Below are 1,153,433 nucleotides of genomic sequence, written 5' to 3'. Positions count from 1 at the left end.
GGAACGCTCACTGACATTTCCCCTAACTGAAAGTCTGATAAACGCCGGAAAAATGACAGTCCAAAAAAAAATTTTTTTCAACTTTTTTCAATTTTACCACCGTGGGATATATATTCTACCCACACACATTTGGAACTCTCCTGGGGAACCCTCACACATATTATTCCCTCATTTAGTGGATATTTTCACAAAAAAGTGAAATTTTCAAAAATTCAGAAAATTGGCTGAAAATGACTAAATATGAACGACTCATCGGGCGAATCGCTCTGGAACTTAAATCGGAATGATCACTGACATTTCCCCTATCTGAAAGTCTGATAAACGCCAGAAAAATGACTAAGTCCAAAAAAAAAATTTTTTTCAACTTTTTTCAATTTTACCCCCATGGGATATATCTTCTACCCACACACATTTGGAACTCTTCTGGGGTACCCTCACACATATTATTCCCTCATTTAGTGGATATTTTCACAAGAAAGTGAAATTTTCAAAAATTCTGAAAATTGGCTGAAAATGACAAAATATGAAGGACTCATCGGGCGAATCACTCTGGAACTGAAATCGGAACGATCACTGACATTTCCCCTATCTGAAAGTCTGATAAACGCTGGACAAATGACTAAGACCAAAAAAATTTTTTTATCAACTTTGTTCAATTTTACCCCCGTGGGATATATCTTCTACCCACACACATTTGGAACTCTTCTGGGGTACCCTCACACATATTATTCCCTCATTTAATGGATATTTTCACAAAAAAGTGAAATTTTCAAAAATTCAGAAAATTGGCTGAAAATGACTAAATATGAACGACTCATCGGGCGAATCGTTTTGGAACTGAAATCGGAGCGCTCACTGACATTTCCCAGAACTGAAAGTCTGATAAACGCTGGAAAAATGACAGTTCAAAAAAATTTTTTTTTAAACTTTTTTCAATTTTACCCCCGTGGGATATATCTTCTACCCACACACATTTGGAACTCTTCTGGGGTACCCTCACACATATTATTCCCTCATTTAGTGGATATTTTCACAAGAAAGTGAAATTTTCAAAAATTCTGAAAATTGGCTGAAAATGACTAAATATGAAGGACTCATCGGGCGAATCGTTTTGGAACTGAAATCGGAGCGCTCACTGACATTTCCCTTAACTGAAAGTCTGATAAACGCTGGAAAAATGACTAAGACCAAAAAAAAATTTTTATCAACTTTTTTCAATTTTACCCCCGTGGGATATATCTTCTACCCACACACATTTGGAACTCTCCTGGGGTACCCTCACACATATTATTCCCTCATTTAGTGGATATTTTCACAAAAAAAGTGAAATTGTCAAAAATTCAGAAAATTGGCTGAAAATGACTAAATATAAACGACTCATCGAGCGAATCGCACTGGAACTTAAATGGGAATGCTCACTGACATTTCCCCTATCTGAAAGTCTGATAAACGCCGGAAAAATGACTAAGTCTAAAAAAAAAATTTTTTCAACTTTTTTCAATTTTACCCCCGTGGGATATATATACTACCCACACACATTTGGAACTCTCCTGGGGTACCCTCACACATATTATTCCCTCATTTAGTGGATATTTTCACAAAAGAGTGAAATTTTCAAAAATTCAGAAAATTGGCTGAAAATGACTAAATATGAACGACTCATCGGGCAAATCGCTCTGGAACTGAAATCGGAACGCTCACTGACATTTCTCCTAACTGAAAGTCTGATAAACGCCGGAAAAATGACAGTCCAAAAAAAATTTTTTTTCAACTTTTTTCAATTTTACCCCCGTGGGATATATATACTACCCACACACATTTGGAACTCTCCTGGGGTACCCTCACACATATTATTCCCTCATTTAGTGGATATTTTCACAAAAACGTGAAATTTTCAAAAGTTCTGAAAATTGGCTGAAAACGACTAAATATGAAGGACTCACCGGGCGAATGGCTCTGGAACTGAAATCGGAATGCTCACTGACATTTCCCCTATCTGAAAGTCTGATAAACGCCGGAAAAATGACAGTCCAAAAAAAATTTTTTTTCAACTTTTTTCAATTTTACCACCGTGGGATATATATTCTACCCACACACATTTGGAACTCTCCTGGGGAACCCTCACACATATTATTCCCTCATTTAGTGGATATTTTCACAAAAAAGTGAAATTTTCAAAAATTCAGAAAATTGGCTGAAAATGACTAAATATGAACGACTCATCGGGCGAATCGTTCTGGAACTGAAATCGGAACGCTCACTGACATTTCCCCTAACTGAAAGTCTGATAAACGCCGGAAAAATGACAGTCCAAAAAAAATTTTTTTTCAACTTTTTTCAATTTTACCACCGTGGGATATATATTCTACCCACACACATTTGGAACTCTCCTGGGGAACCCTCACACATATTATTCCCTCATTTAGTGGATATTTTCACAAAAAAGTGAAATTTTCAAAAATTCAGAAAATTGGCTGAAAATGACTAAATATGAACGACTCATCGGGCGAATCGTTCTGGAACTGAAATCGGAACGCTCACTGACATTTCCCCTAACTGAAAGTCTGATAAACGCCGGAAAAATGACAGTCCAAAAAAAATTTTTTTTCAACTTTTTTCAATTTTACCACCGTGGGATATATATTCTACCCACACACATTTGGAACTCTCCTGGGGAACCCTCACACATATTATTCCCTCATTTAGTGGATATTTTCACAAAAAAGTGAAATTTTCAAAAATTCAGAAAATTGGCTGAAAATGACTAAATATGAACGACTCATCGGGCGAATCGTTCTGGAACTGAAATCGGAACGCTCACTGACATTTCCCCTAACTGAAAGTCTGATAAACGCCGGAAAAATGACAGTCCAAAAAAAATTTTTTTTCAACTTTTTTCAATTTTACCACCGTGGGATATATATTCTACCCACACACATTTGGAACTCTCCTGGGGAACCCTCACACATATTATTCCCTCATTTAGTGGATATTTTCACAAAAAAGTGAAATTTTCAAAAATTCAGAAAATTGGCTGAAAATGACTAAATATGAACGACTCATCGGGCGAATCGCTCTGGAACTTAAATCGGAATGATCACTGACATTTCCCCTATCTGAAAGTCTGATAAACGCCAGAAAAATGACTAAGTCTAAAAAAAAAATTTTTTCAACTTTTTTCAATTTTACCCCCGTGGGATATATATACTACCCACACACATTTGGAACTCTCCTGGGGTACCCTCACACATATTATTCGCTCATTTAGTGGATATTTTCACAAAAACGTGAAATTTTCAAAAGTTCAGAAAATTGGCTGAAAACAACTAAATATGAAGGACTCACCGGGCGAATCGCTCTGGAACTGAAATCGGAACGCTCACTGACATTTTCCCTATCTGAAAGTCTGATAAATGCCGGAAAAATGACTAAGTCGAAAAAAAAATTTTTACAACTTTTTTCAATTTTACCCCCGTGGGATATATCTTCTACCCACACACATTTGGAACTCTCCTGGGATACCCTCACACATATTATTCCCTCATTTAGTGGATATTTTCACAAAAAAGTGAAATTTTCAAAAATTCAGAAAATTGGCTGAAAATGACTAAATATGAACGACTCATCGGGCGTATCACTCTGGAACTGAAATCGGAACGCTCACTGACATTTCCCCTATCTGAAAGTCTGATAAACGCTGAACAAATGACTAAGTCCAAAAAAAATAATTTTTTCACCTTTTTTCAATTTTACCCCCGTGGCATATATATTCTACCGACACACATTTGGAACTCTCCTGGGGAACCCTCACACATATTATTCCCTCATTTAGTGGATATTTTCGCAAAAAAGTGACATTTTCAAAAATTCTGAAAATTGGCTGAAAACGACTAAATATGAAGGACTCACCGGGCGAATGGCTCTGGAACTGAAATCGGAATGCTCACTGACATTTCCCCTATCCAAAAAAAAAAATTTTTTCAACTTTTTTCAATTTTACCCCCGTGGGATATATATTCTACCCATATACGTTTGGAACTCTCCTGGGGTACCCTCACACATATTATTCCCTCATTTAGTGGATATTTTCACAAAAAAGTGAAATTTTCAAAAATTCTGAAAATTGGCTGAAAACGACTAAATATGAAGGACTCACCGGGCGAATCGCTCTGGAACTGAAATCGGAATGCTCACTGACATTTCCCCTATCTGAAAGTCTGATAAACGCCGGAAAAATGACTAAGTCGAGAAAAAAAATGTTTCAACTTTTTTCAATTTTACCCCCGTGGGATATATATTCTACCCACACACATTTGGAACTCTCCTGGGGTACCCTCACACATAGTATTCCCTCATTTAGTGGATATTTTTGCAAAAAAGTGAAATTTTCAAAAAATTCAGAAAATTGGCTGAAAACTACTAAATATGAAGGACTCATCGGGCGAATCGCTCTGGAACTGAAATCGGAACGCTCACTGACATTTCCCCTATCTGAAAGTCTGATAAACGCCGGAAAAATGACTAAGTCCCAAAAAAAAATTTTAGCAACTTTTTTCAATTTTACCCCCGTGGGATATATCTTCTACCCACACACATTTGGAACTCTCCTGGGGTACCCTCACACATAGTATTCCCTCATTTAGTGGATATTTTCAAAAAAAAGTGAAATTTTCAAAAATTCTGAAAATTGGCTGAAAATGACTAAATATGAACGACTTATTGGGGAAATCGCTCTGGAACTGAAATTGGAACGCTCACTGACATTTCCCCTAACTGAAAGTCTGATAAATGCCAGAAAAATGACTAAGTCCAAAAAAAATTTTTTTTCAACTTTTTTCAATTTTACCCCCGTGGGATACATATTCAACCCACACACACTTGATACTCTCCTGGGGTACCCTCACACATATTATTCCCTCATTTAGTGGATATTTTCACAAAAAAGTGAAATTTTCAAAAATTCTGAAAATTGGCTGAAAACGACTAAATATGAAGGACTCATCGGGCGAATCGTTCTGGAACTGAAATCGGAACGCTCACTGACATTTCCCCTAACTGAAAGTCTGATAAACGCCGGAAAAATGACAGTCCAAAAAAAATTTTTTTTCAACTTTTTTCAATTTTACCACCGTGGGATATATATTCTACCCACACACATTTGGAACTCTCCTGGGGAACCCTCACACATATTATTCCCTCATTTAGTGGATATTTTCACAAAAAAGTGAAATTTTCAAAAATTCAGAAAATTGGCTGAAAATGACTAAATATGAACGACTCATCGGGCGAATCGTTCTGGAACTGAAATCGGAACGCTCACTGACATTTCCCCTAACTGAAAGTCTGATAAACGCCGGAAAAATGACAGTCCAAAAAAAATTTTTTTTCAACTTTTTTCAATTTTACCACCGTGGGATATATATTCTACCCACACACATTTGGAACTCTCCTGGGGAACCCTCACACATATTATTCCCTCATTTAGTGGATATTTTCACAAAAAAGTGAAATTTTCAAAAATTCAGAAAATTGGCTGAAAATGACTAAATATGAACGACTCATCGGGCGAATCGTTCTGGAACTGAAATCGGAACGCTCACTGACATTTCCCCTAACTGAAAGTCTGATAAACGCCGGAAAAATGACAGTCCAAAAAAAAATTTTTTTCAACTTTTTTCAATTTTACCACCGTGGGATATATATTCTACCCACACACATTTGGAACTCTCCTGGGGAACCCTCACACATATTATTCCCTCATTTAGTGGATATTTTCACAAAAAAGTGAAATTTTCAAAAATTCAGAAAATTGGCTGAAAATGACTAAATATGAACGACTCATCGGGCGAATCGCTCTGGAACTTAAATCGGAATGATCACTGACATTTCCCCTATCTGAAAGTCTGATAAACGCCAGAAAAATGACTAAGTCCAAGAAAAAAATTTTTTTCAACTTTTTTCAATTTTACCCCCATGGGATATATCTTCTACCCACACACATTTGGAACTCTTCTGGGGTACCCTCACACATATTATTCCCTCATTTAGTGGATATTTTCACAAGAAAGTGAAATTTTCAAAAATTCTGAAAATTGGCTGAAAATGACAAAATATGAAGGACTCATCGGGCGAATCACTCTGGAACTGAAATCGGAACGATCACTGACATTTCCCCTATCTGAAAGTCTGATAAACGCTGGACAAATGACTAAGACCAAAAAAATTTTTTTATCAACTTTGTTCAATTTTACCCCCGTGGGATATATCTTCTACCCACACACATTTGGAACTCTTCTGGGGTACCCTCACACATATTATTCCCTCATTTAATGGATATTTTCACAAAAAAGTGAAATTTTCAAAAATTCAGAAAATTGGCTGAAAATGACTAAATATGAACGACTCATCGGGCGAATCGTTTTGGAACTGAAATCGGAGCGCTCACTGACATTTCCCAGAACTGAAAGTCTGATAAACGCTGGAAAAATGACAGTTCAAAAAAATTTTTTTTTAAACTTTTTTCAATTTTACCCCCGTGGGATATATCTTCTACCCACACACATTTGGAACTCTTCTGGGGTACCCTCACACATATTATTCCCTCATTTAGTGGATATTTTCACAAGAAAGTGAAATTTTCAAAAATTCTGAAAATTGGCTGAAAATGACTAAATATGAAGGACTCATCGGGCGAATCGTTTTGGAACTGAAATCGGAGCGCTCACTGACATTTCCCTTAACTGAAAGTCTGATAAACGCTGGAAAAATGACTAAGACCAAAAAAAAATTTTTATCAACTTTTTTCAATTTTACCCCCGTGGGATATATCTTCTACCCACACACATTTGGAACTCTCCTGGGGTACCCTCACACATATTATTCCCTCATTTAGTGGATATTTTCACAAAAAAAGTGAAATTGTCAAAAATTCAGAAAATTGGCTGAAAATGACTAAATATAAACGACTCATCGAGCGAATCGCACTGGAACTTAAATGGGAATGCTCACTGACATTTCCCCTATCTGAAAGTCTGATAAACGCCGGAAAAATGACTAAGTCTAAAAAAAAAATTTTTTCAACTTTTTTCAATTTTACCCCCGTGGGATATATATACTACCCACACACATTTGGAACTCTCCTGGGGTACCCTCACACATATTATTCCCTCATTTAGTGGATATTTTCACAAAAGAGTGAAATTTTCAAAAATTCAGAAAATTGGCTGAAAATGACTAAATATGAACGACTCATCGGGCAAATCGCTCTGGAACTGAAATCGGAACGCTCACTGACATTTCTCCTAACTGAAAGTCTGATAAACGCCGGAAAAATGACAGTCCAAAAAAAATTTTTTTTCAACTTTTTTCAATTTTACCCCCGTGGGATATATATACTACCCACACACATTTGGAACTCTCCTGGGGTACCCTCACACATATTATTCCCTCATTTAGTGGATATTTTCACAAAAACGTGAAATTTTCAAAAGTTCTGAAAATTGGCTGAAAACGACTAAATATGAAGGACTCACCGGGCGAATGGCTCTGGAACTGAAATCGGAATGCTCACTGACATTTCCCCTATCTGAAAGTCTGATAAACGCCGGAAAAATGACAGTCCAAAAAAAATTTTTTTTCAACTTTTTTCAATTTTACCACCGTGGGATATATATTCTACCCACACACATTTGGAACTCTCCTGGGGAACCCTCACACATATTATTCCCTCATTTAGTGGATATTTTCACAAAAAAGTGAAATTTTCAAAAATTCAGAAAATTGGCTGAAAATGACTAAATATGAACGACTCATCGGGCGAATCGTTCTGGAACTGAAATCGGAACGCTCACTGACATTTCCCCTAACTGAAAGTCTGATAAACGCCGGAAAAATGACAGTCCAAAAAAAATTTTTTTTCAACTTTTTTCAATTTTACCACCGTGGGATATATATTCTACCCACACACATTTGGAACTCTCCTGGGGAACCCTCACACATATTATTCCCTCATTTAGTGGATATTTTCACAAAAAAGTGAAATTTTCAAAAATTCAGAAAATTGCCTGAAAATGACTAAATATGAACGACTCATCGGGCGAATCGTTCTGGAACTGAAATCGGAACGCTCACTGACATTTCCCCTAACTGAAAGTCTGATAAACGCCGGAAAAATGACAGTCCAAAAAAAATTTTTTTTCAACTTTTTTCAATTTTACCACCGTGGGATATATATTCTACCCACACACATTTGGAACTCTCCTGGGGAACCCTCACACATATTATTCCCTCATTTAGTGGATATTTTCACAAAAAAGTGAAATTTTCAAAAATTCAGAAAATTGGCTGAAAATGACTAAATATGAACGACTCATCGGGCGAATCGTTCTGGAACTGAAATCGGAACGCTCACTGACATTTCCCCTAACTGAAAGTCTGATAAACGCCGGAAAAATGACAGTCCAAAAAAAATTTTTTTTCAACTTTTTTCAATTTTACCACCGTGGGATATATATTCTACCCACACACATTTGGAACTCTCCTGGGGAACCCTCACACATATTATTCCCTCATTTAGTGGATATTTTCACAAAAAAGTGAAATTTTCAAAAATTCAGAAAATTGGCTGAAAATGACTAAATATGAACGACTCATCGGGCGAATCGCTCTGGAACTTAAATCGGAATGATCACTGACATTTCCCCTATCTGAAAGTCTGATAAACGCCAGAAAAATGACTAAGTCTAAAAAAAAAATGTTTTCAACTTTTTTCAATTTTACCCCCGTGGGATATATATACTACCCACACACATTTGGAACTCTCCTGGGGTACCCTCACACATATTATTCGCTCATTTAGTGGATATTTTCACAAAAACGTGAAATTTTCAAAAGTTCAGAAAATTGGCTGAAAACAACTAAATATGAAGGATTCACCGGGCGAATCGCTCTGGAACTGAAATCGGAACGCTCACTGACATTTTCCCTATCTGAAAGTCTGATAAATGCCGGAAAAATGACTAAGTCGAAAAAAAAATTTTTACAACTTTTTTCAATTTTACCCCCGTGGGATATATCTTCTACCCACACACATTTGGAACTCTCCTGGGATACCCTCACACATATTATTCCCTCATTTAGTGGATATTTTCACAAAAAAGTGAAATTTTCAAAAATTCAGAAAATTGGCTGAAAATGACTAAATATGAACGACTCATCGGGCGTATCACTCTGGAACTGAAATCGGAACGCTCACTGACATTTCCCCTATCTGAAAGTCTGATAAACGCTGAACAAATGACTAAGTCCAAAAAAAATAATTTTTTCACCTTTTTTCAATTTTACCCCCGTGGCATATATATTCTACCGACACACATTTGGAACTCTCCTGGGGAACCCTCACACATATTATTCCCTCATTTAGTGGATATTTTCGCAAAAAAGTGACATTTTCAAAAATTCTGAAAATTGGCTGAAAACGACTAAATATGAAGGACTCACCGGGCGAATGGCTCTGGAACTGAAATCGGAATGCTCACTGACATTTCCCCTATCCAAAAAAAAAAATTTTTTCAACTTTTTTCAATTTTACCCCCGTGGGATATATATTCTACCCATATACGTTTGGAACTCTCCTGGGGTACCCTCACACATATTATTCCCTCATTTAGTGGATATTTTCACAAAAAAGTGAAATTTTCAAAAATTCTGAAAATTGGCTGAAAACGACTAAATATGAAGGACTCACCGGGCGAATCGCTCTGGAACTGAAATCGGAATGCTCACTGACATTTCCCCTATCTGAAAGTCTGATAAACGCCGGAAAAATGACTAAGTCGAGAAAAAAAATGTTTCAACTTTTTTCAATTTTACCCCCGTGGGATATATATTCTACCCACACACATTTGGAACTCTCCTGGGGTACCCTCACACATAGTATTCCCTCATTTAGTGGATATTTTTGCAAAAAAGTGAAATTTTCAAAAAATTCAGAAAATTGGCTGAAAACTACTAAATATGAAGGACTCATCGGGCGAATCGCTCTGGAACTGAAATCGGAACGCTCACTGACATTTCCCCTATCTGAAAGTCTGATAAACGCCGGAAAAATGACTAAGTCCCAAAAAAAAATTTTAGCAACTTTTTTCAATTTTACCCCCGTGGGATATATCTTCTACCCACACACATTTGGAACTCTCCTGGGGTACCCTCACACATAGTATTCCCTCATTTAGTGGATATTTTCAAAAAAAAGTGAAATTTTCAAAAATTCTGAAAATTGGCTGAAAATGACTAAATATGAACGACTTATTGGGGAAATCGCTCTGGAACTGAAATTGGAACGCTCACTGACATTTCCCCTAACTGAAAGTCTGATAAATGCCAGAAAAATGACTAAGTCCAAAAAAAATTTTTTTTCAACTTTTTTCAATTTTACCCCCGTGGGATACATATTCAACCCACACACACTTGATACTCTCCTGGGGTACCCTCACACATATTATTCCCTCATTTAGTGGATATTTTCACAAAAAAGTGAAATTTTCAAAAATTCTGAAAATTGGCTGAAAACGACTAAATATGAAGGACTCAATGGGCGAATCACTCTGGAACTGAAATCGGAATGCTCACTGACATTTCCCCTATCTGAAAGTCTGATAAACGCCGGAAAAATGACTAAGTCGAAAAAAAAAAAATTTTCACCTTTTTTCAATTTTACCCCCGTGGGATATATATTCTACCCACACACATTTGGAACTCTCCTGGGGAACCCTCACACATATTATTCCCTCATTTAGTGGATATTTTCACAAAAAAGTGAAATTTTCAAAAATTCAGAAAATTGGCTGAAAACGACTAATTATGAAGGACTCATTGGGCGAATCGCTCTGGAACTGAAATCGGAACTCTCACTGACATTTCCCCTATCTGAAAGTCTGATAAACGCCGGAAAAATGACTAAGTCCAAAAAAAATAATTTTTTCACCTTTTTTCAATTTTACCCCCGTGGGATATATATTCTACCCACACACATTTGGAACTCTCCTGGTGAACCCTCACACATATTATTCCCTCATTTAGTGGATATTTTCACAAAAACGTGAAATTTTCAAAAATTCTGAAAATTGGCTGAAATTGACTAAATATGAAGGACTCACCGGGCGAATGGCTCTGGAACTGAAATCGGAACGCTCACTGACATTTCCCCTATCTGAAAGTCTGATAAACGCCGGAAAAATGACTAAGTCCAAAAAAAATTTTTTTCAACTTTTTTCAATTTTACCCCCGTGGGATATATATTCTACCCACACACATTTGGAACTCTCCTGGGGTACCCTCACACATATTATTCCCTCATTTAGTGGATATTTTCACAAAAAAGTGAAATTTACAAAAATTCAGAAAATTGGCTGAAAATGACTAAATATGAACGACTCATCGGGCGAATCGTTCTGGAACTGAAATCGGAACGCTCACTGACATTTCCCCTAACTGAAAGTCTGATAAACGCCGGAAAAATGACAGTCCAAAAAAAATTTTTTTTCAACTTTTTTCAATTTTACCACCGTGGGATATATATTCTACCCACACACATTTGGAACTCTCCTGGGGAACCCTCACACATATTATTCCCTCATTTAGTGGATATTTTCACAAAAAAGTGAAATTTTCAAAAATTCAGAAAATTGGCTGAAAATGACTAAATATGAACGACTCATCGGGCGAATCGTTCTGGAACTGAAATCGGAACGCTCACTGACATTTCCCCTAACTGAAAGTCTGATAAACGCCGGAAAAATGACAGTCCAAAAAAAATTTTTTTTCAACTTTTTTCAATTTTACCACCGTGGGATATATATTCTACCCACACACATTTGGAACTCTCCTGGGGAACCCTCACACATATTATTCCCTCATTTAGTGGATATTTTCACAAAAAAGTGAAATTTTCAAAAATTCAGAAAATTGGCTGAAAATGACTAAATATGAACGACTCATCGGGCGAATCGCTCTGGAACTTAAATCGGAATGATCACTGACATTTCCCCTATCTGAAAGTCTGATAAACGCCAGAAAAATGACTAAGTCCAAAAAAAAAATTTTTTTCAACTTTTTTCAATTTTACCCCCATGGGATATATCTTCTACCCACACACATTTGGAACTCTTCTGGGGTACCCTCACACATATTATTCCCTCATTTAGTGGATATTTTCACAAGAAAGTGAAATTTTCAAAAATTCTGAAAATTGGCTGAAAATGACAAAATATGAAGGACTCATCGGGCGAATCACTCTGGAACTGAAATCGGAACGATCACTGACATTTCCCCTATCTGAAAGTCTGATAAACGCTGGACAAATGACTAAGACCAAAAAAATTTTTTTATCAACTTTGTTCAATTTTACCCCCGTGGGATATATCTTCTACCCACACACATTTGGAACTCTTCTGGGGTACCCTCACACATATTATTCCCTCATTTAATGGATATTTTCACAAAAAAGTGAAATTTTCAAAAATTCAGAAAATTGGCTGAAAATGACTAAATATGAACGACTCATCGGGCGAATCGTTTTGGAACTGAAATCGGAGCGCTCACTGACATTTCCCAGAACTGAAAGTCTGATAAACGCTGGAAAAATGACAGTTCAAAAAAATTTTTTTTTAAACTTTTTTCAATTTTACCCCCGTGGGATATATCTTCTACCCACACACATTTGGAACTCTTCTGGGGTACCCTCACACATATTATTCCCTCATTTAGTGGATATTTTCACAAGAAAGTGAAATTTTCAAAAATTCTGAAAATTGGCTGAAAATGACTAAATATGAAGGACTCATCGGGCGAATCGTTTTGGAACTGAAATCGGAGCGCTCACTGACATTTCCCTTAACTGAAAGTCTGATAAACGCTGGAAAAATGACTAAGACCAAAAAAAAATTTTTATCAACTTTTTTCAATTTTACCCCCGTGGGATATATCTTCTACCCACACACATTTGGAACTCTCCTGGGGTACCCTCACACATATTATTCCCTCATTTAGTGGATATTTTCACAAAAAAAGTGAAATTGTCAAAAATTCAGAAAATTGGCTGAAAATGACTAAATATAAACGACTCATCGAGCGAATCGCACTGAAACTTAAATGGGAATGCTCACTGACATTTCCCCTATCTGAAAGTCTGATAAACGCCGGAAAAATGACTAAGTCTAAAAAAAAAATTTTTTCAACTTTTTTCAATTTTACCCCCGTGGGATATATATACTACCCACACACATTTGGAACTCTCCTGGGGTACCCTCACACATATTATTCCCTCATTTAGTGGATATTTTCACAAAAGAGTGAAATTTTCAAAAATTCAGAAAATTGGCTGAAAATGACTAAATATGAACGACTCATCGGGCAAATCGCTCTGGAACTGAAATCGGAACGCTCACTGACATTTCTCCTAACTGAAAGTCTGATAAACGCCGGAAAAATGACAGTCCAAAAAAAATTTTTTTTCAACTTTTTTCAATTTTACCCCCGTGGGATATATATACTACCCACACACATTTGGAACTCTCCTGGGGTACCCTCACACATATTATTCCCTCATTTAGTGGATATTTTCACAAAAATGTGAAATTTTCAAAAGTTCTGAAAATTGGCTGAAAACGACTAAATATGAAGGACTCACCGGGCGAATGGCTCTGGAACTGAAATCGGAATGCTCACTGACATTTCCCCTATCTGAAAGTCTGATAAACGCCGGAAAAATGACAGTCCAAAAAAAATTTTTTTTCAACTTTTTTCAATTTTACCACCGTGGGATATATATTCTACCCACACACATTTGGAACTCTCCTGGGGAACCCTCACACACATTATTCCCTCATTTAGTGGATATTTTCACAAAAAAGTGAAATTTTCAAAAATTCAGAAAATTGGCTGAAAATGACTAAATATGAACGACTCATCGGGCGAATCGTTCTGGAACTGAAATCGGAACGCTCACTGACATTTCCCCTAACTGAAAGTCTGATAAACGCCGGAAAAATGACAGTCCAAAAAAAATTTTTTTTCAACTTTTTTCAATTTTACCACCGTAGGATATATATTCTACCCACACACATTTGGAACTCTCCTGGGGAACCCTCACACATATTATTCCCTCATTTAGTGGATATTTTCACAAAAAAGTGAAATTTTCAAAAATTCAGAAAATTGGCTGAAAATGACTAAATATGAACGACTCATCGGGCGAATCGTTCTGGAACTGAAATCGGAACGCTCACTGACATTTCCCCTAACTGAAAGTCTGATAAACGCCGGAAAAATGACAGTCCAAAAAAAATTTTTTTTCAACTTTTTTCAATTTTACCACCGTGGGATATATATTCTACCCACACACATTTGGAACTCTCCTGGGGAACCCTCACACATATTATTCCCTCATTTAGTGGATATTTTCACAAAAAAGTGAAATTTTCAAAAATTCAGAAAATTGGCTGAAAATGACTAAATATGAACGACTCATCGGGCAAATCGCTCTGGAACTGAAATCGGAACGCTCACTGACATTTCTCCTAACTGAAAGTCTGATAAACGCCGGAAAAATGACAGTCCAAAAAAAATTTTTTTTCAACTTTTTTCAATTTTACCACCGTGGGATATATATTCTACCCACACACATTTGGAACTCTCCTGGGGTACCCTCACACATATTATTCCCTCATTTAGTGGATATTTTCACAAAAAAAGTGAAATTGTCAAAAATTCAGAAAATTGGCTGAAAATGACTAAATATAAACGACTCATCGAGCGAATCGCACTGAAACTTAAATGGGAATGCTCACTGACATTTCCCCTAACTGAAAGTCTGATAAACGCCGGAAAAATGACTAAGTCCAAAAAAAATTTTTTTTCAACTTTTTTCAATTTTACCACCGTGGGATATATATTCTACCCACACACATTTGGAACTCTCCTGGGGAACCCTCACACATATTATTCCCTCATTTAGTGGATATTTTCACAAAAAAGTGAAATTTTCAAAAATTCAGAAAATTGGCTGAAAATGACTAAATATGAACGACTCATCGGGCGAATCGTTCTGGAACTGAAATCGGAACGCTCACTGACATTTCCCCTAACTGAAAGTCTGATAAACGCCGGAAAAATGACAGTCCAAAAAAAATTTTTTTTCAACTTTTTTCAATTTTACCACCGTGGGATATATATTCTACCCACACACATTTGGAACTCTCCTGGGGAACCCTCACACATATTATTCCCTCATTTAGTGGATATTTTCACAAAAAAGTGAAATTTTCAAAAATTCAGAAAATTGGCTGAAAATGACTAAATATGAACGACTCATCGGGCGAATCGCTCTGGAACTTAAATCGGAATGATCACTGACATTTCCCCTATCTGAAAGTCTGATAAACGCCAGAAAAATGACTAAGTCTAAAAAAAAAATTTTTTCAACTTTTTTCAATTTTACCCCCGTGGGATATATATACTACCCACACACATTTGGAACTCTCCTGGGGTACCCTCACACATATTATTCGCTCATTTAGTGGATATTTTCACAAAAACGTGAAATTTTCAAAAGTTCAGAAAATTGGCTGAAAACAACTAAATATGAAGGACTCACCGGGCGAATCGCTCTGGAACTGAAATCGGAACGCTCACTGACATTTTCCCTATCTGAAAGTCTGATAAATGCCGGAAAAATGACTAAGTCGAAAAAAAAATTTTTACAACTTTTTTCAATTTTACCCCCGTGGGATATATCTTCTACCCACACACATTTGGAACTCTCCTGGGATACCCTCACACATATTATTCCCTCATTTAGTGGATATTTTCACAAAAAAGTGAAATTTTCAAAAATTCAGAAAATTGGCTGAAAATGACTAAATATGAACGACTCATCGGGCGAATCACTCTGGAACTGAAATCGGAACGCTCACTGACATTTCCCCTATCTGAAAGTCTGATAAACGCTGAACAAATGACTAAGTCCAAAAAAAATAATTTTTTCACCTTTTTTCAATTTTACCCCCGTGGCATATATATTCTACCGACACACATTTGGAACTCTCCTGGGGAACCCTCACACATATTATTCCCTCATTTAGTGGATATTTTCGCAAAAAAGTGACATTTTCAAAAATTCTGAAAATTGGCTGAAAACGACTAAATATGAAGGACTCACCGGGCGAATGGCTCTGGAACTGAAATCGGAATGCTCACTGACATTTCCCCTATCCAAAAAAAAAAATTTTTTCAACTTTTTTCAATTTTACCCCCGTGGGATATATATTCTACCCATATACGTTTGGAACTCTCCTGGGGTACCCTCACACATATTATTCCCTCATTTAGTGGATATTTTCACAAAAAAGTGAAATTTTCAAAAATTCTGAAAATTGGCTGAAAACGACTAAATATGAAGGACTCACCGGGCGAATCGCTCTGGAACTGAAATCGGAACGCTCACTGACATTTCCCCTATCTGAAAGTCTGATAAATGCCGGAAAAATGACTAAGTCGAAAAAAAAATTTTTACAACTTTTTTCAATTTTACCCCCGTGGGATATATCTTCTACCCACACACATTTGGAACTCTCCTGGGATACCCTCACACATATTATTCCCTCATTTAGTGGATATTTTCACAAAAAAGTGAAATTGTCAAAAATTCTATAAATTGGCTGAAAACGACTAAATATGAAGGACTCATTGGGCGAATCACTCTGGAACTGAAATCGGAATGCTCACTGACATTTCCCCTATCTGAAAGTCTGATAAACGCCGGAAAAATGACTAAGTCGAGAAAAAAAATGTTTCAACTTTTTTCAATTTTACCCCCGTGGGATATATATTCTACCCACACACATTTGGAACTCTCCTGGGGTACCCTCACACATAGTATTCCCTCATTTAGTGGATATTTTTGCAAAAAAGTGAAATTTTCAAAAAATTCAGAAAATTGGCTGAAAACTACTAAATATGAAGGACTCATCGGGCGAATCGCTCTGGAACTGAAATCGGAACGCTCACTGACATTTCCCCTATCTGAAAGTCTGATAAACGCCGGAAAAATGACTAAGTCCCAAAAAAAAATTTTAGCAACTTTTTTCAATTTTACCCCCGTGGGATATATCTTCTACCCACACACATTTGGAACTCTCCTGGGGTACCCTCACACATAGTATTCCCTCATTTAGTGGATATTTTCAAAAAAAAGTGAAATTTTCAAAAATTCTGAAAATTGGCTGAAAATAACTAAATATGAACGACTTATTGGGGAAATCGCTCTGGAACTGAAATTGGAACGCTCACTGACATTTCCCCTAACTGAAAGTCTGATAAATGCCAGAAAAATGACTAAGTCCAAAAAAAATTTTTTTTCAACTTTTTTCAATTTTACCCCCGTGGGATACATATTCAACCCACACACACTTGATACTCTCCTGGGGTACCCTCACACATATTATTCCCTCATTTAGTGGATATTTTCACAAAAAAGTGAAATTTTCAAAAATTCTGAAAATTGGCTGAAAACGACTAAATATGAAGGACTCAATGGGCGAATCACTCTGGAACTGAAATCGGAATGCTCACTGACATTTCCCCTATCTGAAAGTCTGATAAACGCCGGAAAAATGACTAAGTCGAAAAAAAAAAAATTTTCACCTTTTTTCAATTTTACCCCCGTGGGATATATATTCTACCCACACACATTTGGAACTCTCCTGGGGAACCCTCACACATATTATTCCCTCATTTAGTGGATATTTTCACAAAAAAGTGAAATTTTCAAAAATTCAGAAAATTGGCTGAAAACGACTAATTATGAAGGACTCATTGGGCGAATCGCTCTGGAACTGAAATCGGAACTCTCACTGACATTTCCCCTATCTGAAAGTCTGATAAACGCCGGAAAAATGACTAAGTCCAAAAAAAATAATTTTTTCACCTTTTTTCAATTTTACCCCCGTGGGATATATATTCTACCCACACACATTTGGAACTCTCCTGGTGAACCCTCACACATATTATTCCCTCATTTAGTGGATATTTTCACAAAAACGTGAAATTTTCAAAAATTCTGAAAATTGGCTGAAATTGACTAAATATGAAGGACTCACCGGGCGAATGGCTCTGGAACTGAAATCGGAACGCTCACTGACATTTCCCCTATCTGAAAGTCTGATAAACGCCGGAAAAATGACTAAGTCCAAAAAAAATTTTTTTCAACTTTTTTCAATTTTACCCCCGTGGGATATATATTCTACCCACACACATTTGGAACTCTCCTGGGGTACCCTCACACATATTATTCCCTCATTTAGTGGATATTTTCACAAAAAAGTGAAATTTACAAAAATTCAGAAAATTGGCTGAAAATGACTAAATATGAACGACTCATCGGGTGAATCGCTCTGGAACTTAAATCGGAATGCTCACTGACATTTCCCCTATCTGAAAGTATGATAAACGCCGGAAAAATGACTAAGTCCAAAAAAAAAATTTTTTTCACCTTTTTTCAATTTTACCCCCGTGGGATACATATTCAACCCACACACACTTGGTACTCTCCTGGGGTACCCTCACACATATTATTCCCTCATTTAGTTGATATTTTCACAAAAAAGTGAAATTTTCAAAAATTCTGAAAATTGGCTGAAAACTACTAAATATGAAGGACTCATCGGGCGAATCGCTCTGGAACTGAAATCGGAACGCTCACTGACATTTCCCCTATCTGAAAGTCTGATAAACGCTGAAAAAATGACTAAGTCCAAAAAAAAATTATTTTTCACCTTTTTTCAATTTTACCCCGTGGGATATATATTCTACCCACACACATTTGAAACTCTCCTGGGGAACCCTCACACATATTATTCCCTCATTTAGTGGATATTTTCACAAAAAAGTGAAATTTTCAAAAATTCAGAAAATTGGCTGAAAACTACTAAATATGAAGGACTCATCGGGCGAATCGCTCTGGAACTTAAATCGGAATGCTCACTGACATTTCCCCTATCTGAAAGTCTGATAAACGCCGGAAAAATGACTAAGTCCAAAAAAATTTTTTTTTCAACTTTTTTAAATTTTACCCCCGTAGGATATATATTCTACCCACACCCATTTGGAACTCTCTTGGGGTACCCTCACACATATTATTCCCTCATTTAGTGGATATTTTTGCAAAAAAGTAAAATTTTCAAAAAATTCAGAAAATTGGCTGAAAACTACTAAATATGAAGGACTCATCGGGCGAATCGCTCTGGAACTGAAATCGGAACGCTCACTGACATTTCCCCTATCTGAAAGTCTGATAAATGCCAGAAAAATGACTAAGTCCAAAAAAAATTTTTTTTCAACTTTTTTCAATTTTACCCCCGTGGGATACATATTCAACCCACACACACTTGATACTCTCCTGGGGTACCCTCACACATATTATTCCCTCATTTAGTGGATATTTTCACAAAAAAGTGAAATTTTCAAAAATTCTGAAAATTGGCTTTAAACGACTAAATATGAAGGACTCATCGGGCTAATCGCTCTGGAACTGAAATCGGAACACTCACTGAGATTTCCCCTATCTGAAAGTCTGATAAAAGGCAGAAAAATGACTAAGTCCAAAAAAAAATTTTTTTCAACTTTTTTCAATTTTACCCCCGTGGGATATATCTTCTACCCACACACATTTGGAACTCTCCTGGGGTACCCTCACACATATTATTCCCTCATTTAGTGGATATTTTCACAAAAAAGTGAAATTTTCAAAAATTCTGAAAATTGGCTGAAAACTACTAAATATGAAGGACTCATCGGGTGAATCGCTCTGGAACTGAAATCGGAACGCTCACTGACATTTCCCCTATCTGAAAGTATGATAAACGCTGAAAAAATGACTAAGTCCAAAAAAAAATAATTTTTCACCTTTTTTCAATTTTACCCCGTGGGATATATATTCTACCCACACACATTTGAAACTCTCCTGGGGAACCCTCACACATATTATTCCCTCATTTAGTGGATATTTTCACAAAAAAGTGAAATTTTCAAAAAATGAGAAAATTGGCTGAAAATGACTAAATATGAACGACTCATCGGGCTAATAGCTCTGGAACTGAAATCGGAATGCTCACTGACATTTCCCCTAACTGAAAGTCTGATAAACGCCAGAAAAATTAATAAGTCCCAAAAAAAATTTTAAGCAACTTTTTTCAATTTTACCCCCGTGGGATATATCTTCTACCCACACACATTTGGAACTCTCCTGGGATACCCTCACACATATTATTCCCTCATTTAGTGGATATTTTCACAAAAAAGTGAAATTTTCAAAAATTCTGAAAATTGGCTGAAAATGACTAAATATGAACGACTCATCGGGCTAATAGCTCTGGAACTGAAATCGGAACGCTCACTGACATTTCCCCTAACTGAAAGTCTGATAAATGCCGGAAAAATGACTGTCGAAAAAAAAAAAATTTTCACCTTTTTTCAATTTTACCCCCGTGGGATATATATTCTACCCACACACATTTGGAACTCTCCTGGGGTACCCTCACACATATTATTCCCTCATTTAGTGGATATTTTCACAAAAAAGTGAAATTTACAAAAATTCAGAAAATTGGCTGAAAATGACTAAATATGAACGACTCATCGGGTGAATCGCTCTGGAACTTAAATCGGAATGCTCACTGACATTTCCCCTATCTGAAAGTATGATAAACGCCGGAAAAATGACTAAGTCCAAAAAAAAAATTTTTTTCACCTTTTTTCAATTTTACCCCCGTGGGATATATATTCTGCCCATATATGTTTGGAACTCTCTTGGGGTACCCTCACACATATTATTCCCTCATTTAGTGGATATTTTTGCAAAAAAGTGAAATTTTCAAAAAATTCAGAAAATTGGCTGAAAACTACTAAATATGAAGGACTCATCGGGCGAATCGCTCTGGAACTGAAATCGGAACGCTCACTGACATTTCCCCTATCTGAAAGTCTGATAAACGCCGGAAAAATGACTAAGTCCCAAAAAAAAATTTTAGCAACTTTTTTCAATTTTACCCCCGTGGGATATATCTTCTACCCACACACATTTGGAACTCTCCTGGGGTACCCTCACACATATTATTCCCTCATTTAGTGGATATTTTAAAAAAAAAGTGAAATTTTCAAAAATTCTGAAAATTGGCTGAAAACTACTAAATATGAAGGACTCATCGGGCGAATCGCTCTGGAACTGAAATCGGAACGCTCACTGACATTTCCCCTAACTGAAAGTCTGATAAATGCCAGGAAAATGACTAAGTCCAAAAAAAATTTTTTTTCAACTTTTTTCAATTTTACCCCCGTGGGATACATATTCAACCCACACACACTTGGTACTCTCCTGGGGTACCCTCACACATATTATTCCCTCATTTAGTTGATATTTTCACAAAAAAGTGAAATTTTCAAAAATTCTGAAAATTGGCTGAAAACTACTAAATATGAAGGACTCATCGGGCGAATCGCTCTGGAACTGAAATCGGAACGCTCACTGACATTTCCCCTATCTGAAAGTCTGATAAACGCTGAAAAAATGACTAAGTCCAAAAAAAAATTATTTTTCACCTTTTTTCAATTTTACCCCGTGGGATATATATTCTACCCACACACATTTGAAACTCTCCTGGGGAACCCTCACACATATTATTCCCTCATTTAGTGGATATTTTCACAAAAAAGTGAAATTTTCAAAAAATGAGAAAATTGGCTGAAAATGACTAAATATGAACGACTCATCGGGCTAATAGCTCTGGAACTGAAATCGGAATGCTCACTGACAGTTCCCCTAACTGAAAGTCTGATAAACGCCAGAAAAATTAATAAGTCCCCAAAAAAATTTTTAGCAACTTTTTTCAATTTTACCCCCGTGGGATATATCTTCTACCCACACACATTTGGAACTCTCCTGGGATACCCTCACACATATTATTCCCTCATTTAGTGGATATTTTCACAAAAAAGTGAAATTTTCAAAAATTCTGAAAATTGGCTGAAAACGACTAAATATGAAGGACTCACCGGGCGAATCGCTCTGGAACTGAAATCGGAACGCTCACTGACATTTCCCTTATCTGAAAGTCTGATAAATGCCGGAAAAATGACTGTCGAAAAAAAAAAAATTTTCACCTTTTTTCAATTTTACCCCCGTGGGATATATATTCTACCCACACACATTTGGAACTCTCCTGGGGAACCCTCACACAAATTATTCCCTCATTTAGTGGATATTTTCACAAAAAAGTGAAATTTTCAAAAATTCAGAAAATTGGCTGAAAATGACTAAATATGAAGGACTCATCGGGCGAATCGTTCTGGAACTGAAATCGGAACGCTCACTGACATTTCCCCTATCTGAAAGTCTGATAAACGCTGGAAAAATGACTAAGTAGAAAAAAAAAAAAATTTCAATTTTTTTCAATTTTACCCCCGTGGGACATATATTCTACAGACACACATTTGGAACTCTCCTGGGGGACCCTCACACATATTATTCCCTCATTTAGTGGATATTTCCACAAAAAAGTGAAATTTTCAAAAATTCTGAAAATTGGCTGAAAATGACTAAATATGAACGACTCATCGGGCGAATCGCTCTGGAACTTAAATCGGAATGCTCACTGACATTTCCCCTATCTGAAAGTCTGATAAACGCCGGAAAAATGACTAAGTCCAAAAAAATTTTTTTTTCAACTTTTTTAAATTTTACCCCCGTAGGATATATATTCTACCCACACCCATTTGGAACTCTCTTGGGGTACCCTCACACATATTATTCCCTCATTTAGTGGATATTTTTGCTAAAAAGTAAAATTTTCAAAAAATTCAGAAAATTGGCTGAAAACTACTAAATATGAAGGACTCATCGGGCGAATCGCTCTGGAACTGAAATCGGAACGCTCACTGACATTTCCCCTATCTGAAAGTCTGATAAACGCCGGAAAAATGACTAAGTCCAAAAAAAATTTTTTTTCAACTTTTTTCAATTTTACCCCCGTGGGATACATATTCAACCCACACACACTTGATACTCTCCTGGGGTACCCTCACACATATTATTCCCTCATTTAGTGGATATTTTCACAAAAAAGTGAAATTTTCAAAAAATGAGAAAATTGGCTGAAAATGACTAAATATGAACGACTCATCGGGCTAATAGCTCTGGAACTGAAATCGGAATGCTCACTGACATTTCCCCTAACTGAAAGTCTGATAAACGCCAGAAAAATTAATAAGTCCCAAAAAAAATTTTTAGCAACTTTTTTCAATTTTACCCCCGTGGGATATATCTTCTACCCACACACATTTGGAACTCTCCTGGGATACCCTCACACATATTATTCCCTCATTTAGTGGATATTTTCACAAAAAAGTGAAATTTTCAAAAATTCTGAAAATTGGCTGAAAATGACTAAATATGAACGACTCATCGGGCTAATAGCTCTGGAACTGAAGTCGGAACGCTCACTGACATTTCCCCTAACTGAAAGTCTGATAAATGCCGGAAAAATGACTGTCGAAAAAAAAAAAATTTTCACCTTTTTTCAATTTTACCCCCGTGGGATATATATTCTACCCACACACATTTGGAACTCTCCTGGGGTACCCTCACACATATTATTCCCTCATTTAGTGGATATTTTCACAAAAAAGTGAAATTTACAAAAATTCAGAAAATTGGCTGAAAATGACTAAATATGAACGACTCATCGGGTGAATCGCTCTGGAACTTAAATCGGAATGCTCACTGACATTTCCCCATCTGAAAGTATGATAAATGCCGGAAAAATGACTAAGTCCAAAAAAAAAATTTTTTTCAACTTTTTTCAATTTTACCCCCGTGGGATATATATTCTGCCCATATACGTTTGGAACTCTCTTGGGGTACCCTCACACATATTATTCCCTCATTTAGTGGATATTTTTGCAAAAAAGTGAAATTTTCAAAAAATTCAGAAAATTGGCTGAAAACTACTAAATATGAAGGACTCATCGGGCGAATCGCTCTGGAACTGAAATCGGAACGCTCACTGACATTTCCCCTATCTGAAAGTCTGATAAACGCCGGAAAAATGACTAAGTCCCAAAAAAAAATTTTAGCAACTTTTTTCAATTTTACCCCCGTGGGATATATCTTCTACCCACACACATTTGGAACTCTCCTGGGGTACCCTCACACATAGTATTCCCTCATTTAGTGGATATTTTCAAAAAAAAGTGAAATTTTCAAAAATTCTGAAAATTGGCTGAAAACGACTAAATATGAAGGACTCATCGGGCTAATCGCTCTGGAACTGAAATCGGAACACTCACTGAGATTTCCCCTATCTGAAAGTCTGATAAAAGGCAGAAAAATGACTAAGTCCAAAAAAAAATTTTTTTCAACTTTTTTCAATTTTACCCCCGTGGGATACATATTCAACCCACACACACTTGATACTCTCCTGGGGTACCCTCACACATATTATTCCCTCATTTAGTGGATATTTTCACAAAAAAGTGAAATTTTCAAAAATTCTGAAAATTGGCTGAAAACGACTAAATATGAAGGACTCATTGGGCGAATCACTCTGGAACTGAAATCGGAATGCTCACTGACATTTCCCCTATCTGAAAGTCTGATAAACGCCGGAAAAATGACTAAGTCGAAAAAAAAAAAATTTTCACCTTTTTTCAATTTTACCCCCGTGGGATATATATTCTACCCACACACATTTGGAACTCTCCTGGGGAACCCTCACACATATTATTCCCTCATTTAGTGGATATTTTCACAAAAAAGTGAAATTTTCAAAAATTCAGAAAATTGGCTGAAAACGACTAATTATGAAGGACTCATTGGGTGAATCGCTCTGGAACTGAAATCGGAACTCTCACTGACATTTCCCCTATCTGAAAGTCTGATAAACGCCGGAAAAATGACTAAGTCCAAAAAAAATAATTTTTTCACCTTTTTTCAATTTTACCCCCGTGGGATATATATTCTACCCACACACATTTGGAACTCTCCTGGTGAACCCTCACACATATTATTCCCTCATTTAGTGGATATTTTCACAAAAACGTGAAATTTTCAAAAATTCTGAAAATTGGCTGAAATTGACTAAATATGAAGGACTCACCGGGCGAATGGCTCTGGAACTGAAATCGGAACGCTCACTGACATTTCCCCTATCTGAAAGTCTGATAAACGCCGGAAAAATGACTAAGTCTAAAAAAAAATTTTTTTAAACTTTTTTCAATTTTACCCCCGTGGGATATATATACTACCCACACACATTTGGAACTCTCCTGGGGTACCCTCACACATATTATTCCCTCATTTAGTGGATATTTTCGCAAAAACGTGAAATTTTCAAAAATTCTGAAAATTGGCTGAAAACGACTAAATATGAAGGACTCATCGGGCGAATCGCTCTGGAACTGAAATCGGAACGCTCACTGACATTTCCCCTATCTGAAAGTATGATAAACGCCGGAAAAATGACTAAGTCCAAAAAAAAAATTTTTTTCACCTTTTTTCAATTTTACCCCCGTGGGATATATATTCTGCCCATATATGTTTGGAACTCTCTTGGGGTACCCTCACACATATTATTCCCTCATTTAGTGGATATTTTTGCAAAAAAGTGAAATTTTCAAAAAATTCAGAAAATTGGCTGAAAACTACTAAATATGAAGGACTCATCGGGCGAATCGCTCTGGAACTGAAATCGGAACGCTCACTGACATTTCCCCTATCTGAAAGTCTGATAAACGCCGGAAAAATGACTAAGTCCCAAAAAAAAATTTTAGCAACTTTTTTCAATTTTACCCCCGTGGGATATATCTTCTACCCACACACATTTGGAACTCTCCTGGGGTACCCTCACACATATTATTCCCTCATTTAGTGGATATTTAAAAAAAAAGTGAAATTTTCAAAAATTCTGAAAATTGGCTGAAAATGACTAAATATGAACGACTTATTGGGCAAATCGCTCTGGAACTGAAATTGGAACGCTCACTGACATTTCCCCTAACTGAAAGTCTGATAAATGCCAGGAAAATGACTAAGTCCAAAAAAAATTTTTTTTCAACTTTTTTCAATTTTACCCCCGTGGGATACATATTCAACCCACACACACTTGGTACTCTCCTGGGGTACCCTCACACATATTATTCCCTCATTTAGTTGATATTTTCACAAAAAAGTGAAATTTTCAAAAATTCTGAAAATTGGCTGAAAACTACTAAATATGAAGGACTCATCGGGCGAATCGCTCTGGAACTGAAATCGGAACGCTCACTGACATTTCCCCTATCTGAAAGTCTGATAAACGCTGAAAAAATGACTAAGTCCAAAAAAAAATAATTTTTCACCTTTTTTCAATTTTACCCCGTGGGATATATATTCTACCCACACACATTTGAAACTCTCCTGGGGAACCCTCACACATATTATTCCCTCATTTAGTGGATATTTTCACAAAAAAGTGAAATTTTCAAAAAATGAGAAAATTGGCTGAAAATGACTAAATATGAACGACTCATCGGGCTAATAGCTCTGGAACTGAAATCGGAATGCTCACTGACATTTCCCCTAACTGAAAGTCTGATAAACGCCAGAAAAATTAATAAGTCCCAAAAAAAATTTTTAGCAACTTTTTTCAATTTTACCCCCGTGGGATATATCTTCTACCCACACACATTTGGAACTCTCCTGGGATACCCTCACACATATTATTCCCTCATTTAGTGGATATTTTCACAAAAAAGTGAAATTTTCAAAAATTCTGAAAATTGGCTGAAAACGACTAAATATGAAGGACTCACCGGGCGAATCGCTCTGGAACTGAAATCGGAACGCTCACTGACATTTCCCTTATCTGAAAGTCTGATAAATGCCGGAAAAATGACTGTCGAAAAAAAAAAAATTTTCACCTTTTTTCAATTTTACCCCCGTGGGATATATATTCTACCCACACACATTTGGAACTCTCCTGGGGAACCCTCACACAAATTATTCCCTCATTTAGTGGATATTTTCACAAAAAAGTGAAATTTTCAAAAATTCAGAAAATTGGCTGAAAATGACTAAATATGAAGGACTCATCGGGCGAATCGTTCTGGAACTGAAATCGGAACGCTCACTGACATTTCCCCTATCTGAAAGTCTGATAAACGCTGGAAAAATGACTAAGTAGAAAAAAAAAAAAATTTCAATTTTTTTCAATTTTACCCCCGTGGGACATATATTCTACAGACACACATTTGGAACTCTCCTGGGGGACCCTCACACATATTATTCCCTCATTTAGTGGATATTTCCACAAAAAAGTGAAATTTTCAAAAATTCTGAAAATTGGCTGAAAATGACTAAATATGAACGACTCATCGGGCGAATCGCTCTGGAACTTAAATCGGAATGCTCACTGACATTTCCCCTATCTGAAAGTCTGATAAACGCCGGAAAAATGACTAAGTCCAAAAAAATTTTTTTTTCAACTTTTTTAAATTTTACCCCCGTAGGATATATATTCTACCCACACCCATTTGGAACTCTCTTGGGGTACCCTCACACATATTATTCCCTCATTTAGTGGATATTTTTGCAAAAAAGTAAAATTTTCAAAAAATTCAGAAAATTGGCTGAAAACTACTAAATATGAAGGACTCATCGGGCGAATCGCTCTGGAACTGAAATCGGAACGCTCACTGACATTTCCCCTATCTGAAAGTCTGATAAACGCCGGAAAAATGACTAAGTCCAAAAAAAATTTTTTTTCAACTTTTTTCAATTTTACCCCCGTGGGATACATATTCAACCCACACACACTTGATACTCTCCTGGGGTACCCTCACACATATTATTCCCTCATTTAGTGGATATTTTCACAAAAAAGTGAAATTTTCAAAAAATGAGAAAATTGGCTGAAAATGACTAAATATGAACGACTCATCGGGCTAATAGCTCTGGAACTGAAATCGGAATGCTCACTGACATTTCCCCTAACTGAAAGTCTGATAAACGCCAGAAAAATTAATAAGTCCCAAAAAAAATTTTTAGCAACTTTTTTCAATTTTACCCCCGTGGGATATATCTTCTACCCACACACATTTGGAACTCTCCTGGGATACCCTCACACATATTATTCCCTCATTTAGTGGATATTTTCACAAAAAAGTGAAATTTTCAAAAATTCTGAAAATTGGCTGAAAATGACTAAATATGAACGACTCATCGGGCTAATAGCTCTGGAACTGAAGTCGGAACGCTCACTGACATTTCCCCTAACTGAAAGTCTGATAAATGCCGGAAAAATGACTGTCGAAAAAAAAAAAATTTTCACCTTTTTTCAATTTTACCCCCGTGGGATATATATTCTACCCACACACATTTGGAACTCTCCTGGGGTACCCTCACACATATTATTCCCTCATTTAGTGGATATTTTCACAAAAAAGTGAAATTTACAAAAATTCAGAAAATTGGCTGAAAATGACTAAATATGAACGACTCATCGGGTGAATCGCTCTGGAACTTAAATCGGAATGCTCACTGACATTTCCCCATCTGAAAGTATGATAAATGCCGGAAAAATGACTAAGTCCAAAAAAAAAATTTTTTTCAACTTTTTTCAATTTTACCCCCGTGGGATATATATTCTGCCCATATACGTTTGGAACTCTCTTGGGGTACCCTCACACATATTATTCCCTCATTTAGTGGATATTTTTGCAAAAAAGTGAAATTTTCAAAAAATTCAGAAAATTGGCTGAAAACTACTAAATATGAAGGACTCATCGGGCGAATCGCTCTGGAACTGAAATCGGAACGCTCACTGACATTTCCCCTATCTGAAAGTCTGATAAACGCCGGAAAAATGACTAAGTCCCAAAAAAAAATTTTAGCAACTTTTTTCAATTTTACCCCCGTGGGATATATCTTCTACCCACACACATTTGGAACTCTCCTGGGGTACCCTCACACATAGTATTCCCTCATTTAGTGGATATTTTCAAAAAAAAGTGAAATTTTCAAAAATTCTGAAAATTGGCTGAAAACGACTAAATATGAAGGACTCATCGGGCTAATCGCTCTGGAACTGAAATCGGAACACTCACTGAGATTTCCCCTATCTGAAAGTCTGATAAAAGGCAGAAAAATGACTAAGTCCAAAAAAAAATTTTTTTCAACTTTTTTCAATTTTACCCCCGTGGGATACATATTCAACCCACACACACTTGATACTCTCCTGGGGTACCCTCACACATATTATTCCCTCATTTAGTGGATATTTTCACAAAAAAGTGAAATTTTCAAAAATTCTGAAAATTGGCTGAAAACGACTAAATATGAAGGACTCATTGGGCGAATCACTCTGGAACTGAAATCGGAATGCTCACTGACATTTCCCCTATCTGAAAGTCTGATAAACGCCGGAAAAATGACTAAGTCGAAAAAAAAAAAATTTTCACCTTTTTTCAATTTTACCCCCGTGGGATATATATTCTACCCACACACATTTGGAACTCTCCTGGGGAACCCTCACACATATTATTCCCTCATTTAGTGGATATTTTCACAAAAAAGTGAAATTTTCAAAAATTCAGAAAATTGGCTGAAAACGACTAATTATGAAGGACTCATTGGGTGAATCGCTCTGGAACTGAAATCGGAACTCTCACTGACATTTCCCCTATCTGAAAGTCTGATAAACGCCGGAAAAATGACTAAGTCCAAAAAAAATAATTTTTTCACCTTTTTTCAATTTTACCCCCGTGGGATATATATTCTACCCACACACATTTGGAACTCTCCTGGTGAACCCTCACACATATTATTCCCTTATTTAGTGGATATTTTCACAAAAACGTGAAATTTTCAAAAATTCTGAAAATTGGCTGAAATTGACTAAATATGAAGGACTCACCGGGCGAATGGCTCTGGAACTGAAATCGGAACGCTCACTGACATTTCCCCTATCTGAAAGTCTGATAAACGCCGGAAAAATGACTAAGTCTAAAAAAAAATTTTTTTAAACTTTTTTCAATTTTACCCCCGTGGGATATATATACTACCCACACACATTTGGAACTCTCCTGGGGTACCCTCACACATATTATTCCCTCATTTAGTGGATATTTTCGCAAAAACGTGAAATTTTCAAAAATTCTGAAAATTGGCTGAAAACGACTAAATATGAAGGACTCATCGGGCGAATCGCTCTGGAACTGAAATCGGAACGCTCACTGACATTTCCCCTATCTGAAAGTATGATAAACGCCGGAAAAATGACTAAGTCCAAAAAAAAAATTTTTTTCACCTTTTTTCAATTTTACCCCCGTGGGATATATATTCTGCCCATATATGTTTGGAACTCTCTTGGGGTACCCTCACACATATTATTCCCTCATTTAGTGGATATTTTTGCAAAAAAGTGAAATTTTCAAAAAATTCAGAAAATTGGCTGAAAACTACTAAATATGAAGGACTCATCGGGCGAATCGCTCTGGAACTGAAATCGGAACGCTCACTGACATTTCCCCTATCTGAAAGTCTGATAAACGCCGGAAAAATGACTAAGTCCCAAAAAAAAATTTTAGCAACTTTTTTCAATTTTACCCCCGTGGGATATATCTTCTACCCACACACATTTGGAACTCTCCTGGGGTACCCTCACACATATTATTCCCTCATTTAGTGGATATTTAAAAAAAAAGTGAAATTTTCAAAAATTCTGAAAATTGGCTGAAAATGACTAAATATGAACGACTTATTGGGCAAATCGCTCTGGAACTGAAATTGGAACGCTCACTGACATTTCCCCTAACTGAAAGTCTGATAAATGCCAGGAAAATGACTAAGTCCAAAAAAAATTTTTTTTCAACTTTTTTCAATTTTACCCCCGTGGGATACATATTCAACCCACACACACTTGGTACTCTCCTGGGGTACCCTCACACATATTATTCCCTCATTTAGTTGATATTTTCACAAAAAAGTGAAATTTTCAAAAATTCTGAAAATTGGCTGAAAACTACTAAATATGAAGGACTCATCGGGCGAATCGCTCTGGAACTGAAATCGGAACGCTCACTGACATTTCCCCTATCTGAAAGTCTGATAAACGCTGAAAAAATGACTAAGTCCAAAAAAAAATAATTTTTCACCTTTTTTCAATTTTACCCCGTGGGATATATATTCTACCCACACACATTTGAAACTCTCCTGGGGAACCCTCACACATATTATTCCCTCATTTAGTGGATATTTTCACAAAAAAGTGAAATTTTCAAAAAATGAGAAAATTGGCTGAAAATGACTAAATATGAACGACTCATCGGGCTAATAGCTCTGGAACTGAAATCGGAATGCTCACTGACATTTCCCCTAACTGAAAGTCTGATAAACGCCAGAAAAATTAATAAGTCCCAAAAAAAATTTTTAGCAACTTTTTTCAATTTTACCCCCGTGGGATATATCTTCTACCCACACACATTTGGAACTCTCCTGGGATACCCTCACACATATTATTCCCTCATTTAGTGGATATTTTCACAAAAAAGTGAAATTTTCAAAAATTCTGAAAATTGGCTGAAAACGACTAAATATGAAGGACTCACCGGGCGAATCGCTCTGGAACTGAAATCGGAACGCTCACTGACATTTCCCTTATCTGAAAGTCTGATAAATGCCGGAAAAATGACTGTCGAAAAAAAAAAAATTTTCACCTTTTTTCAATTTTACCCCCGTGGGATATATATTCTACCCACACACATTTGGAACTCTCCTGGGGAACCCTCACACAAATTATTCCCTCATTTAGTGGATATTTTCACAAAAAAGTGAAATTTTCAAAAATTCAGAAAATTGGCTGAAAATGACTAAATATGAAGGACTCATCGGGCAAATCGCTCTGGAACTGAAATCGGAATGCTCACTGACATCTCCCCTATCTGAAAGTCTGATAAATGCCGGAAAAATGACTGTCGAAAAAAAAAAAAAATTCACCTTTTTTCAATTTTACCCCCGTGGGATATATATTCTACCCACACACATTTGGAACTCTCCTGGGGAACCCTCACACAAATTATTCCCTCATTTACTGGATATTTTCACAAAAAAGTGAAATTTGCAAAAATTCTGAAAATTGGCTGCAAATGACTAAATATGAAGGACTCATCGGGCGAATCGTTGTGGAACTGAAATCGGAACGGTCACTGACATTTCCCCTATCTGAAAGTCTGATAAACGCTGGAAAAATGACTGTCGAAAAAAAAAAAATTTCACCTTTTTTCAATTTTACCCCCGTGGGATATATATTCTACCCACACACATTTGGAACTCTCCTGGGGTACCCTCACACATATTATTCCCTCATTTAGTGGATATTTTCACAAAAAAGTGAAATTTTCAAAAATTCTGAAAATTGGCTGAAAACTACTAAATATGAAGGACTCATCGGGCGAATCGCTCTGGAACGGAAATCGGAACGCTCACTGACATTTCCCCTATCTGAAAGTCTGATAAACGCCGGAAAAATGACTAAGTCTAAAAAAAATTTTTTTTCAACTTTTTTAAATTTTACCCCCGTAGGATATATATTCTACCCACACCCATTTGGAACTCTCTTGGGGTACCCTCACACATATTATTCCCTCATTTAGTAGATATTTTTGCAAAAAAGTAAAATTTTCAAAAAATTCAGAAAATTGGCTGAAAACTACTAAATATGAAGGACTCATCGGGCGAATCGCTCTGGAACTGAAATCGGAACGCTCACTGACATCTCCCCTATCTGAAAGTCTGATAAATGCCGGAAAAATGACTGTGAAAAAAAAAAAAAATTCACCTTTTTTCAATTTTACCCCCGTGGGATATATATTCTACCCACACACATTTGGAACTCTCCTGGGGAACCCTCACACAAATTATTCCCTCATTTACTGGATATTTTCACAAAAAAGTGAAATTTGCAAAAATTCAGAAAATTAGCTGCAAATGACTAAATATGAAGGACTCATCGGGCGAATCGTTCTGGAACTGAAATCGGAACGGTCACTGACTTTTCCCCTATCTGAAAGTCTGATAAACGCTGGAAAAATGACTGTCGAAAAAAAAAAAATTTCACCTTTTTTCAATTTTACCCCCGTGGGATATATATTCTACCCACACACATTTGGAACTCTCCTGGGGTACCCTCACACATATTATTCCCTCATTTAGTGGATATTTTCACAAAAAAGTGAAATTTTCAAAAATTCTGAAAATTGGCTGAAAACTACTAAATATGAAGGACTCATTGGGCGAATCGCTCTGGAACTGAAATCGGAACGCTCACTGACATTTCCCCTATCTGAAAGTCTGATAAACGCTGAAAAAATGACTAAGTCCAAAAAAAAATAATTTTTCACCTTTTTTCAATTTTACCCCGTGGGATATATATTCTACCCACACACATTTAAAACTCTCCTGGGGAACCCTCACAAATATTATTCCCTCATTTAGTGGATATTTTCACAAAAAAGTGAAATTTTCAAAAAATGAGAAAATTTGCTGAAAATGACTAAATATGAACGACTCATCGGGCTAATAGCTCTGGAACTGAAATCGGAATGCTCACTGACATTTCCCCTAACTGAAAGTCTGATAAACGCCAGAAAAATTAATAAGTCCCAAAAAAAATTTTTAGCAACTTTTTTCAATTTTACCCCCGTGGGATATATCTTCTACCCACACACATTTGGAACTCTCCTGGGATACCCTCACACATATTATTCCCTCATTTAGTGGATATTTTCACAAAAAAGTGAAATTTTCAAAAATTCTGAAAATTGGCTGAAAACGACTAAATATGAAGGACTCACCGGGCGAATCGCTCTGGAACTGAAATCGGAATGCTCACTGACATTTCCCTTATCTGAAAGTCTGATAAATGACGGAAAAATGACTAAGTCGAAAAAAAAAATTTTTCAACTTTTTTCAATTTTACCCCCGTGGGATATATATTCTACCCACACACATTTGGAACTCTCCTGGGGTGCCCTCACACATATTATTCCCTCATTTAGTGGATATTTTCACAAAAAGTGAAATTTTCAAAAATTTTGAAAATTGGCTGAAAACTATTAAATATGAAGGACTCATCGGGCGAATCGCTCTGGAACTGAAATCGGAATGCTCACTGACATTTCCCCTATCTGAAAGTGTGATAAACGCAGGAAAAATTACTAAGTCCCAAAAAAAATTTTTAGCAACTTTTTTCAATTTTACCCCCGTGGGATATATCTTCTACCCACACACATTTGGAACTCTCCTGGGATACTCTCACACATATTATTCCCTTATTTAGTGGATATTTTCACAAATAAGTGAAATTTTCAAAAATTCTGAAAATTGGCTTAAAATGACTAAATATGAACGACTCATCGGGCTAATAGCTCTGGAACTGAAATCGGAACGCTCACTGACATTTCCCCTAACTGAAAGTCTGATAAATGCCGGAAAAATGACTAAGTTTAAAAAAAAATTTTTTCAACTTTTTTCAATTTTACCCCCGTGGGATATATCTTCTACCCACACACATTTGGAACTCTCCTGGGGTACCCTCACACATATTATTCCCTCATTTAGTGGATATTTTCACAAAAAAGTGAAATTTTCAAAAATTCTGAAAATTGGCTGAAAACTACTAAATATGAAGGACTCATTGGGCGAATCGCTCTGGAACTGAAATCGGAACGCTCACTGACATTTCCCCTATCTGAAAGTCTGATAAACGCTGAAAAAATGACTAAGTCCAAAAAAAAATAATTTTTCACCTTTTTTCAATTTTACCCCGTGGGATATATATTCTACCCACACACATTTAAAACTCTCCTGGGGAACCCTCACAAATATTATTCCCTCATTTAGTGGATATTTTCACAAAAAAGTGAAATTTTCAAAAAATGAGAAAATTTGCTGAAAATGACTAAATATGAACGACTCATCGGGCTAATAGCTCTGGAACTGAAATCGGAATGCTCACTGACATTTCCCCTAACTGAAAGTCTGATAAACGCCAGAAAAATTAATAAGTCCCAAAAAAAATTTTTAGCAACTTTTTTCAATTTTACCCCCGTGGGATATATCTTCTACCCACACACATTTGGAACTCTCCTGGGATACCCTCACACATATTATTCCCTCATTTAGTGGATATTTTCACAAAAAAGTGAAATTTTCAAAAATTCTGAAAATTGGCTGAAAACGACTAAATATGAAGGACTCACCGGGCGAATCGCTCTGGAACTGAAATCGGAATGCTCACTGACATTTCCCTTATCTGAAAGTCTGATAAATGACGGAAAAATGACTAAGTCGAAAAAAAAAATTTTTCAACTTTTTTCAATTTTACCCCCGTGGGATATATATTCTACCCACACACATTTGGAACTCTCCTGGGGTGCCCTCACACATATTATTCCCTCATTTAGTGGATATTTTCACAAAAAGTGAAATTTTCAAAAATTTTGAAAATTGGCTGAAAACTATTAAATATGAAGGACTCATCGGGCGAATCGCTCTGGAACTGAAATCGGAATGCTCACTGACATTTCCCCTATCTGAAAGTGTGATAAACGCAGGAAAAATTACTAAGTCCCAAAAAAAATTTTTAGCAACTTTTTTCAATTTTACCCCCGTGGGATATATCTTCTACCCACACACATTTGGAACTCTCCTGGGATACTCTCACACATATTATTCCCTTATTTAGTGGATATTTTCACAAATAAGTGAAATTTTCAAAAATTCTGAAAATTGGCTTAAAATGACTAAATATGAACGACTCATCGGGCTAATAGCTCTGGAACTGAAATCGGAACGCTCACTGACATTTCCCCTAACTGAAAGTCTGATAAATGCCGGAAAAATGACTAAGTTTAAAAAAAAATTTTTTCAACTTTTTTCAATTTTACCCCCGTGGGATATATCTTCTACCCACACACATTTGGAACTCTCCTGGGGTACCCTCACACATATTATTCCCTCATTTAGTGGATATTTTCACAAAAAAGTGAAATTTTCAAAAATTCAGAAAATTGGCTGAAAATTACTAAATATGAAGGACTCATCGGGCGAATCGCTCTGGAACTGAAATCGGAATGCTCACTGAGATTTCCCCTATCTGAAAGTCTGATAAACGCCGGAAAAATGACTAAGTCCAAAAAAAATTTTTTTTCAACTTTTTTCAATTTTACCCCCGTAGGATATATATTCTACCCACACACATTTGGAACTCTCTTGGGGTACCCTCACACATATTATTCCCTCATTTAGTGGATATTTTCGCAAAAAAGTGAAATTTTCAAAAATTCTGAAAATTGGCTGAAAACGACTAAATATGAAGGACTCATCGGGCAAATCGCTCTGGAACTGAAATCGGAATGCTCACTGACATCTCCCCTATCTGAAAGTCTGATAAATGCCGGAAAAATGACTGTGAAAAAAAAAAAAAATTCACCTTTTTTCAATTTTACCCCCGTGGGATATATATTCTACCCACACACATTTGGAACTCTCCTGGGGAACCCTCAAACAAATTATTCCCTCATTTACTGGATATTTTCACAAAAAAGTGAAATTTGCAAAAATTCAGAAAATTGGCTGCAAATGACTAAATATGAAGGACTCATCGGGCGAATCGTTCTGGAACTGAAATCGGAACGGTCACTGACATTTCCCCTATCTGAAAGTCTGATAAACGCTGGAAAAATGACTGTCGAAAAAAAAAAAATTTCACCTTTTTTCAATTTTACCCCCGTGGGATATATATTCTACCCACACACATTTGGAACTCTCCTGGAGTACCCTCACACATATTATTCCCTCATTTAGTGGATATTTTCACAAAAAAGTGAAATTTTCAAAAATTCTGAAAATTGGCTGAAAACTACTAAATATGAAGGACTCATCCGGCGAATCGCTCTGGAACGGAAATCGGAACGCTCACTGACATTTCCCCTATCTGAAAGTCTGATAAACCCCGGAAAAATGACTAAGTCCAAAAAAAATTTTTTTTCAACTTTTTTCAATTTTACCCCCGTAGGATATATATTCTACCCACACCCATTTGGAACTCTCTTGGGGTACCCTCACACATATTATTCCCTAATTTAGTGGATATTTTTGCAAAAAAGTAAAATTTTCAAAAAATTCAGAAAATTGGCTGAAAACTACTAAATATGAAGGACTCATCAGGCGAATCGCTCTGGAACTGAAATCGGAACGCTCACTGACATTTCCCATATCTGAAAGTCTGATAAACGCCGGAAAAATGACTAAGTCCCAAAAAAAAATTTTAGCAACTTTTTTCAATTTTACCCCCGTGGGATATATCTTCTACCCACAAACATTTGGAACTCTCCTGGGGTACCCTCACACATATTATTCCCTCATTTAGTGGATATTTTCACAAAAAAGTGAAATTTTCAAAAATTATGAAAATTGGCTGAAAATGACTAAATATGAACGACTTATTGGGCAAATCGCTCTGGAACTGAAATCGGAACACTCACTGAGATTTCCCCTATCTGAAAGTCTGATAAAAGGCAGAAAAATGACTAAGTCCAAAAAAAAATTTTTTTCAACTTTTTTCAATTTTACCCCCGTGGGATATATCTTCTACCCACACACATTTGGAACTCTCCTGGGGTACCCTCACACATATTATTCCCTCATTTAGTGGATATTTTCACAAAAAAGTGAAATTTTCAAAAATTCTGAAAATTGGCTGAAAACTACTAAATATGAAGGACTCATTGGGCGTATCGCTCTGGAACTGAAATCGGAACGCTCACTGACATTTCCCCTATCTGAAAGTCTGATAAACGCTGAAAAAATGACTAAGTCCAAAAAAAAATAATTTTTCACCTTTTTTCAATTTTACCCCGTGGGATATATATTCTACCCACATACATTTAAAACTCTCCTGGGGAACCCTCACAAATATTATTCCCTCATTTAGTGGATATTTTCACAAAAAAGTGAAATTTTCAAAAAATGAGAAAATTGGCTGAAAATGACTAAATATGAACGACTCATCGGGCTAATAGCTCTGGAACTGAAATCGGAATGCTCACTGACATTTCCCCTAACTGAAAGTCTGATAAACGCCAGAAAAATTAATAAGTCCCAAAAAAAATTTTTAGCAACTTTTTTCAATTTTACCCCCGTGGGATATATCTTCTACCCACACACATTTGGAACTCTCCTGGGATACCCTCACACATATTATTCCCTCATTTAGTGGATATTTTCACAAAAAAGTGAAATTTTCAAAAATTCTGAAAATTGGCTGAAAACGACTAAATATGAAGGACTCACCGGGCGAATCGCTCTGGAACTGAAATCGGAACGCTCACTGACATTTCCCTTATCTGAAAGTCTGATAAATGACGGAAAAATGACTAAGTCGAAAAAAAAAATTTTTCAACTTTTTTCAATTTTACCCCCGTGGGATATATATTCTACCCACACACATTTGGAACTCTCCTGGGGTACCCTCACACATATTATTCCCTCATTTAGTGGATATTTTCACAAAAAGTGAAATTTTCAAAAATTTTGAAAATTGTCTGAAAACTACTAAATATGAAGGACTCATCGGGCGAATCGCTCTGGAACTAAAATCGGAATGCTCACTGACATTTCCACTATCTGAAAGTGTGATAAACGCAGGAAAAATTACTAAGTCCCAAAAAAAATTTTTAGCAACTTTTTTCAATTTTACCCCCGTGGGATATATCTTCTACCCACACACATTTGGAACTCTCCTGGGATACTCTCACACATATTATTCCCTCATTTAGTGGATATTTTCACAAATAAGTGAAATTTTCAAAAATTCTGAAAATTGGCTTAAAATGACTAAATATGAACGACTCATCGGGCTAATAGCTCTGGAACTGAAATCGGAACGCTCACTGACATTTCCCCTAACTGAAAGTCTGATAAATGCCGGAAAAATGACTAAGTTTAAAAAAAAATTTTTTCAACTTTTTTCAATTTTACCCCCGTGGGATATATCTTCTACCCACACACATTTGGAACTCTCCTGGGGTACCCTCACACATATTATTCCCTCATTTAGTGGATATTTTCACAAAAAAGTGAAATTTTCAAAAATTCAGAAAATTGGCTGAAAATGACTAAATATGAAGGACTCATCGGGCGAATCGCTCTGGAACTGAAATCGGAACGCTCACTGAGATTTCCCCTATCTGAAAGTCTGATAAACGCCGGAAAAATGACTAAGTCCAAAAAAAATTTTTTTTCAACTTTTTTCAATTTTACCCCCGTAGGATATATATTCTACCCACACACATTTGGAACTCTCTTGGGGTACCCTCACACATATTATTCCCTCATTTAGTGGATATTTTCGCAAAAAAGTGAAATTTTCAAAAATTCTGAAAATTGGCTGAAAACGACTAAATATGAAGGACTCATCGGGCGAATCGCTCTTGAACTGAAATCGGAATGCTCACTGACATTTCCCCTATCTGAAAGTCTGATAAATGCCGGAAAAATGACTGTCGAAAAAAAAAAATTTTTCACCTTTTTTCAATTTTACCCCCGTGGGATATATCTTCTACCCACACACATTTGGAACTCTCCTGGGGTACCCTCACACATATTATTCCCTCATTTAGTGGATATTTTCACAAAAAAGTGACATTTTCAAAAATTCAGAAAATTGGCTGAAAATGACTAAATATGAACGACTCATCGGGCAAATCACTCTGGAACTTAAATCGGAATGCTCACTGACATTTCCCCTATCTGAAAGTCTGATAAACGCCGGAAAACTGACTAAGTCTAAAAAAAAATTTTTTTCAACTTTTTTCAATTTTACCCCCCGTGGGACATATATTCTACCCACACACATTTGGAACTCTCCTGGGGTACCCTCACACATATTATTCCCTCATTTAGTGGATATTTTCACAAAAAAGTGAAATTTTCAAAAATTCAGAAAATTGGCTGAAAATGATTAAATATGAAGGACTCATTGGGAGAATCACTCTGGAACTGAAATCGGAACGCTCACTGACATTTCCCCTATCTGAAAGTGTGATAAACGCTGAATAAATGACTAAGTCCAAAAAAAAAAATTTTTTTCACCTTTTTTCAATTTTACCCCGGTGGGATATATATTCTACCCAAACACATTTGGAACTCTCCTGGGGTACCCTCACACATATTATTCCCTCATTTAGTGGATATTTCCACAAAAAAGTGAAATTTTCAAAAATTCAGAAAATTGGCTGAAAATGACTAAATATGAACGACTCATCGGGCGAATCGCTCTGGAACTTAAATCGGAATGCTCACTGACATTTCCCCTATCTGAAAGTCTGATAAACACCGGAAAAATGACTAAGTCTAAAAAAAAAATTTTTTCACCTTTTTTCAATTTTACCCCCGTGGGATATATATTCTACCCACACACATTTGGAACTCTCTTGGGGTACCCTCACACATATTATTCCCTCATTTAGTGGATATTTTCACAAAAAAGTGAAATTTTCAAAAATTCAGAAAATTGGCTGAAAACGACTAAATATGAAGGACTCATCAGGCGAATCGCTCTGGAACTGAAATCGGAATGCTCACTGACATTTCCCCTAACTGAAAGTCTCATAAACGCCGGAAAAATGACTGTCGAAAAAAAAAAATTTTCACCTTTTTTAAATTTTACCCCCTTGAGATATATATTCTACCCACACACATTTGGAACTCTCCTGGGGAACCCTCACAGAAATTATTCCCTCATTTACTGGATATTTTCACAAAAAAGTGAAATTTTCAAAAATTCTGAAAATTGGCTGAAAACGACTAAATATGAAGGACTCATCGGGCGAATCGCTCTGGAACTGAAATCGGAATGCTCACTGACATTTCTCCTATCTGAAAGTCTGATAAATGCCGGAAAAATGAATGTCGAAAAAAAAAAAATTTTCACCTTTTTTCAATTTTACCCCCGTGGTATATATATTCTACCCACACACATTTGGAACTCTCCAGGGGAACCCTCACACATATTATTCCCTCATTTAGTGGATATTTTCACAAAAAATTGAAATTTTCAAAAATTCAGAAAATTGGCTGAAAATGACTAAATATGAACGACTCATCGGGCTAATAGCTCTGGAACTGAAATCGGAACGCTCACTGACATTTCCCCACTCTGAAAGTCTGATAAACGCTGGAAAAATGACTAAGTCTAAAAAAAAAAATTTTTTCACCTTTTTTCAATTTTACCCCCGTGGGATATATATTCTACCCACACACATTTGGAACTCTCTGGGGGTACCCTCACACATATTATTCCCTCATTTAGTGGATATTTCCACAAAAAAGTGAAATTTTCAAAAATTCTGAAAATTGGCTGAAAATGGCAAAATATGAAGGACTCATCGGGCGAATCGCTCTGGAACTGAAATCGGAATGCTCACTGACATTTCCCCTATCTGAAAGTCTGATAAACGCCGGAAAAATGACTAAGTCTAAAAAAAAAATTTTCACCTTTTTTCAATTTTACCCCCGGGGTATATATATTCTACCCACACACATTTGGAACTCTCCTGGGGAACCCTCACACATATTATTCCCTCATTTAGTGGATATTTTCACAAAAAAGTGAAATTTTCAAAAATTCTGAAAATTGGATGAAAATGTCTAAATATGAAGGACTCATCGGGCGAATCGCTCTGGAACTTAAATCGGAATGATCACTGACATTTCCCCTATCTGAAAGTCTGATAAACGCCGGAAAAATGACTAAGTCGAAAAAAAAAAATTTTTCAACTTTTTTCAATTTTACCCCCGTGGGATATATCTTCTACCCACACACATTTGGAACTCTCCTGGGGTAACCTCACACATATTATTCCCTTATTTAGTGGATATTTTCACAAAAAAGTGAAATTTTCAAAAATTCTGAAAATTGGCTGAAAACGACTAAATATGAAGGACTCATTGGGCGAATCGCTCTGGAACTGAAATCGGAACGCTCACTGACATTTCCCCTATCTGAAAGTCTGATAAATGCCGGAAAAATGACTAAGTCGAAAAAACATTTTTTTTCAACTTTTTTCAATTTTACCCCCGTGGGATATATATTCTACCCACACACATTTGGAACTCTCCTGGGGTACCCTCACACATATTATTCCCTCATTTTGTGGATATTTTCACAAAAAAGTGTAATTTTCAAAAATTCTGAAAATTGGCTGAAAATGACTAAATATGAAGGACTCATCGGGCGAATTGCTCTGGAACTGAAATCGGAACGCTCACTGACATTTCCCCTATCTGAAAGTCTGATAAACGCCGGAAAAATGACTAAGTAAAAAAAAAAAATATTTTTCAACTTGTTTCAATTTTACCCCCGTGGGATATATATTCTACCCACACACATTTGGAACTCTCCTGGGGTACCCTCACTCATATTATTCCCTCATTTAGTTTATATTTTCACTAAAAAGTGAAATTTTCAAAAATTCTGAAAATTGGCTGAAAACGACTAAATATGATGGACTCATCGGGCGAATCGCTCTGGAACTGAAATCGCAATGCTCACTGACATTTCCTCTATCTGAAAGTCTGATAAATGCCGGAAAAATGACTAAGTCGATAAAAAAATTTTTAGCAACTTTTTTCAGTTTTACCCCCGTGGGATATATCTTCTACCCACACACATTTGGAACTCTCCTGGGGTACCCTCACACATATTATTCCCTCATTTTGTGGATATTTTCACAAAAAAGTGAAATTTTCAAAAATTCAGAAAATTGGCTGAAAATGACTAAATATGAAGGACTCATCGGGCGAATCGCTCTGGAACTGAAATCGGAATGCTCACTGACATTTCCCCTATCTGAAATTCTGATAAACGCTGGAAAAATGACTATGTCTAAAAAAAAAAATTTTTTCACCTTTTTTCAATTTTACCCCCGTGGGATATATATTCTACCCACAAACATTTGGAACTCTCTTGGGGTACCCTCACACATATTATTCCCTCATTTAGTGGATATTTTCGCAAAAAAGTGAAATTTTCAAAAATTCTGAAAATTGGCTGAAAACGACTAAATATGAAGGACTCATCGGGCGAATCGCTCTGGAACTGAAATCGGAATGCTCACTGACATCTCCCCTATCTGAAAGTCTGATAAATGCCGGAAAAATGACTGTCGAAAAAAAAAAAAAATTCACCTTTTTTCAATTTTACCCCCGTGGGATATATATTCTACCCACACACATTTGGAACTCTCCTGGGGAACCCTCACACAAATTATTCCCTCATTTACTGGATATTTTCACAAAAAAGTGAAATTTGCAAAAATTCTGAAAATTGGCTGCAAATGACTAAATATGAAGGACTCATCGGGCGAATCGCTCTGGAACTTAAATCGGAATGATCACTGACATTTCCCCTATCTGAAAGTCTGATAAATGCCGGAAAAATGACTGTCGAAAAAAAAAATTTTTTCACCTTTTTTCAATTTTACCCCCGTGGGATATATATTCTACCCACACACATTTGAAACTCTCCTGGGGTACCCTCACACATATTATTCCCTCATTTAGTGGATATTTTCACAAAAAAGTGAAATTTTCAAAATTTCAGAAAATTGGCTGAAAATGACTAAATATGAACGACTCATCGGGCGAATTGCTCTGGAACTTAAATCGGAATGCTCACTGACATTTCCTCTATCTGAAAGTCTGATAAACGCCGGAAAAATGACTAAGTCCAAAAAAATTTTTTTAGCAACTTTTTTCAATTTTACCCCCGTGGGATATATCTTCTACCCACACACATTTGGAACTCTCCTGGGGTACCCTCACACATATTATTCCCTCATTTAGTGGATATTTTCACAAAAAAGTGACATTTTCAAAAATTCAGAAAATTGGCTGAAAATGACTAAATATGAACGACTCATCGGGCAAATCACTCTGGAACTTAAATCGGAATGCTCACTGACATTTCCCCTATCTGAAAGTCTGATAAACGCCGGAAAACTGACTAAGTCTAAAAAAAAATTTTTTTCAACTTTTTTCAATTTTACCCCCCGTGGGACATATATTCTACCCACACACATTTGGAACTCTCCTGGGGTACCCTCACACATATTATTCCCTCATTTAGTGGATATTTTCACAAAAAAGTGAAATTTTCAAAAATTCAGAAAATTGGCTGAAAATGATTAAATATGAAGGACTCATTGGGAGAATCACTCTGGAACTGAAATCGGAACGCTCACTGACATTTCCCCTATCTGAAAGTGTGATAAACGCTGAATAAATGACTAAGTCCAAAAAAAAAAATTTTTTTCACCTTTTTTCAATTTTACCCCGGTGGGATATATATTCTACCCACACACATTTGGAACTCTCCTGGGGTACCCTCACACATATTATTCCCTCATTTAGTGGATATTTCCACAAAAAAGTGAAATTTTCAAAAATTCAGAAAATTGGCTGAAAACGACTAAATATGAAGGACTCATCAGGCGAATCGCTCTGGAACTGAAATCGGAATGCTCACTGACATTTCCCCTAACTGAAAGTCTCATAAACGCCGGAAAAATGACTGTCGAAAAAAAAAAATTTTCACCTTTTTTAAATTTTACCCCCTTGAGATATATATTCTACCCACACACATTTGGAACTCTCCTGGGGAACCCTCACAGAAATTATTCCCTCATTTACTGGATATTTTCACAAAAAAGTGAAATTTTCAAAAATTCTGAAAATTGGCTGAAAACGACTAAATATGAAGGACTCATCGGGCAAATCGCTCTGGAACTGAAATCGGAATGCTCACTGACATTTCTCCTATCTGAAAGTCTGATAAATGCCGGAAAAATGAATGTCGAAAAAAAAAAAATTTTCACCTTTTTTCAATTTTACCCCCGTGGTATATATATTCTACCCACACACATTTGGAACTCTCCAGGGGAACCCTCACACATATTATTCCCTCATTTAGTGGATATTTTCACAAAAAATTGAAATTTTCAAAAATTCAGAAAATTGGCTGAAAATGACTAAATATGAACGACTCATCGGGCTAATAGCTCTGGAACTGAAATCGGAACGCTCACTGACATTTCCCCACTCTGAAAGTCTGATAAACGCTGGAAAAATGAGTAAGTCTAAAAAAAAAAATTTTTTCACCTTTTTTCAATTTTACCCCCGTGGGATATATATTCTACCCACACACATTTGGAACTCTCTGGGGGTACCCTCACACATATTATTCCCTCATTTAGTGGATATTTCCACAAAAAAGTGAAATTTTCAAAAATTCTGAAAATTGGCTGAAAATGGCAAAATATGAAGGACTCATCGGGCGAATCGCTCTGGAACTGAAATCGGAATGCTCACTGACATTTCCCCTATCTGAAAGTCTGATAAACGCCGGAAAAATGACTAAGTCTAAAAAAAAAATTTTCACCTTTTTTCAATTTTACCCCCGGGGTATATATATTCTACCCACACACATTTGGAACTCTCCTGGGGAACCCTCACACATATTATTCCCTCATTTAGTGGATATTTTCACAAAAAAGTGAAATTTTCAAAAATTCTGAAAATTGGATGAAAATGACTAAATATGAAGGACTCATCGGGCGAATCGCTCTGGAACTTAAATCGGAATGATCACTGACATTTCCCCTATCTGAAAGTCTGATAAACGCCGGAAAAATGACTAAGTCGAAAAAAAAAAATTTTTCAACTTTTTTCAATTTTACCCCCGTGGGATATATCTTCTACCCACACACATTTGGAACTCTCCTGGGGTAACCTCACACATATTATTCCCTTATTTAGTGGATATTTTCACAAAAAAGTGAAATTTTCAAAAATTCTGAAAATTGGCTGAAAACGACTAAATATGAAGGACTCATTGGGCGAATCGCTCTGGAACTGAAATCGGAACGCTCACTGACATTTCCCCTATCTGAAAGTCTGATAAATGCCGGAAAAATGACTAAGTCGAAAAAACATTTTTTTTCAACTTTTTTCAATTTTACCCCCGTGGGATATATATTCTACCCACACACATTTGGAACTCTCCTGGGGTACCCTCACACATATTATTCCCTCATTTTGTGGATATTTTCACAAAAAAGTGTAATTTTCAAAAATTCTGAAAATTGGCTGAAAATGACTAAATATGAAGGACTCATCGGGCGAATTGCTCTGGAACTGAAATCGGAACGCTCACTGACATTTCCCCTATCTGAAAGTCTGATAAACGCCGGAAAAATGACTAAGTAAAAAAAAAAAATTTTTTTCAACTTGTTTCAATTTTACCCCCGTGGGATATATATTCTACCCACGCACATTTGGAACTCTCCTGGGGTACCCTCACACATATTATTCCCTCATTTAGTGGATATTTTCACAAAAAAGTGAAATTGTCAAAAATTCAGAAAATTGGCTGAAAATGACTAAATATAAACGACTCATCGAGCGAATCGCACTGGAACTTAAATCGGAATGCTCACTGACATTTCCCCTATCTGAAAGTCTGATAAACGCCGGAAAAATGACTAACTCTAAAAAAAAAATTTTTTCAACTTTTTTCAATTTTACCCCCGTGGGATATATATTCTACCCACACACATTTGGAACTCTCCTGGGGTACCCTCACTCATATTATTCCCTCATTTAGTTTATATTTTCACTAAAAAGTGAAATTTTCAAAAATTCTGAAAATTGGCTGAAAACGACTAAATATGATGGACTCATCGGGCGAATCGCTCTGGAACTGAAATCGCAATGCTCACTGACATTTCCTCTATCTGAAAGTCTGATAAATGCCGGAAAAATGACTAAGTCGATAAAAAAATTTTTAGCAACTTTTTTCAGTTTTACCCCCGTGGGATATATCTTCTACCCACACACATTTGGAACTCTCCTGGGGTACCCTCACACATATTATTCCCTCATTTTGTGGATATTTTCACAAAAAAGTGAAATTTTCAAAAATTCAGAAAATTGGCTGAAAATGACTAAATATGAAGGACTCATCGGGCGAATCGCTCTGGAACTGAAATCGGAATGCTCACTGACATTTCCCCTATCTGAAATTCTGATAAACGCTGGAAAAATGACTAAGTCTAAAAAAAAAAATTTTTTCACCTTTTTTCAATTTTACCCCCGTGGGATATATATTCTACCCACAAACATTTGGAACTCTCTTGGGGTACCCTCACACATATTATTCCCTCATTTAGTGGATATTTTCGCAAAAAAGTGAAATTTTCAAAAATTCTGAAAATTGGCTGAAAACGACTAAATATGAAGGACTCATCGGGCGAACCGCTCTGGAACTGAAATCGGAATGCTCACTGACATCTCCCCTATCTGAAAGTCTGATAAATGCCGGAAAAATGACTGTCGAAAAAAAAAAAAAATTCACCTTTTTTCAATTTTACCCCCGTGGGATATATATTCTACCCACACACATTTGGAACTCTCCTGGGGAACCCTCACACAAATTATTCCCTCATTTACTGGATATTTTCACAAAAAAGTGAAATTTGCAAAAATTCTGAAAATTGGCTGCAAATGACTAAATATGAAGGACTCATCGGGCGAATCGCTCTGGAACTTAAATCGGAATGATCACTGACATTTCCCCTATCTGAAAGTCTGATAAACGCCGGAAAAATGACTAAGTCGAAAAAAAAAAATTTTTCAACTTTTTTCAATTTTACCCCCGTGGGATATATCTTCTACCCACACACATTTGGAACTCTCCTGGGGTAACCTCACACATATTATTCCCTTATTTAGTGGATATTTTCACAAAAAAGTGAAATTTTCAAAAATTCTGAAAATTGGCTGAAAACGACTAAATATGAAGGACTCATTGGGCGAATCGCTCTGGAACTGAAATCGGAACGCTCACTGACATTTCCCCTATCTGAAAGTCTGATAAACGCCGGAAAAATGACTAAGTAAAAAAAAAAAATTTTTTTCAACTTGTTTCAATTTTACCCCCGTGGGATATATATTCTACCCACACACATTTGGAACTCTCCTGGGGTACCCTCACACATATTATTCCCTCATTTAGTGGATATTTTCACAAAAAAGTGAAATTGTCAAAAATTCAGAAAATTGGCTGAAAATGACTAAATATAAACGACTCATCGAGCGAATCGCACTGGAACTTAAATCGGAATGCTCACTGACATTTCCCCTATCTGAAAGTCTGATAAACGCCGGAAAAATGACTAACTCTAAAAAAAAAATTTTTTCAACTTTTTTCAATTTTACCCCCGTGGGATATATATTCTACCCACACACATTTGGAACTCTCCTGGGGTACTCTCACTCATATTATTCCCTCATTTAGTTTATATTTTCACTAAAAAGTGAAATTTTCAAAAATTCTGAAAATTGGCTGAAAACGACTAAATATGATGGACTCATCGGGCGAATCGCTCTGGAACTGAAATCGCAATGCTCACTGACATTTCCTCTATCTGAAAGTCTGATAAATGCCGGAAAAATGACTAAGTCGATAAAAAAAATTTTAGCAACTTTTTTCAGTTTTACCCCCGTGGGATATATCTTCTACTCACACACATTTGGAACTCTCCTGGGGTACCCTCACACATATTATTCCCTCATTTAGTGGATATTTTCACAAAAAAGTGAAATTTTCAAAAATTCAGAAAATTGGCTGAAAATGACTAAATATGAAGGACTCATCGGGCGAATCGCTCTGGAACTGAAATCGGAATGCTCACTGACATTTCCCCTATCTGAAAGTCTGATAAACGTCGGAAAAATGACTAAGTCGAAAAAAAAAAATTTTTCAACTTTTTTCAATTTTATCCCCGTGGGATATATATTCTACGCACACACATTTGGAACTCTTCTGGGGTACCTTCACACATATTTTTCCCTCATTTTGTGGATATTTTCACAAAAAAGTGAAATTTTCAAAAATTCTGAAAATTGGCTGAAAATGACTAAATATGAAGGACTCATCGGGCGAATTGCTCTGGAACTGAAATCGGAACGCTCACTGACATTTCCCCTATCTGAAAGTCTGATAAAAGCCGGAAAAATGACTAAGTCCAAAAAAAAATTTTTAGCAACTTTTTTCAATTTTACCCCCGTGGGATATATCTTCTACCCACACACATTTGGAACTCTCCTGGGGTACCCTCACACATATTATTCCCTCATTTAGTGGATATTTTCACAAAAAAGTGCAATTTTCAAAAATCCTGAAAATTGTCTGAAAACGACTTAATATCAAGGACTCATTGGACAAATCGCTCTGGAACTGAAATCGGAACGCTCACTGACATTTGCCCTATCTGAAAGTCTGATAAAAGCCGGAAAAATGACTAAATAAAAAAAAATTTTTTTTTTCAACTTTTTTCAATTTTACCTCCGTGGGATATATATTCTACCCACACACATTTGGACCTCTCCTGGGGTACCCTCACACATATTATTCCCTTATTTAGTGGATATTTTCACAAAAAAGTGAAATTTTCAAAAATCCAAAATATTGGCTGAAAACAACTATATATCAAGGACTCATTTGGCGAATCGCTCTAGAACTGAAATCGGAGCACTCACTGACATTTCCCCTATCTGAAAGTCTGATAAACGTCGGAAAAATGACTAAGTCGAAAAAAAAAAATTTTCACCTTTTTTCAATTTTACCCCGTGGGATATTTTTTCTACCCACACACATTTGGAACTCTCCTGGGGTACCATCACACATATTATTCCCTCATTTAGTGGATATTTTCACAAAAAAGTGAAATTTTCAAAAATCCAGAAAATTGACTGAAAACGACTAAATATCAAGGACTCGTTGGGCGAATCACTCTGGAACTGAAATCGGAACGCTCACTGAAATTTGCCCTATCTGAAAGTCTGATAAACGCCGGAAAAATGACTAAATCCAGCAAAAAAAATTTTTCAACTTTTTTCAATTTTACCCCCGTGGGATATATATTCTACCCACACACATTTGGAACTCTCCTGGGGTACCCTCACACATATTATTCCCTCATTTAGTGGATATTTTCACAAAAAAGTGAAATTTTCAAAAATCTAGAAAATTGGCTGAAAACGACTAAATATCAAGGGATCATTGGTCGAATTGCTCTGGAACTGAAATCGGAACGCTCACTGAAATTTGCCCTATCTGAAAGTCTGATAAACGCCGGAAAAATGACTAAGTCCAAAAAAAAAATTTTTTTCAACTTTTTTCAATTTTACCCCCATGGGATATATCTTCTACCCACACACATTTGGAACTCTTCTGGGGTACCCTCACACATATTATTCCCTCATTTTGTGGATATTTTCACAAGAAAGTGAAATTTTCAAAAATTCTGAAAATTGGCTGAAAATGACAAAATATGAAGGACTCATCGGGCGAATCACTCTGGAACTGAAATCGGAACGATCACTGACATTTCCCCTATCTGAAAGTCTGATAAACGCTGGACAAATGACTAAGACCAAAAAATTTTTTTTATCAACTTTGTTCAATTTTACCCCCGTGGGATATATCTTCTACCCACACACATTTGGAACTCTTCTGGGGTACCCTCACACATATTATTCCCTCATTTAATGGATATTTTCACAAAAAAGTGAAATTTTCAAAAATTCAGAAAATTGGCTGAAAATGACTAAATATGAACGACTCATCGGGCGAATCGTTTTGGAACTGAAATCGGAGCGCTCATTGACATTTCCCAGAACTGAAAGTCTGATAAACGCCGGAAAAATGACTAAGTCTAAAAAAAAAATTTTTTCAACTTTTTTCAATTTTACCCCCGTGGGATATATATACTACCCACACACATTTGGAACTCTCCTGGGGTACCCTCACACATATTATTCCCTCATTTAGTGGATATTTTCACAAAAGAGTGAAATTTTCAAAAATTCAGAAAATTGGCTGAAAATGACTAAATATGAACGACTCATCGGGCAAATCGCTCTGGAACTGAAATCGGAACGCTCACTGACATTTCTCCTAACTGAAAGTCTGATAAACGCCGGAAAAATGACAGTCCAAAAAAAATTTTTTTTCAACTTTTTTCAATTTTACCACCGTGGGATATATATTCTACCCACACACATTTGGAACTCTCCTGGGGAACCCTCACACATATTATTCCCTCATTTAGTGGATATTTTCACAAAAAAGTGAAATTTTCAAAAATTCAGAAAATTGGCTGAAAATGACTAAATATGAACGACTCATCGGGCGAATCGTTCTGGAACTGAAATCGGAACGCTCACTGACATTTCCCCTAACTGAAAGTCTGATAAACGCCGGAAAAATGACAGTCCAAAAAAAATTTTTTTTCAACTTTTTTCAATTTTACCACCGTGGGATATATATTCTACCCACACACATTTGGAACTCTCCTGGGGAACCCTCACACATATTATTCCCTCATTTAGTGGATATTTTCACAAAAAAGTGAAATTTTCAAAAATTCAGAAAATTGGCTGAAAATGACTAAATATGAACGACTCATCGGGCGAATCGTTCTGGAACTGAAATCGGAACGCTCACTGACATTTCCCCTAACTGAAAGTCTGATAAACGCCGGAAAAATGACAGTCCAAAAAAAATTTTTTTTCAACTTTTTTCAATTTTACCACCGTGGGATATATATTCTACCCACACACATTTGGAACTCTCCTGGGGAACCCTCACACATATTATTCCCTCATTTAGTGGATATTTTCACAAAAAAGTGAAATTTTCAAAAATTCAGAAAATTGGCTGAAAATGACTAAATATGAACGACTCATCGGGCGAATCGTTCTGGAACTGAAATCGGAACGCTCACTGACATTTCCCCTAACTGAAAGTCTGATAAACGCCGGAAAAATGACAGTCCAAAAAAAATTTTTTTTCAACTTTTTTCAATTTTACCACCGTGGGATATATATTCTACCCACACACATTTGGAACTCTCCTGGGGAACCCTCACACATATTATTCCCTCATTTAGTGGATATTTTCACAAAAACGTCAAATTTTCAAAAGTTCAGAAAATTGGCTGAAAACAACTAAATATGAAGGACTCACCGGGCGAATCGCTCTGGAACTGAAATCGGAACGCTCACTGACATTTTCCCTATCTGAAAGTCTGATAAATGCCGGAAAAATGACTAAGTCGAAAAAAAAATTTTTACAACTTTTTTCAATTTTACCCCCGTGGGATATATCTTCTACCCACACACATTTGGAACTCTCCTGGGATACCCTCACACATATTATTCCCTCATTTAGTGGATATTTTCACAAAAAAGTGAAATTTTCAAAAATTCAGAAAATTGGCTGAAAATGACTAAATATGAACGACTCATCGGGCGAATCACTCTGGAACTGAAATCGGAACGCTCACTGACATTTCCCCTATCTGAAAGTCTGATAAACGCTGAACAAATGACAAAGTCCAAAAAAAATAATTTTTTCACCTTTTTTCAATTTTACCCCCGTGGCATATATATTCTACCGACACACATTTGGAACTCTCCTGGGGAACCCTCACACATATTATTCCCTCATTTAGTGGATATTTTCGCAAAAAAGTGACATTTTCAAAAATTCTGAAAATTGGCTGAAAACGACTAAATATGAAGGACTCACCAGGCGAATGGCTCTGGAACTCAAATCGGAATGCTCACTGACATTTCCCCTATCCAAAAAAAAAAATTTTTTCAACTTTTTTCAATTTTACCCCCGTGGGATATATATTCTACCCATATACGTTTGGAACTCTCCTGGGGTACCCTCACACATATTATTCCCTCATTTAGTGGATATTTTCACAAAAAAGTGAAATTTTCAAAAATTCTGAAAATTGGCTGAAAACGACTAAATATGAAGGACTCACCGGGCGAATCGCTCTGGAACTGAAATCGGAACGCTCACTGACATTTCCCCTATCTGAAAGTCTGATAAATGCCGGAAAAATGACTAAGTCGAAAAAAAAATTTTTACAACTTTTTTCAATTTTACCCCCGTGGGATATATCTTCTACCCACACACATTTGGAACTCTCCTGGGATACCCTCACACATATTATTCCCTCATTTAGTGGATATTTTCACAAAAACGTGAAATTTTCAAAAATTCTGAAAATTGGCTGAAAACGACTAAATATGAAGGACTCATCGGGCGAATCGCTCTGGAACTAAAATCGGAATGCTCACTGACATTTCCCCTATCTGAAAGTCTGATAAACGCCGGAAAAATGACTAAGACCAAAAAAAAATTTTTATCAACTTTTTTCAATTTTACCCCCGTGGGATATATCTTCTACCCACACACATTTGGAACTCTCCTGGGGTACCCTCACACATATTATTCCCTCATTTAGTGGATATTTTCACAAAAAAGTGAAATTGTCAAAAATTCTATAAATTGGCTGAAAACGACTAAATATGAAGGACTCATTGGGCGAATCACTCTGGAACTGAAATCGGAATGCTCACTGACATTTCCCCTATCTGAAAGTCTGATAAACGCCGGAAAAATGACTAAGTCGAGAAAAAAAATGTTTCAACTTTTTTCAATTTTACCCCCGTGGGATATATCTTCTACCCACACACATTTGGAACTCTCCTGGGGTACCCTCACACATATTATTCCCTCATTTAGTGGATATTTTCACAAAAAAGTGAAATTTTCAAAAATTCTGAAAATTGGCTGAAAACTACTAAATATGAAGGACTCATCGGGTGAATCGCTCTGGAACTGAAATCGGAACGCTCACTGACATTTCCCCTATCTGAAAGTCTGATAAACGCTGAAAAAATGACTAAGTCCAAAAAAAAATAATTTTTCACCTTTTTTCAATTTTACCCCGTGGGATATATATTCTACCCACACACATTTGAAACTCTCCTGGGGAACCCTCACACATATTATTCCCTCATTTAGTGGATATTTTCACAAAAAAGTGAAATTTTCAAAAAATGAGAAAATTGGCTGAAAATGACTAAATATGAACGACTCATCGGGCTAATAGCTCTGGAACTGAAATCGGAATGCTCACTGACATTTCCCCTATCTGAAAGTCTGATAAACGCCGGAAAAATGACTAAGTCGAGAAAAAAAATGTTTCAACTTTTTTCAATTTTACCCCCGTGGGATATATATTCTACCCACACACATTTGGAACTCTCCTGGGGTACCCTCACACATAGTATTCCCTCATTTAGTGGATATTTTTGCAAAAAAGTGAAATTTTAAAAAAATTCAGAAAATTGGCTGAAAACTACTAAATATGAAGGACTCATCGGGCGAATCGCTCTGGAACTGAAATCGGAACGCTCACTGACATTTCCCCTATCTGAAAGTCTGATAAACGCCGGAAAAATGACTAAGTCCCAAAAAAAAATTTTAGCAACTTTTTTCAATTTTACCCCCGTGGGATATATCTTCTACCCACACACATTTGGAACTCTCCTGGGGTACCCTCACACATAGTATTCCCTCATTTAGTGGATATTTTCAAAAAAAAGTGAAATTTTCAAAAATTCTGAAAATTGGCTGAAAATGACTAAATATGAACGACTTATTGGGGAAATCGCTCTGGAACTGAAATTGGAACGCTCACTGACATTTCCCCTAACTGAAAGTCTGATAAATGCCAGAAAAATGACTAAGTCCAAAAAAAATTTTTTTTCAACTTTTTTCAATTTTACCCCCGTGGGATACATATTCAACCCACACACACTTGATACTCTCCTGGGGTACCCTCACACATATTATTCCCTCATTTAGTGGATATTTTCACAAAAAAGTGAAATTTTCAAAAATTCTGAAAATTGGCTTTAAACGACTAAATATGAAGGACTCATCGGGCTAATAGCTCTGGAACTGAAATCGGAACGCTCACTGACATTTCCCCTAACTGAAAGTCTGATAAATGCCGGAAAAATGACTGTCGAAAAAAAAAAAATTTTCACCTTTTTTCAATTTTACCCCCGTGGGATATATATTCTACCCACACACATTTGGAACTCTCCTGGGGTACCCTCACACATATTATTCCCTCATTTAGTGGATATTTTCACAAAAAAGTGAAATTTACAAAAATTCAGAAAATTGGCTGAAAATGACTAAATATGAACGACTCATCGGGTGAATCGCTCTGGAACTTAAATCGGAATGCTCACTGACATTTCCCCATCTGAAAGTATGATAAATGCCGGAAAAATGACTAAGTCCAAAAAAAAAATTTTTTTCAACTTTTTTCAATTTTACCCCCGTGGGATATATATTCTGCCCATATACATTTGGAACTCTCTTGGGGTACCCTCACACATATTATTCCCTCATTTAGTGGATATTTTTGCAAAAAAGTGAAATTTTCAAAAAATTCAGAAAATTGGCTGAAAACTACTAAATATGAAGGACTCATCGGGCGAATCGCTCTGGAACTGAAATCGGAACGCTCACTGACATTTCCCCTATCTGAAAGTCTGATAAACGCCGGAAAAATGACTAAGTCCCAAAAAAAAATTTTAGCAACTTTTTTCAATTTTACCACCGTGGGATATATCTTCTACCCACACACATTTGGAACTCTCCTGGGGTACCCTCACACATAGTATTCCCTCATTTAGTGGATATTTTCAAAAAAAAGTGAAATTTTCAAAAATTCTGAAAATTGGCTGAAAACGACTAATTATGAAGGACTCATTGGGCGAATCGCTCTGGAACTGAAATCGGAACTCTCACTGACATTTCCCCTATCTGAAAGTCTGATAAACGCCGGAAAAATGACTAAGTCCAAAAAAAATAATTTTTTCACCTTTTTTCAATTTTACCCCCGTGGGATATATATTCTACCCACACACATTTGGAACTCTCCTGGGGTACCCTCACACATATTATTCCCTCATTTAGTGGATATTTTCGCAAAAACGTGAAATTTTCAAAAATTCTGAAAATTGGCTGAAAACGACTAAATATGAAGGACTCATCGGGCGAATCGCTCTGGAACTGAAATCGGAACGCTCACTGACATTTCCCCTATCTGAAAGTCTGATAAACGCCGGAAAAATGACTAAGTCCAAAAAAAATAATTTTTTCACCTTTTTTCAATTTTACCCCCGTGGGATATATATTCTACCCACACACATTTGGAACTCTCCTGGGGTACCCTCACACATATTATTCCCTCATTTAGTGGATATTTTCACAAAAAAGTGAAATTTACAAAAATTCAGAAAATTGGCTGAAAATGACTAAATATGAACGACTCATCGGGTGAATCGCTCTGGAACTTAAATCGGAATGCTCACTGACATTTCCCCTATCTGAAAGTCTGATAAACGCCGGAAAAATGACTAAGTCCAAAAAAAAAATTTTTTTCACCTTTTTTCAATTTTACCCCCGTGGGATATATATTCTGCCCATATATGTTTGGAACTCTCTTGGGGTACCCTCACACATATTATTCCCTCATTTAGTGGATATTTTTGCAAAAAAGTGAAATTTTCAAAAAATTCAGAAAATTGGCTGAAAACTACTAAATATGAAGGACTCATCGGGCGAATCGCTCTGGAACTGAAATCGGAACGCTCACTGACATTTCCCCTATCTGAAAGTCTGATAAACGCCGGAAAAATGACTAAGTCCCAAAAAAAAATTTTAGCAACTTTTTTCAATTTTACCCCCGTGGGATATATCTTCTACCCACACACATTTGGAACTCTCCTGGGGTACCCTCACACATATTATTCCCTCATTTAGTGGATATTTTAAAAAAAAAGTGAAATTTTCAAAAATTCTGAAAATTGGCTGAAAATGACTAAATATGAACGACTTATTGGGCAAATCGCTCTGGAACTGAAATTGGAACGCTCACTGACATTTCCCCTAACTGAAAGTCTGATAAATGCCAGGAAAATGACTAAGTCCAAAAAAAATTTTTTTTCAACTTTTTTCAATTTTACCCCCGTGGGATACATATTCAACCCACACACACTTGGTACTCTCCTGGGGTACCCTCACACATATTATTCCCTCATTTAGTTGATATTTTCACAAAAAAGTGAAATTTTCAAAAATTCTGAAAATTGGCTGAAAACTACTAAATATGAAGGACTCATCGGGCGAATCGCTCTGGAACTGAAATCGGAACGCTCACTGACATTTCCCCTATCTGAAAGTCTGATAAACGCTGAAAAAATGACTAAGTCCAAAAAAAAATTATTTTTCACCTTTTTTCAATTTTACCCCGTGGGATATATATTCTACCCACACACATTTGAAACTCTCCTGGGGAACCCTCACACATATTATTCCCTCATTTAGTGGATATTTTCACAAAAAAGTGAAATTTTCAAAAAATGAGAAAATTGGCTGAAAATGACTAAATATGAACGACTCATCGGGCTAATAGCTCTGGAACTGAAATCGGAATGCTCACTGACATTTCCCCTAACTGAAAGTCTGATAAACGCCAGAAAAATTAATAAGTCCCAAAAAAAATTTTTAGCAACTTTTTTCAATTTTACCCCCGTGGGATATATCTTCTACCCACACACATTTGGAACTCTCCTGGGATACCCTCACACATATTATTCCCTCATTTAGTGGATATTTTCACAAAAAAGTGAAATTTTCAAAAATTCTGAAAATTGGCTGAAAACGACTAAATATGAAGGACTCACCGGGCGAATCGCTCTGGAACTGAAATCGGAACGCTCACTGACATTTCCCTTATCTGAAAGTCTGATAAATGCCGGAAAAATGACTGTCGAAAAAAAAAAAATTTTCACCTTTTTTCAATTTTACCCCCGTGGGATATATATTCTACCCACACACATTTGGAACTCTCCTGGGGAACCCTCACACAAATTATTCCCTCATTTAGTGGATATTTTCACAAAAAAGTGAAATTTTCAAAAATTCAGAAAATTGGCTGAAAATGACTAAATATGAAGGACTCATCGGGCGAATCGTTCTGGAACTGAAATCGGAACGCTCACTGACATTTCCCCTATCTGAAAGTCTGATAAACGCTGGAAAAATGACTAAGTAGAAAAAAAAAAAATTTCAATTTTTTTCAATTTTACCCCCGTGGGACATATATTCTACAGACACACATTTGGAACTCTCCTGGGGGACCCTCACACATATTATTCCCTCATTTAGTGGATATTTCCACAAAAAAGTGAAATTTTCAAAAATTCTGAAAATTGGCTGAAAATGACTAAATATGAACGACTCATCGGGCGAATCGCTCTGGAACTTAAATCGGAATGCTCACTGACATTTCCCCTATCTGAAAGTCTGATAAACGCCGGAAAAATGACTAAGTCCAAAAAAATTTTTTTTTCAACTTTTTTAAATTTTACCCCCGTAGGATATATATTCTACCCACACCCATTTGGAACTCTCTTGGGGTACCCTCACACATATTATTCCCTCATTTAGTGGATATTTTTGCAAAAAAGTAAAATTTTCAAAAAATTCAGAAAATTGGCTGAAAACTACTAAATATGAAGGACTCATCGGGCGAATCGCTCTGGAACTGAAATCGGAACGCTCACTGACATTTCCCCTATCTGAAAGTCTGATAAATGCCAGAAAAATGACTAAGTCCAAAAAAAATTTTTTTTCAACTTTTTTCAATTTTACCCCCGTGGGATATATCTTCTACCCACACACATTTGGAACTCTCCTGGGATACTCTCACACATATTATTCCCTCATTTAGTGGATATTTTCACAAATAAGTGAAATTTTCAAAAATTCTGAAAATTGGCTTAAAATGACTAAATATGAACGACTCATCGGGCTAATAGCTCTGGAACTGAAATCGGAACGCTCACTGACATTTCCCCTAACTGAAAGTCTGATAAATGTCGGAAAAATGACTAAGTTTAAAAAAAAATTTTTTCAACTTTTTTCAATTTTACCCCCGTGGGATATATCTTCTACCCACACACATTTGGAACTCTCCTGGGGTACCCTCACACATATTATTCCCTCATTTAGTGGATATTTTCACAAAAAAGTGAAATTTTCAAAAATTCAGAAAATTGGCTGAAAATTACTAAATATGAAGGACTCATCGGGCGAATCGCTCTGGAACTGAAATCGGAACGCTCACTGAGATTTCCCCTATCTGAAAGTCTGATAAACGCCGGAAAAATGACTAAGTCCAAAAAAAATTTTTTTTCAACTTTTTTCAATTTTACCCCCGTAGGATATATATTCTACCCACACACATTTGGAACTCTCTTGGGGTACCCTCACACATATTATTCCCTCATTTAGTGGATATTTTCGCAAAAAAGTGAAATTTTCAAAAATTCTGAAAATTGGCTGAAAACGACTAAATATGAAGGACTCATCGGGCAAATCGCTCTGGAACTGAAATCGGAATGCTCACTGACATCTCCCCTATCTGAAAGTCTGATAAATGCCGGAAAAATGACTGTGAAAAAAAAAAAAATTCACCTTTTTTCAATTTTACCCCCGTGGGATATATATTCTACCCACACACATTTGGAACTCTCCTGGGGAACCCTCACACAAATTATTCCCTCATTTACTGGATATTTTCACAAAAAAGTGAAATTTGCAAAAATTCAGAAAATTGGCTGCAAATGACTAAATATGAAGGACTCATCGGGCGAATCGTTCTGGAACTGAAATCGGAATGGTCACTGACATTTCCCCTATCTGAAAGTCTGATAAACGCTGGAAAAATGACTGTCGAAAAAAAAAAAATTTCACCTTTTTTCAATTTTACCCCCGTGGGATATATATTCTACCCACACACATTTGGAACTCTCCTGGGGTACCCTCACACATATTATTCCCTCATTTAGTGGATATTTTCACAAAAAAGTGAAATTTTCAAAAATTCTGAAAATTGGCTGAAAACTACTAAATATGAAGGACTCATCCGGCGAATCGCTCTGGAACGGAAATCGGAACGCTCACTGACATTTCCCCTATCTGAAAGTCTGATAAACGCCGGAAAAATGACTAAGTCCAAAAAAAATTTTTTTTCAACTTTTTTCAATTTTACCCCCGTAGGATATATATTCTACCCACACCCATTTGGAACTCTCTTGGGGTACCCTCACACATATTATTCCCTCATTTAGTGGATATTTTTGCAAAAAAGTAAAATTTTCAAAAAATTCAGAAAATTGGCTGAAAACTACTAAATATGAAGGACTCATCGGGCGAATCGCTCTGGAACTGAAATCGGAACGCTCACTGATATTTCCCCTATCTGAAAGTCTGATAAACGCCGGAAAAATGACTAAGTCCCAAAAAAAAATTTTAGCAACTTTTTTCAATTTTACCCCCGTGGGATATATCTTCTACCCACACACATTTGGAACTCTCCTGGGGTACCCTCACACATATTATTCCCTCATTTAGTGGATATTTTCACAAAAAAGTGAAATTTTCAAAAATTCTGAAAATTGGCTGAAAATGACTAAATATGAACGACTTATTGGGCAAATCGCTCTGGAACTGAAATCGGAACACTCACTGAGATTTCCCCTATCTGAAAGTCTGATAAACGCTGAAAAAATGACTAAGTCCAAAAAAAAATAATTTTTCACCTTTTTTCAAATTTACCCCGTGGGATATATATTCTACCCACACACATTTAAAACTCTCCTGGGGAACCCTCACAAATATTATTCCCTCATTTAGTGGATATTTTCACAAAAAAGTGAAATTTTCAAAAAATGAGAAAATTGGCTGAAAATGACTAAATATGAACGACTCATCGGGCTAATAGCTCTGGAACTGAAATCGGAATGCTCACTGACATTTCCCCTAACTGAAAGTCTGATAAATGCCAGAAAAATTAATAAGTCCCAAAAAAAATTTTTAGCAACTTTTTTCAATTTTACCCCCGTGGGATATATCTTCTACCCACACACATTTGGAACTCTCCTGGGATACCCTCACACATATTATTCCCTCATTTAGTGGATATTTTCACAAAAAAGTGAAATTTTCAAAAATTCTGAAAATTGGCTGAAAACGACTAAATATGAAGGACTCACCGGGCGAATCGCTCTGGAACTGAAATCGGAACGCTCACTGACATTTCCCTTATCTGAAAGTCTGATAAATGACGGAAAAATGACTAAGTCGAAAAAAAAAATTTTTCAACTTTTTTCAATTTTACCCCCGTGGGATATATATTCTACCCACACACATTTGGAACTCTCCTGGGGTACCCTCACACATATTATTCCCTCATTTAGTGGATATTTTCACAAAAAGTGAAATTTTCAAAAATTTTGAAAATTGGCTGAAAACTACTAAATATGAAGGACTCATCAGGCGAATCGCTCTGGAACTAAAATCGGAATGCTCACTGACATTTCCCCTATCTGAAAGTGTGATAAACGCAGGAAAAATTACTAAGTCCCAAAAAAATTTTTTAGCAACTTTTTTCAATTTTACCCCCGTGGGATATATCTTCTACCCACACACATTTGGAACTCTCCTGGGATACTCTCACACATATTATTCCCTCATTTAGTGGATATTTTCACAAATAAGTGAAATTTTCAAAAATTCTGAAAATTGGCTTAAAATGACTAAATATGAACGACTCATCGGGCTAATAGCTCTGGAACTGAAATCGGAACGCTCACTGACATTTCCCCTAACTGAAAGTCTGATAAATGCCGGAAAAATGACTAAGTTTAAAAAAAATTTTTTTCATCTTTTTTCAATTTTACCCCCGTGGGATATATCTTCTACCCACACACATTTGGAACTCTCCTGGGGTACCCTCACACATATTATTCCCTCATTTAGTGGATATTTTCACAAAAAAGTGAAATTTTCAAAAATTCAGAAAATTGGCTGAAAATGACTAAATATGAACGACTCATCGGGCGAATCACTCTGGAACTTAAATCGGAATGCTCACTGACATTTCCCCTATCTGAAAGTCTGATAAACGCCGGAAAACTGACTAAGTCTAAAAAAAAAATTTTTTCAACTTTTTTCAATTTTACCCCCCGTGGGACATATATTCTACCCACACACATTTGGAACTCTCTTGGGGTACCCTCACACATATTATTCCCTCATTTAGTGGATATTTTCACAAAAAAGTGAAATTTTCAAAAATTCAGAAAATTGGCTGAAAACGACTAAATATGAAGGACTCATCAGGCGAATCGCTCTGGAACTGAAATCGGAATGCTCACTGACATTTCCCCTAACTGAAAGTCTCATAAACGCCGGAAAAATGACTGTCGAAAAAAAAAAATTTTCACCTTTTTTAAATTTTACCCCCTTGAGATATATATTCTACCCACACACATTTGGAACTCTCCTGGGGAACCCTCACAGAAATTATTCCCTCATTTACTGGATATTTTCACAAAGAAGTGAAATTTTCAAAAATTCTGAAAATTGGCTGAAAACGACTAAATATGAAGGACTCATCGGGCGAATCGCTCTGGAACTGAAATCGGAATGCTCACTGACATTTCCCCTATCTGAAAGTCTGATAAATGCCGGAAAATGAATGTCGAAAAAAAAAAAATTTTCACCTTTTTTCAATTTTACCCCCATGGGATATATATTCTACCCACACACATTTGGAACTCTCCTGGGGAACCCTCACACAAATTATTCCCTCATTTAGTGGATATTTTCACAAAAATGTGAAATTTTCAAAAATTCAGAAAATTGGCTGCAAATGACAAAATATGAAGGACTCATCGGGCGAATCGCTCTGGAACTTAAATCGGAATGCTCACTGACATTTCCCCTATCTGAAAGTCTGATAAACGCCGGAAAAATGACTAAGTCTAAAAAAAAAAAATTTTCACCTTTTTTCAATTTTACCCCCGTGGTATATATATTCTACCCACACACATTTGGAACTCTCCAGGGGAACCCTCACACATATTATTCCCTCATTTAGTGGATATTTTCACAAAAAATTGAAATTTTCAAAAATTCAGAAAATTGGCTGAAAATGACTAAATATGAACGACTCATCGGGCTAATAGCTCTGGAACTGAAATCGGAACGCTCACTGACATTTCCCCACTCTGAAAGTCTGATAAACGCTGGAAAAATGACTAAGTCTAAAAAAAAAAATTTTTTCACCTTTTTTCAATTTTACCCCCGTGGGATATATATTCTACCCACACACATTTGGAACTCTCTGGGGGTACCCTCACACATATTATTCCCTCATTTAGTGGATATTTTCGCAAAAAAGTGAAATTTTCAAAAATTCTGAAAATTGGCTGCAAATGACTAAATATGAAGGACTCATCGGGCGAATCGTTCTGAAACTGAAATCGGAACGGTCACTGACATTTCCCCTATCTGAAAGTCTGATAAACGCTGGAAAAATGACTAAGTCTAAAAAAAAAAATTTTTTCACCTTTTTTCAATTTTACCCCGTGGGATATATATTCTACCCACACACATTTGGAACTCTCTTGGGGTACCCTCACACATATTATTCCCTCATTTAGTGGATATTTTCGCAAAAAAGTGAAATTTTCAAACATTCTGAAAATTGGCTGAAAATGACTAAATATGAAGGACTCATCGGGCGAATCGCTCTGGAACTGAAATCGGAATGTTCACTGACATTTCCCCTATCTGAAAGTCTGATAAATGCCGGAAAAATGACTGTCGAAAAAAAAAAAAATTCACCTTTTTTCAATTTTACCCCCGTGGGATATATATTCTACCCACACACATTTGGAACTCTCCTGGGGTACCCTCACACATATTATTCCCTCATTTAGTGGATATTTCCACAAAAAAGTGAAATTTTCAAAAATTCTGAAAATTGGCTGAAAATGGCAAAATATGAAGGACTCATCGGGCGAATCGCTCTGGAACTGAAATCGGAATGCTCACTGACATTTCCCCTATCTGAAAGTCTGATAAATGCCGGAAAAATGAATGTCGAAAAAAAAAAAATTTTCACCTTTTTTCAATTTTACCCCCATGGGATATATATTCTACCCACACACATTTGGAACTCTCCTGGGGAACCCTCACACAAATTATTCCCTCATTTAGTGGATATTTTCACAAAAATGTGAAATTTTCAAAAATTCAGAAAATTGGCTGCAAATGACAAAATATGAAAGACTCATCGGGCGAATCGCTCTGGAACTTAAATCGGAATGCTCACTGACATTTCCCCTATCTGAAAGTCTGATAAACGCCGGAAAAATGACTAAGTCTAAAAAAAAAAAATTTTCACCTTTTTTCAATTTTACCCCCGTGGTATATATATTCTACCCACACACATTTGGAACTCTCCAGGGGAACCCTCACACATATTATTCCCTCATTTAGTGGATATTTTCACAAAAAATTGAAATTTTCAAAAATTCAGAAAATTGGCTGAAAATGACTAAATATGAACGACTCATCGGGCTAATAGCTCTGGAACTGAAATCGGAACGCTCACTGACATTTCCCCACTCTGAAAGTCTGATAAACGCTGGAAAAATGACTAAGTCTAAAAAAAAAAATTTTTTCACCTTTTTTCAATTTTACCCCGTGGGATATATATTCTACCCACACACATTTGGAACTCTCTGGGGGTACCCTCACACATATTATTCCCTCATTTAGTGGATATTTTCGCAAAAAAGTGAAATTTTCAAAAATTCTGAAAATTGGCTGAAAACGACTAAATATGAAGGACTCATCGGGGGAATCGCTCTGGAACTGAAATCGGAATGCTCACTGACATCTCCCCTATCTGAAAGTCTGATAAATGCCGGAAAAATGACTGTCGAAAAAAAAAAAAAATTCACCTTTTTTCAATTTTACCCCCGTGGGATATATATTCTACCCACACACATTTGGAACTCTCCTGGGGAACCCTCACACAAATTATTCCGTCATTTACTGGATATTTTCACAAAAAAGTGAAATTTGCAAAAATTCAGAAAATTGGCTGCAAATGACTAAATATGAAGGACTCATCGGGCGAATCGTTCTGAAACTGAAATCGGAACGGTCACTGACATTTCCCCTATCTGAAAGTCTGATAAACGCTGGAAAAATGACTAAGTCTAAAAAAAAAAATTTTTTCACCTTTTTTCAATTTTACCCCCGTGGGATATATATTCTACCCACACACATTTGGAACTCTCTTGGGGTACCCTCACACATATTATTCCCTCATTTAGTGGATATTTTCGCAAAAAAGTGAAATTTTCAAACATTCTGAAAATTGGCTGAAAATAACTTAATATGAAGGACTCATCGGGCGAATCGCTCTGGAACTGAAATCGGAATGTTCACTTACATTTCCCCTATCTGAAAGTCTGATAAATGCCGGAAAAATGACTGTCGAAAAAAAAAAAAATTCACCTTTTTTCAATTTTACCCCCGTGGGATATATATTCTACCCACACACATTTGGAACTCTCCTGGGGTACCCTCACACATATTATTCCCTCATTTAGTGGATATTTCCACAAAAAAGTGAAATTTTCAAAAATTCTGAAAATTGGCTGAAAATGGCAAAATATGAAGGACTCATCGGGCGAATCGCTCTGGAACTGAAATCGGAATGCTCACTGACATTTCCCCTATCTGAAAGTCTGATAAATGCCGGAAAAATGAATGTCGAAAAAAAAAAAATTTTCACCTTTTTTCAATTTTACCCCCATGGGATATATATTCTACCCACACACATTTGGAACTCTCCTGGGGAACCCTCACACAAATTATTCCCTCATTTAGTGGATATTTTCACAAAAAAGTGAAATTTTCAAAAATTCTGAAAATTGGCTGAAAATGACTAAATATGAACGTCTCATAGGGCGAATTGCTCTGGAACTTAAATCGGAATGCTCACTGACATTTCCCCTATCTGAAAGTCTGATAAACGCCGGAAAAATGACTAAGTCGAAAAAAAAAATTTTTTTCAACTTTTTTCAATTTTACCCCCGTGGGATAAATATTCTACCCACACACATTTGGATCTCTCCTGGGGCACCCTCACACATATTATTCCCTCATTTAGTGGATATTTTCACAAAAAAGTGAAATTTTCAAAAATTCTGAAAATTGGCTGAAAACTACTAAATATGAAGGACTCATCGGGCAAATCGCTCTGGAACTGAAATCGGAACGCTCACTGAGATTTCCCCTATCTGAAAGTCTGATAAAAGGCGGAAAAATGAATAAGTCCAAAAAAAATTTTTTTTTAACTTTTTTCAATTTTACCCCTGTGGGATATATATTCTACCCACACACATTTGGAACTCTCCTGGGGTACCCCCCTCACACATATTATTCCCTCATTTAGTGGATATTTTCACAAAAAAGTGAAATTTTTAAAAATTCTGAAAAGTGGCTGAAAACGACTAAATATGAAGGACTCATCGGGCAAATCGCTCTGGAACTGAAATCGGAACGCTCACTGACATTTCCCCTATCTGAAAGTCTGATAAAAGGCGGAAAAATGAATAAGTCCAAAAAAATTTTTTTTTAAATTTTTTCAATTTTACCCCCGTGGGATATATCTTCTACCCACACACATTTGGAACTCTCCTGGGGTACCCTCACACATATTATTCCCTCATTTAGTGGATATTTTCACAAAAAAGTGAAATTTTCAAAAATTCTGAAAATTTGCTGAAAACTACTAAATATGAAGGACTCATCGGGCGAATCGCTCTGGAACTGAAATTGGAATGCTCACTGACATTTCCCCTATCTGAAAGTCTGATAAATGCCGGAAAAATGATTAAGTCGAAAAAAAAAATTTTTAACCTTTTTTCAATTTTACCCCCGTGGGATATATCTTCTACCCACACACATTTGGAACTCTCCTGGGGTACCCTCACACATATTATTCCCTCATTTAGTGGATATTTTCGCAAAAAAGTGAAAATTTAAAAAATTCGGAAAATTGGCTGAAAACGACTAAATATGAAGGACTCATCGGGCGAATCGCTCTGGAACTGAAATCGGAATGCTCACTGACATTTCCCCTATCTGAAAGTCTGATAAATGCCGGAAAAATGACTGTCGAAAAAAAAAAAAATTTTTCACCTTTTTTCAATTTTACCCCCGTGGGATATATATTCTACCCACACACATTTGGAACTCTCCTGGGGTACCCTCACACATATTATTCCCTCATTTAGTGGATATTTTCACAAAAAAGTGAAATTTTCAAAAATTCTGAAAATTGGCTGAAAACGACTAAATATGAAGGACTCATCGGGCAAATCGCTCTGGAACTGAAATCGGAACGCTCACTGAGATTTCCCCTATCTGAAAGTCTGATAAAAGGCGGAAAAATGAATAAGTCCAAAAAAATTTTCTTTTTTAACTTTTTTCAATTTTACCCCCGTGGGATATATATTCTACCCACACACATTTGGAACTCTCCTGGGGTACCCCCCTCACACATATTATTCCCTCATTTAGTGGATATTTTCACAAAAAAGTGAAATTTTTAAAATTTCTGAAAAGTGGCTGAAAACGACTAAATATGAAGGACTCATCGGGCAAATCGCTCTGGAACTGAAATCGGTACGCTCACTGAGATTTCCCCTATCTGAAAGTCTGATAAAAGGCGGAAAAATGAATAAGTCCAAAAAAATTTTTTTTTAAATTTTTTCAATTTTACCCCCGTGGGATATATCTTCTACCCACACACATTTGGAACTCTCCTGGGGTACCCTCACACATATTATTCCCTCATTTAGTGGATATTTTCACAAAAAAGTGAAATTTTCAAAAATTCTGAAAATTGGCTGAAAACTACTAAATATGAAGGACTCATCGGGCGAATCGCTCTGGAACTGAAATTGGAATGCTCACTGACATTTCCCCTATCTGAAAGTCTGATAAATGCCGGAAAAATGACTAAGTCGAAAAAAAATTTTTTTAACCTTTTTTCAATTTTACCCCCGTGGGATATATCTTCTACCCACACACATTTGGAACTCTCCTGGGGTACCCTCACACATATTATTCCCTCATTTAGTGGATATTTTCGCAAAAAAGTGAAAATTTAAAAAATTCGGAAAATTGGCTGAAAACGACTAAATATGAAGGACTCATCGGGCGAATCGCTCTGGAACTGAAATCGGAATGCTCACTGACATTTCCCCTATCTGAAAGTCTGATCAATGCCGGAAAAATGACTGTCGAAAAAAAAAAAAATTTTTCACCTTTTTTCAATTTTACCCCCGTGGGATATATCTTCTACCCACACACATTTGGAACTCTCCTGGGGTACCCTCACACATATTATTCCCTCATTTAGTGGATATTTTCACAAAAAAGTGAAATTTTCAAAAATTCTGAAAATTGGCTGAAAACGACTAAATATGAAGGACTCATTGGGCGAATCACTCTGGAACTGAAATCGGAACGCTCACTGACATTTCCCCTATCTGAAAGTCTGATAAACGCTTAATAAATGACTAAGTCCAAAAAAAAATGTTTTTTCACTTTTTTTCAATTTTACCCCCGTGGGATATATATTCTACCCACACACATTTGGAACTCTCCTGGTGAACCCTCACACATATTATTCCCTCATTTAGTGGATATTTTCACAAAAAAGTGAAATTTTCAAAAATTCAGAAAATTGGCTGAAAATGAATAAATATGAACGTCTCATAGGGCGAATCGCTCTGGAACTGAAATCGGAATGCTCACTGACATCTCCCCTATCTGAAAGTCTGATAAATGCCGGAAAAATGACTGTCGAAAAAAAAAAAAAATTCACCTTTTTTCAATTTTACCCCCGTGGGATATATATTCTACCCACACACATTTGGAACTCTCCTGGGGAACCCTCACACAAATTATTCCGTCATTTACTGGATATTTTCACAAAAAAGTGAAATTTGCAAAAATTCAGAAAATTGGCTGCAAATGACTAAATATGAAGGACTCATCGGGCGAATCGTTCTGAAACTGAAATCGGAACGGTCACTGACATTTCCCCTATCTGAAAGTCTGATAAACGCTGGAAAAATGACTAAGTCTAAAAAAAAAAATTTTTTCACCTTTTTTCAATTTTACCCCCGTGGGATATATATTCTACCCACACACATTTGGAACTCTCTTGGGGTACCCTCACACATATTATTCCCTCATTTAGTGGATATTTTCGCAAAAAAGTGAAATTTTCAAACATTCTGAAAATTGGCTGAAAATGACTTAATATGAAGGACTCATCGGGCGAATCGCTCTGGAACTGAAATCGGAATGTTCACTTACATTTCCCCTATCTGAAAGTCTGATAAATGCCGGAAAAATGACTGTCGAAAAAAAAAAAAATTCACCTTTTTTCAATTTTACCCCCGTGGGATATATATTCTACCCACACACATTTGGAACTCTCCTGGGGTACCCTCACACATATTATTCCCTCATTTAGTGGATATTTCCACAAAAAAGTGAAATTTTCAAAAATTCTGAAAATTGGCTGAAAATGGCAAAATATGAAGGACTCATCGGGCGAATCGCTCTGGAACTGAAATCGGAATGCTCACTGACATTTCCCCTATCTGAAAGTCTGATAAATGCCGGAAAAATGAATGTCGAAAAAAAAAAAATTTTCACCTTTTTTCAATTTTACCCCCATGGGATATATATTCTACCCACACACATTTGGAACTCTCCTGGGGAACCCTCACACAAATTATTCCCTCATTTAGTGGATATTTTCACAAAAAAGTGAAATTTTCAAAAATTCTGAAAATTGGCTGAAAATGACTAAATATGAACGTCTCATAGGGCGAATTGCTCTGGAACTTAAATCGGAATGCTCACTGACATTTCCCCTATCTGAAAGTCTGATAAACGCCGGAAAAATGACTAAGTCGAAAAAAAAAATTTTTTTCAACTTTTTTCAATTTTACCCCCGTGGGATAAATATTCTACCCACACACATTTGGATCTCTCCTGGGGCACCCTCACACATATTATTCCCTCATTTAGTGGATATTTTCACAAAAAAGTGAAATTTTCAAAAATTCTGAAAATTGGCTGAAAACTACTAAATATGAAGGACTCATCGGGCAAATCGCTCTGGAACTGAAATCGGAACGCTCACTGAGATTTCCCCTATCTGAAAGTCTGATAAAAGGCGGAAAAATGAATAAGTCCAAAAAAAATTTTTTTTTAACTTTTTTCAATTTTACCCCTGTGGGATATATATTCTACCCACACACATTTGGAACTCTCCTGGGGTACCCCCCTCACACATATTATTCCCTCATTTAGTGGATATTTTCACAAAAAAGTGAAATTTTTAAAAATTCTGAAAAGTGGCTGAAAACGACTAAATATGAAGGACTCATCGGGCAAATCGCTCTGGAACTGAAATCGGAACGCTCACTGACATTTCCCCTATCTGAAAGTCTGATAAAAGGCGGAAAAATGAATAAGTCCAAAAAAATTTTTTTTTAAATTTTTTCAATTTTACCCCCGTGGGATATATCTTCTACCCACACACATTTGGAACTCTCCTGGGGTACCCTCACACATATTATTCCCTCATTTAGTGGATATTTTCACAAAAAAGTGAAATTTTCAAAAATTCTGAAAATTGGCTGAAAACTACTAAATATGAAGGACTCATCGGGCGAATCGCTCTGGAACTGAAATTGGAATGCTCACTGACATTTCCCCTATCTGAAAGTCTGATAAATGCCGGAAAAATGACTAAGTCGAAAAAAAAAATTTTTAACCTTTTTTCAATTTTACCCCCGTGGGATATATCTTCTACCCACACACATTTGGAACTCTCCTGGGGTACCCTCACACATATTATTCCCTCATTTAGTGGATATTTTCGCAAAAAAGTGAAAATTTAAAAAATTCGGAAAATTGGCTGAAAACGACTAAATATGAAGGACTCATCGGGCGAATCGCTCTGGAACTGAAATCGGAATGCTCACTGACATTTCCCCTATCTGAAAGTCTGATAAATGCCGGAAAAATGACTGTCGAAAAAAAAAAAATTTTTTCACCTTTTTTCAATTTTACCCCCGTGGGATATATATTCTACCCACACACATTTGGAACTCTCCTGGGGTACCCTCACACATATTATTCCCTCATTTAGTGGATATTTTCACAAAAAAGTGAAATTTTCAAAAATTCTGAAAATTGGCTGAAAACGACTAAATATGAAGGACTCATCGGGCAAATCGCTCTGGAACTGAAATCGGAACGCTCACTGAGATTTCCCCTATCTGAAAGTCTGATAAAAGGCGGAAAAATGAATAAGTCCAAAAAAATTTTCTTTTTTAACTTTTTTCAATTTTACCCCCGTGGGATATATATTCTACCCACACACATTTGGAACTCTCCTGGGGTACCCCCCTCACACATATTATTCCCTCATTTAGTGGATATTTTCACAAAAAAGTGAAATTTTTAAAATTTCTGAAAAGTGGCTGAAAACGACTAAATATGAAGGACTCATCGGGCAAATCGCTCTGGAACTGAAATCGGTACGCTCACTGAGATTTCCCCTATCTGAAAGTCTGATAAAAGGCGGAAAAATGAATAAGTCCAAAAAAATTTTTTTTTAAATTTTTTCAATTTTACCCCCGTGGGATATATCTTCTACCCACACACATTTGGAACTCTCCTGGGGTACCCTCACACATATTATTCCCTCATTTAGTGGATATTTTCACAAAAAAGTGAAATTTTCAAAAATTCTGAAAATTGGCTGAAAACTACTAAATATGAAGGACTCATCGGGCGAATCGCTCTGGAACTGAAATTGGAATGCTCACTGACATTTCCCCTATCTGAAAGTCTGATAAATGCCGGAAAAATGACTAAGTCGAAAAAAAATTTTTTTAACCTTTTTTCAATTTTACCCCCGTGGGATATATCTTCTACCCACACACATTTGGAACTCTCCTGGGGTACCCTCACACATATTATTCCCTCATTTAGTGGATATTTTCGCAAAATAGTGAAAATTTAAAAAATTCGGAAAATTGGCTGAAAACGACTAAATATGAAGGACTCATCGGGCGAATCGCTCTGGAACTGAAATCGGAATGCTCACTGACATTTCCCCTATCTGAAAGTCTGATCAATGCCGGAAAAATGACTGTCGAAAAAAAAAAAAATTTTTCACCTTTTTTCAATTTTACCCCCGTGGGATATATCTTCTACCCACACACATTTGGAACTCTCCTGGGGTACCCTCACACATATTATTCCCTCATTTAGTGGATATTTTCACAAAAAAGTGAAATTTTCAAAAATTCTGAAAATTGGCTGAAAACGACTAAATATGAAGGACTCATTGGGCGAATCACTCTGGAACTGAAATCGGAACGCTCACTGACATTTCCCCTATCTGAAAGTCTGATAAACGCTTAATAAATGACTAAGTCCAAAAAAAAATGTTTTTTCACTTTTTTTCAATTTTACCCCCGTGGGATATATATTCTACCCACACACATTTGGAACTCTCCTGGTGAACCCTCACACATATTATTCCCTCATTTAGTGGATATTTTCACAAAAAAGTGAAATTTTCAAAAATTCAGAAAATTGGCTGAAAATGAATAAATATGAACGTCTCATAGGGCGAATTGCTCTGGAACTTAAATCGGAATGCTCACTGACATTTCCCCTATCTGAAAGTCTGATAAATGACGGAAAAATGACTAAGTCGAAAAAAAAAAAATTTTCACCTTTTTTCAATTTTACCCTCGTGGTATATATATTCTACCCACACACATTTGGAACTCTCCTGGGGAACCCTCACACATATTAGTCCCTCATTTAGTGGATATTTTCACAAAAAAGTGAAATTTTCAAAAATTCAGAAAATTGGCTGAAAATGACTAAATATTAACGACTCATTGGGCGAATTGTTCTGGAACTGAAATCGGAACGCTTCCTGACATTTACCCTAACTGAAAGTCTGATAAACGCCGGAAAAATGACTAAGTCCAAAAAAATTTTTTTAGCAACTTTTTGCAATTTTACCCCCGCGGGATATATCTTCTACCCACACACATTTGGAACTCTCCTGGGGTACCCTCACACATATTATTCCCTCATTTAGTGGATATTTTCACAAAAAGGTGAAATTTTCAAAAATTCTGAAAATTGGCTGAAAACGACTAAATATGAAGGACTCATCGGGCGAATCGCTCTGGAACTGAAATCGGAACGCTCACTGACATTTCCCCTATCTGAAAGTCTGATAAACGCTGGAAAAATGACTAAGTCGAAAAAAAATTTTTTCAATTTTTTTCAATTTTACCCCCGTGGGATATATCTTCTACCCACACACATTTAGAACTCTCCTGGGGTACCCTCACACATATTATTCCCTCATTTAGTGGATATTTTCACAAAAAAGTGAAATTTTCAAAAATTCTGAAAATTGGCTGAAAACGACTAAATATGAAGGACTCATTGGGCGAATCACTCTGGAATTGAAATCGGAACGCTCACTGACATTTCCCCTATCTGAAAGTCTGATAAACGCTTAATAAATGACTAAGTCCAAAAAAAAATGTTTTTTCACTTTTTTTCAATTTTACCCCCGTGGGATATATATTCTACCCACACACATTTGGAACTCTCCTGGTGAACCCTCACACATATTATTCCCTCATTTAGTGGATATTTTCACAAAAAAGTGAAATTTTCAAAAATTCTGAAAATTGGCTGAAAACGACTAAATATGAAGGAATCATCGGCGAATCGCTCTGGAACTGAAATCGGAACGCTCACTGAGATTTCCCCTATCTGAAAGTCTGATAAATGCCGGAAAAATGACTAAGTCGAAAAAAAAAAAATTTTCACCTTTTTTCAATTTTACCCTCGTGGTATATATATTCTACCCACACACATTTGGAACTCTCCTGGGGAACCCTCACACATATTAGTCCCTCATTTAGTGGATATTTTCACAAAAAAGTGAAATTTTCAAAAATTCAGAAAATTGGCTGAAAATGACTAAATATTAACGACTCATCGGGCGAATTGTTCTGGAACTGAAATCGGAACGCTTCCTGACATTTACCCTAACTGAAAGTCTGATAAACGCCGGAAAAATGACTAAGTCCAAAAAAATTTTTTTAGCAACTTTTTGCAATTTTACCCCCGCGGGATATATCTTCTACCCACACACATTTGGAACTCTCCTGGGGTACCCTCACACATATTATTCCCTCATTTAGTGGATATTTTCACAAAAAGGTGAAATTTTCAAAAATTCTGAAAATTGGCTGAAAACGACTAAATATGAAGGACTCATCGGGCGAATCGCTCTGGAACTGAAATCGGAACGCTCACTGACATTTCCCCTATCTGAAAGTCTGATAAACGCTGGAAAAATGACTAAGTCGAAAAAAAATTTTTTCAATTTTTTTCAATTTTACCCCCGTGGGATATATCTTCTACCCACACACATTTAGAACTCTCCTGGGGTACCCTCACACATATTATTCCCTCATTTAGTGGATATTTTCACAAAAAAGTGAAATTTTCAAAAATTCTGAAAATTGGCTGAAAACGACTAAATATGAAGGACTCATTGGGCGAATCACTCTGGAACTGAAATCGGAACGCTCACTGACATTTCCCCTATCTGAAAGTCTGATAAACGCTTAATAAATGACTAAGTCCAAAAAAAAATGTTTTTTCACTTTTTTTCAATTTTACCCCCGTGGGATATATATTCTACCCACACACATTTGGAACTCTCCTGGTGAACCCTCACACATATTATTCCCTCATTTAGTGGATATTTTCACAAAAAAGTGAAATTTTCAAAAATTCAGAAAATTGGCTGAAAATGACTAAATATGAACGTCTCATAGGGCGAATTGCTCTGGAACTTAAATTGGAATGCTCACTGACATTTCCCCTATCTGAAAGTCTGATAAATGCCGGAAAAATGACTAAGTCGAAAAAAAATTTTTTCAATTTTTTTCAATTTTACCCCCGTGGGATATATATTCTACCCACACACATTTGGAACTCTCCTGGGGTACCCTCACACATATTATTCCCTCATTTAGTGGATATTTTCACAAAAACGTGAAATTTTCAAAAATTCTGAAAATTGGCTGAAAATTACTAAATATGAAGGACTCATCGTGCGAATCGCTCTGGAACTGAAATCGGAACGCTCACTGAGATTTCCCCTATCTGAAAGTCTGATAAAAGGCGGAAAAATGAATAAGTCCAAAAAAAATTTTTTTTAAACTTTTTTCAATTTTACCCCCGTGGGATATATCTTCTACCCACACATATTTGGAACTCTCCTGGGGTACCCTCACACATATTATTCCCTCATTTAGTGGATATTTTCACAAAAAAGTGACATTTTCAAAAATTCTGAAAATTGTCTGAAAACTACTAAATATGAAGGACTCATCGGGCGAATCGCTCTGGAACTGAAATCGGAATGCTCACTGACATTTCCCCTATCTGAAAGTCTGATAAACGCTGAAAAAATGACTAAGCCGAAAAAAAAAAATTTAAACTTTTTTCAATTTTACCCCCGTGGGATATATATTCTACCCACACACATTTGGAACTCTCCTGGGGTACCCTCACACATGTTATTCCCTCATTTAGTGAATATTTTCACAAATAAATGAAATGTTCAAAAATTCAGAAAATTGGCTGAAAATGACTAAATATGAACGACTCATCGGGCGAATCGCTCTGGAACTTAAATCGGAATGCTCACTGACATTTCCCCTATCTGAAAGTCTGATAAACGCAGGAAAAATGACCAAGTCGAAAAAAAAAATTTTTTTCAACTTTTTTCAATTTTACCCCCGTGGGATATATCTTCTACCCACACACCTTTGGAACTCTCCTGGGGTACCCTCACACATATTATTCCCTCATTTAGTGGATATTTTCGCAAAAAAGTGAAATTTTCAAAAATTCTGAAAATTCGCTGAAAACTACTAAATATAAAGGACTCATCGGGCGAATCGCTCTGGAACTGAAATCGGAACGCTCACTGGCATTTCCCCTATCTGAAAGTCTGATAAACGCTGAATAAATGACTAAGTCCAAAAAAAAAATTTTTTCACCTTTTTTCAATTTTACCCCCGTGGGATATATATTCTACCCACACACATTTGGAACTCTCCTGGGGTACCCTCACACATATTATTCCCTCATTTAGTGGATATTTTCACAAAAAAGTGAAATTTTCAATAATTCTGAAAATTGGCTGAAAATTACTAAATATGAACGACTCATTGGGTGAATCACTCTGGAACTGAAATCGGAACGCTCACTGACATTTCCCCTATCTGAAAGTCTGATAAACGCTGAATAAATGACTAAGTCCAAAAAAAAAATTTTTTCACCTTTTTTCAATTTTACCCCCGTGGGATATATATTCTACCCACACACATTTGGAACTCTCCTGGGGTACCCTCACACATATTATTCCCTCATTTAGTGGATATTTTCACCAAAAAGTGAAATTTTCAAAAATTCTATAAATTGGCTGAAAACGACTAAATATGAAGGACTCATCGGGCGAATCACTCTGGAACTGAAATCGGAACGCTCACTGACATTTCCCCTATCTGAAAGTCTGATAAACGCCGGAAAAATGACTAAGTCGAAAAAAAAAAAAATGTCACCTTTTTTCAATTTTACCCCCGTGGGATATATATTCTACCCACACACATTTGGAACTCTCCTGGGGAACCCTCTCACATATTATTCCCTCATTTAGTGGATATTTTCACAAAAAAGTGAAATTTTCAAAAATTCAGAAAATTGTCTGAAAATGACTAAATATGAACGACTCATCGGGCTAATCACTCTGGAACTGAAATCGGAACGCTCACTGACATTTCCCCTATCTGAAAGTCTGATAAACGCAGGAAAAATGACTAAGTCGAAAAAAAAAATGTTTTCAATTTTTTTCAATTTTACCCCCGTGGGATATATATTCTACCCACACACATTTGGAACTCTCCTGGGGTACCCTCACACATATTATTCCCTCATTTAGTGAATATTTTCACAAAAAAGTGAAATTTTCAAAAATTCGGAAAATTGGCTGAAAGCGACTAAATATGAAGGACTCATTTTGCGAATCACTCTGGAACTGAAATCGGAACGCTCACTGACATTTCCCCTATCTGAAAGTCTGATAAATGCTGAATAAATGACTAAGTCCAAAAAAAAAATTTTTTCACCTTTTTTCAATTTTACCCCCGAGGGATATATATTCTACCCACACACATTTGGAACTCTCCTGGGGTACCCTCACACATATTATTCCCTCATTTAGTGGATATTTTCACAAAAAAGAGAAATTTTAAAAAATTCAGAAAATTGGCTGAAAATGACTAAATATGAACGACTCATCGGGCGAATCGCTCTGGAACTTAAATCGGAATGCTCACTGAGATTTCCCCTATCTGAAAGTCTGATAAACGCAGGAAAAATGACTAAGTCTGAAAAAAATAATTTTTCACCTTTTTTCAATTTTACCCCCGTGGGAGATATCTTCTACCCACACACATTTGGAACTCTCCTGGGGTACCCTCACACATATTATTCCCTCATTTAGTGGATATCTTCACAAAAAAGTGAAATTTTCAAAAATTCTATAAATTGGCTGAAAACGACTAAATATGAAGGACTCATCGGGCAAATCACTCTAGAACTGAAATCGGAACGCTCACTGACATTTCCCCTATCTGAAAGTCTGATAAACGCTGAATAAATGACAAAGTCCAAAAAAAAATTTTTTCACCTTTTTTCAATTTTACCCCCGTTGGATATATATTCTACCCACAAACATTTGGAACTCTCCTGGGGTACCCTCACACATATTATTCCCTCATTTAGTGGATATTTTCACAAAAAAGTGAAATTTTCAAAAATTCTGAAAATTGGCTGAAAACGAATAAATATGAAGGACTCATCGGGCGAATCACTCTGGAACTGAAATCGGAACGCTCACTGACATTTCCCCTATCTGAAAGTCTGATAAACGCTGGAAAAATGACTAAGTCGAAAAAAAAAATGTTTTCAATTTTTTTCAATTTTACCCCCGTGGGATATATATTCTACCCACACACATTTGGAACTCTCCTGGGGTACCCTCACACATATTAATCCCTCATTTAGTGGATATTTTCACAAAAAAGTGAAATTTTCAAAAATTCGGAAAATTGGCTGAAAACGACTAAATATGAAGGACTCATTTTGCGAATCACTCTGGAACTGAAATCGGAACGCTCACTGACATTTCCAATATCTGAAAGTCTGATAAACGCTGAAAAAATGACTAAGTCCAAAAAAACTTTTTTTCAACTTTTTTCAATTTTACCCCCGTGGGATATATATTCTACCCACACACATTTGGAACTCTCCTGGGGTACCCTCACACATATTATTCCCTCATTTAGTGAATATTTTCACAAAAAAGTGAAATTTTCAAAAATTCAGAAAATTGGCTGAAAATGACTAAATATGAACGACTCATCGGGTGAATCGCTCTGGAACTTAAATCGGAATGCTCATTGACATTTCCCCTATCTGAATGTCTGATAAACGCTGAATAAATGACTAAGTCCAAAAAAAAAATTTTTTCACCTTTTTTCAATTTTGCTCCCGTGGGATATATATTCTACCCACACACATTTGGAACTCTCCTGGGGTACCCTCACACATATTATTCCCTCATTTAGTGGATATTTTCACAAAAAAGTGAAATTTTCAATAATTCTGAAAATTGGCTGAAAATTACTAAATATGAACGACTCATTGGGTGAATCACTCTGGAACTGAGATTGGAACGCTCACTGACATTTCCCCTATCTGAAAGTCTGATAAACGCTGAATAAATGACTAAGTCCAAAAAAAAAATTTTTTCACCTTTTTTCAATTTTACCCCCGTGGGATATATATTCTACCCACACACATTTGGAACTCTCCTGGGGTACCCTCACACATATTATTCCCTCATTTAGTGGATATTTTCACCAAAAAGTGAAATTTTCAAAAATTCTATAAATTGGCTGAAAACGACTAAATATGAAGGACTCATCGGGCGAATCACTCTGGAACTGAAATCGGAACGCTCACTGACATTTCCCCTATCTGAAAGTCTGATAAACGCCGGAAAAATGACTAAGTCGAAAAAAAATAAATTTTCACCTTTTTTCAATTTTACCCCCGTGGGATATATATTCTACCCACACACATTTGGAACTCTCCTGGGGAACCCTCTCACATATTATTCCCTCATTTAGTGGATATTTTCACAAAAAAGTGAAATTTTCAAAAATTCAGAAAATTGTCTGAAAATGACTAAATATGAACGACTCATCGGGCTAATAGCTCTGGAACTGAAATCAGAACGCTCACTGACATTTCCCCTATCTGAAAGTCTGATAAACGCAGGAAAAATGACTAAGTCTAAAAAAAAAATTTTTTCAACTTTTTTCAATTTTACCCCCGTGGGATATATATTCTACCCACACACCTTTGGAACTCTCCTGGGGTACCCTCACACATATTATTCCCTCATTTAGTGGATATTTTCGCAAAAAAGTGAAATTTTCAAAAATTCTGAAAATTGGCTGAAAACGACTAAATATGAAGGACTCATCGGGCGAATCACTCTGGAACTGAAATCGGAACGCTCACTGACATTTCCCCTATCTGAAAGTCTGATAAACGCTGGAAAAATGACTAAGTCGAAAAAAAAAATGTTTTCAATTTTTTTCAATTTTACCCCCGTGGGATATATATTCTACCCACACACATTTGGAACTCTCCTGGGGTACCCTCACACATATTATTCCCTCATTTAGTGGATATTTTCACAAAAAAGTGAAATTTTAAAAAATTCAGAAAATTGGCTGAAAATGACTAAATATGAACGACTCATCGGGCGAATCGCTCTGGAACTTAAATCGGAATGCTCACTGACATTTCCCCTATCTGAAAGTCTGATAAACGCAGGAAAAATGACTAAGTCTGAAAAAAATAATTTTTCACCTTTTTTCAATTTTACCCCCGTGGGAGATATCTTCTACCCACACACATTTGGAACTCTCCTGTGGTACCCTCACAAATATTATTCCCTCATTTAGTGGATATCTTCACAAAAAAGTGAAATTTTCAAAAATTCTATAAATTGGCTGAAAACGACTAAATATGAACGACTCATCTGGCTAATAGCTCTGGAACTGAAATCGGAATGCTCACTGACATTTCCCCTATCTGAAAGTCTGATAAACGCCGGAAAAATGACTAAGTCCCAAAAAAATTTTTTAGCAACTTTTTTCAATTTTACCCCCGTGGGATATATATTCTACCCACACACATTTGGAACTCTCCTGGGGTACCCTCACACATATTATTCCCTCATTTAGTGGATATTTTCACAAAAAAGTGAAATTTTAAAAAATTCAGAAAATTGGCTGAAAATGACTAAATATGAACGACTCATCGGGCGAATCGCTCTGGAACTTAAATCGGAATGCTCACTGACATTTCCCCTATCTGAAAGTCTGATAAACGCAGGAAAAATGACTAAGTCTGAAAAAAAAAATTTTCTCAACTTTTTTCAATTTTACCCCCGTGGGAGATATCTTCTACCCACACACATGTGGAACTCTCCTGGGGAACCCTCACACATATTATTACCTCATTTAGTGGATATTTTCACAAAAAAGTGAAATTTTCAAAAATTCTGAAAATTGGCTGAAAACGACTTAATATGAAGGACTCATTGGGCGAATCACTCTGGAACTGAAATCGGAACGCTCACTGACATTTCCCCTATCTGAAAGTTTGATAAACGCTGAATAAATGACTAAGTCCAAAAAAAAAAATTTTTCACCTTTTTTCAATTTTGCTCCCGTGGGATATATATTCTACCCACACACATTTGGAACTCTCCTGGGGTACCCTCACACATATTATTCCCTCATTTAGTGGATATTTTCACAAAAAAGTGAAATTTTCAAAAATTCTATAAATTGGCTGAAAACAACTAAATATGAAGGACTCATTGGGCGAATCACTCTGGAACTGAAATCGGAACGCTCACTGACATTTCCCCTATCTGAAAGTCTGATAAATGCCGGAAAAATGACTAAGTCGAAAAAAAAAATTTTCAACTTTTTTCAATTTTACCCCCGTGGGATATATATTCTACCCAAACACATTTGGAACTCTCCTGGGGTACCCTCACACATATTATTCCCTCATTTAGTGAATATTTTCACAAAAAAGTGAAATTTTCAAAAATTCAGAAAATTGGCTGAAAATGACTAAATATGAACGACTCATCGGGCGAATCGCTCAGGAACTTAAATCAGAATGCTCATTGACATTTCCCCTATCTGAAAGTCTGATAAACGCTGAATAAATGACTAAGTCCAAAAAAAAAATGTTTTCACCTTTTTTCAATTTTACCCCCGTGGGATATATATTCCACCCACACACGTTTGGAACTCTCCTGGGGTACCCTCACACATATTATTACCTCATTTAGTGGATATTTTCACAAAAAAGTGAAATTTTCAAAAATTCTGAAAATTTCCTGAAAACGACTAAATATGAAGGACTCACCGGGAGAATCGCTCTGGAACTTAAATCGGAATGCTCACTGACATTTCCCCTATCTGAAATTCTGATAAACGCAGGAAAAATGACTAAGTCTGAAAAAAAATTTTTTTTTAACTTTTTTCAATTTTACCCCCGTGGGAGATATGTTATACCCACACACATTTGGAACTCTCATGGGGAACCCTCACACATATTATTCCCTCATTTAGTGGATATTTTCACAAATAAGTGAAATTTTCAAAAATTTTGAAAATTGGCTGAAAACGACTAAATGTGAAGGACTCATCGGGCGAATCGCTCTGGAACTGAAATCAGAACGCTCACTGACATTTCCCCTATCTGAAAGTCTGATAAACGCTGAAAAAATGACTAAGTCCAAAAAAAAATATTTTTTCACCTTTTTTCAATTTTACCACCGTGGGATATATATTATACCCACACACATTTGGAACTCTCCTGGGGAACCCGCACACATATTATTTCCTCATTTAGTGGATATTTTCACAAAAAAGTGAAATTTTCAAAAATTCTATAAATTGGCTGAAAACGACTAAATATGAAGGACTCATCGCGCGAATCACTCTGGAACTGAAATCGGAATGCTCACTGACATTTCCCGTATCTGAAAGTCTGATAAACGCCGGAAAAATGACTAAGTCGAAAAAAAAAATTTTTTCACCTTTTTTCAATTTTACCCCCATGGGATATATATTCTACCCACACACATTTGGAACTCTCCTGGGATACCCTCACACATATTATTCCCTCATTTAGTGGATATTTTCACAAAAAAGTGAAATTTACAAAAATTCTGAAAATTGGCTGAAAACGACTAAATATGAAGGACTCACCGGGCAAATTGCTCTGGAACTGAAATCGGAACACTCACTGACATTTCCCCTATCTGAAAGTCTGATAAACGCTGAATAAATGACTAAGTCAAAAAAAAAAAATGTTTTCACCTTTTTTCAATTTTACCCCGTGGGATATATATTCCACCCACACACATTTGGAACTCTCCTGGGGTACCCTCACACATATTATTCCCTCATTTAGTGGATATTTTCACAAAAAAGTGAAATTTTCAAAAATTCAGAAAATTGGCTGAAAATGACGAAATATGAACGACTCATCGGGCGAATCGCTCTAGAACTTAAATCGGAATGCTCACTGACATTTCCCCTATCTGAAAGTCTGATAAACGCAGGAAAAATGACTAAGTCCAAAAAAAATTTTTTTTTCAACTTTTTTCAATTTTACCACCGTGGGATATATGTTATACCCACACACATTTGGAACTCTCCTGGGGAACCCTCACACATATTATTCCCTCATTTAGTGGATATTTTCACAAAAAAGTTAAATTTTCAAAAATTCTGAAAATTGGCTGAAAACGACTGAATATGAAGGATTCATTGGGCGAATCGCTCTGGAACTGAAATTGGAATGCTCACTGACATTTCCCCTATCTGAAAGTCTGATAAACGCCGGAAAAATGACTAAGTCTAAAAAAAAAATTTTTTCAACTTTTTTCAATTTTACCCTCGTGGGATATATCTTCTACCCACACACATTTGGAATTCTCCTGGGGTACCCTCACACATATTATTCCCTCATTTAGTGGATATTTTCACAAAAAAGTGAAATTTTCAAAAATTCTGAAAATTGGCTGAAAAGACTAAATATGAAGGACTCACCGGGCGAATCGCTCTGGAACTGAAATCGGAAAGCTCACTGACATTTCCCCTATCTGAAAGTCTGATAAATGCCGGAAAAATGACTAAATTGAAAAAAAAAATTTTTCAACTTTTTTCAATTTTACCCCTGTGGGGTTTATATTCTACCCACACACATTTGGAACTCTCCTGGTGTACCCTCACACATATTATTCCCTCATTTAGTGGATAATTTCACAAAAAAGTGAAATTTTCAAAAATTCAGAAAATTGGCTGAAAATGACTAAATATGAACGACTCATCGGGCGAATCGCTCTGGAACTTAAATCGGAATGCTCACTGACATTTCCCCTATCTGAAAGTCTGATAAACGCCGGAAAAATGACTAAGTCGAAAAAAATAAAATTTTCACCTTTTTTCAATTTTACCCCCGTGGGATATATCTTCTACCCACACACATTTGGAACTCTCCTGGGGAAAGCTCACACATATTATTCCCTCATTTAGTGGATATTTTCACAAAAAAGTGAAATTTTCAAAAATTCTGAAAATTGGCTGAAAACGAATAAATATGAACGACTCATTGGGCGAATCGCTCTGGAACTGAAATCGTAATGCTCACTGACATTTCCCCTATCTGAAAGTCTGATAAACGCCGGAAAAATGACTAAGTCTAAAAAAAAAATTTTTTCAACTTTTTTTAATTTTACCCCGTGGGATATATCTTCTACCCACACACATTTGGAACTCTCCTGGGGTACCCTCACACATATTATTCCCTCATTTAGTGGATATTTTCACAAAAAAGTGAAATTTTCAAAAATTCTGAAAATTGGCTGAAAATGACTAAATATGAAGGACTCATCGGGCGAATCGCTCTGGAACTGAAATCGGAACGCTCACTGACATTTCCCCTATCTGAAAGTCTGATAAACGCTGAAAAAATGACGAAGTCGAAAAATTTTTTTTTTTTTACCTTTTTTCAAATTTACCCCCGTGGGATATATATTCTACCCACACACATTTGGAACTCTCTTGGGGTACCCTCACACATATTATTCCCTCATTTAGAGAATATTTTCACAAAAAAGTGAAATTTTCAAAAATTCGGAAAATTGGCTGAAAACTACTAAATATGAAGGACTCTCCGGGCGAATCGCTCTGGAACTGAAATCGGAACGCTCACTGACATTTCCCCTATCTGAAAGTCTGATAAACGTCGGAAAAATTACTAAGTCTAAAAAAAATTATTTTTCAACTTTTTTCAATTTTACCCCCGTGGGATATATATTCTACCCACACACATTTGAAACTCTCCTGGGGTACCCTCACACATATTATTCCCTCATTTAGTGGATATTTTCACAAAAAAGTGAAATTTTCAAAAATTCAGAAAATTGGCTGAAATGACTAAATATGAACGCCTCATCGGGCTAATATCTCTGGAACTGAACTCGGAACACTCACTTACATTTCCACTACCTGAAAGTCTGATAAACGCCGGAAAAATGACTAAGTCCCAAAAAATTTTTTAGCAACTTTTTTCAATTTTACCCCCGTGGGATATATCTTCTACTCACACACATATGGAACTCTCCTGGGATACCATCACACATATTATTCCCTCATTTAGTGGATATTTTCACAAAAAAGTGAAATTTTAAAAAATTCAGAAAATTGGTTAAAATGACTAAATATGAACGACTCATCAGGCTAATAGCTCTGGAACTGAAATCGGAATGCTCACTGACATTTCCCCTATCTGAAAGTCTGATAAACGCCGGAAAAATGACTAAGTCTAAAAAAAAAATGTTTTCAACTTTTTTCAATTTTACCCCCGTGGGATATATATTCTACCCACACACATTTGGAACTCTCTTGGGGTACCCTCACACATATTATTCCCTCATTTAGTGGATATTTTCGCAAAAAAGTGAAATTTTCAAAAATTAAGAAAATTGGCTGAAAATGACTAAATATGAAGGACTCATCGGGCGAATCGCTCTGGAACTGAAATCGGAACGCTCACTGACATTTCCCCTATCTGAAAGTCTGATAAACGCTGAAAAAATGACTAAGTCCAAAAAATTTTTTTTTTTACCTTTTTTCAAATTTACCCCCGTGGGATATATATTCTACCCACACACATTTGGAACTCTCCTGGGGTACCCTCACACATATTATTCCCTCATTTAGTGGATATTTTCACAAAAACGTGAAATTTTCAAACATTCTGAAAATTGGCTGAAAACTACTAAATATGAAGGACTCATCGGGCGAATCGGTCTGGAACTGAAATCAGAACGCTCACTGAGATTTCCCCTATCTGAAAGTCTGATAAACGTCGGAAAAATTACTAAGTCTAAAAAAAATTATTTTTCAACTTTTTTCAATTTTACCCCCGTGGGATATATATTCTACCCACACACATTTGAAACTCTCCTGGGGTACCCTCACACATATTATTCCCTCATTTAGTGGATATTTTCACAAAAAAGTGAAATTTTCAAAAATTCAGAAAATTGGCTGAAATGACTAAATATGAACGCCTCATCGGGCTAATATCTCTGGAACTGAAATCGGAACACTCACTTACATTTCCCCTACCTGAAAGTCTGATAAACGCCGGAAAAATGACTAAGTCCCAAAAATTTTTTTAGCAACTTTTTTCAATTTTACCCCCGTGGGATATATCTTCTACTCACACACATATGGAACTCTCCTGGGATACCCTCACACATATTATTCCCTCATTTAGTGGATATTTTCACAAAAAAGTGAAATTTTAAAAAATTCAGAAAATTGGCTGAAATGACTAAATATGAACGACTCATCAGGCTAATAGCTCTGGAACTGAAATCGGAATGCTCACTGACATTTTCCCTATCTGAAAGTCTGATAAACGCCGGAAAAATGACTAAGTCTAAAAAAAAATGTTTTCAACTTTTTTCAATTTTACCCCCGTGGGATATATATTCTACCCACACATATTTGGAACTCTCGTGGGGTACCCTCACACATATTATTCCCTCATTTAGTGGATATTTTCGCAAAAAAAGTGAAATTTTCAAAAATTCAGAAAATTGGCTGAAAACGTCTAAATATGAAGGACTCTCCGGGCGAATCGCTCTGGAACTGAAATCGGAACGCTCACTGACATTTCCCCTATCTGAAAGTCTGATAAATTCCGGAAAAATGACTAAGTCTAAAAAAAAAATTTTTTAAACCTTTTTCAATTTTACCCCCGTGGGATATATATTCTACCCACACATATTTGGAACTCTCGTGGGGTACCCTCACACATATTATTCCCTCATTTAGTGGATATTTTCACAAAAAAGTGAAATTTTCAAAAATTCTGAAAATTGGCTGAAAACGGCTAAATATGAAGGACTCATCGGACGAATCGCTCTGGAACTGAAATCGGAACGCTCACTGACATTTCCCCTATCTGAAAGTCTGACAAACGCCGGAAAAATGACTAAGTCTAAAAAAAAAATTTTTAAACCTTTTTCAATTTTACCCCCGTGGGATATATATTCTACCCACACACATTTGGAACTCTCTTGGGGTACCCTCACACATATTATTCCCTCATTTAGTGGATATTTTCACAAAAAAGTGAAATTTTCAAAAATTCTTAAAATTGGCTGAAAACGACTAAATATGAAGGACTCTCCGGGCGAATCGCTCTGGAACTGAAATCGGAACGCTCACTGACATTTCCCCTATCTGAAAGTCTGATAAACGCTGAAAAAATGACTAAGTCGAAAAAATAAATATTTTTTCACCTTTTTTCAATTTTACCCACGTGGGATATATATTCTACCCACACACATTTGGAACTCTCCTGGGGAACCCGCACACATATTATTTCCTCATTTAGTGGATATTTTCACAAAAAAGTGAAATTTTCAAAAATTCAGAAAATTGGCTGAAAATGACTAAATATGAACGACTCATGGGGCTAATAGCTCTGGAACTGAAATCGGAACACTCACTGACATTTACCCTAACTGAAAGTCTGATAAACGCCGGAAAAATGACTAAGTCCCAAAAAAAATTTTTAGCAACTTTTTTCAATTTTACCCCCGTGGGATATATATTCTACCCACACACATTTGAAACTCTCTTGGGGTACCCTCACACATATTATTCCCTCATTTAGTGGATATTTTCACAAAAAAGTGAAATTTTCAAAAATTCTGAAAATTGGCTGAAAACGACTAAATATGAAGGACTCTCCGGGCGAATCGCTCTGGAACCGAAATCGGAACGCTCACTGACATTTCCCCTATCTGAAACTCTGATAAATGCCGGAAAAATGACTAAGTCGAAAAAAAAAATTTTTCTACTTTTTTCAGTTTTACCCCTGTGGGATATATATTCGACCCACACACATTTGGAACTCTCCTGGGGAACCCTCACGCATATTATTCCCTCATTTAGTGGATATTTTCACAAAAAAGTGAAATTTTCAAAAATTCAGAAAATTGGCTGAAAATGATTAAAATTAACGGCTCATCAGGCTAATAGCTCTGGAACTGAAATCAGAACGCTCACTGACATTTCCCCTAACTGAAAGTCTGATAAACGCTGAAAAAATGACTAAGTCCAAAAAATTTTTTTTTTTTACCTTTTTTCAAATTTACCCCAGTGGGATTTATATTCCACCCACACACATTTGGAAATCTCCTGGGGTACCCTCACACATATTATTCCCTCATTTAGTGGATATTTTCACAAAAACGTGAAATTTTCAAAAATTCTGAAAATTGGCTGAAAACGACTAAATATGAAGGACTCATCGGGCGAATCGCTCTGGAACTGAAATCAGAACGCTCACTGAGATTTCCCCTATCTGAAAGTCTGATAAATGCCGGAAAAATGACTAAGTCGAAAAAAAAAAATTTTCAAATTTTTTCAATTTTACCCCCGTGGGATATATATTCGACCCACACACATTTGGAACTCTCCTGGGGTACCCTCACACATATTATTCCCTCATTTAGTGGAAATTTTCACAAAAAAGTGAAATTTTCAAAAATTCAGAAAATTGGCTGAAAACGACTAAATATGAAGGACTCATCGGGCGAATCGCTCTGGAACTGAAATCGGAACGCTCACTGACATTTCCCCTATCTGAAAGTCTGATAAACGCTGAAAAAATGACTAAGTCGAAAAAAAAAATATTTTTTCACCTTTTTTCAATTTTACCCACGTGGGATATATATTCTACCCACACACATTTGGAACTCTCCTGGGGAACCCTCACGCATATTATTTCCTCATTTAGTGGATATTTTCACAAAAAAGTGAAATTTTCAAAAATTCAGAAAATTGGCTGAAAACGACTAAATATGATGGACTCATCGGGCGAATCGCTCTGGAACTGAAATCGGAACGCTCACTGACATTTCCCCTATCTGAAAGTCTGATAAACGCCGGAAAAATGACTAAGTCCCAAAAAAAATTTTTAGCAACTTTTTTCAATTTTACCCCCGTGGGATATATATTCTACCCACACACATTTGGAACTCTCTTGGGGTACCCTCACACATATTATTCCCTCATTTAGTGGATATTTTCACAAAAAAGTGAAATTTTCAAAAATTCTGAAAATTGGCTGAAAACGACTAAATATGAAGGACTCTCCGGGCGAATCGCTCTGGAACCGAAATCGGAACGCTCACTGACATTTCCCCTATCTGAAAGTCTGATAAACGCTGAAAAAATGACTAAGTCTAAAAAATTTTTTTTTTTACCTTTTTTCAAATTTACCCCAGTGGGATTTATATTCCACCCACACACATTTGGAAATCTCCTGGGGTACCCTCACACATATTATTCCCTCATTTAGTGGATATTTTCACAAAAACGTGAAATTTTCAAAAATTCTGAAAATTGGCTGAAAACGACTAAATATGAAGGACTCATCGGGCGAATCGCTCTGGAACTGAAATCAGAACGCTCACTGAGATTTCCCCTATCTGAAAGTCTGATAAATGCCGGAAAAATGACTAAGTCGAAAAAAAAAAATTTTCAACTTTTTACAATTTTACCCCCGTGGGATATATATTCGACCCACACACATTTGGAACTCTCCTGGGGTACCCTCACACATATTATTCCCTCATTTAGTGGATATTTTCACAAAAAAGTGAAATTTTCAAAAATTCTGAAAATTGGCTGAAAACGACTAAATATGAAGGACTCATCGGGCGAATCGCTCTGGAACTGAAATCGGAACGATCACTGATATTTCCCCTATCTGAAAGTCTGATAAACGCTGGAAAAATGACTAAGTCCAAAAAAAAAAATTTTTTCAACTTTTTTCAATTTTACCCCCGTGGGATATATATTCTACCTATTTACATTTGGAACTCTCCTGGGGTACACTCACACATATTATTCCCTCATTTAGTGGATATTTTCACAAAAAAGTGAAATTTTCAAAAATTCAGAAAATTGGCTGAAAATGACTAAATATGAACGGCTCATCAGGTTAATAGCTCTGGAACTGAAATCGGAAAGCTCACTGACATTTCCCCTAACTGAAAGTCTGATAAACGCCGGAAAAATGACTAAGTAACAAAAAAATTTTTTAGCAACTTTTTTCAATTTTACCCCCGTGGGATATATCTTCTACCCACACACATTTGGAACTCTCCTGGGATACCCTCACACATATTATTCCCTCATTTAGTGGATATTTTCACAAAAAAAGTGAAATTTTCAAAAATTCTGAAAATTGGCTGAAAACGACTAAATATGAAGGACTCATCGGACGAATCGCTCTGGAACTGAAATCGGAACGCTCACTGACATTTCCCCTATCTGAAAGTCTGACAAACGCCGGAAAAATGACTAAGTCTAAAAAAAAAATTTTTTAAACCTTTTTCAATTTTACCCCCGTGGGATATATATTCTACCCACACACATTTGGAACTCTCTTGGGGTACCCTCACACATATTATTCCCTCATTTAGTGGATATTTTCACAAAAAAGTGAAATTTTCAAAAATTCTGAAAATTGGCTGAAAACGACTAAATATGAAGGACTCTCCGGGCGAATCGCTCTGGAACTGAAATCGGAACGCTCACTGATATTTCCCCTATCTGAAAGTCTGATAAATGCCGGAAAAATGACTAAGTCGAAAAAAAAAAATTTTCAACTTTTTTCAATTTTACCCCCGTGGGATATATATTCGACCCACACACATTTGGAACTCTCCTGGGGTACCCTCACACATATTATTCCCTCATTTAGTGGATATTTTCACAAAAAAGTGAAATTTTCAAAAATTCTGAAAATTAGCTGAAAACGACTAAATATGAAGGACTCATCGGGCGAATCGCTCTGGAACTGAAATCGGAACGATCACTGATATTTCCCCTATCTGAAAGTCTGATAAACGCTGGAAAAATGACTAAGTCCAAAAAAAAAAATTTTTTCAACTTTTTTCAATTTTACCCCCGTGGGATATATATTCTACCTATTTACATTTGGAACTCTCCTGGGGTACACTCACACATATTATTCCCTCATTTAGTGGATATTTTTACAAAAAAGTGAAATTTTCAAAAATTCAGAAAATTGGCTGAAAACGACTAAATATGAAGGACTCATCGGGCGAATCGCTCTGGAACTGAAATCGGAACGCTCACTGACATTTCCCCTATCTGAAAGTCTGATAAACGCTGAAAAAATGACTAAGTCGAAAAAAATATATATTTTTTCACCTTTTTTCAATTTTACCCACGTGGGATATATATTCTACCCACACACATTTGGAACTCTCCTGGGGAACCCTCACGCATATTATTCCCTCATTTAGTGGATATTTTCACAAAAAAGTGAAATTTTCAAAAATTCAGAAAATTGGCTGAAAATGACTAAATATGAACGGCTCATCAGGCTAATAGCTCTGGAACTGAAATCGGAAAGCTCACTGACATTTCCCCTAACTGAAAGTCTGATAAACGCCGGAAAAATGACTAAGTAACAAAAAAAATTTTTAGCAACTTTTTTCAATTTTACCCCCGTGGGATATATCTTCTACCCACACACATTTGGAACTCTCCTGGGGAACCCTCACGCATATTATTCCCTCATTTAGTGGATATTTTCACAAAAAAGTGAAATTTTCAAAAATTCTGAAAATTGGCTGAAAACGACTAAATATGAAGGACTCATCGGGCGAATCGCTCTGGAACTGAAATCGGAACGCTCACTGACATTTCCCCTATCTGAAAGTCTGACAAACGCCGGAAAAATGACTAAGTCTAAAAAAAAAATTTTTTAAACCTTTTTCAATTTTACCCCCGTGGGATATATATTCTACCCAAACACATTTGGAACTCTCTTGGGGTACCCTCTGTAGCGCTGGCGTCCCTGCCCTCTGCTAGGCAGGGACGCTGCTCCCCTCACCGCTCTGCTCCGTGCCCGGCGTCCTCTCCCCGCTCTGCTGTCAGCGCGCGCTCCTTCCCGGCGTCCTCCTCCCGCTCTGCTCTCAGCGCGCGCTCCTTCCCGGCCCCTGTGCTTAGGGCGCGCGCGCGCGCGCTCCCCTCCTCTTAAAGGGGCCGCGCGCCGTCCTAAGGAGTCCCCGGCCAATGGCCGGAGGACTTCATCATATATAAGGCACCTCCTCCAAAATGGAGGTACCCGAGCAATGTTGTTTGCACCTGTGTCTCACCTGTGCTTCAGCCCTCAGGTCCCGTTGCCAGTTACCTGCCAGTTTCCTGCCAGTTTCCTGCTAGTTACCTGCCAGTTACCTGCCTGATTCCTGCCTGAATACTTGTTACCTGTCTGCTAGTCTGAGGTCCGACGGTCTGCCTTACTACTCCGGTCAGTCTGTCTATGGACCAGCTTGCCCGCTCACCTGGGAGCTCTTCTCCGTTATCTGCCTGCTTGCCAGCCCGGAGGCTCCGTTGTCACGTGCTGTGACCACCAGCTATCTCAGAGACTCTTGCCCGCTCACCTGGGAGCGCATCTCCGTTACCTGCCTGCTTGCCAGCCCGGAGGTCCCGTTGTCACGTGCGGTGACCACCAGCTATTCCAGAGACTCTTGCCCGCTCACCTGGGAGCGCTTCTCCGTTACCTACCTGCCTGCCAGCCCGGAGGTTCCGCCGTCACGTGCCGTGACCACCTGCTATTCCAGAGACTCTCGCTTGCTCACCTGGGAGCACACATCTACCATCTGCCTGCTAGCCTACCCGGAGGCTCTGCCATCACAGGTCGTACCTACCCCTTACCCAGAGACTGCCCTGATCACTTGCCGTAACTCCCTGTCCGTTCACCCAGAGACTGCCACCCGCTCCCTTACAAGGGCCGCCCCCTTGTATAGTAGCTCAGAGGTTCCGCCTCCCGGATCCGTTACAGTTTGCTCGGGCCATGGAACCCGGTGGCACCCAAGCTCCCTCGCTCACGGACCTGTGTCATGAACTGTCCCGTCAAAGGTCCCAACAGGAGTCCATCCTGGGTCACCTGCGGAATGTCAATACTCGCCTGGACACTCTGACTGCACCACCTGCAGCCACTGCCAGTACCATGACTCGCAACCCGGCAGCTCCGCTACCCACTAATACCATGGTAACCTATCCCGGTCCCCGGCTGTCTGCACCTCCTCGCTTCGGAGGCGACTCCGTCCAGGCTCGGGGCTTCATAAATCAGTGCACCCTGCACTTTGAACTTTTGTCCCATCAGTTTAATTCCGACCGGGCCAAAATTGCCTTTATCATGTCCCATCTCACCGGGGAGGCCCTGGCCTGGCTAAATCCTCTATGGGAGAGAGGAGACCCCCTGGTGTCCAACTTGCCTGCTTTTCTCTCGGCTTTCCGGAAAGTCTTCGACGAACCCGGACGGAAGACCTCATCCGCATCCTCTCTGCTACGCCTCCGTCAGGAGGGTCTCACCGTGGGCCAATATGCCATACGGTTCCGCACCCTTGCCTCGGAGCTGGCCTGGGATAACGACGCTCTGGTATCCGTCTTCTGGGAGGGTCTGTCCGGTCGTATTAAAGATGAACTTGCTGGTCGGGACATTCCTACCTCTCTCGATGATCTAATAACCCTTGCCACCCGGATTGACCTACGGTTCCAGGAGCGTGCCAAAGAGGTCACCCGTGAGAGAAGGATTCCACGTTTAGCTCCTACTTTCCAGAAACCCGTCATTCCCTCCATCTCTCCCCAGGTACACTCTCCTGAGCCTATGCAGGTCGACCAGACCAAGATGGTCAAAACCCGTCAGGACTCACGCCATGCCGAGGGGAGCTGCTTCTACTGTGGCAGTAAGGAGCACCGGATCCGTGCCTGCCCGGAGAGGTCGGGAAACGCCTGTGTCTAGGTTCGCTCAGAGAGGTCCACCTAGACAAGAATAAATCCTCTCCATCCCTGCTGTTGTCAGTTTCGATCATGTACGGGGAGAACCGTTATTTCGAACTAGCCCAACTTGACTCTGGAGCAGCCGGGAACCTTATTTCACAGTCCCTGGTTGAGAAATACCGCATCCCCACCAAACCTCTGGCTGTACCCTTGTCTGTCGCTGCCGTGTATGGGGGCCTCTTACCTCGCCCCATTCAACTCATCACCGAATCCATTACCCTGCAGGTGGGAATGCTGCATTCTGAAAGTATCTCCTTTCATGTTCTGCCTGGACTCTCTCACGCCCTCTTGCTAGGTCTGCCCTGGCTCCAGAGACATGCACCCGTGCTAGACTGGCAAACCGGAGAGGTCCTTCGCTGGGAACAAGACTGTCATAAAACCTGCCTGGTTCCCGTCCATCCCGTCCGTCCCTCTCCTACCCCAGCTAATCTACCTGGACTTCCGATTCCTTATTGGTCTTATGCAGATGTCTTTAATAAAAAGGAGGCAGAGACATTACCACCACATAGACCATACGACTGTCCCATCGATCTGCTACCCGGTACTACTCCTCCCCGTGGGCGTATCTATCCTTTATCCGCTGCTGAGACCCTGTCAATGTCCGAATATATTGAGGAGAATCTGGCCAGAGGATTCATCCGGAAATCTACCTCCCCGGCGGGAGCAGGCTTCTTTTTCGTCAAAAAGAAGGACGGCTCTCTCCGTCCCTGTATAGACTATAGAGGCCTAAACCTGATCACGGTGAAGAATAAGTACCCCCTTCCGCTCATTCCAGAATTATTTGATCGCCTGAGGGGGGCTAGGATCTTCACCAAACTGGACCTTCGTGGGGCGTACAACCTGGTTCGTATTCGTCAGGGGGATGAATGGAAGACGGCATTCAACACCCGGGACGGCCACTATGAATACCTGGTAATGCCCTTTGGTCTCTGTAACGCTCCTGCCGTCTTTCAAGAGTTGGTCAATGACATCTTCCGGGACCTTCTCTACTCCTGCGTAGTGGTGTACCTGGACGACATCTTGGTCTTCTCTCCGGATCTCCAGACTCACCGGAGGGACGTTCGTCAGGTCCTGCTCAGGCTAAGGCAGAACCATCTCTACGCTAAATTTGAGAAGTGCCTCTTTGAGCAGACCTCGCTTCCGTTTCTGGGCTACATTATCTCTCAGACCGGCCTACAAATGGATCCTGAGAAACTGTCTGCCATCGAGAAATGGCCCCGACCGGAGGGGTTGAAGGCCATTCAGCGATTCCTGGGCTTCGCCAACTACTACCGCCTCTTCATACCACACTTCTCTTCCCGGACGGCCCCAATTTCTGCGCTCACCCGTAAAGGTACTAATCCCAAAGAGTGGCCACCCGAAGCAGAGGAGGCCTTTCTTTCCCTTAAACAGGCCTTCTCTTCCGCCCCGGTGCTGCATCGCCCAGATGGCAACAAGCAGTTCTTCCTGGAAGTTGACGCCTCCTCCTCTGGAGCCGGAGCGGTACTTACTCAAAAATCATCTTCCGGGAGGATGGTAACTTGTGGCTTCTTCTCTAAACTCTTCTCCTCCTCTGAGCGCAACTATTCCATAGGAGACCGAGAGTTATTGGCCATCAAACTGGCATTGGAGGAGTGGCGTTACCTGCTCGAGGGGGCTCTTCACCCGGTAATAATTTACACTGACCACAAGAACTTGGCTTACCTCCAGCATGCCCAGAGACTTAACCCGCGCCAAGCCCGGTGGTCCTTGTTTTTTGCTCGTTTTGATTTTGTCCTTCATTTTCGCCCGGCTGACAAAAACGTCAAGGCGGACGCCTTGTCTCGGTCCTTTCTGGTGTCTGATCTCGAGGAGGATCCGAAACATATCATCGATCCCGCCAGAGTAATGCAGGTGGCTCCCGTGAGTCTAAATCGTCTTCCTCCTGGTAAGACGTTCGTACCAGTACCTGATCGGGAGAAGATCCTACACTGGGGTCATTCGTCTAAACTAGCTGGCCACGCCGGTCAGAAAAAGACCCTCCAGCTTATTACCCGGCACTACTGGTGGCCTAACCTGCACAAGGATGTAATAGACTTTGTTTCTGCCTGTGTGTCCTGCGCCCGCAACAAAGTTCCGAGACACCTGCCGGCCGGCCGCCTCCTACCTCTGCCAGTACCTGCTGCCCCCTGGCAGCATATAGCGATGGACTTCATTACTGATCTACCCGTCTCTGCCGGTTGTACGGTCATTTGGGTGGTCGCTGACCACTTCTCCAAGATGGCTCACTTCATTCCACTGCCAGGTCTTCCGTCTGCACCCGAGCTGGCTAAAGACTTTATCCGCCACATCTTCCGTCTTCATTCCCTGCCCCGTCACATCGTGTCGGATCGTGGGGTACAGTTCACTTCCCGTTTCTGGAGAGCCACTTGTAAATTGCTGGACGTCACCCTGGACTTCTCCTCCGCTTACCACCCACAGTCTAATGGTCAAGTGGAGCGGATCAATCAGAACCTGACCAGTTACCTTCGGCACTTCGTTAATGCCCACCATTCTGACTGGGTGGATCTCCTGCCATGGGCCGAATTCTCGTACAACAATCACGAGAGCGAGTCTTCCTCCAAATCCCCGTTTTTTGTAGTCTACGGTCAGCATCCTCGGATCCCGTTTCCCGTCCCCACCTCGGCGGACAATCCGGCTGCGGAATCTCTTGTTAACAAATTTTCCTCCATATGGGAGAGTACCCGGTCCGCACTCCTTCTGTCATCCGAGCGTATGAAAAGACACGCTGACAAAAGACGTCTGGACCCTCCTCAATTCCGCCCTGGGGATAAAGTCTGGCTCCCGTCCAAATATGTCCGGCTCAAGATCCCTTCCTATAAGTTAGGGCCTCGGTTCATCGGCCCACTGGAGGTCATCAGTCAGATCAACCCGGTGGCCTATAAATTGAAACTCCCGGCCAATTTACGGATCCCTAACTCCTTCCATGTGTCTCTCCTCAAACCTGTGGTGCTTAACTCTTTTTCCAAGTCTACAGGTACGCCTCCTGCTCCGGATTCTGCTGAGGACGAGTTTGAGGTAGAGAACATTCTTGCCACCAAAAGGGTAAGAGGAAAGACCTTTTTTCTGGTAGATTGGAAGGGGTTTGGTCCTGAGGAGAGAACGTGGGAGCCCCGGGAGAATATCCATGCCCCTCTCATCCTAGCTAAATTTCTGTCTGGCCTAAAAAAGGGGGGCCTAAAGGGGGGGGTACTGTAGCGCTGGCGTCCCTGCCCTCTGCTAGGCAGGGACGCTGCTCCCCTCACCGCTCTGCTCCGTGCCCGGCGTCCTCTCCCCGCTCTACTGTCAGCGCGCGCTCCTTCCCGGCGTCCTCCTCCCGCTCTGCTCTCAGCGCGCGCTCCTTCCCGGCCCCTGTGCTTAGGGCGCGCGCGCGCGCGCTCCCCTCCTCTTAAAGGGGCCGCGCGCGCCGTCCTAAGGAGTCCCCGGCCAATGGCCGGAGGACTTCATCATATATAAGGCACCTCCTCCAAAATGGAGGTGCCCGAGCAATGTTGTTTGCACCTGTGTCTCACCTGTGCTTCAGCCCTCAGGTCCCGTTGCCAGTTACCTGCCAGTTTCCTGCCAGTTTCCTGCTAGTTACCTGCCAGTTACCTGCCTGATTCCTGCCTGAATACTTGTTACCTGTCTGCTAGTCTGAGGTCCGACGGTCTGCCTTACTACTCCGGTCAGTCTGTCTATGGACCAGCTTGCCCGCTCACCTGGGAGCGCTTCTCCGTTATCTGCCTGCTTGCCAGCCCGGAGGCTCCGTTGTCACGTGCTGTGACCACCAGCTATCTCAGAGACTCTTGCCCGCTCACCTGGGAGCGCATCTCCGTTACCTGCCTGCTTGCCAGCCCGGAGGTCCCGTTGTCACGTGCGGTGACCACCAGCTATTCCAGAGACTCTAGCCCGCTCACCTGGGAGCGCTTCTCCGTTACCTACCTGCCTGCCAGCCCGGAGGTTCCGCCGTCACGTGCCGTGACCACCTGCTATTCCAGAGACTCTCGCTTGCTCACCTGGGAGCACACATCTACCATCTGCCTGCTAGCCTACCCGGAGGCTCTGCCATCACAGGTCGTACCTACCCCTTACCCAGAGACTGCCCTGATCACTTGCCGTAACTCCCTGTCCGTTCACCCAGAGACTGCCACCCGCTCCCTTACAAGGGCCGCCCCCTTGTATAGTAGCTCAGAGGTTCCGCCTCCCGGACCCGTTACACCCTCACACATATTATTCCCTCATTTAGTGGATATTTTCGCAAAAAAGTGAAATTTTCGAAAATTGGCTGAAAACTACTAAATATGAAGGACTCATCGGGCGAATCGCTCTGGAACTGAAATCGGAACGCTCACTGACATTTCCCCTATCTGAAAGTCTGATAAATGCTGAAAAAATGACTAAGTCGAAAAAATATATATTTTTTCACCTTTTTTCAATTTTACCCACGTGGGATATATATTCTACCCACACACATTTGGAACTCTCCTGGGGAACCCGCACACATATTATTTCCTCATTTAGTGGATATTTTCACAAAAAAGTGAAATTTTCAAAAATTCAGAAAATTGGCTGAAAATGACTAAATATGAATGACTCATCGGGCTAATAGCTCTGGAACTGAAATCGGAACACTCACTGACATTTCCCCTAACTGAAAGTCTGATAAACGCCGGAAAAATGACTAAGTCCCAAAAAAATTTTTTAGCAACTTTTTTCAATTTTACCCCCGTAGGATATATCTTCTACCCACACACATTTGGAACTCTCCTGGGATACCCTCACACATATTATTCCCTCATTTAGTGGATATTTTCACAAAAAAGTGAAATTTTCAAAAATTCTGAAAATTGGCTGAAAACGTCTAGATATGAAGAACTCACCGGGCGAATCGCTCTGGAACTGAAATCGGAACGCTCACTGACATTTCCCCTATCTGAAAGTCTGATAAATGCCGGAAAAATGACTAAGTCGAAAAAAAAAAATTTTCAACTTTTTTCAATTTTACCCCCGTGGGATATATATTCGACCCACACACATTTGGAACTCTCCTGGGGTACCCTCACACATATTATTCCCTCATTTAGTGGATATTTTCACAAAAAAGTGAAATTTTCAAAAATTCTGAAAATTGGCTGAAAACGACTAAATATGAAGGACTCATCAGGCGAATCGCTCTGGAACTGAAATCGGAACGATCACTGATATTTCCCCTATCTGAAAGTCTGATAAACGCTGGAAAAATGAAGTCCAAAAAAAAAAATTTTTTCAACTTTTTTCAATTTTACCCCCGTGGGATATATATTCTACCTATTTACATTTGGAACTCTCCTGGGGTACCCTCACACATATTATTCCCTCATTTAGTGGATATTTTCACAAAAAAGTGAAATTTTCAAAAATTCAGAAAATTGGCTGAAAACGACTAAATATGAAGGACTCATTGGGCGAATCGCTCTGGAACTGAAATCGGAACGCTCAGTGACATTTCCCCTATCTGAAAGTCTGATAAACGCTGAAAAAATGACTAAGTCGAAAAAAAAAATATTTTTTCACCTTTTTTCAATTTTACCCACGTGGGATATATATTCTACCCACACACATTTGGAACTCTCCTGGGGAACCCTCACGCATATTATTCCCTCATTTAGTGGATATTTTCACAAAAAAGTGAAATTTTCAAAAATACAGAAAATTGGCTGAAAACGACTAAATATGAAGGACTCATCGGGCGAATCGCTCTGGAACTGAAATCGGAACGCTCACTGAGATTTCCCCTATCTGAAAGTCTGATAAAAGGCGGAAAAATGACTAAGTCCAAAAAAAATTTTTTTTCAACTTTTTTCAATTTTACCCCCGTGGGATATATATTCTACCCACACACATTTGAAACTCTCTTGGGGTACCCTCACACATATTATTCCCTCATTTAGTGGATATTTTCGCAAAAAAGTGAAATTTTCAAAAATTCAGAAAATTGGCTGAAAACTACTAAATATGAAGGACTCATCGGGCGAATCGCTCTGGAACTGAAATCGGAACGCTCACTGAGATTTCCCCTATCTGAAAGTGTGATAAAAGGCGGAAAAATGACTAAGTCCAAAAAAAAAATATTTTTCAACTTTTTTCAATTTTACCCCCGTGGGATATATATTCTACCCACACACATTTGGAACTCTCTTGGGGTACCCTCACACATATTATTCCCTCATTTAGTGGATATTTTCACAAAAAGTGAAATTTTCAAAAATTCTGAAAATTGGCTGAAAACGACTAAATATGAAGGACTCATCGGGCGAATCGCTCTGGAACTGAAATCGGAACGATCACTGATATTTCCCCTATCTGAAAGTCTGATAAACGCTGGAAAAATGACTAAGTCCAAAAAAAAAATTTTTTTCAACTTTTTTCAATTTTACCCCCGTGGGATATATATTCGACCCACACACATTTGGAACTCTCCTGGGGTACCCTCACACATATTATTCCCTCATTTAGTGGATATTTTCACAAAAAAGTGAAATTTTCAAAAATTCTGAAAATTGGCTGAAAACGACTAAATATGAAGGACTCATCGGGCGAATCGCTCTGGAACTGACATCGGAACGCTCACTGATATTTCCCCTATCTGAAAGTCTGATAAACGCTGGAAAAATGACTAAGTCCAAAAAAAAATTTTTTTTCAACTTTTTTCAATTTTACCCCCGTGGGATATATATTCTACCTATTTACATTTGGAACTCTCCTGGGGTACCCTCACACATATTATTCCCTCATTTAGTGGATATTTTCACAAAAAAGTGAAATTTTCAAAAATTCAGAAAATTGGCTGAAAATGACTAAATATGAAGGACTCATCGGGCGAATCGCTCTGGAACTGAAATCGGAACGCTCACTGACATTTCTCCTAACTGAAAGTCTGATAAACGCCAGAAAAATGACTAAGTAACAAAAAAAATTTTTAGCAACTTTTTTCAATCTTACCCCCGTGGGATATATCTTCTACCCACACACATTTGGAACTCTCCTGGGATACCCTCACACATATTATTCCCTCATTTAGTGGATATTTTCACAAAAAAGTGAAATTTTCAAAAATTCAGAAAATTGGCTGAAAGTGACTAAATATGAATGACTCATCGGGCTAATAGCTCTGGAACTGAAATCGGAACACTCACTGACATTTCCCCTAACTGAAAGTCTGATAAACGCCGGAAAAATGACTAAGTCCCAAAAAAATTTTTTAGCAACTTTTTTCAATTTTACCCCCGTAGGATATATCTTCTACCCACACACATTTGGAACTCTCCTGGGATACCCTCACACATATTATTCCCTCATTTATTGGATATTTTCACAAAAAAGTGAAATTTTCAAAAATTCTGAAAATTGGCTGAAAACGACTAAATATGAAGGACTCATCGGGCGAATCGCTCTGGAACTGAAATTGGAACGCTCACTGACATTTCCCCTATCTGAAAGTCTGATAAACGCCGGAAAAATTACTAAGTCTAAAAAAAATTATTTTTCAACTTTTTTCAATTTTACCCCCGGTGGGATATATATTCTACCCACACACATTTGGAACTCTCCTGGGGTACCCTCACACATATTATTCCCTCATTTAGTGGATATTTTCGCAAAAAAGTGAAATTTTCAAAAATTCAGAAAATTGGCTGAAAACTACTTATTATGAAGGACTCATCGGGCGAATCGCTCTGGAACTGAAATCGGAACGCTCACTGACATTTCCCCTATCTGAAAGTCTGATAAACGCTGAAAAAATGACTAAGTCGAAAAAAAAAATATTTTTTCACCTTTTTTCAATTTTACCCACGTGGGATATATATTCTACCCACATACATTTGGAACTCTCCTGGGGTACCCTCACACATATTATTCCCTCATTTAGTGGATATTTTCACAAAAACGTGAAATTTTCAAAAATTCTGAAAATTGGCTGAAAACGACTAAATATGAAGGACTCATCGGGCGAATCGCTCTGGAACTGAAATCGGAACGCTCACTGAGATTTCCCCTATCTGAAAGTCTGATAAAAGGCGGAAAAATGACTTAAGTCCAAAAAAAAATTTTTTTTCAACTTTTTTCAATTTTACCCCCGTGGGATATATATTCGACCCACACACATTTGGAACTCTCCTGGGGTACCCTCACACATATTATTCCCTCATTTAGTGGATATTTTCACAAAAACGTGAAATTTTTAAAAATTCGGAAAATTGGCTGAAAACGACTAAATATGAAGGACTCATCGGGCGAATCGCTCTGGAACTGAAATCGGAACGCTCACTGAGATTTCCCTATCTGAAAGTCTGATAAAAGGCGGAAAAATGACTAAGTCCAAAAAAAATTTTTTTTTCAACTTTTTTCAATTTTACCCCCGTGGGATATATATTCTACCCATTTACATTTGGAACTCTCCTGGGGTACCCTCACACATATTATTCCCTCATTTAGTAGATATTTTCACAAAAAAGTGAAATTTTCAAAAATTCAGAAAATTGGCTGAAAATGACTAAATATGAACGACTCATCGAGCGAATCGCTCTGGAACTGAAATCGGAACGCTCGCTGACATTTCCCCTAACTGAAAGTCTGATAAACGCCGGAAAAAAGACTAAGTCCCAAAAAAATTTTTTAGCAACTTTTTTCAATTTTACCCCCGTGGGATATATCTTCTACTCACACACATTTGGAACTCTCCTGGGGTACCCTCACACATATTATTCCCTCATTTAGTAGATATTTTCCCAAAAAAGTGAAATTTTAAAAAATTCAGAAAATTGGCTGAAAACGACTAAATATGAAGGACTCATCGGGCGAATCGCTCTGGAACTGAAATCGGAACGCTCACTGACATTTGCCCTAATTGAAAGTCTGATAAACGCTGAAAAAATGACAGTCCAAAAAATTTTTTTTTTTACCTTTTTTCAAATTTACCCCCGTGGGATATATATTCTACCCACATACATTTGGAACTCTCTTGGGGTACCCTCACACATATTATTCCCTCATTTAGTGGATATTTTCACAAAAACGTGAAATTTTCAAAAATTCTGAAAATTGGCTGAAAACTACTAAATATGAAGGACTCATCGGGCGAATCGCTCTGGAACTGAAATCGGAACGCTCACTGACATTTGCCCTAATTGAAAGTCTGATAAACGCCGTAAAAATGACCAAGTCCAAAAAAAATTTTTTTTAAACTTTTTTCAATTTTACCCCGTGGGATATATATTCTACCCACACACATTTGTAACTCTCCTGGGGTACCCTCACACATATTATTCCCTCATTTAGTGGATATTTTCGCAAAAAAGTGAAATTTTCAAAAATTCAGAAAATTGGCTGAAAACTACTTATTATGAAGGACTCATCGGGCGAATCGCTCTGGAACTGAAATCGGAACGCTCACTGACATTTCCCCTATCTGAAAGTCTGATAAACGCTGAAAAAATGACTAAGTCGAAAAAAAAAAAATATTTTTTCACCTTTTTTCAATTTTACCCACGTGGGATATATATTCTACCCACATACATTTGGAACTCTCCTGGGGTACCCTCACACATATTATTCCCTCATTTAGTGGATATTTTCACAAAAACGTGAAATTTTCAAAAATTCTGAAAATTGGCTGAAAACGACTAAATATGAAGGACTCATCGGGCGAATCGCTCTGGAACTGAAATCGGAACGCTCACTGACATTTCCCCTATCTGAAAGTCTGATAAACGCTGAAAAAATGACTAAGTCCAAAAAAATTTTTTTTTGACCTTTTTTCAAATTTACCCCCGTGGGATATATATTCTACCCACTCACATTTGGTACTCTCCTGGGGTACCCTCACACATATTATTCCCTCATTTAGTGGATATTTTCACAAAAACGTGAAATTTTCAAAAATTCTGAAAATTGGCTGAAAACTACTAAATATGAAGGACTCATCGGGCGAATCGCTCTGGAACTGAAATCGGAACGCTCACTGAGATTTCCCCTATCTGAAAGTCTGATAAAAGGCGGAAAAATGACTTAAGTCCAAAAAAAATTTTTTTTTCAACTTTTTTCAATTTTACCCCCGTGGGATATATATTCGACCCACACACATTTGGAACTCTCCTGGGGTACCCTCACACATATTATTCCCTCATTTAGTGGATATTTTCACAAAAACGTGAAATTTTTAAAAATTCGGAAAATTGGCTGAAAACGACTAAATATGAAGGACTCATCGGGCGAATCGTTCTGGAACTGAAATCGGAACGCTCACTGAGATTTCCCTATCTGAAAGTCTGATAAAAGGCGGAAAAATGACTAAGTCCAAAAAAAATTTTTTTTTCAACTTTTTTCAATTTTACCCCCGTGGGATATATATTCTACCCATTTACATTTGGAACTCTCCTGGGGTACCCTCACACATATTATTCCCTCATTTAGTAGATATTTTCACAAAAAAGTGAAATTTTCAAAAATTCAGAAAATTGGCTGAAAATGACTAAATATGAACGACTCATCGAGCGAATCGCTCTGGAACTGAAATCGGAACGCTCGCTGACATTTCCCCTAACTGAAAGTCTGATAAACGCCGGAAAAAAGACTAAGTCCCAAAAAAATTTTTTAGCAACTTTTTTCAATTTTACCCCCGTGGGATATATCTTCTACTCACACACATTTGGAACTCTCCTGGGGTACCCTCACACATATTATTCCCTCATTTAGTAGATATTTTCCCAAAAAAGTGAAATTTTAAAAAATTCAGAAAATTGGCTGAAAACGACTAAATATGAAGGACTCATCGGGCGAATCGCTCTGGAACTGAAATCGGAACGCTCACTGACATTTGCCCTAATTGAAAGTCTGATAAACGCTGAAAAAATGACAGTCCAAAAAATTTTTTTTTTACCTTTTTTCAAATTTACCCCCGTGGGATATATATTCTACCCACATACATTTGGAACTCTCTTGGGGTACCCTCACACATATTATTCCCTCATTTAGTGGATATTTTCACAAAAACGTGAAATTTTCAAAAATTCTGAAAATTGGCTGAAAACTACTAAATATGAAGGACTCATCGGGCGAATCGCTCTGGAACTGAAATCGGAACGCTCACTGACATTTGCCCTAATTGAAAGTCTGATAAACGCCGTAAAAATGACCAAGTCCAAAAAAAATTTTTTTTAAACTTTTTTCAATTTTACCCCGTGGGATATATATTCTACCCACACACATTTGTAACTCTCCTGGGGTACCCTCACACATATTATTCCCTCATTTAGTGGATATATTCACAAAAAAGTGAAATTTTCAAAAATTCTGAAAATAGGCTGAAAACTACTAAATATGAAGGACTCATCGGGCGAATCGCTCTGGAACTGAAATCGGAACGCTCACTGACATTTGCCCTAATTGAAAGTCTGATAAACGCCGGAAAAATGACTAAGGCTAAAAAAAATTATTTTTCAACTTTTTTCAATTTTACCGCCGTGGGATATATATTCTACCCTCACACATTTGGAACTCTCCCGGGGAACCCTCACACATATTATTCCCTCATTTAGTGGATATTTTCCCAAAAAAGAGAAATTTTCAAAAATTCAGAAAATTGGCTGAAAATGACTAAATATGAACGACTCATCGGGCTAATAGCTCTGGAACTGAAATCGGAACACTCACTGACATTTCCCCTAACTGAAAGTCTGATAAACGCCGGAAAAATGACTAAGTCCCCAAAAAATTTTTTAGCAACTTTTTTCAATTTTACCCCCGTGGGATATATATTCTACCCACACACATTTGGAACTCTCCTGGGATAGCCTCACACATATTATTCCCTCATTTAGTGGATATTTTCACAAAAAAGTGACATTTTCAAAAATTCTGAAAATTGGCTGAAAATGACTAAATATGAACGACTCATCGGGAGAATCGCTCTGGAACTTAAATCTGAATGCTCAATGACATTTCCCCTATCTGAAAGTCTGATAAACGCTGGAAAAATGACTAAGTCTAAAAAAAAAATTTTTTCAACATTTTTCAATTTTACCCCGTGGGATATATATTCTACCCACACACATTTGGAACTCTCCTGGGGTACCCTCACACATATTATTCCCTCATTTAGTGGATATTTTAACAAAAACGTGAAATTTTCAAAAATTCTGAAAATTGGCTGAAAATTACTAAATATGAAGGACTCATCGGGCGAATCGCTCTGGAACTGAAATTGGAATGCTCACTGACATTTCTCCTATTTGAAAGTCTGATAAACGCCGGAAAAATTACTAAGTCTAAAAAAAAATATTTTTCAACTTTTTTCAATTTTACCCCCGGTGGGATATATATTCTACCCACACACATTTGAAACTCTCCTGGGGTACCCTCACACATATTGTTCCCTCATTTAGTGGATATCTTCACAAAAAAGTTAAATTTTCAAAAATTCAGAAAATTGGCTGAAAATGACTAAATATGAACGACTCATCGGGCGAATCGCTCTGGAACTGAAATCGGAACGCTCACTGACATTTCCCCTAACTGAAAGTCTGATAAATGCTGGAAAAATGACTAAGTCGAAAAAAAAATTTTTCAACTTTTTTCAATTTTACCCCGTGGGATATATATTTGACCCACACACATTTGGAACTCTCCTGGGGTACCCTCACACATATTATTCCCTCATTTAGTGGATATTTTCACAAAAAAGTGAAATTTTCAAAAATTCTGAAAATTGGCTGAAAACGACTAAATATGAAGGACTCATCGGGCGAATCGCTCTGGAACTGAAATCGGAACGCTCACTGACATTTCCCCTAACTGAAAGTCTGATAAATGCCGGAAAAATGACTAAGTCGAAAAAAAAATTTTTCAACTTTTTTCAATTTTACCCCGTGGGATATATATTTGACCCACACACATTTGGAACTCTCCTGGGGTACCCTCACACATATTATTCCCTCATTTAGTGGATATTTTCACAAAAAAGTGAAATTTTCAAAAATTCTGAAAATTGGCTGAAAACGACTAAATATGAAGGACTCATCGGGCGAATCGCTCTGGAACTGAAATCGGAACGCTCACTGACATTTCCCCTATCTGAAAGTCTGATAAACGCTGGAAAAATGACTAAGTCCAAAAAAAAATTTTTTTTCAACTTTTTTCAATTTTACCCCCGAGTGATATATATTCTACCCATTTACATTTGGAACTCTCCTGGGGTACCCTCACACATATTATTCCCTCATTTAGTGGATATTTTCACAAAAAAGTGAAATTTTCAAAAATTCAGAAAATTGGCTGAAAACGACTAAATATGAAGGACTCATTGGGCGAATCGCTCTGGAACTGAAATTGGAACGCTCACTGACATTTCCCGTATCTGAAAGTCTGATAAACGCCGGAAAAATAACTAAGTCTAAAAAAAATTTTTTTTCAACTTTTTTCAATTTTACCCCCGTGGGATATATATTCTACCCACGCACATTTGGAACTCTCCTGGGGTACCCTCACACATATTATTCCCTCATTTAGTGGATATTTTCCCAAAAAAGTGAAATTTTCAAAAATTCAGAAAATTGGCTGAAAACGACTAAATATGAAGGACTCATCGGGCGAAGAGCTCTGGAACTGAAATCGGAACGCTCACTGACATTTGCCCTAATTGAAAGTCTGATAAACGCCGGAAAAATGACTAAGTCCAAAAAAAATTTTTTTCAACTTTTTTCAATTTTACCGCCGTGGGATATATATTCTACCCACAAACATTTGGAACTCTCCTGGGGAACCCTCACACATATTATTCCCTCATTTAGTGGATATTTTCACAAAAAAGAGAAATTTTCAAAAATTCAGAAAATTGGCTGAAAACGACTAAATATGAACGACTCATCGGGCGAATCGCTCTGGAACTTAAATCGGAATGCTCACTGACATTTCCCCTATCTGAAAGTCTGATAAACGCCGGAAAAATGACTAAGTCTAAAAAAAAAATTTTTTCAACTTTTTTCAATTTTACCCCGTGGGATATATATTCTACCCACACACATTTGGAACTCTCCTGGGGTACCCTCACACATGTTATTCCCTCATTTAGTGGATATTTTAACAAAAACTTGAAATTTTCAAAAATTCTGAAAATTGGCTGAAAACTACTAAATATGAAGGACTCATCGGGCGAATCGCTCTGGAACTGAAATCGGAACGCTCACTGAGATTTCCCCTATCTGAAAGTCTGATAAAAGGCGGAAAAATGACTAAGTCCCAAAAAAAATTTTTTCAACTTTTTTCAATTTTACCCCCGTGGGATATATCTTCTACCCACACACATTTGGAACTCTCCTGGGGTACCCTCACACATATTATTCCCTCATTTAGTGGATATTTTCACAAAAAAGTGAAATTTTAAAAAATTCAGAAAATTGGCTGAAAATGACTAAATATGAACGACTCATCGGGCGAATCGTTGTGGAACTGAAATCAGAACGCTCACTGACATTTCCCCTAACTGAAAGTCTGATAAATGCCGGAAAAATGAGTAAGTCTAAAAAAAATTTTTTTCAACTTTTTTCAAATTTACCCCGTGGGATATATCTTCTACCCACACACATTTGGAAATCTCCTGGGGTACCCTCACACATATTATACCCTCATTTAGTGGATATTTTCACAAAAAAGTGAAATTTTCAAAAATTCTGAAAATTGGCTGAAAACTACTAAATATGAAGGAGTCATCGGGCAAATCGCTCTGGAACTGAAATCGGAACGCTCACTGACATTTCCCCTATCTGAAAGTCTGATAAACGCTGGAAAAATGACTAAGTCCAAAAAAAAAAAATGTTTTCAACTTTTTTCAATTTTACCCCGTGGGATATATATTCTACCCATATACATTTGGAAATCTCCTGGGACACCCTCACACATATTATTCCCTCATTTAGTGGATATTTTCACAAAAAAGTGAAATTTTCAAAAATTCTGAAAATTGGCTGAAAACAACTAAATATGAAGGACTCATCGGGCGAATCGCTCTGGAACTGAAATCGGAACGCTCACTGACATTTGCCCTAATTGAAAGTCTGATAAACGCCGGAAAAATGAAGTCCAAAAAAAATTTTTTTAAACTTTTTTCAATTTTACCCCCAGTGGGATATATATTCTACCCACACACATTTGGAACTCTCCTGGGGTACCCTCACACATATTATTCCCTCATATAGTGGATATTTTCCCAAAAAAGTGAAATTTTAAAAAATTCAGAAAATTGGCTGAAAACGACTAAATATGAAGGACTCATCGGGCGAATCGCTCTGGAACTGAAATCGGAACGCTCACTGACATTTGCCGTAATTGAAAGTGTGATAAACGCCGGAAAAATGACTAAGTCCAAAAAAAAATTTTTTTCAACTTTTTTCAATTTTACCCCCGGTGGGATATATATTCTACCCACACACATTTAGAACTCTCCTGGGGTGCCCTCACACATATTATTCCCTCATTTAGTGGATATTTTCACAAAAAAGTGAAATTTTCAAAAATTCAGAAAATTGGCTGAAAACGACTAAATATGAAGGACTCATCGGGCGAATCGCTCTGGAACTGAAATTGGAACGCTCAATGACATTTCCCCTATCTGAAAGTCTGATAAACGCCGGAAAAATGACAAAGTCCAAAAAAAAAATTTTTTCACCTTTTTTCAATTTTACCCCCGTGGGATATATATTCTTCCCACACACATTTGGATCTCTCCTGGGGTACCCTCACACATATTATTCCCTCATTTAGTGGATATTTTCACAAAAAAGTGAAATTTTCAAAAATTCTGAAAATTGTCTGAAAACGACTAAATATGAACGACTCATCGGGCGAATCGCTCTGGAACTTAAATCGGAATGCTCACTGACATTTCCCCTATCTGAAAGTCTGATAAACGCCGGAAAAATGACTAAGTCTAAAAAAAAAATTTTTTCAACTTTTTTCAATTTTACCCCGTGGGATATATATTCTACCCACACACATTTGGAACTCTCCTGGGGTACCCTCACACATGTAATTCCCTCATTTAGTGGATATTTTAACAAAAACTTGAAATTTTCAAAAATTCTGAAAATTGGCTGAAAACTACTAAATATGAAGGACTCATCGGGCGAATCGCTCTGGAACTGAAATCGGAACGCTCACTGAGATTTCCCCTATCTGAAAGTCTGATAAAAGGCGGAAAAATGACTAAGTCCCAAAAAAAATTTTTTCAACTTTTTTCAATTTTACCCCCGTGGGATATATCTTCTACCCACACACATTTGGAACTCTCCTGGGGTACCCTCACACATATTATTCCCTCATTTAGTGGATATTTTCACAAAAAAGTGAAATTTTAAAAAATTCAGAAAATTGGCTGAAAATGACTAAATATGAACGACTCATCGGGCGAATCGTTGTGGAACTGAAATCAGAACGCTCACTGACATTTCCCCTAACTGAAAGTCTGATAAATGCCGGAAAAATGAGTAAGTCTAAAAAAAATTTTTTTCAACTTTTTTCAAATTTACCCCGTGGGATATATCTTCTACCCACACACATTTGGAAATCTCCTGGGGTACCCTCACACATATTATACCCTCATTTAGTGGATATTTTCACAAAAAAGTGAAATTTTCAAAAATTCTGAAAATTGGCTGAAAACTACTAAATATGAAGGAGTCATCGGGCAAATCGCTCTGGAACTGAAATCGGAACGCTCACTGACATTTCCCCTATCTGAAAGTCTGATAAACGCTGGAAAAATGACTAAGTCCAAAAAAAAAAAATGTTTTCAACTTTTTTCAATTTTACCCCGTGGGATATATATTCTACCCATATACATTTGGAAATCTCCTGGGACACCCTCACACATATTATTCCCTCATTTAGTGGATATTTTCACAAAAAAGTGAAATTTTCAAAAATTCTGAAAATTGGCTGAAAACAACTAAATATGAAGGACTCATCGGGCGAATCGCTCTGGAACTGAAATCGGAACGCTCACTGACATTTGCCCTAATTGAAAGTCTGATAAACGCCGGAAAAATGAAGTCCAAAAAAAATTTTTTTAAACTTTTTTCAATTTTACCCCCAGTGGGATATATATTCTACCCACACACATTTGGAACTCTCCTGGGGTACCCTCACACATATTATTCCCTCATATAGTGGATATTTTCCCAAAAAAGTGAAATTTTAAAAAATTCAGAAAATTGGCTGAAAACGACTAAATATGAAGGACTCATCGGGCGAATCGCTCTGGAACTGAAATCGGAACGCTCACTGACATTTGCCGTAATTGAAAGTGTGATAAACGCCGGAAAAATGACTAAGTCCAAAAAAAAATTTTTTTCAACTTTTTTCAATTTTACCCCCGGTGGGATATATATTCTACCCACACACATTTAGAACTCTCCTGGGGTGCCCTCACACATATTATTCCCTCATTTAGTGGATATTTTCACAAAAAAGTGAAATTTTCAAAAATTCAGAAAATTGGCTGAAAACGACTAAATATGAAGGACTCATCGGGCGAATCGCTCTGGAACTGAAATTGGAACGCTCAATGACATTTCCCCTATCTGAAAGTCTGATAAACGCCGGAAAAATGACAAAGTCCAAAAAAAAAATTTTTTCACCTTTTTTCAATTTTACCCCCGTGGGATATATATTCTTCCCACACACATTTGGATCTCTCCTGGGGTACCCTCACACATATTATTCCCTCATTTAGTGGATATTTTCACAAAAAAGTGAAATTTTCAAAAATTCTGAAAATTGTCTGAAAACGACTAAATATGAACGACTCATCGGGCGAATCGCTCTGGAACTTAAATCGGAATGCTCACTGACATTTCCCCTATCTGAAAGTCTGATAAACGCCGGAAAAATGACTAAGTCTAAAAAAAAAATTTTTTCAACTTTTTTCAATTTTACCCCGTGGGATATATATTCTACCCACACACATTTGGAACTCTCCTGGGGTACCCTCACACATGTAATTCCCTCATTTAGTGGATATTTTAACAAAAACTTGAAATTTTCAAAAATTCTGAAAATTGGCTGAAAACTACTAAATATGAAGGACTCATCGGGCGAATCGCTCTGGAACTGAAATCGGAACGCTCACTGAGATTTCCCCTATCTGAAAGTCTGATAAAAGGCGGAAAAATGACTAAGTCCCAAAAAAAATTTTTTTAACTTTTTTCAATTTTACCCCCGTGGGATATATCTTCTACCCACACACATTTGGAACTCTCCTGGGGTAACCTCACACATATTATTCCCTCATTTAGTGGATATTTTCACAAAAAAGTGAAATTTTAAAAAATTCAGAAAATTGGCTGAAAATGACTAAATATGAACGACTCATTGGGCGAATCGCTGTGTAACTGAAATCAGAACGCTCACTGACATTTCCCCTAACTGAAAGTCTGATAAACGCCGGAAAAATGAGTAAGTCTAAAAAAAATTTTTTTCAACTTTTTTCAATTTTACCCCGTGGGATATATCTTCTACCCACACACATTTGGAAATCTCCTGGGGTACCCTCACACATATTATACCCTCATTTAGTGGATATTTTCACAAAAAAGTTAAATTTTCAAAAATTCTGAAAATTGGCTGAAAACTACTAAATATGAAGGAGTCATCGGGCAAATCGCTCTGGAACTGAAATCGGAACGCTCACTGACATTTCCCCTATCTGAAAGTCTGATAAACGCTGGAAAAATGACTAAGTCCAAAAAAAAAAAAATTTTTCAACTTTTTTCAATTTTACCCCCAAGGGATATATATTCTACCCATATACATTTGGAAATCTCCTGGGACACCCTCACACATATTATTCCCTCATTTAGTGGATATTTTCACAAAAAAGTGAAATTTTCAAAAATTCAGAAAATTGGCTGAAAACAACTAAATATGAAGGACTCATCGGGCGAATCGCTCTGGAACTGAAATCGGAACGCTCACTGACATTTGCCCTAATTGAAAGTCTGATAAACGCCGGAAAAATGAAGTCCAAAAAAAATTTTTTTTAAACTTTTTTCAATTTTACCCCCAGTGGGATATATATTCTACCCACACACATTTGGAACTCTCCTGGGGTGCCCTCACACATATTATTCCCTCATTTAGTGGATATTTTCACAAAAAAGTGAAATTTTCAAAAATTCAGAAAATTGGCTGAAAACGACTAAATATGAAGGACTCATCGGGCGAATCGCTCTGGAACTGAAATTGGAACTCTCAATGACATTTCCCCTATCTGAAAGTCTGATAAACGCCGGAAAAATGACAAAGTCCAAAAAAAAAATTTTTTCACCTTTTTTCAATTTTACCCCCGTGGGATATATATTCTTCCCACACACATTTGGATCTCTCCTGGGGTAAACTCACACATATTATTCCCTCATTTAGTGGATATTTTCACAAAAAAGTGAAATTTTCAAAAATTCTGAAAATTGGCTGAAAACGACTAAATATGAAGGACTCATCGGGCGAATCGCTCTGGAACTGAGATTGGATCGCTCACTGACATTTCCCCTATCTGAAAGTCTGATAAACGCCGCAAAAATTACTAAGTCTAAAAAAAATTTTATGTAAACTTTTTTCAATTTTACCCCCGGTGGGATATATATTCTACCCACACACATTTGGAAATCTCCTGGGGTACCTGTTAGAACCTTGCTCTTAGGTTTTTTCCTTTGCTGGTCACATGACCTTGTTGGCCTATTTAATCCTGCTCCGCCCTTCTGGCTTTGCTGGACTTCATTGTATAACTACTTTCTAGCTAGCCTGTGTTCTGTATCTAACTCTGTTAGTTTGCTTTGTCTACGGACCTCTATGTTCTTTATATTTTGTTTGTTCGTCTGTCTGCTACTATTTCTGTTAGGAGGTGTCCCATATTCCTCCCAGTCCTTAGTACTTGTAGGGATTCCTTCCCCACATCTATAGGTCTCCGTACAGACTAGCTTAGGACTTTAGCAGGTCTGATCGCAGGATCAGGTTCCCTGTTACATCGTAGGGATTCAGCTGAGTTCTATCGTAGGGACAGATCTCCTCTCTTTCCTTAGCTCTGGTAGCAGAACATAACAGTAAGTCCAGCCTGCAAATTCTCTAAGGAAAGATTTTTCTGTTCCATCATGGTGTCGGTTCAGGATTTGGCTAAACACCTGCAGGGACTCTCTGTGGAAGTGGCCGAGCTCCGTCAGCACGTGAGTAACTGTCCTGGAGCACATTTCTTGGAGCCTAAGGTATGTTTGCCGGATTTATTTTTTGGTGAACACCGAGATTTTTTTTCATTTAAAAATACTTGCTTATTGTATTTTCGTTTGAGACCCAAGTCCTCTGGGGATGAATCCCAGCGCATAGGGTTCATAATGTCACTTTTGCGCAAAGAGCCTCAGGAGTGGGCCTTTTCTTTACAACCTAGTGATACATGCTTCAGATCAGTGGATAGTTTTTTTTCTGCTTTGGGACTGTTATATGATGATCCTGACCGTGTTGCATCAGCTGAGACTGAGTTGAGACGTTTGAAACAGGGATTAGGTAATGTGGAAAAATATTGTACTCATTTCCGTCGTTGGTCTACTCAAACAGGGTGGAACGATTCTGCTCTGAAAAATCTATTTCTTGCTGGGCTCAATGAAAGGGTTAAAGACCTGCTAATTGCTTATCCTACACCTGAAGATTTGCAACAGGCTATGCAATTAGCTATACGGGTGGATAGGAGACTGCGTGCAAGGGTTAATGAGAGCAAATCCTCTGCTATGTCAGTTTCTGGTTATGAGAATGTGTGTGCTAACAGTGATGAACTGATGGAGATTGGATCGGTGGCACCTCGCTCTCAAGAAAAAGACCGTGGATTTTCTGAAGGCTTGTGTTTCTATTGCGGAAAATCTGGTCATTTGATTAAAGGCTGTGAGCTTCGTATGAAGAAAGAAAAAAAATGGTCAGTCATGCCCGTATTGCCTGTTTAAATTCCAAGGGTGTATTTTTAGCTGCTTCCACGATTGCTCAGGAAAAATTAATGGAATTTCGGGTGTTTGTTGATTGTGGGTCTACTCTGAATGTAATTGATGGGGGATTCTTGGAAAGACTCAATTTAAAACCCGAACCTTTATCATCCCCCATTGCTGTGGTTTCTGTGGATGGTTCCCCTTTGAAGAATATTACTCTCAAGGTCTGTGAATTTCCTCTCACTATTAATGGTGTTCACCATGAGAAATTGGATTTGGTAGTTTTGAATAACTTGCCTTCTCCAGTAATATTGGGATTGCCCTGGTTAAAATTTCACAATCCTGTACTGGATTGGTCTACCAATGAAATTAAATCTTGGAGCCATAAATGTTATGACAAGTGTTGTAACGGGCATATTGCAGCTGTGGATAGGGGGGAATTACCTGTTCCTATTCAGGATTTTTGGAGAGTTTTTTCTGAGAAGGAATCGCAGGTTTTGCCTCCCCATAGAGACTATGATTGTTCTATTGAATTTGTCCCTGGAGCGACTCTTCCTAAAAGTCGTTTATTTAACCTTACTATTCCTGAGAGGAAGGCTTTGGAGGAATACATACAGACAAGTTTGGCCGCCGGTCACATTAGGCCCTCTAAGTCTCCTGTGGCGGTTGGATTTTTTTTTGTAAAAAAAAAGGACGGCGGTTTACGTCCTTGTCTGGATTTTCGTGAGATTAACAAAATTACTGTACGCAATCCTTACCCACTGCCATTGATTCCTGATCTGTTTAACCAGTTAATGGGGGCCAAGTGGTTCTCTAAAATTGACCTTAAGGGGGCATACAATCTGTTGCGCATGAAGGAGGGTGACGAATGGAAGACTGCTTTTAACACTCCTGTGGGTCATTTTGAGAATCTGGTTATGCCTTTTGGTCTTACTAATGCTCCTGCATTTTTTCAGAATCTTATTAATGACATCCTTAGACCTTTGATCGGCAAAAATGTGGTTGTGTATTTGGATGACATTTTGATTTATTCGCCGGATCTGGAGTCTCATTGGCGGAGCGTATGTGAGGTATTACAGTTATTAATGGACAATTCGCTTTTTGCTAAGCTGGAGAAATGTGAGTTCGCTGTACAGAGAATTAGTTTTTTGGGCTACATTATCTCCAGCGAAGGTTTTGAGATGGACCCGGTTAAAGTTCAAGCTGTACAGGAATGGCCTAGGCCTATTGGTTTGAAATCGATACAGAGGTTTTTAGGTTTCGCCAATTATTACAGAAAATTCATAAAAAATTTTTCTAGTATTGTCAAACCTCTGACCGATCTCACCAGGAAAGGTGCTGATGCGGTTCAGTGGTCTTCTGAGGCCATTGAAGCTTTTGTGTATCTCAAGGAGAGGTTCACCTCTGCTCCCATCCTTATGCAGCCTGATGTGACTAAGCCGTTTTTGGTTGAGGTTGATGCTTCCTCTGTGGGGGTTGGCGCAGTATTGTCTCAGGATAACGGGGATGGATTACATCCCTGTGCCTTTTTTTCAAAAAAATTTTCGGAGACTGAACTGAATTACGATATTGGTAATCGGGAATTATTGGCTATTAAACTCGCATTTGAACACTGGCGCCACTTCTTGGAAGGTGCGGAATTTCCCGTTCAAGTTCTTACGGATCATAAAAATCTGATATATCTTGATGCTGCCAAGCGCCTGAATGCAAGTCAGGCTAGGTGGGCACTGTTTTTCTCGCGGTTTAATTTCTCCGTTATTTACATCCCTGGTACTAAGAATGTTAAGGCGGATGCCTTGTCTCGCAGTTTTTCTCCCATAGTCGGTGCTGAGAAAGAGGAGAACATTTTACAAGAAGGTGTTGTGATAGCTGCTTTGGACTCCGTTTTGGAAGATGAGATTCTTAAAGCACAGGAGAATGCCCCATCTAACACTCCTCATGGGAGGTTGTTTGTGCCTGGGACCTTTAGGAGAGATTTGTTTGTTGAGTGTCACGAATCTCGGTTGGCAGGTCATCCCGGAATCTCTGAGACCAAGAGACTGGTGGGTCGCAGTTTTAGGTGGCCTGGATGGCAGAAGGAAGTCATTAAGTGGGTGCGTCAATGTACTATATGTGCTAGATCTAAGTCCTCACATACTCCTGCTGCGGGGTTGCTTTGTCCTTTGGAGGTTCCCAGTGCTCCTTGGACACATTTGGCTATGGACTTTATAACTGACCTTCCCCCCTCTGAGGGTTTTACTGTCATCTGGGTGGTCGTGGACCGTTTTAGCAAGATGTGTCACTTGGTTCCCTTCGTCAAACTGCCCTGCGCTAAAACTCTCGCTAAGGCCTTTGTCAAGGAAATTGTCAGACTTCATGGCGTTCCTACTGACATTGTTTCTGATAGGGGTCCACAGTTCGTGGCTCGTTTTTGGCGTGCCTTTTGTGACAGGTTGGGAGTTCATTTGTCGTTCTCGTCCGGATATCATCCTGAATCTAATGGCCAGACAGAAAGGAAAAACCAGGATGTTGAGCAGTTCTTGCGTTGTTTTGTGGCAGACAATCAAGAGGGGTGGTCTGAGTTTCTGCCACTTGCTGAATTTGCTCTGAACAATCATACATCTTCTTCTGCTGGTTGTTCGCCTTTTTTTTGTTGTTCTGGGAGACATCCGTCGTTTGGGTCGTTCTCCAAGTTGGGATCTGCCGTGCCTGAGGAGGAGAATTTTTCCGGTGATTTGGAGAGAGTTTGGACGGAGGTGAGTGGTAATCTTCAGGAGGCCAACAGAAAATCTAAAGACTACTTTGATAGGAAACGACAGGAGATTTTGTTCGCTGTTGGTGACATGGTTTGGTTGTCCTCTAGGAATCTGCGGTTGAGGATTCCTTCTAAGAAATTGGGTCCCAAGTTTGTAGGGCCCTTTAAGGTGCTTCAGGTTGTCAACCAATCTGCTGTTAGGTTGGAGGTTCCTACCTCCTGGAGAATTAATCCGGTATTTCATGTCTCTCTGTTAAAAAAAGCTGTTGTGTCGGATGGTGATGCCTCTGCCTCTGTTCCTCCGGTGGTGGAGGACGGGGAATATGAAATTTCTCGCATCCTTAACTCTAGACGGTATAGAGGTAGTTTGCAGTATCTTGTGGCCTGGAAAGGTTTCGGACCCGAGGATAACTCTTGGGTGAGGTCAGATGATGTTTCCGCGTCCAGACTTATCAGAGCGTTTCACAGGAGATTTCCTGATAAGCCTGGTCCTAGGGGATCCGGAGGATCCTCTTAGAAGGGGGGGTACTGTTAGAACCTTGCTCTTAGGTTTTTTCCTTTGCTGGTCACATGACCTTGTTGGCCTATTTAATCCTGCTCCGCCCTTCTGGCTTTGCTGGACTTCATTGTATAACTACTTTCTAGCTAGCCTGTGTTCTGTATCTAACTCTGTTAGTTTGCTTGGTCTACGGACCTCTATGTTCTATATATTTTGTTTGTTCGTCTGTCTGCTACTATTTCTGTTAGGAGGTGTCCCATATTCCTCCCAGTCCTTAGTACTTGTAGGGATTCCTTCCCCACATCTATAGGTCTCCGTACAGACTAGCTTAGGACTTTAGCAGGTCTGATCGCAGGATCAGGTTCCCTGTTACATCGTAGGGATTCAGCTGAGTTCTATCGTAGGGACAGATCTCCTCTCTTTCCTTAGCTCTGCTAGCAGAACATAACAGTACCCTCACACATATTATTCCCTCATTTAGTGGATATTTTCACAAAAAAGTGAAATTTTCAAAAATTCAGAAAATTGGCTGAAAACGACTAAATATGAAGGACTCATCGGGCGAATCGCTCTGGAACAGAGATTGGAACGCTCACTGACATTTCCCCTATCTGAAAGTCTGATAAACGCCGGAAAAATTACTAAGTCTAAAAAAAATTCTTTTTAAACTTTTTTCAATTTTACCCCCGGTGGGATATATATTGTACCCACACACATTTGGAACTCTCCTGGGGTACCCTCACACATATTATTCCCTCATTTAGTGGATATTTTCACAAAAAAGAGAAATTTTCAAAAATTCAGAAAATTGGCTGAAAACGACTAAATATGAAGGACTCATCGGGCGAATCGCTCTGGAACTGAAATCGTAACGCTCACTGACATTTCCCCTACCTGAAAGTCTGATAAACGCCGGAAAAATGACTAAGTCCAAAAAAAAATTTTTTCACCTTTTTTCAATTTTACCCCGTGGGATATATATTCTACCCACGCACATTTGTAACAATCCTGGGGTACCCTCACACATATTATTCCCTCATTTAGTGGATATTTTCACAAAAAAGTGACATTTTCAAAAATTCTGAAAATTGGCTGAAAACGACTAAATATGAAGGACTCATTGGGCGAATCGCTCTGGAACTGAAATCGGAGCGCTCACTGACATTTCCCCTACCTGAAAGTCTGATAAACGCTGAAAAAATGACTAAGTCCAAAAAAAAATAATTTTCACCTGTTTTCAATTTTACCCCCGTGGGATATATATTCTACTCACACAGATTTGGAACTCTCCTGGAGTACCCTCACACATATTATTCAATCATTTAGTGGATATTTTCACAAAAAAGTGAAATTTTCAAATATTTAGAAAATTGGCTGAAAACGACTAAATATGAAGGACTCATCGGGTGAATCGCTCTGGAACTGAAATCGGAACGCTCACTGACATTTCCCCTATCTGAAAGTCTGATAAACGCCGGAAAAATGACTAAGTCCAAAAAAAAATTTTTTCAACTTTTTTCAATTTTACCCCGTGGGATATAAATTCTACCCACGCACATTTGGAACAATCATGGGGTACCCTCACACATATTAATTCCCTCATTTAGTGGATATTTTCACAAAAAAGTGAAATTTTCAAAAATTCAGAAAATTGGCTGAAAACGACTAAATATGAAGGACTCATCGGGCGAATCGCGCTGGAAATGAAATCGGAACGCTCACTGACATTTCCCCTATCTGAAAGTCTGATAAACGCTGAAAAAATGACTAAGTCCAAAAAAAAATTTTTTCAACTTTTTTCAATTTTACCCCGTGGGATATATATTCTACCCACACACATTTGGAACTCTCCTCGGTACCCTCACACATATTATTCAATCATTTAGTGGATATTTTCACAAAAAAGTGAAATTTTCAAATATTTAGAAAATTGGCTGAAAACGACTAAATATGAAGGACTCATCGGTTGAATCGCTCTGGAACTGAAATCGGAACGCTCACTGACATTTCCCCTATCTGATTGTCTGATAAACGCCGGAAAAATGACTAAGTCCAAAAAAAAATTTTTTCAACTTTTTTCAATTTTACCCCGTGGGATATATATTCTACCCACACACATTTGGAACTCTCCTGGGGTACCCTCACACATATTATTCCCTCATTTAGTGGATATTTTCACAAAAAAGTGACATTTTCAAAAATTCTGAAAACGACTAAATATGAAGGACTCATCGGGCGAATCGCTCTGGAACTGAAATCGGAACGCTCACTGACATTTCCCCTACCTGAAAGTCTGATAAACGCCGGAAAAATGACTAAGTCCAAAAAAAATTTTTTTAACTTTTTTCAATTTTACCCCGTGGAATATATATTCTACCCACACACATTTGGAACTCTCCTCGGTACCCTCACACATATTATTCCCTCATTTAGTGGATATTTTCACAAAAAAGTGAAATTTTCAAAAATTCAGAAAATTGGCTGAAAACGACTAAATATGAAGGACTCATCGGGCAAATCGCTCTGGAACTGAAATCGGAATGCTCACTGACATTTCCCCTATCTGAAAGTCTGATAAACGCCAGAAAAATGAGTAAGTCAACAAAAATTTTTTTTTCAACTTTTTTCAATTTTACCCCCGTGGGATATATATTCTACCCACACACATTTGGAACTCTCCTGGGGTACCCTCACACATATTATTCCCTCATTTAGTGGATATTTTCACAAAAAAGTGAAATTTTCAACAATTCTGAAATTTGGCTGAAAACGACTAAATATGAAGGTCTCATCGGTCTAATCGCTCTGGAACTGAAATTGGATCGCTCACTGACATTTCCCCTCTCTGAAAGTCTGATAAACGCCGGAAAAATGACTAAGTACAAAAAAAAATGTTTTTTAACTTTTTTCAATTTTACCCCCGTGGGATATACATTCTACCCAAACACATTTGGAACTCTCCTGGTATACCCTCACACATATTATTCCCTCATTTAGTGGATATTTTCACAAAAAAGTGAAATTTTCAAAAATTCTGAAAATTGGCTGAAAACGACTAAATATGAAGGACTCATCTTGCGAATCTTTCTGGAACTGAAATCGGAACGCTCACTGACATTTCCCCTATCTGAAAGTCTGATAAACGCCAGAAAAATGAGTAAGTCAACAAAAATATTTTTTTCAACTTTTTTCAATTTTACCCCCGTGGGATATATATTCTACCCACACACATTTGGAACTCTCCTGGGGTACCCTCACACATATTATTCCCTCATTTAGTGGATATTTTCACAAAAAAGTGAAATTTTCAACAATTCTGAAAATTGGCTGAAAACGACTAAATATGAAGGACTCATCGGTCTAATCGCTCTGGAACTGAAATTGGATCGCTCACTGACATTTCCCCTCTCTGAAAGTCTGATAAACGCCGGAAAAATGACTAAGTACAAAAAAAAAAAAATTTTTTAAACTTTTTTCAATTTTACCCCCATGGGATTTATATTCTACCCACACACATTTGGAACTCTCCTGGGGTACCCTCACACATATTATTCCCTCATTTAAGTGGATATTTTCACAAAAAAGTGAAATTTTCAAAAATTCTGAAAATTGTCTGAAAACGACTAAATATGAAGGACTCATCGGGCGAATCACTCTGGAGCTGAAATCGGTATGCTCACTGACATTTCCCCTATCTGAAAGTCTGATAAACGCCAGAAAAATGACTAAGTTCCCAAAAAATTTTTTTTAAACTTTTTTCAATTTTACCCCCGTGGGATATATATTCTACCCACACACATTTGGAACTCTCCTGGGGTACCCTCACACATATTATTCCCTCATTTAGTGGATATTTTCACAAAAAAGTGAAATTTTCAAAAATTCCGAAACTTGGCTGAAAACGACTAAATATGAAGGACTCATTGGGCGAATCACTCTGGAACTGAAATCGGAATGCTCACTGACATTTCCCCTATCTGAAAGTCTGATAAACGCCGGAAAAATGACTAAGTCCAAAAAAAAATTTTTTTCTACTTTTTTCAATTTTACCCCCGTGGGATATATATTCTACCCAAACACATTTGGAACTCTCCTGGGGTACCCTCACACATATTATTCCCTCATTTAGTGGATATTTTCACAAAAAAGTGACATTTTCAAAAATTCTGAAAATTGGCTGAAAATGACTAAATATGAAGGATTTATCGGGCGAATCACTCTGGAACTGAAATCGGAACGCTCACTGACATTTCCCCTATCTGAAAGTCTGATAAACGCCAGAAAAATGAGTAAGTCAACAAAAATTTTTTTTTCAACTTTTTTCAATTTTACCCCCGTGTGATATATATTCTACCCACACACATTTGGAACTCTCCTGGGGTACCCTCACACATATTATTCCCTCATTTAGTGGATATTTTCACAAAAAAGTGAAATTTTCAACAATTCTGAAAATTGGCTGAAAACGACTAAATATGAAGGACTCATCGGTCTAATCGCTCTGGAACTGAAATTGGATCACTCACTGACATTTCCCCTCTCTGAAAGTCTGATAAACGCCGGAAAAATGACTAAGTACAAAAAAAATGTTTTTTAACTTTTTTCAATTTTGCCCCCGTGGGATATACATTCTACCCAAACACATTTGGAACTCTCCTGGTATACCCTCACACATATTATTCCCTCATTTAGTGGATATTTTCACAAAAAAGTGAAATTTTCAAAAATTCTGAAAATTGGCTGAAAACGACTAAATATGAAGGACTCATCTTGCGAATCTTTCTGGAACTGAAATCGGAACGCTCACTGACATTTCCCCTATCTGAAAGTCTGATAAACGCCAGAAAAATGAGTAAGTCAACAAAAATTTTTTTTTCAACTTTTTTCAATTTTACCCCCGTGGGATATATATTCTACCCACACACATTTGGAACTCTCCTGGGGTACCCTCACACATATTATTCCCTCATTTAGTGGATATTTTCACAAAAAAGTGAAATTTTCAACAATTCTGAAAATTGGCTGAAAACGACTAAATATGAAGGACTCATCGGTCTATTCGCTCTGGAACTGAAATTGGATCGCTCACTGACATTTCCCCTCTCTGAAAGTCTGATAAACGCCGGAAAAATGACTAAGTACAAAAAAAAAAATTTTTAAACTTTTTTCAATTTTACCCCCATGGGATTTATATTCTACCCACACACATTTGGAACTCTCCTGGGGTACCCTCACACATATTATTCCCTCATTTAGTGGATATTTTCACAAAAAAGTGAAATTTTCAAAAATTAAGAAAATTGGCTGAAAACGAATAAATATGAAGGACTCATCGGGCGAATCACTCTGGAACTGAAATTGGAACGCTCACTGACATTTCCCCTATCTGAAAGTCTGATAAACGCCGGAAAAATGACTAAGTCCAAAAAAATTTTTTTTAAACTTTTTTCAATTTTACCCCCGTGGGATATATATTCTACCCACACACATTTGGAACTCTCCTGGCGTACCCTCACACATATTATTCCCTCATTTAGTGGATATTTTCACAAAAAAGTGAAATTTTCAAAAATTCTGAAAATTGGCTGAAAATGACTAAATATGAAGGACTCATCGGTCGAATCGCTCTGGAACTGAAATCGGAATGCTCACTGACACTTCCCCTATCTGAAAGTCTGATAAACGCCGGAAAAATGACTAAGTCCAGAAAAAAATGTTTTTCAACTTATTTCAATTTTACCCCTGTGGGATGTATATTCAACCCAAACACATTTGGAACTTTCCTGTGGTACCCTCACAAATATTATTCCCTCATTTAGTGGATATTTTCACAAAATAGTGAAATTTTCAAAAATTCTGAAAAATGGCTGAAAATTACTAAATATGAGGGACTCATCGGGCGAATCACTTTGGAACTGAAATCGGAACGCTCACTGACATTTCCCCTATCTGCAAGTCTGATAAACGCCGGAAGAATGACTAAGTCCAAAAAAAAATTTTTTTAAACTTTTTTCAATTTTACCCCCGTGGGATATATATTCTACCCAAACACATTTGGAACTCTCCTGGGGTACCCTCACACATATTATTCCCTCATTTAGTGGATATTTTCACAAAAAAGTGAAATTTTCAAAAATTCTGAAAATTGGCTGAAAACGACTAAATATGAAGGACTCATCTTGCGAATCTTTCTGGAACTGAAATCGGAACGCTCACTGACATTTCCCCTATCTGAAAGTCTGATAAACGCCAGAAAAATGAGTAAGTCAACAAAAATTTTTTTTTCAACTTTTTTCAATTTTACCCCCGTGGGATATATATTCTACCCACACACATTTGGAACTCTCCTGGGGTACCCTCACACATATTATTCCCTCATTTAGTGGATATTTTCACAAAAAAGTGAAATTTTCAACAATTCTGAAAATTGGCTGAAAACGACTAAATATGAAGGACTCATCGGTCTATTCGCTCTGGAACTGAAATTGGATCGCTCACTGACATTTCCCCTCTCTGAAAGTCTGATAAACGCCGGAAAAATGACTAAGTACAAAAAAAAAAATTTTTAAACTTTTTTCAATTTTACCCCCATGGGATTTATATTCTACCCACACACATTTGGAACTCTCCTGGGGTACCCTCACACATATTATTCCCTCATTTAGTGGATATTTTCACAAAAAAGTGAAATTTTCAAAAATTAAGAAAATTGGCTGAAAACGAATAAATATGAAGGACTCATCGGGCGAATCACTCTGGAACTGAAATTGGAACGCTCACTGACATTTCCCCTATCTGAAAGTCTGATAAACGCCGGAAAAATGACTAAGTCCAAAAAAATTTTTTTTAAACTTTTTTCAATTTTACCCCCGTGGGATATATATTCTACCCACACACATTTGGAACTCTCCTGGCGTACCCTCACACATATTATTCCCTCATTTAGTGGATATTTTCACAAAAAAGTGAAATTTTCAAAAATTCTGAAAATTGGCTGAAAATGACTAAATATGAAGGACTCATCGGTCGAATCGCTCTGGAACTGAAATCGGAATGCTCACTGACACTTCCCCTATCTGAAAGTCTGATAAACGCCGGAAAAATGACTAAGTCCAGAAAAAAATGTTTTTCAACTTATTTCAATTTTACCCCTGTGGGATGTATATTCAACCCAAACACATTTGGAACTTTCCTGTGGTACCCTCACAAATATTATTCCCTCATTTAGTGGATATTTTCACAAAATAGTGAAATTTTCAAAAATTCTGAAAAATGGCTGAAAATTACTAAATATGAGGGACTCATCGGGCGAATCACTTTGGAACTGAAATCGGAACGCTCACTGACATTTCCCCTATCTGCAAGTCTGATAAACGCCGGAAGAATGACTAAGTCCAAAAAAAAATTTTTTTAAACTTTTTTCAATTTTACCCCCGTGGGATATATATTCTACCCAAACACATTTGGAACTCTCCTGGGGTACCCTCACACATATTATTCCCTCATTTAGTGGATATTTTCACAAAAAAGTGAAATTTTCAAAAATTCTGAAAATTGGCTGAAAACGACTAAATATGAAGGACTCATCGGGCGAATCACTCTGGAACTGACATCAGAACACTCACAGACATTTCCCCTATCTGAAAGTCTGATAAACGACGGAAAAATGACTAGGTCCCAAAAAAAAATTTTTTCAACTTTTTTCAATTTTACTCCCGTGGGATATATATTCTACCCAAACACATTTGGAACTCTCCTGGGGTACCATCACACATTTTATTCCCTCATTTAGTGGATATTTTCTCAAAAAAATGAAATTTTCAAAAATTCTGAAAATTGGCTGAAAACGACTAAACATCAAGGACTCATCAGGCGAATCACTTTGGAACTGAAATCGGAATGCTCACTGACACTTCCCCTATCTGAAAGTCTGATAAACGCCGGAAAAATGACTAAGTCCAAAAAAAAATGTTTTTCAACTTTTTTCAATTTTACCCCCGTGGGATATATATTCTACCCAAACACATTTGGAACTCTCCTGTGGTACCCTCACACATATTATTCCCTCATTTAGTGGATATTTTCACAAAAAAGTGAAATTTTCAAAAATTCTGAAAATTGGCTGAAAACGACTAAATATGAAGGACTCATCGGGCGAATCACTCTGGAACTGAAATCGGAATGCTCACTGACACTTCCCCTATCTGAAAGTCTGATAAACGCCGTAAAAATGACTAAGTCCAGAAAAAAATGTTTTTCAACTTATTTCAATTTTACCCCCGTGGGATGTATATTCAACCCAAACACATTTGGAACTTTCCTGTGGCACATATTATTCCCTCATTTAGTGGATATTTTCACAAAAAAGTGAAATTTTCAAAAATTCTGAAAATTGGCTGAAAATGACTAAATAGGAAGGACTCATCGGTCGAATCGCTCTGGAACTGAAATCGGAATGCTCACTGACACCTCCCCTATCTGAAAGTCTGATAAACGCCGGAAAAATGACTAAGTCCCAAAAAAAATTTTTTTCAACTTTTTTCAATTTTACCCCTGTGGGATATATATTCTACCCAAACACATTTGGAACTCTCCTGTGGTACCCTCACACATATTATTCCCTCATTTAGTGGATATTTTCACAAAAAAGTGAAATTTTCAAAAATTCTGAAAATTGGCTGAAAACGACTAAATATGAAGGACTCATCGGGCGAATCACTCTGGAACTGAAATCAGAACGCTCACAGACATTTCCCCTATCTGAAAGTCTGATAAACGACGGAAAAATGACTAGGTCCCAAAAAAAAATTTTTTCAACTTTTTTCAATTTTACCCCCGTGGGATATATTTTCTACCCAAACACATTTGGAACTCTCCTGGGGTACCCTCACACATTTTATTCCCTCATTTAGTGGATATTTTCACAAAAAAATGAAATTTTCAAAAATTCTGAAAATTGGCTGAAAACGACTAAACATCAAGGACTTATCAGGCGAATCACTCTGGAACTGAAATCGGAATGCTCACTGACACTTCCCCTATCTGAAAGTCTGATAAACGCCGGAAAAATGACTAAGTCCAGAAAAAAATGTTTTTCAACTTATTTCAATTTTACCCCCGTGGGATGTATATTCAACCCAAACACATTTGGAAATTTCCTGTGGTACCCTCACACATATTATTCCCTCATTTAGTGGATATTTTCACAAAATAGTGAACTTTTCAAAAATTCTGAAAATTGGCTGAAAATTACTAAATATGAGGGACTCATCAGGAGAATCACTTTGGAACTGAAATCGGAACGCTCACTGACATTTCCCCTATCTGCAAGTCTGATAAACGCCGGAAGAATGACTAAGTCCAAAAAAAAATTTTTTTCAACTTTTTTCAATTTTACCCCCGTGGTATATATATTCTACCCAAACACATTTGGAACTCTCCTGGGGTACCCTCACACATATTATTCCCTCATTTAGTGGATATTTTCACAAAAAAGTGAAATTTTCAAAAATTCTGAAAATTGGCTGAAAACGACTAAATAAATATGAAGGACTCATCTGGCGAATCACTTTGGAACTATAATCGAAACGCTCACTGACATTTCCCCTATCTGAAAGTCTGATAAACGCCGGAAAAATGACTAAGTCCAAAAAAAAATTTTTTTCAACTTTTTTCAATTTTACCCCCGTGGGATATATATTCTACCCAAACACATTTGGAACTCTCCTGGGGTACCCTCACACATATTATTCCCTCATTTATTGGATATTTTCACAAAAAAGTGAAATTTTCAAAAATTCAGAAAATTGCCTGAGAACGACTAAATATGAAGGACTCATTGGGCGAATCACTCTGGAACTGAAATCGGAACGCTCACTGACACTTTCCCTTTCTGAAAGTCTGATAAATGCCGGAAAAATGACTAAGTCCAAAAAAAAAATTTTTTTTTAATTTTTTTCAATTTTACCCCCGTGGGATATATATTCTACCCACACACATTTGGTACTCTCCTGGCGTACCCTCACACATATTATTCCCTCATTTAGTGGATATTTTCACAAAAAAGTGAAATTTTCAAAAATTCAGAAAATTGGCTGAAAATGACTAAATAAATATGAAGGACTCATCGGGCGAATCACTCTGGAACTGTAATCGGAACGCTCACTGACATTTCCGCTATCTGAAAGTCTGATAAACGCCAGAAAAATGACTAGGTCCCCCAAGAATTTTTTTTCAACTTTTTTCAATTTTTATCCCCGTGGGATATATATTCTACCCAAACACATTTGGAACTCTCCTGGGGTACCCTCACACATATTATTCCCTCATTTAGTGGATATTTTCACAAAAAAGTGAAATTTTCAAAAATTCTGAAAAATTGGCTGAAAATGACTAAATATGAAGGACTCATCGGGCGAATCACTCTGGAACTGAAATCGGAACGCTCACTGACATTTCCCCTATCTGAAAGTCTGATAAACGCCAGAAAAATGACTAAGTCCCCAAAAAATTTTTTTCAACTTTTTTCAATTTTACCCCCGTGGGATATATATTAAACCAAAACACATTTGGAACTCAAACCAGGGGAGAAGTCCTGAGGAGATAATTTGCATATTCCCACTGCATTTTGGGGTAAGTGAAGAGTCTCCGCGAGCTCAAAGAACACTGGATTTTGGCTGTTGGAGCTGAAAAGAGGACATCGGTAAACCAGGGGAGGAGTCCTGAGGAGATAATTTGCATATTCCCACTGCATTTTTGGGTAAGTGAAGAGTCTCCGCGAGCTCAAAGAACACTGGATTTTGGCTGTTTCAGCTGAAAAGAGGACATCGGTAAACCAGGGGAGGAGTCCTGAGGAGATAATTTGCATATTCCCACTGCATTTTGGGGTAAGTGAAGAGTCTCCGCGAGCTCAAAGAACACTGGATTTTGGCTGTTGGAGCTGAAAAGAGCACATCGGTAAACCGCGCGCCTATTGGCGCGCGCATTTTGAAGCTTTTCTTTTAAGCCTTTTTCACTGTTTTCAGAACATTAACAATAAGAACATGGAAGAGTCCAGGAGCCATTTGGTGAGCTGCATATCCTGCTACATGTTCACAGACTTGCCAGTGGAAAAGCCAAACTTCACATGCCAGAAATGCAAGCTTGTGTCCCTGTTGGAGTAAAAGTTGCGAAATCTAGAAGAGAGGTTAACTACCTTGAAAATCATTAAGGAAGGTGAAGAGTTCTTAGACAGAGCAGAATTATCTCTTCATGATTCAGAAAGAGAAGAAATTCGAACTGCACCTGACGAAACAGAGGAATGGAAGCATGTGACCCACAGAAGCAGGAGGATCGAGAGGCAGTCAGCACCCATACTGCTCAGGAACCAGTACCAGGCTCTCACGCAGGAGAACCATGAAGAAATACAGCAAAATAAGACTTTGCCAGCAATGAATAACCTTGTAAGCCCTCAGAATCCTCCTGGATGGAGAAAGAAGAATGTTATGAAGAAAAAACGGAGAGTGGTGGTCATGGGGGATTCCCTGTTAAGAGGAACAGAGGCCGCTATCTGCAGACCAGACATAACCTCAAGAGAAATGTGCTGTCTTCCAGGAGCAAAAATTAAAGATGTGTCTGACAGGATATCAAGACTCTTCAGACCTACAGATCACTACCCATTCTTGCTAATACATGTGGGGACAAATGACACCACAAGAAAGGACCTGGAAACCATCTGCAGTGACTTTGAAGACTTAGGCAAGAAAGTGAAAGAATTGGGAGCGCAGGTGGTCTTCTCATCCATCCTCCCAGTGGATGGCCATGGAACAATGAAGTGGAATAAGATTCTACAGGTGATCAACTGGCTACGTCGATGGTGCCGTCAACAAGGATTTGGATTTCTGGATCACGGAATGAATTACCTATACGATGGACTACTTGCTAGAGATGGGGTGCACCTTACGAAGACTGGAAAACATGTATTTGGAAGTCGCCTTGCTACACTCATCAGAAGAGCTTTAAACTAGAACAATGTGGGAAGGGAAGCAAAAGGCCAGAAAAAGCCATACAGCTGACAAATACTATTGAGATCTCTGCTACTGGAAGTGGAAAGGAAGATCAAAGACAAAACAATTTAAATAATAAAAATATGGGAGGAAGAGAAACCAATCACAAACTAAAATGTTTTTATACAAATGCACAAAGCATGGGCAACAAACAAGGAGAATTGGAACTACTAATGCAGGAAAAGGAGTATGATGTCATTGGAATCACTGAAACTTGGTGGGACGATACACATGATTGGAATAAAAGGCTAAAAGGATACAACTTATTTGCAAGAAACAGACTTGATAAACGAGGAGGAGGTGTTGCATTGTATGTTAGAAAAGCGTATATCTGCACAGAGATTGAAGCTTCAGAGACTGGGAGTTCTGTGGAAACTGTTTGGGTAAGAATACAAGGAGAGAACAACGGAAAGGACACCATTGTAGGCATTTACTACAGGCCACCTGGGCAAGCTGAAGATATGGATGAACTCTTTATGTATCAAATGACCAAGTTCTCCAAAAATATGACGTAGTGGTCATGGGAGATTTCAACTATTCAGACATTTGTTGGGAATCTCTCTCAAGTAAAACTAACAGGTCAAGCAAATTCTTATCCTCTCTTGCTGACAACTTTATCTTCCAAAAGGTAGGGGGGAAAACAAGGGGATCTGCTACTTTGGATCTAATCCTTATAAACAGGGAGGAAATGGTTGAGGAGGTAAAGGTGGCTGGGACCCTAGGAGGCAGCGATCATGCTATTATAGAATTTTGGATAACTAGAGGAGGAAGACATGTGAAGACTCAAACTTCAAGGTTAGATTTTAGAAAGGCAGATTTTAAGAGACTCAGAAAGAGAATAGGAGGGATCCAATGGCTGGATGTCCTTAAGGACAAAAATGTCCAGGAAGGATGGGAAATTTTTAAAAATGAGATTCTCAAAGCACAATCGTTAACAATCCCGAAAAGTAGGAAGAATGGGAAGCATTTAAGGAAACCAGGATGGATGAACACAGAACTTAAACACATGCTGAAAAGAAAGAAAGAAATGTTTATTAAATGGAAAGAGGGAGGCATATCTAAAGAAGATTATAATGCAGTCTGCAGATCCTGCAGGGCACGTATCAGGGTAGCTAAAGCTGACAATGAATTAAGGATTGCAAGAGATGTCAAAAGCAATAAAAAAGGATTTTGGGGGTATGTCAAAAGTAAAAGAAAAGTCAAAGATGCTATAGGATTTTTACAGGATGAAAATGGAGAAATGGTGAGAGAGGATGTTGAGAAGGCCGAACTTTTTAATTTCTATTTTGCATCTGTTTTCTCTCAGAAAGAAAATGTAACATCAACTGATCTTCACTGTCCTTTTAAAGGAATAGAGGAATCCAAGTTATCTGTAAACAGAAAGATTGTGAGGGAATATTTAGCTAACATAAATGAGTTCAAGTCTCCAGGTCCAGATGAATTACACCCCAGAGTACTGAAGGAGACCGTAGAAGAAATTTTAGAACCACTCTCCATAATCTTTGAAAATTCTTGGAGAACAGGAGAAGTCCCAGAAGACTGGAGAAGAGCAAATGTTGTTCCTATCTTCAAAAAGGGGAAGAAGGTGGACCAAGGGAACTATAGGCCGGTGAGTCTGACTTCTATACCAGGAAAGATCTTTGAACAAATTATTAAACAATATGTATGTAAGTACATGGATAAGAATGAAGTGATTAACCAGAGTCAGCATGGGTTTGTAACTAACAAGTCATGTCAGACTAACTTAATTTCCTTCTATGACAGAATCACTGACTGGGTAGATCAGGGAAATGCTGTAGATATAGTATATCTTGACTTCAGCAAAGCATTTGACAAAGTATCTCACACCATCCTTATTGAAAAAATGACCAAGTATGCAATGGACCAGGCAACTGTTAGGTGGATTCATAACTGGCTTAGTGATCGGACTCAAAGGGTGGTTGTAAATGGCTTCACATCCAGCTGGATGAATGTCTCAAGTGGGGTACCACAGGGCTCCGTCTTGGGACCTGTATTGTTCAACATCTTTATCAATGATTTAGATGAAGGAATTGAGGGTAAACTGATTAAATTTGCTGATGACACAAAGCTAGGAGGGATAGCTAATACTAGAGAAGAGAGAGAGAGGATTCAAAAAGACCTAAATAAACTGGAGCAGTGGGCAGCAACCAACAGAATGGTTTTTCACAGGGAAAAATGCAAAGTACTACATCTGGGCAATAAAAATGAAAAAAGCATATACAGAATGGGAGGAAAAGAGCTAAGCAACAGTACATGTGAAAAAGACTTAGGTATACTAATAGATCATAGACTGAACATGAGTCAACAGTGTGATGCAGCAGCAAAAAAGGCAAATACAATTCTGGGATGTATTAACAGAAGCATACAGTCTAGATCACGTGAAGTCATTATCGGTCTTTACTCCTCTTTGATCAGACCTCATCTGGAATACTGTGTACAGTTTTGGGCACCACATTTTAAAAAAGACATAGACAAACTGGAGCAAGTTCAGAGAAGAGCGACCAGAATGGTGACTGGTCTGCAAACCATGTCCTATGAGGAACGGTTGCAGGATTTGGGAATGTTTAGCTTGCAAAAAAGAAGACTGAGAGGAGACTTAATAGCTGTCTACAAATATGTCAAGGGCTGTCACATTGTAGAAGGATCATCTTTATTCTCATTTGCACAAGGAAAGACTAGAAGCAATGGGATGAAACTAAATGGGAGGAGACACAGATTAGATATAGAAAAAACTTTTTGACAGTTAGGGTGATTAATGAGTGGAACAGGCTGCCACGAGAGGTGGTGAATTCCCCTTCAAAGGACGTCTTCAAACAGAGGCTGGACAGACATCTGTCTGAGATGATCTAGTGAATCCTGCTTTGAGCAGGGGGTTGGACCAGATGACCCAGGAGGTCCCTTCCAACTCTACCATTCTATTCTATTCTATTCTAGCTCTCCTGGGGTACCCTCACACATATTATTCCCTCATTTAGTGGATATTTTCACAAAAAAGTGAAATTTTCAAAAATTCTGAAAATTGGCTGAAAACGACTAAATATGAAGGACTCATCGGGCGAATCACTCTGGAACTGTAATCGGAACGTTCACTGACATTTCCCCTATCTGAAAGTCTGATAAATGCCAGAAAAATGACTAAGTCCCCCAAAAAATTTTTTTCAACTTTTTTCAATTTTTATCCCCGTGGGATATATATTCAACCCAAACACATTTGGAACTCTCCTGGGGTACCCTGCCACATATTATTCCCTCATTTAGTAAATATTTTCACAAAAAAGTGAAATTTTCAAAAATTCTGAAAATTGGCTGAAAACGACTAAATATGAAGGACTCATCGGGCGAATCACTCTGGAACTGAAATCGGAATGCTCACTGACACTTCCCCTATCTGAAAGTCTGATAAACGCCGGAAAAATGACCAAGTCCAAAAAAAAATTTTTTTCTACTTTTTTCGATTTTATCCCCGTGGGATATATATTCTACCCAAACACATTTGGTACTCTCCTGTGGTACCCTCACACATATTATTCCCTCATTTAGTGGATATTTTCACAAAAAAGTGAAATTTTCAAAAATTCAGAAAATTGGCTGAAAATGACTAAATATGAAGGACTCATCGGGCGAATCACTCTGGAACTGTAATCGGAACGCTCACTGACATTTCCCCTATCTGAAAGTCTGATAAACGCCAGAAAAATGACTAAGTCCCCCAAAATTTTTTTTTCAACTTTTTTCAATTTTTATCCCCCTGGGATATATATTCAACCCAAACACATTTGGAACTCTCCTGGGGTACCCTGACACATTATTCCCTCATTTAGTAAATATTTTCACAAAAAAGTGAAATTTTCAAAAATTCTGAAAATTGGCTGAAAACGACTAAATATGAACGACTCATCGGGCGAATCACTCTGGAACTGAAATCGGAATGCTCACTGACACTTCCCCTATCTGAAAGTCTGATAAACGGCGGAAAAATGACTAAGTCCAAAAAAAAATTTTTTTCAACTTATTTCAATTTTACCCCCGTGAGATATATATTCAACGCAAACACATTTGGAACTTTCCTGTGGTACCCTCACACATATTATTCCCTCATTTAGTAGATATTTTCACAAAAAAGTGAAATTTTCAAAAATTCTGAAAATTGGCTGAAAATGACTAAATATGAAGGACTCATCGGGCGAATCACTTTGGAACTGAAATCGGAACGCTCACTGACATTTCCCCTATCTGAAAGTGTGATAAACGCTGAAAAAATGACTAAGTCCAAAAAAAAATGTTTTTCAACTTATTTCAATTTTACCCCCGTGGGATATATATTCAACCCAAACACATTTGGAACTTTCCTGTGGTACCCTCGCACATATCATTCCCTCATTTAGTAGATATTTTCACAAAAAAGTGAAATTTTCAAAAATTCTGAAAATTGGCTGAAAATGACTAAATATGAAGGACTCATCAGGCGAATCACTCTGAAACTGAAATCGGAATGCTCACTGACACTTCCCCTATCTGAAAGTCTGATAAACGCCGGAAAAATGACTAAGTCCAAAAAAAATTTTTTTAAAACTTTTTTCAATTTTACCCCCGTGGGATATATATTCTACCCACACACATTTTTAACTCTCCTGGCGTACCATCACACATATTATTCCCTCATTTAGTGGATATTTTCACAAAAAAGTGAAATTTTCAAAAATTCTGAAAATTGGCTGAAAACGACTAAATATGAAAGACTCATCGGGCGAATCACTCTGAAACTGAAATCGGAACGCTCACTGACATTTCCCCTCTCTGAAAGTCTGATAAACGCCGGAAAAATGACTAAGTCCAAAAAAAATGTTTTTCAACTTATTTCAATTTTACCCCCGTGGGATATATATTCAACGCAAACACATTTGGAACTTTCCTGTGGTACCCTCACACATATTATTCCCTCATTTAGTGGATATTTTCACAAAAAAGTGAAATTTTCAAAAATTCTGAAAATTGGCTGAAAACGACTAAATATGAAGGACTCATCGGGCAAATCACTCTGGAACTGAAATCAGAATGCTCACAGACATTTCCCCTATCTGAAAGTCTGATAAACGCCGGAAAAATGACTAGGTCCCAAAAAAAAATTTTTTCAACTTTTTTCAATTTTACCCCCGTGGGATATATATTCTACCCACACACATTTGGAAATCTCCTGGTGTACCCTCACACATATTATTCCCTCATTTAGTGGATATTTTCACAAAAAAAGTGAAATTTTCAAAAATTCAGAAAATTGGCTGAAAATGACTAAATATAAAGCACTCATCGGGCGAATCACTCTGAAACTGAAATCGGAATGCTCACTGACACTTCCCCTAACTGAAAGTCTGTTAAACGCAGGAAAAATGACTAGGTCCCAAAAAAAAATGTTTTTCAACTTTTTTCAATTTTACCCCCGTGGGATATATATTCTACCCACACACATTTGGAACTCTCCTGGGGTACCCTCACACATATTATTCCCTCATTTAGTGGATATTTTTACAAAAAAGTGAAATTTTGAAAAATTCTGAAAATTGGCTGAAAATTACTAAATATGAGGGACTCATCGGGCAAATCACTTTGGAACTGAAATCGGAACGCTCACTGACATTTCCCCTATCTGAAAGTCTGATAAACGCCGGAAAAATGACTAAGTCCAAAAAAAAATGCTTTTCAACTTTTTTCAATTTTACCCCCGTGGGATATATATTCTACCCACACACATTTGGAACTCTCCTGGGGTACCCTCACACATATTATTCCCTCATTTAGTGGATATTTTCACAAAAAAGTGAAATTTTCAAAAATTCTGAAACTTGGCTGAGAACGACTAAATATGAAGGACTCATTGGGCGAATCACTCTGGAACTGAAATCGGAACGCTCACTGACACTTTCCCTTTCTGAAAGTCTGATAAATGCCGGAAAAATGACTAAGTCCAAAAAAAATTTTTTTTCAACTTTTTTAAATTTTACCCCCGTGGGATGTATATTCTACCCACACAGATTTGGTACTCTCCTGGCGTACCCTCACACATTTTATTCCCTCATTTAGTGGATATTTTCACAAAAAAGTGAAATTTTCAAAAATTCTGAAACTTGGCTGAGAACGACTAAATATGAAGGACTCATTGGGCGAATCACTCTGGAACTGAAATTGGAACGCTCACTGACACTTTCCCTTTCTGAAAGTCTGATAAATGCCGGAAAAATGACTAAGTCCAAAAAAAATTTTTTTTCAACTTTTTTAAATTTTACCCCCGTGGGATATATATTCTACCCACACAGATTTGGTACTCTCCTGGCGTACCCTCACACATATTACTCCCTCATTTAGTGGATATTTTCACAAAAAAGTGACATTTTCAAAAATTCAGAAAATTGGCTGAAAACGCCTAAATATGAAGGACTCATCGGGCGAATCGCTCTGGAACTGAAATCGGAACGCTCACTGATATTTCCCCTAACTGAAAGTCTGATAAACGCCGTAAAAACGACTAAGTCCAAAAAAAATTTTTTTCAACTTTTTTCAATTTTACCCACACACATTTGGAACTCTCCTGGCCTACACTCACACATGTTATTCCCTCATTTAGTGGATATTTTCACAGAAAAGTGAAATTTTCAAAAATTCAGAAACTTGGCTAAAAACGACTAAATATGAAGGACTCATCGGGCGAATCGCTCTGGAACTGAAATCGGAACGCTCACTGACATTTCCCCAATCTGAAAGTCTGAAAACCGCCGGAAAAACGACTAAGTCCAAAAAACATTTTTTTTCAACTTTTTTCAATTTTACCCCCGTGGGATATATATTCTACCCACACACATTTGGAACTCTCCTGGCGTACCCTCACACATATTATTCCCTCATTTAGTGGATATTTTCACAAAAAATTGAAATTTTCAAAAATTCAGAAAATTGGCTGAAAACGACTAAATATGAAGGACTCATCGGGCGTATCGCTCTGGAACTGAAATCGGAAAGCTCACTGACATTTCCCCTATCTGAAAGTCGGAAAAACGGCGGAAAAACGACTAAGTCCAAAAAAATATTTTTTTCAACTTTTTTCAATTTTACCCCCGTGGGATATATATTCTACCCAAACACATTTCGAACTCTCCTGGGGTACCCTCACACATATTATTCCCTCATTTAGTGGATATTTTCACAAAAAAGTGAAATTTTCAAAAATTCAGAAACTTGGCTGAAAACGACTAAATATGAAGGACTCATCGGGCGAATCGCTCTGGAACTGAAATCGGAACGCTCACTGACATTTCCCCTATCTGAAAGTCTGATAAACTCTGAAAAAATGACTTAAGTCCAAAAAAAAATTTTTTTCAACTTTTTTCAATTTTACCCCCGTGGGATATATATTCTACCCACACACATTTGGAACTCTCCTGGCGTACCCACACACATATTATTCCCTCGTTTAGTGGATATTTTCACAAAAAAGAGAAATTTTCAAAAATTCAGAAAATTGGCTGAAAACGACTAAATATGAAGGAGTCATCGGGCGAATCACTCTGGAACTGAAATTGGAACGCTCACTGACATTTCCCCTATCTGAAAGTCGGAAAAACGACTAAGTCCAAAAAAATATTTTTTCAACTTTTTTCAATTTTACCCCGTGGGATATATATTCTACCCAAACACATTTGGAACTCTCCTGGGGTACCCACACACATATTATTCCCTCACTTAATGGATATTTTCACAAAAAAGTGAAATTTTCAAAAATTCTGAAAATTGGCTGAAAACGACTAAATATGAAGGTCACATCGGGTGCATCACTCGGGAACTGAAATCGGAATGCTGACTGACATTTCCCCTATCTGAAAGTCTAATAAATGCCAGAAAAATGACTAGGTCTAAAAAAAATTTTTTTTCAACTTTTTTCAATTTTACCCCTGTGGGATATATATTCTACCCACACACATTTGGAACTCTCCTGGGGTACCCTCACACATATAGTTCCCTCATTTAGTTGATATTTACACAAAAAAGTGAAATTTTCAAAAATTCTGAAAATTGGCTGAAAATGACTAAATATGAAGGACACATCGGGCGAATCGCTCTGGAACTGAAATCGGAACGCTCACTGACATTTCCCCTATCTGAAAGTCTGATAAACGCTGGAAAAATGCCTAAGTAACCAAAAAAAATTTTTCAACTTTTTTCAATTTTACCCCTGTGGGATATATATTCTACCCACACACATTTGGAACTCTCCTGGGGTACCCTCACACATATTATTCCCTCATTTAGTGGATATTTTCACAAAAAAGTGAAATTTTCAAAAATTCAGAAACTTGGCTGAAAACGACTAAATATGAAGGATTCATCGGACGAATCGCTCTGGAACTGAAATCGGAACCCTCACTGACATTTCCCCTATCTGAAAGTCTGAAAAATGGCGGAAAAACGACTAAGTCAAAAAAAAAATTTTTTCAACTTTTTTCAATTTTACCCCCGTGGGATATATATTCTACCCAAACACATTTGGAACTCTCCTGGGGTACCCTCACACATATTATTCCCTCATTTAGTGGATATTTTCGTAAAAAAAGTGAAATTTTCAAAATTTCTGAAAATTGTCTGAAAACGACTAAATATGAAGCACTCATCGGGCGAATCGCTTTGGAACTGAAATCGGAACGCTCACTGACATTTCCCCTATCTGAAAGTCTGATAAACGCTAGAAAAATGCCTAAGTACCCAAAAAAAATTTTTTCAACTTTTTTTGAATTTTACCCCCGTGGATAAAGATTCTACCCACACACCTTTGGAACTCTCCTGGGGTACCCTCACACATATTATTCCCTCATTTAGTGGATATTTTCACAAAAAAGTGAAATTTTCAAAAATTCTCAAAATTGGCTGAAAAAGACTAAATATGAAGGACTCATCGGGCGAATAACTCTGGAACTGAAATCGGAACGCTCACTGACATTTCCCCTATCTGAAAGTCGGATAAACGCCTAAAAAATGACTAAGTCCAAAGAAAAAAATGTTTCAACTTTTTTCAATTTTACCCCCGTGGGATATATATTCTACCCACACACATTTGGAACTCTCCTTGGGTACGCTCACACATATTATGCCCTCATTTAGTGGATATTTTCACAAAAAAGTGAAATTTTCAAAAATTCAGAAAATCGGCTGAAAACGACTAAATATGAAGGACTCATCGGGCGAATGACTCTGGAACTGAAATCAGAACGCTCACTGACATTTCCTCTATCTGAAAGTCTGATAAAAGCCGGAAAAACGACTAAGTCCAAAAAAAAATTTTTTCAACTTTTTTCAATTTTACCCCCGTGGGATATATATTCTACCCAAACACATTTGGAACTCTCCTGGGGTACCCTCACAAATATTATTCCCTCATTTACTGGATGTTTTCACAAAAAAGTGAAATATTCAAAAATTCTGAAAATTGGCTGAAAACATCTAAATATGTAGGATTCAATCGACGAATCACTCTGGAACTGAAATCGGAACACTCACTGACACTTCCCCTATCTGATAGTCTGATAAACTCTGAAAAAATGACTAAGTCCAAAAAATTTTTTTTTTAACTTTTTTCACTTTTACCCCTATGGGATATATATTCTACCGAAACACATTTGTAACTCTCCTGGGGTACCCTCACACATATTATTCCCTCGTTTAGTGGATATTTTCACAAAAAAGTGAAATTTTCAAAAATTCTGAAAATTGGCTGAAAACGACTAAATATGAAGCACTCATCGGGCGAATCGCTTTGGAACTGAAATCGGAATGCTCACTGGCATTTCCCCTATCTGAAAGTCTGATAAACTCTGAAAAAATGACAGTCCAAAAAAAAATTTTTTTCAACTTTTTTCAATTTTACCCCCGTGGGATATATATTCTACCCACACACATTTGGAACTCTCCTGGCGTACTCTCACACATATTACTCCCTCATTTAGTGGATATTTTCACAAAAAAGTGAAATTTTCAAAAATTCAGAAAATTGGCTGAAACCGACTAAATATGAAGGACTCATCGGGCCAATAACTCTGGAACTGAAATCGCAATGCTCACTGACATTTCCCCTATCTGAAAATCTGATAAACGCCTAAAAAACGACTAAGTCCAAAAAAAAAAATTTTTCAACTTTTTTCAATTTTACCCCCGTGGGATATATATTCTACCCACACACATTTGGAACTCTCCTGGGGTACCCTCACACATAATATTCCCTCATTTAGTGGATATTTTCACAAAACAGTGAAATTTTCAAAAATTCTCAAAATTGGCTGAAAAAGACTAAATATGAAGGACTCATCGGGCGAATAACTCTGGAACTGAATTCGGAATGCTCACTGACATTTCCCCTATCTGAAAGTCTGATAAACACTGAAAAAATGACTAAGTCCAAGAAAAAATTTTTTTCAACTTTTTTCAATTTTACCCCAGTGGGATATATATTCTACCCAAACCCATTTGGAACACTCCTGGGGTACCCTCACAATTATTATTCCCTCATTTAGTGGATATTTTCACAAAAAAGTGAAATTTTCAAAAATTCTGAAAATTGGCTGAAAACGACTAAATATGAAGGACTCATCGGGCGAATCGCTCTGGAACTCAAATCGGAACGCTCACTGACATTTCCCCTATCTGAAAGTCTGATAAATGCTGGAAAAATGACAGTTCAAAAAAAATTTTTTTTAAACTTTTTTCAATTTTACCCCCGTGGGATATATATTCTACCCACACACATTTGGAACTCTCCTGGCATACCCTCACACATATTATTCCCTCAATTAGGGGATATTTTCACAAGAAAGTGACATTTTAAAAAATTCAGAAAATTGGCTGAAAACTTCTAAATATGAAGGACTCATCGGGCGAATCGCTCTGGAACTGAAATCGGAATGCTCACTGACATTTCCCCTATCTGAAAGTCTGATAAACGCCGGAAAAATGACTAAGTCCAAAAAAAAATTTTTTCAACTTTTTTCAATTTTACCCCCTGGGATATATATTCTACCCACACACATTTGGAACTCTCCTGGCATACCCTCACACATATTATTCCCTCATTTAGTCGATATTTTCACAAAAAAGTAAAATTTTTAAAAATTCTGAAAATTGGCTGAAAACGACTAAATATGAAGGACTCATCGGACGAATCGCTCTGGAACTGAAATCGGAACGCTCACTGACATTTCCCCTATCTGAAAGTCTGACAAATGCTGAAAAAATGACTAAGTCCGAAAAAAAAAAATTTTCAACTTTTTTCAATTTTACCCCCGTGGGATACATATTCTACCCACACACATTTGGAACTCTCCTGGCGTACCCTCACACATATAATTCCCTCATTTAGTGGATATTTTCACAAAAAGGTGAAATTTTCAAAAATTCTGAAAATTGGCTGAAAACAACTAAATATGAAGGACTCATTGGGCAAATCGTTCTGGAACTGAAATCGCAACGCTCACTGACATTTCCCCTATCTGAAAGTCTGATAAACGCCGGAAAAATAACTAAGTCTAAAGAAAAATGTTTTCAACTTTTTTCAATTTTACCCCCGTGAGATATATATTCTACCCACACACATTTGCAACTCTCCTGGCGTACCCTCACACATATTAGTCCCTCATTTAGTGGATATTTTCACAAAAAAGTGAAATTTTCAAAAATTTAGAAAATTGGCTAAAAACGACTAAATATGAAGGTCTCATCGGGCGAATCACTCTGGAACTGAAATCGGAACGCTCACTGACATTTCCCCTATCTGAAAGTCTGATAAACGCCGGAAAAACGACTAAGTCCAAAAAAAATTTTTTTTAAACTTTTTTCAAGTGTACCCCCGTGGGATATATATTCTACCTACACACATTTGGAACTCTCCTGGGGTACCCTCACACATATTATTCCCTCACTTAATGGATATTTTCACAAAAAAGTGAAATTTTCAAAAATTCTGAAAATTGGCTGAAAACGACTAAATATGAAGGTCACATCGGGTGCATCGCTCGGGAACTGAAATCGGAATGCTGACTGACATTTCCCCTATCTGAAAGTCTAATAAATGCCAGAAAAATGACTAGGTCTAAAAAAAAATTTTTTTCAACTTTTTTCAATTTTACCCCTGTGGGATATATATTCTACCCACACACATTTGGAACTCTCCTGGGGTACCCTCACACATATAGTTCCCTCATTTAGTGGATATTTACACAAAAAAGTGAAATTTTCAAAAATTCTGAAAATTGGCTGAAAATGACTAAATATGAAGGACACATCGGGCGAATCGCTCTGGAACTGAAATCGGAACGCTCACTGACATTTCCCCTATCTGAAAGTCTGATAAAGGCCGGAAAAATGACTAAGTCCAAAAAATTTTTTTTTTAAATTTTTCCCCGTGGGATATATATTCCACCCACACACATTTGGAACTCTCCTGGTGTACCCTCACACATATTATTCCCTCATTTAGTGGATATTTTCACAAAAAATTGAAATTTTTGAAAAATTCAGAAAATTGGCTGAAAACGATTTAATATGAAGGACTCATCGGGCGAATCGCTCCGGAACTGAAATCGGAATGCTCACTGACATTTCCCCTATCTGAAAGTCTGATAAACGCCGGAAAAATGACTAAGTTCATAAAAAAAAATTTTTAAACGTTTTTCAATTTTACTCCCGTGGGATATATATTCTACCCACACACATTTGGAACTCTCCTGGGGGTTTCCTCACACATATTATTCCCTCATTTAGTGGATATTTTCATAAAAAAGTGAAATTTTCAAAAATTCTGAAAATTGGCTGAAAATGACTAAATATGAAGGACTCATCGGGCTAATCGCTCTGGAACTGAAATCGGAACGCTCACTGACATTTCCCCTATCTGAAAGTCTGATAAACACCGGAAAAATGACTAAGTCCAAAAAAAAATTTTTTTAAATTTTACCCCCGTGGGATATATATTCTACCCACACACATTTGGAACTCTCCAGGCGTACCCTCACACATATTATTCCCTCATTTAGTGGATATTTTCACAAAAAAGTGAAATTTTCAAAAATTCCGAAAATTGTCTGAAAACGACTAAATATGAAGGACTCATCGGGCGAATCGCTCTGGAACTGAAATCGGAACGCTCACTGACATTACCCCTATCTGAAAGTCTGATAAACGCCGGAAAAATGACTAAGTCCAAAAAAATATTTTTTTCAACTTTTTTCAATTTTACCCCCGTGGGATATATATTCTACCCACACACATTTGGAACTCTCCTGGAGTACCCTCACACATATTATTCCCTCATTTAGTGGATATTATCACAAAAAAGTGAAATTTTCAAAAATTCCGAAAATTGTCTGAAAACGACTAAATATGAAGGACTCATCGGGCGAATCGCTCTGGAACTGAAATCGGAACGCTCACTGACATTTCCCCTATCTGAAAGTCTGATAAAGGCCGGAAAAATGACTAAGTCCAAAAAAATATTTTTTTCAACTTTTTTCAATTTTACCCCCGTGGGATATATATTCTACCCACACACATTTGGAACTCTCCTGGAGTACCCTCACACATATTATTCCCTCATTTAGTGGATATTATCACAAAAAAGTGAAATTTTCAAAAATTCAGAAAATTGGCTGAAAACGACTAAATATGAAGGACTCATTGGGCGTATCGCTGTGGAACTGAAATCGGAATGCTCACTGACATTTCCTCTATCTGAAAGTCTGATAAAGGCCGGAAAAATGACTAAGTCCCAAAAAAATTTTTTTTCAACTTTTTTCAGTTTTACCCCCGTGGGATACATATTCTACCCACACACATTTGGAAATCTCCTGGAGTACCCTCACACATATTATTCCCTCATTTAGTGGATATTTTCACAAAAAAGTGAAATTTTTAAAAATTCTGAAAATTGGCTGAAAACGACTAAATATGAAGGACTCATCGGGCAAATCGCTCTGGAACTGAAATCGGAACGCTCCCTGACATTTCCCCTATCTGAAAGTTTGATAAACGCCGGAAAAATGACTAAGTCCAAAAAAAATTTGTTTTCAATTTTACCCCCGTGGGATATATATTCTACCCACACACATTTGGAACTCTCCTGGCGTACCCTCACACATTTAGTGGATATTTTCACAAAAAAGTGAAATTTTCAAAAATTCTGAAAATTGGCTGAAAACGACTAAATATGAAGGACTCATCGGGCGAATCACTCTGGAACTGAAATCGGAACGCTCACTGACATTTCCCCTATCTGAAAGTCTGATAAACGCCGGAAAAATGACTAAGTTCAAAAAATTTTTTTTTTAAATTTTACCCCCGTGGGATATATATTCTAGCCACACACATTTGGAACTCTCCTGGGGTACCCTCACACATATTATTCCCTCATTTAGTGGATATTTTCACAAAAAAGTGAAATTTTCAAAAAATTAAGAAAATTGGCTGAAAACTACTAAATATGAAGGACTCATCGGGCGAATCGCTCTGGAACTGAAATTGGAACACTCACTGACATTTCCCCTATCTGAAAGTCTGATAAATGACTAAGTCTGATAAATGACTAAGTCCCCAAAAAGTCGGAAAATTGACTAAGTCCCCCAAAAAATTTTTTTAAACTTTTTTCAGTTTTTCCCCCGTGGGATATATATTCTACCCACACACATTTGGACCTCTCCTGGGGTACCCTCACCCATATTATTCCCTCATTTAGTGGATATTTTCACAAAAAAGTGAAATTTTTAAAAATTCCGAAAATTGTCTGAAAACGACTAAATATGAAGGACTCATCGGGCGAATCGCTCTGGAACTGAAATCGGAACTGTCACTGACATTTCCCCTATCTGAAAGTCTGATAAAGGCCGGAAAAATGACTAAGTCCAAAAAAAAATTTTTTTAAACTTTTTTCAATTTTTCCCCCGTGGGATATATATTCTACCCACACACATTTGGAACTCTCCTGGCGTACCCTCACACATACTGTATTATTCCCTCATTTAGTGGATATTTTCACAAAAAAGTGACATTTTCAAAAATTCTGAAAATTGGCTGAAAATGACTAAATATAAAGGACTCAACGGGCGACTCGCTCTGGAACTGAAATTGGAACGCTCACTGACATTTCCCCTATCTGAAAGTCTGATAAAGGCCGGAGAAATGACTAAGTTCAAAAAAAATTTTTTTAAACTTTTTTCAATTTTACCCCCATGGGATATATATTCTACCCACACACATTTGGAACTCTCCTGGCGTACCCTCACACATACTGTATTATTCCCTCATTTAGTGGATATTTTCACAAAAAAGTCAAATTTTCAAAAATTCAGAAAATTGGCTGAAAATGACTAAATATGAAGGACTCATCGGGCGACTCGCTCTGGAACTGAAATCGGAACGCTCACTGACATTTCCCCTATCTGAAAGTCTGATAAACGCTGAAAAAATGACTAAGTCCCCAAAAATGTTTTTTTAAACTTTTTTCAATTTTACCCCCGTGGAATATATATTCTACCCACACACAGTTGGAACTCTCCTGGGGTACCCTAACACATATTATTCCCTCATTTAGTGGATATTTTCACAAAAATGTGAAATTTTCAAAAATTCAGAAAATTGGCTGAAAACGAATAAATATATAGGACTCATCAGGCGAATCGCTCTGTATCTGAAATCAGAACACTCACTGACATTTCCCCTATCTGAAAGTCTGATAAACTCCGGAAAAATGACTAAGTCCCCAAAAAATTTTTTTTAAACTTTTTTCAATTTTACCCCCGTGGGATATATATTCTACCCAAACACATTTGGAACTCTCCTGGGGTACCCTCACACATATTATTCCCTCATTTAGTGGATATATTCACAAAAAAGTGAAATTTTCAAAAATTCAGAAAATTGGCTGAAAATGACTAAATATGAAGAACTCATCGGGCGAACTGCTCTGGAACTGAAATCGGAACGCTCACTGACATTTCCCCTATCTGAAAGTCTGATAAATGCCGGAAAAGTTACTATGTCCAAAAAAAATTTTTTTTCAACTTTTTTAAATTTTACCCCCGTGGGATATATATTCTACCCACACACATTTGGAACTCTCCTGGGGTACCCTCACACATATTATTCCCTCATTTAGTGGATATTTTCACAAAAAAGTGAAAATTTCAAAAATTCAGAAAATTGGCTGAAAACGACTAAATATGAAGGACTCATCGGGCGTCTCGCTCTGGAACTGAAATCGGAACGCTCACTGACATTTCCCCTATCTGAAAGTCTGATAAACGCCGGAACAATGACTAAGTCCAAAAACAATTTTTTTTCAATTTTACCCCCGTGGGATATATATTCTACCTACACACAGTTGGAACTCTCCTGGGGTACCCTCACACATATTATTCCATCATTTAGTGGATATTTTCACAAAAAAGTGAAATTTTCAAAAATTCAGAAAATTGACCCAAAATGACTAAATATGAAGGACTCATCGGGCGTCTCGCTCTGGAACTGAAATCGGAACGCTCACTGACATTTCCCCTATCTGAAAGTCTGATAAATGCCGGAACAATGACTAAGTCCAAAAAAAATTATTTTTCAATTTTACCCCCGTGGGATATATATTCTAAAAACACACATTTGGAACTCTCCTGGGGTACCCTCACACATATTATTCCCTCATTTAGTGGATATTTTCACAAAAAAGTGAAATTTTAAAAAATTCTGAAAATTTGCTCAACATGACTAAATATGAAGGACTCATTGGGCAAATCGCTCTGGAACTGAAATCGGAACGCTCTCTGACATTTCCCCTATCTGAAAGTCTGATAAACGCTGAATAAATGACTAAGTCCAAAAAAATTTTTTTTTCAACTTTTTTCAATTTTACCCCCGTGGGATATATATTCTACCCACACACATTTGGACCTCTCCTGGGGTACCCTCACACATATTATTCCCTCATTTAGTGGATATTTTCACAAAAAAGTGAAATTTTCAAAAATTCTGAAAATTGGCTGAAAACTACTAAATATAAAGGACTCATCGGGCGAATCGCTCTGGAACTGAAATTGGAACACTCATTGACATTTCTCCTATCTGAAAGTCTGATAAATGACTAAGTCTGATAAATGACTAAGTCCCCAAAAAGTCGGAAAAATGACTAAGTCCCCCAAAAATTTTTTGTTAAACTTTTTTCAATTTTTCCCCCGTGGGATATTTATTCTAACCACACACATTTGGAACTCTCCTGGGGTACCCTCACACATATTATTCCCTCATTTAGTGGATATTTTCACAAAAAAAGTGAAATTTTCAAAAATTCAGAAAATTGGCTGAAAACTACTAAATATGAAGGACTCATCGGGCGAATCGCTCTGGAACTGAAATTGGAACACTCACTGACATTTCCCCTATCTGAAAGTCTGATAAAGGCCGGAAAAATGACTAAGTCCAAAAAAAAAATATTTTCAACTTTTTTCTATTTTTCCCCCGTGGGATATATATTCTACCCACACACATTTGGAACTCTCCTGGCGTACCCTCACACATACTGTATTATTCCCTCATTTAGTGGATATTTTCACAAAAAAGTGAAATTTTCAAAAATTCTGAAAATTGGCTGAAAATCACTAAATTTAAAGGACTCAACGGGCGACTCACTCTGGAACTGAAATTGGAACGCTCACTGACATTTCCCCTATCTGAAAGTCTGATAAATGACTAAGTCTGATAAATGACTAAGTCCCCAAAAAGTCGGAAAAATGACGAAGTCCCCCAAAATTTTTTTTTAAACTTTTTTCAATTTTTCCCCCGTGGGATATATATTCTAACCACACACATTTGGAACTCTCCTGGGGTACCCTCACACTTATTATTCCCTCATTTAGTGGATATTTTCACAAAAAAGTGAAATTTTCAAAAATTCAGATAATTATCTGAAAACGACTAAATAAGAAACGACTCATCGGGCGAATCGCTCTGGATCTGAAATCAGAACACTCACTGACATTTCCCCTATCTGAAAGTCTGATAAACGCCGGAAAAATGACTAAGTCCAAAAAAAAATTTTTTCAACTTTTTTCAATTTTTCCCCCGTGGGATATATATTCTACCCACACACATTTGGAACTCTCCTGGCGTACCCTCACACATACTGTATTATTCCCTCATTTAGTGGATATTTTCACAAAAAAGTGAAATTTTCAAAAATTCAGAAAATTGGCTGAAAACGACTAAATATGAAGGACTCATCGGGCGAATCGCTCTGGAACTGAAATCGGAATGCTCACTGACATTTCCCCTATCTGAAAGTCTGATAAACGCCGGAAAAATGACTTAATCCCAAAAAATATTTTTTTCAACTTTTTTCAATTTTGCCCCCCTTTGATATATATTCTACCCACACACATTTGGAACTCTCCTGGGGTACCCTCACACATATTATTCCCTCATTTAGTGGATATTTTTGCAAAAAAGTGAAATTTTCAAAAATTCAGAAAATTGGCTGAAAACGACTAAATATGTAGGACTCATCGGGCGAATCGCTCTGGCACTGAAATCGGAAGGCTCACTGACATTTCCCCTATCTGAAAGTCTGATAAAAGCCGGAAAAATGACTAAGTCCAAAAACAATTTTTTTTCAATTTTACCCCCGTGGGATATATATCCTACCCACACACATTTGGAACTCTCCTGGCGTACCCTCACACATATTATTCCCTCATTTAGTGGATATTTTCACAAAAAAGTGAAATTTTCATAAATTCTGAAAATTGGCTGAAAATGACTAAATATAAAGGACTCATCGGGCGACTCGCTCTGGAACTGAAATTGGAACCCTCACTGACATTTCCCCTATCTAAAAGTCTGATAAAGGCCGGAAAAATGACTAAGTCCAAAAAAAAAATTTTTTCAACTTTTTTCAATTTTACCCCCGTGGGATATATATTCTACCCACACACATTTGGAACTCTCCTGGGGTACCCTCACACATATTATTCCCTCATTTAGTGGATATTTTCACAAAAAAGTGAAATTTTCAAAAATTCAGAAAATTGGCTGAAAACTACTAAATATGAAGGACTCATCGGGCGAATCGCTCTGGAACTGAAATTGGAACACTCACTGACATTTCCCCTATCTGAAAGTGTGATAAACGCTGAAAAAATGACTAAGTCCCGAAAAAAAATTTTTTAAACTTTTTTCAATTTTACCCCATTGGGATATATATTCTACCCACACACAGTTGGAACTCTCCTGGGGTACCCTCACACATATTATTCCCTCATTTAGTGGATATTTTCACAAAAACGTGAAATTTTCAAAAATTCTAAAAATTGGCTGAAAACGACTAAGTATGAAGGACTCATCGGGCGAATTGCTCTGGAGCTGAAATCGGAACGCTCACTGACATTTCCCCTATCTGAAAGTCTGATAAACGCTGGAAAAATGACTAAGTAAAAAAGTTATTTTTTCAACTTTTTTCAATTTTACCCCCGTGAGATATATATTCTACCCACACACATTTGGAACTCTCCTGGGGTACCCTCACACATATTATTCCCTCATTTAGTGGATATTTTCACAAAAAAGTGAAATTTTCAAAAATTCTGAGAATTGGATGAAAACGACTAAATATGAAGGACTCATCGGGCGAATCGCTCTGGAACTGAAATCGGAAGGCTCACTGACATTTCCCCTATCTGAAAGTCTGATAAAAGCCGGAAAAATGACTAAGTCCAAAAACAATTTTTTTTTCAATTTTACCCCCGTGGGATATATATCCTACCCACACACATTTGGAACTCTCCTGGCGTACCCTCACACATACTGTATTATTCCCTCATTTAGTGGATATTTTCACAAAAAAGTGAAATTTTCAAAAATTCTGAAAATTGGCTGAAAATGACTAAATATAAAGGACTCATCGGGCGACTCGCTCTGGAACTGAAATTGGAACGCTCACTGACATTTCCCCTATCTGAAAGTTTGATAAATGACTAAGTCTGATAAATGACTAAGTCCCCAAAAAGTCGGAAAAATGACGAAGTCCCCCAAAAATTTTTTTTAAACTTTTTTCAATTTTTCCCCCGTGGGATTTATATTGTAACCACACACATTTGGAACTCTCCTGGGGTACCCTCACACTTATTATTCCCTCATTTAGTGGATATTTTCACAAAAAAGTGACATTTTCAAAAATTCAGATAATTGTTTGAAAATGACTAAATAAGAAAGGACTCATCGGGCGAAGCGCTCTGGATCTGAAATCAGAACACTCACTGACATTTCCCCTATCTGAAAGTCTGATAAATGCCGGAAAAATGACTAAGTCCAAAAAAAAAATTTTTCAACTTTTTTCAATTTTTCCCCCTTGGGATATATATTCTACCCACACACATTTGGAACTCTCCTGGCGTACCCTCACACATACTGTATTATTCCCTCATTTAGTGGATATTTTCACAAAAAAGTGAAATTTTCAAAAATTCAGAAAATTGGCTGAAAACGACTAAATATGAAGGACTCATCGGGCGAATCGCTCTGGAACTGAAATCGGAATGCTCACTGACATTTCCCCTATCTGAAAGTCTGATAAACGCCGGAAAAATGACTTAGTCTCAAAAAATATTTTTTTCAACTTTTTTCAATTTTGCCCCCGTTTGATATATATTCTACCCACACACATTTGGAACTCTCCTGGGGTACCCTCACACATATTATTCCCTCATTTAGTGGATATTTTCACAAAAAAGTGAAATTTTCAAAAATTCAGAAAATTGGCTGAAAACGACTAAATATGAAGGACTCATTGGGCGAATCGCTCTGGAACTGAAATCGGAAGGCTCACTGACATTTCCCCTATCTGAAAGTCTGATAGCCGGAAAAATGACTAAGTCCAAAAACAATTTTTTTTCAATTTTACCCCTGTGGGATATATATTCTACCCACACACAGTTTGAACTCTCCTGGGGTACCCTCACACATATTATTCCCTCATTTAGAGGATATTTTCACAAAAAAGTGAAATTTTCAAAAATTCAGAAAATCGGCTGAAAACGACTAAATATGAAGGACTCATCGGGCGAATCGCTCTGGAACTGAAATCGGAATGCTCACTGACATTTCCCCTATCTGAAAGTCTGATAAACGCCGGAAAAATGACTTAATCTCAAAAAATATTTTTTTCAACTTTTTTCAATTTTGCCCCCGTTTGATATATATTCTACCCACACACATTTGGAACTCTCCTGGGGTACCCTCACACATATTATTCCCTCATTTAGTGGATATTTTCACAAAAAAGTGAAATTTTCAAAAATTCAGAAAATTGGCTGAAAACGACTAAATATGAAGGACTCATTGGGCGAATCGCTCTGGAACTGAAATCGGAAGGCTCACTGACATTTCCCCTATCTGAAAGTCTGATAGCCGGAAAAATGACTAAGTCCAAAAACAATTTTTTTTCAATTTTACCCCTGTGGGATATATATTCTACCCACACACAGTTTGAACTCTCCTGGGGTACCCTCACACATATTATTCCCTCATTTAGAGGATATTTTCACAAAAAAGTGAAATTTTCAAAAATTCAGAAAATCGGCTGAAAACGACTAAATATGAAGGACTCATCGGGCGACTCGCTCTGGAACTGAAATCGGAACACTCACTGACATTTCCCCTATCTGAAAGTCTGATAAATGATTAAGTCTGATAAATAACTAAGTCCCCAAAAAGTCAGAAAAATGACTAAGTCCCCAAAAAATTTTTTTTAAACTTTTTTCAATTTTTTCCACGTGGGTTATATATTCTACCCACACACATTTGGAACTCTCCTGGGGTACCCTCACGCATATTATTCCCTCATTTAGTAGATATTTTCACAAAAAAGTGAAATTTTCAAAAATTCAGAAAATTGGCTTAAAACGACTAAATATGAAGGACTCATCGGGCAAATCGCTCTGGAACTGAAATCGGAACCCTCACTGACATTTCCCCTATCTGAAAGTCTGAGAAAGGCCTTAAAATGAGTAAGTCCAAAAAAAATTTTTTTTCAACTTTTTTCAATTTTACCCTCGTGGGATATATATTCTACCCACACACATTTGGACCTCTCCTGGGGTACCCTCACACATATTATTCCCTCATTTAGTGGATATTTTCACAAAAAAGTTAAATTTTCAAAAATTCAGAAAATTCGCTGAAAACGACTAAATATATAGGACTCATCGGGCGAATCGCTCTGGAGCTTAAATCGGAACGCTCACTGACATTTCCCCTATCTGAAAGTCTGATAAAGGCCGGAAAAATGAGTAAATCCAAAAAAAATTTTTTTAAACTTTTTTCAATTTTACCCCCGTGGGATATATATTCTACCCACACACATTTGGAATTCTCCTGGCGTACATTCACACATATTATTCCATTATTTAGTGGATATTTTCACAAAAAAAGTGAAATTTTCAAAAATTCAGAAAATTGGCTGAAAACGACTAAATATGAAGGACTCATCGGGCAAATCGCTCTGGAACTGAAATCGGAACTCTCACTGACATTTCCCCTATCTGAAAGTCTGAGAAAGGCCTGAAAATGAGTAAGTCCAAAAAAAATTTTTTTTCAACTTTTTTCAATTTTACCCCCGTGGGGTATATATTCTACCCACACACATTTGGACCTCTCCTGGGGTACCCTCACACATATTATTCCCTCATTTAGTGGATATTTTCACAAAAAAGTTAAATTTTCAAAAATTCAGAAAATTCGCTGAAAACGACTAAATATATAGGACTCATCGGGCGAATCGCTCTGGAGCTTAAATCGGAACGCTCACTGACATTTCCCCTATCTGAAAGTCTGATAAAGTCCGGAAAAATGAGTAAATCCAAAAAAAATTTTTTTTCAACTTTTTTCAATTTTACCACCGTGGGATATATATTCTACCCACACACATTTGGATCTCTCCTGGGGTATCCTCACACATATTATTCCCTCATTTAGTGGATATTTTCACAAAAAAAGTGAAATTTTCAAAAATTCAGAAAATTGGCTGAAAACGAGTAAATATATAGGACTCATCGGGCGAATCGCTTTGGAGCTGAAATCGGAACGCTCACTGACATTTCCCCTATCTGAAAGTCTGATAAACGCTGGAAAAATGACTAAGTCCAAAAAAAAATTTTTTTAAACTTTTTTCAATTTTACCCCCGTGGGATATATATTCTACCCAAACACATTTGGAACTCTCCTGACGTACCCTCACACATATTATTCCCTTATTTAGTGGATATTTTCACAAAAAAAAGTGAAATTTTCAAAAATTCAGAAAATTCGCTGAAAACGACTAAATATATAGGACTCATCGGGCGAATCGCTCTGGAGCTTAAATCGAAACGCTCACTGACATTTCCCCTATCTGAAAGTCTGATAAAGGCCGGAAAAATGAGTAAGTCCAAAAAAAATTTTTTTTCACCTTTTTTCAATTTTACCACCGTGGGATATATATTCTACCCACACACATTTGGATCTCTCCTGGGGTACCCTCACACATATTATTCCCTCATTTAGTGGATATTTTCACAAAAAAAGTGAAATTTTCAAAAATTCAGAAAATTCGCTGAAAACGACTAAATATATAGGACTCATCGGGCGAATCGCTCTGGAACTGAAATTGGAACACTCATTGACATTTCTCCTATCTGAAAGTCTGATAAATGACTAAGTCTGATAAATGACTAAGTCCCCAAAAAGTCGGAAAAATGACTAAGTCCCCCAAAAATTTTTTGTTAAACTTTTTTCAATTTTTCCCCCGTGGGATATTTATTCTAACCACACACATTTGGAACTCTCCTGGGGTACCCTCACACATATTATTCCCTCATTTAGTGGATATTTTCACAAAAAAAGTGAAATTTTCAAAAATTCAGAAAATTGGCTGAAAACTACTAAATATGAAGGACTCATCGGGCGAATCGCTCTGGAACTGAAATTGGAACACTCACTGACATTTCCCCTATCTGAAAGTCTGATAAAGGCCGGAAAAATGACTAAGTCCAAAAAAAAAATATTTTCAACTTTTTTCTATTTTTCCCCCGTGGGATATATATTCTACCCACACACATTTGGAACTCTCCTGGCGTACCCTCACACATACTGTATTATTCCCTCATTTAGTGGATATTTTCACAAAAAAGTGAAATTTTCAAAAATTCTGAAAATTGGCTGAAAATCACTAAATTTAAAGGACTCAACGGGCGACTCACTCTGGAACTGAAATTGGAACGCTCACTGACATTTCCCCTATCTGAAAGTCTGATAAATGACTAAGTCTGATAAATGACTAAGTCCCCAAAAAGTCGGAAAAATGACGAAGTCCCCCAAAATTTTTTTTTAAACTTTTTTCAATTTTTCCCCCGTGGGATATATATTCTAACCACACACATTTGGAACTCTCCTGGGGTACCCTCACACTTATTATTCCCTCATTTAGTGGATATTTTCACAAAAAAGTGAAATTTTCAAAAATTCAGATAATTATCTGAAAACGACTAAATAAGAAACGACTCATCGGGCGAATCGCTCTGGATCTGAAATCAGAACACTCACTGACATTTCCCCTATCTGAAAGTCTGATAAACGCCGGAAAAATGACTAAGTCCAAAAAAAAATTTTTTCAACTTTTTTCAATTTTTCCCCCGTGGGATATATATTCTACCCACACACATTTGGAACTCTCCTGGCGTACCCTCACACATACTGTATTATTCCCTCATTTAGTGGATATTTTCACAAAAAAGTGAAATTTTCAAAAATTCAGAAAATTGGCTGAAAACGACTAAATATGAAGGACTCATCGGGCGAATCGCTCTGGAACTGAAATCGGAATGCTCACTGACATTTCCCCTATCTGAAAGTCTGATAAACGCCGGAAAAATGACTTAATCCCAAAAAATATTTTTTTCAACTTTTTTCAATTTTGCCCCCCTTTGATATATATTCTACCCACACACATTTGGAACTCTCCTGGGGTACCCTCACACATATTATTCCCTCATTTAGTGGATATTTTTGCAAAAAAGTGAAATTTTCAAAAATTCAGAAAATTGGCTGAAAACGACTAAATATGTAGGACTCATCGGGCGAATCGCTCTGGCACTGAAATCGGAAGGCTCACTGACATTTCCCCTATCTGAAAGTCTGATAAAAGCCGGAAAAATGACTAAGTCCAAAAACAATTTTTTTTCAATTTTACCCCCGTGGGATATATATCCTACCCACACACATTTGGAACTCTCCTGGCGTACCCTCACACATATTATTCCCTCATTTAGTGGATATTTTCACAAAAAAGTGAAATTTTCATAAATTCTGAAAATTGGCTGAAAATGACTAAATATAAAGGACTCATCGGGCGACTCGCTCTGGAACTGAAATTGGAACCCTCACTGACATTTCCCCTATCTAAAAGTCTGATAAAGGCCGGAAAAATGACTAAGTCCAAAAAAAAAATTTTTTCAACTTTTTTCAATTTTACCCCCGTGGGATATATATTCTACCCACACACATTTGGAACTCTCCTGGGGTACCCTCACACATATTATTCCCTCATTTAGTGGATATTTTCACAAAAAAGTGAAATTTTCAAAAATTCAGAAAATTGGCTGAAAACTACTAAATATGAAGGACTCATCGGGCGAATCGCTCTGGAACTGAAATTGGAACACTCACTGACATTTCCCCTATCTGAAAGTGTGATAAACGCTGAAAAAATGACTAAGTCCCGAAAAAAAATTTTTTAAACTTTTTTCAATTTTACCCCAGTGGGATATATATTCTACCCACACACAGTTGGAACTCTCCTGGGGTACCCTCACACATATTATTCCCTCATTTAGTGGATATTTTCACAAAAACGTGAAATTTTCAAAAATTCTAAAAATTGGCTGAAAACGACTAAGTATGAAGGACTCATCGGGCGAATTGCTCTGGAGCTGAAATCGGAACGCTCACTGACATTTCCCCTATCTGAAAGTCTGATAAACGCTGGAAAAATGACTAAGTAAAAAAGTTATTTTTTCAACTTTTTTCAATTTTACCCCCGTGAGATATATATTCTACCCACACACATTTGGAACTCTCCTGGGGTACCCTCACACATATTATTCCCTCATTTAGTGGATATTTTCACAAAAAAGTGAAATTTTCAAAAATTCTGAGAATTGGATGAAAACGACTAAATATGAAGGACTCATCGGGCGAATCGCTCTGGAACTGAAATCGGAAGGCTCACTGACATTTCCCCTATCTGAAAGTCTGATAAAAGCCGGAAAAATGACTAAGTCCAAAAACAATTTTTTTTTCAATTTTACCCCCGTGGGATATATATCCTACCCACACACATTTGGAACTCTCCTGGCGTACCCTCACACATACTGTATTATTCCCTCATTTAGTGGATATTTTCACAAAAAAGTGAAATTTTCAAAAATTCTGAAAATTGGCTGAAAATGACTAAATATAAAGGACTCATCGGGCGACTCGCTCTGGAACTGAAATTGGAACGCTCACTGACATTTCCCCTATCTGAAAGTTTGATAAATGACTAAGTCTGATAAATGACTAAGTCCCCAAAAAGTCGGAAAAATGACGAAGTCCCCCAAAAATTTTTTTTAAACTTTTTTCAATTTTTCCCCCGTTGGATTTATATTGTAACCACACACATTTGGAACTCTCCTGGGGTACCCTCACACTTATTATTCCCTCATTTAGTGGATATTTTCACAAAAAAGTGACATTTTCAAAAATTCAGATAATTGTTTGAAAATGACTAAATAAGAAAGGACTCATCGGGCGAAGCGCTCTGGATCTGAAATCAGAACACTCACTGACATTTCCCCTATCTGAAAGTCTGATAAATGCCGGAAAAATGACTAAGTCCAAAAAAAAAATTTTTCAACTTTTTTCAATTTTTCCCCCTTGGGATATATATTCTACCCACACACATTTGGAACTCTCCTGGCGTACCCTCACACATACTGTATTATTCCCTCATTTAGTGGATATTTTCACAAAAAAGTGAAATTTTCAAAAATTCAGAAAATTGGCTGAAAACGACTAAATATGAAGGACTCATCGGGCGAATCGCTCTGGAACTGAAATCGGAATGCTCACTGACATTTCCCCTATCTGAAAGTCTGATAAACGCCGGAAAAATGACTTAATCTCAAAAAATATTTTTTTCAACTTTTTTCAATTTTGCCCCCGTTTGATATATATTCTACCCACACACATTTGGAACTCTCCTGGGGTACCCTCACACATATTATTCCCTCATTTAGTGGATATTTTCACAAAAAAGTGAAATTTTCAAAAATTCAGAAAATTGGCTGAAAACGACTAAATATGAAGGACTCATTGGGCGAATCGCTCTGGAACTGAAATCGGAAGGCTCACTGACATTTCCCCTATCTGAAAGTCTGATAGCCGGAAAAATGACTAAGTCCAAAAACAATTTTTTTTCAATTTTACCCCTGTGGGATATATATTCTACCCACACACAGTTGGAACTCTCCTGGGGTACCCTCACACATATTATTCCCTCATTTAGTGGATATTTTCACAAAAAAGTGAAATTTTCAAAAATTCAGAAAATCGGCTGAAAACGACTAAATATGAAGGACTCATCGGGCGACTCGCTCTGGAACTGAAATCGGAACACTCACTGACATTTCCCCTATCTGAAAGTCTGATAAATGATTAAGTCTGATAAATAACTAAGTCCCCAAAAAGTCAGAAAAATGACTAAGTCCCCAAAAAATTTTTTTTAAACTTTTTTCAATTTTTTCCACGTGGGTTATATATTCTACCCACACACATTTGGAACTCTCCTGGGGTACCCTCACGCATATTATTCCCTCATTTAGTAGATATTTTCACAAAAAAGTGAAATTTTCAAAAATTCAGAAAATTGGCTTAAAACGACTAAATATGAAGGACTCATCGGGCAAATCGCTCTGGAACTGAAATCGGAACCCTCACTGACATTTCCCCTATCTGAAAGTCTGAGAAAGGCCTGAAAATGAGTAAGTCCAAAAAAAATTTTTTTTCAACTTTTTTCAATTTTACCCTCGTGGGATATATATTCTACCCACACACATTTGGACCTCTCCTGGGGTACCCTCACACATATTATTCCCTCATTTAGTGGATATTTTCACAAAAAAGTTAAATTTTCAAAAATTCAGAAAATTCGCTGAAAACGACTAAATATATAGGACTCATCGGGCGAATCGCTCTGGAGCTTAAATCGGAACGCTCACTGACATTTCCCCTATCTGAAAGTCTGATAAAGGCCGGAAAAATGAGTAAATCCAAAAAAAATTTTTTTAAACTTTTTTCAATTTTACCCCCGTGGGATATATATTCTACCCACACACATTTGGAACTCTCCTGGCGTACATTCACACATATTATTCCATTATTTAGTGGATATTTTCACAAAAAAAGTGAAATTTTCAAAAATTCAGAAAATTGGCTGAAAACGACTAAATATGAAGGACTCATCGGGCAAATCGCTCTGGAACTGAAATCGGAACTCTCACTGACATTTCCCCTATCTGAAAGTCTGAGAAAGGCCTGAAAATGAGTAAGTCCAAAAAAAATTTTTTTTCAACTTTTTTCAATTTTACCCCCGTGGGGTATATATTCTACCCACACACATTTGGACCTCTCCTGGGGTACCCTCACACATATTATTCCCTCATTTAGTGGATATTTTCACAAAAAAGTTAAATTTTCAAAAATTCAGAAAATTCGCTGAAAACGACTAAATATATAGGACTCATCGGGCGAATCGCTCTGGAGCTTAAATCGGAACGCTCACTGACATTTCCCCTATCTGAAAGTCTGATAAAGTCCGGAAAAATGAGTAAATCCAAAAAAAATTTTTTTTCAACTTTTTTCAATTTTACCACCGTGGGATATATATTCTACCCACACACATTTGGATCTCTCCTGGGGTATCCTCACACATATTATTCCCTCATTTAGTGGATATTTTCACAAAAAAAGTGAAATTTTCAAAAATTCAGAAAATTGGCTGAAAACGAGTAAATATATAGGACTCATCGGGCGAATCGCTTTGGAGCTGAAATCGGAACGCTCACTGACATTTCCCCTATCTGAAAGTCTGATAAACGCTGGAAAAATGACTAAGTCCAAAAAAAAATTTTTTTAAACTTTTTTCAATTTTACCCCCGTGGGATATATATTCTACCCAAACACATTTGGAACTCTCCTGACGTACCCTCACACATATTATTCCCTTATTTAGTGGATATTTTCACAAAAAAAAGTGAAATTTTCAAAAATTCAGAAAATTCGCTGAAAACGACTAAATATATAGGACTCATCGGGCGAATCGCTCTGGAGCTTAAATCGAAACGCTCACTGACATTTCCCCTATCTGAAAGTCTGATAAAGGCCGGAAAAATGAGTAAGTCCAAAAAAAATTTTTTTTCACCTTTTTTCAATTTTACCACCGTGGGATATATATTCTACCCACACACATTTGGATCTCTCCTGGGGTACCCTCACACATATTATTCCCTCATTTAGTGGATATTTTCACAAAAAAAGTGAAATTTTCAAAAATTCAGAAAATTCGCTGAAAACGACTAAATATATAGGACTCATCGGGCGAATCGCTCTGGAGCTTAAATCGGAACGCTCAATGACATTTCCCCTATCTGAAAGTCTGATAAAGGCCGGAAAAATGAGTAAATCCAAAAAAAATTTTTTTTCTACTTTTTTCAATTTTACCACCGTGGGATATATATTCTACCCACACACATTTGGATCTCTCCTGGGGTACCCTCACACATATTATTCCCTCATTTAGTGGATATTTTCACAAAAAAAGTGAAATTTTCAAAAATTCAGAAAATTGGCTGAAAACGACTAAATATGAAGGACTCATCGGGCGAATCGCTCTGGAACTGAAATCGGAATGCTCACTGACATTTCCCCTATCTGAAATTCTGATAAACGCCGGAAAAATGACTTAATCCCAAAAAATATTTTTTTCAACTTTTTTCAATTTTGCCCCCGTTTGATATATATTCTACCCACACACATTTGGAACTCTCCTGGGGTACCCTCACACATATTATTCCCTCATTTAGTGGATATTTTCACAAAAAAAGTGAAATTTTCAAAAATTCAGAAAATTGGCTGAAAACGACTAAATATGAAGGACTCATCGGGCGAATCGCTCTGGAACTGAAATCGGAAGGCTCACTGACATTTCCCCTATCTGAAAGTCTGATAGCCGGAAAAATGACTAAGTCCAAAAACAATTTTTTTTCAATTTTACCCCTGTGGGATATATATTCTACCCACACACAGTTGGAACTCTCCTGGGGTACCCTCACACTTATTATTCTCTCATTTAGTGGATATTTTCACAAAAAAGTAAAATTTTCAAAAATTCAGAAAATTGTCTGAAAACGACTAAATATGAAAGACTCAAGGGGCGAATCGCTCTGGAACTGAAATCGGAAGGATCACTAACATTTCCCCTATCTGAAAGTCTGATAAACGCCGCAAAAATGACTAAGTCCCCCAAAAATTTTTTTTAAACTTTTTTCAATTTTACCCCCGTGGGATATATATTCTACCCACACACATTTGGAACTCTCCTGGGGTACCCTTACACATATTATTCCCTCATTTAGTGGATATTTTCACAAAAAAGTGAAATTTTCAAAAATTCAGAAAATCGGCTGAAAATGACTAAATATGAAGGACCAATCGGGCGAATCGCTCTGGAACTCAAATCGGAATGCTCACTGACATTTCCCCTATCTGAAAGTCTGATAAATGGCAGAAAAATGACTAAGTCCAAAAAAAATTTTTTTCAACTTTTTTCAATTTTACCCCGTGGGATATATATTCTACCCACACATATTTGGAACTCTCCTGGGGTACCCTCACACATATTATTCCCTCATTTAGTGGATATTTTCACAAAAAAAGTGAAATTTTCAAAAATTCAGAAAATTGGCTGAAAACGACTAAATATGAAGGACTCATTGGGCGAATAGCTCTGGAACTGAAATCGGAATGCTCACTAACATTTCCCCTATCTGAAAGTCTGATAAACGGCAGAAAAATGACTAAGTCCAAAAAAATTTTTTTTCAATTTTAACCCGTGGGATATATATTCTACCCACACATATTTGGAACTCTCCTGGGGTACCCTCACACATATTATTCCCTCATTTAGTGGATATTTTCACAAAAAAGTGACATTTTCAAAAATTGGCTGAAAATGACTAAATATGAAGGACTCATCGGGCGAATTGCTCTGGAACTGAAATCTGAACACTCACTGACATTTCCCCTATCTGAAAGTCTGATAAACGCTGAAAAAATGACTAAGTCCAAAAAAAAATTTTTTTCAACTTCTTTCAATTTTACCCCCGTGGGATATATATTCTACCCACACACATTTGGAACTCTCCTGGGGTACCCTCACACATATTATTCCCTTATTTAGTGGATATTTTCACAAAAAAGTGAAATTTTAAAAAATTCAGAAAATTGGCTGAAAACGACTAAATATGAAGGACTCATCGGGCGAATAGCTCTGGAACTGAAATCGGAATGCTCACTGACATTTCCCCTATCTGAAAGTCTGATAAACGGCAGAAAAATGACTAAGTCCAAAAAAATTTTTTTTCTATTTTAACCCGTGGGATATATATTCTACCCACACATATTTGGAACTCTCCTGGGGTACCCTCACACGTATTATTCCCTCATTTAGTGGATATTTTCACAAAAAAGTGAAATTTTCAAAAATTCAGAAAATTGGCTGAAAATGACTAAATATGAAGGACTCATTGGACGAATCGCTCTGGAACTGAAATCTGAATGCTCACTGACACTTTCCCTATCTGAAAGTCTGATAAACACCGGAAAAATGATTAAGTCCCAAAAAAAAATTTTTTAAACTTTTTTCAATTTTACCCCGTGGGATATATATTCTACCCACACACATTTGAAACTCTCCTGGGGTACCCTCACACATATTATTCCCTCATTTAGTGGATATTTTCACAAAAAAGTGAAATTTTCAAAAATTCAGAAAATTGGCTGAAAACGACTAAATATGAAGGACTCACAGGGCGAATCGCTCTGGAAGTGAGATCGGTACGCTGACTGACATTTCCCCTATCTGAAAGTCTGATAAACGCTGAAAAAATGACTAGGTCGAAAAAACAATTTTTTTCACCTTTTTTCAATTTTACCCTCGTGGGATATATATTCTACCCACACACAGTTGGAACTCTCCTGGGGTACCCTCACACATATAATTCCCTCATTTAGTGGATATTTTCACAAACAAGTGAAAAGTTCAAAAATTCTGAAAATTGTCTGAAAACGACTAAATATGAAGGACTCATCGGGCGACTCGCTCTGGAACTGAAATCGGAACGCTCACTGACATTTCCCCTATCTGAAAGTCTGATAAACGCCGGAATAATGACTAAGTCCAAAAAAAAGTTTTTTCAACTTTTTCAATTTTACCCCCGTGGGATATTTATTCTACCCACACACATTTGGAACTCTCCTGGGGTACCCTCACACATGTTATTCCCTCAATTAGTGGATATTTTCACAAAAAAGTGAAATTTTCAAAAATTCAGAAAATTGGCAGAAAACGACTAAATATGAAGGACTCATCGGGCGAATCGCTCTGGAACTGAAATCGGAATGCTCACTGACATTTACCCTATCTGAAAGTCTGATAAACGCTGAAAAAATGACTAAGTCCCAAAAAAAAATTTTTCACCTTTTTTCAATTTTACCCCCTTGGGATATATATTCTACCCACACACATTTGGAACTCTCCTGGCGTACCCTCACACATATTATTCCCTCATTTAGTGGATATTTTCACAAAAAAGTGAAATTTTCAAAAATTCAGAAAATTGGCTGAAAATGACTAAATATGAAGGTCTAATCGGGCGAATCGCTCTGGAACTCAAATCGGAATGCTCACTGACATTTCCCCTATCTGAAAGTCTGATAAATGCTGGAAAAATGACTATGTTCCCCCCAAATTTTTTTTTTACTTTTTTCAATTTTACCCCCGTGGGATATATATTCTACCCACACACATTTGGAACTCTCCTGGGGTACCCTCACACATATTATTCCCTCATTTAGTGGATATTTTCACAAAAAAGTGAAATTTTCAAAAATTCAGAAAATTGGCTGAAAACGACTAAATATGAAGGACTCATTGGGCGAATAGCTCTGGAACTGAAATCGGAATGCTCACTGACATTTCCCCTATCTGAAAGTCTGATAAACGGTAGAAAAATGAATAAGTCCAAAAAAAATTTTTTTCAACTTTTTTCAATTTTACCCCGTGGGATATATATTCTACCCACACATATTTGGAACTCTCCTGGGGTACCCTCACACATATTATTCCCTCATTTAGTGGATATTTTCACAAAAAAGTGACATTTTCAAAAATACAGAAAATTGGCTGAAAACGACTAAATATGAAGAACTCATCGGGCGAATCGCTCTGGAACTGAAATCGGAATCCACACTGACATTTCCCCTATCTGAAAGTCTGATAAACGCTGAAAAAATGACTAAGTCCAAAAAAAAATTTTTTTCAACTTCTTTCAGTTTTACCCCCGTGGGATATATATTCTACCCACACACATTTGGAACTCTCCTGGGGGACCCTCACACATATTATTCCCTCAATTAGTGGATATTTTCACAAAAAAGTGAAATTTTCAAAAATTCAGAAAATTGGCTAAAAAGGACTAAATATGAAGGACTCATCGGGTGAATCGCTCTAGAACTGAAATCGGAATGCTCACTGACACTTTCCCTATCTGAAAGTCTGATAAACGCCGGAAAAATGACTAAGTCCCAAAAAAAATTTTTTTAAACTTTTTTCAATTTTACCCCCGTGGGATATATATTCTACCCACACAGATTTGGAACTCTCCTGGGGTACCCTCACACATATTGTTCCCTCATTTAGTGGATATTTTCACAAAAAAGTGAAATTTTCAAAAATTCAGAAAATTGGCTGAAAACGACTAAATATGAAGAACTCATGGGGCGAATCGCTCTGGAACTGAAATCGGAATGCACACTGACATTTCCCCTATCTGAAAGTCTGATAAACGCTGAAAAAATGACTAAGTCCAAAAAAAAATTTTTTCACCTTTTTTCAATTTTACCCCCGCGGGATATATATTCTACCCAAACACATTTGGAACTCTCCTGGTGTACCCTCACACATATTATTCCCTCATTTAGTGGATATTTTCACAAAAAATTGAAATTTTCAAAAATTCAGAAAATTGGCTGAAAATGACTAAATATGAAGGACTCATCGGGCGAATCTCTCTGGAACTGAAATCGGAATGCTCACTGACATTTCCCCTATCTGAAAGTCTGATAAACGCTGAAAAAATGACTAAGACCCCAAAAAAATTTTTTCACCTTTTTTCAATTTTACCCCCGTGGGATATATATTCTACCCACACACATTTGGAACTCTCCTGGCGTACCCTCACACATATTATTCCCTCATTTAGTGGATATTTTCACAAAAAAGTGAAATTTTCAAAAATTCTGAAAATTGGCTGAAAACGACTAAATATGAAGGACTCATCGGGAGAATCGCTCTGGAACTGAAATCGTAATGCTCACTGACACTTCCCCTATCTGAAAGTCTGATAAACGCTGAAAAAATGACTAAGTCCAAAAAAAAATTTTTTTCAACTTCTTTCAGTTTTACCCCCGTGGGATATATATTCTACCCACACACATTTGGAACTCTCCTGGGGGACCCTCACACATATTATTCCCTCATTTAGTGGATATTTTCACAAAAAAGTGAAATTTTCAAAAATTCTGAAAATTGGCTGAAAACGACTAAATATGAAGGACTCATCGGGAGAATCGCTCTGGAACTGAAATCGTAATGCTCACTGACACTTTCCCTATCTGAAAGTCTGATAAACGCCGGAAAAATGACTAAGTCCCAAAAAAATTTTTTTTCAACTTTTTTCAATTTTACCCCCGTGGGATATATATTCTACCCAAACACATTTGGAACTCTCCTGGGGTACCCTCACACATATTATTCCCTCAATTAGTGGAAATTTTCACAAAAAAGTGAAATTTTCAAAAATTCAGAAAATTGGCAGAAAACGACTAAATATGAAGGACACATCGGTCCAATTGCTCTGGAACTGAAATCGGAACGCTCACTGACATTTCCCCTATCTGAAAGTCTGATAAACGCTGAAAAAATGACTAGGTCGAAAAAAAAATGATTTTCACCTTTTTTCAATTTTACCCCCGTGGGATATATATTCTACCCACACAGATTTGGAACTCTCCTGGGGTACCCTCACAAATATTATTCCCTCAATTAGTGGATATTTTCACAAAGAAGTGAAATTTTCAAAAATTCAGAAAATTGGCTGAAAAAAAACTAAATATGAAGGACTCATCGGGCGAATCGCTCTGGAACTGAAATCGGTATGCTCACTGACACTTTCCCTATCTGAAAATCTGATAAACGCCGGAAAAATGACTAAGTCCCCAAAAAATTTTTTTTAAACTTTTTTCAATTTTACCCCCGTGGGATATATATTCTACCCACACACATTTGGAACTCTCCTGGGGAACACTCACACATATTATTCCCTCAATTAGTTGATATTTTCACAAAAAAGTGAAATTTTCAAAAATTCAGAAAATTGACTGAAAATGACTAAATATGAAGGACTCATCGGCCGAATCGCTCTGGAACTGAAATCGGAACGCTCACTGACATTTCCCCTATCTGAAAGTCTGATAAACGCTGAAAAAATGACTAAGTCCCAAAAAAATTTTTTTCACCTTTTTTCAATTTTACCCCCGTGGGATATATATTCTACCCACACACATTTTGAACTCTCCTGGCGTACCCTCACACATATTATTCCCTCATTTAGTGGATATTTTCACAAAAAAGTGAAATTTTCAAAAATTCAGAAAATTGGCTAAAAATGACTAAATATGAAGGACTCATCGGGCGAATCGCTCTGGAACTGAAATCGGAATGCTCACTGACACTTTCCCTATCTGAAAGTCTGATAAACGCCGGAAAAATGACTAAGTCCCAAAAAAATTTTTTTTCAACTTTTTTCAATTTTACCCCCGTGGGATATATATTCTACCCACACACATTTGGAACTCTCCTTGGGTACCCTCACACATATTATTCCCTCATTTAGTGGATACTTTCACAAAAAAGTGAAATTTTCAAAAATTCAGAAAATTGGCTGAAAATGACTAAATATGAAGGACTCATCGGGCGAATCGCTCTGGAAGTGAAATTGGAATGCTCAATGACATTTCCTCTATCTGAAAGTCTGATAAACGCCGGAAAAATGACTAAGTCCCAAAAAAAATTTTTTTAAACTTTTTTCAATTTTACCCCCGTGGGATATAAATTCTACCCACACAGATTTGGAACTCTCCTGGGGTACCCTCACACATATTATTCCCTCATTTAGTGGATATTTTCACAAAAAAGAGAAATTTTCAAAAATTCAGAAAATTGGCTGAAAACTGTAGCTTCGGCATCCCTGCCCTCTGCTAGGCAGGGACGCTGTTCCCCTCACCTCTCTGCTCCGAGCCCGGCGTCCTCCTCCCGCTCTGCTGGCAGCGCGCGCTCCTTCCCGGCCACTGTGCTTAGGGCACGTGCGCACGCGCTCCCTCCCTCTTAAAGGGGCCGCGCGCGCCGTCCTAAGGAGTCCCCGGCCAATGGCCGGAGGACTTCACCATATATAAGGCACCTCCTCCAAAATGGAGGTGCCCGAGCAATGTTGTTGCACTGTTCACTACTCTGCTTCAGCCCTCAGGTCCCGTTGCCAGTTACCTGCCAGTTACCTGCCTGATTCCTGCCAGAGTCCTGCCAGTTTGCTGTCTGTTTCCTGCCTGATATTCCTGCTACCTGCTTGCTAGCCTGAGGTCCGACGGTCTGCCTTCCTACTCCTGTCAGTTTGTCTATGGACCAGCTTGCACGCTCACCTGGGAGCGCTCCTCTGCTACCTGCCTGTTAGCCTACCTGGAGGCTCCGCCGTCACGTGCTGTGACCACCTGCTATTCCAGAGACTCTTGCCCGCTCACCTGGGAGCGCTCCTCCGCTACCTGCCTGCTTGCCTACCTGGAGGCTCCGCCGTCACGTGCTGTGACCACCTGCTATTCCAGAGACTCTTGCCCGCTCACCTGGGAGTGCTCCTCCGCTACCTGCCTGCTTGCCTACCTGGAGGCTCTGCTGTCACGTGCTGTGACCACCTGCTATTCCAGAGACTCTCGCTTGCTCACCTGGGAGCACACATCTTCCATCTGCCTGCTAGCCTACCTGGAGGTTCAGCCATCACAGGTCGTACCTACCCTTTACCCAGAGACTGCCCCGGTCACTTGCCGTGACCTCCTGCCCGTTCACCCAGAGACTGTCCCGGTCACCTGCTGTGACTGCCTGCCCGTCTTCCCTGGTCGCCACCCGCTCCCTTACAAGGACCGCCCCCTTGTATAGTAGCTCAGAGGTTCCGCCAACCAGACCCGTTACAGTTTGCTCGGGCCATGGAACCCGGTGGCACCCAAGCTCCCTCGCTCTCGGACCTCTGTTATGAACTGTCCCGTCAGAGGTCCCAACAGGAGTCCATCCTGGGTCACCTGCAGAATGTCAATTCTCGCCTGGACACTGACTGCTCCACCAGCAACCACCGCCAGTGCCATGACTCGCAACCCGGCAGCTCCGCTGCCCACCAATACCATGGTATCCTACCCTGGACCCCGGCTTTCTGCACCTCCTCGCTTCGGAGGCGACTCCGCTCAGGCTCGGGGCTTCATAAATCAGTGCACCCTGCACTTTGAACTCCTGTCCCACCAGTTTAACTCCGACCGGGCCAAAATTGCCTTCATCATGTCCCATCTCACCGGGGAGGCCCTGGCCTGGCTAAATCCTCTATGGGAGAGAGGAGACCCCCTGGTGTCCGATTTGCCTGCCTTTCTCACGGCTTTCCGGAAAGTCTTCGACGAACCCGGACGGAAGACCTCATCCGCATCATCTCTGCTACGCCTCCACCAGGGAAATCTCACCGTGGGCCAATATGCCATACGGTTCCGTACCCTTGCCTCGGAGCTGGCTTGGGATAACGACGCTCTGGTATCTGTCTTCTGGGAGGGTCTGTCCGGCCGTATTAAAGATGAACTCGCCGGTCGGGACATTCCAACCACTCTCGATGACTTAATAACCCTTGCCACCCGGATTGACCTACGGTTCCAGGAGCGTGCCAAAGAGGTCACCCGTGAGAGGAGGTTTCCACGTCTAGCTCCTACTTTTCAGAAACCCGTCACTCCCTCCGTTTCTCCCCAGGTACACTCTCCTGAGCCTATGCAGGTCGACCAGACCAAGATGGTCAAAACCCGTCAGGACTTACGCCGTGCCGAAGGGAGCTGCTTCTACTGTGGCAGTAAGGAGCACCGGATCCGTACCTGCCTGGAGAGGTCGGGAAACGCCTGTGTCTAGGTTCGCTCATAGAGGTCCACCTAGACAAGAATAAATCCTCTCCATCTCTGCTACTGTCAGTCTCTATTATCTGCGGGGAGAATCGTTATTTCGAACTAGCCCAACTTGACTCTGGAGCGGCCGGGAATCTTATTTCACAGTCCCTGGTAGAAAAATACCGCATTCCCACCAAACCTCTGGCTGTACCATTATCTGTCGCTGCTGTGGATGGGGGCCTCTTACCACGTCCCATCCAACTCATCACCGAATCCATAACTCTGCAGGTGGGAATGCTGCATTCTGAGAGCATCTCTTTTCATGTTCTACCTGGACTCTCTCACGCCCTCTTACTAGGTCTACCTTGGCTCCAGAGACATGCACCCGTGCTTGACTGGCAGACCGGAGAAGTCCTTCGCTGGGGACAGGACTGTCATAAGACTTGTTTGGTTCCTGTTCATCCCGTCCGTCCTTCTCCTACCCCAACTAATCTACCTGGACTTCCGATTCCCTATTGGTCATTTGCTGATGTCTTTAATAAAAAGGAGGCAGAGACATTACCCCCTCATAGACCATACGACTGTCCTATCGACCTGTTACCCGGTACTACTCCTCCCCGTGGGCGTATTTACCCATTGTCCGATGCTGAGACCTGGTCGATGTCCGAATATATTGAGGAGAATTTGGCCAGGGGATTCATCCGGAAATCTACCTCCCCGGTGGGAGCAGGCTTCTTCTTCGTAAAAAAGAAGGACGGCTCTCTCCGTCCCTGTATAGACTATAGAGGCCTTAACCAGATCACGGTGAAGAATAAGTACCCCCTTCCGCTCATTCCAGAATAATTTGATCGCCTGAGGGGGGCTAGAGTCTTCACCAAACTGGACCTCCGTGGGGCGTACAACCTGGTCCGTATCCGTCAAGGGGATGAATGGAAGACTGCATTCAACACCCGGGACGGCCACTATGAATATCTGGTAATGCCTTTTGGTCTCTGTAACGCTCCTGCCGTCTTTCAAGAGTTGGTCAATGACATCTTCCGGGACCTTCTCTACTCCTGCGTTGTGGTGTACCTGGACGACATCTTGGTCTTCTCTCCGGATCTCCAGACTCACCGGAGGGAAGTTCGTCAGGTCGTGCTCAGGCTCAGGCAGAATCACCTCTTCGCTAAATATGAGAAGTGCCTCTTTGAGCAGACCTCGCTTCCGTTTTTGGGCTACATTATTTCTCAGACCGGCCTACGAATGGATCCAGAGAAACTGTCTGCCATCGAGAAATGGCCCCGACCGGAGGGGTTGAAGGCCATTCAGCGGTTCCTGGGCTTCGCCAACTACTACCGCCTCTTCATACCACACTTCTCTTCCCGGACTGCCCCAATTTCCGCGCTCACCCGTAAGGGTACTAATCCCAAGGAGTGGCCGTCCGAAGCAGAGGAGGCCTTTCTTTCCTTAAAACAGGCCTTCTCTTCCGCCCCGGTGCTGCATCGTCCGGACGGCAACAAGCAGTTCTTCCTGGAGGTTGACGCCTCCTCCTCTGGAGCCGGAGCTGTACTTACTCAAAAATCATCTTCCGGGAGGATGGTAACTTGCGGCTTTTTCTCCAAACTCTTCTCCTCTTCTGAGCGCAATTATTCCATAGGAGACCGAGAGTTATTGGCCATCAAGCTGGCATTGGAGGAGTGGCGTTACCTACTCGAGGGGGCTCTTCATCCGGTAATAATTTACACTGACCACAAGAACTTGGCTTATCTCCAGCATGCCCAGAGACTTAACCCGCGCCAAGCCCGGTGGTCCTTGTTTTTTGCTCGCTTTGATTTTGTTCTACATTTTTGCCCGGCTGACAAGAACATCAAAGCGGACGCCTTGTCCCGATCCTTTCTGGTATCTGACCTCGAGGAGGAACCTAAACATATCATCGATCCCGCCAGAGTAATGCAGGTGGCTCCCGTGAGTCTAAATTGTCTCCCTCCCGGTAAGACGTTCGTATCGGTACCTGATCGGGAGAAGATCCTACACTGGGGTCATTCATCTAAACTAGCTGGCCACGCCGGTCAGAAAAAGACCCTCCAGCTTATTACCCGGCACTACTGGTGGCCTAACCTGCACAAGGATGTAATAGACTTTGTTTCTGCCTGTGTGTCCTGCGCCCGCAACAAAGTTCCGAGACACCTGCCAGCCGGTCGCCTCCTTCCTCTGCCAGTACCTGCTGCCCCCTGGCAGCATATAGCGATGGACTTCATAACTGATCTTCCCGTCTCTGCCGGTTGTACGGTCATTTGGGTGGTAGCTGACCGCTTTTCCAAGATGGCTGACTTCATTCCCCTGCCAGGCCTCCCGTCTGCACCCGAGCTGGCTAAAGACTTTATCCGTCACATCTTCCGTCTTCATGGCCTGCCCCGTCACATCGTGTCGGATCGTGGGGTACAGTTCACTTCTCGTTTCTGGAGAGCCACTTGTAAATTGCTAGACGTCACCCTGGACTTCTCCTCCGCTTACCACCCACAGTCTAATGGTCAAGTGGAGCGGATCAATCAGATCCTGACCAGTTACCTCCGGCACTTCGTTAATGCCCACCATTCTGACTGGGTGGATCTCCCGCCATGGGCCGAATTCTCGTACAACAATCACGAGAGCGAATCCTCCTCCAAATCCCCGTTTTTTGTAGTCTTCGGTCAGCATCCTCGGATCCCGTTTCCCGTCTCCACCTCGGTGGACAATCCGGCTGCGGAATCTCTTGTTAACAAATTTTCCTCCATATGGGAGAGTACCCGGTCCGCACTCCTTCTGTCATCCGAGCGTATGAAAAGACATGCTGACAAAAAAACGTCTGGATCCTCCTCAATTCCGTCCAGGGGATAAGGTCTGGCTCTCGTCCAAGTATGTCCGGCTCAAGATTCCTTCCTATAAGTTAGGGCCTCGGTTCATCGGTCCTCTGGAGGTCATCAGTCAGATCAACCCGGTGGCCTATAAATTGAAACTCCCGGCCAACTTGCGGATCCCTAACTCCTTCCATGTATCTCTCCTCAAACCCGTGGTACTTAACTCTTTTTACAAGTCTACAGGTACGCCTCCTGCTCCGGTTTCCGCTGAAAACGAATTTGAGGTAGAGAACATTCTGGCCACTAAAAGGGTAAGAGGGAAGACCTTTTTTCTAGTAGATTGGAAGGGGTTTGGTCCTGAAGAGAGAACGTGGGAGCCCCAGGAGAACATCCATGCCCCTCTCATCCTTGCTAAATTTCTGTCTGGCCTAAAAAAGGGGGGGCCTAAAGGGGGGGTACTGTAGCGTCGACGTCCCTGCCCTCTGCTAGGCAGGGACGCTGTTCCCCTCACCTCTCTGCTCCGAGCCCGGCGTCCTCCTCCCGCTCTGCTGGCAGCGCGCGCTCCTTCCCGGCCACTGTGCTTAGGGCGCGCGCGCGCGCACTCCCTCCCTCTTAAAGGGGCCGCGCGCGCCGTCCTAAGGAGTCCCCGGCCAATGGCCGGAGGACTTCACCATATATAAGGCACCTCCTCCAAAATGGAGGTGCCCGAGCAATGTTGTTGCACTGTTCACTACTCTGCTTCAGCCCTCAGGTCCCGTTGCCAGTTACCTGCCAGTTACCTGCCTGATTCCTGCCAGAGTCCTGCCAGTTTGCTGTCTGTTTCCTGCCTGATATTCCTGCTACCTGCTTGCTAGCCTGATGTCCGACGGTCTCCCTTCCTACTCCTGTCAGTCTGTCTATGGACCAGCTTGCCCGCTCACCTGGGAGCGCTCCTCTGCTACCTGCCTGCTAGCCTACCTGGAGGCTCCGCCGTCACGTGCTGTGACCACCTGCTATTCCAGAGACTCTTGCCCGCTCACCTGGGAGCGCTCCTCCGCTACCTGCCTGCTTGCCTACCTGGAGGCTCCGCCGTCACGTGCTGTGACCACCTGCTATTCCAGAGACTCTTGCCCGCTCACCTGGGAGCGCTCCTCCGCTACCTGCCTGCTTGCCTACCTGGAGGCTCTGCCGTCAAGTGCTGTGACCACCTGCTATTCCAGAGACTCTCGCTTGCTCACCTGGGAGCACACATCTTCCATCTGCCTGCTAGCCTACCTGGAGGTTCAGCCATCACAGGTCCTACCTACCCTTTACCCAGAGACTGCCCCGGTCACTTGCCGTGACCTCCTGCCCGTTCACCCAGAGACTGTCCCGGTCACCTGCTGTGACTGCCTGCCCATCTTCCCTGGTCGCCACCCGCTCCCTTACAAGGACCGCCCCCTTGTATAGTAGCTCAGAGGTTCCGCCTACCAGACCCGTTACAAAAACGACTAAATATGAAGAACTCATCGGGCGAATCGCTCTGGAACTGAAATCGGAACGCACACTGACATTTCCCCTATCTGAAAGTCTGATAAACGCTGAAAAAATGACTAAGTCCCCAAAAAAAATTTTTTCACCTTTTTTCAATTTTACCCCAGTGGGATATATATTCTACCCACACACATTTGGAATGCTCCTGGCATACCCTCACACATATTATTCCCTCATTTAGTGGATATTTTCACAAAAAAGTGAAATTTTCAAAAATTCTGAAAATTGGCTGAAAACGACTAAATATGATGGACTCATCAGGAGAATCGCTCTGGAACTGAAATCGGAACGCTCACTGACATTTCCCCTATCTGAAAGTCTGATAAACGCTGAAAAAATGACTAAGTCCAAAAAAAAATTTTTTTCATCTTTTTTCAATTTTACCCCCGTGGGATATATATTCTACCCACACACATTTGGAACTCTCCTGTCATACCGTCACACATATTATTCCCTCATTTAGTGGATATTTTCACAAAAAAAGTGAAATTTTCAAAAATTCAGAAAATTGGCTAAAAAAGACTAAATATGAAGGACTCATCGGGCGAATCGCTCTGGAACTGAAACGGGAATGCTCACTGACACTTTCCCTATCTGAAAGTCTGATAAACGCCAGAAAAATGACTAAGTCCAAAAAAAAATTTTTTTCAACTTCTTTCAATTTTACCGCCGTGGGATATATATTCTACCCACACACATTTGGAACTCTCCTGGGGTACCCTCACACATATTATTCCCTCATTTAGTGGATATTTTCACAAAAAAGTGAAATTTTCAAAAATTCAGAAAATTGGCTGAAAACGACTAAATATGAAGAACTCATCGGGCGAATCGCTCTGGAACTGAAATCGGAATGCACACTGACATTTCCCCTATCTGAAAGTCTGATAAACGCCGGAAAAATGACTAAGTCCCAAAAAAAAAAATGTTTTACCTTTTTTCAATTTTACCCCAGTGGGATATATATTCTACCCACACACATTTGGAACGCTCCTGGCGTACCCTCACACATATTATTCCCTCATTTAGTGGATATTTTCACAAAAAAGTGAAATTTTCAAAAATTCTGGAAATTGACAGAAAACGACTAAATATGAAGGACACATCGGGCCAATTGCTCTGGAACTGAAATCGTTACACTCACTGACATTTCCCCTATCTGAAAGTCTGATAAACGCTGAAAAAATGACTAAGTCCAAAAAAAAATTTTTTTCAACTTCTTTAAATTTTACCCCCGTGGGATATATATTTTACCCACACACATTTGGAACTCTCCTGGGGGACCCTCACACATATTATTCCCTCATTTAGTGGATATTTTCACAAAAAAGTGAAATTTTCAAAAATTCTGAAAATTGGCTGAAAAAAAACTAAATATGAAGGACTCATCGGGCGAATCGCTCTGGAACTGAAATCGGAATGCTCACTGACACTTTCCCTATCTGAAAGTCTGATAAACGCTGAAAAAATGACTAAGTCCCAAAAAAAAAAATGTTTTACCTTTTTTCAATTTTACCCCCGTGGGATATATATTCTACCCACACACATTTGGAACTCTCCTGGGGTACCCTCACACATGTTATTCCCTCAATTAGTGGATATTTTCACAAAAAAGTGAAATTTTCAAAAATTCTCAAAAATTGGCAGAAAATGACTAAATATGAAGGACACATCAGGCCAATCGCTCTGGAACTGAAATCGAAACACTCACTGACATTTCCCCTATCTGAAAGTCTGATAAACGCTGAAAAAATGACTAAGTCCCAAAAAAAAAATTTTTAACCTATTTTCAAATTTACCCCCGTGGTATGCATATTCTACCCACACACATTTGGAACTCTCCTGGCGTACCGTCACACATATTATTCCCTCATTTAGTGGATATTTTCACAAAAAAGTGAAATTTTCAAGAATTCAGAAAATTGGCTAAAAAAGACTAAATATGAAGGACTCATCGGGCGAATCGCTCTGGAACTGAAATCGGAATGCTCACTGACACTTTCCCTATCTGAAAGTCTGAGAAACGCCGGAAAAATGACTAAGTCCCAAAAAAATTTTTTTTCAACTTTTTTCAATTTTACCCCCGTGGGATATATATTCTACCCACACACATTTGGAACTCTCCTGGGGTACCCTCACACATATTATTCCCTCAATTAGTGGATATTTTCACAAAAAATTGAAATTTTCAAAAATTCAGAAAATTGGCTAAAAACGACTAAATATGAAGGACTCATCGGGCGAATCGCTCTGGAACTGAAATCGGAACGCTCACTGACATTTCCCCTATCTGAAAGTCTGATAAACGCTGAAAAAATGACTAAGTCCCCCAAAAAAAATGTTTTACCTTTTTTCAATTTTACCCCAGTGGGATATATATTCTACCCACACACATTTGGGACGCTCCTAGCGTACCCTCACACATATTATTCCCTCATTTAGTGGATATTTTCACAAAAAAGTGAAATTTTCAAAAATTCAGAAAATTGGCTGAAAACGACTAAATATGAAGGATTCATCGGGCGAATCGCTCTGGAACTGAAATCGGAATGCTCACTGACATTTCCCCTATCTGAAAGTCTGATAAACGCCGGAAAAATGACTAAGTCCAAAAAGAATTTTTTTTATACTTTTTTCAATTTTACCCCCGTGAGATATATATTCTGCTCACACACATTTGGAACTCTCCTGGGGTATCCTCACACATTTTATTCCCTCATTTAGTGGATATTTTCCCAAAAAAGTGAAATTTTCAATAATTCTGAAAATGGTCTGAAAACGACTAAATATGAAGGACTCATCGGGCGAATCGCTCTGGAACTGAAATTGGAATGCTCACTGACATTTCCCCTATCTGAAAGTCTGATAAATGCCGGAAAAATGACTAAGTCAAAAAAAAAATTATTTTCAATTTTGCCCCCTTGGGATATATATTCTACACACACACATTTGGAACTCTCCTGGGGTACCCTCACACATATTATTCCCTCATTTAGTGGATATTTTCACAAAAAATTAAAATTTTCAAAAATTCAGAAAATTGGCTAAAAACGACTAAATATGAAGGACTCATCGGGCGAATCGCTCTGGAACTGAAATCGGAACGCTCACTGACATTTCCCCTATCTGAAAGTCTGATAAACGCTGAAAAAATGACTAAGTCCCCCAAAAAAAATGTTTTACCTTTTTTCAATTTTACCCCAGTGGGATATATATTCTACCCACACACATTTGGAACGCTCCTAGCGTACCCTCACACATATTATTCCCTCATTTAGTGGATATTTTCACAAAAAAGTGAAATTTTCAAAAATTCAGAAAATTGGCTGAAAACGACTAAATATGAAGGATTCATCGGGCGAATCGCTCTGGAACTGAAATCGGAATGCTCACTGACATTTCCCTTATCTGAAAGTCTGATAAACGCCGGAAAAATGACTAAGTCCAAAAAGAATTTTTTTTATACTTTTTTCAATTTTACCCCCGTGAGATATATATTCTACTCACACACATTTGGAACTCTCCTGGGGTATCCTCACACATTTTATTCCCTCATTTAGTGGATATTTTCCCAAAAAAGTGAAATTTTCAATAATTCTGAAAATGGTCTGAAAACGACTAAATATGAAGGACTCATCGGGCGAATCGCTCTGGAACTGAAATTGGAATGCTCACTGACATTTCCCCTATCTGAAAGTCTGATAAATGCCGGAAAAATGACTAAGTCAAAAAAAAAATTATTTTCAATTTTGCCCCCTTGGGATATATATTCTACACACACACATTTGGAACTCTCCTGGGGTACCCTCACACATATTATTCCCTCATTTAGTGGATATTTTCACAAAAAATTGAAATTTTCAAAAATTCAGAAAATTGGCTAAAAACGACTAAATATGAAGGACTCATCGGGCGAATCGCTCTGGAACTGAAATCGGAACGCTCACTGACATTTCCCCTATCTGAAAGTCTGATAAACGCTGAAAAAATGACTAAGTCCCCCAAAAAAAATGTTTTACCTTTTTTCAATTTTACCCCAGTGGGATATATATTCTACCCACACACATTTGGAACGCTCCTAGCGTACCCTCACACATATTATTCCCTCATTTAGTGGATATTTTCACAAAAAAGTGAAATTTTCAAAAATTCAGAAAATTGGCTGAAAACGACTAAATATGAAGGATTCATCTGGCGAATCGCTCTGGAACTGAAATCGGAATGCTCACTGACATTTCCCCTATCTGAAAGTCTGATAAACGCCGGAAAAATGACTAAGTCCAAAAAGAATTTTTTTTATACTTTTTTCAATTTTACCCCCGTGAGATATATATTCTACTCACACACATTTGGAACTCTCCTGGGGTATCCTCACACATTTTATTCCCTCATTTAGTGGATATTTTCCCAAAAAAGTGAAATTTTCAATAATTCTGAAAATGGTCTGAAAACGACTAAATATGAAGGACTCATCGGGCGAATCGCTCTGGAACTGAAATTGGAATGCTCACTGACATTTCCCCTATCTGAAAGTCTGATAAATGCCGGAAAAATGACTAAGTCAAAAAAAAAATTATTTTCAATTTTGCCCCCTTGGGATATATATTCTACACACACACATTTGGAACTCTCCTGGGGTACCCTCACACATATTATTCCCTCATTTAGTGGATATTTTCACAAAAAATTGAAATTTTCAAAAATTCAGAAAATTGGCTAAAAACGACTAAATATGAAGGACTCATCGGGCGAATCGCTCTGGAACTGAAATCGGAACGCTCACTGACATTTCCCCTATCTGAAAGTCTGATAAACGCTGAAAAAATGACTAAGTCCCCCAAAAAAAATGTTTTACCTTTTTTCAATTTTACCCCAGTGGGATATATATTCTACCCACACACATTTGGAACGCTCCTAGCGTACCCTCACACATATTATTCCCTCATTTAGTGGATATTTTCACAAAAAAGTGAAATTTTCAAAAATTCAGAAAATTGGCTGAAAACGACTAAATATGAAGGATTCATCGGGCGAATCGCTCTGGAACTGAAATCGGAATGCTCACTGACATTTCCCCTATCTGAAAGTCTGATAAACGCCGGAAAAATGACTAAGTCCAAAAAGAATTTTTTTTATACTTTTTTCAATTTTACCCCCGTGAGATATATATTCTACTCACACACATTTGGAACTCTCCTGGGGTATCCTCACACATTTTATTCCCTCATTTAGTGGATATTTTCCCAAAAAAGTGAAATTTTCAATAATTCTGAAAATGGTCTGAAAACGACTAAATATGAAGGACTCATCGGGCGAATCGCTCTGGAACTGAAATTGGAATGCTCACTGACATTTCCCCTATCTGAAAGTCTGATAAATGCCGGAAAAATGACTAAGTCAAAAAAAAAATTATTTTCAATTTTGCCCCCTTGGGATATATATTCTACACACACACATTTGGAACTCTCCTGGGGTACCCTCACACATATTATTCCCTCATTTAGTGGATATTTTCACAAAAAATTGAAATTTTCAAAAATTCAGAAAATTGGCTAAAAACGACTAAATATGAAGGACTCATCGGGCGAATCGCTCTGGAACTGAAATCGGAACGCTCACTGACATTTCCCCTATCTGAAAGTCTGATAAACGCTGAAAAAATGACTAAGTCCCCCAAAAAAAATGTTTTACCTTTTTTCAATTTTACCCCAGTGGGATATATATTCTACCCACACACATTTGGAACGCTCCTAGCGTACCCTCACACATATTATTCCCTCATTTAGTGGATATTTTCACAAAAAAGTGAAATTTTCAAAAATTCAGAAAATTGGCTGAAAACGACTAAATATGAAGGATTCATCGGGCGAATCGCTCTGGAACTGAAATCGGAATGCTCACTGACATTTCCCCTATCTGAAAGTCTGATAAACGCCGGAAAAATGACTAAGTCCAAAAAGAATTTTTTTTATACTTTTTTCAATTTTACCCCCGTGAGATATATATTCTACTCACACACATTTGGAACTCTCCTGGGGTATCCTCACACATTTTATTCCCTCATTTAGTGGATATTTTCCCAAAAAAGTGAAATTTTCAATAATTCTGAAAATGGTCTGAAAACGACTAAATATGAAGGACTCATCGGGCGAATCGCTCTGGAACTGAAATTGGAATGCTCACTGACATTTCCCCTATCTGAAAGTCTGATAAATGCCGGAAAAATGACTAAGTCAAAAAAAAAATTATTTTCAATTTTGCCCCCTTGGGATATATATTCTACACACACACATTTGGAACTCTCCTGGGGTACCCTCACACATATTATTCCCTCATTTAGTGGATATTTTCACAAAACAGTGAAATTCTCAAAAATTCAGAAAATTGGCTGAAAACGACTAAATATGAAGAACTCATCGGGTGAATCGCTCTGGAACTGAAATCGGAATGCTCACTGACATTTCCCCTTTCTGAAAGTCTGATAAATGCCGGAAAAATGACTAAGTCCAAAAAAAATATTTTTTCAACTTTTTTCAATTTTACCCCCGTGAGATATATATTCTACCCACACACATTTGGAACTCTCCTGGGGTATCCTCACACATATTATTCCCTCAGTTAGTGGATATTTTCCCAAAAAAGTGAAATTTTCAAAAATTCAGAAAATTGGCTGAAAACGACTAAATATGAAGGACACATCGGGCGAATCACTCTGGAACTGAAATCAGAACGTTCACTGACATTTCCCCTAACCGAAAGTCTGATAAACGCTGAAAAAATGACTAAGTCCAAAAAAAAATTTTTTTCAACTTTTTTCAATTTTACCACTGTGGGATATATATTCTACCCACACACATTTGGAACTCTCCTGGCGTACCCTCACACATATTATTCCCTCATTTAGTGGATATTTTCACAAAAAAGTGAAATTTTCAAAAATTCTGAAAATTGGCTGAAAACGACTAAATATGAAGGACTCATCGGGCGAATTGCTCTGGAACTGAAATCGGAACGCTCACTGACATTTCCCCTATCTGAAAGTCTGATAAACGCTGAAAAAATGACTAAGTCCCAAAAAAAAAATTTTTCACCTTTTTTCAATTTTACCCCCGTGGGATATATATTCTACCCACACACATTTGGAACTCTCCTATCGTACCCTCACACATATTATTCCCTCATTTAGTGGATATTTTCACAAAACAGTGAAATTCTCAAAAATTCAGAAAATTGGCTGAAAACGACTAAATATGAAGAACTCATCGGGTGAATCGCTCTGGAACTGAAATCGGAATGCTCACTGACATTTCCCCTATCTGAAAGTCTGATAAACGCTGAAAAAATGACTAAATTCAAAAAAAAAATTTTTTCAACTTTTTTCAATTTTACCGCCGTGGGGTATATATTCAGCCCACACACATTTGGAACTCTCCTGGGGTGCCCTCACACATATTATTCCCTCATTTAGTGGATATTTTCACAAAAAAGTGAAATTTTCAAAAATTCTGGAAATTGGCTGAAAACGACTAAATATGAAGGACTCATCGGGCGAATCGCTCTGGAACTGAAATTGGAATGCTCACTGACATTTCCCCTACCTTAAAGTCTGATAAACACTGAAAAAATGACTAAGTCCAAAAAAAATTTTATTTTTACTTTTTTCAATTTTACCCCCGTGAGATATATATTCTACCCACACACATTTGGAACTCTCCTGGGGGACCCTCACACATATTATTCCCTCAATTAGTGGATATTTTCACAAAAAAGTGAAATTTTCAAAAATTCAGAAAATTGGCTGAAAACGACTAAATATGAAGGACTCATCGGGCGAATCGCTCTGGAACTTAAATAGGAACGCTCACTGACATTTCCCCTATCTGAAAGTCTGATAAACGCTGAAAAAATGAGTAAGTTCCAAAAAAAAATTTTTTCACCTTTTTTCAATTTTACCCCAGTGGGATATATATTCTACCCACACACATTTGGAACTCTCCTAGGGTACTCTCACACATATTATTCCCTCAGTTAGTGGATATTTTCACAAAAAAGTGAAATTTTCAAAAATTCAGAAAATTGGCTGAAATCTACTAAATATGAAGGACTAATCAGTCGAATCGCTCTGGAACTGAAATCGGAATGCTCACTGACATTTCCCCTATCTGAAAGTCTGATAAACGCTGAAAAAATGACTAAGTCCAAAAAAAAAATTTTTTTAAACTTTTTTCAATTTTACCCCCGTGGGGTATATATTCAACCCACACACATTTGGAACTCTCCTGGGGTGCCCTCACACAGATTATTCCCTTATTTAGTGGATATTTTCACAAAAAAGTGAAATTTTCAAAAATTCTGGAAATTGGCTGAAAACGACTAAATATGAAGGACTCATCGGGCGAATCGCTCTGCAACTGAAATCGGAATGCTCACTGACATTTCCCCTATCTGAAAGTCTGATAAACGCTGAAAAAATGACTAAGTCCAAAAAAAAGTTTTTTCAACTTTTTTCAATTTTGCCCCCGTGGGATATATATTCTACCACACACATTTGGAACTCTCCTGGGGTACCCTCACACATATTATTCCCTCATTTAGTGGATATTTTCACAAAAAAGTGAAATTTTCAAAAATTCAGAAAATTGGCTGAAAACGACTAAATAGGAAGAACTCATCGGGCGAATTGCTCTGGAACTGAAATCGGAACCCTCACTGACATTTCCCCTATCTGAAAGTCTGATAAACGCTGAAAAAATGACTAAGTCCCAAAAAAAAAATTTTTCACCTTTTTTCAATTTTACCCCCGTGGGATATATATTCTACCCACACACATTTGGAACTCTCCTAGGGTACCCTCACTCATATTATTCCCTCATTTAGTGGATATTTTCACAAAAAAGTGAAATTTTCAAAAATTCAGAAAATTGGCTGAAATTGACTAAATATGAAGAACTCATCGGGCGAATCGCTCTGGAACTGAAATCGGAATGCTCACTGACATTTTCCCTATCTGAAAGTCTGATAAACGCTAAAAAAATGACTAAGTTCAAAAAAAAATTTTTTTCAACTTTTTTCAATTTTACCCCCGTGGGATATATATTCTACCCACACACATTTGGAACTCTCCTGGGGTACCCTCACACATATTATTCCCTCATTTAGTGGATATTTTCACAAAAAATTTTGTTCAAAAATTCAGAAAATTGGCTGAAAATGACTAAATATGAAGGACTCATCGGGCGAATCGCTCTGGAACTGAAATCGGAATGCTCACTGACATTTCCTCTATCTGAAAGTCTGATAAACCCTGGAAAAATGACTAAGTCCCAAAAATTTTTTTTTCAACTTTTTTCAATTTTACCCCCGTGGGATATATATTCTACCCACACACATTTGGAACTCTCCTGGGTACCCTCACACATATTATTCCCTCATTTATTGGATATTTTCACAAAAAAGTGAAATTTTCAAAAATTCAGAAAATTGGCTGAAAGCGACTAAGTATGAAGAACTCATCGGGCGAATCGCTCTGGAACTGAAATGGGAATGCTCACTGACATTTCCCCTATCTGAAAGTCTGATAAACGCTGAAAAAATGACTAAGTTCCAAAAAAAAATTTTTTCACCTTTTTTCAATTTTACCCCCGTGGTATTTATATTCTATCCACACACGTTTGGAACTCTCCTGGCGTACCCTCACACATATTATTCCCTCATTTAGTGGATATTTTCACAAAAAAGTGAAATTTTCAAAAATTCAGAAAATTGGCTGAAAACGACTAAATATGAAGGACTCATCGGGCGAATCGCTCTGGAACTGAAATCGGAACGCTCACTGACATTTCCCCTATCTGAAAGTCTGATAAACGCTGAAAAAATGACTAAGTTCCAAAAAAAAATTTTTTCACCTTTTTTCAATTTTACCCCCGTGGGATATATATTCTACCCACACATATTTGGAACTCTCCTGGGGTACCCTCACACATATTATTCCCTCATTTAGTGGATATTTTCACAAAAAAAGTGAAATTTTCAAAAATTCTGAAAATTGTCTGAAAACGACTAAATATGAAGGACTCATCGGGCGAATCGCTATGGAACTGAAATCGGAACGCTCACTGACATTTCCCCTATCTGAAAGTCTGATAAACGCTGAAAAAATGATTAACTCCCGAAAAAAAAATTTTTTTCAACTTTTTTCAATTTTACCCCCGTGGGATATATATTCTACCCACACACATTTGCAACTCTCCTGGGGTACCCTCACGCATATTATTCCCTCATTTAGTGGATATTTTCACAAAATAGTGAAATTTTCAAAAATTCGGAAAATTGTCTGAAAACTACTAAATATGAAGGACTCATCGGGCGAATCGCTCTGGAACTGAAATCGGAATGCTCACTGACATTTTCCCTATCTGAAAGTCTGATAAACGCTGAAAAAATGACAGTCCAAAAAAAAATGTTTTTCAACTTTTTTCAATTTTACCACCGCGGGATATATATTCTACCCACACACATTTGCAACTCTCCTGGGGTGCCATCACACATATTATTCCCTCATTTAGTGGCTATTTTCACAAAAAAGTGAAATTTTCAAAAATTCAGAAATTTGGCTGAAAACGACTAAATATGAAGGACTCATCGGGCGAATCGCTCTTGAATTGAAATCGGAAGGCTCACTGACATTCCCCCTATCTGAAAGTCTGGTAAACGCCGGAAAAATGACTAAGTCCAAAAAAAATATTTTTTCAACTTTTTTCAATTTTACCCCCGTGGGATATATCTTCTACCAACACACATTTGGAATTCTCCTGGTGTACCCTCACACATATTATTCCCTCATTTAGTGGATATTTTCACAAAAAAGTAAAATTTTCAAAAATTCAGAAAATTGGCTGAAAACGACTAAATATGAAGGACTCATCGGGCGAATTGCTCTGGAACTGAAATCAGAATGTTCACTGACATTTCCCCTATCTGAAAGTCTGATAAACGCTGAAAAAATGACAGTCCCAAAAATATTTTTTTTAAACTTTTTTCAATTTTTCCACTGTGGGATATATATTCTACCCACACACAGTTGGAACTCTCCTGGGGTACCCTCACACATATTATTCCCTCATCTAGTGGATATTTTCACAAAAAAGTGAAATTTTCAAAAATTCAGAAAATTGGCTGAAAACGACTAAATATGAAGGACTCATCGGGCGAATTGCTCTGGAACTGAAATCAGAATGCTCACTGACATTTCCCCTATCTGAAAGTCTGTTAAACGCGATAAAAATGACTAAGTCCAAAAAAAAATGCTTTAAACTTTTTTTAATTTTACCCCCGCGGGATATATATTCTACCCACACACATTTGGAACTCTCCTGGGGTACCCTCACACATATTATTCCCTCATTTCGTGGATATTTTCACAAAAAAGCGAAATTTTCAAAAATTCTGAAAATTGGCTGAAAACGACTAAATATGAAGGACTCATCGGGCGAATCGCTCTGGAACTGAAATCGGAACGCTCACTGACATTTCCACTATCTGAAAGTCTGATAAACGCTGAAAAAATGACAGTCCAAAAAAAAATTTTTTTCAACTTTTTTCAATTTTACCACCGTGGGATATATATTCTACCCAAACACATTTGGAACTCTCCTGGGGTGCCCTCACACATATTATTCCCTCATTTAGTGGATATTTTCACAAAAAAGTAAAATTTTCAAAAATTCAGAAAATTGGCTGAAAACGACTAAATATGAAGGACTCATCGGGCGAATTGCTCTGGAACTGAAATCAGAATGTTCACTGACATTTCCCCTATCTGAAAGTCTGATAAACGCTGAAAAAATGACAGTCCCAAAAATATTTTTTTTAAACTTTTTTCAATTTTTCCACTGTGGGATATATATTCTACCCACACACAGTTGGAACTCTCCTGGGGTACCCTCACACATATTATTCCCTCATCTAGTGGATATTTTCACAAAAAAGTGAAATTTTCAAAAATTCAGAAAATTGGCTGAAAACGACTAAATATGAAGGACTCATCGGGCGAATTGCTCTGGAACTGAAATCAGAATGCTCACTGACATTTCCCCTATCTGAAAGTCTGTTAAACGCGATAAAAATGACTAAGTCCAAAAAAAAATGCTTTAAACTTTTTTTAATTTTACCCCCGCGGGATATATATTCTACCCACACACATTTGGAACTCTCCTGGGGTACCCTCACACATATTATTCCCTCATTTAGTGGATATTTTCACAAAAAAGCGAAATTTTCAAAAATTCTGAAAATTGGCTGAAAACGACTAAATATGAAGGACTCCGGGCGAATCGCTCTGGAACTGAAATCGGAACGCTCACTGACATTTCCACTATCTGAAAGTCTGATAAACGCTGAAAAAATGACAGTCCAAAAAAAAATTTTTTTCAACTTTTTTCAATTTTACCACCGTGGGATATATATTCTACCCAAACACATTTGGAACTCTCCTGGGGTGCCCTCACACATATTATTCCCTCAGTTAGTGGATATTTTCACAAAAAAGTGAAATTTTCAAAAATTCAGAAATTTGTCTGAAAACGACTAAATATGAAGGACTCATCGGGCGAATCGGTCTGGAATTGAAATCGGAAGGCTCACTGACATTCCCCCTATCTGAAAGTCTGGTAAACGCCTGAAAAATGACTAAGTCCAAAAAAAATATTTTTTCAACTTTTTCAATTTTACCCCCATGGGATATATATTCTACCAACACACATTTGGAATTCTCCTGGTGTACCCTCACACATATTATTCCCTCATTTAGTGGATATTTTCACAAAAAAGTGAAATTTTCAAAAATTCTGAAAATTGACTGAAAACGTCTAAATATGAAGGACTAATCGGGCGAATCGCTCTGGAACTGAAATCGGAATGCTCACTGACATTTCCCCTATCTGAAAGTCTGATAAACGCTGAAAAAATGACAGTCTAAAAAAAAAATTTTTTCAACTTTTTTCAATTTTCCCCCCGTGGGATATATATTCTAACCACACACATTTGGAACTCTCCTGGGGTACCCTCACACATATTATTCCCTCATTTAGTGGATATTTTCACACAAAAGTGAAATTTTCAAAAATTCTGAAAATTGTCTGAAAACGACTAAATATGAAGGACTAATCAGGCGAATCGCTCTGGAACTGAAATCGGAATGCTCACTGACATTTCCCCTATCTGAAAGTCTGATAAACGCTGAAAAAATGACAGTCCAAAAAAAAATTTTTTTCAACTTTTTTCAATTTTCCCCCCGTGGGATATATATTCTAACCACACACATTTGGAACTCTCCTGGGGTACCCTCACACATATTATTCCCTCATTTAGTGGATATTTTCACACAAAAGTGAAATTTTCAAAAATTCAGAAAATTGGCTGAAAACGACTAAATATGAAGGACTTATCGGGCGATTCGCTCTGGAATTGAAATCGGAAGGCTCACTGACATTTCCCCTATCTGAAAGTCTGATAAACGCCGGAAAAATGACTAAGTCCAAAAAATAATTTTTTTCAACTTTTTTCAATTTTACCCCCTCGGGATACATATTCTACCCACACACATTTGGAACTCTCCTGGGGTACCCTCACACATATTATTCCCTCATTTAGTGGATATTTTCACAAAAAAGTGAAATTTTCAAAAATTCAGAAAATTGGCTGAAAACGACTAAATATGAAGGACTCATCGTTGAATCGCTATGGAACTGAATTTGGAACGCTCCATGACATTTCTCATATCTGAAAGTCTGATAAACGATGAAAAAATGACAGTCCAAAAAAAATTTTTTTTCAACTTTTTTCAATTTTACCACCGTGGGATATATATTCTACCCACACACATTTGGAACTCTCCTGGGGTACCCTCACACATATTATTCCCTCATTTAGTGGATATTTTCACAAAAAAGTGAAATTTTCAAAAATTCAGAAAATTGTCTGAAAACGACTAAATATGAAGGACTCATCGGGCGATTCGCTCTGGAACTGAAATCGGAACGCTCACTGACATTTCCCCTATCTGAAAGTCTGCTAAACGCTGAAAAAATGACAGTCTCAAAAAAATTTTTTTTAACTTTTTTCAATTTTTCCCCTGTGGGATATATATTCTACCCAGACACATTTGGAACTCTCCTGGGGTACCCTCACACATATTATTCCCTCATTTAGTGGATATTTTCACAAAAAAGTGAAATTTTCAAAAATTCTGAAAATTGTCTGAAAACGACTAAATATGAAGGACTCATCGGGCGAATCGCTCTGGAACTGAAATCGGAACGCTCACTGACATTTCCCCTATCTGGAAGTCTGATAAACGCTGAAAAAATGACTAAGTCCAAAAAAATATTTTTTCAACTTTTTTCAATTTTAACCCCGTGGGATATATATTCTAAGCACACACATTTGGAACTCTCCTAGGGTACCCTCACACATATTATTCCCTCATTTAGTGGATATTTTCACAAAAAAGTGAAATTTTCAAAAATTCAGAAAATTGGCTGAAAATGACTAAATATGAAGGACTCATCGGGCGAATCGCTCTGGAATTGAAATCGGAAGGCTCACTGTCATTTCCCCTATCTGAAAGTCTGATAAACGCCGGAAAAATTACTAAGTCTAAAAAATTTTTTTTTTTACTTTCTTCAACTTTACCCCCGTGGGATATATATTCTACCCACACACATTTGGAACTCTCCTGGGGTACCCTAACACATATTATTCCCTCATTTAGTGGATATTTTCACAAAAAAGTGAAATTTTCAAAAATTCGGAAAATTGTCTGAAAACGACTAAATATGAAGGACTCATCGGGCGAATCGCTCTGGAACTGAAATTGCAACGCTCACTGACATTTCCCCTATCTGAAAGTCTGATAAACGCTGAAAAAATGACAGTCCAAAAAAAAATTTTTTTCTACTTTTTTCAATTTTACCACCGCGGGATATATATTCTACCCACACACATTTGGAACTCTCCTGGGGTGCCCTCACACATATTATTCCCTCATTTAGTGTATATTTTCACAAAAAAGTGAAATTTTCAAAAATTCAGAAATTTGGCTGAAAACGACTAAATATGAAGGACTCATCGGGCGAATCGCTCTGGAATTTAAATCGGAAGGCTCACTGACATTACCCCTATCTGAAAGTCTGATAAACGCCGGAAAAATGACTAAGTCCAAAAAAAATATTTTTTAAATTTTTTCAATTTTACCCCCGTGGGATATATATTCTACCAACACACATTTGGAACTCTCCTGGGGTACCCTCACACATATTATTCCCTCATTTAGTGGATATTTTCACAAAAAAGTGAAATTTTCAAAAATTCAGAAAATTGGCTGAAAACGACTAAATATGAAGGACTCATCGGGCTAATTGCTCTGAAACTGAAATCGGTATGCTCACTGACATTTCCCCTATCTGAAAGTCTGATAAACGCCGGAAAAATGACTAAGTCCAAAAAAAATATTTTTTAAACTTTTTTCAATTTTACCCCCGTGGGATATATATTCTACCCACACACATTTGGAACTCTCCTGGGGTACCCTAACACATATTATTCCCTCATTTAGTAGATATTTTCACAAAAAAGTGAAATTTTCAAAAATTCGGAAAATTGTCTGAAAACGACTAAATATGAAGGACTCATCGGGCGAATCGCTCTGGAACTGAAATCGGAACGCTCACTGACATTTCCCCTATCTGAAAGTCTGATAAACGCTGAAAAAATGACAGTCCAAAAAAAAATTGTTTTCAACTTTTTTCAATTTTACCATTGCGGGATACATATATTCTACCCACACACATTTGGAACTCTCCTGGGGTGCCCTCACACATATTATTCCCTCATTTAGTGGATATTTTCACAAAAAAGTGAAATTTTCAAAAATTCAGAAATTTGGCTGAAAACGACTAAATATGAAGGACTCATCGGGCGAATCGCTCTGGAATTTAAATCGGAAGGCTCACTGACATTACCCCTATCTGAAAGTCTGATAAACGCCGGAAAAATGACTAAGTCCAAAAAAAATATTTTTTAAATTTTTTCAATTTTACCCCCGTGGGATATATATTCTACCAACACACATTTGGAACTCTCCTGGGGTACCCTCACACATATTATTCCCTCATTTAGTGGATATTTTCACAAAAAAGTGAAATTTTCAAAAATTCAGAAAATTGGCTGAAAACGACTAAATATGAAGGACTCATCGGGCTAATTGCTCTGAAACTGAAATCGGTATGCTCACTGACATTTCCCCTATCTGAAAGTCTGATAAACGCCGGAAAAATGACTAAGTCCAAAAAAAATATTTTTTAAACTTTTTTCAATTTTACCCCCGTGGGATATATATTCTACCCACACACATTTGGAACTCTCCTGGGGTACCCTAACACATATTATTCCCTCATTTAGTAGATATTTTCACAAAAAAGTGAAATTTTCAAAAATTCGGAAAATTGTCTGAAAACGACTAAATATGAAGGACTCATCGGGTGAATCGCTCTGGAACTGAAATCGGAACGCTCACTGACATTCCCCCTATCTGAAAGTCTGATAAACGCCGGCAAAATGACTAAGTCCAAAAAAAATATTTTTTCACCTTTTTTCAATTTTGCCCCCGTGGGATATATATTCTACCAACACACATTTGGAACTCTCCTGGGGTACCCTCACACATATTATTCCCTCATTTAGTGGATATTTTCACAAAAAAGTTAAATTTTCAAAAATTCTGAAAATTGTCTCAAAAACGACTAAATATGAAGGACTCATCGGGCGATTCGCTCTGGAACTGAAATCGGAACGCTCACTGACATTTCCCCTATCTGAAAGTCTGCTAAACGCTGAAAAAATGACAGTCTCAAAAAAAATTTTTTTAACTTTTTTCAATTTTTCCCCTGTGGGATATATATTCTACCCAAACACATTTGGAACTCTCCTGGGGTACCCTCACACATATTATTCCCTCATTTAGTGGATATTTTCACAAAAAAGTGAAATTTTCAAAAATTCTGAAAATTGGCTGAAAACGACTAAATATGAAGGACTCATCGGGCGAATCGCTCTGGAACTGAAATCGGAACGCTCACTGACATTTCCCCTATCTGGAAGTCTGATAAACGCTGAAAAAATGACTAAGTCCAAAAAAATATTTTTTCAACTTTTTTCAATTTTAACCCCGTGGGATATATATTCTAAGCACACACATTTGGAACTCTCCTAGGGTACCCTCACACATATTATTCCCTCATTTAGTGGATATTTTCACAAAAAAGTGAAATTTTCAAAAATTCAGAAAATTGGCTGAAAATGACTAAATATGAAGGACTCATCGGGCGAATCGCTCTGGAATTGAAATCGGAAGGCTCACTGTCATTTCCCCTATCTGAAAGTCTGATAAACGCCGGAAAAATGACTAAGTCTAAAAAAATATTTTTTTTTACTTTCTTCAACTTTACCCCCGTGGGATATATATTCTACCCACACACATTTGGAACTCTCCTGGGGTACCCTAACACATATTATTCCCTCATTTAGTGGATATTTTCACAAAAAAGTGAAATTTTCAAAAATTCGGAAAATTGTCTGAAAACGACTAAATATGAAGGACTCATCGGGCTAATCGCTCTGGAACTGAAATCGGAACGCTCACTGACATTTCCCCTATCTGAAAGTCTGATAAACGCTGAAAAAATGACAGTCCAAAAAAACATTTTTTTCAACTTTTTTCAATTTTACCACCGCGGGATATATATTCTACCCACACACATTTGGAACTCTCCTGGGGTGCCCTCACACATATTATTCCCTCATTTAGTGGATATTTTCACAAAAAAGTGAAATTTTCAAAAATTCAGAAATTTGGCTGAAAACGACTAAATATGAAGGACTCATCGGGCGAATCGCTCTGGAACTGAAATCGGAATGCTCAATGACATTTCCCCTATCTGAAAGTCTGATAAACGCTGAAAAAATGACAGTCCAAAAAAAAATTTTTTCAACTTGTTTCAATTTTACCACCGCGGGATATATATTCTACCCACACACATTTGGAACTCTCCTGGGGTACCCTCACACATATTATTCCCTCATTTAGTGGATATTTTCACAAAAAAGTGAAATTTTCAAAAATTCTGAAAATTGGCTGAAAACGACTAAATATGAAGGACTCATCGGGCGAATCGCTCTGGAACTGAAATCGGAATGCTCAATGACATTTCCCCTATCTGAAAGTCTGATAAATGCTGAAAAAATGACAGTCCAAAAAAAAATTTTTTCAACTTGTTTCAATTTTACCACCGCGGGATATATATTCTACCCACACACATTTGGAACTCTCCTGGGGTACCCTCACACATATTATTCCCTCATTTAGTGGATATTTTCACAAAAAAGTGAAATTTTCAAAAATTCAGAAATTTGGCTGAAAACGACTAAATATGAAGGACTCATCAGGCGAATCGCTCTGGAATTGAAATCGGAAGGCTCACTGACATTCCCCCTATCTGAAAGTCTGATAAATGCCGGAAAAATGACTAAGTCCAAAAAAAATATTTTTTAAATTTTTTCAATTTTACCCCCGTGGGATATATATTCTACCAACACACATTTGGAACTCTCCTGGGGTACCCTCACACATATTATTCCCTCATTTAGTGGATATTTTCACAAAAAAGTGAAATTTTCAAAAATTCAGAAAATTGGCTGAAAACGACTAAATATGAAGGACTCATCGGGCTAATTGCTCTGAAACTGAAATCGGTATGCTCACTGACATTTCCCCTATCTGAAAGTCTGATAAATGCCGGAAAAATGACTAAGTTCAAAAAAAATTTTTTCAACTTTTTTCAATTTTACCACCGCGGGATATATATTCTACCCACACACATTTGGAACTCTCCTGGGGTGCCCTCACACATATTATTCCCTCATTTAGTGGATATTTTCACAAAAAAGTGAAATTTTCAAAAATTCAGAAATTTGGCTGAAAACAACTAAATATGAAGGACTCATCGGGCGAATCGCTCTGGAACTGAAATCGGAACGCTCACTGACATTTCCCCTATCTGGAAGTCTGATAAACGCTGAAAAAATGACTAAGTCCAAAAAAATATTTTTTCAACTTTTTTCAATTTTAACCCCGTGGGATATATATTCTAAGCACACACATTTGGAACTCTCCTAGGGTACCCTCACACATATTATTCCCTCATTTAGTGGATATTTTCACAAAAAAGTGAAATTTTCAAAAATTCAGAAAATTGGCTGAAAATGACTAAATATGAAGGACTCATCGGGCGAATCGCTCTGGAATTGAAATCGGAAGGCTCACTGTCATTTCCCCTATCTGAAAGTCTGATAAACGCCGGAAAAATGACTAAGTCTAAAAAAATTTTTTTTTTACTTTCTTCAACTTTACCCCCGTGGGATATATATTCTACCCACACACATTTGGAACTCTCCTGGGGTACCCTAACACATATTATTCCCTCATTTAGTGGATATTTTCACAAAAAAGTGAAATTTTCAAAAATTCGGAAAATTGTCTGAAAACGACTAAATATGAAGGACTCATCGGGCTAATCGCTCTTGAACTGAAATCGGAACGCTCACTGACATTTCCCCTATCTGAAAGTCTGATAAACGCTGAAAAAATGACAGTCCAAAAAAAAAATTTTTTCAACTTTTTTCAATTTTACCACCGCGGGATATACAGTTATATGAAAAAGTTTGGGCACCCCTATTAATCTTAAGCTTAATGTTTTATAAAAATTGGTGTTTTTGCAACAGCTATTTCAGTTTGATATGTGTAATAACTGTTGGACACAGTAATGTTTCTGCCTTCAAATGCGGTTTATTGTACTAACAGAAAATGTGCAATCTGCATTCAAACAAAATTTGACAGGTGCATAAGTATGGGCACCCTTATCATTTTCTTGTTTTAAATACTCCTACCTACTTTATACTGACTTACTAAAGCACTTTTTTTGGTTTTGTAACCTCATTGAGCTTTGAACTTCATAGCCAGGTGTATGCAATCATGAGAAAAGCTACTTAAAGTGGCCACTTGCAAGCTGTTCTCCTGTTTGAATCTCCTCTGAAGAGTGGCATCACGGGCTCCTCAAAACAACTGTCAAATGATCTGAAAACAAAGATTATTCAACATAGTTGTTCACGGGAAAGATACAAAAAGCTGTCTCAGAGATTTAACCTGTCAGTTTCCACTGTGAGGAACATAGTAAGGAAATGGAAGAACACTGGGACAGTTCTTGTTAAGGCCAGAAGTGGCAGGCCAAGAAAAACATCAGAAAAGCAGAGAAGAAGAATGGTGAGATCAGTCAAGGACAATCCTCAGACCACCTCCAGAGAGCTGCAGCATCAACTTGCTGCAGATGGTGTCACTGTGCATCGGTCAACTATACAACGCACTTTGCACAAGGAGAAGCTGTATGGGAGAGTGATGTGAAAGAAGCCGTTTCTGCAAGCACGCCACAAACAAAGTCGGCTGAGGTATGCAAAAGCACATTTGGAGAAGCCAATTTCTTTTTGGAAGAAGGTCCTGTGGACTGATGAAACCAAGATTGAGATGTTTGGTCATACAAAAAGGCGTTATGCATTGCGGCAAAAAAACACAGCATTCCATGAAAAACACTTGCTACCCACAGTAAAATTTGGTGGAGGTTCCATCATGGTTTGGGGCTGTGTGGCCAATGCCGGCACCGGGAATCTTGTTAAAGTTGAGGGACGCATGGATTCCACTCAGTATCAGCAGATTCTTGACAGTAATGTTCAAGAATCAGTGACAAAGTTGAAGTTACGCAGGGGATGGATCTTTCAGCAAGACAATGATCCAAAACACCGCTCCAAATCTACTCAGGCATTCATGCAGAGGAACAATTACAATGTTCTGGAATGGCCATCCCAGTCCCCAGACCTGAATATCATTGAACATCTGTGGGATCAATTGAAGAGGGCTGTCCATGCTCGGCGACCATCAAACTTAACTGAACTGGAATTGTTTTGTAAAGAGGAATGGTCAAAAATACCTTCATCCAGGATCCAGGAACTCATTAAAAGCTACAGGAAGTGACTAGAGGCTGCTATTTTGGCAAAAGGAGGATCTACTAAATATTAATGCCACTTTTCTGGTGAGGTGCCCATACTTATGCACCTGTCAAATTTTGTTTGAATGCAGATTGCACATTTTCTGTTAGTACAATAAACCTCATTTCAAGGCAGAAACATTACTGTGTCCAACAGTTATTACATGTATCAAACTGAAATAGCTGTTGCAAAAACACCAATTTTTATAAAACATTAAGCTTAAGATTAATAGGGGTGCCCAAACTTTTTCATATAACTGTATATTCTACCCACACACATTTGGAACTCTCCTGGGGTGCCCTCACACATATTATTCCCTCATTTAGTGGATATTTTCACAAAAAAGTGAAATTTTCAAAAATTCAGAAATTTGGCTGAAAACGACTAAATATGAAGGACTCATCGGGCGAATCGCTCTGGAATTTAAATCGGAAGGCTCACTGACATTACCCCTATCTGAAAGTCTGATAAAAGCCGGCAAAATGACTAAGTCCAAAAAAAATATTTTTTCAACTTTTTGAATTTTACCCCCGTGGGATATATATTCTACCCGCACACATTTGGAACTCTCCTGGGGTACCCTCACACATATTATTCCCTCATTTAGTGGATATTTTCACAAAAAAGTGAAATTTTCAAAAATTCAGAAAATTGGCTGAAAACGACTAAATATGAAGGACTCATCGGGCGAATCGCTCTGGAACTGAAATCGGAATGCTCACTGACATTTCCCCTATCTGAAAGTCTGATAAACGCCGGAAAAATGACTAAGTCCAAAAAATATTTTTTTTCAACTTTTTTCAATTTTACCCCCTCGGGATATATATTCTACCCACACACATTTGGAACTCTCCTGGGGTACCCTCACACATATTATTCCCTCATTTAGTGGATATTTTCACAAAAAAGTGAAATTTTCAAAAATTCAGAAAATTGGCTGAAAACGACTAAATATGAAGGACTCATCGGGCGAATCGCTCTGGAACTGAAATCGGAATGCTCAATGACATTTCCCCTATCTGAAAGTCTGATAAACGCTGAAAAAATGACAGTCCAAAAAAAAATTTTTTCAACTTGTTTCAATTTTACCACCGCGGGATATATATTCTACCCACACACATTTGGAACTCTCCTGGGGTACCCTCACACATATTATTCCCTCATTTAGTGGATATTTTCACAAAAAAGTGAAATTTTCAAAAAATTCAGAAATTTGGCTGAAAACGACTAAATATGAAGGACTCATCGGGCGAATCGCTCTGGAACTGAAATCGGAACGCTCACTGACATTCCCCCTATCTGAAAGTCTGATAAACGCCGGCAAAATGACTAAGTCCAAAAAAATATTTTTTCAACTTTTTTCAATTTTACCCCCGTGGGATATATATTCTACACACACACATTTGGAACTCTCCTAGGGTACCCTCACACATATTATTCCCTCATTTAGTGGATATTTTCACAAAAAAGTGAAATTTTCAAAAATTCGGAAAATTGTCTGAAAACGACTAAATATGAAGGACTCATCGGGCGAATCGCTCTGGAACTGACATCGGAACGCTCACTGACATTTCCCCTATCTGAAAGTCTGATGAACGCTGAAAAAATGACAGTCCAAAAAAAAATTTTTTTCAACTTTTTTCAATTTTACCACCGCGGGATATATATTCTACCCACACACATTTGGAACTCTCCTGGGGTGCCCTCACACATATTATTCCCTCATTTAGTGGATATTTTCACAAAAAAGTGAAATTTTCAAAAATTCAGAAATTTGGCTGAAAACGACTAAATATGAAGGACTCATCGGGCGAATCGCTCTGGAACTGAAATCGGAACGCTCACTGACATTTCCCCTATCTGGAAGTCTGATAAACGCTGAAAAAATGACTAAGTCCAAAAAAATATTTTTTCAACTTTTTTCAATTTTAACCCCGTGGGATATATATTCTAAGCACACACATTTGGAACTCTCCTAGGGTACCCTCACACATATTATTCCCTCATTTAGTGGATATTTTCACAAAAAAGTGAAATTTTCAAAAATTCAGAAAATTGGCTGAAAACGACTAAATATGAAGGACTCATCGGGCGAATCGCTCTGGAACTGAAATCGGAATGCTCACTGACATTTCCCCTATCTGAAAGTCTGATAAACGCCGGAAAAATGACTAAGTCCAAAAAATAATTTTTTTCAACTTTTTTCAATTTTACCCCCTCGGGATATATATTCTACCCACACACATTTGGAACTCTCCTGGGGTGCCCTCACACATATTATTCCCTCATTTAGTGGATATTTTCACAAAAAAGTGAAATTTTCAAAAATTCAGAAATTTGGCTGAAAATGACTAAATATGAAGGACTCATCGGGCGAATCGCTCTGGAACTGAAATCGGAACGCTCACTGACATTCCCCCTATCTGAAAGTCTGATAAACGCCGGCAAAATGACTAAGTCCAAAAAAATATTTTTTCAACTTTTTTCAATTTTACCCCCGTGGGATATAAATTCTACCAACACACATTTGGAACTCTCCTGGGGTACCCTCACACATATTATTCCCTCATTTAGTGGATATTTTCACAAAAAAGTGAAATTTTCAACAATTCTGAAAATTGGCTGAAAATGACTAAATATGAAGGACTCATTGGGCGAATCACTCTGGAACTGAAATCGGAACGCTCACTGACATTTCCCCTATCTGAAAGTCTGCTAAACGCTGAAAAAATGACAGTCCCCCAAAAATTTTTTTTCAACTTTTTTCTATTTTTCCCCTGTGGGATATATATTCTACCAGCACACATTTGGAACTCTCCTGGGGTACCCTCACGCATATTATTCCCTCATTTAGTGGATATTTTCACAAAAAAGTGAAATTTTCAAAAATTCAGAAAATTGGCTGAAAACGACTAAATATGAAGGATTCATCGGGCGAATCGCTTTGGAACTGAAATCGGTAAGCTCACTGACATTTCCCCTATCTGAAAGTCTGATAAACGCCGGAAAAATGACTAAGTCCAAAAAATAATTTTTTTCAACTTTTTTCAATTTTACCCCCGTGGGATATATATTCTACCCACACACATTTGGAACTCTCTTGGGGTACCCTCACACATATTATTCCCTCATTTAGTGGATATTTTCACAAAAAAGTGACATTTTCAAAAATTCAGAAAATTGGCTGAAAACGACTAAATATGAAGGACTTATCGGGCGATTCGCTCTGGAATTGAAATTGGAAGGCTCACTGACATTTCCCCTATCTGAAAGTCTGATAAACGCCGGAAAAATGACTAAGTCCCAAAAAAATATTTTTTCAACTTTTTTCAATTTTACCCCCGTGGGATATATATTCTACCAGCACACATTTGGAACTCTCCTGGGGTACCCTCACGCATATTATTCCCTCATTTAGTGGATATTTTCACAAAAAAGTGAAATTTTCAAAAATTCTGAAAATTGGCTGAAAACGACTAAATATGAAGGACTCATCGGGCGAATCGCTCTGGAACTGAAATCGGTATGCTCACTGACATTTCCTATATCTGAAAGTCTGATAAACGCCGGAAAAATGACTAAGTCCAAAAAATAATTTTTTTCAACTTTTTTCAATTTTACCCCTGTGGGAAATATATTCTACCCACACACATTTTGAACTCTCCTGGGGTACCCTCACACATATTATTCCCTCATTTAGTGGATATTTTCCCAAAAAAGTGAAATTTTCAAAAATTCAGAAAATTGGCTGAAAACGACTAAATATGAAGGACTCATCAGGCGAATCGCTCTGGAACTGAAATTGGAACGCTCACTGACATTTCCCCTATCTGAAAGTCTGATAAATGCCATAAAAATGACAGTCCAAAAAAATTTTTTTTTCAACTTTTTTCAATTTTACCCCCGCGGGATGTATATTCTACCCACACACATTTGGAACTCTCCTGGGGTACCCTCACACATATCATTCCCTCAATTAGTGGATTTTTTCACAAAAAAGTGAAATTTTCAAAAATTCTGAAAATTGGCTGAAAACGACTAAATATGAAGGACTCATCGGGCGAATCGCTCTGGAACTGAAATTGGAACGCTCACTGACATTTCCCCCATCTGAAAGTCTGATAAACGCTGAAAAAATGACTAAGTCCAAAAAAAAAATTTTTTCACCTTTTTTCAATTTTATCCCTGTGGGATATATATTCTACCCACACACATTTTGAACTCTCCTGGGGTACCCTCACACATATTATTCCCTCATTTAGTGGATATTTTCACAAAAAAGTGAAATTTTCAAAAATTCAGAAAATTGGCTGAAAACGACTAAATATGAAGGACTCATCAGGCGAATCGCTCTGGAACTGAAATCGGAATGCTCACTGACATTTCCCCTATCTGAAAGTCTGATAAACGGCATAAAAATGACTAAGTCGAAAAAATTTTTTTTTTTAACTTTTTTCAATTTGACCCCCGTGGGATATATATTCTACCCACACACATTTGGAACTCTCCTGGGGTACCCTCACACATATTATTCCCTCATTTAGCAGATATTTTCACAAAAAAGTGAAATTTTCAAAAATTCAGAAAATTGGCTGAAAACGACTAAATATGAAGGACTCATCAGGCGAATCGCTCTGGAACTGAAATCGGAACACTCACTAACATTTCCCCTATTTGAAAGTCTGATAAACGCCATAAAAATGACTAAGTCCCAAAAAATTTTTTTTTTAACTTTTTTCAATTTGACCCCCGTGGGATATATATTCTACCCACACACATTTGGAACTCTCCTGGGGTACCCTCACACATATTATTCCCTCATTTAGCAGATATTTTCACAAGAAAGTGAAATTTTCAAAAATTCAGAAAATTGGCTGAAAACGACTAAATATGAAGGACTCATCAGGCGAATCGCTCTGGAACTGAAATCGGAATGCTCACTGACATTTCCCCTATCTGAAAGTCTGATAAACGCTGGAAAAATGACTAAGTCCAAAAAAAAAAAGTTTTAAACTTTTTTCAATTTTACCCCCGTGGGATATATATTCTACCCACACACATTTGGAACTCTCCTGGGGTACTCTCACACATATTATTCCCTCATTTAGTGGATATTTTCACAAAAAAGTGAAATTTTCAAAAATTCAGAAAATTGGCTGAAAACGACTAAATATGAAGGACTCATCGGGCGAATCGCTCTGGAACTGAAATCGGTATGCTCACTGACATTTCCTATGTCTGAAAGTCTGATAAATGCCATAAAAATGACAGTCCAAAAAATTTTTTTTTTCAACTTTTTTCAATTTTACCCCCGCGGGATATATATTCTACCCACACACATTTGGAACTCTCCTGGGGTACCCTCACACATATTATTCCCTCAATTAGTGGATTTTTTCACAAAAAAGTGAAATTTTCAAAAATTCTGAAAATTGGCTGAAAACGACTAAATATGATGGACTCATCGGGCGAATCGCTCTGGAACTGAAATTGGAACGCTCACTGACATTTCCCCCATCTGAAAGTCTGATAAACGCTGAAAAAATGACTAAGTCCAAAAAAAAAATTTTTTCACCTTTTTTCAATTTTACCCCTGTGGGATATATATTCTACCCACACACATTTTGAACTCTCCTGGCGTACCCTCACACATATTATTCCCTCATTTAGTGGATATTTTCACAAAAAAGTGAAATTTTCAAAAATTCAGAAAATTGGCTGAAAACGACTAAATATGAAGGACTCATCGGGCGAATCGCTCTGGAACTGAAATTGGAACGCTCACTGACATTTCCTCTCTCTGAAAGTCTGATAGACGCTGAAAAAATGACTAAGTCCAAAAAAAAAATTTTTTCACCTTTTTTCAATTTTACCCCTGTGGGATATATATTCTACCCACACACATTTGGAACTCTCCTGGGGTACCCTCACACATATTATTCCCTCATTTAGTGGATATTTTCACAAAAAAGTGAAATTTTCAAAAATTCTGAAAATTGGCTGAAAACGACTAAATATGAAGGAATCATCGGGCGAATCGCTCTGGAACTGAAATCGGAACACTCACTGACATTTCCCCTATCTGAAAGTCTGATAAACGGCATAAAAATGACTAAGTCGAAAAAAAAAATTTTTTAAACTTTTTTCAATTTGACCCCCGTGGGATATATATTCTACCCAAACACATTTGGAACTCTCCTGGGGTACCCTCACACATATTATTCCCTCATTTAGCAGATATTTTCACAAAAAAGTGAAATTTTCAAAAATTTAGAAAATTGGCTGAAAACGACTAAATATGAAGGACTCATCAGGCGAATCGCTCTGGAACTGAAATCGGAATGCTCACTGACATTTCCCCTATCTGAAAGTCTGATAAACGCTGGAAAAATGACTAAGCCCAAAAAAAAAATGTTTTAAACTTTTTTCAATTTTACCCCCGTGGGATATATATTCTACCCACACACATTTGGAACTCTCCTGGGGTACCCTCACACATATTATTCCCTCATTTAGTGGATATTTTCACAAAAAAGTGAAATTTTCAAAAATTCAGAAAATTGGCTGAAAACGACTAAATATGAAGGACTCAACGGGCGAATCGCTCTGGAACTGAAATCGGAATGCTCACTGACATTTCCACTATCTGAAAGTCTGATAAACGCCGGAAAAATGACTAATTGAAAAAAAATTATTTTTTTCAACTTTTTTCAATTATACCCCCGCAGGATATATATTCTACCGACACACATTTGGAACTCTCCTGGGGTACCCTCACACATATTATTCCCTCATTTAGTGGATTTTTTCACGAAAAAGTGAAATTTTCAAAAATTCAGAAAATTGGCTGAAAATGACTAAATATGAAGGACTCATCGGGCGAATCGCTCTGGAACTGAAATTGGAACGCTCACTGACATTTCCCCTATCTGAAAGTCTGATAAACGCTGAAAAAATGACTAAGTCCAAAAAAAAAATTTTTTCACCTTTTTTCAATTTTACCCCCGTGGGATATATATTCTACCCACACACATTTGGAACTCTCCTGGGGTACCCTCACACATATTATTCCCTCATTTAGTGGATATTTTCACAAAAAAGTGAAATTTTCAAAAATTCTGAAAATTGGCTGAAAACGACTAAATAGGAAGGACTCATTGGATGAATCGCTCTGGAACTGAAATCGGAACACTCACTGACATTTCCCCTATCTGAAAGTCTGATAAATGCCATAAAAATGACAGTTCAAAAAAATTTTTTTTTCAACTTTTTTCAATTTTACCCCCGCGGGATATATATTCTACCGACACACATTTGGAACTCTCCTGGGGTACCCTCACACATATTATTCCCTCATTTAGTGGATATTTTCACAAAAAAAGTGAAATTTTCAAAAATTCAGAAAATTGGCTGAAAACGACTAAATATGAAGGACTCATCGGACGAATCGCTCTGGAACTGAAATCGGAACACTCACTGACATTTCCCCTATCTGAAAGTCTGATAAACGCCATATAAATGACTAAGTCCAAAAAAAATTTTTTTTAAACTTTTTTCAATTTTACTCCCGTGGGATATATAGATTCTGCCGACACACATTTGGAACTCTCCTGGGGTACCCTCACACATATTATTCCCTCATTTAGTGGATATTTTCACAAAAAAGTGAAATTTTCAAAAATTCTGAAAATTTGTTGAAAACAACTAAATATGAAGGACTCATCGGGCGAATCGCTCTGGAACAGAAATTGGAACACTCACTGACATTTCCCCTATCTGAAAGTCTGCTAAACGCCATAAAAATGACTAAGTCCAAAAAAAATTTTTTTTCAACTTTTTTCAATTTTACTACGGTGGGATATATATTCTACCGACACACATTTGGTACTCTCCTGGGGTACCCTCACACATATTATTCCCTCATTTAGTGGATATTTTCACAAAAAAGTGAAATTTTCAAAAATTCAGAAAATTGGCTGAAAACAACTAAATATGAAGGCGAATCGCTCTGGAACTGAAATTGGAACGCTCACTGACATTTCCCCTATCTGAAAGTCTGATAAACGCTGAAAAAATTACTAAGTCCAAAAAAAAAATTTTTTCACCTTTTTTAAATTTTACCCCTGTGGGATATATATTCTACCCACAAACATTTGGAACTCTCCTGGGGTACCCTCACACATATTATTCCCTCATTTAGTGGATATTTTCACAAAAAAGTGAAATTTTCAAAAATTCAGAAAATTGGCTGAAAACGACTAAATATGAAGGACTTATCGGGCGAATCGCTCTGGAACTGAAATCGGAATGCTCACTGACATTTCCACTATCTGAAAGTCTGATAAACGCCAGAAAAATGACTAAGTCCAAAAAATTATTTTTTTCAACTTTTTTCAATTTTACCCCCGCGGGATATATATTCTACCCACACACGTTTGGAACTCTCCTGGGGTACCCTCACACATATTATTCCCTCATTTAGTGGATATTTTCACAAAAAAGTGAAATTTTCAAAAATTCAGAAAATTGGCTGAAAACGACTAAATATGAAGGACTCATCGGGCGAATCACTCTGGAACTGAAATTGGAACGCTCACTGACATTTCCCCTATCTGAAAGTCTGATAAACGCTGAAAAAATGACTAAGTCCAAAAAAAAAAATTTTTCACCTTTTTTCAATTTTACCCCTGTGGGATATATATTCTACCCACACACATTTGGAACTCTCCTGGGGTACCCTCACACATAATATTCCCTCATTTAGTGGATATTTTCACAAAAAAGTGAAATTTTCAAAAATTCTGAAAATTGGCTGAAAACGACTAAATATGAAGGACTCATCGGGCGAATCGCTCTGGAACTGAAATCGGAACACTCACTGACATTTCCCCTATGTGAAAGTCTGATAAACGCCATAAAAATGACTAAGTCCCAAAAAATTATTTTTTTCAACTTTTTTCAATTTTACCCCTGTGGGATATATATTCTACCCACACACATTTGGAACTCTCCTGGGGTACCCTCACACAGTGGATATTTTCACAAAAAAGTGAAATTTTCAAAAATTCAGAAAATTGGCTGAAAACGACTAAATATGAAGGACTCATCGGGCGAATCGCTCTGGAACTGAAATTGGAACGCTCACTGACATTTCCCCTATCTGAAAGTCTGATAAACGATGAAAAAATGACTAAGTCCAAAAAAAAAAATTTTTCAACTTTTTTCAATTTTACCCCCGTGGGATATATATTCTACCCACACACATTTGGAACTCTCCTGGGGTACCCTCACACAAATTATTCCCTCATTTAGTGGATATTTTCACAAAAAAGTGAAATTTTCAAAAATTCAGAAAATTGGCTGAAAACGACTAAATATGAAGGACTCATCGGGCGAATCGCTCTGGAACTGAAATCGGAATGCTCACTGACATTTCCACTACCTGAAAGTCTGATAAACGCCGGAAAAATGACTAAGTCCAAAAAATTATTTTTTTCAACTTTATTCAATTTTACCACCGTGGGATATATATTCTACCCACACACATTTGGAACTCTCCTGGGGTACCCTCACACATATTATTAATTCATTTAGTGGATATTTTCACAAAAAAGTGAAATTTTCAAAAATTCAGAAAATTGGCTGAAAACGACTAAATATGGACTCATCGGGCGAATCGCTCTGGAACTGAAATTATAACGCTCACTGACATTTCCCCTATCTGAAAGTCTGATAAACGCTGAAAAAATGGCTAAGTCCAAAAAAATAATTTTTTCACCTTTTTTCAATTTTACCCCTGTGGGATCTATATTCTACCGACACACATTTGGAACTCTCCTGGAGTACCCTCACACATATTATTCCCTCATTTAGTGGATATTTTCACAAAAAAGTGAAATTTTCAAAAATTCTGAAAAATGGCTGAAAACGACTAAATATGAAGGACTCATCAGGCGAATCGCTCTGGAACTGAAATCGGAACACTCACTGACATTTCCCCTATCTGAAAGTCTGATAAACGCCATAAAAATGAATAAGTCCAAAAAAATTTTTTTTTCAACTTTTTTCAATTTTACTCACGTGGGATATATATTCTACCGACACACATTTGGAACTCTCCTGGGGTACCCTCACACATATTATTCCCTCATTTAGTGGATATTTTCACAAAAAAGTGAAATTTTCAAAAATTCAGAAAATTGGCTGAAAACGACTAAATATGAAGGACTCATCGGGCGAATCGCTCTGGAACTGAAATTGTAATGCTCACTGACATTTCCCCTATCTGAAAGTCTGATAAACGCTGAAAAAATGACTAATTCCAAAAAAAAAAAATTTTCACCGTTTTTCAATTTTACCCCTGTGGGATATATATTCTACCCACACACATTTGGAACTCTCCTGGGGTAACCTCACACAAATTATTCCCTCATTTAGTGGATATTTTCACAAAAAAGTGAAATTTTCAAAAATTCAGAAAATTGGCTGAAAACGACTAAATATGAAGGACTCATCGGGCGAATCACTCTGGAACTGAAATCGAAACACTCACTGACATTTCCCCTATCTGAAAGTCTGATAAACGCCATAAAAATGACTAAGTCCAAAAAAAATTTTTTTTCAACTTTTTTCAATTTTACCCCCGTGGGATATATATTCTACCGACACACATTTGGAACTCTCCTGGGGTACCCTCACACATATTATTCCCTCATTTAGTGGATATTTTCACAAAAAAGTGAAATTTTCAAAAATTCAGAAAGTTGTCTGAAAACGACTAAATATGAAGGACTCATCGGGCGAATCGCTCTGGAACTGAAATCGGAATGCTCACTGACATTTCCACTATCTGAAAGTCTGATAAACGCCGGAAAAATGACTAAGTCCAAAAAATAATTTTTTTCAACTTTTTTCAATTTTACCCCCGTGGGATATATATTCTACCCAAACACATTTGGAACTCTCCTGGGGTACCCTCACACCAATTATTCCCTCATGTAGTGGATATTTTCACAAAAAAGTTAAATTTTCAAAAATTCAGAAAGTTGGCTGAAAACGACTAAATATGAACGACTCATCGGGCGAATCGCTCTGGAACTGAAATCGGACTGGTCACTGACATTTCCACTATCTGAAAGTCTGATAAACGCTGGAAAAATGACTAAGTCCAAAAAATAAATTTTTTCAACTTTTTTCAATTTTACCCCTGTGGGATATATATTCTACCCACACACATTTGGAACTCTCCTGGGGTACCCTCACACATATTATTCCCTCATTTAGTGGATATTTTCACAAAAAAGTGAAATTTTCAAAAATTCTGAAAATTGGCTGAATACGACTAAATATGAAGGACTCATCGGGCGAATCGCTCTGGAACTGAAATCGGAACACTCACTGACATTTCCCCTATCTGAAAGTCTGCTAAACGCCATAAAAATGACTAAGTCCCCAAAAAATTTTTTTTCAACTTTTTTCAATTTTATTCCCGTGGGATATATATTCTACCGACAAACAATTGGAACTCTCCTGGGGTATCCTCACACATATTATTCCCTCATTTAGTGGATATTTTCACAAAAAAGTGAAATTTTCAAAAATTCAGAAAATTGGCTGAATACGACTAAATATGAAGGACTCATCAGGCGAATCGCTCTGGAACTGAAATCGGAATGCTCACTGACATTTCCCCTATCTGAAAGTCTGAAAAACGCTGGAAAAATGAATAAGTCCAAAAAAAAATGTTTTAAACTTTTTTCAATTTTACTCCCGTGGGATATATATTCTACCGACACACAATTGGAACTCTCCTGGGGTACCCTCACACATATTATTCCCTGATTTAGTGGATATTTTCACAAAAAAGTGAAATTTTCAAAAATTCAGAAAATTGGCTGAAAACGACTAAATATGAAGGACTCATCGGGCGAATCGCTCTGGAACTGAAATCGGAATGCTCACTGACATTTCCCCTATCTGAAAGTCTGATAAACGCCATAAAAATGACTAAGTCCAAAAAAATTTTTTTTTCAACTTTTTTCAATTTTACCCCCGTGGGATATATATTCTACCCACACACATTTGAAACTCTCCTGGGGTACCCTCACACATATTATTCCCTCATTTAGCAGATATTTTCACAAAAAAGTGAAATTTTCAAAAATTCTGAAAATTGGCTGAAAATGACTAAATATGAAGGACTCATCAGGCGAATCGCTCTGGAACTGAAATCGGAATGCTCACTGACATTTCCTATATCTGAAAGTCTGATAAACGCTGGAAAAATAAATAAGTCCAAAAAAAAAATGTTTTAAACTTTTTTCAATTTTACTCCCGTGGGATATATATTCTACCGGCACACAATTGGAACTCTCCTGGGGTACCCTCACACATATTATTCCCTCATTTAGTGGATATTTTCACAAAAAAGTGAAATTTTCAAAAATTCAGAAAATTGGCTGAAAACGACTAAATATGAAGGACTCATCGGGCGAATCGCTCTGGAACTGAAATCGGAATGCTCACTGACATTTCCCCTATCTGAAAGTCTGCTAAACGCCATAAAAATGACTAAGTCCAAAAAAAATTTTTTTTCAACTTTTTTCAATTTTACTCCCGTGGGATATATAGATTCTACCGACACACATTTGGAACTCTCCTGGGGTACCCTCACACATATTATTCCCTCATTTAGTGGATATTTTCACAAAAAAGTGAAATTTTCAAAAATTCAGAAAATTGGCTGAAAACGACTAAATATGAAGGACTCATCGGGCGAATCGCTCTGGAACTGAAATCGGAATGCTCACTGACATTTCCCCTATCTGAAAGTCTGATAAACGCCATAAAAATGACTAAGTCCCAAAAAAATTTTTTTTCAACTTTTTTCAATTTTACCCGTGTGGGATATATATTCTACCCACACACATTTGGAACTCTCCTGGGGTACCCTCACACAGTGGATATTTTCACAAAAAAGTGAAATTTTCAAAAATTCAGAAAATTGGCTGAAAACGACTAAATATGAAGGACTCATCGGGCGAATCACTCTGGAACTGAAAGCGAAACACTCACTGACATTTCCCCTATCCGAAAGTCTGATAAACGCCATAAAAATGACTAAGTCCAAAAAAATTTTTTTTTCAACTTTTTTCAATTTTACCCCCGTGGGATATATATTCTACTGACACACATTTGGAACTCTCCTGGGGTACCCTCACACATATTATTCCCTCATTTAGTGGATATTTTCACAAAAAAGTGAAATTTTCAAAAATTCAGAAAATTGGCTGAAAACGTCTAAATATGAACGACTCATCGGGCGAATCGCTGTGGAACAGAAATCGGAATGCTCACTGACATTTCCACTATCTGAAAGTCTGATAAATGCCGGAAAAATGATTAAGTCCCAAAAAAAATTTTTTTCAACTTTTTTCAATTTTACCCCCGCGGGATATATATTCTACCCACACACATTTGGAACTCTCCTGGGGTACCCTCACACATATTATTCCCTCATTTAGCAGATATTTTCACAAAAAAGTGAAATTTTCGAAAATTCAGAAAATTGGCTGAAAACGACTAAATATGAAGGACTTATCGGGCGAATCGCTCTGGAACTGAAATCGGAATGCTCACTGACATTTCCACTATCTGAAAGTCTGATAAACGCCAGAAAAATGACTAAGTCCAAAAAATTATTTTTTTCAACTTTTTTCAATTTTACACCTGTGGGATATATATTCTACCCACACACATTTGGAACTCTCCTGGGGTACCCTCACACATATTATTCCCTCATTTAGTGGATATTTTCACAAAAAAGTGAAATTTTCAAAAATTCAGAAAATTGGCTGAAAACGACTAAATATGAAGGACTCATCAGGCGAATCACTCTGGAACTGAAATTGGAACGCTCACTGACATTTCCCCTATCTGAAAGTCTGATAAACGCTGAAAAAATGACTAAGTCCAAAAGATAATTTTTTTAAACTTTTTTCAATTTTACCCCCGCGGGATATATATTCTACCCACACACATTTGGAACTCTCCTGGGGTACCCTCACACATATTATTCCCTCATTTAGTGGATATTTTCACAAAAAAGTGAAATTTTCAAAAATTCAGAAAATTGGCTGAAAACGACTAAATATGAAGGACTCATCGGGCGAATCGCTCTGGAACTGAAAACGGAATGCTCACTGACATTTCCACTATCTGAAAGTCTGATAAACGCTGGAAAAATGACTAAGTCCAAAAAAAAAAATGTTTTAAACTTTTTTCAATTTTACCCCCGTGGGATATATATTCTACCCACACACATTTGGAACTCTCCTGGGGTACCCTCACACATATTATTCCCTCATTTAGTGGATTTTTTCACAAAAAAGTGAAATTTTTAAAAATTCTGAAAATTGACTGAAAACAATTAAATATGAAGGACTCACCGGGCGAATCGCTCTGGAACTGAAATCGGAATGCTCACTGACATTTCCCCTATCTGAAAGTCTGATAAACGCCGAAAAAATGACTAAGTCCCCAAAAAATTTTTTTTCAACTTTTTTCAATTTTATTCCCGTGGGATATATATTCTACCGACAAACAATTGGAACTCTCCTGGGGTATCCTCACACATATTATTCCCTCATTTAGTGGATATTTTCACAAAAAAGTGAAATTTTCAAAAATTCAGAAAATTGGCTGAAAACGACTAAATATGAAGGACTCATCAGGCGAATCGTTCTGGAACTGAAATCGGAATGCTCACTGACATTTCCCCTATCTGAAAGTCTGATAAACGCTGGAAAAATGAATAAGTCCAAAAAAAAATGTTTTAAACTTTTTTCAATTTTACTCCCGTGGGATATATATTCTACCGACACACAATTGGAACTCTCCTGGGGTACCCTCACACATATTATTCCCTCATTTAGTGGATATTTTCACAAAAAAGTGAAATTTTCAAAAATTCAGAAAATTGGCTGAAAACGACTAAATATGAAGGACTCATCGGGCGAATCGCTCTGGAACTGAAATCGGAATGCTCACTGACATTTCCCCTATCTGAAAGTCTGATAAACGCCATAAAAATGACTAAGTCCCAAAAAAAATTTTTTTCAACTTTTTTCAATTTTACCCGTGTGGGATATATATTCTACCCACACACATTTGGAACTCTCCTGGGGTACCCTCACACAGTGGATATTTTCACAAAAAAGTGAAATTTTCAAAAATTCAGAAAATTGGCTGAAAACGACTAAATATGAAGGACTCATCGGGCGAATCACTCTGGAACTGAAATCGAAACACTCACTGACATTTCCCCTATCCGAAAGTCTGATAAACGCCATAAAAATGACTAAGTCCAAAAAAATTTTTTTTTCAACTTTTTTCAATTTTACCCCCGTGGGATATATATTCTACCGACACACATTTGGAACTCTCCTGGGGTACCCTCACACATATTATTCCCTCATTTAGTGGATATTTTCACAAAAAAGTGAAATTTTCAAAAATTCAGAAAATTGGCTGAAAACGTCTAAATATGAACGACTCATCGGGCGAATCGCTGTGGAACTGAAATCGGAATGCTCACTGACATTTCCACTATCTGAAAGTCTGATGAATGCCGGAAAAATGATTAAGTCCCAAAAAAAATTTTTTTCAACTTTTTTCAATTTTACCCCCGCGGGATATATATTCTACCCACACACATTTGGAACTCTCCTGGGGTACCCTCACACATATTATTCCCTCATTTAGCAGATATTTTCACAAAAAAGTGAAATTTTCGAAAATTCAGAAAATTGGCTGAAAACGACTAAATATGAAGGACTTATCGGGCGAATCGCTCTGGAACTGAAATCGGAATGCTCACTGACATTTCCACTATCTGAAAGTCTGATAAACGCCGAAAAAATGACTAAGTCCAAAAAATTATTTTTTTAAACTTTTTTCAATTTTACTCCCGTGGGATATATATTCTACCCACACACATTTGGAACTCTCCTGGGGTACCCTCACACATATTATTCCCTCATTTAGTGAATATTTTCACAAAAAAGTGAAATTTTCAAAAATTCTGAAAATTGGCTGAAAACGACTAAATATGAAGGACTCATCGGGCGAATCGCTCTGGAACTGAAATCGAAACACTCACTGACATTTCCCCTATCTGAAAGTCTGCTAAACGCCATAAAAATGACTAAGTCCCCAAAAAATTTTTTTTCAACTTTTTTCAATTTTATTCCCGTGGGATATATATTCTACCGACAAACAATTGGAACTCTCCTGGGGTATTCACACACATATTATTCCCTCATTTAGTGGATATTTTCACAAAAAAGTGAAATTTTCAAAAATTCAGAAAATTGGCTGAAAACGACTAAATATGAAGGACTCAACAGGCGAATCGCTCTAGAACTGAAATCGGAATGCTCACTGACATTTCCCCTATCTGAAAGTCTGATAAACGCTGGAAAAATGAATAAGTCCAAAAAAAAATGTTTTAAACTTTTTTCAATTTTACTCCCGTGGGATATATATTCTACCGACACACAATTGGAACTCTCCTGGGGTACCCTCACACATATTATTCCCTCATTTAGTGGATATTTTCACAAAAAAGTGAAATTTTCAAAAATTCAGAAAATTGGCTGAAAACGACTAAATATGAAGGACTCATCGGGCGAATCGCTCTGGAACTGAAATCGGAATGCTCACTGACATTTCCCCTATCTGAAAGTCTGATAAACGCCATAAAAATGACTAAGTCCAAAAAAATTTTTTTTTCAACTTTTTTCAATTTTACCCCCGTGGGATATATATTCTACCCACACACATTTGAAACTTTCCTGGGGTACCCTCACACATATTATTCCCTCATTTAGCAGATATTTTCACAAAAAAGTGAAATTTTCAAAAATTCAGAAAATTGGCTGAAAATGACTAAATATGAAGGACTCATCAGGCGAATCGCTCTGGAACTGAAATCGGAATGCTCACTGACATTTCCCCTATCTGAAAGTCTGATAAACGCCATAAAAATGACTAAGTCCAAAAAAAAAATTTTTTTTCAACTTTTTTCAATTTTACCCGTGTGGGATATATATTCTACCCACACACATTTGGAACTCTCCTGGGGTACCCTCACACAGTGGATATTTTCACAAAAAAGTGAAATTTTCAAAAATTCAGAAAATTGGCTGAAAACGACTAAATATGAAGGACTCATCGGGCGAATCGCTCTGGAACTGAAATTGGAACGCTCACTGACATTTCCCCTATCTGAAAGTCTGATAAACGATGAAAAAATGACTAAGTCCAAAAAAAAAAATTTTTCAACTTTTTTCAATTTTACCCCCGTGGGATATATATTCTACCCACACACATTTGGAACTCTCCTGGGGTACCCTCACACAAATTATTCCCTCATTTAGTGGATATTTTCACAAAAAAGTGAAATTTTCAAAAATTCAGAAAATTGGCTGAAAACGACTAAATATGAAGGACTCATCGGGCGAATCGCTCTGGAACTGAAATCGGAATGCTCACTGACATTTCCACTACCTGAAAGTCTGATAAACGCCGGAAAAATGACTAAGTCCAAAAAATTATTTTTTTCAACTTTATTCAATTTTACCACCGTGGGATATATATTCTACCCACACACATTTGGAACTCTCCTGGGGTACCCTCACACATATTATTCATTTAGTGGATATTTTCACAAAAAAGTGAAATTTTCAAAAATTCAGAAAATTGGCTGAAAACGACTAAATATGGACTCATCGGGCGAATCTCTCTGGAACTGAAATTATAACGCTCACTGACATTTCCCCTATCTGAAAGTCTGATAAACGCTGAAAAAATGGCTAAGTCCAAAAAAATAATTTTTTCACCTTTTTTCAATTTTACCCCTGTGGGATCTATATTCTACCGACACACATTTGGAACTCTCCTGGAGTACCCTCACACATATTATTCCCTCATTTAGTGGATATTTTCACAAAAAAGTGAAATTTTCAAAAATTCTGAAAAATGGCTGAAAACGACTAAATATGAAGGACTCATCAGGCGAATCGCTCTGGAACTGAAATCGGAACACTCACTGACATTTCCCCTATCTGAAAGTCTGATAAACGCCATAAAAATGAATAAGTCCAAAAAAATTTTTTTTTCAACTTTTTTCAATTTTACTCACGTGGGATATATATTCTACCGACACACATTTGGAACTCTCCTGGGGTACCCTCACACATATTATTCCCTCATTTAGTGGATATTTTCACAAAAAAGTGAAATTTTCAAAAATTCAGAAAATTGGCTGAAAACGACTAAATATGAAGGACTCATCGGGCGAATCGCTCTGGAACTGAAATTGTAATGCTCACTGACATTTCCCCTATCTGAAAGTCTGATAAACGCTGAAAAAATGACTAATTCCAAAAAAAAAAAATTTTCACCGTTTTTCAATTTTACCCCTGTGGGATATATATTCTACCCACACACATTTGGAACTCTCCTGGGGTACCCTCACACAAATTATTCCCTCATTTAGTGGATATTTTCACAAAAAAGTGAAATTTTCAAAAATTCAGAAGATTGGCTGAAAACGACTAAATATGAAGGACTCATCGGGCGAATCACTCTGGAACTGAAATCGAAACACTCACTGACATTTCCCCTATCTGAAAGTCTGATAAACGCCATAAAAATGACTAAGTCCAAAAAAAATTTTTTTTCAACTTTTTTCAATTTTACCCCCGTGGGATATATATTCTACCGACACACATTTGGAACTCTCCTGGGGTACCCTCACACATATTATTCCCTCATTTAGTGGATATTTTCACAAAAAAGTGAAATTTTCAAAAATTCAGAAAGTTGTCTGAAAACGACTAAATATGAAGGACTCATCGGGCGAATCGCTCTGGAACTGAAATCGGAATGCTCACTGACATTTCCACTATCTGAAAGTCTGATAAACGCCGGAAAAATGACTAAGTCCAAAAAATAATTTTTTTCAACTTTTTTCAATTTTACCCCCGTGGGATATATATTCTACCCACACACATTTGGAACTCTCCTGGGGTACCCTCACACCAATTATTCCCTCATTTAGTGGATATTTTCACAAAAAAGTTAAATTTTCAAAAATTCAGAAAGTTGGCTGAAAACGACTAGATATGAACGACTCATCGGGCGAATCGCTCTGGAACTGAAATCGGACTGGTCACTGACATTTCCACTATCTGAAAGTCTGATAAACGCTGGAAAAATGACTAAGTCCAAAAAATAAATTTTTTCAACTTTTTTCAATTTTACCCCTGTGGGATATATATTCTACCCACACACATTTGGAACTCTCCTGGGGTACCCTCACACATATTATTCCCTCATTTAGTGGATATTTTCACAAAAAAGTGAAATTTTCAAAAATTCTGAAAATTGGCTGAAAACGACTAAATATGAAGGACTCATCGGGCGAATCGCTCTGGAACTGAAATCGGAACACTCACTGACATTTCCCCTATCTGAAAGTCTGATAAACGCCATAAAAATGACTAAGTCCCAAAAAATTTTTTTTTCAACTTTTTTCAATTTTACCCCCGTGGGATATATATTCTACCCACACACATTTGGAACTCTCCTGGGGTACCCTCACACATATTATTCCCTCATTTAGTGGATATTTTCACAAAAAAGTTAAATTTTCAAAAATTCAGGAAGTTGGTTGAAAACGACTAAATATGAACGACTCATCGGGCGAATCGCTCTGGAACTGAAATCGGAATGCTCACTGACGTTTCCACTATCTGAAAGTCTGATAAACGCCGGAAAAATGACTAAGTCCAAAAAATAAATTTTTTCAACTTTTTTCAATTTTACCCCTGTGGGATATATATTCTACCCACACACATTTGGAACTCTCCTGGGGTACCCTCACACATATTATTCCCTCATTTAGTGGATATTTTCACAAAAAAGTGAAATTTTCAAAAATTCTGAAAATTGGCTGAAAACGACAAAATATGAAGGACTCATCGGGCGAATCGCTCTGGAACTGAAATCGGAACACTCACTGACATTTCCCCTATCTGAAAGTCTGATAAACGCCATAAAAATGAATAAGTCCAAAAAATTTTTTTTTCAACTTTTTTCAATTTTACTCCCGTGGGATATAAATTCTACCGACACACATTTGGAACTCTCATGGGGTACCCTCACACATATTATTCCCTCATTTAGTGGATATTTTCGCAAAAAAGTGAAATTTTCAAAAATTCAGAAAATTGGCTGAAAACGACTAAATATGAAGGACTCATCGGGCGAATCGCTCTGGAACTGAAATTGGAACGCTCACTGACATTTCCCCTATCTGAAAGTCTGATAAACGCTGAAAAAATGACTAAGTCCAAAAAAAATAATTTTTCACCTTTTTTTCAATTTTACCCCTGTGGGATATATATTCTACCCACACACATTTGGAACTCTCCTGGGGTACCCTCACACAAATTATTCCCTCATTTAGTGGATATTTTCACAAAAAGTTAAATTTTCAAAAATTCAGAAAGTTAGCTGAAAACCACTAAATATGAACGACTCATAGGGCAAATCGCTCTGGAACTGAAATCGGAATGCTCACTGACATTTCCCCTATCTGAAAGTCTGATAAACGCCATAAAAATGACTAAGTCCAAAAACATTTTTTTTTCAACTTTTTTCAATTTTACCCCCGTGGGATATATATTCTACCGACACACATTTGGAACTCTCCTGGGGTACCCTCACACATATTATTCCCTCATTTAGTGGATATTTTCACAAAAAAGTTAAATTTTCAAAAATTCAGAAAGTTGGTTGAAAACGACTAAATATGAACGACTCATCGGGCGAATCGCTCTGGAACTGAAATCGGAATGCTCACTGACATTTCCACTATCTGAAAGTCTGATAAACGCCGGAAAAATGACTAAGTCCAAAAAATAAATTTTTTCAACTTTTTTCAATTTTACCCCTGTGGGATATATATTCTACCCACACACATTTGGAACTCTCCTGGGGTACCCTCACACATATTATTCCCTCATTTAGTGGATATTTTCACAAAAAAGTGAAATTTTCAAAAATTCTGAAAATTGGCTGAAAACGACTAAATATGAAGGACTCATCCGGCGAATCGCTCTGGAACTGAAATCGGAACACTCACTGACATTTCCCCTATCTGAAAGTCTGATAAACGCCATAAAAATGAATAAGTCCAAAAAATTTTTTTTTCAACTTTTTTCAATTTTACTCCCGTGGGATATATATTCTACCGACACACATTTGGAACTCTCATGGGGTACCCTCACACATATTATTCCCTCATTTAGTGGATATTTTCACAAAAAAGTGAAATTTTCAAAAATTCAGAAAATTGGCTGAAAACGACTAAATATGAAGGACTCATCGGGCGAATCGCTCTGGAACTGAAATTGGAACGCTCACTGACATTTCCCCTATCTGAAAGTCTGATAAACGCTGAAAAAATGACTAAGTCCAAAAAAAAAAATTTTTCACCATTTTTTCAATTTTACCCCTGTGGGATATATATTCTACCCACACACATTTGGAACTCTCCTGGGGTACCCTCACACAAATTATTCCCTCATTTAGTGGATATTTTCACAAAAAGTTAAATTTTCAAAAATTCAGAAAGTTAGCTGAAAACCACTAAATATGAACGACTCATCGGGCAAATCGCTCTGGAACTGAAATCGGAATGCTCACTGACATTTCCACTATCTGAAAGTCTGATAAACGCCGGAAAAATGACTAAGTCCAAAAAATAATTTTTTTCAACTTTTTTCAATTTTACCCCTGTGGGATATATATTCTACCCACACACATTTGGAACTCTCCTGGGGTACCCTCACACATATTATTCCCTCATTTAGTGGATATTTTCACAAAAAAGTGAAATTTTCAAAAATTCTGAAAATTGGCTGAAAACGACTAAATATGAAGGACTCATTGGGCGAAACGCTCTGGAATTGAAATCGGAAGGCTCACTGACATTTCCCCTATCTGAAAGTCTGATAAACGCCGGAAAAATGACTAAGTCCCCCAAAAAATTTTTTTCAACTTTTTTCAATTTTACCCCCGTGGGATATATATTCTACCCACACACATTTGGAACTCTCCTGGGGTACCCTCACACATATTATTCCCTCATTTAGTGGATATTTTCACAAAAAAGTGAAATTTTCAAAAATTCAGAAAATTGGCTGAAAACGACTAAATATGAAGGACTCATAGGGCGAAACGCTCTGGAACTGAAATCGGAATGCTCACTGACATTTCCACTATCTGAAAGTCTGATAAACGCCGGAAAAATGACTAAGTCCAAAAAATTATTTTTTTCAACTTTTTTCAATTTTACTCCCGTGGGATATATATTCTACCGACACACATTTGGAACTCTCATGGGGTACCCTCACACATATTATTCCCTCATTTAGTGGATATTTTCACAAAAAAGTGAAATTTTCAAAAATTCAGAAAATTGGCTGAAAACGACTAAATATGAAGGACTCATCGGGCGAATCGCTCTGGAACTGAAATTGGAACGCTCACTGACATTTCCCCTATCTGAAAGTCTGATAAACGCTGAAAAAATGACTAAGTCCAAAAAAAAAAATTTTTCACCTTTTTTCAATTTTACCCCTGTGGGATATATATTCTACCCACACACATTTGGAACTCTCCTGGGGTACCCTCACACATATTATTCCCTCATTTAGTGGATATTTTCACAAAAAAGTGAAATTTTCAAAAATTCAGAAAATTGACTGAAAACGACTAAATATGAAGGACTCATCGGGCGAAACGCTCTGGAATTGAAATCGGAAGGCTCACTGACATTTCCCCTATCTGAAAGTCTGATAAACGCCGGAAAAATGACTAAGTCCCCAAAAAAAATTTTTTCAACTTTTTTCAATTTTACCCCCGTGGGATATATATTCTACCCACACACATTTGGAACTCTCCTGGGGTACCCTCACACAAATTATTCCCTTATTTAGTGGATATTTTCACAAAAAAGTGAAATTTTCAAAAATTCAGAAAATTGGCTGAAAACTACAAAATATGAAGGACTCATCGGGCGAATCGCTCTGGAACTGAGATCGGAATGCTCACTGACATTTCCACTATCTGAAAGTCTGATAAACGCCGGAAAAATGACTAAGTCCAAAAAATTATTTTTTTCAACTTTATTCAATTTTACCCCCGCGGGCTATATATTCTACCCACACACATTTGGAACTCTCATGGGGTACCCTCACACATATTATTCCCTCATTTAGTGGATATTTTCACAAAAAAGTGAAATTTTCAAAAATTCTGAAAATTGGCTGAAAACGACTAAATATGAAGGACTCATCGGGCGAATCACTCTGGAACTGAAATCGGAACACTCACTGACATTTCCCCTATCTGAAAGTCTGATAAACGCCATAAAAATGAATAAGTCCAAAAAAAATTTTTTTTCAACTTTTTTCAATTTTACTCCCGTGGGATATATATTCTACCGACACACATTTGGAACTGTCCTGGGGTACCCTCACACATATTATTCCCTCATTTAGTGGATATTTTCACAAAAAAGTGAAATTTTCAAAAATTCAGAAAATTGGCTGAAAACGACTAAATATGAAGGACTCATCGGGCGAATCACTCTGGAACTGAAATCGGAACACTCACTGACATTTCCCCTATCTGAAAGTCTGATAAACGCCATAAAAATGACTAAGTCCCAAAAAATTTTTTTTTTAACTTTTTTCAATTTTACCCCTGTGGGATATATATTCTACCCACACACATTTGGAACTCTCCTGGGGTACCCTCACAAATATTATTCCCTCATTTAGTGGATATTTTCACAAAAAAGTGAAATTTTCAAAAATTCAGAAAATTGACTGAAAACGACTAAATATGAAGGACTCATTGGGCGAAACGCTCTGGAATTGAAATCGGAAGGCTCACTGACATTTCCCCTATCTGAAAGTCTGATAAACGCCGGAAAAATGACTAAGTCCCCCAAAAAATTTTTTTCAACTTTTTTCAATTTTACCCCTGTGGGATATATATTCTACCCACACACATTTGGAACTCTCCTGGGGTACCCTCACACATATTATTCCCTCATTTAGTGGATATTTTCACAAAAAAGTGAAATTTTCAAAAATTCAGAAAATTGGCTGAAAACGACTAAATATGAAGGACTCATCGGGCGAATCGCTCTGGAACTGAAATCGGAACACTCACTGACATTTCCCCTATCTGAAAGTCTGATAAACGCCATAAAAATAACTAAGTCCCAAAAAAATTTTTTTTAAACTTTTTTCAATTTTACCCCCGTGGGATATATATTCTACCCACACACATTTGGAACTCTCCTGGGGTACCCTCACACATATTATTCCCTCATTTAGTGGATATTTTCACAAAAAAGTGAAATTTTCAACAATTCAGAAAATTGGCTGAAAACTACAAAATATGAAGGACTCATCGGGCGAATCGCTCTGGAACTGAAATCGGAATGCTCACTGACATTTCCACTATCTGAAAGTCTGATAAACGCCGGAAAAATGACTAAGTCCAAAAAATTATTTTTTTCAACTTTATTCAATTTTACCCCCGCGGGCTATATATTCTACCCACACACATTTGGAACTCTCATGGGGTACCCTCACACATATTATTCCCTCATTTAGTGGATATTTTCACAAAAAAGTGAAATTTTCAAAAATTCTGAAAATTGGCTGAAAACGACTAAATATGAAGGACTCATCGGGCGAATCACTCTGGAACTGAAATCGGAACACTCACTGACATTTCCCCTATCTGAAAGTCTGATAAACGCCATAAAAATGAATAAGTCCAAAAAAAATTTTTTTTCAACTTTTTTCAATTTTACTCCCGTGGGATATATATTCTACCGACACACATTTGGAACTGTCCTGGGGTACCCTCACACATATTAATCCCTCATTTAGTGGATATTTTCACAAAAAAGTGAAATTTTCAAAAATTCAGAAAATTGGCTGAAAACGACTAAATATGAAGGACTCATCGGGCGAATCACTCTGGAACTGAAATCGGAACACTCACTGACATTTCCCCTATCTGAAAGTCTGATAAACGCCATAAAAATGACTAAGTCCCAAAAAATTTTTTTTTTAACTTTTTTCAATTTTACCCCTGTGGGATATATATTCTACCCACACACATTTGGAACTCTCCTGGGGTACCCTCACACATATTATTAATTCATTTAGTGGATATTTTCACAAAAAAGTGAAATTTTCAAAAATTCAGAAAATTGGCTGAAAACGACTAAATATGGACTCATCGGGCGAATCGCTCTGGAACTGAAATTATAACGCTCACTGACATTTCCCCTATCTGAAAGTCTGATAAACGCTGAAAAAATGGCTAAGTCCAAAAAAATAATTTTTTCACCTTTTTTCAATTTTACCCCTGTGGGATCTATATTCTACCGACACACATTTGGAACTCTCCTGGAGTACCCTCACACATATTATTCCCTCATTTAGTGGATATTTTCACAAAAAAGTGAAATTTTCAAAAATTCTGAAAAATGGCTGAAAACGACTAAATATGAAGGACTCATCAGGCGAATCGCTCTGGAACTGAAATCGGAACACTCACTGACATTTCCCCTATCTGAAAGTCTGATAAACGCCATAAAAATGAATAAGTCCAAAAAAATTTTTTTTTCAACTTTTTTCAATTTTACTCACGTGGGATATATATTCTACCGACACACATTTGGAACTCTCCTGGGGTACCCTCACACATATTATTCCCTCATTTAGTGGATATTTTCACAAAAAAGTGAAATTTTCAAAAATTCAGAAAATTGGCTGAAAACGACTAAATATGAAGGACTCATCGGGCGAATCGCTCTGGAACTGAAATTGTAATGCTCACTGACATTTCCCCTATCTGAAAGTCTGATAAACGCTGAAAAAATGACTAATTCCAAAAAAAAAAAATTTTCACCGTTTTTCAATTTTACCCCTGTGGGATATATATTCTACCCACACACATTTGGAACTCTCCTGGGGTACCCTCACACAAATTATTCCCTCATTTAGTGGATATTTTCACAAAAAAGTGAAATTTTCAAAAATTCAGAAAATTGGCTGAAAACGACTAAATATGAAGGACTCATCGGGCGAATCACTCTGGAACTGAAATCGAAACACTCACTGACATTTCCCCTATCTGAAAGTCTGATAAACGCCATAAAAATGACTAAGTCCAAAAAAAATTTTTTTTCAACTTTTTTCAATTTTACCCCCGTGGGATATATATTCTACCGACACACATTTGGAACTCTCCTGGGGTACCCTCACACATATTATTCCCTCATTTAGTGGATATTTTCACAAAAAAGTGAAATTTTCAAAAATTCAGAAAGTTGTCTGAAAACGACTAAATATGAAGGACTCATCAGGCGAATCGCTCTGGAACTGAAATCGGAATGCTCACTGACATTTCCACTATCTGAAAGTCTGATAAACGCCGGAAAAATGACTAAGTCCAAAAAATAATTTTTTTCAACTTTTTTCAATTTTACCCCCGTGGGATATATATTCTACCCACACACATTTGGAACTCTCCTGGGGTACCCTCACACCAATTATTCCCTCATTTAGTGGATATTTTCACAAAAAAGTTAAATTTTCAAAAATTCAGAAAGTTGGCTGAAAACGACTAAATATGAACGACTCATCGGGCGAATCGCTCTGGAACTGAAATCGGACTGGTCACTGACATTTCCACTATCTGAAAGTCTGATAAACGCTGGAAAAATGACTAAGTCCAAAAAATAAATTTTTTCAACTTTTTTCAATTTTACCCCTGTGGGATATATATTCTACCCACACACATTTGGAACTCTCCTGGGGTACCCTCACACATATTATTCCCTCATTTAGTGGATATTTTCACAAAAAAGTGAAATTTTCAAAAATTCTGAAAATTGGCTGAAAACGACTAAATATGAAGGACTCATCGGGCGAATCGCTCTGGAACTGAAATCGGAACACTCACTGACATTTCCCCTATCTGAAAGTCTGATAAACGCCATAAAAATGACTAAGTCCCAAAAAATTTTTTTTTCAACTTTTTTCAATTTTACCCCCGTGGGATATATATTCTACCCACACACATTTGGAACTCTCCTGGGGTACCCTCACACATATTATTCCCTCATTTAGTGGATATTTTCACAAAAAAGTTAAATTTTCAAAAATTCAGGAAGTTGGTTGAAAACGACTAAATATGAACGACTCATCGGGCGAATCGCTCTGGAACTGAAATCGGAATGCTCACTGACGTTTCCACTATCTGAAAGTCTGATAAACGCCGGAAAAATGACTAAGTCCAAAAAATAAATTTTTTCAACTTTTTTCAATTTTACCCCTGTGGGATATATATTCTACCCACACACATTTGGAACTCTCCTGGGGTACCCTCACACATATTATTCCCTCATTTAGTGGATATTTTCACAAAAAAGTGAAATTTTCAAAAATTCTGAAAATTGGCTGAAAACGACAAAATATGAAGGACTCATCGGGCGAATCGCTCTGGAACTGAAATCGGAACACTCACTGACATTTCCCCTATCTGAAAGTCTGATAAACGCCATAAAAATGAATAAGTCCAAAAAATTTTTTTTTCAACTTTTTTCAATTTTACTCCCGTGGGATATATATTCTACCGACACACATTTGGAACTCTCATGGGGTACCCTCACACATATTATTCCCTCATTTAGTGGATATTTTCGCAAAAAAGTGAAATTTTCAAAAATTCAGAAAATTGGCTGAAAACGACTAAATATGAAGGACTCATCGGGCGAATCGCTCTGGAACTGAAATTGGAACGCTCACTGACATTTCCCCTATCTGAAAGTCTGATAAACGCTGAAAAAATGACTAAGTCCAAAAAAAATAATTTTTCACCTTTTTTTCAATTTTACCCCTGTGGGATATATATTCTACCCACACACATTTGGAACTCTCCTGGGGTACCCTCACACAAATTATTCCCTCATTTAGTGGATATTTTCACAAAAAGTTAAATTTTCAAAAATTCAGAAAGTTAGCTGAAAACCACTAAATATGAAGGACTCATCCGGCGAATCGCTCTGGAACTGAAATCGGAACACTCACTGACATTTCCCCTATCTGAAAGTCTGATAAACGCCATAAAAATGAATAAGTCCAAAAAATTTTTTTTTCAACTTTTTTCAATTTTACTCCCGTGGGATATATATTCTACCGACACACATTTGGAACTCTCATGGGGTACCCTCACACATATTATTCCCTCATTTAGTGGATATTTTCACAAAAAAGTGAAATTTTCAAAAATTCAGAAAATTGGCTGAAAACGACTAAATATGAAGGACTCATCGGGCGAATCGCTCTGGAACTGAAATTGGAACGCTCACTGACATTTCCCCTATCTGAAAGTCTGATAAACGCTGAAAAAATGACTAAGTCCAAAAAAAAAAATTTTTCACCATTTTTTCAATTTTACCCCTGTGGGATATATATTCTACCCACACACATTTGGAACTCTCCTGGGGTACCCTCACACAAATTATTCCCTCATTTAGTGGATATTTTCACAAAAAGTTAAATTTTCAAAAATTCAGAAAGTTAGCTGAAAACCACTAAATATGAACGACTCATCGGGCAAATCGCTCTGGAACTGAAATCGGAATGCTCACTGACATTTCCACTATCTGAAAGTCTGATAAACGCCGGAAAAATGACTAAGTCCAAAAAATAATTTTTTTCAACTTTTTTCAATTTTACCCCCGTGGGATATATATTCTACCCACACACATTTGGAACTCTCCTGGGGTACCCTCACACATATTATTCCCTCATTTAGTGGATATTTTCACAAAAAAGTGAAATTTTCAAAAATTCTGAAAATTGGCTGAAAACGACTAAATATGAAGGACTCATCGGGCGAAACGCTCTGGAACTGAAATCGGAATGCTCACTGACATTTCCACTATCTGAAAGTCTGATAAACGCCGGAAAAATGACTAAGTCCAAAAAATTATTTTTTTCAACTTTATTCAATTTTACCCCCACGGGCTATATATTCTACCCACACACATTTGGAACTCTCATGGGGTACCCTCACACATATTATTCCCTCATTTAGTGGATATTTTCACAAAAAAGTGAAATTTTCAAAAATTCAGAAAATTGACTGAAAACGACTAAATATGAAGGACTCATTGGGCGAAACGCTCTGGAATTGAAATCGGAAGGCTCACTGACATTTCCCCTATCTGAAAGTCTGATAAACGCCGGAAAAATGACTAAGTCCCCCAAAAAATTTTTTTCAACTTTTTTCAATTTTACCCCCGTGGGATATATATTCTACCCACACACATTTGGAACTCTCCTGGGGTACCCTCACACATATTATTCCCTCATTTAGTGGATATTTTCACAAAAAAGTGAAATTTTCAAAAATTCAGAAAATTGGCTGAAAACGACTAAATATGAAGGACTCATAGGGCGAAACGCTCTGGAACTGAAATCGGAATGCTCACTGACATTTCCACTATCTGAAAGTCTGATAAACGCCGGAAAAATGACTAAGTCCCCAAAAAAAATTTTTTCAACTTTTTTCAATTTTACCCCCGTGGGATATATATTCTACCCACACACATTTGGAACTCTCCTGGGGTACCCTCACACAAATTATTCCCTCATTTAGTGGATATTTTCACAAAAAAGTGAAATTTTCAAAAATTCAGAAAATTGGCTGAAAACTACAAAATATGAAGGACTCATCGGGCGAATCGCTCTGGAACTGAAATCGGAATGCTCACTGACATTTCCACTATCTGAAAGTCTGATAAACGCCGGAAAAATGACTAAGTCCAAAAAATTATTTTTTTCAACTTTATTCAATTTTACCCCCGCGGGCTATATAGTCTACCCACACACATTTGGAACTCTCATGGGGTACCCTCACACATATTATTCCCTCATTTAGTGGATATTTTCACAAAAAAGTGAAATTTTCAAAAATTCTGAAAATTGGCTGAAAACGACTAAATATGAAGGACTCATCGGGCGAATCACTCTGGAACTGAAATCGGAACACTCACTGACATTTCCCCTATCTGAAAGTCTGATAAACGCCATAAAAATGAATAAGTCCAAAAAAAATTTTTTTTCAACTTTTTTCAATTTTACTCCCGTGGGATATATATTCTACCGACACACATTTGGAACTGTCCTGGGGTACCCTCACACATATTATTCCCTCATTTAGTGGATATTTTCACAAAAAAGTGAAATTTTCAAAAATTCAGAAAATTGGCTGAAAACGACTAAATATGAAGGACTCATCGGGCGAATCACTCTGGAACTGAAATCGGAACACTCACTGACATTTCCCCTATCTGAAAGTCTGATAAACGCCATAAAAATGACTAAGTCCCAAAAAATTTTTTTTTTAACTTTTTTCAATTTTACCCCTGTGGGATATATATTCTACCCACACACATTTGGAACTCTCCTGGGGTACCCTCACAAATATTATTCCCTCATTTAGTGGATATTTTCACAAAAAAGTGAAATTTTCAAAAATTCAGAAAATTGACTGAAAACGACTAAATATGAAGGACTCATTGGGCGAAACGCTCTGGAATTGAAATCGGAAGGCTCACTGACATTTCCCCTATCTGAAAGTCTGATAAACGCCGGAAAAATGACTAAGTCCCCCAAAAAATTTTTTTCAACTTTTTTCAATTTTATCCCCGTGGGATATATATTCTACCCACACACATTTGGAACTCTCCTGGGGTACCCTCACACATATTATTCCCTCATTTAGTGGATATTTTCACAAAAAAGTGAAATTTTCAAAAATTCAGAAAATTGGCTGAAAACGACTAAATATGAAGGACTCATCGGGCGAATCGCTCTGGAACTGAAATCGGAACACTCACTGACATTTCCCCTATCTGAAAGTCTGATAAACGCCATAAAAATAACTAAGTCCCAAAAAAAATTTTTTTAAACTTTTTTCAATTTTACCCCCGTGGGATATATATTCTACCCACACACATTTGGAACTCTCCTGGGGTACCCTCACACATATTATTCCCTCATTTAGTGGATATTTTCACAAAAAAGTGAAATTTTCAACAATTCAGAAAATTGGCTGAAAACGACTAAATATGAAGGACTCATCGGGCGAATCGCTCTGTAACTGAAATCGGAATGCTCACTGACATTTCCCCTATCTGAAAGTCTGATAAACGCCGGAAAAATGACTAAGTCCAAAAAATAATTTTTTTCAACTTTTTTCAATTTTACCCCGTGGGATATATATTCTACCGACACACATTTGGAACTCTCCTGGGGTACCCTCACACATATTATTCCCTCATTTAGTGGATATTTTCACAAAAAAGTGAAATTTTCAAAAATTCAGAAAATTGGCTGAAAACTACAAAATATGAAGGACTCATCGGGCGAATCGCTCTGGAACTGAAATCGGAATGCTCACTGACATTTCCACTATCTGAAAGTCTGATAAACGCCGGAAAAATGACTAAGTCCAAAAAATTATTTTTTTCAACTTTATTCAATTTTACCCCCGCGGGCTATATATTCTACCCACACACATTTGGAACTCTCATGGGGTACCCTCACACATATTATTCCCTCATTTAGTGGATATTTTCACAAAAAAGTGAAATTTTCAAAAATTCAGAAAATTGGCTGAAAACGACTAAATATGAAGGACTCATCAGGCGAATCGCTCTGGAACTGAAATCGGAATGCTCACTGACATTTCCCCTATCTGAAAGTCTGATAAACGCCGGAAAAATTACTAAGTCCAAAAAATATTTTTTTTCAACTTTTTTCAATTTTACCCCCGTGGGATATATATTCTACCCACACACATTTGGAACTCTCCTGGGGTACCCTCACACATATTATTCCCTCATTTAGTGGATATTTTCACAAAACAGTGAAATTTTCAAAAATTCAGAAAATTGGCTGAAAACAACTAAATATGAAGGACTCATCGGGCGAATCGCTCTGGAACTGAAATCGGAACACTCACTGACATTTCCCCTATCTGAAAGTCTGATAAACGCCATAAAAATGACTAAGTCCAAAAAAAAATTTTTTTCAACTTTTTTCAATTTTACCCCCGTGGGATATATATTCTACCGACACACATTTGGAACTCTCCTGGGGTACCCTCACACATATTATTCCCTCATTTAGTGGATATTTTCACAAAAAAGTGAAATTTTCAAAAATTCTGAAAATTGGCTGAAAATGACTAAATATGAAGGACTCATCGGGCGAATCGCTCTGGAACTGAAATCGGAACACTCACTGACATTTCCCCTATCTGAAAGTCTGATAAACGCCATAAAAATGACTAAGTCCAAAAAAAATTTTTTTTTTACTTTTTTCAATTTTACCCCCGTGGGATATATATTCTACCGACACACATTTGGAGCTCTCCTGGGGTACCCTCACACATATTATTCCCTCATTTAGTGGATATTTTCACAAAAAAGTGAAATTTTCAAAAATTCAGAAAATTGACTGAAAACGACTAAATATGATGGACTCATTGGGCGAAACGCTCTGGAATTGAAATCGGAAGGCTCACTGACATTTCCCCTATCTGAAAGTCTGATAAACGCCGGAAAAATGACTAAGTCCCCCAAAAAATTTTTTTCAACTTTTTTCAATTTTACCCCCGTGGGATATATATTCTACCCACACACATTTGGAACTCTCCTGGGGTACCCTCACACATATTATTCCCTCATTTAGTGGATATTTTCACAAAAAAGTGAAATTTTCAAAAATTCTGAAAATTGGCTGAAAACGACTAAATATGATGGACTCATCGGGCGAATCGCTCTGGAACTGAAATCGGAACACTCACTGACATTTCCCCTATCTGAAAGTCTGATAAACGCCATAAAAATAACTAAGTCCCAAAAAAATTTTTTTTAAACTTTTTTCAATTTTACCCCCGTGGGATATATTTTCTACCCACACACATTTGGAACTCTCCTGGGGTAACCTCACACATATTATTCCCTCATTTAGTGGATATTTTCACAAAAAAGTGAAATTTTCAAAAATTCAGAAAATTGACAGAAAACGACTAAATATGAAGGACTCATCGGGCGAATCGCTCTGGAACTGAAATCGGAATGCTCACTGACATTTCCCCTATCTGAAAGTCTGATAAACGACGGAAAAATGACTAAGTCCAAAAAATAATTTTTTTCAACTTTTTTCAATTTTACCCCGTGGGATATATATTCTACCGACACACATTTGGAACTCTCCTGGGGTACCCTCACACATATTATTCCCTCATTTAGTGGATATTTTCACAAAAAAGTGAAATTTTCAAAAATTCAGAAAATTGGCTGAAAACGACTAAATATGAAGGACTCATTAGGCGAATCGCTCTGGAACTGAAATCGGAATGCTCACTGACATTTCCCCTATCTGAAAGTCTGATAAACGCCGGAAATATTACTAAGTCCAAAAAATAATTTTTTTCAACTTTTTTCAATTTTACCCCCGTGGGATATATATTCTACCCACACACATTTGGAACTCTCCTGGGGTACCCTCACACATATTATTCCCTCATTTAGTGGATATTTTCACAAAAAAGTGAAATTTTCAAAAATTCAGAAAATTGGCTGAAAACGACTAAATATGAAGGACTCATCGGGCGAATCACTCTGGAACTGAAATCGGAACACTCACTGACATTTCCCCTATCTGAAAGTCTGATAAACGCCATAAAAATGACTAAGTCCCAAAAAAATTTTTTTTCAACTTTTTTCAATTTTACCCCCATGGGATATATATTCTACCCACACACATTTGGAACTCTCCTGGGGTACCCTCACTCAAATTATTCCCTCATTTAGTGGATATTTTCACAAAAAAGTGAAATTTTCAAAAATTCAGAAAATTGGCTGAAAACGACTAATTATGAAGGTCTCATCGGGCGAATCGCTCTGGAACTGAAATCGGAATGCTCACTGACATTTCCACTATCTGAAAGTCTGATAAACGCCGGAAAAATGACTAAGTCCAAAAAATTATTTTTTTCAACTTTATTCAATTTTACCCCCGCGGGCTATATATTCTACCCACACACATTTGGAACTCTCATGGGGTACCCTCACACATATTATTCCCTCATTTAGTGGATATTTTCACAAAAAAGTGAAATTTTCAAAAATTCAGAAAATTGACTGAAAACGACTAAATATGAAGGACTCATTGGGCGAAACGCTCTGGAATTGAAATCGGAAGGCTCACTGACATTTCCCCTATCTGAAAGTCTGATAAACGCCGGAAAAATGACTAAGTCCCCCAAAAAATTTTTTTCAACTTTTTTCAATTTTACCCCCGTGGGATATATATTCTACCCACACACATTTGGAACTCTCCTGGGGTACCCTCACACATATTATTCCCTCATTTAGTGGATATTTTCACAAAAAAGTGAAATTTTCAAAAATTCAGAAAATTGGCTGAAAACGACTAAATATGAAGGACTCATCGGGCGAATCGCTCTGGAACTGAAATCGGAACACTCACTGACATTTCCCCTATCTGAAAGTCTGATAAACGCTGAAAAAATGACTAAGTCCAAAAAAAAAAATTTTTCACCTTTTTTCAATTTTACCCCTGTGGGATATATATTCTACCCACACACATTTGGAGCTCTCCTGGGGTACCCTCACACATATTATTCCCTCATTTAGTGGATATTTTCACAAAAAAGTGAAATTTTCAAAAATTCAGAAAATTGACTGAAAACGACTAAATATGAAGGACTCATCGGGCGAAACGCTCTGGAATTGAAATTGGAAGGCTCACTGACATTTCCCCTATCTGAAAGTCTGATAAACGCCGGAAAAATGACTAAGTCCAAAAAATTATTTTTTTCAACTTTATTCAATTTTACTCCCGTGGGATATATATTCTACCGACACACATTTGAAACTGTCCTGGGGTACCCTCACACATATTATTCCCTCATTTAGTGGATATTTTCACAAAAAAGTGAGATTTTCAAAAATTCAGAAAATTGGCTGAAAACGACTAAATATGAAGGACTCATCGGGCGAATCACTCTGGAACTGAAATCGGAACACTCACTGACATTTCCCCTATCTGAAAGTCTGATAAACGCCATAAAAATGACTAAGTCCCAAAAATTTTTTTTTTTAACTTTTTTCAATTTTACCCCTGTGGGATATATATTCTACCCACACACATTTGGAACTCTCCTGGGTTACCCTCACACATATTATTCCCTCATTTAGTGGATATTTTCACAAAAAAGTGAAATTTTCAAAAATTCAGAAAATTGAGTGAAAACGACTAAATATGAAGGACTCATTGGGCGAAACGCTCTGGAATTGAAATCGGAAGGCTCACTGACATTTCCCCTATCTGAAAGTCTGATAAACGCCGGAAAAATGACTAAGTCCCCCAAAAAATTTTTTTCAACTTTTTTCAATTTTACCCCCGTGAGATATATATTCTACCCACACACATTTGGAACTCTCCTGGGGTACCCTCACACATATTATTCCCTCATTTAGTGGATATTTTCACAAAAAAGTGAAATTTTCAAAAATTCAGAAAATTGGCTGAAAACGACTAAATATGAAGGACTCATCGGGCGAATCGCTCTGGAACTGAAATCGGAACACTCACTGACATTTCCCCTATCTGAAAGTCTGATAAACGCCGGAAAAATGACTAAGTCCAAAAAATAATTTTTTTCAACTTTTTTCAATTTTACCCCGTGGGATATATATTCTACCGACACACATTTGGAACTCTCCTGGGGTACCCTCACACATATTATTCCCTCATTTAGTGGATATTTTCACAAAAAAGTGAAATTTTCAAAAATTCTGAAAATTGGCTGAAAATGACTAAATATGAACGACTCATCGGGCTTATCGCTCTGGAACTGAAATCGGAACACTCACTGACATTTCTCCTATCTGAAAGTCTGATAAACGCCATAAAAATGACTAAGTCCAAAAAAAATTTTTTTTTTACTTTTTTCAATTTTACCCCCGTGGGATATATATTCTACCGACACACATTTGGAGCTCTCCTGGGGTACCCTCACACATATTATTCCCTCATTTAGTGGATATTTTCACAAAAAAAGTGAAATTTTCAAAAATTCAGAAAATTGGCTGAAAACGAATAAATATGAAGGACTCATCGGGCGAATCACTCTGGAACTGAAATCGGAACACTCACTGACATTTCCCCTATCTGAAAGTCTGATAAACGCCATAAAAATGACTAAGTCCCAAAAAAATTTTTTTTCAACTTTTTTCAATTTTACCCCCATGGGATATATATTCTACCCACACACATTTGGAACTCTCCTGGGGTACCCTCACACAAATTATTCCCTCATTTAGTGGATATTTTCACAAAAAAGTGAAATTTTCAAAAATTCAGAAAATTGGCTGAAAACGAATAATTATGAAGGTCTCATCGGGCGAATCGCTCTGGAACTGAAATCGGAATGCTCACTGACATTTCCACTATCTGAAAGTCTGATAAACGCCGGAAAAATGACTAAGTCCAAAAAATTATTTTTTTCAACTTTATTCAATTTTACCCCCGCGGGATATATATTCTACCCACACACATTTGGAACTCTCATGGGATACCCTCACACATATTATTCCCTCATTTAGTGGATATTTTCAGAAAAAAGTGAAATTTTCAAAAATTCAGAAAATTGGCTGAAAACGACTAAATATGAAGGACTCATCGGGCGAATCACTCTGGAACTGAAATCGGAACACTCACTGACATTTCCCCTATCTGAAAGTCTGATAAACGCCATAAAAATGACTAAGTCCAAAAAAAATTTTTTTTTTACTTTTTTCAATTTTACCCCCGTGGGATATATATTCTACCGACACACATTTGGAGCTCTCCTGGGGTACCCTCACACATATTATTCCCTCATTTAGTGGATATTTTCACAAAAAAAGTGAAATTTTCAAAAATTCAGAAAATTGGCTGAAAACGACTAAATATGAAGGACTCATCAGGCGAATCGCTATGGAACTGAAATTGGAACGCTCACTGACATTTCCCCTATCTGAAAGTCTGATAGACGCTGAAAAAATGACTAAGTCCAAAAAAAAAAATTTTTCACCTTTTTTCAATTTTACCCCTGTGGGATATATATTCTACCCACACACATTTGGAACTCTCCTGGGGTACCCTCACACATATTATTCCCTCATTTAGTGGATATTTTCACAAAAAAGTGAAATTTTCAAAAATTCAGAAAATTGACTGAAAACGACTAAATATGAAGGACTCATCGGGCGAAACGCTCTGGAATTGAAATCGGAAGGCTCACTGACATTTCCCCTATCTGAAAGTCTGATAAACGCCGGAAAAATGACTAAGTCCCCAAAAAAAATTTTTTCAACTTTTTTCAATTTTACCCCCGTGGGATATATATTCTACCCACACACATTTGGAACTCTTCTGGGGTACCCTCACACATATTATTCCCTCATTTAGTGGATATTTTCACAAAAAAGTGAAATTTTCAAAAATTCAGAAAATTGACTGAAAACGACTAAATATGAAGGACTCATCGGGCGAAACGCTCTGGAATTGAAATTGGAAGGCTCACTGACATTTCCCCTATCTGAAAGTCTGATAAACGCCGGAAAAATGACTAAGTCCAAAAAATTATTTTTTTCAACTTTATTCAATTTTACTCCCGTGGGATATATATTCTACCGACACACATTTGAAACTGTCCTGGGGTACCCTCACACATATTATTCCCTCATTTAGTGGATATTTTCACAAAAAAGTGAGATTTTCAAAAATTCAGAAAATTGGCTGAAAACGACTAAATATGAAGGACTCATCGGGCGAATCACTCTGGAACTGAAATCGGAACACTCACTGACATTTCCCCTATCTGAAAGTCTGATAAACGCCATAAAAATGACTAAGTCCCAAAAATTTTTTTTTTTAACTTTTTTCAATTTTACCCCTGTGGGATATATATTCTACCCACACACATTTGGAACTCTCCTGGGTTACCCTCACACATATTATTCCCTCATTTAGTGGATATTTTCACAAAAAAGTGAAATTTTCAAAAATTCAGAAAATTGAGTGAAAACGACTAAATATGAAGGACTCATTGGGCGAAACGCTCTGGAATTGAAATCGGAAGGCTCACTGACATTTCCCCTATCTGAAAGTCTGATAAACGCCGGAAAAATGACTAAGTCCCCCAAAAAATTTTTTTCAACTTTTTTCAATTTTACCCCCGTGAGATATATATTCTACCCACACACATTTGGAACTCTCCTGGGGTACCCTCACACATATTATTCCCTCATTTAGTGGATATTTTCACAAAAAAGTGAAATTTTCAAAAATTCAGAAAATTGGCTGAAAACGACTAAATATGAAGGACTCATCGGGCGAATCGCTCTGGAACTGAAATCGGAACACTCACTGACATTTCCCCTATCTGAAAGTCTGATAAACGCCGGAAAAATGACTAAGTCCAAAAAATAATTTTTTTCAACTTTTTTCAATTTTACCCCGTGGGATATATATTCTACCGACACACATTTGGAACTCTCCTGGGGTACCCTCACACATATTATTCCCTCATTTAGTGGATATTTTCACAAAAAAGTGAAATTTTCAAAAATTCAGAAAATTGGCTGAAAACGACTAAATATGAAGGACTCATCAGGCGAATCGCTCTGGAACTGAAATCGGAATGCTCACTGACATTTCCCCTATCTGAAAGTCTGATAAACGCCGGAAAAATTACTAAGTCCAAAAAATAATTTTTTTCAATTTTACCCCCGTGGGATATATATTCTACCGACACACATTTGGAACTCTCCTGGGGTACCCTCACACATATTATTCCCTCATTTAGTGGATATTTTCACAAAAAAGTGAAATTTTCAAAAATTCTGAAAATTGGCTGAAAATGACTAAATATGAACGACTCATCGGGCTTATCGCTCTGGAACTGAAATCGGAACACTCACTGACATTTCTCCTATCTGAAAGTCTGATAAACGCCATAAAAATGACTAAGTCCAAAAAAAATTTTTTTTTTACTTTTTTCAATTTTACCCCCGTGGGATATATATTCTACCGACACACATTTGGAGCTCTCCTGGGGTACCCTCACACATATTATTCCCTCATTTAGTGGATATTTTCACAAAAAAAGTGAAATTTTCAAAAATTCAGAAAATTGGCTGAAAACGAATAAATATGAAGGACTCATCGGGCGAATCACTCTGGAACTGAAATCGGAACACTCACTGACATTTCCCCTATCTGAAAGTCTGATAAACGCCATAAAAATGACTAAGTCCCAAAAAAATTTTTTTTCAACTTTTTTCAATTTTACCCCCATGGGATATATATTCTACCCACACACATTTGGAACTCTCCTGGGGTACCCTCACACAAATTATTCCCTCATTTAGTGGATATTTTCACAAAAAAGTGAAATTTTCAAAAATTCAGAAAATTGGCTGAAAACGAATAATTATGAAGGTCTCATCGGGCGAATCGCTCTGGAACTGAAATCGGAATGCTCACTGACATTTCCACTATCTGAAAGTCTGATAAACGCCGGAAAAATGACTAAGTCCAAAAAATTATTTTTTTCAACTTTATTCAATTTTACCCCCGCGGGATATATATTCTACCCACACACATTTGGAACTCTCATGGGATACCCTCACACATATTATTCCCTCATTTAGTGGATATTTTCAGAAAAAAGTGAAATTTTCAAAAATTCAGAAAATTGGCTGAAAACGACTAAATATGAAGGACTCATCGGGCGAATCACTCTGGAACTGAAATCGGAACACTCACTGACATTTCCCCTATCTGAAAGTCTGATAAACGCCATAAAAATGACTAAGTCCAAAAAAAATTTTTTTTTTACTTTTTTCAATTTTACCCCCGTGGGATATATATTCTACCGACACACATTTGGAGCTCTCCTGGGGTACCCTCACACATATTATTCCCTCATTTAGTGGATATTTTCACAAAAAAAGTGAAATTTTCAAAAATTCAGAAAATTGGCTGAAAACGACTAAATATGAAGGACTCATCAGGCGAATCGCTATGGAACTGAAATTGGAACGCTCACTGACATTTCCCCTATCTGAAAGTCTGATAGACGCTGAAAAAATGACTAAGTCCCCAAAAAAAATTTTTTCAACTTTTTTCAATTTTACCCCCGTGGGATATATATTCTACCCACACACATTTGGAACTCTTCTGGGGTACCCTCACACATATTATTCCCTCATTTAGTGGATATTTTCACAAAAAAGTGAAATTTTCAAAAATTCAGAAAATTGGCTGAAAACTACTAAATATGAAGGACTCATCGGGCGAATCGCTCTGGAACTGAAATCGGAATGCTCACTGACATTTCCACTATCTGAAAGTCTGATAAACGCCGGAAAAATGACTAAGTCCAAAAAATTATTTTTTTCAACTTTATTCAATTTTACCCCCGCTGGCTATATATTCTACCCACACACATTTGGAACTCTCATGGGGTACCCTCACACATATTATTCCCTCATTTAGTGGATATTTTCACAAAAAAGTGAAATTTTCAAAAATTCTGAAAATTGGCTGAAAACGACTAAATATCAAGGACTAATCGGGCGAATCGCTCTGGAACTGAAATCGGAACACTCACTGACATTTCCCCTATCTGAAAGTCTGATAAACGCCATAAAAATAAGTAAGTCCCAAAAAAATTTTTTTTAAACTTTTTTCAATTTTACCCCCGTGGGATATATATTCTACCCACACACATTTGGAACTCTCCTGGGGTACCCTCACACATATTATTCCCTCATTTAGTGGATATTTTCACAAAAAAGTGAAATTTTCAAAAATTCAGAAAATTGACAGAAAACGACTAAATATGAAGGACTCATCGGGCGAATCGCTCTGGAACTGAAATCGGAATGCTCACTGACATTTCCCCTATCTGAAAGTCTGATAAACGCCGGAAAAATGACTAAGTCCAAAAAATAATTTTTTTCAACTTTTTTCAATTTTACCCCGTGGGATATATATTCTACCGACACACATTTGGAACTCTCCTGGGGTACCCTCACACATATTATTCCCTCATTTAGTGGATATTTTCACAAATAAGTGAAATTTTCAAAAATTCAAAAAATTGACTGAAAACGACTAAATATGAAGAACTCATCGGGAAAATCGCTCTTGAACTGAAATCGGAACGCTCACTGACATTTCCCCTATCTGAAAATCTGATAAACGCTGAAAAAATGACTAAGTCCAAAAAAAAAATTTTTTTCAACTGTTTTCAATTTTACCCCCGTGGGATATATATTCTACCCACACACATTTGGAACTCTCCTGGGGTACCCTCACACATATTATTTCCTCATTTAGTGGATATTTTCACAAAAAAGTGAAATTTTCAAAAATTCCAAAAATTGGCTGAAAACGACTAAATATGAAAGACTCATCGGGCGATTCGCTCTGGAATCGAAATCGGAAGGCTCCCTGACATTTCCCCTATCTGAAAGTCTGATAAACGCCAGAAAAATTACTAAGTCCAAAAAATAATTTTTTTCAACTTTTTTAAATTTTACCCCCGTGGGATATATATTCTACCCACACACATTTGGAACTCTCCTGGGGTACCCTCACACATATTATTCCCTCATTTAGTGGATATTTTCACAAAACAGTGAAATTTTCAAAAATTCAGAAAATTGGCTGAAAACAACTAAATATGAAGGACTCATCGGGCGAATCGCTCTGGAACTGAAATCGGAACACTCACTGACATTTACCCTATCTGAAAGTCTGATAAACGCCATAAAAATGACTAAGTCCAAAAAAAATTTTTTTTCAACTTTTTTCAATTTTACCCCCGTGGGATATATATTCTACCGACACACATTTGGAACTCTCCTGGGGTACCCTCACACATATTATTCCCTCATTTAGTGGATATTTTCACAAAAAAGTGAAATTTTCAAAAATTCTGAAAATTGGCTGAAAATGACTAAATATGAAGGACTCATCGGGCGAATCGCTCTGGAACTGAAATCGGAACACTCACTGACATTTCCCCTATCTGAAAGTCTGATAAACGCCATAAAAATGACTAAGTCCAAAAAAAATTTTTTTTTTACTTTTTTCAATTTTACCCCCGTGGGATATATATTCTACCCACACACATTTGGAACTCTTCTGGGGTACCCTCACACATATTATTCCCTCATTTAGTGGATATTTTCACAAAAAAGTGAAATTTTCAAAAATTCTGAAAATTGGCTGAAAACGACTAAATATGAAGGACTCATCCGGCGAATCGCTCTGGAACTGAAATCGGAACACTCACTGACATTTCCCCTATCTGAAAGTCTGATAAACGGCAGAAAAATGACTAAGTCCAAAAAAAATTTTTTTTAAACTTTTTTCAATTTTACCCCCGTGGGATATATATTCTACCGACACACATTCGGAACTCTCCTGGGGTACCCTCACACATATTATTCCCTCATTTAGTGGATATTTTCACAAAAAAGTGAAATTTTCAAAAATTCAGAAAATTGGCTGAAAACGACTAAATATGAAGGACTCATCAGGCGAATCGCCCTGGAACTGAAATCGGAATGCTCACTGACATTTCCCCTATCTGAAAGTCTGATAAACGCCATAAAAATGACTAAGTCCAAAAAAAATTTTTTTTAAACTTTTTTCAATTTTACCCCCGTGGGATATATACTCTACCGACACACATTTGGAACTCTCCTGGGGTACCCTCACACATATTATTCCCTCATTTAGTGGATATTTTCACAAATAAGTGAAATTTTCAAATATTCAAAAAATTGACTGAAAACGACTAAATATGAAGAACTCATCGGGAAAATCTCTCTTGAACTGAAATCGGAACGCTCACTCACATTTCCCCTATCTGAAAGTCTGATAAACACCGGAAAAATGAGTAAGTCCAAAACAAAATTTTTTTCAATTTTTTTCAATTTTACCCCCGTGGGACATATATTCTACCCACACACATTTGGAACTCTCCTGGGGTACCCTCACACATATTATTCCCTCATTTAGTGGATATTTTCACAAATAAGTGAAATTTTCAAAAATTCAAAAAATTGACTGAAAACGACTAAATATGAAGAACTCATCGGGAAAATCGCTCTTGAACTGAAATCGGAACGCTCACTGACATTTCCCCTATCTGAAAATCTGATAAACGCTGAAAAAATGACTAAGTCCAAAAAAAAAATTTTTTTCAACTGTTTTCAATTTTACCCCCGTGGGATATATATTCCACCCACACACATTTGGAACTCTCCTGGGGTACCCTCACACATATTATTTCCTCATTTAGTGGATATTTTCACAAAAAAGTGAAATTTTCAAAAATTCCAAAAATTGGCTGAAAACGACTAAATATGAAAGACTCATCGGGCGAATCGCTCTGGAACTGAAATCGGAACACTCACTGACATTTACCCTATCTGAAAGTCTGATAAACGCCATAAAAATGACTAAGTCCAAAAAAAATTTTTTTTCAACTTTTTTCAATTTTACCCCCGTGGGATATATATTCTACCGACACACATTTGGAACTCTCCTGGGGTACCCTCACACATATTATTCCCTCATTTAGTGGATATTTTCACAAAAAAGTGAAATTTTCAAAAATTCTTAAAATTGGCTGAAAATGACTACATATGAAGGACTCATCGGGCGAATCGCTCTGGAACTGAAATCGGAACACTCACTGACATTTCCCCTATCTGAAAGTCTGATAAACGCAATAAAAATGACTAAGTCCAAAAAAAATTTTTTTTTTACTTTTTTCAATTTTACCCCCGTGGGATATATATTCCACCGACACACATTTGGAGCTCTCCTGGGGTACCCTCACACATATTATTCCCTCATTTAGTGGATATTTTCCAAAAAAAGTGAAATTTTCAAAAATTCAGAAAATTGGCTGAAAACGGCTAAATATGAAGGACTCATCGGGCGAATCGCTCTGGAACTGAAATCGGAATGCTCACTGACATTTCCACTATCTGAAAGTCTGATAAACGCCGGAAAAATGACTAAGTCCAAAAAATTATTTTTTTCAACTTTATTCAATTTTACCCCCGTGGGATATATATTCTACCCACACACATTTGGAACTCTCCTGGGGTACCCTCACACATATTATTCCCTCATTTAGTGGATATTTTCACAAAAAAGTGAAATTTTCAAAAATTCAGAAAATTGGCTGAAAACTACTAAATATGAAGAACTCATCGGGCGAATCGCTCTGGAACTGAAATCGGAATGCTCACTGACATTTCCACTATCTGAAAGTCTGATAAACGCCGGAAAAATGACTAAGTCCAAAAAATTATTTTTTTCAACTTTATTCAATTTTACCCCCGTGGGATATATATTCTACCCACACACATTTGGAACTCTCCTGGGGTACCCTCACACATATTATTCCCTCATTTAGTGGATATTTTCACAAAAAAGTGAAATTTTCAAAAATTCAGAAAATTGGCTGAAAACGACTAAATATGAAGGACTCATCGGGCGAACCGCTCTGGAACTGAAATCGGAACACTCACTGACATTTCCCCTATCTGAAAGTCTGATAAACGCCATAAAAATGACTAAGTCCAAAAAAAATTTTTTTTAAACTTTTTTCAATTTTACCCCCGTGGGATATATATTCTACCCACACACATTTGGAACTCTCATGGGGTACCCTCACACATATTATTCCCTCATTTAGTGGATATTTTCACAAAAAAGTGAAATTTTCAAAAATTCCGAAAATTGGCTGAAAACGACTAAATATGAAAGACTCATCGGGCGAATCGCTCTGGAACTGAAATCGGAACACTCACTGACATTTACCCTATCTGAAAGTCTGATAAACGCCATAAAAATGACTAAGTCCAAAAAAAATTTTTTTTCAACTTTTTTCAATTTTACCCCCGTGGGATATATATTCTACCGACACACATTTGGAACTCTCCTGGGGTACCCTCACACATATTATTCCCTCATTTAGTGGATATTTTCACAAAAAAGTGAAATTTTCAAAAATTCTGAAAATTGGCTGAAAATGACTACATATGAAGGACTCATCGGGCGAATCGCTCTGGAACTGAAATCGGAACACTCACTGACATTTCCCCTATCTGAAAGTCTGATAAACGCAATAAAAATGACTAAGTCCAAAAAAAATTTTTTTTTTACTTTTTTCAATTTTACCCCCGTGGGATATATATTCTACCCACACACATTTGGAACTCTCCTGGGGTACCCTCACACATATTATTCCCTCATTTAGTGGATATTTTCACAAAAAAGTGAAATTTTCAAAAATTCAGAAAATTGGCTGAAAACTACTAAATATGAAGAACTCATCGGGCGAATCGCTCTGGAACTGAAATCGGAATGCTCACTGACATTTCCACTATCTGAAAGTCTGATAAACGCCGGAAAAATGACTAAGTCCAAAAAATTATTTTTTTCAACTTTATTCAATTTTACCCCCGTGGGATATATATTCTACCCACACACATTTGGAACTCTCCTGGGGTACCCTCACACATATTATTCCCTCATTTAGTGGATATTTTCACAAAAAAGTGAAATTTTCAAAAATTCAGAAAATTGGCTGAAAACGACTAAATATGAAGGACTCATCGGGCGAACCGCTCTGGAACTGAAATCGGAACACTCACTGACATTTCCCCTATCTGAAAGTCTGATAAACGCCATAAAAATGACTAAGTCCAAAAAAAATTTTTTTTAAACTTTTTTCAATTTTACCCCCGTGGGATATATATTCTACCCACACACATTTGGAACTCTCATGGGGTACCCTCACACATATTATTCCCTCATTTAGTGGATATTTTCACAAAAAAGTGAAATTTTCAAAAATTCTGAAAATTGGCTGAAAACGACTAAATATGAAGGACTCATCGGGCGAAACGCTCTGGAACTGAAATCGGAATGCTCACTGACATTTCCACTATCTGAAAGTCTGATAAACGCCGGAAAAATGACTAAGTCCAAAAAATTATTTTTTTCAACTTTTTTCAATTTTACTCCCGTGGGATATATATTCTACCGACACACATTTGGAACTCTCATGGGGTACCCTCACACATATTATTCCCTCATTTAGTGGATATTTTCACAAAAAAGTGAAATTTTCAAAAATTCAGAAAATTGGCAGAAAACGACTAAATATGAAGGACTCATCGGGCGAACCGCTCTGGAACTGAAATCGGAACACTCACTGACATTTCCCCTATCTGAAAGTCTGATAAACGCCATAAAAACGACTAAGTCCAAAAAAAATTTTTTTTAAACTTTTTTCAATTTTACCCCCGTGGGATATATATTCTACCCACACACATTTGGAACTCTCATGGGGTACCCTCACACATATTATTCCCTCATTTAGTGGATATTTTCACAAAAAAGTGAAATTTTCAAAAATTCCGAAAATTGGCTGAAAACGACTAAATATGAAAGACTCATCGGGCGAATCGCTCTGGAACTGAAATCGGAACACTCACTGACATTTACCCTATCTGAAAGTCTGATAAACGCCATAAAAATGACTAAGTCCAAAAAAAATTTTTTTTCAACTTTTTTCAATTTTACCCCCGTGGGATATATATTCTACCGACACACATTTGGAACTCTCCTGGGGTACCCTCACACATATTATTCCCTCATTTAGTGGATATTTTCACAAAAAAGTGAAATTTTCAAAAATTCTTAAAATTGGCTGAAAATGACTACATATGAAGGACTCATCGGGCGAATCGCTCTGGAACTGAAATCGGAACACTCACTGACATTTCCCCTATCTGAAAGTCTGATAAACGCAATAAAAATGACTAAGTCCAAAAAAAATTTTTTTTTTACTTTTTTCAATTTTACCCCCGTGGGATATATATTCTACCCACACACATTTGGAACTCTCCTGGGGTACCCTCACACATATTATTCCCTCATTTAGTGGATATTTTCACAAAAAAGTGAAATTTTCAAAAATTCAGAAAATTGGCTGAAAACTACTAAATATGAAGAACTCATCGGGCGAATCGCTCTGGAACTGAAATCGGAATGCTCACTGACATTTCCACTATCTGAAAGTCTGATAAACGCCGGAAAAATGACTAAGTCCAAAAAATTATTTTTTTCAACTTTATTCAATTTTACCCCCGTGGGATATATATTCTACCCACACACATTTGGAACTCTCCTGGGGTACCCTCACACATATTATTCCCTCATTTAGTGGATATTTTCACAAAAAAGTGAAATTTTCAAAAATTCAGAAAATTGGCTGAAAACGACTAAATATGAAGGACTCATCGGGCGAACCGCTCTGGAACTGAAATCGGAACACTCACTGACATTTCCCCTATCTGAAAGTCTGATAAACGCCATAAAAATGACTAAGTCCAAAAAAAATTTTTTTTAAACTTTTTTCAATTTTACCCCCGTGGGATATATATTCTACCCACACACATTTGGAACTCTCCTGGGGTACCCTCACACAAATTATTCCCTCATTTAGTGGATATTTTCACAAAAAAGTGAAATTTTCAAAAATTCAGAAAATTGGCTGAAAACTACTAAATATGAAGGACTCATCGGGCGAATCGCTCTGGAACTGAAATCGGAATGCTCACTGACATTTCCCCTATCTGAAAGTCTGATAAACGCCGGAAAAATGACTAAGTCCAAAAAATTATTTTTTTCAACTTTATTCAATTTTACCCCCGCGGGCTATATATTCTACCCACACACATTTGGAACTCTCATGGGGTACCCTCACACATATTATTCCCTCATTTAGTGGATATTTTCACAAAAAAGTGAAATTTTCAAAAATTCTGAAAATTGGCTGAAAACGACTAAATATGAAGGACTCATCGGGCGAATCGCTCTGGAACTGAAATCGGAACTCTCACTGACATTTCCCCTATCTGAAAGTCTGATAAACGCCATAAAAATGAATAAGTCCCAAAAAAATTTTTTTTCAACTTTTTTCAATTTTACTCCCGTGGGATATATATTCTACCGACACACATTTGGAACTGTCCTGGGGTACCCTCACACATATTATTCCCTCATTTAGTGGATATTTTCACAAAAAAGTGAAATTTTCAAAAATTCAGAAAATTGGCTGAAAACGACTAAATATGAAGCACTCATCGGGCGAATCACTCTGGAACTGAAATCGGAACACTCACTGACATTTCCCCTATCTGAAAGTCTGATGAACGCCATAAAAATGACTAAGTCCCAAAAAATTTTTTTTTTAACTTTTTTCAATTTTACCCCTGTGGGATATATATTCTACCCACACACATTTGGAACTCTCCTGGGGTACCCTCACACATATTATTCCCTCATTTAGTGGATATTTTCACAAAAAAGTGAAATTTTCAAAAATTCAGAAAATTGACTGAAAACGACTAAATATGAAGGACTCATTGGGCGAAACGCTCTGGAATTGAAATCGGAAGGCTCACTGACATTTCCCTTATCTGAAAGTCTGATAAACGCCGGAAAAATGACTAAGTCCCCCAAAAAATTTTTTTCAACTTTTTTCAATTTTACCCCCGTGGGATATATATTCTACCCACACACATTTGGAACTCTCCTGGGGTACCCTCACACATATTATTCCCTCATTTAGTGGATATTTTCACAAAAAAGTGAAATTTTCAAAAATCCAGAAAATTGGCTGAAAACGACTAAATATGAAGGACTCATCGGGCGAATCGCTCTGGAACTGAAATCGGAACACTCACTGACATTTCCCCTATTTGAAAGTCTGATAAACGCCATAAAAATGACTAAGTCCAAAAAAAATTTTTTTTAAACTGTTTTCAATTTTACCCCCGTGGGATATATATTCTACCCACACACATTTGGAACTCTCATGGGGTACCCTCACACATATTATTCCCTCATTTAGTGGATATTTTCACAAAAAAGTGAAATTTTCAAAAATTCAGAAAATTGGCTGAAAACTACTAAATATGAAGGACTCATCGGGCGAATCGCTCTGGAACTGAAATCGGAATGCTCACTGACATTTCCCCTATCTGAAAGTCTGATAAACGCCGGAAAAATTACTAAGTCCAAAAAATAATTTTTTTCAACTTTTTTCAATTTTACCCCCGTGGGATATATATTCTACCCACACACATTTGGAACTCTCCTGGGGTACCCTCACACATATTATTCCCTCATTTAGTGGATATTTTCACAAAACAGTGAAATTTTCAAAAATTCAGAAAATTGGCTGAAAACAACTAAATATGAAGGACTCATCGGGCGAATCACTCTGGAACTGAAATCGGAACACTCACTGACATTTCCCCTATCTGAAAGTCTGATAAACGCCATAAAAATGACTAAGTCCCAAAAAAATTTTTTTTTAACTTTTTTCAATTTTACCCCCATGGGATATATATTCTACCCACACACATTTGGAACTCTCCTGGGGTACCCTCACACAAATTATTCCCTCATTTAGTGGATATTTTCACAAAAAAGTGAAATTTTCAAAAATTCAGAAAATTGACTGAAAACAACTAAATATGAAGGACTCATCGGGCGAAACGCTCTGGAATTGAAATCGGAAGGCTCACTGACATTTCCCCTATCTGAAAGTCTGATAAACGCCGGAAAAATGACTAAGTTCCCAAAAAAAATTTTTTCAACTTTTTTCAATTTTACCCCTGTGGGATATATATTCTACCCACACACATTTGGAACTCTTCTGGGGTACCCTCACACATATTATTCCCTCATTTAGTGGATATTTTCACAAAAAAGTGAAATTTTCAAAAATTCTGAAAATTGGCTGAAAACGACTAAATATGAAGGACTCATCCGGCGAATCGCTCTGGAACTGAAATCGGAACACTCACTGACATTTCCCCTATCTGAAAGTCTGATAAACGCCATAAAAATGACTAAGTCCAAAAAAAATTTTTTTTCAACTTTTTTCAATTTTACCCCCGTGGGATATATATTCTACCGACACACATTCGGAACTCTCCTGGGGTACCCTCACACATATTATTCCCTCATTTAGTGGATATTTTCACAAAAAAGTGAAATTTTCAAAAATTCAGAAAATTGGCTGAAAACGACTAAATATGAAGGACTCATCAGGCGAATCGCCCTGGAACTGAAATCGGAATGCTCACTGACATTTCCCCTATCTGAAAGTCTGATAAACGCCATAAAAATGACTAAGTCCAAAAAAAATTTTTTTTAAACTTTTTTCAATTTTACCCCCGTGGGATATATATTCTACCCACACACATTTGGAACTCTTCTGGGGTACCCTCACACATATTATTCCCTCATTTAGAGGATATTTTCACAAAAAAGTGAAATTTTCCAAAATTCTGAAAATTGGCTGAAAACGACTAAATATGAAGGACTCATCGGGCGAATCGCTCTGGAACTGAAATGGGAACGCTCACTGACATTTCCCCTATCTGAAAGTCTGATAAACGCCGGAAAAATGACTAAGTCCAAAAAAAAATTTTTTTCAACCTTTTTCAATTTTACCCCCGTGGGATATATATTCTACGCACACACATTTGGAACTCTCCTGGGGTACCCTCACACATATTATTCCCTCATTTAGTGGATATTTTCACAAAAAAGTGAAATTTTCAAAAATTCCGAAAATTGGCTGAAAACGACTAAATATGAAGGACTCATCGGGCGAATCGCTCTGGAACTGAAATCGGAACGCTCACTGATATTTCCCCTATCTGAAAATCTGATAAACGCTGAAAAAATGACTAAGTCCAAAAAAAAAATTTTTTTCAACTGTTTTCAATTTTACCCCCGTGGGATATATATTCTACCCACACACATTTGGAACTCTCCTGGGGTACCCTCACACATATTATTTCCTCATTTAGTGGATATTTTCACAAAAAAGTGAAATTTTCAAAAATTCCAAAAATTGGCTGAAAACGACTAAATATGAAAGACTCATCGGGCGATTCGCTCTGGAATCGAAATCGGAAGGCTCCCTGACATTTCCCCTATCTGAAAGTCTGATAAACGCCAGAAAAATGACTAAGTCCCAAAAAAATTTTTTTTTAACTTTTTTCAATTTTACCCCCATGGGATATATACTACCCACACACATTTGGAACTCTCCTGGGGTACCCTCACACATATTGTTCCCTCATTTAGTGGATATTTTCACAAAATTGAAATTTTCAAAAATTCAGAAAATTGGCTGAAAACGACTAAATATGAAGGACTCATCGTCGAATCGCTCTGGAACTGAAATTGGAACGCTCACTGACATTTCCCCTATCTGGAAGTCTGATAAACGCTGAATAAATGACTAAGTCCAAAAAAAAATTTTTTTCAACTTCTTTCAATTTTACCCCCGTGTTATATATATTCTACCCACACACATTTGGAACTCTCCTGGGGTACCCTCCCACATATTATACCCTCATTTAGTGGATATTTTCACAAAAAAGTGAACTTTTCAAAAATTCAGAAAATTGGCTGAAAAGGACTAAATATGAAGGACTCATTGGGCGAATCGCTCTGGAACTGAAATCGGAACGCTCACTGACATATCCCCTATCTGGAAGTCTGATAAACGCTGAAAAATGACTAGGTCGAAAAAAAAAAAATTTCACCTTTTTTCAATTTTACCCCCGTGGGATATATATTTTACCCACACACATTTGGATCTCTCCTGGGGTACCCTCACACATATTATTCCCTCATTTAGTGGATATTTTCACAAAAAAGTGAAATTTTCAAAAATTCAGAAAATTGGCTGAAAACGACTAAATATGAAGGACTCATTGGGCGACACGCTCTTGAACTGAAATAGGAACACTCACTGACATTTCCCCTATCTGAAAGTCTGATAAACGCCGGAAAAATGACTAAGTCGAAAAAAAAAATTTTTTCAACTTTTTTCAATTTTACCCCCGTGGGATACATATTCTACCCACACACATTTGGAACTCTTCTGGGGTACCCTCACACATATTATTCCCTCATTTAGAGGATATTTTCACAAAAAAGTGAAATTTTCCAAAATTCTGAAAATTGGCTGAAAACGACTAAATATGAAGGACTCATCGGGGGAATCGCTCTTGAACTGAAATCGGAACGCTCACTGACATTTCCCCTATCTGAAAGTCTGATAAACGCCGGAAAAATGACTAAGTCCCCCAAAAAAATTTTTTTTACTTTTTTCAATTTTACCCCCATGGGATATATATTCTACGCACACACATTTGGAACTCTCCTGGGGTACCTTCACACATATTATTTCCTCATTTAGTGGATATTTTCACAAAAAAGTGAAATTTTCAAAAATTCCAAAAATTGGCTGAAAACGACTAAATATGAAAGACTCATCGGGCGATTCGCTCTGGAATCGAAATCGGAAGGCTCCCTGACATTTCCCCTATCTGAAAGTATGATAAACGCCAGAAAAATGACTAAGTCCCAAAAATATTTTTTTTAACTTTTTTCAATTTTACCCCCATGGGATATATACTACCCACACACATTTGGAACTCTCCTGGGGTACCCTCACACATATTGTTCCCTCATTTAGTGGATATTTTCACAAAATTGAAATTTTCAAAAATTCAGAAAATTGGCTGAAAAGGACTAAATATGAAGGACTCATTGGGCGAATCGCTCTGGAACTGAAATCAGAACGCTCACTGACATATCCCCTATCTGGAAGTCTGATAAACGCTGAAAAAATGACTAGGTCGAAAAAAAAAAAATTTCGCCTTTTTTCAATTTTACCCCCGTGGGATAAATATTTTACCCACACACATTTGGATCTCTCCTGGGGTACCCTCACACATATTATTCCCTCATTTAGTGGATATTTTCACAAAAAAGTGAAATTTTCAAAAATTCAGAAAATTGGCTGAAAACGACTAAATATGAAGGACTCATTGTCGAATCGCTCTGGAACTGAAATCGGAACGCTCACTGACATTTCCCCTATCTGGAAGTCTGATAAACGCTGAATAAATGACTAAGTCCAAAAAAAAATTTTTTTAAACTTTTTTCAATTTTACACCCGTGGGATATATATTCTACCCACACACATTTGGAACTCTCCTGGGGTACCCTCCCACATATTATTCCCTCATTTAGTGGATATTTTCACAAAAAAAAGTGAAGTTTTCAAAAATTCAGAAAATTGTCTATAAACGACTAAATATGAAGGACTCATTGGGCGAATCGCTCTGGAAGTGAAATCGGAACGCTCACTGACATTTCCCCTATCTGAAAGTCTGATAAACGCTGAAAAAATGACTAGGTCGAAAAAAAAATTTTTTTCACCTTTTTTCAATTTTATCCCCGTGGGATATATATTCTACCCACACACATTTGGAACTCTCCTGGGGTACCCTCACACATATTATTCCCTCATTTAGTGGATATTTTCACAAAAAAGTGAAATTTTCAAAAATTCAGAAAATTGACTGAAAACGACTGAATATGAATGACTCATCGGGCGAATCGCTCTTGAACTGAAATCAGAATGCTCACTGACATTTCCCCTATCTGAAAGTCTGATAAACGCCGGAAAAATGACTAAGTCCAAAAAAAATGTTTTTTAAACTTTGTTCAATTTTACCCAGGTGGGATATATATTCTACCCACACACATTTCGAACTCTCCTGGGGTACCCTCACACATATTATTCCCTCATTTAGTTGATATTTTCACAAAAAAGTGAAATTTTCAAAAATTCAGAAAACTGTCTGAACACGACTAAATATGAAAGACTCATTGGGCGAATCGCTCTGGAACTGAAATCGGAACGCTCACTGGCATTTCCCCTATCTGAAAGTCTTATAAACGCTGAAAAAATGACTAGTTAGAAAAAAAAAATTTTTTCACCTTTTTTCAATTTTACCCCCGTGGGATATATATTCTACCCACACCCATTTGGAACTCTCCTGGGGTACCCTCACACATATTATTCCCTCATTTAGTGGATATTTTCACAAAAAAGTGAAATTTTCAAAAATTCTGAAAATTGACTGAAAATGACTAAATATGATGGACTCATCGGGCGAATCGCTCTTGAACTGAAATCGGAACGCTCACTGACATGTCCCCTATCTGAAAGTCTGATAAACGCTGGAAAAATGACTAAGTCCAAAAAAAAATTTTTTAAAACTTTTTTCAATTTTACCCCGTGGGATATATATACTACCCACACACATTTGGTTCTCTCCTGGGGTACCCTCACACATATTATTCCCTCATTTAGTTGATATTTTCATAAAAAGTGAAATTTTCAAAAATTCAGAAAATTGTCTGAAAACGACAAAATATGCAGGACTCATCGGGCGACTCGCTCTGGAACTGAAATCAGAACAGTCACTGACATTTCCCCTATCTGAAAGTCTGATAAACGCCGGAAAAATGACTAAGTCGAAAAAATATTTGTTTTCAACTTTTTTCAATTTTACCCCCGTGGGATATATATTCTACCCACACACATTTGGAACTCTCCTGGGGTACCCTCACACATATTATTCCCTCATTTAGCTGATATTTTCATAAAAAGTGAAATTTTCAAAAATTCAGAAAATTGACTGAAAACGACTAAATATGAAGGACTCATCGGGCGAATCGCTCTGGAACTGAAATCGGAACGCTCACTGACATTTCCCCTATCTGGAAGTCTGATAAACGCTGAATAAATGACTAAGTCCAAAAAAAAATTTTTTTAAACTTTTTTCAATTTTACACCCGTGGGATATATATTCTACCCACACACATTTGGAACTCTCCTGGGGTACCCTCCCACATATTATTCCCTCATTTAGTGGATATTTTCACAAAAAAAAGTGAAGTTTTCAAAAATTCAGAAAATTGTCTATAAACGACTAAATATGAAGGACTCATTGGGCGAATCGCTCTGGAAGTGAAATTGGAACGCTCACTGACATTTCCCCTATCTGAAAGTCTGATAAACGCTGAAAAAATGACTAGGTCGAAAAAAAAATTTTTTTCACCTTTTTTCAATTTTATCCCCGTGGGATATATATTCTACCCACACACATTTGGAACTCTCCTGGGGTACCCTCACACATATTATTCCCTTATTTAGTGGATATTTTCACAAAAAAGTGAAATTTTCAAAAATTCAGAAAATTGGCTGAAAACAACTAATTATGAAGGACTCATCGGGCGACTCGCTCTGGAACTGAAATCGGAACACTCACTGACACTTCCCCTCTCTGAAAGTCTGATAAACGCTGAAAAAATCACTAGGTCGAAAAAAGAAATGTTCACCTTTTTTTAATTTTACCCCCGTGGGATATATATTCTACCCACACACATTTGGATCTCTCCTGGGGTACCCTCACACATATTATTCCCTCATTTAGTGGATATTTTCACAAAAAAGTGACATTTTCAAAAATTCAGAAAACTGTCTGAAAACGACGAAATATGAAGGACTCAACAGGCGACTTGCTCTGGAACTGAAATCGGTACACTCACTGACATTTCCCCTATCTGAAAGTCTGATAAACGCTAAAAAAATGACTAGGTCGAAAAAAAAATTGTTTTCACCTTTTTTCAATTTTACCCCCGTGGGATATATATTCTACCCACACACATTTGGATCTCTTCTGGGGTACCCTCACACATATTATTCCCTCATTTAGTGGATATTTTCACAAAAAAGTGACATTTTCAAAAATTCAGAAAATAGGCTGAAATCGCCTAAATATGAAGGACTCATCGGGCGAATAGCTCTGGGACTGAAATCGGAACGCTCACTGACATTTCCCCTATCTGAAAGTCTGATAAACGCTGAAAAAATGACTAGGTCGAAAAAAAAAAAATTTTCACCCTTTTTTAATTTTACCCCGTGGGATATATATTCTACCCACACACATTTGGATCTCTCCTGGGGTACCCTCACACATATTATTCCCTCATTTAGTGGATATTTTCACAAAAAAGTGACATTTTCAAAAATTCTGAAAATTGGCTGAAAACGACTAAATATGAAGGACTCATCGGGCGAATCACTCTGGAACTGAAATCGCATTGCTCACTGACATTTCCCCTATCTGAAAGTCTGATAAATGCTGAAAAAATGACTAAGTCCAAAACCAATTTTTTTTTTCAACTTTTTTCAATTTTACCTCCGTGGGATATATATTGTACCCACACACATTTGGAACTCTCCTGGGGTACCCTCACACATATTATTCCCTCATTTAGTGGATATTTTCACAAAAAAGTGACATTTTCAAAAATTCAGAAAACTGTCTGAAAACGACGAAATATGAAGGACTCAACAGGCGACTCGCTCTGGAACTGAAATCGGTACACTCACTGACATTTCCCCTATCTGAAAGTCTGATAAACGCTAAAAAAATGACTAGGTCGAAAAAAAAAATGTTTTCACCTTTTTTCAATTTTACCCTCTTGGGATATATATTCTACCCACACACATTTGGATCTCTCCTGGGGTACCCTCACACATATTATTTCCACATTTAGTGGATATTTTCACAAAAAAGTGAAATTTTCAAAAATTCAGAAAATTGGCTGAAAACGACTAAATATGAAGGACTCATCGGGCGAATCACTCTGGAACTGAAATCGGAACGCTCACTTACATTTCCCCTATCTGAAAGTCTGATAAACGCTGAAAAAATGACTAAGTCCAAAACAAATTTTTTTTCAACTTCTTTCAAATTTACCCCCGTGGGATATATATTGTACCCACACACATTTGGATCTCTCCTGGGGTACTCTCACACATATTATTCCCTCATTTAGTGGATATTTTCACAAAAAAGTGAAATTTTCAAACATTCTGAAAATTGGCTGAAAACGACTAAATATGAAGGACTCATCGGGTGAACAGCTCTGGAACTGAAATCGGAACGCTCACTGACATTTCCCCTATCTGAAAGTCTGATAAACGCTGAAAAAATGACTAGGTCGAAAAAAAATTTTTTTTCACCTTTTTTTAATTTTACCCCCGTGGGATATATATTCTACCCACACACATTTGGATCTCTCCTGGGGTACCCTCACACATATTATTCCCTCATTTAGTGGATATTTTCACAAAAAAGTGAAATTTTCAAAAATTCTGAAAATTGGCTGAAAACGACTAAATATGAAGGACTCATCGGGCGAATCACTCTGGAACTGAAATCGCATTGCTCACTGACATTTCCCCTATCTGAAAGTCTGATAAATGCTGAAAAAATGACTAAGTCCAAAACCAATTTTTTTTTTCAACTTTTTTCAATTTTACCTCCGTGGGATATATATTGTACCCACACACATTTGGAACTCTCCTGGGGTACCCTCACACATATTATTCCCTCATTTAGTGGATATTTTCACAAAAAAGTGACATTTTCAAAAATTCAGAAAACTGTCTGAAAACGACGAAATATGAAGGACTCAACAGGCGACTCGCTCTGGAACTGAAATCGGTACACTCACTGACATTTCCCCTATCTGAAAGTCTGATAAACGCTAAAAAAATGACTAGGTCGAAAAAAAAAATGTTTTCACCTTTTTTCAATTTTACCCCCGTGGGATATATATTCTACCCACACACATTTGGATCTCTCCTGGGGTACCCTCACACATATTATTTCCACATTTAGTGGATATTTTCACAAAAAAGTGAAATTTTCAAAAATTCTGAAAATTGGCTGAAAACGACTAAATATGAAGGACTCATCGGGCGAATCACTCTGGAACTGAAATCGGAACGCTCACTGACATTTCCCCTATCTGAAAGTCTGATAAATGCTGAAAAAATGACTAAGTCCAAAACAATTTTTTTTTCAACTTTTTTCAATTTTACCCCCGTGGGATATATATTGTACCCACACACATTTGGATCTCTCCTGGGTTACCCTCACACATATTATTCCCTCATTTAGTGGATATTTTCACAAAAAAGTGAAATTTTCAAAAATTCTGAAAATTGACTGAAAACGCCTAAATATGAAGGACTCATCGGGCGAATCGCTCTTGAACTGAAATCGGAATGCTCACTGACATGTCCCCTATCTGAAAGTCTGATAAACGCCGGAAAAATGACTAAGTCGAAAAAATATTTGTTTTCAACTTTTTTCAATTTTACCCCCGTGGGATATATATTCTACCCACACACATTTGGAACTCTCCTGGGGTACCCTCACACATATTATTCCCTCATTTAGCTGATATTTTCATAAAAAGTGAAATTTTCAAAAATTCAGAAAATTGACTGAAAACGACTAAATATGAAGGACTCATCGGGCGAATAGCTCTGGAATTGAAATCGGAACACTCACTGACACTTCCCCTATCTGAAAGTCTTATAAATGCTGAAAAAATGACTAAGTCCAAAACAAATTTTTTTTCAACTTTTTTCAATTTTACCCCCGTGGGATATATATTGTACCCACACACATTTGGAACTCTGCTGGGGTACCCTCACACATATTATTCCCTTATTTAGTGGATATTTTCACAAAAAAGTGAAATTTTCAAAAATTCAGAAAATTGGCTGAAAACAACTAATTATGAAGGACTCATCGGGCGACTCGCTCTGGAACTGAAATCGGAACACTCACTGACACTTCCCCTCTCTGAAAGTCTGATAAACGCTGAAAAAATCACTAGGTCGAAAAAAAAAAATGTTCACCTTTTTTTAATTTTACCCCCGTGGGATATATATTCTACCCACACACATTTGGATCTCTCCTGGGGTACCCTCACACATATTATTCCCTCATTTAGTGGATATTTTCACAAAAAAGTGACATTTTCAAAAATTCAGAAAACTGTCTGAAAACGACGAAATATGAAGGACTCAACAGGCGACTTGCTCTGGAACTGAAATCGGTACACTCACTGACATTTCCCCTATCTGAAAGTCTGATAAACGCTAAAAAAATGACTAGGTCGAAAAAAAAATTGTTTTCACCTTTTTTCAATTTTACCCCCGTGGGATATATATTCTACCCACACACATTTGGATCTCTTCTGGGGTACCCTCACACATATTATTCCCTCATTTAGTGGATATTTTCACAAAAAAGTGACATTTTCAAAAATTCAGAAAATAGGCTGAAATCGCCTAAATATGAAGGACTCATCGGGCGAATAGCTCTGGGACTGAAATCGGAACGCTCACTGACATTTCCCCTATCTGAAAGTCTGATAAACGCTGAAAAAATGACTAGGTCGAAAAAAAAAAAATTTTCACCCTTTTTTAATTTTACCCCGTGGGATATATATTCTACCCACACACATTTGGATCTCTCCTGGGGTACCCTCACACATATTATTCCCTCATTTAGTGGATATTTTCACAAAAAAGTGAAATTTTCAAAAATTCTGAAAATTGGCTGAAAACGACTAAATATGAAGGACTCATCGGGCGAATCACTCTGGAACTGAAATCGCATTGCTCACTGACATTTCCCCTATCTGAAAGTCTGATAAATGCTGAAAAAATGACTAAGTCCAAAACCAATTTTTTTTTTCAACTTTTTTCAATTTTACCTCCGTGGGATATATATTGTACCCACACACATTTGGAACTCTCCTGGGGTACCCTCACACATATTATTCCCTCATTTAGTGGATATTTTCACAAAAAAAGTGACATTTTCAAAAATTCAGAAAACTGTCTGAAAACGACGAAATATGAAGGACTCAACAGGCGACTCGCTCTGGAACTGAAATCGGTACACTCACTGACATTTCCCCTATCTGAAAGTCTGATAAACGCTAAAAAAATGACTAGGTCGAAAAAAAAAATGTTTTCACCTTTTTTCAATTTTACCCCCGTGGGATATATATTCTACCCACACACATTTGGATCTCTCCTGGGGTACCCTCACACATATTATTTCCACATTTAGTGGATATTTTCACAAAAAAGTGAAATTTTCAAAAATTCTGAAAATTGGCTGAAAACGACTAAATATGAAGGACTCATCGGGCGAATCACTCTGGAACTGAAATCGGAACGCTCACTGACATTTCCCCTATCTGAAAGTCTGATAAATGCTGAAAAAATGACTAAGTCCAAAACAATTTTTTTTTCAACTTTTTTCAATTTTACCCCCGTGGGATATATATTGTACCCACACACATTTGGATCTCTCCTGGGTTACCCTCACACATATTATTCCCTCATTTAGTGGATATTTTCACAAAAAAGTGAAATTTTCAAAAATTCTGAAAATTGACTGAAAACGACTAAATATGAAGGACTCATCGGGCGAATCGCTCTTGAACTGAAATCGGAACGCTCACTGACATGTCCCCAATCTGAAAGTCTGATAAACGCCGGAAAAATGACTAAGTCCAAAAAAAATTTTTTTTCAACTTTTTTCAATTTTACCCCCGTGGGATATATATTCTACCCACACACATTTGGAACTCTCCTGGGGTACCCTCACACATATTATTCCCTCATTTAGTGGATATTTTCACAAAAAAGTGAAATTTTCAAAAATTCTGAAAATTGACTGAAAATGACTAAATATGATGGACTCATCGGGCGAATCGCTCTTGAACTGAAATCGGAACGCTCACTGACATGTCCCCTATCTGAAAGTCTGATAAACGCTGGAAAAATGACTAAGTCCAAAAAAAACTTTTTTAAAACTTTTTTCAATTTTACCCCGTGGGATATATATACTACCCACACACATTTGGTTCTCTCCTGGGGTACCCTCACACATATTATTCCCTCATTTAGTTGATATTTTCATAAAAAGTGAAATTTTCAAAAATTCAGAAAATTGTCTGAAAACGACAAAATATGCAGGACTCATCGGGCGAATAGCTCTGGAACTGAAATCGGAACACTCACTGACATTTCCCCTATCTGAAAGTCTGATAAACGCCGGAAAAATGACTAAGTCCAAAAAATATTTGTTTTCAACTTTTTTCAATTTTACCCCCGTGGGATATATATTCTACCCACACACATTTGGAACTCTCCTGGAGTACCCTCACACATATTATTCCCTCATTTAGCTGATATTTTCATAAAAAGTGAATTTTTCAAAAATTCAGAAAATTGTCTGAAAACGACGAAATATGAAGGACTCATCAGGCGAATAGCTCTGGAGCTGAAATCGGAACACTCTCTGACATTTCCCCTATCTGAAAGTCTGATAAACGCTGAAAAAATGACTAAGTCCAAAACCAATTTTTTTTTCAACTTTTTTCAATTTTACCCCCGTGGGATATATATTGTACCCACACACATTTGGATCTCTCCTGGGGTACCCTCACACATATTATTCCCTCATTTAGTGGATATTTTCACAAAAAAGTGAAATTTTCAAACATTCTGAAAATTGGCTGAAAATGACTAAATATGAAGGACTCATCGGGCGAATCACTCTGGAACTGAAATAGGAACGCTCACTGACATTTCCCCTATCTGAAAGTCTGATAAATGATGAAAAAATGACTAAGTCCAAAACAAATTTTTTTTCAACTTTTTTCAATTTTACCCCCGTGGGATATATATTGTACCCACACACATTTGATCTCTCCTGGGGTACCCTCACACATATTATTCCCTCATTTAGTGGATATTTTCACAAAAAAGTGTAATTTTCAAAAATTCTGAAAATTGTCTGAAAATGACTAAATATGAAGGACTCATCGGGCGACTCGCTCTGGAACTGAAATCAGAACACTCACTGACATTTCCCCTCTCTGAAAGTGTGACAAACGCCGGAAAAATGACTAAGTCCAAAAAAAATTTTGTTTAAACTTTTTTCAATTTTACCCCCATGGGATATATATTCGACCCACACACATTTGGAACTCTCCTGGGGTACCCTCACACATATTATTCCCTCATTTAGTGGATATTTTCACAAAAAACTGACATTTTCAAAAATTCAGAAAATTGGCTGAAAACAACTAAATATGAAGGACTCATCGGGAGAATAGCTCTGGAACTGAAATCGGAACACTCACTGACAATTTCCCCTATCTGAAAGTCTGATAAACGCTGAAAAAATGACTAGGTCGAAAAAAAAAAAATTTTCACCTTTTTTTAATTTTACCCCCGTGGGATATATATTCTACCCACACACATTTGGATCTCTCCTGGGCTACCCTCACACATATTATTCCCTCATTTAGTGGATATTTTCACAAAAAAGTGAAATTTTCAAAAATTCTGAAAATATGCTGAAAACAACTAAATATGAAGGACTCATCGGGCGAATCACTCTGGAACTGAAATCGCATTGCTCACTGACATTTCCCCTATCTGAAAGTCTGATAAATGCTGAAAAAATGACTAAGTTCAAAACCAATTTTTTTTTTCAACTTTTTTCAATTTTACCTCCGTGGGATATATATTGCACTCACACACATTTGGAACTCTCCTGGGGTACCCTCACACATATTCCCTCATTTAGTGGATATTTTCACAAAAAAGTGACATTTTCAAAAATTCAGAAAACTGTCTGAAAACGACGAAATATGAAGGACTCATCAGGCGACTCGCTCTGGAACTGAAATGGGTACACTCACTGACATTTCCCCTCTCTGAAAGTCAGATAAACGCCGGAAAAATGACTAAGTCCAAAAAAAAATTTTTTTCAACTTTTTTCAATTTTACCCCTGTGGGATATATATTCTACCCACCCACATTTGGAACTCTCCTGGGGTACCCTCACACATATTATTCCCTCATTTAGTGGATATTTTCATAAGAAGTGAAATTTTCAAAAATTCAGAAAATTGGCTGAAAACGACTAAATATGAAGGACTCATCGTGCGAATAGCATTGGAACTGAAATCGAACACTCACTGACATTTCCAATATCTGAAAGTCTGATAAACGACGGAAAAATGACTAAGTCCAAAAAAAATTTTTTTTCAACTTTTTTCAATTTTATCCCCGTGGGATATATATTCTACCCACACACATTTGGAACTCTCCTGGGGTACCCTCACAAATATTATTCCCTCATTTAGTGGATATTTTCACCAAAAAGTGAAATGTTCAAAAATTCTGAAAATTGGCTGAAAACAACTAAATATGAAGGTCTCATCGGGCGAATAGCTCTGGAACTGAAATCGGAACACTCACTGACATTTCCCCTATCTGAAAGTCTGATAAATGCTGAAAAAATGACTAAGTCCAAAAAAAATTTTTTTTCAACTTTTTTCAATTTTACCCCCGTGGGATATATATTCTACCCACACCCATTTGGAACTCTCCTGGGGTACCCTCACACATATTATTCCCTGATTTAGTGGATATTTTCACCAAAAAGTGAAATGTTCAAAAATTCTGAAAATTGGCTGAAAACGACGAAATATGAAGGACTCATCAGGCGAATAGCTCTGGAGCTGAAATCGGAACACTCTCTGACATTTCCCCTATCTGAAAGTCTGATAAACGCTGAAAAAATGACTAAGTCGAAAACCAATTTTTTTTTCAACTTTTTTCAATTTTACCCCCGTGGGATATATATTGAACCCACACACATTTGGATCTCTCCTGGGGTACCCTCACACATATTATTCCCTCATTTAGTGGATATTTTCACAAAAAACTGACATTTTCAAAAATTCAGAAAATTGGCAACAACTAAATATGAAGGACGCATCGGGCGAGTCACTCTGGAACTGAAATCGGAATGCTCACTGACATTTCCCCTATCTGAAAGTCTGATAAACGCCGGAAAAATGACTAAGTCCAAAAAAAATTTTTTTTCAACTTTTTTCAATTTTACCCCCGTGGGATACATATTCTACCCACACACATTTGTAACTCTCCTAGGGTACCCTCACGCATATTATTCCCTCATTTAGTGGATATTTTCACAAAAAAGTGACATTTTCAAAAATTCAGAAAATTGGCTGAAAACGACTAAATATGAAAGATTCATCGGGCGAATAGCTCTGGAACAGAAATCGGAATGCTCACTGACATTTCCCCTATCTGAAAGTCTGATAAACGCTGAAAAAATGACTAGGTCGAAAAAAAAAAATTTTTCACCTTTTTTTAATTTTACCCCCGTGGGATATATATTCTACCCACACCCATTTGGAACTCTCCTGGGGTACCCTCACACGTATTATTCCCTCATTTAGTGGATATTTTCACAAAAAAGGGAAATTTTCAAAAATTCTGAAAATTGGCTGAAAACGACTAAATATGAAGGACTAATCGGGCGAATAGCTCTGGAACTGAAATCGGAACACTCACTGACATTTCCCCTATCTGAAAGTCTGATAAACGCCGGAAAAATGACTAAGTCCCAAAAAATTTTTTTTTCAACTTTTTTCAATTTTACCCCCGTGGTATATATATTCTACCCACACACATTTGGATCTCTCCTGGGGTACCCTCACACATATTATTCCCTCATTTAGTGGATATTTTCACAAAAAAGTGAAATTTTCAAAAATTCTGAAAATTGGCTGAAAACGACTAAATATGAAGGACTCATCGGGCGAATCACTCTAGAACTGAAATCGCATTGCTCACTGACATTTCCCCTATCTGAAAGTCTGATAAATGCTGAAAAAATGACTAAGTCCAAAACAAATTTTTTTTCAACTTTTTTCAATTTTACCCCCGTGGGATATATATTCTACCCACACACATTTGGAACTCTCCTGGGGTACCCTCACACATATTATTCCCTCATTTAGTTGATATTATCACAAAAAAGTGAAATTTTCAAAAATTCAGAATATTGACTGAAAACGACTAAATATGAAGGACTCATCGGGCGACTTGCTCTGGAACAGAAATCGGAATGCTCACTGACATTTCCCCTATCTGAAAGTCTGATAAATGCTGAAAAAATGACTGAGTCCAAAACAAATTTTTTTTAAACTTTTTTCAATTTTACACCCGTGGGATATATATTCTACCCACACACATTTGGATCTCTCCTGGGGTACCCTCACACGTATTATTCCCTCATTTAGTGGATATTTTCACAAAAAAGTGAAATTTTCAAAAATTCTGAAAATTGGCTGAAAACGACTAAATATGAAGGACTCATCGAGCGAATCACTCTGGAACTGAAATCGGAACGCTCACTGACATTTCCCCTATCTGAAAGTCTGATAAATGCTGAAAAAATGACTAAGTCCAAAACAAATTTTTTTTCAACTTTTTTCAATTTTACCCCCGTGGGATATATATTCTACCCACACACATTTGGAACTCTCCTGGGGTACCCTCACACATATTATTCCATCATTTAGTTGATATTATCACAAAAAAGTGAAATTTTCAAAAATTCAGAAAATTGACTGAAAACGACTAAATATGAAGGACTCATCGGGCGACTTGCTCTGGAACAGAAATCGGAATGCTCACTGACATTTCCCCTATCTGAAAGTCTGATAAATGCTGAAAAAATGACTAAGTCCAAAACAAATTTTTTTTCAACTTTTTTCAATTTTACCCCCGTGGGATATATATTCTACCCACACACATTTGGATCTCTCCTGGGGTACCCTCACACATATTATTCCCTCATTTAGTGGATATTTTCATAAGAAGTGAAATTTTCAAAAATTCAGAAAATTGACTGAAAACGACTAAATATGAAGGACTCATCGTGCGAATAGCTTTGGAACTGAAATCGAACACTCACTGACATTTCCCATATCTGAAAGTCTGATAAACGCCGGAAAAATGACTAAGTCCAAAAAAAATTTTTTTTCAACTTTTTTCAATTTTACCCCCGTGGGATATATATTCTACCCACACACATTTGGAACTCTCCTGGGGTACCCTCACAAATATTATTCCCTCATTTAGTGGATATTTTCACCAAAAAGTGAAATGTTCAAAAATTCAGAAAATTGGCTGAAAACAACTAAATATGAAGGACTCATCAGGCGAATAGCTCTGGAACTGAAATCGGAACACTCACTGACATTTCCCCTATCTGAAAGTCTGATAAACGCCGGAAAAATGACTAAGTCCCAAAAAAAATTTTTTTCACCTTTTTTCAATTTTACCCCCGTGGAATATATATTCTACCCACACACATTTGGATCTCTCCTGGGGTACCCTCACACATATTATTCCCTCATTTAGTGGATATTTTCACAAAAAAGTGAAATTTTCAAAAATTCTGAAAATTGGCTGAAAATGACTAAATATGAAGGACTCATCGGGCGAATCACTCTGGAACTGAAATCGGAACGCTCACTGACATTTCCCCTATCTGAAAGTCTGATAAATGATGAAAAAATGACTAAGTCCAAAAAAAATTTTTTTTAAACTTTTTTCAATTTTACCCCCATCGGATATATATTCTACCCACACACATTTGGAACTCTCCTGGGGTACCCTCACACATATTATTCCCTCATTTAGTGGATATTTTCACAAAAAATTGACATTTTCAAAAATTCAGAAAATTGGCTGAAAACGCCTAAATATGAAGGACTCATCGTGCGAATAACTTTGGAACTGAAATCGAACACTCACTGACATTTCCCATATCTGAAAGTCTGATAAACGCCGGAAAAATGACTAAGTCCAAAACAAATTTTTTTAAAACTTTTTTCAATTTTACCCCCGTGGAATATATATTCTACCCACACACATTTGGAACTCTCCTGGGGTACCCTCACACATATTATTCCCTCATTTAGTGGATATTTTCATAAGAAGTGACATTTTCAAAAATTCAGAAAATTGGCTGAAAACAAATAAATATGAAGGACTCCACGGGCGAATAGCTCTGGAATTGAAATCGGAATGCTCACTGACATTTCCGCTATCTGAAAGTCTGATAAACGCTGAAAAAATGACTAGGTCGAAAAAAAAAAAATTTTCACCTTTTTTTAATTTTACCTCCGTGGGATATATATTCTACCCACACACATTTGGATCTCTCCTGGGGTACCCTCACACATATTATTCCCTCATTTAGTGGATATTTTCACAAAAAAGTGAAATTTTCAAAAATTCTGAAAATTGGCTGAAAACGACTAAATATGAAGGACTCATCGGGCGAATCACTCTGGAACTGAAATCGGAATGCTCACTGACATTTCCCCTATCTGAAAGTCTGATAAATGCTGAAAAAATGACTAAGTCCAAAACCAATTTTTTTTTTCAACTTTTTTCAATTTTACCTCCGTGGGATATATATTGAACCCACACACATTTGGAACTCTCCTGGGGTACCCTCACACATATTATTCCCTCATTTAGTGGATATTTTCACAAAAAAGTGACATTTTCAAAAATTCAGAAAATTGGCTGAAAACGCCTAAATATGAAGGACTAATCGGTCGACTTGCTCTGGAACAGAAATCGGAATGCTCACTGACATTTCCCCTATCTGAAAGTCTGATAAATGCTGAAAAAATGACTAAGTCCAAAACAAATTTTTTTTCAACTTTTTTCAATTTTACCCCGTGGGATATATATTGTACCCACACACATTTGGAACTCTCCTGGGGTACCCTCACACATATTATTCCCTCATTTAGTGGATATTTTCACAAAAAAGTGAAATTTTCAAAAATTCTGAAAATTGGCTGAAAACGACTAAATATGAAGGACTAATCGGGCGAATAGCTCTGGAACTGAAATCGGAACACTCACTGACATTTCCCCTATCTGAAAGTCTGATAAACGCCGGAAAAATGACTAAGTCCCAAAAAAATTTTTTTTCAACTTTTTTCAATTTTACCCCCGTGGTATATATATTCTACCCACACACATTTGGATCTCTCCTGGGGTACCCTCACACATATTATTCCCTCATTTAGTGGATATTTTCACAAAAAAGTGAAATTTTCAAAAATTCTGAAAATTGGCTGAAAACGACTAAATATGAAGGACTCATCGGGCGAATCACTCTAGAACTGAAATCGCATTGCTCACTGACATTTCCCCTATCTGAAAGTCTGATAAATGCTGAAAAAATGACTAAGTCCAAAACAAATTTTTTTTCAACTTTTTTCAATTTTACCCCCGTGGGATATATATTCTACCCACACACATTTGGAACTCTCCGGTGGTACCCTCACACATATTATTCCCTCATTTAGTTGATATTATCACAAAAAAGTGAAATTTTCAAAAATTCAGAATATTGACTGAAAACGACTAAATATGAAGGACTCATCGGGCGACTTGCTCTGGAACAGAAATCGGAATGCTCACTGACATTTCCCCTATCTGAAAGTCTGATAAATGCTGAAAAAATGACTAAGTCCAAAACAAATTTTTTTTAAACTTTTTTCAATTTTACACCCGTGGGATATATATTCTACCCACACACATTTGGATCTCTCCTGGGGTACCCTCACACGTATTATTCCCTCATTTAGTGGATATTTTCACAAAAAAGTGAAATTTTCAAAAATTCTGATAATTGGCTGAAAACGACTAAATATGAAGGACTCATCGAGCGAATCACTCTGGAACTGAAATCGGAACGCTCACTGACATTTCCCCTATCTGAAAGTCTGATAAATGCTGAAAAAATGACTAAGTCCAAAACAAATTTTTTTTCAACTTTTTTCAATTTTACCTCCGTGGTATATATATTCTACCCACACACATTTGGATCTCTCCTGGGGTACCCTCACACATATTATTCCCTCATTTAGTGGATATTTTCACAAAAAAGTGAAATTTTCAAAAATTCTGAAAATTGGCTGAAAACGACTAAATATGAAGGACTCATCGGGCGAATCACTCTAGAACTGAAATCGCATTGCTCACTGACATTTCCCCTATCTGAATGTCTGATAAATGCTGAAAAAATGACTAAGTCCAAAACAAATTTTTTTTCAACTTTTTTCAATTTTACCCCCGTGGGACATATATTCTACCCACACACATTTGGATCTCTCCTGGGGTACCCTCACACGTATTATTCCCTCATTTAGTGGATATTTTCACAAAAAAGTGAAATTTTCAAAAATTCTGAAAATTGGCTGAAAACGACTAAATATGAAGGACTCCTCGAGCGAATCACTCTGGAACTGAAATCGGAACGCTCACTGACATTTCCCCTATCTGAAAGTCTGATAAATGCTGAAAAAATGACTAAGTCCAAAACAAATTTTTTTTCAACTTTTTTCAATTTTACCTCCGTGGGATATATATTGTACCCACACACATTTGGAACGCTCCTGGGGTACCCTCACACATATTATTCCCTCATTTAGTGGATATTTTCATAAGAAGTGAAATTTTCAAAAATTCAGAAAATTGGCTGAAAACGACTAAATATGAAGGACTCATCGTGCGAATAGCTTTGGAACTGAAATCGAACACTCACTGACATTTCCCATATCTGAAAGTCTGATAAACGCCGGAAAAATGACTAAGTCCAAAAAAAATTTTTTTTCAACTTTTTTCAATTTTACCCCCGTGGGATATATATTCTACCCACACACATTTGGAACTCTCCTGGGGTACCCTCACAAATATTATTCCCTCATTTAGTGGATATTTTCACCAAAAAGTGAAATGTTCAAAAATTCAGAAAATTGGCTGAAAACAACTAAATATGAAGGACTCATCGGGCGAATAGCTCTGGAACTGAAATCGGAACACTCACTGACATTTCCCCTATCTGAAAGTCTGATAAACGCCGGAAAAATGGCTAAGTCCAAAAAAAATTTTTTTTCACCTTTTTTCAATTTTACCCCCGTGGAATATATATTCTACCCACACACATTTGGATCTCTCCTGGGGTACCCTCACACATATTATTCCCTCATTTAGTGGATATTTTCACAAAAAAGTGAAATTTTCAAAAATTCTGAAAATTGGCTGAAAACGACTAAATATGAAGGACTCATCGGGCGAATCACTCTGGAACTGAAATCGCATTGCTCACTGACATTTCCCCTATCTGAAAGTCTGATAAATGCTGAAAAAATGACTAAGTCCAAAACCAATTTTTTTTTTCAACTTTTTTCAATTTTACCTCCGTGGGATATATATTGTACCCACACACATTTGGAACTCTCCTGGGGTACCCTCACACATATTATTCCCTCATTTAGTGGATATTTTCACAAAAAAGTGACATTTTCAAAAATTCAGAAAACTGTCTGAAAACGACGAAATATGAAGGACTCATCAGGCGACTCGCTCTGGAACTGAAATCGGTACACTCACTGACATTTCCCCTATCTGAAAGTCTGATAAACGCAAAAAAAATGACTAGGTCGAAAAAAAAATTGTTTTCACCTTTTTTCAATTTTACCCCCGTGGGATATATATTCTACCCACACACATTTGGATCTCTCCTGGGGTACCCTCACACATATTATTCCCTCATTTAGTGGATATTTTCACAAAAAAGTGAAATTTTCAAAAATTCAGAAAATTGGCTGAAAACAACTAAATATGAAGGACTCAACGGGCGAATAGCTCTGGAACTGAAATCGGAACGCTCACTGACATTTCCCCTATCTGAAAGTCTGATAAACGCTGAAAAAATGACTAGGTCGAAGAAAAAAAAATTTTCACCTTTTTTTAATTTTACCTCCGTGGGATATATATTCTACCCACACACATTTGGATCTCTCCTGGGGTACCCTCACACATATTATTCCCTCATTTAGTGGATATTTTCACAAAAAAGTGAAATTTTCAAAAATTCTGAAAATTGGCTGAAAACGACTAAATATGAAGGACTCATCGGGCGACTCGCTCTGGAACAGAAATCGGAATGCTCACTGACATTTCCCCTATCTGAAAGTCTGATAAATGCTGAAAAAATGATTAAGTCCAAAACAAATTTTTTTTCAACTTTTTTCAATTTTACCCCCGTGGGATATATATTCTACCCACCCACATTTGGAACTCTCCTGGGGTACCCTCACACATATTATTCCCTCATTTAGTGGATATTTTCATAAGAAGTGAAATTTTCAAAAATTCAGAAAATTGTCTGAAAACGACTAAATATGAAGGACTCATCGTGCGAATAACTTTGGAACTGAAATCGAACACTCACTGACATTTCCCATATCTGAAAGTCTGATAAACGCCGGAAAAATGACTAAGTCCAAAACAAATTTTTTTAAAACTTTTTTCAATTTTACCCCCGTGGAATATATATTCTACCCACACCCATTTGGAACTCTCCTGGGGTACCCTCACACATATTATTCCCTCATTTAGTGGATATTTTCACAAAAAAGTGAAATTTTCAAAAATTCTGAAAATTGGCTGAAAACGACTAAATATGAAGGACTCATCGGGCGAATCACTCTGGAACTGAAATCGGAATGCTCACTGACATTTCCCCTATCTGAAAGTCTGATAAATGCTGAAAAAATGACTAAGTCCAAAACCAATTTTTTTTTTCAACTTTTTTCAATTTTACCTCCGTGGGATATATATTGTACCCACACACATTTGGAACTCTCCTGGGGTACCCTCACACATATTATTCCCTCATTTAGTGGATATTTTCACAAAAAAGTGACATTTTCAAAAATTCAGAAAATTGGCTGAAAACGCCTAAATATGAAGGACTAATCGGTCGACTTGCTCTGGAACAGAAATCGGAATGCTCACTGACATTTCCCCTATCTGAAAGTCTGATAAATGCTGAAAAAATCACTAAGTCCAAGACAAATTTTTTTTCAACTTTTTTCAATTTTACCCCGTGGGATATATATTGTACCCACACACATTTGGAACTCTCCTGGGGTACCCTCACACATATTATTCCCTCATTTAGTGGATATTTTCACAAAAAAGTGAAATTTTCAAAAATTCTGAAAATTGGCTGAAAACGACTAAATATGAAGGACTAATCGGGCGAATAGCTCTGGAACTGAAATCGGAACACTCACTGACATTTCCCCTATCTGAAAGTCTGATAAACGCCGGAAAAATGACTAAGTCCCAAAAAAATTTTTTTTCAACTTTTTTCAATTTTACCCCCGTGGTATATATATTCTACCCACACACATTTGGATCTCTCCTGGGGTACCCTCACACATATTATTCCCTCATTTAGTGGATATTTTCACAAAAAAGTGAAATTTTCAAAAATTCTGAAAATTGGCTGAAAACGACTAAATATGAAGGACTCATCGGGCAAATCACTCTAGAACTGAAATCGCATTGCTCACTGACATTTCCCCTATCTGAAAGTCTGATAAATGCTGAAAAAATGACTAAGTCCAAAACAAATTTTTTTCAACTTTTTTCAATTTTACCCCCGTGGGATATATATTCTACCCACACACATTTGGAACTCTCCTGTGGTACCCTCACACATATTATTCCCTCATTTACTTGATATTATCACAAAAAAGTGAAATTTTCAAAAATTTAGAATATTGACTGAAAACGACTAAATATGAAGGACTCATCGGGCGACTTGCTCTGGAACAGAAATCGGAATGCTCACTGACATTTCCCCTATCTGAAAGTCTGATAAATGCTGAAAAAATGACTAAGTCCAAAACAAATTTTTTTTAAACTTTTTTCAATTTTACACCCGTGGGATATATATTCTACCCACACACATTTGGATCTCTCCTGGGGTACCCTCACACGTATTATTCCCTCATTTAGTGGATATTTTCACAAAAAAGTGAAATTTTCAAAAATTCTGAAAATTGGCTGAAAACGACTAAATATGAAGGACTCATCGAGCGAATCACTCTGGAACTGAAATCGGAACGCTCACTGACATTTCCCCTATCTGAAAGTCTGATAAATGCTGAAAAAATGACTAAGTCCAAAACAAATTTTTTTTCAACTTTTTTCAATTTTACCTCCGTGGGATATATATTGTACCCACACACATTTGGAACTCTCCTGGGGTTACCTCACACATATTATTCCCTCATTTAGTGGATATTTTCACAAAAAAGTGAAATTTTCAAAAATTCAGAAAATTGGCTGAAAACGACTAAATATGAAGGACTCATCGGGCGAATCACTCTGGAACTGAAATCGGAATGCTCACTGACATTTCCCCTATCTGAAAGTCTGATAAATGCTGAAAAAATGACTAAGTCCAAAAAAAATTTTTTTTAAACTTTTTTCAATTTTACCCCCATGGGATATATATTCTACCCACACACATTTGGAACTCTCCTGGGGTACCCTCACACATATTATTCCCTCATTTAGTGGATATTTTCACAAAAAATTGACATTTTCAAAAATTCAGAAAATTGGCTGAAAACGCCTAAATATGAAGGACTCATCGGGCGAATAGCTCTGGAACTGAAATCGCAAGACTCACTGACATTTCCCCTATCTGAAAGTCTGATAAACGTCGGAAAAATGACTAAGTCCAAAAAAAATTTTTTTTAAACTTTTTTCAATTTTACCCCCATGGGATATATATTCTACCCACAAACATTTGGAACTCTCCTGGGGTACCCTCACACATATTATTCCCTCATTTAGTGGATATTTTCACAAAAAAGTGACATTTTCAAAAATTCAGAAAATTGGCTAAAAACAACTAAATATGAAGGACTCAACGGGCGAATAGCTCTGGAACTGAAATCGGAACGCTCACTGACATTTCCCCTATCTGAAAGTCTGATAAATGCTGAAAAAATGACTAGGTCGAAAAAAAAAAATTTTCACCTTTTTTTAATTTTACCCCGTGGGATATATATTCTACCCACACACATTTGAATCTCTCCTGGGGTACCCTCACACATATTATTCCCTCGTTTAGTGGATATTTTCACAAAAAAGTGACATTTTCAAAAATTCTGAAAATTGGCTGAAAACGACTAAATATGAAGGACTCATCGGGCGAATCACTCTGGAACTGAAATCGCATTGCTCACTGACATTTCCCCTATCTGAAAGTCTGATAAATGCTGAAAAAATGACTAAGTCCAAAACCAATTTTTTTTTTCAACTTTTTTCAATTTTACCTCCGTGGGATATATATTGTACCCACACACATTTGGAACTCTCCTGGGGTACCCTCACACATATTATTCCCTCATTTAGTGGATATTTTCACAAAAAAGTGACATTTTCAAAAATTCAGAAAACTGTCTGAAAACGACGAAATATGAAGGACTCATCAGGCGACTCGCTCTGGAACTGAAATCGGTACACTCACTGACATTTCCCCTATCTGAAAGTCTGATAAACGCAAAAAAAATGACTAGGTCGAAAAAAAAATTGTTTTCACCTTTTTTCAATTTTACCCCCGTGGGATATATATTCTACCCACACACATTTGGATCTCTCCTGGGGTACCCTCACACATATTATTCCCTCATTTAGTGGATATTTTCACAAAAAAGTGAAATTTTCAAAAATTCAGAAAATTGGCTGAAAACAACTAAATATGAAGGACTCAACGGGCGAATAGCTCTGGAACTGAAATCGGAACGCTCACTGACATTTCCCCTATCTGAAAGTCTGATAAACGCTGAAAAAATGACTAGGTCGAAGAAAAAAAAATTTTCACCTTTTTTTAATTTTACCTCCGTGGGATATATATTCTACCCACACACATTTGGATCTCTCCTGGGGTACCATCACACATATTATTCCCTCATTTAGTGGATATTTTCACAAAAAAGTGAAATTTTCAAAAATTCTGAAAATTGGCTGAAAACGACTAAATATGAAGGACTCATCGGGCGACTCGCTCTGGAACAGAAATCGGAATGCTCACTGACATTTCCCCTATCTGAAAGTCTGATAAATGCTGAAAAAATGATTAAGTCCAAAACAAATTTTTTTTCAACTTTTTTCAATTTTACCCCCGTGGGATATATATTCTACCCACCCACATTTGGAACTCTCCTGGGGTACCCTCACACATATTATTCCCTCATTTAGTGGATATTTTCATAAGAAGTGAAATTTTCAAAAATTCAGAAAATTGGCTGAAAACGACTAAATATGAAGGACTCATCGTGCGAATAACTTTGGAACTGAAATCGAACACTCACTGACATTTCCCATATCTGAAAGTCTGATAAACGCCGGAAAAATGACTAAGTCCAAAACAAATTTTTTTAAAACTTTTTTCAATTTTACCCCCGTGGAATATATATTCTACCCACACCCATTTGGAACTCTCCTGGGGTACCCTCACACATATTATACCCTCATTTAGTGGATATTTTCATAAGAAGTGACATTTTCAAAAATTCAGAAAATTGGCTGAAAACGCCTAAATATGAAGGACTCATTGGGCAAATAGCTCTGGAACTGAAATCGGAAGACTCACTGACTTTTCCCCTATCTGAAAGTCTGATAAACGCCGAAAAAATGACTAAGTCGAAAAAAAAATTTTTTTCAACTTTTTTCAATTTTACCCCCGTGGGATACATATTCTACCCACACACATTTGGACCTCTCCTGGGGTACCCTCACACATATTATTCCCTCATTTAGTGGATATTTTCACAAAAAAGTGACATTTTCAAAAATTCAGAAAATTGGCTGAAAACAACTAAATATGAAGGACTCAACGGGCGAATAGCTCTGGAATTGAAATCGGAATGCTCACTGACATTTCCCCTATCTGAAAGTCTGATAAACGCTGAAAAAATGACTAGGTCAAAAAAAAAAAATTTTCACCTTTTTTTAATTTTACCTCCGTGGGATATATATTCTACCCACACACATTTGGAACTCTCCTGGGGTACCCTCACACATATTATTCCCTTATTTAGTGGATATTTTCACCAAAAAGTGAAATGTTCAAAAATTCTGAAAATTGGCTGAAAACAACTAAATATGAAGGACTCATCGGGCGAATAGCTCTGGAACTGAAATCGGAACACTCACTGACATTTCCCCTATCTGAAAGTCTGATAAACGCCGGAAAAATGACTAAGTCCAAAAAATATTTGTTTTCAACTTTTTTCAATTTTACCCCCGTGGGATATATATTCTACCCACACACATTTGGAACTCTCCTGGGGTACCCTCACACATTTTTTTCCCTCATTTAGCTGATATTTTCATAAAAAGTGAATTTTTCAAAAATTCAGAAAATTGTCTGAAAACGACGAAGTATGAAGGACTCATCAGGCGAATAGCTCTGGAGCTGAAATCGGAACACTCTCTGACATTTCCCCTATCTGAAAGTCTGATAAACGCTGAAAAAATGACTAGGTCCAAAACCAATTTTTTTTTCAATTTTTTTCAATTTTACCCCCGTGGGATATATATTGTACCCACACACATTTGGATCTCTCCTGGGGTACCCTCACACATATTATTCCCTCATTTAGTGGATATTTTCACAAAAAACTGACATTTTCAAAAATTCAGAAAATTGGCTGAAAACAACTAAATATGAAGGACTCATCGGGCGAATAGCTCTGGAACTGAAATCGGAACGCTCACTGACATTTCCCCTATCTGAAAGTCTGATAAACGCTGAAAAAATGACTAGGTCGAAAAAAAAAAAAATTTCACCTTTTTTTAATTTTACCCCCGTGGGATATATATTCTACCCACACACATTTGGATCTCTCCTGGGGTACCCTCACACATATTATTCCCTCATTTAGTGGATATTTTCACAAAAAAGTGAAATTTTCAAAAATTCAGAAAATTGGCTGAAAACGACTAAATATGAAAGATTCATCGGGCGAATAGCTCTGGAACTGAAATCAGAATGCTCACTGACATTTCCCCTATCTGAAAGTCTGATAAACGCTGAAAAAATGACTAGGTCGAAAAAAAATAATTTTTCACCTGTTTTTAATTTTACCCCCGTGGGATATATATTCTACCCACACCCATTTGGAACTCTCCTGGGGTACCCTCACACATATTATTCCCTCATTTAGTGGATATTTTCACAAAAAAGTTAAATTTTCAAAAATTCTGAAAATTGACTGAAAACGACTGAATATGATGGACTCATCGGGCGAATCGCTCTTGAACTGAAATCTGAACGCTCACTGACATGTCCCCTATCTGAAAGTCTGATAAACGGCGGAAAAATGACTAAGTCCAAAAAAAATTTTTTTTTCAACTTTTTTAAATTTTACCCCTGTGGGATGTATATTCTAACCACACACATTTGGATCTCTCTTGGGGTACCCTCACACATATTATTCCCTCATTTAGTGGATATTTTCACAAAAAAGTGAAATTTTCAAAAATTCTGAAAATTGGCTGAAAACGACTAAATATAAAGGACTCATCGGGCGAATCGCTCTGGAACTGAAATAGGAATGCTCACTGACATTTCCCCTATCTGAAAGTCTGATAAATGCCAGAAAAATGACTAAGTCCAAAAAAAAAATTTTTTCAACTTTTTTCAATTTTACCCCCGTGGGATATATATTCTACCCACACACATTTGGAACTCTCCTGGGGTACCCTCACACATATTATTCCCTCATTTAGTTGATATTATCACAAAAAAGTGAAATTTTCAAAAATTCAGAATATTGACTGAAAACGACTAAATATGAAGGACTCATCGAGCGACTTGCTCTGGAACAGAAATCGGAATGCTCACTGACATTTCCCCTATCTGAAAGTCTGATAAATGCTGAAAAAATGACTAAGTCCAAAACAAATTTTTTTTCAACTTTTTTCAATTTTACCCCTGTGGGATATATATTCTACCCACACACATTTGGAACTCTCCTGGGGTACCCTCACACATATTATTCCCTCATTTAGTGGATATTTTCACAAAAAAGTGAAATTTTCAAAAATTCTGAAAATTGGCTGAAAACGACTAAATATGAAGGACTAATCGGGCGAATACCTCTGGAACTGAAATCGGAACACTCACTGACATTTCCCCTATCTGAAAGTCTGATAAACGCCGGAAAAATGACTAAGTCCAAAACAAATTTTTTTTCAACTTTTTTCAATTTTACCTCCGTGGGATATATATTGTACCCACACACATTTGGAACTCTCCTGGGGTACCCTCACACATATTATTCCTTCATTTAGTGGATATTTTCATAAGAAGTGAAATTTTCAAAAATTCAGAAAATTGGCTGAAAACGACTAAATATGAAGGACTCATCGTGCGAATAGCTTTGGAACTGAAATCGAACACTCACTGACATTTCCCATATCTGAAAGTCTGATAAACGCCGGAAAAATGACTAAGTCCAAAAAAAATTTTTTTTCAACTTTTTTCAATTTTACCCCCGTGGGATACATATTCTACCCACACACATTTGGAACTGTCCTGGGGTTCCCTCACGCATATTATTCCCTCATTTAGTGGATATTTTCACAAAAAAGTGACATTTTCAAAAATTCAGAAAATTGGCTGAAAACGACTAAATATGAAGGACTAATCGGGCGAATAGCTCTGGAACTGAAATCGGAACGCTCACTGACATTTCCCCTATCTGAAAGTCTGATAAATGCTGAAAAAATGACTAAGTCCAAAACAAATTTTTTTTCAACTTTTTTCCATTTTACCTCCGTGGGATATATATTGTACCCACACACATTTGGAACTCTCCTGGGGTACCCTCACACATATTATTCCCTCATTTAGTGGATATTTTCACAAAAAAGTGACATTTTCAAAAATTCTGAAAATTGGCTGAAAACGACTAAATATGAAGGACTCATCGGGCGAATCACTCTGGAACTGAAATCGCATTGCTCACTGACATTTCCCCTATCTGAAAGTCTGATAAATGCTGAAAAAATGACTAAGTCCAAAACCAATTTTTTTTTTCAACTTTTTTCAATTTTACCTCCGTGGGTTATATATTGTACCCACACACATTTGGAACTCTCCTGGGGTACCCTCACACATATTATTCCCTCATTTAGTGGATATTTTCACAAAAAAGTGACATTTTCAAAAATTCAGAAAACTGTCTGAAAACGACGAAATATGAAGGACTCATCAGGCGACTCGCTCTGGAACTGAAATCGGTACACTCACTGACATTTCCCCTATCTGAAAGTCTGATAAACGCAAAAAAAATGACTAGGTCGAAAAAAAAATTGTTTTCACCTTTTTTCAATTTTACCCCCGTGGGATATATATTCTACCCACACACATTTGGATCTCTCCTGGGGTACCCTCACACATATTATTCCCTCATTTAGTGGATATTTTCACAAAAAATTGACATTTTCAAAAATTCAGAAAATTGGCTGAAAACGCCTAAATATGAAGGACTCATCGGGCGAATAGCTCTGGAACTGAAATCGGAAGACTCACTGACATTTCCCCTATCTGAAAGTCTGATAAACGTCGGAAAAATGACTAAGTCCCAAAAAATTTTTTTTAAACTTTTTTAAATTTTACCCCCGTGGGATATATATTCTACCCACACACATTTGGTACTCTCCTGGGGTACCCTCACACATATTATTCCCTCATTTAGTGGATATTTTCACAAAAAAGTGAAATTTTCAAAAATTCTGAATATTGGCTGAAAACAACTAAATATGAAGGACTCAACGGGCGAATAGCTCTGGAACTGAAATCGGAACGCTCACTGACATTTCCCCTATCTGAAAGTCTGATAAACGCTGAAAAAATGACTAGGTCGAAGAAAAAAAAATTTTCACCTTTTTTTAATTTTACCTCCGTGGGATATATATTCTACCCACACACATTTGGATCTCTCCTGGGGTACCCTCACACATATTATTCCCTCATTTAGTGGATATTTTCACAAAAAAGTGAAATTTTCAAAAATTCTGAAAATTGGCTGAAAACGACTAAATATGAAGGACTCATCGGGCGACTCGCTCTGGAACAGAAATCGGAATGCTCACTGACATTTCCCCTATCTGAAAGTCTGATAAATGCTGAAAAAATGATTAAGTCCAAAACAATTTTTTTTTCAACTTTTTTCAATTTTACCCCCGTGGGATATATATTCTACCCACCCACATTTGGAACTCTCCTGGGGTACCCTCACACATATTATTCCCTCATTTAGTTGATATTTTCATAAGAAGTGAAATTTTCAAAAATTCAGAAAATTGGCTGAAAACGACTAAATATGAAGGACTCATCGTGCGAATAGCTTTGGAACTGAAATCGAACACTCACTGACATTTCCCATATCTGAAAGTCTGATAAACGCCGGAAAAATGACTAAGTCCAAAACAAATTTTTTTAAAACTTTTTTCAATTTTACCCCCGTGGAATATATATTCTACCCACACCCATTTGGAACTCTCCTGGGGTACCCTCACACATATTATTCCCTCATTTAGTGGATATTTTCATAAGAAGTGACATTTTCAAAAATTCAGAAAATTGGCTGAAAACGCCTAAATATGAAGGACTCATCGGGCAAATAGCTCTGGAACTGAAATCGGAAGACTCACTGACATTTCCCCTATCTGAAAGTCTGATAAACGCCGAAAAAATGACTAAGTAGAAAAAAAAATTTTTTTCAACTTTTTTCAATTTTACCCCCGTGGGATACATATTCTACCCACACACATTTGGAACTCTCCTGGGGTACCCTCACACATATTATTCCCTCATTTAGTGGATATTTTCACAAAAAAGTGACATTTTCAAAAATTCAGAAAATTGGCTGAAAACAACTAAATATGAAGGACTCAACGGGCGAATAGCTCTGGAATTGAATTCGGAATGCTCACTGACATTTCCCCTATCTGAAAGTCTGATAAACGCTGAAAAAATGACTAGATCGAAAAAAAAAAAATTTTCACCTTTTTTTAATTTTACCTCCGTGGGATATATATTCTACCCACACACATTTGGATCTCTCCTGGGGTACCCTCACACATATTATTCCCTCATTTAGTGGATATTTTCACAAAAAAGTGGAATTTTCAAAAATTCTGAAAATTGGCTGAAAACGCCTAAATATGAAGGACTAATCGGTCGACTTGCTCTGGAACAGAAATCGGAATGCTCACTGACATTTCCCCTATCTGAAAGTCTGATAAATGCTGAAAAAATGACTAAGTCCAAAACAAATTTTTTTTCAACTTTTTTCAATTTTACCCCCGTGGGATATATATTCTACCCACCCACATTTGGAACTCTCCTGGGGTACCCTCACACATATTATTCCCTCATTTAGTTGATATTTTCATAAGAAGTGAAATTTTCAAAAATTCAGAAAATTGGCTGAAAACGACTAAATATGAAGAACTCATCGGGCGAATAGCTCTGGAACTGAACTCGGAACACTCTCTGACATTTCCCCTATCTGAAAGTCTGATAAATGCTGAAAAAATGACCAAGTCCAAAACAAATTTCTTTCAACTTTTTTCAATTTTACCCCGTGGGATATATTTTCTACCGAAACACATTTGCAACTCTCCTGGGGTACCCTCACACATATTATTCCCTCATTTAGTGGATATTTTCACAAAAAAGTGAAATTTTCATTCAGAAAATTGACTGAAAACGACTAAATATGAAGGACTCATCGCGCGAATCGCTCTGGAACTGAAATCGGAATGCTCACTGACATTTCCCCTATCTGAAAGTCTGATAAACGTCGGAAAAATGACTAAGTCCAAAAAGAAATTTTTTTCAACTTTTTTAAATTTTACCCCCGTGGGATATATATTCTACCCACACACATTTGGAACTCTCCTGGGGTACCCTCACACATATTATTCCCTCATTTAGTAGATGTTTTCACAAAAAGTGAAATTTTCAAAAATTCTGAAAATTGGCCGAAAACGACTAAATATGTAGGACTCATCGGGCGAATCACTCTGGAAGTGAAATCGGAACGCTCACTGACATTTCCCCTATCTGAAAGTCTGATAAATGCTGAAAAAATGACCAAGTTCACAAAAAAAATTTTTCAACTTTTTTCAATTTTACCCCCGTGGGATATATATTCTACCCACACACATTTGGATCTCACCTGGGGTACCCTCACACATATTATTCCCTCATTTAGTGGATATTTTCACAAAAAAGGGAAATTTTCCAAAATTCTGAAAATTGGCTGAAAACGACTAAATATGAAGGACTCATCGGGCGAATCACTCTGGAACTGAAATCGGAATGCTCACTGACGTTTCACCTATCTGAAAGTCTGATAAATGCTGAAAAAATGACCAAGTCCAAAAAAAAATTTTTTTCACCTTTTTTCAATTTTACCCCCGTGGGATATATATTCTACCCACACACATTTGGAACTCTCCTGGGGTACCCTCACACATATTATTCCCTCATTTAGTGGATATTTTCACAAAAAAGTTAAATTTTCAAAAATTTTGAAAATTGACTGAAAACGACTAAATATGAAGGACTCATTGGGCGAATCGCTCTGGAACTGAAATCGGAACGCTCACTGACATTTCCCCTATCTGAAAGTCTGATAAACGCCGGAGAAATGACTAAGTCTAAAAAAACTTTTTTTTCAACTTTTTTCAATTTTACCCACGTGGGATATATATTCTACCCACACACATTTGGAACTCTCCTGGGGTACCCTCACACATATTATTCCCTCATTTAGTGGATATTTTCACAAAAAAGTGAAATTTTCAAAAAATCAGAAAATTAACTGAAAACGACTAAATATGAAGGACTCATCGGGCGAATCGCTCTGGAACTGAAATCGGAATGCTCACTGACATTTCCCCTATCTGAAAGTCTGATAAATGCTGAAAAAATGACCAAGTCCAAAACAAATTTTTTTCAACTTTTTTCAATTTTACCCCGTGGGATATATATTCTACCGAAACACATTTGCAACTCTCCTGGGGTACCCTCACACATATTATTCCCTCATTTAGTGGATATTTTCACAAAAAAGAGAAATTTTCATTCAGAAAATTGACTGAAAACGACTAAATATGAAGGACTCATCGGGCGAATAGCTCTGGAACTGAAATCGGAACACTCTCTGACATTTCCCCTATCTGAAAGTCTGATAAACGGCGGAAAAATGACTAAGTCCAAAAAAAAATTTTTTTCAATTTTACCCCCGTGGGATATATATTCTACCCACACACATTTGGAACTCTCCTGGGGTACCCTCACACATATTATTCCCTCATTTAGTGGATATTTTCACAAAAAAGTGAAATTTTCAAAAATTCAGAAAATTGGCTGAAAACGACTAAATATGAAGGACTCATCGGGCGAATCGCTCTGGAACTGAAATCGGAACGCTCACTGACATTTCCCCTATCTGAAAGTCTGATAAACGCCGGAAAAATGACTGTCGAAAAAAAAATTTTTTTCAACTTTTTTCAATTTTACCCCTGTGGGATATATATTCTACCCACACAGATTTGGAACTCTCCTGGGGTACCCTCACACATATTATTCCCTCATTTAGTGGATATTTTCACAAAAAAGTGAAATTTTCAAAAATTCTGAAAATTGGCTGAAAATGACTAAATATGAAGGACTCATCGGGCGAATCACTCTGGAACTGAAATCGGAACGCTCACTGACATTTCCCCTATCTGAAAGTCTGATAAATGCTGAAAAAATGACCAAGTCCAAAAAAAAATTTTTTTCAACTTTTTTCAATTTTACCCCCGTGGGATATATATTCTACCCACACACATTTGGAACTCTCCTGGGGTACCCTCACACATATTATTCCCTCATTTAGTGGATATTTTCACAAAAAAGTTAAATTTTCAAAAATTCGGAAAATTTACTGAAAACGACTAAATATGAAGGACTCATTGGGTGAATCGCTCTGGAACTGAAATCGGAACGCTCACTGACATTTCCCCTATCTGAAAGTCTGATAAACGCCGGAGAAATGACTAAGTCTAAAAAAACTTTTTTTTCAACTTTTTTCAATTTTACCCACGTGGGATATATATTCTACCCACACACATTTGGAACTCTCCTGGGGTACCCTCACACATATTATTCCCTCATTTAGTGGATATTTTCACAAAAAAGTGAAATTTTCAAAAATTCTGAAAATTGGCTGAAAACGACTAAATACGAAGGAATCATCGGGCGAATCACTCTGGAACTGAAATCGGAATGCTCACTGACATTTCCCCTATCTGAAAGTCTGATAAATGCTGAAAAAATGACCAAGTCCAAAACAAATTTTTTTCAACTTTTTTCAATTTTACCCCGTGGGATATATATTCTACCGAAACACATTTGCAACTCTCCTGGGGCACCCTCACACATATTATTCCCTCATTTAGTGGATATTTTCACAAAAAAGTGAAATTTTCATTCAGAAAATTGACTGAAAACGACTAAATATGAAGGACTCATCGGGCGAATCGCTCTGGAACTGAAATCGGAATGCTCACTGACATTTCCCCTATCTGAAAGTCTGATAAACGTCTTAAAAATGACTAAGTCCAAAAAGAAATTTTTTTCAACTTTTTTCAATTTTACCCCCGTGGGATATATATTCTACCCACACACATTTGGAACTCTCCTGGGGTACCCTCACACATATTATTCCCTCATTTAGTAGATGTTTTCACAAAAAGTGAAATTTTCAAAAATTCTGAAAATTGGCTGAAAACGACTAAATATGTAGGACTCATCAGGCGAATCACTCTGGAACTGAAATCGGAACGCTCACTGACATTTCCCCTATCTGAAAGTCTGATAAATGCTGAAAAAATGACCAAGTTTACAAAAAAATTTTTTCAACTTTTTTCAATTTTACCCCCGTGGGATATATATTCTACCCACACACATTTGGATCTCACCTGGGGTACCCTCACACATATTATTCCCTCATTTAGTGGATATTTTCACAAAAAAGGGAAATTTTCAAAAATTCTGAAAATTGGCTGAAAACGACTAAATATGAAGTACTCATCGGGCGAATCACTCTGGAACTGAAATCGGAACGCTCACTGACGTTTCACCTATCTGAAAGTCTGATAAATGCTGAAAAAATGACTAAGTCCAAAAAGAAATTTTTTTCAACTTTTTTCAATTTTACCCCCGTGGGATATATATTCTACCCACACACATTTGGAACTCTCCTGGGGTACCCTCACACATATTATTCCCTCATTTAGTGGATATTTTCACAAAAAAGTTAAATTTTCAAAAATTCTGAAAATTGACTGAAAACGACTAAATATGAAGGACTCATTGGGCGAATCGCTCTGGAACTGAAATCGGAACGCTCACTGACATTTCCCCTATCTGAAAGTCTGATAAACGCCGGAGAAATGACTAAGTCTAAAAAAACTTTTTTCAACTTTTTTCAATTTTACCCCCGTGGGATATATATTCTACCCACACACATTTGGATCTCACCTGGGGTACCCTCACACATATTATTCCCTCATTTAGTGGATATTTTCACAAAAAAGGGAAATTTTCAAAAATTCTGAAAATTGGCTGAAAATGACTAAATATGAAGGACTCATCGGGCGAATCACTCTGGAACTGAAATCGGAACGCTCACTGACGTTTCACCTATCTGAAAGTCTGATAAATGCTGAAAAAATGACCAAGTCCAAAAAAAAATTTTTTTCAACTTTTTTCAATTTTACCCCCGTGGGATATATATTCTACCCACACACATTTGGAACTCTCCTGGGGTACCCTCACACATATTATTCCCTCATTTAGTGGATATTTTCACAAAAAAGTTAAATTTTCAAAAATTCTGAAAATTGACTGAAAATGACTAAATATGAAGGACTCATTGGGCGAATTGCTCTGGAACTGAAATCGGAACGCTCACTGACATTTCCCCTATCTGAAAGTCTGATAAACGCAGGAGAAATGACTAAGTCTAAAAAAACTTTTTTTTCAACTTTTTTCAATTTTACCCACGTGGGATATATATTCTACCCACACACATTTGAAACTCTCCTGGGGTACCCTGACACATATTATTCCCTCATTTAGTGGATATTTTCACAAAAAAGTGAAATTTTCAAAAAATCAGAAAATTGGCTGAAAACGACTAAATATGAAGGACTCATCGGGCGAATCACTCTGGAACTGAAATCGGAACACTCTCTGACATTTCCCCTATCTGAAAGTCTGATAAACGGCGGAAAAATGACTAAGTCCAAAAAAAAATTTTTTTCAATTTTACCCCCGTGGGATATATATTCTACCCACACACATTTGGAACTCTCCTGGGGTACCCTCACACATATTATTCCCTCATTTAGTGGATATTTTCACAAAAAAGTGAAATTTTCAAAAATTCAGAAAATTGGCTGAAAACGACTAAATATGAAGGACTCATCGGGCGAATCGCTCTGGAACTGAAATCGGAACGCTCACTGACATTTCCCCTATCTGAAAGTCTGATAAACGCCGGAAAAATGACTGTCGAAAAAAAAATTTTTTTTAACTTTTTTCAATTTTACCCCTGTGGGATATATATTCTACCCACACAGATTTGGAACTCTCCTGGGGTACCCTCACACATATTATTCCCTCATTTAGTGGATATTTTCACAAAAAAGTGAAATTTTCAAAAATTCTGAAAATTGGCTGAAAATGACTAAATATGAAGGACTCATCGGGCGAATCACTCTGGAACTGAAATCGGAACGCTCACTGACATTTCCCCTATCTGAAAGTCTGATAAATGCTGAAAAAATGACCAAGTCCAAAAAAAAATTTTTTTCAACTTTTTTAAATTTTACCCCCGTGGGATATATATTCTACCCACACACATTTGGAACTCTCCTGGGGTACCCTCACACATATTATTCCCTCATTTAGTGGATATTTTCACAAAAAAGTGAAATTTTCAAAAATTCAGAAAATTGGCTGAAAACGACTAAATATGAAGGACTCATCGGGCGAATCGCTCTGGAACTGAAATCGGAACGCTCACTGACATTTCCCCTATCTGAAAGTCTGATAAACGCCGGAAAAATGTCGAAAAAAAATTTTTTTTCAACTTTTTTCAATTTTACCCCTGTGGGATATATATTCTACCCACACAGATTTGGAACTCTCCTGGGGTACCCTCACACATATTATTCCCTCATTTAGTGGATATTTTCACAAAAAAGTTAAATTTTCAAAAATTCTGAAAATTGACTGAAAACGACTAAATATGAAGGACTCATTGGGCGAATCGCTCTGGAACTGAAATCGGAACGCTCACTGACATTTCCCCTATCTGAAAGTCTGATAAACGCCGGAGAAATGACTAAGTCTAAAAAAACTTTTTTTTCAACTTTTTTCAATTTTACCCACGTGGGATATATATTCTACCCACACACATTTGGAACTCTCCTGGGGTACCCTCACACATATTATTCCCTCATTTAGTGGATATTTTCACAAAAAAGTGAAATTTTCAAAAATTCTGAAAATTGGCTGAAAACGACTAAATACGAAGGAATCATCGGGCGAATCACTCTGGAACTGAAATCGGAATGGTCACTGACATTTCCCCTATCTGAAAGTCTGATAAATGCTGAAAAAATGACCAAGTCCAAAACAAATTTTTTTCAACTTTTTTCAATTTTACCCCGTGGGATATATATTCTACCGAAACACATTTGCAACTCTCCTGGGGTACCCTCACACATATTATTCCCTCATTTAGTGGATATTTTCACAAAAAAGTGAAATTTTCATTCAGAAAATTGACTGAAAACGACTAAATATGAAGGACTCATCGGGCGAATCGCTCTGGAACTGAAATCGGAATGCTCACTGACATTTCCCCTATCTGAAAGTCTGATAAACGTCGGAAAAATGACTAAGTCCAAAAAGAAATTTTTTTCAACTTTTTTCAATTTTACCCCCGTGGGATATATATTCTACCCACACACATTTGGAACTCTCCTGGGGTACCCTCACACATATTATTCCCTCATTTAGTAGATGTTTTCACAAAAAGTGAAATTTTCAAAAATTCTGAAAATTGGCTGAAAACGACTAAATATGTAGGACTCATCAGGCGAATCACTCTGGAACTGAAATCGGAACGCTCACTGACATTTCCCCTATCTGAAAGTCTGATAAATGCTGAAAAAATGACCAAGTTTACAAAAAAATTTTTTCAACTTTTTTCAATTTTACCCCCGTGGGATATATATTCTACCCACACACATTTGGATCTCACCTGGGGTACCCTCACACATATTATTCTCTCATTTAGTGGATATTTTCACAAAAAAGGGAAATTTTCAAAAATTCTGAAAATTGGCTGAAAACGACTAAATATGAAGGAATCATCGGGCGAATCACTCTGGAACTGAAATCGGAACGCTCACTGACGTTTCACCTATCTGAAAGTCTGATAAATGCTGAAAAAATGACCAAGTCCAAAAAGAAATTTTTTTCAACTTTTTTCAATTTTACCCCCGTGGGATATATATTCTACCCACACACATTTGGAACTCTCCTGGGGTACCCTCACACATATTATTCCCTCATTTAGTGGATATTTTCACAAAAAAGTTAAATTTTCAAAAATTCTGAAAATTGACTGAAAACGACTAAATATGAAGGACTCATTGGGCGAATCGCTCTGGAACTGAAATCAGAACGCTCACTGACATTTCCCCTATCTGAAAGTCTGATAAACGCCGGAGAAATGACTAAGTCTAAAAAAACTTTTTTTCAACTTTTTTCAATTTTACCCACGTGGGATATATATTCTACCCACACACATTTGGAACTCTCCTGGGGTACCCTCACACATATTATTCCTTCATTTAGTGGATAATTTCACAAAAAAGTGAAATTTTCAAAAAATCAGAAAATTGACTGAAAACGACTAAATATGAAGGACTCATCGGGCGAATCGCTCTGGAACTGAAATCGGAACGCTCGCTGACATTTCCCCTATCTGAAAGTCTGATAAACGCTGAAAAAATGACTAGGTCGAAAAAAAAAAAATTTTCACCTTTTTTCAATTTTTCCCCCGTAGGATATATATTCTACCCACACACATTTGGAACTCTCCTGGTGTACCCTCTCACATATTATTCCCTCATTTAGTGTATATTTTCACAAAAAAGTTAAATTTTCAAACATTCTGAAAATTAGCTGAAAACGACTAAATATGAAGGACTCATCGGGCGAATCGCTCTGGAACTGAAATCGTAACGCTCACTGACATTTCCTCTATCTGAAAGTCTGATAAATGCCGGAAAAATGACTAAGTCCAAAAAAAATTTTTTTTCAACTTTTTTCAATTTTACCCCCGTGGGATATATATTCTACCCACACACATTTGGAACTCTCCTGGGGTACCCTCACACATATTATTCCCTCTTTTAGTGGATATTTTCACAAAAAAGTGAAATTTTCAAAAATTCAGAAAATTGGCTGAAAACGACTAAATATGAAGGACTCATCGGGTGACTTGCTCTGGAACTGAAATCGGAATTCTCACTAACATTTCCCCTATCTGAAAGTCTGATAAATGCTGAAAAAATGACTAAGTCCAAAACAAATTTTTTTTCAACTTTTTTCAATTTTACCCTGTGGGATATATATTGTACCCACACACATTTGGAACTCTACTGGCGTACCCTCACACATATTATTCCCTCATTTAGTGGATATTTTCACAAAAAAGTGAAATTTTCAAAAATTCAGAAAATTGGCTGAAAACGACTAAATATGAAGGACTCATCGGGCGAATAGCTCTGGAACTGAAATCGGAACACTCTCTGACATTTCCCCTATCTGAAAGTCTGATAAACGCCGGAAAAATGACTGTTGAAAAAAAATTTTTTTTCAACTTTTTTCAATTTTACCCCTGTGGGATATATATTCTACCCACACAGATTTGGAACTCTCCTGGGGTACCCTCACACATATTATTCCCTCATTTAGTGGATATTTTCACAAAAAAGTTAAATTTTCAAAAATTCTGAAAATTGACTGAAAACGACTAAATATGAAGGACTCATTGGGCGAATCGCTCTGGAACTGAAATCGGAACGCTCACTGACATTTCCCCTATCTGAAAGTCTGATAAACGCCGGAGAAATGACTAAGTCTAAAAAAACTTTTTTTTCAACTTTTTTCAATTTTACCCACGTGGGATATATATTCTACCCACACACATTTGGAACTCTCCTGGGGTACCCTCACACATATTATTCCCTCATTTAGTGGATATTTTCACAAAAAAGTGAAATTTTCAAAAATTCTGAAAATTGGCTGAAAACGACTAAATACGAAGGAATCATCGGGCGAATCACTCTGGAACTGAAATCGGAATGCTCACTGACATTTCCCCTATCTGAAAGTCTGATAAATGCTGAAAAAATGACCAAGTCCAAAACAAATTTTTTTCAACTTTTTTCAATTTTACCCCGTGGGATATATATTCTACCGAAACACATTTGCAACTCTCCTGGGGTACCCTCACACATATTATTCCCTCATTTAGTGGATATTTTCACAAAAAAGTGAAATTTTCATTCAGAAAATTGACTGAAAACGACTAAATATGAAGGACTCATCGGGCGAATCGCTCTGGAACTGAAATCGGAATGCTAACTGACATTTCCCCTATCTGAAAGTCTGATAAACGTCGGAAAAATGACTAAGTCCAAAAAGAAATTTTTTTCAACTTTTTTCAATTTTACCCCCGTGGGATATATATTCTACCCACACACATTTGGAACTCTCCTGGGGTACCCTCACACATATTATTCCCTCATTTAGTAGATGTTTTCACAAAAAGTGAAATTTTCAAAAATTCTGAAAATTGGCTGAAAACGACTAAATATGTAGGACTCATCAGGCGAATCACTCTGGAACTGAAATCGGAACGCTCACTGACATTTCCCCTATCTGAAAGTCTGATAAATGCTGAAAAAATGACCAAGTTTACAAAAAAATTTTTTCAACTTTTTTCAATTTTACCCCCTTGGGATATATATTCTACCCACACACATTTGGATCTCACCTGGGGTACCCTCACACATATTATTCCCTCATTTAGTGGATATTTTCACAAAAAAGGGAAATTTTCAAAAATTCTGAAAATTGGCTGAAAACGACTAAATATGAAGGACTCATCGGGCGAATCACTCTGGAACTGAAATCGGAACGCTCACTGACGTTTCACCTATCTGAAAGTCTGATAAATGCTGAAAAAATGACCAAGTCCAAAAAGAAATTTTTTTCAACTTTTTTCAATTTTACCCCCGTGGGATATATATTCTACCCACACACATTTGGAACTCTCCTGGGGTACCCTCACACATATTATTCCCTCATTTAGTGGATATTTTCACATAAAAGTTAAATTTTCAAAAATTCTGAAAATTGACTGAAAACGACTAAATATGAAGGACTCATTGGGCGAATCGCTCTGGAACTGAAATCGGAACGCTCACTGACATTTCCCCTATCTGAAAGTCTGATAAACGCCGGAGAAATGACTAAGTCTAAAAAAACTTTTTTTCAACTTTTTTCAATTTTACCCACGTGGGATATATATTCTACCCACACACATTTGGAACTCTCCTGGGGTACCCTCACACATATTATTCCTTCATTTAGTGGATAATTTCACAAAAAAGTGAAATTTTCAAAAAATCAGAAAATTGACTGAAAACGACTAAATATGAAGGACTCATGGGGCGAATCGCTCTGGAACTGAAATCGGAACGCTCGCTGACATTTCCCCTATCTGAAAGTCTGATAAACGCTGAAAAAATGACTAGGTCGAAAAAAAAAAATTTTTCACCTTTTTTCAATTCTACCCCCGTAGGATATATATTCTACCCACACACATTTGGAACTCTCCTGGTGTACCCTCTCACATATTATTCCCTCATTTAGTGTATATTTTCACAAAAAAGTTAAATTTTCAAACATTCTGAAAATTAGCTGAAAATGACTAAATATGAAGGACTCATCGGGCGAATCGCTCTGGAACTGAAATCGTAACGCTCACTGACATTTCCTCTATCTGAAAGTCTGATAAATGCCGGAAAAATGACTAAGTCCAAAAAAAATTTTTTTTCAACTTTTTTCAATTTTACCCCCGTGGGATATATATTCTACCCACACACATTTGGAACTCTCCTGGGGTACCCTCACACATATTATTCCCTCTTTTAGTGGATATTTTCACAAAAAAGTGAAATTTTCAAAAATTCAGAAAATTGGCTGAAAACGACTAAATATGAAGGACTCATCGGGTGACTTGCTCTGGAACTGAAATCGGAATTCACACTAACATTTCCCCTATCTGAAAGTCTGATAAATGCTGAAAAAATGACTAAGTCCAAAACAAATTTTTTTTCAACTTTTTTCAATTTTACCCTGTGGGATATATATTGTACCCACACACATTTGGAACTCTACTGGCGTACCCTCACACATATTATTCCCTCATTTAGTGGATATTTTCACAAAAAAGTGAAATTTTCAAAAATTCAGAAAATTGGCTGAAAACGACTAAATATGAAGGACTCATCGGGCGAATAGCTCTGGAACTGAAATCGGAACACTCTCTGACATTTCCCCTATCTGAAAGTCTGATAAACGGCGGAAAAATGACTAAGTCCAAAAAAAAATTTTTTTCAATTTTACCCCCGTGGGATATATATTCTACCCACACAGATTTGGAACTCTCCTGGGGTACCCTCACACATATTATTCCCTCATTTAGTGGATATTTTCACATAAAAGTTAAATTTTCAAAAATTCTGAAAATTGGCTGAAAACGACTAAATATGAAGGACTCATCGGGCGAATCGCTCTGGAACTGAAATCGGAACACTCTCTGACATTTCCCCTATCTGAAAGTCTGATAAATGCTGAAAAAATGACCAAGTCCAAAACAAATTTTTTTTCAACTTTTTTCAATTTTACCCCCGTGGGATATATATTCTACCGACACACATTTGGAACTCTCCTGGGGTACTATCACACATATTATTCCCTCATTTAGTTGATATTTTCACAAAAAAGTGAAATTTTCTAAAATTCTGAAAATTGGCTGAAAACGACTAAATATGAAGGACTCATCGGGCGAATCGCTCTGGAACTGAAATCGGAACACTCACTGACATTTCCCCTATCTGAAAGTCTGATACACGCCGGAAAAATGACTAAGTCGAAAAAAAAATTTTTTTCAACTTTTTTACATTTTACCCCTGTGGGATGCATATTATACCCACACACATTTGGAACTCTCCTGGGGTACCCTCACACATATTAATCCCTCATTTAGTGGATATTTTCACAAAAAAGTGAAATTTTCAAAAATTCTGAAAATTGGCTGAAAACGACTAAATATGAAGGACTCATCGGGCGAATCACTCTGGAACTGAAATCGGAATGCTCGCTGACATTTCCCCTATCTGAAAGTCTGATAAACGCTGAAAAAATGACTAGGTCGAAAAAAAAAAATTTTTCACCTTTTTTCAATTTTACCCCCGTAGGATATATATTCTACCCACACACATTTGGAACTCTGCTGGTGTACCCTCTCACATATTATTCCCTCATTTAGTGTATATTTTCACAAAAAAGTTAAATTTTCAAACATTCTGAAAATTAGCTGAAAACGACTAAATATGAAGGACTCATCGGGCGAATCGCTCTGGAACTGAAATCGTAACGCTCACTGACATTTCCCCTATCTGAAAGTCTGATAAATGCCGGAAAAATGACTAAGTCCAAAAAAAATTTGTTTTCACCTTTTTTCAATTTTACCCCCGTGGGATATATATTCTACCCACACACATTTGGAACTCTCCTGGGGTACCCTCACACATATTATTCCATCATTTAGTGGAGATTTTCACAAAAAAGTGAAATTTTCAAAAATTCTGAAAATTGGCTGAAAACGACTAAATATGAAGGACTCATCAGGCGAATCACTCTGGATCTGAAATCGGAATGCTCACTGACATTTCCCTTATCTGAAAGTCTGATAAATGCTGAAAAAATGACTAAGTCCAAAACAAATATTTTTTCAACTTTTTTCAATTTTACCTCCGTGGGATATATATTCTACCCACATACATTTGGAGCTCTCCTGGTGTAAACTCACACACATTATTCCCTCATTTAGTGGATATTTTCACAAAAAAGTTAAATTTTCAAAAATTCTGAAAATTGGCTGAAAGCGACTAAATATGAAGGACTCATCGGGCGAATCACTCTGGAACTGAAATCGGAATGCTCACTGACATTTCCCCTACCTGAAAGTCTGATAAATGCTGAAAAAATGACCAAGTCCAAAACAAATTTTTTTCAAACTTTTTTCAATTTTACCCCCGTGGGATATATATTCTACCGACACACATTTGCAACTCTCCTGGGGTACCCTCACACATATTATTCCCTCATTTAGTTGATATTTTCACAAAAAAGTGAAATTTTCAAAAATTCTGAAAATTGGCTGAAAACGACTAAATATGAAGGACTCATCGGGCGAATCACTCTGGAACTGAATTCGGAACGCTCACTGACATTTCCCCTATCTGAAAGTCTGATAAAGGCCGGAAAAATGACTAAGTCCAAAACAAATTTTTTTTCAACTTTTTTCAATTTTACCCCCGTGGAATATATATTCTACCCACACACATTTGGATCTCTCCTGGGGTACCCTCACACATATTATTCCCTCATTTAGTGGATATTTTCACAAAAAAGTGAAATTTTCATTCAGAAAATTGACTGAAAACGACTAAATATGAAGGACTCATCGGGCGAATCGCTCTGGAACTGAAATCGGAACGCTCGCTGACATTTCCCCTATCTGAAAGTCTGATAAACGCTGAAAAAATGACTAGGTCGAAAAAAAAAATTTTTTCACCTTTTTTCAATTTTACCCCCGTAGGATATATATTCTACCCACACACATTTGGAACTCTGCTGGTGTACCCTCTCACATATTATTCCCTCATTTAGTGTATATTTTCACAAAAAAGTTAAATTTTCAAACATTCTGAAAATTAGCTGAAAACTACTAAATATGAAGGATTCATCGGGCGAATCGCTCTGGAACTGAAATCGTAACGCTCACTGACATTTCCCCTATCTGAAAGTCTGATAAATGCCGGAAAAATGACTAAGTCCAAAAAAAATTTTTTTCCACCTTTTTTCAATTTTACCCCCGTGGGATATATATTCTACCCACACACATTTGGAACTCTCCTGGGGTACCCTCACACTTATTATTCCCTCATTTAGTAGATGTTTTCACAAAAAGTGAAATTTTCAAAAATTCTGAAAATTGGCTGAAAACGACTTAATATGAAGGACTCATCGGGCGAATCACTCTGGAACTGAAATCGGAACACTCACTGACATTTCCCCTATCTGAAAGTCTGATAAATGCCGGAAAAATGACTAAGTCCAAAAAAAATTTTTTTTCACCTTTTTTCAATTTTACCCCCGTGGGATATATATTCTACCCACACACATTTGGAACTCTCCTGGGGTACCCTCACACATATTATTCCATCATTTAGTGGAGATTTTCACAAAAAAGTGAAATTTTCAAAAATTCTGAAAATTGGCTGAAAACGACTAAATATGAAGGACTCATCAGGCGAATCACTCTGGATCTGAAATCGGAATGCTCACTGACATTTCCCTTATCTGAAAGTCTGATAAATGCTGAAAAAATGACTAAGTCCAAAACAAATATTTTTTCAACTTTTTTCAATTTTACCTCCGTGGGATATATATTCTACCCACATACATTTGGAGCTCTCCTGGTGTAAACTCACACACATTATTCCCTCATTTAGTGGATATTTTCACAAAAAAGTTAAATTTTCAAAAATTCTGAAAATTGGCTGAAAGCGACTAAATATGAAGGACTCATCGGGCGAATCACTCTGGAACTGAAATCGGAATGCTCACTGACATTTCCCCTACCTGAAAGTCTGATAAATGCTGAAAAAATGACCAAGTCCAAAACAAATTTTTTTCAAACTTTTTTCAATTTTACCCCCGTGGGATATATATTCTACCGACACACATTTGCAACTCTCCTGGGGTACCCTCACACATATTATTCCCTCATTTAGTTGATATTTTCACAAAAAAGTGAAATTTTCAAAAATTCTGAAAATTGGCTGAAAACGACTAAATATGAAGGACTCATCGGGCGAATCACTCTGGAACTGAATTCGGAACGCTCACTGACATTTCCCCTATCTGAAAGTCTGATAAAGGCCGGAAAAATGACTAAGTCCAAAACAAATTTTTTTTCAACTTTTTTCAATTTTACCCCCGTGGAATATATATTCTACCCACACACATTTGGATCTCTCCTGGGGTACCCTCACACATATTATTCCCTCATTTAGTGGATATTTTCACAAAAAAGTGAAATTTTCATTCAGAAAATTGACTGAAAACGACTAAATATGAAGGACTCATCGGGCGAATCGCTCTGGAACTGAAATCGGAACGCTCGCTGACATTTCCCCTATCTGAAAGTCTGATAAACGCTGAAAAAATGACTAGGTCGAAAAAAAAAATTTTTTCACCTTTTTTCAATTTTACCCCCGTAGGATATATATTCTACCCACACACATTTGGAACTCTGCTGGTGTACCCTCTCACATATTATTCCCTCATTTAGTGTATATTTTCACAAAAAAGTTAAATTTTCAAACATTCTGAAAATTAGCTGAAAACGACTAAATATGAAGGACTCATCGGGCGAATCGCTCTGGAACTGAAATCGTAACGCTCACTGACATTTCCCCTATCTGAAAGTCTGATAAATGCCGGAAAAATGACTAAGTCCAAAAAAATTTTTTTTCCACCTTTTTTCAATTTTACCCCCGTGGGATATATATTCTACCCACACACATTTGGAACTCTCCTGGGGTACCCTCACACTTATTATTCCCTCATTTAGTAGATGTTTTCACAAAAAGTGAAATTTTCAAAAATTCTGAAAATTGGCTGAAAACGACTTAATATGAAGGACTCATCGGGCGAATCACTCTGGAACTGAAATCGGAACACTCACTGACATTTCCCCTATCTGAAAGTCTGATAGATGCTGAAAAAATGACTAAGTCCAAAACAAATTTTTTTTCAACTTTTTTCAATTTTACCCTCGTGGGATATATATTCTACCCACACACATTTGCAACTCTCGTGGGGTACCCTCACACATAATATTCCCTCATTTAGTTGATGTTTTCACAAAAAAGTGAAATTTTCAAAAATTCTGAAAATTGGCTGAAAATGACTAAATATGAAGGACTCATCGGGCGAATCGCTCTGGAACTGAAATCGGAACACTCACTGACATTTCCCTTATCTGAAAGTCTGATAAACGCTGAAAAAATGACTAAGTACAAAACAAATATTTTTTCAACTTTTTTCAATTTTACCTCCGTGGGATATATATTCTACCCACACACATTTGGAGCTCTCCTGGTGTACCCTCACACATATTATTCCCTCATTTAGTGGATATTTTCACAAAAAAGTTAAATTTTCAAAAATTCTGAAAATTGGCTGAAAACGACTAAATATGAATGACTCATCGGGCGAATCACTCTGGAACTGAAATCGGAATGCTCACTGACATTTCCCCTGTCTGAAAGTCTGATAAATGCTGAAAAAATGACCAAGTCCAAAACAAATTTTTTTTAAACTTTTTTCAATTTTTCCCCCGTGGGATATATATTCTACCGACACACATTTGCAACTCTCCTGGGGTACCCTCACACATATTATTCCCTCATTTAGTTGATATTTTCACAAAAAAGTGAAATTTTCAAAAATTTTGAAAATTGGCTGAAAATGACTAAATATGAAGGACTCATCGGGCGAATCGCTCTGGAACTGAAATCGGAACACTCACTGACATTTCCCTTATCTGAAAGTCTGATAAACGCTGAAAAAATGACTAAGTCCAAAACAAATGTTTTTTTAAAATTTTTTCAATTTTACCCCCGTGGAATATATATTCTACCCACACACATTTGGATCTCTCCTGGGGTAGCCTCACACATATTATTCCCTCATTTAGTGGATATTTTCACAAAAAAGTGAAATTTTCAAAAATTCTGAAAATTGGCTGAAATCGACTAAATATGAAGGACTCATCGGGTGAATCACTCTGGAACTGAAATCGGAACGCTCACTGACATTTCCCCTATGTGAAAGTTTGATACACGCCGGAAAAATGACTAAGTCCAAAAAAAAAATTTTTTCAACTTTTTTCAATTTTACCCACGTGGGATATATATTCTTCCCACACACATTTGGAGCTCTCCTGGGGTACCCTCACACTTATTATTCCCTCATTTAGTGGATATTTTCACAAAAAAGTGAAATTTTCATTCAGAAAATTGACTGAAAACGACTAAATATGAAGGACTCATCAGGCGAATCGCTCTGGAACTGAAATCGTAACGCTCACTGACATTTCCCCTATCTGAAAGTCTGATAAATGCCGGAAAAATGACTAACTCCCAAAAAAAATTTTTTTCACCTTTTTTCAATTTTACCCCCGTGGGATATATATTCTACCCACACACATTTGGAACTCTCCTGGGGTACCCTCACACATATTATTCCCTCATTTAGTAGATGTTTTCACAAAAAGTGAAATTTTCAAAAATTCTGAAAATTGGCTGAAAACGACTTAATATGAAGGACTCATCGGGCGAATCACTCTGGAACTGAAATCGGAACGCTCACTGACATTTCCCCTATCTGAAAGTCTGATAAATGCTGAAAAAATGACTAAGTCCAAAACAAATTTTTTTTCAACTTTTTTCAATTTTACCCCCGTGGGATATATGTTTCACCCACACACATTTGGATCTCTCCTGGGGTACCCTCACACATATTATTCCATCATTTAGTGGAGATTTTCACAAAAAAGTGATATTTTCAAAAATTCTGAAAATTGGCTGAAAATGACTAAATATGAAGGACTCATCGGGCGAATCGCTCTGGAACTGAAATCGGAATGCTCCCTGACATTTCCCCTATCTAAAAGTCTGATAAATGCTGAAAAAATGACCAAGTCCAAAACAATTTTTTTTTCAACTTTTTTCAATTTTACCCCCTTGGGATATATATTCTACCGACACACATTTGCAACTCTCGTGGGGTACCCTCACACATAATATTCCCTCATTTAGTTGATATTTTCACAAAAAAGTGATATTTTCAAAAATTCTGAAAATTGGCTGAAAATGACTAAATATGAAGGACTCATCGGGCGAATCGCTCTGGAACTGAAATCGGAACACTCACTGACATTTCCCTTATCTGAAAGTCTGATAAATGCTGAAAAAATGACCAAGTCCAAAACAAAGGTTTTTTTCTAATTTTTTCAATTTTACCCTCGTGGGATATATGTTTCACCCACACACATTTGGATCTCTCCTGGGGTACCCTCACACATATTATTCCATCATTTAGTGGAGATTTTCACAAAAAAGTGAAATTTTCAAAAATTCTGAAAATTGGCTGAAAACGACTAAATATGAAGGACTCATCGGGCGAATCACTCTGGATCTGAAATCGGAATGCTCACTGACATTTCCCCTATCTGAAAGTCTGATAAATGCTGAAAAAATGACCAAGTCCAAAACAAATTTTTTTTCAACTTTTTTCAATTTTACCCCCTTGGGATATAAATTCTACCGACACACATTTGCAACTCTCGTGGGGTACCCTCACACATATTATTCCCTCATTTAGTTGATATTTTCACAAAAAAGTGAAATTTTCAAAAATTCTGAAAATTGGCTGAAAATGACTAAATATGAAGGACTCATCGAGCGAATCGCTCTGGAACTGAAATCGGAACACTCACTGACATTTCCCTTATCTGAAAGTCTGATAAACGCTGAAAAAATGACTACGTCCAAAAAAAAAAATTTTTCACCTTTTTTCAATTTTACCCCCGTGGGATATATATTCTACCCACACACATTTGGATCTCTCCTGGGGTATCCTCACACATATTATTCCCTCATTTAGTGGATATTTTCACAAAAAAGTGAAATTTTCAAAAATTCTGAAAATTGTCTGAAAACGACTAAATATGAAGTTCTCATCGGGCGACTCGCTCTGGAACTGAAATCGGAACGCTCACTGACATTTCCCCTATCTGAAAGTCTGATAAATGCCGGAAAAATGACTAAGTCCAAAAAAAAATTTTTTTCAACTTTTTTCAATCTTACCCCCGTGGGATATATATTCTACCCACACAAATTTGGATCTCTCCTGGGGTACCCTCACACATATTATTCCATCATTTAGTTCATATTTTCGCAAAAAAGTGAAATTTTCAAAAATTCTGAAAATTGGCTGAAAACGACTAAATACGAATCACTCATCGGGCGAATCACTCTGGAACTGAAATCGGAATGCTCACTGACATTTCCCCTATCTGAAAGTCTGATAAATGCTGAAAAAATGACCAAGTCCAAAACAAATTTTTTTTCAACTTTTTTCAATTTTACCCCCGTGGGATATATATTCTACCGACACACATTTGCAACTCTCCTGGGGTACCCTCACACATATTATTCCCTCATTTAGTTGATATTTTCACAAAAAAGTGAAATTTTCAAAAATTCTGAAAATTGGCTGAAAATGACTAAATATGAAGGACTCATCGGGCGAATCACTCTGGAACTGAAATCGGAATGCTCATTGACATTTCCCCTATCTGAAAGTCTGATAAATGCCGGAAAAATGACTAAGTCCAAAAAAAAATTTTTTTCAACTTTTTTCAATTTTACCCCGTGGGATATATATTCTACCCACACACATTTGGAACTCTCCTGGGGTACCCTCACACATATTATTCCCTCATTTAGTGGATATTTTCACAAAAAAGTGACATTTTCAAAAATTCAGAAAATTGGCTGAAAACGACTAAATATGAAGGTCTCATCGGGCGACTCGCTCTGGAACTGAAATCGGAACGCTCACTGACATTTCCCCTATCTGAAGTCTGATAAATGGCGGAAAAATGACTAAGTCCAAAAAAAATTTTTTTACAACTTTTTTCAATTTTACCCCCGTAGGATATATATTCTACCCACACACATTTGGAACTCTCCTGGTGTACCCTCTCACATATTATTCCCTCATTTAGTGTATATTTTCACAAAAAAAGTGAAATTTTCAAACATTCTGAAAATTAGCTGAAAGCGACTAAATATGAAGGACTCATCGGGCGAATCGCTCTGGAACTGAAATCGTAACGCTCACTGACATTTCCCCTATCTGAAAGTCTGATAAACGCTGAAAAAATTACTAGGTCGAAAAAAAAAAAATTTTCACCTTTTTTCAATTTTACCCCCGTAGGATATATATTATACCCACACACATTTGGAACTCTCCTGGTGTACCCTCACACATATTATTCCATCATTTAGTGGAGATTTTCACAAAAAAGTGAAATTTTCAAAAATTCTGAAAATTGGCTGAAAACGACTAAATATGAAGGACTCTTCGGGCGAATCACTCTGGAACTGAAATCGGAATGCTCACTGACATTTCCCTTATCTGAAAGTCTGATAAACGCTGAAAAAATGACTAAGTCCAAAACAAATATTTTTTCAACTTTTTTCAATTTTACCCTCGTGGGATATATATTGTACCCACACACATTTGGAGCTCTCCTGGTGTACCCTCACACATATTATTCCCTCATTTAGTGGATATTTTCACAAAAAAGTTAAATTTTCAAAAATTCTGAAAATTGGCTGAAAACGACTAAATATGAAGGACTCATCGGGCGAATCACTCTGGAACTGAAATCGGAATGCTCACTGACATTTCCCCTATCTGAAAGTCTGATAAATGCTGAAAAAATGACCAAGTCCAAAACAAATTTTTTTTCAACTTTTTTCAATTTTACCCCCGTGGGATATATATTCTACCGACACACATTTGCAACTCTCCTGGGGTACCCTCACACATATTATTCCCTCATTTCATTGATATTTTCACAAAAAAGTGAAATTTTCAAAAATTTTGAAAATTGGCTGAAAATGACTAAATATGAAGGACTCATCAGGCGAATCGCTCTGGAACTGAAATCGGAACACTCACTGACATTTCCGTTATCTGAAAGTTTGATAAACGCTGAAAAAATGACTAAGTCCAAAACAAATGTTTTTTTCAAATTTTTTCAATTTTACCCCCGTGGAATATATATTCTACCCACACACATTTGGATCTCTCCTGGGGTACCCTCACACATATTATTCCCTCATTTAGTGGATATTTTCACAAAAAAGTGAAATTTTCAAAAATTCTGAAAATTGACTGAAAACGACTAAATATGAAGGACTCATCGGGCGAATCACTCTGGAACTGAAATCGGAACGCTCACTGACATTTCCCCTATCTGAAAGTCTGATACACGCCGGAAAAATGACTAAGTCCAAAAAAAAATTTTTTTCAACTTTTTTCAATTTTACCCACGTGGGATATATATTCTACCCACACACATTTGGAACTTTCCTGGGGTACCCTCACACATATTATTCCCTCATTTAGTGGATATTTTCACAAAAAAGTGAAATTTTCATTCAGAAAATTGACTGAAAACAACTAAATATGAAGGACTCATCGGGCGAATCGCTCTGGAACTGAAATCGGAGCGCTCACTGACATTTCCCCTATCTGAAAGTCTGATACACGCCGGAAAAATGACTAAGTCCAAAAAAAATATTTTTTAACCTTTTTTCAATTTTACCCCCGTGGGATATATATTCTACCCACACACATTTGGAACTCTTCTGGGGTACCCTCATACATATTATTCCCTCATTTAGTGGATATTTTTGCAAAAAAGTGAAATTTTGAAAAATTCAGAAAATTAGCTGAAAATGACTAAATATGAAGGACTCATCGGGCGAATCGCTCTGGAACTGAAATCGGAACGCTCACTGACATTTCCCCTATCTGAAAGTCTGATAAACGCCGGAAAAATGACTAAGTCGAAAAAAAATTCTTTTTCACCTTTTTTCAATTTTACCCCCGTGGGATATATATTCTACCCACACACATTTGGAACTCTCCTGGGGTACCCTCACACATATTATTCCCTCATTTAGTGGATATTTTCACAAAAAAGTGATATTTTCAAAAATTCTGAAAATTGGCTGAAAACGAATAAATATGAAGGACTCATCGGGCGAATCACTCTGGAACTGAAATCGGAACGCTCACTGACATTTCCCCTATCTGAAAGTCTGATAAACGCCGGAAAAATAAGTCCCTAAAAAATATTTTTTCACCTTTTTTCAATTTTACTCCCGTGGGATATATATTCTACCCACACACATTTGGAACTCTTCTGGGGTACCCTAATACATATTATTCCCTCATTTAGTGGATATTTTCACAAAAAAGTGAAATTTTCAAAAATTCAGAAAAGTGTCTGAAAATGACTAAATATGAAGGACTCATCGGGCGAATCGCTCTGGAACTGAAATTGAACGCTCACTGACATTTCCCCTATCTGAAAGTCTGATAAACGCTGAAAAAACGACTAAGTCTAAAAAAAATTTTTTTTCACCTTTTTTCAATTTTACCCCCGTGGGATATATATTCTACCCAAACACATTTGGAACTCTCCTGGGGCACCCTCACACATATTATTCCCTCATTTAGTGGATATTTTCACAAAAAAGTGAAATTTTCAAAAATTCTGAAAATTGGCTGAAAACGAATAAATATGAAGGACTCATCGGGCGAATCGCTCTGGAACTGAAATCGGAACGCTCACTGACATTTCCCCTAAATGAAAGTCTGATAAACGCCTGAAAAATGACTAAGTCCCAAAAAAAAATTTTTCAACTTTTTTCAATTTTACCCCCGTGGGATATATATTCTACCCACACACATTTGGAACTCTCCTGGCGCACCCTCACACATATTATTCCCTCATTTAGTGGATATTTTCACAAAAAAGTGAAATTTTCAAAAATTCTGAAAATTGGCTGAAAACGACTAAATATGAAGGACTCATCAGGCGAATCACTCTGGAACTGAAATCGGAATGCTCACTGACATTTCCTCTATCTGAAAGTGTGATAAACACCGGAAAAATGCCTAAGTCCCCCAAAAAATTTTTTTCAACTTTTTTCAATTTTACCCCTGTGGATATATATTCTACCCACACACATTTGGAACTCTCCTGGGGTACCCTCACACATATTATTCCCTCATTTAGTGGATATTTTCACAAAAAAGTGATATTTTCAAAAATTCTGAAAATTGGCTGAAAACGAATAAATATGAAGGACTCATCGGGCGAATCACTCTGGAACTGAAATCGGAACGCTCACTGACATTTCCCCTATCTGAAAGTCTGATAAACGCCGGAAAAATAAGTCCCTAAAAAATATTTTTTCACCTTTTTTCAATTTTACTCCCGTGGGATATATATTCTACCCACACACATTTGGAACTCTTCTGGGGTACCCTAATACATATTATTCCCTCATTTAGTGGATATTTTCACAAAAAAGTGAAATTTTCAAAAATTCAGAAAAGTGTCTGAAAATGACTAAATATGAAGGACTCATCGGGCGAATCGCTCTGGAACTGAAATTGAACGCTCACTGACATTTCCCCTATCTGAAAGTCTGATAAACGCTGAAAAAACGACTAAGTCTAAAAAAAATTTTTTTTCACCTTTTTTCAATTTTACCCCCGTGGGATATATATTCTACCCAAACACATTTGGAACTCTCCTGGGGCACCCTCACACATATTATTCCCTCATTTAGTGGATATTTTCACAAAAAAGTGAAATTTTCAAAAATTCTGAAAATTGGCTGAAAACGAATAAATATGAAGGACTCATCGGGCGAATCGCTCTGGAACTGAAATCGGAACGCTCACTGACATTTCCCCTAAATGAAAGTCTGATAAACGCCTGAAAAATGACTAAGTCCCAAAAAAAAATTTTTCAACTTTTTTCAATTTTACCCCCGTGGGATATATATTCTACCCACACACATTTGGAACTCTCCTGGCGCACCCTCACACATATTATTCCCTCATTTAGTGGATATTTTCACAAAAAAGTGAAATTTTCAAAAATTCTGAAAATTGGCTGAAAACGACTAAATATGAAGGACTCATCAGGCGAATCACTCTGGAACTGAAATCGGAATGCTCACTGACATTTCCTCTATCTGAAAGTGTGATAAACACCGGAAAAATGCCTAAGTCCCCCAAAAAATTTTTTTCAACTTTTTTCAATTTTACCCCTGTGGATATATATTCTACCCACACACATTTGGAACTCTCCTGGGGTACCCTCACACATATTATTCCCTCATTTAGTGGATATTCTGACAAAAAAGTTAAATTTTCAAAAATTCAGAAAATTGGCTGAAAACGACTAAATATGAAGGACTCATCGGGCGAATCGCTTTGGAACTGAAATCGGAAAGCTCACTGACATTTCCCCTATCTGAAAGTCTGATAAACGCTGAAAAAATGAGTAAGTCCAAAAAAAAATATTTTTTCACCTTTTTTCAATTTTAGCCCCGTGGGATATATATTCTACCCACAAACATTTGGAACTCTTCTGGGGTACCCTCATACATATTATTCCCTCATTTAGTGGATATTTTCACAAAAAAGTGAAATTTTCAAAAATTCAGAAAAGTGTCTGAAAATGACTAAATATGTAGGACTCATCGGGCGAATCGCTCTGGAACTGAAATTGGAACGCTCACTGACATTTCCCCTATCTGAAAGTCTGATAAACGCTGAAAAAATGACTAAGTCCAAAAAAAATTTTTTTTCACCTTTTTTCAATTTTACCCCCGTGGGATATATATTCTACCCAAACACATTTGGAACTCTCCTGGGGCACCCTCACACATATTATTCCCTCATTTAGTGGATATTCTGACAAAAAAGTGAAATTTTCAAAAATTCAGAAAATTGGCTGAAAATGACTAAATATGAAGGACTCATCGGGCGAATCGCTCTGGAACTGTAATCGGAATGCTCACTGACATTTCCCCTATCTGAAAGTCTGATAAACGCCGGAAAAATGACTAAGTCCAAAAAAAATTTTTTTAAACTTTTTTAAATTTTACCCCCGTGGATATATATTCTACCCACACACATTTGGAACTCTCCTGGTGTACCCTCACACATATTATTCCCTCATTTAGTGGATACTTTGACAAAAAAGTGAAATTTTCAAAAATTCTGAAAATTGGCTTAAAACGACTAAATATGAAGAACTCATCGGGCGAATCGCTCTGGAACTGAAATCGTAAAGCTCACTGACATTTCCCCTATCTGAAAGTCTGATAAACGCTGGAAAAATGACTAAGTCCAAACAAAAAAATTTTTCAACTTTTTTCAATTTTACCCCCATGGGATATATATTCTACCAACACACATTTGGAACTCTCCTGGGGTACCCTCACACATATTATTCCCTCATTTAGTGGATATTTTCACAAAAAAGTGAAATTTTCAAAAATTCAGAAAATTGGCTGAAATCGACTAAATATGAAGGACTCATCGGGCGAATCGCTCTGGAACTGAAATCGGAACGCTCACTGACATTTCCCCTATCTGAAAGTCTGATAAACGCTGAAAAAATGACTAAGTCCAAAAAAAAATATTTTTTCAACTTTTTTCAATTTTACCTCCGTGGGATATATATTCTACCCACACACATTTGGAACTCTCCTTGGGTACCCTCACACATATTATTCCCTCATTTAGTGGATATTCTGACAAAAAAGTTAAATTTTCAAAAATTCAGAAAATTGGCTGAAAACGACTAAATATGAAGGACTCATCGGGCGAATCGCTTTGGAACTGAAATCGGAAAGCTCACTGACATTTCCCCTATCTGAAAGTCTGATAAACGCTGAAAAAATGACTAAGTCCAAAAAAAAATATTTTTTCACCTTTTTTCAATTTTAGCCCCGTGGGATATATATTGTACCCACACACATTTGGAACTCTTCTGGGGTACCCTCATACATATTATTCCCTCATTTAGTGGATATTTTCACAAAAAAGTGAAATTTTCAAAAATTCAGAAAAGTGTCTGAAAATGACTAAATATGTAGGACTCATCGGGCGAATCGCTCTGGAACTGAAATTGGAACGCTCACTGACATTTCCCCTATCTGAAAGTCTGATAAACGCTGAAAAAATGACTAAGTCTAAAAAAAAATTTTTTTCACCTTTTTTCAATTTTAACCCCGTGGGATATATATTCTACCCAAACACATTTGTAACTCTCCTGGGGCACCCTCACACATATTATTCCCTCATTTAGTGGATATTTTCACAAAAAAGTGAAATTTTCAAAAATTCTGAAAATTGGCTGAAAACAAATAAATATGGAGGACTCATCGGGCGAATCGCTCTTTAACTGAAATCGGAACGCTCACTGACATTTCCCCTATCTGAAAGTCTGATAAACGCCGGAAAAATGGCTAAGTCCAAAAAAATTTTTTTTTCAACTTTTTTCAATTTTACCCCGTGGGATATATATTCTACCCACACACATTTGGAACTCTCCTGGGGTACCCTCACACATATTATTGCCTCATTTAGTGGATATTTTCACAAAAAAGTGAAATTTTCAAAAATTCAGAAAATTGGCTGAAAACGACTAAATATGAAGGACTTATCAAGCGAATGACTCTGGAACTGAAATCGGAATGCTCACTGACATTTCCCCTATCTGAAAGTCTGATAAACGCCGGAAAAATGACTAAGTCCAAAAAAAATTTTTTTTTACTTTTTTCAATTTTACCCCCGTGGGATATATATTCTACCCACACACATTTGGAACTCTCCTGGGGTACCCTCACACATATTATTCCCTCATTTAGTGGATATTTTCACAAAAAAGTAAAATTTTCAAAAATTCAGAAAATTGGCTGAAAACGACTAAATATGAAGGACTCATCAGGCGAATCGCTCTGGAACTGAAATCGGAACGCTCACTGACATTTCCCCTAAATGGAAGTCTGATAAAAGCCTGAAAAATGACTAAGTCCAAAAAAAATTTTTTTCAACTTTTTTCAATTTTACCCCCGTGGGATATATATTCTACCCACACACATTTGGAACTCTCCTGGCGCACCCACACATATATTATTCCCTCATTTAGTGGATATTTTCACAAAAAAGTGAAATTTTCAAAAATTCTGAAAATTGGCTGAAAACGACTAAATATGAATGACTCATCGGGCGAATCACTCTGGAACTGAAATCGGAACGCTCACTGACATTTCCTCCACCTGAAAGTGTGATAAACACCGGAAAAATGCCTAAGTCCCCCAAAAAATTTTTTTCAACTTTTTTCAATTTTACCCCTGTGGATATATATTCTACCCACACACATTTGGAACTCTCCTTGGGTACCCTCACACATATTATTCCCTCATTTAGTGGATATTCTGACAAAAAAGTTAAATTTTCAAAAATTCAGAAAATTGGCTGAAAACGACTAAATATGAAGGACTCATCGGGCGAATCGCTTTGGAACTGAAATCGGAAAGCTCACTGACATTTCCCCTATCTGAAAGTCTGATAAACGCTGAAAAAATGACTAAGTCCAAAAAAATATATTTTTTCACCTTTTTTCAATTTTAGCCCCGTGGGATATATATTCTACCCACACACATTTGGAACTCTTCTGGGGTACCCTCATACATATTATTCCCTCATTTAGTGGATATTTTCACAAAAAAGTGAAATTTTCAAAAATTCAGAAAAGTGTCTGAAAATGACTAAATATGTAGGACTCATCGGGCGAATCGCTCTGGAACTGAAAATGGAACGCTCACTGACATTTCCCCTATCTGAAAGTCTGATAAACGCTGAAAAAATGACTAAGTCTAAAAAAAATTTTTTTTCACCTTTTTTCAATTTTACCCCCGTGGGATATATATTCTACCCAAACACATTTGGAACTCTCCTTGGTCACCCTCACACATATTATTCCCTCATTTAGTGGATATTTTGACAAAAAAGTGAAATTTTCAAAAATTCTGAATATTGGCTTAAAACGACTAAATATGAAGGACTCATCAGGCGAATTGCTCTGGAACTGAAATCGGAACGCTCACTGACATTTCCCCTATCTGAAAGTCTGATAAACTCCGGAAAAATGACCAAGTCTAAAAAAAAATTTTTTAAACTTTTTTCAATTTTACCCCCGTGGGATATATATTCTACCCACACACATTTGGAACTCTCCTGGGGTACCCTCACACATATTATTCCCTCATTTAGTGCATATTTTCACAAAAAAGTGAAATTTTCAAAAATTCAGATAATTGGTTAAAAACGACTAAATATGTAGGACTCAATGGGCAAATCGCTCTGGAACTGAAATTGGAACGCTCACTGACATTTCCCCTTTCTGAAAGTCTGATAAACGCTGAAAAAATAACTAAGTCCCAAAAAAATATTTTTTCACCTTTTATCAATTTTACCCCCGTGGGATATATATTCTACCCACACACATTTGGAACTCTCCTGGGGTACCCTCACACATATTATTCTGTCATTTAGTGGATATTTTCACAAAAAAGTGAAATTTTCAAAAATTCTTAAAATTGGCTGAAAACGACTAAATATGAAGGACTCATCAGGCGAATCACACTGGAACTGAAATCGGAAAGCTCACTGACATTTCCCCTATCTGAAAGTCTGATAAACACCGGAAAAATGCCTAAGTCCCCCAAAAAAATTTTTTAAACTTTTTTCAATTTTACCCCGTGGATATATATTCTACCCACACACATTTGGAACTCTCCTGGGGTACCCTCACACATATTATTCCCTCATTTAGTGGATATTTTGACAAAAAAGTGAAATTTTCAAAAATTCAGAAAATTGGCTTAAAACGACTAAATATGAAGAACTCATCAGGAGAATCGCTCTGGAACTGAAATCGGAAAGCTCACTGACATTTCCCCTATCTGAAAGTCTAATAAACACCGGAAAAATGCCTAAGTCCCTCAAAAAAATTTTTTCAACTTTTTTCAGTTTTACCCCCGTGGGATATATATTTTACGCACACACATTTGGAACTCTCCTGGGGTACCCTCACACATATTATTCCCTCATGTAGTGGCTATTCTCACAAAAAAGTGAAATTTTCAAAAATTCAGAAAATTGGCTGAAAACGACTAAATATGAAGGACTCATCGGGCGAATCGCTCTGGAACTGAAATCTAAATGCTCACTGACATTTCCCCTATCTGAAAGTCTGATAAACGCTGAAAAAATGACTAAGTCTAAAAAAAATTTTTTTTCACCTTTTTTCAATTTTACCCCCGTGGGATATATATTCTACCCAAACACATTTGGAACTCTCCTGGGGCACCCTCACACATATTATTCCCTTATTTAGTGGATATTTTCACAAAAAAGTGAAATTTTCAAAAATTCTGAAAATTGGCTGAAAACGACTAAATATGAAGGACTCATCAGGCGAATCACTCTGGAACTGAAATCGGAAAGCTCACTGACATTTCCCCTATCTGAAAGTCTGATAAACACCGGAAAAATGCCTAAGTCCCCCAAAAAATTTTTTTCAACTTTTTTCAATTTTACCCCGTGGATATATATTCTACCCACACACATTTGGAACTCTCCTGGGGTACCCTCACACATATTATTCCCTCATTTAGTGGATATTTTGACAAAAAAGTGAAATTTTCAAAAATTCTGAAAATTGGCTGAAAACGACTAAATATGAAGGACTCATCGGGCGAATCGCTATGGAACTGAAATCAGAACGCTCATTGACATTTCCCCTATCTGAAAGTCTGATAAACACCGCAAAAATGCCTAAGTCCCCCAAAAAAATTTTTTCAACTTTTTTCAATTTTACCCCCGTGGGATATATATTCTACGCACACACATTTGGAACTCTCCTGGGGTACCCTCACACATATTATTCCCTCATGTAGTGGCTATTCTCACAAAAAAGTGAAATTTTCAAAAATTCAGAAAATTGGCTGAAAACGACTTAATATGAAGGACTCATCGGGCGAATCGCTCTGGAACTGAAATCGGAACGCTCACTGACATTTCCCCTATCTGAAAGTCTGATAAACGCTGAAAAAATGACTAAGTCTAAAAAAAATTTTTTTTCACCTTTTTTCAATTTTACCCCCGTGGGATATATATTCTACCCAAACACATTTGGAACTCTCCTGGGGCACCCTCACACATATTATTCCCTTATTTAGTGGATATTTTCACAAAAAAGTGAAATTTTCAAAAATTCTGAAAATTGGCTGAAAACGACTAAATATGAAGGACTCATCAGGCGAATCACTCTGGAACTGAAATCGGAAAGCTCACTGACATTTCCCCTATCTGAAAGTCTGATAAACACCGGAAAAATGCCTAAGTCCCCCAAAAAATTTTTTTCAACTTTTTTCAATTTTACCCCGTGGATATATATTCTACCCACACACATTTGGAACTCTCCTGGGGTACCGTCACACATATTATTCCCTCATTTAGTGGATATTTTGACAAAAAAGTGAAATTTTCAAAAATTCTGAAAATTGGCTGAAAACGACTAAATATGAAGGACTCATCGGGCGAATCGCTATGGAACTGAAATCGGAACGCTCATTGACATTTCCCCTATCTGAAAGTCTGATAAACACCGCAAAAATGCCTAAGTCCCCCAAAAAAATTTTTTCAACTTTTTTCAATTTTACCCCGTGGATATATATTCTACCCACACACATTTGGAACTCTCCTGGGGTACCCTCACACATATTATTCCCTCATTTAGTGGATATTCTGACAAAAAAGTGAAATTTTCAAAAATTCAGAAAATTGGCTGAAAACGACTAAATATGAAGGACTCATCAGGCGAATCACTCTGGAACTGAAATCGGAAAGCTCACTGACATTTCCTCTATCTGAAAGTGTGATAAACACCGGAAAAATGATTAAGTCCAAAAAAAAAATGTTTTCAACTTTTTTCAACTTTAGCCCCATGGGATATATATTCTACCCACACACATTTCGAACTCTCCTGGGGTACCCTCACACATATTATTCCCTCATTTAGTGGATATTTTCACAAAAAAGTGAAATTTTCAAAAATTCAGAAAATTGGCTGAAAACGACTAAATATGAAGGACTCATCGGGCGAATCGCTCTGGAACTGAAATCGGAACGCTCATTGACATTTCCCCTATCTGAAAGTCTGATAAACACCGGAAAAATGCCTAAGTCCCCCAAAAAAATTTTTTCAACTTTTTTCAATTTTACCGCCGTGGGATATATATTCTACGCACACACATTTGGAACTCTCCTGGGGTACCCTCACACATATTGTTCCGTCATTTAGTGGATATTTTGACAAAAAAGTGAAATTTTCAAAAATTCTGAATATTGGCTTAAAACGACTAAATATGAAGAACTCATTGGGCGAATTGCTCTGGAACTGAAATCGGAATGCTCACTGACATTTCCCCTATTTGAAAGTCTGATAAACGCCGGAAAAATGCCTAAGTCCCCCACAAAATTTTTTTCAACTTTTTTCAATTTTACCCCGTGGATATATATTCTACCCACACACATTTGGAACTCTCCTGGGGTACCCTCACACATATTATTCCCTTATTTAGTGGATATTCTGACAAAAAAGTGAAATTTTCAAAAATTCAGAAAATTGGCTGAAAACGACTAAATATGAAGGACTCATCGGGCGAATCGCTCTGGAACTGAAATCGGAACGCTCACTGACATTTCCCCTATCTGAAAGTCTGATAAACGCCGGAAAATTGACTAAGTCCAAAAAAATTTTTTTTTAACTTTTTTCAATTATACCCCCGTGGGATATATATTCTACCCACACACATTTGGAACTCTCCTGGGGTACCCTCACACATATTATTCCCTCATTTAGTGGATATTTTCACAAAAAAGTGAAATTTTCAAAAATTCTTAACATTGGCTGAAAACGACTAAATATGAAGGACTCATCAGGCGAATCACTCTGGAACTGAAATCGGAAAGCTCACTGACATTTCCCCTATCTGAAAGTCTGATAAACACCGGAAAAATGCCTATGTTCCCCAAAAAATTTTTTTCAACTTTTTTCAATTTTACCCCCGTGGGATATATATTCTACCCACACACATTTGGAACTCTCCTTGGGTGCCCTCACACATATTATTCCCTCATTTAGTGGAAATTCTGACAAAAAAGTTAAATTTTCAAAAATTCAGAAAATTGGCTGAAAACGACTAAATATGAAGGACTCATCGGGCGAATCGCTCTGGAACTGAAATCGCAACGCTCACTGACATTTCCCCTATCTGAAAGTCTGATAAACGCCGGAAAAATGACTAAGTCCAAAAAAAATTTTTTTTAACTTATTTCAATTTTACCCCCGTGGGATATATATTCTACCCACACACATTTGGAACTCTCCTGGGGTACCCTCACACATATTATTCTCTCATTTAGTGGATATTTTCACAAAAAAGTGAAATTTTCTAAAATTCAGAAAATTGGTTGAAAACGACTAAATATGAAGGACTCATCGGGCGAATCGCTCTGGAACTGAAATCGGAACGCTCATTGACATTTCCCCTTTCTGAAAGTCTGATAAACACCGGAAAAATGCCTAAGTCCCCCAAAAAAATTTTTTCAACTTTTTTCAATTTTACCCCTGTGGATATATATTCTACCCACACACATTTGGAACTCTCCTGGGGTACCCTCACACATATTATTCCCTCAAGTAGTGGATATTCTCACAAAAAAGTAAAATTTTCAAAAATTCAAAAAATTGCCTGAAAACGACTAAATATGAAGGACTCATCGGGCGAATAACTCTGGCACTGAAATCGGACACTCACTGACATTTCCCCTATCTGAAAATTCGATAAACGCCGGAAAAATGACTAAGTCCAAACAAAAATTTTTTTCAACTTTTTTCAATTTTACCCCCATGGGATATATATTCTACGAACACACATTTGGAACTCTCCTGGGGTACCCTCACACATATTATTCCGTCATTTAGTGGATATTTTGACAAAAAAGTGAAATTTTCAAAAATTCTGAATATTGGCTTAAAACTACTAAATATGAAGAACTCATCGGGCGAATTGCTCTGGAACTGAAATCGGAATGCTCACTGACATTTCCCCTATCTGAAAGTCTGATAAACGCCGGAAAAACGACTAAGTCCAAAAAAAATTTTTTTCAACTTTTTTCAATTTTACCCCCGTGGGATATATATTCTACTCACACACATTTGGAACTCTCCTGGGGTACCCTCACACATATTATTCCCTCATTTAGTGGATATTTTCACTAAAAAGTGAAATTTTCAAAAATTCAGAAAATTGCCTGAAAACGACTAAATATGAAGGACTCATCGGGCGAATCGCTCTGGAACTGAAATCGGAACGCTCATTGACATTTCCCCTATCTGAAAGTCTGATAAACACCGGAAAAATGCCTAAGTCCCCCCAAAAAATGTTTTCAACTTTTTTCAATTTTACCCCCGTGGATATATATTCTACCCACACACATTTGGAACTCTCCTGGGGTACCCTCACACATATTATTCCGTCATTTAGTGGATATTTTGACAAAAAAGTGAAATTTTCAAAAATTCTGAATATTGGCTTAAAACTACTAAATATGAAGAACTCATCGGGCGAATTGCTCTGGAACTGAAATCGGAATGCTCACTGACATTTCCCCTATCTGAAAGTCTGATAAACGCCGGAAAAACGACTAAGTCCAAAAAAAATTTTTTTCAACTTTTTTCAATTTTACCCCCGTGGGATATATATTCTACTCACACACATTTGGAACTCTCCTGGGGTACCCTCACACATATTATTCCCTCATTTAGTGGATATTTTCACTAAAAAGTGAAATTTTCAAAAATTCAGAAAATTGCCTGAAAACGACTAAATATGAAGGACTCATCGGGCGAATCGCTCTGGAACTGAAATCGGAACGCTCATTGACATTTCCCCTATCTGAAAGTCTGATAAACACCGGAAAAATGCCTAAGTCCCCCCAAAAAATGTTTTCAACTTTTTTCAATTTTACCCCCGTGGATATATATTCTACCCACACACATTTGGAACTCTCCTGGGGTACCCTCACACATATTATTCCGTCATTTAGTGGATATTTTCACAAAAAAGTGAAATTTTCAAAATTTCAGAAAATTGGCTGAAAACGACTAAATATGAAGGATTCAACGGGCGAATCATTATGGAACTGAAATCGGAATGCTCACTGACATTTCCCCTATCTGAAAGTCTGATGAACGCTGGAAAAATGTCTAAGTCCAAAAAAAAAATTTTTTCAACTTTTTTTAATTTTACCCCCGTGGGATATATATTCTACCCACACACATTTGGAACTCTCCTGGGGTACCCTCACACATATTATTCCCTCATTTAGTGGATATTTTCACAAAAAAGTGAAATTTTCAAAAATTCTTAACATTGGCTGAAAACGACTAAATATGAAGGACTCATCAGGCGAATCACTCTGGAACTGAAATCGGAAAGCTCACTAACATTTCCCCTATCTGAAAGTCTGATAAACACCGGAAAAATGCCTAAGTTCCCCAAAAAATTTTTTTCAACTTTTTTCAATTTTACCCCGTGAATATATATTCTACCCACACACATTTGGAACTCTCCTGGGGTACCCTCACACATATTATTCCCTCATTTAGTGGATATTTTGACAAAAAAGTGAAATTTTCAAAAATTCAGAAAATTGGCTGAAAACGACTAAATATGAAGGACTCATCGGGCGAATCGCTCTGGAACTGAAATCGGAACACTCAATGACATTTCCCCTATCTGAAAGTCTGATAAACGCCGGAAAATGACTAAGTCCAAACAAAACATTTTTTCAACTTTTTTCAATTTTACCCCCATGGGATATATATTCTACCCACACACATTTGGAACTCTCCTGGGGTACCCTCACACATATTATTCCCTCATTTAGTGGATATTTTCATAAAAAAGTGAAATTTTCAAAAATTCAGAAAATTGGCTGAAAACGACTAAATATGAAGGACTCATTGGGCGAATCGCTCTGGAACTGAAATCGGAACGCTCACTGACATTTCCCCTATCTGAAAGTCTAATAAATGCTGAAAAAATGACTAAGTCCAAAAAAAAATATTTTTTCAACTTTTTTCAATTTTACCTCCGTGGGATATATATTCTACCCAAACACATTTGGAACTCTCCTTGGGTACCCTCACACATATTATTCCCTCATTTAGTGGATATTCTGACAAAAAAGTTAAATGTTCAAAAATTCAGAAAATTGGCTGAAAACGACTAAATATGAAGGACTCATCAGGCGAATCACTCTGGAACTGAAATCGGAACGCTCACTCACATTTCCCCTATCTGAAAGTCTGATAAACGCTGGAAAAATGATTATATCCAAAAAAAAAATGTTTTTAACTTTTTTCAACTTTAGCCCCATGGGATATATATTCTACCCACACACATTTGGAACTCTCCTGGGGTACCCTCACACATATTATTCCCTCATTTAGTGGATATTTTCACAAAAAAGTGAAATTTTCTAAAATTCAGAAAATTTTCTGAAAACGACTAAATATGAAGGACTCATCGGGCGAATCGCTCTGGAACTGAAATCGGAACGCTCATTGACATTTCCCCTATCTGAAAGTCTGATAAACACCGGAAAAATGCCTAAGTCCCCCAAAAAAATGTTTTCAACTTTTTTCAATTTTACCCCGTGGGATATATATTCTACCCACACACATTTGGAACTCTCCTGGCGCACCCTCACACATATTATTCCCTCATTTAGTGGATATTTTCACAAAAAAGTGAAATTTTCAAAAATTCAGAAAATTGGCTGAAAACTACTAAATATGAAGGACTCATAAGGCGAATGACTCTGGAACTGAAATCGGAACGCTCATTGACATTTCCCCTATCTGAAAGTCTGATAAACACCGGAAAAATGCCTAAGTCCTCCAAAAAATTTTTTTCAACTTTTTTCAATTTTACCCCCGTGGTTATATATTCTACCCACACACATTTGGAACTCTCCTGGGGTACCCTCACACATATTATTCCCTCATTTAGTGGATATTTTGACAAAAAAGTGAAATTTTCAAAAATTCAGAAAATTGGCTTAAAACGACTAAATATGAAGAACTCATTGAGCGAATCGCTCTGGAACTGAAATCTGAAAGCTCACTGACATTTCCCCTATCTGAAAGTCTAATAAACACCGGAAAAATGCCTAAGTCCCTCAAAAAAATTTTTTCAACTTTTTTCAGTTTTACCCCCGTGGGATATATATTTTACGCACACACATTTGGAACTCTCCTGGGGTACCCTCACACATATTATTCCCTCATGTAGTGGCTATTCTCACAAAAAAGTGAAATTTTCAAAAATTCAGAAAATTGGCTGAAAACGACTAAATATGAAGGACTCATCGGGCGAATCGCTCTGGAACTGAAATCTAAACGCTCACTGACATTTCCCCTATCTGAAAGTCTGATAAACGCTGAAAAAATGACTAAGTCTAAAAAAAATTTTTTTTCACCTTTTTTCAATTTTACCCCCGTGGGATATATATTCTACCCAAACACATTTGGAACTCTCCTGGGGCACCCTCACACATATTATTCCCTTATTTAGTGGATATTTTCACAAAAAAGTGAAATTTTCAAAAATTCTGAAAATTGGCTGAAAACGACTAAATATGAAGGACTCATCAGGCGAATCACTCTGGAACTGAAATCGGAAAGCTCACTGACATTTCCCCTATCTGAAAGTCTGATAAACACCGGAAAAATGCCTAAGTCCCCCAAAAAATTTTTTTCAACTTTTTTCAATTTTACCCCGTGGATATATATTCTACCCACACACATTTGGAACTCTCCTGGGGTACCCTCACACATATTATTCCCTCATTTAGTGGATATTTTGACAAAAAAGTGAAATTTTCAAAAATTCTGAAAATTGGCTGAAAACGACTAAATATGAAGGACTCATCGGGCGAATCGCTATGGAACTGAAATCAGAACGCTCATTGACATTTCCCCTATCTGAAAGTCTGATAAACACCGCAAAAATGCCTAAGTCCCCCAAAAAAATTTTTTCAACTTTTTTCAATTTTACCCCCGTGGGATATATATTCTACGCACACACATTTGGAACTCTCCTGGGGTACCCTCACACATATTATTCCCTCATGTAGTGGCTATTCTCACAAAAAAGTGAAATTTTCAAAAATTCAGAAAATTGGCTGAAAACGACTTAATATGAAGGACTCATCGGGCGAGTCGCTCTGGAACTGAAATCGGAACGCTCACTGACATTTCCCCTATCTGAAAGTCTGATAAACGCTGAAAAAATGACTAAGTCTAAAAAAAATTTTTTTTCACCTTTTTTCAATTTTACCCCCGTGGGATATATATTCTACCCAAACACATTTGGAACTCTCCTGGGGCACCCTCACACATATTATTCCCTTATTTAGTGGATATTTTCACAAAAAAGTGAAATTTTCAAAAATTCTGAAAATTGGCTGAAAACGACTAAATATGAAGGACTCATCAGGCGAATCACTCTGGAACTGAAATCGGAAAGCTCACTGACATTTCCCCTATCTGAAAGTCTGATAAACACCGGAAAAATGCCTAAGTCCCCCAAAAAATTTTTTTCAACTTTTTTCAATTTTACCCCGTGGATATATATTCTACCCACACACATTTGGAACTCTCCTGGGGTACCGTCACACATATTATTCCCTCATTTAGTGGATATTTTGACAAAAAAGTGAAATTTTCAAAAATTCTGAAAATTGGCTGAAAACGACTAAATATGAAGGACTCATCGGGCGAATCGCTATGGAACTGAAATCGGAACGCTCATTGACATTTCCCCTATCTGAAAGTCTGATAAACACCGCAAAAATGCCTAAGTCCCCCAAAAAAATTTTTTCAACTTTTTTCAATTTTACCCCGTGGATATATATTCTACCCACACACATTTGGAACTCTCCTGGGGTACCCTCACACATATTATTCCCTCATTTAGTGGATATTCTGACAAAAAAGTGAAATTTTCAAAAATTCAGAAAATTGGCTGAAAACGACTAAATATGAAGGACTCATCAGGCGAATCACTCTGGAACTGAAATCGGAAAGCTCACTGACATTTCCTCTATCTGAAAGTGTGATAAACACCGGAAAAATGATTAAGTCCAAAAAAAAAATGTTTTCAACTTTTTTCAACTTTAGCCCCATGGGATATATATTCTACCCACACACATTTCGAACTCTCCTGGGGTACCCTCACACATATTATTCCCTCATTTAGTGGATATTTTCACAAAAAAGTGAAATTTTCAAAAATTCAGAAAATTGGCTGAAAACGACTAAATATGAAGGACTCATCGGGCGAATCGCTCTGGAACTGAAATCGGAACGCTCATTGACATTTCCCCTATCTGAAAGTCTGATAAACACCGGAAAAATGCCTAAGTCCCCCAAAAAAATTTTTTCAACTTTTTTCAATTTTACCGCCGTGGGATATATATTCTACGCACACACATTTGGAACTCTCCTGGGGTACCCTCACACATATTGTTCTGTCATTTAGTGGATATTTTGACAAAAAAGTGAAATTTTCAAAAATTCTGAATATTGGCTTAAAACGACTAAATATGAAGAACTCATTGGGCGAATTGCTCTGGAACTGAAATCGGAATGCTCACTGACATTTCCCCTATCTGAAAGTCTGATAAACGCCGGAAAAATGCCTAAGTCCCCCACAAAATTTTTTTCAACTTTTTTCAATTTTACCCCGTGGATATATATTCTACCCACACACATTTGGAACTCTCCTGGGGTACCCTCACACATATTATTCCCTCATTTAGTGGATATTTTCACAAAAAAGTGAAATTTTCAAAAATTCTTAACATTGGCTGAAAACGACTAAATATTAAGGACTCATCAGGCGAATCACTCTGGAACTGAAATCGGAAAGCTCACTGACATTTCCCCTATCTGAAAGTCTGATAAACACCGGAAAAATGCCTATGTTCCCCAAAAAATTTTTTTCAACTTTTTTCAATTTTACCCCCGTGGGATATATATTCTACCCACACACATTTGGAACTCTCCTTGGGTGCCCTCACACATATTATTCCCTCATTTAGTGGAAATTCTGACAAAAAAGTTAAATTTTCAAAAATTCAGAAAATTGGCTGAAAACGACTAAATATGAAGGACTCATCGGGCGAATCGCTCTGGAACTGAAATCGCAACGCTCACTGACATTTCCCCTATCTGAAAGTCTGATAAACGCCGGAAAAATGACTAAGTCCAAAAAAAATTTTTTTTAACTTATTTCAATTTTACCCCCGTGGGATATATATTCTACCCACACACATTTGGAACTCTCCTGGGGTACCCTCACACATATTATTCTCTCATTTAGTGGATATTTTCACAAAAAAGTGAAATTTTCTAAAATTCAGAAAATTGGTTGAAAACGACTAAATATGAAGGACTCATCGGGCGAATCGCTCTGGAACTGAAATCGGAACGCTCATTGACATTTCCCCTTTCTGAAAGTCTGATAAACACCGGAAAAATGCCTAAGTCCCCCAAAAAAATTTTTTCAACTTTTTTCAATTTTACCCCTGTGGATATATATTCTACCCACACACATTTGGAACTCTCCTGGGGTACCCTCACACATATTATTCCCTCAAGTAGTGGATATTCTCACAAAAAAGTAAAATTTTCAAAAATTCAAAAAATTGCCTGAAAACGACTAAATATGAAGGACTCATCGGGCGAATAACTCTGGCACTGAAATCGGAATGCTCACTGACATTTCCCCTATCTGAAAATTCGATAAACGCCGGAAAAATGACTAAGTCCAAACAAAAATTTTTTTCAACTTTTTTCAATTTTACCCCCATGGGATATATATTCTACGAACACACATTTGGAACTCTCCTGGGGTACCCTCACACATATTATTCCGTCATTTAGTGGATATTTTGACAAAAAAGTGAAATTTTCAAAAATTCTGAATATTGGCTTAAAACTACTAAATATGAAGAACTCATCGGGCGAATTGCTCTGGAACTGAAATCGGAATGCTCACTGACATTTCCCCTATCTGAAAGTCTGATAAACGCCGGAAAAACGACTAAGTCCAAAAAAAATTTTTTTCAACTTTTTTCAATTTTACCCCCGTGGGATATATATTCTACTCACACACATTTGGAACTCTCCTGGGGTACCCTCACACATATTATTCCCTCATTTAGTGGATATTTTCACTAAAAAGTGAAATTTTCAAAAATTCAGAAAATTGCCTGAAAACGACTAAATATGAAGGACTCATCGGGCGAATCGCTCTGGAACTGAAATCGGAACGCTCATTGACATTTCCCCTATCTGAAAGTCTGATAAACACCGGAAAAATGCCTAAGTCCCCCCAAAAAATGTTTTCAACTTTTTTCAATTTTACCCCCGTGGATATATATTCTACCCACACACATTTGGAACTCTCCTGGGGTACCCTCACACATATTATTCCGTCATTTAGTGGATATTTTGACAAAAAAGTGAAATTTTCAAAAATTCTGAATATTGGCTTAAAACTACTAAATATGAAGAACTCATCGGGCGAATTGCTCTGGAACTGAAATCGGAATGCTCACTGACATTTCCCCTATCTGAAAGTCTGATAAACGCCGGAAAAACGACTAAGTCCAAAAAAAATTTTTTTCAACTTTTTTCAATTTTACCCCCGTGGGATATATATTCTACTCACACACATTTGGAACTCTCCTGGGGTACCCTCACACATATTATTCCCTCATTTAGTGGATATTTTCACTAAAAAGTGAAATTTTCAAAAATTCAGAAAATTGCCTGAAAACGACTAAATATGAAGGACTCATCGGGCGAATCGCTCTGGAACTGAAATCGGAACGCTCATTGACATTTCCCCTATCTGAAAGTCTGATAAACACCGGAAAAATGCCTAAGTCCCCCCAAAAAATGTTTTCAACTTTTTTCAATTTTACCCCCGTGGATATATATTCTACCCACACACATTTGGAACTCTCCTGGGGTACCCTCACACATATTATTCCGTCATTTAGTGGATATTTTCACAAAAAAGTGAAATTTTCAAAATTTCAGAAAATTGGCTGAAAACGACTAAATATGAAGGATTCAACGGGCGAATCATTATGGAACTGAAATCGGAATGCTCACTGACATTTCCCCTATCTGAAAGTCTGATGAACGCTGGAAAAATGTCTAAGTCCAAAAAAAAAATTTTTTCAACTTTTTTTAATTTTACCCCCGTGGGATATATATTCTACCCACACACATTTGGAACTCTCCTGGGGTACCCTCACACATATTATTCCCTCATTTAGTGGATATTTTCACAAAAAAGTGAAATTTTCAAAAATTCTTAACATTGGCTGAAAACGACTAAATATGAAGGACTCATCAGGCGAATCACTCTGGAACTGAAATCGGAAAGCTCACTAACATTTCCCCTATCTGAAAGTCTGATAAACACCGGAAAAATGCCTAAGTTCCCCAAAAAATTTTTTTCAACTTTTTTCAATTTTACCCCGTGAATATATATTCTACCCACACACATTTGGAACTCTCCTGGGGTACCCTCACACATATTATTCCCTCATTTAGTGGATATTTTGACAAAAAAGTGAAATTTTCAAAAATTCAGAAAATTGGCTGAAAACGACTAAATATGAAGGACTCATCGGGCGAATCGCTCTGGAACTGAAATCGGAACACTCAATGACATTTCCCCTATCTGAAAGTCTGATAAACGCCGGAAAATGACTAAGTCCAAACAAAACATTTTTTCAACTTTTTTCAATTTTACCCCCATGGGATATATATTCTACCCACACACATTTGGAACTCTCCTGGGGTACCCTCACACATATTATTCCCTCATTTAGTGGATATTTTCATAAAAAAGTGAAATTTTCAAAAATTCAGAAAATTGGCTGAAAACGACTAAATATGAAGGACTCATTGGGCGAATCGCTCTGGAACTGAAATCGGAACGCTCACTGACATTTCCCCTATCTGAAAGTCTAATAAATGCTGAAAAAATGACTAAGTCCAAAAAAAAATATTTTTTCAACTTTTTTCAATTTTACCTCCGTGGGATATATATTCTACCCAAACACATTTGGAACTCTCCTTGGGTACCCTCACACATATTATTCCCTCATTTAGTGGATATTCTGACAAAAAAGTTAAATGTTCAAAAATTCAGAAAATTGGCTGAAAACGACTAAATATGAAGGACTCATCAGGCGAATCACTCTGGAACTGAAATCGGAACGCTCACTCACATTTCCCCTATCTGAAAGTCTGATAAACGCTGGAAAAATGATTATATCCAAAAAAAAAATGTTTTTAACTTTTTTCAACTTTAGCCCCATGGGATATATATTCTACCCACACACATTTGGAACTCTCCTGGGGTACCCTCACACATATTATTCCCTCATTTAGTGGATATTTTCACAAAAAAGTGAAATTTTCTAAAATTCAGAAAATTGGCTGAAAACGACTAAATATGAAGGACTCATCGGGCGAATCGCTCTGGAACTGAAATCGGAACGCTCATTGACATTTCCCCTATCTGAAAGTCTGATAAACACCGGAAAAATGCCTAAGTCCCCCAAAAAAATGTTTTCAACTTTTTTCAATTTTACCCCGTGGGATATATATTCTACCGACACACATTTGGAACTCTCCTGGGGTACCCTCACACATATTATTCCCTCATTTAGTGGATATTTTCACAAAAAAGTGAAATTTTCAAAAATTCAGAAAATTGGCTGAAAACTACTAAATATGAAGGACTCATAAGGCGAATGACTCTGGAACTGAAATCGGAACGCTCATTGACATTTCCCCTATCTGAAAGTCTGATAAACACCGGAAAAATGCCTAAGTCCTCCAAAAAATTTTTTTCAACTTTTTTCAATTTTACCCCCGTGGTTATATATTCTACCCACACACATTTGGAACTCTCCTGGGGTACCCTCACACATATTATTCCCTCATTTAGTGGATATTTTGACAAAAAAGTGAAATTTTCAAAAATTCAGAAAATTGGCTTAAAACGACTAAATATGAAGAACTCATTGAGCGAATCGCTCTGGAACTGAAATCTGAAAGCTCACTGACATTTCCCCTATCTGAAAGTCTGATAAACGCCTGAAAAATGACTAAGTCCAAAAAAAATTTTTTTCAACTTTTTTCAATTTTACCCCCGTGGGATATATATTCTACCCACACACATTTGGAACTCTACTGGGGTACCCTCACACATATTATTCCCTCATTTAGTGGATATTTTCACAAAAAAGTAAAATTTTCAAAAATTCTTAAAATTGGCTGAAAACGACTAAATATGAAGGACTCATCGGGCGAATCGCTCTGGAACTGAAATCGGAACTCTCACTGACATTTCCCCCATCTGAAAGTCTGATAAACGCTAAAAAAATGACTAGGTCCAAAAAAAAATATTTTTTCAACTTTTTTCAATTTTACCCCTGTGGGATATATATTCTACCCACACACATTTGGAACTCTCCTTGGGTACCCTTACACGTATTATTCCCTCATTTAGTGGATATTCTGACAAAAAAGTAAAATTTTCAAAAATTCTTAAAATTGGCTGAAAACGACTAAATATGAAGGACTCATCAGGCGAACCACTCTGGAACTGAAAGCGGAACGCTCACTGACATTTCCCCTATCTGAAAGTCTGATAAACGTCGGAAAAATGACTAGGTTGAAAAAAAAAAATTTTTCACCTTTTTTCAATTTTACCCCCGTAGGATATATATTCTACCCACACACATTTGGAACTCTTCTGGGGTACCCTCACACATATTATTCCCTCATTTAGTGGATATTTTCACAAAAAAGCAAAATTTTCAAAAATTCTGAAAATTGGCTGAAAACGACTAAATATGAAGGACTCATCGTGCGAATCGCTCTGGAACTGAAATCGGAAAGCTCGCTGACATTTCCCCTATCTGAAAGTCTGATAAACGCCGGAAAAATGATTAAGTCCAAAAAAAATTTTTTTCAACTTTTTTCAATTTTAGCCCCATGGGATATATATTCTACCCACACACATTTGGAACTCTCCTGGGGTACCCTCACACATATTATTCCCTCATTTAGTGGATATTTTCACAAAAAAGTAAAATTTTCAAAAATTCTTAAAATTGGCTGAAAACGACTAAATATGAAGGACTCATCGGGTGAATCGCTCTGGAACTGAAATCAGAACGCTCGCTGACATTTCCACTATCTGTAAGTCTGATAAACGCCGGAAAAATGACTAAGTCCAAAAAAAAATTTTTTCAACTTTTTTCAATTTTACCCCCGTGGGATATATATTCTACCCACGCACATTTGGAACTCTCCTGGGGTACCCTCACACATATTATTCCCTCATTTAGTGGATATTTTCACAAAAAAAGTGAAATTTTCAAAAATTTAGAAAATTGGCTGAAAACGACTAAATATGAAGGACTCATCAGGCGAACCACTCTGGAACTGAAATCGGAACGCTCACTGACATTTCCCCTATCTGAAAGTCTGATAAACGCTGAAAAAATGACTAAGTCCAAAAAAAAATAATTTTTCAACTTTTTTCAATTTTACCTCCGTGGGATATATATTCTACCCACACACATTTGTAACTCTCCTTGGGTACCCTCACACATATTATTCCCTCATTTAATGGATATTTTCAAAAAAAAGCAAAATTTTCAAAAATTCTGAATATTGGCTTAAAACGACTAAATATGAAGAACTCATTGGGCGAATTGCTCTGGAACTGAAATCGGAATGCTCACTGACATTTCCCCTATCTGAAAATCTGATAAACGCCGGAAAAACGACTAAGTCCCAAAAAAATTTTTTTCAACTTTTTTCAATTTTACCCCCGTGGGATATATATTCTACCCACACACATTTGGAACTCTCCTGGCGCACCCTCACACATATTATTCCCTCATTTAGTGGATATTTTCACAAAAAAGTGAAATTTTCAAAAATTCAGAAAATTGGCTGAAAACGACTAAATATGAAGGACTCATCAGGCGAATCACTCTGGAACTGAAATCGGAACGCTCATTGACATTTCCCCTATCTGAAAGTCTGATAAACACTGGAAAAATGCCTAAGTCCTCCAAAAAATTTTTTTCAACTTTTTTCAATTTTACCCCCGTGGTTATATATTCTACCTACACACATTTGGAACTCTCCTGGGGTACCCTCACACATATTATTCCCTCATTTAGTGGATATTTTGTCAAAAAAATGAAATTTTCAAAAATTCAGAAAATTGGCTTAAAACGACTAAATATGAAGAACTCATTGAGCGAATCGCTCTGGAACTGAAATCTGAAAGCTCACTGACATTTCCCCTATCTGAAAGTCTGATAAACGCCTGAAAAATGACTAAGTCCAAAAAAAATTTTTTTCAACTTTTTTCAATTTTACCCCCGTGGGATATAAATTCTACCCACACACATTTGGAACTCTACTGGGGTACCCTCACACATATTATTCCCTCATTTAGTGGATATTTTCACAAAAAAGTGAAATTTTCAAAAATTCTTAACATTTCCTGAAAACGACTAAATATGAAGGACTCATCGGGCGAATCGCTGTGGAACTGAAATCGGAACACTCACTGACATTTCCCCTATCTGAAAGTCTGATAAACGCCGGAAAATGACTAAGTCCAAACAAAACATTTTTTCAACTTTTTTCAGTTTTACCCCCATGGGATATATATTTTACCCACACACATTTGGAACTCTCCTGGGGTACCCTCACACATATTATTCCCTCATTTAGTGGATATTTTCACAAAAAAGTGAAATTTTCAAAAATTCAGAAAATTGGCTGAAAACGACTAAATATGAAGGACTCATCGGGCGAATCGCTCTGGAACTGAAATCGGAACGCTCACTGACATTTCCCCTATCTGAAAGTCTGATAAACGCTGAAAAAATGACTAAGTCCAAAAAAAAATATTTTTTCAACTTTTTTCAATTTTACCTCCGTGGGATATATATTCTACCCACACACATTTGGAACTCTCCTTGGGTACCCTTACACATATTATTCCCTCATTTAGTGGATATTTTCAAAAAAAAGCAAAATTTTCAAAAATTCTGAAAATTGGCTGAAAACGACTAAATATGAAGGACTCATCGTGCGAATCGCTCTGGAACTGAAATCGGAAAGCTCGCTGACATTTCCCCTATCTGAAAGTCTGATAAACGCCGGAAAAATGATTAAGTCCAAAAAAAATTTTTTTCAACTTTTTTCAATTTTAGCCCCATGGGATATATATTCTACCCACACATATTTGGAACTCTCCTGGGGTACCCTCACACATATTATTCCCTCATTTAGTGGATATTCTGACAAAAAAGTGAAATTTTCAAAAATTCAGAAAATTGGCTTAAAACGACTAAATATGAAGGACTCATCGGGTGAATCGCTCTGGAACTGAAATCAGAACGCTCGCTGACATTTCCACTATCTGTAAGTCTGATAAACGCCGGAAAAATGACTATGTCCAAAAAAAAAATTTTTTCAACTTTTTTCAATTTTACCCCCGTGGGATATATATTCTACCCACGCACATTTGGAACTCTCCTGGGGTACCCTCACACATATTATTCCCTCATTTAGTGGATATTTTCACAAAAAAAGTGAAATTTTCAAAAATTTAGAAAATTGGCTGAATACGACTAAATATGAAGGACTCATCGGGTGAATCGCTCTGGAACTGAAATCGGAACACTCACTGGCATTTCCCCTATCTGAAAGTCTGATAAACGCCGGAAAAATGACTAAGTCCAAACAAAAAAATTGTTCAACTTTTTTCAATTTTACCCCCATGGGATATATATTCTACCCACACACATTTGGAACTCTCCTGGGGTACCCTCACACATATTATTCCCTTATTTAGTGGATATTTTCACAAAAAAGTGAAATTTTCAAAAATTCTGAAAATTGGCTGAAAACGACTAAATATGAAGGACTCATCAGGCGAATCACTCTGGAACTGAAATCAGAAAGCTCATTGACATTTCACCTATCTGAAAGTCTGATAAATGCCGGAAAAATGATTAAGTCCAAAAAAAATTTTTTTCAACTTTTTTAAATTTTAGCCCCATGGGATATATATTCTACCCACACACATTTGGAACTCTCCTGGGGTACCCTCACACATATTATTCCCTCATTTAGTGGATATTTTCACAAAAAAGTGAAATTTTCAAAAATTTAGAAAATTGGCTGAAAACGACTAAATATGAAGGACTCATCGGGCGACTCGCTCTGGAACTGAAATCGGAACGCTCATTGACATTTCCCCTATCTGAAAGTCTGATAAACACCGGAAAAATGCCTAAGTCCTCCCAAAAAAATTTTTCAACTTTTTTCAATTTTACCCCCGTGGATATATATTCTACCCACACTCATTTGGAACTCTCCTGGGGTACCCTCACACATATTATTCCCTCATTTAGTGGATATTCTGACAAAAAAGTGAAATTTTCAAAAATTCAGAAAATTGGCTGAATACGACTAAATATGAAGGACTCATCGGGCGAATCGCTCTGGAACTGAAATCGGAACGCTCACTGACATTTCCCCTATCTGAAAGTCTGATAAACGCTGAAAAAATGACTAAGTCCAAAAAAATATATATTTTCAACTTTTTTCAAATTTACCTCCGTGGGAAAAATATTCTACCCACACACATTTGGAACTCTCCTTGGGTGCCCTCACACATATTATTCCCTCATTTAGTGGATATTCTGAAAAAAAAGTGAAATTTTCAAAAATTCAGAAAATTGGCTGAAAAAGACTAAATATGAAGGACTCATCGGGCGAATCGCTCTGGAACTGAAATCAGAACGCTCGCTGACATTTCCCCTATCTGTAAGTCTGATAAACGCCAGAAAAATGACTAAGTCCAAAAAAAAATATTTTTTCAACTTTTTTCAATTTTACCTCCGTGGGATATATATTCTACCCACACACATATGGAACTCTCCTTGGGTACCCTCACACATATTATTCCCTCATTTAGTGGATATTCTGACAAAAAAGTAAAATTTTCAAAAATTTTTAAAATTGGCTGAAAACGACTAAATATGAAGGACTCATCAGGCGAACCACTCTGGAACTGAAATCGGAACGCTCACTGATATTTCCCCTATCTGAAAGTCTGATAAACGCCAGAAAAATGATTAAGTCCAAAAAAAAAATTTTTTCAACTTTTTTCAATTTTAGCTCCATGGGATATATATTCTACCCACACACATTTGGAACTCTCCTGGGGTACCCTCACACATATTATTCCCTCATTTAGTGGATATTCTGACAAAAAAGTGAAATTTTCAAAAATTCAGAAAATTGGCTGAAAACGACTAAATATGAAGGACTCATCGGGTGAATCGCTCTGGAACTGAAATCAGAACGCTCGCAGACATTTCCACTATCTGTAAGACTGATAAACGCCGGAAAAATGACTAAGTCCAAAAAAAAAATTTTTTCAACTTTTTTCAATTTTACCCCCGTGGGATATATATTCTACCCACGCACATTTGGAACTCTCCTGGGGTACCCTCACACATATTATTCCCTCATTTAGTGGATATTTTCACAAAAAAAGTGAAATTTTCAAAAATTTAGAAAATTGGCTGAAAACGACTAAATATGAAGGACTCATCAGGCGAACCACTCTGGAACTGAAATCGGAACGCTCACTGACATTTCCCCTATCTGAAAGTCTGATAAATGCTGAAAAAATGACTAAGTCCAAAAAAATATATTTTTTCAACTTTTTTCAATTTTACCTCCGTGGGATATATATTCTACCCACACACATTTGGAACTCTCCTTGGGTACCCTCACACATATTATTCCCTCATTTAGTGGATATTCTGACAAAAAAGTTAAATTTTCAAAAATTCTTAAAATTGGCTGAAAACGACTATATATGAAGGACTCATCAGGCGAACCACTCTGGAACTGAAATCGGAACACTCACTGACATTTCCCCTATCTGAAAGTCTGATAAACGCCAGAAAAATGATTAAGTCCAAAAAAAAAATTTTTTCAACTTTTTTCAATTTTAGCCCCATGGGATATATATTCTACCGACACACATTTGGAACTCTCCTGGGGTACCCTCACACATATTATTCCCTCATTTAGTGGATATTCTGACAAAAAAGTGAAATTTTCAAAAATTCTGAAAATTGGCTGAAAACGACTAAATATGAAGGACTCATCGGGCGAATCGCTCTGGAACTGAAATCGGAATGCTCACTGACATTTCCCCTATCTGAAAGTCTGATAAACGCTGAAAAAATGACTAAGTTCAAAAAAAAAAATTTTTTCAACTTTTTTCAATTTTAGCCCCATGGGATATATATTCTACCCACACACATTTGGAACTCTCCTGGGGCACTCTCACACATATTATTCCCTCATTTAGTGGATATTTTCACAAAAAAGTGAAATTTTCAAAAATTCAGAAAATTGGCTGAAAACGACTAAATATGAAGAACTCATCGGGCGAATCGCTCTGGAACTGAAATCGGAAAGCTCACTGACATTTCCCCTATCTGAAAGTCTGATAAACACCGGAAAAATGCCTAAGTCCCTCCCAAAAAATGTTTCAACTTTTTTCAATTTTACCTCCGTGGGATATATATTCTACCCACACACATTTGGAACTCTTCTTGGGTACCCTCACACATATTATTCCCTCATTTAGTGGATATTCTGACAAAAAAAGTGAAATTTTCAAAAATTCAGAAAATTGGCTGAAAACGACTAAATATGAAGGACTCATTGGGCGAATCGCTCTGGAACTGAATTTGGAACGCTCACTGACATTTCCCCTATCTGAAAGTCTGATAAACGCCGGAAAAATGACTAAGTCCAAAAAAAATTTTTTCAACTTTTTTCAATTTTACCCCCATGGGATATATATTCTACCCACACACATTTGGAACTCTCTTGGGGTACCCTCACACATATTATTCCCTCATTTAGTGGATATTTTCAGAAAAAAGTGACATTTTCAAAAATTCAGAAAATTGGCTGAAAATGACTAAATATGAAGGACTAATCGGGCGAATCGCTCTGGAACTGAAATCGGAACGCTCACTGACATTTCCCCTATCTGAAAGTCTCATAAACGCCTTAAAAATGACTAAGTCCAAAAAAAATTTTTTTGCAACTTTTTTCAACTTTAGCCTCATGGGATATATATTCTACCCACACACATTTGGAACTCTCCTGGGGTACCCTCACACATATTATTCCCTCATTTAGTGGATATTTTCACAAAAAAGTGAGATTTTCAAAAAATCTGAAAATTGGCTGAAAACGACTAAATATGAAGGACTCATCGGGCGAATCACTCTGGAACTGAAATCGGAATGCTCACTCACATTTCCCCTATCTGATAGTCTGATAAACGCTGGAAAAATGACTAAGTCCAAAAAAAAAAATTTTTCAACTTTTTTAAATTTTACACCCGTGGGATATACATTCTACCCACACACATTTGGAACTCTCCTGGGGTACCCTCACATATATTATTCCCTCATTTAGTGGATATTTTCACAAAAAAGTGAAATTTTCAAAAATTCAGAAAATTGGCTGAAAACGACTAAATATGAAGGACTCATCGGGCGAATCGCTCTGGAACTGAAATCGGAACGCTCACTGACATTTCCCCTATCTGAAAGTCTGATAAACGCTGAAAAAATAAAGAAGTCCAAAAAAAAATATTTTTTCAACTTTTTTCAATTTTACCTCCGTGGGATATATATTCTACCCACACACATTTGGAACTCTCCTTGGGTACCCTCACACATATTATTCCCTCATTTAGTGGAAATTTTCACAAAAAAGTGAAATTTTCAAAAATTCAGAAAATTGGCTGAAAACGACTAAATTTGAAGGACTCATCGGGCGAATCGCTCTGGAACTGAAATCGGAACGCTCATTGATATTTCCCCTATCTGAAAGTCTGATAAACACCGGAAAAATGCCTAAGTCCCCCCAAAAAATTTTTTCAACTTTTTTCAATTTTACCCCTGTGGATATATATTCTACCCACACACATTTGGAACTCTCCTGGGGTACCCTCACACATATTATTCCCTCATTTAGTGGATATTTTCACAAAAAAGTGAAATTTTCAAAGATTCAGAAAATTGGCTGAAAACGACTAAATATGAAGGACTCATCGGGCGAATCGCTCTGGAACTGAAATCGGAACGCTCACTGACATTTCCCCTATCTGTAAGTCTGATAAACGCGGGAAAAATGACGAAGTACAAAAAAAAAATTTTTTCAACTTTTTTCAATTTTACCCCCGTGGGATATATATTCTACCCACACACATTTGGAACTCTCCTGGGGTACCCTCACACATATTATTCCCTCATTTAGTGGATATTTTCACAAAAAAGTGAAATTTTCAAAAATTCAGAAAATTGGCTGAAAACGACTAAATATGAAGGACTCATCAGGCGAATCGCTTTGGAACTGAAATCGGAAGGCTCACTGGCATTTCCCCTATCTGAAAGTCTGATAAACGCTGAAAAAATGACTAAGTCTAAAAAAAAATATTTTTTCAACTTTTTTCAATTTTACCTCCGTGGGATATATATTCTACGCACACACATTTGGAACTCTCCTTGGGTACCCTCACACATATTATTCCCTCATTTAGTGGATATTCTGACAAAAAAGTTCAATTTTCAAAAATTCAGAAAATTGGCTGAAAACGACTGAATATGAAGGACTCATCGGGTGAATCGCTCTGGAACTGAAATCAGAACGCTCGCTGACATTTCCCCTATCTGTAAGTCTGATAAACGCCGGAAAAATGACTAAGTCCAAAAAAAAATTTTTTCAACTTTTTTCAATTTTACCCCCGTGGGATATATATTCTACCCACACACATTTGGAACTCTCCTGGGGTACCCTCACACATATTATTCCCTCATTTAGTGGATATTTTCACAAAAAAGTGAAATTTTCAAAAATTCAGAAAATTGGCTGAAAACGACTAAATTTGAAGGACTCATCGGGCGAATCGCTCTGGAACTGAAATCGGAACGCTCATTGACATTTCCCCTATCTGAAAGTCTGATAAACACCGGAAAAATGCCTAAGTCCCCCCAAAAAAATTTTTCAACTTTTTTTAATTTTACCCCCGTGGATATATATTCTACCCACACACATTTGGAACTTTCCTATAGGTACCCTCACACATATTATTCCCTCATTTAGTTGATATTTTCACAAAAAAGTGAAATTTTCAAAAATTCTGAAAATTGTCTGAAAACGACTAAATATGAAGGACTCAACGGGCGACTCGCTCTGGAACTGAAATACCAACACTCACTGACATTTCCCCTATCTGAAAGTCTGATAAACGCTGAAAAAATGACTAAGTCTAAAAACATTTTTTTCAACTTTTTTTAATTTTACCCCCGTGGGATATATATTCTACCCACACACATTTGGAACTCTCCTGGGGTACCCTCACACATATTATTCCCTCATTAAATGGATATTTACACAAAAAAGTGAAATTTTCAAAAATTCTGAAAATTGGCTGAAAATGACTAAATATGAACGACTCATTGGGCGAATCGCTCTGGAACTGAAATCGGAACACTCACTGACATTTCTCCTATCTGAAAGTCTGGTAAACGCCGGAAAAATGACTAAGTCCAAAAAATTTTTTTTTCAACTTTTTTCAATTTTACCCCCGTGGGATATATATTCTACCCACACACATTTGGAACTCTCCTGGGGTACCCTCACACATATTATTCCCTCATTTAGTGGATATTTTCACAAAAAAGTGAAATTTTCAAAAATTCAGAAAATTGGCTGAAAATGACTAAATATGAACGACTCATCGGGCGAATCCCTCGGGAGCTGAAATTGGAATGCTCACTGACATTTCCCCTAACTGAAAGTCTAATAAACGCCGGAAAAATGACTTAGTCCAAAAAATTTTTTTTTCAACTTTTTTCAATTTTACCCCGTGGGATATATATTCTACCCACACACATTTGGAACTCTCCTGGGGTACCCTCACACATATTATTCCCTCATTTAGTGGATATTTTCACAAAAAAGTGAAATTTTCAAAAATTCAGAAAATTGGCTGAAAACGACTAAATATGAAGGACTCATTGGGCGAATCGCTCTGGAACTGAAATCGGAATGCTCACTGACATTTCCGCTATTTGAAAGTCTGATAAATGCCGGAAAAATGACTAAGTCCAAAAAAAATTTTTTTTCACCTTTTTTCAATTTTACCCCCGTGGGATATATATTCTACCCACACACATTTGGAACTCTCCTGGGGTACCCTCACACATATTATTCCTTCATTTAGTGGATATTTTCACAAAAAAGTGAAATTTTCAAAAATTCAGAAAATTGGCTGAAAAAGACTAAATATGTAGGAATCATCGGGCGAATCGCTCTGGAACTGAAATCGGAACACTCACTGACATTTCCCCTAACTGAAAGTCTGATAAACGCCGGAAAAATGACTAAGTCCAAAAAAAATTTTTTTTAAACTTTTTTCAATTTTACCCCCTGTGGGATATATATTCTACCCACACACATTTGGAACTCTCCTGGGGTACCCTCACACATATTATTACCTCATTTAGTGGATATTTTCACAAAAAAGTGAAATTTTCAAAAATTCAGAAAATTGGCTGAAAATGACTAAATTTGAAGGACTCATCGGGCGAATCGCTCTGGAACTGATATCGGAATGCTCACTGATATTTCCGCTATTTGAAAGTCTGATAAACGCTGAAAAAATGACTATGTCCCAAAAAAAATGTTTTCACCTTTTTTCAATTTTACCCCGTGGGATATATATTATACCCAAACACATTTGGAACTCTCCTGGGGTACCCTCACGCATATTATTCCCTCATTTAGTGGATATTTTCATAAAAAAGTGAAATTTTCAAAAATTCAGATAATTGGCTGAAAACGACTAAATATGAAGGACTCATCGGGCAAATCGCTCTGGAACTGAAATCGGAATGCTCACTGACATTTCCGCTATTTTAAAGTCTGATAAACTCCGGAAAAATGACTAAGTCCCCAAAAAATTTTTTTTAAACTTTTTATAATTTTACCCACGTGGGATATATATTCTACCCACACACATTTGGAACTCTCCTGGGGTACCCTCACACATATTATTCCCTCATTTAGTGGATATTTTCACAAAAAAGTGAAATTTTCAAAAATTCTGAAAATTGGCTGAAAATGACTAAATATGAACAACTCATTGGGCGAATCGCTCTGGAGTTGAAATTGGAACGCTCACGGACATTTCCCATAACTGAAAGTCTGATAAACGCCGGAAAAATTACTAAGTCCAAAAAAAAATTTTTTAAACTTTTTTCAATTTTACCCCCGTGGGATATATATTCTACCCACACACATTTGGAACTCTCCTGGGGTACCCTCACACATATTATTCCCTCATTTAGTGGATATTTTCACAAAAAAGTGAAATTTTCAAAAATTCAGAAAATTGGCTGAAAACGAATAAATATGAAGGATTAATCGGGCGAATCGCTCTGGAACTGAAATCGGAATGCTCACTGACATTTTCGCTATTTGAAAGTCTGATAAACGCTGAAAAAATGACTAAGTCCCAAAAAAAAATTTTTTCACCTTTTTTCAATTTTACCCCCGTGGGATATATATTATACCCACACACATTTGGAACTCTCCTGTGGTACCCTCACACATATTATTCCCTCATTTAGAGGATATTTTCACAAAAAAGTGAAATTTTCAAAAATTCAGAAAATTGGCTGAAAACGCCTAAAGATGAAGGATTCATCGGCAAATCGCTCTGGAACTGAAATCGGAACGCTCACTGACATTTCCCCTATCTGAAAGTCTGATAAACGCTGAAAAAATGACTAAGTCCAAAAAAAATTTTTAAACTTTTTTCAGTTTTTACCCCCGTGGGATATATATTCTACCCACTCACATTTGGAACTCTCCTGGGATACCCTCACACATATTATTCCCTCATTTAGTGGATATTTTCACAAAAAAGTGAAATTTTCAAAAATTCAGAAAATTGGCTGAAAACGACTAAATATGAAGGACTCATCGGGCGAATCGCTCTGGAACTGAAATCGGAACGCTCACTGATATTTCCCCTATCTGAAAGTCTGATAAACGCTGAAAAAATGACTAAGTCCAAAAAAATTTTTTAAACTTTTTTCAGTTTTTACCCCCGTGGGATATATATTCTACCCACTCACATTTGGAACTCTCCTGGGATACCCTCACACATATTATTCCCTCATTTAGTGGATATTTTCACAAAAAAGTGAAATTTTCAAAAATTCAGAAAATTGGCTGAAAACAACTAAATATGAAGGACTCATCGGGCGAATCGCTCTGGAACTGAAATCGGAACGCTCACTGATATTTCCCCTATCTGAAAGTCTGATAAACGCTGAAAAAATGACTAAGTCGAAAAAAAATTTTTTTTAAACTTTTTTCAATTTTACCCCCGTGGGATATATATTCTACCCACACACATTTGGAACTCTCCTGGGGTACCCTCACACATATTATTCCCTCATTTAGTGGATATTTTCACAAAAAAGTGAAATTTTCAAAAATTCAGAAAATTGGCTGAAAATGACTAAATATGAACGACTCATCGGGCGAATCCCTCGGGAGCTGAAATTGGAATGCTCACTGACATTTCCCCTAACTGAAAGTCTAATAAACGCCGGAAAAATGACTAAGTCCAAAAAAATTTTTTTTCAACTTTTTTCAATTTTACCCCGTGGGATATATATTCTACCCACACACATTTGGAACTCTCCTGGGGTACCCTCACACATATTATTCCCTCATTTAGTGGATATTTTCACAAAAAAGTGAAATTTTCAAAAATTCAGAAAATTGGCTGAAAACGACTAAATATGAAGGACTCATTGGGCGAATCGCTCTGGAACTGAAATCGGAATGCTCACTGACATTTCCGCTATTTGAAAGTCTGATAAATGCCGGAAAAATGACTAAGTCCAAAAAAAATTTTTTTTCACTTTTTTTCAATTTTACCCCCGTGGGATATATATTCTACCCACACACATTTGGAACTCTCCTGGGGTACCCTCACACATATTATTCCCTCATTTAGTGGATATTTTCGCAAAAAAGTGAAATTTTCAAAAATTCAGAAAATTGGCTGAAAACGAATAAATATGAAGGATTAATCGGGCGAATCGCTCTGGAACTGAAATCGGAATGCTCACTGACATTTTCGCTATTTGAAAGTCTGATAAACGCTGAAAAAATGACTAAGTCCCAAAAAAAAATTTTTTCACCTTTTTTCAATTTTACCCCCGTGGGATATATATTATACCCACACACATTTGGAACTCTCCTGTGGTACCCTCACACATATTATTCCCTCATTTAGAGGATATTTTCACAAAAAAGTGAAATTTTCAAAAATTCAGAAAATTGGCTGAAAACGCCTAAAGATGAAGGATTCATCGGCAAATCGCTCTGGAACTGAAATCGGAACGCTCACTGACATTTCCCCTATCTGAAAGTCTGATAAACGCTGAAAAAATGACTAAGTCCAAAAAAAATTTTTAAACTTTTTTCAGTTTTTACCCCCGTGGGATATATATTCTACCCACTCACATTTGGAACTCTCCTGGGATACCCTCACACATATTATTCCCTCATTTAGTGGATATTTTCACAAAAAAGTGAAATTTTCAAAAATTCAGAAAATTGGCTGAAAACGACTAAATATGAAGGACTCATCGGGCGAATCGCTCTGGAACTGAAATCGGAACGCTCACTGATATTTCCCCTATCTGAAAGTCTGATAAACGCTGAAAAAATGACTAAGTCCAAAAAAATTTTTTAAACTTTTTTCAGTTTTTACCCCCGTGGGATATATATTCTACCCACTCACATTTGGAACTCTCCTGGGATACCCTCACACAAATTATTCCCTCATTTAGTGGATATTTTCACAAAAAAGTGAAATTTTCAAAAATTCAGAAAATTGGCTGAAAACAACTAAATATGAAGGACTCATCGGGCGAATCGCTCTGGAACTGAAATCGGAACGCTCACTGATATTTCCCCTATCTGAAAGTCTGATAAACGCTGAAAAAATGACTAAGTCGAAAAAAAATTTTTTTTAAACTTTTTTCAATTTTACCCCCGTGGGATATATATTCTACCCACACACATTTGGAACTCTCCTGGGGTACCCTCACACATATTATTCCCTCATTTAGTGGATATTTTCACAAAAAAGTGAAATTTTCAAAAATTCAGAAAATTGGCTGAAAATGACTAAATATGAACGACTCATCGGGCGAATCCCTCGGGAGCTGAAATTGGAATGCTCACTGACATTTCCCCTAACTGAAAGTCTAATAAACGCCGGAAAAATGACTAAGTCCAAAAAAATTTTTTTTCAACTTTTTTCAATTTTACCCCGTGGGATATATATTCTACCCACACACATTTGGAACTCTCCTGGGGTACCCTCACACATATTATTCCCTCATTTAGTGGATATTTTCACAAAAAAGTGAAATTTTCAAAAATTCAGAAAATTGGCTGAAAACGACTAAATATGAAGGACTCATTGGGCGAATCGCTCTGGAACTGAAATCGGAATGCTCACTGACATTTCCGCTATTTGAAAGTCTGATAAATGCCGGAAAAATGACTAAGTCCAAAAAAAATTTTTTTTCACCTTTTTTCAATTTTACCCCCGTGGGATATATATTCTACCCACACACATTTGGAACTCTCCTGGGGTACCCTCACACATATTATTCCCTCATTTAGTGGATATTTTCGCAAAAAAGTGAAATTTTCAAAAATTCAGAAAATTGGCTGAAAATGACTAAATATGAACGACTCATCGGGCGAATCCCTCGGGAGCTGAAATTGAAATGCTCACTGACATTTCCCCTAACTGAAAGTCTAATAAACGCCGGAAAAATGACTAAGTCGAAAAAAAAATTTTTTCAACTTTTTTCCATTTTACCCCCGTGGGATATATATTCTACCCACACACATTTGGAACTCTCCTGGGGTACCCTCACACATATTATTCCCTCATTTAGTGGATATTTTCACAAAAAAGTGAAATTTTCAAAAATTCAGAATATTGGCTGGAAATGACTAAATATAAAGGAATCATCGGACGAATCACTCTGGAACTGAAATGGGAATGCTCACTGACATTTCCCCTATCTGAAAGTCTGATAAACGCTGAAAAAATGACTAAGTCTAAAAACATTTTTTTCAACTTTTTTTAATTTTACCCCCGTGGGATATATATTCTACCCACACACATTTGGAACTCTCCTGAGGTACCCTCACACATATTATTCCCTCATTTAGTGGATATTTTCCCAAAAAAGTGAAATTTTCAAAAATTCAGAAAATTGGCTGAAAATGCCTAAATATGATCGACTCATTGGGCAAATCCGTCTGGAGCTGAAATTGGAATGCTCACTGACATTTCCCCTATCTGAAAGTCTGATAAACGCCGGAAGAATGACTAACTTCCAAAAAAAAAATTTTTCACCTTTTTTCAATTTTACCCCCGTGGGATATATATTCTACCCACACACATTTGGAACTCTCCTGGGGTACCCTCACACATATTATTCCCTCATTTAGTGGATATTTTCACAAAAAAGTGAAATTTTCAAAAATTCGAAAAAATTGGCTGAAAATGACTAAATATGAAGGACTCATCAGGCGAATCGCTCTGGAACTGAAATCGGAATGTTCACTGATATTTCCGCTATTTGAAAGTCTGATAAACGCTGAAAAAATGACTAAGTCCCAAAAAATTTTTTTTTCACCTTTTTTCAATTTTACCCCCGTGGGATATATATTCTACACATATACATTTGGAACTCTCCTGGGGTACCCTCACACATATTATTCCCTCATTTAGTGGATATTTTCACAAAAAAGTGAAATTTTCAAAAATTCAAAAAAATTGGCTGAAAACGACTAAATATGAAGGACTCATCAGGCGAATCGCTCTGGAACTGAAATCGGAATGTTCACTGATATTTCCGCTATTTGAAAGTCTGATAAACGCCGGAAAAATGACTAAGTCCAAAAAAAAATTTTTTAAACTTTTTTCAATTTTAACCCCCGTGAGATATATATGCTACCCACACACATTTGGAACTCTCCTGGGGTACCCTCACACATATTATTCCCTCATTTAGTGGATATTTTCACAAAAAAGTGAAATTTTCAAAAATTCAGAAAATTGGCTGAAAACGACTAAATATGAAGGACTCATCGGGCGAATCGCTCTGGAACTGAAATCGGAACGCTCACTGACATTTCCCCTATCTGAAAGTCTTATAAACGCCGGAAAAATGACTAAGTTCAAAAAAAATTTTTTCAACTTTTTTCAATTTTACCCCCGTGGGATATATATTCTACCCACAAACATTTGGAACTCTCCTGGGGTATCCTCACACATATTATTCCCTCATTTAGAGGATATTTTCACAAAAAAGTGAAATTTTCAAAAATTCAGAAAATTGGCTGAAAACGACTAAATATGAACGACTCATTGGGCGAATCGCTCTGGAGCTGAAATTGGAACGCTCACTGACATTTCCCCTATCTGAAAGTCTGATAAACGCCGGAAGAATGACTAACTCCCAAAAAAAAATTTTTTCACCTTTTTTCAATTTTACCCCCGTGGGATATATATTCTACCCACACACATTTGGAACTCTCCTGGGGTACCCTCACACATATTATTCCCTCATTTAGTGGATATTTTCACAAAAAAGTGAAATTTTCAAAAATTCAGAAAATTGGCTGAAAATGACTAAATATGAACGACTCATCGGGCGAATCACTCTGGAGCTGAAACGGGAATGCTCACTGACATTTCCCCTAACTGAAAGTCTGATAAACGCCGGAAAAATGACTAAGTCAAAAAAAAAAATTTTTTTCAACTTTTTTCAATTTTACCCCCTGTGGGATATATATTCTACCCACACACATTTGGAACTCTCCTGGGGTACCCTCACACATATTATTCCCTCATTTAGTGGATATTTTCACAAAAAAGTGAAATTTTCAAAAATTCAGAAAATTGGCTGAAAACGACTAAATATGAAGGACTCATCGGGCGAATCGCTCTGGAACTGAAATCGAAACGCTCACTGACATTTCTCCTATCTGAAAGTCTGATAAACGCCGGGAAAATGACTAAGTCGAAAAAAAAAAAATTTTCAACTTTTTTCAATTTTACCCCCGTGGGATATATATTCTACCCATATACATTTGGAACACTCCTGGGGTACCCTCACACCTATTATTCCCTCATTGAGAGGATATTTTCACAAAAAAGTGAAATTTTCAAAAATTCAGAAAATTGGCTGAAAACGACTAAATATGAAGGACTCATTGGACGAATCGCTCTGGAACTGAAATCGGAACGCTCACTGACATTTCCCCTATCTGAAAGTCTTATAAACGCCGGAAAAATGACTAAGTTCAAAAAAAATTTTTTCAACTTTTTTCAATTTTACCCCCGTGGGATATATATTCTACCCACAAACATTTGGAACTCTCCTGGGGTATCCTCACACATATTATTCCCTCATTTAGTGGATATTTTCACAAAAAAGTGAAATTTTCAAAAATTCAGAAAATTGGCTGAAAACGACTAAATATGAAGGACTCATCGGGCGAATCGCTCTGGAACTGAAATCAGAATGCTCACTGATATTTCCCTATTTGAAAGTCTGCTAACGGTGAAAAAATGACTAAGTCAAAAAAAAAATTTTTTTCACCTTTTGTCAATTTTATCCCCATGGGATATATATTCTACCCACACACATTTGGAACTCTCCTGGGGTACCCTCACACATATTATTCCCTCATTTAGAGGATATTTTCACAAAAAAGTGAAATTTTCAAAAATTCAGAAAATTGGCTGAAAACGACTAAATATGAATGACTCATTGGGCGAATCGCTCTGGAGCTGAAATTGGAACGCTCACTGACATTTCCCCTATCTGAAAGTCTGATAAACGCCGGAAGAATGACTAACTCCCAAAAAAAAATTTTTTCACCTTTTTTAAATTTTACCCCCGTGGGATATATATTCTACCCACACACATTTGGAACTCTCCTGGGGTACCCTCACACATATTATTCCCTCATTTAGTGGATATTTTCACAAAAAAGTGAAATTTTCAAAAATTCAGAAAATTGGCTGAAAATGACTAAATATGAACGACTCATCGGGCGAATCACTCTGGAGCTGAAACGGGAACGCTCACTGACATTTCCCCTAACTGAAATCTGATAAACGCCGGAAAAATGACTAAGTCAAAAAAAAAATTTTTTTCAACTTTTTTCAATTTTACCCCCTGTGGGATATATATTCTACCCACACACATTTGGAACTCTCCTGGGGTACCCTCACACATATTATTCCCTCAGTTAGTGGATATTTTCACAAAAAAGTGAAATTTTCAAAAATTCAGAAAATTGGCTGAAAACGACTAAATATGAAGGACTCATCGGGCGAATCGCTCTGGAACTGAAATCGGAATGCTCACTGATATTTCCCTATTTGAAAGTCTGATAAACGCTGAAAAAATGACTAAGTCCCAAAAAAAATTTTTTTCACCTTTTGTCAATTTTACCCCCATGGGATATATATTCTACCCACACACATTTGGAACTCTCCTGGGGTACCCTCACACATATTATTCCCTCAGTTAGAGGATATTTTCACAAAAAAGTGAAATTTTCAAAAATTCAGAAAATTGGCTGAAAACGACTAAATATGAACGACTCATTGGGCGAATCGCTCTGGAGCTGAAATTGGAACGCTCACTGACATTTCCCCTATCTGAAAGTCTGATAAACGCCGGAAGAATGACTAACTCCCAAAAAAAAATTTTTTCACCTTTTTTCAATTTTACCCCCGTGGGATATATATTCTACCCACACACATTTGAAACTCTCCTGGGGTACCCTCACACATATTATTCCCTCATTTAGTGGATATTTTCACAAAAAAGTGAAATTTTCAAAAATTCAGAAAATTGGCTGAAAATGACTAAATATGAACGACTCATCGAGCGAATCACTCTGGAGCTGAAACGGGAACGCTCACTGACATTTCCCCTAACTGAAAGTCTGATAAACGCCGGAAAAATGACTAAGTCAAAAAAAAAATTTTTTTCAACTTTTTTCAATTTTACCCCCTGTGGGATATATATTCTACCCACACACATTTGGAACTCTCCTGGGGTACCCTCACACATATTATTCCCTCATTTAGTGGATATTTTCACAAAAAAGTGAAATTTTCAAAAATTCAGAAAATTGGCTGAAAACGACTAAATATGAAGGACTCATCGGGCGAATCGCTCTGGAACTGAAATCGGAATGTTCTCTGATATTTCCGCTATTTGAAAGTCTGATAAACGCTTAAAAAATGACTAAGTCCAAAAAAAAATTTTTTCAACTTTTTTCAATTTTTACCCCCGTGGGTTATATATTCTACCCATATACATTTGGAACTCTCCTGGGGTACCCTCACACATATTATTCCCTCATTTAGTGGATATTTTCACAAAAAAGTGAAATTTTCAAAAATTCAGAAAATTGGCTGAAAACGACTAAATATGAAGGACTCATTGGGCGAATCGCTCTGGAACTGAAATCGGAACGCTCACTGACATTTCCCCTATCTGAAAGTCTGATAAACGCCGGAAAAATGACTAAGTTCAAAAAAAATTTTTTCAACTTTTTTCAATTTTACCCCGTGGGATATATATTCTACCCACACACATTTGGAACTCTCCTGGGGTACCCTCACACATATTATTCCCTCATTTAGTGGATATTTTCACAAAAAAGTGAAATTTTCAAAAATTCAGAAAATTGGCTGAAAACGACTAAATATGAAGGACTCATTGGGCGAATCGCTCTGGAACTGAAATCGGAATGTTCACTGATATTTCCGCTATTTGAAAGTCTGATAAACGCTTAAAAAATGACTAAGTCCAAAAAAATTTTTTTTCAACTTTTTTAAGTTTTTACCCCCGTGGGATATTTATTCTACCCACACACATTTGGAACTCTCCTGGGGTACCCTCACACATATTATTCCCTCATTTAGTGGATATTTTCACAAAAAAGTGAAATTTTCAAAAATTCAAAAAATTGGCTGAAAACGACGAAATATGAACGACTCATCGGGCGAATTGCTCTGGAGCTGAAATTGGAACGCTCACTGACATTTCCCCTATCTGAAAGTCTGATAAACGCCGGAAGAATGACTAACTCCCAAAAAAAAAATTTTTCACCTTTTTTCAATTTTACCCCCGTAGGATATATATTCTACCCACACACATTTGGAACTCTCCTGGGGTACCCTCACACATATTATTCCCTCATTTAGTGGATATTTTCACAAAAAAGTGAAATTTTCGAAAATTGGCTGAAAAAGACTAAATATGAAGGACTCATCGGGCGAATCGCTCTGGAACTGAAATCGGAATGTTCACTGATATTTCCGCTATTTGAAAGTCTGATAAACGCTTAAAAAATGACTAAGTCCAAAAAAAAATTTTTTCAACTTTTTTCAATTTTTACCCCCGTGGGATATATATTCTACCCACACACATTTGGAACTCTCCTGGGGTACCCTCACACATATTATTCCCTCATTTAGTGGATATTTTCACAAAAAAGTGAAATTTTCAAAAATTCTGAAAACTGGCTGAAAATGACTAAATATGAACGACTCATCGGGCGAATCGCTCTGGAGCTGAAATTGGAACGCTCAATGACATTTCCGCTATTTGAAAGTCTGATAAACGCTGAAAAAATGACTAAGTCCCAAAAAAAATTTTTTTCACCTTTTTTCAATTTTACCCCCGTGGGATATATATTCTACCCACACACATTTGGAACTCTCCTGGGGTACCCTCACACATATTATTCCCTCATTTAGTGGATATTTTCACAAAAAAGTGAAATTTTCAAAAATTCAGAAAATTGGCTGAAAACGACTACATATGAAGGACTCATCGGGCGAATCGCTCTGGAACTGAAATGGGAACGCTCACTGACATTTCCGCTATTTGAAAGTCTGATAAACGCCGGAAAAATGACTAAGTCTCAAAAAAATTTTTTTAAAACTTTTTTCAATTTTACCCCCGTGGGATATATATTCTACCCACACACATTTGGAACTCTCCTGGGGTACCCTCACACATCTTATTCCCTCATTTAGTGGATATTTTCACAAAAAAGTGAAATTTTCAAAAATTCAGAAAATTGGCTGAAAACGAATAAATATGAAGGACTCATCGGGCGAATCGCTCTGGAACTGAAATCGGAACGCTCACTGACATTTCCCCTATCTGAAAGTCTGATAAACGCCGGAAAAATGACTAAGTTCAAAAAAAATTTTTTCAACTTTTTTCAATTTTACCCCGTGGGATATATATTCTACCCACACACATTTGGAACTCTCCTGGGGTACCCTCACACATATTATTCCCTCATTTAGTGGATATTTTCACAAAAAAGTGAAATTTTCAAAAATTCAGAAAATTGGCTGAAAACGACTAAATATGAAGGACTCATTGGGCGAATCGCTCTGGAACTGAAATCGGAATGTTCACTGATATTTCCGCTATTTGAAAGTCTGATAAACGCTTAAAAAATGACTAAGTCCAAAAAAATTTTTTTTCAACTTTTTTAAGTTTTTACCCCCGTGGGATATTTATTCTACCCACACACATTTGGAACTCTCCTGGGGTACCCTCACACATATTATTCCCTCATTTAGTGGATATTTTCACAAAAAAGTGAAATTTTCAAAAATTCAAAAAATTGGCTGAAAACGACGAAATATGAACGACTCATCGGGCGAATTGCTCTGGAGCTGAAATTGGAACGCTCACTGACATTTCCCCTATCTGAAAGTCTGATAAACGCCGGAAGAATGACTAACTCCCAAAAAAAAAATTTTTCACCTTTTTTCAATTTTACCCCCGTAGGATATATATTCTACCCACACACATTTGGAACTCTCCTGGGGTACCCTCACACATATTATTCCCTCATTTAGTGGATATTTTCACAAAAAAGTGAAATTTTCGAAAATTGGCTGAAAAAGACTAAATATGAAGGACTCATCGGGCGAATCGCTCTGGAACTGAAATCGGAATGTTCACTGATATTTCCGCTATTTGAAAGTCTGATAAACGCTTAAAAAATGACTAAGTCTCAAAAAAATTTTTTTAAAACTTTTTTCAATTTTACCCCCGTGGGATATATATTCTACCCACACACATTTGGAACTCTCCTGGGGTACCCTCACACATCTTATTCCCTCATTTAGTGGATATTTTCACAAAAAAGTGAAATTTTCAAAAATTCAGAAAATTGGCTGAAAACGAATAAATATGAAGGACTCATCGGGCGAATCGCTCTGGAACTGAAATCGGAATGTTCACGGATATTTCCGCTATTTGAAAGTGTGATAAACGCCGGAAAAATGACTAAGTCCCAAAAAAAATTTTTAAAACTTTTTTAAATTTTACCCCCGTGGGATATATATTCTACCCACTCACATTTGGAACTCTCCTGGGGTACCCTCACACATATTCCCTCATTTAGTGGATATTTTCACAAAAAGGTGAAATTTTCAAAAATTCAGAAAATTGGCTGAAAACGACTAAATATGAAGGACTCATAGGGCGAATCGCTCTGGAACTGAAATCGGAACGCTCACTGACATTTCCCCTAACTGAAAGTCTGATAAACGCCGGAAAAATGACTAAGTCTAAAAAAGATTTTTTTTCAACTTTTTTCAATTTTACCCCCGTGGTATATATATTCTACCCACACACATTTGGAACTCTCCTGGGGTACCCTCACACATATTATTCCCTCATTTAGTGGATATTTTCACAAAAAAGTGAAATTTTCAAAAATTCAGAAAATTGGTTGAAAACGAATAAATATGAAGGACTCATCGGGCGAATCGCTCTGGAACTGAAATCGGAATGTTCACTGATATTTCCGCTATTTGAAAGTGTGATAAACGCCGGAAAAATGACTAAGTGCCAAAAAAATTTTTTTAAAACTTTTTTAAATTTTACCCCCGTGGGATATATATTCTACCCACTCACATTTGGAACTCTCCTGGGGTACCCTCACACATATTATTCCCTCATTTAGTGGATATTTTCACAAAAAAGTGAAATTTTCAAAAATTCAGAAAGTTAGCTGAAAATGACTAAATATGAACGACTCATTGGGCGAATCGATCTGGAGCTGAAATTGGAACGCTCACTGACATTTCCGCTAACTGAAAGTCTGATAAACGCCGGAAACATTACTAAGTCCAAAAAAAAAATTTTTTCAACTTTTTTCAATTTTACCCCCGTGGGATATATCTTCTAACCACACACATTTGGAATTCTCCTGGGGTACCGTCACGCATATTATTCCCTCATTTAGTGGATATTTTCACAAAAAAGTGAAATTTTCAAAAATTCAGAAAATTGGCTGAAAACGACTAAATATGAAGGACTCATTGGGCACATCGCTCTGGAACTGAAATCGGAATGCTCACTGACATTTCCGCTATTTGAAAGTCTGATAAACGCTGAAAAAATGACTAAGTCCCCCCAAAAAATTTTTTTTCACCTTTTTTCAATTTTACCCCCATGGGATATATATTCTACCCACTCACATTTGGAACTCTCCTGGGGTACCCTCACACATATTATTCCCTCATTTAGTGGATATTTTCACAAAAAGTGAAATTTTCAAAAATTCAGAAAATTGGCTGAAAACGCCTAAACATGAAGGACTCATCGGGCGAATGACTCTGGAACTGATATCGGAACGCTCACTGACATTTCCCCTATCTGAAAGTCTGATAAACGCTGAAAAAATGACTAAGTCCAAAAAAATTTTTTTCAACTTTTTTCAGTTTTTACCCCCGCGGGATATATATTCTACCCACTCACATTTGGAACTCTCCTGGGTTACCCTCACACATATTATTCCCTCATTTAGTGGATATTTTCACAAAAAAGTGAAATTTTCAAAAATTCAGAAAGTTGGCTGAAAATGACTAAATATGAACGACTCATTGGGCGAATCGATCTGGAGCTGAAATTGGAACGCTCACTGACATTTCCGCTAACTGAAAGTCTGATAAATGCCGGAAACATTACTAAGTCCAAAAAAAAAAATTTTTCGACTTTTTTCAATTTTACCCCCGTGGGATATATCTTCTAACCACACACATTTGGAATTCTCCTGGGGTACCCTCACACATATTATTCCCTCATTTAGTGTATATTTTCACAAAAAAGTGAAATTTTCAAAAATTCTGAAAATTGGCTGAAAACGACTAAATATGAAGGACTCATCTGGCGAATCGCTCTGGAACTGAAATCGGAACGCTCACTGACATTTCTCCTATCTGAAAGTCTGATAAACATCGGAAAAATGACTAAGTCTAAAAAAGATTTTTTTTCAACTTTTTTCAATTTTACCCCCGTGGTATATATATTCTACCCACACACATTTGGAACTCTCCTGGGGTACCCTCACACATATTATTCCCTCATTTAGTGGATATTTTCACAAAAAAGTGAAATTTTCAAAAATTCAGAAAATTGGCTGAAAACGACTAAATATGAAGGACTCATCGGGCGAATCGCTCTGGAACTGAAATCGGAATGCTCACTGACATTTCCGCTATTTTAAAGTCTGATAAACTCCGGAAAAATGACTAAGTCCCAAAAAAATTTTTTTTAAACTTCTTAGAATTTTACCCCCGTGGGATATATATTCTACCCACACACATTTGGAACTCTCCTGGGGTACACTCACACATATTATTCCCTCATTTAGTGGATATTTTCACAAAAAAGTGACATTTTCAAAAATTCTGAAAATTGGCTGAAAATGACTAAATATGAACAACTCATTGGGCGAATCGCTCTGGAGTTGAAATTGGAACGCTCACTGACATTTCTCCTATCTGAAAGTCTGATAAACGCCAGAAAAATGACTAAGTCCAAAAAAAATTTTTTTCAACTTTTTTCAATTTTACCCCCGTGGGATATCTATTCTACCAACACACATTTGGAACTCTCCTGGGGTACCCTCACACATATTATTCCCTCATTTAGTGGATATTTTCACAAAAAAGTGAAATTTTCAAAAATTCAGAAAATTGGCTGGAAATGACTAAATATAAAGGAATCATCGGGCGAATCACTCTGGAACTGAAATGGGAACGCTCACTGACATTTCCCCTATCTGAAAGTCTGATAAACGCTGAAAAAATGACTAAGTCTAAAAACATTTTTTTCAACTTTTTTTAATTTTACCCCCGTGGGATATATATTCTACCCACACACATTTGGAACTCTCCTGAGGTACCCTCACACATATTATTCCCTCATTTAGTGTATATTTTCCCAAAAAAGTGAAATTTTCAAAAATTCAGAAAATTGGCTGAAAATGCCTAAATATGAACGACTCATTGGGCAAATCCCTCTGGAGCTGAAATTGGAATGCTCACTGACATTTCCCCTAACTGAAAGTCTGATAAACGCCGGAAAAATGACTAAGTGTAAAAAAAAAATTTTTTACATTTTTTTCAATTTTACCCCCGTGAGATATATATTCTACCCACACACATTTGGAACTCTCCTGGGGTACCCTCACACATATTATTCCCTCATTTAGTGGATATTTTCACAAAAAAGTGAAATTTTCAAAAATTCTGAAAATTGGCTGAAAATGACTAAATATGAACGACTCATTGGGCGAATCGCTCTGGAACTGAAATCGGAACGCTCACTGACATTTCTCCTATCTGAAAGTCTGGTAAACGCCGGAAAAATGACTAAGTCCAAAAAATTTTTTTTTCAACTTTTTTCAATTTTACCCCCGTGGGATATATATTCTACCCACACACATTTGGAACTCTCCTGGGGTACCCTCACACATATTATTCCCTCATTTAGTGGATATTTTCGCAAAAAAGTGAAATTTTCAAAAATTCAGAAAATTGGCTGAAAACGTATAAATATGAAGGACTCATTGGGCGAATCGCTGTGGAACTGAAATCGGAATGTTCACTGATATTTCCGCTATTTGAAAGTCTGATAAACGCTTAAAAAATGACTAAGTCCAAAAAAAATTTTTTTCAACTTCTTTCAATTTTTACCCCCGTGGGATATTTATTCTATCCACACACATTTGGAACTCTCCTGCGGTACCCTCACACATATTATTCCCTCATTTAGTGGATATTTTCACAAAAAAGTGAAATTTTCAAAAATTCAGAAAATTGGCTGAAAACGACTAAATATGAAGGACTCATTGGGCGAATCGCTCTGGAACTGAAATCGGAACGCTCACTGACATTTCCCCTATCTGAAAGTCTGATAAACGCCGGAAAAATGACTAAGTTCAAAAAAAATTTTTTTAAACTTTTTTCAATTTTACCCCGTGGGATATATATTCTACCCACACACATTTGGAACTCTCCTGGGGTACCCTCACACATATTATTCCCTCATTTAGTGGATATTTTCACAAAAAAGTGAAATTTTCAAAAATTCAGAAAATTTGCTGAAAACGACGAAATATGAAGGACTCATCGGGCGAATCGCTCTGGAACTAAAATCGGAACGCTCACTGACATTTCCCCTATCTGAAAGTCTGATAAACGCCGGAAAAATGACTAAGTCCAAAAAAAATTTTTTTAAACATTTTTCAATTTTAACCCCCGTGAGATATATATGCTACCCACACACATTTGGAACTCTCCTGGGGTACCCTCACACATATTATTCCCTCATTTAGTGGATATTTTCACAAAAAAGTGAAATTTTCAAAAATTCTGAAAACTGGCTGAAAATGACTAAACATGAACGACTCATCGGGCGAATCGCTCTGGAGCTGAAATTGGAACGCTCAATGACATTTCCGCTATTTGAAAGTCTGATAAACGCTGAAAAAATGACTAAGTCCCCAAAAAAAATTTTTTTACCTTTTTTCAATTTTACCCCCGTGGGATATATATTCTACCCACACACATTTGGAACTCTCCTGGGGTACCCTCACACATATTATTCCCTCATTTAGTGGATATTTTCACAAAAAAGTGAAATTTTCAAAAATTCAGAAAATTGGCTGAAAACGACGAAATATGAAGGACTCATCGGGCGAATCGCTCTGGAACTGAAATGGGAACGCTCACTGACATTTCCGCTATTTGAAAGTCTGATAAACGCCGGAAAAATGACTAAGTCTCAAAAAAATTTTTTTAAAACTTTTTTCAATTTTACCCCCGTGGGATATATATTCTACCCACACACATTTGGAACTCTCCTGGGGTACCCTCACACATATTATTCCCTCATTTAGTGGATATTTTCACAAAAAGGTGAAATTTTCAAAAATTCAGAAAATTGGCTGAAAACGACTAAATATGAAGGACTCATCGGGCGAATCGCTCTGGAACTGAAATCGGAACGCTCACTGACATTTCCCCTATCTGAAAGTCTGATAAACGCTGAAAAAATGACTAAGTCCAAAAAAATTTTTTTCAACTTTGTTCAGTTTTTACCCCGGCGGGATATATATTCTACCCACTCACATTTGGAACTCTCCTGGGGTACCCTCACACATATTATTCCCTCATTTAGTGGATATTTTCACAAAAAAGTGAAACTTTCAAAAATTCAGAAAGTTGGCTGAAAATGACTAAATATGAACGACTCATCGGGCGAATCGCTCTGGAGCTGAAATTGGAACGCTCACTGACATTTCCCCTAACTGAAAGTCTGATAAACGCCGGAAAAATGACTAAGGCCAAAAAAATTTTTTCAACTTTTTTCAATTTTACCCCCGTGGGATATATCTTCTAACCACACACATTTGGAACTCTCCTGGGGTACCTTCACACATATTATTCAATCATTTAGTGGATATTTTCACAAAAAGTGAAATTTTCAAAAATTCAAAAAATTGGCTGAAAATGACTAAATATGAAGGACTCATCGGGCGAATCGCTCTGGAACTGAAATCGGAAAGCTAACTGACATTTCTCCTATCTGAAAGTCTGAAAAACGCCGGAAAAATTACTAAGTCTAAAAAAAAAAATTTTTTATCAACTTTTTTCAATTTTACCCCTGTGGTATATATATTCTACCCACACACATTTGGAACTCTCCTGGGGTACCTTCACACATATTATTCCCTCATTTAGTGGATATTTTCACAAAAAGTGAAATTTTCAAAAATTAAAAAAATTGGCTGAAAATGACTAAATATGAAGGACTCATCGGGCGAATCGCTCTGGAACTGAAATCGGAAAGCTAACTGACATTTCTCCTATCTGAAAGTCTGATAAACGTCGGAAAAATGACTAAGTCTAAAAAAGATTTTTTTTCAACTTTTTTCAATTTTACCCCCGTGGTATATATATTCTACCCACACACATTTGGAACTCTCCTGGGGTACCCTCACACATATTATTCCCTCATTTAGTGGATATTTTCACAAAAAAGTGAAATTTTCAAAAATTCAGAAAATTGGCTGAAAACGAATAAATATGAAGGACTCATCGGGCGAATCGCTCTGGAACTGAAATCGGAACGCTCACTGACATTTCTCCTATCTGAAAGTCTGATAAACGCCAGAAAAATGACTAAGTCCAAAAAAAATTTTTTTCAACTTTTTTCAATTTTACCCCCGTGGGATATATATTCTACCCACACACATTTGGAACTCTCCTGGTGTACCCTCACACATATTATTCCCTCATTTAGTGGATATTTTCACAAAAAAGTGAAATTTTCAAAAATTCAGAAAATTGGCTGAAAACGACTAAATATGAAGGACTCATCGGGCGAATCGCTCTGGAACTGAAATCGGAATGTTCACTGATATTTCCGCTATTTGAAAGTCTGATAAACGCTTAAAAAATGACTAAGTCCAAAAAAAATTTTTTTCAACTGTATCAATTTTTACCCCCGTGGGATATATATTCTACCCACACACATTTGGAACTCTCCTGGGGTACCCTCACACATATTATTCCCTCATTTAGTGGATATTTTCACAAAAAAGTGAAATTTTCAAAAATTCTGAAAATTGGCTGAAAATGACTAAATATGAAGGACTCATCGGGCGAATCGCTCTGGAACTGAAATGGGAACGCTCACTGACATTTCCGCTATTTGAAAGTGTGATAAACGCCGGAAAAATGAGTAAGTCCCAAAAAAATTTTTTTAAAACTTTTTTAAATTTTACCCCCGTGGGATATATATTCTACCCACACACATTTGGAACTCTCCTGGGGTACCCTCACACATATTATTCCCTCATTTAGTGGATATTTTCACAAAAAGTGAAATTTTCAAAAATTCAGAAAATTGGCTGAAAACGCCTAAACATGAAGGACTCATCGGGCGAATCACTCTGGAACTGAAATCGGAACGCTCACTGACATTTCCCCTAACTGAAAGTCTGATAAACGTCGGGAAAATGACTAAGTCTAAAAAAGATTTTTTTTCAACTTTTTTCAATTTTACCCCCGTGGTATATATATTCTACCCACACACATTTGGAACTCTCCTGGGGTACCCTCACACATATTATTCCCTCATTTAGTGGATATTTTCACAAAAAAGTGAAATTTTCAAAAATTCAGAAAATTGGCTGAAAACGACTAAATATGAAGGACTCATCTGGCGAATCGCTCTGGAACTGAAATCGGAACGCTCACTGACATTTCTCCTATCTGAAAGTCTGATAAACGTCGGAAAAATGACTAAGTCTAAAAAAGATTTTTTTTCAACTTTTTTCAATTTTACCCCCGTGGTATATATATTCTACCCACACACATTTGGAACTCTCCTGGGGTACCCTCACACATATTATTCCCTCATTTAGTGGATATTTTCACAAAAAAGTGAAATTTTCAAAAATTCAGAAAATTGGCTGAAAATGAATAAATATGAAGGACTCATCGGGCGAATCGCTCTGGAACTGAAATCGGAACGCTCACTGACATTTCTCCTATCTGAAAGTCTGATAAACGCCAGAAAAATGACTAAGTCCAAAAAAAATTTTTTTCAACTGTTTTCAATTTTACCCCCGTGGGATATATATTCTACCCACTCACATTTGGAACTCTCCTGCGGTACCATCACACATATTATTCCCTCATTTAGTGGATATTTTCACAAAAAAGAGAAATTTTCAAAAATTCAGAAAGTTGGCTGAAAATGACTAAATATGAACGACTCATCGGGCGAATCGCTCTTAAGCTGAAATTGGAATGCTCACTGACATTTCCCCTAACTGAAAGTCTGATAAACGGCGGAAAAATTAATAAGTCCAAAAAAAAAATTTTTCAACTTTTTTCAATTTTACCCCCGTGGTATATATCTTCTAACCACACACATTTGGAACTCTCCTGGGGTACCTTTACACATATTATTCCCTCATTTAGTGGATATTTTCACAAAAAAGTGAAATTTTCAAAAATTCAGAAAATTGGCTGAAAACGACTAAATATGAAGGACTCATTGGGCGAATCGCTCTGGAACTGAAATCGGAATTCTCACTGACATTTCCGCTATTTGAAAGTCTGATAAACGCTGAAAAAATGACTAAGTCCCCAAAAAATTTTTTTTTCACCTTTTTTCAATTTTACCCCCGTGGGATATATATTCTACCCACTCACATTTGGAACTCTCCTGGGGTACCCTCACACATATTATTCCCTCATTTAGTGGATATTTTCACAAAAAAGTGAAATTTTCAAAAATTCTGAAAATTGGCTGAAAATGACTAAATATGAAGGACTCATCGGACGAATCGCTCTGGAACTGAAATCGGAATGCTCACTGACATATCCGCTATTTGAAAGTCTGATAAACGCTGAAAAAATGACTAAGTCTAAAAAAATATTTTTTTCAACTTTTTTCAACTTTACCCCCGTGGTATATATATTCTACCCACACACATTTGGAACTCTCCTGGGGTACCCTCACACATATTATTCACTCATTTAGTGGACATATTCACAAAAAAGTGAAATTTTCAAAATTTCAGAAAATTGGCTGAAAACGAGTAAATATGAAGGACTCATCGGGCGAATCGCTCTGGAACTGAAATCGGAACGCTCACTGACATTTCTCCTATCTGAAAGTCTGATAAACGCCGGAAAAATTACTAAGTCTAAAAAAAAAATTTTTTCAACTTTTTTCAATTTTACCCCCGTGGGATATATCTTCTAACCACACACATTTGGAATTCTACTGGGGTACCTTCACACATATTATTCCCTCATTTAGTGGATATTTTCAAAAAAAAGTGAAATTTTCAAAAATTCAGAAAATTGGCTGAAAACGACTAAATATGAAGGACTCATTGGGCAAATCGCTCTGGAACTGAAATCGGAATGCTCACTGACATTTCCGCTATTTGAAAGTCTGATAAACGCTGAAAAAATGACTAAGTCCCCAAAAAAATTTTTTTTTCACCTTTTTTCAATTTTACCCCCGTGGGATATATATTCTACCCACTCACATTTGGAACTCTCCTGGGGTACCCTCACACATATTATTCCCTCATTTAGTGGATATTTTCACAAAAAGTGAAATTTTCAAAAATTCAAAAAATTGGCTGAAAATGACTAAATATGAAGGACTCATCGGGCGAATCGCTCTGGAACTGAAATCGGAATGCTCACTGACATATCCGCTATTTGAAAGTCTGATAAACGCTGAAAAAATGACTAAGTCTAAAAAAATATTTTTTTCAACTTTACCCCCGTGGTATATATATTCTACCCACACACATTTGGAACTCTCCTGTGGTACCCTCACACATATTATTCCCTCATTTAGTGTATATTTTCACAAAAAAGTGAAATTTTCAAAAATTCTGAAAATTGGCTGAAAACGACTAAATATGAAGGACTCATTGGGCGAATCGATCTGGAGCTGAAATTTGAACGCTCACTGACATTTCCCCTAACTGAAAGTCTGATAAACGCCGGAAAAATTACTAAGTCCAAAAAAAAAATTTTTTCAACTTTTTTCAATTTTACCCCCGTGGTATATATCTTCTAACCACACACATTTGGAACTCTCCTGGGGTACCTTTACACATATTATTCCCTCATTTAGTGGATATTTTCACAAAAAAGTGAAATTTTCAAAAATTCAGAAAATTGGCTGAAAACGACTAAATATGAAGGACTCATTGGGCAAATCGCTCTGGAACTGAAATCGGAATGCTCACTGACATTTCCGCTATTTGAAAGTCTGATAAACGCTGAAAAAATGACTAAGTCCCCAAAAAAATTTTTTTTCACCTTTTTTCAATTTTACCCCCGTGGGATATATATTCTACCCACTCACATTTGGAACTCTCCTGGGGTACCCTCACACATATTATTCCCTCATTTAGTGGATATTTTCACAAAAAAGTGAAATTTTCAAAAATTCTGAAAATTGGCTGAAAATGACTAAATATGAAGGACTCATCGGGCGAATCACTCTGGAACTGAAATGGGAACGCTCACTGACACTTCTCCTATCTGAAAGTCTGAAAAACGCCAGAAAAATTACTAAGTCTAAAAAAAAAATTTTTTTATCAACTTTTTTCAATTTTACCCCCGTGGTATATATATTCTACCCACACACATTTGGAACTCTCCTGGGGTACCTTCACACATATTATTCCCTCATTTAGTGGATATTTTCACAAAAAAGTGAAATTTTCAAAAATTCAAAAAATTGGCTGAAAATGACTAAATATGAAGGACTCATCGGGCGAATAGCTCTGGAACTGAAATCGGAATGCTCACTGATATTTCCGCTATTTGAAAGTCTGATAAACGCTGAAAAAATGACTAAGTCTAAAAAAAATTTTTTTCAACTTTTTTCAACTTTACCCCCGTGGTATATATATTCTACCCACACACATTTGGAACTCTCCTGTGGTACCCTCACACATATTATTCCCTCATTGAGTGTATATTTTCAGAAAAAAGTGAAATTTTCAAAAATTCAGAAAATTGGCTGAAAACGACTAAATATGAAGGACTCATCGGGCGAATCGCTCTGGAACTGAAATCGGAACGCTCACTGACATTTCTCCTATCTGAAAGTCTGATAAACGTCGGAAAAATGACTAAGTCTAAAAAAGATTTTTTTTCAACTTTTTTCAATTTTACCCCCGTGGTATATATATTCTACCCACACACATTTGGAACTCTCCTGGGGTACCCTCACACATATTATTCCCTCATTTAGTGGATATTTTCACAAAAAAGTGAAATTTTCAAAAATTCAGAAAATTGACTGAAAATGAATAAATATGAAGGACTCATCGGGCGAATCGCTCTGGAACTGAAATCGGAACGCTCACTGACATTTCTCCTATCTGAAAGTCTGATAAACGCCAGAAAAATGACTAAGTCCAAAAAAAATTTTTTTCAACTGTTTTCAATATTACCCCCGTGGGATATATATTCTACCCACTCACATTTGGAACTCTCCTGCGGTACCATCACACATATTATTCCCTCATTTAGTGGATATTTTCACAAAAAAGAGAAATTTTCAAAAATTCAGAAAGTTGGCTGAAAATGACTAAATATGAACGACTCATCGGGCGAATCGCTCTGGAGCTGAAATTGGAACGCTCACTGACATTTCCCCTAACTGAAAGTCTGATAAACGCCGGAAAAATTACTAAGTCCAAAAAAAAAATTTTTTCAATTTTACCCCCGTGGTATATATCTTCTAACCACACACATTTGGAACTCTCCTGGGGTACCTTTACACATATTATTCCCTCATTTAGTGGATATTTTCACAAAAAAGTGAAATTTTCAAAAATTCAGAAAATTGGCTGAAAACGACTAAATATGAAGGACTCATTGGGCGAATCGCTCTGGAACTGAAATCGGAATGCTCACTGACATTTCCGCTATTTGAAAGTCTGATAAACGCTGAAAAAATGACTAAGTCCCCAAAAAATTTTTTTTTCACCTTTTTTCAATTTTACCCCCGTGGGATATATATTCTACCCACTCACATTTGGAACTCTCCTGGGGTACCCTCACACATATTATTCCCTCATTTAGTGGATATTTTCACAAAAAAGTGAAATTTTCAAAAATTCTGAAAATTGGCTGAAAATGACTAAATATGAAGGACTCATCGGGCGAATCGCTCTGGAACTGAAATCGGAATGCTCACTGACATATCCGCTATTTGAAAGTCTGATAAACGCTGAAAAAATGACTAAGTCTAAAAAAATATTTTTTTCAACTTTTTTCAACTTTACCCCCGTGGTATATATATTCTACCCACACACATTTGGAACTCTCCTGGGGTACCCTCACACATATTATTCACTCATTTAGTGGACATATTCACAAAAAAGTGAAATTTTCAAAATTTCAGAAAATTGGCTGAAAACGAGTAAATATGAAGGACTCATCGGGCGAATCGCTCTGGAACTGAAATCGGAACGCTCACTGACATTTCTCCTATCTGAAAGTCTGATAAACGCCGGAAAAATTACTAAGTCTAAAAAAAAAATTTTTTCAACTTTTTTCAATTTTACCCCCGTGGGATATATCTTCTAACCACACACATTTGGAATTCTACTGGGGTACCTTCACACATATTATTCCCTCATTTAGTGGATATTTTCAAAAAAAAGTGAAATTTTCAAAAATTCAGAAAATTGGCTGAAAACGACTAAATATGAAGGACTCATTGGGCAAATCGCTCTGGAACTGAAATCGGAATGCTCACTGACATTTCCGCTATTTGAAAGTCTGATAAACGCTGAAAAAATGACTAAGTCCCCAAAAAAATTTTTTTTTCACCTTTTTTCAATTTTACCCCCGTGGGATATATATTCTACCCACTCACATTTGGAACTCTCCTGGGGTACCCTCACACATATTATTCCCTCATTTAGTGGATATTTTCACAAAAAGTGAAATTTTCAAAAATTCAAAAAATTGGCTGAAAATGACTAAATATGAAGGACTCATCGGGCGAATCGCTCTGGAACTGAAATCGGAATGCTCACTGACATATCCGCTATTTGAAAGTCTGATAAACGCTGAAAAAATGACTAAGTCTAAAAAAATATTTTTTTCAACTTTACCCCCGTGGTATATATATTCTACCCACACACATTTGGAACTCTCCTGTGGTACCCTCACACATATTATTCCCTCATTTAGTGTATATTTTCACAAAAAAGTGAAATTTTCAAAAATTCTGAAAATTGGCTGAAAACGACTAAATATGAAGGACTCATTGGGCGAATCGATCTGGAGCTGAAATTTGAACGCTCACTGACATTTCCCCTAACTGAAAGTCTGATAAACGCCGGAAAAATTACTAAGTCCAAAAAAAAAATTTTTTCAACTTTTTTCAATTTTACCCCCGTGGTATATATCTTCTAACCACACACATTTGGAACTCTCCTGGGGTACCTTTACACATATTATTCCCTCATTTAGTGGATATTTTCACAAAAAAGTGAAATTTTCAAAAATTCAGAAAATTGGCTGAAAACGACTAAATATGAAGGACTCATTGGGCAAATCGCTCTGGAACTGAAATCGGAATGCTCACTGACATTTCCGCTATTTGAAAGTCTGATAAACGCTGAAAAAATGACTAAGTCCCCAAAAAAATTTTTTTTCACCTTTTTTCAATTTTACCCCCGTGGGATATATATTCTACCCACTCACATTTGGAACTCTCCTGGGGTACCCTCACACATATTATTCCCTCATTTAGTGGATATTTTCACAAAAAAGTGAAATTTTCAAAAATTCTGAAAATTGGCTGAAAATGACTAAATATGAAGGACTCATCGGGCGAATCGCTCTGGAACTGAAATGGGAACGCTCACTGACACTTCTCCTATCTGAAAGTCTGAAAAACGCCAGAAAAATTACTAAGTCTAAAAAAAAAATTTTTTTATCAACTTTTTTCAATTTTACCCCCGTGGTATATATATTCTACCCACACACATTTGGAACTCTCCTGGGGTACCTTCACACATATTATTCCCTCATTTAGTGGATATTTTCACAAAAAAGTGAAATTTTCAAAAATTCAAAAAATTGGCTGAAAATGACTAAATATGAAGGACTCATCGGGCGAATAGCTCTGGAACTGAAATCGGAATGCTCACTGATATTTCCGCTATTTGAAAGTCTGATAAACGCTGAAAAAATGACTAAGTCTAAAAAAAATTTTTTTCAACTTTTTTCAACTTTACCCCCGTGGTATATATATTCTACCCACACACATTTGGAACTCTCCTGTGGTACCCTCACACATATTATTCCCTCATTGAGTGTATATTTTCAGAAAAAAGTGAAATTTTCAAAAATTCAGAAAATTGGCTGAAAACGACTAAATATGAAGGACTCATCGGGCGAATCGCTCTGGAACTGAAATCGGAACGCTCACTGACATTTCTCCTATCTGAAAGTCTGATAAACGTCGGAAAAATGACTAAGTCTAAAAAAGATTTTTTTTCAACTTTTTTCAATTTTACCCCCGTGGTATATATATTCTACCCACACACATTTGGAACTCTCCTGGGGTACCCTCACACATATTATTCCCTCATTTAGTGGATATTTTCACAAAAAAGTGAAATTTTCAAAAATTCAGAAAATTGACTGAAAATGAATAAATATGAAGGACTCATCGGGCGAATCGCTCTGGAACTGAAATCGGAACGCTCACTGACATTTCTCCTATCTGAAAGTCTGATAAACGCCAGAAAAATGACTAAGTCCAAAAAAAATTTTTTTCAACTGTTTTCAATATTACCCCCGTGGGATATATATTCTACCCACTCACATTTGGAACTCTCCTGCGGTACCATCACACATATTATTCCCTCATTTAGTGGATATTTTCACAAAAAAGAGAAATTTTCAAAAATTCAGAAAGTTGGCTGAAAATGACTAAATATGAACGACTCATCGGGCGAATCGCTCTGGAGCTGAAATTGGAACGCTCACTGACATTTCCCCTAACTGAAAGTCTGATAAACGCCGGAAAAATTACTAAGTCCAAAAAAAAAATTTTTTCAATTTTACCCCCGTGGTATATATCTTCTAACCACACACATTTGGAACTCTCCTGGGGTACCTTTACACATATTATTCCCTCATTTAGTGGATATTTTCACAAAAAAGTGAAATTTTCAAAAATTCAGAAAATTGGCTGAAAACGACTAAATATGAAGGACTCATTGGGCGAATCGCTCTGGAACTGAAATCGGAATGCTCACTGACATTTCCGCTATTTGAAAGTCTGATAAACGCTGAAAAAATGACTAAGTCCAAAAAAAAATTTTTTTTTCACCTTTTTTCAATTTTACCCCCGTGGGAAATATATTCTACCCACTCACATTTGGAACTCTCCTGGGGTACCCTCACACATATTATTCCCTCATTTAGTGGATATTTTCACAAAAAAGTGAAATTTTCAAAAATTCTGAAAATTGGCTGAAAATGACTAAATATGAAGGACTCATCGGGCGAATCGCTCTGGAACTGAAATCGGAATGCTCACTGATATTTCCGCTATTTGAAAGTCTGATAAACGCTGAAAAAATGACTAAGTCCAAAAAAAAATTTTTTTTTCACCTTTTTTCAATTTTACCCCCGTGGGATATATATTCTACCCACTCACATTTGGAACTCTCCTGGGGTACCCTCACACATATTATTCCCTCATTTAGTGGATATTTTCACAAAAAAGTGAAATTTTCAAAAATTCTGAAAATTGGCTGAAAATGACTAAATATGAAGGACTCATCGGGCGAATCGCTCTGGAACTGAAATCGGAACGCTCACTGACATTTCTCCTATCTGAAAGTCTGATAAACGCCAGAAAAATGACTAAGTCCAAAAAAAATTTTTTTCAACTGTTTTCAATTTTACCCCCGTGGGATATATATTCTACCCACTCACATTTGGAACTCTCCTGGGGTACCATCACACATATTATTCCCTCATTTAGTGGATATTTTCACAAAAAAGAGAAATTTTCAAAAATTCAGAAAGTTGGCTGAAAATGACTAAATATGAACGACTCATCGGGCGAATCGCTCTGGAGCTGAAATTGGAACGCTCATTGACATTTCCCCTAACTGAAAGTCTGATAAACGCCGGAAAAATTACTAAGTCCAAAAAAAAAATTTTTTCAACTTTTTTCAATTTTACCCCCGTGGTATATACCTTCTAACCACACACATTTGGAACTCTCCTGGGGTACCTTCACACATATTATTCCCTCATTTAGTGGATATTTTCACAAAAAGTGAAATTTTCAAAAATTCAAAAAATTGGCTGAAAATGACTAAATATGAAGGACTCATCGGGCGAATCGCTCTGGAACTGAAATCGGAATGCTCACTGACATTTCCGCTATTTGAAAGTCTGATAAACGCTGAAAAAATGACTAAGTCTAAAAAAAATTTTTTTCAACTTTTTTCAACTTTACCCCCGTGGTATATATATTCTACCCACACACATTTGGAACTCTCCTGTGGTACCCTCACACATATTATTCCCTCATTTAGTGTATATTTTCACAAAAAAGTGAAATTTTCAAAAATTCAGAAAATTGGCTGAAAACGACTAAATATGAAGGACTCATTGGGCGAATCGCTCTGGAACTGAAATGGGAACGCTCACTGACATTTATCCTATCTGAAAGTCTGATAAACGCCGGAAAAATGACTAAGTCCAAAAAAAATTTTTTTCAGCTTTTTTCAATTTTACCCCCGTGGTATACATATTCTACCCACACACATTTGGAACTCTCCTGGGGTACCCTCACACATATTATTCCCTCATTTAGTGGACATTTTCACAAAAAAGTGAAATTTTCGAAAATTGGCTGAAAACGACTAAATATGAAGGACTCATCGGGCGAATCGCTCTGGAACTGAAATCGGAACGCTCACTGACATTTCTCCTATCTGAAAGTCTGATAAATGCCGGAAAAATTACTAAGTCTAAAAAAAAAATTTTCTCAACTTTTTTCAATTTTACCCCCGTGGTATATATATTCTACCCACACACATTTGGAACTCTCCTGGGGTACCCTCACACATATTATTCCCTCATTTAGTGGATATTTTCACAAAAAAGTGAAATTTTCAAAAATTCAGAAAATTGGCTGAAAACGAATAAATGTGAAGGAATCATCGGGCGAATCGCTATGGAACTGAAATCGGAACCCTGACTGACATTTCCCCTATCTGAAAGTCTGATAAACGCCGGAAAAAATGACTAAGTCCAAAAAATATTTTTTTTCAGCTTTTTTCAATTTTTCCCCCGTGATATACATATTCTACCCACACACATTTGGAACTCTCCTGGGGTTCCCTCTCATATATTATTCCCTCATTTAGTGGATATTTTCACAAAAAAGTGAAATCTTAAAAAATTCTGAAAATTGGCTGAAAATGACTAAATATGAAGGACTCATCGGGCGAATCGCTCTGTAACTCTAATCGGAATTCTCTCTGACATTTCCCCTATCTGAAAGTCTGATAAACGCCAGAAAAATGACTAAGTCCAAAAAAAATTTTTTTCAACTGTTTTCAATTTTACCCCCGTGGGATATATATTCTACCCACAAACATTTGGAACTCTCCTGGGGTACCCTCACACATATTATTCCCTCATTTAGTGGATATTTTCACAAAAAAGTGAAATTTTCAAAAATTCAGAAAATTGGCTGAAAACGAATAAATGTGAAGGAATAATCGGGCGAATCGCTATGGAACTGAAATCAGAACCCTGACTGACATTTCCCCTATCTGAAAGCCTGATAAACGCCGGAAAAATGACTAAGTCCCAAAAAAATTTTTTTTCAACTTTTTTCAATTTTACCCCCGTGGGATATATATTCTACCCACACACATTTGGAACTCTCCTGGGGTACTCTCACACATATTATTCCCTCATTTAGTGGATATTTTCACAAAAAGTGAAATTTTCAAAAATTCAGAAAATTGACTGAAAACTACTAAATATGAAGGACTCATCGGGCGAATCGCTCTGGAACTGAAATCGGAATGCTCACTGACATTTATCCTATTTGAAAGTCTGATAAACGCCGGAAAAATGACTAAGTCCAAAAAAAATTTTTTTCAACTGTTTTCAATTTTACCCCCGTGGGATATATATTCTACCCACAAACATGTGGAACTCTCCTGCGGTACCCTCACACATATTATTCCCTCATTTAGTGGATATTTTCACAAAAAAGTGAAATTTTCAAAAATTCAGAAAATTGACTGAAAACTACTAAATATGAAGGACTCATCGGGCGAATCGCTCTGGAGCTGAAATTGGAAAGCTCACTGACATTTATCCTATCTGAAAGTCTGTTAAACGCCGGAAAAATGACTAAGTCCAAAAATATTTTTTTTCAGCTTTTTTCAATTTTACCCCCGTGGTATACATATTCTACCCACACACATTTGGAACTCTCCTGGGGTACCCTCACACATATTATTCCCTCATTTAGTGGATATTTTCACAAAAAAGTGAAATTTTCAAAAATTCTGAAAATTGGCTGAAAATGACTAAATATGAAGGACACATCGGGCGAATCGCTCTGGAGCTGAAATTGGAAAGCTCACTGACATTTATCCTATCTGAAAGTCTGATAAACGCCGGAAAAATGACTAAGTCCAAAAAATTTTTTTTTTCAGCTTTTTTCAATTTTTCCCCCGTGATATACATATTCTACCCACACACATTTGGAACTCTCCTGGGGTACCCTCACACATATTATTCCCTCATTTAGTGGATATTTTCACAAAAAAGTGAAATTTTCAAAAATTCAGAAAATTGGCTGAAAACGACTAAATATAAGGGACTCATCGGGCGGATCGCTCTGGAACTGAAATGGGAACGCTCACTGACATTTCTCCTATCTGAAAGTCTGATAAACGCCAGAAAAATTTCTAAGTCTAAAAAAAAAATTTTCTCAACTTTTTTCAATTTTACCCCCGTGGGATATAAATTCTACCCACACACATTTGGAACTCTCCTGGGGTACCCTCACACATATTATTCCCTCATTTAGTGGATATTTTCACAAAAAAGTGAAATTTTCAAAAATTCAGAAAATTGGCTGAAAACGACTAAATATGAAGGACTCATCGGGCGAATCGCTCTGTAACTGAAATCGGAATGCTCACTGACATATCCGCTATTTGAAAGTCTGATAAACGCTGAAAAAATGACTAAGTCGAAAAAAAAAAATTTTTCACCTTTTTTCAATTTTACCCCCGTGGGATATATATTCTACCCACACACATTTGGAACTCTCCTGGTGTACCCTCACACATATTATTCCCTCATTTAGTGGATATTTTCACAAAAAAGTGAAATTTTCAAAAATTCTGAAAATTGGCTGAAAATGAGTAAATATGAAGGACACATCGGGCGAATCGCTCTGGAGCTGAAATTGGAAAGCTCACTGACATTTATCCTATTTGAAAGTCTGATAATCGCCGAAAAAATGACTAAGTCCAAAAAATATTTTTTTTCAGATTTTTTCAATTTTTCCCCCGTGATATACATATTCTACCCACACACATTTGGAACTCTGCTGGGGTACTCTCACACATATTATTCCCTCATTTAGTGGATATTTTCACAAAAAGTGAAATTTTCAAAAATTCAAAAAATTGGCTGAAAATTACTAAATATGAAGAACTCATCGGGCGAATCGCTCTGGAACTGAAATCGGAATGCTCACTGACATTTCCGCTATTTGAAAGTCTGATAAACGCTGAAAAAATGACTAAGTCGAAAAAAAAAATTTTTTCACCTTTTTTCAATTTTACCCCCGTGGGATATATATTCTACCCACACACATTTGGAACTCTCCTGGTGTACCCTCACACATATTATTCCCTCATTTAGTGGATATTTTCACAAAAAAGTGAAATCTTAAAAAATTCAGAAAATTGGCTGAAAATGACTAAGTATGAAGGACTCATCGGGCGAATCGATCTGGAGCTGAAATTGGAACGCTCACCGACATTTCCCCTAACTGAAAGTCTGATAAACGCCGGAAAAATTACTAAGTCCCAAAAAAAAATGTTTTAAAACTTTTTTCAATTTTACCCGCTTTTGATATATATTCTACCCACACACATTTGGAACTCTCCTGGGGTACCCTCATACATATTATTCCCTCATTTAGTGGATATTTTCACAAAAAAGTGAAATATTCAAAACTTCAGAAAATTGGCTGAAAACGAATAAATATGAAGGACTCATCGGGCGAATCGCTCTGGAACTGAAATCGGAACGCTCACTGACATTTCCCCTATCTGAAAGTCTGAAAAACGCCGGAAAAATGACTAAGACTAAAAAAAATTTTTTTTCAACTTTTTTCAATTTTACCCCCGTGGTATATATATTCTACCCACACACATTTGGAACTCTCCTGGGGTACCCTCATACATATTATTCCCTCATTTAGTGGATATTTTCACAAAAAAGTGAAATTTTCAAAAATTCAGAAAATTGGCTGAAATTGACTAAATATGAAGGACTCATCGGGAGAATCGCTCTGGAACTGAAATCGGAACGCTCACTGACATTTCCCCTATCTGAAAGTCTGATAAACGCCGGAAAAATGACTAAGTCCAAAAAAATTTTTTAAAACTTTTTTCAATTTTACCCCCTTGGGATATATATTCTACCCACACACATTTGGAACTCTCCTGGGGTACCCTCACACATATTATTCCCTCATTTAGTCGACATTTTCACAAAAAAGTGAAATTTTCAAAAATTCAGAAAATTGGCTGAAAATGAATAAATATGAAGGACTCATCGGGCGAATCGCTCTGGATCTGAAATCGGAACGCTCACTGACATTTCCCGTATCTGAAAGTCTGATAAACGCCGGAAAAATGACTAAGACCCAAAAAAAATTTTTTAAAACTTTTTTCAATTTTACCCCCTTGGGATATATATTCTACCTACACACATTTGGAACTCTCCTGGGGTACCCTCATACATATTATTCCCTCATTTAGTGGATATTTTCACAAAAAAAGTGAAATTTTCAAAAATTCAGAAAATTGGCTGAAAACGACTAAATATGAAGGACTCATCGGGCGAATCGCTCTGGAACTGAAATCGGAACGCTCACTGACATTTCCCCTATCTGAAAGTCTGATAAACGCCGGAAAAATGACTAAGTCCAAAAAAATTTTTTTTAAACTTTTTTCAATTTTACCCCCGTGGTATATATATTCTACGCACACACATTTGGAACTCTCCTGGGGTACCCTCATACATATTATTCCCTAATTTAGTGGATATTTTCACAAAAAATGTGAAATTTTCAAAAATTCAGAAAATTGGCTGAAAACGACTAAATATCAAGGACTCATCGGGCGAATCGCTCTGGAACTGAAATCGGAACGCTCACTGACATTTCCCCTATCTGAAAGTCTGATAAACGCCGGAAAAATGACTAAGTCCAAAAAAATTTTTTTCAACTTTTTTCAATTTTACCCCCGTGGGATATATATTCTACCCACACACATTTGGAACTCTCCTGGGGTTCCCTCACACATATTATTCCCTCATTTAGTGGATATTTTCACAAAAAAAGTGAAATTTTCAAAAATTCAGAAAAGTGGCTGAAAACGACTAAATATGAAGGACTCATCGGGCGAATCGCTCTGGAACTGAAATCGGAACGCTCACTGACATTTCCCCTATCTGAAAGTCTGATAAACGCTAGAAAAATGACTAAGTCCGAAAAAAATTTTTTTTAAACTTTTTTAAATTTTACCCCCATGGGATATATATTTAACCTACACACATTTGGAACTCTCCTGGGGTTCCCTCACACATATTATTCCCTCATTTAGTGGATATTTTCACAAAAAAGTGAAATTTTCAAAAATTCAGAAAATTGGCTGAAAATGAATAAATATGAAGGACTCATCGGGCGAATCGCTCTGGAACTGAAATCGGAACGCTCACTGACATTTCCCCTATCTGAAAGTCTGATAAACGCCGGAAAAATGACTAAGACCCAAAAAAAATTTTTTAAAACTTTTTTCAATTTTACCCCCTTGGGATATATATTCTACGCACACACATTTGGAACTCTCCTGGGGTTCCCTCACACATATTATTCCCTCATTTAGTGGATATTTTCACAAAAAAGTGAAATTTTAAAAATTCAGAAAATTGGCTGAAAATGAATAAATATGAAGGACTCATCGGGCGAATCGCTCTGGAACTGAAATCGGAACGCTCACTGACATTTCCCCTATCTGAAAGTCTGATAAATGCCAGAAAAATGACTAAGTCCCAAAAAAATTTTTTTTAAACTTTTTTCAATTTTACCCCGTGGTATATATATTCTACCCACACACATTTGGTACTCTCCTGGGGTACCCTCATACATATTATTCCCTCATTTAGTGGATATTTTCACAAAAAAGTGAAATTTTAAAAATTCAGAAAATTGGCTGAAAATGAATGAATATGAAGGACTCATCGGGCGAATCGCTCTGGAACTGAAATCGGAACGCTCACTGACATTTCCCGTATCTGAAAGTCTGATAAACGCCGGAAAAATGACTAAGACCCAAAAAAAATTTTTTAAAACTTTTTTCAATTTTACCCCCTTGGGATATATATTCTACCTACACACATTTGGAACTCTCCTGGGGTACCCTCATACATATTATTCCCTCATTTAGTGGATATTTTCACAAAAAAAGTGAAATTTTCAAAAATTCAGAAATTGGCTGAAAACGACTAAATATCAAGGACTCATCGGGCGAATCGCTCTGGAACTGAAATCGGAACGCTCACTGACATTTCCCCTATCTGAAAGTCTGATAAACGCCGGAAAAATGACTAAGTCCAAAAAAATTTTTTTCAACTTTTTTCAATTTTACCCCCGTGGGATATATATTCTACCCACACACATTTGGAACTCTCCTGGGGTTCCCTCACACATATTATTCCCTCATTTAGTGGATATTTTCACAAAAAAAGTGAAATTTTCAAAAATTCAGAAAATTGGCTGAAAACGACTAAATATGAAGGACTCATCGGGCGAATCGCTCTGGAACTGAAATCGGAACGCTCACTGACATTTCCCCTATCTGAAAGTCTGATAAACGCTAGAAAAATGACTAAGTCCGAAAAAAAATTTTTTTAAACTTTTTTAAATTTTACCCCCATGGGATATATATTTAACCTACACACATTTGGAACTCTCCTGGGGTTCCCTCACACATATTATTCCCTCATTTAGTGGATATTTTCACAAAAAAGTGAAATTTTCAAAAATTCAGAAAATTGGCTGAAAATGAATAAATATGAAGGACTCATCGGGCGAATCGCTCTGGAACTGAAATCGGAACGCTCACTGACATTTCCCCTAACTGAAAGTCTGATAAACGCCGGAAAAATGACTAAGTCTAAAAAAATTTTTTTTTCAACTTTTTTCAATTTTACCCCCGTGGTATATATATTCTACCCACACACATTTGGAACTCTCCTGGGGCACCCTCATACATATTATTCCCTCATTTAGTGGATATTTTCACAAAAAAGTGAAATTTTCAAAAATTTAGAAAATTGGCTGAAAACGACTAAATATGAAGGACTCATCGGGCGAATCGCTCTGGAACTGAAATCGGAACGCTCTCTGACATTTCCGCTATTTTAAAGTCTGATAAACGATGAAAAAATGACTAAGTCCAAAAAAAATTTTTTTTCACCTTTTTTCAATTTTTCCCCCGTGGGATATATATTCTACACACACACATTTGGAACTCTCCTGGGGTTCCCTCACACATATTATTCCCTCATTTAGTGGATATTTTCACAAAAAAGTTAAATTTTAAAAAATTCAGAAAATTGGCTGAAAACGACTAAATATGAAGGACTCATCAGGCTAATCGCTCTGGAACTGAAATTGGAACACTCACTAATATTTCCCCTATCTGAAAGTCTGATAAACGCCAGAAAAATGACTAAGTCCCAAAAAAAATTTTTTTAAACTTTTTTAAATTTTACCCCCATTTGATATATATTCTACCTACACACATTTGGAACTCTCCTGGGGTTCCCTCACACATATTATTCCCTCATTTAGTGGATATTTTCACAAAAAAGTGAAATTTTCAAAAATTCAGAAAATTGGCTGAAAATGAATAAATATGAAGGACTCATCGGGCGAATCGCTCTGGAACTGAAATCGGAACGCTCACTGACATTTCCCCTATCTGAAAGTCTGATAAACGCCGGAAAAATGACTAAGACCCAAAAAAAAATTTTTAAAACTTTTTTCAATTTTACCCCCTTGGGATATATATTCTACCCACACACATTTGGAACTCTCCTGGGGTACCCTCACACATATTATTCCCTCATTTAGTGGATATTTTCACAAAAAAAGTGAAATTTTCAAAAATTCAGAAAATTGGCTGAAATTGACTAAATATGAAGGACTCATCGGGCGAATCGCTCTGGAACTGAAATCGGATCGCTCACTGACATTTCCCCTATCTGAAAGTCTGATAAACGCCGGAAAAATGACTAAGTCCAAAAAAATTTTTTTTCAACTTTTTTCAATTTTACCCCCGTGGTATATATATTCTATGCACACACATTTGGAACTCTCCTGGGGTACCCTCATACATATTATTCCCTCATTTAGTGGATATTTTCACAAAAAAGTGAAATTTTCAAAAATTCAGAAAATTGGCTGAAAACGAATAAATATGAAGGACTCATCGGGCGAATCGCTCTGGAACTGAAATCGGAACGCTCACTGACATTTCCCCTATCTGAAAGTCTGATAAAGGCCGGAAAAATGACTAAGTCCCCCAAAAAATTTTTTTAAACTTTTTTCAATTTTACCCCCTTGGGATATATATTCTACCCACACACATTTGGAACTCTCCTGGGGTACCCTCACACATATTATTCCCTCATTTAGTCGATATTTTCACAAAAAAAGTGAAATTTTCAAAAATTCAGAAAATTGGCTGAAATTGACTAAATATGAAGGACTCATCGGGCGAATCGCTCTGGAACTGAAATCGGAACGCTCACTGACATTTCCCCTATCTGAAAGTCTGATAAACGGCGGAAAAATGACTAAGTCCAAAAAAATTTTTTTTAACTTTTTTCAATTTTACCCCCGTGGGATATATATTCTACCCACGCACATTTGGAACTCTCCTGGGGTTCCCTCACACATATTATTCCCTCATTTAGTGGATATTTTCACAAAAAAGTGAAATTTTCAAAAATTCAGAAAATTGGCTGAAAACGACTAAATATGAAGGACTCATCGGGCGAATCGCTCTGGAACTGAAATCGGAACGCTCACTGACATTTCCCCTATCTGAAAGTCTGATAAACGCCGGAAAAATGACTAAGTCCCCCAAAAAATTTTTTAAAACTTTTTTCAATTTTACCCCCGTGGGATATATATTCTACCCACACACATTTGGAACTCTCCTGGGGTACCCTCACACATATTATTCCCTCATTTAGTCGATATTTTCACAAAAAATGTGAAATTTTCAAAAATTCAGAAAATTGGCTGAAAACGACTAAATATCAAGGACTCATCGGGCGAATCGCTCTGGAACTGAAATCGGAACGCTCACTGACATTTCCCCTATCTGAAAGTCTGATAAACGCTAGAAAAATGACTAAGTCCGAAAAAAAAATTTTTAAAACTTTTTTAAATTTTACCCCCATGGGATATATATTCTACCTACACACATTTGGAACTCTCCTGGGGTTCCCTCACACATATTATTCCCTCATTTAGTGGATATTTTCACAAAAAAGTGAAATTTTCAAAAATTCAGAAAATTGGCTGAAAATGAATAAATATGAAGGACTCATCAGGCGAATCGCTCTGGAACTGAAATCGGAACGCTCACTGACATTTCCCCTATCTGAAAGTCTGATAAACGCCGGAAAAATGACTAAGACCCAAAAAAAATTTTTTAAAACTTTTTTCAATTTTACCCCCTTGGGATATATATTCTACCCACACACATTTGGAACTCTCCTGGGGTACCCTCACACATATTATTCCCTCATTTAGTGGATATTTTCACAAAAAAAGTGAAATTTTCAAAAATTCAGAAAATTGGCTGAAATTGACTAAATATGAAGGACTCATCGGGCGAATCGCTCTGGAACTGAAATCGGATCGCTCACTGACATTTCCCCTATCTGAAAGTCTGATAAACGCCGGAAAAATGACTAAGTCCAAAAAAATTTTTTTTCAACTTTTTTCAATTTTACCCCCGTGGTATATATATTCTACGCACACACATTTGGAACTCTCCTGGGGTACCCTCATACATATTATTCCCTCATTTAGTGGATATTTTCACAAAAGAGTGAAATTTTCAAAAATTCAGAAAATTGGCTGAAAACGAATAAATATGAAGGACTCATCGGGCGAATCACTCTGGAACTGAAATCGGAACGCTCACTGACATTTCCCCTATCTGAAAGTCTGATAAACGCCGGAAAAATGACTAAGTCCCCCAAAAAATTTTTTAAAACTTTTTTCAATTTTACCCCCGTGGGATATATATTCTACCCACACACATTTGGAACTCTCCAGGGGGTCCCTCACACATATTATTCCCTCATTTCGTGGATATTTTCACAAAAAAAGGGAAATTTTCAAAAATTCAGAAAATTGGCTGAAAACGACTAAATATCAAGGACTCATCGGGCGAATCGCTCTGGAACTGAAATCGGAACGCTCACTGACATTTCCCCTATCTGAAAGTCTGATAAACGCCAGAAAAATGACTAAGTCCAAAAAAATTTTTTTCAACTTTTTTGAATTTTACCCCCGTGGTATATATATTCTACCCACACACATTTGGAACTCTCCTGGGGTACCCTCATACATATTATTCCCTCATTTAGTCGATATTTTCACAAAAAAAGTGAAATTTTCAAAAATTCAGAAAATTGGCTGAAAACGAATAAATATGAAGGACTCATCGGGCGAATCGCTCTGGAACTGAAATCGGAACGCTCACTGACATTTCTCCTATCTGAAAGACTGATAAACGCCGGAAAAATGACTAAGTCTAAAAAAATTTTTTTTTAAACTTTTTTCAATTTTACCCCCGTGGTATATATATTCTACCCACACACATTTGGAACTCTCCTGGGGTACCCTCATACATATTATTCCCTCATTTAGTGGATATTTTCACAAAAAAGTGAAATTTTCAAAAATTCAGAAAATTGGTGAAAACGACTAAATATGAAGGACTCATCGGGCGAATCGCTCTGGAACTGAAATCGGAACGCTCTCTGACATTTCCGCTATTTTAAAGTCTGATAAACGATGAAAAAATGACTAAGTCCAAAAAAAATTTTTTTTCACCTTTTTTCAATTTTTCCCCCGTGGGATATATATTCTACCCACACACATTTGGAACTCTCCTGGGGTACCCTCACACATATTATTCCCTCATTTAGTGGATATTTTCACAAAAAAGTGAAATTTTCAAAAATTCAGAAAATTGGCTGAAAACGACTAAATATGAAGGACTCATCGGGCGAATCGCTCTGGAACTGAAATCGGATCGCTCACTGACATTTCCCCTATCTGAAAGTCTGATAAACGCCGGAAAAATGACTAAGTCCAAAAAAATTTTTTTTCAACTTTTTTCAATTTTACCCCCGTGGTATATATATTCTATGCACACACATTTGGAACTCTCCTGGGGTACCCTCATACATATTATTCCCTCATTGAGTGGATATTTTCACAAAAAAGTGAAATTTTCAAAAATTCAGAAAATTGGCTGAAAACGAATAAATATGAAGGACTCATCGGGCGAATCGCTCTGGAACTGAAATCGGAACGCTCACTGACATTTCCCCTATCTGAAAGTCTGATAAAAGCCGGAAAAATGACTAAGTCCCCCAAAAAATTTTTTAAAACTTTTTTCAATTTTACCCCCGTGGGATATATATTCTACCCACACACATTTGGAACTCTCCAGGGGGTCCCTCACACATATTATTCCCTCATTTCGTGGATATTTTCACAAAAAAGGGAAATTTTCAAAAATTCAGAAAATTGGCTGAAAACGACTAAATATCAAGGACTCATCGGGCGAATCGCTCTGGAACTGAAATCGGAACGCTCACTGACATTTCCCCTATCTGAAAGTCTGATAAACGCCGGAAAAATGACTAAGTCCAAAAAAATTTTTTTAAACTTTTTTCAATTTTACCCCCTTGGGATATATATTCTACCCACACACATTTTGAACTCTCCTGGGGTACCCTCACACATATTATTCCCTCATTTAGTCGATATTTTCACAAAAAAAGTGAAATTTTCAAAAATTCAGAAAATTGGCTGAAATTGACTAAATATGAAGGACTCATCGGGCGAATCGCTCTGGAACTGAAATTGGAACGCTCACTGACATTTCCCCTATCTGAAAGTCTGATAAACGCCGGAAAAATGACTAAGTCCAAAAAAATTTTTTTCAACTTTTTTCAATTTTACCCCCGTGGGATATATATTCTACGCACACACATTTGGAACTCTCCTGGTGTACCCTCATACATATTATTCCCTCATTTAGTGGATATTTTCACAAAAAAGTGAAATTTTCAAAAATTCAGAAAATTGGATGAAAACGACTAAATATGAAGGACTCATCGGGCGAATCGCTCTGGAACTGAAATTGGAACGCTCACTGACATTTCCCCTATCTGAAAGTCTGATAAACGCTAGAAAAATGACTAAGTCCCAAAAAAATTTTTTTTAAACTTTTTTAAATTTTACCCCCATGGGATATATATTCTACCTACACACATTTGGAACTCTCCTGGGGTTCCCTCACACATATTATTCCCTCATTTAGTGGATATTTTCACAAAAAAGTGAAATTTTCAAAAATTCAGAAAATTGGCTGAAAACGACTAAATATGAAGGACTCATCGGGCGAATCGCTCTGGAACTGAAATCGGAACGCTCACTGACATTTCCCCTATCTGAAAGTCTGATAAACGCCGGAAAAATGACTAAGTCCAAAAAAATTTTTTTTCAACTTTTTTCAATTTTACCCCCGTGGTATATATATTCTACGCACACACATTTGGAACTCTCCTGGGGTACCCTCATACATATTATTCCCTCATTTAGTGGATATTTTCACAAAAAAGTGAAATTTTCAAAAATTCAGAAAATTGGATGAAAACGACTAAATATGAAGGACTCATCGGGCGAATCGCTCTGGAACTGAAATCGGAACGCTCACTGACATTTCCCCTATCTGAAAGTCTGATAAACGCCGGAAAAATGACTAAGTCCCCCAAAAAATTTTTTAAAACTTTTTTCAATTTTACCCCCGTGGGATATATATTCTACCCACACACATTTGGAACTCTCCTGGGGTACCCTCACACATATTATTCCCTCAATTAGTCGATATTTTCACAAAAAATGTGAAATTTTCAAAAATTCTGAAAATTGGCTGAAAACGACTAAATATCAAGGACTCATCGGGCGAATCGCTCTGGAACTGAAATCGGAACGCTCACTGACATTTCCCCTATCTGAAAGTCTGATAAACGCCGGAAAAATGACTAAGTCCAAAAAAATTTTTTTCAACTTTTTTCAATTTTACCCCCGTGGGATATATATTCTACCCACACACATTTGGAACTCTCCTGGGGTTCCCTCACACATATTATTCCCTCATTTAGTGGATATTTTCACAAAAAAAGTGAAATTTTCAAAAATTCAGAAAATTGGCTGAAAACGACTAAATATGAAGGACTCATCGGGCGAATCGCTCTGGAACTGAAATCGGAACGCTCACTGACATTTCCCCTATCTGAAAGTCTGATAAACGCTAGAAAAATGACTAAGTCCGAAAAAAAAATTTTTTAAACTTTTTTAAATTTTACCCCCATGGGATATATATTCTACCTACACACATTTGGAACTCTCCTGGGGTACCCTCACACATATTATTCCCTCATTTAGTGGATATTTTCACAAAAAAAGTGAAATTTTCAAAAATTCAGAAAATTTGCTGAAATTGACTAAATATGAAGGACTCATCGGGCGAATCGCTCTGGAACTGAAATCGGAACGCTCACTGACATTTCCCCTATCTGAAAGTCTGATAAACGCCGGAAAAATGATTAAGTCCCCCAAAAAATTTTTTAAAACTTTTTTCAATTTTACCCCCGTGGGATATATATTCTACCCACACACATTTGGAACTCTCCAGGGGGTCCCTCACACATATTATTCCCTCATTTAGTGGATATTTTCACAAAAAAAGTGAAATTTTCAAAAATTCAGAAAATTGGCTGAAAACGAATAAATATGAAGGACTCATCGGGCGAATCGCTCTGGAACTGAAATCGGAACGCTCACTGACATTTCTCCTATCTGAAAGACTGATAAACGCCGGAAAAATGACTAAGTCTAAAAAAATTTTTTTTTCAACTTTTTTCAATTTTACCCCCGTGGTATATATATTCTACCCACACACATTTGGAACTCTCCTGGGGTACCCTCATACATATTATTCCCTCATTTAGTGGATATTTTCACAAAAAAGTGAAATTTTCAAAAATTCAGAAAATTGGCTGAAAACGACTAAATATGAAGGACTCATCGGGCGAATCGCTCTGGAACTGAAATCGGAACGCTCTCTGACATTTCCGCTATTTTAAAGTCTGATAAACGATGAAAAAATGACTAAGTCCAAAAAAAATTTTTTTTCACCTTTTTTCAATTTTTCCCCCGTGGGATATATATTCTACCCACACACATTTGGAACTCTCCTGGGGTACCCTCACACATATTATTCCCTCATTTAGTGGATATTTTCACAAAAAAGTGAAATTTTCAAAAATTCAGAAAATTGGCTGAAAACGACTAAATATGAAGGACTCATCGGGCGAATCGCTCTGGAACTGAAATCGGAACGCTCTCTGACATTTCCGCTATTTTAAAGTCTGATAAACGATGAAAAAATGACTAAGTCCAAAAAAAATTTTTTTTCACCTTTTTTCAATTTTTCCCCCGTGGGATATATATTCTACACACACACATTTGGAACTCTCCTGGGGTTCCCTCACACATATTATTCCCTCATTTAGTGGATATTTTCACAAAAAAGTGAAATTTTCAAAAATTCAGAAAATTGGCTGAAAATGAATAAATATGAAGGACTCATCGGGCAAATCGCTCTGGAACTGAAATCGGAACGCTCACTGACATTTCCCCTATCTGAAAGTCTGATAAACGCCGGAAAAATGGCTAAGACCAAAAAAAAATTTTTTAAAACTTTTTTCAATTTTACCCCCTTGGGATATATATTCTACCCACACATATTTGGAACTCTCCTGGGGTACCCTCACACATATTATTCCCTCATTTAGTGGATATTTTCACAAAAAAAGTGAAATTTTCAAAAATTCAGAAAATTGGCTGAAATTGACTAAATATGAAGGACTCATCGGGCGAATCGCTCTGGAACTGAAATCGGAACGCTCACTGACATTTCCCCTATCTGAAAGTCTGATAAACGCCGGAAAAATGACTAAGTCCAAAAAAATTTTTTTCAACTTTTTTGAATTTTACCCCCGTGGTATATATATTCTACCCACACACATTTGGAACTCTCCTGGGGTACCCTCATACATATTATTCCCTCATTTAGTGGATATTTTCACAAAAAAGTGAAATTTTCAAAAATTCAGAAAATTGGCTGAAAACGAATAAATATGAAGGACTCATCGGGCGAATCGCTCTGGAACTGAAATCGGAACGCTCACTGACATTTCCCCTATCTGAAAGTCTGATAAACGCCGGAAAAATGACGAAGTCCAAAAAAATTTTTTTCAACTTTTTTGAATTTTACCCCCGTGGGATATATATTCTACCCACACACATTTGGAACTCTCCTGGGGTTCCCTCACACATATTATTCCCTCATTTAGTGGATATTTTCATAAAAAAGTGAAATTTTCAAAAATTCAGAAAATTGGCTTAAAACGACTAAATATGAAGGACTCATCGGGCGAATCGCTCTGGAACTGAAATCGGAACGCTCACTGACATTTCTCCTATCTGAAAGACTGATAAACGCCGGAAAAATGACTAAGTCTAAAAAAATTTTTTTTTCAACTTTTTTCAATTTTACCCCCGTGGTATATATATTCTACCCACACACATTTGGAACTCTCCTGGGGTACCCTCATAAATATTATTCCCTCATTTAGTGGATATTTTCACAAAAAAGTGAAATTTTCAAAAATTCAGAAAATTGGCTGAAAACGACTAAATATGAAGGACTCATCGGGCGAATCGCTCTGGAACTGAAATCGGAACGCTCACTGACATTTCTCCTATCTGAAAGACTGATAAACGCCGGAAAAATGACTAAGTCTAAAAAAATTTTTTTTTCAACTTTTTTCAATTTTACCCCCGTGGTATATATATTCTACCCACACACATTTGGAACTCTCCTGGGGTACCCTCATACATATTATTCCCTCATTTAGTGGATATTTTCACAAAAAAGTGAAATTTTCAAAAATTCAGAAAATTGGCTGAAAACGACTAAATATGAAGGACTCATCGGGCGAATCGCTCTGAAACTGAAATCGGAACGCTCTCTGACATTTCCGCTATTTTAAAGTCTGATAAACGATGAAAAAATGACTAAGTCCAAAAAAAATTTTTTTTCACCTTTTTTCAATTTTTCCCCCGTGGGATATATATTCTACCCACACACATTTGGAACTCTCCTGGGGTACCCTCATACATATTATTCCCTCATTTAGTAGATATTTTCACAAAAAAAGTGAAATTTTCAAAAATTCAGAAAAATTGGCTGAAAACGAATAAATATGAAGGACTCATCGGGCGAATCGCTCTGGAACTGAAATCGGAATGCTCACTGACATTTCTCCTTTCTGAAAGACTGATAAACGCCGGAAAAATGACTAAGTCCCAAAAAATTTTTTTCAACTTTTTTCAATTTTACCCCCGTGGGACATATATTCTACACACACACATTTGGAACTCTCCTGGGGTTCCCTCACACATATTATTCCCTCATTTAGTGGATATTTTCACAAAAAAGTTAAATTTTAAAAAATTCAGAAAATTGGCTGAAAACGACTAAATATGAAGGACTCATCAGGCTAACCGCTCTGGAACTGAAATCGGAACACTCACTAATATTTCCCCTATCTGAAAGTCTGATAAACGCCAGAAAAATGACTAAGTCCCAAAAAAATTTTTTTTAAACTTTTTTCAATTTTACCCCCATGGGATATATATTCTACCTACACACATTTGGAACTCTCCTGGGGTACCCTCACACATATTATTCCCTCATTTAGTGGATATTTTCACAAAAAAGTGAAATTTTCAAAAATTCAGAAAATTGGCTGAAATTGACTAAATATGAAGGACTCATCGGGAGAATCGCTCTGGAACTGAAATCGGAACGCTCACTGACACTTCCCCTATCTGAAAGTCTGATAAACGTCGGAAAAATGACTAAGTCTAAAAAAATTTTTTTTTCAATTTTACCCCCGTGGTATATATATTCTACCCACACACATTTGGAACTCTCCTGGGGTACCCTCATACATATTATTCCCTCATTTAGTGGATGTTTTCACAAAAAAGTGAAATTTTCAAAAATTCAGAAAATTGGCTGAAAACGAATAAATATGAAGGACTCATCGGGCGAATCGCTCTGGAACTGAAATCGGAACGCTCACTGACATTTCCCCTATGTGAAAGTCTGATAAACGCCGGAAAAATGACTAAGTCCAAAAAAATTTTTTTCAACTTTTTTCAATTTTACCCCCGTGGGATATATATTCTACCCACACACATTTGGAACTCTCCTGGGGTTCCCTCACACATATTATTCCCTCATTTAGTGGATATTTTCACAAAAAAGTGAAATTTTCAAAAATTCTGTAAATTGGCTGAAAACGACTAAATATGAAGGACTCATCGGGCGAATCGCTCAGGAACTGAAATCGGAACGCTCTCTGACATTTCCGCTATTTGAACGTCTGATAAATCGCTGAAAAAATGACTAAGTCCAAAAAAAAATTTTTTTCACCTTTTTTCAATTTTACCCCCGTGGGATATATATTCTACCCACACACATTTGGAACTCTACTGGGATACCCTCACACATATTATTCCCTCATTTAGTGGATATTTTCACAAAAAAGTGAAATTTTCAAAAATTCAGAAAATTGGCTGAAAACGACTAAATGTGAAGGACTCATCGGGCGAATCGCTCTGGAACTGAAATCGGAACACTCACTGACATTTCCCCTATCTGAAAGTCTGATAAACGCCGGAAAAATGACTAAGTCCAAAAAAATTTTTTTCAACTTTTTTGAATTTTACCCCCGTGGGATATATATTCTACCCACACACATTTGGAACTCTCCTGGGGTTCCCTCACACATATTATTCCCTCATTTAGTGGATATTTTCATAAAAAAGTGAAATTTTAAAAAATTCAGAAAATTGGCTGAAAACGACTAAATATGAAGGACTCATCGGGCGAATCGCTCTGGAACTGAAATCGGAACGCTCACTGACATTTCCCCTATCTGAAAGTCTGATAAACGCCGGAAAAATGACTAAGTCCCCCAAAAAATTTTTTAAAACTTTTTTCAATTTTACCCCCGTGGGATATATATTCTACCCACACACATTTGGAACTCTCCTGGGGTACCCTCACACATATTATTCCCTCATTTAGTCGATATTTTCACAAAAAATGCGAAATTTTCAAAAATTCAGAAAATTGGCTGAAATTGACTAAATATGAAGGACTCATCGGGCGAATCGCTCTGGAACTAAAATCGGAACGCTCACTGACATTTCCCCTATCTGAAAGTCTGATAAACGGCGGAAAAATGACTAAGTCCCAAAAAAATTTTTTTTAAACTTTTTTAAATTTTACCCCCATGGGATATATATTCTACCTACACACATTTGGAACTCTCCTGGGGTTCCCTCACACATATTATTCCCTCATTTAGTGGATATTTTCACAAAAAAGTGAAATTTTCAAAAATTCAGAAAATTGGCTGAAAACGAATAAATATGAAGGACTCATCGGGCGAATCGCTCTGGAACTGAAATCGGAATGCTCAATGACATTTCCCCTATCTGAAAGTCTGATAAACGCCGGAAAAATGACTAAGTCCAAAAAATTTTTTTTCAACTTTTTTCAATTTTACCCCCGTGGTATATATATTCTACCCACACACATTTGGAACTCTCCTGGGGTACCCTCACACATATTATTCCCTCATTTAGTGGATATTTTCACAAAAAAGTGAAATTTTCAAAAATTCAGAAAATTGGCTGAAAACGAATAAATATGAAGAACTCATCGGGCGAATCGCTCTGGAACTGAAATCAGAACGCTCACTGACATTTCCCCTATCTGAAAGTCTGATAAACGCCGGAAAAATGACTAAGTCCCCCAAAAAATTTTTTAAAACTTTTTTCAATTTTACCCCCGTGGGATATATATTCTACCCACACACATTTGGAACTCTCCTGGGGTACCCTCACACATATTATTCCCTCATTTAGTCGATATTTTCACAAAAAATGTGAAATTTTCAAAAATTCAGAAAATTGGCTGAAATTGTCTAAATATGAAGGACTCATCGGGCGAATCGCTCTGGAACTAAAATCGGAACGCTCACTGACATTTCCCCTATCTGAAAGTCTGATAAACGGTGGAAAAATGACTAAGTCCAAAAAAATTTTTTTCAACTTTTTTCAATTTTACCCCCGTGGGATATATATTCTACCCACACACATTTGGAACTCTCCTGGGGTTCCCTCACACATATTATTCCCTCATTTAGTGGATATTTTCACAAAAAAGTGAAATTTTCAAAAATTCAGAAAATTGTCTGAAAACGACTAAATATGAAGGACTCATAGGGCTAATCGCTCTGGAACTGAAATCGGAATGCTCACTGACACTTCCCCTATCTGAAAGTCTGATAAACGTCGGAAAAATGACTAAGTCTAAAAAAATTTTTTTTTCAATTTTACCCCCGTGGTATATATATTCTACCCACACAAATTTGGAACTCTCCTGGGGTACCCTCATACATATTATTCCCTCATTTAGTGGATATTTTCACAAAAAAGTGAAATTTTCAAAAATTCAGAAAATTGGCTGAAAACGAATAAATATGAAGGACTCATCGGGCGAATCGCTCTGGAACTGAAATCGGAAGGCTCACTGACATTTCCCCTATCTGAAAGTCTGATAAACGCCAGAAAAATGACTAAGTCCAAAAAAATTTTTTTTAAACTTTTTTCAATTTTACCCCCATGGGATATATATTCTACCTACACACATTTGGAACTCTCCTGGGGTACCCTCACACATATTATTCCCTCATTTAGTGGATATTTTCACAAAAAAGTGAAATTTTCAAAAATTCAGAAAATTGGCTGAAATTGACAAAATATGAAGGACTCATCGGGAGAATCGCTCTGGAACTGAAATCGGAACGCTCACTGACACTTCCCCTATCTGAAAGTCTGATAAACGGCGGAAAAATTACTAAGTATAAAAAAAAATTTTTTTCAATTTTACCCCCGTGGTATATATATTCTACCCACACACATTTGGAACTCTCCTGGGGTACCCTCATACATATTATTCCCTTATTTAGTGGATATTTTCACAAAAAAGTGAAATTTTCAAAAATTCAGAAAATTGGCTGAAAACGACTAAATATGAAGGACTCATCGGGCGAATCGCTCTGGAACTGAAATCGGAACGCTCACTGACATTTCCCCTATCTGAAAGTCTGATAAACGCCGGAAAAATGACTAAGTCCAAAAAATTTTTTTTCAACTTTTTTCAATTTTACCCCCGTGGTATATATATTCTACCCACACACATTTGGAACTCTCCTGGGGTACCCTCACACATATTATTCCCTCATTTAGTCGATATTTTCACAAAAAATGTGAAATTTTCAAAAATTCAGAAAATTGGCTGAAATTGACTAAATATGAAGGACTCATCGGGCGAATCGCTCTGGAACTAAAATCGGAACGCTCACTGACATTTCCCCTATCTGAAAGTATGATAAACGGCGGAAAAATGACTAAGTCCCAAAAAAATTTTTTTTAAACTTTTTTAAATTTTACCCCCATGGGATATATATTCTACCTACACACATTTGGAACTCTCCTGGGGTTCCCTCACACATATTATTCCCTCATTTAGTGGATATTTTCACAAAAAAAGTGAAATTTTCAAAAATTCTGAAAATTGTCTGAAAACGACTAAATATGAAGGACTCATCGGCGAATCGCTCTGGAACTGAAATCGGAATGCTCACTGACATTTCTCCTATCTGAAAGATTGATAAACGCCGGAAAAATGACTAAGTCTAAAAAAAATTTTTTTTCAACTTTTTTCAATTTCACCCCCGTGGGATATATATTCTACCCCCACACATTTGGAACTCTCCTGGGGTACCCTCATACATATTATTCCCTCATTTAGCGGATATTTTCACAAAAAAGTGAAATTTTCAAAAATTCAGAAAATTGGCTGAAAACGACTAAATATGAAGGACTCATCGGGCGAATCGCTCTGGAACTGAAATCGGAACGCTCTCTGACATTTCCGCTATTTTAAAGTCTGATAAACGATGAAAAAATGACTAAGTCTAAAAAAAATTTTTTCAACTTTTTTCAATTTTACCCCCGTGGGATATATATTCTACCCACACACATTTGGAACTCTCCTGGGGTTCCCTCACACATATTATTCCATCATTTAGTGGATATTTTCACAAAAAGTGAAATTTTCAAAAATTCAGAAAATTGGCTGAAAACGAATAAATATGAAGGACTCATCGGGCGAATCGCTCTGGAACTGAAATCGGAATGCTCACTGGCATTTCCCCTATCTGAAAGTCTGATAAACGCCGGAAAAATGACTTAGTCCCAAAAAAATTTTTTTTAAACTTTTTTCAATTTTACCCCCGTTGGATATATATTCTACCCACACACATTTAGAACTTTCCTGGGGTACCCTCACACATATTATTCCCTCATTTAGTGGATATTTTCACAAAAAAGTGAAATTTTCAAAAATTCAGAAAATTGGCTGAAATTGACTAAATATGAAGGACTCATCGGGCGAATCGCTCTGGAACTGAAATCGGAACGCTCACTGATATTTCCCCTATCTGAAAGTCTGATAAACGCCGGAAAAATGACTAAGCCCAAAAAAATTTTTTTCAACTTTTTTCAATTTTACCCCCGTGGGATATATATTCTACCCACACACATTTGGAACTCTCCTGGGGTTCCCTCACACATATTGTTCCCTCATTTAGGGGATATTTTCACAAAAAAGTGAAATTTTCAAAAATTCAGAAAATTGGCTGAAAACTACTAAATATGAAGGACTCATCGGTCGAATCGCTCTGGAGCTGAAATTGGAAAGCTCACTGACATTTATCCTATCTGAAAGTCTGATAAACGCCGGAAAAATGACTAAGTCCAAAAAAAATTTTTTTCAGCTTTTTTCAATTTTACCCATGTGGTATACATATTCTACCCACACACATTTGGAACTCTCCTGGGGTACCCTCACACATATTATTCCCTCATTTAGTGGATATTTTCACAAAAAAGTGAAATTTTCAAAAATTCAGAAAATTGGCTGAAAACAACTAAATATGAAAGACTCATCGGGCGAATCGCTCTGGAACTGAAATCGGAATGCTCACTGACATTTCCGCTATTTGAAAGTCTGATAAACGCTTAAAAAATGACTAAGTCCAAAAAAAATTTTTTTTCACCTTTTTTCAATTTTACCCCCGTGGGATATATATTCTACCCACACACATTTGGAACTCTCCTGGGGTACCCTCACACATATTATTCCCTCATTTAGTGGATATTTTCACAAAAAAGTGAAATTTTCAAAAATTCAGAAAATTGGCTGAAAACGACTAAATATGAAGGACTCATCGGGCGAATCGCTCTGGAACTGAAATCGGAATGCTCACTGACATTTCCGCTATTTGAAAGTCTGATAAACGCTGAAAAAATGACTAAGTACAAAAAATATTTTTTTTCACCTTTTTTCAATTTTACCCCCGTGGGATATATATTCTACCCACACACATTTGGAACTCTCCTGGGGTACCCTCACACATATTATTCCCTCATTTAATGGATATTTTCACAAAAAAGTTAAATTTTCAAAAATTCAGAAAATTGGCTGAAAACGACTAAATATGAAGGACTCATTGGGCGAATCACTCTGGAACTGAAATCGGAATGCTCTCTGACATTTCCCCTATCTGAAAGTCTGATAAAAGCCAGAAAAATGACTAAGTCCAAAAAAAATTTTTTTTCACCTTTTTTCAATTTTACCCCCGTGGGATATATATTCTACCCACACGCATTTGGAACTCTCCTGTTGTACCCTCACACATATTATTCCCTCATTTAGTGGATATTTTCACAAAAAAGTGAAATTTTCAAAAATTCAGAAAATTGGCTGAAATTGACTAAATATGAAGGACTCATCGGGCGAATCGCTCTGGAACTGAAATCGGAACGCTCACTGACATTTCCACTAACTGAAAGCCTGATAAACGCCATAAAAATGACTAAGTCCAACAACATATTTTTTTCAACTTTTTTCAATTTTACCCCCGTGGGATATATATTCTACCCACACACATTTGAAGCTCTCCTGGAGTACCCTCACACATATTATTCCCTCATTTAGTGGATATTTTCACAAAAAAGTGAAATTTTCAAAAATTCAGAAAATTGGCTGAAAACGACTAAATATGCAGGACTCATCAGGCGAATCGCTCTGGAACTGAAATCGGAACGATCACTGACATTTCTCCTATCTGAAAGTCTGATAAACGCCGGAAAAATGACTAAGTCTAAAAAAAAATTGTTTTCAACTTTTTTCAATTTTACCCCCGTGGTATATATATTCTACCCACACACATTTGGAACTCTCCTGGGGTACCCTCACACATATTATTCCCTCATTTAGTGGATATTTTCACAAAAAAGTGAAATTTTCAAAAATTCTGAAAATTGGCTGAAAACGACTTAATATGAAGGACTCATCGGGCGAATCGCTGTGGAACTGAAATCGGACCACTCTCTGACATTTCCCCTATCTGAAAGTCTGATAAACGCCAGAAAAATTACTAAGTCCAAAAAAAATTTTTTTCAACTTTTTTCAATTTTACCCCCGTGGGATATATATTCTACCCACACACATTTGGAACTCTCCTGAGGTACCCTCACACATATTATTCCCTCATTTAGTGGATATTTTCACAAAAATGTGAAATTTCCAAAAATTTTTAAACTTGGCTGAAAACGACTAAATATGAAGGACTCATCGGGCGAATCGCTCTGGAACTGAAATCGGAATGCTCACTGACATTTCCGCTATTTGAAAGTCTGATAAACTCTGAAAAAATGACTAAGTCCCAAAAAAATTTTTTTTCACCTTTTTTCAATTTTACCATCGTGGGATATATATTCTACCCACACACATTTGGAACTCTCCTGGGGTACCCTCACACATATTTATTCCCTCATTTAGTGGATATTTTCACAAAAAGTGAAATTTTCAAAAATTCTGAAAAGTGGCTGAAAATGACTAAATATGAACGACTCATCGGGCAAATCGCTCTGGAACTGAAATCGGAACGCTCACTGACATTTCCCCTATCTGAAAGTCTGATAAACGCCGGAAAAATGACTAAGTCCAAAAACATTTTTTTTCAACTTTTTTCAATTTTACCCCCGTGGGATATATATTCTACCCACACACGTTTGGAACTCTCCTGGGGTACCCTCACACATATTATTCCCTCATTTAGTGGATATTTTCACAAAAAAGTGAAATTTTCAAAAATTTTGAAACTTGGCTGAAAACGACTAAAAATGAAGGACTCATCGGGCGAATCGCTCTGGAACTGAAATCGGAATGCTCACTGACATTTCCGCTATTTGAAAGTCTGATAAACGCTGAAAAAATGACTAAGTACAAAAAATATTTTTTTTCACCTTTTTTCAATTTTACCCCCGTGGGATATATATTCTACCCACACACATTTGGAACTCTCCTGGGGTACCCTCACACATATTATTCCCTCATTTAATGGATATTTTCACAAAAAAGTTAAATTTTCAAAAATTCAGAAAATTGGCTGAAAACGACTAAATATGAAGGACTCATTGGGCGAATCACTCTGGAACTGAAATCGGAATGCTCTCTGACATTTCCCCTATCTGAAAGTCTGATAAAAGCCAGAAAAATGACTAAGTCCAAAAAAAATTTTTTTTCACCTTTTTTCAATTTTACCCCCGTGGGATATATATTCTACCCACACGCATTTGGAACTCTCCTGTTGTACCCTCACACATATTATTCCCTCATTTAGTGGATATTTTCACAAAAAAGTGAAATTTTCAAAAATTCAGAAAATTGGCTGAAATTGACTAAATATGAAGGACTCATCGGGCGAATCGCTCTGGAACTGAAATCGGAACGCTCACTGACATTTCCACTAACTGAAAGCCTGATAAACGCCATAAAAATGACTAAGTCCAACAACATATTTTTTTCAACTTTTTTCAATTTTACCCCCGTGGGATATATATTCTACCCACACACATTTGAAGCTCTCCTGGAGTACCCTCACACATATTATTCCCTCATTTAGTGGATATTTTCACAAAAAAGTGAAATTTTCAAAAATTCAGAAAATTGGCTGAAAACGACTAAATATGCAGGACTCATCAGGCGAATCGCTCTGGAACTGAAATCGGAACGATCACTGACATTTCTCCTATCTGAAAGTCTGATAAACGCCGGAAAAATGACTAAGTCTAAAAAAAAATTGTTTTCAACTTTTTTCAATTTTACCCCCGTGGTATATATATTCTACCCACACACATTTGGAACTCTCCTGGGGTACCCTCACACATATTATTCCCTCATTTAGTGGATATTTTCACAAAAAAGTGAAATTTTCAAAAATTCAGAAAATTGGCTGAAAACGACTAAATATGCAGGACTCATCAGGCGAATCGCTCTGGAACTGAAATCGGAACGATCACTGACATTTCTCCTATGTGAAAGTCTGATAAACGCCGGAAAAATGACTAAGTCCAAAAAAAATTTTTTTCAACTTTTTTCAATTTTACCCCCGTGGGATATATATTCTACCCACACACATTTGGAACTCTCCTGAGGTACCCTCACACATATTATTCCCTCATTTAGTGGATATTTTCACAAAAATGTGAAATTTCCAAAAATTTTTAAACTTGGCTGAAAACGACTAAATATGAAGGACTCATCGGGCGAATCGCTCTGGAACTGAAATCGGAATGCTCACTGACATTTCCGCTATTTGAAAGTCTGATAAACTCTGAAAAAATGACTAAGTCCCAAAAAAATTTTTTTTCACCTTTTTTCAATTTTACCATCGTGGGATATATATTCTACCCACACACATTTGGAACTCTCCTGGGGTACCCTCACACATATTTATTCCCTCATTTAGTGGATATTTTCACAAAAAGTGAAATTTTCAAAAATTCTGAAAAGTGGCTGAAAATGACTAAATATGAACGACTCATCGGGCAAATCGCTCTGGAACTGAAATCGGAACGCTCACTGACATTTCCCCTATCTGAAAGTCTGATAAACGCCGGAAAAATGACTAAGTCCAAAAACATTTTTTTTCAACATTTTTCAATTTTACCCCCGTGGGATATATATTCTACCCACACACGTTTGGAACTCTCCTGGGGTACCCTCACACATATTATTCCCTCATTTAGTGGATATTTTCACAAAAAAGTGAAATTTTCAAAAATTTTGAAACTTGGCTGAAAACGACTAAAAATGAAGGACTCATCGGGCGAATCGCTCTGGAACTGAAATCGGAATGCTCACTGACATTTCCGCTATTTGAAAGTCTGATAAACGCTGAAAAAATGACTACGTCCAAAAAAATTTTTTTTTCACCTTTTTTCAATTTTACCCCGTGGGATATATCTTCTACCCACACCCATTTGGAACTCTCCTGGGGTACCCTCACACATATTACTCCCTCATTTAGTGGATATTTTCACAAAAAAGTGAAATTTTCAAAAATTTAGAAAATTGGCTGAAAACAACTAAATATGAAGGACTCATCGGGCGAATCGCTCTGGAACTGAAATCGGAACGCTCACTGACATTTCCCCTATCTAAAAGTCTCATAAACGCCGGAAAAATGACTAAGTCTAAAAAAAAAATTTTTCAACTTTTTTCAATTTTACCCCCGTGGGATATATATTCCACCCACACACATTTGGAGCACTCCTGGGGTACCCTCACACATATTATTCCCTCATTTAGTGGATATTTTCACAAAAAAGTGAAATTTTCAAAAATTCAGAAAAGTGGCTGAAAATGACTAAATATGAACGACTCATCGGGCGAATCGCTCTGGAACTGAAATCGGAACGCTCACTGACATTTCCACTAACTGAAAGTCTGATAAACGCCGGAAAAATGACTAAGACCAACAACATTTTTTTTTCAACTTTTTTCAATTTTACCCCCGTGGTGTATATATTCTACCCACACACATTTAGAACTTTCCTGGTGCTCCCTCACACATATTATTCCCTCATTTAGTGGATATTTTCACAAAAAAGTGAAATTTTCAAAAATTCAGAAAATTGGCTGAAATTGACTAAATATGAAGGACTCATCGGGCGAATCGCTCTGGAACTGAAATCGGAACGCTCACTGACATTTCCCCTATCTGAAAGTCTGATAAATGCCGGAAAAATGACTAAGTCCAAAAAAATTTTTTTCAACTTTTTTCAATTTTACCCCGTGGGATATATATTCTACCCACACACATTTGGAACTCTCCTGGAGTACCCTCACACATATTATTCCCTCATTTACTGGATATTTTCACAAAAAAGTGAAATTTTCAAAAATTCAGAAAATTGGCTGGAAACGACTAAATATGAAGGACTCATCGGGCGAATCGCTCTGGAACTGAAATCGGAACGCTCACTGACATTTCCCCTATCTGAAAGTCTGATAAACGCCGGAAAAATTACTAAGTCCAAAAAAAATTTTTTTAAAACTTTTTTCAATTTTACCCCCGTGGGATATATCTTCTAACCACACACATTTGGAACTCTCCTGGGGTACCCTCACACATATTATTCCCTCATGTAGTGGATATTTTCACAAAAAAGTGAAATTTTCAAAAATTCAGAAAAGTGGCTGAAAATGACTAAATATGAACGACTCATCGGGCGAATCGCTCTGGAACTGAAATCGGAACGCTCACTGACATTTCCACTAACTGAAAGTCTGATAAACGCCGGAAAAATGACTAAGACCAACAACATTTTTTTTTCAACTTTTTTCAATTTTACCCCCGTGGTGTATATATTCTACCCACACACATTTAGAACTTTCCTGGTGTTCCCTCACACATATTATTCCCTCATTTAGTGGATATTTTCACAAAAAAGTGAAATTTTCAAAAATTCAGAAAAGTGGCTGAAAATGACTAAATATGAACGACTCATCGGGCGAATCGCTCTGGAACTGAAATCGGAACGCTCACTGACATTTCCACTAACTGAAAGCCTGATAAACGCCAGAAAAATGACTAAGTCCAACAACATATTTTTTTCAACTTTTTTCAATTTTACCCCTGTGGGATATATATTCTACCCACACACATTTGAAGCTCTCCTGGAGTACCCTCATACATATTATTCCCTCATTTAGTGGATATTTTCACAAAAAAGTGAAATTTCCAAAAATTCAGAAAATTGGCTGAAAACGACTAAATATGCAGGACTCAACGGGCGAATCGCTCTGGAACTGAAATCGGAACGCTCACTGACATTTCTCCTATCTGAAAGTCTGATAAACGCCGGAAAAATGACTAAGTCTAAAAAAAAATTGTTTTCACCTTTTTTCAATTTTACCATCGTGGGATATATATTCTACCCACACACATTTGGAACTCTCCTGGGGTACCCTCACACATATTTATTCCCTCATTTAGTGGATATTTTCACAAAAAGTGAAATTTTCAAAAATTCTGAAAAGTGGCTGAAAATGACTAAATATGAACGACTCATCGGGCAAATCGCTCTGGAACTGAAATCGGAACGCTCACTGACATTTCCCCTATCTGAAAGTCTGATAAACGCCGGAAAAATTACTAAGTCCAAAAACATTTTTTTTTCAACTTTTTTCAATTTTACCCCCGTGGGATATATATTCTACCCACACACGTTTGGAACTCTCCTGGGGTACCCTCACACATATTATTCCCTCATTTAGTGGATATTTTCACAAAAAAGTGAAATTTTCAAAAATTTTGAAACTTGTCTGAAAACGACTAAATATGAAGGACTCATCGGGCGAATCGCTCTGGAACTGAAATCGGAATGCTCACTGACATTTCTACTATTTGAAAGTCTGATAAACGCTGAAAAAATGACTACGTCCAAAAAAATTTTTTTTTCACCTTTTTTCAATTTTACCCCGTGGGATATATCTTCTACCCATACCCATTTGGAACTCTCCTGGGGTACCCTCACACATATTACTCCCTCATTTAGTGGATATTTTCACAAAAAAGTGAAATTTTCAAAAATTTAGAAAATTGGCTGAAAACAACTAAATATGAAGGACTCATCGGGCGAATCACTCTGGAACTGAAATCGGAACGCTCACTGACATTTCCCCTATCTAAAAGTCTCATAAACGCCGGAAAAATGACTAAGTCTAAAAAAAAAATTTTTCAACTTTTTTCAATTTTACCCCCGTGGGATATATATTCCACCCACACACATTTGGAGCACTCCTGGGGTACCCTCACACATATTATTCCCTCATTTAGTGGATATTTTCACAAAAAAGTGAAAATTTCAAAAATTCAGAAAATGACTAAATATGAAGAACTCATCGGGCGAATCGCTCTGGAACTGAAATCGGACCGTTCTCTTACATTTCCCCTATCTGAAAGTCTGATAAATGGCAGAAAAATGACTACGTCCAAAAAAAATTTTTTTCAACTTTTTTCAATTTTACCCCCGTGGGATATATATTCTACCCACACACATTTGAAACTCTCCTGGGGTACCCTCACACATATTATTCCCTCATGTAGTGGATATTTTCACAAAAAAAGTGACATTTTCAAAAATTCAGAAAATTGGCTGAAAATGACTAAATATGAACGACTCATCGGGCGAATCGCTCTGGATCTGAAATTGGAATGCTCACTGACATTTCCCCCAACTGAAAGTCTAATAAACGCCGGAAAAATTACTAAGTCCAAAAAAAATTTTTTTAAAACTTTTTTCAATTTTACCCCCGTGGGATATATCTTCTAACCACACACATTTGGAACTCTCCTGGGGTACCCTCACACATATTATTCCCTCATGTAGTGGATATTTTCACAAAAAAGTGAAATTTTCAAAAATTCATAAAAGTGGCTGAAAATGACTAAATATGAACGACTCATCGGGCGAATCGCTCTGGAACTGAAATCGGAACGCTCACTGACATTTCCACTAACTGAAAGTCTGATAAACGCCGGAAAAATGACTAAGACCAACAACATTTTTTTTTCAACTTTTTTCAATTTTACCCCCGTGGGATATATATTCTACCCAAACACATTTGGAACTCTCCTGGGGTACCCTTACACATATTATTCCCTCATTTAGTTCATATTTTCACAAAAAAGTGTAATTTTCAAAAATTCAGAAAATTGGCTGGAAACGACTAAATATGAAGGACTCATCGGACGAATCGCTCTGGAACTGAAATTGGAACGCTCACTGACATTTCCCCTATCTGAAAGTCTGATAAAAGCCGGAAAAATGACAAAGTCCAAAAAAAAATTTTTTTCAACTTTTTTCAATTTTACCCCCGTGGTGTATATATTCTACCCACACACATTTAGAACTTTCCTGGTGTTCCCTCACACATATTATTCCCTCATTTAGTGGATATTTTCACAAAAAAGTGAAATTTTCAAAAATTCAGAAAATTGGCTGAAATTGACTAAATATGAAGGACTCATCGGGCGAATCGCTCTGGAACTGAAATCGGAACGCTCACTGACATTTCCCCTATCTGAAAGTCTGATAAATGCCGGAAAAATGACTAAGTCCAAAAAAATTTTTTTCAACTTTTTTCAATTTTACCCCGTGGGATATATATTCTACCCACACACATTTGGAACTCTCCTGGAGTACCCTCACACATATTATTCCCTCATTTAGTGGATATTTTCACAAAAAAGTGAAATTTTCAAAAATTCAGAAAATTGGCTGAAAACTACTAAATATGAAGGACTCATCGGGCGAATCGCTCTGGAACTGAAATTGGAAAGCTCACTGAAATTTCTCCTATCTGAAAGTCTGATAAACGCCGGAAAAATGACTAAGTCTAAAAAAAAATTGTTTTCAACTTTTTTCAATTTTACCCCCGTGGTATATATATTCTACCCACACACATTTGGAACTCTCCTGGGGTACCCTCACACATATTATTCCCTCATTTAGTGGATATTTTCACAAAAAAGTGAAATTTTCAAAAATTCTGAAAATTGGCTGAAAACGACTTAATATGAAGGACTCATCGGGCGAATCGCTCTGGAACTGAAATCGGACCACTCTCTGACATTTCCCCTATCTGAAAGTCTGATAAACGCCAGAAAAATTACTAAGTCCAAAAAAAATTTTTTTCAACTTTTTTCAATTTTACCCCCGTGGGATATATATTCTACCCACACACATTTGGAACTCTCCTGGGGTACCCTCACACATATTATTCCCTCATTTAGTGGATATTTTCACAAAAAAGTGAAATTTCCAAAAATTTTGAAACTTGGCTGAAAACGACTAAATATGAAGGACTCATCGGGCGAATCGCTCTGGAACTGAAATCGGAATGCTCACTGACATTTCCGCTATTTGAAAGTCTGATAAACTCTGAAAAAATGACTAAGTCCCAAAAAAATTTTTTTTCACCTTTTTTCAATTTTACCATCGAGGGATATATATTCTACCCACACACATTTGGAACTCTTCTGGGGTACCCTCACACATATTTATTCCCTCATTTAGTGGATATTTTCACAAAAAGTGAAATTTTCAAAAATTCAGAAAATTGACTGAAAACTACTAAATATGAAGGACTCATCGGACGAATCGCTCTGGAACTGAAATCGGTACGCTCACTGACATTTCCCCTATCTGAAAGTCTGATAAACGCCGGAAAAATGACTAAGTCCAAAAAAAAATTTTTTTCAACTTTTTTCAATTTTACCCCCGTGGTGTATATATTCTACCCACACACATTTAGAACTTTCCTGGTGTTCCCTCACACATATTATTCCCTCATTTAGTGGATATTTTCACAAAAAAGTGAAATTTTCAAAAATTCAGAAAATTGGCTGAAATTGACTAAATATGAAGGACTCATCGGGCGAATCGCTCTGGAACTGAAATCGGAACGCTCACTGACATTTCCCCTATCTGAAAGTCTGATAAATGCCGGAAAAATGACTAAGTCCAAAAAAAATTTTTTCAACTTTTTTCAATTTTACCTCGTGGGATATATATTCTACCCACACACATTTGGAACTCTCCTGGAGTACCCTCACACATATTATTCCCTCATTTTGTGGATATTTTCACAAAAAAGTGAAATTTTCAAAAATTCAGAAAATTGGCTGAAAACTACTAAATATGAAGGACTCATCGGGCGAATCGCTCTGGAGCTGAAATTGGAAACCTCACTGACATTTATCCTATCTGAAAGTCTGATAAACGCCAGAAAAATGACTAAGTCCAAAAAAAAATTTTTTTCACCTTTTTTCAATTTTACCCCCGTGGGATATATATTCTACCCACACGCATTTGGAACTCTCCTGTTGTACCCTCACACATATTATTCCCTCATTTAGTGGATATTTTCACAAAAAAGTGAAATTTTCAAAAATTCAGAAAAGTGGCTGAAAATGACTAAATATGAACGACTCATCGGGCGAATCGCTCTGGAACTGAAATCGGAACGCTCACTGACATTTCCACTAACTGAAAGCCTGATAAACGCCCGAAAAATGACTAAATCCAACAACATATTTTTTTCAACTTTTTTCAATTTTACCCCCGTGGGATATATATTCTACCCACACACATTTGAAGCTCTCCTGGAGTACCCTCACACATATTATTCCCTCATTTAGTGGATATTTTCACAAAAAAGTGAAATTTTCAAAAATTCAGAAAATTGGCTGAAAACGACTAAATATGCAGGACTCATCGGGCGAATCGCTCTGGAACTGAAATCGGAACGCTCACTGACATTTCTCCTATCTGAAAGTCTGATAAACGCCGGAAAAATGACTAAGTCCAAAAACATTTTTTTTTTAACTTTTTTCAATTTTACCCCCGTGGGATATATATTCTACCCACACGCATTTGGAACTCTCCTGTTGTACCCTCACACATATTATTCCCTCATTTAGTGGATATTTTCACAAAAAAGTGAAATTTTCAAAAATTCAGAAAAGTGGCTGAAAATGACTAAATATGAACGACTCATCGGGCGAATCGCTCTGGAACTGAAATCTGAACGCTCACTGACATTTCCACTAACTGAAAGCCTGATAAACGCCAGAAAAATGACTAAATCCAACAACATATTTTTTTCAACTTTTTTCAATTTTACCCCCGTGGGATATATATTCTACCCACACACATTTGAAGCTCTCCTGGAGTACCCTCACACATATTATTCCCTCATTTAGTGGATATTTTCACAAAAAAGTGAAATTTTCAAAAATTTTGAAACTTGGCTGAAAACGACTAAATATGAAGGACTCATCGGGCGAATCGCTCTGGAACTGAAATCGGAATGCTCACTGACATTTCTGCTATTTGAAAGTCTGATAAACGCTGAAAAAATGACTACGTCCAAAAAAAATTTTTTTTCACCTTTTTTCAATTTTACCCCGTGGGATATATCTTCTACCCATACCCATTTGGAACTCTCCTGGGGTACCCTCACACATATTATTCCCTCATTTAGTGGATATTTTCACAAAAAAGTGAAATTTTCAAAAATTCAGAAAATTGGCTGAAAACTACTAAATATGCAGGACTCATCGCGCGAATCGCTCTGGAACTGAAATCGGAACGCTCACTGACATTTCTCCTATCTGAAAGTCTGATAAACGCCGGAAAAATGACTAAGTCTAAAAAAAAATTGTTTTCAACTTTTTTCAATTTTACCCCCGTGGTATATATATTCTACCCACACACATTTGGAACTCTCCTGGGGTACACTCACACATATTATTCCCTCATTTAGTGGATATTTTCACAAAAAAGTGAAGTTTTCAAAAATTCTGAAAATTGGCTGAAAACGACTTAATATGAAGGACTCATCGGGCGAATCGCTCTGGAACTAAAATCGGACCACTCTCTGACATTTCCCCTATCTGAAAGTCTGATAAACGCCAGAAAAATTACTAAGTCCAAAAAAAATTTTTTTCAACTTTTTTCAATTTTACCCCCGTGGGATATATATTCTACCCACACACATTTGGAACTCTCCTGGGGTACCCTCACACATATTTATTCCCTCATTTAGTGGATATTTTCACAAAAAGTGAAATTTTCAAAAATTCTGAAAAGTGGCTGAAAATGACTAAATATGAACGACTCATCGGGCAAATCGCTCTGGAACTGAAATCGGAACGCTCACTGACATTTCCCCTATCTGAAAGTCTGATAAACGCCGGAAAAATGACTAAGTCCAAAAACATTTTTTTTTCAACTTTTTTCAATTTTACCCCCGTGGGATATATATTCTACCCACACACGTTTGGAACTCTCCTGGGGTACCCTCACACATATTATTCCCTCATTTAGTGGATATTTTCACAAAAAAGTGAAATTTTCAAAAATTTAGAAAATTGGCTGAAAACAACTAAATATGAAGGACTCATCGGGCGAATCGCTCTGGAACTGAAATCGGAACGCTCACTGACATTTCCCCTATCTAAAAGTCTCATAAACGCCGGAAAAATGACTAAGTCTAAAAAAAAAATTTTTCAACTTTTTTCAATTTTACCCTCGTGGGATATATATTCCACCCACACACATTTGGAGCACTCCTGGGGTACCCTCACACATATTATTCCCTCATTTAGTGGATATTTTCACAAAAAAGTGAAAATTTCAAAAATTTAGAAAATTGGCTGAAAACGACTAAATATGAAGAACTCATCGGGCGAATCGCTCTGGAACTGAAATCGGACCGTTCTCTTACATTTCCCCTATCTGAAAGTCTGATAAATGCCAGAAAAATGACTACGTCCAAAAAAAATTTTTTTCAACTTTTTTCAATTTTACCCCCGTGGGATATATATTCTACCCACACACATTTGGAACTCTCCTGGGGTACCCTCACACATATTATTCCCTCATGTAGTGGATATTTTCACAAAAAAGTGACATTTTCAAAAATTCAGAAAATTGGCTGAAAATGACTAAATATGAACGACTCATCGGGCGAATCGCTCTGGATCTGAAATTGGAATGCTCACTGACATTTCCCCTATCTGAAAGTCTAATAAACGCCGGAAAAATTACTAAGTCCAAAAAAAATTTTTTTAAAACTTTTTTCAATTTTACCCCCGTGGGATATATCTTCTAACCACACACATTTGGAACTCTCCTGGGGTACCCTCACACATATTATTCCCTCATGTAGTGGATATTTTCACAAAAAAGTGAAATTTTCAAAAATTCAGAAAAGTGGCTGAAAATGACTAAATATGAACGACTCATCGGGCAAATCGCTCTGGAACTGAAATCGGAACGCTCACTGACATTTCCACTAACTGAAAGTCTGATAAACGCCGGAAAAATGACTAAGACCAACAACATTTTTTTTTCAACTTTTTTCAATTTTACCCCGTGGGATATATATTCTACCCACACACATTTGGAACTCTCCTGGAGTACCCTCACACATATTATTCCCTCATTTAGTGGATATTTTCACAAAAAAGTGAAATTTTCAAAAATTCAGAAAATTGGCTGGAAACGACTAAATATGAAGGACTCATCGGGCGAATCGCTCTGGAACTGAAATCGGAACGCTCACTGACATTTCCCCTATCTGAAAGTCTGATAAACGCCGGAAAAATGACTAAGTCCAAAAAAATTTTTTTTTCAACTTTTTTCAATTTTACCCCCGTGGTATATATATTCTACCCACACACATTTAGAACTTTCCTGGTGTACCCTCACACATATTATTCCCTCATTTAGTGGATATTTTCACAAAAAAGTGAAATTTTCAAAAATTCAGAAAATTGGCTGAAAACTACTAAATATGAAGGACTCATCGGGCGAATCGCTCTGGAACTGAAATCGGAATGCTCACTGACATTTCCACTAACTGAAAGCCTGATAAACGCCCGAAAAATGACTAAATCCAACAACATATTTTTTTCAACTTTTTTCAATTTTACCCCCGTGGGATATATATTCTACCCACACACATTTGAAGCTCTCCTGGAGTACACTCACACATATTATTCCCTCATTTAGTGGATATTTTCACAAAAAAGTGAAATTTTCAAAAATTCAGAAAATTGGCTGAAAACGACTAAATATGCAGGACTCATCGGGCGAATCGCTCTGGAACTGAAATCGGAACGCTCACTGACATTTCTCCTATCTGAAAGTCTGATAAACGCCGGAAAAATGACTAAGACCCAAAAAAAAATTTTTAAAACTTTTTTCAATTTTACCCCCTTGGGATATATATTCTACCCACACACATTTGGAACTCTCCTGGGGTACCCTCACACATATTATTCCCTCATTTAGTGGATATTTTCACAAAAAAGTGAAATTTTCAAAAATTCTGAAAATTGGCTGAAAACGACTTAATATGAAGGACTCATCGGGCGAATCGCTCTGGAACTGAAATCGGAATGCTCACTGACATTTCCGCTATTTGAAAGTCTGATAAACTCTGAAAAAATGACTAAGTCCCAAAAAAATTTTTTTTCACCTTTTTTCAATTTTACCATCGTGGGATATATATTCTACCCACACACATTTGGAACTCTTCTGGGGTACCCTCACACATATTTATTCCCTCATTTAGTGGATATTTTCACAAAAAGTGAAATTTTCAAAAATTCAGAAAATTGACTGAAAACTACTAAATATGAAGGACTCATCGGGCGAATCGCTCTGGAACTGAAATCGGAACGCTCACTGACATTTCCCCTATCTGAAAGTCTGATAAACGCCGGAAAAATGACTAAGTCCAAAAAAAAATTTTTTTCAACTTTTTTCAATTTTACCCCCGTGGTGTATATATTCTACCCACACACATTTAGAACTTTCCTGGTGTTCCCTCACACATATTATTCCCTCATTTAGTGGATATTTTCACAAAAAAGTGAAATTTTCAAAAATTCAGAAAATTGGCTGAAATTGACTAAATATGAAGGACTCATCGGGCGAATCGCTCTGGAACTGAAATCGGAACGCTCACTGACATTTCCCCTATCTGAAAGTCTGATAAATGCCGGAAAAATGACTAAGTCCAAAAAAATTTTTTTCAACTTTTTTCAATTTTACCTCGTGGGATATATATTCTACCCACACACATTTGGAACTCTCCTGGAGTACCCTCACACATATTATTCCCTCATTTTGTGGATATTTTCACAAAAAAGTGAAATTTTCAAAAATTCAGAAAATTGGCTGGAAACGACTAAATATGAAGGACTCATTGGGCGAATCGCTCTGGAACTGAAATCGGAACGCTCACTGACATTTCCCCTATCTGAAAGTCTGATAAACGCCGGAAAAATGACTAAGTCCAAAAAAAAATTTTTTTCACCTTTTTTCAATTTTACCCCCGTGGGATATATATTCTACCCACACGCATTTGGAACTCTCCTGTTGTACCCTCACACATATTATTCCCTCATTTAGTGGATATTTTCACAAAAAAGTGAAATTTTCAAAAATTCAGAAAAGTGGCTGAAAATGACTAAATATGAACGACTAATCGGGCGAATCGCTCTGAACTGAAATCGGAACGCTCACTGACATTTCCACTAACTGAAAGCCTGATAAATGCCAGAAAAATGACTAAATCCAACAACATATTTTTTTCAACTTTTTTCAATTTTACCCCCGTGGGATATATATTCTACCCACACACATTTGAAGCTCTCCTGGAGTACCCTCACACATATTATTCCCTCATTTAGTGGATATTTTCACAAAAAAGTGAAATTTTCAAAAATTCTGAAAATTGGCTGAAAACGACTAAATATGCAGGACTCATCGGGCGAATCGCTCTGGAACTGAAATCGGAACGCTCACTGACATTTCTCCTATCTGAAAGTCTGATAAACGCCGAAAAAATGACTAAGTCTAAAAAAAAATTGTTTTCAACTTTTTTAAATTTTACCCCCGTGGTATATATATTCTACCAACACACATTTGGAACTCTCCTGGGGTACCCTCACACATATTATTCCCTCATTTAGTGGATATTTTCACAAAAAAGTGAAATTTTCAAAAATTCTGAAAATTGGCTGAAAACGACTTAATATGAAGGACTCATCGGGCGAATCGCTCTGGAACTGAAATCGGACCACTCTCTGACATTTCCCCTATCTGAAAGTCTGATAAACGCCAGAAAAATTACTAAGTCCAAAAAAAATTTTTTTCAACTTTTTTCAATTTTACCCCCGTGGGATATATATTCTACCCACACACATTTGGAACTCTCCTGGGGTACCCTCACACATATTATTCCCTCATTTAGTGGATATTTTCACAAAAAAGTGAAATTTCCAAAAATTTTGAAACTTGGCTGAAAACGACTAAATATGAAGGACTCATCGGGCGAATCGCTCTGGAACTGAAATCGGAATGCTCACTGACATTTCCGCTATTTGAAAGTCTGATAAACTCTGAAAAAATGACTAAGTCCCAAAAAAATTTTTTTTCACCTTTTTTCAATTTTACCATCGTGGGATATATATTCTACCCACACACATTTGGAACTCTTCTGGGGTACCCTCACACATATTTATTCCCTCATTTAGTGGATATTTTCACAAAAAGTGAAATTTTCAAAAATTCAGAAAATTGACTGAAAACTACTAAATATGAAGGACTCATCGGGCGAATCGCTCTGGAACTGAAATCGGAACGCTCACTGACATTTCCCCTATCTGAAAGTCTGATAAACGCCGGAAAAATGACTAAGTCCAAAAAAAAATTTTTTTCAACTTTTTTCAATTTTACCCCCGTGGTGTATATATTCTACCCACACACATTTGGAACTCTCCTGGAGTACCCTCACACATATTATTCCCTCATTTTGTGGATATTTTCACAAAAAAGTGAAATTTTCAAAAATTCAGAAAATTGGCTGGAAACGACTAAATATGAAGGACTCATCGGGCGAATCGCTCTGGAACTGAAATCGGAACGCTCACTGACATTTCCCCTATCTGAAAGTCTGATAAACGCCGGAAAAATGACTAAGTCCAAAAAAAAATTTTTTTCACCTTTTTTCAATTTTACCCCCGTGGGATATATATTCTACCCACACGCATTTGGAACTCTCCTGTTGTACCCTCACACATATTATTCCCTCATTTAGTGGATATTTTCACAAAAAAGTGAAATTTTCAAAAATTCAGAAAAGTGGCTGAAAATGACTAAATATGAACGACTCATCGGGCGAATAGCTCTGGAACTGAAATCAGAACGCTCACTGACATTTCCACTAACTGAAAGCCTGATAAACGCCAGAAAAATGACTAAATCCAACAACATATTTTTTTCAACTTTTTTCAATTTTACCCCCGTGGGATATATATTCTACCCACACACATTTGAAGCTCTCCTGGAGTACCCTCACACATATTATTCCCTCATTTAGTGGATATTTTCACAAAAAAGTGAAATTTTCAAAAATTCAGAAAATTGGCTGAAAACGACTAAATATGCAGGACTCATCGGGCGAATCGCTCTGAAACTGAAATCGGAACGCTCACTGACATTTCTCCTATCTGAAAGTCTGATAAACGCCGGAAAAATGACTAAGTCTAAAAAAAAATTGTTTTCAACTTTTTTCAATTTTACCCCCGTGGTATATATATTCTACCAACACACATTTGGAACTCTCCTGGGGTACCCTCACACATATTATTCCCTCATTTAGTGGATATTTTCACAAAAAAGTGAAATTTTCAAAAATTCTGAAAATTGGCTGAAAACGACTTAATATGAAGGACTCATCGGGCGAATCGCTCTGGAACTGAAATCGGACCACTCTCTGACATTTCCCCTATCTGAAAGTCTGATAAACGCCAGAAAAATTACTAAGTCCAAAAAAAATTTTTTTCAACTTTTTTCAATTTTACCCCCGTGGGATATATATTCTACCCACACACATTTGGAACTCTCCTGGGGTACCCTCACACATATTTATTCCCTCATTTAGTGGATATTTTCACAAAAAGTGAAATTTTCAAAAATTCTGAAAAGTGGCTGAAAATGACTAAATATGAACGACTCATCGGGCAAATCGCTCTGGAACTGAAATCGGAACGCTCACTGACATTTCCCCTATCTGAAAGTCTGATAAACGCCGGAAAAATGACTAAGTCCAAAAACATTTTTTTTTCAACTTTTTTCAATTTTACCCCCGTGGGATATATATTCTACCCACACACGTTTGGAACTCTCCTGGGGTACCCTCACACATATTATTCCCTCATTTAGTGGATATTTTCACAAAAAAGTGAAATTTTCAAAAATTTTGAAACTTGGCTGAAAACGACTAAATATGAAGGACTCATCGGGCGAATCGCTCTGGAACTGAAATCGGAATGCTCACTGACATTTCTGCTATTTGAAAGTCTGATAAACGCTGAAAAAATGACTAAGTCCAAAAAAAATTTTTTTTCACCTTTTTTCAATTTTACCCCGTGGGATATATCTTCTACCCATACCCATTTGGAACTCTCCTGGGGTACCCTCACACATATTATTCCCTCATTTAGTGGATATTTTCACAAAAAAGTGAAATTTTCAAAAATTCTGAAAATTGGCTGAAAACGACTTAATATGAAGGACTCATCGGGCGAATCGCTCTGGAACTGAAATCGGACCACTCTCTGACATTTCCCCTATCTGAAAGTCTGATAAACGCCAGAAAAATTACTAAGTCCAAAAAAAATTTTTTTCAACTTTTTTCAATTTTACCCCCGTGGGATATATATTCTACCCACACACATTTGGAACTCTCCTGGGGTACCCTCACACATATTTATTCCCTCATTTAGTGGATATTTTCACAAAAAGTGAAATTTTCAAAAATTCTGAAAAGTGGCTGAAAATGACTAAATATGAACGACTCATCGGGCAAATCGCTCTGGAACTGAAATCGGAACGCTCACTGACATTTCCCCTATCTGAAAGTCTGATAAACGCCGGAAAAATGACTAAGTCCAAAAACATTTTTTTTTCAACTTTTTTCAATTTTACCCCCGTGGGATATATATTCTACCCACACACGTTTGGAACTCTCCTGGGGTACCCTCACACATATTATTCCCTCATTTAGTGGATATTTTCACAAAAAAGTGAAATTTTCAAAAATTTTGAAACTTGGCTGAAAACGACTAAATATGAAGGACTCATCGGGCGAATCGCTCTGGAACTGAAATCGGAATGCTCACTGACATTTCTGCTATTTGAAAGTCTGATAAACGCTGAAAAAATGACTAAGTCCAAAAAAATTTTTTTTTCACCTTTTTTCAATTTTACCCCGTGGGATATATCTTCTACCCATACCCATTTGGAACTCTCCTGGGGTACCCTCACACATATTATTCCCTCATTTAGTGGATATTTTCACAAAAAAGTGAAATTTCCAAAAATTTTGAAACTTGGCTGAAAACGACTAAATATGAAGGACTCATCGGGCGAATCGCTCTGGAACTGAAATCGGAATGCTCACTGACATTTCCGCTATTTGAAAGTCTGATAAACTCTGAAAAAATGACTAAGTCTCAAAAAAATTTTTTTTCACCTTTTTTCAATTTTACCATCGTGGGATATATATTCTACCCACACACATTTGGAACTCTCCTGCGGTACCCTCACACATATTATTCCCTCATTTAGTGGATATTTTCACAAAAAAAGTGAAATTTTCAAAAATTCAGAAAATTGACTGAAAACTACTAAATATGAAGGACTCATCGGGCGAATCGCTCTGGAACTGAAATCGGAACGCTCACTGACATTTCCCCTATCTGAAAGTCTGATAAATGCCGGAAAAATGACTAAGTCCAAAAAAAAATTTTTTTCAACTTTTTTCAATTTTACCCCCGTGGTGTATATATTCTACCCACACACATTTAGAACTTTCCTGGTGTTCCCTCACACATATTATTCCCTCATTTAGTGGATATTTTCACAAAAAAGTGAAATTTTCAAAAATTCAGAAAATTGGCTGGAAACGACTAAATATGAAGGATAAGTAGAAAGATAGGGGCGCAATAGCGCTCTTATCCAACAACAACCAAGTGGGTAAAAAGAAAATGTGCTCACCTTAATGAGTTGTGAAATGCACAACTCATGTAAGAATTAGTGACGAAGGGCTGCAGACAGCACAGAATCCCTAGGGATCTTGTAGGTAGTCTGTAGTAGGATGAAGTAGGTGCTGGTAAAAAATCCGCGCTCCTCCGTAGTGAAGAAATATGACGAGAGATTGTATAATTAAACAATCTTGTAGTTTATTGTTAAAAGCTACTATTACTACGCGTTTCGTGGACGTCCCGTCCACTTCCTCAGGTACATAGCTGATGTAGACCGATTTATCAAACGGTCTTATATACATAAAACTACACGTGGTGAAAAAAAAAAAAAGAAAAGCCCGCTGTTATTCTTGGCGCCAAGACCAACCAACGGTTTACAGAGAGACAGTGAAATTATTTATAAATAGATTAAATAAAATTATTGGTCGACTAATTACACTCTTATGCAAATAAAATGAAAACCATAGAACAAATAATTAAAATGAACTCTGAAATGTAATGATCCAAATGTATTATTACATTTATATTAAAGCACATGGGATAAAACATTTGTAGTTGATCGAGGACCGCAGTGTATGCGATCCCAAAGTCCTAGCTCTATTGTATCATGTGTGAAAGATCAGAGCGTCCAGACCGCTCTGCCAGACCTCACACCTCGTCGGCTGACAGGCAGAAAACCAAGAGCTGAAGGAATGGCAGAAGGTGCAAGCCTGCTACTAGTGTATTGGGTATGAGGTGTTTGTCAGTGAGGAAAGGGGGGGAAGGAGGGAGGACGGGCATGGAGAGATGACTGAGGACCGCAAGTGTGTAAACTCCTGAACGATTGGTATATTACAATGTATTGAAGATAAGATCTTCCAGATCACTGTGCTGGATCTCACACCTCGTCGGCTGACTGACAGAGGACAGGGAACTAAAGGAAGAGAAGAAAATGCAAACTAGTCTCCGTGGGACGTACTAGTCTGCTAAAGGTATATTATGTATGTTATCAGTAGCAGTGTAAATAGAAGGGGGCAGGTTGTAGGAAAGAGTGGGGGAATGAGGAGATGGCTGTGTGGCTGTAGAATGCTGAGATACTTAGTTCTTATTATGTGCTGTGGCATATGTATATAGATGTTAGTGTAGAAGACCTCGGGAAATGCATGGAAGGAATTGGTATGCTGAATTACAAGGCTAGAAATCTTGCTGTTCTGTTATCATCAATATATATAATATGTATGGCAGGAATAAGGACGATAACGAATTTTGTGTTGTAGGAATTGTGGGGTTTGAGCCATGTGTCAGAATACATTGGGAATAAAAAAGGGGGGTGGGGTGGACATATGATATATAATTGAATTAGAAATGTATATAATGGGTATATGTGATAACTGACCTCAAGATTCATATAAAAACCTCTGTGATTTCATTTAGCCCTTGTGGCTTCAAAGTGTTGAGTTTATACATCCAATAAATTTATTTCCGATTCAGACATTGCACCCTATTAGGGGTGTCAGGCAAAACATGTTCAATAGGTAAGATCTTAAGATCCCTGTAATCCTGCTTGTGTTGCAGGACCATATGTCGGGACAGCCCATGTTTCATGAATCCTGTGGTTATATTATGTCTATGTGAATTGAGTCTATTATGTAGTGCCTGAGTCGTCCTGCCCACATATTGTTTAGGGCAACTACATTCAATAACGTATATCACATAATCTGTTTCACATGACATGGGATATGACATTTTGAAATTTTCACCAGTGGCCACCGAAGTGAAATTATCAGTGGAATGTATAATGGATTTACAACACATGCAGCTCTTCTTACCACATTTAGTAACTAAGTATTTTTTTCCCTCTACCACAATATTTGGTTCCTGCCTACGTAATTTACTCGGAGCCAATATATTTCTTAATGTAGGTGCTCTCCTGAATATTATGGAGGGATTTCTTGGTAAGACCTGATTTAATAAACGGTCATTTTGAAGAATATGCCAATTTTTTTGAAGAATTTCTCTGATTTCCCTATGTTGTTGATTATATGTGGTGATGAATTTTAGTTCATGCTCAAAAATATCATTCTTTTTTCGTGCTGGTTCCCTCAGTAATGAACTTTGATTATTTTTTTCCCTCACCTGTTTGAATGAATTGAATACCAAATCTTTGGGATATTTCTGCTGTATAAATCTCTGTTTCAGAACCTCTGATTGTTTGTCATAATCTATTTCAGTGGTACAGTTTCTACGGATTCTTTGGAATTGATTGTGCGGAATATTAGTAAGCCATTTTTTATAATGTCCACTGGAAAAATGGATGTAACTATTGGTATCCACTGATTTAAAATAAGTTTTAGTGAAAATTCTGTCATCTTTTACATATAAAACAAGATCCAGAAAATTAATAGATTCTTCACCACTATCCTTATTAAAAGAAATACCCCAATTGTTATTGTTGAGAAAGCAGAAAAACGTAGTGGGGTCTATAATTTTCCTGTCAATGATGAAGATTAGGTCATCTATATATCTTCTATAAAAGATGATCCCCTTATTAAAAATCCCCTGGAAGATAAAAACTTGCTCAAACAATCCCATAAAAATGTTAGCGAAGGTCGGTGCTACTTTAGAGCCCATAGCCACTCCCTTAATCTGCTGGTAAGTTTTTTTCAGAAAATTAAAATAATTATTTTTCAAGATAAAAGTGAGCCCTGCTAAAATAAAGGATCTATGGTTGGAGGACAGGCGAGTATCTCTGGAAATGATGTATTCCACGCACAACAGACCAATATCTATGTCAATGTTAGTATATAGAGAAGATACATCCAGGCTTAAAAAGACATATGATTTTTCCCATCTGATGGTTTGCACTAATTTGATAAGGTGTGCAGAATCCTGGAGATAGCTTCTAAGGTTTCTAACGTGGGGTTGTAAAAGCACGTCCAAGTATTGAGCCAAATTGGATGTAAGGGAGCCTATCCCCGATATAATGGGTCTCCCAGGGGGGTTTCTGGTATCCTTGTGTATTTTAGGGAGATGATAAAAAAATGGCATGCATGGACTCTGAATAGTCAGGAATTTCCTTTCGTTATCATTTAAAATGTTCTCATCCCGTGCTTTGGAGATAAGTTTCTTATATGTGGGAATCATGTTTAAGAGTGGATTGGAAAAAACTTCTCTGTAATAATTATTGTCACTTAGTATCCTATGTGCTTCCTCCACATATACATTGTAGTCTTGGATGACTATTCCCCCCCCCTTGTCTGCCGATCTAAGAACTATATTCTTATTCTTTCTTAGATTATTTAGTGCAGTAATTTCGTTACGGCTCAAGTTGTTATTTCTAGATGGCAGTGGTGCCGCAATTATTTCTTTGAGATCTTGCAGGGTAATGTCACAAAAAGTATCTATCTGGTGACTCTTACTTTCTATAGGATAGAAGTTTGATTTTTTTCTTAAGTCAACATGACATGCCCTATTAGATGGGGAGCACTCCATACCATCATTAATTCCCTCTGCGGGATATTTGTCTGGTTTTGTAATAAAATGTCTTTTTAGGGTTAATTTCCTGATGAAAGTCTGTAAATCCAAAAAGATATCAAAATCTCTCGATTTGTAGGTAGGGCAGAAGGACATACCCTTGGATAATAATTTTTTCTCATCATCATCGGGTGTGTACGATGATAAGTTATAGATATTGGATTTCCCTTCTTTTTCTTTTAATATTTTTTCTCTTTTGTTAGTCTTTTTGCGTTTAGTCCCTCCTCTAACTCCTCTGTGGGATTTTTTCTTTTTCCCAGTCTGTGGAAGAACCGGTCTATGGTTTCCTGGCCTGGAGGCATAGCCTGGGGTAAAAAATCTGTGACACAGATGGAGTTATCAACCCTTGTATTGTCCACCAGAATCCTATTGTCATTTTTAGGACTGATGGAATTAGTCCATTTTTCTATTTCCTCTGAAGGAGAGGATGTGATTGTAATAGGAGTGCAATGTAATGATAAATTGAGTAGATCTGTGATGTCTGCTGGCATATGATTTGGAGACATATTACTGTTAACCATTGTGAGGGATCTTCTCCTCTCTTCCTGTATTTGATTTATTTGTATCTTTATATCCTCTAAATTTTTCTTAGTTTTTGCCAGTGTCTGGTACGCTATAAAGGAGTTAAGGGTTTTGGTAGGACCCTTGTCAGTGCAAACAGGTTTCTGGACTAATGTGGGAATAGGATTAGTATTGATACCTTTGTATACCCCTGTGTCCATTCTAGATTGTTTTCCATTAACTGGAGTGTCTTGTATGTTATTCCCAGGCAATATGGGGGCTGCTGTTGTTTTTGTGTTGTCAATAGGGGAAGAACTGATAAGTTCACCTCTATTGATGCTATTTCTCTGAGGAGAGACAATAGTGATGGATATGTCAGTAGTCACTTTGTCCATCTCTATGGAGGGACATGGAGTTGGCACAGCTGTTTTTTCTGTGTACTCCGAAGTAGATTGCTCCTTCTGACGAGCACTGGACGGGGCATAGTGCTTATCTTTGCTATTATTATTTCTCCTGTGGTAATTGCTATTGGAGAATGTTTTTATTTTTTTGGGTAATCCATGAGAATGTATCCTCTTAGGAGGGCTCACTGTCTTTACTCTTAATTGGACCGGCACTATAGTACTAACAGATCTTTTATAGTCATCCCTATCTCTTTGGAGTTTTTTTGCTTTTTTTATAATGGTTTCATGTTCATTTTGCAGAATAGTTGTGGTAATATTGTTATTAATCTTCCCAAAATCAGGGTGTGTTTCAAATGCTAATAAATTTCTAGCAGTTTCAAAAACTCTATTTGTAGTAGCTATACATAGTTCCGACCTTTTTGTGTGGATGCTTTTTAGCAAACTTTGCATGCAAGAGTCTAAAATAGTTGTCCATTCGTTACTAAACTGTTTGTCTTCAGGAAACGGTGGGGGCATTGTAATCCTCAATCCCCGTGGACATAGTTTTTCTTCCATGTAAATGGTTAGAAAACGGATATCAAGTTCTAATCGTAGTTCATCTTTGAGCGCTTCTTCAAGATCATGAAATAAGTTTTTCATGATACTGGTATCATTCTCATTAAAGTTTACAGTATTTTCAGTAGATGTTACCTCAGGAATACGGGTGGTAATTCCTATGGCTTGTCTAATTAGCCGTTCTCTAGATGACATACGGCTATTGAAATATTCCATAGTGTGGATACAGAACCGCTGATGCTGCTCCCAAGAACGACCAGACTGAACTGTCCCCAGCCCAGTCAGTGGTAACTGAAAATAAGTAGAAAGATAGGGGCGCAATAGCGCTGTTATCCAACAACAACCAAGTGGGTAAAAAGAAAATGTGCTCACCTTAATGAGTTGTGAAATGCACAACTCATGTAAGAATTAGTGACGAAGGGCTGCAGACAGCACAGAATCCCTAGGGATCTTGTAGGTAGTCTGTAGTAGGATGAAGTAGGTGCTGGTAAAAAATCCGCGCTCCTCCGTAGTGAAGAAATATGACGAGAGATTGTATAATTAAACAATCTTGTAGTTTAGTGTTAAAAGCTACGATTACTATGCGTTTCGTGGACGTCCCGTCCACTTCCTCAGGTACATAGCTGATGTAGACCGATTTATCAAACGGTCTTATATACATAAAACTACACGTAGTGAAAAAAAAAAAAGAAAAGCCCGCTGTTATTCTTGGCGCCAAGACCAACCAACGGTTTACAGAGAGACAGTGAAATTATTTATAAATAGATTAAATAAAATTATTGGTCGACTAATTACACTCTTATGAAAATAAAATGAAAACCATAGAACAAATAATTAAAATGAACTCTGAAATGTAATGATCCAAATGTATTATTACATTTATATTAAAGCACATGGGATAAAACATTTGTAGTTGATCGAGGACCGCAGTGTATGCGATCCCAAAGTCCTAGCTCTATTGTATCAGGTGTGAAAGATCAGAGCGTCCAGACCGCTCTGCCAGACCTCACACCTCGTCGGCTGACAGGCAGAAAACCAAGAGCTGAAGGAATGGCAGAAGGTGCAAGCCTGCTACTAGTGTAGCAGACTAGTATGTCCCACGGAGACTAGTTTGCATTTTCTTCTCTTCCTTTAGTTCCCTGTCCTCTGTCAGTCAGCCGACGAGGTGTGAGATCCAGCACAGTGATCTGGAAGATCTTATCTTCAATACATTGTAATATACCAATCGTTCAGGAGTTTACACACTTGCGGTCCTCAGTCATCTCTCCATGCCCGTCCTCCCTCCTTCCCCCCCTTTCCTCACTGACAAACACCTCATACCCAATACACTAGTAGCAGGCTTGCACCTTCTGCCATTCCTTCAGCTCTTGGTTTTCTGCCTGTCAGCCGACGAGGTGTGAGGTCTGGCAGAGCGGTCTGGATGCTCTGATCTTTCACACATGATACAATAGAGCTAGGACTTTGGGATCGCATACACTGCGGTCCTCGATCAACTACAAATGTTTTATCCCATGTGCTTTAATATAAATGTAATAATACATTTGGATCATTACATTTCAGAGTTCATTTTAATTATTTGTTCTATGGTTTTCATTTTATTTGCATAAGAGTGTAATTAGTCGACCAATAATTTTATTTAATCTATTTATAAATAATTTCACTGTCTCTGTAAACCGTTGGTTGGTCTTGGCGCCAAGAATAACAGCGGGCTTTTCTTTTTTTTTTTTCACCACGTGTAGTTTTATGTATATAAGACCGTTTGATAAATCGGTCTACATCAGCTATGTACCTGAGGAAGTGGACGGGACGTCCACGAAACGCGTAGTAATCGTAGCTTTTAACAATAAACTACAAGATTGTTTAATTATACAATCTCTCGTCATATTTCTTCACTACGGAGGAGCGCGGATTTTTTACCAGCACCTATTTCATCCTACTACAGACTAAATATGAAGGACTCATCGGGCGAATCGCTCTGGAACTGAAATCGGAACGCTCACTGACATTTCCCCTATCTGAAAGTCTGATAAACGCCGGAAAAATGACTAAGTCCAAAAAAAATTTTTTTTCAACTTTTTTCAATTTTACCCCCGTGGTATATATATTCTACCCACACACATTTAGAACTTTCCTGGTGTACCCTCACACATATTATTCCCTCATTTAGTTGATATTTTCACAAAAAAGTGAAATTTTCAAAAATTCAGAAAATTGGCTGAAAACTACTAAATATGAAGGACTCATCGGGCGAATCTCTCTGGAGCTGAAATTGGAAAGCTCACTGACATTTATCCTATCTGAAAGTCTGATAAATGCCAGAAAAATGACTAAGTCCAAAAAAAAATTTATTTCACCTTTTTTCAATTTTACCCCCGTGGGATATATATTCTACCCACACGCATTTGGAACTCTCCTGTTGTACCCTCACACATATTATTCCCTCATTTAGTGGATATTTTCACAAAAAAGTGAAATTTTCAAAAATTCAGAAAAGTGGCTGAAAATGACTAAATATGAACGACTCATCGGGCGAATCGCTCTGGAACTGAAATCGGAACGCTCACTGACATTTCCACTAACTGAAAGCCTGATAAACGCCAGAAAAATGACTAAGTCCAACAACATCTTTTTTTCAACTTTTTTCAATTTTACCCCCGTGGGATATATATTCTACCCACACACATTTGAAGCTCTCCTGGAGTACCCTCACACATATTATTCCCTCATTTAGTGGATATTTTCACAAAAAAGTGAAATTTTCAAAAATTCAGAAAATTGGCTGAAAACGACTAAATATGCAGGACTCATCGGGCGAATCGCTCTGGAACTGAAATCGAAACGCTCACTGACATTTCTCCTATCTGAAAGTCTGATAAACGCCGGAAAAATGACTAAGTCTAAAAAAAAATTGTTTTCAACTTTTTTCAATTTTACCCCCGTGGTATATATATTCTACCCACACACATTTGGAACTCTCCTGGGGTACCTTCACACATATTATTCCCTCATTTAGTGGATATTTTCACAAAAAAGTGAAATTTTCAACAATTCTGAAAATTGGCTGAAAACGACTTAATATGAAGGACTCATCAGGCGAATCGCTCTGGAACTGAAATCGGACCACTCTCTGACATTTCCCCTATCTGAAAGTCTGATAAACGCCAGAAAAATTACTAAGTCCAAAAAAAATTTTTTTCAACTTTTTTCAATTTTACCCCCGTGGGATATATATTCTACCCACACACATTTGGAACTCTCCTGGGGTACCCTCACACATATTATTCCCTCATTTAGTGGATATTTTCACAAAAAAAGTGAAATTTTCAAAAATTCTGAAAAGTGGATGAAAATGACTAAATATGAACGACTCATCGGGCAAATCGCTCTGGAACTGAAATCGGAACGCTCACTAACATTTCCCCTGTCTGAAAGTCTTATAAACGCCGGAAAAATGACTAAGTCCAAAAAAAAATTTTTTTAAACTTTTTTCAATTTTACCCCCGTGGGATATATATTCTACCCACACACATTTGGAACTCTTCTGGGGTACCCTCACACATATTTATTCCCTCATTTAGTGGATATTTTCACAAAAAGTGAAATTTTCAAAAATTCAGAAAATTGACTGAAAACTACTAAATATGAAGGACTCATCGGGCGAATCACTCTGGAACTGAAATCGGAACGCTCACTGACATTTCCCCTATCTGAAAGTCTGATAAACGCCGGAAAAATGACTAAGTCCAACAACATTTTTTTTCAACTTTTTTCAATTTTACCCCGTGGGATATATCTTCTACCCACACACATTTGGAACTCTCCTAGGGTACCCTCACACATATTATTCCCTCATTTAGTGGATATTTTCACAAAAAAGTGAAATTTTCAAAAATTCAGAAAATTGGCTGAAAACGACTAAATATGAACGACTCATCGGGCGAATCGCTCTGGAGCTTAAATTGGAACGCTCACTGACATTTCCCCTAACTGAAAGTCTAATAAACGCCGGAAAAATTACTAAGTCCAAAAAAAATTTTTTTTAAACTTTTTTCAATTTTACCGCCGTGGGATTTATATTCTACCCACACACATTTGGAACTCTCCTGTTGTACCCTCACACATATTATTCCCTCATTTAGTGGATATTTTCACAAAAAAGTGAAATTTTCAAAAATTCAGAAAAGTGGCTGAAAATGACTAAATATGAAGGACTCATCGGGCGGATCGCTCTGGAACTGAAATTGGAACGCTCACTGACATTTCTCCTATCTGAAAGTCTGATAAACGCCGGAAAAATGACTAAGTTTAAAAAAAAATTGTTTTCACCTCTTTTCAATTTTACCCCCGTGATATATATATTCAACCCACACACATTTTGAACTCTCCTGGGGTACCCTCACACATATTATTCCCTCGTTTAGTGGATATTTTCACAAAAAAGTGAAATTTTCAAAAATTCTGAAAATTGGCTGAAAACGATTTAATATGAAGGAGTCATCGGGCGAATCGCTCTGGAACTGAAATCGGAATGCTCACTGACATTTCCGCTATTTGAAAGCCTGATAAACGCTGAAAAAATGACTACGTCCAAAAAAATTTTTTTTTAAACTTTTTTCAATTTTACCCCTGTGGGATATATATTCTACCCACACACATTTGGAAATCTCCTGGGGTAATCGCACACATATTATTCCCTCATTTAGTGGATATTTTCACAAAAAAGTGAAATTTTCAAAAATTCAGAAAATTGGTTGAAAATGACTAAATATGAAGGACTCATCGGGCGAATCGCTCTGGAACTGAAATCGGAATGCTCACTGACATTTTCTCTAACTGAAAGTCTGATAAACGCCGGAAAAATGACTAAGTCCCAAAAAATTTTTTTTTCAACTTTTTTCAATTTTACCCCCGTGGGATATATATTCTACCTACACACATTTGGAACTCTCCTGGGTTACCCTCACACATATTATTCCCTCATTTAGTGGATATTTTCACAAAAAAGTGAAATTTTCAAAATTCAGAAAATTGGCTGAAAATTACTAAATATAAAAGACTCATTGGGCGAATCGCTCTGGAACTGAAATCGGAACGCTCACTGACATTTCTCCTATCTGAAAGTCTGATAAACGCCGGAAAAATGACTAAGTCTAAAAAAAAATTGTTTTAAACTTTTTTCAATTTTACCCCCGTGGTATATATATTCTACACACACACATTTGGAACTCTCCTGGGGTACCCTCACACATATTATTCCCTCATTTAGTGTATATTTTCACCAAAAAGTGAAATTTTCAAAAATTCAGAAATTGGCTGAAAACGACTAAATATGAAGGACTCATTGGTCGAATCGCTCTGGAACTAAAATCGGAATGTTCACTGACATTTCCCCTATCTGAAAGTCTGATAAACGCCGGAAAAATTACTAAGTCCCTAAAAAATATTTTTTCACCTTTTTTCAATTTTACCCCCGTGGGATATATATTCTACCCACACACATTTGGAACTCTCCTGGGGTACCCTCACACATATTATTCCCTCATTTAGTGGATATTTTCTCAAAAAAGTGATATTTTCAAAAATTCAGAAAATTGGCTGAAAATGACTAAATATGAAGGACTCATCGGGCGAATCGCTCTGGTACTGAAATCGGAACGCTCACTGACATTTCCCCTGTCTGAAAGTCTGATAAACGCCGGAAAAATGACTAAGTGCAAAAAAAATTTTTTTTCAACTTTTTTCAATTTTACCCCCGTGGTGTATATATTCTACCCACACACATTTAGAACTTTCCTGGTGTACCCTCACACATATTATTCCCTCATTTAGTGGATATTTTCACAAAAAAGTGAAATTTTCAAAAATTCAGAAAATTGGCTGAAATTGACTAAATATGAAGGACTCATCGGGCGAATCGCTCTGGAACTGAAATCGGAACGCTCACTGACATTTCCACTAACTGAAAGTCTGATAAACGCCGGAAAAATGACTAAGTCCAACAACATTTTTTTTTCAACTTTTTTCAATTTTACCCCCGTGGGATATATATTCTACCCACACACATTTGGAGCTCTCCTGGAGTACCCTCACACATATTATTCCCTCATTTAGTGGATATTTTCACAAAAAAAGTGAAATTTTCAAAAATTCAGAAAATTGGCTGAAAACGACTAAATATGAAGGACTCATCGGGCGAATCGCTCTGGAACTGAAATCGGAACGCTCACTGACATTTCTCCTATCTGAAAGTCTGATAAACGCCGGAAAAATGACTAAGTCTAAAAAAAAATTGTTTTCAACTTTTTTCAATTTTACCCTCACACATATTATTCCCTCATTTAGTGGATATTTTCACAAAAAAGTGAAATTTTCAAAAATTCTGAAAATTGGCTGAAAACGACTAAATATGAAGGACTCATCGGGCGACTCGCTCTGGAACTGAAATCGGAACGCTCACTGACATTTCCTCTAACTGAAAGTCTGATAAACGCCGGAAAAATGACTAAGTCCCAAAAAATTTTTTTTTCAACTTTTTTCAATTTTACCCCCGTGGGATATATATTCTACCTACACACATTTGGAACACTCCTGGGTTACCCTCACACATATTATTCCCTCATTTAGTGGATATTTTCACAAAAAAGTGAAATTTTCAAAATTCAGAAAATTGGCTGAAAATTACTAAATATAAAGGACTCATCGGGCGAATCGCTCTGGAACTGAAATCGGAACGCTCACTGACATTTCTCCTATCTGAAAGTCTGATAAACACCGGAAAAATGACTAAGTCTAAAAAAAAATTGTTTTAAACTTTTTTCAATTTTACCCCCGTGGTATATATATTCTACACACACACATTTGGAACTCTCCTGGGGTACCCTCACACATATTATTCCCTCATTTAGTGTATATTTTCACCAAAAAGTGAAATTTTCAAAAATTCAGAAATTGGCTGAAAACGACTAAATATGAAGGACTCATTGGTCGAATCGCTCTGGAACTAAAATCGGAATGTTCACTGACATTTCCCCTATCTGAAAGTCTGATAAACGCCGGAAAAATGACTAAGTCCCAAAAAAAATATTTTTTCACCTTTTTTCAATTTTACCCCCGTGGGATATATATTCTACCCACACACATTTGGAACTCTCCTGGGGTACCCTCACACATATTATTCCCTCATTCAGTGGATATTTTCTCAAAAAAGTGATATTTTCAAAAATTCAGAAAATTGGCTGAAAATTACTAAATATGAAGGACTCATCGGGCGAATCGCTCTGGTACTGAAATCGGAACGCTCACTGACATTTCCCCTGCCTGAAAGTCTGATAAACGCCAGAAAAATGACTAAGTCCAACAACATATTTTTTTCAACTTTTTTCAATTTTACCCCCTTGGTATATATATTCTACCCACACACATTTGGAACTCTCCTGGGGTACCCTCACACATATTATTCCCTCATTTAGTGGATATTTTCACAAAAAAGTGAAATTTTCAAAAATTCTGAAAATTGGCTGAAAACGACTTAATATGAAGGACTCATCGGGCGAATCGCTCTGGAACTGAAATCGGAACGATCACTGACATTTCCCCTATCTGAAAGTCTGATAAACGCCGGAAAAATGACTAAGTCCAAAAAAAAATTTTTTTCAACTTTTTTCAATTTTACCCCCGTGGTATATATATTCTACCCAAACACATTTAGAACTTTCCTGGTGTACCCTCACACTTATTATTCCCTCATTTAGTGGATATTTTCACAAAAAAGTGAAATTTTCAAAAATTCAGAAAATTGGCTGAAAACTACTAAATATGAAGGACTCATCGGGCGAATTGCTCTGGAGCTGAAATTGGAAAGCTCACTGACATTTATCCTATCTGAAAGTCTGATAAACGCCAGAAAAATGACTAAGTCCAAAAAAAATTTTTTTTCACCTTTTTTCAATTTTACCCCGTGGGATATATCTTCTACCCACACACGTTTGGAACTCTCCTGGGGTACCCTCACACATATTATTCCCTCATTTAGTGGATATTTTCACAAAAAAGTGAAATTTTCAAAAATTCTGAAAATTGGCTGAAAACGACTAAATATGAAGGACTCATCGGGCGAATCGCTCTGGAACTGAAATCGGAATGCTCACTGACATTTCCGCTATTTGAAAGTCTGATAAACGCTGAAAAAATGACTAAGTCCATAAAAAAATTAATTTCACCTTTTTTCAATTTTACCCCCGTGGGATATATATTCTACCCACACACATTTGGAACTCTCCTGGGGTACCCTCACACATATTATTCCCTCATTTAGTGGATATTTTCACAAAAAAGTGAAATTTTCAAAAATTCAGAAAATTGGCTGAAAACGACTAAATATGAAGGACTCATCGGGCGAATCGCTCTGGAACTGAAATCGGAATGCTCACTGACATTTCCGCTATTTGAAAGTCTGATAAACGCTGAAAAAATGACTAAGTCCAAAAAAAAATTAATTTCACCTTTTTTCAATTTTACCCCCGTGGGATATATATTCTACCCACACACATTTGGAACTCTCCTGGGGTACCCTCACACATATTATTCCCTCATTTAGTGGATATTTTCACAAAAAAGTGAAATTTTCAAAAATTCAGAAAATTGGCTGAAAACGACTAAATATGAAGGACTCATCGGGCGAATCGCTCTGGAACTGAAATCGGAATGCTCACTGACATTTCCGCTATTTGAAAGTCTGATAAACGCTGAAAAAATGACTAAGTCCAAAAAAAAATTAATTTCACCTTTTTTCAATTTTACCCCCGTGGGATATATATTCTACCCACACACATTTGGAACTCTCCTGGGGTACCCTCACACATATTATTCCCTCATTTAGTGGATATTTTCACAAAAAAGTGAAATTTTCAAAAATTCAGAAAATTGGCTGAAAACGACTAAATATGAAGGACTCATCGGTCGAATCGCTCTGGAACTGAAATCGGAATGCTCTCTGACATTTCCCCTATCTGAAAGTCTGATAAACGCCGGAAAAATGACTAAGTCTAAAAAAAAATTGTTTTCAACTTTTTTCAATTTTACCCCCGTGGTATATATATCCTACCCACATGCATTTGGAACTCTCCTGTTGTACCCTCACACATATTATTCCCTCATTTAGTGAATATTTTCACAAAAAAGTGAAATTTTCAAAAATTCAGAAAAGTGGCTGAAAATGACTAAATATGAACGACTCATCGGGCGAATCGCTCTGGAACTGAAAACGGAACGCTCACTGACATTTCCACTAACTGAAAGTCTGATAAACGCCGGAAAAATGACTAAGTCCAACAACATTTTTTTTTCAACTTTTTTCAATTTTACCCCCGTGGGATATATCTTCTACCCACACACATTTGGAACTCTCCTAGGGTACCCTCACACATATTATTCCCTCATTTAGTGGATATTTTCACAAAAAAGTGAAATTTTCAAAAATTCTGAAAATTGGCTGAAAACGACTAAATATGAAGGACTCATCGGGCGACTCGCTCTGGAACTGAAATGGGAACGCTCACTGACATTTCTCCTATCTGAAAGTCTGATAAACGCCGGAAAAATGACTAAGTCCAAAAACATTTTTTTTTAAACTTTTTTCAATTTTACCCATGTGGGATGTATATTCTACCCACACACATTTGGAACTCTCCTGGGGTACCCTCACACATATTATTCCCTCATTTAGTGGATATTTTCACAAAAAAGTGAAATTTTCAAAAATTCAGAAAATTGGCTGAAAATTACTAAATATGAAGGACTCATCGGGCGAATCGCTCTGGAACTGAAATCGGAACGCTCACTGACATTTCCCCTATCTGAAAGTCTGATAAACGCCGGAAAAATGACTAAGTCCAAAAAAAATTTTTTTTCAACTTTCTTCAATTTTACCCCCGTGGGATATGTATTCTACCCACACACATTTGGAACTCTCCTGGGGTACCCTCACACATATTATTCCCTCATTTAGTGGATATTTTCACAAAAAAGTGAAATTTTCAAAAATTCTGAAAATTGGCTGAAAACGACTAAATATGAAGGACTCATCGGGCGACTCGCTCTGGAACTGAAATGGGAACGCTCACTGACATTTCCCCTATCTGAAAGTCTGATAAACGCCGGAAAAATGACTAAGTCCAAAAACATTTTTTTTTAAACTTTTTTCAATTTTACCCCCGTGGGATATATATTCTACCCACACACATTTGGAACTCTCCTGGGGTACCCTCACACATATTATTCCCTCATTTAGTGGATATTTTCACAAAAAAGTGAAATTTTCAAAAATTCAGAAAATTGGCTGAAAATTACTAAATATGAAGGACTCATCGGGCGAATCGCTCTGGAACTGAAATCGGAACGCTCACTGATATTTCCCCTATCTGAAAGTCTGATAAACGCTGGAAAAATGACTAAGTCCAAAAAAAATTTTTTTTCAACTTTCTTCAATTTTACCCCCGTGGGATATGTATTCTACCCACACACATTTGGAACTCTCCTGGGGTACCCTCACACATATTATTCCCTCATTTAGTGGATATTTTCACAAAAAAGTGAAATTTTCAAAAATTCAGAAAATTGGCTGAAAATTACTAAATATGAAGGACTCATCGGGCGAATCGCTCTGGAACTGAAATCGGAACGCTCACTGACATTTCCTCTAACTGAAAGTCTGATAAACGCCGGAAAAATGACTATATCCCCAAAAAATTTTTTTTCAACTTTTTTCAATTTTACCCCCGTGGGATATATATTCTACCTACACACATTTGGAACTCTCCTGGGTTACCCTCACACATATTATTCCCTCATTTAGTGGATATTTACACAAAAAAGTGAAATTTTCAAAAATTCAGAAACTTGGCTGAAAATGACTAAATATGAACGACTCATCGGGCGAATCGCTCTGGAGCTGAAATTGGAACGCTCACTGACATTTCCTCTAACTGAAAGTCTGATAAACGCCGGAAAAATGACTAAGTCCCAAAAAAATTTTTCTTAAACTTTTTTCAATTTTACCCCCGTGGGATATATATTCTACCCACACACATTTGGAACTCTCCTGGGGTACCCTCACACATATTATTCCCTCATTTAGTGGATATTTTCACAAAAAAGTGAAATTTTCAAAAATTCAGAAAATTGGTGAAAATTACTAAATATGAAGAACTCATCGGGCGAATCGCTCTGGAACTGATATCGGAACGCTCACTGACATTTCCCCTATCTGAAAGTCTGATAAACTCCGGAAAAATGACTAAGTCCAAAAAAAAAATTTTTTCAACTTTTTTAAATTTTACCCCCGTGGGATGTATATTCTACCCACACACATTTGGAACTCTCCTGCGGTACCCTCACACATATTATTCCCTCATTTAGTGGATATTTTCACAAAAAAGTGAAATTTTCAAAAATTCAGAAAATTGGCTGAAAATTACTAAATATGAAGGACTCATCGGGCGAATCGCTCTGGAACTGAAATCGGAACGCTCACTGATATTTCCCCTATCTGAAAGTCTGATAAACGCTGGAAAAATGACTAAGTCCAAAAAAAATTTTTTTTCAACTTTCTTCAATTTTACCCCCGTGGGATATGTATTCTACCCACACACATTTGGAACTCTCCTGGGGTACCCTCACACATATTATTCCCTCATTTAGTGGATATTTTCACAAAAAAGTGAAATTTTCAAAAATTCTGAAAATTGGCTGAAAACGACTAAATATGAAGGACTCATCGGGCGAATCGCTCTGGAGCTGAAATTGGAACGCTCACTGACATTTCCTCTAACTGAAAGTCTGATAAACGCCGGAAAAATGACTAAGTCCCAAAAAAATTTTTTTTAAACTTTTTTCAATTTTACCCCCGTGGGATATATATTCTACCCACACACATTTGGAACTCTCCTGGGGTACCCTCACACATATTATTCCCTCATTTAGTGGATATTTTCACAAAAAAGTGAAATTTTCAAAAATTCTGAAAATTGGCTGAACATTACTAAATATGAAGGACTCATCGGGCGAATCGCTCTGGAACTGAAATCGGAACGCTCACTGATATTTCCCCTATCTGAAAGTCTGATAAACGCTGGAAAAATGACTAAGTCCAAAAAAAATTTTTTTTCAACTTTCTTCAATTTTACCCCCGTGGGATATGTATTCTACCCACACACATTTGGAACTCTCCTGGGGTACCCTCACACATATTATTCCCTCATTTAGTGGACATTTTCACAAAAAAAGTGAAATTTTCAAAAATTCAGAAAATTGGCTGAAAATTACTAAATATGAAGGACTCATCGGGCGAATCGCTCTGGAACTGAAATCGGAACGCTCACTGACATTTCCTCTAACTGAAAGTCTGATAAACGCCGGAAAAATGACTATATCCCCAAAAAATTTTTTTTAAACTTTTTTCAATTTTACCCCCGTGGGATATATATTCTACCTACACACATTTGGAACTCTCCTGGGTTACCCTCACACATATTATTCCCTCATTTAGTGGATATTTACACAAAAAAGTGAAATTTTCAAAAATTCAGAAACTTGGCTGAAAATGACTAAATATGAACGACTCATCGGGCGAATCGCTCTGGAGCTGAAATTGGAACGCTCACTGACATTTCCTCTAACTGAAAGTCTGATAAACGCCGGAAAAATGACTAAGTCCCAAAAAAATTTTTTTTAAACTTTTTTCAATTTTACCCCCGTGGGATATATATTCTACCCACACACATTTGGAACTCTCCTGGGGTACCCTCACACATATTATTCCCTCATTTAGTGGATATTTTCACAAAAAAGTGAAATTTTCAAAAATTCAGAAAATTGGTGAAAATTACTAAATATGAAGAACTCATCGGGCGAATCGCTCTGGAACTGATATCGGAACGCTCACTGACATTTCCCCTATCTGAAAGTCTGATAAACTCCGGAAAAATGACTAAGTCCAAAAAAAAAATTTTTTCAACTTTTTTAAATTTTACCCCCGTGGGATGTATATTCTACCCACACACATTTGGAACTCTCCTGCGGTACCCTCACACATATTATTCCCTCATTTAGTGGATATTTTCACAAAAAAGTGAAATTTTCAAAAATTCAGAAAATTGGCTGAAAATTACTAAATATGAAGGACTCATCGGGCGAATCGCTCTGGAACTGAAATCGGAACGCTCACTGATATTTCCCCTATCTGAAAGTCTGATAAACGCTGGAAAAATGACTAAGTCCAAAAAAAATTTTTTTTCAACTTTCTTCAATTTTACCCCCGTGGGATATGTATTCTACCCACACACATTTGGAACTCTCCTGGGGTACCCTCACACATATTATTCCCTCATTTAGTGGATATTTTCACAAAAAAGTGAAATTTTCAAAAATTCTGAAAATTGGCTGAAAACGACTAAATATGAAGGACTCATCGGGCGAATCGCTCTGGAGCTGAAATTGGAACGCTCACTGACATTTCCTCTAACTGAAAGTCTGATAAACGCCGGAAAAATGACTAAGTCCCAAAAAAATTTTTTTTAAACTTTTTTCAATTTTACCCCCGTGGGATATATATTCTACCCACACACATTTGGAACTCTCCTGGGGTACCCTCACACATATTATTCCCTCATTTAGTGGATATTTTCACAAAAAAGTGAAATTTTCAAAAATTCTGAAAATTGGCTGAAAATTACTAAATATGAAGGACTCATCGGGCGAATCGCTCTGGAACTGAAATCGGAACGCTCACTGATATTTCCCCTATCTGAAAGTCTGATAAACGCTGGAAAAATGACTAAGTCCAAAAAAAATTTTTTTTCAACTTTCTTCAATTTTACCCCCGTGGGATATGTATTCTACCCACACACATTTGGAACTCTCCTGGGGTACCCTCACACATATTATTCCCTCATTTAGTGGACATTTTCACAAAAAAAGTGAAATTTTCAAAAATTCAGAAAATTGGCTGAAAATGACAAAATATGAACGACTCATCGGGCGAATCGCTCTGGAACTGAAATCGGAATGCTCCCTGACATTTCCCATATCTGAAAGTCTGATAAACGCCGGAAAAATGACTAAGTCCCAAAAAAATTTTTTTTCAACTTTTTTCAATTTTACCCCCGTGGGATATATATTCTACCCACACACATTTGGAACTCTCTTGGGGTACCCTCACACATATTATTCCCTCATTTAGTGGATATTTCCACAAAAAAGTGAAATTTTCAAAAATTCAGAAAATTGGCTGAAAATTACTAAATATGAAGGACTCATCGGGCGAATCGCTCTGGAACTGAAATCGGAACGCTCACTGACATTTCCTCTAACTGAAAGTCTGATAAACGCGGGAAAAATGACTATATCCCCCAAAAATTTTTTTTCAACTTTTTTCAATTTTACCCCCGTGGGATATATATTCTACCTACACACATTTGGAACTCTCCTGGGTTACCCTCACACATATTATTCCCTCATTTAGTGGATATTTACACAAAAAAGTGAAATTTTCAAAAATTCAGAAACTTGGCTGAAAATGACTAAATATGAACGACTCATCAGGCGAATCGCTCTGGAGCTGAAATTGGAACGCTCACTGACATTTCCTCTAACTGAAAGTCTGATAAACGCCGGAAAATGACTAAGTCCCAAAAAAATTTTTTTTAAACTTTCTTCAATTTTACCCCCGTGGGATATGTATTCTACCCACACACATTTGGAACTCTCCTGGGGTACCCTCACACATATTATTCCCTCATTTAGTGGACATTTTCACAAAAAAGTGAAATTTTCAAAAATTCAGAAAATTGGCTGAAAATGACTAAATATGAACGACTCATCGGGCGAATCGCTCTGGAACTGAAATCGGAATGCTCACTGACATTTCCCCTATCTGAAAGTCTGATAAACTCCGGAAAAATGACTAAGTCCAAAAAAAAATTTTTTTCAACTTTTTTAAATTTTACCCCCGTGATATATATATTCTACCCACACACATTTGGAACTCTCCTGGGGTACCCTCACACATATTATTCCCTCATTTAGTGGATATTTTCACAAAAAAGTGAAATTTTCAAAAATTCAGAAAATTGGCTGAAAATTACTAAATATGAAGGACTCATCGGGCGAATCGCTCTGGAACTGAAATCGGAACGCTCACTGACATTTCCCCTATCTGAAAGTCTGATAAACGTCGGAAAAATGACTAAGACCAAAAAAAATTTTTTTTCAACATTTTTCAATTTTACCCCCGTGGGATATATATTCTACCCACACACATTTGGAACTCTCCTGGGGTACCCTCGCACATATTATTCCCTCATTTAGTGGATATTTTCACAAAAAAGTGAAAATTTCAAAAATTCAGAAAATTGGTGAAAATTACTAAATATGAAGGACTCATCGGGCGAATCGCTCTGGAACTGAAATCGGAACGCGCACTGACATTTCCCTATCTGAAAGTCTGATAAACTCCGGAAAAATGACTAAGTCCAAAAAAAAATTTTTTTCAACTTATTTAAATTTTACCCCCGTGGGTTATATATTCTACCCACACACATTTGGAACTCTCCTGGGGTACCCTCACACATATTATTCCCTCATTTAGTGGATATTTTCACAAAAAAGTCAAATTTTCAAAAATTCAGAAAATTAGCTGAAAATTACTAAATATGAAGGACTCATCGGGCGAATCGCTCTGGAACTGAAATCGGAACGCTCACTGACATTTCCTCTAACTGAAAGTCTGATAAACGCCAGAAAAATGAATAAGTCCAAAAAAAAATTTTTTTCAACTTTTTTCAATTTTACCTCCGTGGGATATATATTCGACCCACACACATTTGGAACTCTCCTGGGGTACCCTCACACATATTATTCCCTCATTTAGTACATATTTCCACAAAAAAGTGAAATTTTCAAAAATTCAGAAAATTGGCTGAAAATGACTAAATATGAAGGACTCATCGGGCGAATCGCTCTGGAACTGAAATTGGAACGCTCACTGACATTTCCCCTATCTGAAAGTCTGATAAACGCCAGAAAAATGACTAAGTCGAAAAAAAATTTTTTTTCAATTTTTTTCAATTTTACCCCCGTGGGATATATATTCTACCCACACACATTTGGAACTCTCCTGGGGTACCCTCACACATATTATTCCCTCATTTAGTGGATATTTTCACAAAAAAGTGAAATTTTCAAAAATTCAGAAAATTGGCTGAAAACGACTAAATATGAACGATTCATCGGGCGAATCGCTCTGGAGCTGAAATTGGAACGCTCACTGACATTTCCCCTAACTGAAAGTCTAATAAACGCCGGAAAAATTACTAAGTCCAAAAAAAATTTTTTTTTAAACTTTTTTCAATTTTACCCCCGTGGGATATATATTCTACCCACACACATTTGGAACTCTCCTGTTGTACCCTCACACATATTATTCCCTCATTTAGTGGATATTTTCACAAAAAAGTGAAATTTTCAAAAATTCTGAAAATTGGCTGAAAACGACTAAATATGAAGGACTCATCGGGCGACTCGCTCTGGAACTGGAATGGGAACGCTCACTGACATTTCCCCTATCTGAAAGTCTGATAAACGCCGGAAAAATGACTAAGTCCAAAAACATTTTTTTTTAAACTTTTTTCAATTTTACCCCTGTGGGATATATATTCTACCCACACACATTTGGATATCTCCTGGGGTAATCTCACACATATTATTCCCTCATTTAGTGGATATTTTCACAAAAAAGTGAAATTTTCAAAAATTCTGAAAATTGGCTGAAAATGACTAAATATGAAGGACTCATTGGGCGAATCGCTCTGGAACTGAAATCGGAATGCTCCCTGACATTTCCCCTATCTGAAAGTCTGATAAACGTCGGAAAAATGACTAAGTCCAAAAAAAATTTTTTTTCAACTTTTTTCAATTTTACCCCCGTGGGTTATATATTCTACCCACACACATTTGGAACTCTCCTGGGGTACCCTCACACATATTATTCCCTCATTTAGTGGATATTTACACAAAAAAGTGAAATTTTCAAAAATTCAGAAACTTGGATGAAAATGACTAAATATGAACGACTCATCGGGCGAATCGCTCTGGAGCTGAAATTGGAACGCTCACTGACATTTCCTCTAACTGAAAGTCTGATAAACGCCGGAAAAATGACTAAGTCCCAAAAAAATTTTTTTTAAACTTTTTCAATTTTACCCCCGTGGGATATGTATTCTACCCATACACATTTGGAACTCTCCTGGGGTACCCTCACACATATTATTCCCTCATTTAGTGGATATTTTCACAAAAAAGTGAAATTTTCAAAAATTCAGAAAATTGGTGAAAATTACTAAATATGAAGGACTCATCGGGCGAATCGCTCTGGAACTGAAATCGGAACGCTCACTGACATTTCCCCTATCTGAAAGTCTGATAAACTCCGGAAAAATGACTAAGTCCAAAAAAAATTTTTTTTCAACTTTTTTAAATTTTACCCCCGTGGGTTATATATTCTACCCACACACATTTGGAACTCTCCTGTGGTACCCTCACACATATTATTCCCTCATTTAGTGGATATTTTCACAAAAAAGTGAAATTTTCAAAAATTCAGAAAATTGGCTGAAAATTACTAAATATGAAGGACTCATCGGGCGAATCGCTCTGGAACTGAAATCGGAATGCTCACTGACATTTCCTCTAACTGAAAGTCTGATAAACGCCAGAAAAATGACTTAAGTCCAAAAAAAATTTTTTTTCAACTTTTTTCAATTTTACCTCCGTGGGATATATATTCTACCCACACACATTTGGAACTCTCCTGGGGTACCCTCACACATATTATTCCCTCATTTAGTGGATATTTTCACAAAAAAGTGAAATTTTCAAAAATTCAGAAAATTGGCTGAAAATGACTAAATATGAAGGACTCATTGGGCGAATCGCTCTGGAACTAAAATCGGAACGCTCACTGACATTTCCCCTATCTGAAAGTCTGATAAACGCCGGAAAAATGACTAAGTCCAAAAAAAATTTTTTTTCAACTTTCTTCAATTTTACCCCCGTGGGATATGTATTCTACCCACACACATTTGGAACTCTCCTGGGGTACCCTCACACATATTATTCCCTCATTTAGTGGACATTTTCACAAAAAAGTGAAATTTTCAAAAATTCAGAAAATTGGCTGAAAATGACTAAATATGAACGACTCATCGGGTGAATCGCTCTGGAACTGAAATCGGAACGCTCACTGACATTTCCCCTATCTGAAAGTCAGATAAACTCGGGAAAAATGACTAAGTCCAAAAAAAAATTTTTTTTAACTTTTTTCAATTTTACCCCCGTGGGATATATATTCTACCCACACACATTTGGAACTCTCCTGGGGTACCCTCACACATATTATTCCCTCATTTAGTGGATATTTTCACAAAAAAGTGAAATTTTCAAAAATTCAGAAAATTGGTGAAAATTACTAAATATGAAGGACTCATCGGGCGAATCGCTCTGGAACTGAAATCGGAACGCTCACTGACATTTCCCCTATCTGAAAGTCTGATAAACTCCGGAAAAATGACTAAGTCCAAAAAAAAAATTTTTTCAACTTTTTTAAATTTTACCCCCGTGGGATATATATTCTACCCACACACATTTGGAGCTCTCCTGGGGTACCCTCACACATATTATTCCCTCATTTAGTGGATATTTTCACAAAAAAGTGAAAATTTCAAAAATTCAGAAAATTGGTGAAAATTACTAAATATGAAGGACTCATCGGGCGAATCGCTCTGGAACTGAAATCGGAACGCGCACTGACATTTCCCCTATCTGAAAGTCTGATAAAAGCTGGAAAAATGACTAAGTCCAAAAAAAAATTTTTTCAACTTTTTTAAATTTTACTCCCGTGGGTTATATATTCTACCCACACACATTTGGAACTCTCCTGGGGTACCCTCACACATATTATTCCCTCATTTAGTGGATATTTCCACAAAAAAGTGAAATTTTCAAAAATTCAGAAAATTGGCTGAAAATTACTAAATATGAAGGACTCATCGGGCGAATTGCTCTGGAACTGAAATCGGAATGCTCACTGACATTTCCTCTAACTGAAAGTCTGATAAACGCCAGAAAAATGACTAAGTCCAAAAAATAATTTTTTTCAACTTTTTTCAATTTTACCTCCGTGGGATATATATTCGACCCACACACATTTGGAACTCTCCTGGGGTACCCTCACACATATTATTCCCTCATTTAGTGGATATTTCCACAAAAAAGTGAAATTTTCAAAAATTCAGAAAATTGGCTGAAAATGACTAAATATGTAGGTCTCATTGGGCGAATCGCTCTGGAACTGAAATCTGAACGCTCACTGACATTTCCCCTATCTGAAAGTCTGATAAACTCCGGAAAAATGACTAAGTCCAAAAAAAAATTTTTTTCAACTTTTTTAAATTTTACCCCCGTGGGATATATATTCTACCCACACACATTTGGAACTCTCCTGGGGTACCCTCACACATATTATTCCCTCATTTAGTGGATATTTTCACAAAAAAGTGAAATTTTCAAAAATTCAGAAAATTGGCTGAAAATTACTAAATATGAAGGACTCATCGGGCGAATCGCTCTGGAACTGAAATCGTAACGCTCACTGACATTTCCCCTATCTGAAAGTCTGATAAACGCCGGAAAAATGACTAAGTCCAAAAAAAATTTTTTTTCAACTTTCTTCAATTTTACCCCCGTGGGATATGTATTCTACCCATACACATTTGGAACTCTCCTGGGGTACCCTCACACATATTATTCCCTCATTTAGTGGATATTTTCACAAAAAAGTGAAATTTTCAAAAATTCAGAAAATTGGTGAAAATTACTAAATATGAAGGACTCATCGGGCGAATCGCTCTGGAACTGAAATCGGAACGCTCACTGACATTTCCCCTATCTGAAAGTCTGATAAACTCCGGAAAAATGACTAAGTCCAAAAAAAAATTTTTTTAAACTTTTTTCAATTTTACCCCCGTGGGATATATATTCTACCCACACACATTTGGAACTCTCCTGGGGTACCCTCACACATATTATTCCCTCATTTAGTGGATATTTTCACAAAAAAGTGAAATTTTCAAAAATTCAGAAAATTGGTGAAAATTACTAAATATGAAGGACTCATCGGGCGAATCGCTCTGGAACTGAAATCGGAACGCTCACTGACATTTCCCCTATCTGAAAGTCTGATAAACTCCGGAAAAATGACTAAGTCCAAAAAAAAAATTTTTTCAACTTTTTTAAATTTTACCCCCGTGGGATATATATTCTACCCACACACATTTGGAGCTCTCCTGGGGTACCCTCACACATATTATTCCCTCATTTAGTGGATATTTTCACAAAAAAGTGAAATTTTCAAAAATTCAGAAAATTGGCTGAAAATGACTAAATATGAAGGACTCATTGGGCGAATCGCTCTGGAACTGAAATCGGAACGCTCACTGACATTTCCCCTATCTGAAAGTCTGATAAATGCCGGAAAAATGACTAAGTCCAAAAAAAATTTTTTTTCAACTTTTTTCAATTTTACCCCCGTGGGATATATATTCTACCCACACACATTTGGAACTCTCCTGGGGTACCCTCACACATATTATTCCCTCATTTAGTGGATATTTTCACAAAAAAGTGAAAATTTCAAAAATTCAGAAAATTGGTGAAAATTACTAAATATGAAGGACTCATCGGGCGAATCGCTCTGGAACTGAAATCGGAACGCGCACTGACATTTCCCCTATCTGAAAGTCTGATAAAAGCTGGAAAAATGACTAAGTCCAAAAAAAAATTTTTTCAACTTTTTTAAATTTTACCCCCGTGGGTTATATATTCTACCCACACACATTTGGAACTCTCCTGGGGTACCCTCACACATATTATTCCCTCATTTAGTGGATATTTCCACAAAAAAGTGAAATTTTCAAAAATTCAGAAAATTGGCTGAAAATTACTAAATATGAAGGACTCATCGGGCGAATTGCTCTGGAACTGAAATCGGAATGCTCACTGACATTTCCTCTAACTGAAAGTCTGATAAACGCCAGAAAAATGACTAAGTCCAAAAAATAATTTTTTTCAACTTTTTTCAATTTTACCTCCGTGGGATATATATTCGACCCACACACATTTGGAACTCTCCTGGGGTACCCTCACACATATTATTCCCTCATTTAGTGGATATTTCCACAAAAAAGTGAAATTTTCAAAAATTCAGAAAATTGGCTGAAAATTACTAAATATGAAGGACTCATCGGGCGAATCGCTCTGGAACTGAAATCGTAACGCTCACTGACATTTCCCCTATCTGAAAGTCTGATAAACGCCGGAAAAATGACTAAGTCCAAAAAAAATTTTTTTTCAACTTTCTTCAATTTTACCCCCGTGGGATATGTATTCTACCCATACACATTTGGAACTCTCCTGGGGTACCCTCACACATATTATTCCCTCATTTAGTGGATATTTTCACAAAAAAGTGAAATTTTCAAAAATTCAGAAAATTGGTGAAAATTACTAAATATGAAGGACTCATCGGGCGAATCGCTCTGGAACTGAAATCGGAACGCTCACTGACATTTCCCCTATCTGAAAGTCTGATAAACTCCGGAAAAATGACTAAGTCCAAAAAAAAATTTTTTTAAACTTTTTTCAATTTTACCCCCGTGGGATATATATTCTACCCACACACATTTGGAACTCTCCTGGGGTACCCTCACACATATTATTCCCTCATTTAGTGGATATTTTCACAAAAAAGTGAAATTTTCAAAAATTCAGAAAATTGGTGAAAATTACTAAATATGAAGGACTCATCGGGCGAATCGCTCTGGAACTGAAATCGGAACGCTCACTGACATTTCCCCTATCTGAAAGTCTGATAAACTCCGGAAAAATGACTAAGTCCAAAAAAAAAATTTTTTCAACTTTTTTAAATTTTACCCCCGTGGGATATATATTCTACCCACACACATTTGGAGCTCTCCTGGGGTACCCTCACACATATTATTCCCTCATTTAGTGGATATTTTCACAAAAAAGTGAAATTTTCAAAAATTCAGAAAATTGGCTGAAAATGACTAAATATGAAGGACTCATTGGGCGAATCGCTCTGGAACTGAAATCGGAACGCTCACTGACATTTCCCCTATCTGAAAGTCTGATAAATGCCGGAAAAATGACTAAGTCCAAAAAAAATTTTTTTTCAACTTTTTTCAATTTTACCCCCGTGGGATATATATTCTACCCACACACATTTGGAACTCTCCTGGGGTACCCTCACACATATTATTCCCTCATTTAGTGGATATTTTCACAAAAAAGTGAAAATTTCAAAAATTCAGAAAATTGGTGAAAATTACTAAATATGAAGGACTCATCGGGCGAATCGCTCTGGAACTGAAATCGGAACGCGCACTGACATTTCCCCTATCTGAAAGTCTGATAAAAGCTGGAAAAATGACTAAGTCCAAAAAAAAATTTTTTCAACTTTTTTAAATTTTACCCCCGTGGGTTATATATTCTACCCACACACATTTGGAACTCTCCTGGGGTACCCTCACACATATTATTCCCTCATTTAGTGGATATTTCCACAAAAAAGTGAAATTTTCAAAAATTCAGAAAATTGGCTGAAAATTACTAAATATGAAGGACTCATCGGGCGAATTGCTCTGGAACTGAAATCGGAATGCTCACTGACATTTCCTCTAACTGAAAGTCTGATAAACGCCAGAAAAATGACTAAGTCCAAAAAATAATTTTTTTCAACTTTTTTCAATTTTACCTCCGTGGGATATATATTCGACCCACACACATTTGGAACTCTCCTGGGGTACCCTCACACATATTATTCCCTCATTTAGTGGATATTTCCACAAAAAAGTGAAATTTTCAAAAATTCAGAAAATTGGCTGAAAATGACTAAATATGTAGGTCTCATTGGGCGAATCGCTCTGGAACTGAAATCTGAACGCTCACTGACATTTCCCCTATCTGAAAGTCTGATAAACTCCGGAAAAATGACTAAGTCCAAAAAAAAATTTTTTTCAACTTTTTTAAATTTTACCCCCGTGGGATATATATTCTACCCACACACATTTGGAACTCTCCTGGGGTACCCTCACACATATTATTCCCTCATTTAGTGGATATTTTCACAAAAAAGTGAAATTTTCAAAAATTCAGAAAATTGGCTGAAAATTACTAAATATGAAGGACTCATCGGGCGAATCGCTCTGGAACTGAAATCGTAACGCTCACTGACATTTCCCCTATCTGAAAGTCTGATAAACGCCGGAAAAATGACTAAGTCCAAAAAAAATTTTTTTTCAACTTTCTTCAATTTTACCCCCGTGGGATATGTATTCTACCCATACACATTTGGAACTCTCCTGGGGTACCCTCACACATATTATTCCCTCATTTAGTGGATATTTTCACAAAAAAGTGAAATTTTCAAAAATTCAGAAAATTGGTGAAAATTACTAAATATGAAGGACTCATCGGGCGAATCGCTCTGGAACTGAAATCGGAACGCTCACTGACATTTCCCCTATCTGAAAGTCTGATAAACTCCGGAAAAATGACTAAGTCCAAAAAAAATTTTTTTTCAACTTTTTTAAATTTTACCCCCGTGGGTTATATATTCTACCCACACACATTTGGAACTCTCCTGTGGTACCCTCACACATATTATTCCCTCATTTAGTGGATATTTTCACAAAAAAGTGAAATTTTCAAAAATTCAGAAAATTGGCTGAAAATTACTAAATATGAAGGACTCATCGGGCGAATCGCTCTGGAACTGAAATCGGAATGCTCACTGACATTTCCTCTAACTGAAAGTCTGATAAACGCCGGAAAAATGACTAAGTCCAAAAAAAATTTTTTTTCAACTTTCTTCAATTTTACCCCCGTGGGATATGTATTCTACCCACACACATTTGGAACTCTCCTGGGGTACCCTCACACATATTATTCCCTCATTTAGTGGACATTTTCACAAAAAAGTGAAATTTTCAAAAATTCAGAAAATTGGCTGAAAATGACTAAATATGAACGACTCATCGGGTGAATCGCTCTGGAACTGAAATCGGAACGCTCACTGACATTTCCCCTATCTGAAAGTCAGATAAACTCCGGAAAAATGACTAAGTCCAAAAAAAAATTTTTTTAAACTTTTTTCAATTTTACCCCCGTGGGATATATATTCTACCCACACACATTTGGAACTCTCCTGGGGTACCCTCACACATATTATTCCCTCATTTAGTGGATATTTTCACAAAAAAGTGAAATTTTCAAAAATTCAGAAAATTGGTGAAAATTACTAAATATGAAGGACTCATCGGGCGAATCGCTCTGGAACTGAAATCGGAACGCTCACTGACATTTCCCCTATCTGAAAGTCTGATAAACTCCGGAAAAATGACTAAGTCCAAAAAAAAAATTTTTTCAACTTTTTTAAATTTTACCCCCGTGGGATATATATTCTACCCACACACATTTGGAGCTCTCCTGGGGTACCCTCACACATATTATTCCCTCATTTAGTGGATATTTTCACAAAAAAGTGAAATTTTCAAAAATTCAGAAAATTGGCTGAAAATGACTAAATATGAAGGACTCATTGGGCGAATCGCTCTGGAACTGAAATCGTAACGCTCACTGACATTTCCCCTATCTGAAAGTCTGATAAACGCTGGAAAAATGACTAAGTCCAAAAAAAATTTTTTTTCAACTTTTTTCAATTTTACCTCCGTGGGATATATATTCGACCCACACACATTTGGAACTCTCCTGGGGTACCCTCACACATATTATTCCCTCATTTAGTGGATATTTCCACAAAAAAGTGAAATTTTCAAAAATTCAGAAAATTGGCTGAAAATGACTAAATATGTAGGTCTCATTGGGCGAATCGCTCTGGAACTGAAATCGGAACGCTCACTGACATTTCCTCTATCTGAAAGTCTGATAAACTCCGGAAAAATGACTAAGTCCAAAAAAAAATATTTTTCAACTTTTTTAAATTTTACCCCCGTGGGATATATATTCTACCCACACACATTTGGAACTCTCCTGGGGTACCCTCACACATATTATTCCCTCATTTAGTGGATATTTTCACAAAAAAGTGAAATTTTCAAAAATTCAGAAAATTGGCTGAAAATTACTAAATATGAAGGACTCATCGGGCGAATCGCTCTGGAACTGAAATCGTAACGCTCACTGACATTTCCCCTATCTGAAAGTCTGATAAACGCCGGAAAAATGACTAAGTCCAAAAAAAATTTTTTTTCAACTTTTTTCAATTTTACCCCCGTGGGATATATATTCTACCCACACACATTTGGAACTCTCCTGGGGTACCCTCACACATATTATTCCCTCATTTAGTGGATATTTCCACAAAAAAGTGAAATTTTCAAAAATTCAGAAAATTGGCTGAAAATTACTAAATATGAAGGACTCATCGGGCGAATCGCTCTGGAACTGAAATCGGAACGCTCACTGACATTTCCTCTAACTGAAAGTCTGATAAACGCCAGAAAAATGACTAAGTCCAAAAAAAAATTTTTTTCAACTTTTTTCAATTTTACCTCCGTGGGATATATATTCGACCCACACACATTTGGAACTCTCCTGGGGTACCCTCACACATATTATTCCCTCATTTAGTGGATATTTCCACAAAAAAGTGAAATTTTCAAAAATTCAGAAAATTGGCTGAAAATGACTAAATATGAAGGACTCATTGGGCGAATCGCTCTGGAACTGAAATCGGAACGCTCACTGACATTTCCCCTATCTGAAAGTCTGATAAATGCCGGAAAAATTACTAAGTCCAAAAAAAATTTTTTTTCAACTTTTTTCAACTTTACCCCCGTGGGATATATATTCTTCCCACACACATTTGGAACTCTCCTGGGGAACCCTCACACATATTATTCCCTCATTTAGTGGATATTTTCACAAAAAAGTGAAATTTTCAAAAATTCAGAAAATTGGCTGAAAATTACTAAATATGAAGGACTCATCGGGCGAATCGCTCTGGAACTGAAATCGTAACGCTCACTGACATTTCCCCTATCTGAAAGTCTGATAAACGCCGGAAAAATGACTAAGTCCAAAAAAAATTTTTTTTCAACTTTTTTCAATTTTACCCCCGTGGGATATATATTCTACCCACACACATTTGGAACTCTCCTGGGGTACCCTCACACATATTATTCCCTCATTTAGTGAATATTTCCACAAAAAAGTGAAATTTTCAAAAATTCAGAAAATTGGTGAAAATTACTAAATATGAAGGACTCATCGGGCGAATCGCTCTGGAACTGAAATCGTAACGCTCACTGACATTTCCCCTATCTGAAAGTCTGATAAACGCCGGAAAAATGACTAAGTCCAAAAAAAATTTTTTTTCAACTTTTTTCAATTTTACCTCCGTGGGATATATATTCGACCCACACACATTTGGAACTCTCCTGGGGTACCCTCACACATATTATTCCCTCATTTAGTGGATATTTCCACAAAAAAGTGAAATTTTCAAAAATTCAGAAAATTGGCTGAAAATGACTAAATATGAAGGTCTCATTGGGCGAATCGCTCTGGAACTGAAATCGGAACGCTCACTGACATTTCCCCTATCTGAAAGTCTGATAAACTCCGGAAAAATGACTAAGTCCAAAAAAAAATTTTTTTCAACTTTTTTAAATTTTACCCCCGTGGGATATATATTCTACCCACACACATTTGGAACTCTCCTGGGGTACCCTCACACATATTATTCCCTCATTTAGTGGATATTTTCACAAAAAAGTGAAATTTTCAAAAATTCAGAAAATTGGCTGAAAATTACTAAATATGAAGGACTCATCGGGCGAATCGCTCTGGAACTGAAATCGTAACGCTCACTGACATTTCCCCTATCTGAAAGTCTGATAAACGCCGGAAAAATGACTAAGTCCAAAAAAAATTTTTTTTCAACTTTTTTCAACTTTACCCCCGTGGGATATATATTCTTCCCACACACATTTGGAACTCTCCTGGGGAACCCTCACACCTATTATTCCCTCATTTAGTGGATATTTTCACAAAAAAGTGAAATTTTCAAAAATTCAGAAAATTGGCTGAAAATTACTAAATATGAAGGACTCATCGGGCGAATCGCTCTGGAACTGAAATCGTAACGCTCACTGACATTATCTGAAAGTCTGATAAACGCCGGAAAAATGACTAAGTCCAAAAAAAATTTTTTTTCAACTTTCTTCAATTTTACCCCCGTGGGATATGTATTCTACCCATACACATTTGGAACTCTCCTGGGGTACCCTCACACATATTATTCCCTCATTTAGTGGACATTTACACAAAAAAGTGAAATTTTCAAAAATTCAGAAAATTGGCTGAAAATGACTAAATATGAACGACTCATCGGGCGAATCGCTCTGGAACTGAAATCGGAACGCTCACTGACATTTCCCCTATCTGAAAGTCTGATAAACGCCGGAAAAATGACTAAGTCCAAAAAAAAATTTTTTTTCAACTTTTTTCAATTTTACCCCCGTGGGATATATATTCTACCCACACACATTTGGAACTCTCCTGGGGTACCCTCACACATATTATTCCCTCATTTAGTGGATATTTTCACAAAAAAGTGAAATTTTCAAAAATTCTGAAAATTGGCTGAAAATTACTAAATATGAAGGACTCATCGGGAGAATCGCTCTGGAACTGAAATCGGAACGCTCACTGACATTTCCCCTATCTGAAAGTCTGATAAACGCCGGAAAAATGACTAAGTCCAAAAAAAATTTTTTTTCAACTTTTTTCAATTTTACCCCCGTGGGATATATATTCTACCCACACACATTTGGAACTCTCCTGGGGTACCCTCACACATATTATTCCCTCATTTAGTGGATATTTCCACAAAAAAGTGAAATTTTCAAAAATTCAGAAAATTGGCTGAAAATGACTAAATATGAAGGACTCATTGGGCGAATCGCTCTGGAACTGAAATCGGAACGCTCACTGACATTTCCCCTATCTGAAAGTCTGATAAATGCCGGAAAAATGACTAAGTCCAAAAAAAATTTTTTTTCAACTTTTTTCAACTTTACCCCCGTGGGATATATATTCTTCCCACACACATTTGGAACTCTCCTGGGGAACCCTCACACATATTATTCCCTCATTTAGTGGATATTTTCACAAAAAAGTGAAATTTTCAAAAATTCAGAAAATTGGCTGAAAATTACTAAATATGAAGGACTCATCGGGCGAATCGCTCTGGAACTGAAATCGTAATGCTCACTGACATTTCCCCTATCTGAAAGTCTGATAAACGCCGGAAAAATGACTAAGTCCAAAAAAAATTTTTTTTCAACTTTTTTCAATTTTACCCCCGTGGGATATATATTCTACCCACACACATTTGGAACTCTCCTGGGGTACCCTCACACATATTATTCCCTCATTTAGTGGATATTTCCACAAAAAAGTGAAATTTTCAAAAATTCAGAAAATTGGCTGAAAATTACTAAATATGAAGGACTCATCGGGCGAATCGCTCTGGAACTGAAATCGTAACGTTCACTGACATTTCCTCTAACTGAAAGTCTGATAAACGCCAGAAAAATGACTAAGTCCAAAAAAAAATTTTTTTCAACTTTTTTCAATTTTACCTCCGTGGGATATATATTCTACCCACACACATTTGGAACTCTCCTGGGGTACCCTCACACATATTATTCCCTCATTTAGTGGATATTTTCACAAAAAAGTGAAATTTTCAAAAATTCAGAAAATTGGCTGAAAATTACTAAATATGAAGGACTCATCGGGCGAATTGCTCTGGAACTGAAATCGGAACGCTCACTGACATTTCCCCTATTTGAAAGTCTGATAAACGCCGGAAAAATGACTAAGTCCAAAAAAAATTTTTTTTCAACTTTCTTCAATTTTACCCCCGTGGGATATGTATTCTACCCATACACATTTGGAACTCTCCTGGGGTACCCTCACACATATTATTCCCTCATTTAGTGGACATTTACACAAAAAAGTGAAATTTTCAAAAATTCAGAAAATTGGCTGAAAATGACTAAATATGAACGACTCATCGGGCGAATCGCTCTGGAACTGAAATCGGAACGCTCACTGACATTTCCCCTATCTGAAAGTCTGATAAACGCCGGAAAAATGACTAAGTCCAAAAAAAAATTTTTTTTCAACTTTTTTCAATTTTACCCCCGTGGGATATATATTCTACCCACACACATTTGGAACTCTCCTGGGGTACCCTCACACATATTATTCCCTCATTTAGTGGATATTTTCACAAAAAAGTGAAATTTTCAAAAATTCAGAAAATTGGTGAAAATTACTAAATATGAAGGACTCATCGGGCGAATCGCTCTGGAACTGAAATCGGAACGCTCACTGACATTTCCCCTATCTTAAAGTCTGATAAACTCCGGAAAAATGACTAAGTCCAAAAAAAATTTTTTTTCAACTTTTTTAAATTTTACCCCCGTGGGTTATATATTCTACCCACACACATTTGGAACTCTCCTGTGGTACCCTCACACATATTATTCCCTCATTTAGTGGATATTTTCACAAAAAAGTGAAATTTTCAAAAATTCAGAAAATTGGCTGAAAATTACTAAATATGAGGGACTCATCGGGCGAATCGCTCTGGAACTGAATTCGGAATGCTCACTGACATTTCCTCTAACTGAAAGTCTGATAAACTCCGGAAAAATGACTAAGTCCAAAAAAAAAATTTTTTCAACTTTTTTAAATTTTACCCCCGTGTGATATATATTCTACCCACACACATTTGGAACTCTCCTGGGGTACCCTCACACATATTATTCCCTCATTTAGTGGATATTTTCACAAAAAAGTGAAATTTTCAAAAATTCAGAAAATTGGCTGAAAATGACTAAATATGAAGGACTAATTGGGCGAATCGCTCTGGAACTGAAATCGGAACGCTCACTGACATTTCCCCTATCTGAAAGTCTGATAAACTCCGGAAAAATGACTAAGTCCAAAAAAAAAATTTTTTCAACTTTTTTAAATTTTACCCCCGTGGGATATATATTCTACCCACACACATTTGGAACTATCCTGGGGTACCCTCACACATATTATTCCCTCATTTAGTGGATATTTTCACAAAAAAGTGAAATTTTAAAAAATTCTGAAAATTGGCTGAAAATTACTAAATATGAAGGACTCATCGGGCGAATCACTCTGGAACTGAAATCGGAACGCTCACTGACATTTCCTCTAACTGAAAGTCTGATAAACGCCAGAAAAATGACTAAGTCCAAAAAAAATTTTTTTTCAACTTTCTTCAATTTTACCCCCGTGGGATATGTATTCTACCCACACACATTTGGAACTCTCCTGGGGTACCCTCACACATATTATTCCCTCATTTAGTGGACATTTTCACAAAAAAGTGAAATTTTCAAAAATTCAGAAAATTGGCTGAAAATGACTAAATATGAACGACTCATCGGGCGAATCGCTCTGGAACTGAAATCGGAACGCTCTCTGACATTTCCCCTATCTGAAAGTCAGATAAACTCCGGAAAAATGACTAAGTCCAAAAAAAAATTTTTTTCAACTTTTTTCAATTTTACCCCCGTGGGATATATATTCTACCCACACACATTCGGAACTCTCCTGGGGTACCCTCACACATATTATTCCCTCATTTAGTGGATATTTTCACAAAAAAGTGAAATTTTCAAAAATTCAGAAAATTGGTGAAAACTACTAAATATGAAGGACTCAGCGGACGAATCGCTCTGGAACTGAAATCGGAACGCTCACTGACATTTCCCCTATCTGAAAGTCTGATAAACGCCGGAAAAATGACTAAGTCCAAAAAAATTTTTTTTTCAACTTTTTTCAATTTTACCCCCGTGGAATATATATTCTACCCACACACATTGGAACTCTCCTGGGGTACCCTCACACATATTATTCCCTCATTTAGTGGATATTTTCACAAAAAAAGTGAAATTTTCAAAAATTCAGAAAAGTGGCTGAAAATGACTAAATATGAACAATTCATCGGGCGAATCGCTCTGGAACTGAAATCGGAACGCTCACTGACATTTCCCCTATCTGAAAGTCTGATAAACTCCGGAAAAATGACTAAGTCCAAAAAAAAATTTTTTTCAACTTTTTTAAATTTTACCCCCGTGGGATATATATTCTACCCACCCACATTTGGAACTCTCCTGGGGTACCCTCACACATATTATTCCCTCATTTAGTGGATATTTCCACAAAAAAGTGAAATTTTCAAAAATTCAGAAAATTGGCTGAAAATGACTAAATATGAAGGACTCATTGGGCGAATCGCTCTGGAACTGAAATCGGAATGCTCACTGACATTTCCCCTATCTGAAAGTCTGATAAACGCCGGAAAAATGACTAAGTGCAAAAAAAATTTTTTTTCAACTTTTTTCAATTTTACCCCCGTGGAATATATATTCTACCCACACACATTTGGAACTCTCCTGGGGTACCCTCACACATATTATTCCCTCATTTAGTGGATATTTCCACAAAAAAGTGAAATTTTCAAAAATTCAGAAAATTGGCTGAAAATGACTAAATATGAAGGACTCATTGGGCGAATCGCTCTGGAACTGAAATCGGAACGCTCACTGATATTTCCCCTATCTGAAAGTCTGATAAACGCCGGAAAAATGACTAAGTCCAAAAAAAATTTTTTTTCAACTTTTTTCAATTTTACCTCCGTGGGATATATATTCTACCCACACACATTTGGAACTCTCCTGGGGTACCCTCACACATATTATTCCCTCATTTAGTGGATATTTTCACAAAAAAGTGAAATTTTCAAAAATTCAGAAAATTGGCTGAAAATTACTAAATATGAAGGACTCATCGGGCGAATCGCTCTGGAACTGAAATCGGAACGCTCACTGACATTTCCTCTGACTGAAAGTCTGATAAATGCCAGAAAAATGACTAAGTCCAAAAAAAATTTTTTTTCAACTTTTTTCAATTTTACCTCCGTGGGATATATATTCTACCCACACACATTTGGAACTCTCCTGGGGTACTCTCACACATATTATTCCCTCATTTAGTGGATATTTCCACAAAAAAGTGAAATTTTCAAAAATTCAGAAAATTGGCTGAAAATGACTAAATATGAAGGACTCATTGGGCGAATCGCTCTGGAACTGAAATCGGAACGCTCACTGACATTTCCCCTATCTGAAAGTCTGATAAACGCCGGAAAAATGACTAAGTCCAAAAAAAATTTTTTTTCAACTTTTTTCAATTTTACCCCCGTGGGATATATATTCTTCCCACACACATTTGGAACTCTCCTGGGGTACCCTCACACATATTATTCCCTCATTTAGTGGACATTTTCACAAAAAAGTGAAATTTTCAAAAATTCAGAAAATTGGATGAAAATGACTAAATATGAAGAACTCATTGGGCGAATCGCTCTGGAACTCAAATCGGAACGCTCACTGACATTTCCCCTATCTGAAAGTCTGATAAACGCCGGAAAAATGACTAAGTCCAAAAAAAATTTTTTTTCAACTTTTTTCAATTTTACCCCCGTGGAATATATATTCTACCCACACACATTTGGAACTCTCCTGGGGTACCCTCACACATATTATTCCCTCATTTAGTGGATATTTTCACAAAAAAAGTGAAATTTTCAAAAATTCAGAAAAGTGGCTGAAAATGACTAAATATGAAGGACTCATCGGGCGAATCGCTCTGGAACTGAAATCGGAACGCTCACTGACATTTCCTCTAACTGAAAGTCTGATAAACGCCAGAAAAATGACTAAGTCCAAAAAAATTTTTTTTTCAACTTTTTTCAATTTTACCTCCGTGGGATATATATTCTACCCACACACATTTGGAACTCTCCTGGGGTACCCTCACACATATTATTCCCTCATTTAGTGGATATTTTCACAAAAAAGTGAAATTTTCAAAAATTCAGAAAATTGGCTGAAAATTACTAAATATGAAGGACTCATCGGGCGAATCGCTCTGGAACTGAAATCGGAACGCTCACTGACATTTCCTCTAGCTGAAAGTCTGATAAACGCCAGAAAAATGACTAAGTCCAAAAAAAATTTTTTTTCAACTTTTTTCAATTTTACCCCCGTGGAATATATATTCTACCCACACACATTTGGAACTCTCCTGGGGTACCCTCACACATATTATTCCCTCATTTAGTGGATATTTTCACAAAAAAGTGAAATTTTCAAAAATTCAGAAAATTGGCTGAAAATTACTAAATATGAAGGACTCATCGGGCGAATCGCTCTGGAACTGAAATCGGAACGCTCACTGACATTTCCTCTAACTGAAAGTCTGATAAACGCCAGAAAAATGACTAAGTCCAAAAAAAATTTTTTTTCAACTTTTTTCAATTTTACCTCCGTGGGATATATATTCTACCCACACACATTTGGAACTCTCCTGGGGTACCCTCACACATATTATTCCCTCATTTAGTGGATATTTCCACAAAAAAGTGAAATTTTCAAAAATTCAGAAAATTGGCTGAAAATGACTAAATATGAAGGACTCATTGGGCGAATCGCTCTGGAACTGAAATCGGAACGCTCACTGCCATTTCCCCTATCTGAAAGTCTGATAAACTCCGGAAAAATGACTAAGTCCAAAAAAAAATTTTTTTCAACTTTTTTAAATTTTACCCCCGTGGGATATATATTCTACCCACACACATTTGGAACTCTCCTGGGGTACCCTCACACATATTATTCCCTCATTTAGTGGATATTTTCACAAAAAAGTGAAATTTTCAAAAATTCAGAAAATTGGCTGAAGATTACTAAATATGAAGGACTCATCGGGCGAATTGCTCTGGAACTGAAATCGGAACGCTCACTGACATTTCCTCTAACTGAAAGTCTGATAAACGCCAGAAAAATGACTAAGTCCAAAAAAAATTTTTTTTCAACTTTTTTCAGTTTTACCTCCGTGGGATATATATTCTACCCACACACATTTGGAACTCTCCTGGGGTACCCTCATACATTTTATTCCCTCATTTAGTGGATATTTCCACAAAAAAGTGAAATTTTCAAAAATTCAGAAAATTGGCTGAAAATGACTAAATATGAAGGACTCATTGGGCGAATCGCTCTGGAACTGAAATCGGAATGCTCACTGACATTTCACCTATCTGAAAGTCTGATAAACGCCGGAAAAATGACTAAGTCCAAAAAAAATTTTTTTTCAACTTTTTTCAATTTTACCCCCGTGGGATATATATTCTTCCCACACACATTTGGAACTCTCCTGGGGTACCCTCACACATATCATTCCCTCATTTAGTGGATATTTTCACAAAAAAGTGAAATTTTCAAAAATTCAGAAAATTGGCTGAAAATTACTAAATATGAAGGACACATCGGGCGAATCGCTCTGGAACTGAAATCGGAACGCTCACTGACATTTCCCCTATCTGAAAGTCTGATAAACGCCGGAAAAATGACTAAGTCCAAAAAAAATTTTTTTTCAACTTTTTTCAATTTTACCCCCGTGGAATATATATTCTACCCATACACATTTGGAACTCTCCTGGGGTACCCTCACACATATTATTCCCTCATTTAGTGGATATTTTCACAAAAAAAGTGAAATTTTCAAAAATTCAGAAAAGTGGCTGAAAATGACTAAATATGAACAATTCATCGGGCAAATCGCTCTGGAACTGAAATCGGAACGCTCACTAACATTTCCTCTAACTGAAAGTGTGATAAAGGCCGGAAAAATGACTAAGTCCAAAAAAAAATTTTTTTAAACTTTTTTCAATTTTACCCCCGTGGGATATATATTCTACCCACACACATTTGGAACTCTCCTGGGGTACCCTCACACATATTATTCCCTCATTTAGTGGATATTTTCACAAAAAAGTGAAATTTTCAAAAATTCAGAAAAGTGGCTGAAAATGACTAAATATGAACAATTCATCGGGCGAATCGCTCTGGAACTGAAATCGGAACGCTCACTGACATTTCCTCTAACTGAAAGTCTGATAAACGCCAGAAAAATGACTAAGTCCAAAAAAAATTTTTTTTCAACTTTTTTCAATTTTACCCCCGTGGGATATATATTCTTCCCACACACATTTGGAACTCTCCTGGGGTACCCTCACACATATTATTCCCTCATTTAGTGGATATTTTCATAAAAAAGTGAAATTTTCAAAAATTCAGAAAATTGGCTGAAAATTACTAAATATGAAGGACTCAATGGGAGAATCGCTCTGGAACTGAAATCGGAATGCTCACTGACATTTCCTCTAACTGAAAGTCTGATAAACGCCAGAAAAATGACTAAGTCCAAAAAAAATTTTTTTTCAACTTTCTTCAATTTTACCCCCGTGGGATATATATTCTCCCCACACACATTTGGAACTCTCCTGGGGTACCCTCACACATACTATTCCCTCATTTAGTGGACATTTTCACAAAAAAGTGAAATTTTCAAAAATTCAGAAAATTGGCTGAAAATTACTAAATATGAAGGACTCATCGGGCGAATCGCTCTGGAACTGAAATCGGAACGCTCACTGACATTTCCTCTAGCTGAAAGTCTGATAAACGCCAGAAAAATGACTAAGTCCAAAAAAAATTTTTTTTCAACTTTTTTCAATTTTACCCCCGTGGAATATATATTCTACCCACACACATTTGGAACTCTCCTGGGGTACCCTCACACATATTATTCCCTCATTTAGTGGATATTTTCACAAAAAAGTGAAATTTTCAAAAATTCAGAAAATTGGCTGAAAATTACTAAATATGAAGGACTCATCGGGCGAATCGCTCTGGAACTGAAATCGGAACGCTCACTGACATTTCCTCTAACTGAAAGTCTGATAAACGCCAGAAAAATGACTAAGTCCAAAAAAATTTTTTTTTCAACTTTTTTCAATTTTACCCCCGTGGAATATATATTCTACCCACACACATTGGAACTCTCCTGGGGTACCCTCACACATATTATTCCCTCATTTAGTGGATATTTTCACAAAAAAAGTGAAATTTTCAAAAATTCAGAAAAGTGGCTGAAAATGACTAAATATGAACAATTCATCGGGCGAATCGCTCTGGAACTGAAATCGGAGCGCTCACTGACATTTCCCCTATCTGAAAGTCTGATAAACTCCGGAAAAATGACTAAGTCCAAAAAAAAATTTTTTTCAACTTTTTTAAATTTTACCCCCGTGGGATATATATTCTACCCACCCACATTTGGAACTCTCCTGGGGTACCCTCACACATATTATTCCCTCATTTAGTGGATATTTCCACAAAAAAGTGAAATTTTCAAAAATTCAGAAAATTGGCTGAAAATGACTAAATATGAAGGACTCATTGGGCGAATCGCTCTGGAACTGAAATCGGAATGCTCACTGACATTTCCCCGATCTGAAAGTCTGATAAACGCCGGAAAAATGACTAAGTCCAAAAAAAATTTTTTTTCAACTTTTTTCAATTTTACCCCCGTGGAATATATATTCTACCCACACACATTTGGAACTCTCCTGGGGTACCCTCACACATATTATTCCCTCATTTAGTGGATATTTCCACAAAAAAGTGAAATTTTCAAAAATTCAGAAAATTGGCTGAAAATGACTAAATATGAAGGACTCATTGGGCGAATCGCTCTGGAACTGAAATCGGAACGCTCACTGATATTTCCCCTATCTGAAAGTCTGATAAACGCCGGAAAAATGACTAAGTCCAAAAAAAATTTTTTTTCAACTTTTTTCAATTTTACCTCCGTGGGATATATATTCTACCCACACACATTTGGAACTCTCCTGGGGTACCCTCACACATATTATTCCCTCATTTAGTGGATATTTTCACAAAAAAGTGAAATTTTCAAAAATTCAGAAAATTGGCTGAAAATTACTAAATATGAAGGACTCATCGGGCGAATCGCTCTGGAACTGAAATCGGAACGCTCACTGACATTTCCTCTGACTGAAAGTCTGATAAATGCCAGAAAAATGACTAAGTCCAAAAAAAATTTTTTTTCAACTTTTTTCAATTTTACCTCCGTGGGATATATATTCTACCCACACACATTTGGAACTCTCCTGGGGTACCCTCACACATATTATTCCCTCATTTAGTGGATATTTCCACAAAAAAGTGAAATTTTCAAAAATTCAGAAAATTGGCTGAAAATGACTAAATATGAAGGACTCATTGGGCGAATCGCTCTGGAACTGAAATCGGAACGCTCACTGCCATTTCCCCTATCTGAAAGTCTGATAAACTCCGGAAAAATGACTAAGTCCAAAAAAAAATTTTTTTCAACTTTTTTAAATTTTACCCCCGTGGGATATATATTCTACCCACACACATTTGGAACTCTCCTGGGGTACCCTCACACATATTATTCCCTCATTTAGTGGATATTTTCACAAAAAAGTGAAATTTTCAAAAATTCAGAAAATTGGCTGAAGATTACTAAATATGAAGGACTCATCGGGCGAATTGCTCTGGAACTGAAATTGGAACGCTCACTGACATTTCCTCTAACTGAAAGTCTGATAAACGCCAGAAAAATGACTAAGTCCAAAAAAAATTTTTTTTCAACTTTTTTCAGTTTTACCTCCGTGGGATATATATTCTACCCACACACATTTGGAACTCTCCTGGGGTACCCTCATACATTTTATTCCCTCATTTAGTGGATATTTCCACAAAAAAGTGAAATTTTCAAAAATTCAGAAAATTGGCTGAAAATGACTAAATATGAAGGACTCATTGGGCGAATCGCTCTGGAACTGAAATCGGAATGCTCACTGACATTTCTCCTATCTGAAAGTCTGATAAACGCCGGAAAAATGACTAAGTCCAAAAAAAATTTTTTTTCAACTTTTTTCAATTTTACCCCCGTGGAATATATATTCTACCCATACACATTTGGAACTCTCCTGGGGTACCCTCACACATATTATTCCCTCATTTAGTGGATATTTTCACAAAAAAAGTGAAATTTTCAAAAATTCAGAAAAGTGGCTGAAAATGACTAAATATGAACAATTCATCGGGCAAATCGCTCTGGAACTGAAATCGGAATGCTCACTAACATTTCCTCTAACTGAAAGTGTGATAAAGGCCGGAAAAATGACTAAGTCCAAAAAAAAATTTTTTTAAACTTTTTTCAATTTTACCCCCGTGGGATATATATTCTACCCACACACATTTGGAACTCTCCTGGGGTACCCTCACACATATTATTCCCTCATTTAGTGGATATTTTCACAAAAAAGTGAAATTTTCAAAAATTCAGAAAATTGGCTGAAAATTACTAAATATGAAGGACTCATCAGGCGAATCGCTCTGGAACTGAAATCGGAACGCTCACTGACATTTCCTCTAGCTGAAAGTCTGATAAACGCCAGAAAAATGACTAAGTCCAAAAAAAATTTTTTTTCAACTTTTTTCAATTTTACCCCCGTGGAATATATATTCTACCAACACACATTTGGAACTCTCCTGGGGTACCCTCACACATATTATTCCCTCATTTAGTGGATATTTTCACAAAAAAAGTGAAATTTTCAAAAATTCAGAAAAGTGACTGAAAATGACTAAATATGAACAATTCATCGGGCGAATCGCTCTGGAACTGAAATCGGAACGCTCACTGACATTTCCTCTAACTGAAAGTCTGATAAACGCCAGAAAAATGACTAAGTCCAAAAAAAATTTTTTTTCAACTTTTTTCAATTTTACCCCCGTGGGATATATATTCTTCCCACACACATTTGGAACTCTCCTGGGGTACCCTCACACATATTATTCCCTCATTTAGTGGATATTTTCACAAAAAAGTGAAATTTTCAAAAATTCAGAAAATTGGCTGAAAATTACTAAATATGAAGGACTCAATGGGAGAATCGCTCTGGAACTGAAATTGGAACGCTCACTGACATTTCCTCTAACTGAAAGTCTGATAAACGCCAGAAAAATGACTAAGTCCAAAAAAAATTTTTTTTCAACTTTTTTCAATTTTACCCCCGTGGAATATATATTCTACCCACACACATTTGGAACTCTCCTGGGGTACCCTCACACATATTATTCCCTCATTTAGTGGATATTTTCACAAAAAAGTGAAATTTTCAAAAATTCAGAAAATTGGCTGAAAATTACTAAATATGAAGGACTCATCGGGCGAATCGCTCTGGAACTGAAATCGGAACGCTCACTGACATTTCCTCTAACTGAAAGTCTGATAAACGCCAGAAAAATGACTAAGTCCCAAAAAAATTTTTTTTCAACTTTTTTCAATTTTACCTCCGTGGGATATATATTCTACCCACACACATTTGGAACTCTCCTGGGGTACCCTCACACATATTATTCCCTCATTTAGTGGATATTTCCACAAAAAAGTGAAATTTTCAAAAATTCAGAAAATTGGCTGAAAATGACTAAATATGAAGGACTCATTGGGCGAATCGCTCTGGAACTGAAATCGGAACGCTCACTGCCATTTCCCCTATCTGAAAGTCTGATAAACTCCGGAAAAATGACTAAGTCCAAAAAAAAATTTTTTTCAACTTTTTTAAATTTTACCCCCGTGGGATATATATTCTACCCACACACATTTGGAACTCTCCTGGGGTACCCTCACACATATTATTCCCTCATTTAGTGGATATTTTCACAAAAAAGTGAAATTTTCAAAAATTCAGAAAATTGGCTGAAGATTACTAAATATGAAGGACTCATCGGGCGAATTGCTCTGGAACTGAAATTGGAACGCTCACTGACATTTCCTCTAACTGAAAGTCTGATAAACGCCAGAAAAATGACTAAGTCCAAAAAAAATTTTTTTTCAACTTTTTTCAGTTTTACCTCCGTGGGATATATATTCTACCCACACACATTTGGAACTCTCCTGGGGTACCCTCATACATTTTATTCCCTCATTTAGTGGATATTTCCACAAAAAAGTGAAATTTTCAAAAATTCAGAAAATTGGCTGAAAATGACTAAATATGAAGGACTCATTGGGCGAATCGCTCTGGAACTGAAATCGGAATGCTCACTGACATTTCTCCTATCTGAAAGTCTGATAAACGCCGGAAAAATGACTAAGTCCAAAAAAAATTTTTTTTCAACTTTTTTCAATTTTACCCCCGTGGAATATATATTCTACCCATACACATTTGGAACTCTCCTGGGGTACCCTCACACATATTATTCCCTCATTTAGTGGATATTTTCACAAAAAAAGTGAAATTTTCAAAAATTCAGAAAAGTGGCTGAAAATGACTAAATATGAACAATTCATCGGGCAAATCGCTCTGGAACTGAAATCGGAATGCTCACTAACATTTCCTCTAACTGAAAGTGTGATAAAGGCCGGAAAAATGACTAAGTCCAAAAAAAAATTTTTTTAAACTTTTTTCAATTTTACCCCCGTGGGATATATATTCTACCCACACACATTTGGAACTCTCCTGGGGTACCCTCACACATATTATTCCCTCATTTAGTGGATATTTTCACAAAAAAGTGAAATTTTCAAAAATTCAGAAAATTGGCTGAAAATTACTAAATATGAAGGACTCATCAGGCGAATCGCTCTGGAACTGAAATCGGAACGCTCGCTGACATTTCCTCTAGCTGAAAGTCTGATAAACGCCAGAAAAATGACTAAGTCCAAAAAAAATTTTTTTTCAACTTTTTTCAATTTTACCCCCGTGGAATATATATTCTACCAACACACATTTGGAACTCTCCTGGGGTACCCTCACACATATTATTCCCTCATTTAGTGGATATTTTCACAAAAAAAGTGAAATTTTCAAAAATTCAGAAAAGTGACTGAAAATGACTAAATATGAACAATTCATCGGGCGAATCGCTCTGGAACTGAAATCGGAACGCTCACTGACATTTCCTCTAACTGAAAGTCTGATAAACGCCAGAAAAATGACTAAGTCCAAAAAAAATTTTTTTTCAACTTTTTTCAATTTTACCCCCGTGGGATATATATTCTTCCCACACACATTTGGAACTCTCCTGGGGTACCCTCACACATATTATTCCCTCATTTAGTGGATATTTTCACAAAAAAGTGAAATTTTCAAAAATTCAGAAAATTGGCTGAAAATTACTAAATATGAAGGACTCAATGGGAGAATCGCTCTGGAACTGAAATCGGAACGCTCACTGACATTTCCTCTAACTGAAAGTCTGATAAACGCCAGAAAAATGACTAAGTCCAAAAAAAATTTTTTTTCAACTTTTTTCAATTTTACCCCCGTGGAATATATATTCTACCCACACACATTTGGAACTCTCCTGGGGTACCCTCACACATATTATTCCCTCATTTAGTGGATATTTTCACAAAAAAGTGAAATTTTCAAAAATTCAGAAAATTGGCTGAAAATTACTAAATATGAAGGACTCATCGGGCGAATCGCTCTGGAACTGAAATCGGAACGCTCACTGACATTTCCTCTAACTGAAAGTCTGATAAACGCCAGAAAAATGACTAAGTCCCAAAAAAATTTTTTTTCAACTTTTTTCAATTTTACCTCCGTGGGATATATATTCTACCCACACACATTTGGAACTCTCCTGGGGTACCCTCACACATATTATTCCCTCATTTAGTGGATATTTCCACAAAAAAGTGAAATTTTCAAAAATTCAGAAAATTGGCTGAAAATGACTAAATATGAAGGACTCATTGGGCGAATCGCTCTGGAACTGAAATCGGAACGCTCACTGCCATTTCTCCTATCTGAAAGTCTGATAAACTCCGGAAAAATGACTAAGTCCAAAAAAAAATTTTTTTCAACTTTTTTAAATTTTACCCCCGTGGGATATATATTCTACCCACACACATTTGGAACTCTCCTGGGGTACCCTCACACATATTATTCCCTCATTTAGTGGATATTTTCACAAAAAAGTGAAATTTTCAAAAATTCAGAAAATTGGCTGAAGATTACTAAATATGAAGGACTCATCGGGCGAATTGCTCTGGAACTGAAATCGGAACGCTCACTGACATTTCCTCTAACTGAAAGTCTGATAAACGCCAGAAAAATGACTAAGTCCAAAAAAAATTTTTTTTCAACTTTTTTCAGTTTTACCTCCGTGGGATATATATTCTTCCCACACACATTTGGAACTCTCCTGGGGTACCCTCACACATATTATTCCCTCATTTAGTGGATATTTTCACAAAAAAGTGAAATTTTCAAAAATTCAGAAAATTGGCTGAAAATTACTAAATATGAAGGACTCATCGGGCGAATCGCTCTGGAACTGAAATCGGAACGCTCACTGACATTTCCTCTAACTGAAAGTCTGATAAACGCCAGAAAAATGACTAAGTCCAAAAAAAATTTTTTTTCAACTTTTTTCAATTTTACCTCCGTGGGATATATATTCTACCCACACACATTTGGAACTCTCCTGGGGTACCCTCACACATATTATTCCCTCATTTAGTGGATATTTCCACAAAAAAGTGAAATTTTCAAAAATTCAGAAAATTGGCTGAAAATGACTAAATATGAAGGACTCATTGGGCGAATCGCTCTGGAACTGAAATCGGAATGCTCACTGCCATTTCCCCTATCTGAAAGTCTGATAAACTCCGGAAAAATGACTAAGTCCAAAAAAAAATTTTTTTCAACTTTTTTAAATTTTACCCCCGTGGGATATATATTCTACCCACACACATTTGGAACTCTCCTGGGGTACCCTCACACATATTATTCCCTCATTTAGTGGATATTTTCACAAAAAAGTGAAATTTTCAAAAATTCAGAAAATTGGCTGAAGATTACTAAATATGAAGGACTCATCGGGCGAATTGCTCTGGAACTGAAATCGGAACGCTCACTGACATTTCCTCTAACTGAAAGTCTGATAAACGCCAGAAAAATGACTAAGTCCAAAAAAAATTTTTTTTCAACTTTTTTCAGTTTTACCTCCGTGGGATATATATTCTACCCACACACATTTGGAACTCTCCTGGGGTACCCTCATACATTTTATTCCCTCATTTAGTGGATATTTCCACAAAAAAGTGAAATTTTCAAAAATTCAGAAAATTGGCTGAAAATGACTAAATATGAAGGACTCATTGGGCGAATCGCTCTGGAACTGAAATCGGAATGCTCACTGACATTTCACCTATCTGAAAGTCTGATAAACGCCGGAAAAATGACTAAGTCCAAAAAAAATTTTTTTTCAACTTTTTTCAATTTTACCCCCGTGGGATATATATTCTTCCCACACACATTTGGAACTCTCCTGGGGTACCCTCACACATATCATTCCCTCATTTAGTGGATATTTTCACAAAAAAGTGAAATTTTCAAAAATTCAGAAAATTGGCTGAAAATTACTAAATATGAAGGACACATCGGGCGAATCGCTCTGGAACTGAAATCGGAACGCTCACTGACATTTCCCCTATCTGAAAGTCTGATAAACGCCGGAAAAATGACTAAGTCCAAAAAAAATTTTTTTTAAACTTTTTTCAATTTTACCCCCGTGGAATATATATTCTACCCATACACATTTGGAACTCTCCTGGGGTACCCTCACACATATTATTCCCTCATTTAGTGGATATTTTCACAAAAAAAGTGAAATTTTCAAAAATTCAGAAAAGTGGCTGAAAATGACTAAATATGAACAATTCATCGGGCAAATCGCTCTGGAACTGAAATCGGAACGCTCACTAACATTTCCTCTAACTGAAAGTGTGATAAAGGCCGGAAAAATGACTAAGTCCAAAAAAAAATTTTTTTAAACTTTTTTCAATTTTACCCCCGTGGGATATATATTCTACCCACACACATTTGGAACTCTCCTGGGGTACCCTCACACATATTATTCCCTCATTTAGTGGATATTTTCACAAAAAAGTGAAATTTTCAAAAATTCAATAAATTGGCTGAAAATTACTAAATATGAAGGACTCATCGGGCGAATCGCTCTGGAACTGAAATCGGAACGCTCACTGACATTTCCTCTAGCTGAAAGTCTGATAAACGCCAGAAAAATGACTAAGTCCAAAAAAAATTTTTTTTCAACTTTTTTCAATTTTACCCCCATGGAATATATATTCTACCAACACACATTTGGAACTCTCCTGGGGTACCCTCACACATATTATTCCCTCATTTAGTGGATATTTTCACAAAAAAAGTGAAATTTTCAAAAATTCAGAAAAGTGGCTGAAAATGACTAAATATGAACAATTCATCGGGCGAATCGCTCTGGAACTGAAATCGAAACGCTCACTGACATTTCCTCTAACTGAAAGTCTGATAAACGCCAGAAAAATGACTAAGTCCAAAAAAAATTTTTTTTCAACTTTTTTCAATTTTACCCCCGTGGGATATATATTCTTCCCACACACATTTGGAACTCTCCTGGGGTACCCTCACACATATTATTCCCTCATTTAGTGGATATTTTCACAAAAAAGTGAAATTTTCAAAAATTCAGAAAATTGGCTGAAAATTACTAAATATGAAGGACTCATCGGGCGAATCGCTCTGGAACTGAAATCGGAACGCTCACTGACATTTCCTCTAACTGAAAGTCTGATAAACGCCAGAAAAATGACTAAGTCCAAAAAAAATTTTTTTTCAACTTTTTTCAATTTTACCTCCGTGGGATATATATTCTACCCACACACATTTGGAACTCTCCTGGGGTACCCTCACACATATTATTCCCTCATTTAGTGGATATTTCCACAAAAAAGTGAAATTTTCAAAAATTCAGAAAATTGGCTGAAAATGACTAAATATGAAGGACTCATTGGGCGAATCGCTCTGGAACTGAAATCGGAATGCTCACTGCCATTTCCCCTATCTGAAAGTCTGATAAACTCCGGAAAAATGACTAAGTCCAAAAAAAAATTTTTTTCAACTTTTTTAAATTTTACCCCCGTGGGATATATATTCTACCCACACACATTTGGAACTCTCCTGGGGTACCCTCACACATATTATTCCCTCATTTAGTGGATATTTTCACAAAAAAGTGAAATTTTCAAAAATTCAGAAAATTGGCTGAAGATTACTAAATATGAAGGACTCATCGGGCGAATTGCTCTGGAACTGAAATCGGAACGCTCACTGACATTTCCTCTAACTGAAAGTCTGATAAACGCCAGAAAAATGACTAAGTCCAAAAAAAATTTTTTTTCAACTTTTTTCAGTTTTACCTCCGTGGGATATATATTCTACCCACACACATTTGGAACTCTCCTGGGGTACCCTCATACATTTTATTCCCTCATTTAGTGGATATTTCCACAAAAAAGTGAAATTTTCAAAAATTCAGAAAATTGGCTGAAAATGACTAAATATGAAGGACTCATTGGGCGAATCGCTCTGGAACTGAAATCGGAATGCTCACTGACATTTCACCTATCTGAAAGTCTGATAAACGCCGGAAAAATGACTAAGTCCAAAAAAAATTTTTTTTCAACTTTTTTCAATTTTACCCCCGTGGGATATATATTCTTCCCACACACATTTGGAACTCTCCTGGGGTACCCTCACACATATCATTCCCTCATTTAGTGGATATTTTCACAAAAAAGTGAAATTTTCAAAAATTCAGAAAATTGGCTGAAAATTACTAAATATGAAGGACACATCGGGCGAATCGCTCTGGAACTGAAATCGGAACGCTCACTGACATTTCCCCTATCTGAAAGTCTGATAAACGCCGGAAAAATGACTAAGTCCAAAAAAAATTTTTTTTAAACTTTTTTCAATTTTACCCCCGTGGAATATATATTCTACCCATACACATTTGGAACTCTCCTGGGGTACCCTCACACATATTATTCCCTCATTTAGTGGATATTTTCACAAAAAAAGTGAAATTTTCAAAAATTCAGAAAAGTGGCTGAAAATGACTAAATATGAACAATTCATCGGGCAAATCGCTCTGGAACTGAAATCGGAACGCTCACTAACATTTCCTCTAACTGAAAGTGTGATAAAGGCCGGAAAAATGACTAAGTCCAAAAAAAAATTTTTTTAAACTTTTTTCAATTTTACCCCCGTGGGATATATATTCTACCCACACACATTTGGAACTCTCCTGGGGTACCCTCACACATATTATTCCCTCATTTAGTGGATATTTTCACAAAAAAGTGAAATTTTCAAAAATTCAATAAATTGGCTGAAAATTACTAAATATGAAGGACTCATCGGGCGAATCGCTCTGGAACTGAAATCGGAACGCTCACTGACATTTCCTCTAGCTGAAAGTCTGATAAACGCCAGAAAAATGACTAAGTCCAAAAAAAATTTTTTTTCAACTTTTTTCAATTTTACCCCCATGGAATATATATTCTACCAACACACATTTGGAACTCTCCTGGGGTACCCTCACACATATTATTCCCTCATTTAGTGGATATTTTCACAAAAAAAGTGAAATTTTCAAAAATTCAGAAAAGTGGCTGAAAATGACTAAATATGAACAATTCATCGGGCGAATCGCTCTGGAACTGAAATCGAAACGCTCACTGACATTTCCTCTAACTGAAAGTCTGATAAACGCCAGAAAAATGACTAAGTCCAAAAAAAATTTTTTTTCAACTTTTTTCAATTTTACCCCCGTGGGATATATATTCTTCCCACACACATTTGGAACTCTCCTGGGGTACCCTCACACATATTATTCCCTCATTTAGTGGATATTTTCACAAAAAAGTGAAATTTTCAAAAATTCAGAAAATTGGCTGAAAATTACTAAATATGAAGGACTCAATGGGAGAATCGCTCTGGAACTGAAATCGGAACGCTCACTGACATTTCCTCTAACTGAAAGTCTGATAAACGCCAGAAAAATGACTAAGTCCAAAAAAAAATTTTTTTCAACTTTTTTCAATTTTACCCCCGTGGGATATATATTCTTCCCACACACATTTGGAACTCTCCTGGGGTACCCTCACACATATTATTCCCTCATTTAGTGGATATTTTCACAAAAAAGTGAAATTTTCAAAAATTCAGAAAATTGGCTGAAAATTACTAAATATGAAGGACTCAATGGGAGAATCGCTCTGGAACTGAAATCGGAACGCTCACTGACATTTCCTCTAACTGAAAGTCTGATAAACGCCAGAAAAATGACTAAGTCCAAAAAAAATTTTTTTTCAACTTTCTTCAATTTTACCCCCGTGGGATATATATTCTCCCCACACACATTTGGAACTCTCCTGGGGTACCCTCACACATACTATTCCCTCATTTAGTGGACATTTTCACAAAAAAGTGAAATTTTCAAAAATTCAGAAAATTGGCTGAAAATTACTAAATATGAAGGACTCATCGGGCGAATCGCTCTGGAACTGAAATCGGAACGCTCACTGACATTTCCTCTAGCTGAAAGTCTGATAAACGCCAGAAAAATGACTAAGTCCAAAAAAAATTTTTTTTCAACTTTTTTCAATTTTACCCCCGTGGAATATATATTCTACCCACACACATTTGGAACTCTCCTGGGGTACCCTCACACATATTATTCCCTCATTTAGTGGATATTTTCACAAAAAAGTGAAATTTTCAAAAATTCAGAAAATTGGCTGAAGATTACTAAATATGAAGGACTCATCGGGCGAATTGCTCTGGAACTGAAATCGGAACGCTCACTGACATTTCCTCTAACTGAAAGTCTGATAAACGCCAGAAAAATGACTAAGTCCAAAAAAAATTTTTTTTCAACTTTTTTCAGTTTTACCTCCGTGGGATATATATTCTACCCACACACATTTGGAACTCTCCTGGGGTACCCTCATACATTTTATTCCCTCATTTAGTGGATATTTCCACAAAAAAGTGAAATTTTCAAAAATTCAGAAAATTGGCTGAAAATGACTAAATATGAAGGACTCATTGGGCGAATCGCTCTGGAACTGAAATCGGAATGCTCACTGACATTTCACCTATCTGAAAGTCTGATAAACGCCGGAAAAATGACTAAGTCCAAAAAAAATTTTTTTTCAACTTTTTTCAATTTTACCCCCGTGGGATATATATTCTTCCCACACACATTTGGAACTCTCCTGGGGTACCCTCACACATATTATTCCCTCATTTAGTGGATATTTTCACAAAAAAGTGAAATTTTCAAAAATTCAGAAAATTGGCTGAAAATTACTAAATATGAAGAACTCATCAGGCGAATCGCTCTGGAACTGAAATCGGAACGCTCACTGACATTTCCTCTAGCTGAAAGTCTGATAAACGCCAGAAAAATGACTAAGTCCAAAAAAAATTTTTTTTCAACTTTTTTCAATTTTACCCCCGTGGAATATATATTCTACCAACACACATTTGGAACTCTCCTGGGGTACCCTCACACATATTATTCCCTCATTTAGTGGATATTTTCACAAAAAAAGTGAAATTTTCAAAAATTCAGAAAAGTGACTGAAAATGACTAAATATGAACAATTCATCGGGCGAATCGCTCTGGAACTGAAATCGGAACGCTCACTGACATTTCCTCTAACTGAAAGTCTGATAAACGCCAGAAAAATGACTAAGTCCAAAAAAAATTTTTTTTCAACTTTTTTCAATTTTACCCCCGTGGGATATATATTCTTCCCACAAACATTTGGAACTCTCCTGGGGTACCCTCACACATATTATTCCCTCATTTAGTGGATATTTTCACAAAAAAGTGAAATTTTCAAAAATTCAGAAAATTGGCTGAAAATTACTAAATATGAAGGACACATCGGGCGAATCGCTCTGGAACTGAAATCGGAACGCTCACTGACATTTCCCCTATCTGAAAGTCTGATAAACGCCGGAAAAATGACTAAGTCCAAAAAAAATTTTTTTTCAACTTTCTTCAATTTTACCCCCGTGGGATATATATTCTCCCCACACACATTTGGAACTCTCCTGGGGTACCCTCACACATATTATTCCCTCATTTAGTGGATATTTTCACAAAAAAGTGAAATTTTCAAAAATTCAGAAAATTGGCTGAAAATTACTAAATATGAAGGACACATCGGGCGAATCGCTCTGGAACTGAAATCGGAACGCTCACTGACATTTCCCCTATCTGAAAGTCTGATAAACGCCGGAAAAATGACTAAGTCCAAAAAAAATTTTTTTTCAACTTTCTTCAATTTTACCCCCGTGGGATATGTATTCTACCCACACACATTTGGAACTCTCCTGGGGTACCCTCACACATATTATTCCCTCATTTAGTGGATATTTTCACAAAAAAAGTGAAATTTTCAAAAATTCAGAAAAGTGGCTGAAAATGACTAAATATGAACAATTCATCGGGCAAATCGCTCTGGAACTGAAATCGGAACGCTCACTAACATTTCCTCTAACTGAAAGTCTGATAAAGGCCGGAAAAATGACTAAGTCCAAAAAAAATTTTTTTTAAACTTTTTTCAATTTTACCCCCGTGGGATATATATTCTCCCCACACACATTTGGAACTCTCCTGGGGTACCCTCACACATACTATTCCCTCATTTAGTGGACATTTTCACAAAAAAGTGAAATTTTCAAAAATTCAGAAAATTGGCTGAAAATGACTAAATATGAAGGACTCATCGGGCGAATTGCTCTGGAACTGAAATCGGAACGCTCACTGACATTTCCTCTAACTGAAAGTCTGATAAACGCCAGAAAAATGACTAAGTCCAAAAAAAATTTTTTTTCAACTTTTTTCAGTTTTACCTCCGTGGGATATATATTCTACCCACACACATTTGGAACTCTCCTGGGGTACCCTCACACATATTATTCCCTCATTTAGTGGATATTTTCACAAAAAAGTGAAATTTTCAAAAATTCAGAAAATTGGCTGAAAATTACTAAATATGAAGGACACATCGGGCGAATCGCTCTGGAACTGAAATCGGAACGCTCACTGACATTTCCCCTATCTGAAAGTCTGATAAACGCCGGAAAAATGACTAAGTCCAAAAAAAATTTTTTTTTCAACTTTTTTCAATTTTACCCCCGTGGAATATATATTCTACCCATACACATTTGGAACTCTCCTGGGGTACCCTCACACATATTATTCCCTCATTTAGTGGATATTTTCACAAAAAAAGTGAAATTTTCAAAAATTCAGAAAAGTGGCTGAAAATGACTAAATATGAACAATTCATCGGGCAAATCGCTCTGGAACTGAAATCGGAACGCTCACTAACATTTCCTCTAACTGAAAGTCTGATAAAGGCCGGAAAAATGACTAAGTCCCAAAAAAATTTTTTTTAAACTTTTTTCAATTTTACCCCCGTGGGATATATATTCTCCCCACACACATTTGGAACTCTCCTGGGGTACCTTCACACATATTATTCCCTCATTTAGTGGATATTTTCACAAAAAAGTGAAATTTTCAAAAATTCAGAAAATTGGCTGAAAATTACTAAATATGAAGGACTCATCGGGCGAATTGCTCTGGAACTGAAATCGGAACGCTCACTGACATTTCCTCTAACTGAAAGTCTGATAAACGCCAGAAAAATGACTAAGTCCAAAAAAAATTTTTTTTCAACTTTTTTCAGTTTTACCTCCGTGGGATATATATTCTACCCACACACATTTGGAACTCTCCTGGGGTATCCTCACACATATTATTCCCTCATTTAGTGGATATTTTCACAAAAAAGTGAAATTTTCAAAAATTCAGAAAATTGGCTGAAAATTACTAAATATGAAGGACACATCGGGCGAATCGCTCTGGAACTGAAATCGGAACGCTCACTGACATTTCCCCTATCTGAAAGTCTGATAAACACCGGAAAAATGACTAAGTCCAAAAAAAATTTTTTTTTCAACTTTTTTCAATTTTACCCCCGTGGAATATATATTCTACCCATACACATTTGGAACTCTCCTGGGGTACCCTCACACATATTATTCCCTAATTTAGTGGATATTTTCACAAAAAAGTGAAATTTTCAAAAATTCAGAAAATTGGCTGAAAATTACTAAATATGAAGGACTCATCAGGCGAATCGCTCTGGAGCTGAAATTGGAACGTTCACTGACATTTCCTCTAACTGAAAGTATGATAAACGCCGGAAAAATGACTAAGTCCAAAAAAAATTTTTTTTCAACTTTCTTCAATTTTACCCCCGTGGGATATATATTCTACCCACACACATTTGGAACTCTCCTGGGGTACCCTCACACATACTATTCCCTCATTTAGTGGACATTTTCACAAAAAAGTGAAATTTTCAAAAATTAAGAAAATTGGCTGAAAATGACTAAATATGAAGGACTCATTGGGCGAATCGCTCTGGAACTGAAATCGGAACGCTCACTGACATTTCCCCTATCTGAAAGTCTGATAAACTCCGGAAAAATGACTAAGTACCAAAAAAATTTTTTTTCAACTTTTTTAAATTTTACCCCCGTGGGATATATATTCTACCCACACACATTTGGAACTCTCCTGGGGTACCCTTACACATATTATTCCCTCATTTAGTGGATATTTTCACAAAAAAGTGAAATTTTCAAAAATTCAGAAAATTGGCTGAAGATTACTAAATATGAAGGACTCATCGGGCGAATCGCTCTGGAACTGAAATCGGAACGCTCACTGACATTTCCTCTAATGGAAAGTCTGATAAACGCCAGAAAAATGACTAAGTCCAAAAAAAAATTTTTTTCAACTTTTTTCAATTTTACCTCCGTGGGATATATATTCTACCCACACACATTTGGAACTCTCCTGGGGTACCCTCACACATATTATTCCCTCATTTAGTGGATATTTCCACAAAAAAGTGAAATTTTCAAAAATTCAGAAAATTGGCTGAAAATGACTAAATATGAAGGACTCATTGGGCGAATCGCTCTGGAACTGAAATCGGAACGCTCACTGACATTTCCCCTATCTGAAAGTCTGATAAACTCCGGAAAAATGACTAAGTCCAAAAAAAATTTTTTTTCAACTTTTTTAAATTTTACCCCCGTGGGATATATATTCTACCCACACACATTTGGAACTCTCCTGGGGTACCCTCACACATATTATTCCCTCATTTAGTGGATATTTTCACAAAAAAGTGAAATTTTCAAAAATTCTGAAAATTGGCTGAAAATTACTAAATATGAAGGACACATCGGGCGAATCGCTCTGGAACTGAAATCGGAACGCTCACTGACATTTCCCCTATCTGAAAGTCTGATAAACGCCGGAAAAATGACTAAGTCCAAAAAAAATTTTTTTTCAACTTTTTTCAATTTTACCCCCGTGGAATATATATTCTACCCATACACATTTGGAACTCTCCTGGGGTACCCTCACACATATTATTCCCTCATTTAGTGGATATTTCACAAAAAAAGTGAAATTTTCAAAAATTCAGAAAAGTGGCTGAAAATGACTAAATATGAACAATTCATCGGGCAAATCGCTCTGGAACTGAAATCGGAACGCTCACTAACATTTCCTCTAACTGAAAGTGTGATAAAGGCCGGAAAAATGACTAAGTCCAAAAAAAATTTTTTTTAAACTTTTTTCAATTTTACCCCCGTGGGATATATATTCTACCCACACACATTTGGAACTCTCCTGGGGTACCCTCACACATATTATTCCCTAATTTAGTGGATATTTTCACAAAAAAGTGAAATTTTCAAAAATTCAGAAAATTGGCTGAAAATTACTAAATATGAAGGACTCATCAGGCGAATCGCTCTGGAGCTGAAATTGGAACGTTCACTGACATTTCCTCTAACTGAAAGTATGATAAACGCCGGAAAAATGACTAAGTCCAAAAAAAATTTTTTTTCAACTTTTTTCAATTTTACCCCCGTGGGATATATATTCTTCCCACACACATTTGGAACTCTCCTGGGGTACCCTCACACATACTATTCCCTCATTTAGTGGACATTTTCACAAAAAAGTGAAATTTTCAAAAATTCTGAAAATTGGCTGAAAATGACTAAATATGAAGGACTCATTGGGCGAATCGCTCTGGAACTGAAATCGGAACGCTCACTGACATTTCCCCTATCTGAAAGTCTGATAAACTCCGGAAAAATGACTAAGTCCAAAAAAAATTTTTTTTCAACTTTTTTAAATTTTACCCCCGTGGGATATATATTCTACCCACACACATTTGGAACTCTCCTGGGGTACCCTCACACATATTATTCCCTCATTTAGTGGATATTTTCACAAAAAAGTGAAATTTTCAAAAATTCTGAAAATTGGCTGAAGATTACTAAGTATGAAGGACTCATCGGGCGAATCGCTCTGGAACTGAAATCGGAACGCTCACTGACATTTCCTCTAACTGAAAGTCTGATAAACGCCAGAAAAATGACTAAGTCCAAAAAAAATTTTTTTTCAACTTTTTTCAGTTTTACCTCCGTGGGATATATATTCTACCCACACACATTTGGAACTCTCCTGGGGTACCCTCACACATATTATTCCCTCATTTAGTGGATATTTCCACAAAAAAGTGAAATTTTCAAAAATTCAGAAAATTGGCTGAAAATTACTAAATATGAAGGACACATCGGGCGAATCGCTCTGGAACTGAAATCGGAACGCTCACTGACATTTCCCCTATCTGAAAGTCTGATAAACGCCGGAAAAATGACTAAGTCCAAAAAAAATTTTTTTTCAACTTTTTTCAATTTTACCCCCGTGGAATATATATTCTACCCATACACATTTGGAACTCTCCTGGGGTACCCTCACACATATTATTCCCTCAGTTAGTGGATATTTTCACAAAAAAAGTGAAATTTTCAAAAATTCAGAAAAGTGGCTGAAAATGACTAAATATGAACAATTCATCGGGCAAATCGCTCTGGAACTGAAATCGGAACGCTCACTAACATTTCCTCTATCTGAAAGTCTGATAAACTCCGGAAAAATGACTAAGTCCAAAAAAAAATTTTTTTCAACTTTTTTAAATTTTACCCCCGTGGGATATATATTCTACCCACACACATTTGGAACTCTCCTGGGGTACCCTCACACATATTATTCCCTCATTTAGTGGATATTTTCACAAAAAAGTGAAATTTTCAAAAATTCAGAAAATTGGCTGAAGATTACTAAATATGAAGGACTCATCGGGAAAATCGCTCTGGAACTGAAATCGGAACGCTCACTGATATTTCCTCTAACTGAAAGTCTGATAAACGCCAGAAAAATGACTAAGTCCAAAAAAAATTTTTTTTCAACTTTTTTCAATTTTACCTCCGTGGGATATATATTCTACCCACACACATTTGGAACTCTCCTGGGGTACCCTCACACATATTATTCCCTCATTTAGTGGATATTTCCACAAAAAAGTGAAATTTTCAAAAATTCAGAAAATTGGCTGAAAATGACTAAATATGAAGGACTCATTGGGCGAATCGCTCTGGAACTGAAATCGGAACGCTCACTGACATTTCACCTATCTGAAAGTCTGATAAACGCCGGAAAAATGACTAAGTCCAAAAAAAATTTTTTTTCAACTTTTTTCAATTTTACCCCCGTGGGATATATATTCTTCCCACACACATTTGGAACTCTCCTGGGGTACCCTCACACATATTATTCCCTCATTTAGTGGATATTTTCACAAAAAAGTGAAATTTTGAAAAATTCAGAAAATTGGCTGAAAATTACTAAATATGAAGGACACATCGGGCGAATCGCTCTGGAACTGAAATCGGAACGCTCACTGACATTTCCCCTATCTGAAAGTCTGATAAACACCGGAAAAATGACTAAGTCCAAAAAAAATTTTTTTTTCAACTTTTTTCAATTTTACCCCCGTGGAATATATATTCTACCCATACACATTTGGAACTCTCCTGGGGTACCCTCACACATATTATTCCCTAATTTAGTGGATATTTTCACAAATAAGTGAAATTTTCAAAAATTCAGAAAATTGGCTGAAAATTACTAAATATGAAGGACTCATCAGGCGAATCGCTCTGGAGCTGAAATTGGAACGTTCACTGACATTTCCTCTAACTGAAAGTATGATAAACGCCGGAAAAATGACTAAGTCCAAAAAAAATTTTTTTTCAACTTTCTTCAATTTTACCCCCGTGGGATATATATTCTACCCACACACATTTGGAACTCTCCTGGGGTACCCTCACACATACTATTCCCTCATTTAGTGGACATTTTCACAAAAAAGTGAAATTTTCAAAAATTAAGAAAATTGGCTGAAAATGACTAAATATGAAGGACTCATTGGGCGAATCGCTCTGGAACTGAAATCGGAACGCTCACTGACATTTCCCCTATCTGAAAGTCTGATAAACTCCGGAAAAATGACTAAGTCCAAAAAAAATTTTTTTTCAACTTTTTTAAATTTTACCCCCGTGGGATATATATTCTACCCACACACATTTGGAACTCTCCTGGGGTACCCTCACACATATTATTCCCTCATTTAGTGGATATTTTCACAAAAAAGTGAAATTTTCAAAAATTCTGAAAATTGGCTGAAAATTACTAAATATGAAGGACACATCGGGCGAATCGCTCTGGAACTGAAATCGGAACGCTCACTGACATTTCCCCTATCTGAAAGTCTGATAAACACCGGAAAAATGACTAAGTCCAAAAAAAATTTTTTTTTCAACTTTTTTCAATTTTACCCCCGTGGAATATATATTCTACCCATACACATTTGGAACTCTCCTGGGGTACCCTCACACATATTATTCCCTAATTTAGTGGATATTTTCACAAATAAGTGAAATTTTCAAAAATTCAGAAAATTGGCTGAAAATTACTAAATATGAAGGACTCATCAGGCGAATCGCTCTGGAGCTGAAATTGGAACGTTCACTGACATTTCCTCTAACTGAAAGTATGATAAACGCCGGAAAAATGACTAAGTCCAAAAAAAATTTTTTTTCAACTTTCTTCAATTTTACCCCCGTGGGATATATATTCTACCCACACACATTTGGAACTCTCCTGGGGTACCCTCACACATACTATTCCCTCATTTAGTGGACATTTTCACAAAAAAGTGAAATTTTCAAAAATTAAGAAAATTGGCTGAAAATGACTAAATATGAAGGACTCATTGGGCGAATCGCTCTGGAACTGAAATCGGAACGCTCACTGACATTTCCCCTATCTGAAAGTCTGATAAACTCCGGAAAAATGACTAAGTCCCAAAAAAATTTTTTTTCAACTTTTTTAAATTTTACCCCCGTGGGATATATATTCTACCCACACACATTTGGAACTCTCCTGGGGTACCCTTACACATATTATTCCCTCATTTAGTGGATATTTTCACAAAAAAGTGAAATTTTCAAAAATTCAGAAAATTGGCTGAAGATTACTAAATATGAAGGACTCATCGGGCGAATCGCTCTGGAACTGAAATCGGAACGCTCACTGACATTTCCTCTAACTGAAAGTCTGATAAACGCCAGAAAAATGACTAAGTCCAAAAAAAAATTTTTTTCAACTTTTTTCAATTTTACCTCCGTGGGATATATATTCTACCCACACACATTTGGAACTCTCCTGGGGTACCCTCACACATATTATTCCCTCATTTAGTGGATATTTCCACAAAAAAGTGAAATTTTCAAAAATTCAGAAAATTGGCTGAAAATGACTAAATATGAAGGACTCATTGGGCGAATCGCTCTGGAACTGAAATCGGAACGCTCACTGACATTTCCCCTATCTGAAAGTCTGATAAACTCCGGAAAAATGACTAAGTCCAAAAAAAATTTTTTTTCAACTTTTTTAAATTTTACCCCCGTGGGATATATATTCTACCCACACACATTTGGAACTCTCCTGGGGTACCCTCACACATATTATTCCCTCATTTAGTGGATATTTTCACAAAAAAGTGAAATTTTCAAAAATTCTGAAAATTGGCTGAAAATTACTAAATATGAAGGACACATCGGGCGAATCGCTCTGGAACTGAAATCGGAACGCTCACTGACATTTCCCCTATCTGAAAGTCTGATAAACGCCGGAAAAATGACTAAGTCCAAAAAAAATTTTTTTTCAACTTTTTTCAATTTTACCCCCGTGGAATATATATTCTACCCATACACATTTGGAACTCTCCTGGGGTACCCTCACACATATTATTCCCTCATTTAGTGGATATTTCACAAAAAAAGTGAAATTTTCAAAAATTCAGAAAAGTGGCTGAAAATGACTAAATATGAACAATTCATCGGGCAAATCGCTCTGGAACTGAAATCGGAACGCTCACTAACATTTCCTCTAACTGAAAGTGTGATAAAGGCCGGAAAAATGACTAAGTCCAAAAAAAATTTTTTTTAAACTTTTTTCAATTTTACCCCCGTGGGATATATATTCTACCCACACACATTTGGAACTCTCCTGGGGTACCCTCACACATATTATTCCCTAATTTAGTGGATATTTTCACAAAAAAGTGAAATTTTCAAAAATTCAGAAAATTGGCTGAAAATTACTAAATATGAAGGACTCATCAGGCGAATCGCTCTGGAGCTGAAATTGGAACGTTCACTGACATTTCCTCTAACTGAAAGTATGATAAACGCCGGAAAAATGACTAAGTCCAAAAAAAATTTTTTTTCAACTTTTTTCAATTTTACCCCCGTGGGATATATATTCTTCCCACACACATTTGGAACTCTCCTGGGGTACCCTCACACATACTATTCCCTCATTTAGTGGACATTTTCACAAAAAAGTGAAATTTTCAAAAATTCTGAAAATTGGCTGAAAATGACTAAATATGAAGGACTCATTGGGCGAATCGCTCTGGAACTGAAATCGGAACGCTCACTGACATTTCCCCTATCTGAAAGTCTGATAAACTCCGGAAAAATGACTAAGTCCAAAAAAAATTTTTTTTCAACTTTTTTAAATTTTACCCCCGTGGGATATATATTCTACCCACACACATTTGGAACTCTCCTGGGGTACCCTCACACATATTATTCCCTCATTTAGTGGATATTTCCACAAAAAAGTGAAATTTTCAAAAATTCAGAAAATTGGCTGAAAATTACTAAATATGAAGGACACATCGGGCGAATCGCTCTGGAACTGAAATCGGAACGCTCACTAACATTTCCTCTAACTGAAAGTGTGATAAAGGCCGGAAAAATGACTAAGTCCAAAAAAAATTTTTTTTAAACTTTTTTCAATTTTACCCCCGTGGGATATATATTCTACCCACACACATTTGGAACTCTCCTGGGGTACCCTCACACATATTATTCCCTAATTTAGTGGATATTTTCACAAAAAAGTGAAATTTTCAAAAATTCAGAAAATTGGCTGAAAATTACTAAATATGAAGGACTCATCAGGCGAATCGCTCTGGAGCTGAAATTGGAACGTTCACTGACATTTCCTCTAACTGAAAGTATGATAAACGCCGGAAAAATGACTAAGTCCAAAAAAAATTTTTTTTCAACTTTCTTCAATTTTACCCCCGTGGGATATATATTCTACCCACACACATTTGGAACTCTCCTGGGGTACCCTCACACATATTATTCCCTCATTTAGTGGATATTTTCACAAAAAAGTGAAATTTTCAAAAATTCAGAAAATTGGCTGAAGATTACTAAATATGAAGGACTCATCGGGCGAATCGCTCTGGAACTGAAATCGGAACGCTCACTGACATTTCCTCTAACTGAAAGTCTGATAAACGCCAGAAAAATGACTAAGTCCAAAAAAAAATTTTTTTCAACTTTTTTCAATTTTACCTTCGTGGGATATATATTCTACCCACACACATTTGGAACTCTCCTGGGGTACCCTCACACATATTATTCCCTCATTTAGTGGATATTTCCACAAAAAAGTGAAATTTTCAAAAATTCAGAAAATTGGCTGAAAATGACTAAATATGAAGGACTCATTGGGCGTATCGCTCTGGAACTGAAATCGGAACGCTCACTGACATTTCACCTATCTGAAAGTCTGATAAACGCCGGAAAAATGACTAAGTCCAAAAAAAATTTTTTTTCAACTTTTTTCAATTTTACCCCCGTGGGATATATATTCTTCCCACACACATTTGGAACTCTCCTGGGGTACCCTCACACATACTATTCCCTCATTTAGTGGACATTTTCACAAAAAAGTGAAATTTTCAAAAATTCTGAAAATTGGCTGAAAATGACTAAATATGAAGGACTCATTGGGCGAATCGCTCTGGAACTGAAATCGGAATGCTCACTGACATTTCCCCTATCTGAAAGTCTGATAAACTCCGGAAAAATGACTAAGTCCAAAAAAAAATTTTTTTCAACTTTTTTAAATTTTACCCCCGTGGGATATATATTCTACCCACACACATTTGGAACTCTCCTGGGGTACCCTCACACATATTATTCCCTCATTTAGTGGATATTTTCACAAAAAAGTGAAATTTTCAAAAATTCAGAAAATTGGCTGAAGATTACTAAATATGAAGGACTCATCGGGCAAATCGCTCTGGAACTGAAATCGGAACGCTCACTGATATTTCCTCTAACTGAAAGTCTGATAAACGCCAGAAAAATGACTAAGTCCAAAAAAAATTTTTTTTCAACTTTTTTCAATTTTACCTCCGTGGGATATATATTCTACCCACACACATTTGGAACTCTCCTGGGGTACCCTCACACATATTATTCCCTCATTTAGTGGATATTTCCACAAAAAAGTGAAATTTTCAAAAATTCAGAAAATTGGCTGAAAATGACTAAATATGAAGGACTCATTGGGCGAATCGCTCTGGAACTGAAATCGGAACGCTCACTGACATTTCACCTATCTGAAAGTCTGATAAACGCCGGAAAAATGACTAAGTCCAAAAAAAATTTTTTTTCAACTTTTTTCAATTTTACCCCCGTGGGATATATATTCTTCCCACACACATTTGGAACTCTCCTGGGGTACCCTCACACATATTATTCCCTCATTTAGTGGATATTTTCACAAAAAAGTGAAATTTTCAAAAATTCAGAAAATTGGCTGAAAATGACTAAATATGAAGGACTCATCGGGCAAATCGCTCTGGAACTGAAATCGGAACGCTCACTGACATTTCCTCTAACTGAAAGTCTGATAAACGCCGGAAAAATGACTAAGTCCAAAAAAAATTTTTTTTCAACTTTTTTCAATTTTACCCCCGTGCAATATATATTCTACCCACACACATTTGGAACTCTCCTGGGGTACCCTCACACATATTATTCCCTAATTTAGTGGATATTTTCACAAAAAAGTGAAATTTTCAAAAATTCAGAAAATTGGCTGAAAATTACTAAATATGAAGGACTCATCAGGCGAATCGTTCTGGAGCTGAAATTGGAACGTTCACTGACATTTCCTCTAACTGAAAGTCTGATAAATGCCGGAAAAATGACTAAGTCCAAAAAAAATTTTTTTTCAACTTTCTTCAATTTTACCCCCGTGGGATATATATTCTACCCACACACATTTGGAACTCTCCTGGGGTACCCTCACACATACTATTCCCTCATTTAGTGGACATTTTCACAAAAAAGTGAAATTTTCAAAAATTCAGAAAATTGGCTGAAAATGACTAAATATGAAGTACTCATTGGGCGAATCGCTCTGGAACTGAAATCGGAACGCTCACTGACATTTCCCCTATCTGAAAGTCTTATAAACTCCGGAAAAATGACTAAGTCCAAAAAAAAATTTTTTTCAACTTTTTTAAATTTTACCCCCGTGGGATATATATTCTACCCACACACATTTGGAACTCTCCTGGGGTACCCTCACACATATTATTCCCTCATTTAGTGGATATTTTCACAAAAAAGTGAAATTTTCAAAAATTCAGAAAATTGGCTGAAGATTACTAAATATGAAGGACTCATCGGGCGAATCGCTCTGGAACTGAAATCGGAACGCTCACTGACATTTCCTCTAACTGAAAGTCTGATAAACGCCAGAAAAATGACTAAGTCCAAAAAAAATTTTTTTTCAACTTTTTTCAATTTTACCTCCGTGGGATATATATTCTACCCACACACATTTGGAACTCTCCTGGGGTACCCTCACACATATTATTCCCTCATTTAGTGGATATTTCCACAAAAAAGTGAAATTTTCAAAAATTCAGAAAATTGGCTGAAAATGACTAAATATGAAGGACTCATTGGGCGAATCGCTCTGGAACTGAAATCGGAACGCTCACTGACATTTCACCTATCTGAAAGTCTGATAAACGCCGGAAAAATGACTAAGTCCAATAAATTTTTTTTCAACTTTTTTCAATTTTACCCCCGTGGGATATATATTCTTCCCACACACATTTGGAACTCTCCTGGGGTACCCTCACACATATTATTCCCTCATTTAGTGGATATTTTCACAAAAAAGTGAAATTTTCAAAAATTCAGAAAATTGGCTGAAAATTACTAAATATGAAGGACACATCGGGCGAATCGCTCTGGAACTGAAATCGGAACGCTCACTGACATTTCCCCTATGTGAAAGTCTGATAAACGCCGGAAAAATGACTAAGTCCAAAAAAAATTTTTTTTCAACTTTTTTCAATTTTACCCCCGTGGAATATATATTCTACCCACACACATTTGGAACTCTCCTGGGGTACCCTCACACATATTATTCCCTCATTTAGTGGATATTTTCACAAAAAAAGTGAAATTTTCAAAAATTCAGAAAAGTGGCTGAAAATGACTAAATATGAACAATTCATCGGGCAAATCGCTCTGGAACTGAAATCGGAACGCTCACTAACATTTCCTCTAACTGAAAGTCTGATAAAGGCCGGAAAAATGACTAAGTCCAAAAAAATTTTTTTTTAAACTTTTTTCAATTTTACCCCCGTGGGATATATATTCTACCCACACACATTTGGAACTCTCCTGGGGTACCCTCACACATATTGTTCCCTAATTTAGTGGATATTTTCACAAAAAAGTGAAATTTTCAAAAATTCAGAAAATTGGCTGAAAATTACTAAATATGAAGGACACATCGGGCGAATCGCTCTGGAACTGAAATCGGAACGCTCACTGACATTTCCCCTATCTGAAAGTCTGATAAACGCCGGAAAAATGACTAAGTCCAAAAAAAATTTTTTTTCAACTTTTTTCAATTTTACCCCCGTGGGATATATATTCTTCCCACACACATTTGGAACTCTCCTGGGGTACCCCCACACATATTATTCCCTCATTTAGTGGATATTTTCACAAAAAAGTGAAATTTTCAAAAATTCAGAAAATTGGCTGAAAATTACTAAATATGAAGGACACATCGGGCGAATCGCTCTGGAACTGAAATCGGAACGCTCACTGACATTTCCCCTATCTGAAAGTCTGATAAACGCCGGAAAAATGACTAAGTCCAAAAAAATTTTTTTTCAACTTTCTTCAATTTTACCCCCGTGGGATATGTATTCTACCTACACACATTTGGAACTCTCCTGGGTTACCCTCACACATATTATTCCCTCATTTAGTGGATATTTTCACAAAAAAGTGAAATTTTCAAAAATTCAGAAAATTGGCTGAAAATTACTACATATGAAGGACTCATCGGGCGAATCGCTCTGGAACTGAAATCAGAACGCTCACTGACATTTCCCCTATCTGAAAGTCTGATAAACGCCGGAAAAATGACTAAGTCCAAAAAAAATTTTTTTTCAACTTTTTTCAATTTTACCCCCGTGGAATATATATTCTACCCATACACATTTGGAACTCTCCTGGGGTACCCTCACACATATTATTCCCTCATTTAGTGGATATTTCACAAAAAAAGTGAAATTTTCAAAAATTCAGAAAAGTGGCTGAAAATGACTAAATATGAACAATTCATCGGGCAAATCGCTCTGGAACTGAAATCGGAACGCTCACTAACATTTCCTCTAACTGAAAGTGTGATAAAGGCCGGAAAAATGACTAAGTCCAAAAAAAATTTTTTTTAAACTTTTTTCAATTTTACCCCCGTGGGATATATATTCTACCCACACACATTTGGAACTCTCCTGGGGTACCCTCACACATATTATTCCCTAATTTAGTGGATATTTTCACAAAAAAGTGAAATTTTCAAAAATTCAGAAAATTGGCTGAAAATTACTAAATATGAAGGACTCATCAGGCGAATCGCTCTGGAGCTGAAATTGGAACGTTCACTGACATTTCCTCTAACTGAAAGTATGATAAACGCCGGAAAAATGACTAAGTCCAAAAAAAATTTTTTTTCAACTTTTTTCAATTTTACCCCCGTGGGATATATATTCTTCCCACACACATTTGGAACTCTCCTGGGGTACCCTCACACATACTATTCCCTCATTTAGTGGACATTTTCACAAAAAAGTGAAATTTTCAAAAATTCTGAAAATTGGCTGAAAATGACTAAATATGAAGGACTCATTGGGCGAATCGCTCTGGAACTGAAATCGGAACGCTCACTGACATTTCCCCTATCTGAAAGTCTGATAAACTCCGGAAAAATGACTAAGTCCAAAAAAAACTTTTTTTCAACTTTTTTAAATTTTACCCCCGTGGGATATATATTCTACCCACACACATTTGGAACTCTCCTGGGGTACCCTCACACATATTATTCCCTCATTTAGTGGATATTTCCACAAAAAAGTGAAATTTTCAAAAATTCAGAAAATTGGCTGAAAATTACTAAATATGAAGGACACATCGGGCGAATCGCTCTGGAACTGAAATCGGAACGCTCACTAACATTTCCTCTAACTGAAAGTGTGATAAAGGCCGGAAAAATGACTAAGTCCAAAAAAAATTTTTTTTAAACTTTTTTCAATTTTACCCCCGTGGGATATATATTCTACCCACACACATTTGGAACTCTCCTGGGGTACCCTCACACATATTATTCCCTAATTTAGTGGATATTTTCACAAAAAAGTGAAATTTTCAAAAATTCAGAAAATTGGCTGAAAATTACTAAATATGAAGGACTCATCAGGCGAATCGCTCTGGAGCTGAAATTGGAACGTTCACTGACATTTCCTCTAACTGAAAGTATGATAAACGCCGGAAAAATGACTAAGTCCAAAAAAAATTTTTTTTCAACTTTCTTCAATTTTACCCCCGTGGGATATATATTCTACCCACACACATTTGGAACTCTCCTGGGGTACCCTCACACATATTATTCCCTCATTTAGTGGATATTTTCACAAAAAAGTGAAATTTTCAAAAATTCAGAAAATTGGCTGAAGATTACTAAATATGAAGGACTCATCGGGCGAATCGCTCTGGAACTGAAATCGGAACGCTCACTGACATTTCCTCTAACTGAAAGTCTGATAAACGCCAGAAAAATGACTAAGTCCAAAAAAAAATTTTTTTCAACTTTTTTCAATTTTACCTTCGTGGGATATATATTCTACCCACACACATTTGGAACTCTCCTGGGGTACCCTCACACATATTATTCCCTCATTTAGTGGATATTTCCACAAAAAAGTGAAATTTTCAAAAATTCAGAAAATTGGCTGAAAATGACTAAATATGAAGGACTCATTGGGCGTATCGCTCTGGAACTGAAATCGGAACGCTCACTGACATTTCACCTATCTGAAAGTCTGATAAACGCCGGAAAAATGACTAAGTCCAAAAAAAATTTTTTTTCAACTTTTTTCAATTTTACCCCCGTGGGATATATATTCTTCCCACACACATTTGGAACTCTCCTGGGGTACCCTCACACATACTATTCCCTCATTTAGTGGACATTTTCACAAAAAAGTGAAATTTTCAAAAATTCTGAAAATTGGCTGAAAATGACTAAATATGAAGGACTCATTGGGCGAATCGCTCTGGAACTGAAATCGGAATGCTCACTGACATTTCCCCTATCTGAAAGTCTGATAAACTCCGGAAAAATGACTAAGTCCAAAAAAAAATTTTTTTCAACTTTTTTAAATTTTACCCCCGTGGGATATATATTCTACCCACACACATTTGGAACTCTCCTGGGGTACCCTCACACATATTATTCCCTCATTTAGTGGATATTTTCACAAAAAAGTGAAATTTTCAAAAATTCAGAAAATTGGCTGAAGATTACTAAATATGAAGGACTCATCGGGCAAATCGCTCTGGAACTGAAATCGGAACGCTCACTGATATTTCCTCTAACTGAAAGTCTGATAAACGCCAGAAAAATGACTAAGTCCAAAAAAAATTTTTTTTCAACTTTTTTCAATTTTACCTCCGTGGGATATATATTCTACCCACACACATTTGGAACTCTCCTGGGGTACCCTCACACATATTATTCCCTCATTTAGTGGATATTTCCACAAAAAAGTGAAATTTTCAAAAATTCAGAAAATTGGCTGAAAATGACTAAATATGAAGGACTCATTGGGCGAATCGCTCTGGAACTGAAATCGGAACGCTCACTGACATTTCACCTATCTGAAAGTCTGATAAACGCCGGAAAAATGACTAAGTCCAAAAAAAATTTTTTTTCAACTTTTTTCAATTTTACCCCCGTGGGATATATATTCTTCCCACACACATTTGGAACTCTCCTGGGGTACCCTCACACATATTATTCCCTCATTTAGTGGATATTTTCACAAAAAAGTGAAATTTTCAAAAATTCAGAAAATTGGCTGAAAATGACTAAATATGAAGGACTCATCGGGCAAATCGCTCTGGAACTGAAATCGGAACGCTCACTGACATTTCCTCTAACTGAAAGTCTGATAAACGCCGGAAAAATGACTAAGTCCAAAAAAAATTTTTTTTCAACTTTTTTCAATTTTACCCCCGTGCAATATATATTCTACCCACACACATTTGGAACTCTCCTGGGGTACCCTCACACATATTATTCCCTAATTTAGTGGATATTTTCACAAAAAAGTGAAATTTTCAAAAATTCAGAAAATTGGCTGAAAATTACTAAATATGAAGGACTCATCAGGCGAATCGTTCTGGAGCTGAAATTGGAACGTTCACTGACATTTCCTCTAACTGAAAGTCTGATAAATGCCGGAAAAATGACTAAGTCCAAAAAAAATTTTTTTTCAACTTTCTTCAATTTTACCCCCGTGGGATATATATTCTACCCACACACATTTGGAACTCTCCTGGGGTACCCTCACACATACTATTCCCTCATTTAGTGGACATTTTCACAAAAAAGTGAAATTTTCAAAAATTCAGAAAATTGGCTGAAAATGACTAAATATGAAGTACTCATTGGGCGAATCGCTCTGGAACTGAAATCGGAACGCTCACTGACATTTCCCCTATCTGAAAGTCTTATAAACTCCGGAAAAATGACTAAGTCCAAAAAAAAATTTTTTTCAACTTTTTTAAATTTTACCCCCGTGGGATATATATTCTACCCACACACATTTGGAACTCTCCTGGGGTACCCTCACACATATTATTCCCTCATTTAGTGGATATTTTCACAAAAAAGTGAAATTTTCAAAAATTCAGAAAATTGGCTGAAGATTACTAAATATGAAGGACTCATCGGGCGAATCGCTCTGGAACTGAAATCGGAACGCTCACTGACATTTCCTCTAACTGAAAGTCTGATAAACGCCAGAAAAATGACTAAGTCCAAAAAAAATTTTTTTTCAACTTTTTTCAATTTTACCTCCGTGGGATATATATTCTACCCACACACATTTGGAACTCTCCTGGGGTACCCTCACACATATTATTCCCTCATTTAGTGGATATTTCCACAAAAAAGTGAAATTTTCAAAAATTCAGAAAATTGGCTGAAAATGACTAAATATGAAGGACTCATTGGGCGAATCGCTCTGGAACTGAAATCGGAACGCTCACTGACATTTCACCTATCTGAAAGTCTGATAAACGCCGGAAAAATGACTAAGTCCAATAAATTTTTTTTCAACTTTTTTCAATTTTACCCCCGTGGGATATATATTCTTCCCACACACATTTGGAACTCTCCTGGGGTACCCTCACACATATTATTCCCTCATTTAGTGGATATTTTCACAAAAAAGTGAAATTTTCAAAAATTCAGAAAATTGGCTGAAAATTACTAAATATGAAGGACACATCGGGCGAATCGCTCTGGAACTGAAATCGGAACGCTCACTGACATTTCCCCTATGTGAAAGTCTGATAAACGCCGGAAAAATGACTAAGTCCAAAAAAAATTTTTTTTCAACTTTTTTCAATTTTACCCCCGTGGAATATATATTCTACCCACACACATTTGGAACTCTCCTGGGGTACCCTCACACATATTATTCCCTCATTTAGTGGATATTTTCACAAAAAAAGTGAAATTTTCAAAAATTCAGAAAAGTGGCTGAAAATGACTAAATATGAACAATTCATCGGGCAAATCGCTCTGGAACTGAAATCGGAACGCTCACTAACATTTCCTCTAACTGAAAGTCTGATAAAGGCCGGAAAAATGACTAAGTCCAAAAAAATTTTTTTTTAAACTTTTTTCAATTTTACCCCCGTGGGATATATATTCTACCCACACACATTTGGAACTCTCCTGGGGTACCCTCACACATATTGTTCCCTAATTTAGTGGATATTTTCACAAAAAAGTGAAATTTTCAAAAATTCAGAAAATTGGCTGAAAATTACTAAATATGAAGGACACATCGGGCGAATCGCTCTGGAACTGAAATCGGAACGCTCACTGACATTTCCCCTATCTGAAAGTCTGATAAACGCCGGAAAAATGACTAAGTCCAAAAAAAATTTTTTTTCAACTTTTTTCAATTTTACCCCCGTGGGATATATATTCTTCCCACACACATTTGGAACTCTCCTGGGGTACCCCCACACATATTATTCCCTCATTTAGTGGATATTTTCACAAAAAAGTGAAATTTTCAAAAATTCAGAAAATTGGCTGAAAATTACTAAATATGAAGGACACATCGGGCGAATCGCTCTGGAACTGAAATCGGAACGCTCACTGACATTTCCCCTATCTGAAAGTCTGATAAACGCCGGAAAAATGACTAAGTCCAAAAAAATTTTTTTTCAACTTTCTTCAATTTTACCCCCGTGGGATATGTATTCTACCTACACACATTTGGAACTCTCCTGGGTTACCCTCACACATATTATTCCCTCATTTAGTGGATATTTTCACAAAAAAGTGAAATTTTCAAAAATTCAGAAAATTGGCTGAAAATTACTACATATGAAGGACTCATCGGGCGAATCGCTCTGGAACTGAAATCAGAACGCTCTCTGACATTTCCCCTATCTGAAAGTCTGATAAACGCCGGAAAAATGACTAAGTCTAAAAAAAATTTTTTTTCAACTTTTTTCAATTTTACCCCCGTGGGATATATATTCTTCCCACACACATTTGGAACTCTCCTGGGGTACCCTCACACATATTATTCCCTCATTTAGTGGATATTTTCACAAAAAAGTGAAATTTTCAAAAATTCAGAAAATTGGCTGAAAATTACTAAATATGAAGGACACATCGGGCGAATCGCTCTGGAACTGAAATCGGAACGCTCACTGACATTTCCTCTAACTGAAAGTCTGATAAAGGCCGGAAAAATGACTAAGTCCAAAAAAAATTTTTTTTCATCTTTTTTCAATTTTACCTCCGTGGGATATATATTCTACCCACACACATTTGGAACTCTCCTGGGGTACCCTCACACATATTATTCCCTCATTTAGTGGATATTTTCACAAAAAAGTGAAATTTTCAAAAATTCAGAAAATTGGCTGAAAATTACTAAATATGAAGGACACATCGGGCGAATCGCTCTGGAACTGAAATCGGAACGCTCACTGACATTTCCCCTATCTGAAAGTCTGATAAACGCCGGAAAAATGACTAAGTCCAAAAAAATTTTTTTTCAACTTTCTTCAATTTTACCCCCGTGGGATATGTATTCTACCTACACACATTTGGAACTCTCCTGGGTTACCCTCACACATATTATTCCCTCATTTAGTGGATATTTTCACAAAAAAGTGAAATTTTCAAAAATTCAGAAAATTGGCTGAAAATTACTAAATATGAAGGACACATCGGGCGAATCGCTCTGGAACTGAAATCGGAACGCTCACTGACATTTCCCCTATGTGAAAGTCTGATAAACGCCGGAAAAATGACTAAGTCCAAAAAAAATTTTTTTTCAACTTTTTTCAATTTTACCCCCGTGGAATATATATTCTACCCACACACATTTGGAACTCTCCTGGGGTACCCTCACACATATTATTCCCTCATTTAGTGGATATTTTCACAAAAAAAGTGAAATTTTCAAAAATTCAGAAAAGTGGCTGAAAATGACTAAATATGAACAATTCATCGGGCAAATCGCTCTGGAACTGAAATCGGAACGCTCACTAACATTTCCTCTAACTGAAAGTCTGATAAAGGCCGGAAAAATGACTAAGTCCAAAAAAATTTTTTTTTAAACTTTTTTCAATTTTACCCCCGTGGGATATATATTCTACCCACACACATTTGGAACTCTCCTGGGGTACCCTCACACATATTGTTCCCTAATTTAGTGGATATTTTCACAAAAAAGTGAAATTTTCAAAAATTCAGAAAATTGGCTGAAAATTACTAAATATGAAGGACACATCGGGCGAATCGCTCTGGAACTGAAATCGGAACGCTCACTGACATTTCCCCTATCTGAAAGTCTGATAAACGCCGGAAAAATGACTAAGTCCAAAAAAAATTTTTTTTCAACTTTCTTCAATTTTACCCCCGTGGGATATATATTCTACCCACACACATTTGGAACTCTCCTGGGGTACCTTCACACATACTATTCCCTCATTTAGTGGACATTTTCACAAAAAAGTGAAATTTTCAAAAATTCAGAAAATTGGCTGAAGATTACTAAATATGAAGGACTCATCGGGCGAATCGCTCTGGAACTGAAATCGGAACGCTCACTTACATTTCCTCTAACTGAATGTCTGATAAACGCCAGAAAAATGACTAAGTCCAAAAAAAATTTTTTTTCAACTTTTTTCAATTTTACCTCCGTGGGATATATATTCTACCCACACACATTTGGAACTCTCCTGGGGTACCCTCACACATATTATTCCCTAATTTAGTGGATATTTTCACAAAAAAGTGAAATTTTCAAAAATTCAGAAAATTGGCTGAAAATTACTAAATATGAAGGACTCATCAGGCGAATCGTTCTGGAGCTGAAATTGGAACGTTCACTGACATTTCCTCTAACTGAAAGTCTGATAAATGCCGGAAAAATGACTAAGTCCAAAAAAAATTTTTTTTCAACTTTCTTCAATTTTACCCCCGTGGGATATATATTCTACCCACACACATTTGGAACTCTCCTGGGGTACCCTCACACATACTATTCCCTCATTTAGTGGACATTTTCACAAAAAAGTGAAATTTTCAAAAATTCAGAAAATTGGCTGAAAACGACTAAATATGAAGTACTCATTGGGCGAATCGCTCTGGAACTGAAATCGGAACGCTCACTGACATTTCCCCTATCTGAAAGTCTTATAAACTCCGGAAAAATGACTAAGTCCAAAAAAAAATTTTTTTCAACTTTTTTAAATTTTACCCCCGTGGGATATATATTCTACCCACACACATTTGGAACTCTCCTGGGGTACCCTCACACATATTATTCCCTCATTTAGTGGATATTTTCACAAAAAAGTGAAATTTTCAAAAATTCAGAAAATTGGCTGAAGATTACTAAATATGAAGGACTCATCGGGCGAATCGCTCTGGAACTGAAATCGGAACGCTCACTGACATTTCCTCTAACTGAAAGTCTGATAAACGCCAGAAAAATGACTAAGTCCAAAAAAAATTTTTTTTCAACTTTTTTCAATTTTACCTCCGTGGGATATATATTCTACCCACACACATTTGGAACTCTCCTGGGGTACCCTCACACATATTATTCCCTCATTTAGTGGATATTTCCACAAAAAAGTGAAATTTTCAAAAATTCAGAAAATTGGCTGAAAATGACTAAATATGAAGGACTCATTGGGCGAATCGCTCTGGAACTGAAATCGGAACGCTCACTGACATTTCACCTATCTGAAAGTCTGATAAACGCCGGAAAAATGACTAAGTCCAATAAATTTTTTTTCAACTTTTTTCAATTTTACCCCCGTGGGATATATATTCTTCCCACACACATTTGGAACTCTCCTGGGGTACCCTCACACATATTATTCCCTCATTTAGTGGATATTTTCACAAAAAAGTGAAATTTTCAAAAATTCAGAAAATTGGCTGAAAATTACTAAATATGAAGGACACATCGGGCGAATCGCTCTGGAACTGAAATCGGAACGCTCACTGACATTTCCCCTATGTGAAAGTCTGATAAACGCCGGAAAAATGACTAAGTCCAAAAAAAATTTTTTTTCAACTTTTTTCAATTTTACCCCCGTGGAATATATATTCTACCCACACACATTTGGAACTCTCCTGGGGTACCCTCACACATATTATTCCCTCATTTAGTGGATATTTTCACAAAAAAAGTGAAATTTTCAAAAATTCAGAAAAGTGGCTGAAAATGACTAAATATGAACAATTCATCGGGCAAATCGCTCTGGAACTGAAATCGGAACGCTCACTAACATTTCCTCTAACTGAAAGTCTGATAAAGGCCGGAAAAATGACTAAGTCCAAAAAAATTTTTTTTTAAACTTTTTTCAATTTTACCCCCGTGGGATATATATTCTACCCACACACATTTGGAACTCTCCTGGGGTACCCTCACACATATTGTTCCCTAATTTAGTGGATATTTTCACAAAAAAGTGAAATTTTCAAAAATTCAGAAAATTGGCTGAAAATTACTAAATATGAAGGACACATCGGGCGAATCGCTCTGGAACTGAAATCGGAACGCTCACTGACATTTCCCCTATCTGAAAGTCTGATAAACGCCGGAAAAATGACTAAGTCCAAAAAAAATTTTTTTTCAACTTTTTTCAATTTTACCCCCGTGGGATATATATTCTTCCCACACACATTTGGAACTCTCCTGGGGTACCCCCACACATATTATTCCCTCATTTAGTGGATATTTTCACAAAAAAGTGAAATTTTCAAAAATTCAGAAAATTGGCTGAAAATTACTAAATATGAAGGACACATCGGGCGAATCGCTCTGGAACTGAAATCGGAACGCTCACTGACATTTCCCCTATCTGAAAGTCTGATAAACGCCGGAAAAATGACTAAGTCCAAAAAAATTTTTTTTCAACTTTCTTCAATTTTACCCCCGTGGGATATGTATTCTACCTACACACATTTGGAACTCTCCTGGGTTACCCTCACACATATTATTCCCTCATTTAGTGGATATTTTCACAAAAAAGTGAAATTTTCAAAAATTCAGAAAATTGGCTGAAAATTACTACATATGAAGGACTCATCGGGCGAATCGCTCTGGAACTGAAATCAGAACGCTCACTGACATTTCCCCTATCTGAAAGTCTGATAAACGCCGGAAAAATGACTAAGTCTAAAAAAAATTTTTTTTCAACTTTTTTCAATTTTACCCCCGTGGGATATATATTCTTCCCACACACATTTGGAACTCTCCTGGGGTACCCTCACACATATTATTCCCTCATTTAGTGGATATTTTCACAAAAAAGTGAAATTTTCAAAAATTCAGAAAATTGGCTGAAAATTACTAAATATGAAGGACACATCGGGCGAATCGCTCTGGAACTGAAATCGGAACGCTCACTGACATTTCCTCTAACTGAAAGTCTGATAAAGGCCGGAAAAATGACTAAGTCCAAAAAAAATTTTTTTTCATCTTTTTTCAATTTTACCTCCGTGGGATATATATTCTACCCACACACATTTGGAACTCTCCTGGGGTACCCTCACACATATTATTCCCTCATTTAGTGGATATTTTCACAAAAAAGTGAAATTTTCAAAAATTCAGAAAATTGGCTGAAAATTACTAAATATGAAGGACACATCGGGCGAATCGCTCTGGAACTGAAATCGGAACGCTCACTGACATTTCCCCTATCTGAAAGTCTGATAAACGCCGGAAAAATGACTAAGTCCAAAAAAATTTTTTTTCAACTTTCTTCAATTTTACCCCCGTGGGATATGTATTCTACCTACACACATTTGGAACTCTCCTGGGTTACCCTCACACATATTATTCCCTCATTTAGTGGATATTTTCACAAAAAAGTGAAATTTTCAAAAATTCAGAAAATTGGCTGAAAATTACTACATATGAAGGACTCATCGGGCGAATCGCTCTGGAACTGAAATCGGAACGCTCACTGACATTTCCTCTAACTGAAAGTCTGATAAACGCCAGAAAAATGACTAAGTCCAAAAAAAATTTTTTTTCAACTTTTTTCAATTTTACCCCCGTGCAATATATATTCTACCCACACACATTTGGAACTCTCCTGGGGTACCCTCACACATATTATTCCCTCATTTAGTGGATATTTTCACAAAAAAAGTGAAATTTTCAAAAATTCAGAAAATTGGCTGAAAATGGCTAAATATGAAGGACTCATTGGGCGAATCGCTCTGGAACTGAAATCAGAACGCTCACTGACATTTCCCCTATCTGAAAGTCTGATAAACGCCGGAAAAATGACTAAGTCTAAAAAAAATTTTTTTTCAACTTTTTTCAATTTTACCCCCGTGGGATATATATTCTTCCCACACACATTTGGAACTCTCCTGGGGTACCCTCACACATATTATTCCCTCATTTAGTGGATATTTTCACAAAAAAGTGAAATTTTCAAAAATTCTGAAAATTGGCTGAAAATTACTAAATATGAAGGACACATCGGGCGAATCGCTCTGGAACTGAAATCGGAACGCTCACTGACATTTCCTCTAACTGAAAGTCTGATAAAGGCCGGAAAAATGACTAAGTCCAAAAAAAATTTTTTTTCAACTTTTTTCAATTTTACCTCCGTGGGATATATATTCTACCCACACACATTTGGAACTCTCCTGGGGTACCCTCACACATATTATTCCCTCATTTAGTGGATATTTCCACAAAAAAGTGAAATTTTCAAAAATTCAGAAAATTGGCTGAAAATGACTAAATATGAAGGACTCATTGGGCGAATCGCTCTGGAACTGAAATCGGAACGCTCACTGACATTTCACCTATCTGAAAGTCTGATAAACGCCGGAAAAATGACTAAGTCCAAAAAAAATTTTTTTTCAACTTTTTTCAATTTTACCCCCGTGGGATATATATTCTTCCCACACACATTTGGAACTCTCCTGGGGTACCCTCACACATATTATTCCCTCATTTAGTGGATATTTTCACAAAAAAGTGAAATTTTCAAAAATTCAGAAAATTGGCTGAAGATTACTAAATATGAAGGACTCATCGGGCGAATCGCTCTGGAACTGAAATCGGAACGCTCACTGACATTTCCTCTAACTGAAAGTCTGATAAACGCCAGAAAAATGACTAAGTCCAAAAAAAATTTTTTTTCAACTTTTTTCAATTTTACCTCCGTGGGATATATATTCTACCCACACACATTTGGAACTCTCCTGGGGTACCCTCACACATATTATTCCCTCATTTAGTGGATATTTCCACAAAAAAGTGAAATTTTCAAAAATTCAGAAAATTGGCTGAAAATGACTAAATATGAAGGACTCATTGGGCGAATCGCTCTGGAACTGAAATCGGAACGCTCACTGACATTTCACCTATCTGAAAGTCTGATAAACGCCGGAAAAATGACTAAGTCCAATAAATTTTTTTTCAACTTTTTTCAATTTTACCCCCGTGGGATATATATTCTTCCCACACACATTTGGAACTCTCCTGGGGTACCCTCACACATATTATTCCCTCATTTAGTGGATATTTTCACAAAAAAGTGAAATTTTCAAAAATTCAGAAAATTGGCTGAAAATTACTAAATATGAAGGACACATCGGGCGAATCGCTCTGGAACTGAAATCGGAACGCTCACTGACATTTCCCCTATGTGAAAGTCTGATAAACGCCGGAAAAATGACTAAGTCCAAAAAAAATTTTTTTTCAACTTTTTTCAATTTTACCCCCGTGGAATATATATTCTACCCACACACATTTGGAACTCTCCTGGGGTACCCTCACACATATTATTCCCTCATTTAGTGGATATTTTCACAAAAAAAGTGAAATTTTCAAAAATTCAGAAAAGTGGCTGAAAATGACTAAATATGAACAATTCATCGGGCAAATCGCTCTGGAACTGAAATCGGAACGCTCACTTACATTTCCTCTAACTGAAAGTCTGATAAAGGCCGGAAAAATGACTAAGTCCAAAAAAATTTTTTTTTAAACTTTTTTCAATTTTACCCCCGTGGGATATATATTCTACCCACACACATTTGGAACTCTCCTGGGGTACCCTCACACATATTGTTCCCTAATTTAGTGGATATTTTCACAAAAAAGTGAAATTTTCAAAAATTCAGAAAATTGGCTGAAAATTACTAAATATGAAGGACACATCGGGCGAATCGCTCTGGAATTGAAATCGGAACGCTCACTGACATTTCCCCTATCTGAAAGTCTGATAAACGCCGGAAAAATGACTAAGTCCAAAAAAAATTTTTTTTCAACTTTCTTCAATTTTACCCCCGTGGGATATATATTCTACCCACACACATTTGGAACTCTCCTGGGGTACCTTCACACATACTATTCCCTCATTTAGTGGACATTTTCACAAAAAAGTGAAATTTTCAAAAATTCAGAAAATTGGCTGAAGATTACTAAATATGAAGGACTCATCGGGCGAATCGCTCTGGAACTGAAATCGGAACGCTCACTTACATTTCCTCTAACTGAATGTCTGATAAACGCCAGAAAAATGACTAAGTCCAAAAAAAATTTTTTTTCAACTTTTTTCAATTTTACCTCCGTGGGATATATATTCTACCCACACACATTTGGAACTCTCCTGGGGTACCCTCACACATATTATTCCCTCATTTAGTGGATATTTCCACAAAAAAGTGAAATTTTCAAAAATTCAGAAAATTGGCTGAAAATGACTAAATATGAAGGACTCATTGGGCGAATCGCTCTGAAACTGAAATCGGAACGCTCACTGACATTTCACCTATCTGAAAGTCTGATAAACGCCGGAAAAATGACTAAGTCCCAAAAAAATTTTTTTTCAACTTTTTTCAATTTTACCCCCGTGGGATATATATTCTTCCCACACACATTTGGAACTCTCCTGGGGTACCCCCACACATATTATTCCCTCATTTAGTGGATATTTTCACAAAAAAGTGAAATTTTCAAAAATTCAGAAAATTGGCTGAAAATTACTAAATATGAAGGACACATCGGGCGAATCGCTCTGGAACTGAAATCGGAACGCTCACTGACATTTCCCCTATCTGAAAGTCTGATAAACGCCGGAAAAATGACTAAGTCCAAAAAAATTTTTTTTCAACTTTCTTCAATTTTACCCCCGTGGGATATGTATTCTACCTACACACATTTGGAACTCTCCTGGGTTACCCTCACACATATTATTCCCTCATTTAGTGGATATTTTCACAAAAAAGTGAAATTTTCAAAAATTCAGAAAATTGGCTGAAAATTACTACATATGAAGGACTCATCGGGCGAATCGCTCTGGAACTGAAATCAGAACGCTCACTGACATTTCCCCTATCTGAAAGTCTGATAAACGCCGGAAAAATGACTAAGTCTAAAAAAAATTTTTTTTCAACTTTTTTCAATTTTACCCCCGTGGGATATATATTCTTCCCACACACATTTGGAACTCTCCTGGGGTACCCTCACACATATTATTCCCTCATTTAGTGGATATTTTCACAAAAAAGTGAAATTTTCAAAAATTCAGAAAATTGGCTGAAAATTACTAAATATGAAGGACACATCGGGCGAATCGCTCTGGAACTGAAATCGGAACGCTCACTGACATTTCCTCTAACTGAAAGTCTGATAAAGGCCGGAAAAATGACTAAGTCCAAAAAAAATTTTTTTTCAACTTTTTTCAATTTTACCTCCGTGGGATATATATTCTACCCACACACATTTGGAACTCTCCTGGGGTACCCTCACACATATTATGCCCTCATTTAGTGGATATTTTCACAAAAAAGTGAAATTTTCAAAAATTCAGAAAATTGGCTGAAAATTACTAAATATGAAGGACACATCGGGCGAATCGCTCTGGAACTGAAATCGGAACGCTCACTGACATTTCCCCTATCTGAAAGTCTGATAAACGCCGGAAAAATGACTAAGTCCAAAAAAATTTTTTTTCAACTTTCTTCAATTTTACCCCCGTGGGATATGTATTCTACCTACACACATTTGGAACTCTCCTGGGTTACCCTCACACATATTATTCCCTCATTTAGTGGATATTTTCACAAAAAAGTGAAATTTTCAAAAATTCAGAAAATTGGCTGAAAATTACTACATATGAAGGACTCATCGGGCGAATCGCTCTGGAACTGAAATCGGAACGCTCACTGACATTTCCTCTAACTGAAAGTCTGATAAACGCCAGAAAAATGACTAAGTCCAAAAAAAATTTTTTTTCAACTTTTTTCAATTTTACCCCCGTGCAATATATATTCTACCCACACACATTTGGAACTCTCCTGGGGTACCCTCACACATATTATTCCCTCATTTAGTGGATATTTTCACAAAAAAAGTGAAATTTTCAAAAATTCAGAAAATTGGCTGAAAATGGCTAAATATGAAGGACTCATTGGGCGAATCGCTCTGGAACTGAAATCAGAACGCTCACTGACATTTCCCCTATCTGAAAGTCTGATAAACGCCGGAAAAATGACTAAGTCTAAAAAAAATTTTTTTTCAACTTTTTTCAATTTTACCCTCGTGGGATATATATTCTTCCCACACACATTTGGAACTCTCCTGGGGTACCCTCACACATATTATTCCCTCATTTAGTGGATATTTTCACAAAAAAGTGAAATTTTCAAAAATTCTGAAAATTGGCTGAAAATTACTAAATATGAAGGACACATCGGGCGAATCGCTCTGGAACTGAAATCGGAACGCTCACTGACATTTCCTCTAACTGAAAGTCTGATAAAGGCCGGAAAAATGACTAAGTCCAAAAAAAATTTTTTTTCAACTTTTTTCAATTTTACCTCCGTGGGATATATATTCTACCCACACACATTTGGAACTCTCCTGGGGTACCCTCACACATATTATTCCCTCATTTAGTGGATATTTTCACAAAAAAGTGAAATTTTCAAAAATTCAGAAAATTGGCTGAAAATTACTAAATATGAAGGACACATCGGGCGAATCGCTCTGGAACTGAAATCGGAACGCTCACTGACATTTCCCCTATCTGAAAGTCTGATAAACGCCGGAAAAATGACTAAGTCCAAAAAAATTTTTTTTCAACTTTCTTCAATTTTACCCCCGTGGGATATGTATTCTACCTACACACATTTGGAACTCTCCTGGGTTACCCTCACACATATTATTCCCTCATTTAGTGGATATTTTCACAAAAAAGTGAAATTTTCAAAAATTCAGAAAATTGGCTGAAAATTACTACATATGAAGGACTCATCGGGCGAATCGCTCTGGAACTGAAATCGGAACGCTCACTGACATTTCCTCTAACTGAAAGTCTGATAAACGCCAGAAAAATGACTAAGTCCAAAAAAAATTTTTTTTCAACTTTTTTCAATTTTACCCCCGTGCAATATATATTCTACCCACACACATTTGGAACTCTCCTGGGGTACCCTCACACATATTATTCCCTCATTTAGTGGATATTTTCACAAAAAAAGTGAAATTTTCAAAAATTCAGAAAATTGGCTGAAAATGGCTAAATATGAAGGACTCATTGGGCGAATCGCTCTGGAACTGAAATCAGAACGCTCACTGACATTTCCCCTATCTGAAAGTCTGATAAACGCCGGAAAAATGACTAAGTCTAAAAAAAATTTTTTTTCAACTTTTTTCAATTTTACCCCCGTGGGATATATATTCTTCCCACACACATTTGGAACTCTCCTGGGGTACCCTCACACATATTATTCCCTCATTTAGTGGATATTTTCACAAAAAAGTGAAATTTTCAAAAATTCTGAAAATTGGCTGAAAATTACTAAATATGAAGGACACATCGGGCGAATCGCTCTGGAACTGAAATCGGAACGCTCACTGACATTTCCTCTAACTGAAAGTCTGATAAAGGCCGGAAAAATGACTAAGTCCAAAAAAAATTTTTTTTCAACTTTTTTCAATTTTACCTCCGTGGGATATATATTCTACCCACACACATTTGGAACTCTCCTGGGGTACCCTCACACATATTATTCCCTCATTTAGTGGATATTTTCACAAAAAAGTGAAATTTTCAAAAATTCAGAAAATTGGCTGAAAATTACTAAATATGAAGGACACATCGGGCGAATCGCTCTGGAACTGAAATCGGAACGCTCACTGACATTTCCCCTATCTGAAAGTCTGATAAACGCCGGAAAAATGACTAAGTCCAAAAAAATTTTTTTTCAACTTTCTTCAATTTTACCCCCGTGGGATATGTATTCTACCTACACACATTTGGAACTCTCCTGGGTTACCCTCACACATATTATTCCCTCATTTAGTGGATATTTTCACAAAAAAGTGAAATTTTCAAAAATTCAGAAAATTGGCTGAAAATTACTACATATGAAGGACTCATCGGGCGAATCGCTCTGGAACTGAAATCGGAACGCTCACTGACATTTCCTCTAACTGAAAGTCTGATAAACGCCAGAAAAATGACTAAGTCCAAAAAAAATTTTTTTTCAACTTTTTTCAATTTTACCCCCGTGCAATATATATTCTACCCACACACATTTGGAACTCTCCTGGGGTACCCTCACACATATTATTCCCTCATTTAGTGGATATTTTCACAAAAAAAGTGAAATTTTCAAAAATTCAGAAAATTGGCTGAAAATGGCTAAATATGAAGGACTCATTGGGCGAATCGCTCTGGAACTGAAATCAGAATGCTCACTGACATTTCCCCTATCTGAAAGTCTGATAAACGCCGGAAAAATGACTAAGTCTAAAAAAAATTTTTTTTCAACTTTTTTCAATTTTACCCCCGTGGGATATATATTCTTCCCACACACATTTGGAACTCTCCTGGGGTACCCTCACACATATTATTCCCTCATTTAGTGGATATTTTCACAAAAAAGTGAAATTTTCAAAAATTCAGAAAATTGGCTGAAAATTACTAAATATGAAGGACACATCGGGCGAATCGCTCTGGAACTGAAATCGGAACGCTCACTGACATTTCCCCTATCTGAAAGTCTGATAAACGCCGGAAAAATGACTAAGTCCAAAAAAATTTTTTTTCAACTTTCTTCAATTTTACCCCCGTGGGATATGTATTCTACCTACACACATTTGGAACTCTCCTGGGTTACCCTCACACATATTATTCCCTCATTTAGTGGATATTTTCACAAAAAAGTGAAATTTTCAAAAATTCAGAAAATTGGCTGAAAATTACTACATATGAAGGACTCATCGGGCGAATCGCTCTGGAACTGAAATCGGAACGCTCACTGACATTTCCTCTAACTGAAAGTCTGATAAACGCCAGAAAAATGACTAAGTCCAAAAAAAATTTTTTTTCAACTTTTTTCAATTTTACCCCCGTGCAATATATATTCTACCCACACACATTTGGAACTCTCCTGGGGTACCCTCACACATATTATTCCCTCATTTAGTGGATATTTTCACAAAAAAGTGAAATTTTCAAAAATTCAGAAAATTGGCTGAAAATTACTAAATATGAAGGACACATCGGGCGAATCGCTCTGGAACTGAAATCGGAACGCTCACTGACATTTCCCCTATCTGAAAGTCTGATAAACGCCGGAAAAATGACTAAGTCTAAAAAAAATTTTTTTTCAACTTTTTTCAATTTTACCCCCGTGGGATATATATTCTTCCCACACACATTTGGAACTCTCCTGGGGTACCCTCACACATATTATTCCCTCATTTAGTGGATATTTTCACAAAAAAGTGAAATTTTCAAAAATTCTGAAAATTGGCTGAAAATTACTAAATATGAAGGACACATCGGGCGAATCGCTCTGGAACTGAAATCGGAACGCTCACTGACATTTCCCCTATCTGAAAGTCTGATAAACGCCGGAAAAATGACTAAGTCCAAAAAAATTTTTTTTCAACTTTCTTCAATTTTACCCCCGTGGGATATGTATTCTACCTACACACATTTGGAACTCTCCTGGGTTACCCTCACACATATTATTCCCTCATTTAGTGGATATTTTCACAAAAAAGTGAAATTTTCAAAAATTCAGAAAATTGGCTGAAAATTACTACATATGAAGGACTCATCGGGCGAATCGCTCTGGAACTGAAATCGGAACGCTCACTGACATTTCCTCTAACTGAAAGTCTGATAAACGCCAGAAAAATGACTAAGTCCAAAAAAAATTTTTTTTCAACTTTTTTCAATTTTACCCCCGTGCAATATATATTCTACCCACACACATTTGGAACTCTCCTGGGGTACCCTCACACATATTATTCCCTCATTTAGTGGATATTTTCACAAAAAAAGTGAAATTTTCAAAAATTCAGAAAATTGGCTGAAAATGGCTAAATATGAAGGACACATCGGGCGAATCACTCTGGAACTGAAATCGGAACGCTCACTGACATTTCCCCTATCTGAAAATCTGATAAACGCCGGAAAAATGACTAAGTCCAAAAAAATTTTTATTCAACTTTCTTCAATTTTACCCCCGTGGGATATGTATTCTACCTACACACATTTGGAACTCTCCTGGGTTACCCTCACACATATTATTCCCTCATTTAGTGGATATTTCCACAAAAAAGTGAAATTTTCAAAAATTCAGAAAATTGGCTGAAAATTACTAAATATGAAGGACACATCGGGCGAATCGCTCTGGAACTGAAATCGGAACGCTCACTGACATTTCCCCTATCTGAAAGTCTGATAAACGCCGGAAAAATGACTAAGTCTAAAAAAAATTTTTTTTCAACTTTTTTCAATTTTACCCCCGTGGGATATATATTCTTCCCACACACATTTGGAACTCTCCTGGGGTACCCTCACACATATTATTCCCTCATTTAGTGGATATTTTCACAAAAAAGTGAAATTTTCAAAAATTCTGAAAATTGGCTGAAAATTACTAAATATGAAGGACACATCGGGCGAATCGCTCTGGAACTGAAATCGGAACGCTCACTGACATTTCCTCTAACTGAAAGTCTGATAAAGGCCGGAAAAATGACTAAGTCCAAAAAAAATTTTTTTTCAACTTTTTTCAATTTTACTTCCGTGGGATATATATTCTACCCACACACATTTGGAACTCTCCTGGGGTACCCTCACACATATTATTCCCTCATTTAGTGGACATTTTCACAAAAAAGTGAAATTTTCAAAAATTCAGAAAATTGGCTGAAAATTACTAAATATGAAGGACACATCGGGCGAATCGCTCTGGAACTGAAATCGGAACGCTCACTGACATTTCCCCTATCTGAAAGTCTGATAAACGCCGGAAAAATGACTAAGTCCAAAAAAATTTTTTTTCAACTTTCTTCAATTTTACCCCCGTGGGATATGTATTCTACCTACACACATTTGGAACTCTCCTGGGTTACCCTCACACATATTATTCCCTCATTTAGTGGATATTTTCACAAAAAAGTGAAATTTTCAAAAATTCAGAAAATTGGCTGAAAATTACTACATATGAAGGACTCATCGGGCGAATCGCTCTGGAACTGAAATCGGAACGCTCACTGACATTTCCTCTAACTGAAAGTCTGATAAACGCCAGAAAAATGACTAAGTCCAAAAAAAATTTTTTTTCAACTTTTTTCAATTTTACCCCCGTGCAATATATATTCTACCCACACACATTTGGAACTCTCCTGGGGTACCCTCACACATATTATTCCCTCATTTAGTGGATATTTTCACAAAAAAAGTGAAATTTTCAAAAATTCAGAAAATTGGCTGAAAATGGCTAAATATGAAGGACTCATTGGGCGAATCGCTCTGGAACTGAAATCAGAATGCTCACTGACATTTCCCCTATCTGAAAGTCTGATAAACGCCGGAAAAATGACTAAGTCTAAAAAAAATTTTTTTTCAACTTTTTTCAATTTTACCCCCGTGGGATATATATTCTTCCCACACACATTTGGAACTCTCCTGGGGTACCCTCACACATATTATTCCCTCATTTAGTGGATATTTTCACAAAAAAGTGAAATTTTCAAAAATTCAGAAAATTGGCTGAAAATTACTAAATATGAAGGACACATCGGGCGAATCGCTCTGGAACTGAAATCGGAACGCTCACTGACATTTCCTCTAACTGAAAGTCTGATAAAGGCCGGAAAAATGACTAAGTCCAAAAAAAATTTTTTTTCAACTTTTTTCAATTTTACCTCCGTGGGATATATATTCTACCCACACACATTTGGAACTCTCCTGGGGTACCCTCACACATATTATTCCCTCATTTAGTGGATATTTTCACAAAAAAGTGAAATTTTCAAAAATTCAGAAAATTGGCTGAAAATTACTAAATATGAAGGACACATCGGGCGAATCGCTCTGGAACTGAAATCGGAACGCTCACTGACATTTCCCCTATCTGAAAGTCTGATAAACGCCGGAAAAATGACTAAGTCCAAAAAAATTTTTTTTCAACTTTCTTCAATTTTACCCCCGTGGGATATGTATTCTACCTACACACATTTGGAACTCTCCTGGGTTACCCTCACACATATTATTCCCTCATTTAGTGGATATTTCCACAAAAAAGTGAAATTTTCAAAAATTCAGAAAATTGGCTGAAAATGACTAAATATGAAGGACTCATTGGGCGAATCGCTCTGGAACTGAAATCGGAACGCTCACTGACATTTCACCTATCTGAAAGTCTGATAAACGCCGGAAAAATGACTAAGTCCAAAAAAAATTTTTTTTCAACTTTTTTCAATTTTACCCCCGTGGGATATATATTCTTCCCACACACATTTGGAACTCTCCTGGGGTACCCTCACACATATTATTCCCTCATTTAGTGGATATTTTCACAAAAAAGTGAAATTTTCAAAAATTCAGAAAATTGGCTGAAAATTACTAAATATGAAGGACACATCGGGCGAATCGCTCTGGAACTGAAATCGGTACGCTCACTGACATTTCCCCTATCTGAAAGTCTGATAAACGCCGGAAAAATGACTAAGTCCAAAAAAAATTTTTTTTTCAACTTTCTTCAATTTTACCCCCGTGGGATATGTATTCTACCCACACACATTTGGAACTCTCCTGGGTTACCCTCACACATATTATTCCCTCATTTAGTGGATATTTTCACAAAAAAGTGAAATTTTCAAAAATTCAGAAAATTGGCTGAAAATTACTAAATATGAAGGACTCATCGGGCGAATCGCTCTGGAACTGAAATCGGAACGCTCACTGACATTTCCCCTATCTGAAAGTCTGATAAACGCCGGAAAAATGACTAAGTCCAAAAAAATTTTTTTTCAACTTTCTTCAATTTTACCCCCGTGGGATATGTATTCTACCTACACACATTTGGAACTCTCCTGGGTTACCCTCACACATATTATTCCCTCATTTAGTGGATATTTCCACAAAAAAGTGAAATTTTCAAAAATTCAGAAAATTGGCTGAAAATGACTAAATATGAAGGACTCATTGGGCGAATCGCTCTGGAACTGAAATCGGAACGCTCACTGACATTTCACCTATCTGAAAGTCTGATAAACGCCGGAAAAATGACTAAGTCCAAAAAAAATTTTTTTTCAACTTTTTTCAATTTTACCCCCGTGGGATATATATTCTTCCCACACACATTTGGAACTCTCCTGGGGTACCCTCACACATATTATTCCCTCATTTAGTGGATATTTTCACAAAAAAGTGAAATTTTCAAAAATTCAGAAAATTGGCTGAAGATTACTAAATATGAAGGACTCATCGGGCGAATCGCTCTGGAACTGAAATCGGAACGCTCACTGACATTTCCCCTATCTGAAAGTCTGATAAACGCCGGAAAAATGACTAAGTCCAAAAAAAATTTTTTTTCAACTTTTTTCAATTTTACCCCCGTGGAATATATATTCTACCCACACACATTTGGAACTCTCCTGGGGTACCCTCACACATATTATTCCCTCATTTAGTGGATATTTTCACAAAAAAAGTGAAATTTTCAAAAATTCAGAAAAGTGGCTGAAAATGACTAAATATGAACAATTCATCGGGCAAATCGCTCTGGAACTGAAATCGGAACGCTCACTAACATTTCCTCTAACTGAAAGTCTGATAAAGGCCGGAAAAATGACTAAGTCCAAAAAAATTTTTTTTTAAACTTTTTTCAATTTTACCCCCGTGGGATATATATTCTACCCACACACATTTGGAACTCTCCTGGGGTACCCTCACACATATTATTCCCTAATTTAGTGGATATTTTCACAAAAAAGTGAAATTTTCAAAAATTCAGAAAATTGGCTGAAAATTACTAAATATGAAGGACTCATCAGGCGAATCGCTCTGGAGCTGAAATTGGAACGTTCACTGACATTTCCTCTAACTGAAAGTCTGATAAACGCCAGAAAAATGACTAAGTCCAAAAAAAATTTTTTTTTAAACTTTTTTCAATTTTACCCCCGTGGGATATATATTCTACCCACACACATTTGGATCTCTCCTGGGGTACCCTCACACATATTATTCCCTAATTTAGTGGATATTTTCACAAAAAAGTGAAATTTTCAAAAATTCAGAAAAGTGGCTGAAAATGACTAAATATGAACAATTCATCGGGCAAATCGCTCTGGAACTGAAATCGGAACGCTCACTAACATTTCCTCTAACTGAAAGTCTGATAAAGGCCGGAAAAATGACTAAGTCCAAAAAAATTTTTTTTTAAACTTTTTTCAATTTTACCCCCGTGGGATATATATTCTACCCACACACATTTGGAACTCTCCTGGGGTACCCTCACACATATTATTCCCTAATTTAGTGGATATTTTCACAAAAAAGTGAAATTTTCAAAAATTCAGAAAATTGGCTGAAAATTACTAAATATGAAGGACTCATCAGGCGAATCGCTCTGGAGCTGAAATTGGAACGTTCACTGACATTTCCTCTAACTGAAAGTCTTATAAACGCCGGAAAAATGACTAAGTCCAAAAAAAATTTTTTTTCAACTTTCTTCAATTTTACCCCCGTGGGATATATATTCTACCCACACACATTTGGAACTCTCCTGGGGTACCCTCACACATACTATTCCCTCATTTAGTGGACATTTTCACAAAAAAGTGAAATTTTCAAAAATTCAGAAAATTGGCTGAAAATGACTAAATATGAAGGACTCATTGGGCGAATCGCTCTGGAACTGAAATCGGAACGCTCACTGACATTTCACCTTTCTGAAAGTCTGATAAACGCCGGAAAAATGACTAAGTCCAAAAAAAATTTTTTTTCAACTTTTTTCAATTTTACCCCCGTGGGATATATATTCTTCCCACACACATTTGGAACTCTCCTGGGGTACCCTCACACATATTATTCCCTCATTTAGTGGATATTTTCACAAAAAAGTGAAATTTTCAAAAATTCAGAAAATTGGCTGAAAATTACTAAATATGAAGGACACATCGGGCGAATCGCTCTGGAACTGAAATCGGAACGCTCACTGACATTTCCCCTATCTGAAAGTCTGATAAACGCCGGAAAAATGACTAAGTCCAAAAAAAATTTTTTTTCAACTTTTTTCAATTTTACCCCCGTGCAATATATATTCTACCCACACACATTTGGAACTCTCCTGGGGTACCCTCACACATATTATTCCCTCATTTAGTGGATATTTTCACAAAAAAAGTGAAATTTTCAAAAATTCAAAAAGTGGCTGAAAATGACTAAATATGAACAATTCATCGGGCAAATCGCTCTGGAACTGAAATCGGAACGCTCACTAACATTTCCTCTAACTGAAAGTCTGATAAAGGCCGGAAAAATGACTAAGTCCAAAAAAATTTTTTTTTTTAACTTTTTTCAATTTTACCCCCGTGGGATATATATTCTACCCACACACATTTGGAACTCTCCTGGGGTACCCTCACACATATTATTCCCTAATTTAGTGGATATTTTCACAAAAAAGTGAAATTTTCAAAAATTCAGAAAATTGGCTGAAAATTACTAAATATGAAGGACTCATCAGGCGAATCGCTCTGGAGCTGAAATTGGAACGTTCACTGACATTTCCTCTAACTGAAAGTCTGATAAACGCCAGAAAAATGACTAAGTCCAAAAAAAATTTTTTTTTAAACTTTTTTCAATTTTACCCCCGTGGGATATATATTCTACCCACACACATTTGGATCTCTCCTGGGGTACCCTCACACATATTATTCCCTAATTTAGTGGATATTTTCACAAAAAAGTGAAATTTTCAAAAATTCAGAAAAGTGGCTGAAAATGACTAAATATGAACAATTCATCGGGCAAATCGCTCTGGAACTGAAATCGGAACGCTCACTAACATTTCCTCTAACTGAAAGTCTGATAAAGGCCGGAAAAATGACTAAGTCCAAAAAAATTTTTTTTTAAACTTTTTTCAATTTTACCCCCGTGGGATATATATTCTACCCACACACATTTGGAACTCTCCTGGGGTACCCTCACACATATTATTCCCTAATTTAGTGGATATTTTCACAAAAAAGTGAAATTTTCAAAAATTCAGAAAATTGGCTGAAAATTACTAAATATGAAGGACTCATCAGGCGAATCGCTCTGGAGCTGAAATTGGAACGTTCACTGACATTTCCTCTAACTGAAAGTCTGATAAACGCCGGAAAAATGACTAAGTCCAAAAAAAATTTTTTTTCAACTTTCTTCAATTTTACCCCCGTGGGATATATATTCTACCCACACACATTTGGAACTCTCCTGGGGTACCCTCACACATACTATTCCCTCATTTAGTGGACATTTTCACAAAAAAGTGAAATTTTCAAAAATTCAGAAAATTGGCTGAAAATGACTAAATATGAAGGACTCATTGGGCGAATCGCTCTGGAACTGAAATCGGAACGCTCACTGACATTTCACCTATCTGAAAGTCTGATAAACGCCGGAAAAATGACTAAGTCCAAAAAAAATTTTTTTTCAACTTTTTTCAATTTTACCCCCGTGGGATATATATTCTTCCCACACACATTTGGAACTCTCCTGGGGTACCCTCACACATATTATTCCCTCATTTAGTGGATATTTTCACAAAAAAGTGAAATTTTCAAAAATTCAGAAAATTGGCTGAAAATTACTAAATATGAAGGACACATCGGGCGAATCGCTCTGGAACTGAAATCGGAACGCTCACTGACATTTCCCCTATCTGAAAGTCTGATAAACGCCGGAAAAATGACTAAGTCCAAAAAAAATTTTTTTTCAACTTTTTTCAATTTTACCCCCGTGCAATATATATTCTACCCACACACATTTGGAACTCTCCTGGGGTACCCTCACACATATTATTCCCTCATTTAGTGGATATTTTCACAAAAAAAGTGAAATTTTCAAAAATTCAAAAAGTGGCTGAAAATGACTAAATATGAACAATTCATCGGGCAAATCGCTCTGGAACTGAAATCGGAACGCTCACTAACATTTCCTCTAACTGAAAGTCTGATAAAGGCCGGAAAAATGACTAAGTCCAAAAAAATTTTTTTTTAAACTTTTTTCAATTTTACCCCCGTGGGATATATATTCTACCCACACACATTTGGAACTCTACTGGGGTACCCTCACACATATTATTCCCTAATTTAGTGGATATTTTCACAAAAAAGTGAAATTTTCAAAAATTCAGAAAATTGGCTGAAAATTACTAAATATGAAGGACTCATCAGGCGAATCGCTCTGGAGCTGAAATCGGAATGCTCACTGACATTTCCCCTATATGAAAGTCTGATAAACTCCGGAAAAATGACTAAATCCAAAAAAAATTTTTTTTCAACTTTCTTCAATTTTACCCCCGTGGGATATATATTCTACCCACACACATTTGGAACTCTCCTGGGGTACCCTCACACATACTATTCCCTCATTTAGTGGATATTTTCACAAAAAAGTGAAATTTTCAAAAATTCAGAAAATTGGCTGAAGATTACTAAATATGAAGGACTCATCGGGCGAATCGCTCTGGAACTGAAATCGGAACGCTCACTGACATTTCCTCTAACTGAAAGTCTGATAAACGCCAGAAAAATGACTAAGTCCAAAAAAAATTTTTTTTCAACTTTTTTCAATTTTACCTCCGTGGGATATATATTCTACCCACACACATTTGGAACTCTCCTGGGGTACCCTCACACATATTATTCCCTCATTTAGTGGATATTTCCACAAAAAAGTGAAATTTTCAAAAATTCAGAAAATTGGCTGAAAATGACTAAATATGAAGGACTCATTGGGCGAATCGCTGTGGAACTGAAATCGGAATGCTCACTGACATTTCCCCTATCTGAAAGTCTGATAAACGCCGGAAAAATGACTAAGTCCAAAAAAAATTTTTTTTCAACTTTCTTCAATTTTACCCCCGTGGGATATGTATTCTACCTACACACATTTGGAACTCTCCTGGGTTACCCTCACACATATTATTCCCTCATTTAGTGGATATTTTCACAAAAAAGTGAAATTTTCAAAAATTCAGAAAATTGGCTGAAAATTACTAAATATGAAGGACTCATCGGGCGAATCGCTCTGGAACTGAAATCGGAACGCTCACTGACATTTCCTCTAACTGAAAGTCTGATAAACGCCGGAAAAATGACTAAGTCCAAAAAAAATTTTTTTTCAACTTTTTTCAATTTTACCCCCGTGCAATATATATTCTACCCACACACATTTGGAACTCTCCTGGGGTACCCTCACACATATTATTCCCTCATTTAGTGGATATTTTCACAAAAAAAGTGAAATTTTCAAAAATTCAGAAAATTGGCTGAAAATGGCTAAATATGAAGGACTCATTGGGCGAATCGCTCTGGAACTGAAATCAGAACGCTCACTGACATTTCCCCTATCTGAAAGTCTGATAAACGCCGGAAAAATGACTAAGTCTAAAAAAAATTTTTTTTCAACTTTTTTCAATTTTACCCCCGTGGGATATATATTCTTCCCACACACATTTGGAACTCTCCTGGGGTACCCTCACACATATTATTCCCTCATTTAGTGGATATTTTCACAAAAAAGTGAAATTTTCAAAAATTCAGAAAATTGGCTGAAAATTACTAAATATGAAGGACACATCGGGCGAATCGCTCTGGAACTGAAATCGGAACGCTCACTGACATTTCCTCTAACTGAAAGTCTGATAAAGGCCGGAAAAATGACTAAGTCCAAAAAAAATTTTTTTTAAACTTTTTTCAATTTTACCCCCGTGGGATATATATTCTACCCACACACATTTGGAACTCTCCTGGGGTACCCTCACACATATTATTCCCTAATTTAGTGGATATTTTCACAAAAAAGTGAAATTTTCAAAAATTCAGAAAATTGGCTGAAAATTACTAAATATGAAGGACTCATCGGGCGAATCGCTCTGGAACTGAAATCGGAACGCTCACTGACATTTCCTCTAACTGAAAGTCTGATAAACGCCGGAAAAATGACTAAGTCCAAAAAAAATTTTTTTTCAACTTTCTTCAATTTTACCCCCGTGGGATATATATTCTCCCCACACACATTTGGAACTCTCCTGGGGTACCCTCACACATACTATTCCCTCATTTAGTGGACATTTTCACAAAAAATTGAAATTTTCAAAAATTCAGAAAATTGGCTGAAAATGACTAAATATGAAGGACTCTTTGGGCAAATCGCTCTGGAACTGAAATCGGAACGCTCACTGACATTTCCCCTATCTGAAAGTCTGATAAACTCCGGAAAAATGACTAAGTCCAAAAAAAAATTTTTTTCAACTTTTTTAAATTTTACCCCCGTGGGATATATATTCTACCCACACACATTTGGAACTCTCCTGGGGTACCCTCACACATATTATTCCCTCATTTAGTGGATATTTTCACAAAAAAGTGAAATTTTCAAAAATTCTGAAAATTGGCTGAAAATTACTAAATATGAAGGACACATCGGGCGAATCGCTCTGGAACTGAAATCGGAACGCTCACTGACATTTCCCCTATCTGAAAGTCTGATAAACGCCGGAAAAATGACTAAGTCCAAAAAAAAATTTTTTTCAACTTTTTTAAATTTTACCCCCGTGGGATATATATTCTACCCACACACATTTGGATCTCTCCTGGGGTACCCTCACACATATTATTCCCTCATTTAGTGGATATTTTCACAAAAAAGTGAAATTTTCAAAAATTCAGAAAATTGGCTGAAAATGACTAAATATGAAGGACTCATTGGGCGAATCGCTCTGGAACTGAAATCGGAACGCTCACTGACATTTCCCCTATCTGAAAGTCTGATAAACGCCGGAAAAATGACTAAGTCCAAAAAAAATTTTTTTTCAACTTTTTTCAATTTTACCCCCGTGGTATATATATTCTTCCCACACACATTTGGAACTCTCCTGGGGTACCCTCACACATATTATTCCCTCATTTAGTGGACATTTTCACAAAAAAGTGAAATTTTCAAAAATTCAGAAAATTGGCTGAAAATGACTAAATATGAACAATTCATCGGGCAAATCGCTCTGGAACTGAAATCGGAACGCTCACTAACATTTCCTCTAACTGAAAGTCTGATAAAGGCCGGAAAAATGACTAAGTCCAAAAAAATTTTTTTTTAAACTTTTTTCAATTTTACCCCCGTGGGATATATATTCTACCCACACACATTTGGAACTCTCCTGGGGTACCCTCACACATATTATTCCCTCATTTAGTGGATATTTCCACAAAAAAGTGAAATTTTCAAAAATTCAGAAAATTGGCTGAAAATGACTAAATATGAAGGACTCATTGGGCGAATCGCTGTGGAACTGAAATCGGAATGCTCACTGACATTTCCCCTATCTGAAAGTCTGATAAACGCCGGAAAAATGACTAAGTCCAAAAAAAATTTTTTTTCAACTTTCTTCAATTTTACCCCCGTGGGATATGTATTCTACCTACACACATTTGGAACTCTCCTGGGTTACCCTCACACATATTATTCCCTCATTTAGTGGATATTTTCACAAAAAAGTGAAATTTTCAAAAATTCAGAAAATTGGCTGAAAATTACTAAATATGAAGGACTCATCGGGCGAATCGCTCTGGAACTGAAATCGGAACGCTCACTGACATTTCCTCTAACTGAAAGTCTGATAAACGCCGGAAAAATGACTAAGTCCAAAAAAAATTTTTTTTCAACTTTTTTCAATTTTACCCCCGTGCAATATATATTCTACCCACACACATTTGGAACTCTCCTGGGGTACCCTCACACATATTATTCCCTCATTTAGTGGATATTTTCACAAAAAAAGTGAAATTTTCAAAAATTCAGAAAATTGGCTGAAAATGGCTAAATATGAAGGACTCATTGGGCGAATCGCTCTGGAACTGAAATCAGAACGCTCACTGACATTTCCCCTATCTGAAAGTCTGATAAACGCCGGAAAAATGACTAAGTCTAAAAAAAATTTTTTTTCAACTTTTTTCAATTTTACCCCCGTGGGATATATATTCTTCCCACACACATTTGGAACTCTCCTGGGGTACCCTCACACATATTATTCCCTCATTTAGTGGATATTTTCACAAAAAAGTGAAATTTTCAAAAATTCAGAAAATTGGCTGAAAATTACTAAATATGAAGGACACATCGGGCGAATCGCTCTGGAACTGAAATCGGAACGCTCACTGACATTTCCTCTAACTGAAAGTCTGATAAAGGCCGGAAAAATGACTAAGTCCAAAAAAAATTTTTTTTAAACTTTTTTCAATTTTACCCCCGTGGGATATATATTCTACCCACACACATTTGGAACTCTCCTGGGGTACCCTCACACATATTATTCCCTAATTTAGTGGATATTTTCACAAAAAAGTGAAATTTTCAAAAATTCAGAAAATTGGCTGAAAATTACTAAATATGAAGGACTCATCGGGCGAATCGCTCTGGAACTGAAATCGGAACGCTCACTGACATTTCCTCTAACTGAAAGTCTGATAAACGCCGGAAAAATGACTAAGTCCAAAAAAAATTTTTTTTCAACTTTCTTCAATTTTACCCCCGTGGGATATATATTCTCCCCACACACATTTGGAACTCTCCTGGGGTACCCTCACACATACTATTCCCTCATTTAGTGGACATTTTCACAAAAAATTGAAATTTTCAAAAATTCAGAAAATTGGCTGAAAATGACTAAATATGAAGGACTCTTTGGGCAAATCGCTCTGGAACTGAAATCGGAACGCTCACTGACATTTCCCCTATCTGAAAGTCTGATAAACTCCGGAAAAATGACTAAGTCCAAAAAAAAATTTTTTTCAACTTTTTTAAATTTTACCCCCGTGGGATATATATTCTACCCACACACATTTGGAACTCTCCTGGGGTACCCTCACACATATTATTCCCTCATTTAGTGGATATTTTCACAAAAAAGTGAAATTTTCAAAAATTCTGAAAATTGGCTGAAAATTACTAAATATGAAGGACACATCGGGCGAATCGCTCTGGAACTGAAATCGGAACGCTCACTGACATTTCCCCTATCTGAAAGTCTGATAAACGCCGGAAAAATGACTAAGTCCAAAAAAAAATTTTTTTCAACTTTTTTAAATTTTACCCCCGTGGGATATATATTCTACCCACACACATTTGGATCTCTCCTGGGGTACCCTCACACATATTATTCCCTCATTTAGTGGATATTTTCACAAAAAAGTGAAATTTTCAAAAATTCAGAAAATTGGCTGAAAATGACTAAATATGAAGGACTCATTGGGCGAATCGCTCTGGAACTGAAATCGGAACGCTCACTGACATTTCCCCTATCTGAAAGTCTGATAAACGCCGGAAAAATGACTAAGTCCAAAAAAAATTTTTTTTCAACTTTTTTCAATTTTACCCCCGTGGTATATATATTCTTCCCACACACATTTGGAACTCTCCTGGGGTACCCTCACACATATTATTCCCTCATTTAGTGGACATTTTCACAAAAAAGTGAAATTTTCAAAAATTCAGAAAATTGGCTGAAAATGACTAAATATGAACAATTCATCGGGCAAATCGCTCTGGAACTGAAATCGGAACGCTCACTAACATTTCCTCTAACTGAAAGTCTGATAAAGGCCGGAAAAATGACTAAGTCCAAAAAAATTTTTTTTTAAACTTTTTTCAATTTTACCCCCGTGGGATATATATTCTACCCACACACATTTGGAACTCTCCTGGGGTACCCTCACACATATTATTCCCTAATTTAGTGGATATTTTCACAAAAAAGTGAAATTTTCAAAAATTCAGAAAATTGGCTGAAAATTACTAAATATGAAGGACTCATCAGGCGAATCGCTCTGGAGCTGAAATTGGAACGTTCACTGACATTTCCTCTAACTGAAAGTCTGATAAACGCCAGAAAAATGACTAAGTCCAAAAAAAATTTTTTTTTAAACTTTTTTCAATTTTACCCCCGTGGGATATATATTCTACCCACACACATTTGGATCTCTCCTGGGGTACCCTCACACATATTATTCCCTAATTTAGTGGATATTTTCACAAAAAAGTGAAATTTTCAAAAATTCAGAAAAGTGGCTGAAAATGACTAAATATGAACAATTCATCGGGCAAATCGCTCTGGAACTGAAATCGGAACGCTCACTAACATTTCCTCTAACTGAAAGTCTGATAAAGGCCGGAAAAATGACTAAGTCCAAAAAAATTTTTTTTTAAACTTTTTTCAATTTTACCCCCGTGGGATATATATTCTACCCACACACATTTGGAACTCTCCTGGGGTACCCTCACACATACTATTCCCTCATTTAGTGGACATTTTCACAAAAAAGTGAAATTTTCAAAAATTCAGAAAATTGGCTGAAAATGACTAAATATGAAGGACTCATTGGGCGAATCGCTCTGGAACTGAAATCGGAATGCTCACTGACATTTCCCCTATCTGAAAGTCTGATAAACTCCGGAAAAATGACTAAGTCCAAAAAAAATTTTTTTTCAACTTTCTTCAATTTTACCCCCGTGGGATATATATTCTACCCACACACATTTGGAACTCTCCTGGGGTACCCTCACACATACTATTCCCTCATTTAGTGGATATTTTCACAAAAAAGTGAAATTTTCAAAAATTCAGAAAATTGGCTGAAGATTACTAAATATGAAGGACTCATCGGGCGAATCGCTCTGGAACTGAAATCGGAACGCTCACTGACATTTCCTCTAACTGAAAGTCTGATAAACGCCAGAAAAATGACTAAGTCCAAAAAAAATTTTTTTTCAACTTTTTTCAATTTTACCTCCGTGGGATATATATTCTACCCACACACATTTGGAACTCTCCTGGGGTACCCTCACACATATTATTCCCTCATTTAGTGGATATTTCCACAAAAAAGTGAAATTTTCAAAAATTCAGAAAATTGGCTGAAAATGACTAAATATGAAGGACTCATTGGGCGAATCGCTCTGGAACTGAAATCGGAACGCTCACTGACATTTCACCTATCTGAAAGTCTGATAAACGCCGGAAAAATGACTAAGTCCAAAAAAAATTTTTTTTCAACTTTTTTCAATTTTACCCCCGTGGGATATATATTCTTCCCACACACATTTGGAACTCTCCTGGGGTACCCTCACACATATTATTCCCTCATTTAGTGGATATTTTCACAAAAAAGTGAAATTTTCAAAAATTCAGAAAATTGGCTGAAAATTACTAAATATGAAGGACACATCGGGCGAATCGCTCTGGAACTGAAATCGGAATGCTCACTGACATTTCCCCTATCTGAAAGTCTGATAAACGCCGGAAAAATGACTAAGTCCAAAAAAAATTTTTTTTCAACTTTCTTCAATTTTACCCCCGTGGGATATGTATTCTACCTACACACATTTGGAACTCTCCTGGGTTACCCTCACACATATTATTCCCTCATTTAGTGGATATTTTCACAAAAAAGTGAAATTTTCAAAAATTCAGAAAATTGGCTGAAAATTACTAAATATGAAGGACTCATCGGGCGAATCGCTCTGGAACTGAAATCGGAACGCTCACTGACATTTCCTCTAACTGAAAGTCTGATAAACGCCGGAAAAATGACTAAGTCCAAAAAAAATTTTTTTTCAACTTTTTTCAATTTTACCCCCGTGGAATATATATTCTACCCACACACATTTGGAACTCTCCTGGGGTACCCTCACACATATTATTCCCTCATTTAGTGGATATTTTCACAAAAAAAGTGAAATTTTCAAAAATTCAGAAAAGTGGCTGAAAATGACTAAATATGAACAATTCATCGGGCAAATCGCTCTGGAACTGAAATCGGAACGCTCACTAACATTTCCTCTAACTGAAAGTCTGATAAAGGCCGGAAAAATGACTAAGTCCAAAAAAATTTTTTTTAAACTTTTTTCAATTTTACCCCCGTGGGATATATATTCTACGCACACACATTTGGAACTCTCCTGGGGTACCCTCACACATATTATTCCCTAATTTAGTGGATATTTTCACAAAAAAGTGAAATTTTCAAAAATTCAGAAAATTTGCTGAAAATTACTAAATATGAAGGACTCATCAGGCGAATCGCTCTGGAGCTGAAATCGGAATGCTCACTGACATTTCCCCTATCTGAAAGTCTGATAAACTCCGGAAAAATGACTAAGTCCAAAAAAAATTTTTTTTCAACTTTCTTCAATTTTACCCCCGTGGGATATATATTCTACCCACACACATTTGGAACTCTCCTGGGGTACCCTCACACATACTATTCCCTCATTTAGTGGATATTTTCACAAAAAAGTGAAATTTTCAAAAATTCAGAAAATTGGCTGAAGATTACTAAATATGAAGGACTCATCGGGCGAATCGCTCTGGAACTGAAATCGGAACGCTCACTGACATTTCCTCTAACTGAAAGTCTGATAAACGCCAGAAAAATGACTAAGTCCAAAAAAAATTTTTTTTCAACTTTTTTCAATTTTACCTCCGTGGGATATATATTCTACCCACACACATTTGGAACTCTCCTGGGGTACCCTCACACATATTATTCCCTCATTTAGTGGATATTTCCACAAAAAAGTGAAATTTTCAAAAATTCAGAAAATTGGCTGAAAATGACTAAATATGAAGGACTCATTGGGCGAATCGCTCTGGAACTGAAATCGGAACGCTCACTGACATTTCACCTATCTGAAAGTCTGATAAACGCCGGAAAAATGACTAAGTCCAAAAAAAATTTTTTTTCAACTTTTTTCAATTTTACCCCCGTGGGATATATATTCTTCCCACACACATTTGGAACTCTCCTGGGGTACCCTCACACATATTATTCCCTCATTTAGTGGATATTTTCACAAAAAAGTGAAATTTTCAAAAATTCAGAAAATTGGCTGAAAATTACTAAATATGAAGGACACATCGGGCGAATCGCTCTGGAACTGAAATCGGAATGCTCACTGACATTTCCCCTATCTGAAAGTCTGATAAACGCCGGAAAAATGACTAAGTCCAAAAAAAATTTTTTTTCAACTTTCTTCAATTTTACCCCCGTGGGATATGTATTCTACCTACACACATTTGGAACTCTCCTGGGTTACCCTCACACATATTATTCCCTCATTTAGTGGATATTTTCACAAAAAAGTGAAATTTTCAAAAATTCAGAAAATTGGCTGAAAATTACTAAATATGAAGGACTCATCGGGCGAATCGCTCTGGAACTGAAATCGGAACGCTCACTGACATTTCCTCTAACTGAAAGTCTGATAAACGCCGGAAAAATGACTAAGTCCAAAAAAAATTTTTTTTCAACTTTTTTCAATTTTACCCCCGTGCAATATATATTCTACCCACACACATTTGGAACTCTCCTGGGGTACCCTCACACATATTATTCCCTCATTTAGTGGATATTTTCACAAAAAAAGTGAAATTTTCAAAAATTCAGAAAAGTGGCTGAAAATGACTAAATATGAACAATTCATCGGGCAAATCGCTCTGGAACTGAAATCGGAACGCTCACTAACATTTCCTCTAACTGAAAGTCTGATAAAGGCCGGAAAAATGACTAAGTCCAAAAAAATTTTTTTTTAAACTTTTTTCAATTTTACCCCCGTGGGATATATATTCTACCCACACACATTTGGAACTCTACTGGGGTACCCTCACACATATTATTCCCTAATTTAGTGGATATTTTCACAAAAAAGTGAAATTTTCAAAAATTCAGAAAATTGGCTGAAAATTACTAAATATGAAGGACTCATCAGGCGAATCGCTCTGGAGCTGAAATCGGAATGCTCACTGACATTTCCCCTATCTGAAAGTCTGATAAACTCCGGAAAAATGACTAAGTCCAAAAAAAATTTTTTTTCAACTTTCTTCAATTTTACCCCCGTGGGATATATATTCTACCCACACACATTTGGAACTCTCCTGGGGTACCCTCACACATATTATTCCCTCATTTAGTGGATATTTTCACAAAAAAGTGAAATTTTCAAAAATTCAGAAAATTGGCTGAAAATTACTAAATATGAAGGACACATCGGGCGAATCGCTCTGGAACTGAAATCGGAATGCTCACTGACATTTCCCCTATCTGAAAGTCTGATAAACGCCGGAAAAATGACTAAGTCCAAAAAAATTTTTTTTTCAACTTTCTTCAATTTTACCCCCGTGGGATATGTATTCTACCTACACACATTTGGAACTCTCCTGGGTTACCCTCACACATATTATTCCCTCATTTAGTGGATATTTTCACAAAAAAGTGAAATTTTCAAAAATTCAGAAAATTGGCTGAAAATTACTAAATATGAAGGACTCATCGGGCGAATCGCTCTGGAACTGAAATCGGAACGCTCACTGACATTTCCTCTAACTGAAAGTCTGATAAACGCCGGAAAAATGACTAAGTCCAAAAAAAATTTTTTTTCAACTTTTTTCAATTTTACCCCCGTGCAATATATATTCTACCCACACACATTTGGAACTCTCCTGGGGTACCCTCACACATATTATTCCCTCATTTAGTGGATATTTTCACAAAAAAAGTGAAATTTTCAAAAATTCAGAAAAGTGGCTGAAAATGACTAAATATGAACAATTCATCGGGCAAATCGCTCTGGAACTGAAATCGGAACGCTCACTAACATTTCCTCTAACTGAAAGTCTGATAAAGGCCGGAAAAATGACTAAGTCCAAAAAAATTTTTTTTTAAACTTTTTTCAATTTTACCCCCGTGGGATATATATTCTACCCACACACATTTGGAACTCTACTGGGGTACCCTCACACATATTATTCCCTAATTTAGTGGATATTTTCACAAAAAAGTGAAATTTTCAAAAATTCAGAAAATTGGCTGAAAATTACTAAATATGAAGGACTCATCAGGCGAATCGCTCTGGAGCTGAAATCGGAATGCTCACTGACATTTCCCCTATCTGAAAGTCTGATAAACTCCGGAAAAATGACTAAGTCCAAAAAAAATTTTTTTTCAACTTTCTTCAATTTTACCCCCGTGGGATATATATTCTACCCACACACATTTGGAACTCTCCTGGGGTACCCTCACACATACTATTCCCTCATTTAGTGGATATTTTCACAAAAAAGTGAAATTTTCAAAAATTCAGAAAATTGGCTGAAGATTACTAAATATGAAGGACTCATTGGGCGAATCGCTGTGGAACTGAAATCGGAATGCTCACTGACATTTCCCCTATCTGAAAGTCTGATAAACGCCGGAAAAATGACTAAGTCCAAAAAAAATTTTTTTTCAACTTTCTTCAATTTTACCCCCGTGGGATATGTATTCTACCTACACACATTTGGAACTCTCCTGGGTTACCCTCACACATATTATTCCCTCATTTAGTGGATATTTTCACAAAAAAGTGAAATTTTCAAAAATTCAGAAAATTGGCTGAAAATTACTAAATATGAAGGACTCATCGGGCGAATCGCTCTGGAACTGAAATCGGAACGCTCACTGACATTTCCTCTAACTGAAAGTCTGATAAACGCCGGAAAAATGACTAAGTCCAAAAAAAATTTTTTTTCAACTTTTTTCAATTTTACCTCCGTGGGATATATATTCTACCCACACACATTTGGAACTCTCCTGGGGTACCCTCACACATATTATTCCCTCATTTAGTGGATATTTCCACAAAAAAGTGAAATTTTCAAAAATTCAGAAAATTGGCTGAAAATGACTAAATATGAAGGACTCATTGGGCGAATCGCTGTGGAACTGAAATCGGAATGCTCACTGACATTTCCCCTATCTGAAAGTCTGATAAACGCCGGAAAAATGACTAAGTCCAAAAAAAATTTTTTTTCAACTTTCTTCAATTTTACCCCCGTGGGATATGTATTCTACCTACACACATTTGGAACTCTCCTGGGTTACCCTCACACATATTATTCCCTCATTTAGTGGATATTTTCACAAAAAAGTGAAATTTTCAAAAATTCAGAAAATTGGCTGAAAATTACTAAATATGAAGGACTCATCGGGCGAATCGCTCTGGAACTGAAATCGGAACGCTCACTGACATTTCCTCTAACTGAAAGTCTGATAAACGCCGGAAAAATGACTAAGTCCAAAAAAAATTTTTTTTCAACTTTTTTCAATTTTACCCCCGTGCAATATATATTCTACCCACACACATTTGGAACTCTCCTGGGGTACCCTCACACATATTATTCCCTCATTTAGTGGATATTTTCACAAAAAAAGTGAAATTTTCAAAAATTCAGAAAATTGGCTGAAAATGGCTAAATATGAAGGACTCATTGGGCGAATCGCTCTGGAACTGAAATCAGAACGCTCACTGACATTTCCCCTATCTGAAAGTCTGATAAACGCCGGAAAAATGACTAAGTCTAAAAAAAATTTTTTTTCAACTTTTTTCAATTTTACCCCCGTGGGATATATATTCTTCCCACACACATTTGGAACTCTCCTGGGGTACCCTCACACATATTATTCCCTCATTTAGTGGATATTTTCACAAAAAAGTGAAATTTTCAAAAATTCAGAAAATTGGCTGAAAATTACTAAATATGAAGGACACATCGGGCGAATCGCTCTGGAACTGAAATCGGAACGCTCACTGACATTTCCTCTAACTGAAAGTCTGATAAAGGCCGGAAAAATGACTAAGTCCAAAAAAAATTTTTTTTAAACTTTTTTCAATTTTACCCCCGTGGGATATATATTCTACCCACACACATTTGGAACTCTCCTGGGGTACCCTCACACATATTATTCCCTAATTTAGTGGATATTTTCACAAAAAAGTGAAATTTTCAAAAATTCAGAAAATTGGCTGAAAATTACTAAATATGAAGGACTCATCGGGCGAATCGCTCTGGAACTGAAATCGGAACGCTCACTGACATTTCCTCTAACTGAAAGTCTGATAAACGCCGGAAAAATGACTAAGTCCAAAAAAAATTTTTTTTCAACTTTCTTCAATTTTACCCCCGTGGGATATATATTCTCCCCACACACATTTGGAACTCTCCTGGGGTACCGTCACACATACTATTCCCTCATTTAGTGGACATTTTCACAAAAAATTGAAATTTTCAAAAATTCAGAAAATTGGCTGAAAATGACTAAATATGAAGGACTCATTGGGCGAATCGCTCTGGAACTGAAATCGGAACGCTCACTGACATTTCCCCTATCTGAAAGTCTGATAAACTCCGGAAAAATGACTAAGTCCAAAAAAAAATTTTTTTCAACTTTTTTAAATTTTACCCCCGTGGGATATATATTTTACCCACACACATTTGGAACTCTCCTGGGGTACCCTCACACATATTATTCCCTCATTTAGTGGATATTTTCACAAAAAAGTGAAATTTTCAAAAATTCTGAAAATTGGCTGAAAATTACTAAATATGAAGGACACATCGGGCGAATCGCTCTGGAACTGAAATCGGAACGCTCACTGACATTTCCCCTATCTGAAAGTCTGATAAACGCCGGAAAAATGACTAAGTCCAAAAAAAAATTTTTTTCAACTTTTTTAAATTTTACCCCCGTGGGATATATATTCTACCCACACACATTTGGATCTCTCCTGGGGTACCCTCACACATATTATTCCCTCATTTAGTGGATATTTTCACAAAAAAGTGAAATTTTCAAAAATTCAGAAAATTGGCTGAAAATGACTAAATATGAACGACTCATTGGGCGAATCGCTCTGGAACTGAAATCGGAACGCTCACTGACATTTCCCCTATCTGAAAGTCTGATAAACGCCGGAAAAATGACTAAGTCCAAAAAAATTTTTTTTTAAACTTTTTTCAATTTTACCCCCGTGGGATATATATTCTACCCACACACATTTGGAACTCTCCTGGGGTACCCTCACACATATTATTCCCTAATTTAGTGGATATTTTCACAAAAAAGTGAAATTTTCAAAAATTCAGAAAATTGGCTGAAAATTACTAAATATGAAGGACTCATCGGGCGAATCGCTCTGGAACTGAAATCGGAACGCTCACTGACATTTCCTCTAACTGAAAGTCTGATAAACGCCGGAAAAATGACTAAGTCCAAAAAAAATTTTTTTTCAACTTTCTTCAATTTTACCCCCGTGGGATATATATTCTCCCCACACACATTTGGAACTCTCCTGGGGTACCGTCACACATACTATTCCCTCATTTAGTGGACATTTTCACAAAAAATTGAAATTTTCAAAAATTCAGAAAATTGGCTGAAAATGACTAAATATGAAGGACTCATTGGGCGAATCGCTCTGGAACTGAAATCGGAACGCTCACTGACATTTCCCCTATCTGAAAGTCTGATAAACTCCGGAAAAATGACTAAGTCCAAAAAAAAATTTTTTTCAACTTTTTTAAATTTTACTCCCGTGGGATATATATTCTACCCACACACATTTGGAACTCTCCTGGGGTACCCTCACACATATTATTCCCTCATTTAGTGGATATTTTCACAAAAAAGTGAAATTTTCAAAAATTCAGAAAATTGGCTGAAAATGACTAAATATGAAGGACTCATTGGGCGAATCGCTCTGGAACTGAAATCGGAACGCTCACTGACATTTCCCCTATCTGAAAGTCTGATAAACGCCGGAAAAATGACTAAGTCCAAAAAAATTTTTTTTTCAACTTTTTTCAATTTTACCCCCGTGGTATATATATTCTTCCCACACACATTTGGAACTCTCCTGGGGTACCCTCACACATATTATTCCCTCATTTAGTGGACATTTTCACAAAAAAGTGAAATTTTCAAAAATTCAGAAAATTGGCTGAAAATGACTAAATATGAACGACTCATCGGGCGAATCGCTCTGGAACTGAAATCAGAACGCTCACTGACATTTCCCCTATCTGAAAGTCTGATAAACTCCGGAAAAATGAATAAGTCCAAAAAAAAAATTTTTTCAACTTTTTTAAATTTTACCCCCGTGGGATATATATTCTACCCACACACATTTGGAACTCTCCTGGGGTACCCTCACACATATTATTCCCTCATTTAGTGGATATTTTCACAAAAAAGTGAAATTTTCAAAAATTCAGAAAATTGGCTGAAAATTACTAAATATGAAGGACTCATCGGGAGAATCGCTCTGGAACTGAAATCGGAACGCTCACTGACATTTCCTCTAACTGAAAGTCTGATAAACGCCAGAAAAATGACTAAGTCCAAAAAAAATTTTTTTTCAACTTTTTTCAATTTTACCCCCGTGGATATATATTCTTCCCACACACATTTGGAACTCTCCTGGGGTACCCTCACACATATTATTCCCTCATTTAGTGGATATTTTCACAAAAAAGTGAAATTTTCAAAAATTCAGAAAATTGGCTGAAAATTACTAAATATGAAGGACACATCGGGCGAATCGCTCTGGAACTGAAATTGGAATGCTCACTGACATTTCCCCTATCTGAAAGTCTGATAAACGCCGGAAAAATGACTAAGTCCAAAAAAAATTTTTTTTCAACTTTTTTCAATTTTACCCCCGTGGAATATATATTCTACCCACACACATTTGGAACTCTCCTGGGGTACCCTCACACATATTATTCCCTCATTTAGTGGATATTTTCACAAAAAAAGTGAAATTTTCAAAAATTCAGAAAAGTGGCTGAAAATGACTAAATATGAACAATTCATCGGGCAAATCGCTTTGGAACTGAAATCGGAACGCTCACTAACATTTCCTCTAACTGAAAGTCTGATAAAGGCCGGAAAAATGACTAAGTCCAAAAAAAATTTTTTTTAAACTTTTTTCAATTTTACCCCCGTGGGATATATATTCTCCCCACACACATTTGGAACTCTCCTGGGGTACCCTCACACATACTATTCCCTCATTTAGTGGACATTTTCACAAAAAAGTGAAATTTTCAAAAATTCAGAAAATTGGCTGAAAATGACTAAATATGAAGGACTCATTGGGCGAATCGCTCTGGAACTGAAATCGGAACGCTCACTGACATTTCCCCTATCTGAAAGTCTGATAAACTCCGGAAAAATGACTAAGTCCAAAAAAAAATTTTTTTCAACTTTTTTAAATTTTACCCCCGTGGGATATGTATTCTACCCACACACATTTGGAACTCTACTGGGGTACCCTCACACATATTATTCCCTAATTTAGTGGATATTTTCACAAAAAAGTGAAATTTTCAAAAATTCAGAAAATTGGCTGAAAATTACTAAATATGAAGGACTCATCAGGCGAATCGCTCTGGAGCTGAAATCGGAATGCTCACTGACATTTCCCCTATCTGAAAGTCTGATAAACTCCGGAAAAATGACTAAGTCCAAAAAAAATTTTTTTTCAACTTTCTTCAATTTTACCCCCGTGGGATATATATTCTACCCACACACATTTGGAACTCTCCTGGGGTACCCTCACACATACTATTCCCTCATTTAGTGGATATTTTCACAAAAAAGTGAAATTTTCAAAAATTCAGAAAATTGGCTGAAGATTACTAAATATGAAGGACTCATTGGGCGAATCGCTGTGGAACTGAAATCGGAATGCTCACTGACATTTCCCCTATCTGAAAGTCTGATAAACGCCGGAAAAATGACTAAGTCCAAAAAAAATTTTTTTTCAACTTTCTTCAATTTTACCCCCGTGGGATATGTATTCTACCTACACACATTTGGAACTCTCCTGGGTTACCCTCACACATATTATTCCCTCATTTAGTGGATATTTTCACAAAAAAGTGAAATTTTCAAAAATTCAGAAAATTGGCTGAAAATTACTAAATATGAAGGACTCATCGGGCGAATCGCTCTGGAACTGAAATCGGAATGCTCACTGACATTTCCTCTAACTGAAAGTCTGATAAACGCCGGAAAAATGACTAAGTCCAAAAAAAATTTTTTTTCAACTTTTTTCAATTTTACCTCCGTGGGATATATATTCTACCCACACACATTTGGAACTCTCCTGGGGTACCCTCACACATATTATTCCCTCATTTAGTGGATATTTCCACAAAAAAGTGAAATTTTCAAAAATTCAGAAAATTGGCTGAAAATGACTAAATATGAAGGACTCATTGGGCGAATCGCTGTGGAACTGAAATCGGAATGCTCACTGACATTTCCCCTATCTGAAAGTCTGATAAACGCCGGAAAAATGACTAAGTCCAAAAAAAATTTTTTTTCAACTTTCTTCAATTTTACCCCCGTGGGATATGTATTCTACCTACACACATTTGGAACTCTCCTGGGTTACCCTCACACATATTATTCCCTCATTTAGTGGATATTTTCACAAAAAAGTGAAATTTTCAAAAATTCAGAAAATTGGCTGAAAATTACTAAATATGAAGGACTCATCGGGCGAATCGCTCTGGAACTGAAATCGGAACGCTCACTGACATTTCCTCTAACTGAAAGTCTGATAAACGCCGGAAAAATGACTAAGTCCAAAAAAAATTTTTTTTCAACTTTTTTCAATTTTACCCCCGTGCAATATATATTCTACCCACACACATTTGGAACTCTCCTGGGGTACCCTCACACATATTATTCCCTCATTTAGTGGATATTTTCACAAAAAAAGTGAAATTTTCAAAAATTCAGAAAATTGGCTGAAAATGGCTAAATATGAAGGACTCATTGGGCGAATCGCTCTGGAACTGAAATCAGAACGCTCACTGACATTTCCCCTATCTGAAAGTCTGATAAACGCCGGAAAAATGACTAAGTCTAAAAAAAATTTTTTTTCAACTTTTTTCAATTTTACCCCCGTGGGATATATATTCTTCCCACACACATTTGGAACTCTCCTGGGGTACCCTCACACATATTATTCCCTCATTTAGTGGATATTTTCACAAAAAAGTGAAATTTTCAAAAATTCAGAAAATTGGCTGAAAATTACTAAATATGAAGGACACATCGGGCGAATCGCTCTGGAACTGAAATCGGAACGCTCACTGACATTTCCTCTAACTGAAAGTCTGATAAAGGCCGGAAAAATGACTAAGTCCAAAAAAAATTTTTTTTAAACTTTTTTCAATTTTACCCCCGTGGGATATATATTCTACCCACACACATTTGGAACTCTCCTGGGGTACCCTCACACATATTATTCCCTAATTTAGTGGATATTTTCACAAAAAAGTGAAATTTTCAAAAATTCAGAAAATTGGCTGAAAATTACTAAATATGAAGGACTCATCGGGCGAATCGCTCTGGAACTGAAATCGGAACGCTCACTGACATTTCCTCTAACTGAAAGTCTGATAAACGCCGGAAAAATGACTAAGTCCAAAAAAAATTTTTTTTCAACTTTTTTAAATTTTACCCCCGTGGGATATATATTCTACCCACACACATTTGGATCTCTCCTGGGGTACCCTCACACATATTATTCCCTCATTTAGTGGATATTTTCACAAAAAAGTGAAATTTTCAAAAATTCAGAAAATTGGCTGAAAATGACTAAATATGAAGGACTCATTGGGCGAATCGCTATGGAACTGAAATCGGAACGCTCACTGACATTTCCCCTATCTGAAAGTCTGATAAACGCCGGAAAAATGACTAAGTCCAAAAAAATTTTTTTTTAAACTTTTTTCAATTTTACCCCCGTGGGATATATATTCTACCCACACACATTTGGAACTCTCCTGGGGTACCCTCACACATATTATTCCCTAATTTAGTGGATATTTTCACAAAAAAGTGAAATTTTCAAAAATTCAGAAAATTGGCTGAAAATTACTAAATATGAAGGACTCATCGGGCGAATCGCTCTGGAACTGAAATCGGAACGCTCACTGACATTTCCTCTAACTGAAAGTCTGATAAACGCCGGAAAAATGACTAAGTCCAAAAAAAATTTTTTTTCAACTTTCTTCAATTTTACCCCCGTGGGATATATATTCTCCCCACACACATTTGGAACTCTCCTGGGGTACCGTCACACATACTATTCCCTCATTTAGTGGACATTTTCACAAAAAATTGAAATTTTCAAAAATTCAGAAAATTGGCTGAAAATGACTAAATATGAAGGACTCATTGGGCGAATCGCTCTGGAACTGAAATCGGAACGCTCACTGACATTTCCCCTATCTGAAAGTCTGATAAACTCCGGAAAAATGACTAAGTCCAAAAAAAAATTTTTTTCAACTTTTTTAAATTTTACTCCCGTGGGATATATATTCTACCCACACACATTTGGAACTCTCCTGGGGTACCCTCACACATATTATTCCCTCATTTAGTGGATATTTTCACAAAAAAGTGAAATTTTCAAAAATTCAGAAAATTGGCTGAAAATGACTAAATATGAAGGACTCATTGGGCGAATCGCTCTGGAACTGAAATCGGAACGCTCACTGACATTTCCCCTATCTGAAAGTCTGATAAACGCCGGAAAAATGAATAAGTCCAAAAAAAAAATTTTTTCAACTTTTTTAAATTTTACCCCCGTGGGATATATATTCTACCCACACACATTTGGAACTCTCCTGGGGTACCCTCACACATATTATTCCCTCATTTAGTGGATATTTTCACAAAAAAGTGAAATTTTCAAAAATTCAGAAAATTGGCTGAAAATTACTAAATATGAAGGACTCATCGGGAGAATCGCTCTGGAACTGAAATCGGAACGCTCACTGACATTTCCTCTAACTGAAAGTCTGATAAACGCCAGAAAAATGACTAAGTCCAAAAAAAATTTTTTTTCAACTTTTTTCAATTTTACCCCCGTGGATATATATTCTTCCCACACACATTTGGAACTCTCCTGGGGTACCCTCACACATATTATTCCCTCATTTAGTGGATATTTTCACAAAAAAGTGAAATTTTCAAAAATTCAGAAAATTGGCTGAAAATTACTAAATATGAAGGACACATCGGGCGAATCGCTCTGGAACTGAAATTGGAATGCTCACTGACATTTCCCCTATCTGAAAGTCTGATAAACGCCGGAAAAATGACTAAGTCCAAAAAAAATTTTTTTTCAACTTTTTTCAATTTTACCCCCGTGGAATATATATTCTACCCACACACATTTGGAACTCTCCTGGGGTACCCTCACACATATTATTCCCTCATTTAGTGGATATTTTCACAAAAAAAGTGAAATTTTCAAAAATTCAGAAAAGTGGCTGAAAATGACTAAATATGAACAATTCATCGGGCAAATCGCTTTGGAACTGAAATCGGAACGCTCACTAACATTTCCTCTAACTGAAAGTCTGATAAAGGCCGGAAAAATGACTAAGTCCAAAAAAAATTTTTTTTAAACTTTTTTCAATTTTACCCCCGTGGGATATATATTCTCCCCACACACATTTGGAACTCTCCTGGGGTACCCTCACACATACTATTCCCTCATTTAGTGGACATTTTCACAAAAAAGTGAAATTTTCAAAAATTCAGAAAATTGGCTGAAAATGACTAAATATGAAGGACTCATTGGGCGAATCGCTCTGGAACTGAAATCGGAACGCTCACTGACATTTCCCCTATCTGAAAGTCTGATAAACTCCGGAAAAATGACTAAGTCCAAAAAAAAATTTTTTTCAACTTTTTTAAATTTTACCCCCGTGGGATATGTATTCTACCCACACACATTTGGAACTCTCCTGGGTTACCCTCACACATATTATTCCCTCATTTAGTGGATATTTTCACAAAAAAGTGAAATTTTCAAAAATTCAGAAAATTGGCTGAAAATTACTAAATATGAAGGACTCATAGGGCGAATCGCTCTGGAACTGAAATCGGAACGCTCACTGACATTTCCCCTATCTGAAAGTCTGATAAACGCCGGAAAAATGACTAAGTCCAAAAAAAATTTTTTTTCAACTTTTTTCAATTTTACCCCGTGGAATATATATTCTACCCATACACATTTGGAACTCTCCTGGGGTACCCTCACACATATTATTCCCTCATTTAGTGGATATTTTCACAAAAAAAGTGAAATTTTCAAAAATTCAGAAAATTGGCTGAAAATTACTAAATATGAAGGACTCATCAGGCGAATCGCTCTGGAGCTGAAATTGGAACGTTCACTGACATTTCCTCTAACTGAAAGTATGATAAACGCCGGAAAAATGACTAAGTCCCAAAAAAATTTTTTTTCAACTTTTTTAAATTTTACCCCGTGGGATATATATTCTACCCACACACATTTGGAACTCTCCTGGGGTACCCTTACACATATTATTCCCTCATTTAGTGGATATTTTCACAAAAAAGTGAAATTTTCAAAAATTCAGAAAATTGGCTGAAGATTACTAAATATGAAGGACTCATCGGGCGAATCGCTCTGGAATTGAAATCGGAATGCTCACTGACATTTCCTCTAACTGAAAGTCTGATCAACGCCAGAAAAATGACTAAGTCCAAAAAAAAATTTTTTTCAACTTTTTTCAATTTTACCTCCGTGGGATATATATTCTACCCACACACATTTGGAACTCTCCTGGGGTACCCTCACACATATTATTCCCTCATTTAGTGGATATTTCCACAAAAAAGTGAAATTTTCAAAAATTCAGAAAATTGGCTGAAAATGGCTAAATATGAAGGACTCATTGGGCGAATCGCTCTGGAACTGAAATCGGAACGCTCACTGACATTTCCCCTATCTGAAAGTCTGATAAACTCCGGAAAAATGACTAAGTCCAAAAAAAATTTTTTTTCAACTTTTTTAAATTTTACCCCCGTGGTATATATATTCTACCCACACACATTTAGAACTCTCCTGGGGTACCCTTACACATATTATTCCCTCATTTAGTGGATATTTTCACAAAAAAGTGAAATTTTCAAAAATTCTGAAAATTGGCTGAAGATTACTAAATATGAAGGACTCATCGGGCGAATCGCTCTGGAACTGAAATCGGAACGCTCACTGACATTTCCTCTAACTGAAAGTCTGATAAACGCCAGAAAAATGACTAAGTCCAAAAAAAATTTTTTTTAAACTTTTTTCAATTTTACCTCCGTGGGATATATATTCTACCCACACACATTTGGAACTCTCCTGGGGTACCCTCACACATATTATTCCCTCATTTAGTGGATATTTCCACAAAAAAGTGAAATTTTCAAAAATTCAGAAAATTGGCTGAAAATGACTAAATATGAAGGACTCATTGGGCGAATCGCTCTGGAACTGAAATCGGAATGCTCACTGACATTTCCCCTATCTGAAAGTCTGATAAACTCCGGAAAAATGACTAAGTCCAAAAAAAAATTTTTTTCAACTTTTTTAAATTTTACCCCCGTGGGATATATATTCTGCCCACACACATTTGGAACTCTCCTGGGGTACCCTCACACATATTATTCCCTCATTTAGTGGATATTTTCACAAAAAAGTGAAATTTTCAAAAATTCAGAAAATTGACTGAAAATTACTAAATATGAAGGACACATCGGGCGAATCGCTCTGGAACTGAAATCGGAACGCTCACTGACATTTCCCCTATCTGAAAGTCTGATAAACTCCGGAAAAATGACTAAGTCCAAAAAAAATTTTTTTTCAACTTTTTTAAATTTTACCCACGTGGGATATATATTCTACCCACACACATTTGGAACTCTCCTGGGGTACCCTCACACATATTATTCCCTCATTTAGTGGATATTTTCACAAAAAAGTGAAATTTTCAAAAATTCAGAAAATTGGCTGAAGATTACTAAATATGAAGGACTCATCGGGCGAATCGCTCTGGAACTGAAATCGGAACGCTCACTGACATTTCCTCTAACTGAAAGTCTGATAAACGCCAGAAAAATGACTAAGTCCAAAAAAAATTTTTTTTCAACTTTTTTCAATTTTACCTCCGTGGGATATATATTCTACCCACACACATTTGGAACTCTCCTGGGGTACCCTCACACATATTATTCCCTCATTTAGTGGATATTTTCACAAAAAAAGTGAAATTTTCAAAAATTCAGAAAAGTGGCTGAAAATGACTAAATATGAACAATTCATCGGGCAAATCGCTTTGGAACTGAAATCGGAACGCTCACTAACATTTCCTCTAACTGAAAGTCTGATAAAGGCCGGAAAAATGACTAAGTCCAAAAAAAATTTTTTTTAAACTTTTTTCAATTTTACCCCCGTGGGATATATATTCTCCCCCCACACATTTGGAACTCTCCTGGGGTACCCTCACACATACTATTCCCTCATTTAGTGGACATTTTCACAAAAAAGTGAAATTTTCAAAAATTCAGAAAATTGGCTGAAAATGACTAAATATGAAGGACTCATTGGGCGAATCGCTCTGGAACTGAAATCGGAACGCTCACTGACATTTCCCCTATCTGAAAGTCTGATAAACTACGGAAAAATGACTAAGTCCAAAAAAAAATTTTTTTCAACTTTTTTAAATTTTACCCCCGTGGGATATGTATTCTACCCACACACATTTGGAACTCTCCTGGGTTACCCTCACACATATTATTCCCTCATTTAGTGGATATTTTCACAAAAAAGTGAAATTTTCAAAAATTCAGAAAATTGGCTGAAAATTACTAAATATGAAGGACTCATCGGGCGAATCGCTCTGGAACTGAAATCGGAACGCTCACTGACATTTCCTCTAACTGAAAGTCTGATAAACGCCGGAAAAATGACTAAGTCCAAAAAAAAATTTTTTTCAACCTTTTTCAATTTTACCTCCGTGGGATATATATTCTACCCACACACATTTGGAACTCTCCTGGGGTACCCTCACACATATTATTCCCTCATTTAGTGGATATTTCCACAAAAAAGTGAAATTTTCAAAAATTCAGAAAATTGGCTGAAAATGACTAAATATGAAGGACTCATTGGGCGAATCGCTCTGGAACTGAAATCGGAATGCTCACTGACATTTCACCTATCTGAAAGTCTGATAAACGCCGGAAAAATGACTAAGTCCAAAAAAAATTTTTTTTCAACTTTTTTCAATTTTACCCCCGTGGGATATATATTCTTCCCACACACATTTGGAACTCTCCTGGGGTACCCTCACACATATTATTCCCTCATTTAGTGGATATTTTCACAAAAAAGTGAAATTTTCAAAAATTCAGAAAATTGGCTGAAAATTACTAAATATGAAGGACACATCGGGCGAATCGCTCTGGAACTGAAATCGGAACGCTCACTGACATTTCCCCTATCTGAAAGTCTGATAAACGCCGGAAAAATGACTAAGTCCAAAAAAAATTTTTTTTCAACTTTTTTCAATTTTACCCCGTGGAATATATATTCTACCCATACACATTTGGAACTCTCCTGGGGTACCCTCACACATATTATTCCCTCATTTAGTGGATATTTTCACAAAAAAAGTGAAATTTTCAAAAATTCAGAAAATTGGCTGAAAATTACTAAATATGAAGGACTCATCAGGCGAATCGCTCTGGAGCTGAAATTGGAACGTTCACTGACATTTCCTCTAACTGAAAGTATGATAAACGCCGGAAAAATGACTAAGTCCCAAAAAAATTTTTTTTCAACTTTTTTAAATTTTACCCCCGTGGGATATATATTCTACCCACACACATTTGGAACTCTCCTGGGGTACCCTTACACATATTATTCCCTCATTTAGTGGATATTTTCACAAAAAAGTGAAATTTTCAAAAATTCAGAAAATTGGCTGAAGATTACTAAATATGAAGGACTCATCGGGCGAATCGCTCTGGAATTGAAATCGGAATGCTCACTGACATTTCCTCTAACTGAAAGTCTGATCAACGCCAGAAAAATGACTAAGTCCAAAAAAAAATTTTTTTCAACTTTTTTCAATTTTACCTCCGTGGGATATATATTCTACCCACACACATTTGGAACTCTCCTGGGGTACCCTCACACATATTATTCCCTCATTTAGTGGATATTTCCACAAAAAAGTGAAATTTTCAAAAATTCAGAAAATTGGCTGAAAATGGCTAAATATGAAGGACTCATTGGGCGAATCGCTCTGGAACTGAAATCGGAACGCTCACTGACATTTCCCCTATCTGAAAGTCTGATAAACTCCGGAAAAATGACTAAGTCCAAAAAAAATTTTTTTTCAACTTTTTTAAATTTTACCCCCGTGGTATATATATTCTACCCACACACATTTAGAACTCTCCTGGGGTACCCTTACACATATTATTCCCTCATTTAGTGGATATTTTCACAAAAAAGTGAAATTTTCAAAAATTCTGAAAATTGGCTGAAGATTACTAAATATGAAGGACTCATCGGGCGAATCGCTCTGGAACTGAAATCGGAACGCTCACTGACATTTCCTCTAACTGAAAGTCTGATAAACGCCAGAAAAATGACTAAGTCCAAAAAAAATTTTTTTTCAACTTTTTTCAATTTTACCTCCGTGGGATATATATTCTACCCACACACATTTGGAACTCTCCTGGGGTACCCTCACACATATTATTCCCTCATTTAGTGGATATTTTCACAAAAAAAGTGAAATTTTCAAAAATTCAGAAAAGTGGCTGAAAATGACTAAATATGAACAATTCATCGGGCAAATCGCTTTGGAACTGAAATCAGAACGCTCACTAACATTTCCTCTAACTGAAAGTCTGATAAAGGCCGGAAAAATGACTAAGTCCAAAAAAAATTTTTTTTAAACTTTTTTCAATTTTACCCCCGTGGGATATATATTCTCCCCCCACACATTTGGAACTCTCCTGGGGTACCCTCACACATACTATTCCCTCATTTAGTGGACATTTTCACAAAAAAGTGAAATTTTCAAAAATTCAGAAAATTGGCTGAAAATGACTAAATATGAAGGACTCATTGGGCGAATCGCTCTGGAACTGAAATCGGAACGCTCACTGACATTTCCCCTATCTGAAAGTCTGATAAACTACGGAAAAATGACTAAGTCCAAAAAAAAATTTTTTTCAACTTTTTTAAATTTTACCCCCGTGGGATATGTATTCTACCCACACACATTTGGAACTCTCCTGGGTTACCCTCACACATATTATTCCCTCATTTAGTGGATATTTTCACAAAAAAGTGAAATTTTCAAAAATTCAGAAAATTGGCTGAAAATTACTAAATATGAAGGACTCATCGGGCGAATCGCTCTGGAACTGAAATCGGAACGCTCACTGACATTTCCTCTAACTGAAAGTCTGATAAACGCCGGAAAAATGACTAAGTCCAAAAAAAAATTTTTTTCAACCTTTTTCAATTTTACCTCCGTGGGATATATATTCTACCCACACACATTTGGAACTCTCCTGGGGTACCCTCACACATATTATTCCCTCATTTAGTGGATATTTCCACAAAAAAGTGAAATTTTCAAAAATTCAGAAAATTGGCTGAAAATGACTAAATATGAAGGACTCATTGGGCGAATCGCTCTGGAACTGAAATCGGAATGCTCACTGACATTTCACCTATCTGAAAGTCTGATAAACGCCGGAAAAATGACTAAGTCCAAAAAAAATTTTTTTTCAACTTTTTTCAATTTTACCCCCGTGGGATATATATTCTTCCCACACACATTTGGAACTCTCCTGGGGTACCCTCACACATATTATTCCCTCATTTAGTGGATATTTTCACAAAAAAGTGAAATTTTCAAAAATTCAGAAAATTGGCTGAAAATTACTAAATATGAAGGACACATCGGGCGAATCGCTCTGGAACTGAAATCGGAACGCTCACTGACATTTCCCCTATCTGAAAGTCTGATAAACGCCGGAAAAATGACTAAGTCCAAAAAAAATTTTTTTTCAACTTTTTTCAATTTTACCCCGTGGAATATATATTCTACCCATACACATTTGGAACTCTCCTGGGGTACCCTCACACATATTATTCCCTCATTTAGTGGATATTTTCACAAAAAAAGTGAAATTTTCAAAAATTCAGAAAATTGGCTGAAAATTACTAAATATGAAGGACTCATCAGGCGAATCGCTCTGGAGCTGAAATTGGAACGTTCACTGACATTTCCTCTAACTGAAAGTATGATAAACGCCGGAAAAATGACTAAGTCCCAAAAAAATTTTTTTTCAACTTTTTTAAATTTTACCCCCGTGGGATATATATTCTACCCACACACATTTGGAACTCTCCTGGGGTACCCTTACACATATTATTCCCTCATTTAGTGGATATTTTCACAAAAAAGTGAAATTTTCAAAAATTCAGAAAATTGGCTGAAGATTACTAAATATGAAGGACTCATCGGGCGAATCGCTCTGGAATTGAAATCGGAATGCTCACTGACATTTCCTCTAACTGAAAGTCTGATCAACGCCAGAAAAATGACTAAGTCCAAAAAAAAATTTTTTTCAACTTTTTTCAATTTTACCTCCGTGGGATATATATTCTACCCACACACATTTGGAACTCTCCTGGGGTACCCTCACACATATTATTCCCTCATTTAGTGGATATTTCCACAAAAAAGTGAAATTTTCAAAAATTCAGAAAATTGGCTGAAAATGGCTAAATATGAAGGACTCATTGGGCGAATCGCTCTGGAACTGAAATCGGAACGCTCACTGACATTTCCCCTATCTGAAAGTCTGATAAACTCCGGAAAAATGACTAAGTCCAAAAAAAATTTTTTTTAAACTTTTTTCAATTTTACCCCCGTGGGATATATATTCTCCCCCCACACATTTGGAACTCTCCTGGGGTACCCTCACACATACTATTCCCTCATTTAGTGGACATTTTCACAAAAAAGTGAAATTTTCAAAAATTCAGAAAATTGGCTGAAAATGACTAAATATGAAGGACTCATTGGGCGAATCGCTCTGGAACTGAAATCGGAACGCTCACTGACATTTCCCCTATCTGAAAGTCTGATAAACTACGGAAAAATGACTAAGTCCAAAAAAAAATTTTTTTCAACTTTTTTAAATTTTACCCCCGTGGGATATGTATTCTACCCACACACATTTGGAACTCTCCTGGGTTACCCTCACACATATTATTCCCTCATTTAGTGGATATTTTCACAAAAAAGTGAAATTTTCAAAAATTCAGAAAATTGGCTGAAAATTACTAAATATGAAGGACTCATCGGGCGAATCGCTCTGGAACTGAAATCGGAACGCTCACTGACATTTCCTCTAACTGAAAGTCTGATAAACGCCGGAAAAATGACTAAGTCCAAAAAAAAATTTTTTTCAACCTTTTTCAATTTTACCTCCGTGGGATATATATTCTACCCACACACATTTGGAACTCTCCTGGGGTACCCTCACACATATTATTCCCTCATTTAGTGGATATTTCCACAAAAAAGTGAAATTTTCAAAAATTCAGAAAATTGGCTGAAAATGACTAAATATGAAGGACTCATTGGGCGAATCGCTCTGGAACTGAAATCGGAATGCTCACTGACATTTCACCTATCTGAAAGTCTGATAAACGCCGGAAAAATGACTAAGTCCAAAAAAAATTTTTTTTCAACTTTTTTCAATTTTACCCCCGTGGGATATATATTCTTCCCACACACATTTGGAACTCTCCTGGGGTACCCTCACACATATTATTCCCTCATTTAGTGGATATTTTCACAAAAAAGTGAAATTTTCAAAAATTCAGAAAATTGGCTGAAAATTACTAAATATGAAGGACACATCGGGCGAATCGCTCTGGAACTGAAATCGGAACGCTCACTGACATTTCCCCTATCTGAAAGTCTGATAAACGCCGGAAAAATGACTAAGTCCAAAAAAAATTTTTTTTCAACTTTTTTCAATTTTACCCCGTGGAATATATATTCTACCCATACACATTTGGAACTCTCCTGGGGTACCCTCACACATATTATTCCCTCATTTAGTGGATATTTTCACAAAAAAAGTGAAATTTTCAAAAATTCAGAAAATTGGCTGAAAATTACTAAATATGAAGGACTCATCAGGCGAATCGCTCTGGAGCTGAAATTGGAACGTTCACTGACATTTCCTCTAACTGAAAGTATGATAAACGCCGGAAAAATGACTAAGTCCCAAAAAAATTTTTTTTCAACTTTTTTAAATTTTACCCCCGTGGGATATATATTCTACCCACACACATTTGGAACTCTCCTGGGGTACCCTTACACATATTATTCCCTCATTTAGTGGATATTTTCACAAAAAAGTGAAATTTTCAAAAATTCAGAAAATTGGCTGAAGATTACTAAATATGAAGGACTCATCGGGCGAATCGCTCTGGAATTGAAATCGGAATGCTCACTGACATTTCCTCTAACTGAAAGTCTGATCAACGCCAGAAAAATGACTAAGTCCAAAAAAAAATTTTTTTCAACTTTTTTCAATTTTACCTCCGTGGGATATATATTCTACCCACACACATTTGGAACTCTCCTGGGGTACCCTCACACATATTATTCCCTCATTTAGTGGATATTTCCACAAAAAAGTGAAATTTTCAAAAATTCAGAAAATTGGCTGAAAATGGCTAAATATGAAGGACTCATTGGGCGAATCGCTCTGGAACTGAAATCGGAACGCTCACTGACATTTCCCCTATCTGAAAGTCTGATAAACTCCGGAAAAATGACTAAGTCCAAAAAAAATTTTTTTTCAACTTTTTTAAATTTTACCCCCGTGGTATATATATTCTACCCACACACATTTAGAACTCTCCTGGGGTACCCTTACACATATTATTCCCTCATTTAGTGGATATTTTCACAAAAAAGTGAAATTTTCAAAAATTCTGAAAATTGGCTGAAGATTACTAAATATGAAGGACTCATCGGGCGAATCGCTCTGGAACTGAAATCGGAACGCTCACTGACATTTCCTCTAACTGAAAGTCTGATAAACGCCAGAAAAATGACTAAGTCCAAAAAAAATTTTTTTTCAACTTTTTTCAATTTTACCTCCGTGGGATATATATTCTACCCACACACATTTGGAACTCTCCTGGGGTACCCTCACACATATTATTCCCTCATTTAGTGGATATTTCCACAAAAAAGTGAAATTTTCAAAAATTCAGAAAATTGGCTGAAAATGACTAAATATGAAGGACTCATTGGGCGAATCGCTCTGGAACTGAAATCGGAACGCTCACTGACATTTCCCCTATCTGAAAGTCTGATAAACTCCGGAAAAATGACTAAGTCCAAAAAAAAATTTTTTTCAACTTTTTTAAATTTTACCCCCGTGGGATATATATTCTGCCCACACACATTTGGAACTCTCCTGGGGTACCCTCACACATATTATTCCCTCATTTAGTGGATATTTTCACAAAAAAGTGAAATTTTCAAAAATTCAGAAAATTGACTGAAAATTACTAAATATGAAGGACACATCGGGCGAATCGCTCTGGAACTGAAATCGGAACGCTCACTGACATTTCCCCTATCTGAAAGTCTGATAAACTCCGGAAAAATGACTAAGTCCAAAAAAAATTTTTTTTCAACTTTTTTAAATTTTACCCACGTGGGATATATATTCTACCCACACACATTTGGAACTCTCCTGGGGTACCCTCACACATATTATTCCCTCATTTAGTGGATATTTTCACAAAAAAAGTGAAATTTTCAAAAATTCAGAAAAGTGGCTGAAAATGACTAAATATGAACAATTCATCGGGCAAATCGCTTTGGAACTGAAATCGGAACGCTCACTAACATTTCCTCTAACTGAAAGTCTGATAAAGGCCGGAAAAATGACTAAGTCCAAAAAAAATTTTTTTTAAACTTTTTTCAATTTTACCCCCGTGGGATATATATTCTCCCCCCACACATTTGGAACTCTCCTGGGGTACCCTCACACATACTATTCCCTCATTTAGTGGACATTTTCACAAAAAAGTGAAATTTTCAAAAATTCAGAAAATTGGCTGAAAATGACTAAATATGAAGGACTCATTGGGCGAATCGCTCTGGAACTGAAATCGGAACGCTCACTGACATTTCCCCTATCTGAAAGTCTGATAAACTACGGAAAAATGACTAAGTCCAAAAAAAAATTTTTTTCAACTTTTTTAAATTTTACCCCCGTGGGATATGTATTCTACCCACACACATTTGGAACTCTCCTGGGTTACCCTCACACATATTATTCCCTCATTTAGTGGATATTTTCACAAAAAAGTGAAATTTTCAAAAATTCAGAAAATTGGCTGAAAATTACTAAATATGAAGGACTCATCGGGCGAATCGCTCTGGAACTGAAATCGGAACGCTCACTGACATTTCCTCTAACTGAAAGTCTGATAAACGCCGGAAAAATGACTAAGTCCAAAAAAAAATTTTTTTCAACCTTTTTCAATTTTACCTCCGTGGGATATATATTCTACCCACACACATTTGGAACTCTCCTGGGGTACCCTCACACATATTATTCCCTCATTTAGTGGATATTTCCACAAAAAAGTGAAATTTTCAAAAATTCAGAAAATTGGCTGAAAATGACTAAATATGAAGGACTCATTGGGCGAATCGCTCTGGAACTGAAATCGGAATGGTCACTGACATTTCACCTATCTGAAAGTCTGATAAACGCCGGAAAAATGACTAAGTCCAAAAAAAATTTTTTTTCAACTTTTTTCAATTTTACCCCCGTGGGATATATATTCTTCCCACACACATTTGGAACTCTCCTGGGGTACCCTCACACATATTATTCCCTCATTTAGTGGATATTTTCACAAAAAAGTGAAATTTTCAAAAATTCAGAAAATTGGCTGAAAATTACTAAATATGAAGGACACATCGGGCGAATCGCTCTGGAACTGAAATCGGAACGCTCACTGACATTTCCCCTATCTGAAAGTCTGATAAACGCCGGAAAAATGACTAAGTCCAAAAAAAATTTTTTTTCAACTTTTTTCAATTTTACCACGTGGAATATATATTCTACCCATACACATTTGGAACTCTCCTGGGGTACCCTCACACATATTATTCCCTCATTTAGTGGATATTTTCACAAAAAAAGTGAAATTTTCAAAAATTCAGAAAAGTGGCTGAAAATGACTAAATATGAACAATTCATCGGGCAAATCGCTCTGGAACTGAAATCGGAACGCTCACTAACATTTCCTCTAACTGAAAGTGTGATAAAGGCCGGAAAAATGACTAAGTCCAATAAAAATTTTTTTTAAACTTTTTTCAATTTTACCCCCGTGGGATATATATTCTACCCACACACATTTGGAACTCTCCTGGGGTACCCTCACACATATTATTCCCTAATTTAGTGGATATTTTCACAAAAAAGTGAAATTTTCAAAAATTCAGAAAATTGGCTGAAAATTACTAAATATGAAGGACTCATCAGGCGAATCGCTCTGGAGCTGAAATTGGAACGTTCACTGACATTTCCTCTAACTGAAAGTATGATAAACGCCGGAAAAATGACTAAGTCCAAAAAAAAATTTTTTTCAACCTTTTTCAATTTTACCTCCGTGGGATATATATTCTACCCACACACATTTGGAACTCTCCTGGGGTACCCTCACACATATTATTCCCTCATTTAGTGGATATTTCCACAAAAAAGTGAAATTTTCAAAAATTCAGAAAATTGGCTGAAAATGACTAAATATGAAGGACTCATTGGGCGAATCGCTCTGGAACTGAAATCGGAATGCTCACTGACATTTCACCTATCTGAAAGTCTGATAAACGCCGGAAAAATGACTAAGTCCAAAAAAAATTTTTTTTCAACTTTTTTCAATTTTACCCCCGTGGGATATATATTCTTCCCACACACATTTGGAACTCTCCTGGGGTACCCTCACACATATTATTCCCTCATTTAGTGGATATTTTCACAAAAAAGTGAAATTTTCAAAAATTCAGAAAATTGGCTGAAAATTACTAAATATGAAGGACACATCGGGCGAATCGCTCTGGAACTGAAATCGGAACGCTCACTGACATTTCCCCTATCTGAAAGTCTGATAAACGCCGGAAAAATGACTAAGTCCAAAAAAAATTTTTTTTCAACTTTTTTCAATTTTACCCCGTGGAATATATATTCTACCCATACACATTTGGAACTCTCCTGGGGTACCCTCACACATATTATTCCCTCATTTAGTGGATATTTTCACAAAAAAAGTGAAATTTTCAAAAATTCAGAAAATTGGCTGAAAATTACTAAATATGAAGGACTCATCAGGCGAATCGCTCTGGAGCTGAAATTGGAACGTTCACTGACATTTCCTCTAACTGAAAGTATGATAAACGCCGGAAAAATGACTAAGTCCCAAAAAAATTTTTTTTCAACTTTTTTAAATTTTACCCCCGTGGGATATATATTCTACCCACACACATTTGGAACTCTCCTGGGGTACCCTTACACATATTATTCCCTCATTTAGTGGATATTTTCACAAAAAAGTGAAATTTTCAAAAATTCAGAAAATTGGCTGAAGATTACTAAATATGAAGGACTCATCGGGCGAATCGCTCTGGAATTGAAATCGGAATGCTCACTGACATTTCCTCTAACTGAAAGTCTGATCAACGCCAGAAAAATGACTAAGTCCAAAAAAAAATTTTTTTCAACTTTTTTCAATTTTACCTCCGTGGGATATATATTCTACCCACACACATTTGGAACTCTCCTGGGGTACCCTCACACATATTATTCCCTCATTTAGTGGATATTTCCACAAAAAAGTGAAATTTTCAAAAATTCAGAAAATTGGCTGAAAATGGCTAAATATGAAGGACTCATTGGGCGAATCGCTCTGGAACTGAAATCGGAACGCTCACTGACATTTCCCCTATCTGAAAGTCTGATAAACTCCGGAAAAATGACTAAGTCCAAAAAAAATTTTTTTTCAACTTTTTTAAATTTTACCCCCGTGGTATATATATTCTACCCACACACATTTAGAACTCTCCTGGGGTACCCTTACACATATTATTCCCTCATTTAGTGGATATTTTCACAAAAAAGTGAAATTTTCAAAAATTCTGAAAATTGGCTGAAGATTACTAAATATGAAGGACTCATCGGGCGAATCGCTCTGGAACTGAAATCGGAACGCTCACTGACATTTCCTCTAACTGAAAGTCTGATAAACGCCAGAAAAATGACTAAGTCCAAAAAAAATTTTTTTTCAACTTTTTTCAATTTTACCTCCGTGGGATATATATTCTACCCACACACATTTGGAACTCTCCTGGGGTACCCTCACACATATTATTCCCTCATTTAGTGGATATTTTCACAAAAAAGTGAAATTTTCAAAAATTCTGAAAATTGACTGAAAATTGCTAAATATGAAGGACACATCGGGCGAATCGCTCTGGAACTGAAATCGGAACGCTCACTGACATTTCCCCTATCTGAAAGTCTGATAAACTCCGGAAAAATGACTAAGTCCAAAAAAAATTTTTTTTCAACTTTTTTAAATTTTACCCACGTGGGATATATATTCTACCCACACACATTTGGAACTCTCCTGGGGTACCCTCACACATATTATTCCCTCATTTAGTGGATATTTTCACAAAAAAGTGAAATTTTCAAAAATTCAGAAAATTGGCTGAAGATTACTAAATATGAAGGACTCATCGGGCGAATCGCTCTGGAACTGAAATCGGAACGCTCACTGACATTTCCTCTAACTGAAAGTCTGATAAACGCCAGAAAAATGACTAAGTCCAAAAAAAATTTTTTTTCAACTTTTTTCAATTTTACCTCCGTGGGATATATATTCTACCCACACACATTTGGAACTCTCCTGGGGTACCCTCACACATATTATTCCCTCATTTAGTGGATATTTTCACAAAAAAAGTGAAATTTTCAAAAATTCAGAAAAGTGGCTGAAAATGACTAAATATGAACAATTCATCGGGCAAATCGCTTTGGAACTGAAATCGGAACGCTCACTAACATTTCCTCCAACTGAAAGTCTGATAAAGGCCGGAAAAATGACTAAGTCCAAAAAAAATTTTTTTTAAACTTTTTTCAATTTTACCCCCGTGGGATATATATTCTCCCCCCACACATTTGGAACTCTCCTGGGGTACCCTCACACATACTATTCCCTCATTTAGTGGACATTTTCACAAAAAAGTGAAATTTTCAAAAATTCAGAAAATTGGCTGAAAATTACTAAATATGAAGGTCTCATTGGGCGAATCGCTCTGGAACTGAAATCGGAACGCTCACTGACATTTCCCCTATCTGAAAGTCTGATAAACTACGGAAAAATGACTAAGTCCAAAAAAAAATTTTTTTCAACTTTTTTAAATTTTACCCCCGTGGGATATGTATTCTACCCACACACATTTGGAACTCTCCTGGGTTACCCTCACACATATTATTCCCTCATTTAGTGGATATTTTCACAAAAAAGTGAAATTTTCAAAAATTCAGAAAATTGGCTGAAAATTACTAAATATGAAGGACTCATCGGGCGAATCGCTCTGGAACTGAAATCGGAACGCTCACTGACATTTCCTCTAACTGAAAGTCTGATAAACGCCGGAAAAATGACTAAGTCCAAAAAAAAATTTTTTTCAACCTTTTTCAATTTTACCTCCGTGGGATATATATTCTACCCACACACATTTGGAACTCTCCTGGGGTACCCTCACACATATTATTCCCTCATTTAGTGGATATTTCCACAAAAAAGTGAAATTTTCAAAAATTCAGAAAATTGGCTGAAAATGACTAAATATGAAGGACTCATTGGGCGAATCGCTCTGGAACTGAAATCGGAATGCTCACTGACATTTCACCTATCTGAAAGTCTGATAAACGCCGGAAAAATGACTAAGTCCAAAAAAAATTTTTTTTCAACTTTTTTCAATTTTACCCCCGTGGGATATATATTCTTCCCACACACATTTGAAACTCTCCTGGGGTACCCTCACACATATTATTCCCTCATTTAGTGGATATTTTCACAAAAAAGTGAAATTTTCTAAAATTCAGAAAATTGGCTGAAAATTACTAAATATGAAGGACACATCGGGCGAATCGCTCTGGAACTGAAATCGGAACGCTCACTGACATTTCCCCTATCTGAAAGTCTGATAAACGCCGGAAAAATGACTAAGTCCAAAAAAAATTTTTTTTCAACTTTTTTCAATTTTACCCCGTGGAATATATATTCTACCCATACACATTTGGAACTCTCCTGGGGTACCCTCACACATATTATTCCCTCATTTAGTGGATATTTTCACAAAAAAAGTGAAATTTTCAAAAATTCAGAAAAGTGGCTGAAAATGACTAAATATGAACAATTCATCGGGCAAATCACTCTGGAACTGAAATCGGAATGCTCACTAACATTTCCTCTAACTGAAAGTGTGATAAAGGCCGGAAAAATGACTAAGTCCAAAAAAAATTTTTTTTAAACTTTTTTCAATTTTACCCCCGTGGGATATATATTCTACCCACACACATTTGGAACTCTCCTGGGGTACCCTCACACATATTATTCCCTAATTTAGTGGATATTTTCACAAAAAAGTGAAATTTTCAAAAATTCAGAAAATTGGCTGAAAATTACTAAATATGAAGGACTCATCAGGCGAATCGCTCTGGAGCTGAAATTGGAACGTTCACTGACATTTCCTCTAACTGAAAGTATGATAAACGCCGGAAAAATGACTAAGTCCCAAAAAAATTTTTTTTCAACTTTTTTAAATTTTACCCCCGTGGGATATATATTCTACCCACACACATTTGGAACTCTCCTGGGGTACCCTTACACATATTATTCCCTCATTTAGTGGATATTTTCACAAAAAAGTGAAATTTTCAAAAATTCTGAAAATTGGCTGAAGATTACTAAATATGAAGGACTCATCGGGCGAATCGCTCTGGAACTGAAATCGGAACGCTCACTGACATTTCCTCTAACTGAAAGTCTGATAAACGCCAGAAAAATGACTAAGTCCAAAAAAAATTTTTTTTCAACTTTTTTCAATTTTACCTCCGTGGGATATATATTCTACCCACACACATTTGGAACTCTCCTGGGGTACCCTCACACATATTATTCCCTCATTTAGTGGATATTTCCACAAAAAAGTGAAATTTTCAAAAATTCAGAAAATTGGCTGAAAATGACTAAATATGAAGGACTCATTGGGCGAATCGCTCTGGAACTGAAATCGGAACGCTCACTGACATTTCCCCTATCTGAAAGTCTGATAAACTCCGGAAAAATGACTAAGTCCAAAAAAAAATTTTTTTCAACTTTTTTAAATTTTACCCCCGTGGGATATATATTCTGCCCACACACATTTGGAACTCTCCTGGGGTACCCTCACACATATTATTCCCTCATTTAGTGGATATTTTCACAAAAAAGTGAAATTTTCAAAAATTCAGAAAATTGACTGAAAATTACTAAATATGAAGGACACATCGGGCGAATCGCTCTGGAACTGAAATCGGAACGCTCACTGACATTTCCCCTATCTGAAAGTCTGATAAACTCCGGAAAAATGACTAAGTCCAAAAAAAATTTTTTTTCAACTTTTTTAAATTTTACCCACGTGGGATATATATTCTACCCACACACATTTGGAACTCTCCTGGGGTACCCTCACACATATTATTCCCTCATTTAGTGGATATTTTCACAAAAAAGTGAAATTTTCAAAAATTCAGAAAATTGGCTGAAGATTACTAAATATGAAGGACTCATCGGGCGAATCGCTCTGGAACTGAAATCGGAACGCTCACTGACATTTCCTCTAACTGAAAGTCTGATAAACGCCAGAAAAATGACTAAGTCCAAAAAAAATTTTTTTTCAACTTTTTTCAATTTTACCTCCGTGGGATATATATTCTACCCACACACATTTGGAACTCTCCTGGGGTACCCTCACACATATTATTCCCTCATTTAGTGGATATTTTCACAAAAAAAGTGAAATTTTCAAAAATTCAGAAAAGTGGCTGAAAATGACTAAATATGAACAATTCATCGGGCAAATCGCTTTGGAACTGAAATCGGAACGCTCACTAACATTTCCTCTAACTGAAAGTCTGATAAAGGCCGGAAAAATGACTAAGTCCAAAAAAAATTTTTTTTAAACTTTTTTCAATTTTACCCCCGTGGGATATATATTCTCCCCACACACATTTGGAACTCTCCTGGGGTACCCTCACACATACTATTCCCTCATTTAGTGGACATTTTCACAAAAAAGTGAAATTTTCAAAAATTCAGAAAATTGGCTGAAAATGACTAAATATGAAGGACTCATTGGGCGAATCGCTCTGGAACTGAAATCGGAACGCTCACTGACATTTCCCCTATCTGAAAGTCTGATAAACTCCGGAAAAATGACTAAGTCCAAAAAAAAATTTTTTTCAACTTTTTTAAATTTTACCCCCGTGGGATATGTATTCTACCCACACACATTTGGAACTCTCCTGGGTTACCCTCACACATATTATTCCCTCATTTAGTGGATATTTTCACAAAAAAGTGAAATTTTCAAAAATTCAGAAAATTGGCTGAAAATTACTAAATATGAAGGACTCATCGGGCGAATCGCTCTGGAACTGAAATCGGAACGCTCACTGACATTTCCTCTAACTGAAAGTCTGATAAACGCCGGAAAAATGACTAAGTCCAAAAAAAAATTTTTTTCAACCTTTTTCAATTTTACCTCCGTGGGATATATATTCTACCCACACACATTTGGAACTCTCCTGGGGTACCCTCACACATATTATTCCCTCATTTAGTGGATATTTCCACAAAAAAGTGAAATTTTCAAAAATTCAGAAAATTGGCTGAAAATGACTAAATATGAAGGACTCATTGGGCGAATCGCTCTGGAACTGAAATCGGAATGCTCACTGACATTTCACCTATCTGAAAGTCTGATAAACGCCGGAAAAATGACTAAGTCCAAAAAAAATTTTTTTTCAACTTTTTTCAATTTTACCCCCGTGGGATATATATTCTTCCCACACACATTTGGAACTCTCCTGGGGTACCCTCACACATATTATTCCCTCATTTAGTGGATATTTTCACAAAAAAGTGAAATTTTCAAAAATTCAGAAAATTGGCTGAAAATTACTAAATATGAAGGACACATCGGGCGAATCGCTCTGGAACTGAAATCGGAACGCTCACTGACATTTCCCCTATCTGAAAGTCTGATAAACGCCGGAAAAATGACTAAGTCCAAAAAAAATTTTTTTTCAACTTTTTTCAATTTTACCCCGTGGAATATATATTCTACCCATACACATTTGGAACTCTCCTGGGGTACCCTCACACATATTATTCCCTAATTTAGTGGATATTTTCACAAAAAAGTGAAATTTTCAAAAATTCAGAAAATTGGCTGAAAATTACTAAATATGAAGGACTCATCAGGCGAATCGCTCTGGAGCTGAAATTGGAACGTTCACTGACATTTCCTCTAACTGAAAGTATGATAAACGCCGGAAAAATGACTAAGTCCCAAAAAAATTTTTTTTCAACTTTTTTAAATTTTACCCCCGTGGGATATATATTCTACCCACACACATTTGGAACTCTCCTGGGGTACCCTTACACATATTATTCCCTCATTTAGTGGATATTTTCACAAAAAAGTGAAATTTTCAAAAATTCAGAAAATTGGCTGAAGATTACTAAATATGAAGGACTCATCGGGCGAATCGCTCTGGAATTGAAATCGGAATGCTCACTGACATTTCCTCTAACTGAAAGTCTGATCAACGCCAGAAAAATGACTAAGTCCAAAAAAAAATTTTTTTCAACTTTTTTCAATTTTACCTCCGTGGGATATATATTCTACCCACACACATTTGGAACTCTCCTGGGGTACCCTCACACATATTATTCCCTCATTTAGTGGATATTTCCACAAAAAAGTGAAATTTTCAAAAATTCAGAAAATTGGCTGAAAATGGCTAAATATGAAGGACTCATTGGGCGAATCGCTCTGGAACTGAAATCGGAACGCTCACTGACATTTCCCCTATCTGAAAGTCTGATAAACTCCGGAAAAATGACTAAGTCCAAAAAAAATTTTTTTTCAACTTTTTTAAATTTTACCCCCGTGGGATATATATTCTACCCACACACATTTAGAACTCTCCTGGGGTACCCTTACACATATTATTCCCTCATTTAGTGGATATTTTCACAAAAAAGTGAAATTTTCAAAAATTCTGAAAATTGGCTGAAGATTACTAAATATGAAGGACTCATCGGGCGAATCGCTCTGGAACTGAAATCGGAACGCTCACTGACATTTCCTCTAACTGAAAGTCTGATAAACGCCAGAAAAATGACTAAGTCCAAAAAAAATTTTTTTTCAACTTTTTTCAATTTTACCTCCGTGGGATATATATTCTACCCACACACATTTGGAACTCTCCTGGGGTACCCTCACACATATTATTCCCTCATTTAGTGGATATTTCCACAAAAAAGTGAAATTTTCAAAAATTCAGAAAATTGGCTGAAAATGACTAAATATGAAGGACTCATTGGGCGAATCGCTCTGGAACTGAAATCGGAACGCTCACTGACATTTCCCCTATCTGAAAGTCTGATAAACTCCTGAAAAATGACTAAGTCCAAAAAAAAATTTTTTTCAACTTTTTTAAATTTTACCCCCGTGGGATATATATTCTGCCCACACACATTTGGAACTCTCCTGGGGTACCCTCACACATATTATTCCCTCATTTAGTGGATATTTTCACAAAAAAGTGAAATTTTCAAAAATTCAGAAAATTGACTGAAAATTACTAAATATGAAGGACACATCGGGCGAATCGCTCTGGAACTGAAATCGGAACGCTCACTGACATTTCCCCTATCTGAAAGTCTGATAAACTCCGGAAAAATGACTAAGTCCAAAAAAAAATTTTTTTCAACTTTTTTAAATTTTACCCACGTGGGATATATATTCTACCCACACACATTTGGAACTCTCCTGGGGTACCCTCACACATATTATTCCCTCATTTAGTGGATATTTTCACAAAAAAGTGAAATTTTCAAAAATTCAGAAAATTGGCTGAAGATTACTAAATATGAAGGACTCATCGGGCGAATCGCTCTGGAACTGAAATCGGAACGCTCACTGACATTTCCTCTAACTGAAAGTCTGATAAACGCCAGAAAAATGACTAAGTCCAAAAAAAATTTTTTTTCAACTTTTTTCAATTTTACCTCCGTGGGATATATATTCTACCCACACACATTTGGAACTCTCCTGGGGTACCCTCACACATATTATTCCCTCATTTAGTGGATATTTTCACAAAAAAGTGAAATTTTCAAAAATTCAGAAAATTGGCTGAAGATTACTAAATATGAAGGACTCATCGGGCGAATCGCTCTGGAACTGAAATCGGAACGCTCACTGACATTTCCTCTAACTGAAAGTCTGATAAACGCCAGAAAAATGACTAAGTCCAAAAAAAATTTTTTTTCAACTTTTTTCAATTTTACCTCCGTGGGATATATATTCTACCCACACACATTTGGAACTCTCCTGGGGTACCCTCACACATATTATTCCCTCATTTAGTGGATATTTCCACAAAAAAGTGAAATTTTCAAAAATTCAGAAAATTGGCTGAAAATGACTAAATATGAAGGACTCATTGGGCAAATCGCTCTGGAACTGAAATCGGAACGCTCACTGACATTTCACCTATCTGAAAGTCTGATAAACGCCGGAAAAATGACTAAGTCCAAAAAAAATTTTTTTTCAACTTTTTTCAATTTTACCCCCGTGGGATATATATTCTTCCCACACACATTTGGAACTCTCCTGGGTTACCCTCACACATATTATTCCCTCATTTAGTGGATATTTTCACAAAAAAGTGAAATTTTCAAAAATTCAGAAAATTGGCTGAAAATTACTAAATATGAAGGACTCATCGGGCGAATCGCTCTGGAACTGAAATCGGAACGCTCACTGACATTTCCTCTAACTGAAAGTCAGATAAACGCCGGAAAAATGACTAAGTCCAAAAAAAATTTTTTTTCAACTTTTTTCAATTTTACCCCCGTGCAATATATATTCTACCCACACACATTTGGAACTCTCCTGGGGTACCCTCACACATATTATTCCCTCATTTAGTGGATATTTTCACAAAAAAGTGAAATTTTCAAAAATTCAGAAAATTGGCTGAAAATGACTAAATATGAAGGACTCATTGGGCGAATCGCTCTGGAACTGAAATCGGAACGCTCACTGACATTTCCCCTATCTGAAAGTCTGATAAACGCCGGAAAAATGACTAAGTCCAAAAAAAATTTTTTTTCAACTTTTTTCAATTTTACCCCCGTGGTATATATATTCTTCCCACACACATTTGGAACTCTCCTGGGGTACCCTCACACATATTATTCCCTCATTTAGTGGACATTTTCACAAAAAAGTGAAATTTTCAAAAATTCAGAAAATTGGCTGAAAATGACTAAATATGAACGACTCATCGGGCGAATCGCTCTGGAACTGAAATCAGAACGCTCACTGACATTTCCCCTATCTGAAAGTCTGATAAACTCCGGAAAAATGAATAAGTCCAAAAAAAAAATTTTTTCAACTTTTTTAAATTTTACCCCCGTGGGATATATATTCTACCCACACACATTTGGAACTCTCCTGGGGTACCCTCACACATATTATTCCCTCATTTAGTGGATATTTTCACAAAAAAGTGAAATTTTCAAAAATTCAGAAAATTGGCTGAAAATTACTAAATATGAAGGACTCATCGGGAGAATCGCTCTGGAACTGAAATCGGAACGCTCACTGACATTTCCTCTAACTGAAAGTCTGATAAACGCCAGAAAAATGACTAAGTCCAAAAAAAATTTTTTTCCAACTTTTTTCAATTTTACCCCCGTGGATATATATTCTTCCCACACACATTTGGAACTCTCCTGGGGTACCCTCACACATATTATTCCCTCATTTAGTGGATATTTTCACAAAAAAGTGAAATTTTCAAAAATTCAGAAAATTGGCTGAAAATTACTAAATATGAAGGACACATCGGGCGAATCGCTCTGGAACTGAAATTGGAATGCTCACTGACATTTCCCCTATCTGAAAGTCTGATAAACGCCGGAAAAATGACTAAGTCCAAAAAAAATTTTTTTTCAACTTTTTTCAATTTTACCCCCGTGCAATATATATTCTACCCACACACATTTGGAACTCTCCTGGGGTACCCTCACACATATTATTCCCTCATTTAGTGGATATTTTCACAAAAAAAGTGAAATTTTCAAAAATTCAGAAAAGTGGCTGAAAATGACTAAATATGAACAATTCATCGGGCAAATCGCTTTGGAACTGAAATCGGAACGCTCACTAACATTTCCTCTAACTGAAAGTCTGATAAAGGCCGGAAAAATGACTAAGTCCAAAAAAAATTTTTTTTAAACTTTTTTCAATTTTACCCCCGTGGGATATATATTCTCCCCACACACATTTGGAACTCTCCTGGGGTACCCTCACACATACTATTCCCTCATTTAGTGGACATTTTCACAAAAAAGTGAAATTTTCAAAAATTCAGAAAATTGGCTGAAAATGACTAAATATGAAGGACTCATTGGGCGAATCGCTCTGGAACTGAAATCGGAACGCTCACTGACATTTCCCCTATCTGAAAGTCTGATAAACTCCGGAAAAATGACTAAGTCCAAAAAAAAATTTTTTTCAACTTTTTTAAATTTTACCCCCGTGGGATATATATTCTACCCACACACATTTGGAACTCTCCTGGGGTACCCTCACACATATTATTCCCTCATTTAGTGGATATTTTAACAAAAAAGTGAAATTTTCAAAAATTCAGAAAATTGGCTGAAAATTACTAAATATGAAGGACACATCGGGCGAATCGCTCTGGAACTGAAATCGGAATGCTCACTGACATTTCCCCTATCTGAAAGTCTGATAAACGCCGGAAAAATGACTAAGTCCAAAAAAAATTTTTTTTTCAACTTTCTTCAATTTTACCCCCGTGGGATATGTATTCTACCCACACCCATTTGGAACTCTCCTGGGTTACCCTCACACATATTATTCCCTCATTTAGTGGATATTTTCACAAAAAAGTGAAATTTTCAAAAATTCAGAAAATTGGCTGAAAATTACTAAATATGAAGGACTCATCGGGCGAATCGCTCTGGAACTGAAATCGGAACGCTCACTGACATTTCCCCTATCTGAAAGTCTGATAAACGCCGGAAAAATGACTAAGTCCAAAAAAAATTTTTTTTTCAACTTTCTTCAATTTTACCCCCGTGGGATATGTATTCTACCCACACCCATTTGGAACTCTCCTGGGTTACCCTCACACATATTATTCCCTCATTTAGTGGATATTTTCACAAAAAAGTGAAATTTTCAAAAATTCAGAAAATTGGCTGAAAATTACTAAATATGAAGGACTCATCGGGCGAATCGCTCTGGAACTGAAATCGGAACGCTCACTGACATTTCCTCTAACTGAAAGTCTGATAAACGCCGGAAAAATGACTAAGTCCAAAAAAAAATTTTTTTCAACCTTTTTCAATTTTACCTCCGTGGGATATATATTCTACCCACACACATTTGGAACTCTCCTGGGGTACCCTCCCACATATTATTCCCTCATTTAGTGGATATTTCCACAAAAAAGTGAAATTTTCAAAAATTCAGAAAATTGGCTGAAAATGACTAAATATGAAGGACTCATTGGGCGAATCGCTCTGGAACTGAAATCGGAATGCTCACTGACATTTCACCTATCTGAAAGTCTGATAAACGCCGGAAAAATGACTAAGTCCAAAAAAAATTTTTTTTCAACTTTTTTCAATTTTACCCCCGTGGGATATATATTCTTCCCACACACATTTGGAACTCTCCTGGGGTACCCTCACACATATTATTCCCTCATTTAGTGGATATTTTCACAAAAAAGTGAAATTTTCAAAAATTCAGAAAATTGGCTGAAAATTACTAAATATGAAGGACACATCGGGCGAATCGCTCTGGAACTGAAATCGGAACGCTCACTGACATTTCCCCTATCTGAAAGTCTGATAAACGCCGGAAAAATGACTAAGTCCAAAAAAAATTTTTTTTCAACTTTTTTCAATTTTACCCCCGTGGGATATATATTCTTCCCACACACATTTGGAACTCTCCTGGGTTACCCTCACACATATTATTCCCTCATTTAGTGGATATTTTCACAAAAAAGTGAAATTTTCAAAAATTCAGAAAATTGGCTGAAAATTACTAAATATGAAGGACTCATCGGGCGAATCGCTCTGGAACTGAAATCGGAACGCTCACTGACATTTCCTCTAACTGAAAGTCAGATAAACGCCGGAAAAATGACTAAGTCCAAAAAAAATTTTTTTTCAACTTTTTTCAATTTTACCCCCGTGCAATATATATTCTACCCACACACATTTGGAACTCTCCTGGGGTACCCTCACACATATTATTCCCTAATTTAGTGGATATTTTCACAAAAAAGTGAAATTTTCAAAAATTCAGAAAATTGGCTGAAAATTACTAAATATGAAGGACTCATCAGGCGAATCGCTCTGGAGCTGAAATTGTAACGTTCACTGACATTTCCTCTAACTGAAAGTCTGATAAATGCCGGAAAAATGACTAAGTCCGAAAAAAAATTTTTTTCAACTTTCTTCAATTTTACCCCCGTGGGATATATATTCTATTCACACACATTTGGAACTCTCCTGGGGTACCCTCACACATACTATTCCCTCATTTAGTGGACATTTTCACAAAAAAGTGAAATTTTCAAAAATTCAGAAAATTGGCTGAAAATGACTAAATATGAAGGACTCATTGGGCGAATCGCTCTGGAACTGAAATCGGAACGCTCACTGACATTTCCCCTATCTGAAAGTCTGATAAACTCCGGAAAAATGACTAAGTCCAAAAAAAAATTTTTTTCAACTTTTTTCAATTTTACCCCCGTGGGATATATATTCTTCCCACACACATTTGGAACTCTCCTGGGGTACCCTCACACATATTATTCCCTCATTTAGTGGATATTTTCACAAAAAAGTGAAATTTTCAAAAATTCAGAAAATTGGCTGAAAATTACTAAATATGAAGGACACATCGGGCGAATCGCTCTGGAACTGAAATCGGAACGCTCACTGACATTTCCCCTATCTGAAAGTCTGATAAACGCCGGAAAAATGACTAAGTCCAAAAAAAATTTTTTTTCAACTTTTTTCAATTTTACCCCCGTGGGATATATATTCTTCCCACACACATTTGGAACTCTCCTGGGTTACCCTCACACATATTATTCCCTCATTTAGTGGATATTTTCACAAAAAAGTGAAATTTTCAAAAATTCAGAAAATTGGCTGAAAATTACTAAATATGAAGGACTCATCGGGCGAATCGCTCTGGAACTGAAATCGGAACGCTCACTGACATTTCCTCTAACTGAAAGTCAGATAAACGCCGGAAAAATGACTAAGTCCAAAAAAAATTTTTTTTCAACTTTTTTCAATTTTACCCCCGTGCAATATATATTCTACCCACACACATTTGGAACTCTCCTGGGGTACCCTCACACATATTATTCCCTAATTTAGTGGATATTTTCACAAAAAAGTGAAATTTTCAAAAATTCAGAAAATTGGCTGAAAATTACTAAATATGAAGGACTCATCAGGCGAATCGCTCTGGAGCTGAAATTGTAACGTTCACTGACATTTCCTCTATCTGAAAGTCTGATAAACGCCGGAAAAATGACTAAGTCCAAAAAAAATTTTTTTTCAACTTTTTTCAATTTTACCCCCGTGGAATATATATTCTACCCACACACATTTGGAACTCTCCTGGGGTACCCTCACACATATTATTCCCTCATTTAGTGGATATTTTCACAAAAAAAGTGAAATTTTCAAAAATTCAGAAAAGTGGCTGAAAATGACTAAATATGAACAATTCATCGGGCAAATCGCTTTGGAACTGAAATCGGAACGCTCACTAACATTTCCTCTAACTGAAAGTCTGATAAAGGCCGGAAAAATGACTAAGTCCAAAAAAAATTTTTTTTAAACTTTTTTCAATTTTACCCCCGTGGGATATATATTCTCCCCACACACATTTGGAACTCTCCTGGGGTACCCTCACACATACTATTTCCTCATTTAGTGGACATTTTCACAAAAAAGTGAAATTTTCAAAAATTCAGAAAATTGGCTGAAAATGACTAAATATGAAGGACTCATTGGGCGAATCGCTCTGGAACTGAAATCGGAACGCTCACTGACATTTCCCCTATCTGAAAGTCTGATAAACTCCGGAAAAATGACTAAGTCCAAAAAAAAATTTTTTTCAACTTTTTTAAATTTTACCCCCGTGGGATATATATTCTACCCACACACATTTGGAACTCTCCTGGGGTACCCTCACACATATTATTCCCTCATTTAGTGGATATTTTAACAAAAAAGTGAAATTTTCAAAAATTCAGAAAATTGGCTGAAAATTACTAAATATGAAGGACACATCGGGCGAATCGCTCTGGAACTGAAATCGGAACGCTCACTGACATTTCCCCTATCTGAAAGTCTGATAAACGCCGGAAAAATGACTAAGTCCAAAAAAAATTTTTTTTTCAACTTTCTTCAATTTTACCCCCGTGGGATATGTATTCTACCCACACCCATTTGGAACTCTCCTGGGTTACCCTCACACATATTATTCCCTCATTTAGTGGATATTTTCACAAAAAAGTGAAATTTTCAAAAATTCAGAAAATTGGCTGAAAATTACTAAATATGAAGGACTCATCGGGCGAATCGCTCTGGAACTGAAATCGGAACGCTCACTGACATTTCCTCTAACTGAAAGTCTGATAAACGCCGGAAAAATGACTAAGTCCAAAAAAAAATTTTTTTCAACCTTTTTCAATTTTACCTCCGTGGGATATATATTCTACCCACACACATTTGGAACTCTCCTGGGGTACCCTCACACATATTATTCCCTCATTTAGTGGATATTTCCACAAAAAAGTGAAATTTTCAAAAATTCAGAAAATTGGCTGAAAATGACTAAATATGAAGGACTCATTGGGCGAATCGCTCTGGAACTGAAATCGGAATGCTCACTGACATTTCACCTATCTGAAAGTCTGATAAACGCCGGAAAAATGACTAAGTCCAAAAAAAATTTTTTTTCAACTTTTTTCAATTTTACCCCCGTGGGATATATATTCTTCCCACACACATTTGGAACTCTCCTGGGGTACCCTCACACATATTATTCCCTCATTTAGTGGATATTTTCACAAAAAAGTGAAATTTTCAAAAATTCAGAAAATTGGCTGAAAATTACTAAATATGAAGGACACATCGGGCGAATCGCTCTGGAACTGAAATCGGAACGCTCACTGACATTTCCCCTATCTGAAAGTCTGATAAACGCCGGAAAAATGACTAAGTCCAAAAAAAATTTTTTTTCAACTTTTTTCAATTTTACCCCGTGGAATATATATTCTACCCTTACACATTTGGAACTCTCCTGGGGTACCCTCACACATATTATTCCCTCATTTAGTGGATATTTTCACAAAAAAAGTGAAATTTTCAAAAATTCAGAAAAGTGGCTGAAAATGACTAAATATGAACAATTCATCGGGCAAATCGCTCTGGAACTGAAATCGGAACGCTCACTAACATTTCCTCTAACTGAAAGTGTGATAAAGGCCGGAAAAATGACTAAGTCCAAAAAAAATTTTTTTTAAACTTTTTTCAATTTTACCCCCGTGGGATATATATTCTACCCACACACATTTGGAACTCTCCTGGGGTACCCTCACACATATTATTCCCTAATTTAGTGGATATTTTCACAAAAAAGTGAAATTTTCAAAAATTCAGAAAATTGGCTGAAAATTACTAAATATGAAGGACTCATCAGGCGAATCGCTCTGGAGCTGAAATTGGAACGTTCACTGACATTTCCTCTAACTGAAAGTATGATAAACGCCGGAAAAATGACTAAGTCCCAAAAAAATTTTTTTTCAACTTTTTTAAATTTTACCCCCGTGGGATATATATTCTACCCACACACATTTGGAACTCTCCTGGGGTACCCTTACACATATTATTCCCTCATTTAGTGGATATTTTCACAAAAAAGTGAAATTTTCAAAAATTCTGAAAATTGGCTGAAGATTACTAAATATGAAGGACTCATCGGGCGAATCGCTCTGGAACTGAAATCGGAACGCTCACTGACATTTCCTCTAACTGAAAGTCTGATAAACGCCAGAAAAATGACTAAGTCCAAAAAAAATTTTTTTTCAACTTTTTTCAATTTTACCTCCGTGGGATATATATTCTACCCACACACATTTGGAACTCTCCTGGGGTACCCTCACACATATTATTCCCTCATTTAGTGGATATTTCCACAAAAAAGTGAAATTTTCAAAAATTCAGAAAATTGGCTGAAAATGACTAAATATGAAGGACACATCGGGCGAATCGCTCTGGAACTGAAATCGGAACGCTCACTGACATTTCCCCTATCTGAAAGTCTGATAAACTCCGGAAAAATGACTAAGTCCAAAAAAAATTTTTTTTCAACTTTTTTAAATTTTACCCACGTGGGATATATATTCTACCCACACACATTTGGAACTCTCCTGGGGTACCCTCACACATATTATTCCCTCATTTAGTGGATATTTTCACAAAAAAGTGAAATTTTCAAAAATTCAGAAAATTGGCTGAAGATTACTAAATATGAAGGACTCATCGGGCGAATCGCTCTGGAACTGAAATCGGAATGCTCACTGACATTTCACCTATCTGAAAGTCTGATAAACGCCGGAAAAATGACTAAGTCCAAAAAAAATTTTTTTTCAACTTTTTTCAATTTTACCCCCGTGGGATATATATTCTTCCCACACACATTTGGAACTCTCCTGGGGTACCCTCACACATATTATTCCCTCATTTAGTGGATATTTTCACAAAAAAGTGAAATTTTCAAAAATTCAGAAAATTGGCTGAAGATTACTAAATATGAAGGACTCATCGGGCGAATCGCTCTGGAACTGAAATCGGAATGCTCACTGACATTTCACCTATCTGAAAGTCTGATAAACGCCGGAAAAATGACTAAGTCCAAAAAAAATTTTTTTTCAACTTTTTTCAATTTTACCCCCGTGGGATATATATTCTTCCCACACACATTTGGAACTCTCCTGGGGTACCCTCACACATATTATTCCCTCATTTAGTGGATATTTTCACAAAAAAGTGAAATTTTCAAAAATTCAGAAAATTGGCTGAAAATTACTAAATATGAAGGACACATCGGGCGAATCGCTCTGGAACTGAAATCGGAACGCTCACTGACATTTCCCCTATCTGAAAGTCTGATAAACGCCGGAAAAATGACTAAGTCCAAAAAAAATTTTTTTTCAACTTTTTTCAATTTTACCCCGTGGAATATATATTCTACCCTTACACATTTGGAACTCTCCTGGGGTACCCTCACACATATTATTCCCTCATTTAGTGGATATTTTCACAAAAAAAGTGAAATTTTCAAAAATTCAGAAAAGTGGCTGAAAATGACTAAATATGAACAATTCATCGGGCAAATCGCTCTGGAACTGAAATCGGAACGCTCACTAACATTTCCTCTAACTGAAAGTGTGATAAAGGCCGGAAAAATGACTAAGTCCAAAAAAAATTTTTTTTAAACTTTTTTCAATTTTACCCCCGTGGGATATATATTCTACCCACACACATTTGGAACTCTCCTGGGGTACCCTCACACATATTATTCCCTAATTTAGTGGATATTTTCACAAAAAAGTGAAATTTTCAAAAATTCAGAAAATTGGCTGAAAATTACTAAATATGAAGGACTCATCAGGCGAATCGCTCTGGAGCTGAAATTGGAACGTTCACTGACATTTCCTCTAACTGAAAGTATGATAAACGCCGGAAAAATGACTAAGTCCCAAAAAAATTTTTTTTCAACTTTTTTAAATTTTACCCCCGTGGGATATATATTCTACCCACACACATTTGGAACTCTCCTGGGGTACCCTTACACATATTATTCCCTCATTTAGTGGATATTTTCACAAAAAAGTGAAATTTTCAAAAATTCAGAAAATTGGCTGAAGATTACTAAATATGAAGGACTCATCGGGCGAATCGCTCTGGAATTGAAATCGGAACGCTCACTGACATTTCCTCTAACTGAAAGTCTGATAAACGCCAGAAAAATGACTAAGTCCAAAAAAAAATTTTTTTCAACTTTTTTCAATTTTACCTCCGTGGGATATATATTCTACCCACACACATTTGGAACTCTCCTGGGGTACCCTCACACATATTATTCCCTCATTTAGTGGATATTTCCACAAAAAAGTGAAATTTTCAAAAATTCAGAAAATTGGCTGAAAATGGCTAAATATGAAGGACTCATTGGGCGAATCGCTCTGGAACTGAAATCGGAACGCTCACTGACATTTCCCCTATCTGAAAGTCTGATAAACTCCGGAAAAATGACTAAGTCCAAAAAAAATTTTTTTTCAACTTTTTTAAATTTTACCCCCGTGGGATATATATTCTACCCACACACATTTAGAACTCTCCTGGGGTACCCTTACACATATTATTCCCTCATTTAGTGGATATTTTCACAAAAAAGTGAAATTTTCAAAAATTCTGAAAATTGGCTGAAGATTACTAAATATGAAGGACTCATCGGGCGAATCGCTCTGGAACTGAAATCGGAACGCTCACTGACATTTCCTCTAACTGAAAGTCTGATAAACGCCAGAAAAATGACTAAGTCCAAAAAAAATTTTTTTTCAACTTTTTTCAATTTTACCTCCGTGGGATATATATTCTACCCACACACATTTGGAACTCTCCTGGGGTACCCTCACACATATTATTCCCTCATTTAGTGGATATTTCCACAAAAAAGTGAAATTTTCAAAAATTCAGAAAATTGGCTGAAAATGACTAAATATGAAGGACACATCGGGCGAATCGCTCTGGAACTGAAATCGGAACGCTCACTGACATTTCCCCTATCTGAAAGTCTGATAAACTCCGGAAAAATGACTAAGTCCAAAAAAAATTTTTTTTCAACTTTTTTAAATTTTACCCACGTGGGATATATATTCTACCCACACACATTTGGAACTCTCCTGGGGTACCCTCACACATATTATTCCCTCATTTAGTGGATATTTTCACAAAAAAGTGAAATTTTCAAAAATTCAGAAAATTGGCTGAAAATTACTAAATATGAAGGACACATCGGGCGAATCGCTCTGGAACTGAAATCGGAACGCTCACTGACATTTCCCCTATCTGAAAGTCTGATAAACGCCGGAAAAATGACTAAGTCCAAAAAAAATTTTTTTTCAACTTTTTTCAATTTTACCCCGTGGAATATATATTCTACCCATACACATTTGGAACTCTCCTGGGGTACCCTCACACATATTATTCCCTCATTTAGTGGATATTTTCACAAAAAAAGTGAAATTTTCAAAAATTCAGAAAAGTGGCTGAAAATGACTAAATATGAACAATTCATCGGGCAAATCGCTCTGGAACTGAAATCGGAACGCTCACTAACATTTCCTCTAACTGAAAGTGTGATAAAGGCCGGAAAAATGACTAAGTCCAAAAAAAATTTTTTTTAAACTTTTTTCAATTTTACCCCCGTTGGATATATATTCTACCCACACACATTTGGAACTCTCCTGGGGTACCCTCACACATATTATTCCCTCATTTAGTGGATATTTTCACAAAAAAGTGAAATTTTCAAAAATTCAGAAAATTGGCTGAAGATTACTAAATATGAAGGACTCATCGGGCGAATCGCTCTGGAACTGAAATCGGAACGCTCACTGACATTTCCTCTAACTGAAAGTCTGATAAACGCCAGAAAAATGACTAAGTCCAAAAAAAATTTTTTTTCAACTTTTTTCAATTTTACCTCCGTGGGATATATATTCTACCCACACACATTTGGAACTCTCCTGGGGTACCCTCACACATATTATTCCCTCATTTAGTGGATATTTTCACAAAAAAGTGAAATTTTCAAAAATTCAGAAAATTGGCTGAAGATTACTAAATATGAAGGACTCATCGGGCGAATCGCTCTGGAACTGAAATCGGTACGCTCACTGACATTTCCCCTATCTGAAAGTCTGATAAACGCCGGAAAAATGACTAAGTCCAAAAAAAATTTTTTTTTCAACTTTCTTCAATTTTACCCCCGTGGGATATGTATTCTACCCACACACATTTGGAACTCTCCTGGGTTACCCTCACACATATTATTCCCTCATTTAGTGGATATTTTCACAAAAAAGTGAAATTTTCAAAAATTCAGAAAATTGGCTGAAAATTGCTAAATATGAAGGACTCATTGGGCGAATCGCTCTGGAACTGAAATCGGAACGCTCACTGACATTTCCCCTATCTGAAAGTCTGATAAACTCCGGAAAAATGACTAAGTCCAAAAAAAATTTTTTTTCAACTTTTTTCAATTTTACCCCCGTGGGATATATATTCTTCCCACACACATTTGGAACTCTCCTGGGGTACCCTCACACATACTATTCCCTCATTTAGTGGACATTTTCACAAAAAAGTGAAATTTTCAAAAATTCTGAAAATTGGCTGAAAATGACTAAATATGAAGGACTCATTGGGCGAATCGCTCTGGAACTGAAATCGGAACGCTCACTGACATTTCCCCTATCTGAAAGTCTGATAAACTCCGGAAAAATGACTAAGTCCAAAAAAAAATTTTTTTCAACTTTTTTAAATTTTACCCCCGTGGGATATATATTCTACCCACACACATTTGGAACTCTCCTGGGGTACCCTCACACATATTATTCCCTCATTTAGTGGATATTTTCACAAAAAAGTGAAATTTTCAAAAATTCAGAAAATTGGCTGAAAATTACTAAATATGAAGGACACATCGGGCGAATCGCTCTGGAACTGAAATCGGAACGCTCACTGACATTTCCCCTATCTGAAAGTCTGATAAACTCCGGAAAAATGACTAAGTCCAAAAAAAATTTTTTTTCAACTTTTTTAAATTTTACCCACGTGGGATATATATTCTACCCACACACATTTCGAACTCTCCTGGGGTACCCTCACACATATTATTCCCTCATTTAGTGGATATTTTCACAAAAAAGTGAAATTTTCAAAAATTCAGAAAATTGGCTGAAGATTACTAAATATGAAGGACTCATCGGGCGAATCGCTCTGGAACTGAAATTGGAACGCTCACTGACATTTCCTCTAACTGAAAGTCTGATAAACGCCAGAAAAATGACTAAGTCCAAAAAAAATTTTTTTTCAACTTTTTTCAATTTTACCTCCGTGGGATATATATTCTACCCACACACATTTGGAACTCTCCTGGGGTACCCTCACACATATTATTCCCTCATTTAGTGGATATTTTCACAAAAAAGTGAAATTTTCAAAAATTCAGAAAATTGGCTGAAGATTACTAAATATGAAGGACTCATCGGGCGAATCGCTCTGGAACTGAAATCGGAACGCTCACTGACATTTCCTCTAACTGAAAGTCTGATAAACGCCAGAAAAATGACTAAGTCCAAAAAAAATTTTTTTTCAACTTTTTTCAATTTTACCTCCGTGGGATATATATTCTACCCACACACATTTGGAACTCTCCTGGGGTACCCTCACACATATTATTCCCTCATTTAGTGGATATTTTCACAAAAAAGTGAAATTTTCAAAAATTCAGAAAATTGGCTGAAAATTACTAAATATGAAGGACACATCGGGCGAATCGCTCTGGAACTGAAATCGGTACGCTCACTGACATTTCCCCTATCTGAAAGTCTGATAAACGCCGGAAAAATGACTAAGTCCAAAAAAAATTTTTTTTTCAACTTTCTTCAATTTTACCCCCGTGGGATATGTATTCTACCCACACACATTTGGAACTCTCCTGGGTTACCCTCACACATATTATTCCCTCATTTAGTGGATATTTTCACAAAAAAGTGAAATTTTCAAAAATTCAGAAAATTGGCTGAAAATTACTAAATATGAAGGACTCATCGGGCGAATCGCTCTGGAACTGAAATCGGAACGCTCACTGACATTTCCTCTAACTGATAGTCTGATAAACGCCGGAAAAATGACTAAGTCCAAAAAAAATTTTTTTTCAACTTTTTTCAATTTTACCCCCGTGGGATATATATTCTTCCCACACACATTTGGAACTCTCCTGGGGTACCCTCACACATACTATTCCCTCATTTAGTGGACATTTTCACAAAAAAGTGAAATTTTCAAAAATTCTGAAAATTGGCTGAAAATGACTAAATATGAAGGACTCATTGGGCGAATCGCTCTGGAACTGAAATCGGAACGCTCACTGACATTTCCCCTATCTGAAAGTCTGATAAACTCCGGAAAAATGACTAAGTCCAAAAAAAAATTTTTTTCAACTTTTTTAAATTTTACCCCCGTGGGATATATATTCTACCCACACACATTTGGAACTCTCCTGGGGTACCCTCACACATATTATTCCCTCATTTAGTGGATATTTTCACAAAAAAGTGAAATTTTCAAAAATTCAGAAAATTGGCTGAAAATTACTAAATATGAAGGACACATCGGGCGAATCGCTCTGGAACTGAAATCGGAACGCTCACTGACATTTCCCCTATCTGAAAGTCTGATAAACTCCGGAAAAATGACTAAGTCCAAAAAAAATTTTTTTTCAACTTTTTTAAATTTTACCCCCGTGGGATATATATTCTACCCACACACATTTGGAACTCTCCTGGGGTACCCTCACACATATTATTCCCTCATTTAGTGGATATTTTCACAAAAAAGTGAAATTTTCAAAAATTCAGAAAATTGGCTGAAGATTACTAAATATGAAGGACTCATCGGGCGAATCGCTCTGGAACTGAAATCGGAACGCTCACTGACATTTCCTCTAACTGAAAGTCTGATAAACGCCAGAAAAATGACTAAGTCCAAAAAAAATTTTTTTTCAACTTTTTTCAATTTTACCTCCGTGGGATATATATTCTACCCACACACATTTGGAACTCTCCTGGGGTACCCTCACACATATTATTCCCTCATTTAGTGGATATTTCCACAAAAAAGTGAAATTTTCAAAAATTCAGAAAATTGGCTGAAAATGACTAAATATGAAGGACTCATTGGGCGAATCGCTCTGGAACTGAAATCGGAACGCTCACTGACATTTCACCTATCTGAAAGTCTGATAAACGCCGGAAAAATGACTAAGTCCAAAAAAAATTTTTTTTCAACTTTTTTCAATTTTACCCCCGTGGGATATATATTCTTCCCACACACATTTGGAACTCTCCTGGGTTACCCTCACACATATTATTCCCTCATTTAGTGGATATTTTCACAAAAAAGTGAAATTTTCAAAAATTCAGAAAATTGGCTGAAAATTACTAAATATGAAGGACTCATCGGGCGAATCGCTCTGGAACTGAAATCGGAACGCTCACTGACATTTCCTCTAACTGAAAGTCAGATAAACGCCGGAAAAATGACTAAGTCCAAAAAAAATTTTTTTTCAACTTTTTTCAATTTTACCCCCGTGCAATATATATTCTACCCACACACATTTGGAACTCTCCTGGGGTACCCTCACACATATTATTCCCTAATTTAGTGGATATTTTCACAAAAAAGTGAAATTTTCAAAAATTCAGAAAATTGGCTGAAAATTACTAAATATGAAGGACTCATCAGGCGAATCGCTCTGGAGCTGAAATTGTAACGTTCACTGACATTTCCTCTAACTGAAAGTCTGATAAATGCCGGAAAAATGACTAAGTCCGAAAAAAAATTTTTTTCAACTTTCTTCAATTTTACCCCCGTGGGATATATATTCTACCCACACACATTTGGAACTCTCCTGGGGTACCCTCACACATACTATTCCCTCATTTAGTGGACATTTTCACAAAAAAGTGAAATTTTCAAAAATTCAGAAAATTGGCTGAAAATGACTAAATATGAAGGACTCATTGGGCGAATCGCTCTGGAACTGAAATCGGAACGCTCACTGACATTTCCCCTATCTGAAAGTCTGATAAACTCCGGAAAAATGACTAAGTCCAAAAAAAAATTTTTTTCAACTTTTTTCAATTTTACCCCCGTGGGATATATATTCTTCCCACACACATTTGGAACTCTCCTGGGGTACCCTCACACATATTATTCCCTCATTTAGTGGATATTTCCACAAAAAAGTGAAATTTTCAAAAATTCAGAAATTGGCTGAAAATGACTAAATATGAAGGACTCATCGGGCGAATCGCTCTGGAACTGAAATCGGAACGCTCACTGACATTTCCTCTAACTGAAAGTCTGATAAACGCCGGAAAAATGACTAAGTCCAAAAAAAATTTTTTTTCAACTTTTTTCAATTTTACCCCCGTGCAATATATATTCTACCCACACACATTTGGAACTCTCCTGGGGTACCCTCACACATATTATTCCCTCATTTAGTGGATATTTTCACAAAAAAAGTGAAATTTTCAAAAATTCAGAAAATTGGCAGAAAATGGCTAAATATGAAGGACTCATTGGGCGAATCGCTCTGGAACTGAAATCAGAACGCTCACTGACATTTCCCCTATCTGAAAGTCTGATAAACGCCGGAAAAATGACTAAGTCTAAAAAAAATTTTTTTTCAACTTTTTTCAATTTTACCCCCGTGGGATATATATTCTTCCCACACACATTTGGAACTCTCCTGGGGTACCCTCACACATATTATTCCCTCATTTAGTGGATATTTTCACAAAACAGTGAAATTTTCAAAAATTCAGAAAATTGGCTGAAAATTACTAAATATGAAGGACACATCGGGCGAATCGCTCTGGAACTGAAATCGGAACGCTCACTGACATTTCCCCTATCTGAAAGTCTGATAAACGCCGGAAAAATGACTAAGTCCAAAAAAAATTTTTTTTCAACTTTCTTCAATTTTACCCCCGTGTGATATGTATTCTACCCACACACATTTGGATCTCTCCTTGGGTACCCTCACACATATTATTCCCTCATTTAGTGGACATTTTCACAAAAAAGTGAAATTTTCAAAAATTCAGAAAATTGGCTGAAAATTACTAAATATGAAGGACTCATCGGGCGAATCGCTCTGGAACTGAAATCGGAATGCTCACTGACATTTCCTCTAACTGAAAGTCTGATAAATGCCGGAAAAATGACTAAGTCCGAAAAAAAATTTTTTTCAACTTTCTTCAATTTTACCCCCGTGGGATATATATTCTACCCACACACATTTGGAACTCTCCTGGGGTACCCTCACACATACTATTCCCTCATTTAGTGGACATTTTCACAAAAAAGTGAAATTTTCAAAAATTCAGAAAATTGGCTGAAAATGACTAAATATGAAGGACTCATTGGGCGAATCGCTCTGGAACTGAAATCGGAACGCTCACTGACATTTCCCCTATCTGAAAGTCTGATAAACGCCGGAAAAATGACTAAGTCCAAAAAAACATTTTTTTCAACTTTTTTCAATTTTACCCCCGTGGGATATATCTTCTACCCACACACATTTGGAACTCTCCTGGGGTGCCCTCACACATATTATTCCCTCATTTAGTGGATATTTCCACAAAAAAGTGAAATTTTCAAAAATTCAGAAATTGGCTGAAAATGACTAAATATGAAGGACTCATCGGGCGAATTGCTCTGGAACTGAAATCGGAACGCTCACTGACATTTCCTCTAACTGAAAGTCTGATAAACGCCGGAAAAATGACTAAGTCCAAAAAAAATTTTTTTTCAACTTTTTTCAATTTTACCCCCGTGCAATATATATTCTACCCACACACATTTGGAACTCTCCTGGGGTACCCTCACACATATTATTCCCTCATTTAGTGGATATTTTCACAAAAAATGTGAAATTTTCAAAAATTCAGAAAATTGGCTGAAAATGGCTAAATATGAAGGACTCATTGGGCGAATCGCTCTGGAACTGAAATCAGAACGCTCACTGACATTTCCCCTATCTGAAAGTCTGATAAACGCCGGAAAAATGACTAAGTCTAAAAAAAATTTTTTTTCAACTTTTTTCAATTTTACCCCCGTGGGATATATATTCTTCCCACACACATTTGGAACTCTCCTGGGGTACCCTCACACATATTATTCCCTCATTTAGTGGATATTTTCACAAAACAGTGAAATTTTCAAAAATTCAGAAAATTGGCTGAAAATTACTAAATATGAAGGACACATCGGGCGAATCGCTCTGGAACTGAAATCGGAACGCTCACTGACATTTCCCCTATCTGAAAGTCTGATAAACGCCGGAAAAATGACTAAGTCCAAAAAAAATTTTTTTTCAACTTTCTTCAATTTTACCCCCGTGTGATATGTATTCTACCCACACACATTTGGATCTCTCCTTGGGTACCCTCACACATATTATTCCCTCATTTAGTGGACATTTTCACAAAAAAGTGAAATTTTCAAAAATTCAGAAAATTGGCTGAAAATTACTAAATATGAAGGACTCATCGGGCGAATCGCTCTGGAACTGAAATCGGAATGCTCACTGACATTTCCTCTAACTGAAAGTCTGATAAATGCCAGAAAAATGACTAAGTCCAAAAAAAATTTTTTTTCAACTTTTTTCAATTTTACCCCCGTGGGATATATATTCTTCCTACACACATTTGGAACTCTCCTGGTGTACCCTCACACATATTATTCCCTCATTTAGTGGATATTTTCACAAAAAAGTGAAATTTTCAAAAATTCAGAAAATTGGCTGAAAATTACTAAATATGAAGGACTCATCGGGCGAATCGCTCTGGAACTGAAATGGGAACGCTCACTGACATTTCCCCTATCTGAAAGTCTGATAAACGCCCGAAAAATGTCTAAGTCCAAAAAAAAATTTTTTTCAACTTTTTTCAATTTTACCCTCGTGGGATATATCTTCTACCCACACACATTTGGAACTCTCCTGGGGTGCCCTCACACATATTATTCCCTCATTTAGTGGATATTTTCACAAAAAAGTGAAATTTTCAAAAATTCAGAAAATTGGCTGAAAATTACTAAATATGAAGGACTCATCGGGCGAATCGCTCTGGAACTGAAATGGGAACGCTCACTGACATTTCCCCTATCTGAAAGTCTGATAAACGCCGGAAAAATGTCTAAGTCCAAAAAAACATTTTTTTCAACTTTTTTCAATTTTACCCCCGTGGGATATATCTTCTACCCACACACATTTGGAACTCTCCTGGGGTGCCCTCACACATATTATTCCCTCATTTAGTGGATATTTCCACAAAAAAGTGAAATTTTCAAAAATTCAGAAATTGGCTGAAAATGACTAAATATGAAGGACTCATTGGGCGAATCGCTCTGGAACTGAAATGGGAACGCTCACTGACATTTCCCCTGTCTGAAAGTCGGATAAACGCCGGAAAAATGACTAAGTCCAAAAAAAATTTTTTTCAACTTTTTTCAATTTTACCCCCGTGGGATATATATTCTTCCCACACACATTTGGAACTCTCCTGGGGTACCCTCACACATATTATTCCCTCATTTAGTGGATATTTTCACAAAAAAGTGAAATTTTCAAAAATTCAGAAAATTGGTTGAAAATTACTAAATATGAAGGACACATCGGGCGAATCGCTCTGGAACTGAAATTGGAACGCTCACTGACATTTCCCCTATCTGAAAGTCTGATAAACGCCGGAAAAATGACTAAGTCCAAAAAAAATTTTTTTTCAACTTTCTTCAATTTTACCCCCGTGGGATATGTATTCTACCTACACACATTTGGAACTCTCCTGGGTTACCCTCACACATATTATTCCCTCATTTAGTGGATATTTTCACAAAAAAGTGAAATTTTCAAAAATTCTGAAAATTGGCTGAAAATTACTAAATATGAAGGACTCATAGGGCGAATCGCTCTGGAACTGAAATCGGAACGCTCACTGACATTTCCTCTAACTGAAAGTCTGATAAACGCCGGAAAAATGACTAAGTCCAAAAAAAATTTTTTTTCAACTTTTTTCAATTTTACCCCCGTGCAATATATATTCTACCCACACACATTTGGAACTCTCCTGGGGTACCCTCACACATATTATTCCCTCATTTAGTGGATATTTTCACAAAAAATGTGAAATTTTCAAAAATTCAGAAAATTGGCTGAAAATGGCTAAATATGAAGGACTCATTGGGCGAATCGCTCTGGAACTGAAATCAGAACGCTCACTGACATTTCCCCTATCTGAAAGTCTGATAAACGCCGGAAAAATGACTAAGTCTAAAAAAAATTTTTTTTCAACTTTTTTCAATTTTACCCCCGTGGGATATATATTCTTCCCACACACATTTGGAACTCTCCTGGGGTACCCTCACACATATTATTCCCTCATTTAGTGGATATTTTCACAAAACAGTGAAATTTTCAAAAATTCAGAAAATTGGCTGAAAATTACTAAATATGAAGGACACATCGGGCGAATCGCTCTGGAACTGAAATCGGAACGCTCACTGACATTTCCCCTATCTGAAAGTCTGATAAACGCCGGAAAAATGACTAAGTCCAAAAAAAATTTTTTTTCAACTTTCTTCAATTTTACCCCCGTGTGATATGTATTCTACCCACACACATTTGGATCTCTCCTTGGGTACCCTCACACATATTATTCCCTCATTTAGTGGACATTTTCACAAAAAAGTGAAATTTTCAAAAATTCAGAAAATTGGCTGAAAATTACTAAATATGAAGGACTCATCGGGCGAATCGCTCTGGAACTGAAATCGGAATGCTCACTGACATTTCCTCTAACTGAAAGTCTGATAAATGCCAGAAAAATGACTAAGTCCAAAAAAAATTTTTTTTCAACTTTTTTCAATTTTACCCCCGTGGGATATATATTCTTCCTACACACATTTGGAACTCTCCTGGTGTACCCTCACACATATTATTCCCTCATTTAGTGGATATTTTCACAAAAAAGTGAAATTTTCAAAAATTCAGAAAATTGGCTGAAAATTACTAAATATGAAGGACTCATCGGGCGAATCGCTCTGGAACTGAAATGGGAACGCTCACTGACATTTCCCCTATCTGAAAGTCTGATAAACGCCCGAAAAATGTCTAAGTCCAAAAAAAAATTTTTTTCAACTTTTTTCAATTTTACCCTCGTGGGATATATCTTCTACCCACACACATTTGGAACTCTCCTGGGGTGCCCTCACACATATTATTCCCTCATTTAGTGGATATTTTCACAAAAAAGTGAAATTTTCAAAAATTCAGAAAATTGGCTGAAAATTACTAAATATGAAGGACTCATCGGGCGAATCGCTCTGGAACTGAAATGGGAACGCTCACTGACATTTCCCCTATCTGAAAGTCTGATAAACGCCAGAAAAATGTCTAAGTCCAAAAAAACATTTTTTTCAACTTTTTTCAATTTTACCCCCGTGGGATATATCTTCTACCCACACACATTTGGAACTCTCCTGGGGTGCCCTCACACATATTATTCCCTCATTTAGTGGATATTTCCACAAAAAAGTGAAATTTTCAAAAATTCAGAAATTGGCTGAAAATGACTAAATATGAAGGACTCATTGGGCGAATCGCTCTGGAACTGAAATGGGAACGCTCACTGACATTTCCCCTGTCTGAAAGTCGGATAAACGCCGGAAAAATGACTAAGTCCAAAAAAAATTTTTTTCAACTTTTTTCAATTTTACCCCCGTGGGATATATATTCTTCCCACACACATTTGGAACTCTCCTGGGGTACCCTCACACATATTATTCCCTCATTTAGTGGATATTTTCACAAAAAAGTGAAATTTTCAAAAATTCAGAAAATTGGTTGAAAATTACTAAATATGAAGGACACATCGGGCGAATCGCTCTGGAACTGAAATTGGAACGCTCACTGACATTTCCCCTATCTGAAAGTCTGATAAACGCCGGAAAAATGACTAAGTCCAAAAAAAATTTTTTTTCAACTTTCTTCAATTTTACCCCCGTGGGATATGTATTCTACCTACACACATTTGGAACTCTCCTGGGTTACCCTCACACATATTATTCCCTCATTTAGTGGATATTTTCACAAAAAAGTGAAATTTTCAAAAATTCTGAAAATTGGCTGAAAATTACTAAATATGAAGGACTCATAGGGCGAATCGCTCTGGAACTGAAATCGGAACGCTCACTGACATTTCCTCTAACTGAAAGTCTGATAAACGCCGGAAAAATGACTAAGTCCAAAAAAAATTTTTTTTCAACTTTTTTCAATTTTACCCCCGTGCAATATATATTCTACCCACACACATTTGGAACTCTCCTGGGGTACCCTCACACATATTATTCCCTCATTTAGTGGATATTTTCACAAAAAAAGTGAAATTTTCAAAAATTCAGAAAATTGGCTGAAAATGGCTAAATATGAAGGACTCATTGGGCGAATCGCTCTGGAACTGAAATCAGAACGCTCACTGACATTTCCCCTATCTGAAAGTCTGATAAACGCCGGAAAAATGACTAAGTCTAAAAAAAATTTTTTTTCAACTTTTTTCAATTTTACCCCCGTGGGATATTTATTCTTCCCACACACATTTGGAACTCTCCTGGGGTACCCTCACACATATTATTCCCTCATTTAGTGGATATTTTCACAAAAAAGTGAAATTTTCAAAAATTCAGAAAATTGGCTGAAAATTACTAAATATGAAGGACACATCGGGCGAATCGCTCTGGAACTGAAATCGGAACGCTCACTGACATTTCCCCTATCTGAAAGTCTGATAAACGCCGGAAAAATGACTAAGTCCAAAAAAAATTTTTTTTCAACTTTTTTCAATTTTACCCCCGTGGGATATATATTCTTCCTACACACATTTGGAACTCTCCTGGGGTACCCTCACACATATTATTCCCTCATTTAGTGGATATTTTCACAAAAAAGTGAAATTTTCAAAAATTCAGAAAATTGGCTGAAAATTACTAAATATGAAGGACTCATCGGGCGAATCGCTCTGGAACTGAAATGGGAACGCTCACTGACATTTCCCCTGTCTGAAAGTCGGATAAACGCCGGAAAAATGACTAAGTCCAAAAAAAATTTTTTTCAACTTTTTTCAATTTTACCCCCGTGGGATATATCTTCTACCCACACACATTTGGAACTCTCCTGTTGTGCCCTCACACATATTATTCCCTCATTTAGTGGATATTTCCACAAAAAAGTGAAATTTTCAAAAATTCAGAAAATTGGCTGAAAATGACTAAATATGAAGGACTCATCGGGCGAATCGCTCTGGAACTGAAATGGGACCGCTCACTGACATTTCCCCTATCTGAAAGTCTGATAAACGCCGGAAAAATGACTAAGTTCAAAAAAAAATTTTTTTCAACTTTTTTCAATTTTACCCCCGTGGGATATATATTCTACCAACACACATTTGGAACTCTCCTGGGGTACCCTCACACATATTATTCCCTCATTTAGTGGATATTTTCACAAAAAAGTGAAATTTTCAAAAATTCTGAAAATTGGCTGAAAATGACTAAATATGAAGGACTCATCGTGCGAATCGCTCTGGAACTGAAATCGGAACGCTCACTGACATTTCCCCTGTCTGAAAGTCGGATAAACGCCGGAAAAATGACTAAGTCCAAAAAAATTTTTTTTCAACTTTTTTCAATTTTACCCCCGTGGGATATATCTTCTACCCAAACACATTTGGAACTCTCCTGGGGTGCCCTCACACATATTATTCCCTCATTTAGTGGATATTTTCACAAAAAAGTGAAATTTTCAAAAATTCAGAAAATTGGCTGAATATTACTAAATATGAAGGACTCATCGGGCGAATCGCTCTGGAACTGAAATCGGAACGCTCACTGACATTTCCTCTAACTGAAAGTCTGATAAAGGCCGGAAAAATGACTAAGTCCAAAAAAAATTTTTTTTCAACTTTTTTCAATTTTACCCCCGTGGGATATATATTCTACCCACACACATTTGGAACTCTCCTGGGGTACCCTCACACATATTATTCCCTCATTTAGTGGATATTTTCACAGAAAAGTGACATTTTCAAAAATTCAGAAAATTGGTTGAAAATTACTAAATATGAAGGACACATCGGGCGAATCGCTCTGGAACTGAAATTGGAACGCTCACTGACATTTCCCCTATCTGAAAGTCTGATAAACGCCGGAAAAATGACTAAGTCCAAAAAAAATTTTTTTTCAACTTTCTTCAATTTTACCCCCGTGGGATATGTATTCTACCTACACACATTTGGAACTCTCCTGGGTTACCCTCACACATATTATTCCCTCATTTAGTGGATATTTTCACAAAAAAGTGAAATTTTCAAAAATTCTGAAAATTGGCTGAAAATTACTAAATATGAAGGACTCATAGGGCGAATCGCTCTGGAACTGAAATCGGAACGCTCACTGACATTTCCTCTAACTGAAAGTCTGATAAACGCCGGAAAAATGACTAAGTCCAAAAAAAATTTTTTTTCAACTTTTTTCAATTTTACCCCCGTGCAATATATATTCTACCCACACACATTTGGAACTCTCCTGGGGTACCCTCACACATATTATTCCCTCATTTAGTGGATATTTTCACAAAAAAAGTGAAATTTTCAAAAATTCAGAAAATTGGCTGAAAATGGCTAAATATGAAGGACTCATTGGGCGAATCGCTCTGGAACTGAAATCAGAACGCTCACTGACATTTCCCCTATCTGAAAGTCTGATAAACGCCGGAAAAATGACTAAGTCTAAAAAAAATTTTTTTTCAACTTTTTTCAATTTTACCCCCGTGGGATATTTATTCTTCCCACACACATTTGGAACTCTCCTGGGGTACCCTCACACATATTATTCCCTCATTTAGTGGATATTTTCACAAAAAAGTGAAATTTTCAAAAATTCAGAAAATTGGCTGAAAATTACTAAATATGAAGGACACATCGGGCGAATCGCTCTGGAACTGAAATCGGAACGCTCACTGACATTTCCCCTATCTGAAAGTCTGATAAACGCCGGAAAAATGACTAAGTCCAAAAAAAATTTTTTTTCAACTTTTTTCAATTTTACCCCCGTGGGATATATATTCTTCCTACACACATTTGGAACTCTCCTGGGGTACCCTCACACATATTATTCCCTCATTTAGTGGATATTTTCACAAAAAAGTGAAATTTTCAAAAATTCAGAAAATTGGCTGAAAATTACTAAATATGAAGGACTCATCGGGCGAATCGCTCTGGAACTGAAATGGGAACGCTCACTGACATTTCCCCTATCTGAAAGTCTGATAAACGCCCGAAAAATGTCTAAGTCCAAAAAAAAATTTTTTTCAACTTTTTTCAATTTTACCCTCGTGGGATATATCTTCTACCCACACACATTTGGAACTCTCCTGGGGTGCCCTCACACATATTATTCCCTCATTTAGTGGATATTTTCACAAAAAAGTGAAATTTTCAAAAATTCAGAAAATTGGCTGAAAATTACTAAATATGAAGGACTCATCGGGTGAATCGCTCTGGAACTGAAATGGGAACGCTCACTGACATTTCCCCTATCTGAAAGTCTGATAAACGCCGGAAAAATGTCTAAGTCCAAAAAAACATTTTTTTCAACTTTTTTCAATTTTACCCCCGTGGGATATATCTTCTACCCACACACATTTGGAACTCTCCTGGGGTGCCCTCACACATATTATTCCCTCATTTAGTGGATATTTCCACAAAAAAGTGAAATTTTCAAAAATTCAGAGAATTGGCTGAAAATGACTAAATATGAAGGACTCATTGGGCGAATCGCTCTGGAACTGAAATCGGAACGCTCACTGACATTTCCCCTGTCTGAAAGTCGGATAAACGCCGGAAAAATGACTAAGTCCAAAAAAATTTTTTTTCAACTTTTTTCAATTTTACCCCCGTGGGATATATCTTCTACCCAAACACATTTGGAACTCTCCTGGGGTGCCCTCACACATATTATTCGCTCATTTAGTGGATATTTTCACAAAAAAGTGAAATTTTCAAAAATTCAGAAAATTGGCTGAATATTACTAAATATGAAGGACTCATCGGGCGAATCGCTCTGGAACTGAAATCGGAACGCTCACTGACATTTCCTCTAACTGAAAGTCTGATAAAGGCCGGAAAAATGACTAAGTCCAAAAAAAATTTTTTTTCAACTTTTTTCAATTTTACCCCCGTGGGATATATATTCTACCCACACACATTTGGAACTCTCCTGGGGTACCCTCACACATATTATTCCCTCATTTAGTGGATATTTTCACAGAAAAGTGAAATTTTCAAAAATTCAGAAAATTAGCTGAAAACGACTAAATATGAAGGAATCATCAGGCGAATCGCTCTGGAACTGAAATCAAAACGCTCACTGACATTTTCCCTATCTGAAAGTCTGATAAACGCTGAAAAAATGACTAAGTCCGAAAAAAAAATGTTTTCACCTTTTTTCAATTTTACCCCCGTGGGATATATCTTCTACCCACACACATTTGGAACTCTCCTGGGGTACCCTCACACATATTATTCCCTCATTTAGTGGATATTTTCACAAAAAAGTGAAATTTTCAAAAATTCAGAAAATTGGCTGAAAATGACTAAATATGAACGACTCATCGGGCGAATCGCTCTGGAACTGAAATCGGAACGCTCACTGACATTTCCCCTAACTGAAAGTCTGATAAACACCAGAAAAATGACTAAGTCCAAAAAAAAATTTTTTCAACTTTTTTCAATTTTACCCCCGTGGGATATATATTCTACCCACACACATTTGGAACTGTCCTGGGGTACCCTCACACATATTATTCCCTCATTTAGTGGATATTTTCACAAAAAAGTGAAATTTTCAAAAATTCAGAAAATTGGCTGAAAATGACTAAATATGAAGGACTCATCGGGCGAATCACTCTGGAACTGAAATCGGAACGCTCACTGACATTTCCCCTATCTGAAAGTCTGATAAACGCCGGAAAAATGACTAAGTCCCCAAAAAATTTTTTTACAACTTTTTTCAATTTTACCCCCGTGGGATATATATTCTACCCACACACATTTGGAACTCTCCTGGGGTACCCTCACACATATTATTCCCTCATTTAGTGGATATTGTCACAAAAAAGTGAAATTTTCAAAAATTCAGAAAAGTGGCTGAAAATGACTAAATATGAACGACTCATCGGGCGAATCGCTTTGGAACTGAAATCGGAACGCTCACTGACATTTCTCCTGTCTGAAAGTCTGATAAACGCCGGAAAAATTACTAAGTCTAAAAAAAAATTTTTTTAGCAACTTTTTTCAATTTTATCCCCGTGGTATATATAGTCTACCCACACAGATTTGGAACTCTCCTGGGGTACCCTCACACATATTATTCCCACATTTAGTGGATATTTTCACAACAAAGTGAAATTTTAAAAAATTCAGAAAAGTGGCTGAAAACGACTAAATATGAAGGACTCATCGGGCGAATCGCTCTTTAACTGAAATCGGAACGCTCACTGACATTTCCCCTATCTGAAAGTCTGATAAACGGTGAAAAAATGTCTAAGTCTGAAAAAAAATGTTTTCACCTTTTTTCAATTTTACCCCCGTGGGATATATATTCTACCCACAAACATTTGGAACTCTCCTGCGGTACCCTCACACATATTATTCCCTCATTTAGTGGATATTTTCACAAAAAAGTTAAATTTTCAAAAATTCTGAAAATTGGCTGAAAACGACTAAATATGAAGGACTCATCGGGCGAATCGCTCTGGAACTGAAATCGGAACGCTCACTGACATTTCCCTAACTGAAAGTTTTATAAACGTCCGAAAAATGACTAAGTCCAAAAAAATATTTTTTTCAACTTTTTTCAATTTTACCCCCGTGGGATATATATTCTACCCACACACATTTGGAACTCTCCTGGGGTACCCTCACACATATTATTCCCTCATTTAGTGGATATTTTCACAAAAAAGTGACATTTTCAAAAATTCAGAAAATTGGCTGAAAACGACTAAATATGAAGGACTCATCGGGCGAGTCGCTCTGGAACTGAAATCGGAACGCTCACTGACATTTCCCCTATCTGAAAGTCTGATAAACGCTGAAAAAATGACTAAGTCTGAGAAAAAAATGTTTTCACCTTATTTCAATTTTACCCCCGTGGGATATGTATTCTACTCACACACATTTGGAACTCTCCTGGGGTACCCTCACACATATTATTCCCTCATTTAGTGGATATTTTCATAAAAAAAGTGAAATTTTCAAAAATTCAGAAAAGTGGCTGAAAATGAGTAAATATGAACGACTCATCGGGCGAATCGCTCTGGAACTGAAATCGGAACGCTCATTGACATTTCTCCTATCTGAAAGTTTGATAAACGCCGGAAAAATGACTAAGTCTAAAAAAAAATTTTTTTCAACTTTTTTCAATTTTACCCCCGTGGTATATATATTCTACCCACACACATTTGGTACTCTCCTGGGGTACCCTCACACATATTATTCCCTCATTTAGTGGATATTTTCACAAAAAAGTAAAATTTTCAAAAATTCAGAAAATTGGCTGAAAACGACTAAATATGAAGGACTCATCGGACGAGTCGCTCTGGAACTGAAATCGGAACGCTCACTGACATTTCCCCTATCTGAAAGTCTGATAAACGCTGAAAAAATGACTAAGTCCGAAAAAAAAATGTTTTCACCTTTTTTCAATTTTACCCCCATGGGATATATATTCTACCCACACACATTTGGAACTCTCCTGGGGTACCCTCACACATATTACTCCCTCATTTAGAGGATATTTTCACAAAAAAGTGAAATTTTCAAAAATTCAGAAAATTGGCTGAAAACGACTAAATATGAAGGACTCATCGGGAGAATCGCTCTGGAACTGAAATGGGAACGCTCACTGACATTTCCCCTAACTGAAAGTTTTATAAACGTCGGAAAAATGACTAAGTCCAAAACAATGTTTTTTTCAACTTTTTTCAATTTTACCACCGTGGGATATATATTCTACCCACACACATTTGGAACTCTCCTGGGGTACCCTCACACATATTATTCCCTCATTTAGTGGATATTTTCACAAAAAAGTGAAATTTTCAAAAATTCAGAAAATTGGCTGAAAACGACTAAATATGAAGGACTCATCGGGCGAATCGCTCTGGAACTGAAATCGGAACGCTCACTGACATTTCCCCTATCTGAAAGTCTGATAAACGCTGAAAAAATGACTAAGTCCGAAAAGAAAATGTTTTCACCTTTTTTCAATTTTACCCCCGTGGGATATATATTCTACCCACACACATTTGGAACTCTCCTGGGGTACCCTCACACAAATTATTCCCTCATTTAGTGGATATTTTCACAAAAAAAGTGAAATTTTCAAAAATTCAGAAAATTGGCTGAAAACGACTAAATATGAAGGACTCATCGGGCGAGTCGCTCTGGAAATGAAATCGGAACGCTCACTGACATTTCCCCTATCTGAAAGTCTGATAAACGCTGAAAAAATGACTTAGTCCAAAAAAATTTTTTTAGCAACTTTTTTCAATTTTACCCCTGTGGAATATATATTCTACCCAAACACCTTTGGAACTCTCCTGGGGTACCCTCACACATATTATTCCCTCATTTAGTGGATATTTTCACAAAAAAGTGAAATTTTCAAAAATTCTGAAAATTGGCTGAAAACGACTAAATATGAAGGACTCATGGGGCGAATCGCTCTGGAACTGAAATCAGAACGCTCACTGACATTTCCCCTATCTGAAAGTCTGATAAACGCCGGAAAAATGACTAAGTCAAAAAAATAATTTTTTAAAACTTTTTTCAATTTTACCCCCGTGGGATATATATTCTACCCACACATATTTGGAACTCTCCTGGGGTACCCTCACACATATTATTCCCTCATTTAGTGGATATTTTCACAAAAAAGTGAAATTTTCAAAAATTCTGAAAATTTCCTGAAAACGACTAAATATGAAGGACTCATCGGGCGAATCGCTCTGGAACTGAAATCGGAACGCTCACTGACATTTCCCCTATCTGAAAGTCTGATAAACGCCGGAAAAATGACTAAGTCAAAAAAAAATTTTTTTTCAACTTTTTTCAATTTTACCACCGTGGGATATATATTCTACCCACACACATTTGGAACTCTCCTGGGGTACCTGTTATGTTCTGCTACCAGAGCTAAGGAAAGAGAGGAGATCTGTCCCTACGATAGAACTCATCTTGATCCCTACGATGTAACAGGGAACCTGATCCTGCGATTAGACCTGCTAAAGTCCTCAGCTAGTCTGTACAGAGACCTATAGATGTGGGGAAGGAATCCCTGCAAGTACTAGGGACTGGGAGCAAAATGGACACCTCCTAACAGAAATAGTAGCAGACAGACGAACAAACAAAATATATAGAACACAGAGGTTCGAAGACCAAGCAAACTAACAGAGGTAGATACTGAGCACAGGCTAGCTAAAGAGTAGTAATACAATGAAGTCCAGCAAAGCCAGAAGGGCGGAGCAGGACAAAATAGGCCAACAAGGTCATGTGACCAGCAATAGAAAAAACCTAAGAGCAAGGTTCTAACAGTACCCCCCCTTCTAAGAGGATCCTCCGGATCCCCTAGGACCAGGCTTATCAGGAAATCTCCTGTGAAACGCTCTGATAAGTCTGGACGCGGAAACATCATCCGACCTCACCCATGAGTTATCCTCGGGTCCGAAACCTTTCCAGGCCACGAGATACTGCAAACTACCTCTATACCGTCTAGAATTAAGGATGCGAGAAATTTCATATTCCCCGTCCTCCACCACCGGAGGAACAGAGGCAGAGGCATCACAATCCGACACAACAGCTTTTTTCAACAGAGAGACATGAAACACCGGATTAATTCTCCAGGAGGTAGGAACCTCCAACCTAACAGCAGATTGGTTGACAACCTGAAGCACCTTAAAGGGCCCTACAAACTTGGGACCCAATTTCTTAGAAGGAATCCTCAACCGCACATTCCTAGAGGACAACCAAACCATGTCACCAACAGCGAACAAAACCTCCTGTCGTTTCCTATCAAAGTAGTCTTTAGATTTTCTGTTAGCCTCCTGAAGATTACCACGCACATCCGTCCAAACTCTCTCCAAATCGCCGGAAAAATTCTCCTCCTCAGGCACGGCAGATACCAACTTGGAGAACGACCCAAACGACGGATGTCTCCCAGAACAACAAAAAAAAGGCGAACAACCAGCAGAAGAAGATGTATGATTGTTCAGAGCAAATTCAGCAAGTGGCAGAAACTCAGACCACCCCTCTTGATTGTCTGCCACAAAACAACGCAAGAACTGCTCAACATCCTAGTTTTTCCTTTCTGTCTGGCCATTAGATTCAGGATGATATCCGGATGAGAACGACAAATGAACTCCCAACCTGTCACAAAAGGCGCGCCAAAAACGAGCCACGAACTGATTTCCCCTATCAGAAACAATGTCAGTAGGAACGCCATGAAGTCTGACAATTTCCTTGACAAAGGCCTTAGCGAGATTCATAGCGCAGGGCAGTTTGACGAAGGGAACCAAGTGACACATCTTGCTAAAACGGTCCACGACCACCCAGATGACAGTAAAACCCTCAGAGGGAGGAAGGTCAGTTATAAAGTCCATAGCCAAATGTGTCCAAGGAGCACTGGGAACCTCCAGAGGGCAAAGTAACCCCGCAGAAGGAGTATGTGAGGACTTAGATCTAGCACATATAGTACATTGACGCACCCACTTAATGACTTCCTTCTGCCATCCAGGCCACCAAAAAGTGCGACCCACCAGTCTCTTGGTCTCAGAGATTCCGGGATGACCTGCCAACCGAGATTCGTGACACTCAACAAACAAATCTCTCCTAAAGGTCACAGGCACAAACAACCTCCCATGGGGAGTGTTAGATGGGGCATTCTCCTGTGCTTTAAGAATCTCATCTTCCAAAACGGAGTCCAAAGCAGCTATCACAACACCTTCTTGTAAAATGTTCTCCTCTTTCTCAGCACCGACTATGGGAGAAAAACTGCGAGACAAGGCATCCGCCTTAACATTCTTAGTACCTGGGATGTAAGTAACGGAAAAATTAAACCGCGAGAAAAACAGTGCCCACCTAGCCTGACGGGCATTCAGGCGCTTGGCAGCATCAAGATATATCAGATTTTTATGATCCGTAAAAACCTGAACGGGAAATTCAGCACCTTCCAAGAGGTGGCGCCAGTGTTCAAATGCAAGTTTAATAGCCAATAATTCCCGATTACCAATATCGTAATTCAGTTCAGTCTCCGAAAAATTTTTTGAAAAAAAGGCACAGGGATGTACTCATCCCCGTTATCCTGAGACAATACTGCGCCAACCCCCACAGAGGAAGCATCAACCTCAACCAAAAACGGCTTAGTCACATCAGGCTGCATAAAGATGGGAGCAGAGGTGAACCTCTCCTTGAGATACACAAAAGCTTCAATGGCCTCAGCAGTCCACTGAACCGCATCAGCACCTTTCCTGGTGAGATCGGTCAGAGATTTGACAATAATAGAAAATTTTTTAATGAATTTTCTATAATAATTGGCGAAACCCAAAAACCTCTGTATCGATTTCAAACCAATAGGCCTAGGCCATTCCTGCACAGCTTGAACTTTCTCCGGGTCCATCTCAAAACCTTCGCTGGAGATAATGTACCCCAAAAAACTAATTCTCTGTACAGCGAACTCACATTTCTCCAGCTTAGCAAAAAGCGAATTGTCAATTAATAACTGTAATACTTCACGTACGCTCCGCCAATGAGATTCCAGATCCGGCGAATAAATCAAAATGTCATCCAAATACACAACCACATTTTTGCCGATCAAAGGTCTAAGGATGTCATTAATAAGATTCTGAAAATATGAAGGAGCATTAGTAAGACCAAAAGGCATAACCAAATTCTCAAAATGACCCACAGGAGTGTTAAAAGCAGTCTTCCATTCGTCACCCTCCTTCATGCGCAACAGATTGTATGCCCCCCGAAGGTCAATTTTAGAGAACCACTTGGCCCCCACTAACTGGTTAAACAGATCAGGAATCAATGGCAGTGGGTAAGTATTGCGTACAGTAATTTTGTTAATCTCACGAAAATCCAGACAAGGATGTAAACCGCTGTCCTTTTTTTTTTACAAAAAAAAATCCAACCGCCACAGGAGACTTGGAAGGCCTAATGTGACCGGCGGCCAAACTTGTCTGTATGTATTCCTCCAAAGCCTTTCTCTCAGGAATAGTAAGGTTAAATAAACGACTTTTAGGAAGAGTCGCTCCAGGGACAAATTCAATAGTACAATCATAGTCTCTATGGGGAGGCAAAACCTGCGATTCCTTCTCAGAAAAAACTCTCCAAAAATCCTGAATAGGTACAGGTAATTCCCCTCTATCCACAGCTGCAATACGCCCGTTACAACACTTGTCATAACATTTATGGCTCCAGGATTTAATTTCATTGGTAGACCAATCCAGTACAGGATTGTGCAATTTTAACCAGGGCAATCCCAACACCACCGGAGAAGGCAAGTTATTCAAAACTACCAAATCCAATTTCTCATGGTGAACACCATTAATAGTGAGAGGAAATTCACAGACCTTGAGAGTAACATTCTTCAAAGGGGAGCCATCCACAGAAACCACAGCAATGGGGGATGACAAAGGTTCGGGTTTTAAATTGAGTTTTTCCAAGAATCCCCCATCAATTACATTCAGAGTAGACCCACAATCGACAAACACCCGAAATTCCATTAATTTTTCCTGAGCAATAGTGGAAGCAGCTAAAAATACACCCTTGGAATTTAAACAGGCAATACGGGCATGACTGACCATTTTTTTTTTCTTTCTTCATACGAAGCACACAGATTTTAATGAAATGACCAGAATTTCCGCAATAGAAACACAAACCTTCAGAAAAACTGCGGTCCTTTTCTTGAGAGCGAGGTGCCATCGCTCCAATCTCCATCGGCTCTCCACAGTCAGTACACACATTCTCATGACCAGAAACTGACATAGCAGAGGATTTGCTCTCATTAACCCTTGCACGCAGTCTCCTATCCACCCGTACAGCTAATTGCATAGCCTGTTGCAAATCTTCAGGTGTGGGATAAGCAATTAGCAGGTCTTTAACCCTTTCACTAAGCCCAGCAAGAAACAGACTCTTCAGAGCAGAATCGTTCCACCCTATTTGAGTTGACCACCGACGGAAATGAGTACAATATTTTTCCACATTACCTGATCCCTGTCTCAAATGTCTCAACTCAGTCTCAGCAGATGAGACACGGTCAGGATCATCATATAATAGCCCCAAAGCAGAAAAAAAACTATCCATTGATCTAAAGCATGTATCACTAGGTTGCAAAGAAAAGGCCCACTCCTGAGGCTCTTTGCGCAAAAGTGACATTATGAACCCTATGCGCTGGGATTCATCCCCAGAGGACCTGGGTCTCAAACGAAAATACAATAAGCAAGCATTTTTAAATGAAAAAAATTCTTGGTGTTCACCAAAAAATAAATCAGGCAAACGTACCTTAGGCTCCAAGAAATGTGCTCCAGGACAGTTACTCACGTGCTGATGGAGCTCGGCCACCTCCAGAGAGAGTCCCTGCAGGCGTTTAGCCAAATCCAGAACCGACACCATGATGGAACAGAAAAATCTTTCCTTAGAGAATTTGCAGGCTGGACTTACTGTTATGTTCTGCTACCAGACCTAAGGAAAGAGAGGAGATCTGTCCCTACGATAGAACTCAGCTTGATCCCTACGATGTAACAGGGAACCTGATCCTGCGATCAGACCTGCTAAAGTCCTCAGCTAGTCTGTACGGAGACCTATAGATGTGGGGAAGGAATCCCTACAAGTACTAGGGACTGGGAGCAAAATGGACACCTCCTAACAGAAATAGTAGCAGACAGACGAACAAACAAAATATACAGAACACAGAGGTCCGAAGACCAAGCAAACTAACAGAGTTAGATACTGAGCACAGGCTAGCTAAAGAGTAGTAATACAATGAAGTCCAGCAAAGCCAGAAGGGCGGAGCAGGACTAAATAGGCCAACAAGATCATGTGACCAGCAATAGAAAAAACCTAAGAGCAAGGTTCTAACAGTACCCTCACACATATTATTCCCTCATTTAGTGGATATTTTCACAAAAAAGTGAAATTTTCAAAAATGCAGAAAATTGGCTTAAAATGACTAAATATGAACGACTCATCGGGCAAATCGCTCTGGAACTGAAATGGGAAAGCTCACTGACATTTATCCTATCTAAAAGTCTGATAAACGCCGGAAAAATGACTAAGTCTAAAAAAAAATATTTTTCAACTTTTTTCAATTTTACCCCCGTGGGATGTATATTCTACCCACACACATTTGGAACTCTCCTGGGGTACCCTCACACATATTATTCCCTCATTTAGTGGATATTTTCACAAAAAAGTGAAATTTTCAAAAATTCTGAAAATTGGCTGAAAACGACTAAATATGAAGGACTCATCGGGCGAATCGCTCTGGAACTGAAATGGGAAAGCTCACTGACATTTATCCTATCTAAAAGTCTGATAAACGCCGGAAAAATGACTAAGTCTAAAAAAAAATATTTTTCAACTTTTTTCAATTTTACCTCCGTGGTATATATATTCTACCCACACAGATTTGGAACTCTCCTGGGGTACCCTCACACATACTATTCCCTCATTTAGTGGATATTTTCACAAAAAAGTGAAATTTTCAAAAATTCAGAAAATTGGTTGAAAACAACTAAATATGATGGACTCATCGGGCGAGTCGCTCTGGAACTGAAATTGGAACGCTCACTGACATTTCCCCTATCTGAAAGTCTGATAAACGCTGAAAAAATGACTAAGTCCGAAAAAAAAATGTTTTCACCTTTTTTCAATTTTACCCCTGTGAGATATATATTCTACCCACACACATTTGGAACTCTCCTGGGGTACCCTCACACATATTATTCCCTCATTTAGTGGATATTTTCACAAAAAAAGTGAAATTTTCAAAAATTCAGAAAAGTGGCTGAAAACGACTAAATATGAAGGAATCATCGGGCGAATCGCTCTGGAACTGAAATCGGAATGCTCACTGACATTTCCCCTATCTGAAAGTCTGATAAACGCCGCAAAAATGACTAAGTTCAAAAAAAATTTTTTTTCAACTTTTTTCAACTTTACCCCCGTGGGATATATCTTCTACCCACACACATTTGGAACTCTCCTGGGGTACCCTCACACATATTATTCCCTCATTTAGTGGATATTTTCACAAAAAAGTGAAATTTTCAAAAATTCTGAAAATTGGCTCAAAACTACTAAATATGAAGGACTCATCGGGCGAATGGCTCTGGAACTGAAATCGGAATGCTCACTGACATTTCCCCTATCTGAAAGTCTGATAAACGCCGGAAAAATGACTAAGTTCAAAAAAATTTTTTTTAAAACTTTTTTCAATTTTACCCCCGTGGGATATATCTTCTACACACACACATTTGGAACTCTTCTGGGGTACCCTCACACATATTATTCCCTCATTTAGTGGATATTTTCACAAAAAAGTGAAATTTTCAAAAATTCTGAAAATTGGCTGAAAACGACTGAATATGAACGACTCATCGGGCAAATCGCTCTGGAACTGAAATCGGAACGCTCACTGACATTTCCCCTATCTGAAAGTCTGATAAACGCTGAAAAAATGACTAAGTCCCCAAAAAAATTTTTTCACCTTTTTTCAATTTTACCCCCGTGGGATATATATTCTACCCACACACATTTGGAACTCTCCTGGGGTACCCTCACACATATTATTCCCTCATTGAGTGGATATTTTCACAAAAAAGTGAAATTTCCAAAATTCTGAAAATTGGCTGAAAACGACTAAATATGAAGGACTCATCGGGCAAATCGCTCTGGAACTGAAATTGGAACGCTCACTGACATTTCCCCTATCTGAAAGTCTGATAAACGCTGAAAAAATGACTAAGTCCCAAAAAAAATTTTTTCACCTTTTTTCAATTTTACCCCCGAGGGATATATATTCTACCCACACACATTTGGAACTCTCCTGGGGTACACATATTATTCCCTCATTTAGTGGATATTTTCACAAAAAAGTGAATTTTTAAAAAATTCTGAAAATTGGCTGAAAATGACTAAATATGAAGGACTCATCGGGCGAATCGCTCTGGAACTGAAATCGGAACGCTCACTGACATTTCTTCTATCTGAAAGTCTGATAAACGCCGGAAAAATGACTAAGTCCAAAAAAAATTTTTTTTAACTTTTTTCAATTTTACCCCCGTGGGATATATCTTCTACCCACTCACATTTGGAACTCTCCTGGGGTACCCTCACACATATTATTCCCTCATTTAGTGGATATTTTCCCAAAAAAGTGAAATTTTCAAAAATTCAGAAAATTGGCTGGAAACAACTAAATATGAAGGACTCATCGGGCGAATCGCTCTAGAACTGAAATCGGAACGCTCACTGACATTTCCCCTATCTGAAAGTCTGATAAACGCCGGAAAAATGACTAAATCCAAAAAAAAACTTTTTCAACTTTTTTCAATTTTACCCCCGTGGGATATATATTCTACCCACACACATTTGGAACTCTCCTGGGGTACCCTCACACATATTATTCCCTCATTTAGTGGATATTTTCACAAAAATGTGACAATTTCAAAAATTCTGAAAATTGGCTGAAAATGACTAAATATGAAGGACTCATTGGGCGAATCGCTCTGGAACAGAAATCGGAACGCTCACTGACATTTCCCCTATCTGAAAGTCTGATAAACGCCGGAAAAATGATTAAGTCCAAAAAAAAAAATTTTCACCTTTTTTCAATTTTACCCTTGTGGGATATATATTTTACCCCCACACATTTGGAACTCTCCTGGGGTACCCTCACACATATTATTCCCTCATTTAGTGGATATTTTCACAAAAAAGTGAAATTTTCAAAAATTTAGAAAATTGGCTGAAAACGACTAAATATGAAGGGCTCATCGGGCGAATCGCTCTGGAACTGAAATCGGAACGCTCACTGACATTTCCCCTATCTGAACGTCTGATAAACGCTAAAAAAATGACTAAGTCCCAAAAAAAAATTTTTCACCTTTTTTCAATTTTACCCCCGTGGGATATATATTCTACCGACACACATTTGGAACTCTACTGGGGTACACATATTATTCCCTCATTTAGTGGATATTTTCACAAAAAAGTGAATTTTTAAAAAATTCTGAAAATTGGCTGAAAATGACTAAATATGAAGGACTCATCGGGCGAATCGCTCTGGAACTGAAATCGGAACGCTCACTGACATTTCTTCTATCTGAAAGTCTGATAAACGCCGGAAAAATGACTAAGTCCAAAAAAAATTTTTTTTACCTTTTTTCAATTTTACCCCCGTGGGATATATCTTCTACCAACACACACATTTTGAACTCTCTTGGGGTACCCTCACACATATTATTCCCTCAGTTAGTGGATATTTTCACAAAAAGTGAAATTTTCAAAAATTCAGAAAATTGGCTGAAAACGACTAAATATGAAGGACTCATCGGGCGAATCGCTCTGGAACTGAAATCGGAACGCTCACTGACATTTCCCCTATCTGAAAGTCTGATAAACGCCGGAAAAATGACTAAGTCCAAAAAAAATTTTTTTTAAACTTTTTTCAATTTTACCACTGTTGGATATATATTCTACCCACACACATTTGGAACTCTCCTGGGGTAGCCTCACACATATTATTCCCTCATTTAGTGGATATTTTCACAAAAAAGTGAAATTTTCAAAAATTCAGAAAATTGGCTGAAAACAACTAAATATGAAGGACTCATCGGGCAAATCGCTCTGGAACTGAAATTGGAACGCTCACTGCCATTTCTCCTATCTGAAAGTCTGATAAACGCTGAAAAAATGACTAAGTCCCAAAAAAAATTTTTTCACCTTTTTTCAATTTTACCCCCGTGGGATATATATTCTACCCACACACATTTGGAACTCTCCTGGGGTACCCTCACACATATTATTCCCTCATTGAGTGGATATTTTCACAAAAAAGTGAAATTTTCAAAAATTCTGAAAATTGGCTGAAAACGACTAAATATGAAGGACTCATCGGGCAAATCGCTCTGGAACTGAAATTGGAACGCTCACTGACATTTCCCCTATCTGAAAGTCTGATAAACGCTGAAAAAATGACTAAGTCCCCAAAAATTTTTTTTCACCTTTTTTCAATTTTTCCCCCGTGGGATATATATTCTACCCACACACATTTGGAACTCTCCTGGGGTACACATATTATTCCCTCATTTAGTGGATATTTTCACAAAAAAGTGAAATTTTCAAAAATTCTGAAAATTGACTGAAAACGACTAAATATGAAGGACTCATTGGGCGAATCACTCTGGAACTGAAATCGGAATGCTCACTGACATTTCCCCTATCTGAAAGTCTGATAAACACCGGAAAAATGACTAAGTCTAAAAAAAAATTTTTTTCAACTTTTTTCAATATTACCCCCTTGGGATATATATTCTACCCACACACATTTGGAACTCTCCTGGGATACCCTCACACATATTATTCCCTCATTTAGTGGATATTTTCACAAAAAAGTGAAATTTTCAAAAATTCAGAAAATTGGCTGAAAATGACTAAATATGAAGGACTCATTGGGCGAATCACTCTGGAACTGAAATCGGAATGCTCACTGACATTTCCCCTATCTGAAAGTCTGATAAACGCCGGAAAAATGACTAAGTCCAAAAAAAAACTTTTTCAACTATTTTTAATTTTACCCCCGTGGGATATATATTCTACCCACACACATTTGGAACTCTCCTGGGGTACCCTCACACATATTATTCCCTCATTTAGTGGATATTTTCACAAAAATGTGAAATTTTCAAAAATTCTGAAAATTGGCTGAAAATGACTAAATATGAAGGACTCATTGGGCGAATGGCTCTGGAACTGAAATCGGAATGCTCACTGACATTTCCCCTATCTGAAAGTCTGATAAACGCCAGAAAAATGACTAAGTCCAAAAAAAAATTTTTTCAACTTTTTTCAATTTAACCCCCGTGGGATATATCTTCTACCCACACACATTTTGAACTCTCTTGGGGTACCCTCACACATATTATTCCCTCAGTTAGTGGATATTTTCACAAAAAAGTGAAATTTTCAAAAATTCAGAAAATTGGCTGAAAACGACTAAATATGAAGGACTCATCGGGCGAATCGCTCTGGAACTGAAATCGGAACACTCACTGACATTTCCCCTATCTGAAAGTCTGATAAACGCCGGAAAAATGACAAAGTCCAAAAAAATATTTTTTTCAACTTTTTTCAATTTTACCCCCGTGGGATATATCTTCTACCCACACACATTTTGAACTCTCTTGGGGTACCCTCACACATATTATTCCCTCAGTTAGTGGATATTTTCACAAAAAAGTGACATTTTCAAAAATTCAGAAAATTGGCTGAAAATGACTAAATATGAAGGACTCATTGGGCGAATCGCTCTGGAACTGAAATCGGAACGCTCACTGACATTTCCCCTATCTGAAAGTCTGATAAAGGCCGGAAAATGACTAAGTCCAAAAAAAAAAAATTTTCACCTTTTTTCAATCTTACCCTTGTGGGATATATATTCTACCCACACACATTTGGAACTCTCCTGGGGTACCCTCACACATATTATTCCCTCATTTAGTGGATATTTTCACAAAAAAGTGAAATTTTCAAAAATTTTGAAAATTGGCTGAAAATTACTAAATATGAAGGACTCATTGGGCGAATCGCTCTGGAACTGAAATCGGAACGCTCACTGACATTTCCCCTATCTGAAAGTCTGAGAAAACGCCGGAAAAATGACTAAGTCCAAAAAAAAACTTTTTCAACTTTTTTCAATTTTACCCCCGTGGGATATATTTTCTACGCACACATATTTGGAACACTCCTGGGGTACCCTCACACATATTATTCCCTCATTTAGTGGATATTTCCACAAAAAAGTGAAATTTTCAAAAATTCAGAAAATTGGCTGAAAATGACTAAATATGAAGGACTCATTGGGCGAATCGCTCTGGAACTGAAATCGGAACGCTCACTGACATTTCCCCTATCTGAAAGTCTGATAAACGCCGGAAAAATGTCTAAGTCCAAAAAAATATTTTTTTCACCTTTTTTCAATTTTACCCCCGTGGGATATATATTCTATCCACACACATTTGTAACTCTCCTGGGGTACCCTCACACATATTATTCCCTCATTTAGTGGATATTTTCACAAAAAAGTGACATTTTCAAAAATTCTGAAAATTGGCTGAAAACGACTAAATATGAAGGACTCATCGGGCGAATCGCTCTCGAACTGAAATCGGAACGCTCACTGAAATTTCCCCTATCTGAAAGTCTGATAAACACCGGAAAAATGACTAAGTCTAAAAAAAAATTTTTTTCAACTTTTTTCAATATTACCCACGTGGGATATATATTCTACCCACACACATTTGGAACTCTCCTGGGATACCCTCACACATATTATTCCCTCATTTAGTGGATATTTTCACAAAAATGTGAAATTTTCAAAAATTCAGAAAATTGGCTGAAAATGACTAAATATGAAGGACTCATTGGGTGAATCACTCTGGAACTGAAATCGGAACGCTCACTGACATTTCCCCTGTCTGAAAGTCTGATAAACGCCGGAAAAATGACTAAGTCCAAAAAAAAATTTTTATACCTTTTTTCAATTTTACCCCCGTGGGATATATATTCTACCCACACACATTTGGAACTCTCCTGGGGTACCCTCACACATATTATTCCCTCATTGAGTGGATATTTTCACAAAAAAGTGAAATTTTCAAAAATTCAGAAAATTGGCTGGAAACGACTAAATATGAAGGACTCATCGGGCGAATCGCTCTGGAACTGAAATTGGAACGATCACTGACATTTCCCCTATCTGAAAGTCTGAGAAACGCTGAAAAAATGACTAAGTCCCAAAAAATTTTTTTTCACCTTTTTTCAATTTTTCCCCCGTGGGATATATATTCTACCCACACACATTTGGAACTCTCCTGGTGTACACATATTATTCCCTCATTTAGTGGATATTTTCACAAAAAAAGTGAAATTTTCAAAAATTCTGAAAATTGGCTGAAAACGACTAAATATGAAGGACTCATCGGGCGAATCGCTCTGGAACTGAAATCGGAACACTCACTGAAATTTCCCCTATCTGAAAGTCTGATAAACGCCGGAAAAATGACTAAGTCCAAAAAAAAATTTTTTCAACTTTTTTCAATTTAACCCCCGTGGGATATATATTCTACCCACACACATTTTGAACTCTCTTGGGGTACCCTCACACATATCATTCCCTCAGTTAGTGGATATTTTCACAAAAAAGTGAAATTTTCAAAAATTCAGAAAATTGGCTGAAAACGACTAAATATGAAGGACTCATCGGGCGAATCGCTCTGGAACTGAAATCGGAACGCTCACTGACATTTCCCCTATCTGAAAGTCTGATAAACGCCGGAAAAATGACAAAGTCCAAAAAAATATTTTTTTCACCTTTTTTCAATTTTACCCCCGTGGGATATATATTCTATCCACACACATTTGGAACTCTCCTGTTGTATCCTCACACATATTATTCCCTCATTTAGTGGATATTTTCCCAAAAAAGTGAAATTTTCAAAAATTCAGAAAATTCATAGAATCATAGAATCATAGAATGGTAGAGTTGGAAGGGACCTCCTGGGTCATCTGGTCCAACCCCCTGCTCAAAGCAGGATTCACTAAATCATCTCAGACAGATGTCTGTCCAGCCTCTGTTTGAAGACATCCATTGAAGGGGAACTCACCACCTCTCGTGGCAGCCTGTTCCACTCATTAATCACCCTAACTGTCAAAAAGTTTTTTCTAATATCTAATCTGTGTCTCCTCCCATTTAGTTTCATCCCGTTGCTTCTAGTCTTTCCCTGTGCAAATGAGAATAAAGATGATCCTTCTACAATGTGACAGCCCTTGACATATTTGTAGACAGCTATTAAGTCTCCTCTCAGTCTTCTTTTTTGCAAGCTAAACATTCCCAAATCCTGCAACCGTTCCTCATAGGACATGGTTTGCAGACCAGTCACCATTCTGGTCGCTCTTCTCTGAACTTGTTCCAGTTTGTCTATGTCTTTTTTAAAATGTGGTGCCCAAAACTGTACACAGTATTCCAGATGAGGTCTGACCAAAGAGGAGTAAAGACCGATAATGACTTCACGTGATCTAGACTGTATGCTTCTGTTAATACATCCCAGAATTGTATTTGCCTTTTTTGCTGCTGCATCACACTGTTGACTCATGTTCAGTCTATGATCTATTAGTATACCTAAGTCTTTTTCACATGTACTGTTGCTTAGCTCTATTCCTCCCATTCTGTATATGCTTTTTTCATTTTTATTGCCCAGATGTAGTACTTTGCATTTTTCCCTGTTAAAAACCATTCTGTTGGTTGCTGCCCACTGCTCCAGTTTATTTAGGTCTTTTTGAATCCTCTCTCTCTCTTCTCTAGTATTAGCTATCCCTCCTAGCTTTGTGTCATCAGCAAATTTAATCAGTTTACCCTCAATTCCTTCATCTAAATCATTGATGAAGATGTTGAACAATACAGGTCCCAGGACAGAGCCCTGTGGTATCCCACTTGAGACATTCATCCAGCTGGATGTGAAGCCATTTACAACCACCCTTTGAGTCCGATCACTAAGCCAGTTATGAATCCACCTAACAGTTGCCTGGTCCATTGCATACTTGGTCATTTTTTCAATAAGGATGGTGTGAGATACTTTGTCAAATGCTTTGCTGAAGTCAAGATATACTATATCTACAGCATTTCCCTGATCCACCCAGTCAGTGATTCTGTCATAGAAGGAAATTAAGTTAGTCTGACATGACTTGTTAGTTACAAACCCATGCTGACTCTGGTTAATCACTTCATTCTTATCCAGGTACTTACATACATGATGTTTAATAATTTGTTCAAAGATCTTTCCTGGTATAGAAGTCAGACTCACCGGCCTATAGTTCCCTGGGTCCACCTTCTTCCCCTTTTTGAAGATAGGAACAACATTTGCTCTTCTCCAGTCTTCTGGGACTTCTCCTGTTCTCCAAGAATTTTCAAAGATTATGGAGAGTGGTTCTAAAATTTCTTCTACGATCTCCTTCAGTACTCTGGGGTGTAATTCATCTGGACCTGGAGACTTGAACTCATTTATGTTAGCTAAATATTCCCTCACAATCTTTCTGTTTACAGATAACTTGGATTCTTCTATTCCTTTAAAAGGACAGTGAAAATCAGTTGATGTTACATTTTCTTTCTGAGAGAAAACAGATGCAAAATAGGAATTAAAAAGTTCGGCCTTCTCAACATCCTCTCTTACCATTTCTCCATTTTCATCTTGTAAAAATCCTATAGCATCTTTGACTTTTCTTTTACTTTTGACATACCCCCAAAATCCTTTTTTATTGCTTTTGACATCTCTTGCAAGCCTTAATTCATTGTCAGCTTTAGCTAACCTGATACGTGCCCTACAGGATCTGCAGACTGCATTCTAATCTTCTTTAGATATGCCTCCCTCTTTCCATTTAATAAACATTTCTATCTTTCTTTTTAGCATGTGTTTAAGTTCTGTGTTCATCCATCCTGGTTTCCTTAAATGCTTCCGATTCTTCCTACTTTTCGGGATTGTTAACAATTGTGCTTTGAGAATCTCATTTTTAAAAATTTCCCATCCTTCCTGGACATTTTTGTCCTTAAGGACATCCAGCCATTGGATCCCTCCTATTCTCTTTCTGAGTCTCTTAAAATCTGCCTTTCTAAAATCTAACCTTGAAGTTTGAGTCTTCACATGTCTTCCTCCTCTAGTTATCCAAAATTCTATAATAGCATGATCGCTGCCTCCTAGGGTCCCAGCCACCTTTACCTCCTCAACCATTTCCTCCCTGTTTATAAGGATTAGATCCAAAGTAGCAGATCCCCTTGTTTTCTCCCCTACCTTTTGGAAGATAAAGTTGTCAGCAAGAGAGGATAAGAATTTGCTTGACCTGTTAGTTTTACTTGAGAGAGATTCCCAACAAATGTCTGGATAGTTGAAATCTCCCATGACCACTACGTCATATTTTTTGGAGAACTTGGTCATTTGATACATAAAGAGTTCATCCATATCTTCAGCTTGCCCAGGTGGCCTGTAGTAAATGCCTACAATGGTGTCCTTTCCGTTGTTCTCTCCTTGTATTCTTACCCAAACAGTTTCCACAGAACTCCCAGTCTCTGAAGCTTCAATCTCTGTGCAGATATACGCTTTTCTAACATACAATGCGACACCTCCTCCTCGTTTATCAATTCTGTTTCTTGCAAATAAGTTGTATCCTTTTAGCCTTTTATTCCAATCATGTGTATCGTCCCACCAAGTTTCAGTGATTCCAATGACATCATATTTCTTTTCCTGCATTAGTAGTTCCAATTCTCCTTGTTTGTTGCCCATGCTTTGTGCATTTGTATAAAAACATTTTAGTTTGTGATTGGTTTCTCTTCCTCCCATATTTTTATTTAGATTTTTTTGTCTTTGTTCTTTCTTTCCACTTCCAGTAGCAGAGATCTCAATAGTATTTGTCAGCTGTATGGCTTTTTCTGGCCTTTTGCTTCCCTTCCCACATTGTTCTAGTTTAAAGCTCTCCTGATGAGTGTAGCAAGGCGACTTCCAAATACATGTTTTCCAGTCTTCGTAAGGTGCACCCCATCTCTAGCAAGTAGTCCATCGTATAGGTAATTTATCCCGTGATCCAGAAATCCAAATCCTTGTTGACGGCACCATCGACGTAGCCAGTTGTTCACCTGTAGAATCTTATTCCACCTCATTGTTCCATGGTCATCCACTGGGAGGATGGATGAGAAGACCACCTGCGCTCCCAATTCTTTCACTTTCTTGCCTAAGTCTTCAAAGTCACTGCAGATGGTTTCCAGGTCCTTTCTTGCGGTGTCAATTGTCCCCACATGTATTAGCAGGAATGGGTAGTGATCTGTAGGTCTGAAGAGTCTTGATATCCTGTCAGACACATCTTTAATTTTTGCTCCAGGAAGACAGCACATTTCTCTTGAGGTTATGTCTGGTCTGCAGATAGCGGCCTCTGTTCCTCTTAACAGGGAATCCCCCATGACCACCACTCTTCGTTTTTTCTTCACAACATTCTTCTTTCTCCATCCAGGAGGATTCTGAGGACTTACAAGGTTATTCATTGCTGGCAAAGTCTTATCTTGCTGTATTTCTTCAAGGTTCTCCTGCGTGAGAGCCTGGTACTGGTTCCTGAGCAGTATGGGTGCTGACTGCCTCTCGATCCTCCTGCTTCTGTGGGTCACATGCTTCCATTCCTCTGTTTCGTCAGGTGCAGTTCGAATTTCTTCTCTTTCTGAATCATGAAGAGATAATTCTGCTCTGTCTAAGAACTCTTCACCTTCCTTATGTTAGAACCTTGCTGTTAGGTTTTTTTTCCTTTGCTGGTCACATGACCTTGTTGGCCTATTTAATCCTGCTCCGCCCTTCTGGCTTTGCTGGACTTCATTGTATATCTACTTTCTAGCTAGCCTGTGCTCTGTATCTAACTCTGTTAGTTTGCTTGGTCTACGGACCTCTAGGTTCTATCTATTTTGTTTGTTCGTCTGTCTGCTGCTATTTCTGTTAGGAGGTGTCCCATATTCCTCCCAGTCCTTAGTACTTGTAGGGATTCCCTCCCCAAATCTATAGGTCTCCGTACAGACTAGATTAGGACTTTAGCAGGTCTGATCGCAGGATCAGGTTCCCTGTTACATCGTAGGGATTCAGCTGAGTCTTATAGTAGGGACAGATCTCCTCTCTTTCCTTAGCTTTGGTAGCAGAACATAACAGTAAGTCCAGCCTGTAAATTCTCTAAGGAAAGATTTTTTTTTGTTCCATCATGGTGTCGGTTCAGGATTTGGCTAAACACCTGCAGGGACTCTCTCTGGAAGTGGCCGAGCTCCGTCAGCACGTGAGTAACTGTCCTGGAGCATATTTCTTGGAGCCTAAGGTATGTTTGCCGGATTTATTTTTTGGTGAACATCGAGAATTTTTTTCATTTAAAAATGCTTGCTTATTGTATTTTCGTTTGAGACCCAAGTCCTCTGGGGATGAATCCCAGCGCGTAGGGTTCATAATGTCACTTTTGCGCAAAGAGCCTCAGGAGTGGGCCTTTTCTTTGCAACCTAGTGATACATGCTTCAGATCAGTGGATAGTTTTTTTTCTGCTTTAGGACTATTATATGATGATCCTGACCGTGTGGCATCAGCTGAGACTGAGTTGAGACGTTTAAAACAAGGATCAGGTAATATGGAAAAATATTGTACACATTTTCGTCGTTGGTCCACTCAAACAGGGTGGAACGATTCTGCTCTGAAAAGTCTATTTCTTGCTGGGCTCAGTGAAAGGGTTAAAGACCTGCTAATTGCTTATCCTACACCTGAGGATTTGCAACAGGCTATGCAATTAGCTATACGGGTGGACAGAAGACTGCGTGCTAGGGTTAATGAGAGCAAATCCTCTGCTATGTCAGTTTCTGGTTATGATAATGTGTGTACTAACAGTGGTGAACCGATGGAGATTGGATCGGTGGCACCTCGCTCTCAAGAAAAACACCGTCGTTTTTCAGAAGGCTTGTGTTTCTATTGTGGAAAATCTGGTCATTTGATTAAAGGCTGTGAGCTTCGTATGAAGAAAGAAAAAAAAAATGGTCAGTCACGCCCGTATTGCCTGTTTAAATTCCAAGGGTATATTTTTAGCTGCTTCCACGATTGCTCAGGAAAAATTAATGGAATTTCGGGTGTTTGTTGATTGCGGGTCTACACTGAATGTTATTGATGGGGGATTCGTGGAAAAACTCAATTTAAAACCTGAACCTTTATCATCCCCCATTGCTGTGGTTTCTGTGGATGGCTCCCCTTTGAAGAATATTACTCTCAAGGTCAGTGAATTTCCTCTCACTATTAATGGTGTTCACCATGAGAAATTGGATTTGGTAGTGTTGAATAACTTGCCTTCTCCAGTAATATTGGGTTTGCCCTGGTTAAAATTTCACAATCCTGTACTGGATTGGTCTACCAGTGAAATTAAATCCTGGAGCCATAAATGTTATGACAAGTGTTGTAACGGGCGTATTGCAGCTTTGGATAGGGGAGAATTGCCTGTTCCTATTCAGGATTTTTGGAGAGTTTTTTCTGAGAAAGAATCGCAGGTTTTGCCTCCCCATAGAGACTATGATTGTTCTATTGAATTTGTCCCTGGAGCGACTCTTCCTAAAAGTCGTTTATTTAACCTTACTATTCCTGAGAGGAAGGCTTTGGAGGAATACATACAGACAAGTTTGGCCGCCGGTCACATTAGGCCCTCTAAGTCTCCTGTGGCGGTTGGATTTTTTTTTGTAAAAAAAAAGGACGGCGGTTTACGTCCTTGTCTGGATTTTCGTGAGATTAACAAAATTACGGTACGCAATCCTTACCCACTGCCATTGATTCCTGATCTGTTTAACCAGTTATTGGGGGCCAAGTGGTTCTCTAAAATTGACCTTAAGGGGGCATACAATCTGTTGCGCATGAAGGAGGGTGATGAATGGAAGACTGCTTTTAACACTCCTGTGGGTCATTTTGAGAATCTGGTTATGCCTTTTGGTCTTACTAATGCTCCTGCATTTTTTCAGAATCTGATTAATGACATCCTTAGACCTTTGATCGGTAAAAATGTGGTTGTGTATTTGGATGACATTTTGATTTATTCGCCAGATCTGGAGTCTCATTGGCGGAGCGTGCGTGAGGTATTACAGTTATTAATGGACAATTCGCTTTTTGCTAAGCTGGAGAAATGTGAGTTCGCTGTACAGAGAATTAGTTTTTTGGGCTACATTATCTCCAGCAAAGGTTTTGAGATGGATCCGGTTAAGGTTCAGGCTGTGCAGGAATGGCCTAGGCCTATTGGTTTGAAATCAATACAGAGGTTTTTGGGTTTTGCCAATTACTATAGAAAATTCATAAAAAAATTTTCTAGTATTGTCAAACCTCTGACTGATCTCACCGGGAAAGGTGCTGATGCGGTTCAGTGGTCTTCTGAGGCCATTGAAGCTTTTGTGTATCTCAAGGAGAGGTTCACCTCTGCTCCCATCCTTATGCAGCCTGATGTTACTAGGCCGTTTTTGGTTGAGGTTGATGCTTCCTCTGTGGGGGTTGGCGCAGTATTGTCTCAGGATAACGGGGATGGATTACATCCCTGTGCCTTTTTTTCAAAAAAATTTTCGGAGACTGAATTGAATTACGATATTGGTAATCGGGAATTATTGGCTATTAAACTCGCATTTGAACACTGGCGCCACTTCTTGGAAGGTGCGGAATTTCCCGTTCAGGTTCTTACGGATCATAAAAATCTGATATATCTTGACGCTGCCAAGCGCCTGAATGCCCGTCAGGCTAGGTGGGCACTGTTTTTCTCGCGGTTTAATTTCTCCGTTACTTACATCCCTGGTACTAAGAATGTTAAGGCGGATGCCTTGTCTCGCAGTTTTTCTCCCATAGTCGGTGCTGAGAAAGAGGAAAACATTTTACAAGAAGGTGTTGTGATAGCTGCTTTAGACTCCGTTTTGGAAGATGAGATTCTTAAAGCTCAGGAGAATGCCCCATCTAACACTCCTCATGGGAGGTTGTTTGTGCCTGGGACCTTTAGGAGAGATTTGTTTGTTGAGTGTCACGAATCTCGGTTGGCAGGTCATCCCGGAATCTCTGAGACCAAGAGACTGGTGGGTCGCAGTTTTTGGTGGCCTGGATGGCAGAAGGAAGTCATTAAGTGGGTGCGCCAATGTACTATATGTGCTAGATCTAAGTCCTCACATACTCCTGCTGCGGGGTTGCTTTGTCCTTTGGAGGTCCCCAGTGCTCCTTGGACACATTTGGCTATGGACTTTATAACTGACCTTCCCCCCTCTGAGGGTTTTACTGTCATCTGGGTGGTCGTGGACCGTTTTAGCAAGATGTGTCACTTGGTTCCCTTCGTCAAACTGCCCTGCGCTAAAACTCTCGCTAAGGCCTTTGTCAAGGAAATTGTCAGACTTCATGGCGTTCCTACTGACATTGTTTCTGATAGGGGTCCTCAGTTCGTGGCTCGTTTTTGGCGTGCCTTTTGTGACAGGTTGGGAATTCATTTGTCGTTTTCGTCCGGATATCATCCTGAATCTAATGGCCAGACAGAAAGGAAAAACCAGGATGTTGAGCAGTTCTTGCGTTGTTTTGTGGCAGACAATCAAGAGGGGTGGTCTGAGTTTCTGCCACTTGCCGAATTTGCTCTGAACAATCATACATCTTCTTCTGCTGGTTGTTCGCCTTTTTTTTGTTGTTCTGGGAGACATCCGTCGTTTGGGTCGTTCTCCAAGTTGGGATCTGCCGTGCCTGAGGAGGAGAATTTTTCCGGTGATTTGGAAAGAGTTTGGACGGATGTGCGTGGTAATCTTCAGGAGGCCAACAGAAAATCTAAAGACTACTTTGATAGGAAACGACAGGAGGTTTTGTTCGCTGTTGGTGACATGGTTTGGTTGTCCTCTAGGAATCTGCGGTTGAGGATTCCTTCTAAGAAATTGGGTCCCAAGTTTGTAGGGCCCTTTAAGGTGCTTCAGGTTGTCAACCAATCTGCTGTTAGGTTGGAGGTTCCTACCTCCTGGAGAATTAATCCGGTCTTTCATGTCTCTCTGTTAAAAAAAGCTGTTGTGTCGGATGGTGACGCCTCTGCCTCTGTTCCTCCGGTGGTGGAGGACGGGGAATATGAAATTTCTCGCATCCTTGACTCTAGACGGTATAGAGGTAGTTTGCAGTATCTTGTGGCCTGGAAAGGTTTCGGACCCGAGGATAACTCTTGGGTGAGGTCAGATGATGTTTCCGCGTCCAGACTTATCAGAGCGTTTCACAGGAGATTTCCTGATAAGCCTGGTCCTAGGGGATCCGGAGGATCCTCTTAGAAGGGGGGGTACTGTTAGAACCTTGCTGTTAGGTTTTTTTTCCTTTGCTGGTCACATGACCTTGTTGGCCTATTTAATCCTGCTCCGCCCTTCTGGCTTTGCTGGACTTCATTGTATATCTACTTTCTAGCTAGCCTGTGCTCTGTATCTAACTCTGTTAGTTTGCTTGGTCTACGGACCTCTAGGTTCTATCTATTTTGTTTGTTCGTCTGTCTGCTGCTATTTCTGTTAGGAGGTGTCCCATATTCCTCCCAGTCCTTAGTACTTGTAGGGATTCCCTCCCCAAATCTATAGGTCTCCGTACAGACTAGATTAGGACTTTAGCAGGTCTGATCGCAGGATCAGGTTCCCTGTTACATCGTAGGGATTCAGCTGAGTCTTATAGTAGGGACAGATCTCCTCTCTTTCCTTAGCTTTGGTAGCAGAACATAACACCTTAATGATTTTCAAGGTAGTTAACCTCTCTTCTAGATTTCGCAACTTTTCCTCCAACAGGGACACAAGCTTGCATTTCTGGCATGGTAAGTTTGGCTTTTCCACTGGCAAGTCTGTGAACATGTAGCAGGATATGCAGCTCACCAAATGGCTCCTGGACTCTTCCATAATCTTACTGTTAATGTTCTGAAAACAGTGAAAAATGCTTAAAAATGCGCGCGCTGTTAGGCGCGCGGTTTACCGATGTCCTCTTTTCAGCTCCAACAGCCAAAATCCAGTGTTCTTTGAGCTCGCGGAGACTCTTCACTTACCCCAAAATGCAGTGGAAATATGCAAATTATCTCCTCAGGACTCCTCCCCTGGTTTACCGATGTCCTCTTTTCAGCTCCAACAGCCAAAATCCAGTGTTCTTTGAGCTCGCGGAGACTCTTCACTTACCCCAAAATGCAGTGGAAATATGCAAATTATCTCCTCAGGACTCCTCCCCTGGTTTACCGATGTCCTCTTTTCAGCTCCAACAGCCAAAATCCAGTGTTCTTTGAGCTCGCGGAGACTCTTCACTTACCCCAAAATGCAGTGGAAATATGCAAATTATCTCCTCAGGACTCCTCCCCTGGTTTACCGATGTCCTCTTTTCAGCTCCAACAGCCAAAATCCAGTGTTCTTTGAGCTCGCGGAGACTCTTCACTTACCCCAAAATGCAGTGGAAATATGCAAATTATCTCCTCAGGACTCCTCCCCTGGTTTACCGATGTCCTCTTTTCAGCTCCAACAGCCAAAATCCAGTGTTCTTTGAGCTCACGGAGACTCTTCACTTACCCCAAAATGCAGTGGAAATATGCAAATTATCTCCTCAGGACTCCTCCCCTGGTTTACCGATGTCTTCTTTTCAGCTCCAACAGCCAAAATCCAGTGTTCTTTGAGCTCGCGGAGACTCTTCACTTACCCCAAAATGCAGTGGAAATATGCAAATTATGTCCTCAGGACTCCTCCCCTGGTTTACCGATGTCCTCTTTTCAGCTCCAACAGCCAAAATCCAGTGTTCTTTGAGCTCGCGGAGACTCTTCACTTACCCCAAAATGCAGTGGAAATATGCAAATTATCTCCTCAGGACTCCTCCCCTGGTTTACCGATGTCCTCTTTTCAGCTCCAACAGCCAAAATCCAGTGTTCTTTGAGCTCGCGGAGACTCTTCACTTACCCCAAAATGCAGTGGAAATATGCAAATTATCTCCTCAGCACTCCTCCCCTGGTTTACCGATGTCCTCTTTTCAGCTCCAACAGCCAAAATCCAGTGTTCTTTGAGCTCGCGGAGACTCTTCACTTACCCCAAAATGCAGTGGAAATATGCAAATTATCTCCTCAGGACTCCTCCCCTGGTTTACCGATGTCCTCTTTTCAGCTCCAACAGCCAAAATCCAGTGTTCTTTGAGCTCACGGAGACTCTTCACTTACCCCAAAATGCAGTGGAAATATGCAAATTATCTCCTCAGGACTCCTCCCCTGGTTTACCGATGTCCTCTTTTCAGCTCCAACAGCCAAAATCCAGTGTTCTTTGAGCTCACGGAGACTCTTCACTTACCCCAAAATGCAGTGGAAATATGCAAATTATCTCCTCAGGACTCCTCCCCTGGTTTACCGATGTCCTCTTTTCAGCTCCAACAGCCAAAATCCAGTGTTCTTTGAGCTCGCGGAGACTCTTCACTTACCCCAAAATGGAGTGGAAATATGCAAATTATCTCCTCAGGACTGCTCCCCTGGTTTACCGATGTCCTCTTTTCAGCTCCAACAGCCAAAATCCAGTGTTCTTTGAGCTCGCGGAGACTCTTCACTTACCCCAAAATGCAGTGGAAATATGCAAATTATCTCCTCAGGACTCCTCCCCTGGTTTACCGATGTCCTCTTTTCAGCTCCAACAGCCAAAATCCAGTGTTCTTTGAGCTCGCGGAGACTCTTCACTTACCCCAAAATGCAGTGGAAATATGCAAATTATCTCCTCAGGACTCCTCCCCTGGTTTACCGATGTCCTCTTTTCAGCTCCAACAGCCAAAATCCAGTGTTCTTTGAGCTCGCGGCGACTCTTCACTTACCCCAAAATGGAGTGGAAATATGCAAATTATCTCCTCAGGACTCCTCCCCTGGTTTACCGATGTCCTCTTTTCAGCTCCAACAGCCAAAATCCAGTGTTCTTTGAGCTCGCGGAGACTCTTCACTTACCCCAAAATGCAGTGGAAATATGCAAATTATCTCCTTAGGACTCCTCCCCTGGTTTACCGATGTCCTCTTTTCAGCTCCAACAGCCAAAATCCAGTGTTCTTTGAGCTCGCGGAGACTCTTCACTTACCCCAAAATGCAGTGGAAATATGCAAATTATCTCCTCAGGACTCCTCCCCTGGTTTACCGATGTCCTCTTTTCAGCTCCAACAGCCAAAATCCAGTGTTCTTTGAGCTCGCGGAGACTCTTCACTTACCCCAAAATGCAGTGGAAATATGCAAATTATCTCCTCAGGACTCCTCCCCTGGTTTACCGATGTCCTCTTTTCAGCTCCAACAGCCAAAATCCAGTGTTCTTTGAGCTCGCGGAGACTCTTCACTTACCCCAAAATGCAGTGGAAATATGCAAATTATCTCCTCAGGACTCCTCCCCTGGTTTACCGATGTCCTCTTTTCAGCTCCAACAGCCAAAATCCAGTGTTCTTTGAGCTCACGGAGACTCTTCACTTACCCCAAAATGCAGTGGAAATATGCAAATTATCGCTCTGGAACTGAAATCGGAATGCTCACTGACATTTCCCCTATCTGAAAGTCTGATAAACGCCGGAAAAATGACTAAGTCTAAAAAAAAAATTTTTTCAACTTTTTTCAATTTTACCCCCGTGGGATATATATTCTACCCACACACATTTGGAACTCTCCTGGGGTACCCTCAAACATATTATTCCCTCATTTAGTGGATATTTTCACAAAAAAGTGAAATTTTCAAAAATTCAGAAAATTGGCTGAAAACTACTAAATATGAAGGACACATCGGACAAATCGCTCTGGAACTGAAATCGGAACGCTCACTGACATTTCCCCTTTCTGAAAGTCTGATAAACGCCAGAAAAATGACTAAGTCCCCCAAAAAATTTTTTTCAACTTTTTTCAATTTTACCCCTGTGGATATATATTCTACCCACACACATTTGGAACTCTCCTGGGGTACCCTCACACATATTATTCCCTCATTTAGTGGATATTTTCACAAAAAAGTGAAATTTTCAAAAATTCAGAAAATTGGCTGAAACCTTCTAAATATGAAGGACTCATCGGGCGAATCGCTCTGGAACTGAAATCGGTACGCTCACTGACATTTATCCTATCTGATAAACGCCGGAAAAATGACTAAGTCCAAAAAAATTTTTTTTTCAACTTTTGTCAATTTTACCCCCGTGGGATATATATTCTACCCACACACATTTGGAACTCTCCTGGGGTACCCTCACACATATTATTCCCTCATTTAGTGGATATTTTCACAAAAAAAGTGAAATTTTCAAAAATTCTGAAAATTGGCTGAAAACGACTAAATATGAAGGACTCATCGGGCGAATCGCTCTGGAACTGAAATCGGAACGCTCACTGATATTTCCCCTATCTGAAAGTCTGACAAACGCCGGAAAAATGACAAAGTCCAAAAAAATATTTTTTTCACCTTTTTTCAATTTTACCCCCGTGGGATATATATTCTATCCACACACATTTGGAACTCTCCTGTTGTATCCTCACACATATTATTACCTCATTTAGTGGATATTTTCCCAAAAAAGTGAAATTTTCAAAAATTCAGAAAATTGGCTGGAAACGACTAAATATGAAGGACTCATCGGGCGAACCGTTCTGGAACTGAAATCGGAACGCTCACTGACATTTCCCCTATCTGAAAGTCTGATAAACGCCGGAAAAATGACTAAGTCTAAAAAAAAAAATTTTTCAACTTTTTTCAATTTTACCCCCGTGGGATATATATTCCACCCACACACATTTGGAACTCTCCTGGGATACCCTCACACATATTATTCCCTCATTTAGTGGATATTTTCACAAAAAAGTGAAATTTTCAAAAATTCAGAAAATTGTCTGAAAATGACTAAATATTAAGGACTCATCGGGCGAATCGCTCTGGAACTGAAATCTGAACGCTCACTGACATTTCCCCTATCTGAAAGTCTGATAAACGCTGAAAAAATGACTACGTCCAAAAAAAAAAATTTTTCACCTTTTTTCAATTTTACCCCCGTGGGATATATATTCTACCCACACACATTTGGAACTCTCCTGGGGTACCCTCACACATATTATTCCCTCATTTAGTGGATATTTTCACAAAAAAGTGAAATTTTCAAAAATTCAGAAAATTGGCTGAAAACTACTAAATATGAAGGACTCATCGGGCGAATCGCTCTGGAACTGAAATCGGAACGCTCACTGACATTTCCCCTTTCTGAAAGTCTGATAAACGCCAGAAAAATGACTAAGTCCCCCAAAAAATTTTTTTCAACTTTTTTCAATTTTACCCCTGTGGATATATATTCTACCCACACACATTTGGAACTCTCCTGGGGTACCCTCACACATATTATTCCCTCATTTAGTGGATATTTTCACAAAAAAGTGAAATTTTCAAAAATTCAGAAAATTGGCTGAAACCTTCTAAATATGAAGGACTCATCGGGCGAATCGCTCTGGAACTGAAATCGGTACGCTCACTGACATTTATCCTATCTGATAAACGCCGGAAAAATGACTAAGTCCAAAAAAATTTTTTTTTCAACTTTTGTCAATTTTACCCCCGTGGGATATATATTCTACCCACACACATTTGGAACTCTCCTGGGGTACCCTCACACATATTATTCCCTCATTTAGTGGATATTTTCACAAAAAAAGTGAAATTTTCAAAAATTCTGAAAATTGGCTGAAAACGACTAAATATGAAGGACTCATCGGGCGAATCGCTCTGGAACTGAAATCGGAACGCTCACTGATATTTCCCCTATCTGAAAGTCTGACAAACGCCGGAAAAATGACAAAGTCCAAAAAAATATTTTTTTCACCTTTTTTCAATTTTACCCCCGTGGGATATATATTCTATCCACACACATTTGGAACTCTCCTGTTGTATCCTCACACATATTATTACCTCATTTAGTGGATATTTTCCCAAAAAAGTGAAATTTTCAAAAATTCAGAAAATTGGCTGGAAACGACTAAATATGAAGGACTCATCGGGCGAACCGTTCTGGAACTGAAATCGGAACGCTCACTGACATTTCCCCTATCTGAAAGTCTGATAAACGCCGGAAAAATGACTAAGTCTAAAAAAAAAAATTTTTCAACTTTTTTCAATTTTACCCCTGTGGGACATATATTCCACCCACACACATTTGGAACTCTCCTGGGATACCCACACACATATTATTCCCTCATTTAGTGGATATTTTCACAAAAAAGTGAAATTTTCAAAAATTCAGAAAATTGTCTGAAAATGACTAAATATTAAGGACTCATCGGGCGAATCGCTCTGGAACTGAAATCTGAACGCTCACTGACATTTCCCCTATCTGAAAGTCTGATAAACGCTGAAAAAATGACTACGTCCAAAAAAAAAAATTTTTCACCTTTTTTCAATTTTACCTCCGTGAGATATATCTTCTACCCACACACATTTGGAACTCTCCTGGGGTACCCTCACACATATTATTCCCTCTTTGAGTGGATATTTTCACAAAAAAGTGAAATTTTCAAAAATTCAGAAAATTGGCTGAAAACGACTAAATATGAAGGACTCATCGGGCGAATCGCTCTGGAACTGACATAGGAACGCTCACTGACATTTCCCCTATCTGAAAGTCTGATAAACGCCGGAAAAATGACTAAGTCCCCCAAAAAGTTTTTTTCAACTTCTTTCAATTTTACCCCCGTGGGATATATATTCTAACCACACACATTTGGAACTCTCCTGGGGTACCCTCACACATAATATTCCCTCATTTAGTGGATATTTTCACAAAAAAGTGAAATTTTCAAAAATTCTCAAAAAATTGGCTGAAAACGACTAAATATGAAGGATGCATCGGGCGAATCGCTCTGGAACTGAAATCGAAATGCTCACTCACATTTCCCCTATCTGAAAGTCTGATAAATGCCGGAAAAATGACCAAGTCTAAAAAAAAAATTTTTTTCAACTTTTTTCAATTTTACCCCCGTGGGATATATATTCTAACCACACACATTTGGAACTCTCCTGGGGTACCCTCACACATATTATTCCCTCATTTAGTGGATATTTTCACAAAAAAGTGAAATTTTCAAAAATTCAGAAAATTGGCTGAAAACGACTAAATATGAAGGACTCATCTGGCGAATCGCTCTGAAATGAAATCGAAACGCTCACTGACATTTCCCCTATCTGAAAGTCTGATAAACGCCGGAAAAATGACTATGTCCCCCCAAAAATTTTTTTCAACATTTTTCAATTTTACCCCTGTGGATATATATTCTACTCACACACATTTGGAACTCTCCTGGCATACCCTCACACATATTATTCCCTCATTTAGTGGATATTTTCACAAAAAAGTGAAATTTTAAAAAATTCAGAAAATTGGCTGAAAACGACTAAATATGAAGGACTCATCGGGCGAATCGCTCTGGAACTGAAATTGGAATGCTCACTGACATTTCCCCAATCTGGAAGTCTGATAAACACCGGAAAAATGACTAAGTCAAAAAAAAATTTTTTTTCAACTTTTTGCAATTTTACCCCCGTGGGATATATATTCTACCCACACACATTTGGAACTCTCCTGGGGTACCCTCACACATATTATTCCCTCATTTAGTGGATATTTTCACAAAAAAGTGAAATTTTCAAAAATTCTGAAAATTGGCTGAAAACAACTAAATATGAAGGACTCATCGGGCGAATGGTTCTGGAACTGAAATCGGAACGCTCACTGACATTTCCCCTATCTGAAAGTCTGATAAACGCCAGAAAAATGACTAAGTCCCCCAAAAAATTTTTTTCAACTTTTTTCAATTTTACCCCTGTGGATATATATTCTACCCACACACATTTGGAACTCTCCTGGGGTACCCTCACACATATTATTCCTTCATTTAGTGGATATTTTCACAAAAAAGAGAAATTTTCAAAAATTCAGAAAATTGGCTGAAACCTTCTAAATATGAAGGACTCATCGGGCGAATCGCTCTGGAACTGAAATCGGTATGCTCACTGACATTTATCCTATCTGATAAACGCCGGAAAAATGACTAAGTACAAAAAAATTTTTTTTTCAACTTTTGTCAATTTTACCCCCTTGGGATATAGATTCTACCCACACACATTTGGAACTCTCCTGGGGTACCCTCACACATATTATTCCCTCATTTAGTGGATATTTTCACAAAAAAAGTGAAATTTTCAAAAATTCTGAAAATTGGCTGAAAACGACTAAATATGAAGGACTCATCGGGCGATTCGCTCTGGAACTGAAATCGGAACGCTCACTGACATTTCCCCTATCTGAAAGTCTGATAAACGCCAGAAAAATGACTAAGTCCCCCAAAAAATTTTTTTCAACTTTTTTCAATTTTACCCCTGTGGATATATATTCTACCCACACACATTTGGAACTCTCCTGGGGTACCCTCACACATATTATTCCTTCATTTAGTGGATATTTTCACAAAAAAGAGAAATTTTCAAAAATTCAGAAAATTGGCTGAAACCTTCTAAATATGAAGGACTCATCGGGCGAATCGCTCTGGAACTGAAATCGGTATGCTCACTGACATTTATCCTATCTGATAAACGCCGGAAAAATGACTAAGTACAAAAAAATTTTTTTTTCAACTTTTGTCAATTTTACCCCCTTGGGATATAGATTCTACCCACACACATTTGGAACTCTCCTGGGGTACCCTCACACATATTATTCCCTCATTTAGTGGATATTTTCACAAAAAAAGTGAAATTTTCGAAAATTGGCTGAAAACGACTAAATATGAAGGACTCATCGGGCGAATCGCTCTGGAACTGAAATCGGAACGCTCACTGACATTTCCCCTATCTGAAAGTCTGATAAACGCCGGAAAAATGACTAAGTCCCCCCAAAAATTTTTTTCAACTTTTTTCAATTTTACCCCTGTGGATATATATTCTACCCACACACATTTGGAACTCTGCTGGCGTACCCTCACATATATTATTCCCTCATTTAGTGGATATTTTCACAAAAAAGTGAAATTTTCAAAAATTCTGAAAATTGGCTGAAAACAACTAAATATGAAGGACTCATCGGGCGAATGGTTCTGGAACTGAAATCGGAACGCTCACTGACATTTCCCCTATCTGAAAGTCTGATAAACGCCGGAAAAATGACTAAGTCCAAAAAAAATTTTTTTCAACTTTTTTCAATTTTACCCCCGTGGAATATATATTCTACCCACACACATTTGGAAATCTCCTGGGGTACCCTCCCTCACACATATTATTCCCTCATTTAGTGGATATTTTCACAAAAAAGTAAAATTTTCAAAAATTCAGAAAATTGGCTGAAAACGACTAAATATGAAGGACTCATCGGGCGAATCGCTCTGGAACTGAAATCGGAATGCTCACTGACATTTCCCCTATCTGAAAGTCTGATAAACGCCGGAAAAATGACTAAGTCCAAAAAAAAAATTTTTTAAACTTTTTTCAATTTTACCCCCGTGGGATATATATTCTACCCACACACATTTGGAACTCTCCTGGGGTACCCTCACACATATTATTCCCTCATTTAGTGGATATTTTCACAAAAAAGTGAAATTTTCAAAAATTGAGAAAATTGGCTGAAAACTACTAAATATGAAGGACTCATCGGGCGAATCGCTCTGGAACTGAAATCGGAACGCTCACTGACATTTCCCCTATCTGAAAGTCTGATAAACGCCGGAAAAATGACTAAGTCCCCCAAAAAGTTTTTTTCAACTTCTTTCAATTTTACCCCCGTGGGATATATATTCTAACCACACACATTTGGAACTCTCCTGGGGTACCCTCACACATAATATTCCCTCATTTAGTGGATATTTTCACAAAAAAGTGAAATTTTCAAAAATTCTCAAAAAATTGGCTGAAAACGACTAAATATGAAGGATGCATCGGGCGAATCGCTCTGGAACTGAAATCGAAATGCTCACTCACATTTCCCCTATCTGAAAGTCTGATAAACGCCGGAAAAATGACTAAGTCCCCCCAAAAATTTTTTTCAACTTTTTTCAATTTTACCCCTGTGGATATATATTCTACCCACACACATTTGGAACTCTGCTGGCGTACCCTCACATATATTATTCCCTCATTTAGTGGATAGTTTCACAAAAAAGTGACATTTTCAAAAATTCAGAAAATTGGCTGAAATCGACTAAATATGAAGGACTCATCGGGCGAATCGCTCTGGAACTGAAATTGGAATGCTCACTGACATTTCCCCTATCTGGAAGTCTGATAAACACCGGAAAAATGACTAAGTCCAAAAAAAAATTTTTTTCAACTTTTTGCAATTTTACCCCCGTGGGATATATATTCTACCCACACACATTTGGAACTCTCCTGGGGTACCCTCACACATATTATTCCCTCATTTAGTGGATATTTTCACAAAAAAGTGAAATTTTCAAAAATTCAGAAAATTGGCTGAAAACGACTAAATATGAAGGACTCATAGGGCGAATCGCTCTGGAACTGAAATCGGAACGCTCACTGACATTTCCCATATCTGAAAGTCTGATAAACGCCGGAAAAATGAGTAAGTCCCCAAAAAAAAAATTTTCAACTTTTTTCAATTTTACCCCTGTGGATATATATTCTACCCACACACATTTGGAACTCTCCTGGGGTACCCTCACACATATTATTCCCTCATTTAGTGGATATTTTCACAAAAAAGTGAAATTTTCAAAAATTCAGAAAATTGGCTGAAAACTACTAAATATGAAGGACTCATCAGGCGAATCGCTCTGGAACTGAAATTCTAAAGCTCACTGACATTTCCCCTATCTGAAAGTCTGATAAATGCCAGAAAAATGACTAAGTCCAAAAAAAATTTTTTTTCAACTTTTTTCAATTTTACCCCCGTGGGATATATATTCTAACCACACACATTTGGAACTCTCCTGGGGTACCCTCACACATATAATTCCCTCATTTAGTGGATATTTTCACAAAAAAGTGAAATTTTCAAAAATTCTGAAAATTGGCTGAAAATGACTAAATATGAAGGACTCATCGGGCGAATCGCTCTGGAACTGAAATCGCAACGCTCACTGACATTTCCCCTATCTGAAAGTCTGATAAACACCGGAAAAATGAGTAAGTCCCCCCAAAAAAAATGTTCAACTTTTTTCAATTTTACCCCTGTGGATATATATTCTACCCACACACATTTGGAACTCTCCTGGGGTACCCTCACACATATTATTCCCTCATTTAGTGGATATTTTCACAAAAAAAGTGAAATTTTCAAAAATACTGAAAATTGACTGAAAACGACTAAATATGAAGGTCTCATCGGGCGAATCGCTCTGGAACTGAAATCGGAATGCTCACTGACATTTCCCCTATCTGAAAGTCTGATAAACGCCGGAAAAATGACTAAGTCCAAAAAAAAATTTTTTTAAACTTTTTTCAATTTTACCCCCGTGGGATATATATTCTACCCACACACATTTGGAACTCTCCTGGGGTACCCTCACACATATTATTCCCTCATTTAGTGGATATTTTCACAAAAAAGTGAAATTTTCAAAAATTGAGAAAATTGGCTGAAAACTACTAAATATGAAGGACTCATCGGGCGAATCGCTCTGGAACTGAAATCGGAACGCTCACTGACATTTCCCCTATCTGAAAGTCTGATAAACGCCGGAAAAATGACTAAGTCCCCCAAAAAGTTTTTTTCAACTTCTTTCAATTTTACCCCCGTGGGATATATATTCTAACCACACACATTTGGAACTCTCCTGGGGTACCCTCACACATAATATTCCCTCATTTAGTGGATATTTTCACAAAAAAGTGAAATTTTCAAAAATTCTCAAAAAATTGGCTGAAAACGACTAAATATGAAGGATGCATCGGGCGAATCGCTCTGGAACTGAAATCGAAATGCTCACTCACATTTCCCCTATCTGAAAGTCTGATAAACGCCGGAAAAATGACTAAGTCCCCCCAAAAATTTTTTTCAACTTTTTTCAATTTTACCCCTGTGGATATATATTCTACCCACACACATTTGGAACTCTCCTGGCATACCCTCACACATATTATTCCCTCATTTAGTGGATATTTTCACAAAAAAGTGAAATTTTAAAAAATTCAGAAAATTGGCTGAAAACGACTAAATATGAAGGACTCATCAGGCGAATCGCTCTGGAACTGAAATTGGAATGCTCACTGACATTTCCCCTATCTGAAAGTCTGATAAACGCCAGAAAAATGACTAAGTCCCCATAAAAATTTTTTTCAACTTTTTTCAATTTTACCCCTGTGGATATATATTCTACCCACACACATTTGGAACTCTCCTGGGGTACCCTCACACATATTATTCCTTCATTTAGTGGATATTTTCACAAAAAAGTGAAATTTTCAAAAATTCAGAAAATTGGCTGAAACCTTCTAAATATGAAGGACTCATCGGGCGAATCGCTCTGGAACTGAAATCGGTATGCTCACTGACATTTATCCTATCTGGTAAACGCCGGAAAAATGACTAAGTACAAAAAAATTTTTTTTACAACTTTTGTCAATTTTACCCCCTTGGGATATAGATTCTACCCACACACATTTGGAACTCTCCTGGGGTACCCTCACACATATTATTCCCTCATTTAGTGGATATTTTCACAAAAAAAGTGAAATTTTCAAAAATTCTGAAAATTGGCTGAAAACGACTAAATATGAAGGACTCATCGGGCGAATCGCTCTGGAACTGAAATCGGAACGCTCACTGACATTTCCCCTATCTGAAAGTCTGATAAACGCCGGAAAAATGACTAAGTCCCCCCAAAAATTTTTTTCAACTTTTTTCAATTTTACCCCTGTGGATATATATTCTACCCACACACATTTGGAACTCTGCTGGCGTACCCTCACATATATTATTCCCTCATTTAGTGGATATTTTCACAAAAAAGTGAAATTTTCAAAAATTCTGAAAATTGGCTGAAAACAACTAAATATGAAGGACTCATCGGGCGAATGGTTCTGGAACTGAAATCGGAACGCTCACTGACATTTCCCCTATCTGAAAGTCTGATAAACGCCGGAAAAATGACTAAGTCCAAAAAAAATTTTTTTCAACTTTTTTCAATTTTACCCCCGTGGAATATATATTCTACCCACACACATTTGGAAATCTCCTGGGGTACCCTCCCTCACACATATTATTCCCTCATTTAGTGGATATTTTCACAAAAAAGTAAAATTTTCAAAAATTCAGAAAATTGGCTGAAAACGACTAAATATGAAGGACTCATCGGGCGAATCGCTCTGGAACTGAAATCGGAATGCTCACTGACATTTCCCCTATCTGAAAGTCTGATAAACGCCGGAAAAATGACTAAGTCCAAAAAAAAAATTTTTTAAACTTTTTTCAATTTTACCCCCGTGGGATATATATTCTACCCACACACATTTGGAACTCTCCTGGGGTACCCTCACACATATTATTCCCTCATTTAGTGGATATTTTCACAAAAAAGTGAAATTTTCAAAAATTGAGAAAATTGGCTGAAAACTACTAAATATGAAGGACTCATCGGGCGAATCGCTCTGGAACTGAAATCGGAACGCTCACTGACATTTCCCCTATCTGAAAGTCTGATAAACGCCGGAAAAATGACTAAGTCCCCCAAAAAGTTTTTTTCAACTTCTTTCAATTTTACCCCCGTGGGATATATATTCTAACCACACACATTTGGAACTCTCCTGGGGTACCCTCACACATAATATTCCCTCATTTAGTGGATATTTTCACAAAAAAGTGAAATTTTCAAAAATTCTCAAAAAATTGGCTGAAAACGACTAAATATGAAGGATGCATCGGGCGAATCGCTCTGGAACTGAAATCGAAATGCTCACTCACATTTCCCCTATCTGAAAGTCTGATAAACGCCGGAAAAATGACTAAGTCCCCCCAAAAATTTTTTTCAACTTTTTTCAATTTTACCCCTGTGGATATATATTCTACCCACACACATTTGGAACTCTGCTGGCGTACCCTCACATATATTATTCCCTCATTTAGTGGATAGTTTCACAAAAAAGTGACATTTTCAAAAATTCAGAAAATTGGCTGAAATCGACTAAATATGAAGGACTCATCGGGCGAATCGCTCTGGAACTGAAATTGGAATGCTCACTGACATTTCCCCTATCTGGAAGTCTGATAAACACCGGAAAAATGACTAAGTCCAAAAAAAAATTTTTTTCAACTTTTTGCAATTTTACCCCCGTGGGATATATATTCTACCCACACACATTTGGAACTCTCCTGGGGTACCCTCACACATATTATTCCCTCATTTAGTGGATATTTTCACAAAAAAGTGAAATTTTCAAAAATTCAGAAAATTGGCTGAAAACGACTAAATATGAAGGACTCATAGGGCGAATCGCTCTGGAACTGAAATCGGAACGCTCACTGACATTTCCCATATCTGAAAGTCTGATAAACGCCGGAAAAATGAGTAAGTCCCCAAAAAAAAAATTTTCAACTTTTTTCAATTTTACCCCTGTGGATATATATTCTACCCACACACATTTGGAACTCTCCTGGGGTACCCTCACACATATTATTCCCTCATTTAGTGGATATTTTCACAAAAAAGTGAAATTTTCAAAAATTCAGAAAATTGGCTGAAAACTACTAAATATGAAGGACTCATCAGGCGAATCGCTCTGGAACTGAAATTCTAAAGCTCACTGACATTTCCCCTATCTGAAAGTCTGATAAATGCCAGAAAAATGACTAAGTCCAAAAAAAATTTTTTTTCAACTTTTTTCAATTTTACCCCCGTGGGATATATATTCTAACCACACACATTTGGAACTCTCCTGGGGTACCCTCACACATATAATTCCCTCATTTAGTGGATATTTTCACAAAAAAGTGAAATTTTCAAAAATTCTGAAAATTGGCTGAAAATGACTAAATATGAAGGACTCATCGGGCGAATCGCTCTGGAACTGAAATCGCAACGCTCACTGACATTTCCCCTATCTGAAAGTCTGATAAACACCGGAAAAATGAGTAAGTCCCCCCAAAAAAAATGTTCAACTTTTTTCAATTTTACCCCTGTGGATATATATTCTACCCACACACATTTGGAACTCTCCTGGGGTACCCTCACACATATTATTCCCTCATTTAGTGGATATTTTCACAAAAAAAGTGAAATTTTCAAAAATACTGAAAATTGACTGAAAACGACTAAATATGAAGGTCTCATCGGGCGAATCGCTCTGGAACTGAAATCGGAATGCTCACTGACATTTCCCCTATCTGAAAGTCTGATAAACGCCGGAAAAATGACTAAGTCCAAAAAAAAATTTTTTTAAACTTTTTTCAATTTTACCCCCGTGGGATATATATTCTACCCACACACATTTGGAACTCTCCTGGGGTACCCTCACACATATTATTCCCTCATTTAGTGGATATTTTCACAAAAAAGTGAAATTTTCAAAAATTGAGAAAATTGGCTGAAAACTACTAAATATGAAGGACTCATCGGGCGAATCGCTCTGGAACTGAAATCGGAACGCTCACTGACATTTCCCCTATCTGAAAGTCTGATAAACGCCGGAAAAATGACTAAGTCCCCCAAAAAGTTTTTTTCAACTTCTTTCAATTTTACCCCCGTGGGATATATATTCTAACCACACACATTTGGAACTCTCCTGGGGTACCCTCACACATAATATTCCCTCATTTAGTGGATATTTTCACAAAAAAGTGAAATTTTCAAAAATTCTCAAAAAATTGGCTGAAAACGACTAAATATGAAGGATGCATCGGGCGAATCGCTCTGGAACTGAAATCGAAATGCTCACTCACATTTCCCCTATCTGAAAGTCTGATAAACGCCGGAAAAATGACTAAGTCCCCCCAAAAATTTTTTTCAACTTTTTTCAATTTTACCCCTGTGGATATATATTCTACCCACACACATTTGGAACTCTCCTGGCATACCCTCACACATATTATTCCCTCATTTAGTGGATATTTTCACAAAAAAGTGAAATTTTAAAAAATTCAGAAAATTGGCTGAAAACGACTAAATATGAAGGACTCATCAGGCGAATCGCTCTGGAACTGAAATTGGAATGCTCACTGACATTTCCCCTATCTGAAAGTCTGATAAACGCCAGAAAAATGACTAAGTCCCCATAAAAATTTTTTTCAACTTTTTTCAATTTTACCCCTGTGGATATATATTCTACCCACACACATTTGGAACTCTCCTGGGGTACCCTCACACATATTATTCCTTCATTTAGTGGATATTTTCACAAAAAAGTGAAATTTTCAAAAATTCAGAAAATTGGCTGAAACCTTCTAAATATGAAGGACTCATCGGGCGAATCGCTCTGGAACTGAAATCGGTATGCTCACTGACATTTATCCTATCTGGTAAACGCCGGAAAAATGACTAAGTACAAAAAAATTTTTTTTACAACTTTTGTCAATTTTACCCCCTTGGGATATAGATTCTACCCACACACATTTGGAACTCTCCTGGGGTACCCTCACACATATTATTCCCTCATTTAGTGGATATTTTCACAAAAAAAGTGAAATTTTCAAAAATTCTGAAAATTGGCTGAAAACGACTAAATATGAAGGACTCATCGGGCGAATCGCTCTGGAACTGAAATCGGAACGCTCACTGACATTTCCCCTATCTGAAAGTCTGATAAACGCCGGAAAAATGACTAAGTCCCCCCAAAAATTTTTTTCAACTTTTTTCAATTTTACCCCTGTGGATATATATTCTACCCACACACATTTGGAACTCTCCTGGGGTACCCTCACACATATTATTCCCTCATTTAGTGGATATTTTCACAAAAAAAGTGAAATTTTCAAAAATTCTGAAAATTGGCTGAAAACGACTAAATATGAAGGTCTCATCGGGCGAATAGCTCTGGAACTGAAATCGGAATGCTCACTGACATTTGCCCTATCTGAAAGTCTGATAAACGCCGGAAAAATGAGTAAGTCCCCAAAAAAAAAATTTTCAACTTTTTTCAATTTTACCCCTGTGGATATATATTCTACCCACACACATTTGGAACTCTCCTGGTGTACCCTCACACATATTATTCCCTCATTTAGTGGATATTTTCACAAAAAAGTGAAATTTTCAAAAATTCAGAAAATTGGCTGAAAACTACTAAATATGAAGGACTCATCAGGCGAATCGCTCTGGAACTGAAATTCTAAAGCTCACTGACATTTCCCCTATCTGAAAGTCTGATAAACGCCGGAAAAATGACTATGTCCAAAAAAAAATTTTTTTCAACTTTTTGCAATTTTACCCCCGTGGGATATATATTCTACCCACACACATTTGGAACTCTCCTGGGGTACCCTCACACATATTATTCCCTCATTTAGTGGATATTTTCACAAAAAAGTGAAATTTTCAAAAATTCAGAAAATTGGCTGAAAACTACTAAATATGAAGGACTCATCAGGCGAATCGCTCTGGAACTGAAATCGGTACGCTCACTGACATTTCCCCTATCTGAAAGTCTGATAAACGCCGGAAAAATGACTAAGTCCAAAAAAAATTTTTTTTCAACTTTTTTCAATTTTACCCCCGTGGGATATATATTCTACCCACACACATTTGGAACTCTCCTGGTGTACCCTCACACATATTATTCCCTCATTTAGTGGATATTTTCACAAAAAAGTGAAATTTTCAAAAATTCAGAAAATTGGCTGAAAACTACTAAATATGAAGGACTCATCGGGCGAATCGCTATGGAACTGAAATCGGAACGCTCACTGACATTTCCCCTATCTGAAAGTCTGATAAACGCCGGAAAAATGACTAAGTCCCCCAAAAAGTTTTTTTCAACTTCTTTCAATTTTACCCCCGTGGGATATATATTCTAACCACACACATTTGGAACTCTCCTGGGGTACCCTCACACATAATATTCCCTCATTTAGTGGATATCTTCACAAAAAAGTGAAATTTTCAAAAATTCTCAAAAAATTGGCTGAAAACGACTAAATATGAAGGATGCATTGGGGGAATCGCTCTGGAACTGAAATCGAAATGCTCACACACATTTCCCCTATCTGAAAGTCTGATAAATGCCGGAAAAATGACTAAGTCTAAAAAAAAATTTTTTTTAAACTTTTTTTCAATTTTACCCCCGTGGGATATATATTCTAACCACACACATTTGGAACTCTCCTGGGGTACCCTCACACATATTATTCCCTCATTTAGTGGATATTTTCACAAAAAAGTGAAATTTTCAAAAATTCAGAAAATTGGCTGAAAACGACTAAATATGAAGGACTCATCTGGCGAATCGCTCTGAACTGAAATCGAAACGCTCACTGACATTTCCCCTATCTGAAAGTCTGATAAATGCCGGAAAAATGACAAAGTCCAAAAAAATTTTTTTTCAACTTTTTTCAATTTTACCCCCGTGGGATATATATTCTAACCACACACATTTGGAACTCTCCTGGGGTATCCTCACACATGTTATTCCCTCATTTAGTGGATATTTTCACAAAAAAGTGAAATTTTCAAAAATTCTGAAAATTGGCTGAAAACGACTAAATATGAAGGACTCATCGGGCGAATCGCTCTGGAACTGAAATCGGAACGCTCACTGACATTTCCCCTATCTGAAAGTCTGATAAACGCCGGAAAAATGAGTAAGTCCCCAAAAAAAAAATTTTCAACTTTTTTCAATTTTACCCCTGTGGATATATATTCTACCCACACACATTTGGAACTCTCCTGGGGTACCCTCACACATATTATTCCCTCATTTAGTGGATATTTTCACAAAAAAGTGAAATTTTCAAAAATTCAGAAAATTGGCTGAAAACTACTAAATATGAAGGACTCATCAGGCGAATCGCTCTGGAACTGAAATTCTAAAGCTCACTGACATTTCCCCTATCTGAAAGTCTGATAAACGATGGAAAAATGACTAAGTCCAAAAAAAAATTTTTTTTCAACTTTTTTCAATTTTACCCCCATGGGATATATATTCTACCCACACACATTTGGAACTCTCCTGGGGTACGCTCACACATATTATTCCCTCATTTAGTGGATATTTTCACAAAAAAGTGAAATTTTCAAAAATTCTGAAAATTTCCTGAAAACTACTAAATATAAAGGACTCATCGGGCGAATCGCTCTGGAACTGAAATTGGAATGCTCACTGACATTTCCCCTATCTGAAAGTCTGATAAACGACGGAAAAATGACTAAGTCGAAAAAAAAAAATTTTTTCAACTTTTTTCAATTTTACCCCCGTGGGATATATATTCTAACCACACACATTTGGAACTCTCCTGGGGTACCATCACACATATTATTCCCTCATTTAGTGGATATTTTCACAAAAAAGTGAAATTTTCAAAAATTCTGAAAATTGGCTGAAAATGACTAAATATGAAGGACTCATCGGGCGAATCGCTCTGGAACTGAAATCGAAACGCTCACTGACATTTCCCCTATCTGAAAGTCTGATAAATGGCGGAAAAATGACTAAGTCCCAAAAAATTTTTTTAAAACTTTTTTCAATTTTACCCCCGTGGGATATATATTCTACCCACACACATTTGGAACTCTCCTGGGGTACCATCACACATATTATTCCCTCATTTAGTGGATATTTTCACAAAAAAGTGAAATTTTCAAAAATTGAGAAAATTGGCTGAAAACTACTAAATATGAAGGACTCATCGGGCGAATCGCTCTGGAACTGAAATCGGAACGCTCACTGACATTTCCCCTATCTGAAAGTCTGATAAACGCCGGAAAAATGACTAAGTCCCCCAAAAAGTTTTTTTCAACTTCTTTCAATTTTACCCCCGTGGGATATATATTCTAACCACACACATTTGGAACTCTCCTGGGGTACCCTCACACATAATATTCCCTCATTTAGTGGATATTTTCACAAAAAAGTGAAATTTTCAAAAATTCTCAAAAAATTGGCTGAAAACGACTAAATATGAAGGATGCATCGGGCGAATCGCTCTGGAACTGAAATCGAAATGCTCACTCACATTTCCCCTATCTGAAAGTCTGATAAACGCCGGAAAAATGACTAAGTCCCCCCAAAAATTTTTTTCAACTTTTTTCAATTTTACCCCTGTGGATATATATTCTACCCACACACATTTGGAACTCTCCTGGCATACCCTCACACATATTATTCCCTCATTTAGTGGATATTTTCACAAAAAAGTGAAATTTTAAAAAATTCAGAAAATTGGCTGAAAACGACTAAATATGAAGGACTCATCAGGCGAATCGCTCTGGAACTGAAATTGGAATGCTCACTGACATTTCCCCTATCTGGAAGTCTGATAAACACCGGAAAAATGACTAAGTCAAAAAAAAATTTTTTTTCAACTTTTTGCAATTTTACCCCCGTGGGATATATATTCTACCCACACACATTTGGAACTCTCCTGGGGTACCCTCACACATATTATTCCCTCATTTACTGGATATTTTCACAAAAAAGTGAAATTTTCAAAAATTCTGAAAATTGGCTGAAAACAACTAAATATGAAGGACTCATCGGGCGAATGGTTCTGGAACTGAAATCGGAATGCTCACTGACATTTCCCCTATCTGAAAGTCTGATAAACGCCAGAAAAATGACTAAGTCCCCATAAAAATTTTTTTCAACTTTTTTCAATTTTACCCCTGTGGATATATATTCTACCCACACACATTTGGAACTCTCCTGGGGTACCCTCACACATATTATTCCTTCATTTAGTGGATATTTTCACAAAAAAGTGAAATTTTCAAAAATTCAGAAAATTGGCTGAAACCTTCTAAATATGAAGGACTCATCGGGCGAATCGCTCTGGAACTGAAATCGGTATGCTCACTGACATTTATCCTATCTGGTAAACGCCGGAAAAATGACTAAGTACAAAAAAATTTTTTTTACAACTTTTGTCAATTTTACCCCCTTGGGATATAGATTCTACCCACACACATTTGGAACTCTCCTGGGGTACCCTCACACATATTATTCCCTCATTTAGTGGATATTTTCACAAAAAAAGTGAAATTTTCAAAAATTCTGAAAATTGGCTGAAAACGACTAAATATGAAGGACTCATCGGGCGAATCGCTCTGGAACTGAAATCGGAACGCTCACTGACATTTCCCCTATCTGAAAGTCTGATAAACGCCGGAAAAATGACTAAGTCCCCCCAAAAATTTTTTTCAACTTTTTTCAATTTTACCCCTGTGGATATATATTCTACCCACACACATTTGGAACTCTCCTGGGGTACCCTCACACATATTATTCCCTCATTTAGTGGATATTTTCACAAAAAAAGTGAAATTTTCAAAAATTCTGAAAATTGGCTGAAAACGACTAAATATGAAGGTCTCATCGGGCGAATAGCTCTGGAACTGAAATCGGAATGCTCACTGACATTTGCCCTATCTGAAAGTCTGATAAATGCCGGAAAAATGACAAAGTCCAAAAAAATTTTTTTTCAACTTTTTTCAATTTTACCCCCGTGGGATATATATTCTAACCACACACATTTGGAACTCTCCTGGGGTATCCTCACACATATTATTCCCTCATTTAGTGGATATTTTCACAAAAAAGTGAAATTTTCAAAAATTCTGAAAATTGGCTGAAAACGACTAAATATGAAGGACTCATCGGGCGAATCGCTCTGGAACTGAAATCGGAATGCTCACTGACATTTCCCCTATCTGAAAGTCTGATAAACGCCGGAAAAATGAGTAAGTCCCCAAAAAAAAAATTTTCAACTTTTTTCAATTTTACCCCTGTGGATATATATTCTACCCACACACATTTGGAACTCTCCTGGTGTACCCTCACACATATTATTCCCTCATTTAGTGGATATTTTCACAAAAAAGTGAAATTTTCAAAAATTCAGAAAATTGGCTGAAAACTACTAAATATGAAGGACTCATCAGGCGAATCGCTCTGGAACTGAAATTCTAAAGCTCACTGACATTTCCCCTATCTGAAAGTCTGATAAACGCCGGAAAAATGACTATGTCCAAAAAAAAATTTTTTTCAACTTTTTGCAATTTTACCCCCGTGGGATATATATTCTACCCACACACATTTGGAACTCTCCTGGGGTACCCTCACACATATTATTCCCTCATTTAGTGGATATTTTCACAAAAAAGTGAAATTTTCAAAAATTCAGAAAATTGGCTGAAAACTACTAAATATGAAGGACTCATCAGGCGAATCGCTCTGGAACTGAAATCGGTACGCTCACTGACATTTCCCCTATCTGAAAGTCTGATAAACGCCGGAAAAATGACTAAGTCCAAAAAAAATTTTTTTTCAACTTTTTTCAATTTTACCCCCGTGGGATATATATTCTACCCACACACATTTGGAACTCTCCTGGTGTACCCTCACACATATTATTCCCTCATTTAGTGGATATTTTCACAAAAAAGTGAAATTTTCAAAAATTCAGAAAATTGGCTGAAAACTACTAAATATGAAGGACTCATCGGGCGAATCGCTATGGAACTGAAATCGGAACGCTCACTGACATTTCCCCTATCTGAAAGTCTGATAAACGCCGGAAAAATGACTAAGTCCCCCAAAAAGTTTTTTTCAACTTCTTTCAATTTTACCCCCGTGGGATATATATTCTAACCACACACATTTGGAACTCTCCTGGGGTACCCTCACACATAATATTCCCTCATTTAGTGGATATCTTCACAAAAAAGTGAAATTTTCAAAAATTCTCAAAAAATTGGCTGAAAACGACTAAATATGAAGGATGCATTGGGGGAATCGCTCTGGAACTGAAATCGAAATGCTCACACACATTTCCCCTATCTGAAAGTCTGATAAATGCCGGAAAAATGACTAAGTCTAAAAAAAAATTTTTTTTAAACTTTTTTTCAATTTTACCCCCGTGGGATATATATTCTAACCACACACATTTGGAACTCTCCTGGGGTACCCTCACACATATTATTCCCTCATTTAGTGGATATTTTCACAAAAAAGTGAAATTTTCAAAAATTCAGAAAATTGGCTGAAAACGACTAAATATGAAGGACTCATCTGGCGAATCGCTCTGAACTGAAATCGAAACGCTCACTGACATTTCCCCTATCTGAAAGTCTGATAAATGCCGGAAAAATGACAAAGTCCAAAAAAATTTTTTTTCAACTTTTTTCAATTTTACCCCCGTGGGATATATATTCTAACCACACACATTTGGAACTCTCCTGGGGTATCCTCACACATATTATTCCCTCATTTAGTGGATATTTTCACAAAAAAGTGAAATTTTCAAAAATTCAGAAAATTGGCTGAAAACTACTAAATATGAAGGACTCATCAGGCGAATCGCTCTGGAACTGAAATTCTAAAGCTCACTGACATTTCCCCTATCTGAAAGTCTGATAAACGATGGAAAAATGACTAAGTCCAAAAAAAAATTTTTTTTCAACTTTTTTCAATTTTACCCCCATGGGATATATATTCTACCCACACACATTTGGAACTCTCCTGGGGTACGCTCACACATATTATTCCCTCATTTAGTGGATATTTTCACAAAAAAGTGAAATTTTCAAAAATTCTGAAAATTTCCTGAAAACTACTAAATATAAAGGACTCATCGGGCGAATCGCTCTGGAACTGAAATTGGAATGCTCACTGACATTTCCCCTATCTGAAAGTCTGATAAACGACGGAAAAATGACTAAGTCGAAAAAAAAAAATTTTTTCAACTTTTTTCAATTTTACCCCCGTGGGATATATATTCTAACCACACACATTTGGAACTCTCCTGGGGTACCATCACACATATTATTCCCTCATTTAGTGGATATTTTCACAAAAAAGTGAAATTTTCAAAAATTCTGAAAATTGGCTGAAAATGACTAAATATGAAGGACTCATCGGGCGAATCGCTCTGGAACTGAAATCGAAACGCTCACTGACATTTCCCCTATCTGAAAGTCTGATAAATGGCGGAAAAATGACTAAGTCCCAAAAAATTTTTTTAAAACTTTTTTCAATTTTACCCCCGTGGGATATATATTCTACCCACACACATTTGGAACTCTCCTGGGGTACCATCACACATATTATTCCCTCATTTAGTGGATATTTTCACAAAAAAGTGAAATTTTCAAAAATTCTGAAAATTTCCTGAAAACTACTAAATATGAAGGACTCATCGGGCGAATCGCTCTGGAACTGAAATTGGAATGCTCACTGACATTTCCCCTATCTGGAAGTCTGATAAACACCGGAAAAATGACTAAGTCCAAAAAAAACTTTTTTTCAACTTTTTGCAATTTTACGCCCGTGGGATATATATTCTACCCACACACATTTGGAACTCTCCTGTTGTACCCTCACACAAATTATTCCCTCATTTAGTGGATATTTTCACAAAAAAGTGAAATTTTCAAAAATTCTGAAAATTGGCTGAAAACGACTAAATATGAAGGACTCATCGGGCGAATCGCTCTGGAACTGAAATCGGAACGCTCACTGACATTTCCCCTATCTGAAAGTCTGATAAACGCCGGAAAAATGAGTAAGTCCCCCCAAAAAAAATGTTCAACTTTTTTCAATTTTACCCCTCTGGATATATATTCTACCCACACACATTTGGAACTCTCCTTGGGTACCCTCACACATATCATTCCCTCATTTAGTGGATATTTTCACAAAAAAGTGAAATTTTCAAAAATTCAGAAAATTGGCTGAAAACTACTAAATATGAAGGACTCATCGGTCGAATCGCTCTGGAACTGAAATCGGAAAGCTCACTGACATTTCCCCTATCTGAAAGTCTGATAAACGACGGAAAAATGACTAAGTCGAAAAAAAAAAATTTTTTCAACTTTTTTCAATTTTACCCCCGCGGGATATATATTCTACCCACACACATTTGGAACTCTCCTGGGGTACCATCACACATATTATTCCCTCATTTAGTGGATATTTTCACAAAAAAGTGAAATTTTCAAAAATTCTGAAAATTGGCTGAAAATGACTAAATATGAAGGACTCATCGGGCGAATCGCTCTGGAACTGAAACCGAAACGCTCACTGACATTTCCCCTATCTGAAAGTCTGATAAACGCCGGAAAAATGAGTAAATCACCAAAAAAAAATGTTCAGCTTTTTTCAATTTTACCCCTGTGGATATATATTCTACCCACACACATTTGGAACTCTCCTGGGGTACCCTCACACATATTATTCCCTCATTTAGTGGATATTTTCACAAAAAAGTGACATTTTCAAAAATTCAGAAAATTGGCTGAAAACTGCTAAATATGAAGGACTCATCGGTCGAATCGCTCTGGAACTGAAATCGGAAAGCTCACTGACATTTCCCCTATCTGAAAGTCTGATAAACGCCGGAAAAATGAGTAAATCCCCAAAAAAAAATGTTCAGCTTTTTTCAATTTTACCCCTGTGGATATATATTCTACCCACACACATTTGGAACTCTCCTGGGGTACCCTCACACATATTATTCCCTCATTTAGTGGATATTTTCACAAAAAAGTGACATTTTCAAAAATTCAGAAAATTGGCTGAAAACGACTAAATATGAAGGACTCATCGGGCGAATCGCTCTGGAACTGAAATGGAAACACTCACTGACATTTCCCCTATCTGAAAGTCTGATAAACACTGGAAAAATGACTAAGTCAAAAAAAATTTTTTTTTCAACTTTTTTCAATTTTACCCCCGTGGAATATATATTCTAACCACACACATTTGAAACTCTCCTGGGGTACCCTCACACATATTATTCCCTCATTTAGTGGATATTTTCACAAAAAAGTTAAATTTTCAAAAATTCTGAAAATTGGCTGAAAACGACTAAATATGAAGGACTCATCGGGCGAATCGCTCTGGAACTGAAATCGGAATGCTCACTGACATTTCCCCTATCTGAAAGTCTGATAAACGCCGGAAAAATAAGTAAGTCCCCCAAAAAAAAATGTTAAACTTTTTTCAATTTTACCCCTGTGGATATATATTCTACCCACACACATTTGGAACTCTCCTGGGGTACCCTCACACATATCATTCCCTCATTTAGTGGATATTTTCACAAAAAAGTGAAATTTTCAAAAATTCAGAAAATTGGCTGAAAACTACTAAATATGAAGGACTCATCGGTCGAATCGCTCTGGAACTGAAATCGGAAAGCTCACTGACATTTCCCCTATCTGAAAGTCTGATAAACGACGGAAAAATGACTAAGTCGAAAAAAAAAATTTTTTTCAACTTTTTTCAATTTTACCCCCGTGGGATATATATTCTAACCACACACATTTGGAACTCTCCTGGGGTATCCTCACACATATTATTCCCTCATTTAGTGGATATTTTCACAAAAAAGTGAAATTTTCAAAAATTCTGAAAATTGGCTGAAAACGACTAAATATGAAGGACTCATCGGGCGAATCGCTCTGGAACTGAAATCGGAATGCTCACTGACATTTCCCCTATCTGAAAGTCTGATAAACGCCGGAAAAATGAGTAAGTCCCCAAAAAAAAAATTTTCAACTTTTTTCAATTTTACACCTGTGGATATTTATTCTACCCACACACATTTGGAACTCTCCTGGGGTACCCTCACACATATTATTCCCTCATTTAGTGGATATTTTCACAAAAAAAGTGAAATTTTCAAAAATTCTGAAAATTGGCTGAAAACGACTAAATATGAAGGTCTCATCGGGCGAATAGCTCTGGAACTGAAATCGGAATGCTCACTGACATTTGCCCTATCTGAAAGTCTGATAAATGCCGGAAAAATGACAAAGTCCAAAAAAATTTTTTTTCAACTTTTTTCAATTTTACCCCCGTGGGATATATATTCTAACCACACACATTTGGAACTCTCCTGGGGTATCCTCACACATATTATTCCCTCATTTAGTGGATATTTTCACAAAAAAGTGAAATTTTCAAAAATTCTGAAAATTGGCTGAAAACGACTAAATATGAAGGACTCATCGGGCGAATCGCTCTGGAACTGAAATCGGAACGCTCACTGACATTTCCCCTATCTGAAAGTCTGATAAACGCCGGAAAAATGAGTAAGTCCCCAAAAAAAAAATTTTCAACTTTTTTCAATTTTACCCCTGTGGATATATATTCTACCCACACACATTTGGAACTCTCCTGGTGTACCCTCACACATATTATTCCCTCATTTAGTGGATATTTTCACAAAAAAGTGAAATTTTCAAAAATTCAGAAAATTGGCTGAAAACTACTAAATATGAAGGACTCATCAGGCGAATCGCTCTGGAACTGAAATTCTAAAGCTCACTGACATTTCCCCTATCTGAAAGTCTGATAAACGCCGGAAAAATGACTATGTCCAAAAAAAAATTTTTTTCAACTTTTTTCAATTTTACCCCCGTGGGATATATATTCTACCCACACACATTTGGAACTCTCCTGGTGTACCCTCACACATATTATTCCCTCATTTAGTGGATATTTTCACAAAAAAAGTGAAATTTCCAAAAATTCTGAAAATTGGCTGAAAACTACTAAATATGAAGGTCTCATCGGGCGAATCGCTCTGGAACTGAAATCGGAATGCTCACTGACATTTCCCCTATCTGAAAGTCTGATAAACGCCGGAAAAATTACTAAGTCCAAAAAAAAATTTTTTTAAACTTTTTTCAATTTTACCCCCGTGGGATATATATTCTACCCACACACATTTGGAAATCTCCTGGGGTACCCTCACACATATTATTCCCTCATTTAGTGGATATTTTCACAAAAAAGTGAAATTTTCAAAAATTCAGAAAATTGGCTGAAAACTACTAAATATGAAGGACTCATCGGGCGAATCGCTATGGAACTGAAATCGGAACGCTCACTGACATTTCCCCTATCTGAAAGTCTGATAAACGCCGGAAAAATGACTAAGTCCCCCAAAAAGTTTTTTTCAACTTCTTTCAATTTTACCCCCGTGGGATATATATTCTAACCACACACATTTGGAACTCTCCTGGGGTACCCTCACACATAATATTCCCTCATTTAGTGGATATCTTCACAAAAAAGTGAAATTTTCAAAAATTCTCAAAAAATTGGCTGAAAACGACTAAATATGAAGGATGCATTGGGGGAATCGCTCTGGAACTGAAATCGAAATGCTCACTCACATTTCCCCTATCTGAAAGTCTGATAAATGCCGGAAAAATGACTAAGTCTAAAAAAAAATTTTTTTTAAACTTTTTTTCAATTTTACCCCCGTGGGATATATATTCTAACCACACACATTTGGAACTCTCCTGGGGTACCCTCACACATATTATTCCCTCATTTAGTGGATATTTTCACAAAAAAGTGAAATTTTCAAAAATTCAGAAAATTGGCTGAAAACGACTAAATATGAAGGACTCATCTGGCGAATCGCTCTGAACTGAAATCGAAATGCTCACTGACATTTCCCCTATCTGAAAGTCTGATAAATGCCGGAAAAATGACAAAATCCAAAAAAATTTTTTTTCAACTTTTTTCAATTTTACCCCCGTGGGATATATATTCTAACCACACACATTTGGAACTCTCCTGGGGTATCCTCACACATATTATTCCCTCATTTAGTGGATATTTTCACAAAAAAGTGAAATTTTCAAAAATTCTGAAAATTGGCTGAAAACGACTAAATATGAAGGACTCATCGGGCGAATCGCTCTGGAACTGAAATCGGAACGCTCACTGACATTTCCCCTATCTGAAAGTCTGATAAACGCCGGAAAAATGAGTAAGTCCCCAAAAAAAAAATTTTCAACTTTTTTCAATTTTACCCCTGTGGATATATATTCTACCCACACACATTTGGAACTCTCCTGGGGTACCCTCACACATATTATTCCCTCATTTAGTGGATATTTTCACAAAAAAGTGAAATTTTCAAAAATTCAGAAAATTGGCTGAAAACTACTAAATATGAAGGACTCATCAGGCGAATCGCTCTGGAACTGAAATTCTAAAGCTCACTGACATTTCCCCTATCTGAAAGTCTGATAAACGATGGAAAAATGACTAAGTCCAAAAAAAAATTTTTTTTCAACTTTTTTCAATTTTACCCCCATGGGATATATATTCTACCCACACACATTTGGAACTCTCCTGGGGTACGCTCACACATATTATTCCCTCATTTAGTGGATATTTTCACAAAAAAGTGAAATTTTCAAAAATTCTGAAAATTTCCTGAAAACTACTAAATATAAAGGACTCATCGGGCGAATCGCTCTGGAACTGAAATTGGAATGCTCACTGACATTTCCCCTATCTGAAAGTCTGATAAACGACGGAAAAATGACTAAGTCGAAAAAAAAAAATTTTTTCAACTTTTTTCAATTTTACCCCCGTGGGATATATATTCTAACCACACACATTTGGAACTCTCCTGGGGTACCATCACACATATTATTCCCTCATTTAGTGGATATTTTCACAAAAAAGTGAAATTTTCAAAAATTCTGAAAATTGGCTGAAAATGACTAAATATGAAGGACTCATCGGGCGAATCGCTCTGGAACTGAAATCGAAACGCTCACTGACATTTCCCCTATCTGAAAGTCTGATAAATGGCGGAAAAATGACTAAGTCCCAAAAAATTTTTTTAAAACTTTTTTCAATTTTACCCCCGTGGGATATATATTCTACCCACACACATTTGGAACTCTCCTGGGGTACCATCACACATATTATTCCCTCATTTAGTGGATATTTTCACAAAAAAGTGAAATTTTCAAAAATTCTGAAAATTTCCTGAAAACTACTAAATATGAAGGACTCATCGGGCGAATCGCTCTGGAACTGAAATTGGAATGCTCACTGACATTTCCCCTATCTGGAAGTCTGATAAACACCGGAAAAATGACTAAGTCCAAAAAAAACTTTTTTTCAACTTTTTGCAATTTTACGCCCGTGGGATATATATTCTACCCACACACATTTGGAACTCTCCTGTTGTACCCTCACACAAATTATTCCCTCATTTAGTGGATATTTTCACAAAAAAGTGAAATTTTCAAAAATTCTGAAAATTGGCTGAAAACGACTAAATATGAAGGACTCATCGGGCGAATCGCTCTGGAACTGAAATCGGAACGCTCACTGACATTTCCCCTCTCTGAAAGTCTGATAAACGCCGGAAAAATGACTAAGTCCCCCCAAAAAAAATGTTCAACTTTTTTCAATTTTACCCCTCTGGATATATATTCTACCCACACACATTTGGAACTCTCCTTGGGTACCCTCACACATATCATTCCCTCATTTAGTGGATATTTTCACAAAAAAGTGAAATTTTCAAAAATTCAGAAAATTGGCTGAAAACTACTAAATATGAAGGACTCATCGGTCGAATCGCTCTGGAACTGAAATCGGAAAGCTCACTGACATTTCCCCTATCTGAAAGTCTGATAAACGACGGAAAAATGACTAAGTCGAAAAAAAAAATTTTTTTCAACTTTTTTCAATTTTACCCCCGCGGGATATATATTCTACCCACACACATTTGGAACTCTCCTGGGGTACCATCACACATATTATTCCCTCATTTAGTGGATATTTTCACAAAAAAGTGAAATTTTCAAAAATTCTGAAAATTGGCTGAAAATGACTAAATATGAAGGACTCATCGGGCGAATCGCTCTGGAACTGAAACCGAAACGCTCACTGACATTTCCCCTATCTGAAAGTCTGATAAACGCCGGAAAAATGAGTAAATCACCAAAAAAAAATGTTCAGCTTTTTTCAATTTTACCCCTGTGGATATATATTCTACCCACACACATTTGGAACTCTCCTGGGGTACCCTCACACATATTATTCCTTCATTTAGTGGATATTTTCACAAAAAAGTGACATTTTCAAAAATTCAGAAAATTGGCTGAAAACTGCTAAATATGAAGGACTCATCGGTCGAATCGCTCTGGAACTGAAATCGGAAAGCTCACTGACATTTCCCCTATCTGAAAGTCTGATAAACGCCGGAAAAATGAGTAAATCCCCAAAAAAAAATGTTCAGCTTTTTTCAATTTTACCCCTGTGGATATATATTCTACCCACACACATTTGGAACTCTCCTGGGGTACCCTCACACATATTATTCCCTCATTTAGTGGATATTTTCACAAAAAAGTGACATTTTCAAAAATTCAGAAAATTGGCTGAAAACGACTAAATATGAAGGACTCATCGGGCGAATCGCTCTGGAACTGAAATGGAAACACTCACTGACATTTCCCCTATCTGAAAGTCTGATAAACACTGGAAAAATGACTAAGTCAAAAAAAATTTTTTTTTCAACTTTTTTCAATTTTACCCCCGTGGAATATATATTCTAACCACACACATTTGAAACTCTCCTGGGGTACCCTCACACATATTATTCCCTCATTTAGTGGATATTTTCACAAAAAAGTTAAATTTTCAAAAATTCTGAAAATTGGCTGAAAACGACTAAATATGAAGGACTCATCGGGCGAATCGCTCTGGAACTGAAATCGGAATGCTCACTGACATTTCCCCTATCTGAAAGTCTGATAAACGCCGGAAAAATAATTAAGTCCCCCAAAAAAAAATGTTAAACTTTTTGCAATTTTACCCCTGTGGATATATATTCTACCCACACACATTTGGAACTCTCCTGGGGTATCCTCACACATATCATTCCCTCATTTAGTGGATATTTTCACAAAAAAGTGAAATTTTCAAAAATTCAGAAAATTGGCTGAAAACTACTAAATATGAAGGACTCATCGGTCGAATCGCTCTGGAACTGAAATCGGAAAGCTCACTGACATTTCCCCTATCTGAAAGTCTGATAAACGACGGAAAAATGACTAAGTCGAAAAAAAAAAATTTTTTCAACTTTTTTCAATTTTACCCCCGTGGGATATATATTCTAACCACACACATTTGGAACTATCCTGGGGTACCCTCACACATATTATTCCCTCATTTAGTGTATATTTTCACAAAAAAGTGAAATTTTCAAAAATTCAGGAAATTGGCTGAAAACGACTAAATATGAAGGACTCATTGGGCGAATCGCTCTGGAACTGAAATCGAAACGCTCACTGACATTTCCTCTATCTGAAAGTCTGATAAACGCCGGAAAAATTAGTAAGTCCCCCCAAAAAAAATGTTCAACTTTTTTCAATTTTACCCCTGTGGATATATATTCTACCCACACACATTTGGAACTCTCCTGGGGTACCCTCACACGTATTATTCCCTCATTTAGTGGATATTTTCACAAAAAAGTGAAATTTTCAAAAATTCTGAAAATTGGCTGAAAATGACTAAATATGAAGGACTCATCGGGCGAATCGCTCTGGAACTGAAATCGAAACGCTCACTGACATTTCCCCTCTCTGAAAGTCTGATAAACACTGGAAAAATGACTAAGTCCAAAAAAATTTTTTTTTCAACTTTTTTCAATTTTACCCCAGTGGAATATATATTCTAACCACACACATTTCAAACTCTCCTGGGGTACCCTCACACATATTATTCCCTCATTTAGTGGATATTTTCACAAAAAAGTTAAATTTTCAAAAATTCTGAAAATTGGCTGAAAACGACTAAATATGAAGGACTCATCGGGCGAATCGCTCTGGAACTGAAATCGGAACGCTCACTGACATTTCCCCTATCTGAAAGTCTGATAAACGCCGGAAAAATGACTAAGTCCCCCGAAAAAATTTTTTCAACTTTTTTCAATTTTACCCCTGTGGGACATGTATTCTATCCACACACATTTGGAACTCTCCTGGGGTACCCTCACACATATTATTCCCTCATTTAGTGGATATTTTCACAAAAAAGTGAAATTTTCAAAAATTCTGAAAATTGGCTGAAAACGACTAAATATGAAGGACTCATCGGGCGAATCGCTCTGGAACTGAAATCGGAATGTTCACTGACATTTCCCCTATCTGAAAGTCTGATAAACGCTGGAAAAATGATTAAGTCCCCCAAAAAAAAATGTTAAACTTTTTGCAATTTTACCCCTGTGGATATATATTCTACCCACACACATTTGGAACTCTCCTGGGGTATCCTCACACATATCATTCCCTCATTTAGTGGATATTTTCACAAAAAAGTGAAATTTTCAAAAATTCAGAAAATTGGCTGAAAACTACTAAATATGAAGGACTCATCGGTCGAATCGCTCTGGAACTGAAATCGGAAAGCTCACTGACATTTCCCCTATCTGAAAGTCTGATAAACGACGGAAAAATGACTAAGTCGAAAAAAAAAATTTTTTTCAACTTTTTTCAATTTTACCCCCGTGGGATATATATTCTAACCACACACATTTGGAACTATCCTGGGGTACCCTCACACATATTATTCCCTCATTTAGTGTATATTTTCACAAAAAAGTGAAATTTTCAAAAATTCAGGAAATTGGCTGAAAACGACTAAATATGAAGGACTCATTGGGCGAATCGCTCTGGAACTGAAATCGAAACGCTCACTGACATTTCCTCTATCTGAAAGTCTGATAAACGCCGGAAAAATTAGTAAGTCCCCCCAAAAAAAATGTTCAACTTTTTTCAATTTTACCCCTGTGGATATATATTCTACCCACACACATTTGGAACTCTCCTGGGGTACCCTCACACGTATTATTCCCTCATTTAGTGGATATTTTCACAAAAAAGTGAAATTTTCAAAAATTCTGAAAATTGGCTGAAAATGACTAAATATGAAGGACTCATCGGGCGAATCGCTCTGGAACTGAAATCGAAACGCTCACTGACATTTCCCCTCTCTGAAAGTCTGATAAACACTGGAAAAATGACTAAGTCCAAAAAAATTTTTTTTTCAACTTTTTTCAATTTTACCCCCGTGGAATATATATTCTAACCACACACATTTCAAACTCTCCTGGGGTACCCTCACACATATTATTCCCTCATTTAGTGGATATTTTCACAAAAAAGTTAAATTTTCAAAAATTCTGAAAATTGGCTGAAAACGACTAAATATGAAGGACTCATCGGGCGAATCGCTCTGGAACTGAAATCGGAACGCTCACTGACATTTCCCCTATCTGAAAGTCTGATAAATGGCGGAAAAATGACTAAGTCCCAAAAAATTTTTTTAAAACTTTTTTCAATTTTACCCCCGTGGGATATATATTCTACCCACACACATTTGGAACTCTCCTGGGGTACCATCACACATATTATTCCCTCATTTAGTGGATATTTTCACAAAAAAGTGAAATTTTCAAAAATTCTGAAAATTGGCTGAAAATGACTAAATATGAAGGACTCATCGGGCGAATCGCTCTGGAACTGAAACCGAAACGCTCACTGACATTTCCCCTATCTGAAAGTCTGATAAACGCCGGAAAAATGAGTAAATCCCCCAAAAAAAATGTTCAGCTTTTTTCAATTTTACCCCTGTGGATATATATTCTACCCACACACATTTGGAACTCTCCTGGGGTACCCTCACACATATTATTCCCTCATTTAGTGGATATTTTCACAAAAAAGTGACATTTTCAAAAATTCAGAAAATTGGCTGAAAACGACTAAATATGAAGGACTCATCGGGCGAATCGCTCTGGAACTGAAATGGAAACACTCGCTGACATTTCCCCTATCTGAAAGTCTGATAAACACTGGAAAAATGACTAAGTCCAAAAAAATTTTTTTTCAACTTTTTTCAATTTTACCCCCGTGGGATATATATTCTAACCACACACATTTGGAACTCTCCTGGGGTACCCTCACACATATTATTCCCTCATTTAGTGGATATTTTCACAAAAAAGTGAAATTTACAAAATCTCAGAAAATTGGCTGAAAACGACTAAATATGAAGGACTCATCGGGCCAATCGCTCTGGAACTGAAATCGGAACGCTCACTGACATTTCCCCTATCTGAAAGTCTGATAAACGCCGGAAAAATGAGTAAGTCCCCAAAAAAAAAATGTTCAACTTTTTTCAATTTTACCCCTGTGGATATATATTCTACCCACACACATTTGGAACTCTCCTGGGGTACCCTCACACATATTATTCCCTCATTTAGTGGATATTTTCACAAAAAAGTGAAATTTTCAAAAATTCTGAAAATTTGCTGAAAACGACTAAATATGAAGGACTCATAAGGCGAATCGCTCTGGAACTGAAATCGGAACGCTCACTGACATTTCCCCTATCTGAAAGTCTGATAAACACCGGAAAAATGACTAAGTCCCCCGAAAAAAATTTTTCAACTTTTTTCAATTTTACCCCCGTGGGATATATATTCTAACCCCACACATTTGGAACTCTCCTGGGGTACCCTCACACATATAATTCCCTCATTTAGTGGATATTTTCCCAAAAAAGTGAAATTTTAAAAAATTCTGAAAATTGGCTGAAAACGACTAAATATGAAGGACTCATCGGGCGAATCGCTCTGGAACTGAAATCGGAACGCTCACTGACATTTCCCCTATCTGAAAGTCTGATAAACGCCGGAAAAATGAGTAAGTCCCCCCAAAAAAAATGTTCAACTTTTTTCAATTTTACCCCTGTGGATATATATTCTACCCACACACATTTGGAACTCTCCTTGGGTACCCTCACACATATCATTCCCTCATTTAGTGGATATTTTCACAAAAAAGTGAAATTTTCAAAAATTCAGAAAATTGGCTGAAAACTACTAAATATGAAGGACTCATCGGTCGAATCGCTCTGGAACTGAAATCGGAAAGCTCACTGACATTTCCCCTATCTGAAAGTCTGATAAACGACGGAAAAATGACTAAGTCGAAAAAAAAAAATTTTTTCAACTTTTTTCAATTTTACCCCCGCGGGATATATATTCTAACCACACACATTTGGAACTCTCCTGGGGTACCCTCACACGTATTATTCCCTCATTTAGTGGATATTTTCACAAAAAAGTGAAATTTTCAAAAATTCTGAAAATTGGCTGAAAATGACTAAATATGAAGGACTCATCGGGCGAATCGCTCTGGAACTGAAATCGAAACGCTCACTGACATTTCCCCTATCTGAAAGTCTGATAAATGGCGGAAAAATGACTAAGTCCCAAAAAATTTTTTTAAAACTTTTTTCAATTTTACCCCCGTGGGATATATATTCTACCCACACACATTTGGAACTCTCCTGGGGTACCATCACACATATTATTCCCTCATTTAGTGGATATTTTCACAAAAAAGTGAAATTTTCAAAAATTCTGAAAATTGGCTGAAAATGACTAAATATGAAGGACTCATCGGGCGAATCGCTCTGGAACTGAAACCGAAACGCTCACTGACATTTCCCCTATCTGAAAGTCTGATAAACGCCGGAAAAATGAGTAAATCCCCCAAAAAAAATGTTCAGCTTTTTTCAATTTTACCCCTGTGGATATATATTCTACCCACACACATTTGGAACTCTCCTGGGGTACCCTCACACATATTATTCCCTCATTTAGTGGATATTTTCACAAAAAAGTGAAATTTTCAAAAATTCTGAAAATTGGCTGAAAACGACTAAATATGAAGGACTCATCGGGCGAATCGCTCTGGAACTGAAATCGGAATGCTCACTGACATTTCCCCTATCTGAAAGTCTGATAAACGCTGGAAAAATGATTAAGTCCCCCGAAAAAAAATTTTCAACTTTTTTCAATTTTACCCCCGTGGTATATATATTCTACCCACACACATTTGGAACTCTCCTGGGGTACCCTCACACATATTATTCCCTCATTTAGTGGATATTTTCACAAAAAAGTGAAATTTTCAAAAATTCAGAAAATTGGCTGAAAACGACTAAATATGAAGGACTCATCGGGCGAATCGCTCTGGAACTGAAATCGAAACGCTCACTGACATTTCCCCTATCTGAAAGTCTGATAAATGCCGGAAAAATGACTAAGTCCAAAAAAATTTTTTTTCAACTTTTTTCAATTTTACCCCCGTGGGATATATATTCTAACCACACACATTTGGAACTCTCCTGGGGTACCCTCACACATATTATTCCCTCATTTAGTGGATATTTTCACAAAAAAGTGAAATTTACAAAATCTCAGAAAATTGGCTGAAAACGACTAAATATGAAGGACTCATCGGGCCAATCGCTCTGGAACTGAAATCGGAACGCTCACTGACATTTCCCCTATCTGAAAGTCTGATAAACGCCGGAAAAATGACTAAGTCCCCCGAAAAAAATTTTTCAACTTTTTTCAATTTTAACACCGTGGGATATATATTCTAACCCCACACATTTGGAACTCTCCTGGGGTACCCTCACACATATAATTCCCTCATTTAGTGGATATTTTCCCAAAAAAGTGAAATTTTAAAAAATTCTGAAAATTGGCTGAAAACGACTAAATATGAAGGACTCATCGGGCGAATCGCTCTGGAACTGAAATCGGAACGCTCACTGACATTTCCCCTATCTGAAAGTCTGATAAATGCCGGAAAAATGACTAAGTGAAAAAAATTTTTTTTTTTTTACTTTTTTCATATTTACCCCCGTGGGATATATATTCTACCCACACACATTTGGAACTCTCCTGGGTTACCCTCACAGATATTATTCCCTCATTTAGTGGATATTTTCACAAAAAAGTGAAATTTTCAAAAATTCTGAAAATTGGCTGAAAACGACTAAATATGGACTCATCGGGCGAATCGCTCTGGAACTGAAATCGGAACGCTCACTGACATTTCCCCTATCTGAAAGTCAGATAAACTTTATAAAAATGACTAAGTCCTCAAAAAAATGTTTTTCAACTTTTTTCAATTTTACCCCTGTGGATATATATTCTACCCACACACATTTGGAACTCTCCTGGGGTACCCTCACACATATTATTCCCTTATTTAGTGGATATTTTCACAAAAAAGTGAAATTTTCAAAATTTCAGAAAATTGGCTGAAAACGACTAAATATGAAAGACTCATCGGGCGAATCGCTCTGGAACTGAAATCGAAACGCTCACTGACATTTCCCTTATCTGAAAGTCAGATAAACTCTATATAAATGACTAAGCCCAAAAAAAATTTTTTTTCAACTTTTTTCAATTTTGCCCTCGTGGGATATAAATTCTACCCACACACATTTAGAACTCTCCTGGCATACCTTCACACATATTATTCCCTCATTTAGTGGATATTTTCACAAAAAAGTGAAATTTTCAAAAATTCAGAAAATTGACTGAAAACGACTAAATATGAAGGACTCATCGGTCTAATCGCTCTGTAACTGAAATCGGAATGCTCACTGACATTTCCCCTATCTGAAGGTCTGATAAACACCGGAAAAATGACTAAGTCCCCCAAAAAAATTTTTTAAACTTTTTTCAATTTTACACCTGTGGATATATATTCTACCCACACACATTTGGAACTCTCCTGGGGTACCCTAACACATATTATTCCCTTATTTAGTGGATATTTTCACAAAAAAGTGAAATTTTCAAAAATTCAGAAAATTGGCTGAAAATGACTAAATATGAAGGACTCATCGGGCAAATCGCTCTGGAACTGAAATCGGAACGCTCACTGACATTTCCCCTATCTGAAAGTCAGATAAACTCTATATAAATGACTAAGTCCAAAAAATATTTTTTTTCAACTTTTTTCAATTTTACCCCCGTGGGATATAAATTCTACCCACACACATTTGGAACTCTACTGGTGTACCTTCACACATATTATTCCCTCATTTAGTGGATATTTTCACAAAAAAGTGAAATTTTCAAAAATTCAGAAAATTGGTTGAAAACAACTAAATATGAAGGACTCATCGGGCGAATCGCTCTGGAACTGAAATCGGAACGCTCACTGACATTTCCCCTATCTGAAAGTCAGATAAACTCTATATAAATGACTAAGTCCAAAAAAAATTTTTTTTCAACTTTTTTCAATTTTACCCCCGTGGGATATATATTCTACCCACACACATTTGGAACTCTCCTGGGGTACCCTCACACATATTATTCCCTCATTTAGTGGATATTTTCACAAAAAAGTGAAATTTTCAAAAATTCTAAAAATGGCTGAAAACGAGTAAATATGAAGGACTCATCGGGCGAATCGCTCTGGAACTGAAATTGGAACGCTCACTGACATTTCCCCATCTGAAAGTCTGATAAATGCCGGAAAAATGACTAAATCCTAAAAATATTTTTTTTCAACTTTTTTCAATTTTGCCCCCATGGGATATATATTCTACCCACACACATTTGGAACTCTCCTGGCATACCTTCACACATATTATTCCCTCATTTAGTGGATATTTTCACAAAAAAGTGAAATTTTCAAAAATTCAGAAAATTGGCTGAAAACGACTAAATATGAAGGACTCATCGGGCGAATCGCTCTGGAACTGAAATCCGAACGCTCAGTGACATTTCCCCTATCTGAAAGTTAGATAAACTCTATAAAAATGACTAAGTCCTCAAAAAAATGTTTTTCAACTTTTTTCAATTTTACCCCTGTGGATATATATTCTACCCAAACACATTTGGAACTCTCCTGGGGTACCCTCACACATTTTAGTCCCTCATTTAGTGGATATTTTCACAAAAAAGTGAAATTTTCAAAAATTCTGAAAATTGGCTGAAAACGACTAAATGTGAAGGACTCATCGGGCGAATCGCTCTGGAACTGAAATCGGAATGCTTACTGACATTTCCCTTATCTGAAAGTCTGAAAAAACGCCGGAAAAATGATTAAGTCCCCCCAAAAAATTTTTTAAACTCTTTTCAATTTTACACCTGTGGATATATATTCTACCCACACACATTTGGAACTCTCCTGGGGTACCCTCACACATATTATTCCCTTATTTAGTGGATATTTTCACAAAAAAGTGAAATTTTCAAAAATTCAGAAAATTGGCTGAAAATGACTAAATATGAAGGACTCATCGGGCAAATCGCTCTGGAACTGAAATCGGAACGCTCACTGACATTTCCCCTATCTGAAAGTCAGATAAACTCTATATAAATGACTAAGTCCAAAAAATATTTTTTTTCAACTTTTTTCAATTTTACCCCCATGGGATATATATTCTACCCACACACATTTGTAACTCTCCTGGGGTACCCTCACACATATTATTCCCTCATTTAGTGGATATTTTCACAAAAAAGTGAAAATTTCAAAAATTCAGAAAATTGGCTGAAAACGACTAAATATGAAGGACTCATCGGGCGCATCGCTCTGGAACTGAAATCGGAATGCTTACTGACATTTCCCTTATCTGAAAGTCTGAAAAAACGCCGGAAAAATGACTAAATCCCCCCCAAAAATTTTTTAAACTTTTTTCAATTTTACCCCTGTGGATATATATTCTACCCAAACACATTTGGAACTCTCCTGGGATACCCTCACACATATTATTCCCTCATTTAGTGGATATTTTCACAAAAAAGTGAAATTTTCAAATATTCAGAAAATTGGCTGAAAACGACTAAATATGAAGGACTCATCGGGCGAATCGCTCTGGAACTGAAATGGAAACACTCACTGACATTTCCCCTATCTGAAAGTCTGATAAACACTGGAAAAATGACTAAGTCCAAAAAAAAATTTTTTTCAACTTTTTTCAATTTTACCCCCGTGGGATATAAATTCTACCCACACACATTTGGAACTCTCCTGGGGTACCCTCACACATATTATTCCCTCATTTAGTGGATATTTTCACAAAAAAGTGAAATTTTCAAAAATTCAGAAAATTGGCTGAAAACGACTAAATATGAAGGACTCATCGGGCGAATCGCTCTGGAACTGAAATCGGAATGCTCACTGACATTTCCCTTATCTGAAAGTCAGATAAACTCTATATAAATGACTAAGTCCAAAAAATATTTTTTTTCAACTTTTTTCAATTTTACCCCCGTGGGATATATATTCTACCCACACACATTTGGAACTCTCCTGTTGTACCTTCACACATATTATTCCCTCATTTAGTGGATATTTTCACAAAAAAGTGAAATTTTCAAAAATTCAGAAAATTGGCTGAAAATGACTAAATATGAAGGACTCATCGGGTGAATCGCTCAGGAACTGAAATTGGAATGCTTACTGACATTTCCCTTATCTGAAAGTCTGAAAAAACGCCGGAAAAATGACTAAATCCCCCCCAAAAATTTTTTAAACTTTTTTCAATTTTACCCCTGTGGATATATATTCTACCCACACACATTTGGAACTCTCCTGGTATACCTTCACACATATTATTCCCTCATTTAGTGGATATTTTCACAAAAAAGTGAAATTTTCAAAAATTCAGAAAATTGGCTGAAAACGACTAAATATGAAGGACTCATCGGGCGAATCGCTCTGGAACTGAAATCGGAACGCTCACTGACATTTCCCCTATCTGGAAGTCTGATAAACTCTATAAAAATGACTAAGTCCCCAAAAAAAATTTTTTAAACTTTTTTCAATTTTACCCCCGTGGGATATATATTCTACCCACACACATTTGGAACTCTCCTGGGGTACCCTCACACATATTATTCCCTCATTTAGTGGATATTTTCACAAAAAAGTGAAATTTTCAAAAATTCAGAAAATTGGCTGAAAACGACTAAATATGAAGGACTCATTGGGCGAATCGCTCTGGAACTGAAATTGGAACGCTCACTGACATTTCCCCTATCTGAAAGTCTGATAAACGCCGGAAAAATGACTAAGTCCAAAAAATATTTTTTTTCAACTTCTTTCATTTTTACCCCCGTGGGATATATATTCTACCCACACACATTTGGAACTCTCCTGGGGTACCCTCACACATATTATTCCCTCATTTAGTGGATATTTTCACAAAAAAGTGAAATTTTCAAAAATTCCGAAAATTGGCTGAAAACGACTAAATATGAAGGACTCATCGGGCGAATCGCTCTGGAACTGAAATCAGAACGCTCACTGACATTTCCCCTATCTGAAGATCTGATAAACACCGGATAAATGACTAAGTCCCCCAAAAAAAATTTTTAAACTTTTTTCAATTTTACCCCTGTGGATATATATTCTACCCACACACATTTGGAACTCTCCTGGGGTACCCTCACACATATTATTCCCTCATTTAGTGGATATTTTCACAAAAAAGTGAAATTTTCAAAAATTCAGAAAATTGGCTGAAAACGACTAAATATGAAGGACTCATCGGGCGAATCGCTCTGGAACTGAAATCGGAATGCTTACTGACATTTCCCTTATCTGAAAGTCTGAAAAAACGCGGGAAAAATGACTAAGTCCCCTCCAAAAATTTTTTAAACTTTTTTCAATTTTACACCTGTGGATATATATTCTACCCACACACATTTGGAACTCTCCTGGTGTACCTTCACACATATTATTCTCTCATTTAGTGGATATTTTCACAAAAAAGTGAAATTTTCAAAAATTCAGAAAATTGGCTGAAAACAACTAAATATGAAGGACTCATCGGGCGAATCGCTCTGGAACTGAAATCGGAACACTCACTGACATTTCCCCTATCTGAAAGTCTGATAAACGCCGGAAAAATGACTAAGTCCAAAAAATATTTTTTTTCACCTTTTTGCAATTTTACCCCCGTGGGATATATATTCTACCCACACACATTTGGAACTCTCCTGGTATACCTTCACACATATTATTCCCTCATTTAGTGGATATTTTCACAAAAAAGTGAAATTTTCAAAAATTGGCTGAAAACGACTAAATATGAAGGACTCATCGGGCGAATCGCTCTGGAACTGAAATCGGAACGCTCACTGACATTTCCCCTATCTGAAAGTCTGATAAACTCTATAAAAATGACTAAGTCCCCAAAAAAAATTTTTTAAACTTTTTTCAATTTTACCCCCGTGGGATATATATTCTACCCACACACATTTGGAACTCTCCTGGGGTACCCTCACACATATTATTCCCTCATTTAGTGGATATTTTCACAAAAAAGTGAAATTTTCAAAAATTCAGAAAATTGGCTGAAAACGACTAAATATGAAGGACTCATTGGGCGAATCGCTCTGGAACTGAAATTGGAACGCTCACTGACATTTCCCCTATCTGAAAGTCTGATAAACGCCGGAAAAATGACTAAGTCCAAAAAATATTTTTTTTCAACTTCTTTCAATTTTACCCCCGTGGGATATATATTCTACCCACACACATTTGGAACTCTCCTGGGGTACCCTCACACATATTATTCCCTCATTTAGTGGATATTTTCACAAAAAAGTGAAATTTTCAAAAATTCAGAAAATTGGCTGAAAACGACTAAATATGAAGGACTCATCGGGCGAATCGCTCTGGAACTGAAATCAGAACGCTCACTGACATTTCCCCTATCTGAAGATCTGATAAACACCGGATAAATGACTAAGTCCCCCCAAAAAAATTTTTAAACTTTTTTCAATTTTACCCCTGTGGATATATATTCTACCCACACACATTTGGAACTCTCCTGGGGTACCCTCACACATATTATTCCCTCATTTAGTGGATATTTTCACAAAAAAGTGAAATTTTCAAAAATTCAGAAAATTGGCTGAAAACGACTAAATATGAAGGACTCATCGGGCGAATCGCTCTGGAACTGAAATCGGAATGCTTACTGACATTTCCCTTATCTGAAAGTCTGAAAAAACGCGGGAAAAATGACTAAGTCCCCTCCAAAAATTTTTTAAACTTTTTTCAATTTTACACCTGTGGATATATATTCTACCCACACACATTTGGAACTCTCCTGGTGTACCTTCACACATATTATTCTCTCATTTAGTGGATATTTTCACAAAAAAGTGAAATTTTCAAAAATTCAGAAAATTGGCTGAAAACAACTAAATATGAAGGACTCATCGGGCGAATCGCTCTGGAACTGAAATCGGAACACTCACTGACATTTCCCCTATCTGAAAGTCTGATAAACGCCGGAAAAATGACTAAGTCCAAAAAATATTTTTTTTCACCTTTTTGCAATTTTACCCCCGTGGGATATATATTCTACCCACACACATTTGGAACTCTCCTGGTATACCTTCACACATATTATTCCCTCATTTAGTGGATATTTTCACAAAAAAGTGAAATTTTCAAAAATTGGCTGAAAACGACTAAATATGAAGGACTCATCGGGCGAATCGCTCTGGAACTGAAATCGGAACGCTCACTGACATTTCCCCTATCTGAAAGTCTGATAAACTCTATAAAAATGACTAAGTCCCCAAAAAAAATTTTTTAAACTTTTTTCAATTTTACCCCCGTGGGATATATATTCTACCCACACACATTTGGAACTCTCCTGGGTTACCCTCACACATATTATTCCCTCATTTAGTGGATATTTTCACAAAAAAGTGAAATTTTCAAAAATTCAGAAAATTGGCTGAAAACGACTAAATATGAAGGACTCATTGGGCGAATCGCTCTGGAACTGAAATTGGAACGCTCACTGACATTTCCCCTATCTGAAAGTCTGATAAACGCCGGAAAAATGACTAAGTCCAAAAAATATTTTTTTTCAACTTCTTTCAATTTTACCCCCGTGGGATATATATTCTACCCACACACATTTGGAACTCTCCTGGGGTACCCTCACACATATTATTCCCTCATTTAGTGGATATTTTCACAAAAAAGTGAAATTTTCAAAAATTCAGAAAATTGGCTGAAAACGACTAAATATGAAGGACTCATCGGGCGAATCGCTCTGGAACTGAAATCGGAATGCTTACTGACATTTCCCTTATCTGAAAGTCTGAAAAAACGCCGGAAAAATGACTAAGTCCCCCCCAAAAATTTTTTAAACTTTTTTCAATTTTACACCTGTGGATATATATTCTACCCACACACATTTGGAACTCTACTGGGTTACCCTCACACATATTATTCCCTCATTTAGTGGATATTTTCACAAAAAAGTGAAATTTTCAAAAATTCAGAAAATTGGCTGAAAACGACTAAATATGAAGGATTCATCGGGCGAATCGCTCTGGAACTGAAATCGGAACGCTCACTGACATTTCCCCTATCTGAAAGTCTGATAAACGCCGGAAAAATGACTAAGTTCAAAAAAAAATTTTTTTCAACATTTTTCAATTTTACCCCCGTGGGATATATATTCTACCCACACACATTTGGAACTCTCCTGGGGTACCCTCACACATATTATTCCCTCATTTAGTGGATATTTTCACAAAAAAGTGAAATTTTCAAAAATTCAGAAAATTGGCTGAAAACGACTAAATATGAAGGACTCATCGGGCGAATCGCTCTGGAACTGAAATCGGAATGCTTACTGACATTTCCCTTATCTGAAAGTCTGAAAAAACGCGGGAAAAATGACTAAGTCCCCTCCAAAAATTTTTTAAACTTTTTTCAATTTTACACCTGTGGATATATACTCTACCCACACACATTTGGAACTCTCCTGGTGTACCTTCACACATATTATTCTCTCATTTAGTGGATATTTTCACAAAAAAGTGAAATTTTCAAAAATTCAGAAAATTGGCTGAAAACAACTAAATATGAAGGACTCATCGGGCGAATCGCTCTGGAACTGAAATCGGAACACTCACTGACATTTCCCCTATCTGAAAGTCTGATAAACGCCGGAAAAATGACTAAGTCCAAAAAATATTTTTTTTCACCTTTTTGCAATTTTACCCCCGTGGGATATATATTCTACCCACACACATTTGGAACTCTCCTGGTATACCTTCACACATATTATTCCCTCATTTAGTGGATATTTTCACAAAAAAGTGAAATTTTCAAAAATTGGCTGAAAACGACTAAATATGAAGGACTCATCGGGCGAATCGCTCTGGAACTGAAATCGGAACGCTCACTGACATTTCCCCTATCTGAAAGTCTGATAAACTCTATAAAAATGACTAAGTCCCCAAAAAAAATTTTTTAAACTTTTTTCAATTTTACCCCCGTGGGATATATATTCTACCCACACACATTTGGAACTCTCCTGGGGTACCCTCACACATATTATTCCCTCATTTAGTGGATATTTTCACAAAAAAGTGAAATTTTCAAAAATTCAGAAAATTGGCTGAAAACGACTAAATATGAAGGACTCATTGGGCGAATCGCTCTGGAACTGAAATTGGAACGCTCACTGACATTTCCCCTATCTGAAAGTCTGATAAACGCCGGAAAAATGACTAAGTCCAAAAAATATTTTTTTTCAACTTCTTTCAATTTTACCCCCGTGGGATATATATTCTACCCACACACATTTGGAACTCTCCTGGGGTACCCTCACACATATTATTCCCTCATTTAGTGGATATTTTCACAAAAAAGTGAAATTTTCAAAAATTCAGAAAATTGGCTGAAAACGACTAAATATGAAGGACTCATCGGGCGAATCGCTCTGGAACTGAAATCGGAACGCTCACTGACATTTCCCCTATCTGGAAGTCTGATAAACTCTATAAAAATGACTAAGTCCCCAAAAAAAATTTTTTAAACTTTTTTCAATTTTACCCCCGTGGGATATATATTCTACCCACACACATTTGGAACTCTCCTGGGGTACCCTCACACATATTATTCCCTCATTTAGTGGATATTTTCACAAAAAAGTGAAATTTTCAAAAATTCAGAAAATTGGCTGAAAACGACTAAATATGAAGGACTCATTGGGCGAATCGCTCTGGAACTGAAATTGGAACGCTCACTGACATTTCCCCTATCTGAAAGTCTGATAAACGCCGGAAAAATGACTAAGTCCAAAAAATATTTTTTTTCAACTTCTTTCATTTTTACCCCCGTGGGATATATATTCTACCCACACACATTTGGAACTCTCCTGGGGTACCCTCACACATATTATTCCCTCATTTAGTGGATATTTTCACAAAAAAGTGAAATTTTCAAAAATTCCGAAAATTGGCTGAAAACGACTAAATATGAAGGACTCATCGGGCGAATCGCTCTGGAACTGAAATCAGAACGCTCACTGACATTTCCCCTATCTGAAGATCTGATAAACACCGGATAAATGACTAAGTCCCCCAAAAAAAATTTTTAAACTTTTTTCAATTTTACCCCTGTGGATATATATTCTACCCACACACATTTGGAACTCTCCTGGGGTACCCTCACACATATTATTCCCTCATTTAGTGGATATTTTCACAAAAAAGTGAAATTTTCAAAAATTCAGAAAATTGGCTGAAAACGACTAAATATGAAGGACTCATCGGGCGAATCGCTCTGGAACTGAAATCGGAATGCTTACTGACATTTCCCTTATCTGAAAGTCTGAAAAAACGCGGGAAAAATGACTAAGTCCCCTCCAAAAATTTTTTAAACTTTTTTCAATTTTACACCTGTGGATATATATTCTACCCACACACATTTGGAACTCTCCTGGTGTACCTTCACACATATTATTCTCTCATTTAGTGGATATTTTCACAAAAAAGTGAAATTTTCAAAAATTCAGAAAATTGGCTGAAAACAACTAAATATGAAGGACTCATCGGGCGAATCGCTCTGGAACTGAAATCGGAACGCTCACTGACATTTCCCCTATCTGAAAGTCTGATAAACTCTATAAAAATGACTAAGTCCCCAAAAAAAATTTTTTAAACTTTTTTCAATTTTACCCCCGTGGGATATATATTCTACCCACACACATTTGGAACTCTCCTGGGTTACCCTCACACATATTATTCCCTCATTTAGTGGATATTTTCACAAAAAAGTGAAATTTTCAAAAATTCAGAAAATTGGCTGAAAACGACTAAATATGAAGGACTCATTGGGCGAATCGCTCTGGAACTGAAATTGGAACGCTCACTGACATTTCCCCTATCTGAAAGTCTGATAAACGCCGGAAAAATGACTAAGTCCAAAAAATATTTTTTTTCAACTTCTTTCAATTTTACCCCCGTGGGATATATATTCTACCCACACACATTTGGAACTCTCCTGGGGTACCCTCACACATATTATTCCCTCATTTAGTGGATATTTTCACAAAAAAGTGAAATTTTCAAAAATTCAGAAAATTGGCTGAAAACGACTAAATATGAAGGACTCATCGGGCGAATCGCTCTGGAACTGAAATCGGAATGCTTACTGACATTTCCCTTATCTGAAAGTCTGAAAAAACGCCGGAAAAATGACTAAGTCCCCCCCAAAAATTTTTTAAACTTTTTTCAATTTTACACCTGTGGATATATATTCTACCCACACACATTTGGAACTCTACTGGGTTACCCTCACACATATTATTCCCTCATTTAGTGGATATTTTCACAAAAAAGTGAAATTTTCAAAAATTCAGAAAATTGGCTGAAAACGACTAAATATGAAGGATTCATCGGGCGAATCGCTCTGGAACTGAAATCGGAACGCTCACTGACATTTCCCCTATCTGAAAGTCTGATAAACGCCGGAAAAATGACTAAGTTCAAAAAAAAATTTTTTTCAACATTTTTCAATTTTACCCCCGTGGGATATATATTCTACCCACACACATTTGGAACTCTCCTGGGGTACCCTCACACATATTATTCCCTCATTTAGTGGATATTTTCACAAAAAAGTGAAATTTTCAAAAATTCAGAAAATTGGCTGAAAACGACTAAATATGAAGGACTCATCGGGCGAATCGCTCTGGAACTGAAATCGGAATGCTTACTGACATTTCCCTTATCTGAAAGTCTGAAAAAACGCGGGAAAAATGACTAAGTCCCCTCCAAAAATTTTTTAAACTTTTTTCAATTTTACACCTGTGGATATATATTCTACCCACACACATTTGGAACTCTCCTGGTGTACCTTCACACATATTATTCTCTCATTTAGTGGATATTTTCACAAAAAAGTGAAATTTTCAAAAATTCAGAAAATTGGCTGAAAACAACTAAATATGAAGGACTCATCGGGCGAATCGCTCTGGAACTGAAATCGGAACACTCACTGACATTTCCCCTATCTGAAAGTCTGATAAACGCCGGAAAAATGACTAAGTCCAAAAAATATTTTTTTTCACCTTTTTGCAATTTTACCCCCGTGGGATATATATTCTACCCACACACATTTGGAACTCTCCTGGTATACCTTCACACATATTATTCCCTCATTTAGTGGATATTTTCACAAAAAAGTGAAATTTTCAAAAATTGGCTGAAAACGACTAAATATGAAGGACTCATCGGGCGAATCGCTCTGGAACTGAAATCGGAACGCTCACTGACATTTCCCCTATCTGAAAGTCTGATAAACTCTATAAAAATGACTAAGTCCCCAAAAAAAATTTTTTAAACTTTTTTCAATTTTACCCCCGTGGGATATATATTCTACCCACACACATTTGGAACTCTCCTGGGGTACCCTCACACATATTATTCCCTCATTTAGTGGATATTTTCACAAAAAAGTGAAATTTTCAAAAATTCAGAAAATTGGCTGAAAACGACTAAATATGAAGGACTCATTGGGCGAATCGCTCTGGAACTGAAATTGGAACGCTCACTGACATTTCCCCTATCTGAAAATCTGATAAACGCCGGAAAAATGACTAAGTCCAAAAAATATTTTTTTTCAACTTCTTTCAATTTTACCCCCGTGGGATATATATTCTACCCACACACATTTGGAACTCTCCTGGGGTACCCTCACACATATTATTCCCTCATTTAGTGGATATTTTCACAAAAAAGTGAAATTTTCAAAAATTCAGAAAATTGGCTGAAAACGACTAAATATGAAGGACTCATCGGGCGAATCGCTCTGGAACTGAAATCGGAACGCTCACTGACATTTCCCCTATCTGGAAGTCTGATAAACTCTATAAAAATGACTAAGTCCCCAAAAAAAATTTTTTAAACTTTTTTCAATTTTACCCCCGTGGGATATATATTCTACCCACACACATTTGGAACTCTCCTGGGGTACCCTCACACATATTATTCCCTCATTTAGTGGATATTTTCACAAAAAAGTGAAATTTTCAAAAATTCAGAAAATTGGCTGAAAACGACTAAATATGAAGGACTCATTGGGCGAATCGCTCTGGAACTGAAATTGGAACGCTCACTGACATTTCCCCTATCTGAAAGTCTGATAAACGCCGGAAAAATGACTAAGTCCAAAAAATATTTTTTTTCAACTTCTTTCATTTTTACCCCCGTGGGATATATATTCTACCCACACACATTTGGAACTCTCCTGGGGTACCCTCACACATATTATTCCCTCATTTAGTGGATATTTTCACAAAAAAGTGAAATTTTCAAAAATTCCGAAAATTGGCTGAAAACGACTAAATATGAAGGACTCATCGGGCGAATCGCTCTGGAACTGAAATCAGAACGCTCACTGACATTTCCCCTATCTGAAGATCTGATAAACACCGGATAAATGACTAAGTCCCCCAAAAAAAATTTTTAAACTTTTTTCAATTTTACCCCTGTGGATATATATTCTACCCACACACATTTGGAACTCTCCTGGGGTACCCTCACACATATTATTCCCTCATTTAGTGGATATTTTCACAAAAAAGTGAAATTTTCAAAAATTCAGAAAATTGGCTGAAAACGACTAAATATGAAGGACTCATCGGGCGAATCGCTCTGGAACTGAAATCGGAATGCTTACTGACATTTCCCTTATCTGAAAGTCTGAAAAAACGCGGGAAAAATGACTAAGTCCCCTCCAAAAATTTTTTAAACTTTTTTCAATTTTACACCTGTGGATATATATTCTACCCACACACATTTGGAACTCTCCTGGTGTACCTTCACACATATTATTCTCTCATTTAGTGGATATTTTCACAAAAAAGTGAAATTTTCAAAAATTCAGAAAATTGGCTGAAAACAACTAAATATGAAGGACTCATCGGGCGAATCGCTCTGGAACTGAAATCGGAACACTCACTGACATTTCCCCTATCTGAAAGTCTGATAAACGCCGGAAAAATGACTAAGTCCAAAAAATATTTTTTTTCACCTTTTTGCAATTTTACCCCCGTGGGATATATATTCTACCCACACACATTTGGAACTCTCCTGGTATACCTTCACACATATTATTCCCTCATTTAGTGGATATTTTCACAAAAAAGTGAAATTTTCAAAAATTCAGAAAATTGGCTGAAAACGACTAAATATGAAGGACTCATCGGGCGAATCGCTCTGGAACTGAAATCGGAATGCTTACTGACATTTCCCTTATCTGAAAGTCTGAAAAAACGCCGGAAAAATGACTAAGTCCCCCCCAAAAATTTTTTAAACTTTTTTCAATTTTACACCTGTGGATATATATTCTACCCACACACATTTGGAACTCTACTGGGTTACCCTCACACATATTATTCCCTCATTTAGTGGATATTTTCACAAAAAAGTGAAATTTTCAAAAATTCAGAAAATTGGCTGAAAACGACTAAATATGAAGGATTCATCGGGCGAATCGCTCTGGAACTGAAATCGGAACGCTCACTGACATTTCCCCTATCTGAAAGTCTGATAAACGCCGGAAAAATGACTAAGTTCAAAAAAAAATTTTTTTCAACATTTTTCAATTTTACCCCCGTGGGATATATATTCTACCCACACACATTTGGAACTCTCCTGGTATACCTTCACACATATTATTCCCTCATTTAGTGGATATTTTCACAAAAAAGTGAAATTTTCAAAAATTCAGAAAATTGGCTGAAAACGACTAAATATGAAGGACTCATCGGGCGAATCGCTCTGGAGCTGAAATCGGAATGCTCACTGACATTTCCCCTATCTGAAAGTCTGATAAACAACGGAAAAATGACTAAGTCCCCCAAAAAATTTTTTTCAACTTTTTTCAAGTTTACTTCTGTGGATATACATTCTACCCACACACATTTGGAACTCTACTGGGGTATCCTCACACATATAATTCCCTCATTTAGTGGATATTTTCACACAAAAGTGAAATTTTGAAAAATTCAGAAAATTGGCTGAAAATGACTAAATATGAAGGACTCATCGGGCGAATCGCTCTGGAACTGAAATCGGAATGCTCACTGACATTTCCCCTATCTGGAAGTCTGATAAACAACGGAAAAATGACTAAGTCCAAAAAATATTTTTTTTCAACTTTTTTTAATTTTACCCCCGTGGGATATATATTCTACCCACACACATTTGGAACTCTCCTGGGGTACCCTCACACATATTGTTCCCTCATTTAGTGGATATTTTCACAAAAAAGTGACATTTTCAAAAATTCAGAAATTTGGCTGAAAACGACTAAATATGAAGGACTCATCGGGCGAATCGCTCTGTAGCTGAAATCGGAATGCTCACTGACATTTCCCCTATCTGAAAGTCTGATAAACACGGGAAAAATGACTAAGTCCCCCAAAAAATTTTTTTAAACTTTTTTCAATTTTATCCCTGTGGATATACATTCTACCCACAAACATTTGGAACTCTCCTGGGGTACCCCCACACATATTATTCCCTCATTTAGTGGATATTTTCTCAAAAAAGTGAAATTTTCAAAAATTCAGAAAATTGGCTGAAAACGACTAAATATGAAGGACTCATCGGGCAAATCGCTCTGGAACTGAAATCGGAACGCTCACTGACATTTCCCCTATCTGAAAGTCTGATAAACGCCGGAAAAATGACTAAGTCAACCAAAACATTTTTTTCAACTTTTTTCAATTTTACCCCCGTGGGATATATATTCTACCCACACACATTTGGAACTCTCCTGGGGTACCCTCACACATATTATTCCCTCATTTAGTGGATATTTTCACAAAAAAGTGACATTTTCAAAAATAAAGAAAATTGGCTGAAAACGACTAAATATGAAGGACTCATCGGGCGAATCACTCTGGAACTGAAATTGGAACGCTCACTGACATTTCCCCTATCTGAAAGTGTGATAAACGCCGGAAAAATGACTAGGTCCAAAAAATTTTTTTTTTCAACTTTTTTCAATTTTACCCCCGTGGCATATATATTCTACCCACACATATTTGGAACTCTCCTGGCGTACCCTCACACATATTATTCCCTCATTTAGTGGATATTTTCACAAAAAAGTGAAATTTTCAAAAATTCAGAAAATTGGCTGAAAACGACTAAATATGAAGGACTCATCGGGCGAATCGCTCTGGAACTGAAATAGGAACGCTCACTGACATTTCCCCTATCTGAAAGTCTGATCAATGCCGGAAAAATGACTAAGTCCCCAAAAAAATGTTTTTCAACTTTTTTCAATTTTACCCCTGTGGATATATATTCTACCCACACACATTTGGAACTCTCCTGGGGTATCCTCACACATATTATTCCCTCATTTAGTGGATATTTTCACAAAAAAGTGAAATTTTGAAAAATTCAGAAAATTGGCTGAAAATGACTAAATATGAAGGACTCATCGGGCGAATCGCTCTGGAGCTGAAATCGGAATGCTCACTGACATTTCCCCTATCTGAAAGTCTGATAAACACCGGAAAAATGACTAAGTCCCCCAAAAAATTTTTTTCAACTTTTTTCAAGTTTACTTCTGTGGATATACATTCTACCCACACACATTTGGAACTCTCCTTGGGTACCCTCACACATATTATTCCCTCATTTAGTGGATATTTTCACAAAAAAGTGAAATTTTCAAAAATTCAGAAAATTGGCTGAAAACGACTAAATATGAAGGACTCATCGGGCGAATCGCTCTAGAGCTGAAATTGGAACGCTCACTGACATTTCCCCTATCTGGAAGTCTGATAAACGCCGGAAAAATGACTAGGTCCAAAAAATTTTTTTTTTCAACTTTTTTCAATTTTACCCCCGTGGCATATATATTCTACCCACACATATTTGGAACTCTCCTGGCGTACCCTCACACATATTATTCCCTCATTTAGTGGATATTTTCACAAAAAAGTGAAATTTTCAAAAATTCAGAAAATTGGCTGAAAACGACTAAATATGAAGGACTCATCGGGCGAATCGCTCTGGAACTGAAATAGGAACGCTCACTGACATTTCCCCTATCTGAAAGTCTGATAAATGCAGGAAAAATGACTAAGTCCCCAAAAAAATGTTTTTCAACTTTTTTCAATTTTACCCCTGTGGATATATATTCTACCCACACACATTTGGAACTCTCCTGGGGTATCCTCACACATATTATTCCCTCATTTAGTGGATACTTTCACAAAAAAGTGAAATTTTGAAAAATTCAGAAAATTGGCTGAAAATGACTAAATATGAAGGACTCATCGAGCGAATCGCTCTTGAGCTGAAATCGGAATGCTCACTGACATTTCCCCTATCTGAAAGTCTGATAAACACCGGAAAAATGACTAAGTCCCCCAAAAAATTTTTTTCAACTTTTTTCAAGTTTACTTCTGTGGATATACATTCTACCCACACACATTTGGAACTCTCCTTGGGTACTCTCACACATATTATTCCCTCATTTAGTGGATATTTTCACAAAAAAGTGAAAATTTCAAAAATTCTGAAAATTGGCTGAAAACGACTAAATATGAACGACTCTTCGGGCGAATCACTCTGGAACTGAAATTGGAACGCTCACTGACATTTCCCCAATCTGGAAGTCTGATAAACGACGGAAAAATGACTAAGCCAAAAAAAAAAAAAATAGTTTTCAACTTTTTTCAATTTTACCCCCGTGGGATATATATTCTACCCACACACACATTTGTAACTCTCCTGGGGTACCCTCACACATATTATTCCCTCATTTAGTGGATATTTTCACAAAAAAGTGAAATTTTCAAAAATTCAGAAAATTGGCTGAAAACGACTAAATATGAAGGACTCATCGGGCGAATCGCTCTGGAACTGAAATCGGAACGCTCACTGACATTTCCCCTATCTGAAAGTCTGATAAACGCCGGAAAAATGACTAAGTCAACCAAAACATTTTTTTCAACTTTTTTCAATTTTACCCCCGTGGGATATATATTCTACCCACACACATTTGGAACTCTCCTGGGGTACCCTCACACATATTATTCCCTCATTTAGTGGATATTTTCACAAAAAAGTGACATTTTCAAAAATAAAGAAAATTGGCTGAAAACTTCTAAATATGAAGGACTCATCGGGCGAATCACTCTGGAACTGAAATCGGAACGCTCACTGACATTTCCCCTATCTGAAAGTCTGATAAACGCCGGAAAAATGACTAAGTCCCCCCAAAAAATTTTTTCAACTTTTTTCAATTTTACCCCTGTGGATATATATTCTACCCACACACATTTGGAACTCTCCTGGGGTACCCTCATACATATTATTCCCTCATTTAGTGGATATTTTCACAAAAAAGTGAAATTTTCAAAAATTCAGAAAATTGGCTGAAAACGACTAAATATGAAGGACTCATCGGGCGAATCGCTCTAGAGCTGAAATTGGAACGCTCACTGACATTTCCCCTATCTGGAAGTCTGATAAACGCCGGAAAAATGACTAGGTCCAAAAAATTTTTTTTTTCAACTTTTTTCAATTTTACCCCTGTGGATATATATTCTACCCACACACATTTGGAACTCTACTGGGGTATCCTCACACATATTATTCCCTCATTTAGTGGATATTTTCACAAAAAAGTGAAATTTTGAAAAATTCAGAAAATTGGCTGAAAATGACTAAATATGAAGGACTCATCGGGCGAATCGCTCTGGAGCTGAAATCGGAATGCTCACTGACATTTCCCCTATCTGAAAGTCTGATAAACACCGGAAAAATGACTAAGTCCCCCAAAAAATTTTTTTCAACTTTTTTCAAGTTAACTTCTGTGGATATACATTCTACCCACACACATTTGGAACTCTTCTTGGGAACCCTCACACATATTATTCCCTCATTTAGTGGATATTTTCACAAAAAAGTGAAATTTTCAAAAATTCAGAAAATTGGCTGAAAACGACTAAATATGAAGGACTCATCGGGCGAATCGCTCTAGAGCTGAAATTGGAACGCTCACTGACATTTCCCCTATCTGGAAGTCTGATAAACGCCGGAAAAATTACTAGGTCCAAAAAATTTTTTTTTCAACTTTTTTCAATTTTACCCCCGTGGCATATATATTCTACCCACACATATTTGGAACTCTCCTGGCGTACCCTCACACATATTATTCCCTCATTTAGTGGATATTTTCACAAAAAAGTGAAATTTTCAAAAATTCAGAAAGTTGGCTGAAAACGACTAAATATGAAGGACTCATCGGGCGAATCGCTCTGGAACTGAAATAGGAACGCTCACTGACATTTCCCCTATCTGAAAGTCTGATAAATGCCGGAAAAATGACTAAGTCCCCAAAAAAATGTTTTTCAACTTTTTTCAATTTTACCCCTGTGGATATATATTCTACCCACACACATTTTGAACTCTACTGGGGTATCCTCACACATATAATTCCCTCATTTAGTGGATATTTTCACACAAAAGTGAAATTTTGAAAAATTCAGAAAATTGGCTGAAAATGACTAAATATGAAGGACTCATCGGGCGAATCGCTCTGGAACTGAAATCGGAATGCTCACTGACATTTCCCCTATCTGGAAGTCTGATAAACAACGGAAAAATGACTAAGTCCAAAAAATATTTTTTTTCAACTTTTTTTAATTTTACCCCCGTGGGATATATATTCTACCCACACACATTTGGAACTCTCCTGGGGTACCCTCACACATATTGTTCCCTCATTTAGTGGATATTTTCACAAAAAAGTGACATTTTCAAAAATTCAGAAATTTGGCTGAAAACGACTAAATATGAAGGACTCATCGGGCGAGTCGCTCTGTAGCTGAAATCGGAATGCTCACTGACATTTCCCCTATCTGAAAGTCTGATAAACACGGGAAAAATGACTAAGTCCCCCAAAAAATTTTTTTAAACTTTTTTCAATTTTATCCCTGTGGATATACATTCTACCCACAAACATTTGGAACTCTCCTGGGGTACCCCCACACATATTATTCCCTCATTTAGTGGATATTTTCTCAAAAAAGTGAAATTTTCAAAAATTCAGAAAATTGGCTGAAAACGACTAAATATGAAGGACTCATCGGGCAAATCGCTCTGGAGCTGAAATTGGAACGCTCACTGACATTTCCCCAATCTGGAAGTCTGATAAACAACGGAAAAATGACTAAGCCCAAAAAAAAATAGTTTTCAACTTTTTTCAATTTTACCCCCGTGGGATATATATTCTACCCAGACACACATTTGTAACTCTCCTGGGGTACCCTCACACATATTATTCCCTCATTTAGTGGATATTTTCACAAAAAAGTGAAATTTTCAAAAATTCAGAAAATTGGCTGAAAACGACTAAATATGAAGGACTCATCGGGCAAATCGCTCTGGAACTGAAATCGGAACGCTCACTGACATTTCCCCTATCTGAAAGTCTGATAAACGCCGGAAAAATGACTAAGTCAACCAAAACATTTTTTTCAACTTTTTTCAATTTTACCCCCGTGGGATATATATTCTACCCACACACATTTGGAACTCTCCTGGGGTACCCTCACACATATTATTCCCTCATTTAGTGGATATTTTCACAAAAAAGTGACATTTTCAAAAATAAAGAAAATTGGCTGAAAACGACTAAATATGAAGGACTCATCGGGCGAATCACTCTGGAACTGAAATTGGAACGCTCACTGACATTTCCCCTATCTGAAAGTGTGATAAACGCCGGAAAAATGACTAGGTCCAAAAAATTTTTTTTTTCAACTTTTTTCAATTTTACCCCCGTGGCATATATATTCTACCCACACATATTTGGAACTCTCCTGGCGTACCCTCACACATATTATTCCCTCATTTAGTGGATATTTTCACAAAAAAGTGAAATTTTCAAAAATTCAGAAAATTGGCTGAAAACGACTAAATATGAAGGACTCATCGGGCGAATCGCTCTGGAACTGAAATAGGAACGCTCACTGACATTTCCCCTATCTGAAAGTCTGATCAATGCCGGAAAAATGACTAAGTCCCCAAAAAAATGTTTTTCAACTTTTTTCAATTTTACCCCTGTGGATATATATTCTACCCACACACATTTGGAACTCTCCTGGGGTATCCTCACACATATTATTCCCTCATTTAGTGGATATTTTCACAAAAAAGTGAAATTTTGAAAAATTCAGAAAATTGGCTGAAAATGACTAAATATGAAGGACTCATCGGGCGAATCGCTCTGGAGCTGAAATCGGAATGCTCACTGACATTTCCCCTATCTGAAAGTCTGATAAACACCGGAAAAATGACTAAGTCCCCCAAAAAATTTTTTTCAACTTTTTTCAAGTTTACTTCTGTGGATATACATTCTACCCACACACATTTGGAACTCTCCTTGGGTACCCTCACACATATTATTCCCTCATTTAGTGGATATTTTCACAAAAAAGTGAAATTTTCAAAAATTCAGAAAATTGGCTGAAAACGACTAAATATGAAGGACTCATCGGGCGAATCGCTCTAGAGCTGAAATTGGAACGCTCACTGACATTTCCCCTATCTGGAAGTCTGATAAACGCCGGAAAAATGACTAGGTCCAAAAAATTTTTTTTTTCAACTTTTTTCAATTTTACCCCCGTGGCATATATATTCTACCCACACATATTTGGAACTCTCCTGGCGTACCCTCACACATATTATTCCCTCATTTAGTGGATATTTTCACAAAAAAGTGAAATTTTCAAAAATTCAGAAAATTGGCTGAAAACGACTAAATATGAAGGACTCATCGGGCGAATCGCTCTGGAACTGAAATAGGAACGCTCACTGACATTTCCCCTATCTGAAAGTCTGATGAATGCAGGAAAAATGACTAAGTCCCCAAAAAAATGTTTTTCAACTTTTTTCAATTTTACCCCTGTGGATATATATTCTACCCACACACATTTGGAACTCTCCTGGGGTATCCTCACACATATTATTCCCTCATTTAGTGGATACTTTCTCAAAAAAGTGAAATTTTGAAAAATTCAGAAAATTGGCTGAAAATGACTAAATATGAAGGACTCATCGAGCGAATCGCTCTGGAGCTGAAATCGGAATGCTCACTGACATTTCCCCTATCTGAAAGTCTGATAAACACCGGAAAAATGACTAAGTCCCCCAAAAAATTTTTTTCAACTTTTTTCAAGTTTACTTCTGTGGATATACATTCTACCCACACACATTTGGAACTCTCCTTGGGTACTCTCACACATATTATTCCCTCATTTAGTGGATATTTTCACAAAAAAGTGAAAATTTCAAAAATTCTGAAAATTGGCTGAAAACGACTAAATATGAACGACTCTTCGGGCGAATCACTCTGGAACTGAAATTGGAACGCTCACTGACATTTCCCCAATCTGGAAGTCTGATAAACGACGGAAAAATGACTAAGCCAAAAAAAAAAAAATAGTTTTCAACTTTTTTCAATTTTACCCCCGTGGGATATATATTCTACCCACACACACATTTGTAACTCTCCTGGGGTACCCTCACACATATTATTCCCTCATTTAGTGGATATTTTCACAAAAAAGTGAAATTTTCAAAAATTCAGAAAATTGGCTGAAAACGACTAAATATGAAGGACTCATCGGGCGAATCGCTCTGGAACTGAAATCGGAACGCTCACTGACATTTCCCCTATCTGAAAGTCTGATAAACGCCGGAAAAATGACTAAGTCAACCAAAACATTTTTTTCAACTTTTTTCAATTTTACCCCCGTGGGATATATATTCTACCCACACACATTTGGAACTCTCCTGGGGTACCCTCACACATATTATTCCCTCATTTAGTGGATATTTTCACAAAAAAGTGACATTTTCAAAAATAAAGAAAATTGGCTGAAAACTTCTAAATATGAAGGACTCATCGGGCGAATCACTCTGGAACTGAAATCGGAACGCTCACTGACATTTCCCCTATCTGAAAGTCTGATAAACGCCGGAAAAATGACTAAGTCCCCCCAAAAAATTTTTTCAACTTTTTTCAATTTTACCCCTGTGGATATATATTCTACCCACACACATTTGGAACTCTCCTGGGGTACCCTCATACATATTATTCCCTCATTTAGTGGATATTTTCACAAAAAAGTGAAATTTTCAAAAATTCAGAAAATTGGCTGAAAACGACTAAATATGAAGGACTCATCGGGCGAATCGCTCTAGAGCTGAAATTGGAACGCTCACTGACATTTCCCCTATCTGGAAGTCTGATAAACGCCGGAAAAATGACTAGGTCCAAAAAATTTTTTTTTTCAACTTTTTTCAATTTTACCCCTGTGGATATATATTCTACCCACACACATTTGGAACTCTACTGGGGTATCCTCACACATATTATTCCCTCATTTAGTGGATATTTTCACAAAAAAGTGAAATTTTGAAAAATTCAGAAAATTGGCTGAAAATGACTAAATATGAAGGACTCATCGGGCGAATCGCTCTGGAGCTGAAATCGGAATGCTCACTGACATTTCCCCTATCTGAAAGTCTGATAAACACCGGAAAAATGACTAAGTCCCCCAAAAAATTTTTTTCAACTTTTTTCAAGTTAACTTCTGTGGATATACATTCTACCCACACACATTTGGAACTCTTCTTGGGAACCCTCACACATATTATTCCCTCATTTAGTGGATATTTTCACAAAAAAGTGAAATTTTCAAAAATTCAGAAAATTGGCTGAAAACGACTAAATATGAAGGACTCATCGGGCGAATCGCTCTAGAGCTGAAATTGGAACGCTCACTGACATTTCCCCTATCTGGAAGTCTGATAAACGCCGGAAAAATTACTAGGTCCAAAAAATTTTTTTTTCAACTTTTTTCAATTTTACCCCCGTGGCATATATATTCTACCCACACATATTTGGAACTCTCCTGGCGTACCCTCACACATATTATTCCCTCATTTAGTGGATATTTTCACAAAAAAGTGAAATTTTCAAAAATTCAGAAAGTTGGCTGAAAACGACTAAATATGAAGGACTCATCGGGCGAATCGCTCTGGAACTGAAATAGGAACGCTCACTGACATTTCCCCTATCTGAAAGTCTGATAAATGCCGGAAAAATGACTAAGTCCCCAAAAAAATGTTTTTCAACTTTTTTCAATTTTACCCCTGTGGATATATATTCTACCCACACACATTTGGAACTCTCCTGGGGTATCCTCACACATATTATTCCCTCATTTAGTGGATATTTTCCCAAAAAAGTGAAATTTTCAAAAATTCAGAAAATTGGCTGAAAACCACTAAATATGAAGGACTCATCGGGCGAATCGCTCTGGTACTGAAATCGGAACACTCACTGACATTTCCCCTATCTGAAAGTCTGATAAACGCCGGAAAAATGAGTAAGTCCCCAAAAAATATTTTTTTTCAACTTTTTTCAATTTTACCCCCGTGGGATATATATTCTACCCACACACATTTGGAACTCTCCTGGCGTACCCTCACACATATTATTCCCTCATTTAGTGGATATTTTCACAAAAAAGTGAAATTTTCAAAAATTCTGAAAATTGGCTGAAAACGACTAAATATGAAGGACAATTCGGGCGAATCGCTCTGGAACTGAAATCGGAATGCTCACTGACATTTCCCTTATCTGAAAGTCTGAAAAAACGCCGGAAAAATGACTAAGTTCCCCAAAAAATTTTTTCAACTTTTTTCAATTTTACCCCTGTGGATATATATTCTATCCACACACATTTGGAACTCTACTGGGGTACCCTCACACATATTATTCCCTCATTTAGTGGATATTTTCACAAAAAAGTGAAATTTTCAAAAATTCTGAAAACTGGCTGAAAACGACTAAATATGAAGGACTCATCAGGCGAATCGCTCTGGAACTGAAATCGGAACGCTCACTGACATTTCCCGTATCTGATAGTCTGATAAACGGCGGAAAAATGACAAAGTCCAAAAAAAAATGTTTTTCAACTTTTTTCAATTTTACCCCTGTGGATATATATTCTACCCACACACATTTGGAACTCTCCTGGGGTACCCTCACACATATTATTACCTCATTTAGTGGATATTTTCCCAAAAAAGTGAAATTTTCAAAAATTCAGAAAATTGGCTGAAAACGACTAAATATGACGGACTCATCGGGCGAATCGCTCTGGTACTGAAATCGGAACACTCACTGACATTTCCCCTATCTGAAAGTCTGATAAACGCCGGAAAAATGACTAAGTCCAAAAAAAAATTTTTTTCAACTTTTTCCAATTTTACCCCCGTGGGATATATATTCTACCCACACACATTTGGAACTCTACTGGGATACCCTCACACATATTATTCCCTCATTTAGTGGATATTTTCACAAAATAGTGAAATTTTCAAAAATTCTGAAAATTTTCTGAAAACGACTAAATATGAAGGACTCATCGGGCGAATTGCTCTGGAACTGAAATCGGAACGCTCACTGACATTTCCCCTATCTGAAAGTCTGATAAATGCCTGAAAAATGACTAAGTCCAAAAAATTTTTTTTCCAACTTTTTTCAATTTTACCCCCGTGGGATATATATTCTACCCACACACATTTGAAACTCTCCTGTGGTACCATCACACATATTATTCCCTCATTTAGTGGATATTTTCACAAAAAAGTGAAATTTTCAAAAATTCAGAAAATTGGCTGAAAACGACTAAATATGAAGGACTCATCGGGCGAATCGCTCTGGTACTGAAATCGGAACACTCACTGACATTTCCCCTATCTGAAAGTCTGATAAACGCCGGAAAAATGACTTAGTCCAAAAAAAATTTTTTTTCAATTTTCCCCCCGTGGGATATATATTCTACCCATAAACATTTGGAACTCTCCTGGAGTACCCTGACACATATTATTCCCTCATTTAGTGGATATTTTCACAAAAAAGTGAAATTTTCAAAAATTCAGAAAATTGGCTGAAAACGACTAAATATGAAGGACTCATCAGGCGAATCGCTCTGGAACTGAAATCGGAACGCTCACTGACATTTCCCCTATCTGAAAGTCTGATAAACGCCGTAAAAATGACTACGTCGAAAAAAAAAATTTTTTCAACTTTTTTCAATTTTACCCCCGTGGGATATATATTCTACCCACACACATTTGGAACTCTCCTGGTGTACCCTCACACATATTATTCCCTCATTTAGTGGATATTTTCGCAAAAAAGTGAAATTTTCAAAAATTCAGAAAATTGGCTGAAAACGACTAAATATGAAGGACTCATCGGGCGAATCGCTCTGGAACTGAAATCGAAACGCTGACTGACATTTCCCCTATCTGGAAGTCTGATAAACACCGGAAAAATGACTAAGTCCAAAAAATATTTTTTTTCAACTTTTTTCAATTTTACCCCCGTGGGATATATATTCTACCCACACACATTTGGAACTCTCCTGGAGTACCCTCACACATATTATTCCCTCATTTAGTGGATATTTTCACAAAAAAGTGAAATTTTCAAAAATTCAGAAAATTGGCTGAAAACGACTAAATATGAAGGACTCATCGGGCGAATCGCTCTAGAGCTGAAATTGGAACGATCACTGACATTTCCCCTATCTGGAAGTCTGATAAACGCCGGAAAAATGACTAAGTCCAAAAAATTTTTTTTTCCAACTTTTTTCAATTTTACCCCCGTGGCATTTATATTCTACCCACACACATTTGGAACTCTCCTGGCGTACCCTCACACATATTATTCCCTCATTTAGTGGATATTTTCACAAAAAAGTGAAATTTTCAAAAATTCAGAAAATTGGCTGAAAACGACTAAATATGAAGGACTCATCGGGTGAAACGCTCTGGAACTGAAATCGGAACGCTCACTGACAATTCCCCTATCTGAAAGTCTGATAAATGCCGGAAAAATGACTAAGTCCCCAAAAAAATGTTTTTCAACTTTTTTCAATTTTACCCCTGTGGGATATATATTCTACCCACACACATTTGGAACTCTCCTGGGGTACCCTCACACATATTATTCCCTCATTTAGTGGATATTTTCACAAAAAAGTGAAATTTTGAAAAATTCTGAAAATTGGCTGAAAATGACTAAATATGAAGGACTCATCGGGCGAATCGCTCTGGAACTGAAATTGGAATGCTCACTGACATTTCCCCTATCTGGAAGCCTGATAAACGACGGAAAAATGACTAAGCCCAAAAAAAAATAGTTTTCAACTTTTTTCAATTTTACCCCCGTGGGATATATATTCTACCCACACACATTTGGAACTCTCCTGGGGTACCCTCACACATATTATTCCCTCATTTAGTGGATATTTTCACAAAAAAGTGAAATTTTCAAAAATTCAGAAAATTGGCTGAAAACGACTAAATATGAAGGACTCATCGGGCGAATCGCTCTGGAACTGAAATCGGAACGCTCACTGACATTTCCCCTATCTGAAAGTCTGATAAACGCCGGAAAAATGACTAAGTCAACCAAAAAATTTTTTTAAACTTTTTTCAATTTTACCCCTGTGGATATATATTCTACCCACACACATTTGGAACTCTCCTGGGGTACCCTCACACATATTATTCCCTCATTTAGTGGATATTTTCACAAAAAAGTGAAATTTTCAAAAATTCAGAAAATTGTCTGAAAACGACTAAATATGAAGGACTCATCGGGCGAATCGCTCTGGAACTGAAATCGGAATGCTCACTGACATTTCCCCTATCTGAAAGTCTGATAAATGCCGGAAAAATGACTAAGTCCCCAAAAAAATGTTTTTCAACTTTTTTCAATTTTACCCCTGTGGATATATATTCTACCCACACACATTTGGAACTCTCCTGGGGTACCCTCACACATACTATTCCCTCATTTAGTGGATATTTTCACAAAAAAGTGAAATTTTGAAAAATTCAGAAAATTGGCTGAAAATGACTAAATATGAAGGACTCATCGGGCGAATCGCTCTGGAACTGAAATTGGAATGCTCACTGACATTTCCCCTATCTGAAAGTCAGATAAACTCTGTAAAAATGACTAAGTCCAAAAAAAAATTTTTTTCAACTTTTTTCAATTTTACCCCTTTGGATATATATTCTACCCACACACATTTGGAACTCTCCTGGGGTACCCTCACACATATTATTCCCTCATTTAGTGGATATTTTCACAAAAATGTGAAATTTTCAAAAATTCAGAAAATTGGCTGAAAACTACTAAATATGAAGGACTCATCGGGTGAATCGCTCTGGAACTGAAATCGGTACGCTCACTGACATTTCTCCTATCTGGAAGTCTGATAAACGCCGGAAAAATGACTAAGCCCAAAAAAAAATAGTTTTCAACTTTTTTCAATTTTACCCCCGTGGGATATATATTCTACCCACACACACATTTGTAACTCTCCTGGGGTACCCTCACACATATTATTCCCTCATTTGGTGGATATTTTCACAAAAAAGTGAAATTTTCAAAAATTCAGAAAATTGGCTGAAAACGACTAAATATGAAGGACTCATCGGGCGAATCGCTCTGGAACTGAATTTGAAACACTCACTGACATTTCCCCAATCTGGAAGTCTGATAAACGACGGAAAAATGACTAAGCCAAAAAAAAAATAGTTTTCAACTTTATTCAATTTTACCCCTGTGGATATATATTCTACCCACACACATTTGGAACTCTCCTGGGGTACCCTCACACATATTATTCCCTCATTTAGTGGATATTTTCACAAAAAAGTGAAATTTTGAAAAATTCAGAAAATTGGCTGAAAATGACTAAATATGAAGGACTTATCGGGCGAATCGCTCTGGAACTGAAATTGGAATGCTCACTGACATTTCCCCTATCTGGAAGTCTGATAAACACCGGAAAAATTACTAAGCCCAAAAAAAAATAGTTTTCAACTTTTTTCAATTTTACCCCCGTGGGATATATATTCTACCCACACACACATTTGTAACTCTCCTGGGGTACCCTCACACATATTATTCCCTCATTTAGTGGATATTTTCACAAAAAAGTGAAATTTTCAAAAATTCAGAAAATTGGCTGAAAACGACTAAATATGAAGGACTCATCGGGCGAATTGCTCTGGAACTGAAATCGGAACGCTCACTCACATTTCCCCTATCTGAAAGTCAGATAAACTCTGTAAAAATGACTAAGTCCAAAAAAAAATTTTTTTCAACTTTTTTCAATTTTACCCCTTTGGATATATATTCTACCCACACACATTTGGAACTCTCCTGGGGTACCCTCACACATATTATTCCCTCATTTAGTGGATATTTTCACAAAAATGTGAAATTTTCAAAAATTCAGAAAATTGGCTGAAAACTACTAAATATGAAGAACTCATCGGGTGAATCGCTCTGGAACTGAAATCGGCACGCTCACTGACATTTCCCCTATCTGGAAGCCTGATAAACGACGGAAAAATGACTAAGCCCAAAAAAAAATAGTTTTCAACTTTTTTCAATTTTACCCCCGTGGGATATATATTCTACCCACACACATTTGGAACTCTCCTGGGGTACCCTCACACATATTATTCCCTCATTTAGTGGATATTTTCACAAAAAAGTGAAATTTTCAAAAATTCAGAAAATTGGCTGAAAACGACTAAATATGAAGGACTCATCGGGCGAATCGCTCTGGAACTGAAATCGGAACGCTCACTGACATTTCCCCTATCTGAAAGTCTGATAAACGCCGGAAAAATGACTAAGTCAACCAAAAAATTTTTTTAAACTTTTTTCAATTTTACCCCTGTGGATATATATTCTACCCACACACATTTGGAACTCTCCTGGGGTACCCTCACACATATTATTCCCTCATTTAGTGGATATTTTCACAAAAAAGTGAAATTTTCAAAAATTCAGAAAATTGTCTGAAAACGACTAAATATGAAGGACTCATCGGGCGAATCGCTCTGGAACTGAAATCGGAATGCTCACTGACATTTCCCCTATCTGAAAGTCAGATAAACTCTGTAAAAATGACTAAGTCCAAAAAAAAATTTTTTTCAACTTTTTTCAATTTTACCCCTTTGGATATATATTCTACCCACACACATTTGGAACTCTCCTGGGGTACCCTCACACATATTATTCCCTCATTTAGTGGATATTTTCACAAAAATGTGAAATTTTCAAAAATTCAGAAAATTGGTTGAAAACTACTAAATATGAAGGACTCATCGGGTGAATCGCTCTGGAACTGAAATCGGTACGCTCACTGACATTTCTCCTATCTGGAAGTCTGATAAACGCCGGAAAAATGACTAAGCCCAAAAAAAAATAGTTTTCAACTTTTTTCAATTTTACCCCCGTGGAATATATATTCTACCCACACACACATTTGTAACTCTCCTGGGGTACCCTCACACATATTATTCCCTCATTTGGTGGATATTTTCACAAAAAAGTGAAATTTTCAAAAATTCAGAAAATTGGCTGAAAACGACTAAATATGAAGGACTCATCGGGCGAATCGCTCTGGAACTGAAATTGAAACACTCACTGACATTTCCCCAATCTGGAAGTCTGATAAACGACGGAAAAATGACTAAGCCAAAAAAAAAATAGTTTTCAACTTTTTTCAATTTTACCCCCGTGGGATATATATTCTACCCACACACATTTGGAACTCTCCTGGAGTACCCTCACACATATTATTCCCTCATTTAGTGGATATTTTCACAAAAAAGTGAAATTTTCAAAAATTCAGAAAATTGGCTGAAAACGACTAAATATGAAGGACTCATCGGGCGAATCGCTCTAGAGCTGAAATTGGAACGCTCACTGACATTTCCCCTATCTGGAAGTCTGATAAACGCCGGAAAAATGACTAAGTCCAAAAAATTTTTTTTTTCAACTTTTTTCAATTTTACCCCCGTGGCATATATATTCTACCCACACACATTTGGAACTCTCCTGGCGTACCCTCACAAATATTATTCCCTCATTTAGTGGATATTTTCACAAAAAAGTGAAATTTTCAAAAATTCTGAAAATTGGCTGAAAACGACTAAATATGAAGGACTCATCGGGCGAATCGCTCTGGAACTGAAATTGGAATACTCACTGACATTTCCCCTATCTGGAAGTCTGATAAACGACGGAAAAATGACTAAGCCCAAAAAAAAATAGTTTTCAACTTTTTTCAATTTTACCGCCGTGGGATATATATTCTACCCAGACACACATTTGTAACTCTCCTGGGGTACCCTCACACATATTATTCCCTCATTTAGTGGATATTTTCACAAAAAAGTGAAATTTTCAAAAATTCAGAAAATTGGCTGAAAACGACTAAATATGAAGGACTCATCGGGCGAATCGCTCTGGAACTGAAATCGGAACGCTCACTGACATTTCCCCTATCTGAAAGTCTGATAAACGCTGGAAAAATGACTAAGTCAACCAAAAAATTTTTTTAAACTTTTTTCAATTTTACCCCTGTGGATATATATTCTACCCACACACATATGGAACTCTCCTGGGGTACTCTCAAACATTTTATTCCCTCATTTAGTGGATATTTTCACAAAAATGTTAAATTTTCAAAAATTCAGAAAATTGGCTGAAAACTACTAAATATGAAGGACTCATTGGGCGAATCGCTCTGGAACTGAAATCGGAACGCTCACTGACATTTCCCCTATCTGAAAGTCTGATAAACTCTATAAAAATGACTAAGCCCAAAAAATATTTGTTTTCAACTTTTTTCAATTTTACCCCTTTGGATATATATTCTACCCACACACATTTGGAACTCTCCTGGGGTACCCTCACACATATTATTCCCTCATTTAGTGGATATTTTCACAAAAAAGTGAAATTTTCAAAAATTCAGAAAATTGGCTGAAAACGACTAAATATGAAGGACTCATCGGGCGAATCGCTCTGGAACTGAAATTGGAATGCTCACTGACATTTCCCCTATCTGGAAGTCTGATAAACAACGGAAAAATGACTAAGCCCAAAAAAAAATAGTTTTCAACTTTTTTCAATTTTACCCCCGTGGGATATATATTCTACCCAGACACACATTTGTAACTCTCCTGGGGTACCCTCACACATATTATTCCCTCATTTAGTGGATATTTTCACAAAAAAGTGAAATTTTCAAAAATTCAGAAAATTGGCTGAAAACGACTAAATATGAAGGACTCATCGGGCGAATCGCTCTGGAACTGAAATCGGAACGCTCACTGACATTTCCCCTATCTGAAAGTCTGATAAACGCTGGAAAAATGACTAAGTCCCCCAAAAAAAATTTTTATACTTTTTTCAATTTTACCCCTGTGGATATATATTCTACCCACACACATTTGGAACTCTCCTGGGGTACCCTCACACATATTATTCCCTCATTTAGTGGATATTTCCACAAAAAAGTGAAATTTTCAAAAATTCAGAAAATTGGCTGAACACTGCTAAATATGAAGGACTCATCGGGCAAATCGCTCTGGAACTGAAATCGGAACGCTCACTGACATTTCCCCTATCTGAAAGTCTGATAAACTGTATAAATATGACTAAGTCCAAAAAAAATTTTTTTTCAACTTTTTTCAATTTTACCCCTTTGGATATATATTCTACCCACACACATTTGGAACTCTCCTGGGGTACCCTCACACATATTATTCCCTCATTTAGTGAATATTTTCACAAAAAAGTGAAATTTTCAAAAATTCAGAAAATTGGCTGAACACTGCTAAATATGAAGGACTCATCGGGCGAATCGCTCTGGAACTGAAATCGGAACGCTCACTGACATTTCCTCTATCTGAAAGTCTGATAAACGCCGGAAAAATGTCTAAGACCCAAAAAAATTTTTTTTCAACTTTTTTCAATTTTACCCCCGTGGGTTATATATTTTACCCACACACATTTGGAACTCTCCTGGGGTACCCTCACACATATTATGCCCTCATTTAGTGGATATTTTCACAAAAAAGTGAAATTTTCAAAAATTCTGAAAATTGGCTGAAAACGACTAAATATGAAGGACTCATCGGGCGAATCGCTCTGGAACTGAAATCGGAATCCTCACTGACATTTCCCCTATCTGAAAGTCTGAAAAAACGCCGGAAAAATGACTAAGTCCCCCAAAAAAATTTTTCAACTTTTTTCAATTTTACCCACGTGGGATATATATTCTCCCCACACACATTTGGAACTCTCCTTGCCTACCTTCACACATATTATTCCCTCATTTAGTGGATATTTTCACAAAAAAGTGAAATTTTCATATATTCAGAAAATTGGCTGAAAACGACTAAATATGAAGGACTCATCGGGCGAATCGCTCTGGAACTGAAATCGGAACGCTTACTGACATTTCCCCTATCTGAAAGTTTGATAAACGGCAGAAAAATGACTAACTCCCCAAAAATTTTTTTTCAACTTTTTTCAATTTTACCCCCGTGGGAAATATATTCTACCCACACACATTTGTAACTCTCCTGGGGAACCCTCACACATATTATTCCCTCATTTAGTGGATATTTTCACAAAAAAGTGAAATTTTCAAAAATTCAGAAAATTGTCTGAAAACGACTAAATATAAAGGACTCATCGGGCGAATCGCTCTGGAACTGAATTCGGAACGCTCACTGACATTTCCCCTATCTGAAAGTCTGATTAACGCCGGAAAAATGACTAAGTCCAAAAAAATTTTTTTTTTAACTTTTTCAATTTTACCTCCGTGGGATATATATTCTAACCACACACATTTGGAACTCTCCTGGGGTACTCTCACACACATTATTCCCACAATTAGTGGATATTTTCCCAAAAAAGTGAAATTTTCAAACATTCTGAAAATTGGCTGAAAACGACTAAATATGAAGGACTCATCGGGCGAATTGCTCTGGAACTGAAATCGGAACGCTCGCTGACATTTCCCCTATCTGAAAGTCTGATAAACGCCGGAAAAATGACTAAGTCCAAAAAAAATTTTTTTTCAATTTTACCCCCGTGGGATATATATTCTACCCACACACATTTGGAACTCTCCTGGGGTACCGTCACACATATTATTCCCTCATTTAGTGGATATTTTCTCAAAAAAGTGAAATTTTCAAAAATTCAGAAAATTGGCTGAAAACGACTAATTATGAAGGACTCATCGGGCGAATCGCTCTGAAACTGAAATCGGAACGCTCACTGACATTTCCCCTATCTGAAAGTCTGATAAATGGCGGAAAAATGACTAAGTAAAAAAAAAAATTTTTTTCAACTTTTTTCAATTTTACCCCCGTGGGATATACAGTGCCTACAAGTAGTATTCAACCCTCTGCAGATTTAGCTGGTTTGATAAGATGCAAATAAGTTAGAGCCTTCAAACTGCAAACGAGAGTAGGTTTTATGAACAGAAGTATAAATCTTACAAACCAAAAAGTTATGTTGCTCAGTTGAATTTTATTAAATTTTAAACATAAAAGTGTGGGTCAATTATTATACAACCCCTATGTTTAATATTTTGTGGAATAACCCTTGTTTGCAATTACAGCTAATAATCGTCTTTTATAAGACCTGATCAGTCCGGCACAGGTCTGTGGAATTATCTTGGCCCACTCCTCCATGCAGATCTTCTCCAAGTTATCTAGGTTCTTTGGGTGTCTCATGTGGACTTTATTCTTAAGCTCCTTCCACAAGTTTTCAATTGGGTTAAGGTCAGGAGACAGACTAGGCCACTCCAACACCTTGACTTTTTCCCTCTTGAACCAGGCCTTGGTTTTCTTGGCTGTGTGCTTTGGGTCGTTGTCTTGTTGGAAGATGAAATTACGACCCATCTTAAGATCCTTGATGGAGGAGCGGAGGCTCTTGGCCAAAATCTCCAGGTAGGCCGTGCTATCCATCTTCCCATGGATGCGGACCAGATGGCCAGGCCCCTTGGCTGAGAAACAGCCCCACAGCATGATGCTGCCACCACCATGCTTGACTGTAGGGATGGTATTCTTGGGGTCGTATGCAGTGCCATCCAGTCTCCAAACGTCACGTGAGTGGTTGGCACCAAAGATCTCGATCTTGGTCTCATCAGACCATAGAACCTTGAACCAGTCTGTCTCAGAGTCCTCCAAGTGATCATGAGCAAACTGTAGACGAGCCTTGACATGACGCTTTGAAAGTAAAGGTACCATACAGGCTCGTCTGGAACGGAGACCATTGCGGTGGAGTACGTTACTTATGGTATTGACTGAAACCAATGTCCCCACTGCCATGAGATCTTCCCGGAGCTCCTTCCTTGTTGTCCTTGGGTTAGCCTTGACTCTTCGGACAAGCCTGGCCTCGGCACGGGAGGACACTTTCAAAGGCTGTCCAGGCCGTGGAAGGCTAACAGAAGTTACATAAGCCTTCCACTTACGGATGATGCTCCCAACAGTGGAGACAGGTAGGCCCAACTCCTTGGAAAGGGTTTTGTACCCCTTGCCAGCCTTGTGACCCTCCACGATCTTGTCTCTGATGGCCTTGGAATGCTCCTTTGTCTTTCCCATGTTGACCATGTCTGAGTGCTGTTCACAAGTTTGGGGAGGGTCTTAAATAGTCAGAAAAGGCTGGCAAAAGAGATCTTTAATCCACACATGTGAAGCTCATTATTCTTTGTGCCTGAACTACTTCTTAATACTTTAGGGGGACCAAACATAATTCTTGTGGTTTGAGGGGTTGAATAATAAATGACACTCTGAATTAACTTTTAACGTATTAAAAAAGAAAAAAAACAAAAAACAAAAACAAAATTTGCTGCAGTGCATTTCCCACTTCCAGGCTGATCTACTGTACAAATGTCACAATGCCAAGTTAATTCCGCATGTGTCAACCAGCTAAATCTGCAGGGGGTTGAATACTACTTGTAGGCACTGTATATTCTACCCACACACATTTGGAACTCTCCTGGGGTACCCTCACATATATTATTCCCTCATTTAGTGGATATTTTCCCAAAAAAGTGAAATTTTCAAAAATTCTGAAAATTGGCTGAAAACGACTAAATATGAAGGACTCATCAGGCGAATCGCTCTGGAACTGAAATCGGAACGCTCGCTGACATTTCCCCTATCTGAAAGTCTGATAAACGCCGGAAAAATGACTAAGTGCAAAAAAAATTTTTTTTCAATTTTACCCCCGTGGGATATATATTCTACCCACACACATTTGGAACTCTCCTGGGGTACCCTCACACATATTATTCCCTCATTTAGTGGATATTTTCTCAAAAAAGTGAAAATTTCAAAAATTCAGAAAATTGGCTGAAAACGACTAATTATGAAGGACTCATCGGGCGAATCACTCTGGAACTGAAATCGGAACACTCACTGACATTTCCCCTATCTGAAAGTCTGATAAACGCCGGAAAAATGACTAACTCCAAAAAATTTTTTTTTTCAATTTTACCCCCGTAGGATATATATTCTACCCACACACATTTGGAACTCTCCTGGGGTACCCTCACACATATTATTCCCTCATTTAGTGGATATTTTCACAAAAAAGTGAAATTTTCAAAAATTCTGAAAATTGTCTGAAAACGACTAAATATGATGGACTCATCGGGCGAATCGCTCTGGAACTGAAATCGGAACGCTCACTGACATTTCCCCTATCTGAAAGTCTGATAAACGCCGGAAAAATGATTAAGTCCAAAAAAATTTTTTTTCAATTTCCCCCCCGTGGGATATATATTCTACCCACACATATTTGGAACTCTCCTGGTGTACCCTCACACATATTATTCCCTCATTTAGTGGATATTTTCACAAAAAGTGAAATTTTCAAAAATTCAGGAAATTGGTTGAAAATGACTAAATATGAAGGACTCATCGGGCGAATCGCTCTGGAACTTAAATCGGAACGCTCACTGACATTTCCCCTATCTGAAAGTCTGATAAACGCCGGAAAAATGACTAAGTCCAAAAAAAATTTTTTTTCAACTTTTTTCAATTTTACCTCCGTGGGATATATATTCTACCCACACACATTTGGAACTCTCCTGGTGTACCCTCACACATATTATTCCCTCATTTAGTGGATATTTTCACAAAAAAGTGAAATTTTCAAAAATTCAGGAAATTGGTTGAAAATGACTAAATATGAAGGACTCATCGGGCGAATCGCTCTGGAACTTAAATCGGAACGCTCACTGACATTTCCCCTATCTGAAAGTCTGATAAACGCTGGAAAACTGACTGAGTCCAAAAAAAAATTTTTTTAAACTTTTTTCAATTTTACCCCCGTGGGATATACAGTGCCTACAAGTAGTATTCAACCCCCTGCAGATTTAGCTGGTTGACACATGCGGAATTAACTTGGCATTGTGACATTTGTACTGTAGATCAGCCTGGAAGTGGGAAATGCACTGCAGCAAATTTTGTTTTTGTTTTTGTTTTTTGTTTTTTTAAAAACGTTAAAAGTTAATTCAGAGTGTCATTTATTATTCAACCCCTCAAACCACAAGAATTCTGTTTGGTCCCCCTAAAGTATTAAGAAGTAGTTCAGGCACCAAGAATAATGAGCTTCACATGTGTGGATTAAAGATCTCTTTTGCCAGCCTTTTCTGACTATTTAAGACCCTCCCCAAACTTGTGAACAGCACTCAGACATGGTCAACATGGGAAAGACAAAGGAGCATTCCAAGGCCATCAGAGACAAGATCGTGGAGGGTCACAAGGCTGGCAAGGGGTACAAAACCCTTTCCAAGGAGTTGAGCCTACCTGTCTCCACTGTTGGGAGCATCATCCGTAAGTGGAAGGCTTATGGAACTACTGTTAGCCTTCCACGGCCTGGACAGCCTTTGAAAGTGTCCTCCCGTGCCGAGGCCAGGCTTGTCCGAAGAGTCAAGGCTAACCCAAGGACAACAAGGAAGGAGCTCCGGGAAGATCTCATGCAAGTGGGGACATTGGTTTCAGTCAATACCATAAGTAACGTACTCCACCGCAATGGTCTCCGTTCCAGACGAGCCTGTATGGTACCTTTACTTTCAAAGCGTCATGTCAAGGCTCGTCTACAGTTTGCTCATGATCACTTGGAGGACTCTGAGACAGACTGGTTCAAGGTTCTATGGTCTGATGAGACCAAGATCGAGATCTTTGGTGCCAACCACACACGTGACGTTTGGAGACTGGATGGCACTGCATACGACCCCAAGAATACCATCCCTACAGTCAAGCATGGTGGTGGCAGCATCATGCTGTGGGGCTGTTTCTCAGCCAAGGGGCCTGGCCATCTGGTCCGCATCCATGGGAAGATGGATAGCACGGCCTACCTGGAGATTTTGGCCAAGAACCTCCGCTCCTCCATCAAGGATCTTAAGATGGGTCGTAATTTCATCTTCCAACAAGACAACGACCCAAAGCACACAGCCAAGAAAACCAAGGCCTGGTTCAAGAGGGAAAAAGTCAAGGTGTTGGAGTGGCCTAGTCAGTCTCCGGACCTTAACCCAATTGAAAACTTGTGGAAGGAGCTCAAGAATAAAGTCCACATGAGACACCCAAAGAACCTAGATAACTTGGAGAAGATCTGCATGGAGGAGTGGGCCAAGATAACTCCACAGACCTGTGCCGGCCTGATCAGGTCTTATAAAAGACGATTATTAGCTGTAATTGCAAACAAGGGTTATTCCACAAAATATTAAACATAGGGGTTGTATAATAATTGACCCACACTTTTATGTTTAAAATTTAATAAAATTCAACTGAGCAACATAACTTTTTGGTTTGTAAGATTTATGCTTCTGTTCATAAAACCTACTCTCGTTTGCAGTTTGAAGGCTCTAACTTATTTGCATCTTATCAAACCAGCTAAATCTGCAGGGGGTTGAATACTACTTGTAGGCACTGTATATTCTAACTAGTGTTGAGCCACCCCCGTAGTGTTCGAGTTCGGTTCGTCGAACACCCTTGTGTTCGCCGAACTGTTCGTCGAACTGTTCGTCGAACACCTTCGAACACCGTTAAAACCAATGGCAGGCAAACAAAAACACAAAGAAACACATAGAAAACACCTTCAAAGGTGTCGAAAAGCTGACAAACTGCTCAGAAGACACAACTAACACATGGAAAAGTGACAAGTACATATAGTCATGCGAAAAGAAAAGAGGTGGAGGAGTAAAAGGAGGGGGAGACACAGATATAGGCATGTGATGCCCTTCTAAAATCCAAAAAGTGAGAAGCCGAGACGGCCAGTCCGCTCCTGCCCGTGCCACCTCCGTGTCGCCGGGTTTGTGCCAGAGCCGCGGTGAACCCTGACGGCCAGCCCCCCTCTCCCAATACTGGTGCCTGTCCGCTGGTGGGTCGAGAGAGCCCCCCTGTGGTGGAGGCAGCTCTAAGCTTTTTAATTTAAATTGTCCCTCTAATTTGAATGAATACACTTTAAATCCATTTACAAGGATCTATTGGAGGGCAAGTCTCATGCCAGCAGCCGCGTAATTCCAGCTCCAGTAGCGTCCACTAAAGCTGCTGCAGTTAAAAAGCTTTTATAAGGATCGAGCTCGGCTGTCCACCGCAAGGCATCCTAGTGCCAGTCCCAGCCCCTATGCCTTGGGGTGCCTCCTGATGCTCTTCACTAAGTATCCCGTGGTCCCGAAGCATTTCCTTTGAAAAAATTAAGTGTCCAAACTACAGGTGGTGTAGCTTGCTTAACAGCCGGGATAATCCGCTGACTAGCAGACACTGCTACTAGGCACAAAGTATTTCCTGGGCTAGATGCAGTTAAAAATTTGTAAGTAGATACTCTCGTTGGATGCTGAGAAAGCATTCCATAGAGTCTCCTGGCACGCCATATATGATTCTCTTAAAAAGCTTGGGTAGGGGTCTAGGGGACCCTTTTATAGCCAAAATCACGGCCCTGTATCACAATACGTCACCTAGGCTGAAGATAAATGGAACTGTAGCACCGAGGGCTCGGTTGCTACAGACGTATTGCACCTCACCCAGAGGTGTGATATCTCACTCTCAGATAAGGATGGAGTGTGGATCAGGACCCGACACCTGCATGCATTACACCACATTGCCGTGGGGCAGGGCGACCAATATGCCCCTGAGATGGGCACGACAGTCCATGTCCTTGGCTGGAGTGGGGGGAGGGAACACTGAGGAAGGGAAACCCTGCAGTGCAGGAGCAGGGAGGAAGCAGTTCCTGGGTGCATTGAGAAGGGAGTATAAAAGGTGGGCACCATCTTAGTTCAGTGCAGAGAAGTCTGAGCAGAAGTGGCAGGGAGCAGGGGCTCTGCATGAGCTCTGCTCCGGAGGCGGGCCTAGTAACAGAGGCCCAGGCCTGCAAGAGGGAGAAGGAAGGAAGAGGAGCGGAGAAGGCTCCAGGAACGAGGAATGAAGGGATCCCAGGGGTGCGGACGGGCGAGTCGCCACCGCACGCCCGGATCCACCTGCGTGGAGGGGTCAGGCCAAAGGGGGAGACCGGTCCCCGAACTAGTGGAGGCAGGAAACGACCCTCAGCTAGAAACCGGAGGCTCTGACATTTTATGTGGCGCAGCCCCTTGCTCCACCCGCTAGGAAGGCACCACATAGGGTCAGGGAAACTGGCGCCAAGTTTACCAAGAGGAGGCCCGAGGCAGCCGGACAGAAGTGTTGGTAAGAAAGGCCAGACAAAGGACACACAAAGGGGGTCCTGTGAAGCGCTCCAAAGTTATCTGGGAGTTGTCTGAGCCCCTCACCTGGTGAGCACAGTACGACGTGGGCAGCCGTTACCTGCAGACGTGGTCTGGATAATAAGAACTGTGAGTAAAGGCCCTGAACTGCATCACTGACTCCGTGTCGTTACTGCTGCTGCCCTGCACCATCACCCCCATCCTCCGCATACACTGCCCTGAGGCTATACTCTTCCCGTGGGGAGTTATGCTACGCTCTGCTGCACCCACAACACCAGCCTTAGCGGTCTGCCCTGTAGCGGCGGTTCACTCTGACCGCAATCCACGGGTGGCGTAGTCGGACATTTAAACATCAAAACCACATAAATAGTTCCGCCACTGGTTTGACCGCCCTGAGCCACGGAACCGGATCGCCGCCACGAAGACTACAACCACCAGCATCCACCAAAAAGGGTCCGTCTCCGGGTGTCCCAAGGCCCAGGGGGTGCGTCAGAACATTTTCATCACCTTTCACAATCACCAATGGGACAAGGCAGGGATGTCCTCTGTCCCCTCTCTTATACATCCTAGTGACGGAGCACCTGCTCTCATCAATTCGCCATAACCCCAATATTAGGTGGATTGAGGTGGCGGGCACCGAGTACAAGTGCTCTCTATTTGCTGATGATGTCCTAGTATATATCACTCAATCACATATATCCATCCCTGCTGTTATGGCTGAAATAGATCACTTTGTTACATGGTAAAATTTTAAAATCAATGCAGCGAAGTCTGAGGCCCTCGATGTCTCCCTCCCTAAATCCATATAGGATTCCATCCAGTCCAACTTTCCCTTTGCCTGGCCCTCACAGGGTATCAAATACTTAGGAATTCCTATTCATAGAGACCTCTCCCATCTATGTTATCTTAATTTTGGGCCCTTTATTGAACAATTCCATACAGACCACGGTTGGCAAGTTAGAACTGTAAGATTCACTACGTGAACCACTGGTGTTTTGTGGAAAAGCACATGTACACCGCGTTCCAAATTATTATGCAAAAAGTGTTTAGGAGTGATAAGGGAAGAATTTGTTTGTTTGTCAGTTAAACTCATTGATGGTGATGTGTGTCAGGGCTCTTTATATCACTGTAAGCAATTGCAGACACCTGTGCTAATTAGTTTGGCAGGTGTGTCCAATGAAAGGCAAGACTACTTAAGAAGGCTCTCTCACATTATTAAGCAGCCTACATTTTCTGCCAAAATGGGAAAGAAAAAGGATGTGTCGGCTGCTGAGAAGCAACAAATTGTGGAGTGTTTAGGTCAAGGCATGACTACAATCAACATTGTGCGATGATCAGGATGAAGTGTCTTGGCAATCAAGAAGTATGTAGCTGATTCACAGTACACACGTGTGCGTGCTGATAAGGGCAAATTGAGGACTCTTTCCTACAGGCAATTACGTCAGGTTGAAAGAGCAGCGGCAAAAAAGCCTTGTCATAGCAGCAGACAAGTTTTTGAAGCTGCTTGTGCCTCCAACGTCCCCCGAACAACAAGATGCAGGGTCCTTCAGAGGTTTGCAGCTGTGCATACGCCATCCTGTCGACCTCCTCTATCCACTTCACACTAGCAGAAACGGCTCCAGTGGGCCAAACATTACATGAAGACTGATTTCAAAACTGTTTTGTTCACGGATGAGTGCCGTGCAGCGCTCGATGGTCCAGATGAATGGAGTGGAGGATGGCTGGTTGATGGACACCCCACGCAAACACGGCTACAGCGCCAACAAGGAGGAGGTGGAGTAATGTTTTGGGCTGGAATCATGGGGAGAGAGATTGTCGGCCCCTTTAGGATCCCTGAAGGCGCTAAAGATGAACTCCATAATGTATGTGGATTTTCTCAAACAGCACTTCCTGCCATGGTTCAAGAAGAAGAACCGTGTATTTCACAGCAAGATCATTTTTCTGCATGATAATGCACCATCTCATGCTGCACATAAAACATCTGCATCTCTGGCTGATATGGGCATAAAAGGGGACAAACTTATGGTGTGACCCCCATGCTCCCCTGACCTCTACCCCATTCAGAACCTTTGGAGCATCATTAAAAGGAGTGTCTATGATGGCGGGAGGCAGTTCACATCTAAGCAACAGCTCTGGGAGGGTATTCTTTCCTCATGCAAAACAATTGAAGCAGAAACCATCCAAAACCTGACAAATTCAATGGACGAGAGAGTTCAGAAGCTCCTTTCGAACAAGGGGTCCTATGTGAAAATGTAACATCACCTAGAATAAAGTTTTGAGTTGAAAACTGTTTGATTTCAGTTTCTAACAACCTGCTAATGCTTATAATTTCAAAAATGACCATTTTTTTGGTCTTTATTAAAATGAAAAGGTTGATCGAAAAGTTTGGGGGATCTAAGAGTGTGGCAACCCAGTAGTCATGATTACTTCGAATTCTGACAATATGAGGGTCATGCTGCAGGTAGTGCAGCAAGAAGGCACTTATGTGTCTTGCGCATCTCGGAGCCCCAAAATTATTTTCCGGGCTAGATGCAGCTAAAAATTATTTTTAATTTTAAATCTGGTGAAGCTTATTATAGATGGCCTAATAGGATCAGTGCTGCACACTGCTACAAAGCCCAAATTATTTTCCAGTCAAGATACAGATAAACATGATTAGTAATTTGAAAGCTTAAAACGGTTGGTAGGGTGATTTTAACCAATCATCAAGCTTTTACTCTCCCCAGGATGACACAGGGGTAGAAAAGTCGTTTCGGATCCATGATTTGTTCATCTTTATGAACGTGAGTCTGTCTACATTATCAGTGGAGAGCCGCGTGCGCTTATCTGTCAGCACACCACCAGCAGCGCTGAACACACGTTCAGACAGAACGCTGGCTGCGGGGCATGACAAGATCTCCAAGGCGTAAGTGGCTAGCTCCGGCCATTTATCCAGATTGGAAGCCCAAAAAGAGCAAGGGTCCAGTGACACAGTCGTGGCTTCAATGTTTACTTGGAGATACTCCTGTACCATCGTCTCTAGGCGTTGACTATGTGTCAGACTTCTTGTCTCCTGTGGCCTTGCAAAGGATGGGCTAAAAAAGTGGTGAAATGATTCCGCAAAATTGATGTTACCAGCAGATACTGTGGTTCTGTTACGGTTTGAGTGCTGAACACTTGACGGTCCCACGGTTGGCAAGTTGGAACTGTGAGATTCACTACGTGCACCACTGGTATTTTGTGGAAAAGCACATGTAAGATTCTGCAACAGTCTCTGCTGATACTCCTGCATGCGTGCATCCCTTTCTATGGCAGGAATAATTTCTGCAAATTTACTTTTGTACCGGGGATCTAACAGTGTGGCAACCCAGTAGTCAGGATTATTTCTAATTCTCACAATTCGAGGGTCATGTTGCAGGTAGTGCAGCAAGAAGGCACTCATGTGTGTTGCGCATCCAGGAGCACCAAGTCCCTGTTGTGTTGGTGGCGAGGTAACAATCATGCTTCCTTCCTCTGTCCTCTCCCCCCAACCTCGCACAACAGAAATGTGATCAAGGTCTCCCTCATCTGATGAGTCTTCCATCAGTTCGTCCTCCACTTCTTCCTGGGCTCCTGCACCTTCCTCACTAGTTTGGCTGCTACCATGCGCCCTGGTTAAACCATCTCCCCCACCCTCACATGCCTGCCGCCTTGGTGCTGACGACCGTCTGGACCTTGCAGATGTTAGCCCTTCCGCATACAACTCCTCCTCCTCTACTTCCTCCACCTCCTCTTGTGCCACCACCTGACTCCGAATTCTGTTTAACATGTGCTCCAGCATGTAAATCACCGGAATAGTCATGCTGATAATGGCATCGTCAGCACTAAACATCTTCGTCGCCATTTCAAAACTGTGCAGAAGGGTGCATAGGTCCCTGATCTGAGACCACTCCTCCAGCGTGATATGCCCCACCTCTGAATCTCGTTGGCCCAGGCTATACGTCAGAACGTATTGCACCAGGGCTTGTCGGTGCTGCCACAGTCGCTGCAACATGTGCAGAGTTGAATTCCACCGGGTAGGCACATCGCATTTTAGCCGGTGAAGTGGCAGGCCCAACGACTTCTGTAGAGATGTAAGTCGCTGAGCTGTGGGATGCGAACGGCGGAAGTGAGCACACAGCGACCGTGCCCTCTGCAGAAGGCCATCTAGTCTGGGATAGTGGGCTAAAAATTGCTGGACAACCAGGTTCAACACGTGAGCCATACAAGGCACGTGTGTGACATTGCCCCGGCGAAGGGCCGCACCCAGGTTTGCAGCATTGTCGCACACGGCCTTCCCTTGTTTCAGGTCCAGTGGAGACAACCATTCATGAAATTGGTTCTCCAGAGCTGACCACAACTCCTCAGCTGTGTGACTCACATTTCCCAGACATTTCAATGTAAAAACCGCCTGATGACGTTGAGCCCTACTGCCAGCATAGTAAGGAGGTGTGCAGGATCCCTTCTGCGCAGTTAGAAAGCTTGTGGCATGACCAGACAGGCTTTGGGTGCAGGTGGAAGACCGAGAGGAGGTTGAGGAGGCAGAAGCAGTGGAGGAAAAATGACATAAAGAGGATTGACGCACAACTCGTGGGGACGGCAAGACTTGGACAGCAGCCCCTTGTCCTGCTGTCACCATAGTTACCCAGTGCCCAGTCAGCGACATGTAACGCCCCTGTCCATGCCTACTCGTCCAAGTGTCTGTGGTGAAATGCACCCTGTCACACACAGAGTTTCTCAAAGAAGCGGTGATGTTGTGTGCGACATGCTGGTGGAGCGCAGGCACACCTTTCTTTGAGAAGTAGTGCCGACTGGGCATCTGGTACTGGGGCACTGCGACGGACATAAGGTCTCGAAAATCCTCTGTGTCCACCAGGCGGAAAGGCAGCATTTCTGTAGCCAAGAGCTTGCAGATGGTGAAATTCAACCTCTTAGCTTTCTCATGGCTAGGAGGAAATGGTCTTTTACTTGTCCACATCTGAGGGACCGAGGGCTGGCTATTGTGCTTAGACGGGGTTGATAAGGGTGTCCCCGGCAAACTGCCGGTCTGTGAGGAAGATGCAGGCGGACATGTTAGGTTGCCTTGATCCAAAGGTGGTGCTATCGATGTAGGACAGCGCTCAAGACCAGCTGGTGTTACCACCTCCAAAGAAAATGATGACCTGCCAATCACGCTGGCTGTTGCGGGTAAAGAGGTGGCAGGTCTGCGCCCCAAAACAGGTGTGACTGCTGTCCCCCCAGTCACAGAGGATGAAGAGGCCGCGGATGCACAAGATATGGCAGACGGTGGTTGGCCCGGCCGGCTAGACCGCATTGTAGCACACTGAGCTTCCCACTGCAACTTATGCTTCATGTCCATGTGCCGGTTCATGCATGAAGTACTCTACTATGTATTTTTTGGCCTCTACTTAGCTTTTGCTGACAAATGTTACAGATAACACGAGTTGGGTCATCTTTATCGATCTGAAAAAATGCCCAGGCTATGCAAGGCTTAGCACCCATGCGACCTGAAGAGCCACCACGACTTGTGGTGAGAGGCAGAGTTGTGTTTGAGGATGCAGTTGTTGACGTGCTTCCAGTACTACGTCTCTGTCCAGGAAGGCGCAACCTGACCTCGTCGTCACTAGCATCTTCCTCCACCTCCTCTGCTGACCTCATCTCTTGGCTGACTGTGGGTTGACAGTAAGTGGGATCTCCGACCTCATCATCATCACCCTGTGCGTTATCACACCCGTCGTCCTCAGAGCCAACCTGTTCCTGCCCTGACAAAAAACTAAAGTTGTCGCTCCAATCAGGTATTTGAGTCTTATCATCGTCTTCCTCATTGTCTCCACCAACAGGAGTTACAGTTTGGGAATGAGGGTCTACATTATGGTCAGAACCTTCTGCGTCTGGTCCTGGATCCGACTCATAAAGATTCTGGGCATCAGTGCAGATCATTTCCTCGTCTGGATTCACAGAAGCGCTGGAGTCGACCTCTGATTCCCAGGCTATAGTTTGAGTAAACAGCTCTGCAGACTCAACCATCTGTTCTACCTCATACTCAGACGGGCAGCTGGAGATTTGGGAGCTGTGAGGAAGCAAGTGCGATTTGGGTGACACCTTTGAGGACTGGAGTATTTGTGATGTTGAAGTTGATGTGGAGGAGAGCCCACTTAAAGGAGCACTTGATATCCGTTGAAGCACCTGCTGTTTTTGTGCCTCATCTGGAATTTGTAGCGATTGGCGTGGCCGTAAGAAAGGGATCTTATCACATTGTCCGCTAAAAGAAGTAGACATTTTAGTTTGGCTTTAAGATGGTCTTTCTTCTGCACCTACCCCACGGACACAACCTTTTTTCCCCTTCCCAACACGCCTATTCCCCTTTCCACCAGCAGCAGGCCTTTTTCCACTCATTTTGGTGGTTAACTAATTCACAACTCTGGAGTTGTTTGCACAAAAAAACAATGGATGGTAACCGAGCAGAGCTGAGTGGCCAAACTGTGGTATTAGGCCAAAACTATTGGCTGGGTTAGATGCAGAAAAAAATTATTTTTAATTTGCAACCTGATGGAGGTCAGTATAGATGGACTAATAGACCAAGTCCCACACACCGCTAGAAGCCCAAATATTTTTTCAGCGCTAGATGCAGAAAATTTTTTTATTCAATTTGCAACCTGATGGAGGTCAGTATAGATGGACTAATAGACCAAGTCCCACACACTGCTAGAAGCCCAAATATTTTTTCAGAGCTAGATGCAGAAAAAAATTATATTCAATTTGCAACCTGCTGGACGTCAGTATAGAAGGACTAATAGAACAAGTCCCACACACTGCTAGAAGCCCAAATATTTTTTCAGAGCTAAATGAAGAAAAAAATTATTTTTAATTTGCAACCTGATGGAGGTCAGTATAGATGGACTAATAGACCAAGTCCCACACACTGCTAGAAGCCCAAATATTTTTTCAGAGCTAGATGCAGAAAAAAATTATTTTTAATTTGCAACCTGATGGAGGTCAGTATAGATGGACTAATAGACCAAGTCCCACACACCGCTAGAAGCCCAAATATTTTTTCAGAGCTAGATGCAGAAAATTTTTTTATTCAATTTGCAACCTGATGGAGGTCAGTATAGATGGACTAATAGACCAAGTCCCACACACTGCTAGAAGCCCAAATATTTTTTCAGAGCTAGATGCAGAAAAAAATTATTTTTAATTTGCAACCTGATGGAGGTCAGTATAGATGGACTAATAGACCAAGTCCCACACACTGCTAGAAGCCCAAATATTTTTTCAGAGCTAGATGCAGAAAAAAATTATTTTTAATTTGCAACCTGATGGAGGTCAGTATAGATGGACTAATAGACCAAGTCCCACACACCGCTAGAAGCCCAAATATTTTTTCAGAGCTAGATGCAGAAAATTTTTTTATTCAATTTGCAACCTGATGGAGGTCAGTATAGATGGACTAATAGACCAAGTCCCACACACTGCTAGAAGCCCAAATATTTTTTCAGAGCTAGATGCAGAAAAAAATTATATTCAATTTGCAACCTGCTGGACGTCAGTATAGAAGGACTAATAGAACAAGTCCCACACACTTCTAGAAGCCCAAATATTTTTTCAGAGCTAAATGAAGAAAAAAATTATTTTTAATTTGCAACCTGATGGAGGTCAGTATAGATGGACTAATAGACCAAGTCCCACACACTGCTAGAAGCCCAAATATTTTTTCAGAGCTAGATGCAGAAAAAAATTATTTTTAATTTGCAACCTGATGGAGGTCAGTATAGATGGACTAATAGACCAAGTCCCACACACTGCTAGAAGCCCAAATATTTTTTCAGAGCTAGATGCAGAAAAAAATTATTTTTAATTTGCAACCTGATGGAGGTCAGTATAGATGGACTAATAGACCAAGTCCCACACACCGCTAGAAGCCCAAATATTTTTTCAGAGCTAGATGCAGAAAAAAATTATATTCAATTTGCAACCTGCTGGACGTCAGTATAGAAGGACTAATAGAACAAGTCCCACACACTGCTAGAAGCCCAAATATTTTTTCAGAGCTAAATGAAGAAAAAAATTATTTTTAATTTGCAACCTGATGGAGGTCAGTATAGATGGACTAATAGACCAAGTCCCACACACTGCTAGAAGCCCAAATATTTTTTCAGAGCTAGATGCAGAAAAAAATTATTTTTAATTTGCAACCTGATGGAGGTCAGTATAGATGGACTAATAGACCAAGTCCCACACACTGCTAGAAGCCCAAATATTTTTTCAGAGCTAGATGCAGAAAATTTTTTTATTCAATTTGCAACCTGATGGAGGTCAGTATAGATGGACTAATAGACCAAGTCCCACACACTGCTAGAAGCCCAAATATTTTTTCAGAGCTAGATGCAGAAAAAAATTATTTTTAATTTGCAACCTGATGGAGGTCAGTATAGATGGACTAATAGACCAAGTCCCACACACTGCTAGAAGCCCAAATATTTTTTCAGAGCTAGATGCAGAAAAAAATTATTTTTAATTTGCAACCTGATGGAGGTCAGTATAGATGGACTAATAGAACAAGTCCCACACGCTGCTAGAAGCCCAAATATTTTTTCAGAGATAAATGAAGAAAAAAATTATTTTTAATTTGCAACCTGATGGAGGTCAGTATAGATGGACTAATAGACCAAGTCCCACACACTGCTAGAAGCCCAAATATTTTTTCAGAGCTAGATGCAGAAAAAAATTATTTTTAATTTGCAACCTGATGGAGGTCAGTATAGATGGACTAATAGACCAAGTCCCACACACCGCTAGAAGCCCAAATATTTTTTCAGAGCTAGATGCAGAAAAAAATTATATTCAGTTTGCAACCTGATGGAGGTCAGTATAGATGGACTAATAGAATGATGCTATGCCCAAAAGATTTTACTTCACTAGGTGCAGTAAAAAAATTGGTATTCTATACACAGGTGGTATATCTTGCAACACAGATAGGCTACTCCACTGACTAACACACTCTGCAATAGGCCAAAAAGGATTAGCTTTGCTAGATTCAGCCAAATGCTGTGAAAAAAACTTGCACAGCACTGGCACAGACCTGCCTGGCAAAAACTGATAGGAACTGATGTAACCTAGTCCTGAAAAGGACTCCAATTACAATTAGTCTTTACTCCCACAATCTATCTATTTAAGAGCACAGACCTGCCTGATAAAAGTCGTAGGAAATGCTGTAACCTAGTCCTTAAAAGGACTGCAATCACAACTATTCCCTACTCCCAAGCTATCTGTATATTTGTGCGAAAATTGGCTTGAAAGTAACAAGGTATAGCGCACACAGCAACAGCGGTGCCGTCTAACACGCAGCTGCAGCAGTGAGAAAATGGTGGCGACGGGGAAAATGGCTTGGTCTTATAGGGCAAGGACATGTGACATACACTGCCAATCACACATGCCCTTGCTTGTGTGAAAAAAAGCACTTCGCTCCGTGTGTGCGCTGCTGATAGGCTGACAGATTGCACCTCCCCACTGCAAATGCGGGAAAGAGAAAAAAAAATGGAGATCTTCATTGTTCCTGCAGAGATCCATCCCCTGCCCCTCCCCCCGCCCCGCTGTACACTCAAACTGCGTATTAACATTAATTTTCATCATTACTGAGAAAAAATCCAGTTATGATTTTGGTGCACGAACAGTTATCGAACATAACCTCGAACAGCCGAATTTTTCTCAAATTGTTCGTGTTCGCCGACCGGCTCGAACACCGCCCAAAACAGCTCGAATTTGAGATTGGCGAACAGTTCGAGTAGAACAACGCTCATCTCTAATTCTAACCACACACATTTGGAACTCTCCTGGGGTACCCTCACACATATTATTCCCTCATTTAGTGGATATTTTTTGACAAAATAGAGAAATTTTCAAAAATTCAGAAAATTGACTGAAATTGACTAAATATGAAGGACTCATCGGGCGAATCGCTCTGGAACTGAAATCGGAATGCTCACTGACATTTCCCCTATCTGAAAGTCTGATAAACACCGGAAAAATGACTAAGTCCAACAAAAAATATTTTTCAATTTTACCCCCGTGGGATATATATTCTACCCACACACATTTGGAACTCTCCTGGGGTACCCTCACACATATTATTCCCTCATTTAGTGGATATTTTCACAAAAAAGTGAAATTTTCAAAAATTCTGAAAATTGGATGAAAACGACTAAATATGAAGGACTCATAGGGCGAATCACTCTGGAACTGAAATTGGAATGCTCACTGACATTTCCCCTATCTGAAAGTCTGCTAAACGCCGGAAAAATGACTAAGTCCAAAAAAAAATTTTTTTCAACTTTTTTCAATTTTACCCACGTGGGATATATATTCTACCCACACACATTTGGAACTCTCCTGGGGTACCCTCACACATATTATTCCCTCATTTAGTGGATATTTTCACAAAAAAGTGAAATTTTCAAAAATTCTGAAAATTGGATGAAAACGACTAAATATGAAGGACTCATAGGGCGAATCACTCTGGAACTGAAATTGCAATGCTCACTGACATTTCCCCTATCTGAAAGTCTGCTAAACGCCGGAAAAATGACTAAGTCCAAAAAAATTTTTTTTTCAATTTGACCCCCATGGGATATATATTCTACCCACACACATTTGGAACTCTCCTGGGGTACCCTCACACATATTATTCCCTCATTTAGTGGATATTTTCACTTAAAAGTGAAATATTCAAAAATTCAGGAAATTGGTTGAAAATGACTAAATATGAAGGACTCATCGGGCGAATCGCTCTGGAACTGAAATCGGAACGCTCACTGACATTTCCCTTATCTGAAAGTCTGATAAACGCCGGAAAAATGACTAAGTCCAAAAAAAATTTTTTCTCAATTTTACCCCCGTGGGATATATATTCTACCCACACACATTTGGAACTCTCCTGGAGTACCCTCACACATATTATTCCCTCATTTAGTGGATATTTTCACAAAAAAGTGAAATTTTCAAAAATTCAGAAAATTGGCTGAAAACGAGTAAATATGAAGGACTCATCTGGCGAATCCCTCTGGTACTGAAATTGGAACGCTCACTGACATTTCCCCTATCTGAAAGTCTGATAAACGCTGGAAAAATGACAGTCCAAAAAAAAAATTTTTTTAAACTTTTTTCAATTTTACCCCTGTGGGATATATATTCTAACCACACACATTTGGAACTCTCCTGGGGTACCCTCACACATATTATTCCCTCATTTAGTGGATATTTTTTGACAAAATAGAGAAATTTTCAAAAATTCAGAAAATTGGCTGAAAACGACTAAATATGAAGGACTCATTGGGCGAATCGCTCTGGAACTGAAATCGGAATGCTCACTGACATTTCCCCTATCTGAAAGTCTGATAAACGCTGAAAAAACGACTAATTCCCAAAAAAAAAATTTTCAACTTTTTTCAGTTTTACTCCCGTGGGATATATATTCTACCCAAACACATTTGGAACTCTCCTGGGGTACCCTCACACATATTATTCCCTCATTTAGTGGATATTTTCACAAAAAAGTGAAATTTTCAAAAATTCTGAAAATTGGCTGAAAACTACTAAATATGAAGGACTCATCGGGTGAATTGCTCTGGAACTGAAATTGGAACGCTCACTGACATTTAACCTATCTGAAAGTCTGATAAACGCCGGAAAAATGACTAAGTCCAAAAAATTTTTTTTTTCAATTTTACCCCCGTGGGATATATATTCTACCCACACACATTTGGAACTCTCCTGGGGTACCCTCACACATATTATTCCCTCATTTAGTGGATATTTTCACAAAAAAGTGAAATTTTCAAAAATTCAGAAAATTGGCTGAAAACGACTAAATATGAAGGACTCATCGGGCGAATCCCTCTGGAACTGAAATTGGAACGCTCAATGACATTTCCCCTATCTGAAAGTCTGATAAACGCTGGAAAAATGACAGTCCAAAAAAAAAATTTTTTTAAACTTTTTTCAATTTTACCCCTGTGGGATATATATTCTAACCACACACATTTGGAACTCTCCTGGGGTACCCTCACACATATTATTCCCTCATTTTGTGGATATTTTTTGACAAAATAGAGAAATTTTCAAAAATTCAGAAAATTGGCTGAAAACGACTAAATATGAAGGACTCATTGGGCGAATCGCTCTGGAACTGAAATCGGAATGCTCACTGACATTTCCCCTATCTGAAAGTCTGATAAACGCTGAAAAAATGACTAAGTCCCAAAAAAAAAATTTTCAACTTTTTTCAATTTTACCCCCGTGGGATATATATTCTACCCACACACTTTTGGAACTCTCCTGGGGTACCCTCACACATATTATTCCCTCATTTAGTGGATATTTTCACAAAAAAGTGAAATTTTCAAAAATTCTGAAAATTGGATGAAAACGACCAAATATGAAGGACTCATAGGGCGAATCACTCTGGAACTGAAATTGGAATGCTCACTGACATTTCCCCTATCTGAAAGTCTGCTAAACGCCGGAAAAATGACTAAGTGCAAAAAAATTTTTTTTTCAATTTTACCCCCATGGGATATATATTCTACCCACACACATTTGGAACTCTCCTGGGGTACCCTCACACATATTATTCCCTCATTTAGTGGATATTTTCACAAAAAAGTGAAATTTTCAAAAATTCAGGAAATTGGTTGAAAATGACTAAATATGAAGGACTCATCGGGCGAATCGCTCTGGAACTGAAATCGGAACGCTCACTGACATTTCCCCTATCTGAAAGTCTGATAAACGACGGAAAAATGACTAAGTCCAAAAAAAATTTTTTCTCAATTTTACCCCCGTGGGATATATATTCTACCCACACACATTTGGAACTCTCCTGGGGTACCCTCACACATATTATTCCCTCATTTAGTGGATATTTTCACAAAAAAGTGAAATTTTCAAAAATTCAGAAAATTGGCTGAAAACGACTAAATATGAAGGACTCATCGGGCGAATCCCTCTGGTACTGAAATTGGAACGCTCACTGACATTTCCCCTATCTGAAAGTCTGATAAACGCTGGAAAAATGACAGTCCAAAAAAAAAATTTTTTTAAACTTTTTTCAATTTTACCCCTGTGGTTTATATATTCTAACCACACACATTTGGAACTCTCCTGGGGTACCCTCACACATATTATTCCCTCATTTAGTGGATATTTTTTGACAAAATAGAGAAATTTTCAAAAATTCAGAAAATTGGCTGAAAACGACTAAATATGAAGGACTCATTGGGCGAATCGCTCTGGAACTGAAATCGGAATGCTCACTGACATTTCCCCTATCTGAAAGTCTGATAAACGCTGAAAAAATGACTAATTCCCAAAAAAAAAATTTTCAACTTTTTTCAGTTTTACTCCCGTGGGATATATATTCTACCCAAACACATTTGGAACTCTCCTGGGGTACCCTCACACATATTATTCCCTCATTTAGTGGATATTTTCACAAAAAAGTGAAATTTTCAAAAATTCAGAAAATTGGCTGAAAACGACTAAATATGAAGGACTCATCGGGCGAATCCCTCTGGTACTGAAATTGGAACGCTCACTGACATTTCCCCTATCTGAAAGTCTGATAAACGCTGGAAAAATGACAGTCCAAAAAAAAAATTTTTTTAAACTTTTTTCAATTTTACCCCTGTGGGATATATATTCTAACCACACACATTTGGAACTCTCCTGGGGTACCCTCACACATATTATTCCCTCATTTAGTGGATATTTTCACAAAAAAGTTAAATTTTCAAAAATTCAGGAAATTGGTTGAAAATGACTAAATATGAAGGACTCATCGGGCGAATCGCTCTGGTACTGAAATCGGAACGCTCACTGACATTTCCCCTATCTGAAAGTCTGATAAACGCCGGAAAAATGACTAAGTCCAAAAAAAATTTTTTCTCAATTTTACCCCCGTGGGATATATATTCTACCCACACACATTTGGAACTCTCCTGGGGTACCCTCACACATATTATTCCCTCATTTAGTGGATATTTTCACAAAAAAGTGAAATTTTCAAAAATTCAGAAAATTGGCTGAAAACGACTAAATATGAAGGACTCATCGGGCGAATCCCTCTGGTACTGAAATTGGAACGCTCACTGACATTTCCCCTATCTGAAAGACTGATAAACGCTGGAAAAATGACAGTCCGAAAAAAAAATTTTTTTAAACTTTTTTCAATTTTACCCCTGTGGGATATATATTCTAACCACACACATTTGGAACTCTCCTGGGGTACCCTCACACATATTATTCCCTCATTTAGTGGATATTTTTTGACAAAATAGAGAAATTTTCAAAAATTCAGAAAATTGGCTGAAAACGACTAAATATGAAGGACTCATTGGGCGAATCGCTCTGGAACTGAAATCGGAATGCTCACTGACATTTCCCCTATCTGAAAGTCTGATAAACGCTGAAAAAACGACTAATTCCCAAAAAAAAAATTTTCAACTTTTTTCAGTTTTACTCCCGTGGGATATATATTCTACCCACACACATTTGGAACTCTCCTGGGGTACCCTCACACATATTATTCCCTCATTTAGTGGATATTTTCACAAAAAAGTGAAATTTTCAAAAATTCAGAAAATTGGCTGAAAACGACTAAATATGAAGGACTCATCGGGCGAATCCCTCTGGAACTGAAATTGTAACGCTCAATGACATTTCCCCTATCTGAAAGTCTGATAAACGCTGGAAAAATGACAGTCCAAAAAAAAAATTTTTTTAAACTTTTTTCAATTTTACCCCTGTGGGATATATATTCTAACCACACACATTTGGAACTCTCCTGGGGTACCCTCACACATATTATTCCCTCATTTAGTGGATATTTTTTGACAAAATAGAGAAATTTTCAAAAATTCAGAAAATTGGCTGAAAACGACTAAATATGAAGGACTCATTGGGCGAATCGCTCTGGAACTGAAATCGGAATGCTCATTGACATTTCCCCTATCTGAAAGTCTGATAAACGCTGAAAAAATGACTAAGTCCCAAAAAAAAAATTTTCAACTTTTTTCAATTTTACCCCCGTGGGATATATATTCTACCCACACACATTTGGAACTCTCCTGGGGTACCCTCACACATATTATTCCCTCATTTAGTGGATATTTTCACAAAAAAGTGAAATTTTCAAAAATTCTGAAAATTGGATGAAAACGACTAAATATGAAGGACTCATAGGGCGAATCACTCTGGAACTGAAATTGGAATGCTCACTGACATTTCCCCTATCTGAAAGTCTGCTAAATGCCGGAAAAATGACTAAGTCCAAAAAAATTTTTTTTTCAATTTTACCCCCATGGGATATATATTCTACCCACACACATTTGGAACTCTCCTGGGGTACCCTCACACATATTATTCCCTCATTTAGTGGATATTTTCACAAAAAAGTGAAATTTTCAAAAATTCAGGAAATTGGTTGAAAATGACTAAATATGAAGGACTCATCGGGCGAATCGCTCTGGAACTGAAATCGGAACGCTCACTGACATTTCCCCTATCTGAAAGTCTGATAAACGCCGGAAAAATGACTAAGTCCAAAAAAAATTTTTTCTCAATTTTACCCCCGTGGGATATATATTCTACCCACACACATTTGGAACTCTCCTGGGGTACCCTCACACATAATATTCCCTCATTTAGTGGATATTTTCACAAAAAAGTGAAATTTTCAAAAATTCAGAAAATTGGCTGAAAACGACTAAATATGAAGGACTCATCGGGCGAATCCCTCTGGTACTGAAATTGGAACGCTCACTGACATTTCCCCTGTCTGAAAGTCTGATAAACGCTGGAAAAATGACAGTCCAAAAAAAAAATTTTTTTAAACTTTTTTCAATTTTACCCCTGTGGGATATATATTCTAACCACACACATTTGGAACTCTCCTGGGGTACCCTCACACATATTATTCCCTCATTTAGTGGATATTTTCACAAAAAAGTTAAATTTTCAAAAATTCAGGAAATTGGTTGAAAATGACTAAATATGAAGGACTCATCGGGCGAATAGCTCTGGAACTGAAATCGGAACGCTCACTGACATTTAACCTATCTGAAAGTCTGATAAATGCCGGAAAAATGACTAAGTCCAAAAAATTTTTTTTTCAATTTTACCCCCGTGGGATATATATTCTACCCACACACATTTGGAACTCTCCTGGGGTAACCTCACACATATTATTCCCTCATTTAGTGGATATTTTCACAAAAAAGTGAAATTTTCAAAAATTCAGAAAATTGGCTGAAAACGACTAAATATGAAGGACTCATCGGGCGAATCCCTCTGGAACTGAAATTGGAACGCTCACTGACATTTCCCCTATCTGAAAGTCTGATAAACGCTGGAAAAATGACAGTCCAAAAAAAAAATTTTTTTAAACTTTTTTCAATTTTACCCCTGTGGGATATATATTCTAAACACACACATTTGGAACTCTCCTGGGGTACCCTCACACATATTATTCCCTCACTTAGTGGATATTTTTTGACAAAATAGAGAAATTTTCAAAAATTCAGAAAATTGGCTGAAAACGACTAAATATGAAGGACTCATTGGGCGAATCGCTCTGGAACTGAAATCGGAATGCTCACTGACATTTCCCCTATCTGAAAGTCTGATAAACGCTGAAAAAACGACTAATTCCCAAAAAAAAAATTTTCAACTTTTTTCAGTTTTACTCCCGTGGGATATATATTCTACCCACACACATTTGGAACTCTCCTGGGGTACCCTCACACATATTATTCCCTCATTTAGTGGATATTTTCACAAAAAAGTGAAATTTTCAAAAATTCAGAAAATTGGCTGAAAACGACTAAATATGAAGGACTCATCGGGCGAATCCCTCTGGAACTGAAATTGGAACGCTCAATGACATTTCCCCTATCTGAAAGTCTGATAAACGCTGGAAAAATGACAGTCCAAAAAAAAAATTTTTTTAAACTTTTTTCAATTTTACCCCTGTGGGATATATATTCTAACCACACACATTTGGAACTCTCCTGGGGTACCCTCACACATATTATTCCCTCATTTAGTGGATATTTTTTGACAAAATAGAGAAATTTTCAAAAATTCAGAAAATTGGCTGAAAACGACTAAATATGAAGGACTCATTGGGCGAATCGCTCTGGAACTGAAATCGGAATGCTCATTGACATTTCCCCTATCTGAAAGTCTGATAAACGCTGAAAAAATGACTAAGTCCCAAAAAAAAAATTTTCAACTTTTTTCAATTTTACCCCCGTGGGATATATATTCTACCCACACACATTTGGAACTCTCCTGGGGTACCCTCACACATATTATTCCCTCATTTAGTGGATATTTTCACAAAAAAGTGAAATTTTCAAAAATTCTGAAAATTGGATGAAAACGACTAAATATGAAGGACTCATAGGGCGAATCACTCTGGAACTGAAATTGGAATGCTCACTGACATTTCCCCTATCTGAAAGTCTGCTAAATGCCGGAAAAATGACTAAGTCCAAAAAAATTTTTTTTCAATTTTACCCCCATGGGATATATATTCTACCCACACACATTTGGAACTCTCCTGGGGTACCCTCACACATATTATTCCCTCATTTAGTGGATATTTTCACAAAAAAGTGAAATTTTCAAAAATTCAGAAAATTGGCTGAAAACGACTAAATATGAAGGACTCATCGGGCGAATCCCTCTGGTACTGAAATTGGAACGCTCACTGACATTTCCCCTATCTGAAAGTCTGATAAACGCTGGAAAAATGACAGTCCAAAAAAAAAATATTTTTAAACTTTTTTCAATTTTACCCCTGTGGGATATATATTCTAACCACACACATTTGGAACTCTCCTGGGGTACCCTCACACATATTATTCCCTCATTTAGTGGATATTTTTTGACAAAATAGAGAAATTTTCAAAAATTCAGAAAATTGGCTGAAAACGACTAAATATGAAGGACTCATTGGGCGAATCGCTCTGGAACTGAAATCGGAATGCTCACTGACATTTCCCCTATCTGAAAGTCTGATAAACGCCGGAAAAAATGACTAATTCCCAAAAAAAAAATTTTCAACTTTTTTCAGTTTTACTCCCGTGGGATATATATTCTACCCACACACATTTGGAACTCTCCTGGGGTACCCTCACACATATTATTCCCTCATTTAGTGGATATTTTCACAAAAAAGTAAAATTTTCAAAAATTCAGAAAATTGGCTGAAAACGACTAAATATGAAGGACTCATCGGGCGAATCCCTCTGGTACTGAAATTGGAACGCTCACTGACATTTCCCCTATCTGAAAGTCTGATAAACGCTGGAAAAATGACAGTCCAAAAAAAAAATTTTTTTAAACTTTTTTCAATTTTACCCCTGTGGGATATATATTCTAACCACACACATTTGGAACTCTCCTGGGGTACCCTCACACATATTATTCCCTCATTTAGTGGATATTTTCACAAAAAAGTTAAATTTTCAAAAATTCAGGAAATTGGTTGAAAATGACTAAATATGAAGGACTCATCGGGCGAATAGCTCTGGAACTGAAATCGGAACGCTCACTGACATTTAACCTATCTGAAAGTCTGATAAATGGCGGAAAAATGACTAAGTCCAAAAAATTTTTTTTTTCAATTTTACCCCCGTGGGATATATATTCTACCCACACACATTTGGAACTCTCCTGGGGTAACCTCACACATATTATTCCCTCATTTAGTGGATATTTTCAAAAAAAAGAGAAATTTTCAAAAATTCAGAAAATTGGCTGAAAACGACTAAATATGAAGGACTCATTGGGCGAATCGCTCTGGAACTGAAATCGGAATGCTCACTGACATTTCCCCTATCTGAAAGTCTGATAAACGCTGAAAAAACGACTAATTCCCAAAAAAAAAATTTTCAACTTTTTTCAGTTTTACTCCCGTGGGATATATATTCTACCCACACACATTTGGAACTCTCCTGGGGTACCCTCACACATATTATTCCCTCATTTAGTGGATATTTTCACCAAAAAGTTAAATTTTTGAAAAATTCAGAAAATTGGCTGAAAACGACTAAATATGAAGGACTCATCGGGCGAATCCCTCTGGTACTGAAATTGGAACGCTCACTGACATTTCCCGTATCTGAAAGTCTGATAAACGCTGGAAAAATGACAGTCCAAAAAAAAAATTTTTTTAAACTTTTTTCAATTTTACCCCTGTGGGATATATATTCTAACCACACACATTTGGAACTCTCCTGGGGTACCCTCACACATATTATTCCCTCATTTAGTGGATATTTTCACAAAAAAGTGAAATTTTCAAAAATTCAGGAAATTGGCTGAAAACGACTAAATATGAAGGACTCATCGGGCGAATCCCTCTGGAACTGAAATTGGAACGCTCAATGACATTTCCCCTATCTGAAAGTCTGATAAACGCTGGAAAAATGACAGTCCAAAAAAAAAATTTTTTTAAACTTTTTTCAATTTTACCCCTGTGGGATATATATTCTAACCACACACATTTGGAACTCTCCTGGGGTACCCTCACACATATTATTCCCTCATTTAGTGGATATTTTTTGACAAAATAGAGAAATTTTCAAAAATTCAGAAAATTGGCTGAAAACGACTAAATATGAAGGACTCATTGGGCGAATCGCTCTGGAACTGAAATCGGAATGCTCATTGACATTTCCCCTATCTGAAAGTCTGATAAACGCTGAAAAAATGACTAAGTCCCAAAAAAAAAATTTTCAACTTTTTTCAATTTTACCCCCGTGGGATATATATTCTACCCACACACATTTGGAACTCTCCTGGGGTACCCTCACACATATTATTCCCTCATTTAGTGGATATTTTCACAAAAAAGTGAAATTTTCAAAAATTCTGAAAATTGGATGAAAACGACTAAATATGAAGGACTCATAGGGCGAATCACTCTGGAACTGAAATTGGAATGCTCACTGACATTTCCCCTATCTGAAAGTCTGCTAAATGCCGGAAAAATGACTAAGTCCAAAAAAATTTTTTTTCAATTTTACCCCCATGGGATATATATTCTACCCACACACATTTGGAACTCTCCTGGGGTACCCTCACACATATTATTCCCTCATTTAGTGGATATTTTCACAAAAAAGTGAAATTTTCAAAAATTCAGGAAATTGGTTGAAAATGACTAAATATGAAGGACTCATCGGGCGAATCGCTCTGGAACTGAAATCGGAACGCTCACTGACATTTCCCCTATCTGAAAGTCTGATAAACGCTGGAAAAATGACAGTCCAAAAAAAAAATATTTTTAAACTTTTTTCAATTTTACCCCTGTGGGATATATATTCTAACCACACACATTTGGAACTCTCCTGGGGTACCCTCACACATATTATTCCCTCATTTAGTGGATATTTTTTGACAAAATAGAGAAATTTTCAAAAATTCAGAAAATTGGCTGAAAACGACTAAATATGAAGGACTCATTGGGCGAATCGCTCTGGAACTGAAATCGGAATGCTCACTGACATTTCCCCTATCTGAAAGTCTGATAAACGCCGGAAAAAATGACTAATTCCCAAAAAAAAAATTTTCAACTTTTTTCAGTTTTACTCCCGTGGGATATATATTCTACCCACACACATTTGGAACTCTCCTGGGGTACCCTCACACATATTATTCCCTCATTTAGTGGATATTTTCACAAAAAAGTGAAATTTTCAAAAATTCAGAAAATTGGCTGAAAACGACTAAATATGAAGGACTCATCGGGCGAATCCCTCTGGTACTGAAATTGGAACGCTCACTGACATTTCCCCTATCTGAAAGTCTGATAAACGCTGGAAAAATGACAGTCCAAAAAAAAAATTTTTTTAAACTTTTTTCAATTTTACCCCTGTGGGATATATATTCTAGGCACACACATTTGGAACTCTCCTGGGGTACCCTCACACATATTATTCCCTCATTTAGTGGATATTTTCACAAAAAAGTTAAATTTTCAAAAATTCAGGAAATTGGTTGAAAATGACTAAATATGAAGGACTCATCGGGCGAATAGCTCTGGAACTGAAATCGGAACGCTCACTGACATTTAACCTATCTGAAAGTCTGATAAATGCCGGAAAAATGACTAAGTCCAAAAAATTTTTTTTTTCAATTTTACCCCCGTGGGATATATATTCTACCCACACACATTTGGAACTCTCCTGGGGTAACCTCACACATATTATTCCCTCATTTAGTGGATATTTTTTGACAAAATAGAGAAATTTTCAAAAATTCAGAAAATTGGCTGAAAACGACTAAATATGAAGGACTCATTGGGCGAATCGCTCTGGAACTGAAATCGGAATGCTCACTGACATTTCCCCTATCTGAAAGTCTGATAAACGCTGAAAAAATGACTAATTCCCAAAAAAAATATTTTCAACTTTTATCAGTTTTACTCCCGTGGGATATATATTCTACCCACAAACATTTGGAACTCTCCTGGGGTACCCTCACACATATTATTCCCTCATTTAGTGGATATTTTCACAAAAAAGTGAAATTTTCAAAAATTCTGAAAATTGGCTGAAAACGACTAAATATGAAGGACTCATCGGGTGAATTGCTCTGGAACTGAAATTGGAACGCTCACTGACATTTCCCCTATCTGAAAGTCTGCTAAACGCCGGAAAAATGACTAAGTCCAAAAAAATTTTTTTTTCAATTTTACCCCCATGGGATATATATTCTACCCACACACATTTGGAACTCTCCTGGGGTACCCTCACACATATTATTCCCTCATTTAGTGGATATTTTCACAAAAAAGTGAAATTTTCAAAAATTCTGAAAATTGGCTGAAAACGACTAAATATGAAGGACTCATCGGGTGAATTGCTCTGGAACTGAAATTGGAACGCTCACTGATATTTAACCTATCTGAAAGTCTGATAAACGCCGGAAAAATGACTAAGTCCAAAAAATTTTTTTTTTCAATTTTACCCCCGTGGGATATATATTCTACCCACACACATTTGGAACTCTCCTGGGGTACCCTCACACATATTATTCCCTCATTTAGTGGATATTTTCACAAAAAAGTGAAATTTTCAAAAATTCAGAAAATTGGCTTAAAACGACTAAATATGAAGGACTCATCGGACAAATCACTCTGGAACTGAAATCGGAACGCTCACTCACATTTCCCCTATCTGAAAGTCTGATAAACGCCGGAAAAATGAAAAAGTCCCAAAAAAAATTTTTTTCAACTTTTTTCAATTTTACCCCCGTGGGATATATATTCTACCCACACACATTTGGAACTCTCCTGGGGTACCCTCACACATATTATTCCCTCATTTATTGGATATTTTCACAAAAAAGTGAAATTTTCAAAAATTCAGAAAATTGGCTTAAAACGACTAAATATGAAGGACTCATCGGGCAAATCACTCTGGAACTGAAATCGGAACGCTCACTGACATTTCCCCTATCTGAAAGTCTGATAAACGCCGGAAAAATGACTAAGTCCAAAAAAATTTTTTTTTCAATTTTACCCTCGTGGGATATATATTCTACCCACACACATTTGGAACTCTCCTGGGGTTCCCTCACACATCTTATTCCCTCATTTAGTGGATATTTTCACAAAAAAGTGAAATTTTCAAAAATTCAGAAAATTGGCTTAAAACGACTAAATATGAAGGACTCATCGGGCAAATCACTCTGGAACTGAAATCGGAACGCTCACTCACATTTCCCCTATCTGAAAGTCTGATAAACGGCGGAAAAATGACAAAGTCCTAAAAAAAATTTTTTTCAACTTTTTTCAATTTTACCCCCGTGGGATATATATTCTACCCACACACATTTGGAACTCTCCTGGGGTACCCTCACACATATTATTCCCTCATTTAGTGGATATTTTCACAAAAAAGTGAAATTTTCAAAAATTCAGAAAATTGGCTTAAAACGACTAAATATGAAGGACTCATCGGGCGAATCGCTCTGGAACTGAAATCGGAACGCTCACTGACATTTCCCCTATCTGAAAGTCTGATAAACGCCGGAAAAATGACTAAGTCCAAAAAAATTTTTTTTTCAATTTTACCCTCGTGGGAAATATATTCTACCCACACACATTTGGAACTCTCCTGGGGTACCCTCACACATATTATTCCCTCATTTAGTGGATATTTTCACAAAAAAGTGAAATTTTCAAAAATTCAGAAAATTGGCTTAAAACGACTAAATATGAAGGACTCATCGGGCAAATCACTCTGGAACTGAAATCGGAACGCTCACTCACATTTCCCCTATCTGTAAGTGTGATAAACGCTGAAAAAATGACTAAGTCCGAAAAAAAAAAAAATTTCAACTTTTTTCAATTTTACCCCCGTGGGATATATATTCTACCCACACACATTTGGAACTCTCCTGGGGTACCCGCACACATATTATTTCCTCATTTAGTGGATGTTTTCACAAAAAAGTGAAATTTTCAAAAATTCTGAAAATTGGCTGAAAACGACTAAATATGAAGGACTCATCGAGCGAGTCGCTCTGGAACTGAAATCGGAATGCTCACTGACATTTCCCCTATCTGAAAGTCAGATAAACGCTGAAAAAATGACTAAGTCCAAAAAAAAATTTTTTTCAACTTTTTTCAATTTTACCCCCGTGGGATATATATTCTACCCACACACATTTGGAACTCTCCTGGGGTACCCTCACACATATTATTCCCTCATTTAGTGGATATTTTCACAAAAAAGTGAAATTTTCAAAAATTCAGAAAATTGGCTTAAAACGACTAAATATGAAGGACTCATCGGGCGAATCGCTCTGGAACTGAAATCGGAACGCTCACTGACATTTCCCCTATCTGAAAGTCTGATAAACGCCGTAAAAATGACTAAGTCCAAAAAAATTTTTTTTTCAATTTTACCCTCGTGGGATATATATTCTACCCACACACATTTGGAACTCTCCTGGGGTACCCTCACACATATTATTCCCTCATTTAGTGGATATTTTCACAAAAAAGTGAAATTTTCAAAAATTCTGAAAATTGGCTGAAAACGACTAAATATGAAGGACTCATCGGGCGAATCGCTGTGGAACTGAAATCGGAACGCTCACTGACATTTCCCCTATCTGAAAATCTGATAAACGCCGGAAAAATGACTAAGTCCAAAAAAAAATTTTTTTTCAACTTTTTTCAATTTTACCCCCGTGGGATATATATTCTACCCACACATATTTGGAACTCTCCTGGAGTACCCTCACACATATTATTCCCTCATTTAGTGGATATTTTCACAAAAAAGTGAAATTTTCAAAAATACAGAAAATTGTCTGAAAACAACTAAATATGAAGGACTCATCAAGCGAATCGCTCTGGAACTGAAATCGGAACGCTCACTGACATTTCCCCTATCTGAAAGTCTGATAAACGCCGGAAAAATGACTAAGTCCAAAAAAAATTTTTTTTTCAACTGTTTTCAATTTTACCCCCGTGGTATATATATTCTACCCACACACATTTGGCACTCTCCTGGGGTACCCTCACACATATTATTCCCTCATTTAGTGGATATTTTCACAAAAAAGTAAAATTTTCAAAAATTCAGAAAATTGGCTGAAAACGACTAAATATGAAGGACTCATCGGGCGAATTGCTCTGGAACTGAAATCGGAATGGTCACTGACATTTCCCCTATCTGAAAGTCTGATAAAAATGACTAAGTCCCAAAAAATTTTTTTTTTCAACTTTTTTCAATTTTACCCCCGTGGTATATATATTCTACCCACACACATTTGGAACTCTCCTGGGGTACCCTCACACATATTATTCCCTCATTTAGTGGATATTTTCACAAAAAAGTAAAATTTTCAAAAATTCAGAAAATTGGCTGAAAACGACTATATATGAAGGACTCATCGGGCGAATCGCTCTGGAACTGAAATCGGAACGCTCACTGACATTTCCATTATCTGAAAGTCTGATGAACGCCGGAAAAATGACTAAGTCCAAAAAATAAATTTTTTCAACTTTTTTCAATTTTACCCCCGTGCGATATATATTCTACCCACACACATTTGGAACTCTCCTGGGGTACCCTCACACATATTATTCCCTCATTTAGTAGATATTTTCACAAAAAAGTGAAATTTTCAAAAATTCAGAAAATTTAGTTGAAAACGACTAAATATAAAGGACTCAATGGGCGAATCGCTCTGGAGCTGAAATCGGAACGCTCACTGACATTTCCCCTATCTGAAAGTCAGATAAACGCTGAAAAAATGACTAAGTCCAAAAAAAAAATTTTTTCAACTTTTTTCAATTTTACCCCCGTGGGATATATATTCTACCCACACACATTTGGAACTCTCCTGGGGTACCCTCACACGTATTATTCCCTCATTTAGTGGATATTTTCACAAAAAAGTGAAATTTTCAAAAATTCAGAAAATTAGATGAAAACGACTAAATATGAAGGACTCATCGGGCGAATCGCTCTGGAACTGAAATCGAAACGCTGACTGACATTTCCCCTATCTGAAAGTCGGATAAACGCCGGAAAATGACTAAGTCCCCCAAAAAAATTTTTCAACTTTTATCAATTTTACCCCCGTGGGATATATATTCTACCCACACACATTTGGAACTCTCCTGGGGTACCCTCACACATATTATTCCCTCATTTAGTGGATATTTTCACAAAAAAGTGAAATTTTCAAAAATTCTGAAAATTGGCTGAAAACGACTAAATATGAAGGACTCATCGGGCGAATCGCTCTGGAACTGAAATCGGAATGCTCACTGATATTTCCCATATCTGAAAGTCTGATAAACGGCGGAAAATGACTAAGTCCAAAAAAAATTTTTTTTTAACTTTTTTCAATTTTACCCCCGTGGGATATATATTCTACCTACACACATTTGGAACTCTCCTGGGGTACCCTCACACATATTATTCCCTCATTTAGTGAATATTTTCACAAAAAAGTGAAATTTTCAAAAATTCAGAAAATTGTCTGAAAACGACTAAATATGAAGGACTCATTGGGCGAATCGCTCTGGAACTGAAATCGGAACGCTCACTGACATTTCCCTTATCTGAAAGTCTGATAAACGCCGGAAAAATGCCTAAGTCTAAAAAAAATTTTTTTCAACTTTTTTCAATTTTACCCCTGTGGGATATATATTCTACACACACACATTTGGAACTCTCCTGGGGCACCCTCACACATATTATTCCCTCATTTAGTGGATATTTTCACAAAAAAGTGAAATTTTCAAAAATTCAGAAAATTGGCTGAAAACGACTAACTATGAAGGACTCATCGGGCGAATCGCTCTGGAACTGAAATCGGAATGCTCACTGACATTTCCTCTATCTGACAGTCTGATAAACGCTGAAAAAATGACTAAGTCCCAAAAAAAAAATGTTTTCAACTTTTTTCAATTTTACCCCCCTGGGATATATATTCTACCCACACACATTTGGAACTCTCCTGGGGTACACTCACACATATTATTCCCTCATTTAGTGGATATTCTCACAAAAAAGTGAAATTTTCAAAAAATTCTGAAAATTGGCTGAAAACGACTAAGTATGAAGGACTCATCTGGCGAATCGCTCTGGAACTGAAATCGGAACGCTCACTGACATTTCCCCTATCTGAAAGTCTGATAAACGCCGGAAAAATGCCTAAGTCTAAAAAAAATTTTTTTCAACTTTTTTCAATTTTACCCCCGTGGGATATATATTCTACCCACACACATTTGTAACTCTCCTTGGGTACCCTCACACCTATTATTCCTTCATTTAGTGGATATTTTCACAAAAAAGTGAAATCGGAATGCTCACTGACATTTCCCCTATCTGAAAGTCTGATAAACGCCGGAAAAATGACTAAGTCCTCCCAAAAATTTTTTTTATCTTTTTTCAATTTTACCCCCGTGGGATATATATTCTACCCACACACATTTGGAACTCTCCTGGGGTACCCTCACACATATTATTCCCTTATTTAGTGGATATTTTCACAAAAAAGTGAAATTTTGAAAAATTCTGAAAATTGGCTGTAAACGAATAAATATGAAGGACTCATTGGGAGAATCGCTCTGGAACTGAAATCGGAACGCTCACTGACATTTACCATATCTGAAAGTCTGATAAACGCTGAAAAAATGACTAAGTCCAAAAAAAAATTTTTTTCAACTTTTTTCAATTTTACCCCCGTGGGATGTATATTCTACCCACACACATTTGGAACTCTCCTGGGGTACCCTCACACATATTATTCCCTCATTTAGTGGATATTTTCACAAAAACGTGAAATTTTGAAAAATTCTGAAAATTGGCTGAAAACGACTAAATATGAAGGACTCATCGGGCGAATCGCTCTGGAACTGAAATCGGAACGCTCACTGACATTTCCCCTATCTGAAAGTCTGATAAACGCCGGAAAAATGCCTAAGTCTAAAAAAAAATTTTTTCAACTTTTTTCAATTTTACCCCCGTGGGATGTATATTCTACCCACACACATTTGGTACTCTCCTGGGGTACCCTCACACATATTATTCCCTCATTTAGTGGATATTTTCACAAAAAAGTGAAATTTTCAAAAATTCAGAAAATTGTCTGAAAACGACTAAATATGAAGGACTCATCGGGCGAATCGCTCTGGAACTGAAATTGGAATGCTCACTGACATTTCCCCTATCTGACAGTCTGATAAACGCTGAAAAAATGACTAAGTCCCAAAAAAAAATATTTTCAACTTTTTTCAATTTTATCCCCGTGGGAAATATATTCTACCCACACACATTGGGAACTCTCCTGGGGTACCCTCACACATATTATTCCCTCATTTAGTGGATATTTTCACAAAAAAGTGAAATTTTCAAAAATTCAGAAAATTGTCTGAAAACGACTAAATATGAAGGACTCATTGGGCGAATCGCTCTGGAACTGAAATCGGAAAGCTCACTGACATTTCCCCTATCTGAAAGTCTGATAAACGCTGAAAAAATGACTAAGTCCCCAAAAAAAATTTTTTAAACTTTTTTCAATTTTACCCCACTGGGATATATATTCTACCCACACACATTTGGAACTCTCCTGGGGTACACTCACACATATTATTCCCTCATTTAGTGGATATTCTCACAAAAAAGTGAAATTTTCAAAAATTCTGAAAATTGGCTGAAAACGACTAAGTATGAAGGACTCATCCGGCGAATCGCTCTGGTACTGAAATCGGAATGCTCACTGATATTTCCCATATCTGAAAGTCTGATAAACGGCGGAAAATGACTAAGTCCAAAAAAAATTTTTTTTTAACTTTTTTCAATTTTACCCCCGTGGGATATATATTCTGCCCACACACATTTGTAACTCTCCTTGGGTACCCTCACACCTATTATTCCTTCATTTAGTGGATATTTTCACAAAAAAGTGAAATCGGAATGCTCACTGACATTTCCCCTATCTGAAAGTCTGATAAACGCCGGAAAAATGACTAAGTCTCAAAAAATTTTTTTTTCAATTTTACCCCCGTGAGATATATATTCTACCCACACACATTTGGAAATCTCCTGGGGTACCCTCACACCTATTTAGTGGATATTTTCACAAAAAAGTGAAATTTTCAAAAATTCAGAAAATTGGCTGAAAACGAATAAATATGAAGGACTCATTGGTCAGATCGCTCTGGAACTGAAATCGAAATGCTCACTGACATTTCCATTATCTGAAAGTCTGATGAACGCCGGAAAAATGACTAAGTCCAAAAAAAATTTTTTTTCAACTTTTTTCAATTTTACCCCCGTGCGATATATATTCTACCCACACACATTTGGAACTCTCCTGGGGTACCCTCACACATATTATTCCCTCATTTAGTGGATATTTTCACAAAAAAAAGTGAAATTTTCAAAAATTCTGAAAATTGGCTGAAAACGACTAAATATGAAGGACTCATCGGGCGAATCGCTCTGGAACTGAAATCGGAATGCTCACTGACATTTCCCCGATCTGACAGTCTGATAAACGCTGAAAAAATGACTAAGTCCCAAAAAAAAATATTTTCAACTTTTTTCAATTTTATCCCCGTGGGATATATATTCTACCCACACACATTGGGAACTCTCCTGGGGTACCCTCACACATATTATTCCTCATTTAGTGGATATTTTCACAAAAAAGTGAAATTTGCAAAAATTCAGAAAATTGGCTGAAAACGACTAAATATGAAGGACTCATTGGGCGAATCGCTCTGGAACTGAAATCGGAATGCTCACTGACTTTTCCCATATCTGAAAGTCTGATAAACGCTGAAAAAATGACTAAGTCCCCAAACAAATTTTTTTCAACTTTTTTCAATTTTACCCCCCTGGGATATATATTCTACCCACACACATTTGGAACTCTCCTGGGGTACACTCACACATATTATTCCCTCATTTAGTGGATATTCTCACAAAAAAGTGAAATTTTCAAAAATTCTGAAAATTGGCTGAAAACGACTAAGTATGAAGGACTCATCCGGCGAATCGCTCTGGTACTGAAATCGGAATGCTCACTGACATTTCCCCTATCTGAAAGTCTGATAAACGCCGGAAAAATGCCTAAGTCTAAAAAAAATTTTTTTCAACTTTTTTCAATTTTACCCCCCTGGGATATATATTCTACCTACACACATTTGTAACTCTCCTGGGGTACCCTCACACATATTATTCCCTCATTTAGTGGATATTTTCACAAAAAAGTGAAATTTTCAAAAATTCAGAAAATTGTCTGAAAACGACTAAATATGAAGGACTCATCCGGCGAATCGCTCTGGAACTGAAATCGGAACGCTCACTGACATTTCCCCTATCTGAAAGTCTGATAAACGCTGAAAAAATGACTAAGTCCCCAAAAAAAATTTTTTCAACTTTTTTCAATTTTACCCCCCTGGGATATATATTCTACCCACACACATTTGGAACTCTCCTGGGGTACACTCACACATATTATTCCCTCATTTAGTGGATATTCTCACAAAAAAGTGAAATTTTCAAAAAATTCTGAAAATTGGCTGAAAACGACTAAGTATGAAGGACTCATCTGGCGAATCGCTCTGGAACTGAAATCGGAACGCTCACTGACATTTCCCCTATCTGAAAGTCTGATAAACGCCGGAAAAATGCATAAGTCTAAAAAAAATTTTTTTCAACTTTTTTCAATTTTACCCCCGTGGGATATATATTCTACCCACACACATTTGTAACTCTCCTTGGGTACCCTCACACCTATTATTCCTTCATTTAGTGGATATTTTCACAAAAAAGTGAAATCGGAATGCTCACTGACATTTCCCCTATCTGAAAGTCTGATAAACGCCGGAAAAATGACTAAGTCCCCCCAAAAATTTTTTTTATCTTTTTTCAATTTTACCCCCGTGGGATATATATTCTACCCACACACATTTGGAACTCTCCTGGGGTACCCTCACACATATTATTCCCTCATTTAGTGGATATTTTCACAAAAAAGTGAAATTTTGAAAAATTCTGAAAATTGGCTGTAAACGAATAAATATGAAGGACTCATCGGGAGAATCGCTCTGGAACTGAAATCGGAACGCTCACTGACATTTACCATATCTGAAAGTCTGATAAACGCTGAAAAAATGACTAAGTCCAAAAAAAAATTTTTTTCAACTTTTTTCAATTTTACCCCCGTGGGATGTATATTCTACCCACACACATTTGGAACTCTCCTGGGGTACCCTCACACATATTATTCCCTCATTTAGTGGATATTTTCACAAAAACGTGAAATTTTGAAAAATTCTGAAAATTGGCTGAAAACGACTAAATATGAAGGACTCATCCGGCGAATCGCTCTGGAACTGAAATCGGAACGCTCACTGACATTTCCCCTATCTGAAAGTCTGATAAACGCCGGAAAAATGCCTAAGTCTAAAAAAAAATTTTTTCAACTTTTTTCAATTTTACCCCCGTGGGATATATATTCTACCCACACACATTTGGAACGCTCCTGGGGCACCCTCACACATATTATTCCCTCATTTAGTGGATATTTTCACAAAAAAGTGAAATTTTCAAAAATTCAGAAAATTGTCTGAAAACGACTAAATATGAAGGACTCATCGGGCGAATCGCTCTGGAACTGAAATTGGAATGCTCACTGACATTTCCCCTATCTGACAGTCTGATAAACGCTGAAAAAATGACTAAGTCCCAAAAAAAAATATTTTCAACTTTTTTCAATTTTATCCCCGTGGGAAATATATTCTACCCACACACATTTGGAACTCTCCTGGGGTACACTCACACATATTATTCCCTCATTTAGTGGATATTCTCACAAAAAAGTGAAATTTTCAAAAATTCAGAAAATTGGCTGAAAACGACTAAGTATGAAGGACTCATCCGGCGAATCGCTCTGGTACTGAAATCGGAATGCTCACTGATATTTCCCATATCTGAAAGTCTGATAAACGGCGGAAAATGACTAAGTCCAAAAAAAATTTTTTTTTAACTTTTTTCAATTTTACCCCCGTGGGATATATATTCTGCCCACACACATTTGTAACTCTCCTTGGGTACCCTCACACCTATTATTCCTTCATTTAGTGGATATTTTCACAAAAAAGTGAAATCGGAATGCTCACTGACATTTCCCCTATCTGAAAGTCTGATAAACGCCGGAAAAATGACTAAGTCTCAAAAAATTTTTTTTTCAATTTTACCCCCGTGCGATATATATTCTACCCACACACATTTGGAACTCTCCTGGGGTACCCTCACACATATTATTCCCTCATTTAGTGGATATTTTCACAAAAAAAAGTGAAATTTTCAAAAATTCTGAAAATTGGCTCAAAACGACTAAATATGAAGGACTCATCGGGCGAATCGCTCTGGAACTGAAATCGGAATGCTCACTGACATTTCCCCGATCTGACAGTCTGATAAACGCTGAAAAAATGACTAAGTCCCAAAAAAAAATATTTTCAACTTTTTTCAATTTTATCCCCGTGGGATATATATTCTACCCACACACATTGGGAACTCTCCTGGGGTACCCTCACACATATTATTCCTCATTTAGTGGATATTTTCACAAAAAAGTGAAATTTGCAAAAATTCAGAAAATTGGCTGAAAACGACTAAATATGAAGGACTCATTGGGCGAATCGCTCTGGAACTGAAATCGGAATGCTCACTGACTTTTCCCATATCTGAAAGTCTGATAAACGCTGAAAAAATGACTAAGTCCCCAAACAAATTTTTTTCAACTTTTTTCAATTTTACCCCCCTGGGATATATATTCTACCCACACACATTTGGAACTCTCCTGGGGTACACTCACACATATTATTCCCTCATTTAGTGGATATTCTCACAAAAAAGTGAAATTTTCAAAAATTCTGAAAATTGGCTGAAAACGACTAAGTATGAAGGACTCATCCGGCGAATCGCTCTAGTACTGAAATCGGAATGCTCACTGACATTTCCCCTATCTGAAAGTCTGATAAACGCCGGAAAATTGCCTAAGTCTAAAAAAAATTTTTTTCAACTTTTTTCAATTTTACCCCCCTGGGATATATATTCTACCTACACACATTTGTAACTCTCCTGGGGTACCCTCACACATATTATTCCCTCATTTAGTGGATATTTTCACAAAAAAGTGAAATTTTCAAAAATTCAGAAAATTGTCTGAAAACGACTAAATATGAAGGACTCATCCGGCGAATCGCTCTGGAACTGAAATCGGAACGCTCACTGACATTTCCCCTATCTGAAAGTCTGATAAACGCCGGAAAAATGACTAAGTCCCCAAAAAAATTTTTTTCAACTTTTTTCAATTTTACCCCCCTGGGATATATATTCTACCTACACACATTTTGAACTCTCCTGGGGTACCCTCACACATATTATTCCCTCATTTAGTGGATATTTCCACAAAAAAGTGAAATTTTCAAAAATTCAGAAAATTGTCTGAAAACGACTAAATATGAAGGACTCATTGGGCGAATCGCTCTGTAACTGAAATCGGAAAGCTCACTGACATTTCCCCTATCTGAAAGTCTGATAAACGCTGAAAAAATGACTAAGTCCCAAAAAAAAATGTTTTCAACTTTTTTCAATTTTATCCTCGTGGGATATATATTCTACCTACACACATTTGGAACTCTCCTGGGGTACCCTCACACATATTATTCCCTCATTTAGTGGATATTTTCACAAAAAAGTGAAATTTTCAAAAATTCAGAAAATTGGCTGAAAACGACTAAATATGAAGGACTCATTGGGCGAATCGCTCTGGAACTGAAATCGGAAAGCTCACTGACATTTCCCCTATCTGAAAGTCTGATAAACGCTGAAAAAATGACTAAGTACCCAAAAAAAAATTTTTCAACTTTTTTCAATTTTACCCCCCTGGGATATATATTCTACCCACACACATTTGGAACTCTCCTGGGGTACACTCACACATATTATTCCCTCATTTAGTGGATATTCTCACAAAAAAGTGAAATTTTCAAAAATTCTAAAATTGGTTGAAAACGACTAAATATGAAGGACTTAATCGCTCTGGAACTGAAATCGAAACGCTCACTGACATTTCCCCTATCTGAAAGTCTGATAAACGCCGGAAAAATGCCTAAGTCTAAAAAAAATTTTTTTCAACTTTTTTCAATTTTACCCCCGTGGGATATATATTCTACCCACACACATTTGGAACTCTCCTGGGGTACCCTCACACATATTATTCCCTCATTTAGTGGATATTTTCACAAAAAATTGAAATTTTCAAAAATTCAGAAAATTGTCTGAAAACGACTAAATATGAAGGACTCATCGGGCGAATCGCTCTGGAACTGAAATCGGAATGCTCACTGACATTTCCCCTATCTGACAGTCTGATAAACGCTGAAAAAATGACTAACTCCCCCCCCAAATTTTTTTCATCTTTTTTCAATTTTACCCCTGTGGGATATATATTCTACCCACACACATTTGGAACTCTCCTGTGGTACCCTCACACATATTATTCCCTCATTTAGTGGATATTTTCACAAAAACGTGAAATTTTGAAAAATTCTGAAAATTGGCTGAAAACAACTAAATATGAAGGACTCATCGGGCGAATCGCTCTGGAACTGAAATCGGAACGCTCACTGACATTTCCCCTATCTGAAAGTCTGATAAACGCTGAAAAAATGACTAAGTCCAAAAAAAATTTTTTTTCAACTTTTTTCAATTTTACCCCCGTGGGATGTATATTCTACCCACACACATTTGGTACTCTCCTGGGGTACCCTCACACATATTATTCCCTCATTTAGTGGATATTTTCACAAAAAAGTGAAATTTTCAAAAATTCTGAAAATTGGTTGAAAACGACTAAATATGAAGGACTCATCGGGCGAATCGCTCTGGAACTGAAATCGGAACGCTCACTGACATTTCCCCTATCTGAAAGTCTGATAAACGCTGAAAAAATGACTAAGTCCAAAAAAAAATTTTTTTAAACTTTTTTCAATTTTACCCCCGTGGGATGTATATTCTACCCACACACATTTGGAACTCTCCTGGGGTACCCTCACACATATTATTCCCTAATTTAGTGGATATTTTCACAAAAACGTGAAATTTTGAAAAATTCTGAAAATTGGCTGAAAACGACTAAATATGAAGAACTCATCGGGCGAATCGCTCTGGAACTGAAATCGGAACGCTCACTGACATTTCCCCTATCTGAAAGTCTGATAAACGCTGAAAAAATGACTAAGTCCAAAAAAAAATTTTTTTCAACTTTTTTCAATTTTACCCCCGTGGGATGTATATTCTACCCACACACATTTGGTACTCTCCTGGGGTACCCTCACACATATTATTCCCTCATTTAGTGGATATTTTCACAAAAAAGTGAAATTTTCAAAAATTCTGAAAATTGGTTGAAAACGACTAAATATGAAGGACTTAATCGCTCTGGAACTGAAATCGATACACTCACTGACATTTCCCCTATCTGAAAGTCTGATAAACGCCGGAAAAATGCCTAAGTCTAAAAAAAATTTTTTTCAACTTTTTTCAATTTTACCCCCGTGGGATATATATTCTACCCACACACATTTGGAACTCTCCTGAGGTTCCCTCACACATATTATTCCCTCATTTAGTGGATATTTTCACAAAAAAGTGAAATTTTCAAAAATTCTGAAAATTGGCTGAAAACGACTAAATATGAAGGACTCATTTAGCGAATCGCTCTGGAACTGAAATCAGAATGCTCACTGACATTTCCCCTATCTGAAAGTCTGATAAACGCCGGAAAAATGACTAAATCTAAAAAAAAAAATTGTCAACTTTTTTTCCATTTTACCCCCGTGGGATACATATTCTACCCACACACATTTGGAACTCTCCTGGGCTACCCTCACACATATTATTCCCTCATTTAGTGGATATTTTCACGAAAAAGTGAAATTTTCAAAAATTCAGAAAATTGGCTGAAAACGTCTAAATATGAAGGACTCTTCGGGCGAATCGCTCTGGAACTGAAATCGGAATGCTCATTGACATTTCCCCTATCTGAAAGTCTGATAAACGCCGGAAAAATGACTAAGTCCAAAAAAAAATTTTTTTCATCTTTTTCAATTTTACCCCCGTGGGATATATATTATACCCACACACATTTGGAACTCTCCTGAGCTACCCTCACACATATTATTCCCTCATTTAGTGGATATTTTCACAAAAAAGTGACCTTTTCAAAAATTCAGAAAATTGGCTGAAAACGACTAAATATCAAGGACTCATCTGGCGAATCGCTCTGGAACTGAAATCGGAACGCTCACTGACATTTCCCCTATCTGAAAGTCTGATAAACGCCGGAAAAATGACTAAATCTAAAAAAAAAATTTTTCAACTTTTTTCAATTTTACCCCCGTGGGATATATATTCTACCCACACACATTTGGAACTCTCCTGGGGTACCCTCACAGATATTATTCCCTCATTTAGTGGATATTTTCACAAAAAAGTGAAATTTTCAAAAATTCCGAAAATTGGCTGAAAACGACTAAATATCAAGGACTCATCTGGCGAATCGCTCTGGAACTGAAATCGGAACACTCACTGACATTTCCCCTATCTGAAAGTCTGATAAACGCCGGAAAAATGACTAAATCTAAAAAAAATTTTTTTTAACTTTTTTCAATTTTACCCCCGTGGGATATATATTTCACCCACACACATTTGGAACTCTCCTGGGGTACCCTCACACATATTATTCCCTCCTTTAGTGGATATTTTCACAAAAAAAGTGAAATTTTCAAAAATACAGAAAATTGGCTGAAACGGCTAAATATCAAGGACTCATCTGGCGAATCGCTCTGGAACTGAAATAGGAATGCTCACTGACATTTCCCCTTTCTGAAAGTCTGATAAACGCTGACAAAATGACTAAGTTCAAAAAAAATTTTTTTAAACTTTTTTCAATTTAACCCCCGTGGGATATATATTCTACCCACACACATTTGGAACTTTCCTGGGAGTACCCTCACACATATTATTCCCTCATTTAGTGGATATTTTCACAAAAAAGTGAAATTTTCAAAAATTCTGAAAATTGGCTGAAAACGACTAAATATGAAGGACTCATTTAGCGAATCGCTCTGGAACTGAAATCAGAATGCTCACTGACATTTCCCCTATCTGAAAGTCTGATAAACGCCGGAAAAATGACTAAATCTAAAAAAAAAAATTGTCAACTTTTTTTCCATTTTACCCCCGTGGGATATATATTCTACCCACACACATTTGGAACTCTCCTGGGCTACCCTCACACATATTATTCCCTCATTTAGTGGATATTTTCACAAAAAAGTGAAATTTTCAAAAATTCAGAAAATTGGCTGAAAACGTCTAAATATGATGGACTCTTCGGGCGAATCGCTCTGGAACTGAAATCGGAATGCTCATTGACATTTCCCCTATCTGAAAGTCTGATAAACGCCGGAAAAATGACTAAGTCCAAAAAAAAATTTTTTTCATCTTTTTCAATTTTACCCCCGTGGGATATATATTATACCCACACACATTTGGAACTCTCCTGAGCTACCCTCACACATATTATTCCCTCATTTAGTGGATATTTTCACAAAAAAGTGACCTTTTCAAAAATTCAGAAAATTGGCTGAAAACGACTAAATATCAAGGACTCATCTGGCGAATCGCTCTGGAACTGAAATCGGAACGCTCACTGACATTTCCCCTATCTGAAAGTCTGATAAACGCCGGAAAAATGACTAAATCTAAAAAAAAAATTTTTCAACTTTTTTCAATTTTACCCCCGTGGGATATATATTCTACCCACACACATTTGGAACTCTCCTGGGGTACCCTCACAGATATTATTCCCTCATTTAGTGGATATTTTCACAAAAAAGTGAAATTTTCAAAAATTCCGAAAATTGGCTGAAAACGACTAAATATCAAGGACTCATCTGGCGCATCGCTCTGGAACTGAAATCGGAACACTCACTGACATTTCCCCTATCTGAAAGTCTGATAAACGCCGGAAAAATGACTAAATCTAAAAAAAAATTTTTTTAACTTTTTTCAATCTTACCCCCGTGGGATATATATTTCACCCACACACATTTGGAACTCTCCTGGGGTACCCTCACACATATTATTCCCTCCTTTAGTGGATATTTTCACAAAAAAAGTGAAATTTTCAAAAATACAGAAAATTGGCTGAAACGGCTAAATATCAAGGACTCATCTGGCGAATCGCTCTGGAACTGAAATAGGAATGCTCACTGACATTTCCCCTTTCTGAAAGTCTGATAAACGCTGACAAAATGACTAAGTCCAAAAAAAATTTTTTTAAACTTTTTTCAATTTAACCCCCGTGGGATATATATTCTACCCACACACATTTGGAACTTTCCTGGGAGTACCCTCACACATATTATTCCCTCATTTAGTGGATATTTTCACAAAAAATGAAATTTTCAAAAATTTTGAAAATTGGCTGAAAACGACTAAATATGAAGGACTCATCGGGCGAAACGCTCTGGAACTGAAATCGGAATGCTCACTGACATTTCCCCTATCTGAAAGTCTGATAAACGCCGAAAAAATGACTAAGTCCAAAAAAAAATTTTTTTCAACTTTTTTCAATTTAACCCCCGTGGGATATATATTCTACCCACACACATTTGGAACTCTCCTGGGGTACCCTCACACATATTATTCCCTCATTTAGTGGATATTTTCACAAAAAAGTGAAATTTTCAAAAATTCAGAAAATTGGCTGAAAACGACTAAATAAGAAGGACTCTTCGGGCGAATCGCTCTGGAACTGAAATCGGAATGCTCATTGACATTTCCCCTATCTGAAAGTCTGATAAACGCCGGAAAAATGACTAAGTCCAAAAAAAAATTTTTTTCATCTTTTTCAATTTTACCCCCGTGGGATATATATTATACCCACACACATTTCGAACTCTCCTGAGCTACCCTCACACATATTATTCCCTCATTTAGTGGATATTTTCACAAAAAAGTGACCTTTTCAAAAATTCAGAAAATTGGCTGAAAACGACTAAATATCAAGGACTCATCTGGCGAATCGCTCTGGAACTGAAATCGGAACGCTCACTGACATTTCCCCTATCTGAAAGTCTGATAAACGCCGGAAAAATGACTAAATCTAAAAAAAAAATTTTTCAACTTTTTTCAATTTTACCCCCGTGGGATATATATTCTACCCACACACATTTGGAACTCTCCTGGGGTACCCTCACAGATATTATTCCCTCATTTAGTGGATATTTTCACAAAAAAGTGAAATTTTCAAAAATTCCGAAAATTGGCTGAAAACGACTAAATATCAAGGACTCATCTGGCGAATCGCTCTGGAACTGAAATCGGAACACTCACTGACATTTCCCCTATCTGAAAGTCTGATAAACGCCGGAAAAATGACTAAATCTAAAAAAAAAAATTTTTAACTTTTTTCAATTTTACCCCCGTGGGATATATATTTCACCCACACACATTTGGAACTCTCCTGGGGTACCCTCACACATATTATTCCCTCCTTTAGTGGATATTTTCACAAAAAAAGTGAAATTTTCAAAAATACAGAAAATTGCCTGAAAGGGCAAATATCAAGGACTCATCTGGCGAATCGCTCTGGAACTGAAATAGGAATGCTCACTGACATTTCCCCTTTCTGAAAGTCTGATAAATGCTGACAAAATGACTAAGTCCAAAAAAAATTTTTTTAAACTTTTTTCAATTTAACCCCCGTGGGATATATATTCTACCCACACACATTTGGAACTCTCCTGGGGTACCCTCACACATATTATTCCCTCATTTAGTGGATATTTTCACAAAAAAGTGAAATTTTCAAAAATTCAGAAAATTGGCTGAAAATGACTAAATATGAAGGACTCTTCGGGCGAATCGCTCTGGAACTGAAATCGGAATGCTCATTGACATTTCCCCTATCTGAAAGTCTGATAAACGCCGGAAAAATGACTAAGTCCAAAAAAAAATTTTTTTCATCTTTTTCAATTTTACCCCCGTGGGATATATATTATACCCACACACATTTGGAACTCTCCTGAGCTACCCTCACACATATTATTCCCTCATTTAGTGGATATTTTCACAAAAAAGTGACCTTTTCAAAAATTCAGAAAATTGGCCGAAAACGACTAAATATCAAGGACTCATCTGGCGAATCGCTCTGGAACTGAAATCGGAACGCTCACTGACATTTCCCCTATCTGAAAGTCTGATAAACGCCGGAAAAATGACTAAATCTAAAAAAAAAAATTTTCAACTTTTTTCAATTTTACCCCCGTGGGATATATATTCTACCCACACACATTTGGAACTCTCCTGGGCTACCCTCACACATATTATTCCCTCATTTAGTGGATATTTTCACAAAAAAGTGACATTTTCAAAAATTCAGAAAATTGGCTGAAAACGACTAAATATCAAGGACTCATCTGGCGAATCGCTCTGGAACTGAAATCGGAACGCTCACTGACATTTCCCCTATCTGAAAGTCTGATAAACGCCGGAAAAATGACTAAATCTAAAAAAAAAATTTTTCAACTTTTTTCAATTTTACCCCCGTGGGATATATATTCTACCCACACACATTTGGAACTCTCCTGGGGTACCCTCACAGATATTATTCCCTCATTTAGTGGATATTTTCACAAAAAAGTGAAATTTTCAAAAATTCCGAAAATTGGCTGAAAACGACTAAATATCAAGGACTCATCTGGCGAATCGCTCTGGAACTGAAATCGGAACACTCACTGACATTTCCCCTATCTGAAAGTCTGATAAACGCCGGAAAAATGACTAAATCTAAAAAAAAAAATTTTTAACTTTTTTCAATTTTACCCCCGTGGGATATATATTTCACCCACACACATTTGGAACTCTCCTGGGGTACCCTCACACATATTATTCCCTCCTTTAGTGGATATTTTCACAAAAAAAGTGAAATTTTCAAAAATACAGAAAATTGGCTGAAACGGCTAAATATCAAGGACTCATCTGGCGAATCGCTCTGGAACTGAAATAGGAATGCTCACTGACATTTCCCCTTTCTGAAAGTCTGATAAACGCTGACAAAATGACTAAGTCCAAAAAAAATTTTTTTAAACTTTTTTCAATTTAACCCCCGTGGGATATATATTCTACCCACACACATTTGGAACTTTCCTGGGAGTACCCTCAAACATATTATTCCCTCATTTAGTGGATATTTTCACAAAAAATGAAATTTTCAAAAATTTTGAAAATTGGCTGAAAACGACTAAATATGAAGGACTCATCGGGCGAAACGCTCTGGAACTGAAATCGGAATGCTCACTGACATTTCCCCTATCTGAAAGTCTGATAAACGCCGGAAAAATGACTAAGTCCAAAAAAAAATTTTTTTCAACTTTTTTCAATTTAACCCCCGTGGGATATATATTCTACCCAAACACATTTGGAACTCTCCTGGGGTACCCTCACACATATTATTCCCTCATTTAGTGGATATTTTCACAAAAAAGTGAAATTTTCAAAAATTCAGAAAATTGGCTGAAAACGACTAAATATGAAGGACTCTTCGGGCGAATCGCTCTGGAACTGAAATCGGAATGCTCATTGACATTTGCCCTATCTGAAAGTCTGATAAACGCCGGAAAAATGACTAAGTCCAAAAAAAAATTTTTTTCATCTTTTTCAATTTTACCCCCGTGGGATATATATTATACCCACACACATTTGGAACTCTCCTGAGCTACCCTCACACATATTATTCCCTCATTTAGTGGATATTTTCACAAAAAAGTGACCTTTTCAAAAATTCAGAAAATTGGCTGAAAACGACTAAATATCAAGGACTCATCTGGCGAATCGCTCTGGAACTGAAATCGGAACGCTCACTGACATTTCCCCTATCTGAAAGTCTGATAAACGCCGGAAAAATGACTAAATCTAAAAAAAAAAATTTTCAACTTTTTTCAATTTTACCCCCGTGGGATATATATTCTACCCACACACATTTGGAACTCTCCTGGGCTACCCTCACACATATTATTCCCTCATTTAGTGGATATTTTCACAAAAAAGTGACATTTTCAAAAATTCAGAAAATTGGCTGAAAACGACTAAATATCAAGGACTCATCTGGCGAATCGCTCTGGAACTGAAATCGGAACGCTCACTGACATTTCCCCTATCTGAAAGTCTGATAAACGCCGGAAAAATGACTAAATCTAAAAAAAAAATTTTTCAACTTTTTTCAATTTTACCCCCGTGGGATATATATTCTACCCACACACATTTGGAACTCTCCTGGGGTACCCTCACAGATATTATTCCCTCATTTAGTGGATATTTTCACAAAAAAGTGAAATTTTCAAAAATTCCGAAAATTGGCTGAAAACGACTAAATATCAAGGACTCATCTGGCGAATCGCTCTGGAACTGAAATCGGAACACTCACTGACATTTCCCCTATCTGAAAGTCTGATAAACGCCGGAAAAATGACTAAATCTAAAAAAAAAAATTTTTAACTTTTTTCAATTTTACCCCCGTGGGATATATATTTCACCCACACACATTTGGAACTCTCCTGGGGTACCCTCACACATATTATTCCCTCCTTTAGTGGATATTTTCACAAAAAAAGTGAAATTTTCAAAAATACAGAAAATTGGCTGAAACGGCTAAATATCAAGGACTCATCTGGCGAATCGCTCTGGAACTGAAATAGGAATGCTCACTGACATTTCCCCTTTCTGAAAGTCTGATAAACGCTGACAAAATGACTAAGTCCAAAAAAAATTTTTTTAAACTTTTTTCAATTTAACCCCCGTGGGATATATATTCTACCCACACACATTTGGAACTTTCCTGGGAGTACCCTCAAACATATTATTCCCTCATTTAGTGGATATTTTCACAAAAAATGAAATTTTCAAAAATTTTGAAAATTGGCTGAAAACGACTAAATATGAAGGACTCATCGGGCGAAACGCTCTGGAACTGAAATCGGAATGCTCACTGACATTTCCCCTATCTGAAAGTCTGATAAACGCCGGAAAAATGACTAAGTCCAAAAAAAAATTTTTTTCAACTTTTTTCAATTTAACCCCCGTGGGATATATATTCTACCCAAACACATTTGGAACTCTCCTGGGGTACCCTCACACATATTATTCCCTCATTTAGTGGATATTTTCACAAAAAAGTGAAATTTTCAAAAATTCAGAAAATTGGCTGAAAACGACTAAATATGAAGGACTCTTCGGGCGAATCGCTCTGGAACTGAAATCGGAATGCTCATTGACATTTGCCCTATCTGAAAGTCTGATAAACGCCGGAAAAATGACTAAGTCCAAAAAAAAATTTTTTTCATCTTTTTCAATTTTACCCCCGTGGGATATATATTATACCCACACACATTTGGAACTCTCCTGAGCTACCCTCACACATATTATTCCCTCATTTAGTGGATATTTTCACAAAAAAGTGACCTTTTCAAAAATTCAGAAAATTGGCTGAAAACGACTAAATATCAAGGACTCATCTGGCGAATCGCTCTGGAACTGAAATCGGAACGCTCACTGACATTTCCCCTATCTGAAAGTCTGATAAACGCCGGAAAAATGACTAAATCTAAAAAAAAAAATTTTCAACTTTTTTCAATTTTACCCCCGTGGGATATATATTCTACCCACACACATTTGGAACTCTCCTGGGGTACCCTCACAGATATTATTCCCTCATTTAGTGGATATTTTCACAAAAAAGTGAAATTTTCAAAAATTCCGAAAATTGGCTGAAAACGACTAAATATCAAGGACTCATCTGGCGAAACGCTCTGGAACTGAAATCGGAACACTCACTGACATTTCCCCTATCTGAAAGTCTGATAAACGCCGGAAAAATGACTAAATCTAAAAAAAAAAATTTTTAACTTTTTTCAATTTTACCCCCGTGGGATATATATTTCACCCACACACATTTGGAACTCTCCTGGGGTACCCTCACACATATTATTCCCTCCTTTAGTGGATATTTTCACAAAAAAAGTGAAATTTTCAAAAATACAGAAAATTGGCTGAAACGGCTAAATATCAAGGACTCATCTGGCGAATCGCTCTGGAACTGAAATAGGAATGCTCACTGACATTTCCCCTTTCTGAAAGTCTGATAAACGCTGACAAAATGACTAAGTCCAAAAAAAATTTTTTTAAACTTTTTTCAATTTAACCCCCGTGGGATATATATTCTACCCACACACATTTGGAACTTTCCTGGGAGTACCCTCAAACATATTATTCCCTCATTTAGTGGATATTTTCACAAAAAAGGAAATTTTCAAAAATTTTGAAAATTGGCTGAAAACGACTAAATATGAAGGACTCATCGGGCGAAACGCTCTGGAACTGAAATCGGAATGCTCACTGACATTTCCCCTATCTGAAAGTCTGATAAACGCCGGAAAAATGACTAAGTCCAAAAAAAAATTTTTTTCATCTTTTTCAATTTTACCCCCGTGGGATATATATTATACCCACACACATTTGGAACTCTCCTGAGCTACCCTCACACATATTATTCCCTCATTTAGTGGATATTTTCACAAAAAAGTGACCTTTTCAAAAATTCAGAAAATTGGCTGAAAACGACTAAATATCAAGGACTCATCTGGCGAATCGCTCTGGAACTGAAATCGGAACGCTCACTGACATTTCCCCTATCTGAAAGTCTGATAAACGCCGGAAAAATGACTAAATCTAAAAAAAAAATTTTTCAACTTTTTTCAATTTTACCCCCGTGGGATATATATTCTACCCACACACATTTGGAACTCTCCTGGGGTACCCTCACAGATATTATTCCCTCATTTAGTGGATATTTTCACAAAAAAGTGAAATTTTCAAAAATTCCGAAAATTGGCTGAAAACGACTAAATATCAAGGACTCATCTGGCGAATCGCTCTGGAACTGAAATCGGAACACTCACTGACATTTCCCCTATCTGAAAGTCTGATAAACGCCGGAAAAATGACTAAATCTAAAAAAAATTTTTTTTAACTTTTTTCAATTTTACCCCCGTGGGATATATATTTCACCCACACACATTTGGAACTCTCCTGGGGTACCCTCACACATATTATTCCCTCCTTTAGTGGATATTTTCACAAAAAAAGTGAAATTTTCAAAAATACAGAAAATTGGCTGAAACGGCTAAATATCAAGGACTCATCTGGCGAATCGCTCTGGAACTGAAATAGGAATGCTCACTGACATTTCCCCTTTCTGAAAGTCTGATAAACGCTGACAAAATGACTAAGTTCAAAAAAAATTTTTTTAAACTTTTTTCAATTTAACCCCCGTGGGATATATATTCTACCCACACACATTTGGAACTTTCCTGGGAGTACCCTCACACATATTATTCCCTCATTTAGTGGATATTTTCACAAAAAAGTGAAATTTTCAAAAATTCTGAAAATTGGCTGAAAACGACTAAATATGAAGGACTCATTTAGCGAATCGCTCTGGAACTGAAATCAGAATGCTCACTGACATTTCCCCTATCTGAAAGTCTGATAAACGCCGGAAAAATGACTAAATCTAAAAAAAAAAATTGTCAACTTTTTTTCCATTTTACCCCCGTGGGATATATATTCTACCCACACACATTTGGAACTCTCCTGGGCTACCCTCACACATATTATTCCCTCATTTAGTGGATATTTTCACAAAAAAGTGAAATTTTCAAAAATTCAGAAAATTGGCTGAAAACGTCTAAATATGATGGACTCTTCGGGCGAATCGCTCTGGAACTGAAATCGGAATGCTCATTGACATTTCCCCTATCTGAAAGTCTGATAAACGCCGGAAAAATGACTAAGTCCAAAAAAAAATTTTTTTCATCTTTTTCAATTTTACCCCCGTGGGATATATATTATACCCTCACACATTTGGAACTCTCCTGAGCTACCCTCACACATATTATTCCCTCATTTAGTGGATATTTTCACAAAAAAGTGACCTTTTCAAAAATTCAGAAAATTGGCTGAAAACGACTAAATATCAAGGACTCATCTGGCGAATCGCTCTGGAACTGAAATCGGAACGCTCACTGACATTTCCCCTATCTGAAAGTCTGATAAACGCCGGAAAAATGACTAAATCTAAAAAAAAAATTTTTCAACTTTTTTCAATTTTACCCCCGTGGGATATATATTCTACCCACACACATTTGGAACTCTCCTGGGGTACCCTCACAGATATTATTCCCTCATTTAGTGGATATTTTCACAAAAAAGTGAAATTTTCAAAAATTCCGAAAATTGGCTGAAAACGACTAAATATCAAGGACTCATCTGGCGCATCGCTCTGGAACTGAAATCGGAACACTCACTGACATTTCCCCTTTCTGAAAGTCTGATAAACGCTGACAAAATGACTAAGTCCAAAAAAAATTTTTTTAAACTTTTTTCAATTTAACCCCCGTGGGATATATATTCTACCCACACACATTTGGAACTTTCCTGGGAGTACCCTCACACATATTATTCCCTCATTTAGTGGATATTTTCACAAAAAATGAAATTTTCAAAAATTTTGAAAATTGGCTGAAAACGACTAAATATGAAGGACTCATCGGGCGAAACGCTCTGGAACTGAAATCGGAATGCTCACTGACATTTCCCCTATCTGAAAGTCTGATAAACGCCGAAAAAATGACTAAGTCCAAAAAAAAATTTTTTTCAACTTTTTTCAATTTAACCCCCGTGGGATATATATTCTACCCACACACATTTGGAACTCTCCTGGGGTACCCTCACACATATTATTCCCTCATTTAGTGGATATTTTCACAAAAAAGTGAAATTTTCAAAAATTCAGAAAATTGGCTGAAAACGACTAAATAAGAAGGACTCTTCGGGCGAATCGCTCTGGAACTGAAATCGGAATGCTCATTGACATTTCCCCTATCTGAAAGTCTGATAAACGCCGGAAAAATGACTAAGTCCAAAAAAAAATTTTTTTCATCTTTTTCAATTTTACCCCCGTGGGATATATATTATACCCACACACATTTCGAACTCTCCTGAGCTACCCTCACACATATTATTCCCTCATTTAGTGGATATTTTCACAAAAAAGTGACCTTTTCAAAAATTCAGAAAATTGGCTGAAAACGACTAAATATCAAGGACTCATCTGGCGAATCGCTCTGGAACTGAAATCGGAACGCTCACTGACATTTCCCCTATCTGAAAGTCTGATAAACGCCGGAAAAATGACTAAATCTAAAAAAAAAATTTTTCAACTTTTTTCAATTTTACCCCCGTGGGATATATATTCTACCCACACACATTTGGAACTCTCCTGGGGTACCCTCACAGATATTATTCCCTCATTTAGTGGATATTTTCACAAAAAAGTGAAATTTTCAAAAATTCCGAAAATTGGCTGAAAACGACTAAATATCAAGGACTCATCTGGCGAATCGCTCTGGAACTGAAATCGGAACACTCACTGACATTTCCCCTATCTGAAAGTCTGATAAACGCCGGAAAAATGACTAAATCTAAAAAAAAAAATTTTTAACTTTTTTCAATTTTACCCCCGTGGGATATATATTTCACCCACACACATTTGGAACTCTCCTGGGGTACCCTCACACATATTATTCCCTCCTTTAGTGGATATTTTCACAAAAAAAGTGAAATTTTCAAAAATACAGAAAATTGCCTGAAAGGGCAAATATCAAGGACTCATCTGGCGAATCGCTCTGGAACTGAAATAGGAATGCTCACTGACATTTCCCCTTTCTGAAAGTCTGATAAATGCTGACAAAATGACTAAGTCCAAAAAAAATTTTTTTAAACTTTTTTCAATTTAACCCCCGTGGGATATATATTCTACCCACACACATTTGGAACTCTCCTGGGGTACCCTCACACATATTATTCCCTCATTTAGTGGATATTTTCACAAAAAAGTGAAATTTTCAAAAATTCAGAAAATTGGCTGAAAATGACTAAATATGAAGGACTCTTCGGGCGAATCGCTCTGGAACTGAAATCGGAATGCTCATTGACATTTCCCCTATCTGAAAGTCTGATAAACGCCGGAAAAATGACTAAGTCCAAAAAAAAATTTTTTTCATCTTTTTCAATTTTACCCCCGTGGGATATATATTATACCCACACACATTTGGAACTCTCCTGAGCTACCCTCACACATATTATTCCCTCATTTAGTGGATATTTTCACAAAAAAGTGACCTTTTCAAAAATTCAGAAAATTGGCCGAAAACGACTAAATATCAAGGACTCATCTGGCGAATCGCTCTGGAACTGAAATCGGAACGCTCACTGACATTTCCCCTATCTGAAAGTCTGATAAACGCCGGAAAAATGACTAAATCTAAAAAAAAAAATTTTCAACTTTTTTCAATTTTACCCCCGTGGGATATATATTCTACCCACACACATTTGGAACTCTCCTGGGCTACCCTCACACATATTATTCCCTCATTTAGTGGATATTTTCACAAAAAAGTGACATTTTCAAAAATTCAGAAAATTGGCTGAAAACGACTAAATATCAAGGACTCATCTGGCGAATCGCTCTGGAACTGAAATCGGAACGCTCACTGACATTTCCCCTATCTGAAAGTCTGATAAACGCCGGAAAAATGACTAAATCTAAAAAAAAAATTTTTCAACTTTTTTCAATTTTACCCCCGTGGGATATATATTCTACCCACACACATTTGGAACTCTCCTGGGGTACCCTCACAGATATTATTCCCTCATTTAGTGGATATTTTCACAAAAAAGTGAAATTTTCAAAAATTCCGAAAATTGGCTGAAAACGACTAAATATCAAGGACTCATCTGGCGAATCGCTCTGGAACTGAAATCGGAACACTCACTGACATTTCCCCTATCTGAAAGTCTGATAAACGCCGGAAAAATGACTAAATCTAAAAAAAAAAATTTTTAACTTTTTTCAATTTTACCCCCGTGGGATATATATTTCACCCACACACATTTGGAACTCTCCTGGGGTACCCTCACACATATTATTCCCTCCTTTAGTGGATATTTTCACAAAAAAAGTGAAATTTTCAAAAATACAGAAAATTGGCTGAAACGGCTAAATATCAAGGACTCATCTGGCGAATCGCTCTGGAACTGAAATAGGAATGCTCACTGACATTTCCCCTTTCTGAAAGTCTGATAAACGCTGACAAAATGACTAAGTCCAAAAAAAATTTTTTTAAACTTTTTTCAATTTAACCCCCGTGGGATATATATTCTACCCACACACATTTGGAACTTTCCTGGGAGTACCCTCAAACATATTATTCCCTCATTTAGTGGATATTTTCACAAAAAATGAAATTTTCAAAAATTTTGAAAATTGGCTGAAAACGACTAAATATGAAGGACTCATCGGGCGAAACGCTCTGGAACTGAAATCGGAATGCTCACTGACATTTCCCCTATCTGAAAGTCTGATAAACGCCGGAAAAATGACTAAGTCCAAAAAAAAATTTTTTTCAACTTTTTTCAATTTAACCCCCGTGGGATATATATTCTACCCAAACACATTTGGAACTCTCCTGGGGTACCCTCACACATATTATTCCCTCATTTAGTGGATATTTTCACAAAAAAGTGAAATTTTCAAAAATTCAGAAAATTGGCTGAAAACGACTAAATATGAAGGACTCTTCGGGCGAATCGCTCTGGAACTGAAATCGGAATGCTCATTGACATTTCCCCTATCTGAAAGTCTGATAAACGCCGAAAAAATGACTAAGTCCAAAAAAAAATTTTTTTCAACTTTTTTCAATTTAACCCCCGTGGGATATATATTCTACCCACACACATTTGGAACTCTCCTGGGGTACCCTCACACATATTATTCCCTCATTTAGTGGATATTTTCACAAAAAAGTGAAATTTTCAAAAATTCAGAAAATTGGCTGAAAACGACTAAATAAGAAGGACTCTTCGGGCGAATCGCTCTGGAACTGAAATCGGAATGCTCATTGACATTTCCCCTATCTGAAAGTCTGATAAACGCCGGAAAAATGACTAAGTCCAAAAAAAAATTTTTTTCATCTTTTTCAATTTTACCCCCGTGGGATATATATTATACCCACACACATTTCGAACTCTCCTGAGCTACCCTCACACATATTATTCCCTCATTTAGTGGATATTTTCACAAAAAAGTGACCTTTTCAAAAATTCAGAAAATTGGCTGAAAACGACTAAATATCAAGGACTCATCTGGCGAATCGCTCTGGAACTGAAATCGGAACGCTCACTGACATTTCCCCTATCTGAAAGTCTGATAAACGCCGGAAAAATGACTAAATCTAAAAAAAAAATTTTTCAACTTTTTTCAATTTTACCCCCGTGGGATATATATTCTACCCACACACATTTGGAACTCTCCTGGGGTACCCTCACAGATATTATTCCCTCATTTAGTGGATATTTTCACAAAAAAGTGAAATTTTCAAAAATTCCGAAAATTGGCTGAAAACGACTAAATATCAAGGACTCATCTGGCGAATCGCTCTGGAACTGAAATCGGAACACTCACTGACATTTCCCCTATCTGAAAGTCTGATAAACGCCGGAAAAATGACTAAATCTAAAAAAAAAAATTTTTAACTTTTTTCAATTTTACCCCCGTGGGATATATATTTCACCCACACACATTTGGAACTCTCCTGGGGTACCCTCACACATATTATTCCCTCCTTTAGTGGATATTTTCACAAAAAAAGTGAAATTTTCAAAAATACAGAAAATTGCCTGAAAGGGCAAATATCAAGGACTCATCTGGCGAATCGCTCTGGAACTGAAATAGGAATGCTCACTGACATTTCCCCTTTCTGAAAGTCTGATAAATGCTGACAAAATGACTAAGTCCAAAAAAAATTTTTTTAAACTTTTTTCAATTTAACCCCCGTGGGATATATATTCTACCCACACACATTTGGAACTCTCCTGGGGTACCCTCACACATATTATTCCCTCATTTAGTGGATATTTTCACAAAAAAGTGAAATTTTCAAAAATTCAGAAAATTGGCTGAAAATGACTAAATATGAAGGACTCTTCGGGCGAATCGCTCTGGAACTGAAATCGGAATGCTCATTGACATTTCCCCTATCTGAAAGTCTGATAAACGCCGGAAAAATGACTAAGTCCAAAAAAAAATTTTTTTCATCTTTTTCAATTTTACCCCCGTGGGATATATATTATACCCACACACATTTGGAACTCTCCTGAGCTACCCTCACACATATTATTCCCTCATTTAGTGGATATTTTCACAAAAAAGTGACCTTTTCAAAAATTCAGAAAATTGGCCGAAAACGACTAAATATCAAGGACTCATCTGGCGAATCGCTCTGGAACTGAAATCGGAACGCTCACTGACATTTCCCCTATCTGAAAGTCTGATAAACGCCGGAAAAATGACTAAATCTAAAAAAAAAAATTTTCAACTTTTTTCAATTTTACCCCCGTGGGATATATATTCTACCCACACACATTTGGAACTCTCCTGGGCTACCCTCACACATATTATTCCCTCATTTAGTGGATATTTTCACAAAAAAGTGACATTTTCAAAAATTCAGAAAATTGGCTGAAAACGACTAAATATCAAGGACTCATCTGGCGAATCGCTCTGGAACTGAAATCGGAACGCTCACTGACATTTCCCCTATCTGAAAGTCTGATAAACGCCGGAAAAATGACTAAATCTAAAAAAAAAATTTTTCAACTTTTTTCAATTTTACCCCCGTGGGATATATATTCTACCCACACACATTTGGAACTCTCCTGGGGTACCCTCACAGATATTATTCCCTCATTTAGTGGATATTTTCACAAAAAAGTGAAATTTTCAAAAATTCCGAAAATTGGCTGAAAACGACTAAATATCAAGGACTCATCTGGCGAATCGCTCTGGAACTGAAATCGGAACACTCACTGACATTTCCCCTATCTGAAAGTCTGATAAACGCCGGAAAAATGACTAAATCTAAAAAAAAAAATTTTTAACTTTTTTCAATTTTACCCCCGTGGGATATATATTTCACCCACACACATTTGGAACTCTCCTGGGGTACCCTCACACATATTATTCCCTCCTTTAGTGGATATTTTCACAAAAAAAGTGAAATTTTCAAAAATACAGAAAATTGGCTGAAACGGCTAAATATCAAGGACTCATCTGGCGAATCGCTCTGGAACTGAAATAGGAATGCTCACTGACATTTCCCCTTTCTGAAAGTCTGATAAACGCTGACAAAATGACTAAGTCCAAAAAAAATTTTTTTAAACTTTTTTCAATTTAACCCCCGTGGGATATATATTCTACCCACACACATTTGGAACTTTCCTGGGAGTACCCTCAAACATATTATTCCCTCATTTAGTGGATATTTTCACAAAAAATGAAATTTTCAAAAATTTTGAAAATTGGCTGAAAACGACTAAATATGAAGGACTCATCGGGCGAAACGCTCTGGAACTGAAATCGGAATGCTCACTGACATTTCCCCTATCTGAAAGTCTGATAAACGCCGGAAAAATGACTAAGTCCAAAAAAAAATTTTTTTCAACTTTTTTCAATTTAACCCCCGTGGGATATATATTCTACCCAAACACATTTGGAACTCTCCTGGGGTACCCTCACACATATTATTCCCTCATTTAGTGGATATTTTCACAAAAAAGTGAAATTTTCAAAAATTCAGAAAATTGGCTGAAAACGACTAAATATGAAGGACTCTTCGGGCGAATCGCTCTGGAACTGAAATCGGAATGCTCATTGACATTTGCCCTATCTGAAAGTCTGATAAACGCCGGAAAAATGACTAAGTCCAAAAAAAAATTTTTTTCATCTTTTTCAATTTTACCCCCGTGGGATATATATTATACCCACACACATTTGGAACTCTCCTGAGCTACCCTCACACATATTATTCCCTCATTTAGTGGATATTTTCACAAAAAAGTGACCTTTTCAAAAATTCAGAAAATTGGCTGAAAACGACTAAATATCAAGGACTCATCTGGCGAATCGCTCTGGAACTGAAATCGGAACGCTCACTGACATTTCCCCTATCTGAAAGTCTGATAAACGCCGGAAAAATGACTAAATCTAAAAAAAAAAATTTTCAACTTTTTTCAATTTTACCCCCGTGGGATATATATTCTACCCACACACATTTGGAACTCTCCTGGGGTACCCTCACAGATATTATTCCCTCATTTAGTGGATATTTTCACAAAAAAGTGAAATTTTCAAAAATTCCGAAAATTGGCTGAAAACGACTAAATATCAAGGACTCATCTGGCGAAACGCTCTGGAACTGAAATCGGAACACTCACTGACATTTCCCCTATCTGAAAGTCTGATAAACGCCGGAAAAATGACTAAATCTAAAAAAAAAAATTTTTAACTTTTTTCAATTTTACCCCCGTGGGATATATATTTCACCCACACACATTTGGAACTCTCCTGGGGTACCCTCACACATATTATTCCCTCCTTTAGTGGATATTTTCACAAAAAAAGTGAAATTTTCAAAAGTACAGAAAATTGGCTGAAACGGCTAAATATCAAGGACTCATCTGGCGAATCGCTCTGGAACTGAAATAGGAATGCTCACTGACATTTCCCCTTTCTGAAAGTCTGATAAACGCTGACAAAATGACTAAGTCCAAAAAAAATTTTTTTAAACTTTTTTCAATTTAACCCCCGTGGGATATATATTCTACCCACACACATTTGGAACTTTCCTGGGAGTACCCTCAAACATATTATTCCCTCATTTAGTGGATATTTTCACAAAAAAGGAAATTTTCAAAAATTTTGAAAATTGGCTGAAAACGACTAAATATGAAGGACTCATCGGGCGAAACGCTCTGGAACTGAAATCGGAATGCTCACTGACATTTCCCCTATCTGAAAGTCTGATAAACGCCGGAAAAATGACTAAGTCCAAAAAAAAATTTTTTTCAACTTTTTTCAATTTAACCCCCGTGGGATATATATTCTACAAACACACATTTGGAACTCTCCTGAGCTACCCTCACACATATTATTCCCTCATTTAGTGGATATTTTCACAAAAAAGTGAAATTTTCAAAAATTCAGAAAATTGGCTGAAAACGACTAAATATGAAGGACTCTTCGGGCGAATCGCTCTGGAACTGAAATCGGAATGCTCATTGACATTTCCCCTATCTGAAAGTCTGATAAACGCCGGAAAAATGACTAAGTCCAAAAAAAAATTTTTTTCATCTTTTTCAATTTTACCCCCGTGGGATATATATTATACCCACACACATTTGGAACTCTCCTGAGCTACCCTCACACATATTATTCCCTCATTTAGTGGATATTTTCACAAAAAAGTGACCTTTTCAAAAATTCAGAAAATTGGCTGAAAACGACTAAATATCAAGGACTCATCTGGCGAATCGCTCTGGAACTGAAATAGGAATGCTCACTGACATTTCCCCTTTCTGAAAGTCTGATAAACGCTGACAAAATGACTAAGTCCAAAAAAAATTTTTTTAAACTTTTTTCAATTTTACCCCCGTGGGATATATATTCTACCCACACACATTTGGAACTTTCCTGGGAGTACCCTCAAACATATTATTCCCTCATTTAGTGGATATTTTCACAAAAAAGTGACATTTTCAAAAATTCAGAAAATTGGCTGAAAACGACTAAATATCAAGGACTCATCTGGCGAATCGCTCTGGAACTGAAATCGGAACGCTCACTGACATTTCCCCTATCTGAAAGTCTGATAAACGCCGGAAAAATGACTAAATCTAAAAAAAAAATTTTTCAACTTTTTTCAATTTTACCCCCGTGGGATATATATTCTACCCACACACATTTGGAACTCTCCTGGGGTACCCTCACAGATATTATTCCCTCATTTAGTGGATATTTTCACAAAAAAGTGAAATTTTCAAAAATTCCGAAAATTGGCTGAAAACGACTAAATATCAAGGACTCATCTGGCGAATCGCTCTGGAACTGAAATCGGAACACTCACTGACATTTCCCCTATCTGAAAGTCTGATAAACGCCGGAAAAATGACTAAATCTAAAAAAAAAAATTTTTAACTTTTTTCAATTTTACCCCCGTGGGATATATATTTCACCCACACACATTTGGAACTCTCCTGGGGTACCCTCACACATATTATTCCCTCCTTTAGTGGATATTTTCACAAAAAAAGTGAAATTTTCAAAAATACAGAAAATTGGCTGAAACGGCTAAATATCAAGGACTCATCTGGCGAATCGCTCTGGAACTGAAATAGGAATGCTCACTGACATTTCCCCTTTCTGAAAGTCTGATAAACGCTGACAAAATGACTAAGTCCAAAAAAAATTTTTTTAAACTTTTTTCAATTTAACCCCCGTGGGATATATATTCTACCCACACACATTTGGAACTTTCCTGGGAGTACCCTCAAACATATTATTCCCTCATTTAGTGGATATTTTCACAAAAAATGAAATTTTCAAAAATTTTGAAAATTGGCTGAAAACGACTAAATATGAAGGACTCATCGGGCGAAACGCTCTGGAACTGAAATCGGAATGCTCACTGACATTTCCCCTATCTGAAAGTCTGATAAATGCCGGAAAAATGACTAAGTCCAAAAAAAAAATTTTTTTCAACTTTTTTCAATTTAACCCCCGTGGGATATATATTCTACCCACACACATTTGGAACTCTCCTGGGGTACCCTCACACATATTATTCCCTCATTTAGTGGATATTTTCACAAAAAAGTGAAATTTTCAAAAATTCAGAAAATTGGCTGAAAACGACTAAATATGAAGGACTCTTCGGGCGAATCGCTCTGGAACTGAAATCGGAATGCTCATTGACATTTCCCCTATCTGAAAGTCTGATAAACGCCGGAAAAATGACTAAGTCCAAAAAAAAATTTTTTTCATCTTTTTCAATTTTACCCCCGTGGGATATATATTATACCCACACACATTTGGAACTCTCCTGAGCTACCCTCACACATATTATTCCCTCATTTAGTGGATATTTTCACAAAAAAGTGACCTTTTCAAAAATTCAGAAAATTGGCTGAAAACGACTAAATATCAAGGACTCATCTGGCGAATCGCTCTGGAACTGAAATCGGAACGCTCACTGACATTTCCCCTATCTGAAAGTCTGATAAACGCCGGAAAAATGACTAAATCTAAAAAAAAAAATTTTCAACTTTTTTCAATTTTACCCCCGTGGGATATATATTCTACCCACACACATTTGGAACTCTCCTGGGGTACCCTCACAGATATTATTCCCTCATTTAGTGGATATTTTCACAAAAAAGTGAAATTTTCAAAAATTCCGAAAATTGGCTGAAAACGACTAAATATCAAGGACTCATCTGGCGAATCGCTCTGGAACTGAAATAGGAATGCTCACTGACATTTCCCCTTTCTGAAAGTCTGATAAACGCTGACAAAATGACTAAGTCCAAAAAAAATTTTTTTAAACTTTTTTCAATTTAACCCCCGTGGGATATATATTCTACCCACACACATTTGGAACTTTCCTGGGAGTACCCTCAAACATATTATTCCCTCATTTAGTGGATATTTTCACAAAAAATGAAATTTTCAAAAATTTTGAAAATTGGCTGAAAACGACTAAATATGAAGGACTCATCGGGCGAAACGCTCTGGAACTGAAATCGGAATGCTCACTGACATTTCCCCTATCTGAAAGTTTGATAAACGCCGGAAAAATGACTAAGTCCAAAAAAAAATTTTTTTCAACTTTTTTCAATTTAACCCCCGTGGGATATATATTATACCCACACACATTTGGAACTCTCCTGAGCTACCCTCACACATATTATTCCCTCATTTAGTGGATATTTTCACAAAAAAGTGACCTTTTCAAAAATTCTGAAAATTGGCTGAAAACGACTAAATATCAAGGACTCATCTGGCGAATCGCTCTGGAACTGAAATCGGAACGCTCACTGACATTTCCCCTATCTGAAAGTCTGATAAACGCCGGAAAAATGACTAAATCTAAAAAAAAAAATTTTCAACTTTTTTCAATTTTACCCCCGTGGGATATATATTCTACCCACACACATTTGGAACTCTCCTGGGCTACCCTCACACATATTATTCCCTCATTTATGGATATTTTCACAAAAAAGTGAAATTTTCAAAAATTGAGAAAATTGGCTGAAAACGACTAAATATGAAGGACTCATCGGGCGAATCGCTCTGGAACTGAAATCGGAATGCTCACTGACTTTTCCCCTATCTGAAAGTCTGATAAACGCCGGAAAAATGACTAAGTCCAAAAAAAAATTTTTTTCATTTTTTTCAATTTTACCCCCGTGGGATATATATTATACCCACACACATTTGGAACTCTCCTGGGCTACCCTCACATATATTATTCCCTCATTTAGTGGATATTTTCACAAAAAAGTGAAATTTTCAAAAATTCAGAAAATTGGCTGAAAGCCACTAAATATGAAGGACTCATCTGGCGAATCGCTCTGGAACTGAAATCGGAACGCTCACTGACATTTCCCCTATCTGAAAGTCTGATAAACGCCGGAAAAATGACTAAATCTAAAAAAAAAAATTTTTCAACTTTTTTCAATTTTACCCCCGTGGGATATATATTCTACCCACACACATTTGGAACTCTCCTGGGGTACCCTTAAACATATTATTCCCTCATTTAGTGGATATTTCACAAAAAAGTGACATTTTCAAAAATTCAGAAAATTGGCTGAAAAAGACTAAATATCAAGGACTCATCTGGCGAATCGCTCTGGAACTGAAATCGGAATGCTCACTGACATTTCCCCTTTCTGAAGGTCTGATAAAAGCTGAAAAAATGACTAAGTCAAAAAAAAATATTTTTTCAACTTTTTTCAATTTTACCCCCGTGGGATGTATATTCTACCCACACACAATTGGAACTCTCCTGGGGTACCCTCACACATATTATTCCCTCATTTAGTGAATATTTTGACAAAAAATGACATTTTCAAAAATTCTGAAAATTGGCTGAAAATGACTAAATATGAAGGACTCATCGGGCAAATCGCTCTGGAACTGAAATCGTAACGCTCACTGACATTTCCCCTATCTGAAAGTCTGATAAACGCTGCCAAAATGACTAAGTCCAAAAAAAATTTTTTTTCAACTTTTTTCAATTTTACCCCCGTGGGATATATATTCTACCCACACACATTTGGAACTCTCCTGGGGTACCCTTAAACATATTATTCCCTCATTTAGTGGATATTTTCACAAAAAATGAAATTTTCAAAAATTCTGAAAATGGCTGAAAACGACTAAATATCAAGGACTCATCTGGCGAATCGCTCTGGAACTGAAATCGGAATGCTCACTGACATTTCCCCTATCTAAAAGTCTGATAAACGCTGAAAAAATGACTAAGTCCAAAAAAAAAATTTTTTCAACTTTTTTCAATTTTACCCCCGTGGGATATATATTCTACCCACACAGATTTGGAACTCTCCTGGGGTTTCCACACACACATTATTCCTTCATTTAGTGGATATTTTCACAAAAAAGTGACATTTTCAAAAATTTTGAAAATTGGCTGAAAACGACTAAATATGATGGACTCATCTGGCGAATCGCTCTGGAACTGAAATCGGAACGCTCACTGACATTTCCCCTATCTGAAAGTCTGATAAACGCCAGAAAAATGACTAAATCTAAAAAAAAAAATTTTCAACTTTTTTCAATTTTACCCCTGTGGGATATATATTCTACCCACACACATTTGGAACTCTCCTGGGGTACCCTCACACATATTATTCCCTAATTTAGTGGATATTTTCACAAAAAATTGAAATTTTCAAAAATTCTGAAAATTGGCAGAAAACGACTAATTATCAAGGACTCATCTGGCGAATCGCTCTGGAACTGAAATCGGAACGCTCACTGACATTTCCCCTATCTGAAAGTCTGATAAACGCCGGAAAAATGACTAAATCTAAAAAAAAAATTTTTTACTTTTTTCAATTTTACCCCCGTGGGATATATATTTCACCCACACACATTTGGAACTCTCCTGGGGTACCCTCACACATATTATTCCCTCCTTTAGTGGATATTTTCACAAAAAAAGTGAAATTTTCAAAAATACAGAAAATTGGCTGAAACGGCTAAATATCAAGGACTCATCTGGCGAATCGCTCTGGAACTGAAATAGGAATGCTCACTGACATTTCCCCTTTCTGAAAGTCTGATAAACGCTGACAAAATGACTAAGTCCAAAAAAAATTTTTTTAAACTTTTTTCAATTTAACCCCCGTGGGATATATATTCTACCCACACACATTTGGAACTTTCCTGGGAGTACCCTCAAACATATTATTCCCTCATTTAGTGGATATTTTCACAAAAAATGAAATTTTCAAAAATTTTGAAAATTGGCTGAAAACGACTAAATATGAAGGACTCATCGGGCGAAACGCTCTGGAACTGAAATCGGAATGCTCACTGACATTTCCCCTATCTGAAAGTCTGATAAACGCCGGAAAAATGACTAAGTCCAAAAAAAAATTTTTTTCAACTTTTTTCAATTTAACCCCCGTGGGATATATATTCTACCCACACACATTTGGAACTCTCCTGGGGTACCCTCACACATATTATTCCCTCATTTAGTGGATATTTTCACAAAAAAGTGAAATTTTCAAAAATTCAGAAAATTGGCTGAAAACGACTAAATATGAAGGACTCTTCGGGCGAATCGCTCTGGAACTGAAATCGGAATGCTCATTGACATTTCCCCTATCTGAAAGTCTGATAAACGCCGGAAAAATGACTAAGTCCAAAAAAAAATTTTTTTCATCTTTTTCAATTTTACCCCCGTGGGATATATATTATACCCACACACATTTGGAACTCTCCTGAGCTACCCTCACACATATTATTCCCTCATTTAGTGGATATTTTCACAAAAAAGTGAAATTTTCAAAAATTCCGAAAATTGGCTGAAAACGACTAAATATCAAGGACTCATCTGGCGAATCGCTCTGGAACTGAAATCGGAACACTCACTGACATTTCCCCTATCTGAAAGTCTGATAAACGCCGGAAAAATGACTAAATCTAAAAATAAAAATTTTTAACTTTTTTCAATTTTACCCCCGTGGGATATATATTTCACCCACACACATTTGGAACTCTCCTGGGGTACCCTCACACATATTATTCCCTCCTTTAGTGGATATTTTCACAAAAAAAGTGAAATTTTCAAAAATACAGAAAATTGGCTGAAACGGCTAAATATCAAGGACTCATCTGGCGAATCGCTCTGGAACTGAAATAGGAATGCTCACTGACATTTCCCCTTTCTGAAAGTCTGATAAACGCTGACAAAATGACTAAGTCCAAAAAAAATTTTTTTAAACTTTTTTCAATTTAACCCCCGTGGGATATATATTCTACCCACACACATTTGGAACTTTCCTGGGAGTACCCTCAAACATATTATTCCCTCATTTAGTGGATATTTTCACAAAAAATGAAATTTTCAAAAATTTTGAAAATTGGCTGAAAACGACTAAATATGAAGGACTCATCGGGCGAAACGCTCTGGAACTGAAATCGGAATGCTCACTGACATTTCCCCTATCTGAAAGTCTGATAAACGCCGGAAAAATGACTAAGTCCAAAAAAAAATTTTTTTCAACTTTTTTCAATTTAACCCCCGTGGGATATATATTATACCCACACACATTTGGAACTCTCCTGAGCTACCCTCACACATATTATTCCCTCATTTAGTGGATATTTTCACAAAAAAGTGACCTTTTCAAAAATTCTGAAAATTGGCTGAAAACGACTAAATATCAAGGACTCATCTGGCGAATCGCTCTGGAACTGAAATCGGAACGCTCACTGACATTTCCCCTATCTGAAAGTCTGATAAACGCCGGAAAAATGACTAAATCTAAAAAAAAAAATTTTCAACTTTTTTCAATTTTACCCCCGTGGGATATATATTCTACCCACACACATTTGGAACTCTCCTGGGCTACCCTCACACATATTATTCCCTCATTTATGGATATTTTCACAAAAAAGTGAAATTTTCAAAAATTGAGAAAATTGGCTGAAAACGACTAAATATGAAGGACTCATCGGGCGAATCGCTCTGGAACTGAAATCGGAATGCTCACTGACTTTTCCCCTATCTGAAAGTCTGATAAACGCCGGAAAAATGACTAAGTCCAAAAAAAAATTTTTTTCATTTTTTTCAATTTTACCCCCGTGGGATATATATTATACCCACACACATTTGGAACTCTCCTGGGCTACCCTCACATATATTATTCCCTCATTTAGTGGATATTTTCACAAAAAAGTGAAATTTTCAAAAATTCAGAAAATTGGCTGAAAGCCACTAAATATGAAGGACTCATCTGGCGAATCGCTCTGGAACTGAAATCGGAACGCTCACTGACATTTCCCCTATCTGAAAGTCTGATAAACGCCGGAAAAATGACTAAATCTAAAAAAAAAAATTTTTCAACTTTTTTCAATTTTACCCCCGTGGGATATATATTCTACCCACACACATTTGGAACTCTCCTGGGGTACCCTTAAACATATTATTCCCTCATTTAGTGGATATTTCACAAAAAAGTGACATTTTCAAAAATTCAGAAAATTGGCTGAAAAAGACTAAATATCAAGGACTCATCTGGCGAATCGCTCTGGAACTGAAATCGGAATGCTCACTGACATTTCCCCTTTCTGAAGGTCTGATAAAAGCTGAAAAAATGACTAAGTCAAAAAAAAATATTTTTTCAACTTTTTTCAATTTTACCCCCGTGGGATGTATATTCTACCCACACACAATTGGAACTCTCCTGGGGTACCCTCACACATATTATTCCCTCATTTAGTGAATATTTTGACAAAAAATGACATTTTCAAAAATTCTGAAAATTGGCTGAAAATGACTAAATATGAAGGACTCATCGGGCAAATCGCTCTGGAACTGAAATCGTAACGCTCACTGACATTTCCCCTATCTGAAAGTCTGATAAACGCTGCCAAAATGACTAAGTCCAAAAAAAATTTTTTTTCAACTTTTTTCAATTTTACCCCCGTGGGATATATATTCTACCCACACACATTTGGAACTCTCCTGGGGTACCCTTAAACATATTATTCCCTCATTTAGTGGATATTTTCACAAAAAATGAAATTTTCAAAAATTCTGAAAATGGCTGAAAACGACTAAATATCAAGGACTCATCTGGCGAATCGCTCTGGAACTGAAATCGGAATGCTCACTGACATTTCCCCTATCTAAAAGTCTGATAAACGCTGAAAAAATGACTAAGTCCAAAAAAAAAATTTTTTCAACTTTTTTCAATTTTACCCCCGTGGGATATATATTCTACCCACACAGATTTGGAACTCTCCTGGGGTTTCCACATACACATTATTCCTTCATTTAGTGGATATTTTCACAAAAAAGTGACATTTTCAAAAATTTTGAAAATTGGCTGAAAACGACTAAATATGATGGACTCATCTGGCGAATCGCTCTGGAACTGAAATCGGAACGCTCACTGACATTTCCCCTATCTGAAAGTCTGATAAACGCCAGAAAAATGACTAAATCTAAAAAAAAAAATTTTCAACTTTTTTCAATTTTACCCCTGTGGGATATATATTCTGCCCACACACATTTGGAACTCTCCTGGGGTACCCTCACACATATTATTCCCTAATTTAGTGGATATTTTCACAAAAAATTGAAATTTTCAAAAATTCTGAAAATTGGCAGAAAACGACTAATTATCAAGGACTCATCTGGCGAATCGCTCTGGAACTGAAATAGGAATGCTCACTGACATTTCCCCTTTCTGAAAGTCTGATAAACGCTGACAAAATGACTAAGTCCAAAAAAAAATTTTTTTAAACTTTTTTCAATTTAACCCCCGTGGGATATATATTCTACCCACACACATTTGGAACTCTCCTGGGGTACCCTCACACATATTATTCCCTCATTTAGTGGATATTTTAACAAAAAAGTGAAATTTTAAAAAATTTAGAAAATTGGCTGAAAACGACTAAATATCAAGGACTCATCTGGCGAATCGCTCTGGAACTGAAATTGGAACGCTCACTGACATTTCCCCTATCTGAAAGCCTGATAAACGCCGGAAAAATGACTAAATCTAAAAAAAAAAATCTTCAACTTTTTTCAATTTTACCCCCGTGGGATATATATTCTACCCGCACACATTTGGAACTCTCCTGGCGTACCCTCAAACATATTATTCCCTCATTTAGTGGATATTTTCACAAAAAAGTGAAATTTTCAAAAATTCAGAAAATTGGCTGAAAACGACTAAATATGAAGGACTCATCGGGCGAATCGCTCTGGAACTGAAATCGGAATGCTCACTGACATTTCCCCTATCTGAAAGTCTGATAAACGCCGGAAAAATGACTAAGTCCAAAAAAAATTTTTTTTCATCTTTTTCAATTTTACCCCAGTGGGATATATATTCTACCCACACACATTTGGAACTCTCCTGGGCTACCCTCACACATATTATTCCCTCATTTAGTGGATATTTTCACAAAAAAGTGACATTTTCAAAAATTCAGAAAATTGGCTGAAAACGACTAAATATCAAGGACTCATCTGGCGAATAGCTCTGGAACTGAAATCGGAACGCTCACTGACATTTCCCCTATCTGAAAGTCTGATAAACGCTGAAAAAATGACTAAGTCCAAAAACATTTTTTTTCAACTTTTTTCAATTTTACCCCCGTGTGATATATATTCTACCCACACACATTTGGAACTCTCCAGGGGTACCCTCACACATATTATTCCCTCATTTAGTGGATATTTTCACAAAAAATGAAATTTTCAAAAATTCTGAAAATTGGATGAAAACGACTAAATATGAAGGACTCATCGGGCGAATCGCTCTGTATCTGAAATCGGAACGCTCACTGACATTTCCCCTATCTGAAAGTCTGATAAACGCCGGAAAAATGACTGTTAAAAAAAAAATTTTTTTCAACTTTTTTCAATTTAACCCCCGTGGGATATATATTCTACCCACACACATTTGGAACTCTCCTGGGGTACCCTCACACATATTATTCCCTCATTTAGTGGATATTTTCACAAAAAAGTGACATTTTCAAAAATTCAGAAAATTGGCTGAAAACGACTAAATATCAAGGACTCATCTGGCGAATCGCTCTGGAACTGAAATCGGAACACCCACTGACATTTCCCCTATCTGAAAGTCTGATAAACGCTGAAAAAATGACTAAGTCCAAAAAAAATTTTTTTTAAACTTTTTTCAATTTTACCCCCGTGTGATATATATTCTACCCACACACATTTGGAACTCTCCTCGGATACCCTCACACATATTATTCTCTCATTTAGTGGATATTTTCACAAAAAAGTGAAATTTTCAAAAATTCAGAAAATTGGCTGCAAACGACTAAATATGAAGGACTCATCGGGCGAATCGCTCTGTATCTGAAATCGGAACGCTCACTGACATTTCCCCTATCTGAAAGTCTGATAAACGCCGGAAAAATGACTGTTAAAAAAAAAATTTTTTTCAACTTTTTTCAATTTAACCCCCGTGGGATATATATTCTACCCACACACATTTGGAACTCTCCTGGGGTACCCTCACACATATTATTCCCTCATTTAGTGGATATTTTCACAAAAAAGTGACATTTTCAAAAATTCAGAAAATTGGCTGAAAACGACTAAATATCAAGGACTCATCTGGCGAATCGCTCTGGAACTGAAATCGGAACACCCACTGACATTTCCCCTATCTGAAAGTCTGATAAACGCTGAAAAAATGACTAAGCCCCAAAAAAATTTTTTTTAAACTTTTTTCAATTTTACCCCCGTGTGATATATATTCTACCCACACACATTTGGAACTCTCCTCGGATACCCTCACACATATTATTCTCTCATTTAGTGGATATTTTCACAAAAAAGTGAAATTTTCAAAAATTCAGAAAATTGGCTGCAAACGACTAAATATGAAGGACGCATAGGGCGAATCGCTCTGGAGCTGAAATCGGAACGCTCACTGACATTTCCCGTATCTGAAAGTCTGAAAAACGCCGGAAAAATGACTAAGTCCAAAAAAACATTTTTTTCAACTTTCTTCAATTTAACCCCCGTGGGATATATATTCTACCCACACACATTTGGAACTCTCCTGGGGTACCCTCACACATATTATTCCATCATTTAGTGGATATTTTCACAAAAAATGAAATATTCAAAAATTCTGAAAATTGGATGAAAACGACTAAATATGAAGGACTCATCGGGCGAATCGCTCTGGAACTGAAATCGGAATGCTCACTGACATTTCCCCTATCTGAAAGTCTGATAAACGCCGGAAAAATGACTAAGTCCAAAAAAAATTTTTTTTCATCTTTTTCAATTTTACCCCGTGGGATATATATTCTACCCACACACATTTGGAACTCTCCTGGGGTACCCTCACACATATTATTCCCTCATTTAGTGGATATTTTCACAAAAAATTGAAATTTTCAAAAAATCAGAAAATTGACTGAAAACGACTAAATATGAAGGACTCATCTGGCGAATCGCTATGTAACTGAAATCGGAACGCTCACTGACATTTCCCCTATCTGAAAGTCTGATAAACGCTGAAAAAATTACTAAGTCAAAAAAAAAATAATTTTCAACTTTTTTCAATTTTACCCCCGTGGGATGTATATTCTACCCACACACATTTGGAACTTTCCTGGGGTACACTCACACATATTATTCCCTCATTTAGTGGATATTTTCACAAAAAAGCGAAATTTTCCAAAATTCTGAAAATTGGCTGAAAACGACTAAATATCAAGGACTCATCGGGCGAATCGCTCTGGAACTAAAATCGGAACGCTCACTGACATTTCTCCTTTCTGAAAGTCTGATAAACGCTGACAAAATGACTAAGTCCAAAAAACATTTTTTTTCAACTTTTTTCTCTTTTACCCCCATGGGATATATATTCTACCCACACACATTTGGAACTCTCCTGGGGTACCCTCACACATATTATTCCCTCATTTAGTGGATATTTTCACAAAATAGTGAAATTTTCAAAAATTCAGAAAATTGGCTGAAAACGACTAAATATGAAGGACTCATAGGACGAATCGCTCTGGAACTGAAATCGGAACGCTCACTGACATTTCCCCTATCTGAAAGTCTGATAAACGCCTTAAAAAAGAATAAGTCCAAAAATAAATTTTTTTCAACTTTTTTCAATTTTACCCCCGTGGGATATATATTCTACCCACACATTTGAAACTTTCCTGTCGTACCCTCACACATATCATTCCCTCATTTAGTGGATATTTTCACAAAAAAGTGAAATTTTCAAAAATACAGAAAATTGTCTGAAAACGACTAAATATGAAGGACTCATAGGACGAATGGCTCTGGAACTGAAATCGGAACGCTCACTGACATTTCCCCTATCTGAAAGTCTGATAAACGCCTTAAAAAAGAATAAGTCCAAAAATAATTTTTTTTCAACTTTTTTCAATTTTACCCCCGTGGGATATATATTCTACCCACACACATTTGGAACTCTCCTGGGGTACCCTCACACATATTATTCGCTCATTTAGTGGATATTTTCACAAAAAAGTGAAATTTTCAAAAATTCAGAAAATTGGCTGAAAACAATTAAATATGAAGGACTCATCGGGCGAATCGCTCTGGAACTGAAATCGGAACGCTCACTGACATTTCCCCTATCTGAAAGTCTGATAAACGCCGGAAAAATGACTAAATCTAAAAAAAATTTTTTTAACTTTTTACAATTTTACCCCCGTGGGATATATATTTCACCCACACACATTTGGAACTCTCCTGGGGTACCCTCACACATATTATTCCCTCATTTAGTGGATATTTTCACAAAAAAAGTGAAATTTTCAAAAATACAGAAAATTGGCTGAAAACGACTAAATATCAAGGACTCATCTGGCGAATCGATCTGGAACTGAAATCGGAACACTCACTGACATTTCCCCTATCTGAAAGTCTGATAAACGCCAGAAAAATGACTAAGTCCAAAAAAAAATTGTTTTCAACTTTTTTCAATTTTACCCCCGTGGGATGTATATTCTACCCACACACATTTGGAACTCTCCTGGGGTACCCTCACACATATTATTCCCTCATTTAGTGGATATTTTCACAAAAAAGTGAAATTTTCAAAAATTCCAAAAATTGGCTGAAAACGACTGAATATCAAGGACTCATCTGGCGAATCGATCTGGAACTGAAATTGGAACACTCACTGACATTTCCCCTATCTGAAAGTCTGATAAACGCTGAAAAAATGACTAAGTCCAAAAAAAAAAATTTTTTAAACTTTTTTCAATTTTACCCGCGTGGGATATATATTCTACCCACACACATTTGTAACTCTCCTGGGGTACCCTCAAACATATTATTCCCTCATTTAGTGGATATTTTCACAAAAAAGTGAAATTTTCAAAAATTCAGAAAATTGGCTGAAAACGACTAAATATGAAGGACTCATCGGGCGAATCGCTCTGGAACTGAAATCGGAATGCTCACTGACATTTCCCCTATCTGAAAGTCTGATAAACGCCGGAAAAATGACTAAGTCCCAAAAAAAAATTTTTTCATCTTTTTCAATTTTACCCCCGTGGGATATATATTCTACCCACACACATTTGGAACTCTCCTGGGCTACCCTCACACATATTATTCCCTCATTTAGTGGATATTTTCACAAAAAAGTGAAATTTTCAAAAATTCAGAAAATTGGCTGAAAACGACTAAATATGAAGGACTCATAGGGCGAATTGCTCTGGAACTGAAATTGGAACGCTCACTGACATTTCCCCTGTCTGAAAGTCTGATAAACGCTGAAAAAATGACTAAGTCAAAAAAAAATATTTTTTCAACTTTTTTCAATTTTACCCACGTAGGATATATATTCTACCGACACACATTTGGAACTCTCCTGGGGTACCCTCACACATATTATTCCCTCATTTAGTGGATATTTTCACAAAAAAGTGAAATTTTCAAAAATTCAGAAAATTGGCTGAAAACGACTAAATATGAAGGACTCATCGGGCGAATCGCTATGGAACTGATATCGGAACGCTCACTGACATTTCCCTTATCTGAAAGTCTGATGAACGCCGGAAAAATGACTAAATCTAAAAAAAAAATTTTAAACTTTTTTCAATTTTACCCCCGTGGGATATATATTTCACCCACACACATTTGGACCTCGCCTGGGGTACCCTCAAACATATTATTCCATCATTTAATGGATATTTTCACAAAAAAGTGAAATTTTCAAAAATTCAGAAAATTGACTGAAAACGACTAAATATGAAGGACTCATCGGGCGAATCGCTCTGGAACTGAAATAGGAATGCTCACTGACATTTCCCCTTTCTGAAAGTCTGATAAACGCTGACAAAATGACTAAGTCCAAAAAAATTTTTTTTTAAACTTTTTTCAATTTAACCCCCGTGGGATATATATTCTACCCACACACATTTGGAACTTTCCTGGGCGTACCCTCACACATATTATTCCCTCATTTAGTGGATATTTTCACAAAAAATTGAAATTTTCAAAAATTTAGAAAATTGGATGAAAACGACTAAATATCAAGGACTCATCTGGCGAATCGCTCTGGAACTGAAATGGAACGCTCACTGACATTTCCCCTATCTGAAAGTCTGATAAACGCTGCCAAAATGACTAAGTCCAAAAAAAAATTTTATTCAACTTTTTTAAATTTTACCCCCGTGGGATATATATTTCACCCACACACATTTGGAACTCTCCTGGGGTACCCTCACACATATTATTCCCTCATTTAGTGGATATTTTCACAAAAAAAGTGAAATTTTCAAAAATACAGAAAATTGGCTGAAACGGCTAAATATGAAGGACTCATAGGGCGAATCGCTCTGGAACTGAAATCGGAGTGCTCACTGACATTTCCCCTTTCTGAAAGTCTGATAAACGCTGACAAAATGACTAAGTCTAAAAAAATTTTTTTTTAAACTTTTTTCAATTTAACCCCCGTGGGATATATATTCTACCCACACACATTTGGAACTTTCCTGGGCGTACCCTCACACATATTATTCCCTCATTTAGTGGATATTTTCACAAAAAATTGAAATTTTCAAAAATTTAGAAAATTGGATGAAAACGACTAAATATCAAGGACTCATCTGGCGAATCGCTCTGGAACTGAAATGGAACGCTCACTGACATTTCCCCTATCTGAAAGTCTGATAAACGCCGCCAAAATGACTAAGTCCAAAAAAAAATTTTATTCAACTTTTTTAAATTTTACCCCCGTGGGATATATATTCTACCCACACACATTTGGAACTCTCCTGGGGTACGCTCAAACATATTATTCCCTCATTTAGTGGATATTTTCACAAAAAAGTGAAATTTTCAAAAATTCAGAAAATTGGCTGAAAACGACTAAATATGAAGGACTCATAGGGCGAATCGCTCTGGAACTGAAATCGGAATGCTCAGTGACATTTCCCCTATCTGAAAGTCTGATAAACGCCGGAAAAATGAATAAGTCCAAAAAAAAAATTTTTTAACTTTTTCCAATTTTACCCCCGTGGGATATATATTTCACCCACACACATTTGGAACTCTCCTGGGGTACCCTCACACATATTATTCCCTCATTTAGTGGATATTTTCACAAAAAAAGTGAAATTTTCAAAAATACAGAAAATTGGCTGAAACGGCTAAATATGAAGGACTCATAGGGCGAATCGCTCTGGAACTGAAATCGGAGTGCTCACTGACATTTCCCCTATCTGAAAGTCTGATAAACGCTGAAAAAATGACTAAGTCCAAAAAAAATTATTTTTCAACTTTTTTCAATTTTACCCCCGTGGGATATATATTCTAGCCACACACATTTGGAACTCTCCTGGGGTACCCTCAAACATATTATTCCCTCATTTAGTGGATATTTTCACAAAAAAGTGAAATTTTAAAAAATTCTGAAAATTGGCTGAAAACGACAAAATATGAAGGACTCATCGGGCGAATCGCTCCGGAACTGAAATCGGAATGCTCACTGACATTTCCCCTATCTGAAAGTCTGATAAACGCCGGAAAAATGACTAAATCTAAAAAAAAAAATGTTCAACTTTTTTCAATTTTACCCCTGTGGGATATATATTTTACCCACACACATTTGGAACTCTCCAGGGGTACCCTCACACATATTATTCCCTCATTTAGTGGATATTTTCACAAAAAAGTGAAATTTTAAAAAATTCTGAAAATTGGCTGAAAACGGCTAAATATGAAGGACTCATCTGGCGAATCGATCTGGAACTGAAATCGGAACGCTCACTGACATTTCCCCTATCTGAAAGTCTGATAAACGCTGAAAAAATGACTAAGTCCAAAAAAAAAATTTTTTCAACTTTTTTCAATTTTACCCCCGTGGGATATATATTCTACCCACACACATTTGGAACTCTCCTGGGGTACCCTCAAACATATTATTCCCTCATTTAGTGGATATTTTCACAAAAAAGTGAAATTTTCAAAAATTCAGAAAATTGGCTGAAAACGACTAAATATGAAGGACTCATCGGGCGAATCGCTCTGGAACTGAAATCGGAACGCTCACTGACATTTCCCCTATCTGAAAGTCTGATAAACGCCGGAAAAATGACTAAGTCCAAAAAAAAATTGTTTTCAACTTTTTTCAATTTTACCCCCGTGGGATGTATATTCTACCCACACACATTTGGAACTCTCTTGGGGTACCCTCACACATATTATTCCCTCATTTAGTGGATATTTTCACAAAAAAGTGAAATTTTAAAAAATTCCGAAAATTGGCTGAAAACGACTAAATATCAAGGACTCATCTGGCGAATCGCTCTGGAACTGAAATCGGAACGCTCACTAACATTTCCCCTATCTGAAAGTCTGATAAACGCTGAAAAAATGACTAAGTCCAAAAAAAAAATTTTTTCAACTTTTTTCAATTTTACCCGCGTGGGATATATATTCTACCCACACACATTTGTAACTCTCCTGGGGTACCCTCAAACATATTATTCCCTCATTTAGTGGATATTTTCACAAAAAAGTGAAATTTTCAAAAATTCAGAAAATTGGCTGAAAACGACTAAATATGAAGGACTCATCGGGCGAATCGCTCTGGAACTGAAATCGGAATGCTCACTGACATTTCCCCTATCTGAAAGTCTGATAAACGCCGGAAAAATGACTAAGTCCCAAAAAAAATTTTTTTCATCTTTTTCAATTTTACCCCCGTGGGATATATATTCTACCCACACACATTTGGAACTCTCCTGGGCTACCCTCACACATATTATTCCCTCATTTAGTGGATATTTTCACAAAAAAGTGAAATTTTCAAAAATTCAGAAAATTGGCTGAAAACGACTAAATATGAAGGACTCATAGGGCGAATTGCTCTGGAACTGAAATTGGAACGCTCACTGACATTTCCCCTGTCTGAAAGTCTGATAAACGCTGAAAAAATGACTAAGTCAAAAAAAAATATTTTTTCAACTTTTTTCAATTTTACCCACGTAGGATATATATTCTACCGACACACATTTGGAACTCTCCTGGGGTACCCTCACACATATTATTCCCTCATTTAGTGGATATTTTCACAAAAAAGTGAAATTTTCAAAAATTCAGAAAATTGGCTGAAAACGACTAAATATGAAGGACTCATCGGGCGAATCGCTATGGAACTGATATCGGAACGCTCACTGACATTTCCCTTATCTGAAAGTCTGATAAACGCCGGAAAAATGACTAAGTCCAAAAAAAAATTTTTTTCAACTTCTTTCAATTTTACCCCCGTGGGATATATATTCTACCCACACACATTTGGAACTCTCCTGGGGTATCCTCACACACATTATTCCTTCATTTAGTGGATATTTTCACAAAAAAGTGACATTTTCAAAAATTTTGAAAATTGCCTGAAAACGACTAAATATGAAAGACTCATCGGGCGAATCGCTCTGGAAATGAAACGGAATGCTCACTGACATTTCCCCTATCTGAAAGTCTGATGAACGCCGGAAAAATGACTAAATCTAAAAAAAAAATTTTAAACTTTTTTCAATTTTACCCCCGTGGGATATATATTTCACCCACACACATTTGGACCTCGCCTGGGGTACCCTCAAACATATTATTCCATCATTTAATGGATATTTTCACAAAAAAGTGAAATTTTCAAAAATTCAGAAAATTGACTGAAAACGACTAAATATGAAGGACTCATCGGGCGAATCGCTCTGGAACTGAAATAGGAATGCTCACTGACATTTCCCCTTTCTGAAAGTCTGATAAACGCTGACAAAATGACTAAGTCCAAAAAAATTTTTTTTTAAACTTTTTTCAATTTAACCCCCGTGGGATATATATTCTACCCACACACATTTGGAACTTTCCTGGGCGTACCCTCACACATATTATTCCCTCATTTAGTGGATATTTTCACAAAAAATTGAAATTTTCAAAAATTTAGAAAATTGGATGAAAACGACTAAATATCAAGGACTCATCTGGCGAATCGCTCTGGAACTGAAATGGAACGCTCACTGACATTTCCCCTATCTGAAAGTCTGATAAACGCTGCCAAAATGACTAAGTCCAAAAAAAAATTTTATTCAACTTTTTTAAATTTTACCCCCGTGGGATATATATTCTACCCACACACATTTGGAACTCTCCTGGGGTACCCTCAAACATATTATTCCCTCATTTAGTGGATATTTTCACAAAAAAGTGAAATTTTAAAAAATTCAGAAAATTGGCTGAAAACGACTAAATATGAAGGACTCATAGGGCGAATCGCTCTGGAACTGAAATCGGAACGCTCAGTGACATTTCCCCTATCTGAAAGTCTGATAAACGCCGGAAAAATGAATAAGTCCAAAAAAAAAATTTTTTAACTTTTTCCAATTTTACCCCCGTGGGATATATATTTCACCCACACACATTTGGAACTCTCCTGGGGTACCCTCACACATATTATTCCCTCATTTAGTGGATATTTTCACAAAAAAAGTGAAATTTTCAAAAATACAGAAAATTGGCTGAAACGGCTAAATATGAAGGACTCATAGGGCGAATCGCTCTGGAACTGAAATCGGAGTGCTCACTGACATTTCCCCTATCTGAAAGTCTGATAAACGCTGAAAAAATGACTAAGTCCAAAAAAAATTATTTTTCAACTTTTTTCAATTTTACCCCCGTGGGATATATATTCTAGCCACACACATTTGGAACTCTCCTGGGGTACCCTCAAACATATTATTCCCTCATTTAGTGGATATTTTCACAAAAAAGTGAAATTTTAAAAAATTCTGAAAATTGGCTGAAAACGACAAAATATGAAGGACTCATCGGGCGAATCGCTCCGGAACTGAAATCGGAATGCTCACTGACATTTCCCCTATCTGAAAGTCTGATAAACGCCGGAAAAATGACTAAATCTAAAAAAAAAAATGTTCAACTTTTTTCAATTTTACCCCTGTGGGATATATATTTTACCCACACACATTTGGAACTCTCCAGGGGTACCCTCACACATATTATTCCCTCATTTAGTGGATATTTTCACAAAAAAGTGAAATTTTAAGAAATTCTGAAAATTGGCTGAAAACGGCTAAATATGAAGGACTCATCTGGCGAATCGATCTGGAACTGAAATCGGAACGCTCACTGACATTTCCCCTATCTGAAAGTCTGATAAACGCTGAAAAAATGACTAAGTCCAAAAAAAAAATTTTTTCAACTTTTTTCAATTTTACCCCCGTGGGATATATATTCTACCCACACACATTTGGAACTCTCCTGGGGTACCCTCAAACATATTATTCCCTCATTTAGTGGATATTTTCACAAAAAAGTGAAATTTTCAAAAATTCAGAAAATTGGCTGAAAACGACTAAATATGAAGGACTCATCGGGCGAATCGCTCTGGAACTGAAATCGGAATGCTCACTGACATTTCCCCTATCTGAAAGTCTGATAAACGCCAGAAAAATGACTAAGTCAAAAAAAAATATTTTTTCAACTTTTTTCAATTTTACCCCCGTAGGATATATATTCTACCCACACACATTTGGAACTCTCCTGGCGTACCCTCACACGTATTATTCCCTCATTTAGTGGATATTTTCACAAAAAAGTGAAATTTTCAAAAATACAGAAAATTGGCTGAAAACGACTAAATATGAAGGACTCATCGGGCGAATCGCTCTGGAACTGAAATCGGAACGCTCACTGACATTTCCCCTATCTGAAAGTCTGATAAACGCCAGAAAAATGACTAAGTCAAAAAAAAATATTTTTTCAACTTTTTTCAATTTTACCCCCGTGGGATGTATATTCTACCCACACACATTTGGAACTCTCCTGGGGTACCCTCACACATATTATTCCCTCATTTAGTGGATATTTTCACAAAAAAGTGAAATTTTAAAAAATTCCGAAAATTGGCTGAAAACGACTAAATATCAAGGACTCATCTGGCGAATCGCTCTGGAACTGAAATCGGAACGCTCACTAACATTTGCCCTATCTGAAAGTCTGATAAACGCCGGAAAAATGACTAAATCTAAAAAAAAAAATTTTAAACTTTTTTCAATTTTACCCCCGTGGGATATATATTTCACCCACACACATTTGGAACTCTCCTGGGGTACCCTCACACATATTATTCCCTCATTTAGTGGATATTTTCACAAAAAATGAAATTTTCAAAAATTCTGAAAATTGGCAGAAAACGACTAAATATGAAGGACTCATAGGGCGAATTGCTCTGGAACTGAAATTGGAGTGCTCACTGACATTTCCCCTATCTGAAAGTCTGATCAATGCTGAAAAAATGACTAAGTCCAAAAAAAAATATTTTTCAACTTTTTTCAATTTTACCCCCGTGGGATATATATTCTACCCACACACATTTGGAACTCTCCTGGGGTACCCTCACACATATTATTCCCTCATTTAGTGGATATTTTCACAAAAAATGAAATTTTCAAAAATTCTGAAAATTGGCTGAAAACGACTAAATATGAAGGACTCATAGGGCGAATCGCTCTGGAACTGAAATCGGAACGCTCACTGACATTTCCCCTATCTGAAAGTCAGATAAACGCCGGAAAAATGACTAAGTCCAAAAAAAAATTGTTTTCAACTTTTTTCAATTTTACCCCCGTGGGATGTATATTCTACCCACACACATTTGGAACTCTCCTGGGGTACTCTCACACATATTATTCCCTCATTTAGTGGATATTTTCACAAAAAAGTGAAATTTTCAAAAATTCCAAAAATTGGCTGAAAACGACTAAATATCAAGGACTCATCTGGCGAATCACTCTGGAACTGAAATCGGAACGCTCACTGACATTTCCCCTATCTGAAAGTCTGATAAACGCCAGAAAAATGACTAAGTCAAAAAAAAATATTTTTTCAACTTTTTTCAATTTTACCCCCGTAGGATATATATTCTACCGACACACATTTGGAACTCTCCTGGCGTACCCTCACACATATTATTCCCTCATTTAATGGATATTTTCACAAAAAAGTGAAATTTTCAAAAATACAGAAAATTGGCTGAAAACGACTAAATATGATGGACTCATAGGGCGAATCGCTCTGGAACTGAAATCGGAACGCTCACTGACATTTCCCTTATCTGAAAGTCTGATAAACGCCGGAAAAATGACTAAGTCCAAAAAAAAATTGTTTTCAACTTCTTTCAATTTTACCCCCGTTGGATATATATTCTACCCACACACATTTGGAACTCTCCTGGGGTACCCTCACACATATTATTCCCTCATTTAGTGGATATTTTCACAAAAAATGAAATTTTCAAAAATTCTGAAAATTGGCTGAAAACGACTAAATATGAAGTACTCATCGGGCGAATCGCTCTGTAACTGAAATCGGAACTCTCACTGACATTTCCCCTATCTGAAAGTCTGATAAACGCCGGAAAAATGACTAAATCTAAAAAAAAATTTTTTAAACTTTTTTCAATTTTACCCCCATGGGATATATATTTTACCCACACACATTTGGAACTCTCCTGGGGTACCCTCACACATATTATTCCCTCATTTAGTGGATATTTCCACAAAAAATTGAAATTTTCAAAAATTCTGAAAATTGGCTGAAAACGACTAAATATCAAGGACTCATCTGGTGAATCGCTCTGGAACTGAAATCGGAACGCTAACTGACATTTCCCCTATCTGAAAGTCTGATAAACGCCAGAAAAATGACTAAGTAAAAAAAAAATATTTTTTCAACTTTTTTCAATTTTACCCCCGTAGGATATATATTCTACCGACACACATTTGGAACTCTCCTGGCGTACCCTCACACATATTATTCCCTCATTTAGTGGATATTTTCACAAAAAAGTGAAATTTTCAAAAATACAGAAAATTTGCTGAAAACGACTAAATATGAAGGACTCATAGGGCGAATCGCTCTGGAACTGAAATCGGAACGCTCACTCACATTTCCCCTATCGGAAAGTCAGATAAACGCCGGAAAAATGACTAAATCTAAAAAAAAAAAATTTTCAACTTTTTTCAATTTTACCCCCGTGGGATATATATTCTACCCACACACATTTGGAAATCTCCTGGGGTACCCTCACACATATTATTCCCTCATTTAGTGGATATTTTCACAAAAAATGAAATATTCAAAAATTCTGAAAATTGGATGAAAACGACTAAATATGAAGGACTCATCGGGCGAATCGCTCTGGAACTGAAATCGGAACGCTCACTGACATTTCCCCTATCTAAAAGTCTGATAAACGCTGCCAAAATGACTAAGTCAAAAAAAAAAATTTTTTTCATCTTTTTCAATTTTACCCCTTGGGATATATATTCTACCCACACACATTTGGAACTCTCCTGCGGTACCCTCAAACATATTATTCCCTCATTTAGTGGATATTTTCACAAAAAAGTGAAATTTTCAAAAATTCAGAAAATTGGCTGAAAACGACTAAATATGTAGGACTCATCTGGCGAATCGCTCTGGAACTGAAATCGGAACGCTCACTGACATTTCCCCTATCTGAAAGTCTGATAAACGCTGACAAAATGACTATGTCCAAACAAAATTTTTTTTCAATCTTTTTCAATTTTACCCCCGTGGGATATATATTCTACCCACACACATTTGGAACTCTCCTGGGGTACCCTCACACATATTATTCGCTCATTTAGTGGATATTTTCACAAAAAAGTGAAATTTTCAAAAATTCTGAAAATTGGCTGAAAACGACTAAATATCAAGGACTCATCTGGCGAATCGCTCTCGAACTGAAATCGGAGTGCTAACTGACATTTCCCCTATCTGAAAGTCTGATAAACGCTGAAAAAATGACTAAGTCCAAAAAAAAATTTTTTTCAACTTTTTTCAATTTTACCCCCGTGGGATATATATACTACCCACACATATTTGGAACTCTCCTGGGGTACCCTCACACATATTATTCCCTCATTTAGTGGATATTTTCACAAAAAATGAAATTTTCAAAAATTCTGAAAATTGGCTGAAAACGACTAAATATGAAGTACTCATTGGGCGAATCGCTCTGTAACTGAAATCGGAACTCTCACTGACATTTCCCCTATCTGAAAGTCTGATAAACGCCGGAAAAATGACTAAATCTAAACAAAAAATTTTTAAACTTTTTTCAATTTTACCCCCATGGGATATATATTTTACCCACACACATTTGGAACTCTCCTGGGGTACCCTCACACATATTATTCCCTCATTTAGTGGATATTTCCACAAAAAATTGAAATTTTCAAAAATTCTGAAAATTGGCTGAAAACGACTAAATATCAAGGACTCATCTGGTGAATCGCTCTGGAACTGAAATCTAAACGCTAACTGACATTTCCCCTATCTGAAAGTCTGATAAACGCCAGAAAAATGACTAAGTAAAAAAAAAATATTTTTTCAACTTTTTTCAATTTTACCACCGTAGGATATATATTCTACCGACACACATTTGGAACTCTCCTGGCGTACCCTCACACATATTATTCCCTCATTTAGTGGATATTTTCACAAAAAAGTGAAATTTTCAAAAATACAGAAAATTTGCTGAAAACGACTAAATATGAAGGACTCATAGGGCGAATCGCTCTGGAACTGAAATCGGAACGCTCACTGACATTTCCCCTATCGGAAAGTCAGATAAACGCCGAAAAAATGACTAAATCTAAAAAAAAAAAATTTTCAACTTTTTTCAATTTTACCCCCGTGGGATATATATTCTACCCACACACATTAGGAAATCTCCTGGGGTACCCTCACACATATTATTCCCTCATTTAGTGGATATTTTCACAAAAAATGAAATATTCAAAAATTCTGAAAATTGGATGAAAACGACTAAATATGAAGGACTCATCGGGCGAATCGCTCTGGAACTGAAATCGGAACGCTCACTGACATTTCCCCTATCTAAAAGTCTGATAAACGCTGCCAAAATGACTATGTCCAAACAAAATTTTTTTTCAATCTTTTTCAATTTTACCCCCGTGGGATATATATTCTACCCACACACATTTGGAACTCTCCTGGGGTACCCTCACACATATTATTCGCTCATTTAGTGGATATTTTCACAAAAAAGTGAAATTTTCAAAAATTCTGAAAATTGGCTGAAAACGACTAAATATCAAGGACTCATCTGGCGAATCGCTCTCGAACTGAAATCGGAGTGCTAACTGACATTTGCCCTATCTGAAAGTCTGATAAACGCTGAAAAAATGACTAAGTCCAAAAAAAAATTTTTTTCAACTTTTTTCAATTTTACCCCCGTGGGATATATATACTACCCACACATATTTGGAACTCTCCTGGGGTACCCTCACACATATTATTCCCTCATTTAGTGGATATTTTCACAAAAAAGTGAAATTTTCAAAAATTCAGAAAATTGGCTGAAAACGACTAAATATGAAGGTCTTATCGGGCGAATCGCTCTGGAGCTGAAATCGGAACGCTCACTGACATTTCCCGTATCTGAACGTCTGATAAACGCCGGAAAAATGACTAAGTCCAAAAAAACATTTTTTTCAACTTTCTTCAATTTAACCCCCGTGGGATATATTTTCTACCCACACACATTTGGAACTCTCCTGGGGTACCCTCACACATATTATTCCCTCATTTAGTGGATATTTTCACAAAAAATGAAATATTCAAAAATTCTGAAAATTGGATGAAAACGACTAAATATGAAGGACTCATCGGGCGAATCACTCTGGAACTGAAATCGGAACGCTCACTGACATTTCCCCTATCTGAAAGTCTGATAAACGCCGGAAAAATGACTAAATTAAAAAAAAAAAATTTTCAACTTTTTTCAATTTTACCCGCATGGGATATATATTTTACCGACACACATTTGGAACTCTCCTGGGGTACCCTCACACATATTATTCCCTCATTTAGTGGATATTTTCACAAAAAATTGAAATTTTCAAAAATTCTGAAAATTGGCTGAAAACGACTAAATATCAAGGACTCATCTGGCGAATCGCTCTGGAACTGAAATCGGAACGCTCACTGACATTTCCCCTATCTGAAAGTCTGATGAACGCTGACAAAATGACTAAGTCCAAAAAAAAATTTTTTTCAACTTTCTTCAATTTAACCCCCGTGGGATATATATTCTACCCACACACATTTGGAAATCTCCTGGGGTACCCTCACACATATTATTCCCTCATTTAGTGGATATTTTCACAAAAAATGAAATATTCAAAAACTCTGAAAATTGGATGAAAACGACTAAATATGAAGGACTCATCGGGCGAATCGCTCTGGAACTGAAATCGGAACGCTCACTGACATTTCCCCTATCTGAAAGTCTGATAAACGCCGGAAAAATGACTAAATCAAAAAAAAATTTTTTTCAACTTTTTTCAATTTTACCTTCGTGGTAAATATATACTACCCACACATATTTGGAACTCTCCTGGGGTACCCTCACACATATTATTCCCTCATTTAGTGGATATTTTCACAAAAAAGTGAAATTTTCAAAAATTCAGAAAATTGGCTGAAAACGACTAAATATGAAGGACTCATCGGGCGAATCGCTCTGGAGCTGAAATCGGAACGCTCACTGACATTTCCCGTATCTGAAAGTCTGATAAACGCCGGAAAAATGACTAAGTCCAAAAAAACATTTTTTTCAACTTTCTTCAATTTAACCCCCGTGGGATATATTTTCTACCCACACACATTTGGAACTCTCCTGGGGTACCCTCACACATATTATTCCCTCATTTAGTGGATATTTTCACAAAAAATGAAATATTCAAAAATTCGGAAAATTGGATGAAAACGACTAAATATGAAGGACTCATCGGGCGAATCGCTCTGGAACTGAAATCGGAATGCTCACTGACATTTCCCCTATCTGAAAGTCTGATGAATGCCGGAAAAATGACTAAGTCCAAAAAAACATTTTTTTCACTTTTACCCCCGTGGGATATATATTCTACCCACACACATTTGGAACTCTCCTGGGGTACCCTCACACATATAATTCCCTCATTTAGTGAATATTTTCACAAAAAAGTGAAATTTTCAAAAATACAGAAAATTGGCTGAAAACAACTAATAATGTAGGACTCACCTGGCGAATCGCTCTGGAACTGAAATCGGAACGCTCACTGACATTTCCCCTATCTGAAAGTCTGATAAACGCTGACAAAATGACTAAGTCCAAAAAAAAATTTTTTTCAACTTTTTTCAATTTAACCCCTGTGGGATATATATTCTACCCACACACATTTGGAACTCTCCTGGGGTACCCTCACACATATTATTCGCTCATTTAGTGGATATTTTCACAAAAAAGTGAAATTTTCAAAAATTTAGAAAATTGTCTGAAAACGACTAAATATGAAGGACTCATCGGGCGAATCGCTCTGGAACTGAAATCGGAATGCTCACTGACATTTCCCCTATCTGAAAGTCTGATGAACGCCGGAAAAATGACTAAGTCCAAAAAAACATTTTTTTCACTTTTACCCCCGTGGGATATATTTTCTACCCACACACATTTGGAACTCTCCTGGGGTACCCTCACACATATTATTCCCTCATTTAGTGGATATTTTCACAAAAGAGTTAAATTTTCAAAAATTCAGAAAATTGGCTGAAAACGACAAAATATCAAGGACTCATCTGGCAAATCGCTCTGGAACTAAAATCGGAACGCTCACTGACATTTCCCCTATCTATCTGAAAGTCTGATAAACGCTGACAAAATGACTAAGTCCAAAAAAAATTTTTTTTCTACTTTTTTCAATTTTACCCCGTGGGATATATATTCTACCCACACACATTTGGAACTCTCCTGGGGTACCCTCACACATATTATTCGCTCATTTAGTGGATATTTTCACAAAAAAGTGAAATTTTAAAAAATTCAGAAAATTGGCTGAAAACGACTAAATATAAAGGACTCATTGGGCGAATCGCTCTGGAACTGAAATCGGAACGCACACTGACATTTCCCCTATCTGAAAGTCTGATAAACGCCGGAAAAATGACTAAGTCCAAAAAAAATTTTTTTTTCAACTTTTTTCAATTTTACCCCCGTGGGATATATATTCTACCCACAAACATTTGGAACTCTCCTGGGGTACCCTCACACATATTATTTCCTCATTTAGTGGATATTTTCACAAAAAAGTGAAATTTTAAAAAATTCAGAAAATCGACTGAAAGCGACTAAATATGAAAGACTCATCAGGCGAATCGCTCTGGAACTGAAATCGGAATGCTCACTGACATTTCCCCTTATCTGAAAGTCTGATAAACGCTGACAAAATGACTAAGTCCAAAAAAAAATTTTTTTAAACTTTTTTCAATTTAACCCCTGTGGGATATATATTCTACCCACACACATTTGGAACTCTCCTGGGGTACCCTCACACATATTATTCCCTCATTTAGTGGATATTTTCACAAAAAAGTGAAATTTTCAAAGATTTAGAAAATTGTCTGAAAACAACTAAATATGAAGGACTCATCGGGCGAATCGCTCTGGAACTGAAATCGGAATGCTCACTGACATTTCCCCTATCTGAAAGTCTGATGAACGCCGGAAAAATGACTAAGTCCAAAAAAACATTTTTTTCACTTTTACCCCCGTGGGATATATATTCTACCCAAACACATTTGGAACTCTCCTGGGGTACCCTCGCACATATTATTCCCTCATTTAGTGGATATTTTCACAAAAGAGTGAAATTTTCAAAAATTCAGAAAATTGGCTGAAAACGACAAAATATCAAGGACTCATCGGGCGAATCGCTCTGGAATTAAAATCGGAACGCTCACTGACATTTCCCCTATCTATCTGAAAGTCTGATAAACGCTGACAAAATGACTAAGTCCAAAAAAAATTTTTTTTCAACTTTTTTCAATTTTACCCCGTGGGATATATATTCTACCCACACACATTTGGAACTCTCCTGGGGTACCCTCACACATATTATTCGCTCATTTAGTGGATATTTTCACAAAAAAGTGAAATTTTCAAAAATTCAGAAAATTGGCTGAAAACAACTAAATATGAAGGACTCATTGGGCGAATCGCTCTGGAACTGAAATTGGAACGCTCACTGACATTTCCCCTATCTGAAAGTCTGATAAACGCCGGAAAATGACTAAGTCCAAAAAAAATTTTTTTTTCAACTTTTTTCAATTTTACCCCCGTGGGATATATATTCTACCCACAAACATTTGGAACTCTCCTGGGGTACCCTCACACATATTATTTCCTCATTTAGTGGATATTTTCACAAAAAAGTGAAATTTTAAAAAATTCAGAAAATTGACTGAAAACGACTAAATATGAAGGACTCATCGGGCGAATCGCTCTGGAACTGAAATCGGAATGCTCACTGAAATTCCCCCTATCTGAAAGTCTGATGAACGCCGGAAAAATGACTAAGTCCAAAAAAACATTTTTTTCACTTTTACCCCCGTGGGATATATTTTCTACCCACACACATTTGGAACTCTCCTGGGGTACCCTCACACATATTATTCCGTCATTTAGTGGATATTTTCACAAAAGAGTTAAATTTTCAAAAATTCAGAAATTTGGCTGAAAACGACAAAATATCAAGGACTCATCGGGCGAATCGCTCTGGAACTAAAATCGGAACGCCCACTGACATTTCCCCTATTTATCTGAAAGTCTGATAAACGCTGACAAAATGACTAAGTCCAAAAAAAATTTTTTTTCTACTTTTTTCAATTTTACCCCGTGGGATATATATTCTACCCACACACATTTGGAACTCTCCTGGGGTACCCTCACACATATTATTCGCTCATTTAGTGGATATTTTCACAAAAAAGTGAAATTTTAAAAAATTCAGAAAATTGGCTGAAAACGACTAAATATAAAGGACTCATTGGGCGAATCGCTCTGGAACTGAAATCGGAACGCACACTGACATTTCCCCTATCTGAAAGTCTGATAAACGCCGGAAAAATGACTAAGTCCAAAAAAAATTTTTTTTTCAACTTTTTTCAATTTTACCCCCGTGGGATATATATTCTACCCACAAACATTTGGAACTCTCCTGGGGTACCCTCACACATATTATTTCCTCATTTAGTGGATATTTTCACAAAAAAGTGAAATTTTAAAAAATTCAGAAAATCGACTGAAAGCGACTAAATATGAAAGACTCATCAGGCGAATCGCTCTGGAACTAAAATCGGAATGCTCACTGACATTTCCCCTTATCTGAAAGTCTGATAAACGCTGACAAAATGACTAAGTCCAAAAAAAAATTTTTTTCAACTTTTTTCAATTTAACCCCTGTGGGATATATATTCTACCCACACACATTTGGAACTCTCCTGGGGTACCCTCACACATATTATTCGCTCATTTAGTGGATATTTTCACAAAAAAGTGAAATTTTCAAAAATTCAGAAAATTGGCTGAAAACGACTAAATATGAAGGACTCATCGGGCGAATCGCTCTGGAACTGAAATCGGAATGCTCACTGACATTTCCCCTATCTGAAAGTCTGATGAACGCCGGAAAAATGACTAAGTCCAAAAAAACATTTTTTTCACTTTTACCCCCGTGGGATATATATTCTACCCACACACATTTGGAACTCTCCTGGGGTACCCTCACACATATTATTCCCTCATTTAGTGGATATTTTCACAAAAGAGTTAAATTTTCAAAAATTCAGAAAATTGGCTGAAAACGACTAAATATCAAGGACTCATCGGGCGAATCGCTCTGGAACTAAAATCGGAACGCTCACTGACATTTCCCCTATCTATCTGAAAGTCTGATAAACGCTGACAAAATGACTAAGTCCAAAAAAAAAATTTTTTCAACTTTTTTCAATTTAATCCCTGTGGGATATATATTCTACCCACACACATTTCAAACTCTCCTGGGGTACCCTCACACATATTATTCGCTCATTTAGTGGATATTTTCACAAAAAAGTGAAATTTTCAAAAATTCAGAAAATTGGCTGAAAACGACTAAATATGAAGGACTCATCGGGTGAATCGCTCTGCAACTGAAATCGGAATGCTCACTGACATTTCCCCTATCTGAAAGTCTGATAAATGCCGGAAAAATGACTAAGTCCAAAAAAAAATTTTTTTCAACTTTTTTCAATTTAACCTTTGTGGGATATATATTCTACCCACACACATTTGGAACTCTCCTGGGGTACCCTCACACATATTATTCGCTCATTTAGTGGATATTTTCACAAAAAAGTGAAATTTTCAAAAATTCAGAAAATTGGCTGAAAACGACTAAATATGATGGACTCATCGGGCGAATCGCTCTGGAACTGAAATCGGAATGCTCACTGACATTTCCCCTATCTGAAAGTCTGATGAACGCCGGAAAAATGACTAAGTCCAAAAAAACATTTTTTTCACTTTTACCCCCGTGGGATATATATTCTACCCACACACATTTGGAACTCTCCTGGGGTACCCTCACACATATTATTCCCTCATTTAGTGGATATTTTCACAAAAGAGTTAAATTTTCAAAAATTCAGAAAATTGGCTGAAAACGACTAAATATCAAGGACTCATCGGGCGAATCGCTCTGGAACTAAAATCGGAACGCTCACTGACATTTCCCCTATCTATCTGAAAGTCTGATAAACGCTGACAAAATGACTAAGTCCAAAAAAAAAATTTTTTCAACTTTTTTCAATTTAATCCCTGTGGGATATATATTCTACCCACACACATTTGGAACTCTCCTGGGGTACCCTCACACATATTATTCGCTCATTTAGTGGATATTTTCACAAAAAAGTGAAATTTTCAAAAATTCAGAAAATTGGCTGAAAACGACTTAATATGAAGGACTCATCGGGCGAATCGCTCTGCAACTGAAATCGGAATGCTCACTGACATTTCCCCTATCTGAAAGTCTGATAAATGCCGGAAAAATGACTAAGTCCAAAAAAAATTTTTTTTCAACTTTTTTCAATTTAACCTTTGTGGGATATATATTCTACCCACACACATTTGGAACTCTCCTGGGGTACGCTCACACATATTATTTCCTCATTTAGTGGATATTTTCACAAAAAAGTGAAATTTTCAAAAATTCAGAAAATGGACTGAAAGCGACTAAATATGAAAGACTCATCAGGCGAATCGCTCTGGAACTGAAATCGGAACGCTCACTGACATTTCCCCTTATCTGAAAGTCTGATAAACGCTGACAAAATGACTAAGTCCAAAAAAAAATTTTTTTCAACTTTTTTCAATTTTACCCCCGTGGGATATTTATTCTACCCACACACATTTGGAACTCTCCTGGGGTACCCTCACACATATTATTCGCTCATTTAGTGGATATTTTCACAAAAAAGTGAAATTTTCAAAAATTCAGAAAATTGGCTGAAAACGACTAAATATGAAGGACTTATCGGGCGAATCGCTCTGGAACTGAAATCGGAACGCTCACTGACATTTCCCCTATCTGAAAGTCTGATAAACGCCGGAAAAATGACTAAGTCCAAAAAAACATTTTTTTCACTTTTACCCCCGTGGGATATATATTCTACCCACACACATTTGGAACTCTCCTGGGGTACCCTCACACATATTATTCCCTCATTTAGTGGATATTTTCACAAAAGAGTTAAATTTTCAAAAATTCAGAAAATTGGCTGAACACGACTAAATATCAAGGACTCATCGGGCGAATCGCTCTGGAACTAAAATCGGAACGCTCACTGACATTTCCCCTATCTATCTGAAAGTCTGATAAACGCTGACAAAATGACTAAGTCCAATAAAAATATTTTTTCAACTTTTTTCAATTTTACCCCCGTGGGATATATATTCTACCCACACACATTTGGAACTCTTCTGGGGTACCCTCACACATATTATTCCCTCATTTAGTGGATATTTTCACAAAAAAGTGAAATTTTCAAAAATTCAGAAAATTGGCTGAAAACGACTAAATATGAAGGACTCATCGGGCGAATCGCTCTGGAACTGAAATCGGAATGCTCACTGACATTTCCCCTATCTGAAAGTCTGATAAACGCCGGAAAAATGACTAAGTCCAAAAAAAAATTTTTTTCAACTTTTTTCAATTTAACCCCTGTGGGATATATATTCTACCCACACACATTTGGAACTCTCCTGGGGTACCCTCACACATATTATTCGCTCATTTAGTGGATATTTTCACAAAAAAGTGAAATTTTCAAAAATTTAGAAAATTGTCTGAAAACGACTAAATATGAAGGACTCATCGGGCGAATCGCTCTGGAACTGAAATCGGAATGCTCACTGAAATTCCCCCTATCTGAAAGTCTGATGAACGCCGGAAAAATGACTAAGTCCAAAAAAACATTTTTTTCACTTTTACCCCCGTGGGATATATTTTCTACCCACACACATTTGGAACTCTCCTGGGGTACCCTCACACATATTATTCCGTCATTTAGTGGATATTTTCACAAAAGAGTTAAATTTTCAAAAATTCAGAAATTTGGCTGAAAACGACAAAATATCAAGGACTCATCGGGCGAATCGCTCTGGAACTAAAATCGGAACGCCCACTGACATTTCCCCTATTTATCTGAAAGTCTGATAAACGCTGACAAAATGACTAAGTCCAAAAAAAATTTTTTTTCTACTTTTTTCAATTTTACCCCGTGGGATATATATTCTACCCACACACATTTGGAACTCTCCTGGGGTACCCTCACACATATTATTCGCTCATTTAGTGGATATTTTCACAAAAAAGTGAAATTTTAAAAAATTCAGAAAATTGGCTGAAAACGACTAAATATAAAGGACTCATTGGGCGAATCGCTCTGGAACTGAAATCGGAACGCACACTGACATTTCCCCTATCTGAAAGTCTGATAAACGCCGGAAAAATGACTAAGTCCAAAAAAAATTTTTTTTTCAACTTTTTTCAATTTTACCCCCGTGGGATATATATTCTACCCACAAACATTTGGAACTCTCCTGGGGTACCCTCACACATATTATTTCCTCATTTAGTGGATATTTTCACAAAAAAGTGAAATTTTAAAAAATTCAGAAAATCGACTGAAAGCGACTAAATATGAAAGACTCATCAGGCGAATCGCTCTGGAACTAAAATCGGAATGCTCACTGACATTTCCCCTTATCTGAAAGTCTGATAAACGCTGACAAAATGACTAAGTCCAAAAAAAATTTTTTTTCAACTTTTTTCAATTTTACCCCGTGGGAGATATATTCTACCCACACACATTTGGAACTCTCCTGGGGTACCCTCACACATATTATTCGCTCATTTAGTGGATATTTTCACAAAAAAGTGAAATTTTCAAAAATTCAGAAAATTGGCTGAACACGACTAAATATAAAGGACTCATTGGGCGAATCGCTCTGGAACTGAAATCGAAACGCTCACTGACATTTCCCCTATCTGAAAGTCTGATAAACGCCGGAAAAATGACTAAGTCCAAAAAAAATTTTTTTTCAACTTTCTTCACTTTTACCCCCGTGGGATATATATTCTACCCACACTCATTTGGAACTCTCCTGGGGTACCCTCACACATATTATTCGCTCATTTAGTGGATATTTTCACAAAAAAGTGAAATTTTCAAAAATTCAGAAAATTGGCTGAAAACGACTAAATATGATGGACTCATCGGGCGAATCGCTCTGGAACTGAAATCGGAATGCTCACTGACATTTCCCCTATCTGAAAGTCTGATGAACGCCGGAAAAATGACTAAGTCCAAAAAAACATTTTTTTCACTTTTACCCCCGTGGGATATATATTCTACCCACACACATTTGGAACTCTCCTGGGGTACCCTCACACATATTATTCCCTCATTTAGTGGATATTTTCACAAAAGAGTTAAATTTTCAAAAATTCAGAAAATTGGCTGAAAACGACTAAATATCACGGACTCATCGGGCGAATCGCTCTGGAACTAAAATCGGAACGCTCACTGACATTTCCCCTATCTATCTGAAAGTCTGATAAACGCTGACAAAATGACTAAGTCCAAAAAAAAATTTTTTTCAACTTTTTTCAATTTAATCCCTGTGGGATATATATTCTACCCACACACATTTGGAACTCTCCTGGGGTACCCTCACACATATTATTCGCTCATTTAGTGGATATTTTCACAAAAAAGTGAAATTTTCAAAAATTCAGAAAATTGGCTGAAAACGACTTAATATGAAGGACTCATCGGGCGAATCGCTCTGCAACTGAAATCGGAATGCTCACTGACATTTCCCCTATCTGAAAGTCTGATAAATGCCGGAAAAATGACTAAGTCCAAAAAAAATTTTTTTTCAACTTTTTTCAATTTAACCTTTGTGGGATATATATTCTACCCACACACATTTGGAACTCTCCTGGGGTACGCTCACACATATTATTTCCTCATTTAGTGGATATTTTCACAAAAAAGTGAAATTTTCAAAAATTCAGAAAATGGACTGAAAGCGACTAAATATGAAAGACTCATCAGGCGAATCGCTCTGGAACTGAAATCGGAACGCTCACTGACATTTCCCCTTATCTGAAAGTCTGATAAACGCTGACAAAATGACTAAGTCCAAAAAAAAATTTTTTTCAACTTTTTTCAATTTTACCCCCGTGGGATATTTATTCTACCCACACACATTTGGAACTCTCCTGGGGTACCCTCACACATATTATTCGCTCATTTAGTGGATATTTTCACAAAAAAGTGAAATTTTCAAAAATTCAGAAAATTGGCTGAAAACGACTAAATATGAAGGACTTATCGGGCGAATCGCTCTGGAACTGAAATCGGAACGCTCACTGACATTTCCCCTATCTGAAAGTCTGATAAACGCCGGAAAAATGACTAAGTCCAAAAAAACATTTTTTTCACTTTTACCCCCGTGGGATATATATTCTACCCACACACATTTGGAACTCTCCTGGGGTACCCTCACACATATTATTCCCTCATTTAGTGGATATTTTCACAAAAGAGTTAAATTTTCAAAAATTCAGAAAATTGGCTGAACACGACTAAATATCAAGGACTCATCGGGCGAATCGCTCTGGAACTAAAATCGGAACGCTCACTGACATTTCCCCTATCTATCTGAAAGTCTGATAAACGCTGACAAAATGACTAAGTCCAATAAAAATATTTTTTCAACTTTTTTCAATTTTACCCCGTGGGATATATATTCTACCCACACACATTTGGAACTCTCCTGGGGTACCCTCACACATATTATTCGCTCATTTAGTGGATATTTTCACAAAAAAGTGAACTTTTCAAAAATTCAGAAAATTGGCTGAAAACGACTAAATATGAAGGACTCATCGGGCGAATCGCTCTGCAACTGAAATCGGAATGCTCACTGACATTTCCCCTATCTGAAAGTCTGATAAATGCCGGAAAAATTACTAAGTCCAAAAAAAAATTTTTTTCAACTTTTTTCAATTTTACCCCCGTGGGATATATATTCTACCCACACACATTTGGAACTCTTCTGGGGTACCCTCACACATATTATTCCCTCATTTAGTGGATATTTTCACAAAAAAGTGAAATTTTCAAAAATTCAGAAAATTGGCTGAAAACGACTAAATATGAAGGACTCATCGGGCGAATCGCTCTGGAACTGAAATCGGAATGCTCACTGACATTTCCCCTATCTGAAAGTCTGATAAACGCCGGAAAAATGACTAAGTCCAAAAAAAAATTTTTTTCAACTTTTTTCAATTTAACCCCTGTGGGATATATATTCTACCCACACACATTTGGAACTCTCCTGGGGTACCCTCACACATATTATTCGCTCATTTAGTGGATATTTTCACAAAAAAGTGAAATTTTCAAAAATTTAGAAAATTGTCTGAAAACGACTAAATATGAAGGACTCATCGGGCGAATCGCTCTGGAACTGAAATCGGAATGCTCACTGAAATTCCCCCTATCTGAAAGTCTGATGAACGCCGGAAAAATGACTAAGTCCAAAAAAACATTTTTTTCACTTTTACCCCCGTGGGATATATTTTCTACCCACACACATTTGGAACTCTCCTGGGGTACCCTCACACATATTATTCCGTCATTTAGTGGATATTTTCACAAAAGAGTTAAATTTTCAAAAATTCAGAAATTTGGCTGAAAACGACAAAATATCAAGGACTCATCGGGCGAATCGCTCTGGAACTAAAATCGGAACGCCCACTGACATTTCCCCTATTTATCTGAAAGTCTGATAAACGCTGACAAAATGACTAAGTCCAAAAAAAATTTTTTTTCTACTTTTTTCAATTTTACCCCGTGGGATATATATTCTACCCACACACATTTGGAACTCTCCTGGGGTACCCTCACACATATTATTCGCTCATTTAGTGGATATTTTCACAAAAAAGTGAAATTTTAAAAAATTCAGAAAATTGGCTGAAAACGACTAAATATAAAGGACTCATTGGGCGAATCGCTCTGGAACTGAAATCGGAACGCACACTGACATTTCCCCTATCTGAAAGTCTGATAAACGCCGGAAAAATGACTAAGTCCAAAAAAAATTTTTTTTTCAACTTTTTTCAATTTTACCCCCGTGGGATATATATTCTACCCACAAACATTTGGAACTCTCCTGGGGTACCCTCACACATATTATTTCCTCATTTAGTGGATATTTTCACAAAAAAGTGAAATTTTAAAAAATTCAGAAAATCGACTGAAAGCGACTAAATATGAAAGACTCATCAGGCGAATCGCTCTGGAACTAAAATCGGAATGCTCACTGACATTTCCCCTTATCTGAAAGTCTGATAAACGCTGACAAAATGACTAAGTCCAAAAAAAATTTTTTTTCAACTTTTTTCAATTTTACCCCGTGGGAGATATATTCTACCCACACACATTTGGAACTCTCCTGGGGTACCCTCACACATATTATTCGCTCATTTAGTGGATATTTTCACAAAAAAGTGAAATTTTCAAAAATTCAGAAAATTGGCTGAACACGACTAAATATAAAGGACTCATTGGGCGAATCGCTCTGGAACTGAAATCGAAACGCTCACTGACATTTCCCCTATCTGAAAGTCTGATAAACGCCGGAAAAATGACTAAGTCCAAAAAAAATTTTTTTTCAACTTTCTTCACTTTTACCCCCGTGGGATATATATTCTACCCACACTCATTTGGAACTCTCCTGGGGTACCCTCACACATATTATTCGCTCATTTAGTGGATATTTTCACAAAAAAGTGAAATTTTCAAAAATTCAGAAAATTGGCTGAAAACGACTAAATATGAAGGACTCATCGGGCGAATCGCTCTGCAACTGAAATCGGAATGCTCACTGACATTTCCCCTATCTGAAAGTCTGATGAACGCCGGAAAAATAACTAAGTCCAAAAAAACATTTTTTTCACTTTTACCCCCGTGGGATATATATTCTACCCACACACATTTGGAACTCTCCTGGGGTACCCTCACACATATTATTCCCTCGTTTAGTGGATATTTTCACAAAAGAGTTAAATTTTCAAAAATTCAGAAAATTGGCTGAAAACGACTAAATATCAAGGACTCATCGGGCGAATCGCTCTGGAACTAAAATCGGAACGCTCACTGACATTTCCCCTATTTATCTGAAAGTCTGATTAACGCTGACAAAATGACTAAGTCCAAAAAAAAAATTTTTTCAACTTTTTTCAATTTAATCCCTGTGGGATATATATTCTACCCACACACATTTGGAACTCTCCTGGGGAACCCTCACACATATTATTCGCTCATTTAGTGGATATTTTCACAAAAAAGAAAATTTTCAAAAATTCAGAAAATTGGCTGAAAACGACTAAATATGAAGGACTCATCGGGCGAATCGCTCTGCAACTGAAATCGGAATGCTCACTGACATTTCCCCTATCTGAAAGTCTGATAAATGCCGGAAAAATTACTAAGTTCAAAAAAAAATTTTTTTCAACTTTTTTCAATTTAACCTTTGTGGGATATATATTCTACCCACACACATTTGGAACTCTCCTGGGGTACCCTCACACATATTATTCCCTCATTTAGTGGATATTTTCACAAAAGAGTTAAATTTTCAAAAATTCAGAAAATTGGCTGAAAACGACAAAATATCAAGGACTCATCGGGCGAATCGCTCTGGAACTAAAATCGGAACGCTCACTGACATTTCCCCTATCTATCTGAAAGTCTGATAAACGCTGACAAAATGACTAAGTCCAATAAAAATATTTTTTCAACTTTTTTCAATTTTACCCCGTGGGATATATATTCTACCCACACACATTTGGAACTCTCCTGGGGTACCCTCACACATATTATTCGCTCATTTAGTGGATATTTTCACAAAAAAGTGAACTTTTCAAAAATTCAGAAAATTGGCTGAAAACGACTAAATATGAAGGACTCATCGGGCGAATCGCTCTGCAACTGAAATCGGAATGCTCACTGACATTTCCCCTATCTGAAAGTCTGATAAATGCCGGAAAAATTACTAAGTCCAAAAAAAAATTTTTTTCAACTTTTTTCAATTTTACCCCCGTGGGATATATATTCTACCCACACACATTTGGAACTCTTCTGGGGTACCCTCACACATATTATTCCCTCATTTAGTGGATATTTTCACAAAAAAGTGAAATTTTCAAAAATTCAGAAAATTGGCTGAAAACGACTAAATATGAAGGACTCATCGGGCGAATCGCTCTGGAACTGAAATCGGAATGCTCACTGACATTTCCCCTATCTGAAAGTCTGATAAACGCCGGAAAAATGACTAAGTCCAAAAAAAAATTTTTTTCAACTTTTTTCAATTTAACCCCTGTGGGATATATATTCTACCCACACACATTTGGAACTCTCCTGGGGTACCCTCACACATATTATTCGCTCATTTAGTGGATATTTTCACAAAAAAGTGAAATTTTCAAAAATTTAGAAAATTGTCTGAAAACGACTAAATATGAAGGACTCATCGGGCGAATCGCTCTGGAACTGAAATCGGAATGCTCACTGAAATTCCCCCTATCTGAAAGTCTGATGAACGCCGGAAAAATGACTAAGTCCAAAAAAACATTTTTTTCACTTTTACCCCCGTGGGATATATTTTCTACCCACACACATTTGGAACTCTCCTGGGGTACCCTCACACATATTATTCCGTCATTTAGTGGATATTTTCACAAAAGAGTTAAATTTTCAAAAATTCAGAAATTTGGCTGAAAACGACAAAATATCAAGGACTCATCGGGCGAATCGCTCTGGAACTAAAATCGGAACGCCCACTGACATTTCCCCTATTTATCTGAAAGTCTGATAAACGCTGACAAAATGACTAAGTCCAAAAAAAATTTTTTTTCTACTTTTTTCAATTTTACCCCGTGGGATATATATTCTACCCACACACATTTGGAACTCTCCTGGGGTACCCTCACACATATTATTCGCTCATTTAGTGGATATTTTCACAAAAAAGTGAAATTTTAAAAAATTCAGAAAATTGGCTGAAAACGACTAAATATAAAGGACTCATTGGGCGAATCGCTCTGGAACTGAAATCGGAACGCACACTGACATTTCCCCTATCTGAAAGTCTGATAAACGCCGGAAAAATGACTAAGTCCAAAAAAAATTTTTTTTTCAACTTTTTTCAATTTTACCCCCGTGGGATATATATTCTACCCACAAACATTTGGAACTCTCCTGGGGTACCCTCACACATATTATTTCCTCATTTAGTGGATATTTTCACAAAAAAGTGAAATTTTAAAAAATTCAGAAAATCGACTGAAAGCGACTAAATATGAAAGACTCATCAGGCGAATCGCTCTGGAACTAAAATCGGAATGCTCACTGACATTTCCCCTTATCTGAAAGTCTGATAAACGCTGACAAAATGACTAAGTCCAAAAAAAATTTTTTTTCAACTTTTTTCAATTTTACCCCGTGGGAGATATATTCTACCCACACACATTTGGAACTCTCCTGGGGTACCCTCACACATATTATTCGCTCATTTAGTGGATATTTTCACAAAAAAGTGAAATTTTCAAAAATTCAGAAAATTGGCTGAACACGACTAAATATAAAGGACTCATTGGGCGAATCGCTCTGGAACTGAAATCGAAACGCTCACTGACATTTCCCCTATCTGAAAGTCTGATAAACGCCGGAAAAATGACTAAGTCCAAAAAAAATTTTTTTTCAACTTTCTTCACTTTTACCCCCGTGGGATATATATTCTACCCACACTCATTTGGAACTCTCCTGGGGTACCCTCACACATATTATTCGCTCATTTAGTGGATATTTTCACAAAAAAGTGAAATTTTCAAAAATTCAGAAAATTGGCTGAAAACGACTAAATATGATGGACTCATCGGGCGAATCGCTCTGGAACTGAAATCGGAATGCTCACTGACATTTCCCCTATCTGAAAGTCTGATGAACGCCGGAAAAATGACTAAGTCCAAAAAAACATTTTTTTCACTTTTACCCCCGTGGGATATATATTCTACCCACACACATTTGGAACTCTCCTGGGGTACCCTCACACATATTATTCCCTCATTTAGTGGATATTTTCACAAAAGAGTTAAATTTTCAAAAATTCAGAAAATTGGCTGAAAACGACTAAATATCAAGGACTCATCGGGCGAATCGCTCTGGAACTAAAATCGGAACGCTCACTGACATTTCCCCTATCTATCTGAAAGTCTGATAAACGCTGACAAAATGACTAAGTCCAAAAAAAAATTTTTTTCAACTTTTTTCAATTTAATCCCTGTGGGATATATATTCTACCCACACACATTTGGAACTCTCCTGGGGTACCCTCACACATATTATTCGCTCATTTAGTGGATATTTTCACAAAAAAGTGAAATTTTCAAAAATTCAGAAAATTGGCTGAAAACGACTTAATATGAAGGACTCATCGGGCGAATCGCTCTGCAACTGAAATCGGAATGCTCACTGACATTTCCCCTATCTGAAAGTCTGATAAATGCCGGAAAAATGACTAAGTCCAAAAAAAATTTTTTTTCAACTTTTTTCAATTTAACCTTTGTGGGATATATATTCTACCCACACACATTTGGAACTCTCCTGGGGTACGCTCACACATATTATTTCCTCATTTAGTGGATATTTTCACAAAAAAGTGAAATTTTCAAAAATTCAGAAAATGGACTGAAAGCGACTAAATATGAAAGACTCATCAGGCGAATCGCTCTGGAACTGAAATCGGAACGCTCACTGACATTTCCCCTATCTGAAAGTCTGATAAACGCCGGAAAAATGACTAAGTCCAAAAAAACATTTTTTTCACTTTTACCCCCGTGGGATATATATTCTACCCACACACATTTGGAACTCTCCTGGGGTACCCTCACACATATTATTCCCTCATTTAGTGGATATTTTCACAAAAGAGTTAAATTTTCAAAAATTCAGAAAATTGGCTGAACACGACTAAATATCAAGGACTCATCGGGCGAATCGCTCTGGAACTAAAATCGGAACGCTCACTGACATTTCCCCTATCTATCTGAAAGTCTGATAAACGCTGACAAAATGACTAAGTCCAATAAAAATATTTTTTCAACTTTTTTCAATTTTACCCCGTGGGATATATATTCTACCCACACACATTTGGAACTCTCCTGGGGTACCCTCACACATATTATTCGCTCATTTAGTGGATATTTTCACAAAAAAGTGAACTTTTCAAAAATTCAGAAAATTGGCTGAAAACGACTAAATATGAAGGACTCATCGGGCGAATCGCTCTGCAACTGAAATCGGAATGCTCACTGACATTTCCCCTATCTGAAAGTCTGATAAATGCCGGAAAAATTACTAAGTCCAAAAAAAAATTTTTTTCAACTTTTTTCAATTTTACCCCCGTGGGATATATATTCTACCCACACACATTTGGAACTCTTCTGGGGTACCCTCACACATATTATTCCCTCATTTAGTGGATATTTTCACAAAAAAGTGAAATTTTCAAAAATTCAGAAAATTGGCTGAAAACGACTAAATATGAAGGACTCATCGGGCGAATCGCTCTGGAACTGAAATCGGAATGCTCACTGACATTTCCCCTATCTGAAAGTCTGATAAACGCCGGAAAAATGACTAAGTCCAAAAAAAAATTTTTTTCAACTTTTTTCAATTTAACCCCTGTGGGATATATATTCTACCCACACACATTTGGAACTCTCCTGGGGTACCCTCACACATATTATTCGCTCATTTAGTGGATATTTTCACAAAAAAGTGAAATTTTCAAAAATTTAGAAAATTGTCTGAAAACGACTAAATATGAAGGACTCATCGGGCGAATCGCTCTGGAACTGAAATCGGAATGCTCACTGAAATTCCCCCTATCTGAAAGTCTGATGAACGCCGGAAAAATGACTAAGTCCAAAAAAACATTTTTTTCACTTTTACCCCCGTGGGATATATTTTCTACCCACACACATTTGGAACTCTCCTGGGGTACCCTCACACATATTATTCCGTCATTTAGTGGATATTTTCACAAAAGAGTTAAATTTTCAAAAATTCAGAAATTTGGCTGAAAACGACAAAATATCAAGGACTCATCGGGCGAATCGCTCTGGAACTAAAATCGGAACGCCCACTGACATTTCCCCTATTTATCTGAAAGTCTGATAAACGCTGACAAAATGACTAAGTCCAAAAAAAATTCTTTTTCTACTTTTTTCAATTTTACCCCGTGGGATATATATTCTACCCACACACATTTGGAACTCTCCTGGGGTACCCTCACACATATTATTCGCTCATTTAGTGGATATTTTCACAAAAAAGTGAAATTTTAAAAAATTCAGAAAATTGGCTGAAAACGACTAAATATAAAGGACTCATTGGGCGAATCGCTCTGGAACTGAAATCGGAACGCACACTGACATTTCCCCTATCTGAAAGTCTGATAAACGCCGGAAAAATGACTAAGTCCAAAAAAAATTTTTTTTTCAACTTTTTTCAATTTTACCCCCGTGGGATATATATTCTACCCACAAACATTTGGAACTCTCCTGGGGTACCCTCACACATATTATTTCCTCATTTAGTGGATATTTTCACAAAAAAGTGAAATTTTAAAAAATTCAGAAAATCGACTGAAAGCGACTAAATATGAAAGACTCATCAGGCGAATCGCTCTGGAACTAAAATCGGAATGCTCACTGACATTTCCCCTTATCTGAAAGTCTGATAAACGCTGACAAAATGACTAAGTCCAAAAAAAATTTTTTTTCAACTTTTTTCAATTTTACCCCGTGGGAGATATATTCTACCCACACACATTTGGAACTCTCCTGGGGTACCCTCACACATATTATTCGCTCATTTAGTGGATATTTTCACAAAAAAGTGAAATTTTCAAAAATTCAGAAAATTGGCTGAACACGACTAAATATAAAGGACTCATTGGGCGAATCGCTCTGGAACTGAAATCGAAACGCTCACTGACATTTCCCCTATCTGAAAGTCTGATAAACGCCGGAAAAATGACTAAGTCCAAAAAAAATTTTTTTTCAACTTTCTTCACTTTTACCCCCGTGGGATATATATTCTACCCACACTCATTTGGAACTCTCCTGGGGTACCCTCACACATATTATTCGCTCATTTAGTGGATATTTTCACAAAAAAGTGAAATTTTCAAAAATTCAGAAAATTGGCTGAAAACGACTAAATATGAAGGACTCATCGGGCGAATCGCTCTGCAACTGAAATCGGAATGCTCACTGACATTTCCCCTATCTGAAAGTCTGATGAACGCCGGAAAAATAACTAAGTCCAAAAAAACATTTTTTTCACTTTTACCCCCGTGGGATATATATTCTACCCACACACATTTGGAACTCTCCTGGGGTACCCTCACACATATTATTCCCTCGTTTAGTGGATATTTTCACAAAAGAGTTAAATTTTCAAAAATTCAGAAAATTGGCTGAAAACGACTAAATATCAAGGACTCATCGGGCGAATCGCTCTGGAACTAAAATCGGAACGCTCACTGACATTTCCCCTATTTATCTGAAAGTCTGATTAACGCTGACAAAATGACTAAGTCCAAAAAAAAAATTTTTTCAACTTTTTTCAATTTAATCCCTGTGGGATATATATTCTACCCACACACATTTGGAACTCTCCTGGGGAACCCTCACACATATTATTCGCTCATTTAGTGGATATTTTCACAAAAAAGAAAATTTTCAAAAATTCAGAAAATTGGCTGAAAACGACTAAATATGAAGGACTCATCGGGCGAATCGCTCTGCAACTGAAATCGGAATGCTCACTGACATTTCCCCTATCTGAAAGTCTGATAAATGCCGGAAAAATTACTAAGTTCAAAAAAAAATTTTTTTCAACTTTTTTCAATTTAACCTTTGTGGGATATATATTCTACCCACACACATTTGGAACTCTCCTGGGGTACCCTCACACATATTATTCCCTCATTTAGTGGATATTTTCACAAAAGAGTTAAATTTTCAAAAATTCAGAAAATTGGCTGAAAACGACAAAATATCAAGGACTCATCGGGCGAATCGCTCTGGAACTAAAATCGGAACGCTCACTGACATTTCCCCTATCTATCTGAAAGTCTGATAAACGCTGACAAAATGACTAAGTCCAATAAAAATATTTTTTCAACTTTTTTCAATTTTACCCCGTGGGATATATATTCTACCCACACACATTTGGAACTCTCCTGGGGTACCCTCACACATATTATTCGCTCATTTAGTGGATATTTTCACAAAAAAGTGAACTTTTCAAAAATTCAGAAAATTGGCTGAAAACGACTAAATATGAAGGACTCATCGGGCGAATCGCTCTGCAACTGAAATCGGAATGCTCACTGACATTTCCCCTATCTGAAAGTCTGATAAATGCCGGAAAAATTACTAAGTCCAAAAAAAAATTTTTTTCAACTTTTTTCAATTTTACCCCCGTGGGATATATATTCTACCCACACACATTTGGAACTCTTCTGGGGTACCCTCACACATATTATTCCCTCATTTAGTGGATATTTTCACAAAAAAGTGAAATTTTCAAAAATTCAGAAAATTGGCTGAAAACGACTAAATATGAAGGACTCATCGGGCGAATCGCTCTGGAACTGAAATCGGAATGCTCACTGACATTTCCCCTATCTGAAAGTCTGATAAACGCCGGAAAAATGACTAAGTCCAAAAAAAAATTTTTTTCAACTTTTTTCAATTTAACCCCTGTGGGATATATATTCTACCCACACACATTTGGAACTCTCCTGGGGTACCCTCACACATATTATTCGCTCATTTAGTGGATATTTTCACAAAAAAGTGAAATTTTCAAAAATTTAGAAAATTGTCTGAAAACGACTAAATATGAAGGACTCATCGGGCGAATCGCTCTGGAACTGAAATCGGAATGCTCACTGAAATTCCCCCTATCTGAAAGTCTGATGAACGCCGGAAAAATGACTAAGTCCAAAAAAACATTTTTTTCACTTTTACCCCCGTGGGATATATTTTCTACCCACACACATTTGGAACTCTCCTGGGGTACCCTCACACATATTATTCCGTCATTTAGTGGATATTTTCACAAAAGAGTTAAATTTTCAAAAATTCAGAAATTTGGCTGAAAACGACAAAATATCAAGGACTCATCGGGCGAATCGCTCTGGAACTAAAATCGGAACGCCCACTGACATTTCCCCTATTTATCTGAAAGTCTGATAAACGCTGACAAAATGACTAAGTCCAAAAAAAATTTTTTTTCTACTTTTTTCAATTTTACCCCGTGGGATATATATTCTACCCACACACATTTGGAACTCTCCTGGGGTACCCTCACACATATTATTCGCTCATTTAGTGGATATTTTCACAAAAAAGTGAAATTTTAAAAAATTCAGAAAATTGGCTGAAAACGACTAAATATAAAGGACTCATTGGGCGAATCGCTCTGGAACTGAAATCGGAACGCACACTGACATTTCCCCTATCTGAAAGTCTGATAAACGCCGGAAAAATGACTAAGTCCAAAAAAAATTTTTTTTTCAACTTTTTTCAATTTTACCCCCGTGGGATATATATTCTACCCACAAACATTTGGAACTCTCCTGGGGTACCCTCACACATATTATTTACTCATTTAGTGGATATTTTCACAAAAAAGTGAAATTTTAAAAAATTCAGAAAATCGACTGAAAGCGACTAAATATGAAAGACTCATCAGGCGAATCGCTCTGGAACTAAAATCGGAATGCTCACTGACATTTCCCCTTATCTGAAAGTCTGATAAACGCTGACAAAATGACTAAGTCCAAAAAAAAATTTTTTTCAACTTTTTTCAATTTAACCCCTGTGGGATATATATTCTACCCACACACATTTGGAACTCTCCTGGGGTACCCTCACACATATTATTCGCTCATTTAGTGGATATTTTCACAAAAAAGTGAAATTTTCAAAAATTCAGAAAATTGGCTGAAAACGACTAAATATGAAGGACTCATCGGGCGAATCGCTCTGGAACTGAAATCGGAATGCTCACTGACATTTCCCCTATCTGAAAGTCTGATGAACGCCGGAAAAATGACTAAGTCCAAAAAAACATTTTTTTCACTTTTACCCCCGTGGGATATATATTCTACCCACACACATTTGGAACTCTCCTGGGGTACCCTCACACATATTATTCCCTCATTTAGTGGATATTTTCACAAAAGAGTTAAATTTTCAAAAATTCAGAAAATTGGCTGAAAACGACTAAATATCAAGGACTCATCGGGCGAATCGCTCTGGAACTAAAATCGGAACGCTCACTGACATTTCCCCTATCTATCTGAAAGTCTGATAAACGCTGACAAAATGACTAAGTCCAAAAAAAAAATTTTTTCAACTTTTTTCAATTTAATCCCTGTGGGATATATATTCTACCCACACACATTTCAAACTCTCCTGGGGTACCCTCACACATATTATTCGCTCATTTAGTGGATATTTTCACAAAAAAGTGAAATTTTCAAAAATTCAGAAAATTGGCTGAAAACGACTAAATATGAAGGACTCATCGGGTGAATCGCTCTGCAACTGAAATCGGAATGCTCACTGACATTTCCCCTATCTGAAAGTCTGATAAATGCCGGAAAAATGACTAAGTCCAAAAAAAAATTTTTTTCAACTTTTTTCAATTTAACCTTTGTGGGATATATATTCTACCCACACACATTTGGAACTCTCCTGGGGTACCCTCACACATATTATTCGCTCATTTAGTGGATATTTTCACAAAAAAGTGAAATTTTCAAAAATTCAGAAAATTGGCTGAAAACGACTAAATATGATGGACTCATCGGGCGAATCGCTCTGGAACTGAAATCGGAATGCTCACTGACATTTCCCCTATCTGAAAGTCTGATGAACGCCGGAAAAATGACTAAGTCCAAAAAAACATTTTTTTCACTTTTACCCCCGTGGGATATATATTCTACCCACACACATTTGGAACTCTCCTGGGGTACCCTCACACATATTATTCCCTCATTTAGTGGATATTTTCGCAAAAGAGTTAAATTTTCAAAAATTCAGAAAATTGGCTGAAAACGACTAAATATCAAGGACTCATCGGGCGAATCGCTCTGGAACTAAAATCGGAACGCTCACTGACATTTCCCCTATCTATCTGAAAGTCTGATAAACGCTGACAAAATGACTAAGTCCAAAAAAAAAATTTTTTCAACTTTTTTCAATTTAATCCCTGTGGGATATATATTCTACCCACACACATTTGGAACTCTCCTGGGGTACCCTCACACATATTATTCGCTCATTTAGTGGATATTTTCACAAAAAAGTGAAATTTTCAAAAATTCAGAAAATTGGCTGAAAACGACTAAATATGAAGGTCTCATCGGGCGAATCGCTCTGCAACTGAAATCGGAATGCTCACTGACATTTCCCCTATCTGAAAGTCTGATAAATGCCGGAAAAATGACTAAGTCCAAAAAAAAATTTTTTTCAACTTTTTTCAATTTAACCTTTGTGGGATATATATTCTACCCACACACATTTGGAACTCTCGTGGGGTACCCTCACACATATTATTCCCTCATTTAGTGGATATTTTCACAAAAGAGTTAAATTTTCAAAAATTCAGAAAATTGGCTGAAAACGACAAAATATCAAGGACTCATCGGGCGAATCGCTCTGGAACTAAAATCGGAACGCTCACTGACATTTCCCCTATCTATCTGAAAGTCTGATAAACGCTGACAAAATGACTAAGTCCAAAAAAAATTTTTTTTCAACTTTTTTCAATTTTACCCCGTGGGAGATATATTCTACCCACACACATTTGGAACTCTCCTGGGGTACCCTCACACATATTATTCGCTCATTTAGTGGATATTTTCACAAAAAAGTGAAATTTTCAAAAATTCAGAAAATTGGCTGAACACGACTAAATATAAAGGACTCATTGGGCGAATCGCTCTGGAACTGAAATCGAAACGCTCACTGACATTTCCCCTATCTGAAAGTCTGATAAACGCCGGAAAAATGACTAAGTCCAAAAAAAATTTTTTTTCAACTTTCTTCACTTTTACCCCCGTGGGATATATATTCTACCCACACTCATTTGGAACTCTCCTGGGGTACCCTCACACATATTATTCGCTCATTTAGTGGATATTTTCACAAAAAAGTGAAATTTTCAAAAATTCAGAAAATTGGCTGAAAACGACTAAATATGATGGACTCATCGGGCGAATCGCTCTGGAACTGAAATCGGAATGCTTACTGACATTTCCCCTATCTGAAAGTCTGATGAACGCCGGAAAAATGACTAAGTCCAAAAAAACATTTTTTTCACTTTTACCCCCGTGGGATATATATTCTACCCACACACATTTGGAACTCTCCTGGGGTACCCTCACACATATTATTCCCTCATTTAGTGGATATTTTCACAAAAGAGTTAAATTTTCAAAAATTCTGAAAATTGGCTGAAAACGACTAAATATCAAGGACTCATCGGGCGAATCGCTCTGGAACTAAAATCGGAACGCTCACTGACATTTCCCCTATCTATCTGAAAGTCTGATAAACGCTGACAAAATGACTAAGTCCAAAAAAAAAATTTTTTCAACTTTTTTCAATTTAATCCCTGTGGGATATATATTCTACCCACACACATTTCAAACTCTCCTGGGGTACCCTCACACATATTATTCGCTCATTTAGTGGATATTTTCACAAAAAAGTGAAATTTTCAAAAATTCAGAAAATTGGCTGAAAACGACTAAATATGAAGGACTCATCGGGTGAATCGCTCTGCAACTGAAATCGGAATGCTCACTGACATTTCCCCTATCTGAAAGTCTGATAAATGCCGGAAAAATGACTAAGTCCAAAAAAAAATTTTTTTCAACTTTTTTCAATTTAACCTTTGTGGGATATATATTCTACCCACACACATTTGGAACTCTCCTGGGGTACCCTCACACATATTATTCGCTCATTTAGTGGATATTTTCACAAAAAAGTGAAATTTTCAAAAATTCAGAAAATTGGCTGAAAACGACTAAATATGATGGACTCATCGGGCGAATCGCTCTGGAACTGAAATCGGAATGCTCACTGACATTTCCCCTATCTGAAAGTCTGATGAACGCCGGAAAAATGACTAAGTCCAAAAAAACATTTTTTTCACTTTTACCCCCGTGGGATATATATTCTACCCACACACATTTGGAACTCTCCTGGGGTACCCTCACACATATTATTCCCTCATTTAGTGGATATTTTCACAAAAGAGTTAAATTTTCAAAAATTCTGAAAATTGGCTGAAAACGACTAAATATCAAGGACTCATCGGGCGAATCGCTCTGGAACTAAAATCGGAACGCTCACTGACATTTCCCCTATCTATCTGAAAGTCTGATAAACGCTGACAAAATGACTAAGTCCAAAAAAAAAATTTTTTCAACTTTTTTCAATTTAATCCCTGTGGGATATATATTCTACCCACACACATTTGGAACTCTCCTGGGGTACCCTCACACATATTATTCGCTCATTTAGTGGATATTTTCACAAAAAAGTGAAATTTTCAAAAATTCAGAAAATTGGCTGAAAACGACTAAATATGAAGGTCTCATCGGGCGAATCGCTCTGCAACTGAAATCGGAATGCTCACTGACATTTCCCCTATCTGAAAGTCTGATAAATGCCGGAAAAATGACTAAGTCCAAAAAAAAATTTTTTTCAACTTTTTTCAATTTAACCTTTGTGGGATATATATTCTACCCACACACATTTGGAACTCTCGTGGGGTACCCTCACACATATTATTCCCTCATTTAGTGGATATTTTCACAAAAGAGTTAAATTTTCAAAAATTCAGAAAATTGGCTGAAAACGACAAAATATCAAGGACTCATCGGGCGAATCGCTCTGGAACTAAAATCGGAACGCTCACTGACATTTCCCCTATCTATCTGAAAGTCTGATAAACGCAGACAAAATGACTAAGTCCAAAAAAAATTTTTTTTCAACTTTTTTCAATTTTACCCCGTGGGAGATATATTCTACCCACACACATTTGGAACTCTCCTGGGGTACCCTCACACATATTATTCGCTCATTTAGTGGATATTTTCACAAAAAAGTGAAATTTTCAAAAATTCAGAAAATTGGCTGAACACGACTAAATATAAAGGACTCATTGGGCGAATCGCTCTGGAACTGAAATCGAAACGCTCACTGACATTTCCCCTATCTGAAAGTCTGATAAACGCCGGAAAAATGACTAAGTCCAAAAAAAATTTTTTTTCAACTTTCTTCACTTTTACCCCCGTGGGATATATATTCTACCCACACTCATTTGGAACTCTCCTGGGGTACCCTCACACATATTATTCGCTCATTTAGTGGATATTTTCACAAAAAAGTGAAATTTTCAAAAATTCAGAAAATTGGCTGAAAACGACTAAATATGAAGGACTCATCGGGCGAATCGCTCTGCAACTGAAATCGGAATGCTCACTGACATTTCCCCTATCTGAAAGTCTGATGAACGCCGGAAAAATAACTAAGTCCAAAAAAACATTTTTTTCACTTTTACCCCCGTGGGATATATATTCTACCCACACACATTTGGAACTCTCCTGGGGTACCCTCACACATATTATTCCCTCGTTTAGTGGATATTTTCACAAAAGAGTTAAATTTTCAAAAATTCAGAAAATTGGCTGAAAACGACTAAATATCAAGGACTCATCGGGCGAATCGCTCTGGAACTAAAATCGGAACGCTCACTGACATTTCCCCTATTTATCTGAAAGTCTGATTAACGCTGACAAAATGACTAAGTCCAAAAAAAAAATTTTTTCAACTTTTTTCAATTTAATCCCTGTGGGATATAGATTCTACCCACACACATTTGGAACTCTCCTGGGGAACCCTCACACATATTATTCGCTCATTTAGTGGATATTTTCACAAAAAAGAAAATTTTCAAAAATTCAGAAAATTGGCTGAAAACGACTAAATATGAAGGACTCATCGGGCGAATCGCTCTGCAACTGAAATCGGAATGCTCACTGACATTTCCCCTCTCTGAAAGTCTGATAAATGCCGGAAAAATTACTAAGTCCAAAAAAAAATTTTTTTCAACTTTTTTCAATTTAACCTTTGTGGGATATATATTCTACCCACACACATTTGGAACTCTCCTGGGGTACCCTCACACATATTATTCCCTCATTTAGTGGATATTTTCACAAAAGAGTTAAATTTTCAAAAATTCAGAAAATTGGCTGAAAACGACAAAATATCAAGGACTCATCGGGCGAATCGCTCTGGAACTAAAATCGAAACGCTCACTGACATTTCCCCTATCTATCTGAAAGTCTGATAAACGCTGACAAAATGACTAAGTCCAATAAAAATATTTTTTCAACTTTTTTCAATTTTACCCCGTGGGATATATATTCTACCCACACACATTTGGAACTCTCCTGGGGTACCCTCACACATATTATTCGCTCATTTAGTGGATATTTTCACAAAAAAGTGAACTTTTCAAAAATTCAGAAAATTGGCTGAAAACGACTAAATATGAAGGACTCATCGGGCGAATCGCTCTGCAACTGAAATTGGAATGCTCACTGACATTTCCCCTATCTGAAAGTCTGATAAATGCCGGAAAAATTACTAAGTCGAAAAAAAAATTTTTTTCAACTTTTTTCAATTTTACCCCCGTGGGATATATATTCTACCCACACACATTTGGAACTCTTCTGGGGTACCCTCACACATATTATTCCCTCATTTAGTGGATATTTTCACAAAAAAGTGAAATTTTCAAAAATTCAGAAAATTGGCTGAAAACGACTAAATATGAAGGACTCATCGGGCGAATCGCTCTGGAACTGAAATCGGAATGCTCACTGACATTTCCCCTATCTGAAAGTCTGATAAACGCCGGAAAAATGACTAAGTCCAAAAAAAAATTTTTTTCAACTTTTTTCAATTTAACCCCTGTGGGATATATATTCTACCCACACACATTTGGAACTCTCCTGGGGTACCCTCACACATATTATTCGCTCATTTAGTGGATATTTTCACAAAAAAGTGAAATTTTCAAAAATTTAGAAAATTGTCTGAAAACGACTAAATATGAAGGACTCATCGGGCGAATCGCTCTGGAACTGAAATCGGAATGCTCACTGAAATTCCCCCTATCTGAAAGTCTGATGAACGCCGGAAAAATGACTAAGTCCAAAAAAACATTTTTTTCACTTTTACCCCCGTGGGATATATTTTCTACCCACACACATTTGGAACTCTCCTGGGGTACCCTCACACATATTATTCCGTCATTTAGTGGATATTTTCACAAAAGAGTTAAATTTTCAAAAATTCAGAAATTTGGCTGAAAACGACAAAATATCAAGGACTCATCGGGCGAATCGCTCTGGAACTAAAATCGGAACGCCCACTGACATTTCCCCTATTTATCTGAAAGTCTGATAAACGCTGACAAAATGACTAAGTCCAAAAAAAATTTTTTTTCTACTTTTTTCAATTTTACCCCGTGGGATATATATTCTACCCACACACATTTGGAACTCTCCTGGGGTACCCTCACACATATTATTCGCTCATTTAGTGGATATTTTCACAAAAAAGTGAAATTTTAAAAAATTCAGAAAATTGGCTGAAAACGACTAAATATAAAGGACTCATTGGGCGAATCGCTCTGGAACTGAAATCGGAACGCACACTGACATTTCCCCTATCTGAAAGTCTGATAAACGCCGGAAAAATGACTAAGTCCAAAAAAAATTTTTTTTTCAACTTTTTTCAATTTTACCCCCGTGGGATATATATTCTACCCAAAAACATTTGGAACTCTCCTGGGGTACCCTCACACATATTATTTCCTCATTTAGTGGATATTTTCACAAAAAAGTGAAATTTTAAAAAATTCAGAAAATCGACTGAAAGCGACTAAATATGAAAGACTCATCAGGCGAATCGCTCTGGAACTAAAATCGGAATGCTCACTGACATTTCCCCTTATCTGAAAGTCTGATAAAGGCTGACAAAATGACTAAGTCCAAAAAAAAATTTTTTACAACTTTTTTCAATTTAACCCCTGTGGGATATATATTCTACCCACACACATTTGGAACTCTCCTGGGGTACCCTCACACATATTATTCCCTCATTTAGTGGATATTTTCACAAAAGAGTTAAATTTTCAAAAATTCAGAAAATTGGCTGAAAACGACTAAATATCAAGGACTCATCGGGCGAATCGCTCTGGAACTAAAATCGGAACGCTCACTGACATTTCCCCTATCTATCTGAAAGTCTGATAAACGCTGACAAAATGACTAAGTCCAAAAAAAAAATTTTTTCAACTTTTTTCAATTTAATCCCTGTGGGATATATATTCTACCCACACACATTTCAAACTCTCCTGGGGTACCCTCACACATATTATTCGCTCATTTAGTGGATATTTTCACAAAAAAGTGAAATTTTCAAAAATTCAGAAAATTGGCTGAAAACGACTAAATATGAAGGACTCATCGGGTGAATCGCTCTGCAACTGAAATCGGAATGCTCACTGACATTTCCCCTATCTGAAAGTCTGATAAATGCCGGAAAAATGACTAAGTCCAAAAAAAAATTTTTTTCAACTTTTTTCAATTTAACCTTTGTGGGATATATATTCTACCCACACACATTTGGAACTCTCCTGGGGTACCCTCACACATATTATTCGCTCATTTAGTGGATATTTTCACAAAAAAGTGAAATTTTCAAAAATTCAGAAAATTGGCTGAAAACGACTAAATATGATGGACTCATCGGGCGAATCGCTCTGGAACTGAAATCGGAATGCTCACTGACATTTCCCCTATCTGAAAGTCTGATGAACGCCGGAAAAATGACTAAGTCCAAAAAAACATTTTTTTCACTTTTACCCCCGTGGGATATATATTCTACCCACACACATTTGGAACTCTCCTGGGGTACCCTCACACATATTATTCCCTCATTTAGTGGATATTTTCACAAAAGAGTTAAATTTTCAAAAATTCAGAAAATTGGCTGAAAACGACTAAATATCAAGGACTCATCGGGCGAATCGCTCTGGAACTAAAATCGGAATGCTCACTGACATTTCCCCTATCTATCTGAAAGTCTGATAAACGCTGACAAAATGACTAAGTCCAAAAAAAAATTTTTTTCAACTTTTTTCAATTTAATCCCTGTGGGATATATATTCTACCCACACACATTTGGAACTCTCCTGGGGTACCCTCACACATATTATTCGCTCATTTAGTGGATATTTTCACAAAAAAGTGAAATTTTCAAAAATTCAGAAAATTGGCTGAAAACGACTTAATATGAAGGACTCATCGGGCGAATCGCTCTGCAACTGAAATCGGAATGCTCACTGACATTTCCCCTATCTGAAAGTCTGATAAATGCCGGAAAAATGACTAAGTCCAAAAAAAATTTTTTTTCAACTTTTTTCAATTTAACCTTTGTGGGATATATATTCTACCCACACACATTTGGAACTCTCCTGGGGTACGCTCACACATATTATTTCCTCATTTAGTGGATATTTTCACAAAAAAGTGAAATTTTCAAAAATTCAGAAAATTGACTGAAAGCGACTAAATATGAAAGACTCATCAGGCGAATCGCTCTGGAACTGAAATCGGAACGCTCACTGACATTTCCCCTTATCTGAAAGTCTGATAAACGCTGACAAAATGACTAAGTCCAAAAAAAAATTTTTTTCAACTATTTTCAATTTTACCCCCGTGGGATATTTATTCTACCCACACACATTTGGAACTCTCCTGGGGTACCCTCACACATATTATTCGCTCATTTAGTGGATATTTTCACAAAAAAGTGAAATTTTCAAAAATTTAGAAAATTGTCTGAAAACGACTAAATATGAAGGACTCATCGGGCGAATCGCTCTGGAACTGAAATCGGAATGCTCACTGACATTTCCCCTATCTGAAAGTCTGATGAACGCCGGAAAAATGACTAAGTCCAAAAAAACATTTTTTTCACTTTTACCCCCGTGGGATATATATTCTACCCACACACATTTGGAACTCTCCTGGGGTACCCTCACACATATTATTCCCTCATTTAGTGGATATTTTCACAAAAGAGTTAAATTTTCAAAAATTCAGAAAGTTGGCTGAAAACGACTAAATATCAAGGACTCATCGGGCGAATCGCTCTGCAACTAAAATCGGAACGCTCACTGACATTTCCCCTATCTATCTGAAAGTCTGATAAATGCTGACAAAATGACTATGTCCAAAAAAAATTTTTTTTAAACTTTTTTCAATTTTACCCCGTGGGATATATATTCTACCCACACACATTTGGAACTCTCCTGGGGTACCCTCACACATATTATTCGCTCATTTAGTGGATATTTTCACAAAAAAGTGAAATTTTCAAAAATTCAGAAAATTGGCTGAAAACGACTAAATATAAAGGACTCATTGGGCGAATCGCTCTGGAACTGAAATCGGAACGCTCACTGACATTTCCCCTATCTGAAAGTCTGATAAACGCTGACAAAATGACTAAGTCCAAAAAAAAATTTTTTTCAACTTTTTTCAATTTTACCCCGTGGGATATATATTCTACCCACACACATTTGGAACTCTCCTGGGGTACCCTCACACATATTATTCGCTCATTTAGTGGATATTTTCACAAAAAAGTGAAATTTTCAAAAATTCAGAAAATTGGCTGAAAACGACTAAATATGAAGGACTCATCGGGCGAATCGCTCTGCAACTGAAATCGGAATGCTCACTGACATTTCCCCTATCTGAAAGTCTGATAAATGCCGGAAAAATGACTAAGTCCAAAAAAAAATTTTTTTCACTTTTACCCCCGTGGGATATATATTCTACCCACACACATTTGGAACTCTCCTGGGGTACCCTCACACATATTATTCCCTCATTCAGTGTATATTTTCACAAAAAAGTGAAATTTTCAAAAATTCAGAAAATTGGCTGAAAATGACTAAATATGAACGACTCATCGGGCGAATCACTCTGGAACTTAAATCGGAATGCTCACTGACATTTCCCCTATCTGAAAGTCTGATAAACGCCGGAAAAATGACTAAGTCTAAAAAAAAATTTTTTTCAACTTTTTTCAATTTTACCCCGTGGGATATTTATTCTACCCATATACATTTGGAACTCTCCTGGGGTACCCTCACACATATTATTCGCTCATTTAGTGGATATTTTCACAAAAGAGTTAAATTTTCAAAAATTCAGAAAATTGGCTGAACACGACTAAATATCAAGGACTCATCGGGCGAATCGCTCTGGAACTAAAATCGGAACGCTCACTGACATTTCCCCTATCTATCTGAAAGTCTGATAAACGCTGACAAAATGACTAAGTCCAAAAAAAAAATTTTTTCAACTTTTTTCAATTTAATCCCTGTGGGATATATATTCTACCCACACACATTTGGAACTCTCCTGGGGTACCCTCACACATATTATTCGCTCATTTAGTGGATATTTTCACAAAAAAGTGAAATTTTCAAAAATTCAGAAAATTGGCTGAAAACGACTAAATATGAAGGACTCATCGGGCGAATCGCTCTGCAACTGAAATCGGAATGCTCACTGACATTTCCCCTATCTGAAAGTCTGATAAATGCCGGAAAAATGACTAAGTCCAAAAAAAAATTTTTTTCAACTTTTTTCAATTTAACCTTTGTGGGATATATATTCTACCCACACACATTTGGAACTCTCGTGGGGTACCCTCACACATATTATTCCCTCATTTAGTGGATATTTTCACAAAAGAGTTAAATTTTCAAAAATTCAGAAAGTTGGCTGAAAACGACTAAATATCAAGGACTCATCGGGCGAATCGCTCTGCAACTAAAATCGGAACGCTCACTGACATTTCCCCTATCTATCTGAAAGTCTGATAAATGCTGACAAAATGACTATGTCCAAAAAAAATTTTTTTTAAACTTTTTTCAATTTTACCCCGTGGGATATATATTCTACCCACACACATTTGGAACTCTCCTGGGGTACCCTCACACATATTATTCGCTCATTTAGTGGATATTTTCACAAAAAAGTGAAATTTTCAAAAATTCAGAAAATTGGCTGAAAACGACTAAATATAAAGGACTCATTGGGCGAATCGCTCTGGAACTGAAATCGGAACGCTCACTGACATTTCCCCTATCTGAAAGTCTGATAAACGCTGACAAAATGACTAAGTCCAAAAAAAAATTTTTTTCAACTTTTTTCAATTTTACCCCGTGGGATATATATTCTACCCACACACATTTGGAACTCTCCTGGGGTACCCTCACACATATTATTCGCTCATTTAGTGGATATTTTCACAAAAAAGTGAAATTTTCAAAAATTCAGAAAATTGGCTGAAAACGACTAAATATGAAGGACTCATCGGGCGAATCGCTCTGCAACTGAAATCGGAATGCTCACTGACATTTCCCCTATCTGAAAGTCTGATAAATGCCGGAAAAATGACTAAGTCCAAAAAAAAATTTTTTTCACTTTTACCCCCGTGGGATATATATTCTACCCACACACATTTGGAACTCTCCTGGGGTACCCTCACACATATTATTCCCTCATTCAGTGTATATTTTCACAAAAAAGTGAAATTTTCAAAAATTCAGAAAATTGGCTGAAAATGACTAAATATGAACGACTCATCGGGCGAATCACTCTGGAACTTAAATCGGAATGCTCACTGACATTTCCCCTATCTGAAAGTCTGATAAACGCCGGAAAAATGACTAAGTCTAAAAAAAAATTTTTTTCAACTTTTTTCAATTTTACCCCGTGGGATATTTATTCTACCCATATACATTTGGAACTCTCCTGGGGTACCCTCACACATATTATTCGCTCATTTAGTGGATATTTTCACAAAAGAGTTAAATTTTCAAAAATTCAGAAAATTGGCTGAACACGACTAAATATCAAGGACTCATCGGGCGAATCGCTCTGGAACTAAAATCGGAACGCTCACTGACATTTCCCCTATCTATCTGAAAGTCTGATAAACGCTGACAAAATGACTAAGTCCAAAAAAAAAATTTTTTCAACTTTTTTCAATTTAATCCCTGTGGGATATATATTCTACCCACACACATTTGGAACTCTCCTGGGGTACCCTCACACATATTATTCGCTCATTTAGTGGATATTTTCACAAAAAAGTGAAATTTTCAAAAATTCAGAAAATTGGCTGAAAACGACTAAATATGAAGGACTCATCGGGCGAATCGCTCTGCAACTGAAATCGGAATGCTCACTGACATTTCCCCTATCTGAAAGTCTGATAAATGCCGGAAAAATGACTAAGTCCAAAAAAAAATTTTTTTCAACTTTTTTCAATTTAACCTTTGTGGGATATATATTCTACCCACACACATTTGGAACTCTCGTGGGGTACCCTCACACATATTATTCCCTCATTTAGTGGATATTTTCACAAAAGAGTTAAATTTTCAAAAATTCAGAAAATTGGCTGAAAATGACAAAATATCAAGGACTCATCGGGCGAATCGCTCTGGAACTAAAATCGGAACGCTCACTGACATTTCCCCTATCTATCTCAAAGTCTGATAAACGCTGAGAAAATGACTAAGTCCCCAAAAAATTTTTTTTCAACTTTTTTCAATTTTACCCCGTGGGATATATATTCTACCCACACACATTTGGAACTCTCCTGGGGTACCCTCACACATATTATTCGCTCATTTAGTGGATATTTTCACAAAAAAGTGAAATTTTCAAAAATTCAGAAAATTGGCTGAAAACGTCTAAATATAAAGGACTCATTGGGCGAATCGCTCTGGAACTGAAATCGAAACGCTCACTGACATTTCCCCTATCTGAAAGTCTGATAAACGCCGGAAAAATGACTATGTCCAAAAAAAATTTTTTTTCAACTTTCTTCACTTTTACCCCCGTGGGATATATATTCTACCCACACACATTTGGAACTCTCCTGGGGTACCCTCACACATATTATTCGCTCATTTAGTGGATATTTTCACAAAAAAGTGAAATTTTCAAAAATTCAGAAAATTGGCTGAAAACGACTAAATATGAAGGACTCATCGGGCGAATCGCTCTGCAACTGAAATCGGAATGCTCACTGACATTTCCCCTATCTGAAAGTCTGATGAACGCCGGAAAAATAACTAAGTCCAAAAAAACATTTTTTTCACTTTTACCCCCGTGGGATATATATTCTACCCACACACATTTGGAACTCTCCTGGGGTACCCTCACACATTTTATTCCCTCGTTTAGTGGATATTTTCACAAAAGAGTTAAATTTTCAAAAATTCAGAAAATTGGCTGAAAACGACTAAATATCAAGGACTCATCGGGCGAATCGCTCTGGAACTAAAATCGGAATGCTCACTGACATTTCCCCTATTTATCTGAAAGTCTGATTAACGCTGACAAAATGACTAAGTCCAAAAAAAAAATTTTTTCAACTTTTTTCAATTTAATCCCTGTGGGATATATATTCTACCCACACACATTTGGAACTCTCCTGGGGAACCCTCACACATATTATTCGCTCATTTAGTGGATATTTTCACAAAAAAGGAAATTTTCAAAAATTCAGAAAATTGGCTGAAAACGACTAAATATGAAGGACTCATCGGGCGAATCGCTCTGCAACTGAAATCGGAATGCTCACTGACATTTCCCCTATCTGAAAGTCTGATAAATGCCGGAAAAATTACTAAGTCCAAAAAAAAATTTTTTTCAACTTTTTTCAATTTAACCTTTGTGGGATATATATTCTACCCACACACATTTGGAACTCTCCTGGGGTACCCTCACACATATTATTCCCTCATTTAGTGGATATTTTCACAAAAGAGTTAAATTTTCAAAAATTCAGAAAATTGGCTGAAAATGACAAAATATCAAGGACTCATCGGGCGAATCGCTCTGGAACTGAAATCGAAACGCTCACTGACATTTCCCCTATCTATCTCAAAGTCTGATAAACGCTGAGAAAATGACTAAGTCCCAAAAAAATTTTTTTTCAACTTTTTTCAATTTTACCCCGTGGGATATATATTCTACCCACACACATTTGGAACTCTCCTGGGGTACCCTCACACATATTATTCGCTCATTTAGTGGATATTTTCACAAAAAAGTGAAATTTTCAAAAATTCAGAAAATTGGCTGAAAACGACTAAATATAAAGGACTCATTGGGCGAATCGCTCTGGAACTGAAATCGAAACGCTCACTGACATTTCCCCTATCTGAAAGTCTGATAAACGCCGGAAAAATGACTATGTCCAAAAAAAATTTTTTTTCAACTTTCTTCACTTTTACCCCCGTGGGATATATATTCTACCCACACACATTTGGAACTCTCCTGGGGTACCCTCACACATATTATTCGCTCATTTAGTGGATATTTTCACAAAAAAGTGAAATTTTCAAAAATTCAGAAAATTGGCTGAAAACGACTAAATATGAAGGACTCATCGGGCGAATCGCTCTGCAACTGAAATCGGAATGCTCACTGACATTTCCCCTATCTGAAAGTCTGATGAACGCCGGAAAAATAACTAAGTCCAAAAAAACATTTTTTTCACTTTTACCCCCGTGGGATATATATTCTACCCACACACATTTGGAACTCTCCTGGGGTACCCTCACACATTTTATTCCCTCGTTTAGTGGATATTTTCACAAAAGAGTTAAATTTTCAAAAATTCAGAAAATTGGCTGAAAACGACTAAATATCAAGGACTCATCGGGCGAATCGCTCTGGAACTAAAATCGGAATGCTCACTGACATTTCCCCTATTTATCTGAAAGTCTGATTAACGCTGACAAAATGACTAAGTCCAAAAAAAAAATTTTTTCAACTTTTTTCAATTTAATCCCTGTGGGATATATATTCTACCCACACACATTTGGAACTCTCCTGGGGAACCCTCACACATATTATTCGCTCATTTAGTGGATATTTTCACAAAAAAGGAAATTTTCAAAAATTCAGAAAATTGGCTGAAAACGACTAAATATGAAGGACTCATCGGGCGAATCGCTCTGCAACTGAAATCGGAATGCTCACTGACATTTCCCCTATCTGAAAGTCTGATAAATGCCGGAAAAATTACTAAGTCCAAAAAAAAATTTTTTTCAACTTTTTTCAATTTAACCTTTGTGGGATATATATTCTACCCACACACATTTGGAACTCTCCTGGGGTACCCTCACACATATTATTCCCTCATTTAGTGGATATTTTCACAAAAGAGTTAAATTTTCAAAAATTCAGAAAATTGGCTGAAAACGACAAAATATCAAGGACTCATCGGGCGAATCGCTCTGGAACTAAAATCGGAACGCTCACTGACATTTCCCCTATCTATCTGAAAGTCTGATAAACGCTGACAAAATGACTAAGTCCAATAAAAATATTTTTTCAACTTTTTTCAATTTTACCCCGTGGGATATATATTCTACCCACACACATTTGGAACTCTCCTGGGGTACCCTCACACATATTATTCGCTCATTTAGTGGATATTTTCACAAAAAAGTGAAATTTTCAAAAATTCAGAAAATTGGCTGAAAACGACTAAATATGAAGGACTCATCGGGCGAATCGCTCTGCAACTGAAATCGGAATGCTCACTGACATTTCCCCTATCTGAAGGTCTGATAAATGCCGGAAAAATGACTAAGTCCAAAAAAAAATTTTTTTCACTTTTACCCCCGTGGGATATATATTCTACCCACACACATTTGGAACTCTCCTGGGGTACCCTTACACATATTATTCGCTCATTTAGTGGATATTTTCACAAAAAAGTGAAATTTTCAAAAATTCAGAAAATTGGCTGAAAACGACTAAATATGAAGGACTCATCGGGCGAATCGCTCTGGAACTGAAATTGGAACGCTCACTGACATTTCCCCTATCTGAAAGTCTGATAAATGCCGGAAAAATTACTAAGTCCAAAAAAAAATTTTTTTCAACTTTTTTCAATTTAACCTTTGTGGGATATATATTCTACCCACACACATTTGGAACTCTCCTGGGGTACTCTCACACATATTATTCCCTCATTTAGTGGATATTTTCACAAAAGAGTTAAATTTTCAAAAATTCAGAAAATTGGCTGAAAACGACAAAATATCAAGGACTCATAGGGCGAATCGCTCTGGAACTAAAGTCGGAACGCTCACTGACATTTCCCTTATCTATCTGAAAGTCTGATAAACGCTGACAAAATGACTATGTCCAAAAAATATTTTTTTTCAACATTTTTCAATTTTACCCCGTGAGATATATATTCTACCCACACACATTTGGAACTCTCCTGGGGTACCCTCACACATATTATTCGCTCATTTAGTGGATATTTTCACAAAAAAGTGAAATTTTCAAAAATTCAGAAAATTGGCTGAAAACGACTAAATATAAAGGACTCATTGGGCGAATCGCTCTGGAACTGAAATCGGTACGCTCACTGACATTTCCCCTATCTGAAAGTCTGATAAACGCTGACAAAATGACTAAGTCCAAAAAAAAATTTTTTTCAACTTTTTTCAATTTCACCCCTGTGGGATATAAATTCTACCCACACACATTTGGAACTCTCCTGGGGTACCCTCACACATATTATTCGCTCATTTAGCGGATATTTTCACAAAAAAAGTGAAATTTTCAAAAATTCAGAAAATTGGCTGAAAACGATTAAATATGAAGGACTCATCGGGCGAATCGCTCTGCAACTGAAATCGGAATGCTCACTGACATTTCCCCTATCTGAAAGTCTGATAAATGCCGGAAAAATGACTAAGTCCAAAAAAAAATTTTTTTCAACTTTTTTCAATTTAACCCCTGTGGGATATATATTCTACCCACACACATTTGGAACTCTCCTGGGGTACCCTCACACATATTATTCCCTCATTTAGTGGATATTTTCACAAAAAAGTGAAATTTTCAAAAATTTAGAAAATTGTCTGAAAACGACTAAATATGAAGGACTCATCGGGCGAATCGCTCTGGAACTGAAATCGGAATGCTCACTGACATTTCCCCTATCTGAAAGTCTGATGAACGCCGGAAAAATGACTAAGTCCAAAAAAACATTTTTTTCACTTTTACCCCCGTGGGATATATATTCTACCCACACACATTTGGAACTCTCCTGGGGTACCCTCACACATATTATTCCCTCATTTAGTGGATATTTTCACAAAAGAGTTAAATTTTCAAAAATTCAGAAAATTGGCTGAAAACGACTAAATATCAAGCACTCATCGGGCGAATCGCTCTGGAACTAAAATCGGAACGCTCACTGACATTTCCCCTATCTATCTGAAAGTCTGATAAATGCTGACAAAATGACTATGTCCAAAAAAAATTTTTTTTCAACTTTTTTCAATTTTACCCCGTGGGATATATATTCTACCCACACACATTTGAAACTCTCCTGGGGTACCCTCACACATATTATTCGCTCATTTAGTGGATATTTTCACAAAAAAGTGAAATTTTGAAAAATTCAGAAAATTGGCTGAAAACGACTAAATATAAAGGACTCATTGGGCGAATCGCTCTGGAACTGAAATCGGAACGCTCACTGACATTTCCCCTATCTGAAAGTCTGATAAACGCTGACAAAATGACTAAGTCCAAAAAAAAATTTTTTTCAACTTTTTTCAATTTTACCCCGTGGGATATATATTCTACCCACACACATTTGGAACTCTCCTGGGGTACCCTCACACATATTATTCGCTCATTTAGTGGATATTTTCACAAAAAAGTGAAATTTTCAAAAATTCAGAAAATTGGCTGAAAACGACTAAATATGAAGGACTCATCGGGCGACTCGCTCTGGAACTGAAATCGGAACGCTCACTGACATTTCCCCTATCTGAAAGTCTGATAAACGCCGGAAAAATGACTAAGTCCAAAAAAAAATTTTTTTCAGCTTTTTTCAATTTAACCCCTGTGGGATATATATTCTACCCACACACATTTGGAACTCTCCTGTGGTACCCTCACACATATTATTCGCTCATTTAGTGGATATTTTCACAAAAAAGTGAAATTTTCAAAAATTCAGAAAATTGGCTGAAAACGACTAAATATGAAGGACTCATCGGGCGAATCGCTCTGGAACTGAAATCGGAATGCTCACTGACATTTCCCCTATCTGAAAGGCTGATGAACGCCGGAAAAATGACTAAGTCCAAAAAAAAAATTTTTTCAACTTTTTTCAATTTAACCCCTGTGGGATATATATTCTACCCACACACATTTGGAGCTCTCCTGGGGTACCCTCACACATATTATTCCCTCATTTAGTGGATATTTTCACAAAAGAGTTAAATTTTCAAAAATTCAGAAAATTGGCTGAAAACGACTAAATATCAAGGACTCATCGGGCGAATCGCTCTGGAACTAAAATCGGAACGCTCACTGACATTTCCCCTATCTATCTGAAAGTCTGATAAACGCTGACAAAATGACTAAGTCCAAAAAAAATTTTTTTTCAACTTTTTTCAATTTTACCCCGTGGGATATATATTCTACCCACACACATTTGGAACTCTCCTGGGGTACCCTCACACATATTATTCGCTCATTTAGTGGATATTTTCACAAAAAAGTGAAATTTTCAAAAATTCAGAAAATTGACTGAAAGCGACTAAATATGAAAGACTCATCAGGCGAATTGCTCTGGAACTGAAATTGGAACGCTCACTGATATTTCCCCTATCTGAAAGTCTGATAAACGCCGGAAAAATGACTAAGTCCAAACAAATTTTTTTTTCAACTTTTTTCAATTTTACCCCCGTGTGATATATATTCTACCCACACACATTTGGAACTCTCCTGGGGTACCCTCACACATATTATTCGCTCATTTAGTGGATATTTTCACAAAAAAGTGAAATTTTCAAAAATTCAGAAAATTGGCTGAAAACGATTAAATATGAAGGACTCATAGGGCGAATCGCTCTGGAACTGAAATCGGAATGCTCACTGACATTTCCCCTATCTGAAAGTCTGATAAACGCCGGAAAAATGACTAAGTCCAAAAAAAAATTTTTTTCAACTTTTTTCACTTTTACCCCCGTGGGATATATATTCTACCCACACACATTTGGAACTCTCCTGGGGTACCCTCACACATATTATTTCCTCATTTACTGGATATTTTCACAAAAAAGTGAAATTTTCAAAAATTCAGAAAATTGGCTGAAAACGACTAAATATCAAGGACTCATCTAGCGAATTGCTCTGGAACTGAAATCGGAACGCTCACTGACATTTCCCCTATTTGAAAGTCTGATAAACGCCGGAAAAATGACTAAGTCCAAACAAAATTTTTTTTCAACTTTTTTTAATTTTGCCCCCGTGGGATATATATTCTACCCACACACATTTGGAACTCTCCTGGGGTACCCTCACACATATTATTTGCTCATTTAGTGGATATTTTCACAAAAAAGTGAAATTTTTGAAAAATTCTAAAAATTGGCTGAAAACGACTAAATATGAAGGACTCATCGGGCGAATCACTCTGGAACTGAAATCGGAATGCTCACTGACATTTCCCCTATCTGAAAGTCTTATAAACGCCGGAAAAATGACTAAGTCCAAAAAAAAATTTTTTTTCCACTTTTTTCAATTTAACCCCCGTGGGATATATATTCTACCCACACACATTTGGAACTCTCCTGGGGTACCCTCACACATATTATTTCCTCATTTAGTGGATATTTTCACAAAAAAGTGAAATTTTCAAAAATTCAGAAAATTGGCTGAAAGCGACTAAATATGAAAGACTCATCAGGCGAATCACTCTGGAACTGAAATTGGAACGCTCACTGACATTTCCCCTATCTGAAAGTCTGATAAACGCCGGAAAAATGACTAAGTCCAAAAAAAAATTTTTTTCAACTTTTTTCAATTTAACCCCTGTGGGATATATATTCTACCCACACACATTTGGAACTCTCCTGGGGTACCCTCACACATATTATTCCCTCATTTAGTGGATATTTTCACAAAAGAGTTAAATTTTCAAAAATTCAGAAAATTGGCTGAAAACGACTAAATATCAAGCACTCATCGGGCGAATCGCTCTGGAACTAAAATCGGAACGCTCACTGACATTTCCCCTATCTATCTGAAAGTCTGATAAATGCTGACAAAATGACTATGTCCAAAAAAAATTTTTTTTCAACTTTTTTCAATTTTACCCCGTGGGATATATATTCTACCCACACACATTTGGAACTCTCCTGGGGTACCCTCACACATATTATTCGCTCATTTAGTGGATATTTTCACAAAAAAGTGAAATTTTCAAAAATTCAGAAAATTGGCTGAAAACGACTAAATATAAAGGACTCATTGGGCGAATCGCTCTGGAACTGAAATCGGAACGCTCACTGACATTTCCCCTATCTGAAAGTCTGATAAACGCTGACAAAATGACTAAGTCCAAAAAAAAATTTTTTTCAACTTTTTTCAATTTTACCCCGTGGGATATATATTCTACCCACACACATTTGGAACTCTCCTGGGGTACCCTCACACATATTATTCGCTCATTTAGTGGATATTTTCACAAAAAAGTGAAATTTTCAAAAATTCAGAAAATTTGCTGAAAACGACTAAATATGAAGGACTCATCGGGCGACTCGCTCTGGAACTGAAATCGGAACGCTCACTGACATTTCCCCTATCTGAAAGTCTGATAAACGCCGGAAAAATGACTAAGTCCAAAAAAAAATTTTTTTCAGCTTTTTTCAATTTAACCCCTGTGGGATATATATTCTACCCACACACATTTGGAACTCTCCTGGGGTACCCTCACACATATTATTCGCTCATTTAGTGGATATTTTCACAAAAAAGTGAAATTTTCAAAAATTCAGAAAATTGGCTGAAAACGACTAAATATGAAGGACTCATCGGGCGAATCGCTCTGCAACTGAAATCGGAATGCTCACTGACATTTCCCCTATCTGAAGGTCTGATAAATGCCGGAAAAATGACTAAGTCCAAAAAAAAATTTTTTTCACTTTTACCCCCGTGGGATATATATTCTACCCACACACATTTGGAACTCTCCTGGGGTACCCTCACACATATTATTCGCTCATTTAGTGGATATTTTCACAAAAAAGTGAAATTTTCAAAAATTCAGAAAATTGGCTGAAAACGACTAAATATGAAGGACTCATCGGGCGAATCGCTCTGGAACTGAAATTGGAACGCTCACTGACATTTCCCCTATCTGAAAGTCTGATAAATGCCGGAAAAATTACTAAGTCCAAAAAAAAATTTTTTTCAACTTTTTTCAATTTAACCTTTGTGGGATATATATTCTACCCACACACATTTGGAACTCTCCTGGGGTACTCTCACACATATTATTCCCTCATTTAGTGGATATTTTCACAAAAGAGTTAAATTTTCAAAAATTCAGAAAATTGGCTGAAAACGACAAAATATCAAGGACTCATAGGGCGAATCGCTCTGGAACTAAAGTCGGAACGCTCACTGACATTTCCCTTATCTATCTGAAAGTCTGATAAACGCTGACAAAATGACTATGTCCAAAAAATATTTTTTTTCAACATTTTTCAATTTTACCCCGTGAGATATATATTCTACCCACACACATTTGGAACTCTCCTGGGGTACCCTCACACATATTATTCGCTCATTTAGTGGATATTTTCCCAAAAAAGTGAAATTTTCAAAAATTCAGAAAATTGGCTGAAAACGACTAAATATAAAGGACTCATTGGGCGAATCGCTCTGGAACTGAAATCGGTACGCTCACTGACATTTCCCCTATCTGAAAGTCTGATAAACGCTGACAAAATGACTAAGTCCAAAAAAAAATTTTTTTCAACTTTTTTCAATTTCACCCCTGTGGGATATAAATTCTACCCACACACATTTGGAACTCTCCTGGGGTACCCTCACACATATTATTCGCTCATTTAGCGGATATTTTCACAAAAAAAGTGAAATTTTCAAAAATTCAGAAAATTGGCTGAAAACGATTAAATATGAAGGACTCATCGGGCGAATCGCTCTGCAACTGAAATCGGAATGCTCACTGACATTTCCCCTATCTGAAAGTCTGATAAATGCCGGAAAAATGACTAAGTCCAAAAAAAAATTTTTTTCAACTTTTTTCAATTTAACCCCTGTGGGATATATATTCTACCCACACACATTTGGAACTCTCCTGGGGTACCCTCACACATATTATTCCCTCATTTAGTGGATATTTTCACAAAAAAGTGAAATTTTCAAAAATTTAGAAAATTGTCTGAAAACGACTAAATATGAAGGACTCATCGGGCGAATCGCTCTGGAACTGAAATCGGAATGCTCACTGACATTTCCCCTATCTGAAAGTCTGATGAACGCCGGAAAAATGACTAAGTCCAAAAAAACATTTTTTTCACTTTTACCCCCGTGGGATATATATTCTACCCACACACATTTGGAACTCTCCTGGGGTACCCTCACACATATTATTCCCTCATTTAGTGGATATTTTCACAAAAGAGTTAAATTTTCAAAAATTCAGAAAATTGGCTGAAAACGACTAAATATCAAGCACTCATCGGGCGAATCGCTCTGGAACTAAAATCGGAACGCTCACTGACATTTCCCCTATCTATCTGAAAGTCTGATAAATGCTGACAAAATGACTATGTCCAAAAAAAATTTTTTTTCAACTTTTTTCAATTTTACCCCGTGGGATATATATTCTACCCACACACATTTGAAACTCTCCTGGGGTACCCTCACACATATTATTCGCTCATTTAGTGGATATTTTCACAAAAAAGTGAAATTTTCAAAAATTCAGAAAATTGGCTGAAAACGACTAAATATAAAGGACTCATTGGGCGAATCGCTCTGGAACTGAAATCGGAACGCTCACTGACATTTCCCCTATCTGAAAGTCTGATAAACGCTGACAAAATGACTAAGTCCAAAAAAAAATTTTTTTCAACTTTTTTCAATTTTACCCCGTGGGATATATATTCTACCCACACACATTTGGAACTCTCCTGGGGTACCCTCACACATATTATTCGCTCATTTAGTGGATATTTTCACAAAAAAGTGAAATTTTCAAAAATTCAGAAAATTGGCTGAAAACGACTAAATATGAAGGACTCATCGGTCGACTCGCTCTGGAACTGAAATCGGAACGCTCACTGACATTTCCCCTATCTGAAAGTCTGATAAACGCCGGAAAAATGACTAAGTCCAAAAAAAAATTTTTTTCAGCTTTTTTCAATTTAACCCCTGTGGGATATATATTCTACCCACACACATTTGGAACTCTCCTGGGGTACCCTCACACATATTATTCGCTCATTTAGTGGATATTTTCACAAAAAAGTGAAATTTTTGAAAAATTCTAAAAATTGGCTGAAAACGACTAAATATGAAGGACTCATCGTGCGAATCACTCTGGAACTGAAATCGGAATGCTCACTGACATTTCCCCTATCTGAAAGTCTGATAAACGCCGGAAAAATGACTAAGTCCAAAAAAAAATTTTTTTTCCACTTTTTTCAATTTAACCCCCGTGGGATATATATTCTACCCACACACATTTGGAACTCTCCTGGGGTACCCTCACACATATTATTTCCTCATTTAGTGGATATTTTCACAAAAAAGTGAAATTTTCAAAAATTCAGAAAATTGGCTGAAAGCGACTAAATATGAAAGACTCATCAGGCGAATCGCTCTGGAACTGATATTGGAACGCTCACTGACATTTCCCCTATGTGAAAGTCTGATAAACGCCAGAAAAATGACTAAGTCCAAAGAAAAATTTTTTCCAACTTTTTTCAATTTTACCCGCGTGGGATATATATTCTACCCACACACATTTGGAACTCTCCTGGGGTACCCTCACACACATTATTCCTTCATTTAGTGGATATTTTCACAAAAAAGTGAAATTTTGAAAAATTCAGAAAATTGGCTGAAAACGATTAAATATGAAGGACTCATCGGGCGAATCGCTCTGGAACTGAAATCGGAACGCTCACTGACATTTCCCCTATCTGAAAGTCTGATAAACGCTGACAAAATGACTAAGTCCAAACAATATTTTTTTTCAACTTTTTTCAATTTAACCCCCGTGGGATATATATTCTACCCACACACATTTGGAACTCTCCTGGGGTACCCTCACACATATTATTCCCTCATTTAGTGGATATTTTCACAAAAAAGTGAAATTTTCAAAAATTCTGAAAATTGGCTGAAAACGACTAAATATGAAGGACTCATCTGGCGAATCGCTCTGGAACTGAAATCGGAATGCTCACTGACATTTCCCCTATCTGAAAGTCTGATGAACGCCGGAAAAATGACTAAATCCCCAAAAAAAATTTTTTCAACTTTTTTCAATTTAACCCCCGTGGGATCTATATTCTACCCACACACATTTGGAACTCTCCTGGGGTACCCTCACACATATTATTCCCTCATTTAGTTGATATTTTCACAAAAAAGTGAAATTTTCAAAAATTCAGAGAATTGGCTGAAAACGACTAAATATGAAGGAATATGATTCCGGGCGAATCGCTCTTCAACGGAAATCGGAACGCTCACTGATATTTCCCCTATCTGAAAGTCTAATAAACGCCGGAAAAATGACTAAGTCCAAAAAAATATATTTTTCACCTTTTTTAATTTATCCCCTGTGGGATATATATTCTACCCACACACATTTGGAACTCTCCTGGGGTACCCTCACACATATTATTCCCTCATTTTGTGGATATTTTCACAAAAAAGTGAAATTTTCAAAAATTCAGAAAATTGGCTGAAAACGACTAAACATGAAGGACTCATCGGGCGAATCGCTCTGGAACTGAAATCGGAATGCTCACTGACATTTCCCCTATCTGAAAGGCTGATGAACGCCGGAAAAATGACTAAGTCCAAAAAAAAAATTTTTTCAACTTTTTTCAATTTAACCCCTGTGGGATATATATTCTACCCACACACATTTGGAGCTCTCCTGGGGTACCCTCACACATATTATTCCCTCATTTAGTGGATATTTTCACAAAAGAGTTAAATTTTCAAAAATTCAGAAAATTGGCTGAAAACGACTAAATATGAAAGACTCATCAGGCGAATTGCTCTGGAACTGAAATTGGAACGCTCACTGATATTTCCCCTATCTGAAAGTCTGATAAACGCCGGAAAAATGACTAAGTCCAAACAAATTTTTTTTTCAACTTTTTTCAATTTTACCCCCGTGTGATATATATTCTACCCACACACATTTGGAACTCTCCTGGGGTACCCTCACACATATTATTCGCTCATTTAGTGGATATTTTCACAAAAAAGTGAAATTTTCAAAAATTCAGAAAATTGGCTGAAAACGACTAAATATCAAGGACTCATCTAGCGAATTGCTCTGGAACTGAAATCGGAACGCTCACTGACATTTCCCCTATTTGAAAGTCTGATAAACGCCGGAAAAATGACTAAGTCCAAACAAAATTTTTTTTCAACTTTTTTTAATTTTGCCCCCGTGGGATATATATTCTACCCACACACATTTGGAACTCTCCTGGGGTACCCTCACACATATTATTTGCTCATTTAGTGGATATTTTCACAAAAAAGTGAAATTTTTGAAAAATTCTAAAAATTGGCTGAAAACGACTAAATATGAAGGACTCATCGGGCGAATCACTCTGGAACTGAAATCGGAATGCTCACTGACATTTCCCCTATCTGAAAGTCTTATAAACGCCGGAAAAATGACTAAGTCCAAAAAAAAATTTTTTTTCCACTTTTTTCAATTTAACCCCCGTGGGATATATATTCTACCCACACACATTTGGAACTCTCCTGGGGTACCCTCACACATATTATTTCCTCATTTAGTGGATATTTTCACAAAAAAGTGAAATTTTCAAAAATTCAGAAAATTGGCTGAAAGCGACTAAATATGAAAGACTCATCAGGCGAATCACTCTGGAACTGAAATTGGAACGCTCACTGACATTTCCCCTATCTGAAAGTCTGATAAATGCCGGAAAAATGACTAAGTCCAAAAAAAAATTTTTTTCAACTTTTTTCAATTTAACCCCTGTGGGATATATATTCTACCCACACACATTTGGAACTCTCCTGGGGTACCCTCACACATATTATTCCCTCATTTAGTGGATATTTTCACAAAAAAGTGAAATTTTCAAAAATTCAGAAAATTGGCTGAAAACGACTAAATATCAAGGACTCATCTGGCGAATCGCTCTGGAACTGAAATCGGAACGCTCACTGACATTTCCCCTATCTGAAAGTCTGATAAACGCTGACAAAATGACTAAGTCCAAGCAAAATTTTTTTTCAACTTTTTTTAATTTTGCCCCTGTGGGATATATATTCTACCCACACACATTTGGAACTCTCCTGGGGTACCCTCACACATATTATTCGCTCATTTAGTGGATATTTTCACAAAAAGTGAAATTTTCAAAAATTCAGAAAATTGGCTGAAAACGATTAAATATGAAGGACTCATCGGGCGAATCGCTCTGGAACTGAAATCGGAATGCTCACTGACATTTCCCCTATCTGAAAGTCTGATAAACGCCGGAAAAAAGACTAAGTGCAAAAAAAATGTTTTTTCAACTTTTTTCAATTTAACCCCCGTGGGATATATATTCTACCCACACACATTTGGAACTCTCCTGGGGTACCCTCACACATATTATTCCCTCATTTAGTGGATATTTTCACAAAAAAGTGAAATTTTCAAAAATTCTGAAAATTGGCTGAAAACGACTAAATATCAAGGACTCATCTGGCGAATCGCTCTGGAACTGAAATCGGAATGCTCACTGACATTTCCCCTATCTGAAAGTCTGATGAACGCCGGAAAAATGACTAAATCCCAAAAAAAAATTTTTTCAACTTTTTTCAATTTAACCCCCGTGGGATATATATTCTACCCACACACATTTGGAACTCTCCTGGGGTACCCTCACACATATTATTCCCTCATTTAGTGGATATTTTCACAAAAAAGTGAAATTTTCAAAAATTCAGAGAATTGGCTGAAAACGACTAAATATGAAGGACTCATCGGGCGAATCGCTCTTCAACGGAAATCGGAACACTCACTGACATTTCCCCTATCTGAAAGTCTGATAAACGCCGGAAAAATGACTAAGTCCAAAAAAAAATTTTTTTCAACTTTTTTCACTTTTACCCCCGTGGGATATATATTCTACCCACACACATTTGGAACTCTCCTGGGGTACCCTCGCACATATTATTCCCTCATTTTGTGGATATTTTCACAAAAAAATGAAATTTTCAAAAATTCTGAAAATTGGCTGAAAACGACTACATATCAAGGACTCATCTGGCGAATCGCTCTGGAACTGAAATCGGAACGCTCACTGACATTTCCCCTATCTGAAAGTCTGATGAACGCTGACAAAATGACTAAGTCCAAGCAAAATTTTTTTCAACTTTTTTTAATTTTGCCCCCGTGGGATATATATTCTACCCACACACATTTGGAACTCTCCTGGGGTACCCTCACACATATTATTCGCTCATTTAGTGGATATTTTCACAAAAAAGTGAAATTTTCAAAAATTGTAAAAATTGTCTGAAAACGACTAAATATGAAGGACTCATCGGGCGAATCGCTCTGGAACTGAAATCGGAATGCTCACTGACATTTCCCCTATCTGAAAGTCTGATAAACGCCGGAAAAATGACTAAGTCCAAAGAAAAATTTTTTCCAACTTTTTTCAATTTTACCCGCGTGGGATATATATTCTACCCACACACATTTGGAACTCTCCTGGGGTACCCTCACACATATTATTTCCTCATTTACTGGATATTTTCACAAAAAAGTGAAATTTTCAAAAATTCAGAAAATTGGCTGAAAACGACTAAATATCAAGGACTCATCTAGCGAATTGCTCTGGAACTGAAATCGGAACGCTCACTGACATTTCCCCTATTTGAAAGTCTGATAAACGCCGGAAAAATGACTAAGTCCAAACAAAATTTTTTTTCAACTTTTTTTAATTTTGCCCCCGTGGGATATATATTCTACCCACACACATTTGGAACTCTCCTGGGGTACCCTCACACATATTATTCCCTCATTTTGTGTATATTTTCACAAAAAAGTGACATTTTCAAAAATTCAGAAAATTGGCTGAAAACGACTAAATATCAAGGACTAATCTGGCAAATCGCTCTGGAACTGAAATCGGAACGCTCACTGACATTTCCCCTATCTGAAAGTCTGATAAACGCTGACAAAATGACTAAGTCCAAACAATATATTTTTTCAACTTTTTTCAATTTTACCCCCGTGGGATAAATATTCTACCCACACACATTTGGAACTCTCCTGTGGTACCCTCACACATATTATTTCCTCATTTAGTGGATATTTTCACAAAAAAGTGAAATTTTCAAAAATTCTGAAAATTGGCTCAAAACGACTAAATATCAAGGACTCATCTGGCGAATCGCTCTGGAACTGAAATCGGAATGCTCACTGACATTTCCCCTATCTGAAAGTCTGATGAACACCGGAAAAATGACTAAATCCCCAAAAAAATTTTTTTCAACTTTTTTCAATTTAACCCCCGTGGGATATATATTCTACCCACACACATTTGGAACTCTCCTGGGGTACCCTCACACATATTATTCCCTCATTTTGTGTATATTTTCACAAAAAAGTGACATTTTCAAAAATTCAGAAAATTGGCTGAAAACGACTAAATATCAAGGACTCATCTGGCAAATCGCTCTGGAACTGAAATCGGAACGCTCACTGACATTTCCCCTATCTGAAAGTCTGATAAACGCTGACAAAATGACTAAGTCCAAACAATATTTTTTTTCAACTTTTTTCAATTTTACCCCCGTGGGATATATATTCTACCCACACACATTTGGAACTCTCCTGGGGTACCCTCACACACATTATTCCCTCATTTAGTGGATATTTTCACAAAAAAGTGACATTTTCAAAAATTTAGAAAATTGGCTGAAAACGACTAAATATGAAGGACTCATCGGGCGAATCGCTCTGGAACTGAAATCGGAATGCTCACTGACATTTCCCCTATCTGAAAGTCTGATGAACGCCGGAAAAATGAGTAAGTCCAAAAAAAAATTTTTTTAAACTTTTTTTTACTTTTACCCCCTTGGGATATATATTCTACCCACACACATTTGGAACTCTCCTGGGGTACCCTCACACACATTATTCCTTCATTTAGTGGATATTTTCACAAAAAGTGATATTTTCAAAAATTTAGAAAATTGGCTGAAAACGACTAAATATGAAGGACTCATCGGGCGAATCGCTCTGGAACTGAAATCGGAACGCTCACTGACATTTCTCCTATCTGAAAGTCTGATAAACGCCGTAAAAATGACTAAGTCCAAAAAAAAAATTTTTTCAACTTTTTTCAATTTAACCCCTGTGGGATATATATTCTACCCACACACATTTGGAACTCTCCTGGGGTACCCTCACACATATTATTCCCTCATTTTGTGTATATTTTCACAAAAAAGTGACATTTTCAAAAATTCAGAAAATTGGCTGAAAACGACTAAATATCAAGGACTCATCTGGCAAATCGCTCTGGAACTGAAATCGGAACGCTCACTGACATTTCCCCTATCTGAAAGTCTGATAAACGCTGACAAAATAACTAAGTCCAAACAATATTTTTTTTCAACTTTTTTCAATTTTACCCCCGTGGGATATATATTCTACCCACACACATTTGGAACTCTCCTGGGGTACCCTCACAAATATTATTCGCTCATTTAGTGGATATTTTCACAAAAAAGTGAAATTTTCAAAAATTCAGAAAATTGGCTGAAAACGATTAAATATGAAGGACTCATCGGGCGAATCGCTCTGGAACTGAAATCGGAATGCTCACTGACATTTCCCCTATCTGAAAGTCTGATAAACGCCGGAAAAATGACTAAGTCCAAAAAAAATGTTTTTTCAACTTTTTTCAATTTAACCCCCGTGGGATATATATTCTACCCACACACATTTGGCACTCTCCTGGGGTACCCTCACACATATTATTCCCTCATTTAGTGGATATTTTCACAAAAAAGTGAAATTTTCAAAAATTCAGAAAATTGGCTGAAAACGACTAAATATCAAGGACTCATCTAGCGAATCGCTCTGGAACTGAAATCGGAACGCTCACTGACATTTCCCCTATCTGAAAGTCTGATGAACGCTGACAAAATGACTAAGTCCAAGCAAAATTTTTTTTCAACTCTTTTTAATTTTGCCCCCGTGGGATATATATTCTACCCACACACATTTGGAACTCTCCTGGGGTACCCTCACACATATTATTCGCTCATTTAGTGGATATTTTCACAAAAAAGTGAAATTTTCAAAAATTCTAAAAATTGGCTGAAAACGACTAAATATGAAGGACTCATCGGGGGAATCGCTCTGGAACTGAAATCGGAACGCTCACTGACATTTCCCCTATCTGAAAGTCTGATAAACGCCGGAAAAATGACTAAGTCCAAAGAAAAATTTTTTCCAACTTTTTTCAATTTTACCCGCGTGGGATATATATTCTACCCACACACATTTGGAACTCTCCTGGGGTACCCTCACACACATTATTCCTTCATTTAGTGGATATTTTCACAAAAAAGTGACATTTTCAAAAATTTATAAAATTGGCTGAAAACGACTAAATATGAAGGACTCATCGGGCGAATCGCTCTGGAACTGAAATTGGAATGCTCACTGACATTTCCCCTATCTGAAAGTCTGATAAACGCTGACAAAATGACTAAGTCCCCCCAAAAAATTTTTTTCAACTTTTTTTAATTTTACCCCCATGGGATATATATTCTACCCACACACATTTGGAACTCTCCTGGGGTACCCTCACACACATTATTCCTTCATTTAGTGGATATTTTCACAAAAAAGTGACATTTTCAAAAATTTAGAAAATTGGCTGAAAACGACTGAATAAGAAGGACTCATCGGGCGAATCGCTCTGGAACTGAAATTGGAATGCTCACTGACATTTCCCCTATCTGAAAGTCTGATGAACGCCGGAAAAATGACTAAGTCCAAAAAAAAATTTTTTTCAACTTTTTTCACTTTTCCCCCGTGGGATATATATTCTACCCACACACATTTGGAACTCTCCTGGGTTACCCTCACACATATTATTCCCTCATTTTGTGTATATTTTCACAAAAAAGTGACATTTTCAAAAATTCAGAAAATTGGCTGAAAACGACTAAATATCAAGGACTCATCTGGCGAATCGCTCTGGAACTGAAATCGGAACGCTCACTGACATTTCCCCTATCTGAAAGTCTGATAAACGCTGACAAAATGACTAAGTCCAAACAAAATTTTTTTTCAACTTTTTTCAATTTTACCCCCGTGGGATATATATTCTACCCACACACATTTGGAACTCTCCTGGGGTACCCTCACACACATTATTCCTTCATTTAGTGGATATTTTCACAAAAAGTGACATTTTCAAAAATTTAGAAAATTGGCTGAAAACGACTAAATATGAAGGACTCATCGGGCGAATCGCTCTGGAACTGAAATCGGAACGCTCACTGACATTTCTCCTATCTGAAAGTCTGATAAACGCCGGAAAAATGACTAAGTCCAAAAAAAAAATTTTTTCAACTTTTTTCAATTTAACCCCTGTGGGATATATATTCTACCCACACACATTTGGAACTCTCCTGGGGTACCCTCGCACATATTATTCCCTAATTTTGTGGATATTTTCACAAAAAAATGAAATTTTCAAAAATTCAGAAAATTGGCTGAAAACGACTACATATCAAGGACTCATCTGGCGAATCGCTCTGGAACTGAAATCGGAACGCTCACTGACATTTCCCCTATCTGAAAGTCTGATGAACGCTGACAAAATGACTAAGTCCAAGCAAAATTTTTTTTCAACTCTTTTTAATTTTGCCCCCGTGGGATATATATTCTACCCACACACATTTGGAACTCTCCTGGGGTACCCTCACACATATTATTCGCTCATTTAGTGGATATTTTCACAAAAAAGTGAAATTTTCAAAAATTCTAAAAATTGGCTGAAAACGACTAAATATGAAGGACTCATCGGGGGAATCGCTCTGGAACTGAAATCGGAACGCTCACTGACATTTCCCCTATCTGAAAGTCTGATAAACGCCGGAAAAATGACTAAGTCCAAAGAAAAATTTTTTCCAACTTTTTTCAATTTTACCCGCGTGGGATATATATTCTACCCACACACATTTGGAACTCTCCTGGGGTACCCTCACACACATTATTCCTTCATTTAGTGGATATTTTCACAAAAAAGTGACATTTTCAAAAATTTATAAAATTGGCTGAAAACGACTAAATATGAAGGACTCATCGGGCGAATCGCTCTGGAACTGAAATTGGAATGCTCACTGACATTTCCCCTATCTGAAAGTCTGATAAACGCTGACAAAATGACTAAGTCCCCCCAAAAAATTTTTTTCAACTTTTTTTAATTTTACCCCCATGGGATATATATTCTACCCACACACATTTGGAACTCTCCTGGGGTACCCTCACACACATTATTCCTTCATTTAGTGGATATTTTCACAAAAAAGTGACATTTTCAAAAATTTAGAAAATTGGCTGAAAACGACTGAATAAGAAGGACTCATCGGGCGAATCGCTCTGGAACTGAAATTGGAATGCTCACTGACATTTCCCCTATCTGAAAGTCTGATGAACGCCGGAAAAATGACTAAGTCCAAAAAAAATTTTTTTTCAACTTTTTTCACTTTTCCCCCGTGGGATATATATTCTACCCACACACATTTGGAACTCTCCTGGGGTACCCTCACACATATTATTCCCTCATTTTGTGTATATTTTCACAAAAAAGTGACATTTTCAAAAATTCAGAAAATTGGCTGAAAACGACTAAATATCAAGGACTCATCTGGCAAATCGCTCTGGAACTGAAATCGGAACGCTCACTGACATTTCCCCTATCTGAAAGTCTGATAAACGCTGACAAAATGACTAAGTCCAAACAATATTTTTTTTCAACTTTTTTCAATTTTACCCCCGTGGGATATATATTCTACCCACACACATTTGGAACTCTCCTGGGGTACCCTCACACACATTATTCCTTCATTTAGTGGATATTTTCACAAAAAAGTGACATTTTCAAAAATTTAGAAAATTGGCTGAAAACGACTAAATATGAAGGACTCATCGGGCGAATCGCTCTGGAACTGAAATCGGAATGCTCACTGACATTTCCCCTATCTGAAAGTCTGATGAACGCCGGAAAAATGACTAAGTCCAAAAAAAAATTTTTTTAAACTTTTTTTTACTTTTACCCCCTTTTGATATATATTCTACCCACACACATTTGGAACTCTCCTGGGGTACCCTCACACACATTATTCCTTCATTTAGTGGATATTTTCACAAAAAGTGACATTTTCAAAAATTTAGAAAATTGGCTGAAAACGACTAAATATGAAGGACTCATCGGGCGAATCGCTCTGGTACTGAAATCGGAACGCTCACTGACATTTTTCCTATCTGAAAGTCTGATAAACACCGGAAAAATGACTAAGTCCAAAAAAAAATTTTTTTCAACTTTTTTCAATTTAACCCCTGTGGGATATATATTCTACCCAAAAACATTTGGAACTCTCCTGGGGTACCCTCACACATATTATTCCCTCATTTTGTGTATATTTTCACAAAAAAGTGACATTTTCAAAAATTCAGAAAATTGGCTGAAAACGACTAAATATCAAGGACTCATCTGGCAAATCGCTCTGGAACTGAAATCGGAACGCTCACTGACATTTCCCCTATCTGAAAGTCTGATAAACGCTGACAAAATGACTAAGTCCAAACAATATTTTTTTTCACCTTTTTTCAATTTTACCCCCGTGGGATATATATTCTACCCACACACATTTGGAACTCTCCTGGGGTACCCTCACAAATATTATTCGCTCATTTAGTGGATATTTTCACAAAGAAGTGAAATTTTCAAAAATTCAGAAAATTGGCTGAAAACGATTAAATATGAAGGACTCATCGGGCGAATCGCTCTGGAACTGAAATCGGAATGCTCACTGACATTTCCCCTATCTGAAAGTCTGATAAACGCCGGAAAAATGACTAAGTCCAAAAAAAATGTTTTTTCAACTTTTTTCAATTTAACCCCCGTGGGATATATATTCTACCCACACACATTTGGAACTCTCCTGGGGTACCCTCACACATATTATTCCCTCATTTAGTGGATATTTTCACAAAAAAGTGAAATTTTCAAAAATTCAGAAAATTGGCTGAAAACGACTAAATATCAAGGACTCATCTAGCGAATCGCTCTGGAACTGAAATTGGAACGCTCACTGACATTTCCCCTATCTGAAAGTCTGATAAACGCCGGAAAAATGACTAAGTCCAAAAAAAAATTTTTTTCAACTTTTTTCAATTTAACCCCTGTGGGATATATATTCTACCCACACACATTTGGAACTCTCCTGGGGTACCCTCACACATATTATTCCCTCATTTTGTGGATATTTTCACAAAAAAGTGAAATTTTCAAAAATTCAGAAAATTGGCTGAAAACGACTAAATATCAAGGACTCATCTGGCGAATCGCTCTGGAACTGAAATCGGAACGCTCACTGACATTTCCCCTATCTGAAAGTCTGATAAACGCCGGAAAAATGACTAAGTCCAAAAAAAAAATTTTTTCAACTTTTTTCAATTTAACCCCTGTGGGATATATATTCTACCCACACACATTTGGAACTCTCCTGGGGTACCCTCGCACATATTATTCCCTAATTTTGTGGATATTTTCACAAAAAAATGAAATTTTCAAAAATTCAGAAAATTGGCTGAAAACGACTACATATCAAGGACTCATCTGGCGAATCGCTCTGGAACTGAAATCGGAACGCTCACTGACATTTCCCCTATCTGAAAGTCTGATAAACGCCGGAAAAATGACTAAGTCCAAAGAAAAATTTTTTCCAACTTTTTTCAATTTTACCCGCGTGGGATATATATTCTACCCACACACATTTGGAACTCTCCTGGGGTACCCTCACACACATTATTCCTTCATTTAGTGGATATTTTCACAAAAAAGTGACATTTTCAAAAATTTAGAAAATTGGCTGAAAACGACTAAATATGAAGGACTCATCGGACGAATCGCTCTGGAACTGAAATCGGAACGCTCACTGACATTTCCCCTATCTGAAAGTCTGATAAACGCTGACAAAATGACTAAGTCCAAACAAAATTTTTTTTCAACTTTTTTTAATTTTGCCCCCGTGGGATATATATTCTACCCACACACATTTGGAACTCTCCTGGGGTACCCTCACACATATTATTCGCTCATTTAGTGGATATTTTCACAAAAAAGTGAAATTTTCAAAAATTCTAAAAATTGGCTGAAAACGACTAAATATGAAGGACTCATCTGGCGAATCGCTCTGGAACTGAAATCGGAATGCTCACTGACATTTCCCCTATCTGAAAGTCTGATGAACGCCGGAAAAATGACTAAGTCCAAAAAAAAATTTTTTTCAACTTTTTTCAATTTAACCCCCGTGGGATATATATTCTACCCACACACATTTGGAACTCTCCTGGGGTACCCTCACACATATTATTCCCTCATTTAGTGGATATTTTCACAAAAAAGTGACATTTTCAAAAATTCTGAAAATTGGCTGAAAACGACTAAATATGAAGGACTCATCGGGCGAATCGCTCTGGAACTGAAATCGGAACGCTCACTGACATTTCCCCTATCTGAAAGTCTGAAAAACGCTGACAAAATGACTAAGTGCCCCCCAAAAATTTTTTTCAACTTTTTTTAATTTTACCCCCATGGGATATATATTCTACCCACACATATTTGGAACTCTCCTGGGGTACCCTCACACACATTATTCCTTCATTTAGTGGATATTTTCACAAAAAAGTGACATTTTCAAAAATTTAGAAAATTGGCTGAAAACGACTAAATAAGAAGGACTCATCGGGCGAATCGCTCTGGAACTGAAATTGGAATGCTCACTGACATTTCCCCTATCTGAAAGTCTGATGAACGCCGGAAAAATGACTAAGTCCAAAAAAAAATTTTTTTCAACTTTTTTCACTTTTCCCCCGTGGGATATAAATTCTACCCACACACATTTGGAACTCTCCTGGGGTACCCTCACACATATTATTTCTTCATTTAGTGGATATTTTCACAAAAAAGTGAAATTTTCAAAAATTCTGAAAATTGGCTGAAAGCGACTAAATATGAAAGACTCATCAGGCGAATCGCTCTGGAACTGAAATCGGAACGCTCACTGACATTTCCCCTATCTGAAAGTCTGATAAATGCCGGAAAAATGACTAAGTTCAAAAAAAAATGTTTTCAACTTTTTTCAATTTAACCCCTGTGGGATATATATTCTACCCACACACATTTGGAACTCTCCTGGGGTACCCTCACACATATTATTCCCTCATTTTGTGTATATTTTCACAAAAAAGTGACATTTTCAAAAATTCAGAAAATTGGCTAAAAAAGACTAAATATCAAGGACTCATCTGGCAAATCGCTCTGGAACTGAAATCGGAACGCTCACTGACATTTCCCCTATCTGAAAGTCTGATAAACGCCGGAAAAATGACTAAGTCGAAAAAAAATTTTTTTTCAACTTTTTTCAATTTAACTTCCGTGGGATATATATTCTACCCACACACATTTGGAACTCTCCTGGGGTACCCTCACACATATTATTCCCTCATTTAGTGGATATTTTCACAAAAAAGTGAAATTTTCAAAAATTCTGAAAATTGGCTGAAAACAACTAAATATCAAGGACTCATCTGGCGAATCGCTCTGGAACTGAAATCGGAATGCTCACTGACATTTCCCCTATCTGAAAGTCTGATGAACACCGGAAAAATGACTAAATCCCCCAAAAAATTTTTTTCAACTTTTTTCAATTTAACCCCCGTGGGATATATATTCTACCCACACACATTTGGAACTCTCCTGGGGTACCCTCACACATATTATTCCCTCATTTAGTGGATATTTTCACAAAAAAGTGAAATTTTCAAAAATTCAGAGAATTGGCTGAAAACGACTAAATATGAAGGACTCATCACGCGAATCGCTCTTCAACGGAAATCGGAACACTCACTGACATTTCCCCTATCTGAAAGTCTGATAAACGCCGGAAAAATGACTAAGTCCAAAAAAAAAATTTTTTTCAACTTTTTCAATTTAACCCCCGTGGGATATATATTCTACCCACACACATTTGGAACTCTCCTGGGGTACCCTCAAACATATTATTCCCTCATTTAGTGGATATTTTCACAAAAAAGTGACATTTTCAAAAATTTTGAAAATTCTCTGAAAACGACTAAATATGAAGGACTCAATGGGCGAATCGCTCTGGAACTGAAATCGGAATGCTCACTGACATTTCCCCTATCTGAAAGTCTGATAAACGCCGGAAAAATGACTAAGTCCAAAAAAAAAATTTTTTCAACTTTTTTCAATTTAACCCCTGTGGGATATATATTCTACCCACACACATTTGGAACTCTCCTGGGGTACCCTCGCACATATTATTCCCTCATTTTGTGGATATTTTCACAAAAAAATGAAATTTTCAAAAATTCAGAAAATTGGCTGAAAACGACTACATATCAAGGACTCATCTGGCGAATCGCTCTGGAACTGAAATCGGAACGCTCACTGACATTTCCCCTATCTGAAAGTCTGATAAACGCTGACAAAATGACTAAGTCCAAACAAAATTTTTTTTCAACTTTTTTTAATTTTGCCCCCGTGGGATATATATTCTACCCACACACATTTGGAACTCTCCTGGGGTACCCTCACACATATTATTCGCTCATTTAGTGGATATTTTCACAAAAAAGTGAAATTTTCAAAAATTCTAAAAATTGGCTGAAAACGACTAAATATCAAGGACTCATCTGGCGAATCGCTCTGGAACTGAAATCGGAATGCTCACTGACATTTCCCCTATCTGAAAGTCTGATGAACGCCGGAAAAATGACTAAGTCCAAAAAAAAATTTTTTTCAACTTTTTTCAATTTAACCCCCGTGGGATATATATTCTACCCACACACATTTGGAACTCTCCTGGGGTACCCTCACACATATTATTCCCTCATTTAGTGGATATTTTCACAAAAAAGTGACATTTTCAAAAATTCTGAAAATTGGCTGAAAACGACTAAATATGAAGGACTCATCGGGCGAATCGCTCTGGAACTGAAATCGGAACGCTCACTGACATTTCCCCTATCTGAAAGTCTGAAAAACGCTGACAAAATGACTAAGTGCCCCCCAAAAATTTTTTTCAACTTTTTTTAATTTTACCCCCATGGGATATATATTCTACCCACACATATTTGGAACTCTCCTGGGGTACCCTCACACACATTATTCCTTCATTTAGTGGATATTTTCACAAAAAAGTGACATTTTCAAAAATTTAGAAAATTGGCTGAAAACGACTAAATAAGAAGGACTCATCGGGCGAATCGCTCTGGAACTGAAATTGGAATGCTCACTGACATTTCCCCTATCTGAAAGTCTGATGAACGCCGGAAAAATGACTAAGTCCAAAAAAAAATTTTTTTCAACTTTTTTCACTTTTCCCCCGTGGGATATAAATTCTACCCACACACATTTGGAACTCTCCTGGGGTACCCTCACACATATTATTTCTTCATTTAGTGGATATTTTCACAAAAAAGTGAAATTTTCAAAAATTCTGAAAATTGGCTGAAAGCGACTAAATATGAAAGACTCATCAGGCGAATCGCTCTGGAACTGAAATCGGAACGCTCACTGACATTTCCCCTATCTGAAAGTCTGATAAATGCCGGAAAAATGACTAAGTCCAAAAAAAAATGTTTTCAACTTTTTTCAATTTAACCCCTGTGGGATATATATTCTACCCACACACATTTGGAACTCTCCTGGGGTACCCTCACACATATTATTCCCTCATTTTGTGTATATTTTCACAAAAAGGTGACATTTTCAAAAATTCAGAAAATTGGCTAAAAAAGACTAAATATCAAGGACTCATCTGGCAAATCGCTCTGGAACTGAAATCGGAACGCTCACTGACATTTCCCCTATCTGAAAGTCTGATAAACGCTGACAAAATGACTAAGTCCAAACAATATTTTTTTTCAACTTTTTTCAATTTTACCCCCGTGGGATATATATTCTACCCACACACATTTGGAACTCTCCTGGGGTACCCTCACAAATATTATTCGCTCATTTAGTGGATATTTTCACAAAAAAGTGAAATTTTCAAAAATTCAGAAAATTGGCTGAAAACGATTAAATATGAAGGACTCATCGGGCGAATTGCTCTGGAACTGAAATCGGAATGCTCACTGACATTTCCCCTATCTGAAAGTCTGATAAACGCCGGAAAAATGACTAAGTCCAAAAAAAATGTTTTTTCAACTTTTTTCAATTTAACTTCCGTGGGATATATATTCTACCCACACACATTTGGAACTCTCCTGGGGTACCCTCACACATATTATTCCCTCATTTAGTGGATATTTTCACAAAAAAGTGAAATTTTCAAAAATTCTGAAAATTGGCTGAAAACGATTAAATATGAAGGACTCATCGGGCGAATCGCTCTGGAACTGAAATCGGAATGCTCACTGACATTTCCCCTATCTGAAAGTCTGATAAACGCCGGAAAAATGACTAAGTCGAAAAAAAAATTTTTTTCAACTTTTTTCAATTTAACTTCCGTGGGATATATATTCTACCCACACACATTTGGAACTCTCCTGGGGTACCCTCACACATATTATTCGCTCATTTAGTGGATATTTTCACAAAAAAGTGAAATTTTCAAAAATTCTAAAAATTGGCTGAAAACGACTAAATATCAAGGACTCATCTGGCGAATCGCTCTGGAACTGAAATCGGAATGCTCACTGACATTTCCCCTATCTGAAAGTCTGATGAACGCCGGAAAAATGACTAAGTCCAAAAAAAAATTTTTTTCAACTTTTTTCAATTTAACCCCCGTGGGATATATATTCTACCCACACACATTTGGAACTCTCCTGGGGTACCCTCACACATATTATTCCCTCATTTAGTGGATATTTTCACAAAAAAGTGACATTTTCAAAAATTCTGAAAATTGGCTGAAAACGACTAAATATGAAGGACTCATCGGGCGAATCGCTCTGGAACTGAAATCGGAACGCTCACTGACATTTCCCCTATCTGAAAGTCTGATAAACGCCGGAAAAATGACTAAGTCGAAAAAAAATTTTTTTTCAACTTTTTTCAATTTAACTTCCGTGGGATATATATTCTACCCACACACATTTGGAACTCTCCTGGGGTACCCTCACACATATTATTCCCTCATTTAGTGGATATTTTCACAAAAAAGTGAAATTTTCAAAAATTCAGAGAATTGGCTGAAAACGACTAAATATGAAGGACTCATCACGCGAATCGCTCTTCAACGGAAATCGGAACACTCACTGACATTTCCCCTATCTGAAAGTCTGATAAACGCTGACAAAATGACTAAGTCCAAAAAAAAAATTTTTTCAACTTTTTTCAATTTAACCCCTGTGGGATATATATTCTACCCACACACATTTGGAACTCTCCTGGGGTACCCTCGCACATATTATTCCCTCATTTTGTGGATATTTTCACAAAAAAATGAAATTTTCAAAAATTCAGAAAATTGGCTGAAAACGACTACATATCAAGGACTCATCTGGCGAATCGCTCTGGAACTGAAATCGGAACGCTCACTGACATTTCCCCTATCTGAAAGTCTGATAAACGCTGACAAAATGACTAAGTCCAAACAAAATTTTTTTTCAACTTTTTTTAATTTTGCCCCCGTGGGATATATATTCTACCCACACACATTTGGAACTCTCCTGGGGTACCCTCACACATATTATTCGCTCATTTAGTGGATATTTTCACAAAAAAGTGAAATTTTCAAAAATTCTAAAAATTGGCTGAAAACGACTAAATATCAAGGACTCATCTGGCGAATCGCTCTGGAACTGAAATCGGAATGCTCACTGACATTTCCCCTATCTGAAAGTCTGATGAACGCCGGAAAAATGACTAAGTCCAAAAAAAAATTTTTTTCAACTTTTTTCAATTTAACCCCCGTGGGATATATATTCTACCCACACACATTTGGAACTCTCCTGGGGTACCCTCACACATATTATTCCCTCATTTAGTGGATATTTTCACAAAAAAGTGACATTTTCAAAAATTCTGAAAATTGGCTGAAAACGACTAAATATGAAGGACTCATCGGGCGAATCGCTCTGGAACTGAAATCGGAACGCTCACTGACATTTCCCCTATCTGAAAGTCTGAAAAACGCTGACAAAATGACTAAGTGCCCCCCAAAAATTTTTTTCAACTTTTTTTAATTTTACCCCCATGGGATATATATTCTACCCACACATATTTGGAACTCTCCTGGGGTACCCTCACACATATTATTCCCTCATTTTGTGTATATTTTCACAAAAAAGTGACATTTTCAAAAATTCAGAAAATTGGCTAAAAAAGACTAAATATCAAGGACTCATCTGGCAAATCGCTCTGGAACTGAAATCGGAACGCTCACTGACATTTCCCCTATCTGAAAGTCTGATAAACGCTGACAAAATGACTAAGTCCAAACAATATTTTTTTTCAACTTTTTTCAATTTTACCCCCGTGGGATATATATTCTACCCACACACATTTGGAACTCTCCTGGGGTACCCTCACAAATATTATTCGCTCATTTAGTGGATATTTTCACAAAAAAGTGAAATTTTCAAAAATTCAGAAAATTGGCTGAAAACGATTAAATATGAAGGACTCATCGGGCGAATTGCTCTGGAACTGAAATCGGAATGCTCACTGACATTTCCCCTATCTGAAAGTCTGATAAACGCCGGAAAAATGACTAAGTCCAAAAAAAATGTTTTTTCAACTTTTTTCAATTTAACTTCCGTGGGATATATATTCTACCCACACACATTTGGAACTCTCCTGGGGTACCCTCACACATATTATTCCCTCATTTAGTGGATATTTTCACAAAAAAGTGAAATTTTCAAAAATTCTGAAAATTGGCTGAAAACAACTAAATATCAAGGACTCATCTGGCGAATCGCTCTGGAACTGAAATCGGAATGCTCACTGACATTTCCCCTATCTGAAAGTCTGATGAACACCGGAAAAATGACTAAATCCCCAAAAAAATTTTTTTCAACTTTTTTCAATTTAACCACTGTGGGATATATATTCTACCCACACACATTTGGAACTCTCCTGGGGTACCCTCACACATATTATTCCCTCATTTAGTGGATATTTTCACAAAAAAGTGAAATTTTCAAAAATTCAGAGAATTGGCTGAAAACGACTAAATATGAAGGACTCATCTCGCGAATCGCTCTTCAAGGGAAATCGGAACACTCACTGACATTTCCCCTATCTGAAAGTCTGATAAACGCCGGAAAAATGACTAAGTCCAAAAAGAAAATTTTTTTCAACTTTTTCAGTTTAACCCCCGTGGGATATATATTCTACCCACACACATTTGGAACTCTCCTGGGGTACCCTCAAACATATTATTCCCTCATTTAGTGGATATTTTCACAAAAAAGTGACATTTTCAAAAATTTAGAAAATTCTCTGAAAACGACTAAATATGAAGGACTCAATGGGCGAATCGCTCTGGAACTGAAATCGGAATGCTCACTGACATTTCCCCTATCTGAAAGTCTGATAAATGCCGGAAAAATGACTAAGTCCAAAAAAAAATGTTTTCAACTTTTTTCAATTTAACCCCTGTGGGATATATATTCTACCCACACACATTTGGAACTCTCCTGGGGTACCCTCACAAATATTATTCGCTCATTTAGTGGATATTTTCACAAAAAAGTGAAATTTTCAAAAATTCAGAAAATTGGCTGAAAACGATTAAATATGAAGGACTCATCGGGCGAATTGCTCTGGAACTGAAATCGGAATGCTCACTGACATTTCCCCTATCTGAAAGTCTGATAAACGCCGGAAAAATGACTAAGTCCAAAAAAAATGTTTTTTCAACTTTTTTCAATTTAACTTCCGTGGGATATATATTCTACCCACACACATTTGGAACTCTCCTGGGGTACCCTCACACATATTATTCCCTCATTTAGTGGATATTTTCACAAAAAAGTGAAATTTTCAAAAATTCTGAAAATTGGCTGAAAACAACTAAATATCAAGGACTCATCTGGCGAATCGCTCTGGAACTGAAATCGGAATGCTCACTGACATTTCCCCTATCTGAAAGTCTGATGAACACCGGAAAAATGACTAAATCCCCAAAAAAATTTTTTTCAACTTTTTTCAATTTAACCACTGTGGGATATATATTCTACCCACACACATTTGGAACTCTCCTGGGGTACCCTCACACATATTATTCCCTCATTTAGTGGATATTTTCACAAAAAAGTGAAATTTTCAAAAATTCAGAGAATTGGCTGAAAACGACTAAATATGAAGGACTCATCTCGCGAATCGCTCTTCAAGGGAAATCGGAACACTCACTGACATTTCCCCTATCTGAAAGTCTGATAAACGCCGGAAAAATGACTAAGTCCAAAAAAAAATTTTTTTCAACTTTTTTCAATTTAACCCCCGTGGGATATATATTCTACCCACACACATTTGGAACTCTCCTGGGGTACCCTCACACATATTATTCCCTCATTTAGTGGATATTTTCACAAAAAAGTGAAATTTTCAAAAATTCTGAAAATTGGCTGAAAACGACTAAATATGAAGGACTCATCGGGCGAATCGCTCTGGAACTGAAATCGGAACGCTCACTGACATTTCCCCTATCTGAAAGTCTGATAAACGCTGACAAAATGACTAAGTGCCCCCAAAAAATTTTTTTCAACTTTTTTTAATTTTACCCCCATTGGATATATATTCTACCCACACATATTTGGAACTCTCCTGGGGTACCCTCACACACATTATTCCTTCATTTAGTGGATATTTTCACAAAAAAGTGACATTTTCAAAAATTTAGAAAATTGGCTGAAAACGACTAAATAAGAAGGACTCATCGGGCGAATCGCTCTGGAACTGAAATTGGAATGCTCACTGACATTTCCCCTATCTGAAAGTCTGATGAACGCCGGAAAAATGACTAAGTCCAAAAAAAAATTTTTTTCAACTTTTTTCACTTTTCCCCCGTGGGATATAAATTCTACCCACACACATTTGGAACTCTCCTGGGGTACCCTCACACATATTATTTCTTCATTTAGTGGATATTTTCACAAAAAAGTGAAATTTTCAAAAATTCAGAAAATTGGCTGAAAGCGACTAAATATGAAAGACTCATCAGGCGAATCGCTCTGGAACTGAAATCGGAATGCTCACTGACATTTCCCCTATCTGAAAGTCTGATAAACGCCGGAAAAATGACTAAGTCCAAAAAAAATGTTTTTTCAACTTTTTTCAATTTAACCCCCGTGGGATATATATTCTACCCACACACATTTGGAACTCTCCTGGGGTACCCTCACACATATTATTCCCTCATTTAGTGGATATTTTCACAAAAAAGTGAAATTTTCAAAAATTCAGAGAATTGGCTGAAAACGACTAAATATGAAGGTCTCATCACGCGAATCGCTCTTCAATGGAAATCGGAACACTCACTGACATTTCCCCTATCTGAAAGTCTGACAAACGCCAGAAAAATGACTAAGTACCCCAAAAAAAATTTTTTAAACTTTTTTCAATTTTACCCCCGTGGGATATATATTCTACCCACACACATTTGGAACTCTCCTGGGGTACCCTCACACACATTATTCCTTCATTTAGTGGATATTTTCACAAAAAAGTGACATTTTCAAAAATTTAGAAAATTGGCTGAAAACGACTAAATAAGAAGGACTCATCGGGCGAATCGCTCTGGAACTGAAATTGGAATGCTCACTGACATTTCCCCTATCTGAAAGTCTGATGAACGCCGGAAAAATGACTAAGTCCAAAAAAAAATTTTTTTCAACTTTTTTCACTTTTCCCCCGTGGGATATATATTCTACCCACACACATTTGGAACTCTCCTGGGGTACCCTCACACATATTATTTCTTCATTTAGTGGATATTTTCACAAAAAAGTGAAATTTTCAAAAATTCAGAAAATTGGCTGAAAGCGACTAAATATGAAAGACTCATCAGGCGAATCGCTCTGGAACTGAAATCGGAACGCTCACTGACATTTCCCCTATCTGAAAGTCTGATAAACGCCGGAAAAATGACTAAGTCCCAAAAAAAATTTTTTCAACTTTTTTCAATTTAACCCCTGTGGGATATATATTCTACCCACACACATTTGGAACTCTCCTGGGGTACCCTCACACATATTATTCCCTCATTTTGTGTATATTTTCACAAAAAAGTGACATTTTCAAAAATTCAGAAAATTGGCTGAAAACGACTAAATATCAAGGACTCATCTGGCAAATCGCTCTGGAACTGAAATCGGAACGCTCACTGACATTTCCCCTATCTGAAAGTCTGATAAACGCTGACAAAATGACTAAGTCCAAACAATATTTTTTTTCAACTTTTTTCAATTTTACCCCCGTGGGATATATATTCTACCCACACACATTTGGAACTCTCCTGGGGTACCCTCACAAATATTATTCGCTCATTTAGTGGATATATTCACAAAAAAGTGAAATTTTCAAAAATTCAGAAAATTGGCTGAAAACGATTAAATATGAAGGACTCATCGGGCGAATCGCTCTGGAACTGAAATCGGAATGCTCACTGACATTTCCCCTAACTGAAAGTCTGATAAACGCCGGAAAAATGACTAAGTCCAAAAAAAATGTTTTTTCAACTTTTTTCAATTTAACCCCCGTGGGATATATATTCTACCCACACACATTTGGAACTCTCCTGGGGTACCCTCACACATATTATTCCCTCATTTAATGGATATTTTCACAAAAAAGTGAAATTTTCAAAAATTCTGAAAATTGGCTGAAAACTACTAATTATCACGTACTGATCTGGCGAATCGCTCTGGAACTGAAATCTGAACGCTCACTGACATTTCCCCTATCTGAAAGTCTGATAAACGCTGACAAAATGACTAAGTCCCAAAAAAAATGTTTTTCAACTTTTTTCAATTTTACCCCCGTGGGATATATATTCTACCCACACACATTTAGAACTCTCCTGGGTTACCCTCAAACATATTATTCCCTCATTTAGTGGATATTTTCACAAAAAAAGTGAAATTTTCAACAATTCAGAAAATTGGCTGAAAACGACTAAATATGAAGGACTCATCGGGCGAATCGCTCTGGAACTGAAATCGGAACGCTCACTGACATTTCCCCTATCTGAAAGTCTGATAAACGCTGACAAAATGACTAAGTCCCCCCAAAAAATTTTTTTCAACTTTTTTCAATTTTACCCCCGTGGGATATATATTCTACCCACACACATTTGGAACTCTCCTGGGGTACCCTCACACACATTATTCCTTCATTTAGTGGATATTTTCACAAAAAAAGTGACATTTTCAAAAATTTAGAAAATTGGCTGAAAACGACTAAATAAGAAGGACTCATCGGGCGAATCGCTCTGGAACTGAAATCGGAATGCTCACTGACATTTCCCCTATCTGAAAGTCTGATGAACGCCGGAAAAATGATTAAGTCCAAAAAAAATTTTTTTCAACTTTTTTCACTTTTACACCCATGGGATATATATTCTACCCATACACATTTGGAACTCTCCTTGGGTACCCTCACACATATGATACCCTCATTTAGTGGATATTTTCACAAAAAAGTGAAATTTTCAAAAATTCAGAAAATTGGCTGAAAACGACTAAATATCAAGGACTCATCTGGCGATTCGCTCTGGAACTGAAATCGGAACGCTCACTGACATTTCCCCTATCTGAAAGTCTGCTAAACGCTGACAAAATGACTAAGTCCAAAAAAAATTTTTTTTCAACTTTTTTCAATTTTTCCCCCGTGGGATATATATTCTACCCACACACATTTAGAACTCTCCTGGGTTATCCTCAAACATATTATTCCCTCATTTAGTGGATATTTTCACAAAAAAGTGAAATTTTCAACAATTCAGAAAATTGGCTGAAAACGACTAAATATGAAGGACTCATCGGGCGAATCGCTCTGGAACTGAAATCGGAACTCTCACTGACATTTCCCCTATCTGAAAGTCTGATAAACGCCAGAAAAATGACTAAGTCCCCCAAAAAAAATTTTTTCAACTTTTTTCAATTTTACCACCGTGGGATATATATTCTACCCACACACATTTGGAACTCTCCTGGGGTACCCTCACACACATTATTCCTTCATTTAGTGGATATTTTCACAAAAAAGTGACATTTTCAAAAATTTAGAAAATTGGCTGAAAACGACTAAATATCAAGGACTCATCTGGCGAATCGCTCTGGAACTGAAATCGGAACGCTAACTGACATTTCCCCTATATGAAAGTCTGATAAACGGCGGAAAAATGACTAGGTCCAAAAAAAAAATTTTTTCAACTTTTTTCAATTTTACCCCCGTGGGATATATATTCTACCCACACACATTTGGAACTCTCCTGGGTTACCCTCAAACATATTATTCCCTCATTTAGTGGATATTTTCATAAAAAAGTGAAATTTTCAATAATTCAGAAAATTGGCTGAAAACGACTAAATATGAAGGACTCATCGGGCGAATCGCTCTGGAACTGAAATCGGAACGCTCACTGGCATTTCCCCTATCTGAAAGTCTGATGAACGCCGGAAAAATGAGTAAGTCCAAAAAAATTTTTTTTTAAACTTTTTTCACTTTTACCCCCGTGGGATATATATTCTACCCACACACATTTGGAACTCTCCTGGGGTACCCTCACAAATATTATTTCCTCATTTAGTGGATATTTTCACAAAAAAGTGAAATTTTGAAAAATTCAGAAAATTGGCTGAAAACGACTAAATATGAAGGACTCATCAGGCGAATCGCTCTGGAACTGAAATCGGAACGCTCACTGACATTTCCCCTATCTGAAAGTCTGATAAACGCTGACAAAATGACTAAGTCCCAAAAAAAATGTTTTTCAACTTTTTTCAATTTTACCCCCGTGGGATATATATTCTACCCACACACATTTAGAACTCTCCTGGGTTACCCTCAAACATATTATTCCCTCATTTAGTGGATATTTTCACAAAAAAAGTGAAATTTTCAACAATTCAGAAAATTGGCTGAAAACGACTAAATATGAAGGACTCATCGGGCGAATCGCTCTGGAACTGAAATCGGAACGCTCACTGACATTTCCCCTATCTGAAAGTCTGATAAACGCTGACAAAATGACTAAGTCCCCCCAAAAAATTTTTTTCAACTTTTTTCAATTTTACCCCCGTGGGATATATATTCTACCCACACACATTTGGAACTCTCCTGGGGTACCCTCACACACATTATTCCTTCATTTAGTGGATATTTTCACAAAAAAAGTGACATTTTCAAAAATTTAGAAAATTGGCTGAAAACGACTAAATAAGAAGGACTCATCGGGCGAATCGCTCTGGAACTGAAATCGGAATGCTCACTGACATTTCCCCTATCTGAAAGTCTGATGAACGCCGGAAAAATGATTAAGTCCAAAAAAAAATTTTTTCAACTTTTTTCACTTTTACACCCATGGGATATATATTCTACCCATACACATTTGGAACTCTCCTGGGGTACCCTCACACATATGATACCCTCATTTAGTGGATATTTTCACAAAAAAGTGAAATTTTCAAAAATTCAGAAAATTTTCTGAAAACGACTAAATATCAAGGACTCATCTGGCGATTCGCTCTGGAACTGAAATCGGAACGCTCACTGACATTTCCCATATCTGAAAGTCTGCTAAACGCTGACAAAATGACTAAGTCCAAAAAAAAAATTTTTTCAACTTTTTTCAATTTAACCCCTGTGGGATATAAATTCTACCCACACACATTTGGAACTCTCCTGGGGTACCCTCACACATATTATACCCTCATTTAGTGGATATTTTCACAAAAAAGTGAAATTTTCAAAAATTCAGAAAATTGGCTGAAAACGACTAAATATCAAGGACTCATCTGGCGATTCGCTCTGGAACTGAAATCGGAACTCTCACTGACATTTCCCCTATCTGAAACTCTGATAAACGCTGACAAAATGACTAAGTCCAAAAAAAATTTTTTTTCAACTTTTTTCAATTTTACCCCCGTGGGATATATATTCTACCCACACACATTTAGAACTCTCCTGGGTTACCCTCAAACATATTATTCCCTCATTTAGTGGATATTTTCACAAAAAAGTGAAATTTTCAACAATTCATAATATTGGCTGAAAACGACTAAATATCAAGAACTCATCTGGCGAATCGCTCTGGAACTGAAATCGGAACGCTAACTGACATTTCCCCTATATGAAAGTCTGATAAACGGTGGAAAAATGACTAAGTCCAAAAAAAAATTTTTTTCAACTTTTTTCAATTTTACCACCTTGGGATATATTTTCTACCCACACACATTTGGAACTCTCCTGGGGTACCCTCACACATATTATTCCCTCATTTAGTGGATATTTTCACAAAAAAGTGACATTTTCAAAAATTTAGAAAATTGGCTGAAAACGACTAAATAAGAAGGACTCATCGGGCGAATAGCTCTGGAACTGAAATCGGAATGCTCACTGACATTTCCCCTATCTGAAAGTCTGATGAACGCCGGAAAAATGATTAAGTCCAAAAAAAATTTTTTTCAACTTTTTTCACTTTTACACCCATGGGATATATATTCAACCCATACACATTTGGAACTCTCCTGGGGTACTCTCACACATATTATACCCTCATTTAGTGGATATTTTCACAAAAAAGTGAAATTTTCAAAAATTCTGAAAATTGGCTGAAAATTACTAATTATCACGTACTGATCTGGCGAATCGCTCTGGAACTGAAATCTGAACGCTCACTGACATTTCCCCTATCTGAAAGTCTGATAAACGCTGACAAAATGACTAAGTCCCAAAAAAAATGTTTTTCAACTTTTTTCAATTTTACCCCCGTGGGATATATATTCTACCCACACACATTTGGAACTCTCCTGGGGTACCCTCACACATATTATTCCCTCATTTAGTGGATATTTTCACAAAAAAGTGAAATTTTCAACAATTCAGAAAATTGGCTGAAAACGACTAAATATCAAGGACTCATCGGGCGAATCGCTCTGGAACTGAAATCGGAACGCTAACTGACATTTCCCCTACATGAAAGTCTGATAAATGCCGGAAAAATGACTAGGTCCAAAAAAAAAATTTTTTCAACTTTTTTCAATTTTACCCCCGTGGGATATATATTCTACCCACACACATTTGGAACTCTCCTGGGTTACCCTCACACATATTATTCCCTCATTTAGTGGATATTTTCACAAAAAAGTGAAATTTTCAAAAATTCTGAAAATTGGCTGAAAACGACTAAATATGAAGGACTCATCGGGCGAATCGCTCTGGAACTGAAATCGGAACGCTCACTGACATTTCCCCTATCTGAAAGTCTGCTAAACGCTGACAAAATGACTAAGTCCAAAAAAAAAATTTTTTCAACTCTTTTCAATTTTACCCCCGTGGGATATATATTCTACCCACACACATTTGGAACTCTCCTGGGTTACCCTCACACATATTATTCCCTCATTTAGTGGATATTTTCACAAAAAAGTGAAATTTTCAAAAATTCTGAAAATTGGCTGAAAACGACTAAATATGAAGGACTCATCGGGCGAATCGCTCTGGAACTGAAATCGGAACGCTCACTGACATTTCCCCTATCTGAAAGTCTGCTAAACGCTGACAAAATGACTAAGTCCAAAAAAAATTTTTTTTTCAACTTTTTTCAATTTTACCCCCGTGGGATATATATTCTACCCACACACATTTAGAACTCTCCTGGGTTACCCTCAAACATATTATTCCCTCATTTAGTGGATATTTTCACAAAAAAGTGAAATTTTCAACAATTCAGAAAATTGGCTGAAAACGACTAAATATGAAGGACTCATCGGGCGAATCGCTCTGGAACTGAAATCGGAACGCTCACTGACATTTCCCCTATCTGAAAGTCTGATAAACGCTGACAAAATGACTAAGTCCCCCAAAAAAAATTTTTTCAACTTTTTTCAATTTTACCCCCGTGGGATATATATTCTACCCACACACATTTGGAACTCTCCTGGGGTACCCTCACACATATTATTTCTTCATTTAGTGGATATTTTCACAAAAAAAGTGACATTTTCAAAAATTTAGAAAATTGGCTGAAAACGACTAAATAAGAAGGACTCATCGGGCAAATCGCTCTGGAACTGAAATCGAATGCTCACTGACATTTCTCCTATCTGAAAGTCTGATGAACGCCGGAAAAATGACTAAGTCCAAAAAAATTTTTTTTTAAACTTTTTTCACTTTTTCCCCCGTGGGATATATATTCTACCCACACACATTTGGAACTCTCCTGGGGTACCCTCACAAATATTATTTCCTCATTTAGTGGATATTTTCACAAAAAAGTGAAATTTTTAACAATTCAGAAAATTGGCTGAAAACGACTAAATATCAAGGACTCATCTGGCGAATCGCTCTGGAACTGAAATCGGAACGCTAACTGACATTTCCCCTATATGAAAGTCTGATAAACGGTGGAAAAATGACTAAGTCCAAAATAAAATTTTTTTCAACTTTTTTCAATTTTACCACCGTGGGATATATATTCTACCCACACACATTTGGAACTCTCCTGGGGTACCCTCACACACATTATTCCTTCATTTAGTGGATATTTTCACAAAAAAGTGACATTTTCAAAAATTTAGAAAATTGGCTGAAAACGACTAAATAAGAAGGACTCATCGGGCGAATCGCTCTGGAACTGAAATCGGAATGCTCACTGACATTTCCCCTATCTGAAAGTCTGATGAACGCCGGAAAAATGATTAAGTCCAAAAAAAAATTTTTTCAACTTTTTTCACTTTTACACCCATGGGATATATATTCTACCCATACACATTTGGAACTCTCCTGGGGTACCCTCACACATATTATACCCTCATTTAGTGGATATTTTCACAAAAAAGTGAAATTTTCAAAAATTCTGAAAATTGGCTGAAAACTACTAAATATCAAGGACTCATCTGGCGAATCGCTCTGGAACTGAAATCGAAACGCTCACTGACATTTCCCCTATCTGAAAGTCTGATAAACGCTGACAAAATGACTAAGTCCCAAAAAAAATGTTTTTCAACTTTTTTCAATTTTACCCCCGTGGGATATATATTCTACCCACACACATTTGGAACTCTCCTGGGGTACCCTCACACATATTATTCCCTCATTTAGTGGATATTTTCACAAAAAAGTGAAATTTTCAACAATTCAGAAAATTGGCTGAAAACGACTAAATATCAAGGACTCATCGGGCGAATCGCTCTGGAACTGAAATCGGAACGCTAACTGACATTTCCCCTACATGAAAGTCTGATAAACGGCGGAAAAATGACTAGGTCCAAAAAAAAAATTTTTTCAACTTTTTTCAATTTTACCCCCGTGGGATATATATTCTACCCACACACATTTCGAACTCTCCTGGGGTACCCTCACACATATTATTCCCTCATTTAGTGGATATTTTCACAAAAAAGTGAAATTTTCAAAAATTCTGAAAATTGGCTGAAAACGACTAAATATGAAGGACTCATCGGGCGAATCGCTCTGGAACTGAAATCGGAACGCTCACTGACATTTCCCCTATCTGAAAGTCTGCTAAACGCTGACAAAATGACTAAGTCCAAAAAAAATTTTTTTTTCAACTTTTTTCAATTTTACCCCCGTGGGATATATATTCTACCCACACACATTTAGAACTCTCCTGGGTTACCCTCAAACATATTATTCCCTCATTTAGTGGATATTTTCACAAAAAAGTGAAATTTTCAACAATTCAGAAAATTGGCTGAAAACGACTAAATATGAAGGACTCATCGGGCGAATCGCTCTGGAACTGAAATCGGAACGCTCACTGACATTTCCCCTATCTGAAAGTCTGATAAACGCTGACAAAATGACTAAGTCCCCCAAAAAAAATTTTTTCAACTTTTTTCAATTTTACCCCCGTGGGATATATATTCTACCCACACACATTTGGAACTCTCCTGGGGTACCCTCACACATATTATTTCTTCATTTAGTGGATATTTTCACAAAAAAAGTGACATTTCCAAAAATTTAGAAAATTGGCTGAAAACGACTAAATATGAAGGACTCATCGGGCGAATCGCTCTGGAACTGAAATCGGAACGCTCACTGACATTTCCCCTATCTGAAAGTCTGATAAACGCCAGAAAAATGACTAAGTCCCCCAAAAAAATTTTTTTCAACTTTTTTCAATTTTACCACCATGGGATATATATTATACCCACACACATTTGGAACTCTCCTGGGGTACCCTCACACACATTATTCCTTCATTTAGTGGATATTTTCACAAAAAAGTGACATTTTCAAAAATTTAGAAAATTGGCTGAAAACGACTAAATAAGAAGGACTCATCGGGCGAATCGCTCTGGAACTGAAATCGGAATGCTCACTGACATTTACCCTATCTGAAAGTCTGATGAACGCCGGGAAAAATGATTAAGTCCAAAAAAAAATTTTTTCAACTTTTTTCACTTTTACACCCATGGGATATATATTCTACCCATACACATTTGGAACTCTCCTGGGGTACCCTCACACATATTATACCCTTATTTAGTGGATATTTTCACAAAAAAGTGAAATTTTCAAAAATTCTGAAAATTGGCTGAAAACTACTAAATATCAAGGACTCATCTGGCGAATCGCTCTGGAACTGAAATCGAAACGCTCACTGACATTTCCCCTATCTGAAAGTCTGATAAACGCTGACAAAATGACTAAGTCCCAAAAAAAATGTTTTTCAACTTTTTTCAATTTTACCCCCGTGGGATATATATTCTACCCACACACATTTGGAACTCTCCTGGGGTACCCTCACACATATTATTCCCTCATTTAGTGGATATTTTCACAAAAAAGTGAAATTTTCAACAATTCAGAAAATTGGCTGAAAACGACTAAATATCAAGGACTCATCGGGCGAATCGCTCTGGAACTGAAATCGGAACGCTAACTGACATTTCCCCTACATGAAAGTCTGATAAACGGCGGAAAAATGACTAGGTCCAAAAAAAAAATTTTTTCAACTTTTTTCAATTTTACCCCCGTGGGATATATATTCTACCCACACACATTTCGAACTCTCCTGGGGTACCCTCACACATATTATTCCCTCATTTAGTGGATATTTTCACAAAAAAGTGAAATTTTCAAAAATTCTGAAAATTGGCTGAAAACGACTAAATATGAAGGACTCATCGGGCGAATCGCTCTGGAACTGAAATCGGAACGCTCACTGACATTTCCCCTATCTGAAAGTCTGCTAAACGCTGACAAAATGACTAAGTCCAAAAAAAATTTTTTTTTCAACTTTTTTCAATTTTACCCCCGTGGGATATATATTCTACCCACACACATTTAGAACTCTCCTGGGTTACCCTCAAACATATTATTCCCTCATTTAGTGGATATTTTCACAAAAAAGTGAAATTTTCAACAATTCAGAAAATTGGCTGAAAACGACTAAATATGAAGGACTCATCGGGCGAATCGCTCTGGAACTGAAATCGGAACGCTCACTGACATTTCCCCTATCTGAAAGTCTGATAAACGCTGACAAAATGACTAAGTCCCCCAAAAAAAATTTTTTCAACTTTTTTCAATTTTACCCCCGTGGGATATATATTCTACCCACACACATTTGGAACTCTCCTGGGGTACCCTCACACATATTATTTCTTCATTTAGTGGATATTTTCACAAAAAAAGTGACATTTCCAAAAATTTAGAAAATTGGCTGAAAACGACTAAATATGAAGGACTCATCGGGCGAATCGCTCTGGAACTGAAATCGGAACGCTCACTGACATTTCCCCTATCTGAAAGTCTGATAAACGCCAGAAAAATGACTAAGTCCCCCAAAAAAATTTTTTTCAACTTTTTTCAATTTTACCACCATGGGATATATATTCTACCCACACACATTTGGAACTCTCCTGGGGTACCCTCACACACATTATTCCTTCATTTAGTGGATATTTTCACAAAAAAGTGACATTTTCAAAAATTTAGAAAATTGGCTGAAAACGACTAAATAAGAAGGACTCATCGGGCGAATCGCTCTGGAACTGAAATCGGAATGCTCACTGACATTTACCCTATCTGAAAGTCTGATGAACGCCGGGAAAAATGATTAAGTCCAAAAAAAAATTTTTTCAACTTTTTTCACTTTTACACCCATGGGATATATATTCTACCCATACACATTTGGAACTCTCCTGGGGTACCCTCACACATATTATACCCTTATTTAGTGGATATTTTCACAAAAAAGTGAAATTTTCAAAAATTCTGAAAATTGGCTGAAAACTACTAAATATCAAGGACTCATCTGGCGAATCGCTCTGGAACTGACATCGGAACGCTCACTGACATTTCCCCTATCTGAAAGTCTGATAAACGCTGACAAAATGACTAAGTCCCAAAAAAAATGTTTTTCAACTTTTTTCAATTTTACCCCCGTGGGATATATATTCTACCCACACACATTTGGAACTCTCCTGGGGTACCCTCACACATATTATTCCCTCATTTAGTGGATATTTTCACAAAAAAGTGAAATTTTCAACAATTCAGAAAATTGGCTGAAAACGACTAAATATCAAGGACTCATCGGGCGAATCGCTCTGGAACTGAAATCGGAACGCTAACTGACATTTCCCCTACATGAAAGTCTGATAAACGGCGGAAAAATGACTAGGTCCAAAAAAAAAATTTTTTCAACTTTTTTCAATTTTACCCCCGTGGGATATATATTCTACCCACACACATTTCGAACTCTCCTGGGTTACCCTCACACATATTATTCCCTCATTTAGTGGATATTTTCACAAAAAAGTGAAATTTTCAAAAATTCTGAAAATTGGCTGAAAACGACTAAATATGAAGGACTCATCGGGCGAATCGCTCTGGAACTGAAATCGGAACGCTCACTGACATTTCCCCTATCTGAAAGTCTGCTAAACGCTGACAAAATGACTAAGTCCAAAAAAAATTTTTTTTTCAACTTTTTTCAATTTTACCCCCGTGGGATATATATTCTACCCACACACATTTAGAACTCTCCTGGGTTACCCTCAAACATATTATTCCCTCATTTAGTGGATATTTTCACAAAAAAGTGAAATTTTCAACAATTCAGAAAATTGGCTGAAAACGACTAAATATGAAGGACTCATCGGGCGAATCGCTCTGGAACTGAAATCGGAACGCTCACTGACATTTCCCCTATCTGAAAGTCTGATAAACGCTGACAAAATGACTAAGTCCCCCCAAAAAAATTTTTTCAACTTTTTTCAATTTTACCCCCGTGGGAGATATATTCTACCCACACACATTTGGAACTCTCCTGGGGTACCCTCACACATATTATTTCTTCATTTAGTGGATATTTTCACAAAAAAAGTGACATTTTCAAAAATTTAGAAAATTGGCTGAAAACGACTAAATAAGAAGGACTCATCGGGCAAATCACTCTGGAACTGAAATCGGAATGCTCACTGACATTTCCCCTATCTGAAAGTCTGATGAACGCCGGAAAAATGACTAAGTCCAAAAAAATTTTTTTTTAAACTTTTTTCACTTTTACCCCCGTGGGATATATATTCTACCCACACACATTTGGAACTCTCCTGGGGTACCCTCACAAATATTATTTCCTCATTTAGTGGATATTTTCACAAAAAAGTGAAATTTTCAAAAATTCTGAAAATTGGCTGAAAACGACTAAATATGAAGGACTCATCGCGCGAATCGCTCTGGAACTGAAATCGGAACGCTCACTGACATTTCCCCTATCTGAAAGTCTGATAAACGCCAGAAAAATGACTAAGTCCCCCAAAAAAATTTTTTTCAACTTTTTTCAATTTTACCACCGTGGGATATATATTCTACCCACACACATTTGGAACTCTCCTGTGGTACCCTCACACACATTATTCCTTCATTTAGTGGATATTTTCACAAAAAAGTGACATTTTCAAAAATTTAGAAAATTGGCTGAAAACGACTAAATAAGAAGGACTCATCGGGCGAATCGCTCTGGAACTGAAATCGGAATGCTCACTGACATTTCCCCTATCTGAAAGTCTGATGAACGCCGGAAAAATGATTAAGTCCAAAAAAAATTTTTTTCAACTTTTTTCACTTTTACACCCATGGGATATATATTCTACCCATACACATTTGGAACTCTCCTGGGGTACCCTCACACATATTATACCCTCATTTAGTGGATATTTTCACAAAAAAGTGAAATTTTGAAAAATTCAGAAAATCGTCAGAAAACGACTAAATATGAAGGACTCATCAGGCGAATCGCTCTGGAACTGAAATCGGAACGCTCACTGACATTTCCCCTATCTGAAAGTCTGATAAACGCCAGAAAAATGACTAAGTCCAAAAAAAATTTTTTTTCAACTTTTTTCAATTTTACCCCCGTGGGATATATATTCTACCCACACACAATTAGAACTCTCCTGGGTTACCCTCAAACATATTATTCCCTCATTTAGTGGATATTTTCACAAAAAAGTGAAATTTTTAACAATTCAGAAAATTGGCTGAAAACGACTAAATATCAAGGACTCATCTGGCGAATCGCTCTGGAAGTGAAATCGGAACGCTAACTGACATTTCCCCTATATGAAAGTCTGATAAACGGTGGAAAAATGACTAAGTCCAAAAAAAAATTTTTTTCAACTTTTTTCAATTTTACCCCCTTGGGATATATATTCTACCCACACACATTTGGAACTCTCCTGGGGTACCCTCACACATATTATTCCCTCATTTAGTGGATATTTTCACAATAAAGTGAAATTTTCAAAAATTCTGAAAATTGGCTGAAAACGACTAAATATGAAGGACTCATCGGGCGAATCGCTCTGGAACTGAAATCGGAACTCTCACTGACATTTCCCCTATCTGAAAGTCTGATAAACGCCAGAAAAATGACTAAGTCCCCCAAAAACAATTTTTTCAACTTTTTTCAATTTTACCACCGTGGATTATATATTCTACCCACACACATTTGGAACTCTCCTGGGGTACCCTGACACACATTATTCCTTCATTTAGTGGATATTTTCACAAAAAAGTGACATTTTCAAAAATTTAAAAAATTGGCTGAAAACGACTAAATAAGAAGGACTCATCGGGCGAATCGCTCTGGAACTGAAATCGGAATGGTCACTGACATTTCCCCTATCTGAAAGTCTGATGAACGCCGGAAAAATGATTAAGTCCAAAAAAAAATTTTTTCAACTTTTTTCACTTTTACACCCATGGGATATATATTCTACCCATACACATTTGGAACTCTCCTGGGGTACCCTCACACATATTATACCCTCATTTAGTGGATATTTTCACAAAAAAGTGAAATTTTCAAAAATTCAGAAAATTGGCTGAAAACTACTAAATATCAAGGACTCATCTGGCGAATCGCTCTGGAACTGAAATCGGAACGCTCACTGACATTTCCCCTATATGAAAGTCTGATAAACGCTGACAAAATGACTAAGTCCAAAAGAAATTTTTTTTCAACTTTTTTCAATTTTACCCCCGTGGGATATATATTCTACCCACACACATTTGGAACTCTCCTGGGGTACCCTCACACATATTATTCCCTCATTTAGTGGATATTTTCACAAAAAAGTGAAATTTTCAACAATTCAGAAAATTGGCTGAAAACGACTAAATATCAAGGACTCATCGGGAGAATCGCTCTGGAATTGAAATCGGAACGCTAACTGACATTTCCCCTACATGAAAGTCTGATAAACGGCGGAAAAATGACTAGGTCCAAAAAAAAAATTTTTTCAACTTTTTTCAATTTTACCCCCGTGGGATATATATTCTACCCACACACATTTCGAACTCTCCTGGGTTACCCTCACACATATTATTCCCTCATTTAGTGGATATTTTCACAAAAAAGTGAAATTTTCAAAAATTCTGAAAATTGGCTGAAAACGACTAAATATGAAGGACTCATCGGGCGAATCGCTCTGGAACTGAAATCGGAACGCTCACTGACATTTCCCCTATCTGAAAGTCTGCTAAACGCTGACAAAATGACTAAGTCCAAAAAAAATTTTTTTTTCAACTTTTTTCAATTTTACCCCCGTGGGATATATATTCTACCCACACACATTTAGAACTCTCCTGGGTTACCCTCAAACATATTATTCCCTCATTTAGTGGATATTTTCACAAAAAAGTGAAATTTTCAACAATTCAGAAAATTGGCTGAAAACGACTAAATATGAAGGACTCATCGGGCGAATCGCTCTGGAACTGAAATCGGAACGCTCACTGACATTTCCCCTATCTGAAAGTCTGATAAACGCTGACAAAATGACTTCAATTTTACCCCCGTGGGATATATATTCTACCCACACACATTTGGAACTCTCCTGGGGTACCCTCACACATATTATTTCTTCATTTAGTGGATATTTTCACAAAAAAAGTGACATTTTCAAAAATTTAGAAAAATTGGCTGAAAACGACTAAATAAGAAGGACTCATCGGGCAAATCGCTCTGGAACTGAAATCGGAATGCTCACTGACATTTCCCCTATCTGAAAGTCTGATGAACGCCGGAAAAATGACTAAGTCCAAAAAAATTTTTTTTTAAACTTTTTTCACTTTTACCCCCGTGGGATATATATTCTACCCACACACATTTGGAACTCTCCTGGGGTACCCTCACAAATATTATTTCCTCATTTAGTGGATATTTTCACAAAAAAGTGAAATTTTGAAAAATTCAGAAAATCATCAGAAAATGACTAAATATGAAGGACTCATCAGGCGAATCGCTCTGGAACTGAAATCGGAACGCTCACTGACATTTCCCCTATCTGAAAGTCTGATAAACGCCAGAAAAATGACTAAGTCCAAAAAAAATTTTTTTTCAACTTTTTTCAATTTTACCCCCGTGGGATATATATTCTACCCACACACATTTAGAACTCTCCTGGGTTACCCTCAAACATATTATTCCCTCATTTAGTGGATATTTTCACAAAAAAGTGAAATTTTTAACAATTCAGAAAATTGGCTGAAAACGACTAAATATCAAGGACTCATCTGGCGAATCGCTCTGGAACTGAAATCGGAACGCTAACTGACATTTCCCCTATATGAAAGTCTGATAAACGGTGGAAAAATGACTAAGTCCAAAAAAAAATTTTTTTCAACTTTTTTCAATTTTACCCCCTTGGGATATATATTCTACCCACACACATTTGGAACTCTCCTGGGGTACCCTCACACATATTATTCCCTCATTTAGTGGATATTTTCACAATAAAGTGAAATTTTCAAAAATTCTGAAAATTGGCTGAAAACGACTAAATATGAAGGACTCATCGGGCGAATCGCTCTGGAACTGAAATCGGAACGCTCACTGACATTTCCCCTATCTGAAAGTCTGATAAACGCTGACAAAATTACTAAGTCCAAAAAAAAAATTTTTTCAACTTTTTTCAATTTTACCCCCGTGGGATATATATTCTACCCACACACATTTGGAACTCTCCTGGGGTACCCTCACACATATTATTCCCTCATTTTGTGGATATTTTCACAAAAAAGTGAAATTTTCAAAAATTCAGAAAATTGGCTGAAAACGACTAAATATCAAGGACTCATCGGGCGAATCGCTCTGGAACTGAAATCGGAATGCTCACTGACATTTCCCCTATCTGAAAGTCTGATAAACGCGGACAAAATGACTAAGTCCAAAGAAAATTTTTTTTAAACTTTTTTCAATTTTACCCCCGTGGGATATATATTCTACCCACACACATTTGGAACTCTCCTGGGGTACCCTCACACATATTATTCACTCATTTAGTGGATATTTTCACAAAAAGTGAAATTTTCAAAAATTCTAAAAATTGGCTGAAAACGACTAAATATGAAGGACTCATCGGGCGAATCGCTCTGGAACTGAAATCGGAATGCTCACTGAAATTTCCCCTATCTGAAAGTCTGATGAACGCCGGAAAAATGACTAAGTCCAAAAAAAAAGTTTTTTTCAACTTTTTTCAATTTATATATATATATATTCTACCCACACACATTTGGAACTCTCCTGGGGTACCCTCACACATATTATTCTTTCATTTAGTGGATATTTTCACAAAAACGTGAAATTTTCAAAAATTCAGAAAAATGGCTGAAAATGACTAAATATCAAGGACTCATCTGGCGAATCGCTCTGGAACTGAAAACGGAACGCTCACTGACATTTCCCCTATCTGAAAGTCTGATAAACGCTGACAAAATGACTAAGTCCAAACAAAATTTTTTTTCAACTTTTTTCAATTTTACCCCCGTGGGATATATATTCTACCCACACACATTTGGAACTCTCCTGGGGTACCCTCACACATATTATTCCCTCATTTAGTGGATATTTTCACAAAAAAGTGAAATTTTCAACAATTCAGAAAATTGGCTGAAAACGATTAAATATGAAGGACTCATCGGGCGAATCGCTCTAGAATGGAAATCGGAATGTTCACTGACATTTCCCCTATCTGAAAGTCTGATAAATGCCAGAAAAATGACTAAGTCCAAAAAAAAATTTTTTTCAACTTTTTTCAATTTTACCCCCGTGAGACATATATTCTACCCACACACATTTGGAACTCTCCTGGGGTACCCTCACACATATTATTCGCTCAATTAGTGGATATTTTCACAAAAAAGTGAAATTTTCAAAAATTCAGAAAATTGGCTGAAAACGACTAAATATGAAGGACTCATTGGGCGAATCGCTCTGGAACGGAAATCGGAACGCTCACTGACATTTCCCCTATCTGAAAGTCTGATAAACGCCAGAAAAATGACTAAGTCCCCCAAAAAAATTTTTTTCAACTTTTTTCAATTTTACCCCCGTGGGATATATATTCTACCCACACACATTTGGAATTCTCCTGAGGTACCCTCACACATATTATTTGCTCATTTAGTGGATATTTTCACAAAAAAGTGAAATTTTCAAAAATTCAGAGAATTGGCTGAAAACGACTAAATATGAAGGACTCATCGGGCGAATCGCTCTGGAACTGAAATCGGAACGCTCACTGACATTTCCCCTATCTGAAAGTCTGATAAACGCCGGAAAAATGACAGTCCAAAAAAAAAATTTTTTTCAACTTTTTTCAATTTAACCGCCGTGGGATATATATTCTACCCACACACATTTGGAACTCTCCTGGGGTACCCTCACACATATTATTCGCTCAATTAGTGGATATTTTCACAAAAAAGTGAAATTTTCAACAATTCAGAAAATTGGCTGAAAACGACTAAATATCAAGGACTCATCGGGCGAATCGCTCTGGAACTGAAATCGGAACGCTAACTGACATTTCCCCTACATGAAAGTCTGATAAACGGCGGAAAAATGACTAGGTCCAAAAAAAAAATTTTTTCAACTTTTTTCAATTTTACCCCCGTGGGATATATATTCTACCCACACACATTTCGAACTCTCCTGGGTTACCCTCACACATATTATTCCCTCATTTAGTGGATATTTTCACAAAAAAGTGAAATTTTCAAAAATTCTGAAAATTGGCTGAAAACGACTAAATATGAAGGACTCATCGGGCGAATCGCTCTGGAACTGAAATCGGAACGCTCACTGACATTTCCCCTATCTGAAAGTCTGCTAAACGCTGACAAAATGACTAAGTCCAAAAAAAATTTTTTTTTAAACTTTTTTCACTTTTACCCCCGTGGGATATATATTCTACCCACACACATTTGGAACTCTCCTGGGGTACCCTCACAAATATTATTTCCTCATTTAGTGGATATTTTCACAAAAAAGTGAAATTTTCAAAAATTCTGAAAATTGGCTGAAAACGACTAAATATGAAGGACTCATCGGGCGAATCGCTCTGGAACTGAAATCGGAACGCTCACTGACATTTCCCCTATCTGAAAGTCTGATAAACGCCAGAAAAATGACTAAGTCCCCCAAAAAAATTTTTTTCAACTTTTTTCAATTTTACCACCGTGGGATATATATTCTACCCACACACATTTGGAACTCTCCTGTGGTACCCTCACACACATTATTCCTTCATTTAGTGGATATTTTCACAAAAAAGTGACATTTTCAAAAATTTAGAAAATTGGCTGAAAACGACTAAATAAGAAGGACTCATCGGGCGAATCGCTCTGGAACTGAAATCGGAATGCTCACTGACATTTCCCCTATCTGAAAGTCTGATGAACGCCGGAAAAATGATTAAGTCCAAAAAAAATTTTTTTCAACTTTTTTCACTTTTACACCCATGGGATATATATTCTACCCATACACATTTGGAACTCTCCTGGGGTACCCTCACACATATTATACCCTCATTTAGTGGATATTTTCACAAAAAAGTGAAATTTTGAAAAATTCAGAAAATCGTCAGAAAACGACTAAATATGAAGGACTCATCAGGCGAATCGCTCTGGAACTGAAATCGGAACGCTCACTGACATTTCCCCTATCTGAAAGTCTGATAAACGCCAGAAAAATGACTAAGTCCAAAAAAAATTTTTTTTAAACTTTTTTCAATTTTACCCCCGTGGGATATATATTCTACCCACACACAATTAGAACTCTCCTGGGTTACCCTCAAACATATTATTCCCTCATTTAGTGGATATTTTCACAAAAAAGTGAAATTTTTAACAATTCAGAAAATTGGCTGAAAACGACTAAATATCAAGGACTCATCTGGCGAATCGCTCTGGAAGTGAAATCGGAACGCTAACTGACATTTCCCCTATATGAAAGTCTGATAAACGGTGGAAAAATGACTAAGTCCAAAAAAAAATTTTTTTCAACTTTTTTCAATTTTACCCCCTTGGGATATATATTCTACCCACACACATTTGGAACTCTCCTGGGGTACCCTCACACATATTATTCCCTCATTTAGTGGATATTTTCACAATAAAGTGAAATTTTCAAAAATTCTGAAAATTGGCTGAAAACGACTAAATATGAAGGACTCATCGGGCGAATCGCTCTGGAACTGAAATCGGAACTCTCACTGACATTTCCCCTATCTGAAAGTCTGATAAACGCCAGAAAAATGACTAAGTCCCCCAAAAACAATTTTTTCAACTTTTTTCAATTTTACCACCGTGGATTATATATTCTACCCACACACATTTGGAACTCTCCTGGGGTACCCTGACACACATTATTCCTTCATTTAGTGGATATTTTCACAAAAAAGTGACATTTTCAAAAATTTAAAAAATTGGCTGAAAACGACTAAATAAGAAGGACTCATCGGGCGAATCGCTCTGGAACTGAAATCGGAATGGTCACTGACATTTCCCCTATCTGAAAGTCTGATGAACGCCGGAAAAATGATTAAGTCCAAAAAAAAATTTTTTCAACTTTTTTCACTTTTACACCCATGGGATATATATTCTACCCATACACATTTGGAACTCTCCTGGGGTACCCTCACACATATTATACCCTCATTTAGTGGATATTTTCACAAAAAAGTGAAATTTTCAAAAATTCAGAAAATTGGCTGAAAACTACTAAATATCAAGGACTCATCTGGCGAATCGCTCTGGAACTGAAATCGGAACGCTCACTGACATTTCCCCTATATGAAAGTCTGATAAACGCTGACAAAATGACTAAGTCCAAAAGAAATTTTTTTTCAACTTTTTTCAATTTTACCCCCGTGGGATATATATTCTACCCACACACATTTGGAACTCTCCTGGGGTACCCTCACACATATTATTCCCTCATTTAGTGGATATTTTCACAAAAAAGTGAAATTTTCAACAATTCAGAAAATTGGCTGAAAACGACTAAATATCAAGGACTCATCAGGAGAATCGCTCTGGAATTGAAATCGGAACGCTAACTGACATTTCCCCTACATGAAAGTCTGATAAACGGCGGAAAAATGACTAGGTCCAAAAAAAAAATTTTTTCAACTTTTTTCAATTTTACCCCCGTGGGATATATATTCTACCCACACACATTTCGAACTCTCCTGGGTTACCCTCACACATATTATTCCCTCATTTAGTGGATATTTTCACAAAAAAGTGAAATTTTCAAAAATTCTGAAAATTGGCTGAAAACGACTAAATATGAAGGACTCATCGGGCGAATCGCTCTGGAACTGAAATCGGAACGCTCACTGACATTTCCCCTATCTGAAAGTCTGCTAAACGCTGACAAAATGACTTCAATTTTACCCCCGTGGGATATATATTCTACCCACACACATTTGGAACTCTCCTGGGGTACCCTCACACATATTATTTCTTCATTTAGTGGATATTTTCACAAAAAAAGTGACATTTTCAAAAATTTAGAAAAATTGGCTGAAAACGACTAAATAAGAAGGACTCATCGGGCAAATCGCTCTGGAACTGAAATCGGAATGCTCACTGACATTTCCCCTATCTGAAAGTCTGATGAACGCCGGAAAAATGACTAAGTCCAAAAAAATTTTTTTTTAAACTTTTTTCACTTTTACCCCCGTGGGATATATATTCTACCCACACACATTTGGAACTCTCCTGGGGTACCCTCACAAATATTATTTCCTCATTTAGTGGATATTTTCACAAAAAAGTGAAATTTTGAAAAATTCAGAAAATCATCAGAAAATGACTAAATATGAAGGACTCATCAGGCGAATCGCTCTGGAACTGAAATCGGAACGCTCACTGACATTTCCCCTATCTGAAAGTCTGATAAACGCCAGAAAAATGACTAAGTCCAAAAAAAATTTTTTTTCAACTTTTTTCAATTTTACCCCCGTGGGATATATATTCTACCCACACACATTTAGAACTCTCCTGGGTTACCCTCAAACATATTATTCCCTCATTTAGTGGATATTTTCACAAAAAAGTGAAATTTTTAACAATTCAGAAAATTGGCTGAAAACGACTAAATATCAAGGACTCATCTGGCGAATCGCTCTGGAACTGAAATCGGAACGCTAACTGACATTTCCCCTATATGAAAGTCTGATAAACGGTGGAAAAATGACTAAGTCCAAAAAAAAATTTTTTTCAACTTTTTTCAATTTTACCCCCTTGGGATATATATTCTACCCACACACATTTGGAACTCTCCTGGGGTACCCTCACACATATTATTCCCTCATTTAGTGGATATTTTCACAATAAAGTGAAATTTTCAAAAATTCTGAAAATTGGCTGAAAACGACTAAATATGAAGGACTCATCGGGCGAATCGCTCTGGAACTGAAATCGGAACGCTCACTGACATTTCCCCTATCTGAAAGTCTGATAAACGCCAGAAAAATGACTAAGTCCCCCAAAAAAAATTTTTTCAACTTTTTTCAATTTTACCACCGTGGGATATATATTCTACCCACACACATTTGGAACTCTCCTGGGGTACCCTCACACACATTATTCCTTCATTTAGTGGATATTTTCACAAAAAAGTGACATTTTCAAAAATTTAGAACATTGGCTGAAAACGACTAAATAAGAAGGACTCATCGGGCGAATCGCTCTGGAACTGAAATCGGAATGCTCACTGACATTTCCCCTATCTGAAAGTCTGATAAACGCTGACAAAATGACTAAGTCCAAAAAAAATTTTTTTTCAATTTTTTTCAATTTTACCCCCGTGGGATATATATTCTACCCACACACATTTGGAACTCTCCTGGGGTACCCTCACACATATTATTCCCTCATTTAATGGATATTTTCACAAAAAAGTGAAATTTTCAAAAATTCTGAAAATTGGCTGAAAACTACTAATTATCACGTACTGATCTGGCGAATCGCTCTGGAACTGAAATCTGAACGCTCACTGACATTTCCCCTATCTGAAAGTCTGATAAACGCTGACAAAATGACTAAGTCCCAAAAAAAATGTTTTTCAACTTTTTTCAATTTTACCCCCGTGGGATATATATTCTACCCAGACACATTTAGAACTCTCCTGGGTTACCCTCAAACATATTATTCCCTCATTTAGTGGATATTTTCACAAAAAAAGTGAAATTTTCAACAATTCAGAAAATTGGCTGAAAACGACTAAATATGAAGGACTCATCGGGCTAATCGCTCTGGAACTGAAATCGGAACTCTCACTGACATTTCCCCTATCTGAAAGTCTGATAAACGCCAGAAAAATGACTAAGTCCCCCAAAAAAAAATTTTTCAACTTTTTTCAATTTTACCACCGTGGGATATATATTCTACCCACACACATTTGGAACTCTCCTGGGGTACCCTCACACACATTATTCCTTCATTTAGTGGATATTTTCACAAAAAAGTGACATTTTCAAAAATTTAGAAAATTGGCTGAAAACGACTAAATAAGAAGGACTCATCGGGCGAATCGCTCTGGAACTGAAATCGGAATGCTCACTGACATTTCCCCTATCTGAAAGTCTGATGAACGCCGGAAAAATGATTAAGTCCAAAAAAAAATTTTTTCAACTTTTTTCACTTTTACACCCATGGGATATATATTCTACCCATACACATTTGGAACTCTCCTGGGGTACCCTCACACATATTATACCCTCATTTAGTGGATATTTTCACAAAAAAGTGAAATTTTCAAAAATTCAGAAAATTGGCTGAAAACTACTAAATATCAAGGACTCATCTGGCGAATCGCTCTGGAACTGAAATCGGAACGCTCACTGACATTTCCCTTATCTGAAAGTCTGATAAACGCTGACAAAATGACTAAGTCCAAAAGAAATTTTTTTTCAACTTTTTTCAATTTTACCCCCGTGGGATATATATTCTACCCACACACATTTGGAACTCTCCTGGGGTACCCTCACACATATTATTCCCTCATTTAATGGATATTTTCACAAAAAAGTGAAATTTTCAAAAATTCTGAAAATTGGCTGAAAACTACTAATTATCACGTACTGATCTGGCGAATCGCTCTGGAACTGAAATCTGAAAGCTCACTGACATTTCCCCTATCTGAAAGTCTGATAAATGCTGACAAAATGACTAAGTCCCCCAAAAAAATTTTTTTCAACTTTTTTCAATTTTACCACCGTGGGATATATATTCTACCCACACACATTTGGAACTCTCCTGGGGTACCCTCACACATATTATTCCCTCATTTAGTGGATATTTTCACAATAAAGTGAAATTTTCAAAAATTCTGAAAATTGGCTGAAAAAGACTAAATATGAAGGACTCATCAGGTGAATCGCTCTGGAACTGAAATCGGAACGCTCACTGACATTTCCCCTATCTGAAAGTCTGATAAACGCCGGAAAAATGACTAAGTCCAAAAAAAAATTTTTTTCAACTTTTTTCAATTTTACCTCCGTGGGATATATATTCTACCCACACACATTTGGAACTCTCCTGGGGTACCCTCACACATATTATTCCCTCATTTAGTGGATATTTTCACAAAAAAGTGAAATTTTCAAAAATTCTGAAAATTGGCTGAAAACTACTAATTATCACGGACTCATCTGGCGAATCGCTCTGGAACTGAAATCAGAACGCTCACTGACATTTCCCCTATCTGAAAGTCTGATATACGCTGACAAAATGACTAAGTCCCAAAAAAAATGTTTTTCAACTTTTTTCAATTTTTCCCCCGTGGGATATATATTCTACCCACACACATTTGGAACTCTCCTGGGGTACCCTCACACATATTATTCCCTCATTTAGTGGATATTTTCACAAAAAAGTGAAATTTTCAAAAATACAGAAAATTGGCTGAAAACGACTAAATATGAAACACTCATCAGGCGACTCACTCTGGAACTGAAATCGGAACGCTCACTGACATTTCCCCTATCTGAAAGTCTGATAAACGCTGACAAAATTACTAAGTCCAAAAAAAAAATTTTTTCAACTTTTTTCAATTTTACCCCCGTGGGATATATATTCTACCCACACACATTTGGAACTCTCCTGGGGTACCCTCACACATATTATTCCCTCATTTTGTGGATATTTTCACAAAAAAGTGAAATTTTCAAAAATTCAGAAAATTGGCTGAAAACGACTAAATATCAAGGACTCATCGGGCGAATCGCTCTGGAACTGAAATCGGAATGCTCACTGACATTTCCCCTATCTGAAAGTCTGATAAACGCGGACAAAATGACTAAGTCCAAAGAAAATTTTTTTTAAACTTTTTTCAATTTTACCCCCGTGGGATATATATTCTACCCACACACATTTGGAACTCTCCTGGGGTACCCTCACACATATTATTCACTCATTTAGTGGATATTTTCACAAAAAGTGAAATTTTCAAAAATTCTAAAAATTGGCTGAAAACGACTAAATATGAAGGACTCATCGGGCGAATCGCTCTGGAACTGAAATCGGAATGCTCACTGAAATTTCCCCTATCTGAAAGTCTGATGAACGCCGGAAAAATGACTAAGTCCAAAAAAAAAGTTTTTTTCAACTTTTTTCAATTTATATATATATATATTCTACCCACACACATTTGGAACTCTCCTGGGGTACCCTCACACATATTATTCTTTCATTTAGTGGATATTTTCACAAAAACGTGAAATTTTCAAAAATTCAGAAAAATGGCTGAAAATGACTAAATATCAAGGACTCATCTGGCGAATCGCTCTGGAACTGAAAACGGAACGCTCACTGACATTTCCCCTATCTGAAAGTCTGATAAACGCTGACAAAATGACTAAGTCCAAACAAAATTTTTTTTCAACTTTTTTCAATTTTACCCCCGTGGGATATATATTCTACCCACACACATTTGGAACTCTCCTGGGGTACCCTCACACATATTATTCCCTCATTTAGTGGATATTTTCACAAAAAAGTGAAATTTTCAACAATTCAGAAAATTGGCTGAAAACGATTAAATATGAAGGACTCATCGGGCGAATCGCTCTAGAATGGAAATCGGAATGTTCACTGACATTTCCCCTATCTGAAAGTCTGATAAATGCCAGAAAAATGACTAAGTCCAAAAAAAAATTTTTTTCAACTTTTTTCAATTTTACCCCCGTGAGACATATATTCTACCCACACACATTTGGAACTCTCCTGGGGTACCCTCACACATATTATTCGCTCAATTAGTGGATATTTTCACAAAAAAGTGAAATTTTCAAAAATTCAGAAAATTGGCTGAAAACGACTAAATATGAAGGACTCATTGGGCGAATCGCTCTGGAACGGAAATCGGAACGCTCACTGACATTTCCCCTATCTGAAAGTCTGATAAACGCCAGAAAAATGACTAAGTCCCCCAAAAAAATTTTTTTCAACTTTTTTCAATTTTACCCCCGTGGGATATATATTCTACCCACACACATTTGGAATTCTCCTGAGGTACCCTCACACATATTATTTGCTCATTTAGTGGATATTTTCACAAAAAAGTGAAATTTTCAAAAATTCAGAGAATTGGCTGAAAACGACTAAATATGAAGGACTCATCGGGCGAATCGCTCTGGAACTGAAATCGGAACGCTCACTGACATTTCCCCTATCTGAAAGTCTGATAAACGCCGGAAAAATGACAGTCCAAAAAAAAAATTTTTTTCAACTTTTTTCAATTTAACCGCCGTGGGATATATATTCTACCCACACACATTTGGAACTCTCCTGGGGTACCCTCACACATATTATTCGCTCAATTAGTGGATATTTTCACAAAAAAGTGAAATTTTCAACAATTCAGAAAATTGGCTGAAAACGACTAAATATCAAGGACTCATCTGGCGAATCGCTCTGGAACTGAAATCAGAACGCTAACTGACATTTCCCCTATATGAAAGTCTGATAAACGGCGGAAAAATGACTAAGTCCAAAAAAAAAATTTTTTAAACTTTTTTCAATTTTACCCCCGTGGGATATATATTCTACCCACACACATTTGGAACTCTCCTGGGGTACCCTCACACATATTATTCCCTCATTTAGTGGATATTTTCACAAAAAAGTGAAATTTTCAAAAATTCTGAAAATTGGCTGAAAACTACTAATTATCACGGACTCATCTGGCGAATCGCTCTGGAACTGAAATCAGAACGCTCACTGACATTTCCCCTATCTGAAAGTCTGATATACGCTGACAAAATGACTAAGTCCCAAAAAAAATGTTTTTCAACTTTTTTCAATTTTTCCCCCGTGGGATATATATTCTACCCACACACATTTGGAACTCTCCTGGGGTACCCTCACACATATTATTCCCTCATTTAGTGGATATTTTCACAAAAAAGTGAAATTTTCAAAAATACAGAAAATTGGCTGAAAACGACTAAATATGAAAGACTCATCAGGCGACTCACTCTGGAACTGAAATCGGAACGCTCACTGACATTTCCCCTATCTGAAAGTCTGATAAACGCTGACAAAATTACTAAGTCCAAAAAAAAAATTTTTTCAACTTTTTTCAATTTTACCCCCGTGGGATATATATTCTACCCACACACATTTGGAACTCTCCTGGGGTACCCTCACACATATTATTCCCTCATTTTGTGGATATTTTCACAAAAAAGTGAAATTTTCAAAAATTCAGAAAATTGGCTGAAAACGACTAAATATCAAGGACTCATCGGGCGAATCGCTCTGGAACTGAAATCGGAATGCTCACTGACATTTCCCCTATCTGAAAGTCTGATAAACGCCAGAAAAATGACTAAGTCCCCCAAAAAAATTTTTTTCAACTTTTTTCAATTTAACCGCCGTGGGATATATATTCTACCCACCCACATTTGGAACTCTCCTGGGGTACCCTCACACATATTATTCGCTCAATTAGTGGATATTTTCACAAAAAAGTGAAATTTTCAACAATTCAGAAAATTGGCTGAAAACGACTAAATATCAAGGACTCATCTGGCGAATCGCTCTGGAACTGAAATCAGAACGCTAACTGACATTTCCCCTATATGAAAGTCTGATAAACGGCGGAAAAATGACTAAGTCCAAAAAAAAAATTTTTTAAACTTTTTTCAATTTTACCCCCGTGGGATATATATTCTACCCACACACATTTGGAACTCTCCTGGGGTACCCTCACACATATTATTCCCTCATTTAGTGGATATTTTCACAAAAAAGTGAAATTTTCAAAAATTCAGAAAAATGGCTGAAAATGACTAAATATCAAGGACTCATCTGGCGAATCGCTCTGGAAATGAAATCGGAACGCTCACTGACATTTCCCCTATCTGAAAGTCTGATAAACGCCAGAAAAATGACTAAGTCCCCCAAAAAAATTTTTTTCAACTTTTTTCAATTTTACCCCCGTGGGATATATATTCTACCCACACACATTTGGAACTCTCCTGGGGTACCTTCACACATATTATTTGCTCATTTAGTGGATATTTTCACAAAAAAGTGAAATTTTCAAAAATTCAGAGAATTGGCTGAAAACGACTAAATATGAAGGACTCATCGGGCGAATCGCTCTGGAACTGAAATCGGAACGCTCACTGACATTTCCACTATCTGAAAGTCTGATAAACGCCGGAAAAATGACTAAGTCCAAAAAAAAATTTTTTTCAACTTTTTTCAATTTTACCCCCGTGAGACATATATTCTACCCACACACATTTGGAACTCTCCTGGGGTACCCTCACACATATTATTCGCTCAATTAGTGGATATTTTCACAAAAAAGTGAAATTTTCAAAAATTCAGAAAATTGGCTGAAAATGACTAAATATGAAGGACTCATTGGGCGAATCGCTCTGGAACGGAAATCGGAACGCTCACTGACATTTCCCCTATCTGAAAGTCTGATAAACGCCAGAAAAATGACTAAGTCCCCCAAAAAAATTTTTTTCAACTTTTTTCAATTTTACCCCCGTGGGATATATATTCTACCCACACACATTTGGAACTCTCCTGGGGTACCCTCACACATATTATTTGCTCATTTAGTGGATATTTTCACAAAAATTGAAGTTTTCAAAAATTCAGAGAATTGGCTGAAAACGACTAAATATGAAGGACTCATCGGGCGAATCGCTCTGGAACTGAAATCGGAATGCTCACTGACATTTCCCCTATCTGAAAGTCTGATAAACGCCGGAAAAATGACAGTCCAAAAAAAAAATTTTTTTCAACTTTTTTCAATTTAACCGCCGTGGGATATATATTCTACCCACACACATTTGGAACTCTCCTGGGGTACCCTCACCCCTATTATTCCCTCATTTAGTGGATATTTTCACAAAAAAGTGAAATTTTCAAAAATTCAGAAAAATGGCTGAAAATGACTAAATATCAAGGACTCATCTGGCGAATCGCTCTGGAAATGAGATCGGAACGCTCACTGACATTTCCCCTATCTGAAAGTCTGATAAACGCCAGAAAAATGACTAAGTCCCCCAAAAAAATTTTTTTCAACTTTTTTCAATTTAACCGCCGTGGGATATATATTCTACCCACCCACATTTGAAACTCTCCTGGGGTACCCTCACACATATTATTTGCTCAATTAGTGGATATTTTCACAAAAAAGTGAAATTTTCAACAATTCAGAAAATTGGCTGAAAACGACTAAATATCAAGGACTCATCTGGCGAATCGCTCTGGAACTGAAATCAGAACGCTAACTGACATTTCCCCTATATGAAAGTCTGATAAACGGCGGAAAAATGACTAAGTCCAAAAAAAAAATTTTTTAAACTTTTTTCAATTTTACCCCCGTGGGATATATATTCTACCCACACACATTTGTAACTCTCCTGGGGTACCCTCACACATATTATTCCCTTATTTAGTGGATATTTTCACAAAAAAGTGAAATTTTCAAAAATGTAGAAAATTGGCTGAAAACGACTAAATTAGAAGGACTCATCGGGCGAATCGCTCTGGAACTGAAATCGGAATGCTCACTGACGTTTCCCCTATCTGAAAGTCTGATGAACGCCGGAAAAATGACTAAGTCCCAAAAAAATTTTTTTCAACTTTTTTCACTTTTACCCCCGTGGGATATATATTCTACCCACACACATTTGGAACTCTCCTGGGGTACCCTCACACATATTATTTCCTCATTTAGTGGATATTTTCACAAAAAAGTGAAATTTTCAAAAATTTAGAAAATTGGCTGAAAACGACTAAATATGAAAGACTCATCAGGCGAATCGCTCTCGAACTGAAATCGGAACGCTCACTGACATTTCCCCTGTCTGAAAGTCTGATAAACGCTGACAAAATGACTAAGTCCAATAAAAAGTTTTTTTCAACTTTTTTCAATTTTACCCCCGTGAGATATATATTCTACCCACACACATTTGGAACTCTCCTGTGGTACCCTCACACATATTATTCCCTCATTTAGTGGATATTTTCACAAAAAAGTGAAATTTTCAAAAATTCAGAGAATTGGCTGAAAACGCCTAAATATAAAGGACTCATCGGGCGAATCGCTCTAGAACGGAAATCGGAATGCTCACTGACATTTCCCCTATCTGAAAGTCTGATAAATGCCAGAAAAATGACTAAGTCCAAAAAAAAATTTTTTTCAACTTCTTTCAATTTTACCCCCGTGAGATATATATTCTACCCACACACATTTTGAACTCTCCTGGGGTACCCTCACACATATTATTCCCTCATTTAGTGGATATTTTCACAAAAAAGTGAAAATTTCAAAAATTCAGAAAATTGGCTGAAAACGACTAAATATCACGGACTCATCTGGCGAATCGCTCTGGAACTGAAATCGGAACGCTCACTGACATTTCCCCTATCTGAAAGTCTGATAAACGCTGACAAAATGACTAAGTCCCAAAAAAAATTTTTTTCAACTTTTTTCAATTTTACCCCCGTGGGATATATATTCTACCCACACACATTTGGAACTCTCCAGGGGTACCCTCACACATATTATTCGCTCATTTAGTGGATATTTTCACAAAAAAGTGAAATTTTCAAAAATTCAGAAAATTGGCTGAAAACGACTAAATATGAAGGACTCATCGGGCGAATCGCTCTGGAACTGAAATCGGAACGCTCACTTGCATTTCCCCTATCTGAAAGTCTGATAAAAGCCGAAAAAATGACTAAGTCCAAAAAAAATTTTTTTTCAACTTTTTTCAATTTTACCCCCGTGGGATATATATTCTACCCACACACATTTAGAACTCTCCTGGGGTACCCTCACACATATTATTCCCTCATTTAGTGGATATTTTCACAAAAAAGTGAAATTTTCAAAAATTCAGAAAATTGGCTGAAAACGACTAAATATGAAGGACTCATCGGGCTAATCGCTCTGGAACTGAAATCGGAACGCTCACTGACATTTCCACTATCTGAAAGTCTGATAAACGCCGGAAAAATGACTAAGTCCAAAAAAAAATTTTTTTCAACTTTTTTCAATTTTACCCCCGTGAGACATATATTCTACCCACACACATTTGGAACTCTCCTGGGGTACCCTCACACATATTATTCGCTCAATTAGTGGATATTTTCACAAAAAAGTGAAATTTTCAAAAATTCAGAAAATTGGCTGAAAATGACTAAATATGAAGGACTCATTGGGCGAATCGCTCTGGAATGGAAATCGGAAGGCTCACTGACATTTCCCCTATCTGAAAGTCTGATAAACGCCAGAAAAATGACTAAGTCCCCCAAAAAAATTTTTTTCAACTTTTTTCAATTTTACCCCCGTGGGATATATATTCTACCCACACACATTTGGAACTCTCCTGGGGTACCCTCACACATATTATTTGCTCATTTAGTGGATATTTTCACAAAAATTGAAATTTTCAAAAATTCAGAGAATTGGCTGAAAACGACTAAATATGAAGGACTCATCGGGCGAATCGCTCTGGAACTGAAATCGGAATGCTCACTGACATTTCCCCTATCTGAAAGTCTGATAAACGCCGGAAAAATGACAGTCCAAAAAAAAATTTTTTTTCAACTTTTTTCAATTTAACCGCCGTGGGATATATATTCTACCCACACACATTTGGAACTCTCCTGGGGTACCCTCACACATATTATTCCCTCATTTAGTGGATATTTTCACAAAAAAGTGAAATTTTCAAAAATTCAGAAAAATGGCTGAAAATGACTAAATATCAAGGACTCATCTGGCGAATCGCTCTGGAAATGAGATCGGAACGCTCACTGACATTTCCCCTATCTGAAAGTCTGATAAACGCCAGAAAAATGACTAAGTCCCCCAAAAAAATTTTTTTCAACTTTTTTCAATTTAACCGCCGTGGGATATATATTCTACCCACCCACATTTGAAACTCTCCTGGGGTACCCTCACACATATTATTCGCTCAATTAGTGGATATTTTCACAAAAAAGTGAAATTTTCAACAATTCAGAAAATTGGCTGAAAACGACTAAATATCAAGGACTCATCTGGCGAATCGCTCTGGAACTGAAATCAGAACGCTAACTGACATTTCCCCTATATGAAAGTCTGATAAACGGCGGAAAAATGACTAAGTCCAAAAAAAAAATTTTTTAAACTTTTTTCAATTTTACCCCCGTGGGATATATATTCTACCCACACACATTTGGAACTCTCTTGGGGTACCCTCACACATATTATTCCCTCATTTAGTGGATATTTTCACAAAAAAGTGAAATTTTCAAAAATTCTGAAAATTGGCTGAAAACTACTAAATATGAAGGACTCATCGGGCGATTCGCTCTGGAACTGAAATCGGAATGCTCACTGACATTTCCCCTATCTGAAAGTCTGATAAACGCCGGAAAAATGACTAAGTCCAAAAAAAAATTTTTTTCAACTTTTTTGAATTTTACCCCCGTGAGATATATATTCTACCCACACACATTTGTAACTCTCCTGGGGTACCCTCACACATATTATTCCCTTATTTAGTGGATATTTTCACAAAAAAGTGAAATTTTCAAAAATGTAGAAAATTGGCTGAAAACGACTAAATAAGAAGGACTCATCGGGCGAATCGCTCTGGAACTGAAATCGGAATGCTCACTGACGTTTCCCCTATCTGAAAGTCTGATGAACGCCGGAAAAATGACTAAGTCCCAAAAAAATTTTTTTCAACTTTTTTCACTTTTACCCCCGTGGGATATATATTCTACCCACACACATTTGGAACTCTCCTGGGGTACCCTCACACATATTATTTCCTCATTTAGTGGATATTTTCACAAAAAAGTGAAATTTTCAAAAATTTAGAAAATTGGCTGAAAACGACTAAATATGAAAGACTCATCAGGCGAATCGCTCTCGAACTGAAATCGGAACGCTCACTGACATTTCCCCTGTCTGAAAGTCTGATAAACGCTGACAAAATGACTAAGTCCAATAAAAAGTTTTTTTCAACTTTTTTCAATTTTACCCCCGTGAGATATATATTCTACCCACACACATTTGGAACTCTCCTGTGGTACCCTCACACATATTATTCCCTCATTTAGTGGATATTTTCACAAAAAAGTGAAATTTTCAAAAATTCAGAGATGTGGCTGAAAACGCCTAAATATAAAGGACTCATCGGGCGAATCGCTCTAGAACGGAAATCGGAATGCTCACTGACATTTCCCCTATCTGAAAGTCTGATAAATGCCAGAAAAATGACTAAGTCCAAAAAAAAATTTTTTTCAACTTCTTTCAATTTTACCCCCGTGAGATATATATTCTACCCACACACATTTTGAACTCTCCTGGGGTACCCTCACACATATTATTCCCTCATTTAGTGGATATTTTCACAAAAAAGTGAAAATTTCAAAAATTCAGAAAATTGGCTGAAAACGACTAAATATCACGGACTCATCTGGCGAATCGCTCTGGAACTGAAATCGGAACGCTCACTGACATTTCCCCTATCTGAAAGTCTGATAAACGCTGACAAAATGACTAAGTCCCAAAAAAAATTTTTTTCAACTTTTTTCAATTTTACCCCCGTGGGATATATATTCTACCCACACACATTTGGAACTCTCCAGGGGTACCCTCACACATATTATTCGCTCATTTAGTGGATATTTTCACAAAAAAGTGAAATTTTCAAAAATTCAGAAAATTGGCTGAAAACGACTAAATATGAAGGACTCATCGGGCGAATCGCTCTGGAACTGAAATCGAAACGCTCACTTGCATTTCCCCTATCTGAAAGTCTGATAAAAGCCGAAAAAATGACTAAGTCCAAAAAAAATTTTTTTTCAACTTTTTTCAATTTTACCCCCGTGGGATATATATTCTACCCACACACATTTAGAACTCTCCTGGGGTACCCTCACACATATTATTCCCTCATTTAGTGGATATTTTCACAAAAAAGTGAAATTTTCAAAAATTCAGAAAATTGGCTGAAAACGACTAAATATGAAGGACTCATCGGGCTAATCGCTCTGGAGCTGAAATCGGAATGCTCACTGACATTTCCCCTATCTGAAAGTCTGATAAACACCGGAAAAATGACTAAGTCCAAAAAAAAAATTTTTTTCAACTTTTTTCAATTTTACCCCCGTGGGATATATATTCTACCCACACACATTTGGAACTCTCCTGGGGTACCCTCACACATATTATTCGCTCATTTAGTGGATATTTTCACAAAAAAGTGAAATTTTCAAAAATTCAGAAAATTGGCTGAAAACGACTAAATATGAAGGACTCATCGGGCGAATCGCTCTGGAACTGAAATCGGAACGCTCACTTGCATTTCCCCTATCTGAAAGTCTGATAAAAGCCGAAAAAATGACTAAGTCCAAAAAAAATTTTTTTTCAACTTTTTTCAATTTTACCCCCGTGGGATATATATTCTACCCACACACATTTGGAACTCTCCTGGGGTACCCTCACACATATTATTTCCTCATTTAGTGGATATTTTCACAAAAAAGTGAAATTTTCAAAAATTTAGAAAATTGGCTGAAAACGACTAAATATGAAAGACTCATCAGGCGAATCGCTCTAGAACGGAAATCGGAATGCTCACTGACATTTCCCCTATCTGAAAGTCTGATAAACACCGGAAAAATTAATGTCCAAAAAAAAAATTTTTTCAACTTTTTTAAATTTTACCCCCGTGGGATATATATTCTACCCACACACATTTGGAATTCGCCTGGGGTACCCTCACACTTATTATTCCCTCATTTAGTGGATATTTTCACAAAAAAGTGAAATTTTCAAAAATTCAGAAAATTCGCTGAAAACGACTAAATATGAAGGACTCATCGGGCTAATCGCTCTGGAACTGAAATCGGAATGCTCACTGACATTTCCCCTATCTGAAAGTCTGATAAACGCCGGAAAAATGACTAAGTCCAAAAAAAAAATTTTTTTCAACTTTTTTCAATTTTACCCCCGTGCGATATATATTCTACCCACACACATTTTGAACTCTCCTGGGGTACCCTCACACATATTATTCCCTCATTTAGTGGATATTTTCACAAAAAAGTGAAAATTTCAAAAATTCAGAAAATTGGCTGAAAACGACTAAATATCACGGACTCATCTGGCGAATCGCTCTGGAACTGAAATCGGAACGCTCACTGACATTTCCCCTATCTGAAAGTCTGATAAACGCTGACAAAATGACTAAGTCCCAAAAAAAATTTTTTTCAACTTTTTTCAATTTTACCCCCGTGGGATATATATTCTACCCACACACATTTGGAATTCGCCTGGGGTACCCTCACACATATTATTCCCTCATTTAGTGGATATTTTCACAAAAAAGTGAAATTTTCAAAAATTCAGAAAATTCGCTGAAAACGACTAAATATGAAGGACTCATCGGGCTAATCGCTCTGGAACTGAAATCGGAATGCTCACTGACATTTCCCCTATCTGAAAGTCTGATAAACGCCGGAAAAATGACTAAGTCCAAAAAAAAAATTTTTTTCAACTTTTTTCAATTTTACCCCCGTGCGATATATATTCTACCCACACACATTTTGAACTCTCCTGGGGTACCCTCACACATATTATTCCCTCATTTAGTGGATATTTTCACAAAAAAGTGAAAATTTCAAAAATTCAGAAAATTGGCTGAAAACGACTAAATATCACGGACTCATCAGGCGAATCGCTCTCGAACTGAAATCGGAACTCTCACTGACATTTCCCCTATCTGAAAGTCTGATAAACGCTGACAAAATGACTAAGTCCCCAAAAAAATTTTTTTCAACTTTTTTCAATTTTACCCCCGTGGGATATGTATTCTACCCAAACACATTTGGAACTCTCCAGGGGTACATATTATTCGCTCATTTAGTGGATATTTTCACAAAAAAGTGAAATTTTCAAAAATTCTGAAAATTGGCTGAAAACGACTAAATATGAAGGACTCATCGGGCGAATCGCTCTGGAACTGAAATCGGAACGCTCACTTGCATTTCCCCTATCTGAAAGTCTGATAAAAGCCGAAAAAATGACTAAGTCCAAAAAAAAATTTTTTTCAACTTTTTTCAATTTTACCCCCGTGGGATATATATTCTACCCACACACATTTGGAACTCTCCTGGGGTACCCTCACACATATTATTCCTTCATTTAGTGGATATTTTCACAAAAAAGTGAAATTTTCAAAAATTTAGAAAATTGGCTGAAAACGACTAAATATGAAAGACTCATCAGGCGAATCGCTCTAGAACGGAAATCGGAATGCTCACTGACATTTCCCCTATCTGAAAGTCTGATAAACACCGGAAAAATGAATGTCCAAAAAAAAAATTTTTTCAACTTTTTTAAATTTTACCCCCGTGGGATATATATTCTACCCACACACATTTGGAATTCGCCTGGGGTACCCTCACACATATTATTCCCTCATTTAGTGGATATTTTCACAAAAAAGTGAAATTTTCAAAAATTCAGAAAATTCGCTGAAAACGACTAAATATCAAGGACTCATCGGGCGAATCGCTCTGGAACTGAAATCGGAATGCTCACTGACATTTGCCCTATGTGAAAGTCAGATAAACGCTGAAAAAATGACTAAGTCCAAAAAAAAAATGTTTCAACCTTTTTCAATTTTACCCCCGTGGGATATATCTTCTACCCACACACATTTGGAACTCTCCTGGGGTACCTTCACACATATTATTCCCTCATTTAGTGGTTATTTTCACAAAAAAGTGAAATTTTCAAAAATTCAGAAAATTGGCTGAAAACGACTAAATATGAAGGACTCATTGGGCGAACCGCTCTGGAACTGAAATTGGAACGTTCACTGACATTTCTCTATCTGAAAGTCTAATAAACGCCGGAAAAATGACTAAGTTCAAAAAAAAATTTTTTTAAACTTTTTTCAATTTTACCCCTGTGGGATATATATTCTACCCACACACATTTGGAACTCTCCTGGGGTACCCTCACACATATTATTCCCTCATTTAGTGGATATTTTCACAAAAAAGTGAAATTTTCAAAAATTCAGAAAATTGGCTGAAAACGACTAAATATGAAGGACTCATCGGGCGAATCGCTCTGGAACTGAAATAGGAATGCTCACTGACATTTCCCCTATCTGAAAGTCTGATAAACGCTGAAAAAATGACTAAGTTAAAAAAAAAAAATTTTTCAACTTTTTTCAATTTTACCCCCGTGGGATATATATTCTACCCACACACATTTGGAACTCTCCTGGGGTACCCTCACACATATTATTCCCTCATTTAGTGGATATTTTCACAAAAAAGTGAAATTTTCAAAAATTCTGAAAATTGGCTGAAAACGACTAAACATGAAGGACTCATCTGGCGAATCGCTCTGGAACTGAAATAGGAATGCTCACTGACATTTCCCCTATCTGAAAGTCTGATAAACGCCGGAAAAATGACTAAGTCCAAAAAAAATTTTTTTTAAACTTTTTTCAATTTTACCCCTGTGGGATATATATTCTACCCACACACATTTGGAACTCTCCTGGGGTACCCTCACACATATTATTCCTTCATTTAGTGGATATTTTCACAAAAAAGTGAAATTTTCAAAAATTCAGAGAATTGGCTGAAAACGACTAAATATGAAGGACACATCTGGCGAATCGCTCTGGAACTGAAATAGGAATGCTCACTGACATTTCCCCTATCTGAAAGTCTGATAAACGACGGAAAAATGACTAAGTCCAAAAAAAAATTTTTTACAACTTTTTCAATTTTACCCCCGTGGGACATATATTCTACCCACACACATTTGGAACTCTCCTGGGGTACCCTCACACATATTATTCCCTCATTTAGTGGATATTTACACAAAAATGTGAAATTTTCAAAAATTCAGAAATTTGGCTGAAAACGACTAAATATGAAGGACTCATTGGGCGAATCGCTCTGGAACTGAAATCGGAATGCTCACTGAAATTTCCCCTATCTGAAAGTCTGATGAACGGCGGAAAAATGACTAAGACCAAAAAAAAAATTTTGTCAACTTTTTTCAATTTTACCCCCGTGGGATATATCTTCTACCCACACACATTTGGAACTCTCCTGGGGTACCCTCACACATATTATTCGCTCATTTAGTGGATATTTTCACAAAAAAGTGAAATTTTCAAAAATTCAGAAAATTGGCTGAAAACAACCTAATATGAAGGACTCATTGGGCGAATCACTCTGGAACTGAAATCGGAATGCTCACTGACATTTCCCCTATCTGAAAGTCTGATGAACGCCGGAAAAATGACTAAGACCAAAAAAAAAATTTTTTCAACTTTTTTCAATTTTACCCCCGTGGGATATATATTCTACCCACACACATTTTGAACTCTCCTGGGGTACCCTCACACATATTATTCCCTCATTTAGTGGATATTTTCACAAAAAAGTGAAATTTTCAAAAATTCAGAAAATTTGCTGAAAACGACTAAATATGAAGGACTCATCGGGGGAATCGCTCTGGAACTGACACCGGAACCCTCACTGACATTTCCCCTATCTGAAAGTCAGATAAACGCTGAAGAAATGACTAAGTTAAAAAAAAAATTTTTTCAACTTTTTTCAATTTTACCCCCGTGGGATATACATTCTACCCACACACATTTGGAACTCTCCTGGGGTACCCTCACACATATTATTCCCTCATTTAGTGGATATTTTCACAAAAAAGTGAAATTTTCAAAAATTCAGAAAATTGGCTGAAAACAACCTAATATGAAGGACTCATTGGGCGAATCACTCTGGAACTGAAATCGGAATGCTCACTGACATTTCCCCTATCTGAAAGTCTGATGAACGCCGGAAAAATGACTAAGTCCAAAAAAAAAATTTTTAAACTTTTTTCAATTTTACCCCCGTGGGATATATATTCTACCCACACACATTTTGAACTCTCCTGGTTTACCCTCACACATATTATTCCCTCATTTAGTGGATATTTTCACAAAAAAGTGAAATTTTCAAAAATTCAGAAAATTGGCTGAAAACGACTAAATATGAAGGACTCATCGGGCGAATCGCTCTGGAACGGAAATCGGAACGCTCACTGACATTTCCCCTATCTGAAAGTCTGATAAATGCCGGAAAAAATGACTAAGTCCAAAAAAAATTTTTTTTCAACTTTTTTAAATTTTACCCCCGTGGGATATATATTCTACCCACACACATTTGGAACTCTCCCGGGGTACCCTCACACATATTATTCCCTCATTTAGTGGATATTTTCACAAAAAAGTTAAATTTTCAAAAATTCAGAAAATTGGCTGAAAACGACTAAGTATGAAGGACTCATCGGGCGAATCGCTCTGGAACTGAAATAGGAACGCTCACTGACATTTCCCCTATCTGAAAGTCAGATAAACGCTGAAAAAATGACTAAGTCCAAAAAAAAAATGTTTCAACTTTTTTCAATTTTACCCCCGTGGGATATATCTTCTACCCACACACATTTGGAACTCTTCTGGGGTACCCTCACATATATTATTCCCTCATTTAGTGGATATTTTCACAAAAAAGTGAAATTTTCAAAAATTCAGAAAATTTGCTGAAAACGACTAAATATCAAGGACTCATCGGGGGAATCGCTCTGGAACTGACACCGGAACCCTCACTGACATTTCCCCTATCTGAAAGTCAGATAAACGCTGAAGAAATGACTAAGTTAAAAAAAAAATTTTTTCAACTTTTTTCAATTTTACCCCCGTGGGATATACATTTTACCCACACACATTTGGAACTCTCCTGGGGTACCCTCACACATATTATTCCCTCATTTAGTGGATATTTTCACAAAAAAGTGAAATTTTCAAAAATTCAGAAAATTGGCTGAAAACAACCTAATATGAAGGACTCATTGGGCGAATCACTCTGGAACTGAAATCGGAATGCTCACTGACATTTCCCCTATCTGAAAGTCTGATGAACGCCGGAAAAATGACTAAGTCCAAAAAAAAAATTTTTAAACTTTTTTCAATTTTACCCCCGTGGGATATATATTCTACCCACACACATTTTGAACTCTCCTGGTTTACCCTCACACATATTATTCCCTCATTTAGTGGATATTTTCACAAAAAAGTGAAATTTTCAAAAATTCAGAAAATTGGCTGAAAACGACTAAATATGAAGGACTCATCGGGCGAATCGCTCTGGAACGGAAATCGGAACGCTCACTGACGTTTCCCCTATCTGAAAGTCTGATAAACGCCGGAAAAAATGACTAAGTCCAAAAAAAATTTTTTTTCAACTTTTTTAAATTTTACCCCCGTGGGATATATATTCTACCCACACACATTTGGAACTCTCCCGGGGTACCCTCACACATATTATTCCCTCATTTAGTGGATATTTTCACAAAAAAGTTAAATTTTCAAAAATTCAGAAAATTGGCTGAAAACGACTAAGTATGAAGGACTCATCGGGCGAATCGCTCTGGAACTGAAATAGGAACGCTCACTGACATTTCCCCTATCTGAAAGTCAGATAAACGCTGAAAAAATGACTAAGTCCAAAAAAAAAATGTTTCAACTTTTTTCAATTTTACCCCCGTGGGATATATCTTCTACCCACACACATTTGGAACTCTCCTGGGGTACCCTCACACATATTATTCCCTCATTTAGTGGATATTTTCACAAAAAAGTGAAATTTTCAAAAATTCTGAAAATTGGCTGAAAACGACTAAATATCAAGGACTCATCGGTGGAATCGCTCTGGAACTGACATCGGAACCCTCACTGACATTTCCCCTATCTGAAAGTCAGATAAACGCTGAAAAAATGACTAAGTTAAAAAAAAAACTTTTTTCAACTTTTTTCAATTTTACCCGTGGGATATATATTCTACCCACACACATTTTGAACTCTCCTGGGGTACCCTCACACATATTATTCCTTTATTTAGTGGATATTTTCACAAAAAAGTGAAATTTTCAAAAATTCAGAGAATTGGCTGAAAACGACTAAATATGAAGGACACATCTGGCCAATCGCTCTGGAACTGAAATAGGAATGCTCACTGACATTTCCCCTATCTGAAAGTCTGATAAACGACGGAAAAATGACTAAGACCAAAAAAAAATTTTTTTCAACTTTTTTCAATTTTACCCCCGTGGGATATATATTCTACCCACACATATTTTGAACTCTCCTGGGGTACCCTCACACATATTATTCCCTCATTTAGTGGATATTTTCACAAAAAAGTGAAATTTTCAAAAATTCAGAAAATTGTCTGAAAACGACTAAATATCAAGGACTCATCGGGGGAATCGCTCTGGAACTGACATCGGAACCCTCACTGACATTTCCCCTATCTGAAAGTCGGATGAATGCTGAAAAAATGACTAAGTCCAAAAAAAAGATTTTTCAACTTTTTTCAATTTTACCCCCGTGGGACATATATTCTACCCACACACATTTGGAACTCTCCTGGGGTACCCTCACACATATTATTCCCTCATTTAGTGGATATTTTCACAAAAAAGTGAAATTTTCAAAAATTCCGAAAATTGGCTGAAAACGACTAAATGTGAAGGACTCATCGGGCGAATCGCTCTGGAACTGAAATCGGAACGCTCACTGACATTTCACCTATCTGAAAGTCTGATAAACGTCATAAAAATGACTAAGTCCAAAAAAAAATGTTTTTCAACTTTTTTCAATTTTACCCCCGTGGATATATTTTCTACCATCACACATTTGGAAATCTCCTGGGTTACCCTCACACATATTATTGTTATGTTCTGCTACCAGAGATAAGGAAAGAGAGGAGATCTGTCCCTACGATAGAACTCAGCTTGATCCCTACGATGTAACAGGGAACCTGATCCTGCGATCAGACCTGCTAAAGTCCTCAGCTAGTCTGTACGGAGACCTATAGATATGGGGAAGGAATCCCTACAAGTACTAGGGACTGGGAGCAAAATGGACACCTCCTAACAGAAATAGTAGCAGACAGACAAACAAACAAAATATATAGAACACAGAGGTCCGAAGACCAAGCAAACTAACAGAGTTAGATACTGAGCACAGGCTAGCTAAAGAGTAGTAATACAATGAAGTCCAGCAAAGCCAGAAGGGCGGAGCAGGACTAAATAGGCCAACAAGGTCATGAGACCAGCAATAGAAAAAACCTAAGAGCAAGGTTCTAACAGTACCCCCCCTTCTAAGAGGATCCTCCGGGTCCCCTAGGACCAGGCTTATCAGGAAATCTCCTGTGAAACGCTCTGATAAGTCTGGACGCGGAAACATCATCCGACCTCACCCATGAGTTATCCTCGGGTCCGAAACCTTTCCAGGCCACGAGATACTGCAAACTACCTCTATACCGTCTAGAATTAAGGATGCGAGAAATTTCATATTCCCCGTCCTCCACCACCGGAGGAACAGAGGCAGAGGCGTCAGAATCCGACACAACAGCTTTTTTCAACAGAGAGACATGAAACACCGGATTAATTCTCCAGGAGGTAGGAACCTCCAACCTAACAGCAGATTGGTTGACAACCTGAAGCACCTTAAAGGGCCCTACAAACTTGGGACCCAATTTCTTAGAAGGAATCCTCAACCGCAGATTCCTAGAGGACAACCAAACCATGTCACCAACAGCGAACAAAACCTCCTGTCGTTTCCTATCAAAGTAGTCTTTAGATTTTCTGTTAGCCTCCTGAAGATTACCACGCACATCCGTCCAAACTCTCTCCAAATCGCCGGAAAAATTCTCCTCCTCAGGCACGGCAGATACCAACTTGGAGAACGACCCAAATGACGGATGTCTCCCAGAACAACAAAAAAAAGGCGAACAACCAGCAGAAGAAGATGTATGATTGTTCAGAGCAAATTCATCAAGTGGCAGAAACTCAGACCACCCCTCTTGATTGTCTGCCACAAAACAGCGCAAGAACTGCTCAACATCCTGGTTTTTACCTTTCTGTCTGGCCATTAGATTCAGGATGATATCCGGATGAGAACGACAAATGAACTCCCAACCTGTCACAAAAGGCGCGCCAAAAACGAGCCACGAACTGAGGTCCCCTATCAGAAACAATGTCAGTAGGAATGCCATGAAGTCTGACAATTTCCTTGACAAAGGCCTTAGCGAGAGTCTTAGCGCAGGGCAGTTTGACGAAGGGAACCAAGTGACACATCTTGCTAAAACGGTCCACGACCACCCAGATGACAGTAAAACCCTCAAAGGGGGGAAGGTCAGTTATAAAGTCCATAGCCAAATGTGTCCAAGGAGCACTGGGAACCTCCAGAGGGCAAAGTAACCCCGCAGAAGGAGCATGTGAGGACTTAGATCTAGCACATATAGTACATTGACGCACCCACTTAATGACTTCCTTCTGCCATCCAGGCCACCAAAAACTGCGACTCACCAGTCTCTTGGTCTCAGAGCTTCCGGGATGACCTGCCAACCGAGATTCGTGACACTCAACAATCAAATCTCTCCTAAAGGTCCCAGGCACAAACAACCTCCCATGGGGAGTGTTAGATGGGGCATTCTCCTGTACTTTAAGAATCTCACCTTCCAAAATGGAGTCCAAAGCAGCTATCACAACACCTTCTTGTAAAATGTTCTCCTCTTTCTCAGCACCGACTATGGGAGAAAAACTGCGAGACAAGGCATCCGCCTTAACATTCTTAGTACCTGGGATGTAAGTAACGGAAAAATTAAACCGCGAGAAAAACAGTGCCCACCTAGCCTGACGGGCATTCAGGCGCTTGGCAGCATCAAGATATATCAGATTTTTATGATCCGTAAAAACCTGAACGGGAAATTCAGCACCTTCCAAGAGGTGGCGCCAGTGTTCAAATGCGAGTTTAATAGCCAATAATTCCCGATTACCAATATCGTAATTCAGTTCAGTCTCCGAAAATTATTTTGAAAAAAAGGCACAGGGATGTACTCCATCCCCGTTATCCTGAGACAATACTGCGCCAACCCCCACAGAGGAAGCATCAACCTCAACCAAAAACGGCTTAGTCACATCAGGCTGCATAAGGATGGGAGCAGAGGTGAACCTCTCCTTGAGATACACAAAAGCTTCAATGGCCTCAGAAGTCCACTGAACCGCATCAGCACCTTTCCTGGTGAAATCGGTCAGAGGTTTGACAATAATAGAAAAATTTTTAATGAATTTTCTATAATAATTGGCGAAACCCAAAAACCTCTGTATCGATTTCAAACCAATAGGCTTAGGCCATTCCTGCACAGCTTGAACTTTCACCGGGTCCATCTCAAAACCTTCGCTGGAGATAATGTAGCCCAAAAAACTAATTCTCTGTACAGCGAACTCACATTTCTCCAGCTTAGCAAAAAGCGAATTGTCAATTAATAACTGTAATACTTCACGTACGCTCCGCCAATGAGACTCCAGATCCGGTGAATAAATCAAAATGTCATCCAAATACACAACCACATTTTTGCCAATCAAAGGTCTAAGGATGTCATTAATAAGATTCTGAAAAAATGCAGGAGCATTAGTAAGACCAAAAGGCATAACCAGATTCTCAAAATGACCCACAGGAGTGTTAAAAGCAGTCTTCCATTCGTCACCCTCCTTCATGCGCAACAGATTGTATGCCCCCCGAAGGTCAATTTTAGAGAACCACTTGGCCCCCACTAACTGGTTAAACAGATCAGGAATCAATGGCAGTGGGTAAGGATTGCGTACAGTAATTTTGTTAATCTCACGAAAATCCAGACAAGGACGTAAACCGCCGTCCTTTTTTTTTACAAAAAAAAATCCAACCGCCACAGGAGACTTAGAGGGCCTAATGTGACCGGCGGCCAAACTTGTCTGTATGTATTCCTCCAAAGCCTTTCTCTCAAGAATAGTAAGGTTAAATAAACGACTTTTAGGAAGAGTCGCTCCAGGGACAAATTCAATAGTACAATCATAGTCTCTATGGGGAGGCAAAACCTGCGATTCCTTCTCAGAAAAAACTCTCCAAAAATCCTGAATAGGAACAGGCAATTCCCCCCTATCCACAGCTGCAATACGCCCGTTACAACACTTGTCATAACATTTATGGCTCCAGGATTTAATTTCATTGGTAGACCAATCCAGTACAGGATTGTGCAATTTTAACCAGGGCAATCCCAACACCACCGGAGAAGGCAAGTTATTCAAAACTACCAAATCCAATTTCTCATGGTGAACACCATTAATAGTGAGAGGAAATTCACAGACCTTGAGAGTAACATTCTTCAAAGGGGAGCCATCCACAGAAACCACAGCAATGGGGGATGACAAAGGTTCGGGTTTTAAATTGAGTTTTTCCAAGAATCCCCCATCAATTACATTCAGAGTAGACCCACAATCGACAAACACCCGAAATTCCATTAATTTTCCTGAGCAATAGTGGAAGCAGCTAAAAATACACCCTTGGAATTTAAACAGGCAATACGGGCATGACTGACCATTTTGTTTTCTTTCTTCATACGAAGCACACAGCTTTTAATGAAATGACCAGAATTTCCGCAATAGAAACACAAACCTTCAGAAAATCTGCGGTCCTTTTCTTGAGAGCGAGGTGCCATCGCTCCAATCTCCATCGGCTCTCCACTGTCAGTACACACATTCTCATGACCAGAAACTGACATAGCAGAGGATTTGCTCTCAATAACCCTTGCACGCAGTCTCCTATCCACCCGTATAGCTAATTGCATAGCCTGTTGCAAATATTCAGGTGTGGGATAAGCAATTAGCAGGACTTTAACCCTTTCACTAAGACCAGCAAGAAACAGACTCTTCAGAGCAGAATCGTTCCACCCTATTTGAGTAGACCACCGACGGAAATGAGTACAATATTTTTCCACATTACCTGATCCCTGTCTCAAACGTCTCAACTCAGTCTCAGCAGATGAGACACGGACAGGATCATCATATAATAGCCCCAAAGCAGAAAAAAAACTATCCACTGATCTAAATCATGTATCACTAGGTTGCAAAGAAAAGGCCCACTCCTGAGGCTCTTTGCGCAAAAGTGACATTATGAACCCTATGCGCTGGGATTCATCCCCAGAGGACCTGGGTCTCAAACGAAAATACAATAAGCAAGCATTTTTAAATGAAAAAAATTCTTGGTGTTCACCAAAAAATAAATCAGGCAAACGTACCTTAGGCTCCAAGAAATGTGCTCCAGGACAGTTACTCACGTGCTGATGGAGCTCGGCCACCTCCAGAGAGAGTCCCTGCAGGCGTTTAGCCAAATCCAGAACCGACACCATGATGGAACAGAAAAATCTTTCCTTAGAGAATTTGCAGGCTGGACTTACTGTTATGTTCTGCTACCAGAGCTAAGGAAAGAGAGGAGATCTGTCCCTACGATAGAACTCAGCTTGATCCCTACGATGTAACAGGGAACCTGATCCTGCGATCAGACCTCCTAAGGTCCTCAGCTAGTCTGTACGGAGACCTATAGATATGGGGAAGGAATCCCTACAAGTACTAGGGACTGGGAGCAAAATGGACACCTCCTAACAGAAATAGTAGCAGACAGACAAACAAACAAAATATATAGAACACAGAGGTCCGAAGACCAAGCAAACTAACAGAGTTAGATACTGAGCACAGGCTAGCTAAAGAGTAGTAATACAATGAAGTCCAGCAAAGCCAGAAGGGCGGAGCAGGACTAAATAGGCCAACAAGGTCATGTGACCAGCAATAGAAAAAACCTAAGAGCAAGGTTCTAACAATTATTCCCTCATTTAGTGGATATTTTCACAAAAAAGTGAAATTTTCAAAAATTCCGAAAATTGGCTGAAAACGACTAAATATGAAGGACTCATCGGGCGAATCTCTCTGGAACTGAAATCGGAACGCTCGCTGACATTTCCCCTATCTGAAAGTCTGATAAATGCCGGAAAAATGACTAAGTCCCAAAAAAAATTTTTTTAAACTTTTTTCAATTTTACCCCTGTGGGATATATGTTCTACCCACACACATTTGGAGCTCTCCTGGCGTACCCTCACTCATATTATTCCCTCATTTAGCGGATATTTTCACAAAAAAGTGAAATTTTCAAAAATTCAGAAAATTGGCTGAAAACGACTAAATATGAAGGACTCATCGGGCGAATCGCTCTGGAACTGAAATCGGAACGCTCACTGACATTTGCCCTAATTGAAAGTCTGATAAACGCTGGAAAAATGACTAAGTCCAAAAACAATTATTTTGCAATTTTACCCCCGTGGGATATATATTCTACCCACACACATTTGGAACTCTCCTGGGGTACCCTCACACATATTATTCCCTCATTTAGTGGATATTTTCACAAAAAGTGAAATTTTCAAAAATTCTGAAAATTGGCTGAAAACGACTAAATATGAAAGACCCATCGGGCGAATCGCTCTGGAACTGAAATTGGAACGCTCACTGACATTTCCCCTATCTGAAAGTCTGATAAACGGCGGAAAAATGACTATGTCCCCCAAAAAAATTTTTTCAACTTTTTTCAATTTTACTTTTGTGGATATATATTCTACCCACACACATTTGGAACTCTCCTGGGGTACCCTCACACATATTATTCCCTCATTTAGTGGATATTTTCACAAAAAAGTGAAATTTTCAAAAATTCAGAAAATTGGCTGAAAACGACTAAATATGAAGGACTCATCGGGCGAATCGCTCTGGAACTGAAATCAGAAAATCACTCACATTTCCGCTATCTGAAAGTCTGATAAACGCTTGAAAAATGACTAAGTCCAAAAAAATTTTTTTTTTTACTTTTTTCAATTTTAACCCCGTGGGATATATATTCTACCCACACACATTTGGAACTCTCCTGGCGTACCCTCACACATATTATTCTCTCATTTAGTGGATATTTTCACAAAAAAGTGAAATTTTCAAAAATTCTGAAAATTGGCTGAAAACGACTAAATATGAAGGACTCATCGGGCAAATCGCTCTGGAACTGAAATCGGAATGCTCATTGACATTTCCCCTATCTGAAACTCTGATAAATAGGGGAAAAAAAACTAAGTCTCCCAAAAAATTTTTTTCAACTTTTTTCAATTTTACCCCCGTGGATATATATTCTACCCACACACATTTGGAGCTCTCCTGGCGTACCCTCACACATATTATTCCCTCATTTAGCGGATATTTTCACAAAAAAGTGAAATTTTCAAAAATTCAGAAAATTGGCTGAAAACGACTAAATATGAAGGACTCATCGGGCGAATCGCTCTGGAGCTGAAATCGGAACGCTCACTGACATTTCCCCTATCTGAATGTCTGAAAAACGCCTGAAAAATGACTAAGTCCAAAAACAATTTTTTTGCAATTTTACCACCGTGGGATATATATTCTACCCACACACATTTGGAACTCTCCTGGCGTACCCTCACACATATTATTCTCTCATTTAGTGGATATTTTCACAAAAAAGTGAAATTTTCAAAAATTCTGAAAATTGGCTGAAAACGACTAAATATGAAGGACTCATCGGGCAAATCGCTCTGGAACTGAAATCGGAATGCTCATTGACATTTCCCCTATCTGAAAGTCTGATAAATAGGGGAAAAAAAACTAAGTCTCCCAAAAAATTTTTTTCAACTTTTTTCAATTTTACCCCCGTGGATATATATTCTACCCACACACAATTGGAGCTCTCCTGGCGTACCCTCACACATATTATTCCCTCATTTAGTGGATATTTTCACAAAAAAGTGAAATTTTCAAAAATTCAGAAAATTGGCTGAAAACGACTAAATATGAAGGACTCATCGGGCGAATCGCTCTGGAGCTGAAATCGGAACGCTCACTGACATTTCCCCTATCTGAATGTCTGAAAAACGCCTGAAAAATGACTAAGTCCAAAAACAATTTTTTTGCAATTTTACCACCGTGGGATATATATTCTACCCACACACATTTGGAACTCTCCTGGCGTACCCTCACACATATTATTCCCTCAATTAGTGGATATTTTCACAAAAAAGTGAAATTTTCAAAAATTCAGAAAATTGGCTGAAAACGACTAAATATGAAGGACTCATCGGGCGAATCGCTCTGGAACTGAAATCGGAATGCTCACTGACATTTCCCCTATCTGAAAGTCTGATAAACGTCGGAAAAATGCCTAAGTCCCCAAAAAAAATGTTTTCAACTTTTTTCAATTTTACTTTTGTGGATATATATTCTACCCACACATATATGGAACTCTCCTGGGGTACCCTCACACATATTATTCCCTCGTTTAGTGGATATTTTCACAAAAAAGTGAAATTTTCAAAAATTCAGAAAATTGGCTGAAAACGACTAATTAGGAAGGACTCATCGGGCGAATCGCTCTGGAACTGAAATCGGAACGCTCACTGACATTTCCCCTATCTGAAAGTCTGATAAACGCCGGAAAAATGCCTAAGTCCCCAAAAAAAAATTTCCAACTTTTTTCAATTTTACGCTTGTGGATATATATTCTACCACACACATTTGGTCTGTCTGTCCTGGGGTACCCTCACACATATTAATCCCTCATTTAGTGGATATTTTCACAAAAAAGTGAAATTTTCAAAAATTCAGAAAATTGGCTGAAAACGACTAAATATGAAGGACTCATCGGGCGAATCGCTCTGGAACTGAAATCGGAATGCTCACTGACATTTCTCCTATCTGAAAGTTTGATAAATGCCGGAAAAATGCCTAAGTCAAAAAAATAATTTTTTTCAATTTTACCCCCGTGGGATATAAATTCTACCCACACACATTTGGAACTCTCCTGGCGTACCCTCACGCATATTATTCCCTCATTTAGTGGATATTTTCACAAAAAAGTGAAATTTTCAAAAATTCAGAAAATTGACTGAAAACAACTAAATATGAAGGACTCATCGGGCGAATCGCTCTGGAACTGAAATCGGAATGCTCACTGACATTTCCCCTATCTGAAAGTCTGATAAACGCCGGAAAAATGCCTAAGTCCCCCAAAAAAATGTTTTCAACTTTTTTCAATTTTACTTTTGTGGATATATATTCTACCCACACATATGTGGAACTCTCCTGGGGTACCCTCACACATATTATTCCCTCGTTTAGTGGATATTTTCACAAAAAAGTGAAATTTTCAAAAATTCAGAAAATTGACTGAAAACAACTAAATATGAAGGACTCATCGGGCGAATCGCTCTGGAACTGAAATCGGAACGCTCACTGACATTTCCCCTATCTGAAAGTCTGATAAACGCCGGAAAAATGCCTAAGTCCCCCAAAAAATTTTTCCAACTTTTTTCAATTTTACGCTTGTGGATATATATTCTACCCACACACATTTGGTCTGTCTGTCCTGGGGTACCCTCACACATATTAATCCCTCATTTAGTGGATATTTTCACAAAAAAGTGAAATTTTCAAAAATTCAGAAAATTGGCTGAAAACGACTAAATATGAAGGACTCATCGGCCGAATCGCTCTGGAACTGAAATCGGCACGCTCACTGACATTTCCACTATCTGAAAGTCTGGTAAACGCCGGAAAAATGCCTAAGTCCCCAAAAAAAATTTTTTCAACTTTTTTCAATTTTACCCCCGTGGGATATATATTCTACCCACACCCATTTGGAACTCTCCTGGGGTACCCTCACACATATTATTCCCTCATTTAGTGGATATTTTCACAAAAAAGTGAAATTTTAAAAAATTCAGAAAATTGGCTGAAAACGACTAAATATGAAGGACTCATCGGGCGAATCGCTCTGGAACTGAAATCGGAATGCTCACTGACATTTCTCCTATCTGAAAGTTTGATAAATGCCGGAAAAATGCCTAAGTCGAAAAAATAATTTTTTTCAATTTTACCCCCGTGGGATATATATTCTACCCACACACATTTGGAACTCTCCTGGCGTACCCTCACGCATATTATTCCCTCATTTAGTGGATATTTTCACAAAAAAGTGAAATTTTCAAAAATTCAGAAAATTGACTGAAAACAACTAAATATGAAGGACTCATCGGGCGAATCGCTCTGGAACTGAAATCGGAATGCTCACTGACATTTCCCCTATCTGAAAGTCTGATAAACGCCGAAAAAATGCCTAAGTCCCCAAAAAAAATGTTTTCAACTTTTTTCAATTTTACTTTTGTGGATATATATTCTACCCACACATATATGGAACTCTCCTGGGGTACCCTCACACATATTATTCCCTCGTTTAGTGGATATTTTCACAAAAAAGTGAAATTTTCAAAAATTCAGAAAATTGACTGAAAACAACTAAATATGAAGGACTCATCGGGCGAATCGCTCTGGAACTGAAATCGGAACGCTCACTGACATTTCCCCTATCTGAAAGTCTGATAAACGCCGGAAAAATGCCTAAGTCCCCCAAAAAAATTTTCCAACTTTTTTCAATTTTACGCTTGTGGATATATATTCTACCCACACACATTTGGTCTGTCTGTCCTGGGGTACCCTCACACATATTAATCGCTCATTTAGTGGATATTTTCACAAAAAAGTGAAATTTTCAAAAATTCAGAAAATTGGCTGAAAACGACTAAATATGAAGGACTCATCGGACGAATCGCTCTGGAACTGAAATCGGCACGCTCACTGACATTTCCACTATCTGAAAGTCTGGTAAACGCCGGAAAAATGCCTAAGTCCCCAAAAAAAATTTTTTCAACTTTTTTCAATTTTACCCCCGTGGGATATATATTCTACCCACACCCATTTGGAACTCTCCTGGGGTACCCTCACACATATTATTCCCTCATTTAGTGGATATTTTCACAAAAAAGTGAAATTTTAAAAAATTCAGAAAATTGGCTGAAAACGACTAAATATGAAGGACTCATCGGGCGAATCGCTCTGGAACTGAAATCGGAATGCTCACTGACATTTCTCCTATCTGAAAGTTTGATAAATGCCGGAAAAATGCCTAAGTCCAAAAAATATTTTTTTTCAATTTTACCCCCGTGGAATATATATATTCTACCCACACATATTTGGAACTCTCCTGGCGTACCCTCACACATATTATTCCCTCATTTAGTGGATATTTTCACAAAAAGGTGAAATTTTCAAAAATTCAGAAAATTGGCTGAAAACGACTAAATATGAAGGACTCATCGGGCGAATCGCTCTGGAACTGAAATCGGAACGCTCACTAACATTTCCCCTATCTGAAAGTCTGATAAACGCCGGAAAAATACCTAAGTCCCCCTAAAAAAATTTTTTCAACTTTTTTCAATTTTACCCTTGTGGATATATTTTCTACCCACACACCTTTGGAACTCTCCTGGGGTACCCTCACACATATTATTCCCTCATTTAGTGGTTATTTTCACAAAAAAGTGAAATTTTCAAAAATTCAGAAAATTGGCTGAAAACGACTAAATATGAAAGACTCATCGGGCGAATCGCTCTGAAACTGAAATCGGAATGATCGCTGACATTTCCCCTATCTGAAAGTCTGATAAACGCTGACAAAATGACTAAGGCCAAAAAAAAATATTTTTCAATTTTACCACCGTGGGATATATATTCTACCCACACACATTTGGAACTCTCCTGGCGTACCCTCACACATATTATTCCCTCATGTAGTGGATATTTTCACAAAAAAGTGAAATTTTCAAAAATTCAGAAAATTGACTGAAAACGAATAAATATGAAGGACTCATCGGGCGAATCGATCTGGAACTGAAATCGGAACGCTCACTGACATTTCCCCTATCTGAAAGTCTGATAAATGCCGGAAAAATGACTAAGTTAAAAAAAAAATTTTTTTAAACTTTTTTCAATTTTACCCCCGTGGGATATATACTCTACCCACACACATTTGGAACTCTCCTGGGGTACCCTCACACATATTATTCCCTCATTTAGTGGATATTTTCGCAAAAAAGTGAAATTTTCCAAAATCAGAAAATTGACTGAAAATGACTAAATATGAAGGACTCATCGGGCGAATCGCTCTGGAACTGAAATCGGAACACTCACTGACATTTTCCCTATCTGAAAGTCTGATAAACACAGGAAAAATGTCTAAGTCCAAAAAAAAAATTTTTTCAACTTTTTCAGTTTTACCCCGTGGATATATATTCTACCCAAACACATTTGGGACTCTCCTGGGGTACTGTCACACATATTATTCCCTAATTAAGTGGATATTTTCACCAAAAAAGTGAAATTTTCAAAAATTCAGAAAATTGGCTGAAAATGACTAAATATGAAGGACCCATCGGGCGAATCGCTCTGGAGCTGAAATCGGAACGCACTCTGACATTTTCCGTATTTGAAAGTCTGATAAACGCCGAAAAAATGACTAAGTCCAAAAAACATTTTTTCCAATTTTACCCCCGTGGGATATATATTCTACCCACACACATTTGGATCTCACCTGGCGTACCCTCACGCATATTATTCCCTCATTTAGTGGATATTTTCACAAAAAAGAGAAATTTTCAAAAATTCAGAAAATTGTCTGAAAACGACTAAATATGAAGGACTCATCGGGTGAATCGCTCTGGGATTGAAATCGGAACGCTCACTGACATTTCCCCTATCTGAAAGTCTGATAAACGATGGAAAAATGCCTAAGTCCAAAAAAACATTTTTTTAAACTTTTTTCAATTTTACCCTTGTGGGATATATATTCTACCCACACACATTTGGAACTCTCCTGGGGTACCCTCACACATATTATTCCCTCATTTAGTGGATATTTTCATAAAAAAGTGAAATTTTCAAAAATTCAGAAAATTGGCTGAAAATGACTAAATATGAAGGACTCATCGGGCGAATCGCTCTGGAACTGAAATCGGAATGCTCACTGACATTTCCACTATCTGAAAGTCTGATAAACGCCGGAAAAATGCCTAAGTCCCCCAAAAAAATTTTTTCAACTTTTTTCAATTTTACCCCCGTGGGATATATATTCTACCCACACACATTTGGTACTCTCCTGGGGTACCCTCACACATATTATTCCCTCATTTAGTGGATATTTTCACAAAAAAGTGAAATTTTCAAAAATTCAGAAAATTGGCTGAAAACGACTTATTATGACGGACTCATCGGGCTAATCGCTCTGGAACTGAAATAGGAACGCTCACTGACATTTCCCCTATCTGAAAGTCTGATTAACGCCGAAAAAATGGCTAAGTCCAGAAAAAAAATTTTTCAACTTTTTTCAATTTTACCCCCGTGGGATATATATTCTACCCACACACATTTGGAACTCTCCTGGCGTACCCTCACACATATTATTCCCTCATTTAGTGGATATTTTCACAAAAAAGTGAAATTTTCAAAAATTCTGAAAATTGGCTGAAAACGACTAAATATGAAGGACTCATCGGGCGAATCGCTCTGGAACTGAAATCGGAACGCTCACTGACATTTGCCCTTTCTGAAAGTCTGATAAATGCCGGAAAAACGCATAAGTCCAAATAAAAATTTTTTTTCAATTTTATCCCCATGGGATATATATTCTACCCACACACATTTGTTACTCTCCTGGCGTACCCTCACATATATTATTCCCTCATTTAGTGGATATTTTCACAAAAAAGTGACATTTCAAAAATTCAGAAACTTGGCTGAAAACGACTAAATATGAAGGACTCATCGAGCGAATCACTCTGGAACTGAAATCGGAATGCTCACTGACATTTCCCCTATCTGAAAGTATTATAAGCGCTGAAAAAATGACTAAGTCCAAAAAAAAATTTTTTTCAACTTTTTTCAATTTTACCCCCGTGGGATATATATTCTACCCACACACATTTGGACCTCTCCTGGGGTACCCTCACACATATTATTCCCTCATTTAGTGAATATTTTCACAAAAAAGTGACATTTTCAAAATTCTGAAAATTGGCTGAAAACGACTAAATATGAAGGACCCATCGGGCGAATCGCTCTGGAGCTGAAATCGGAACGCACATTGAGATTTCCCCTATCTGAAAGTCTGATAAATGCCGGAAAAATTAATAAGTCCAAAAAAAATGTTTTTTCAATTTTACCCCCGTGGGATATATATTCTACCCACACACATTTGGAACTCTCCTGGCGCACCCTCACACATATTATTCCCTCATTTAGTGGATATTTTCACAAAAAAGTGAAGTTTTCAAAAATTCAGAAAATTGGCTGAAAACGACTAAATATGAAGGACTCATCGGGCGAATCGCTCTGGAACTGAAATCGGAATGCTCACTGACATTTCCCCTATCTGAAAGTCTGATAAACGCCGGAAAAATGCCTAAGTCCCCCAAAAAAATTTTTTCAACTTTTTTCAATTTTACCCCCGTGGGAAATATATTCTACCCACACACATTTGGAACTCTCCTGGGGTACCCTCACACATATTATTCCCTCATTTAGTGGATATTTTCTCAAAAAAGTGAAATTTTCAAAAATTCTGAAAATTGGCTGAAAACGACTAAATATGAAGGACTCATCGGGCGAATCGCTCTGGAACTGAAATCGGAACACTCACTGACATTTCCCCTATCTGAAAGTCAAATAAATGCCATTAAAATGACAGTCCAAAAAATTTTTTTTTTCAACTTTTTTCAATTTTACCCCCGCGGGATATGTATTCTACCCACACACATTTGGAACTCTCCTGGGGTACCCTCACACATATTATTCCCTCATTTAGTGGATATTTTCACAAAAAAGTGAAATTTTCAAAAATTCTGAAAATTGGCTGAAAACGACTAAATATGAAGGACTCATCGGGCGAATCGCTCTGGAACTGAAATTGGAACGCTCACTGACATTTCCCCTATCTGAAAGTCTGATAAACGCTGAAAAAATGACTAAGTCCAAAAAAAAAATTTTTTCACCTTTTTTCAATTTTACCCCTGTGGGATATATATTCTACCCACACACATTTGGAACTCTCCTGGGGTACCCTCACACATATTATTCCCTCATTTAATGGATATTTTCACAAAAAAGTGAAATTTTCAAAAATTCAGAAAATTGGCTGAAAACGACTAAATATGAAGGACTCATTGGGCTAATCGCTCTGGAACTGAAATCGGAACACTCACTGACATTTCCCCTATCTGAAAGTCTGATGAACACTGAAAAAATGACTAAGTCCAAAAAAAAATTTTTTTCAACTTTTTTCAATTTTACCCCCGTGGGATATATATTCTACCCACACACATTTGGACCTCTCCTGGGGTACCCTCACACATATTATTCCCTCATTTAGTGAATATTTTCACAAAAAAGTGACATTTTCAAAATTCTGAAAATTGGCTGAAAACGACTAAATATGAAGGACCCATCGGGCGAATCGCTCTGGAGCTGAAATCGGAACGCACATTGAGATTTCCCCTATCTGAAAGTCTGATAAATGCCGGAAAAATTAATAAGTCCAAAAAAAATGTTTTTTCAATTTTACCCCCGTGGGATATATATTCTACCCACACACATTTGGAACTCTCCTGGCGCACCCTCACACATATTATTCCCTCATTTAGTGGATATTTTCACAAAAAAGTGAAGTTTTCAAAAATTCAGAAAATTGGCTGAAAACGACTAAATGTGAAGGACTCATCGGGCGAATCGCTCTGGAACTGAAATCGGATCGCTCACTGACATTTCCCCTTTGTGAAAGTCTGATAAACGCCGGAAAAATGCCTAAATCCCCCAAAAAAATTTTTTAAACTTTTTTCAATTTTACCCCCGTGGACATATATTCTACCCACACACATTTGGAACTCTCCTGGGGTACCCTCACACATATTATTCCCTCATTTAGTGGATATTTTCACAAAAAAGTGAAATTTTCAAAAATTCAGAAAATTGGCTGAAAAGGACTAAATAAGAAGGACTCATCGGGCGAATCGCTCTGGAACTGAAATCGGAATGCTCACTGACATTTCCCCTATCTGAAAGTCTGATAAACGCCGGAAAAATGCCTAAGTCCCCCAAAAAAATTTTTTCAACTTTTTTCAATTTTACCCCCGTGGGAAATATATTCTACCCACACACATTTGGAACTCTCCTGGGGTACCCTCACACATATTATTCCCTCATTTAGTGGATATTTTCTCAAAAAAGTGAAATTTTCAAAAATTCAGAAAATTGGCTGAAAACGACTAAATATGAAGGACTCATCTGGCGAATCGCTCTGGAGCTGAAATCGGAACGCACACTAACATTTCCCCTATCTGAAAGTCTGATAAACGCCGGAAAAATGACTAAGTCCAAAAAATATTTTTTTAAAACTTTTTTCAATTTTACCCCCGTGGGATATATATTCTACCCACACACATTTGGAACTCTTCTTGGGTACCCTCACACATATTATTCCCTCATTTAGTGGATATTTTCACAAAAAAGTGAAATTTTCAAAAATTCAGAAAATTGTCTGAAAACGACTAAATATGAAGGACTCATTGGGCGAATCACTCTGGAAATGAAATCGGAACGCTCACTGACATTTCCCCTATCTGAAAGTCTGATGAACACTGAAAAAATGACTAAGTCCAAAAAAAAATTTTTTTCAACTTTTTTCAATTTTACCCCCGTGGGATATGTATTCTACCCACACACACTTGGAACTCTCCTGGCATACCCTCACACATATTATTCCCTCATTTAGTGGATATTTTCACAAAAAAGTGAAATTTTCAAAAATTCAGAAAATTGGCTGAAAACGATTATATATGAATTACTCATCGGGTGAATCGCTCTGGAACTGAAATCGGAATGCTCACTGACATTTCCCCAATCTGAAAGTCTGATAAATGCCGGAAAAATGACTTAGTTCAAAAAAAATGTTTTTTCAATTTTACCCCCGTGGGATATATAATCTACCCACACACATTTGGAACTCTCCTGGGGTACCCTCACACATATTATTCCCTCATTTAGTGGATATTTTCACAAAAAAGTGAAATTTTCAAAAATTCTGAAAATTGTCTGAAAACGACTAAATATGAAGGACTAATCGGGCGAATCGCTCTGAAACTGAAATCGGAACGCTCACTGACATTTCCCCTATCTGAAAGTCTGATAAACGCCTGAAAAATGACTAAGTCCAAAAAAACATTTTTTTAAACTTCTTTCAATTTTACCCCTGTGGGATATATATATATATTCTACCCACACACATTTGGAACTCTCCTGGGGTACCCTCACACATATTATTCCCTCATTTAGCAGATATTTTCACAAAAAAAGTGAAATTTTCAAAAATTCAGAAAATTGGCTGAAAACGACTAAATATGAAGGACCTATCGGGCGATTCGCTCTGGAATTGAAATCGGAAGGCTCACTGACATTTCCCCTATCTGAAAGTCTGATAAACGCCGGAAAAATGACTAAGTCCAAAAAAAATATTTTTTCAACTTTTTTCAATTTTACCCCTGTGGGATATATATTCTACCAGCACACATTTGGAACTCTCCTGGGGTACCCTCACGCATATTATTCCCTCATTTAGTGGATATTTTCACAAAAAAGTGAAATTTTCAAAAATTCAGAAAATTGGCTGAAAACGACTAAATATAAAGGACTCATCGGGCGAATCGCTCTGGAACTGAAATTGGAACGCTCACTGACATTTCCCCTATCTGAAAGTCTGATAAACGCTGAAAAAATGACTAAGTCCAAAAAAAAAATTTTTTCAACTTTTTTCAATTTTACCCCTGTGGGATATATATTCTACCCACACACATTTGGAACTCTCCTGGGGTACCCTCACACATATTATTCCCTCATTTAGTGGATATTTTCACAAAAAAGTGAAATTTTCAAAAATTCTGAAAATTGGCTGAAAACGACTAAATATGAAGGACTCATCGGGCGAATCGCTCTGGAACTGAAATCGTAACACTCACTGACATTTCCCCTATCTGAAAGTCTAATAAATGCCATTAAAATGACAGTCCAAAAAATTTTTTTTTTCAACTTTTTTCAATTTTACCCCCGCGGGATATGTATTCTACCCACACACATTTGGAACTCTCCTGGGGTACCCTCACACATATTATTCCCTCATTTAGTGGATATTTTCACAAAAAAGTGAAATTTTCAAAAATTCTGAAAATTGGCTGAAAACGACTAAATATGAAGGACTCATCGGGCGAATCGCTCTGGAACTGAAATTGGAACGCTCACTGACATTTCCCCTATCTGAAAGTCTGATGAACACTGAAAAAATGACTAAGTCCAAAAAAAAATTTTTTTCAACTTTTTTCAATTTTACCCCCGTGGGATATATATTCTACCCACACACATTTGGACCTCTCCTGGGGTACCCTCACACATATTATTCCCTCATTTAGTGAATATTTTCACAAAAAAGTGACATTTTCAAAATTCTGAAAATTGGCTGAAAACGACTAAATATGAAGGACCCATCGGGCGAATCGCTCTGGAGCTGAAATCGGAACGCACATTGAGATTTCCCCTATCTGAAAGTCTGATAAATGCCGGAAAAATTAATAAGTCAAAAAAAAATGTTTTTTCAATTTTACCCCCGTGGGATATATATTCTACCCACACACATTTGGAACTCTCCTGGCGCACCCTCACACATATTATTCCCTCATTATGTGGATATTTTCACAAAAAAGTGAAGTTTTCAAAAATTCAGAAAATTGGCTGAAAACGACTAAATGTGAAGGACTCATCGGGCGAATCGCTCTGGAACTGAAATCGGATCGCTCACTGACATTTCCCCTTTGTGAAAGTCTGATAAACGCCGGAAAAATGCCTAAATCCCCCAAAAAAATTTTTTAAACTTTTTTCAATTTTACCCCCGTGGACATATATTCTACCCACACACATTTGGAACTCTCCTGGGGTACCCTCACACATATTATTCCCTCATTTAGTGGATATTTTCACAAAAAAGTGAAATTTTCAAAAATTCAGAAAATTGGCTGAAAAGGACTAAATAAGAAGGACTCATCGGGCGAATCGCTCTGGAACTGAAATCGGAATGCTCACTGACATTTCCCCTATCTGAAAGTCTGATAAACGCCGGAAAAATGCCTAAGTCCCCCAAAAAAATTTTTTCAACTTTTTTCAATTTTACCCCCGTGGGAAATATATTCTACCCACACACATTTGGAACTCTCCTGGGGTACCCTCACACATATTATTCCCTCATTTAGTGGATATTTTCTCAAAAAAGTGAAATTTTCAAAAATTCAGAAAATTGGCTGAAAACGACTAAATATGAAGGACTCATCTGGCGAATCGCTCTGGAGCTGAAATCGGAACGCACACTAACATTTCCCCTATCTGAAAGTCTGATAAACGCCGGAAAAATGACTAAGTCCAAAAAATATTTTTTTAAAACTTTTTTCAATTTTACCCCCGTGGGATATATATTCTACCCACACACATTTGGAACTCTTCTTGGGTACCCTCACACATATTATTCCCTCATTTAGTGGATATTTTCACAAAAAAGTGAAATTTTCAAAAATTCAGAAAATTGTCTGAAAACGACTAAATATGAAGGACTCATTGGGCGAATCACTCTGGAAATGAAATCGGAACGCTCACTGACATTTCCCCTCTCTGAAAGTCTGATGAACACTGAAAAAATGACTAAGTCCAAAAAAAAATTTTTTTCAACTTTTTTCAATTTTACCCCCGTGGGATATGTATTCTACCCACACACACTTGGAACTCTCCTGGCATACCCTCACACATATTATTCCCTCATTTAGTGGATATTTTCACAAAAAAGTGAAATTTTCAAAAATTCAGAAAATTGGCTGAAAACGATTATATATGAATTACTCATCGGGTGAATCGCTCTGGAACTGAAATCGGAATGCTCACTGACATTTCCCCAATCTGAAAGTCTGATAAATGCCGGAAAAATGACTTAGTTCAAAAAAAATGTTTTTTCAATTTTACCCCCGTGGGATATATAATCTACCCACACACATTTGGAACTCTCCTGGGGTACCCTCACACATATTATTCCCTCATTTAGTGGATATTTTCACAAAAAAGTGAAATTTTCAAAAATTCTGAAAATTGTCTGAAAACGACTAAATATGAAGGACTAATCGGGCGAATCGCTCTGAAACTGAAATCGGAACGCTCACTGACATTTCCCCTATCTGAAAGTCTGATAAACGCCTGAAAAATGACTAAGTCCAAAAAAACATTTTTTTAAACTTCTTTCAATTTTACCCCTGTGGGATATATATATATATTCTACCCACACACATTTGGAACTCTCCTGGGGTACCCTCACACATATTATTCCCTCATTTAGCAGATATTTTCACAAAAAAAGTGAAATTTTCAAAAATTCAGAAAATTGGCTGAAAACGACTAAATATGAAGGACCTATCGGGCGATTCGCTCTGGAATTGAAATCGGAAGGCTCACTGACATTTCCCCTATCTGAAAGTCTGATAAACGCCGGAAAAATGACTAAGTCCAAAAAAAATATTTTTTCAACTTTTTTCAATTTTACCCCTGTGGGATATATATTCTACCAGCACACATTTGGAACTCTCCTGGGGTACCCTCACGCATATTATTCCCTCATTTAGTGGATATTTTCACAAAAAAGTGAAATTTTCAAAAATTCAGAAAATTGGCTGAAAACGACTAAATATAAAGGACTCATCGGGCGAATCGCTCTGGAACTGAAATTGGAACGCTCACTGACATTTCCCCTATCTGAAAGTCTGATAAACGCTGAAAAAATGACTAAGTCCAAAAAAAAAATTTTTTCAACTTTTTTCAATTTTACCCCTGTGGGATATATATTCTACCCACACACATTTGGAACTCTCCTGGGGTACCCTCACACATATTATTCCCTCATTTAGTGGATATTTTCACAAAAAAGTGAAATTTTCAAAAATTCTGAAAATTGGCTGAAAACGACTAAATATGAAGGACTCATCGGGCGAATCGCTCTGGAACTGAAATCGTAACACTCACTGACATTTCCCCTATCTGAAAGTCTAATAAATGCCATTAAAATGACAGTCCAAAAAATTTTTTTTTTCAACTTTTTTCAATTTTACCCCCGCGGGATATGTATTCTACCCACACACATTTGGAACTCTCCTGGGGTACCCTCACACATATTATTCCCTCATTTAGTGGATATTTTCACAAAAAAGTGAAATTTTCAAAAATTCTGAAAATTGGCTGAAAACGACTAAATATGAAGGACTCATCGGGCGAATCGCTCTGGAACTGAAATTGGAACGCTCACTGACATTTCCCCTATCTGAAAGTCTGATAAACGCTGAAAAAATGACTAAGTCCCAAAAAAAAATTTTTTCACCTTTTTTCAATTTTACCCCTGTGGGATATATATTCTACCCACACACATTTGGAACTCTCCTGGGGTACCCTCACACATATTATTCCCTCATTTAGTGGATATTTTCACAAAAAAGTGAAATTTTCAAAAATTCAGAAAATTGGCTGAAAACGACTAAATATGAAGGACTCATTGGGCTAATCGCTCTGGAACTGAAATCGGAACACTCACTGACATTTCCCCTATCTGAAAGTCTGATAAACGCTGAAAAAATGACTAAGTCCAAAAAAAAAATTTTTTCACCTTTTTTCAATTTTACCCCTGTGGGATATATATTCTACCCACACACATTTGGAACTCTCCTGGGGTACCCTCACACATATTATTCCCTCATTTAGTGGATATTTTCACAAAAAAGTGAAATTTTCAAAAATTCAGAAAATTGGCTGAAAACGACTAAATATGAAGGACTCATTGGGCTAATCGCTCTGGAACTGAAATCGGAACACTCACTGACATTTCCCCTATCTGAAAGTCTGATAAACGCTGAAAAAATGACTAAGTCCAAAAAAAAAATTTTTTCACCTTTTTTCAATTTTACCCCTGTGGGATATATATTCTACCCACACACATTTGGAACTCTCCTGGGGTACCCTCACACATATTATTCCCTCATTTAGTGGATATTTTCACAAAAAAGTGAAATTTTCAAAAATTCTGAAAATTGGCTGAAAACGACTAAATATGAAGGAGTCATCTGGCGAATCGCTCTGGAACTGAAATCGGAACGCTCACTGACATTTCCCCTATCTGAAAGTCTGATGAACACTGAAAAAATGACTAAGTCCAAAAAAAAATTTTTTTCAACTTTTTTCAATTTTACCCCCGTGGGATATGTATTCTACCCACACACACTTGGAACTCTCCTGGCATACCCTCACACATATTATTCCCTCATTTAGTGGATATTTTCGCAAAAAAGTGAAATTTTCAAAAATTCAGAAAATTGGCTGAAAACGATTATATATGAAGTACTCATCGGGCGAATCGCTCTGGAACTGAAATCGGAATGCTCACTGACATTTCCCCAATCTGAAAGTCTGATAAATGCCGGAAAAATGACTTAGTCCAAAAAAAATGTTTTTTCAATTTTACCCCCGTGGGATATATAATCTACCCACACACATTTGGAACTCTCCTGGGGAACCCTCACACATATTATTCCCTCATTTTAGCAGATATTTTCACAAAAAAAGTGAAATTTTCAAAAATTCAGAAAATTGGCTGAAAACGACTAAATATGAAGGACTTATCGGGCGATTCGCTCTGGAATTGAAATCGGAAGGCTCACTGACATTTCCCCTATCTGAAAGTCTGATAAATGGCGGAAAAATGCATAAGTCCAAAAAAAAATTTTTTTCAACTTTTTTCAATTTTACCCCCGTGGGATATATATTCTACCCACACACATTTGGTACTCTCCTGGGGTACCCTCACACATATTATTCCCTCATTTAGTGGATATTTTCACAAAAAAGTGAAATTTTCAAAAATTCAGAAAATTGGCTGAAAACGACTTATTATGACGGACTCATCGGGCTAATCGCTCTGGAACTGAAATAGGAACGCTCACTGACATTTCCCCTATCTGAAAGTCTGATAAACGCCGAAAAAATGGCTAAGTCCAGAAAAAAAATTTTTCAACTTTTTTCAATTTTACCCCCGTGGGATATATATTCTACCCACACACATTTGGAACTCTCCTGGCGTACCCTCACACATATTATTCCCTCATTTAGTGGATATTTTCACAAAAAAGTGAAATTTTCAAAAATTCTGAAAATTGGCTGAAAACGACTAAATATGAAGGACTCATCGGGCGAATCGCTCTGGAACTGAAATCGGAACGCTCACTGACATTTGCCCTTTCTGAAAGTCTGATAAATGCCGGAAAAACGCATAAGTCCAAAAAAAAATTTTTTTTCAATTTTATCCCCATGGGATATATATTCTACCCACACACATTTGTTACTCTCCTGGCGTACCCTCACATATATTATTCCCTCATTTAGTGGATATTTTCACAAAAAAGTGAAATTTCAAAAATTCAGAAACTTGGCTGAAAACGACTAAATATGAAGGACCCATCGGGCGAATCGCTCTGGAGCTGAAATCGGAACGCACATTGACATTTCCCTTATCTGAAAGTCTGATAAATGCCGGAAAAATTAATAAGTCCAAAAAAAATGTTTTTTCAATTTTACCCCCGTGGGATATATATTCTACCCACACACATTTGGAACTCTCCTGGCGCCCCCTCACACATATTATTCCCTCATTTAGTGGATATTTTCACAAAAAAGTGAAATTTTCAAAAATTCGGAAAATTGGCTGAAAACGACTAAATATGAAGGACTCATCAGGCGAATCACTCTGGAGCTGAAATCGGAACGCTCACTGACATTTGCCCTTTCTGAAAGTCTGATAAACGCCGGAAAAATGCATAAGTCCAAAAAAAAATTTTTTTAAACTTTTTTCAATTTTACCCCCGTGGACATATATTCTACCCACACACATTTGGAACTCTCCTGGGGTACCCTCACACATATTATTCCCTCATTTAGTGGATATTTTCACAAAAAAGTGAAATTTTCAAAAATTCAGAAAATTGGCTGAAAAGGACTAAATAAGAAGGACTCATCGGGCGAATCGCTCTGGAACTGAAATCGGAATGCTCACTGACATTTCCCCTATCTGAAAGTCTGATAAACGCCGGAAAAATGACTAAGTCCAAAAAATATTTTTTTAAAACTTTTTTCAATTTTACCCCCGTGGGATATATATTCTACCCACACACATTTGGAACTCTTCTTGGGTACCCTCACACATATTATTCCCTCATTTAGTGGATATTTTCACAAAAAAGTGAAATTTTCAAAAATTCAGAAAATTGTCTGAAAACGACTAAATATGAAGGACTCATTGGGCGAATCACTCTGGAAATGAAATCGGAACGCTCACTGACATTTCCCCTATCTGAAAGTCTGATGAACACTGAAAAAATGACTAAGTCCAAAAAAAAATTTTTTCACCTTTTTTCAATTTTACCCCTGTGGGATATATATTCTACCCACACACATTTGGAACTCTCCTGGGGTACCCTCACACATATTATTCCCTCATTTAGTGGATATTTTCACAAAAAAGTGAAATTTTCAAAAATTCAGAAAATTGGCTGAAAACGACTAAATATGAAGGACTCATTGGGCTAATCGCTCTGGAACTGAAATCGGAACACTCACTGACATTTCCCCTATCTGAAAGTCTGATAAACGCTGAAAAAATGACTAAGTCCAAAAAAAAAATTTTTTCACCTTTTTTCAATTTTACCCCTGTGGGATATATATTCTACCCACACACATTTGGAACTCTCCTGGGGTACCCTCACACATATTATTCCCTCATTTAGTGGATATTTTCACAAAAAAGTGAAATTTTCAAAAATTCAGAAAATTGGCTGAAAACGACTAAATATGAAGGACTCATTGGGCTAATCGCTCTGGAACTGAAATCGGAACACTCACTGACATTTCCCCTATCTGAAAGTCTGATGAACACTGAAAAAATGACTAAGTCCAAAAAAAAATTTTTTTCAACTTTTTTCAATTTTACCCCCGTGGGATATGTATTCTACCCACACACACTTGGAACTCTCCTGGCATACCCTCACACATATTATTCCCTCATTTAGTGGATATTTTCACAAAAAAGTGAAATTTTCAAAAATTCAGAAAATTGGCTGAAAACGACTAAATATGAAGGACTTATCGGGCGATTCGCTCTGGAATTGAAATCGGAAGGCTCACTAACATTTCCCCTATCTGAAAGTCTGATAAACGCCGGAAAAATGACTAAGTCCAAAAAATATTTTTTTAAAACTTTTTTCAATTTTACCCCCGTGGGATATATATTCTACCCACACACATTTGGAACTCTTCTTGGGTACCCTCACACATATTATTCCCTCATTTAGTGGATATTTTCACAAAAAAGTGAAATTTTCAAAAATTCAGAAAATTGTCTGAAAACGACTAAATATGAAGGACTCATTGGGCGAATCACTCTGGAAATGAAATCGGAACGCTCACTGACATTTTCCCTATCTGAAAGTCTGATGAACACTGAAAAAATGACTAAGTCCAAAAAAAAATTTTTTTCAACTTTTTTCAATTTTACCCCCGTGGGATATGTATTCTACCCACACACACTTGGAACTCTCCTGGCATACCCTCACACATATTATTCCCTCATTTAGTGGATATTTTCACAAAAAAGTGAAATTTTCAAAAATTCAGAAAATTGGCTGAAAACGATTATATATGAATTACTCATCGGGTGAATCGCTCTGGAACTGAAATCGGAATGCTCACTGACATTTCCCCAATCTGAAAGTCTGATAAATGCCGGAAAAATGACTTAGTTCAAAAAAAATGTTTTTTCAATTTTACCCCCGTGGGATATATAATCTACCCACACACATTTGGAACTCTCCTGGGGTACCCTCACACATATTATTCCCTCATTTAGTGGATATTTTCACAAAAAAGTGAAATTTTCAAAAATTCTGAAAATTGTCTGAAAACGACTAAATATGAAGGACTAATCGGGCGAATCGCTCTGAAACTGAAATCGGAACGCTCACTGACATTTCCCCTATCTGAAAGTCTGATAAACGCCTGAAAAATGACTAAGTCCAAAAAAACATTTTTTTAAACTTCTTTCAATTTTACCCCTGTGGGATATATATATATATTCTACCCACACACATTTGGAACTCTCCTGGGGTACCCTCACACATATTATTCCCTCATTTAGTGGATATTTTCACAAAAAAGTGAAATTTTCAAAAATTCTGAAAATTGGCTGAAAACGACTAAATATGAAGGACTCATCGGGCGAATCGCTCTGGAACTGAAATTGGAACGCTCACTGACATTTCCCCTATCTGAAAGTCTGATAAACGCTGAAAAAATGACTAAGTCCCAAAAAAAAATTTTTTCACCTTTTTTCAATTTTACCCCTGTGGGATATATATTCTACCCACACACATTTGGAACTCTCCTGGGGTACCCTCACACATATTATTCCCTCATTTAGTGGATATTTTCACAAAAAAGTGAAATTTTCAAAAATTCAGAAAATTGGCTGAAAACGACTAAATATGAAGGACTCATTGGGCTAATCGCTCTGGAACTGAAATCGGAACACTCACTGACATTTCCCCTATCTGAAAGTCTGATAAACGCTGAAAAAATGACTAAGTCCAAAAAAAAAATTTTTTCACCTTTTTTCAATTTTACCCCTGTGGGATATATATTCTACCCACACACATTTGGAACTCTCCTGGGGTACCCTCACACATATTATTCCCTCATTTAGTGGATATTTTCACAAAAAAGTGAAATTTTCAAAAATTCTGAAAATTGGCTGAAAACGACTAAATATGAAGGAGTCATCTGGCGAATCGCTCTGGAACTGAAATCGGAACGCTCACTGACATTTCCCCTATCTGAAAGTCTGATGAACACTGAAAAAATGACTAAGTCCAAAAAAAAATTTTTTTCAACTTTTTTCAATTTTACCCCCGTGGGATATGTATTCTACCCACACACACTTGGAACTCTCCTGGCATACCCTCACACATATTATTCCCTCATTTAGTGGATATTTTCACAAAAAAGTGAAATTTTCAAAAATTCAGAAAATTGGCTGAAAACGATTATATATGAAGTACTCATCGGGCGAATCGCTCTGGAACTGAAATCGGAATGCTCACTGACATTTCCCCAATCTGAAAGTCTGATAAATGCCGGAAAAATGACTTAGTCCAAAAAAAATGTTTTTTCAATTTTACCCCCGTGGGATATATAATCTACCCACACACATTTGGAACTCTCCTGGGGTACCCTCACACATATTATTCCCTCATTTTAGCAGATATTTTCACAAAAAAAGTGAAATTTTCAAAAATTCAGAAAATTGGCTGAAAACGACTAAATATGAAGGACTTATCGGGCGATTCGCTCTGGAATTGAAATCGGAAGGCTCACTGACATTTCCCCTATCTGAAAGTCTGATAAATGGCGGAAAAATGCATAAGTCCAAAAAAAAATTTTTTTCAACTTTTTTCAATTTTACCCCCGTGGGATATATATTCTACCCACACACATTTGGAACTCTCCTGGCGTACCCTCACACATATTATTCCCTCATTTAGTGGATATTTTCACAAAAAAGTGAAATTTTCAAAAATTCTGAAAATTGGCTGAAAACGACTAAATATGAAGGACTCATCGGGCGAATCGCTCTGGAACTGAAATCGGAACGCTCACTGATATTGGCCCTTTCTGAAAGTCTGATAAATGCCGGAAAAACGCATAAGTCCAAAAAAAAATTTTTTTTCAATTTTATCCCAATGGGATATATATTCTACCCACACACATTTGTTACTCTCCTGGCGTACCCTCACATATATTATTCCCTCATTTAGTGGATATTTTCACAAAAAAGTGAAATTTCAAAAATTCAGAAACTTGGCTGAAAACGACTAAATATGAAGGACTCATCGAGCGAATCACTCTGGAACTGAAATCGGAATGCTCACTGCCATTTCCCCTATCTGAAAGTATTATAAGCGCTGAAAAAATGACTAAGTCCAAAAAAAAATTTTTTTCAACTTTTTTCAATTTTACCCCCGTGGGATATATATTCTACCCACACACATTTGGACCTCTCCTGGGGTACCCTCACACATATTATTCCCTCATTTAGTGAATATTTTCACAAAAAAGTGACATTTTCAAAATTCTGAAAATTGGCTGAAAACGACTAAATATGAAGGACCCATCGGGCGAATCGCTCTGGAGCTGAAATCGGAACGCACATTGACATTTCCCCTATCTGAAAGTCTGATAAATGCCGGAAAAATTAATAAGTCCAAAAAAAATGTTTTTTCAATTTTACCCCCGTGGGATATATATTCTACCCACACACATTTGGAACTCTCCTGGCGCACCCTCACACATATTATTCCCTCATTTAGTGGATATTTTCACAAAAAAGTGAAGTTTTCAAAAATTCGGAAAATTGGCTGAAAACGACTAAATATGAAGGACTCATCGGGCGAATCGCTCTGGAACTGAAATCGGATCGCTCACTGACATTTCCCCTTTGTGAAAGTCTGATAAACGCCGGAAAAATGCCTAAATCCCCCAAAAAAATTTTTTAAACTTTTTTCAATTTTACCCCCGTGGACATATATTCTACCCACACACATTTGGAACTCTCCTGGGGTACCCTCAAACATATTATTCCCTCATTTAGTGGATATTTTCACAAAAAAGTGAAATTTTCAAAAATTCTGAAAATTGGCTGAAAACGACTAAATATGAAGGACCCATCGGGCGAATCGCTCTGGAGCTGAAATCGGAACGCACACTGACATTTCCCCTATCTGAAAGTCTGATAAACGCCGGAAAAATGCCTAAGTCCCCAAAAAAAATTTTTTTTCAATTTTACCCCTGTGGGATATATATTCTACCCACACACATTTGGAACTCTCCTGGGGTACCCTCACACATATTATTCCCTCGTTTAGTGGATATTTTCACAAAAAAGTGAAATTTTCAAAAATTCAGAAAATTGGCTGAAAAGGACTAAATAAGAAGGACTCATCGGGCGAATCGCTCTGGAACTGAAATCGGAATGCTCACTGACATTTCCCCTATCTGAAAGTCTGATAAACGCCGGAAAAATGTCTAAGTCCCAAAAAAATTTTTTTCAACTTTTTTCAATTTTACCCCCGTGGATATATATTCTACCCACACACATTTGGAACTCTCCTGGCATACCCTCACACATATTATTCCCTCATTTAGTGGATATTTTCTCAAAAAAGTGAAATTTTCAAAAATTCTGAAAATTGGCTGAAAACGACTAAATATGAAGGACTCATCGGGCGAATCGCTCTGGAACTGAAATCGGAATGCTCACTGACATTTCCCCTTTGTGAAAGTCTGATAAATGGCGGAAAAATGACTAAGTCCAAAAAAATTTTTTTTCAATTTTACCCCCGTGGGATATATATTCTACCCACACACATTTGGAACTATCCTGGCGTACCCTCACACATATTATTCCCTCATTTAGTGGATATTTTCACAAAAAAGTGAAATTTTCAAAAATTCTGAAAATTGGCTGAAAACGACTAAATATGAAGGAGTCATCTGGCGAATCGCTCTGGAACTGAAATCGGAACGCTCACTGACATTTCCCCTATCTGAAAGTCTGATGAACACTGAAAAAAATGACTAAGTCCAAAAAAAAATTTTTTTCAACTTTTTTCAATTTTACCCCCGTGGGATATGTATTCTACCCACACACAATTGGAACTCTCCTGGCATACCCTCACACATATTATTCCCTCATTTAGTGGATATTTTCACAAAAAAGTGAAATTTTCAAAAATTCAGAAAATTGGCTGAAAAGGATTATATATGAAGTACTCATCGGGCGAATCGCTCTGGAACTGAAATCGGAATGCTCACTGACATTTCCCCTATCTGAAAGTCTGATAAATGGCGGAAAAATGCATAAGTCCAAAAAAAAATTTTTTTCAACTTTTTTCAATTTTACCCCCGTGGGATATATATTCTACCCACACACATTTGGTACTCTCCTGGGGTACCCTCACACATATTATTCCCTCATTTAGTGGATATTTTCACAAAAAAGTGAAATTTTCAAAAATTCAGAAAATTGGCTGAAAACGACTTATTATGACGGACTCATCGGGCTAATCGCTCTGGAACTGAAATAGGAACGCTCACTGACATTTAACCTATCTGAAAGTCTGATAAACGCCGAAAAAATGGCTAAGTCCAGAAAAAAATTTTTTCAACTTTTTTCAATTTTACCCCCGTGGGATATATATTCTACCCACACACATTTGGAACTCTCCTGGCGTACCCTCACACATATTATTCCCTCATTTAGTGGATATTTTCACAAAAAAGTGAAATTTTCAAAAATTCAGAAAATTGGCTGAAAACGATTATATATGAAGTACTCATCGGGCGAATCGCTCTGGAACTGAAATCGGAATGCTCACTGACATTTCCCCAATCTGAAAGTCTGATAAATGCCGGAAAAATGACTTAGTCCAAAAAAAATGTTTTTTCAATTTTACCCCCGTGGGATATATAATCTACCCACACACATTTGGAACTCTCCTGGGGTACCCTCACACATATTATTCCCTCATTTTAGCAGATATTTTCACAAAAAAAGTGAAATTTTCAAAAATTCAGAAAATTGGCTGAAAACGACTAAATATGAAGGACTTATCGGGCGATTCGCTCTGGAATTGAAATCGGAAGGCTCACTGACATTTCCCCTATCTGAAAGTCTGATAAATGGCGGAAAAATGCATAAGTCCAAAAAAAAATTTTTTTCAACTTTTTTCAATTTTACCCCCGTGGGATATATATTCTACCCACACACATTTGGAACTCTCCTGGCGTACCCTCACACATATTATTCCCTCATTTAGTGGATATTTTCACAAAAAAGTGAAATTTTCAAAAATTCTGAAAATTGGCTGAAAACGACTAAATATGAAGGACTCATCGGGCGAATCGCTCTGGAACTGAAATCGGAACGCTCACTGATATTGGCCCTTTCTGAAAGTCTGATAAATGCCGGAAAAACGCATAAGTCCAAAAAAAAATTTTTTTTCAATTTTATCCCAATGGGATATATATTCTACCCACACACATTTGTTACTCTCCTGGCGTACCCTCACATATATTATTCCCTCATTTAGTGGATATTTTCACAAAAAAGTGAAATTTCAAAAATTCAGAAACTTGGCTGAAAACGACTAAATATGAAGGACTCATCGAGCGAATCACTCTGGAACTGAAATCGGAATGCTCACTGCCATTTCCCCTATCTGAAAGTATTATAAGCGCTGAAAAAATGACTAAGTCCAAAAAAAAATTTTTTTCAACTTTTTTCAATTTTACCCCCGTGGGATATATATTCTACCCACACACATTTGGACCTCTCCTGGGGTACCCTCACACATATTATTCCCTCATTTAGTGAATATTTTCACAAAAAAGTGACATTTTCAAAATTCTGAAAATTGGCTGAAAACGACTAAATATGAAGGACCCATCGGGCGAATCGCTCTGGAGCTGAAATCGGAACGCACATTGACATTTCCCCTATCTGAAAGTCTGATAAATGCCGGAAAAATTAATAAGTCCAAAAAAAATGTTTTTTCAATTTTACCCCCGTGGGATATATATTCTACCCACACACATTTGGAACTCTCCTGGCGCACCCTCACACATATTATTCCCTCATTTAGTGGATATTTTCACAAAAAAGTGAAGTTTTCAAAAATTCGGAAAATTGGCTGAAAACGACTAAATATGAAGGACTCATCGGGCGAATCGCTCTGGAACTGAAATCGGATCGCTCACTGACATTTCCCCTTTGTGAAAGTCTGATAAACGCCGGAAAAATGCCTAAATCCCCCAAAAAAATTTTTTAAACTTTTTTCAATTTTACCCCCGTGGACATATATTCTACCCACACACATTTGGAACTCTCCTGGGGTACCCTCAAACATATTATTCCCTCATTTAGTGGATATTTTCACAAAAAAGTGAAATTTTCAAAAATTCTGAAAATTGGCTGAAAACGACTAAATATGAAGGACCCATCGGGCGAATCGCTCTGGAGCTGAAATCGGAACGCACACTGACATTTCCCCTATCTGAAAGTCTGATAAACGCCGGAAAAATGCCTAAGTCCCCAAAAAAAATTTTTTTTCAATTTTACCCCTGTGGGATATATATTCTACCCACACACATTTGGAACTCTCCTGGGGTACCCTCACACATATTATTCCCTCGTTTAGTGGATATTTTCACAAAAAAGTGAAATTTTCAAAAATTCAGAAAATTGGCTGAAAAGGACTAAATAAGAAGGACTCATCGGGCGAATCGCTCTGGAACTGAAATCGGAATGCTCACTGACATTTCCCCTATCTGAAAGTCTGATAAACGCCGGAAAAATGTCTAAGTCCCAAAAAAATTTTTTTCAACTTTTTTCAATTTTACCCCCGTGGATATATATTCTACCCACACACATTTGGAACTCTCCTGGCATACCCTCACACATATTATTCCCTCATTTAGTGGATATTTTCTCAAAAAAGTGAAATTTTCAAAAATTCTGAAAATTGGCTGAAAACGACTAAATATGAAGGACTCATCGGGCGAATCGCTCTGGAACTGAAATCGGAATGCTCACTGACATTTCCCCTTTGTGAAAGTCTGATAAATGGCGGAAAAATGACTAAGTCCAAAAAAATTTTTTTTCAATTTTACCCCCGTGGGATATATATTCTACCCACACACATTTGGAACTATCCTGGCGTACCCTCACACATATTATTCCCTCATTTAGTGGATATTTTCACAAAAAAGTGAAATTTTCAAAAATTCTGAAAATTGGCTGAAAACGACTAAATATGAAGGAGTCATCTGGCGAATCGCTCTGGAACTGAAATCGGAACGCTCACTGACATTTCCCCTATCTGAAAGTCTGATGAACACTGAAAAAAATGACTAAGTCCAAAAAAAAATTTTTTTCAACTTTTTTCAATTTTACCCCCGTGGGATATGTATTCTACCCACACACAATTGGAACTCTCCTGGCATACCCTCACACATATTATTCCCTCATTTAGTGGATATTTTCACAAAAAAGTGAAATTTTCAAAAATTCAGAAAATTGGCTGAAAAGGATTATATATGAAGTACTCATCGGGCGAATCGCTCTGGAACTGAAATCGGAATGCTCACTGACATTTCCCCTATCTGAAAGTCTGATAAATGGCGGAAAAATGCATAAGTCCAAAAAAAAATTTTTTTCAACTTTTTTCAATTTTACCCCCGTGGGATATATATTCTACCCACACACATTTGGTACTCTCCTGGGGTACCCTCACACATATTATTCCCTCATTTAGTGGATATTTTCACAAAAAAGTGAAATTTTCAAAAATTCAGAAAATTGGCTGAAAACGACTTATTATGACGGACTCATCGGGCTAATCGCTCTGGAACTGAAATAGGAACGCTCACTGACATTTAACCTATCTGAAAGTCTGATAAACGCCGAAAAAATGGCTAAGTCCAGAAAAAAATTTTTTCAACTTTTTTCAATTTTACCCCCGTGGGATATATATTCTACCCACACACATTTGGAACTCTCCTGGCGTACCCTCACACATATTATTCCCTCATTTAGTGGATATTTTCACAAAAAAGTGAAATTTTCAAAAATTCTGAAAATTGGCTGAAAACGACTAAATATGAAGGACTCATCGGGCGAATCGCTCTGGAACTGAAATCGGAACGCTCAATGACATTTGCCCTTTCTGAAAGTCTGATAAATGCCGGAAAAACGCATAAGTCCAAAAAAAAATTTTTTTTCAATTTTATCCCCATGGGATATATATTCTACCCACACACATTTGTTACTCTCCTGGCGTACCCTCACATATATTATTCCCTCATTTAGTGGATATTTTCACAAAAAAATGAAATTTCAAAAATTCAGAAACTTGGCTGAAAACGACTAAATATGAAGGACCCATCGGGCGAATCGCTCTGGAGCTGAAATCGGAACGCACATTGACATTTCCCTTATCTGAAAGTCTGATAAATGCCGGAAAAATTAATAAGTCCAAAAAAAATGTTTTTTCAATTTTACCCCCATGGGATATATATTCTACCCACACACATTTGGAACTCTCCTGGCGCACCCTCACACATATTATTCCCTCATTTAGTGGATATTTTCACAAAAAAGTGAAATTTTCAAAAATTCGGAAAATTGGCTGAAAACGACTAAATATGAAGGACTCATCAGGCGAATCACTCTGGAGCTGAAATCGGAACGCTCACTGACATTTGCCCTTTCTGAAAGTCTGATAAATGGCGGAAAAATGCATAAGTCCAAAAAAAAATTTTTTTCAACTTTTTTCAATTTTACCCCCGTGGACATATATTCTACCCACACACATTTGGAACTCTCCTGGGGTACCCTCACACATATTATTCCCTCATTTAGTGGATATTTTCACAAAAAAGTGAAATTTTCAAAAATTCTGAAAATTGGCTGAAAACGACTAAATATGAAGGACTAATCGGGCGAATCGCTCTGAAACTGAAATCGGAACGCTCACTGACATTTCCCCTATCTGAAAGTCTGATAAACGCCTGAAAAATGACTAAGTCCAAAAAAACATTTTTTTAAACTTCTTTCAATTTTACCCCTGTGGGATATATATATATATTCTACCCACACACATTTGGAACTCTCCTGGGGTACCCTCACACATATTATTCCCTCATTTAGCAGATATTTTCACAAAAAAAGTGAAATTTTCAAAAATTCAGAAAATTGGCTGAAAACGACTAAATATGAAGGACTTATCGGGCGATTCGCTCTGGAATTGAAATCGGAAGGCTCACTGACATTTCCCCTATCTGAAATTCTGATAAACGCCGGAAAAATGACTAAGTCCAAAAAATATATTTTTTCAACTTTTTTCAATTTTACCCCCGTGGGATATATATTCTACCAGCACACATTTGGAACTCTCCTGGGGTACCCTCATGCATATTATTCCCTCATTTAGTGGATATTTTCACAAAAAAGTGAAATTTTCAAAAATTCAGAAAATTGGCTGAAAACGACTAAATATAAAGGACTCATCGGGCGAATCGCTCTGGAACTGAAATTGGAACGCTCACTGACATTTCCCCTATCTGAAAGTCTGATAAACGCTGAAAAAATGACTAAGTCCAAAAAAAAAATTTTTTCACCTTTTTTCAATTTTACCCCTGTGGGATATATATTCTACCCACACACATTTGGAACTCTCCTGGGGTACCCTCACACATATTATTCCCTCATTTAGTGGATATTTTCACAAAAAAGTGAAATTTTCAAAAATTCTGAGTATTGTCTGAAAACGACTAAATATGAAGGACTCATCGGGCGAAAAGCTCTGGAACTGAAATTGGAAAGCTCACTGACATTTCCCCTATCTGAAAGTCTGATAAACGCTGAAAAAATGACTAAGTCCAAAAAAAAAATTTTTTCACCTTTTTTCAATTTTACCCCTGTGGGATATATATTCTACCCACACACATTTGGAACTCTCCTGGGGTACCCTCACACATATTATTCCCTCATTTAGTGGATATTTTCACAAAAAAGTGAAATTTTCAAAAATTCAGAAAATTGGCTGAAAACGACTAAATATGAAGGACACATCGGGCGAATCGCTCTGGAACTGAAATCAGAACACTCACTGACATTTCCCCTATCTGAAAGTCTGATAAACGCCATAAAAATGACTAAGTCCAAAAAAATTTTTTTTTAAACTTTTTTCAATTTGACCCCCGTTGGATATATATTCTACCCACACACATTTGGAACTCTCCTGGGGTACCCTCACACATATTATTCCCTCATTTAGCAGATATTTTCACAAAAAAGTGAAATTTTCAAAAATTCAGAAAATTGGCTGAAAACGACTAAATATGAAGGACTCATCAGGCGAATCGCTCTGGAACTGAAATCGGAATGCTCACTGACATTTCCCCTATCTGAAAGTCTGATAAACGCCGGAAAAATGACTAATTGAAAAAAAATTATTTTTTTCAACTTTTTTCAATTTTACCCCCGCGGGATATATTTTCTACTGACACACATTTGGAACTCTCCTGGGGTACCCTCACACATATTATTCCCTCATTTAGTGGATTTTTTCACAAAAAAGTGAAATTTTCAAAAATTCAGAAAATTGGCTGAAAACGACTAAATATGAAGGACTCATCGGGCGAATCGCTCTGGAACTGAAATCGGAACACTCAATGACAATTCCCCTATCTGAAAGTCTGATAAACGCCATAAAAATGACTAAGTCCAAAAAAAAATTTTTTCAACTTTTTTCAATTTTACCCCCGTGGGATATATATTCTACCCACACACATTTGGAACTCTCCTGGGGTACCCTCACACATATTATTCCCTCATTTAGTGGATATTTTCACAAAAGAGTGAAATTTTCAAAAATTCAGAAAATTGGCTGAAAACGACTAAATATGAAGGACTCATCGGGCGAATCGCTCTGGAACTGAAATCGGAACACTCACTGACATTTCCCCTATCTGAAAGTCTGCTAAACGCCATAAAAATGACTAAGTCCAAAAAAAAATTTTTTTCAACTTTTTTCAATTTTACTCCCGTAGGATATATAGATTCTACCGACACACATTTGGAATTCTCCTGGGGTACCCTCACACATATTATTCCCTCATTTAGTGGATATTTTCACAAAAAAGTGAAATTTTCAAAAATTCTGAAAATTGGCTGAAAACGACTAAATATGAAGGACTCATCGGGCGAATCGCTCTGGAACTGAAATCGGAACACTCAATGACAATTCCCCTATCTGAAAGTCTGATAAACGCCATAAAAATGACTAAGTCCAAAAAAATTTTTTTTAAAACTTTTTTCAATTTGACCCCCGTGGGATACATATTCTACCCACACACATTTGGAACTCTCCTGGGGTACCCTCGCACATATTATTCCCTCATTTAGCAGATAGTTTCACAAAAAAGTGAAATTTTCAAAAATTCAGAAAATTGGCTGAAAACGACTAAATATGAAGGACTTGTGGCACCCCAGGGGTCTGGTTTCCACAGTAATAGCAATATTACGTCTGTGAGCAGGTGGGAGGTCTCCTGGTCAGGAATCCTATGCATGCCACACCTCCTGCTCAGTCCTGGGAGGGGAAGAACTTCCCCTATATAAACCTAGGGCTGAGGCAGGGTTAGAGGGAGAAAGAGCAGAGAACACAGACAGAGACACAGTCTGGTCTGTAGTGGAGCAGCTTTAGGAACAAGAAAGATCAGGAGCTCTGGGGAAGTCATGCTAAAAGGAATCAGGGGCTGGCAGCTGTAGAGCTCGCCCTGATTGAAGAGTTACCACCGGACCCGGAGTCCGAGGCTGTGGGGACTAATCCTTACCCAGCAGCAGAAACCGACCGGCAGGGGATTTCAGGTCCTCTGGCCAAGAAACCCGAAGGCACGGTCACACGCGTGGGACCAGCACCGCCGTCGTGGAGCGGAAGCCACTAGAAGGCCCCGAGTCACCGGCCATACGGGTGAGCACCACACGGTACACTCAGGGACGTGGGCTACTTTTACCCGCCTCTAGCAAGGTAGCCAGTAGAGTACAACTAGTTGGGGAGGCCTACAACTCACCCTGGCCAGAGGAGATCTCATCTGTTCAAGGACTGACCAGGCCCCGACTGCTAGCCAGTACTCCGGGAGGGTCTATTTTTGTTACCAGTAAAGACCCTGAACTACACCGCATCGTCTCTGAGTGGTTCCTGCTACCCCCATCATCCACGTCGGCTGCCCTGAGGCCATACCCCTCCCGTTGGGGGTTATACCATCCACGCTGCCCAATCCTTCCACCGGCCTCAGCGGTCTGCCCTGCAGCGGCAGCTCCATAGCTGCATTCAACGGGTGGCGTAGTCGTCCAACATCTACTGCTAATACTCAGCCACACAGTTTGACTCCCTGGGCACGGACCGGGTCACCGCCACGAGACTACTACCCCCAACAGGCCCGGCTCCGGGTAGTCCCCGCGTGCGCAACGCTACACCAAGTAGGCCCAAGGGCGCGTCAACTTTTGGCGTAGTCGGCAGGATTTCGTGCCCGCAACCACCGGGTACTGCGTGCCTGAAAAAGACTGTTCAAACTTACCAGTGGTGAAGATTCCCGCCATCCGGCGCCATCTTCTACCTTCTTCCCGCCATCCGCGAAGTTTTCCCGCCATCCGGCGCCATCTTCTGCCTTCTTCCCGCCATCCGTGGAGTTTTCCCGCCGTTGGACGCCATCTTGAAGACGCCGCGCGGGAAGAAGAGGGGCGTGGACTCCGAAAGCGCGCGAGAACTGAAGCCCCGCCTCACGTCCGGACGTTGCGTAAGGTCCTGGAAGGAGCCCAGCAGACGCCGACGTCACAGGAGCGCGACGGAAGGTCCTCAACCCTGACGATCCACTGCGGAGCCGCAGCCTACGGAAGAGGATCATCGCAGGGTAGGCCACGGTCCACTAGGGGGGGAGAAAGATGTCGGATACGGAGGAGAGCTTCACTGCCTCATCCCCCGCCAGCGCCACTGCTGCTGCAGTCATGCCTTTCACCATGCCCTATATCCCGGGAGCAGCCTGGCTACCCCAGTACTCAGGGGAGTCACATACCCTGAATGACTTTAAAGAAAAGCTGGATAGCCTCTTCCAGGTGTACCCCCTCACAGAAGAGCAAAAAGTGAGCATCCTGGTGGCCCAACTAACCGGGGCAGCCCAAAGGGAGGTAAAGTCCTGGCCACCTGGGAGGAGGACTGTCGCAGGGATACTAACCCGGCTGAGGGACACCATTGATACCCGCACCTCAGCCGAGATTAAGCTTAGATTCTATGGGTGCAAGCAGCGAGCACATGAGAGTATAAGGGACTATGCACTAAACCTACAAGAGGCCCTGAGAGCCATTAAGCAGACCGACCCTGACAGCGTGGGAAACGAGGACAGGCTGTTGACCGAGCAATTTATAGAGGGACTATATTGCAATGTCCACCGAACCCAGTTGCGGGCCATAGCCTTACAGGATCCTCATCTGGACTTTGCACAGTTCAAGGACAGAGCCATCCGGGTGCTCCGAGAACCGACACCGGGTGGCGTTGTGACCCACAGGCGCCCAGCTATCACTTACCACCAGGAGGCGGCGCCCTTGTCGGCAGGGCCTGTGGGGGCTGATGCGCAGACTTTGAACAATGACCCGGCTCCGAACCTGCACCATCAGGTCCAAGAGCTAGCTAAAAGCGTTGCTGCGCTAACCCGAACTGTGCAGTCTTTACAGGTTTCCACTCCAGGGAAGATCCAGCTGGCATCCGGACCGGAGGACATCCCGTGGCGTCGACCAAGGAGGACCCCACCGGCCAGAGGAAGACCCAGTGACCGGTACAACGAGGACGGACAACCTATCTGCCGCCGCTGCAATCAACCCGGACATATGGCAAGGTACTGTCCTTTAAACTGGCACAACCTGGGGTAGAGGGCCAACCCCCAGGAAAAAGATCACCAGGCCCATCGAACTGGCGCGACAAATATGTGGGAGGACGTCCAGTCTTGCCTGTGGTACTGGATGGCATCCCTATGAGTGCCCTACTGGACACCGGGTCACAGGTCACCACCATCCCGTACGTGCTCTTCAAGCAGTACTGGAATGACTCGGATATAACCCGCTATCCAGACGACGACTTGAGTATCATCGCCAGTAATGGTCAGCCTGTGCCACAGATCGGATTTAAAGAAATGACCATTAAAATCGGTAGAGTCGAACTGGCAGCACAGGGACTGATCATTGTAGACATTGACAAGCGCGAGAGTCACCCAAAGATAACTCTAGGAACTAATGTGATTGAAAATTGTCTTGCAGAGGTGATTTTCATTTTACAGCAGGTTGCCAAGAACGCCAGCTCCTGCCAGCAGCGAGTGCTCCAGAAAGAGATCCGGGCACTGATGCGACGGCAACAGGTGGAACTCTCCGGTGGTGAGATTGATAGCGTAAGAATGTGTGACCCTTTCCCTATTGCCATGCCCCCGAAAAGTGAAATGATGATTTGGTGCCGGGCAGCTATTGGTCTGAGAGGTAGAGATTACCAGGCCATGGTAGAACCAGTCTACTCAGACAGTAGGCCCACCATTTTGAAAGCACGGGGGGTAGTTGATGTACGCCATGGGAGGGTGCCCGTTCGTATAATAAATATCGGGAAAAGGGAAGTATACCTGCCCCGGTATGCTACGCTAGCCAAATTATATACTATCAACCAAAATTCTATACAGTCTGTGGAACCCTTGCCTCCATCTCACCCGGAGGAAGGTAACGGCTCTACGAAAATAATTGAGGATTGGTGTCAGCAACTACATTTGGGTACTGACTCCACTCCCTCCCACCAGAAACAGGGAGTCTACCGGGTGGTTCGAGAGTACGAGAGAGTGTTTAGTAAACACCCGTTAGACTTCGGGCGAGTCAAGGGGGTAGAACACCACATCCCCACGGGAGACCATCCTCCCATAAAAGAGAGGTATCGACCCGTACCCCCTGCACACTACCACCACGCCAAGGGGATGCTTAGAGACATGAAGGAGGCTGGGGTAATCAGGGATAGCTGTAGCCCCTGGGCAGCTCCACTAGTCTTGGTCAAAAAGAAAGACAACACTATGAGAATGTGTGTAGATTACCGGAAAATTAACCGTATCACACACAAAGATGCGTACCCCTTACCAAGAATAGAGGAGTCTTTGGCTGCTTTAAAATCTGCTAACTTCTTCTCCACCTTGGATCTCACTAGCGGGTACTGGCAGGTTCCTGTAGCAGAGGCGGACCGGGAGAAGACCGCATTCACCACCCCGATGGGACTTAGCGAGTTTACCTGCATGCCGTTCGGACTCTGCAACGCACCAGGAACCTTCCAGCGATTGATGGAATGCTGTCTGGGACACCGAAACTTTGAGACGGTCCTGTTATACCTGGATGATGTCATCGTCTATTCCAAGACCTACGAGGACCACCTGAAACACCTGGCGGAAGTGTTCGAAGCTCTGGCAAGTTACGGCCTAAAGGTGAAACCCTCCAAGTGTCACCTCCTGAAGCCAAAGGTGCAGTACCTGGGACACGTGGTGAGTGCTGACGGAGTGGCTCCCGACCCTGATAAGATCACCGCAATTAAGGAATGGCCAAGCCCCTCCAGCGTAAAGGAAGTGAGGCAGTTCCTCGGGTTGGTAGGCTACTACCGAAGGTTCATTCCCGGTTTCACCAAAAAGGCAGCTCCTATGCAGGACCTCCTGATAGGCCAGTCCAGGAAGGCCAAGAACCAGAAGCCACCCTTCAGATGGGAGAAGCTGGAAGAAGAGTCCTTCCGCCAGCTGAAGATGGCCCTCACGGGGGATGAAATCCTGGCGTACCCTGATTATAGCCAGCCCTTTATCCTCTACACCGACGCCAGTAATATCGGGCTAGGAGCCATACTGTCCCAGATCCAGCAGGGGAAGGAACGGGTAATTGCTTACACCAGCCGAAAACTGCGACCCACCGAAAGAAACCCTGAGAATTACAGCTCATTTAAGCTAGAGTTCCTGGCAGTGGTGTGGGCAGTCACCGAACGCTTTAAGCACTACCTCGCTGCTTCCCGGTTCACCGTGTACACGGATAACAACCCGTTGACACACCTGGACACTGCAAGACTCGGTGCCCTAGAGCAGAGATGGATGGCCCGCTTGTCCAACTATGAGTTTACAATCAAATACCGGGCAGGACGCTCCAATACCAACGCGGACGCCCTGTCCAGGATGCCGAACCTACCGGACGTAGGGGAAGATTCAGAGGAACTGGAAGAAGTTGAACTCCCCGCGTTCCACCGTCATGGGACTATCCAGTATTCCCACCGTGTAAGGAGTAAGCAATCCGCTACGTTCAACCCATTACCTCATTACAACTGGGCGGAGACGCAAGACAGTGACCCTGCCGTCCGACTGGTAAAGGAGATGCTGACTCGGCCAGATGCACGCCTTGACTCAGACGCTCCGGAGGAAGCCAAGCAACTGTGGGCTGAGAAGAGTCGACTGTTCCTTTACAAGGGGAAGTTGTGCCGCAGAATGGTTAACTCCCGGACGCATGAACTAATCTGGCAAGTAGTGGTGCCAAGAAGAGACGCAGCTATGGTGATGGAGGCATACCACGACGGAGCTGGGCACTTCGGATGGAAGAAGCTGGAGTTCCTGCTGCGCGGGCGGTTCCATTGGGTAGGCATGAGAGGAACCATCGAGAGGTGGTGCAGAGACTGTGGCCCATGCAACCTAAGAAGGAGGGACCGTGCCAGCCAGAAGACTCCCCTGCAGTCCATCATCACCAGACAGCCGTTGGAACTGGTAGCCTTGGATCATGTAAAACTGACCCCAAGCAGAAGTGGCTATGTCTACGCGTTAACCATCGTGGATCACTACTCCCGGTTCTTGGTTGTCGTCCCCGTCAAGGACTTAACGGCTCAAACAGCAGCTAGAGCCTTCCAGCAGCACTCCTGCCGTCCGCACGGATACCCGGAGCAGGTGCTGACGGACCAGGGGCCTGCCTTTGAAGCGGTAGTCTTCCAGGAGTTCTGCACCCTGTATGGCTGCCGGAAGATAAGAACAACACCCTATCACCCGCAAACTAATGGACTTTGTGAGAAAATGAACCAGGTGGTGATAGATGTTCTGAAAACTTTGCCCCTGGAAGAACGTAGTCTGTGGCCTGAAAAGCTGCCCGACCTGGTGGACCTATACAACCACATCCCTGTAGGTTCCACCAACTGTACCCTGGCTTACCTAATGAGGGCAAGACCTGGTAAGCTTCCTGTTGATCTGGAGATGGGAGTCCTGACACCTGAGGACACTTCACCAGAAGCAGACTGGGACACAGAGAGCCAGCAGCAGTACCGGAAAGTACAGGAGAGCGTGGAGCGAAGTCTCTGTCAAGCTAGGGAAAGACAAGAGAAAACTTACAACCAGTATGCTCCCGCTGTTCCCCTGGTGCCCGGAGAGCAGGTCTTGAAGAGGAAAAGACGGCTCCACAAGTTGGACGACCAGTGGGAGAAGGACCCGTACACCGTACTGCCCTCAAGCCACGACAACCCAAAGATCTGTACAATCAGTAAAGACGGAGGGGAAACCACAGCCATTGTATCCCGGGATCACCTGAAGAAGTGTCCCGAACAGCTACGGAACCCTGAAGAGGAACAAGAAGACCCTCGACCCGTAGAGGAAAGGGAAGATATGGTTAGTACTGTGCTCGGAGACTTCCCTCGGTCTTGGACTCAAGTCAATGGTGCTGTTGTGGTACCCGTCCTCACGTTCCTCCAACCAGCATCCCAAGTGCCTACGGAGACACAGGTAGAGCTAGAAGAACAGCCGGTCCAGGAGGCAGAAGACCCCACACAAGCAGACCAGGAGAATCAACCCTCTGCTTATAGTGAGCCTGCCATACCCCTAGTGAGCCAAAGAGTCCGTAGACGGCTGCCCAGTTTACCCTTGACAGCTCCTATACCCTGTAGTTCAGGACCAGTCAGCCAGCTCCGTAGGTCCACTAGGGTCACTAGAGGCCAGTTGCCCATACGGTGGAGGATCTAAATGTTCAAGCTATTTTATTAATGTTTACCTGTTTATTGTTGCTTGTGTATAATTATGTGTTTCTAGTTATTTGTAGGAGTCTTTGGTGGATTTACCGGGAATCCTTTGTGCATATAGTTGGAGCGTAACCCAGGACGGACTAAAAGACTGATAAGGACTCGGGGCAGGACAGACCCCTACCTGGTTACGTCTCCCTGTTTTGGTGAAATGGACACCTTTGTTTTCCTCAAAAGTTACACCCGGTTGCGGACACGCCGTGACCACCTTATGTGTTGTCTCTACCAGAACGTTATTGTTTATACCTTGTTATGTTTACAAAAGTATGTTTAGTCCCGGAGTACTAAATTTCACTAGGGGGGAATGTGGCACCCCAGGGGTCTGGTTTCCACAGTAATAGCAATATTACGTCTGTGAGCAGGTGGGAGGTCTCCTGGTCAGGAATCCTATGCATGCCACACCTCCTACTCAGTCCTGGGAGGGGAAGAACTTCCCCTATATAAAACTAGGGCTGAGGCAGGGTTAGAGGGAGAAAGAGCAGAGAACACAGACAGAGACACAGTCTGGTCTGTAGTGGAGCAGCTTTAGGAACAAGAAAGATCAGGAGCTCTGGGGAAGTCGTGCTAAAAGGAATCAGGGGCTGGCAGCTGTAGAGCTCGCCCTGATTGAAGAGTTACCACCAGACCTGGAGTCCGAGGCAGTGGGGACTAATCCTTACCCAGCAGCAGAAACCGACCGGCAGGGGATTTCAGGTCCTCTGGCCAAGAAACCCGAAGGCACGGTCACACGCGTGGGACCAGCACCGCCGTCGTGGAGCGGAAGCCACTAGAAGGCCCCGAGTCACCGGCCATATGGGTGAGCACCACACGGTACACTCAGGGACGTGGGCTACTTTTACCCGCCTCTAGCAAGGTAGCCAGTAGAGTACAACTAGTTGGGGAGGCCTACAACTCCGCCTGGCCAGGGGAGATCCCATCTGTTCAAGAACTGACCAGGCCCCGACCGCTAGCCAGTACTCCGGGAGGGTCTATTTTTGTTACCAGTAAAGACCCTGAACTACACCGCATCATCTCTGAGTGGTTCCTGCTATCCCAATCATCCACGTCGGCTGCCCTGAGGCCATACCCCTCCCGTTGGGGGTTATACCATCCACGCTGCCCAATCCTTCCACCGGCCTCAGCGGTTTGCCCTGCAGTGGCAGCTTCATAGCTGCATTCAACGGGTGGCGTAGTCGTCCAACATCTACTGCTAATACTCAGCCACACAGTTTGACTCCCTGGGCACGGACCGGGTCACCGCCACGAGACTACTACCCCCAACAGGCCCGGCTCCGGGTAGTCCCCGCGTGCGCAACGCTACACCAAGTAGGCCCAGGGGCGCGTCAGACTCATCAGGCGAATCGCTCTGGAACTGAAATCGGAATGCTCACTGACATTTCCCCTATCTGAAAGTCTGATAAACGCTGGAAAAATGACTAAGTCCAAAAAAAAAATGTTTTAAACTTTTTTCAATTTTACCCCCGTGGGATATATATTCTACCCACACACATTTGGAACTCTCCTGGGGTACCCTCACACATATTATTCCCTCATTTAGTGGATATTTTCACAAAAAAAGTGAAATTTTCAAAAATTCAGAAAATTGGCTGAAAACGACTAAATATGAAGGACTCATCAGGCGAATCACTCTGGAACTGAAATCGGAATGCTCACTGACATTTCCCCTATCTGAAAGTCTGATAAACGCCGGAAAAATGACTAAGTCCAAAAGATAATTTTTTTAAACTTTTTTCAATTTTACCCCCGCGGGATATATATTCTACCCACACACATTTAGAACTCTCCTGGGTTATTCCCTCATTTAGTGAATATTTTCACAAAAAAGTGAAATTTTCAAAAATTCAGAAAATTGGCTGAAAACGACTAAATATGAAGGACTCATCAGGCGAATCGCTCTGGAACTGAAATCGGAACACTCACTGACATTTCCCCTATCTGAAAGTCTGTAAACGCCATAAAAATGACTAAGTCCAAAAAAAATTTTTTTTCAATTTTTTTCAATTTTACTCCCGTGGGATATATATTCTACTGACACACATTTGGAACTCTCCTGGGGTACCCTCACACATATTATTCCCTCATTTAGTGGATTTTTTCTCAAAAAAGTAAAATTTTCAAAAATTCTGAAAATTGGCTGAAAACGACTAAATATGAAGGACTCATCAGGCGAATCGCTCTGGAACTGAAATTGGAACGCTCACTGACATTTCCCCTATCTGAAAGTCTGATAAACGCTGAAAAAATGACTAAGTCCAAAAAAAAAATTTTTTAACATTTTTTCAATTTTACCCCTGTGGGATATATATTCTACCCACACACATTTGGAACTCTCCTGGGGTACCCTCACACATATTATTCCCTCATTTAGTGGATATTTTCACAAAAAAAGTGAAATTTTCAAAAATTCTGAAAATTGGCTGAAAACGACTAAATATGAAGGACTCATCGGGCGAATCGCTCTGGAACTGAAATCGGAATGCTCACTGATATTTCCCCTATCTGAAAGTCTGATAAACGCCATAAAAATGACTAAGTGCAAAAAAATTTTTTTTTCAACTTTTTTCAATTTTACCCCCGTGGGATATATATTCTACCCACACACATTTGGAACTCTCCTGGGGTACCCTCACACATATTATTCCCTCATTTAGTGGATTTTTTCACAAAAAAGTGAAATTTTCAAAAATTCTGAAAATTGGCTGAAAACGACTAAATATGAAGGACTCATCAGGCGAATCGCTCTAGAACTGAAATTGGAACGCTCACTGACATTTCCCCTATCTGAAAGTCTGATAAACGCTGAAAAAAGGACTAAGTAAAAAAAAAAAATGTTTTAAACTTTTTTCAATTTTACCCCCGTGGGATATATATTCTACCCACACACATTTGGAACTCTCCTGGGGTACCCTCACACATGTTATTCCCTCATTTAGTGGATATTTTCACAAAAAAGTGAAATTTTCAAAAATTCAGAAAATTGGCTGAAAACGACTAAATATGAAGGACTCAACGGGCGAATCGCTCTGGAACTGAAATCGGAATGCTCACTGACATTTCCACTATCTGAAAGTCTGATAAACGCCGGAAAAATGACTAATTCCAAAAAATTATTTTTTTCAACTTTTTTCAATTTTACCCCCGTGGGATATATATTCTACCCACACACATTTGGAACTCTCCTGGGGTACCCTCACACATATTATTCCCTCATTTAGTGGATTTTTTCACAAAAAAGTGAAATTTTCAAAAATTCTGAAAATTGGCTGAAAACGACTAAATATGAAGGACTCATCGGGCGAATCGCTCTGGACCTGAAATTGGAAGGCTCACTGACATTTCCCCTATCTGAAAGTCTGCTAAATGGCATAAAAATGACTAAGTCCAAAAAAAAATATTTTTTCAACTTTTTTCAATTTTACTCCCGTGGGATATATAGATTCTACCGACACACATTTGGAACTCTCCTGGGGTACCCTCACACATATTATTCCCTCATTTAGTGGATATTTTCACAAAAAAGTGAAATTTTCAAAAATTCAGAAAATTGTCTGAAAACGACTAAATATGAAGGACTCATCGGGCGAATCGCTCTGGAACTGAAATCAGAATGCTCACTGACATTTCCCCTATCTGAAAGTCTGATAAACGCCATAAAAATGACTAAGTTCAAAATAATTTTTTTTTCAACTTTTTTCAATTTTACCCGTGTGGGATATATATTCTACCCACACACATTTGGAACTCTCCTGGGGTACTCTCACACATATTATTCCCTCATTTAGCGGATATTTTCACAAAAAAGTGAAATTTTCAAAAATTCAGAAAATTGGCTGAAAACGACTAAATATGAAGGACTCATCAGGCGAATCGCTCTGGAACTGAAATCGGAATGCTGACTGACATTTCCCCTATCTGAAAGTCTGATAAACGCTGGAAAAATGAATAAGTCCAAAAAAAAAATGTTTTAAACTTTTTTCAATTTTACCCCCGTGGGATATATATTCTACCCACACACATTTGGAACTCTCTTGGGGTACCCTCACACATATTATTCCCTCATTTAGTGGATATTTTCACAAAAAAGCGAAATTTTCAAAAATTCTGAAAATTGGCTGAAAACGACTAAATATGAAGGACACATCAGGCGAATCGCTCTGGAACTGAAATTGGAACGCTCACTGACATTTCCCCTATCTGAAAGTCTGATAAACGCTGAAAAAATGAATAAGTCCAAAAAAAAAAATTTTTCACCTTTTTTCAATTTTACCCCCGCGGGATATATATTCTACCGACACACATTTGGAACTCTCCTGGGGTACCCTCACACATATTATTCCCTCATTTAGTGGATTTTTTCCCAAAAAAGTGAAATTTTCAAAAATTCTGAAAATTGGCTGAAAACGGCTAAATATGAAGGACTCATCGGGCGAGTCGCTCTGGAACTGAAATTGGAACGCTCACTGACATTTCCCCTCTCTGAAAGTCTGATAAACGCCTTAAAAATGACTAAGTCCAAAAAAATTTTTTTTCAACTTTTTTCAATTTTACCCCCGTGGGATATATATTCTACCCACACACATTTGGAACTCTCCTGGGGTACCCTCACACATATTATTCCCTCATTTAGCAGATATTTTCACAAAAAAGTGAAATTTTCAAAAATTCAGAAAATTGGCTGAAAACAACTAAATATGAAGGACTCATCAGGCGAATCGCTCTGGAACTGAAATCGGAATGCTCACTGACATTTCCCCTATCTGAAAGTCTGATAAACGCTGGAAAATTGACTAAGTCCAAAAAAAAATGTTTTAAACTTTTTTCAATTTTACCCCCGTGGGATATATATTCTACCCACACACATTTGGAACTCTCCTGGTGTACCCTCACACATATTATTCCCTCATTTAGTGGATATTTTCACAAAAAAGTGAAATTTTCAAAAATTCAGAAAATTGGCTGAAAACGACTAAATATGAAGGACTCAACGGGCGAATCGCTCTGGAACTGAAATCGGAATGCTCACTGACATTTCCACTATTTGAAAGTCTGATAAACACCGGAAAAATGACAAATTCCAAAAAATTATTTATTTCAACTTTTTTCAATTTTACCCCCGCGGGATATATATTCTACCGACACACATTTGGAACTCTCCTGGGGTACCCTCACACATATTATTCCCTCATTTAGTGGATTTTTTCACAAAAAAGAGAAATTTTCAAAAATTCTGAAAATTGGCTGAAAGTGACTAAATATGAAGGATTCATTGGGCGAATCGCTCTGTAACTGAAATTGGAACGGTCACTGACATTTCCCCTATCTGAAAGTCTGATAAACGCTGAAAAAATGACTAAGTCCAAAAAAAAAAATTTTTCACCTTTTTTCAATTTTACCCCTGTGGGATATATATTCTACCCACACACATTTGGAACTCTCCTGGGGTACCCTCACACATATTATTCCCTCATTTAGTGGATATTTTCACAAAAAAAGTGAAATTTTCAAAAATTCAGAAAATTGGCTGAAAACGACTAAATATGAAGGACTCATCGGGCGAATCACTCTGGAACTGAAATCGGAACACTCACTGACATTTCCCCTATCTGAAAGTCTGCTAAACACCATAAAAATGACTAAGTCCAAAAAAAAATTTTTTTCAACTTTTTTCAATTTTACTCCCGTGGGATATATATTCTACCCACACACATTTGGAACTCTCCTGGGGTACCCTCCAACATATTATACCCTCACACAGTGGATATTTTCAAAAAAAAGTGAAATTTTCAAAAATTCTGAAAATTGGCTGAAAACGACTAAATATGAAGGACTCATCGTGCGAATCGCTCTGGAACTGAAAACGGAACTCTCACTGACATTTCCCCTATCTGAAAGTCTGATAAACGCCATAAAAATGACTAAGTCCAAAAAAATTTTTTTTTCAACTTTTTTAAATTTTACCCCCGTGGGATATATATTCTACCGACACACATTTGGAACTCTCCTGGGGTACCCTCACACATATTATTCCCTCATTTAGTGGATATTTTCACAAAAAAGTGAAATTTTCAAAAATTCAGAAAATTGGCTGAAAACGACTAAATATGAAGGACTCATCGGGCGAATCGCTCTGGAACTGAAATCGGAATGCTCACTGACATTTCCACTATCTGAAAGTCTGATAAACGCTGGAAAAATGACTAAGTCCAAAAAATTATTTTTTTTAACTTTTTTCAATTTTACCCCCGCGGGATATGTATTCTACCCACACACATTTGGAACTCTCCTGGGGTACCCTCACACATATTATTCCCTCATTTAGTGGATATTTTCACAAAAAAGTGACATTTTCAAAAATTGAGAAATTTGGCTGAAAACGACTAAATATGAAGGACTCATCGGGCGAATCGCTCTGGAACTGAAATCGGAATGCTCACTGACATTTCCCCTATCTGAAAGTCTGATAAACGCTGAAAAAATGACTAAGTCCAAAAAAATTTTTTTTTCAACTTTTTTCAATTTTAGCCCCATGGGATATATATTCTACCCACACGCATTTGGAACTCTCCTGGGGTACCCTCACACAAATTATTCCCTCATTTAGTGGATATTTTCACAAAAAAAGTGAAATTTTCAAAAATTCAGAAAGTTGGCTGAAAACGACTAAATATGAACGTCTCATCGGGCGAATCGCTCTGGAACTGAAATCGGAATGCTCACTGACACTTCCACTATCTGAAAGTCTGATAAACGCCGGAAAAATGATTAAGTCCAAAAAATAATTTTTTTCAACTTTTTTCAATTTTACCCCCGTGGGATATATATTCTACCCACACACATTTGGAACTCTCCTGGGGTACCCTCACACATATTATTCCCTCATTTAGCAGATATTTTCACAAAAAAGTGAAATTTTCAAAAATTCAGAAAATTGGCTGAAAACAACTAAATATGAAGGACTCATCAGGCGAATCGCTCTGGAACTGAAATCGGAATGCTCACTGACATTTCCCCTATCTGAAAGTCTGATAAACGCTGGAAAATTGACTAAGTCCAAAAAAAAATGTTTTAAACTTTTTTCAATTTTACCCCCGTGGGATATATATTCTACCCACACACATTTGGAACTCTCCTGGTGTACCCTCACACATATTATTCCCTCATTTAGTGGATATTTTCACAAAAAAGTGAAATTTTCAAAAATTCAGAAAATTGGCTGAAAACGACTAAATATGAAGGACTCAACGGGCGAATCGCTCTGGAACTGAAATCGGAATGCTCACTGACATTTCCACTATTTGAAAGTCTGATAAACACCGGAAAAATGACAAATTCCAAAAAATTATTTATTTCAACTTTTTTCAATTTTACCCCCGCGGGATATATATTCTACCGACACACATTTGGAACTCTCCTGGGGTACCCTCACACATATTATTCCCTCATTTAGTGGATTTTTTCACAAAAAAGAGAAATTTTCAAAAATTCTGAAAATTGGCTGAAAATGACTAAATATGAAGGATTCATTGGGCGAATCGCTCTGTAACTGAAATTGGAACGGTCACTGACATTTCCCCTATCTGAAAGTCTGATAAACGCTGAAAAAATGACTAAGTCCAAAAAAAAAAATTTTTCACCTTTTTTCAATTTTACCCCTGTGGGATATATATTCTACCCACACACATTTGGAACTCTCCTGGGGTACCCTCACACATATTATTCCCTCATTTAGTGGATATTTTCACAAAAAAAGTGAAATTTTCAAAAATTCAGAAAATTGGCTGAAAACGACTAAATATGAAGGACTCATCGGGCGAATCACTCTGGAACTGAAATCGGAACACTCACTGACATTTCCCCTATCTGAAAGTCTGCTAAACACCATAAAAATGACTAAGTCCAAAAAAAAATTTTTTTCAACTTTTTTCAATTTTACTCCCGTGGGATATATATTCTACCCACACACATTTGGAACTCTCCTGGGGTACCCTCCAACATATTATACCCTCACACAGTGGATATTTTCACAAAAAAGTGAAATTTTCAAAAATTCTGAAAATTGGCTGAAAACGACTAAATATGAAGGACTCATCGTGCGAATCGCTCTGGAACTGAAAACGGAACTCTCACTGACATTTCCCCTATCTGAAAGTCTGATAAACGGCATAAAAATGACTAAGTCCAAAAAAATTTTTTTTTCAACTTTTTTAAATTTTACCCCCGTGGGATATATATTCTACCGACACACATTTGGAACTCTCCTGGGGTACCCTCACACATATTATTCCCTCATTTAGTGGATATTTTCACAAAAAAGTGAAATTTTCAAAAATTCAGAAAGTTGGCTGAAAACGACTAAATATGAACGTCTCATCGGGCGAATCGCTCTGGAACTGAAATCGGAATGCTCACTGACACTTCCACTATCTGAAAGTCTGATAAACGCCGGAAAAATGATTAAGTCCAAAAAAATTTTTTTTTCAACTTTTTTAAATTTTACCCCCGTGGGATATATATTCTACCGACACACATTTGGAACTCTCCTGGGGTACCCTCACACATATTATTCCCTCATTTAGTGGATATTTTCACAAAAAAGTGAAATTTTCAAAAATTCAGAAAATTGGCTGAAAACGACTAAATATGAAGGACTCATCGGGCGAATCGCTCTGGAACTGAAATCGGAATGCTCACTGACATTTCCACTATCTGAAAGTCTGATAAACGCTGGAAAAATGATTAAGTCCAAAAAATAATTTTTTTCAACTTTTTTCAATTTTACCCCCGTGGGATATATATTCTACCCACACACATTTGGAACTCTCCTGGGGTACCCTCACACAAATTATTCCCTCATTTAGTGGATATTTTCACAAAAAAGTAAAATTTTCAAAAATTCAGAAAATTGGCTGAAAACGACTAAATATGAACGTCTCATCGGGCGAATCGCTCTGGAACTGAAATCGGAATGCTCACTGACACTTCCACTATCTGAAAGTCTGATAAACGCCGGAAAAATGATTAAGTCCAAAAAATAATTTTTTTCAACTTTTTTCAATTTTACCCCCGTGGGATATATATTCTACCCACACACATTTGGAACTCTCCTGGGGTACCCTCACACAAATTATTCCCTCATTTAGTGGATATTTTCACAAAAAAGTGAAATTTTCAAAAATTCTGAAAATTGGCTGAAAACGACTAAATATGAAGGACTCATCGGGCGAATCGCTCTGGAACTGAAATTGGAACGCTCACTGACATTTCCCCTATCTGAAAGTCTGATAAACGCTGAAAAAATGACTAAGTCCAAAAAAATTTTTTTTCAACTTTTTTCAATTTTACCCCCGTGGGATATATATTCTACCCACTCACATTTGGAACTCTCCTGGGGTACCCTCACACATATTATTCCCTCATTTAGCAGATATTTTCACAAAAAAGTGAAATTTTCAAAAATTCAGAAAATTGGCTGAAAACAACTAAATATGAAGGACTCATCAGGCGAATCGCTCTGGAACTGAAATCGGAATGCTCACTGACATTTCCCCTATCTGAAAGTCTGATAAACGCTGGAAAATTGACTAAGTCCAAAAAAAAATGTTTTAAACTTTTTTCAATTTTACCCCCGTGGGATATATATTCTACCCACACACATTTGGAACTCTCCTGGTGTACCCTCACACATATTATTCCCTCATTTAGTGGATATTTTCACAAAAAAGTGAAATTTTCAAAAATTCAGAAAATTGGCTGAAAACGACTAAATATGAAGGACTCAACGGGCGAATCGCTCTGGAACTGAAATCGGAATGCTCACTGACATTTCCACTATTTGAAAGTCTGATAAACACCGGAAAAATGACAAATTCCAAAAAATTATTTATTTCAACTTTTTTCAATTTTACCCCCGCGGGATATATATTCTACCGACACACATTTGGAACTCTCCTGGGGTACCCTCACACATATTATTCCCTCATTTAGTGGATTTTTTCACAAAAAAGAGAAATTTTCAAAAATTCTGAAAATTGGCTGAAAATGACTAAATATGAAGGATTCATTGGGCGAATCGCTCTGTAACTGAAATTGGAACGGTCACTGACATTTCCCCTATCTGAAAGTCTGCTAAACACCATAAAAATGACTAAGTCCAAAAAAAAATTTTTTTCAACTTTTTTCAATTTTACTCCCGTGGGATATATATTCTACCCACACACATTTGGAACTCTCCTGGGGTACCCTCCAACATATTATACCCTCACACAGTGGATATTTTCACAAAAAAGTGAAATTTTCAAAAATTCTGAAAATTGGCTGAAAACGACTAAATATGAAGGACTCATCGTGCGAATCGCTCTGGAACTGAAAACGGAACTCTCACTGACATTTCCCCTATCTGAAAGTCTGATAAACGGCATAAAAATGACTAAGTCCAAAAAAATTTTTTTTTCAACTTTTTTAAATTTTACCCCCGTGGGATATATATTCTACCGACACACATTTGGAACTCTCCTGGGGTACCCTCACACATATTATTCCCTCATTTAGTGGATATTTTCACAAAAAAGTGAAATTTTCAAAAATTCAGAAAATTGGCTGAAAACGACTAAATATGAAGGACTCATCGGGCGAATCGCTCTGGAACTGAAATCGGAATGCTCACTGACATTTCCACTATCTGAAAGTCTGATAAACGCTGGAAAAATGATTAAGTCCAAAAAATAATTTTTTTCAACTTTTTTCAATTTTACCCCCGTGGGATATATATTCTACCCACACACATTTGGAACTCTCCTGGGGTACCCTCACACAAATTATTCCCTCATTTAGTGGATATTTTCACAAAAAAGTAAAATTTTCAAAAATTCAGAAAATTGGCTGAAAACGACTAAATATGAAGGACTCATCGGGCGAATCGCTCTGGAACTGAAATCGGAATGCTCACTGACATTTCCACTATCTGAAAGTCTGATAAACACTGGAAAAATGACTAAGTCCAAAAAATTATTTTTTTTAACTTTTTTCAATTTTACCCCCGCGGGATATGTATTCTACCCACACACATTTGGAACTCTCCTGGGGTACCCTCACACATATTATTCCCTCATTTAGTGGATATTTTCACAAAAAAGTGACATTTTCAAAAATGGAGAAATTTGGCTGAAAACGACTAAATATGAAGGACTCATCGGGCGAATCGCTCTGGAACTGAAATCGGAATGCTCACTGACATTTCCCCTATCTGAAAGTCTGATAAACGCTGAAAAAATGACTAAGTCCAAAAAAATTTTTTTTTCAACTTTTTTCAATTTTAGCCCCATGGGATATATATTCTACCCACACGCATTTGGAACTCTCCTGGGGTACCCTCACACAAATTATTCCCTCATTTAGTGGATATTTACACAAAAAAAGTGAAATTTTCAAAAATTCAGAAAGTTGGCTGAAAACGACTAAATATGAACGTCTCATCGGGCGAATCGCTCTGGAACTGAAATCGGAATGCTCACTGACACTTCCACTATCTGAAAGTCTGATAAACGCCGGAAAAATGATTAAGTCCAAAAAATAATTTTTTTCAACTTTTTTCAATTTTACCCCCGTGGGATATATATTCTACCCACACACATTTGGAACTCTCCTGGGGTACCCTCACACAAATTATTCCCTCATTTAGTGGATATTTTCACAAAAAAGTGAAATTTTCAAAAATTCTGAAAATTGGCTGAAAACGACTAAATATGAAGGACTCATCGGGCGAATCGCTCTGGAACTGAAATTGGAACGCTCACTGACATTTCCCCTATCTGAAAGTCTGATAAAAGCTGAAAAAATGACTAAGTCCAAAAAATATTTTTTTTCAACTTTTTTCAATTTTACCCCCGTGGGATATATATTCTACCCACACACATTTGGAACTCTCCTGGGGTACCCTCACATATATTATTCCCTCATTTAGTGGATATTTTCACAAAAAAGTGAAATTTTCAAAAATTCAGAAAATTGGCTGAAAACAACTAAATATGAAGGACTCATCAGGCGAATCGCTCTGGAACTGAAATCGGAATGCTCACTGACATTTCCCCTATCTGAAAGTCTGATAAACGCTGGAAAATTGACTACGTCCAAAAAAAAATGTTTTAAACTTTTTTCAATTTTACCCCCGTGGGATATATATTCTACCCACACACATTTGGAACTCTCCTGGTGTACCCTCACACATATTATTCCCTCATTTAGTGGATATTTTCACAAAAAAGTGAAATTTTCAAAAATTCAGAAATTTGGCTGAAAACGACTAAATATGAAGGACTCAACAGGCGAATCGCTCTGGAACTGAAATCGGAATGCTCACTGACATTTCCACTATTTGAAAGTCTGATAAACACCGGAAAAATGACAAATTCCAAAAAATTATTTATTTCAACTTTTTTCAATTTTACCCCCGCGGGATATATATTCTACCGACACACATTTGGAACTCTCCTGGGGTACCCTCACACATATTATTCCCTCATTTAGTGGATTTTTTCACAAAAAAGAGAAATTTTCAAAAATTCTGAAAATTGGCTGAAAATGACTAAATATGAAGGATTCATTGGGCGAATCGCTCTGTAACTGAAATTGGAACGGTCACTGACATTTCCCCTATCTGAAAGTCTGATAAACGCTGAAAAAATGACTAAGTCCAAAAAAAAAAATTTTTCACCTTTTTTCAATTTTACCCCTGTGGGATATATATTCTACCCACACACATTTGGAACTCTCCTGGGGTACCCTCACACATATTATTCCCTCATTTAGTGGATATTTTCACAAAAAAAGTGAAATTTTCAAAAATTCAGAAAATTGGCTGAAAACGACTAAATATGAAGGACTCATCGGGCGAATCACTCTGGAACTGAAATCGGAACACTCACTGACATTTCCCCTATCTGAAAGTCTGCTAAACACCATAAAAATGACTAAGTCCAAAAAAAAATTTTTTTCAACTTTTTTCAATTTTACTCCCGTGGGATATATATTCTACCCACACACATTTGGAACTCTCCTGGGGTACCCTCCAACATATTATACCCTCACACAGTGGATATTTTCACAAAAAAGTGAAATTTTCAAAAATTCTGAAAATTGGCTGAAAACGACTAAATATGAAGGACTCATCGTGCGAATCGCTCTGGAACTGAAAACGGAACTCTCACTGACATTTCCCCTATCTGAAAGTCTGATAAACGCCATAAAAATGACTAAGTCCAAAAAAATTTTTTTTTCAACTTTTTTATATTTTACCCCCGTGGGATATATATTCTACCGACACACATTTGGAACTCTCCTGGGGTACCCTCACACATATTATTCCCTCATTTAGTGGATATTTTCACAAAAAAGTGAAATTTTCAAAAATTCAGAAAATTGGCTGAAAACGACTAAATATGAAGGACTCATCGGGCGAATCGCTCTGGAACTGAAATCGGAATGCTCACTGACATTTCCACTATCTGAAAGTCTGATAAACGCTGGAAAAATGATTAAGTCCAAAAAATAATTTTTTTCAACTTTTTTCAATTTTACCCCCGTGGGATATATATTCTACCCACACACATTTGGAACTCTCCTGGGGTACCCTCACACAAATTATTCCCTCATTTAGTGGATATTTTCACAAAAAAGTAAAATTTTCAAAAATTCAGAAAATTGGCTGAAAATGACTAAATATGAAGGACTCATCGGGCGAATCGCTCTGGAACTGAAATCGGAATGCTCACTGACATTTCCACTATCTGAAAGTCTGATAAACGCTGGAAAAATGACTAAGTCCAAAAAATTATTTTTTTTAACTTTTTTCAATTTTACCCCCGCGGGATATGTATTCTACCCACACACATTTGGAACTCTCCTGGGGTACCCTCACACATATTATTCCCTCATTTAGTGGATATTTTCACAAAAAAGTGACATTTTCAAAAATGGAGAAATTTGGCTGAAAACGACTAAATATGAAGGACTCATCGGGCGAATCTCTCTGGAACTGAAATCGGAATGCTCACTGACATTTCCCCGATCTGAAAGTCTGATAAACGCCGGAAAAATGACTAAGTCCAAAAAAATTTTTTTTTCAACTTTTTTCAATTTTAGCCCCATGGGATATATATTCTACCCACACGCATTTGGAACTCTCCTGGGGTACCCTCACACAAATTATTCCCTCATTTAGTGGATATTTTCACAAAAAAAGTGAAATTTTCAAAAATTCAGAAAGTTGGCTGAAAACGACTAAATATGAACGTCTCATCGGGCGAATCGCTCTGGAACTGAAATCGGAATGCTCACTGACACTTCCACTATCTGAAAGTCTGATAAACGCCGGAAAAATGATTAAGTCCAAAAAATAATTTTTTTCAACTTTTTTCAATTTTACCCCCGTGGGATATATATTCTACCCACACACATTTGGAACTCTCCTGGGGTACCCTCACACAAATTATTCCCTCATTTAGTGGATATTTTCACAAAAAAGTGAAATTTTCAAAAATTCTGAAAATTGGCTGAAAACGACTAAATATGAAGGACTCATCGGGCGAATCGCTCTGGAACTGAAATTGGAACGCTCACTGACATTTCCCCTATCTGAAAGTCTGATAAACGCTGAAAAAATGACTAAGTCCAAAAAATATTTTTTTTCAACTTTTTTCAATTTTACCCCCGTGGGATATATATTCTACCCACACACATTTGGAACTCTCCTGGGGTACCCTCACATATATTATTCCCTCATTTAGTGGATATTTTCACAAAAAAGTGAAATTTTCAAAAATTCAGAAAATTGGCTGAAAACGACTAAATATGAAGGACTCATCGGGCGAATCGCTCTGGAACTGAAATCGGAATGCTCACTGACATTTCCACTATCTGAAAGTCTGATAAACGCTGGAAAAATGACTAAGTCCAAAAAAAAAATTTTTCACCTTTTTTCAATTTTACCCCTGTGGGATCTATATTCTACCGACAAACATTTGGAACTCTCCTGGGGTACCCTCACACAAATTATTCCCTCATTTAGTGGATATTTTCACAAAAAAGTGAAATTTTCAAAAATTCAGAAAATTGGCTGAAAACGACTAAATATGAAGGACTCATCGGGCGAATCGCTCTGGAACTGAAATCGGAATGCTCACTGACATTTCCACTATCTGAAAGTCTGATAAACGCCGGAAAAATGACTAAGTCCAAAAAAATTTTTTTTTCAACTTTTTTCAATTTTAGCCCCATGGGATATATATTCTACCCACACGCATTTGGAACTTTCCTGGGGTACCCTCACACAAATTATTCCCTCATTTAGTGGATATTTTCACAAAAAAAGTGAAATTTTCAAAAATTCAGAAAGTTGGCTGAAAACGACTAAATATGAACGTCTCATCGGGCGAATCGCTCTGGAACTGAAATCGGAATGCTCACTGACATTTCCACTATCTGAAAGTCTGATAAACGCCGGAAAAATGATTAAGTCCAAAAAAAAATTTTTTTCACCTTTTTTCAATTTTACCCCTGTGGGATATATATTCTACCCACACACATTTGGAACTCTCCTCGGGTACCCTCACACAAATTATTCCCTCATTTAGTGGATATTTTCACAAAAATGTGAAATTTTCAAAAATTCAGAAAGTTGTCTGAAAACGACTAAATATGAACGACTCATCGGGCGAATCGCTCTGGAACTGAAATCGGAATGCTCACTGACATTTCCCCGATCTGAAAGTCTGATAAACGCCGGAAAAATGATTAAGTCCAAAAAATAATTTTTTTCAACTTTTTTCAATTTTACCCCTGCGGGATATATATTCTACCCACACACATTTGGAACTCTCCTGGGGTACCCTCACACATATTATTCCCTCATTTAGTGGATATTTTCACAAAAAAGTGAAATTTTCAAAAGTTCTGAAAATTGGCTGAAAACGACTAAATATGAAGGACTCATCGGGCGAATCGCTCTGGAACTGAAATCGGAACACTCACTGACATTTCCCCTAACTGAAAGTCTGATAAACGCCATAAAAATGACTAAGTCCAAAAAATTTTTTTTTTTAACTTTTTTCAATTTTACCCCCGTGGGATATATATCCTACCCACACACATTTGGAACTCTCCTGGGGTACCCTCACACATATTATTCCCTCATTTAGTGGATATTTTCACAAAAAAGTGAAATTTTCAAAAATTCAAAAAGTTGCTGAAAACGGCTAAATATGAAGGACTCATCGGGCGAATCACTCTGGAACTGAAATCGGAACACTCACTGACATTTCCCCTATCTGAAAGACTGATAAACGCCATAAAAATGACTAAGTCCAAAAAATTTTTTTTTAAACTTTTTTCAATTTTACCCCCGTGGGATATATATTCTACCGACACACATTTGAAACTCTCCTGGGGTACCCTCACACATATTATTCCCTCATTTAGTGGATATTTTCACAAAAAAGTGAAATTTTCAAAAATTCAGAAAATTGGCTGAAAACGACTAAATATGAAGGACTCATCGGGCGAATCGCTCTGGAACTGAAATCGGAATGCTCACTGACATTTCCACTATCTGAAAGTCTGATAAACGCCGGAAAAATGACTAAGTCCAAAAAATTATTTTTTTTAACTTTTTTCAATTTTACCCCCGCGGGATATATATTCTACCCACACACATTTGGAACTCTCCTGGGGTACCCTCACATATTATTCCCTCATTTAGTGGATATTTTCACAAAAAAGTGAAATTTTCAAAAATTCAGAAAATTGGCTGAAAACGACTAAATATGAAGGACTCATCGGGCGAACCACTCTGGAACTGAAATCTAAACACTCACTGACATTTCCCCTATCTGAAAGTCTGATAAACGCCATAAAAATGACTAAGTCCAAAAAAATTTTTTTTTCAACTTTTTTCAATTTTACCCCCGTGGGATATATATTCTACCCACACACATTTGGAACTCTCCTGGGGTACCCTCACACATATTATTCCCTCATTTAGTGGATATTTTCACAAAAAAGTGAAATTTTCAAAAATTCAGAAAGTTGCTGAAAACGGCTAAATATGAAGGACTCATCGGGCGAATCACTCTGGAACTGAAATCGGAACACTCACTGACATTTCCCCTATCTGAAAGACTGATAAACGCCATAAAAATGACTAAGTCCAAAAAAAAAATTTTTTCACCTTTTTTCAATTTTACCCCTGTGGGATATATATTCTACCCACACACATTTGGAACTCTCCTCGGGTACCCTCACACAAATTATTCCCTCATTTAGTGGATATTTTCACAAAAAAGTGAAATTTTCAAAAATTCAGAAAGTTGGCTGAAAACGACTAAATATGAACGACTCATCGGGCGAATCGCTCTGGAACTGAAATCGTAATGCTCACTGACATTTACACTATCTGAAAGTCTGATAAACGCCGGAAAAATGACTAAGTCCAAAAAATTATTTTTTTTTACTTTTTTCAATTTTACCCCCGCGGGATATATATTCTACCCACACACATTTGGAACTCTCCTGGGGTACCCTCACACATATTATTCCCTCATTTAGTGGATATTTTCACAAAAAAGTGAAATTTTCAAAAATTCAGAAAATTGGCTGAAAACGACTAAATATGAAGGACTCATCGGGCGAATCGCTCTGGAACTGAAATCGGAATGCTCACTGACTTTTCCCCTATCTTAAAGTCTGATAAACGCCATAAAAATGACTAAGTCCAAAAAAATTTGTTTTTCAACTTTTTTCAATTTTACCCCCGTGGGATATATATTCTACCGACACACATTTGTAACTCTCCTGGGGTACCCTCACACATATTATTCCCTCATTTAGTGGATATTTTCACAAAAAAGTGAAATTTTCAAAAATTCAGAAAATTGGCTGAAAACGACTAAATATGAAGGACTCATCGGGCGAATCACTCTGGAACTGAAATTGGAGCGCTCACTGACATTTCCCCTATCTGAAAGTCTGATAAACGCTGGAAAAATGACTAAGTCCAAAAAAAAAAAATTTTCACCTTTTTTCAATTTTACCCCTGTGGGATATATATTCTACCCACACACATTTGGAACTCTCCTGGGGTACCCTCACACATATTATTCCCTCATTTAGTGGATATTTTCACAAAAAAGTGACATTTTAAAAAATTCAGAAAATTGACTGAAAACGAGTAAATATGAAGGACTCATCGGGCGAATCGCTCTGGAACTGAAATCGGAATGCTCACTGACATTTCCACTATCTGAAAGTCTGATAAACGCCGGAAAAATGACTAAGTCCAAAAAATTATTTTTTTCAACTTTATTCAATTTTACCCCCGCGGGATATATATTCTACCCACACACATTTGGAACTCTCATGGGGTACCCTCACACATATTATTCCCTCATTTAGTGGATATTTTCACAAAAAAGTGAAATTTTCAAAAATTCTGAAAATTGGCTGAAAACGACTAAATATGAAGGACTCATCGAGCGAATCGCTCTGGAACTGAAATCGGAACACTCACTGACATTTCCCCTATCTGAAAGTCTGATAAACGCCATAAAAATGACTAAGTCGAAAAAATTTTTTTTCAAACTTTTTTCAATTTTACCCCCGTGGGATATATATTCTACCGAAACACATTTGGAACTCTCCTGGGGTACCCTCACACATATTATTCCCTCATTTAGTGGATATTTTCACAAAAAAGTGAAATTTTCAAAAATTCAGAAAATTGGCTGAAAACGACTAAATATGAAGGACTCATCAGGCGAATCGCTCTGGAACTGAAATCGGAATGCTCACTGACATTTCCCATATCTGAAAGTCTGATAAACGCTGGAAAAATGACTAAGTCCAAAAAAAAAATTTTTTCAACTTTTTTCAATTTCACCCCCGTGGGATATATATTCTACCCACACACATTTGGAACTCTCCTGGGGTACCCTCGCACATATTATTCCCTCATTTAGTGGATATTTTCACAAAACAGTGAAATTTTCAAAAATTCTGAAAATTGGCTGAAAACGACTAAATATGAAGGACTCATTGGGCGAATCGCTCTGGAACTGAACTCGGAATGCTCACTGACATTTCCCCTATCTGAAAGTCTGATAAACGCCGGAAAAATGACTAAGTCCAAAAAAAAAATTTTTTTCAACTTTTTTCAATTTTACCCCCGTGGGATATATATTCTACCCACACACATTTTGGAACTCTCCTGGGGTACCCTCACACATATTATTCCCTCATTTAGTGGATATTTTCACAAAAAAGTGAAATTTTCAAAAATTCTGAAAATTGACTGAAAACGAGTAAATATGAAGGACTCATCGGGCGAATCGCTCTGGAACTGAAATCGGAATGCTCACTGACATTTCCACTATCTGAAAGTCTGATAAACGCCGGAAAAATGACTAAGTCCAAAAAATAATTTTTTTCAACTTTTTTCAATTTTACCCCGTGGGATATATATTCTACCCACACACATTTGGAACTCTCCTGGTGTACCCTCACACATATTATTCCCTCATTTAGTGGATATTTTCACAAAAAAGTGAAATTTTCAAACATTCTGAAAATTGGTTGAAAACGACTAAATATGAACGACTCATCAGGCGAATCGTTCTGGAACTCAAATCGGAATGCTCACTGACATTTCCCCTATCTGAAAGTCTGATAAACGCCGGAAAAATTACTAAGTCCAAAAAATAATTTTTTTCAACTTTTTTCAATTTTACCCCCGCGGGATATATATTCTACCCACACACATTTGGAACTCTCCTGGGGTACCCTCACACATATTATTCCCTCATTTTGTGGATATTTTCACAAAAAAGTGAAATTTTCAAAAATTCTGAAAATTGGCTGAAAACGACTAAATATGATGGATTCATCAGGCGAATCGCTCTGGAACTGAAATCGGAATGCTCACTGACATTTCTCCTATCTGAAAGTCTGATAAACGCTGGAAAAATGACTAAGTCCAAAAAAAAAATTTTTTCAACTTATTTCAATTACACCCCCGTGGGATATATATTCTACCCACACACATTTGGAACTCTCCTGGGGTACCCTCACACATATTATTCCCTCATTTAGTGGATATTTTCACAAAACAGTGAAATTTTCAAAAATTCTGAAAATTGGCTGAAAACGACTAAATATGAAGGACTCATCGGGCGAATCGCTCTGGAACTGAACTCGGAATGCTCACTGACATTTCCCCTATCTGAAAGTCTGATAAATGCTGAAAAAATGACTAAGTCCAAAACAAATTTTTTTTCAACTTTTTCAATTTTACCTCCGTGGGATATATATTGTACCCACACACATTTGGAACTCTCCTGGGGTTCCCTCACACATATTATTCCCTCATTTAGTGGATATTTTCACAAAAAAGTGAAATTTACAAAAATTCTGAAAATTGGCTGAAAACGACTAAATATGAAGGACTCATCGGGCGAATCGCTCTGGAACTGAAATCGGAATGCTCACTGACATTTCCCCTATCTGAAAGTCTGATAAACGCCGGAAAAATTACTAAGTCCAAAAAATAATTTTTTTCAACTTTTTTCAATTTTACCCCCGCGGGATATATATTCTACCCACACACATTTGGAACTCTCCTGGGGTACCCTCACACATATTATTCCCTCATTTTGTGGATATTTTCACAAAAAAGTGAAATTTTCAAAAATTCTGAAAATTGGCTGAAAACGACTAAATATGAAGGAATCATCGGGCGAATCGCTCTGGAACTGAAATCGGAACACTCACTGTCATTTCCCCTATCTGAAAGTCTGATAAACGCCATAAAAATGACTAAGTCTAAAAAAAATTTTTTTTAAACTTTTTTCAATTTTACCCCCGTGGGATATATATTCTACCCACACACATTTGGAACTCTCCTGGGGTACCCTCACACATATTATTCCCTCATTTAGTGGATATTTTCACAAAACAGTGAAATTTTCAAAAATTCTGAAAATTGGCTGAAAACGACTAAATATGAAGGACTCATCGGGCGAATCGCTCTGGAACTGAACTCGGAATGCTCACTGACATTTCCCCTATCTGAAAGTCTGATAAACGCCGGAAAAATGACTAAGTCCAAAAAAAAATTTTTTTTCAACTTTTTTAAATTTTACCCCTGTGGGATGTATATTCTGCCCAAACACATTTGGATCTCTCCTGGGGTACCCTCACACATATTATTCCCTCATTTAGTGGATATTTTCACAAATAAGTGAAATTTCCAAAAATTCTGAAAATTGGCTGAAAACGACTAAATATGAAGGACTCATCGGGCGAATAGCTCTGGAACTGAAATCGGAAGACTCACTGACATTTCCCGTATCTGAAAGTCTGATAAACGCCGGAAAAATGACTAAGTCCAAAAAAATTTTTTTTCAACTTTTTTCAATTTTACCCCCGTGGGATATATATTGTATCCACACACATTTGGAACTCTCCTGGGGTACCCTCACACATATTATTCCCTCATTTAGTTGATATTTTCACAAAAAAGTGAAATTTTCAAAAATTCAGAAAATTGGCTGAAAACAACTAAATATGAAGGACTCATCGGGCGAATCGCTCTGGAACTGAAATAGGAATGCTCACTGGCATTTCCCCTATCTGAAAGTCTGATAAATGCCAGAAAAATGACTAAGTCCAAAAAAAAATTTTTTTCAACTTTTTTCAATTTTACCCCCGTGGGATATATATTCTACCCACACACATTTGGAACTCTCCTGGGGTACCCTCACACATATTATTCCCTCATATAGTGGATATTTTCACAAAAAAGTGAAATTTTCAAAAATTCAGAAAATTGGCTGAAAACGACTAAATATGAAGGACTCATCGGGCGAATAGCTCTGGAACTGAAATCGGAACACTCTCTGACATTTCGCCTACCTGAAAGTCTGATAAACGCCAGAAAAATGACTAAGTCGAAAAAAAATTTTTTTTCAACTTTTTTCAATTTTACCCCCGTAGGATATATATTCTACCCACACACATTTGGAACTCTCCTGGGGTACCCTCACACATATTATTTCCTCATTTAGTTGATATTTTCACAAAAAAGTGAAATTTTCAAAAATTCAGAAAATTGACTGAAAACGACTAAATATGAAGGACTCATCGGGCAAATCGCTCTGGAACTGAAATAGGAATGCTCACTGGCATTTACCCTATCTGAAAGTCTGATAAACGCCGGAAAAATGACTAAATCCCCCCAAAAATTTTTTTTCAACTTTTTTCAATTTTACCCCCATGGTATATATATTCTACCCACACACATTTGGAACTCTCCTGGGGAACTCTCACACATATTATTCCCTCATTTAGTTGATATTTTCACAAAAAAGTGAAATTTTCAAAAATTCTGAAAATTGGCTGAAAACGACTAAATATGAAGGACTCATCGGGCGAATCACTCTGGAACTGAAATCGGAATGCACACTGACATTTCCCCTATCTGAAAGTCTGATAAATGCTGAAAAATGACCAAGTCCAAAACAAATTTTTTTTCAACTTTTTTCAATTTTACCCCCTTGGGATATATATTCTACCGACACACATTTGCAACTCCCGTGGGGTACCCTCACACGTATTATTCCCTCATTTAGTGGATATTTTCACAAAAAAGTGAAATTTTCAAAAATTCAGAAAATTGGCTGAAAACGAGTAAATATGAAGGACTCATCGGGCGAATCGCTCTGGAACTGAAATTGGAACGCTCACTGACATTTCCCCTATCTGAAAGTCTGATAAACGCTGAAAAAATGACTAAGTCTAAAAAAATTTTTTTTCACCTTTTTTCAATTTTACCCCCGTGGGATATATATTCTACCCAAACACATTTGGAACTCTCCTGGGGTACCCTCACACATATTATTCCCTCATTTAGTGGATATTTTCACAAAAAAGTGAAATTTTCAAAAATTCTGAAAATTGACTGAAAACGAGTAAATATGAAGGACTCATCGGGCGAATCGCTCTGGAACTGAAATCGGAATGCTCACTGACATTTCCACTATCTGAAAGTCTGATAAACGCCGGAAAAATGACTAAGTCCAAAAAATTATTTTTTTCAACTTTATTCAATTTTACCCCCGCGGGATATATATTCTACCCACACACATTTGGAACTCTCATGGGGTACCCTCACACATATTATTCCCTCATTTAGTGGATATTTTCACAAAAAAGTGAAATTTTCAAAAATTCTGAAAATTGGCTGAAAACGACTAAATATGAAGGACTCATTGAGCGAATCGCTCTGGAACTGAAATCGGAACACTCACTGACATTTCCCCTATCTGAAAGTCTGATAAACGCTGAAAAAATGACTAAGTCCAAAAAAATTTTTTTTCAACTTTTTTCAATTTTACCCCGTGGGATATATATTGTACCCACACACATTTGGAACTCTCCTGGGGTACCCTGACACATATTATTCCCTCATTTAGTTGATATTTTCACAAAAAAGTGAAATTTTCAAAAATTCAGAAAATTGGCTGAAAACGACTAAATATGAAGGAATCATCGGGCGAATCGCTCTGGAACTGAAATCGGAACACTCACTGTCATTTCCCCTATCTGAAAGTCTGATAAACGCCATAAAAATGACTAAGTCTAAAAAAAATTTTTTTTAAACTTTTTTCAATTTTACCCCCGTGGGATATATATTCTACCGACACACATTTGGAACTCTCCTGGGGTACCCTCACACATATTATTCCCTCATTTAGTGGATATTTTCACAAAAAAGTGAAATTTTCAAAAAATCAGAAAATTGGCTGAAAACGACTAAATATGATGGAATCATCAGGCGAATCGCTCTGGAACTGAAATCGGAATGCTCACTGACATTTCCCCTATCTGAAAGTCTGATAAACGCTGGAAAAATGACTAAGTCCAAAAAAAAAATTTTTTCAACTTTTTTCAATTACACCCCCGTGGGATATATATTCTACCCACACACATTTGGAACTCTCCTGGGGTACCCTCACACATATTATTCCCTCATTTAGTGGATATTTTCACAAATAAGTGAAATTTCCAAAAATTCTGAAAATTGGCTGAAAACGACTAAATATGAAGGAGTCATCGGGCGAATCACTCTGGAACTGAAATCGGAATGCTCACTGACATTTCCCCTATCTGAAAGTCTGATAAATGCTGAAAAAATGACTAAGTCCAAAACAAATTTTTTTTCAACTTTTTCAATTTTACCTCTGTGGGATATATATTGTACCCACACACATTTGGAACTCTCCTGGGGTTCATTCACACATATTATTCCCTCATTTAGTGGATATTTTCACAAAAAAGTGAAATTTACAAAAATTCTGAAAATTGGCTGAAAACGACTAAATATGAAGGACTCATCGGGCGAATAGCTCTGGAACTGAAATCGGAACACTCACTGACATTTCCCGTATCTGAAAGTCTGATAAACGCCGGAAAAATGACTAAGTCCAAAAAAAATTTTTTTCAACTTTTTTCAATTTTACCCCGTGGGATATATATTGTACCCACACACATTTGGAACTCTCCTGGGGTACCCTCACACATATTATTCCCTCATTTAGTTGATATTTTCACAAAAAAGTGAAATTTTCAAAAATTCAGAAAATTGGCTGAAAACAACTAAATATGAAGGACTCATCGGGCGAATCGCTCTAGAACTGAAATAGGAATGCTCACTGGCATTTCCGCTATCTGAAAGTCTGATAAATGCCAGAAAAATGACTAAGTCCAAAAAAAAATTTTTTTCAACTTTTTTCAATTTTACCCCCGTGGGATATATATTCTACCCACACACATTTGGAACTCTCCTGGGGTACCCTCACACATATTATTCCCTCATATAGTGGATATTTTCACAAAAAAGTGAAATTTTCAAAAATTCAGAAAATTGGCTGAAAACGACTAAATATGAAGGACTCATCGGGCGAATAGCTCTGGAACTGAAATCGGAACACTCTCTGACATTTCGCGTACCTGAAAGTCTGATAAACGCCGGAAAAATGACTAAGTCCAAAAAAAATTTTTTTTCAACTTTTTTCAATTTTACCCCCGTAGGATATATATTCTACCCACACACATTTGGAACTCTCCTGGGGTACCCTCACACATATTATTTCCTCATTTAGTTGATATTTTCACAAAAAAGTGAAATTTTCAAAAATTCAGAAAATTGACTGAAAACGACTAAATATGAAGGACTCATCGGGCAAATCGCTCTGGAACTGAAATAGGAATGCTCACTGGCATTTCCGCTATCTGAAAGTCTGATAAATGCCAGAAAAATGACTAAGTCCTAAAAAAAATTTTTTCAACTTTTTTAAATTTTACCCCTGTGGGATGTATATTCTACCCACACACATTTGGATCTCTACTGGGGTACCCTCACACATATTATTCCCTCATTTAGTGGATATTTTCACAAAAAAGTGAAATTTTCAAAAATTCTGAAAATTGGCTGAAAACGACTAAATATGAAGGACTCATCGGTCGAATAGCTCTGGAACTGAAATGGGAAGACTCACTGACATTTCCCCTATCTGAAAGTCTGATAAACGCCAGAAAAATGACTAAGTCCCAAAAAAATTTTTTTTAAACTTTTTTCAATTTTACCCCCGAGGGATATATATTCCACCCACACACATTTGGAGCTCTACTGGGGTACCATCACACATATTATTCCCTCATTTAGTTGATATTTTCACAAAAAAGTGAAATTTTAAAACATTCAGAAAATTGACTGAAAACGAATAAATATGAAGGACTCATCGGGCGACTCGCTCTGGAACTGAAATCGGAACACTCACTGACATTTACCCTATCTGAAAGTCTGATAAACGCCAGAAAAATGACTAAGTCCCAAAAAAATTTTTTTTAAACTTTTTTCAATTTTACCCCCGAGGGATATATATTCCACCCACACACATTTGGAGCTCTCCTGGGGTACCCTCACACATATTATTCCCTCATTTAGTGGATATTTTCACAAAAAAGTGAAATTTTCAAAAATTCAGAAAATTGGCTGAAAACGACTAAATATGAAGGACTCATCGGGCGAATCACTCTGGAACTGAAATCGGAATGCACACTGACATTTCCCCTATCTGAAAGTCTGATAAATGCTGAAAAAATGACCAAGTCCAAAACAAATTTTTTTTCAACTTTTTTCAATTTTACCCCCTTGGGATATATATTCTACCGACACACATTTGCAACTCTCGTGGGGTACCCTCACACATATTATTCCCTCATTTAGTTGATATTTTCACAAAAAAGTGAAATTTTCAAAAATTCTGAAAATTGGCTGAAAATCACTAAATATGAAGGACTCATCGGGCGAATCGCTCTGGAACTGAAATCGGAACACTCACTGACATTTCCCCTATCTGAAAGTCTGATAAATGCCGGAAAAATGACTAAGTCCAAAAAAAATTTTTATCAACTTTTTTCAATTTTACCCCCGGGGGATATATATTCTGCCGACACACATTTGGAACTCTCCTGGGGTACCCTCACACATATTATTCCCTCATTTAGTGGATATTTTCACAAAAAAGTGAAATTTCCAAAAATTCTGAAAATTGGCTGAAAACGACTAAATATGAAGGACTCATCGGGCGAATCACTCTGGAACTGAAATCGGAATGCTCACTGACATTTCCCCTATCTGAAAGTCTGATAAATGCTGAAAAAATGACCAAGTCCAAAACAAATTTTTTTTCAACTTTTTTCAATTTTACCCCCTTGGGATATATATTCTACCGACACACATTTGCAACTCTCGTGGGGTACCCTCACACATATTATTCCCTCATTTAGTTGATATTTTCACAAAAAAGTGAAATTTTCAAAAATTCTGAAAATTGGCTGAAAATCACTAAATATGAAGGACTCATCGGGCGAATCGCTCTGGAACTGAAATCGGAACACTCACTGACATTTCCCCTATCTGAAAGTCTGATAAATGCCGGAAAAATGACTAAGTCCAAAAAAAATTTTTATCAACTTTTTTCAATTTTACCCCCGGGGGATATATATTCTGCCGACACACATTTGGAACTCTCCTGGGGTACCCTCACACATATTATTCCCTCATTTAGTGGATATTTTCACAAAAAAGTGAAATTTCCAAAAATTCTGAAAATTGGCTGAAAACGACTAAATATGAAGGACTCATCGGGCGAATCACTCTGGAACTGAAATCGGAATGCTCACTGACATTTCCCCTATCTGAAAGTCTGATAAATGCTGAAAAAATGACTAAGTCCAAAACAAATTTTTTTTCAACTTTTTCAATTTTACCTCTGTGGGATATATATTGTACCCACACACATTTGGAACTCTCCTGGGGTTCATTCACACATATTATTCCCTCATTTAGTGGATATTTTCACAAAAAAGTGAAATTTACAAAAATTCTGAAAATTGGCTGAAAACGACTAAATATGAAGGACTCATCGGGCGAATAGCTCTGGAACTGAAATCGGAACACTCACTGACATTTCCCGTATCTGAAAGTCTGATAAACGCCGGAAAAATGACTAAGTCCAAAAAAAATTTTTTTCAACTTTTTTCAATTTTACCCCGTGGGATATATATTGTACCCACACACATTTGGAACTCTCCTGGGGTACCCTCACACATATTATTCCCTCATTTAGTTGATATTTTCACAAAAAAGTGAAATTTTCAAAAATTCAGAAAATTGGCTGAAAACAACTAAATATGAAGGACTCATCGGGCGAATCGCTCTAGAACTGAAATAGGAATGCTCACTGGCATTTCCGCTATCTGAAAGTCTGATAAATGCCAGAAAAATGACTAAGTCCAAAAAAAAATTTTTTTCAACTTTTTTCAATTTTACCCCCGTGGGATATATATTCTACCCACACACATTTGGAACTCTCCTGGGGTACCCTCACACATATTATTCCCTCATATAGTGGATATTTTCACAAAAAAGTGAAATTTTCAAAAATTCAGAAAATTGGCTGAAAACGACTAAATATGAAGGACTCATCGGGCGAATAGCTCTGGAACTGAAATCGGAACACTCTCTGACATTTCGCGTACCTGAAAGTCTGATAAACGCCGGAAAAATGACTAAGTCCAAAAAAAATTTTTTTTCAACTTTTTTCAATTTTACCCCCGTAGGATATATATTCTACCCACACACATTTGGAACTCTCCTGGGGTACCCTCACACATATTATTTCCTCATTTAGTTGATATTTTCACAAAAAAGTGAAATTTTCAAAAATTCAGAAAATTGACTGAAAACGACTAAATATGAAGGACTCATCGGGCAAATCGCTCTGGAACTGAAATAGGAATGCTCACTGGCATTTCCGCTATCTGAAAGTCTGATAAATGCCAGAAAAATGACTAAGTCCTAAAAAAAATTTTTTCAACTTTTTTAAATTTTACCCCTGTGGGATGTATATTCTACCCACACACATTTGGATCTCTACTGGGGTACCCTCACACATATTATTCCCTCATTTAGTGGATATTTTCACAAAAAAGTGAAATTTTCAAAAATTCTGAAAATTGGCTGAAAACGACTAAATATGAAGGACTCATCGGTCGAATAGCTCTGGAACTGAAATGGGAAGACTCACTGACATTTCCCCTATCTGAAAGTCTGATAAACGCCAGAAAAATGACTAAGTCCCAAAAAAATTTTTTTTAAACTTTTTTCAATTTTACCCCCGAGGGATATATATTCCACCCACACACATTTGGAGCTCTACTGGGGTACCATCACACATATTATTCCCTCATTTAGTTGATATTTTCACAAAAAAGTGAAATTTTAAAACATTCAGAAAATTGACTGAAAACGAATAAATATGAAGGACTCATCGGGCGACTCGCTCTGGAACTGAAATCGGAACACTCACTGACATTTACCCTATCTGAAAGTCTGATAAACGCCAGAAAAATGACTAAGTCCCAAAAAAATTTTTTTTAAACTTTTTTCAATTTTACCCCCGAGGGATATATATTCCACCCACACACATTTGGAGCTCTCCTGGGGTACCCTCACACATATTATTCCCTCATTTAGTGGATATTTTCACAAAAAAGTGAAATTTTCAAAAATTCAGAAAATTGGCTGAAAACGACTAAATATGAAGGACTCATCGGGCGAATCACTCTGGAACTGAAATCGGAATGCACACTGACATTTCCCCTATCTGAAAGTCTGATAAATGCTGAAAAAATGACCAAGTCCAAAACAAATTTTTTTTCAACTTTTTTCAATTTTACCCCCTTGGGATATATATTCTACCGACACACATTTGCAACTCTCGTGGGGTACCCTCACACATATTATTCCCTCATTTAGTTGATATTTTCACAAAAAAGTGAAATTTTCAAAAATTCTGAAAATTGGCTGAAAATCACTAAATATGAAGGACTCATCGGGCGAATCGCTCTGGAACTGAAATCGGAACACTCACTGACATTTCCCCTATCTGAAAGTCTGATAAATGCCGGAAAAATGACTAAGTCCAAAAAAAATTTTTATCAACTTTTTTCAATTTTACCCCCGGGGGATATATATTCTGCCGACACACATTTGGAACTCTCCTGGGGTACCCTCACACATATTATTCCCTCATTTAGTGGATATTTTCACAAAAAAGTGAAATTTCCAAAAATTCTGAAAATTGGCTGAAAACGACTAAATATGAAGGACTCATCGGGCGAATCACTCTGGAACTGAAATCGGAATGCTCACTGACATTTCCCCTATCTGAAAGTCTGATAAATGCTGAAAAAATGACCAAGTCCAAAACAAATTTTTTTTCAACTTTTTTCAATTTTACCCCCTTGGGATATATATTCTACCGACACACATTTGCAACTCTCGTGGGGTACCCTCACACATATTATTCCCTCATTTAGTTGATATTTTCACAAAAAAGTGAAATTTTCAAAAATTCTGAAAATTGGCTGAAAATCACTAAATATGAAGGACTCATCGGGCGAATCGCTCTGGAACTGAAATCGGAACACTCACTGACATTTCCCCTATCTGAAAGTCTGATAAATGCCGGAAAAATGACTAAGTCCAAAAAAAATTTTTATCAACTTTTTTCAATTTTACCCCCGGGGGATATATATTCTGCCGACACACATTTGGAACTCTCCTGGGGTACCCTCACACATATTATTCCCTCATTTAGTGGATATTTTCACAAAAAAGTGAAATTTCCAAAAATTCTGAAAATTGGCTGAAAACGACTAAATATGAAGGACTCATCGGGCGAATCACTCTGGAACTGAAATCGGAATGCTCACTGACATTTCCCCTATCTGAAAGTCTGATAAATGCTGAAAAAATGACTAAGTCCAAAACAAATTTTTTTTCAACTTTTTCAATTTTACCTCCGTGGGATATATATTGTACCCACACACATTTGGAACTCTCCTGGGGTTCCCTCACACATATTATTCCCTCATTTAGTGGATATTTTCACAAAAAAGTGAAATTTACAAAAATTCTGAAAATTGGCTGAAAACAACTAAATATGAAGGACTCATCGGGCGAATAGCTCTGGAACTGAAATCGGAACACTCACTGACATTTCCCGTATCTGAAATTCTGATAAACGCCGGAAAAATGACTAAGTCCAAAAAAATTTTTTTTCAACTTTTTTCAATTTTACCCCGTGGGATATATATTGTACCCACACACATTTGGAACTCTCCTGGGGTACCCTCACACATATTATTCCCTCATTTAGTTGATATTTTCACAAAAAAGTGAAATTTTCAAAAATTCAGAAAATTGGCTGAAAACAACTAAATATGAAGGACTCATCGGGCGAATAGCTCTGGAACTGAAATGGGAAGACTCACTGACATTTCCCCTATCTGAAAGTCTGATAAACACCGGAAAAATGACTAAGTCCCAAAAAAAATTTTTTTTAACTTTTTTCAATTTTACCCCCGTGGGATACATATTCTACCCACACACATTTGGAACTCTCCTGGGGTACCATCACACATATTATTCCCTTATTTAGTTGATATTTTCACAAAAAAGTGAAATTTTAAAAAATTCAGAAAATTGACTGAAAACGAATAAATATGAAGGACTCATCGGGCGACTCGCTCTGGAACTGAAATCGGAACACTCACTGACATTTACCCTATCTGAAAGTCTGATAAACGCCAGAAAAATGACTAAGTCCCAAAAAAATTTTTTTTCACCTTTTTTCAATTTTACATCCGAGGGATATATATTCCACCCACACACATTTGGAGCTCTCCTGGGGTACCCTCACACATATTATTCCCTCATTTAGTGGATATTTTCTCAAAAAAGTGATATTTTCAAAAATTCTGAAAATTGGCTGAAAACGAATAAATATGAAGGAATCATCGGGCGAATCACTCTGGAACTGAAATCGGAACGCTCACTGACATTTCCCCTATCTGAAAGTCTGATAAACGCCGGAAAAATAAGTCCAAAAAAATTTTTTTTCAACTTTTTTCAATTTTACCCCCGTGGGATATATATTCTACCCACACACATTTGGAACTCTTCTGGGGTACCCTCATACATATTATTCCCTCATTTAGTGGATATTTTCACAAAAAAGTGAAATTTTCAAAAATTCAGAAAAGTGTCTGAAAATGACTAAATATGAAGGACTCATCGGGCGAATCGCTCTGGAACTGAAATCGGAACACTCACTGACATTTCCCCTATCTGAAAGTCTGATAAATGCTGAAAAAATGACTAAGTCCAAAACAAATGTTTTTTCAACATTTTTCAATTTTACCCCTGTGGGATATATATTCTACCCACACACATTTGGAGCTCTCCTGGTGTACCCTCACACATATTATTCCCTCATTTAGTGGATATTTTCACAAAAAAGTTAAATTTTCAAAAATTCTGAAAATTGGCTGAAAACGACTAAATATGAAGGACTCATCGGGCGAATCGCTCTGGAACTGAAATTGGAACGCTCACTGACATTTCCCCTATCTGAAAGTCTGATAAACGCTGAAAAAATGACTAAGTCTAAAAAAATTTTTTTTCACCTTTTTTCAATTTTACCCCCGTGGGATATATATTCTACCCAAACACATTTGGAACTCTCCTGGGGTACCCTCACACATATTATTCCCTCATTTAGTGGATATTTTCTCAAAAAAGTGATATTTTCAAAAATTCTGAAAATTGGCTGAAAACGAATAAATATGAAGGAATCATCGGGCGAATCACTCTGGAACTGAAATCGGAACGCTCACTGACATTTCCCCTATCTGAAAGTCTGATAAACGCCGGAAAAATAAGTCCAAAAAAATTTTTTTTCAACTTTTTTCAATTTTACCCCCGTGGGATATATATTCTACCCACACACATTTGGAACTCTTCTGGGGTACCCTCATACATATTATTCCCTCATTTAGTGGATATTTTCACAAAAAAGTGAAATTTTCAAAAATTCAGAAAAGTGTCTGAAAATGACTAAATATGAAGGACTCATCGGGCGAATCGCTCTGGAACTGAAATCGGAATGCTCACTGACATTGCCCCTATCTGAAAGTCTGATAAACGCCGGAAAAATGACTAAGTACAAAAAAATTTTTTTTTCAACTTTTTTCAATTTTACCCCGTGGGATATATATTCTACCCACACACATTTTGAACTCTCCTGGGGTACCCTCACACATATTATTCCCTCATTTAGTGTATATTTTCACAAAAAAGTGAAATTTTCAAAAATTCAGATAATTGGCTGAAAACGACTAAATATGAAGGACTCATCGGGCGAATCGCTCTAAAACTGAAATTGGAACGCTCACTGACATTTCCCCTATCTGAAAGTCTGATAAACGCTGAAAAAATGACTAAGTCCAAAAAAAAAATTTTTTTCACCTTTTTACAATTTTACCCCCGTGGGATATATATTCTACCCACACACATTTGGAACTCTTCTGGGGTACCCTCATACATATTATTCCCTCATTTAGTGGATATTTTCACAAAAAAGTGAAATTTTTAAAAATTCAGATAATTGGCTGAAAACGACTAAATATGAAGGACTCATCGGGCGAATCGCTCTGGAACTGAAATTGGAACGCTCACTGACATTTCCCTATCTGAAAGTCTGATAAACGCTGAAAAAATGACTAAGTACAAAAAAAAATTTTTTTCAACTTTTTTCAATTTTACCCCGTGGGATATATATTCTACCCACACACATTTCAAACTCTCCTGGGGTACCCTCACACATATTATTGCCTCATATAGTGGATATTTTCACAAAAAAGTGAAATTTTCAAAAATTCAGATAATTGGCTGAAAACGACTAAATATAAAGGACTCATCGGGCGAATCGCTCTGGAACTGAAATTGGAATGCTCACTGACATTTCCCCTATCTGAAAGTCTGATAAACGCTGAAAAAATGACTAAGTCCAAAAAAAAAATTTTTTAACCTTTTTTCAATTTTACCCCCGTGGGATATATATTCTACCCACACACATTTGGAACTCTCCTGGGGTACCCTCACACATATTATTCCCTCATTTAGTGGATATTTTCACAAAAAAGTGAAATTTTCAAAAATTCAGAAAATTGGCTGAAAACGACTAAATATGAAGGACTCATCGGGCGAATCGCTCTGGAACTGAAATCGGAACGCTCACTGATATTGCCCCTACCTGAAAGTCTGATAAACGCTGAAAAAATGATTAAGTCCAAAAAAAAATTTTTTCAACTTTTTTCAATTTTACCCCCATGGGATATATATTCTACCCACGCACATTTGGAACACTCCTGGGGTACCCTCACACATATTATTCCCTCATTTAGTGGATATTTTCACAAAAAAGTGAAATTTTCAAAAATTCTGAAAATTGGCTGAAAACGACTAAATATGAAGGAATCATCGGGCGAATCACTCTGGAACTGAAATCGGAACGCTCACTGACATTTCCCCTATCTGAAAGTCTGATAAACGCTGAAAAAATAACTAAGTCCAAAAAAAAAAATTTTTAACCTTTTTTCAATTTTACCCCCGTGGGATATATATTCTACCCACACACATTTGGAACTCTCCTGGGGTACCCTCACACATATTATTCCCTCATTTAGTGGATATTTTCACAAAAAAGTGAAATTTTCAAAAATTTAGAAAATTGTCTGAAAACGACTAAATATGAAGGACTCATCAGGCGAATCACTCTGGAACTGAAATCGGAATGCTCACTGACATTTCCTCTATCTGAAAGTCTGATAAACACCGGAAAAATGCCTAAGTCCCCCAAAAAATTTTTTTCAACTTTTTTCAATTTTACCCCTGTGGATATATATTCTACCCACACACATTTGGAACTCTCCTGGGGCACCCTCACACATATTATTCCCTCATTTAGTGGATATTCTGACAAAAAAGTAAAATTTTGAAAAATTCAGAAAATTGGCTGAAAACGACTAAATATGAAGGACTCATCGGGCGAATCGCTTTGGAACTGAAATCGGAAAGCTCACTGACATTTCCCCTATCTGAAAGTCTGATAAACGCCGGAAAAATAACTAAGTCCAAAAAAATTTTTTTTTAACTTTTTTCAATTTTACCCCTGTGCGATATATATTCTACCCACACACATTTGGAACTCTCCTGGGGTACCCTCACACATATTATTCCATCATTTAGTGGATATTTTGACAAAAAAGTGAAATTTTCAAAAATTCTGAAAATTGGCTGAAAATGACTAAATATGAAGGACTCATCGGGCGAATCGCTCTGGAACTGAAATTGGAACGCTCTCTGACATTTCCCCTATCTGAAAGTCTGATAAACGCTGAAAAAATGACTAAGTCTAAAAAATTTTTTTTCACCTTTTTTCAATTTTACCCCCGTGGGATATATATTCTACCCAAACACATTTGGAACTCTCCTGGGGTACCCTCACACATATTATTCCCTCATTTAGTGGATATTTTCACAAAAAAGTGAAATTTTCAAAAATTCTGAAAATTGACTGAAAACGAGTAAATATGAAGGACTCATCGGGCGAATCGCTCTGGAACTGAAATCGGAATGCTCACTGACATTTCCACTATCTGAAAGTCTGATAAACGCCGGAAAAGTGACTAAGTCCAAAAAATATTTTTTTTCAACTTTTTTCAATTTTACCCCGTGGGATATATATTCTACCCACACACATTTGGAACTCTCCTGGTGTACCCTCACACATATTATTCCCTCATTTAGTGGATATTTTCACAAAAAAGTGAAATTTTCAAAAATTCTGAAAATTGGCTGAAAACGACTAAATATGAAGGACTCATCAGGCGAATCGCTCTGGAACTCAAATCGGAATGCTCACTGACATTTTCCCTATCTGAAAGTCTGATAAACGCCGGAAAAATTACTAAGTCCAAAAAATAATTTTTTTCAACTTTTTTCAATTTTACCCCGTGGGATATATATTCTACCCACACACATTTGGAACTCTCCTGGTGTACCCTCACACATATTATTCCCTCATTTAGTGGATATTTTCACAAAAAAGTGAAATTTTCAAAAATTCTGAAAATTGGCTGAAAACGACTAAATATGAAGGACTCATCAGGCGAATCGCTCTGGAACTGAAATAGGAATGCTCACTGGCATTTCCCCTATCTGAAAGTCTGATAAATGCCAGAAAAATGACTAAGTCCTAAAAAAAATGTTTTCAACTTTTTTAAATTTTACCCCGGTGGGATGTATATTCTACCCACACACATTTGGATCTCTACTGGGGTACCCTCACACATATTATTCCCTCATTTAGTGGATATTTTCACAAAAAAGTGAAATTTTCAAAAATTCTGAAAATTGGCTGAAAACGACTAAATATGAAGGACTCATCGGGCGAATAGCTCTGGAACTGAAATGGGAAGACTCACTGACATTTCCCCTATCTGAAAGTCTGATAAACACCGGAAAAATGACTAAGTCCCAAAAAAAATTTTTTTTAACTTTTTTCAATTTTACCCCCGTGGGATACATATTCTACCCACACACATTTGGAACTCTCCTGGGGTACCATCACACATATTATTCCCTTATTTAGTTGATATTTTCACAAAAAAGTGAAATTTTAAAAAATTCAGAAAATTGACTGAAAACGAATAAATATGAAGGACTCATCGGGCGACTCGCTCTGGAACTGAAATCGGAACACTCACTGACATTTACCCTATCTGAAAGTCTGATAAACGCCAGAAAAATGACTAAGTCCCAAAAAAATTTTTTTTAAACTTTTTTCAATTTTACATCCGAGGGATATATATTCCACCCACACACATTTGGAGCTCTCCTGGGGTACCCTCACACATATTATTCCCTAATTTAGTGGATATTTTCACAAAAAAGTGAAATTTTCAAAAATTCTGAAAATTGGCTGAAAACGACTAAATATGAAGGACTCATCGGGCGAATAGCTCTGGAACTGAAATCGGAACACTCACTGACATTTCCCCTATCTGAAAGTCTGATAAATGCTGAAAAAATGACCAAGTCCAAAACAAATTTTTATCAACTTTTTTCAATTTTACCCCCGGGGGATATATATTCTGCCGACACACATTTGGAGCTCTCCTGGGGTACCCTCACACATATTATTCCCTCATTTAGTGGATATTTTCACAAAAAAGTGAAAGTTTCAAAAATTCTGAAAATTGTCTGAAAACGACTAAATATGAAGGTCTCATCGGGCGACTCGCTCTACAACTGAAATCGGAACGCTCACTGACATTTCCCCTATCTGAAAGTCTGATAAATGGCGGAAAAATGACTAAGTCCAAAAAAAATTTTTTTTCAACTTTTTTCAATCTTACCCCCGTGGGATATATATTCTACCCACACACAATTGGATCTCTCCTGGGGTACCCTCACACATAGTATTCCATCATTTAGTGGATATTTTCACAAAAAAGTTAAATTTTCAAAAATTCTGAAAATTGGCTGAAAATGACTAAATATGAAGGACTCATCGGGCGAATCGCTCTGGAACTGAAATCGGAACACTCACTGACATTTCCCCTATCTGAAAGTCTGATAAATGCTGAAAAAATGACTAAGTCCAAAACAAATGTTTTTTCAACATTTTTCAATTTTACCCCTGTGGGATATATATTCTACCCACACACATTTGGAGCTCTCCTGGTGTACCCTCACACATATTATTCCCTCATTTAGTGGATATTTTCACAAAAAAGTTAAATTTTCAAAAATTCTGAAAATTGGCTGAAAACGACTAAATATGAAGGACTCATCGGGCGAATCGCTCTGGAACTGAAATTGGAACGCTCACTGACATTTCCCCTATCTGAAAGTCTGATAAACGCTGAAAAAATGACTAAGTCTAAAAAAATTTTTTTTCACCTTTTTTCAATTTTACCCCCGTGGGATATATATTCTACCCAAACACATTTGGAACTCTCCTGGGGTACCCTCACACATATTATTCCCTCATTTAGTGGATATTTTCTCAAAAAAGTGATATTTTCAAAAATTCTGAAAATTGGCTGAAAACGAATAAATATGAAGGAATCATCGGGCGAATCACTCTGGAACTGAAATCGGAACGCTCACTGACATTTCCCCTATCTGAAAGTCTGATAAACGCCGGAAAAATAAGTCCAAAAAAATTTTTTTTCAACTTTTTTCAATTTTACCCCCGTGGGATATATATTCTACCCACACACATTTGGAACTCTTCTGGGGTACCCTCATACATATTATTCCCTCATTTAGTGGATATTTTCACAAAAAAGTGAAATTTTCAAAAATTCAGAAAAGTGTCTGAAAATGACTAAATATGAAGGACTCATCGGGCGAATCGCTCTGGAACTGAAATCGGAACACTCACTGACATTTCCCCTATCTGAAAGTCTGATAAATGCTGAAAAAATGACTAAGTCCAAAACAAATGTTTTTTCAACATTTTTCAATTTTACCCCTGTGGGATATATATTCTACCCACACACATTTGGAGCTCTCCTGGTGTACCCTCACACATATTATTCCCTCATTTAGTGGATATTTTCACAAAAAAGTTAAATTTTCAAAAATTCTGAAAATTGGCTGAAAACGACTAAATATGAAGGACTCATCGGGCGAATCGCTCTGGAACTGAAATTGGAACGCTCACTGACATTTCCCCTATCTGAAAGTCTGATAAACGCTGAAAAAATGACTAAGTCTAAAAAAATTTTTTTTCACCTTTTTTCAATTTTACCCCCGTGGGATATATATTCTACCCAAACACATTTGGAACTCTCCTGGGGTACCCTCACACATATTATTCCCTCATTTAGTGGATATTTTCTCAAAAAAGTGATATTTTCAAAAATTCTGAAAATTGGCTGAAAACGAATAAATATGAAGGAATCATCGGGCGAATCACTCTGGAACTGAAATCGGAACGCTCACTGACATTTCCCCTATCTGAAAGTCTGATAAACGCCGGAAAAATAAGTCCAAAAAAATTTTTTTTCAACTTTTTTCAATTTTACCCCCGTGGGATATATATTCTACCCACACACATTTGGAACTCTTCTGGGGTACCCTCATACATATTATTCCCTCATTTAGTGGATATTTTCACAAAAAAGTGAAATTTTCAAAAATTCAGAAAAGTGTCTGAAAATGACTAAATATGAAGGACTCATCGGGCGAATCGCTCTGGAACTGAAATCGGAATGCTCACTGACATTGCCCCTATCTGAAAGTCTGATAAACGCCGGAAAAATGACTAAGTACAAAAAAATTTTTTTTTCAACTTTTTTCAATTTTACCCCGTGGGATATATATTCTACCCACACACATTTTGAACTCTCCTGGGGTACCCTCACACATATTATTCCCTCATTTAGTGTATATTTTCACAAAAAAGTGAAATTTTCAAAAATTCAGATAATTGGCTGAAAACGACTAAATATGAAGGACTCATCGGGCGAATCGCTCTAAAACTGAAATTGGAACGCTCACTGACATTTCCCCTATTTGAAAGTCTGATAAACGCTGAAAAAATGACTAAGTCCCTAAAAAATATTTTTTTCACCTTTTTACAATTTTACCCCCGTGGGATATATATTCTACCCACACACATTTGGAACTCTTCTGGGGTACCCTCATACATATTATTCCCTCATTTAGTGGATATTTTCACAAAAAAGTGAAATTTTTAAAAATTCAGATAATTGGCTGAAAACGACTAAATATGAAGGACTCATTGGGCGAATCGCTCTGGAACTGAAATTGGAACGCTCACTGACATTTCCCTATCTGAAAGTCTGATAAACGCTGAAAAAATGACTAAGTACAAAAAACAATTTTTTTCAACTTTTTTCAATTTTACCCCGTGGGATATATATTCTACCCACACACATTTCAAACTCTCCTGGGGTACCCTCACACATATTATTGCCTCATATAGTGGATATTTTCACAAAAAAGTGAAATTTTCAAAAATTCAGATAATTGGCTGAAAACGACTAAATATAAAGGACTCATCGGGCGAATCGCTCTGGAACTGAAATTGGAATGCTCACTGACATTTCCCCTATCTGAAAGTCTGATAAACGCTGAAAAAATGACTAAGTCCAAAAAAAAAATTTTTTAACCTTTTTTCAATTTTACCCCCGTGGGATATATATTCTACCCACACACATTTGGAACTCTCCTGGGGTACCCTCACACATATTATTCCCTCATTTAGTGGATATTTTCACAAAAAAGTGAAATTTTCAAAAATTCTGAAAATTGGCTGAAAACGACTAAATATGAAGGACTCATCGGGCGAATCGCTCTGGAACTGAAATCGGAACGCTCACTGATATTGCCCCTACCTGAAAGTCTGATAAACGCTGAAAAAATGATTAAGTCCAAAAAAAAATTTTTTCAACTTTTTTCAATTTTACCCCCATGGGATATATATTCTACCCACGCACATTTGGAACACTCCTGGGGTACCCTCACACATATTATTCCCTCATTTAGTGGATATTTTCACAAAAAAGTGAAATTTTCAAAAATTCTGAAAATTGGCTGAAAACGACTAAATATGAAGGAATCATCGGGCGAATCACTCTGGAACTGAAATCGGAACGCTCACTGACATTTCCCCTATCTGAAAGTCTGATAAACGCTGAAAAAATAACTAAGTCCAAAAAAAAAAATTTTTAACCTTTTTTCAATTTTACCCCCGTGGGATATATATTCTACCCACACACATTTGGAACTCTCCTGGGGTACCCTCACACATATTATTCCCTCATTTAGTGGATATTTTCACAAAAAAGTGAAATTTTCAAAAATTTAGAAAATTGTCTGAAAACGACTAAATATGAAGGACTCATCAGGCGAATCACTCTGGAACTGAAATCGGAATGCTCACTGACATTTCCTCTATCTGAAAGTCTGATAAACACCGGAAAAATGCCTAAGTCCCCCAAAAAATTTTTTTCAACTTTTTTCAATTTTACCCCTGTGGATATATATTCTACCCACACACATTTGGAACTCTCCTGGGGCACCCTCACACATATTATTCCCTCATTTAGTGGATATTCTGACAAAAAAGTAAAATTTTGAAAAATTCAGAAAATTGGCTGAAAACGACTAAATATGAAGGACTCATCGGGCGAATCGCTTTGGAACTGAAATCGGAAAGCTCACTGACATTTCCCCTATCTGAAAGTCTGATAAACGCCGGAAAAATAACTAAGTACAAAAAAATTTTTTTTTAACTTTTTTCAATTTTACCCCTGTGCGATATATATTCTACCCACACACATTTGGAACTCTCCTGGGGTACCCTCACACATATTATTCCATCATTTAGTGGATATTTTGACAAAAAAGTGAAATTTTCAAAAATTCTGAAAATTGGCTGAAAATGACTAAATATGAAGGACTCATCGGGCGAATCGCTCTGGAACTGAAATTGGAACGCTCTCTGACATTTCCCCTATCTGAAAGTCTGATAAACGCTGAAAAAATGACTAAGTCTAAAAAATTTTTTTTCACCTTTTTTCAATTTTACCCCCGTGGGATATATATTCTACCCAAACACATTTGGAACTCTCCTGGGGTACCCTCACACATATTATTCCCTCATTTAGTGGATATTTTCACAAAAAAGTGAAATTTTCAAAAATTCTGAAAATTGACTGAAAACGAGTAAATATGAAGGACTCATCGGGCGAATCGCTCTGGAACTGAAATCGGAATGCTCACTGACATTTCCACTATCTGAAAGTCTGATAAACGCCGGAAAAGTGACTAAGTCCAAAAAATATTTTTTTTCAACTTTTTTCAATTTTACCCCGTGGGATATATATTCTACCCACACACATTTGGAACTCTCCTGGTGTACCCTCACACATATTATTCCCTCATTTAGTGGATATTTTCACAAAAAAGTGAAATTTTCAAAAATTCTGAAAATTGGCTGAAAACGACTAAATATGAAGGACTCATCAGGCGAATCGCTCTGGAACTCAAATCGGAATGCTCACTGACATTTTCCCTATCTGAAAGTCTGATAAACGCCAGAAAAATTACTAAGTCCAAAAAATAATTTTTTTCAACTTTTTTCAATTTTACCCCGTGGGATATATATTCTACCCACACACATTTGGAACTCTCCTGGTGTACCCTCACACATATTATTCCCTCATTTAGTGGATATTTTCACAAAAAAGTGAAATTTTCAAAAATTCTGAAAATTGGCTGAAAACGACTAAATATGAAGGACTCATCAGGCGAATCGCTCTGGAACTGAAATAGGAATGCTCACTGGCATTTCCCCTATCTGAAAGTCTGATAAATGCCAGAAAAATGACTAAGTCCTAAAAAAAATGTTTTCAACTTTTTTAAATTTTACCCCGGTGGGATGTATATTCTACCCACACACATTTGGATCTCTACTGGGGTACCCTCACACATATTATTCCCTCATTTAGTGGATATTTTCACAAAAAAGTGAAATTTTCAAAAATTCTGAAAATTGGCTGAAAACGACTAAATATGAAGGACTCATCGGGCGAATAGCTCTGGAACTGAAATGGGAAGACTCACTGACATTTCCCCTATCTGAAAGTCTGATAAACACCGGAAAAATGACTAAGTCCCAAAAAAAAATTTTTTTAACTTTTTTCAATTTTACCCCCGTGGGATACATATTCTACCCACACACATTTGGAACTCTCCTGGGGTACCATCACACATATTATTCCCTCATTTAGTTGATATTTTCACAAAAAAGTGAAATTTTAAAAAATTCAGAAAATTGACTGAAAACGAATAAATATGAAGGACTCATCGGGCGACTCGCTCTGGAACTGAAATCGGAACACTCACTGACATTTACCCTATCTGAAAGTTTGATAAACGCCAGAAAAATGACTAAGTCCCAAAAAAATTTTTTTTAAACTTTTTTCAATTTTACCCCCGAGGGATATATATTCCACCCACACACATTTGGAGCTCTCCTGGGGTACCCTCACACATATTATTCCCTCATTTAGTGGATATTTTCACAAAAATGTGAAATTTTCAAAAATTCTGAAAATTGGCTGAAAACAACTAAATATGAAGGACTCATTAGGCCAAGCACTCTGGAACTGAAATCGGAACGCTCACTGACATTTCCCTATCTGAAAGTCTGATAAACGCCCGGAAAATGACTAAGTCCAAAAAAAAAATGTTTTCAACTTTTTTCAATTTTATCGCCGTGGGATATATATTCTACCCACACACATTTGGAACTCTCCTGGGGTACCCTCACACATATTATTCCCTCACTTAGTGGATATTTTGACAAAAAAGTGAAATTTTCAAAAATTCAGAAAATTGGCTTAAAACGACTAAATATGAAGAACTCATCGGGCGAATCGCTCTGGAACTGAAATCGGAAAGCTCACTGACATTTCCCCTATCTGAAAGTCTGATAAATGCCGGAAAAATGACTAAGTTTAAAAAAAAATTTTTTTCAACTTTTTTCAATTTTACCCCAATGGGATATATATTCTACCCACACACATTTGGAACTCTCCTGGGGTACCCTCACACATATTATTCCCTCATTTAGTGGATATTTTCACAAAAAAGTGAAATTTTCAAAAATTCAGAAAATTGGCTGAAAACGACTAAATATGAAGGACTCATCGGGCGAATAGCTCTGGAACTGAAATCGGAACACTCACTAACATTTCCCCTATCTGAAAGTCTGATAAACGCCGGAAAAATGACTAAATCCCCCAAAAAAATTTTTTTTAACTTTTTTCAATTTTACCCCCGTGGTATATATATTCTACCCACACACATTTGGAACTCTCCTGGGGAACTCTCACACATATTATTCCCTCATTTAGTTGATATTTTCACAAAAAAGTGAAATTTTCAAAAATTCAGAAAATTGGCTGAAAACGACTAAATATGAAGGACTCATCGGGCGAATCACTCTGGAACTGAAATCAGAATGCACACTGACATTTCCCCTATCTGAAAGTCTGATAAATGCTGAAAAAATGACCAAGTCCAAAACAAATTTTTTTTCAACTTTTTTCAATTTTACCCCCTTGGGATATATATTCTACCGACACACATTTGCAACTCTCGTGGGGTACCCTCACACATATTATTCCCTCATTTAGTTGATATTTTCACAAAAAAGTGAAATTTTCAAAAATTCTGAAAATTGGCTGAAAATCACTAAATATGAAGGACTCATCGGGCGAATCGCTCTGGAACTGAAATCGGAACACTCACTGACATTTCCCCTATCTGAAAGTTTGATAAATGCCGGAAAAATGACTAAGTCCAAAAAAAATTTTTATCAACTTTTTTCAATTTTACCCCCGGGGGATATATATTCTGCCGACACACATTTGGAACTCTCCTGGGGTACCCTCACACATATTATTCCCTCATTTAGTGGATATTTTCACAAAAAAGTGAAATTTCCAAAAATTCTGAAAATTGGCTGAAAACGACTAAATATGAAGGACTCATCGGGCGAATCACTCTGGAACTGAAATCGGAATGTTCACTGACATTTCCCCTATCTGAAAGTCTGATAAATGCTGAAAAAATTACTAAGTCCAAAACAAATTTTTTTTCAACTTTTTCAATTTTACCTCCGTGGGATATATATTGTACCCACACACATTTGGAACTCTCCTGGGGTTCCCTCACACATATTATTCCCTCATTTAGTGGATATTTTCACAAAAAAGTGAAATTTACAAAAATTCTGAAAATTGGCTGAAAACAACTAAATATGAAGTACTCATAGGGCGAATAGCTCTGGAACTGAAATCGGAACACTCACTGACATTTCCCGTATCTGAAAGTCTGATAAACGCCGGAAAAATGACTAAGTCCAAAAAAATTTTTTTTCAACTTTTTTCAATTTTACCCCGTGGGATATATATTGTACCCACACACATTTGGAACTCTCCTGGGGTACCATCACACATATTATTCCCTCATTTAGTGGATATTTTCACAAAAAAGTGAAATTTTCAAAAATTCTGAAAATTGGCTGAAAACGACTAAATATGAAGGACTCATCGGGCGAATCACTCTGGAACTGAAATCGGAATGCTCACTGACATTTCCCCTATCTGAAAGTCTGATAAATGCTGAAAAAATGACCAAGTCCAAAACAAATTTTTTTTCAACTTTTTTCAATTTTACCCCCGTGGGATATATATTCTACCGACACACATTTGCAACTCTCCTGGGGTACCCTCACACATATTATTCCCTCATTTAGTGGATATTTTCACAAAAAAGTTAAATTTTCAAAAATTCTGAAAATTGGCTGAAAATGACTAAATATGAAGGACTCATCGGGCGAATCGCTCTGGAACTGAAATCGGAACACTCACTGACATTTCCCCTATCTGAAAGTCTGATAAATGCTGAAAAAATGACTAAGTTAAAAACAAATGTTTTTTCAACATTTTTCAATTTTACCCCTGTGGGATATATATTCTACCCACACACATTTGGAGCTCTCCTGGTGTACCCTCACACATATTATTCCCTCATTTAGTGGATATTTTCACAAAAAAGTTAAATTTTCAAAAATTCTGAAAATTGGCTGAAAACGACTAAATATGAAGGACTCATCGGGCGAATCGCTCTGGAACTGAAATTGGAACACTCACTGACATTTCCCCTATCTGAAAGTCTGATAAACGCTGAAAAAATGACTAAGTCTAAAAAAATTTTTTTTCACCTTTTTTCAATTTTACCCCCGTGGGATATATATTCTACCCAAACACATTTGGAACTCTCCTGGGGTACCCTCACACATATTATTCCCTCATTTAGTGGATATTTTCACAAAAAAGTGATATTTTCAAAAATTCTGAAAATTAGCTGAAAACGAATAAATATGAAGGAATCATCGGGCGAATCACTCTGGAACTGAAATCGGAACGCTCACTGACATTTCCCCTATCTGAAAGTCTGATAAACGCCGGAAAAATAAGTCCAAAAAAATTTTTTTTCAACTTTTTTCAATTTTACCCCCGTGGGATATATATTCTACCCACACACATTTGGAACTCTTCTGGGGTACCCTCATACATATTATTCCCTCATTTAGTGGATATTTTCCCAAAAAAGTGAAATTTTTAAAAATTCAGATAATTGGCTGAAAACGACTAAATATGAAGGACTCATCGGGCGAATCGCTCTGGAACTGAAATTGGAACGCTCACTGACATTTCCCCTATCTGAAAGTCTGATAAACGCTGAAAAAATGACTAAGTACAAAAAAAATTTTTTTTCAACTTTTTTCAATTTTACCCCGTGGGATATATATTCTACCCACACACATTTGGAACTCTCCTGGGGTACCCTCACACATATTATTGCCTCATTTAGTGGATATTTTCACAAAAAAGTGAATATTTCAAAAATTCAGATAATTGGCTGAAAACGACTAAATATAAAGGACTCATCGGGAGAATCGCTCTGGAACTGAAATCGGAATGCTCACTGACATTTCCCCTATCTGAAAGTCTGATAAACGCCGGAAAAATGACTAAGTCCAAACAAAAATTTTTTTCAACTTTTTTCAATTTTACCCCCATGGGATATATATTCTACCCACACACATTTGGAACTCTCCTGGGGTACCCTCACACATATTATTCCGTCATTTAGTGGATATTTTGACAAAAAAGTGAAATTTTCAAAAATTCGGAATATTGGCTTAAAACGACTAAATATGAAGAACTCATCGGGCGAATTGCTCTGGAACTGAAATCGGAATGCTCACTGACATTTCCCCTATCTGAAAGTCTGATAAACGCCGGAAAAACGACTAAGTCCAAAAAAAAATTTTTTCAACTTTTTTCAATTTTACCCCCGTGGGATATATATTCTACCCACACACATTTGGAACTCTCCTGGGGTACCCTCACACATATTATTCCCTCATTTAGTGGATATTTTCACAAAAAACTGAAATTTTCAAAAATTCAGAAAATTGGCTGAAAACGACTAAATATGAAGGATTCAACGGGCGAATCATTATGGAACTGAAATCGGAATGCTCACTGACATTTCCCCTATCTGAAAGTCTGATAAACGCTGGAAAAATGTCTAAGTCCAAAAAAAAATTTTTTCAACTTTTTTCAATTTTACCCCCATGGGATATATATTCTACCCACACACATTTGGAACTCTCCTGGCGCACCCTCACACATATTATTCCCTCATTTAGTGGATATTTTCACAAAAAAGTGAAATTTTCAAAAATTCAGAAAATTGGCTGAAAACGACTAAATATGAAGGACTCATCGGGCGAATCACTTTGGAACTGAAATCGGAACGCTCACTGACATTTCCCCTATCTGAAAGTCTGATAAACGCCTTAAAAATCACTAAGTTCAAAAAAAATTTTTTTGCAACTTTTTTCAATTTTAGCCTCATGGGATATATATTCTACCCACACACATTTGGAACTCACCTGGGGTACCCTCACACATATTATTCCCTCATTTAGTGGATATTTTCACAAAAATGTGAAATTTTCAAAAATTCTGAAAATTGGCTGAAAACAACTAAATATGAAGGACTCATTAGGCCAAGCACTCTGGAACTGAAATCGGAACGCTCACTGACATTTCCCTATCTGAAAGTCTGATAAACGCCCGGAAAATGACTAAGTCCAAAAAAAAAATGTTTTCAACTTTTTTCAATTTTATCGCCGTGGGATATATATTCTACCCACACACATTTGGAACTCTCCTGGGGTACCCTCACACATATTATTCCCTCACTTAGTGGATATTTTGACAAAAAAGTGAAATTTTCAAAAATTCAGAAAATTGGCTTAAAACGACTAAATATGAAGAACTCATCGGGCGAATCGCTCTGGAACTGAAATCGGAAAGCTCACTGACATTTCCCCTATCTGAAAGTCTGATAAATGCCGGAAAAATGACTAAGTTTAAAAAAAAATTTTTTTCAACTTTTTTCAATTTTACCCCAATGGGATATATATTCTACCCACACACATTTGGAACTCTCCTGGGGTACCCTCACACATATTATTCCCTCATTTAGTGGATATTTTCACAAAAAAGTGAAATTTTCAAAAATTCAGAAAATTGGCTGAAAACGACTAAATATGAAGGACTCATCGGGCGAATCGCTCTGGAACTGAAATCGGAACGCTCACTGACATTTCCCCTATCCGAAAGTCTGATAAACGCCGGAAAAATGACTAAGTCCAAACAAAAAATGCTTTCAACTTTTTTCAATTTTACCCCCATGGGATATATATTCTACCCACACACATTTGGAACTCTCCTGGGGTACCCTCACACATATTATTCCGTCATTTAGTTGATATTTTGACAAAAAAGTGAAATTTTCAAAAATTCTGAATATTGGCTTAAAACGACTAAATATGAAGAACTCATCGGGCGAATTGCTCTGGAACTGAAATCGGAATGCTCACTGACATTTCCCCTATCTGAAAGTCTGATAAACGCCGGAAAAACGACTAAGTCCAAAAAAAAATTTTTTCAACTTTTTTCAATTTTACCCCCATGGGATATATATTGTACCCACACACATTTGGAACTCTCCTGGGGTACCCTCACACATATTATTCCCTCATTTAGTGGATATTTTCACAAAAAAGTGAAATTTTCAAAAATTCAGAAAATTGGCTGAAAACGACTAAATATGAAGGACTCATCGGGCGAATCGCTCTGGAACTGAAATCGGAACGCTCATTGACATTTCCCCTATCTGAAAGTCTGATAAACACCGGAAAAATGTCTAAGTCCCCCAAAAAAATTTTTTCAACTTTTTTCAATTTTACCGACGTGGATATATATTCTACCCACACACATTTGGAACTCTCCTGGGGTACCCTCACACATATTATTCGTTCATTTAGTGAATATTTTCACAAAAAAGTGAAATTTTCAAAAATTCAGAAAATTGGCTGAAAACGACTAAATATGAAGGACTCATCGGGCGAATCACTCTGGAACTGAAATCGGAACGCTCACTGACATTTCCCCTATCTGAAAGTCTGATAAACGCCTTAAAAATGAATAAGTTCAAAAAAAAATTTTTTGCAACTTTTTCAATTTTAGCCTCATGGGATATATATTCTACCCACACACATTTGGAACTCACCTGGGGTACCCTCACACATATTATTCCCTCATTTAGTGGATATTTTCACAAAAAAGTGAAATTTTCAAAAATTCAGAAAATTGGCTGAAAACGACTAAATATGAAGGACTCATCAGGCGAATCGCTCTGGAACTGAAATCGGAAAGCTCGCTGACATTTCCCCTATCTGAAAGTCTGATAAACGCCCGAAAAATGACTAAGTCCAAAAAAAAAATGTTTTCAACTTTTTTCAATTTTACCCCCGTGGGATATATATTCTACCCACACACATTTGGAACTCTCCTGGGGTACCCTCACACATATTATTCCCTCATTTAGTGGATATTTTCACAAAAAAGTGAAATTTTCAAAAATTCAGAAAATTGGCTGAAAACAACTAAATATGAAGGACTCATCAGGCCAAGCACTCTGGAACTGAAATTGGAACGCTCACTGACATTTCCCTATCTGAAAGTCTGATAAACGCCCGAAAAATGACTAAGTCCAAAAAAAAAATGTTTTCAACTTTTTTCAATTTTATCGCCGTGGGATATATATTCTACCCACACACATTTGGAACTCTCCTGTGGTACCCTCACACATATTATTCCCTCACTTAGTGGATATTTTGACAAAAAAGTGAAATTTTCAAAAATTCAGAAAATTGGCTTAAAACGACTAAATATGAAGAACTCATCGGGCGAATCGCTCTGGAACTGAAATCGGAAAGCTCACTGACATTTCCCCTATCTGAAAGTCTGATAAATGCCGGAAAAATGACTAAGTTTAAAAAAAAAATTTTTTCAACTTTTTTCAATTTTACCCCAATGGGATATATATTCTACCCACACACATTTGGAACTCTCCTGGGGTACCCTCACACATATTATTCCCTCATTTAGTGGATATTTTCACAAAAAAGTGAAATTTTCAAAAATTCTGAAAATTGGCTGAAAACAACTAAATATGAAGGACTCATCAGGCCAAGCACTCTGGAACTGAAATCGGAACGCTCACTGACATTTCCCTATCTGAAAGTCTGATAAACGCCGGAAAAATTACTAAGTCCAAAAAAAAAAATTTTTCAACTTTTTTCAATTTTACCCCCATGGGATATATATTCTACCCACACACATTTGGAACACTCCTTGGTTGCCCTCACACATATTATTCCCTCATTTAGTGGATATTCTAACAAAAAAGTGAAATTTTCAAAAATTCAGAAAATTGGCTGAAAACGACTAAATATCAAGGACTCATCGGGCGAATCGCTCTGGAACTGAAATCGGAATGCTCATTAACATTTCCCCTATCTGAAAGTCTGATAAACACCGGAAAAATGCCTAAGTCCCCCAAAAAAAATTTTTCAACTTTTTTCAATTTTACCCCCGTGGATCTATATTCTACCCACACACATTTGGAACTCTCCTGGGGTACCCTCACACATATTATTCCCTCACTTAGTGGATATTTTGACAAAAAAGTGAAATTTTCAAAAATTCAGAAAATTGGCTTAAAACGACTAAATATGAAGAACTCATCGGGCGAATCGCTCTGGAACTGAAATCGGAAAGCTCACTGACATTTCCCCTATCTGAAAGTCTGATAAATGCCGGAAAAATGACTAAGTCTAAAAAATAATTTTTTTCAACTTTTTTCAATTTTACCCCAATGGGATATATATTCTGCCCACACACATTTGGAACTCTCCTGGGGTACCCTCACACATATTATTCCCTCATTTAGTGGATATTTTCACAAAAAAGTGAAATTTTCAAAAATTCAGAAAATTGGCTGAAAACGACTAAATATGAAGGACTCATCGGGCGAATCACTCTGGAACTGAAATCGGAACGCTCACTGACATTTCCCCTATCTGAAAGTCTGATAAACGCCTTAAAAATGACTAAGTTCAAAAAAAATTTTTTTGCAACTTTTTTCAATTTTAGCCTCATGGGATATATATTCTACCCACACACATTTGGAACTCACCTGGTGTACCCTCACACATATTATTCCCTCATTTAGTGGATATTTTCACAAAAAAGTGAAATTTTCAAAAATTCAGAAAATTGGCTTAAAACGACTAAATATGAAGGACTCATCGGGCGAATCGCTCTGGAACTGAAATCGGAACGCTCACTGACATTTCCCCTACCTGAAAGTCTGATAAACGCCCGAAAAATGACTAAGTCCAAAAAAAAATGTTTTCAACTTTTTTCAATTTTACCCCAATGGGATATATATTCTACCCACACACATTTGGAACTCTCCTGGGGTACCCTCACACATGTTATTCCCTCATTTAGTGGATATTTTCACAAAAAAGTGAAATTTTCAAAAATTCAGAAAATTGGCTGAAAACGACTAAATATGAAGGACTCATCGGGCGAATCGCTCTGGAACTGAAATCGGAACGCTCACTGACATTTCTCTCTCTGAAAGTCTGATAAACGCCGGAAAAATGACTAAGTCCAAAAAAAAATTTTTTTCAACTTTTCTCAATTTTACCCCCATGGGATATATATTCTACCCACACACATTTGGAACTCTCCTGGGGTACCCTCACACATATTATTCCCTCATTTAGTGGATATTCTGACAAAAAAGTGAAATTTTCAAAAATTCTGAAAATTGGCTGAAAACGACTAAATATGAGTGACTCATCGGGCGAATCGCTCTGGAACTGAAATCAGAATGCTCATTGACATTTCCCCTATCTGAAAGTCTGATAAACACCGGAAAAATGCCTAAGTCCCCCCAAAAAAATTTTTCAACTTTTTTCAATTTTACCCCCGTGGATATATATTCTACCCACACACATTTGGAACTCTCCTGGGGTACCCTCACACATATTATTCCCTCACTTAGTGGATATTTTGACAAAAAAGTGAAGTTTTCAAAAATTCAGAAAATTGGCTTAAAACAACTAAATATGAAGAACTCATCGGGCGAATCGCTCTGGAACTGAAATCGGAAAGCTCACTGACATTTCCCCTATCTGAAAGTCTGATAAACACCGGAAAAATGCCTAAGTCCCCCCAAAAAAAATTTTCAACTTTTTTCAATTTTACCCCCGTGGATATATATTCTACCCACACTCATTTGGAACTCTCCTGGGGTACCCTCACACATATTATTCCCTCATTTAGTGGAAATTTTCACAAAAAAGTGAAATTTTCAAAAATTCAGAAAATTGGCTAAAAACGACTAAATATGAAGGACTCATCGGGCGAATCACTCTGGAACTGAAATCGGAACACTCACTGACATTTCCCCTATCTGAAAGTCTGATAAACGCCGGAAAAATGACTAAGTCCTAACAAAAAATTTTTTCAACTTTTTTCAATTTTACCCCCATGGGATATATATTCTACCCACACACATTTGGAACTCTCCTGGGGTACCCTCACACATATTATTCCCTCATTTAGTGGATATTTTCACAAAAAAATGAAATTTTCAAAAATTCAGAAAATTGGCTGAAAAACGACTAAATATGAAGGACTCATCGGGCGAATCGCTCTGGAACTGAAATCGGAACGCTCACTGACATTTCCCTATCTGAAAGTCTGATAAACGCTGAAAAAATGATTAAGTCCAAACAAAAATTTTTTTCAACTTTTTTCAATTTTACCCCCGTGGGATATATATTCTACCCACACACATTTGGAACTCTCCTGGGGTACCCTCACACATATTATTCCCTCATTTAGTGGATATTTTGACAAAAAAGTGAAATTTTCAAAGATTCAGAAAATTGGATGAAAACGACTAAATATGAAGGACTCATCGGGCGAATCGCTCTGGAACTGAAATCAGAACGCTCGCTGACATTTCCCCTATCTGTAAGTCTGATAAACGCCAGAAAAATGACTAAGTCCTAAAAAAAATTTTTTCAACTTTTTTCAATTTTACTCCCATGGGATATATATTCTACCCACACACATTTGGAACTCTCCTGGGGTACCCTCACACATATTATTCCCTCATTTAGTGGATGTTTTCACAAAAAAGTGAAATTTTCAAAAATTCAGAAAATTGGCTGAAAACGACTAAATATGAAGGACTCATCGGGCGAATCGCTCTGGAACTGAAATCGGAACGCTCACTGACATTTCCCCTATCTGAAAGTCTGATAAACGCTGAAAAAATGACGAAGCCCAAAAAAAAATATTTTTTCAACTTTTTTCAATTTTACCTCCGTGGGATATATATTCTACCCAAACACATTTGGAACTCTCCTTGGGTACCCTCACACATATTATTCCCTCATTTAGCGGATATTCTGACAAAAAAGTGAAATTTTCAAAAATTCAGAAAATTGGCTTAAAAAGACTAAATATGAAGAACTCATCGGGCGAATCGCTCTGGAACTGAAATCGGAAAGCTCACTGACATTTCCCCTATCTGAAAGTCTGATAAATGCCGGAAAAATGACTAAGTCCAAAAAAAATTTTTTTCAACTTTTTTCAATTTTACCCCCTTGGGACATATATTCTACCCACACACATTTGGAACTCTCCTGGGGTACCCTCACACATATTATTCCCTCATTTAGTGGATATTTTCACAAAAAAGTGAGATTTTCAAAAAATCTGAAAATTGGCTGAAAACGACTAAATATGAAGAACTCATTGGGCGAATCGCTCTGGAACTGAAATCGGAAAGCTCACTGACATTTCCCCTATCTGAAAGTCTGATAAACGCCGGAAAAATGACTAAGTCCAAACAAAAAATTTTTTCAACTTTTTTCAATTTTACCCCCGTGGATATATTTTACCCACACACATTTGGAACTCTCCTGGGGTACCCTCACACATATTATTCCCTCATTTAGTGGATATTTTCACAAAAAAGTGAAATTTTCAAAAATTCTGAAAATTGGCTGAAAACGACTAAATATGAAGGACTCATCAGGCGAATCACTCTGGAACTGAAATCAGAAAGCTCATTGACATTTCCCCTATCTGAAAGTCTGATAAACGCCGGAAAAATGATTAAGTCCAAAAAAAAATTTTTTCAACTTTTTTAAATTTTAGCCCCGTGGATATATATTCTACCCACACTCATTTGGAACTCTCCTGGGGTACCCTCACACATAATATTCCCTCATTTAGTGGAAATTTTCACAAAAAAGTGAAATTTTCAAAAATTCAGAAAATTGGCTAAAAACGACTAAATATGAAGGACTCATCGGGCGAATCACCCTGGAACTGAAATCGCAACGCTCACTGACATTTCCCTATCTGAAAGTCTGATAAACGCCGGAAAAATGACTAAGTCCAAAAAAAAAAATTTTTCAACTTTTTTCAATTTTACCCCCATGGGAAATATATTCTACCCACACACATTTGGAACTCTCCTGGCGTACCCTCACACATATTATTCCCTCATTTAGTGGATATTTTCACAAAAAAGTGAAATTTTCAAAAATTCTGAAAATTGGCTGAAAACGACTAAATATGAAGGACTCATCGGGCGAATCGCTCTGGAACTGAAATCGGAACACTCACTGACATTTCCCCTATCTGAAAGTCTGATAAACGCCGGAAAAATGACCAAGTCAAAACAAAAAAATTTTTTTTCAACTTTTTTCAATTTTACCCCCATGGGATTTATATTCTACCCACACACATTTGGAACTCTCCTGGGTTACCCTCACACATATTATTCCCTCATTTAGTGGATATTTTCACAAAAAAGTGAAATTTTCAAAAATTCAGAAAATTGGCTGAAAACGACTAAATATGAAGGACTCATCGGGCGAATCGCTCTGGAGCTGAAATCGGAACACTCACTGACATTTCCCCTATCTGAAAGTCTGATAAACGCCGGAAAAATGACTAAGTCCAAAAAAAATTTTTTTCAACTTTTTTCAATTTTACCCCAGTGGGATATATATTCTACCCACACACATTTGGAAATCTCCTGGCGTACCCTCACACATATTATTCCCTCATTTAGTGGATATTTTTACAAAAAAGTGAAATTTTCAAAAAATCTGAAAATTGACTGAAAACGACTAAATATGAAGGACTCATCGGGCGAATCGCTCCGGAACTGAAATCGGAACACTCACTGACATTTCCACTATCTGAAAGTCTGATAAACGCCGGAAAAATGACTAAGTCCAAAAAAAATTTTTTCAACTTTTTTCAATTTTACTCCCATGGGATATATATTCTACCCACACACATTTGGAACTCTCCTGGGGTACCCTCACACATATTATTCCCTCATTTAGTGGATGTTTTCACAAAAAAGTGAAATTTTCAAAAATTCAGAAAATTGGCTGAAAACGACTAAATATGAAGGACTCATCGGGCGAATCGCTCTGGAACTGAAATCGGAACGCTCACTGACATTTCCCCTATCTGAAAGTCTGATAAACGCTGAAAAAATGACGAAGCCCAAAAAAAAATATTTTTTCAACTTTTTTCAATTTTACCTCCGTGGGATATATATTCTACCCAAACACATTTGGAACTCTCCTTGGGTACCCTCACACATATTATTCCCTCATTTAGCGGATATTCTGACAAAAAAGTGAAATTTTCAAAAATTCAGAAAATTGGCTTAAAAAGACTAAATATGAAGAACTCATCGGGCGAATCGCTCTGGAACTGAAATCGGAAAGCTCACTGACATTTCCCCTATCTGAAAGTCTGATAAATGCCGGAAAAATGACTAAGTCCAAAAAAAATTTTTTTCAACTTTTTTCAATTTTACCCCCTTGGGACATATATTCTACCCACACACATTTGGAACTCTCCTGGGGTACCCTCACACATATTATTCCCTCATTTAGTGGATATTTTCACAAAAAAGTGAGATTTTCAAAAAATCTGAAAATTGGCTGAAAACGACTAAATATGAAGAACTCATTGGGCGAATCGCTCTGGAACTGAAATCGGAAAGCTCACTGACATTTCCCCTATCTGAAAGTCTGATAAACGCCGGAAAAATGACTAAGTCCAAACAAAAAATTTTTTCAACTTTTTTCAATTTTACCCCCGTGGATATATTTTACCCACACACATTTGGAACTCTCCTGGGGTACCCTCACACATATTATTCCCTCATTTAGTGGATATTTTCACAAAAAAGTGAAATTTTCAAAAATTCTGAAAATTGGCTGAAAACGACTAAATATGAAGGACTCATCAGGCGAATCACTCTGGAACTGAAATCAGAAAGCTCATTGACATTTCCCCTATCTGAAAGTCTGATAAACGCCGGAAAAATGATTAAGTCCAAAAAAAAATTTTTTCAACTTTTTTAAATTTTAGCCCCGTGGATATATATTCTACCCACACTCATTTGGAACTCTCCTGGGGTACCCTCACACATAATATTCCCTCATTTAGTGGAAATTTTCACAAAAAAGTGAAATTTTCAAAAATTCAGAAAATTGGCTAAAAACGACTAAATATGAAGGACTCATCGGGCGAATCACCCTGGAACTGAAATCGCAACGCTCACTGACATGTCCCTATCTGAAAGTCTGATAAACGCCGGAAAAATGACTAAGTCCAAAAAAAAAAATTTTTCAACTTTTTTCAATTTTACCCCCATGGGAAATATATTCTACCCACACACATTTGGAACTCTCCTGGCGTACCCTCACACATATTATTCCCTCATTTAGTGGATATTTTCACAAAAAAGTGAAATTTTCAAAAATTCTGAAAATTGGCTGAAAACGACTAAATATGAAGGACTCATCGGGCGAATCGCTCTGGAACTGAAATCGGAACACTCACTGACATTTCCCCTATCTGAAAGTCTGATAAACGCCGGAAAAATGACCAAGTCAAAACAAAAAAATTTTTTTTCAACTTTTTTCAATTTTACCCCCATGGGATTTATATTCTACCCACACACATTTGGAACTCTCCTGGGTTACCCTCACACATATTATTCCCTCATTTAGTGGATATTTTCACAAAAAAGTGAAATTTTCAAAAATTCAGAAAATTGGCTGAAAACGACTAAATATGAAGGACTCATCGGGCGAATCGCTCTGGAGCTGAAATCGGAACACTCACTGACATTTCCCCTATCTGAAAGTCTGATAAACGCCGGAAAAATGACTAAGTCCAAAAAAAATTTTTTTCAACTTTTTTCAATTTTACCCCAGTGGGATATATATTCTACCCACACACATTTGGAAATCTCCTGGCGTACCCTCACACATATTATACCCTCATTTAGTGGATATTTTTACAAAAAAGTGAAATTTTCAAAAAATCTGAAAATTGACTGAAAACGACTAAATATGAAGGACTCATCGGGCGAATCGCTCCGGAACTGAAATCGGAACACTCACTGACATTTCCACTATCTGAAAGTCTGATAAACGCCGGAAAAATGACTAAGTCCAAAAAAAATTTTTTTTCGACTTTTTTCAATTTTACCCCCGTGGGATATATATTCTACCCACACACATTTGGAACTCTCCTGGGGTACCCTCACACATATTATTACTTCATTTAGTGGATATTTTCACAAAAAAGTGAAATTTTCAAAAATTGTGAAAATTGGCTGAAAACGACTAAATATGAAGGACTCATCGGGCGAATCACTCTGGAACTGAAATCGGAATGCTCACTGACATTTCCCCTATCTGAAAGTCTGATAAACGCTGGAAAAATGACTAAGTCCAAAAAAATTTTTTGGCAACTTTTTTAAATTTTACCCCCGTGGGATATATATTCTACCCACACACATTTGGAACTCTCCTTGGGTGCCCTCACACATATTATTCCCTCATTTAGTGGATATTCTGACAAAAAAGTGAAATTTTCAAAAATTCAGAAAATTGGCTGAAAACGACTAAATATGAAGGACTCATCGGGCGAATCGCTCTGGAACTGAAATCGGAACGCTCATTGACATTTCCCCTATCTGAAAGTCTGATAAACGCCGGAAAAATGACTAAGTCTAAAAAAAAAGTTTTTTCAACTTTTTTCAATTTTACCCCCGTGGGACATATATTCTACCCACACACATTTGGAACTCTCCTGGGGTACCCTCACACATATTATTCCCTCATTTAGTGGATATTTTCACAAAAAAGTGAAATTTTCAAAAATTCAGAAAATTGGCTGAAAACGACTAAATATGAAGAACTCATCGGGCGAATCGCTCTGGAACTGAAATCGGAAAGCTCACTGACATTTCCCCTATCTGATAGTCTGATAAACGCCGGAAAAATGACTAAGTCCAAACAAAAAATTTTTTCAACTTTTTTCAATTTTACCCCCGTGGATATATTCTACCCACACACATTTGGAACTCTCCTGGGGTACCCTCACACATATTATTCCCTCATTTAGTGGATATTTTCACAAAAAAGTGAAATTTTCAAAAATTCAGAAAATTGGATGAAAACGACTAAATATGAAGGACTCATCGGGCGAATCGCTCTGGAACTGAAATCGGAACGCTCACTGACATTTCCCCTACCTGAAAGTCTGATAAACGCCGGAAAAATGACCAAGTCCAAAAAAAATTTTTTTTCAACTTTTTTCAATTTTACCCCCGTGGGAAATATATTCTACCCACACACATTTGGAACTCTCCTGGCGTACCCTCACACATATTATTCCCTCATTTAGTGGATATTTTCACAAAAAAGTGAAATTTTCAAAAATTCTGAAAATTGGCTGAAAACGACTAAATATTAAGGACTCATCAGGCGAATCGCTCTGGAACTGAAATCGGAAAGCTCGCTGACATTTCCCCTATCTGAAAGTCTGATAAACGCCGGAAAAATGACTAAGTCCAAAAAAAAAATGTTTTCAACTTTTTTCAATTTTACCCCCGTGGGATATATATTCTACTGACACACATTTGGAACTCTCCTGGGGTACCGTCACACATATTATTCCCTCATTTAGTGGATATTTTCACAAAAAAGTGAAATTTTCAAAAATTCAGAAAATTGGCTGAAAACGACTAAATATGAAGGACTCATCGGGCGAATCACTCTGGAACTGAAATCGGAACGCTCACTGACATTTCCCCTATCTGATAGTCTGATAAACGCTGGAAAAATGATTGAGTCCAAAAAAAATTTTTTTGCAACTTTTTTCAATTTTACCCCCGTGGGATATATATTCTACCCACACACATTTGGAAATCTCCTGGGGTACCCTCACACATATTATTCCCTCATTTAGTGGATATTTTCACAAAAAAGTGAAATTTTCAAAAATTCTGAAAATTGGCTGAAAACGACTAAATATGAAGGACTCATCAGGCGAATCACTCTGGAACTGAAATCGCAACGCTCACTGACATTTCCCTATCTGAAAGTCTGATAAACGCCGGAAAAATGACTAAGTCCAAAAAAAAAAATTTTTCAACTTTTTTCAATTTTACCCCCATGGGATATATTTTCTACCCACACACATTTGGACATCTCCTGGGGTACCGTCACACATATTATTCCCTCATTTAGTGGATATTTTCACAAAAAAGTGAAATTTTCAAAAATTCAGAAAATTGGCTGAAAACGACTAAATATGAAGGACTCATCGGGCGAATCGCTCTGGAACTGAAATCGGAACGCTCACTGACATTTCCCCTATCTGAAAGTCTGATAAACGCTGGAAAAATGACTAAGTCCAAAAAAAAATATTATTTCAGCTTTTTTCAATTTTTCCTCCGTGGGATATATATTCTACCCACACACATTTGGAACTCTCCTTGGGTACCCTCACACATATTATTCCCTCATTTAGTGGATATTTTCACAAAAAAGTGAAATTTTCAAAAATTCTGAAAATTGGCTGAAAACGACTAAATATGAAGGACTCATCAGGCGAATCACTCTGGAACTGAAATCGGAACGCTCACTGACATTTCCCTATCTGAAAGTCTGATAAACGCCGGAAAAATTACTAAGTCCAAAAAAAAATATTATTTCAACTTTTTTCAATTTTTCCTCTGTGGGATATATATTCTACCCACACACATTTTGAACTCTCCTGGGGTAAACTCACACATATTATTCCCTCATTTATGGATATTTTCACAAAAAAGTGAAATTTTCAAAAATTCAGAAAATTGGCTGAAAACGACTAAATATGAAGGACTCATCGGGCGAATCGCTCTGGAACTGAAATCGGAACACTCACTTACATTTCCCCTATCTGAAAGTCTGATAAACGCTGAAAAAATGACTAAGTCCAAAAAAAAATATTTTTTCAACTTTTTTCAATTTTACCTCCGTGGAATATATATTCTACCCACACACATTTGGAACTCTCCTGGGGTACCCTCACACATATTATTCCCTCATTTAGTGGATATTTTCACAAAAAAGTGAAATTTTCAAAAATTCTGAAAATTGGCTTAAAACGACTAAATATGAAGGACTCATCGGGCGAATCACTCTGGAACTGAAATCGGAATGCTCACTGACATTTCCCCTATCTGAAAGTCTGATAAACGCTGGAAAAATGACTAAGTCCAAAAAAATTTTTTGGCAACTTTTTTAAATTTTACCCCCGTGGGATATATATTCTACCCACACACATTTGGAACTCTCCTTGGGTGCCCTCACACATATTATTCCCTCATTTAGTGGATATTCTGACAAAAAAGTGAAATTTTCAAAAATTCAGAAAATTGGCTGAAAACGACTAAATATGAAGGACTCATCGGGCGAATCGCTCTGGAACTGAAATCGGAACGCTCATTGACATTTCCCCTATCTGAAAGTCTGATAAACGCCGGAAAAATGACTAAGTCTAAAAAAAAAGTTTTTTCAACTTTTTTCAATTTTACCCCCGTGGGACATATATTCTACCCACACACATTTGGAACTCTCCTGGGGTACCCTCACACATATTATTCCCTCATTTAGTGGATATTTTCACAAAAAAGTGAAATTTTCAAAAATTCAGAAAATTGGCTGAAAACGACTAAATATGAAGGACTCATCGGGCGAATCGCTCTGGAACTGAAATCGGAACGCTCACTGACATTTCCCCTACCTGAAAGTCTGATAAACGTCGGAAAAATGACCAAGTCCAAAAAAAATTTTTTTTCAACTTTTTTCAATTTTACCCCCGTGGGAAATATATTCTACCCACACACATTTGGAACTCTCCTGGCGTACCCTCACACATATTATTCCCTCATTTAGTGGATATTTTCACAAAAAAGTGAAATTTTCAAAAATTCTGAAAATTGGCTGAAAACGACTAAATATGAAGGACGCATCAGGCAAATCGCTCTGGAACTGAAATCGGAAAGCTCGCTGACATTTCCCCTATCTGAAAGTCTGATAAACGCCGGAAAAATGACTAAGTCCAAAAAAAAAATGTTTTCAACTTTTTTCAATTTTACCCCCGTGGGATATATATTCTACTGACACACATTTGGAACTCTCCTGGGGTACCGTCACACATATTATTCCCTCATTTAGTGGATATTTTCACAAAAAAGTGAAATTTTCAAAAATTCAGAAAATTGGCTGAAAACGACTAAATATGAAGGACTCATCGGGCGAATCACTCTGGAACTGAAATCGGAACGCTCACTGACATTTCCCCTATCTGATAGTCTGATAAACGCTGGAAAAATGATTGAGTCCAAAAAAAATTTTTTTGCAACTTTTTTCAATTTTACCCCCGTGGGATATATATTCTACCCACACACATTTGGAAATCTCCTGGGGTACCCTCACACATATTATTCCCTCATTTAGTGGATATTTTCACAAAAAAGTGAAATTTTCAAAAATTCTGAAAATTGGCTGAAAACGACTAAATATGAAGGACTCATCAGGCGAATCACTCTGGAACTGAAATCGCAACGCTCACTGACATTTCCCCTATCTGAAAGTCTGATAAACACTGGAAAAATGACTAAGTCCAAAAAAAAATATTATTTCAGCTTTTTTCAATTTTTCCTCCGTGGGATATATATTCTACCCACACACATTTGGAACTCTCCTTGGGTACCCTCACACATATTATTCCCTCATTTAGTGGATATTTTCACAAAAAAGTGAAATTTTCAAAAATTCTGAAAATTGGCTGAAAACGACTAAATATGAAGGACTCATCAGGCGAATCACTCTGGAACTGAAATCGGAACGCTCACTGACATTTCCCTATCTGAAAGTCTGATAAACGCCGGAAAAATTACTAAGTCCAAAAAAAAATATTATTTCAACTTTTTTCAATTTTTCCTCTGTGGGATATATATTCTACCCACACACATTTTGAACTCTCCTGGGGTAAACTCACACATATTATTCCCTCATTTATGGATATTTTCACAAAAAAGTGAAATTTTCAAAAATTCAGAAAATTGGCTGAAAACGACTAAATATGAAGGACTCATCGGGCGAATCGCTCTGGAGCTGAAATCGGAACGCTCGCTGACATTTTCCCCTATCTGAAAGTCTGATAAACGCCGGAAAAATGACTAAGTCCAAAAAAAAAATTTTTTCAACTTTTTTCAATTTTACCCCCATGGGATATATATTCTACCCACACACATTTGGAACTCTCCTGGGGTACCCTCACACATATTATTACTTCATTTAGTGGATATTTTCACAAAAAAGTGAAATTTTCAAAAATTGTGAAAATTGGCTGAAAACGACTAAATATGAAGGACTCATCGGGCGAATCACTCTGGAACTGAAATCGGAATGCTCACTGACATTTCCCCTATCTGAAAGTCTGATAAACGCTGGAAAAATGACTAAGTCCAAAAAAATTTTTTGGCAACTTTTTTAAATTTTACCCCCGTGGGATATATATTCTACCCACACACATTTGGAACTCTCCTTGGGTGCCCTCACACATATTATTCCCTCATTTAGTGGATATTCTGACAAAAAAGTGAAATTTTCAAAAATTCAGAAAATTGGCTGAAAACGACTAAATATGAAGGACTCATCGGGCGAATCGCTCTGGAACTGAAATCGGAACGCTCATTGACATTTCCCCTATCTGAAAGTCTGATAAACGCCGGAAAAATGACTAAGTCTAAAAAAAAAGTTTTTTCAACTTTTTTCAATTTTACCCCCGTGGGACATATATTCTACCCACACACATTTGGAACTCTCCTGGGGTACCCTCACACATATTATTCCCTCATTTAGTGGATATTTTCACAAAAAAGTGAAATTTTCAAAAATTCAGAAAATTGGCTGAAAACGACTAAATATGAAGAACTCATTGGGCGAATCGCTCTGGAACTGAAATCGGAAAGCTCACTGACATTTCCCCTATCTGAAAGTCTGATAAACGCCGGAAAAATGACTAAGTCCAAACAAAAATTTTTTTCAACTTTTTTCAATTTTACCCCCGTGGATATATTCTACCCACACACATTTGGAACTCTCCTGGGGTACCCTCACACATATTATTCCCTCATTTAGTGGATATTTTCACAAAAAAGTGAAATTTTCAAAAATTCAGAAAATTGGATGAAAACGACTAAATATGAAGGACTCATCGGGCGAATCGCTCTGGAACTGAAATCGGAACGCTCACTGACATTTCCCCTACCTGAAAGTCTGATAAACGCCGGAAAAATGACCAAGTCCAAAAAAAATTTTTTTTCAACTTTTTTCAATTTTACCCCCGTGGGAAATATATTCTACCCACACACATTTGGAACTCTCCTGGCGTACCCTCACACATATTATTCCCTCATTTAGTGGATATTTTCACAAAAAAGTGAAATTTTCAAAAATTCTGAAAATTGGCTGAAAACGACTAAATATTAAGGACTCATCAGGCGAATCGCTCTGGAACTGAAATCGGAAAGCTCGCTGACATTTCCCCTATCTGAAAGTCTGATAAACGCCGGAAAAATGACTAAGTCCAAAAAAAAAATGTTTTCAACTTTTTTCAATTTTACCCCCGTGGGATATATATTCTACTGACACACATTTGGAACTCTCCTGGGGTACCGTCACACATATTATTCCCTCATTTAGTGGATATTTTCACAAAAAAGTGAAATTTTCAAAAATTCAGAAAATTGGCTGAAAACGACTAAATATGAAGGACTCATCGGGCGAATCACTCTGGAACTGAAATCGGAACGCTCACTGACATTTCCCCTATCTGATAGTCTGATAAACGCTGGAAAAATGATTGAGTCCAAAAAAAATTTTTTTGCAACTTTTTTCAATTTTACCCCCGTGGGATATATATTCTACCCACACACATTTGGAAATCTCCTGGGGTACCCTCACACATATTATTCCCTCATTTAGTGGATATTTTCACAAAAAAGTGAAATTTTCAAAAATTCTGAAAATTGGCTGAAAACGACTAAATATGAAGGACTCATCAGGCGAATCACTCTGGAACTGAAATCGCAACGCTCACTGACATTTCCCTATCTGAAAGTCTGATAAACGCCGGAAAAATGACTAAGTCCAAAAAAAAAAATTTTTCAACTTTTTTCAATTTTACCCCCATGGGATATATTTTCTACCCACACACATTTGGACATCTCCTGGGGTACCGTCACACATATTATTCCCTCATTTAGTGGATATTTTCACAAAAAAGTGAAATTTTCAAAAATTCAGAAAATTGGCTGAAAACGACTAAATATGAAGGACTCATCGGGCGAATCGCTCTGGAACTGAAATCGGAACGCTCACTGACATTTCCCCTATCTGAAAGTCTGATAAACGCTGGAAAAATGACTAAGTCCAAAAAAAAATATTATTTCAGCTTTTTTCAATTTTTCCTCCGTGGGATATATATTCTACCCACACACATTTGGAACTCTCCTTGGGTACCCTCACACATATTATTCCCTCATTTAGTGGATATTTTCACAAAAAAGTGAAATTTTCAAAAATTCTGAAAATTGGCTGAAAACGACTAAATATGAAGGACTCATCAGGCGAATCACTCTGGAACTGAAATCGGAACGCTCACTGACATTTCCCTATCTGAAAGTCTGATAAACGCCGGAAAAATTACTAAGTCCAAAAAAAAATATTATTTCAACTTTTTTCAATTTTTCCTCTGTGGGATATATATTCTACCCACACACATTTTGAACTCTCCTGGGGTAAACTCACACATATTATTCCCTCATTTATGGATATTTTCACAAAAAAGTGAAATTTTCAAAAATTCAGAAAATTGGCTGAAAACGACTAAATATGAAGGACTCATCGGGCGAATCGCTCTGGAACTGAAATCGGAACACTCACTTACATTTCCCCTATCTGAAAGTCTGATAAACGCTGAAAAAATGACTAAGTCCAAAAAAAAATATTTTTTCAACTTTTTTCAATTTTACCTCCGTGGAATATATATTCTACCCACACACATTTGGAACTCTCCTGGGGTACCCTCACACATATTATTCCCTCATTTAGTGGATATTTTCACAAAAAAGTGAAATTTTCAAAAATTCTGAAAATTGGCTTAAAACGACTAAATATGAAGGACTCATCGGGCGAATCACTCTGGAACTGAAATCGGAATGCTCACTGACATTTCCCCTATCTGAAAGTCTGATAAACGCTGGAAAAATGACTAAGTCCAAAAAAATTTTTTGGCAACTTTTTTAAATTTTACCCCCGTGGGATATATATTCTACCCACACACATTTGGAACTCTCCTTGGGTGCCCTCACACATATTATTCCCTCATTTAGTGGATATTCTGACAAAAAAGTGAAATTTTCAAAAATTCAGAAAATTGGCTGAAAACGACTAAATATGAAGGACTCATCGGGCGAATCGCTCTGGAACTGAAATCGGAACGCTCATTGACATTTCCCCTATCTGAAAGTCTGATAAACGCCGGAAAAATGACTAAGTCTAAAAAAAAAGTTTTTTCAACTTTTTTCAATTTTACCCCCGTGGGACATATATTCTACCCACACACATTTGGAACTCTCCTGGGGTACCCTCACACATATTATTCCCTCATTTAGTGGATATTTTCACAAAAAAGTGAAATTTTCAAAAATTCAGAAAATTGGCTGAAAACGACTAAATATGAAGGACTCATCGGGCGAATCGCTCTGGAACTGAAATCGGAACGCTCACTGACATTTCCCCTACCTGAAAGTCTGATAAACGTCGGAAAAATGACCAAGTCCAAAAAAAATTTTTTTTCAACTTTTTTCAATTTTACCCCCGTGGGAAATATATTCTACCCACACACATTTGGAACTCTCCTGGCGTACCCTCACACATATTATTCCCTCATTTAGTGGATATTTTCACAAAAAAGTGAAATTTTCAAAAATTCTGAAAATTGGCTGAAAACGACTAAATATGAAGGACTCATCAGGCAAATCGCTCTGGAACTGAAATCGGAAAGCTCGCTGACATTTCCCCTATCTGAAAGTCTGATAAACGCCGGAAAAATGACTAAGTCCAAAAAAAAAATGTTTTCAACTTTTTTCAATTTTACCCCCGTGGGATATATATTCTACTGACACACATTTGGAACTCTCCTGGGGTACCGTCACACATATTATTCCCTCATTTAGTGGATATTTTCACAAAAAAGTGAAATTTTCAAAAATTCAGAAAATTGGCTGAAAACGACTAAATATGAAGGACTCATCGGGCGAATCACTCTGGAACTGAAATCGGAACGCTCACTGACATTTCCCCTATCTGATAGTCTGATAAACGCTGGAAAAATGATTGAGTCCAAAAAAAATTTTTTTGCAACTTTTTTCAATTTTACCCCCGTGGGATATATATTCTACCCACACACATTTGGAAATCTCCTGGGGTACCCTCACACATATTATTCCCTCATTTAGTGGATATTTTCACAAAAAAGTGAAATTTTCAAAAATTCTGAAAATTGGCTGAAAACGACTAAATATGAAGGACTCATCAGGCGAATCACTCTGGAACTGAAATCGCAACGCTCACTGACATTTCCTTATCTGAAAGTCTGATAAACGCCGGAAAAATGACTAAGTCCAAAAAAAAAAATTTTTCAACTTTTTTCAATTTTACCCCCATGGGATATATTTTCTACCCACACACATTTGGACCTCTCCTGGGGTACCGTCACACATATTATTCCCTCATTTAGTGGATATTTTCACAAAAAAGTGAAATTTTCAAAAATTCAGAAAATTGGCTGAAAACGACTAAATATGAAGGACTCATCGGGCGAATCGCTCTGGAACTGAAATCGGAACGCTCACTGACATTTCCCCTATCTGAAAGTCTGATAAACGCTGGAAAAATGACTAAGTCCAAAAAAAAATATTATTTCAGCTTTTTTCAATTTTTCCTCCGTGGGATATATATTCTACCCACACACATTTGGAACTCTCCTTGGGTACCCTCACACATATTATTCCCTCATTTAGTGGATATTTTCACAAAAAAGTGAAATTTTCAAAAATTCTGAAAATTGGCTGAAAACGACTAAATATGAAGGACTCATCAGGCGAATCACTCTGGAACTGAAATCGGAACGCTCACTGACATTTCCCTATCTGAAAGTCTGATAAACGCCGGAAAAATTACTAAGTCCAAAAAAAAATATTATTTCAACTTTTTTCAATTTTTCCTCTGTGGGATATATATTCTAACCACACACATTTTGAACTCTCCTGGGGTAAACTCACACATATTATTCCCTCATTTATGGATATTTTCACAAAAAAGTGAAATTTTCAAAAATTCAGAAAATTGGCTGAAAACGACTAAATATGAAGGACTCATCGGGCGAATCGCTCTGGAGCTGAAATCGGAACACTCACTTACATTTCCCCTATCTGAAAGTCTGATAAACGCTGAAAAAATGACTAAGTCCAAAAAAAAATATTTTTTCAACTTTTTTCAATTTTACCTCCGTGGAATATATATTCTACCCACACACATTTGGAACTCTCCTGGGGTACCCTCACACATATTATTCCCTCATTTAGTGGATATTTTCACAAAAAAGTGAAATTTTCAAAAATTCTGAAAATTGGCTTAAAACGACTAAATATGAAGGACTCATCAGGCGAATCGCTCTGGAGCTGAAATCGGAACGCTCGCTGACATTTTCCCCTATCTGAAAGTCTGATAAACGCCGGAAAAATGACTAAGTCCAAAAAAAAAATTTTTTCAACTTTTTTCAATTTTACCCCCATGGGATATATATTCTACCCACACACATTTGGAACTCTCCTGGGGTACCCTCACACATATTATTACTTCATTTAGTGGATATTTTCACAAAAAAGTGAAATTTTCAAAAATTGTGAAAATTGGCTGAAAACGACTAAATATGAAGGACTCATCGGGCGAATCACTCTGGAACTGAAATCGGAACGCTCACTGACATTTCCCCTATCTGAAAGTCTGATAAACGCTGGAAAAATGACTAAGTCCAAAAAAAATTTTTGGCAACTTTTTTAAATTTTACCCCCGTGGGATATATATTCTACCCAAACACATTTGGAACTCTCCTTGGGTGCCCTCACACATATTATTCCCTCATTTAGTGGATATTTTCACAAAAAAGTGAAATTTTCAAAAATTCAGAAAATTGGCTGAAAACGACTAAATATGAAGGACTCATCGGGCGAATCGCTCCAGAACTGAAATCGGAACACTCACTGACATTTCCACTATCTGAAAGTCTGATAAACGCCGGAAAAATGACTAAGTCCAAAAAAAAAATTTTTTCGACTTTTTTCAATTTTACCCCCGTGGGATATATATTCTTCCCACACACATTTGGAACTCTCCTGGCGTACCCTCACACATATTATTCCCTCATTTAGTGGATATTTTCACAAAAAAGTGAAATTTTCAAAAATTCAGAAAATTGGCTGAAAACGACTAAATATGAAGGACTCATCGGGCGAATCGCTCTGGAACTGAAATCGGAATGCTCACTGACATTTCCCCTACCTGAAAGTCTGATAAACGCCGGAAAAATGACCAAGTCCAAAAAAAATTTTTTTTCAACTTTTTTCAATTTTACCCCCGTGGGAAATATATTCTACCCACACACATTTGGAACTCTCCTGGGGTACCCTCACACATATTATTCCCTCATTTAGTGGATATTTTCACAAAAAAGTGAAATTTTCAAAAATTCAGAAAATTGGCTGAAAACGACTAAATATGAAGGACTCATCGGGTGAATCACTCTGGAACTGAAATCGGAATGCTCACTGACATTTCCCCTATCTGATAGTCTGATAAACGCTGGAAAAATGATTGAGTCCAAAAAAAATTTTTTTGCAACTTTTTTCAATTTTACCCCCGTGGGATATATATTCTACCCACACACATTTGGAAATCTCCTGGGGTACCCTCACACATATTATTCCCTCATTTAGTGGATATTTTCACAAAAAAGTGAAATTTTCAAAAATTCTGAAAATTGGCTGAAAATGACTAAATATGAAGGACTCATCAGGCGAATCACTCTGGAACTGAAATCGGAACGCTCGCTGACATTTTCCCCTATCTGAAAGTCTGATAAACGCTGGAAAAATGACTAAGTCCAAAAAAAAATATTATTTCAGCTTTTTTCAATTTTTCCTCCGTGGGATATATATTCTACCCACACACATTTGGAACTCTCCTTGGGTACCCTCACACATATTATTCCCTCATTTAGTGGATATTTTCACAAAAAAGTGAAATTTTCAAAAATTCTGAAAATTGGCTGAAAACGACTAAATATGAAGGACTCATCAGGCGAATCACTCTGGAACTGAAATCGGAACGCTCGCTGACATTTTCCCCTATCTGAAAGTCTGATAAACGCCGGAAAAATGACTAAGTCCAAAAAAAAAATTTTTTCAACTTTTTTCAATTTTACCCCCATGGGATATATATTCTACCCACACACATTTGGAACTCTCCTTGGTTACCCTCACACATATTATTCCCTCATTTAGTGGATATTTTCACAAAAAAGTGAAATTTTCAAAAATTCAGAAAATTGGCTGAAAACGACTAAATATGAAGGACTCATCGGGCGAATCGCTCTGGAACTGAAATCGGAACGCTCGCTGACATTTCCCCTATCTGAAAGTCTGATAAACGCCGGAAAAATGACTAAGTCCAAAAAAAAAATTTTTTCAACTTTTTTCAATTTTACCCCCATGGGATATATATTCTACCCACACACATTTGGAACTCTCCTTGGTTACCCTCACACATATTATTCCCTCATTTAGTGGATATTTTCACAAAAAAGTGAAAATTTCAAAAATTCAGAAAATTGGCTGAAAACGACTAAATATGAAGGACTCATCGGGCGAATCGCTCTGGAACTGAAATCGGAACACTCACTGACATTTCCCCTATCTGAAAGTCTGATAAACGCCGGAAAAATGACTAAGTCCAAAAAAAATTTTTTTCAACTTTTTTCAATTTTACCCCAGTGGGATATATATTCTACCCACACATATTTGGAACTCTCCTGGCGTACCCTCACACATATTATTCCCTCATTTAGTGGATATTTTTACAAAAAAGTGAAATTTTCAAAAAATCTGAAAATTGGCTGAAAACGACTAAATATGAAGGACTCATCGGGCGAATCGCTCCAGAACTGAAATCGGAACACTCACTGACATTTCCACTATCTGAAAGTCTGATAAACGCCGGAAAAATGACCAAGTCCAAAAAAAATTTTTTTTCGACTTTTTTCAATTTTACCCCCGTGGGATATATATTCTACCCACACACATTTGGAACTCTCCTGGGGTACCCTCACACATATTATTACTTCATTTAGTGGATATTTTCACAAAAAAGTGAAATTTTCAAAAATTGTGAAAATTGGCTGAAAACGACTAAATATGAAGGACTCATAGGGCGAATCACTCTGGAACTGAAATCGGAACGCTCACTGACATTTCCCCTATCTGAAAGTCTGATAAACGCTGGAAAAATGACTAAGTCCAAAAAAATTTTTTGGCAACTTTTTTAAATTTTACCCCCGTGGGATATATATTCTACCCAAACACATTTGGAACTCTCCTTGGGTGCCCTCACACATATTATTCCCTCATTTAGTGGATATTTTCACAAAAAAGTGAAATTTTCAAAAATTCAGAAAATTGGCTGAAAACGACTAAATATGAAGGACTCATCGGGCGAATCGCTCTGGAACTGAAATCGGAACGCTCACTGACATTTCCCCTACCTGAAAGTCTGATAAACGCCGGAAAAATGACCAAGTCCAAAAAAAATTTTTTTTCAACTTTTTTCAATTTTACCCCTGTGGGAAATATATTCTACCCACACACATTTGGAACTCTCCTGGCGTACCCTCACACATATTATTCCCTCATTTAGTGGATATTTTCACAAAAAAGTGAAATTTTCAAAAATTCTGAAAATTGGCTGAAAACGACTAAATATGAAGGACTCATCAGGCGAATCGCTCTGGAACTGAAATCGGAAAGCTCGCTGACATTTCCCCTATCTGAAAGTCTAATAAACGCCGGAAAAATGACTAAGTCCAAAAAAAAAATGTTTTCAACTTTTTTCAATTTTACCCCCGTGGGATATATATTCTACTGACACACATTTGGAACTCTCCTGGGGTACCCTCACACATATTATTCCCTCATTTAGTGGATATTTTCACAAAAAAGTGAAATTTTCAAAAATTCAGAAAATTGGCTGAAAATGACTAAATATGAAGGACTCATCGGGCGAATCACTCTGGAACTGAAATCGGAATGCTCACTGACATTTCCCCTATCTGATAGTCTGATAAACGCTGGAAAAATGATTGAGTCCAAAAAAAATTTTTTTGCAACTTTTTTCAATTTTACCCCCGTGGGATATATATTCTACCCACACACATTTGGAAATCTCCTGGGGTACCCTCACACATATTATTCCCTCATTTAGTGGATATTTTCACAAAAAAGTGAAATTTTCAAAAATTCTGAAAATTGGCTGAAAACGACTAAATATGAAGGACTCATCAGGCGAATCACTCTGGAACTGAAATCGCAACGCTCACTGACATTTCCCTATCTGAAAGTCTGATAAAGGCCGGAAAAATGACTAAGTCCAAAAAAAAAAATTTTTCAACTTTTTTCAATTTTACCCCCATGGGATATATATTCTACCCACACACATTTGGACCTCTCCTGGGGTACCGTCACGCATATTATTCCCTCATTTAGTGGATATTTTCACAAAAAAGTGAAATTTTCAAAAATTCAGAAAATTGGCTGAAAACGACTAAATATGAAGGACTCATCGGGCGAATCGCTCTGGAACTGAAATCGGAACGCTCACTGACATTTCCCCTATCTGAAAGTCTGATAGACGCTGGAAAAATGACTAAGTCCAAAAAAAAATATTATTTCAGCTTTTTTCAATTTTTCCTCCGTGGGATATATATTCTACCCACACACATTTGGAACTCTCCTTGGGTACCCTCACACATATTATTCCCTCATTTAGTGGATATTTTCACAAAAAAGTGAAATTTTCAAAAATTCTGAAAATTGGCTGAAAACGACTAAATATGAAGGACTCATCAGGCGAATCACTCTGGAACTGAAATCGGAACGCTCACTGACATTTCCCTATCTGAAAGTCTGATAAACGCCGGAAAAATGACTAAGTCCAAAAAAAAATATTATTTCAACTTTTTTCAATTTTTCCTCTGTGGGATATATATTCTACCCACACACATTTTGAACTCTCCTGGGGTAAACTCACACATATTATTCCCTCATTTATGGATATTTTCACAAAAAAGTGAAATTTTCAAAAATTCTGAAAATTGGCTGAAAACGACTAAATATGAAGGACTCATCGGGCGAATCGCTCTGGAGCTGAAATCGGAACGCTCACTGACATTTCCCCTATCTGAAAGTCTGATAAACGCTGAAAAAATGACTAAGTCCAAAAAAATATATTTTTTCAACTTTTTTCAATTTTACCTCCGTGGAATATATATTCTACCCACACACATTTGGAACTCTCCTTGGGTGCCCTCACACATATTATTCCCTCATTTAGTGGATATTCTGACAAAAAAGTGAAATTTTCAAAAATTCAGAAAATTGGCTGAAAACGACTAAATATGAATGACTCATCGGGCGAATCGCTCTGGAACTGAAATCAGAACGCTCATTGACATTTCCCCTATCTGAAAGTCTGATAAACGCTGGAAAAATGACCAAGTCCAAAAAAAAGTTTTTTCAACTTTTTTCAATTTTACCCCCGTGGGACATATATTCTACCCACACACATTTGGAACTCTCCTGGGGTACCCTCACACATATTATTCCCTCATTTAGTGGATATTTTCACAAAAAAGTGAGATTTTCAAAAAATCTGAAAATTGGCTGAAAACGACTAAATATGAAGGACTCATCGGGCGAAACGCTCTGGACCTGAAATCAGAATGCTCATTGACATTTCCCCTATCTGAAAGTCTGATAAACGCCGGAAAAATGACCAAGTCCAAAAAAAATTTTTTTTCAACTTTTTTCAATTTTACCCCCGTGGGAAATATATTCTACCCACGCACATTTGGAACTCTCCTGGCGTACCCTCACACATATTATTCCCTCATTTAGTGGATATTTTCACAAAAAAGTGAAATTTTCAAAAATTCTGAAAATTGGCTGAAAACGACTAAATATGAAGGACTCATCAGGCGAATCACTCTGGAACTGAAATCGGAAAGCTCGCTGACATTTCCCCTATCTGAAAGTCTGATAAACGCTGGAAAAATGACTAAGTCCAAAAAAAAAATGTTTTCAACTTTTTTCAATTTTACCCCCGTGGGATATATATTCTACCCACACACATTTGGAAATCTCCTGGGGTACCCTCACACATATTATTCCCTCATTTAGTGGATATTTTCACAAAAAAGTGAAATTTTCAAAAATTCAGAAAATTGGCTGAAAACGACTAAATATGAAGGACTCATCAGGCGAATCACTCTGGAACTGAAATCGCAACGCTCACTGACATTTCCCTATCTGAAAGTCTGATAAACGCCGGAAAAATGACTAAGTCCAAAAAAAAACATTTTTCAACTTTTTTCAATTTTACCCCCATGGGATATATATTCTACCCACACACATTTGGACCTCTCCTGGGGTACCCTCACACATATTATTCCCTCATTTAGTGGATATTTTCACAAAAAAGTGAAATTTTCAAAAAATCTGAAAATTGGCTGAAAACGACTAAATATGAAGGACTCATCGGGCGAATCGCTCCAGAACTGAAATCGGAACACTCACTGACATTTCCACTATCTGAAAGTCTGATAAACGCCGGAAAAATGACTAAGTCCAAAAAAAAATTTTTTTCGACTTTTTTCAATTTTACCCCCGTGGGATATATATTCTTCCCACACACATTTGGAACTCTCCTGGCGTACCCTCACACATATTATTCCCTCATTTAGTGGATATTTTCACAAAAAAGTGAAATTTTCAAAAATTCTGAAAATTGGCTGAAAACGACTAAATATGAAGGACTCATCAGGCGAATCACTCTGGAACTGAAATGGGAACGCTCACTGACATTTCCCTATCTGAAAGTCTGATAAACGCTGGAAAAATGACTAAATCCAAAAAAATTTTTTTGCAACTTTTTTAAATTTTACCCCCGTGGGATATATATTCTACCCACACACATTTGGAACTCTCCTGGGGTACCCTCACACATATTATTCCCTCATTTAGTGGATATTTTCACAAAAAAGTGAAATTTTCAAAAATTCCGAAAATTGGCTGAAAACGACTAAATATGAATGACTCATCGGGCGAATCGCTCTGGAACTGAAATCGGAACGCTCACTGACATTTCCCCTATCTGAAAGTCTGATAAACACTGAAAAAATGACTAAGTCCAAAAAAATATATTTTTTCAACTTTTTTCAATTTTACCTCCGTGGGATATATATTCTACCCACACACATTTTGAACTCTCTTTGGGTACCCTCACACATATTATTCCCTCATTTAGTGGATATTTTCACAAAAAAGTGAAATTTTAAAAAATTCAGAAAATTGGCTGAAAACGACTAAATATGAAGGACTCATCGGGCGAATCGCTCTGGAACTGAAATCGGAACGCTCACTGACATTTCCCCTATCTGAAAGTCTGATAAACGCCGGAAAAATGCCTAAGTCCCCCCAAAAAAATTTTTCAACTTTTTTCAATTTTACCCCCGTGGATATATATTCTACCCACACACATTTGGAACTCTCCTGGGGCACCCTCACACATATTATTCCCACATTTAGTGGATATTTTGACAAAAAAGTGAAATTTTCAAAAATTCAGAAAATTGGCTTAAAACGACTAAATATGAAGAACTCATCGGGCGAATCGCTCTGGAATTGAAATCGGAAAGCTCACTGACATTTCCCTTATCTGAAAGTCTGATAAACGCCGGAAAAATGACTAAGTCCAAAAAAAAATTTTTTCAACTTTTTTCAATTTTACCCCCATGTTATATATATTCTAACCACACACATTTGGAACTCTCCTGGGGTTCCCTCACACATATTATTCCCTCATTTAGTTGATATTTTCACAAAAAAGTGACATTTTAAAAACTTCAGAAAATTGGCTGAAAACGACTAAATATGAAGAACTCATCGGGCGAATCGCTCTGGAACTGAAATCGGAACGCTCACTGACATTTCCCCTATCTGAAAGTCTGATAAACGCTTAAAAAATGACTAAGTCCAAAAAAAAAATGTTTAAACTTTTTTCAATTTTACCTCCGTGGGATATATATTCTACCCACAGACATTTGAAACTGTCCTGGGGTACCCTCACACATATTACTCCCTCATTTAGTGGATATTTTCACAAAAAAGTGAAATTTTAAAAAATTCAGAAAATTGGCTGAAAACGACTAAATATGAAGGACTCATCTCGCGAATCGCTCTGAACTGAAATCGGAACGCTCACTGACATTTCCCCTATCTGAAAGTCTGATAAACGCCGGAAAAATGACTAAGTCCAAAAAAAATTTTTTTTAACTTTTTTCAATTTTACCCCCGTGGGATATATATTCTACCCACACACATTTGGAACTCTCCTGGGGTACCTTCACACATATCATTCCCTCATTTAGTGGATATTTTCACAAAAAAGTGAAATTTTCAAAAATTCAGAAAATTGGCTGAAAACGACTAAATATGAAGGACTCATCGGGCGAATTGCTTTGGAATTAAAATCGGAACGCTCACTGACATTTCCCCTATCTGAAAGTTTGATAAACGCCGGAAAAATAACTAAGTCCAAAAAAATTTTTTTTAAAACTTTTTTCAATTTTACCCCCGTGGTATATATATTCTACCCACACACATTTGGAACTCTCCTAGGGTACCCTCACACATATTATTCCCTCATTTAGTGGATATTTTCAGAAAAAAGTGAAATTTTCAAAAATTCTGAAAATTGGCTGAAAATGACTAAATATGAAGGACTCATCGGGCGAATTGCTTTGGAATTAAAATCGGAACGCTCACTGACATTTCCCCTATCTGAAAGTCTGATAAATGCCTGAAAAATGACTATAACCAAAAAAATTTTTTTTCAACTTTTTTCAATTTTACCTCCGTGGATATATATTCTACCCACACACATTTGGAACTCTCCTGGGGTTCCCTCACACATATTATTCCCATATTTAGTGGATATTTTCACAAAAAAGTGAAATTTTAAAAAATTCAGAAAATTGGCTGAAAACGACTAAATATGAAGGACTCATCTGGCGAATTGCTCTGGAGCTGAAATCGGAACGCTCACTGACATTTCCCCTATCTGAAAGTCTGATAAACGCTGAAAAAATGACTAAGTCCAAAAAAAAATTTTTTTAAACTTTTTTCAATTTTACCCCCGTGGGATATATATTCTACCCACACACATTTGGAACTCTCCTGGCGTACCCTCACACATATTATTCCCTCATTTAGTGGATATTTTCACAAAAAAGTGAAATTTTCAAAAATTCAGAAAATTGGCTGAAAACGACTAAATATGAAGGACTCATCAGGCGAATCGCTCTGGAACTGAAATCGGAACGCTCACTGACATTTCCCCTATCTGAAAGTCTGATAAACGCCTGAAAAATGACTAAGTCGCCCCAAAAAAGTTTTTCAACTTTTTTCAATTTTACCCCCGTGTATATATATTCTACCCACACACATTTGGAACTCTCCTGGGGTATCCTCTCACATATTATTCCCTCATTTAGTGGATATTTTCACAAAAAAGTGAAATTTTCAAAAATGCAGAAAATTGGCTGAAAACGACTAAATATGAAGGACTCATTGGGCAAATCGCTCTGGAACTGAAATCGGAACGCTCACTGACATTTCCCCTATCTGAAAGTCTGATAAACGCCTGAAAAATGCCTAAGTCCGTCCCCAAAAAATTTTTCAACTTTTTTCAATTTTACCCCCGTGGATATATATTCTACCCACACACATTTGGAACTCTCCTGGGGTATCCTCACACATATTATTCCCTCATTTAGTGGATATTTTCACAAAAAAGTGAAATTTTCAAAAATTGTGAAAATTGGCTGAAAACGACTAAATATGAAGTACTCATCGGGCGAATCGCTCTGGAACTGAAATCGGAACGCTCACTGACATTTCCCCTATCTGAAAGTCTGATAAACGCCTGAAAAATGACTAAGTCACCCCAAAAAAATTTTTCAACTTTTTTCAATTTTACCCCCGTGTATATATATTCTACCCACACACATTTGGAACTCTCCTGGGGTATCCTCACACATATTATTCCCTCATTTAGTGGATGTTTTCACAAAAAAGTGAAATTTTCAAAAATTCAGAAAATTTGTTGAAAACAACTAAATATGAAGGACTCATCGGGCGAATCGCTCTGGAACTGAAATCGGAATGCTCACTGACATTTCCCCTATCTGAAAGTCTGATAAACGCCGGAAAAATGACTAAGTCCAAAAAAAATTTTTTTCAATTTTACCCCCGTGGGATATATATTCTACCCACACACATTTGCAACTCTCCTGGCGTACCCTCACACATATTATTCCCTCATTTAGTGGATATTTTCGCATAAAAGTGAAATTTTCAAAAATTCTGAAAATTGGCTGAAAACGACTAAATATGGAGGACTCATCGGGCGAATCGCTCTGGAACTGAAATCGGAACGCTCACTGACATTTCCCCTATCTGAAAGTCTGATAAACGCCGTGAAAATGACTAAGTCCAAAAAAAAGTTTTTTAAAACTTTTTTCAATTTTACCCCCGTGGGATATATATTCTACCTACACACATTTGGAACTCTCCTGGCGTAAACTCACACATATTATTCCCTCATTTAGTAGATATTTTCACAAAAAAGTGAAATTTTCAAAAATTCTGAAAATTGGCTGAAAACGAATACATATGAAGGACTCATCGGGCGAATCGCTCTGGAAATGAAATCGGAACGCTCACTGACATTTCCCCTATCTGAAAGTCTGATAAACACCGGAAAAATGCCTAAGTACCCCAAAAAATGTTTTCAACTTTTTTCAATTTTACCCCGGTGGGATATATATTCTACCCACACACATTTGGTACTCTCCTGGCGTACCCTCGCACATATTATTCCCTCATTTAGTGGATATTTTCAGAAAAAAGTGAAATTTTCAAAAATTCAGAAAATTGGCTGAAAACGACTAAATATGAAGGACTCATCGGGCGAATCGCTCTGGAACTGAAATCGGAACGCTCATTGACATTTCCCCTATCTGAAAGTCTGATAAACACCCGAAAAATGCCTGAGTACCCCAAAAAATTTTTTTAAACTTTTTTCAATTTTACCCCCGTGGGATATATATTCTACCCACACACATTTGGAACTCTCCTGGCGTACCCTCACACATATTATTCCCTCATTTAGTAGATATTTTCACAAAAAAGTGAAATTTTCAAAAATTCTGAAAATTGACTGAAAATGACTAAATATGAAGGACTCATCGGTCGAATCGCTCTGGAACTGTAATCGGAATGCTCACTGACATTTCCCCTATCTGAAAGTCTGATAAACGCCGGAAAAATGACTAAGTCCAAAAAAAATTTTTTTTCAATTTTACCCCCGTGGGATATATATTCTACCCACACACATTTGGAACTCTCCTGGTGTACACTCACACATATTATTCCCTAATTTAGTGGATGTTTTCACAAAAAAGTGAAATTTTCAAAAATTCAGAAAATTTGCTGAAAACGACTAAATATGAAGGACTCATCGAGCGAATCGCTCTGGAACTGAAATCGGAATGCTCACTGACATTTCCCCTATCTGAAAGTCTGATAAACACCGGAAAAATGCCTAAGTACCCCAAAAAAAATTTTTAAACTTTTTTCAATTTTACCCCCGTGGGATATATATTCTACCCACACACATTTGAAACTCTCCTGGCGTACCCTCACACATATTATTCCCTCATTTAGTGGATATTTTCACAAAGAAGTGAAATTTTCAAAAATTCAGAAAATTGACTGAAAACGACTAATTATGAAGGACTCATCGAGCGAATCGCTCTGGAACTGAAATCGGAACGCTAATTGACATTTCCCCTATCTGAAAGTCTGATAAACACCGGAAAAATTACTAAGTACCGAAAAAAAAAATTTTTCAACTTTTTTCAATTTTACCCTGTGGGATATATATTCTACCTACACACATTTGGTACTCTCCTGGCGTACCCTCACACATATTATTCCCTCATTTAGTGGATATTTTCACAAAAAAGTGAAATTTTCAAAAATTCTGAAAATTGGCTGAAAACGACTAAATATGAAGGACTCATCGGGCGAATCACTCTGAAACTGAAATCGGAACGCTCACTGACATTTCCCCTATCTGAAAGTCTGATAAACGCTGAAAAAATGACTAAGTCCAAAAAAACATTTTTTTCAACTTTTTTCAATTTTACCCCCGTTTGATATATATTCTACCCAAACACATTTGGAACTCTCCTGGGGTACCCCCATACATATTATTCCCTCATTTAGTGGATATTTTCACAAAAAAGTGAAATTTTCAAAAATTCAGAAAATTGGCTGAAAATGACTAAATATGAAGGACTCATCGGTCGAATCGCTCTGGAACTGAAATCGGAACGCTCACTGACATTTCCCCTGTCTGAAAGTCTGATAAACGCCAGAAAAATGACTAAGTCCAAAAAAAATTTTTTTCAACTTTTTTCAATTTTACCCCGTGGGATATATATTGTACCCACACACATTTGGAACTCTCCTGGCGTACCCTCACACATATTATTCCCTCATTTAGTGGATATTTTCACAAAAAAGTGAAATTTTCAAAAATTCAGAAAATTGGCTGAAAATGACTAAATATGAAGGACTCATCGGTCGAATCGCTCTGGAACTGAAATCGGAACGCTCACTGACATTTCCCCTGTCTGAAAGTCTGATAAACGCCAGAAAAATGACTAAGTCCAAAAAAAATTTTTTTCAACTTTTTTCAATTTTACCCCGAGGGATATATATTCTACCCACACACATTTGGAACTCTCCTGGCGTACCCTCACACATATTATTCCCTCATTTAGTGGATATTTTCACAAAAAAGTGAAATTATCAAAAAATTCAGAAAATTGGCTGAAAACGACTAAATATCAAGGACTCATCGGGCGAATCAGTCTGGAACTGAAATCGGAATGCTCACTGACACTTCCCCTATCTGAAAGTCTGATAAACGCCGGAAAAATGACTAAGTCCAAAAAAAAATGTTTTTCAACTTTTTTCAATTTTACCCCCGTGGGATATATATTCAACCCAAACACATTTGGAACTCTCCTGGGGTACCCTCACACATATTATTCCCTCATTTAGTGGATATTTTCACAAAAAAGTGAAATTTTCAAAAATTCAGAAAATTGGCTGAAAATGACTAAATATGAAGGACTCATCGGTCGAATCGCTCTGGAACTGAAATCGGAACGATCACTGACATTTCCCCTGTCTGAAAGTCTGATAAACGCCGGAAAAATGACTAAGTCCAAAAAAATTTTTTTTCAACTTTTTTCAATTTTACCCTGTGGGATATACATTCTACCCACACACATTTGGAACTCTCCTGGCGTACCCTCACACATCTTATTCCCTCATTTAGTGGATATTTTCACAAAAAAGTGAAATTTTCAAAAATTCAGAAAATTGGCTGAAAACGACTAAATATGAAGGACTCATCGGGCCAATCACTTTGGAACTGAAATCGGAACTCTCACTGACATTTCCCCTATCTGAAAGTCTGATAAACGCTGAAAAAATGACTAAGTCCAAAAAAACATTTTTTTCAACTTTTTTCAATTTTACCCCCGTGGGATATATATTCTACCCAAACACATTTGGAACTCTCCTGGTGTACCCTCACACATTTGGAACTCTCCTGGTGTACCCTCACACATATTATTCCCTCATTTAGTGGATATTTTCACAAAAAAGTGACATTTTCAAAAATTCAGAAAATTGGCTGAAAACAACTAAATATGAAGGACCCATCGGGCGAATCGCTCTGGAACTGAAATCGGAATGCACACTGACATTTCCCCTATCTGAAAGTCTGATAAACGCTATTAAAATGACTAAGTCCAAAAAAAAATTTTTTTTCAACTTTTTTCAATTTTACCCCCGTGGGATATATATTCTATCCACACACATTTGGAACTCTCCTGGCATACCCTCACACATATTGTTCCCTCATTTAGTGGATATTTTCACAAAAAAGTGAAATTTTCAAAAATTCTGAAAATTGGCTGAAAACGACTAAATATGAAGGACTCATCGGGCGAATCGCTGTGGAACTGAAATCGGAATGCACACTGACATTTCCCCTATCTGAAAGTCTGATAAACACTGGAAAAATGTCTAAGTGCAAAAAAAATTTTTTTTCAACTTTTTTCAATTTTACCCCCGTGGGTTATATATTCTACCCACACACATTTGCAACTCTCCTGGTGTACCCTCACACATATTATTCCCTCATTTAGTGGATATTTTCACAAATTAGTGAAATTTTCAAAAATTCAGAAAGTTGGCTGAAAACGAGTAAATATGAAGGACTCATCGGGCGAATCGCTCTGGAACTTAAATCGGAACTCTCACTGACATTTCCCCTAGCTGAAAGTCTGATAAACGTCGGAAAAATTACTAAGTCCCAAAAAAAATTTTTTTCAACTTTTTTCAATTTTTCCCCCGTAGGATATATATTCTACCCACACACATTTGGAACTCTCCTGGCGTACCCTCACACATATTATTCCCTCATTTAGTGGATATTTTCATAAAAAAGTGACATTTTCAAAAATTCAGAAAATTGGCTGAAAACGACTAAATATGAAGGACCCATCGGGCGAATCGCTCTGGAACTGAAATCGGAATGCACACTGACATTTCCCCTATCTGAAAGTCTGATAAACGCCGGAAAAATGCCTATGTCCCCAAAAAAAATTTTTTTCAACTTTTTTCAATTTTACCTCCGTGGATACATATTCTACCCACACACATTTGGAACTCTCCTGGCGTACCCTCACACATATTATTCCCTCATTTAGTGGATATTTTCACAAAAAAGTGAAATTTTCAAAAATTCAGAAAATTGGCTGAAAATGACTAAATATGAAGGACTCATCGGGCGAATCGCTCTGGAACTGAAATCGGAACGCTCACTGACATTTCCCCTATCTGAAAGTCTGATAAACGCCTGAAAAATTACTAAGTCCAAAAAAATTTTTTTTTCAACTTTTTTCAATTTTACCGCCGTGGGATATATCTATTCTACCCACACACATTTGGAACTCTCCTGGCGTACCCTCACACATATTATTCCCTCATTTAGTGGATATTTTCACAAAAAAGTGATATTTTCAAAAATTCAGAAAATTGGCTGAAAACGACTAAATATGAAGTACTTCATCGGGCGAATCGCTCTGGAACTGAAATCGGAATGCTCACTGACATTTCCCCTATCTGAAAGTCTGATCAATGCCAGAAAAATGAGTGAGTCCAAAAAAAATTCTTTTTAAACTTTTTTAAATTTTACCGCCGTGGATATATATTCTACCCACACACATTTGGAACTCTCCTGGAGTACCCTCACGCATATTATTCCCTCCTTTAGTGGATATTTTCAGAAAAAAAGTGAAATTTTCAAAAATTTAGAAAATTGGCTGAAAACGACTAAATATGAAGTACTTCATCGCGCGAATCGCTCTGGAACTGAAATCGGAACGCTCACTGAAATTTCCCCTATCGGAAAGTCTGATAAACGCCGGAAAAAAGACAAAGTCCAAAAAAAAATTTTTTTCAACTTTTTTCAATTTTACCCCCGTGGGATATATATTCTACCCACACACATTTGAAACTCTCCTGGCGTACCCTCACACATATTATTCCCTCATTTAGTGGATATTTTCACAAAAAAGTGAAATTTTCAAAAATTCAGAAAATTGACTGAAAACGACTAATTATGAAGGACTCATCGAGCGAATCGCTCTGGAACTGAAATCGGAACGCTAATTGACATTTCCCCTATCTGAAAGTCTGATAAACACCGGAAAAATTACTAAGTACCGAAAAAAAAAATTTTTCAACTTTTTTCAATTTTACCCCGTGGGATATATATTCTACCTACACACATTTGGTACTCTCCTGGCGTACCCTCACACATATTATTCCCTCATTTAGTGGATATTTTCACAAAAAAGTGAAATTTTCAAAAATTCTGAAAATTGGCTGAAAACGACTAAATATGAAGGACTCATCGGGCGAATCACTCTGAAACTGAAATCGGAACGCTCACTGACATTTCCCCTATCTGAAAGTCTGATAAACGCTGAAAAAATGACTAAGTCCAAAAAAACATTTTTTTCAACTTTTTTCAATTTTACCCCCGTTTGATATATATTCTACCCAAACACATTTGGAACTCTCCTGGGGTACCCCCATACATATTATTCCCTCATTTAGTGGATATTTTCACAAAAAAGTGAAATTTTCAAAAATTCAGAAAATTGGCTGAAAATGACTAAATATGAAGGACTCATCGGTCGAATCGCTCTGGAACTGAAATCGGAACGCTCACTGACATTTCCCCTGTCTGAAAGTCTGATAAACGCCAGAAAAATGACTAAGTCCAAAAAAAATTTTTTTCAACTTTTTTCAATTTTACCCCGTGGGATATATATTGTACCCACACACATTTGGAGCTCTCCTGGCGTACCCTCACACATATTATTCCCTCATTTAGTGGATATTTTCACAAAAAAGTGAAATTTTCAAAAATTCAGAAAATTGGCTGAAAATGACTAAATATGAAGGACTCATCGGTCGAATCGCTCTGGAACTGAAATCGGAACGCTCACTGACATTTCCCCTGTCTGAAAGTCTGATAAACGCCAGAAAAATGACTAAGTCCAAAAAAAATTTTTTTCAACTTTTTTCAATTTTACCCCGAGGGATATATATTCTACCCACACACATTTGGAACTCTCCTGGCGTACCCTCACACATATTATTCCCTCATTTAGTGGATATTTTCACAAAAAAGTGAAATTATCAAAAAATTCAGAAAATTGGCTGAAAACGACTAAATATCAAGGACTCATCGGGCGAATCAGTCTGGAACTGAAATCGGAATGCTCACTGACACTTCCCCTATCTGAAAGTCTGATAAACGCCGGAAAAATGACTAAGTCCAAAAAAAAATGTTTTTCAACTTTTTTCAATTTTACCCCCGTGGGATATATATTCAACCCAAACACATTTGGAACTCTCCTGGGGTACCCTCACACATATTATTCCCTCATTTAGTGGATATTTTCACAAAAAAGTGAAATTTTCAAAAATTCAGAAAATTGGCTGAAAATGACTAAATATGAAGGACTCATCGGTCAAATCGCTCTGGAACTGAAATCGGAACGATCACTGACATTTCCCCTGTCTGAAAGTCTGATAAACGCCGGAAAAATGACTAAGTCCAAAAAAATTTTTTTTCAACTTTTTTCAATTTTACCCTGTGGGATATACATTCTACCCACACACATTTGGAACTCTCCTGGCGTACCCTCACACATCTTATTCCCTCATTTAGTGGATATTTTCACAAAAAAGTGAAATTTTCAAAAATTCAGAAAATTGGCTGAAAACGACTAAATATGAAGGACTCATCGGGCCAATCACTTTGGAACTGAAATCGGAACTCTCACTGACATTTCCCCTATCTGAAAGTCTGATAAACGCTGAAAAAATGACTAAGTCCAAAAAAACATTTTTTTCAACTTTTTTCAATTTTACCCCCGTGGGATATATATTCTATCCACACACATTTGGAACTCTCCTGGTGTACCCTCACACATTTGGAACTCTCCTGGTGTACCCTCACACATATTATTCCCTCATTTAGTGGATATTTTCACAAAAAAGTGACATTTTCAAAAATTCAGAAAATTGGCTGAAAACAACTAAATATGAAGGACCCATCGGGCGAATCGCTCTGGAACTGAAATCGGAATGCACACTGACATTTCCCCTATCTGAAAGTCTGATAAACGCTATTAAAATGACTAAGTCCAAAAAAAAAATTTTTTTCAACTTTTTTCAATTTTACCCCCGTGGGATATATATTCTATCCACACACATTTGGAACTCTCCTGGCATACCCTCACACATATTGTTCCCTCATTTAGTGGATATTTTCACAAAAAAGTGAAATTTTCAAAAATTCTGAAAATTGGCTGAAAACGACTAAATATGAAGGACTCATCGGGCGAATCGCTGTGGAAATGAAATCGGAATGCACACTGACATTTCCCCTATCTGAAAGTCTGATAAACACTGGAAAAATGTCTAAGTGCAAAAAAAATTTTTTTTCAACTTTTTTCAATTTTACCCCCGTGGGATATATATTCTACCCACACACATTTGCAACTCTCCTGGTGTACCCTCACACATATTATTCCCTCATTTAGTGGATATTTTCACAAATTAGTGAAATTTTCAAAAATTCAGAAAGTTGGCTGAAAACGAGTAAATATGAAGGACTCATCGGGCGAATCGCTCTGGAACTTAAATCGGAACTCTCACTGACATTTCCCCTAGCTGAAAGTCTGATAAACGTCGGAAAAATTACTAAGTCCAAAAAAAAATTTTTTTCAACTTTTTTCAATTTTTCCCCCGTAGGATATATATTCTACCCACACACATTTGGAACTCTCCTGGCGTACCCTCACACATATTATTCCCTCATTTAGTGGATATTTTCATAAAAAAGTGACATTTTCAAAAATTCAGAAAATTGGCTGAAAACGACTAAATATGAACGACCCATCGGGCGAATCGCTCTGGAACTGAAATCGGAATGCACACTGACATTTCCCCTATCTGAAAGTCTGATAAACGCCGGAAAAATGCCTATGTCCCCAAAAAAAATTTTTTTCAACTTTTTTCAATTTTACCTCCGTGGATACATATTCTACCCACACACATTTGGAACTCTCCTGGCGTACCCTCACACATATTATTCCCTCATTTAGTGGATATTTTCACAAAAAAGTGAAATTTTCAAAAATTCAGAAAATTGGCTGAAAATGACTAAATATGAAGGACTCATCGGGCGAATCGCTCTGGAACTGAAATCGGAACGCTCACTGACATTTCCCCTATCTGAAAGTCTGATAAACGCCTGAAAAATTACTAAGTCCAAAAAAATTTTTTTTTCAACTTTTTTCAATTTTACCGCCGTGGGATATATCTATTCTACCCACACACATTTGGAACTCTCCTGGCGTACCCTCACACATATTATTCCCTCATTTAGTGGATATTTTCACAAAAAAGTGATATTTTCAAAAATTCAGAAAATTGGCTGAAAACGACTAAATATGAAGTACTTCATCGGGCGAATCGCTCTGGAACTGAAATCGGAATGCTCACTGACATTTCCCCTATCTGAAAGTCTGATCAATGCCAGAAAAATGAGTGAGTCCAAAAAAAATTCTTTTTAAACTTTTTTAAATTTTACCGCCGTGGATATATATTCTACCCACACACATTTGGAACTCTCCTGGAGTACCCTCACGCATATTATTCCCTCCTTTAGTGGATATTTTCAGAAAAAAAGTGAAATTTTCAAAAATTTAGAAAATTGGCTGAAAACGACTAAATATGAAGTACTTCATCGCGCGAATCGCTCTGGAACTGAAATCGGAACGCTCACTGAAATTTCCCCTATCGGAAAGTCTGATAAACGCCGGAAAAAAGACAAAGTCCAAAAAAAAATTTTTTTCAACTTTTTTCAATTTTACCCCCGTGGGATATATATTCTACCCACACACATTTGAAACTCTCCTGGCGTACCCTCACACATATTATTCCCTCATTTAGTGGATATTTTCACAAAAAAGTGAAATTTTCAAAAATTCAGAAAATTGACTGAAAACGACTAATTATGAAGGACTCATCGAGCGAATCGCTCTGGAACTGAAATCGGAACGCTAATTGACATTTCCCCTATCTGAAAGTCTGATAAACACCGGAAAAATTACTAAGTACCGAAAAAAAAAATTTTTCAACTTTTTTCAATTTTACCCCGTGGGATATATATTCTACCTAAACACATTTGGTACTCTCCTGGCGTACCCTCACACATATTATTCCCTCATTTAGTGGATATTTTCACAAAAAAGTGAAATTTTCAAAAATTCTGAAAATTGGCTGAAAACGACTAAATATGAAGGACTCATCGGGCGAATCACTCTGAAACTGAAATCGGAACGCTCACTGACATTTCCCCTATCTGAAAGTCTGATAAACGCTGAAAAAATGACTAAGTCCAAAAAAAATTTTTTTCAACTTTTTTCAATTTTACCCCGAGGGATATATATTCTACCCACACACATTTGGAACTCTCCTGGCGTACCCTCACACATATTATTCCCTCATTTAGTGGATATTTTCACAAAAAAGTGAAATTATCAAAAAATTCAGAAAATTGGCTGAAAACGACTAAATATCAAGGACTCATCGGGCGAATCAGTCTGGAACTGAAATCGGAATGCTCACTGACACTTCCCCTATCTGAAAGTCTGATAAACGCCGGAAAAATGACTAAGTCCAAAAAAAATGTTTTTCAACTTTTTTCAATTTTACCCCCGTGGGATATATATTCAACCCAAACACATTTGGAACTCTCCTGGGGTACCCTCACACATATTATTCCCTCATTTAGTGGATATTTTCACAAAAAAGTGAAATTTTCAAAAATTCAGAAAATTGGCTGAAAATGACTAAATATGAAGGACTCATCGGTCGAATCGCTCTGGAACTGAAATCGGAACGATCACTGACATTTCCCCTGTCTGAAAGTCTGATAAACGCCGGAAAAATGACAAAGTCCAAAAAAATTTTTTTTCAACTTTTTTCAATTTTACCCTGTGGGATATACATTCTACCCACACACATTTGGAACTCTCCTGGCGTACCCTCACACATCTTATTCCCTCATTTAGTGGATATTTTCACAAAAAAGTGAAATTTTCAAAAATTCAGAAAATTGGCTGAAAACGACTAAATATGAAGGACTCATCGGGCCAATCACTTTGGAACTGAAATCGGAACTCTCACTGACATTTCCCCTATCTGAAAGTCTGATAAACGCTGAAAAAATGACTAAGTCCAAAAAAACATTTTTTTCAACTTTTTTCAATTTTACCCCCGTGGGATATATATTCTACCCAAACACATTTGGAACTCTCCTGGTGTACCCTCACACATTTGGAACTCTCCTGGTGTACCCTCACACATATTATTCCCTCATTTAGTGGATATTTTCACAAAAAAGTGAAATTTTCAAAAATTCTGAAAATTGGCTGAAAACGACTTAATATGAAGAACTCATCGGGCTAATCGCTCTGGAACTGAAATCGGAATGCTTACTGACATTTCCCCTATCTGAAAGTCTGATAAACGCCGGAAAAACGACTAAGTCCAAAAAAAAAATTTTTTACACTTTTTTCAATTTTACCCCCGTGGGATATATACTCTACCCAAACACATTTGGAACTCTCCTGGGGTACCCTCACACATATTATTCCCTCATTTAGTGGATATTTCACAAAAAGTGAAATTTGCAAAAATTCCGAAACTTGGCTGAAAACGACTAAATATGAAGGACTCATCGGGCGAATCGCTCTGGAACTGAAATCGGAACGCTCACTGACATTTCTCCTATCTGAAAGTCTGATAAACGCTGAAAAAATGACAAAGTCCAAAAAAACATTTTTTTCAACTTTTTTCAATTTTACCCCCGTTTGATATATATTCTACCCAAACACATTTGGAACTCTCCTGGCGCACCCTCACACATATTATTCCCTCATTTAGTGGATATTTTCACAAAAAAGTGAAATTTTCCAAAATTCAGAAAATTGGCTGAAAACGACTAAATATGAAGGACTCATCGGGCGAATGACTCTGGAACTGAAATCGGAATGCTCACTGACACTTCCCCTATGTGAAAGTCTGATAAACGCCGGAAAAATGACTGATTCCAAAAAAAAAGTTTTTCAAATTTTTTCAATTTTACCCCCGTGGGATATATATTCGACCCAAACACATTTGGAACTCTCCTGGGGTACCCTCACACATATTATTCCCTCATTTAGTGGATATTTTCACAAAAAAGTGAAATTTTCTACAATTCTGAAAATTGGCTGAAAACGACTAATTATGAAGGACTCATCGGGCCAATCACTTTGGAACTGAAATCGGAACGCTCACTGACATTTCCCCTCTCTGAAAGTCTGATAAACGCCGGAAAAACGACTAAGTCCAAAAAAAAATTTCTTTTCAACTTTTTTCAATTTTACCCCCCTTGGATATATATTCTACCCATACACATTTGGAACTCTCCTGGGGTACCCTCACACATATTATTCCCTGATTTAGTGGATATTTTCACAAAAAAGTGAAATTTTCAAAAATTCAGAAACTTGGCTGGAAACGACTAAATATGAAGGACTCATCGGGCGAATCACACTGGAACTGAAATCGGAACGCTCACTGACACTTCCCCTATCTGAAAGTCTGATAAACGCCGGAAAAATGACTAAGTACAAAAAAAAATGTTTTCAACTTTTTTCAATTTTACCCCCGTGGGATATATATTCTACCCAAACACATTTGGAACTCTCCTGGCGTACCCTCACACATATTATTCCCTCATTTAGTGGATATTTTCACAAAAAAGTGAAATTTTCAAAAATTCAGAAAATTGGCTGAAAACGACTAAATATGAAGGACTCATCGGGCGAATCTCTGTGGAACTGAAATCGGAATGCTCACTGACACTTCCCCTATCTGAAAGTCTGATAAACGCCGGAAAAATGACTAAGTCCAAAAAAAAATGTTTTTCAACTTTTTTCAATTTTACCCCCGTGGGATATATATTCAACCCAAACACATTTGGAACTCTCCTGGGGTACCCTCACACATATTATTCCCTCATTTAGTGGATATTTTCACAAAAAAGTGAAATTTTCAAAAATTCAGAAAATTGGCTGAAAATGACTAATTATGGAGGACTCATCGGTCGAATCGCTCTGGAACTGAAATCGGAACGATCACTGACATTTCCCCTGTCTGAAAGTCTGATAAACGCCGGAAAAATGACTAAGTCCCAAAAAAATTTTTTTCAACTTTCTTCAATTTTACCCTGTGGGATATATATTCTACCCACACACATTTGGAACTCTCCTGGCGTACCCTCACACATCTTATTCCCTCATTTAGTGGATATTTTCACAAAAAAGTGAAATTTTCAAAAATTCAGAAAATTGGCTGAAAACGACTAAATATGAAGAACTCATCGGGCGAATCGCTCTGGAACTGAAATTGGAACGCTCACTGACATTTCCCCTATCTGAAAGTCTGATAAACGCTGAAAAAATGACTAAGTCCAAAAAAACCTTTTTTTCAACTTTTTTCAATTTTACCACCGTGGGATATATATTCTATCCAAACACATTTGGAACTCTCCTGGCATACCCTCACACATTTGGAACTCTCCTGGTGTACCCTCACACATATTATTCCCTCATTTAGTGGATATTTTCACAAAAAAGTGAAATTTTCAAAAATTCAGAAAATTGGCTGATAAAGCCTAAATATGAAGGACTCATCGGGCGAATCACTCTGGAACTGAAATCGGAATGCTCACTGACACTTCCCCTATCTGAAAGTCTGATAAACGCCGGAAAAATGACTAAGTCCAAAAAAAAATGTTTTCAACTTTTTTCAATTTTACCCCCGTGGGATATATATTCTATCCAAACACATTTGGAACTCTCCTGGCATACCCTCACACATTTGGAACTCTCCTGGCGTACCCTCACACATATTATTCCCTCATTTAGTGGATATTTTCACAAAAAAGTGAAATTTTCAAAAATTCTGAAAATTGGCTGAAAACGACTTAATATGAAGAACTCATCGGTCTAATCGCTCTGGAACTGAAATCGGAACGCTCACTGACATTTCCCCTATCTGAAAGTCTGATAAACGCCGGAAAAATGACTAAGTCCAAAAAAAATTTTTTTCAGCGTTTTTCAATTTTACCCCCGTGGGATATATATTCTACCAACAGACATTTGGTACTCTCCTGGCGTACCCTCACACATTTGGAACTCTCCTGGCGTACCCTCATACATATTATTCCCTCATTTAGTGGGTATTTTCACAAAAGTGAAATTTTCAAAAATTCTGAAAATTGGCTGAAAACGACTAAATATGAAGGACTCATCGGGCGAATCACTCTAGAACTGAAATCGGAATGCTAACTGACATTTCCCCTATCTGAAAGTCTGGTAAACGCCGGAAAAACGACTAAGTCCAACAAAAAATTTTTTTCAACTTTTTTCAATTTTACCCCCGTGGGATATATATTCTACCCACACACATTTGGAACTCTCCTGGCGTACCCTCACACATATTATTCTCTCATTTAGTGATCTTTTCACAAAAAAGTGAAATTTTCAAAAATTCTGAAAATTGGCTGAAAACGACTAAATATGAAGGACTCATCGGGCGAATCGCTCTGGAACTGAAATTGGAACACTCACTGACATTTCCCCTATCTGAAAGTCTGATAAATGGCGGAAAAATGACGAAGTCCAAAAAAAAAATGTTTTCAACTTTTTTCAATTATACCCCCGTGGGATATATATTCTACCCACACACATTTGGTACTCTCCTGGCATACCCTCACACATATTATTCGCTCATTTAGTGGATATTTTCACAAAAAAGTGAAATTTTCAAAAATTCAGAAAATTGGCTGAAAACGACTAAATATGATGGACTCATCGGGCGAATCACTCTGGAACTGAAATCGGAATTCTCACTGACACTTCCCCTATCTGAAAGTCTGATAAACGCCGGAAAAATGACTTAAGTCCAAAAAAAAAGTTTTTCAACTTTTTTCAATTTTACCCCCGTGGGATATATATTCTACCCAAACACATTTGGAACTCTCATGGGGTACCCTCACACATTTGGAACTCTCCTGGCGTACCCTCACACATATTATTCCCTCATTTAGTGGATATTTTCACAAAAAAGTGAAATTTTCAAAAATTCCAAAAATTGCCTGAAAACCACTAAGTATGAAGGACTCATCGGGCTAATCGCTCTGGAACTAAAATCGGAAAGCTCACTGACATTTCCCCTATCTGAAAGTCTGATAAATGGTGGAAAATTGACTAAGTCCAAAAAAAATTTTTTTCAACTTTTTTCAATTTTACCCCCATGGGATATACATTCTACCCACACACATTTGGAACTCTCCTGGCATACCCTCACACATATTATTCCCTCATTTAGTGGATATTTTCACAAAAAAGTGAAATTTTCAAAAAATCTGAAAATTGGCTGAAAACGACTAAATATGAAGGACTCATCGGGCGAATCACTCTGGAACTGAAATCGGAACGCTCACTGACATTTCCCCTATCTGAAAGTCTGATAAACGCCGGAATCATGAATAAGTCCAAAAAAAAAATTATTTTCAAATTTTTTCAATTTTACCCCCGTGGGATATATATTCTAGCCACACACATTTGGAACTCTCCTGGGGTACCATCACACATATTATTCCCTCATTTAGTGGATATTTTCACAAAAAAGGGAAATTTTCAAAAATTCAGAAACTTGGCTGAAAACGACTAAATATGAAGGACTCATCGGGCGAATCGCTCTGGAACTGAAATCGGAACGCTCACTGACATTTCCCCTTTCTGAAAGTCTGATAAATGCCGGAAAAATGACGAAGTCCAAAAAAAAATTTTTTTCAACTTTTTTCAAATTTACCCCCGTGGGATATATATTCTACCCACACACATTTGGAACTCTCCTGGCGCTCCCTCACACATATTATTCCCTCATTTAGTGGATATTTTCACAAAAAAGTGAAATTTTCAAAAATTCAGAAACTTGGCGGAAAACGACTAAATATGAAGGACTCATCAGTCGAATCACTCTGGAACTGAAATCGGAATGCTCACTGACATTTCCCCTATCTGAAAGTCTGATAAAAGCCGGAAAATTGACTAAGTCCAAAAAAAAAATTTTTTCAACTTTTTTCAATTATACCCCCGTGGGATATATATTCTACCCACACACATTTGGTACTCTCCTGGCATACCCTCACACATATTATTCCCTCATTTAGTGGATATTTTCACAAAAAAGTGAAATTTTCAAAAATTCAGAAAATCGGCTGAAAACGACTAAATATGATGGACTCATCGGGCGAATCACTCTGGAACTGAAATCGGAATTCTCACTGACACTTCCCCTATCTGAAAGTCTGATAAACGCCGGAAAAATGACTTAAGTCCAAAAAAAATGTTTTTCAACTTTTTTCAATTTTACCCCCGTGGGATATATATTCTACCCAAACACATTTGGAACTCTCATGGGGTACCCTCACACATTTGGAACTCTCCTGGCATACCCTCACACATATTATTCCCTCATTTAGTGGATATTTTCACAAAAAAGTGAAATTTTCAAAAATTCCAAAAATTGCCTGAAAACAACTAAGTATGAAGGACTCATCGGGCTAATCGCTCTGGAACTAAAATCGGAAAGCTCACTGACATTTCCCCTATCTGAAAGTCTGATAAATGGTGGAAAATTGACTAAGTCCAAAAAAATTTTTTTTCAACTTTTTTCAATTTTACCCCCATGGGATATACATTCTACCCACACACATTTGGAACTCTCCTGGCATACCCTCACACATATTATTCCCTCATTTAGTGGATATTTTCACAAAAAAGTGAAATTTTCAAAAATTCAGAAAATTGGCTGAAAACGACTAAATATGAAGGACTCATCGGGCGAATCGCTCTGGAACTGAAATCGGAACGCTCACTGACATTTCCCCTATCTGAAAGTTTGATAAACGCCAGAAAAAGGACTAAGTCCAACAAAAAAATGTTTTCAACTTTTTTCAATTTTACCCCCGTGGGATATATATTCTACGTACACACATTTGGAACTCTCCTGGCATACCATCACACATATTATTCTCTCATTTAGTGATCTTTCCACAAAAAAGAGAAATTTTCAAAAATTCAGAAAATTGGCTGAAAACGACTAAATATGAAGGACTCATCGGGCGAATCGCTCTATAACTGAAATCGGAACGCTCACTGACATTTCCCCTTTCTGAAAGTCTGCTAAATGCCGGAAAAATGACTAGGTCCAAAAAAAAAATTTTTTCAACTTTTTTCAATTTTCCCCCCCGTAGGATATATATTCTACCCACACACATTTGGAACTCTCCTGGCGTTCCCTCACACATATTATTCCCTCATTTAGTGGATATTTTCACAAAAAAGTGAAATTTTCAAAAATTCAGAAACTTGGCGGAAAACGACTAAAGATGAAGGACTCATCAGGCGAATCACTCTGGAACTGAAATTGGAACGCTCACTGACATTTCCCCTATCTGAAAGTCTGATAAACGCCGGAAAAATGACTGAGTCCAAAAAAAAAGTTTTTCAAATTTTTTCAATTTTACCCCCGTGGGATATATATTCTACCCAAACACATTTGGAACTCTCCTGGGGTACCCTCACACATATTATTCCCTCATTTAGTGGATATTTTCACAAAAAAGTGAAATTTTCAAAAATTCAGAAAATTGGCTGAAAACGACTAAATATGAAGGACTCATCGGGCGAGTCGCTCTGGAACTGAAATCGGAAAGCTCACTGACATTTCCCCTATCTGAAAGTCTGATAAAAGCCGGAAACACGAATAAGTCCAAAAAAAAAATTCTTTTCAAATTTTTCAAATTTTACCCCCGTGGGATATATATTCTACGTACACACATTTGGAACTCTCCTGGCATACCATCACACATATTATTCTCTCATTTAGTGATCTTTTCACAAAAAAGAGAAATTTTCAAAAATTCAGAAAATTGGCTGAAAACGACTAAATATGAAGGACTCATCGGGCGAATCGCTCTGGAACTGAAATCGGAATGCTCACTGACATTTCCCCTATCTGAAAATCTGATAAACGCCGGAAAAACGACTAAGTCCAAAAAAAAAATTTTTCAACTTTGTTCAATTTTACCCCCGTGGGATATATATTCTACCCAAACACACTTGGATCTCTCCAGGGGTACCTTCACACATATTATTCCATCGTTTAGTGGATATTTTCACAAAAAAGTGAAATTTTCAAAAATTCTGAAAATTGGCTGAAAACGACTAAATATGAAGGACTCATTCGGGCAAATCGCTCTGGAACTGAAATCGGAACGCTCATTGACATTTCCCCTATCTGAAAGTCTGATAAATGCCGGAAAAATGCCTAAGTCCCCAAAAAAAATTTTTTCAACTTTTTTCAATTTTACCCCGTGGGATATATATTCTACCCAAACCCATTTGGAACTCTCCTGGGGTACCCTCACAAATATTATTCCCTCATTTAGTGGATATTTTCACAAAAAAGTGAAATTTTCAAAAATTCTGAAAATTGGCTGAAAACGACTAAATATGAAGGGCTCATCGGGTGAATCGCTCTGGAACTGAAATCAGAACGCTCAATGACATTTCCCCTATCTGAAAGGCTGATAAATGCTGGAAAAATGACGAAGTCCAAAAAAAAATGTTTTTCAACTTTTTTCAATTTTACCCCGTGGGATATATATTCTACCCACACACATTTGGAACTCTCTTGGCGTACCCTCACACATATTATTCCCTCATTTAGTGGATATTTTCACAAAAAATGAAATTTTCAAAAATTCAGAAAATTGGCTGAAAACGACTAAATATGAAGGACTCATCGGGCGAATCGCTCTGGAACTGAAATTGGAACGCTGACTGACATTTCCCCTATCTGAAAGTCTGAAAAACGCCGGAAAAATGACTAAGTCCCCCAAAAAAAAATTTTTGAACTTTTTTCAATTTTACCCCGTGGGATATATATTCTACCCACACACATTTGGAACTCTCCTGGCGTACCCTTACACATATTATTCCCTCATTTAGTGGATATTTTCACAAAAAAGTGAAATTTTCAAAAATTCTGAAAATTGGCTGAAAACGTCTAAATGTGAAGGACTCATCGGGCGAATCGCTCTGGAACTGAAATCGGAACGCTCACTGACATTTCCCCTATCTGAAAGTCTGATAAACGTCGGAAAAATGACTAAGTCCAAAAAATTTTTTTTTCAATTTTACCCCCGTGGGATATATATTCTACCCACACACATTTGGACCTCTCCTGGCGTACCCTCACACATATTATTCCCTCATTTAGTGGATATTTTCACAAAAAAATGAAATTTTCAAAAATTCAGAAAATTGGCTGAAAATGACTAAATATGAAGGACTCATCGAGCAAATCGCTCTGGAACTGAAATCGGAACGCTCACTGACATTTCCCCTATCTGAAAGTCTGATAAACGCTGAAAAAATGACTAAGTCTAAAAAAAATTTTTTTTAACTTTTTTCAATTTTACCCCCGTGGGATATATATTCTACCCGCACACATTTGGAACTCTCCTGGGGTACCCTCACACATATCATTCCCTCATTTAGTGGATATTTTCACAAAAAAGTGAAATTTTCAAAAATTCAGAAAATTGGCTGAAAACGACTAAATATGAAGGACTCATCGGGCGAATCGCTCTGGAACTGAAATCGGAACGCTCACTGACATTTCCCCTTTCTGAAAGTCTGATAAATGCCGGAAAAATGACGAAGTCCAAAAAAAAATTTTTTTTTTTACTTTTTTCAATTTTACCCCCGTGGGATATATATTCTACCCAGACACATTTGGAACTCTCCTGGCGCTCCCTCACACATATTATTCCCTCATTTAGTGGATATTTTCACAAAAAAGTGAAATTTTCAAAAATTCAGAAACTTGGCGGAAAACGACTAAATATGAAGGACTCATCAGTCGAATCACTCTGGAACTGAAATCGGAATGCTCACTGACATTTCCCCTATCTGAAAGTCTGATAAAAGCCGGAAAATTGACTAAGTCCAAAAAAAAAATTTTTTCAACTTTTTTCAATTATACCCCCGTGGGATATATATTCTACCCACACACATTTGGTACTCTCCTGGCATACCCTCACACATATTATTCCCTCATTTAGTGGATATTTTCACAAAAAAGTGAAATTTTCAAAAATTCAGAAAATCGGCTGAAAACGACTAAATATGATGGACTCATCGGGCGAATCACTCTGGAACTGAAATCGGAATTCTCACTGACACTTCCCCTATCTGAAAGTCTGATAAACGCCGGAAAAATGACTTAAGTCCAAAAAAAATGTTTTTCAACTTTTTTCAATTTTACCCCCGTGGGATATATATTCTACCCAAACACATTTGGAACTCTCATGGGGTACCCTCACACATTTGGAACTCTCCTGGCATACCCTCACACATATTATTCCCTCATTTAGTGGATATTTTCACAAAAAAGTGAAATTTTCAAAAATTCCAAAAATTGCCTGAAAACAACTAAGTATGAAGGACTCATCGGGCTAATCGCTCTGGAACTAAAATCGGAAAGCTCACTGACATTTCCCCTATCTGAAAGTCTGATAAATGGTGGAAAATTGACTAAGTCCAAAAAAATTTTTTTTCAACTTTTTTCAATTTTACCCCCATGGGATATACATTCTACCCACACACATTTGGAACTCTCCTGGCATACCCTCACACATATTATTCCCTCATTTAGTGGATATTTTCACAAAAAAGTGAAATTTTCAAAAATTCAGAAAATTGGCTGAAAACGACTAAATATGAAGGACTCATCGGGCGAATCGCTCTGGAACTGAAATCGGAACGCTCACTGACATTTCCCCTATCTGAAAGTTTGATAAACGCCAGAAAAAGGACTAAGTCCAACAAAAAAATGTTTTCAACTTTTTTCAATTTTACCCCCGTGGGATATATATTCTACGTACACACATTTGGAACTCTCCTGGCATACCATCACACATATTATTCTCTCATTTAGTGATCTTTCCACAAAAAAGAGAAATTTTCAAAAATTCAGAAAATTGGCTGAAAACGACTAAATATGAAGGACTCATCGGGCGAATCGCTCTATAACTGAAATCGGAACGCTCACTGACATTTCCCCTTTCTGAAAGTCTGCTAAATGCCGGAAAAATGACTAGGTCCAAAAAAAAAATTTTTTCAACTTTTTTCAATTTTCCCCCCCGTAGGATATATATTCTACCCACACACATTTGGAACTCTCCTGGCGTTCCCTCACACATATTATTCCCTCATTTAGTGGATATTTTCACAAAAAAGTGAAATTTTCAAAAATTCAGAAACTTGGCGGAAAACGACTAAATATGAAGGACTCATCAGGCGAATCACTCTGGAACTGAAATTGGAACGCTCACTGACATTTCCCCTATCTGAAAGTCTGATAAACGCCGGAAAAATGACTGAGTCCAAAAAAAAAGTTTTTCAAATTTTTTCAATTTTACCCCCGTGGGATATATATTCTACCCAAACACATTTGGAACTCTCCTGGGGTACCCTCACACATATTATTCCCTCATTTAGTGGATATTTTCACAAAAAAGTGAAATTTTCAAAAATTCAGAAAATTGGCTGAAAACGACTAAATATGAAGGACTCATTGGGCGAATCACTCTGGAACTGAAATCGGAATGCTCACTGACATTTCCCCTATCTGAAAGTCTGATAAACGCCGGAAAAATGACTGAGTCCAAAAAAAAAGTTTTTCAAATTTTTTCAATTTTACCCCCGTGGGATATATATTCTACCCAAACACATTTGGAACTCTCCTGGGGTACCCTCACACATATTATTCCCTCATTTAGTGGATATTTTCACAAAAAAGTGAAATTTTCAAAAATTCAGAAAATTGGCTGAAAACGACTAAATATGAAGGACTCATCGGGCGAATCGCTCTGGAACTGAAATCGGAAAGCTCACTGACATTTCCCCTATCTGAAAGTCTGATAAAAGCCGGAAACACGAATAAGTCCAAAAAAAAAATTCTTTTCAAATTTTTCAAATTTTACCCCCGTGGGATATATATTCTACGTACACACATTTGGAACTCTCCTGGCATACCATCACACATATTATTCTCTCATTTAGTGATCTTTTCACAAAAAAGAGAAATTTTCAAAAATTCAGAAAATTGGCTGAAAACGACTAAATATGAAGGACTCATCGGGCGAATCGCTCTGGAACTGAAATCGGAATGCTCACTGACATTTCCCCTATCTGAAAATCTGATAAACGCCGGAAAAATGACTGAGTCCAAAAAAAAAGTTTTTCAAATTTTTTCAATTTTACCCCCGTGGGATATATATTCTACCCAAACACATTTGGAACTCTCCTGGGGTACCCTCACACATATTATTCCCTCATTTAGTGGATATTTTCACAAAAAAGTGAAATTTTCAAAAATTCAGAAAATTGGCTGAAAACGACTAAATATGAAGGACTCATCGGGCGAATCGCTCTGGAACTGAAATCGGAAAGCTCACTGACATTTCCCCTATCTGAAAGTCTGATAAAAGCCGGAAACACGAATAAGTCCAAAAAAAAAATTCTTTTCAAATTTTTCAAATTTTACCCCCGTGGGATATATATTCTACGTACACACATTTGGAACTCTCCTGGCATACCAACACACATATTATTCTCTCATTTAGTGATCTTTTCACAAAAAAGAGAAATTTTCAAAAATTCAGAAAATTGGCTGAAAACGACTAAATATGAAGGACTCATCGGGCGAATCGCTCTGGAACTGAAATCGGAATGCTCACTGACATTTCCCCTATCTGAAAATCTGATAAACGCCGGAAAAACGACTAAGTCCAAAAAAAAAATTTTTCAACTTTGTTCAATTTTACCCCCGTGGGATATATATTCTACCCAAACACACTTGGATCTCTCCAGGGGTACCTTCACACATATTATTCCATCGTTTAGTGGATATTTTCACAAAAAAGTGAAATTTTCAAAAATTCTGAAAATTGGCTGAAAACGACTAAATATGAAGGACTCATTCGGGCAAATCGCTCTGGAACTGAAATCGGAACGCTCATTGACATTTCCCCTATCTGAAAGTCTGATAAATGCCGGAAAAATGCCTAAGTCCCCAAAAAAAATTTTTTCAACTTTTTTCAATTTTACCCCGTGGGATATATATTCTACCCAAACCCATTTGGAACTCTCCTGGGGTACCCTCACAAATATTATTCCCTCATTTAGTGGATATTTTCACAAAAAAGTGAAATTTTCAAAAATTCTGAAAATTGGCTGAAAACGACTAAATATGAAGGGCTCATCGGGTGAATCGCTCTGGAACTGAAATCAGAACGCTCAATGACATTTCCCCTATCTGAAAGTCTGATAAATGCTGGAAAAATGACGAAGTCCAAAAAAAAAATGTTTTTCAACTTTTTTCAATTTTACCCCGTGGGATATATATTCTACCCACACACATTTGGAACTCTCTTGGCGTACCCTCACACATATTATTCCCTCATTTAGTGGATATTTTCACAAAAAATGAAATTTTCAAAAATTCAGAAAATTGGCTGAAAACGACTAAATATGAAGGACTCATCGGGCGAATCGCTCTGGAACTGAAATCGGAACGCTGACTGACATTTCCCCTATCTGAAAGTCTGAAAAACGCCGGAAAAATGACTAAGTCCCCCAAAAAAAAATTTTTGAACTTTTTTCAATTTTACCCCGTGGGATATATATTCTACCCACACACATTTGGAACTCTCCTGGCGTACCCTCACACATATTATTCCCTCATTTAGTGGATATTTTCACAAAAAAGTGAAATTTTCAAAAATTCTGAAAATTGGCTGAAAACGTCTAAATGTGAAGGACTCATCGGGCGAATCGCTCTGGAACTGAAATCGGAACGCTCACTGACATTTCCCCTATCTGAAAGTCTGATAAACGTCGGAAAAATGACTAAGTCCAAAAAATTTTTTTTTCAATTTTACCCCCGTGGGATATATATTCTACCCACACACATTTGGACCTCTCCTGGCGTACCCTCACACATATTATTCCCTCATTTAGTGGATATTTTCACAAAAAAATGAAATTTTCAAAAATTCAGAAAATTGGCTGAAAATGACTAAATATGAAGGACTCATCGAGCAAATCGCTCTGGAACTGAAATCGGAACGCTCACTGACATTTCCCCTATCTGAAAGTCTGATAAACGCTGAAAAAATGACTAAGTCTAAAAAAAATTTTTTTTAACTTTTTTCAATTTTACCCCCGTGGGATATATATTCTACCCGCACACATTTGGAACTCTCCTGGGGTACCCTCACACATATCATTCCCTCATTTAGTGGATATTTTCACAAAAAAGTGAAATTTTCAAAAATTCAGAAAATTGGCTGAAAACGACTAAATATGAAGGACTCATCGGGCGAATCGCTCTGGAACTGAAATCGGAACGCTCACTGACATTTCCCCTTTCTGAAAGTCTGATAAACGCTGAAAAAATTACTAAGTCCAAAAAATTTTTTTTTTTACTTTTTTCAATTTTACCCCCGTGGGATATATATTCTACCCAGACACATTTGGAACTCTCCTGGCGTACCCTCACACATATTATTCCCTCATTTAGTGGATATTTTTACAAAAAAGTGAAATTTTCAAAAATTCTGAAAATTGGCTGAAAACGACTAAATATGAAGGACTCATCGGGCGAATCGCTCTGGAACTGAAATCAAAACGCTCACTGACATTTAGCCTATCTGAAAGTCAGATAAAAGCTGGAAAAATGACTAAGTCCAAAAAAAAATGTTTTAAACTTTTTTCAATTTTTCCCCCGTGGGATATATATTCTACCCACACACATTTGGAACTCTCCAGGCGTACCATCACACATATTATTCCCTCATTTTGTGAATATTTTCACAAAAAAGTGAAATTTTCAAAAATTCAGAAAATTGGCTGAAAACGACTAAATTCGAAGGACTCATCGGGCGAATCGCTCTGGAACAGAAATCGGAACGCTGACTGACATTTCCCCTATCTGAAAGTCTGAAAAACGCCGGAAAAATGAGTAAGTCCCCCAAAAAAAAATTTTTGAACTTTTTTCAATTTTACCCCCGTGGGATATATATTCTACCCACACACATTTGGAACTCTCCTGGCGTACCCTCACACATATTATTCCCTCATTTAGTGGATATTTTCACAAAAAAGTGAAATTTTCAAAAATTCAGAAAATTGGCTGAAAATGACAAAACATGAAGGACTCATCGGGCGAATCGCTCTGGAACTGAAATCGGAACGCTCACTGACATTTCCCCTATCTGAAAGTCTGATAAACGCCGGAAAAATGACTAAGTCCAAAAAAATGTTTTTTTCAATTTTACCCCCGTGGGATATATATTCTACCCACACACATTTGGAACTCTCCTGGCGTACCCTCACACATATTATTCCCTCATTTAGTGTATATTTTCACAAAAAAGTGAAATTTTCAAAAATTCTGAAAATTGGCTGAAAACGTCTAAATGTGAAGGACTCATCGGGCGAATCGCTCTGGAACTGAAATCGGAATGCTCACTGACATTTCCCCTATCTGAAAGTCTGATAAACGTCGGAAAAATGACTAAGTCCAAAAAATTTTTTTTTCAATTTTACCCCCGTGGGATATATATTCTACGTACACACATTTGGAACTCTCCTGGCATACCATCACACATATTATTCTCTCATTTAGTGATCTTTTCACAAAAAAGAGAAATTTTCAAAAATTCAGAAAATTGGCTGAAAACGACTAAATATGAAGGACTCATCGGGCGAATCGCACTGGAACTGAAATCGGAACGCTCACTGACATTTCCCCTTTCTGAAAGTCGGCTAAATGCCGGAAAAATGACTGGGTCCAAAAAAAAATTTTTTTCAACTTTTTTCAATTTTCCCCCCCGTGGGATATATATTCTACCCACACACATTTGGAACTCTCCTGGGGTACCCTCACACATATTATTCCCTCATTTAGTAGATATTTTCACAAAAAAGTGAAATTTTCAAAAATTCAGAAACTTGGCGGAAAACGACTAAATATGAAGGACTCATCAGGCGAATCACTCTGGAACTGAAATTGGAACGCTCACTGACATTTCCCCTATCTGAAAGTCTGATAAACACTGGAAAAACGACTAAGTCCAAAAAAAAAATTCTTTTCAACTTTTTTCAATTTTACCCCCGTTTGATATATATTCTACCCACACACATTTGGAACTCTCCTGGGGTACCCTCACACATATTATTCCCTCATTTAGTAGATATTTTCACAAAAAAGTGAAATTTTCAAAAATTCTGAAAATTGGCTGAAAACGACTAAATTCTTAGGACTCATTGGGCGAATCGCTCTGGAACTGAAATCGGAATGCTCACTGACATTTCCCCTATCTGAAAGTCTGATAAATGCTGGAAAAATGACAAAGTCGAAAAAAAAAATTTTTTCAACTTTTTTCAATTTTACCCCTGTGGGATATATATTCTACCCACACACATTTGGAACTCTCCTGGGGTACCCTCACACATATTGTTCCCTCATTTAGTGGATATTTTCACAGAAAAGTGAAATTTTCAAAAATTCATAAAATTGGCTGAAAACGACTAAATATGAAGGACTCATGGGGCGAAACACTCTGGAACTGAAATCGAAATGCTCACTGATATTTTCCCTATCTGAAAGTCTGATAAACGCCGGAAAAACGACTAAGTCCAAAAAAAATTTTTTTTAAACTTTTTTTAATTTTACCCCCGTGGGATATATATTCCACCCACACACATTTGGTACTCTCCTGGCGTACCCTCACACATATTATTCCCTCATTTAGTGGATATTTTCACAAAAAAGTGAAATTTTCCAAAATTCAGAAAATTGGCTGAAAACTTCTAAATATGAAGAACTCATCGGGCGAATCGCTCTGGAACTGAAATCGGAATGCTCACTGACATTTCCCCTATCTGAAAATCTGATAAACGCCGGAAAAACGACTAAGTCCAAAAAAAAAATTTTTCAACTTTGTTCAATTTTACCCCCGTGGGATATATATTCTACCCAAACACATTTGGATCTCTCCAGGGGTACCTTCACACATATTATTCCATCGTTTAGTGGATATTTTCACAAAAAAGTGAAATTTTCAAAAATTCTGAAAATTGGCTGAAAACGTCTAAATGTGAAGGACTCATCGGGCGAGTCGCTCTGGAACTGAAATCGGAACGCTCACTAACATTTCCCCTATCTGAAAGTCTGATAAAAGCCGGAAAAATGACTAAGTCCAAAAAAAATTTTTTTTCAATTTTACCCCCGTGGGATATATATTCTACCCACACACATTTGGAACTCTCCTGGCGTACCCTCACACATATTATTCCCTCATTTAGTGGATATTTTCTCAAAAAAGTGAAATTTTCAAAAATTCAGAAAATTGGCTAAAAACGACTTAATATGAAAGACTCATCGGGCGAATCGCTCTGGTACTGAAATTGGAACGCTCACTGACATTTCCCCTATCTGAAAGTCTGATAAAGGCCGTAAATATGACTAAGTCCAGAAAAATTTTTTTTTCAATTTTACCCCCATGGGATATATATTCTACCCACACACATTTGGAACTCTCCTGGGGTACCCTCACACATATTATTCCCTCATTTAGTGGATATTTTCACAAAAAAGTGAAATTTTCAAAAATTCAGAAAATTGGCTGAAAACGACTAAATATGAAGGACTCATCGGGCGAATCGCTCTGGAACTGAAATCGGAACTCTCACTGACATTTCCCCTATCTGAAAGTCTGATAAACGCTGAAAAAATTACTAAGTCCAAAAAAATTTTTTTTTTTTACTTTTTTCAATTTTACCCCCGTGGGATATATTTCCTACCCACACACATTTGAAACTCTCCTGGGGTACCCTCACACATATAATTCTCTCATTTAGTGGATATTTTCACAAAAAAGTGAAATTTTCAAAAATTCAGAAAATTGGCTGAAAACGATTAAATATGAAGGAATCATCGGGCAAATCGCTCTGGAACTGAAATCGGAACGCTCACTGACATTTCCCCTATCTGAAAGTCTGATAAACGCTGAAAAAATGACTAAGCCTAAAAAAAATTTTTTTAAACTTTTTTCAATTTTACCCCCGTGGGATATATATTCTACCTGCACACATTTGGAACTCTCCTGGGGTACCCTCACACATATTATTCCCTCATATAATGGATATTTTCACAAAAAGGTGAAATTTTCAAAAATTCTGAAAATTGGCTGAAAACGACTTAATATGAAGGACTCATCGGGCGAATCGCTCTGGAACTGAAATCGGAACGCTCACTGACATTTCCCCTATCTGAAAGTCTGATAAACGCTGAAAAAATGAATAACTCCAAAAAAATTTTTTTTTCAATTTTACCACGTGGGATATATATTCTACCCACACACATTTGGAACTCTCCTGGTGTACCCTCACACATATTATTATTCCCTCATTTAGTGGATATCTTCACAAAAAAGTGAAATTTTCAAAAATTCAGAAAATTGGCTGAAAACGACTAAAGATGAAAGACTCATCGCACGAATAGCTATGGAACTGAAATCGGAATGCTCACTGACATTTTCCCTATCTGAAAGTCTGATAAACGCTGGAAAAATGACTAAGCCCAAAAAAATTTTTTTTTCAATTTTATCCCTGTGGGATATATATTCTACCCTCACACATTTGGAACTCTCCTGGCGTACCCTCACACATATTACTCCCTCATTTAGTGGATATTTTCACAAAAAAATGAAATTTTCAAAAATTCAGAAAATTGGCTGAAAACGACTAAATATGAAGGACTCATCTGGCAAATCGCTCTGGAACTGAAATCGGAATGCTCACTGACATTTCCCCTATCTGAAAGTCTGATAAACGCTGAAAAAATGACTAAGTCTAAAAAAAATTTTTTTAAACTTTTTTCAATTTTACCCCTGTGGGATATATATTCTACCCGCACACATTTGGAACTCTCCTGGGGTACCCTCACACATATTATTCCCTCATTTAATGGATATTTTCACAAAAAAGTGAAATTTTCAAAAATTCTGAAAATTGGCTGAAAATGACTAATTATGAAGGCCACATCGGGTGCATCGCTCTGGAACTGAAATCGGAACGCTGACTGACATTTCCCCTATCTGAAAGTCTGATAAATGCCAGAAAAATGACTAGGTCTAAAAAAAATTTTTTTTCAACTTTTTTCAATTTTACACCTGTGGGATATATATTCTACCCACACACATTTGGAACTCTCCTGGAGTACCCTCACACATATTATTCCCTCATTTAGTGGATATTTTCACAAAAAGGGAAATTTTCAAAAATTCAGAAAATTGGCTGAAAACGACTAAATATCAAGGACTCATCGGGAAAATCGCTTTGCAACTGAATTCAGAACGCTCACTGACATTTCCCCTATCTGAAAGTCTGATAAACGCCGGAAAAATGACTAAGTCCCCCAAAAAATTTTTTTTAACTTTTTTCAATTTTACCCCCGTGGGATATATATTCTACCCACACACATTTGGAACTCTCCTGGCGTACCCTCACACATATTATTCCCTCATTTAGTGGATATTTTCACAAAAAAAGTGAAATTTTCAAAAACTCACAAAATTGGCTGAAAACGACTAAATATGAAGGACTCATCTGTCAAATTGCTCTGGAACTGAAATCGGAACGCTCACTGACATTTCCCCTATCTGAAAGTCTGATAAACGCCGGAGAAATGACTAAGTCCAAAAAAATTTTTTTTTCAATTTTACCCCCGTGGGATATATATTCTACCCACAGACATTTGGAACTCTCCTGGCGTACCCTCACACATATTATTATTCCCTCATTTAGTGGATATCTTCACATGAAAGTGAAATTTTCAAAAATTCTGAAAATTGGCTGAAAACGACTAAAGATGAAGGACTCAGCGCACGAATAGTTATGGAACTGAAATCGGAATGCTCACAGACATTTCCCCTATCTGAAAGTATGATAAACGCCGGAAAAATGACTAAGTCCAAAAAAAATGTTTTTTCAATTTTACCCCCGTTGGATATATATTCTACCCACACACATTTGGAGCTCTCCTGGGGTACCCTCACACATATTATTCCATCATTTAGTGGATATTTTCACAAAAAAGTGAAAATTTCAAAAATTCAGAAAATTGTCTGAAAATGACTAAATATGAAGGACTCATCGGGCGAATCGCTCTGGAGCTGAAATCGGAATGCTCACTGACATTTCCCCTATCTGAAAGTCTGATTAACGCCGGAAAAATGACTAAGTCCAAAAAAATTTTTTTTTCAATTTTACCCCCTTGGGATATATATTCTACCCACACACATTTGGAACTCTCCTGGTGTACCCTCACACATATTATTCCCTCATTTAGTGGATATTTTCACAAAAAAGTGAAATTTTCAAAAATTCTGAAAATTGACTGAAAACGACTAAATATGAAGGACTCATCTGGCGAATTGCTCTGGAACTGAAATCGGAACGCTCTCTGACATTTCCCCTATCTGAAAGTCTGATAAACGCTGAAAAAATTAATAACTCCAAAAAAATTTTTTTTTAAACTTTTTTCAATTTTACCCCCGTGGGATATATATTCTACCCACACACATTTGGAACTCTCCTGGCGTACCCTCACACATATTATTCCCTCATTTAGTGGATATTTTCACAAAAAAGTGAAATTTTCAAAAATTCAGAAAATTGACTGAAAACGACTAAATATGAAGGACTCATCGGGCGAATCGCTCTGGAACTGAAATCGGAACGCTCACTGACATTTCCCCTATCTGAAAGTCTGATAAACGCCGGGAAAATGACTACGTCCAAAAAAAAATTTTTTTAAATTTTACCCCAGTGGGATATATATTCTACCCACACACATTTGGAACTCTCCTGGCGTACCCTCACACATATTATTCCCTCATTTAGTGGAAATTTTCACAAAAAAGTGAAATTTTCAAAAATTCTGAAAATTGGCTGAAAACTAGTAAATTTGAAGGACTCATCGGGTAAATCGCTCTGGAACTGAAATCGGAACGCTCACTGACATTTCCCCTATCTGAAAGTCTGATAAATGCCGGAAAAATGACTAAGTCCAAAAAATTTTTTTTCAATTTTACCCCGTGGGATATATATTCTACCCACACACATTTGGAATTCTCCTGGCGTACCGTCACACATATTATTATTCCCTCATTTAGTGGATATCTTCACAAAAAAGTGAAATTTTCAAAAATTCAGAAAATTGGCTGAAAATGACTAAAGATGAAGGACTCATCGCACGATTAGCTATGGAACTGAAATCGGAATGCTCACTGACATTTCCCCTATCTGAAAGTCTGATAAACGCCGGAGAAATGACTAAGTCCAAAAAAAAATTTTTTTAAACATTTTTCAATTTTACCCCCGTGGGATATATATTCTACCCACACACATTTGGAACTCTCCTGGCGTACCCTCACACATATTATTCCCTCATTTAGTGGATATTTTCACAAAAAAGTGAAATTTTCAAAAAGTCAGAAAATTGGCTGAAAACGACTAAATATGAAGGACTCATCTGTCAAATTGCTCTGGAACTGAAATCGGAACGCTCACTGACATTTCCCCTATCTGAAAGTCTGATAAACGCCGGAGAAATGACTAAGTCCAAAAAAATTTTTTTTTCAATTTTACCCCCGTGGGGTATATATTCTACCCACAGACATTTGGAACTCTCCTGGCGTACCCTCACACATATTATTATTCCCTCATTTAGTGGATATCTTCACATGAAAGTGAAATTTTCAAAAATTCTGAAAATTGGCTGAAAACGACTAAAGATGAAGGACTCAGCGCACGAATAGTTATGGAACTGAAATCGGAATGCTCACAGACATTTCCCCTATCTGAAAGTCTGATAAACGCCGGAAAAATGACTAAGTCCAAAAAAAATGTTTTTTCAATTTTACCCCCGTTGGATATATATTCTACCCACACACATTTGGAGCTCTCCTGGGGTACCCTCACACATATTATTCCATCATTTAGTGGATATTTTCACAAAAAAGTGAAATTTTCAAAAATTCAGAAAATTGTCTGAAAATGACTAAATATGAAGGACTCATCGGGCGAATCGCTCTGGAGCTGAAATCGGAATGCTCACTGACATTTCCCCTATCTGAAAGTCTGATTAACGCCGGAAAAATGACTAAGTCCAAAAAAATTTTTTTTTCAATTTTACCCCCTTGGGATATATATTCTACCCACACACATTTGGAACTCTCCTGGCGTACCCTCACACATATTATTCCCTCATTTAGTGGATATTTTCACAAAAAAGTGAAATTTTCAAAAATTCAGAAAATTGGTTGAAAACGACTAAATATGAAGGACTCATCTGGCGAATTGCTCTGGAACTGAAATCGAAACGCTCACTGACATTTCCCCTATCTGAAAGTCTGATAAACGCTGAAAAAATTAATAACTCCAAAAAAAAATTTTTTTCAACTTTTTTCAATTTTACCCCCGTGGGATATATATTCTACCCACACACATTTGGAACTCTCCTGGGGTACCCTCACACATATTATTCCCTCATTTAGTGGATATTTTCACAAAAAAGTGAAATTTTCAAAAATTCAGAAAGTTGGCTGAAAACGACTAAATATGAAGGACTCATCGGTCGAATCGCTCTGGAACTGAAATCAGAATGCTCACTGACATTTCCCCTATCTGAAAGTCTGATTAACGCCGGAAAAATGACTAAGTCCAAAAAAAACTTTTTTCAATTTTACCCCCGTGGGATATATATTCTACCCACACACATTTGGAACTCTACTGGCGTGCCCTCACACATATTATTCCATCATTTAGTGGATATTTTCACAAAAAAGTGAAATTTTCAAAAATTCAGAAAATTGTCTGAAAATGACTAAATATGAAGGACTCATCGGGCGAATCGCTCTGGAGCTGAAATCGGAATGCTCACTGACATTTCCCCTATCTGAAAGTCTGATAAACGCTGAAAAAATTAATAACTCCAAAAAAATTTTTTTTTAAACTTTTTTCAATTTTACCCCCGTGGGATATATATTCTACCCACACACATTTGGAACTCTCCTGGCGTACCCTCAGACATATTATTCCCTCATTTAGTGGATATTTTCACAAAAAAGTGAAATTTTAAAAAATTCAGAAAATTGGCTGAAAATGACTAAATATGATGGACTCATCGGGCGAATCGCTCTGGAACTGAAGTCGGAACGCCCACTGACATTTCCCCTATCTGAAAGTCTGATAAACGCCGGAGAAATGACTAAGTCCCCCAAAAAAAATTTTTCAACTTTTTTCAATTTTACCCCCGTGGGATATATATTCTACCCACACACATTTGGAACTCTCCTGGCGTACCCTCACACATATTATTCCCTCATTTAGTGGAAATTTTCACAAAAAAGTGTAATTTTCAAAAATTCTGAAAATTGTCTGAAAACGACTAAATATGAAGGACTCATCGGGCAAATCGCTCTGGAACTGAAATCGGAACGCTCACTGACATTTCCCCTATCTGAAAGTCTGATAAACGCCGGAAAAATGACTAAGTCCAAAAAAAATCTTTTTTCAATTTTACCCCTGTGGGATATATATTCTACCCACACACATTTGGAACTCTACTGGCGTACCCTCACACATATTATTATTCCCTCATTTAGTGGATATCTTCACAAAAAAAGTGAAATTTTCAAAAATTCAGAAAATTGGCTGAAAACGACTAAAGATGAAGGACTCATCGCACAAATAGCTATGGAACTGAAATCGGAATGCTCACTGACATTTCCACTATCTGAAAGTCTGATAAACGCCGGAAAAATGACTAAGTCCAAAAAAATTTTTTTTTAAACTTTTTTCAATTTTACCCCCGTGGGATATATATTCTACCCACACACATTTGGAACTCTCCTGGGGTACCCTCACACATATTATTCCCTCATTTAGTGGATATTTTCACAAAAAGGGAAATTTTCAAAAATTCAGAAAATTGGCTAAAAACGACTAAATATGATGGACTCATCGGGCAAATCGCTCTGCAACTGAAATGAGAACGCTCACTGACATTTCCCCTATCTGAAAGTCTGATAAACGCCGGAAAAATGACTAAGACCCCCAAAAAAATTTTTTTTCAATTTTACCCCGTGGGATATATATTCTACCCACACACATTTGGAACTCTCCTGGCGTACCCTCACACATATTATTATTCCCTCATTTAGTGGATATCTTCACATGAAAGTGAAATTTTCAAAAATTCTGAAAATTGGCTGAAAACGACTAAAGATGAGGGACTCATCGCACGAATAGCTATGGAACTGAAATCGGAATGCTCACTGACATTTCCCCTATCTGAAAGTCTGATAAACGCCGGAAAAATGACTAAGTCCAAAAAAAAATTTTTTTAAACTTTTTTCAATTTTACCCCCTTGGGATATATATTCTACCCACACACATTTGGAACTCTACTGGCGTACCCTCACACATATTATTCCCCCATTTAGTGGATATTTTCACAAAAAAGTGAAATTTTCAAAAATTCAGAAAATTGGTTGAAAACGACTAAATATGAAGGACTCATCTGGCGAATTGCTCTGGAACTGAAATCGGAATGCTCACTGACATCTCCCCTATCTGAAAGTCTGATAAACGCCGGAAAAATGACTAAGTCCAAAAAAAATTTTTTTGAAACGTTTTTCAATTTTACCCCCGTGGGATATATATTCTACCCACACACATTTGGAACTCTCCTGGCGTACCCTCACACATATTATTATTCCCTCATTTAGTGGATATCTTCACATGAAATTGAAATTTTCAAAAATTCTGAAAATTGGCTGAAAACGACTAAAGATGAAGGACTCATCGCACGAATAGCTATGGAACTGAAATCAGAATGCTCACTGACATTTCCCCTATCTGAAAGTCTGATAAACGCTGGAAAAATGACTAAGTCCAAAAAAAATGTTTTTTCAATTTTACCCCCGTGGGATATATATTCTACCCACACACATTTGTAACTCTCCTAGGGTACCCTCACACATATTATTCCCTCATTTAGTGGATATTTTCACAAAAAAGTGAAATTTTCAAAAATTCAGAAAATTGTCTGAAAATGACTAAATATGAAGGACTCATCGGTTGAATTGCTCTGGAACTGAAATTGGAACGCTCACTGACATTTCCCCTATCTGAAAGTCTGATAAATGCCGGAAAAATGACTAAGTCCAAAAAAAAATTTTTTGAAACGTTTTTCAATGTTACCCCCGTGGGATATATATTCTACCCACACACATTTGGAACTCTCCTGGAGTACCCTCACACATATTATTCCCTCATTTAGTGATATTTTCACAAAAAGGGAAATTTTAAAAACTTCAGAAAATTGGCTGAAAACGACTAAATATGAAGGACTCATCGGGCAAATCGCTCTGCAACTGAAATCAGAACGCTCACTGACATTTCCCCTATCTGAAAGTCTGATAAACGCCGGAAAAATGACTAAGTCCCCCAAAAAAATTTTTTCAACTTTTTTCAATTTTACCCCCGTGGGATATATATTCTACCCACACACATTTGGAACTCTCCTGGGGTACCCTCACACATATTATTCCCTCATTTAGTGGATATTTTCACAAAAAAGTGAAATTTTCAAAAATTCAGAAAATTGGCTGAAAACGACTAAAGATGAATGACTCATCGCACGAATAGCTATGGAACTGAAATCGGAATGCTCACTGACATTTCCCCTATCTGAAAGTCTGATATACGCCGCAAAAATGACTAAGTCCAAAAAAAAATTTTTTTAAACTTTTTTCAATTTTACCCCCGTGGGATATATATTCTACCCACACACATTTGGAACTCTACTGGCGTACCCTCACACATGTTATTCCCTCATTTAGTGGATATTTTCACAAAAAAGTGAAATTTTCAAAAATTCAGAAAATTGGTTGAAAACGACTAAATATGAAGGACTCATCTGGCGAATTGCTCTGGAACTGAAATCGGAATGCTCACTGACATCTCCCCTATCTGAAAGTCTGATAAACGCTGAAAAAATTAATAACTCCAAAAAAATTTTTTTTTAAACTTTTTTCAATTTTACCCCTGTGGGATATATATTCTACCCACACACATTTGGAACTCTCCTGGCGTACCCGCACACATATTATTCCCTCATTTAGTGGATATTTTCACAAAAAAGTGAAATTTTCAAAAATTCAGAAAATTGGCTGAAAACGACTAAATATGAAGGACTCATCGGTCGAATTGCTCTGGAACTGAAATCGGAACGCTCACTGACATTTCCCCTATCTGAAAGTCTGATAAACGCCGGAAAAATGACTAAGTCCAAAAAAAATTTTTTTGAAACGTTTTTCAATTTTACCCCCATGGGATATATATTCTACCCACACACATTTGGAACTCTCCTGGCGTACCCTCACACATATTATTATTCCCTCATTTAGTGGATATCTTCACATGAAAGTGAAATTTTCAAAAATTCTGAAAATTGGCTGAAAACGACTAAAGATGAAGGACTCATCGCACGAATAGCTATGGAACTGAAATCGGAATGCTCACTGACATTTCCCCTATCTGAAAGTCTGATAAACGCCGGAAAAATGACTAAGTCCAAAAAAATGTTTTTTCAATTTTACCCCCGTGGGATATATATTCTACCCACACACATTTGGAACTCTCCTGGCGTACCCTCACACATATTATTCCCTCATTTAGTGGATATTTTCACAAAAAAGTGAAATTTTCAAAATTTCCAAAAATTGTCTGAAAACGACTAAATATGAAGGACTCATCGGGCGAATCGCTCTGGAACTGAAATCGGAACGCTCACTGACATTTCCCCTATCTGAAAGTCTGATAAACGCCGGAAAAATGACTAAGTCCAAAAAAGATTTGTTTTCAATTTTACCCCCGTGGGATATATATTCTACCCACACACATTTGGAACTCTCCTGGCATACCCTCACACATATTATTCCCTCATTTAGTGGATATTTTCACAAAAAAGTGAAATTTTCAAAAATTCAGAAAATTGTCTGAAAACGACTTAATATGAAGGACTCATCGGGCGAATTGCTCTGGAACTGAAATCGGAACGCTCACTGACATTTCCCCTATCTGAAAGTCTGATAAACGCCGGAAAAATGACTAAGTCCAAAAAAATGTTTTTTCAATTTTACCCCCGTGGGATATATATTCTACCCACACACATTTGGAACTCTCCTGGCGTACCCTCACACATATTATTCCCTCATTTAGTGGATATTTTCACAAAAAAGTGAAATTTTCAAAATTTCCAAAAATTGTCTGAAAACGACTAAATATGAAGGACTCATCGGGCGAATCGCTCTGGAACTGAAATCGGAACGCTCACTGACATTTCCCCTATCTGAAAGTCTGATAAACGCCGGAAAAATGACTAAGTCCAAAAAAGATTTGTTTTCAATTTTACCCCCGTGGGATATATATTCTACCCACACACATTTGGAACTCTCCTGGCATACCCTCACACATATTATTCCCTCATTTAGTGGATATTTTCACAAAAAAGTGAAATTTTCAAAAATTCAGAAAATTGTCTGAAAACGACTTAATATGAAGGACTCATCGGGCGAATTGCTCTGGAACTGAAATCGGAACGCTCACTGACATTTCCCCTATCTGAAAGTCTGATAAAGGCCGGAAAAATGACTAAGTACAAAAAAATTTTTTTTTAACTTTTTTCAATTTTACCCCCGTGGGATATATATTCTACCCACACACATTTGGAACTCTCCTGGCATACCCTCACACATATTATTCTCTCATTTAGTGGATATTTTCACAAAAAAGTGAAATTTTCAAAAATTCAGAAAATTGTCTGAAAACGACTAAATATGAAGGACTCATCGAGCGAATTGCTCTGGAACTGAAATCGGAACGCTCACTGACATTTCCCCTATCTGAAAGCCTGATAAAGGCCGGAAAAATGACTAAGTACAAAACAATTTTTTTTAAACTTTTTTCAATTTTACCCCCGTGGGATATATATTCTACCCACACACATTTGGAACTCTCGTGGGGTACCCTCACACATATTATTCCCTCATTTAGTGGATATTTTCACAAAGTGACATTTTCAAAAATTCAGAAAATTGGCTGAAAACGACTAAATATGAAGGACTCATCGGGCGAATCGTTCTGGAACTGAAATCGGAACGCTCACTGACATTTCCCCTATCTGAAAGTCTGATAAACGCCGGAAAAATGACTAAGTCGAAAAAATTTTTTTTTAAAATTTTACCCCCGTGGGATATATATTCTACCCACACACATTTGGAACTCTCCTGGCGTACCCTCACACATATTATTCCCTCATTTAGTGGATATTTTCACAAAAAAGTGACATTTTCAAAATTTCCAAAAATTATCTGAAAACGACTAAATATGAAGGACTGATCGGGCGAATCGCTCTGGAACTGAAATCGGAACGCTCACTGACATTTCCCCTATCTGAAAGTCTGATAAACGCCGGAAAAATGACTAAGTTCAAAAAAGATTTGTTTTCAATTTTACCCCCGTGGGATATATATTCTACCCACACACATTTGGAACTCTCCTGGCGTAACCTCACACATACTGTATTATTCCCTCATTTAGTGGGTATTTTCACAAAAAAGTGAAATTTTCAAAAATTCTGAAAATTGGCTGAAAACGTCTAAATATGAAGGACTCATCGGGCGAACCGCTCTGGAACTGAAATCGGAACGCTCACTGACATTTCCCCTATCTGAAAGTCTGAGAAATGCCGGAAAAATGACTAAGTCCAAAAAAAATTTTTTTTACATTTTACCCCCGTGGGATATATATTCTACCCACACACATTTGGAACTCTCCTGGCGTACCCTCACACATATTATTCCCTCATTTAGTGGATATTTTCACAAAAAAGTGACATTTTCAAAATTTCCAAAAATTGTCTGAAAACGACTAAATATGAAGGACTCATCGGGCGAATCGCTCTGGAACTGAAATCGGAACGCTCACTGACATTTCCCCTATCTGAAAGTCTGATAAACGCCGGAAAAATGACTAAGTCCAAAAAAAATTTTTTTTCAACTTTTTTCACTTTTACCCCCGTGGGATATATAGTCTACCCACACACATTTGGAACTCTCCTGGGTACCCTCACACATATTATTCCCTCATTTAGTGGATATTTTCACAAAAAAGTGAAATTTTCAAAAATTCTGAAAATTGGCTGAAAACGACTAAATATGAAGGACTCATCGGGCGAATCGCTCTGGAACTGAAATCGGAACGCTCACTGACATTTCCCCTATCTGAAAGTCTGATAAACGCTAAAAAAATGACTAAGTCCAAAAAAAAAATTTTTTTCAACTTTTTTCAATTTTACCCCCGTGGGATATATATTCTACCCACACACATTTGGAACTCTCCTGGGGTACCCTCACACATATTATTCCCTCATTTAGTGGATATTTTCACAAAAAAGTGAAATTTTCAAAAATTCAGAAAATTGGCTCAAAACGACTAAATATGAAGGACTCATTGGGCGAATAGCTCTGGAACTGAAATCGGAATGCTCACTGACATTTCCCCTATCTGAAAGTCTGATAAACGCCGGAAAAATGACTTAGTCCAAAAAAATTTTTTTTTTACTTTTTTCAAGTTTACCCCCGTCGGAGATATATTCTACCCACACACAGTTGGAACTCTCCTGGGGTACCCTCACACATATTATTCCCTCATTTAGTGGATATTTTCACAAAAAATGAAATTTTCAAAAATTCAGAAAATTGGCTCAAAACGACTAAATATGAAGGACTCATTGGGCGAATAGCTCTGGAACTGAAATCGGAATGCTCACTGACATTTCCCCTATCTGAAAGTCTGATAAACGCCAGAAAAATGACTTAGTCCAAAAAAATTTTTTTGAACTTTTTTCAATTTCACCCCGTGGGATATATATTCTACCAACACACATTTGGAACTCTCCTGCTGTACCCTCACACATATTATTTCCTCATTTAGGGGATATTTTCACAAAAAAGTGAAATTTTCAAAAATTCAGAAAATTGGCTGAAAGCGACTAAATATGAAAGACTCATCAGGCGAATCGCTCTGGAACTGAAATTGGAACGCTCACTGATATTTCCCCTATCTGAAAGTCTGATAAACGCCGGAAAAATGACTTAGTCCAAAAAAATTTTTTTCAACTTTTTTCAATTTCACCCCGTGGGATATATATTCTACCCACACACATTTGGAACTCTCCTGGGGTACCCTCACACATATTATTCCCTCATTTAGTGGATATTTTCACAAAAAAGTGAAATTTTCAAAAATTCAGAAAATTGGCTGAAAACGACTAAATATGAAGGACTCATCGAGCGAATTGCTCTGGAACTGAAATCGGAACGCTCACTGACATTTCCCCTATCTGAAAGCCTGATAAAGGCCGGAAAAATGACTAAGTACAAAACAATTTTTTTTAAACTTTTTTCAATTTTACCCCCGTGGGATATATATTCTACCCACACACATTTGGAACTCTCCTGGTGTACCCTCACACATATTATTCCCTCATTTAGTGGATATTTTCACAAAGTGACATTTTCAAAAATTCAGAAAATTGGCTGAAAACGACTAAATATGAAGGACTCATCGGGCGAATCGCTCTGGAACTGAAATCGGAACGCTCACTGACATTTCCCCTATCTGAAAGTCTGATAAACGCCGGAAAAATGACTAAGTCGAAAAAAAATTTTTTTAAAATTTTACCCCCGTGGGATATATATTCTACCCACACACATTTGGAACTCTCCTGGCGTACCCTCACACATATTATTCCCTCATTTAGTGGATATTTTCACAAAAAAGTGAAATTTTCAAAAATTCAGAAAATTATCTGAAAACGACTAAATATGAAGGACTCATCGGGCAAATCGCTCTGGAACTGAAATCGGAATGCTCACTGACATTTCCCCTATCTGAAAGTCTGATATACGCTGGAAAAATGACTAAGTCCAAAAAAAAATTTTTTTAAACTTTTTTCAATTTTACCCCTGTGGGATATATATTCTACCCACACACATTTGAAACTCTCCTGGCGTACCCTCACACATACTGTATTATTCCCTCATTTAGTGGATATTTTCACAAAAAAGTGAAATTTTCAAAAATTCTGAAAATTGGCTGAAAACGACTAAATATGAAAGACTCATCGGGCGAACCGCTCTGGAAATGAAATCGGAACGCTCACTGACATTTCCCCTATCTGAAAGTCTGATAAACGCCGGAAAAATGACTAAGTCCAAAAAAGATTTGTTTGCAATTTTACCCCCGTGGGATACATATTCTACCCACACACATTTGGAACTCTCCTGGCATACCCTCACACATATTATTCCCTCATTTAGTGGATATTTTCACAAAAAAGTGAAATTTTCAAAAATTCAGAAAAATGTCTGAAAACTACTAAATATGAAGGACTCATCGGGCGAATCGCTCTGGAACTGAAATCTGAATGGTCACTGACATTTCCCCTATCTGAAAGTCTGATATACGCCGGAAAAATGACTAAGTCCAAAAAAAAAATTTTTTAAACTTTTTTCAATTTTACCCCTGTGGGATATCCATTATACCAACACACACATGTGGAACTCTCCTGGCGTACCCTCACACATACTGTATTATTCCCTCATTTAGTGGATATTTTCACAAAAAAGTGACATTTTCAAAAATTCCGAAAATTGTCTGAAAACGACTAAATATGAAGGACTCATCGGGCGAATCGCTCTGGAACTGAAATCGGAACGCTCACTGACATTTCCCCTATCTGAAAGTCTGATAAAGGCCGAAAAAATGACTAAGTACAAAAAAATTTTTTTTAAACTTTTTTCAATTTTACCCCCGTGGATATATATTCTACCCACATACATTTGGAACTCTCCTGGCGTACCCTCACACATATTATTCCCTCATTTAGTGGATATTTTCACAAAAAAGTGACATTTTCAAAAATTCAGAAAATTGGCTGAAAACGACTAAATATGAAGGACTCTTGGGGCGAATCGCTCTGGAACTGAAATCGGAACGCTCACTGACATTTCCCCTATCTGAAAGTCTGATAAACGCCGGAAAAATGACTAAGTCCAAAAAAGATTTGTTTTCAATTTTACCCCCGTGGGATATATATTCTACCCACACACATTTGAAACTCTCCTGGCATACCCTCACACATATTATTCCCTCATTTAGTGGATATTTTCACAAAAAAGTGAAATTTTCAAAAATTCAGAAAATTGTCTGAAAACGACTAAATATGAAGGACTCATCAAGCGAATTGCTCTGGAACTGAAATCGGAACGCTCACTGACATTTCCCCTATCTGAAAGTCTGATAAAGGCCGGAAAAATGACTAAGTACAAAAAAATTTTTTTTAAACTTTTTTCAATTTTACCCCCGTGGGATATATATTCTACCCACACACATTTGGAACTCTCCTGGCGTAACCTCACACATACTGTATTATTCCCTCATTTAGTGGGTATTTTCACAAAAAAGTGAAATTTTCAAAAATTCTGAAAATTGGCTGAAAACGTCTAAATATGAAGGACTCATCGGGCGAACCGCTCTGGAACTGAAATCGGAACGCTCACTGACATTTCCCCTATCTGAAAGTCTGAGAAATGCCGGAAAAATGACTAAGTCCAAAAAAAATTTTTTTTACATTTTACCCCCGTGGGATATATATTCTACCCACACACATTTGGAACTCTCCTGGCGTACCCTCACACATATTATTCCCTCATTTAGTGGATATTTTCACAAAAAAGTGACATTTTCAAAATTTCCAAAAATTGTCTGAAAACGACTAAATATGAAGGACTCATCGGGCGAATCGCTCTGGAACTGAAATCGGAACGCTCACTGACATTTCCCCTATCTGAAAGTCTGATAAACGCCGGAAAAATGACTAAGTCCAAAAAAAATTTTTTTTCAACTTTTTTCACTTTTACCCCCGTGGGATATATAGTCTACCCACACACATTTGGAACTCTCCTGGGTACCCTCACACATATTATTCCCTCATTTAGTGGATATTTTCACAAAAAAGTGAAATTTTCAAAAATTCTGAAAATTGGCTGAAAACGACTAAATATGAAGGACTCATCGGGCGAATCGCTCTGGAACTGAAATCGGAACGCTCACTGACATTTCCCCTATCTGAAAGTCTGATAAACGCTAAAAAAATGACTAAGTCCAAAAAAAAAATTTTTTTCAACTTTTTTCAATTTTACCCCCGTGGGATATATATTCTACCCACACACATTTGGAACTCTCCTGGGGTACCCTCACACATATTATTCCCTCATTTAGTGGATATTTTCACAAAAAAGTGAAATTTTCAAAAATTCAGAAAATTGGCTCAAAACGACTAAATATGAAGGACTCATTGGGCGAATAGCTCTGGAACTGAAATCGGAATGCTCACTGACATTTCCCCTATCTGAAAGTCTGATAAACGCCGGAAAAATGACTTAGTCCAAAAAAATTTTTTTTTTACTTTTTTCAAGTTTACCCCCGTCGGAGATATATTCTACCCACACACAGTTGGAACTCTCCTGGGGTACCCTCACACATATTATTCCCTCATTTAGTGGATATTTTCACAAAAAAGTGAAATTTTCAAAAATTCAGAAAATTGGCTCAAAACGACTAAATATGAAGGACTCATTGGGCGAATAGCTCTGGAACTGAAATCGGAATGCTCACTGACATTTCCCCTATCTGAAAGTCTGATAAACGCCGGAAAAATGACTTAGTCCAAAAAAATTTTTTTCAACTTTTTTCAATTTCACCACGTGGGATATATATTCTACCAACACACATTTGGAACTCTCCTGCTGTACCCTCACACATATTATTTCCTCATTTAGGGGATATTTTCACAAAAAAGTGAAATTTTCAAAAATTCAGAAAATTGGCTGAAAGCGACTAAATATGAAAGACTCATCAGGCGAATCGCTCTGGAACTGAAATTGGAACGCTCACTGATATTTCCCCTATCTGAAAGTCTGATAAACGCCGGAAAAATGACTTAGTCCAAAAAAATTTTTTTCAACTTTTTTCAATTTCACCCCGTGGGATATATATTCTACCAACACACATTTGGAACTCTCCTGGGTACCCTCACACACATTATTCCTTCATTTAGTGGATATTTTCACAAAAAAGTGAAATTTTCAAAAATTCTGAAAATTGGCTGAAAACGACTAAATATGAAGAACTCATCGGACGAATCGCTCTGGAACTGAAATCGGAATGCTCACTGACATTTCCCCTATCTGAAAGTCTGATAAACGCTGAAAAAATGACTAAGTCCAAAAAAAATTTTTTTCAACTTTTTTCAATTTTACCCCGTGGGATATATATTCTACCCACACACATTTGGAACTCTCCTCGGGTACCCTCCCACATATTATTCCCTCATTTAGTGGATATTTTCACAAAAAAGTGAAATTTTCAAAAATTCTGAAGATTGGCTGAAAACGACTAAATGTGAATGAATCATCGGGCGAATCGCTCTGGAACTGAAATCGGAATGCTCACTGACATTTCCCCCTATCTGAAAGTCTGATAAACGCCGGAAAAATGACTAAGTCCGAAAAAAAAAAATTTTCATCTTTTTTCAATTTTACCCCCGTGGGATATATATTCTACCCACACACAGTTGGAACTCTCCTGGGGTACCCTCACACACATTATTCCTTCATTTAGTGGATATTTTCACAAAAAAGTGACATTTTCAAAAATTTAGAAAATTGGCTGAAAACGACTAAATATCAAGGACTCATCTGGCGAATCGCTCTGGAACTGAAATCGGAACGCTCACTGACATTTCCCCTATCTGAAAGTCTGATAAACGCTGACAAAATGAATAAGTCCAAACAAAATTTTTTTTCAACTTTTTTCAATTTTACCCCCGTGGGATATATATTCTACCCACACACATTTGGAACTCTCCTGGGGTACCCTCACACATATTATTCGCTCATTTAGTGGATATTTTCACAAAAAAGTGAAATTTTCAAAAATTCAGAAAATTGTCTGAAAACGATTAAATATGAAGGACTCATCAGGCGAATCGCTCTGGAACTGAAATCGGAATGCTCACTGACATTTCCCCTTTCTGAAAGTCTGATAAACGCCGGAAAAATGACTAAGTCCAAAATTATTTTTTTTTCAACTTTTTTCAATTTTCCCCCGTGGGATATATATTCTACCCACACACATTTGGAACTCTCCTGGGGTACCCTCACACATATTATTCCCTCATTTAGTGGATATTTTCACAAAAACTTGAAATTTTCAAAAATTCAGAAAATTGGCGGAAAACGACTAAATATGAAGGACTCATCGGGCGAACCGCTCTGGAACTGAAATCGGAATGCTCACTGACATTTCCCCTATCTGAAAGTCTGATAAACGCTGAAAAAATGACTAAGTCCAAAAAAAAATTTTTTTAACTTCTTTCAATTTTACCCCCGTGGGATATATATTCTATCCACACACATTTGGAACTCTCCTGGGGTACCCTCACACATATTATTCCCTCATTTAGTGGATATTTTCACAAAAAAGTGAAATTTTGAAAAATTCAGAAAATTGGCTGAAAACGACTAAATATGAAGGACTCATCGGGCGAATCAGTCTGGAACTGAAATCAAAACGCTCACTGACATTTCCCCTATCTGAAAGTCTACTAAACGCTGAAAAAATGACTAAGACCAAAAAAAAAATTTTTCAACTTTTTTCAATTTTACCCCCGTGGGATATATATTCTACCCACACACATTTGGAACTCTCCTGGGGAACCCTCACATATTATTCCCTCATTTAGTGGATATTTTCACAAAAAAGTGAAATTTTCAAAAATTCTGAAAATTGGCTGAAAATGACTAAATATGAAGGACTCATCGGGCGAATCGCTCTGGAACTGAAATCGGAACGCTCACTGACATTTCCCCTATCTGAAAGTCTGATAAATGCCGGAAAAATGACTAAGTCCAAAACAATTTTTTTTTCAACTTTTTTCAATTTTACCCCCGTGGGATATATATTCTACCCACACTCATTTGGAACTCTCCTGGCGTACCCTCACAGATATTTTTCCCTCATTTAGTGAATATTTTCACAAAAAAGTGAAATTTTCAAAAATTCAGAAAATTGGCGGAAAACGACTAAATATGAAGGACTCATCGGGCGAACCGCTCTGGAACTGAAATCGGAATGCTCACTGACATTTCCCCTATCTGAAAGTCTGATAAACGCTGAAAAAATGACTAAGTCCCAAAAAATTTTTTTTTCAACTCTTTTCAATTTTACCCCATGGGATATATGTTTAACCCACACACATTTGGAACTCTCCTGGGGTAACCTCACACATATTATTCCCTCATTTAGTGGATATTTTCACAAAAAAGTGAAATTTTCAAAAATTCTGAAAATTGGCTGGATACGACTAAATATGAAGGACTCATCGACGAATCCCTCTGGAACTGAAATCGGAATGCTCACTGACATTTCCCCTCTCTGGAAGTCTGATAAACGCTGAAATAATGACTAAGTCTAAAGAAATTTTTTTCAACTTTTTTCAATTTTTCCCCTGTGGGATATATATTCTACCAACACACATTTAGAACTCTCCTGGGGTACCCTCACACATATTATTTGCACATTTAGTGGATATTTTCACAAAAAAGTGAAATTTTCAAAAATTCAGAAAATTGGCTGAAAACGACTAAATATGAAGGACTCATGGGGCGAATCGCTCTGGAACTGAAATCGGAACACTCACTGACATTTCCCCTATCTGAAAGTCTGATAAACGCCATAAAAATGACTAAGTCCAAAAAAATTTTTTTTTCAACTTTTTTCAATTTTACCCCCGTGGGATATATATTCAACCCACACACATTTGGAACTCTCCTGGGGTACACTCACACATATTATTCCCTCATTTAGTGGATATTTTCACAAAAAAGTGAAATTTTCAAAAATTCAGAAAATTGTCTGAAAACGACTAAATATGAAGGACTCATCGTCGAATCGCTCTGGAATTAAAATCGGAAGTCTCACTGACATTTCCCCTATCTGAAAGTCTGATAAACGGCATAAAAATGACTAAGTCCAAAAAAAATTTTTTTCAACTTTTTTCAATTTTACCCCCGTGGGATATATATTCTACCCACACACATTTGGAACTCTCCTGGGGGTACCCTCACACATATTATTCCCTCATTTAGTGGATATTTTCACAAAAAAGTGAAATTTTCAAAAATTCTGAAAATTGGCTGAAAACGACTAAATATGAAGGACTCATCGGGCGAATCGCTCTGGAACTGAAATCGGAACTCTCACTGACATTTCCCCTATCTGAAAGTCTGATAAACGCTGAAAAAATGACAGTCCAAAAAAAAAATTTTTTCAACTTTTTTCAATTTTACCCCCGTGGGATATATATTCTACCCACACACATTTGGAACTCTCCTGGGGTACCCTCACACATATTATTCCCTCATTTAGTGGATATTTTCACAAATAAGTGAAATTTTCAAAAATTCTGAAAATTGTCTGAAAACGACAAAATATGAAGGACTCATCATGCGAATCGCTCTGGAACTGAAATCGGAACGCTCACTGACATTTCCCCTATCTGAAAGTCTGATAAACGATGAAAAAATGACAGTCCAAAAAAAAAATTTTTTCAATTTTTTTCAATTTTACCACTGCGGGATATATATTCTACCCGCACACATTTGGAACTCTCCCGGGGTGCCCTCACACATATTATTCCCTCCTTTAGTGGATATTTTCACAAAAAAGTGAAATTTTCAAAAATTCAGAAAATTGGCTGAAAATAACTACATATGAAGGACTCATCGGGCGAAACACTCTGGAACTGAAATCGGAACGCTCACTGACATTTCCCCTATCTGAAAGTCTGCTAAACGCTGAAAAAATGACAGTCCAAAAAAAAATTTTTTTCAACTTTTTTCAATTTTACCCCCGTGGGATATATATTCTATCCACACACATTTGGAACTCTCCTGGGTTACCCTCACACATATTATTCCCTCATTTAGTGGATATTTTCACAGAAAAGTGAAATTTTCAAAAATTCTGAAAATTGTCTGAAAACGACTACATATGAAGGACTCCCCGGGCGATTCGCTCTGGAACTGAAATCGGAACGCTCACTGACATTTCCCCTATCTGAAAGTCTGCTAAACGCTGAAAAAATGACAGTCCCAAAAAAATTTTTTTCAACTTTTTTCAATTTTAGCCCCGTGGGATATATATTCTACCCACACACATTTGGAACTCTCCTGGGGTACCCTAACACATATTATTCCCTCATTTAGTGGATATTTTCACAAAAAAGTGAAATTTTCAAAAATTCAGAAAATTGGCTGAAAACGACTAAATATGAAGAACTCATCGGGCGAATCGCTCTGGAACTGAAATTGGAACGCTCACTGACATTTCCCCTATCTGAAAATCTGATAAATGCTGAAAAAATGACTAAGTCCAAAAAAAAAATTTTTTAAACTTTTTTCAATTTTACCGCTGTGGGATATATATTCTACCCACACACATTTGGAACTCTCCTGGGGTACCCTCACACATATTATTCCCTCATTTAGTGGATATTTTCACAAAAAAGTGAAATTTTCAAAAATTCAGAAAATTGGCTGAAAACGACTAAATATGAAGGACTCATCGGGTGAATCGCTCTGGAACTGAAATCGGAACACTCACTGACATTTCCCCTATCTGAATGTCTGATAAACGCCATAAAAATGACTAAGTCCAAAAAAAATTTTTTTTCAACTTTTTTCAATTTTACCCCCGTGGGATATATATTCTTCGGACACACATTTGGAAATCTCCTGGGGTACCCTCACACGTATTATTCCCTCATTTAGTGGATATTTTCACAAAAAAGTGAAATTTTCAAAAATTCAGAAAATTGGCTGAAAACGACTAAATATGAAGGACTCATCGGGCGAATCGCTCTGGAACTGAAATTGGAACGCTCACTGACATTTCCCCTATCTGAAAGTCTGATAAATGCTGAAAAAATGACTAAGTCCAAAAAAAAAATTTTTTTAACTTTTTTCAATTTTACCCCCGTAGAATATATATTCTACCCACACACATTTGGAACTCTCCTGGGGTACCCTCACGCATATTATTCCCTCATTTAGTGGATATTTTCACAAAATAGTGACATTTTCAAAAATTCTGAAAATTGTCTGAAAACAACTAAATATGAAGGACTCATCGGGCGAATCGCTCTGGAACTGAAATTGGAACGCTCACTGACATTTCCCCTATCTGAAAGTCTGATAAACGCTGAAAAAATGACAGTCCAAAAAAAATTTTTTTCAACTTTTTTCAATTTTACCCCCGTGGGATATATATTCTACCCACACACATTTGGAACTCTCCTGGGGTACCCTCACACATATTATTCCCTCATTTAGTGGATATTTTCACAAAAAAGTGAAATTTTCAAAAATTCAGAAAATTGGCTGAAAATTACTAAATATGAAGGACTCATCGGGCGAATCACTCTGGAACTGAAATCGGAACACTCACTGACATTTCCCCTATCTGAATGTCTGATAAACGCCATAAAAATGACTAAGTCCAAAAAAATTTTTTTTTAAACTTTTTTCAATTTTACCCCCGTGGGATATATATTCTAAGGACACACATTTGGAACTCTCCTGGGGTACCCTCACACATATTATTCCCTCATTTAGTGGATATTTTCACAAAAAAGTGAAATTTTCAACAATTCAGAAAATTCTCTGAAAACGTCTAAATATGAAGGACTCATCGGGCGAATCGCTCTGGAATTGAAATCGGAAGGCTCACTGACATTTCCCCTATCTGAAAGTCTGAAAAATGGCGGAAAAATGACTAAGTCCAAAAAAAAATTTTTTTCAACTTTTTTCAATTTTACCCCCGTGGGATATATATTCTACCCACACACATTTGGAACTCTCCTGGGGCACCCTCACACATTTTATTCCCTCATTTAGTGGATATTTTCACAAAAAAGTGAAATTTTCAAAAATTCAGAAAATTGGCTGAAAACGACTAAATATGAAGGACTCATCGAGCGAATCACTCTGGAACTGAAATCGGAACGCTCACTGACATTTCCCCTATCTGAAAGTCTGATAAACGCTGAAAAAATGACTAAGTCCAAAAAAATTTTTTTTAAACTGTTTTCAATTTTACCCCCGTGGGATATATATTCTACCCACACACATTTGGAACTTTCCTGGGGTACCCTCACACATATTATTCCCTCATTTAGTGGATATTTTCACAAAAAAGTGAAATTTTCAAAAATTCTGAAAATTGGCTGAAAATGACTAAATATGAAGGACTCATGGGGCGAATCGCTCTGGAACTGAAATCGGAACGCTCACTGACATTTCCCCTATCTGAAAGTCTGATAAACGCCGGAAAAATGACTAAGTCCAAAAAAAATATTTTTTCAACTTTTATCAATTTTACCCCCGTGGGATATATATTCTACCAGCACACATTTGGATCTCTCCTGGGTTACCCTCACACATATTATTCCCTCATTTAGTGGATATTTTCACAAAAAAGTGAAATTTTCAAAAATTCTGAAAATTGTCGGAAAACCACTAAATATGAAGGACTCATCGGGCGATTCGCTGTGGAACTGAAATCGGAACGCTCACTGACATTTCCCCTATCTGAAAGTCTGCTAAACGCTGAAAAAAACACTAAGTCCAAAAAAAAAAATTTTTCAACTTTTTTCAATTTTACCCCTGTGGGATATATATTCTACCCACACACATTTGGATCTCTCCTGGGGTACCCTCACACATATTATTCCCTCATTTAGTGGATATTTTCACAAAAAAGTGAAATTTTCAAAAATTCAGAAAATTCTCTGAAAACGACTAAATATGAAGGACTCATCGGGCGAATCGCTCTGGAATTGAAATCGGAACACTCACTGACATTTCCCCTATCTGAAAGTCTGATAAACGCCATAAAAATGACTAAGTCCAAAAAAAAATTTTTTTCAACTTTTTTCAATTTTACCCCCCTGGGATATATATTCTACCCACACACAGGTGGAACTCTCCTGGGGTACCCTCACACATATTATTACCTCATTTAGTGGATATTTTCACAAAAAAGTGAAATTTTCAAAAATTCAGAAAATTCTCTGATAACTACTAAATATGAAGGACTCATCAGGCGAATCGCTCTGGAACTGAAATCGGAATGCTCACTGACATTTCCCCTATCTGAAAGTCTGATAAACGCTGGAAAAATGAATAAGTCCAAAAAAAAAATTTTTTTAACTTTTTTCAATTTTACCCCTGGGATATATATTCTACCCACACACATTTGGAACTCTCCTGGGGTACCCTCACACATATTATTGCCTCATTTAGTGGATATTTTCACAAAAAAGTGAAATTTTCAAAAATTCAGAAAGTTGGCTGAAAACGACTAAATATGAAGGACTCATGGGGCGAATCGCTCTGGAACTGAAATCGAAACACTCACTGACATTTCCCCTATCTGAAAGTCTGATAAACGCCATAAAAATGACTAAGTCCAAAATAATTTTTTTTTCAACTTTTTTCAATTTTACCCCCGTGGGATATATATTCTACCCACACACATTTGGAACTCTCCTGGGGTACACTCACACATATTATTCCCTCATTTAGTGGATATTTTCACAAAAAAGTGAAATTTTCAAAAATTCAGAAAATTCTCTGAAAACGACTAAATATGAAGGACTCATCGGGCGAATCGCTCTGGAATTGAAATCGGAAGGCTCACTGACATTTCCCCTATCTGAAAGTCTGAAAAATGCCGGAAAAATGACTAAGTCCCATAAAAAAAATTTTTCAACTTTTTTCAATTTTACCCCCGTGGGATATATATTCTACCCACACACATTTGGAACTCTCCTGGGGTACCCTCACACATATTATTCCCTCATTTAGTGGATTTTTTCACAAAAAAGTAAAATTTTCAAAAATTCAGAAAATTGGCTGAAAACGACTAAATATGAAATACTCATCAGGCGAATTGCTCTGGAACTGAAATCGGAATGCTCACTGACATTTCCCCTATCTGAAAGTCTGATAAACGCTGAAAAAATGAATAAGTCCAAAAAAAAAAATTTTTTCAACTTTTTTCAATTTTACCCCCGTGGGATATATATTCTACCCACACACATTTGGAACTCTCCTGGGGTACCCTCACACATATTATTCCCTCATTTAGTGGATATTTTCACAAAAAAGTGAAATTTTCAAAAATTCTGAAAATTGTCTGAAAACGACTAAATATGAAGGACTCATGGGGCGAATCGCTCTGGAACTGAAATTGGAACGCTCACTGACATTTCCCCTATCTGAAAGTCTGATAAACGCTGGAAAAATGAATAAGTCCAAAAAAAAAATTTTTTTAACTTTTTTCAATTTTACCCCCGTGGGATATATATTCTACCCACACACATTTGGAACTCTCCTGGGGTACCCTCACACATATTATTGCCTCATTTAGTGGATATTTTCACAAAAAAGTGAAATTTTCAAAAATTCAGAAAGTTGGCTGAAAACGACTAAATATGAAGGACTCATGGGGCGAATCGCTCTGGAACTGAAATCGAAACACTCACTGACATTTCCCCTATCTGAAAGTCTGATAAACGCCATAAAAATTACTAAGTCCAAAAAAATTTTTTTTTCAACTTTTTTCAATTTTACCCCCGTGGGATATATATTCAACCCACACACATTTGGAACTCTCCTGGGGTACACTCACACATATTATTCCCTCATTAAGTGGATATTTTCACAAAAAAGTGAAATTTTCAAAAATTCAGAAAGTTGGCTGAAAACGACTAAATATGAAGGACTCATCGGGCGAATCGCTCTGGAACTGAAATCGGAACACTCACTGACGTTTCCCCTATCTGAAAGTCTGATAAACGCTGAAAAAATGACTAAGTCCAAAAAAAAAATTTTTTTCAACTTTTTTCAATTTTACCCCTGTGGGATATATATTCTACCCACACACATTTGGAACTCTCCTGGGGTACCCTCACACATATTATTCCCTCATTTAGTGGATATTTTCACAAAAAGTGAAATTTTCAAAAATTCAGAAAATTCTCTGAAAACGACTAAATATGAAGGTCTCATCGGGCGAATCGCTCTGGAACTGAAATCGGAACACTCACTGACATTTCCCCTATCTGAAAGTCTGATAAACGCCATAAAAATGACTAAGTCCAAAAAAAAATTTTTTTCAACTTTTTTCAATTTTACCCCCCTGGGATATATATTCCACCCACACACAGTTGGAACTCTCCTGGGGTACCCTCACACATATTATTCCCTCATTTAGTGGATATTTTCACAAAAAAGTGAAATTTTCAAAAATTCTGAAAATTGGCTGAAAACGACTAAATATGAAGGACTCATCGGGCGAATCGCTCTGGAACTGAAATCGGAACACTCACTGACATTTCCCCTATCTGAAAGTCTGATAAACGCCATAAAAATTACTAAGTCCCAAAAAAAATTTTTTTCAACTTTTTTCAATTTTACCCCCGTGGGATATATATTCTACCCGCACACATTTGGAACTCTCCTGGGGTACCCTCACACATATTGTTCCCTCATTTAGTGGATATTTTCACAAAAAAGTGAAATTTTCAAAAATTCAGAAAATTGTCTGAAAACGACTAAATATGAAGGACTCATCGGGCGAATCGCTCTGGAACTGAAATCGGAACACTCACTGACATTTCCGCTATCTGAAAGTCTGATAAACGCCATAAAAATTACTAAGTCCAAAAAAATTTTTTTTTCAACTTTTTTCAATTTTACCCCCGTGGGATATATATTCAACCCACACACATTTGGAACTCTCCTGGGGTACACTCACACATATTATTCACTCATTTAGTGGATATTTTCACAAAAAAGTGAAATTTTCAAAAATTCTGAAAATTCTCTGAAAACGACTAAATATGAAGGTCTCATCGGGCGAATCGCTCTGGAACTGAAATCGGAACACTCACTGACATTTCCCCTATCTGAAAGTCTGATAAACGCCATAAAAATGACTAAGTCCAAAAAAAAATTTTTTTCAACTTTTTTCAATTTTACCCCCCTGGGATATATATTCTACCCACACACAGTTGGAACTCTCCTGGGGTACCCTCACACATATTATTCCCTCATTTAGTGGATATTTTCACAAAAAAGTGAAATTTTCAAAAATTCTGAAAATTGGCTGAAAACGACTAAATATGAAGGACTCATCGGGCGAATCGCTTTGGAACTGAAATCGGAACACTCACTGACATTTCCCCTATCTGAAAGTCTGATAAACGCCATAAAAATGACGAAGTCCAAAAAAATTTTTTTTTCAACTTTTTTCAATTTTACCCCCCTGGGATATATATTCTACCCACACACAGTTGGAACTCTCCTGGGGTACCCTCACACATATTATTCCCTCATTTAGTGGATATTTTCACAAAAAAGTGAAATTTTCAAAAATTCAGAAAATTGGCTGAAAACGACTAAATATGAAGGACTCATCGGGCGAATCGCTCTGGAACTGAAATCGGAACGCTCACTGACATTTCCCCTATCTGAAAGTCTGATAAACGCCATAAAAATGACTAAGTCCAAAAAAATTTTTTTTTAAACTTTTTTCAATTTTACCCCCGTGGGATATATATTCTACCCACACACATTTGGAACTCTCCTGGGGTACCCTCACACATATTATTCCCTCATTTAGTGGATATTTTCACAAAAAAGTGAAATTTTCAAAAATTCAGAAAATTCTCTGAAAACGACTAAATATGAAGGTCTCATCGGGCGAATCGCTCTGGAACTGAAATCGGAACACTCACTGACATTTCCCCTATCTGAAAGTCTGATAAACGCCATAAAAATGACTAAGTCCAAAAAAAAATTTTTTTCAACTTTTTTCAATTTTACCCCCCTGGGATATATATTCTACCCACACACAGTTGGAACTCTCCTGGGGTACCCTCACACATATTATTCTCTCATTTAGTGGATATTTTCACAAAAAAGTGAAATTTTCAAAAATTCTGAAAATTGGCTGAAAACGACTAAATATGAAGGACTCATCGGGCGAATCGCTCTGGAACTGAAATCGGAACACTCACTGACATTTCCCCTATCTGAAAGTCTGATAAACGCCATAAAAATGACTAAGTCCAAAAAAATTTTTTTTTCAACTTTTTACAATTTTACCCCCGTGGGATATATATTCTACCCACACACATTTGGAACTCTCCTGGGGTACCCTCACACATATTATTGCCTCATTTAGTGGATATTTTCACAAAAAAGTGAAATTTTCAAAAATTCTGAAAATTGGCTGAAAACGACTAAATATGAAGGACTCATGGGGCGAATCGCTCTGGAACTGAAATCGGAACACTCACTGACATTTCCCCTATCTGAAAGTCTGATAAACGCCATAAAAATGACTAAGTCCAAAAAAAAAATTTTTTCAACTTTTTTCAATTTTACCCTCCTGGGATATATATTCTACCCACACACAGTTGGAACTCTCCTGGGGTACCCTCACACATATTATTACCTCATTTAGTGGATATTTTCACAAAAAAGTGAAATTTTCAAAAATTCAGAAAATTCTCTGATAACTACTAAATATGAAGGACTCATCGGGCGAATCGCTCTGGAATTGAAATCGGAAGGCTCACTGACATTTCCCCTATCTGAAAGTCTGAAAAATGCCGTAAAAATGACTAAGTCCCAAATAAAATTTTTTTCAACTTTTTTCAATTTTACCCCCGTGGGATATATATTCTACCCACACACATTTGGAACTCTCCTGGGGTACCCTCACACATATTATTCCCTCATTTAGTGGATATTTTCACAAAAAAGTGAAATTTTCAAAAATTCAGAAAATTGGCTGAAAACGACTAAATATGAAGGACTCATCAGGCGAATCGCTCTGGAACTGAAATCGGAATGCTCACTGACATTTCCCCTATCTGAAAGTCTGATAAACGCTGGAAAAATGAATAAGTCCAAAAAAAAAATTTTTTTTAACTTTTTTCAATTTTACCCCGTGGGATATATATTCTACCCACACATTTGGAACTCTCCTGGGGTACCCTCACACATATTATTCCCTCATTTAGTGGATATTTTCACAAAAAAGTGAAATTTTCAAAAATTCTGAAAATTGGCTGAAAACGACTAAATATGAAATACTCATCAGGTGAATCGCTCTGGAACTGAAATCGGAACACTCACTGACATTTCCCCTATCTGAAAGTCTGATAAACGCCATAAAAATGACTAAGTCCAAAATAATTTTTTTTTCAACTTTTTTCAATTTTACCCCCGTGGGATATATATTCTACCCACACACATTTGGAACTCTCCTGGGGTACACTCACACATATTATTGCCTCATTTAGTGGATATTTTCACAAAAAAGTGAAATTTTCAAAAATTCAGAAAGTTGGCTGAAAACGACTAAATATGAAGGACTCATCGGGCGAATCGCTCTGGAACTGAAATCGGAACGCTCACTGACATTTCCCCTATCTGAAAGTCTGATAAACGCCATAAAAATGACTAAGTCCAAAAAAATTTTTTTTTAAACTTTTTTCAATTTTACCCCCGTGGGATATATATTCTACCCACACACATTTGGAACTCTCCTGGGGTACCCTCACACATATTATTCCCTCATTTAGTGGATATTTTCACAAAAAAGTGAAATTTTCAAAAATTCAGAAAATTGGCTGAAAATGACTAAATATGAAGGACTCATCGGGCGAATCGATCTGGAACTGAAATCGGAAGGCTCACTGACATTTCCCCTATCTGAAAGTCTGATAAACGCTGAAAAAATGACTAAGTCCAAAAAAAATTTTTTTTCAACTTTTTTCAATTTTACCCAATGGGATATATATTCTACCCACACACATTTGGAACTCTCCTGGGGTACCCTCGCACATATTATTCCCTCATTTAGTGGATATTTTCACAAAAAAGTGAAATTTTCAAAAATTCTGAAAATTGGCTGAAAACGACTAAATATGAAGGACTCATGGGGCGAATCGCTCTGGAACTGAAATCGGAACACTCACTGACATTTCCCCTATCTGAAAGTCTGATAAACGCCATAAAAATGACTAAGTCCAAAAAAAATTTTTTTTCAACTTTTTTCAATTTTACCCCCGTGGGATATATATTCTACCCACACACATTTGGAACTCTCCTGGGGTACCCTCACACATATTATTCCCTCATTTAGTGGATATTTTCACAAAAAAGTGAAATTTTCAAAAATTCAGAAAATTGTCTGAAAACGACTAAATATGAAGGACTCATCGGGCGAATCGCTCTGGAACTGAAATCGGAACACTCACTGACATTTCCGCTATCTGAAAGTCTGATAAACGCCATAAAAATTACTAAGTCCAAAAAAAATTTTTTTTCAACTTTTTTCAATTTTACCCCCGTGGGATATATATTCAACCCACACACATTTGGAACTCTCCTGGGGTACACTCACACATATTATTCCCTCATTTAGTGGATATTTTCACAAAAAAGTGAAATTTTCAAAAATTCTGAAAATTGGCTGAAAATGACTAAATATGAAGGACTCATCGGGCGAATCGATCTGGAACTGAAATCGGAAGGCTCACTGACATTTCCCCTATCTGAAAGTCTGATAAACGCTGAAAAAATGACTAAGTCCAAAAAAATTTTTTTTTCAACTTTTTTCAATTTTACCCCGTGGGATATATATTCTACCCACACACATTTGAAACTCTCCTGGGGTACCCTCGCACATATTATTCCCTCATTTAGTGGATATTTTCACAAAAAAGTGAAATTTTCAAAAATTCTGAAAATTGGCTGAAAACGACTAAATATGAAGGACTCATGGGGCGAATCGCTCTGGAACTGAAATCGGAACACTCACTGACATTTCCCCTTTCTGAAAGTCTGATAAACGCCATAAAAATGACTAAGTCCAAAAAAATTTTTTTTTCAACTTTTTACAATTTTACCCCCGTGGGATATATATTCTACCCACACACATTTGGAACTCTCCTGGGGTACCCTCACACATATTATTGCCTCATTTAGTGGATATTTTCACAAAAAAGTGAAATTTTCAAAAATTCTGAAAATTGGCTGAAAACGACTAAATATGAAGGACTCATGGGGCGAATCGCTCTGGAACTGAAATCGGAACACTCACTGACATTTCCCCTATCTGAAAGTCTGATAAACGCCATAAAAATGACTAAGTCCAAAAAAAAAATTTTTTCAACTTTTTTCAATTTTACCCTCCTGGGATATATATTCTACCCACACACAGTTGGAACTCTCCTGGGGTACCCTCACACATATTATTACCTCATTTAGTGGATATTTTCACAAAAAAGTGAAATTTTCAAAAATTCAGAAAATTCTCTGATAACTACTAAATATGAAGGACTCATCGGGCGAATCGCTCTGGAATTGAAATCGGAAGGCTCACTGACATTTCCCCTATCTGAAAGTCTGAAAAATGCCGTAAAAATGACTAAGTCCCAAATAAAATTTTTTTCAACTTTTTTCAATTTTACCCCCGTGGGATATATATTCTACCCACACACATTTGGAACTCTCCTGGGGTACCCTCACACATATTATTCCCTCATTTAGTGGATATTTTCACAAAAAAGTGAAATTTTCAAAAATTCAGAAAATTGGCTGAAAACGACTAAATATGAAGGACTCATCAGGCGAATCGCTCTGGAACTGAAATCGGAATGCTCACTGACATTTCCCCTATCTGAAAGTCTGATAAACGCTGGAAAAATGAATAAGTCCAAAAAAAAAATTTTTTTTAACTTTTTTCAATTTTACCCCGTGGGATATATATTCTACCCACACATTTGGAACTCTCCTGGGGTACCCTCACACATATTATTCCCTCATTTAGTGGATATTTTCACAAAAAAGTGAAATTTTCAAAAATTCTGAAAATTGGCTGAAAACGACTAAATATGAAATACTCATCAGGTGAATCGCTCTGGAACTGAAATCGGAACACTCACTGACATTTCCCCTATCTGAAAGTCTGATAAACGCCATAAAAATGACTAAGTCCAAAATAATTTTTTTTTCAACTTTTTTCAATTTTACCCCCGTGGGATATATATTCTACCCACACACATTTGGAACTCTCCTGGGGTACACTCACACATATTATTGCCTCATTTAGTGGATATTTTCACAAAAAAGTGAAATTTTCAAAAATTCAGAAAGTTGGCTGAAAACGACTAAATATGAAGGACTCATCGGGCGAATCGCTCTGGAACTGAAATCGGAACGCTCACTGACATTTCCCCTATCTGAAAGTCTGATAAACGCCATAAAAATGACTAAGTCCAAAAAAATTTTTTTTTAAACTTTTTTCAATTTTACCCCCGTGGGATATATATTCTACCCACACACATTTGGAACTCTCCTGGGGTACCCTCACACATATTATTCCCTCATTTAGTGGATATTTTCACAAAAAAGTGAAATTTTCAAAAATTCAGAAAATTGGCTGAAAATGACTAAATATGAAGGACTCATCGGGCGAATCGATCTGGAACTGAAATCGGAAGGCTCACTGACATTTCCCCTATCTGAAAGTCTGATAAACGCTGAAAAAATGACTAAGTCCAAAAAAAATTTTTTTTCAACTTTTTTCAATTTTACCCAATGGGATATATATTCTACCCACACACATTTGGAACTCTCCTGGGGTACCCTCGCACATATTATTCCCTCATTTAGTGGATATTTTCACAAAAAAGTGAAATTTTCAAAAATTCTGAAAATTGGCTGAAAACGACTAAATATGAAGGACTCATGGGGCGAATCGCTCTGGAACTGAAATCGGAACACTCACTGACATTTCCCCTATCTGAAAGTCTGATAAACGCCATAAAAATGACTAAGTCCAAAAAAATTTTTTTTTCAACTTTTTTCAATTTTACCCCCGTGGGATATATATTCTACCCACACACATTTGGAACTCTCCTGGGGTACCCTCACACATATTATTCCCTCATTTAGTGGATATTTTCACAAAAAAGTGAAATTTTCAAAAATTCAGAAAATTGTCTGAAAACGACTAAATATGAAGGACTCATCGGGCGAATCGCTCTGGAACTGAAATCGGAACACTCACTGACATTTCCGCTATCTGAAAGTCTGATAAACGCCATAAAAATTACTAAGTCCAAAAAAATTTTTTTTTCAACTTTTTTCAATTTTACCCCCGTGGGATATATATTCAACCCACACACATTTGGAACTCTCCTGGGGTACACTCACACATATTATTCCCTCATTTAGTGGATATTTTCACAAAAAAGTGAAATTTTCAAAAATTCAGAAAATTCTCTGAAAACGACTAAATATGAAGGTCTCATCGGGCGAATCGCTCTGGAACTGAAATCGGAACACTCACTGACATTTCCCCTATCTGAAAGTCTGATAAACGCCATAAAAATGACTAAGTCCAAAAAAAAATTTTTTTCAACTTTTTTCAATTTTACCCCCCTGGGATATATATTCTACCCACACACAGTTGGAACTCTCCTGGGGTACCCTCACACATATTATTCCCTCATTTAGTGGATATTTTCACAAAAAAGTGAAATTTTCAAAAATTCTGAAAATTGGCTGAAAACGACTAAATATGAAGGACTCATCGGGCGAATCGCTCTGGAACTGAAATCGGAACACTCACTGACATTTCCCCTATCTGAAAGTCTGATAAACGCCATAAAAATGACGAAGTCCAAAAAAAATTTTTTTTAAACTTTTTTCAATTTTACCCCCCTGGGATATATATTCTACCCACACACATTTGAAACTCTCCTGGGGTACCCTCGCACATATTATTCCCTCATTTAGTGGATATTTTCACAAAAAAGTGAAATTTTCAAAAATTCTGAAAATTGGCTGAAAATGACTAAATATGAAGGACTCATCGGGCGAATCGATCTGGAACTGAAATCGGAAGGCTCACTGACATTTCCCCTATCTGAAAGTCTGATAAACGCTGAAAAAATGACTAAGTCCAAAAAAATTTTTTTTTCAACTTTTTTCAATTTTACCCCGTGGGATATATATTCTACCCACACACATTTGAAACTCTCCTGGGGTACCCTCGCACATATTATTCCCTCATTTAGTGGATATTTTCACAAAAAAGTGAAATTTTCAAAAATTCTGAAAATTGGCTGAAAACGACTAAATATGAAGGACTCATGGGGCGAATCGCTCTGGAACTGAAATCGGAACACTCACTGACATTTCCCCTATCTGAAAGTCTGATAAACGCCATAAAAATGACTAAGTCCAAAAAAATTTTTTTTTCAACTTTTTACAATTTTACCCCCGTGGGATATATATTCTACCCACACACATTTGGAACTCTCCTGGGGTACCCTCACACATATTATTGCCTCATTTAGTGGATATTTTCACAAAAAAGTGAAATTTTCAAAAATTCTGAAAATTGGCTGAAAACGACTAAATATGAAGGACTCATGGGGCGAATCGCTCTGGAACTGAAATCGGAACACTCACTGACATTTCCCCTATCTGAAAGTCTGATAAACGCCATAAAAATGACTAAGTCCAAAAAAAAAATTTTTTCAACTTTTTTCAATTTTACCCTCCTGGGATATATATTCTACCCACACACAGTTGGAACTCTCCTGGGGTACCCTCACACATATTATTACCTCATTTAGTGGATATTTTCACGAAAAAGTGAAATTTTCAAAAATTCAGAAAATTCTCTGATAACTACTAAATATGAAGGACTCATCGGGCGAATCGCTCTGGAATTGAAATCGGAAGGCTCACTGACATTTCCCCTATCTGAAAGTCTGAAAAATGCCGTAAAAATGACTAAGTCCCAAATAAAATTTTTTTCAACTTTTTTCAATTTTACCCCCGTGGGATATATATTCTACCCACACACATTTGGAACTCTCCTGGGGTACCCTCACACATATTATTCCCTCATTTAGTGGATATTTTCACAAAAAAGTGAAATTTTCAAAAATTCAGAAAATTGGCTGAAAACGACTAAATATGAAGGACTCATCAGGCGAATCGCTCTGGAACTGAAATCGGAATGCTCACTGACATTTCCCCTATCTGAAAGTCTGATAAACGCCATAAAAATGACTAAGTCCAAAATAATTTTTTTTTCAACTTTTTTCAATTTTACCCCCGTGGGATATATATTCTACCCACACACATTTGGAACTCTCCTGGGGTACACTCACACATATTATTGCCTCATTTAGTGGATATTTTCACAAAAAAGTGAAATTTTCAAAAATTCAGAAAGTTGGCTGAAAACGACTAAATATGAAGGACTCATCGGGCGAATCGCTCTGGAACTGAAATCGGAACACTCACTGACATTTCCCCTATCTGAAAGTCTGATAAACGCTGAAAAAATGACTAAGTCCGAAAAAAAATTTTTTTCAACTTTTTTCAATTTTACCCCTGTGGGATATATATTCTTCCCACACACATTTGGAACTCTCCTGGGGTACCCTCACACATATTATTCCCTCATTTAGTGGATATTTTCACAAAAAAGTGAAATTTTCAAAAATTCTGAAAATTGGCTGAAAACGACTAAATATGAAGGACTCATGGGGCGAATCGCTCTGGAACTGAAATCGGAACACTCACTGACATTTCCCCTATCTGAAAGTCTGATAAACGCCATAAAAATTACTAAGTCCAAAAAATTTTTTTTTCAACTTTTTTCAATTTTACCCCCGTGGGATATATATTCAACCCACACACATTTGGAACTCTCCTGGGATACTCTCACACATATTATTCCCTCATTTAGTGGATATTTTCACAAAAAAGTGAAATTTTCAAAAATTCTGAAAATTGTCTGAAAACCACTAAATATGAAGGACTCATCGGGCGATTCGCTGTGGAACTGAAATCGGAACGCTCACTGACATTTCCCCTATCTGAAAGTCTGCTAAACGCTGAAAAAAACACTAAGTCCAAAAAAAAAAATTTTTCAACTTTTTTCAATTTTACCCCTGTGGGATATATATTCTACCCACACACATTTGGAACTCTCCTGGGGTACCCTCACACATATTATTCCCTCATTTAGTGGATATTTTCACAAAAAAGTGAAATTTTCAAAAATTCTGAAAATTGGCTGAAAACGACTAAATATGAAGGACTCATGGGGCGAATCGCTCTGGAACTGAAATCGGAACACTCACTGACATTTCCCCTATCTGAAAGTCTGAAAAATGCCGGAAAAATGACTAAGTCCCAAAAAAAATTTTTTGCAACTTTTTTCAATTTTACCCCCGTGGGATATATATTCTACCCACACACATTTGGATCTCTCCTGGGGTACCCTCACACATATTATTCCCTCATTTAGTGGATATTTTCACAAAAAAGTGAAATTTTCAAAAATTCAGAAAATTCTCTGATAACTACTAAATATGAAGGACTCATCAGGCGAATCGCTCTGGAACTGAAATCGGAATGCTCACTGACATTTCCCCTATCTGAAAGTCTGATAAACGCTGGAAAAATGAATAAGTCCAAAAAAAAAATTTTTTTAACTTTTTTCAATTTTACCCCTGGGATATATATTCTACCCACACACATTTGGAACTCTCCTGGGGTACCCTCACACATATTATTGCCTCATTTAGTGGATATTTTCACAAAAAAGTGAAATTTTCAAAAATTCAGAAAGTTGGCTGAAAACGACTAAATATGAAGGACTCATGGGGCGAATCGCTCTGGAACTGAAATCGAAACACTCACTGACATTTCCCCTATCTGAAAGTCTGATAAACGCCATAAAAATGACTAAGTCCAAAATAATTTTTTTTTCAACTTTTTTCAATTTTACCCCCGTGGGATATATATTCTACCCACACACATTTGGAACTCTCCTGGGGTACACTCACACATATTATTCCCTCATTTAGTGGATATTTTCACAAAAAAGTGAAATTTTCAAAAATTCAGAAAATTCTCTGAAAACGACTAAATATGAAGGACTCATCGGGCGAATCGCTCTGGAATTGAAATCGGAAGGCTCACTGACATTTCCCCTATCTGAAAGTCTGAAAAATGCCGGAAAAATGACTAAGTCCCATAAAAAAATTTTTTCAACTTTTTTCAATTTTACCCCTGTGGGATATATATTCTACCCACACACATTTGGAACTCTCCTGGGGTACCCTCACACATATTATTCCCTCATTTAGTGGATTTTTTCACAAAAAAGTAAAATTTTCAAAAATTCAGAAAATTGGCTGAAAACGACTAAATATGAAATACTCATCAGGCGAATTGCTCTGGAACTGAAATCGGAATGCTCACTGACATTTCCCCTATCTGAAAGTCTGATAAACGCTGAAAAAATGAATAAGTCCAAAAAAAAAAATTTTTTCAACTTTTTTCAATTTTACCCCCGTGGGATATATATTCTACCCACACACATTTGGAACTCTCCTGGGGTACCCTCACACATATTATTCCCTCATTTAGTGGATATTTTCACAAAAAAGTGAAATTTTCAAAAATTCTGAAAATTGTCTGAAAACGACTAAATATGAAGGACTCATGGGGCGAATCGCTCTGGAACTGAAATTGGAACGCTCACTGACATTTCCCCTATCTGAAAGTCTGATAAACGCTGGAAAAATGAATAAGTCCAAAAAAAAAATTTTTTTAACTTTTTTCAATTTTACCCCCGTGGGATATATATTCTACCCACACACATTTGGAACTCTCCTGGGGTACCCTCACACATATTATTGCCTCATTTAGTGGATATTTTCACAAAAAAGTGAAATTTTCAAAAATTCAGAAAGTTGGCTGAAAACGACTAAATATGAAGGACTCATGGGGCGAATCGCTCTGGAACTGAAATCGAAACACTCACTGACATTTCCCCTATCTGAAAGTCTGATAAACGCCATAAAAATTACTAAGTCCAAAAAAATTTTTTTTTCAACTTTTTTCAATTTTACCCCCGTGGGATATATATTCAACCCACACACATTTGGAACTCTCCTGGGGTACACTCACGCATATTATTCCCTCATTAAGTGGATATTTTCACAAAAAAGTGAAATTTTCAAAAATTCAGAAAGTTGGCTGAAAACGACTAAATATGAAGGACTCATCGGGCGAATCGCTCTGGAACTGAAATCGGAACACTCACTGACATTTCCCCTATCTGAAAGTCTGATAAACGCTGAAAAAATGACTAAGTCCAAAAAAAAAATTTTTTTCAACTTTTTTCAATTTTACCCCTGTGGGATATATATTCTACCCACACACATTTGGAACTCTCCTGGGGTACCCTCACACATATTATTCCCTCATTTAGTGGATATTTTCACAAAAAGTGAAATTTTCAAAAATTCAGAAAATTCTCTGAAAACGACTAAATATGAAGGTCTCATCGGGCGAATCGCTCTGGAACTGAAATCGGAACACTCACTGACATTTCCCCTATCTGAAAGTCTGATAAACGCCATAAAAATGACTAAGTCCAAAAAAAAATTTTTTTCAACTTTTTTCAATTTTACCCCCCTGGGATATATATTCCACCCACACACAGTTGGAACTCTCCTGGGGTACCCTCACACATATTATTCCCTCATTTAGTGGATATTTTCACAAAAAAGTGAAATTTTCAAAAATTCTGAAAACTGGCTGAAAACGACTAAATATGAAGGACTCATCGGGCGAATCGCTCTGGAACTGAAATCGGAACACTCACTGACATTTCCCCTATCTGAAAGTCTGATAAACGCCATAAAAATTACTAAGTCCCAAAAAAAATTTTTTTCAACTTTTTTCAATTTTACCCCCGTGGGATATATATTCTACCCACACACATTTGGAACTCTCCTGGGGTACCCTCACACATATTGTTCCCTCATTTAGTGGATATTTTCACAAAAAAGTGAAATTTTCAAAAATTCAGAAAATTGTCTGAAAACGACTAAATATGAAGGACTCATCGGGCGAATCGCTCTGGAACTGAAATCGGAACACTCACTGACATTTCCGCTATCTGAAAGTCTGATAAACGCCATAAAAATTACTAAGTCCAAAAAAATTTTTTTTTCAACTTTTTTCAATTTTACCCCCGTGGGATATATATTCAACCCACACACATTTGGAACTCTCCTGGGGTACACTCACACATATTATTCACTCATTTAGTGGATATTTTCACAAAAAAGTGAAATTTTCAAAAATTCTGAAAATTCTCTGAAAACGACTAAATATGAAGGTCTCATCGGGCGAATCGCTCTGGAACTGAAATCGGAACACTCACTGACATTTCCCCTATCTGAAAGTCTGATAAACGCCATAAAAATGACTAAGTCCAAAAAAAAATTTTTTTCAACTTTTTTCAATTTTACCCCCCTGGGATATATATTCTACCCACACACAGTTGGAACTCTCCTGGGGTACCCTCACACATATTATTCCCTCATTTAGTGGATATTTTCACAAAAAAGTGAAATTTTCAAAAATTCTGAAAATTGGCTGAAAACGACTAAATATGAAGGACTCATCGGGCGAATCGCTCTGGAACTGAAATCGGAACACTCACTGACATTTCCCCTATCTGAAAGTCTGATAAACGCCATAAAAATGACGAAGTCCAAAAAAATTTTTTTTTCAACTTTTTTCAATTTTACCCCCCTGGGATATATATTCTACCCACACACAGTTGGAACTCTCCTGGGGTACCCTCACACATATTATTCCCTCATTTAGTGGATATTTTCACAAAAAAGTGAAATTTTCAAAAATTCAGAAAATTGGCTGAAAACGACTAAATATGAAGGACTCATCGGGCGAATCGCTCTGGAACTGAAATCGGAACGCTCACTGACATTTCCCCTATCTGAAAGTCTGATAAACGCCATAAAAATGACTAAGTCCAAAAAAATTTTTTTTTCAACTTTTTTCAATTTTACCCCCGTGGGATATATATTCTACCCACACACATTTGGAACTCTCCTGGGGTACCCTCACACATATTATTCCCTCATTTAGTGGATATTTTCACAAAAAAGTGAAATTTTCAAAAATTCAGAAAATTGTCTGAAAACGACTAAATATGAAGGACTCATCGGGCGAATCGCTCTGGAACTGAAATCGGAACACTCACTGACATTTCCGCTATCTGAAAGTCTGATAAACGCCATAAAAATTACTAAGTCCAAAAAAATTTTTTTTTCAACTTTTTTCAATTTTACCCCCGTGGGATATATATTCAACCCACACACATTTGGAACTCTCCTGGGGTACACTCACACATATTATTCCCTCATTTAGTGGATATTTTCACAAAAAAGTGAAATTTTCAAAAATTCAGAAAATTCTCTGAAAACGACTAAATATGAAGGTCTCATCGGGCGAATCGCTCTGGAACTGAAATCGGAACACTCACTGACATTTCCCCTATCTGAAAGTCTGATAAACGCCATAAAAATGACTAAGTCCAAAAAAAAATTTTTTTCAACTTTTTTCAATTTTACCCCCCTGGGATATATATTCTACCCACACACAGTTGGAACTCTCCTTGGGTACCCTCACACATATTATTCCCTCATTTAGTGGATATTTTCACAAAAAAGTGAAATTTTCAAAAATTCTGAAAATTGGCTGAAAACGACTAAATATGAAGGACTCATCGGGCGAATCGCTCTGGAACTGAAATCGGAACACTCACTGACATTTCCCCTGTCTGAAAGTCTGATAAACGCCATAAAAATGACGAAGTCCAAAAAAAATTTTTTTTAAACTTTTTTCAATTTTACCCCCCTGGGATATATATTCTACCCACACACATTTGAAACTCTCCTGGGGTACCCTCGCACATATTATTCCCTCATTTAGTGGATATTTTCACAAAAAAGTGAAATTTTCAAAAATTCTGAAAATTGGCTGAAAACGACTAAATATGAAGGACTCATGGGGCGAATCGCTCTGGAACTGAAATCGGAACACTCACTGACATTTCCCCTATCTGAAAGTCTGATAAACGCCATAAAAATGACTAAGTCCAAAAAAATTTTTTTTTCAACTTTTTACAATTTTACCCCCGTGGGATATATATTCTACCCACACACATTTGGAACTCTCCTGGGGTACCCTCACACATATTATTGCCTCATTTAGTGGATATTTTCACAAAAAAGTGAAATTTTCAAAAATTCTGAAAATTGGCTGAAAACGACTAAATATGAAGGACTCATGGGGCGAATCGCTCTGGAACTGAAATCGGAACACTCACTGACATTTCCCCTATCTGAAAGTCTGATAAACGCCATAAAAATGACTAAGTCCAAAAAAAAAATTTTTTCAACTTTTTTCAATTTTACCCTCCTGGGATATATATTCTACCCACACACAGTTGGAACTCTCCTGGGGTACCCTCACACATATTATTACCTCATTTAGTGGATATTTTCACAAAAAAGTGAAATTTTCAAAAATTCAGAAAATTCTCTGATAACTACTAAATATGAAGGACTCATCGGGCGAATCGCTCTGGAATTGAAATCGGAAGGCTCACTGACATTTCCCCTATCTGAAAGTCTGAAAAATGCCGTAAAAATGACTAAGTCCCAAATAAAATTTTTTTCAACTTTTTTCAATTTTACCCCCGTGGGATATATATTCTACCCACACACATTTGGAACTCTCCTGGGGTACCCTCACACATATTATTCCCTCATTTAGTGGATATTTTCACAAAAAAGTGAAATTTTCAAAAATTCAGAAAATTGGCTGAAAACGACTAAATATGAAGGACTCATCAGGCGAATCGCTCTGGAACTGAAATCGGAATGCTCACTGACATTTCCCCTATCTGAAAGTCTGATAAACGCTGGAAAAATGAATAAGTCCAAAAAAAAAATTTTTTTTAACTTTTTTCAATTTTACCCCGTGGGATATATATTCTACCCACACATTTGGAACTCTCCTGGGGTACCCTCACACATATTATTCCCTCATTTAGTGGATATTTTCACAAAAAAGTGAAATTTTCAAAAATTCTGAAAATTGGCTGAAAACGACTAAATATGAAATACTCATCAGGTGAATCGCTCTGGAACTGAAATCGGAACACTCACTGACATTTCCCCTATCTGAAAGTCTGATAAACGCCATAAAAATGACTAAGTCCAAAATAATTTTTTTTTCAACTTTTTTCAATTTTACCCCCGTGGGATATATATTCTACCCACACACATTTGGAACTCTCCTGGGGTACACTCACACATATTATTGCCTCATTTAGTGGATATTTTCACAAAAAAGTGAAATTTTCAAAAATTCAGAAAGTTGGCTGAAAACGACTAAATATGAAGGACTCATCGGGCGAATCGCTCTGGAACTGAAATCGGAACACTCACTGACATTTCCCCTATCTGAAAGTCTGATAAACGCTGAAAAAATGACTAAGTCCGAAAAAAAATTTTTTTCAACTTTTTTCAATTTTACCCCTGTGGGATATATATTCTTCCCACACACATTTGGAACTCTCCTGGGGTACCCTCACACATATTATTCCCTCATTTAGTGGATATTTTCACAAAAAAGTGAAATTTTCAAAAATTCAGAAAATTGGCTGAAAACGACTAAATATGAAGGACTCATCAGGCGAATCGCTCTGGAACTGAAATCGGAATGCTCACTGACATTTCCCCTATCTGAAAGTCTGACAAACGCTGGAAAAATGAATAAGTCCAAAAAAAAAATTTTTTTAACTTTTTTCAATTTTATCCCGTGGGATATATATTCTACCCACACACATTTGGAACTCTCCTGGGGTACCCTCACACATATTATTCCCTCATTTAGTGGATATTTTCACAAAAAAGTGAAATTTTCAAAAATTCTGAAAATTGGCTGAAAACGACTAAATATGAAATACTCATCAGGTGAATCGCTCTGGAACTGAAATCGGAACACTCACTGACATTTCCCCTATCTGAAAGTCTGATAAACGCCATAAAAATGACTAAGTCCAAAATAATTTTTTTTTCAACTTTTTTCAATTTTACCCCCGTGGGATATATATTCTACCCACACACATTTGGAACTCTCCTGGGGTACCCTCACACATATTATTGCCTCATTTAGTGGATATTTTCACAAAAAAGTGAAATTTTCAAAAATTCTGAAAATTGGCTGAAAACGACTAAATATGAAGGACTCATGGGGCGAATCGCTCTGGAACTGAAATCGGAACACTCACTGACATTTCCCCTATCTGAAAGTCTGATAAACGCCATAAAAATTACTAAGTCCAAAAAAAATTTTTTTTCAACTTTTTTCAATTTTACCCCCGTGGGATATATATTCAACCCACACACATTTGGAACTCTCCTGGGATACTCTCACACATATTATTCCCTCATTAAGTGGATATTTTCACAAAAAAGTGAAATTTTCAAAAATTCTGAAAATTCTCTGAAAACGACTAAATATGAAGGACTCATCGGGCGAATCGCTCTGGAATTGAAATCGGAAGGCTCACTGACATTTCCCCTATCTGAAAGTCTGAAAAATGCCGTAAAAATGACGAAGTCCCAAATAAAATTTTTTTCAACTTTTTTCAATTTTACCCCCGTGGGATATATATTCTACCCACACACATTTGGAACTCTCCTGGGGTACCTTCACACATATTATTCCCTCATTTAGTGGATATTTTCACAAAAAAGTGAAATTTTCAAAAATTCAGAAAATTCTCTGAAAACGACTAAATATGAAGGACTCATCGGGCAAATCGCTCTGGAATTGAAATCGTAAGGCTCACTGACATTTCCCCTATCTGAAAGTCTGAAAAATGCCGGAAAAATGACTAAGTCCCCAAAAAAATTTTTTTCAACTTTTTTCAATTTTACCCCCGTGGGATATGTATTCTACCCACACACATTTGGAACTCTCCTGGGGTACCCTCACACATATTATTCCCTCATTTAGTGGATATTTTCACAAAAAAGTGAAATTTTCAAAAATTCAGAAAATTGGCTGAAAACGACTAAATATGAAGGACTCATCAGGCGAATCGCTCTGGAACTGAAATCGGAATGCTCACTGACATTTCCCCTATCTGAAAGTCTGACAAACGCTGGAAAAATGAATAAGTCCAAAAAAAAAATTTTTTTAACTTTTTTCAATTTTACCCCGTGGGATATATATTCTACCCACACACATTTGGAACTCTCCTGGGGTACCCTCACACATATTATTCCCTCATTTAGTGGATATTTTCACAAAAAAGTGAAATTTTCAAAAATTCTGAAAATTGGCTGAAAACGACTAAATATGAAATACTCATCAGGTGAATCGCTCTGGAACTGAAATCGGAACACTCACTGACATTTCCCCTATCTGAAAGTCTGATAAACGCCATAAAAATGACTAAGTCCAAAATAATTTTTTTTTCAACTTTTTTCAATTTTACCCCCGTGGGATATATATTCTACCCACACACATTTGGAACTCTCCTGGGGTACCCTCACACATATTATTCCCTCATTTAGTGGATATTTTCACAAAAAAGTGAAATTTTCAAAAATTCAGAAAATTGGCTGAAAACGACTAAATATGAAGGACTCATCAGGCGAATCGCTCTGGAACTGAAATCGGAATGCTCACTGACATTTCCCCTATCTGAAAGTCTGACAAACGCTGGAAAAATGAATAAGTCCAAAAAAAAAATTTTTTTAACTTTTTTCAATTTTACCCCGTGGGATATATATTCTACCCACACACATTTGGAACTCTCCTGGAGTACCCTCACACATATTATTCCCTCATTTAGTGGATATTTTCACAAAAAAGTGAAATTTTCAAAAATTCTGAAAATTGGCTGAAAACGACTAAATATGAAATACTCATCAGGTGAATCGCTCTGGAACTGAAATCGGAACACTCACTGACATTTCCCCTATCTGAAAGTCTGATAAACGCCATAAAAATGACTAAGTCCAAAATAATTTTTTTTTCAACTTTTTTCAATTTTACCCCCGTGGGATATATATTCTACCCACACACATTTGGAACTCTCCTGGGGTACCCTCACACATATTATTGCCTCATTTAGTGGATATTTTCACAAAAAAGTGAAATTTTCAAAAATTCTGAAAATTGGCTGAAAACGACTAAATATGAAGGACTCATGGGGCGAATCGCTCTGGAACTGAAATCGGAACACTCACTGACATTTCCCCTATCTGAAAGTCTGATAAACGCCATAAAAATTACTAAGTCCAAAAAAATTTTTTTTTCAACTTTTTTCAATTTTACCCCCGTGGGATATATATTCAACCCACACACATTTGGAACTCTCCTGGGATACTCTCACACATATTATTCCCTCATTAAGTGGATATTTTCACAAAAAAGTGAAATTTTCAAAAATTCAGAAAATTCTCTGAAAACGACTAAATATGAAGGACTCATCGGGCGAATCGCTCTGGAATTGAAATCGGAAGGCTCACTGACATTTCCCCTATCTGAAAGTCTGAAAAATGCCGTAAAAATGACTAAGTCCCAAATAAAATTTTTTTCAACTTTTTTCAATTTTACCCCCGTGGGATATATATTCTACCCACACACATTTGGAACTCTCCTGGGGTACCCTCACACATATTATTCCCTCATTTAGTGGATATTTTCACAAAAAAGTGAAATTTTCAAAAATTCTGAAAATTGGCTGAAAACGACTAAATATGAAGGACTCATGGGGCGAATCGCTCTGGAACTGAAATCGGAACACTCACTGACATTTCCCCTATCTGAAAGTCTGATAAACGCCATAAAAATGACTAAGTCCAAAAAAATTTTTTTTTCAACTTTTTTCAATTTTACCCCCGTGGGATATATATTCTACCCACACACATTTGGAACTCTCCTGGGGTACCCTCACACATATTATTGCCTCATTTAGTGGATATTTTCACAAAAAAGTGAAATTTTCAAAAATTCTGAAAATTGGCTGAAAGCGACTAAATATGAAGGACTCATGGGGCGAATCGCTCTGGAACTGAAATCGGAACACTCACTGACATTTCCCCTATCTGAAAGTCTGATAAACGCCATAAAAATTACTAAGTCCAAAAAAATTTTTTTTTCAACTTTTTTCAATTTTACCCCCGTGGGATATATATTCAACCCACACACATTTGGAACTCTCCTGGGATACTCTCACACATATTATTCCCTCATTAAGTGGATATTTTCACAAAAAAGTGAAATTTTCAAAAATTCAGAAAATTCTCTGAAAACGACTAAATATGAAGGACTCATCGGGCGAATCGCTCTGGAACTGAAATCGGAACACTCACTGACATTTCCCCTATCTGAAAGTCTGATAAACGCCATAAAAATGACTAAGTCCCAAAAAAAATTTATTTCAACTTTTTTCAATTTTACCCCCGTGGGTTATATATTCTACCCACACACATTTGGAACTCTCCTGGGGTACCCTCACACATATTATTCACCCATTTAGTGGATATTTTCAGAAAAAAGTGAAATTTTCAAAAATTCAGAAAATTGGCTGAAAATGACTAAATATGAAGGACTCATCGGGCGAATCGATCTGAAACTGAAATCGGAAGGCTCACTGACATTTCCCCTATCTGAAAGTCTGATAAACGCTGAAAAAATGACTAAGTCCAAAAAAATTTTTTTTTCAACTTTTTTCAATTTTACCCCCGTGGGATATATATTCAACCCACACACATTTGGAACTCTCCTGGGATACTCTCACACATATTATTCCCTCATTAAGTGGATATTTTCACAAAAAAGGGAAATTTTCAAAAATTCAGAAAATTCTCTGAAAACGACTAAATATGAAGGACTCATCGGGCGAATCGCTCTGGAATTGAAATCGAAAGGCTCACTGACATTTCCCCTATCTGAAAGTCTGAAAAATGCCGGAAAAATGACTAAGTCCCCAAAAAAATTTTTTTCCACTTTTTTCAATTTTACCCCCGTGGGATATATATTCTACCCACACACATTTGGAACTCTCCTGGGGTACCCTCACACATATTATTCCCTCATTTAGTGGATATTTTCACAAAAAAGTGAAATTTTCAAAAATTCTGAAAATTGGCTGAAAACGACTAAATATGAAATACTCATCAGGTGAATCGCTCTGGAACTGAAATCGGAACACTCACTGACATTTCCCCTATCTGAAAGTCTGATAAACGCCATAAAAATGACTAAGTCCAAAATAATTTTTTTTTCAACTTTTTTCAATTTTACCCCCGTGGGATATATATTCTACCCACACACATTTGGAACTCTCCTGGGGTACCCTCACACATATTATTGCCTCATTTAGTGGATATTTTCACAAAAAAGTGAAATTTTCAAAAATTCAGAAAGTTGGCTGAAAACGACTAAATATGAAGGACTCATCGGGCGAATCGCTCTGGAACTGAAATCGGAACACTCACTGACATTTCCCCTATCTGAAAGTCTGATAAACGCCATAAAAATTACTAAGTCCAAAAAAATTTTTTTTTCAACTTTTTTCAATTTTACCCCCGTGGGATATATATTCAACCCACACACATTTGGAACTCTCCTGGGATACACTCACACATATTATTCCCTCATTAAGTGGATATTTTCACAAAAAAGTGAAATTTTCAAAAATTCAGAAAATTCTCTGAAAACGACTAAATATGAAGGACTCATCGGGCGAATCGCTCTGGAACTGAAATCGGAACACTCACTGACATTTCCCCTATCTGAAAGTCTGATAAACGCTGAAAAAATGACTAAGTCCGAAAAAAAAATTTTTTCAACTTTTTTCAATTTTACCCCTGTGGGATATATATTCTACCCACACACATTTGGAACTCTCCTGGGGTACCCTCACACATATTATTGCCTCATTTAGTGGATATTTTCACAAAAAAGTGAAATTTTCAAAAATTCTGAAAATTGGCTGAAAGCGACTAAATATGAAGGACTCATGGGGCGAATCGCTCTGGAACTGAAATCGGAACACTCACTGACATTTCCCCTATCTGAAAGTCTGATAAACGCCATAAAAATTACTAAGTCCAAAAAAATTTTTTTTTCAACTTTTTTCAATTTTACCCCCGTGGGATATATATTCAACCCACACACATTTGGAACTCTCCTGGGATACTCTCACACATATTATTCCCTCATTAAGTGGATATTTTCACAAAAAGTGAAATTTTCAAAAATTCAGAAAATTCTCTGAAAACGACTAAATATGAAGGACTCATCGGGCGAATCGCTCTGGAACTGAAATCGGAACACTCACTGACATTTCCCCTATCTGAAAGTCTGATAAACGCCATAAAAATGACTAAGTCCCAAAAAAAATTTATTTCAACTTTTTTCAATTTTACCCCCGTGGGTTATATATTCTACCCACACACATTTGGAACTCTCCTGGGGTACCCTCACACATATTATTCCCTCATTTAGTGGATATTTTCAGAAAAAAGTGAAATTTTCAAAAATTCAGAAAATTGGCTGAAAATGACTAAATATGAAGGACTCATCGGGCGAATCGATCTGAAACTGAAATCGGAAGGCTCACTGACATTTCCCCTATCTGAAAGTCTGACAAACGCTGGAAAAATGAATAAGTCCAAAAAAAAAATTTTTTTAACTTTTTTCAATTTTACCCCGTGGGATATATATTCTACCCACACACATTTGGAACTCTCCTGGGGTACTCTCACACATATTATTCCCTCATTTAGTGGATATTTTCACAAAAAAGTGAAATTTTCAAAAATTCAGAAAATTGGCTGAAAACGACTAAATATAAAGGACTCATCGGGCGAATCGCTCTGGAACTGAAATCTGAACACTCATTGACATTTTTCCGTATCTGAAAGTCTGATAAACGCCATAAAAATGACTAAGTCCAAAAAAATTTTTTTTTCAACTTTTTTCAATTTTACCCCCGTGGGATATATATTCTACCCACACACATTTGGTACTCTCCTGGGGTACCCTCACACATATTATTCCCTCATTTAGTGGATATTTTCACAAAAAAGTGAAATTTTCAAAAATTCTGAAAATTGGCTGAAAACGACTAAATATGAAGGACTCATCGGGCGAATGGCTCTGGAACTGAAATTGGAACGCTCACTGATATTTCCCCTATCTGAAAGTCTGATAAACGCTGAAAAAATGACTAAGTCCAAAAAAAAATGTTTTCACCTTTTTTCAATTTTACCCCTGTGGGATATATATTATACCCACACACATTTGGAACTCTCCTGGGGTACATTCACACATATTATTCCCTCATTTAGTGGATATTTTCACAAAAAAGTGAAATTTTCAAAAATTCTGAAAATTGGCTGAAAACGACTAAATATGAAGGACTCATCTAACGAATCGCTCTGGGACTGAAATCGGAACACTCACTAACATTTCTCCTATCTGAAAGTTTGCTAAACGCCATAAAAATGACTAAGTCCAAAAAAAAATTTTTTTCAACTTTTTTCAATTTTACCACCAAGGGATATATATTCTACCCACACACATTTGGAACTTTCCTGGGGTACCCTCACACATATTATTCCCTCATTTAGTGGATATTTTCACAAAAAAGTGAAATTTTCAAAAATTCTGAAAGTTGGCTGAAAACGACTAAATATGAAGGACTCATCGGGCGAATCGCTCTGGAACTGAAATCGGAACACTCACTGACATTTCTCCTATCTGAAAGTTTGCTAAACGCCATAAAAATGACTAAGTCCAAAAAAAAATTTTTTTCAACTTTTTTCAATTTTACCCCCGTGGGATATATATTCTACCGACACACATTTGGAACTCTTCTGGGGTACCCTCACACATATTATTCCCTCATTTAGTGGATATTTTCACAAACAAGTGAAATTTTCAAAAATTCAGAAAATTGGCTGAAAACGACTAAATATGAAGGACTCATCGGGCGAATCGCTCTGGAACTGAAATTGGAACACTCACTGACATTTCCCCTATCTGAAAGTCTGATAAACGCTGAAAAAATGACTAAGTCCAAAAAAAAAATTTTTTCACCTTTTTTCAATTTTACCCCTGTGGGATATATATTCTACCCACACACATTTGGAACTCTCCTGGGGTACCCTCACACATATTGTTCCCTCATTTAGTGGATATTTTCACAAAAAAGTGAAATTTTCAAAAATTCTGAAAATTGGGTGAAAACGACTAAATATGAAGGACTCATCTAACGAATCGCTCTGGGACTGAAATCGGAACACTCACTGACATTTCCCCTATCTGAAAGTTTGCTAAACGCCATAAAAATGACTAAGTCCAAAAAAAAATATTTTTTCAACTTTTTTCAATTTTACCCCCGTGGGATATATATTCTACCAGCACACATTTGGAACTCTCCTGGGTTACCCTCACACATATTAATCCCTCGTTTAGTGGATATTTTCACAAAAAAGTGAAATTTTCAAAAATTCTGAAAATTGTCTGAAAACGACTAAATATGAAGGACTCATCGGGCGATTCGCTCTGGAACTGAAATCGGAACGCTCACTGACATTTCCCCTATCTGAAAGTCTGCTAAACGCTGAAAAAATGACAGTCCAAAAAAAATTTTTTTCAACTTTTTTCAATTTTACCCCCGTGGGATATATATTCTACCCACACACATTTGGAACTCTCCTGGGGTACCCTCACACATATTATTCCCTCATTTAGAGGATATTTTCACAAAAAAGTGAAATTTTCAAAAATTCTGAAAATTGGCTGAAAACGACTAAATATGAAGGACTCATCGGGCGAATGGCTCTGGAACTGAAATTGGAACGCTCACTGATATTTCCCCTATCTGAAAGTCTGATAAACGCCATAAAAATGACTAAGTCCCAAAAAAATTTTTTTTCAACTTTTTTCAATTTTACCCCCGTGGGATATATATTCGACCCACACACATTTGGAACTCTCCTGGGGTACCCTCACACATATTATTCCCTCATTTAGTGGATATTTTCACAAAAAAGTGAAATTTTCAAAAATTCAGAAAATTGGCTGAAAACGACTAAATATGAAGGACCCATCGGACGAATCGCTCTGGAACTGAAATCGGAACGCTCACTGACATTTCCCCTATCTGAAAGTCTGATAAACGTTGACAAAATGACTAAGTCCAAAAAAAATTTTTTTTCTCCTTTTTTCAGCTTTACCCCCGTGGGATATATATTCTACCCACACACATTTGGAACTCTCCTGGGGTACCCTCACACATATAATTCCCTCATTTAGTGGATATTTTCACAAAAAAGTGAAATTTTCAAAAATTCAGAAAATTGGCTGAAAATGACTAAATATCAAGGACTCATCGGGCGAATCACTCTGGAACTGAAATCGGAATGCTCACTGACATTTCCCCTATCTATCTGAAAGTCTGATAAACGCTGACAAAATGACTAAGTCCAAAAAAAAATTTTTTTCAACTTTTTTCAATTTTACCCCCGTGGGATATATATTCTACCCACACACATTTGGAATTCTCCTGGGGTACCCTCACACATATTATTCCCTCATTTAGTGGATATTTTCACAAAAGAGTGAAATTTTCAAAAATTCAGAAAATTGGCTGAAAACGACTAAATATGAAGGACTCATCGGGCGAATCGCTCTGGAACTAAAATCGGAATGATCACTGCCATTTCCCCTATCTGAAAGTCTGATAAACGCTGGAAAAATGACTAAGTCCAAAAAAAAAATTTTTTCAACTTTTTTCAATTTTACCCCCGTGGGATATATATTCTACCCACACACATTTGGAACTCTCCTGGGGTACCCTCACACATATTATTCGCTCATTTAGTGGATATTTTCACAAAAAAGTGAAATTTTCAAAAATTCAGAAAATTGGCTGAAAACGACTAAATATGAAGGACTCATCGGACCAATCGCTCTGGAACTGAAATCGGAACGCTCACTGACATTTCCCCTATCTGAAAGTCTGATAAACGTTGACAAAATGACTAAGTCCAAAAAAAAATTTTTTTCTCCTTTTTTCAGTTTTACCCCCGTGGGATATATATTCTACCCACACACATTTGGAACTCTCCTGGGGTACCCTCACACATATAATTCCCTCATTTAGTGGATATTTTCACAAAAAAGTGAAATTTTCAAAAATTCAGAAAATTGGCTGAAAACGGCTAAATATGAAGGACTCATCGGGCGAATCGCTCTGCAACTGAAATCGGAATGCTCACTGACATTTCCCCTGTCTGAAAGTCTGATGAACGCCTGAAAACTGACTAAGTCCAAAAAAACATTTTTTTCACTTTTACCCCCGTGGGATATATATTCTACCCACACACATTTGGAACTCTCCTGGGGTACCCTCACACATATTATTCCCTCATTTAGTGGATATTTTCACAAAAGAGTGAAATTTTCAAAAATTCAGAAAATTGGCTGAAAACGACTAAATATCAAGGACTCATCGGGCGAATCGCTCTGGAACTAAAATCGGAACGCTCACTGACATTTCCCCTATCTATCTGAAAGTCTGATAAACGCTGACAAAATGACTAAGTCCAAAAAAAATTTTTTTTCAACTTTTTTCAATTTTACCCCCGTGGGATATATATTCTACCCACACACATTTGGAACTCTCCTGGGGTACCCTCACACATATTATTCGCTCATTTAGTGGATATTTTCACAAAAAAGTGAAGTTTTCAAAAATTCATTAAATTGGCTGAAAACGACTAAATATGAAGGACTCATTGGGCGAATCGCTCTGGAACTGAAATCGGAACGCTCACAGACATTTCCCCTATCTGAAAGTCTGATAAACACCGGAAAAATGACTAAATCCAAAAAAAAATTTTTTTAAACTTTTTTCAATTTAACCCCTGTGGGATATATATTCTACCCACACACATTTGGAACTCTCCTGGGGTACCCTCACACATATTATTCCCTCATTTAGTGGATATTTTCACAAAAAAGTGAAATTTTCAAAAATTCAGAAAATTGGCTGAAAACGGCTAAATATGAAGAACTCATCGGGCGAATCGCTCTGCAACTGAAATCGGAATGCTCACTGATATTTCCCCTATCTGAAAGTCTGATAAACGCTGAAAAAATGACTAAGTCCAAAAAAAAATGTTTTCACCTTTTTTCAATTTTACCCCTGTGGGATATATATTATACCCACACACATTTGGAACTCTCCTGGGGTTCCCTCACACATATTATTCCCTCATTTAGTGGATATTTTCACAAAAAAGTGAAATTTTCAAAAATTCTGAAAACTGGCTGAAAACGACTAAATATGAAGGACTCATCGGACGAATCGCTCTGGAACTGAAATCGGAACACTCACTGATATTTCCCCTATCTGAAAGTCTGATAAACGGCATAAAAATGACTAAGTCCAAAAAAATTTTTTTTTCAACTTTTTTCAATTTTACCCCCGTGGGATATATATTCTACCCACACACATTTGGAACTCTCCTGGGGTACATTCACACATATTATTCCCTCATTTAGTGGATATTTTCACAAAAAAGTGAAATTTTCAAAAATTCAGAAAATTGGCTGAAAACGACTAAATATGAAGGACTCATCGGACGAATCGCTCTGGAACTGAAATCGGAACGCTCACTGACATTTCCCCTATCTGAAAGTCTGATAAACGTTGACAAAATGACTAAGTCCAAAAAAAATTTTTTTTCTCCTTTTTTCAGCTTTACCCCCGTGGGATATATATTCTACCCACACACATTTGGAACTCTCCTGGGGTACCCTCACACATATAATTCCCTCATTTAGTGGATATTTTCACAAAAAAGTGAAATTTTCAAAAATACAGAAAATTGGCTGAAAACGACTAAATATGAAGGACTCAAAGAGCGAATTGCTCTGGAACTGAAATCGGAACGCTCACTGACATTTCCCCTATCTGAAAGTCTGATAAACGCTGACAAAATGACTAAGTCCCAAAAAAATTTTTTTTAAACTTTTTTCAATTTTACCCCCGTGGGATATATATTCTACCCACACACATTTGCAACTCTCCTGGGGTACCCTCACACATATTATTCCCTCATTTAGTGGATATTTTCACAAAAAAGTGAAATTTTCAAAAATTCAGAAAATTGGCTGAAAATGACTAAATATCAAGGACTCATCGGGCGAATCACTCTGGAACTGAAATCGGAATGCTCACTGACATTTCCCCTATCTATCTGAAAGTCTGATAAACGCTGACAAAATGACTAAGTCCAAAAAAAAATTTTTTTCAACTTTTTTCAATTTTACCCCCGTGGGATATATATTCTACCCACACACATTTGGAATTCTCCTGGGGTACCCTCACACATATTATTCCCTCATTTAGTGGATATTTTCACAAAAGAGTGAAATTTTCAAAAATTCAGAAAATTGGCTGAAAACGACTAAATATGAAGGACTCATCGGGCGAATCGCTCTGGAACTAAAATCGGAACGCTCACTGACATTTCCCCTATCTGAAAGTCTGATAAACGCCGGAAAAATTACTAAGTCCAAAAAAAAAAATTTTTCAACTTTTTTCAATTTTACCCCCGTGGGATATATATTCTACCCACACACATTTGGAACTCTCCTGGGGTACCCTCACACACATTATTCCTTCATTTAGTGGATATTTTCACAAAAAAGTGACATTTTCAAAAATTTAGAAAATTGGCTGAAAACGACTAAATATGAAGGACTCATCGGGCGAATCGCTCTGGAACTGAAATCGGAATGCTCACTGACATTTCCCCTTATCTGAAAGTCTGATAAACGCTGACAAAATGACTAAGTCCAAAAAAAAATTATTTTCAACTTTTTTCAATTTTACCCCCGTGGGATATTTATTCTACCCAGACACATTTGGAACTCTCCTGGGGTACCCTCACACATATTATTCCCTCATTTAGTGGATATTTTCACAAAAAAGTGAAATTTTCAAAAATTCTGAAAATTGGCTGAAAACGACTAAATATGAAATACTCATCAGGCGAATCGCTCTGGAACTGAAATCGGAATGATCACTGCCATTTCCCCTATCTGAAAGTCTGATAAACGCTGGAAAAATGACTAAGTCCAAAAAAAAAATTTTTTCAACTTTTTTCAATTTTACCCCCGTGGGATATATATTCTACCCACACACATTTGGAACTCTCCTGGGGTACCCTCACACATATTATTCGCTCATTTAGTGGATATTTTCACAAAAAAGTGAAGTTTTCAAAAATTCATTAAATTGGCTGAAAACGACTAAATATGAAGGACTCATTGGGCGAATCGCTCTGGAACTGAAATCGGAACGCTCACAGACATTTCCCCTATCTGAAAGTCTGATAAACACCGGAAAAATGACTAAATCCAAAAAAAAATTTTTTTAAACTTTTTTCAATTTAACCCCTGTGGGATATATATTCTACCCACACACATTTGGAACTCTCCTGGGGTACCCTCACACATATTATTCCCTCATTTAGTGGATATTTTCACAAAAAAGTGAAATTTTCAAAAATTCAGAAAATTGGCTGAAAACGGCTAAATATGAAGAACTCATCGGGCGAATCGCTCTGCAACTGAAATCGGAATGCTCACTGACATTTCCCCTATCTGAAAGTCTGATGAACGCCTGAAAAATGACTAAGTCCAAAAAAACATTTTTTTCACTTTTACCCCCGTGGGATATATATTCTACCCACACACATTTGGAACTCTCCTGGGGTACCCTCACACATATTATTCCCTCATTTAGTGGATATTTTCACAAAAGAGTGAAATTTTCCAAAATTCAGAAAATTGGCTGAAAACGACTAAATATCAAGGACTCATCGGGCGAATCGCTCTGGAACTAAAATCGGAACGCTCACTGACATTTCCCCTATCTATCTGAAAGTCTGATAAACGCTGACAAAATGACTAAGTCCAAAAAAAATTTTTTTTCAACTTTTTTCAATTTTACCTCCGTGGGATATATATTCTACCCACACACATTTGGAACTCTCCTGGGGTACCCTCACACATATTATTCGCTCATTTAGTGGATATTTTCACAAAAAAGTGAAATTTTCAAAAATTCAGAAAATTGGCTGAAAACGACTAAATATGAAGGACTCATTGGGCGAATCGCTCTGGAACTGAAATCGGAACGCTCACAGACATTTACCCTATCTGAAAGTCTGATAAACGCCGGAAAAATGACTAAGTCCCAAAAAAATTTTTTTTTCAACTTTTTTCAATTTTACCCCCGTGGGATATATATTCTACCCACACACATTTGGAACTCTCCTGGGGTACCCTCACACATTTCATTTCCTCATTTAGTGGATATTTTCACAAAAAAGTGAAATTTTCAAAAATTCAGAAAATTGACTGAAAGCAACAAAATATGAAAGACTCATCAGACGAATCGCTCTGGAACTGAAATCGGAACGCTCACTGCCATTTCCCCTATCTGAAAGTCTGATAAACGCGGACAAAATGACTAAGTCCAAAAAAAATTTTTTTTCAACTTTTTTCAATTTTACCCCCGTGGGATATATATTCTACCCACACACATTTGGAACTCTCCTGGGGTACCCTCACACATATTATTCCCTCATTTAGTGGATATTTTCACAAAAAAGTGAAATTTTAAAAAATTCAGAAAATTGGCTGAAAGCGACTAAATATGAAGGACTCATCGGGCGAATCGCTCTGCAACTGAAATCGGAATGCTCACTGACATTTCCCATATCTGAAAGTCTGATAAATGCCGGAAAAATGACTAATTCCAAAAAAAAATTTTTTTCAACTTTTTTCAATTTAACCCCTGTGGGATATATATTCTACCCACACACATTTGGAACTCTCCTGGGGTACCCTCACATATATTATTCTCTCATTTAGTGGATATTTTCACAAAAAAGTGAAATTTTCAAAAATTTAGAAAATTGTCTGAAAACGACTAAATATGAAGGACTCATCGGGCGAATCGCTATGGAACTGAAATCGGAATGCTCACTGACATTTCCCCTATCTGAAAGTCTGATGAACGCCGGAAAAATGACTAAGTCCAAAAAAACATTTTTTTCACTTTTACCCCCGTGGGATATATATTCTACCCACACACATTTGGAACTCTCCTGGGGTACCCTCACACATATTATTCCCTCATTTAGTGGATATTTTCACAAAAGAGTGAAATTTTCAAAAATTCAGAAAATTGGCTGAAAACGACTAAATATCAAGGACTCAACGGGCGAATCGCTCTGGAACTGAAATCGGAACGCTCACTGACATTTCCCCTATCTATCTGAAAGTCTGATAAACGCTGACAAAATGACTAAGTCCAAAAAAAAAATTTTTTCTCCTTTTTTCAGTTTTACCCCCGTGGGATATATATTCTACCCACACACATTTGGAACTCTCCTGGGGTACCCTCACACATATAATTCCCTCATTTAGTGGATGTTTTCACAAAAAAGTGAAATTTTCAAAAATACAGAAAATTGGCTGAAAACGACTAAATATGAAGGACTCATAGGGCGAATTGCTCTGGAACTGAAATCGGAACGCTCACTGACATTTCCCCTATCTGAAAATCTGATAAACGCTGACAAAATGACTAAGTCCCAAAAAAATTTTTTTTTAACTTTTTTCAATTTTACCCCCGTGGGATATATATTCTACCCACACACATTTGCAACTCTCCTGGGGTACCCTCACACATATTATTCCCTCATTTAGTGGATATTTTCACAAAAAAGTGAAATTTTCAAAAATTCTGAAAATTGGCTGAAAATGACTAAATATCAAGGACTCATCGGGCGAATTGCTCTGGAACTGAAATCGGAACGCTCATTGACATTTCCCCTATCTATCTGAAAGTCTAATAAACGCTGACAAAATGACTAAGTCCAAAAAAAATTTTTTTTCAACTTTTTTCAATTTTACCCCCGTGGGATATATGTTCTACCCACACACATTTGGAACTCTCCTGGGGTACCCTCACACATATTATTCCCTCATTTAGTGGATATTTTCACAAAAAAGTGAAGTTTTCAAAAATTCATTAAATTGGCTGAAAACGACTAAATATGAAGGACTCATTGGGCGAATCGCTCTGGAACTGAAATCGGAACGCTCACAGACATTTCCCCTATCTGAAAGTCTGATAAACACCGGAAAAATGACTAAATCCAAAAAAAAATTTTTTTAAACTTTTTTCAATTTAACCCCTGTGGGATATATATTCTACCCACACACATTTGGAACTCTCCTGGGGTACCCTCACACATATTATTCCCTCATTTAGTGGATATTTTCACAAAAAAGTGAAATTTTCAAAAATTCAGAAAATTGGCTGAAAACGGCTAAATATGAAGAACTCATCGGGCGAATCGCTCTGCAACTGAAATCGGAATGCTCACTGACATTTCCCCTATCTGAAAGTCTGATGAACGCCTGAAAAATGACTAAGTCCAAAAAAACATTTTTTTCACTTTTACCCCCGTGGGATATATATTCTACCCACACACATTTGGAACTCTCCTGGGGTACCCTCACACATATTATTCCCTCATTTAGTGGATATTTTCACAAAAGAGTGAAATTTTCCAAAATTCAGAAAATTGGCTGAAAACGACTAAATATCAAGGACTGATCGGGCGAATCGCTCTGGAACTAAAATCGGAACGCTCACTGACATTTCCCCTATCTATCTGAAAGTCTGATAAACGCTGACAAAATGACTAAGTCCAAAAAAAATTTTTTTTCAACTTTTTTCAATTTTACCTCCGTGGGATATATATTCTACCCACACACATTTGGAACTCTCCTGGGGTACCCTCACACATATTATTCGCTCATTTAGTGGATATTTTCACAAAAAAGTGAAATTTTCAAAAATTCAGAAAATTGGCTGAAAACGACTAAATATGAAGGACTCATTGGGCGAAACGCTCTGGAACTGAAATCGGAACGCTCACAGACATTTACCCTATCTGAAAGTCTGATAAACGCCGGAAAAATGACTAAGTCCCAAAAAAATTTTTTTTTCAACTTTTTTCAATTTTACCCCCGTGGGATATATATTCTACCCACACACATTTGGAACTCTCCTGGGGTACCCTCACACATTTCATTTCCTCATTTAGTGGATATTTTCACAAAAAAGTGAAATTTTCAAAAATTCAGAAAATTGACTGAAAGCAACAAAATATGAAAGACTCATCAGACGAATCGCTCTGGAACTGAAATCGGAACGCTCACTGCCATTTCCCCTATCTGAAAGTCTGATAAACGCGGACAAAATGACTAAGTCCAAAAAAAATTTTTTTTCAACTTTTTTCAATTTTACCCCCGTGGGATATATATTCTACCCACACACATTTGGAACTCTCCTGGGGTACCCTCACACATATTATTCCCTCATTTAGTGGATATTTTCACAAAAAAGTGAAATTTTAAAAAATTCAGAAAATTGGCTGAAAGCGACTAAATATGAAGGACTCATCGGGCGAATCGCTCTGCAACTGAAATCGGAATGCTCACTGACATTTCCCATATCTGAAAGTCTGATAAATGCCGGAAAAATGACTAATTCCAAAAAAAATTTTTTTTCAACTTTTTTCAATTTTACCTCCGTGGGATATATATTCTACCCACACACATTTGGAACTCTCCTGGGGTACCCTCACACATATTATTCGCTCATTTAGTGGATATTTTCACAAAAAAGTGAAATTTTCAAAAATTCAGAAAATTGGCTGAAAACGACTAAATATGAAGGACTCATTGGGCGAATCGCTCTGGAACTGAAATCGGAACGCTCACAGACATTTACCCTATCTGAAAGTCTGATAAACGCCGGAAAAATGACTAAGTCCCAAAAAAATTTTTTTTTCAATTTTTTTCAATTTTACCCCCGTGGGATATATATTCTACCCACACACATTTGGAACTCTCCTGGGGTACCCTCACACATTTTATTTCCTCATTTAGTGGATATTTTCACAAAAAAGTGAAATTTTCAAAAATTCAGAAAATTGACTGAAAGCAACAAAATATGAAAGACTCATCAGACGAATCGCTCTGGAACTGAAATCGGAACGCTCACTGCCATTTCCCCTATCTGAAAGTCTGATAAACGCGGACAAAATGACTAAGTCCAAAAAAAAATTTTTTTCAACTTTTTTCAATTTTACCCCCGTGGGATATATATTCTACCCACACACATTTGGAACTCTCCTGGGGTACCCTCACACATATTATTCCCTCATTTAGTGGATATTTTCACAAAAAAGTGAAATTTTAAAAAATTCAGAAAATTGGCTGAAAACGACTAAATATGAAGGACTCATCGGGCGAATCGCTCTGCAACTGAAATCGGAATGCTCACTGACATTTCCCCTATCTGAAAGTCTGATGAACGCCGGAAAAATGACTAAGTCCAAAAAAACATTTTTTTCACTTTTACCCCCGTGGGATATATATTCTACCCACACACATTTGGAACTCTCCTGGGGTACCCTCACACATATTATTCCCTCATTTAGTGGATATTTTCACAAAAGAGTGAAATTTTCAAAAATTCAGAAAATTGGCTGAAAACGACTAAATATCAAGGACTCAACGGGCGAATCGCTCTGGAACTGAAATCGGAACGCTCACTGACATTTCCCCTATCTATCTGAAAGTCTGATAAACGCTGACAAAATGACTAAGTCCAAAAAAAAAATTTTTTCTCCTTTTTTCAGTTTTACCCCCGTGGGATATATATTCTACCCACACACATTTGGAACTCTCCTGGGGTACCCTCACACATATAATTCCCTCATTTAGTGGATATTTTCACAAAAAAGTGAAATTTTCAAAAATACAGAAAATTGGCTGAAAACGACTAAATATGAAGGACTCATAGGGCGAATTGCTCTGGATCTGAAATCGGAACGCTCACTGACATTTCCCCTATCTGAAAATCTGATAAACGCTGACAAAATGACTAAGTCCCAAAAAAATTTTTTTTTAACTTATTTCAATTTTACCCCCGTGGGATATATATTCTACCCACACACATTTGCAACTCTCCTGGGGTACCCTCACACATATTATTCCCTCATTTAGTGGATATTTTCACAAAAAAGTGAAATTTTCAAAAATTCTGAAAATTGGCTGAAAATGACTAAATATCAAGGACTCATCGGGCGAATTGCTCTGGAACTGAAATCGGAACGGTCATTGACATTTCCCCTATCTATCTGAAAGTCTGATAAACGCTGACAAAATGACTAAGTCCAAAAAAAATTTTTTTTCAACTTTTTTCAATTTTACCCCCGTGGGATATATGTTCTACCCACACACATTTGGAACTCTCCTGGGGTACCCTCACACATATTATTCCCTCATTTAGTGGATATTTTCACAAAAAAGTGAAATTTTCAAAAATTTAGAAAATTGTCTGAAAACGACTAAATATGAAGGACTCATCGGGCGAATCGCTCTGGAACTGAAATCGGAATGCTCACTGACATTTCCCCCTATCTGAAAGTCTGATGAACGCCGGAAAAATGACTAAGTCCAAAAAAACATTTTTTTCACTTTTACCCCCGTGGGATATATATTCTACCCACACACATTTGGAACTCTCCTGGGGTACCCTCACACATCTTATTCCCTCATTTAGTGGATATTTTCACAAAAGAGTGAAATTTTCAAAAATTCAGAAAATTGACTGAAAGCAACTAAATATGAAAGACTCATCAGACGAATCGCTCTGGAACTGAAATCGGAACGCTCACTGCCATTTCCCCTATCTGAAAGTCTGATAAACGCGGACAAAATGACTAAGTCCAAAAAAAAATTTTTTTCAACTTTTTTCAATTTTACCCCCGTGGGATATATATTCTACCCACACACATTTGGAACTCTCCTGGGGTACCCTCACACATATTATTCCCTCATTTAGTGGATATTTTCACAAAAAAGTGAAATTTTAAAAAATTCAGAAAATTGGCTGAAAACGACTAAATATGAAGGACTCATCGGGCGAATCGCTCTGCAACTGAAATCGGAATGCTCACTGACATTTCCCCTATCTGAAAGTCTGATAAATGCCGGAAAAATGACTAATTCCAAAAAAAAATTTTTTTCAACTTTTTTCAATTTAACCCCTGTGGGATATATATTCTACCCACACACATTTGGAACTCTCCTGGGGTACCCTCACACATATTATTCCCTCATTTAGTGAATATTTTCACAAAAAAGTGAAATTTTCAAAAATTTAGAAAATTGTCTGAAAACGACTAAATATGAAGGACTCATCGGGCGAATCGCTATGGAACTGAAATCGGAATGCTCACTGACATTTCCCCCTATCTGAAAGTCTGATGAACGCCGGAAAAATTACTAAGTCCAAAAAAACATTTTTTTCACTTTTACCCCCGTGGGATGTATATTCTACCCACACACATTTGGAACTCTCCTGGGGTACCCTCACACATATTATTCCCTCATTTAGTGGATATTTTCACAAAAGAGTGAAATTTTCAAAAATTCAGAAAATTGGCTGAAAACGACTAAATATCAAGGACTCATCGGGCGAATCGCTCTGGAACTGAAATCGGAATGCTCACTGACATTTCCCCTTATCTGAAAGTCTGATAAACGCTGACAAAATGACTAAGTCCAAAAAAAAATTTTTTTCAACTTTTTTCAATTTTACCCCCGTGGGATATTTATTCTACCCACACACATTTGGAACTCTCCTGGGGTACCCTCACACATATTATTCGCTCATTTAGTGGATATTTTCACAAAAAAGTGAAATTTTCAAAAATTCAGAAAATTGGCTGAAAACGGCTAAATATGAAGGACTCATCGGGCGAATCGCTCTGCAACTGAAATCGGAATGCTCACTGACATTTCCCCTATCTGAAAGTCTGATGAACGCCTGAAAAATGACTAAGTCCAAAAAAACGTGTTTGTCACTTTTACCCCCGTGGGATTTATATTCTACCCACACACATTTGGAACTCTCCTGGGGTACCCTCACACATATTATTCCCTCATTTAGTGGATATTTTCACAAAAGAGTGAAATTTTCAAAAATTCAGAAAATTGGCTGAAAACGACTAAATATCAAGGACTCATCGGGCGAATCGCTCTGGAACTAAAATCGGAATGCTCACTGACATTTCCCCTATCTATCTGAAAGTCTGATAAACGATGACAAAATGACTAAGTCCAAAAAAAATTTTTTTTCAACTTTTTTCAATTTTACCCCGTGGGATATATATTCTACCCACACACATTTGGAACTCTCCTGGGGTACCCTCACACATATTATTCCCTCATTTAGTGGATATTTTCACAAAAGAGTGAAATTTTCAAAAATTCAGAAAATTGGCTGAAAACGACTAAATATCAAGGACTCAACGGGCGAATCGCTCTGGAACTGAAATTGGAACGCTCACTGACATTTCCCCTATCTATCTGAAAGTCTGATAAACGCTGACAAAATGACTAAGTCCAAAAAAAAAATTTTTTCTCCTTTTTTCAGTTTTACCCCCGTGGGATATATATTCTACCCACACACATTTGGAACTCTCCTGGGGTACCCTCACACATATAATTCCCTCATTTAGTGGATATTTTCACAAAAAAGTGAAATTTTCAAAAATACAGAAAATTGGCTGAAAACGACTAAATATGAAGGACTCATAGGGCGAATTGCTCTGGAACTGAAATCGGAACGCTCACTGACATTTCCCCTATCTGAAAATCTGATAAACGCTGACAAAATGACTAAGTCCCAAAAAAATTTTTTTTAAACTTTTTTCAATTTTACCCCCGTGGGATATATATTCTACCCACACACATTTGCAACTCTCCTGGGGTACCCTCACACATATTATTCCCTCATTTAGTGGATATTTTCACAAAAAAGTGAAATTTTCAAAAATTCTGAAAATTGGCTGAAAATGACTAAATATCAAGGACTCATCGGGCGAATTGCTCTGGAACTGAAATCGGAACGCTCATTGACATTTCCCCTATCTATCTGAAAGTCTGATAAACGCTGACAAAATGACTAAGTCCAAAAAAAATTTTTTTTCAACTTTTTTCAATTTTACCCCCGTGGGATATATATTCTACCCACACACATTTGGAACTCTCCTGGGGTACCCTCACACATATTATTCCCTCATTTAGTGGATATTTTCACAAAAAAGTGAAATTTTCAAAAATTTAGAAAATTGTCTGAAAACGACTAAATATGAAGGACTCATCGGGCGAATCGCTCTGGAACTGAAATCGGAATGCTCACTGACATTTCCCCCTATCTGAAAGTCTGATGAACGCCGGAAAAATGACTAAGTCCAAAAAAACATTTTTTTCACTTTTACCCCCGTGGGATATATATTCTACCCACACACATTTGGAACTCTCCTGGGGTACCCTCACACATCTTATTCCCTCATTTAGTGGATATTTTCACAAAAGAGTGAAATTTTCAAAAATTCAGAAAATTGACTGAAAGCAACTAAATATGAAAGACTCATCAGACGAATCGCTCTGGAACTGAAATCGGAACGCTCACTGCCATTTCCCCTATCTGAAAGTCTGATAAACGCGGACAAAATGACTAAGTCCAAAAAAAAATTTTTTTCAACTTTTTTCAATTTTACCCCCGTGGGATATATATTCTACCCACACACATTTGGAACTCTCCTGGGGTACCCTCACACATATTATTCCCTCATTTAGTGGATATTTTCACAAAAAAGTGAAATTTTAAAAAATTCAGAAAATTGGCTGAAAACGACTAAATATGAAGGACTCATCGGGCGAATCGCTCTGCAACTGAAATCGGAATGCTCACTGACATTTCCCCTATCTGAAAGTCTGATAAATGCCGGAAAAATGACTAATTCCAAAAAAAAAATTTTTTCAACTTTTTTCAATTTAACCCCTGTGGGATATATATTCTACCCACACACATTTGGAACTCTCCTGGGGTACCCTCACACATATTATTCCCTCATTTAGTGGATATTTTCACAAAAAAGTGAAATTTTCAAAAATTTAGAAAATTGTCTGAAAACGACTAAATATGAAGGACTCATCGGGCGAATCGCTATGGAACTGAAATCGGAATGCTCACTGACATTTCCCCCTATCTGAAAGTCTGATGAACGCCGGAAAAATGACTAAGTCCAAAAAAACATTTTTTTCACTTTTACCCCCGTGGGATATATATTCTACCCACACACATTTGGAACTCTCCTGGGGTACCCTCACACATATTATTCCCTCATTTAGTGGATATTTTCACAAAAGAGTGAAATTTTCAAAAATTCAGAAAATTGGCTGAAAACGACTAAATATCAAGGACTCATCGGGCGAATCGCTCTGGAACTGAAATCGGAATGCTCACTGACATTTCCCCTTATCTGAAAGTCTGATAAACGCTGACAAAATGACTAAGTCCAAAAAAAAATTTTTTTCAACTTTTTTCAATTTTACCCCCGTGGGATATTTATTCTACCCACACACATTTGGAACTCTCCTGGGGTACCCTCACACATCTTATTCCCTCATTTAGTGGATATTTTCACAAAAGAGTGAAATTTTCAAAAATTCAGAAAATTGACTGAAAGCAACTAAATATGAAAGACTCATCAGACGAATCGCTCTGGAACTGAAATCGGAACGCTCACTGCCATTTCCCCTATCTGAAAGTCTGATAAACGCGGACAAAATGACTAAGTCCAAAAAAAAATTTTTTTCAACTTTTTTCAATTTTACCCCCGTGGGATATATATTCTACCCACACACATTTGGAACTCTCCTGGGGTACCCTCACACATATTATTCCCTCATTTAGTGGATATTTTCACAAAAAAGTGAAATTTTAAAAAATTCAGAAAATTGGCTGAAAACGACTAAATATGAAGGACTCATCGGGCGAATCGCTCTGCAACTGAAATCGGAATGCTCACTGACATTTCCCCTATCTGAAAGTCTGATAAATGCCGGAAAAATGACTAATTCCAAAAAAAAATTTTTTTCAACTTTTTTCAATTTAACCCCTGTGGGATATATATTCTACCCACACACATTTGGAACTCTCCTGGGGTACCCTCACACATATTATTCCCTCATTTAGTGGATATTTTCACAAAAAAGTGAAATTTTCAAAAATTTAGAAAATTGTCTGAAAACGACTAAATATGAAGGACTCATCGGGCGAATCGCTATGGAACTGAAATCGGAATGCTCACTGACATTTCCCCCTATCTGAAAGTCTGATGAACGCCGGAAAAATTACTAAGTCCAAAAAAACATTTTTTTCACTTTTACCCCCGTGGGATATATATTCTACCCACACACATTTGGAACTCTCCTGGGGTACCCTCACACATATTATTCCCTCATTTAGTGGATATTTTCACAAAAGAGTGAAATTTTCAAAAATTCAGAAAATTGGCTGAAAACGACTAAATATCAAGGACTCATCGGGCGAATCGCTCTGGAACTAAAATCGGAACGCTCACTGACATTTCCCCTATCTATCTGAAAGTCTGATAAACGATGACAAAATGACTAAGTCCAAAAAAAATTTTTTTTCAACTTTTTTCAATTTTACCCCGTGGGATATATATTCTACCCACACACATTTGGAACTCTCCTGGGGTACCCTCACACATATTATTCGCTCATTTAGTGGATATTTTCACAAAAAAGTGAAATTTTCAAAAATTCAGAAAATTGGCTGAAAACGACTAAATATGAAGGACTCAACGGGCGAATCGCTCTGGAACTGAAATCGGAACGCTCACTGACATTTCCCCTATCTATCTGAAAGTCTGATAAACGCTGACAAAATGACTAAGTCCAAAAAAAAAATTTTTTCTCCTTTTTTCAGTTTTACCCCCGTGGGATATATATTCTACCCACACACATTTGGAACTCTCCTGGGGTACCCTCACACATATAATTCCCTCATTTAGTGGATATTTTCACAAAAAAGTGAAATTTTCAAAAATACAGAAAATTGGCTGAAAACGACTAAATATGAAGGACTCATAGGGCGAATTGCTCTGGAACTGAAATCGGAACGCTCACTGACATTTCCCCTATCTGAAAGTCTGATAAACGCTGACAAAATGACTAAGTCCCAAAAAAATTTTTTTTAAACTTTTTTCAATTTTACCCCCGTGGGATATATATTCTACCCACACACATTTGCAACTCTCCTGGGGTACCCTCACACATATTATTCCCTCATTTAGTGGATATTTTCACAAAAAAGTGAAATTTTCAAAAATTCAGAAAATTGGCTGAAAATGACTAAATATCAAGGACTCATCGGGCGAATTGCTCTGGAACTGAAATCGGAACGCTCATTGACATTTCCCCTATCTATCTGAAAGTCTGATAAACGCTGACAAAATGACTAAGTCCAAAAAAAAATTTTTTTCAACTTTTTTCAATTTTACCCCCGTGGGATATATATTCTACCCACACACATTTGGAACTCTCCTGGGGTACCCTCACACATATTATTCCCTCATTTAGTGGATATTTTCACAAAAAAGTGAAATTTTCAAAAATTTAGAAAATTGTCTGAAAACGACTAAATATGAAGGACTCATCGGGCGAATCGCTCTGGAACTGAAATCGGAATGCTCACTGACATTTCCCCCTATCTGAAAGTCTGATGAACGCCGGAAAAATGACTAAGTCCAAAAAAACATTTTTTTCACTTTTACCCCCGTGGGATATATATTCTACCCACACACATTTGGAACTCTCCTGGGGTACCCTCACACATATTATTCCCTCATTTAGTGGATATTTTCACAAAAAAGTGAAATTTTAAAAAATTCAGAAAATTGGCTGAAAACGACTAAATATGAAGGACTCATCGGGCGAATCGCTCTGCAACTGAAATCGGAATGCTCACTGACATTTCCCCTATCTGAAAGTCTGATAAATGCCGGAAAAATGACTAATTCCAAAAAAAAATTTTTTTCAACTTTTTTCAATTTAACCCCTGTGGGATATATATTCTACCCACACACATTTGGAACTCTCCTGGGGTACCCTCACACATATTATTCCCTCATTTAGTGGATATTTTCACAAAAAAGTGAAATTTTCAAAAATTTAGAAAATTGTCTGAAAACGACTAAATATGAAGGACTCATCGGGCGAATCGCTATGGAACTGAAATCGGAATGCTCACTGACATTTCCCCCTATCTGAAAGTCTGATGAACGCCGGAAAAATTACTAAGTCCAAAAAAACATTTTTTTCACTTTTACCCCCGTGGGATATATATTCTACCCACACACATTTGGAACTCTCCTGGGGTACCCTCACACATATTATTCCCTCATTTAGTGGATATTTTCACAAAAGAGTGAAATTTTCAAAAATTCAGAAAATTGGCTGAAAACGACTAAATATCAAGGACTCATCGGGCGAATCGCTCTGCAACTGAAATCGGAATGCTCACTGACATTTCCCCTTATCTGAAAGTCTGATAAACGCTGACAAAATGACTAAGTCCAAAAAAAAATTTTTTTCAACTTTTTTCAATTTTACCCCCGTGGGATATTTATTCTACCCACACACATTTGGAACTCTCCTGGGGTACCCTCACACATATTATTCGCTCATTTAGTGGATATTTTCACAAAAGAGTGAAATTTTCAAAAATTCAGAAAATTGGCTGAAAACGACTAAATATCAAGGACTCATCGGGCGAATCGCTCTGGAACTAAAATCGGAACGCTCACTGACATTTCCCCTATCTATCTGAAAGTCTGATAAACGATGACAAAATGACTAAGTCCAAAAAAAATTTTTTTTCAACTTTTTTCAATTTTACCCCGTGGGATATATATTCTACCCACACACATTTGGAACTCTCCTGGGGTACCCTCACACATATTATTCGCTCATTTAGTGGATATTTTCACAAAAAAGTGAAATTTTCAAAAATTCAGAAAATTGGCTGAAAACGACTAAATATGAAGGACTCAACGGGCGAATCGCTCTGGAACTGAAATCGGAACGCTCACTGACATTTCCCCTATCTATCTGAAAGTCTGATAAACGCTGACAAATTGACTAAGTCCAAAAAAAAAATTTTTTCTCCTTTTTTCAGTTTTACCCCCGTGGGATATATATTCTACCCACACACATTTGGAACTCTCCTGGGGTACCCTCACACATATAATTCCCTCATTTAGTGGATATTTTCACAAAAAAGTGAAATTTTCAAAAATACAGAAAATTGGCTGAAAACGACTAAATATGAAGGACTCATAGGGCGAATTGCTCTGGAACTGAAATCGGAACGCTCACTGACATTTCCCCTATCTGAAAGTCTGATAAACGCTGACAAAATGACTAAATCCCAAAAAAATTTTTTTTAAACTTTTTTCAATTTTACCCCCGTGGGATATATATTCTACCCACACACATTTGCAACTCTCCTGGGGTACCCTCACACATATTATTCCCTCATTTAGTGGATATTTTCACAAAAAAGTGAAATTTTCAAAAATTCAGAAAATTGGCTGAAAATGACTAAATATCAAGGACTCATCGGGCGAATTGCTCTGGAACTGAAATCGGAACGCTCATTGACATTTCCCCTATCTATCTGAAAGTCTGATAAACGCTGACAAAATGACTAAGTCCAAAAAAAATTTTTTTTCAACTTTTTTCAATTTTACCCCCGTGGGATATATATTCTACCCACACACATTTGGAACTCTCCTGGGGTACCCTCACACATATTATTCCCTCATTTAGTGGATATTTTCACAAAAAAGTGAAATTTTCAAAAATTTAGAAAATTGTCTGAAAACGACTAAATATGAAGGACTCATCGGGCGAATCGCTCTGGAACTGAAATCGGAATGCTCACTGACATTTCCCCCTATCTGAAAGTCTGATGAACGCCGGAAAAATGACTAAGTCCAAAAAAACATTTTTTTCACTTTTACCCCCGTGGGATATATATTCTACCCACACACATTTGGAACTCTCCTGGGGTACCCTCACATATCTTATTCCCTCATTTAGTGGATATTTTCACAAAAGAGTGAAATTTTCAAAAATTCAGAAAATTGGCTGGAAACGACTAAATATCAAGGACTCATCGGGCGAATCGCTCTGGAACTGAAATCGGAATGCTCACTGACATTTCCCCTTATCTGAAAGTCTGATAAACGCTGACAAAATGACTAAGTCCAAAAAAAAATTTTTTTCAACTTTTTTCAATTTTACCCCCGTGGGATATTTATTCTACCCACACACATTTGGAACTCTCCTGGGGTACCCTCACACATATTATTCGCTCATTTAGTGGATATTTTCACAAAAAAGTGAAATTTTCAAAAATTCAGAAAATTGGCTGAAAACGGCTAAATATGAAGGACTCATCGGGCGAATCGCTCTGCAACTGAAATCGGAATGCTCACTGACATTTCCCCTATCTGAAAGTCTGATGAACGCCTGAAAAATGACTAAGTCCAAAAAAATATTTTTTTCACTTTTGCCCCCGTGGGATATATATTCTACCCACACACATTTGGAACTCTCCTGGGGTACCCTCACACATATAATTCCCTCATTTAGTGGATATTTTCACAAAAAAGTGAAATTTTCAAAAATACAGAAAATTGGCTGAAAACGACTAAATATGAAGGACTCATAGGGCGAATTGCTCTGGAACTGAAATCGGAACGCTCACTGACATTTCCCCTATCTATCTGAAAGTCTGATAAACGCTGACAAAATGACTAAGTCCAAAAAAAAAATTTTTTCTCCTTTTTTCAGTTTTACCCCCGTGGGATATATATTCTACCCACACACATTTGGAACTCTCCTGGGGTACCCTCACACATATAATTCCCTCATTTAGTGGATATTTTCACAAAAAAGTGAAATTTTCAAAAATACAGAAAATTGGCTGAAAACGACTAAATATGAAGGACTCATAGGGCGAATTGCTCTGGAACTGAAATCGGAACGCTCACTGACATTTCCCCTATCTGAAAGTCTGATAAACGCTGACAAAATGACTAAGTCCCAAAAAAATTTTTTTTAAACTTTTTTCAATTTTACCCCCGTGGGATATATATTCTACCCACACACATTTGCAACTCTCCTGGGGTACCCTCACACATATTATTCCCTCATTTAGTGGATATTTTCACAAAAAAGTGAAATTTTCAAAAATTCAGAAAATTGGCTGAAAATGACTAAATATCAAGGACTCATCGGGCGAATTGCTCTGGAACTGAAATCGGAACGCTCATTGACATTTCCCCTATCTATCTGAAAGTCTGATAAACGCTGACAAAATGACTAAGTCAAAAAAAAATTTTTTTTCAACTTTTTTCAATTTTACCCCCGTGGGATATATATTCTACCCACACACATTTGGAACTCTCCTGGGGTACCCTCACACATATTATTCCCTCATTTAGTGGATATTTTCACAAAAAAGTGAAATTTTCAAAAATTTAGAAAATTGTCTGAAAACGACTAAATATGAAGGACTCATCGGGCGAATCGCTCTGGAACTGAAATCGGAATGCTCACTGACATTTCCCCCTATCTGAAAGTCTGATGAACGCCGGAAAAATGACTAAGTCCAAAAAAACATTTTTTTCACTTTTACCCCCGTGGGATATATATTCTACCCACACACATTTGGAACTCTCCTGGGGTACCCTCACATATCTTATTCCCTCATTTAGTGGATATTTTCACAAAAGAGTGAAATTTTCAAAAATTCAGAAAATTGGCTGAAAACGACTAAATATCAAGGACTCATCGGGCGAATCGCTCTGGAACTGAAATCGGAATGCTCACTGACATTTCCCCTTATCTGAAAGTCTGATAAACGCTGACAAAATGACTAAGTCCAAAAAAAAATTTTTTTCAACTTTTTTCAATTTAACCCCTGTGGGATATATATTCTACCCACACACATTTGGAACTCTCCTGGGGTACCCTCACACATATTATTCGCTCATTTAGTGGATATTTTCACAAAAAAGTGAAATTTTCAAAAATTCAGAAAATTGGCTGAAAACGGCTAAATATGAAGGACTCATCGGGCGAATCGCTCTGCAACTGAAATCGGAATGCTCACTGACATTTCCCCTATCTGAAAGTCTGATGAACGCCTGAAAAATGACTAAGTCCAAAAAAATATTTTTTTCACTTTTGCCCCCGTGGGATATATATTCTACCCACACACATTTGGAACTCTCCTGGGGTACCCTCACACATATAATTCCCTCATTTAGTGGATATTTTCACAAAAAAGTGAAATTTTCAAAAATACAGAAAATTGGCTGAAAACGACTAAATATGAAGGACTCATAGGGCGAATTGCTCTGGAACTGAAATCGGAACGCTCACTGACATTTCCCCTATCTGAAAGTCTGATAAACGCGGACAAAATGACTAAGTCCAAAAAAAAATTTTTTTCAACTTTTTTCAATTTTACCCCCGTGGGATATATATTCTACCCACACACATTTGGAACTCTCCTGGGGTACCCTCACACATATTATTCCCTCATTTAGTGGATATTTTCACAAAAGAGTGAAATTTTCAAAAATTCAGAAAATTGGCTGAAAACGACTAAATATCAAGGACTCATCGGGCGAATCGCTCTGGAACTGAAATCGGAATGCTCACTGACATTTCCCCTTATCTGAAAGTCTGATAAACGCTGACAAAATGACTAAGTCCAAAAAAAAATTTTTTTCAACTTTTTTCAATTTTACCCCCGTGGGATATTTATTCTACCCACACACATTTGGAACTCTCCTGGGGTACCCTCACACATATTATTCGCTCATTTAGTGGATATTTTCACAAAAAAGTGAAATTTTCAAAAATTCAGAAAATTGGCTGAAAACGGCTAAATATGAAGGACTCATCGGGCGAATCGCTCTGCAACTGAAATCGGAATGCTCACTGACATTTCCCCTATCTGAAAGTCTGATGAACGCCTGAAAAATGACTAAGTCCAAAAAAATATTTTTTTCACTTTTGCCCCCGTGGGATATATATTCTACCCACACACATTTGGAACTCTCCTGGGGTACCCTCACACATATAATTCCCTCATTTAGTGGATATTTTCACAAAAAAGTGAAATTTTCAAAAATACAGAAAATTGGCTGAAAACGACTAAATATGAAGGACTCATAGGGCGAATTGCTCTGGAACTGAAATCGGAACGCTCACTGACATTTCCCCTATCTGAAAGTCTGATAAACGCGGACAAAATGACTAAGTCCAAAAAAAAATTTTTTTCAACTTTTTTCAATTTTACCCCCGTGGGATATATATTCTACCCACACACATTTGGAACTCTCCTGGGGTACCCTCACACATATTATTCGCTCATTTAGTGGATATTTTCACAAAAAAGTGAAATTTTCAAAAATTCAGAAAATTGGCTGAAAACGGCTAAATATGAAGGACTCATCGGGCGAATCGCTCTGCAACTGAAATCGGAATGCTCACTGACATTTCCCCTATCTGAAAGTCTGATGAACGCCTGAAAAATGACTAAGTCTAAAAAAACGTGTTTGTCACTTTTACCCCCGTGGGATTTATATTCTACCCACACACATTTGGAACTCTCCTGGGGTACCCTCACACATATAATTCCCTCATTTAGTGGATATTTTCACAAAAAAGTGAAATTTTCAAAAATACAGAAAATTGGCTGAAAACGACTAAATATGAAGGACTCATTCGGCGAATCGCTCTGCAACTGAAATCGGAATGCTCACTGACATTTCCCCTATCTGAAAGTCTGATAAATGCCGGAAAAATGACTAATTCCAAAAAAAAATTTTTTCAACTTTTTTCAATTTAACCCCTGTGGGATATATATTCTACCCACACACATTTGGAACTCTCCTGGGGTACCCTCACACATATTATTCCCTCATTTAGTGGATATTTTCACAAAAAAGTGAAATTTTCAAAAATTTAGAAAATTGTCTGAAAACGACTAAATATGAAGGACTCATCGGGCGAATCGCTATGGAACTGAAATCGGAATGCTCACTGACATTTCCCCCTATCTGAAAGTCTGATGAACGCCGGAAAAATTACTAAGTCCAAAAAAACATTTTTTTCACTTTTACCCCCGTGGGATATATATTCTACCCACACACATTTGGAACTCTCCTGGGGTACCCTCACACATATTATTCCCTCATTTAGTGGATATTTTCACAAAAGAGTGAAATTTTCAAAAATTCAGAAAATTGGCTGAAAACGACTAAATATCAAGGACTCATCGGGCGAATCGCTCTGGAACTGTAATCGGAATGCTCACTGACATTTCCCCTTATCTGAAAGTCTGATAAACGCTGACAAAATGACTAAGTCCAAAAAAAAATTTTTTTCAACTTTTTTCAATTTTACCCCCGTGGGATATTTATTCTACCCACACACATTTGAAACTCTCCTGGGGTACCCTCACACATATTATTCGCTCATTTAGTGGATATTTTCACAAAAAAGTGAAATTTTCAAAAATTCAGAAAATTGGCTGAAAACGGCTAAATATGAAGGACTCATCGGGCGAATCGCTCTGCAACTGAAATCGGAATGCTCACTGACATTTCCCCTATCTGAAAGTCTGATGAACGCCTGAAAAATGACTAAGTCCAAAAAAACGTGTTTGTCACTTTTACCCCCGTGGGATTTATATTCTACCCACACACATTTGGAACTCTCCTGGGGTACCCTCACACATATTATTCCCTCATTTAGTGGATATTTTCACAAAAGAGTGAAATTTTCAAAAATTCAGAAAATTGGCTGAAAACGACTAAATATCAAGGACTCATCGGGCGAATCGCTCTGGAACTAAAATCGGAACGCTCACTGACATTTCCCCTATCTATCTGAAAGTCTGATAAACGATGACAAAATGACTAAGTTCAAAAAAAATTTTTTTCAACTTTTTTCAATTTTACCCCGTGGGATATATATTCTACCCACACACATTTGGAACTCTCCTGGGGTACCCTCACACATATTATTCGCTCATTTAGTGGATATTTTCACAAAAAAGTGAAATTTTCAAAAATTCAGAAAATTGGCTGAAAACGACTAAATATGAAGGACTCAACGGGCGAATCGCTCTGGAACTGAAATCGGAACGCTCACTGACATTTCCCCTATCTATCTGAAAGTCTGATAAACGCTGACAAAATGACTAAGTCCAAAAAAAAAATTTTTTCTCCTTTTTTCAGTTTTACCCCCGTGGGATATATATTCTACCCACACACATTTGGAACTCTCCTGGGGTACCCTCACACATATAATTCCCTCATTTAGTGGATATTTTCACAAAAAAGTGAAATTTTCAAAAATACAGAAAATTGGCTGAAAACGACTAAATATGAAGGACTCATAGGGCGAATTGCTCTGGAACTGAAATCGGAACGCTCACTGACATTTCCCCTATCTGAAAGTCTGATAAACGCTGACAAAATGACTAAGTCCCAAAAAAATTTTTTTTAAACTTTTTTCAATTTTACCTCCGTGGGATATATATTCTACCCACACACATTTGCAACTCTCCTGGGGTACCCTCACACATATTATTCCCTCATTTAGTGGATATTTTCACAAAAAAGTGAAATTTTCAAAAATTCAGAAAATTGGCTGAAAATGACTAAATATCAAGGACTCATCGGGCGAATTGCTCTGGAACTGAAATCGGAATGCTCACTGACATTTCCCCCTATCTGAAAGTCTGATGAACGCCGGAAAAATGACTAAGTCCAAAAAAACATTTTTTTCACTTTTACCCCCGTGGGATATATATTCTACCCACACACATTTGGAACTCTCCTGGGGTACCCTCACACATCTTATTCCCTCATTTAGTGGATATTTTCACAAAAGAGTGAAATTTTCAAAAATTCAGAAAATTGGCTGAAAACGACTAAATATCAAGGACTCATCGGGCGAATCGCTCTGGAACTGAAATCGGAATGCTCACTGACATTTCCCCTTATCTGAAAGTCTGATAAACGCTGACAAAATGACTAAGTCCAAAAAAAAATTTTTTTCAACTTTTTTCAATTTTACCACCGTGGGATATTTATTCTACCCACACACATTTGGAACTCTCCTGGGGTACCCTCACACATATTTTTCGCTCATTTAGTGGATATTTTCACAAAAAAGTGAAATTTTCAAAAATTCAGAAAATTGGCTGAAAACGACTAAATATGAAGGACTCATCGGGCAAATCGCTCTGGAACTGAAATCGGAACGCTCACTGACATTTCCCCTATCTGAAAGTCTGATAAATGCCGGAAAAATGACTAAGTCCAAAAAAAAATTTTTTTCAACTTTTTTCAATTTAACCCCTGTGGGATATATATTCTACCCACACACATTTGGAACTCTCCTGGGGTACCCTCACACATATTATTCGCTCATTTAGTGGATATTTTCACAAAAAAGTGAAATTTTCAAAAATTCAGAAAATTGGCTGAAAACGGCTAAATATGAAGGACTCATCGGGCGAATCGCTCTGCAACTGAAATCGGAATGCTCACTGACATTTCCCCTATCTGAAAGTCTGATGAACGCCTGAAAAATGACTAAGTCCAAAAAAATATTTTTTTCACTTTTGCCCCCGTGGGATATATATTCTACCCACACACATTTGGAACTCTCCTGGGGTACCCTCACACACATTATTCCTTCATTTAGTGGATATTTTCACAAAAAAGTGACATTTTCAAAAATTTAGAAAATTGGCTGAAAACGACTAAATATAAAGGACTCATCGGGCGAATCGCTCTGGAACTGAAATCGGAATGCTCACTGACATTTCCCCTTATCTGAAAGTCTGATAAACGCGGACAAAATGACTAAGTCCAAAAAAATTTTTTTTTCAACTTTTTTCAATTTTACCCCCGTGGGATATATATTCTACCCACACACATTTGGAACTCTCCTGGGGTACCCTCACACATATTATTCCCTCATTTAGTGGATATTTTCACAAAAAAGTGAAATTTTCAAAAATTCAGAAAATTGGCTGAAAACAACTAAATATGAAGGACTCATCGGGCGAATCGCTCTGGAACTGAAATCGGAACGCTCACTGACATTTCCCCTATCTGAAAGTCTGATGAACGCCTGAAAAATGACTAAGTCCAAAAAAATATTTTTTTCACTTTTGCCACCGTGGGATATATATTCTACCCACACACATTTGGAACTCTCCTGGGGTACCCTCACACATATTATTCCCTCATTTAGTGGATATTTTCACAAAAAAGTGAAATTTTCAAAAATTCAGAAAATTGGCTGAAAACGACTAAATATGAAGGACTCATCGGGCGAATCGCTCTGGAACTGAAATCGGAACGCTCACTGACATTTCCCCTATCTGAAAGTCTGATAAACGCCGGAAAAATGACTAAGTCCAAAAAAACATTTTTTTCACTTTTACCCCCGTGGGATATATATTCTACCCACACACATTTGGAACTCTCCTGGGGTACCCTCACACATATTATTCCCTCATTTAGTGGATATTTTCACAAAAAAGTGAAATTTTCAAAAATTCGGAAAATTGGCTGAAAACGACTAAATATGAAGGACTCATCGGGCAAATCGCTCTGCAACTGAAATCGGAATGCTCACTGACATTTCCCCTATCTGAAAGTCTGATAAATGCCGGAAAAATGACTAAGCCCAAAAAAAATTTTTTTCAACTTTTTTCAATTTTACCCCGTGGGATATATATTCTACCCACACACATTTGGAACTCTCCTGGGGTACCCTCACACATATTATTCGCTCATTTAGTGGATATTTTCACAAAAAAGTGAAATTTTCAAAAATTCAGAAAATTGGCTGAAAACGACTAAATATGAAGGACTCAACGGGCGAATCGCTCTGGAACTGAAATCGGAACGCTCACTGACATTTCCCCTATCTATCTGAAAGTCTGATAAACGCTGACAAAATGACTAAGTCCAAAAAAAAAATTTTTTCTCCTTTTTTCAGTTTTACCCCCGTGGGATATATATTCTACCCACACACATTTGGAACTCTCCTGGGGTACCCTCACACATATAATTCCCTCATTTAGTGGATATTTTCACAAAAAAGTGAAATTTTCAAAAATACAGAAAATTGGCTGAAAACGACTAAATATGAAGGACTCATAGGGCGAATTGCTCTGGAACTGAAATCGGAACGCTCACTGACATTTCCCCTATCTGAAAGTCTGATAAACGCTGACAAAATGACTAAGTCCCAAAAAAATTTTTTTTAAACTTTTTTCAATTTTACCTCCGTGGGATATATATTCTACCCACACACATTTGCAACTCTCCTGGGGTACCCTCACACATATTATTCCCTCATTTAGTGGATATTTTCACAAAAAAGTGAAATTTTCAAAAATTCAGAAAATTGGCTGAAAATGACTAAATATCAAGGACTCATCGGGCGAATTGCTCTGGAACTGAAATCGGAATGCTCACTGACATTTCCCCCTATCTGAAAGTCTGATGAACGCCGGAAAAATGACTAAGTCCAAAAAAAAATTTTTTTCAACTTTTTTCAATTTTACCACCGTGGGATATTTATTCTACCCACACACATTTGGAACTCTCCTGGGGTACCCTCACACATATTTTTCGCTCATTTAGTGGATATTTTCACAAAAAAGTGAAATTTTCAAAAATTCAGAAAATTGGCTGAAAACGACTAAATATGAAGGACTCATCGGGCAAATCGCTCTGGAACTGAAATCGGAACGCTCACTGACATTTCCCCTATCTGAAAGTCTGATAAATGCCGGAAAAATGACTAAGTCCAAAAAAAAATTTTTTTCAACTTTTTTCAATTTAACCCCTGTGGGATATATATTCTACCCACACACATTTGGAACTCTCCTGGGGTACCCTCACACATATTATTCGCTCATTTAGTGGATATTTTCACAAAAAAGTGAAATTTTCAAAAATTCAGAAAATTGGCTGAAAACGGCTAAATATGAAGGACTCATCGGGCGAATCGCTCTGCAACTGAAATCGGAATGCTCACTGACATTTCCCCTATCTGAAAGTCTGATGAACGCCTGAAAAATGACTAAGTCCAAAAAAATATTTTTTTCACTTTTGCCCCCGTGGGATATATATTCTACCCACACACATTTGGAACTCTCCTGGGGTACCCTCACACACATTATTCCTTCATTTAGTGGATATTTTCACAAAAAAGTGACATTTTCAAAAATTTAGAAAATTGGCTGAAAACGACTAAATATCAAGGACTCATCGGGCGAATCGCTCTGGAACTGAAATCGGAATGCTCACTGACATTTCCCCTTATCTGAAAGTCTGATAAACGCTGACAAAATGACTAAGTCCAAAAAAAAATTTTTTTCAACTTTTTTCAATTTTACCACCGTGGGATATTTATTCTACCCACACACATTTGGAACTCTCCTGGGGTACCCTCACACATATTTTTCGCTCATTTAGTGGATATTTTCACAAAAAAGTGAAATTTTCAAAAATTCAGAAAATTGGCTGAAAACGACTAAATATGAAGGACTCATCGGGCAAATCGCTCTGGAACTGAAATCGGAACGCTCACTGACATTTCCCCTATCTGAAAGTCTGATAAATGCCGGAAAAATGACTAAGTCCAAAAAAAAATTTTTTTCAACTTTTTTCAATTTAACCCCTGTGGGATATATATTCTACCCACACACATTTGGAACTCTCCTGGGGTACCCTCACACATATTATTCGCTCATTTAGTGGATATTTTCACAAAAAAGTGAAATTTTCAAAAATTCAGAAAATTGGCTGAAAACGGCTAAATATGAAGGACTCATCGGGCGAATCGCTCTGCAACTGAAATCGGAATGCTCACTGACATTTCCCCTATCTGAAAGTCTGATGAACGCCTGAAAAATGACTAAGTCCAAAAAAATATTTTTTTCACTTTTGCCCCCGTGGGATATATATTCTACCCACACACATTTGGAACTCTCCTGGGGTACCCTCACACACATTATTCCTTCATTTAGTGGATATTTTCACAAAAAAGTGACATTTTCAAAAATTTAGAAAATTGGCTGAAAACGACTAAATATAAAGGACTCATCGGGCGAATCGCTCTGGAACTGAAATCGGAATGCTCACTGACATTTCCCCTTATCTGAAAGTCTGATAAACGCGGACAAAATGACTAAGTCCAAAAAAATTTTTTTTTCAACTTTTTTCAATTTTACCCCCGTGGGATATATATTCTACCCACACACATTTGGAACTCTCCTGGGGTACCCTCACACATATTATTCCCTCATTTAGTGGATATTTTCACAAAAAAGTGAAATTTTCAAAAATTCAGAAAATTGGCTGAAAACAACTAAATATGAAGGACTCATCGGGCGAATCGCTCTGGAACTGAAATCGGAACGCTCACTGACATTTCCCCTATCTGAAAGTCTGATGAACGCCTGAAAAATGACTAAGTCCAAAAAAATATTTTTTTCACTTTTGCCACCGTGGGATATATATTCTACCCACACACATTTGGAACTCTCCTGGGGTACCCTCACACATATTATTCCCTCATTTAGTGGATATTTTCACAAAAAAGTGAAATTTTCAAAAATTCAGAAAATTGGCTGAAAACGACTAAATATGAAGGACTCATCGGGCGAATCGCTCTGGAACTGAAATCGGAACGCTCACTGACATTTCCCCTATCTGAAAGTCTGATAAACGCCGGAAAAATGACTAAGTCCAAAAAAACATTTTTTTCACTTTTACCCCCGTGGGATATATATTCTACCCACACACATTTGGAACTCTCCTGGGGTACCCTCACACATATTATTCCCTCATTTAGTGGATATTTTCACAAAAAAGTGAAATTTTCAAAAATTCGGAAAATTGGCTGAAAACGACTAAATATGAAGGACTCATCGGGCAAATCGCTCTGCAACTGAAATCGGAATGCTCACTGACATTTCCCCTATCTGAAAGTCTGATAAATGCCGGAAAAATGACTAAGCCCAAAAAAAAATTTTTTCAACTTTTTTCAATTTAACCCCTGTGGGATATATATTCTACCCACACACATTTGGAACTCTCCTGGGGTACCCTCACACATATTATTCCCTCATTTAGTGGATATTTTCACAAAAAAGTGAAATTTTCAAAAATTCGGAAAATTGGCTGAAAACGACTAAATATGAAGGACTCATCGGGCAAATCGCTCTGCAACTGAAATCGGAATGCTCACTGACATTTCCCCTATCTGAAAGTCTGATAAATGCCGGAAAAATGACTAAGCCCAAAAAAAAATTTTTTCAACTTTTTTCAATTTAACCCCTGTGGGATATATATTCTACCCACACACATTTGGAACTCTCCTGGGGTACATTCACACATATTATTCCCTCATTTAGTGGATATTTTCACAAAAGAGTGAAATTTTCAAAAATTCAGAAAATTGGCTGAAAACGACTAAATATCAAGGACTCATCGGGCGAATCGCTCTGGAACTGAAATCGGAATGCTCACTGACATTTCCCCTTATCTGAAAGTCTGATAAACGCTGACAAAATGACTAAGTCCAAAAAAAAATTTTTTTCAACTTTTTTCAATTTTACCCCCGTGGGATATTTATTCTACCCACACACATTTGGAACTCTCCTGGGGTACCCTCACACATATTATTCGCTCATTTAGTGGATATTTTCACAAAAGAGTGAAATTTTCAAAAATTCAGAAAATTGGCTGAAAACGACTAAATATGAAGGACTTATGGGCGAATCGCTCTGGAACTGAAATCGGAACGCTCACTGACATTTCCCCTATCTGAAAGTCTGATAAACGCCGGAAAAATGACTAAGTCCAAAAAAAATTTTTTTTTCACCTTTTTTCAATTTTATCCCCGAGGGAGATATATTCTACCCACACACATTTGGAACTCTCCTGGGGTACCCTCACACATATTATTCCCTCATTTAGTGGATATTTTCACAAAAAAGTGAAATTTTCAAAAATTCGGAAAATTGGCTGAAAACGACTAAATATGAAGGACTCATCGGGCGAATCGCTCAGCAACTGAAATCGGAATGCTCACTGACATTTCCCCTATCTGAAAGTCTGATAAATGCCGGAAAAATGACTAAGTCCAAAAAAAAATTTTTTTCAACTTTTTTCAATTTAACCCCTGTGGGATATATATTCTACCCACACACATTTGGAACTCTCCTGGGGTACCCTCACACATATTATTCCCTCATTTAGTGGATATTTTCACAAAAGAGTGAAATTTTCAAAAATTTAGAAAATTGGCTGAAAACGACTAAATATCAAGGACTCATCGGGCGAATCGCTCTGGAACTGAAATCGGAATGCTCACTGACATTTCCCCTATCTGAAAGTCTGATAAACGCTGACAAAATGACTAAGTCCAAAAAAAATTTTTTTTTCACCTTTTTTCAATTTTATCCCCGTGGGAGATATATTCTACCCACACACATTTGGAACTCTCCTGGGGTACCCTCACACATATTATTCCCTCATTTTGTGGATATTTTCACAAAAAAGTGAAATTTTCAAAAATTCAGAAAATTGGCTGAAAACGACTAAATATCAAGGACTCATCTAGCGAATCGCTCTGGAACTGAAATCGGAACGCTCACTGACATTTCCCCTCTTTGAAAGTCTGATAAACGCCGGAAAAATGACTAAGTCCAAAAAAAAATTTTTTCAACTTTTTTCAATTTAACCCCTGTGGGATATATATTCTACCCACACACATTTGGAACTCTCCTGGGGTACCCTCACACATATTTTTCGCTCATTTAGTGGATATTTTCACAAAAAAGTGAAATTTTCAAAAATTCAGAAAATTGGCTGAAAACGACTAAATATGAAGGACTCATCGGGCGAATCGCTCTTCAACGGAAATCGGAACACTCACTGACATTTCCCCTATCTGAAAGTCTGATAAACGCTGACAAAATGACTAAGTCCAAAGAAAAATTTTTTTCAACTTTTTTCAATTTTACCCGCGTGGGATATATATTCTACCCACACACATTTGGAACTCTCCTGGGGTACCCTCACACACATTATTCCTTCATTTAGTGGATATTTTCACAAAAAGTGACATTTTCAAAAATTTCGAAAATTGGCTGAAAACGACTAAATATGAAGGACTCATCGAGCGAATCGCTCTGGAACTGAAATCGGAACGCTCACTGACATTTCCCCTATCTGAAAATCTGATAAACGCCGGAAAAATGACTAAGTCCAAAAAAAAAATTTTTTCAACTTTTTTCAATTTTACCCCCGTGGGATATATATTCTACCCACACACATTTGGATCTCTCCTGGGGTACCCTCACACATATTATTCCCTCATTTAGTGGATATTTTCACAAAAAAGTGAAATTTTCAAAAATTCTAAAAATTGGCTGAAAACGACTAAATATCAAGGACTCATCGGGCGAATCGCTCTGGAACTGAAATCGGAACGCTCACTGACATTTCTCCTATCTGAAAGTCTGCTAAACTCCGGAAAAATGACTAAGTCCAAAGAAAAATTTTTTTCAACTTTTTTCAATTTTACCCGCGTGGGATATATATTCTACCCACACACATTTGGAACTCTCCTGGGGTACCCTCACACACATTATTCCTTCATTTAGTGGATATTTTCACAAAAAAGTGACATTTTCAAAAATTTAGAAAATTGGCTGAAAACGACTAAATATCAAGGACTCATCTGGCGAATCGCTCTGGAACTGAAATCGGAACGCTCACTGACATTTCCGCTATCTGAAAGTCTGATAAACGTTGACAAAATGACTAAGTCCAAACAAAATTTTTTTTCAACTTTTTTCAATTTTACCCCCGTGGGATATATATTCTACGCACACACATTTGGAACTCTCCTGGGGTACCCTCACACATATTATTCGCTCATTTAGTGGATATTTTCACAAAAAAGTGAAATTTTCAAAAATTCAGAAAATTGGCTGAAAACGATTAAATATGAAGGACTCATCGGGCTAATCGCTCTGGAAATGAAATCGGAATGCTCACTGACATTTCCCCTATCTGAAAGTCTGATAAACGCCGGAAAAATGACTAAGTCCAAAAAAAAATTTTTTTCAACTTTTTTCACTTTTACCCCCGTGGGATATATATTCTACCCACACACATTTGGAACTCTCCTGGGGTACCCTCACACATATTATTCCCTCATTTAGTGGATATTTTCACAAAAAAGTGAAATTTTCAAAAATTCTAAAAATTGGCTGAAAACGACTAAATATCAAGGACTCATCGGTCGAATCGCTCTGGAATTGAAATCGGAACGCTCACTGACATTTCCCCTATCTGAAAGTCTGCTAAACGCCGGAAAAATGACTAAGTCCAAAAAAAAATTTTTTTCAACTTTTTTCACTTTTACCCCCGTGGGATATATATTCTACCCACACACATTTGGAACTCTCCTGGGGTACCCTCACACATATTATTCCCTCATTTAGTGGATATTTTCACAAAAAAGTGAAATTTTCAAAAATTCTAAAAATTGGCTGAAAACGACTAAATATCAAGGACTCATCTGGCGAATCGCTCTGGAACTGAAATTGGAACGCTCACTGACATTTCCCCTATCTGAAAGTCTGATAAACGTTGACAAAATGACTAAGTCCAAACAAAATTTTTTTTCAACTTTTTTCAATTTTACCCCCGTGGGATATATATTCTACCCACACACATTTGGAACTCTCCTGGGGTACCCTCACACATATTATTCGCTCATTTAGTGGATATTTTCACAAAAAAGTGAAATTTTCAAAAATTCAGAAAATTGGCTGAAAACGATTAAATATGAAGGACTCATCGGGCGAATCGCTCAGGAACTGAAATCGAAATGCTCACTGACATTTCCCCTATCTGAAAGTCTGATAAACGCCGGAAAAATGACTAAGTCCAAAAAAAAATTTTTTTCAACTTTTTTCACTTTTACCCCCGTGGGATATATATTCTACCCACACACATTTGGAACTCTCCTGGGGTACCCTCACACATATTATTCCCTCATTTTGTGGATATTTTCACAAAAAAGTGAAATTTTCAAAAATTCAGAAAATTGGCTGAAAACGACTAAATATCAAGGACTCATCTAGCGAATCGCTCTGGAACTGAAATCGGAACGCTCACTGACATTTCCCCTCTTTGAAAGTCTGATAAACGCCGGAAAAATGACTAAGTCCAAAAAAAAAATTTTTCAACTTTTTTCAATTTAACCCCTGTGGGATATATATTCTACCCACACACATTTGGAACTCTCCTGGGGTACCCTCACACATATTATTCCCTCATTTTGTGGATATTTTCACAAAAAAGTGAAATTTTCAAAAATTCAGAAAATTGTCTGAAAACGACTAAATATCAAGGACTCATCTGGCGAATCGCTCTGGAACTGGAATCGGAACGCTCACTGACATTTCCCCTATCTGAAAGTCTGATAAACGCTGACAAAATGACTAAGTCCAAACAACATTTTTTTTCAACTTTTTTCAATTTTACCCCCGTGGGATATATATTCTAGCCACACACATTTGGAACTCTCCTGGGGTACCCTCACACATATTTTTTGCTCATTTAGTGGATATTTTCACAAAAAAGTGAAATTTTCAAAAATTCAGAAAATTGGCTGAAAACGACTAAATATGAAGGACTCATCGGGCGAATCGCTCTTCAACGGAAATCGGAACACTCACTGACATTTCCCCTATCTGAAAGTCTGATAAACGCTGACAAAATGACTAAGTCCAAAGAAAAATTTTTTTCAACTTTTTTCAATTTTACCCGCGTGGGATATATATTCTACCCACACACATTTGGAACTCTCCTGGGGTACCCTCACACACATTATTCCTTCATTTAGTGGATATTTTCACAAAAAGTGACATTTTCAAAAATTTCGAAAATTGGCTGAAAACGACTAAATATGAAGGACTCATCGAGCGAATCGCTCTGGAACTGAAATCGGAACGCTCACTGACATTTCCCCTATCTGAAAATCTGATAAACGCCGGAAAAATTACTAAGTCCAAAAAAAAATTTTTTTCAACTTTTTCAATTTAACCCCCGTGGGATATATATTCTACCCACACACATTTGGAACTCTCCTGGGGTACCCTCACACACATTATTCCTTCATTTAGTGGATATTTTCACAAAAAGTGACATTTTCAAAAATTTAGAAAATTGGCTGAAAACGACTAAATATGAAGGACTCATTGGGCAAATCGCTCTGGAACTAAAATCGGAACGCTCACTGACATTTCCCCTATCTGAAAGTCTGATAAACGCCGGAAAAATGACTAAGTCCAAAGAAAAAATTTTTTCAACTTTTTTCAATTTTACCCGCGTGGGATATATAATCTACCCACACACATTTGGAACTCTCCTGGGGTACCCTCACACACATTATTCCTTCATTTAGTGGATATTTTCACAAAAAAGTGAAATTTTCAAAAATTCAGAGAATTGGCTGAAAACGACTAAATATGAAGGACTCATCGGGCGAATCGCTCTTCAACGGAAATCGGAGCACTCACTGACATTTCCCCTATCTGAAAGTCTGATGAACGCCGGAAAAATGATTAAGTCCAAAAAAAATTTTTTTTCAACTTTTTCAATTTAACCCCCGTGGGATATATATTCTACCCACACACATTTGGAACTCTCCTGGGGTACCCTCGCACATATTATTCCCTCATTTTGTGGATATTTTCACAAAAAAATGAAATTTTCAAAAATTCAGAAAATTGGCTGAAAACGACTACATATCAAGGACTCATCTGGCGAATCGCTCTGAAACTGAAATCGGAACGCTCACTGACATTTCCCCTCTTTGAAAGTCTGATAAACGCCGGAAAAATGACTAAGTCCAAACAAAATTTTATTTCAACTTTTTTCAATTTTACCCCCGTGGGATATATATTCTACCCACACACATTTGGAACTCTCCTGGGGTACCCTCACACATATTATTCGCTCATTTAGTGGATATTTTCACAAAAAAGTGAAATTTTCAAAAATTCAGAAAATTGGCTGAAAACGATTAAATATGAAGGACTCATCGGGCGAATCGCTCTGGAACTGAAATCGGAATGCTCACTGACATTTCCCCTATCTGAAAGTCTGATAAACGCCGGAAAAATGACTAAGTCCAAAAAAAAATTTTTTTTAACTTTTTTCACTTTTACCCCCGTGGGATATATATTCTACCCACACACATTTGGAACTCTCCTGGGGTACCCTCACACATATTATTCCCTCATTTTGTGGATATTTTCACAAAAAAGTGAAATTTTCAAAAATTCAGAAAATTGGCTGAAAACGACTAAATATCAAGGACTCATCTAGCGAATCGCTCTGGAACTGAAATCGGAATGCTCACTGACATTTCCCCTATCTGAAAGTCTGATAAACGCCGGAAAAATGACTAAGTCCAAAAAAAAATTTTTTTTAACTTTTTTCACTTTTACCCCCGTGGGATATATATTCTACCCACACACATTTGGAACTCTCCTGGGGTACCCTCACACATATTATTCCCTCATTTTGTGGATATTTTCACAAAAAAGTGAAATTTTCAAAAATTCAGAAAATTGGCTGAAAACGACTAAATATCAAGGACTCATCTAGCGAATCGCTCTGGAACTGAAATCGTAACGCTCACTGACATTTCCCCTCTTTGAAAGTCTGATAAACGCCGGAAAAATGACTAAGTCCAAAAAAAAATTTTTTTCAACTTTTTTCAATTTAACCCCTGTGGGATATATATTCTACCCACACACATTTGGAACTCTCCTGGGGTACCCTCACACATATTATTCCCTCATTTTGTGGATATTTTCACAAAAAAGTGAAATTTTCAAAAATTCAGAAAATTGTCTGAAAACGACTAAATATCAAGGACTCATCTGGCGAATCGCTCTGGAACTGGAATCGGAACGCTCACTGACATTTCCCCTATCTGAAAGTCTGATAAACGCTGACAAAATGACTAAGTCCAAACAAAATTTTTTTTCAACTTTTTTCAATTTTACCCCCGTGGGATATATATTCTAGCCACACACATTTGGAACTCTCCTGGGGTACCCTCACACATATTATTCGCTCATTTAGTGGATATTTTCACAAAAAAGTGAAATTTTCAAAAATTCAGAAAATTGGCTGAAAACGACTAAATATGAAGGACTCATCGGGCGAATCGCTCTTCAACGGAAATCGGAACACTCACTGACATTTCCCCTATCTGAAAGTCTGATAAACGCTGACAAAATGACTAAGTCCAAAGAAAAATTTTTTTCAACTTTTTTCAATTTTACCCGCGTGGGATATATATTCTACCCACACACATTTGGAACTCTCCTGGGGTACCCTCACACACATTATTCCTTCATTTAGTGGATATTTTCACAAAAAGTGACATTTTCAAAAATTTCGAAAATTGGCTGAAAACGACTAAATATGAAGGACTCATCGAGCGAATCGCTCTGGAACTGAAATCGGAACGCTCACTGACATTTCCCCTATCTGAAAATCTGATAAACGCCGGAAAAATGACTAAGTCCAAAAAAAAATTTTTTTCAACTTTTTCAATTTAACCCCCGTGGGATATATATTCTACCCACACACATTTGGAACTCTCCTGGGGTACCCTCACACACATTATTCCTTCATTTAGTGGATATTTTCACAAAAAGTGACATTTTCAAAAATTTAGAAAATTGGCTGAAAACGACTAAATATGAAGGACTCATTGGGCAAATCGCTCTGGAACTAAAATCGGAACGCTCACTGACATTTCCCCTATCTGAAAGTCTGATAAACGCCGGAAAAATGACTAAGTCCAAAGAAAAAATTTTTTCAACTTTTTTCAATTTTACCCGCGTGGGATATATAATCTACCCACACACATTTGGAACTCTCCTGGGGTACCCTCACACACATTATTCCTTCATTTAGTGGATATTTTCACAAAAAAGTGAAATTTTCAAAAATTCAGAGAATTGGCTGAAAACGACTAAATATGAAGGACTCATCGGGCGAATCGCTCTTCAACGGAAATCGGAGCACTCACTGACATTTCCCCTATCTGAAAGTCTGATGAACGCCGGAAAAATGATTAAGTCCAAAAAAAAATTTTTTTCAACTTTTTCAATTTAACCCCCGTGGGATATATATTCTACCCACACACATTTGGAACTCTCCTGGGGTACCCTCGCACATATTATTCCCTCATTTTGTGGATATTTTCACAAAAAAATGAAATTTTCAAAAATTCAGAAAATTGGCTGAAAACGACTACATATCAAGGACTCATCTGGCGAATCGCTCTGGAACTGAAATCGGAACGCTCACTGACATTTCCCCTCTTTGAAAGTCTGATAAACGCCGGAAAAATGACTAAGTCCAAACAAAATTTTATTTCAACTTTTTTCAATTTTACCCCCGTGGGATATATATTCTACCCACACACATTTGGAACTCTCCTGGGGTACCCTCACACATATTATTCGCTCATTTAGTGGATATTTTCACAAAAAAGTGAAATTTTCAAAAATTCAGAAAATTGGCTGAAAACGATTAAATATGAAGGACTCATCGGGCGAATCGCTCTGGAACTGAAATCGGAATGCTCACTGACATTTCCCCTATTTGAAAGTCTGATAAACGCCGGAAAAATGACTAAGTCCAAAAAAAAATTTTTTTTAACTTTTTTCACTTTTACCCCCGTGGGATATATATTCTACCCACACACATTTGGAACTCTCCTGGGGTACCCTCACACATATTATTCCCTCATTTTGTGGATATTTTCACAAAAAAGTGAAATTTTCAAAAATTCAGAAAATTGGCTGAAAACGACTAAATATCAAGGACTCATCTAGCGAATCGCTCTGGAACTGAAATCGTAACGCTCACTGACATTTCCCCTCTTTGAAAGTCTGATAAACGCCGGAAAAATGACTAAGTCCAAAAAAAATTTTTTTTCAACTTTTTTCAATTTAACCCCTGTGGGATATATATTCTACCCACACACATTTGGAACTCTCCTGGGGTACCCTCACACATATTATTCCCTCATTTTGTGGATATTTTCACAAAAAAGTGAAATTTTCAAAAATTCAGAAAATTGTCTGAAAACGACTAAATATGAAGGACTCATCGAGCGAATCGCTCTGGAACTGAAATCGGAACGCTCACTGACATTTCCCCTATCTGAAAATCTGATAAACGCCGGAAAAATGACTAAGTCCAAAAAAAAATTTTTTTCAACTTTTTCAATTTAACCCCCGTGGGATATATATTCTACCCACACACATTTGGAACTCTCCTGGGGTACCCTCACACACATTATTCCTTCATTTAGTGGATATTTTCACAAAAAGTGACATTTTCAAAAATTTAGAAAATTGGCTGAAAACGACTAAATATGAAGGACTCATTGGGCAAATCGCTCTGGAACTAAAATCGGAACGCTCACTGACATTTCCCCTATCTGAAAGTCTGATAAACGCCGGAAAAATGACTAAGTCCAAAGAAAAAATTTTTTCAACTTTTTTCAATTTTACCCGCGTGGGATATATAATCTACCCACACACATTTGGAACTCTCCTGGGGTACCCTCACACACATTATTCCTTCATTTAGTGGATATTTTCACAAAAAAGTGAAATTTTCAAAAATTCAGAGAATTGGCTGAAAACGACTAAATATGAAGGACTCATCGGGCGAATCGCTCTTCAACGGAAATCGGAGCACTCACTGACATTTCCCCTATCTGAAAGTCTGATGAACGCCGGAAAAATGATTAAGTCCAAAAAAAAATTTTTTTCAACTTTTTCAATTTAACCCCCGTGGGATATATATTCTACCCACACACATTTGGAACTCTCCTGGGGTACCCTCGCACATATTATTCCCTCATTTTGTGGATATTTTCACAAAAAAATGAAATTTTCAAAAATTCAGAAAATTGGCTGAAAACGACTACATATCAAGGACTCATCTGGCGAATCGCTCTGGAACTGAAATCGGAACGCTCACTGACATTTCCCCTCTTTGAAAGTCTGATAAACGCCGGAAAAATGACTAAGTCCAAACAAAATTTTATTTCAACTTTTTTCAATTTTACCCCCGTGGGATATATATTCTACCCACACACATTTGGAACTCTCCTGGGGTACCCTCACACATATTATTCGCTCATTTAGTGGATATTTTCACAAAAAAGTGAAATTTTCAAAAATTCAGAAAATTGGCTGAAAACGATTAAATATGAAGGACTCATCGGGCGAATCGCTCTGGAACTGAAATCGGAATGCTCACTGACATTTCCCCTATTTGAAAGTCTGATAAACGCCGGAAAAATGACTAAGTCCAAAAAAAAATTTTTTTTAACTTTTTTCACTTTTACCCCCGTGGGATATATATTCTACCCACACACATTTGGAACTCTCCTGGGGTACCCTCACACATATTATTCCCTCATTTTGTGGATATTTTCACAAAAAAGTGAAATTTTCAAAAATTCAGAAAATTGGCTGAAAACGACTAAATATCAAGGACTCATCTAGCGAATCGCTCTGGAACTGAAATCGTAACGCTCACTGACATTTCCCCTCTTTGAAAGTCTGATAAACGCCGGAAAAATGACTAAGTCCAAAAAAAATTTTTTTTCAACTTTTTTCAATTTAACCCCTGTGGGATATATATTCTACCCACACACATTTGGAACTCTCCTGGGGTACCCTCACACATATTATTCCCTCATTTTGTGGATATTTTCACAAAAAAGTGAAATTTTCAAAAATTCAGAAAATTGTCTGAAAACGACTAAATATCAAGGACTCATCTGTCGAATCGCTCTGGAACTGGAATCGGAACGCTCACTGACATTTCCCCTATCTGAAAGTCTGATAAACGCTGACAAAATGACTAAGTCCAAACAAAATTTTTTTTCAACTTTTTTCAATTTTACCCCCGTGGGATATATATTCTAGCCACACACATTTGGAACTCTCCTGGGGTACCCTCACACATATTATTCGCTCATTTAGTGGATATTTTCACAAAAAAGTGAAATTTTCAAAAATTCAGAAAATTGGCTGAAAACGACTAAATATGAAGGACTCATCGGGCGAATCGCTCTTCAACGGAAATCGGAACACTCACTGACATTTCCCCTATCTGAAAGTCTGATGAACGCCGGAAAAATAACTAAGTCCAAAAAAAAATGTTTTTAAACTTTTTTTACTTTTACCCCCGTGGGATATATATTCTACCCACACACATTTGGAACTCTCCTGGGGTACCCTCACACACATTATTCCTTCATTTAGTGGATATTTTCACAAAAAGTGACATTTTCAAAAATGTAGAAAATTGGCTGAAAACGACTAAATATGAAAGACTCATCAGGCGAATCGCTCTGGAACTGAAATCGGAATGCTCACTCACATTTCCCCTATCTGAAAGTCTGATAAACGGCGGAAAAATGACTAAGTCCAAAAAAAATTTTTTCAACTTTTTTCAATTTAACCCCTGTGGGATATATATTCTACCCACACACATTTGGAACTCTCCTGGGGTACCCTCACACATATTATTCCTTCATTTTGTGGATATTTTCACAAAAAAGTGAAATTTTCAAAAATTCAGAGAATTGGCTGAAAACGACTAAATATGAAGGACTCATCGGGCGAATTGCTCTTCAATGGAAATCGGAACACTCACTGACATTTCCCCTATCTGAAAGTCTGATAAACGCCGGAAAAATGACTAAGTCCAAAAAAAAATTTTTTTCAACTTTTTCAATTTTACACCGTGGGATATATATTCTACCCACACACATTTGGAACTCTCCTGGGGTACCCTCGCACATATTATTCCCTCATTTTGTGGATATTTTCACAAAAAAATGAAATTTTCAAAAATTCAGAAAATTGGCTGAAAACGACTACATATCAAGGACTCATCTGGCGAATCGCTCTGGAACTGAAATCGGAACGCTCACTGACATTTCCCCTCTTTGAAAGTCTGATAAACGCCGGAAAAATGACTAAGTCCAAACAAAATTTTTTTTCAACTTTTTTCAATTTTACCCCCGTGGGATATATATTCTACCCACACACATTTGGAACTCTCCTGGGGTACCCTCACACATATTATTCGCTCATTTAGTGGATATTTTCACAAAAAAGTGAAATTTTCAAAAATTCAGAAAATTGGCTGAAAACGATTAAATATGAAGGACTCATCGGGCGAATCGCTCTGGAACTGAAATCGGAATGCTCACTGACATTTCCCCTATCTGAAAGTCTGATAAACGCCGGAAAAATGACTAAGTCCAAAAAAAAATTTTTTTCAACTTTTTTCACTTTTACCCCTGTGGGATATATATTCTACCCACACACATTTGGAACTCTCCTGGGGTACCCTCACACATATTATTCCCTCATTTTGTGGATATTTTCACAAAAAAGTGAAATTTTCAAAAATTCAGAAAATTGGCTGAAAACGACTAAATATGAAGGACTCATCGGGCGAATCGCTCTTCAACGGAAATCGGAACACTCACTGACATTTCCCCTATCTGAAAGTCTGATAAACGCTGACAAAATGACTAAGTCCAAAGAAAAATTTTTTTCAACTTTTTTCAATTTTACCCGCGTGGGATATATATTCTACCCACACACATTTGGAACTCTCCTGGGGTACCCTCACACACATTATTCCTTCATTTAGTGGATATTTTCACAAAAAGTGACATTTTCAAAAATTTCGAAAATTGGCTGAAAACGACTAAATATGAAGGACTCATCGAGCGAATCGCTCTGGAACTGAAATCGGAACGCTCACTGACATTTCCCCTATCTGAAAATCTGATAAACGCCGGAAAAATGACTAAGTCCAAAAAAAAATTTTTTTCAACTTTTTCAATTTAACCCCCGTGGGATATATATTCTACCCACACACATTTGGAACTCTCCTGGGGTACCCTCACACACATTATTCCTTCATTTAGTGGATATTTTCACAAAAAGTGACATTTTCAAAAATTTAGAAAATTGGCTGAAAACGACTAAATATGAAGGACTCATTGGGCAAATCGCTCTGGAACTAAAATCGGAACGCTCACTGACATTTCCCCTATCTGAAAGTCTGATAAACGCCGGAAAAATGACTAAGTCCAAAGAAAAAATTTTTTCAACTTTTTTCAATTTTACCCGCGTGGGATATATAATCTACCCACACACATTTGGAACTCTCCTGGGGTACCCTCACACACATTATTCCTTCATTTAGTGGATATTTTCACAAAAAAGTGAAATTTTCAAAAATTCAGAGAATTGGCTGAAAACGACTAAATATGAAGGACTCATCGGGCGAATCGCTCTTCAACGGAAATCGGAGCACTCACTGACATTTCCCCTATCTGAAAGTCTGATGAACGCCGGAAAAATGATTAAGTCCAAAAAAAAATTTTTTTCAACTTTTTCAATTTAACCCCCGTGGGATATATATTCTACCCACACACATTTGGAACTCTCCTGGGGTACCCTCGCACATATTATTCCCTCATTTTGTGGATATTTTCACAAAAAAATGAAATTTTCAAAAATTCAGAAAATTGGCTGAAAACGACTACATATCAAGGACTCATCTGGCGAATCGCTCTGGAACTGAAATCGGAACGCTCACTGACATTTCCCCTCTTTGAAAGTCTGATAAACGCCGGAAAAATGACTAAGTCCAAAAAAAAATTTTTTTCAACTTTTTTCAATTTAACCCCTGTGGGATATATATTCTACCCACACACATTTGGAACTCTCCTGGGGTACCCTCACACATATTATTCCCTCATTTTGTGGATATTTTCACAAAAAAGTGAAATTTTCAAAAATTCAGAAAATTGTCTGAAAACGACTAAATATCAAGGACTCATCTGGCGAATCGCTCTGGAACTGGAATCGGAACGCTCACTGACATTTCCCCTATCTGAAAGTCTGATAAACGCTGACAAAATGACTAAGTCCAAACAAAATTTTTTTTCAACTTTTTTCAATTTTGCCCCCGTGGGATATATATTCTAGCCACACACATTTGGAACTCTCCTGCGGTACCCTCACACATATTATTCGCTCATTTAGTGGATATTTTCACAAAAAAGTGAAATTTTCAAAAATTCAGAAAATTGGCTGAAAACGACTAAATATGAAGGACTCATCGGGCGAATCGCTCTTCAACGGAAATCGGAACACTCACTGACATTTCCCCTATCTGAAAGTCTGATAAACGCTGACAAAATGACTAAGTCCAAAGAAAAATTTTTTTCAACTTTTTTCAATTTTACCCGCGTGGGATATATATTCTACCCACACACATTTGGAACTCTCCTGGGGTACCCTCACACACATTATTCCTTCATTTAGTGGATATTTTCACAAAAAGTGACATTTTCAAAAATTTAGAAAATTGGCTGAAAACGACTAAATATGAAGGACTCATCGAGCGAATCGCTCTGGAACTGAAATCGGAACGCTCACTGACATTTCCCCTATCTGAAAATCTGATAAACGCCGGAAAAATGACTAAGTCCAAAGAAAAAATTTTTTCAACTTTTTTCAATTTTACCCGCGTGGGATATATAATCTACCCACACACATTTGGAACTCTCCTGGGGTACCCTCACACACATTATTCCTTCATTTAGTGGATATTTTCACAAAAAAGTGAAATTTTCAAAAATTCAGAGAATTGGCTGAAAACGACTAAATATGAAGGACTCATCGTGCGAATCGCTCTTCAACGGAAATCGGAGCACTCACTGACATTTCCCCTATCTGAAAGTCTGATGAACGCCGGAAAAATGATTAAGTCCAAAAAAACATTTTTTTCAACTTTTTCAATTTAACCCCCGTGGGATATATATTCTACCCACACACATTTGGAACTCTCCTGGGGTACCCTCGCACATATTATTCCCTCATTTTGTGGATATTTTCACAAAAAAATGAAATTTTCAAAAATTCAGAAAATTGGCTGAAAACGACTACATATCAAGGACTCATCTGGCGAATCGCTCTGGAACTGAAATCGGAACGCTCACTGACATTTCCCCTATCTGAAAGTCTGATAAACGCTGACAAAATGACTAAGTCCAAACAATATTTTTTTTCAACTTTTTTCAATTTTACCCCCGTGGGATATATATTCTACCCACACACATTTGGAACTCTCCTGGGGTACCCTCACACATATTATTCCCTCATTTAGTGGATATTTTCACAAAAAAGTGAAATTTTCAAAAATTCCGAGAATTGGCTGAAAACGACTAAATATGAAGGACTCATCGGGCGAATCGCTCTTCAACGGAAATCGGAGCACTCACTGACATTTCCCCTATCTGAAAGTCTGATAAACGCCGGAAAAATGATTAAGTCCAAAAAAAAATTTTTTTCAACTTTTTCAATTTAACCCCCGTGGGATATATATTCTACCCACACACATTTGGAACTCTCCTGGGGTACCCTCAAACATATTATTCCCTCATTTAGTGGATATTTTCACAAAAAAGTGACATTTTCAAAAATTTAGAAAATTGGCTGAAAACGACTAAATAATAAGGACTCATCGGGCGAATCGCTCTTCAATGGAAATCGGAACACTCACTGACATTTCCCCTATCTGAAAGTCTGATAAACGCCAGAAAAATGACTAAGTACCCCAAAAAAAATTTTTTTCAACTTTTTTTACTTTTACCCCCGTGGGATATATATTCTACCCACACACATTTGGAACTCTCCTGGGGTACCCTCACACACATTATTCCTTCATTTAGTGGATATTTTCACAAAAAGTGACATTTTCAAAAATTCATGAAATTGGCTGAAAACGACTAAATATGAAGGACTCATTGGGCGAATCGCTCTGGAACTGAAATCGGAACGCTCACTGAAATTTCCCCTATCTGAAAGTCTGATAAACGCCAGAAAAATGACTAAGTACCCCAAAAAAAATTTTTTAAACTTTTTTCAATTTTACCCCCGTGGGATATATATTCTACCCACACACATTTGGAACTCTCCTGGGGTACCCTCAAACACATTATTCCTTCATTTAGTGGATTTTTCACAAAAAAGTGACATTTTCAAAAATTTAGAAAATTGGCTGAAAACGACTAAATAATAAGGACTCATCGGGCGAATCGCTCTTCAATGGAAATCGGAACACTCACTGACATTTCCCCTATCTGAAAGTCTGATAAACGCCGGAAAAATGACTAAGTCCAAAAAAAAATTTTTTTCAACTTTTTCAATTTTACACCGTGGGATATATATTCCTCCCACACACATTTGGAACTCTTCTGGGGTACCCTCACACATATTATTCCCTCATTTAGTGGATATTTTCACAAAAAAGTGAAATTTTCAACAATTCAGAAAATTGGCTGAAAATGACTAAATATCAAGGACTCATCTGGCGAATCGCTCTGGAACTGAAATCGGAACGCTAACTGACATTTCCCCTATATGAAAGTCTGATAAACAGCGGAAAAATGACTAAGTCCAAACAAAATTTTTTTTCAACTTTTTTTAATTTTGCCACCGTGGGAGATATATTCTACCCACACACATTTGGAACTCTCCTGGGGTACCCTCACACATATTATTCGCTCATTTAGTGGATATTTTCACAAAAAAGTGAAATTTTTAAAAATTCTAAAAATTGGCTGAAAACGACTAAATATGAAGGACTCATCGGGCGAATCGCTCTGGAACTGAAATCGGAACGCTCACTGACATTTCCCCTATCTGAAAGTCTGATAAACGCTGACAAAATGACTAAGTCCCCCCAAAAAATTTTTTTCAACTTTTTTTAATTTTACCCCCGTGGGATATATATTCTACCCACACACATTTGGAACTCTCCTGGGGTACCCTCACACACATTATTCCTTCATTTAGTGGATATTTTCACAAAAAACTGACATTTTCAAAAATTTCGAAAATTGGCTGAAAACGACTAAATAAGAAGGACTCATCGGGCGAATCGCTCTGGAACTGAAATCGGAATGCTCACTGACATTTCCCCTATCTTAAAGTCTGATGAACGCCGTAAAAATGACTAAGTCCAAAAAAAATTTTTTTTAAACTTTTTTCACTTTTACTCCCGTGGGATATATATTCTACCCAAACATATTTGGAACTCTCCTGGGGTACCCTCACACATATTATTTCCTCATTTAGTGGATATTTTCACAAAAAAGTGAAATTTTCAAAAATTAAGAAAATTGGCTGAAAATGACTAAATATCAAGGACTCATCTGGCGAATTGCTCTGGAACTGAAATCGGAACGCTCACTGATATTTCCCCTATCTGAAAGTCTGATAAATGCTGACAAAATGACTAAGTCCAAAAAAAAATTTTTTTCAAGTTTTTCAATTTAACCCCCGTTGGATATATATTCTACCCACACACATTTAGAACTCTCCTGGGGTACCCTCAAACATATTATTCCCTCATTTAGTGGATATTTTCACAAAAAAGTGACATTTTCAAAAATTTAGAAAATTGGCTGAAAACGACTAAATATGAAGGACTCATCGGGCGAATCGCTCTGGAACTGAAATTGGAATCCTCACTGACATTTCCCCTATCTGAAAGTCTGATGAACGCCGGAAAAATGACTAAGTCCAAAAAAAAATTTTTTTCAACTTTTTTCACTTTTACCCCTGTGGGATATATATTCTACCCACACACATTTGGAACTCTCCTGGGGTACCCTCACACATATTATTCCCTCATTTTGTGGATATTTTCACAAAAAAGTGAAATTTTCAAAAATTCAGAAAATTGGCTGAAAACGACTAAATATCAAGGACTCATCTGGCAAATCGCTCTGGAACTGAAATCGGAACGCTCACTGACATTTCCCCTATCTGAAAGTCTGATAAACGCTGACAAAATGACTAAGTCCAAACAAAATTTTTTTTCAACTTTTTTCAATTTTACCCCCGTGGGATATATATTCTACCCACACACATTTGGAACTCTCCTGGGGTACCCTCACACATATTATTCGCTCATTTAGTGGATATTTTCACAAAAAAGTGAAATTTTCAACAATTCAGAAAATTGGCTGAAAATGACTAAATATCAAGGACTCATCTGGCGAATCGCTCTGGAACTGAAATCGGAATGCTCACTGACATTTCCCCTATATGAAAGTCTGATAAACGGCGGAAAAATGAGTAAGTCCAAAAAAAATTTTTTTTCAACTTTTTTCAATTTTACCCCCGTGGGATATTTATTCTAACCACACACATTTGGAACTCTCCTGGGGTACCCTCACACACATTATTCCTTCATTTAGTGGATATTTTCACAAAAAAGTGACATTTTCAAAAATTTAGAAAATTGGCTGAAAACGACTAAATAAGAAAGACTCGTCGGGCTAATCGCTCTGGAACTGAAATCGGAATGCTCATTGACATTTCCCCTATCTGAAAGTCTGATGAACGCCGTAAAAATGACTAAGTCCAAAAAAATTTTTTTTAAACTTTTTTCACTTTTACCCCCGTGGGATATATATTCTACCCACACACATTTGGAACTCTCCTGGGGTACCCTCACACATATTATGTGCTCATTTAGTGGATATTTTCACAAAAAAGTGAAATTTTCAAAAATTCTGAAAATTGGCTGAAAACGACTAAATATGAAGGACTCATCGGTGCGTACCGCTCTGGAACTGAAATCGGAATGCTCACTGACATTTCCCCTATCTGAAAGTCTGATAAACGCTGACAAAATGACTAAGTCCAAAAAAAAATTTTTTTCAACTTTTTCAATTTAACCCCCGTTGGATATATATTCTACCCACACACATTTAGAACTCTCCTGGGGTACCCTCAAGCATATTATTCCCTCATTTAGTGGATATTTTCACAAAAAAGTGACATTTTAAAAAATTTAGAAAATTGGCTGAAAACGACTAAATATGAAGGACTCATCGGGCGAATCGCTCTGGAACTGAAATCGGAATCCTCACTGACATTTCCCCTATCTGAAAGTCTGATGAACGCCGGAAAAATGACTAAGTCCAAAAAAAAATTTTTTTCAACTTTTTTCACTTTTACCCCCGTGGGATATATATTCTACCCACACACATTTGGAACTCTACTGGGGTACCCTCACACATATTATTTCTTCATTTAGTGGATATTTTCACAAAAAAGTGAAATTTTCAAAAATTCAGAAAATTGGCTGAAAGCGACTAAATATGAAAGACTCATCAAGCGAATCGCTCTGGAACTGAAATCGGAACGCTCACTGACATTTCCCCTATCTGAAAGTCTGATGAACGCCGGAAAAATGACTAAGTCCAAAAAAAAATTTTTTCAACTTTTTTCAATTTAACCCCTGTGGGATATATATTCTACCCACACACATTTGGAACTCTCCTGGGGTACCCTCACACATATTATTCCCTCATTTTGTGGATATTTTCACAAAAAAGTGAAATTTTCAAAAATTCTGAAAATTGGCTGAAAACGACTAAATATGAAGGACTCATCGGTGCGAACCGCTCTGGAACTGAAATCGGAACGCTCACTGACATTTCCCCTATCTGAAAGTCTGATAAACGCTGACAAAATGACTAAGTCCCCCAAAAAAATTTTTTTCAACTTTTTTCAATTTTACCCCCGTGGGATATATATTCTACCCACACACATTTGGAACTCTCCTGGGGTACCCTCACACATATTATGTGCTCATTTAGTGGATATTTTCACAAAAAAGTGAAATTTTCAAAAATTCAGAGAATTGGCTGAAAACGACTAAATATGAAGGACTCATCGGGCGAATCGCTCTGGAACGGAAATCGGAACACTCACTGACATTTCCCCTATCTGAAAGTCTGATAAACGCCGGAAAAATGACTAAGTCCAAAAAAAAATTTTTTTCACCTTTTTCAATTTAACCCCCGTTGTATATATATTCTACCCACACACATTTGGAACTCTCCTGGGGTACCCTCACACATATTATTCCCTCATTTAGTGGATATTTTCACAAAAAATTGAAATTTTCAAAAATTGGCTGAAAATTGGCTGAAAACGACTAAATATGAAGGAGTCATCGGGCGAATCGCTCTGGAACTGAAATCGGAACGCTCACTGACATTTCCCCTATCTGAAAGTCTGATAAACGCTGACAAAATGACTAAGTCCCAAAAAAAATGATTTTCAACTTTTTTCAATTTTTCCCCCGTGGGATATATATTCTACCCACACACATTTGGAACTCTCCTGGGGTACCCTCACACACATTATTCCCTCATTTAGTGGATATTTTCACAAAAAAGTGAAATTTTCAAAAATACAGAAAATTGGCTGAAAACGACTAAATATGAAAGACTCATCAGGCAAATCGCTCTGGAACTGAAATCGGAATGCTCACTGACATTTCCCCTATCTGAAAGTCTGATAAATGCTAGAAAAATGACTAAGTCCACCCAAAAAATTTTTTTCAACTTTTTTCAATTTTACGCCCGTGGGATATATATTCTACCCACACACATTTGGAACTCTCCTGGGGTACCCTCACACATATTATACCCTCATTTAGTGGATATTTTCACAAAAAAGTGAAATTTTCAAAAATTCTGAAAATTGGCTGAAAACGACTAAATATCAAGGACTCATCTGGCGAATCGCTGTGGAACTGAAATCGGAACGCTCACTGACATTTCCCCTATCTGAAAGTCTGATAACCGCTGACAAAATGACTAAGTCCGAAAAAAAATTTTTTTCAACTTTTTTCAATTTTACCCCCGTGGGATATATATTCTACCCACACACATTTGGAACTCTCCTGGGGTACCCTCACACACATTATTCCTTCATTTAGTGGATATTTTCACAAAAAAGTGACATTTTCAAAAATTTAGAAAATTGGCTGAAAATGACTAAATAAGAAGGACTCATCGGGCGAATCGCTCTGGAACTGAAATCGGAATGCTCACTGACATTTCCCCTATCTGAAAGTCTGATGAACGCCGTAAAAATGACTAAGTCCAAAAAAAATTTTTTTTAAACTTTTTTCACTTTTACCCCCGTGGGATATATATTCTACCCACACACATTTGGAACTCTCCTGTGGTACCCTCACACATATTATTTGCTCATTTAGTGGATATTTTCACAAAAAAGTGAAATTTTCAAAAATTCAGAGAATTGGCTGAAAACGACTAAATATGATGGACTCATCGGGCGAATCGCTCTGGAACGGAAATCGGAACACTCACTGACATTTCCCCTATCTGAAAGTCTGATGAACGCCGGAAAAATGACTAAGTCCAAAAAAAAATCTTTTTCAACTTTTTTCAATTTAACCCCCGTGGGATATATATTCTACCCACACACATTTGGAACTCTCCTGGGGTACCCTCACACATATTATTCCCTCATTTAGTGGATATTTTCACAAAAAAGTGAAATTTTCAACAATTCAGAAAATTGGCTGAAAATGACTAAATATCAAGGACTCATCTGGCGAATCACTCTGGAGCTGAAATCGGAACGCTAACTGATATTTCCTCTATATGAAAGTCTGATAAATGGCGGAAAAATGACTAAGTCCAAAAAAAATTTTTTTTCAACTTTTTTCAATTTTACCCCCGTGGGATATATATTCTACCCACACACATTTGGAACTCTCCTGGGGTACCCTCACACATATTATTCCCTCATTTAGTGGATATTTTCACAAAAAAGTGAAATTTTCAAAAATTCTGAAAATTGGCTGAAATCGACTAAATATGAAGGACTCATCGGGCGAATAGCTCTGGAACTGAAATCGGAACGCTCACTGACATTTCCCCTATCTGAAAGTCTGATAAACGCTGACAAAATGACTAAGTCCCCCCAAAAATTTTTTTTCAACATTTTTCAATTTTATCCCCGTGGAATATATATTCTACCCACACACATTTGGAACTCTCCTGGGGTACCCTCACACACATTATTCCTTCATTTAGTGGATATTTTCACAAAAAAGTGACATTTTCAAAAATTTTGAAAATTGGCTGAAAACGACTAAGTAAGAAGGACTCATCGGGCGAATCGCTCTGGAATTGAAATCGGAACGCTCACTGACATTTCCCCTATCTGAAAGTCTGATAAACGCTGACAAAATGACTAAGTCCAAACACAATTTTTTTTCAACTTTTTTCAATTTTACCCCCGTGGGATATATATTCTACCCACACACATTTGGAACTCTCCTGGGGTTCCCTCACACATATTATTTGCTCATTTAGTGGATATTTTCACAAAAAAGTGAAATTTTCAAAAATTCAGAGAATTGGCTGAAAACGACTAAATATGATGGACTCATCGGGCTAATCGCTCTGGAACGGAAATCGGAACACTCACTGACATTTCCCCTATCTGAAAGTCTGATGAACGCCGGAAAAATGACTAAGTCCAAAAAAAAATTTTTTTCAACTTTTTTCACTTTTACCCCCGTGGGATATATATTCTGCCCACACACATTTAGAACTCTCCTGGGGTACCCTCACACACATTATTCCTTCATTTGGTGGATATTTTCACTAAAAGTGACATTTTCAAAAATTTAGAAAATTGGCTGAAAACGGCTAAATACGAAGGACTCATCGGGAGAATCGCTCTGGAACTGAAATCGGAATGCTCACTGACATTTCCCCTATCTGAAAGTCTGATAAACGCTGGAAAAATGACTAAGTCTAAAAAAAATTTTTTTTCACCTTTTTTCAATTTAACCCCCGTGGGATATATATTCTACCCACACACATTTGGAACTCTCCTGGGGTACCGTCACACATATTATTCCCTCATTTAGTGGATATTTTCACAAAAAAGTGAAATTTTCAACAATTCAGAAAATTGGCTGAAAATGACTAAATATCAAGGACTCATCTGGCGAATCGCTCTGGAGCTGAAATCGGAACGCTAACTGACATTTCCCCTATATGAAAGTCTGATAAATGGCGGAAAAATGACTAAGTCCAAAAAAAATTTTTTTTCAACTTTTTTCAATTTTATCCCCGTGGAATATATATTCTACCCACACACATTTGGAACTCTCCTGGGGTACCCTCACACACATTATTCCTTCATTTAGTGGATATTTTCACAAAAAAGTGACATTTTCAAAAATTTTGAAAATTGGCTGAAAACGACTAAGTAAGAAGGACTCATCGGGCGAATCGCTCTGGAATTGAAATCGGAATGCTCACTGACATTTCCCCTATCTGAAAGTCTGATAAACGCTAGAAAAATGACTAAGTCCCCCCAAAAAAATTTTTTCAACTTTTTTCAATTTTACCCCCGTGGGATATATATTCTACCCACACACATTTGGAACTCTCCTCGGGTACCCTCACACATATTATTCCCTCATTTAGTGGATATTTTCACAAAAAAGTGAAATTTTCAAAAATTCAGAAAATTGTCTGAAAACGACTAAATATGAAGGACTCATCGGGCAAATCGCTCTGGAACTGAAATCGGAATGCTCACTGACATTTCCCCTATCTGAAAGTCTGATAAACGGCGGAAAAATGACAGTCCAAAAAAAAATTTTTTTCAACTTTTTTCAATTTTACCCCCGTGGGATATATATTCTACCCACACACATTTGGAACTCTCCTGGGGTACCCTCACACATATTATTCCCTCATTTAGTGGATATTTTCATAAAAAAGTGAAATTTTCAAAAATTCTGAAAATTGGCTGAAAACGACTAAATATGAAGGACTCATCGGGCGAATCGTTCTGGAACTGAAATCAGAATGCTCACTCACATTTCCCCTATCTGAAAGTCTGATAAACGCTGACAAAATGACTAAGTCCCAAAAAAAATGTTTTTCAACTTTTTTCAATTTTTCCCCCGTGGGATATATATTCTACCCACACACATTTGGAACTCTCCTGGGGTACCCTCACACATATTATTCCCTCATTTAGTGGATATTTTCACAAAAAAGTGAAATTTTCAAAAATTCTGAAAATTGGCTGAAAACGACTAAATATCAAGGACTCATCTGGCGAATCGCTCTGGAACTGAAATCGGAATGCTCACTGACATTTCCCCTATCTGAAAGTCTGATAAACGCCGGAAAAATGACAGTCCAAAAAAATTTTTTTTTCAACTTTTTTCAATTTTACCCCCGTGGGATATATATTCTACCCACACACATTTGGAACTCTCCTGGGGTAGCCTCACACATATTATTCCTTCGTTTAGTGGATATTTTCACAAAAAAGTGAAATTTTCAAAAATACAGAAAATTGGCTGAAAACGACTAAATATGAAGGACTCATTGGGCGAATCGCTCTGGAACTAAAATCGGAACGCTCACTGACATTTCCCCTATCTGAAAGTCTGATAAACGCCTGAAAAATGACTAAGTCCAAAAAAAAATTTTTTTCAACTTTTTTCAATTTTACCCCCGTGGGATATATATTCTACCCACACACATATGGAACTCTCCTGAGGTACCCTCACACATATTATTCCCTCAGTTAGTGGATATTTTCACAAAAAAGTGAAATTTTCAAAAATTCAGAAAATTGGCTGAAAACGACTAAATATGAAAGACTCATCAGGCGAATCGCTCTGGAACTGAAATCGGAACGCTCACTGACATTTCCCCTATCTGAAAGTCTGATAAACGGCGGAAAAATGACAGTCCAAAAAAATTTTTTTTTCAACTTTTTTCAATTTTACCCCCGTGGGATATATATTCTACCCACACACATTTGGAACTCTCCTGGGTACCCTCACACATATTATTCCCTCATTTAGTGCATATTTTCACAAAAAATTTAAATTTTCAAAAATTCTGAAAATTGGCTGAAAACGACTAATTATCATGGACTCATCTGGCGAATCGCTCTGGAACTGAAATCAGAACGCTCACTGACATTTCCCCTATCTGAAAGTCTGATAAACGCTGACAAAATGACTAAGTCCCAAAAAAAATGTTTTTCAACTTTTTTCAATTTTTCCCCCGTGGGATATATATTCTACCCACACACATTTGGAACTCTCCTGGGGTACCCTCACACATATTATTCCCTCATTTAGTGGATATTTTCACAAAAAAGTGAAATTTTCAAAAATACAGAAAATTGGCTGAAAACGACTAAATATGAAAGACTCATCAGGCAAATCGCTCTGGAACTGAAATCGGAATGCTCACTGACATTTCCCCTATCTGAAAGTCTGATAAACGCTAGAAAAATGACTAAGTCCCCCCAAAAAATTTTTTTCAACTTTTTTCAATTTTACCCCCGTGGGATATATATTCTACCCACACACATTTGGAACTCTCCTCGGGTACCCTCACACATATTATACCCTCATTTAGTGGATATTTTCACAAAAAAGTGAAATTTTCATAAATTCAGAAAATTGTCTGAAAACGACTAAATATGAAGGACTCATCAGGCGAATCGCTCTGGAACTGAAATCGGAATGCTCACTGACATTTCCCCTATATGAAAGTCTGATAAATGGCGGAAAAATGACTAAGTCCAAAAAAAATTTTTTTTCAACTTTTATCAATTTTACCCCCGTGGGATATATATTCTACCCACACACATTTGGAACTCTCCTGGGGTACCCTCACACACATTATTCCTTCATTTAGTGGATATTTTCACAAAAAAGTGACATTTTCAAAAATTTAGAAAATTGGCTGAAAACGACTAAATATGAAGGACTCATTGGGCGAATCGCTCTGGAACTAAAATCGGAACGCTCACTGACATTTCCCCTATCTGAAAGTCTGATAAACGCCGAAAAAATGACTAAGTCCAAAAAAAATTTTTTTTTCAACTTTTTTCAATTTTAACCCCTTGGGATATATATTCTACCCACACACATTTGGAACTCTCCTGGGGTACCCTCACACATATTATTCCCTCATTTAGTGGATATTTTCACAAAAAAGTGAAATTTTCAAAAATTCAGAAAATTGGCTGAAAACGACTAAATATGAAAGACTCATCAGGCGAATCGCTCTGGAACTGAAATCGGAACGGTCACTGACATTTCCCCTATCTGAAAGTCTAATAAACGCTGACAAAATGACTAAGTCCAAAAAAAATTTTTTTTCCATTATTTTCAGTTTTACCCCCGTGGGATATATATTCTACCCACACACATTTGGAACTCTCCTTGGGTACCCTCACACATATTATTTCCTCATTTAGTGGATATTTTCACAAAAAAGTGAAATTTTCAAAAATTCAGAAAATTGGCTGAAAACGACTAAATATGAAGGACTCATCAGGCGAATCGCTCTGGAACTGAAATCGGAATGCTCACTGACATTTCCCCTATCTGAACGTCTGATGAATGCCGGAAAAATGACTAAGTCCAAAAAAAAATTTTTTTCAACTTTTTTCACTTTTATCCCCGTGGGATATATATTCTACCCACACACATTTGGAACTCTCCTGGGGTACCCTCACACATATTATTTCCTCATTTAGTGTATATTTTCACAAAAAAGTGAAATTTTCAAAAATTCTATAAATTTTCTGAAAACGACTCAATATGAAAGACTCATCAGGCGAAACGCTCTGGAACTGAAATCAGAACGCTCACTGACATTTCCCCTATCTGAAAGTCTGATAAACGCTGACAAAATGACTAAGTCCCAAAAAAAATGTTTTTCAACTTTTTTCAATTTTTCCCCCGTGGGATATATATTCTACCCACACACATTTGGAACTCTCCTGGGGTACCCTCACACATATTATTCCCTCATTTAGTGGATATTTTCACAAAAAAGTGATATTTTCAAAAATTCAGAAAATTGTCTGAAAACGACTAAATATCAAGGACTCATCTGGCGAATCGCTCTGGAACTGAAATCGGAACGCTCACTGACATTTCCCCTATCTGAAAGTCTGATAAACGCTGAGAAAATGACTACTTCCAAACAAAATTTTTTTTCAACTTTTTTCAATTTTACCCCCGTGGGATATATATTCTACCCACACACATTTGGAACTCTCCTGGGGTACCCTCACACATATTATTCGCTCATTTAGTGGATATTTTCACAAAAAAGTGAAATTTTCAAAAATTCAGAAAATTGGCTGAAAACGATGAAATATGAAGGACTGATCGGGCGAATCGCTCTGGAACTGAAATCGGAACGCTCTCTGACATTTCCCCTATCTGAAAGTCTGATAAACGCCGGAAAAATGAGTGAGTCCCAAAAAAAATTTTTTTCAACTTTTTTCAATTTAACCCCTGTGGGATATATATTCTACCCACACACATTTGGAACTCTCCTGGGTTACCCTCACACATATTATTCGCTCATTTAGTGGATATTTTCACAAAAAAGTGAAATTTTCAAAAATTCAGAAAATTGGCTGAAAACGACTAAATATGAAAGACTCATCAGGCGAATCGCTCTGGAACTGAAATCGGAACGCTCACTGACATTTCCCCTATCTGAAAGTCTAATAAACGCTGACAAAATGACTAAGTCCAAAAAAAATTTTTTTTCCATTATTTTCAGTTTTACCCCTGTGGGATATATATTCTACCCACACACATTTGGAACTCTCCTTGGGTACCCTCACACATATTATTTCCTCATTTGGTGGATATTTTCACAAAAAAGTGAAATTTTCAAAAATTCAGAAAATTGGCTGAAAACGACTAAATATGAAGGACTCATCAGGCGAATCGCTCTGGAACTGAAATCGGAACGCTCACTGACATTTCCCCTATCTGAAAGTCTGATAAACGGCGGAAAAATGACTAAGTCCAAAGAAAAATTGTTTTCAACTTTTTTCAATTTTACCCGCGTGGGATATATATTCTACCCACACACATTTTTAACTCTCCTGGGGTACCCTCACACACATTATTCCTTCATTTAGTGGATATTTTCACAAAAAAGTGAAATTTTCAAAAATTTAGAAAATTGGCTGAAAACGACTAAATATGAAGGACTCATCAGGCGAATCGCTCTGGAACTGAAATCGGAATGCTCACTGACATTTCCCCTATTCGAAAGTCTGATGAACGCCGGAAAAATGACTAAGTCCAAAAAAAATTTTTTTTCAACTTTTTTCAATTTTACCCCCGTGGGATATATATTCTACCCACACACATTTGGAACTCTCCTGGGGTACCCTCACACATATTATTCGCTCATTTAGTGGATATTTTCACAAAAAAGTGAAATTTTCAAAAATTCAGAAAATTGGCTGAAAACGACTAAATATGAAAGACTCATCAGGCGAATCGCTCTGGAACTGAAATCGGAACGCTCACTGACATTTCCCCTATCTGAAAGTCTAATAAACGCTGACAAAATGACTAAGTCCAAAAAAAATTTTTTTTCCATTATTTTCAGTTTTACCCCCGTGGGATATATATTCTACCCACACACATTTGGAACTCTCCTTGGGTACCCTCACACATATTATTTCCTCATTTAGTGGATATTTTCACAAAAAAGTGAAATTTTCAAAAATTCAGAAAATTGGCTGAAAACGACTAAATATGAAGGACTCATCAGGCGAATCGCTCTGGAACTGAAATCGGAACGCTCACTGACATTTCCCCTATCTGAAAGTCTGATAAACGGCGGAAAAATGACTAAGTCCAAAGAAAAATTGTTTTCAACTTTTTTCAATTTTACCCGCGTGGGATATATATTCTACCCACACACATTTGGAACTCTCCTGGGGTACCCTCACACACATTATTCCTTCATTTAGTGGATATTTTCACAAAAAAGTGACATTTTCAAAAATTTAGAAAATTGGCTGAAAACGACTAAATATGAAGGACTCATCGGGCGAATCGCTCTGGAACTGAAATCGGAATGCTCACTGACATTTCCCCTATCTGAACGTCTGATGAATGCCGGAAAAATGACTAAGTGCAAAAAAAAATTTTTTTCAACTTTTTTCACTTTTATCCCCGTGGGATATATATTCTACCCACACACATTTGGAACTCTCCTGGGGTACCCTCACACATATTATTTCCTCATTTAGTGTATATTTTCACAAAAAAGTGAAATTTTCAAAAATTCTATAAATTTTCTGAAAACGACTAAATATGAAAGACTCATCAGGCGAAACGCTCTGGAACTGAAATCAGAACGCTCACTGACATTTCCCCTATCTGAAAGTCTGATAAACGCTGACAAAATGACTAAGTCCCAAAAAAAATGTTTTTCAACTTTTTTCAATTTTTCCCCCGTGGGATGTATATTCTACCCACACACATTTGGAACTCTCCTGGGGTACCCTCACACATATTATTCCCTCATTTAGTGGATATTTTCACAAAAAAGTGATATTTTCAAAAATTCAGAAAATTGTCTGAAAACGACTAAATATCAAGGACTCATCTGGCGAATGGCTCTGGAACTGAAATCGGAACGCTCACTGACATTTCCCCTATCTGAAAGTCTGATAAACGCTGAGAAAATGACTACTTCCAAACAAAATTTTTTTTCAACTTTTTTCAATTTTACCCCCGTGGGATATATATTCTACCCACACACATTTGGAACTCTCCTGGGGTACCCTCACACATATTATTCGCTCATTTAGTGGATATTTTCACAAAAAAGTGAAATTTTCAAAAATTCAGAAAATTGGCTGAAAACGATGAAATATGAAGGACTGATCGGGCGAATCGCTCTGGAACTGAAATCGGAACGCTCTCTGACATTTCCCCTATCTGAAAGTCTGATAAACGCCGGAAAAATGAGTAAGTCCCAAAAAAAATTTTTTTCAACTTTTTTCAATTTAACCCCTGTGGGATATATATTCTACCCACACACATTTGGAACTCTCCTGGGGTACCCTCACACATATTATTCGCTCATTTAGTGGATATTTTCACAAAAAAGTGAAATTTTCAAAAATTCAGAAAATTGGCTGAAAACGATGAAATATGAAGGACTGATAGGGCGAATCGCTCTGGAACTGAAATCGGAACGCTCACTGACATTTCCCCTATCTGAAAGTCTGATAAACACCAGAAAAATGACTAAGTCCCCCAAAAAAAATTTTTTCAACTTTTTTCAATTTTACCCCCGTGGGATATATATTCTACCCACACACATTTGGAACTCTCCTGGGTTACCCTCACACAAATTATTCGCTCATTTAGTGGATATTTTCACAAAAAAGTGAAATTTTCAAAAATTCAGAAAATTGGCTGAAAACGACTAAATATGCAGGACTCATCTGGCGAATCGCTCTGAACTGAAATCGGAACGCTCACTGACATTTCCCCTATCTGAAAGTCTGATAAACGCTGACAAAATGACTAAGTCCAAACAAAATTTTTTTTCAACTTTTTTCAATTTTACCCCCGTGGGATATATATTCTACCCACACACATTTGGAACTCTCCTGGGGTACCCTCACACATATTATTCCCTCATTTAGTGGATATTTTCACAAAAAAGTGAAATTTTCAAAAATTCTGAAAATTGGCTGAAAACGACTAAATATCAAGGACTCATCGGGCGAATCGCTCTGGAACTGAAATCGGAATGCTCACTGACATTTCCCCTATCTGAAAGTCTGATAAACGCCGGAAAAATGACTAAGTCAAAAAAAAATTTTTTTTCAATTTAACCCCTTTGGGATATATATTCTACCCACACACATTTGGAACTCTCCTGGGGTACCCTCACACATATTATTTGCACATTTAGTGGATATTTTCACAAAAAAGTGAAATTTTCAAAAATTCAGAGAATTGGCTGAAAACGACTAATTATGAAGGACTCATCGGGCGAATCGCTCTGGAACTGACATCGGAACGCTCACTGACATTTCCCCTATCTGAAAGTCTGATAAACGCCGGAAAAATGACTAAGTCCAAAAAAAATTTTTTTTCAACTTTTTTCAATTTTACCCCCGTGGGATATATATTCTACCCACACACATTTGGAACTCTCCTGGGGTACCCTCACACATATTATTCCCTCATTTTGTGGATATTTTCACAAAAAAGTGAAATTTTCAAAAATTCAGAAAATTGGCTGAAAACGACTAAATATCAAGGACTCATCTTCGAATCGCTCTGGAACTGAAATCGGAATGCTCACTGACATTTCCCCTATCTGAAAGTCTGATAAACACCGGAAAAATGACTAAGTCCAAACAAAATTTTTTTTCAACTTTTTCAATTTTACCCCCGTGGGATATATATTCTACCCACACACATTTGGAACTCTCCTGGGGTACCCTCACACATATTATTTGCACATTTAGTGGATATTTTCACAAAAAAGTGAAATTTTCAACAATTCAGAAAATTGGCTAAAAACGACTAAATATCAAGGACTCATTTGGCGAATCGCTCTGGAACTGAAATCGGAATGCTAACTGACATTTCCCCTATATGAAAGTCTGATAAACGGCGGAAAAATGACTAAGTCCAAAAAAAAAATTTTTTAAACTTTTTTCAATTTTACCCCCGTGGGATATATATTCTACCCACACACATTTAGAACTCTCCTGGGGTACCCTCACACATATTATTCCCTCATTTAGTGGATATTTTCACAAAAAAGTGAAATTTTCAAAAATTCTAAAAATTGGCTGAAAACGACTAAATATGAAGGACTCATCGCGCGAATCGCTCTGGAACTGAAATCGGAATGCTCACTGACATTTCCCCTATCTGAAAGTCTGATGAACGCCGGAAAAATGACTAAGTCCAAAAAAAAATTTTTTTCAACTTTTTTCAATTTTAACCCCGTGGGATATATATTCTACCCACACACATTTGGAACTCTCCTGGGGTACCCTCACACATATTATTCCCTCATTTAGTGGATATTTTCACAAAAAAGTGAAATTTTCAAAAATACAGAAAATTGGCTGAAAACGACTAAATATGAAAGACTCATCAGGCGAATCACTCTGGAACTGAAATCGGAACGCTCACTGACATTTCCCCTATCTGAAAGTCTGATAAACGCTGACAAAATGACTAAGTCCAAAAAAAAATTGTTTTCAACTTTTTTCAATTTTATCCCTGTGGGATATATATTCTACCCACACACATTTGGAACTCTCCTGGGGTACCCTCACACATATTATTCCCTCATTTAGTGGATATTTTCATAAAAAAGTGAAATTTTCAAAAATTCAGAAAATTGGCTGAAAACGACTAAATATGAAGGACTCATCGGGCGAATCGCTGTGGAACTAAAATCGGAATGCTCACTGACATTTCCCCTATCTGAAAGTCTGATAAACGCCGGAAAAATGACTAAGTCCAAAAAAAATTTTTTTTCAATTTAACCCCTTTGGGATATATATTCTACCCACACACATTTGGAACTCTCCTGGGGTACCCTCACACATATTATTCGCTCATTTAGTGGATATTTTCACAAAAAAGTGAAATTTTCAAAAATTTAGAAAATTGGCTGAAAACGATTAAATATGAAGGACTCATCGGGTGAATCGCTCTGGAAGTGAAATCGGAATGCTCACTGACATTTCCCCTATCTGAAAGTCTGATAAACACCGGAAAAATGACTTAAGTCCAAAAAAAAATTTTTTTCAACTTTTTTCAATTTAACCCCCGTGGGATATATATTCTACCCACACACATTTGGAACTCTCCTGGGGTACCCTCACACATATTATTCCCTCATTTTGTGGATATTTTCACAAAAAAGTGAAATTTTCAAAAATTCAGAAAATTGGCTGAAAACGACAAAATATCAAGGACTCATCTGGCGAATCGCTCTGGAACTGAAATCGGAACGCTCACTGACATTTCCCCTATCTGAAAGTCTGATAAACACCAGAAAAATGACTAAGTCCCCCAAAAAAATTTTTTTCAACTTTTTTCAATTTTACCCCTGTGGGATATATATTCTACCCACACACATTTGGTACTCTCCTGGGGTACCCTCACACATATTATTTGCACATTTAGTGGATATTTTCACAAAAAAGTGAAATTTTCAACAATTCAGAAAATTGGCTGAAAACGACTAAATATCAAGGACTCATTTGGCGAATCGCTCTGGAACTGAAATCGGAATGCTAACTGACATTTCCCCTATATGAAAGTCTGATAAACGGCGGAAAAATGACTAAGTCCAAAAAAAAAATTTTTTCAACTTTTTTCAATTTTACCCCCGTGGGATATATATTCTACCCACACACATTTAGAACTCTCCTGGGGTACCCTCACACATATTATTCCCTCATTTAGTGGATATTTTCACAAAAAAGTGAAATTTTCAAAAATTCTAAAAATTGGCTGAAAACGACTAAATATGAAAGACTCATCAGGCGAATCACTCTGGTACTGAAATCGGAACGCTCACTGACATTTCCCCTATCTGAAAGTCTGATAAACGCTGACAAAATGACTAAGTCCAAAAAAAAATTGTTTTCAACTTTTTTCAATTTTACCCCTGTGGGATATATATTCTACCCACACACATTTGGAACTCTCCTGGGGTACCCTCACACATATTATTCCCTCATTTAGTGGATATTTTCACAAAAAAGTGAAATTTTCAAAAATTCAGAAAATTGGCTGAAAACCACTAAATATCAAGGACTCATCTGGCGAATCGCTCTGGAACTGAAATCGGAACGCTCACTGACATTTCCCCTATCTGAAAGTCTGATAAACGCCGGAAAAATGAGTAAGTCCCAAAAAAAAATTTTTTCAACTTTTTTCAATTTAACCCCTGTGGGATATATATTCTACCCACACACATTTGGAACTCTCCTGGGGTACCCTCACACATATAATTCCCTCATTTAGTGGATATTTTAACAAAAAAGTGAAATTTTCAAAAATTCAGAAAATTGGCTGAAAACGACTAAATATGAAGGACTCATCTGGCGAATCGCTCTGGAACTGAAATCGGAACGCTCACTGACATTTCCCCTATCTGAAAGTCTGATAAACGCTGACAAAATGACTAAGTCCAAACAAAATTTTTTTTCAACTTTTTTCAATTTTACCCCCGTGGGATATATATTCTACCCACACACATTTGGAACTCTCCTGGGCTACCCTCACACATGTTATTCGCTCATTTAGTGGATATTTTCACAAAAAAGTGAAATTTTCAAAAATTCAGAAAATTGTCTGAAAACGATGAAATATGAAGGACTGATCGGGCGAATCGCTCTGGAACTGAAATCGGAACACTCACTGACATTTCCCCTATCTGAAAGTCTGATAAACACCAGAAAAATGACTAAGTCCCCCAAAAAAAATTTTTTCAACTTTTTTCAATTTTACCCCCGTGGGATATATATTCTACCCACACACATTTGGAACTCTCCTGGTTACCCTCACACATATTATTCGCTCATTTAGTGGATATTTTCACAAAAAAGTGAAATTTTCAAAAATTCAGAAAATTCGCTGAAAACGACTAAATATGAAGGACTCATCGGGCGAATCGCTCTGGAACTGAAATCGGAACGCTCACTGACATTTCCCCTATCTGAAAGTCTGATAAACGCCGGAAAAATGACTAAGTCCAAAAAAAAAATGTTTTCAATTTAACCCCTCTGGGATATATATTCTACCCACACACATTTGGAACTCTCCTGGGGTACCCTCACACATATTATTCCTTCATTTTGTGGATATTTTCACAAAAAAGTGAAATTTTCAAAAATTCAGAAAATTGGCTGAAAACGACTAAATATCAAGGACTCATCTGGCGAATCGCTCTGGAACTGAAATCGGAGCGCTCACTGACATTTCCCCTATCTGAAAGTCTGATAAACGCTGACAAAATGACTAAGTCCAAACAAAATTTTTTTTCAACTTTTTTCAATTTTACCACCGTGGGATATATATTCTAGCCACACACATTTGGAACTCTCCTGGGGTACCCTCACACATATTATTCGCTCATTTAGTGGATATTTTCACAAAAAAGTGAAATTTTCAAAAATTCAGAAAATTGGCTGAAAACGATGAAATATGAACGACTGATCGGGCGAATCGCTCTGGAACTGAAATCGGAACGCTCACTGACATTTCCCCTATCTGAAAGTCTGATAAACGCCGGAAAAATGAGTAAGTCCCAAAAAAAATGTTTTTCAACTTTTTTCAATTTAATCCCTGTGGGATATATATTCTACCCACACACATTTGGAACTCTCCTGGGGTACCCTCACACATATAATTCCCTCATTTAGTGGATATTTTAACAAAAAAGTGAAATTTTCAAAAATTCAGAAAATTGGCTGAAAACGACTAAATATGAAGGACTCATCTGGCGAATCGCTCTGGAACTGAATCGGAACGCTCACTGACATTTCCCCTATCTGAAAGTCTGATAAACGCTGACAAAATGACTAAGTCCAAACAAAATTTTTTTTCAACTTTTTTCAATTTTACCCCCGTGGGATATATATTCTACCCACACACGTTTGGAACTCTCCTGGGGTACCCTCACACATGTTATTCGCTCATTTAGTGGATATTTTCACAAAAAAGTGAAATTTTCAAAAATTCAGAAAATTGGCTGAAAACGATGAAATATGAAGGACTGATCGGGCGAATCGCTCTGGAACTGAAATCGGAACGCTCACTGACATTTCCCCTATCTGAAAGTCTGATAAACACCAGAAAAATGACTAAGTCCCCCAAAAAAAATTTTTTCAACTTTTTTCAATTTTACCCCCGTGGGATATATATTCTACCCACACACATTTGGAACTCTCCTGGTTACCCTCACACATATTATTCGCTCATTTAGTGGATATTTTCACAAAAAAGTGAAATTTTCAAAAATTCTGAAAATTGGCTGAAAACGACTAAATATCAAGGACTTATCGGGCGAATCGCTCTGGAACTGAAATCGGAATGCTCACTGACATTTCCCCTATCTGAAAGTCTGATGAACGCCGGAAAAATGACTAAGTCCAAAGAAAATTTTTTTCAACTATTTTCAATTTTACCCCCTTGGGATATATATTCTACCCACACACATTTGGAACTCTCCTTGAGTACCCTCACACATATTATTCGCTCATTTAGTGGATATTTTCACAAAAAAGTGAAATTTTCAAAAATTAAGAAAATTGGCTGAAAACGATTAAATATCAAGGACTCATCAGGCGAATCGCTCTGGAACTGAAGTGGGAATGCTCACTGACATTTCCCCTATCTGAAAGTCTGATAAACGCTGACAAAATGACTAAGTCCAAAAAAAAATTTTTTTTCAACTTTTTTCAATTTTACCCCCGTGGGATATATATTCTACCCACACACATTTGGAACTCTCCTGGGGTACCCTCACACATATTATTCCCTCATTTAGTGGATATTTTCACAAAAAAGTGAAATTTTCAAAAATTCTGAAAATTGGCTGAAAACGACTAAATATCAAGGACTCATCGAGCGAATCGCTCTGGAACTGAAATCGGAATGCTCACTGACATTTCCCCTATCTGAAAGTCTGATAAACACCAGAAAAATGACTAAGTCGCCCAAAAAAATTTTTTTCAACTTTTTTCAATTTTACCCCCGTGGGATATATATTCTACCCACACACATTTGGAACTCTCCTGGGTTACCCTCACACACATTATTCCTTCATTTAGTGGATATTTTCACAAAAAAGTGAAATTTTCAAAAATTCAGATAATTGGCTGAAAACGACTAAATATGAAGGACTCATCTGGCGAATCGCTCTGGAACTGAAATCGGAACGCTCACTGACATTTCCCCTATCTGAAAGTCTGATAAACGCCGGAAAAATGACTAAGTCCAAAAAAAATTTTTTTTCAATTTAACCCCTTTGGGATATATATTCTACCCACACACATTTGGAACTCTCCTGGGGTACCCTCACACATATTATTCCCACATTTTGTGGATATTTTCACAAAAAAGTGAAATTTTCAAAAATTCAGAAAATTGGCTGAAAACGACTAAATATCAAAGACTCATCTGGCGAATCGCTCTGGAACTGAAAACGGAACGCTCACTGACATTTCCCCTATCTGAAAGTCTGATAAACGCCGGAAAAATGACTAAGTCCAAAAAAAAATTTTTTTCAACTTTTTTCACTTTTACCCCCGTGGGATATATATTCTACCCACACACATTTGGAACTCTCCTGGGGTACCCTCACACATATTATTCGCTCATTTAGTGGATATTTTCACAAAAAAGTGAAATTTTCAAAAATTCAGAAAATTGGCTGAAAACGACTAAATATGAAGGACTCATCGGGTGAATCGCTCTGGAAGTGAAATCGGAATGCTCACTGACATTTCCCCTATCTGAAAGTCTGATAAACACCAGAAAAATGACTAAGTCCAAACAAAATTTTTTTTCAACTTTTTTCAATTTTACCCCCGTGGGATATATATTCTACCCACACACATTTGGAACTCTCCTGGGGTACCCTCACACATATTATTCACTCATTTAGTGGATATTTTCACAAAAAAGTGAAATTTTCAAAAATTCTAAAAATTGGCTGAAAACGACTAAATATGAAGGACTCATCGGGCGAATCGCTCTGGAACTGAAATCGGAATGGTCACTGACATTTCCCCTATCTGAAAGTCTGATGAACGCCGGAAAAATAACTAAGTCCAAAAGAAATGTTTTTTCAACTTTTTTCAATTTTACCCCCGTGGGATATATATTCTACCCACCCACATTTGGAACTCTCCTGGGGTACCCTCACACATATTATTCCCTCATTTAGTGGATATTTTCACAAAAAAGTGAAATTTTCAAAAATTCTAAAAATTGGCTGAAAACGACTAAATATGAAGGACTCATCGGGCGAATCGCTCTGGAACTGAAATCGGAATGGTCACTGACATTTCCCCTATCTGAAAGTCTGATGAACGCCGGAAAAATAACTAAGTCCAAAAGAAATGTTTTTTCAACTTTTTTCAATTTTACCCCCGTGGGATATATATTCTACCCACCCACATTTGGAACTCTCCTGGGGTACCCTCACACATATTATTCCCTCATTTAGTGGATATTTTCACAAAAAAGTGAAATTTTCAAAAATTCAGAAAATTGGCTGAAAATGACTAAATATCAAAGACTCATCTGGCGAATCGCTCTGGAACTGAAAACGGAACGCTCACTGACATTTCCCCTATCTGAAAGTCTGATAAACGCTGACAAAATGACTAAGTTCAAACAAAATTTTTTTACAACTTTTTTCAATTTTACCCCCGTGGGATATATATTCTACCCACACACATTTGGAACTCTCCTGGGGTACCCTCACACATATTATTTGCACATTTAGTGGATATTTTCACAAAAAAGTGAAATTTTCAAAAATTCAGAGAATTGGCTGAAAACGACTAATTATGAAGGACTCATCGGGCGAATCGCTCTGGAACTGAAATCAGAATGCTCACTGACATTTCCCCTATCTGAAAGTCTGATGAACGCCGGAAAAATGACTAAGTCCAAAAAAAAATTTTTTTCAACTTTTTTCACTTTTACCCCCGTGGGATATATATTCTACCCACACACATTTGGAACTCTCCTGGGGTACCCTCACACATATTATTTCCTCATTTAGTGGATATTTTCACAAAAAAGTGAAATTGTCAAAAATTCAGAAAATTGGCTGAAAGCGACTAAATATGAAAGACTCATCAGGCGAATCGCTCTGGAACTGACATCGGAACGCTCACTGACATTTCCCCTATCTGAAAGTCTGATAAACGCCGGAAAAATGACTAAGTCCAAAAAAAATTTTTTTTAAACTTTTTTCAATTTTACCCACGTGGGATATATATTCTACCCACACACATTTGGAACTCTCCTGGGGTACCCTCACACATATTATTCGCTCATTTAGTGGATATTTTCACAAAAAAGTGAAATTTTCAAAAATTCAGAAAATTGGCTGAAAACGATTAAATATGAAGGACTCATCGGGTGAATCGCTCTGGAAGTGAAATCGGAATGCTCACTGACATTTCCCCTATCTGAAAGTCTGATAAACACCGGAAAAATGACTAAGTCCAAACAAAATTTTTTTTCAACTTTTTTCAATTTTACCCCCGTGGGATGTATATTCTACCCACACACATTTGGAACTCTCCTGGGGTACCCTCACACATATTATTCGCTCATTTAGTGGATATTTTCACAAAAAAGTGAAATTTTCAAAAATTCAGAAAATTGGCTGAAAACGATTAAATATGAAGGACTCATCGGGTGAATCGCTCTGGAAGTGAAATCGGAATGCTCACTGACATTTCCCTTATCTGAAAGTCTGATAAACACCGGAAAAATGACTAAGTCCAAACAAAATTTTTTTTCAACTTTTTTCAATTTTACCCCCGTGGGATGTATATTCTACCCACACACATTTGGAACTCTCCTGGGGTACCCTCACACATATTATTCGCTCATTTAGTGGATATTTTCACAAAAAAGTGAAATTTTCAAAAATTCAGAAAATTGGCTGAAAACGATTAAATATGAAGGACTCATGGGGTGAATCGCTCTGGAAGTGAAATCGGAATGCTCACTGACATTTCCCCTATCTGAAGGTCTGATAAACGCCGGAAAAATGACTAAGTCCAAAAAAAAATTTTTTTCAACTTTTTTCACTTTTACCCCCGTGGGATATATATTCTACCCACACACATTTGGAACTCTCCTGGGGTACCCTCACACATATTATTCGCTCATTTAGTGGATATTTTCACAAAAAAGTGAAATTTTCAAAAATTCAGAAAATTGGCTGAAAACGACTAAATATGAAGGACTCAATGGGCGAATCGCTCTGGAACTGAAATCGGAATGCTCACTGACATTTCCCCTATCTGAAAGTCAGATAAACGCTGAAAAAATGACTAAGTTAAAAAAAAAATGTTTTCAACTTTTTTCAATTTTACCCCCGTGGGATATATATTCTACCCACACACATTTGGAACTCTCCTGGGGTACCCTCACACATATTATTCCCTCATTTAGTGGATATTTTCACAAAAAAGTGAATTTTTCAAAAATTCAGAAAATTGGCTGAAAACGACTAAATATGAAGTACTCATCAGGCTAATCGCTCTGGAACTGAAATCGGAACGCTCACTGACATTTCCCCTATCTGAAAGTCTGATAAACACCGGAAAAATGACTAAGTCCAAACAAAATTTTTTTTCAACTTTTTTCAATTTTACCCCCGTGGGATGTATATTCTACCCACACACATTTGGAACTCTCCTGGGGTACCCTCACACATATTATTCGCTCATTTAGTGGATATTTTCACAAAAAAGTGAAATTTTCAAAAATTCAGAAAATTGGCTGAAAACGATTAAATATGAAGGACTCATGGGGTGAATCGCTCTGGAAGTGAAATCGGAATGCTCACTGACATTTCCCCTATCTGAAGGTCTGATAAACGCCGGAAAAATGACTAAGTCCAAAAAAAAATTTTTTTCAACTTTTTTCACTTTTACCCCCGTGGGATATATATTCTACCCACACACATTTGGAACTCTCCTGGGGTACCCTCACACATATTATTCGCTCATTTAGTGGATATTTTCACAAAAAAGTGAAATTTTCAAAAATTCAGAAAATTGGCTGAAAACGACTAAATATGAAGGACTCATCGGGTGAATCGCTCTGGAAGTGAAATCGGAATGCTCACTGACATTTCCCCTATCTGAAAGTCAGATAAACGCCGGAAAAAATGACTAAGTTAAAAAAAAAAAATTTTTCAACTTTTTTCAATTTTACCCCCGTGGGATATATATTCTACCCACACACATTTGGAACTCTCCTGGGGTACCCTCACACATATTGTTCCCTCATTTAGTGGATATTTTCACAAAACAGTGAAATTTTCAAAAATTCAGAAAATTGGCTGAAAACGACTAAATATGAAGGACTCAATGGGCGAATCGCTCTGGAACTGAAATCGGAATGCTCACTGACATTTCCCCTATCTGAAAGTCAGATAAACGCTGAAAAAATGACTAAGTTAAAAAAAAAAAATTATTCAACTTTTTTCAATTTTACCCTAGTGGGATATATATTCTACCCACACACATTTGGAACTCTCCTGGGGTACCCTCACACATATTATTCCCTCATTTAGTGGATATTTTCACAAAAAAGTGAAATTTTCAAAAATTCAGAAAATTGGCTGAAAACGACTAAATATGAAGTACTCATCAGGCTAATCGCTCTGGAACTGAAATCGGAACGCTCACTGACATTTCCCTTATCTGAAAGTCTGATAAACGCCGGAAAAATGACTAAGTTAAAAAAAAAAGATTTTTCAACTTTTTTCAATTTTACCCCCGTGGGATATATATTCTACCCACACACATTTGGAACTCTCCTGGGGTACCCTCACACATATTGTTCCCTCATTTAGTGGATATTTTCACAAAACAGTGAAATTTTCAAAAATTCAGAAAATTGGCTGAAAACGACTAAATATGAAGGACTCAATGGGCGAATCGCTCTGGAACTGAAATCGGAATGCTCACTGACATTTCCCCTATCTGAAAGTCAGATAAACGCTGAAAAAATGACTAAGTTAAAAAAAAAATGTTTTCAACTTTTTTCAATTTTACCCCCGTGGGATATATATTCTACCCACACACATTTGGAACTCTCCTGGGGTACCCTAACACATATTATTCCCTCATTTAGTGGATATTTTCACAAAAAAGTGAATTTTTCAAAAATTCAGAAAATTGGCTGAAAACGACTAAATATGAAGTACTCATCAGGCTAATCGCTCTGGAACTGAAATCGGAACGCTCACTGACATTTCCCCTATCTGAAAGTCTGATAAACGCCGGAAAAATGACTAAGTCTAAAAAAAAAATTTTTTCAATTTAACCCCTCTGGGATATATATTCTACCCACACACATTTGGATCTCTCTTGGCGTACCCTCACACATATTATTCCCTCATTTAGTGGATATTTTCACAAAAAAAGTGAAATTTTCAATAATTCTGAAAATTTTCTGAAAATGACTAAATATCAAGGACTCATCGGGCGAATCGCTCTGGAACTGAAATCGGAATGCTCACTGACATTTCCCCTATCTGAAAGTCTGATAAACGGCGGAAAAATGACAGTCCAAAAAAAAATTTTTTTCAACTTTTTTCAATTTTACCCCCGTGGGATATATATTCTACCCACACACATTTGGAACTCTCCTGGGGTACCCTCACACATATTATTCCCTCATTTAGTGGATATTTTCATAAAAAAGTGAAATTTTCAAAAATTCAGAAAATTGACTGAAAACGACTAAATATGAAGGACTCATCGGGCGAATCGTTCTGGAACTGAAATCAGAACGCTCACTCACATTTCCCCTATCTGAAAGTCTGATAAACGCTGACAAAATGACTAAGTCCCAAAAAAAATGTTTTTCAACTTTTTTCAATTTTTCCCCCGTGGGATATATATTCTACCCACACACATTTGGAACTCTCCTGGGGTACCCTCACACATATTATTCCCTCATTTAGTGGATATTTTCACAAAAAAGTGAAATTTTAAAAATTTCAGAAAATTGGCTGAAAATGACTAAATATCATGGACTCATCTGGCGAATCGCTCTGGAACTGAAATCGGAATGCTCACTGACATTTCCCCTATCTGAAAGTCTGATAAACGCCAGAAAAATGACTAAGTGCTCCAAAAAAATTTTTTTCAACTTTTTTCAATTTACCCCCGTGGGATATATATTCTACCCACACACATTTGGAACTATCCTGGGGTACCCTCACACACATTATTCCTTCATTTAGTGGATATTTTCACAAAAAAGTGACATTTTCAAAAATTTTGAAAATTGTCTGAAAACGACTAAATAAGAAGGACTCATCGGGCGAATCGCTCTGGAACTGAAATCGGAATGCTCACTGACATTTCCCCTATCTGAAAGTCAGATAAACGCTGAAAAAATGACTAAGTTAAAAAAAAAAAATTATTCAACTTTTTTCAATTTTACCCTAGTGGGATATATATTCTACCCACACACATTTGGAACTCTCCTGGGGTACCCTCACACATATTATTCCCTCATTTAGTGGATATTTTCACAAAAAAGTGAAATTTTCAAAAATTCAAAAAATTGGCTGAAAACGACTAAATATGAAGGACTCAATGGGCGAATCGCTCTGGAACTGAAATCGGAATGCTCACTGACATTTCCCCTATCTGAAAGTCAGATAAACGCTGAAAAAATGACTAAGTTAAAAAAAAAAAATTTTTCAACTTTTTTCAATTTTACCCCCGTGGGATATATATTCTACCCACACACATTTGGAACTCTCCTGGGGTACCCTCGCACATATTGTTCCCTCATTTAGTGGATATTTTCACAAAACAGTGAAATTTTCAAAAATTCAGAAAATTGGCTGAAAACGACTAAATATCAAGGACTCATCTGGCGAATCGCTCTGGAACTGAAATCGGAATGCTCACTGACATTTCCCCTATCTGAAAGTCTGATAAACGCTGACAAAATGACTAAGTCCAAACAAAATTTTTTTTCAACTTTTTTCAATTTTACCCCCGTGGGATATATATTCTACCCACACACATTTGGAACTCTCCTGGGGTACCCTCACACATATTATTCCCTCATTTAGTGGATATTTTCACAAAAAAGTGAAATTTTCTAAAATTCTGAAAATTGGCTGAAAACGACTAAATATCAAGGACTCATCGGGCGAATCGCTCTGGAACTGAAATCGGAATGCTCACTGACATTTCCCCTATCTGAAAGTCTGATGAACGCCGGAAAAATTACTAAGTCCAAAAAAAAATTTTTTTCAACTTTTTTCAATTTTACCCCCGTGGGATATATATTCTACCCACACACATTTGGATCTCTCCTGGCGTACCCTCACACATATTATTCCCTCATTTAGTGGATATTTTCACAAAAAAAGTGAAATTTTCAATAATTCTGAAAATTTTCTGAAAACGACTAAATATCAAGGACTCATCGGGCGAATCGCTCTGGAACTGAAATCGGAATGCTCACTGACATTTCCCCTATCTGAAAGTCTGATAAACGGCGGAAAAATGACAGTCCAAAAAAAAATTTTTTTCAACTTTTTTCAATTTTACCCCCGTGGGATATATATTCTACCCACACACATTTGGAACTCTCCTGGGGTACCCTCACACATATTATTCCCTCATTTAGTGGATATTTTCATAAAAAAGTGAAATTTTCAAAAATTCTGAAAATTGGCTGAAAACGACTAAATATGAAGGACTCATCGGGCGAATCGTTCTGGAACTGAAATCGGAATGCCCACTGACATTTCCCCTATCTGAAAGTCTGATAAACGCTGACAAAATGACTAAGTCCAATAAAAAAAATTTTTCAACTTTTTTCAATTTTACCCCCGTGAGATATATATTCTACCCACACACATTTGGAACTCTCCTGGGGTACCCTCACACATATTATTCCCTCATTTAGTGGATATTTTCACAAAAAAGTGAAATTTTCAAAAATTCTGAAAATTGGCTGAAAAAGACTAAATATCAAGGACTAATCAGGCGAATCGCTCTGGAACTAAAATCGGAATGCTCACTGACATTTCCCCTATCTGGAAGTCTGATAAACGCCGGAAAAATGACTAAGTCCCCAAAAAATTTTTTTTTCAACTTTTTTCAATTTTACCCCTGTGGGATATATATTCTACCCAAACACATTTGGAACTCTCCTGGGGTACCCTCACACATATTATTCCCTCATTTAGTGGATATTTTCACAAAAAAGTGAAATTTTCAAAAATTCTGAAAATTGGCTGAAAACGACCAAATATGAAGGACTCATCAGACGAATCGCTCTGGAACTGAAATCGGAACGCTCACTGACATTTCCCCTATCTGAAAGACTGATAACCGCCGGAAAAATGACTAAGTCCAATAAAAAAAATTTTTCAACTTTTTTCAATTTTACCCCCGTGAGATATATATTCTACCCACACACATTTGGAACTCTCCTGGGGTACCATCACACACATTATTTCCTCATTTAGTGGATATTTTCACAAAAAAGTGAAATTTTCAAAAATTCAGAAAATTGGCTGAAAACGACTAAATATGAAGGACTCATCGGGCGAATCGCTCTGGAACTGAAATCGGAATGCTCACTGACATTTCCCCTATCTGAAAGTCTGAAAAACGGCGAAAAAATGACTAAGTCCCAAAAAAAATTTTTTCAACTTTTTTCACTTTTACCCCCGTGGGATATATATTCTACCCACACACATTTGGAACTCTCCTGGGGTACCCTCACACACATTATTCCTTCATTTAGTGGATATTTTCACAAAAAAGTGAAATTTTCGAAAATTCAGAAAATTGGCTGAAAACGACTAAATATCAAGGACTCATCAGGCGAATCGCTCTGGAACTGAAATCGGAATGCTTACTGACATTTCCCCTATCTGAAAGTCAGATAAACGCTGAAAAAATGACTAAGTTAAAAAAAAAAAAAATTTTCAACTTTTTTAAATTTTACCCCAGTGGGATATATATTCTACCCACACACATTTGGAACTCTCCTGGGGTACCCTCACACATATTATTCCCCCATTTAGTGGATATTTTCACAAAAAAGTGAATTTTTCAAAAATTCAGAAAATTGGCTGAAAACGACTAAATATCACGGACTCATCTGGCGAATCGCTCTGGAACTGAAATCGGAACGCTCACTGACATTTCCCCTATCTGAAAGTCTGATAAACGCCGGAAAAATGACTAAGTCCAAAAAAAAAATTTTTTCAACATTTTTCAATTTTACCCCCGTGGGATATATATTCTACCCACACACATTTGGAACTCTCCTGGGGTTCCCTCACACATATTATTCCCTCATTTAGTGGATATTTTCTCAAAAAAGTGAAATTTTCAAAAATTCTGAAAATTGGCTGAAAACGACTAAATATGAAGGACTCATCGGGCTAATCGCTCTGGAACTGAAATCGGAATGCTCACTGACATTTCCCCTATCTGAAAGTCTGATAAACGCCGGAAAAATGACTAAGTCCAAAAAAAAAATTTTTTCAATTTAACCCCTCTGGGATATATATTCTACCCACACACATTTGGAACTCTCCTGGGGTACCCTCACACATATTATTCCCTCATTTTGTGGATATTTTCACAAAAAAGTGAAATTTTCAAAAATTCAGAAAATTGGCTGAAAACGACTAAATATCAAGGACTCATCTGGCGAATCGCTCTGGAACTGAAATCGGAACGCTCACTGACATTTCCCCTATCTGAAAGTCTGATAAACGCTGACAAAATGACTAAGTCCAAACAAAATTTTTTTTCAACTTTTTTCAATTTTACCCCCGTGGGATATATATTCTACCCACACACATTTGGAACTCTCCTGGGGTACCCTCACACATATTATTCCCTCATTTAGTGGATATTTTCACAAAAAAGTGAAATTTTCTAAAATTCTGAAAATTGGCTGAAAACGACTAAATATCAAGGACTCATCGGGCGAATCGCTCTGGAACTGAAATCGGAATGCTCACTGACATTTCCCCTATCTGAAAGTCTGATGAACGCCGGAAAAATTACTAAGTCCAAAAAAAAATTTTTTTTTCAACTTTTTTCAATTTTACCCCCGTGGGATATATATTCTACCCACACACATTTGGATCTCTCCTGGCGTACCCTCACACATATTATTCCCTCATTTAGTGGATATTTTCACAAAAAAAGTGAAATTTTCAATAATTCTGAAAATTTTCTGAAAACGACTAAATATCAAGGACTCATCGGGCGAATCGCTCTGGAACTGAAATCGGAATGCTCACTGACATTTCCCCTATCTGAAAGTCTGATAAACGGCGGAAAAATGACAGTCCAAAAAAAAATTTTTTCAATTTAACCCCTCTGGGATATATATTCTACCCACACACATTTGGAACTCTCCTGGGGTACCCTCACACATATTATTCCCTCATTTTGTGGATATTTTCACAAAAAAGTGAAATTTTCAAAAATTCAGAAAATTGGCTGAAAACGACTAAATATCAAGGACTCATCTGGCGAATCGCTCTGGAACTGAAATCGGAACGCTCACTGACATTTCCCCTATCTGAAAGTCTGATAAACGCTGACAAAATGACTAAGTCCAAACAAAATTTTTTTTCAACTTTTTTCAATTTTACCCCCGTGGGATATATATTCTACCCACACACATTTGGAACTCTCCTGGGGTACCCTCACACATATTATTCCCTCATTTAGTGGATATTTTCACAAAAAAGTGAAATTTTCTAAAATTCTGAAAATTGGCTGAAAACGACTAAATATCAAGGACTCATCGGGCGAATCGCTCTGGAACTGAAATCGGAATGCTCACTGACATTTCCCCTATCTGAAAGTCTGATGAACGCCGGAAAAATTACTAAGTCCAAAAAAAAATTTTTTTTTCAACTTTTTTCAATTTTACCCCCGTGGGATATATATTCTACCCACACACATTTGGATCTCTCCTGGCGTACCCTCACACATATTATTCCCTCATTTAGTGGATATTTTCACAAAAAAAGTGAAATTTTCAATAATTCTGAAAATTTTCTGAAAACGACTAAATATCAAGGACTCATCGGGCGAATCGCTCTGGAACTGAAATCGGAATGCTCACTGACATTTCCCCTATCTGAAAGTCTGATAAACGGCGGAAAAATGACAGTCCAAAAAAAAATTTTTTTCAACTTTTTTCAATTTTACCCCCGTGGGATATATATTCTACCCACACACATTTGGAACTCTCCTGGGGTACCCTCACACATATTATTCCCTCATTTAGTGGATATTTTCATAAAAAAGTGAAATTTTCAAAAATTCTGAAAATTGGCTGAAAACGACTAAATATGAAGGACTCATCGGGCGAATCGTTCTGGAGCTGAAATCAGAACGCTCACTCACATTTCCCCTATCTGAAAGTCTGATAAACGCTGACAAAATGACTAAGTCCCAAAAAAATGTTTTTCAACTTTTTTCAATTTTTCCCCCGTGGGATATATATTCTACCCACACACATTTGGAACTCTCCTGGGCTACCCTCACACATATTATTCCCTCATTTAGTGGATATTTTCACAAAAAAGTGACATTTTCAAAAATTTTGAAAATTGTCTGAAAACGACTAAATAAGAAGGACTCATCGGGCGAATCGCTCTGGAACTGAAATCGGAATGCTCACTGACATTTCCCCTATCTGAAAGTCTGATGAACGCCGGAATAATGACTAAGTCCAAAAAAAATTTTTTTAAACTTTTTTCACTTTTACCCTCGTGGGATATATATTCTACCCACACACATTTGGAACTCTCCTGGGGTACCCTCACACATATTATTTCCTCATTTAGTGGATATTTTCACAAAAAAAGTGAAATTTTCAAAAATTCAGAAAATTGGCTGAAAACGACTAAATATCAAGGACTCATCTGGCGAATCGCTCTGGAACTGAAATCGGAACACTCACTGACATTTCCCCTATCTGAAAGTCTGATAAACGCTGACAAAATGACTAAGTCCAATAAAAAAAAATTTTCAACTTATTTCAATTTTACCCCCGTGAGATATATATTCTACCCACACACATTTGGAACTCTCCTGGGGTACCGTCACACATATTATTCCCTCATTTAGTGGATATTTTCACAAAAAAGTGAAATTTTCAAAAATTCTGAAAATTGGCTGAAAACGACTAAATATCAAGGACTCATCTGGCGAATCGCTCTGGAACTAAAATCGGAATGCTCACTGACATTTCCCCTATCTGAAAGTCTGATAAACGCCGGAAAAATGACTAAGTCCCAAAAAAAATTTTTTTAAACTTTTTTCAATTTTACCCCCGTGGGATACATATTCTACCCACACACATTTGGAACTCTCCTGGGGTACCCTCACACATATTATTCCCTCATTTAGTGGATATTTTCACAAAAAAGTGAAATTTTCAAAAATTCGGAAAATTGGCTCAAAACGACTAAATATGAAGGACTCATCAGACGAATCGCTCTGGAACTGAAATCGGAACGCTCACTGACATTTCCCCTATCTGAAAGACTGATAACCGCCGGAAAAATGACTAAGTCCAAAAAAAAATTTTTTTCAACTTTTTTCACTTTTACCCCCTTGTAATATATATTCTACCCACACACATTTGGAACTCTCCTGGGGTACCCTCACACATATTATTCCCTCATTTAGTGGATATTTTCACAAAAAAAGTGAAATTTTCAAAAATTCAGAAAATTGGCTGAAAACGTCTAGATATGAAAGACTCATCAGGCGAATCGCTCTGGAACTGAAATCGGAACGCTCACTGACATTTCCCCTATCTGAAAGTCTGATAAACGCTGACAAAATGACTAAGTCCAATAAAAAATTTTTTTCAACTTTTTTCAATTTTACCCCCGTGAGATATATATTCTACCCACACACATTTGGAACTCTCCTGGGGTACCATCACACACATTATTTCCTCATTTAGTGGATATTTTCACAAAAAAGTCAAATTTTCAAAAATTCAGAAAATTGGCTGAAAACGACTAAATATGAAGGACTCATCGGGCGAATCGCTCTGGAACTGAAATCGGAATGCTCACTGACATTTCCCCTATCTGAAAGTCTGAAAAACGGCGAAAAAATGACTAAGTCCCAAAAAAAAATTTTTCAACTTTTTTCACTTTTACCCCCGTGGGATATATATTCTACCCACACACATTTGGAACTCTCCTGGGGTACCCTCACACACATTATTCCTTCATTTAGTGGATATTTTCACAAAAAAGAGACATTTTCAAAAATTTAGACAATTGGCTGAAAACGACTAAATATGAAAGGCTCATCAGGCGAATCGCTCTGGAACTGAAATCGGAACGCTCACTGACATTTCCCCTATCTGAAAGTCTGATAAACGCCGGAAAAATGACTAAGTCCAAAAAAAATTTTTTTTCAACTTTTTTCAATTTTACCCCCGTGGGATATATATTCTACCCACACACATTTGGAACTCTCCTGGGGTACCCTCACACATATTATTCCCTCATTTAGTGGATATTTTCACAAAAAAGTGAAATTTTCGAAAATTCAGAAAATTGGCTGAAAACGACGAAATATCAAGGACTCATCGGGCGAATCGCTGTGGAACTGAAATCGGAACGCTCACTGACATTTCCCCTATCTGAAAGTCTGATAAACGCTGACAAAATGACTAACTCCCAAAAAAAATTTTTTGCAACTTTTTTCAATTTTACCCCCGTGGGATATATATTCTACACACTCACATTTGGAACTCTCCTGGGGTACCCTCACACATATTATTCCCTCATTTAGTGGATATTTTCACAAAAAAGTGAAATTTTCAAAAATTCTGAAAATTGGCTGAAAACGACTAAATATCAAGTACTCATCAGGCGAATCGCTCTGGAACTGAAATCGGAATGCTTACTGACATTTCCCCTATCTGAAAGTCAGATAAACGCTGAAAAAATGACTAAGTTAAAAAAAAAAAAAATTTTTCAACTTTTTTCAATTTTACCCCAGTGGGATATATATTCTACCCACACACATTTGGAACTCTCCTGGGGTACCCTCACACATATTATTCCCCCATTTAGTGGATATTTTCACAAAAAAGTGAATTTTTCAAAAATTCAGAAAATTGCCTGAAAACGACTAAATATCACGGACTCATCTGGCGAATCGCTCTGGAACTGAAATCGGAACGCTCACTGACATTTCCCCTATCTGAAAGTCTGATAAACGCCGGAAAAATGACTAAGTCCAAAAAAAAATTTTTTTCAACATTTTTCAATTTTACCCCCGTGGGATATATATTCTACCCACACACATTTGGAACTCTCCTGGGGTTCCCTCACACATATTATTCCCTCATTTAGTGGATATTTTCACAAAAAAGTGAAATTTTCAAAAATTCAGAAAATTGGCTGAAAACGACTAAATATGAAGGACTCATCGGGCTAATCGCTCTGGAACTGAAATCGGAATGCTCACTGACATTTCCCCTATCTGAAAGTCTGATAAACACCGGAAAAATGACTAAGTCCAAAAAAAAATTTTTTTCAACTTTCTGAAATTTTACCCCCGTGGGATATATATTCTACCCACACACATTTGGAACTCGCCTGGGGTACCCTCACACATATTATTCCCTCATTTAGTCGATATTTTCACAAAAAAGTGAAATTTTCAAAAATTCTGAAAATTGGCTGAAAACGACTAAATATCAAGGACTCATCAGGCAAATCGCTCTGGAACTGAAATCGGAATGCTCACTGACATTTCCCCTATCTGAAAGTCAGATAAACGCTGAAAAAATGACTAAGTTAAAAAAAAAAAAATGTTTAACTTTTTTCAATTTTACCCCCGTGGGATATATATTCTACCCACAAACATTTGGAACTCTCCTGGGGTACCCTCACACATATTATTCCCTCATTTAGTGGATATTTTCACAAAAAAGTGAATTTTTCAAAAATTCAGAAAATTGGCTGAAAACGACTAAATATGAAGGACTCATCAGGCTAATCGCTCTGGAACTGAAATCGGAACGCTCACTGACATTTCCCCTATCTGAAAGTCTGATAAACGCCGGAAAAATTACTAAGTTAAAAAAAAAAGATTTTTCAACTTTTTTCAATTTTACCCCCGTGGGATATATATTCTACCCACACACATTTGGAACTCTCCTGGGGTACCCTCACACATATTATTCCATCAATTAGTGGATATTTTCACAAAAAAAGTGAAATTTTCAAAAATTCAGAAAATTCGCTGAAAACGACTAAATATGAAGGACTCATCGGGCTAATCGCTCTGGAACTGAAATCGGAATGCTCACTGACATTTCCCCTATCTGAAAGTCAGATAAACGCTGAAAAAATGACTAAGTTAAAAAAAAAAAATGTTTCAACTTTTTTCAATTTTTCCCCCGTGGGATATATATTCTACCCACACACATTTGGAACTCTCCTGGGGTACCCTCACACATATTATTCCCTCATTTAGTGGATATTTTCACAAAAAAGTGAAATTTTCAAAAATTCAGAAAATTGGCTGAAAACGACTAAATATGAAGGACTCAATGGGCGAATCGCTCTGGAACTGAAATCGGAATGCTCACTGACATTTCCCCTATCTGAAAGTCAGATAAACGCTGAAAAAATGACTAAGTTAAAAAAAAAAAATTTTTCAACTTTTTTCAATTTTACCCCCGTGGGATATATATTCTACCCACACACATTTGGAACTCTCCTGGGGTACCCTCACACATATTATTCCCTCATTAAGTGGATATTTTCACAAAAAAGTGAATTTTTCAAAAATTCCGAAAATTGGCTGAAAACGACTAAATATGAAGTACTCATCAGGCTAATCGCTCTGGAACTGAAATCGGAACGCTCACTGACATTTCCCCTATCTGAAAGTCTGATAAACGCTGGAAAAATGACTAAGTTAAAAAAAAAATGTTTTCAACTTTTTTCAATTTTACCCCCGTGGGATATATATTCTACCCACACACATTTGGAACTCTCCTGGGGTACCCTCACACATATTATTCCCTCATTTAGTGGATATTTTCACAAAAAAGTGAAGTTTTCAAAAATTCTGAAAATTGGCTGAAAACGACTAAATATCAAGGACTCATCGGGCGAATCGCTCTGGAACTGAAATCGGAATGCTCACTGACATTTCCCCTATCTGAAATTCAGATAAACGCTGAAAAAATGACTAAGTCCAAAAAAAAAATTTTTCAACTTTTTTCAATTTTACCCCCGTGGGATATGTATTCTACCCACACACATTTGGAACTCTCCTGGGGTACCCTAACACATATTATTCCCTCATTTAGTGGATATTTTCACAAAAAAGTGAAATTTTCAAAAATTCAGAAAATTGTCTGAAAACGACTAAATATGAACGACTCATCGGGATAACCACTCTGGAACTGAAATCGGAATGCTCACTGACATTTCCCCAATCTGAAAGTCAGATAAACGCTGAAAAAATGACTAAGCTAAAAAAAAAAATTTTTTCAACTTTTTTAAATTTTACCCCCGTGGGATATATATTCTACCCACACACATTTGGAACTCTCCTGGGGTACCCTCACACATATTATTCCTTCATTTAGTGGATATTTTCACAAAAAAGTGAAATTTTCAAAAATTCAGAGAATTGGCTGAAAACGACTAAATATGAAGGACACATCTGGCGAATCGCTCTGGAACTGAAATAGAAATGCTCACTGACATTTCCCCTATCTGAAAGTCTGATAAACGACGGAAAAATGACTAAGCCCAAAAAAAAATTTTTTGCAACTTTTTCAATTTTACCCCCGTGGGATATATATTCTACCCACACACATTTTGAACTCTCCTGGGGTACCCTCACACATATTATTCCCTCATTTAGTGGATATTTTCACAAAAAAGTGAAATTTTCAAAAATTGAGAAAATTGGCTGAAAACGACTAAATATCAAGGACGCATGGGGGAATCGCTCTGGAACTGACATCGGAACCCTCACTGACATTTCCCCTATCTGAAAGTCAGATAAACGCTGAAAAAATGACTAAGTTAAAAAAAAAAATATTTTCAACTATTTTCAATTTTATCCCCGTGGGATATATATTCTACCCACACACATTTGGAACTCTCCTGGGGTACCCTCACACATATTATTCCCTCATTTAGTGGATATTTTCACAAAAAAAGTGAAATTTTCAAAAATTCAGAAATTTGGCTGAAAACGACTAAATATGAAGGACTCATCGGGCGAATCGCTCTGGAACTGAAATCGGAACGCTCACTGACATTTCCCCTATCTGAAAGTCTGATAAATGCGAGAAAAAATGACTAAGTCCAAAAAAAAATTTTTTTCAACTTTTTTCAATTTTACCCCCGTGGGATATATATTCTACCCACACACATTTGGAACTCTCCCGGGGTACCCTCACACATATTATTCCCTCATTTAGTGGATATTTTCACACAAAAAGCGAAATTTTCAAAAATTCAGAAAATTGGCTGAAAACGACTAAATATGAAGGACTCATCGGGCGAATCGCTCTGGAACTGAAATCGGAATGCTCACTGACATTTCCCCTATCTGAAAGTCAGATAAAAGCTGAAAAAATGACTAAGTCCAAAAAAAAAATGTTTTCAACTTTTTTCAATTTTACCCCGTGGGATATATATTCTACCCACACACATTTGGAACTCTCCTGGGGTACCCTCACACATATTATTCCCTCATTTAGTGGATATTTTCACAAAAAAGTGAAATTTTCAAAAATTCAGAAAATTGACTGAAAACGACTAAATATGAAGGACTCATCGGGCGAATCACTCTGGAAATGAAATCGGAACGCTCACTGACATTTCCCCTATCTGAAAGTCTGATAAACGCCATAAAAATGACTAAGTCCAAAAAAAAAATGTTTTCAACTTTTTTCAATTTTACCCCGTGGGATATATATTCTACCCACACACATTTGGAACTCTCCTGGGGTACCCTCACACATATTATTCCCTCATTTAGTGGATATTTTCACAAAAAAGTGAAATTTTCAAAAATTCAGAAAATTGGCTGAAAACGACTAAATATGAAGGACTCATCGGGCGAATCGCTCTGGAACTGAAATCGGAATGCTCACTGACATTTCCCCTATCTGAAAGTCAGATAAAAGCTGAAAAAATGACTAAGTTAAAAAAAAAAATTTTTTCAACTTTTTTCAATTTTACCCCCGTGGGATATATATTCTACACACACACATTTGGAACTCTCCTGGGGTACCCTCACACATATTATTCCCTCATTTAGTGGATATTTTCACAAAAAAGTGAAATTTTCCAAAATTCAGAAAATTGACTGAAAACGACTAAATATGAAGGACTCATCGTGCGAATCGCTGTGGAACTGAAATCGGAACGCTCACTGACAGTTCTCTATCTGAAAGTCTGATAAACGCCGGAAAAATGACTAAGTCCAAAAAAAAATTTTTTCAACTTTTTTCAATTTTACCCCCGTGGGACATATATTCTACCCACACACATTTGGAACTCTCCTGGGGTACCCTCACACATATTATTCCCTCATTTAGTGGATATTTTCACAAAAAAGTGAAATTTTCAAAAATTCAGGAAATTGACTGAAAACGACTAAATATGAAGGACTCATCGGGCGAATCGCTCTGGAACTGATATCGGAACGCTCACTGACATTTCCCCTACCTGAAAGTCTGATAAATGCCATAAAAATGACTGAGTCCAAAAAAAAAATTTTTTTCAACTTTTTTCAATTTTACCCCCGTGGGATATATTTTCTAAAATCACACATTTTGAAATCTCCTGGGGTACCCTCACACATATTATTCCCTCATTTAGTGGATATTTTCACAAAAAAGTGAAATTTTCAAAAATTCTGAAAATTGGCTGAAAACGACTAAATATGAAGGACTCATCGGACGAATCGCTCTGGAACTGAAATCGGAACGCTCACTGACATTTCCCCTATCTGAAAGTCTGATAAACGCCATAAAAATGACTAAGTCCAAAAAAAAATTTTTTTCAACTTTTTTCAATTTTACCCCCGTGGGATATATTTTCTAAAATCACACATTTGGAAATCTCCTGGGGTACCCTCACACATTTTATTCCCTCATTTAGTGGATATTTTCACAAAAAAGTGAAATTTTCAAAAATTCTGAAAATTGGCTGAAAACGATTAAATATGAAGGACTCATCGGGCGAATCGCTCTGGAACTGAAATCGGAATGCTCACTGACATTTCCCCTATCTGAAAGTCTGATAAACGCCGGAAAAATGACTAAGTCCAAAAGAAATGTTTTTTCAACTTTTTTCAATTTTACCCCCGTGGGATATATATTCTACCCACACACATTTGGAACTCTCCTGGCGTACCCTCACACATATTATTCCCTCATTTAGTGGATATTTTCACAAAAAAGTGAATTTTTTAAAAATTCTGAAAATTGGCTGAAAACGACTAAATATGAAGGACTCATCGGGTAAATCGCTCTGGAACCGAAATCGGAATGCTCACTGACATTTCCCCTATCTGAAAGTCTGATAAACGCCGGAAAAATGACTAAGTTAAAAAAAAAAATTTTTTCAACTTTTTTCAATTTTACCCCCGTGGGATATATATTCTACACACACACATTTGGAACTCTCCTGGGGTACCCTCACACATATTATTCCCTCATTTAGTGGATATTTTCACAAAAAAGTGAAATTTTCCAAAATTCAGAAAATTGACTGAAAACGACTAAATATGAAGGACTCATCGTGCGAATCGCTGTGGAACTGAAATCGGAACGCTCACTGACAGTTCTCTATCTGAAAGTCTGATAAACGCCGGAAAAATGACTAAGTCCAAAAAAAAATTTTTTCAACTTTTTTCAATTTTACCCCCGTGGGACATATATTCTACCCACACACATTTGGAACTCTCCTGGGGTACCCTCACACATATTATTCCCTCATTTAGTGGATATTTTCACAAAAAAGTGAAATTTTCAAAAATTCAGGAAATTGACTGAAAACGACTAAATATGAAGGACTCATCGGGCGAATCGCTCTGGAACTGATATCGGAACGCTCACTGACATTTCCCCTACCTGAAAGTCTGATAAATGCCATAAAAATGACTGAGTCCAAAAAAAAAATTTTTTTCAACTTTTTTCAATTTTACCCCCGTGGGATATATTTTCTAAAATCACACATTTTGAAATCTCCTGGGGTACCCTCACACATATTATTCCCTCATTTAGTGGATATTTTCACAAAAAAGTGAAATTTTCAAAAATTCTGAAAATTGGCTGAAAACGACTAAATATGAAGGACTCATCGGACGAATCGCTCTGGAACTGAAATCGGAACGCTCACTGACATTTCCCCTATCTGAAAGTCTGATAAACGCCATAAAAATGACTAAGTCCAAAAAAAAATTTTTTTCAACTTTTTTCAATTTTACCCCCGTGGGATATATTTTCTAAAATCACACATTTGGAAATCTCCTGGGGTACCCTCACACATTTTATTCCCTCATTTAGTGGATATTTTCACAAAAAAGTGAAATTTTCAAAAATTCTGAAAATTGGCTGAAAACGATTAAATATGAAGGACTCATCGGGCGAATCGCTCTGGAACTGAAATCGGAATGCTCACTGACATTTCCCCTATCTGAAAGTCTGATAAACGCCGGAAAAATGACTAAGTCCAAAAGAAATGTTTTTTCAACTTTTTTCAATTTTACCCCCGTGGGATATATATTCTACCCACACACATTTGGAACTCTCCTGGCGTACCCTCACACATATTATTCCCTCATTTAGTGGATATTTTCACAAAAAAGTGAATTTTTTAAAAATTCTGAAAATTGGCTGAAAACGACTAAATATGAAGGACTCATCGGGTAAATCGCTCTGGAACCGAAATCGGAATGCTCACTGACATTTCCCCTATCTGAAAGTCTGATAAACGCCGGAAAAATGACTAAGTCCAAAAGAAATGTTTTTTCAACTTTTTTCAATTTTACCCCCTTGGGATATATATTCTACCCACACACATTTGGAACTCTCCTGGCGTACCCTCACACATATTATTCCCTCATTTAGTGGATATTTTCACAAAAAAGTGAAATTTTCAAAAATTTTGAAAATTGGCTGAAAACGACTAAATATGAAGGACTCATCGGGCGAATCGCTCTGGATCTGAAATCGGAACGCTCGCTGACATTTCCCCTATCTGAAAGTCTGATAAACGCCGGAAAAATGCCTAAGTCCCCAAAAAAAAATGTTTCAACTTTTTTCAATTTTACCCCTGTGGATATATATTCTACCCACACACATTTGAAACTCTCCTGGGGTACCCTCACACATATTATTCCCTCATTTAGTGGATATTTTCACAAAAAAGTGAAATTTTCAAAAATTCAGGAAATTGACTGAAAACGACTAAATATGAAGGACTCATCGGGCGATTCGCTCTGGAACTGATATCGGAACGCTCACTGACATTTCCCCTACCTGAAAGTCTGATAAATGCCATAAAAATGACTAAGTCCAAAAAAAAATTTTTTTCAACTTTTTTCAATTTTACCCCCGTGGGATATATTTTCTAAAATCACACATTTTGAAATCTCCTGGCGTACCCTCACACATATTATTCCCTCATTTAGTGGATATTTTCACAAAAAAGTGAAATTTTCAAAAATTCAGAAAATTGGCTGAAAACGACTAAATATGAAGGACTCATCGGACGAATCGCTCTGAAACTGAAATCGGAACGCTCACTGACATTTCCCCTATCTGAAAGTCTGATAAACGGCGGAAAAATGACTAAGTCCCCAAAAAAAATGTTTTCAACTTTTTTCAATTTTACTTTTGTGGATATATATTCTACCCACACACATTTGGAACTCTCCTGGGGTACCCTCACACATATTATTCCCTCATTTAGTGGATATTTTCACAAAAAAAGTGAAATTTTCAAAAATTCAGAAAATTGGCTGAAAACGACTAAATATGAAGGACTCATCGGGCGAATCGCTCTGGAACTGAAATCGGAACGCTCACTGACATTTCCCCTATCTGAAAGTCTGATAAACGCCGTAAAAATGACTAAGTCCAAAAGAAATATTTTTTCAACTTTTTTCAATTTTACCCCCGTGGGATATATATTCTACCCACACACATTTGGAACTCTCCTGGCGTACCCTCACACATATTATTCCCTCATTTAGTGGATATTTTCACAAAAAACTGAATTTTTTAAAAATTCTGAAAATTGGCTGAAAACGACTAAATATGAAGGACTCATCGGGCGAATCGCTCTGGAACTGAAATCGGAATGCTCACTGACATTTCCCCTATCTGAAAGTCTGATAAATGCCATAAAAATGACTAAGTCCAAAAAAAAATTGTTTTCAACTTTTTTCAATTTTACCCCCATGGGATATATTTTCTACCATCACACATTTGGAAATCTCCTGGGGTACCCTCACACATATTATTCCCTCATTTAGTGGATATTTTCACAAAAAAGTGAAATTTTCAAAAATTCTGAAAATTGGCTGAAAACGACTAAATATGAAGGACTCATCAGGCGAATCGCTCTGGAACTGAAATCGGAACGCTCACTGACATTTCCCCTATCTGAAAGTCTGATAAACGCCATAAAAATGACTAAGTCCAAAAAAAATTTTTTTTCAACTTTTTTCAATTTTACCCCCGTGGATATATTTTCTACCATCACACATTTGGAAATCTCCTGGGTTACCCTCACACATATTATTGTTATGTTCTGCTACCAGAGCTAAGGAAAGAGAGGAGATCTGTCCCTACGATAGAACTCAGCTTGATCCCTACGATGTAACAGGGAACCTGATCCTGCGATCAGACCTGCTAAAGTCCTCAGCTAGTCTGTACGGAGACCTATAGATGTGGGGAAGGAATCCCTACAAGTACTAGGGACTGGGAGCAAAATGGACACCTCCTAACAGAAATAGTAGCAGACAGACAAACAAACAAAATATATAGAACACAGAGGTCCGAAGACCAAGCAAACTAACAGAGTTAGATACTGAGCACAGGCTAGCTAAAGAGTAGTAATACAATGAAGTCCAGCAAAGCCAGAAGGGCGGAGCAGGACTAAATAGGCCAACAAGGTCATGAGACCAGCAATAGAAAAAACCTAAGAGCAAGGTTCTAACAGTACCCCCCCTTCTAAGAGGATCCTCCGGATCCCCTAGGACCAGGCTTATCAGGAAATCTCCTGTGAAACGCTCTGATAAGTCTGGACGCGGAAACATCATCCGACCTCACCAATGAGTTATCCTCGGGTCCGAAACCTTTCCAGGCCACGAGATACTGCAAACTACCTCTATACCGTCTAGAATTAAGGATGCGAGAAATTTCATATTCCCCGTCCTCCACCACCGGAGGAACAGAGGCAGAGGCGTCAGAATCCGACACAACAGCTTTTTTCAACAGAGAGACATGAAACACCGGATTAATTCTCCAGGAGGTAGGAACCTCCAACCTAACAGCAGATTGGTTGACAACCTGAAGCACCTTAAAGGGCCCTACAAACTTGGGACCCAATTTCTTAGAAGGAATCCTCAACCGCAGATTCCTAGAGGACAACCAAACCATGTCACCAACAGCGAACAAAACCTCCTGTCGTTTCCTATCAAAGTAGTCTTTAGATTTTCTGTTAGCCTCCTGAAGATTACCACGCACATCCGTCCAAACTCTCTCCAAATCGCCGGAAAAATTCTCCTCCTCAGGCACGGCAGATACCAACTTGGAGAACGACCCAAATGACGGATGTCTCCCAGAACAAAAAAAAAAGGCGAACAACCAGCAGAAGAAGATGTATGATTGTTCAGAGCAAATTCATCAAGTGGCAGAAACTCAGACCACCCCTCTTGATTGTCTGCCACAAAACAGCGCAAGAACTGCTCAACATCCTGGTTATTCCTTTCTGTCTGGCCATTAGATTCAGGATGATATCCGGATGAGAACGACAAATGAACTCCCAACCTGTCACAAAAGGCGCGCCAAAAACGAGCCACGAACTGAGGTCTCCTATCAGAAACAATGTCAGTAGGAACGCCATGAAGTCTGACAATTTCCTTGACAAAGGCCTTAGCGAGAGTCTTAGCGCAGGGCAGTTTGACGAAGGGAACCAAGTGACACATCTTGCTAAAACGGTCCACGACCACCCAGATGACAGTAAAACCCTCAGAGGGGGGAAGGTCAGTTATAAAGTCCATAGCCAAATGTGTCCAAGGAGCACTGGGAACCTCCAGAGGGCAAAGTAACCCCGCAGAAGGAGCATGTGAGGACTTAGATCTAGCACATATAGTACATTGACGCACCCACTTAATGACTTCCTTCTGCCATCCAGGCAACCAAAAACTGCGACCCACCAGTCTCTTGGTCTCAGAGCTTCCGGGATGACCTGCCAACCGAGATTCGTGACACTCAACAAACAAATCTCTCCTAAAGGTCCCAGGCACAAACAACCTCCCATGGGGAGTGTTAGATGGGGCATTCTCCTGTACTTTAAGAATCTCACCTTCCAAAATGGAGTCCAAAGCAGCTATCACAACACCTTCTTGTAAAATGTTCTCCTCTTTCTCAGCACCGACTATGGGAGAAAAACTGCGAGACAAGGCATCCGCCTTAACATTCTTAGTACCTGGGATGTAAGTAACGGAAAAATTAAACCGCGAGAAAAACAGTGCCCACCTAGCCTGACGGGCATTCAGGCGCTTGGCAGCATCAAGATATATCAGATTTTTATGATCCGTAAAAACCTGAACGGGAAATTCAGCACCTTCCAAGAGGTGGCGCCAGTGTTCAAATGGGAGTTTAATAGCCAATAATTCCCGATTACCAATATCGTAATTCAGTTCAGTCTCCGAAAATTTTTTTGAAAAAAAGGCACAGGGATGTACTCCATCCCCGTTATCCTGAGACAATACTGCGCCAACCCCCACAGAGGAAGCATCAACCTCAACCAAAAACGGCTTAGTCACATCAGGCTGCATAAGGATGGGAGCAGAGGTGAACCTCTCCTTGAGATACACAAAAGCTTCAATGGCCTCAGAAGTCCACTGAACCGCATCAGCACCTTTCCTGGTGAAATCGGTCAGAGGTTTGACAATAATAGAAAAATTTTTAATGAATTTTCTATAATAATTGGCGAAACCCAAAAACCTCTGTATCGATTTCAAACCAATAGGCCTAGGCCATTCCTGCACAGCTTGAACTTTCACCGGGTCCATCTCAAAACCTTCGCTGGAGATAATGTAGCCCAAAAAACTAATTCTCTGTACAGCGAACTCAGATTTCTCCAGCTTAGCAAAAAGCGAATTGTCAATTAATAACTGTAATACTTCACGTACGCTCCGCCAATGAGACTTCAGATCCGGCGAATAAATCAAAATGTCATCCAAATACACAACCACATTTTTGCCAATCAAAGGTCTAAGGATGTCATTAATAAGATTCTGAAAAAATGCAGGAGCATTAGTAAGACCAAAAGGCATAACCAGATTCTCAAAATGACCCACAGGAGTGTTAAAAGCAGTCTTCCATTCGTCACCCTCCTTCATGCGCAACAGATTGTATGCCCCCCGAAGGTCAATTTTAGAGAACCACTTGGCCCCCACTAACTGGTTAAACAGATCAGGAATCAATGGCAGTGGGTAAGGATTGCGTACAGTAATTTTGTTAATCTCACGAAAATCCAGACAAGGACGTAAACCGCCGTCCTTTTTTTTTACAAAAAAAAATCCAACCGCCACAGGAGACTTAGAGGGCCTAATGTGACCGGCGGCCAAACTTGTCTGTATGTATTCCTCCAAAGCCTTTCTCTCAAGAATAGTAAGGTTAAATAAACGACTTTTAGGAAGAGTCGCTTCAGGGACAAATTCAATAGTACAATCATAGTCTCTATGGGGAGGCAAAACCTGCGATTCCTTCTCAGAAAAAACTCTCCAAAAATCCTGAATAGGAACAGGCAATTCCCCCCTATCCACAGCTGCAATACGCCCGTTACAACACTTGTCATAACATTTATGGCTCCAGGATTTAATTTCATTGGTAGACCAATCCAGTACAGGATTGTGCAATTTTAACCAGGGCAATCCCAACACCACCGGAGAAGGCAAGTTATTCAAAACTACCAAATCCAATTTCTCATGGTGAACACCATTAATAGTGAGAGGAAATTCACAGACCTTGAGAGTAACATTCTTCAAAGGGGAGCCATCCACAGAAACCACAGCAATGGGGGATGACAAAGGTTCGGGTTTTAAATTGAGTTTTTCCAAGAATCCCCCATCAATTACATTCAGAGTAGACCCACAATCGACAAACACCCGAAATTCCATTAATTTTCCTGAGCAATAGTGGAAGCAGCTAAAAATACACCCTTGGAATTTAAACAGGCAATACGGGCATGACTGACCATTTTTTTTTCTTTCTTCATACGAAGCACACAGCTTTTAATGAAATGACCAGAATTTCCGCAATAGAAACACAAACCTTCAGAAAATCTGCGGTCCTTTTCTTGAGAGCGAGGTGCCATCGCTCCAATCTCCATCGGCTCTCCACTGTCAGTACACACATACTCATGACCAGAAACTGACATAGCAGAGGATTTGCTCTCATTAACCCTTGCACGCAGTCTCCTATCCACCCGTATAGCTAATTGCATAGCCTGTTGCAAATATTCAGGTGTGGGATAAGCAATTAGCAGGTCTTTAACCCTTTCACTAAGACCAGCAAGAAACAGACTCTTCAGAGCAGAATCGTTCCACCCTATTTGAGTAGACCACCGACGGAAATGAGTACAATATTTTTCCACATTACCTGATCCCTGTCTCAAACGTCTCAACTCAGTCTCAGCAGATGAGACACGGTCAGGATCATCATATAATAGCCCCAAAGCAGAAAAAAAACTATCCACTGAACTAAAGAATGTATCACTAGGTTGCAAAGAAAAGGCCCACTCCTGAGGCTCTTTGCGCAAAAGTGACATTATGAACCCTATGCGCTGGGATTCATCCCCAGAGGACCTGGGTCTCAAACGAAAATACAATAAGCAAGCATTTTTAAATGAAAAAAATTCTTGGTGTTCACCAAAAAATAAATCAGGCAAACGTACCTTAGGCTCCAAGAAATGTGCTCCAGGACAGTTACTCACGTGCTGATGGTGCTCGGCCACCTCCAGAGAGAGTCCCTGCAGGCGTTTAGCCAAATCCAGAACCGACACCATGATGGAACAGAAAAATCTTTCCTTAGAGAATTTGCAGGCTGGACTTACTGTTATGTTCTGCTACCAGAGCTAAGGAAAGAGAGGAGATCTGTCCCTACGATAGAACTCAGCTTGATCCCTACGATGTAACAGGGAACCTGATCCTGCGATCAGACCTGCTAAAGTCCTCAGCTAGTCTGTACGGAGACCTATAGATGTGGGGAAGGAATCCCTACAAGTACTAGGGACTGGGAGCAAAATGGACACCTCCTAACAGAAATAGTAGCAGACAGACAAACAAACAAAATATATAGAACACAGAGGTCCGAAGACCAAGGAAACTTACAGAGTTAGATACTGAGCACAGGCTAGCTAAAGAGTAGTAATACAATGAAGTCCAGCAAAGCCAGAAGGGCGGAGCAGGACTAAATAGGCCAACAAGGTCATGTGACCAGCAATAGAAAAAACCTAAGAGCAAGGTTCTAACAATTATTCCCTCATTTAGTGGATATTTTCACAAAAAAGTGAAATTTTCAAAAATTCCGAAAATTGGCTGAAAACGACTAAATATTAAGGACCCATCGGGCGAATCGCTCTGGAACTGAAATCGGAACGCTCACTGACATTTCCCCTATCTGAATGTCTGATAAACGCCTGAAAAATGACTAAGTCCAAAAACAATTTTTTTTGCAATTTTACCCCCGTGGGATATATATTCTACCTACACACATTTGGAACTCTCCTGGCGTTCCCTCACACATATTATTCCCTCATTTAGTGGATATTTTCACAAAAAAGTGAAATTTTCAAAAATTCTGAAAATTGGCTGAAAACAACTAAATATGAAGGACTCATCGGGCGAATCGCTCTGGAGCTGAAATCGGAACGCTCACTTATATTTCCCCTATCTGAAAGTCTGATAAACGCCGGAAAAATGACTAAGTCCAAAAAAAATGTTTTTTCAATTTTACCCCGTGGGATATATATTCTACCCACACACATTTGGAACTCTCCTGGTATACCCTCACACATATTATTCCCTCATTTAGTGGATATTTTCACAAAAAAGTGAAATTTTCAAAAATTCAGAAAATTGGCTGAAAACGACTAAATATGAAGGACTCATCGGGCGAATCGCTCTGGAACTGAAATCGGAACGCTCACTGACATTTGCCCTATCTGAAAGTCTGATAAACGCCGGAAAAATGCCTAAGTCCCCAAAAAAATTTTTTTCAACTTTTTTCAATTTTACCCTTGTGGATATATATTCTACCCACACACATTTGGAACTCTCCTGGGGTACCCTCACACATATTATTCCCTCATTTAGTGGATATTTTCACAAAAAAGTGAAATTTTCAAAAATTCATAAAATTGGCTGAAAACGACTAAATATGAAGGACCCATCGGGTCAATCGCTCTGGAACTGAAATCGGCACGCTCACTGACATTTCCCCTATCTGAAAGTCTGATAAACGGCGGAAAAATGACTAAGTCCAAAAAAATTTTTTTTCAATTTTACCCCCATGGGATATATATTCTACCCACACACATTTGGAACTCTCCTGAGGTACCCTCACACATATTATTCCCTCATTTAGTGGATATTTTCACAAAAAAGTGAAATTTTCAAAAATTCTGAAAATTGGCTGAAAACGACTAAATATGAAGGACTCATCGGGCGAATCGCTCTGGAACTGAAATCGAAAATCACTGACATTTCCCCTATCTGAAAGTCTGATAAACGCTTGAAAAATGACTAAGTCCAAAAAAAATTTTTTTTAAACTTTTTTTAATTTTACCCCCGTGGGATATATATTCTACCCACACACATTTGGAACTCTCCTGGCGTACCCTCACACATATTATTCCCTCATTTAGTGGATATTTTCACAAAAAAGTGAAATTTTCAAAAATTCAGAAAATTGGCTGAAAACCACTAAATATGAAGGACTCATCGGGCGAATGGCTCTGGAACTGAAATCGGAACGCTCATTGACATTTCCCCTATCTGAAAGTCTGATAAATACAGGAAAAATGACTAAGTCCCCAAAAAAATTTTTTTCAACTTTTTTCAATTTTACCCCCGTGGAAATATATTCTACCCACACACATTTGGAACTCTCCTGGGGTACCCTCACACATATTATTCCCTCATTTAGTGGATATTTTCACAAAAAAGTGAAATTTTCAAAAATTCAGAAAATTGGCTGAAAACTACTAAATATGAAGGACTCATCGGGCGAATCGCTCTGGAACTGAAATCGGCATGCTCACTGACATTTCCCCTATCTGAAAGTTTGATAAACGCCTGAAAAATGAGTAAGTCCAGAAAAAAAAATTTTTCAACTTTTTTCAATTTTACCCCTGTGGGATATATTTTCTACCCACACACATTTGGAGCTCTCCTGGCGTACCCTCACACATATTATTCCCTCATTTAGTGGATATTTTCACAAAAAAGTGAAATTTTCAAAAATTCAGAAAATTGGCTGAAAACGACTAAATATGAAGGACTCATCGGACGAATCGCTCTGAAACTGAAATCGGAACGCTCACTGACATTTCCCCTATCTGAAAGTCTGATAAACGGCGGAAAAATGACTAAGTCCCCAAAAAAAATGTTTTCAACTTTTTTCAATTTTACTTTGGTGGATATATATTCTACCCACACACATTTGGTCTGTCTGTCCTGGGGTACCCTCACACATATTAATCCCTCATTTAGTGGATATTTTCACAAAAAAGTGAAATTTTCAAAAATTCAGAAAATTGGCTGAAAATGACTAAATATGAAGGACTCATCGGGCGAATCGCTCTGGAACTGAAATCGGAAAATCACTCACATTTCCGCTATCTGAAAGTCTGATAAATGCCGGAAAAATGACTAAGTTCAAAAAAAATATTTTTTCAACTTTTTTCAATTTTACCCCCGTGGGATATATATTCTACCCACACACATTTGGATCTCTCCTGGGGTACCCTCACACATATTATTCCCTCATTTAGTGGATATTTTTTTACAAAAAAGTGAAATTTTCAAAAATTCAGAAAATTGTCTGAAAACGACTAAATATGAAGGAGTCATCGGGCGAATCGCTCTGGAATTGAAATCGGAATGCTCGCTGACATTTCCCCTATCTGAAAGTCTGCTAAACGCCTGAAAAATGGCTAAGTCCAAAAAAATTTTTTTTCAATTTTACCCCCGTGGGATATATATTCTACCCACACACATTTGGAACTCTCCTGGCATACCCTCACACATATTATTCCCTCATTTAGTGGATATTTTCACAAAAAAGTGAAATTTTCAAAAATTCAGAAAATTGGCTGAAAACGACTAAATATGAAGGACCCATCGGGCGAATCGCTCTGGATCTGAAATCGGAACGCTCACTGACATTTCCCCTATCTGAAAGTCTGATAAACGTCAGAAAAATGACTAAGTCCAAAAAAATTTTTTTTCAATTTTACCCCCGTGGGATACATATTCTACCCACACACATTTGGAACTCTCCTGGTGTACCCTCACACATATTATTCCCTCATTTAGTGGATATTTTCACAAAAAATTGAAATTTTAAAAAATTCTGAAAATTTGCTGAAATCGACTAAATATGAAGGACTCATCGGGCAAATCGCTCAGGAACTGAAATCGGAATGCTCGCTGACATTTCCCCTATCTGAAAGTCTGATAAACACAGGAAAAATGTATAAGTCCAAAAAAAAATTTTTTTCAACTTTTTCAGTTTTACCCCCGTGGATATATATTCTACCCAAACACATTTGGAACTCTCCTGGGGTACCGTCACACATATTATTCCCTCACTTAGTGGATATTTTCACCAAAAAAGTGAAATTTTCAAAAATTCAGAAAATTGGCTGAAAATGACTAAATATGAAGGACCCATCGGGCAAATCGCTCTGGAGCTGAAATCGGAACGCACTCTGACATTTCCCGTATCTGAAAGTCTGATAAACGCCGGAAAAATGACTAAGTCCAAAAATCATTTTTTCAATTTTACCCCCGTGGGATATATTTTCTACCCACACACATTTGGAACTCTCCTGGCGTACCCTCACACATATTATTCCCTCATTTAGTGGATATTTTCACAATAAAGAGAAATTTTCAAAAATTCTGAAAATTGGCTGAAAACGACTAAATATGAAGGACTCATCGGGCAAATCGCTCTGGAACTGAAATCGGAACGCTCACTGACATTTCCCCTATCTGAAAGTCTGATAAACGCCGGAAAAATGCCTAAGTCCAAAAAAATATTTTTATAAACTTTTTTCAATTTTACCCTTGTGGATATATATTCTACCCACACACCTTTGGAACTCTCCTGGGGTACAATCACACATATTATTCCCTCATTTTGTGGATATTTTCACAAAAAAGTGAAATTTTCAAAAATTCCGAAAATTGGCTGAAAACGACTAAATATGAAGGACTCATCGGGCGAATCGCTCTGGAACTGAAATCGGTATGCTCACTGACATTTCCCCTATCTGAAAGTCTGATAAACGCCGGAAAAATGACTAAGTCGAAAAAAAATTTTTTTTCAATTTTACCCCCGTGGGATATATATTCTACCCACACACATTTTGAACTCTCCTGGCGTACCCTCACACATATTATTCCCTCATTTAGTGGATATTTTCACAAAAAAGTGACATTTTAAAAAATTCGGAAAATTGGCTGAAAACGAATAAATATGAAGGACTCATCGGGTGAATCGCTCTGGAACTGAAATCGGAATGTTCGCTGACATTTTCCCTATCTGAAAGTCTGATAAACACCGGAAAAATGTCTAAGTCCAAAAAAAAATGTTTTCAACTTTTTTCAATTTTACCCCCGTGGGATATATATTCTACCCACACACATTTGGAACTCTCCTGGCGTACCCTCACACATATTATTCCCTCATTTAATGGATATTTTCACAAAAAAGTGAAATTTTCAAAAATTCAGAAAATTGACTGAAAACGACTAAATATGAAGGACTCATCGGGCGAATCACTCTGGAACTGAAATCGGAATGCTCACTGACATTTCCCCTATCTGAAAGTCTGATAAATGGCGGAAAAATGACTAAGTTCAAAAAAAAAATTTTTTCAACTTTTTTCAATTTTACCCCCGTGGGATATATATATTCTACCCACACACATTTGGAACTCTACTGGTGTACCCTCACACATATTATTCCCTCATTTAATGGATATTTTCACAAAAAAGTGAAATTTTCAAAAATTCAGAAAATTGACTGAAAACGACTAAATATGAAGGACTCATCGGGCGAATCACTCTGGAACTGAAATCGGAATGCTCACTGACATTTCCCCTATCTGAAAGTCTGATAAATGGCGGAAAAATGACTAAGTTCAAAAAAAAAATTTTTTAAACTTTTTTCAATTTTACCCCCGTGGGATATATATATTCTACCCACACACATTTGGAACTCTCCTGGTGTACCCTCACACATATTATTCCCTCATTTAGTGGATATTTTCACAAAAAAGTGAAATTTTCAAAAATTCTGAAAATTGGCTGAAAACGACTAAATATGAAGGACCCATCGGGCGAATCGCTCTGGATCTGAAATCGGAATGCTCGCTGACATTTCCCCTATCTGAAAGTCTGATAAACGTCGGAAAAATGACTAAGTCCAAAAAAATTTTTTTTCAATTTTACCCCCGTGGGATATATATTCTACCCACACACATTTGGAACTCTCCTGGCGCACCCTCACACATATTATTCCCTCATTTAGTGGATATTTTCACAAAAAAGTGAAATTTTCAAAAATTCAGAAAATTGGCTGAAAACGACTAAATATGAAGGACTCATCGGACGAATCGCTCTGGAACTGAAATCGGAACGCTCACTGACATTTCCCCTATCTGAAAGTTTGATAAACGCCTGAAAAATTGCTAAGTCCCCCAAAAAAATTTTTTCAACTTTTTTCAATTTTACCCTTGTGGATATATATTCTACCCACACACATTTGGAACTCTCCTGGGGTACCCTCACACATATTATTCCCTCATTTAGTGGATATTTTCACAAAAAGTGAAATTTTCAAAAATTCTGAAAATTGGCTCTAAACGACTAAATATGAAGGACCCATCGGGTGAATCGCTCTGGAACTGAAATCGGCACGCTCACTGACATTTCCCCTATCTGAAAGTCTGATAAACGGCGGAAAAATGACTAAGTCCCCAAAAAAAATGTTTTCAACTTTTTTCAATTTTACTTTTGTGGATATATATTCTACCCACACACATTTGGAACTCTCCTGGGGTACCCTCACACATATGATTCCCTCATTTAGTGGATGTTTTCACAAAAAAAGTGAAATTTTCAAAAATTCAGAAACTTGGCTGAAAACGACTAAATATGAAGGACTCATCGGGCGAATCGCTCTGGAACTGAAATCGGAAAATCACTCACATTTCCGCTATCTGAAAGTCTGATAAACGCTTGAAAAATGACTAAGTCCAAAAAAATTTTTTTTAAACTTTTTTCAATTTTAACCCCGTGGGATATATATTCTACCCACACACATTTGGAACTCTCCTGGCGTACCCTCACACATATTATTCTCTCATTTAGTGGATATTTTCACAAAAAAGTGAAATTTTCAAAAATTCAGAAAATTGGCTGAAAACGACTAAATATGAAGGACTCATCGGGCGAATCGCTCTGGAACTGAAATCGGAACGCTCACTGACATTTCCCCTATCTGAAAGTCTGATAAACGCCGGAAAAATGCCTAAGTCCCCCAAAAAAATTTTCCAACTTTTTTCAATTTTACGCTTGTGGATATATATTCTACCCACACACATTTGGTCTGTCTGTCCTGGGGTACCCTCACACATATTAATCTCTCATTTAGTGGATATTTTCACAAAAAAGTGAAATTTTCAAAAATTCAGAAAATTGGCTGAAAATGACTAAATATGAAGGACTCATCGGGCAAATCGCTCTGGAACTGAAATCGGAAAATCACTCACATTTCCGCTATCTGAAAGTCTGATAAATGCCGGAAAAATGACTAAGTTCAAAAAATAAATTTTTTCAACTTTTTTCAATTTTATCCCCGTGGGATATATATTCTACCCACACACATTTGGAACTCTCCTGGCGTACCCTCACACATATTATTCCCTCATTTAGTGGATATTTTCACAAAAAATTGAAATTTTAAAAAATTATGAAAATTGGCTGAAATCGACTAAATATGAAGGACTCATCGGGCGAATCGCTCTGGAACTGAAATCGGAATGCTCGCTGACATTTCCCCTATCTGAAAGTCTGATAAACACAGGAAAAATGTCTAAGTCCAAAAAAAAATTTTTTTCAACTTTTTCAGTTTTACCCCCGTGGATATATATTCTACCCAAACACATTTGGAACTCTCCTGGGGTACCGTCACACATATTATTCCCTCATTTAGTGGATATTTTCACCAAAAAAGTGAAATTTTCAAAAATTCAGAAAATTGGCTGAAAATGACTAAACATGAAGGACTCATCTGGCGAATCGCGTTGGAACTGAAATCGGAATGCTCACTGACATTTCCCCTATCTGAAAGTCTGATAAACGCCGGAAACATGCCTAAGTCACAAAAAAAAATTTTTCAACTTTTTTCAATTTTACCCCCGTGGGATATATATTCTACCCACACACATTTAGAACTCTCCTGGCGTACCCTCACACATATTATTCCCTCACTTAGTGGATATTTTCACAAAAAAGTGAAATTTTCAAAAATTCAGAAAATTGGCTGAAAATGACTAAATAAGAAGGACCCATCGGGCGAATCGCTCTGGAACTGAAATCGGAACGCTCACTGACATTTCCCCTATCTGAAAGTCTGATAAACGCCGGAAAAATGACTAAGTCCAAGAAAACATTTTTTTCAATTTTACCCCCGTGGGATATACATTCTACCCACACACATTTGGAACTCTCCTGGCGTACCCTCACACATATTATTCCCTCATTTAGTGGATATTTTCACAAAAAAGAGAAATTTTCAAAAATTCAGAAAATTGGCTGAAAACGACTAAATATGAAGGACTCATCGGGCAAATCGCTCTGGAACTGAAATCGGAACGCTCACTGACATTTCCCCTTTCTGAAAGTCTCATAAACGCCGGAAAAATGCCTAAGTCCAAAAAAATATTTTTTTAAACTTTTTTCAATTTTACCCCCGTGGATATATATTCTACCCACACACATTTGGAACTCTCCTGGGGTACCCTCACACATATTATTCCCTCATTTAGTGGATATTTTCACAAAAAAGTGAAATTTTCAAAAATTCAGAAAATTGACTGAAAACGACTAAATATGAAGGACTCATCGGGCGAATCGCTCTGAAACTGAAATCGGAACGCTCACTGACATTTCCCCTCTCTGAAAGTCTGATAAACACTGGAAAAAAGCCTAAGTCCAAAAAAACATTTTTTTAAACTTTTTTTAATTTTACCCCCGTGGGATATATATATATTCTACCACCACACATTTGGAACTCTCCTGGGGTACCCTCACACATATTATTCCCTCATTTAGTGGATATTTTCACAAAAAGTGAAATTTTCAAAAATTCTGAAAATTGGCTGAAAATGACTAAATATGAAGGACCCATCGGGCGAATCGCTCTGGAGCTGAAATCGGAACGCAAACTGACATTTCCCCTATCTGAATGTCTGATAAACGCCGAAAAAATGCCTAAGTCACAAAAAAAAATTTTTCAACTTTTTTCAATTTTGCCCCCGTGGATATATATTCTACCCA

The sequence above is a fragment of the Phyllobates terribilis genome, unplaced genomic scaffold, assembly GCF_046119375.1.
Source record: "Phyllobates terribilis strain yellow unplaced genomic scaffold, ASM4611937v1 Scaffold_41__1_contigs__length_11206878, whole genome shotgun sequence".
Classification (NCBI taxonomy): Eukaryota; Metazoa; Chordata; class Amphibia; order Anura; family Dendrobatidae; genus Phyllobates; species Phyllobates terribilis.
This window is presented reverse-complemented; position numbering follows the sequence as displayed.